This window comes from Vulpes vulpes, chromosome 7 (genome assembly GCF_048418805.1).
Source record: "Vulpes vulpes isolate BD-2025 chromosome 7, VulVul3, whole genome shotgun sequence".
Lineage (NCBI taxonomy): Eukaryota > Metazoa > Chordata > Mammalia > Carnivora > Canidae > Vulpes > Vulpes vulpes.
Window position 1 is genome coordinate 97,434,622 of NC_132786.1, and position 1,153,433 is coordinate 98,588,054.

Below are 1,153,433 nucleotides of genomic sequence, written 5' to 3' on the forward strand. Positions count from 1 at the left end.
TGAAATCAGTAGCTGAACTGCAGTGAGAGCTGCAAGGTTCACAAAATACTCAAGAAGCCAGAATGAGACAACCCAGAGAGAAAATCCCAGCAATTATCCTCAATCTTTCTTCAATATAAGATAAACTCAAATATATCAGATGTGGGATGCAGAAAGCCACAAAGTGAGCAAGCAGGTCTTCTACTGAACTTTTCCTCAAATTCCAAGAAAAAAAACAAGTGGCAGGGTGTGTTTTCATTCTTTTTTTTATTTTATCTTATTTCATTTTAAAATAGAATGACCCGAGGTCGTTCTATTATAAAGGGACATGGCTGAATAGGTAGGAAACAAGACTCCCCATTGTGAGTTCTTCTGATGGCTTTGGCGAGGATCATGGAGATGTCGATCACCTGTGTTTTGGAGCAGTGCTTCATCTTCTCCTCCTGAGGTGTGATATTCGTGACTACTACTGCTTCAAAGCATGCACTGTTGATGCGAGGAATGGCCGGGCCAGAAGAGATTCCGCGAGTCAAGATTCTGTGAGTCATTGACTGTTGAGTCAAGTTTCCATGAGTAAACTCTGGTGGCTCCAGCTGAGAGAAGTTTGTCAGCTGCATGACAGATGGTGCCACAGGTGTCAGCCATGTCATCCATGAGGATAGCCACACGGTCCCTCAAGGCTCCCACTAGCACCCTAAGGTCCACGTCATTGGCCTTCTTCTGTTCCTTGTGAATCAAGGCGAAGTCCACGTTCGACCTGTCAGTGATGGAGGTCACTCTCTTGGCTCCCCAGGGGCATCTGTCTGGTGAGACGACAGTGTAGTTCCTCCACTCAGGGATACTCTCCCTTATGCACTTGAGGACAGCTGGCTCTGCATGCACATGGTCTACTGGGATGCAAAAAAGCCCTGAATTTGAGAAGTGTGTAAATCCAAGCATGTAAAGCCCTGAATTTGAGAAGCATGTAAACCCATGGGGATGATATGATCTGCACCTGCTACAGACAGCATATCTGCAACAAGCTTGGCAGTTATGGGGGCCCGGCTCTTATCTTTCTTACCCTGCCAGGCATAAGGGAAGCACGGGATGACTGCAGTAACCCAATGGGCAGAAGTGATCTTGCAGGTGTTGATCATGATCAACAGCTCCATTAGGCTGTCGCTGGTGTGGCCGCAGCTGCTCTGCACCGTGTAGACGTCCTCTCCTCGCTTGCTCTTGACCATTTCCACGCAGGTCTCCTGGTCACTGAATTTCTTGGTCACCAGCCTGCAGAGCTCCAGCCCCAGGTGGTGGGCAATTTCCTGGGATAAGTCCTGGTGGGAGCTGCCACCGAAGATTTTGATGTCTGGCGTTATGGTCAGTAGGTCGGGCACTCGTCGGCCAGCGGCCTCCGGTGGGACCGGGACCGCAGCCTGAGTCAGACCCGGGACCAGCCAAGGCCTTCGGGTTGTGCTGGCTCTGGCCACGAGCTGCTCCACGGTAGGAAAAGCTCCTGTTTCACACTCACTTCACACTCTGATAAAGTGCCCAAAATCAAGTCTTAGGCAGCCCCGGTGGCTCAGCAGTTTAGCACCTGCCTTCAGCCCATGGCATGACCCTGGAGACCCAGGATCGAGTCCCGCATCGGGCTCCCTGCACGGAGCCTGCTTCTGCCTCTGCCTGTATCTCTGCCTCTCTCTCTTTCTCTGTCTCTATGAATAAATAAATAAAATCTTAAAAATAAAGTTTGGAAATAGTATAAATAGTTCATGGGGGGTGGGTAATAAACATACAAAAAATGCTAGTTACCAGGAAAATGCTAATTATTTTCACACATCAGACGCACCAAATCTATGAGATAGATAACTCCTCTATTGTAATAAAATGGGTAAGTGTGTAAGTTTTGCAAGGGAAATTTTCTTGTGTATAACCTTTGACTGGATGTATCTACTTCTAGGGATCTATTCAATGGAAATAATTGCAGGCATCCTGAAAATGTATTGATGGTGGTATTTATTGCTGTATTAATTCATTTGATCAATATTTCCTGAGGTAGTCCGAGTGTCAAGTGTTGTATCATTTACAGAATATAAGATGGTGAATGACAAATAGTAATCTCTCTAGAATTACTCATAATAGCAAAATCTGGAAAATAAGGAATGTCCATTAACAGGTAAATTATCATATAATGTATTATATGCACATAAGCAGCCATTAAAGAAATTGACTTATGTGTAGTCATATGGAAATATCCCCAAGGTATTTCTAAAAAATCCAGTCAAAAAGATATGCATAATATGAAATTTACATATTTAAAAGTAATAGTCAAAACATCAAGTCATTATGGGGGTTCTTTCGTTGTGATTATCTTTGGAGAGGGGAGTAGTTTGGTGGAAGTTTGGGATGAAGGGCTATCACATTTTATTGCCATCTGTTAATATAGTATTTGCACTTGCATTACTTATATAATGAAAAAAACACTAATAAAATATATAAAATGATTAAGTGTCAGTAAATTTTAAGTACATAGCTTCTAAAGTGCATTGAGAGTTAGAGTAATGGGAAAGAAATGGAATGCAGCAAAGATATGAGGAATTTCAAGAACAAACTGTGTCATAAAAATAATGGAGGCATCAGATATAGATCATACATTTTTATCCTGCTCATTGTGTGTCTGACATTTGGTTCTGAAACATTTTGATTTAGCCTAAAATCAACCATTTTTTCATATTTTGAAATTAGTAAATAATTTGCTGAATATATTTTCTCACCCCACTTTTGAGCTCCCCCGCTGGGTTGGGTTCACAGATGGGATAAGCTCAGGAATTAGAGTAGGCAACAGAAATGGGTAAGATTTGGCAATGTCCATGAAACACACTACTTTGCTAGAAAAAAAGTGTTTTTATATCAAATGTGCTATTATTATAAAGCCATATAAACAGCCATGTCAAAAAGACCAATCAAAATGTCCTGCTGCTGATCCAGTCACATCTCCCAGTCCTCAATTCAGACTCTTCGTGGTTGACAGTGCATGCCAGCTAATTTCTGTCCACAGCCCTCCATTCATGTTCCTTCCTATCATAAAATCAGCAGACCCATCTATACTATGTAATTCTCCTCCCCGGCCTGACTACATACAGTGATTTCTAAAGAAAATTCTGTGGCTTAATTTAGCAGCACTAAAAAGTACTTGCAGCTTCAATTAAAATGATTTTTCTCTTAGCGTTCTCAATGTGTCACACATTTTTCACTTTTTAAAGCAACAGCAAACAGATTTTTAAATAGACTTATTATTACCTAAATAGGACTGAATGCTAATGTAAACATTAAAAACACATAGTTGGTTGCATTTTCCTTGAGGTGTTAAGTAGGAGAAATTTTTGTCTTGCTGCTATTTTTGCTCCAAGTTCTGGCTGTTGCAACACCTTATAGTTTCAGGGATTTGTCTAAAATCATAAAATGTTAAAGATGGAAATGGCCTTCGAGACCTTCCAGTCCAACATCCTGATTCACAGACATAGATATGAGGCCCAGAGAAATGAAGCAACTTGACTGGGATCTAACAGCTAATTAGAGGGCAGAGTGTGCACTAAAATGTGGGATTCTTGAATTTCCAAATAGGGTTTTTTTTTTCACTATTTCATTTTTCTTTGGGGTTTATGAGAATGAAGGAAAAATTTAAAAGTCCAGCAGAAATTTTCGTATAAAAATGTTACTTTTTTTTATTATCAAACAACTACAAGGAACAAAGTCCCAAACCTGAGACTGGAAAACTCTTTAAAAAATTATTTCCTGAAATGAGCGATTGGTAGTGTCATGGAAATATTTTTATTACTCTGACTGAGAATCTGAATCTACTAAGGAATCTGTAACGTGAATCTATTGCAAGGGGATTTAGCTCCTGTTTACTTTGGTCTCTGTAGGTTGAGAAAGACATCTATTTTATCATTGGCTGTTTCTAACAAAAGTTACAAGTAGGAATGATGCTTATTGAAGAACACATTCTCTGTATTTAAGACATCATATCTGAATAAATTACTCTGGATAAATAAATTGTGGTATAGAGAAAATACCTATCTTTCTCTTTCCCAAGGCAAGCATCTTTAAATGTCATCTCTACAGATCTGTGAGCATTGCTATATTTTGAAGGTCTTTGAGTCAATACCCAGAATACATATATATATATTACCTTGGAAATAGTTTCTTGCTTTACTGATTATTCTTTTACCCTTCACAATTCCAACATAAATAATTCAAAGAGAGAGCCTGATGCAGCTTGATCAGCTAAGGAGAAAAGAAATCCAGTCAATTCTTTTAGAAAGTGGAGAAAAACAGTTGTTGTATTTTAAGCAAAATAAATGCTTTCACTAAACATACTTGCAGTTGACAAAATGCTAGATGTTTAGGTGGCAATTATAGTTCTTTGATAAACTGTCAAATCTTGTCACAACACATGTTACAAACAAGGACAGATTTAGATGTCCTTTATGACAGCTTTGTGTAGGTTGAGAATGTTTGGCAGTTAATTTCAAACAAGGAACATATTTTTCTTTCCAGCAGTTATCTGCTTGTTTATTAGGAAGAGTTTCTTTGTGCCTTTAATCTTACTTGTTTGACTCACAGTTCCAGATCATTATTGTAACATTACCTTACCTCATTTATTTTGTTCATAATAATCATCCACAATACTTTGAGAAAATTTCCCACAGAGTTTTACATTGGTAGAAAAGCTTTAAACTTTGTAACTTTTTACAATTAAAGTTGAGTACTGTGTGCGTTTCCTGAGCTTTTAGTTGGAAATCTGTCATTTTACACAATAGATGTGAAGATAGTGATTAGGTAAACAAAGCTCAGTGAAATAAATAGGAGAAAAGGAGAAAATTTTGTGATTCAGAAATGCCACTTTAACTCTGAGTATATTATTGTAGATGCATGGGGATATTTTTGAAACGCTTTCAAATTTAAAAAAAAAAACTTCGGGAGAACTTGAAAATCCTAGTCTGAGATAATAATCTTGGAATAAAAATGATGGTACATCTGCTGAATAATATATAATTGCAAAGATAGATGAAGCAGTAAATGGAGAGATTCCATAATTAGTAAATTGCAAATAAGGAATATCTTCCTAATATTTGTGTGAAATATTTAAGTCTTTTGAAGCAGTTTTTGATGATGGATCTTTCTCTTCTCGTGTGGAATATTAGTTTCATGAAATTAGTGAAAAGATACTCATGTTAATTATATTTTGAGAAAACACAAGGTCCATTTATGCTATTCAAACCTACTTCTGACATTTAAGACATTTTATTTTTTCTTTTCAATTGTGACCATTTATTTAATCCCCATAATAAACTTTAAGATCAAAGTTGAGTGAGGTGTGGTTTGGAATGGTTCAGTGGTTCTCAAACTTGAAAGGCATCAGGGTATCTAGGAGGGACTGTTAGAATATACATTCCTGAGCCCTGTCCCTACAGTTCTCGGTTAGTAGGTCTAAGGTGGAGACTTAGACTTTGTGTTTTACTAAAATACTGGGCAATGCTAATGCTGCCCTTCTGGTGACCACACTTTTGAGAACCACTGGTTTATATCATCAACATTTATTTTGCCATTTGAGAAAATAAAAGGCATGGTTGGTTTATTACTCTTTGATTCATTTCTCTAGCTATTCTGATGTGGCATTTTAATTTTGCTTCTTGATTTTTTTTCTCTTCATCGCCTTCTTTTCTGTGTATGAGTTTTGTTTTGAAATATCACATAATTCTTTAAAAACTATAAACATACACACTTCAACCTAATATTTTGACAAGTACATGTAGGTTATGAACTCTTATTATTTTGGGGATTTAAAAAATCCATTAGGCATTTGCACATCTAAAAAGCAATTTCTACCTACTAGCCCAGTAAAAATTGAATGAAAATTAAGAGGCTCTCCTGTTTATGATCGAATTTCCCTTCCTTGAGTTTCTTAAAGTATTTGCCACTGAGAAAAATCTTTTGTCATACTCTGAAGACCATTTGGCTGTTCATAGGGATACTTAGCATTGTATAGGGTAAATATTTGCTAGGTTGATTTGATGTTGCCCCTTGGGAGGAAGTCATTGTGTATTAGTTTATTTAAGAAAAAATAAGCAAACACAAAAGAGTTTCTTCATCAAATATGTGTTAGAATGAGTAAAACCTTAAGGCCTCCCTATTGTTCTTCCTCAAGGATATACTGGCTCTTCTTATCCCTTCATACTTACACTCAAATTTTAGAATCAGCTTTCAAATTTCACTAAAATTTTTGTTAAATTTTTATTGGAATTGCATTAAATCTATGAATCAGTTTAGGGGGGAAATTGACTTTATCATATTAAGGTTTCCAATCCATGAACATACTATTTATTTCCACTTAATTATTCTTTAAAATGAAAATAAGTTTTCATAATCTTTCTGTCGAAGTCTTCCCTTAGAAGTATTTTTCTGTATGTTTTCTAAGATATTTCCAGATACTTAATTTTTATATGATCTGTATGGTATTTATTGAACATTGTTTTGTCTAACCATTATATAGGAATATACCTGATAATTTAAATATTGTGTCCATTATTAAGACTTATTTGTGATTTTTAGTGGTTTCTCTATAAGCCATTATATCACCTAGAAATAAATAGCAATTATGGTTCTTCCTTCTGTTCCCTGTACTTTTCCCTCATCTGGGCTTTTGGTGGTGGCTAAAATCCTCTGAAGTCAAACTGACTAGAAGTGGTGACAATGGTCATTCTTCTCTTGTTCCTAATCTCAAAAGGAAAGACTTTTAATATTTTTCCATTAGGAATGATTGTGTGTTGCATTTTATCAGAAAATGCTAGATTAAGAAAGTCTTTTCTATTATTAGTTTGCTGAAAGTTTTTTTTTCTTCAATTAAGAAAGAGGCTTAATGCTAAATGCTTTTCCCACATCTTTGGAGATTATAATATGATTTTCTTGTCTTCAACTTCTTAATATGGTAAATTACAGTGATTTCTCTTCTAATGTTAAACCGACCTTCCATTAATGGGATAAACCCAATTTTTTTTTAAGATCTTATTTATTTATTCACGAGAGACAGAGAGAGAGGCAGAGACACAAGCAGAGGGAGAAGCAGGCTCCGTGCCGGGAGCCCGACATGGGACTTGATCCCCGGTCTCCAGGATCACACCCCCGGCTGAAGGCAGCGCCAAACTGCTGGGCCACTAGGGCTGCCCACTTTTATTGTTTTTTTAACAAAATTTCCTATTTCATCTTAATTTTCAAATTTGATGATTTGATGCTTTCCATAATATTCTCCTATTGTATTTTTAGTATCTGCAGCATCTTTAACATGGTTTCCTTTGTCATTTCTAGTATTGAATTTTCGTAACTATTCTCTTTCTTTTTGGTCAATTTCATCAGAAGTCTATTGATTTTATGTTTGAAATTGTTCATACACTCCTCACTGGCTGCTTGTCTTAAACTTGATTGACTTTAAGATTATTTTTATTATTTCCTTTACCTCTTCATTGTGTTTATTTTGGTGTACTTTCTTTAAACTTTGTGAGATGAATGCTTAGCTTATTATTAATATTTAAAGCTATATATTTTTTCTAAGTAGTTTTTTGACTGAAGGTTTGAGTGTAATTTTTTTAAAGATTTAGTTTATTTATTTGTTTGTTTGAGAGAGAGTGTGTGAGAGCAAGCAGGCATGGGAGTGAGAGGGACAAGCCGACTGCTTCAGAGTGTGGAGCCCAAGGGGCCCGATCTCACCATCCTGAGATCACGACCTGAGCTTCTGGAATCAAAAGTCTGACGCTTAACCAACTAAACTACACATGTGTCTCTGTGTGTAATTTTTTATAGTAATTCCTGTGGGTATTCAGGGAAAATTATTTTCCAATTTTAATGGCAATTTTTTCTTTGTTCAAGGGCTATTTAATTTTTTGATTAATTCATATGTAGGAAATTTTGATATCTTGTTTACGGTTTCTAGCTTAATTATACTGTAGTCAGAACACATGCTCTAGGTGTGATTTAAGTCTTTCAAAATTTACTGAAAGATTTTTGTTATCCTAAGTGATGACTTTTCATAAATATTCCATGTGTGCTCATATGTACTCTGGAGTAGTTAGATAAACACACATTAGATGTGGTTTGTTTGCAATGTTATTTATGTACTCTGTATCTTTACTTATATTTTTATCTAGTTCATCAAATACTAAGAGAAATATGTTAAAATTCCAACAGTGATTGTTGGTATACATCTGTCTCTCTTTACAAACCTTTTATTTCTCTGTATTTTGAGTTTATTGGCTATCTCCAAATGTAAATTCCTGTAACTTTTTAGTTTTTAAAGCAAAACTCTTTTTTTCTAGTAATGTCTTTCACCTTAAATTCTATTTTGTCTGGTGTAATATGATTACGTTAGCTATCTTTTGAATAGTATTTGGTTTATTTTCCTATCTTTTGGCTTTAGCTTTGCTGCTTGTTTATGTATTAGTTGTGTTGCTTATAAATTCCATTTAACTTCATGTCTTTTAACTCGATTTATCCCTTCCTAACACAGAGTGACCAGGTATTATCATTTTTCTTCCTTCTTTTTTTTTTTTTTTTTTTTTTTTTGCTTCCACAGTCACATTGCTATGGTTGTTTATATAATCAATGTTCATTTAAGCATATCTACCTATGTATTACTCTCTTTGCTCCTCCTTAATTCTTGCATCTTAAATTTCCATTTGGGATCACTTGCCTTCTACCTAAGGTGCATCCTTACAAATTTTCAGGATACTGCTAATGAAAAACTCTCATTTTTCTTTCTGTGATATCTTCATTTCACTCTTATTCTTGAAAGACATTTTTGCTAGGTGTATAGCTCCAGGTCATCAGTTATTTTCTGTCAGTGCATTGAGGCCATCATTTTCCCTTTCACTGGATTCTGTTGCTGTTTAGAACTCAGCCTACTTTGAAGTTACTCTTTTGAAGTTACTACATTTTTTCCCCTTTAGCTGCTTTTTAAGATTTTCCTTCCCCTTTCTTTCTTTCTGATGCAGATTCACTATTAATGAGTCTAGGCATGGAATTTTTTAAAAATAATTACATGTTTGAGATCCATTTGTTTTCTTGAATCTGTGGATTGGTGTTTTTCCTGGATGGTAGGAAAAAATCTCCTTACTTTTCTTTTTTCTTTTTTAGATTATTTATGTATTTATTTGAGAGAGAGAGCACGTGCGCACGCAGAGCGAGAACACGAGTTGGTGGGGAGGGGCAGAGGGAGAAGCAGAAGCAGGCTCCCTGCTGAGCAGGGAGCCCAGTGTGGCTCCATTCCAGGTCCTGGGTGGAAGGCAGAGGCTTACCAACTGAGCCACACAGGCGCCCTCTTACTTTTCTTTAAATATTAACTCTGTCCAATTCTCTCTCTTACTACTGAAACTCTAATGAAACTTAAGATATGCCTCTCGTTCAACTTCCCATGAACCTTTCTTTCATAGTTTTTTTTTTTTTTTTTATGCTGGATTCTGAATCCCTTCTTCTGACCTATTTTCCAGTTTACTTATTCTTTTTTTACCTGGGTCTATTATGGTATAAAAATAATAGATTGAAGTTATTTTTAAAAAAAATGTTTTAGAGCAGTTTTAAGTCAAAAAAATTTGAGAAAAAGGTAGATTATGAAGATGTGTGGGCATAGCCTCCCTGATTATCAACACCACTCACTAGAATGGCACTTTTTAAAAATGAAGGTTGAACCTACACATTGTCATCACCCTAACTCAATGGTTTGCCTTAGGGTTCACTCTTGTTGTACCTTTCATGGCTTTGGCCAAATGTATAATGACATGTATCCACCATGATAATGTCATAAAGGATATTTTCACTACCCCCAAATCTTCAGTGTTTTGCCTATTTGTCTCTCCTCTCCTCCCTCACAACAAGCAACCACTGATCCTTTTAGTGTCTCCACAGTTTTGCCTTTTCCAGAATGTGTATTGTTGGAACCATACAGAATGTAACCTTTTCAGATTGACTTTTTTCACTTATTAATAAGCATTTAAGTTTTCTTCATATCTTACCATGGCCTGATAGCTCATTTCTTTTTAGTGTTAATTACCATTCCATTGTTTAGATAGACCAAGTTTATTTATCCATTCATCTACTGAAGGACATTTTGGTTCCTTCCATGCTTTGACAATTATGAATAAGCCTGCTATAAACATCCATGTGGAGATTTTCATGTAGGCATAAAGTTTCAATTCCTTTGGATAAATACCAGGAAGTGTGATTTCTGGGTCATATGGTAAAAGTGGTTTGAGTTTTATAAGAAACTACAAACCTTCTTCCAAAGGGGCTGTACCATTTTGCATTCCCACCAGCAACTTTTATCCCCCAAGGAATAAAAGTTCCTATTGCTTCATGTCCTTACCAGCATTTGGTATTGCCAGTGTTCTAGATTTTGGCCTCTCTAATAAGTTTGTATGTCTATTGCATTTTTAATTTTGGTTATTGTATTTCTCATCTGAAAACATTTGTGTAGTTTTGTTTTCAATTCTACAGGGGCTGCTTTTAGAGTTTTGTTCTCTGAAGCTATCTTCATACTTATTCTTATATCAGACTAATTTTTTAAACCTAGTATAATAGCTGTGTCATAAGATATATCTGTAACTCCAACATATGAAGTTTTTGGAATCTGTATGTGCTGTCTATTTTTCTCACTCATGTTGCCTTTTTTCTTTTTTGCTTATTTATATTTGACTAGGTACCCTCATGACATATGAAATTTTATATGAGGAAATTCCTTGAAGTCTAAAATGAAAGTTTCTTTTTCCAGAAAGAATTTGTTTCTGATTTCTGCATGGAACTGCTACTAGTCTGCGACCACCTGAAACCATGTACAGCATTTAAGTTCCCCTGGCCTATCCAGGGAATATAGCAACTTCTCAGGGATTCCCCTCCTCCCAACACTTTCACCCACCTTTCCAACACTATTGTCTGTTATCTGCTCTGCTCACAAGTCATCCTTCCCTACTATGGACTGTGGGGCAGGTTTATTTCTGGTTCACTATTATTCTGAAGATAGAAAGCTTTTGGCTCCCAATTTAATGAGTAGAAGGTCTCCTATGAGACTCCTCCCCTTGGGCAGGCCCTGGGCCTTAACTTCTAACCCTCTTGACCCATGAAGTCTATAAAACTGAAACCTACGATAATGACAGTTAGTCTTAGCTCTTGGATCAGGAATTTAGGATAAGCCTGTGCTCAGATTCTCTCCCTGAGGGCAAAATTGTGGAGGCAGCAAGCAGCAACCACCCCTGGCAGAGAACACCTGTCCCTTGGGAGAAGCTGTCTCAGGAAGATTACTGGTAGCAGAGGCAGTATCATGGTAGCTGATGAAGAGGCTGGAGTGGATAAATCTGCAGAATCTTGTATAAGTAACGGAAACCTGTAGTCTGAGAAATTATCAAAAATAGCTGTTGGATGCTTTGAGACAGGGATAATTTTTATGAATTAGCTAGTGTAAGATCGTGACATTGTAGTTATATTTATAGTTCTGACATGGTTTTCCCATGTTCTAGGACCTTTAAAATCAAGATTATAATTACATTTATGATAAACTCAAATTTGGTGATAAGAGAGACTAAAGACATATAATGAATATATATTCTATATACTAACTTCTAGTGATTTGTCTTTTCAAATGTTACTTGCAATTGTTGACTTTAGCAGTTTACTTCACCAACAGTCACTTTTTGTGTAAATACATTCTGCTTCATATCCTTATATGTTAATTTACTTCTTATCAATTCAATTCATGAGCTCTTGTTTCAAATAAACTACAATGAAAAACAAGAAACAGCTTATTAGTGTCAATCTGTTTTCTTCCTTTCATAGACATAAGAAAAGAGATTTTGCCAGTGGATAAATGAATTTATGACAATAAGCTATTATTTTATTTCTTGAAAATTATATATTTTTAAAGCAATATTTTATTTTCATTAACTTTGGAGGGTCCTGCTCTGTGTTTGGAGCCTAGAAAAATAGTTATTATTGATGTTTCCAAGTATGAGGAGTAGAATGGAAATAGTTGATTTCTAATTTCCAGTATATTTAATCCAACTGCAGAGAAGCAGTTTGATGTTATGACAAATTTGCACAGGAGCTTTGGTGCCAGACTATCTGGGTATGAATCCTACCTCAATAGCTTCATATCTGGGTGACTTTGGACAAATTATTTAACATATCTTTGCAAAAGTTTCCTCTTCCAGAAAATGGATAACAAAAATAGTACCAACTTCTCAAGACTCTAAGGATTAAGTGAGTAGAACAAATATAAGCCATTAATAATAGTGCCTTATATACTATATGTATATCACACATACTTTATCAATGCTAGCTGTTTATGTATATAGGCTATAGATAGATTTTGAAAATTTTGAAAAGGGATAGCAGAACTGGTCTACATAGAGACATGTTCCAGATTCTTCTTCACTTGTTATTTATCTTTTTCCTGGAGGGGCAAAAACAGTGGAGTAGAGCTTGCAAAGTATTGACTGTTCCTCTTTCTCCCATGGGGTTATATAGTAAGCTGTGATGAGAGGGTCACATGCTGAAGGTATGCCTCTTTAAATAGTTCATGATTCCACCTGACTCCTTGAACTAGAGTGAGTTTTTACCCATGAACTCCTACGTCAGGTGAGGGCCAGGAAGGCACTGTCATCTTATTGCATTTTTATGGTAGCAGGCTCCCTCCATATATAACGATAGATTAAGGTCCCTGGAAAAAACTTTAGTCATATGGCCATGTAGAAAATTATTAGTTAACTAAAAGAAAAGGGTTTCTCATTTTCCTAAGTTGTCTAATAGGGATTAAACGTATTTTAACTATAGATCATAAAATCTCTTGACTATTTCAACATTTAATTCTTTTTTTTAATTTTATTTATTTATTTATTTTATGATAGTCACAGAGAGAGAGAGGCAGAGACACAGGCGGAGGGAGAAGCAGGCTCCATACACCGGGAGCCCGACGTGGGATTCGATCCCGGGTCTCCAGGATCGCGCCCTGGGCCAAAGGCAGGCGCCAAACCGCTGCGCCACCCAGGGATCCCTCAACATTTAATTCTTATAACTACATATTAAGTCTCCGTTTTTAGTATATTTTATAGCAATAAATGGTGATTGGGAAACATGACCTTTCTTGAGATTCTATGATAGTAGACTACTTCTCTCTGCAAGACATTGCTGAAACATTTTGAACAAGGAAAATATGCCTTATTTATAAACATCTTCAGGGAAGGAAATTCCACAGACCCTGTTGATGATTTGCTCTTTCTAAAAATACAAGTCATTTGGGAAATTCTATTATACTTCCCTTAAGTCTACTCTCCTAAAGTTTAATCTCATTCTTGCTTATTCATTCCTCAATAAAGATGAAGAGCAGCTGATATCATCCTCTTCATATACTTGAGAACTATTATTAAAAGATTCCTTTCCTGAATAATCTCATTTTGTCAAGGCCTTCATTAGGGTTTCTATTTTTATAGCCTTTGATAATTTTTACTGCTGTCTACATCTCTCTCTTAAATTTCTTTCTTTTTTTTTTTTTTTTTTTTTAATTTTATTTATGATAGGCACACAGTGAGAGAGAGAGAAGCAGAGACATAGGCAGAGGGAGAAGCAGGCTCCATGCACCGGGAGCCCGACGTGGGATTCGATCCCGGGTCTCCAGGATCGCGCCCCGGGCCAAAGGCAGGCGCCAAACCGCTGCGCCACCCAGGGATCCCTTAAATTTCAAAATCTAAGTAATTGGTACTCCTCTGGGTCTGACCAGTGTAAGTATTACACTGGCTATGTCACCTCACATTCCTAATGCTTAACTACTATTTATACATCCCAGTATCACACTTGCTTTTTTAAGAACAGTAAAAGCATTTCAATGGAGGTGATACATTATCTCTAACCATATATTTGTGTCACAGGTAAACTAAAGCCATTTGAAAACAAGCACCCTCCCTTCACACACACAAAAAGAGAGCATATCTTGATTGTAAATTTTTTCTAATTAAAGAAGTTCTTTAAACAGTTGTTAAAAAAAACAGCACTATGTTCCAGAGCTACTTGGAGTTAATTATGGTTTATTACACATTGAAGGAAAAAAAATCACAGGTTGCAAAAAAAAAATGAATAGAAGTGATTTTTAGCAATTAATTGAATTATATTTTTTTAAAAAACCCAATGTATCTGAAATAAACAAATAGACCTTGGGTTCAATTGTTAGATTTCACCAGTGGTATATTTCTAATCTTTCTACCTTAAATGTGGATTGTGGGCATAGTATTGGTATTTGAAGTCTGCATCTGTCATTAGTATAGGTAAATAAAATTGGGATAATTATGTTATGAAACTAGAACAAAATTGGCAAGGTAACTCAACGAAATTTAATATTTTCTTGATTATTGTATTAGCTCTCAGATTATTTCTTGAATTTATGATTAATTCAAAGAGTACACGGCAGATTGTTTTCTTATTTTAACTCTGTTTGCATGGTAGGTTTATGATGTTGTTTTGTTGAGTGACAGAATTTTACTTGCTTCTTTCACTTGTGTCTTTGTGTGTTTAAAAAGCTTTTACCACTTTAAAAAAAAACATTGCAATCAGAGAAGATTTTCATTAAATCCTTCTTTCCGTAGTTACTCTCTTGTTTTGCTGATGAAATCTTTGTTTACTTTTCTTTGGGAGGTTTAGATTATGGCCAACCATTTACAGCATATCATAATTTATTTATGACTCAAATAAGACCAAAATAAGACCAAATTTATGACCAAAGAAAGACCAGAAATTAGTGAAACTTAACACTTGAAAGGTTCCATATGTTTGGATGTGCTCAGATTATTATTTTTTTTCCCTATAACTAAGTTACAAATCACTGAGATGTAACTTATGTGCAAGCACTGTATGGGATTTCATGAATATTTAGTGCTTTGTTTCTATTTCTAAGTCTGTGAAGTTTCATAAATCAGCACTGTTTTTGCTTGGTTGCTACATAGCTGTGATTTTTGTGCTGTCTCTTCTGTATTATAAAGGCTGAGTTTCATACAATTTGCATATGAAAATGATTTCTGGTAGGTAAGAAACAAATTATGTTGGTTCAATATCAAGGGTTATGATTTAAATATAAGGGAAGCAGGAAATACACATTTACATTTCACCTTAAATCTCCAATTCCTTTATGTTGTTTATAGGTTAGTAAATAATGAGATCTTAAGAATCTATTTCCAATTTCATGAACTGAAATCCAAACTATTACCAAATATTTTCTGTCTGAAAGCTCCATTAGTAATGATTCCTCAGACTTTATAAGTGTAAATATAGACCCTCTGCTATTTCTTGAGATGTCTTGTGTCCTAAACCAGTGATTTCCAATATAACCAATCATCAGTATCATATGGGTTGTTTTCTGAATATGCACATTTCTAAACTCACAACCTCGGAAATTTTTTTTTTTCGGTGGCATTAAAGCAGTCATTCTCAACCTTGGCTGTACATTAGAATCCTCTGGGAGCTTAAAAAACAAAACAAAACAAACCTTGATACCTCAGCTCCACCCTCAGAGATCCTGCTGTAATTGGAATTGGGTCATTCTAAATCTAACTCGAACTCTAAGAGCGTTTCAAGCTGATGTCACTTTTGAGAACCACTACCACTGTTCTAAACAATACACTTCTTAATTAGAAGTATAATACTCAGGGATCCCTGGGTGGTGCAGCGGTTTGGCGCCTGCCTTTGGCCCAGGGCGCGATCCTGGAGACCCGGGATCGAATCCCATGTCAGGCTCCCGGTGCATGGAGCCTGCTTCTCCCTCTGCCTGTGTCTCTGCCTCTCTCTCTCTCTCTCTCTCTGTGACTATCATAAATAAATAAAAATTAAAAAAAAAAGAAGTATAATATTCAGAGTTTCTTATGGTGAATATTGATTTGGTTTACAACTTTACCATTTCATTACCATCTTCAAATTGTTCTTTTGTTTGTTTGTTTTTGAAGTTTTCCTGATGACCCCTGGGATCCTCAGAAGCTGATACTTCTAACCAAATTTTAGCATGGGGAATGTCTGAACCTAGTTACCTCAGCAGGGGAAATAGATGACTTCTCTGAGACGTACTATAGAAGCTGGATTACCTTCTTCCCACCAGGTGGAGAGCCTATAGACAGGAAGATGAGCGACGGTAGAATTTAAAAAAATGACTTTGTTGTGTCCAAGAGAACCAGAAGGCCTACTTTAGCTTGAGTTGGCTCCTTGAGCCTTGGTAATAATAGCTAATATTTACTGAGTCCTTACTATATGCTAAATACTTAGAATCCTCACCATAACCCCCTGCCATTTTACAAGAAAAGAAATAGCAGGCACAGGGAAATTGAATAACTTTCCCAGAGTCACAGTTATTATGCAGTAAAAGCTGGATTTGAACCCAGACAGTCTGATTCCAGGGCCCTCTTGGCTGCCTATCATATCACCTTGACTAAACTAGCTAGACCACAATATGGTATAATAGATATGAATGAAGGGTATGCAAGGAGATTGAAGTCCAATCTCATATAAGCAATGTAACATGTACAACTTACTTGAATTCTCTCACCTTTAATTATCCCATGTGTAAAATGTATCATAATAACATTTTCAAAAGGTTATTGTGAAGCTTTTAAATAAAGGGCTAGCTTGGTACCTGGATTATAGAAGTACTCAGGAATTTATTTCTGTTTTTATAAATTAGCATAGTTTTTATGAGCCCAAAACATAGAAATGTTGAAATTGGATCCATTACCATTCTTCTTATTGGTAAAATAGATGGTAGTTCCATTGTGTGTACATAGATTAGTTGAGGTTTATTCCAACCCTGAAATTCTCTTATTTTCATTAATTGTATCATTCACCCAAAAACGTCGTCTTTACTTGGCAAAATTCCTCCGGTCCTATCATTATGGTTAATCATTTAGTTTGTTAAATAAAACACTTTTTTCATCGATGTGTGTAAGAAAAGCAAGGCTTCATTCTTATGAAATAGCTACATTGTGTACTGGGTAGAAGACTCTTCCTGAGGAATTAATACAGTAGCTCACTTGGAAGTCTCATAACATGGTGCCACATAATATTACTGAAATGGAAATTAGAATACTTGGGTTCTAATTTTCCTGGTTTTCCTTTTTTAAGTACTCAGTGATTTCAGGCATGCTCACTTAACCTCCAAAGTCTTCAGTTATCTCATTTGTAAAATACAGAAATGGTATTATTTATAGTGATGGTTTCTTCCCACTCTAATATCTGATTCTGGATCTTACAAAGTAGAGGCAAAGATGTACTTATATATGATGTATATATGTGAACTGTATATATAATGGGAACTGCAGTTCTCACCCACCAGTTCATCTTTTCAGTTCCAACAATTTCTTCCTTATTCTGACCTCGTCTGTCAAAACAAAGAAGTACGATTCTGTGATTTCCAGCTCCTTATGACTCTATTAATCTTTCCTCCATTATCAGCCAGTTGCCAAAAATGCAACAGCACCAGTAGACATCCCTTCCTCGGTTAGAGTTCTAACAGCTCCTGGAAAATTACTTTATCTTCCATCATTTAGTATTATTTCCTGATTATAGTATTTCTTAAATATTAATTCTTGGATATATATTTGATTACACGGACAATGGAAATCTTTTCTTAGTTCACACACATATACACACATAGAAAAGTTAGGTTAGTTGATAGAAGACTTCTACAAAATATTTTTAAACCTCTGATACTTGCCTGTACCATTTATTTGTATTAGAACAAAATATGACAGCGTCCTATTTAACACAAAATTCTTTATGCTATAGTGTAATACTTCTCAAACCAACTGTGGAGAAGAGAGAGTTATGTTTTTATAAAATATTCAGTCCATCATAGACCAATTCTTTTGTAAAATACAATAAAAATGAATTGCTTGAAAAATATATTTTGAAAAAAGATTTTAAAAACCCAATTTAAAAATTATTTGTTGCAATAGACAAAAACTTATTCTGTCAAATTGCCTTAAAATTATTTGTTTCACATTTTTATTTTCAATGTCTGTATGTCTCACAGACCAATAGAAAAGAGTTCGTGGAATTGTATTGATCTGTGTGAATAAGACATTGAGTTGCACTGATCTTGAAAAGAAAGGTTTTTTTTTATTATCATTTTTTTAAGTTTGAAACACTTTAGGAAAAATAAGTAAATTACATCTATTATGCTGTGATATTACAGTGAAAACATTCACCTCTTCATTTACAGAAAATACTTTACCTTATAATATTTGTGTAATATGAAATGTACACTGTAACTTTTGAACCTTAATCCCTTTGCTTCTCTCTTCCTTATGCTCCTTTCTCAATTTATAACATTTCTTTCAAAGACTAGGTCAACTAGATCAGATTGCCTCCACATTCAGTGACTGGATCCTTCAGGTTCTTTCCGTGGTTAAAACATAAGTAGATATTAAGCCTCACCTGTATTTAACTTTAGTGGAAGCCAATTGTTCAGATCCATTCCTGGTCATGGCTTTTAATGAGGAGAGAATGAGAAAGCCTGGGGGGAATCGAGTAACTCAGGTGTGGTGAAGGGATACTACTAGAAAGGGCCACGTCTGCCTGGGCCACATGCCTAAAAACTCAGCACCAGAGATTTACCTATGATTTTAATGGCAGAATCATTATCTGAGTGGAAGACAATCCAAGACATTGTGATGGTGTCTGATGATACCTTCTATTTATTGTAAGAAAGAATATTTCTCAAGATAGTAATTCTACTGGAAACCTCAAATAGCAAATTAGAAAGATAGAGACAGTATGTATCTTTGAAAGATAGTTGCTAGGTGAATAAATTTTCCAGTACCCAATGAAGGATTCATTTCACAATCAGTTTAAGCCTGTATTTTTGAAGCTTGCAACCGTACTCATCTGGCTAAGAAAAGGATCATAACTACTGAGAGGAAATACAAAGATCTTTCAGAGCATCCAGACTTTACTTCTAAATCTGATCCTTCACGGAATGGATTTTTCCCTACATTAAAAAAAAAAAATCTTGTTTTCTGCCATGGAATTTTCTGCATCGCAGCACAAGCAAGTTAACTATTATAATGCAAAATTTCCCTTTAGGAGGACCCTTGAGAGGCATTTCTCTCTGACAATGCATTAAGATCACTGTGTTTTCCCCTGAGTACATTTGTTTCTATCTTTTTCTTAGCTGTCACTTATTAGATCTGAGACTTTAAACTTTATGGGCCTCACTGTCTCTCATTTCAAAGGCAGGGATGAAAATTTTACCCACCTCATAGTGTTGTGCTGTAGATTAAATGAACTAATATGAATTAAATACATTCATATATCATAAATTTTAGAACAGTGCTTAAAACATAACTACTTAGTAAGTGTAAGCTGTTTTTGTTGTTATCATGCAATTGGTTGGTGATTCTTACAACTATTCATTTTTTCTTTTTTGCTTTTTCTCCTAAGAACATTAGGATCAAATTTGCTTCTTCTAGTAACTGTTCATTATTTTTTTATTTCCCTTATTCTCAATTCTTCATCATTTTATTCTTTATCCTGCTACTTTGCATGCACATCTGCAGGCTGCCTCAAATCTTTCTTTGAAATAAAGTGGTTTATCAATCAATCTGCCCATCAGTCTCCTAAAAACTGAATTATGTATCCACCTATGGACAAGAATTATCTCAAGGACATTTAAAGACTCTGATTGGCTTAAATCTGGTTTCCTGAACCAATCACTTGAAAGGGAGGTGGAATTATTATATTTGACTTGGAAAATCATTACAGCCTTGTCACTGAGGTCAGTCCTTAAAATAGCAAAAGGGAGTGCTGGGATGGAGAATGGAGGAGAGTCAACCTCAATATCAATTACAATAGAGTATCCTAAGTAGGAGAGTATCTTTCTTATCACTGTGTCCTTAGTGCCTTGCACAGTTTCTAGCATGTTATGATAATAAATGAACAAATCATTTTCACCTGGGGAGACATTTTCCATTTGGCAACCTGAGCAAAGGAACCTCAGTTATAGCCACACAATTCCCTTAAATAAAACTTTTATTTTCTAGAAACAAGATCTTTCCATCAAGCAAAACTCTAGGATGCTTTTCATGATTTATTCCCCGGCTAATTCACTTAGGAGGACTCTTCCATGCATACTCTGTGCCCTAACATTATCAAATCATGGAGGATCTCTAAAACCAGCGTGGTTTTCCACTCAGACTTGTGTTTGAACATGACATGTTGATTCCTCTATCTAGTAAAAGCACTTATTTTTAAGTCTGGACCTAAATCTCCATCTCTCTGTGGGAAGATTTTTTTGCTGACTCCATTAGATAGAACCGGACATGCCAACGTTTATGACCCTCCATGCCAGGTATATGTCCTCATTGTTGTATTTTCTTAAGTTGCTGCCCAGGCAATGTGTGCCAGAAAAGGAGAACAGGTTTACAATCAGGCAAAACTAGGTTGGGTTCTTTTTAGCTGTGTAACTAAATCCTGTTACTTAATTTTGCTGAGAGTCAGGCTACTTGTTTTGAAATGAGGATAGTAAAGTCTGTTTCATGAGGTTGTTGTAAAGATTAAATTAGGTAGTATATGTAAAGGTCAAGCACATAACTGGTGCTCGGTAGAAATATAATAGAGTAGGCACTTTATAACTAAAATGTATTTAACATTATTGCAAGATTCTTGAAAAAGTGAAGATCATGTAACAGATTTATGATGATAGGCTAAAAATCAATATGAACTTCAAATTGAGGCATTAGTTTTTAGAATTAAATTTCTTTTAGGGTTGTAAATATGAAACGGGTGAATTGTGATTTTAATTTCCTTCTAAATAGCACCTAGCATAGATCATATGTTAATAGACACTCATTAATGATTTTGATGAATGACCTGCAAGCAATTCATCTCCAATCTTCACATCTCCTTGAGGTTCTATCACAGAGTCAAATTTAAGAATGATTAGCATGGTATTAGAGCAGTGGTGCTCCAAAACCTCACCATAAGAATTGGTTTCCAGATGAGGCTATTCTTGAAAGACTTAATTTAAGCTTTTCCACTTAGCATTAAATGTGACTTATTTTGTACAATGACAAAGCTGCAGGTGTTAACAAAATCTAAGAGTTTAAAAATGTGCTTGTGGTATATTTAAAGTGACCAAAATAACTTTTTTTAAGATTCAAAAATAAACTGTTGACATAAATCACAGAAATACCACTGTACCACTGCTTAAGAAGTAAGATTTGTCGCATTTTGTCTTTTTCACTCAGAATTAAATGTTTTCCATAATCTAGCCCCAGTTTACCTTCCAGACACCTCCAGTACCCACCCCCTTCCCAGACCCTCTATAATCCAATCTTAAGATAAAATCTTTCCGTGTCTGCCTTTAATTCCACGTTAGCCTCTGATATATTTTAGTGTGGAAACATGTCTTTTCCATTTTTCCTTCCAATTTGAGCTGAAGCTCAGGGCCTGGTAGGTGGTGGATGCTCAGGACACATTTGATTAGTGGTGAATGACCCAAAGACAGACCTTGGCTGGGCTATGGATAAATCAGACCTATCCAGTCCATCCTGAGATGGACTGAGGGCCTCATGGGAAGGCCAACTACTAGAGTTTTTAGAGTTATGCCTGGTCTCTGCAGGCTGGTAATAAAAGCCTATGTTCAGACTTTCCTGGTAGTATGCTTGATGCATAATGAGTGCATCCTGAGTGGTAGGGGAGCCTAGGTTCACAGACTTGGCCCAGACACAGTGGATGTAGGTCAAAAGGAAAAAGCAATTTTGAATGAATCACAAGGCATATCACATTCTTCAGCCTAGATCTTCTCAACTTCTTCCTTCCTCAGGATTTGTGGCAGAGCAAGAATTCTCTTTAATGAAAAGAAACAGAACTGAGAGCCACCAAGTGACTGGTGAGCAATTAGTCCCTTTAATCAGCAAGGCAGAAGGGCAGCACAGTTGGAAAGCTGAATGGGAAGAGGATGCTTAAAAAAAGTATTGGCATCCTTGTCTCCCTGATTCCCCACACTTCCAAACTACTAAGCCTAAAGAAATTTCTAGAATCTTGGCTCTTTCTTAGAGAAACAAGGGAACAGCATTTAAAGTACCTTATAACTCCTTAGAAGAGATTATTTCTCTGTAGGGTCCCTCAGATGGAAGAAACCAAATGTGACATTTCACAATATGGGAAGGGGGAGGCTCCTCGCTAATTGAGAAAACATTTCTATTCACAGTCTTTAGACTGAGATTTAGACTATGCTATTCCCAAATTAACATCTGTTCTTGGTAAAGATAGCATGGCTAAATTCCATTATTTAAAGGATATGGCATGCCTCCATTTTACCATGGTCGGTCTATGGAGAGAGAAATACAATTAGGAACTTTCATAACCTTGTGATTATACCAATTATTCTTTTTACATAGAATAACTTATTCCTCCATTGCTTCCAGAGGAAATCTGAAAAACTGAGCATTAGTCTTAAAATATTGAGTCATCAATAAGAGTTTAAGAGACTGAGAAACCAACAGTTAGTAAACTCACATTCCTCAGCTACCAACTTCCTGCAGAATTAGGCTCAAGATAAATATTATGACCCTTGTAAATCACAAGAAAATACTTTTCTTTGCATATCTAAGTGGCAAAGTGTTAATTTTCAACCCAGTTATGCATACATGATGACTATATGAAATGCTTTCTCTGATTTTAGTCAGATGTTGATCATTCTTTAAAACCTAGTTTAGGGATCCCTGGGTGGTGCAGCAGTTTGGCGCCTGCCTTTTGCCCAGGGCGCATCCTGGAGACCCGGGATCGAATCTCACGTCGGGCTCCCGGTGCATGGAGCCTGCTTCTCCCTCTGCCTGTGTCTCTGCCTCTCTCTCTCTCTCTCTCTCTCTCTCTCTGTGACTATCATAAATAAATAAAAATTAAAAAACAAGATTTTATAAAACCTAATTTAAATCCTACACATTTGCCCTCCTTACACTCCCTCAACCCCTATTTATTAAGTTTCTTAAGTTGCAAGACTGCCCTCTTTTTCAACCTCTGAATTTAAAGCATTGTTATCTCTACTTTGCATTTATCCATTTGACAAAAGCTGAAAGACACATAATATGATTGCTCCATCTTTTGTTAACAACTTAGTCACCTTAGCCACTGATTTGTTCATACTTGATTGAATTAGCCAGACAGCCCCAGAAGCTAGAAATTTGGGAGCTCTAGTCTATGAAGTTTCAAGATCATTTTTTAAAGGAATAAATGAACATTTGGCAGGAAGTGCCTGTCATAAACACCATACTGAGTGCGTTCCAGTGGAAAATTTTCAATGGTGAACATTAGTTACTAGCTTTTTGCATGTAACTCTACACTTTCTATGAATCTTTATGTTTGTCTGTTTCTTATTTTTTAATTAATAAATATTCATTGTTGAAATTTTGAAAAGTATGTAAATGAGTGGGAAAAATTGTCACTCAAGATACTACTCATTTTGGCATATTTTTTGCATTTTTGTAACATATTTGAGCCCTTACATATAGTTTTATAGCCTGCTTTTGCATTTGATATTACATGAAAATTTTCCTTAGTCATTTAAAACACCTAGCAACTGACACCTGGGTGGCTCAGCAGTTGAACATCTGCCTTTGGCTCAGGGCGTGGTCCCCAGTTCCAGTTCCTGGGATGAGTCCTTCATTGGGCTCCCTGCAGGGAGCCTGCCTCTCCCTCTGTGTCTATCACGAATAAAGAAATAAAATCTTTAAAAAAGAAACATCTAGCAAGCTTAATTTTTAAAGCAAAACTGAATATTTCTCTTTCCTATTCTTATTCTATGAGTAATTCATGTTAGTTATAGAAATTTCAAATAATATGTTAGTGTCTAAAACAACAGTAATTCCACCACATAAAAAATGCAGTAAAATTTAGTGTATAACTATCCAAATTTTTGCCTATATGTTTGAACATAAACCCATCTGTATACATATGTAACACTGGGATCACATTTTGTATTTGGTTTGGCAACTTAATTTACCACTTAATACCTTTTGGACATCTTACTATCTATCATCTATATATCTATAGTTTACTCTGTTAAACAGTGTGGTATTATTTTACAAAAATAATTTTAATGACTACAAGACGTTCCATTGAATAGATGTGCTATAACCTTTCCTCACTCCTCTCTCCCACTGATACTTTGTTTCTTAGCTTTTATTTTATTTTTTTTTAAAGATTTTTTTTACATTTATCTAAGAGAGAGAGCACGAATAGGAGGAGAGGCAGAGGGAGAAGGAGAAGCAGGCTCCCCACAAAGCAGGAAGCCAGACAAGGGGCTCCATCCCAGGACCATGAGATCATGACTTGAACCAAAGGCAGACAACTGACTGAGCCACCCAGGAGCCCCTGTTTCTTAGCTTTTAAAACTAAAAACTAAGAATAATTCTGAACTAAAAATAATGTTGTGATGAACATCTTGACCTAATGTGACTCTAAACACGTAAAACTATTTCCTTAGAATAGAGTCTCACTCTTGGAAGTATTGATAAAAGTACATGAAAAGTTTAATATGCTTGATAAATATAAATTTTCTTTGGTTTTAATTTAAAACTTCCTTTGCTATTCCTTATTTCATGTAAAATTCTTATATTTACCTACCCTTTACTTTTTAAATATACTACATTCTAGAAGTCTTTTACATTTAAATTTGCATTGCTTTCATTATTGTTGAAGATATTGGGCATGCTTTTAAAAAATTTAGTTTGAATTCAGGAAAGACAACTAGATAGATGGCTGTTATGAAATTTGCTTGTAGATTGATTTGATGGTGGTTTCTGGCTCTATCTCTTGCCCTTTGTCAGCTCCTTGGGGAAAGTTTATGACACTAACCACAATTTAGTGTACCCAAAAATATGAAATTGGAACTGCTTTCATTCTATAATAATACCTACTGAGAGATGAGGTTTTACTTAGGAAAGCGTTCAAGTCTGAAGTCTCTTGCCATCTCCTAAGAAATGTGTGCATTCCGAGTTAAAATTTCATGAGAACTTTGCTCAAGGAATTACTTTTCACCTCAGTTCAATGTTAATTTACTTTATGTGTAAGCAAACAGAATGTAGCAATACTATTTCTATCCTAAGAACATATGCACGTTGTTCCATTAGTAGTAATATTTTCATCAGAACATTGTTGAACAGTAGCAAGTGATAACATTTGTAGGCAGTAATCAGAGGCTTGACAGCTTTCCTCACCACTAACATTCTTTCTTCTAGGAGGCGAGAGATGTAAATGGAATAGAACACTTAAGAAAAGGATTATTAGCTGATGTTGACTCAGATACCAAGCTGAAGTTGGATCACTGGCTTAAAAAGACAAAGTGATCTTTCAGAGTTGAGTCTTAATGGCTTCGTCTTACAGGCGACAGTCATAACAGGGGGGAATGAAGTAGACTTGTGCAAAATCTCTTCCACACAGAGAATATAAGAGTTATCATGTGTGAGTTTCTTCAACAACTTACTACACACTTGAATTGACCAGCCATCTATGCTATTTCCTTCTTCCCTCATCAGTTGTAGAAGAATAGCTGCCTCTCCTTCGAAAGATGCTGTTTCTACTCCTTTTGTTGTACTTCTACTTATGTCCAGCTCCAAATGCTTCTCTCAACCGGGGTTATAGGAGAGAACTAAGCTCCATAGAATAGGATTTCAGGGGCTGTGCCCCCCACCCGAAATCTCCTAATAATAGCAGAGCGATAGTATCCTCCATTGATACATAAGAGAGAGATCAATTAGTAGCACACAAGGGATGCTTTAGGGCATTAATGTTTAAATATTTACTGTAGTGGACCCCTGGTGGAGGACATCTTCCTCCAAATTTATTTACCCCTCCACAGTCACCCTTTTTATCCTTTTAAGCTAATTCTTTGGGTATTTACCTCCATCTCGCTGAAAAACAGGCTTGTGTTGTCACTGCTTGATTTTTCAGTTTTAAGTATTATATATACTTTTTTCTCACAGTGAAAAATGAAGACTATGGTATAGAGAAAAATAGTTCCCCAAACATATCACACCATAACCCTTGAAACTTACAAATGTTCCTTCATTTGTAACATTGCATAAGTGATTAAGCTAAGGATTTTGAGATGTGGAGATTATTTTGGATTTTCTGGGGTGGGCCCTAAATTCCATTACAGATGTCCTTATAAAATGGAGGATTACACACACAGAAGAGGAGGTTCTGTGACCATAAAGACAGCTTGCAGTGATGTGGCCAGCAAATCAAATACTGCAGGCAGCTGCCAGAAGCTGGAAGAGGCAAGGAACAAATTCTCCTCTAAAATGTACAGAGGGAACCTGGCCCTCTTAATACCTTATTTCAGCCCAGTGAAGCTGACTTCACACTTTTGCCCTCTAGAACTGTTGGCCTCTCCATACTCACATTCTACCCTTCTCTATCCTCTTTTATGCCTTATGAGGCTGCTTATATGTCTATGAGTTCCCTTAACCTCTTGCTTCCAGTTAGGTTCAGCCAATGGGAGTTTCATCAGGAGTAAGAGGAAGGTGAGTTCGGTGTATTTATTTTCCTGACTCCCACCCTGGAGTATCATCCTAATGATGTTGTTCTGCAGTCAAACTTAACAGCTCTTTTCATTATGGTTCTCTGTATAGGACTGTCCTAGATTCCAGTGACCTACCTTGTTTTCTTAGCCCCACTATTACTAGTACTGGGGAATTGTACTATTCTACCCTGATATATCACGCCTTTACTAAACCTTCCTTAAATTATCCTAATTTGAGAGTACAACCTGTATGCTGTTGGGACCATAATTAGGCCATAGCCAGAGATAAATACTTGGAGTATGCCATTGTTTCCTGCTAGACCCCAAATACTGAATGAATAAATGAATGAATGAATGAAACTTCCATTATCATTGTTCCATAATGACTTTGTTGCTCTTCTATTATCTCCTTAAGACTGAAAACCATTAAAGGGCAAGGAGTAATTATAGCCCTTGAGCTTAACATAGTATTTAGCACATAAAGTACTCTTGACAAGTAGTTACTTAATACCAAATGAATTTGATTTAGAACCTGAATCTGGTTTCCCTATTTACTACCATTTGACCTGGCTTAGTACCTTGCGTTCTCCAAGATATACTTTTTAAAAATATTAGTATCTACTTCACATTAAATATATTTATCCCTTACTTGGTTATTATAAATGTCAAATTAAATAACATATATAAACATATTGTAAATTGTAGAGATGCTTTTTAAATGCAAGAATTCACTTCAAGGACATGATATACACATACTACTGATGGTCTAGGGGAAATAGCTGTTGAGCAATGAATGCCTTAAATTTCTTTTGTATGTGGCTTTTTAGCACATTTGAGGTTTTTTTTTTTTTAATTAAAAAGTGATCAGGACCATTTTCTTTGGAAGGCTACTACAGTGACTATAGATTTATTTTAATTTCAGAGAATAAATGTCTAAAGCCGTGACTCTTTTGATGAAGGTTCAGTTTATTTCCTTTACCCCAACACTGTGAGAGTGCAGGACAAATGTGGGCATCTACAGGCAGGAACCTATATAAAACCTATATAGTAATAGATTGTTGAATATCAGTTTTGTTTGGGGGAATCACCAATCATTGTTTGTCCTATCCAAGCAATGAATACAGGCTCAAATATCTTTAATAGAAATCAGAATTCAGTTATATTATTCTGACTTTTTTTTTCTTGATTTACATATCTCAATGTTGATTATTCATCTGCATTTAACAGACTGGGTCCAGCCTGCTTCCATGAGCCTCAGCTACATTGCTGGCTTGGCTTGAAAGGCAGGCATGTGACACAGCATTTATCTTCATTAAGTACATGAAGAAACTAAATGTAAAGATAATGAATGAGTTTCAGTTATAATAACAATAATAGAAATAATAAGTGCTAGCAATTATGGAGTACTTACTTTGTGCCAGGTACTATACTAATCACTTTATAGGCAATAACTCACTTAATCTTTGCAATACCCTATAAAGTATACAAAACTATTATGCCTTCATTTTATACATGAGGAAACTGAGGCACAGAAAGGTTGTGATTTGCTTATTGAGCTAGTAAAGGGAAAAGTCAGAATTTGAACCCAGGCTTTTTCAAATTCTAGAGCTCTCAACCTCCTATGCTATGTTGCCACTAAAAAATGACAAATGGAAGGCTTAAGAGTAACACTTTTGAACTCTAGTCCATTACTCTTCTTGAATAGTAAGCTTTAACCAAATTCATGCCTTGTCCACATTCATACTAACCGGAAATACAAAATATCTAAATTTTATGGTCCTCATGTGTGGGAAAATTTCCAGACCAGTAATAAATACACAAAATAGGGGCACTTTGGTGGCTCAGTTGGTTAAGCACCCGCCTTTGGCTCAGGTCATAATCCCAAGGTCCTGGAATCAAGCCGGGTTAGGCTTCCTGTACAGCACGAAGTCCTTCTCCCTCTGCCCCTTTCCCTTGACTCCTGTGCATGCACGTTCTCTTTCTCTCAAATAAATAAATAATGTCTTGTAAAAAATATACAAAATATCTTTATTTGGAGGATAAATTAAAAAAGAATTATTTCATGGAAAGCTTCAGTTGTCCATCTGAATAATCTGTTGTAACATAGTTGGTTTTGATTACCTCAAATATAATGTTAATGTTTTTATTTCTTCTATATTCCTTTAGTCCTTTCTTCTGTCCATTCATCCTTCTATCTGTTTTCCTTTCTTATCCCACCCCCACCTATATAGTATTTGTGTATATTTCTGTATACTGTACACACCTGTATAACTTCAGGTGTATGTTTTAATATTTAAGTATAGAAAAAACACTAATTTATATTTAATATGAAAAATCCTCAGCTAAAAAACATTCACAAATAATTACAGTTTTTTCCTCTTTTAAGGAAGGTACCATGACTAGGTCTGAGAGAAATGTTGGCCTAGATGTCCTTTGATGATTCATTTTTAGTAAATAGATCAAAATCATTTCTGAATAGCATAACAACAGCTATATGTAAATGAGTGTTTTTAAATACACTTAAAGGTACTTGAAAATAATTACCTTAAATAGTTTAAATAGTTTTCATGAAATTTTGTGGAAAATACACTTATTTAACAAAGACTTTCTTTAGAGGTAGTGCAAACATTAATCTGGCCTCCTGAATAATTACAAATTCAGCTTTAGCGGTGTGTGAATTAAAGAGGTATTATTGCTTTTCTAATGCTATTCATTCCAATTGGAAAAATTAAGAGAAATAAGGATAGTGTTGTCTGATTCTTTTTAAACATATCACAGTGTTTGGTATCAAAAGTGGGCATGAAGTATTGCTGATTGATGGGAATGAAAGGACAGATGTGCTCCAGGTGTGCATTTACCAATGTTAATGGACCCTTTTGGGGGATGAAATCACAGGAAATGGAAGCTACTTTTACAAAAGAAGAGAAAGAGAAACAAAAATTTGGTTCGTAAGTCATTTTTTTTTCTGGTTGTTTTAGAATTTCCATTTTTAGATGAATTTCTCACTTGTGTGAATTTATGAAAGGCAAATTACGACTTCCAGTGTTTTTCTCTCAAGCTACCCACTCGATTTTCCATTCTACCTTCCCCAAATGATTCCATTCTGTTAGAAATTTTATATGTAACTCTGTTTACACAAGAAGTGAACTGCAAGAAATGGATTGGGATTTGGGGTTTGGACCACACCTGTCTTTTATATCTCCTCCTGCATATCTACTCATAGTAAGACGGTGTTCAGTAGGTAACCTGCCTTAACCTGAGCAAACCCAGGTGACTTGGAGTAAAACACACTAGTGGGTGAAATAGCCAAATGAAACTCTACTATTTGCACAGGATCAATTGGAAGGTGTGTGGTATTGAGACTTGATAAAATCCTCAAAATAAAGGTCAAGATGAAGACCTTGACATTCTCAAATACTCATAGCACAAAATTCACTTATTAAATTCATTCAATCAATTTTCATCACATGCCTGCTATGTACCACATACTGTTCCAGGCAGTTAAGGATACAACACCTCTTTAGATAAAAATCTCTAACCTCTGGAGTTTGCCTTATGTAGAAGTGGGGGAAGATATATAATACTCAACTAAATAAGTAAAAAATACAGTACATCAATTGGAGATAGGTACCATAGAAATAAAGAGGAACAGGAAGTAAGGAATGACAGAATGTGAGCGGGGTGGGCTGTCTATTTTAAGGAGGTGATTTGTGAGTACATACTGAAGTATTAAGGGTGGGGTTGTGCATGTATTAGGAGAAGAGCATTGCTGCAGAGGAAACAGCAAGTGCAGAGAGTCTGGAGAGTGGTGTGCCTGGCATGTTTAAGGGACAGTAAGGAGACTGATGGAAAATGAGAGGCAGAGGGTGTCTGGGTGACTCAGTCAGCTAAGTGTCTGCCTCCGACTCAGGTCATGATCCCGTGGTCCTGGAATTGAGCCCCGATTTGTGCTCTCTGCTTAGGCAGGAGTCTGCGTCTCCCTCTGCTACTACCCTTTGCTTGTGCTGCTCTCTCTCTCAAATTAATAAAATAAAATAAAGTAAAATAAAATAAAATAAAGTAAAATAGAAAACGAGAGGCAGAACTATAGAATATATGTAGGCCATTGCTAAGACTTTGGCTTTTATTGTGTTGGTTTCTGTCCTGATAATAAGCTGGACAGGGACAAGAGAGGAAGCAGGAAGACTACTGAACTGTTCTAAGCGAGAGGAAATGATGGCTTTGGTGGAGTTGTGGAGGTGGAGGGACACAGTCAGATTCTAGATGTATTTTGAAGGTAAAGCTACCAGGGTTTGCAATGGATTGCATGTAGTTTCTGAGAGAAAGAGAGCAATTGAACATGAATCCAAATTTTGGGCCTGAGTAGTTGGAAGTTTGGAGTTGTTATTAACTGAGGTGGGAAAAACTGTAAGTGGTGTTGGATTGCAGAGGGAATATCAGACGCCTGGTTAGGGATATCTAAGTGAATGTGTTGCATAGCAGCCACAAAGCCTGGAATGGAGAGATCTGGCTGGGGGATACATCTGGAAGCCATCCATACATGGGTGGTATTTAAAGAGATAAGCATCAATTTGCTCGTGAGATCAAATTTCCAATTCCAATGTTGTCTTTTTAGACAGTGATGGTACAAACAGGTTGATTTTAGATACTTTGACATGCTTGAAACTTGTCTGATGATCATATTGAACACATATCTTTTCTCTAATTTTGCTTTCACCTTAACCATTGTTTTCACTGTGAATGCACCTGTTGGCAGATGGGGCTGGCCTCTAGCGAGCAGTCTAGGCCTTCCAAACTCAAGGCCCCTCAGAGACAGTACTCAGACTTTGTTGTAGTTCAAAACAAAACAAAGTAAAACACAGTAGAAAACACATGAAAAATTTATTGTGGATTTTGTGGTTTGATAGAGAGGAAAGTTGACATGACATACCACATATATAAAATGTAACAGAAACTTCCCCCTTCTTTGTTCCTTTCCCTCAAAGCTTTTCCGAGGCTATCAGCTGTCACACCTTCACTCTCTTCCTTCACCACCTCCACTACCTCGCAGAACCCTGCTTACCACCCAGACGATTCCCTTCTGGTTTTTGGCTTGCTCACTCTCCACTCTCTGTAAAACAAAACTTCTCCCCACATGTAGCCAAATCTATTCACGAAGCAGTTTAGCCACCTTCTACTGTAACTCATGTTCTAATTTTAACATTTTTCAGTCTTCTCTACTATCACGGATATTATACTGTGCTGTCCAAATCCCCTGTTCAGAAATAAGGGACTCCCTCCCTCAGCTGATGGGAAGAGGTATCCTCTGTTGTGGAGAGCTTCCTTGCCCAAATTCATGCCTTTGAACTAAGGATAAAAATGGCCCAGCCTCCTCACCCTGATGCAGGACAACTGGAAAGGGCCATCCCAGCTTCAGAGCTCCTCGCAGGTTCAGTCGAGGCTGTGAGGGGTTATGCTACAGCCCAGCTTCTCCCTCTGCCCAGTCCTGCTGCTTTCCCTTCCCACTAGGGAGAAGAGAGTTCTGCTTCCTAAACACTCTGTACACGGTCTTCTTTCTCAGAGTTCACTTTCTGGGGAAACCAGCTGTAATACCCCCTCAGTGTCATCTTCTTCCAGAACATTTGAGATTGAGAGAGTTTTTCTCACACTTGTTCTGAGCTGCCTGCCCTGAGCTGCTTCTCCTCATCATGCGCTCGGAGCTCACTCTTTTCCTGGAACTGCCATATTGCTCTGTTCTGGTAGGCGCCCTTCTAAAGGACTCTATAGGTGGCAAGCCCCATTTCTTTCACTGCTCTATGTTTTTATTTCCTAAAAATCACCCACGCCAGGCTATAGAATATATCAGAATTATTAAAGCATTCCGGGCAACTGAAAACATCACAACTAAATATGACTGACAGTGCAAAGAGAGTAGCACAAAATGCTAAACCCATTATTTGGGATCCCTCATGGACACACCCCAGGTTTTTATTATACTATTTATTTTGAAATCCTTATCTCACTCACCATCTGCCTACACCCCCCTACTCTTCCACACACCTCCTCCCCTGCAAACAATGCAATAAGCACATTCTTTTTCAAACATCCACACTATACTCTCCCTTCTTTTTTTTAGAGAAATCCTACCCTCAACCTATAAAAGTTCTAGGATCATTTTCCTAAGTCCATTCCAGGGGGTATTAATCCTATTTCTAAAGTCTGGGCATCAACTGCATAGGGGGCACTGGCACTTCAAGTGTCTCCTATAGGGTCTAGTTATCAATGTAATGTGACAAACCTGTCTCCTCAGTTTCCCTAGGCATTCAGTGGTTCACAATTAAATTGTCTCCTAAGGGCAAACTCTTTCTGAACATTTTTCAGAGCCAGTATTATCTAACTGTGAACCTCCCATATTGTATCTACTGGCCGATTCCCTGTTTAGGGGGTTGTGTTATTTCCAATTCTTCAGTTATGAGTTGAGTTATTTTTCATTTAAGCTTTCTCTTAGCTTCTAAATCAGTTATAATTCATCTATCTTATTCTGCAACCTCTTACATTGTGATGTTGGTGTCTTCTTTCTCACGCTTTCTGTTTTCATGGATTTGTTATTTAAAAAAATCATTATTGTCGGTTTAATGGGATTATGGTAGAACTCAAGACAAATACATGTTCAGTCCACTGTTTAACTGAAGTTCCAAATACAGTGCTCTCAGTTAAACTTTTTCTTCATAGTTTAAAGAAAATGGTAGAAAAGTCATTATTATGAAATATGGGAATTAGTCACCAAAAGAATTTGTTGTAGCATAAATATTTTGGCTGCCATTAAGGTTAAACCATATTGAAATAGGAGGAAAGAGGATTTCCTAATAATTCCAAATGGAATATATTAAAATAGCTTTTCAATATAAGGATTTGTGAATATATCCTATTAGTTCTTCTGAAATTCTCCAGTCCTTTCTGGGGAAGTCTTCATCCTTTTAAAACTTCTAAGTGAGAAAAGCAAGCAGGAGAGAATATTTTCACCAGTAAGCTTTTTCTTAACATTAATTTATGTCTTTTGTGCCCTATTTTTTAGTTCAGTCTTTGTCAGTCTATAAAGTAACATATTTTAAAAATTGTGGCTGTATTTCATATTTAAAGAAGAAAAATATGCCTTTCTTCCTAGTAAGCCAAAGAATTAGGAAAAATAGCACTCTGTTCTCAAGTGTTAAATGGACAAGTGTGAGAAATGCACAAGGCAGTAGGGAAAAATGATACACATTTAAGAAATATTGTAGTCCTGGGGCACCTGGGTGGTTCAGTGGTTGAGCATCTGCCTTTGGCTCAGGGCATGATCCCAAGGTTCTGGGATCAAGTCCCGCATCGGGCTCCCTGCATGGAGCCTGCTTCTCCCTCTGCCTGTGTCTCTGCCTCTCTCTCTCTCTCTCTCTCTTTCTCTGTCTCTCATGAATAAATAAATACAATCTTTAAAAAAAAAAAAAAGAAATGTTGTAGTCCTTATCTGCAGGGGATACATTCCAAGATTCTCAGAGGATGACTGAAACAATAGATATTACTAAACTCTGAACTCTATAGATACTAATTTTTTCCCTGTACATACATATGTATGATAAAGTTTAATTTATAAGTTAGGCAGAATAAGAAATGAACAATAATAACTGATAATAAAGTCGAACACTTCTAACAATACACTGTAATCAAACTAGGGTAATGTGATCTCTGTCTCATATCTTACTGTACTGTACTCATCCTCCCTCTTGTGAGAATGTGAGATAAAATGCCTACGTGATGAGATGAAGAGAGGTGACTGATGTAGCATAATGACAGCGATGATGCGTCAGAAGGAAGGTCATCTGCTTCTGAACCCGAGGCTGACTGCTAGTAACAGAAACCATGGAAGGCCCAACCACAGAGAAGGGGAGGACTACTGTACATTTCAAATATAAAATCCTTTTTTAAAGCACTGAAATATGCAACTGCTGTGAGTAATACCATGTAAAATATAGTTGCTGAGTTCTATTTTTCTAGGGTTTTCAACTGATACTAGAAAATTTTTGTTCAAGTAAAGAAGATCAAAGTCTCTTTTTGAAGAGCAAAAAGATGTCATTGATGGGATGACAGATTTACAGTACTCTGGATTCATTAGAGAAAGTCCATTTCTTTAAGGTATAAAGATTAAAGCATCCAGAAGAGATATAATGCCGACATTATCTTTAAAAAATACAAATAAACACCAAACCTGGAAGAATAATGAGGGAAAATGCAGTTCTAAAGCAACAGGAAGAGTTTAACCTTTTCTTTACTGGATGGGGGGACTAACCCACTTTCATTGAGTCAGTCACATTCATTGTTTTGCTGATTATTTTCCAATCTTTAAAGATGATTTCTATAGATTTCTTCGACTTTTTTTCCTGAAAACTTCCTTGTTCCCCTTGATCGGTGGCTTTCATATGTACTATCACACTAATGAAATAACCAAATGTAGGTGACCACAGTTTTCCATTCTCTTTATATACAGTGGTAAGTCTCAAATCTGAAGCTTCTTGTTCTTCTAGTTCTCCTAACACCAAGTGAAGGTATTAGACTATCTGTTCTGGAAGTAATGAACACCTTCTGTTGAAGATTGATAGGAATGTTACTTTCTTTAATTGTGGCCCCTAAAAAGACACCAGAGTGCTTTTCTGAGACAACTACTTCTAAACCAGATTTCTTTTGGGTCCATAATTCACATACTTTGTATGATCCACTTCAAAGCAACTTGCTACATTTCATGTCAATACTACTATTATTGTGTTAGATATATCCATTGAAGACACACGTGTATCTTAAGTTAAAACACACACATACACACACACATTGAGAAAAGTGATCCTTCCCTGGCTGGTGAAGCTAAAGCTTGGAGGAATATACACATGTATACCTCGAATGACATTATGAAAATCCCAGATTAAAAAAAAAAACAACAACTATTTATTTATTTATTTATTTATTTATTTATTTATTTATTTATAAATATTTTATTTATTTATCCATGAGAGACACACACACACACAGAGGCAGAGGCACAGGCAGAGGGAGAAGCAGGCTCCATGCAGGGAGGCCGACATGGGACTCAATCTGCTGTCTCCAGGATCACACCCTGGGCTGAAGGCAGTGCTAAACCACTGAGCCACCCGGGCTGCCCACCAGATCTTTTTTTTATTAAAAAGATCTATTTATTTATTTGAAAGATAGAGGATAGGGAAAGGGCACACAGAAAGAGAAAGAGAGAGAGAGAGAATCTTAAGCAGACTGTGTGGAGCCCAACATGGAGCTTGATCTCGCGATCCTGAGATCATGGCCTGACCAGAAATCAAGAGTCGTATGCTTAACTGACTGAGCCACTCAGGGACCCCAGTAAATCACAGATTCATGGAAAACATTGGAATTCTAGACTTTGGTGAGCTCTCTGATGTGCCTTAAAGCAGTTATTCAATCTTAGTCTTGTGATGGATGGAATTATATGGTAGCTGCAGTCAGAACATTTTGTGGTTGACTGATTCAAAACCTTATTCTTAGGAGAGGGGGATTTTAGCCAATATTACAGACTAAGCAGAACGAAACATGGCACAAGCAAAGGGGTAAAGAGGGTTTGCGTCACTCCATATAGAGGTGTGGACAGTTTAGAGGAGTCAACAAGTAACAGAGCAGTGGCTAGAGAAGTACCTACAACACAGCAATAGTAGCAAGTTCGTGATGTCTCTCAGCCTGAGATGTTGAGAGGTGAGAGCATTTGAGCAGAACCCTGTGAGAGTTGCATTTGTGAGAGCTCCAGGCTGAGGAAGAATGTAGTCATTGCCAAACTAGGGCCCAGCAGGCAAAGCTGGAGTGACGGGATGAAATATCCAGTGTAACTTCTTTCTCCAAGCCTCCCACTGGCAAAACCCAACCAGGAGCCCAAAGGCAAGGAAGCCCAGGTGGTACAGTCTGCAGAGGCCAGTGTTCTGGGCAGACAGCCAGATGGAGAAGAGAGGTGTTCTGAAGGGAATGGATGAAATGTTCCCTGTAAAATGAAAATGTGAGCCGATTACTTTGAATCCGATATTACATTGAAATTAAACTGAAACTGTGACTGTAAAACTCAGCTACTGATTACCGATTACACAAAGGCACACATGATAAAGAGGAGAGCATAAACGAAGAGTTAAGATTGAAACTCCAAATGAATTGACAAATTTAATAATGTGCTCAGTCAATATTGTATTTATCTATTTATCCATCCAGTTATCTCTTTGTCTATTTGAAGTAAGTGGTTTACCATAAAATGTGACTTATATTTGAAGCCTAATTTCATTTTTAATTAAAAAAAAAAAGCTTTCCCTCAGGGACCGAGAATTAGAAGTCTAGATTAATAGGTATGAAAGAAATATATAACATTTTATGTGATAAGTTTTTGTGATGATTAAGCTCAAAGTGCATATGCAAACACAAGTGGGTAATTTTATGTTCAAGAGCTAGGGAAAGATAAGGGGAAGAAACTGGGCCTGTTGGAGCAAATGAGAGAGGATTGGCTTGAGTTAGATTAGTTACTAGGGAAAGAGTGCCTCCAGGAAACTGGAAAGGTAGGTAACAAATAGCATTACTTACTCATTTGTTCACACTTGGTCCCTAGAAACAAGTCTATAGTAACAGCGATGAGATCTTCCTTTCCTCACAGTGAGCAAATTAATGAAAATTTATTTGTACTAGAATATAATCAACATCAGATTCTTATTTTGATGGATGTGGGACATAGCAAAAGAACTGATAGGGTGAAAAAAAGGGTGAAAGTTAAGTTGTAGGTTTGGAAAATACACTTACTGATTGATCCTACATACATTTCATGGAATTGTGCAAATTTGGGCTTTAATTCTGTACACTCCTGTCTATTCCTTTTAGCTCATTCTGGAGTGATACACATGGGACAAAGAAAGTTTTAACAGTTTTTTGTATATTATATGTAGAGGCTCATTACCAGAGATATAATTTACAAATATTTTCTCCCATTCTGTGTGTTGACCTTTCATTTTCTTCTTCTTCTTCTTCTTTTTTTTTAAGATTTTATTTATTTATTCATAACAGACACGGGCCGAGAGAGAGCAGGCTCCCTATGGGGAGTCCAATGTGGTACTCGATCCCAGGACCCCAGGATCACACCCTGAGCCAAAGGCAGATGCTCAACCACTGAGCCACCCAGGTGACCTGACCAATTTAGTTTAAAAAAGCAGATATATTCCTCATGCCATCAGAATTCATTCATTGTCATGCTGTTATTTGTTCACTATCTTTATATCTGAGGTCTTTGTTTATGTTTCCTTTTACTGAGTAAAATATATGTTCTATGGCCTCATAGCAAAGTTGATCATTTGGTCAGTAAAAGATTTGACCTCTGAGCACTACCACCCTTAAGACAAGTCTGTGTTATCCTCTGCTCTGTTCCACCATTGTCATATATCTCCATACTTTTAGGTTATTACCATTAACATGGTAATTTATGAAAACTTAGTTATAAAATCTTTGTGTTTTCTAAGAATTTTTGGCCAATGACAGATTACTTAGAAACTGTTTATTCCTATTCTTTGGCTTAGAAGAAATAATGCTTATATATTTCAAACATAAACCCACATTACCACAAATTATTAAAAGAAAAAAAGACAATGGCAATAATGAGAGTTAATTTACTTAATGCTTTCTGTGTTCCTGAATTGCATGAAAATAAAAATTATGAATTTGGAACTCACTGAAGAGCTCATTATGCAATAAAATGCACAGAATAAGATTTTCAAACACTTCATAAATTTTAAGAAAAATTCCTCTACATGTTCCAATTATATTTAATCATACATTATTACAGCTTTCAATGATCAAAACTATTGTAAAACAATTTTTGTTAATAATTACTTGCCACACTAATCATTTTCTAAATTTGAATTTTCTTAAGGCTATTTTATGGATATATCCTGTCCTCTTAGGCAGCCATAAGGAACCACAGAAAAGAAGGTATTCCTTTTCAGGCAATTATAATTATCTTTAGAGAAGGAAGGTACATTCTAATATTCTTAATGCAATAATAATAATAATAATAACAGCAAAATTATCAGCAAGAGATTTAGAATGAGAAACCAGAAGAGGAGGGTTATAATGGCAAACTGACTTTAAATACTAAACAAGTAATACCAAAATGTATTGGGAATTTTTTACTGAGTCTGTTACCATGTACGGAATTTTGATTCAGAGGAAGAGAGTAAGTTAGAGGAGGATGATAGGCACGCTTTTCTTTTCTTTTTTCTTTCTTTTCTCTTTCTCTTTTTTAGTACTTAAACAGAAAAGGTAAATTAGACAGGGGTTAGTTATGCTGGGGGGAGGATACTAATATAGAAGGTATGTCTTAGATCAGAGAGGGCTCTTGCTTTTGGACTAATTAAGACCTACTGTGGTCCTGGGCTGGTCGTTAAAACTTCTGGATCTCAGTTTCCTCTTTTGTAAGATTGAGTTGGATTAGATGTGATCATTAAAATCAGGGTAGTGAATATCTGAAATCTCATGTAATTCTGTAACTAAGCATTCTTTAAATTTTATTATTTTTTTAAAGTAAGATCTACACCTAATGTGGGGCTCAAATTCGTGATTCTGAGATCAAGAGCTGCATTCAGCACATTCTTTTTAAAATAATGGGGGCACCGGGGTGGCTCAGTCAGTTGAGCATCTCACTTTTGGCTTTGGCTCAGGTTGTGATCTCAAGTACCCTGAGGTGGAGCTCCAGGCCAGATTCCATGCTCAGTGGGGAGACCGCTTAGGATTGTCTGCCCCTCCTCCCACATGCTTCCCCCCTAAAATAAATAAATAAATCTTTAAAAATATTGAATAATGAAAATTTTCTGGTAAAGTCAAAATCAATATTTTTGAAACTTAACTTTGGGGGTATGGCAGATATTACAGGTTGGTTCCTTCACCCATTCAAACTCTCTTTTCCTTGTCTTTCTCTAGTATAGGGGGTGGAAAAAGAAATAACAAGTAAATATGAAATAAAATTTGCTATCCCAGTTTCTTTTGCAGACAGAATTGATATGACAAAGGTCAGTGAGAACTAAGGAGAAGACTATTTAGGACTGCCAGGGAAGTCTCTGTTTTCCCTGAAACATGTGTTACCCTTTTTATATTCCCCCTTATGTTATCCTCTAGAAAATAGATTTGATGGCCGGAACTGCAGCAGCCATTTTGTGATAATAATAAAAAGGCCCTGACCAACCACTAAGCCTTGCCTTTCTATCCTTCAGCTACCAAACCAAGATCAGCAGCTTCTTATCTTTAGATTTCTTACAGTGTTAACAAATAAATAAACAAGCCTTTTTAGTTTGCACAAGCCACTGTTTATTCAGATTTTCCACAGAGGAAAGTAAACTTTAATTCTTGAGGGACTGAAAATAGATTCCCTTAAAAAAGGCATCCTAAAATTTGTATGTTTATTCATATGGTGAACAACATTATGCAACTGTGTGAACACCCTAAGTTCAAAAGGCAACATGAACTTTATGCTTTCATATCATAAGGTAACATATTAGAGTTGAAATATAACTTGATGATTACTTCAAGCATACTGAAAAATAACCTACAAATAGCACTCATTTGTTCATGTTCTTCCTTTTACTTAAATGGCATAAAACTTATTTATGTTAAGAACTATTTTCTAATAAGGACTTTACCTACCAAAATTATGTATAAATTTAGACATATACCTATAAACGTAAATTTAGATTTTGAACTATTTTCTTTCAATGCCAGTTGATTAGCTGTAGATTTGAAGTACCTTGAAATATTGTAAAAATGGATATGAAAGCTATTCTTTTAAAAGAAATTCACTGTGGGGGCACTTGGGTGGCTCAGTCAGTTGAGCATCTGCCCCTGGCTCAGGACATGATCTCTGGGCCCTGGGATCAAGCACCACATTGGGCTTCCTGCTAGCAGGGAGTCGGCGTCCATCTCCTTTTCCCTCTGCTCCTCCCCCTGCTCACACACTCTCTCTTTTTCTCAAATAAATATTTTTTTAAAATAAAAAAATAAACACTGTGAAAGTATAAAAAGCAAGGTTTTTCTTTGATTGTTTCATAATTCAAAAACTTGGTTTGACAGCCTACTAATGGCAACATGATAGCAGCACTTCATATTTGCATGTGACTAATTGCAGTTCAGAGTATTTCATAAATGAGCAATGGATTGTGATTAAACCTTACTATGACCCACACATTTTTGCATAAGAAAGGAATTATTAAAAATAGAGGCAGCATATTCATCCAGTTTCCATTCAAAATTTAGCAAGGGAAAGAAATCCTTAATGGGTCACATTACAACCTCTATTACTGCACAGACTTCTCCCTTCAATGGGGAATTCCTGACCAGATGATGAGCAATACAATATCCATTGTTGCAGACCTAGAAATGGACAAAATTAATTGAGAATGAAATAGTCACTTAAATCTCCTAAGGAAGTATTATCAGCAATCATGAGAAAAATTATTTTCAAAATGAAGTGACTTCCAGGAAAAAATGATCTCAGTGAAAACTAGAATTTTTATAGAGAGGACTAATAATATTCTCAAAGACTTTTCTGAGTGACAAACAAAATGAAAGTGCTAAGGTGGATATATAGACACTGGCCTTGCAGTAGTTTCTAGGTTGAGGAGGCTGTACCTGATGCTGAATACATCCTTGTCTCTTATTATAGATGTACATGCAGACTCAGTTTTAAATCTGACTGAGGAACCTAAACTTCAGTGCCAACTTGCACAGAACTCTTTCTGGAAAATCAAATACACATATTGTGGGACTGTTACCTGCTATTCTTAGGACCCTATAGCAAAATTAACAAGGAAAGATTCAGGTTTGGTGGGGTCTGAAGCTTATGCATATTTGGGGCCCTTTTAAGTAAAATAATACTAAATTATGAATACAGGGCCTTAGAAAGCACCTGCACACATGAGGGTCCCTGGAACCGAAGTTTTAGTAGCTCCATGGTAAAATCCAATTCCAGTAGTATATTATGCTAGCGAAATTTCTGTATCTCTTACTTCTAAATATAGTATCTTTCCTTTTCAAAATGGTATCACGCTTTGGCAAGGCTGTGGAGAAAGAGGAACCCTCTTACACTGTTGATGGGTATGCATACTGGTGTGCCACTCTGGGAAACAGTATGGAGATTCCTCAAAAAGTTAAAAATAGAATATCCTACGCTCCTGCAACTGTACTAAAAGGTATTTGCCCAAAGAATACAAAAACATTAATTCAATGGGATACCTGCACCCCAATGTTTATAGCAGCATTATCAATAATAGCCAAAATATGAAAATAGCCCAAGCATCCAACCATTGATGAATCGATACAGAAGATGTGGTGAGCACTAATTTCACTTAGCATAATACTCTTTAGCTCTGTCCAGTGTGTTGCAAATGGCAAGATTTCATTCTTTTTATGGCTGAGTAATATTCCATTATGCATAGCTATCTATATATATCTATAGATATATACAGTAATATTCCAATACATCTATCTATTATCTATCTATCTATCTATCTATCTATCTATCTATCTATCTATCTAAAGATACATATATATTAACTGACTGGAATTTAAAGAAAAACTTACAAAATATGTATAAAGAAAAAAATAAATGGCATCACCCTAAAATAAACATACAGATAAAAATTTACAGTTTTTGCTATAGGGTTCTGCACACAATGGGTATTCAATTAATTTTGACAATGTCATAAAAAAAGGATAGGATTTTTTTCATGCATAAGAAAACGTTCACTTTTAAACATGAGAAAATCATTTTAAAACATACCTGTAACTAACACAAACAGGTCCTAAATGGCAATACCCCAAAGGAGATCACTGATGAGAACTGAATCAAGCACAGCACTTGGTGATCCAGTCTTAGGAATCCAAATGGGAATTTGCAATCAGATAGGTTAGGTGAAGGCGTGGTGACAACAAATCACCAAGTCTCAATGCTTTATTTTCTTATTTGTGTTTATGTACTCCATCATTTGGAGGTGGCCTTCATTTCTTTATTTCTTGAAAATTGCTAATTTATGGCTGAAGGCAAAGAGAAATGATGGAACCACAGGAAGGCTGTTAAAGATTCTGATTGAAAGTGGCACACATCACTTCTGCTAACATTTTATTGGCCAAAGTAAGTCATATGGCTAAGCTGGATATTGTGAAGTGGGAGGTTTTGGTCCCAATGGGGTGACACAAACATTTCAAAAAATAATGAAATTTATGCAGTATCTCTCCGTATAAAGAAACTACAAACATCTACCATCACCACCACTACAAACACCTGATTTATCTTCCCTTCTATGACTAATATTAAAATTTTTTTGAGGTTTAGCGTGAGGCATTTTTTTCCTGCTAATATGCAGAAATTTTATCAGTTTTCTTAGAGGAAAAAAATCTGTTCAAACCTAGACTGGCAATTTTTTTAGTAAGAGCCTACTATGGTGAAGGCACTATGCTGATCCTTGGAGGAAAAAGTGTAAATGAATGCACAATAATTCCAGATGAATAATGTAAATTAAATAAATTTGTACATACATACATATGTGGTTTATACAATATTAAAAGTTAATTAGGGATCTCTGGGTGGCGCAGCGGTCTGGCACCTGCCTTTGGCCCAGGGCGCGATCCTGGAGACCCAGGATTGAATCCCACGTCAGGCTCCCGGTGCATGGAGCCTGCTTCTCCCTCTGCCTGTGTCTCTGCCTCTCTCTCTTTCTCTGTGTGACTATCATAAATAAATAAAAATTAAAAAAAAATAAAAGTTAATTAAATTACTTTCAAAGCGTGGACTGCACATAGGGACTTCCTTCCAAAGAATGAAGTGTGGAAAGGAGAGAAGAAGAGTAAATTTACAGTAAAGAAATCCGGCAAACACTAGTTTAGCCAGATCAACATCAGCAGTGATAAATCATGTTGCTAGTATGTACCCCTGACATGATGTGCTGAACATGGCATTGTGCCTCTATGATTTTCCTCCCATTACCCATAATCCAAGTCTCAATCCAAGAAAAACATCAGGCAAATTCCAGTAGAGGGGCATCCCGAATTATAGCTGATCATCATTTCTCAAAGCTGTCTTGGTTATCAATATAAGGAAGGTATGAGAAACTATCACAGCTAAGAGGAGTCAGAGGAAACATGACCACTAAATACAATATGGGATCCCTAGGGAGGATCCTGAAATAGAAAATGGACATTGGAGGGGGGGCCCTGGGTAGCTCAGTTGGTTAGGCGTCCAAATCTTGATTTTAGCTCAGGTCATGATTTTGGGGTTGTGGAGTTGAGTCTGGCATCAGGCTACTTGCTCAGCACTAAGTGCTGCGTCTGCTTGTCCTTCTTCCTACCCCAGCTTGTATGTGCTCACACTATTTATAAATAAATAAATAAGAGAAAAATGACATTACATAAAAACTAAGGAAATGTGAAAAACTATGAACTCCACAGTTAATAATAAATAATAATGTCTCAATATTAATTCACCATTTGTAACAAATATGTCAATAGCACAAAATTATATGTGTATGTGGGGGGACATATGGAAACTCTCTATACAGCTTCTCAATTTCTCTGTAAATCTAAAATTGTTCTAAAAAATAGTCCATTAAAAAAAACCTACAAAAATGTGATTATGTAATCTGTCTTCAGAATTGAGGAGAGTATAAAACCAGAAAAAATTTGTAATAGTGTCATAAATGCTTTAATATAGGTTTGAAGGGAAAGTGGTGGGAACCCCATCAGGACTTTCAAGAGAAACTCTAACCTTTTCTACTAAACATTATCTTAAAATATTTGAATCTCCAGTAGCACCTAACAAGTGCCTTGCTTAAAGTCAGCAATCGAATATCTAAGAGAATGATGAGGAATTCAGCTCCCTGTTGTCAAATGACCTAGATGTGGTAGAAATAATTAGACATGGGTGAATGTTAGCTATGCCCTCTACCACCCTAGAAAGTGGAGACAAATTTCAGTTCAAATCCTGCCATGCATACTTTATTACACAGACATTTGGTGAAATCCCAGTACTTTGTCTTTTTTTGTGCTTCAAAAGGTTTTTGTTGTTGTTGTTGTTGGTTTTTTTTTTTTTTACAAGAAAGGGAAAATTGTTTCCCTTTGGGTCAGTAGTAGGCAAACACAATCATTATATATTAAAAAAAAAAAAGTAAATAAAGGCTAGACACTTGACCATTTCAGAAAGGACTCTATTTTGGAAGGTAAAGGGTTAAAGGTCTCTAGATGTTTATACCTGTGTATGCCTAGTTCGTATGTGAATGAGAAGTTTAAAATATTTTAGTCAATATCCAACACAACCAATTTACTACTGAAATCCCATTATCAAGATTCATCTTTCTGATGAACACAGGCCCTAGTGTAGACAGAAAGTTAAGCAAGCTAAGATCTAGCACCAACAGGTTTACGATTGTGACTTTTTAATTTAAAGCCAGCTGACCATCCATGTAGTGTGAATTCCTGATTAGAGCAAAGTGAGGGTTAAATCAACCACAATAAGCCTTCATTCTACTATAAATGCTGAACTATTTTAAATTAGACGCCACACCGCTTTCTCTGAGTTATCTTGGTCTTTTCCCATTGATCTGTTTTAATACTAGGGTTAAAAAAATTTTTTTTTATTATTTATTTATGATAGTCATACAGAGAGAGGGGCAGAGACACACAGGCAGAAGGAGAAGCAGGCTCCATGCACCGGGAGCCCCAACGTGGGATTCGATCCCAGGTCTCCAGGATCGCGCCCTGGGCCAAAGGCAGGCGCCAAACTGCTGCGCCACCCAGGGATCCCTAATACTAGGGTTTAAACCGAATCCAGGCACTATATGTGAGACCTTAGTCGAATCACATTACTCCTGGATTCCTGTTCTCTTCTCTGAAAACGAGGGCACTAGGTTAAGTGTGTCTTGTTCTTTACATCCCTATAATCTATGAGCCAGTCGTGTTTTAGCTGACCTAGTGGAAAACAGAAACGTACATGTAGAGACACTGGCTTTAGTTCGTTTGAGAGGCGCATTATATACACCATAACAGGAGCCTCTTGGAAGCATCAAATGTTAGCCTTAGGCAAGTTTGTTTAGGATTACAATTTTTAAAAACCATCTTTCAGGGTTCTACCCTGTAAAAACGATTTTTTTTCAAGATTTTATTTATTTATTCATAGAGACACACACACACACACACAGAGGCAGAGACAGAAGCAGGCTCCTTGCAGGGAGCCCTGCATGGGACTCGATCCCAGGTCCCCAGGATCACACCCTGGGCTGCAGGCGGTGCTAAACCCCTGAGCCACCCGGGCTGCCCTTGCAAAAACGATTCTATAGGTGTAAGTGATATTAGTATAGACTAAGTTATAGCAGTTAAAAAAAAAAAAAAAGGTCTGCCAAGTAAAAACACTAACCACTGAAGGGGTCACCTCATCAATTCTCCGACCTAACCAACTCTGCCTTCCTTCCATCAGGGTTGGTCTCAGCGCAGATGGTGCTCCCTGTTCAGCCTTAAAACGCGACAAACTAAATCATGTTTCCAATAGCAATCACCAGATTTCCTCTCATTTCCCATTTGGTTTTTGTAAACCCCCTAAACGCAGCGTTCTCTCTTAAAATCCCCTTGAATGATTCCTCAGGCTGCAAGCGTTCTGTGTGGGGACCGCTCCGGGGACCGCCCCACAGGGCTCCCTCCTCTCGAAACCGAGCGGCGGAGCTGCGGACCCGCGGGCTCTGCGGGGCGCGCACCTGGGCGGCCCGGGTCACGGCCGCGGGCAGCCGAGGACCGCGCGGGAGGAGCGCGGGTCGCCTCGGCCGTCCCCGTGCGCCCCGCGGGGGCGTGTTTCGCTCCGGAAAGCCAAGCGCTCCTAGGCTCCGGTCCTTCCCCTGCGAGGAGGCGCCGCTCCCGCCCGAGCTCCCCTCCGCTCCACCCAGGCGGCTCTCTGGGTCCTGCTGCCTCCGCGCGCCCCTGCTCGAGCCTCGGCCGCGCGCGCCCAGGTGCCCCCGCACTCCCGGTCCGCCCCCCCCCACCCCGGGCCGCGCTCCCGGGCCTGCGGGTCTCCGGCCGCCCGCCCAGCCTCCTTCCCTCCCGGCCCCGCCCAGCCTCCGCCGCGCAGGGGCTCCTGGCCTGGCCTCTCCGTCTCCCTCCCACCTCCGCCCCCCTCCTCCCCAAGAGTTGCTATTTTTAGTAAATCCTCCGCGCGCCGCCACCGGCTCAGCTCGCAGCTCGCAGCTCGCAGCCCGCAGCCCGCAGCCCGCAGCCGCGCGCACCGCCCTCCCGAGCTCCCCCCGCCCCCCGCCCCCCCGCGCGGTGGCCGCGGCGGCGGCGGCGGCGGCGGCGGCGGCGGCGGCGGCGGCGGCGCGTCCCGCACCTCGCGCAGCGCGCACCGAGCCGGCCCCGCCGCGCCCGCCACCCTCGCGGCGGTCTCCTCCGCAGGCGCCTGTCGCGGCCGGTAAGTCCCCGCTGGCGGAGCGGCGGCGGTGCCCGCATCAACTTTCGATCCCCGCGCTGCTTGTGCCTCGCCATTCTCTTCTCCGCGGAACATGGCTGTTTGGAGACGGGGGAGAAGTTAGGGGGTCGCCGGCGCGGGGCGCAGGAGGGCGCGACGGCCTCAGCGGGCGCGGGCGAGGTGAGTGGCACCGCGGCCGGTGCCCGGGGCACAGCCCTGGGAGTCGGGGGCCCAGCGCCCCCCACCCCGCACCCCCCACCCCGCCCCGGATGTAGCGCTGGATTCCCGGCTCGGATTCCCGCAGGTTGACAGCATCCCAGGCGGGACCCCGGCGCTGCCTGCCGGCGCTCCCAGCCCGCGGCTGGTGGCTCTGAGGGAACCTTTGTCCTAAGTTCAGCGCCAGGTGAAGCAGAGACGTGGGCTGCGACCAGCCCGGGCGAGGGGTCGGGGACATGACCCCCCGCCCCCCAGCGCGCACACACACACACACACGCGCTCAGACACACACGCGCACACACACACACACACACGCGCAGACACACGCGCGCACACACAGACACGCGCACACTCACACACCCGCACACACACGCACACGCGCACAGACACACACGCGCACACTCACACACGCGCACACAGACACACACGCGCACACACACGCGCACACTCACACACGCGCACACAGACACACACGCGCACACACACACGCACACTCACACACGCGCACACAGACACACACGCGCACACACACGCGCGCACACACACGCGCACACACACGCGCACAGACACACGCGCACACACACGCACACGCGCACACACACACGCGCACACACACGCGCACACCCAGCGCATACGGGAGCCGAGTTATGAATGAAAAGTTCGCGCTGCCAACGTGTTGCTGGAGGGAGCAGTACCCGGCGGGGGACCTCCGATGTGTCGTGGGGGGCTTCAGTCCCAAGTCTGTGGACATTTAGGATTCCAGGCTCTTAAGAAAAGTTCCGGAGCCGCCTGGGGGCGGGGGGGATGGGATATGATGCAGTTTCCTAGCTAGTGGAAGGAGATGGGTAAATCGTAAACTTACTAAGGTGAACTGGGGTGGCCCAGTGGGGACGGGAGGCAGCAGAGGACGGGGCGCCCCCGAGTGCCCGGCGGGCAGCGCTGGGCTCCGGAGCCATCGCCCCGCGGGTGCGGCGAGTGTCAGGCCTGCGCGGCCGCCGTGTGCTGCGGCGGGACCGGGCGGCTCTCCAGGCCCGGGCCGGGCCCTGCAGCCGGGAGCCGAGGACGCGCGGCTCAGGTGACTGCCCCCGGGAATCCTCTGGCGAGGCCGCCACGCTCCAATTTCAGAAAGATGTGTCGCGTCTGTTTTCCCTGCCGGGAGGGGTGTGCAGTCTCCCAGAAGGAACTTTTAGGTTCGGCAACTGTGATGCCTTCAAATCTGTGAGAAGGAGGCTCTCCACGTGTATCCCCTTTTATGTACGCAGGGCGCCTGCCTCTTTAGGTGCGTGCGTGCAGAGTGTGGGAGTGGGGTCAGGAGGGCTGAAAACGTGGCACTTAGCCTGGAAAAGAGAGTGAAGAGTTAACCGTATTTTCTCCCCAAAGGGTCTAACAACCCTACAACTAAATACTCCTACAACTAAATACTCTTGCTGTGTGGAGATGTCTCAGAAAGGGTAGGCTTTAGGAATTAACAGGTATTTAGGGTACAACCCATGTTTCCAAATCTTGCGAGCGTTATTGAAAGCTAGAGAAAGGGAGTAGGGAGTAGGTAGGTGGGGAATGTATGCTAAAGAAAAAAAAAATTATTTGGAAAGAAAACATTTTGACATTTGGAAAGGTCTGGATGTTATTTTCTGATGCGCTGCAAATCTTTTAAATCCTGTAATTAATAACAGCACAGAATAAGTTGCAGTTAGTAAATGAGGACAATTAAAATATCATGTTTGGAAAAAGATATCTTTTGAAGTACTCTTTGGTACTTTGGACGTTTATTATGGAAATTACTGTGACTGAAAACTTGTTGTTTAATATATTTGCTTTTTACCACAAATAATTAGTCCTCCTTTTCCTTTTAAACTGCTATTCCAGTTTGGACCAATTTAATTACCCAAAGACCAAACCACTGTTGTGCCTTCTGGAAAGTATTTGCATTTAAAACTACTTAATAAGAATATTGTATTTCCAAAAAGACAAATAATGTAGTCTGTTGTAAAACTTTCTTGTAATTTATTTTCATCCATTTTGTTTGAATGAGGCAGATCTCAAGAAGAGAGAATTTTCTTGGAATATGTCATTTTCTGTGTGAGGAGAAAGTGAATGTTTTCATGTTTCAGTCACAAACAGGTGCAAATAGAGTGGGAATCCTGAGTCTGACCTTTGATTTTAGACTGCCAGCTAGAGGGAGAGGTGCTTTCCCAGCTCTCCTCCTGAATTGATCGTCTTCACTCAGAATGGATATGGTTAGATGCATATAGGATTGTGCAAATTCAGGAATTAAGAGATTTAAATTAAGTACCACTTTATGGTTGGGAAGGGAGTGTTTTTTTTTTTTTTCTTTCTCTTTTTTCTTAAACCTCATTCTTCCTGTTTTTTTTTTCCCTCTGCAATTCAGCTTATTGGACTGGCCTTCATTGGAAAGTCAGACCAAACACTTCTTTGGCTACAGTGTTGGGCATATTAAACTGCTATCCTCTAAAAATAATGATGGCCTTTCTGAAAGAAAAAAGGGACTTTTATATACTGTAACAGACTTTTATGATTGTTTAATGACCACTACTAGGCCCACATTATTATGGTAGACAGTTGCTTCATGAAGTTACTGCCACTATATATATATAAATAATTATTATATGTATTTCAGGTATGTTTGGAATGTATTTGGGTTTCTAAGAATTTTAAATCATGAAGCCAACTGACCGGTTAAGTTGTCTAACTATAGTTACAGTGATACACATAATTTAGATTTGTATTAATATCAACATCTAAGGATGTTTTACAGTTACACGGCTTTCATTTCTCTTCATTAGAATTATCTCTATTTTGAATTTGTTTAAATATTACAACATATTATACTGCAATTTACACCTGCTCAGCAGGGAAGGTGTAGGTTATTCTTAAATAGAGATATGGAGAAATAGCTAACAAGGAGAGTCATTTGAGAAACATATGGACATCATAAAATCCTTCTGTATGTAGCATCTGTACCTTCTCATTAGTGAAATATTGTAGTTATGGACATTTTTTATTACACTGAAATGTGGCTTTTTATTTTTGCTTCGATGGGTTTTTTTTGTTTTAAAATGTAATTATATTAATGTGTAAGTTGGTGGGAGCTTTTATTGTTTGAAGCCCTTTCCTTTCAATAAAGATGTCACACTTAGTTTTTATTGCACACATCCGCAGATTTATACAGTTGTTTCCTAGCTTGTTATTATAACTCTTACCTTTCTCAGATATTCTTCAAAACATTTGAGAGGCAGGTAGGAAGACATATTGTTCTCGTTTTCAGAAGAAGGCAGCAGGTACACCGATAGATCCAAGGTCACACACTAGTGAATCAGTGTGAAGCTGAGGGTAACATCTATATTTCTTGTATTCTGTTCGTAATAGCAAGCTGCTCCTGAGGCCATGTTAAATGATATTTTCATAAATTTATACATTCCTGGATTTTTAAAGTGCTTAGCTTTGTAGATATGCTGATCAGATTTTATATCCATCAATATGGTCATAAGGGAATGGGTCCTTACTGTGGCCTGCTGATGGGGAGAACCGTGACCCCAGGAGCCAATGCTAAAAACAAACATACACACCTCTGAGGGGTAGTCAGTCTTGTTTTCAGTTCATATGCCACACATTTCTCTGTCCCCACTGGCCCTACCTTATCAACTGCATACTGTCCTTTGAGTAGTCAAGGCTGCTTTGAATTTTATCAGCACATTCATCAAGCTTGAAGATCATCAGGCTCACTGGTGAGAGATCTCGGAATGTGATTTTTGAGAAGATAGGATATTGACTGAGGACAGTAATGGACTGTCCACTGCAGAGCCAGCCAATATCGATTAAGGATCATGTTTTTCTGGGTGTCAGGACACCCATCTTCTCTCATTAGCTCTGCGTCTTTGGCTGAACTTACAGAAATCAAAGTGAGGGTTTATGCAATTATCTGATTGTTTCTGTTCATGTAGATAATGTGTCTAGATAAATCAGACTTAAAAACACAACAAAAAAGAAAAGATGGCAACTTGTTCTTTTGTGGCGAAGGTACTCATGACTTTTCATTTTTTCAAATTCCCTGTTTTTCGAATCTCACTAGAATTTTTCAGGGTAATTGCCCGCATGATTTGCAACAACCAAGAGTTATGATATTATATTGTTAGATTCAAAAGTGGAATACATTATCCATGATGCAGAAGAAAGCATTGTGTTGTCATAGAAAATAAAAACTTGTTATGCAAGGTTTGTTTATTTGGCTAAAATATTTTCAGCATTTTCTAATAAGGCGATGCTACTAGGTGCTCTCTCTACTACGTTTATTTATTTACCGTCCTTTCCATAAATATATGGTTTATAAAAGGGGTTCATCCAAACATTTTTAAGTGTGAAAGAAATGCTGGAAAAAAAAAGTTACTCTTCAAGTGTGGTTTGTCATTCGATGTAACGGATTCTGTTTAGGGTCACAAAGAGAAGAAAACACCCATTTTTTAAAAAATTTTTATTTATTTATGATAGTCTCTCACACACACACAGAGAGAGAGAGAGAGAGAGAGAGAGAGAGGCAGAGACATAGGCAGAGGGGGAAGCAGGCTCCATGCACCGGGAGCCCGACATGGGATTCGATCCCGGGTCTCCAGGATCGCGCCCTGGGCCAAAGGCAGGCGCTACACCGCTGCGCCACCCAGGGATCCCGAAAACACCCATTTTTAATATTCTTTGCTATCCCAGGGAGAGTGTAGCATGCTGCTGGTGAGTCTGAGTAGAGTTGAAATTGCTGGAAATGGTACTTTCTTCCCATTTTTACAGAATCTATGATGAGATTAGTGTGGATTAGTCTAGTTTGAATGCAGTAATGACAAGTGGAATTTGAAATGGCTAACGAAGGAAGGATAAGATTTGGTTCACTCAGATATCACTCAAGATATTTGGCAGCAAGTCACTGAAGTTACCTTTAGTTAAGCATTAAATAAATGTATTAGAGGATATTGACTCTGTTTTCTTTTGCTTTGTAACACATTACCACAAATTTAGCAGCTTGAAACAAGGCATGTTTATTATCTCCGTTTCATTGCTCAGGAGTCCACGTATGGCCCAATTGTATACTGTGTTCAGGGTCTCACCAGGTGTTGGTTAAACCTGCAGTCCTATCAGAGGCTCACTTAGGGTGAAAATCTGCTTCCAGGCTTCCTTAGATTGTTGGAAGAATTTATCTCCTTGTGGTTGTAGGACTGCAGTCTCTAGTTTCTTGAGGACTGGTTGTCAGGAACCACTCTCAGCTCTTAGAGACTCTCTGCTGTTCTTTGCCATGTAGCACTCTCAAAAGTACTCTTACAACATGGCAGTCTACTTTTCAAAGCCAGCAACTAAGAGTTGTGTCTCTAGTATGAGAAGACAATCTTTTATAACATAAGGGAATGACACATCACGTTTTGTCATGTAACATAACCTAATCAAGGCTGTGACATCCATCACCTTTGCCATATTCTGTTGAAAGCAAGTCACATACCCAAACTAAAGGGGAGGGGACTATACAAGCACGTGACTATTGGATGTATCTACCATGTTGACTAACTCATTGAATCTCTGGAATAGTCAACGTACCTGGCTTAGAAGCCACTCAGTCAAAAACAGTGCTGAGAATCTATCTGCAGAACTGTTTTGTGAGAAAATACTGCTCTGTTGGCATACCAGCTTCCATAGTAGAAGGTAACCTCTGTATCATAAGAGAGTATTCTTCGTATAACACCGTGGGGTTCAGTTGCTCGTGGCCCCTAAAGGATGACAAATGCTGAAGGAAAGAAGGACAAAAAAATGTGAGCAAAAGATTGCTTAATGAAATGTTGAAGTTTTTGGATAGGCATGATGACCATCTGGAGACCGAGTTGGACTGGAGAGTAGCCGGACTCCTGCAACTCCTTAGAAAACTCTAGTAGGATTTAGGAGAACGCGGGTAGTGAGGCTTCATTTAGGAATGGTGGTAAGGGACAGGAAGGGCTGGGTAGGGAGAGACAGGTAGGGGGCTAAGTGCCTAGGCTCACCCAGGGGGCTAGAAACCAGGCTCTGGGAAATCCCAGGTGTGGAGAAATCTACTAGAGATTAACTGGACAGAAAGGAACACCTTGTTTGGGCTCATGATATTTGCAAGAACCCCTGGTTCATTCAAAATATAGATGGGATAGTCTCATGATACTTACAAATCCACCATGTTATTGACATGAAATTTACCAACTTCTCTGGTCAGTTTTCTATATAAGACCCACCATAAAAGCCCGCAGCAGCAACTTATTGGGGATCCATCTCACTCCAGAGAGCTTTTCTCTTTCGTTTCTCTTCTCACCTTCACTTAAACTTTTACTTCACCCTTTTGCCTGGGAGATTATTTCACTCTGTGAGACAAGAATCCTGCAACGGTGGTGGTAAGAAAGGAGTAGAAGCCTTTAAATAGATGACTCACTAGCAGACATGTTAGTCTAGGAATTGACTTAATTAGCCTTTAATGTATTCCACATATGAAATGTTTTTTTTTTTTTAAAGGACTACTGCCACCAATCTTTGTACAAACTAGTACTATGATTTGGAGGTCCCCAACTTGGCCTCCCCTTATTTTTCAGGAGGGAACAGAGCCAGAGACCATCTCAGATCCATTGTACAGTTGTGGTCTAATGAGTATCAGGTGTTGTGTAGGGGCATGGGGAGGGTCCTCTATTGAGCACAGCTGGAGCTCCAAGCACTTTGCAGGAGTGATTTTATCTAATCTGCCTCCCATCTCTGGCAACCTAGTTCCAATTTCCCTGGTTCTGCCACCCCTGCTTCCCTCCCAAGGAAATGGAGACTCGGAAAGGTTAAATACCTTGCTAAGGGTCATTCACATATGAGTGGCACCAGGAGTTGAATCAGGTTCTGATTTCAAAGCCCATAGTCTTATAATACACATCCCTAACTCACAAGCAGTAAGTGAGGCTTCCAGGGGAAAAGCTTGTTTTCCTTACTGAAGTGGATGTCGGCCCTACAATTGCTCTTGGGTTCCTTCATTCATCTTGGGAGAACTGGATCCTGGAGTATGAGGGTTAAAGAGAGGAGTGAGAGTGTGCTAACGTGCCTTCTTTTTTCCCAGCAGGAAGTACAGATTATAGGTCTGTCTTCCATCTAAAAGTAAGAATGTGGAGTGGAGGCTGTATATTTTTATTTCTACTTATCATTTTGGCAGAAATATAAAGCTCTGTGTCTCCTTTCTCTCTTATATGTAGATTTCTATTAAATTCAATTAGGAAACGTTATGAATTCTCCTTGCCTCTTTGGTCATAGGGTTCTTTCTATAGCTTTTTCAGTAGATGCCACTGTTTTGATCTACTTGAAAAGTCTATTGAGACATTCTTCCTTTGTTCTTCTATTACTCAGTCCCCCTTTCTACTCTGTGGTGCCTCTGAATTCTATTCATAGATCTTCTACTTTTTTTTTCTTTCTGTTTTATGTACTTAAATCTCTTCTTTAAATGGATCTAGTTCCATTGATCGCAATCATTTGCTCAGATTCCCTTGCTGCTCTACTGCAAAATACAAGCTCAGTGTGGGACTCCTCTGTATTTGGTTAATTTTACAGAGTTGTATCCCACATCCCAGCACAGTATGAGGAAGACTTTAAGGTTTCTCTGGGTATTTAAGTCAAAATGTAAGTATTTTAAACTGAATATCCTAAAGCAGCACTGTGATTGGATTATGTTAGGTCAGGTGCATACCTATGGACCACTCAACTGTGGCTTATTAGGGTCAGCTACAATAACCTAATCTCTGACAAGTTACAGCTCAGGAAACTCTGAAATAAACTTATCTTTTTCCATATGACTTAGATGTTCTAACTTAGCATAGGCCAGATTTGACTCTAAAAGCCCAGACTATTTAGCATGGCATACAGATTCTCTCATAGTCTGGACCTAGCCTATATTTATTACCTTTTCATTTTTAATTCTTTTTTTTTAAAGATTTTATTTATTTATTCTTGAGAGACACACACACACACAGAGGCAGAGACACAGGTAGAGGGAGAAGCAGGCTCCATGCAGGGAGCCTGACGTGGGACTCAATCCTGGGTGCCCAGCATCACGCCCTGGGCTGAAGGCGGGCGCTAAACTGCTGAGCCACCCGGGCTGCCCTCATTTTTAATTCTTGTCACTCCTTGCTGTATGGCTTTAAGTATTTAAGCCCTAAGCTTGGAACTAGCACCTGACTTAGGTTTTAGATACTAAACAACGAGCCTGACATGTGAAGAAAGGTCAAGATGTGAATGAGTGTGTGGGGGGAGGAGGGAGGAGGTGGGAAACAAAAGCAACGTTTCAGTTTTTCAGTTCCAGCATCCAGTCATTCTGGAGGCCATTCTATCTACCGCTGATTTTGTGCTTTTACATTACGTGAGCAAGAAGTTTTTCCATAAATTTTCTGTCTCTTGTGATTGAGAGAGTACCAAATAGCCCAAGTTTCTTTCAGCCTAGGATTCTTTATGCTTTTTTGAACCTGCTACCTCTGAAACTGTCAGTAGCCACTCAAAATCAGAGTGTTACTCCTCTGGGTTCTTATTTGGAAAGTGTACCCATTAGGGGGGTGTACCTTCTCTGTGCTCCTTTTTCTCTGTGCCCAACTTCTGTCCCTCTGCTTTTGTGATGCTTCATCTGATTACTGTAGCTCACAATGATCTCATTCTTCTCTGAATTCCTATAGTATTTAGGATTATAGCAGTGATTTACACAAATTTGAATTTTATTATTAATTGAAAAAATCCATAATAATAAAAGGTTACTATATGAGTAAAATTGTTAAATGAATTTGCATTTTTCTTGCCCAGAACAGCATCTAATTTATACTTTTGAAGTATCATGGTATATTTACTATATGGAATGATTTGCATATTTTTTTGGTCTCTTTGCAATTCTGTGGCCCACTAGAGATCTATAGCCTCTCATGCCTAGATGGAGAGAAGGGAAGGGGAGGTTTGGCTTCCTAATGAACACTCTTCCCAAATAAAACACCACAGGAAGAATGGTCTGATTTTAGCTAAGACTACGAGTCTGTGCAGTATGAACCTAGGCTATTCTTATTAAACATTTTAGGTAAGTATGTAGGAACACATAATAAAGTGAAAAAACTTTTACCTGTAGATTTCACAAATTATAAAACTCCTCCCCCCCCCCCCCCCCCCCCCCACAATATTAACTTCAAGACTGCTGGTTCAGGTCAATCAGACTTCATTCATGAACAAAATTCTACTAGTAAGTAATCTTTAAATGTTTTAATGAGGTATCACCTGATCACTCTATAATATCTTTTTGTTCTCTTAAAGATGTGATCAGCACTGTGAAATTATTGAATTCTAAGACAAATGTGTAAGTCATATCCAGAGATTACAGGAATGGAGAACAGATAGTGTACAAACTACACACAGATAGCATGTATGCCTCATGTTCAGACATGATGATGATTTTAACCACTATCGTGCAGGTTACCTTTGGATGCCTTGCTACTATGTAGTGACTTGATCCATCCTTACCTTTTTTCTCATCAGACTTTATTTATTTAGCAAATTGCATGTTATTTTGCCTTCATCTAGTACTTGCCTGATTGACACCAATCATTAAAGTGGAATGAAAACTCCATGGTGGTTATTTTGTTTTAAGATGCTTATTCAGAAATTAATTAGAATATATTTATATTTATTTTATACTTTTAGATTATCATCCCTGTGATAACCCGAAATGGCAAAACAAAACTGTGTGTTAAACTCATGGATTTCAGTTTGAAATACATAGTTCCAAATATTAATTGCCACTTAAAATATTTTGCATCTTACTCTGTATTGTGTCATTGACTAGATTGGAAGCCCCGTTGAAGGCAGGGAGAATGTGCTTACTGTTTTTGTTTTTATTCTACGGCACTAAGTGTGTTTCTGTTAGTTGATGCCTAACAAGTGTTTGCTGATTGAACAGCTGTTTATATGTTGTTGTTTCCTATGGCACTGTGAGCTCCTAAGGGCAGGGACTATTTTGTTTAATCTGTGGACTCCAGATGCCTAGCACAGCAGCTCTTACCTGAGAAGTACTCAATAAATGCTCTGAAAGAAAGACTGGATCAGTTATTGACTCCTGCTTGTGTGTGTATGTGTGCGTGTGCATGTCTTCTTTTAGAATTCACACTTCATATACAAGGCCTTTTAGCACTTGTATAGATTAGTGCTGTCTAATAGGATTTTCTTTGGTGATGGAAATATTCTGTGTCTGTGTTCTCCAATTGTCATAGTCACTAGACACATGTGACCTTTGAGCACTTGAAGTGTAGTTAGGCTGAGAGCCTGAATTTGCTTTTATTTAATTTTAATTATAAAGCAGTGTCATGTGGTTGGTAGGCAGCTCAGGTCCAGATATTGTGCCATCCATTCTCAAACTCATTGCACCACCATTGCTACATTTTTTGGTTGTAATTTGGTGTTTTTGGAAGTCATTGTTTTTGGATAAATAAAAAGAGTTATATTACTTTACTTATTTATTTGAGTTACATTACTTTAAACACAGGTCGATATATTCCATCAAATTTGTTTCATTCTTTTCCCAAATGACCAACAACATTGCATGTCATCCCTTCAATCTCCTATCATTTGATTTGGGTTTTTATCATTTCCTTATTAGTGTACAGGCCTGACACTGATCACTTAATCAAATAAGTTTTACATACACTTTTTTTTCTTAATTGCCCAGGTTTACTTGTGTTTGCTAGTCTCATTGTTCTTTTTTTTTTTTTTTTTTAAATTTATTCAGAGGCAGGCACACAGGCAGAGGGAGAAGCAGGCTCTATGCAGGGAGCCCGATGTGGGACTCGATCCCTGGTCTCCAGGATCACACCCCAGGCTGCAGGCGGTGCCAAACCGCTGTACCACCAGGGCTGCCCTAGTCTCATTGTTCTAATCCTTTTCTCTCCTTAATAAACCATTTAACTTGCATTCTCTATTTGATCATTATCATTATTATCATCATTGTTCATGAGGTGTTTATAATAGTTTGTATTTGATGTACTAATGTCTGCTGATATTCTGATTTGAAATTTATGTACTTTATTTATTTATTTTAAAGATTTTATTTATTTATTCATGAGAAACAGAGAGGAGAGGGGGAGAGGCAGAGATACAGGCAGAGGGAGAAGTAGGCTCCATCCAGCGAGGCCGACATGGGACTCGATCCCGGGTCTCCAGGATCACGCCCTGGGCTGAAGGCGGCGCTAAACCGCTGAGCCACCCAGGCTGCCCAATTTATGTACGTAAAAAAAAAAAAAAAAGATGTATTTGTTATTTTAGAGAGAGAGAGAGCACCCGTATGGGGGGGGGAGGGGCAAATGGAGAGGGAGAGAGAGAATCTTTAGCAGGCTTTCCACTGAATCCAGAGCCGGACTCAGGGCTCCATCCTAGGTCCCTGAGATCATGATCTGAGCTGAAATCAAGAGTCTGACACTTAACCCACAGAGCCACCCAGGCACTCCATCAAGTTTACATATTCTTAAAAATGTCTGAATATTCCTTTTCTTCTGTTGGCTGTTTTGCTTTTCATATTTTTTTATCCTTTCTGGTAGAGAAAAAGAATGAAGTGACGTCATACACACTTAAACATATGATGACTCAATCCTTATGTAAGATATAATCCCAACATAAAAAGTTTCACAGCTGGTATCAATTGCATGACATCAGTGCAACAAGATTTTCCCTTTAGAAAGATAAGGATTGCTTCAAGTAAGTGGCCAAGGTCTTTTATACAACTTGTGGCACTTTAGGAGCAAGTCTTCTATTTAAATCCATCATATATTCATTGAACCTTGTTATTGGGTATGTTTGTATATGTTGTGTCATTTAATTCTTTTGAGAATGCTAATCTGGTAATAGTGGTTAGAAACTAAATAGAGACTAAATATTCAAAGAAACTGAAGTAAACTCTGCTGACAAGCAGAAACATTTGAGAATTTTCCACTCATTCTCTACTCCTAGAGATTTAATAGTTGTTTTAAATGGCAGAATTTGAAAACAGACTTTGGTGTGGAGACTTGCCTTTCTTCATTCTTTAGTCTAGTGTATTATTTCCCAAATTTAATATGCATCAGAATTTCTTTTCAGGGTTATACACTCAAGCCTGTAAACTATACTTTATGGCTGACTTAACTCCCTTTCCAAGGCAGTTTTGTCAATATGAAATTTTCTATCTTGAAACCTACTACCCAAAAGATGCATCTTGTTTGTATTTCTTCCAACATAGGGCTACTCATTGAGAGAACCTGTAATTCTGCTTCTGAATAGATTTCACAGACTAAGAGAAAAACTCAGAAATATATAGAATTTTAAACTCATGACTTGCGAATTGTGTTTTGGTCACATGATTGTTTTCATCTGCCTCTGAATGGTGAGAAGCTAGCACTGCGTTGTTATCTTCTGCTCCGACTTGTCTTATCCTAAGAATACCTAATTGTATGTATTGTGCATTATGTTCATTTTAGGCAGGTTGGGGAAATGAGGAAGAGAACTTTGTTTTGTGACTTGTGCCATAAATATTTTTTAATTTACCTGTTTGACCCAAATTTTGAAAGTTACCTGCATTAAAATGAAAATTTGATGAGCTTAGCATTGTAGTGAAACAATAGTTATTTGCTTTCATTTATAAAATTTCAGTAAAAACCATTGTGAAACCATGTGAGCTAGCTTGTTTACTAAGAACACCTTTTGGAGTTACCGTTTTTTCTTTATGAAAGCAAATGTAATATACTTCTGAGTATATAATTTGAGTTTAATGCTAAGCCTACTCAAGGCGAATAAGAAAATGTAAACCAAGTGGAATGGGATTTTAGAATAAAGGCTACGGTTTGGTTCTAATTTCTTTAGAATATCAGGTCTGAAATATTCTTGGGGAAATTAATAATTTTTGAATAACTATTAGAAACACATTAAATTTTATTTCATATAATGTTTTTTGTATATCTTATAAACCCTATATCATGTTATTTTTGTTTAAACATGAAATCATATTTTAAAGAGATTACACAATAAAACCAAATATTTTGTATTTCCTCATGTAGTTGCCATTTTAAGTGCTTTTCATTCCTTTCATTCCTTCATTTCCTTTTATGCTTTCATACTATTTTCATCTGGTATCATCTTCCTTCTGCCTGGAGGGCTTCCTTTAACTATTCATGTGGCAAAGGTCTGCTAGTGTTGAATTTTTTCAGCTTTTGTATATCAGAAAACATCTTTATTTCACTTTCACTTTATAAGATTTTTGTTGGTTATAGAATTCTAAATTGATAGTATTTCCCTTTCATTCTTTAAGGATATTGCTCCACTGTTTTCTTCCTTGCATTATTTTTTATGAGAAATCTGCTGTCATCCTTATTTTCATATACAACGTGCCCTTAAACATTTTCCTTTTTTCACTGGTTTTGAAAAATTTGATTATGGTGTGTCTTGGTATGGCTTTCCTCATGTTCCTTGTAATTTGGGTCCATTCAACTTCTTAGATTTATGGATTTATCTTTTCTTTCAAATTTGGAAAGAATGTAGTTATTTTCCCTCCCAAATTTGTTTGGTTTCCCTGGTCTCGCAACTCTCTTTCAGGAATTCCAATTATGTATATATTAGGATCACTGATATTCTGTTTCTTTTTTTTCATCTCCGTGTTTCATTTTGGATAGTTTCTATTGTTGTGTCTTCAGGTTCACTACCAGTAAGCCCATTTAGTGTTTTTTTATTTTTTAATCACATATATTGTAGTCTTCATCTCTTGAGTTTAAAATAGATGTCTTAAAAATCTTCCATGTCTCTAACTTTTTTAAGCACATGGAATAGATTCATGATAACCATTTTAATGGCCTTGTCTGCAAATTCTAACATCTTTTTAATTCTTGACCAGTTTTGTTGGGTTGATTTTTCTCTTTGTTATGGTTTATATTTTCCTGCTTCTTTGGGTGCCTGGTAGTTTTTGATGGATACCAGAGATTGTGAATTTTACCTTGTAGAGTGCAGGATATTTTTATATACCTATAAATCTTCTTAAATGTGTTTTTCATGTGATACAATTAGTTTCTTGGAAAAAGTTTGATCTTTTAGGTCTTGTTCAGCTTTACCCCAATCCGCATGAATTCTAATGTTTTCCAGTATGGCTGGGGGGAACAGGCAGAATTCTCAACCTTAAGTGAGTGCTCTGTACTGTTCCCTTTAATCCTTTCTGGTGGTTCTTTCCCTGGCCATGTGTTGTTTCCCTTATATATTGTGATCAGTACTTTGATCACAGCTGATCAGTACTTTGCTGAGTCTTTGAGGGTTATCTGTAGATCTTTGGAGATCTCTCTGTGTTCAACTGCCTTTTTTTCTGGTAGAAGAAATCTGGGGATTTCTAGCTTCTCTGATCTCCTTATATTCTTAGGTACATCTCTTCAGTTCAGGGATTGTGCTGGCTCTGCTTTGTTTTTTCTTCCCTGAGCTATTGTCTAGAAGCTGGAACAGTCATAGAGCTCATGTCATCAGTTTCCCATTTCTTAGGGTTTGCATTATGTTTCCTGTTTCTTCAGGATTATTGCCTGATATCCAGTGTCTTGAAAACTGTTGTTTCATACATTTTGTATAGCACTTCAGAGAGCATGCATTTCCCATCCCTGTTATTCTGTCTTGACTAGAAGTGCATATACTCAGGGTGCCTGGTTGGCTCAGTGGTTTAGCATCAGCTTTTGGCTCGGGGTGATCCTGAAGTCCCGGGATCGAGTCCCACATTGGGCTCTTTGCATGGAGCCTGCTTCTCTCTCTGCCTCTCACTCTTTCTGTCATGAATAAATAAATAAAATCTTTTAAAAAATGCATATCCTCCATTGATTTTTCTCTTCCATGTAAAGTCTTATTGGTTAATATAATTTTGGAGATGATTTAAGTATTTAATACTCACTTTAATGTAGTTTATTGTGATAGTCTTTTTTAGTTTTCAGTATTTTCCAAACCTTTAATAATGAATACTTTGTACTACATATTTTCAGAAATTAAGTTTTAATAGTCATTTATGTCCTGTATTATGCTTGATGATTTTAATTATTGCTCTAGCTATTCAAAATTATTCTTAAAGTAAGTCAGTCATAAAATAAGAAGTTAAATTTGTTAAGCATAAGAATTCACATACTTGTAAGTGGATAAAAGATGTTAATATAGGGAAATACTCTGTCCTGTTAGCTTGTTTTTTTTTTTAAGATTTTATTTATTTATTCATAGAGATGCAGAGAGAGAGAGGAGCAGAGACACAGGCAGAGGGAGAAGCAGGCTCCATGCAGAGAGCCTGACACGGGACACGATCCAGGGTCTCCAGGATCATGCCCTGGGCTGCAGGTGGTGCTAAACCGCTGCACCACCGGGGCTGCCCTTAGCTTGTTTTTTTTTTTAAGAAGAATTGAAGTCAGGTAGTTTGTAATAATATACTCTTGAATTTATATCATGTGAGTGATCATAAAACAGCTAATAAATTACTGTCTCTTAAATTGTGTCACTTTTTTTGGAGTTCCTTTTTATATTTACTTAAGAAATTTAGTAGTTTATTCTATAGTTCATGAGTAGGTTTTTAGAATGTTCACAAGTCAAGTAGTAGTGAACTATGTGCTGGTGAACCTATTTTATTTTTAGTTTTCTCTAGTATTTGAATGATAAAATATAGCACTGTGAACTAATATGAGAATAGAGTGTCAAAATTCAGGAGCACATCTTGCTTTAGCGCATGCATGTTGTTACTTCAAGCATTTTCTGGCAGTAAGGGCACAATTGACTGTGTTAATTTAAAAGAATCTTTGAGGTGGTATAGTTCCATATGCTGTAGGAATATGTCAATGATTTTTGTATTTTATAATTTGAGTTTTTAATGTAGTCTTTTGAAAGCTAGTTTTTAGGCATGGCAAGAAGACTAGAGTTGCTTTAGAATTCTTAGGAAAATAATTTTGTAAGAACAAATTAAAATTAACTTTAACTTTCTTCAGTGCTGTCATAAATACCAGCACGATGAAGCCAAAATTGTGGCAATGTTACAGTGCTCTGTTTCCAATATTTAAGCATAAAGGTTAGGACAGATTTATATTCCCTTGTAAAACTGAACCAAAATATAAATTATTTATAGAATTTTTAAGAACAGAATCTTAAAAAATTGAATACCACTCTATCGTGGAGACTGCTAGTTATCTCCCAGTATCTCCTTTCCCCATCTTCCTCAAACCCAGAGTTCCTGAATTTTGCTGAGATCAGACCCTGCAGAATAAAGATGACATTTCTCAGCCTCCCTTGCAGCTAGGAATTGTGCCACGTGGCAAAATTCTGGCCATAGGAAGTAAGTAAAAGTGATTTGTATGACTTCCAAATGGGCCATTAAAGCACAGGGGAGTGCTCTTTCCTCCCTTCTCACTTGATGGAATGTGGATATGGTGGTGTATTGTCTTAGACCATGGTAAGAGGCCAGCCAGCATTCTAAGGATAGCAGAACAACAAGATTTCTTTTAAAAAGCCTGGAACAGTGATACGACTTCTTGAGGCAGAGCTGCCATACCAGCTCAGAGCTTTATGTGAGTGAGGAATAAACTTCTCTCTTATTTAAGCCACTGTTATTTTGGGTCTCTGCCACACACAGGTAAAGCTATATACACTGTTCTCACAAATTTTTTGTTTATAAGATACATTAGCCATTAATTTTTATAACTAAGCTTGAGAGGAACAAGGGATCATGCATCATAGAGATCAAAACTTCTTCATAGGGCATCATTAAAAAAAATTGGACTATTCTAATATCTATCACCTAAAGAGGACAGCATAATCAGTGATGTTTCTTCTCCAAGAAATGTAAATAGAAATTTGAGGCACGTAATTCTTATGTTGATTTTTGAAGAAAAGGTTTGGGAAAAGAGAGAAAGCTAAGCTATTCAGCTTTCTACTTGCTCACAGTCACCAATTTTTTTTTAAATTTTCCATATTTTGTATTCCATAGTTGTCAAATCCTGAAGTCCACTTTTCACTCCCAATGTGAAATGGCTCCCTGTGGCATTTTACAGTTTACTGCTATTCCCCTTTTTGGAATCTATCATCCCTGGGTCTTTGGGATGTCAAATCCTGACAGTTTCCTCCTCTGCCTCTGCTCTCTCAGTCTCTTCCGTGGGATCTTCTCCTGTCCACCCCTTCTCTGTGCACATACTCTGATTCTTGGCTTACCATTCCTTTCACTTCCTGTTGGGGAGATCAGACTGCAGCTCATGGGCATGTTTTGTTGATATCACAGAATTTAAAGAAACATTGAATTAATTGACTATACTTAAAAAATCAGTATATTTAACATGAAATCCAGATTTTTGACTTTTTGTGACTAAGAAGAAGATCTGACAGTAGTACATCTACATTCCCAATGGCATTGGGGTGATTGGAGCTGAGTGATAACTGCTTTTTTAAGATGAGATCTGTTCTTTCCTCTTATAATCTCCATTCCCAATGCTTACATCTGGTGTTTTATTTATTTTCATTACTTGCCTGATCTTTTAGGCATTTAAGTTTATGATTTATGATACTCATCTTCCTGTGTAATTTAAGTTTTAAATTAATTGTTTTTATTTTTAAAGATTTTATTTATTCGTGAGACACACACACACACACACACACACACACACACACACACACAGGCAGAGACATAGGCAGAGGAAGAAGCAGGCTCCATGCAGGGAGCCTGGTGTGGGACTCAATCCTTAACCGTTGAGCCACCCAGGTGTCTGGAATTAATTGTTTTTAAAAATGATTTCCGGGCAGCACTGGTGGCTCAGTGGTTTAGCGCCACCTTCAGCCCAGGATGTGGTCCTGGAGTCCCAGGATCGAGTCCCACATCAGGCTCCCTGCATGGAGCCTGCTTCTCCCTCTGCCGGTATCTCTGCCTCTCTCTGTGTGTCTCTCATGAACAAACAAATAAAAAAATCTTAAAAAAAAAAAAGATTTCCTGGGGTGCCTGAGTGTCTCAGTCTGTTAAGCATCTAACTTCTGCTCAGGTCATCATCCTGTGGTCCTGGTTTCCAGCCTCATGTCAGAATCCCTGCAAAGCAGGGGACTTTGCTTCTCCCTCTGCCTCTGCCCCTCCCCCTGCTTGTGCTCTCTCATTCTCTCTCTGTCTTTCACTCTCTCAGATAAAATCTTTTTTAAAAAGCAGTTTCAAAAAAAAAATAAATAAAAAGCAGTTTCTCTTTCTGTCCTCCGAGTTTTTAATTCCTTTCTCTTCCTTTTCAATTCCAATTCCTCCTCCCCATGTCTGCTATTATTTTCTTTTTCTTTTTTTTTTTCTATTATTTTCCTAATTAGAGTATTTTGTTGTCTCTTACCTGGCTTATTTGCAGCAGACACCGAACTGACTTTTATGCCTCTTATATTACTCAAATTATTTAATCACTCTCCACACTGCTTCTAGAGTGACCTTTCTAAAAATTTTAGTGTCATTCTATCCAGCCTCAAGACTTTGAGTGGCTCCCCTGACATCTGGATGACTTCAGACTCCTTAGCATTGGTATAATGTAAAATGGTGCAACCACTTTGGAAAGCAGTCTAGCAGTTCCCCAAAAAGTTAAATGTAGAATTACCACATTCCCCAGCACTTCCACTCCTAGGTATATGCCTGAGGGAATGAAAAACATATTTCTAGACAAAAGCTGTACATGCTTGTTCATAGCCATTTATAATAGCCAAAAAGTGGAAACAACTGAAATGTCTACCGGCTGATGAATAGATAAACAAAATGTGGTAAATGCACACAATGGAAAATCCTGGGACATAAAAAAAGAATGATGTATTGATGGATGAACCTTGAAAACATTATGCTAAGTGAAAGGAGCGTGACTTCCAAGGCCTTTTGTAAGGTCGCATATTGTATAATTCCATTTATACTTCAGAGATAAGAGTAGAGTATTGGTTGTCAGGGACTGGGTTGCGGGGTGGAATGGCATGTGACTACTAATGCACATAGGTTTATTTCTGAGAGTGATGAAGATGTTCTTTAATCACATGGGGCTGATGGTTGTACAGCTCTGTGTGTCTACTAAAAAAAAAAAAATCAATGAATTGTACAGGTTGAGAGGGTGAATTTTGTGGTATGTGAATTCTACCTCAAAAGAATGAATCAAGGACCATAACAGACCTGACCTTTACTGATCTTTCCAGTCTCATTTCCTGATACTTTTTTTCCCCCTACATCCCCCACATGCCCCTCTCTCCCTGGTGTACTAATCTACTGACTGTTCTAAGAGTTCCATGTTGCCTCTCAGTGGTATCCATTTGCACGTTTCTGCCAGAAGAATCCTTCCCCCCTTACATTTGGAGAATTCCTGATTTTCCTTCAAGTTTTAGTTCAGATCTCATTAACTTGGGGTTTCTTATACAAATGCTGCTGGATTACTTAAGAGGAGGGTTAAGTAGATCTTCCAGAGCCAAGCAGGAGCACCTACAAAATGAAGGGAGATGAACTTTAATGAATTTATCCAAATTTTGGAATCAGAAAATCTAGAAAAAAGCTCTTTTAATTTCATGGTGCATGTAAGTGTTCATGTTTTATAGTTTTTAATTTTAAATAAAATATGGTGGGCTAGGTGTGGGGAACTATATTTTAAAGCAACTGTCTCATAAGCATCTTAATCCAGTTTTGCTGCCTCCACACCTCATTCCTCCTTCTCTATGTAGGTTAGGAGCATTTCCGTGGTGACCCCCACATGCCCTCGGCATCCACTGTCATCCTGAATGGTAACGGTTCATTTTTCTGTCTTACCATTTAAGATTCCTTGGGGATAGCTGTGTGTCTTTCATTTTCCTATTTCTACAAGTTAATCCTCATAATTCTCCATAGAAAGTGTTTGGCAGATTTTGAACAAATGAGTGGACATATTCAGTGGCATCAAATGTAGGCATATGGGAGAGATAGCTTATGTTTGCTTTACTGAAAATCAGAGATCTGTGGATTATTTAAGAAATGCTATGCAATTAGATCGCTTCATTAAAACAACCTGATGTCTTTTGTCCCTGCCCCCCAGCCTTTAAAAAGTTATTTCAAAAAGAGTAGATTAATAGAATGTGAGAATTTTTACTTTTCTCAGTCTATGCACCTGGGGAAGGTGTTAGATAGAAGGCCTAAAGTGGGTATTAAAATGGCACTTTGCCCAACAGATTTTTAAAGTGTCTTTCTGTACTTTTCAAAGCAGTCTTTCTTCCCTTTTCATGTCAGAAAATTCATAAGTTAAAATTCATGTGCTAACAGTAACTCCCAGTTAGGATTTTTTTTAGTGTGCAGTGGCAATAGTGGCTGGTTAATGTTTTCTCTTTGAAAAATGTGATTATACTAAATTATTTGTAAATGATCCCTGACTTTTTTACCTTTGGTTTTTAAAACTAGAAACACTTTCCTATCCTAGAGTGTTTCATTTCCCAGAATCAGACTCTAAGACAAAGGTTGGAGAGCAGGTAGTTTCTTTAGGAGGCAAAGAACCTATGAGTGGGAATAGGGAAGGCAGTCAGTAAAGGATGTATATTAAGCCAGGTACCATTTTGGGCAACTGAAGCTTAATTCTTTTTGAGAAACTGCAAGAAGACATCCCTTAGAATTGTCTACCCAAGAAGCTTCCTTGCTTTTTGGGTATTACACCTTAGAACTAGTTACTCCTTAGTTGAAGGCTGCTTCCCCGCCTGCTGTAGAGGTCCAGAGAAAACCTCAAGTGACAAAATAGAAGTGTTGGCAGTTGAAAGTCTGTGGGCACACATTTGAGTAGTAATGGCCAGGGGATGTGGGCAGGCATCAACAGTATCTGCTGTATATGGAGATGCTACACCATAGTGAAGGGAGTGCTAAAGTGTGAAAAATATCAAAATTTAATTTAACATTGCTCAAGCGTTTACTCAGCCATCCATCAAATACCTACTATGTGTTAAATACTGTGCTGGGGTATACTGATTTGCTTGTGAGCCTCTTAGCTGTTTAAAACTCAGATTCTTCATTTATAAAGATAACTTATTTTCTTCCTTTCAAAGTTGTGATACAGAGGGATGATATTCCTGAAAATACTTTGAAATGTTAAAAGCAGTATTTCAAATTTATTATTATGGTATTGCTCAAATTTATTCCGATAAAGCCATAAAAATGAGGTTAGGCCATTAACTTGTCTCTTATCAGGGATATGTTAGCCAGTCAAAAGCTTTTTTTTTTTTTTCTGGTCTCTAGCTTCAGTTTGTATAAGATAGTAGATTTATAAGTTCATAAAAGGAATCCGGTACCATGGGATGGCTATTTTTAGTCAGTTGGCAGTGTAGGCATCCCAGGGAAAGTAGATAAAATGAACCTTAAAGTAATAGGTAGGAATTAGCTATCTGGACATAGGGAATTTGTGAAGGGACAGTGTATTCCAGGAGAGCGTGTTAAGTCCAAAAGATAGTGCAGGTGCGAACTGTCTCAGTGCCCAGGTTAAGCTTTCCAGCCCATGGGCTGGCCATGACAGGGTGACATTGTGTCTCTATTTCTAACTAACTGTGTGGTATCTGCCTGGTTACTTCAGTTTTCTTAGCCTTTCTTTCTTTAATTGTAAATTGGGGATCCTAGTACTATCTACACTATAAGACTGTTGTAAGGATATGTTGTAAAGATACATAAGATACATTATGTAAGGCAGTTAGAATAAATTCTCAGTAACCTCATCTGTGGCTTTTGGTATCAGTATAGTTTCAGGTTACAAGTCATATTGCCTAAAGATGCACCTAGTCCCATGCAACAGATTTCTTAAAGTATGGAGTGTTAGTACTACAACATCTGCAAGAAAAAAAGATCATGAAGTTAAAAGAGTTTAATAAACCCTGTGTGCCATAATTGGATGTCACAGATAGTCATATAAAGATACTAACATTTGTGAAAAATCTGGGAGTAAATGGATCTTTTTGACTGTTTAATACTGTACATTAAATTTCTTTAATCACCAGTTTCTATTAGATACCAATTCACATTGGATATTCCTTGGGAAATGTTAATTTGTAGAGCTTCATAAAATGGATCAAGCACGTTCCCAATAATTATACATCCACATTAATAATGTCTACCAAAGAAATCATGTCTTAAGGACTTGTAAATGTCTTTAAATAATCTGACCTTTGCTCAAAATATTTTTTGAGATTCTCTCTGTAGATATGCCTCTGAGCCAATTGATTAGTCCCCCTGCATCAATCATTATGTGATCTTGTACATATTTCATTCCTCATTCTCTGCAGAGAATTGTATCACTTGTGCTGTGATTCCTCCTAGGCTTCAGATCTGTTCAGAATGATGTTTTTTTGGCCTCACTTGAGATAATTTAAAGAACATTCCCCAGACAATTCTGAAACTCGACTTCCAAAAATACTTGGAGTAATGCCACCATCATTAAACTAAGTGGGTAACTTTCAAGGTGAATGGTTTTAAAAGGGACAACTACTTAGATGTATATTTTCTCTGCAGAATAAATGATTTGTCATTTTATAGTCATACAAGGAGTACTGAGTTCCTACTGTGCGCTTGTCTCTGAGGTCATTATGGTCAAGTTTGGGCAAGTGTTCATAGTCTAGTTGGGGAGAAATAAATATTCAAAAGTAATAGCCATAGAAGGGAATTAATATAGTTAGAGAAAGACCAGAGTATTATGAAAGTAGAGAGGAAAGGCTCTTCCTTGGGGGTCAAAAAAAGCTTCTGAATAGCAAAGCTGCTTCCAATGAGCCTTGACGACCATGTGAACAACTGGGAGAGGATATTTCAGGCTGAGAGAAGTAAAAGTCCAGAGGCCCAGAGATGTGAGAGAGTGGGGGAACTACAGCCATGTGAGTGCAAGTAGAGTTTAGGCTTCTCCTGTGAAAGCGAAGCTGATGAGCCTGGGAAGCCAGATGAGGTCCTGATGGCTTTGTAAGTGCTAGGGAATGGAGTGTGGAGTTTACCCTCCAGCTGGTAGAACACCATTGATAGATTACTAAATAAGTGTGGCTATAGTCATCATTTTAAAGATACTATTTTGGTAGCACTATGTAGCTGAGTTGGTATAGGGAAAGACAGGAGGCAAGGAGCTTGGGAGGCTGTTGTAGTGGTCCAGGCAAGAGTGAGTAGAAGCTAAGGTAGCAAGAGGAATGATGAGGAAGAGTGAATAGTTTTGAAGTATATTTAGGAGACGAAAAAGTAGATTGTCATGAAGGAGTAGCTAAGGAGAATAAAAGAAAGGGCAAGTCTGGGATGCTTTCACATGAGGCAGGGTTGTATACTGGCACCATTTGGTTTGATTGGGATTCATGAAAGAAACACATTTTGTGGAACATTTGCTGAGTTCTGTTTTGCGTTTGTTGAGTTTGAAATACTTATTTCAATTTATACTTTTATTGATTCCCAGAGTTAACTACTCTATGCTAGATAACATGCTAGACTCTGAGGATACAGCAAGAAAAGAGTCACAATGTTCCATGTGCCTTTGAAGCTTACAGCCTCCTGGGAGAGACAGACATAAACAAATGATTACCCAACTAATTAATTTGTAAGTAAATAAGAAGGGGACCTAACTCATAAGGCATTGTGCAATCCATTCTGGTACTTAGCAGAACAGTCTGGTTTGCTAAGTGATAGGGATTTAAGGTCATTGGTAAATTGTTGCTTAACTAAAACCATTAGTGAGATTGCCTAGAGTGGATTTGCAAAATGAATGGGAAAGGGAACTGAGGTTAGAATAACACGAACATTTAAGGAGGATGGTGAATGAAATAAATTCTAAGATGAATTTGAAAAAGCATGACAGGGTAGTTGAAAGTTGTGTGGAAATGGTTGGAAATGTGGCAGAGAGATTAAATAAAATAGGTATACAAAAGTTTCCATGGACCAGTAGCTGCAAGTCCATGTTGGCTCTAGCAAGAGCAGATACAGTAGAGTGATAGGTGCATAAGCCATATAGCCATGTGGTGGTGACCTGGAGCTGGCTTATACTGATTTGTGAGAGTCAGATTGTTAAATTTTCAGGAGTTGTACAAGCTGGTTTTTTTTTTTTAATTAATTTTTATTGGTGTTCAATTTACCAACATACAGAAAAACACCCAGTGCTCATCCCGTCAAGTGTCCCCCTCAGTGGCCGTCACCCATTCCCCCCCACCCCCCGCCCTCCTTCCCTTCCACCACCCCTAGTTCGTTTCCCAGAGTTAGGAGTCTTTATGTTCTGTCTCCCTTCCTGATATTTCCCAACATTTCTTTTCCCTTCCTTTATATTCCCTTTCACTATTATTTATATTCCCCAAATGAATGAGAACATACACTGTTTGTCCTTCTCCGATTGACTTATTTCACTCAGCATAATACCCTCCAGTTCCATCCACGTTGAAGCAAATGGTGGGTATTTGTCATTTCTAATTGCTGAGTAATATTCCATTGTATACATAGACCACATCTTCTTTATCCATTCATCTTTCGATGGACACCGAGGCTCCTTCCACAGTTTGGCTATTGTGGCCATTGCTGCTAGAAACATCGGGGTGCAGGTGTCCCGGTGTTTCATTGCATCTGAATCTTTGGGGTAAATCCCCAACAGTGCAATTGCTGGGTCGTAGGGCAGGTCTATTTTTAACTCTTTGAGGAACCTCCACACAGTTTTCCACAGTGGCTGCACCAGTTCACATTCCCACCAACAGTGTAAGAGGGTTCCCTTTTCTCCGCATCCTCTCCAACATTTGTTGTTTCCTGCCTTGTTAATTTTCCCCATTCTCACTGGTGTGAGGTGGTATCTCATTGTGGTTTTGATTTGTATTTCCCTGATGGCAAGTGATGTAGAGCATTTTCTCATGTGCATGTTGGCCATGTCCATGTCTTCCTCTGTGAGATTTCTCTTCATGTCTTTTGCCCATTTCATGATTGGATTGTTTATTTCTTTGGTGTTGAGTTTAATAAGTTCTTTATAGATTTTGGAAACTAGCCCTTTATCTGATACGTCATTTGCAAATATCTTCTCCCATTCTGTAGGTTGTCTTTTAGTTTTGTTGACTGTATCCTTTGCTGTGCAAAAGCTTCTTATCTTGATGAAGTCCCAATAGTTCATTTTTGCTTTTGTTTCTTTTGCCTTTGTGGATGTATCTTGCAAGAAGTTACTGTGGCCGAGTTCAAAAAGGGTGTTGCCTGTGTTCTCTTCTATGATTTTGATGGACTCTTGTCTCACATTTAGATCTCTCATCCATTTTGAGTTTATCTTTGTGTATGGTGAAAGAGAGTGGTCCAGTTTCATTCTTTTGCATGTGGATGTCCAATTTTCCCAGCACCATTTATTGAAGAGACTGTCTTTCTTCCAATGGATAGTCTTTCCTCCTTTATTGAATATTAGATGACCATACATTTCAGGATCCACTTCTGGGTTCTCTATTCTGTTCCATTGATCTATGTGTCTGTTTTTGTGCCAGTACCACACTGTCTTGACAAGCTGGTTGTTAAACATAGCCATTACTGTAAACTGAATTATGTATACTTATAATTAAATAAATTATATTAAAAATAAGTATAATAAATGTTCAAAATCCATCCTTCCTACTTGCTTTAGTGCATTTCTTATTGTCTGTGGTCTTTTTTTTTTTTTTTAAAGGTTTTATTTATTTAATCGAGAGAGAGAGAGACAGAGGCAGAGACAGGCAGAGGGAGAAGCAGGCTCCATGCAGGGAGCCTGACGTGGGACTCAATCCCGGCTCTCCAGGATCACGCCCTGGGCTGCAGGCGGCACTAAACTGCTGAGCCACCTGGGCTGCCCTGTCTGTGCTCTTAAAGTTATTTATGTCTAGAGTAACTGAACTCTACACCTGAAACAAATGAAGTACTATCTGTTGACTAATTGAATATAAATAAAATTTTAAAAAGGTTATTTACATCTATTTTGTCTGGATAATGGATGTACCCTATAATGTTCTGCTACTGTATATCTCTTCTGGAGTCTGTGTTCATTGACTTCACTTTGGTATCTTGCAGTTTGCCATAGTGAGAGTATTTATACCATGGAAATTGGCAAATGGTGCAAATGTGAGATTTTGTTTTGCTCTTTTCTAGACTTAAAGGGATAGAGATATTGTTAATAATGCAGACTAAACTAAAAAGGGTGTTGGATATGTAGAAATTGCATTATAAGTGGCACAAAAAATGAAGTATTCTTCCAGATATTCTCCAAATTCATAAAATATTATCTAGTTAACAGAGAAGTTGCTCCCATTTTTGGTGTGCAAGAGAAGTTCTGACCTACATATTCATTGTTTTACTTTCATCATATTTATAAATGTAAAAGAAAATACCAACCAACATCCATGTCAGAATATAACATATTTGGTAAATATCAATAAAAGCATTTTATGGGCAGCCCGGGTGGCTCAGCGGTTTAGTGCCGCCTTCAGCCCAGGGCGTGATCCTGGACACCCTGGATCAAGTCCTGCGTTGGGCTCCCTGCATGGAGCCTGCTTCTCCCTCTGCCTGTGTCTCTGCCTCTCTCTCTCTCTCTCTCTGTCTCTCATGAATAAATAAATAAAATCTTGAAAAAAAAAGAAAGCATTTTATAAGAAACCAGATTGGAAAAAATAAAATAAACCAGTTGGCACTATGGAATTTAAGGTAAAAAGTATTATATATTTTATTATTATGTATAAATTGTGCTGATATCTCTTTTATAATAATAAAATTTATAACAAACTCATATACATATATGTACATACACATACACATACTTATTTTTAGGAGAGCCAATTGCTAAACATTTACCAGCACAAATGGTTGTATATATGGGATATTGGGAAAGAAGTGAGATCTTTTCTTTTGAAAAGCATGACTGAGAAAGGATGTTCTTTAGGTACTAGGTTATAAGTAGCCAGAAGACATTTGCAGGTTTGGGGCTCTTTCATTTTTTTGTGTGTGTTTTTATTTGAATTAATTGATAGCCCTAACGAAAGGAGCAAGAGATTGATGGTGTAAAAGAAGGTAGAAGTAGTAAATGTTGGAAGAAGTTGACAAACAAATGGTAGGAAATGAGATGCAGACCATTGTGGGAAAATTAAGCTTGTACAGAGGTTGGGTCCCTGTTCTTGTAAGGATGAGGAATGATAATGTAAGATGTGGCAAATTCAAGTACAGGTATATTAACATCATTTGCATTAGTGAATTGTAATTAAAGAAGTGGGAAGGATGAGCTCAAGAAAAGAAACTCAGAAAGGAATCAATTTGTGAATAAATTGTAGAATGAGAGGTGAATACTGTGATTGACCAGGGCAAATTTTCATGTTGATTTAATCTCTAAAATATTGTGTTGTATTTCTAGTCTGTTTTTAGGTAGAGATATTTAAATACAGAGTGTCAGTTTAAAGGTACCTCATGCATTTAAATGGCAAATGTTATTTGTTTTACTTAGATGTGCAATGCGATGCTACATTTCCATCGACATGGGTTGAGTTGCTACAAGATGATCAGAAATGGGGTATAATTTGAGGTTGCCTAAGCTGCATTCATTGCATGCATGGATAGTTTGAACACAAGGTAAAATGTTATCCAGACTGCTGAAGAAAACAAGTCTTATTTTGGAACATGACTTTCTTCAACATTATAATTTATGACTTTTCACTTGGATTCTTGCTTTTAACACACTCATATTTATATATATGCTTCAATCAAAGAAAGGCATAACATTTTGCTTATCGTGTGTCAGTTCTATTAGTTTCTCATTGTTAAAATTTACAGTCCTTATTTTTCTCTCAATTGAAATATAGTAAAATAAAGAACTTTTTTTTACTATTTTGCACTTGCATAACATTTTAACATTTCAGGTCTCTTCAGATCTATTTTCTCAAATAGAAATTAAACAATTAGCCTAAGTATTTAGGGATACTGGTACTGATGATGCTAAATACGGTTATTGGTATTGAAAATACATGCAGCTGGCCCCCTGTTGCCATTACAGCTACCATTTTGAGCAGCTAACACTGTTACCTGCTTTGCAGTCTAATGTCACCCCTTCTATCTAGCTGAGGATCTCGAGGTCTTAGCCTTGATGTTGGAAGAATAATGCCTTACTCTGTACTTGTGATGTTAGAGTTAGAACACTGTTGTGGCCCTGCTCAGACAGCTGGTCCTTGTATTTAGTGATTGATTCATAGGTGCACGATGCTACTGCTGGTCTAAACCTCAGGTTCATGTTCTAGGTAGAAAAAAGGGGGAGGGGCAGGGAAGGGGCAGCACCAGGCATATAATATCTTGTTTGATCACAAAAGCAAAAGTTTTAGAGACTCTTAATACTTCCTTAGCAGTGTTCTGCTTATACGTCATTGGCCACTCCTAGCTACTGAAGAGCTTGAAAAGTGATTACTTATCTTTCCAACATCTGTAGTGGGAGACAGTAAAGGAGAAATTCTGGCTTATGATAGAGAATGGCTTTGGTTAGCCAACTAATCATGTTTGCTAAAGGAGAGGCTCTCAAACCCTGTATAACTCCAATCTTTGCACTCCTTTTTTTAAATTATTTTTAAAGATTTTATTTATTTACTCATGAGAGACAGAGAGAGAGAGAGAGAGAGAGAGAGAGGCAGAGACACAGGCAGAGGGAGAAGCAGGCTCCATGCAGGGAGCCTGACGTGGGACTTGATCCTGGATCTCCAGGATCAGGCCCTGGGCTGAAGGCGGCACTAAACCGCTGAGCCACCCGGGCTGCCCAACACTCCTATTTCTTTCTTTCTTTCTTTCTTTCTTCCTTTCTTTCTTTCTTTCTTTTTTTTTTTTTTTTTCTTTTCTTTTTTTTTCCCAACACTCCTATTTCTTAACTTCAGGCTGGCATATTTGGAAGGTAGCCTTTTCAGTCTCCTTACCTACAGGCCTGGGAGAAATGTTTTTGGCCCCCATTTAGATTTTACTTTTAGTTGGTAAGTAAAGCCATTAGGCAATCCCTTGTGGAGGAGAGGATCCACTCTTCAGTGTCAGTCTAGATAGAGCAGTCCAGGAGCTGAGACACAATGTTGGACTTGAAAGGAGGGCTCTGTGTACCAAGCATAGCTGCTGGGAAGGGTCCGGTGAAAAAGATGAGCATGAGGAAAGTAATCTGAGAATCTGCCTGATAATACTTTTTGTATCTGAATGCTTTAAGCAAGTATAGCTACACACATTACTTGGGTTGTTTTCTGATTTTTGTGAGAATGGACATCAAGACTTCTTTGAAATATGTTAGTTTCTTTCTTTGCAGCTAAAAAAATATTAGAAAAGAGTGAAATTTAAGTAAACTGCTCATGGACTACTTGGGAGCACTGAGAATGGATCTGAAAGGAATATATTTCTAAAATCCCTGCCTAGATCAATCTTGGACTCTTCATAACATGCAAAAATGTTTCTGGCCCTCTATGCATAGAATCATTCTTTGTTTTGGATTTATGAGAATAATTATTAAACAACAAAAAATTTGTGCATGTAAATGAAAAGCCAATTATTAAATTATTTGCATAATTAAATTCCACCATGAACATATAATGAGGTATATATATTTTTTCTGAGATCTTACTGTATTCCTATATTGGGTTAAGCAATTCACATATATTTTATATTCTTGAAGCATTTACTATTATTTTCCCCTTTTGAAGAATCTGATGCTCACAGAGGTTAAGTTACTTGCCTAAGACTTCTTTGCCAGTAATTCATAGCAGCTGTGATTCGAAACCAGGCAGTTTGCCATACCTGCCAGGTGTGGATCTGTGCTCTTAATAATAATAACATTAGGCACAACGCCAAAGATTTTATAGTCATTTCATCTATTATTCATCAAAATCTTAGATGTTGGTACTATTATCATCATCCCTCTTTTACAGCTGAGAACACTGAGTATTAGATTGAGTAGCTGTTTGAATTTCTTGCAGCTTCCAAGGCATGGCTTCCAACTTAGGAGGTCTGACCTGACTTTACATGGGCCCTAGCTACTTCACTACACTGCTTATATGTGTAGTTAGTCACATGTTTGACTTGTATCCCTATAGGTTTTTTTTTTTTAAGATTTATTTTATTTTATTTATTCATGAGAGAGAGAGAGAGAGAGAGAGAGGCAGAGACACAGGCAGAGGGAGAAGCATGCTCCATGCAGGGAGCCTGACGTGGGACTCAATCCCGGGTCTCCAGAACCAGGCTCTGGGCTGAAGGCAGGCACTAAACGGTTGAGCCACCCGGGCTGCCCCCCTATAGGGTTTTTAAATATGTAAAATATAATGTTCATTTCTAAAGAGAAAATTTTATCTGTATTACACAATTCCAGAAAAGCCGCCTCATGTTTCTCAGTGATTTCATGCTCAGAGGCTTCTCTTTGTCAGATCAAATTTGGTAACTGTTTTTCTGATGTACACTAATGACAATTTAATATGGATTGCTTTGTGTCTTGCACATATGACCAGAATTTAGATTAGTTCATTTTTAAGGCAAATTGAGTTAATTTTTCTTTATCAAAATTACCAAATTTATATCAGAAAAATCCCAGGCTGGAAAAATCTGACAAAAAATTTCAGCAATGATGAAAGATTATGCTTGACTGGAAAAGTTATGTTTTATGTTACTTGCTGATGTTTTATGATAAGAGAAAAGTGATCACTTTTATTCTTTAAAGATCACTTTGCTTAAATGATATTGATAATAATATGTATTCCCTTTTACTTTGAATTGTGATTGGAAAGAAAGTGTGGTTGTTAGTCTTAAAAAGTAAGCTACTTAATTACGGAAACATTCAGATGAAATTACAGTTCTTTCTAGAACCAGTGGTGCTTTGGTTTTGGTTTAAATGTATATATAATAAAATATAATAAAAGTGTATTACATGGGAAAAAAGCAACTCTGTATTATTCCAGGCACATTTCATCACCTAACTTCCTTTCACCCAAATTCAGTGCTATATTTTATAGTGATTGACTCACAGGGGAAAGATCTATGACTTCTGTCTTGCTGCACGACCTTGGGAAAAATTGGCTTAAATGTATGAAAGGATATTTCAGACATTGACTTGGACTAAATAAATGTGCCAAATTTGATAAAGTGAGTGGGAAATTTTTCTCACCACATGGAACCACTAATGAGCTTGGGAAGTAAACATGGTTAAGTAGACATAGTTGCCTTTTTATTACAATAATTCTGAGTCGGTCCATTAGCATGAATATCTGTTTCAGTGAATTTCACATTTGTAGCTTTAGTACTGACAAAAAAAAAAAAGCCACACAAATCAAACAAAAACAAAATAAAAAGTCTCCCAAGGAGAGAGGTATTGGGGGTTGAAATGTGTTCCCCCGAAATGATACATTCAAATCCTAACCCCTGGAATCTGTGATTGTGACCTTATTTGGAAAAAGGGTCTCTGAGGTTGTAATCAAGATGAAATGAGATCATACTGGAGTAGGATGTGCCATTAATCCAGTATGACTACTTTCCTTAAATAAGAGGAGAATAGATAGAGACACACAGGGAGAAGGCCATATAAAAAGCAGAGTCTGAGACTGGAGTGATGCAGGCGCAAGCCAAGGAATGCTAAGGATTGCCAGCTATCACCAGAAGCTAAGAAGAGGCAAGGTAGGATTCTACTGGGTCTCAGAGAGAGTATGGCCCTGCTCATCTCTTGATTTCAAACTTCCAGCCTCTGGAACCATGAGAGAATAAATACCTGTTGCTTTAAGCCACCTAGTCTATGGTAGTTACAGCACCCTAGGAAACTAACTAGGAAGAGTGATAGTCTGTGATAGTGCTCTGTGGATTTGCTCTTTCTCGTAGCATTCCATATTTTCCTTCTCATTAGAAACATGAGAAAACTTTTTTTTTTCTACCTCCATTGCATTCCTTTGCAACATCACTTAATCTGTCTGGGTTGCATTTGCTGTGTGGGTGCAGTGAAGATCTTGCATTGTTTTGAGTAACAATAATGCCCAATATTTATATGGGCCCTATGCCAGGCCCACTGCTTATTAATGTGTATTATTTCATTTACTCCTCACAGGAATCCTGTGACTAATGCATTTCTGTTATCCCTACTTTACAAATGACCCAAATAATGACATTTCTCTGTGACTTCTCACTTTTTTTTTTTTATTTGTCCCTTCAGAGACTTGTACATGGAAATCTGTGCTGAAATAGTGTTAGTATTTATGTTTCCTTGATGGGAAAGATAACAACAGATACCTAAGGGAGTGAAAGCCATGTAAAGGGATGTTACATCAACATGGTACTCTCACTTTGGCCATGTCACAGTTTCCTTTTGTGCAGAACAGAGGGTCCCTATTTTCTTCTTTGAAATTCTCTTTCTTTGTTACACTTTATCCTCTTCTTTTATCGTGAAAATTATTTTAATATAATTTCCTTATTTTCTAGCTTGAAAATGTCAATATTGGAGCTACTTCAATGTAGGATATAATAGGAAGTTATTAAAATAATTGTCATTATTGATGTTCACTATGTGCTAGGCACTGCATTGGGTACAGCAACCTATGAAACAGATTATTATTATTCCACAGCTTAAAGACTAAGGCTCGGAAAAGTAACCAGGTCAAAATTACTAGTCCCCAAATCCTTGTTTATTTTACTACCAGACTCTATTTTTGCATATTATTGTTAGAGAGGGCCTTTAACACATTGACATGGAATTAATTTATCAGATTGATGATTGACTTGGAAGTTATGTATCTGGGCTCTAAGAAGATACTGACCAACATGGGTAATTATGGGAAATCTGGAAGCATCTGAAAAATGGTGTACTGCATAAAGTAGCTTAGGCTTGGGGATGGTGCATACCATGAGGAGCACAGGGGTGTCAACATGGGAATACCAAAGATGAACTTGTTTTCTTTCAGAATATTTTACCTAAATCCACTCTGGAAATAGACTAATTTATCCTTAATTACCATAATTAGGGCCAGCAAAAACTGATGTTTCTTGCTTTAATTTTTTGTTGCTTGTATTCTCCTATTCAAGAACATGGTAACAAACTTTACAGTCTATCCCTAACATGGACCTTTTAGTGAATGCTAGGTTACAAACCTTTAGTAGAAAAGATATGTTCTATTTGAAATCAGAGTGCATAATAAGTCCGTTCCATGCCATTTCCTTGGAAGGCATAGACATTGTGTTGCATGCTTCTAATACTAAAAATTCTTAGAAAATACAGCAAGCAGTAGTGTTTGAGTAAGTCTTAAAGGCAAAACTGATCTGACCAAGCAGTGTACACTGGTTAGGTGAAATATGAAAGACTGTCTGTTCTATGCCAGCTGAGGATGTTTGCCATAGAAAATGTTTGTTATGGCATACTAGAGAGACTGAAGCTACCGGTTTCTTGCTACCCAAACTTGCCTTGGTTAAATTTGTCTTCTGTCTTGTAGACCCTAGAGAACAGTCCATTTCCTGAAGAACTGGGCAATATAGTGAAGGAGACAGGAAGAGAGTTTGGGGAGCTTAGCTAGTTTACCAAAAAGAATTAGTGGGAAAATGCACTTGGACAGTGAATAGTCACTGGAAAGTCTGAGTGTTGAATTTGGATTTTCCCTAAATGCCTGTCATGGTGAGATGAAATATCTGTTGAACTAGGAGTAAATGTGTCCGTATTTTGGTCACAGCTCTGCTAAAAATTAACATTAGGACTGGGAAGTCATGCTGTGTGGCAATTTTTTTTTTTTTTTTATGTCAAAGCTGTGGTGCTTCTCTCTCTCTTTCTTTCTTTCTTTCTTCTTCTTCTTTTTTTTTTTTTTTACATTCCCTTTAACTACAAATTCATTTCCTTCTTACAAAGGACTATAGGTGTCATATTGAGAATATATGTTTCATCAGGTGTCAATCAACTCCTAGATGTTTACTGTGGTCTTGCCATGCTTCCCATCTTTGCCACCAAAGGACATTTTCATTGGTAACATTTGGGAAGTTTGAAATGTGGATGATGGTACAGTTTTTATCTGGAAACCAACATCTAATGGATAATGAGGATGATGACTATTACTAATAAAACGTAAGTGTTTATTATCAGCCAGATAACTCTGCGATATTCCACAGGGGAACGTTTTACCCCTCAGGTACATTTGGCAATGTCAACAGAAGGGAGGAGTGCTACTGGCATCTAGTGGGTGGAAGCTAGGGATGCTGCTAAATAAACTACAATGCACAGGACAACCCCCACACAGACTTATCTGGCTTAAGATTCTGGTAGTGCCAAGGTTGAGAAACTGCTTTATAGCCAGTGGCTTATTTAATTTGTATACACGGTGATCACAGGAGATGTTAAGCCCATCTTACACCTAAGGTTCAAAAAGGTTAAGTCACTTTCTCAGTGTTAAATAGTTCATTAGAGGCAGAGTCAGCATTCCCATCTCAGCCTCTGAAGCCCATTCCTATTAGACTAAGAGATGGTACCTAAACCCAAATCTTCTTTTCCCCTACATTGGGAATCACCCTTCTTCTCAGTTTTTCATCTTTAATGTGAGATTTTCTGTCCTTCACCTTGTAGTAATATATTTGGGTTGGGGGTAGGCAGTGGAGAGGAAAGATAGGGGGTTTGGAGATTTTCAAAAAGTTGAGGTATTATACTTAAATGTAATATTTTTGGCAAAAATCTGTAGTCATAAGCAGTGTGGGTGAAATACAAATGTATATTTAGAGTTTAGTGTTGCTCATACATATGCATTGTTTTTAGATTAAGAATGAGAGCTTTTAGTTTTTCTTCTCTTTGTATCTTTCAAAAGCAATTTGATTTGCTCTTCTCTTGGGCGTGATGGTGATTTGTAGAGCTTGCTTGTTGAGGAATCGAAAACTCTTTGTGGGTACTTGAGGATGAGAGTTTACTTCCATGCTGCAGTAAGGTAGATTTTGGGCATTTCGGACTTAAAACATAACAGAAGATACAGAGATGTGAGAAAGAGCAAATTGCACTTTGGGAAGGGAAGTGTAGAGAGCTTCATGAGGAAACTGTTTTATTTACTTCCTTAATCACTGATAAATCTTGGTATTTATCTGCCTGGGATAAAGCCAGACAGATAAATAAGGTTAGTGCAGTATAATAGGTGGGAAAAGTTAGTTTGAATTATTTTATTTGAAAACTTACATTTTGTGAGTTGGAAGTATGACTTAGGAAAATTGATAAGACTTATTTCTTTTTTTGCCAAAATATTAAATTGCCTTCAAAATAGTGTATTTTGGGACTAAAGAATACATGGGAGAATATAGATAGCCACCCTGGATAGAGCTCTGCTTGCTCCTAGAGCTTTACACATGTGTGGGGTCAAGTTTTATTCTGGAGACTTGTGGCAGCGTCTTCAGTTGCTTTGCACAATATCATCACACTTGTTGAACAAAGGCATCTCTTTGATTTACATAGTGTTCATTCTGTCAGTGGTGGGTTTAATAAACAGAGAAAGGACAGGTCCTGGAACTGAGGTAAGATGAGCACCATAGCAATATGCAAATAACACTTCAGAATTAATGATAGAGGAATTGAACACAGCTTCTAATCAGCATCTAAAAATTGAACATTTTAAGGGAGCAGTACACAGAGATATGCTCAGTGTGGCAGTCAAGTTAACCGAAAGAATGAATTCCTGCTTTTCAACATTAATTTCAAAGCATTAGGAACACTGAGGTCTAATCTTTACTGCCTTCTGTTAACTACAGACATTGTTTTCACCAACATTCACTAATCATTACAATAGATTTTTAAGTAAAAAAAAAAAAGTTGTATTACAAGAGAACAGTTTTGGAAACTCTGAAACTTAGTAGTTTCCAAGGAAAAGATAAGGAGATCTTGAAGCAAAGATGAGATTCTCTATATCATACCAAACCTCGATTTGAATTATAGTTTTTAATTTGTTTTTTTCCCTTTTATGCAACAGGGCTACACCTGTGTTTCTTCAACACGGGCAATTCCAGAAACTAACATCCGGATCTTTGTTTTCAGCAGAATTTAAATATAAGTTATGGTAATTACGGTATTGAAAAATCCCCATAGCTTTCAATCATAATATTTTATACAAGGAGAGAGAAATGTTAATTCATTTTCACATAGTGTTGAGAGATTATGCTAGACTTGATTTTCTTAGAGACCATATGCATATTTACCAGAAGAATAAACTCTGGTTGTCAGTTATGTGTGTAGGTTGGTGAGAATTTGGATATGTTAGATGAGGGCAGTACTCGGTAAGAGAGACGAGAAAGTAATGGAACTGACACTGAGTGCTTACTAGATTTCAAGTACAGCACTGTACTTGTACAGCTATATCCTCTAAATGTCACAACAGGTCTGGGATCTAGATGGCATAATTTTCCTTTTACAGTTGAGGAAATAGAAAAAGCTACCATCACTAGGAACTACTTTTTCTGATATACCCCAATCCATCTTTTTTAGGACCAAGAAATGAAGATTTGGGGCGGGGCGGGGTGGGTTAGGGGAACCAAGTTACAGTTGTTGGTTGACTTGAACACAAAACTCTAAGGATTTGGAGTCGTCATTAAATATAATTTTTTTCCTATTTTTTTAAATGTATTTTGGTGGAAGATTTTCGTACACTCATTCAAATTGCTGCTTGAAATATTTCCCAATGAGCCATTGGTTACAATGACAGACTTTGTCAGAATGAGCCCTGTTTAATTTGTAAGGTAACCCCCTCCTCCAACAGGAAAGTACTGTAAAATGGAATCTGGTAGGTTATTGGAGTTCTGATTTAGCATTTTTATTTGGTGCTGCAAGATGTCACAGCCCCTTTTTATTCATAGCTATTTTATTCAAAATGGCAAAGGGACACTGATCAATTGAAAGCCACAAGTCCAAATGTGATTTTTCCACCTGATAACTCATTTTCATCCTGGTGTATTTTAATTATAAATAAATATGCAACCCCCAAATTTAAAACAGGTTGCATTCAAAAGTTCATTTGGAACAGAGTTGTTTGGAGTTTAAACATTTTTCCATAGAAACAATGTTACGTTTCCAGGCCAACCTACAAAAGCGTATTTAAACCATAGAGTACAGTTTTTGCTCTAAAATCATCTTGGGGCCCACACAACATATATTTCTATTGGGAAGATGCACTTGGAGTCTGGCTTGGAATAGACTAGTGCTTCACAGGGGTAAAGCGGGGCTCTTGAAACCCTCCTGCCATCTTGGCGATGAAAATTAGCATTTTTTTTCTTATGATGATACCTGTGTTTCTTCTGACTTTAGGTGAAGATTCTAGCAGGATAAAGGCTAAGGCAGGGAATCAGGCATCTTCCAAGAGTGGATACATGATTCAACATGCTTTTGGCTACAAACAAGAGACAACTGGACTTGAATAATAGTACTTGAATAATAATAGATTTATCCTCTCACAAAGTCTGGAACAGGCAGTTTCAGCTTTGGTTAATTCAACAGCTCAGTGAAGTCTCCGTTCTAGGTTAGGTTAGGTCTTTGAAATCTTTGTAGCCTCACAGTCATAAGATGTCAGAAGACTCGTACCCTTGTATAACAAACTCTGAAAGGTAAAAGAATGAGGAGTGGCCTTTTAATCCTATTAAGTAGGAAAATATCTCCTTAAAGGCCTTCTCCTGAGCACATTTCCCTTCACATACCATTGACCAGTATCCTCCGTCAGAAGTCTGCTCCTAAACCAGTCACTGCCCATAAAAAATCAGATTGCTACCGCTGGCTTAGACTCCAGGCTTCAGGTGAATTATCTTCTTGGAGGTAAGGCAGTTGCCTACCTTCTCTGAGCAGAATGCCAAGCTCATTTGGAGATCTGTAGATAAAGAGGGTAGAATGGCAGCAGATGATGATGAATGTCATCGGTATCTTCCACACTACCTGCCCCTAGGGAGCCATAGCCTTGGGCAAGGGGAAGTTCATAAGTTTTGAGTTGTTATTTTAGCTTTCTTCAATCAGCTGTGTGATCTTGAAAAAGTCATGTGATTTCTCTCTCAAGCCTCTAGTTTCTGTACAATCAGAGAATAAAATAGATTCATTTATTCCTCAATTTATTCATTCAACAAATGTTTATTGAGCATCTGCTTTGTATAAGCAGTATTTTCAACACAGAGGATATCAGTGAACCTTGAACAGTCCCTTCCCAGCTCTCTTATATTTCTTTGTGATTCCATGTGATAAGCTGTCATCATTGTAAAGATTTGGGGGATGGGGTAGAGATGGTGTAGACACCTAAGGCTGTCTGGTGGCATAAGCTTTTGTGGGCAGTTTCTTAGCCTTGGCTGCTTCATATCACTTTTTTTCTTTTTCTTTCATTCTTTCTTTTTTTTTTTTTTTTGAGAATCTAAGAGATTTATCTGATCCATTCCATTTTGCCCTGCCACGAGCTGTTGTTTCTGACAGGGTTTCTGTCTTTCCATTATCCATCCTAATACAAGACACAGTGTCGCAGCATTTTTCTTAGACTTCTGCCCCCAAAGCAACAGATAACTTGATTGCTATTTTCTAAGCGTTTTTTTTTTTTTTTTCTTCCCCAAACTGTTGGCAACAGAGGAAATAGATGATGGAGGCGTTGAGGGAGCTTTTTCACCCTCTCTCTTCTCTTAGGCCTGTGGAGAAAGTTGAAAGTGCACAAAAAGAATTAACAGGTCTTCCTTGAATTCAAACTACTGAGTTAAAAATCTACTTACCTTCTGAGAAATATCCAGATGCAATGAGAAAGAAGGAGAAGAGTATGTTGGAGAAGATTGACCTGTGATTGAGAACAGCTGTAGGAGTGCTGAGGCACGGGTGTCCCCCGACTGCCGCATGGCTGCCATGTGGGTGACCATCAAAGATTGGAGAAGGGAACGGGCCAGGCAGGCAACATCAGAGATGGTGGACCATGAGGGCAGGGGAGGGAGAATCAGAAAATCCTCAGGTTCTGCTGCAATCTGGGTTTCTGGGCCTTTCATCAAAGTCCATTTTTTAGAGGAAAGCATACCTATCATCAGATGTAGCAACGAGAGGAGTACTGGCTCATGATAAATGTGTTTTATTTTCTAAGGGATGATAAAATCCATTCTAAAGTACTTTGGTAATGTACTTTGCTAATGACTATGCTTTGGAATTCTAGTGAAACCTACTGTGATGGGTAGGTGCTAGAGGATTACAGTTTGTATTGTCTATCTACTTACCTGTCTGCCTCAGGAGTTGGCATACATTTTCTATAAAGGACAAGAAAGTCAATACTTCAGTCTTTTAGGGCCTTATGGCCGGTACTCTAGGTATTCCACTTTGCTACTATAGCACAAAAGCACCATAGACAATAGCTAAGCAAATGGGCATGGCTTTGTGCCAGAGACCTTTTATTTATGGACAACTTCCTCATATTTCCTTCACTTTCATGTGTTTTTCACGTGTCCTGAAAAAGTTTTCTTCTTAGGGCACCTGGGTGGCTCAGTGGTTGAGCATCTGCCTTTCGCTCAGGTCGTACTCCCGGGGTCTTGGGATCAAGTCCTGCCTGCATCAGGCTCCCTGCAGGGCGCCTGCTTCTCCCTCTGCCTATGTCTGCCTTTCTCTCTGTGTCTCTCATGAATAAATAAATAAAATCTTAAAAAAAAGAAAAAAGTTTTCTTCTTTTGATTTTTTTTGACCATTAAAAAATGTAAAACTCACCCTTACCTTGTGGGCTGTGCTAAGACAGGCGAAAGGCCATTGGCCCTTGGGCTGTAGTTTGTTGAACCCTGGTCTGTCATCTCTGTCTGTCTACCCATCCATGCTCTACCCTCCTTCATCTGTGAGCATAGTTCTCATGCCATTAATTTCTGCGTTAGGAAGTCTTACTTTTATATGTTGTCAGCTGCACCAGACACTTACAAAGAAGATAAAGAATAGCCGATCTGTTGTTGCATCTCTAGTCAAATTCACTCCTGTTTCCATGGCTGAACTTGTATAAGCTTTAAATATTTCATCATCATCATTATAAAATACTACATTTAGCATTCTGATAACCAATTTGGAGTAATTCCTTTATAAAATATCCTTAAGCACATTACATCAAATAATAAATGATCTCGGATCTTGTTAAGACTTGAAAAGCACAGGTGGATGATAGTGTCATGTCAATTTTTACGCCCTGAATAGGGCACTTGTTTTTCTGTCAGACAGGCAAGATTTGGATAGCTGTATATTACTGTTTATGAGCCTTATCCTTTACTGCAAATCAAGTGTTTATTCCACTCCTGAACTTAATTAGCAGCTAAGAGCTTTGTGCTTTGTATTTTAAGGAAGCATGTGATTTGTTCATTAGTTCAAAAGCAGATTAATTATTATATCTTTAGTCACCATCTGTAAACACATCTAATATTGGTGAGCTCTCCCCTGCTGAGTTACCTTGAAATGCCCTGTGGTGTTTTATTAGCTTTCAATTCTGTGTTTATTACAGTTGGTTGGAGATTTTTCAATTTAGTTTATTGGCCACAGAGAGCCCAATCCTTCTGTGGAAAAGCCACCAATTTCTGAGTGTGAGGGATTTATTAATGCTGGCTATCAATTTGCTATAAACATTTTCCCAAGTCATACTGTTTGTGTTTGGATTAAAATATTAGGTCTGTTATAAGCCAAGGTTTTAAGCACTTTATGTACTGTCAAGGAGGAGCAATTGGGAGTAAAATTAGCAACCTGTATAAAAAATATCTTCCAAGTCCAAGCCATCCTCATACAGAATTATTAAGTACATGAGGACAAGTGGATAAATGGTTATATTGATGTATTGGTATTTTGCTATTACTTAATTTTGGCATTGCAACAATGCTTTTTAGGTTTCAGGTGAGTCTCAAGAGACTGTAAAGAGTTGGTGGTGGAGTGGTGGAACTGGAATATGAACCAAAGTCATATGACTTTTAAGTTTATGTTTCTTTTCATTAGTGTATAGGTTGCCAGATAAAATGCAGGATGCCCAATTAAATTGGAATTTTATCTTCTCAACAGAAACCTACTTTAATATTAGTATTTGCCAAATAATTGCATGGATCATGTTTAGACTATAAGTATTTGTTGTTTACCTGAAATGTAAAGTCAGTTGGGCATCTGTATTATCATTATTACCATTTGTTAAATCTGGCAACCCTAACAGTGTCCCATCCTTTTTTCTCCTTCTCTAGACATTTAAACTGTCCAGAGACCCTCACTGTGCTGCTGGCTTTGGTTTATTAACCTTGTCTTCATTCCTTCAGGCTGCTATAACAAAATACCATAGACTGGGTGGCTTATAAACAACAAGAGTGTTTCTCACAGTTCTAGGGGCTGGGAAATACAAGTTCAAGGAACTGGCAGATTCACGATGAGAGCCTGATGTAGCCTCACATGGTAGAAATGGCTAGGGATCTCTCTGGGGCCTTTATAAGGGCACTAATCCCATTCGTAAGGGCTCCTCCACCCTCATGGCTTAATCACCCTACCTCCTCATACTGTCATCTTCTGTCATCTTGGAGGTTAGGATTTCAACTTACGAGTTTTGGGGGAATACAGACATTCATGCTATAGCAAACCCCATTCATTTTGAAGTTTACCAGCTCAAGAACATTAAGTGAGGACCTTATTCTTGCTCATTTTCATAGCATCCAGTGGCAAATCTGATAAAATACTTTGGAGTTAACCTGCTTGTCAGTGCTAATGGCTTCATAGGTTATTTTTTCCAGATTATGTATTTATATAACAGAACTTACTGTACTGGGCACTTGGGTGGCTCAGAGGTTGAGAGTCTGCCTTCAGCTCAGGTCGTGATCCCGGGGTCCTGGGATCAAGTCCTACATCGGTCTCCTTGCAGGTAGCCTGTTTCTCCCTCTGCCTATGTCTCTCTCTTTCTATCTCTCATGAATAAATAAATAAAGTCTTAAAAAAAAAAAAAAAAAAGAACCTACTGTAGCTAATAGTAGCACATAGTCACTTAAGGAGCCAGAACTTCATACCCCATACAGAGAAAATGGAGAAGGTTTTGAAATCATTCTTTTAGTTATTCTGGTGCAGTGTTTTTTTTTTTTTTTTTTCTCACAAAACCTCAGTTTATGATTTTAACTCTATTTTTTATTTCATCTAAAATTTGGTCATCATAGTTGTTCATTTTCTAGCTTATGATTTCCATGGCTGTTTTGGTGCATTTTCAAAACTGTTATAAAATACTTTAAAAAAATTTAATGGATGATTGAGATCCCTAACAATTCTGAAACTGTATTTTCACTTTTAGTAAAAGGAAATATTTTATGGTAATTTTTAAAAAAATATTTTACTTAGGGTTTTTGTTTTTTTGTTTTTTAAGGATTTAAAAAATTTATTTACTCATGAGAGCCAGAGATAGGCAGAGACATAGGCATAGGGGAGAAGCAGGCTCCCTGCAGGGAGCCTGATGCTGGACTTGATCCCAGGACTCCAGGATCACGCCCTAAGCAAAGGCAGAAGCTCAATCCCTGAGCCACCCAGACATCCCATTATTTAGTTATTTGAGAGAGAGAGCACTCAAGAGCGAGCATAGGTGGGATTGAGGAGCAGCAGAGGGAGAGGGAGAAGCAGACTTCCTGTTGAGCACGGAGCCTGATGCTGGACTGGATTTCAGGACTCTGGAATGACAACCTGAGTTGAAGGCAGATGCTTAACCAACTGAGCCACCCAGCTACCCTCAGTAATTTTTTTCTTTCTTGCCCCATCAGAATGCAGTAGGAGAAGTCAGAGTTCTCAGTATCTAACCACGTAGACATGTACCGAGGTGGGGTAGACTATGAACTCCTCTGTACACCTTACCTAAGCCAGTTCCATCCTACTTTGCCAAAACTCTAGGAAACTTATATTTTTACCAAAAAATCCCAGAGATTAGGCTGGAAAACCATTGGGTGTATTAGGGAAATGGTTTTATTATCTAGTTACTATGGAGAAATTATTAAGGGCCCAAACTCTTTTTGGCACTACTAAGCAGAAATGGTGTGCTGGTAGCTCTGGATGTTGGCTTTTTCATGTGTAAAATAAAGTGGAGGTGGGGCTGGATGATCTCTGAGGCCTTTATTATGTTGGTACTGGCTACAACAGAGTTGGATATCCTGAGGAGTAGTTCTGGGAAAGCTTTATATGGCATGAGGTTTCCCAACTCTGTGGAATCTTGTAAGGCATTGGTTGTGATGTCTACTCATCCATTCTTAATACATTCATGTATCAAATATTTACTTCTTCATGAACTGTCTGCTGAACCATGCTTGGCACAAAGCAGGCATAGTCCCTGCCATCATAAAGCTTATGGTCAATGAAAGAAAAAGCAATAGAAAGTAAACATAAATGAATGTGCAACTGGAAGCTGAGAAAAGTGTTCATTAAGAAGGAGAGTATCAGGGTTCAAGTGAGAGAGAATTGTGACATCTCTAGAATAGATGTCTTTAACCTTTCTGGAAGTAACATTTAAGCTAAGAGAGCTACTTTTGAGATGAATAGTTACTCCGTGGCTAGGCAAAAACAAAACAGAACAACTGATGACAAGTGGATTAGTCATCATATTACATGTTACATGTAAAGGCCCTGAGATGGAAAAGAGTCCTGTGGGCCCCAAGCATTGAAACTTAAGCATGGGGATTAGTGGCATGAGGGCTGGAGATGCTGTGCCTAGTTCTCAGTTTCCTAGATGTTTTATTCCCTTACTAAATTACTTCCTTACAGTTGCTTTTTTTGGTGTTCCATTTTCTAGGACCTTCATGGGCCTCTTTTTTTTTTTTTTTTTGTTAATAGCATTATTGAGACATAATTTACATACCATATGACTCACTTATTTAAAGCATACAATTAAAAAAAATAAAGCATAGAAATTAGTAGTATAGTATACATTCACAGAGCTTTACAACCATCACCATAATCTATTTTAGGACATTTTCATCACTCCAAAAAGAAACACCATGCTCTTTAGAACTCTTCATTCCCCCAGCCCTAGGCAACCAGTAATTCAGCTTTTGCCTTAATGGACATTTTTTTCTCCGGACATTCTGTATACATGGAACCATAATATGTGATTATCTGTGTCATGTCTCTTTTTGAAGTTTTCTCTTACATGTTTATTGCTTCCCTCTCTCTGCCTCCAAGTCACTACAGTTACAAGCTTTTTCTTGCCTTCAGTATGCCAACTTGTTCCATGATGTATTTTTTCTTTTTTTTTTTAGACCATCAGTAACTTCCAAATTTAGAACAATTTCCAGATTGTTAAGTGCAACAGCCTAATTTGTACTGATGAAGAGATGTCTTTCTTGTCACTCATTATTTTTCAGTATTTAGAAATATTTACCGATGATCAAGTGGTCTTTACTCTTTTACTCAAATCTTATCTCTTCCACTTAAAAGTGTTAGGAATCGTGGATGAACCTTTGTAATGTAATAGACACATTTTAAAGCTTCTCTGCTCTTCTAAAGAAGAAGAAAACTTGAGGAGGTGTGAATTCCAATTATTTTTTTAATTTTAATTTTTTAGATTTTATTTATTAGAGAGAGAGAGAGAAAGAGAGAGAGAGAGAGAGAAAGAATATGAGCTAGGGGAGGGCAGGGGGAGAGCAAGAAGACTCCCTGCTGAGGAAGGTGCCTGACTGGGGGCTTGATCCTAGGACCCCAGAAACATGACCTGAGCCAAAGTCAGATGCTTAACCACCTGAGTCACCCAGGAGCCCTAGAAATAAAGAAGTATTAATCTTCATTTATTTTTTTGACCAGACCACGTATAGGTAAAGTGTACACTATTGAACCACTCTCTGAAGTCAGTTATTGAAAGTACCTTTTGAAGGCGGAAAAGAAGGCATCAGTGTCTTTCCTGGGGCCAAAGCTTTGGCCATGGTGGTCTCCACGCCCTAGAGAAGGAAAGAAACTTGTTCTGAGCAAGAGAGGAGGGTGACAATGGACACTGCCATATGAGGTGATGGATGCCTTCAATCCTAACAAAGGACTTTAGAAAGAAAGACCTCTTTAAAGAAAGCAGGTCCAGGCAGGCTGTCATGCTCGCTCATCTTTGGTCTTTGTAATCTGAGCAGTACAAAATTTACAAATTATGATGTAATGATAGATAATTGGGGTCAAAATTTAAGACAAATACTTCCCCAATTTGTGTTAGGTTTAGAAGAGGCTGACGTAAAGTATTTAAGAGCTATTTCAGCTAATGGCAACAGATAGATTATGGAGAATCACTGCTTGTTCTTTAGGCCAGGTGGTAATTACAGACTTAGAGAACTAGGAGTTGAATGTGTTCCATTCTCTAACACCTTCACACGCCTCTTTTTAAAAATTCTCTATTGCGTGTTCATTTGCTTCCCTCATTTTGCTCCCAAGTCACAGCAATTAAGGGCTTTTTCTTGCCTTTAGTGTGCCAATGTGTCCCAGTGACGTTATTTCTCTTCTTGAGACAATTAGTAGCTTCCAAAATTCACAACAGTCTTCAAATTGCTAACTACAGAAGTAAAATATAACTACGTTCAAGGTGTTTAGAAACTCTCATAAGATTGTAGTAATATGAGGACTAATAAGCAGAATATACTCAAATGTTGTGATTGAAGTTTTTAGTTTATTTTATGTGGAGTCAGATAAATTAACATCACCTGAATTATGTGGAAGAATTGAAGAATTTCCAAAAAAGACTGTTTTCTTTTTAAGTAAGATTATTCAGAAAATGGTATAGAATCATTAACTGACTTTGGCCGAGTTCTTTGGATCTGTGAGGTGTTAGTTTTATTATCCATAAAATGAAGAGTTTAGCCTAAATCTGTCGTTAGTGAGGTGGGTCATTCAAGGCTGAGAATGAAGAACAAGCCTTTCAAATCATATTGTTTCTTTATATCAGAATCCCAGTGCATCCTGCTCCCCCTCCTCGGAATAAAGTGACTTTATTTTTTATTTGATTTTATTTTGAAAAGCATCCTAAGGTTAACAGTCTTTTAAAATAGCTCTCAGAATTAAATCAATTGGCTATGAACTTTGGGCCCTGGTCTAACTATGTCCTCTGGCCTCAAACATAAATGAAGCTGCTCACCATGGTAACAATTGGTACCAGCGGTCTGTCAAGGAAAGCAAATCTCGATTCAAACTTCTGCTCCGCACCACCAACTCCTCATCCTTAGTTTCTGTCATAAATTGCATTAGAAATTAATAACAAAAAACCTCCAGAATATTGAACTCCCATTCAAAGCAGAACTAATTCCCTCCAACATACCCATGCTGTCAGTAAAAAACAGGATTAATCACAGAAAATAATTGTAGTTTTTGGATGTGTCAGAGCCTTATAATATATTTAGAGCTGTTCATTCCTCATATCAACCTCTTAAGGAAAAAAAATCCACCAGGCTTTTTGTTAAGCATTGGTGATATTCTAGATGACATATGAGAAGACTTGTCAAATATCCATGACTTGAAACTAGACACAGCATGACTTCTTGTCATTTTAGGGACATTTAGGAGCTAAGTCTGGTAGCTTTGGCATCAGCTTATTTTTAGCTTCATGTGATGTCTGTTTTTCCTGGTTATTATCCCTGGGCTTAATTTTGCAATTGTAGGATATACAGGTTATTCAGCAGATATGAACCTTTTCACTGAGTTTTTATTCTGTATGCGTGAACACCTTTTTAATGAGTTAATGGGCTCATTTTTGTTGGTTGTTTTGCATCTAAAATGGCACTTGAGTCAGATAACCAAAAGCATCAAGTGGAAAAAATGATTATTGTAGGAAAAAGGGAAAGCAGCATGTTTTTGTAAATGCTTTCATGTCGCTTACTCAGAGAAAACCATTTGACTATTGGAAATTGCTGTGGGAAGCATGCAACATTTCTGTGGCATTACATTTGTTTGCTTGTTTGAAGTTATTTTTTAAAAATCTATATATCTATGTGTATACATATCTGTGTGTACACACAGACACACACACACGTGCCTGCACACAAGTTGTTTTTTAAATGCCTGAGTGCTTCTTCTCAGGCAGGGCCAACAGAGTAAAATTTAGCCTTGATTATAATGTTCACCCTCCTGGAACTGATCCATTACAACCATTGTGTGAATAACCTTGTGGAAGTTTCCTGTAGCTGTGCTGGCTCCTTGGCACCATAGTGTTCTCTGTGTTCATGCTGTGGGACTGCTTTAAAGTCCAAGTCCCCTTACCAAGCAGCTTGGTATTTCAGAGACTAAATCTCTTGTGGCTAAGCAATACAAAGTTGACCTGCTTTATTTCTGCTGGATAGCATATTATTTTTCACTAATGTTGTAGTATATATTAATTAAGAAGTGTTGTTAAAGGACTGCTAGGAAAAGAAATCAGCCTTGGGTGACCATATAAATTCTTTTATAACTCTGATGGATTAAGACCAATGACGCTATGGTTAATTTCCACCATTAGCTGTACTTACACCTGTCATTATCAAAATTCATAGATTGAATGTAGCTTAGAGATTTTTAAAAATTATTTTATTAGTTTATTCATGAAAGATACACAGAGAGAGGCAGACATAGGCAGAGGGAGAAGCAGGCTCCATGCAAGGAGCCCGATGTGGTGCTCCATCCCAGGAGTCTGGGATCATGCCCGGACAGATGCTTAACCACAGAGCCACCCAGGCATCCCATAGCTTAGAGATTCTTATGCACAGCACTATTTGAAGCAATAGAAATTGAGCAGGACTCTTTAAAGGCAGAAATTAGTTACAGGAACTGCCGTAAAAGAGAAAAAGAAGAGGATCAATTTTAAGTTGTCAACATTTGTGAGCAGCATTATTGGTCATTCTTAAACACTGAGAGTGATTCTGAATCAGATTTATGTTTTTAGCTTCATCTCTATGCCCATTCCCTTCCTCAACCCAAATAATACTTGACTGAAACTAGAAATATTCTCTTTTTATTTGCTACATTAGGGATTTCAGAGGGAATTCTGTTCACCCAAGGAAGAGAAAATCAGGCCAGTTCTGGAAACTAAAAATACAACTATGCAAAATTGTTTTCAGAATGGAATTCATTGGCATTTGTTTTTATGCATGACAACTCTTTAAAATATAGCATTGAATCAAACTATGATTCTAACTTCAATAGTTTTTGCAGTCCATTTATGGATATTGACTATAGGTTTTTTTATATGGTTTATACTGAAAAAGATCTAATTTAAACCCCTGTAGCATATTAGTAACATCAATAATAATAATGATAGCAGTAATACTTATTGAGCTCGTAATATGTGCATGACAGTGTGCTAAATTATTTTCTCTTTTAATTCTCATCATTCATTACCTTTCCAAGTGCATAGTATTGGCCTCATTTAAAATATAATAAGGTCTTATCAATTTGATAAAAAATAGAACCTATTGTTAGGAAAAGAAATGTGTTAGTGTGCAGTCTTGATGAGGGTTCTGGGGAGACCCCATGAACCTCTGACATACTTAATGCTTTCCTCGCCTTCTCTCCTTTCTTGTTGCTGGTTCCAAGATGTCAGAGTGAGAACTGGATCGCAGAATCATGTGACAAGGGATTGGATTTCATAGGTTTATCTGAGTTGGAGGGAATGGGGAAGAGAGATAAAGGGGTAGAAAAAAAGGGATCCAAAGACCAAGATGGTGGGAAGCTTCCCATAGAAGTGCTGATAATGCTGATGATAATGATGATGTGATTATTAGTATTCTTACTTTTGTGCTGACATGGACTCTTAGCATAAGTAGATAGTGCTGGAGAGAGCTCAAGAAGCAGAAAGGGTTACAGGCTGCAACCTCTCTAGGAACTGGTAATGAGAGAGAGGATTACTTTGGACTTGCACCAGCCAAGGAATTAGGGGTTCAACTTCAGTTTCATTATGAATCTTGATTGGCTGGGAAATGCCTAGGGACATTTGTCATATCACAGATTGGCAAACTGAGCATAAGTGCTTGTCTGAGGTCACTTACCTTGTCATGGGCAAGGCAGGGATGTAAATCTAGGACTTGGCTCAATTCATAGTACTTCTTCCTCTTCATTACACCTTCCTGGCACTCTAGATAATGATTTTTAGCATAAGGGTCTAAACGAATAAATGTTATGATTATACCTGTGTTTACTAACAGTTCTAGTAATCTTCTATTTCTAAACCTGGTAATAAAATGGATTTTTTTTAAAGACTTTATTTATTTATTAGAAAGAGAGTGAGAGAGTGGGTGAGTAAATGGGGGGGAGGCAGAGGGAGAGGATCCTAAGCAGATTTCCACCACTGTGGAGCTTGTTAGAGGACTTGTTTCAATGATTCAAAGATCATGACCCCAGCTGAAATCAGGAGTCAGACGCTTAGCCAACTTAGCCTCCCAAATACCCCTAATCAAATATATTTTAAAATATTAAAAAATTATGTATTTTAGATAGTGAAAAATATGCTTAGGAATATTAACATTAAATTAAATTTATTTAAATATTAAATATTTAATATATCGTGTATCATCATCATATCATTATAATCTGGACTTTTTCCTGACATTTTATTTTACCCTCTGGCACCAAGAAATCATGGAACTTATATTATAATGCTTTACTTATAATCTTCACATACTTTGTTTTGCTATTATTTTGTTTTCTGAGACTCATAGAGAATAAATTGTTAGGTTTTATAAACAATTTTGTAATATGTTGGATCAAACAAGGTACCTGTAGTAAGCTAAAATGATGGGACCTTGTAATATATCCACATCCTAATCCTCAGAACCTGTGAATGTTACTTTTTTTTTTTTTTTGGAGAGAAAGAACATGAATGTGTGTGGGAATAGGCAGAAGGAGAGAGAGAATCTTAAGCAGGTTCCATGCCCAGTATGGAGTCTGATCCTGGGCTAGATCTCACGACTCTGAGATCATGACCTGAGCTGAAATCAAGAGTCAGATACTTAACAGACTGAGCCACAGCCCCCTGAATGTTATTTTAATGGCCAAAAATGGACCTGGCAGATGTGATTAAGATATTTTAGATTATTCTGATTATCCTTGGCTTATCCAGGTGGGCCCTAAATACAATCACATATATCCTTATAAGAGGGAGGCAGAGGGACATGTGACACGTAGAGAAGAGGAAAAAGCAGTGTGACCATAGAGGCAAAGACTGGAGTGATGCCACCATAAGCCCAGGAAAACCACAGCTACCAGAAAATGGGAATGGCAACATGGATTTTCCCCTAGATCCTCTGGTGGGAGTGTGACCCTACTGATACCTTGATTTTATTTTTTGAAATTGATGTTGGACTTCTGGCTGCCAGAACTTCTGTGAGAAAATAAATTCTATTGATTCAGGCCCCAAGTTGTGATAATTTGTTACGGCATCCCTAGGAAATGAATATGACACCCTGGAGAAGTCCAAGGCCTTATCCAACCTCAATTCATGAAAAGTGGAAGGGCAGGATTCAGGGTTTTTTTCCTGCCAAAGCCAGGGCACTCATTGCCCAGGTAAAATTCACATATTGCTAAAGTGAAATCTCTAGACATACAGGGGACTTTTCCCCCTGTAGAAAGGAGGCTCTGATGACAAGCCAGTGGTGGAAGGATGGTCCCGTGCATAGGGATTCTTGGCAGCAGGAAAATGGCGTATCTCCATAAAGACAGAATTAGTCTAAAGAAGAGATTAAAGGTTATGAGTTTTGTTGTATTTTTAAAAAATTGGAATATGAACATACAAGTTATTTTACAGATTTTTTCTTTGAGCACTCTAAAGAAAAATATTAAAATACATCATCTTCCTGAGAACTTAGGAAAACATGTTACTCTGACTAGATCTAGATTTCATCTCATCTCTTACAGTTATTTTAATTCAAATACAATTAGAAAACTACACCAATAATTTATATTATGTAGGGGAATTGTTAGTAATTATGTTTGGACAATGGATTATTCAAGACTTTCCATTTATTTAGCTGTGTAAATAAATACATCCATCTAACTATGATAACTTAGAAATTTTTTTATAATTTGTTACTTGGTATGCAATACTTTGAAAAAATAAAATTTTTTTCCCATTACCAAAGATTTTAATGTATATGCTTATACCACTGAATGTATTTATCTTGGTTCTTTCTGTAAATTACTCTAGTAATATTAAGTTAAAAACAAAGCTGTTTTGTTGACATAGCATTTAATTTGAAGGTCACATTTTGTATGGAAAGTCAAATTGTAAGATTTTTTTTAATCAAGTGGCTACAGTAGAATTTGACTTCCTGTTCCTTCATAAAAATAAAATTCTCAATGAACAGCATTTTTCTTTAGAATAAACCAGCCACTATGAAAACAAGCTTCTTTAGTTAGTGAAAAGTTGTGTACCCTGGTTAGCAAGCAAGCCACCCTCGGCTTCAAGCATTTTAAAGTTGAACCCAGGCCCTTGCTGAAGCACTGCTTCTGTTGTTTGGTAATGAGTATTTTGCAGAGTCCTTTCAAAAGTAAACTGTATTGTTCCCTTGCTAGTTGCAGTACATCTGACTGAGGTGATTATGGTTTGTTAAAAAGCACTTTCAGGACTGCAGAAAAATTATCTATTTGAAAAGAGATTCTCCTCCCTCTACATCTAGTGATAAACTTAAAAGCCTTGAACATTTTCTGAGCACCCTAGCAAGGGCTTTAAAATTATCTGAAAATCCTGCCTTTGATCCCAGGTACATGGAGTCTAAAAGCCATCAGAACCCACAGGCAGTACTCTGCTTCCTGAACTGCTGGTTTGGTTGGGCAGGAAATTTTGCATAGTAAATGCTTTAAAACTTTGGTATTCAGAAAGGAATATTAAGTTCTAATATGAAGTTCTAATATTCAGGACTAACATCCCTGAATAAATAGGCAAGTTTTCAACACTCCAGGGTACTTGTGATACAGATATTGAGACGGCTTCTTTCATCATATAAAATGTTAAACGGCTGGGGCATTTGGAGCTTATTTGTATTTTCTGACCGAATAACTGTAGGGCTCTCAGAGTAGTGGTGGGGCATGGAATGGGCTTGGATTTTATCTTTTACCTCTGATGAGGGAACAGAAGGCAAGCTGAGGACGAAGCAGAAGCTGACATCCTGCAAATCGCTCCTCACCTTGTGGGATTTGTGTGACTTTCCTCAGGCACTCCTGGCTGCTCCAAAACTAAGGAAAGGAAAAACAGATAGTTAACTTACAGAGATCACAATCCTGTAAGACACAAGGCTCCCTCAGTTTACAAATCTTTTAGTAATTTATAAGAACAAAGCATTTTTATCAATAACCTAGTTTCCAGAAGGAAATATAGATACAATTAAATGTCCTTATAACCTGCAGCCCATCGGCAGATACTTGAAGTGGGCAGAAAGTACTGTTCCTCCAGAAAGCTTCCAACTGTCTTAATGTTAATGCCTTGCTAGAAGGAAAAACAACCTTAACTTGACAATGGCAAGGCTTCCAGTACCCTGTGAGTCTTCTTTAACATATGAAAATTCTTTTGAAACCTCCGTTTTTCTTACCTCCCCACAATTCCTGAGTGTATTATCAGCCTCCCCTCACAACCCAGATGCAGTAGCTCTTTCTGCCCACCGGTCCTGTCTGTGTGCTTTAATAACCACCACTTTACACCAAAGACGTCTCAAGAATTCTTTCTTGGTTTTTGGCTCCCGACCTCACCCCACCAAATCCCATGTATATTCCAAAATTACATCATCTTTGCATTTTCATATATCCTTTTTTCTTAGTTACTTGTGTCATTTCATTATTACTAATTTGAAATGACCACAGTCTTGATCTTGTCCTAAGATACTATTTTTAAAAATACTTACCTTATAGACTTTAAATACCATAGTGTAAGCAGAGTTTTGGATACAGAAAGCAAATATTGGATAGGGCCTACAATACACTATCAGTTCCTTGAATCATGAGTTCCCTAAACAAATCCTTGGTTTCTTTTCTTTTCTTTTTTTTTTCTAAAGATGTTACTTATTTGAGGGAAAGAGGGAGCACACATGAGCAGGGGGAGGGACAGAGGGAGAAGCAGATTTCCCTGCTGAGAAGGGAGCCAGCCCCGTGCAGGTCTGGATCCCAGGACCCCAAGGACCCCAAGATCACGACCTGAGCCAAAGATAGATGCCCAACTAACTGAGCCACCCAGGCACCCTCAAAACCTTAGTTTCTTAATTATCAAATTGATCCTAGTTCTTCATTGTTTTAGGACTATTTTCCTAGATCCTAATTGAGTAAAAAAGTCCTACCTGAAGAATTCCAACCCCCAACCCCTGCCCACCTGCTGTCTGTGTAAGAGTTACTCTTCTGTTGCTTAGAGAAAATGGGCCTAAGCTACAAAGAACCTATGTCTAAGCATCTCCTCCATTTCCTCACCCGCTGTATGGGACTGTGGAAGAAATTAGAAGTACCTTCATTTGGCCTAAAAAAAGTAACTTAATTTGACTCAGTGAAACTCTACCTTAAAATATAAGGTCTTCCAGAATAATCAGAGGAGTAACCCTCAGGGGGGACCCCTCACCTTGCCTATTCTTCCTTCCTACCCGCTCTGGCAGTTTTCATTCCTATCTTTGAGATTCTTATCCCTTTTGAAAAAAAAAAATGCATGTTTGAAGATTAAGTGCATTGGAGTCTGCAATGCCCCCAAGATGTTAAGAGAATCTGTTCTGTTGTTACTGGGATGAGGTCAGCATTACTGTGTAGAATTTTGTTGTCCCTTCTTCATCTTGCAGGGGACTTGGTGTTCTGTTAATTCCCTAGCTGTTTCTCTGCTTTGAACAGAAGGGACAACTGGCCATAGAGTTTTGACCTTTTTGGGACCAGCTCATCTCAAGTGAATCTGAAAGCCTCCCAGTTCACCTGGTCCTCTGCTTTTCATCTCTGGTGGCTCATAGGGCTGCTGACTTTTGCTTCTCTTGAAATGGAACCTGGTTATCCCCCCTCTCAGAGGGTTTGGCAGGTCAAGAGCATTCGGTTTTATGCTCACATCTTGTGATTCCATCTCTTTTTGCACTTGAATCTGTGAAGCAAACCTATAGCAGCAAACACTGCACCAAGCTGAAGGATCCTCTTATGTTAAAATCTTCCATTGTATGAGTAGCATGTACAGAACCATTGGATTTAGTTGTTGGGTGTACAGTCCCACCAAGATCCTTCAGTTCCCCTCTTTGGTTCTTTTAGTTTTGAACCACTTCAGATTTACAGTTACCTTGTGGAAATATGAAGACTCTACCCTCTGCTGCTTTCTTACCCAAATGTAAGTTACATGAAGGCAGGGAGCATTTCCCCTCATCTCTTGTAACTGGTGTATTCCATGCAACTAGACTTTTCTAAATGAATAAATCTTCATAGTGGCATATTTGAATTTTGTAGCAAACACTAGTAATGATTTTTTCCTAAAACCTATAGAAAAAAGTTCCTCAAACAAATCAGGAGATGGAGTTAGACTGTTTGTTAACCCTTACCATACAACTGTCTACATTAAGACACTTTTGAAAAAATTCCACGTATGTGGTGCTTGTGGTCAATCTGCTTATGAAGATGGCGTGTTATATAAGAGTTCTGTTTATTGGCAGGGATGACAAAATCTGTTTAAATTACCATGTCCAAGATGTTAAGTCTATAAGTAAGATGAGTGTCTGCTATAACTAAATAAAAACTGAAAACAAATTAGTTTAGAGGAAATGAGTGTCCCTTTTATTTTACCTATTAATTTTGTGCAGAATTTGGCTATACACGGTATGACCTAGTAGTAGGCATTACACAAACATTTTCTGGCATGTAACAGATAACCACATTAAAACCCAGATTGACATGGCTCACCTGGTAATATCACAGTCTTATATTGGTGGTTATATTTATGCCAAAAAATAAAACTTCGAAACCCCTAAATCTATCTACATGGATCATCTAGTTTTGATTTTAATGACATTCAGACTCTTCAATGGGAAATAAGGAAACAAAATAACAAAACCAGTTTTATTGAAAAAAATCAGAAGTAAAAATATCTTCTGGTTATGAAAAACACATTTTTTAAAGAAAATTTGGAAAAAAAAAAAAGACTAAAGGAGGTAAGATCCCTTTAAATACCAGTTCTTAGGGAGCACCATACTGATGTTGTCTTTCCTTCCCTCTGTTTAGGAAGGTGAAGGCTTCTGAGCTTCTTGTTTCCTATTCTTGATCCTGATTCTGTGACTGGGCCCCCTTCTAGTTCATCAAGTCAGAAAGCTTGGGGGTCATCTTTAATGTCCCTTTTCACTCATCCTTTTATCATTTGGCCCAGTTGGCTCTACTGCCTTGAATATACCTGCTGCCTACTCTGTGGTCCACGTCCATCCTCCTATCTCACTCTCTTGTCATCTCTTTGGAATTCTGCAGCAGCTTCTTCCCCATCATCCTGCCCCTAATCATCCCCTTCTCTGCTGAATGCACTATTCTGACACCAGCATTTTCTGTTTTTCTAAATGTTGACCTGATGAGGTCATACTCTTGTTAAAATTCTTTCAGAGGCTCTCGCTGCCCTCCTTTTCATAATCTGCCCTGATAACTCCCAAGTCCACTCCTCACATTCCCCCCCCCCACCAACCTTCTCCTTGGCCATCATATTCGTTGGTAGCAGTTCCTAGAATGTCCTTTCTCTTACTTCTGCACTGTTCACCAGTGCTGTTCCTTGTACTTATAATAGCAACATTTCTTCTAACCTTCTTGAAGTCTCAAACCTCCTGAAGTCTGAAAAAAATGAAACAGGATGGCGTTGCAGTGCTTCGTGTTTGTTACAAATACATGTTTTGAATGATATTTTTATGTTCCTCCCCAGAACTTAACCTTGTCATCACCAATTCTGGGACCCCCCCTGTCCACAAAAACTAAATTTCATTCATTTTGTATTTCCACAGTTTATGGCCGGCACTTAGACATTATATGACATAGGTCAATAAGAGATCCAGAATATATATGAATATGTCCAGTGAAAATTATTGAGAAGCAATATTTTAGGTAGGTTTTATTTGAAGAATCAATGGTATATATGGACTGTCATATGTCAGGTACTGTTCTCTGGTGAATTAGGTAGATGGCATCTTTACTTTCATGGACTTTGTAGCCTAGCAGTGGGAGACATACACCCAACAAGAAGCAACAAGTAAGTAAGATAATGTCACTAGAAATAAATAATTTGAAGTAATAAACCCAGGGTGATGTGAGGGGACTGAGTGCAATAGTATGCTTTTAGGTTGGCTGAACTGGTAAGGGCTTTGCTATTTCCTATATGCCACTGTACTCTCTCCAAGCATTTACTAGTCATATGCTAGCTTAAGAGTGATTGATGGTGGGAGCTGGGCATATTATGGGGCTGAGGGTATTAAGTTACAAAGGCTTACTTGGATAAACAGAGGGTGTTAAAGATTTGAAGGGAACAGAATAACATTCAAATAATTGAATGAATATATAACATAACAGATTTTAGATCACCCAGAGAAGAATGAGTGAAGTAAAGCAGTACATAGAACTTACAGAGAGGCATATCTTAACTCCCTGTAAAGAATATCTTTTAAATGCTTATAATCTGGGTAGCCTGGGTGGCTCAGTGATTTAGTGCCACCTTCAGCCCAGGGTGTGATCCTGGAGACTTGGGATCGAGTCCCGCGTTGGGCTCCCTGCATGGAGCCTGCTTCTCCCTCTGCCTGTGTCTCTGCCTCGCTCTCTGTGTGTGAAAAAATAAAATCTTAAAAAAAAATGCTTATAATCTATTCATCAGTGGAAGAATTTGATGAGTTTTTGACAGAGGATTTTTTCAGTAGAGGTGATCTGTCTGTCTGAGGTGAGTGGGGAATTTCCTCTAAAGGAGGAAAACGCTGCCAAGATGGTTTCAGAGATCCCTATTCCATTAAGTTTAGGGAGCGTGACCTAGGAACTTGACCTAGAAGGAAATGATCCTAGCCAGAGAGGAAGACCCCTCAGAAGAAGTGGATAGCATAAGAGATGACATTTCTCTGGAGAAGAGACCAGGTAGAAAATTTGTAGACACCAACCCAGGTGTCTGCATGCTGATTGGTTAGAGAAAAGGATAACAGAAGGGTAAGATCAAGAAGCAGAAGGGGTCTTATTGAAGAAGATTCTATTCTATTGAAGAGTGATTCTTGAATGCTGTAGGTAGTAATGTTCTGCATAAATGCAAGCTATCAAAGTGATAAGCTTTGATTATAAGATATTATCTGGCTGGAATAGTTAAGTCACTGTTTCCTAGATGATAGTTCTTAGTCCATTAATACCTCAAATAGTATTATATAAATTTAACCTGGAATGGTACATTTATTTTTTATTTTAGGCATAATCATATGACATGTCTTCATGTTGAATATTCAGAATTGTTGATTGAAGTATATTGTTGGAAGTCAGGCTTGGCTAGGGAAAGAACAAAGGAACATGTTTTTCTTTAGAGTTGCTATTATTGCTTTTTATGTTGTGGTTGGCATTTTGGCAGGCAGAAGTATTAAATTTATGCCACCCAGAATGAAATATAATTAATTTAGCTTTCTCAGCCCTAAAGGACAGGGATCTTGGCTTTCTAGAGGTTAAGAAAGCCTTATGTTAATAACAATTGGCTTAGTACAATGCTTCTGCTTTCACCAGTCATATATTTATTATACATTATTCTTAGATTATAGTTATATTTTTCTTGTATCAAAAACAGTTTAGTGCCAGTATTGTAAGTTATGAATGCTTCCTAGAGAAAGAGTTAAAGTTTTCCAGTTCAGTAGGAAAAGCAGACAAAGTGGAAAACCCCTCATTTCTTATATTTTCCTAAGAAGCAGAATAGTCATTTCCTACTCTTAGTGCCCTCAGGGCTTTACACAGACATTGCCACTTGAAAAAGATAAAAATAGGAATTGAAACATGTTTGATAAAAGTATAAATAAAGGGAAAATATTAAACCACAAAAAGGAGATTTATATTTTTTCCCTAATATTTGTGCTCTAGCAAACAAGTTTATTATTACTTATTGATGGAGCATTTTTATGATGATAGTTAAAATATCATTTTGTCTGACAACTATTTAAAACACTGTATTTCTAAATGAACCATCTCAATTTTTGGTCTGAAAGGTGACAGCATATTTATTATAGTCCATTTCATAAATACACACTTACAAATAGACCTCTTCACACCTGGGTGTGCCTATTTGGAGACACTCAGAAGAAATTCTCCCAATGTGAATTACTTCTTGACTTTCAGAAGTAAGATGAAATTGCTTAAAATAAAAAGAAAAATAAAAATTTGCTTACTTCAGTGTACATTTGGAAGGTTACAAAAATTGGGTCAAATATTGATATTTGCTTTTTGGTATTTTTGTCTTTTAATTGGCAAGTTAATAGGGATACTTCCTTGGGTGAGATCATTTTCTGTGAACTGGGAGAGAATTGGGTTGCCTGTTTGTCAGTGGACATGTGGGAAATACATCATTGAGCATATGTTGTTTATTGTGAAATATTTCAGTAACAGAAAAATATGAACAATAAATTTAATAATAATTTAATATATATGCCTATGTGCCTGTCAGATCTTTACATTTTATCCTATTTACTTCAGGACTTTTTTTTTTAAGTTTTATTTATTTATTCATGAGAGACAGAGAGAGAGAGGGAGAATGAGAGAAAGAGAGAGAGAGAGAGGCAGAGACACAGGCAGAGGGAGAAGCAGGCTCCATGCAGGGAGCCTGACATGGGACTCTATCCAGGGTCTCCAGGATAGGTCACCCTGGGCTGAAGGCGGTGCTAAGCTGCTGAGCCACCTGGGCTGCTCAGGACTTCTTGTTTTATGAAGTAAGCTTTTAAGATGTATTTGAAGCACTCTGTTCGTTGCACTCACTCAAAGATAGGAGCTATTGGGGGTATGATATTTATCATTCCTACCCATTTATTTATTCTTTAGCTATAATATATTTATTCACAAATATTACCATGTCATTTTGTATGTTCTTGGACCTTCTACAAATGGTATGCTTGGTTATTTCACTGATTTACAGTAAGCTTTGAAATGTATTGATACTGATGTATATAGCTATCGGTCCTTTATATTAATTACTATAGAGTATTCTTTTATTATATATTAGCACTGTATTCATATATTCATTGTCCTGTTGATGAACATTTAGATCATTTTCAAAATTTCTGTTCTAAATAATCTTTCTGTGAACATTTTTGTGATTTTGCCCAAGTAATCGCATGGGAGAATTTTCCTAGGAGAATAATTGCTGGGTCATTTATTAGTTTCCTATTGCTGCTAAAACAAATTACCCCCAACCTGCTGGCTTAAAAAAACACAAATTTATTGTCTCTCAGTTTTGGAGATTTGAGGTCTGACACAGGCTTTGATGGGTTAAATGGAAGAGGTGTTGGCAGAGCTGTATTTCTTACAGAACCCCTAGGGGAGAATCCATTTTTTGCTTTCACAGTTTGTAGAGAGTGCTCAATTTCTTTGGATTGTGGCCTCATTCCTCTGTCTTCAAAGCCAGCATTGTTGCATTTCTCTGCTATTCCATAGTCACATCTCCATCTGCCTTCTGCCTGTCTTCCACTCTTAAGAACCCTTGTGAATACATCAGGCCCACCTGAATAATCAGGATAATCTCCCTATTTTAAGGTTATTTTATTAGCAAACTAAATTCTGTTTGCAACCTTCATCCCCCTTTGCTACATAAGGTAACATATTCACAGGTTCTGGGAATTAGGTCACGAACATCTTTAGGGACATCATTATTCTGCCTCCCACAGGTCATAGGGTGTTATAAATTTTCCTCTTGACTACATAGTTTTAAGTTTCTATTCTAAGTGGTACGTGTCTAGAATATGCTCTCTGAAAGTGAAATCTCAGTTGTTTCATATCCTTGCCAACACTAGGATTATACGATTTTAAAAAGGATACCCAATTTGACGAGCATGATTGGTATCTCATTGAGCATCTTTTCATATAATCATTGGCTGCTGAAATTTTCCTTTCAGTTCATTGCCCATTCCTTTCCTTTTCCTATTCTTAAATTGTTCTTTTTTTGTTTTGGTTTGGTTTCTTACTGATTCATGGGTGTTCTTAAAATATTCCTGTTCCTAATTCTTTGTTGGCTATTTTCATTGCAATATTTTTTCCTCGATGTGATTTATCTTTACACTTTTCCAGAGTTTCTTTGATTGCACAAGGGTTTTAATTTCAAAGTTGACAAGTTCTGTCTTGTTGAAGAAATTATATCCTTCTTGAAGTCATGAAGATATTCCTTTTGATTTTTAAATGTTTGTATAACAGTAAATTGTTCATTTTAATAATTTGATTTTTGTTTACATATGTGTATGTTTCTGTATTTGTGACCTGTAGCAACATAAGTCTGATTTATTGGGTTGGCCCAGTTTTATACAGGCTGCACTTGTTGAGAACTATATAATTTAAAGGTTGATGAGTTTATGAAATTTTATTGCTATGAAGAACTTCAGGGTTAATCTAGTTTATTTTTTAATATTTTTAAATGATTTTATTTTATTTGTTTATTCAGGAGAGGCACATAGAGAGGCAGAGACATAAGCAGAGGGAGAAACAGGCTCCCTTTGGGGAGCCTAATGTGGGACTCTATCCCAGGACCCCGGAATCACTACCTGAGCCAAAGGCAGATGCTCAACCACTGAGCCACTCAGGTGCCCCCAGGGATGATCTAGTTTAAAACTGAGGTCCAGAGAGACAGGGAGCAACACTTCTAGAACTACTTGTATTGGTAGAGTCAATTGCATAGATACTGCATTATATTATCTTCGTGACTGAGGAGCACTCTGACCTTGAAGAGGAATTTTATACTACTGGTAGATAACTCTTGGAGTGAGTAAAATAATGGATGCTGATTTACATCCAAGAAAATGAAACATTTATATAGTAGAAATTTTCATGAGATGGCAGTAAATTATTTGTAATTATTTTTTTTTGTCAGAAGCTAGGCATTGTTGATTACTGGTGACTATAATGCTTATTCATCCTTCAGTGGTGAGTGCATTATTATAAAAATAACTAGACATCAGTTTTGTTGAGAATCACCTATTTCCCTCAGTGCATATTTTCTTTTGGAACACTTCTATCACAAACATACCTTTACCGTGGACCAAGTTCCAGAGGAAAAACTTCCTTTAACAATGTCTCTCAACTTTTCTGTCTGGGTACTCATCCACATCACTACCTGTACTATATACTGCTCTTACTCCAACTCGCTGAACGTGTTTATTTTCTCAATATCACACAAGTCTCAGACTCTTCAAGCTCAGGGATAAAATTAAGTGCATTTCTGATACCCAAAATAAGCATCTCAAGAATTTTTCACTATTTTTTTTCTTAAAGGAGTGTTGCAGAGGAACTTAAGAGTGAATGACAGTTGACAGAAGATGTGGTTGCCCGGCAACTGGCAATTTAAATAACTAGGAGCTGATATGATTTACCAACCTGATAAACAGCAAGGACTTTAATACAATTTTAAGGACTGCTACAGATGTTGCATTGAGCTATTTATATGTGTTGATCTGTCTCAGTCTATTTTAATATGTGTATGTGTATATGTGTGTGTGTGTATATATATATATATATATATATATATATACACACACACACATATATATGAATATTTTTTCCTGCAGAACTGGAATATGAAAGCAAAGACTGTATCTTCCCCTATGTGACATTAATAGAAGTTGCCTGCAGAAAATGAGTTGCTTCAGCCCCTTTGTTTTTAGGCAGATACTCCATTTCAAAGGAGGCTTTCTCACTCAGAGGAAATATACATCCTATGGATTGAGCACTGAGTTTGTTTTGAATTCTGAAATTGTATTTATATATGCAGTAATTGTTACCTTATTTTTGCAAGTTTTGGAATTTGAAACTTCTCTCCATTTTTTGAAATAGAGTAGGAATTTCTCTTTATTCTTCATAGGAATAATGAGATTTAATAAGATTGGCTCAGAGTGAGTTGGCTTAATTGATTAGTGTATATTGTTAATGGGATCAAGTCTCTTGATCCTGTCATGAGCCATTTAGCTTCCTGGGGCAGGTGAATCTTCATCTTTGTTAAAGGCAACCTTCCTGACCCCCAGTGGATGTCTTTCACCCAGTTCCTCAAAGAGGTGATGGAAAAGCTGCAACCCATCAGCAATAATAGTATAACAATCCAGAGTACCCCCTCCTGGCAGGAGTCAGCACTGTCATTTTGTATATAAAGAACATGATATACTTGAGAAGCAGTCTGTATAAAATTCTGTCATCTTTTAGGGAATGGAATGTGCTACATAAAACAACTACCAACATCCTGTTACTAGCACAGAGCTTGAGATAACCTTGAGGATTATTTTAATACTGAAAATAATTTATGGTATGGGAATACAAAAATAGATCATTTTAATCATGAAATAGTTGAAGGACATAACAAGGTAATTTTAAAATTGTTTCTTGAAGCTATTTACAATTTACTGAGGTGTTAGGACTTAGGAAATTTCCTGGAAAGGACATTTTTGCCAACAGTGCATGTTTGAATCACATTCAGTACCCTAAAGCTGTGTGCCACCTCTGCCATGGTACCTTCTCCCTTCTATCTCAGTACAATGAAAGCTCCTTTCACATCCCTGTAGCACGTGGACCCTGTCCTGTTCCTCTTAAGAAATAATACCTATGAGGGCTGCAGTTTTACAATTCCAGTGGCACTTTGCAATGCAGAGACCCTGAATATCATAATGGTATCTTACATTGGTTGAGACTTTGCTAAGTATTTTAAATATATTGTTTTTTTGTCCATACAAGTGAGTCTTAGAGTCAGCAACTTACTGGTGAGCAAACTGAAGGTCATAGTAGTAAAATAATTTGCCTGTGAGAATAAAATAAGAAAATCAGAGAGGTGGAATTTACATTAAGGTCATTCAGACTATAAAGCCAGTGCACTTTTTCACTGTGTTACTCTCTCTCTCTCTCTGTTTTGTTATTTTGTTTCTTTAATTGTTCATATATTCAGTGGTTCTCATATTTTGGCTCAGTTAAGAATCATTGTGGAAGCTTGTTAAAACATTGTTTCTGGGCCTTTGTCCCAAAGATTCTAATCTAGGAGGTTCTTAGATCAGTGCCAAGTATCTGAATCTGCATTTTCAGGGCAGTCCTTGGATCACACTATGAGAGATCCTTGGTGTGAAATCTGTGAGGCAAGAACTATCCGAGCTACCCTCTGGGCTCCATATTGAACATTCCTAGTGAATATTACGTTCAAGCATAGTTAAAACTATTGCTCTTATGCTATATTTGGCGCACAAAGTTTCATAGCATGAACCTGTGTTGATCTTAATCTGAATATAAATGGTAGGTTTGTGTCAGTTAGAAAAGTCAGTAATAATTGGTAGGGTAAAGTTCTAAGAACAAGGTATTTGATGCAATGATTTCTTTCTTTACTTTTTAAAAAATATTTATTTTGGAGACAGAGAGAGGGAGAGAGAGAGAGAGAACACAAGCATGAGCCGGGGGTGGGGCGCAGAGGGAGAAGCAGACTCTCTGCTGAGCAGCTAGTCTGATGTGGAGCTCCATCCCAGGGATCATGTCCTGAAGCTGAAGGCATATGTTTAACTGACTGAGCCACCCTGGTGCCCTGTGATGATTTATTTCTTGCATATCAGTGTATTCTGGAAATTGACAGGTATCCTAAGATACAAGTGTGTGTTCAAAGGAAGTCTCTGTAGAGAAAGAAAAAGCATGGGCAAGAAAAGAACCAGAGAGGGATGAAATTGAGATAAATCTTAGGTATTAACTATAGTTCTTTGGGAAGAGATAAGAAAGCAGTGAGATGGGAGGTTGGTTCAATGCATTAGTTAAGGGAGAGTTCTTCAGAAAAGGATCAATGAAGTAAATGACCTGTTCAATTGGAGGGTTCTAGAGAAGTCTAGTAGAAAAGAGAGTGAAAGAGAAATGGGGAGTAAAAGGAATCAGTGACAGCGTGGGTATTGATTGGGGAGGTAGCCCATGCACCTGCCATCTTTTGCAGCACAAGCAGCGGCCCTTGTGGCTCAAGGAGTATCTCGTTTCCCTTCTTCATCGTGTAGGAATGCTGCTGTTGTCATTTCCACCCGTCAGGAAATGACTGTCTGTGTCTGGAGATATGTGTTGGCTGGCTTGAAATCGAAATGACCAACAGCAATAGATAGAACAGTGAGTAAAATGATTAGTGAAATCCTCCTCAAGATAGCAGAGGCCTTAGTGTCTACTGAAATTCCTAAGGTGATCTGTTAAAACAAAAGTTCTTTATGGAAGGATTTATACAGTGCTTGGGGAGTGTACTTCCTGTTTCTTTTCAGATTTCTACAAAGTGATAATTGTCCCTGTTTTTTGATATTCTTATGCTTTCCTTTCCATCAATACTCAAGAAGTGATTTAAAAAATGTATTAGTAACATCAGTCAGTGAAAGATTAGGGTAAACAGGGTATATTCACAAGCGAACAGTGGCACACTGTATTTCCATAGAATGCACATTTGCTTTCTAAAAGAAAGAAGCAAAGAAAGGAGAAAAGCTTTAGTAATTAGATCCCTGTTGTAACCCTAGTGGAGTGAGAAAGATTAATAGCTGTGCCGCAGAACTTGTTCTAGGGTGAGAGGCACTGTGTATCACAGTTTCCTCCTGGGATGGAGCTTGGCCTGCAGTACAACACAATTTCTATACTAATAATGATAATAATAGTCAACATTTTTGTGCACTTTCTCCTTACCGATTACTTTACATTTATTTTTTCCAAGCCTCACAATGACCTGGTGAGTTAAATAATTCATGTTTAAGCATCTGAGGCTCAGAGAGGTTAATTGACTTCCATACCACCCAGCTAGTGAGACATGTTACATGGGCAATTTGCTGCATGAAGGGATTATCAGATCTTCAAGAGGTAGGTTGTAGTATTAAAGAAATCACAGACATTTAAAAAAATGTATTCAATATTGAAGTTTGGAAAAGAGAACTATGTCAATCTAAATTGCAGCAATGGATAAAGGTCTTTTGTATTTGGCTAGCTGATCATACCCGTGCCTCCACACTAGCAAGGGAGTAGACCGGGAGCCAGGTTCTTTTAAGCATGCTTGATCGGGCAGTTTTCTGCAGGGAAGGTTATAGTGTAAGAGTTACAAAGCCCTCCTGCTGCCCAGGTATCAGAGGTTGTCTGTTACAAGTTCCTTCACTTCGACTATTACTCCTTTTCACAATTCTATTTTGGACTTCTGTCTCGTGTGTATTTACAGGTAGACAAAGCTCTTTTTCTAACAACCCCTTTGCCATGACTGAAAAGGATCCTTGTATGTCCTGCAGTTTCTGGGTATTGTGATTCTAGTTTTAAACTCAAACTGATGATAATGGTGGCTGTGACTCCCTATTCCCTATTGTCCAAGGAGGGAAGTTGCGGGTAGGGGCTTTCAAAGATGATCCAATAAAAATTGGTGCAGTAAGAGTTTTTGATAAATGGTTTTCGTTATATAGAAGCCATTTAGGATATGACTTGGATACTGGAGTCCCTGGGGCTATGCTCAATGTTTTAAAAAACAAGACTTACTAAGAAAAGGTCTATTTTATTAGTGCAGGTACTGTAGTTGGCAGAACAACTTCTTATGAAATGAAATAACCAGCAGACCACTTCTGATTGTGTTAGGTATTTTTAGATGTTACCATTGAGTTATATTTATAGTATAGACTACTGAATTCCACCTTAAATATGCAAAATATATGCATAACTAACCTCCCAAGCTGCGTTCCCTGCTCTATATTACACCTACATTGTAGCCTGTGCTTAAATGGCTCTCCTAAAAGTCTTAGAATGGATCTTATTATTTACTTTTAAAATGTAAGCACAGAACATGCATGTGACATGTGTAGCCCTCTGGGTGACATATTCTGTTCTTAGCTGTGCTCAAAGGTGAAGTCAGCAAACATCTGGCAACCAGGTGGGGAGCGAAGCCAGTAGCCTTGTCTAGGTAAATGCCCAGGGACCAGAATGAGCCAACAGAGGTTGATTTGCCAGTCTTTTTTAGTGTTTGGTGATGTGGAGCACTGGGTGGCAGCTGTGGTATTAGGTGAAGTTAAATCATTGACTGTATCATTGGTGTGGCTTTCATTGTGTCCATCGGTTTCCCAGTCTCCAGAGTCTCCAGGGTCCTATTGCTTAAGACAATTTAAATACTGTCAGGAGCATTATTTGCACAATCCTGCTTCTGTTCTTACTTGAAGGGGAATAAGTATCCTTAAGTCTCTGTATCCCATTCTCTTGTGTCTTGGTGAATAGTGGTTTGCTTATTTTGATATAATCATGGAGTTTATAGAGCTTGTCTAAAAAAGAAATGGATTTCCCTGAGAGGAGAAAAAGCTGAGGCTAATAAGGTGAGAAGCAGAACTCTTCCAATAATCTGAGAAATCGCTTCAATTGAAAAGCCTAGAAAATGGTGGTATCTTGGATAACATAATTCACACGCAAATTTGTTTTTCAGTGTGTGGTGCCTTCTCCTGATCCATGAAGGCATTTACCCCATCTCATTCTGTCTTCCTAGGAGGTGGCCCAAACTATAGAGTACTTTTTTGGACCCAAATCAAAGGACTATGTTCTAGTCCTTTAGAACTCAGTACTAAAATACTGGGTAAATGATTCTGCCTGAAAGTCAGGCAACTACAGATTCATTAGTTTAGTCCTTCCCCTTTGTTGACTTATTTATCAAGATTTTATTGTGTACCTACATGTTCCAGGTACTATGCTGGGTGTAGGGATTACTGAGATCAATACAATACAATCTCTGAACTGAGGAACATAGTCTTATGGTGGATAAAAGTACTTGACTAACATAAGAAGGGTTATTATCTAACACAAGGGGTATTATTCTAAGTATGGTACAAGACGCAGTGGGAGGGTATATAAAGAAAGGAAGCTGACCTTTCACTTGGAGTGGTTGGTTAAGAATTCTCATTGAAGATGGTTTTAAAAGAATTTGAGCTGGGAGGTAGTGAAGTGGTGATGGTATCCTTTGCAGAAAGAGATAGGATCTCCCTCTGCCCCTTCCCCCACTTGGCGCTGGTGCTCTCTTTCAAATACATACATACATACATACATACATACATACATACTTAGAAGAAAGATCAATAATTAAGCTAAGACAGCATTCATTGTAATGAAAGGAGGGCCCAGATATGAAAGATATTTTTAAGACAGTGTACTGGCTTTGATGATTATTTGTGAGAAATGCAAGAATCAAGAAGTGAAATATAATCTAAGGTTTCCAAAATGGATAATGGAATGTTCTTGTATGCTCTCAATAAGAATTTGTTGAATTGAGTAGAATGTTAAGAGTAATTTTCCTGTGTTTTCCTTTAAAGACGAAATTTTGGCAGAATTTTGCATTCTGAGGCAAGAGAGAGAGGTCGAATGATAGTGCACTGGCACATTAGGCTTATCTGACCAATAAAATCTCTTACAGTAGATTTACAAATTGAGTCAGCCCATGGAGCTTACTCTTCAGAGGAATTGGGGCTAATGGTTCCATCTAAGAAGAAAAGGCCGGTGGATGAATGTGAATGGCTTTGTAGACTGAGCTGTGCATTACAACTTGCTCTATGTCTGGGAAAGATATTTTAGAGATGCATGGTTTTTGTTAGCTACCTAATTACAAAAGCATTGTTTTCTTAGTGATACATTGTCCAAAATAATACCAATTGTCCACAAGGGAAAAAGAAACTCTAGTAAGAAGCTCAGACCATAGTTAAAAAAAAAAAAAAAACAAGAAAAGGTGGTGGTAGGACTATGAAGTCCAAATCTAAGGAAATGAAAGCTTGTACTGTGAGAATTCATGTAGACATTCATTAAAAATTTTCTGTTTTATTCTTTTTGTTTGACTGGGTTCAGTCTATTCAATGTCTAGATAGGTTCCTTAGTAAAGGAGACTTGTTACTTAATGAGTCATTATTGAAATTGTGATGACTAGGTAGACACAGTCTTGATATTTAAGCAGCTCTGCTAAAGTGGTGTGTAATTCATCGTGATGCTACAGAGTACAGTAGGCTAAAAGTCAAAAGACCAGCCCCCTTCCATTTTACCACCTGCATGGCTGTGAACAAATCCCTGAAACTCTCAAGCTTCAAATTCCTCATCTATAAAGTAGGAATGATAATGGCTTATCAGGGGCACCTGGGTGGCTCGGCATTGAGTGTCTGCCTTTGGCTTGGGTCATGATCCCAGGATCTTGGGATCAAGTCCCACATGGGGTTCCCCACAGGGAGCCTCCTTCTCCTTCTGCATTGTGTCTCTGCCTCTCTCTATTTCTCTCATGAATAAATAACTGAAATATTTAAAAAAAATGGCTTATCAGTATATGTCAGAGGGCTGTTGTGAAGATCAGAGGAGGAAATCCTTGTGCAGATTTTCTATGTTTTACAACCTTCTGCTGATTTGCCATGTGATTGCTATGGAAGAGGCCATGGAGATGGAATGGCTAAAGGACCTATGGCAACAACCCCACAATGATGTTAATGGGAGCATTGTGGGTTTGGGCAATACAATGTCTTAGTGTCCTTTCTTACCCTGGCAGCATGGGCAAGCTAAGACATTGCAAGGTGTCACCCCCTTGGACTGTTGAACTGTTCTGTATCCCAGTATGTTATGGCAGTGCAGTAACTTATGTGTAGGCAGTTGACCACCTTGTAGTCAGAACTGATCTTTTTCTTTTTTTTAAAGAGTTTATTTATTTATTCATGAAAGACACACACACAGAGAAAAAGAGAGCGGGGGGCGGGGGTAGAGACACAGGCAGAGGGAGAAGCAGGCTCCATCAGGGAGCCTGATGTGGGACTTGACCCCGGGATTCCAGGATCATGCCCTGGGCTGAAGGCAGGTGCTAAACTGCTGAGCCACCCAGAGATTCCCAGAACTGATCTTTTTCAAGCAAGACTTCTAGTCCCTTATTGTGGATTTGCGTAGCTCAAGGAATATATTTAGGAACCAAAGTAGCCATTCTTGGATCTCAATAGGTAAAAGATTCATAGCAGCAATTTTGCTCTTGCTGTGCCTGTGTTTATCTCCTTAAATGTTCATGTATATATTTTTACAGCATGGACAAATCAATGTGCAAATTAATTGAAACTATTAATTGAAGGCAAATATATTTCCATATCTGCTTAATCTGTACCCCCAATCAACATTACTTGCTTTTTTTTTTTTTCCTTTTTTAAATTTATCTGCTCACTTGAAGGCTAGTTTCCTATTATTTTTACATCAGGCTTATTGTAAGAATGACTAATGTTCTAAGAGAAAATTCCCCCATTCTAAGAAAATAGTCTGTTTCTCTGCAGCTCATTTGGATAAAGAAGTGGGAGAAGATTTAAGAATAAATAGCCCATTCGCATTGACAGATGTTCCCCTACTGACCTCTCTTTCTTTTCCAAGCAGCTAGAAACTGTCTTAATTTGTGTAAAATTCTGTTATCAGTTTTGTCCCTGAAATGTGTGAACAAGGCTGTTAATCTGTTTGTTGGCCACGAGAAAAGAGAAATTTATGTAGCTGATGATGTGCATGTGTGTGTACACACACATATACACACATGTGATACATGTATCAGTAGAGGGTCAATACTCCTGAAACATTTTAGGAGAGATTTTAAAATGACCGTAGTTCAATTATGCAGCTCTAGTTGTCATCATAATTTTGGTTTAATGTGGCTCATTGGGAATGGAGATGCAATAAACAGAAACTAGAGTGTATCAACATATAAATGAATATTAATTTTCTTTTTACAGTTTTCAGATAACAAGGCTTTTATAATATTAGAAGAATATGTCATGATTAGGCAGTTATTAAAAAGGCTGAATGGCAGAGAGAGTAGTTTACATTTTAAATAGTTATTTACTGGTATTTTGGTAGCCAAATTCATATTTCCATATGAGATTCATTTTGCAAGTCAGGTCTAAAGCTTTGAAGGCAAAACCCACCAATGTGCAACTAGCCATGAATCAGCATGTCATGGACATTTGTTATGTATGTTTGTGGAAATAAATGGCAGGTGTGTGGAAATAGAGACTTTTTTAAATTTTAGACTTGTGGATAAGTAGTAAAACTTTGGCTTTAGTATTATCACAATTAAACCATTGGAGATTACTGGTTAAATTTAGTTGTATTTGTACATATACAAGTATTAATTGAACAAAGTGACATTATAGATTAAAAAGAATTTTTTAAACACAGAGTAACTCAGCCCCTGATGAAAGACATCTTTCAGTATTACTTCACTTACATACTCTTACAACTTCCTGTGTCTTACTTTTTGTTATTCATAATTTAAAATCAAATTGTGCATTGAGAATCAATAATGTATCAAGAGCATTTATGAAATATGTCAGACTGCAATGTAAAAAGTAAAAATGCCCAAATCCTCAGACTCCACATTCATTAATTTTAAAGCCTATAAAATTCAAATCTCATTCAATTTGTTTTGATTTTGTTTTACTATCTTTTAATTATGTAGTGGATCATAGATATCTCATTTTTCTCACTCATAAAGGGAGGGGAGACAGAGCACCTGAGTGGCTCAGTGGTTGAGAGTCTGCCTTTGGCTCAGGTCATGATCCCAGGGTCCTGGGATCAAGTCCCACATCAGGCTCCCCACAGAGAGACTGCTCCTCCTGCTCCTCCCTCTGCCTATGTCTCTGCCTGACATATTTATTTATGAATGAATAAGTAAGTAAGATCTTTTAAAAAAAAACAAGGGAGGTGTGAGTTACAAGTATCTATTAGCAAGGTTGATGTGAAAATGGCATTGCATATGGTGATACGTCTAAAAGTACTCTGTAACTCCAAAGAATTATGTACATGATTTTATTACTTTAAAATATGACAATGACACCTTTTCATGTAGAAGTCAGTGTCAGTATGCCTATGCTGATACAGAAATTCAGAAGTTTTCTGCTTTTCATTTTTCATCTTTTTTGTAGACATTGCTTTCTCATCAACATGGAAATTAAGATTCTTAAAATAATGCTGATCAGTATAATTAAGTACAAGTAAGTATAAAATAAGCACATCAGTATAATTTTTGAAGATTTATAAAAGTATATATTTTATTGTTACTATATTTTAATATTTTTCTAGGACCAAAGGTAAGATGAGAAGTAGCCTGCTGAACTGATGACTCTTGCTTAACTGTTTTAGGAAGTAGTCTATTTCTATGTAGAGACCTTCTGAAGTATGCTAGGTATTCTTGGTGATGTTACATAGTTCTTCAAAGGAAATATGTATTTATATCCTGCTTTATACATTTGGGCAAAAATAGTAATAACACTTTCAAGATACTGATGGGAAAATGAGTCCCAATAAATATGTTGGATTCTCAAGATAAAGAGAAGTACAATTCTCAGCGTTACAGCATTCTCTCTATAAAAATAGTGCAATTGGGATGTACTATTTTAGTAAGAAACTCATTAAGTGCAACTTTAAAAGCTTCTTCTTCCTCTTCTTTTTTTAAACTTTGACATTCCAGTAAACTGTGAGGAAAATGTCCTTCCATTTGCTTTTCCTTTGCTGAAGTGTCTAGAAGTGAGAGTACATTCAAATTAAAAGCAGAAAGTCCCTTAAATTCCTTTCAAGAAGTCCATCCCGTAAGTGCCACTCCTTGAAAGACTATGGCTGTTATCACTTTTGGCTGGAACAAGACTGCAAAAGATTGCAAGAAGAAATGGAAATTATAATAGAGGATTTCTGTCACTCTGATAGTTTATGGCCTATTTGTTCCTTATTTTAGTCCATTAATTTTTTTTTTTTCACTAAGAACTCCTGTCTCTAACGAGGAGAACTTTGACAGTGATATTTGAGCATACTATGTAATGAGACACTTACATCCAAATTCCAAAGAATATTTTTAATTTCAATAATAATAACAGCAAACAAATTATAGTGAACAGAAAACAGGAAACTACAATTTTTTGAAGGGCTTTCTTCCTCACAGATTGCTTCCACACCTATCATATTATTTGGTGTTCACGATATTTCTGTGCTTTAAGCATGACAGGTCAATTTGCTCTTTTTTGGATGAGGACTTAAGATACCAGAGAGGTTGATATGACTGCTGCAGAGGCCCACAGTCCCCCTGTGGCTGAGCTTAGATGCAAAGCCAGTTCTGTCTCTTCCTGTGGCTTGACATAACCTGTATCATACACCTTTTCTTCTTCTTCTTTTTCTTTTCTTTTTTTTTTTTTTTTTTTTAGCATTCTAGGTTTCACCTCTACCAACTCCTCCGGGACCAACATTGACAGCTGAAGGAAGGTTGTGAATTTGTATCCCATCCTATTCATCCTTCTCCAGATTCCATGATGAGCTCTCCAGTGCAGCCTGGTCAGTCTGATTCCTTCTTAAACTATTTGCAGATTTTATGTGAAAGATGTTGCTTTGTGTTGCTTGAAAGCAAGCAGTTGAAGTAATGAAAGGACTTTTTTGTCTGACAAAGATTGATATAATGAATTTTGAATTTTGTATCCTATAGCTAATCTTCTATTACATAACCTGGTTTGCTTTCCAGGCACTAATTTCATTTGCATTGTTATCTGAGCACTAGTCTTTAATCCTTCTGCTGCTAATGTAGCATTTGGATTAAAGTTTGTGACATTATTAATATTTATTAAATATGATATAGGTATCTAATTCACAGGCATGGTCTTTCTGACCTAATATGTGTCTGTATGCTCTTAAATTGTGCTGTGGGGTTTGGAAGTCAGCTTGTGGATTTACACCTTCTCTCTCTGACACACAGGAAGGATATTTCTCCTCCCTGGCCTTCTTTGCTGCCACTTCTGTTTCCTATATACCTATTTAATAATAATCTCAGCACCTGCTTCCTCTGAGTCTAGTGTAATATGTAGCTCATAGTGTTGTGATCAGCAGAGCCAACACCCATTCCTGCAGGAACAGGGTTTCACTTTTGGAACAAACATAATTCAAGTCTACAAATGATGGAGTAGGGTCCGATATCACGTTAATCAGGGACAAATTTTAAAAGAATTTTCTGCATGGATCATTAAAGGATAATTTGTTTCTATGCATTCTTTAAAAAAATCATTTTGTCATATTGATATCCTTGAGTTATCCAACTCCTGAGGTTGGATCTAGTATAATATTATATTCAGGATTTACAAAAGGAAATTTTTGCCAAGATTTTCACCCTGTGAGTGCCACACCCAGATCAGCTGCCCAGATATTCCACTGTCTCATCAACCTTTCCTCACATCCTCAATAGTCTGCTTGCCAACTTGTATGTAGAATGTAGAGCTGGACATCATTGTAGGGTAGAATTATGACTGTTGCTTCTAAGTGACATAGTAAAGATATTTCAGAGGTTTTAGTTACAGTCATTATTTATAATGGGCCTTGTCATCTGAATAAACAGATGAAGAGTTAGTTACCTAGGCTTCTTATCTCTGAGTCCCTGTAGTCCAGTGGTTCTCAAACTTTAGCATACATTAGCATCACTGGGAGGGCTTGTTAAAAATTAACCACATCCCCAAAGTTTTTGATTCTGTAGGTCTGGTGTGTGGCTCAAGAATTACAAATTGCCCCAGATGATGTTACTTTTACCTAGAGACTACATTTTGGGAACCACTGGTCTAGACTGCTATATTTGCTCCTTCACCTGCTCCTCCCTGCCCCATCTCATCCCACAGACAGCCCTGTGTGTGAATAACATTGCTCATCACAGTTATAGTATACTATTATTATCCTTTCTGTTAGGATGAATTTAACATCATGTTTGCGTTTTATATTTGTATATATTGCATTTTAAATATATATTTATTTATTTTGAATTTAATGTTTCAGAATTGCATAATTTAAGAAAGGCATTTTATTTAGAACCATCATAGTCAAACATTTTCTTCTTTAATTGGAATGTATTGGTATCATTAAAAATCATACAAAAATCAATAGGAATTAAGAAAAACAAGAGACTCGTAACTATAGGAAACAAACAGTGTTGCTGGAGGGGATGCAAGTGGGGGGATGGAGTAACAGTGAGGGGCATTAAGGAGGGCACAAGTTGTGATGAACACTGGGTGTCTTATGCAACTGGTGAAGTAGTGAACACTACATCTGAAACTAATGTACTATATGTTGGCTAATTGAATTTTTAAAAATTCACACAAAGAAGAAAAAAATCAGTAGGAATAAATTGGCTGAGTACAAAAGTGGCAGATAACTTCCTCCATTTCTGGAAATCATTGTCTAGAACTCATATAGAGGTTTGTCTTTAATTCTCTACACCAATAAAAATTGTCGTGTCCATTTATTCTCCACCCATCTCTATCATCTCTTCCTTGTATTGTTTGTTTACTTCCCACCCTGACTTTACGGAAGAGTGACAAGGCAGGTTGAATGATGAGAAAATAGAATTTATGGCAGTGACAACAGCTGTATCCAAATGAAACATTTGAAACAGCAACTTTACCAGGATATGTAATTTTGAAATGGACATAAAATGCAGCTGCCATCATGGCTAATGAAGGATAAAACTATATAGGAACAATTTGGATCCAAATTATAATTAAACTCAATTTATGAAACTCACTTTTAAGTAGTGCAAGTGTAGCAATTTCAGAGTTTAAGTGGTTTTTATTTAGCATCTTTCTAAAACCTGGACCCACTTGTTTTTAATGAAAAACACATAATCCCATTAATGACACTATATGTAAGTGGTTGGATTCCCAGTTTGGGCCATCAAAGCCTATTTAAAGGTAACTAGCTTACAATGAATACAGGAGCCTTAGGTAAGGAAGAGAATCAGTACAATGTAATATGAAATATTTAAAAACGTTATATGCTTAAAGAAAACTGTACCAAATAGCAGGAAGATATAAACAGGTGAAAAATTTCAAACTTAATGTAATGTACCTTAGAGAATTTCTCAGGTAGCTCCATAATACATCTAATTTTATTCTAAAAGTAGTATTTTTTTGGAAAGTTGCTGTAAGGGTGATACCACTACTAGTTTTCTCATCTTAGTGGGGAGCAGAGTGAGATTTTTGTTGCTGTTGAGATAACTGCTTAAGAGGTTAAGTATACCAGTATGGAAATGTGTATATATAAGGAGGTAATGGCCAGAAGGAACACTTACCGAACTTTGTGTGGTAAAAGAAAGAAGGAAAACAGAGTGCATGTACCTAACTCCTCCTGAGGGAGAAGAAACAGGCATGATTAAAGGGGATCCAAAGTTAAATAGAAGTTTTATTGTCTACCCAGCGTAGATTATTGGTTGTATAATAAGTGGATGTAAATCCTTGTTTCCAGGTGCATCTAGAGAAGGAGGGAATAGTATGATACTGTTGGTAATAGTATCAACTTTTTTTTAAAAGATTTTATTTATTTATTTATGAGAAACACACACACACACACACACACACACACGCAGACACACAGGCAGAGGGAGAAGCAGGCTCCATGCAGGGAGCCTGATGTGCGACTTGATCCCGGGTCTCCAGGATCGCGCCCTGGGCTGAAGGCGGCGCTAAACCGCTAAGTCACCAGGGCTGCCCAGTATCAACTTTTTATACACAAGATGATAACAACTTGTAGCATTTTTTTAAAAACTCAGAGCATCTATAGGTAAATGTATTATAATACATGAGATGAACAAATACATTGAACTCTAAAAAAACGTAAAGTAAAATAATACCAAATACTTGGATTAATTCCATGTATATCTGATACTGGCTCACAACTAGTAATATTTGACAGTTGAAATCAGGATACCCTTCCCGCTAAAAATATTGACTTTATAAAATGAAAAGATCTTTTGAGGCTGCTGTTCTAATGAGTAAGTTCTTGCCAGCCATGATCTTTGTTCAGTTATGAGAAGGGAAAAAGTGGGTGATAAATGAGACAACTACTGAGTTAAGTTCATTTGACTTTAGAATCATTAAAATTTCCTTGTGTACTCTACTTTAAGTGCTCTGCTCTATTGAAAGCAGCATACAGAGGTCTTAATTCTGTTTGGGAAGTTTTTATGAATGAAATTTGAATTGAGGAAAGTCATGGCAAATGGGCCAGGTGGGTGGGAGCCTTTTCTATTTATTAAAATGCAAACTGTGATCAGAGACCTGAAATGCACTTTGCATATGTAAAATAAAATGTTCTGGTCATAAACATGAAAACATTTTTCTGCTATTATTAGCCTGTATTTTATGGTGCCATATATGTTCTATTGGTGAGAAATAACCTAATCTTTTGACTTAGAAAAAGTGTTTTTCTTACATCTCCTTTAAAAAAAAAAAAAAAAGCTATCTAAAAAGAGACTTAAATTGGCCTGAGGCAATCACCATCCATTTGTTTTGCTTTTGTTCTGCAAAGGGCTCTAAGGAGTTATTGTGCACCAGAAAAATAGACTCACTCCAGTTATTCCAGAAATTCTTTAATAGTCAGTGCTTTGGACAGAGTATTTATGTTTGTCTTGAAAATTGGTTCGGGGATAGTGTGAATTCTTGTTTTCCCCATAAAACTTCTCCATCCATGTTCAATTATAGTTGATATCAAGTACTAAATATTACTGTCTTGATCATGTATTCAGTCAAACAATAAGTGCTGATTTTTGAATATAGAATTCACTGGTTTTTATTTTAATCTCGGTGCCTCAGTAATGTTCTAAGTTAGAGCATTGAGTGTTGCTTTGGGGCAGCAAGGAGCCTGAATGGAGGGAAGACTGTCTGGATAAGATTGGCAGCTAACTGCTGCAGTTGGTATAGTCTTTCAAAGCTCATTAAGCATTTTGTGCCAGGCCGTGTGTTATTCAGGGGACGCAGAGAGTACTAAATCATGGTTTCTACCTTGATGGACAGCACCCTTTAGTGGAGGCATAGAAGAGTAAGTAGTTTGGCCCATTCAGTGTATTAAGTATTTTTATAAATATAGGAGCAGAAACTAATTTCTGCTGTATAACAGTATGAATGCAATTTCTAGTAATTTTTTTATCAGGATTGTTAAATCTCTGAAGGAAAGACTTCAGGGCTCGTCTAATCTGGAGTTTCCAAACATGTCAGATAATAAAATCACTGGGGGCTCTTGTTATAAATACAGATTCTCAGATTCCTTCCCTAAAGAGAATTATGCGGTCAACTTGGGTGGGGGGGTACTAGATACCAGATTGCATAGTGCTCTTCACCATGACTTGCAAAGTGAAGAAATGTTTTTTAATCTAACAAGCCCTAGAATTTCTCATGTTGAGACTCTAGAAAAACAGAAAATATATCGTTAAATCCTATCTGAATATAGGTATTTCTCCTGTGAGCTAATATATAACTGAGTTATTTTGCTTTCTGCTAAATGAAAAGCTAGTGCTATTGAAAATTAGAAGATATTATAAGATGTGGGGAAATTCTTGTGGTTTATATGAATTCTCCGCTGTCTAGGCCATCCTGTTTTTATGCAGAGGTGACCCAAGGATATTCTTATAGATAGAGTACATTTCCTCCTCCCCAAACCCAGACTCAAAACCGATTCCTACTTATTTTAACCCAGATCAGATTTTTAGTATGATCCCAAGAATATAGAAAACATAATTTGAGCCTGGGCATTTTTAAGAGTAAATAAATTAGGCTGCCTCAACCATAGAATGATTCCAGCATGACTTTTACTTTTGATGAATCTAATTATATAATGCAATTTTGACAAAAATGTAGCCAAAGGAATTTTTGAAACATAGACTGCAGTGTGCAGTTTGCCTCTTGTTGTTGGGCAATGCTGTGGCCTTGTGGGCATCTAGGTGAGTTTGGATAGTAGAGTTGCTATAGCTCTTGCAAAGTCTTGTAACATTAGTATTCAAAGCCCATTGCATAAAGGAACTAATTTCTCTTTTCTTCACCATTATGAGAACACTTATAACAATTACTCCACCCATATGGAGTGACAGAACCAGGCTTATAGAATCAGAAGTTAAAGGTTTGTGGGAAGATCTTCTCTTCTCTTTCTTTTCTCATTGGCAAATCTCAAGCAAAAGTTAATTGAGTTTTCCCTTCATGCCTCCGTTTTGCTAAGCAGCTGCATTCTCTTACAGAAATGTAGTAGATTTAACTAATGATCAAAAAGTTCTTTGAAATAGAGAATGTTACGGAAATGCTAAGTAGTATAAACAATTTGAGGGCAAGCATTAATAAAAGCTTCACTGCAAGCATTTTTACAGAGGACTAATAAAAGTTTCACGGTTCAATTAATACAGCACAACATTGGGTTTTCTAGAAGCATATGGGGCCCAGAAGGCCTGCCCCTGTTTTTAAAATTTACGAACTCTTTAATGATTCACCACTTTTACTCCAGTGCATTACCCACTGTGGTGCCATTTAATCCTTAAGTAGGAAACTTAAAACCAGGACAAAGCTACAAACAAATACGAAAATGTCCAAGTGGGTATTTTCTCTTCAGTTTGTTAATAATATGTTACCATAGAAAATGAATGGTAAATGAAATAGAGTCATAGAACAAATCAAGTAGGTTATGGCTTCCCCAGATGAATCTGACCAGTTGGCTTTTTAATGAAATACAGGTCAAATCTCATTGCAGTAAGCTCTGTGTAACTAAAATATTTTCAGGCTCCCAGCTAATTATTTATTTCAAGTTGTATTCAAGAAAAATAGTGTAAGATAATCAAATAAATCAGTCTCTTGAAGTTTTGCAACCGAATTTGACCAGAGTATAGTATTGGTGGGAAATAAGGAATGTTAAATGTATTAAATATTATTTTGGATTTTCTTTTACTACTTTAACTTCATAGTTAACTGACTCATTCTTTTGCTATTGCTAAGTCTAAACTTCTCAAGCTGATATTCAAGTTTGAAACATAAACCAGAGAGAGCATTTTATTCTCCCATTTCCTGAGGGATAGTGCTTTAAAAATGAGGTGCAAATCTTTTACCAAAATGTTCAGTTTAAATTCATTTTGCACATTTAATTCTCAGCTTTTACTTTTTACAATTAATTTCGGTGGGTAATTCAGTTTATATAATTCTTATTGTATTCATTATTTTAACACTACCAAAAGACCCCCATAATGTAGTTCAGACAGAAAAGAAGGTTATTTCTTCCTCATGTAAAGACCAAAAAGACTTTCCTGAGTGGCAGGCTGGTCTTTTTCTGGTGGCTGTTCAGGCTCTGGGCAGTTTCAGAAAGACAAGTTTCTGAACTTGTCTTTCTTCTGCTTTTGGATTCTAAGGTCAATCTACATCTCTACATCAAGCTGATGGAAGAAGTAGGTTTATATAGGACACTTCCATAGGCATACTCACATTTCTTTGGGTAGAATTTAGTCACATGACCACACTTGACTACAACGGAGGCTGGGGAAAGTAGTCTAGTAGTGGACCAGAAAGAGGAGGAAACAGGTTTGGTGAATAGTTGGCCAATCTCTACCACAAATGTCTTGAATACACCTTGTTACCTGGTATATTTGCACCTGGTAGTGCAAATATAGTATTGCTTACAAGAGGTAGGTAGGAGTATTTCATAATGTACTCTTGACTAAACCAATTATTAAAGAATTAAGTAAGGTTCTTTTAAAGACATAGAAACACAGTCAATTTAGGGAGATGCAGCTTATCTAGATTTTCTTTTTTTTTTTTTACTTATCTACATTTTCTAAGAGATGCTTAAGGAACCCTTTCTTAATGAATTGTGTGAAATAGTGAAGCAGTGTAACTATTAGAAAACTCAAGTTCTTGTTGTTAGTGGAAACTTTCCAGAAAATTGGAATAATATGTATAATGTAGAATATTATCTGTCCTTAATTAGTGTATAAAAGTCATATCAGTGGCAGGTGAAGACTGTGTGCCAAAAAAAAAGTCATGTCACTTTATCTTAGATTATAGTTAAGCATATGCCGAGGAAAGTGTAATTTAATATTCACCATTCTTAAGTTTGCTCTTTGTTGCATATTGGCATCACATTTTTAAACACATTTGTAGTTTCAAATATTTTGATGAAACTCTAGGTCAAATAGTGGTTGATAAACACTTGTTTTATACGGATCTTTTCATGAACATAATTATAAAACAATGCTAGATTTTAGTTTTTGAAGATCCAGGAGCAATTATTAATACCTTGACAAAGCACACGGAGAGCCTTTTGTTTATAACAATATGTGGACTTTTACAGAATTTTCTTTTTCTATGCATAATTTAGGATTTCCTGTTAATAATGCCCAAGTTTTTTTTTTGTGTGTGTGTGTGTGTGTGTGTGTGTGTGTGTACACCTATGTGTGAGATTGTTTTGCAATGCAATAATAAGTCTCAGGGAATACAGAGGTATGTAGGACCATATAAACTCCACTAAATACTCAAATTCTTTCTGTGGTTTTCTGTTTATTTAATTTTTATCTGTTATCTTTTAAGAATGTCAATACAGCAGTCTTCCCCATATAATTTATATAATTTATTGCTTCTAATTTGTTGTCGGGTTAGAAAACAAAGAACTGTGTTAAATAAAATCATTAGTGAGATAAGAATAAATTCAGTAAGTTCTGAAGAAATGCACAAAATTCTCTTGTGAACAAAATATGTTTATTTTTGTTCTTTTTTCTTACATGTTTCAATTACATTTTAATTGTCTTCAGTCCCCCTTATTTTCTTGGTTCTTTCTGTCTTTGTTATATAGATTTATAAAATTCTGAGTTTCTAATAGGTGAGCCATTATAATGCCTTTGATTTTGTCATGCTTATCCTTACAAATTATAATCAATACCTTTTATCCATGCATGTCTCATGTGTGGATTTATAAGTTGCTTCAGAGTTACTTTAATACTCAAAAAGAAAGACTCATGACTTAATTTATTGGTGAGTATTTCCTTAGGTCTTATATCGATTTACAGAGAATAGAAGTCTGAGGCAATCTGTGAAGTTTTTTAAGTCTTTTTCATGATAACTTTCCAGTATGTGATTATATAAAGCTCTTTCCTCTTATGATAGATGGTTGCTTCTCAGTTAATACCTTTTCTCCAAGACTCTTACCTTCCAAGAAGGCTTTCTCTTTATATTGATATTATAGTTCCACTGGCACCTGGCCTGGCTGGGGAATTTCCTTTGAAGTTGGAATTTGCCCTAATAATTTTGCCCTCTTTGGAATTCTGTGAGTCCTAAGAGAGGGCAGATAATCACAGGAGCACCTATGCAGGCACTTATCTTTTCACTTTCATCTAAGAGGAAGTGGTTCTTTAGAAAGAAATGCTGAAATGACATAGGAACAAATTATTAAGAAAACCCAGTTAGTGGGTTTGGATTCTCTGGGAATATAAGCATGTTTAACAAAAGCTGGTGAAACCTGGTCTTTTGTTAAGGGAAAGGCTGTTTGATTACCTTACCTCTATTTTTCTGATTTTGAGATTCTGAGTGCTTTCAGCAGATCTAAGACTGCTGTACAGATGGACAAAACCAGAACTTTATCTTGAACCTCGCTTTTTAGAATGTCTGTGTGGTAGGACGAAATATAGGAAGTCATTATAGTTACTTGTTTGGTATGTCACTGGAATCTCAAAAGTCTGCCCAGTGTGTTCATGGACATGGACATTTGGGGACTGTTACTATCATTCAGGGAGTACTGTCTGTTAATAAATTATTAACCCAGTGATTGTGAAATCATTCTTTCTGAAAACTTGTCTGCTCTCATTATATATTGTATTAAAAGAAATATAATTAGGGAATATTTTGAAAACTAAGAGAATAAAAGCACAAAGCTATGAATTTTTTTGGGGTGGTTTTTAATGTTATTTTTGAATGTATCTGTATCTTTGTGCCATTAATATGGTGCTTCATTTTTTTTTAAAGCCTATTTGTTTTAAATTTTTATTTATTTATGATAGTCACAGAGAGAGAGAGAGAGAGAGAGAGAGAGGCAGAGACACAGGCAGAGGGAGAAGCAGGCTCCATGCACCGAGAGCCCGATGTGGGACTCGATCCCGGGTCTCCAGGATCGCGCCCTGGGCCAAAGGCAGGCGCCAAACCGCTGCGCCACCCAGGGATCCCTGGTGCTTCATTTTTAATGGAGAACTTAATATATCTTATTTTGGCTTTATGTTTAAAGTGAAACAACAAATTAGAAAACAGATTTTAAAGGTAATAGTATTTTAGTGAAAGGATCCAGAAATTAGTAGAAAAAGTCAGGAAGCCAATTATGGAAAGAGGAAAAATAATACATACCATAACTTGCGTTGGATAATGTGTGCTATCAAATCTCTAAATTTCAATAAAATATGTCAAAGTAGAGTTCATTTTCCCTTCTGTTGGGAGAACTGGTAATCCGCCTACCCATCTGCCTTCTTACCTTTCTTAGTTTTCTTTCTTTCTTTTTCTTTTATCCTGCCTAACTCCAAAAAGATTTGGGTTTTATATAATTAGGTTTTTTATATAATTAGTTTTAAAAAATAAAATACATGAGAATGAAAGGAAAGAAAGGAAGGGAGATTGGATAAAGCAAATGCCCTTGGTACATACATATACTCAAGTTCTGTAAAATTGCTAGGAAGGAACAGATTTCACTCTGAACTTCTTGGTAGGAGGTCTGTTTTCTACTATGAGATTATTCCTCCTTTAGGTTAAGTGATGAAGTCTCTGCATTGTTTGAGAAATGTCAGAGACTCTCCATACAACCTCTCCCTGAGGTATACAAGGACCCTATATCCTTTCCTGTTTGTCCTTCTTTTCCTCATGAATAAACCATGAGTCTGTTTTGGTCACCACATGGAATTGTGTGCCTCCCTGCTTTCCTGCCTGCAGACCTTTGAATGCAACTTTCTCACTGTTGGGAGTGCCTTCCCCTTCATACTGCTACCCCTTCACTTTGTTATTTATGATTATTTATTGTTCAAGGCATGACTCTATTTCATTCTTCTGTGAAGCTTTCTGGGGTGATTCTGGGCTCCTGTGACATCTGTTACCTCATTGAATATGAAGCTTATCTCCTAGAGGTGGGGGTTTACTAACTCATAGCTTCATAATAAACTAAGCTTTTTGAAAACAAAAGACCTCTTTTTAGGATCTTTTAAAATATAAAATAAAACAATTGGTTATTTTACTCATGGTTGCTTGATTAGTTAGCTGATAATGTTGTCTAGCACATAAAAGGAGCCAAATAAGTAAAGAATAAAGGATATTTTGCTGATGTACTATCTTTGGAGGGAGGGGAAGGAGTCGAAAATCCCTGAGCAAAATGAAGCTGCTTGATCTCGGTAGTAAATCATGTCCCTTCCCTTTATTTCTTCTTGTTTGTTGACTTTTTTTTTCATTTTACTTCTTCATGATGGTTTTGAGCTGTTCTTTTGACTGTTTAGGTGCTACCCACTGAAATGCTTTTGTCTTTCTAGGGTGGCTTCCCTATTAGTTGAACAATAAACATGGCAATAGGGTGGTTATTGTTTGTGAGACCTGTAGCTACCTGCAGAGCTGCCTTAGCTAGCAGTGATCGAGGCTGTCCTCTCAGCCTTTTGCCTTTTAGTAACTTGGACCTCTCCTTGTTCCAGTACTTAGAAACTACCTCCCACCCAATTAAAAATACACATTGTAGTTAAGAATAGAGGAGAGAGTAAAAGGATTTGGAATTGTGGTTAAGTAGCAAATTGTTTTAAGTTAGAATTCATTGGTCCTACATCATTTAAACTTTTAAAAATTAATGCATTTTTTGCAGACTGTATGATTAGCAGTAATGTTTTTTATGCACTAATTTCCGAGGACCTTCAGTGAAATATGTATAAAGGAAAACAGCTGCTTTAAAAATTATGACATTTCAATCTATATATGTTTTCAGTTCTTCTCATGTAAAAGGATGAACGCACTTTAATATGATAATTGAAGTCTTTATAAAGATTAAATTAGGATCCTAAATTTTCTATGTGTCTCCATTGAAGATATGTTTTGGCTTTACTATTTGACATTGTGGCAGCATGATATTGGATAGATGAAGTGATCTCTTACTTTGGCATGTATCTAGTCATATGGGGTTCCCTTCATGTTTGCCCAGGAAGTTCATATTTCTAAAGATTATGGAAAGAACAGATGTGGAACAGGTAAGCACTGCATATCTTTCACTCACAGCTCCCTGTGGAACCTCTTTGGGTAGGCTCTTGTTTGTCACACACAAAAGAAGTATGTCTTTACCCTGAGTGATGCAATGGTCCAGCCTCCTGTGGGGTAACATCCACTGACAATAACGCCATAACCCATTAGTTGATCACAAACTCCCTGAATCTATAGGGATTTGCCTCAGTCTAAATGAGTGACTAAATCTTAAACTACAAGGTGAACCTGAGGTCCTCGGGGAATTGGGACATGTTAAGGTTGGATTGTTTATTTTGCTTGTTATAACTGTAGGATCATTATGGAAATGTTTACATCCTGCTGTGGTTATATCTTTTCAGCCAATATGTAGGGTGAAGAGTTTTGGTCTTTTTGCTTCTGCTTTCTGTATATTCTTTTTCATTCTCCACCTCTACCCCCATATCACAAGAAAAAGAGTTCACACTCATCAGTTCTAAGTGAACCCGTATCTATTGCTTTGAATACTTGATTACCTTATCTGTTACTGACAAATACAAATGCATATTTGAAGTTATTAGTAAAAACTCAAGGACTTACACATAAGCTCTGAAAACAAGTGTTACCTGTTATCTATCTGCTATTCACTAAATCTCCCTTTGTCCCAGTTTCTTTATTTGGAAAATATGTCATGAATTTGTTATATCAGTACATAAAAATATAATTGTAAAAGAATACTAAAGTAGCTACTGTTCATTTAGAATTATTATATAAAAATTTGTGCTTTTTTCTCAACTGTGATCTGTAAACTCTGCTTTTGTGAATTTCACTGTGAACACTGATGTCTGTAGGTCTTTGCACACTGGTGAGAAGACCATCATTTCCATGTTCTGTCACAATTTCTAGTTGTGTCTCTCAAGCTTGTTCACTTTTGAGCAAATGGAATTATGTCATCCCTCTTTTTTATTATATGCCAGCTTCCTACCCTATCCCACCTCCAATAGTAAATGACTTTGCTGCCTTGCCTCACCTTTTGGCCTGTTTTTACACCATTTGCCATACCAGCATTCTTGTGTGTCCCCATCTGAATCTGTTCTTTGCCTCTTCTAGCTTCTGGTGCCTCAGTTTGTGGCAGCATTATTCCAATCTCTGCCTTTATGGTCACATTGCCTTCTCCTCTATGTGTTTCTAATCTCCCTCTGCCTCCCTCTTTATAAGGATACATGTAGTTGCATTCGGGGCCCACGTTGGTAAGCCAAGATCATCTGTCCATCTCAAGATCTTTAATCACATCTGCAAAGTTTCCCCCTTTTTTGACCTATGAGATAACATTCACAGGTTCCAGGAATGAGGATATGAGTATCTTTTGAGCAGTCATTATTTAACTTACCCCACACCTGACTGAAATAATTTCTCAACTGCTGCCAGTTCGTAATTTCTGTTCACACATTTGCTTATTCACTCACCCAGTCTCACCAGACTTTTATTTTATGCTCAGTATATGCCAAACACTGTGCTAGGTATTAAGAATAACACATTGACCACATTTAGTAAGTTCATTATTTTGTTGATCAGATGTACCATACAGAGTAAACACAGAGATGCAGGTAAAAGAGACAGTTTGATCCAGGCTATGAGATTAATTCTTTGTATCTTTCCTTTTACATAATTGTAGAACATAAGTCACCATCACGCCCCAGTGCTCATAAATTATTTCAGTAACTATAGAGGTTATGTGCAGCCTGTGGACCAGAAAGTGTTTTGCAGGAGGGAAAACACATATCAGCTTAAATTCAGTTCCAGAGAATGTGTTGAGTACAAAATAAAGCATAGACCTTGCCCTCCAAGGAATTTATAATCTTATACAATTCTTATCAACGCTTGATGCATGTCAGCATCAACAGTGGAGCTTTAGAAAAGTATCCCTGCCTGCTCCCCCACTGCACCTCATGCTTGATTTTGGGTGAAGCCTAAAGGTCTTTTTTTTTTTTTTTTTAAGACTCATCAGGAAATTCTTACATGCTGCTAGCATTGAAGGTCTTGTAGAAATGACCTGTAACTAGGAAAACAAAGGCTTAGGTACTGTTAAAAATGTAAGATGGAAGGCTGTAAGTTCTATTAAACTATAGAGAAACAAAATAATTTGGATACTCAGAGGAGGGTGAGATCATATGTGGCTCAAGGAAAATTTGGAGAATGAAGTATTTAGAATGTCCTTGAAAGATGGGTAAGATTTCAGAAGATTAGGTGGGTAAGATTAGGAGAGGTGGGTGGTCATGGGTGGAGGCAAGGGCCAGGGGTCCACATTCAGGCACCAAATTTCCTTTTGCTCAGACTTTCTGGTCTGAAATCCAGAAGTAACTGAAAAATCGAAATTTAAACCTGATCGTTTAAGGTATTTGAAATGTAGTAGGGTAGAACAAATTTTATTTAACATCTGATAGACTGGTATATACTTTTTAAAAGTTTAGAAACATGATAGCTGGACCTCTGTCTATAATTTTAATCTAAGTCCTATAAATATTAGGAGCAGACTCAACAGTGAGAAAAATAGAAACAGAGGGTAAGGGGGATCGCTGGGTGGCTCAGTGGTTTAGTGCCTGCCTTTGGCCCAGAGCGCGATCCTGGAGTCCCAGGATTGAGTCCTGCGTCAGGCTCCCGGCATGGAGCCTGCTTCTCCCTCCTCCTGTGTGTCTGCCTCTCTCTCTCTCTATCATGAATAAATAAATAAAATCTTTAAAAAAAAGAAACAGGGGAAAATTTTATTTTAATGTTTCAAAAGAAGAATAGCTAGATACAGTGATTGACTACAAGACAGAAAAGCAAGCAGCAAAAATAATTTTGAAGTTCAAGAATGATAATAGAATTAGTGGGAGTAAGTGATATTGATAGAAAAGATAGTTAACTTTTGCTGAATTTTTTTCTGCAAGCTAGGGGCTTCATGACTATATTTTCTTTATTTCATAGAACTCTTCATAACTCTTGAGGTACAGGTACTGTTCTCATCCGTATTTTACAGATAGGGATGTTGAGACTTTGAGAGGTTAAGTATCTTGCTCTATCAAGGTTTCACAGTAGAATAGAATATTCTGAGTAGAATAAATCTAGGACTCAGATCAAGGTATCCTAATTCTAGAGTGTGTATTCATTTTTCTTTTTAAGATTTTATTTATTTATTTGAGTGGGAGAGCATGAGTGATGGAAGGAGGGGCAAGGGGAGAGGGAGAAGCAGACTTCTTCCTGAGCACGGAGCCCGACTCGGCGCCTGAAGATCATGACCCCATCTCAAGGCAGATGCTTAACCTACTGAGTCACCCAGGTGCCCTTAGAGTGTGTATTTTTAACCACGGTCTGCTAGTTGTCAAGAGGGTGACTTGAGATGTAGAGTTGATGAAGAGAAATTGGTCCCAAAGGAATTTAGGAATCATCTAAAGAAAGATCCCAGTTGAAAACATTGGTAGCTTTAAACTAGCAAGCATGACCTTATCAAAAGATTATAAAAGGAGGAACAGAGGAAAGGGCCAAGGACTAAGTCACATTGAAACTTATAGGCACAGTATCTTATCCTTCTTTAAGGCTGCTGGTCACTTAACATATGATTCATTAAAAACAAAAAACAAAAAAACTTTTTTTAATATTTAAGTAAACAAATGACCCCATCTGTCCATCCAGAAGTTTTCAACCTGTGTTTAAAGTTCTACTTAATAACTTCAGTTACTCAAAGGAGACAGATAAAATACTTTCTTAACTTCTCTTTCCTGTATTTGTGAACCTGTTTAGTTTCAGATTCTTGGGGTCTTTGTCGGATTCCACTTTTCCACCTTATTGCATGTTTTCCCCTGTGGAAGAGGGCTGCTCTGTAGGGAGGCTATGCCAGTGTAAGAGAATTTGTAGACTAGTTCAGTATTTTTGTCATTTTAAACTATTAGTAAACCAAGTTATTGAAAGGATAAATAACATATGCTAGTGATGTGTCTTGGCTGTTGGATGACTTCTCCTCCTGCTTTTCTCAGAGTGCCTGGAATTTCATTTCATTCCACACTGTTATAGAGCATGCATATGACAGCACTATAAAGCAACCCAGGAGAAAAATAAAATTACTGCTGTTTAAATCTATAAATTATATTCCTTTTTGATTGCCTGCCTGCCAGGATAGCCAGATCAAGCTTCCTATGGTTTTCTGGTTCTTTTAACCCCCATTGTTCCACAGTCTGGATCTAGTATAGTTCATTAGAAGAGTTTTGGGTATTGACTTCAAAGGATTTCAGAAAAGCTGTATTATTGTGTCAAATATTTTCATATTATAATACTGTATTTCTTGTGCTGGTTTTCTTGGAATCACATTTTTCTCCTTGATTTATAACTTCGACTGTTAAAAGTTTAGCACCATACCTAAACTCTTAAAAAAATACCACAGAGCCCTAATCTGTAACCTGTCTGTCCTGTTTTTTTCTAGTGCTATAATTGAATGCTGTGTATAATTTGGTCTTATATAACTCATCCCACCTAACTTTATTAGGAAAGTTAATGCAGTAGGACTCTCTAAAAGTGTTTGATTAGAATCAAGGGAAATCTAACTTGCATTAAAGGTCAAGATTGCTTTTCAGAATAAGCAGTGCTATGGCTGGAAGTAAAATAACTTATTTACAGACAACAATCAACAAGGCAAAAAAGTCCATCATTCTGTTGGAAAGATATTGGGTAAGCCATTGATTCTTGGTTTGGGCTCTGCCTTAAAAGTCATCTATAGAGCTTTAAAAAAAATTCAGAAGCAAAACTTGAACTGGGACCCCCAGCCTCAACAGTTTTGATTTAATTGGACTTCTTGTTAGCCCTGGGTGTGGGTATTCACTTAAACCTAAGTGATTATAATATGCAGCCAATGATGAGAGCCACTATTGAAAGAAACATCAGAGAAGTACAAAAGAGCAGGAGAAAGTAAATAAATATAAAAATCATAAATAAATATAAAATCATACCCTTTAGGAAATGACGTACACTTTCTAAAAAAGGAAATATTATCTTATTAGTTAGGAAGACTAAACTCTTGGTTTTTCTATTTTGAAAAGATGCAAATTAATTTCACTTAGATATTATTACAAGAATATGTGAGAATATGTATTTATGTGCTTTAAAAAGCCCTTCTGTGTTTCTAAACTCACTTTTTTTTTCCTTAAGATTTTTGAATCTCACTGTGGGTCTAGCTACTCCCCTCATCATTTCAATTTATGAACTGAAAAATACATTAATTTATAAATGAATAATTCAAAATTGGAATAAATGTGGCAGTTTCAGTCAGTGAAAAAAGTCATTGATAATCTTGAATATTTTTTCTCCGCAAGGAAGGCATGATTACTGTTACAAAGTGATGCCTGATTACTTTGTGCCAAGTATCTTGATCATTCTGAGTCTGAATTGCTTCCTCTGTGAGACTAAGATTCCACATATTGCCAAATAGCAATGACCATGTATTGAGTGTTCATTATTTTAAATTCTAAGTGTGCCAAAGCTTTATATATGGCATCTCATTTAATTATAGTGAAAACCCCATGAAATGGGCTATTTTTGAGAATCCCTGTTTTAAAGATGAGAAACTCTTAGAGACAAAGATAAGATAGATGTCCAAAGTTGTGCATCTACTTAGGGATAAGGCCAGGATGTGAATTCAAGCCATCGACACTATAGCCAATGATACAAACTAACAATAACTCAATATGAAGACAAATTTTTCTGTTTAACCAATTGGTTAAGATCAGACTTAAAGCTGTATCACCTTTACAGGAAAGCTTTCCAAAGAGACAATACTGATATTTCCCAAGAGAACAGCAGATTTTTCTGTTGAAGCTAACAAGGAACAAATACACTGCGGTGTTAGCATTCTTGACTGGCACTGACCTAGCAGGAGGTTGGATACTCTTTGACACTGGCTGGTTTTTGAGGAAAGAGCAGTATTCTCACAACTTCTTCAGGCCCACAAAACTCCCCCCCACCCCGCCCTTCACTTCCAGATTGTAGGAGGGAAAACTTAGTGTGGGAGGAAGCATGGAAGAGAGCTCATGTGGAATAGCATGAATGGGCTTGATGAGTGTGGATAGTAGAAAGCTCAGCAAACTTATAATGAAAAGACCTCAGTATAATTCCTGCTTCTGACACTCATGCACTAAAAGTCACTCAACTGTCCTCAGTCTTAGCTTTCTCATCTTTAAGATAGAAATGATGACAGTAGTAACCTAGTTCTTTAACTCAAGGGGGTGAAGATCAAATGAGACATAATATATTGTAAAAATTCTAAATAAAGGATAAGATGTTTTTAAAACTGTTAACGTTAATAAAGCAGATTTTTCTTTTCTAGCTGGAAGCCTTTATTTAACATGCAGAATAAAAAACAAACAAATGAAACTCAAATAAACTTTTGTTCTACAATACCACTTGATTTCAAATGTCCTCACCAGAACAAACAGTTGGACTTTTACTTCATCCAAGTGTTCAAAACCCCTAGGCATTTAAGCAGTCTCTTAGTGCACCAATTACTGTCTAATGGCCAAATCCCATGATCTTTTTTCAGTCTTCAATAGAATTATAATAGCAGTAGCAATTCATTCATTCAACAAGTGTATATTGTGTGCCTACTATGTATCTGGAATGGTTTTAAGTCACTGAAAGTAAAAGTCAGTGAAAATAAAAACAGGAAAAAAAATACTGTCTGCTAAGAACTAACTAAGGATCAATGTTACATGTAGCCTCATTTAATCTTCACCACAATCCTGCAGAATATGTTTTACTAGAATTATTTATAAATGAGTTTACTAGGTTTAGAGAGCTTAAAAGATGTGTCCCAACACCTCCTAGCAAGGAGATGGTAGAACTGGGTTGAAACCCTGTTTCCTCTCCTTCCGAATGGTCTTTCTTTTAATCTCTCAATTATGAATTCATTTAGTCATACTGCATCTAGTCTGAATCCTTGTAACCTTTTTTTTTTTTTTATGAACATCACAGATATCTCCATTACCTCCTGTGCTTAAAACAGTGGTGCCATTTTTGAAACTCCTACTGTGTTCCCCTCCACATTAAGTTGGCTTGGATTTTGATTGACTCTGCTTTCCATTTTTGTTCCCAACTTTTAGCATTCATTACTTCTGGCTGCAACTATTATCATAGGCTTCCAGCTAGTCTCTATTTTTTGTCTCTCCTCCATTCAGCCTAATTGTACACTGCTGCCTAGTAAAGCAGTCCTGCTAAAGCACAAATCCAATTATTTCCTTTATCAAAAATCTCCATGGCTCGCCATGGTCTATAAAAAATGGCAGTACTCATGAAACATTTCTAGAGTCCATGGTATAGGACAAACCACATTTCTGGTGCTCTCCCTCAGTGTGCTCCTTCCCAGACATGGTAACAGTGTTTTTCAGGCTTATCTGATAAGAATCACTGGGGGCTTATTAATACACAAGTTCTCAGGCCCCTCTTCAACCTGCCTAGCACAATCTTCAGGGATCTACAAGGCCTTGTGGGGCATGGTAAAACCTACTGGTCTTCTGATAGTCTCAGAGCATAGGTGCGTGGTTGGGACCACCCAAGGACTCTTGGTACCACTGAGTGTTTAGGAAATCAGTCAGTACTGCCTGACATTCTGATACTTTGTCACACATGAGTTCTCCTGGTCATCCTCTTATACACATTGCTGAGGTGCAAACCAAGTGCCAAAAAACCCCAAAGACACATTAATTAAAGTGAATTCTTGAGAGAGGTGATTTTTTTCATATTTGTGTGAGCCTGAGATATTTTTATGTGAGCATATAAGGATACATAAAGGAGATGAACTTGTAAATAAATGTAGTTAAAATGTATATTACCTCATTTCCAAATTATATATATAATTTATGTATATAATTTTATTATATTTAATTTCTAAATTATATGTACTCATATATAATTTATATATGTAAAATTCTAACATATGTATGATGTTAGGGAATGTGAGAGAGGTACTAGGAGAGAGAACACACCCAGGAGAGAGAGACATATACATTATAATTGTATATAATCACATATACATAAATGATTATGGGCATTTATATAAATGTATATGAATGTGTGTGTATAGACACGTGCACACACAGCTTGTCTTTTCAAAAAAATATAAACTAGCTTATGAAAGGATCCCTAATATTGCAAGATAAAAGACATTAACAAGATCATGAAACAAGAGAAAAATGATGACTAGAATGTAAGATGGAGTAGAGGTATTGTCTCTAAAACCTCTGCATTATCATCAAAATAGCTATTATATAGTACTTTGAAATAAAGATCATTGCTTTTCTTTTTTTCTTCATCCTCCCTCATTTGTACTACAAATAAGCAAAATTACCTAGTTTTTAACATTTTCTGTATTATCAAACTTCATATGTACAGATTTCTTTATTCCCAGTAATTTCTATTTTCCCCAAGTACCTTTTAAACATATTATTTTTATGAGCCCCCAGATTTCAAAAATTGCAAGTAAAATACCATCGTGCATTTCTTCTATTTTGTAACAAAAAAAATCTAGCCCTTTTGGCTATTGAACACATTAGGATTGCGAGTAAATTATGGGTAGATGTTTAATTGGAAGGGAAGGAAATCATTTCAAAACCTCCAAATAAAATAAGATATATAATTACAAATTTTGAATATGACCAATTAATCAGAATCTTCATTCTTTCTTGCATCCATTCATTCACAGCATATTTATTAAGTACCTACTATGCAAAGTGCCAAAAAAGATGTATACCCTTAAAATTTTGCTACAGCCTTGATATTCAGTGAGTCATGGTGACTTTGTCAGAGCCGAAGACAGATAAATAAGATCTGTGTCTACATCTGAGGTTGGTTTGCTTCACCATTGCAATACTTTTTTATATTGGTTTAAACTTTCAGCTATGTTTGTATCTTTATTCTCTTGTTACTCAGGTTATGAAATATTTTTTTGAGAATTACTCACATGAAACCAGTGGCTCTACCATTTTACTGCGTAGAATGTTCTCTTTTACAGGTGGGACAAGCTAGTTTAGGCTATGTGCTCTTAATTAGTTCCCTGACCTGCTTTTATTGTATCAGCACTCAGGCCTTAGTCATCTTTTATTCAGAGGGTTTGTACATGCTGTGTGTGTTTGTACCTGGCTCTTGGAGAGCTACTCTCTTTCTTGGTAGGGAGAGCCATACTATGCACATCCTAGAAGAGGCAGTGAGGATGGCTGTGTTGCCCTTGGTTACAGTTCTTCTATTCTAGTAGAAAGAGCCTGAGCTTTGGATCTAGGTAGATTTATGTTTAAATCCAGTCTCCCTCAGTTGCTCACTTTTTGATTTTGGACAGATTGTCATTTCTGAACCACAGTTTTCTAATTTGTGAAACATGGAGGATATTATTTATCTCATGGATTTCATTTACTGTCAAAAATTTACTTTCTTTTCAACATGAATAAATATTTGTTGAATGTAATTAAGTGATAATGTTGTAGAATTACATATATCAAACTAATTGCGATGATTTGTTTTACATGTTGGGTTCTTGTTATGTCACTCCGAAGTTCATATGTTGAAGCTCTAGCCCCCAACGTATTGGTATTTATTTATTTATTTATTTTTGTATTGGTATTTAGATGGAGGTCTTTGGGAGACAATAGGTTTAGATTAGGTCATGAGAGTAGGACCCTCCTGAAGGGATTAGTGCCTTTATAGGAAGAAGAAAAAAGATCTCCTTCCATGAGCATGTAACCAAGAAAGGCCATGTGAGCATGCAGTAAGAAAGTGGTCATCTACAAATGAAAAAGAGGACTCTCACCAGATACTGAATCTCCCCGCACCTTGATCTTGGACTTCCTAGCTTCTAGATTTGTGAGAAAAAAAAAATATATTGTTGAAACCACCCAGTCTATGATATTTTGTTACAGCAACCTGAACAGACTAGAGCAGTTCCCTTTCTGAATTTCTTACCTACTCCTTAGAGTAAGAGCTATATTTATGACTTTGTTTAGGATCCCCAGTATTTAGTGTACTACCTAGAGCACAGGACTCAATAAATAAGTGTTGAACATGACTGAAGCAGTGGAATCCATCTTCATGTTCTTGTCATCATCATCATCATCATCATCATCATCATCATCATCTATAACCTCATTGAAGGCTCTCCTGACTGTCTTACACAAAAACCCATGATGGTTTAGACAGACAGGCTAAAATAATCAATTTGATACAATTTGATCACATGGTTCATAGGGAAAACAGTGGGGTATGATTTCCACCATGATGTTGGGTACAAAAACAGAGTGGATTTAGATTCTAGCTCTGCCATTTATTAGCTGTGTTAGGGAAGCAAGGTTGTTTAACTCAACCAACTAGTTTATTCCCAAATAATCTTGGCAGACTTGTTTTGAGGATTATCACGTAATGAAAGAAACATGAAGGTTTTCCGATTAGTTTTATCACTGTACTATTATTTAAATATGTTTACACTGTTTCTCAATTCCTGAAAGAATAACTTTAGACTCACCCCAAGAACTCTCTTTTGAATATCATTCTTTGTTTCAAACGTATTTCCTTGTGGCAGGAAGCGATAAAAACACATGGCACAGACAGCTAGTGACTGAAGAGGAAGTTAATGGTGTTTGTTTTTCCTCTAGAATTAGTAGTTCAAAAATTAAAAATAAAAATGTGTCTTGCCAAGTTTGGAAAATACACAGAATGCTTTGATTACAGGATTACAATGGATTTAATTTTTGACATTAATATTTCTTTCATACTTATGAATTGAAGTGCCTTTTAAAGTTAAAACTTTGAGGCTTTCATTTTATTTTATAAACTGTAATGAATAAAATATCCAGATACTATTAAATAGATGTGGAATTTATTTCTTCCTTACCCTGTAGACTTAGAAACCAAGAGAAAATTTATAGAATGAAGCATTTTGAAATCATTGACAAGCACAAATGATGCTGTTAGCATGCCATATCTAGATTGTAGTGCCTTTGAGGAGACAATGTTTTAGATGGTTTTTAAGCTATAATGGGAAGAAGTAAACAAGACCTTTCCCTAGCTATGTACTGAAAAAACCCAGTTGTGATTGGGAAGTATTGTTTGACTCAAAGCCAGCTCATTTTTCACCAGAGATTCCTGCACACCCACAAGTTTGGGGCATTACTAAAGATGGTGAAAATGAGGTGGGATGAAGTGGGGGTCTTGCAACAGAAGGCATCTAATTAAGAAAATCTACAAAAGTGACAAAGATGCTATTCTAGAAAGTTAGAATCATTTTATTTCAGGGAACAAATTCTGTAGTTTTGAAGGGAGAAGGCAACTACTATGAAATATCTTTCATTTAATTAAAATCAAGATTTATGTGGTTTGCTGCTGCTGTGTGAGTGCCATTTTGACTTTCGTTTAGTTACTGCCTGGTAGTTTACAAGGATTCAAATGTACTTTATTAGGGGTTAAGGGATTTCCTTTGGTAGATGTCTAACTTTTTTCTGCAAAATCCCTTGTGTTCATCTCTGTCATCAGGCGTGGCAATAGTCGTATATCCTGGGAAAATCACTTTCAAAGACTTTCAAGTGGAAAGGATCATGGGTACTTATTGTGAGGAAACAGGGAAGGCAGGAATTATGTCATTTCATTCAGGAATTAGTTTTAGAAAGTTCATTGAGGAACTAGTATTTAGGAGTGGTGGATATTTTTAGCTTCTAAGTAAAATCAGGATTTTTCCTTAATAAACTGGGAAAAGTCCTCTAGTTCTGTGTTTTCTGCGTGTCAGGAACTCTTGGGCCATGGAATTGATTTCATGGGTTGCAGTTAAATGGTAGAGTAGAATAGACCACATTAGAAGTTATCAGGGAGCAGGTGCATTGTAGGATTAAGTATTAATTTCTGAAAATGATATTTGCATTTTGTATAGATAAGTATATTTCTGTATGTATAAATATACCTAATTTTATATGAAATGAGTTTTCAGTGTGAGTAGCCCCTGAGGAAGATTGGAAGTCACTGAGTGAGTCCTCTCATTTCTCAGATACGATATTAAAAGAGACTGACTTCCAGTAAATTTAAGTGGATCTCATTGAGGTGGCTCATGTATCATTGGGTCCGTCTTCTGTTAGAATCTTTGTTTTGATCACCTTTGCTTCATTTACATTTCACCTCCGTACTTAAAAAAATGTCTGTATTTTTGTCACTAGAAACTGAGTCCGAGGTGCTGATTCTAGGGAAGTGAATCTTCATTGAACCTATGAGCACCATGCTGGGGTTTAGTTGTTTAGTTGAACCATTGGCACCATGCCAAATGGAAAAGAATAGAACCTTTATAGCTTGCTTTATAGATAAAGCCTATATTCTCCATAGGTTAAGTGCATTGGAAAGTTGGAACAATAATCTAATAAATTTTATCAATAGATACAAGTAATGTTTATCAGCTTCTACCACTTGCTTCAGTTCAGTTCAACAAATATTTACTGAGCTCCTGCTTTGTGCCATGTATTTTGCCATGTGCATACTTCCTCCTATATGTAGCTAATTAAATTGATCCCTCACTTTGCTTGTGGGGTATCCCAGCAGGCTTACTGAAGTACATGGTGTCTTGGAGTTGTTTGTCAAAGATAATAGAGATGTAGCTCCATGTTTTATAACACAGTATGCTACATGGAACTCTGTCATGCTTGGTCTAGAAATGTTCCTAAACTCAACCTTTCACTCCTTTCAGAAGTCTTACAACGATAGAGTTCATGTGGAATGTTTTTCTCTATCTTGCTTTCATAACACACGGATCTTTACTGAAGTTTCTCTCTGTTGCTATTTACAAAGTGTCAGTACTGGAGGTTTTTAATTTTTCTTCTGACAACTTGAGAATCAAGGCAGCAGGGCAAGGGGGCTGACTGTCTGGAAGCCATGTGCCGTTCTGTTCCCACACTGTTATTGCTTCATGCTCGCCTTTATGTGTTTCTGTGTTCCTGAAAGTGATGTTCTGGTTTTTTGCCTCTCCCTCTTTTGTTTCTGAATTATTTGTACAAAGTGTATTCTTTAGTTTGGTTATTAGTTGAATATTGGCCAGGCAAGTCATTGCCCGATGCAGGTATGGCATCCTGGAGTAGTCCCCTGATGGCCCCATGGGCCTGCTTTTCTTGATGGCTGTCAGTATAAAGAGAATACCCATGAGGCTGAAGCCAATGGAGGGCGATGTGTAAACAGAGCCTGATCTTGTTGGCGGGTCTCGAAAAGCTGCCTTTTTTCTTTTTCAAATTCTCAACTTTTTAATCTTCCGTAATTTGAAAGATTAAACTTGATAGTTTGTCGTCATTTTTACTTGTATTCATATTAGTGGTTTTGAACATTTTTCCATGTATTTATTGGATTCTCTTCCCATTTTGAATTTGTGCCCTTTGCATATTTTTTAGACTATTTGTTACTGGTTTCAAGAACTTTTTGTATATTATTGAAATTATATTTTATCGTAGGAAAACAACATAACACTGAATTTACTATTTTAACCCTTTTACAATGTATATTTCAGTGGCATCAAGTACATTCACATTAGTATTGCGCAGCCATTACTACCGTCTATCTCTAGAACTTTTTCATCATCCCAAAGTGAAAACAAAACAAAACAAAAAAACTGGCCATGGAGACATGGCACAATGTAGGTGCAATGTCTTACCTGTACATGTGTTGTACAGGCCCTAGGACCTCTTTCATACTTGGCAAGGGAAATGCTAACCTTTTCTCTTTCATACAACAGTAGAAAAACTGCTTGAATGATATAATCCTCTCATTGTTTCTCTGAATCCAAAGCTTCCTTAATTATTGCTACTTCGCTTTTAAGAGGTGTATTCATACGTTAAATAAACGGTGAAAAGCTGTTTTCATAGGACCATCTTATTGAGCAAATTTTGTTTTGTTAAGTCTTTATAGTTCCTACACTTTTTATTTAATCTACTGGTGTTTGATGTTTTCTTCACTTGCCAATGTGGTATTTCCAGCTGTGCATGGAAATTAATTTTCTGTTTGAATAGACAATTCCAGGAAACTATCTATTAAGGTTATAGGAGGCAAAGAGAATGTTGTTTTACAATTTTTTTCCTGGTATTCTTGGCATTATAAGGGGAGTAAAAAGGTTGAAGTAAGAGTCCATGATTGGCAGTTTATTTTTTGTTTTTAACTAATATTTTACAAGTAAAATAAACTTTGCCACGGATCACAAAGGCAGTCAATAATAGAATGTGTTTGGCACTAAGAAACTTATCCTCCACTTAAAAACAATTCTAAATGGATCTTCCATGGACTCTAAAACCTTTCATGGGGGAAGAGACCCCTTTGTGTATCTGACACATTCTGTGGAATCTCAACATCAAAGATCTGTAGAATTTTATCTAAAACCCAAGGGGCCAGGTGTGTTTTGGATTGAGAATTTATCAGATTTTTTTTAATTTTTTTTAAATTATTTATTTATTTATGATAGTCACAGAGAGAGAGAGAGAGGCAGAGACATAGGCAGAGGGAGAAGCAGGCTCCATGCACTGGGAGCCCGTTTTTTTAAAAGGTAGTATGGAACATAAATCCTGTGTTACATGTCATGTCACTTTTTTTTAAAAGATTTCATTTATTTATCTGAGAGAGAGAGAGAGAAACTCTCATGAGCAGAGGTGGGGGTTGGGGGGGTGAAGGGGCATAGGGAGAGGGAAAAGCAGACTCCATACTGACAGGGGGGTGATCCCAGGGCCCTGAGATCATGATCTGAGCTGAAGGCAGATGCTTAACCAACTGAGCCACTCAGGTGCTCCTTATGTCATGTCACTTTTAAGTGATAGAGCTCCATGCTCCAGCCATGCCTGCTTCTTCTCAGCTCCACTCAAGTTCTGGACTTAACATTCTTAATATTACAGATATCTTGTTTCTGGGGCTCTGTTACTATTATTCAGTGATTCTTTTGCTGAATTTAATCCCTTACTTTTCTGGCTTCTGATCCTTAATACCTAGTTTGTTTGCCATCATGGTAAATGTCTCATCGTACCTTATATGAATATATAAGAATATATGTTTGCGTGTCTATATACGTATGTATGTATATATGTGTGTGTGTGTGTGTGTGTATGTATTTTCTTCATTGTTTCTATTCTTTTGTACAGATTATTTTCAGTACTGAAATGCCTTTTCTTCTCTTCCTCCCCTTAAATTTATTCCCTACCACATCATTCTAGTAGGGCAATTTATTTTTTCCTTCTGTTATATTTTCTATATTCCCTTAGAGTTTTGAATCTAGCTTTGTTATAGTATGTAGTATATTGCCCCTTAATTATTACAATAATTATTTTATATTAGCCTAAGGCTTCTGAGATTAGTACCTCTTTGTATGTCTATTCCTTACACAGTGCTTAGCAAAGCACAGATTCCAGTATTTTCAACCCTAAGTAAATAGAAGGTGTGTATTTGGAAGTGATAGGGTGAGATTGGGAACTAGGGAAAGAGAGATGTGCAATAGAAATAAATTTTTGAGGGGCATCTGTGTGGCTCAGTTGGTTAAGCATCTGACTTTTGATTTTGGCTCAGGCTGAGATCTCAGGATTGTGAGATCAAGCCCAGTGTTGGGTGCTGCACTGGGCGTGGAGCCTGCTTAGGATTCTCTCTCTGATCCTCCCCCCACACTCACACTGTCTCCCTTTCTCTTTCTCTCTGTCTTTCTCACTCTCTTAAAAAAAAAAAAAAGAAATTCATGAATAAGACAGAGTAGTTTAGAGTAGCAATGCTTTTGTTTATCTTAAATGCATGTGAGGATTAGAAAACTAAAAGACTTTCTTGGTTTGGGGTATTAGGAAAACTTCAGAAAGGAGTTGTAGCTGGAGACCAACCTTGGCAGGTGGATGGAATTGAGGTAGGCGAAGAAGAGTGCCCAGTGCTTCCCAGAGAAGGGAGGTGCATTGCTAAGGGAATGGGTGTGGATGAATGGAGAAGATATTTAAGTTATTGGCCAATTATAATATGAGTTCTAAATTAGGGGCACCTGAGTGGCTTAGTGGTTGATCATCTGCCGTTGGCTCAGGTCCTGATACCAGAGTCCTGGGATCAAGTCCTGTATCAGGCTCCCTGGAGGGAGCCTGCTTTTCCCTCTGCTTATGTCTCTGCCTCTCTCTGTGTGTCTCTCATGAATAAATAAATAAAATCTTTTAAAAAAAGTTTTAAATTAGGAGAGTGACAGTAGAAACAGGTCAGTAAGGCCATTAGGGCTGTGTTACACAGAGCAATAAATATATTGTAAAAATAAGTGGATCTATTTGGAGTAAGATGTCATTGCGAATTAAAGAATAGAACAGGAATGATATGTTAAAAACATTTCTGAAAATAAATTTATCCACAGCATATTCCAGTGATACATGAACTAAAGGATGGGGAAGGGGCTGAGTTACATCCTTGTGCTGAAAACCAGTCGGAGGAGATCATAAGGATCTGAACTGAGATGATGCTAGTGAGACTGAGAATGGAGAGAGAAGAGTGTCACTTTTGAAAAGTAAAACTGTGATGTGATGATTAATTTTTGTATCAATTTGACTAGGCCACTGAACGCCAAGATATTTGGTCAAACGTTATTCTCACTGTTTCTATAAGGGTGTTATTGAAATTAACATTTAAATTTGTAGACTGAGTAAAGCAGACTGAGCCTGCATAATGTGGGTAGACCTCATCCAATTAGTTGAAGGCCTGAATAGAACAAAGGGCCAATAACCTCTCCTAAGTAAGAATTCTGCTTGGCAGCCTTTGAGCTGGAACACTGGTTCCTCTTGGTTCTTCAGAAGCCTGCTGACCTTTATTTATTTAGTTTTTTAAAAGATTTTATTTATTTATTTATTTATTAATGAGAGATGGAGAGAGGCAGAGACAAGGCAGAGGGAGAAGCAGGCTTCATGCAGGGAGCCTGACATGGGATTCCATCCTGGGTCTCCAGGACCAGGGCCTGGGCTGAAGGTGGCGCTAAACCGCTGAGCCACCCAGCCCGCCTGTCTGCTGACCTTTAATCTTAAATGGAGACACCAGCTCTGCAGACTTTGGACTTACCAGCTTTCACATTGTGTGAACCAACGCCTTATAGTTAAGTTTCTGTTTGTTGGAGAACTCTGACTAATACATGTAGGCCATGGAGACTGACCATATATGGATGCTATAGGTGAGGGAAGAATTAAAGATGACCTAAAATTTGAGAATGAGAATTCTGGAGAATAGTAATAGTAGCAATAGAGGAAGTTGAAATAGGAAATCAGTCCTAAGAGAGCATATGTTTGGTTTTGTTCTTGTTGATTCTGAAGTGGTATCAGAGATTCAAGTGAAATTATTTTAAGAAGATGTAGTAACGTAGGTAGCTCTAGGGTAGCTTGAGAGGGTTAGGGTGGGTGTGGCATCTTGGAATCCTATGCAAGCAGGTGAACAGAGGTCTCCTGGCAGAACAAAGCCCACAGGGGAGTGAGAGAGGGAAGCAGAGGGTAAGGTGGGAATTATGGACCTAGAGAAGAAAGATGAGTCAGTACATAAAAACCTAGTTGGTGATAGAGTTCACTCTTGACATTGGTTTGTCTGCATGGTGCGTGAGAATGTGAGCTCCATGACGGTAATGGTTTCCCCACTCCTTTTACCCCAGTTTTAAATATTGTGCTTCAGATTGGTGACATCACTAGACCATTACTTTAACCTTTATTTTTCACCTTATTTTTTAAAAAAGATTGTATTTATTCATGAGAGACACAGAAAGAGGCAGAGATGTAAGCAGAGGGAGAAGCAGGCTCCATGCAGGAAGCCCGACTTGGGACTTGATCCTGGGACTGCAGGATCACACCCTGAGCCAAAGGCAGATGCTCAACTGCTGAGCCACCCAGGTGTCCCATATTTTTTACCTTAAATGAAAAATGAAACAGGAATTAGGATTTCATTGCTCTAATCTTGACCTGGCATTGACTTAGACATATAGAATCCAGTTTCACATTTTAATTTCTAGAACTTTGATTTCCTTTTCCAAAATCTGAAGGTTGATTTAAGAACTTTTAGGATTTTCTTATAGCTGAAAAATACTGGGGAAAAGAATGTATATGTCAAAAGAGGCAAAAGTGGCCTTGGGTAAATTCAGAAAATAAATTTTATAACCAATCTTCCTCACACTTTTTTGGAAGTTTTTAATTAATTCAGTATTAATCAGAATACTGTAATATATTAAATGAAAGCTTTTATGTAACCTTGTCTAAAAGCATCTTTGGACCAATGGATTTCCTCCTAAATATTAAAAATGTGATTAAAAAATTCTTTACAGGGGGCCTAAACCTATTTTTTATAGCTTTAAATTAATATAGCTGTAACCCCCTCCCCCCCCAGAAAACAGAAACATACAAGCCGCATTTTTCCTTAAACGGTAATACTGTAAAGAAATTTCAGTTCTCGTGGAATTTTTTTTCTATTACAAAGTCTTGTAACTCTTCAAAGCTTCTCAGAGAGTTAACTTACATAATTAAAACAGAAGGATCACTGGTTAAAATAATTCTGTATGTTTACCATACCTTATTCAAAATTATGTTGTACCTCCTCATATGTTTCTAGATCTGTGCTAACATCATACAATCTCACAATACCCATTTTTTTAAAAAAAAGATTTTATTTTACTTATTAGAGACAGAGAGAGAGAGAGAGAGAGAGAGAGGCAGAAACACAGGCAGAGGCAGAAGCAGGCTCCATGCAGGGAGCCCGATGTGGGACTTAATCCCGGATCTCCAGGATCAGGCCCTGAGCCAAAGGTGGCGCTAAACTGCTGAGCCACCAGGGCTGCCCTCACAATACCCATTTTTAATCAGTTTGGGTATTTGATCAAAGCATGATGTTTAAATTATAGTATATACCCTTTTTCTTTTTAAAATAAATTAATTTTTTATTGGTGTTCAATTTACCAACATACAGAATAACACCCAGTGCTCATCCCGTCAAGTGCCCCCCTCAGTGCCTGTCACCCATTCACCCCCATCCCCTGCCCTTCTCCCCTTCCACCACCCCTAGTTCGTTTCCCCGAGTTAGGAGTCTTTTTCTTCTCCCTTCCCTTATATTCCCTTTCACTGTTATTTATATTCCCCAAATGAATGAGAACATACACTGTTTGTCCTTCTCCGATTGACTTACTTCACTCAGCATAATACCCTCCAGTTCCAACCACATTGAAGCAAATGGTGGGTATTTGTCGTTTCTAATGGCTGAGTAATATTCCATTGTATACATAAACCACATCTTCTTTATCCATTCATCTTTCGATGGACACCGAGGCTCCTTCCACAGTTTGGCTATTGTGGCCATTGCTGCTAGAAACATCGGGGTGCAGGTGTCCCGGCGTTTCATTGCATCTGAATCTTTGGGGTAAATCCCCAACAGTGCAATTGCTGGGTCGTAGGGCAGGTCTATTTTTAACTCTTTGAGGAACCTCCACACAGTTTTCCAGAGTGGCTGCACCAGTTCACATTCCCACCAACAGTGTAAGAGGGTTCCCTTTTCTCGGCATCCTCTCCAACATTTGTGGTTTCCTGCCATGTTAATTTTTTCCATTCTCACTGGTGTGAGGTGGTATCTCATTGAGGTTTTGATTTGTATTTACCTGATAGCAGCAAGTGATGCGGAGCATTTTCTCATGTGCATGTTGGCCATGTCCATGTCTTCCTCTGTGAGATTTCTCTTCATGTCTTTTGCCCATTTCATGATTGGATTGTTTGTTTCTTTGGTATTGAGTTTAATAAGTTCTTTATAAATCTTGGAAACTAGCCCTTTATCTGATACGTCATTTGCAAATATCTTCTCCCATTCTGTAGGTTGTCTTTGAGTTTTGTTGACTGTATCCTTTGCTGTGCAGAAGCTTCTTATCTTGATGAAGTCTCAATAGTTCATTTTTGCTTTTGTTTCTTTTGCCTTCCTGGATGTATCTTGCAAGAAATTACTGTGGCCAAGTTCAAAAAGGGTGTTGCCTGTGTTCTCCTCTAGGACTTTGATGGAATCTTGTCTCACATTTAGATCTTTCATCCATTTTGAGTTGATCTTTGTGTATGATGAAAGAGAGTGGTCTAGTTTAATTCTTCTGCATGTGGATGTCCAATTTTCCCAGCACCATTTATTGAAGAGACTGTCTTTCTTTCAATGGATAGTCTTTCCTCCTTTATCGAATATTAGTTGACCATAAAGTTCAGGGTCCACTTCTGGGTTCTCTATTCTGTTCCATTGATCTATGTGTCTGTTTTTGTGCCAGTACCACACTGTCTTGATGACCACAGCTTGTAGTACAACCTGAAATCTGGCATTGTGATGCCCCCAGCTATGGTTTTCTTTTTTAAAATTCCCCTGGCTATTCGAGGTCTTTTCTGATTCCACACAAATCTTAAAATAATTTGTTCTAACTCTCTGAAGAAAGTCCATGGTATATTGATAGGGATTGCATTAAACGTGTAAATTGCCCTGGGTAACATTGACATTTTCACAATATTAATTCTGCCAATCCATGAGCATGGAATATTTTTTCATCTCTTTGTGTCTTCCTCAATTTCTTTCAGAAGTGTTCTATAGTTTTTAGGGTATAGATCCTTTACCTCTTTGGTTAGGTTTATTCCTAGGTAGTATATACCCTTTAACGATTTTTTCACCATACAATTTAAAATATGACGAATTTCTAAGAAATTCGGAAAAAATGTGATTTAAAAAAATGTACAGTGTATATGTTGATATACTATATGTGATACAGAAACTATTGAACAGATGGGGAATAGGTGCCATAAGCTTTAACCCAAAGGCATTTAGATACTAACATTAAAAAACCCATTTTGTTTATTAAGTGGAACTTGTGCCCCCAAGATATGCATTGTGTGTTAAATACTATTTTTAATTCTAATTGTCTGTCTTCATGCTTTCTGGTGTGTAAGGGCACACTCTCTGTGGTCATTCTTTCTTAGTGACCAAATCTATTATTTGCAGATGCCATCTGAAAATAATCTGCCTTTGACTAACAAAGTGCTGGTTTCTTTTTGTTTTGTTTTGTTTTGTTTTGTTTTGTTTTTTGTATTTAATGTCTTTTTTGTTTGCTTTGAGGCTCTTCTTAATTGATGACAGTTAATAGATAAGAATTCTCTCAGGAAATAGACAATGTCACCACAGCAATCAGATATACACTTTTCTGATACAATTTCTCTATCTACAGAGTAATATCTAGAAATATTGCCTATTTCCAGTCGTGATACTTGAAAATTATTTATTTTTACTATCCAGAGATCGCATATTTCTGGATTTCTTATGAAGGTAAGTAATTTATTTTACTTTTGTGTATATTCATACTCAAATCACTTAGTTATTCATGTTGGTCAGCTGACATCTTAGTTCTGTTTTTGTTGTGTATGGGCATGAGGATCTGCTTTTACTATTTGCTTTGTAATCAGATATAGAAGAGATTAAAAAATAAAATATACATATTTGGGAACTAAAAAAAAGCATTAGAAAAACTTGTGACATCTCTGCTCCATTTATAAGTCACACTAATGACTGCTTTGCTTCTCAGTAATTTTCCATTTGTAACATTTTATACCTGGATACACAAATGTAATGCAATTGAACAAGAAAACAATTATCTGTCTGGTGGAAATAATGTACTTATCTCATTGAAACAATTGACTTGTTTAAAAATACACAGAAGTTCTGCTCAGACTACAGTTACCTGTAATTTGTGAAGAATTTCCAGGAAGAATTAAAATTCTCTGATGTAATGGGACCAGCTACTGAATCTATTGGTTGTGAATGATAAATTTCCATTCAGAATTCCCCTGTCATGCAAACCTCTATTTGGAATCATTTTGGTTTTGAGAGCCTTTTTCAATAATCTCTGAGTTTTGGCTGGATCCCTGGAAAACTACACGCAAAGCTGTGTCTTCCAGTGAAAGCTTCATGTTGACTTGTGGGTTCTATGTCAGTGGAACATTTCAGCACTTTTTGGCTTGGCACAAATGTTTCTTGGCATTTTCTGAGGAGTTTGGCCCAACCCATCTATAGGATCACACTAGATTCTGGATAAACTCTTAAAGCCATCATTCATCTGCAAGCTAATTTGGGATTTTATTGGATTTTGGAAGTGGACTAACACCATTGAGCAATGAGGATTCAATATTTTTAATAATATTTCCAAGGACATACGTACTTTAAAAATAATACAAGGAAAGGTGACTTTTCCCTTAGTACAGTGCTTATTCTTCTTGTATCTGATCTTTTCACAGAGGTCAATGTCCTGTTTTAATTTCTCAGTATATTTTTTTCTTTCTTCACCAGTTTCTAAAGTTATTGCAAATCAACAACGTTTTCTTCTTTCTGAGAGATTTCTCTGGCTCTGGCTGTCTTTAGTCTTATGATGTGGGACTGATGTGGGTTTTCATTTTTCACCTTAAAAGTACTGCCAAAGCTAGTTAATTTTAGTTATAACATCATAGAATGTTGGTGCCTCTAGGTGCCTTGAAGATGGCCTTGTCCAGTGCTCTCATTTCAGGCTCAGGGGAGCTGGGCCTACTTATTTGACACAGGAAGCTTAGGCTGGAATTTATGACCACTTCACAACTGAGCTGGTCTGTGGAAGCCATCTCTCCGTTCTCCGTTCATCCTTCTTCTCTATCTCAGATTTTGTATCTTTAGGTTGTTTTCCTTAATGCTTTTAAAATAACTCCCCATACTTTCATGAATTTGGAAAAACCAGAAAAAAAAACCAAACAAACCTGTTTTACATTTGGTTAGGATTTCAAAATATTATGTACTACACCATTCTCGTTTGAAGCCATCAATAAATACATATAAGAGAAAGGGAAATAGATCAAAATTATTGCCTTCTTACAAATAATATTGGGTTTTGGACCACATGGTAGACTCAAGGCTGAAGCTGGCTTCCTGTGCCTCCCAGGGCTCTCTACTGAATTTAGCCACCCAGTCCTTGATGGAGAAGTGTGGATTGGCAAGTCCCCACCCTACTCCCATGCAGGACCACTCCCAGGAAGGTCTGTCAGGGCAGTATCTCTGAGAGACCTCACTGGGAGGCCAAGAGCCTATCACTCTGGTGCTTTCCAAGGACTCTGGCCAATGAAAGCAGCCCTCCACCACTCATAGGAAGCAGCTCCTTTCAGGTAGGTCACCTTTTGGTGAGTGTCTTCATCTTCATCTTTTTCTTTTTCTTTTTCTTCTTTTCTTTTCTTTTTTTGCCTTACCACTCCTGTTTCCCATCAGCATTCTGACACCAGTGTCATTTACATTTTTCCCCCTACATTATGAGTTATGTTCCCATTATAATCCTGAATAAGTCGAAAAAGCAAGGGTAAAGAAGTCAGCCTAGGCAACTGACCATTTGCATTTGAGGAAAATAAATGAGAATTAAGCAGTGGTGACGAGAGTGCTTTGAACACGTGCTCAGAATATTCTGAATAATGGGAAATGAAGAACTTTTACTCTGTCATCACCAGGGTATTGTTCTTCTGACATTTTAAAAAAAGATTTTATTTATTTATTCATAAGAGACACACACAGAGAGACAGAGATAATATAGGTAGAGGGAGAAGCAGGCTTTCTGCGGGGAGCCTAATGTGGGACTCTATCCCAGGACCCCGGGATCAGGACCCAAGCTGAAGGCAGACGCTCAACCACTGAGCCACTCAGGTATCCTATCTTCTGACATTTTTTTAAAAAAGATTTTATTCATTTATTCATGAGAGACACAGAGAAAGAGAGGCAGAGACACAGACAGAGGGAGAAGCAGGCTCCATGCAGGGAGCCCGATGTGGGACTCGATCCCGGGTCTCCAGGATCACGCCCTGGGCTGCAGGCGGCGCCAAACCGCTAAGCCACCAGGGCTGCCCATCTTCTGACATTTTTAAGAGAAAGCTGAGGGGAGACTTTTCCTATCTATTTGCTGTCCTGCTTCAGCTCTGTCAGCACCCACCATTATATTTTAATAAATATGTTCCCTGGTATCTATAGGCAGAGTCAAATGATTTTATTTTGTCTTGATTCTGTCTCTTTCTGAATCTGAATTAAGTAAAATTTCGGGTCATAGAAGTGTCTTAGACTTTCTAGTTGATTTTTAGTTTGATGGAATTAAATGTCTACTAGGTTTCATGACTTTGTATTTTTTCAGATATTTTTTAAGTGATCATCTCGTTTCTTTACCTTCTCCATCAACAGTTGAAGAGAGCTACCTATGAGCCTAAAGAATGTTTAACAGTATCCTTCCTATTAAAATTTCTTTCTTTAGGGTTTCTTGCCTTGTGAAAGATGTTGCATCTGTGCATAGACACTTTTACTTCATTCAGAGGTAAATTAAAACTAATAAAAAATGATAATGTGCTGGACTCTTACAGATTCTCCTCCCACTAGTACACTCATTTAGCTTTTGCTTCCTTTTAGTAGGTTGAAGGCCATTTAGTTAAAAGGATACTGAATTGCAGAGTAGATTTCAGATTTTATGTTTTAAGATGTTAAGATTTAAGGTATTTTAGTACATTCTTGGAATCAAAACCATCACCTTTAAGATTGTTTCTGAAGAAGTTGGTTGAACTGACATCTCTTGAATCATCATAATGTTTTTGCTTAGTGGGCCTGTCAAGGGCCCCTGAGGAGTGGCACACAGCAAGTTACACAAAGGTAATCATGATAAACAGCGGAAGGCACTGGGCCAGCAGAGACTAGCAGTGGAGACCTATGGACCTGGATTGAAACTCAGTTCCACCAACTGACTTTCACAATCTTCCTGTTGGTGTTTGCTCATCTGCACAGTGGGCATGCTAATTAATGCTGTCTATTTCAAAAGTCTTGTGAGAATTAAGTGAATTGATACCTGGAAAGCACTTTAGAACAGTGTTTGAAACATCATAAATGCTTTATAAATCTTAGCTGTTGAATAGTCTTCACATTCCTAGTTTGAGGTAGTGGATCAGTGTTTACCTGTATTTTAAAGTGTTTTTCTATAATACTACACTATTATGCAGGAAAACAGGACTAGAAAGATATCTGAGGTTCCTAGCTTGCATTTTTAAAGGTGAACTGTGCATCAAAAGACTATAAGCCTTAATTTTGTATAATGTAATATTAATAAATAAATATAATAAATAAATATAGACTCTTTGGTTGTCTGTGTGAAATCAGTTGATGATTCCAGGCAATTTATTTCCCACTGTCAAACTGTTTATAGTTGTTCATTGGTTTTGGCCTAAAATTGTCATGTAGTCATAGTTGCTCTGATTATAAGGGGAATATTGTTGTCATTGGTTTTGGCCTAAAATTGTCATGTAGTCATAGTTGCTCTGATTATAGGGGGAATATTGAGGAAATAATTGTCCAGTTATTAACAGATAAAGAAGCATAAAATATTTGGATATTTTTGAGGAATGTAAGATAATCTAATAGAAGGTATAAAATAACTTAAGGAGAAAATTTCCTAATATAATGTATATGTGTTTGTGTGTATGGGGTGTTACGTGGACATGCCATGTAAAAAACAGTGAAGGGAAAGTTTGGGGGGAACCTAAAAGTTTTACTTTAGTTTGTATAATAATTAATTTGGCTACATCAATATCAGGAAAATAATTAGAATAACAGATTATGTTTAGTGCCTAAAGAAATATGTTTGACAACTTTTAATTTTCTTTCCTCCTACACACCACTTCCTAGTTTGTTTCTGGCACACCAGATGTGTCTTAACACAGTGGCTGATCCGGGTAGAGTTGTGTGAACACCCGGGCATAACAAATTTTCTCATTTTTATTCCACTTAATGAAACTAAAATTAGAAGGAACACTGTATTTTACAAGTATCTGTATTTTATACAGATATAAGGTGTAGCTTGCCCTTTCTCCAAACCTCTGCATCAATGTTCCTTTATTATTTTTCAGTGTTCTTTTTAAAGCTAATATTAAAGTTCGTGTGCAAATGATGAATGTACACAAACTGATTGCAACCAGGCAATCATTGGTTAGACACCAATGGGCTACTATTGGTGCACAGGAAACAGGAGTTAAGAGGGATGACTGGTGGGGGAAAGTGAAAAAAAATTAGTCACAGGGAAAGTTTTTTTTTTTTTTTTCTAATACTCTCTTTTTTGTTTTCTAGCTTCTTTGAATGGACCAATTAACTGCTGTTTTTTAGCTTAAAACCAGCTTTAGTTCTTGATCTCCATGGAGAAAATACTTTGCATAGGCATTTTTATTTTGTCTTTCATTTATTTACTGTAGTAACTTCCCCATTATTTTTAGCCTTTTTTCCATTTAAATGCCAGGGCATGTACTACATTTCAGAAGCTGTAATTTTCTTTCGAAGAAATTAATTTTGCTTTTAGCTTTGGCCTCATATGTGATCCTTGTGTGTGTCTCTCGTTTTGAACATCTACCAGTAATTTATATAACTATTTTTCTCAATTTTTAATTATAGAATAATATTACCAACAGAAGGGAGATATTCCTTACTATACCAACCTGTGCAGTTTGTTTCCTTTTGGTTTCAAGTCATATTCATTTTCAGTTTATATTGCCCTTTTCATGTATTATGTATTCTTTAATGATTGGTTTCTGTGAGTGGTTGTTCGATAATCAGTAGTTTACTTAATTATTCCTCTGATGTTAAAGATTTAGACTTATAATGTTTTGCTACTGTATATTACATCCCCACAAAAGTCTGTTCAAATATGCCTCTTTTTTTGTGTGTATGTGGTTATTTACTCAGTTTAAACTTTCTGGCCTGATGTTATTAGGTTAAAAGTATCAAATATTTTTATGGGTCAAGGGATGTGATTTTTGAAAAATGGCTTTTGAAGTGCTTTGTCAAGTGGGCTTTCTACTGTAAATTTCCAGCAATAATGTATGGGTTTATCTATTTTTCTAAGAACTTGGATATGGTGTCTGAGAACTTTTGTATTTGTTAGTTAAATATAAAATGATACTTCAGCGTTGCCTTAATTTGCTTCACTTTGATAAATAAAATGCTTGGTTGCTCTCTTTTTTTTATGTGTACTTAATAATTTGATTCCCATTTGTAGATCCTCCATATTATTGCCTCATTTTTCTTCTGAATTTTGTTTTTCTGTCAGATTGTTTATCCCCTTTTGTAACATAGAAGAAAACCTTTGATCACTTGTATTTGATAAATATTTCTGCAATATTTTGTTTTCTTTTTACCATGACTATTACTTTTCTTAGTAGAAGTTAAAGATTGAACTGTTACACAAAACTTAACATCTTTTTGTTTCTTTTATTAAATACTCAAGGTTTAGAAAGCTATCATTCTTGCAGAAATACCCGATTTTATTTCATGCTAAAACTAGATCATATATTTATACATATATACTCAGCCACACATACACAGAAAAAGATAAGGAGGCATTTGTATTACAACTATATTATACTTTATAAATTTTGACCCAATTTACCTCAAATCACCAACCAGTTATCTTAGTATTATTTATTAAATAGCTATTGTTTTGAACTTCCTTTTTATTAATATTTTTACATATATTAGATACTTTACTGGACTTTCTATTCTTATTTGTTGATGTATTTCAAAAATAAGTATCAAAACCAAGTTATTTAAACTATTATTGCTTTAGGGGCCCTGGGTGGCTCAGTTGGTTAGCATTTGACTCTTGTTTTTGCCTCAGGTCATCTCAGGGTCATGAGATCAAACCTTGTCTTGGGCTCTGCACTCTGTGGGAAGTCAACTTGAGATTCTCTTTCTTCCTCTCCACCCCATGCCTGTCCTCTCCTTCTCTTGCTGTCACGTTCTCTCTCAAAAAAATAAAAAATAAACAAAATACTGTTGCTTTATAATAAGTTTTAAAATCTGGTTGGCTCAGATCTTCTTTTAAAAAACCATTGAGCTTCTATTATATACCAGAAAAAATGTGGGTAGAGAAATGAACCAGTTTACCCACCCTGGTAATCAACATCTTCCAAGGAAAATAGACATGAAAAAAAAAAAAAAACCCAGACACATTTATAATGTGATAAAAAATATAAAAGAGAGGTGAATATAGTACTGTGGTAGCACAGAGAAATAGCATATTTTCACCTGTTTATTTTTAAAACTAATGAAAGTTTTATATTAATTTTAATTGCTATTTTATGTCTACAAAATTACTTGAGAACATTTGATTTTTTTAATCTTATAATCTCATTTAGGATTATTTTCTGTATCTCAATTAAATTCCATAGTTTTCTTTAATATGAAATAATTATGTACATGTTCTGAGTATTATTTTGGTAATCTCCAGGTAGTTCCATATTTGATTTATTTCTTTTAAAAAAGATTTTGTTTTGGGGTTGGCACTCAAGGAAAATTGGAGCATATACTCCTGCATCTTCTGGGTTGGTCTCTCAAACATTCATCGGTATTACTTCTGGGTTTTGATAGGATTGAGCATACACAAGATGCAAATATAGATGTGTTAGTGATGTTAATTTTGAAACTGACAGTATGTCAATGAAAAATTCTTGAACCAAGAAAACATATTCTTATGAAAATCTGATTGAAATTGTAGAAAACAGTCTGTGTTCTATAGCCACGGAAACTTTACACTGTTCATCTTTGGCATGTGAATTATAGTTTCTATCACTGCAGCTGTTAATTGGTGACAAGGAGGGGATAAAAGATACTCAGGAGTTTTGGAAAATAAAACAAACATATAATATAGTAATCATTTCTGGAATTCTGTGTACATCAGTTATTTAAACTCTCCTATTTAAATGCACACTCAAGCTCATTTCATTTATCAGTTTTATAATGTATGCTTTATTTAAAAATATTTTTGTATTGGCAAATTAGGTCAGGAATAAGCAGGACCTCAGTGACGTAAATAAAGAAATCCCAATGGATGACTGTCTTTGGACTTTCTCTTTTGTGTAATTCTTTTTATGTACGAGAACACTTCTCTTGGCCAGGATCCCATTATAAAAAAGAAAAGAAAGGTGGGGATGTGGGGGGATAAATATTCCCAGAGAGACTCCTTGAATTTCAGCCCTTTCAGTTACATGATTATTCTTGTGGTTACAGGAGATGAAAGAATAATGAGGAGTTGGTTTCCTATCTGAATCATAAAATATAATTTGGATATACACAGGGCCATTGACTTGAATAAATGGATGCCTTTTAAAAATTCTCTTTTGGGAGGCACACTGAAATGATTTTAGTGGTCCAAGTTCTGTAACCTCAGAGTAAGTTCAAGTGCGGAATGAAGAGTAGCAGACACTTGATAATAAATTTAGACAAAGTGTTTATGTTTAATTTATGCACTTCTTTGAAAAAAAATATTTGAGACATCTTATAAGAATGTATTCAATTTAATAATGAGGAAAAGTATAGAGAAGAAAAGATTATCAGGAAAATATAAATTTATTTATTTAATTTTTTTTTTAATTGGAGTTCAATTTGCCAACAGGAAAATATAAATTTAGTGGGAAGTCTTAGCCACAAAAAACGAAAGTATGCTTATATTTATTATTCCTATCATGTCTTTTTTTACATACACACATGCAATTATTTATTATTATTGTTACATATATTAAATCTTTATATTTGTGTTTTAAAAACACAGTTTTTAGGTGTATCATTTGGCTTTGGTAGTACTTTTCTATGATTCCCTTTAAAAGAACTACTGGTTTACCTGTGGGTGATTTCAGATCAACCTGGTCAGTTTAATCATTAATTTAACAATGGAGGGATAAGAAATGTGTGGGAAAGAAGAGCAGACATAGTAAACATGATGTAAAAAACTTACTGAATCCTCCATTTGAGAGAGAACTGTTTCTTTTTTATTTTTTTATTTTTTAATTTTTTTTGAGTGAACTGTTTCTTAATAGCTACCCAGATTATAACATTTCATATTTTCTATCTCAATAGCTAGCTCTCTTTTTTCCCTTAACATCTGCAGCAAACAAAACAAAAAATAACTCTCCTAATCTTAAATCATTTCTAATTTGTGTGGTAGACTTAATCATTTGTATCCAAAATGTCCTAGCACATCCATTCTAAGTTGTAACGAAGTCATCATTGATAACAGAGTATGGAAAGAAAATTTAGAGAAAAATTTGACTTTTACTTAAGATATACTTTGCTCTCTATTAATTATGTTGTATAAACTATAATCTTTTATTAAGTGAAATAAATGTAAGGCTGCTATATTATCTGGACCAAATTGTGGAATTGAATCACTGAGATGCAGCTCTGATTGTTGTTGACTGTACAGCAGTCAGAAGAGTTAGTTCAGATTTCCCTTGGTTCAAATCAGAAATGGGAACAGTTTTTTAAGGGAAAAGAGTATGTAGTTTTTTTGAAAAGAACTGGTATTCTCTTTTTGTCTACTAAGGACAACTACAAACAATATATACTGTAAAAATTCTATTGATATAATGAGGAAAGTGAGGCACATAGTTGGATTTTTTTCAGACTTAATTGTGTTCATCAGACATTGGAATACCATATAAAATCCAGATATTCTACTATGTCCAGTGCTACAACCTTGAATAAGACCTAGATCTGACTCTCAAAAAACTGAGAGTCTAATGGAGAAACTTTGAATTTATCATGAGATTGATACTTTTCAAACAATTCACATTCAGTAAATTGCTGATGAGAATCATCACCTTTGGGCATTTATCACTTATCTAATAATGTAACTTCTGGCTAAGAGAGTTTCTTATTTCAGATACTGTAATGTAAATCAGCTTGTACCATCATCTTAAACCTTTTTCAACTAGAATCCACATTTTACCTTTAGAACTAGTGGATGTTGAAAAGAGTTCAATGTAATGTAATTGAGTCACTTAGAAGGCCTATTTTAAACCAGTCACTTCCTTTTCTTTCTTTGCACCCTATGACACACCAGAATCAGGAAAGTATTGTTTTTGTTTTTTGGGAGTTGCTATATGATGTGGAACCAAAACTAAGTTAATATGGACAGGGTTTTTCAGCTCAAGGTAGTAAATTAAACTGAGATTTTCTTCCTTTCCTCTTCTGAATTTGGTCCTGAGGAGTTTCTCATGTTATAAATTGACAATTTTTATTTATTCATAGTGAAATGATCCCTTTTATTTATAGCTAAGTTCATCATTTTAACACTTAATCCTCCATGACATTCTGGAGGAGAGGAAACTTGGCAACCATTCATTATTATCTGTTTTTACCATCAGAAGGTATTTATTTGTAAAGAGAGCATGGCAATGACGTCAAGGATAGGAATAAAATACTCCCTAACATTTTTATACAGGGCGGCCTTTCCTTTGGAGTCCTGATGGTAAATATGACCATAATTACTTAAAATGCATGCAGAGTCCCCTGGAGACATAAAAGCATGTAACTATAGTTGTGGAAGGAGAATGTCTGATAATAAAAGGAGAAAATGTCAGTCTTGGATTAATGATTTGGGAATCCCATCAGTAACCATCTACACAACATTTAACTTACATTTTAAAGCAGCTTACAAAGCTCTTAGTGAGTTGGGCTTCACCACCTTTATGCCTGTGTAAAAATTCACCCATCAAAGAAGCACACTAACTCACGGTCCCAATACTATTAATCTGGGACTTAAAAAAAAAAAAAAGTTTGAGAGAGAGAGTGTGTGCACAGGGTGCGGGGTAAAGGGAGAGGGAAAGTCATAAGCAGATTCCTTGTTGAGCACGGAACCTGGTGTGGGGCTTGATCTCTTCTCCCTGAAAGCATGACTTGAGCCAAAACCAAGAGTTGGAGGCATAACCGACTGTGCCACCTAGGCACCTCTGCAGATCTAAGACTTTAAAAAAAATAGACTTTCAGGCCCTGATAGTGTATCTTGAATACAAATACAAAAACTTAGAATGAGTTTCTGATGTTTGTTTTGAGACTGACTGTGCTGTGATATATTGAGGGAAGTCCAATGTAAGTTTTGCCTTTGCATGAGAGAATGATGAACTTTGGTGCAAGTTGGTATCCTCATGGTTTTCTTCTGATATAGTCATAGTACCTATGACTGTTATTTGACTTGGTCTCTATGATAAAGTTACATATAGAGATGTTTTCTGGTGCCTGTTAATCACGAACAGAAAGAAAGATCTACTTGATAATGGGTATTTTAAATCTATCCCTGGAAAGAATGAGTTTTGTACTCATGCATTCAGCAAAAGGTTCTGAGTGCTACTTACTATTCTAAGCTCTTGGGATGAAAAATGTACAGTGAAAACCTAGGTCCTATGATAATAGACATTGTGAAGTGCAGCTGGAAAGACATAAACAATGTTTAAAGCATAGATTTGTTCATGTAAAGTATGGTCATTGTGATTATTTCTATTCAGGTGAGTACAGTGTATAATGTAAGTAAATAATGGGGAAGGAGTGACAAGTGAGGAGGATGCATGGAAAGGTGTGGAGTTATGGAGGGGAGGGAGAGAGTTCATATTTCAGGCACAAAAGACCACTGCAGGGGAGTGAGCAAAGGGCTAAGTGGCATGCGGTAAAGGTTAAGGTGCAAGGATTCTCTTGGAAGGGATTCTTTAGTTACTAAAAGATCAAGCTGTTTACTGAGATCAGTGATTCACTGAGTTTCTTTTAGACAGAGTATTATAAAGAATTAGAATGCGGGGATCCCTGGGTGGCGCAGCAGTTTAGCGCCTGCCTTTGGCCCAGGGCGTGATCCTGGAGACCTGGGATCGAATCCCATGTCGGGCTCCCGGTGCATGGAGCCTGCTTCTCCATCTGCCTATGTCTCTGCCTCTCTCTTTCTCTCTCTGTGACTATCATAAATAAATAAAAATTAAAAAAAAATTAGAATGCTTATCTTTTTAGTAATCTGCCTTTTTTAATGTTTCTGTCTAGCACCCAAGACTGCCTTTGTCCTAATTTGATGGTTAGGATGATGAGGAATACCACTGTGGAGACTTAAATGAAAGAAAACAAGGGCACCTGGGTGGCTCAGTCAGTTAAGCGTACAACTCTTGATTTCGGCTTAGGTCATGATCTCAACATTGTGAGATCAAGCCCATGTCAGGCTCTATGTTGGGTGTGGAGCCTGCTTGAGATTCTCTCTCTCCTTTCTCTGCCCTTCCCTCACCTCTGGCTCTGCTCCCCCTCCCCCAAATAAAAAAAGTTTCCTTATTTATTATTCATCATTTTTATTGTTATAAGATTCAATTCTATGAATTGGAATGTTCTTCCATCAGCCTTTATGATTACTTCTTTATACAATATTATTAAATTCTATTATTTGAAAGTGATTTATTGAAATTCATTAACCCTGTCGGTGGTGAGCTCATGCTGTGGAGCTAGAGGAGACAGGTGTGAATCCTTGTTGCATTATTCACTGCTTTTTACACTGAGAATGTTATTTAACCTCTCTAAACTTTTGTTTCCTCATCTGTTGATAATTGTACCAACTTCGTAAGATGAATAAGATAATACAGTCAAGTATCTTGTTGAGCCATCTTTATTTTTTTAAGATTTTATTTATTTATCTATTTGAGAGAGGACACACACAAAAATGTGTGAGTGAGGGATCCCTGGGTGGCGCAGCGGTTTGGCGCCTGCCTTTGGCCCAGGGCGCGATCCTGGAGATCTGGGATCGAATCCCACATCGGGCTTCCGGTGCATGGAGCCTGCTTCTCCCTCTGCCTGTGTGTCTCTGCCTCTCTCTCTCTCTCTGTGACTATCATAAATTAAAAAAAAAAAAAAAAGAAAGTTACTTTAAAAAAAAAAAATGTGTGAGTGAGGGGAGGAGCAGAGGGAAAGGAAGAGAGACAGTCCCAAGCATATTCCATGCTCAGTGCAGAGCCTGATTTGGAGCTTGATTTCATGACCCACGAGCATGACCTGAGCTGAAATCAAGAGTATGCTTAACCATCTGAGCCACCCAGGCACCCCTGAGCTATCTCCTTTTGATTGTTTCATAAGACAGAAAAGGTGTATTTTATGTGTCTCTCTCTCTTGGAACACCCAGAAAGGAGGAGGTTCTCAAAATTAGGTTTCAGGCTACCATATTCAATTTGTAGCCCATCTGGTATAGCTGAAGACCAAACCACAGTTTTACATAAACCTTTTCCTTATCGAAGGTAGTTGTTCATTTATTAATGCAAATGCTTTGTGCCTTGGATGTGTGAGCCCTAAAAATATACTTCCAGGGATAAAAATAGATCTGTTGGAGTTCTGAGATGCTGCTTAATCAGAACCAGCTGCAAGCTGTCTAGAAAATGCAAGTTATATGAGCCAGATGGCTTTTGCCCTTTTTACTTTAGACAGCATGTAATTTGGATAACTACAGCTACAGTAATACATTTTGCCAGTCACACTGTTTGATAAACATATTTGTTGAGAACAGCCACTTCCAATTAGAGACCCAGTAAAATGTTAATTTATTTTAATAATTTTTCCCTCTAGGGTAAGACCAAGAATACTTTTAAAAGAAATGCCTATTTCCAGGAGAGAGTACTGTTCAAGGTTTATTGTATTCCAGTGGCCAATTTTTAGTTTTGGCATTTAAGTAACGATGAGGAGTATTCATGACCTACACTTCTTTTTTTTTCTTCTTAAATTTAGTATATATGTGAGGGACCATAGTTTTCTGTATTTTGTAAGTATGTTTGTTTTACCTGTAGAAAGATGGTTTGGCTAGTTTTAACTTTCTTCTACACAGCTTTAATTACTATAAAATCTGATAATAGTTAACTCAGTATTGTTTGTCCACAAACCATTATTAATGTGGTGTTTTTGAAATTTTACTTTTATGACTGGGATCTTTAAGGAGGAATTTTTGTTATTAGCTAGTGTAACCATGACTGATTTTCATTGACTGAAGATTACTGTAAACATGGTCATTAATATTAGCTGACTTCTAATTTCATCCAGTTCTCACTCTACTCAGATAAAACAGCAAAGCTAAATGTTTGGGCTGTTCACACTCTGAAGACCTAAGCTCAGATACAGGGTGCTTTTAAGAGATGTGAAATTAGCAGTTCTATTTTTCACTGGTGGTACCACTCCTTGGAAAAGCGTTTTGAAGCCTGATCGTCCATTACACGTGATGAAGAATTCTCTATTTCTTGGGACATCTACCGGGCAGCAAATAATAGATTGCTGAACCCCTCTGAAGGATCTCTCATGTCATAATTTTTCCATAGTTCCAAGCATTCCAGCATTGTGAGTTTATTAGGACATAAGTGTTTTTCTTTTCCTTTCCCAGTTTAAAGGGGAGAGGATATTTCATCTATAGGAATAGTGATATTAGGACATAAATTTCATTATTATAGTAAATGCAGAGTTATTTGCAGGTACTTATAGTACCAGGAACTCTGCTAATCACTTTATACATTACTGCATCTAAGCTCACAACAACGTAACATTACAGGGTATATATTTTTATCCTGTTTTACAGAAGGAGGCAATGGCTTTGGAGTATAATTGTTCACATCATACAGAAAGTGTCAGAGTCATAATTTGAAGCTACTGTTGTTTTAATGGTCTATCTGACTCATGCTATTTAATTCCAGCCATTCAGCTATGAAAAGTGGCATTTGACTTAGCCATAGCTGTTCTTTCAGAGATAAACACATGCCTCTGTCCATTCTTGTAAAACAGTGATGCTTCTCAGAATTTAAGCTTAGATTAATATGTGAAAAGGTCTAATCTCTCTCACTTCACCTCAATAAACACACTGTTAACTAGTGTACTTAAAAAATAAAAGTCATATCAATGGAGAAAATCTCATTTTGGTGCTTCTCCAATAGGTAGTTAAGAATGATACTTATATGTAATGCTTTGAGAAACTGGTAAGTTCTTCTGTGATATGCAACAACATAGGAAGCAAATGTTCACCAGATTTACCAAATCTAAATCCTACTTTTATGTCTTTAACAAACTAAGTAATAAGATAACAAATAAAGAATGCAGCAGTTCTTAACTATACACTGTCATAGGCAGCAAGAAATAAAGCAAAGCATTATTTTATTTTATTTTATTTTTATTTTATTTTTTTTTTTATTTATTTATGATAGTCACAGAGAGAGAGAGAGAGAGAGAGAGAGAGAGAGAGAGAGGCAGAGACACAGGCGGAGGGAGAAGCAGGCTCCATGCACCGGGAGCCTGATGTGGGATTCGATCCCGGGTCTCCAGGATCGCACCCTGGGCCAAAGGCAGGCGCCAAACCGCTGCGCCACCCAGGGATCCCCAAAGCATTATTTTATAAAGACATCTTTAGTTGTAGTTCTGTTCACTCAAAGCAAACTGAGGATCATGGAAAGTATTTTATTATTTCTGGCTATTTGGGGAGATTACACTATTGTTATTATTTACATATGGAACCACAAAATATTTTCCTGAAAGATAATGTAAAATGGTAGAGAAGCTTTTACTTAAGTACCATAGTTTAATAGTGGGCTTCTGCTGTCTATTAGTGACAGTTGATGTTACTTGCTGTTTCCTGGAAATGAAAGGGGAATGTGGATCAAAAATACTACTTGATAGTAAATTGATCATTTCTATTCTCTTGTAAAATAGTATATTTAAAAATGACTTAACCCTTTTTTACGTATCTCACATAGTGTAGTCAATTAAGATACAGATTCAAAGGTGAAAATACTGTTTGACCCATTTGAAGAAAGCATTTAACGTCATTGATGGGAGACATAAATCATCTAGACAGAGTTTCAGTCCTTTCTTTATGTGGAGAGATATAACTTGGAATGACCCAAGAAGGCTCATTAGTCAATATATTTAAGTTTTCTGTTAATGGGTGAGATCCTGTAGTTGGTGCTATGGAACGGAAAAGGATACATAAAAAGTGATCTCTGCCAATTTATCTCTTTATCCTAATGTGGGTGAATTGTTCCTTTTTCACTCTATGAAGGGTTAGTATCTTAATAAGTTGTCTGCTTTGCTTAAAAGATTTAAGAAGGTAGTATTGAGGATCTAAAGAAATGACTATGTCCTTGTCTTCAAAGAGTTTTTATCATTTGGCACTGAATGGATACATTGTTCTTATGTAATTTAAGATGTGGTCCCAGAATATTGTGACTTGGACTACTGACTCCAAAGAAAATAAGGTAGATGAAGAGAAATCTTTTGTTCTCTTTATCCAATGAGGAACTTTGTTGCTTTTGTCTTCTTGAAGAGAAGACCTGTATTGGGCTGAAAATGTGTGTTACAGACGCTTGGACTCCATTGGCTTATTCCAAGCTATTATTGTCAATCATATTAATACATATTTGACAATTTCTGAAACACATCTTGTTCCTTGAGAATAGAGAAGTCACTCATCTTGGTATATCACATTAATATGTAAGATCTTTAGAAGGCCTATTTTTCTCCCTTTTTTCATTAGATAACCACAGTCTTATTTCTGTAAATAGGTGTGTAGCAGTATGAGATGTATGAATGTATGTTTGTGTGTATGAGAGAGAGAGAGAGAGCAAGGGGAGAGAAGGGTAAGAGAGAAGGAGAGAAGCAAAAGAAGGGCAATTGATGGAATGATTGAGTGACTGATTATATATGATTGTGGCTTTTCCTGAAAACTTTCTAGCTGTTGTTGGCATACTGAAAAGTTTACCCAAATCTCAATACTTGTCATGGTTTTCAGTTAAATCTCTTTTTTAAAAAGAGAAGCAGCAATATTATATGTACATATAAGCTGCCTTTCCAGTATTTATAAAACTTAATTCTTTTTTTATTGTATTGGTAAGACTGTCATGCTGTCATTCTAATGTTAGCGGTGGGCATATGTACATTTGAGTTTATTGAAAACAACTCTATTAAATGCTTAATAGGGTGCTAACTCTACATCAGACTATCCTGGTTTGCTGTCCCAGGGACATATATTCATATAGTTAAGTATTTTTTGAGAGAGTGTTCTGTTTTAATTACTTTTGACCCATTGATCTCATAAATTTATTAGTAGACTTCCTAATATTAAATCATTTTGGAGTTCCTGAAATAAACTCAACTGAACATGTTTTATTATTATTTTAATACCCTGCTGTGTTTGATGTATATTTCATGTAACACTTTTGCTTCTGTGCTTATAAATAATACCTGTAGTTTTTCTGTTTTGTCAGCTCTTTTTCAGGTTTCAGTTTAAAGGTTACTGGGCTCATCACTTATGATCATACAACCTGCATGTTGTCACTTATCGTATCATTCCTTGTATAGTTATGGTAGTTTTGCCAATGAAGATAGTGAAGTATCTTGAGGAAAGGACCTTCTTCAAACACACAGGCTATCATATCAGCTAGTAGAAAGATCAGGGTTACTTGGACACCCTAAAATAGATTTAAAAAATATCCCTATATTTTTCTATGCCTTCAATGTTTAAAGAACTAACAAATTAAAATCACCATGGGCTGGAAATTTATTTGGTAATAGTTGTTTACTTCCATCTTTTCTAGAATTGTTGGTCTGCTTTAATGTATATTCTGCTCTTCTGGGAGAATCTTTAAGTTTGCTAAAATTAAAAAAAAATTGTAAGGGGTGCCTGGGTGGCCCAGTCAGTTAAGCATCTGCCTTTGGCTCAGGTCATCATCCAGCACCCTGGGATTGAGCCCCAATCAGGCTCCCTGTTCTGCAAGAGCCTGCTTCTCCTTTTAACTCTGCCCCTCCCCCTGCTTGTGCTCTCTTGCTTTTTCTTTCTCTCATGAATAAATAAAATCTTTAAAACAATTTTTTAGACTTTTTTGTTTTTTTTTTAAAGATTCATTTATATATTTGAGAGAGAGCATAAGCAGAGGTGGGATTAAGGGGAGAAGGGTAAAGGGGCAGAGGGAGAGGGAGAGAGAATCTCAAGCAAACTCCCTGCTGAGTGCGGAGCTGGTGGGGCACTCAATCTCAAGACCCTGAGATCATGACCTAAGCCAAGAGTCTGACATTCAACCAACAGAGCCACCCAAGCATACTGAAACAAAATTTTTTTTGCAACAAACTGTATGTAGCACTCTTTATAATTCTTTTAATCATTTCTATAGTACTAATTTTTAAAAAAATGATTTTATTTATTTATTTGAGAGAGAGAGCATACACAAATGAAGGTGAAGGGGAAGAGGAAGAGGGAGAAGCAGATTCCTCACTGAGCAGGGAGCCTGACTTGAGATTCCATACCAGGATTCCGGGATCACGACCTGAGCTGAAGGCAGAAGCTTAATGGTCTAAGCCACCAACTGCCCTTGAGTAGTGATTTTTTTCTCTCATTTTATTTTTTCTTTGTCTCTTGAGAGCAAAGATTAGCTTTTTCTTCCTTCTTTCTCCAAATACCTTTGAGTTTATTTACTAGAAAGTACATATTTTAATATTTTTAAAAAACAATTGTTTAGGGGATCCCTGGGTGGCTCAGCGGTTTGGTGCCTGTTTTTGGTCCAGGGCGCGATCCTGGAGTCCCGGGATTGAGTCCCGTGTCAGGCTTCTGGCGTGGAGCCTGCTTCTCCCTCTGTCTGTGTCTCTGCCTGTCTCTCTCTCTCTCTCTGTCTATCATGAATAAATAAATAAAATCTTAAAAAAAACCCAATTGTTTATATCTTTAGTGTTTCTTTTTTTAACTTTCCTTAGCTATAGCTTATTCTCTTTTTTAAAAATTATTTACATATTTACATTGAGTATTCTGTTAATTTATTTTTATTATCTATTTGCAAAGGGTCTTTCTAGCTAGTTTTTAGGCTTTCAAGTTTACTATAACTGGAGAATTCAATTTGTAGGACTTCTCTGCTGCTAGACTAGTACAGCTATGTTAACCTGTGTAAGAATTCTTTGGAAACATTTAACTTGAAAAGTTGAAACTGAAGTTAATTTTAAAATTTGTATCAGGGGATCCCTGGGTGGCACAGCGGTTTGGCGCCTGCCTTTGGCCTAGGGCGTGATCCTGGAGACCCGGGATCGAATCCCACGTCCGGCTCCCGGTGCATGGAGCCTGCTTCTCCCTCTGCCTATGTCTCTGCCTCTCTCTCTCTCTCTCTCTCTCTGTGTGACTATCATGAATAAAAAAATTTAAAAAAAAATCTGTATCAGGATTACACTGACAATGTCTAGTGTTTTAAAGTGGCATTTTGTTTTTTCTCTAATTTTATTATTATTTTTTAATTATTTATTCATGAGAGACACAGAGAGAGACAGAGAGAGAGAGAAAGAGAGAGGCAGAGACACAGGCAGAGGGAGAAGAAACCGGTTCCATGCAGGGAGCCCGAGAGGGGACTTGATCCCGGGACTCCAGGATCACGCCCTGCCGAAGGCAGGCGCCAAACCGCTGAGCTACCCAGAGATCCCCCTTTCTCTAATTTTAAAAGCAGTACACATTATCCAAAGAATTTTGGAATATATGAACACACTTTTGATTACCATTACCGTATAACAAATTACTCTAAAATTTAATAACTTAAAACAACAAACGTTTATTTTCTCATAGTTCCTGAGAGTCAAAAATCTTGGAGTGGCTTTCCTGGGCTTTTCTGGCTCATGTGTTATACTGGCAATGACTATTGTCATCTGAAGGCTTGAGCAAGGCTGGAGGACCCTTTCCTAAGATGGTTCACTTGCATGTCTATTGGTTGGAGGCCTCAGTTGATCTCTGGCTATTGGCAGAAGGTCTCAGTTTCTTGCCATATAGATCTCTTCACAGGGCTGCTTGCTTCTGCCAGAATGAGTGACCCCAGAGCCTGAGGTAGAAGCTAATATCTTTTATGAACTACCTTTAGAAGTGACATACCAACCCTTCTGGATTCCACTAATCCCAGTTTACCAGCCTTAATACATTGTGGGAATTTACAGCACAAGGAAGTGAATGCCAGAGGTGGGGGTCATTGGGTCTCCTTGAAAGCTAGTCATCACCTACCTCAAGATATAAAAATTATCTTTAGTCTACCATCCACATGTAGTAGATCTTCCAGGTTTTTTTTTTCTCCTTCCAATGCGGATGTAACCTTGAACATTTTTAAAAAACAAATTAGGGTACGTGCTGTTTTTAACTTTTTCTCACATAACAGTAGATCATAAACAATTTTCATGTTATGAAATAGTATTTCTAAAATAGGATTTTTATATGTTTGCTTAGCATCCATTCTGTGGGCATGCCATAGTTCTAACAATCTACTGATGTTTTATAATTAGGTCATTTTGAGTATTTGACTATTATAAATTGTTTATTTTTTTTTTTGCCCATAAATTCTTGAGCACATCTTCTACTATTTACCTAAAATAAATTCCTGAAAATGTTATTGCTGAATTGAAGCGTGTAAACATTTGAAAGCTTTATACACATACTGCCTAAATATTCTCTAGGAATTTGTATTAAATTTATGTTCCTATTGACATAATAAAACAATGTCTGGGGGCATCCCCAATGGCCCAGCAGTTTGGCGCCGCCTTCAGCCCAGGGTATGATCCTGGAGACCCGGGATCGAGTCCCACGTCAGGATCCCTGCATGGAGCCTGCTTCCTCCTCTGTCTGTGTCTCTGCCTCTCTCTCTCTCTATCTGTGTCTGTCATGAATAAATAAATAAAATCTTAAAAAAAAATGTCTGGCTTATTATATGCTTATCAATACTAGGTACTATATTTGAAAACTAAAAGGAGCCTGATAGGGAACATAGTATCTAATTGTAGTTTTAATTTTTATTTTTGAATTTCTTAATAGAGTAGGATAATTATTTGGCAGCCTTATTTCTGAATCCATGTATTATTTTTCTCCTTGATTTTTAGAAGTATATCTTCCTTATAATTATTTTTAAAGGTGCAGGTAATTCTCAGTTAAAAATTTTATATATAGAAATATGAAATATTGAATTCAGTATTGAATTATATGAAATATATTTCATTGAACTTTTGCTTTGGGACTACACAATGGGACTGTTCTGTGGAGAGCTTGAAAATATTGGAAAGTAATTAGATGAATGAAGGACTTTCAAAGTACTGATCACTTAGTGTAATGGTCACTAAACTAAAGTCTCCCTAACTTGTATTTTATTGTTTGAACATTGCTAGAATAAGGGGTTATGAGTGAGAAAAGATGCCTTTTTTACTTTGTTGTCAGCCATCTGCCAGAATTTGGTGAGTATCGAAGAACATTTGTCCAGGGCTAAAGGCATAATTGAGAGTTGTCTAGTCATCTTTAAAAAAAAACAAAACAAAACAAAACAAAAAAAACACTCTCCGCACACTCATGGCTCTTTTTACTTGAAAAGTCTTCCTTCTCCAGCACATATCATTGGTATTCTCAGTGAGGTACAGAAAAATTGACCCATTGACAGTTTTCTGGTTCTCCAAAAAATTTCCTTTTGATGATAATTGATTTGAGACTTTAAATGTTATTAAGAGACTTAGATAGTGAGCTAGGGTTGAATAAGAACACACTTTGTCTGATGAGGGAGAAGCAACATAAAGCAGGGAGACCATGCAATCTGAAGGGCCTCATTTGATGTGCATACTTGTTACTTACTTGCTTTTTGACCTTGACCCTTTTATTCTCCATCTTCTCACCTATAAGGAGCAAAAATCCTTCTTTTGCTACATTGTTTTCAGAATTATGTGCTATACACATAGTGCCTGACAGACACAGTGCAAGGTTACTCCTATGAAGCAGTAAGTACAGAAATGTATACTATTCTTGGAAAGTGATATTTTCACAAGATCTAAACAAAGTGAAAAATTAAGTCATTTTTTAACTGAACATTAAATTTATGCCATAATTCTAAACAAGAATGTATATGGTAGATGAGGGGAGACATGGACAAATACTTATTTTTTTGCACCAGTGAAGAAATTTCCTGCTATTATACTTTAAAAAACTTTTCTAAAGAATTCAAAATAGAGTAATATTAGCCATGACTTTCTATTCCGAACTGACCATGCCAGGCAAAGCAAGTCATAGACTAAATAGTATGAATGTAAAAAGGAACCTGATAGATGGTATAAATTCTGTGGAACTGGCTCTAAATGTATGAATACATACACATTCATGATTTTGTTGAGGGAGGGATAGGTCTTGAACTGGATTTATTTTGTTTTGTTTCTGTTGGTTTTTTTGAACTGGATTTGAAGAGTGAATTAGCTTTCATAAAACTGAGAGGAAGTGTTCTAAATCTGGGGGTGATATGAATCCCTGCACAGAAACTGATACACATGTGGTGTTTTTCCACGAGTAAACTGACCCAGCCTTGACTAGAGAATCTGCGTTTGAGATTCAGGGTGGGTAGGGGAGATGTAATCAGAATCTTGATTATGAGGCAGGATGACTTAAGCAGACATAAGAGCATCACTTGAAGCTTCTGGAGCAGGAGAGAAGTCATGATTCTGGGGTTTGAGGGACTTTAATCTGGAAATAATGCAGCAGATATGAAGATGGCATGCTGGGAGTTAACCCAATAACTCAGAATCAGGTGATCAGATTCCAAACATTGGATCCATCACTTCTTTGTTGCTCAATAACTTTTAGTGGTATGTTGTTCTTCTTGTTCCTTTATGAATTTATTAAAAATATTAAAATGTGAGGTGGTTGATTAATGGTCACATTTCTTTGTGTGACTTTACTTTTTTTAAAAAAAATTTAGCATGTTATTTTTCAAAAAAGCCAAGAAAGCACATACTTCAAAAATCATATAACTATAATTATACAATTACAATTACTGTAGTATTTCAATTTTTTTCTTTCTTGGGATGCTCACTCTTAATTATCCTGGCTACAGATAAGCTGAAAAGGGAGTAGCATATTTTGAGGCCCTTTTTTATAATTTTCATTAATATTAGCCTCAGCATCCCATTTAGTCTTCACACATCCTTATAAAGCAGGTGATGTTTTCCCATTTTACAGATGTATACACTAAACTTTCTCAGAATTAGATCTCAGAATTAGATATCTGGTAAATGTTGGTGTAGAATGCTCTGCTTTTCAACACGATGCTTCTTAAGAGAATCTGGGGGATGTACAATTTTTGGCAGGAGGAATGGGTTCTAAACTAAGAACAAGTAATGTTCATTTTTTATGCCATAGAGATAGGGAAGTTAGTCTCTCTTGGAGGAATCCAGCTTAATTTTTTCTGAGGGGTATAATATCTAGTCATATGGCTGTTCCTCTGCTTCCTGAGGAAGTGAAATTGTTCACTAAATTGGGTGGTGGCCTTCCATATTTAAATATAGTTAGAGCTTGCTTAGTAAAAAATTTAAAAACCTTGGGAAATGCAAAATATTTGCTTTTCGGAAGATTCTAATGTTCTTCATTGGTGAAAAAGAGTATCTTGTTTCTACTATAATAATTATGAACTTTCTACATAACTATAGTTTCTGAAAGAAATGAATTCATTTACCATTAATGAAAAGAAATTACTTTTTCTCCTGAAAATTATGATGCAAAGCACAGGCTTTATGGGCTGTAAGGAAGTCCTTCACTTCTAGAGTATAAAAAACATTTTGAAAGCCATATTAAATTGGATCCCTTCTTATTACTAAGATTTCTTTAAATGCTCTGCCTGCTATCGGTTATAATTCTTGGTTTCAAGTCCTAGTGAAGATGTTAGTTGCAAGTTAAACTCTAAGAAACATGCTTTTGAATTCTTTTATAAGTGGCTCTTCTAATTGCAGTTCTTTTAAAGAGGAAGTTAGCACTTAAGTATCTATTAATTCTTGACAAGGACCTTATTGAACCTAAGCAAAAAATGTTATAAAAAGTCAGGTAGCTGTTAGCATTATGTGAGAATCTGAAACTAGGAGAGTAATTAAGAATTTCTTAATCTTTTATTTTTTCTAAAATCGAAAAGTCTCTTTTTTTCTTTATTATAAAAGCAGTTCTTAAATGTTGAAAAGTATTCAAACAATACTCAATAGTATAAATTAAAAAGTGAAAGCTTCTTATAATCTTATCCTGAAATATTCACTGATTACAGTTTAATCTGTGTTCTTCTAGAACTCTTTCTTTGCAATTATGAACCTATATTGCTACTACATATGTTTGAAATAAGGTTGATTATACTGCATATGCTATTCTTTATTTTTTTTCCTTGCCGAATATTGACCAGTTGGTCTATTTCTGCATTATAGATTTACCTCATAGGTATTGGTTTGTTTTGCTCTTTTAATAGCAGTGTGGGAAAAAAAACCCATTTTGTATTTTTTTGTACATCTCTATTTCCTCAGGTGAAATTCATGCCAATAGAACTGTTAGGGAAAGGTAACGCATGTTTAAATTTAAATATTTACAGGCGTACACCTTCATAAACCACTCTCTAAAAGGTTTTACCAATTAATTGTTTCGTTAGTATTGCATGAGAAAGTTTTTTGGCTTTACTCTGTTATAATACTGTGAATAATTTTGCTGATCAGAAAAGAAAAAATATATATGTCTTTGATTACTAGTGATATGTTTGTGGGACCTTTATATTTCTCTTGGGAATAGCTTGCTTATGACATTTGCCGCAATTTTAAGGTGTTTATTTTTCATACTGATTTAAAGAGTTTTTTTTTTTTTTTAAGAGAGGGAGGGAGAAAGTAGAAAGGTGGGTTGGAAATGATGGGTGTAGAGAAAGGGTGAGAGAAACTTAAGCAGGCTCCAGTCCCAGCATGGAGCCGAACACAGGGCTTGATCGTACAATCCCTGAAATCATGACCTGAGTCGAACTTATGAGTCAAATGCTTAACTGACTGAGCCACCCAGGTGTGCCTTAAAAAGCTTTTAATATATCCTTGATACATGTTATAAATCATTATATACTTTGAATTTAATGTTTTATGTGATACTTGTTGCAAAAACTTGAAAAATGGATATATTCACATATATTCATTTTGCTTCTGGTTTCTGGATTTTGTTTCTTTTTTTTTTTTTTTTTCATCCTGGATTTTGTTTCTATGCTAAGAATAAAAACCACAAGTAATATATTTGTTGAGCACCTAAGCTCTTTGTGAGCATGCTCTCATTCAATCCTCCTAATAACTCTATGAATAAAGTACTGTTAAATCTTCTCTTATAGATGATGAATAAACAACTTCTTTAAGGTTATATAGTTCTAAGTGATGGCATTACCATTCAAATACAATCACATACCTCCGTAACCCCAAGATTTCTGATACAAATAACAAAACATCCTACATTGTTTCTACTTTTTGTTTTGTTTATAAATTTTTAAATATAACAATTCCTATATAATTCATCATTTTAACAGTGTGAGGAATAATAGAGCTTTTTAATTTTATGCTAAATTTATAAATACATGTGTCTGTTTATAGACTTTTTTTATTATAATGATCTGTTATTTCTCTACCAATATCATACTGTTTAAATTAGCCTAATTTTTCTCTTGAAAACTCTTCTTGATTATTTTTACCTACCTTTTCTTTCAGAACCAAATATTAAATTCAATTTATAAAATCTCTCTTCAAAATAGTTTGCAATTGTACTATTAACATCTTTACAATATTAATCATCCTATTCAGAAAGATAGTACATCTTTTATTTAACCTTTTTAGTAAAGTTGTACAATTAACTTCATTTCAGTTTTGGACATTTTATTTAAGTACTTTTCTAGGTTAAATCTTGATTATGTTGGTTATTCAGATTTACAACTGCATGCTATTTTGTCAATGATGTATGATACTTGTCATTAATATTTACCACGTTGATTTCCATTCTATGATTATTATGTTAGTTTGTGTCCTCTTTTTGTATACTAATTGTCAGAGAGGAAGGCATGGTTTCAGTATTTGGTGGTCAGAGGCTCTACTTAATGATCTGAAAATCTAGTTTCATTCATCTGCTCATAGTTATTGGTTATTTGGATTCTGTAAATCTATTTAAAGTTAAATTTGAAACCATAATGATCTAAACTGGAGTTTTTCAAAACTGAACTGAATGTCATGTAGCACCATTGAAATAGGCAGAATTTCCCATTTTAATTGTCAGCACAGGGACGCCTGGTGGCTCAGTGGTTGAGCATCTGTCTTTGGCTCGGGGTGTGATCCTGGGGTTGGGGATTGAGTCCCGTTATCATGCTCCCTGTGGGGAGCCTGGTTCTCCCTCTGCCTGTCTCTGCCCCTTTCTCTCTCTCTGTCTCTCTCATGAATGAATAAATAAAAAATCTAAAAAAAAATTGTCCACACAAATACATCTGCCCAAACAGTGTGATTTTTTTCTCAATTATGCATCCTTTGCCATACATGTTAGTTATAAGTAGCTTTTGTATTCTTTTGAGATTGAGGGCCACAGCAACATCACACATACATAGCATGCAGAATCTCTTTGCCATTCCTTCCACTGCTACTGTGTTTTAGATAACCAAAAGAAAGGAGGCTTTAGTTTGCATTTTTTTTTACAAAGTGTGGCCAAGAACTGTAGAAGCAGAAGTGAATGGTGTTTTAGAAACTGAATTTCTAAAAGAAATATGAGGCTGTATAAATATAATTATAGTAGTGAAGGAAGGCCAGAGGGAATCAGAAAAAGGAGAAAGGATAATAAAGAGGAGATGAAATGGAAAAAGAGTATTGAGACACCCTCCCTCAAAAAAGCTTGAAAGGAAGTTGGAGGATATGGGAAATAGAAGATGAACAAAGGGGCATGGCAGTATGAAAAAAATGCAACAAATAAAGATGATGAGAATTTAGTAAAACTGACTGATCCTTGCAGATATAGTTGGCTTAGAAAATAAAAAACTAAAAACCTCACTGATCTTTTCCTTTAAACTGCTTAGTATCTAAATAAAGAAGTTGTTGATTTCTCTTTAGCAGACTATTTTAGCAGTGCATTTTGAAGATTTCTTCATGGAACATTAGGATATTTTACTACCTGACTGAAAGTGAATAAACAGAACTGGAGGATTTCTGCTTTGCACATTTCTGAAGCTTTATTATATCCTTATATAGGTAAAGAGAGAAGTTATACACAGAGTATGCCAAAATGACCACATGCTTCACACTTGCACTACCTCTTTTTATGAAGCTAAATTTGGAGTTTTCAAAACCTCCTGTTTAAAAATACATGCCAAAAGACTTCTGCTTATTGCACATTTTGTTCCTGTCCTGTACAACTTAGATCTTCATTTACAATTCTTTTTGGAATGTTTTTCCTTTTGTCATAAATACAAAAGGAAGATATTGACATATAATCCTTCACTATGTTTTATGCAGTAGCATCATAATTCTCAAATTTTGAGAATATATATATTTTTTTCTTCAAGTCTAGAGACAAATCTTACAAGAACGTTTAATTATGTATTCATGCATATACATGGACTTTTAAATATAATTGAATGAATAAAAATGAAGTTGCCACAAATTAGTTTATGCAGGCATTCTTCACTTAAAATAACAGATACTTTACAAGAAAGAAACATTCTCTGACGGATTAATCCTATGATTTATATTTTTCAGTTAAGTATCATAAAAATTATAGATTTGTTTTCTCAAAAGGAAAACTTGTCCCTTGATTTTAAATGAGATGTCATATTCAGGAGTGTATCAGTCCTTTTAAAATAATATATTTAAAAAAAAATAAAATAATATATTTAAACATAAAATAGTAATTTTATAAAATTCATTAGAAAACATATTTAGAATATTAATAGCTATTCTTATGGTCAGTGAAAATGTTAAAATTAGAGAACTAGAAACTCTCAAAATTTAATTAATCTACCCTCACTTCACTAATAATATACCTCATTAACCCATTAATCTACTTTCCAAAATGCCAGCTTGCCTCTTTCTAACTATCTTGAACCATATTTAACCATAACATGTCTACAATTTATTGTATGTTTCTGTACAAGATAAGTTTAGAGTATGTGAAATTTAAGGCTAAAATGTTGGTGAAATTGCTGTTTAAACTATGTTTTAAATGTGTGATTTTTTCTGCAGTGTACTAATGGATAAAAATGATCTGCAAATTAGTGAATTCTTAATGTGCTAGCTCATCTGTTTCCAATTTAGGGTTTATTTCAATAGAGTGCTATTTAATAAAAATTTTAAAAGTATATTAGATTGATGTCACAAGCCTAAAATTTATTAGGTAGAAAATATTAGATGGGATTTGATAGTAAGAAGTATTTTAAGAGTAGTTACAACCTCACTGGTGGTAATAGTTGTGCCTGAATAGTGGATAAGATGGAGGGATGGCAACTAATTGTCTATTCATTAAATGAACAACAATTTATGGAGCACCTGCTATTGGCCAGGCACCTGCTAAACCTAGGACTATAGTAGTACACCAGACATGTATTCCCCATCTTTTGGAGCTGATAGATTATTACCAAAAATAGTACATAGATATGCTAATTTGGGGGTTTGAGTATTCTCAATAAAAATGCTTTTTGTCCTTTGTATGACTTGTGAGCAAAGTGAGATATGGTGGATGGGAAACAAAATTATAATTTAAAAAATATTTTATTTTTTGTTTATCCATGAGAGACACACAGAGAGAAGCAGAGACATAGGCAGAGGGAGAAGCAGGCTTCCCATGGGGGAGCCCGACATGGGACTCAATCCCAGGACCCGGGGATCACAACCTGAGCCAAAGGCAGACGCTCAACCACTGAGCCACCTGGGTGCCCCACAAAATTATCATCTTTATACTGATATAGGTGGCATTAGACTGTGTAGCTTGAGGACAAGTGGGCTTTCTAATATTGAACTTTTTCTAATACTATGAGAAATTTACTCAAATTGTTTTGAGAGTGGTGGGCAACTATAGGCTCCTCTGTGCCTCCTGTGACATTAATATCATTGAGAAGTGAAGCACATGCTCTCTGTGGGTAGAAGGGTTCTTTTCTCCCGGGAGAAAGACACTGCGTTACCTTTTTTAAATTCACCAGGTCTGTCGCTCCTTCTTTGGGGGAAGAGTAAGAGTGTCACACTACTAGTGTTCCTCCCATGTGAGAGAAACTTCAAGAGTGGGAGAGAAGCACCCCTCTCTTGAACAGTAATGGTGTATAGTATGTTAGAGTTTATGAGAAAGGAAGTATAGAATGCTGTGGGAACATAAGCTAGTTTAGGGCTTCACTGGAAGAGAGATTTAGATGCAAGAGTAGAGGCTGGTGTTAGGGAAAGAGTGTGGGGCAGGGTGAGAGATATTTTTGATACATCTATAGCATTCAGAGCAGTTCACCATGGCTGATCACAGCCTAGACTGTGAGACAGAGTGGAGAGGTGTATGAGCTGTGGGCAAACCTCAGAGAATGTGGTGAGCCAAACTGGGGTGAACGAAGGGCAATTGGAAACACTGAGAGTTCTAAGCAGAGCAATAACATAATCAGATTTGTATATTAAGAATATCATTCTGGCTGTAACTTGGAGGGAAGCAAAACTGGAGAGAAGAAGAGACCTGTTAGGAAAGGAGGTTTAAGGTTGGGAACGTGTAGATTAGCCTAATTTTGTACACTTTGCCTTTGCAGGGCAAGACACTCAAGTAAAAATATTTAGAAGGTTAGTTGAATGCATACATGTAAACCTGTTATGAATGCCTTAGATCTGAAATATTGATCAATATATTTATGTTAAGCTAGGGCTGCTGCAAATTTCCTTAGACTTCTCATCTTCTGACAGAAACTTTTTAATACTCTTGAGTATTTTCTTTAGTTGTCTGGTGAATCCAAGTATTTGAATAAAAAGACTAAAAATATTTTTGAAAGAACGTATAAAAATTCACTGTTTACTGTAAGATGCTATTGATATCTTGTGAGTGTTCTGGTACATGGGAGAACAAAGGAAAAGCTTATTTTTGAGAAGACACATTTTCATGGAAACTGAACGTGCTAAAAGTACATAGTCCTACCCAAAATGCATCGTACAACCAGTTTCTCTTAGATGCTGCCAAAATACAACTACTTAAAGGCTGCACTATTTTAAAAGATAATTTGTTACCAACTTTGTTCTTAGGTACAAATAAAGAGCTTGGAACTATATATCTGATAAAGCTTCTAAGTCTCTATGAGAAAGTTCTTTGTAAAGATAATCTCGTACTACCTAGCCAAAGGTACTTCAGCATCAACTAACAATGCAGCCTGCTGCCTGCTATCATTTTTCCTTTATTAGAAATACTATCATATTATTTTTAAAGCTTTTATGTACTGTTTTAATAGCTTTCAAAGATTTTTTCCTAATATTTTGAGAACTTTTGTTTGCTTTATTGATATGAAGCAGTGTGACCTGCTAGTGCTTACTGGATGAATTATATGCTTTGAATGTCTCTTTTTCTAAGTCACTGTGCTAATACAGTTTTATTCACTTTCCCTTGTGTTATAATAATTATATTTAAGTTTCATGGCAATCTTCTCTAGGCTATATGTGCTCAAAAGATTTATTTGCATTTCTTTCCAGAATAAATCAAAATAAATTTTGCCAGAAGTGGCATCATATGAATTGAGTTTCTTTAGCTTGCAATTCCTAATCACTGAGCTTTATCTGGTGGAAATGTTAATGTTTGGTTGCAAAAGAATTGCAAACACCTTTATTTTTTTTTTTGCAAACACCTTTAAACCCACTTTAAGTCACATATACTTTCATGGAATAAAAGTGACTGCTTAATACTCAAAAGATTTCACTATTTCTATTCTTATTTTGTGATTGTTATTGTTTCCAAGCGATTTTCTATAAAGAATAATTAATCTTTATAAAAAATTACATTGTAATTTATGGATAAATTCATTGTTAAATAAAGCAGATAAGCTTATGAAAATGAAGCTTAAAACTCCATTTTTGTGATAGGTATAAAACTCCTTTGATTAATAGCCATTTTTGTAACACCACATCACCTAACATACAGTTTCACCCATACAACAATTTTGATGTTCTCTGTCACTGTTATAAAGGAAACCCGTGACATTAGAAGGAAATACTTCTAGAAAAAAAAAGGCAAATTATGTTTCCTTCCTTCCAGTGAGGTTGTCTAGAAAGCTCAAGCTGGCTGTGGGGTGGAACCAAGAAGTGAGAAGTTCTCCTTCAAGAGAGGAGCTGCAGTGTCATGACTTCTTCCTTCTCAGCACACCTTCTTTTTTTTTTTTTTTCTCTATGCCTCTCTTTGGTTCTGGGATTGACATGAAAATGCATGTGCCCTCCTACCCTTATCTTTATGTTTTTACTAGGAGGAGGGCTTGAATTAGCACAAAGACTTTGAGCTCAGGAGGAGAGTTTAGTTTGAGAAAATTAGGCCGAATAGTATAAAGTTTACAGCCTACTAAACTGATCCTGTTTAGTCCATGAGTTAGTAAAATGGAAGTAATGTTAACTGCATACCCTGGGGAGAGTCAAAACTCAGCATGACTCCTGCAGAGGAGGACCTAGATTTTGTGGGTTGTGGATCTTATACAGTTTGGGGGTCCTCTTTAAGAGAAAGGATACAAAATTACAAATAACAAAATGGATGAAAAAATCTTAGAAGGTGCCTAGACAAGGAAGGAGACCTGAACCTAAGCTTCAGTAATTCACGGTAAATACACCACTGGCCTCATACATAACCTTGTACCTATTAAGTTAAATTCTGAATTGGTAATAAAAAGAAATATTTAAAAATAAGTTTGAATGTCCCATTCTTCAGGAAACCTTTCTTGCTTTTCTCCAGTGTGATTTCACCATGTCATGTAGACATGGTGTGGTGATGATGCACTTGCAACATGCACTTAGATTCTAAGCTACAGGCACACTGAAATGTTTTGCCCAGGGATGTGTCTTTTGGGCCTAGCGCTGTGTGTGGAAGTCTGTGTGGTTGTTTAAGCTAGAATGGAAGGATGCTGGGGTCATGGTACTTTGAGCATCTTCCAATAGCAGCAGTTGTGGTGCTGGACTTAATGTGCTAATAGAGGCCTTTAGTGCGATTACTTGCAGAAAACAGTTTTCATCAGTCATATGGACAGCAGCTGCCAAGTTCTGTTTTACTTGATGTGTTATATGTGGGAAAGATGGCTTTCAACTATACGAAAAATTTATAAGGAATAGGGTAAGAGTCCATCCCTCTGGTAGGAAGGAGTAATTATAACAGATCTGAAGGCATCCTAAGATACAAAAGTGCCCTCTGAGGATATTTTACTTCTCCATGAACTCATTAAAAATGTATTTCTTAAGACAATAAGATCAAGGCAAACACCATGGAAGGCACAATTTAGAGATAAATTCTCTTAATTTGATGAAGTTATACTTCATCTAATGGGGTGATGGGTTTTAAATTAGAAGTCTGTTTACAGATTTTACAATTAAGACCTCTAACTATATCTAAAAAATACACAAGAAATACATTGTTTCTGTTGAAAGGTATCTTGAGCTTAATATATGAAGGGAGAAAAATATTGGCTTTTCTTTTTTCTCCAAAGGAAGTCTATATGGTTTATGTTTAGTATTTATTAAGACTTAAGTTTGTTTTTTTTTTTTTTTTGGTGTGTGTGTGTCTTTATATATCCACACAATTTATTTTCAATACCCAAAAAAATGTAGGATCAATTTTGCAAATACTGTCCTCTGTTGCCAAAGGAGAAATACCCTCTAACAAGAAATTTAGGGATTGATAGAAGCTGTATGAAAGATGACTAAACGGGCTATGTAATTTGCAGTGCTCAGTGCAAAATGAAAGTGTGAGAAAACCCTTTTTATAACAAAAATTAAGAATTTCAAGACCACAACAGCGGAGCACTAAACCAGATATGGGGCTCTTCCAATCTTGAGGTGCTATGCAGCTGCATGGGTCGCATGCCCATGAAGCTGACCCTGCAGGATGTCTTTGCTTGTTTTATGAAAGCTGCTGTTAAAGACCTTACTTGCTATGTTGCCTGGTGAATTATACAAAAATATTTAAGTGATAAATTCCTCTTTGATCACAGCACCAGAATAACGTTCATTCTAAATGACCTAATAGGTTTTTTTGAGCTACCACAGATATGTGTTGTGCTCAAATGGGGTTCCACAGTCTGGGTTTTCTTGTGCCACTTCTTCTTTATTTGACTTAGGTTTTGTAAGCTGTGTTAATGGGTTTTGGGCTTTTGTGTTTTAAGCCATCTCAGATTTTCTCTTGAAAGTAGGTAAAGAGCACAAATAAACAAAACTTTTATAAGTGGTTTTAAAAGTTGGTTTAAAAAGCCTATCATCATCAACAATTTTCCTGGGTGCAGTAATAGCTCCATTAATGAAATCAATGCATTCCAACAACATAATTATTTGTTAGAGACTTCATAACCTCAGGCAGAAATAATCTGGGAAGGAGAAGGATGCATTCCAAATAAGTAAGAGTACAGAACAGAAATTTCAAATAGCAATAAAAATCTTAATCTTGAGAAAAACCTTCAGCAGTTAAGGTTAAAGGAGATGAAGACTAGGGCTTGGTTTATACTTGGGAAAGGAAAATCCATTGGGTACATGTATAGAGGGTAGGGACCTGCTGGCAGACAGCCCTTTGTTGGGGTGATGTAGGCTCACTTTAGCTGTAACATATGCTTTTCTATTCCCTAAAGTTTCCAACAGCCTCAGCCAGTGTCCCAAAGGAGCAAGGAGCCATCCTGATTTACGGAGATATGCTCTGTACCTCCCTCCCCAAGTCATCCCACAAGAATTAAAGTGGATTGTCCTTCAAATAGGACTGCTATGTTCAGCTGTGCCTTCCTCCCCAAGAAGGAGCACCATGTAAGCTAGTGTTGAGGACAACCTAAGAACCAGCTTAAGTAGACTTAGTAAACAGACTCATTATTTGGGCATCCTTTAGAATGAGAAAATGCCTTTCCTTATTAGGAATAAGAAAATTATTTCTGATTAAACACCTTTAAAAATCAAAATACTTTGAGTTAATTTCAGTGTGAGTGGGTAATGGTTCAGGCGAATGGTAAGAGTAGTGATTCTTCATTTTTTGATGAGTGCTTGGTAGATGAGGGCCCAGAGCCTCTATATATGAATTAGAAGCTAGGGAATGGGAGAAATGGATGCAGAAGGAAATACAGTGTTCTTCACTACATTGGTTTTGGTTTAGGTATCCTCTTCCAAGGGTGTTTGTTAAATTGAACTATTATTTATATGTGTTAATTGAAGTATTATTTGATTTTAATGTAATATTCTCTAAGTTTTTCTTTAGGGATCAAAAATATTTGTATTGCCTTCTCAAACCAAATAGAAAGATGTAAAATCATATATGAACACATGGAAAGATACACACTGATAAATTAGATAACATTTTTATAATAGTAAAATGAGAGCTAGTTAATTTCCATTAAGGATAAAATGGGTAGCCCGGGTGGCTCAGTGGTTTAGTGCTGCCTTCAGCCCAGGGTGTGATCCTGGAGACCCGGGATTGAGTCCCACGTCGGACTCCCTGCATGGAGCTTGCTTCTTCCTTTGCCTGTGTCTCTGCCTCTCTCTCTCTATGTCTCTCATGAATAAATAAATAAATAAAATCTTTAAAAAAAAGATAAAATAATGAGCACATTTGTGATTTGTACTGCTTATCATAATTATGAGATATGACATTTAAGCATATATAAAATGAGACTTAGCCTGAACTTTCACATTTAAAACACTTCTAAGTGTTTACCTTCTAAGTCCAAGTTGGAGTATTCTTTTTCCTAGTACCATGAGGCTTGACTGTCTTCCACCAGAATATGTTGAGTGCCTGCTATTTGCCAAGCATGCTGCTAGAGGTTATAAACCCTAAAGTCCCCAGGGTTACAGTATAGGTAGTACACAGTATGACTGTTACCTCTCTTCAGTGTTTCTGCCCCTTATTTACCATAGGCCCTAGTACTTCCTGAGATCACCTTTCAACCACTGTTTACAAGCCTCCACATCTTAGGAAGATTATAGTCTCTCTGTTGCTATCTTTTCTTAAAAGCTTTTACTGTTTTCCTATTTGGAACTAATCACTTCCTCCCTTGTGTTTTCCAGATCATTCCATATTTTACTTTTCTATCATTGTCGTTTCTATTCATGTCTTTATTCCCCACTAGATTTCAGGTTCCTGATGACATGGATTTTTATGAATTCTTGGCTCTCTCCTCCTCATGATATTAGCAAAATGCCTTTCCCATAGTTGGTGCTGATTGCATTAAATCAGATTGGATTAAAATAATAGTTAACCATTCAGGTTCACAGATGGTTGACCCAGTGTGCCATAGAATCAAGCTGAATTATTGTTAGCATTCTTAATTTATATTTATTGCACAGTGTAAAATTTAATACCCAATGTCCTGTTCCTGAACAAATCAACTGTTGTTATTCTTTTCTCTTGCCTTTTCCAGTCTGGTCTTTTTGCACGTATAATTTTTATGAATCTGATCACACACCCATAATATAGATTCAGTTTTGAGTTCTTTATTCTTCTTTCAGATATGTAGGAGGCTCTTAATGAAACTAAAGAAACAATAAATTTTGTCAATTTTTTAGAAATTTTGTAAGATTATTGCCCAAAGCAGCCTTTTATTTCTGAGAGAATTAAAGAATTAAAGAAGCATGTCTGGAGGCTTCTTATCAAGTTTCAGAAAGTACATCCTTTCTAACGACAGTTCATAAATGATGCCCACATATACGTGTCAGGGGATCACCCCAGACAGAGCTTATTCTCCAGTGTAACAGCAGTGTCTAATAATTTACGATGAAATTCTAATTATTTTAATGGGATTATTTTGCTTCTTGGCACATCAAGCAATTTGTTTTACACCTTTACTCATTAGTTTTCATTTTTAAAGACTTAAATAGAGGAGACATGATAGAACAGGAGTCCTGTTTCATCTCTTGGACCGTTAATTATGCCATGGCAGTTTCAGTACTGATGAGACCCCCAAGACAAATGAATCTTGTCGGGTCATACTTGGTTTAACGGATTTCATTCTTTGTACTTCAAACAAGTTTTCTTAGAAAACCATTAATCACTAAACTATGGATTAAATGGTGACAATAATGGAAATATAACCAACAACAAATTGTTCATGGTTGGCTTCTTCAAGGATTTGACAGCTAATTTATAAAACAAGTTATTTTTATATAGTAAGATTTTGTGACTAAAGTAAAATTGCTTAGGCAAAATGCTCAGCATTATTTTTGTAGTCTGTGGGGGAATGATGTATACATAGACCTTCATCCTTCTCCCTTGACCCCTTTCCCTGCCACTTTTTGCAAGATTTCAATTGGTCCTGACTCATTGCCAGCATGTGCCCTTGAAACGTTGCTAAGTTTGCTAGTATAAAAGGCTATGAAATCTGCTTTATCTCGTCAACTCAGAGTCTGCATTGGAGAGCTTTCAAGCCATATTGTAGGATACTTGGCAAATAGGTAAAACAAAATTCCAAAGATTCTGTTGTGGGACAGTGATAGTGCCTTTTCAGTTCAGGACAGGCATACACTGGGGAGCAGTTGGGAGATGAGGAGAAGGAATTTTGTGACCATGTGTTAGGGGGCTTTGAAAGCCAGAATGTGGGGTTTGTGTTTTATCCATAGATCTGTGTGACATCTCAGGACCACCTATTTGGGATACCCCTGGAGCTTGTAAAAAATGCCCCTTTGTGATCCCTCTTCAGACCTATAGTTCACGTTACTGAGGGGTAAGACCCTGAAATTTGCATTTTAAATAAATATCCTAGATGATTCTTATCCCACTTTAGATTGAAAATCAATGCTGCAGGTAAAGAATTTGGTAAAACATCGTGTGTATATGTATTTTAGTATGTTTTATTCAAATGATAAGATTTTTATGTGGTATAAAAGGGAAAAGAAAAATACATTTTATTGCTTTATTATAAACTGACACTGGAAATAATCTCTCAAAGGCCCCATGTGTGCTACAAGCAGTGGTTTGCTGGTAAATGTTTAATAACTAGCTCTCTGAAAATGAACAAATAAGACCACACATAAGTCCTGATTTGTAGCATTTGTTGGTTTCAAACTACCAACTTAATGTCATTAAATGTAGAGTTGGGAAGACATGTACACAATTGGTTCTAGTTTCCTACTGCCCATGAGTTTAACTCACCTCAGTGAGTGCCTGATAGTATTGATAGTATTGATGAATGTTAACATTGTGTGCATGTATGTGTCTGTATTACATACATAGTCATGTTGTATGATTATATATTGTCATATATACTATAGTGTTATAATGTAATATATATATTTGTTGTATCCATATATATGAAAGCAATATTTTGTATATATATTTTGGTCACATGTATCCAGTTTTTACAGAGTTAACTATTTAGGCTGATAAGAAGTTATGTGGATGATAACAGATATTTCACCTTAAATATAACCATTAATGGTTTTCAAATATTACTCTTCAGTCCTGCAGATACTCTGAGATTGCCATGGCAGGGAAGATAATATCAGCCTTATTTAAGAGCCGAGAAAACAAAGCTGATAAATTTTAAAAACTTATCCAAGGATATGTGGCTGACTTTTAAGAGGTAAAGCTTGACTTAGAAGTTTCTGGACTCTGGTAAAATCATTTTCCTTCACTCTCCTCTAGTACTTAAGCTATAGGATACATAGAAGGGGAGCTATATGTACAGTGCTGAGAAAATAACACTATAAATGTAGCAAAATGATAATTTTGAGATATTAGTTGAAGTGCTCCTACAACCCTGTGTTTCCTTGTGTTATATACTATTTAACCTATCTCCAGGTTGAGACAGGTAGGGTTTTGATGCCACCCTCATTGCCAGTTCTTTTCTTGCCACATGGAGTGATCGAGAGCTCTGGGAAGATGATTCAGAGAATGGAAGAAAACTAATGAAGAGCTGAAGTCACCCAGAACACCTCTAAATGTTTGCAAGTAGGTCTCAGAGTATGGTCCCTAAGGCCAACTGCATCACCATCACCTGAGAACTGGTTATAAATGCACATTTTTGGGCACCCACCCCAGATGTACCAAATCTGCAACTGTGAGGCCATTGCCAGTGATCTGTAATCAACAGGCCTTCCAAGTGATTCTCTTGCTTGCTGAAATCTGAGAGGCAGTAGGCTAGGTCTTATCCTCCAGACCCAGAAATCCCAGAGGGGTTGGAAGGTCTTAAAGAGAAAACTTGGCTGTCTCATTCCAAGTTGACAGACTTTAAATCAGAAATAACTGAGTAATCACTAATTTAATTGCATTTATTTGAAGTGACTCAATTAAGTTGTTTGCTATTAACTGGAATTGGGGATTTAAAGTAGAAATTAAGTTTAGTTTAAGGGAAATTAAGATAGTTACATACACACCTGGGTTTGTGGCTTATACAATTGAATTTTCTATGTGCACTTTGAATGAGCTTGGAATTTTGTCCTGGAATGAACCAAACAGATGAAGTGAACATACAGACTTCGAACCTCATGTAGTGTCAGATGGCAGTTCATACACTTGACTGAAATAAGACTCATTATGTACAGCTGTGGACTGGGGAGGTAAAACATTTGGAATATGGCCAAGCATGGTCCATGTGTGATAACTGTACCATAACTTTGGCCCCCTCCTACCCCCGGCTCTGACTACCCTAAGTTGACTCATTGTGCTTTATGTTTCTCCTTCAGCCTGGTGTACCTTCAACCATGGTCTTAATCAGGATGACCAACTTATCCCAGTTTGCCTGAGATTCCCCCCTCCCTTTTTTTTTTTTAAGTAGACTGCATGCCCAGCATGGAGCCCAACATGGGGCTTGAACTCATGACCTTGAGATCAAGACCTGAGCTCAGATCAGGAGTCAGGTGCTTAATCAACTGAACCATCTGGGTGCCCTTAGATTCCCCTTGTTTTAAAGTTGAAAGCCCTTGACAGCTCCGTGTCCTCGGAACCTCTTAGTTCTGGGCAAACTGGAATAGTTGGTCATCCTAATATTAATTTATTCAAAACCATAACCAGGTATTTCTTTTGCTTTTTTTGCTGGTACAAGTTGATCCTATGTCTCTGACAGGCTGGTAATCCCGGTTTATGCTGCTCTTGGGGAACTCCAGGGGAACTGACTACTAGGAGTTCCTGTGAAACAATCATTTATGTCTTGTGCACATAATATTTGTAGAAGCCATGATTAGCAGTTATTTTTAGCACCATTTTAAGTATTTTTACTGATTTGGAGATATCTAGTTACATATTACTAAGATAGCCTAACTGCACTTTATTAAAGCTTGGAAACATCTTGCTGTTGAGTGACTTCAATTAAGGAAAATCACATAGAGTGAGATTTAAAAGCTTGCCATGGCACTGGGGCATTGATTATTTGTGTGATACCTGAAAGTGGGGTGTCAACGAAAATTAGTCCTCCACTTATGGATGGGATATGGGGGTTCTGAGATAACGAGGAAGGAAAGCACATCTGTTAGCCTAGAATTGAAATGATAAAGGCACCCTGGGGAGTTTATGGCCAGAATAAAAGAAAATAATTCATGGAAGATATTTTGAAGAACAAATGGATGAAGTACTAAGCTGGATGATTGAGAGATTGATGATGCCTTTGATGAAAGAACAGGCAAGTCTAAATGTAGACAGTTGAAGTGAACTCAGCGTTAGAACTAAGTGTCAGGAACTCAGATGATTCTAAGTAGTTTGAGATTTGAGTTAAAGCTTAGGAGAAAGGAGTGAGCAGCATATGCCCATTAGTGTTCTCTAATTAAAGGTGATGGTTGAAACCTTGGAGGTGGCATAGTATCCTTGAATAGGTGTGGCAGATAATCATCAGGAGCAGACAGCTGAGTTGAGTAATGTCAGTGGCCATAAATCTTTTGATTATTCTTCGATACATTTTGATGTTTTGTAATTAACATTTGTTCAGGATTTTATTGTGGTTTATTCCATGTTATTTTAGCAACAGAAATTTTAGTGAGCCAATTAGAACAGTGAACTTGATTGCACATGCTAATGAAGGTCTTCTTAATTAACTTTTTAATATAAAAATGTCATCAAGTTCTTAAGAGCTATTTACTGCTACCGTGATAAGGAAATTAGGTTTTGGGAATACTAATAATACTCTAATCCCTCAATTGCTATAGCATTTGTAATTCGCAGAGCATTTTACCATTTATTATTTCATTTCTCCCTGACTAAAACTCTTTGAAGTAGGTAGTTTAATCCCCAATTTATAGATGAGTAAACTGAGGGAGGCACAGAGTGATGGCGTTGCCTTCAAAGATATATGGTCAAATAAGTGGTAACCAAGTCAGCTCTTTTGGTTCTTTGACCAGTGTGTTTTCCATAGCACCATAAATGCCATACCTTTACTCTCGTGTTGTGAGTAGTTCCTCTAGTATTTCCCCAGCATAGTGTAGACTTTAGAAGCTTGCAAAGATGTGCCTTCATTAATCACAGAAAGACAGCCCTTCTAAACATAGAAATTTTAGATGGATAAATACATCTGACTGCTATGCGACTTTGGTACTACAGATTTCAGATTCAGTCATCTTCACTGGGAACCCAAGAATAAAATCAGGCTGATTGAGGGCAGAAATGGCTGAGCCAATTAAAGAAAAACCCTAGGAAGCCAGGATTAAGTAGCACAAAGATGCAGATGAATGAGCTGATGAAATTGCACCCCTAGCTGAAAAGCAGCACACTTTCAGTAAAACCATAGAATGTTCCGCTAACTTTTAGCAGTGGGAGTTACATAATCTAATAATTAATTGTCTGTAGCTTCTAGGCCTATTAGGGAGGTGTGGAGCAGACTCCAGAGGCAAATCCTGACTTGTGTAGTGGTCAGGAACATTGCCTTAGGAACTCTGCTTCATGATGGTAATGCTTGCAAGTTGTTTTTCCCGTAATTTCTAACCCCAGGTACGATCCTTCCCCTGCTAATGGGTATTTTAAGTGTATCTTAAAGATGTCTTAGTGGCCTTTCACTTACATTTGGAAATTGCCTAGTTTATCAAAAAATACTTCCAAGTGTCAAATTTAGCACTTGGTGTTTTTTTTTTTCCCCTCTGAAAGACAATGCCCAAAATAAAAGGTAACAGAATTTCCCCAGTAACTGGAAGAAAATAAGGATTATTGCAAACAGAAGGAGAACATCCTTTTAAAATAGTTTAAACTTCCATAAGAACTAGAAGGAACCCCATTTTATCTGGGTTACTTTGAACAGACTGTTCCGCCACAAAGGAGGTATATGAATTCTGACTTGGAAAGGAAGAGCCCCTGGAACCACGCAGCATGAAGGGAGGTTAGAGAGAGGCTGCAAGCCCATGAAGGCCTTCAGTCACCAGGGGCCATACGTTTCGTTTTGATGTACATAAAAGCTGACCAAGGACTTTGTGAAAACTTTGAGCTGCCTTCCTGACCACCTTGGTTTCTTCCCTTCGCCCATAGATCAGCGTCATTGACAACCCTGTTCTTTTCAAGTGGTGAAAGAAGTTAAAAATAAAGTTCTATTTTAGATGTACCTTTGATTTTCTTCAAAAACATTTCAGATGATAGGAAAGAGAAATACAGTGATAAATTTTAGTAGCGGCCTGGCAGAGTCGTCCTATAGTTTAATCAAAAATGGGCTCAGCTTCAAATATATTAAGTTGCCACAGGAGAACCGGGAGTACCTTTTGGGAACAGTTAATAGTTCCCGGAATTTTAATCTCCTTTTATCATAATACAGGATGAAAGTTCCAAGGTAAATAAAGATGAACAACGTTTAAAGGAATAGTGCTGCATGAAATGTAAGAGGTGACATTTTTGAAAGGAGTAAATCCTTGAACAGTTTGCCTTTCCAATGAGATATATATTTTCTCTGGATAATTTAGACAGCAAATTCCAGTGTTTCTAAAGTCCATGTTGCCGGTCTCATCTCCTTAATAATGTCATAAGAGGTCTTTTAACTGGAAACTTTATAAAGGTGTAAATGAAAATACTGCTTGGGATCTAAATTGGGCATTTTGGAATAAATTAGTTTTTAAATGTTTACCTATTTCTTTGATTTATAACTGTATACACTACACAATCAAAACTGCCTTAGTATTCCTCACTATTCTTCCCACTTGGGTATTGATGAAAGCCTTAACCAAAGGTGGCTACATTAGATTCTTCTATTTCAGTTGTGTTTGGATATTATCTTTTGTTATGGTGGGTTTGCACTGTGTGATGATTTTCTATTCTATGCTGCATGTTCTGCTACTGAAAAAGGCCCTTCTTTGTATTAAAACTTATTAAAAGATTGCAGTTATTTGTAATTTGTAATGTACCAGTTATTCTGGTTTCTATTTTTAATATAAAAGTCTGAAGAATATTTTATCCCATTCTCTGAACAGCTGGTGGGAGAATTTCCCTGAGGAAAAAAAAATAGCCTGGACTCTTGCATTCGTCTCCTAACTTTCTGCTTCTACCTTTGCTCCATATGGTTAATTTCTCACACAATAGCCAGAGTGATCCTACTAAAAGTCTTTTTATGTTATTTTTTTAATGTTATTATGTTTTTTATGTTATTTTTTAATGTTATTTTTATGTTATTCCTCTGCTCATAACTAACTTTTTATCTTATCAAAATAAGATCTAGAATCTCCCCTTTTTTCTATAGTGCTATAAGTGATATGCATCCAAACCCTCTCTCTTTCTGATGTCATCTCCTAAACCCTATCCCTTGCTCATTTTACTCCACATTGGCCTCCTTGTTGGTGATTGCATACTGCAAACACAGACCTATTTCAGGGCCTTTACATTCTTCTCCCCCTATTCCTCTAGATATTTGCAGTACTTGCTACTCCTCTTTTCTTTCAGTTCTTGACTTATATGTCACCTTGTCTTTGAGACCTTCCTTGACCATTCAGTAGCACCACTAGCCTAGGAGGATACAGGTTCCAGATCATGAAAGCTCTACTCAGGAATTAGGAGACCTATTTGGGAAAATTAGAGGAGGAAAAACAAAACAAAACAAAACAAAACAAAACAAAACAAAACAAAAAAGGAGATGTACAACTTCCCAGGGAAGGCCTAGAATGAAGAAGGCAATCCTATCCAGTCTTAAGGGCCAGTGACCTCCTTAGCTGGGGCTAAAATGTGGGCAAGTTCAAAATACAAATACTTCCCACTCAAGCTGTACTGTTGATCAACTATGTTTCTTTAGTTATTTAGTTTGTTAATTGCTACCCTACAAAACTAAGTGCATACTGAAAATTCAGAGAGAGCGCATCGCTTCTCAAATGACAATGTGATCTACTAATGTTCTCTTTGGGGATTCCTTCTAGGGAATGCCTTGTTATTGCCATAGATGGGTTTTTGGCCTTCCCTGGTGTTAAACAGAGAAAAGGTATCTTCTCCTTCCATTACTTAAAGCTCTTCTTTCTTCTGTATGGTTTGTGTTCTTCCTGACTCTTAGCTGTTCCAGGCGTTGTTGATAGCTATTTCTAGGAAGTAAACTGTGTCCTTCTTACATTGCTGCTGCTTTGTGATTTCCACTATTGATCGAAATCACAAGTGTCACAGTAAGACAAAAGAACAAAGAAACATGGATTTCTATTTTATTAATGATTTAAAACCCAATGTTATCATTCAATTAAAAGGCCAAGTCAACACCATTTTGGTATAATTTGCTAGTTTTTTGGTTATTTGGCTCACCCATGGTTACATGCCAACTCTTGGCATTCTCTGACATTGAATTGCCAGAGTACCAGAGTGGTTATACACCTGACTGGATGCTGTTGCTGGTTGTACATGCCACAACCTACTAGAATAGTGGAACTTGGTTCTTAAAATCCAATAGCTTTTCAATATATGCCATAAAGAGGTGCTATAATGTGGAATATGGTAAGGCTGACTATGAGTCTGACAGATATTTGGGCTGCTTCTAGTATATAAACAACTTCTGTTATATAATATCAATTTATTTCTGGGATTTTAGCAAACCTTTGGGCATGGATTGAATTTTAGATTATAGCCTGTGAAGAGCTGGCTTCCAAAGACTAGAATACTCTACTCATTTTAATGCCTTCTAAATCTTGTTTTTCCCCCAATCCATGGATAAGGGAGCCATTGAGGTATCTGCTTGTCATTCCTCTGTATACAATGTTCTGTAACATTCTCTGACTTAGAATTTCCTGATTATTGTTTTCCCCCACTAGGCTGCAGTTATTTGAGAAGCTTTCTGAACATATAGCCCAGTTTCTGGTATATGTAATCATTTGTTACAGTTTCATTGAAATAATAATTTACAGTTATTATTTTCTTATTAATCCTTATAAACTATTTTTGCATGGAAGAATTGTATCAGATATAATAAGCCCTAAGTTACAGGAAGAAGCAGGAGCCTGACTTGTTTTGAGGAAAAAAAAATAAAAAAGACTGGATAGGAAACTTAGGGATATTTAAACTCCTGAAATGATTTAATCTGATAATGTATCACCATCACTTTAGATTTCCTCACATTTTTCTCATGTTCTTCCTTTTCCTCCTTAGAGAGGAAAGTATGGTATGTATTTGTGTCTTTCTCTTTTCTTAAGGGTTAGGGCCAATATCAATTATTTTCTTTTTATTTTGTGTTTTAGAGTAGCATCAGAATAAAATTTTACTTAATGTGTGTGTAATTCATCATAGCTTTTTTTTTTTTTTTTTTGCCTTCTACTTTTCCTCTACATCCTCATTTTGGGCACTTATCTCATATTTTTCTTAAATGTTTTTGTCAGCTCCCCATCTGTGCAGTTCAGTTTCTGTGAAGTTCTGAGTATTATGTACCTTTAGAATGGAAGAGTCTCATTGGAAAAGATAAATTTATCAAACTTATTGATAAAGAAGACCTTAATGTTCTATTGTTAAGTGAATAAAGGAGCACAAAACAATACATCCTGGGTAATTCAATTTTTGGAAAGCAACTATAGTTTTTTCATTTGAATATGAAAAGATGTGGAAGGTTAGACACCAAAATACTAATTGAAATACCATAGTTAATATTTGAGATTGGTTAGAATTTTGGTGATTGTAGTTTTCTTTCCCTTTTTCACTATTTCATTTATTCTCTTAATGATATTTTTATTTTCTAATTTTTGTGTTATCAGTGTTAAAATCAAACACTAGATGAAAAAACATACATGTAAAAGTTCTATGTACATAAAGAAATAAATGTGAACTGTTTGATGATCTGATTTCACTGAAGGTGCTATAAAATTTTTCTTAACTTTCTTTTCTATGGTTGTGAGGACTAAATTTCAATACCTATTTATTTTAACTTTTGGAGATCATGGATTATGTCATCCTCATAGAGTTAGAATGACTCATTTTTTTTTGTCAAAATGATTAGGGAAGGAACCCATTTTGGTTATCCCTTGTAACTTTTCCTGGGCATGAGAAAGGCCCAATTACACAGTGATGACCTCTAGCCTCTTGGTAAATTTTGGTAGAATGGCAGTGCTTCTTCCAAACTCCACTCAAGGTGGAGACTGAAATTCAGGTACTGACTGAGGAGTCCCTACACAGAAGTGTCATATTGAATCAGTCCTAAATAATATGACAAAAGCCAGGAAGGTAAGGCTGGAGGAGAAAACTTGGACCAAGGCAAAAGATCAAACCTCACTGCCACTTCCACATCTGTTTTGTTTACCTGAATGAAATATGGAGCTATTTTAAAGTGCTGTATAACACAGTGGTATCAATAAAATGCAGCCTAGTTAAAAAATATATTTTATTTTTCCATTTGTGATTACATTAAGCTTCTGTGAAAATGGAACACACCAGTTTCACAGCAGGAGAGGATAGATATAGCAAGATTCAAGAGGCAAGATGTTCAGGATTAGAAGGATCTGTATGGCTGCAAGTGAGGTAATGATAATGATTATGTGATAATAGTACTGTTGTGCTGTTTTATGAGGCAGTAATCCAGCTCCCAGAGCAGATAAACTATGGGGTGAAGGCTGAGTTTATCCCATGGAGGGGAATAGATTGTTGCTGAATAACCCAGCATGACAGTAAAGCTTTTTCTTTTTTTGAGGCAAGAGCTTAAAAGTAAGTTTTAAAATAAAATAACTTCACAAATATGAGCAAGTGAACAGCTAAGGAAGGTTAAAGAAAAAAAAGAGGCAAATTGTGCAGGGGGGGGAGAAGAGGTTGCTGAAAGGGTGGAGATGAAATTCTTTTTATGCAATAGAAACTGCAGTTCTAGTAAAAGGACAAAAAATTTCCATAACCCAAAACAAAAACAAAAACAAAACCCCACTACCATACATATTGGCAACTGAAATGAAGTGCTATTTTCCTTAGAAAAGTATTAAACTACTGCAGAATGCAAACAGATTTCCATTCATCTTATTTTAAGTCACTGTTCATTCATTTCTTGACAAGTTATTATGTACATTAGTTACAGCAGCAGTTACAGACAAATGGCATAACATCCTAGCCTTCTTATTGCTTAGTAAGATGTTGAAAGAGTTCTGTCTTCAGTTTTTCTTTGGTAACCAAGACTGACCAGAAAGCAAATATCACTTAGTTTGGAGATGCTCTATTCTTCCTACATGTGTTTGAGCATCTGAAGACTTCCTTGCTTCTAGTAAATGGAGATGGGATGAGATTCAATCATTAGTGCATGTTGGTCACTTCCCTGGGCTCTTCATTTAGGCAAGTGGTGTCAGTTCAGTTTGGGTGGCTCCACTGGCAGCTGGTTTCATTCAGGGACAGATGGGGAAATTTTGCTTCAACTTCCAAGCTTTAGTGTGTAGTACTACTTCTTTCTCCCTCATGGCTGCCAGCAGACATCCCTTTGTGGTACTGTTCCCTTAGAAGCTGCACTATCAAATGGGCTCATGTATCTTATATCCTATAAATTTTTTTTTTAATTAAAAAAAATTTTTTTTTTATTTATTTATGATAGTCACAGAGAGAGAGAGCCAGAGACACAGGCGGAGGGAGAAGCAGGCTCCATGCACCGGGAGCCTGATGTGGGATTCGATCCCGGGTCTCCAGGATCGCGCCCTGGGCCAAAGGCAGGCGCCAAACTGCTGCACCACCCAGGGATCCCTCTTATATCCTATAAAATTGTAATCCCTATCTTTTCAGAGTATCTGCAAACTATTAGACTCCTCCCTGCCCTCCCAAGAGATGGGGCCATTTCTAATACTGAGATCTCAGCTGCTCTTCCTTTTCAAACAAAAACTATCTCCAAACAAAAACTCAAGGGATTTGGCCTCCCAGTGCAGAGGCCCAGTTAGAATTTGTCTTTGGGGCATTCACCCAGCTGAAACTTCTTTCAGGCCAATAATTCAAAAAGGACAACTTTAAGAATACTGAGGTGGTTTTTAAAGGTTAACTTCTAAGGGTTGCAGAGATGACAAAAAACTCTTTTATTCCTCCTTGGTGAAGCTGAATTTGTGAAAAACAAGACTAACTTAAATTCTCAGGAGGTTATTTTGCCACAATGAATTCTCCATAAAATTCCTGCTATAGTTGAGAAGAGGGAGTACTATGCCTGTTTGTTCACCATTGAATTCCTAACATTAGAAAATCGCCTCACTTATACCAGGCTATATATATATATTTTTTTTTTCTTTTTTAAGAAATCAGGTTGAGTTGTGATAGTTTTCTAAAAAGTAGTTATAAGTAAGTTATAAATAGTTTTTTTTAAAAACTGTGTTTTCTTCCTGCTTTCAGTTAAATAGTTTCCAGAAATTAATAAATCACTACAACTGTTCAGTTCTTACCCATCTCTGGGAACACTGAAGAGCATTTATTCACAGGATGTTTATGGGCTAACGTGCACCAGGCACTTATCTGAACACTTGGAATCTGTCATTAAATATAATAGGCAAAGACCTCTGCCTCTTGGAGCTCTTATCCTAGCAAAGGAGATGGTAAACAATGTATGTATTGAATAAGTATGTTATCTACCATGTTAGAAAATAAGTGTTGTGGGGAAAAAAAAATAGAAGGGTTGAGTAGGGTAAGGGAGACACAGAGTAAGGAGCGTTGTTGCATAGGGTGATCAGGGTTTGGCTTGATTGGGAATGTGATCTTAAACAAAGACATGGGTGGAGAGGAGTTAGACAAGTGGATATTTGGGACAATAGCACTCTGGGCAGAGGAAACAACTACAGCAAAGGTTGGAAGTATACTTGGCATTTAAAAAAATGGTAAAATACACATAAAATTTACCATTTTAAGCTGTATAATTCAGTGGCACTTAGTACATGTTATGCAACCATCACTACTATCTAGTTCTAAAATATTTTCGTTACCCTAAAAGGGGACCCCAAACCCATGAAGGAGTCATCCCCTCAGTTTTCTTCTCCCTCCCAGACCCTGACAACCATTAATCTGCTTTCTGCTTCTATAAATGCGCATGGCATTTTGAGGAAGACCAAGAAGCTATTGTGGGTTGGAGCACAGTAAATGAAACAGGTTGGTAGGGGAGAAAGTCTGTGAAGTAAAGGAGAGCTGAGTCCCTTTTAAGCAGTTGTAAGGACTATGGCTTATACTCTGAATGAAGTAGAATACTATTCCAGAGGTTCAAACTGAAGAATGAAATGCTCCATGGGAGAGTAGATTGGAGGAGTGTGTGACAAGGGTGGAAGGGAGAAGATTGATCCAATTATGGAATGAATAAGTCACAGGGATGAAAAATATAGCATAAGGAATATAGTCAGTAGTATTGTAATAACATTATATGGTGACAGATGGTAACTATGCTTGTGATGGGCATAGTATCATGTATAGAGGACTTGAATCACTGTGCTGTACACCTGAAACTAATGTAGCATTGTATAGCATCTATACTCAAAATTTTTTGAAAAGTGGTAAGGGAAGATGATGGCTCAGACAAGGTTGGCAATAGTGGAAGTGCTTAGGGGTCGGATTCCAGAAATATTTTGAAGCTGGGGCCAACAGGACTTGTGGATGAACTGGATTTGGGGTGTAATAGAAAAGTGAAGTCAAGTATTGCCCTAGTGATTCTGACTTAGATGACTAAAAGGATGAAATTGCCTTAGGATGGGGAAGCTGGAACAGGTTTGGGGGGAACAATAGGAATATAGTTTGGGCAGATTGAGTTTGAGATACCTGTTCATCCAAATGAAAATGTTTAGTAGTTAGATGTGTGTGTCTGGAGTTCTGAAAGGCGGCCCAGAGTGGAGATAAAAATTTAAGAGTCAATAGCATAGAGATGGTATTTAATGCCATTTACTGGGGGCAGTCATTGAGGGATTAAAGGTGAACAGATAATGAGCAAAGGCCAAGTCTTGAGCTCTGGGACATACGCACTTTAAATATGGTGGGGTACAGAAGGAACCAGAAGAGGAGGAACCAAAGTAGGAGGAAATGGGTGTAGTAATTGGAAAACCAAGTAAAAAAATTGAACCAAGGAAGAGAGAATGCTCAAGAGATTGGTGCTGCTAAATTGACTATTGATAAAACAGGTTGTGGTGTAACAGTTTAAGTGGAATGATTAGCTTGTAAATCAGACTGGAATGGGTGTAAGGGAATATGGGACAGGAGGAATTGGGAATACTGAGTAGAGAAAGAAATGGGGGCAGTACCCTGTTCTTTGGCTTTTCACTATCATTAGAAATCTTACTATCTTCTATTTTATAACATAATTGTATAGTTAATTCATGTTAGTGATAATTTTCTTTGTAAAATATTGTTCCATTTTCTGCACCAAAGATTTGCAAGATAATCCCTATCATTTAAAAAGAAAAGTAGGAGCACCTGGGTGGCTCAGTGGTGGAGTGTCTTCCTTTGGCACAGGTCATGATCCCAGAGGCCTGGGATCAGATCTGCTTCTCCCTCTGCCTATGTCTCTGCCTCTCTCTCTCTGTCTCTCATGAATAAATAAATAAAATCTTAAAAAAAATAATAAAATGAAAAGAAAAATAAATATATCTGCAAGATACTGAAGAATGAGAAACTGATTGAAGAGAAAGTTGTTCTTCTTCTGAACCACTAAAATAAACCTAATGTTTTAAAATATAAATACTTTTAAAGACTCTCCAGTAAAAGTTCTTTTTTGTTCACATGTGCTTCTTATAAGTTAGCTGATCTCTACAAAAACTAAGAAAATTTTGACAATTTAATTTTTTTGGAGATTTTGAAGATACAGGAATAGTCTTTCCTTCCAGACCCTTGGAAAAACAGGAAATTGTATGCAGTGCCTATTTTAAGGCCTTTACAATGCTTAATTTATTTAGCTACATAAAAATGTATTATGTATAACTTAGCTAATAAAGTTTTGTCTGGGATAATTAAATTTTTAAAATATGGAAGATTAAAAAAGCAATTGCAAATTTCCTAATTGAATTTGCTATTTGAGGTTTTTAATTTTTTTAAATCACAAATAGGTTCTAAAGTTGCTGAGATGAAAAGAATTTAACTTTCTTTACATGTTCTAGTAATGGAGAAGCTTATAAACACCAGACCATTAATCCTAGTGTTATGAATAGACACAGTTCATTTTAACTAGTTTTGTGCTCTTATGACATTAAAAAGTTTTAGGAAAGAGTTTTCTGAAAAGTAGCTGTATAATAAAGATGAGGAACCCTTGCATTCATTGAGTATGGTATTTTGACATGGAACTTGGCTGGTTTTGTTGGCAGTTTTTGAGCAAACACTTTCCAGAACATCTTCTGGCACATCCTTTCATGCTTAGCTTATTTCTTTACCTTTCCAAGTATCAAGTGAATGCTTATGAACACTAATGGATAGTTTCACGGGGGCTTGAAAATGGAAGATTTCACTGGATTGCTGCATGCTACTCTTATTCAATAATTGTTCTATCAGCTGAATATTTCTTATGAAGGTCAGTTTCTTTCAAGCACTACATGAGATGAATGAGGCTGAAATATGAGATACAATTGAAGTCTGAGAAAATTGGTCCTCAAGACATCTTCTTACTAGGCTGTGGAAGAGAGAGTCAATCTTAATGAACATTTCTTGGGTATCTAGTATGTGCCAATCATTGTGTTAAATGCTATGTTTCAAAGAGCTAGATTAAGCCATTCAATAATTAATTTATTCAGTCAATATTGAATAAATCAATATTGATTTATTCATCAATCATTTAGATTATTTAAACAAATATCTAAAGGCAGTTATTCTGTAGCAGTTGAAAATAGAAATGACTTTGCTTTGTAATTAAATCAAATAAATTACTGTGCTATCCAATATTTGTAGTTTTGAAACTAAGATTCAGACTTTTTGCAGATGGAATCTTACAGATTCAGTTGGATAAAAAAGCTGTTGTATCTGTTATCACAAAAATCCTAAAAAATCTTAATTTTTCTATAGTATTTTATATTCTTAGTATTTCCCAATTTCAGGTTATAGTTTTTAAAACAGGCAAAAATTTGATAAACCCACAATTATATGTTCAATATGGTCAATTATTCTTTGAAAAAGGAGGAAAGAATATGCAATGGGGAAAAGATAGTCTTTACAAGAACTAGTGTTGAGAAAATTGGACAGCTACATGCAAAACAATGAAACTGGACCACTTTCTTACACCATACACAAAAGTAAACTGAAAATTGAGTTAGAAGTAATCTCTCAAAATGTAAGATATGAAACCATAAAAATCCTAGAAGAGCACACATGCAGTAATTTCTCTGACATCAGCTGTAGCAACATCTTTCTAGATATGTCTCCTGAGAAAGGGTAAACAAAGCAAAAATAAACTATATGGGGCTACATCAAAATAAAAAGCTACTGCACAGCAAACAATTAACAGAACTAAAAGCCTACTGAATGGGAGAAGACATTTGCAAATGACATATTAGATAAAGTGTTAGTATCTACAGTATATAAAGAACTTATACAACTCAACACCTGAAAAACAAATAATCTATTTAAAAATGAGCAGAAGACGTGGATGGACATTTCTCCAAAGAAAACATACATATGGACAGCAGACATATGAAAAGATGCTCTATCTCACTTATCATCAGGGAAACACAAATCAAAATTACAAGATACCACCTCATACCTGTCAGAATGATTAAAATGAAAAAAAAAAGCAATAAGTCCTGGTGAGGATTTGGAAAAAAAAAAAAAGGATGTTCATGCACTGTTGGTGAAAATGCAAACTGGTGCAGCCATTGTAAAAGACAGCATGGAATTGCCTCAAAAAGTTAAAAATAGACCTATCTACAATCCAGCAATTGCAGTACTGGGTATTAACTCCTAAAATACAAAAGCACTAATTCGAAGAGATATATACTCCCCTGTTTACATTATTTATAGCATTATTTACAATAGCCAAATTATGGAAGCAGCTCAAGCTTCCATAGACAGATGAATGGATAAAAAAGACGGGGTATAGATACACAATGGAATATTTTTCAGTCATAAAAAAGAATGAAATCTTGCCATTTGCAACAACATGGATGGAGCTAGAGAATATAATGCTAAGAGAAATAAGTCAAAAATAAAAACCATATGATTTCACTCATATGTTAAATTGAAAAACAAAACGAAGAAGCAAAGGAAGAAAGAGAGAAAAAGAGAAACAAAGAAATAGACTCAGACTTAACTGTGGAGAACAAACTGGTGGTTACCAGAGGGCAGACTGGTAGGGGTGGAGGGGTGGAGGAGGAGAGGAATGGGAGAAATAGGTGACAGATTAAAGAGTACACTCATCATGATGAGCATCAGGTAATGTATGGAATTGTTGAATCACTATATTGTACACCTGCAACTAACATAACACATATGTTAAATATACTGAAATTAAAAATTAAAAAACTTAATTTAAAAAATAAAAATTAGTGGTGCCTACCTGATTCAGTCAAGATAGCATGCAACTCTTGATCGCAGGGTCATGAGTTTGAGCCCCATGTTGGATATAAAATTTAAAAAATATAAAAAGGACTAACCCTTTTCTAAAAGAAGATTTAATAAACTGTAAGTTGACAAACCTATCCCCAACTCCCAAACTAACTGTTCCTTATCAGTGAATGATCTTTCTATTTTTCTGGGAGAAAACACCAATTAAGTTATTAGGAATTAGGTACCTAGTGCTTTAACATTTCTTTTTAATATCTGTTAATCTTTCTTTCAATGAATAGGTTATACCCCCTTGTAGGTAAAAAACTAAGATAAGAGGTTGTAAATATTTTTAAAATAAGAATTGAATCCATTATAAAGATGCCTGCTAATTTTAGGCAAGATTCTGCCCTGGAAGATGAAGAAATCCAAAGAAAATTATTGTTTTTGCAGCTCTGAGGTAAGTAACAATACTGGGAACAAAAGAGGGAACTGCATATTATTTAAAGGGAACTGCATTAAGAAGCCCCTGCACATAAGACTTTTAAGAAGATAAGCAGCAGTGGACTATTAAAATAAGAAGGAAAATCTCCCATATCTAGATAAATGATAGTTGTGTAAAGTTTGTGAAAATGCTTTCTATCTCTCTAGATTATCATATTATTGAAGTTGGGATGGGTTTATGTGAGATAAATCCGAAGGAACAGAAGAACAAACAGTATTGGGTTTAGAGGCAACATGTAGAAGGAGGTGATTATATCCCCCCAACAGAAACTAGTGTTTTAGTAGGAGAGAAAAAACATTTCCTGGGCAACCAAAAATATATCTTGCATGTTCTTCCAGTACAGTCTGAATCCTCAGCAAAAGGCTAAGAGGATGAGTTAAACTCAGCAATCTCCCAGCTTTTAAGTTCCTAAAGCCTTCTGTTGCTGTTGGTAATTGTTAACACTTGTCTTTCCATCATCCCATTTTCTTACTCATTGTTATGCACTTAATGTGCCTCTTCCTTGGTAATTGGTCCTTAAACTAAGGGCAAGGTTAGTTGACTATTCTGTGTCTTTAGCACTTAGCTTAGGGCCTAGCACACAGTCAGTGCTCAATAATTTTTTTTTTAGCAAATGAGTTACTACCAATTTTATTTTATTTTTTTTTACTACCAAAATGTTAAAGCTCTAACTATATTAAGCTCGAGGGTAGAATTTGGGTCAGAAAGAGGGTGGGTAGCTTCTAAGAACACCTTTTTGTAGTATTAATGAAAACATTAGCAATTGATACTTTGAACTTTTTCAGGTGGGAATTTGTAATTTTAAAAATGATAGGCTGCTTTTTTTTTTCTTTAGAAAGATCTTATTTATTTATTCATGAGACACACAGAAACATAGGCAGAGGGAGAAGCAGCCTCCTTGCCAGGAACCTGATGTGGGTCTCGATCCCAGGATCCTGGGATCACGACATGACCCAAAGGCAGCTGCTTAACCACTGAGCCACCTAGCTGCTTAGAGGGGCAGCTTTTAATATTGTGTCAACTCGGTGCTGTCATTCCTATTCATAAAATTTCCATTTAATGTATGTGTTTTAACTATCTGAATGATAATAGGCGAAGGACTTTATAGGTCTGGGTGGCTTACAGATTTAGATATTTCCCAATTCTGCAAATTACTGTGAAGTTAGCATAAGGAACTTGCTTTGTTATCATTGAGGTATGAGTTAAAGGAAGGAAGATATGTGAGGCATATATGCTTATATCTCTTGAGAGTGTGCTTTCCAAAAATGATGCATTACATTTTCATATTCCTCTAGATTTTTACTTATATCACTAAAGAAAGTATCTTTTACATATTGTACAAATAGTCTTATGTGCCAGTTAGCTGGTCTTGAGAACACTCAGTATTTGCCAGCACAGAACACTATCAAATAAGTAGAAGCTAGAATTTTCTGCCTTCATGAAGTTATTGTTTCAATAGGCAACATAGACAAAAAAAATTATGATATATCTGAGGACATTGATAGGAGAAGTGTGTAACTACAACCAGTTGCAATGATAACTCAAATCCAGAGGGGTGGCTGGAGTCAGTGCATTGCAACCAATTCCAGGAATAGTCAGAGAACCACAGGTCAACTATTTGAAAGTTAGGAACTCTGTCACCACTCTCTTCTCTTCATGGATGACAAATAGTATTTGCTTAGTCATTAAAATGTGAGCACTATCCATATAAATCTTACATTTTCAATTGAGTAGTTTATATATTCTATATAATGAACTTACTGTTTCCTATATACAGGATCCATCTGTGCATATAGCCTGTGTGTATATTCTGTTTATCTTAAAGTGCATGAAACATGAGAATAACTTTAAAAATACCAAACTTAAGAATACTTTACTCTTGTCATGTTTTGAAGGGGCTATGTATACTCCACTACTTAACAAACTTATTTCTTTGTTTTGAGCCTACTTACACCAGAGCAATCCATGAAAGCATTTACTTCATTATGAAAGGTAATAATGGCTGAGGAATCTATACTTGAAATCATATACTTTTGTTTATAGAATGTTTATTAAAAGAGAAATAGTTATTCATTCATGTTTAAATTAGGATAGGTGAATATAACTAACAAGCCCTAAATCTTGGTGCTTAGTACAATACAAGATTATTTCTCACGATGTCATCATCCAGTTCCAGTTGGTGTTGGTGGTAGTGGGGCAGGTTTTGGAAGCCTTTACTCTTCCCATTAATTAGGAATTCCAGCTTTTTCCATTGCGGGGCTTTCCTGTCAGTGAAGGCCTTGTCATCCCCAGTGGATCCCCTGTATCTGGCCTATAAACAAGAGAGAAGAGTGTGGAAGATTGCATCGAAGGGTGTCATTTTAGTCCAGATTTCTTCTGACTACCTTTCCCTGTTTATAGTTTAATCACATGGTTCCACTTAACCTAAAGGAGTCTGGGAAATATATCGAGCCATATGCCCTGGAAGAAAAGGAAACAAGAGTTAGAAATACATAGCACAGTCTCTGCCAGTGCTTAAACATGGTACATTGACTTAAATTTTTCTTATCTTTTGGTATAATTCGGAAGTTTCCAACTTAACACAAAGTCAGTGGATCAAATGAAAAAGAAATGACCAAAAACATAATGAAGACAGTATCAAATTCACTGTCTAGTTTGGAAGCAGCTATATATAAAGAATTTTAAAAAGTGGCTATCTAAAGACAGTTCAAATTGAAGTGAAAGTTAACTAATCAGTGCTTCAAATTTTAAATGTGATAGTGTAGAGTTAGGGCCAATTAATTAGCTTTGTAATCTTGGGCCATTCACTTAACTCCTCTAAGACCTGAATGCATCCTCTGAAAAATGGAGATAATACTGATAACTTGTTTTCATTATTGCAGTGAAGCAAACAAAATGATGTCTATGAAGGGGTTTATAAAATATTAATGGCTAAACAAATTTTATTTCAGGCCAGCTGCATTAAGGAAAAATTACCTCCAGAACTGCCCCTGTCATTCACCTATGACTCATGAATTTTCAGTTGGCATAGAGTAGCAGAGGAAAGTCTTTCAGATATTGTAAAATCAAGGTTTATCTGAGGTAACCTTTGCTGCTTGTAGGAAGTGTGTGGCTGAGTAATAGTTCAAAAATAGCATGTTATTTTGAGGAAGAACATATGTTCTTTAACAAATAAAATAAGTGTTCAGAAGAATAATTTTATAGCATATTTAATCACACATTTAAAATAATTTGAATCCTGTAATTTAGAGCACTCTGTACTTATATATGAATTTTTAAGTGCTTTTGTTAAGTGCAGTAGTGCCAAGGTGAGTACTATTATGTAGAGTTTCATTTTATGAGTAGCTCTTATTAACCTCTATGAAGGAAAACTATTCCATGATTAATCAAAACTGGAATATACAGACTAAACATTTTATATACTTAATGTGTATTTTGCAAAATCATGAATGTATAGTTACATATGTACATACATATGCACACCCACATAAATGGTAGGTGTGATTAAACAAGGCTTGTTTCATAGGTCAAACAGATAAATAACACTTAATTTGTTTTAAACTGATCTGCTGATGCATGGCTACCAGGATTGTGTTGATGGGTTCCTTCAATAGACATTTAACGACTAGATTGAAGGGAATAAGGTAGGTGCTTTTAGAATATTAACAAAAAAGTAGCCATAATTTTCTTCAGGGAGCTAACCAGTTGGCACATGTCATATACAGAAAAAAAAATGTAGTCAAAGGGAGTATTTGGTAATGACTCAGGAAGCAGATAGTAAGTGGTATAAATGTGGCAGAGTGAGATTCTTTTCAGATTGGAAAATAGGGAAAGACACCATCATGAAGGAGGACCATTTTCATTGGTTCTTGGAGGATGGTTAGAATTCAGCTGTGTGACAGGCATGAATAGTACTTTAGCCAGGCAGCATGATATGAGCATGATAAGGGGATGATAGAGGAGCCATTTGAGCTTAAGTAAACAAATTGATTTGGCTGGAAAATTAAATATATGAAAGAATAATGGGAAATCACTCAATTTGGAAAAATAGATTGTGGCCATACCCTTGATAGCCTTAAAATATAGGGAGCTTTATAGAGTTTTGATGAGACATTGATGAGTTTCTACAATGGAATGAAATGATTAAGAGGGCTTTGAAAGTAGTATTTAAAAAACCTTAATTGCTGAGGTGACTTCATAGTTATAGTTACTCGTCAAAAACCTTGCCATGCTCACAGATCTAGGGCTTTTGATAACTCAAAGGACTAATTTTGTTAGCCCCAGATTTTTAGTTGTTTATTTCTTACCTCTATGTTGAGTGTCCAAGATTATTATAGAGTGCCCCCTATTGTAGGTTTCCTGCATAAAAATAGTGATGCAGTTGTTACTTAATAAGCAGAAAGTAATATTGATCTGACTACATGGAAAGTATGGTGCTAGCTAAAGTGAGGGACACAAAAATATAAAAATATGAATGCTATAATAACACTATATAACATTTGGGAGATAGCAAAAAATAGTATAGAAAATAAATTCTGGGGCACCTGGGTGGCTTATTGTTTGAATGTCCAACTCTTGAATATGGCTTAGGTCACAATTTCAGGATTGTGAGATGGAGCTTTGATTGGAGCTCTGTGCTGGTCATGTAGCCTGTTTAAGATTTTCTCTCTCTCCCTCTCTCTCTCTACAACCCCCCCTCCTCTCTCTCTCTCTCTCTCTCTCTCTCTCTCTCTCAAAAAGAAGAAAGAAAGAAAAGAAATTCTGTAGGAGTTCATAGTTGTAATTAGATTTCAGAGAAGTTCGTGGAAGAATTCTCAAAGGCTCTTAACCTCCAGACTGAGTGATGAAATTGATGACATATCATCAGAGAGCTTTAAGCCAATCAAGCAGCCAATGACAAGCCATTCCTACCTTTTTTTTTTTTTTTTTTTTTTTTTTTTAGTTTTATTTATTTATGATAGTCACAGAGAGAGAGAGAGAGGCAGAGACACAGGCAGAGGGAGAAGCAGGCTCCATGCACCGGGAGCCCGACGTGGGATTCGATCTTGGGTCTCCAGGATCGCGCCCTGGGCCAAAGGCAGGCGCCAAACCGCTGCGCCACCCAGGGATCCCTATTCCTACCTTTCTAATTTGTGTTCTGTCTTACTGCTATGAGACAATCCATTGTCATCAGTAATGGGAATAATAGCAAAGATTTTTGGAACCTTAATTTTCTTTTCTCTCTCTTTTTAAAAAGATTTTATTTATTTGAGAGAGAGAGAGAGAGAACTAGCATGGGGAGGGGTCGAAGGAGAGGGAAGAGGCAAGCTCCCTGGGGAGCAGGGTGCTGGACACGGGGCTTGATCCCAGAACCCTGAGATCATGACCGAGCCAACGGCAGACGTTTAACCAACTGAGCCACCCAGGTGCCCTGGAACCCTAATTTTCTTAAAAATAACTTTAAATCAGTTAATAAAGATTTTAGTAAGCTTTGTGGCACCTGCGTGGTTAAGTGGTTAAGCATCAGACTCTTGGTTTCTGCTCAGGTGGTGATCTCAGGGTCGTGGGATGGAGCCCCACATTGGGCTCCATGCTCAGCACAGAGTTTGCTTGAGTTTCTCTCTCCCTCTTCTCCCCCCCCCCCCACTCTTTTTTGTTTCTCTCAGATAAGTAAATCTTTAAAGAAAAAATTTTTTAGTAAGCTGCATTGTAGTTTTTATAACAGACAATAATGGAATGTTTGAGAACTGTGATGAATGTATTTTCTGCTTAAAATCTGTTATTTTTTCTTTTAATTTTCATTCCTCTGTCATTTCAAAGAGGATTTTAAGTCAGTTTATAATATATAAATATAATGGAAAAGCCAAAAAGTAGTAAAATAAGGGCCAGTAAGAAATAAGGGAAGAAAAAGGTGAATGAATTATTTAAGATGAGGTTGTACATACAAAACTGTGCTATGATGCTACTCGTTTCTATAAATAAAGGTTCCATAAAGCTTCTCTGGGTTTTCAAGCAGCCACAGTAAAGAAAGAAAGACTATTGGTTTGAAAGACTGGTACTGTCTGTGATGTAAGAACAAGCCAGCTGCACAGAAGCAGCACTACTCATACCAAGTCGAGAGAGAAATCTCTGATAGGTCCTCCAAGAGAAGCCCCCACAGAATGTAATAAATAAGGAGTATCCTCAAAAACATCCAAGTAAATAGGACAAAGCTTGTCTTAGGCCTTTTAAAAGTACATTTTTATAATGCTTTTGGCTAATTGTTTAATGCCTATGCAGTGTCCAGGAAAATCCTTCTATAGAGACCAAAAAATGAATACTGGCACAAACTTCGAGTGATTTAGAGCCGGCCAACAGTGTGGTTTGCTGACCAGCAGCTTCAGCATCACCTGGGGGCTTGTTAGAAATGCAGACTCTCAGACTCCATTTCAGACCTACTGAATCAGAATCTTCAGGGGATTACCAGGGAGCAATGATTTCAAGTATCTAAGATGACTTATTGGACATTTAGATAATCTTTTATTGATCAGAGTGTACAAACTGTCAGCTATAAGATGAATGAGTTTTGGAGATCTAATGTACAGCATGGTGACTAGAGTAAGTAATAATAATGTATTGTATCCCACACATAGACACATAAATTGTATCTATGAAAGGTGTTAATTAATTTGATTACATTATACAACATATACATATATCATCATGCTGTGTACCTTAAATATATATAATTTTTCTATGTCAAAAATAAATAAAAATTAAAAGAATATTATTTCTCTTAGCTGAGTTTTTACTAAATCTTATATAGCATTGGATTTGGAGATTGTCTCCCTGACAATCAAAAGCAAAGTACATGAAATAAAAATATTTTATTGGTTAAAGATAGCTCTGATGCTTTTGCTGTCATCCAAACAGGGGGAAGAGTGTTAGCCATTTAGGTAATTTAGTTATTATCCACCATGTGTGAAGCACTGTGTTAAGTACTTTGGGATATAAAAATGAACAAAACACGGTAGCTGTCTCTAAGAAGAAATCTAGTAAGGGAGATTTAGTTGTAAACAAGTTGGCACAATGAGATAAAAATATGGGTACAAGCAAAATGCTGATAGTTGTTCCCATTTTACAGATTTTTACAGGGGAGGAAACTTGGCACAGATAGCTTGCCTTAGTGAAGTTTAACTCAAGGTCTGTATGATCCCAAATCCAGTTTATATTTTTACAATGCAGGCTCTTGAGAAGAAAAACAAAAAGGAAAGCCATTTATAAAGTGATAAAAATAGTCTTAAAAATCAGTAGGCTTCTCCATTCAACTTGAGTATTTCAGACAATGTAATAATTTTGATTCACATTTTTTTAGAATAAGTGTGCTTTTAGTTAATATAACTCAGTTTATCCTGCAGCTTTCCTCAGGAAGTATTTAAGTAGGAATTAAAATTTTGTCAGAATAGAGAGAATGATTGCATTTTGTCCCCTAAAACAAGATTTTATTGATATATGAACACAAGCCATTTTTATCTTTGAGTGTTGTATGAGGTTTAGTAGAGTGAGCTAATTGGCACATAATAGGCTATCAGTCATAATTGATTGAATAAAGGAATTTAATATTTACTCTTGAGATCTCCTTCAGAGCCCAATTTTATCAAAGAAATACACTCAGAATAAAACAATCTTATTTTAAAAATACTTCTTAGTATAATAATCCCTCTTACCTGTGCAAGTTCCCTTCCTTTAAGCATTTTTACATCAGTTGGCATTGGCTATTCTGATGTATGTGTTTACTTATTTTCCCCTAGTAATGTAAACCTTTTAGAGAAATTGTCAACTTTTTTTTCCTTCATGGAATCTAGTTAGCACTCAGATGCTTAGTAAATATTTGAATGAACAATGATGATCACTATTATAAGTCAGATCTAGTCTAGCAACCTATGCCTTTCATCAGTTCCCAATGGTTGCCTTTTAAACTTGGTTGAAGCATTGCTAATCAAATGTGTTCTTTGATAATGTTTCTTTGTATTTACAATACTGCTGTTGAGAAGGCTAGCATTTGTTGAGTGTTTATTCTTTGGCAGGCACTATTTTTAGAGCTTTAAAAACATTATCTCATTTGGTCAGCAAAACAGTTTTAGAAGAAATTATTATTTTCTGTACTCTGGAGATAAGAAAACTGAGGTTTATAGGAATTAACAATTTATGCAAAGTCATGGAGCAACTAAGTGGTGTAGCTGAGATTTAGATTTGCTTTTATAGCTCTGATTACTGCATAAGGGTAGGAGTTAATGAGTAACTAGAAGGTAATGAATTACCAGGCCATTTATTCTCAAAGAGCATGGTTATACAAAATAGGTTGATCTGGGACATTATGGTCCTCTCTTCCTGGAAATTGACTTTGCTGGGATGGCTAGGCTTATGCTTGGGAAGTCACCCAGAGCTGCATGCAGAGAAGTCAACAGCTGTGTGCAGAGAAGTTAAGAGTCAGTTTGTTAAATCAACTGAACCAGCCTTAGGATAGATACTTTATGGCTCTAAAGTGTGGAGTAGACATGTTGGATAACTGTATAGCTGTTTCTGACTTAACAAAATGTATTCTAATGGGAACCTTACTCAGCCTCTCTGAAGCCAGCACTACCATTCTCTCCCACTCATTTGGGAATAGATTCTTAAGGTTCCCAAGGTATGCATCACAGTTCAGTCTACTGGGGCAATATATTGTAGGGTAATCACACAAGTCCAGAAACCATCATGCTGTAACTTCATGGGACTAATGGGAAGGATTCTCATCTTCATTTCCACTCTTAAAATAAGGTTTACGCTCTGTATTTAAGATGCAATAGAGAGCACCAACAAAAAGGTTGGTGGCTTATAGAGAAAACTAGCACAGAATTAAGGTAGCTGGAATGTTCTGGAGCATACTTTTTTCATAATCATTGAGAAGGGAAATTTTGTTGCTTTTTTCTGACAACGTTGATAAGTTTTTGTGGAACGGAGTCAGTAAAGTCAAAGGCATAGTCCTTAGTTTTGGTTGTTTTTATTGCAGAAGTAAATTAGTGATGGTGACAACAAGGGTTTCAGGTATAATTGTGGCTATTTATTGAATCATGTCTTTTGATTAATTTCAACATGGTGATCTGCTGCTTATTAATACAAACTGGCTAAAAATTTATCTCTAGTCAAGCAGGTTGGCGCTAACAAAGATATAAACACATCCTCTAATCTTTTCCTCTTACTAAGGTATTTTTAAAACCAACAAGGACCATTTAAACATGAATAATACTAAATACTGTCAGTTGCTTTATTCTTTTCTTTTTAAAATAAAACCAAAACAAAGCAATCGACTGCAAAGGGCTATATTAACCCAACTCAAAGGTTGCATATTTAAACTTGGGAAAGTAAGGAAGTATAGAAATTAAATTCTCATGGAAACATTAACTACTCTGCGTTTCACCTGTGGTACATTAAAATACACATTTAATAGCTGAATTAACCACATATTAAATTTAACATAACTGAATGGTTATTAACCTGAGAACTTTAACATTTGTCTTTCTTGGCTTTTTGGTGCTTAAATTTGCCCTTTACATTTAATTAGTAGATTTTCACACTTAAGATACTTTTTTCCTTTCCAAAGAGTTAAAGATAGAGTAGACTTGTAATGGCCTCTTACCATAACTTTGTATCATTTGTTAAGAGTCTATTTATTTCAGAAAATAAACCTTTTGTCAGGTTAAATAAAATCTTTTAGAAAGAGCTGTGGTATCCATCTGTAATCATCATTCAGCTAATTTTAAACCAGATATTATTTATTAACAAAAAGCTTCTACATGCAAAATACCAGCCCATTAATTTTTATGAGCATACATGAAATCCAATGATTTATCTTAAGAGCACATTCTCAATTTATGGGAAGTTTAGTCAAATGGAACTTTAAAAATGTATGATTTGATTTTGATATGTCAGGTTCAAAGCATAGCTTTCTTATTTGGCTAATTCCTTTTTACCTTGCTATACCTGGGGACAAAATAGAAAGATAACTGATTGATCCTAGAAGTGTCCTGGTATAGAGTCTCTGATGACTTTTAGTGAAAGAATTGGGTGTGTTGGATATAATGCTGTACTCTTTCTTATCCTCATGAAGAGCACCTATAGGATGATCTCTGTATAAGAAAGCAGCACTGGAAAGATTCAATTATTGTCCCTTAGGAAGGTCCCTGAAATAACCTATATAGTCAAAGTATTTGGTGATATAAGCCCTTCTCTAAATGAGCTATATGTGCTTAAGCATATATGAAGACCATAAAACCTATGTCTGGGGAGTGGGCTACAGAAGATGCTGAACTGAGGAGCTTTTGTACAATTGTTTAGAATTTTAATTTGAAGAGGGAAGCACTTTGGCATTTCCTGGATCCTATCATCTTTAAGATTTTGTTGAAATATGCAACCTTTGTAACATTTGGACTTTTAATGCTTGAATTAGGTTCTGTGTTTTTAAATCATCTACAAAATATGCATAGAGAAGTTTGATCTGGTGAGCATAAAAACCATGATTTACTCAAAGCCAGGCAGAGAAATATTAGCTATGGTAAAGGACATATCTGCAGTAAATTAAGTTCTGGGTCATTTAAGAATTTATGTTAATGATGCGTCAGTGTCTTCTTCATATAACAATGGGACTTCTTTTAGGGTCTGGTTTAGGGAGTATGTGCAGAGATGTGCACATGCCCAGGAAAGATATAAGAGAGCACTAATCTTTCCTTTGGCTGACCTTGAGCTTCTGCACAAGGAAGAAGTCAAGGCTAAGCCAGAGTTGTAAACTGTCCACCAGAACATTGAATTTTTGCCCCAACATGCATATAGGACCCCTTGACAAAGTCTGGGAGACATATTGGTTCAAGGTATTTAAGTAAATCCTTGTCTAAAAAGTAGCTGATCACAAATTTAACTGAGTGGTGATCTCAGTAGCCACACATGACAAAAATACAAACTTCAGAGAATTCAGAAAAGTCACTGAGCAAACAACAGCAAAATCAGCAGGAGAGAAACAATAACAATATCACACAGAAAAAAAAAAAGCAAGCCCTTTGGGGATGAGAAAGGAATCTGTTATCTAGAATTACCACATTATATTGTTTAACGTGTCTAGTTTTTCTGTAAAGATTTATTTATTTTATAGAGAGAGAGAAAGAGAGCATGCAAGTGTGACTGTGAGCAGAAAGAGGGGCAGAAAGAGGAGAGACTTGCAAGTGGACTCCCTGCTGAGTGTGGAGCCCACCATGGGGGACCCTGAGATCATGACCTGAGCCAAAACAAAAATTCAGCTGATCTACTGACTAAGCCATCCGGGCACCCCAACATGTCTAGTTTTCAACAAAATGTATGATATATGCAAAAAAAAATGAAGAAAAAAAGAAAAGTATGACCCATATATAAGAGGGAAAAGTCAATAAAAACTGTCCCTCAGGAATACCAGACATTAGACTTACTAGACAAAGGAATTAAACCAGCTTTGATAAATATTTCAAAAAATCTAAAGAAAACCATGTTGAAAGAACTAAAGAAGAGTGTGAGAACAATATATTCTCAACTAAGTATACAATATCAATAAACAGTTTGACATTATAAAAAAAGAATAAAATAGAAATTCTGGAGTTGAAAAGCACAGCAACTGAAATGAAAAAATTACTAGGGTAGCTTAACAGATTTGTGCTGGCCAACGAAAAAAAGAATTAGTGATTTTGAAGATAGGTCAATTGAAATTATTTGATCTGAGGAACAAAGAAGTAAAAGAATGAGGAAAAATGGGGATGCCTGAGTGAGTCAGTGGTTTAAATTTTATTTTAAAGGCTCAAGCCTTTGGCTCAGGGTGTGATCCTGAAGTCCCGGGATCAAGTCCCACATTGGGCTCCCTGCATGGGGCCTGCTTCTCCCTTTGCCTGTGTCTCTGCCTCTCTCTCTGTGTGTCTCTCATGAATAAATAAATAAAATATTTAAAAAAAAAAGAATGAGGAAAAATGAACAGGTCCTCAGAGGCCTGAGGGACATTATCAAGTGTACCAACATGTGCATAATGGAAATTTCAGAAGGAAAAGAGAGAAAGAAAGGAGCCAAAAGAATATTTCAAGAAATAATGGTTGAAAACTCCCCAAGTCTGAAGATAAGCATTAATGTATATGTCCAAGAAGCTCAACAAACCCCAAGTATGAAAAACTCAAAGAGAACCACTCCCAGACATCTCATAATCAAACTGGTGATGCAAAGATCAAAGAAAACCTTGAAAGCAAAAAAGAAGAAACACATTAAATCAAGCAAACTTCAATCTGTGTGACAGGTGATTACTCTCCAGAAACCACGAAGGCCAGAAGGTAATGGGATGACTGAAAGATTGTTGAAATGCTGAAAGATTGTCAACCAACAATTTTGTATCCAGCAAAGCTGTTCTTCAAATTTTATGAACAAATTAAGATACTGCAAGATAAACAAAAACAGAATTTGTCACTAGCAAACCTGCCTTGCTAGAAATATTAAAGAAATTCCTTTAGGCTGAAATGAAAGACTGTGAGACCACAATTCAAATTCACATGAAGAAATAAAAAATAGTGATAGAGGTCACTATATAAATGATACAAGAGGCTGTATAAATGTATTTTTGTTTATAACTTTTATTCTCTTGATTTAAAAGTTGCATAAAGCAACAACTGTAAAACTATATTAATGGTTAATAGTGCATTAAGAAGTAATGTGTATGACAATAACAACACAAAGGAGGGTGAAGGAACAAAGCTATATTGTAGCAAAAGTTTTATGTCATATTGAAATTAAGTCAGTATTAATCTGAATTACATTGTTGCAAATTAAGATAATTTTAATCAGGGATTTAAAAAACAAAATATATTAACAAAAATGACAAGAAAATTAAAATTACTATAAAATATCTGTGTAACATAACATAAAGCAGTAATGGAAGTGGAACGGAAAAAAGGAATAGAAGAACAAGAAACATGACAGAAAACAAAATGACAGACATAAATTCTGTCTTATCAGTAATTTATTTTATATAAATGGATTGAATAAGCCACTCAAAAGCCAGATATTAACAGAATGGAAAATAAATCCTCTATATCCTATGTACAAGAAACATTAGATTCAAAGACTCAGACAGTTTTAAAGTAGAAGGATGGAAAAAGATATACCATACCAGCAGTGACCAAAGAGATACTAATATCAGACACAATAGACTTTAAGACAAAAACTAGAGACAAAAGAGGACTTTTTATAATGATCATAATTATCAAATGATCAATCAACGAAGAGGACATAGCAGGTATAAACATTAATGCACTAATAACAGAACCACAAAATATATGAAACAAACACTGAGAAAAGGAAAAATAGAAAATTCAACAATAATAGTTGGAGACTTTATCACCCACTTTTAATAGTGAATAGAAAACCCAGACAGATGATATATGAGAAACTAGCAGACTTTTAATAATGATACTCTAAGCCCACTAGACCTAACAAACATTGCAGAACACTCCAGCCAACCGCAATGTAATATATATATTTTTCCCAAGTGCATAAAGTCTATTCTCTAGGATAGATCATATATGGTAATCATAGAACAATTTTCAATAAATTTCAAAGGATTAATATTGGAATGCCTGGGTGGCTCAGCAGTTGAGTGTCTGCCTTTGGCTTAGGCCATGATCCTGGAGTCTGGGGATTGAGTTCTGCATCGGGCTCCCTGCATGGAGCCTGCTTCTCTCTCTGCCTATGTCTCTGCTTCTCTCTCTGTCTCTCATGAGTAAATAAATAAAGTCTTAAAAAATGATTAATATTCTGCAAAGTATATTATCCAACCACAATAGAATGAAATTAGAAATCAAAAACAGAAGAGAATTTGGTAAATTCACAAATATTTGGGAATTGAACAACACTGTCTTAAATAATTAACGTGCCAAGGAAGAACAAAACAGACTGAACATACATATATAACTATTAACAAAATAACTTAAGTTACAGGCACATCATGGTTAAAAAAAACTGTGTAATTATATAAGCAAAATACTTTCTTTATAACTATGATGAAATGAGGTATGGGAGATTTTAGCTAGCTAAAAATAATTGTACATATACTCATTATGTGATAGGGACATGTATACGGAGGCCAGCAAATAATTTTGATTCACTTTGAAGGATTAACATTCTTATTTTACTTATTTTTTTAAAGAATTTATTTATTCATGAGAGACACACACACACACAGAGAGAGAGAGAGAGAGAGAGAGAGAGGCAGAGACACAGGCAGAGGGAGAAGCAGGCTCTATGCAGGAAGCCTGATATGGGACTCGATCCCAGGATTCCGGGATCACACCCTGAGCCAAAGGCAGAGGCTCAACCACTGAGCCACCCAGGCATCCCAACATTCTTATTTTTGTTAAGACTGTCTTACCCATGTATGCTACTATATGAATTTTAGTTCTTATGGGGACTATTAATTAATTTACTATCTTACATTTCAAAGCCCTCCTTCAAATTGAGGCTTCAATTAGACAAAATTTCGGGTTGTAAGTGAAAGCTGTTCATAAAAAAAAAAAAAAAGCTGTACCTGTAAGTAAATTTAGAAACTTAGCTATCTATTCTTTTAAATGTTGACTATATCTAAATGGTATTTCGGCCACATCTTTTTTATTTACTTTTGTTATATACATTAGTGCTATTAATGGAAAACAATTTAGTTATTATCGGGGTATTTAAACATTGTGCCCAGGAGTATCTGTGTATGTCCATCATGATGTGTTAAGTTCAGAGCACGTAAGTTTACGAGATTATGCGTTTTGAAGAACAATAGGGACTTTTATTATAAATGGTGATTTTGATTTAATTTCAGTCTGTGTTAGGTGGTGAAAAAAAATAGATCCTGAAAACTTGTCCTTTTCTTCAGATCAAGGAGAAATCAATATTGTGTGTTTCAAATGAATGGATCCAACTTCACTTATAATAATCTCCATGACTGTTGAAGGGAGACCAAAGCAAAAATCATGATATACACAAAAATGTTGCTGGAAGTAATATCTTATGAGCTATCTGCTCATGCTATCTTCTTTCACAGAATTTTAAGTTTGGAAATTAGACATTTATTTTTAAAAAAATCAAAATACCCACCAAGGAGGAGTACTGTATCAGTTCACAGTTGATAGCTGTTTTCTAAACCATTGTGGTAGGGCTAGTTCAACACTCCGGAATTAGAATTGGATCAGAAAGAGAATCTGTGCACGTTCCTTTAGTCTGGAGACTTGTTTCCCCTCATGTTATCTGGGAAATTCCTACAAAGGACCCTTTTGTCACGTTTCCTCAACAGGAAATATTTTGTGCTTCTGGTTCTATCTTTTACATAGCTTTGTACATGGTGGACAATAAATATTACATGGATACATAAATACCACAAAAATCTCAACAAAAGCCATGAAGCCATTCTTATAGTGTATTTCTAATGTTACTATTCCTCTTAGTACTTGATAGAATGCTAAGCATCAGGCATGAACACAGCCAATCTTAATTGATGTTGATACTACTCACAGCTATTGGGAATAATTTAAAATGTACATTTTTGGTCAATTAACATATTCATGAGAACTCAGATATTTAATAGAGCTAATAAAAAAACAAAACCTATTAGAATATTTAGAAATCAAAAGAATGGTAGAAAAGCTTTTTATAATATTCTTCTAAAATATTATGTTGTGTATTTTATATTTTCAAAAAGTTAATTTCTGTGTTTCATTGACAAATATGAGATTGATACATAAATTGCATGAGTTGATACTTTCTTTGATGACTGCCTTATTTATCATGTACTCATGGTATTCAGCACATGGAATTTTCTTCACAAAAATTGGTTGAATAGCTTGAATTTTGTAACTTCCTTTATGGATGTTTAAGTTATACAAATTGTATTTCCAGCAGAATTGAAGAATTTTTAAATGTTAGAGAGGTTTCCAGTACCAAAGTTTTTAAAAAACTTTTTTTTGCTGAAAATCTTTTCTTAGGCTCAGGCTCCTCAGTTTTCAAATGTGGTTGATTTTAATTAAAGTTTAAAGAGAAAAAGAAACCATTGGAAAGATATTGGAACTAAATAATTCACTTCTGGTGAGTAGGGAGTTTGCAGTTTGAGTTAATGGTATTCATTACACTGATTAAAAGCAGTGAGCCATTTTGCTCTTGTTTATTTTCCAAACCAGTGTTTTCAGTAATGGGGGTGGTTGGTATTTGATGTTTTATCTGATGAGGTATTTACTGATGGGCTGCTTTGACTTCTCTATTTAAATTGATAACCACTTGAAAGGAACTTATCAGACAAAAGAACAACTTCTTTTCTAGAGCTGGACCATTTATTCCAAGTTTAGACAGTGAGAAAACAATTGAGTAGCTTTTATTGCCACCAGCTGTGCTACGGTTATTTGAACAAATGGAAGATTAAAGGAAATGTACAATCTCATTGTATACAGCATTACCCCAAATCAGGGATTCTTTTGCCTAATAAATATTGCATTTGTAGTTAAGGAACTTATAATTATTCGGATTTCAATTGCTATGAAGATTTTGCTGCTCTTTGAAGGCTCATGTGGGTCTATCAAAAATTGAATCTTCTAGAATTTCAGAGAAGGTAATGCTACAGGGTTTGTAGCAACTTTATGATTGTCTTGCAGATGTTTGTATTTATCTATACATATTATATATGCTATATACTAGTTTATATATTTTATATTATTTTATATAATATATACATATTATATATAACATATATAGTATGTTTACAGCAATTATATATCCACATACCACACACACACACACACACACACTTCAAAATAAACAACTTGAAAAATAAAACGAACCTTCTAAACTTTGAAAAATTACATCTCTCATTAAGGAATTCCAGTGATTAATATCATTTGGCTAGTCCAGGGCTTTGGAAAAAATGAGAAGTGGGTGTTTAAATGTTTTAAGAGGTAATTTTCCAAGCAATTGAGCAGGTAGTTAAAAATACCTTGTTTTCATTTTCTTGCCTGAGACAATCCTAAACTGTAAAGGTTTGAAAGAGAGTAGAAGAAGCCACATTGAACTGAGTCTGAAGTCTATGCTCCAGATGTAAAATCCTCATACTTGCCAGGCTTCAGGATTCACTGATTAGTAGATGCAGTCATTATATTTGAAATGTGGGTATGGGAACTGGGATTGGCTCCTTATGGTTGGGCCATGCTGTTAACCTAAATATGTAGTTTCATGGAGATTGTTGGTTTACCTCTCCACTGTTATAACTTACTAAATGTTATTGTTGAGGAGAGATGAACTCTTGAGTGTGATGGAGCTGGACAGACCATACAAAAGGGCTAGAACAGGGTTTCTGAACCTCAGCTCACTTTTTGTATTGAACTTTTGGGCTTGATAATTCTTTATTGTGGTGGCTAGTTATGTGCACTACAGGATGTTCAGCAGCATCTTTGGCCTCTACTCACTACGTGCCAGTTGTGCTTTCCCACCCCATTGTAACAACCAAACATGTGTCCAAGAGTTGCCAGATGTCCTCTGCAAAGCAAAATTGTTCCAGTTGAAAATGACTGTGATGGACAATGAGCTCCTGGGCAGTGTTTTCGATTCGTACTCATCTCTGCATCCTCTGTGCTTATGAAAAGGCCTGGCATAGACTTGGACTTCAGTAAATGTTTGCATACATTTTTTTAAATAGGTGATTTAGGGAAGAAAGGTGGTTTATCTATCACTTTTTCTGCTTTTGAGTGCCTATATTATCAGTAGAACAGGCATAAAATAAGACTCGATGCTGCATTATTTTTAGAGAGCAAATAGAGTTGGAAATATAATTGAATGCCTACTAATGTAATAAATAGCCAAGTCAGTATGATGCATTTTTAATTTTTCTGTGGAATATTATGCATTCATAAAATAGGTCATCTACCAAATCTTTTAAATGACATTGTTTTTATAAGAAGTAGGTTATAAACCTAAAGAATGATTTATTTTGAATATATATGTATATACACATATATGTAAATATATTATTTTTGGTGAAAAAAATAAGGGAAATGCTAAATTACTAGTTGTGGTTGCTTCTGGCATTATGCTTAGATTTTATGCGAACCTTCTGAATCATTATTGAAAAATGCCTTCTTTTCCTTTGGTCTTTAGAAAAGCCAAATAAAACAGAAAACAGCTAAGTCTGAGTGCATTATATATCATCATTCTCACTGGCATTTTGTTCAATTTTTAGTGAAACAACAAAAGTAAATTACAAGCTTTACTTACTTTTTTTGAAATTAAGTTACCGAGATTTTCTTGTAATTATTTGATTTAGCAAGAACAAATGTAGCATTAACATTGATTTGGTATACCAAGCATAATCTGGAAGGAATACTTAGTGTCTTGAATAATTATATGGAAATTCCTTAAAATGTTCAAGAAATAATTTCTACAAAGTTTGTCTGAATTGCAAACATCCCTATGTACTTATTGATTATCTCTCACCATTTTTACTTGCCATTGTCTTATGGTAAAATTTTCTTGTAGAATTTATAATTAGGGGCAGAAATTTAGATACTGCATGTGTACAGTGTATGATTTTAAAAGAATTAAACAATCTGAATTATTAGAGTTTCATAAATGTGACTGTATACCTGCATATATACATGGGTGTAATTCTCAGATTTATATGCAATAATGCCCAATAGTATATTTATGGTTTACCATCATTATAGAATTTTATTTCTCATGTAAACCATTTTCAGATAAAGTAGTACATCTGCTGAACAATGACTGGGCATCAAATGATGTTTTTGTTTTGCCACCAAAAGGTCTGATTTGGATTATGTTGAATTTTGGAAATGTGAATTTTAGTAATGCAATAAATTGTTAAAGAATAGCAGTATTGCAAATGTTTATTTTCTTGTAAGATTAGTGCTAGCTGTACTAACATTTATAGTTATCATATTCAGATCAAACATTTCCAGTTAAGAGAAGCATTATTTAAAAACCTTAGCAGTTTGGATGGGTGCTTTTCACATCTGGAAAGTAACACACCTTTCAGTCTCCTGATTATATGTTAACTTTATAAACATATCAATTCTGTCTTCATAGGAACATGGTTAAATATATATGTATTTTAAAATATTAAATATGTACACATATATTTAAAATATTAAATATTAAGTGTGTATGTATATGTGTTATAGTAAAAATCCTTCAGTCAGTGAGATGTAGGGATCATTTTTTTCCTACAATAAATAATTTTAGCCCTTTATTCTGAATCAGATTTTTAAAAAATGTTTTAAGTCTTTTTCTCCCTTGGTTTTAGCTTTCTCTTCCTGATGTTTTCAGGAATATTGTCTTCTGCAAACCTTTCTGCCCTACCTTAGTTTCTTTTGAAATTAATCTCTAAAATTTTAGTTAATTCTTGTCTGAATTTCTTCCCTATGTTAATCTCACCTTAGTTGAAATTAAAACAAAATAAGGCCCAATAGCATATTTATGGTTTACCATCATTATAGAATTTTATTTCTCATGTAAACGTCACAACATTTTGTCATTCATTTATTCATAATCAGAATATAGGGAGCACTAAATGTATAATGAACTCTGGATACAAGAAGATGCATTTTCATAGTTATAAAATATGATTAAAGATGCTACATGCAAAAAAGGAAACTAGGAATAAAGTTAATACAAGATAAAAATATCTTTGTGTACAAAGATGATCTTTTTTAAAAGATTTTATTTATTTATTTATTCATGAGAGACACAAGGCAAGAGACAGAGACATAGGCAGAGGGAGAAGCAGGCTCCATGCAGGGAGCCCAGTGTGAGGCTGGGATCACGCGCTGAGCCAAAGGCAGATGCCCAGCCTGCTGAGCCACCCAAGTATCCCAAAGATGATCTTTAATGAAAGCCATTTGGGAAGATTTAAGTAAATAGAGAAAGATACTATTATTATGAATTGAAATATTCCATGTTACTAAGTTGTTAATTCTCCTCAAATTGAGTTATGGAATTCTGAGTACCCAATAGAATTTTTTATGGGATTCAACAAGCTAATTCTCAGGTTTTATTTTATTTTTTTAATTAATTAATTAATTAATTAATTAATATTTTTAAAGATTTTATTTATTTGTTCATGAGATACACAGAGAGAGGGAGAGAGAGGCAGAGACATAGGCAGAGGGAGAAGCAGGGTCCATGCAGGAAGCTTGACGTGGGATTCGATCCCGGGACTCCAGGATCACACCCTGGGCTGAAGGTGGCGCTAAACTGCTGAGCCACCTGGGCTGCCCCTAATTCACAGATTTATGTGCAAGAGTAAAAGGTCAAGGAAAGAAAAGACAATAATGAATAAAAAGAAAAAAATGGGAAGAATGGCATTATAACATACATAGATAGACTTCTTATAAAATCATGATATTGTACATTATGCATAGCCAAATAGATTAGACTGCCTAGCCAAGAAGGCACCAGTTTATACATGAAAACCAGATATATGACAGAAGTAGCATTGTTGATCATCAAAAGGGAGAAGTTATTTGATAAATCGCACTGGAACAAAAACGTGAATTGTATCCCTACCTCATAAAAGCCCAAACGCAATTTCAGATGAATTAAGCATTTGCATTTAAATTAAAATTGGAAATTATGATATAGAGGGTGAAAGAATTTTTCTAAGCCAAACATAAACACTACTTTGAGGGAAAGGATTGATAATTATGAACAATAATTATGAATATTAAATTTAAATTTTGTACAATGAAAGAGAAAAGTCAGACTGGGGAAAGTTAATGTGTAACATAAATATGACAAAGGATTAGCATATAAGATATCAAAAAGAAAAGTAACCCAGGGCAAATAGGACAAATAAAAATAGCCAATTTTGATAAAATGAAATCTAAATGGCTACTAAACAGTTAAAATCATAATCAGGGAAATTAAAATTGAAGCTACAAGTGTTAAACAATTGCATATACCCATCAATCTAACGAAATAATAAAGTTCCACAACACCAAGTATTGGTGAGGATGTGGAGTAGTAGGCAATTTCACCACACTGAGGGGAAGTGTAGATTAGTACCACTAAAGAGAGCAGTATATTTGTACATATGTAGTCAAGTTGTGCACCTTCTAAGTGTCCACCCAGAAATTCCACTGGGAGGTATAATACCACAGAGATACCCCTGTGTAGACAATGTGACATGTACAGAAATGTTTATATCAGCATTGTTCATAATACTGAAAAACTGGAATCAAACCAAATATCCACCAGTAGGAAAATAGGATAGAAAGTATAAGTATTTTCATGCAATGGAATATTACGTGGCTTTGATAATGAATTAGCTAGGCATATATAATCATATAATTTCAAAAATATGTTTACACCGCTCTATTGTTTAAGGTTACAGATGTACAAAATACAATCAAAGGCATGCTTACTAGTGACAAGTACTAAATTCTCTCTGAAACTTGAAATGGAATTAATGAGAGGCCACGGGTAGCTATGGAATGGCTAACTTGTAGCATAAAGCAAAGGGAGCTTACCCAAGAGCAGGTGTGGACCATGGCACAATAATTCCTCTAACAGTACTTTTTAAATTCTTGTATGGGAACTTAGCAGAACACAAAATCCTCTCCTGTTTTACAAATACTCTTGAATTTCTTGGATAATGCATTCAGCGTGTATCAAGCTTCTTGATGTTATTTTAACATGTCTTTCTGTAATTGTTTTTTAAGTGTGGCACTTGAGTTTTCAGGACTGTTCTGAGTTGTGATTGATCATTGTACATGCAATTTGAATAGGGACATCTGTCTCTGCAGCATATTATGTCTCCTGACATGCCATTTCTCAGCTTGACAGAGCACCTCTAGAGGGCATAGGTTTTAATAAGAGAGAATATGTGATTTTTTTTTCTTCCATAGAAAGTGGGTGGTGTTACATTTTATAAAGAAATAATGAATAGTTGGAGTGACAGCTTACCCAATTTACTTTTTTTTGCGAGCCAAATATAAAACTAGAAATAATGCTTATTCATTTTAGCCTTTATAAGATTCCCTTCAAAAAATTTTTACAGGAGAATATTTACTGAGTTTGCTCATAGTCATAGCAGACAGTGACAAAAGTGGCTTCTTTGTCTTTTTCTCTTAAATTTTTCTTTTTGTATCCTTCTTATTTTTCTTCTATACCCTAAATGTCTTCTTGCGTTCTATCATGTGTGCCAACTTACATTTTAAAACATGTTGGAACGTTGTAATTTTAAAGAAACATGTTATGGTTTTTTATTACTAATTTTAAATCCATTTTGATACTAGTACTACAGTCATTCAGTAATCATAGCACAGTTCTAAAAAAAAAAAAAAAAAGGAGGCATAAGGATGAATGAATGAGCTTTCTGTAGACTGCCCTGGAGGAGGCCCCAGTAGAGTGAGAGAACTAGATAAAAACACCTTCATAATGATAGAGTGGGAGCACTCAGGCAGAAGTAGGGATGATGGCCTGTGACATTGGAGAAGCGGGAATGAGCTGTGCTTGAGTGGGGCAACACTGAGCAAGCTGACAGACAAAACAACTGATCTAAGTCTAAACTCTGACATTTGCCAGCAAAAAAAGGAGGGGAGAAGGACAGACAGTTGGATAGAAGAGGGGAAATGTCTTGGCCAGTTGAATGAAAAATGAGAACATCTTTGTACATGGAAAATAGGTCTGTGGGGGAAATGACAGATAAATCAAGGGAAGAGGAATTTTCATGTGTACATAGTATTGATAGTTCTTTGCTTTCCTTTTGATAGTTTCTCCCTAACTGTCCTAGCTTGCCTTGTGCTACCCCCCTACTCAAACATTTCTTAGTCATTGGAGAAGATTCACTGGTAGGTAGTTATCCTATCTCATTTTCTCATTACCTAACACCTTCTTTCAGTTGTTTTGATTTTCAAAGATGGGACTTAATTTCAGTCACCATGTTCAAAAGATTTTATGAAAAGGTCCTACCCTGAATCCAACTAAGTGGTTAGCCAGTTTTCTAACTAAAGGCAATGCTCATAGTTTAAGAAATCACCAATTTCAATCTCATCCCTTCATCCTTCTCTTTGCTTTGTTAATATCACTGTTTCTCGAGGGTATTAAAGAAATGTTTATGATGTGTACCTCTATGGAACTGGTATAACGTTGGATTTTTCCCAGTTTGTGGCCCTGCCATTTGCCTCACCCTCTACTTGCAATATCCTACAGTTGGGAAGGAATACCACCTTGAACTTGGATCTTGTAGAAGTCTCCTCCTTTGAAGTATTTTAGTTATGACCTCACAACTTCCCATTTCTGGATATTTTGGTAAAATTTTAGAGCATTTAGAAATCTTCTGCCATTCCTTTGGATTGCAAGAAATTATCCTTTTATTTCCACAACCTTTTAAGTGGGTATTTTGTTACTTAAAACATGTCAAAAGATTAGCTTCGTGTCTAGAATGTTTGCCCTAAACAGCTTAAAGGTATGTGTTGTTTGTTCACATTTAGCAACGATTTAAAAAAAAAAAAACTTTGAATGGACTGCTTTATTAAAATAATGGAAGAACTCAGTAGAGGAAGAACTCTCAGGGAAGAGGTTAAATAATATAAATAGCTCTGCTGAGAGTGCAACAAAGTTCTCTATTGTGCTGTTGCCACAGCAGCACCAATAATTCAAAACAAGGAAATGGAGTCTCATGTTTAATATAATACAGACTTTTCCCTAGAACTTCTGTGGTCTAGGGTTTTTCAGGGATTGGCATGTTTATCTACATATGTCTAAATTTAGATATGCCTTTTATGTAACATGGTAAAAGAGAAGTACTTAAAATTCTATAAGATGCAGTTATTTCTTAAGTATTTTTGTTTGTTTTTAAATTGATTTTAAAATATCAAGACTTTTCCTGCTGAAATAATGCCCTAGGACATTGTGAATATGTGCATATGGAAAGAGGCATAATCTTTTATGCATTTCACATTCGATTTTAAAAGGTCACTTTGAAAGGTATGAAGAGGTATTCCGTAATACAGGCAAGAAAAATGATTTTTTTTTCTGTTGAACATTTTAGCCCCATAACAAGAGCTGCGTCTGCTATAGAAGTGGGTATTCCATTCTAAAAGTCCAAATCTGGAAACTCAAAAACATGAGTGTGGAAGTTTGGGAGTTTTCAAGTAAACTTCATGTCATTTTAGAAACAAATTTGAAAGATATCAAACTCCTATCTCAGATATACATAAAATTCAATTAACTACAAAATAAAGCACAACTAAACCTCTGCCAGAAAAGTTCTAATACACAGTAAAAGCTTATTTATGAAAAATGATAGACTATGATAAACTACATTTTATTGAACTTAGTTGATACAACATAGTTTAGCTGGAGACCTCCTTTAGAATACAATTCTGTTGTCCCTATGTTAGCTACTTTATCTCTACCTGCTTACCTGGCTTTCCTACTACCCATTTTGCCCTTATTCTTACTATAGGCAATTCTGATTGTTATGAGATAAGAATAAATGAATTGATTGGGGAAATTTTTGCGTTCTGATCTTTTCTACCCAGTAACATCATGAAGGAGATGATGCAAAATATTGGTTAAATGTATATCCAGTATGTATATATGTTTGCATTTTACTCATTTAATAAGGACAAATGTTGCCTAGAAACTAGTTTTCTCAGAGGCTTAATTTACATACTGTGTGTATATTGGCCAAATATTTTTTACATGAAAATTTTATTAAGGAATTGTGATTTCATTCCACTTATCTCTTCTAGTGTTGAAAGGGGAATTCTCAGAGGTTTAAGAAAATAATTGTGTATTAGCCTTAAAAATGTTTGAAAAGTTAAAAAGGAAAGAAAAGGAAAAGGAAAATGTATTAATCCATTCAGCAAATACTTGTTAAGGAACTACCTCTGTTGGGTATGTTTCTAGGTACTGAAACATTAAAAAAGATAGAATAGTCTCATGAGATTTACTTATATATTTAAAGAGAGGATTTGATAATAATACAACCTATTGAGATTTTCTAGTATTGTTTATGACTCCTTCCTTCATTCGCTCATTCAGGCAATATTTACCTCATGAGCACATCAAAATTTTTATTCTGTAACCCAATCTCCCTTTCTTCATCCAGTGTTATTTTCCCCCAATTTCTCAAAAGGAATAAAAATTTAAACATTAAATGGACTTCACTGTCTTTGGAAAACAGAATTATTCATTCTAGGATAATTCTTTCTTTTATTTTACTTTTTCCATCCCAACCTTGATACTTTAATTTCAGTGTGCCTGAGAAGACCAAGCATGAGATTCAAGAGTAGATGTTGTCTATGAGTCTGAAACAGAGTTGGCAAATGATCTATATATCTTGGAGGATAATAAACTTTCTTCATGATGGCCATGTTTTACATGGTGCTAGTGAGCATCATAATTATTCATTGACTTCTATTCATAGATTTTTCTCCAGAGAAGGGAAATACTTCATGAGCATTGTGGCTAGTCTTCCTGTTCAAACGCAGTATGCTTTGTGGAACATGTTTTTGTAGGTACTCTATTTAGAAAAAGAAAGGCTGACAAAGGCTTCCATGACTTCCAGTCTTCAAATGATGAAAATTGAGGACCTGAGTGAAGGAGTTCAGGAAACCACTTACTTAATTGACTCTCTTTTCAAGTAAAATGTATTTCAAAGGATAATGGCCTAAGATTTGACTCCAAAGCTTCAATGTAGATCAGAAATTCTTCAGGCTGAACTATATAGCTAATGCTCAATTACCTTAGCTTCTATTGAACCATATTCTAAACACCTTCTTTTGTAACCATCACCTTGTGCCGAAGTCTATATTTTTAGCCTTTAAGCAGAGCTCAAGCACTGTATTTAGACATCTGACTTGAAGACAAAAATTGCTCAGTGAGCAGAACAAATGTTCAGAAAATAACATTTCAAGGTTAGAGTTAGTGTCCTGAATAAAATTCCTTTTCTTCTTTTTCTCCCTATTGAATATAACATAAATAATGTACCCTGACTGGCTTTCAAGATTAAAAAAAAATCAGAATAGCAGTGAACTTGAAGAAGGAAGAGGGAGTAATTAAAAATTGAAGGGGCTTCTGTTGAACTATTGTTTGCCTGAAACTAAATATACATTTTATTCTGGATTCAGTGGGATTATGGATCTTAAAAGGATTTTTAAAAACTGTATAGTAAAGCTTGTAGGAAAAGGGCCCAAAGCCTACAGCCACCTTAAAAGATACTGAAAGAATACACACAGACACACAGACACACACACACACACACACACACACACAGTCATTATAATATCCTTTTCAGAGTGGAGAGGAGGAAACCTGTGTAAATATTGTTTATGATCACTTGTAATTGTACTTATTAATTTTTAACCATTTACAATATGCTGGGCTTCTATGTAATTGACCTTAATATTCACAGAAATTCTGTGAACTAAGCATTATTAGCCCCATTTTATAAATGAGAAAATAAAGTCCAGAGCCTTTCATAACATTTCTAAAACTATCTAGTTAGTGAGTGGTAGGATATTATGGAAATTTCTTAGGAAAATCCCAAAATGGTCCCTGAGACTCCGTGGTATTGAGAAATAAAAACATTTTAATTCTTAGGGGAATAGACGGGAGTGAAACAACATGATTATTATTGTTAAACAAGGCATTGCAAGGTCCCCGGACCATTTCCAGAAAGGGAAGTCACATATTTGCGCTGAGGGAAAGTGATTATCACTTGGTGGAAACTACTTGAAAGGAATGCAGCTCATTTGGATTGTGTGTGATTTAGTTGAGGGACTTACTCCTTTGTATCCCAGGAGGCAAAAGGATGTTGTAATTGCATTTCACAATGGGGCCATAGCTATGTAGGTTTGGGTACTCCTTCCTTTTGCTGCATGTTGCAGGGTACAATTCACTTATATTCAGAGACACAACTCAGTCTCTGTGTGAAAAGCTAGAACTCAGGGCTGTTTTAGTGATTGACATTTCTCATCCTTGGAACCAGGGCCTGAAAGAAACGGAAATTCTGAGTGGTTTTTAGGCACTGTATTTAGAAACCAATAAAGAACATGTGGAATTCTTTGACCCTTTTCTGATCCTTGGTGTTCTAATACTCAAAGCACACCTTAACCCAGGAGAGGGAGGCACTCCATAGTAGGGCATAGTAATCATGTAAGAAGAGAGATGATAAATCAAAGGTGAGTAAAAGATTTATTTGTAAACTTTGTGGAATACCAAGTTTATGTCACAGATAGTCTAACAGTGGGCTATTATTTGTTGAACTGATTATCATTCCTCTTTGCACATTCTTCATGGTTGTCTTCAGTACACATGGTCCAAATGGCATTTTAATTAATTCATTTAAGATTCTAACGGTTAGCATTGTATCTTTATGCTGAGTGTTGTGTTCTAAAACAGAGATTTCTAACTACTAAAATTTAATTCAATTTAGTTACTGAGTCATTGACTCACAACTCTTGGAAGTTATCACTATTATTTATAGGTGGGAACATTTAGCCTGGGGAAATTGAGTGATTTGCTCAAATAGTAGTAAATGGCAGAGTCAACCACCTAACATTTTGGATTTTAGAAAAATATGAAAAATGGACAAAGCAATGCCCCCCTTTTAGTTCTTGTGTTTGCGGAGTCTTCCACCCATCCCCCTACCCTAGGCAAAATGGGAGGTAGGAAAAACAATCCTGTGGGAGTTGGACACATGTCTGTGCAAACCTTACCTCATGTCACTAACTATACTACTTGGCCAGTTTAACCAGCCTTCAGTTTCTTAAGTGCTACTTTGCTATTTTGTATGTGAATAGAAAGAATTCTGGGAGGTTAACACATCAACAATGGCTATTTTTGTAGTACAGGAATGGTGGGCAGTTTTTTTTTCTGTCCCCCTATATTTTTTCTGTTATTTGATTTGATGATCATATATTATTTGTATAGTAATTAAAACTTTCCCTTTAAAGTTAAAAAAAAGTCAGTTTTATTTAGTGTTTACAAATAATATACAAGATGCCTATTTAGACTTTTTTTACCCCCATAAAACGGTGGAGAAATGATGGTTACATGAAACATATAAGACTCAGACCATTTCTGTGTCATGTGTTCTGATTTTTGACTCAGAAAACATGACCTCAATTATATATTCAATTGTGTGTGTGTGTGTGTGTTTTCCAGTTCTGTTAGTTATTTCATCTTCCATCATAGTAACCACAGAGGAGAAAAATGTGTTTTGTTCTCATTTGGAATCTAATTTATTTCATAGTCTTTAAAGATTTTTTTAAAGTTGTCTGTAATTTTAAGACCACCTCAGGTAAACTATTTGGATTAAAAAAAACCAGCAATAACCTTCTTTTTATATGGTAGACATTGGTTTTGTGGTCAGAATTATCTGTAGTCAGTTGTGTTCCTCCATTTACCAAATATGAGACCTTGGTCAATTTACCCAGTATTTGGGAAAATTATCTCATCTGTAAAGTAGATGGAAGAAAACTTAACTCTCAAGATTGTTGAGATAATTAAACGAGTTAAAATTTTCAAGTGTTTGATATTATGGAGACTAAAGACAATTTTCTCATTCACTTGATTTAAATTCAACACTCACTGTTAACTATTGCCCTACGTAAAAGTTTGCTTATTCATTTTGCAATAAATTGGATGTAGATTTTAGCAGTCTGTTGTTAAGAGTAATGGAATCTTGTGGAGTAACTAAGATGACTGGCTGATACATTAACATAACGTAACACATTAACATAAAGTTGATTTCACCCTAAATCATCTGAGTTGGCAGGCAAGCTTCACTTTTTCAAGGAATAAAATGAGAAATCCACAAAGCCAAAGTAACAATAAAATATAATTTTAAAGCCAAAAAGCCAAGTAAAGGGTGCTGAGATAATGGAGAAGATTCTGACATTCATGAAAAATACTGCACAATTTTTTGATGTCTTCAGATTTATGAAATATTTATTTTCCGATACTCAAAGTAGAAAACTTGGTTAAAAAGAAAAGTTAAAAAGAAGAATGTAAAATTTATCTATAATTATACCACCCAGAGAGAATTATTCTTCACATTCTTGGCTTTTAGTCTTTTTCTGTTGAATGTGTGGATACATTTTATGTGTAAGATTGTAAATGGAAAATGTTTGTGTTCCAAGAAATGGATCATAGTACACCCATATTTATGCATCTTTTTAACCTAACATTGTATTATAAACCATTTTTAGCGTCATTAAATATTTTTATACCATGATTTTTAGAGGTTTTATTAAAATCTGTCTTGTAATTATACCATAATTTATTTTATTATTGCCCTTATATTGGGCATATAGACAATTTACAGGTGTTCAACAATATTTAAAATAACAGTGTAGGGGGATCCCTGGGTGGCACAGCGGTTTGGCGCCTGCCTTTGGCCCAGGGCGCGATCCTGGAGACCCGGGATCGAATCCCACGTCAGGCTCCCGGTGCATGGAGCCTGCTTCTCCCTCTGCCTGTGTCTCTGCCTCTCTCTCTCTCTCTCTCTCTCTCTCTCTGTGACTATCATAAATAAATAAAAATTTAAAATAAAATTAAAAAAAAATTAAAAAAAATAACAGTGTAGGGAATATAAGAAATAGTGAAAGGGATTATAGGGGAAAGGAAGGAAAACGAGGGGGAAAAATTGGAGAGGGTGACAAAACATGAAAGACTTTTAACTCTTGGAAATGAACAAGGGGTAATGGAAGGGGAGGTGGGTGAGAGGATGCGGTGACTGAGTGATGGGCACTGAGGGGAGCACTTGATGGGATGAGCAAATCCCATCTATATGGGTGTTATACTATGTTGGCAAATCGAAATTCATTTAAAAATATTAAAAATAAAAACAAATAGTGTAATGGAAATTCATTTACATAAATCACCATTTCACATCTTTTTTTTTTTCTTTTTCTTTATAAATGATTCCTAGGAACAGAGTCACTTTCAAAGAGCATGAGCTTTTAAAAAGATTCTTGAAAAAAAAAAAATAAAAATAAAAAAAAAAATAAAAAGATTCTTGATAAATTGTGACAATTTTTTTTCTCCAGAAAAGGTGTACCAATTTACATTCTTATCAGTAATATATGAGAATACTTTTTACGTCATATGCTTGTCATCATCTTATGTTAGCCTCAACTGAAAGTAAAAAGGTTAATATTTCATAATCTGCATTTATTAGTGAAGTTAAATACTAATTTTTACTAATATTTCATAATCTGCATTTATTTGTTAGTGAAGTTAAATATTATGTGTTATATTTACTAAGGAATATATATATTTTATACACACACACATACACACACACACATACCCTTCCCAGCAAGTATTAGGTATGTTGTATTCAATGGCAGTTTTAAAAATTTTGTTTGAATGTATGTCAGTAAGCAAGGTCTTGGCTAAAAATAATCACCTTAGCCACAAATTTAGTCAAATGCTTAAAGCATTTTAAAGAGACTACATCTGGGATGCTTTCCTCAGAAAGACATGCTGCATGATACTATTCTTATGAGATTTTCATATCACCTTTGAAGCTGGGCACTTGGTTATTTTGTTGCATTTACCCTGGGTTCCCCAACAGTGTTGAACTAGCAACTTTCAAACCTGCAAACATCTGCTTTTGTCATCAAAATTGAAAGACATAACTGAAAGGAAAGTTTTAGTTCATAAACTGTGTAATCTTCTGATTCTGCAGAATGGAAATGAATAAACTTGAAAACATATTTAGAGACTGAAGCTCTAGTCAGCATATAGCTTAAGACTGGAAAAAGGGTGGTTTTCCTTTCAAAGTAAGCACTGGCACGACTGTACTCTCTAACAAGAAAAAGTAACATCTCCAGAGATTGTATCATCATTTCCACACCAATTTCTATGATTCTAAATGTTCCTTTCTATATAGTTTGGTAGTACATTTTTATAAATTCCAAAAACATCAAAAGTGATTGCAGCATTTTTAGTGTGTATACCTGGGCATTTTAAACAGTCTTATTATGTATGATTTTTCAAGATCTTAGCTTATTCTTCTAACATATCGTGTTTGGTTCCTAGGAGGATCAGCTTTGAAATGTTTCTAATTTGGGAGAAAATAAGCTTTTATAGGAGTAAAATATGGTCCCAGTCTTCAAAAGATTGAAGGATAAAACTGCCTTATAAAGAAGAGGGGTTTTATAAAGTATTTCTTAAGCCTTAGAAGAAGTCAGTAAAATAATTTTATTGAATTCAAACATGACTCAGCTTCTAATATTAATTTTGTAAATAGAAAAAGTAATTAAATTATTAAGGCACCTTCATTTTAAAGGTTAACTAATTATTATTATTATTATTATTATTATTTAGCTCATAGGAAATTTTTATTTTTTACTTTTTTAAAGCTCTGAATCTTTTTTAATTGAGTTATTTGAGTGCTTTCTTTGTCATGAGTTCACTCTTAGATCCTGGCCTGTGTGGGCTCTGGCTGTCTAATACGGGAGATAAAATAATGTCTAATTATCTGGAACAAGATAATGAATCCTGTTATTTGAGCACATTCTTCTGATTTGCAGACAGCTTAATTTTTATACCTGGTCATTAGCCAGTGCTTGACATGGGGCAGAGTTTAGTATTTGAGAGGAATTTCATTTGTTTGTACATTTTAACTGTGGTCCTTTCTGACTGTGTTCAAAGAGCTTTTCATAGCTACCATCCTCTAATGTTTTAAAACTAAATATACTTTCTATGGCTTATTTCTTATTGTAAAACCTTATGTGTTCATGCTAGAAAAATTGAAAAGTACTGAAAAGTAAAAAGAAAAAGAAGTCATATATATATTAGTAGAGAATTCTGGTTAACATATTGGTAGATACTCCAGAGTTGTTCCTATATAATGCATATATAATTGCTTTTACAAAATGAGATAAAAGTGCTTGGTCACCTGCTTGTTACACTGAATATCGTATCTTGACATAACATATTTTATATATGTTTCTATGTTTTTTAAATTTCTATGTTTTTTAAATTGAATAAATAATTCATGTTAGAGATCATGTTAACCTGCAGAACAATTGTGTATGATCCTGAGTGTTACCAGTCTTTTGAAATGAAATTTCATATAGAAATCTAGATGGTCTAGAGGCTCCTGAGTGGCTCAGTCAGTTCAGCATCCACCTCTGGCTTAGGTCATGATCCCAGGGTTTTAAGATTGAATCCTGCATCTGGCTTCTTCCTCAGTGGGGAGCCTCCTTCTTCCCCTGTCTGACACTCCCCTTCCTCTCTGCCAAATAAATAAATAAAATCTTTAAAATAAAATGAAATCTAGATGTATTTTCTCTTAAAAGGTGGGAGACTCTGCACTGCTCATAATCTGTAGGTCAGGGTGGATAAGAGTCCATGGTGGCCCATATTAGCTGAGGCATGTGCTCTTCGTTTACATAATCCTCCCCTGATTTCCTTCACTTCTTGACATTACTGCCTGACCCCTGAAGCAGCTAAGGTTGCCACGGATAGTGGATTGTCTAGGGTAGTGGTTTTTAATGAGGCTGTCCTGATCTCTAAGGCAAGGATTGGAAAATTGTGGGAATGTTTTCTGGATGCCCCAATGTTCCGGGGTTACTTCTAGTATTTAGTGGGCCAGTCTCATGGATGTGAGGGTTTTGTAATGTGAGGGACATTGCTACACCTGGAAAAATTTTTCTTGTGTCATGAATTTCAATTATTTTTTTGGATAGTGGGTAAAACACCTTTTTATAATTATTTGAGCCTAAAAACAAAATTTGTTACACATATGAAAACTTTTTATTCTATTTTAGTGTACACTGAATTTTCTAGGACTACAACTATCATATAATTTCACATTTTGTTATTAGAAGCTTAATGATGAATTGGTCACCGTTTGGAAAATCATGTCACAGCAGCATGGCTTATGGTATTTTAACCTACACACACAGCACATTATCAGTGTGCATTTCTAGTTCCCTTGTTTAGTATTGAAAAAAGGGAAATTCATGCACCTTTAAAAATTCTCAGCTCCTGCAAGAGAATATTAATCATTTTTCATGTTTTCTTTATGTCTGTGGTCTGGAATTTGCCTTAGCATGTTATCTGCATTTCAGGTAATCTTACTTTCCTTTTACTTTCTCATGTGCTGATAAATCTGATTTATTGTTTTTTGTTTTAACACTAGATTTTTTTTTCTTGTGCACTCAATTGTCCAGTCTCTCACTTGCCTACCTTTCTTGTAAAGACTGGCTTCTTGCTACATCTCTTCAATCTGGTTTTACTCATTGGGTAGTAGGGAAAGCATTGGAGAACTTCTGAGACATGTAAATACTCATGTGTGGGAGCTCTTTATTAATCTTGAAAAATATACTGTATAGAAGTTGGATTTAGAATTTAAGTGTCAGTTTAGGTTATCAAAAGAGCATTGTGAACTACTTGTTTTAAAGTGGGGCTTTTGGGAAGCCTGGGTGGCTCAGCAATTGAGCTTCTCTGCCTTTTGGCTCAGATTGTGGTCCTGGGGTCCGATGGTCTAGACTTGCATTGGGCTCCCCACCTGTGCCTGCTTCTTCCTCTGCCTGTGTCTCTGCCTCTCTCTGTGTGTCTCTCATGAATAAATAAATAAAATCTTTTTTAAAAAGTGGGGCTTTCTGCTTGATAAGCTTAATGTTCTAGGTAGGCATCATGAGTGTATCTAAGTCCTGAAGAGGCTTACAGTCTTCTAGAAAGATATTACATAGAAATAATCTAGGGCTCTACTGAGAAGATGATGAAGTATGCTGTAGGATTTCTGGGAGAGGCTGAGGAGGTTCACCTGAATGTAGAAGCCTAGGGATATTGCAGTGAATTTTTGAGAAGGAACAAATAATTATTTTTCATTTTTCTTTCCTTCTTTTTGCTCTAGAGCTCTGTGTCTTTTCCTCTTCCTTCCTTGAAGCTACAGAAGCTACAGATGTAACGGAGAAAGTCAAGGGTGTGAATGTTGATTTTAGGTATTTACTCCTCCTCTTAAACTCAAAGATGTATGAAGATATGACCTTGAGGGCTTAGAACTGTGCATTTGTTCTCTTCAAGGCAAATTGTAGCTGGCATCTCAGAACAAGGCATGACTGGTGCTTCACTTCAGTCTAGTACATTTTCTTAGCTCTAATTAGAAAACAAACTTATGGGAGTGGAAAATAAATTCAATAGCTCTCCAAAGTTTTTCCTTTTCTTATTTGATTTTTCCTGATATGATGGGATACACTTTAAAGTGAGTACTCCAGATTTAATTCAAATGCCACACGTTGAAATAACTCAGGAAATTTTGTGGTACAGAGTTCTGGGGTGACAGTGTTTTGTATATTGCAACCTTTTGGAATTGGATTGTCATGTCAGAATTATTTTATTTTATTAAAATCTGTCTTCAGGTTCTATATTATCTTTTCATCTACTACAGACATTTACAACTAGAAAACAGTTGAGAGCTTCTTTAGAGGACATTAAATTTTCCCTCGTCCAGAGGCACACGTCTGCTACTTGTTCCTATATTTTAATTGCTAAACTCCAGAGGAAGAGAATCAACGGAGCCAGGGCCCCAAGTTGTGGAAGTTTCTATATCCGGTAAACTGGCTTCATTCCAGGGCAGAAAATTTATCAACAAATGAACCACCAGCTACTTCCCACACGTTCTCTGATTGCATTAAAAATCACTCCCCTTCCCACCCAGCTGAGAGTGTGCTTAGAGTATGGAGCTGACAGACATTCTCTCTCTTCCTCCTCCTCATTTTGTAAAATCGCTGGTTTCTGTAGTCTGTTAGGCTTCTTATTAATAGTAATAAAATGTTCATTCATTAACTGTCTCATGCCTACAAACTAGATATTGTCACTCTCTTTCTCCTCAAGTTAGATTGTTTTCATCAAGTTGTGCTATAGCAGAGAAGTGAGCTGGAAAACTGATTTTGGGTCTGTAGCATCAGGTACTATTTAACCAGTGGGAGGGACTGATAAAATTAGCAAGTTGACTAACCACTTCCCTTCCTTGTGGCTCTTTAATATTATAACGGATACAGAAAAGTTCAGAAGGACTGGGCCAGTTTTTGAAACCACAGCACACTTTGGCATAGGGGGAATGTACAACAGAATGGGTAAGTTTCTTTCTTTTAATCTTTTAGGAAAACTGTTAAAGGGATAAAGATGTGGAAATTTTTAAGTTTGACTATGCAAATAGTCTTTAGTGTTTATAGGCTGTGGAAAGATAAACCTGCCACGAGGAGGGAAGCAAAAGGTTTTTCTATCAGCAGCAGTAGCTCCAGGAACAGCAAATGTTAGAGTGAGCAAAAGATTCAACTCCTGGGATATCTTCACTGCCCCACATAGATCACAGTAAAATGCTCATGGGGGAGGATTCTTGTACTAGTATAATTTTTGATAAATAAGTTCCTGTGCCCTTAGTTCTTGTACTCTAGACTTTGTAATTATCAGTAGAGACATTGAGTCAAATGTTCCTCTCGATCCTGAAATGGCTTAAGATCTTCAGCTATCTTGCTTGTAGTTTAAGTTCCTCTTGGTTTTTATCTTTTTATTATGGAAAATCTCAAATACAAGCAGAAGTAGAGTGCACAGTGCATAGATTGCCCATGCACTGTCAAACAGCTTCCAGACTGAGGGACTCAGGATCCAGGCTGTTTCATCCACACCTCTGTGACAATCTCCCCACTCTATTCTAGTAAGCTTGCAATATTTTAAGTGTGCCAATTCTGAACATTAAATGAAAGAGGCCTAGAATCTCCTCACGGTTCCTGTCTGTTTAGTAATACAAGTTTTAGAGAAATATCATTACAGAAAATTGAATCCTGAGTCAGAGAAAGCAAGACCAACTTTCCAGTTGTTTGGCCAGTGGAATTAGAAGATTAGTGAAGATTGTATACTCTGGAGCTAGACTGCTTGGGGTCAAATTTTGGCTCCATGCAATGCAGTGTTTTTGAGGGTTTCCTAGTCTATCTATACCTCGGTTTCCCACCTGAAAAATGAAGATAAACTATAGCATTGATTTTTTTGAGGATAGGAGACAATGAGACCATCTGTGCATGTGGAAAGACTTGGCAAAGAGCTGAGAACAGAGAGTGTTCACTGTATGTTAGCTTCACAACTGTTTGCTGAAATGATTAGAGTGAGAGAAGGGATGAGCTCTGTTCAGACAGAAAGCCAAACATGTGTCTGAGCATACTTGATTGTTTTCTGACCATTGTTTTCTTTTGATTATTTGATGATATGAGGCCAGGAGAAGTGTCCCTGGAGACATCTTACTTGCTCTTGGGCTCCTGAAAACTCCCAGCTCTTGCTCTTCCCTACCAGCTCCAAATTAATTCTCTCTGAAAAGAGTATCAGAGCTTGTCTTGCCCATCCTCTTGCTTTGAGGATGGAGGATTATAAATTTGCCTCCCCTCACAGAGCAAGGAGAATTAATTTGAGGGGAGAGTCATGGGCTCCTCTCAACCCTAAGAGAGGGGTGTATTGCCATTGGGCCTAGGCAGCATGGCTTCTAGGCCTGGGAGACCACCTGACATCTGAACTCTTGTTCTGTCTCTCAGAGACAGAACTTTGTAGGCTTGCTCTGGCCTTCCAGGTCTGCAAGCTGCCTAGACACTTTTTTCATTAATAATGAGGATGGTGAAATTCTGAAGATGACAGCAAGTAGGGAGGCAAGGACCTTCTCTACTCTGTTCTTTCTCTCTGTTATTAATAAAAATGCCAATGACTGCGATTGACTAAGCTTTTACTATGTGCCTGACACTACTGCATAGTTTTTTTCATTTAATACCCTTAGTATCCCTATATGACACTTAGGGTTACTGTGTTCTCACTTTATAGATAAGGAAACTGAAGCAGGGATGAGAGATGAAGCAAACTGCCTTTGATTGCCCAGCAAATAAGAGGCAGCCAGGATTTTGTTCTAGGTGTGTCTGACTTAATCACTTCTTAGAGTATTTGTCCCTAAGAAGTCAGTTTATTCATACATATGCGGTCAAAAATGCATCCATGATTTTGCTCTTAGCATTCTTCCCAAGGTGAAAGTCATCAGTGTTCCTTTAAAGCAAACTGAATGGAAAAGCTTTTGTCTAGCAATAGATTTCCCACAGTGAATTTTCATAATGCCTAATTATAAGCTGGAAATTTGTCAGATCTTGACAAATTGGTGGGGGTGGGGATGGAGTTACCACTGTAAGGAAGTAAATATTGAACTGAGAGGGAAAAAAAGAAATGCTGTTTTAGTAAATTAACCATGCCTCAGTGGCGAATTTAGTTTTTAAGGCCATTTGTCTCTCTTGAGTTTTTGTAAACGATGGGTGAAATTCATCTGCGTCAATTTTCAAGAACATGCAGCACTGTTTTAAAACAAATGATAAACACTGATGCACTGCCGAAATAAAAATTGGCTGAATCTTCCGGGAGGTGCTGAAGAGAACTGGGTCATGCACAGTCAGACATTTTAGAAACCTGAGATTGACTTTCAGTGCTTTTTCTTTTAGACTTACTGGTACAACTGTAAAAATAGAACCAAATGTGTGAATGAAGGAAGAGGTTAATTTCACAACTTTGGAGAATTTTTTTTTTTTCCTCCAGTGGAGTAATAGTCTTTTAAAAAAATTTTCCTTTACTGAAAGGGATGCTGTCTGGAATTTCCAGCTAAAAATGAAAATATCAGATATAAAAGAATTGACTTATCAAACAATTGGGTAGATTCAGCAATCTTTCATCTTTATTTTTTCTTCATTGGCTACAGAACTTTTGTCACCTTGATAGGATCCACCAAGCTTTACTTATAAAAACATTGGAAGAAATTCGAAATCCTGCTGTCTTTTGGCAGAGAAAATAGGAGATGAATGAAGTTGACACTGCTGGTGGGGGAGGGAGTAAAGTTGGAAAGATCATAGAAAGCATCCTTGGATTCTTAAATTTTTGAGAAACCAAGGAGGCTAGTTAGTACTGGTGACTACAAACCATTTTTTTGCAGAATTGTTCCGTACCTGTGTTTTCTTTTCTCCAATGTCTTCATCTCATAAGAACACCTCACTCATAACTTGTAAAGGGTTCATTGGAAATTTTCATATCTGTCTGTGGTTAGAGACCGATGCAGAAGTGCCATTTTGCTTGTCATGGTCACCTTCTTTACGCACTGATGTAATTTCTGATGGCTTTGGTCACCCCCACTGGTGACTGAACACCAACGTGCTGGTGCTTCCTTATCGACTTTTTCTGTCCTAACGTTTAATATTTGTCATTGCTTTTATGTCACTGCTGTTTTGGGGATTAAATATTTTGTTTAAAATCTTTTTTTTTTAATATTTTATTTATTTATGATAGAGAGAGAGAGGCAGAGACACAGGCAGAGGGAGAGACAGGCTCCATGCCGGGAGCCTGATGTGAGACTCGATCCTGGGGCTCCAGGATCCCGCCCTGGGCCAAAGACAGGCGCTAAACCACTGAGCCACCCAGGGATCCCCTATTTTGTTAAAAATCTTGAACAAAAAAAGCATTTATTTTTCCTTAAGTTTTTCTTTCTCTCTCTCTCTCTCTGTCTGTTTTTGTTGTTGTTATTCTTTAGATCCTTTCATCACAGATTTTTTAGTATAACATGCCTTGGAGATTTAGAGGTCATAATCACAGCTTCTACCCTCAGAATGCTTACAGACTAGTGGGTGAACAAAATTTTATGAAGTGAATGAAGCTGTAGTTCATAAAACATATCCTACCATCTTTGGTCTAACTACACTGGGAAAGGTTGGTATGTGTGTTAGTAAGAGACCAAACTCCGAGATTAGAGAGCCATGGCTCAAGTTCTGTTACTTTGTGATTTGGAAATCTTACTAACCTCCTTAAGCCTCAATTTCTTTACCTGTAAAATGATATCAAGCTCATAAGGGTTTTATATGAGTTGTATGATAGGATACATGTTAAATATTTATATAGCATGCCATTTATAGTTTGAGGGATCAGGAGAAGTCTCTATCAAAGGATGCTCACTTTAAGATGTGCCTGAATGACAGAAAGATCCTTCTAAGTCACAGGGAACTGCATGTGCCAAGTGGTAAGAAGTTTGGCTTCTCTGAGAAAGAGAGTAAAGGCCAGCATGGTTGAAACATGTAAAGGGAAAAATCGCTTGGAGGTGTCCAAGCAACAGAGTCAAGTAGGTCATGGTAGGGAGTTGCATATTAAGTCAGAAGTGACTGAAAGCTTACACTGGAAGTTGCATGATCTGAATACTATTTTTAAATTAGTTAAAAAGTGGAGAGGATCTCAAGAATCAAGAGTAGACATAGAAACAGGTTAGAGGGATGCCTGTGTGGCTCAGCAGTTGAGTGTCTGCCCTTGACTCAGGGCGCAATCCCAGATTCCTGGGATGGAGTCCCACATTGGGCTCCTTGCATGGAGCCTGCTTCTCCTCCCTCTGCCTGTGTCTCTTTCTCTTCCTGTGTCTCGCCTGAATAAATAAATAAAATATTTAAAAAGAAAAAAAGAAACAGGTTAGAAAACTCTTAAAGTAAGTAGCCTAGTCCAGAAATGATGGTAGCTTGCAGTAGGTAGTACCAGTAGGGTTGAAGGCAGTGGACAGAACTGAGAGATCCAGTATAATAAATAGGAATTGATAAACAATTAGACGTGAAAATAAGGATGAGGAAAATTTCACTTCTGATCCTATGGCATGAGCAGCTGGATCCAGGGAAATGTCATATATGAAAATGGGGCAAACTGGAAGATGAGCAGGCTTTGAACATCTCAACTGAAATGCTTTTGGAACTTTGAAGGGAGTACATCAGGGAGGCAACTGATTTGAAAGAGAGAGAGAGAGTGTATGAGAAGTGGGGAGGGGAAAAGGAGAGGGAAAAGCAGACTCCCCACTGAGCAGAGAGCCCAATGATGCCAGGGCTTGATTCCAGGACCCTGGGATCATGACTTGAGCTCAAGGCAGATGCTTAACTGACTTAAGGGCACCCAGGTGCCCTTCCTTATTTTATCTTAATGTAGCTATATAGTATTCAAGGAAATAATAATACATTATTTATACTGGTATAAATTTATTTCCCCTAATGTGTAAATTGCTTAACTTAGCACTTTGTTCATATTTGTGTTTCCATTGTCAAGGCTTCTGGGTACTGTTGCTGAGTGCACCTCTCTCTAGGGTGTGTCATTCACAAAGGGCAGTGGTTTTCAACTGGGGGCGGTTCTATCCTTTGGCAATGACTGGAGACCTTTTTGAAGACTACAACTGGAGACTACTGTGCTACTGGCTTCTAGTGGGAAGAGGCAGAGATGCTGTTAAGTATCCAACAATGACAGGACAACCTCACACAACAAAGAATTCTTTGACCCAAAATAACAGTAGTGCTGAGGTTGAGAAACCTTGTCATGGATCATGATGCAGTCCTGCTCAAGTGCCCACCATCAGGCACTGGCAATAATAGTTCTTAACTAGAGATTTTCTGTCAAGAATAGAGATCTCTTTGTTCATTGTTTTTTCAGTAAGTTTGTGTAGCAAGTCATCTTTGAATTTTATTTCATTGTGAGATTTGGTAGAAAGAAGTGAATAAATAAAAATAAAGTTTGTATGAATTGTCTTTGTAGAATTAATTTTCAATAGAATTTATCTACATGGTTAAAAATAGAGGGCAGTGCTCCACCCAATGGATGTTAGACTTTTTACATCAGAGCTGGAACCTTTTAAGTAGAGTTAAGTTATTATGCTAAAATGTGTATCAGGAAAGTTTTGAAATTAAAAAAAATTTAAAAGGTATTAGATTCATTTTTTAAAAATGTATTTTTTTAACAAAAAAAAGTATAGGGATTTTTTTTTACTCTTTTAAAATAAACATTTTTATTCTCATTTTATTATAAAATTGTGTGTGTGTGTCTATACATATAATGGAATACTAGGTACGCATAACCAACTTAGGAAAATAATACAGCTGCCATCAACACTGTCTCCTCACTTAACTCCCCCCCCCCAGAAGGGTAAACACAATTCTGAATTTTTATTCTTTAATTTGTGTTTAAGTTTTACTACATATGTATGTATACTTAACAAGATATAAAATTAGAGCTTTTTAAATGCTTCTTTGTATGACATTAGACCATTATCTTATACCATACACAAAAATGTACTCAAAATGGATTAAAGACTTAAGTATAATACCTTAAACTATAAAACTCCCAGGCAAAAATAAAGAGGAAAAGTTCATAACATTAGCCTTGGCAATGATTTCTTGTGTATGACACCAAAAGCACAGGCAGCAAAAGCAGAAATAAACAGGTTTTGTACGGCAAAGAAAACTCTCAACAGAATAAAAAAGTCAACATATAGAATGGGAGAAAATATTAATGAAACATGTATTTTACTTCTAAGGCATTAATATCCAAAACATATAAGGAACTCCTACAACTCAATGGCAAAAATAAACAAATAAATAAATAACCCAATTAAAATGGGCAAAGAGCTTGAATAGCTATTTCTCCAAAGAAGACAGTACAGATGGCTAACAGGTGTACGAAAAGATGCTCGCTATTGCTAATTATTGGGGAAATACAAGTCAAAACAATGATATATCACCTCACAGCTGTTAGGTGGACATTTAAAAAAAAACAAACAGAGTAACAAGTGTTGGTGAGGATATGGAGAATTTGGAGCTCCTATGTACTGTTGGTGGGAATGCAAAATGGTGCAGCTGCTATGGAAAACAGTATGAAGGTTCCTCAAGTATGAAAACTAGAGCTACGATATGATCCACCATTCGTGCTTCATATACATCCAAAAGAGTTGAAATCAGGATTTAAAAAAAAATATTTTATTTATTCATGAGAGACACACAGAGAGAAAGAGGCAAAGATACAGGCAGAGGGAGAAGTAGGCTCCATGTAGGGAGCCCAGTGTGGGACCAGATCTGGGACTCCAGGATCATATCCTGAGCTGAAGGCAGATGCTCAACCACTGAGCCACTCAGGCATCCCTGTAATCAGGATGTTAAAGAAATGTTAGCAGTCCTGTATTCATTGCAATATTCAATTCACAGTAGCCAAGAGGTAGAAACAACCTAAATATCTACCAACAGACAAATGGATAGAGAAAATGTGGCATACATACCGCGGAGTATTATTTAGCCATAAGAAAGTATATCCTGTCATATGCTACAACATGGATTACCCTCAAGTAACTTATGCTAAGGGAAATGAGCCAGTTACAGAAGGACATATTCTGCTTGAATCCATTTATACAAGTTATAAATGTCAAACTCAGAAAGAAAGCAGTAATGATCGTCGCCAGGGACCAGGGGGAGGAAAAAATGGGAAGTTACTCTTCAGTGGGTGTAAAATATCAGTCAGGCAAGATGAAAAAGTTCTAGAGAGTTGATGTACAACATTGTAGTTACAGTTACTAATACTGTACACTACACTTAAAAGTTGTTATGAGAGTAGATCTTATGCTGTGTGGCTTTTTTTTAAAACCACAATAAAAAAAATACGCCTTTAGGATGGATTGGGTAAAAGTGAAGGAATAGAACAAGTTCAGTGGCTGAGAAATGTAGGCATGTGGTGAGGACAGTGCCATCATTAGAAAGGAGTAGACATCTCTTGTGACTGCATCCCGGGATAAAGGCTGAGCCTAAGATGAAAATGTCAGTGTTTTAAACACGGTAATGCCATGGAGGTTTTCTTAACAGACACACAGGAGACAAGACAAGGAATATGCAGAGGGAGATAGATTTTGTATGCTGTGCCTTCCTTCAGGAAGAGTGAAGTACCGTGTTCATTATCTGGACTTGCAGTTGGCCCTGGCACCAGGTCACCTAAGAGTTTCTCTGAGGGCACTGAGAGAGATAAGGATTAATCATTGTCAAGAGGGCAGAACTGGAGATGGATATCTGAGAGTCTTCAGGATGGTGTGTAAGTGGAGGCCACATGAACGTAAGAAAAGTAGGGACAAAAGAGATATGGAGTTTGAGGAATGCCCACAATAACGGAGGGATTAAGGGGATTAAGAAAAAAAGTCATGAACTTTTCCTGTTGCTTTTTGTTCGTTTTTATTTTAAAATCTTCTCTCCATATATTTCTATTCCATATGCTTCCTCAGTCTTTACAATATGCATTATTGTAGTGGATTAACATTCAAAACTAGATTGGATTCTTGTGACAATAAATGTGAAATAGTTTGATTTGTAATGTTAATATGACTTGGAACAATTTTCTAGTTCTGATTGAGAGTGTAATTATCCAAAAAACCAGAAGTGGTATCAGTGCTGCTAGGTAGCTTGTGACATCAGCAAAGTTTGTTTCTAGGGCTGCCGTTCACCATTTCCCTTTTTTGTTAGTTTCTTTGATCCTAAATTTCTAGTCTTCAAAATAAAAAGTGATCTTAATGTGCAAAAATCATCTAAAAACATTTTCTCTGCCTTAAAGCTTTTCTGTCCTTTAATCTTCATGAACCCTCTTTCTACCTGTTAGGGCCTAAACCAGAGGCACTTCACTTTTCTTTCCTCCCTCACATAAAATTTAAATGTTAGAGTTCTACATTCTCTCTTCTCAGAGGCCTGCTAGTTACTGATGCTAATGTGCTAAGTCTGTATTATTCACAGTAATTCACAATACGCTATTATTGGCATAATGTATTCACTCCCAGATGCTATCTTCACTGGGGGCTTCATGGCTTTCAACTAAAGTGGTGCTTAATGGTGGACTATTCAGATGTCAGGGCAGATTAAGTCAGACAGGTCTATTGTTAGTATTATTTATTTTCAAAAGTACTTTTTTGGTCCATATTTATCTAACTTTTGTCAATATAACTAACATTAGAAATTAAAAGATCTATATTTTTATGTTTTTCTTACTTGAGATAATTTTTTAAAAAATTCATTTATTTATTTTTAAAGAGAGAGAGAAAGAGAAGAAAGAGTGGTGGAGCACGTATGTGCATGAGTAAGGGAAGGGGCAAAGGAAGAGACAGAGTGAGAGAATCCTCAGAAGACAGAGCTGAAGCCCACTCAACTGGAGGCTCAATCTCCCATCATGACCTGGGCCAAAACCAAGAGTGGGTTGCTTAACCGACCAAGCCACCCAGGCACCCCACTTGAAATGATTTTCAAAAGAAATTTTTACTTTTAAAGCAGTTAGCATTTTTTTAAATTCAACTTTTACTTGAATTAATTAAATCGGTTCTTAAGTCATTTTTTTATGTAATCATATTGATGGGTACTTGGCATATGCTGCAGCTGCTAGATGTTTCAATATTCCTATATGAAAGTTACACAAATAGTAAACCTGCTATTTTAGGATTACCTAAAAGAAAACCAAAATTTTGTTAAAAACGTTATTCCAAAACTCTGTTGTGTAATTAACACTATGAATGAAAACCCAGTAAGAAAGAGGGAAAAATATTTTGTATTTATGGTCAGGACTGAATCTGTTCAGTTCAAAGTGATGAGTTAGATTTTGAACTTTTCTAGAGCCAAACTTTTCTAGAGTTTCAAATGAATAAAGATATTTATATAATTAAAATTCAGTTTATTATTAAAAACTGAATTAAGATGACAGTGAAAGAACAGCCTCAGGTGTGTGACTCTGCATTTTAAAGTGATACATTTAATGTTTATGCAAAAGTAAGAGGCTTTAAAAAAATTTACTTTAAAAAGTGATTAGCACCTTCGTTGTACAGTTCCTAAGATTTTTTTTTTGTAACACTGCATAAAATTTGAAGCATTTTTTTGCTTCAAAATTTGACCTACTTAGAAAGTCCTGATAATTCCAATGTAATATATTCCCTCAGTTTTGTAAGCGCCTTTGGGTAATGTATTGGAGAGGCAAGTAATCTCATCAAGAAGCGTAATGGACCCTATCACATTTCAAGATATATTTTTTTCTACTACTTCTGCTTCAAATTTAGTTCTGTGTTTAATGATACCACACTCTACTGGCAAGGGTACTTTTCCAGTATTTTAACTCTCTTTGCATACAAATGGTGTTTTTGGTCTAGCTGCCATTGCATATCTTTTCCTTGAAATTAGGTGACATAATTTGATTTTTTACAGTCAGGAAAAAAAAGTGTTTGTTCATCTTGAGAGGTTTAGAGAAAGAAAGGTTGTCACTGAATAAAATGCATGGCTTGACACAATTTGAAAAATGGGTTGGTGCCAGCTCAAGAAGGCAGGAATAAACTCCTACTTGGTTGAAAATATGCTTGGCCTGTTGTAAAGGAAAGTCTCCGGGATCAGTCATCCGGGGCTCTATGATGGAGAGTGAAACTGCACAGAGGAAGCCCTCCCCATTCACCTTCACCTTAGCAAACACTTCTCTCCTGCTTGATGCCAGTGAGCTGCATATTTTAGTCATAGACGTTAAATTTTGAAGGCTTCTCAAGAGACTCTCTTGACAAGTAAGATATTCTTTATTATCTAGACTTTTGCCAATGAAATACTTTAGGTCCCAGGAGATATTAAGTAACTTCCCAGGAACTCAGATATCACCACCCTTAAAGTCAAGTCTTCTTCCTCTTCAGAGCTGTGTCTCTCCAGATGGAATGTCAAGGTAAGATCCGAATTTAACGGGTGGCATACTTCTATAAATATCAGGTTTCCTTTGACTTACCAATACTTTAATGAAAAAACACAAGAGAACCAAAGGATGTTTTAAAAGAAGGTTGTATAAGCCACTGCAAAAGAATATGTAATAACATACACAATATTTTCTGTATGCTAAGCTGGAAAAAGATGATAAAGCAATATGTTCATTATATGTGTTTTTTTAAATCAAAATAAGAGGCATACCACAAGAAAAAATTGTTTTTCAGTTTGCAAATATCTTAAATATCCTAATAAATATAAATATTAAAGTTCTTAAGCTGTATTCAAAACAAACTATTCCAAGTAAACAGGTAGGTTGTATTAAAGCTAGGCACAGCCTTATCTGTGCTTGCTAGAAAAAAAAATTCTTACATATTTTGGAAGACAAATATGATTTCAGATATGTAATTGATGAGAAATACTTTTAGGGGCAAGAATTTTATTAATGTTTATGAAATTGCTTGAAAATTCTGAAGTCATGGATTCTAGTTAATAAAGAACCATGCTGAAAAAGTAGAGTTAGAAATTAATTTGTTGCTTTAAAACTGAAGAAATGCAAACATTTTTGTTCTTTAGGTAAAACCGCTTTTTCCTGCACTGCAATTTTTAAAAAGAAAATGTTTATTGCATATACATTTGGATGACCAAGTAATACTCATTTTGTGTAAAATTGCTTAAAAGAATATTCCTTCAAGTTAAGTCCTTCAATTGGAACTTTCCAGCTTCTCAATATAGGTATCAATTACATTTTAAGATAATAGTGTGGGCTATTGTGTAAGTGATTTGAAGATATAATATCTATATTCTCAGATGGAACAAGTTAATTTAAGTATGGTAAGTTGAAATTAAATTTCATAACACAAAGTTGTCTTTATTTTAAATTTACACTAAATGTGGTTACAGCAAAAAACAATCTAGACACATAGTTTTTCTTGTATAAATTGATTTAATCCTCTATTTTGTACTGGAGACTTATTTAGTTTTCATTTAGTATCCCACTGGGAATAGTAAACAACTTAATACTTTCTTTTCATATTACTATCTAAGCTTTTAAATGTAGAAAAAGACCAAAACTTTGACTTCTGCTGTATTTGAATGTGTAAATTTACATATGAATTTACATATAAAATATACAACAACAAACATGGATATAGAATGTATCACCCTATATCTTAACTTGTAACTTAATGCAACAAAGAGGTCAAAATAAACCTGCTGTCACGTGAGGAGTGCCAGCCCCTACTCCTATTTCCCAAGTAGACACTTATGTTTAATAATGAGGGTGATTGAATGATGCAAAAGGAAAAGGTCTATCTTGTTATTTAGATGTTCTCAGATGGTAAGGTCTTAACACACTTCTGTTTCCCTGTTCCTTCTCATCTACTACAAAATTTAATATAAAAGAAAGTGGATTTTGTATAAATCTTAGTGTTTTTTGCTTATATATGTGACAATTTATTTAAATATTTAGTGACTGCTGCTTTTGAAATCATATGTATTGTCATATGTTTATCTAAAATACTCAAATACTGAAAACAAAGGTCTTACCATCAATTGGAAATTTCCTTAAGTGGAAATTTCTCTTCTAACTTTTAGGAGTCCAAGTTGCAATTAAGTAGACAGTGTGCATGTGATTAATAATACTCCCCAGTCTGCTTGTTTGTTTACACTCTTGGGTCAGTGCTGCTGATTTTATGCACTTAATTGCCACTTGTGACGTATGCCCATGTGCACAGTTCTCTAATCATGGCTCCAGTGGGGACTCACTTGGCATATGTAGTTTTTATGCATCATTTCAGTCAGAAAATGGGAAAATCTTCAGATAATGATATTAAGTGTGTGATATGTTCTTTTTTGGTTAAATCATTGCTAAGACATGTGATATGGTTGGAGTTAGGAATTAGGATATTATGGAAAGGACATTGGTCTTGGAGCCAAGAGGATTTGGATTTTAACATACCATGAACTAGTGAGCAACATTTGCAAATTGACTACATTTCTGAGTCTGGTTTCTCATTTGTGATGTCTACTTTGTAGGGTGGTAGTGAATGTAAAATTAAATAATTTATGTACAAGTTGAACCCAACCTTCTAGAAGGCATAACAGTATCTGGTCTCCAGTAATGCACAGTGTTTGTGGCATAATGAGTACTCAGGAATTACTTGTTTGAATTAATTAAGACACGTAGAATACTGGTAGGTGTTCAACAAGTGTTAGTTCCATTCTCTTCTATTTTTGGAGTTCTATTTCTCGTTGATTTACTTAGTTAAGACCATTTAAAAGTCAAGTAATTTTGGGGGGGAATCCTAATTTCCCACATATATAATTAGTGTGATTTTTGTCAATTGGTCTTTAGTACCTTTTCCTAAAAGCTTATAATTTTACTGGATGCAATATCATAAATTAGCCATTAAGAGATTGATGGTTTTTCATAGAAAGGGCAGAACAGAAGCTCATGTAATTATTGAGTGTAGTAAGTTGATCCTCACTGTAGCATAATCAAGTAGCTAGCATAATAGGCTGTTAAATTTTTAGAGATGGCAACAGGGTAGTTATGGAATGAGACCTTAAATTCTTTTTGGTGAAAAGCATAGGGTTGGATGGAGTCCATGGCAAGGACTGTTAGCTGTTTGCTAGAATCCATCCCCGTTGTTCCATAGAAACAAAATTGCACATGAGCACATGGCTGAGCAGGTAGGCCCTATAATTCTCAGGCCCCATTTGAGGTACGTGTGCATGTTACTAAGTTCTTGGGATTCTGAATGTGAGTGATGTGTGTCACTGGATCTGTGGTTTAAGACATTTGTTACTGTCTGTGTCCCTTCCCTCTACTACTGGCTGGAACTTCAGATGGTTTTTATCCCACTTCAACCATATATTTCTAGGAAATGTCAGGGCAAAAGGAGAAAAGAGTATTGGTCACTGCAGGAACTGCCAATCTGGAATGCTGCACAAGAGAGAAATAAACTTCTCTATTGTTTAAAGCACTGTATTTTTTTGGTTTCTTTATTACAGCAGGTTAACTTAAACCATGACTGATATGGAGTCCCATAGATTTTGGTTTATCTGAGCTCAGCCCATCTTGAGTAATGTGATCTGAGTCTCCTAAGATTCAGTGCCCTGATGTATTACATGGTATTATTGTGGGATTATGTGAGAGTTCAGAAATTCAGCATTTAGGGGCTCCTGGTGGGCTCAGTCAGGAGAGCATGTGACTCTTGATCTTGGGGTTGTAAGTTCACTACACCCATGTAAGATGTAGAGAATGCTTAAATAAGTAAGATTTAAAAAAAAAAAGTTCAGCATTTATAGTATATCAGGCACTATGCTAAGTGTGTTCTGTCATTTAAATGTTCATGACCAATTTATGTACTAGGGATTATAATCTGGATTTTATGAATGGGAACTCTGAGGAATGATGATTATAAATTACTTTCCCACAGGTGTAGGGCTAGTAATGACACGTTCAGGCACATTTGACTCCAGAGTGTCATAATCTTAAGCAGTACCAGCTGCAGTTAGCACAGTGCCAGGAAAATATTAAGTATTTAATAAATACTAATGATGTCATTAATTCATTTGGCAAACACTAATGGAGTACTTCATATAGGTAAGGTATAATGGATTATGCTGGGGGGACATCAAGGCTGACCAGCCCCATTTGAGTAGCCCCTTTTCTCTCTTGGTTATTCTCTTCTACTCAACTCTGTTTTTCTTTCATGGCCTCACTTTTTATAATTCTAATTTTATTTTATTTTTTATCTTCTTTCATTTGTACCCTCAACTGTAAGTACCACACAGCAAAAAACATATTTTTCCTCCAATATGTACAGGTCTACTATGGTAGTGGCTGATAGTTACAGGTGCTCAATAAACGACTGTTGAATAAGAAAATGAATGGATGAAAAAAAATGGATGATTGACACTAGGTTTGAGTAAAAGAAATGAATTTTCTTGGTTTCCTCTACATTCTGTACCAACCTTGAAAAATTAGGAAACTGGAAACATGTTTTGTATCATTGGACTTCCACTTAGAAGCCAGAAAGCTAGATTCAAATTTGCTGGTCCCTTTACCTTCTCTAATTCTGCCAAACCATATGTGTCCAAAGAACCATATCTAAATCCTAAGGTAAATAAAGTGTGACTTCCCTTTTATCAGCAGGTTTTATGGTTTGTAAGACAACAGAGTTAGTAATCAGTAGATTTGAATGACACAAAGCTCTGTTCTGTGCTTGTGGAAGATACAAAAAGCAGTTTCTGGTCTCTAAGGTGAGTGCCTAGTAGGTGAGAAGATAAGATATATACATAACACACCATGTGATATAGAACAAATAAAAAGTAAAGGCTATAATTGTTTAAGGCATCAGAAAAGAAAGCTGGCATAATAAGCAGGGCTGATCAGGAAAACTTTCAGTAGGGGTGAAAAGGACCCCTAAAGTAAAAGGAGGTATTTTTCTGGGTCTTGAGAAGCTAGCTGTTAGAACAAGAGAGGTAATGTGAACCAAGGTGAGTAGCTGAAATTACCATGGTATATTTTAGCTTGGATTCACCCTCAACCTAAGCAGGCCCCAAGGCAGGTATTCAAATTTAAGAAATTTGGAAACAGTTCAGGAAACTCTGGGATGGAAAAGAGAGTGGAAGACAGTGAGGGTGGGAGTGGGGGTGAGGTAAGATATTAAGTAAATACTATGCTGGATAACTAAAGCTTAATTCTACTGAAAATGGAGGGAAAGAATGCACAGCGTGCACATCTGAAATATTCTATCCAGGAGAGGGAGCTGAGGTATTTATATGCCAACTCTTGACTCTAGTCATTGGTTGAGGGCCTCTGTGCTCCTAGGACTCAGGGTTGGGCATTGGGGAGTTTATGTCCTTAGCACTCCTGGCCCCTGGAAAAGACATACAGGTGCTGGCAGTTGGAAGTCAAAGTCTGGCCAGGGTGTTCTGCAGTGGTAAAGGCAAGTAGATATGGAGGATCCATCAATAGTATCTACTACAACATGTTTTCAGAAGCAAATCTTAATGAAGCAGTTTTAAACATGCTCCAAAACAGCACTGACGTGGTTCTGAAGTTGTAACATTTGTAAGGAAATGAAAGATAACAGTAAGAAATGTTTAACTAACATTAAATAATTTAGGAGTCTTTGAAATTGACCCAGTAGGTTCTGAAGCTTTTTGTACACAACTCTGGGATCCCCTCCCCTACTAGTTATTCATACTACTTCTGAATGTTTTTTTTTTTTTCAAACACCTTTCAGTCAGGCGCTTTCTTGCTCAAAATTCTTGGATGGATACCAATGCTGGCAGAATTAACTCCTGCCAGTCTTAACCAGACTTTGATTCAAGACTGTAACAATATTTTCAACTATTTATTTAGTTTCATATTTAGTTTCATTAATTTCTTAAAAATATAAATATTTCCTCCAATGATTGTTTACTCACACTGCTCTTCTTGGCTTCTGTTATTCTGGATGCGTGAAACCTGTCTCTACTTAAAATTTTCCTGTTCTACATATCTACATATCTACTTCTCTTAGCAGCTGTCCCTTTATGGTCATTGGATCCAGCAGTGACCTCACCTCACTCCTTGTCCTCATTGCACAGTTCAGTGTGACATGTGTTGCATTAATTAATTGAATTGCTATTTCTCACTTTTATTATTAAACTTGTTGTGTGCTTATGTCTTGGCTCCCCAGCTAGATTGTAACTATTTGAGAGAGGCAGTTCTATGCCCCCCCCCCTTTTTTTGTTGGAGGTAGGTAAAATGAAGTCATACTTCTGACTTCATCCATTTATGAGTTTTGTGTCCATGGACAAGTAATTGACAGCTCAATCTGCCTAGACATTTAGGCTGATCAATCTGAGACTGCAAAAGGAAGGCCCATAAATGAGATTTCTACCTTATTCATAATAGAAAAAGCTCTTGATGCAGCAATCACCTAGAACATTGTGACTTTTGTGAAAGTAACAGTAATTGTTTAGGGCCATTTTTTTTTTAAAGTCAAAGCTCTTCTTGTTATACCCACATCATTTTCTCAAAATAAGTGCTTAGCTGTCCTTGGATTCCAAAAACAGTTTCTGACACTATAAATCCTAACAATCAAAATCATAGTGATATTTTCAAAACAATAATCCCACGTATAAAAGAAATGTGTGTCACTTACTAACCCCAAAGATCATTGTATGAAAAGAAAGATATACATCTCTGATTCTCTACCTGGCCAGATGTACTTTCTAGATAATTGAAATACTTGAAGTCATGCAAAAAGTACAAGTAGAGAAATATTTCAGGAGCTGGCAAATATACATATATATGAAAATGTTACAAATAAGTTAGTCTCAGTTAAAAGTTATCACATGATTCTGAAGAATGATAAAAAACTTTATGCAAAAACAATTTCCTCAATTTAAATAAAATTCTCAGCCACTTTGCTTTAGTTTACATTTATATTCCTAACTAGTTAAAACATTTTAACAGTATTGTGAACCAATTTTGATTATTAAAACTTCTTAATTTCTATAATGAATTTGATACTGGCAATCTAGATTACTTAGAATGTGAAATTTGTAAAGCCAAGCCTACATAGAATATTTTAAACATCAAAGGGGAAAATTTCACTTTTTTAGCCCTGTTCCATTGATAGGTAGATTTGTTTGACCAGGTACAAGAAAGGAAAATTTTTCCTTTGAGAATAAAGTTCGACACTGGACTGTAGTTATTTAACCTTTGGAGGGTTCACAGCAAACAGTAATGTTTGCTACAAGTATAGCATACTTCCTCCTAATATAATATGTGACCCACGTTTAAGACATATGAGTGAGTTTTAAATTCCTTAGTGTTGTAAAAGTTTTGGTAGCATCTGTAAATAATTGGAGATATTCTACTTTATGAGGAAAAATGTTAGAGATGTCTGACCTGGAGAAAATGTTGAGTTAGTGCTTTTTGTGTGTTAGATTTCCAATAAAAAGAAGTAGAGAATATATAAATCCAGGATGTAAGTTATATGTATTATTATTATTTTTTTAATTTTTTAAAATTTATTCATGATAGTCACAGAGAGAGAGAGAGAGAGAGAGAGAGAGGCAGAGACACAGGCAGAGGGAGAAGCAGGCTCCATGCACCGGGAGCGTGATGTGGGATTCGATCCCGGGTCTCCAGGATCGCGCCCTGGGCCAAAGGCAGGCGCCAAACCGCTGCGCCACCCAGGGATCCCCTATATGTATTATTGATATAAAAAGTCTCTAGCCATTATTTTCTCTCTTTATTCATATTTTCTCACAATTTAAACTCAAATTGTGGAGATTAATCTGAGTTTTTATGGATGAATATGAAGGCAGGAAAATAGCCCATTGAACGCCTTCTTTGTGCCATATCTTAAGTCCACGTTAAAAGGCAGGTTTTACCTGTGTGTGCAGATGTAGGAACTAAGGCCCAGAAATATCAGGAATCTTGTACCAGGTCACATGGATGAGGAGGAGACAATTAGCATTAACTCCAGATCCCAAGGTCCTTATGCTTGTTGAGGTTTTTATATCAATCTGTATCATTAATATTTTATTGCCAGATTGTAGGTTTACTGAGACTGAAGCAGAATTATTTGTAAAGCTGGGGTTGTTTTATGCTGCTTGGGAAGAATTGAAGTATGTCATTCATTTCTAGGACAATGAAATGTTCACCCTTTATGCAATATTCATTTTTCTCTACCCAGTGGTACATTTATCCTTGGTTTAAACACCCATTTCCTTCAAGGTCTTTCTAAAAAGACTGCAGGTTTTCTAAAAAATATATTGTGTCAGTGACAGTTTATTCACCTTACTTACATAGTTCGAGGAACTGCTTGTTTAAATTTAGATACTGTTTCTGATGAAATGTTTTGACAAAGTAATACCAGCTTGATACTATTTAAAATATTTTGACAGATGGGAAAATTGTTTCAGTCTGAGTTGAGCAATACTTTATTGCAGTATTTTGCCAGTCAGAAAAAAATGGGAAAGGTAGCCTCACTGTTCCTGAAAATAACATCCTTCCATTCTCCCTGAGAACAGAAAGGCCTCCATTCAGTCATAGATTACAATATGTGTGCCACGTATGTTAAGAATTCATGTAATTTAAACGAGAAGGAACATTTGGAGATTATTTCCAAACAGGGAACACTTATTGTTCTGTAAGCAAACAGAACCTAAAGAACTTTTAGGAAAATTTGTTTTTATAGTACTTTATCAGAACCTTCAAATGTCCTAGTGAGTACATTCTTGATTAATTATGCTGAATCACTAGGATTTAAAAACTGTTTTGTTGGGGAAAAAAATCCTCAAATCCAAATACTTTTATGTCTTTAATTTTTGGGGGTGGTATTGTAATAAAAGTATTTAAAATTTCCAAATTAGCTGGAAAGGAGTAAAATATAGGTGATCCTAGTTTTAGTTATATTAACAAATAAGTTGAAGAGATGGTAGGGGAGCAATTCTCAAAGTGCAGTCACTGGACCAAGATCATCAACATTACCTGGAAAACTTGTAAGAAATGCTCATCCTCAGGCTTCACAACCCTGACCTTCTGAACTAGGCACCGGTGGACTTCAGCCATCTGGGTTTATCTGGAATGGTTGATCATCAAGCCTTCCTGATCATTCTGATGCATGCTGTAGTTTGATAGCTATCAAGATAGAATAGAGGCTTCAAACTGCTTCCCAGAGTTCCTTTAATTCTGCCATCTGGGAGGAGAAGGAATTAGTGGGGAATGATCAGGAAAAGTTTCCCAGGCACCCCTCATGCCTTTGTCAACTAGGGGAAGCTTGGTTTCCTGTTTCACATATAAGTTTTTATATTGGGTTCTGCCACTAAACACAGTTTTGAAAACATTTGGAGGAGAACATTTGGTGGCCCAGAGTCTTCTCAGGGTGAGAGCATCTCTTATTGTGTCCATTATCATTCTACCCATGTGGATTTGAAATTGGGTTTGGTCACTAAAGAAAGAATTGGTGTGTGTCTCAGTTCAATAGCTTCATGCTCACCAGACTCCCAAGGAACGTATGTGTAAATCAGAATGGCACTTTTATTTTTCAAATTATAATGAGAAGCATAAAAATCAAACCTATATGATACTCATGTTAGCCCCTCCCATTCTCACTGCATATGAGTTAATGTTTAGAGTTGGAGGGATCTCTGTCCAGTGATTAGATTCAGTTCCCTACCTTCTGCACGTTGCTCTAGGGGAGATGTAGAAGTAATAATGGATTGTTCCTTTGCAAACATAGAATCGGAGGAAGGAGAAGTTGATATTTTCAGTAGGTCATTATGAACTAGTAAGATTCCCCTCCCCCCACACACAGAGTTTATTTTCACTAAATTGTTGAAGTTCCCAAATTCAGTGTTTTTCTTACCTTAACTATGTTACATAAACTTACTATATTATTTCATTCTATTTTATATTTCTAGAATTTTCCAAGTGATCATTCACAGTTATTTCTATATATATTTAACATCATTAATCAGATTTTAATAAGGTTTGTATTTTATACAATATTTTTGCTGCCATTAATTGTATATTGATTTTTACTTGTTTACCTCTGAGCTCTGCAGATGATGATGATGATGACAAAAGTAGGTTATTCTTATTGAAATAAAGAGTACAGGAGGTCATCCTTGGAGTGCTTACTAAGTACTAGGTAATGTACTAAATGCTTGCTATTGATTAACACATTTTCCCCTTATAGTTAACTATAATAGACTTTAAAGCTTTTGAACCTGACTTCCAATGAAAAACTGAGACACAGGACACATACACTTCCAGTCTATATGCTACATATGAATGGAAAAATATTTACGATCAACTCTTACTATGTCTAAAACTCCTCTATTTTCTTTCTATTCTACTCCAGTATTGTCCCAGTTATTAAAGATATGCCAGTTGTGACTCAGCAAATTGATTTTATTCTCACACTAATGGGTTGCAACCTGAAGAATGCAAAGTTATATGATCAGTTTAGCAATATTATTACCTATAATTTATAGAGAAGGAAATAGGCACATAGAGGTTATGTAAGTTGTCCATGTATTTAGTAAGTGGGAAACTCAGGGTTCAAACGTGGGCCGTCTCAAAGTCCTCACTTGTAACACTATGCTCTGTCCTTCAGATCATAGTACTGTCAAGGAGGAATGTCCCAAGAATTTCTTTACAGAAGGGTTTAGAAACAAAGGGTTAGGGACTGGCTGTGGAGCTGCCTTTTCAGTCCAGCCACCTTTTCTATTCAGAATGTGTGCTTGTTCTGGGAAGCTTTTATAAAGAGATTGATGAAGATTAATACAGAAGGGAAATGGCTTTTGCCACTCAGTTACCTTCTTTGAGCTACCACGGGAAATTTATGTGAAACAATCCAAGGAACAGTAGGTGGAAAAGATGTTTATCCAAAGTTAAAACAGTCTTTGTTATGTGGAGCTTCCTGATGAGTGAGGAAAAGATGAAATGGAAACCATTGGAATACCGTAGGGCTTTTTGTTCTGACTTCTTGTAGGGCATGCAGATGCCCCACAGATGTGAAGGACTAGTCACTTGGCTAAATATTTTTTAATACAGATTATCCTCTCCTCATTTATTTATGAGATATATATAGATATAAAATTCAAAGTTAGAAAAGCCACAGTGGGAAAAGTTTGTGTCTCTGCCCCTTTTCCTTGATTGTTCCTCACCTCTCTCTAGAATCTGTTGCTGTTCCTGGTTTCTTATGTAGTCCTCCAGAATGCCCTGCTGTGTGTATGCACGAGTGCACAGGTGTGCATGTATGTATTCAGTATTAGCACATTATAACACATTCCGTGCCTTGGTTTTTATTCCCCTTACTGTACTTCTCTGAGTTCCCAATGCAGAAGACTCCTTGCTTCTTTCTTTTTCACAGCTACATAGTATTTCGTTGTGCGGATTTTCTAAAATTTTCTTACTGAGTCTTCCATGAACAGATGTTAGGTAATTTCTAATCTTTTGCAAGCCTGATTCTTTTCCATATAAATTGCCCATAGGTCTCTGTGTCCTCTGTGGCATCTCTTATTCTTAGTAGAAGCTTCATAGCCCTCTGGATCTTTAGCAAAGACTGATAAAGATCAGACTGTTGAATTAGGTCGGGTTTGCATCAGGAAGTTGCTTGATCTCAATTTTCTTGGATGTCTATTTTTAGCTTCTGAACAGTAATCGTGGTAAGAAATCTTTGTTTGCCCTAGACAGTCTTCTCTGAGAAGATTAAAGTTGTCTCCTTAAAAGAGTTCAAGTCACACAATTTACTGACAGTTTAGTGAGTTGATGAGGGATGGTGAATGTTTATTTCTAGAAGGACAAAGTGTGCTCTGAAAGTTCTATCTGCTTTATTCTACACGGTTATTAAAACTTTTTCAGATTTATTTTCCTGTAATTCATGGAGATTTGGGAAATTATATGGAAGGTATATATTTTCTTAAATGCATTGTTGCCTGTTTCCCTTTCCTGTTTTTTGAGGATGGTTCTGGGAACTGCTAGTTCAGTTTTACAAAGAAAACATTTCTTCATCATCTGCATTTTCTGTCATCCCTGCATTTTAAGAATGCTTTAGCCAATTTTAGGGACAAATATTTAATACCAGAGAGTAATAATTATATGAGAAATAGATCTGGAAGGCAATCAAGTGGAAAGGTGGTAGCAATATATGGATAAGTGATTTGGTCTATCCTGTGTTTTTCTGACTCCATTATGTCCACACTAACTCAGAGATAATAAAATTGGTGCTCTGTAGCAAATAATCTGAAGAAAACAATGCTGCAAATTCTTTGAGAAGTGATTTTAGAATTTAATATTTTTCTGTCAGGAGATTTATGACCTGACATTGAAAATTATTAAGGCACAGATCCAAATATGTAGTTCATTTCCTCTTGCTCAGCATTTAGTAAAGATGTGGAATACTCTAACTAGATATTGGCTAGCCAAACTTAGGATTCAAGATTTGATATCCTTGTCATCATGTGTGAACTTTGGAATATTTGGATTCTAATATATGTAAATACTCTTATAATGTGCGATGAGTTAGGTGACAAATTATTACACATTATCAATTTAATTTAAAATGCTGCTCTTACATATTTTATAAATCTCTGGAATAATAATATACCTTTAATAAGCTTTAGAAAGTTTCTGCTTTCTTTGTTGCTATGTTGTGTGGCCTCCAATATATGTAATATACTGCCTCAATTTATCCTTTTGTGCAATGAATTTTATGTTAAATTTAAATATAATCAGAAATCCAAGTCAGTCTTCAATCATATTCACTTTAGAAATTTCATTTAGAGACATGTGATACATTTTTGGAGGAGTTTCAGGGATCTATATTGGTTCATTTGAATCTATAATTTGGTTATATATAAAATTAAAGTTAATTTAAGTGGACAGAATCAATACCCTTCTGAATTTAATTAGATGGCCAGCATCCAAGCAAGAGATTATTCTTTTTAGTATCTTCCTATCCTCTTTTCTTACAGGGTGAAGTAATTCCTTTGCCAAAGTATGTTGGACAGTTCCCTGGTGACAGGTTCTATAGAAACTCATAACTGTACTGTTTCCAATGTGAGGGAAGGGAGGAAAATGTGGGCAAAATAACCATTGTATTCTGGAGATAGTTATATGCCTGCCCTATCTTCACATCACAGTCCAGGCAAGGAAACAATGTCCCATTTGGAGTGGATCTGCGGTGACTGTTTCTAAACCCTGTAAAACATGATGGTATTTCTTTCAAGCTGAAGCATTCCAGGACAGAAAGACAGGAATAGTGGGGAAATAAATTATAAATTAGACTGGACTTGCAGTTTGAGGATCCTACTATTTATAGTTATGTTTGATATGGGATGCCTGGAAATGTGGCAATAAATTGAAGCTGAGGTTTTATTTCAGGTAATAACTTTATTTTTTATGTCTATTGGAGCATCAGTAAAACAACCTAAAGGAGTTTTAGAAAGGCTGTATAGTATAACCTTCATTGGTCTTTATGTTCAATGTCATAAACACATTTTTATGTTATTGAAGAGTAGGTTTTTTACAGTGTTTTAAAAAAGGTGATTTAACTCTAGCGCCATGAAACAATTGGGTTGAGTTGTTATACTTGATGCTATAGAAGTTATTTGATGTGTCAATGCATTTTTAGCCATAGATTTAAAATAAATTTAGGAATATTTAAGTTACCTAAATGTATTTCTAAATTTGTGGCTATCTTTTTAAAAATAAATGAATTCTAAAATTTGCATTCTGTAATTCACAGTTTTATTTTTCATTTTGTATTATCACAGATAAATATGTGTTTAGCAGCTTCTCCAGGAAGGCAGAGTAGGGGATGTGAGGAAACATATGAAGGGTCTTTGTCCTCAGTGATTCTCAGCAATCTGGTTGAAAAAAAATCTGACAACAGTACATAAAATAATTAAGTAACAATAACCGCATAAAGCTTCTGACCTTATTGTGGGTATTATGCAGAGTATTTAAACAAGGCATTTGTCTAAGCCCCAGTGTTAAAGGGAATGGATTCCCTTTGATGAGACCACTGACAGAAGAGATCAACATTTTTTTCTTCTGTTTCATCTACCTTTTTTTTTTTTTTAAATGAACATTTATTCAGCTCTTACTAGATACTAGGCACTGTTCTGTGTGTTCTACATATGTGAATTCCTTTGATCTTTGGCATCTTAGAGATTGTTATTATCCCCTTGGAGTGAAGTAATGGGGGCAAAGCATGATTCGTTAGTTGCTCAATGTCACAGAGCTTCTAACTGAGGGAGCTGGGTTGGGAAAACAGGCAACAGGAATTCACAGTCAACGCTCTTAACTTCTATGCTTTATAATCTCTCATTTTCCTTCTTATTAGTGAACATGTCTCTGCTTTAAACTTAAGTAGATGTCCATTTTACCCTAGCCTTAGCAAGGGTCAGAGACTTGACATTTATTTCTATAGAAAATGAAGATTTGTCTTTTTGATGTGGATGTTCACAGCCCTACATAACTTAATGGATACGTTAATCCTCTTTGGTGAGGTGGGGGAAGTTTCTAGGAGGACAATAACCCTAGTTTTAGGAAGTTTAGAGCTGCTTATTTATGCAGATACGAGTTTCTCCTGCCTGGGAAGATCCTTATGATGACATGTGTCACAGATCATAAGAGATTTAATCACAGCTTGGGTTGTCCACACACTAAAGATGGACCTTTAGAGACTGGGTGGAGGTATATTTGTCCTTGTCCAATGCTCTTTTTCGTTTATACTGGCAGATCTCAAACTTTATCTTGCATCAGAATCAGCTGGAAGGCTTGTAAAATAATGCAGATTGCTGGCTACAGCCCCAGAGTTTTTGGTTTAATGGGTTGGGGAGAGACCAGAGAATTGGCTTTTCTAAGAAGTACCCAGTGAAGGTGATATTGCTAGTCTGGAAACCACACTTTGAGAACCACTGATTCATAATAAAAATGTAACTGAAAGGAGTTTAAGTTTCCCCTTCCCTTCCTTCCCTTTGCTTTTAGGCCAGTGCTCACTTCTTAAATGCCCATTCTTTTATTTATGAAGATTAGAAAATCTGGTAAATAGCTCTCTTGGACTCTGGAAAAACTCCAGTAAGTCAATTTTTAATATAATAATCACTGATAAGATACAGCACTTGTAGTAGTAATTGACTTCAATTTTGAGTGCTTACGACATGGCGAGGCACTTCACTCGGCCCACTGCCTGTATTATCTTATATAATGAAACAACAGAGATAGGGATTGGTGCTATTGTTCTCTTTTTGCATTAGGAATAGGAAACTAAGGTTGCACTGGAAACTAAGGTTTAGGAAACCACATAACTTGCTCAAGATTACATATACTACACACAGTAGGGCTAAAACTCAAACCCAGATTAACAGGTGAATTCCAATAGCTATGCTTTTGACCACCGTGTTTTTTAAAATCTGTAGTGATGAGCCAAATTTTAATTAGACTTAAAAGTTTTAGCACAGGGATACCTGGATGACTCAGCAGTTGAGCATCTGCCTTTGGCTCAGGGTGTTGATCCCAGGGTCCAGGTTCGAGTCCCACATTGGGCTCTTTGCAAGGAGCCTGCTTCTCCCTCTGCCTAGGTCTCTGCCTCTCTTTCTGTGTTTCTCATGAATAAATAAATAAAATCTTAAAAAAATTTCAGCACAAAGTGTCCTTCATTTTCATTTCTCCTATTACATAAGTTCCTAAGCATCCTAAAGCAAGCAGGGGAAAAAATTGCATGACCACAGATTTTTAAAGGGAAATGAATAAATGTAAATTGCTGTGTTGAATATGACTTTTTTATTTGTAATGGCCTTCTTCAAATTTCAAGGATTAAAGTATTAATGCTAAGAAAATCTTGTGGATTGCTTTTCACTTGTTCGCTTGCCCCTATACCTATTTACAAGGATTTCAAGAAGTAATTGTTAAACAGTTTTGGATAATAGACTTCTTTGAAAACTCAGTTGAAGATCATGTGCCTTATCATGAGAAAGGTGCACTAAACTTTGCATACTATGCAACACCTATCTGTGGGCTCTGAATGAAGACATTCTGCTTTAAGACAATACAGCAGAGAGAAACAAACAGGGCTTTTGTATCTGGTGGCCAGCCTGCTTGCCCAGCCTGTTTGCATCTGTCCCTTCCTGTTTGTGTAACCTTTACCAAGTCTTGTTTCTTCACCCAGTAAGTGGTAGTGATGAAAAGAAAAATATCAAGTTAGTAGGGTATTGTTATGAGGATTAAATTAAAAAACAAATACAAAGTACCTAGCTTGATAACTGCTACACCAGTGTTTCTCAAACTGTAAAGTGCCTGTGAGTCACCTAGGGATCTTGTTAAAATGCAGACACTGATTCAGTAGGTCTGGGCTGAGGCTGAGATTTTTTTCTTTCCCTTTCCTTTTTTCCTTTTCTTTCTTTCTTTCTTTCTTTCTTTCTTTCTTTCTTTCTTTCTTTCTTTCTTTCTTTCTTCTTTCTTTTTCTTTCTTTCCTTTTCTTTCTTCTTTCTTTCTCTTTTCCTTCCTTCCTCTTTCTTTCTCCTTCCTTCCTTCCTTCCTTCCTTCCTTCCTTCCTTCCTTCCTTCCTTCCTTCCTTTTTTGGATTTTTGCATTTTTGTGTGATATTACTTCTCCTGCTGCTGCTTCAGGGACCCCACTGAATAGCAGGGTGCTACACAATGTGTATAGAAGACATGTTTCTATTAGTAAGTACTCTTAAGTGTCATATAAACAGAATATTCTCATTGATAACTTTACACACAGTTGGGGGTTATCTGCCAAAATATGCACGTAAATACATAAGTACTGAGAAGTATGGCATTTACAGTCTTCTCATTGGGAAGTAATACATTACATAGTGGCTTGTGCTGCACTGTACAGCACAGAATCAGTATTGAGCCCTGTTTTGAATAAGGTTCTATTAAAAATACTACCCATTGGGATCCCTGGGTGGCGCAGCGGTTTGGCGCCTGCCTTTGGCCCAGGGCGCGATCCTGGAGACCCGGGATCGAATCCCACATCAGGCTCCCGGCGCATGGAGCCTGCTTCTCCCTCTGCCTGTGTCTCTGCCTCTCTCTCTTTCTCTCTGTATGACTATCATAAATAAATAAAATTAAAAAAAAAAACCTTTAAAAAAAATACTACCCATTTAAAAATATTACTGTGTGTATAATAGTGAATTAAAGATATGATCTGGTGACTGTGACATGTGTTTACTTCTGACAGAGTTTCTTAACTAAAGCAATAATGGCTTATGGATTTCTCATTATTCTAAGGAGTAACTTTGTTTTCTTCTCTTGAGAGCATTGCTCTTTATATACTTTGAGTAAGGGATTGCTAATAAAGTATGCTGGGCTTCCATCTGATAAACTTGAATCTTAAAGTAGATTTTTGAAGACATAAGAAACACTGTTTATGAATATCCAGTCACTTCTAATGTTGACAAAAATGGTAGAGTCTTACTTACACGTATCTTTCCCAAACATCAATTGAGTGACTGATTGCAGTTTGTCACTGATGATGCACTATCCTTGTGCTGAATCTGTTTTCTCTGATAACTATTGAATCAAACTGCTGCCTAAATGTGCTGGTGAGACAGGTGAAAAGTTTGTGGAAATCTGTGGTATTGTTGTTCAGGGTGATAGAACTTCCTACTTTGGGAAGAATTGATGGTGTAAGAACCCAATCTGTGTTTCATTTCTTTTCCTTAAAGTGGTTTTGTGTGGGTGAGATTTCTTTCTATATTTCATTGTCCCATCTTGCACAAATGGCCCAGTATAAAAATCCTTCAAAATGATAAGTTTTCCTGTAAAAGTGGAAATGGGGTAAAAAGCCTGCCCTATCTAAACTCCAGGAAATATAATGGTCATCAGGAGGAGCTCTGACTAATCATATATTTTCTGATGACACATGCTTGCTGTTGCAACAGCAGGAAAGTAGAGAGGAAAAGGAACAACTCAGTATCCTGGCCTCTGAGGGAGGTCTCCGAATGGACTGGTTTTCTGCAGACACCTGCTGGATATGCCAGTGTTTGTTGGATTAGAGCCTTTCATGAAATAAGGGAGAATTACAAAAGGACTATAGTTCAGGACTAGAGATTAAATGAAAGATTAGAATTTGTGTGTTGTCATCCAAGAGAAAATGCTGAGTAAATGTCTCACATTTTTTTTACAGATGAAATGCTTTTCCTCAAGCCCATGTTCATGATAAGCTTCCACACCTCGTATTTGCCATTTTCAGTAACAAATGGAATGCAGATGCATTTATTTCATTGGGTTTTCTCTTCAGACAGCATAACAGATGAGTAACTTTGGTGATTTCCAGAGTTATCTGTGGAGATGATAAAAATATTTAGAATTCTCAATTTCTACCATATTTATCAAAAAAGGAAATAGATGGGGGATGGGGTGAAGTGGTAAGGTCTGAACCTTTGGATTTTTAAATTGCTCTAGAATTGAGTTGAGGGCAACCCTGGTGGCTCAGCAGTTTAACACCACCTTCAGCCCAGGGCCTGTTCCTGGAGACCCAGGATTGAATCCCATGTCAGGCTGCCTGTGTGTGTGTGTGTGTGTGTGTGTGTATGTGTGTGTGTCTGTCTTTGTATCTCTGTGTCTCTCAAGAATAAATAAAATCTTGAAAAAAAAAGAATTGAGTTGAATCCATTTATTCTGGATTAGCAGGTTATTTGTATGTAGCATTAAGTACTGATAAGGAGAGATTCTTCTTGAGAGATGTAGGCAAGAAATATTATAGACAAGGGATCTTGGTTTCAAAGAGACTGGTGTTCATATTTTGGTACTGTCACTTGCTAGTTGTATGAAATCTCTCTTTTCCTCCGTTTCCTTATTTAACAGATGGGGATAACACTACCTATCTCTTAGGGTGGTTAAGAAGATTATATGTAAGAATATATGCATAGTGCTGTGCTTAATACATAATAGATTTTTGCTACTCAGTCTGGACTTGAGGTCAGCAGCATTCAGCAGCATTGGCATCACATAGGAAGATGCTAGAAATGCAGACTCTCCAGCCCCTCCCAGGTCTCCTCAGCCAGAACCCACATTGGTGGCAGGGAAAAGATTCTTCTGTTCATAAAAGTATGACAAACGCTGATATAGATAAACATTAAATGTTTGTTAGTTCAGTAGTGTTTGTCATTATTGTTGTTTGCTTTATTTTAAGCTAATAACCTTAAACACAGTTGATGGTTGAAACAAAAACATTTTATGGTTATTTAGTTTTTGGTACTTTCTCTTTATTATTTGCTGCTAACAAGAGTGGTTTCTGTGGCTGGTGCAGATTAGTTTTGGGGTTCAGTAAAACTTTCAGAATTGCCTCTCAGACCTTAAAATAGATTTTACTTATCTCTTTTATGTTTATGCATTTAAACATAAACTCTAAAGCCAAAGAAACCGTTTAAAAGTAGGCACAGTGTGTTTACAAATAAAAGCTCATCTAGCCAACAATAAAATGGGATCTTGTGAATGTTTTAAGCAAATTGCCAGCCAGATTTTAAAAAATCAGATCAAATAAAATATTTGGAAACTATTCTATTTGTTGATGCCCATAAATTTAAAAATAAGTCTAACAAATCTGCTTTTCTCACAAAGCCTAAATTTTATGAGTTCCTATAATTATTGCAATGAGAAATCACCATTGTAAACACTATGCTAAATTTAACTTCTTTATTTGACTTTTAAAACCCACCAATATATTGCTTGTAATTTAGCTCCAGAAAAAATACACGAGACCACATTTGAAAGGTATCTCTCCTCCTGTGTTCCTCCGAAAAGTTTTAAGCCACCCAATTTTGTAAAAGAGGTGAAGATGTATTTGTCATCTAGAGGAAGGCCTAAATATTATTGAAACCATTATTTAAAGCTTTTGAAAACTTTCTTTGCAATTTAAAATAACAGCCTTGCCATTAACAGCAGACAATCACAGCATTCATCCAATATTTTAATTTTTCTTTTCTTGGAGCCCAAATTGAGTGAGAAAAGTAATTTTCTTTTTCACATATACAGCTATTTTAGTTACTGCAGCAGGCTCCTGTTGTTGTTATTGTTGCTGACCAGCTTTCAGTTCCAAATTTTATAACCTTAATAACTCATGATGGTGGAAACAAAAGATTTTTCTCTCAGTCTGAAGACCAAGTGTTTTCAGCACTCCTCACTAGAAGCAGCCCACCTCTTAACAAGCTCATCAGCATATCTGTGGGAGAAAAGACTTGAGGACATTCAACCACTTTGAGGTGCCCAGTGATTCTTAAGGAGCTTCTACTTACAGCCTATTAAATTCTTTCAACAAGTTTGAGGCTATTAAGAGATCTGTGAAGATCTTTCAGATCAGCTTGGAGCATTTTTCTTCTCTGGCCCACATTATCTGTTTCTGTGAGTGATTTGAGTTTATCAGATAGTTGATTATATTTTTTATCTTTTTCTCCTCATGTGCTCCATGCTTGATCTCTCATTAAATCCATGGGACTTAAAAATCTGTCTTTAACTTTAAGCTAAAGGAGGAACTGTGCTGTGAATGGTATGAACTCTTATTTTTTAGGACAGTGTTAATGACTGAGGGTATGAAATCCTTTGCGTTGGCTCTCCTGTCCGACTCTGAAAGATGTGTCATGGTCGGATGGGTAGCTCTTCAAAGTATCCCTTGTTGTCAATCATGTTAACTAATCACCAGCAAAGGACTCTTGAATTTGACAAACTTGGGATTTATTCTTAAAAAATGCCACTAACTCATGGCACTTGGGGGAACTGTCATTCTTTCAGCTGATTCATTTTTTATTCATTGTTCTCTGGTACACGGGGAGGAAGGGAGCTCTATTTTGGTAGGTATAATTTCATCCCTCAGTGAAATTCTGAGGCTGCAGATAAATCTGACATTTGCTCTGCACTTTGTTTCTCTCTTTGGATTCTCCCATTATTGCAGTGGGGTTGTGAAAAGAGCCCTGGTTTTGGGGGTGGGGAGGTAAACTCTGATTTTTGCTCCCTGCTCCACATATGGTTAGCAGTATAAGCTCAGGCAGTTCCATAGCCTCTTTAGAGGAACTGAACTTTCCAATTGCCCATTTTCCAACATATTTATCTAAGTCATGCTTAGGAATAGGAGAGAGCAGATATAATTAGTATTGACTATGCAAATGTTTATCTTAGGCTGAACCATATGCAATGGGGATTCTTGTAGATAAATCAGTTTCATATGGTTCAAACCAATAGATCTCATTATCCACACTTTAAAGCCTAAGGAGGTCCTACAGATTTCTTATGAGGTTTTCTTACTATTATAGTCAGATCTGACTTGAATCTAAATGGTGGAGCAGATAGACATTGTTCTTAGTATCTACAACTATTTTTTTTCTGTCTCCTCCCTTTCTTATTTCCTTTCCTTTCCAGTTAAATACTTTCCTTTCCTTCAGAACCTTCATGGTCTTCTCATGCATCAATCCTCCTGCTTCATTCATCTTCTTACCTACTGTACACGTTTTGAACCCTTACATTCCATGTGCTATGTGAGATCAAAGAGGGCAAGTGAAGAAGACCTCAGAACTGATGGTAAAAATCAAGAACAGGCCACATTAAATAGGGATGATGCCTCAATGTTGCTAAAGATCATTCCATTTTAGCCACAAAATTATGTTGTAAGCTTCAAAAAAAAGTGCGTGGAATTATAGGAATAATAAAATTAAATTGGAAAGCAGTTGCTTGATTTCGATTAGCATTATTAAAGTGTATGTACTGGTAAGTTTTGGGAAGATACTTTGGAAAGTAACTCTATATACTGGGTCTTGTTGAAAGTTCACACTCCTGTCTGATTTTAGGTAGCATATGAGTAATTGCCTTATTAACTTTTCTTTTCTCAACTAAGTCAAGTTCTAATCAAAGTGTGCACCTCGATGCACAATAGAACCACATAAATGTTATCCATTTCTTTTAACTTTGAGAGCTGTAACTTTGAATATTTCATTTAGAATTTATATAAAAAGCAAGGCAAAATTGAAGTATTTCTGCTTTCCATTATGTTTTAGCCTCAACTTCAAAAAGATACTTAACATTTCAAACTAGCTAAATTTATTTTACTCTTCTTCTAGGTGAGAATTTCTTTAAGATTTCTAGTGGAAGAAATGTATGGCTTCTATCTCCCTACACCTCAAAGGCCCTTTCTCCTTTATTTAAAACATCTTCTGACAGTGACATGTAGAAAAATCTCCTCCATTGATAAAGCCAACATGAAAATCATCCTTTCTTTTTGGTAGATTTAACACTCTCAAAAACTGTTCATCTATAAAGTTGTGGCATAATCAGAAAATTATTTTTTTCTAGTGTAGTACTTCAGGATTTGAATGTGAGCAACACAATTTGGATTATTCAGTTTATTTCTTTTTCATAATCACAGACTTTGGACATAGGAAAATGTGTTTTTAGATATCAAAAAAGAGGTATTGAGTGTAATTTTCATGATCATAGACTATAACAGAGTAGCTAATTTTTGTGGATTACCATATTAGATACCGCAGAGTACAATTTCCCTCTGGAAATATGGTTAGATACATCTTTGGTTGTCAAGGAAAATAATTTTCAGGGTTTACTTAATGTGAACATATCACTTTTGATACACTGCAGCTCTTATCTCCTACTTACCAGGAGGTTATATTTTCATACTGAAAACATTTAATTCTATAGACAGAGGCAGAGTGTTTGTTTATTTTTACCTTGACAGCATGCTGATTGCTGACTCAGTAGGGGCGTCCAACGTGTTTTTCTAGTTAAGGGGTACAGGAGACAAAAACAGACAGGTATGGATAATAGCAGGATTTAAGAACAGGATTGAGGGCAAAATGTGAGGTCGCTCTGGGAGAGAAAAACAGCAGCTAGTCTCAGGATGCAGGGAGAAGTAAGAAGCGTGCCCCTTCTGGAAAAAAATCATCCAGTAAGCATAGGGGAAAACTTGGGAAAGGATCTTCGGGAGGGAAAGAGGACTTCGGAAGACTTGGGAGTTTGGGAAAGAGAAGGGGCCTGATTCAGTGAAAGACATCAGGAAAGGGAGTGTTATGATGGAGAAAAGAACTTCATTACTGAAGAGTAAGCTCTATGATAATAATGACCTCAGAGGTGGTTGGACCCCTTCTGGAATGAATGGTATCAGAAGTACACTTGTTACTTATCTCTTCGGAAGTCTCTTCATAAATAGCAAACTGAGTCTTCTAGTTATTCAGGCCCCCAACTTTGGAGTTATCCTTCATCCATGTCTATCTCCCAGACCCACATACAATTTGTCTTAAATTTGTATTGACTCTATCATGGAAAAAATATCTAGACCTAGGACTATTTCTGATCACCTCCATTGCCACTCCTCTGGTTTGCACCATTGTTTTCTCTTAGCCAGATTATTACAGTGGCCTCTTACTTGATGATAGCATAGCTCTTGGCTTTTGCCCTTGTCCCCCTGTTGACTGTTCTCAGCATATCAACCAGAGGGAGCTTGTCAGAACCTTCCAAAGTATACCTTTCTCCCTCAGAGTGAACATCCTAGCCCTCATTATGTTCTTTGAGGTTCACTATCAAGTATTTTCACCTGGTAGTGCATTACAGTCCCCTGGGGAGTTTTACAAATATGCTGATGCCTTGGCTCTAACCCAGACCAGACAAATTTGGATCCCTGGGAGTGATGTGAGTACACTGTATCTTTGAAAAGCTCCCATGCAATAAATTTTGGGGTATCAGCAGTGAGTAAGACCAAATTCCAACTCTCCAGATTTTGACACCTGGCAAGGAAGATCAGAGCACCCCACTCAGATAACTGTAATACTCCTTCACAAGTGCTACATTAGCAGGGTGAACAAATTTCTGAGGAACCTCAAGGGAAGTAGGGCAATTACATACAATGAAGAGAAGTCAAAGAAGTGGCATCCTGCCAGGCCTTGAAGGATGAGAGATTGTCTCCTAGAGAGAAGGGGAGAATATGTGTCCCAGGTGACTTCATGAATTATGGCTGGGAGACGCTAAGAGGAAACATGTTGATGTAATTAAGAGCTGAGGCAGTAGAATCAGGCAGAGGTGGTTCAGTTACTTCGGCAAATGGCTTCACCTTTTTGTTCTACAATTTCCCCATCTGTACAATGGAGGTAAAATCGTACCTACCTCCCAGGGATGGGAGAGTTACCACCGTATTTAATACGTTGTGGGCACTCAGTAGTGTTAAATTTCTACCTCTAAGGAGGTATTTCTCTCAGTAGTGTTAAATTTCTACCTCTAACGAGGTATTTCTCTCAAAAAATAATTGAAAGAAATAGTTTTAAGTGGTTCATGGCTTATACTGGGTGCTGTATACCCTACCTACTCAAAGCAGGATCAGCAAACCTGGTATAGATCAGATTTGCAATGCTTCAAGGCCCATCCAGAACTGCTGAAAAGAATCTGCATTCTAACAAGATTCCAAGGTGATTTGTGTGCACATTAAATTTGAGGAGCATTTTCTTAAGGCATATAAAGATGAATAAAAAAATAGCTCTTGCCCTTATGGAGCTTAGAGGTCCCTAAAACAACTTTAGTATTTACAGAAATAATTATAATGCAGGGTATAATGTGATAAGTGACATGAGACATCCATGCCAAATGCTAAAATACCACAGATTGTTTTAAGCTCAAATTGAAAATAGTATAAAGTTTCTTCTCTGACTGATAAAGTCTGAAAGTTCTTAAAGCTACAATGAACACTTTTCCTTTTCTGCTAACCTCCAAATGCTGTAAACGTAGAGCTTAACATGTATGTAAGTGCAGAGCTAAATCGGGGCAGTTGACGGTACAAGTTGAATTGTTGCCTGACAGAAAAGAAATAAGAAGTAACAAAAGGTAGTAAAATTGACCCAGTAATTTTAAGTCTATGAGACGAAATAGACTCCTCAGAGAAAGATCAAGAGTAAGACAAAGCATATGAATGGAAAGAGTACAATTCTTCCAAGAATGGAAACCTTAATTCTTGACGCTTAGCGCTTTTGAAAATAAAACCTTGTGTTTGAATTTAAAAGCAATGAATAAAACAAAGAAATGGCCAGTTGACATTATGAACTAAACACTGATTTATTAATTATTCTTCTTTAACTAGTACTGATTTCATCTCATCAAGTTTACCATTGTAAGTTGTCAGAACAGGTAGAAATAAAACAACTTAGAAAGAACATCATTAAACTCTGAATAATCATTACAATATACTTAATATTATTGGAAGTATTATCAGCAAAATGAATTAAAAAGATTGTTAAAAGATAGAAGGAGGGATCCCTGGGTGGCGCAGCGGTTTGGCGCCTGCCTTTGATCCAGGGCGCGATCCTGGAGACCCGGGATCGAATCCCACGTCAGGCTCCCGGTGCATGGAGCCTGTTTCTCCCTCTGCCTGTGTCTCTGCCTCTCTCTCTCTCTCTCTGTGACTATCATAAATAAATAAAAAATTAAAAAAAAAGATAGAAGGAGACTAGCATCAGGGATTTAAGAGAAACTGTACCCATTATTCTACTGTTGCCACCTTCAGAAAAAAACAAAAAACAAAAAACATTTTTTAAAGGAGATACAGAATAAAAGTTAAGACAGTTAAGATAATTTCTGTGAAATGCAATGGTTCAGTCCCTTCCCCTGATGAAATGGAAATTGTCAGATTTATGCAGAAGCTGATAGCTTTGAATTTGAAGATGGTTTCAGTAATATTATAATTAATCGTGTTTTATTTGATTTTACAACACAAATATTTAGTCCCCCCGCCCCCGTTATTTGTTTCCTTTACTAAATCTCAGCTGAATTTCTTCTTTTTTTGGTTCCTTGTGGTATAATGTGAAGTTGTTGATTTGAACTTTTCTTTTTAATACAAGCGTTTATATCATAAATTTCATTCTAACATCTGCTTTTGCTGCATTCCATAGGTTTTAGTATATAGTGCTTTCCCTTTCTTTTGTTTTGAGACATATTTTGATTTGCCACTTGATTTCTCATTTGGCCCATTGCTTGTGCAGTAGTGTGTTCTTTAATACTGACATATTTAAATATTTAATATTTACATTGTAGATTGTCCAGCTTTGTATTGTTGTTGATCTTTAGTTTTGTACCATTGTAGTTGGAAAATATACTTGGTATGGTTTCAGTTTTCTTAAATTTGTAATATTTGTTATATCTTTTTCCATGTGATTTAACCAGGGGATTCTTCTGTGTGTACTTGAGGAAAATGTGATTTTTATTTTTCTTGGATGGAATGTCTTAACCAGGTGTTCTGAAGTATGCTTCAAGTAAAAAATGTTCGTGTTGAAAAAAAAAAAAAAACTTTAGCCAAGGGTACTCACTAAAAATAAAGCCTATCAGAGAGGAGATGGTGGGAAGATGGGTGAAATATGTGAAGGGGATTAAGAGTATGCTTACCATGATGAGCACTGAGTGATGATGTATAGAATTGTTGAATCACTATATTGTCCACTTGAAACTAAAATATCACTGTATGTTAACTATACTGGAATTAAAATGAAAAACTTGAAAAAAGAAAATGAGTACATAAAATTTTTCAAGGTTGGGGATATTTCACTTCAGTTGTGATAAAATCACATGGCCTGGTGTAATATAGGCAGAAATAATCATTTGAAATAAATGTTTAACTGGTTTTGTCACTGGCTATAACTAATGGTGTTTGACAAAAGTAAATAAATTCAGCTGAGTTTTATTCTCAAAACATAGATGTTGTATATAGTGAAAACAATTTTCAAGGTGACAAATTTGACCGATGAGACTCTAATATAGAAATGAAATTGGGGGATCCCTGGGTGGCTCAGCGGTTTAGCGCCTGCCTTTGGCCCAGGGCATGATCCTGGAGTCCCGGGATCGAGTCCCACATCAGGCTTCCGGCATGGAGCCTGCTTCTCCCTCCTCCTGTGTCTCTGCCTCTCTTTCTCTCTCTCTATGTCTATCATAAATAAATAAATCTTAAAAAAAAAAAGAAATGAAATTGTTCATGGTTAATTTTATTTACTCTTGTTTTTGTTATTAGTGAACATAAAGATCTGTTTTATTTCAAATTGCATTTTTGTCTGGCATAATTGTTTTGGTTTTTACATTTTACAACTTCAAATTGAAAATTTGTACTTGAGTATGTTTCTCTTACAAATGACAACATTCTTAGGATTAAAAACAAGATTTATTTATTTATCTGAGAGAGAGAGAGCGCTAATGGGGGGAGAGGCAGAGGGAGACAGAAAGATTCCCAAGCTGACTCCCCATGAGCACAGAGCCCCAGATCATGACCTGAGCCGAAATCAAGAGCCGGTCACTTAACCGAATGAGCCTCTCAGTTGCCATTTATTTATTTATTTATTTATTTATTTATTTATTTATTTATTTATTTATGATTTTATTTATTTATTTATTCATGAGAGGCACAGAAAGAGAGAGAGAGAGAGAGAGAGAGAGAGAGAGGCAGGCAGAGACACAGGTAGAGGGAGAAGCAGGCTTCACACCGGGAGCCCGACGTGGGACGTGATCCTGGGTCTCCAGGATCAGGCCCTGGACTGAAGATGGCCCTACACCGCTGAGCCACCTGTGCTGCCCCCCTTAGAATTTTTAAAAAATTGTTTTGGACAAGGGAAGCTTGAAGGAAGTATAATTTATTTATTTGTTTTTTAAGGTTTTGTTTTTTTATTTGAGAGCGAGAGAAAGCAGGGTTTGAGGGGCAGCAGCAGAGGAGGAGGGACAAGCAGACTCTGTGCTGAGCACAGAGCCTGACATGGAGCTCTATCTCACCACCCTGAGATCATGACCTGAGCCCAGATCAATAGCCTGGTGCTTAACCAGCAGAGTCATTCAGGCACCTTGGAAGTGTAATTTAGGTAACATGTAACAAGAAGCAGTAATACTATATTCTCAGCTACTTTGTGCAAATATAGTGGATATGTCACATTCTTTTTAGGAGCTGACAGTCAGTTCTCAATTTCTCTTTCAACATTTATATATTTCTGATTTTGTCACAAACACAAAACATACTAGCATGTTTTACAAAGAGCCTGATTAGGAAGAGGAGCTTGTTCACAATGCATGTGGTCTGTCACCAAAATGAATATACATTTTGGATTTCTCAGCACTTTTAAACTGTTCAGATTTTTAAAAATTCTGTAAGAAAGTCTAGATAAGAGTTGTATACTGTATAGGTTATATTTTCTTATGTAAGTCTGTCTTTGAAAGTAATTTATTTCTAGTTATATTCCCTTTTGTAGAGTGTGGAAGGTTTCTAGAAATCTGAGATCTTCACAGTTGGAATCCAGAGGACAGCTGATATAGGTTGTTAACTGAATGATTAAGTCAAAGGTAAACATAGATCTTTCTCCGCAGTGCCCTATTTTTCCCTCATTTTACTCTTTTCTTATGATTTGTAGTACTTCAAAGTATTTTTAAAAGCAATCAAGAGTAGAGGAACTCCCTATCCCTGCCATATATCCCATGTGCCAATGAGATATGTGGCAAGATATCTATAAATGAATTCTTACACTGATTTTTATTTGAGCTCATTTTATATTTGACATACTATTTACAGGACTTTATTTAATAAGGAAACATTTTGTTTTCATTTTTTATTAGTTTGTAGAGTGCATATATGATTGCAAGTAGTTGTTTTTAGGGAAATCAACTTATTTCTTAGGATAAGCAGAGTTATTTGCTACAAATTTTTTTTTAAGATTTTATTTATTTATTCATGAGACACACACACACACACACACACACACACACACACACACAGAGATTGAGAGAGTGAGAGAGAGAGAGAGAGAGAGAGAGAGATACAGCCAGAGGGAGAAGCAGGCTCCATGCAGGGAGCCTGATGCCCTGGACCAAAGGCAGGTGCTAAACCACTGAGCCACCCAGGGATCCCTATTTGCTACAAATTAAATTTAACCCTCTTTCTGCAATATTTTACTTTTGGTTTACGAATCAGAAACTAGATATATGGGCACCTGGATGGCTCAGTTTGTTAAGCATCTAACTCTTGATCTCAGTTCAGGTCTTGATCTCAGAGTTGTGAGTTCAAGCCCCACATTGGGCTCCATGCTGAGTGTGGAGCCTACTTACAGAAAAAAAAAAAAAAAAAAGGAAAAACTAGGTATGATTGGCCAGAAAGTATAATGTTATCATACAGTTAATTTGTAGTTAATTTGCAGTAAGAACTACATTTTTTAGTAAATATTAGTTTGAGCTATATGAAATTGCTGATATTTGACCACTGTTGGCCTATAGATAGGGCAGTAGCATGTGGTTAAACTTAATAATAGAAGCCAAAACATGGAATGTTACACTAATTAAAACAATAACAAAACAAAACATGAAATAGGCAACACTTCACTCTTGGGGTAAAAATTTTTATGCTTGAGAAAACAAAAACTAAAAGAAAAACACATATTTCTGAGGAACTTGCTGTTTTTATTATCATCCCATAAATGTGAAAAAGCTAATTAAAACTATTAATAACCTGAAAATTGAGGATAAACTTGAAGAGCCTATACCAACTAAGTTGGATAAACAGCAAAAAATACATATGAGTTACTCTGAAATAATTTTTTGTTTCCTAATAACATCAAACTAACCAAACTTCCTGATTTTAATTAGTGAGGAACAACTTCTTGGATATTTTAATCTACTTTTGGTACTTATTTCCTTTTTTATTGTTATAGGATTACATGAAATAATAACATCAGTTTACTCCTTTGTAAAAGAGGAGGTTGTGCTAGAAACTCTACGGTGTCCTTTAGCAGTAGGCTGCCATAGAAATGGGAGAAAATAATCTAACATGGTTTAAAGGATATTTACTTAAGCAGTAATTATGAGACTGGAAACATCAGAGTGGAAATGAGGTATGGTTTAGAAGCCTCTTTGCTTTAGCTCATTTATTTTTGGAGTTCATTAAAATGAAATTGTCAAAATTCAAACCATGACTACTTTCTCTTTGAACTTTTTAGTTTCAGAGAAAAAAAAACTACATAGTAATTTGAGTGGGCTACCAGGAGAGGCCAGGCTACCCTCCAGGGGTTTTGACAGTGTGGCACTGCCTTTACTCATTCATTAAGTTCCTGTCATGTGTCAGGATGGGACTTATAGGCTGTAGGGTGTGGACCTTAGCAATGGGGATCTAAGCACTTCTTTGGTTAGCGTATTGGGACTAGAACTCTCATACAGGAGCAGGCTCTTGTAAACCAGACTCATGAGATATTAATGTATAGCTCCAAATGCAAATGTATTGGTGTATGATAAAAATTATTTGCTCCAAATGTTTAGAATGTGATCCTACTCCATGCTAACTCACCGAAAGTTACTTTACAGGGAAAATCAAATTATCACTGCAAGGCCAGTTGTTGAGTAAGGTCTGAAGAAAGAATGGAATGAATTATATACTTCAGTGTTTGATGTCAGTTTCTGATTATTTCAGTGTCTCCAATTTCACGATAGTTATGCACCTGCCAGACAGACTTGCTTGCTCAAAACTATGGACCAGAGTGTACTGTCCCATAGACAGTATTTGGATGCAGATTATATGTGTTGTAGACTTCTGTTTCTTTTCTTCATTTCACATTATACTTTCATCCCTGCCCCAGAATTTTATATATGTTACTAACCCAACTGCTTAGGACCTTGCCCCAAAAGGTGCTTAAGAGATAGATGTTTATCAGTTGATACATATAGTTGGCTTAGTAGTTTTGGTTATTATTTAGAGATAGTACTTATTTTACTTCTAAGATACATTGGGTAAAAAATATAGTTTATTGCTTCATTCTAAGATATGTATATGTATAGTCTCTCGTCTGTGGGTAATGAGAAGGGCATGATACTTATCTTTTGTGCCTTGATGCTTTAGAAGTTTAATTTTTTCTGATTACATTATTTTGCAAAAGTTCTGGGTATGCTGATGGATCTTGGATTTTTTTTCTTTTATTTTTGCTTGCCAATTAAAGGTTAAGATTGTGAAGACTCTTTCCAGAGACAGAGCTTCAGAACTAGATGAAACTTGGAGCATCCCTAACTCTTCCCAATTTAGTGAGGCTCTTTGTGCTAATAGTGATTTTGAGTTGCAAGAGGGAGTGGGGGAAGGAGAACCTCTTTTTGACGCACTTCAAGATCACACTTCAGATGCTTAGTCATTTGTCAGGAATCTGAAACTTGTTGCTGGTTCTAGTCTAGTCTTCACTGAATGGATGATTTTTACCCCCTAAAACTGCTGTCTTATTAAAACTAATGCTTACACAAGATACTTTGCTTGTACATAGAAAAGATAATTTTCATGTTTTGATAATCCCTCAAAGCATGAGTCTGCAATGTAGACTCATGGGTTGAAAAAGGTACTAACTTTGGAAAAACCAAAGCAGATTAATCTTTCAGAATACTTCTGAAACCACCAACTTCTGTTTTCTATTTTATATTTCTATACCTCAAAAAAAAAAACACCAAGCAAAAAACTATTTCCCCACCATTCTCTCCCCCTTTTCTAAAAATACTTCCCTCTTCATTTGCTACCCCATAACACACGCCAAAATTTAGCCCATAGTGAATTTTTGTAGCCAACTTGGAACCCCAAAATAGAAACTGCTGACAGTTCCTTAAATACAGTAACACTGGCAGGTGCCTTGGTAATAAATTCACAAGCTTAGAATCCACAAAACAATAAAGTTATGCAAATTGGAGCATGTAGGAAGAATAATCTGAAACAAATGGCAAAGCAGTAAGTTTAGCACTGGGGCATTCTGGTTTTACTCACATAAAACAAATAATCCTGAGGAGAATCATAAGGAAATTTAAGATCAAGGAGGAAGAGACACAGACATAATAAGTAAATGAGGATGGTTTGAGCTGACCAATTAACAATTGATTTACCTATCACCACAACCATAGGGGAGATGAGAAACTGATCATATGGTTTTGCATTTCAGGTATAAATAACAAAAGGCCAATAGCAAAAAGAGAGCTATTCTGATTGTAGTTATCAGAGTTGCACGGTTTTAATTGTTCCTTCAGCAACATTCCCATAAGTCATATTCAGATTAGTTGTTTAATTTTAGTTGAACAATCAAGCATGCAATACATTTTGAATTCCGTTTATTTTAAATATCCCCACTTAATTACCTTTTACTTTTGTTATTAATCCCTGATATTATTGGGGATTATATATTAATAGAAAGTTGTTTTTTTAATATAAAGAAGAGGCAATATGTTCAGTTAGCTTATTTTTAGGAAATGCATATTTTCAATTAAAACTTAAAATAGCTCTAACAACCACAGACGAAAATGGAACTGAGGCATATAGCACCACCTTTTGTTAGGTGTGTGGTAAAATGTAACTTTTGAACCTATGCTATGGCTTGCAGACTGTAGCAGAAATGTTTAGCGTTTTCCTTTTTTTTTTTTTTATCACCTTTAAGTAATTCTCAAAGAAGTTACAAAATGTCTGTTGTGTGCACAGGAAAAACATAGTAGAATAATGACTATTTTAAATTAATAATTTAGTCATCCAGAACATGAGAAACACCTAACTCTGGGAATTGAACAGGGGGTAGTGGGGAGGTTGGGGTGACTGAGTGATGGGCACTGAGGGGGGCATTTGATGGGATGAGCACTGGGTGTTATGCTGTATGTTGGCAAATCGAACTCCAATAAAAAAATATACAAAAATAATTAAGTCATCTTATTTGAGGTGAAAATACAGTGGATGACTATATGTTTGTTGTATGTGGGAGCTGTAACTACCCTTTTCATACTGTCACCTATTACCTAGTGCTGTTTTCTGGCTCTGGATACATTCTGAATATTACTGAAATAAAGGACAATATCGTTTACAAACTTAGGTTTTACAAAAATTGAGTTTAAAGACATGGTAGGGACCATCTGTGCAAAGCCTCTCAGGAAGAGGAGGTCTAGAGAAATATGTAGAGTCACAGAACTAAGTCACAGATGCTCAGGTCACAGAACCAGGACTGGAACCCACACACTCAACTTCTGTCAGGCTCAGTATACCTTCCATGACCACATTTGCCAGACATTTGAAAGTTTAGGCATGTTCAAAAATAGTGCGTTATTTTCTTTGGAGTTGTAATTAAAATTCTTTCTAGGGAGAGGAGTGGGAACTTGACACAGATATGAAATAATTTTTCAGATTATTTTCTCACTTAAACATTTCAAACTAATGACTAAAATGTTCTGGTGGAGACAAGATTGACCAGTAAATATAACATGATCTGTGTAACCAGAGTTCCCCTGAGAGGCTTCCTCATCTCATCTCAAAGATGATTTTTTATTTTTTCACAAGTCTACAATTTGTAGCTGTGTTTGTATGTCTCTGTATGTGTATTCTCTAAAAATCCTCTTCCTCATCCCTTAGACTTGATTTTCACTTCTCTTCTAGCATATAATTGTTCTAATTAGATTCATGAGAAATACATAAAATTTGTGAATATCCACAATTGGGCCAATAAAAGAAAAGAGCACATTGGAAGGGAACTATGGCAGAAGAACCCTCCAAAAACTGGTTCTTCCCTGGCTACTCTGTCCTAGATGTGAGATGGTGGGCAAGTCATTAGGCCTCTGTACATTTCCATTAATTCATTTGTAAAATATTTTTCTTAAAATTCAAGATAGTGGTTATTCAAGTGATTGAAAACACCACTTCTCATTTTGGCCTGTCTATTGTGTTGAAACTTGAAGTTATTCCTTTTCCTATACAATAGACCATGAGCTAATAATTTTGTTAGGGACAAAGAAATCAACAATTACCTTTTTAAAAAAGATTATTTATTTATTCATGAGAGACACACAGAGAGAGGCAGAGACATAGGCATAGGAAAGAGCAGGCTCCATGCATGCAGCCCAATGCAGGACTCAATTCCGGGTCTCTAGGATCACGCCCTGGGCCGGAGGCAGGTGCTAAACCTCTGAGCCACCCAGGATCCCAATCAACAATTCCCAAGTTATAAAACACTGAAAAAAGGCTTTATTTCAGAAGTTAGAAGACCCTTTGATAAAACATCTATTATGAAAAGATAAACTCCCATAACTTACATAATACTTATATAAAGTATATGAGAATGAGAGGTCTTTTTATCATGCCAAGTTTAGTGTCTTGTATTGTTAGAGATTAAGCTGTGTGCCAAAAGGTACTAGGTAAACCATATTCTCTGATTACAATATAATAGAACCAGAAATTATTAACAAAAAGCTATAATGCAAAATAAACAATTACTTGGAAGAAATTAGCCGTTCAAAACTATTGGGTCAGAGGCAATTAAAACTGCAATTATGAGTCATTTAGAAAATAAGAACACTTTTCAAGGGGAAAAAAAAAATCTCCTGAAGTGCAGCAAAGCCATATTAATAGGCAAATATATGGTGGCAAAATATTTCACTTTAAACTACAAAAAAAAAAAACATAGAATATTTCTTAAAATATAAAATTTAGGGATCCCTGGGTGGCGCAGCGGTTTAGCCCCTGCCTTTGGCCCAGGGCGCGATCCTGGAGACCCGGGATCGAATCCCACGTCGGGCTCCCGGTGCATGGAGCCTGCTTCTCCCTCTGCCTATGTCTCTGCCTCTCTCTCTCTCCCTCCGTGACTATCATAAATAAATAAAAAAAAATTAAAAAATATAAAATTTAAACATAACAATACCAAGGGGAATTGGATAAGATAAAAAACAAAATTAAAGAAACCGTGAAAGGTGGTGCTTGTATATCCAAGAGTTGGTTCTTAAAAATAGTAATTTAAAAATCTTTGGAAATATAACTAGGAACAGGTATAGAGCAAAGTTATTTTAAAAATGAATAAAGAGGGGTGCCTGGGTGGATTAGTCAGTTAACTGTCTGCCTTCAGCTGACGTCATAATCCCAGGGTCCTGGGATCCAGTCTAGCATTGGGTTCCCTGCTCAGCAGGGAGTCTGCTTCTCCCTCTCCCCCTTCCCCCTGCTAGTACTCTCTCTACTCTATCTCAAATAAATAAATAAATCCATCTTGTTTAAAAAGTTTAAATGAAATACAAATTTTAATAAAAATAGAGCTTATAACCTGATTCTTTATGAAACTTGGTAGTAGGTAAAATTTTAGTGGGTGACTACTTATAATTTTGGAGTAAAAATCTTCAAGCTCTCCAAATGTTTGTAGTGGTAAGCTTTCAAATTTTTAAGGAGCAAATTTTTATTTGCCTAAACAGAAATTGATAGAAGGTATCCCAATTAATATTTTTGAAGGTCACATAATCCTGAATCTAAAACTTAGCAGAGAATACCACAAAAATATATATATACACCAATCCCTAATATGAATATATAGGCAAAAAGTCTAGGTAAAATACAACAAATTAAATTTAGAACTATATTCAAAGAATAATTCAGCTCAGCCAGGACGTGACTTACTGTCAGGAATCCATTAATAATTAATTACAGAAATATATCAAAAGAAAAAAATCTCACTGAAGATGGATAAGAAGCATGACAAAAGTCAATTTCTATTCCTAGGGGAAAATATTAATAAACTAGACATAAAATAACCTTCACTGTATAAGAAAATGTACTTCAGTGAGCATCAGAGAGTGAAATGCCAGAGGCATTCTTGCCAAAATTAGGGCATTTTTATATTTGATGATATATTAAAGGTTATTGGTGGTGATTACTTTTTCAAAATATCAGTTTTTTCAACTATATTAGTGAATACATGTATTTATCTCTATTACTTCCAGAAACTCCATTAAAGTTACAATAAACATTTTTTTTTTAAAGATTTTATTTATTCATGAGAGACACACAGAGAGAGAGAGAGGCAAAGACCTAGGCAGAGGGAGAAGCAGGCTCCATGCAGGGAGCCTGATGTGGGACTCGATCCTGGGTCTCCAGGATCAGGCCCTGGGCTGAAGGCAGCGCTAAACTGCTGAGCCACCCAGGCTGCCCACAATAAACATTTTTAAAAGTATAAATCATAGGAGAGAGGCAATAGGAGAAGAGATAGAGAAGAGTGTACCAACATACTTCTGGAACATGGGAAGAGGGCTAACTTTGGACCATGGAAGAAACTCAAACTCAGTGTCTACGGGGAGAGTAACATTGATAAGCAAAGCAAGTTATTTTGTTCCCCTAAACTCAAAAGGATCCAAGGATTACAGGTGGAGATGAGGCTAACAACTGTATATGATGGTTGGTTGAAAGTTTATTTAAGTAGCAATCAGGTCACTGGATCATTTCTCTCCCTTCTTTGCCCTACTACCCTACACTATTAGGAGACTACCCTTCTTGCCCAATAGGGTTAAGAAGTTGACTATTTGAAGAAATTAATCCATGGACTTTTGAGACTTTGGGACACCTGGGATATGGGAAGTTGGGGATGAGGAATTGGATTGGTAAATAGGGGATTAAGTGAAAGTCTATGTACTGACTGTAAGAATTGTCAACCTACTTCCCACTTGCTGGCCCGAATGCCTGATATTTCAGAAAAACTTTGAAATTTAAAGAGAGAAATTAAGCTTCCTAAACAGGAGAAAGAGAGAAAGAAAGAGAGCAAGAAAACAAAAGAAAAAAAAAAAAAGAAAGAAAGACTCAGAAGAAACACCTTTAATGCAGGGAACAGAAGAAAATTTAGAATAATTTAACAATAGTCTCAGAGAAAAGCAATATATTCCATCAACTAAACAAGAGAAGGATACAGTTTTTGTTCTACCATAGATCCTTTATTTTATTTTATTTTATTATTTTATTTTGCCTTAGACTCAGTTTCTCCTCCTATTTTTTTTCTTGGACTCTGTTCATTTTCACTCTTTACATTTTTTAGCCCTGTACAGTCTTTATGCCACCAAGATTCTAGTTGTCTTCTGCTGGCAGGACTGACACTGAGAGATCCCATTTCCTGGTTCATCCTGGATTGCTCAGGAATGTGTTCCAAGGCCAGAGCAGGCCCATGACATTATTAATAAAGATGGATTTGCTGCTAAGCCTGGTCCAGTGCAGAAGACTGGGCTGTTTTTAATTCCTTAGGCTCCAAGATTCTACTAGGGACTAGAGGAGGATAAGAGTGAGAATGAGACATGTCAATGTTACAAATGTAGGAAGAATATTGTGGAAAACACTAACAGGGAATGTAGACGCATCCTCAGGTAAGGGGTGGGGATAAATGCTAAGCTGCTGGTCTAAGAATGCTTAGGATGGCCTGACAGAAGAAGGTAAAGGAGAAAAGGGCAGGACTCTGAGCCATGCTGTATGTAGGATGATTCCAGATCATTACTTTCCCCCTCTATCAGCAGAAGAAGTGCGTGGGGAAGGGTTCATGCCAGATGTGGTGGGTAGGGAGTTTTATGTTTGGGAGGCCAATCCAAATGTCAGGGACAAGTGTCAGTTGGTTGTTAAACAGTATAATTCAAGAAGCTTTTCAGCCACATAAACATTTTGTGGCTTGCAATTTTTTCACTTTTTTATTTTATTGTTCATATGAATTAAATAAATTTTATAATTAGAAAAATCTGTGTTTCAAAACAACCGTCTGTTTAGGGAAAATCAGGGATTCACCTTCTCTAGTCAGCATGGCTGGGATCAGATTTTCACTCAATTGATTGCTAGCTATAGGACCTTGGACAAATATTTTAATCTCCTGCATTTCAGTTTCCCCCTGAACAATGGGAATAATAATAGCACATAGCACATATTGTATCAGGGTCAAATAACTATAATTTTTATTCACATTTTCGTATAGCCTCATTTTGGCTTCTCCATGAGATATTTATTTAATTCTGGTTATCCACTTATTGTATCTTACCCCCCCCTTTTTTTTACTTCTCATGTTTTCTTTTCTTTACTTTTTTTAAAGATTTATTTGTTTGTTTGTTTGTTTATTTATTTATTTATTTATTTATTTATTTATTTATTTATTTATGAGAGACACAGAGGGAGAGGCAGAGTCATAGGTAGAGGAAGAAGCAGGTTCCCCGTGGGGAGCTCAATGCAGGACTCAATCCTAGAACCTCAGGATTATTCCCTGAGCCAAAGGCAGATGCTCAACCACTGAGCCACCCAGGCATCCCATTTCTCATGTTTTCACGTTCAAACACTGATGCAAATGTAGCCACATATTTAAGTACAGCTCAGCAAACAAGGGGCTTGTGCAGTGAATTCTGTAAACAGAAGCTTGTTAACATAACAATATCTAAGAACATAAATAGAATTTTCACTTTAACCTAGGCAATTTTCATTATGAATATATGTGGCATTCTTGTCTCTATACCTTAAAGTATAAAACTGGTAGAAATTTGGTTGCAATGCTAGCCATTTGAGAGAGAGTTAATTATAATTGCTAGTTTAGTTTCATGTTAAATAGTTCTAAAATGTCACTCTTCAAGTTGAGATGGGTATCAATATACATGGTAGGGGTGATGATGAGTGAATTTTGAGATGTTATCATGTTAATTTCATGTTTCATAAGCAGGCAAACTATTCCTGCTTATTTATTCCTCATGTGTTTTCTTTTGAGGAAGCCAACTGAACATTAAGTTCTTGTTGATGTATTTCTTTAAAAAGTAGTGGTGCCATACCACGTACTGTCATTATTTAAAAACTGTGACATTCTGACAGTGTGTCAGAGAAAGTGGTGGCTCTATGAAATTTACATTCCTAAGTTTGTAACTTAAACTAATTTTGTCAGGGAATATTTTATAATTACCAAATTAAAGAACTGTATGATTAAAGTAAAATGAGCTCTGCATGTGCCTAGAAACATAATCTCTTAATGCCTTTGTTGGTTTTTCTCCAATGACATTATTTTGTAACGTATATAATTTATTGCAGAAATAGTAACAGAGTAAGGTTGTTTTCCAGCGATTGTAATCATTTGGAGAAACCCATGAACAACTTAGTATGTTGAATTATTTTCACATTCAATTTAGTGATTTTTAAAAGAGGAACAGCAAATCAACCAACTTCAAATGCCCCACTCCTTCTCATACTTCTGTATTTTATTTATAGAAGAGGAAACCTTTCTTCATTTCTTCCTGTCAGCTGTGCAGAGGCAGTTCTACTGAAATTGGGTAAAAGAATATCCAAAATACTTTTTCGCACTTTGAGTTCATCTCTGTTAAATAAAAGGATTGAGATGATTATTTTTCTAGTTAAGTTGATACGTAGTTTAAAAAGCAGGTTATTTTTAACAGTTCTGTATAAAGCTTTAAAACATGCTTTCTCAGTAAGAGGAATTTATTATTACAGATGAATTTTGTGGAACTGTAATTAATATTACTTATATTTTGGATTCTAATGTTAGAATAATGGGAATTCTTAGTTCCTTGATCTGTAATTTTTCTCACACAGGCCACTTGCCCACTCTTTAGCCAATCTGGTCATTTTGTAAAACTGTAAGACTTGAGCAGTGTGTTATGTTCCACAGTAGACTTGATTACTACTGGAGAAAGCTTAGTAGCCATATTGGTTATATTTGAAGGAGCCTGTTTAGGAAATTGGACATGTGCCACTGTATTCAAGAAAGATAGTGCATATTTATGGAACCATTGCTCTTTCTGAAACTTGAAGGCGTTGGAAGAATAGCATCTATGTCTGTTAAGAAATTATATAGCTGTGAATTATGGATAAATTACTTAACGTCTCTGGGCCTCAGTTTTCTCTTCTGTAAAATAAAGGTACTGCTTACATTTTCCAGTGACCTCACAGAATTTTTCAAATGAGATCATGATACAATTAATCTGAAAATGCTTTGAATCATGTAAAGCACTATGCAAGTATAAGGGATTATTATTTTTTCATTATTGTTTTGTAATCTAGAATTCCAGTAGAGATAAGTACCTTTATTTTATTTAAACAAGAAGGGAAGTAGACAATTATTGTATTTAAGGTAGTTCAGGCCTAAGAAAATAGAAACAATGTGCATAAGCCTCTGATGTAACAAAGTATGTATGTAAAATCAGTTGGATATGCAATAGCAACTTACTATGTTGGCAAGTTGAAGTGTGTGGTAGAGTGCCATTATTAGTCTTAGAGGGATCTGAACAGAGTAAAACGAATGATGATGATGTTACAGTGGTAATGACAACAATTACAAAGATATAAGCTGTACTGAAGCTAGGGGTTGTCTCTTTTTTCCCTAATGTTTTCTGAGCCAAGAATTAGGCTCTAGTGCATAGATACTTAATAAATCTTTGATGATATGAACAGCACTTATGTTAGATGCATTCAGAATTTGCACCTGTTTCCACATAGCTCATCAAGAATTGGTTTAGTACTTTTCTGGTTCTCTTGAGATGATTATGTGGTTTTGTCATTTATTACTATGGTGCCTTTCATTAATTGCTTTTCAGAGAGTAAACCATTCTTGCATTACTGTGATAAATCCCACTTGGTCAAATTATAAAAATAGTTTTTATGAAGTATTGATGGATTCTTTTTGAGGAATATTGGTCTGTAATTTTCTTTTCTTCTAATATGTTTGTCGATTTTGGCATCAGGGTCATACTAGCTCATATTGGGACAAAGCTGGGAAACTCAATTTTCTGGAAGAGTATGTGGAGAGTTGGCATTCTTTTTTTCCTAAATATTTGATAGAATTCAATAGTGAACTTCACCTGAGCCTGTAGTTATTTTGTTTTGTTTGGAGGAATATGTTTAATTTTCTAATGCAAATTCTTTAATAGATAAAATATTACTCATATTACTCATTTCTTCTTGAATTGGGTGGTTTGTATTTTTTAAGAGATTTGCCCACTTCAAATGGGCAGGCATAAAGTTGCTGGTAATACTCTCTTTTTTTAAATATTTTTTTAAATTTATTTTTATTTATTTATGATAGTCACAGAGAGAGAGAGAGAGGCAGAGACACAGGCAGAGGGAGAAGCAGGCTCCATGCACCGGGAGCCCGATGTGGGATTCGATCCCGGGTCTCCAGGATCGCGCCCTGGGCCAAAGGCAGGCGCCAAACCGCTGCGCCACCCAGGGATCCCCTGGTAATACTCTCTTATTACCCTTTGGCTATCTGTAGACTCTAGTGATGTCACAGATTTCATTCCTGATTATTAGTAATCAATATCTTTTCTCTTTTTTTCATCATCAGTAACTGGAAGTTTATCAGTATTATAAATCTTAAATAATCAGCTTTTGGTTCATCAATAGTCTGAATTATTCTACTATTTTCTGTTCCTTTGGTTTCCATTCTAATCTTCATTATTACCTTTCTTCTACTTGCTTTGAGTTTGATTTGTTCCTCTTTTTCTAGTTTCTTAATGTGGACGCTGAGGTAATTGATGTGAAACCTTTCTGCTTTCAGTTAAATGTATTTTCTCTTAAATATTACTAATACTGCCTTAGCTACATTCCACAGATGTTGATATGTTCTCATTTTCATTTGGTTTAGAATAGCTTCTTTTTTTAAAAAGTGTATATACCATGATGATTTCATATACATATACATTGAGGAAATTCCTCCTGTTGATGTAATTAATTAATGCATCTCTCACCTCACATATTTACCATTTTTTTCCTGAAAACATTTGAGTTTTATTCTCAGCAAATTTCAATATTATGACATAGTGTTATCAACTGTAGTCAACATGTTATACATTAGGTCCTCAGACCTTATTCATCTTACAACAATATCTCAAAACTAAAAGTTACTACTCTTTTATTTCCCTTTCCTTATCCTCCTCCTAGACCTCAATCCCAGGGAACTATTATGGGTTTGTCTTTCTTTCCTCCACGTGGAAGTAATACCACGTAGTGTTTGTCTTTTTCTGATTTATTTCACTTAGCCTAATGCCCTTCAGGTTCATTTGCCAAATCATAGATAGTTCTATTTTTAATTTCTTGAGGAACCTCTATACTGTTTTCCTTAGAGACTCTACCAGTTTACATTCCCATCAACATAGTACAGTGTTGTCCTTTCTCCACCCACTCACCAGCGTTTGTTATCCCTTGTCTTTTTTATCATAACCATTCTAACAGATGTGAGGTGATATCTCAGGGTGGTTTGCATTTCCCTAATAATTAGTGATGTGGAACACTTTTTCATGAACCTGTTGCATTTGGTTTGCATTTCCCTAATAATTAGTGATGTGGAACACTTTTTCATGAACCTGTTGACCATTTGTATATCTTCTTCAGAAAAATGTCTCTTCAGGCTATTTGTCCATTTAAAAGTTGGGTTCTTTGTACTTTTGCTGTTGAGTTGTAGGAGTTCCTTATATATTTTGGATGTTAACTCCTTATCAGATATGTTATTTTGCAAGTATTTTCTCAGATTCCATAAAAAGGTTGCCTTTTTATTTTGTTAGTGGTTTTCTTTGCTGAGCAGAGCTATTTAATTTGGTGAAGTCACACTTGTTTATTTTAGTTTATATTATCTTTGCTTTTGATGTCACAGAATACTTTCTAATTTCCCTTTTGATTTATTATTTGCCCTGTGGATCATTCATAAATGCTTTATTTTCCAAATATTTGAATATTTTCCCAGATATCTTTCTGTTAGTCATTTCTAATTTATTACATTTGAGTCAGAATATAACTTGAATAAATTGAATCCTTTTAAATATACTGAGATTTGTCCTGTGACACAAAATGTGGTACCACATTCATAAGCAAATGTTTCATATATACTCAAAGAAAATGTGTATTCTACACATAAATGTTTAGTTTTCTTTAAATATCAATAAAATCAAGTTTGTTGATAGTGCTATTCAGATCTTGTATATATATATATTTTTAAAATTTTTTTATTATTATTTATTTATGATAGTGAGAGAGAGAGAGAGAGAGAGAGAGGCAGAGACACAGGCAGAGGGAGAAGCAGGCCCCATGCACCAGGAGCCTGATGTGGGATTCGATCCCGGGTCTCCAGGATCGCGCCCTGGGCCAAAGGCAGGCGCCAAACCGCTGTGCCACCCAGGGATCCCAGATCTTGTATATTTTTAATGATTTTTCTATTTATCAATTATTGAGGGAAGAGCATTGAAATCTCCTATTATAATTGTGGATTTGTCTATTTCTTCTTAAAATTCTATTAGCTTTTTTTTCTCTATTTAGAAGCTCTAATATTAGGTACATAAATATTTAGGATTAATATATGCTATTGATGAATTCATTTCACTATCATGAAATGACAGCTTTTATCTTTAGTAGTAGTTTTTGCTCTGAAATCTGCTTTTGACACAACTATCTTTTGATTAATGTTAGTATATATTTTCCAATCCTTTTACTTTTAGCCTATTTGTGTCATATTTATAATAAGTATCTTGTACGCAACATATAGTTGAACTTTGATTTGGTATTCAATCTGGTAAGATTTCCTTTTTAATCAGAGTGTTTGACAGTTTACATTTAGTGTGATTATTGATATGGTTAGGTGTAAATATATCACCTTGCTATTTATTTGCTTTTTTTTCTATCTCTTCTTTATTTCTTTTCTTTAGTACCTTATTTTTGAATAATTGAATTTTTAAAATGACTCCATTTTTTCTCATCTGTAGTTTGTCGTCTACAACTCTGTTATTTAGCTCTACTTTATGGTTTGTAATATGCATCTTTAATTTATCATAGGCTATGTTCATATAATATTCTACCATTCCATGTATAGTATGAGAACTTTATCAAAAGTATACTTGTGTTTACCTCTTCCTACCATTATATTATTGTCCTAGATTATAGTTGCACATTAGTTATAAGCCCTGTACTGCATTGTTATGAGTTTTGTTTAAACATTAGATTATTTTTTAAATAAATTTAAATAATAAGAAAAATTTCTATTTTTCCATGTAATGCTTTTCACTCCTTTGTGTAAATCATCAGATTTTTTCATCTGATATAATTTTCCTTATATGGGAAGGACTTTAACATTTCTTGAAGTACAGATGTGCTGGTGATGACTTCTTTCAGTGTTTTATGTCTGAAGTCTTTATTTTACTTTCAATATTGAAATATGTTTTGGCTGGATATAGAATTCCATGTTGATATTATTTTTCTATCAGTACTTTAAAGATGTTGCTCCATTATCTTCTTGGTTACAGTGTTTCTAGCATGAAGTATGCTGTCATAATTCTTACCTTTGTTCCTCTGTACTTTAATTGAGTCTTCTCCCCATCTTCCCATTTCTTGTACTACTTAGCTTATTTTTAAGATTTTTTTCCTTTTATTATATTTTGTGAAAATTTGATTATAATATTCTTTGGAGTAGTTTTATTCATGATTTTTCTATTCTGTGTTCATTGAACTTATTGGATCTGCGAGGTTATGTTTTCTATCAAATATGGACATTTTGGGGGGCATTTTTTCTTCAAATATCATCCATCCTTTGGGTGTTTCAAATACATGTACTTTAGCCATGTGAAATGATCCACATCTTGATGAGTCTGTTATTTTTTAAAAAGTCTCTTTTTTTTATGTGTTTCATTTTGGTAGATTCTACTACAACATCTGCAAGTCTGCTCATACTTTTTTTCTGAAATGTGTAATCAGCTGTTAGTCCCATCCAGTGTATTGTTCATCTGACACATTGTAGTTTCCATTTCTAGAACTTTCATTTTTTTAACATCTTTTGTGTCATTACTTAATTTTTTGAACAGATGGGATACCATTTCATAACTGTCTTAATATGGTGCTTTTTTTTTCTCGTTAAAGCATCTATTAGTTTTGAGTCTGTTTTGGTTGACTTTTCTCCTTAGTTGGGGTCATATTTTTGTTATATGCCAAACATTGTATGTTTTACCTTCTTGAATGCTGAATATTTTTTGTATTCTTCTAAGTATTCTTGAACTTCATTCAAGGACACAGTTATTTAAAATGGTTTTATCCTTTTGGTTCCAATTAGACATGACTGGAGTAGTGCTGTCTATGGCTTATTGTTTCTCACTATTGTGGGAAGCCCCTTCAGTTTACTATATTCAATTCCCCTTTATTCATGAGACTTTCCTCTCTAGTTGGTAAAAATAAGCACTGTTTCTAGCCCTTTGTGACAGTTGGGTACTCTTTCTTCTAATCTTTTGTAGTGGTTTCCTTACACATATGTACTGAAATTACTGATTATTTAAGAGAAGTCTTTCTTTATAGCTCTGGAATTCGTTCTGTTGCTTGGTGCTACACTCTTATCTCTAGTACTCTCTCCTGTGAATACTTTGCTGTGTTCAGACTTTCAGCTTATTCTCTGAACCTGAGGGAGTCTGCTGAGTTCTTTCTGGTTTTCCACTCACTGTTACCATTACCAAAAACCCTTTCAAGACATGAAGCTGTGCAGTCTTTTGACCTACTTTGTATATTTTGCATCTCTAAGGGATCACTATGCTTTGTTGTGTTGTATTCTAGTGTTTTAAAACCATTGTTTCACATATTTTGTCCATCGTTTGGTTGATTCAGGTAGAAGAGTCCATTATTCCATCTTGACAGGAAATGGAAGTTTATGATTCATAGTAATTTTTAAAAATATTTTATTTATTTATTCATACAGAGAGAGAGAGAAGCAGAGACACAGGCAGAGGGAGAAGCAGGCTCCATGCAGGGAGCCTGACATGGGACTCGATTCTGGGACTCTAGGATCACACCCTGGGCTGAAGGCATGTGCTAAACCGCTGAGCCATCCAGGGATCCCTGATTCCTAGTAATTTTTGTATCATAAGAATAATGTCCTAAGTTTTTATTTTTCTCTTTTTAACTAAGAAGCCTGATTTCCCAACCTCTATGTGCCTCAATTTTCTCATTTATAAAATTAGAATTGTAATTGTGCCCATTTTCCAGGTTGTTGAGAAATTTAAATGAGATAACTGTAAAACATTTAATAAACACATAGAAAGCTTCTATCTAATAAATTACCTTTGTTATCATTTCTATTCTGTTACAAATCAAACAATACAATCTCTCAATTTTAAAGGCATATCAACTGAAATTTATTTACTTTCTACTTCTGTTTTAAAAGCTTAATATCTATGTTACCTGTAAGCAAAGGGTTAAGTGGATCCCCTGAATAAGTGGGAAGAATTATACATCTTGAAAAACATAATAACTATTAATATAGTCAATTGGGTTTTCCTGGGAGAAGTTTTGTCAAGGACACTTAATATAGAGCTCAAAATATTCTTCGAAGAATGAAAGTCCTTATCCAGATAAGATTTCCAATAACAACTCACCAAGTCATTTGTTTGTGATTTGAATCATCTCTGTACTCTAATTGCATACTGTCTTCCCTTGTAAAGGGAGATACATATTTAATCCAATCTTTCTTAGGAAGAAAAAAAAAAGTTGGGATGTTTAACCAAAACAAACTCAGCAGCTTGGGATTTACATATCTCTCTGGTATCTTACTCATCATTTTTTAAATGCTTGGGTCACTAAAGTTATGCATTGGGGAACATTTCAGCATTCCCTAAGGTGAAATATAGAAGCTATTTAATAGTAAATACTTTGTGTCTTACGAACTTTTTGCAAGGAAGGTAATTAGTAAGTTGCTATTTAAAACCTACAACGGAATTTATGACATATAAATTTTTAATGCACAGTTATAATACATTAGATACAATTTAATGGAAACAATATTAGGCACATTTCAAATCATCATAGCATTCATATTATCTACAGAAAAATTGCCTATGTGTATGGTTTATGCTGCTCAGCTGTATCTGCAAAATATTAGCAGTGAGGAGAAGGAGCTATACCTTAAATCAAAATTAAAACTAAAATTCAAATTAATATTTGCACAGTTTTGTTTTTAAATACAACTAAAATATATTCCTTTAAAGATTTTATTTATTTATTTGAGAAAGAAAACATGCATAAACAGGAGGAGGGGCAAAGAGAGAGAGGTACAAACAGGCTCCCCAATGAGCAGGGAGTCAGACTCAGGGTTTGATCTCAGGATCCTGAGATCATAACCTGAGCTGAAGGCAGATGCTTAACTGACTGAGCCACCCAGATGCCCTTAAAATCTATTCTTTTTTTTTTTTAAGTTTTTAAAATTTATTTATTCATGAAAGAGAGAGAAAGAGAGAGGGAGGCAGAGACACAGGTAGAGGGAGAAGCAGGCTCCATGCAGGGAGCCCGACTGGGACTTGATCCCAGGTCTCCAGGATCACGCCCTGGGCTGAAGGCGGCACTAAACCACTGAGCCACTGGGGCTGCCCCAAAAATCTATTATTTTAAAAACGATAGCAAAAGTTAAAACCTAAGAAATAAATTTCTACTTTGATCCTAGCTTAGAAGACTCTTTTCTCTATTTGAATTCAATAGAGGAACCATTTTAGCATAGATTTTATATGTACTAATCTTTATTGTTAAGAAAAATTATTTTTATTCTAACAAATTTACCTTTATGTATGTATTTACCTCCACCAGAAAGAAGTATAGTATTCTTTTATAAAAAAATAGGACAGGGGGCAGGGCGGGTACCTGCGTGGCTCAGTTGGTTAAGTGTATACCTTGGGCTCAGGTCATGATCTCAGAGTCCTGGGATCAAGCCCTGCATCCAGCTCTGTGCTTCGGGAGTCTGCTTCTCACTCTCTCCATGCCTGCTGCTTCCTCTGCTTGTGCTCTCTCTGTCAAATAAATAAATTAAATCTTTAAAAAAGTAGGAATGGATGATGTTTATTATAGGGTACTCATTAAGGTAATAAAGTAGTCAAATATATCCAGAAATAGCGTGGGGAACCTTTATTTTTTCAGTAACTCAACTCTTTTGGGTCCTGATCAAATTATATTTGTTTTTACTAGAACAAATCTTCTGTCATGGAAAATTCAGGAGGAAGATCCTTTAGTAGGATCTTAATGAGTGATTATTTTGGGGGGAAGAATGATAGATTTGACAGAAAATATTCAATTTCTTAATAGGGTTTTCTCATTAATGTAATGCCCTAAATCAGGGTGTTTTTCAGATTATAAGTGAAATATTAGAAATGGCTTTTTTAAATTATTTTTTTTCCTTTTGCAAATCATGATTAGTGTCTTGAATCCAGTAGGTGCAAAGGTCTAGTAAGATATCATGGTAGTGGTATCATTTATTGATTAGCTACTCTGTAGTGGGAACCACGTTAGACACATTTATTATCTCATGGACTCCTTCCAACAAGCCTATGAGGTATTATTACCACCATCTGACAGATAAAGAAATTGAGGCTGAGAGGACAAGGATATTGGCCAAGTAGCAAAGAAAGATACAATAAAGCTGCCTGATTTCAAAGCCAGATGATGATAGTGACAGTTTCATGGTATCTGTTTTCACATATGATTTCCAGAAATAGTTCAGGTAGTATTAAAACTAAAATTGCAAATCAATCTATCACTCTGTTGGTCTTGAAAGCATTTTTCTTTGCATCCAAAATTACCATTGTAAAGTTTTCAGAGAGGATAGAATCTGCATATTTGAGCCTTTGTTTTGGCAGAAAAAAATAGGAGTTAAAAATGTGCAATTTGTTCAAAGTGCAAATATGCTGTGGCATTTTGGCGTTGTTCCAAGGGCACAGATTTAACTTGGAATTTTGGTGGCTGTTACTGGGAATGTACTGTTTATCAAATTCAGTGTTAACTGCACAGTTGAAGATTTTCTAGCAAAACTCTTTCTCTTTTTAACTTGAAAAAAATTCTTTCACCAACTTCTGAGGGTTGATAAGTAAAATCCATAAAAAGATACCGTTTTTGATGAAGAATGTCTTCTATTAAAGGGTAATTAGTGAGGTCATTCAGCAGAGTTTACATAATCAGAACTTGGATGATCTGGCATCTCTGCTTAAACCTGATGCCCTTACATCTTTTTTTTTTTTTTTGATGGCCTTACATCTTAATGCAAATAGTAGAGGATGAAGTTTGTAACCCTTCACTGCCTTAGTGAGTGAATAACCAGCCAACAAACACCTGTTAGGAGGTAGTAGATACTCCTGAAAGGTTTGATAGGTATTATTTTAATTAGATGTATTGGTGATTCTGTGACCTGAAGGGCTTACTCTGTTTCTAAAGGCCAGAATTTCCTTTCTTCTAGATAATGCTGTGTTCCTAGCATAAAATGTCTTCGAATTAAACATTATGAACATGGAATATATTTTAGCCTATTGCCAAAAAATTTTCTTCATTGCCATAGTACTTCATCTGTACTTCCAGAGTTAAATCACACAAATCATGTTAAGTATCAATCTCTCTCATGTACTAGAACAAATGCCTGATTAAGAGGTCATTGACATAGGAATCATTACTCACTCTCCTTGCTGATGAGACAGTGGAATTCAAGAAATTGTTAGTTGAATGAATTCTTGTTTAGTAAAAGTATATGGCTATCTGCTAATAGGGCAGTTTGTGATCTTTATTAATTAACAGGATATGAAAAAAAAAAGACAAGGTTTTGAGGTCTGTGGACTGATAAAGAAATTCTGTTAGTTTATTTGGCTGTCTGGAATATATGTAAAAAGAGGTGAACTTTTCACCAGGTGGATGAGATATAGTTCAAAATCATTTTATCTCTGGGTTAAGGCCTTATAGAATCTTTTGATTGGGTGACTGATTCTTTCCAGGTTGTCCCACCTGTAACTCCATTTAGCATTTTTCTTCTCTGTTATTCATATTTTGGGGGTTTTACTCCCCCTGCTGGCCCCCGGCATGCATTAGAGTTGAATCTTTTCCAAAGACTAGTTAATTGTTCTGTCTTGTTTCTCTTGAAGTCTCATGTAGAATAATATTTATGTTCTAAACACGGCAGCAAACATCTAATATTAGATGTTTTAAGTTTTTACACATTTACTCTTCATAAAAGTTTTCTAGAGAGACTGGAGTACACCAGTGCAACCTGAGAAAATAAAAAAGACATTGTGAATTTCTGAATGCTAAATCTAATTTAATGCAGGTAAATTTAATCTAGTTTAATGAAAAATCATTTGCTGAAGAAAAGTTATGTTCTTGTTCATAATGAAGGAAGGTTCTTTCTCCCTCTCAAGATAGCATTAATTGTGCAACAAAAGAGAAAACAACTGTTTTCATTTTAGAATAATTTGTAAAACCTTTGAAATTGATAGTATGATATTACAAATAAGTGAAACTAGATGATTTCAGAGTAATTTACTTTGACAGTGCTTTGAAACAAGTATCACTCATTGTCATTAAATCTTTATGACTATTTCTTTATGAGAGAATTTGTATATTTAGATTTCAGATATTGTCATATGCTTTTTTAGATTCCGTAGTCATGCTTTTGTTGGCTGCCACAACCTCTGATTTCATAATTTTCAGTTTTTCCTATTACTTATGTTGGCCTAAAAAAAGAATATGAGTATTTCCAGAGACCTGTTGTAATTTTCACATTGTTCTTTTATTGTTATTAAAAGAAAAAGTCATTTGACCATGAAATAGTATTTTTTAGTAAACAAATATTCAGAATCTTCGTCATCTTAAAATCTGTAGGATGTTGCTGCTTTGCAATAGCTAATGGTTACTGGGATTTGAAGACTTTTTTTTTATCTTTTATATTTATGGTAGACACTGGTGTGTATGTTTGATTAGTGACTCTCATCATTAATAGTCACTGAAATCTCAAAGCAAGAGAAGATGGAAGTTTCCCATTACTTTCTTGAGAGCCAGAGGATGACCATTCATATCCTTTTTCTTGGTCCAAGGAGAATAGAACAACCACTCTGCCACTTTACTTTGTTTCGTAGGTTTAAACAGTGTTCCCCAGTTTTTCCTAATTCCTGAGGATGGCATTCAGGGGAAGATCTGCTGGCAAAGACAATGTCATACGTATCAGTCATTTTCTTTACATCATACCATAGCTTGGGGAGTTTAAAAAAATTGTTCTTGTTTGTTCTTGTTTGATATTCCACATCAAATAAATATTTTATAGAATTTCTTTTTAGAACACAAAGCTTTGTGAAAAATATATTCACCAATTTAATGTGTCTAACTTAATCCTACTTACCAGCTCTGCAGAGTGCATACCACTCAGTGGTTGCCAGAACACACAGCAATATGTATTTTTTAAAGCATAATGAAGACTTTCCAAATGAAGACTGTTTTCCCACTCTTACCCGAAAGTGACGGAAATGGGCATTTCATTTCAGCAACACTCTTAATTATGTTACCAAGAAAGAAAACGTGAAGAAAAGTTTCTAGATCCTATGAGACCGTGATCACCACCCCCCTGCAGGGGGCTAGGGGAGAGATGCTTTTTATAATGAAATCTGTATAAAAACTTTCAATACTGGAAAATCCTTCCTTAGACATTTGCTGGGATTTGTAGCCTGTAATGGAAAAACAGTACTACAACTTCCATGTATATTGGGTTTATTCCCATTCAGCTAAAATCAACAAAGGTATCTTAGACAAAGGTGATAGCTTGAAAAATTTTTTAAATCTGTATTTCATCATCCTCAATCTTTGCAAAGTAGAGAGATTAATAAGTATTGGGTTTTGAAATGGGTGAAGGGTTGAAAGGGTCACATATTGTTACTTTTTAGAAGAGAGCTAGGTGGCAGTTATAGATTAGATAAGAGCCGTTATACAGTAAATATCCAGTGAGGTGTTTTTCAAAATTCTCTACATCATAAGAATCTCTTAGATTACTTGTTAAAAATATTGATTTCTATACTTCTCCATAAAGGATTCTGGGTCATGCAGTGGGACACAGGGCAGGAAACACAAGCACCCTAGATGATTCTGAATCATCAGAAGAATTTGGAAAACATTTATCCTGTTTAATAAATTGTAGAGGCAATATCAATAATTTGATGTGAAATTTGGAGTAAAGCTTCATATATTCATTGAGAAACGTTTATTGAGCACTTAGTATGGACTGGCTGTGAGCATACCTGCTAGATGTGTGATTTGGGGCATTTTCTTGACCTTCCCCAACCTTCAGTTTCCCATTTTAATTATAAGTTTAATATCTTACTTATAGGCTATTGGAAGGATTGAATTAGATATGGCCTACAAAATGCTTAATTTTTACTGAGCAGTACCACTATTTTTATTCATCGTTACTCTAGGAATAATGATTCAGTCATTCAAATTAGGTATTTGTATTTGCTCCCCTTAGGAACTTCTGTTGTTCTGAACTGGCACCTTTTGGAGATTTATTTATATGTCAAGAAGCCCTTAGCATCTTTCAAGACTCAAAGCCTGTCTTAACATCAACATTCTCCCTCCATCTTCTCTTTAGACCTTTTAATATCTACATATTTCCTGCCTAAGTTCACATCAAACACATCTTCCCGCTGCTTACAACACTATTCAAACATCAGTTATTATTTATTAAGCACTTATTATTAGGTGCTGTTTATGTTATGTAATCTTACTGTAGTACTACAATATAGGTATTATGATCATTTAAATGGAGGTTGAGAGATGTAATAATGAAGACAAGGTCTTTCCCCTTTGATATTGAAGAACAGAAATTATTTTAATCCAGGTATGTCAGTCTCCATGCCCAGATACTGGCCAGTGTCCTATATACTATTCCTATAGCTCAAGTACAGTTACTTTTCCCCCAAATTGGAAAATATGGTATTCATTCTGGTTGCTCAATGGCTTTCTTTTCACTTAGTGAAATTCAGTCCTTACCAAGGCCAACAAAGTGCCACATGATATGCCTTACATGTTCTAGGATGTTTCCATTTGTTGTTTCTCTCAGGCATACCCCATCTCACCAGAGATGCCTCACCAGTTTACTATATATATATATTAAAGATTTTATTTATTTATTCATGAGACACACACACACACACACACAGAGAAAGAGAGAGAGAGAGAGAGCAGAGACACAGGCAGAGGGAGAAGCAGGCTCCACACAGAAGCCCGACATGGGACTCGATCCCGGGACTCCAGGATCATGCTCTGGGCCAAAGGCAGGCACTAAGCCACTGAGCCACCCAGGGATTCCCACCAGTTTACTTTATATTAGAGTTTACACACACACACACACACACACACACACACACACACACACACCTCCTTCACTTTGCTTGCTAATATTTTTCTCTGTAGCAGAGATCAATAGCTAACATCTACTATGGGTTTAAAATTTTTTTTTATTTCTCCCCAGTTTAATGTAAGTCCTCAAGAACAGGGACCCAATAAATATTTAAATATTTAACACTGAATTGGGGGACATATTTGATATTCTTTATATTAGTATTTTTATAATGTTCACAGCATTAAAGCCTCATAGATGATGTCTTGGCTGTCATCCTAACATCATCTGTATTCACTATATTTTTCACAACAAAGTTTCTGACCAAAAAGTATGTTGCTGGATTTCACTTTTTGTACAAACAGGAATATCATCACTTTGAAGAAAATAAAATATATCTTTCTAGATAGGATATTTAGAACAAAAGAGGTTTTTAAAAGACCCCTTACTCAGTCACTTAGTAGGTCTTCAGTATTAATAATACTCAGCACATTTCTTTCACTCTTCCCTTTAGAAGTTAGAGCATTAGAATGCACATCAAGACTAAGGATTACCTCTGTGTTAGGAGGTAATCTACCTGATGATGCAATAGGTCTGTGTATCTGGTCATCATTCATTAGTAGTAGTAGTAGAATTGGTATTATCATGTAAGCATGGTAATGCTAATTCAATAGGTTTCTAGGTTGGTTTTTTTTTTAAAATCTGGTATTCTTTTATCCTCTACTTTGAAGTTTGCTCTGTGGGAAACTGGATTTATAGGTTGTTCAAATTATTGTACATGTGTGTAACATAGTGATTTAAAGGCAATCACTGTGTCCTCTCAAGTAAGTTTTAGCAACATCATTTCATTGATCTCAAGTAATGTTAATGCTAAGTTTTGTAAAGTAGTATATTTTGGAGGAGGCAGTAGTTTTGAGTATTTGGATTCCATGAAAAAAAAAAGGAACTCAGGAACTAATTGTGCACCAGGTTCACAGCATTTGTGCACAGCAGTATTTAGCAACTGTCAGCTGCAACATGCATCTCCCTTTATCACTAGCTAGTCATTTATGTATCTCATCAGTACTAGTATTTTAATTTCCTCTTTCAGGTGTCTCGCCTGTTGCTTTTCTTTCCTTTTCATTCTCTCTTTCTTCCTCACTTTAACCTACTTAAAAATAATAATAACTTAGTGACATTTAAGATGCAAATCACTTTGGAAGTGAGAAGGTGAATATTTATACATGTGTTCTGTGATAGGGGTTTCTAAGTGTGTTCCACTGGGAATGGTTAGTACATTCCACAGCTATAAGGGAAAAATCTAAGTTTCCCAGAAATAAGGGTCAAAAGACATGCAACAACTTTTTTTATTATTTGCTTTCAAAACAGAGGGGCTATGATTTATGTAGAATATAAGCTTATGTCATAGCTGTGCAGGTGCTGCCATGAAGTGGTGACCCCCATCTAATCCCCATAACGACACTGGGCATTGACTGCATTTGCTTTGTTGTTACCGAGCTGCTTTCTCAGGGGCTTTTAAGTTTCTGAACCCAGCCGCTGGGTAGCTGGGCCAGCCTGTGCTTGGTGCAACAACATTGTTTTTCAATACAACCTGAAGTGAATTTTATAATCCCTCTCTAAGTTAAATGACTGTCAATTTGTGATGGTTCCTCTATGATTGAACCTAAAGTCTTGTATTAACTATCTGTCTTTTTTAAAAAATAGATTTAGTAATTACTATCAATAATGGTTTTTTTTTGCATTTCTTTTTTATTGCAGGAAAATAATCACATTTATATGAAAAATGATAGATAATTACTTGATATTTATAAACTAGAATATGTTTTTGATATTGACTTTGAGAAGTCAATGGCTAATTTACTTATATATTTTACTTTTATTTTTAGGAGAAGATAGTAAATGCTCTTCCATGTTGTTTCAATATTTTCTTCATTCCACCACTTAAAGATTAGTGACTTAGTAAATATTTGCAAGTCATCACAAAAAACTGATTTACAATATCATTCTTTCTTACAGTATTTCCCCCTACCAGGGTTTTAATACTTTTAAAGGTTTTTATATGCCCTGGATTTTTTAAAAAACATAACTGAAAAGTATTAACTTTATTTTAAAGTATTAACCTTACAAATTTTATTAATGCTTTTTTTGATCTGTGAGAAAAAAAAATCTGTTTATTTAAGTTACTATTTAAGTTCAAGAAGTTAAGAACCAGGACTGAGGAGTCAAAGTACTTGAGTTTGAATCTCAGCTCTATCACATCCCAGCTCCACGATCTTGAGCAATGTTAACCTCTTGTGTCTTATCTGTAAAAGGTAAATGATAACAATAATACTTATCTCAAATGTGTTATGATGATTAAGCTAATATTTGCAAATCCCTACAAAATATGTGTTCTACAAAGAGATAAAGTTTAATTTTCCCAACTAAGTGGTTGAGAATTCATACTTTTCACTTCTGTGCTTTGAGTCATTCATACTGATTATTACAATTTTATCATGAAATTATTAGCTTTGTCTTAAATCTCAAAAATTTTGAACTGATAGTGAATAAAGGGAAAAATGACAATCCACAGAATTATCCCTTATTTGAGGTGGCCTGTGAGACAGAACAGAAGTAGTTTACCTAACTACGGAGAACAAAAGCTCAAGAAGAAAAGCATTCAAGCATTCAAAATAAATTAAATTTATGTATTTCTTACAGTAGCTGTGGGCACCCTTCAGGTTTCAGTTAAGTGATGACAATATAATTAGACTGCAAAATATTCAGTTTCTTAGGAGCTTCTTTGATGCCCTCAAGTCATCTCTGAGCTTCTCCAATCTGTTAAGGTTTTCCTAGGCTGCCTATTTAATCTGATTTTTCTGAAAAACGTACATGAATAAATAGGCCCCTCCTAGCATAAAAAATTAATATTTACCATTTAACAGAAACTCTGGCAAATATTATTTTCAAAAAGGACAAAAGGAAGGGAGAGGAGAGGGAAGAGCCAAGAAAATGTAATATTCTACTTAAGGAAAAACAGTAGATTGCTACTGATTTTTAGGCATATTTTTAAAAGAACATTTGAGATGGCAGAAGTAAAATTGCAATGAGGATTACATTAGCATAATTCCTTGGTTTTTTCCTTAGCTGATGACAAGTATTTGCCAAAGAGTCACCTCTGGAGGGCAGTGCAGTTCTATATTTGTCGCTGGAGCTTCAGGTAGCTTTCAGATTTTTCTGAAGTTACTTTCAAAGATTCCTGGCCTTGTAAGATGTGAATCACTGTCCGCTTTAAATACTCAGAGGAGACCTAAACATGAAAGGAAAGTCATTTCTGCCGAGATGGTCCAACTGTTAGATTGGGGATGGGAGGTTTACCTGCAAAGTGTGTCAGCGTTACACCGAATCGAGGAAGCTGGGTGCATAAGTAGGTCACCTGGACAGGGATTTCTCCCCCACCTCCCCAGCTTGGTTCAGATACCTGTGTACCTCAGCTTTTCAGTTTCTTGTTTTGGTCTTTGCCTTACTCCAAAAGACAAATCTCTATCTTCTGAGAAAATCTGTTGACAGCCTAGATAGTTGACATTGTATGGTTGTCAAACCTGTTGACACTGTATAGTAGAAGGTCAGCCCAGCAGCCAGCATAATATCTCCCGGTACCTTAACAAATCAGCAAAATATTTTGAGAAATGCTTTACTTTTATGAACAAAATACCCTGATAGTTATTGGATTTGTCACAGCATCTAAGGTTTCTCTCATAACCATACTGACCTTCACGTGCTATTATATTACAAAACCAACTCTTTATGTAATCAAACCAAAGGAAGAATGCTTAATTAGCTATACATGACCCTGTGTTACAATATAGGCATACAAAAGTTATTTTCTTCAGCACTATCTAACTATTGTATAAAGAAACATCTTTATTCAGTAAGGCGTGGGCTATTTGAAGTCTCAGGAGTAAAGTAACATTGGGATTTTCTTTTTCCTCTGAAGGCTGTTTGAGAGCTTTCAGCAGGGGGATACCACATTTGAAGGTTGGCTGAGGTCTCATAACTCCAAGTGTCAGAAAAAATGTGTAGATTATGAAAGGCTTTTCTCGTGAGCGAAAGAACCGTGCTTTTCAACCCTAAATCATGACATAGTCTTGTTATACCACAAAGAATTAAAGAATGTTAAGTAAATGACTTTTTTCCCTCCCTCTGTGCCTCTGAGGATAGTTATTAATGTTGATTCTTGCTGCTGAGTGATCCTGAAGCTACTGTCGCAACCTTTTTATTCCCTGAGTGCAAATGAATCCTTTATGAGGTAATTGTAGGAAATTGATGACATTATTTGCTGTATCTTGGGTATCAACAGTATATAAATGAAAAACAGTTATCACATTGACCAACACTTTTGGATAGAAAGATCCCAAGCTATTTCCTGCCTACACAGACTTTGCACTTTTGTATGGTGAAGTAGTAGGTACACAGCTTTTTTTAAAATTAGTAATGCCTTTTATTAATTTACCATTACCTGGTTCAAAGGATAAGTCTTTTAGAAACACAGAGCCCGTACTTACTATTATTTTCTTCCTCTTTATTTATTTTAATGTATTCTTCACAATCAGAACAGTGACTTATTTCATAATTCTTTTCTTTTGTATATTAGAGTACATGCACATTCTAACCCCAAGGATGGCTTTAATCTTTAAGTCTCACCACTTGAGCCATAGCAAATTCTTGGTTGTGTGTCTTAAGGGAGAGAGGGAAAGCACTAAAAAGGAATTTTAAAGAAATTTTACAATACAGGGTATGGATGAGTGGTTGAAAAAGAAAACCTATATTAAAGCAGCTCTACCTGAATGAGCTATACGAAAAGAACATTCATTTACCCAACTACGGAAAAAATCATCTTAGTATGGTCTCTAGTTACTTTTCTTCTCACTTATTACATTTGCCACTTCATTGTGACCTTATTATGACCTTACAGTTTATGACCTAAAGGTAACCATTATGTAATAATGAAAATATGCAGACCAAGCTTTACCACCTAGAAAGAATTGGTTTTTTATACTTTGTTTAAATTAACACACTTTGCTGTTTATAAAACTCTGCTCCTTGGTGCTTGAAAGAAGAGAGAAGCATTAATCGCAACTAATGTGCAGATTTGTGCTTTTAGGGACTGCCTGTAGTGGAGGTGAATCAGCAGGCCTTGTTGCCTTAAAGTGGATTTGCTAAGATATGTACTGTTCCTAACTTAATAATGCTTTAAAGCATAAATTGCTTAGAAGAAAAAGAAACCTGAAAATCAAAATATTAATACGTATCTTTGCTTTCTTATTTGGTTTGGTTTGTTTTATTTTACTTATCCAGACCTAAATTTATTCCATTTCTACCTTGCTATGATCACATAATCTGATCCTTGTGAAGTAGGCAGTATATCAATTGAATCAGGTGAGGGAAAAACTCTTAAGGCAATAAAAATGGAATACAAAAAAACATTAAAGGGCATCAACACATTTGTGGCACATATGCTCTGATGTGCATTATTGCCTTCTTTTAGATCAGCCTTTGAATTCCTCTTGGTTTGGTCCTTAGGCTCAGAAATGAACCCAAACTACAGGCTGGTCCTAAAGATCCACAATGCATGTGATATAAGTAATTGTAAATTGATGATTAAAAATCCTCCCTCTGCCCATTGTTAGTTATTTTTCTGCTCCCAATCACAAATTCATTCTTTACCTTTAAATGATGATAATTATCCTTGGTAAAATAACTTTCAGGTAATATTGCTTGTAAACAGTCACAATGGGCTATGTCTCAGCACTTTTAAACCCCAAATAAATTCTTATTTCCATTGAATGGATGAGGAAACTGAGGACTGAGGTAGACAAATTAAGTGCCCTGCTTACAGTAACATGTTAAATTTCAGGTGGTATTCCTGTTCCAGAGGATGGACTAGAGTTCCAGGTGTTACCTCTTGAGAGTCTGGGCTCTTGAGAGAATGTTACTTTCTATCTGTGTTATACCACTAGGATTAAAATGATTTCGACCTGGAAGATATTAGGTCAAGTGAAATAAGTTAGACAGAAAAAGACAAATGTCATATGATTTCACTTATACGTGAAGTCTAAAAAACAAAACAAATGACTGAACAAATAAAAAGCAGAACTAGACCTATAAATACAGAGAACAAACCGATGGTTGCCAGAGGGAAGAGGCTGGGCAAAATGGGTGAAGGGGAAGGAGAGATATAGGCTTCCAGTTATGGAATGAGTAAGTCCCGAGAATAAAAGGTATAGCCTAGAGAATATAGTCAGTGGTATTGTAATAACGTGGTGCATGGTGACAGATGTTTGCTATACTTATAGTGAGCATAACATAATATGTAAACTTGTTGAATAACTATGTAGTACACCTGAAACTAATGTAACATTGTGTGCCAACTTTATACACATAAAAGAAAATTAAATTAATTGCCCATAGAAATGGTTTTGACAAATTAAAAATAGAGATTTTTTTAAAAGCTTATTACCAAAGAAGGGAATAATTTAGGATTTTGTTCAATAGTCATTTAAAAATTGATTGCTCAGACCTAATAAAAACAAATATAGGGGATCCCTGGGTGGCTCAGCGGTTTAGCACCTGCCTTTGGCCCAGGGCGTGATCCTGGAGTCCTGGGATCAAGTTCTGCATCCGGCTCCCTGTGTGGAGCCTGCTTCTCCCTCTGCCTGTGTCTCTGCCTCTCTCCCTCTCTCTTTGTATTTCATGAATAAATAAATAAATAAAATAAATCAATAAGTTAAGTGAATAAATAATCTTTTAAAAAACAAATATAATAACTATTAATCCCTTATCAATCCTTGGGATGTGAAATCTTATTTTGAAATGGGCCTTTGAGCAGCACATGCAAAGTATACTCATGGTCTTTTTTTTATATAGACATTAGAGACAGATTTAACATCATCTTCAAAACTGTGGAAGATTAAACATACACTGCATTGAGACATGGAAAAGTAGTAAGTATTTACTAGTACTTCCCCCCAAAGTTTCATTTGGTAAGGGATTCAAACCCCACCTAATGAATGACATTGATCAAAGCAGGACAGTTTGAAGGAGAAGCATTACAAAAAGAAAGACTTGTCTTGATTGCTGTGTTAGGGAATATTAAATTCCAGACTTTCATATTTCAAAAATAAAATGAGGCAAATCTGTAGAGATACACAACAGATTATAAGTTTCCTGGGTCAAGGGCAGGAATGGGTATTAGCTTTCAGTTGGCAAGGTGGATCTTACTGGGTGTGATGGTAAAGTTCACAAATTAGATTACAGTGGTAGTTGTACAACCCGGTTTAAATTTATTTTAGAAAATCATTGAATTGGGGCACCTGGGTGGTACAGTCAGTTAAGTGTTAGACTTGTGGTTTTGGCTCAGGTCATGATCTTAGGGTCAGGAGATCAAGCTCCACTTCTGGCTCTGTGCTCAGTGTGGAGCCTGCTTAAGTTTCTGTTTTACTTGCCTTCCTCCACCCCATGCTTTCTCTCTCTCTCTCTCAAATAAATAAATTAATTTAAAAAAGAACATCATTGAATTGTACCCCTAAAATGAGTAAGTTTACTCAATAAAGTTGTTTTAAAATGCATGTTAAAAAATTAATAAAAGGGGCACCTGGGTGGTGCAGTCAGTTAAGTGTCTGACTCTTGATTTCAGCTTAGGTCGTGATCTCAGGGTGGTGAGTGCCTCAGTGCCTCAGTGAGCTTAAGACTTTCTCTCCCTCCTCTCCCCGCCTTTTGCTCTCTCTCTCTCTCTGTCAAATGAATATATTTTTTAAAAAGATCCACAGGTGTGTTTTCAGAGAAAGCTATTTGCATCAGATTCAGAATTTCCTCTAGATGATTAATTTACTTCTCAAATTAAAAGCCTGACACTAATTGTAATACGATAGGTCAGAAAAGCAGTAAAGTGCCTCCTGTGTCCTTTTTCCCTTTACTTTTTCCTTCTTTCAGAATTTTCAGGTTGATTCTTTTCTGTAGCCTCTAGAGGGCAGCACATGTGTTTTTATTAGAAAGACTAATATCTTCTCAGAAACCTTAACTTCCTGAAACAAACTGCAGTGACTTGAAAGTATCAGTGATGCCACATTGCTTTAGATGAACCTTCTGATTTCAGGGGTTTGTGCTGAGGACTTTGACAGGTGATGAGGACCCTTCCTTCAGCAACTCTTTGGAATGAGTAGTCTCTTCCTCTCGGTCAGCTGTCCCACCTCTGGATATCTATGCCTTAGAAAACATCTTCTGGCCTAACCTATAGTGGTATGTAGGAAGAATTTCACTTAAGATTTTCACAGCATTTTTCCTCCAGAAAGCTTCATTTTAAGGTAAAGACAAGAGTCAAGGAACAAAATCGGTATTTACACATGAGAGAAGCGGGGAGATCCAAGAAACTATGATATGAATCCCTAAACCTCATAAGTACATAAAGTTACACTGGAAAAATTAGGCTATGACAAGGGACAAGTGCAATGCCAGCATTCTCTTCAATATATGGATAATTAGGAATACAGGACTTAAAAATCTGTAAGAATTAAAAAAAAAACCTGTAAGAATGTTTCTTTGAATTGTGAAATGTAAATTTTTCCCCTAGTTCTTTCCATTTAACTATATTGTTAGTCTTATGTATAGTAGAAATCAATACTTATGGTTGAAAGATTAAATTAATTAGCAGTAGGTTCTATACATTTGGGTCACTTAAAGAAATGACTAGCCCCTTCTTATGCACAACTAATGGCATTTTCCTACTAGTCTTTGAAATAAAATAAAAACAGACCTACAAACTGTTCTGTTTCTAGGATCTTATCAGCATACAAAATTTATAAGCTTTGATTTTGATATAAGGATCTGAAACAATTTTAGGTCCCACTCACTGTATCTTTACTTTGAAATTCTTCCTACATATTCAGCCTACTTTGCATGTGAAAAGAGTAGACAAGAGTAAGAAATACCTTGAGAATTGTCTGGACATTCACACTGTCTGAACAGCCTAATCATAAAAAATTCAATTTGCATGAACATAGCAATTATTTTTTCTTCTCCCATCCCTCCTTTTTCCTTTCTTTTTCTTCCCTTCTTCCTGTTTTCTTCATTTCTCTCACCAAACTTTGATTGCATGCTAATTGTGTTTGAGGCATTTGGTTGGGTTCCACCTATACAATAGTGAAAACACAAGCATAGTTTCTGCCTTTGTGCAATTCTAGCCAGTGGAAGAGACAGACAAAACAACATATTAGCAAAAAGGAAATGATGCAGACACATTTTGTGGATCAAAATCAGTTCTAAGAAGATCTAAGTTCTAAGATCCACATTTTGTGGATCAAAATCAGTTCTAAGAAGGAAGAGGACAGTGAGAGTAACCCTAGGGAACAAATTAAAGCTAGGTAGTCAGGAAGAATGTTTCTAAGGAGGTTATTTCACAGGGCCCCAGCCAATAGCTTTCTATCAGGGGATTACAGTATGAGAGGACCCTGAGTCAGGAAAGAGCTTGGCTTATTTTTCGAACTGAACATGTGTCTCAGTATCTCACTGTGAATGAAGAAAATGAGCTAAGGTATGGCGGGAGGGGTGGTGGGGCAGGTCCAAAAGGTTTTTGTGAGAAGCTTGGATTTGTTTCTAGGTTCGGTGATTGCTTTAAATGGCAAAAGGAAACCAGTGACGACATCATCTCATTTAATTTTCAGAAGTATCATTCTGTCTGCCATATTGGACCGGGGCTCAAGTAAATATGGAAGAAAATTTGCGAGACAGTTATTGTAATTTAGACTAAAATGATTTTGCAATTGACTTTTACTTGCATATTGGAATAGAAGAAAAAGCTCTTTTTCTTTAAAGGTATAGTTTTCTGCTTGTTAAATGTGACTACATTGAGAGATTAGTTAGTGATTCATAGGATATTTAAAAGTGCTTTTGGAAACATTAATAACTTATATTTCTAATTGTATGCAAACTGACATTGACTGTAAAAAGCCAAGGCAATCCCAACATCCTCAAACGAGAGTTTCTCTTTCTGAGGGCTGAAACTTTTAAAAAATTGATGATGAAATACAGGAGTAGATGAGAACATTGAGAACTTGGTAGGTATGTTTATATATCCCTTAATTTTATTTTGTTAGGAATTTCTCTTTTAATCAAATGCAATAATGGACTACTGAGGCTTACATTAAAAAAAACCCACCTTTGAATAATATTATAACCCCCAGGAGACTTTATAAATGTGCATTTACAAATATGTATATATTTACATTCATGAATGTCGGGGTGGGGGTGCTGGGCTGGTTGAGTCAGTAGAGCATACATTCATGAATGCTTAAAGTTTTTCAGTAGCAAATTAAAATAATAAGAACTTACACATTTGTGAATACTGCTTAACAGTTGTATAAGTATATATTGGTGATCTTGATGTGAGTAAAAGTGATATGGAGAACATTTTATACCTACCACACAAAATTCCTTCCTGCTAAGGGGGGTAAGGCAGCATTAATTCTAAAAATAAAAGTATCACGTACGTTCATGGCAGCACCTGTGAGGGATAAGAGGACAGTAACTCCAAAGCATTGTCAACCTCTTACTGCCCTTATTTAGATTTAGGAAGGTACTGCCCATAGTTGTGAGGGGCTCAGACTCTGGAAGCAGCCTTCTTAGGTTCAGATCCTGCTTCTGAAGCTTACTAGTTTTGTGACCTTGAGCAAGTTATTGAACCTCTCAGTTGTCTTCTCTGTATAATGGGAATAATAAACTCACTTATCTTATGTAGTTCTCAGGATGATTGAAAGAGTTGTATAGAAAGCATTGAGAACACTATTTGGCACACATGGAGAACATACCAGTACTGGTAATGCTCTCAGTAGTACCTGTTCATCGCTCAAGCTTTCTGTTAAGCTGAATATAACACAAAATGTGTCTGCAGGTGCTACAAGATACTTATTTCTTAAGGAACAGAGGATTTACTGTTTTAGGCACCATTCCCTGGACATAACCATTTTCTGAGTACCTTTTGCGTTTGCCAGAAACAGCAAGAGACATGAAAAGCATTGCTCTGTTAGTGACACTAGAGTAGAAGTTAACCTTTGTCTGGTCATGCTGAGGTAGTGACCCAGGCCAAAGGACTTTAATATTTTGTTCACCTTACATTGGAATTTTCAAACATTTTGAATTAGTTGTCAGCATAAAGATCCTTACTTCCGTGTGATTTTGAGAAATGAAAAATTCATTAATGTGGACCTGCTTTTTTTCCATGGCAACCATTGACTGGCACTGAATGGTGACTAATTCTTGAGAACCATCTTGCAATTGGGGTGACCTCTCTAGCCTCCTCAACTCAAATGTGTTACTTAACTGACATTTGCTGTCTTTTGACTTTGACCATGAAACTGTTGTGGTTTCAATGTATGTTAAATAAAAGCTGTTAGGTACAAGGATCTAGGTGCTCATGTCTTGCTTATGGTGCTTCTGCTCAGGAATCCAACACAGGGTACCATGCAAGTGCATCCTATCTTCAGGTATTCCCTCTCTATATCATTTAGTAGTTAAGAACACAGGCTCTAGAATCAACAGGGATAGGTTTAGCTATAATGTTAGGCACATGTACTCTCACTAATCACCCTGAATGAGAAAACTGATTTAGGAGACCATGTCACGAGAATGGGAAGGTTAAATGAAATAGTCTAAGTAAAGGACCTAACATACAATCAGTATTCATGGAAAAAAATACTCCGGGCAGCCTGGGTGGCTCAGCCATTTGAGCGTCTGCCTTCGGCCCAGGGCGTGACCCTGGAGTCCTGGGATCGAGTCCCACGTCGGGTTCCCTGAATGGAGCCTGCTTCTCCCTCTGCCTGTGTCTCTGCCTCTCTCTCTCTCTCTCTTTTTCTCTCTCTCTCTCTCTGTGTGTCTATCATGAATAAATAAATGAAATATTAAAAAAAAGAAGAATAAAAAATACTCCTTTCATGGTCAATACTCAGGATCAAGTGATTTGCCCCGAAACACCAGTAATAAATGGCAGGGCTAATATTTGAATCCATGAAGCCTGATACGAAAGCCCGCACCTCTAGTGACTTTGCTGTACTTTAAATTGGTGGTAGGGTAGAGGAGAGGGGATGAGCGATATTTGCTGCTGTCCCTAAGGTAGCTTCTCTTTATTCTTATACTTTCATTTCCTTAGCTCTCATTTACATTTTCAAAATTTAAAAAGGGATTTTTCAGAACTGTACAGGAGGCTCTGGTGCAGTGATCCTCCACATAGTCATGAGCTCAGTACCCACTTTCTGTCTCTAGTGATCTATCTACCAAAGTAACTTTGGTGACTACTCATGAGCATGTTCCCTTTAACCAAAAGTTTCCAGAGGCTTCCCATTTGCTGTGGACAAAAGGAAAATTTCAAAATCATTATTTCCCCTTCTCTGCCTCTCTCTCCAATGCCCTTCTTCTCCCTATCACTTTAATCAAATTAAGTCTCTAGTTCTTCCAAGGTCTGCTTTAGTCTCATCTCCTTCTTGAAGATTTCCACGTTCTTTTCTCAAAGAATAATTTCTTCCTTTACTTACTACAATGCTCTTTGTCCCACTCATTTCAAAATTATTATACGCTACATTGCTAACAATTTTTACTTATTTGTCTTGCTTTATCACTTACACAGCATATACTTCCCAAGGGCTGGGATGATTTTTCTCTTTCTTTTCTTCTCTTTTCTTTTCTTCTTTTCTTCTTTTCTTTTTTCTTTTCTTTCTTTCTTTCTTTCTTTCTTTCTTTCTTTCTTTCTTTCTTTCAAGATTTTATTTATTTATTCTTTTTTTAATAATAAATTTATTTTTTATTGGTGTTCAGTTTGCCAACATACAGAATAACACCAGTGCTCATCCCGCCAAGTGCCCCCTCAGTGCCCATCACCCATTCACCCCCACCCCCCGCCCTCCTCCCCTTCCACCACCCCCAGCTCGTTTCCCAGAGTCAGGAGTCTTCATGTTCTGTCTCCCTTTCTGATATTTCCTACCCATTTCATGAGAGAGACAGAGAGAAAGGCAGAGACATAAGTAGAGGGATAAGCAGGCTCCCTGCAGGGAGCCTGATGTGGGACTCAATCCCTGGCCCCCAGGATCACGACCTGAGTCAAAGGCAGATGCTCAACCACTGAGCCAGGTGCCCCTGGGGTGATTTCTTTCTACTTACTTACTTATTCTCATGGTGTCTAGAGCATTTCTGGGTCTATAATTCTTGATGGATAAATTGATTTTATTTGAAATATGGCAGAAGAATTATACTTGTTTGGTATCAGTTTTGTAACATGTTGCAGATAGAAGCAATTTTTCTGTTTGTTGGGCTCATTCAAAACTAACCTAGTTTCCAGGAGCTGAATCGTGTTTCTCCTCTTAGAATTCCAAGAAAGTGTTTTAGTTTAGCAAAGTTTTTTTTTCCTAGCTGATTCTTTGTTCCTGTACCTACCTTATAACTAATAACCATAATACATTTTATAGGATATACTAAAGTTTCCATAAGCTGGAGGGATTTATTCTTTCTTCTAGTCAGGCATAGCAAGGAGAGACACTGGGTATTCTTCTCTCAAAATACTAAGTTACTAAAACTATAGCTGCTCATTGACAATCTCAAACAACACACAGGTAAGTGAAGCTGGATGGTGACTTATTTCTTCTACCCTACCCCTACCTCTTTCCTGAAGTTATCCAAACCGCTGTTTTCCATCCCTTCAAAACAGCTCATCTATTACATGTTGATTTCTTGTTTGGGTAGCATTTTTTCCCCTAGGAAGAACTTAAATCTTTAAATTAAATTTCAGTTTAAACATTCTCATTCTGTATATTTGGTAAATAATTACATTCAGTTATATTACACTAGGGAAACCAAAAGAAATGTTCATTTCTCTTATTCTGGAAACACTTTAACTGCTTCAATAGGCATAAAATTTTACTGAGGGTTAGATTTCTGTTGAATATGTAGCTAATGCTACTTCTGTTTAAGGAAAAGACCTTAACTCTAATTCATAGAGCAGTACTGTTGCAAATGTGTGATTTTCCAAATTGTCCATAGACCACAAAACACTTTAATGTACTGTTTCCTTTATTGCAGAGAGAGAGAGGGAGAAAGAGAAAAACATTTTGGAAGAAAGCCAATTTATTACTGATACACTCAGGAGACCCATTGTCAGTATATGATATGTTCTTTCCTCCAAGTCCTCCTTATTTCTTCCCTTCTCTCCCTGCCAGCTTCCCACCCTTCTGGAATTTCTGGTTCAAGGACAAGTGCTGACTCAGCATGGGCTACTGTCTTGAGCTAGCTTTTGCTGCTCCTGAGGCATCGCTTTGGGGGGAGCGAACGGAGCACCAGTGAACTCCCCAGTTCTCTTAGGAGTCATAGCTCTCCTCACTGATTATGAATTGTTTCTGGGAGAACAGAATGAGCTGTTAGGCTGCAAATGATCTAACCTTTTGTACTCGGCCATGTGGACGTTCAGCATTTATGATGTTCCAGTCCTCATTTTCCAAACTTCATCATGGAATTGAAGAAATTAAAGGATTCTATTGCCATGGAATAGAAATCTGTGATGTTTATGTGCTGCAATCATCATTTTCTTATATGTCTATGTTAGAGGGTAGTGGTATGTGTTTAGATTATGCATGTCGAAGAAACTTGATTTTTAATAAAAATATGAATATTAGTAACTGGAAACACAATGTGGCCCAGTCATCAAAATCACAAGAAAGATTCTCAGCACTGAGGAATTTGGATATTTATGATTTCATGATTTATAAAGGCATGGAAAAGCAGTATATACACACAATGGTGAACAGATATAAATATCTTGGGATCATTATGAATACAAGTGTTAAGTATAAAAACAGTGATTTCTCTTTAAGAAATGAGCAAAAAGTGACCTAGGAATGGTGACATTTCTCTTTTCTCTTATTCACATAATACATCAATTAATCATGCGGTTGATTTTAAGTTTCATGCAACTGTTCTTACACTGTATTTATCTCTTAGGAAGAATTATTTGTGGGTCTCATATTTGAAGGTAGAGCAATCCTGAACAGTGAAAGTTCTGATATGTTTTTAAAGGTCAGAAAATGTGCACTGTTATGTTTAGTTTGTGTCTGTCTTCTATTAAAAATCTATGCCTGACAGTTACCAAAAATGTAGAATTTATGGGGAAAAATATTTATTCTAGTTTGATTCAAATACTGGAAGGTGTGAGTTTTAGACACGTATTAATAAAGGTTATTAAAATAAACTCACTAATGAGCATTTTTGCATTTTGGATTGATTAAAAAATGTTTGTGTCAAGAAAAGTACATTATGAAAGTAATTACAACAACCATTAATTATACTAATTCTATTCTTCTCTTTTAAGGAAGGGTAGAATTTAATAAGGCAGTTTTTCAAAAAGCCTTTAATCCATGACTTTTATTTTAGCCACAGTGGATTTTCATATAATTTCCTTCTTTACTTTTTCTTAATGTCAAATGAGGTATATATCTTTTGCAACTTCCTGGTGTCTGATCTCAGGTACTTTTAAAGCTAATTGTGAGGATTAATGGGCAAGACTCCTGTCTAGTAATTTTGCATTTCAGAAGAAACATATTAATCCTAGAGAAAGAACTGGCACAATTTTGCCTGTTTTACAGAATTTCACAGGATAAGAATTTTTGGAGACTTCAGGTTATTCAGTGTCTTAAGAAGGGAAGGACCATTTTTTTTTTTGTTTTTGTTTTTGTCCTTTAAAGTTTACATTTGGTGCTATGCTATGTAGATAAATCAGTAGAACCTAAGTTAGGCTTGACTTAAAGTTCTGTTACTGATTCACTGAGTACCACTAAGTCACTGCATCTGCTTCCTATTTATAAAATGGAGATGTTTTCTGCTTCTAATTTGCCTCTCAGAAGTGCAGTGTTATAAGGATTAATTAGAAAAGGCCAGTAGACTGAGCATTGAGGAAGGCATAAATATAGATATAATGCAACATTACCAGGTGTCTCCTCATGTTGCATGTGGTTGATCTCAATTCTGAGAGCCTTGCTTTTTAGCATTTTCTACAGAGGACATTGCACTGTGTCAGTTGATCCAATGACTTGAATTGTAAGAATATGAAATGAACTGCCCCAGAGTTTGATTTTTTAGTGAAATGCTTTACCATGAATATTTTTTTTTCAGAGTCCAGTTTTTCCTAAAGATTCTTCAGGTTTGGAAATTTAATTTTGAGTGGACAGGCTGTATCAGGTTACTTTGCAACAGCAATCTGTTCACCTCCTCGTGTTGTTTTATCAGATTTCCTGCAGTACTTCACAATCTGCCTTTCAACAGCCTTTTCACCTTCTTAATCTCACCTTTCAGCCCCTTACTTGCAAGATGCAAGTTTGGCATCACTGGCTTGCACATGGCTTCTTGAACAATCCTGGCACAAGGCTGGATTGCCCAAGTAAAGTTCCCAGGATTTCGAGTTAAATTGTTGGGGGCTGAATCCCTGCCCCAAGCTGCCTGTGTAGTGTTGGTGATGGTACCTCATTTACCATCTTTATAAAATGAAACACTTCTCATGGATTCTTCTGAGAATTAAGATCGTCAGTGTAAGGTTTGTGGCATTATTACTAGCACATCAGAAATGCTCAGAATAATCCTGTTGTTTTTATTAATAGAAATAAAATTTAAGCACAAGGAAGAAGGAAAAAAAGCAATCAGAACCAAAGAAAACTAGGAGTGTTCTGAGGAAAGAAGAGAGAGAGGTGCTTGAGTAGGTTGTGTCTGATCTCGACTCAGGTCATGATGCAGGGTCCTGGGATAGAGCCTCTCATCAGGCTCCTGGCTCAGCAAAGAATCTGCTCCCTCTCCCTCTGCCCCTCCCCTAGCTTGTGCTCATACATTTTCTCTCTCAAATAAATAAATAAAATCTTTTAAAAAATTAAAAAGAAGAGAGTGATTAAAAAATGAGAGTGATATATACAGCTTTGGCACTCAGAGTGTGGTCCGTGGAATAGCAGCATCCGCTTCACCTGGAAGCTTGCTAGAAATTCTAAATCTTAGATCCCCCGGCCTCCCAAGTTCAAGGAATCTAAATCTTCAGCTTAACCAGATCCCCAGGGAGTTCACTTGAAGTGCAGCAGAGTTCAGGGGAAAATTGTTTATTTTTATGAGGAAGAAAGAGTGGAGCATGTTTACACATGGAAGTAGAGTAAAACAGTGGGTGAAAGACTGAAGAATAATGAATAAGTGAAGGCATGGATGACTCAGATGAGGTAGAGAGGAAAAACATAGATGACTAGTGAATTTGAGAAAAACACCTCTTCTTAGACAAATGTAAAGATTGGAAAGAATTTAAGATCAAGAAGAGGAAAGATAAATGTATTCTAATTAGATGCCTTCTAGGCTGCAAGGTGACTTACTGGGAGTAAACGAGGCAGGGATATATTTAGTAACTAGTGTTCTGATAGGTTTGGAGCCATTGTGGTGAGTGAGGTAGGACTGGAGTGTACATAAATTTTAAATTCAGTCCTAACTCTGATTGGTAGTGGCTGCATGCAATGATGTGTTGAGAAGGATTCTGAGGCCAACCTAATATACAGAAGAAAGAGCTATGCTTGATGAGGAGTTCCTGACCTTAGTAATCAGGGAGAGTAGTGGTATATTTGCCATCCCCAGTATAGATCTCCTGGAATTGTATAAAAGTTACTGAATAGAAATAAAGAAATAACTTTAACATGAATTTATGGTAAATCATTTTTGTACCATTAATTGATCAGTCTCCGGTAATATTTAGCCTAGGAATAGGAAATGCCATCAAAGGAATGAAGCAATGAGTTTATTTTTTTAATATCTGACTATAAAGTCCATATCTCATTCAGAGGCAAACAAAATCTGAATTTGCATAATTCCATATTCTAGAAAGTACAGTCCAATGGAAAAAACAAATACAATGGAATTTGAACATCAGATCTACTAATTATCTGTGTCATAAGGTAAATTATAGTTATTCCTATTCCTATTCCTAGAATGAAAACTCAGTGTCCTCATCTTTAACAGAATAATAATAATAGTATTTCCAAATAGAGTTCAAGAAAAATTGAATGAATGTAACAGAATGCCAGATGCATTATCTCCTATTAGTTCTTTCCCCCCTTTTGTATTGCTTTTAAAGATTTTTTATTAGTTTTAGTTTTAGTTTTTAAATAATCTCTATACCTAATGTGGTACTCAAACTCACAACCCTGAGATCAAGAGTTGCATGCTCCACAAAATGAGCCAGCCAGGTGCCCATCTTGCTTTTAATTGTTTTTTTTTTTTCTTCTGTCAATTACTCTTTCTTTCCTGCTAATTTTCTGTGAGCATCCAGAGCAATCAAGAATTATGGATTAGGACTGAAAAATTAAATGGTAGACTGGTATTCTCATGCTCACTTCCCAATACTGTAAGTCTTCATTTCCTTTACTTCCTTTGCTTTAGGCATCATAGATGAAGATAAACTGAAGGAAAATGGATCATGGATGATGTTGCTTGCAGAATAGTTTTAGGCGAGTCTTCTTCAGAAGGTCTTTACCAAGTTACTCATGGAAGTAGAGGTTCCGTCACAGAACACAGGGTCAGTTATTAGCTGTCAGTATCCTGTAAGTGTTAAGCAGAAAATAATGGCTGATACAGCCTAGGACCTTGGGAATAAAGGTTTCTAGATCATGACAACTGGCTTGGATGTAAGACCTAGAATTTGCTCCAGTGGAAGATCTCTGCCCCAAAGGAACTTGCTGTAATGTCAATCAAGACTTGTACTTACTCTTCCATGGGCTCTGGCTTTTCAGTCATACTTGGCCAAGAACCTCCTTGGCTAGTGAACTTTCACATGAATACACTCCAAGGGAGCAGGGCTGAGAGCCAAAGGGTGGGATGCATAAATTCCATAACCACCTTTTCCTTTTTGTTCTTCAAAAAAATTTAAGAACGTAGGTTGCTGACAGATGATGACATTTTTTGGCAGGGCTATTAGTTCCTTGCTATAAGGCAGCTTTCTATCTTTGCAGTTACAAAGTTTTAACTTGGTTTCTAAAAGAAAAGCTCATAGCTATGGACCTAGCTCATATTCCATTCTCAGTTTGAGATTCCAATGAATTGACTCCTTTTTTTATGTAAAAGTAATGCTTTTAAATAGCTATATTTTCTATGTATTATTTAGCTTAATAAGAAAGAAACTGTAAAAAGATGCCTTAGATGAAAGATGTTTTTAAAAATGTCTTAAATTTGGCTAGTTTTATTAACATGCAATTCTTAACATGTAGCGTTCACTAGCTTTCTAGGTAACTTGTTTCTCATTCTCTTGTCATCTGTATAAAGTTTCATCATTTTTCTCTTGCAGTACCCATCAAAATAGTGCTTGTGTTTCTTTTTTCATAAGTAATAGACATTCCCTGCAGAAGAGTAAGAAGCACAGATAAACAAAGAAAAGAAATAAAATCATGTTTAATTCTGCCACTTTGAAAGAGCCATTGTTAATTCCAGTGCATTCTAAGTGATTGCAAACTCAGATACTTAGAGAGGCAGGGTGGTAACAATGAATTAAGCTGGATAGGGGCCATGAGACTAGAGGAAGCAGTTTTTACTTAGTTCCACTGATTTTCGCACCATGCAAGAAAATAGGCCTAAGGTCACCAGTTCTTCCTATGATTCAAGAGAAGAGTACCAGATTTTTTATATATATCGTCTTGAAGTTTGAATGACATAAAACATAATAAAAATCATGTTGAAACCAACCAGAACAGGTATGCAGACATTTTTCACTCTTTTTATGTATAAGTCTAATTATTAGATATTGCAGTTATGTTTGTGGTTTTTCAGTGTAAGGTTTTATACATGTAGGAAAATATACAACATGTAATTTATAATAAAATGATTGCTTTTGAACCCACCACCCCACTTGACATTATCAATACATATAGTACTCTATATTTTACACCAGTCCAATTCTGTGATAACTACCACCACCAAGTATGTATTTCACATTTTTGTTTGTTTGTTTTGTAAAAAGAGACTATCTCTGTATATACTCCAAAGCAATCTTTAGTTTGTTTTGTTTTGCAGCTTTGTAAACATAGCATGATAATATATGCAATCTTCTACAACTTGCTTTTTTACACTGAATGTTATTTTAAAATTCATTCTTAGGTTATAATGTATAGCTAGAACTTACTCATTTTTTACTGCAATTTAGTATTTCATTACTTGAATAAACCACATTTGTTTATCTATTTTCCTCTTCATACACATTTACCTTGTTTTTAGGTTTTTGCTATTATAGTTAATACTTTTCTGAACTTGCTGCTTATACATGTTCCCTGGTACCTATGTAGTATTTTTTAGGGTAAACCTGAAAGTGGATTTGCTGAGTCATAAAATAGGTACATAAAATTTTATAATTCTAAATTATTTTTGAAAATGTTTAGAACCAATTTATACACTTATCATTGGTGTCTGAGAGTTTCTGTTGCTCTAAATTTTTCCCAACACTTGTATATTAAGGTTTCTTAATTTTTGTCCTATGGAGGATATTAATGTGGTCTTAATTTGCACTTCCCTAATAAGCATGCAGTTGAGCGTCTTTGGATGTACTTACTCAACGTAGTGTTCCTTTCAGGGAAATGCCTCTTGTCTGTTTTTGTTTTGGATTATTTCTATCCTTTACTGGCTTTTAGAAATTGTTGGAATAATCTGATTAATCCTATGTCATTTTTATGATACCAGTATCTTTTCATAATTTGTGAGTCTTTTCACTTTACTTACAGTGTTCTTTGATAAACAAGTTTTTAATTTTTTAAGATTTATTTATTTTAGAGAAAGAGGGGGAAAAGAAAGAGGGGGAAAAGAAAGAGAGGAGAGAGAATCCCAAGCTGAGTCTACACTGAGCGTAGAGCCTGATGTGGCGCTGCATCCCATGACACTGATAGGAATCATGAGTCTGATGTTTAACTATGCAACCCCGGTGCCCCCATGGGTTTTTAATTTTAATGGATTCACATTTGTTATTTTTATTTCACAATCAATACCCTTTTATATTTTGTTTGAAATTCTTTTCAATGAAATGTCATAAAGATGTCTTTTTGTGCTTGTTCTTAAAGTTACCTATCATACTTTGCCTTTAAATCTACCTAGGATCTGTGTGTGTGTGTGTGTGTGTGTGTGTGTGTGTGTGTGTGTAGGGATCCAATTTTATTTTTGTTTTCCGTATGGTTAACCAAATGTCCCAGACCAATTAGTTATCTCCAGTGCTACCATGCCATATACCAAATTTGTTATGTATCAAATACATGGTTCTGTATCTGGACTCCCATTTGGTACCATTGAGAACTTTGCCTCTCATATAAACCCTTTGTTTAGAAAGCAAAACATACTATTTTGTTAAGATGTGCTTTATTTTCTGAAAAAAAAAATTAGATTGATTTTATGGAAAAAAGACCATCAGTTTAATTTCATGGCTTTTGTCTTCTCTTGCCTTGTGTTGGTTATAAGGATTCAGTCCTTTCAGGATCTGAGCTTCATGATGATACACTTGACTTATGTTGAAGAAGAAAAGATATCTAGGTTTCAGACATATATTCAAGTCAGGAAAAATGAATATGGAAGCCCTCATATAACACGTGGCTAAGTCAAAAAGGGATGAGCCTCTCTGTGGTGCCTCTGATTAGGAACAGGGGTTGTAATTGTTGAACTCACCATATAAACCATAGCCTTCTGCTTGACTGTATATTGGCAAAAATCTTTATAAATATCTAGACATAGTGATGATAAATTACCCTTTTTTTCATCTGCCACTGGTTTAAAAATCTACTAAACCCACTTTTTTGAAATTCCCTGAAGATCTACCACCTGGCTAAATGCTTTCACACTATATGTAGAACTATATATATTTAGAGTTTTTAAAATTTTTTTCCTTTGTCCTGATATCTTTCTTTTTTCCTTTACATGTTTAAGTGAAAAGTATCCATGTTTTCAATGTCTCAGATCATAAAAACAGTTGACTAGATTATGCTATGTGTTCCTTTTTTTTTGAAATAGAAATGAAATCCTAAGGTATTGGTAATGAATTATTTTGAGCCCATCCTGTCTCATTAAACAGTAAAATATTGAGATTCCTGGATGGTTCAGCATTTGGGCATCTGCCTTCAGCTCAGGGTTTGTTTCCAGAGTCCCGGGATTGAGGCCCACATTGGGCTTCCCGTAGGGAGCCTGCTTCTCCCTCTGCCTGTGTCTCTGCCTCTCTGTTTCTCATGAGTAAATAAAAAAAAAATCTTAAAAAAAACCCAGTAGAATATTGAGATGCTTCTGTAAACCATTTTTACTTTAAAAATTCCTTTTTAGTGAACTGAAATTCAAGAAAAAAGTAATTAACGGCTTATGTCATCATTTTCTGTAGCAATACTGAGAATATTGTAATAACATGTTTATCATGTTACCTGGAAATGAAACAAGAGGGTTAAATTACAGAAGATCTATTCTTTTTTTCCTTCCCTTTTCTCTTTCATTTCCTTTTATTTCTTAAATTTTTGTAAGTTAATATAGCTCTACACCTGAGATCTTGAGAGTGTTTTATCTTGAGCTCCATATCTACTCTTTATTGATTTAATGACTCCTTTGGTGGGATTTCTCATTGTGTATGGAATAAATTTCCCTTAAACACTCTGGGTTTAACACTGAAGGAGGCTGTGTGCTAGACTGATCAACACCAGATAGTTAGCATTCTTAGTAAAAAAAAAAATCTTTTTAGAATGGTGCAGAGCAGGTCATGAAAAGTGTTTCACGGTCGATCAAGGAGAGAGACTCAGGATGATTGAGAAAGTGTGGCACTCTCTAAGCCTGTCCCTGCCATCATCCTGAAATGGGACTGTTTGCATCAGCATAACTGCTATTCTAAGGGAGGAAAAAAGGTTTATAGAGAATCTTTAAATCATTCTAGGGTAGGAAGGAATTATAAGGTCAATTTTCCCACCACCTGCCAATGCAATAATTTTTTTGGAAGTTCAAAGCATATTTAAGAAGAGTTTTTTTAGAGATCTTTAAGACTTGCTTTTTCAGGCCCCCCTATTTAAATAACTACAGTATAACTTGTCCATGGAGATAATGATATTGAAGAGGAAAAAAGTATGAATTTTAATAAACTGGAGCATAAGCTATTAAAAAGTAATTCATTCTTGCAAACCATTGCGCATGTAGTTCTTTAGGTTCTTCTAGCCCCGTGTGGGTTACCTTCTTCCTGTACTCACTAGCAAGCCAGTCAGTGTGGTTCTAGTTAGAATCCCATAAATCTGCAATATAATTAATTGCATATCCTTTCAAGCTAGCAGTGAAAGGAGTAACACTGGCTAGGATTTTGATGTTTTGCCATATTCTGGAATCAACGTGATGGTATACGACACTGCTGAAAACATTAATTTAGAGGGTGGCTGGAAATTGCTGAAAATATTGAAGTCCAGCTAGTGAGCCCAAACATTCTCCTTTTTTTCTACTCCTAGATCAGAGAAGTCCATGTAGTTAAAACTTCACTCCTAATCTAATTCTCTATTTCAAGTATATATGCATAAAACCATATTTTTTTGTTTAGCAAGCTCAACACTGCTTCTTATAATGTAAGTCTGTAAATCATAAGTGTGAGGGAATTGGATCATTGTGCTCTATAAGAAGCATATTTCACAATAGTCCGTTTATTTTATTTGACTTTTATCTAGCCCTTGCTGGCAATATAGTGGATTTTGTTTGATACATTTTGCATAAGGGTTCTATTTGGTCCATAATGGTTTGTGTAATGAACTATTTGTCCTCTTCTAGATGACATCCAGTTGCTTAAAACCTATAATGAGATGTCAGGTGAATTGCACTGATTGACACTGATGGATGAGCTTGTTGAAATATTGCAGGGTTTCCTGTAGGGGCAAAGAGGAAAATTACTGTTTAGAGCTTTGGGTCTCCTAAGCATTGAAACTGTAATCACATAAACAGAACCACTTCTGCAGGTCCAAGGTGTCATCGTGAATTTTCTGGCTAATCCATCCATTCATCTCAATGGTCCAGAACTTGCGCTTCATGTCACTCTTTGCCTTTGTTCTGCACTTTGATCTTTCAAAATGTCTGTCAGAAGAAAAGTGTTTATATTGAATTATGTGTGGAAAGGGATAGGGTGCATACTTCAGAAGCTTGGCATGAAATTTGCTAAACAAACCTTGCCGTTGCTCTGCAGCAATAATCGAGGTATGGATTTCAGTTTAACAATATGTAGTTATACATTTTTCCCCTTCAAAAACAACTTTAATGTAGATGTTTATGTGCAGGATATTTTATGTATTTATTATATAGAATGCATCTAGCACCTTTATTATTAATTTAAAAGTAATTTTAAGAAGAGAGATAAATATTTTAATGAATTTTTTTCTCCTAAAATTCTGATTAAAGGAGTTAAATGAATGCTTGAGATGAAGTACCTTTTGTATGTCTGTGTGTCTGTGTAACATGTACATGTATATACATATATATATATAATCTCATTGATTTTATTTTAGTATAGGATAGTCTCTTTTAGTATCCATCATGTCTAATGTGTGTATTAGAATTACTAGGAATTCTACAACAAATCCAAATAAAATTAGGAACTAATTACACTGAAAGTACTATACAGGCACAAAAGCAGAAAAAGATGGGTGAATTATTTATTGCTCTATTCTGTCACAGTCTACCTTCCTCTCCTTTCTCATATCTTTTTAATAATTATGGCATGAAGGCATTTTTTTTCCTCCTTGCAGTACCTCAAATAATTTAAGGACTTTGAATCAGTTTCCTCTGACATGATGCTAAGGGCAAGAAAATATGTACTGCTTCCATTCCCACACTAACTTACCTTGTAATGACCAAAAACAGAATTCAGAGATCTTTTGACATGAGTCATATGTCTTTGCTTAATCTGAGTACTGAAAAATTGGTACCTTTCTATTTGCTGTCCTGAGATTCTTGAGGTAAGGATAGACCTTATGCCAACTCTGGGACCCTTTTGAAATGGACTGAATTGCAAACTCCAAAGACACTGATGATCTTGTATTAGTTATTTTCTCACTACAAGTGAGACATGGACTCTGAGTGAGCTCAGCCATTGTAATAATGTAGCTCACGCTTAATGAATTCTGATTTAGTTTTCAGTTGAGGCCCAGGCATCAGTATTTCTGAAAGCTTACCTGATGATTCCAATAAGCGGCAGATTTGAGAACCAGTGGGTTGCAGAGATCCAGCACAGTGGTCACACCGTTGGGAATGTCGGTGTCCAGATAGAATGAATTACATGGACACCAGCGAACCACATGGAGTGCTAGCCTACCCTGCTGGACTTCAGAGGGCTTTTTGATCCTGTGAACAAGGACAGGTGTGGCAGAGCAGTGGCTGAACCTGCAGCAGAGTGCCTGTGAGGCACGGGTAATCCAATTGCCCGGTCTGGATATCCCCAAAGCTCAAGATCACTTCTGAAGTTAGAAGTTTTGATCTTTAAGGAAAAAAAAAAAAGTTTTGACTTGCTTAGTATAGGCCCCCTTTCCCACTCTTAGGATCATTCTTGAATGGTGGAAAACGTTTTTATAGAAGATAAGAGGGACAGAGCTGTAATTATGTCTGGCGGTTTTAAACATGAGTCCTGGGCTCAGACCAGACCTAGTCTAGTCCATGCTCTCTTAGGGCTAGTAGAAAAAGCTTTCCTCACCAGCTGAATAGCTTCCGGCAGACTTGGTTGTGTTGAATGGCATTGGTGATCATGTTAGTGGTGCTGTGATAGTAGCTATATATTATAGATTATAAGAAGGGTAAGGCATTTTTGTACAGGTGCCAGGGTTATGAACCATGTAACTGATTTCTCTATCCAAACAGTGCATTTTAATAAACTGGAAACTTCATATCTACATCATCATTTGCTTAATTTTGGTTCAAAACATAAATGAATCAGAGCCAAAAGACTTGAATTTTGGGCAGCCCAGGTAGCTCAGCGGTTTAGCGCCTCCTTCAGCCCAGGGCTTGATCTTGGAGACCCGGAATCAAGTCCCAGGTTGGGCTCCCTGCATGGAGCCTGCTTCTCCCTCTGCCTATGTCTCTACCTCTCTCTCTCTCTCTCTCTCTCTCTCTCACTCATTCTGTGTGTGTGTCTCTCATGAATAAATAAATAAAATAAAATAAAGACCTGAATTTTTAATCTGCAGTTGTAGTACTTTTTAGCTGAGCTCTAATGAGCATGTTGCTTTTGTAGTGTAGTAAGAGGTAAGTGTTTGATTTAAAGTTACCATTTATGCAAAATGAAAAATTTTTGTGAAGGCCTACAGTATATTTTTTCTAACATGAGAAGAATAAAAGGATCACTTAAATATGTTCCTGTGTCTCAGTTTACTCATCTATAAAATGAGAATAATCACAATACTTACCTTATGGGGTTATTATGATACATAAATATGCGTGTTTGGAGGGATTCACAATGACATGAACAACCCTTCTGTTGAGTTTTATATCCAAGTAATTCAGCAATTCTGATGGACTTACTTTTATTTGAATATTGAGGACATTTTAATGGGATTTCATAGTAGGTTAGAGATTCCTTTCCAGGAAATGAGGTATAAGTGCCACATTTGCAATGCTACTTCTCTTGAAATCCAGGTGAAACTGAAGGAGCTTTGAAAAACCACATAAGAACCTGAACTCGTGAGTTAGCCCTTCTTTACTAATAATTGGCAGTTTTAAGCTTTGCCTTGAAATTTCATTTGTTTTGGAAACAAAATTTTATGATGTATTTTTTCTGGCATTTAAGATATGCTAACTTTTAAAAGAAATAGTAGACTTAGACTTGTGAACCTCTGAATTTTTTTTGTGGTTGATACTTGATATTTTTAGAAATGTGAAAGGCACTCCATAATTGGATACTTAACCTGAGTACTTCTTAAAAAATGGCAGATTTTGTTGATTACCACTGTAAAATTTTTAGAATACAAAAATTATTAAAATTAAGTAGGATTAAAATGTGACTAGTTCTCTGTTAGATGTGTTTTTTTCTTATTTGAATTAATGTTTATTCACTGAGCTATTTTCTCTCTCTGTAGTATATATATAGTAGTAATATATATAATCAATAATGTATTAATATATAATATCTCTATTGTATATATTTATATAAGCATATAAAAATATATAGTATATATTTTTAATATATGTCACATATAATATCAACATAAATGTTTCTATATTTATCATACAAATTTATTTATATAAATTTAAAATCTAATTTATTTTATATAAATAAATTTATATATTTATAATACAGGTAAATATATAATATTATATATTTATATATTTATCTTGTACTCTAAATCTCTCTCTGTATTTTTTTTGCCCCTGTAGTGTATGTAGTAGTAGGCAGCATTGTTGCAAGAAAAGAGGATGGGCATTGAAGTTAGACAGGCTTACCTAGTTTTGAGTTTTCATTTTCCACTTATTAGCTATGTAGCCTTGAAAGAGGATCACTTAACTTCACAGAGGTTTATTTTCTTCTTCTGTAAAATGAGTATGATAACATCCTTTTTGTAATGGTGTTTGCAAGAAATAAATAGGTTGTTTATATAATGGGCTTGGTATATAGCAATCTATCAGTAAGTTGTCCCTTCCCTGTCTGTTTAGCCAGGCTACCACACAGGTGGTGCAGATGGGACCCTGTACTGGCACCTAATGAGGGACAAGTGGTTGCTTTTGTGCCTCCTGCCCTCCTTTTCATTGGCCTCTAGCCCTCATGTGGAACTACGTTCACACTGCCTGGGCTGGCGGAGGCCTGGCCAGAAGAGCCCGGGAAGTGAGAATCTAAAGCCTATGATTGAATCCTGCCTGACTCTAACCAGCTATATGACCCTAATTGTGTCACTTAACAAATGTTTATCCAATTCCCTCATATATACAAAGGGCATTAGTATCTGTCCTCCAGTGCCAATCCTGATGTCATTTTTTTTGAAGATGAAATAAAATAATGTCTATGAAAAATAATTGTAAAAGGAATATATTATGCAAATATCTGTGTAACAGTTTATTTTTTAGGCAGAATAGGTAGGATCATAAAAAATGCTTTGATTATTGACACTGAGAGTTACTTAGTAACTCTCAAGGAGGGTGCTTTTTAAAAAAGAGGCCAAGAGAGCTTTGTGACTTTTCTGGCTCAGAGCTGCTGTGTGTGAAGAGCAAGCAAGGACTGGGATTGTGCCCAAGGAGGAGATGGTCCAAGAAGTGAGGCCCTGGAGGGAGAGGTCAAGGTGAAAGGCAGTGATTAGAGCAAAAAGCAGGGTGCAGGAAGAGGTGCTCTGCTCAATTACAAAATATATCAAAATAAATTAATAAATTCAGTCAGTAGAATTAGTTTCTCTTCTAAATATTTAAAATGTGTACATTTGTAACAATTCTGCATCTGAGACATAAATGTTACCAAAAAAAACATGCTAAACTTGCTTTCATTCCATAACTTTGACCCATTGAATGAGTGTGTACTTCCCTCCTGATTCTCATGCAAAATGCTTTGTTTGATTCATCATCTTTGAAATGTTGCACACTCTGGCACCCTAAATTGATACATATTTCCACTTTTACTGTTGAATTATTGAATGAATTATTATATATTTCATATTTATTTTGCTATAGGATTGTGGAAATCATGAAATAATTCTGGCATCACATTGACACTAGCTTTTGGCTATTAAGCATAATGCTAATGTGATGTTCCCTTCCCTTTGCTTGATTTAAGAAAGAACTATTAGAGATGATGAGGCTAAGATCCAGTCAGTTGCCTGGAAACTTATTATGAGTCTGCACTTTGCTCATATCTTGCCTAGAATTTCTACTTTACAGTCACTCTAATTCATCAATGATGCTTTTCCTCTTAAAACAATTGATATCTGAGGTTTCCTTTAAAAATGAGCTAGTTCAAAAAAAAATAAAAAAAATAAAAAATAAAAATGAGCTAGTTCATGTTGCAGGTGTTTTATCAGTCATTAATATTTATTAGTTATATTAAGTCCTTATTAGGAAAATTTCTTTCACTTTTCTTTTAAGAATAGAAAATATACTCCATGTCCACATATATGTATGATACTTGTTTTGGTTGAAGTTTAAGTATGGTAAAGAATAGCTTCAGTGTAAGTCTTAAATCCTCTTATCTGAGTGAATGTGGTGAAGGTGTTTAGTATGATTTGAAATTTAAATATCAGCCTCCACAGTTCAGCATATTTTATTCTTTCAGTAAATCAGGCAGGCTACAGATATATATTGAGCAGCTATTCTGATCAATCTTTTGTGCTTCGTCCTCCAAGGATAATAATGTAATAATTATTCATTGTTAAGGATGTCATTATATTTAACTATTTTGAAATCTAAGTTATTCATATAAAGTTAAGGATTTTGTTTTTTGTTATTTATCCTTTTGTTCTTAAGATTTAAAGTAGAAACTTGGTCCTTTGGATATACAGGGGATCATGGAAGCAGTTCAATTTTACATGTTGAAAAATACTTAACTTTCATTCCAGAAAACCTAAAGGAAGTCTCAGATATGTCAGTAGGTAGAACAAAACTAGTAAATCTAAAGACTTGAAAAAACAGAGGGACTTAATAGCTAAATTAGGTGCCACTCTTTGTCTAGTGAGCTCATACTCATTGCACTCAAGGACTAGCAAATATGATTGGATGATTCAGTGCAGATTTAAGAAAGTATAAAAGATAGTATTAAGTAACTAGGAGGTGAAAAGTCAAAGGAATTTCAACTGTATGAATAGTTGGAGCAAATATAAATGTAATTTTTAGCATAAACACAAATGCCACAGCTAAATTTCTGAAAGAATAAATCATTTATTGTGTATATGGATATATATTTATATGTTGATGTGTGTATATTATGTATATATGTGCATGTATATGTATGTATTACATTTACCAAACTATGTATTTATTTTTATGTGCTTAGAAAATGTTTATTTTTTTCATTGTTGATCATATTACAGTATACTGTTTTCATAATAATGCCAGATAAAAATACCTAAGAGTGGATTGAATTCACATTAGAATAATTAGGGAAAAAAGATCCTAACCACAGATAGTCAAATTTTAGTAATCTAATCTTTTTTCCTGTGGATGTTTACCTGAGTAAAGTAAATTTTATACATACCCGTATCTAACACAGATATATATTTATTTATGCATATGTGTTTATATGCATATAAATATGTTTATGTCTATGCATAGTCTCTATTTTGGAGTAAACATATGAATTTTATAAAAGCAGAGTTCATACCAAAACAAAACAAAATGGCTTTATTTCAGTATGTCTGAGCAATTGAAGCGATAAAGCAGATAGCAAAGGGAACTTGTTTTTATTAAATGACATCTGTATTGTTTTTAGTAAAACTAAATATGGAAAGCCTTCTCTTAATTCAATTTTATCTAAAACTGTAATTGGTTATTTGATCTATGGGCACATCAGTCTTATTCAAACACCAAAATAAAACTGAAGCTTATTTTTTGAAAGATTTACATCTAAAAATCATTATTCTCACCACACATAAGGATCTATATTTTAGTTGAGATGCAGTTATTGAAATTTATAACTTCATAACTCATAAATGACTTCTCTCTTTAGTAATGGGATCCTTCTTTTAAATTTTTTTTAAATCACCACTCAAAAGTTTGCTTCTCTGAAAATAGAAGATGCATTTAAGAGAATGAATCTAACAGCTACATTATTTTTAGTATGTTACTAATAAGCTTATATTGATTCTTAGATAAGTATAGATTGAAATTATAACTATATTGTCTTACTTAGTGGTTGCCATTTGGTTTCTAGTATTTCTTTCAGTAGAGCAAACAATTAAGTTTACCAAGGTAGCCAGTAGGCCTCAAATTCATATCTACACGAGAAACAAGTTTTTGTTTTGTCTTGCAACAAGAAACCTGTTTATTTCATGAGCATCTTATTAGGGAAATTAATACTAGTTTTTCATAGATTCTTGAACATACTGTGCTATTGTAGCTGTCAGTGGCCTTCTGTTCTATATCAGAAATTGAACTGAGGTAGGGCTTGAACTCACACACACAAAAATCTTACTTCACAATCAGTTCTTAAAATTTAATGTTAAAGTCCACAAATCTTTTTTATCTTAGTTTCAAAACCTGTCCCAAGATTACTGAGTTTTTTTCAGTATTTATTTTTGTATTTCCCTGGGAGGATTGTTGTCTTTTATTGTGTGGTTGTTTCTCTGGGGCTGACAGCACATTCTTGGAAATATCGTGTTTCTCTTTCGTGGCTCTCACCTGTGGTTTGAACAAATCTAAGGGGTCTCCATTCCATACAGATGCTGTAAATTCCTAATGAATTGATGTGAACTACTTGGACCACCCTTGGATTTGCATTTTATAGGACTTTTCTCTAAGAAAGTCACCCAAAACTGGGGTGATACCCCTCACGCTTTTCCCCACCTGGAGTAGAATGAGTAAAATAAGTCATTTTAATCTTGCTCTAAAACCAACTGAATTCCTAAAATAAAATGCCTAAGTAAAATGGGACATTAAATTAGGCCAGTTAGGAGTGTCTGGCTAGCTCAGTGGGAGGATTGTACTACCCTTGATATTGGGGTCATGAGTTCAAGCCTCATGAGGCTGGATGTAGAGCTTAATTAAATAAACTTAAAAATCAATCAGTAAATACATACACAAATAAATTATTCCAGTTAATACAGGTGTATCACATTTCCACTTTTCAAGACAAAGACGCTCTCAGATTAGGTTTAAAAATAGTCCCTTTTCAAAGGGCTAAAACAAAAATGACACAGTATGTTTTTGTGTTTTGAAAATTTTAAAATTTATTTTAGAGAGAGAGAGCTGGGGCAGAGGTAGAGGGGGAGAGAGAGTCCCAAGCCCACAACTGAGTGGGCTGAGTGTGGAACCCAACATGGGGCTCAGTTCTGCCACCCGGAGATCATGACGTGAGCCCACATCAAGAGTTCAACAGGCTGTACAACCCAGGAGCCTCCGGCACAATATGTTTAAAATCAAATAATGGGTTAAAATCTTTCCACAAAGTACAAATAGGGAGATGGCTTTAATGACTCATAGAATATAAGTCAGAAAAGCATTAGATGAGAAAAATCAACTTACTCTGTATTCTTTAAAGATACATCCACAGTGAAACCACATTTTTGATGTTTTATATCCTGAAAACACAAAAAGTGGCAAATTAAATTGCACTAATTAAACTGCATTGTTGCAGTTTAGAAATTCAGAGTACCAAGGAAGAGAGTAAGACATTAGCTCTTAGAAGTTTGCCATAAACCTTGCTAAGGGTCCATGATTAAATAGAAGAGAGTTGTCTGAACAGAGGAGGATGCAGCCAATTACCATGGGGCTTTTTCATTGCCCCTGGACTCGGCATAGATCTGGTCCTCACAGAATACAAAGGAAGGCTGAAGTCTTACTCTGTTGGAATCTGTTTATACATGGGTTTTCATCACCATTCCAGAAGAACTCACACTAACAATCTATAGGCTTCTCTAATAGGGACTTTATTTGGTTCTTATTTAAACAAATGTACTGTTTGCACAACTGCATTATCATCTGGAGGGAAAGAGCACTTAGTATCCTGGGGTCCCCCAAATATCTTTACTTCCAGCTCTGGGTTCTACAAAGCTATCTCTTCATATTTATAAAGTAAAGCTTTTGGAAAAGAAGATTAACAACGTTGGAAACACAGTTATTCTGGGTCTTTGACAAATGGTTTGGGAAAAGGCTTGGAGGAATTAATGTGGTTGAATAAATATTTCAAACTGGAAAGAGCACAGTGTACATTGTCTTCACACAAAGTAATGAAGCAGAAATTAATAATGAAGCTTTAAATAAAAAAAAAAGACTGGAGACAATAAAAGAAAACCACTTTCCTAAATTTTTGGCTCAAAAAGGAAATCAAAAGAAGATGGTGGCAATGATGAGATCATATGTCAAAATGTATGGGATAGGATAAAATGAAATTTAATAGGCAAATTTTAGACCTATATTTTGTTATTAAGAAAGAGTGAAAATAAACTACTCAATTTTAAAATTTAAGTGTATACTGCTATGAAAAGAATATGAGGGCAGCCCGGGTGGCTCAGCAGTTTAGTGCCGCCTTCAGCCCAGGGTGTGATCCTGGAGACCCGGGATCGAGTCCCACGTCGGGCTCCCTGCATGGATCCTGCTTCTCCCTCTGCCTGTGTCTCTGCCTCTTTCTCTCTCTCTGTCTGTCTCTCATGAATAAATAAATAAAATCTTTAAAAAAAGAATATGAAGGAAATAATATACAAAATAAAATATTGATTAGAGATAAATTTGATAGAATAGACAAATAAGTTGAAGATTGCATTTCAGAAAAATACATCCTGATATTATGAGTCTTATTTCAGAATTTGGCAGTATGTTTAATTTTAGAAAATATTTTAATGTTTTACAGGTTTCGGTTTGGTTGTTTTGTTTTTTGCCTCAGATATATGCACTCTTGGATAGGTCATGAAAAAATTTAATGCCTTTTATTTATTTTTTATTTTTTTAAAGATTTATTTATTTACTCATGATAGACAGAGAGAGAGAGAGAGAGAGAGAGAGAGAGAGAGGCAGAGACACAGGAGGAGGGAGAAGCAGGCTCCATGCCGGGAGCCCGATGTGGGACTCAATCCTGGGACTCCAGGATCACGCCCTGGGCCAAAGGCAGGCGCTAAACCGCTGAGCCACCCAGGGATCCCCAATTTAATGCCTTTAAATAAAAAAATTGTTTTCATACAAGTTTTATATACAAACTTGTAGATCTCTGAAAAATACACACATGTGTGAGTGGTGTTTTTCTGGGTAGTGTCAATATTAGCATCTCACAGTGGTCTGAAAACCCCTGCCCCCCAAAATTATTTTCACTGATACAGCAAATCATCTTGGTAGATCAAAGGAGAAAAACCTCCATGGTAATCTTCTTTTAAGAAGCCTCCCAAATGGGCAGCCTGGGTGGCTCAGAGGTTTAGCCCCGCCTTCAGCCCAGTGCATGAATCTGGAGACACAGAATCAAGTCCCATGTCGGGCTCCCTGCATGGAGCCTGTTTCTCCCTCTGCCTCTCTCTCTCTCTCTCTCTCCCTGTGTGTGTGTGTGTCTCCTGAATAAATAAATAAAATCTTTAAAAAAAGTCTCCCAAATGGAGTCCATGTCCATTCTTTATTTCAAGAAAAAAACAAACAAAAAAACAAAACCCAAAATACCACCACCACAAAAAAATTAGTTATATAGTAAAATGCTTAACAGTAACATATTATTCCCAAATCAATTTTTATTTTATTTTATTTTATTTTATTTTTTTTAAATTTTTTTTATTATTATTATTATTATTTATGATAGTCATACAGAGAGAGAGAGAGAGAGGCAGAGACACAGGCAGAGGGAGAAGCAGGCTCCATGCACCGGGAGCCTGACGTGGGACTCGATCCCAGGTCTCCAGGATCGCGCCCTGGGCCAAAGGCAGGCGCCAAACCGCTGCGCCACCCAGGGATCCCCCCAAATCAATTTTTAATCATCAGTCATATGTAATAGTGAACTACCACAGACATTCTCAGTAAAGAACAAGAGAAAATATCTACCCCCAGGTTCTAGACAATGTACTAAGTTAAAACCAAAATTTTGAGATACAACTCTTAGAAATATGAAGAGGGCAGTTCCATTATTTTGGGGATTATTACATTGCAAGCAACAGTCATTCACCAAATATTTATTGAATATGTATCATGTGGCAAGCACTGCTCCAAGCACTAGAAATCAAGCTGTCTGGAATATATCACTTAAGAGTGGTAATTGGTTGATGATAACAAAGAAGGAAATGAGAGATTTTATTTATTTTTTAAGTAGGCTGTATGCCTAGCATGGAGCCCAATGAGAGGCCTGAACTCACAACCCCAACCCAAGATCAAGACCTAAGCTGAGATCAAGAGTCAGATGCTTAACCAGCTGAGCCACTCAGGCATCCCCCACTCTGACTTTTTTTTTTTTTAAGGAAAGGAGATTTCAGATAGTGATCTTATGATTTCAGATATGTCATTGCTTACATAGAAAGTCAATGTATCAGCAGAAAAATTATTAGAAATAACATGGTGATTAGTAAGTTAGGAAGATGTAAAATATATACTATAGTTTTAGAATAATCATATAGATTATGTAATAGACATATATCTCCATTCACAATAGCAACAAATAATATAAAAAGTATAGGGAAAACCTAATAATAAATATGTACAATTTCATTGTATGTACAATATGTACAATTATGTTGTATATATAATGCAAAATATGGATATGAGTATGCATACAAATGTATATGTATATCATATATGAATATTTTTCTAATTCAGAGAATGTATGACAAAATAAATGGAGCAACTTCAGTCTCTGGCTAGAAAACTCCTTGTTGTACAGATGTCACTTATCTTCATGTCTTTTATAAATTTACTGTTACTATAATCCTAAGGAAATTCTCTGGGATACTTGTAAAGAGAATATAACATTCATCTGGAATAATAAACTTTAAAGAACAGCCATAAATAATTTGATTAAGAAGGGAAATAAAAGGGCACCTGGGCTACAGGATGTCAAAATATATCATGAAGCTGCAATGGAATTGAGCTGAAAAACACAGAAGCAAATTAACTAGTGCGAGGATGGCACATTTTGCAGCACAGCTCTGGTCTCCTCCCATCTTCCTTGCCATGGCAAACATTCATTGCTACGTGACCTGGGTACCCTTCTCTCCTGGGCCCGGACATGAGCTCAGAATACGCTAGACAGGCACTATTAGGCTTTCAAAATTGCCACATGGGTTAAAACACTTTGGCACCCCGTTCAGGTATAGGATAAAAGCGGCATTTAAATTAGTAAAGAAAGGAAAGATTATTTCGGAAATGATTCTGGAAAAAACTGGCGAACTCTTTGGAAAAAAATAGAGTTAGTTTTTTCCTTCACATTATATACTAAAATAAATTCCAGATGGATCAAAAGATTGAATGTAAAAAAAGAAAGCAGGAAAGATCTTGAAGATAATATAGATATTTATCCTACATCAAAGCAAAGAAGGTCTCTTTAGCAAGAAAGTGACGGAAGACATCAATAAAAGGATAGATAGATGAAATTACTGTAAACTTTCATTTCTCCAAATTTTAAAAGTGCTAGTTTCAAAACATACTGGGCATGTTTTACAATATTTTTGTAAAATATTATTTGAAAGTATGTACATATACACATATATATACTTGAAATTGAAACATAAAAACAATGTGTAGCCATTCATTTAAGATAGGTTCTAGATAATTTTTAAAAATGTTTCAACAATAAACATCTAGGGCAGCCCCAGTGGTGCAGCGGTTTAGCGCCGCCTGCAGCCCAGGGTGTGATCCTGGAGACCCAGGATCGAGTCCCATGTCAGGCCCACTGCATAGAGCCTGCTTCTCCCTCTGCCTGTGTCTGTCTGTCTGTCTGTCTCTCTCTCTCTATCGCTCATGAATAAATAAATTAATTTAAAAAAACCAGCAGTAAACATCTATTCTAAAAAAGCATATGTATCATTCAAGAAGGGAAATTTAGAAAACAAATTTAAAAATCTAATATTAATACTTTTTACATACATTAATTATGAATTCCCATTACAGTCTCTTGAAATATGTAATAATATTCCACTTTTAAACCTTGGAGACCTGAGGCTCAGTGAAATTAAAGCAATGCCCCACAGTAAGTCAGGTAGGGGTGGCAAAGGATCCCAAAATGTGTGTTTGGGTGATCCCATAGGGTAACCAACATCCGTTATGGATCTCTATTCTGTTTGATGTCAGAACTGGGGAGAAAGAAAGAAAAAAGATTAAGTTTAAATTTTGGGCTGATCTTTCAACAGCAGAAGGGGGCTGATTTTTCTGTGCCTGTCCCTGATTCCTACCATCTATTTCCCATTCAGTCCTTCAAGGGGATAAGAAGATAAGTTATTTCTCCTATAGGTGATGTTAGGCTTTTTGGAGACAAAACATCAGAGTTCGGTAAAAAGTGAACTCTCTTTGTTCTTATTACCACTTGCAAATGTGAGTCTGTACTTGAAGATACTTCTTTGATCCTTCTTTTTTTGGCAAACCAACTTAAAATTTTTGTTTTTTGAGTTCTTCTGGTTGCAGCGTTACATTGCAAAATAAAAGATTTATTTCCTTATTACAGACATTTTGGAGACTTTAATTCTATGTATGTTAGGCCTCTTGCTTCAAAAAGAGGCAAAGTGATAGAATCAAGTATATGCATTACAGCTCCAGGTAAGAAATAAGCACTCTCAAATGCAGAAGTATTTCAAGACTGTTAATTATACTAGATAGGTGTATGTTCAATAAAGTTTTCTTCTCTCTGCATGTATGCTTCTCAAATCCCATCATTTCCCTTTTGGATAAAGCACCCAAGAAATGAATACATTTATGTTAGTATGTTAGTGAATGTCACCATTTCATAGTTTGGGTCTTGAATGTATTGGTGTACTAAAGGAAATTTGCATAAATTTTGAAAATATACTTTGTGTATATCACAATTGATGTTTTATTGCTCTCTGGCCTGAGTTTGAGGCCTTTTCTCTGCTTCTTTTCAGAGGGGAAGAGTATTGAGAACCTCGAGCTAGCTAGAACAAATTTCAAATTGACTAAGGACTATATAGTTATATTTAGGATACTGTTTGTCTTGAACTATTTGCTGATGGAAGTTTTCTTCTAAGTTGGTTTTAGAAAATACTTCTAACACAGCATGATTGTGAATTTCACAGCCTCCCGATTTGCACAAACAAACCCAATGCACTGAAGCCCTTGATTCTTTTACTTTTAAGCCAGTTGATAACACTGCAGCTATTATTGATACTCTAAGAGCTGGAGGAAAGAATTCCCCAGTACAGGGCCTTTCACTAAGCAATTTCCCTCTTTCCAAACTGAGTAGCTTCGCCATTGCTTGTAAAAAAAAGAAAAAAAAAGTCACAATCTTTATAGCCCAAGGCTACATTTCAAGCCACTTTGTTGCAGCAAAGTTGTACCATTATATATTTGGTTCATGATACTTCATCATTTTCTGTTTCCTTTGTTCATCACAATTTTGATTTCCCGGTTTATCTTCCTTCTGTGTATCTCTGGTAAGATCCCATCTGCCGTAATGGCCCAGCCTAACTCATCAATGCACCTTTCCCCTTATCACTAACTCTGAACTCCTGTAGATTGCTTGTTTGTACCTCTAACACCATACATTTGTGTAGACTCTTTGTAAGTTCCCCTGCCAGCCCAGGTAAGCCTTTGGCAGCTTCGTAATATACACCCTGAGACCTGTAGGTGTATCTGTAGTTCTGTAGTTCTCCCGTTTCCTTTTCTCTCTCTTTTTTAAGGCAAGGGTAGGGGCTGAAGGAAAGGGAGAGAGAGCATCTTAAGCAGGCTCCATGCCCAATGCAGAGCCCCACAGGGAGCTCAAGCTCACAACCCTGGGATTGTGACCTGAACCAAAATCAAGAATCAGACTTAACCGACTGAGCCACCCAGGTGCCCCTTTCTCTTTCTATTCTCTAGAATTCCTCATTTAGTTTCTACTTAACATTAACTGCAGTTTTACATGTTTAAATGGAGTCTTGTTGTCAATGAATCCCTTGCACTGGGAATCTCATTTTGTAATTTTTATTTTTAAATGGCCTCTAAGTGTTGGCCCTATGTGTGGCACTTCTATCTTTTGAGGCCAGAAGAACCTTGAGACCATAACCTGAGACCCCGCTCCTCTCATCTTGAGCATGCCCTGCACTTGGTACCCTCTTAGAGGACAGAAATTAAGCACCTATAAGAAGGTCCCATTTAACATTGCAGTGTGCATGGTGGTTCCTCCGTCCCTGTTGTGAAACCTTGTTAGGAGATCCAAAGTGACCTATCATGATGAAGTCACAGCTGGAAAAGAGAATGTTCAGTCTCTTTGGCTTCAAGCAATTTGTTCCCACTCATACTCAGTCCCCAGAGTGAAGAAGATTCTAGATTGCCTTCTTTAGCCTTTAAACATCTTTTACTGAGTTCTACTCATGGAATTTTGTACTAGTCTTTTGGGACACACCACGTGGTCAAATCCATTCTCTACTTTTGGCAGAGATGTCCCTCATGGGTCCTCTCCACTTAGCAATCTCTCCCTGTTCTTCCCTTCCCCCATTCCAGCAGTTGCCCATCTTTTCATGTCTTTGCACCCCTCTCGTGTCTGGCCTTTTATGGAGATTGTTACTTTCAGATCTATTTGTGCTGATAGATAAGGAATGGTGACCTTAGCTTCTGAGGATAAAAGACCTAATGAGGAAGACTATATCTCCAGCTCTTGAGTGTCTGTCTCTATCTTTGCTTCAAAAAAAAAAAAAAAATCTGTTTTTATGACCTTAACCTTTTCTGTGTTTCAGTGTGGGGTGGGTCTGTGGCATGGTATGCCTTGTGACATCTTTTCTGTTCATAACTGTTCTTGCTCTATTCATGTTTATATTTCCAGCCAGTACCTAGTGAGAAGTCTTGCACACAGAAGGTGCTCAGTTAAATGCTAAATTCATAACCCCGTCCATTTAAAAAAAATTCCCACTTCTTATTCTCTTCTGCTTTTATAGAATCTTAGCACAATTAAAGCCTTTTTCTAAATTGCCTGTGTTGTATTTCTCAGTCAAAAGCTTGCAAAGAATATTTTAAACAGTTGTCGTGTGGGCTTTTCCTGAAATGCCATGTCACTCCAAAAGTGATACTCTGCTATTTTGACTACTTGTAGAAAATGAGGAAGGAGGTAGGCTGAACAGAGAGAAATTCCAACTGAAATAGTACTCCTAGCCAAGCCAATGGTGTAGGAACATTGCTTATCTTTAGACTTTTAGAAATAAGTAAGGCAGTGTGAATTTTAAAAAATCTTTCCTATCAGTGGCAAAAATAAATAAGACAATAATGGTAATCAGTACAGGGATAAATGATTGAACAAAAGCATCTCCTTTCTTGGATACTTTAAATACTAACTCCAATAGCAAAATATGGTTATATGCTTTGCTAGGGACTAGTGTGTGTGTGAGTAAAACAACAGATTCTATGAACTCGTTATCTGAAAAACACCTTAATGTTTTTTGCATGTTTTAAATTAGGTTGAAAGGAAAAAAAAACTCTAGGGTGGGATGGGGTGGGGGAAAGGAAGAGAAAAAAACTTCCATTCACATTTGATCACAGTAACTAAGTGACCTTCCTGTACTTTAAAAGATTCCTGAAATTTTATTTTTGAATTCTAGTAACATTATTTTAAGTTATACATAGGAAACGTGTTCATCTTGTCCAGGAGCAAAGATTCATTTCGTTTAACTATGTGGGCATGTTTTACAGAAACAAGGTAGATATTCTGACCCAAATCACCCTGGTGTGTTTGTATGTGGCGCTAACAAAATCAAATGATGCTACTCCCAAAATTGTCTCCAGAGTATATTATTTATGTTCTTAGTGGCCCCTGCCAAGTCCTCTGGAAAACTCTCCCTTGTTCATGATCCTCCACGAACAATGAGGAAGATGCCCATTGTAGGGGTCACATAGCTTTCAGAGCACACTCCCCACAAGCCTAAGCTTGGTGCCCCATGATTGCTTTGTTTCTGAGGAGAGAAGAGACATGAAGGAAGACAGGTTTTTGATGAGTAGCTTCAGAGTGCCTTATGGGAATAGTAATCAGATAATTTAAGTCTTTATAGTGGGCTCCTAATTGTCTTAGCAATTCTTTTAGAAATGTAGTGGGCTTCTGATATGCTGCTTCCAGTCAATTCAGTGATTTTCTAAATGCAGTTCCTAACTCTACTCTTTTTCTTTTCTCCCATCTCCTGCACTGCTTTCTTGGTCCTGTGGTGGCCACCTTGAATCCCTGTGGACCAAAGGGAAGGCAGGTCATTGGGGTGGGCTAGCTGCAGTCTTATTTCTGTCCCAAAGTCTTTCTGGGGATTTTTAACAGTTGTTGTTCAGAGTTGGTCAAATATGAACTTATATTTATTTTTGCTATTTGAGGATCAGAAGCTGTCTGATTTTTTAGTTCTCCAAAGTCTTACATTTCTAGACTCTACTCCCTTTCATTTCTGTCTCCAAACTCCTTGATTTTCGCCTAAGCTCGTATCTTTCTTGCTAGACCTGCTACTAAGCAGCAAGGAACAAATAACACCCGCTGATGTTGTGGCCTTTTGCAAATGCTTCTCCTAGAGCTGCAAGTTCACTAAGCACTTACTTTTTGAGTAATTGTAGGCTTATGTTTTACTAACTGTTCTTTCTGTGGCACAAATCTCCAGCTTTCCTGGTGCTATATATCTGTGTCTTGCTACCTCTTTCTGACCACTAAGCTAATATCAAAATCTGGGGCCTTTGTTATGGTTCTCATTGTTTCAAGTTATCAATTCATTTTTCTGTTAAGCTAGGCTAGGTGTGGTAACGGAGAGACCACACAATGTCAGTGGATTATCACAGTAAAGATTAATTTGTCACTTACATAAGAGTCTTTATAGTCCTTAGTCCATAAGGGTCCTCCTCAGAGGAGTTTAAATCAGCACAACAGCTTTCCTCTCCGGAGTGCCTCACGGATCCATATGGATGGTAGTTTTGAGATCTTGTGCACATGGCTTCCAGTGTTGCCCAGGCACTCCAAGGGAGACAGCACATAGAGGGGCACTCGTGGTCATTCTGTAGAGGCTGGATCTGGAGTGGCACAGGTCACTTCTGCTCATGTGCCATTGGAGAGTATGCTATCATTTCATCTTACTGCAGGAGAGGCCTGATGTGGAGGAGGAGAGAAGCTTTTAGTAGTTAGCTAGTGGTCTCTGCCATAAGATGGTAGGAAGCAATTTATGTGTGTCAAAGGTATGCATAAGGGAGAGGAAAAGGAGTACCTGAGAGGCAACTGGACTTAATGACTTCATGATAAAGGACCAAAAGGTGAAGAAGAAACAGTGAACTAATGTTAATATCATGTGATACTCTGGAGATAGAAGTATTCTGCTTTTTTTGAAGGTAGCAAAGGAAAAGGAGGGATTTAATAAAAGTTGGTCTCCATGGTTGCATGATTTAAAGACTGTGTGACTTCCTGAGGATATCGTTTTTAAATTTATTTTGGCATTTTGTGAACATGAATAACGTTCTCTACACACATCAGTTAATGTAGTTGTTTTGAAAAAAATATTTTTAGATCTCAATTGTGCTTGCCCCTGGAGAAACAAAGACACACACACACACAGACACATACACAATTGAGAAGGGAGGCAGTGGGGAAAGAGACAAGCATGAGAACCAAATTTTTTTTTCAAGATTTGACCATTTTTCTTGGCTTTCTTGGGAAAAAAATATAGCTGTATTTAAAAGTAATTCTCCAGTAATGATGAGATGATGTTCATGTAGCTCTTGGTAGCTTATTGCTTCCTGGAATCAGCTGATAGAACTGCAGAGGAGGTTTCTATGCTAACCTGCAGGCTTCTTCAGAATTTTAGATAAGATCCTAGTAGGGTCAGCAAGTCTTGTCTCTCACAGAAACTGTAGGTTCATAGAAACTCTCAAGGCTTATTTCTATTCTTAAATGTATGATCTTATTATTCTTGCTCTTTTTTTCTGTCACCTTTTTTAGGCTAGCCACTTTGCGTGCCGTTTCTGAGTTCCTGCAGTAGTTTTGCAATGGCTGCTAATGTCTCTCCACTTCATTATATATTCTGTACCCTGCTTTTTCCTGCTCGTAAAAACCAATTGCTTATCTTTTCCCTAGTATATATTTTAAGATCTTTCACTATTTGTGCCTAGACAAGGCCTGCCCTGGCAGCTAGAGATCTTCAGTTCTGGTTTTGAGTTCACCACAATCAGCTACATCAACTATAGAGAAGTCTAAAATTCTCCAGCTTCTTTGCAGAATAATAATATTTCTTGCTCAAAGAAGATTCAAAAACATTGTGCACTATATCTTTTTCTTAGTAATCTAAAATTGCACAGTGGCACATTTAAAGGTTCTGAGAATTCCTACCACAAAGTGACTTAGTTACCTGGGTTTAACCCTGAGTACCCCTCACATATTGACCATCAAATCCTATTATTCACACACCACTTAGTGATACTCCAAGCAAATAGTGTTCCCCAGAACACACACTTGGAAATAGTGAACTACATTTGATGACATTAAAAGGGCCTTGCAAACATTTCTCCCCTTTTTTGTCTTTATTACTTATTGAGAATGGCAGTTCTAGAGTAAGACACCTGGATGTAAGTCCTGAGTTTCCTTACTACTTTGGCAACTGTGGGTGAGTTACTTAATCTTTTAATTCCCTGGTTTTTCTTTTGTCAAATGGACAGTAGTACCTTTTACCTCCTGAAGTTCTTTTTGGGATTACATGAGTTTTTACAGGTTTGGGGTTCATAGATGAGCCTGGGATGCAGCTCTCAGTTAGCAATGCCTATTATTAGTCACTATCTCCTTCCTGTACCTTTTACTTTTCCATACTTTTCCCTCATATAAAATGACTTTCCCAACCTCATCACTTAGCAGCTAACACCTTCTTGAGTGAGGTGACCAAGATATAGTGAGAAGAGAGCAGTTTTTAGATTTGTGTTCTCATCCCCTTACCACAACTTACAAGTTGTGTCACGTGGGCGGGTTGCTTAGGCTCCCTGGACTACAAATCCCCTGGCAAACTGCAATCATCCATGATCCACAGATTTGCTGTGAATGCTCAGTTATACATTTTCTCTGTCTCTCTCTCTTTCACATACACACACTATATATATATATATATAGATGTTCTGCATAGGTGGTGCTAATCTCATTAACTGACATGCATAGGTGTTTGGTAAATGAAGACAGTTGCTATTATTGTAATTATTACATTATTAGTTTAATTCCTGTTCTCCTGGTGTCACTTTTCCTGACCACTATAGTCCACATACTATAATTTTCCCTAGAAGAGCTTGACTTCTGTGTATCATACATCTGTGTCATTTTATTATTGACATTTTTTATATTCTAACTAATTATTGGCAGATAATGAAGTCATTCAAGTTAAGGATTTACATTTCATGCTTTTAATTTGCTAGCAGACATGGCTTTTCACTTTTCACAGGAGAAGGTCTCCTCTGAATCAATTTATCTTAAAAAAGAGCCAGAAGAGGGCAAAAAGAAACAATGGAACATCCTTTTCTGCTGACCCTGTTTATTTGCTAGATTGTGACATTCAGGGTCAAGACTCCACTAGAATGCTCAAAAGGCACGACAGATGGGAGGTGCTGGATGTAGGCTTGGACATAACTGACAAAAAAATAATTGAAAATATTTAAAATTTTGCCAAGATTTATATTAAAAAGTATGAAGGTTTATATAAATGTTATTAGAAATGCAAATGGATCTAACAATGCTTTGATAGTGATTTTAAAGTCATAAGGAGGTATGTAAAACTGTGTGCCCTAATTTTTCAAACTTAGATAAAATGAATGTTTTCAAAAAGAAAAACAAATTGACTTATGATGAGAGAGAAAACCTGAGGGTTGGCAGGCAGTAAAGAAAAGAAATTAACTCAGGCCAATGTGCATAGTGAATTAAACCAGTCAAGTTTGTAAGATGTATCTTGTACAAGGGATAAAACATTCAGTTGGTCAACATGGAAATTAGGAGAAAAAGGATTTTGGAGGAGAGATCTGTTGGACTGATATCAGGGCCATTTCCATAAGATGTGATTAGCCCTGGAGAGTGAAGAGAAGGGACAACGAAAGGGAGTGGAAGCAAGTGTGGCAAAATATTAATCTATGTTAAATCAAGCATGCTTCTCATTTTATTTTTATTTCTTTTCTGGATATTTGAAATATTTCCAGGTTTAAAAGTTTTTTTTTTTAAAGGTTTTATTTATTTATTCATGAGAGACACAGAGAGGCAGAGACCTAGGCAGAGGGAGAAGCAGGCTCCCCACGGGGAGTCCAATGTGGAACTCGATCCTAGGACTCCAGGATCATGACCTGAGCCAAAGACAGGCACTCAACCACTGAGAAACCCAGGTGACCCTGAAATTAAGTTTTTATGAGAAAATCCTGCCATTTGCAACAACATGGATAGGTCTTAGGAAAAGAGATCTGTCTTGTCGTTGTCAGAGGTGGAGGAGGGGAAATTAGAGGAAAGTCATCAAAAGTTACAAACTTCTACTTATAAATAAGTACTAGGATGTAATGTACTGCATGATGACTATAGCTAACACAGCTGTGTGATTGTGGGTGTTAAGAGAGTAAGTCTTAAGAGTTCTCGTCCCAAGGTGAATTTTTTTTCCTTTTTTTTTTTTTACTGTATCCATATGAGAAGATGGATGCAAGCTGAACCAGTTGTGGGGATCATTTCACAATCTGTGGTAAAATCAAACCATTATGCTGCCTGCCCTAAACTTATACAGTGATGTACATCAATTATTTCCCAGTAAAGCTAGAAAAAAATAGGTTTTTAAAAGAATGGATGAGATGAGGTGGGAACAAGGAGCAGAACACTTTATCTGGAGTAGTTTTTTGTTTAGAAGTACAGAAGAGTGTGCTAAAATTAAAGCTACGAATTTTAGAGAGCCTCTCATTTCCCATCCCTGCTACTCTGACAAAGCTGCTTTTAATACCCGAGATGCTGAAAGCTTAGGAAGTATATATATTTTAAGTGAAATCATTTTGGCCTTCCTTTTCTTGGTTATGGGAAATTGTTTCAGTGAAAATTTCCTACGGGCTGCTTGAAAGCAACGCATGAAACAATGGGCCTTGTGGCAAGTGAAATGCGTGTGGGGAAGTACTTAGAGTTTAATGTGAGTTATTTTTATTTCCATTCATAGACGTGTCTCAGTGAAGTTCAAATTATCCCTTGGACAGTAGAAAGCAGTCTGTTAATTTAAAGCTAGACTTTTTTTAGTTCCATAAAGCCAAATTTAGGATAGATTTCAAAAGCTAAATAAACAACAGTCTACCTCCCCATTAAAAATGAGTGCGTCAGGTTTCTGTGTACTTGTCTTTAAATAATCTCCATTTAGCATTTCTGCGGGAGGCCTTCAATATTTAGGAGTCCATCCTTTACAATCATACCTTGTTTGTTAAAGGGATGCTTAGCTGTGGAGGCCATCTTAAGTTTATTACTAAAATTCTCTAAGTGCCTTGTTGATTTTAACAAACTAAAATGGAGGCTGTGAAGGTGCATTTTGAGAGGGAGGTATTTGAGATGCTGGGGGGTGACAAAGGCTGAAATCTTTGGAGATACTGCTCAGTGTCCTCTTTCTGTGATGCTGTAAAATATTTTTTCAAAAAATTGTCAGAGGAAACGAATGTTCTACTTTATAGAAATGGTTCTGAATCTTGATTCTTATCTTTTTTTAAAGATTTTATTTATTTATTCATGAGAGACAGAGAGAGAGAGGCAGAGACACAGGTAGAGGGAGATGCAGGCTCCAAGCAGGGAGCCCGACATGGGACTCAATCCCGGGTCTCCAGGATCAGGCCCTGGGCTGAAGGTGGCGCTAAACCGCTGAGCCACCCGGGCTGCCCTGAATCTTGATTCTTAATCAGAAATCACCTGTGGAGTTCTTTGAAAAATGTATATATTGGGGCCCTGTTTTGGAAATTCTGACTCAGGAGTTTAAGGGAATGGGGTGTGTATGTGTATAAAGTTCCACAAATTATTCTTAAGCAAATTCCAGGTTTGAGGACTATTAAATTTAACTTGGTTTCTTCACTGGAAACTCACCGTGTAAGAACTACACTCTGCAGATTTCTTGCAGGTCAAATTGTAAGAGGGCTCCTACTTAGGAGAAGGTAAGGTAAAGGTTTAAGAGAACCCCTAAATGTGTCATTTCTTTTATTAAAGAACTCTTTACAAATCAAACAGTAAGAGTTATTTATGTATTTTTAGTTAGTTATGTATTTTAGTTTTCAAAACTTCATTTACCATAATTTAATAAGATTCGACTAATGCTTCATTGAGTTAAATATGTAGATATTAGGAAATTTATCAGTAATCTTATAATCATGATAAGTCAATATGATTTACAGAAAAATTTCCATCAAGATTATAGTATTTTACAATATGGATTTATTTATTTATTTATCTTTCTTCAAGTTTTTATTTAAGTTCCAGTTAGTTTACATATAGTGTAATATTAGTTTTAGGAGTAGAATTTAGTGATGCATCACTTCCATACAACACCTGATGCTAATTACTATAAGTGCACTCCTTAATGTCTTCACTCATTTAACTCATCCTCCCATCCACCCTCCTCCAGCAACCTGCAGTTTGCTCTCCATAGTTAAGAGCCTCTTTTATGATTTGTCTCTTTTTTTCCCATCTTCATCTGTTTTGTTTCTTAAATTCCACATATGAGTGGAATCACTTGGTATTTGTCTTTGTCTGACTAACTTCACTAAGCATAATAGTTCTATCCACATCATTGCAAATGGCCAAAATTTCATTCTTTTTTATGGTTGAGTAATATTCCATTGTGTATGTGTATGTGTATATATATATATACACACACACACATAAACAATGTCTTCTTTGACACAATGTCAAAGGATGTGTGTGTGTGTGTGTGTGTGTGTACCACATCTTCTTTATCTATTCACCAGTCAATTGACATTTGAACTATTTCCATAATTTGGCGATAATGCTGCTATAAATATTGGGTGTACATGTCCCTTTGAATCAGTATTTTTGTATCTTTTGGGTAAATACCTAGTAGTGCAGTTGCTGGATCATAAGGTAGCTCTATTTTTAGCTTTTTTTAGCTCCTCCTCACTATTTTCCAGAGTGGCTACATCAGTTTCCACCAACAGTGTATCCTTGTCAACACCTGCTTTTCTTGTGTTGTTGATTTTAGCCATTCTTACAGGTATGAGGTGATACCTCATGGTAGTTTGATTTGTATTTCCCTGATGGTTAGTGATGTTGAACATCTTTTCATATGTCTGTTAGACGTCTGGATGTCTTCTTTGGAAAAATATCTATTCATGTCTTCTGCCCATTTCTTAACTGGATTATGTGTTTTTGAAGGTATTAGGTTTGGGTAAGTTTTTAATAGATTTTTGGATTCTAGCTTTTTATCTAATATGTTATTTGCAAATATCTTCTCCCATTCCCTCAGTTGTCTTGTTAGTTTTGTTGTTTCCTTTGTTGTGCAGAAGGTTATTATCTTGATGAGTCCCAATATCCCAATAGTTCATTTTTGCTTTTGTTTCCCTTGTCTCTGGAGAAGTATCTAGTAATAAGTTGCTACAGTCATGTCAAAGAGGTTGCTGCCTGTGTTCTCCTCTAGGATTTTGATGGTTTCCTGTCTCACATTTAGGTCTTTCATCCATTTTGAATGTATTTTTGTGTATAGTGTTAAGAAAGTGGTGCAGTTTCATTCTTTTGCACATTGCTCAACATCTAGTTTTCCCAACATCATTTGTTGAAGAGACTGTCTTTTTTTCCCATTGAATAGTCTCTCCTGCTGTGTCAAAAATTAGTTGACCCCATTAGTTGTGGGTCCATTTCTGGATTTTCTATTTTGTTCCATTAATCTATGTGTCTGTAATGTGGATTTAAATGGATAATTATACTATGTTTGACATCCTACCAAGAGGATTATTTTTGTAGAAATGCTCTGGTATATGGTAGAAATGCTCTGGTATATGTAGAAATGCTCTGGTATTATTTTTGTAGAAATGCTCTGGTATATGGAGGCAGCTCTGATAAAATGGACAGAGCATGGTAGTTGAAGTTAAGTTCAAACTTTGAACCATGGTTCTCCCACTAGCTGTTTGACCTGGTAAGTAATGTAACTTTAAAATAATTTTATCAACTTTACCAGGTTATGTTCTGTAAAAGAGATAATGTGTGAAGTGCTACATGAGTATAGAGCAGTATTATTAATTATTGGATTGGGATTCACTTTGTACCTTTTTTCTATTGGAAAATGAGGTACATATGTGTATGGCTATTTCATGTGGTAATTTTGTGTATGTAGATGGTGGAATTGCAGGAGAAATGAATTATGCCAAACATTTTCACATTTGTATTTTTAGCAACCTAAGCCTTCCAAAAGGAAATTATGGTATATATCTCTGCACTTTTTTGGGAAGGAGTGCATTCTTTGTTAGAGTGTTCTCAGGTGTGATCATTCTCCTCAGAGACTAGATTTCTTTGATATTACTTATGATGACATAAAAGATATATTCTGTGTGTTAGAAACTTGACATTGCCAACTCGTATAAGACTTTTTTAGCCTGAAACTTTCAACCACTGCTCCCCCAAGGCCATTATATTATTTCAGAGAAGAAGCCTGAAGCTTTTAATTTTTCCTCAAAGATTCTAGAGCTATAGAATGTCATATTGATTCTGTAACATTTAATAAATTTTTTAGGTGACAAAAATTGGGAGATACCTTCTTTTTAAAATTTATATATTGGGATGCCTGGGTGGCTCAGTGGTTGAGCATCTGCCTTGGGCTCAGGGGGTGATCCCAGAGTTCTGGTATTGAGTCCCACATCAGGCTCCCTACGGGGAAACTGCTTCTCCCTCTGCCTGTGTCTCTGCCTCTCTCTGTGTGTCTCTCATGAATAAATAAAATCTTTAATTAAAAGAAAAGAAAATTTATATATCATTCTAGTAGTTGATTCTGCCTTTGATTATATGTTCTCACATGATGAATTACAATATTTTGAATTATACTTTTTATTCTATTTGGAGGGTTGTAGGAAAAAGGCAATCTTTTAATACTACTACTAGTTACATAGATTGTCCTGACTATCAAATTGTTATGTCTCCCAAACTCCCTTTCATTCCCTAGTCCTTTTCTCCTTTCCTTCCACAAATGTTTATCCAGGGACACTGTGTGGCAGGCAGTAGGCACTGGGAATAGATACTAATAAAAAACCCAGTCACTGCTTTTATAGAACTCGCATTCTAGTGAGGGAAGCAAACAATAAATACGTTAAAAACCTATCTCAAATGCTGAAACGGTAAGAACTACGCAGGTCTTAGCAAGGTGCTGTTGTAGAGGAAACAAGAAGTAGTATACATGGACTCATCTCCTTGTATGAGATGTGGGATGTGAAAACAGGTTATTCGTATCCCCAATAGTTTAGAAACAAAGAGGAGTTGATATCCCCCCACTCCCATTCCCTCCTCATACATTCCCCACTGTAATTTTATTTACCCTTTGAGGCTTCTCTTGCCTTTTTATTTGAACCCAAGTCTATCCCTGTAAATTGTTTTAAAGGATAGAGGTCAAGGTGTTAATTTTTACACCTGACTGGCACTGTTAAGAGATGATGCCTTTAAGTTTCACACCCCTTTATTGAGACCAGGCTGAAAAATTCCAGGTGTCTGATTAGTGGTGTTAATTGTGTTCAGCCAATACATTAAAGACTGTGAAATACTGGAATTTTACTTGGGAAAAGTACTTCAGTGAGCATGTTCTTTTTGGAACTGCTGATTCATTTTGGCTTATTTTGATGGTAGAATTAACTTAGGCTGATGATTGTCATCTTGTCCAAAACCAAATTCCTTTGGTTTCTTTTATCTTTTTTTTGACATTGGATGTAATGCCTTCTCTACCTCATTGCCCCACCCCCCACCCCCCAACTCTTTCAAGGAGAGAAGGTAATGCTGTATTGGAAAAAAAAAATGTTTCCTACCTTTGGGCAGAACAAGAAACGAACAGAGGGAGTAGGTTCCCAAACCTACTGCATAAAAGTTGGTTCAGGAAACTAATAGATGTGAATGGAAAGAGAACAGGTGCATTCAAGTACATATCCGCACAGCTGTGTGAAAGAGGATAGAGACGAAATGGAGTGGTATGGTATGTTAGTGTTCAGATAATTTCTGATGACATAAAATAAGATTTTGTCCTTTGATGACTCTTGCTTTAAACCTCAGAAAATAAAACACTGCCTTAGAATTGAGTTTGTTTATTTTTCTTCTTTTGTCTTTTAACAGCTTATAATATTTTCCAGCTTTCTTGCTTACAAGAATTGTGGTGGGCCTCATAGGTCCTTAAGATTTGACAAGTGGAAAGACATAAGATTATGGGTGTGATCCTTTGTTCAACTCAATGGCTGAGCTGTGTTAGCCCACTGAATTCTTTCAGATATATTTCCATCATAATTTTATCATTTAAGTGTGACTAAACTGAGTTTAGCCAATTTTGATACATTTTTAAAAATAATGTGCTGCTGAGCTAAGACTCTCTATGCCATATTTCAGCCCCAAGCAAATTTTTATGACAAAGTAATGAACCCCTGGAAACAGGTTTATAATGGAAAATGCAACTTGACCTTAACTAGAGGAGCCCAAGTGCACCTTACAATAGCACATTTTTGAAACATACAAAATCCTTTTCTCCCAAGGGTGGTGTCACAGGAGGAAGGTGTATAATAATAGTTGTATTTACCATAAATACCTAACATATTTTATGATGATTTGATTCTATTAAAAATTTCACCTTATAGATTTTAATAAAGCCGCCTATGGGCAAAGTTATTGCAGTTGGATTTCTTTTCCTTTGCCTACTGGTCTCAGTGGAAAGAAGCAAGCAACCCTTATAAAAGGCTTTAGTTTTTAGTACCTGGTTAATAAAAAATAATTTCCTCTCCTTTGGACTTGTTCATGAAGCTGAAAAATGACTCTGCAGGTCAGTGGTGTGTGGCAAAGCTAATTTCTATAAGCTTTTTATCAGGTGGTACTGAGTAAAACAATATGGAAAAAATCCACCCTTCTGTACCAAATTTACAAGGGTGAGAGTTATCCCCAGCATCACTAAAAAGGAAAAAAAAATGACACTTTTTCTTTAAGATTTCTACCAGTACAACAAAAAATCTGAGATACAAAGGTACTGAAGGAAAAACCATAGTGTCTGGAAAATTTCGGTTAAGTATAGATTTAAAAATTAGATACAAATGGCACTCATTGTTTAAAACACAATAAAACTTAACTTTTATTTGTTGTTTTGTTGACAAGGGAACCTCATAGTAGTAGTAAATGTGAGTGAGGCAACCCATATCATAGTAATTCAGAAAGTGGTTTTCATCAAACAACATCCAAGTCTCCCTCTCCCCAAGCATCACATTTTCTCAGAGGAACATTAGGAAAACATTCTAATCAAGAAGAATCAGGCCTCTTCCCTTGAAATTCAGCAAACTGTTTGCTGCGCATCATGCAGAGTGTGGCAGCAAGGAATATCAGACCCTTTCTATATCTCCAGGATATTCACAGGCCACCTTCTGGGAAAGAAGTTGGGAGGGAGCAGGGCTGCCCAACAGGGCCAGGCACTTGTGTAGTGGGCAGCACTGATCCAGATAGGCTTGAAGTCCTATTCCTGTCTCTACTTCTTCTGGCTGGGGAAATTCAAGGTGCATAACAGCAATGTTGCTTGGTGATGGTGGTGGTGGTGGTGGTGGTACAGATCCACTTTTTACCACCGTTCTTTGAAGACACCCAGGGACCCTCAGAGTCCAAAGGGAGAATCAAAAACTGTAGGGATTTGGAGAGGTTATGGGATTTGATTATTTTTATTTCAATGGCTGATATGGATACTCAGATATTACATTAGGTAGAAGGAAGAATGTGATACTTGGGAGCCATGCCTTGGATGAAGCTAAAAAGACAAAAACAATTATAAGTCTTTTGACAGAAGTAGCCAGAGAACCAATTTCCCTTTTTAAAACTCAATTTAACAACAACCACCCAAAAGTAAAAGCGTGTGGTGTGTAATTGTGAGATATTTTGGATCATCAGGTTAAAAACTAAAAAGTTGCCAATACACTGCTATTGCCAATCCACTGCTATAGAATTGGTTGGGGTAGTGATTGACAGAAGAAAGACACATCCTACTACTAATCTGGGCAGACAGATTTATAAAGGATGGGTGTGGACTCAGACGAGTGTATTATTCTGGGAGCCCCAAGATTGGCAATGTTCCCTCACATCGGATGACCTTGGACATGTGGACATTCACTGAAAGGGTGTCCAAGAGGTGTAGACGGGAGCCAAAGAAGAGTAGGCAAGAGGTTAGCAGACAGTTTTGGAATGGGAAAGGGTGCTGACCAATGAGACAGAAAAATGGAGAGCCCTGCTTTGATTGATATGTGGAATTATGTGACTCAAGTAGAACAGGACAGAGCTGAATCAGGGCTCTGTTGGATGGATGAAGCAGAGGAGCTCAGCTGTGATGAAGCCAGTTAGCTGCCAGGCCCAGGAAAGGAAGAACGGCCTCCACTGATCTTCAAGAACTGGAGATTGTGTCATGTAAATCAAGTCTGCATTTTGCAAAAGTAACTTTCCTCTTAGGTTTTCTTTTCCTAATGGAGCAAGATCTGAGTGTTTAGGTTAAGCTATCAGATGTTAAATAAACACAGCAGTCCAATTTGTGTAAACTAGGCTGGGAAACTTCAGTTGTGGTATGAAAATGATGGGAAACTCTTAAATCTAAACTTAATCATTTTGTGGCTGTTTTGGAGGAAATAAATCTTATATTTCACCCAGCTTTCGTTACTTTTAGTCCCTTCTGCTTGTGGCATGTGAAATATTTGCTATTTGAACATTACTAAGAGTTGGAATCTTTATGAAACATCGTACATTTGCTTAAAGTATGACGCAGATATGAATTTACAGGCTAATGAATTTATAGGCTAACAGGCCCAAATAAAATGATCTGATGGTCTCCTCCAGGGTGCTGTGAAAGAGATTTGTACTCAAAGAAGGACAGCTCCTCCTTAATCTTGACACATCTACTGGGTGTGATTGCTTCACAAGATTCTACAGATGTTTATCACACTTGGTAGTTGGGGAGAAGAGTTGGGAAGAAGTGCTGGAGGTTGGCATGACCCAACCCTCCTTGACCTTCTCTAACCTGCGATCTCTGTGCTTTGCCTCATAATACTTTGTGCCACCCATTTAGCCATATTTAAAGTGATGGAGCTGGAATGGGGGTAACTATACCGGGAAATCACTAATGCCCCATCAGCGTTATATCAGCAACAAAGAATACTCTTTCCTCTTGTCAAAGCTGTTCTTGAAAATCTGCCTTATGTGCATTTCTAGACTAAACTCATTAAATGCACGAGACTTCAAAGAACCCCATGCGTTGAGCCCTATCCTATCCTCCTTGTCATTTTCATTCCACACTCTTCAGTTTCTTGCACTTCTCTCAGCCAGGATTACTACTCCTAGCTCACAATATGTCCTTACCTACTTCTGGGGTTTATTTATACAGGTGTTCCTCTGATCCTCTTCCCATTTTCTCCTATCCAGATTTTAACTATTCTGAGAGACCCAATTAAAATAAAACTTATGTTTAAGAAGTCTTTCTTGATTTTCTCAATCTGTTGTTTCCTCTTTCACCTTCCATCAGACTTTATTCATATAATCCTTTGTGACACTTATTTGTTTCCTTGTCTCTTTCCCCTCCTGACAGTCTCTTCTGTAAATAACTTAAGTATCTTAATGCATGATTGGGTGAGGTAAGGGGTGGGCCAGGGTAGGAGACAGGGGCCAGTTTATGGAAGCTTTTGTTTGCTAAGATGAGGAGCTTGAATTTTATCCTGTTTGTGATGAAATATCATCAGAAAGCTTCAGATATGTGAGAAGTGTGATAAGATTGTTGGTTGAAAGAACTCATTCTTATGACAATGTGGATAATGAATCTGGAGTTGGGGGACTGGTTAATATTTAGGATTGCTGAGGTTGGAATGAATTTTGTAGTGTTAACGGCACCTAAGATAGCTGACTGAATGGTGGCTTTCATGCCCTTCTTCATTGGCTGGGTGCCTCTTCCAAGAGAAAAGTCAATAACACACCATATACATTGTATGAACCTTCAGAGAGAAAATTTTGGGTGGCATAGCAAGTCTAAAAAAAATCCACGGGAAATATGATGTTCTAAACAGAGTGATTATATAAAACACTGGCTTGTGGCTTAAGCAAACACAATCATAGAATTGCATAGCTGTGAGTCAGAGCCGGCTAGGTCCTTAAAGTCCCTTGCTTGATAGCAAATTAGTGGCTAGGGAAATATGTTTACATTTCATTTCTTATTGTACATCTGATTGCATGTTTTGCGAGCTGGATACAAAATTTCTTTATTTACAAATTTGGAGTAGGGAATTATATTGACTGTGCATACAGACTTAAACTTCCCAGTGAAGTATATATAAATACAGTGAGGTATATCCTTACATAGTAAGAGATTGCTAATTTGCCATTTTATTTCAAATAGAAATGTGAAGAAGATACTATAAAGAAATCCAGTCACACTTATGGTAAAATCATCACTACTATAGAGTGGCATAGAAGTCTCATGACTTGATCACTAATAATTTATTGGTGTGAGGCAAAACAGCTATTTTTAATTAGTTTCTTTCTATGTGATTCCACATTTCTTTCTGTCATATAACAAGCACTTTATGACGCTCATTACTTTCCTGTGTTTTTCCTCTAGACTGTGTGATTTTTGAAGGCAGGGCCTGCTATATATTTGGTTGTAGCCTTTGTAGCCCCAGAGTCTAACAGAGTGCCTGATTTTGGTAATTATTCCATGTATGTTTGTTAGAATTGAGTGCCAAAATGAATTGAGTAAACAAATGTAAATGAATAAATGAAGAAATGTTAGTCAGTGAACTGTAGGTGAGTTGGCCTCCATTGTAAACATTTATTGTGTACCTACTATTTCCCAGGCTCTGGGCTGGTATAGCAATGGTAAGCAAGACAGAAATAGTTCTTAACCCTTAAAGCTCTTGCTTTCAAGGGCAAGACATATGTTAATCAAATAACTATAGAGGACCACTTTCCCAATCTATGGGTTTTTTGACCTATGTGTTGAGTTCTTTGCTCTGTTTCTAGAATAACCTCTGGGTTCTATTTGATTATTTCTGTTTGTGACCCAAGAATCACTTCTTCTTTGCCAAAGGAAAGTGTTCCTTGAACCCTTGAATGTCCCCTGTAGTGGGTATCCTTTGTTTACCAGGGACAAAGAATGTTGTACATTTAAATTTGGCTTCTCTGTTGATTCCATTCTGAGGTCTCAAGCTGCTGTAACAACCTCAAAGTGGAATGGCAACTATGTAGGCAAACAAGAATCTGAAAATGAGTGAACAGGCAATAGGAACAGGGGATTCCAAGTGCATATCCATCCTTTCATGACTGGTCAGTTCAGGGAGGAAAATCTCAAAACAAAACAAAAACCATCCCATGGCTCTCACAGTCCTTACCAGCACAATATGGCTAGGCACTTAGTAAATTACATATGGTTCAAATTCTTAAAATTCTATGAAGCATTTATGAGTTGAATGTTAGAGCACCAGGGATGCCTTGGTTTCGTAGAATAGTAGTAAAGCTGGCAAAATGGTTTTTAGACGTTGGTTAGGACGGCGCTCTGGAGGTGTTAAAGGAAAGTAGTGCTGCTATCCTCAGTTGTTGAAGGAAATCTGATTATGTTTTCTTTTGTCTAGATATGTAAGAAAATTCGATTATTGGGGTAGATTGAAATCCTTTAAGATTGGATCCTAAATCATTTTTCAGGTAGAGATAATGAAGTAATAAGCACAAATGCTTTGGACCAATACTTGGGGATCTACCAGAAGTGGATTTGCATTCTGGTCATATTCTTTTTTAAAAAAATATTTTATTTATTTATTCATGAGAAACAGAGGTGGGGGGCAGAGGGAGAAGCAGGCTCCATGCAGGAGGCCCGTCGTGGGACCCGATCCTGGGTGTCCAGGATCATGCCCTGGGCTAAAGACTGTGCTAAACTGCTGAGCCACCCAGGCTACCTCTGGTCATATTCAATTGTGTGTTAATGGTCAAGTTATTCAGCATTGTACTTACATAATATTTGCATTGTGGAATTATTGGGAGGGCTAAGTGAGATGATACATAGAAGGCTTTCCATTCTGCTTGGTACAAATTTGTACTCAACACATGCCAGTTATTGTTATGATTATTCTTAATCTGTGGATTTGCTAGGAAGGAATGAATTCTGTTAAAATCAGCAGATGTTGAAGAACCAGCCTAATGATTTGTGCTCATTAGATGATCAGATACATGAGGGAAGGAATGTGTTGTTTTTAATCCCTGTACTTACAGTACCTTGTTCTTAGGTTATAGAAGGCACACAATGAAATAAGAATGAATGAATGAACCACATCCTAACTTGTGTCTGTCTGTTGGCCTTTATGTATGTAGATATTCTCTCAGTACAGAAAAGTCAGACATCATATAATACCTCCACTAGCTTTCTGGCATAAATCTTTTAATTACCCCCTAAGGAAGCCAGTTCACATAAATAAAACACTAGAAAAAGAAAATAGCTCTGCCTGGTATTGTAAGTTCAGAAAAATAACCAATTTCTTAATATGGTAGTAATTCCTAGTATGGCTAGCTGTGCTGGGACTGAGACCAAGGGCTTGACACTAATGGGCCGTTTATGAAACTTACATAGCCTGAAGTCATCTTATCGGAATGTCGTTAGTAGCCATCACCATTGTTACAGGAAAGAATTGGGAGACTTTTTCTTTCTTGCAGTGCTCTCTTTAAATTGCTGTATTTTGTGGGCTCCACATTTGAGATCATGGTTTAAGATATTCACCTAAGAACAAACAGTCCCAGTAAATGTATGATAATTTCTAATGCAGCCTCTTGGTAATGGGAACGAAACAAACAACACAGACTTACCAATAGTGCAGCCACACTAGGAAAGGAACAGATTGAATTTGGAACCAGAGTGACCGAGTCCAAATAAAATCCTTCAGGTAGCGATTTTTTTTGAAGAGAATTAAATCCATTTTTAGAACTCCATATTTTCACTAACTTTATGCCCTCCATAAAGACATGATTTTTGATATATATTTGTGTGCTTTTACTTCTTGTGACCTGGGTAAGGAATCATGCCTGAAATATAACTGCCTTGGAAAAAAAAATCAAGGGAATATTTTCTAGGTTTTGCTGACTATGCCTTGGAAGCAAACGAATTATGGTACAGGGCTGGAACTTTACCTACTTGTTAATTAGCAGGTTAAACTTTTATGAGTTTCTGGTACCCTGGCGATACATGACTATTAAAATTTGCAGGTGGTTCAAGGGGAGAGAGATGTAAGTTCCTGTGCTAGTAATATATCATAAAAGTGTGTATTTCATGTGCCTGTTGTGAAAGTGGAGACTTTAATACTCTTTCACAATATAAGCTGATTAAGGAATCTTTATGGTTCTCATTAACTATGGGTCTTTTTCATAGAAAAGTGAAAAGTGTAATGCTTATAGACAGAAGCATAGAAGAAAATAATTAGCCACAGTGGTACCTCTTTGAGACTTAACTGAAAGCTTAGTGACACCGTCTACATTCACCTCTCAACCCTCAGAAACTGCTCTTGTTGCAGCAATTGTTTCTACCGCATGAAATGCTGTAAATCTGATGTTTTCATCTTTCCCCTTAGAAGACAGTGTTTGCTTAATTACATTTGTGTTATATTTAAATATTAGCATATTTATTTTCTTGAGTCTACTTTTTTATCAGGAAATATAAAGACAGATACTGTGGTTAGGGATATGATTCCACACAATAAACTAAACTGTGGGAAAAGTGATAGGATTGTAGTTTTGGGGAAGCTATGCTTTTTTATATTTTCTATGTGGTTTTGGAAGAAGGGGGGACCCTCAAATATTGGCTCCCTTAATAATTTTCCCCCAAATCTTTTAAGTAACTTTCCATAATTAGTGTTATAGTTTATTTTAACACAGAGACATGATGAAGTCAATTAGTTTTAATTAAGAAAAGGTGGGAAAATTAAATATAGCGAATATTTATTTTCTTTCCATCCTGTTTCATTAAATCAACATTTTTCTTATTTTTTGGGAGAATTTCTGTTTGTTTCTTTCAGTGTTAAATCATGATCCAAAAACAGCTCTTTTGAATTACTGGATTATAATTTAGTGTTTTCACTCTATTGGTATACGTATAATGTTTTAAGGTGAAGGTACTACGTCCGTTTGTTGCTGAGAAAGAAAAACAGAAACTTTCTTCAAGCATATTCCTTTAAAAACCAATGGGACATGCATCACTGCTAACAATGAAGAAAGAAAATTGTACTGGATAGACAATCCTGTTAGGGCTTTTAGTTCTGACATCAGTCATAAGAACCTTTCTTCAAAACCCTGTGTGCCAAGAACCTATAGTACTTTGGAAAGAGAATGTTTACTGAAGCATTCTTTCTAATTATACACACACACACACACACACACACACACACACACAACACTGTTAAACTATATTTTTATGATGACTAAAGAATTTTGTGGCTTTTAAAAATAGTTTTTAAGATCTCATTTTCAAATGTGTGACAAAAGAGCAACAGATACACAATAAAGTTAAAAGGAATTATAGCTCATAAATATTTGTTCTCTTCACCTTACCCTCTTTTATATTTATTTCAGTATATTTTCTTCAGGAAAGAAAAATTATAGTTTCTTTGGACCTGATGAAATGCAAGAAGGTGGGAATAGGCTTCTCTCTGAAATTTTTTAATTGAAAGAGTACTTCAAATGATATTCTTATCAAGTGTAAATAGTCTTTTTAAAAATGTGGTAAATATAAGCCTTACCAAAAGTGCACTGTTTTAGTAAGGGAAGCAAACTCCATTTTGTAGGAAAGATGTTAAGAAAGTAAAAAAGGGAGGAGCAGCTCTAGAGAATTAGAATTCAGTCAAAGAAGTATTTGAGAATCAAAGCCTGGTTTTGGAAATCTATTTCTTGCCAGGAATAAAAGGCGCTAAGCTGCTCAGCAAGAAGCAGTTTGCAGCATAGGCTTGTCTGTCAATGTTTGGTTAAGTGCTAATAAGTTAATAAGCCAAAGTTCCAGTTTTAGGGTACTTGGTGTATCCGCAGAGTGCTGGTGGGTACCTCACCTCCCAGAAAAGATCCAAATCATCCTACAGGAGTTATTGGAACTTACTTTCAGTATTTGGCCTTTTATTAGGTGCCTGTCTAGGAGAAACATTTATCTAAAAATAAGTAATATGGATATGCCATATATATATATATATATATATATATATATATATATATATATATATATATTATTTCCTAGCCAGAAAAACTAACAAAAAAATAGCTCACCAAGAGTACTTTAATAATCATAAATAAAATACAGGTGGAATGTACGAGTCAGAGGTATACTAGAGTGTACCAGTTGAGGCAAGGGTTTCAGCAAAGGAAGTCTTCTGTAGTCTACAGGACTATAATGGATAATGGTAGTGATGGTTTGTAGCTTCATTGGTGGGCTTTGTGCTATGTGCCTCAGAATGGTTTAGTTTGATCACTTGATTTTCTGGAACCCTGCGGTGGAGAAATGATTTTTTTCCTGTTGGATGAGGGCCGTGAAGTTCAAATGGATGAAGTAACTTGCTGGGCCTTGCATCACTAAGAGCCTCAAACCCATGTATGACTTGGTCCAAACCTTGAGCTCTTTACTATAGGCAGAAAACAAAGCAAAGGTTACTCAAAATAGAAACCATATGCCACTTGCAATAGGGACATACAGCGCCATGTTTTCGTAATTCAACTGTAAGAAAGAAGTTATATACGTATTAGAAGAAATGACAGTCTAAAAAAATGAAGACTCTCTCTAGTGAAAACTTGAGAGTTTAAAACAATAGTATAATGAAATGGATCATTTCTTTTTCTTTATCTGTATTTAAGAGAGTACTGATTTGAAAAATTTAGGAACTCATGTAATCTAAAACAGTTTAAACTGCATTATAACAATGTCACTTCAAGTTTATAAACTAAAGTCATCTTCAGATTAACTAATTAAAAATGTGATTTGACTTAAACTATAAAAATTCTGAGTCAGTAATATATTTTTATTACTGTATTTTTTGAAAGCATTCATTAGTTTTAACTGTCAACTCAATAGGGACGGTGTCACCATAATTTGAGGAACATACAAAATAATAGTGTATAATTTCCTATAAATATTTCTACTATGAATTGGTATTTCATGCAGTGAGATCACAAAAGGAAGGTAGAGCAGGGAGGAATTGCAGACATAGCAAATTTAATTTGAGGAAAAAGTTCTGATAACTATAATATACCAATGGGTCTCTAGGTTTAATTAAAAACCTATAAGAAAAAGAACAGGATTCTTAAAAGTAACAGTTGCAACCTGGAGTCCATCTCTGGATTCCTAAGAGTGCACCAACTTAAAATTGTGTGTTATTATTAATATTTAAAGGTCCTAACGTTAATAGCTTGACTCCCGTTAGGGCTACATAAGATTTAACCTGTTGAGCTTTTTCATTCTTTACTGCCACATTAACAGACTATGATAAGCTCTCTCATATATATTACGAGCTCCATTGGCTATTTCATGTATCTTCGTTTATAAAACATTGTTTATAAAAACCATGTTAATTCTTATGTTAGAAAATTTACTTGCTGAGCAAAATCTCTGAAAGAAGTGGATACTTAGAGGAATAGATAATAACAAAGGGTATGATGAATAGGCTTAGAGAGTCAATGTTCTGTCTACTTAGACACCTAAGTTGGGTAAAATATTTCCTATCTCAGTGTAGAACTGAGGCTGATGTTTATGCAGCCTAAAACTCAAGATATTTAGTATTTGTGTTATTAGATAGTAATGATGAACTCTGTGGAAGATGCTGTGTCAGTGTTAATCTGAAGGTAGTTTAATATTCTGTGTTTTGCCTTGAATATTGTATAAGCCTGTTGTGATAATATTTAAATGAAACTGCCAATAAATTCACTTTAGACTAAGACCACACATAAGAAACTTCATTTCAAAGGAAATTAGAAGGCCAGAGGGAAGAAATTAGGAGTAAATAAATGATGTTTTAAGACTGAGGTACCGTAACTAGAATGCTGCTAAGATATTAAAATACTTAAGCATCTTAAAATGTGGTTATTTAACATTTACTTTTTAAATGTATTGAAACAAAAACTTGAAAAATATTTAAGTAAATGGAACTTTCATTACTTCTTTCATTTGTTAAAGAAAAAAAATGTACTTTCATTGTACTCCTGTAAAGATGTAGCAAAGATATGGGCATTATATTGTATAATACCACTTTTGTAAGATTCACAGGGTAAATTCTTAAATTTAGGATTGAGTAGAATGTCCATTAAAGGACCAACAACAACAAAGGGACTTTTGTACTTATTCTTACGAAACAATGTGAGATAAGTATGTCTCTTCCATCATCATGCTTGATTTTTTTGCCTTGGCCAAAAATGGATTGTATAAGCTACCTAAAATATCTTTAGATATGTGAAAGAAATAAATTACAAGTAAAGAGGTGATCTTGCATCTTGATTTTCTAAGTTATATGGTCTAGCCTTTTAATGAGGAGACTAAATATGTGAGCAATGTATTAAAAACATTGATGTTGACTCATATAGAGAAAACATTGTTATAGTGAATACATATATTTCTTAGAAAAATTAAGAAAAAATATAACTTAAATGAAAGCAAAAGGCTACATCACAAAATTTGTAACTGTGTGGAATGGATGTTAACTAGACTGTTGTGATCATTTCACAATACATAAAAAATATTGAATCATTATGTTGTAGACTTGAAACTAATATAATGCTAAATGTTAGTTTTATCTCAATAAAAAATTTTAAGAGAAATAAATGGATAAACAAAATGTGGTATATACATATGATCAGATCTTATTCAGCCATAAAAAGGAATGGAGTTCTAATACGTAGTATAACATGGATGAATCTTGAAAAAAGTAATGCTAAGTGAAATAAACTATATTCAAAAAAAGAAAGAGGAAGAAGAGAAGGGTACTTCTTATTTTTGTGGACTACCCAGCTTGAATTTATTATTTAATAGGAGAATGGAGGATGGTTGATGTTGATATTTTTTTATCTCAACTCCTTGCTCTCTCCATCTTTATTTTAGAGAATAATCTTTTTTGAGTCCCTTCAGCTTTTATCCCAGTTCCATATGTTCCAAGCCCTTCCTCTTGCTTCTTGCCTTCATTCTGTAAACCGTCCACTTCTTTCCTTTCTCCTTACTTTGTAGTTCCCAATCTTTCTTCTCTTTGTTCTCCTGTCTCTTTCTCCTAATTTTATAGATGAGAAAACTGATGCTCAGAGGCATTAAGTAGCTTGACAACGTTTACACAGCTGCTAATTGGTCCAAGCTGGGCAAGAGCTCTGATGTCCTGTGTCCTGGCACACAGCTTTTCCTGACTTTCTAATTGAGTTATTTCGTAGATTAGAAGGTGATGCTGATGGAAAGTTCTCAACTTTTTAATGTGTTTATGTTTTTCGGTCTAAACTAGAACGTACACAGGGCTAATATTTCAGCCAGTTCACACTGGTACTATTGAACCAATTGTTAAAATATTGAAATATTTCCAGAATGGCTAATAACTAACCACTGCTAGGACCTCTCGACTGTACCTGCTTCTGCTTCACCTCCTTCAATGCCTCCTTCAGGAACCACTGCTCAGTCTCTACTGTCTTCACGCTTTGGCACAGTAGCAGTCACAGTGAGGAGTTTAATGCTGACAGATAAAATGATCGGTGAAGCTCTTTGGGTTTTTATACAAAGACACACTCTTTAACATTGTTTATCTTTTAGGTTTATTTCATTCTCAGAATAATTAGAGGGAAAATTTAATCTCCTAAAAGAATGCTGATTCAAGGTTTTTCTTATTTTGAATCCCTTCCTTCCTTCCTTCCTTCCTTCCTTCCTTCCTTCCTTCCTTCCTTCCCCTTTCTCCCTCTTCCCCTCCCTCCTTCTTTTCCTTCCTCTCTTCTGTATTCGGAAATGCCTAGAAGCAGTGTTTGAGGAACTTATACAGTATCAGTATCAGATTTTTCTAGAAATTGTATCTACTCAAAGTTTTGCAAATGTATTTCTTTCAGAGATAATTTAAAAGTTTTGATCTTGGGGACACCTCGGTGGCTAAATTGGTTAAGTGTCTGCCTTCTGCTCAGGTCAGGATCCCAGGATCTTGGAATGGACCCTATATCTGGCTCTCTGCTCAATGGGGAGCCTGGTTCTCCTTCTCCCTCTGCCTACTTGTGCGCACGTGCTCTCTTTCTCTCTGTCAAATAAATAAAATCTTAAAAAAAAAAAGTTTTGAACCTGAAGTAACTCAAAATATCTGTACACATTTTGTGAATTCTTAGTATGGAAATACTACTGTTGTATCTTTAATGTATTATTAGAGTTTTAAAATGTAGTTTGTTGGGACACCAGGGTGGCTCAGCGGTTAAGTGTCTGCCTTCAGCCCAGGTTGTGATCCCGGGGTCCAGTGATTGAGTCCCACATCAGGCTCCCTGCAGGGAACCTGCTTCTCCCTCTGCCTGTGTCTCTCCCTCTCTCTCTCTTTCTCTCTTTCTCTCTGTGTGTGTGTCTCTCATGAATAAGTAAACAAAATCTTTAAAAATAATTTTTTTTAAATGTAGTTTGTTGGTGCGCCTGGGTGGCTCAGTTGATTAAGCATCTGTCTTCAGCTCAGGTCAGGATCTCAGGATCCTGGAATTGAGCCCACGATTGGGCTCCCTACTCAGGGTGAGGTCTGCTTCTCCCTCTCCCTCTGCCTTTCCCCCTTGCTTATGGTCACTCCCTCTTGTACTCTCTCTCTCTCAAATAAATAAAAGCTTTTAAAAATTTTAGTTTGTTTATATGGGGAATTATATTGATTGATTTTCAAATGTTAAATCGTTCATGCATTTTTGGGATAAACCCTACCTTATTATGATGTATTATTATTCCTTTTATAAATTGTTTAATTCAATTTGCTAAAATTTTATGTATCATTTTTGCATTTATGTTCATGAGGGATGTTAATCTATATCCTTTCTTGTAGTATCCTACTCAAGTTTTAGTATGAAGGTAATGCTGGCCTCATAGAAGGAGTTGGATAGTATTAGTACCTCTTCAGTTTTTTGGAGGAGTTGTTAGGCTTGATATTAAGTTTTCTTTAAAATTTTTAAAGAATTCACAAGTAAAGCCATCTCAGCTGGAATTTTCTTGTGGGAATGTTTTAAACTAAATAGTCTACTTCCATAATAGATATAGGATTATGTAGATTAATTATTTCTTCCTAGTGAACTTTGGTTGTTAGTGTTTCAAGGGATATGTCCATTTCCCGTAAATCAGCCAACTTTTTGAAAAGCTTGTTCATAATATTGCCTTAGTATTTTTGTAATGTCTGTAGACTCTGTAGTGATGTCACCTCTGTATCGTCTTTTTTTCCAGATTTTAAGCAAATTGTTGACACATTCTTGTTCATATTGTTTCTAATGAGATAACTGCTTTCATTCTTGGTTACTCTGTAGATTAAATGTCTTTCTACTTTGGATTGTAAATTATATTACCTTTATCACTGGTTTTGAATAATTTGATTATGATATATTTCAGATTAGTTTTCTTCATGCTTCTTGTGCTTGGAGATCACAGAGTTTCTTGGATCTGTGGGCCTGTAGATTTCATAAACTAGGATAATTTCTTTCACATATTTTTCTGTCTTCTTCCAGCCTCCTTTGGGAACTCTACTTACACATGCATTAGACTGCTTAGCATGATTCCATAGCTCATTAGTGCTTATATTATTATTTTATTCCTTTTCTGTGTGTATTTCTTTGTGGATGGTTTCTATTGCTATGCCTTTGAGTTTACTGATTTTTTTCTTCTGCTCTGTATACTCTGCCATTTATCCCATCCAGTGTATATTTTATCTCACATATTGTAATTTTCACCTCCATAAGTTCAGTTTCTTTTTCATATCTTTCATATTTCTGCTTAACTTTTTTTAACATATGGGTTACAGTTTTAATAACTGTCTTAATCTCCTGTCTGCGAATTTTAACATCTGTATCAGTGCTGTGTCAGTTTCATTTAGTTGGTTTTCTCATCATGGGTCATATTTCTCTGCGCTTTTTGAATGCCTTCTAATTTTTTTATTGGAAGCTAGTTACTGTGATTTTTAACTTGTTGGGAGCAGGACGTGCTGGGCCATCGGGGCTGTCAGGCGCTCGGATATTTTTATATTCTTTAAAATCTTGCTTTGTTCTGGGAAACAGTACAGGTACATGTCAACAGTTTTATTCTTACAGGTATTGCTTTTAAGATTTGTTTCGCAAGATTAGACTAGTATTTAGTTTTGGATTGATTATTCCTGGTACTGATACAACACTGGCCTGGGTGATGGGAGCAGGCACTAGTCCTAGCCTGTGTGCTGGTCAGTTGCCTCTAGGGTTTTCAGGAGGCTCTTTCCCATGCCTCAAGCAGTTTTCTCACGCATATGTGCTGGTACTGTGACTGCTACTCTGCTGAATACTCTTTGTCAATTTTCAGAGTTTTAGCTATGTGCAGCCCTGATCCTTCTGGTACTCTGTCCTGAAAATTCTAGTTGTACTTCTTGGAATCTCAGATCTGTCTCCTCACATCTAATAGACCGTCAGGCTCCTCCTTGGCTTTCCTTCCCTGTGCCATCATCTAGAAACTCTCTCAAGGCAACAAACATGGACAGTTATGGGGCTCACTTCATTTATCTTCCACCTCTTAGGATTAGTATCCCATGTTACTTTGAGTTCAGGATCTTAAAAACCATTGTTTTAGTTTTGGGTTTTGTTTTAGAGTTTTAGTTGTTTCGGGCAGAAGGATAAATTCAGTTCTTGTTATTTCATATAAGTTGAAAACAGAAGTTCTTTGACACTTAGTGAACAGCTGAAGTGAGAAGACTTTGAAACTGAATATTGAAGTTTCAGTCTCAGAGCGTAGAACTCAGTAGAATAAATCCTAGTATTTTGGCTGTTAGATGAAGCTTTATATTATTTTTTTCTTTTCAGAAAATAAAAAAATTCTCTTAAAATTATAAAAACTTACAACCCCCCCCCAAAAAAACCCAAACCTACAGCCACACAAACATCTAAAATTTTGTTCAATAAATTCATGAAATAAAATTTTTGTGGGCAATCTAACATTATGTAGGTGGTTCCCAAAGTGATATCCATGGATGAGTACTTATGTTTAAGGATGATTTCACCAGATTATAGAAAAATGTAGGGAGTTCTTCATAAAACCAAATTTATTCCATTTAAAAGACTTTATTTTTGACCATGTCCTTCCTACATTTTTAGTGATAAAATTCCATGTTTATTGAATTTTTGATGATAGCAGATGGGTAGTAAAGATTTTTTTTTAAGTCATTATCTGGTAAAAGTACATATAAGTGGTCCATCCATGTTGAGTCCCCATAAAATTTTTCTTTTACTATCCTAGGTATGCCAACAGTTTGGAAACGACTGTTTGGCATGCTGAAATACTTTACCTCTACTTTTTTTTTTTTTTTTACAAATATTGATTACCATAAAACTTTATTCAAGAAATCAAGTATTATTTATATTCTTGGGAATTCTTATATTTGAGGATAGTGCATTTTGCCCTATACAACTCATTTAGAATCTTTGTAGACCCTGGGATACGTCTGCACAGCCAGCTTGGGCCATCTTTATATTCCTTCTTTTCTTTACTCTATAGCAGCTGTGCAACTTAATTTTTTCTTCATTGCTTACAAACATTATTTGGAAACTGATGACTGATTTTGATTATTTCCCAATATGGTTTATCTTTATTGTATGACTAGAAAATAGGAATTAACTTTGCTCCTTCTCTCTTTATAATGAACATATGGCCAGTGTCTTAATGTGTGTGTAACCTTGGGTCTCGTGTCCTGTATATGCAATATGTTAGTTTGAGGTATCATACTGCAAACTGCATTGTAAAAATAAAAAACTCAAATTATATTTCAAATAAAACTACTGAGTACTTAATATATATGTATAATATTATATATGTACACAGAGAGATTGATTTATTATAAGAATTAGTACACTTAATTATGGTGAGTAGAAAGCCCCATGAACTGTGTCTGAAACCTGGAGAACCAGGAAAGCTGGTGGCATAATTCAGTCTGAGTCTAAGGAATTGAGAATGGCGAAGCCAGTGGTGAAAGTTCTGGCCTGAATCTTAAGGCCTGAGATTCAGGATGTCTGAAAGCAGGAAAAAATGGATGCCCCAGCTGAAGCTACAAACAGCAGATTGACCTTTCCTTTGCCTTTTGTTCTGTTCAGTTTCTCAACAGATTGGATAATGCCCATCAGTATTGGTGAGGGAGCATCCTTTATTGAGTCTATGGATTAATAAACTATACCAGAAATACCCTCATAGACACACCCAGTAACAATATTTAACCACTACTCTAGACATCCCTAAGCCCCGTCAAGCCGACACGTAAAACTAGTCATCAGGGGGATCCCTGGGTGGCTCAGCAGTTTAGCGCCTGCCTTTGGCCCAGGGCATGATCCTGGAGTTCCAGGATTGAGTCCCACATTGGGCTCCCTGAATGGAGCCTGCTTCTCCCTCTGCCCCTCTCTCTCTCCGTGTCACTCAGGAATAAATAAATAGAACCTTAAAAAAAAAAACAAAAAACTAGTCATCAGCCAGTGAGAAAAATGCTTTTCAATGATGGTTTTAATAATGATAATAATATTTCAATCAGGATAATAATAGTAAACACAAGGGTCAGTTACTGATGTTCTAAGAAATATGTTATATCATTCACAATTCACAACTCTGTGAAGTGGTTATCACTGTTCTTATTTTACAAATAAAGAAATTAAGTCTTAAAGTATTTAAGTAATTGCTCACGATGTCACAGCTAAGGGAAAGCTATACACAAGACTTATGTCTCTGTCAGGAGAAGACCATGCTCCCCTGACTCCAAATGAGAAGATGCTTTTTCTTTTTAGTATTTTCAAACTTGTGGCAATATGTTCCTCTCTCGACATACTTCAGAATCTCCAAAGATGGGCAAATGACTCTATTCTTGTTCCATTTGTTGCTCCCATTATTATACAGAGGCGAATGCTGCTAATGATAAATTACACTCTGTTATTGAAAATAAGCCTTTTATACCTTGAAGAGGGTTGGGAACCTGGGTTTTTTTTTGAAGAATAAATCTTTTCTTTTGCTAAGTTCTCCTAAAAATATTTCCATTTTTATAAAAATGTTCTGGTTTCTTTATAAAAATAGCTGTAAGGATATGTCACTGGCTAGGTTCATTAAAAATTACAAGCCTACGCCATGACTGTGGAAAGTTTCCTGCACTTGGAGAAGGGTGCAGATTTCCGGGGATGGCTGCCCATGAATCTCAGAAGCTTGCACCTGCAGATTCCAGCCTCGGGCACAAGCTCCGTAAGACCAGCCCCTGTTCTGTAAAAACGAAAAGATTTGCTGTTCTACAGAAATGTTTGGAACAGAGAAGTGGACCTCAATGAGATACACAAAACCCATAAACGACTGAGATGAGATAAATTGCCACAGTTGTTTGGGAGGCTGGGTAGGAACAAACCTTCTCTTCCTAAATGTGGTTTTCTTGCCCTTGGGACAAGCACACTATTTGATGACCCAGGATGATTTATTTATCTTTCTAGACTGTTGACAGTCAGAATTTCAGGCCCAGGATTAGGTGTACTCCCTGTAGTTATTTTGTTTGCAGAAATCACTGACTTCTGTTGTGTTACTTTTTGTGATTGCTAGAGCTAACCATGTCAGTTTCTATGCTCATGTCGTCTGGAATAGTAAAATCTTAGCAAATCTCTCTGGGTTTGAAGTATGGGTCCTGGCATAATAATCTACAGTAAAAAGAGTTTCTGCTTTTTTCATGGTTTTAGCTACAGCCTGATATCAGAGATACCAAAGTTTCTTCTTGATACAGATTTTTCATACTATAAAAACTCAGAATGGATACTGCAAACAAAGTAAGCTCTTCTGAAAGCACCCATTCATTTGTTTTTGCACTGACTCCATAGATTTTGTAAAATACCTAATCTCTGTCAGACATTCCACTGGATCCTGGGGACTTCAGTGGTGAAAAAAATGAAAGATAAGATTTCTCTTCTTATGGAGTTCATATTTTAATGGAGAGTTGGAGTGGAGGTGAATAAAATGAACAAAAAACACCAGGTAGTAATACTTATTCGGAGAAATTAAAATAAATTAAATAATCAGGAGTGCCTGGAAGCCTGCTTTTAATCAGGCAAGGATGAGCTTTCCAAGGAGGTGGCATTTAAGTGGATACCTGAGTGAGAAAGAGGCTGACACAAAGATCTGATGGAAGAGCAAGCATTCCAGGCAGAGATGACACCCAATTCAAAGATACTGCTATAATTTAGACATGGCTGGACATCCATTATGTCGCCTTCACTTGCTAGCCTGATTTGCATTCATTTTTACTATTCAGAGTTTTTCTGTACTCTGTCCCATTCCACTTTACCCCTCAAGTTTGTGTATTCTTAATGAAAACTATCTTGTCAGCAGACTGTAGAAATATTGTAAAAAAATAAATAAAAAAAGAAATATTGTTATTTTAGCAAATTGATTCTCTAGTGTTTTCAGGGAATAATTCCACATGTAAAATAATTTTTCAAAATGAATTAGCTTAAAAGTGTTTATTTAAGAAACGTAAATTTCAAAACAATTCCCCCTCAATTTTTTTTTTATCTCAAAATTTGCCTGAAAATTAGCAGATACAACATCTCTTAAAGACACAAAGAAACAAAAATACAGTTTTTTTAATGTCTGGAAAGATACAAGGAACTTTTTTCCAAATGAGGTAACTTTGAAGCTGGGAGACAGATTCACATGTTCATAATGTGGAACTTCCAGGGCATAATTTCCTAAATTATTTCTTTCACTGCCCTCTTGGTAGCTCAGTGTCATGGATGAGTGAGTTTACCTCACAAGTAAGCAGTTAGCTCCCCAAGAACAGACTCTTAACCTTAGCTCGCCACGTGATTAAGCTCAGGGTGAATGCACAAGATTAATGAGCACCCTGAGTGAAAACAGTCTCTTGTAAGGACAGCACTAAATCTTGAAAGTCCGGTTGTTATTGTTTGTGGAGGCTGAGCCCTGGACCAGCCTTACCCCCAGAAGGCATCTCGGTGATGGTCGCTCCCAGTCTGGGTAGATCTTTAATACCTTGACCCTGGCTATCCTGTGACTGGCATAATGTCATTCTCTGTTGTAATCTGATTTTAGGAGCCACTGAATATTCTCAAGTTTTCTCACTGTGTCTAAATGTAGATCTTTTCATTCTTCTTTGATTCTGCTTACTTTCCCTGATGATGAAAAGAGGACATAGTCTCACATCTGGAAGTGCATGCTTTAGTTCTAGTATGTTCTCTCTCAAAGTACGCTAAAGATTTTTTCTTTTCCTAGGATTCATCTAGCAGACAATAAAATGGTGAGAAACAGTCTCATTCTCCTCAGTTTCCCCCATCTAATCACTTTTTGCTATCCTATGCCATTTTATTAAAAAAAATAAAGGGCAGGGGCACCTGGGTGGCTCAGTGGTTGAGCATCTGCCTCTGGCTCAGGGCGTGATCCTGGGGTCCTGGGATAGAGTCCCATATCAGGCTCCCTGCTGGGAGCCTGCTTCTTCCTCTGCCTATGTCTCTACCTCTCTCTCTGTGTCTCTCATGAATAAATAAATACGATCTTAAAAAAAAATACAGGGCAGTGATCACTGGGGAGAAAGGAGAGAAAAGAGAAGCCATCAGTAAACAAAAGATTTAATATTGGCAGGTGAAATGACCTGGTTGGAGAATGCATATGCAAATTGTGAGTAGATTATAAACAAATGCTTAGACACATGTGGAAAATCTGAATCAACTCTCCTCTGCCCAGTTTCCGTCAATTGACTACTTATGGTGGTCTCCAAAGAACACTCTTATGGGCAAGAATGAGGCATTGATTTTATAAAACAGAATCTTCAAAGGAGGGGGAAACCGAGCCTGTGGGGAAAGAAAGCAGAAGTCTGGCAATAGGTCATGGGAAAGGAAGGAATCACCGTGGGGTTTGGACTTGGAGAGAGAAAGAAGTAGCAGCAGGCTACAGCCCAACCTGTCATTAGTGTTAAAAAAAAAAAAAAAAAAAAAAGCTGCCACTAACCTCAAAATGGATTGGGTTGGAGGTTATTTTTTCCTCTCTCTCTCTAGACTCATTTCCTATCTGAATTTCATGTTAATAATTCCACCGCTTCTTCCCAGCCCTGAGTGTGAGGAGGGAGGGGCCAGGTCTTAAAACTTCAAATCTAATAGTCCTGTGTGTGCCTCCCAAGACTAATGTAGAAAGGGTTCTACTGAGCTAAAAGCTGCAAAGACATCAGTTTTCTATCAAAAGTCACTTTATAGCAGACTGCTATTGGGTAATTGAGATACACTTTACTAAAATTATAACAGGTTTAAACTAGTGGATTTTATTAATACTTGTTTTGTTTTTTTACAACCCAATTACTTGGAGCACTACAGTTTATTCAGAACAGGTATCTTTTGTTTTTATTTTTAAAAATAAATTGATTATTTTTATGAATGTTTAAAACTTAGTTTTGTATGTCTTTGCTGAGTGAAAACTTCAACAAATAACTGATGATTTTTTTTCTTTTTTGGGGTGTATATATATCTGAATGTATATGTATCTAGTTTAAGGCTTAATTCTTTCAGAAAATTGGTAATCCCTAATTACTTCTCTTACAATATTAAGAGAGTTTCATTTCTAGGTACTAGATGTCCCTTTATTAATTTTTTGTTTTATTTTTATTTTATATTATTTAAATTTAAATAATTAACATAGAATGTATCATTAGTTTCAAAGGTAGAATTTGGTGATTCAGCAGTTGGATATAACACCCAGTGCTCATTATCTCACATGCCCTCATTAATGCCTATCACCCACTTACCCCATCCCTCTACCCACCTCCCCTCCAGCAACCTTCAGTTTGTTTTCTATAGTAAGAATCTCTTACGGTTTGTCTCCCTCTCTGATTTCGTCTTATTTTATTTTCCCTTCCCTTCCCTCTGTTGTATTCCTTAAATTCCACATATGAGTGAAATCATATGGTAATTGTCTTTCTCTGATTGACTTCTTTTGCTTAGTAAAACACCCTCTAGTTCCATCCACTGTTGTTGCAAATGGTAAAATGTCCCTTTAGAAGAAAGTTTTATTCATCAGATATTATAAGATGCTTAAAAAGGTAGCTTAAAAGAATGGATTTAACTAACCACTGTATTCATTTTCCCATTATGTGTAGCAAATCACCCCAAGACATAGGGGCTTAAAATACAATCAGTTATTTTCTTATAGTTTTGTATTTTAGCTAGTTCTTGGCAGGATGGCTTGTCTCTGCTCTCATGAAATTCACCTGGAGCTGAAGATGGCAAGTCCAGGAGGGCCTCTTATTTTCCGGGGGCTTTTTTCCACGTGACCTCTGAATGAGTCCCAAGCTTTTTAAATGGGAGGCTGGATCTCAAAGGGAGTGAAAGCCGAGGTACTAGGCATCTTAAAGGCTAGAACTATTTAATGGCTTGGCTCAGAACTCTCATAGTACTACTAACACCACATTATATGAATCAAAGCAAGACACAAGGCCAACTCAGATTCAGGAAGTGGGAATGGACTCTACCTCTTGTTGGGAGGAATTGTGTACATTTACAAGGAGGAAAGGCATTTGCCATCACATTTGGAGACTATCTAGCACAAGGTGTAAATATATCCTTGAACAGAATGAGAAAACTGCTTAATTGGGGTGCCTGGCTGGCTCAGTCAGTAGAACATGCCACTCTTAACCTTAGGATGGTGAGTTCAAGCCCCACATTGGGCATTGAGACTACCAAAATAATTAAGGAATTAATTTTTTAAAAACTCCTTAATTATAAAGCTCTTTTCAATACATATTACTTATAAATATGTTGTAATTTTGTATTCACTCTTAATCTTGCAATGCGAGTTTGTCATTCCTTGATCTTCCATATTATTGATCTTTAATGTAACAATAAACAGTTGTATTTCTCACCCAAGTCAGACAATTCCCAAATGTTCACTGTTATTCACTTGACAATCTACTGAGTTCTTTTTTTATAACATCCTGTTCATCATGGTGTGGTGTAAAGAAATTGGAAGTAGATGGATTTGGGCTCAAATACCATACATTTGTCTGTGTATATTTTGGCCTGCTATTTTAAATTGTTTGGGTCTTATTTTCCTCATTTGTGTAATGAGAATAATTGTATCTACCTCATCAGATTGGTATGAAGATTAAGTAGTTATATAAATTATGTAACAGTCACTAAGACAGATTTTCCCTTTCCCTACTTTCCATCAGTATAGTTATTAAATTTCCTGTATAGAAATTGTTTTTGAATATTTTGAGGAGATAGGGCCTTCCTTCAGTTTGAATTTGGTTATTTCAGTCACATTTTATAATAGCAAGAGTAATAACATTCTTCCTTTAAATATTTGGATGGAAAAATAAGTAGAAAAATATAAAATTATGTATAAATTTCTGAATTTTTTGCTTTATATGATTGCTGATATATAGTGTTCATATAAAATTTTCATTTTTTATTATTTTTTATTTTTTATTTTTTTTTAAATTTCATTTTTTAAAGTTGTTTTTCTATCCTGTATATTTACAACATTCCTTAGAAATGGAAGGCATTTAGCACTATTTCTATTCTGCCTTTATAGATATTACATAATTATATGACCTTTACAACAAGATCATCAAAAAAATCTAAGGGATATAGTTCCCCATTAACCTTTAGTAGCTAAATGAAACATATTTTATGATCATATAATTGTGTATTCAGATTACATGGTACTCATGTTATGTGACAAAAATCTGTGGGTTGTCTAGAAAAGATATGTGAAAGTAATTTTATTACTTTTCTTTTTTTTTCTTTTTGTTGTCAAACACCCTTTAGAAAGTTAAACCTTTGCTTTTAGTAAAATTACTTGGACATGAATCCGTAGACAACTTGCAGAATTGTGTTCAAGTAGATTTAAAATTGTTTTAAGTGCAAAATTAACAAAATTGTTTCAGAAATTTCTTTAAGCAAATTTAGAAATATTTGTAAAATGACAGTTTGCATCTGAGATGTATGCCAACTCAGTTGTGAAAGCTGCATAAGAGCTAAGATTATTCAGTAGGTATTTATTTGATTGACCATGAAAGAGAAAAACACAGCTGAAGGTGCATGACATATTTCTCCATTCACAGCTGAGTGGAAAGGTACCACGTGTTGGGGAGAGACCTGCTTTCTGATAAAGCTTGTCAGCTAAATTGAATTTTGTGTTTTCAAAACATCAGAGTAGATGATCTCTGTGACATATTTTAACATCAAAATAATTCTTACTCATGGCTCCAAAGGAGAATCTTCCTTTTTCAGTCACTACTAAATTATCAGTGCTTTTGCAGGAAGCAGAAAGTGCCATGGGGAGTTGTGATTCTGGAGACTTAACAATTAAATACCCAATATACATTATATCTATAGAAAATATTGAAAGAAAGTTTTTCCCTGGCAAGCTTCATCACAGTTTGCGCTCTTTCTGGAATAAACTGTAAGTCTCTTCAATACTATCTTTGTGATTGTATGTATGTAGATGGAATCATCATGTCATATAACAGGTCCATTTTGTGGTTAGGTAATTATATCCCTTTGTAATGAATTTAAGTCAACTTGCCTTCTACCAAACCAGCATGTATTTTTCAACTTAGATAAGAGAAATACTTTTTTTATTCTGGACACTAATTGTTAGCTCTCAGTAGGGAATAGATCCCATATATATTAGTGCAGTGATATATGGATACACATTTGTAGACCTGAAGACTCATTATTTTCATTTGACTTTTGGTATTAACACATGTATAATACTTCTTATGAATAAGTCAGGTATAATTATGAGCCACATGTAACTAAATCAGGTAGAGTAATTTCAGGGGATGGATTGGTATGCATCAAGAGCTTTAGAAGAGAAATGTCAATATTTTGTACTTATTTTTTGTTTCTGGGAACCTCTGAAGGCAGCTGCTGTGCAAAAGTCATTTGTCACTCTCCAAGTGAGTTTCCATATCAGTGGCAGCATTTACACAAATGCTAATACCGTTTTTAAACGTTAGTGAGAAGCATAGGATCTGAATGTTTTACTAACATATAATGACAATGACACTTAATATCAAATAGCAAATTTTTAATCCAAGGATAGCTATATAATTAACGATTCAATTGTTGCAAATTATTTACAAACATTAAGGGCATTGGGTTACCATTTTAGACCATAATTTATTTGACATGGGAACACCCTGAAAGGAAATGTGAATTTTTCATTCATCATCTTCAAAGAGTCTAAAATGAATACCTCAGGCTTATAATAACCAAAAAGTTTAGTCACACTCATATACACAATCTTGGGATTGCTTTTATTTACCACTCTCATCCTTATTTCAAGGCTAGTTGTATACTTTATGAATCCACAAATGATTGCCTTTATTGAAAGGTTTGTGTTATTCAAGATGACTTGTAAAGTTTACTCAATCTTCCCTAGCAAGGGAAACAGGAAATTCCAGAGAACACTAGACTCAGCAAACCTATAAAATCTGAGAAAGCAGACCATTATTTCTGGAGACATTTCACATAACACTTTGGGAAGCAATGACTAATTAGTTTTTGGTCTTAACAATAGCACTTTCAGAGGCTTTTTTTTTTTCCCCTTTTCCTTTTATAGCTTTCATATTAGGAGAAGAAGGAATGTTGCTCTGAATGATGAAATATTGGCAACGTATGCACTTGCTTCTCTGTAGGAGCTCAACTCTTTGATCCTTAAAATTACCTGCATTGCCTGGCTGGCATTAACCGGCTGGAGAGTAACAACCAATTGTTGCGGGCACGACAACTTCCTGATATGCTTTGCCTCTAATAACTATTTCAAATTGAAGGCTCTGTTCTATTCCTAAATTCTTTTTGTAGTAAGGTAAGCCCTTAAAGGGACATAGGTGCTTGTTTATGCCTGGAGCCTCATCTTTTCCATGGCAGCACCTTGCCTAACCACCCACCTGCCAGTGAATATTTCGTTATTAGCAGAGTTAAAACTTATCCTGAGTTCTCTAAGTGTAAATATTTGCATGTTAAATCTCCTTTTCTCCTTTCTTATTTCCTCCCTTTCCTTCGTTATCTTTTCAAGCATCATTCATTCATTCTTTCATTTTAGAATTTCACTTTTCCTACATCTGTCTTAACTCCAGCAGCCTTCCTTGACTGTTTTTTCTGCCTATTCCACAACCAGTTTAACCTGTCACTGACTCCTGGTAGCTCCACTTCTTCTGTAATCCTGCTGATCCTGGCCTGTACTATGGCTCTTGGATTATTGTAATAGTCTTCTCATTGATCTTGCTTCTGCTCCAAATTCCATGGCCTCCAGCCGGCCCTAGTTGATTCTAAAACCAGCAGCAGCCCCAGTGAGCTTTTAGAAGTCATACTATGCCTCACCTTTGCTTAGAACTCTCGAGTAGTTTCTCATCTTTCTTGGAGTAAAAACAGAAATGCTTCCCAGGACCTCTAAGAATCTGCTCTTCCCTCACTCTCATTCATCTACTGCCACTCATTCCTCCCACTCTGACCTCTATGCTGTATTGTCAACATGCCAAGCATACTCCAAATTTGGTGCTTTTATACTTGCTGCTCCTCCTCGTTAAATACATAGATCATCTCTCCCAGATATCTGCATTAATCTTCAGATCTATGCTTAGTTGTTGCCTTCTCAGAGAGGCTGTTCCTGACCACTCTGTATAAAATAACAATCCTGCACCTCAGCCCAACCCACCTCACATTCCCTTTCCCTTTACCCTACTTTCTTCACAGCTCTTATCACCAACCAGCAGGGTATGTCTTTAGTTGTTTGTAGTCTCTTGCCCCTCATTAAAACATAAACTTCATAGAGGCAGAGAGTTTATTTTTTTAAAGATTTTATTTATTTATTCATGACAGACACACAGAGAGAGGCAGAAACGTAGGTAGAGGGAGAAGCAGGCTCCCTGTGGGGAGCCTGATGTGGGACTTGATCCCAGGACTTCAGGATCATGCCCTGAGCCAAAGACAGACACTCCACTATGCCACCAGGTGCCCCAAGGCAGAGACCTTATTTTGGAATTGCTATATCCCCATACCCGCATGCCTAGAGCAATGCCTGCCATGGAGTAGGGATTCAGTAAATACTTCCTATTTGTTGAATGAAAAAAAAAAGTAATAAAGTAACATGAATTTATTTGTCTGCTTTCTGCTTTCTATCTTTGCTTTGTCTTATGTCTCCCACTACCACCTCCTTAATTCAGGCAAGTGTTTATGCCTCAGGAATATTTTTTTTCTCTTTAGTTACAAATATGCTACCCATCCTTTCATTCATATAAAAAAGTTACTTTCCATTGGATGCTGGTGCTTGTTTTTGTGTTCTCAACTGCAGATAGCCCGTGAAAGTTTGATTGTGTGTGCGCACGAATGTGTGTATGTGTATGTATTTAAACTTGTCTTTATGGTGTGATGTTTGCAATAAAAATGCAAAAAGGGAGATACAGACCACATCTTTGATATAATTTTCCCATGCTGTTGCAGGTAATGCAAAAATTAATGCAAATACAAACTTGTAGACGCAGAAACTCAGAATTTCTCTGCACCAAATCATGGAAACTCCTATGCTGTATAGATACATTTCCTATTGAGTCTGAGAGCTGACATCAAATGTAAACTCTTCTCAGTAGACTAGATTACTCCTTAGATTATGTTTTCACTATTAATGGAAATGTTGAAAGAATTATTTCAGTTGCATTCAAGTAAAATTACCTAAGGGACTACCATAAAATAACATTGATAATTTATGAATACTTACGGGGTGTTAGGAATTCTTTTTATTTAAATATTTATTAATTTTTTTGGGGGGGAGGGAGGGGCAGAAGAGAGGGAGAGAGGACCTCAAGTAGTCTTTATGCCCAGTGCAGAGCCCAGTGTGGGGCGCAATCTCATGATGTTGAGATCAAGACCAGAGCCCAAATCAAGAGTCAGATGTCAACTGGCTGAGCCACCTTGGTACCCCAATAATTCTAATAGATATTTGATACATTAGTTCATTTAAAATTTGAATTTGTAACAGTTCTATAATCTAAAGAATATCATTCTTATTTTACATCCTTATTTCAGTTTTAGGAAATTGAGGCTTCCAAGTGATCAGTTGTAAAAACAAAAACCAAAAACCATAGGGCGAGCTATGCCAAAGCTAGAAGTTGATCAAGTCTGAATTAATTAATTAATTAATTTTAAGATTTTATTTATTTATTCATGAGAGACACAGAGAGAGAGAGAGGCAGATATATGGGCAGAGGGAGAAGTAGGCTCTCTGCAGGGAGCTCGATACGGGACTCTGCCCCAGTACCCTGAGATCATGACCTGAGCCAAAGGCTGACATTTAACAATTGAGCCACCCAGGTGCCCCGACCCAGTCTGAATTTAAAGCTTATACTTATCCTCCTAAACTGGTGTTTCTCCAACTTGTAGATAACAACCTACACTAATGAAAAATTTTAAATTATGATTACTTGCACACATACATATAATTGAAACTTAAGCTTCATTACATAATAACTTCACCATATGTAGTACACTGTGATATGTTCTATTCTGCTCTGGCCTAGCCTAACCTTGCCTCCCCATGACATACCTATCTTCTTTTCTCTCCTCTCTTCTTCTCCCCTCCTCTCCCTCCACCCTGCTCCTTTCCTGTCCACACCCCCGCCCCATAGCATCATGTCCCACAATCCACTGTTTGGTTTTATGGTGCACACACTATTTTAGAAACTGCTTCTATATACATGAAGTACTGTGGATACAAACTGCAATAAAATTAGAACTTAAGGAACCTACAAAGGGATGAAATTAATTAATGATTAGATATAGTGATCACACACAATAATATATTAAATGTCAAAGTCTTTGACTTTGTTACTTCTCTGAGGTCACAGAAGTGAGAGCAATCCTTGGATACCTTCTCTTATATTTTCAAGAGCCCCAAGGGCCATGAGAATTAGAGAATTGACTTCCATGATATGGTCAAACCATGCAATTTTACCATTTATTTCTCTCTAGTCTATGACACCAATTTTGATACGTAATCAAAAGCTGCCATGCTTTAATTTTATAGGTATTTTTAAAACATAAGCACTATATCCCTAGTAACACTGTGAACTCCAAATCAAGGAAAGACCAAATAAGATAGTAGCTATGATAGGGCTTTGAAAACAGAAGGCTTAAATACATATAATAAATCCTTGATGATGTATATATTGTTGCTGCCGATATTACTATTAATCCTTTATACCCCTATAATGACTTAAAAAATAAACATTATAAAGCTGCTTGCTGGGGTGCCTGGGTGGCTCAGTCCATTGTCAGCCTTTGGCTCAGATCATGATCCCCAGGGTCCTGAATGGAGCCCTGTGTCCAGCTTCCTGCCCAGTGGGGAGTCTTTTTGTCCCTCTTCCTCTGCCCCTTACTCATTCTCTCTCTCAAATAAATAAAATCCTTAAAAAAAAAAACGGCTTGCTGTATTCAAGAATGGAGTTATGTACTGATTTTGATACTGTACAGTACTTGCAATTCTGAGTATGACTGTGAATTATATATCTCTTTATCCTTCAGCATTGATTTATCTATTATGAGAAAATCATTCAGTCAGTGTATTCAACAAACATTTATTGAGAACTTAGCATATATAGAAAGAACACTGTGCTGAAAGAACACCATTGCCTACAACATAAAGTGAGAATTCTATAGTGTGTCCTTTTTACCTCTTCATCCTCACCTCCTACATAGTCCTCCTCACATTCTTTGTGGGCAAATGCTATTTGAAGGGTCCTGAGTAAAATATGCATCCATGCCTTCTTGCTGTTTGTACCCCTGCCAGCTCCCTTATCTATTCCTCTGTTGAGGAGAACCATGTCATTGTGTAGCCATTATACTTAATCTGTTTTTCTGATAGATTGTGAAGTCTCATGAGGACATATATTTTAACTTATTTACCTTTGGATTTCCGGAGCCTAGTGTGAGGCTTTGCATATGGCAGGTGCTCAGTAAAGCTAAATTGATGAATGGAGAAACATTTGTGAAAATTGACATAGGTTTTCCATCCCAAGCCTGGTGATGCAAGCTATCCCCAGTCTCTCAGATTTGGGGCCTTTGTTAAAGCATTCTAACGTACTTCTGTTTGCATCTTCACCTGGAACCAGGAATAATGCTTCTTTCCACCAACTGAACACTGAGGATTATGTTGGAAATTTGAATGTTCAATTTGTGTGCTTGAAACATCTGGAAAGAAGGATTATGTTATGCACAGGATCAAAATGTATGGTTATATAGACTATATAAACTACAATTAAATAATATATGTACTACACTAATTAGTACTAATAATAGTTATTATATGCTATTAATACCATACTAATAATACTATTATATTGTGTGTAATAGTACTAATAGTAATAAATGCACAATACTTCTATTGATGACTCTTATTTTTCTGAAGATATTGAAATGATATTAAAAAAGTAGATTTTATAGGATCTGTTATTGCTAAAGTCTTAAGTGTTCTTATTCATTGAAAAATTTAATTGAATTAGAAAGTAGAATTTCTACTCCTCCTCAAATAAAATTGTGTAAAGACTATTTTTTGGTCACCTGTTTCAAATGATTTGGAAAGTAGTCTTAATGGGAAAAATCTACAGTTGTTGATAGTTGGTATAATCCTACTAGGAACTCCTATGAATAATAGTATGGTAAGTGGGGAAAAGTTCCATTCATTTTTCATTAAAAAATTCATATGTGGTTATTTTGTTTTCACACTAATTTCAAGATAGATATTTAGGAATTCATCTGTCTTAATGATTTTAAATTGTGGAATTGTCATGTGGGACTCTTCTTGGTGCCTCACATATACATTTCATTTAAATTCTGTGCAAGGAAAAGAATGTAAAATATTTAACATCTGCTAAGAGTGGTTGTATCTTTTAAAGTTGTAAATTCAGTAGATTATGTTTTGATAAAAATTTTACATTTGCCAAATGAGGCTTTATTTTTTTGAGGCTTTATTTTAATATATAATTTATAGCTCCAGATTATCTTGTGTTAGCAGTAGCCATAATGAAATGTAGATGATGGTGTAGCATTGTTTATTTATTGAGGAAAGACAGGATGGGTAAAGGATAGATTTGATATGACAGAAATAATAAGCATGCTGGTCTTGAAGTTCAGACTCTGGTTCATATCATTTATTGATGAACAAATCTAACTATACTAATCACTTACATACATATCATTTGCTAATGATTCTCTTTAGGGTGAGGCTAATGTGAGGCCAGAGGGATTTCTAAGGCACTCTTGCAGTGAGACTGTAGGTTTTATTTACTAGCTTAAAACTCTGTAAATCTCCTTCTAGCACTGGCAATCCATATCAAGTTTTTTGAGCTGATTTTAATTAAAATTGATTTTAGACTTAGTTTCACTTCATCTGAAGCTAAAATGATCTGTGGAAAGTAGCCTTTTATGTGTGAGAGTAAAAGAAGAATTTTAAAAGAGTGTATGGTTAGTGTGTGTGGTATGTGTGCATGTTTATATATGTATAATATATTCAAGAACCTTGAAATAAAGCCTGCCAAAAATATCATACGGCTTTTTTGTTACTGTAGTTTGTTTGAGCTCTAGCCAGAGAAACTTCAGCCAACCAAAGTCAGACTCTCGGAATCACCAATATATACCTATGCGACCATGGACAAGTCAGTTCTTGGAGTCTCTATGTGCTCATCTGTAATCTGTTTTTTTTTTTTTTTTTAATTTCTACCACCAAAATATGTGCTTCAGAAGGCATAAAGAAAAAGATAGCAAAAAAAAAAAAAAAAAAAGGAAAAAGATTGCAAACTTCACATGTTGTAGAAAGATAATACATATAGCACATATATTAGATGCTGGATAAATATGCATCATAAATATAGAAAGTGTTCCTATAGATCACCAAACTCAGTATTAGCATGGACAGGGAATACACAAACATAATTCAGAGAAGAAATTCAATGACCAATAAACATGTGACATATGTTTAGGAAGAAAAATTAATATGTTACTTTTGTTCATCCCGAAGCATTGGTAGAACTTTTTGGAAGTTTGGTGTCACTCAGTGTTGGTAATGGTATCAGGAACTGGGCATTCAAATATGTTATTGGAAACATTTTGGGGGCCAACTTATTATTTCAAAACTTTAAATATGATACTTTTTTTGCAATCAGTTGAACTTTGTAGAATTAATTATGGTATGGAAATATTTACACATTTGTTCATATTCATGCATAAAGGCTTTTTATTTATATTCACAAAGCAGATGGAGAAGGGTTAAATTATGATATATCTATCATTAGAATGGTATAGAGATGTATATCTAGACATGGAAAGGTCTAAGACATTGCAAAAGTGAAAATAAATTATATGCTATATATATATGCTGTGTGTGTGTGTATATGTGTGTGTGTCTGGAAGGATACACAGCAAAACTCTTAATAGTTGTTAGTCCTGGGATATTGAGTTACTTATACTTTTTATTCCCTAAACTTCTAAATAGCTTTAACTTTATGAGACTAAACTTTTAATAGTATTTTTAAACCAACAGAAGTTCTAAATTATCCCTGCCTACATCACAGAAAAGTTAAGCTCTAAGGGAATCAGTGAGAGCAAAAATTACTTTTGAATACTGCAGCTACCACACATAAAGTGTGTGCATGCATGCTATTACTTCATCCTTAGTATCTGGACTTATGTACAATGGTACATCTATATGTAATTTTGGATGAGTTTAAATAGCCCCATTTAACAATCAGTTAATTTATTCTGCATGGCTCATTATTGGATCTGTTGTTTTTGAATAAAGCTAAATATTTCTCTTCTGGTAATCCCAGAGAATTAAAATTAAATTAATTAAAATGGAAAGGATGCCACGAACAGGAGCTTTTACTCTCTCCATCTCTCATTCTGTCTCTTTCTCTGTGGCTCTGTTTCTTCCATTCTATCTTTTTCTTCATCTCCTCTCTCATTTTCATAAACTCTAAAAATAGTTTTATATAAATACTGAAAGCAAATTATAGTTTGACTTCTTCATAGTAATGTTAAACTTAGAAATGCTTAAAATTGATTAAATCAATGCAACGAATTAAACCCTAACTGGCTGTCAATCTTACTGTAATCTTTCATTTATTCAAAGACTCAAATTCTTTTGTCTTTCTCATTTCTACTTTATCAGGTTCCCAGCAGCCTCTACACCAAAAATGATGCTATGCCCACTACTACCTTCCTCTTTTCTTTTCTATGAATCCCTGGGCATTTCTTGGTCCAAGAAATTGAGAGGTCCTACCCTTCATTACTACTGTTTTCTCACTGACAAGGAGACCAATTGAGAAATCAGTTTTGTTGGTTGAGACCAGCATTTAAACACAGGATTGAAGGTATCAGAGTGCACACAACACATAGTAAGAAAAATAGCACTTATAAAACTTTCGATCAATTCCCTCCAGCTCTGTCTCTGTTTCTCTCAGAATGCTGGTTAATTCTCTAAGCCTAACGATTATGGCAAACATAGGTTTGACAGACATGACAAAATGTATAAAACTCTGTAATTTACATAATTACGTGATCCTTTTTCTCACTGCAGTCTCATATGGATCTTTTGTGAGCCTTGATCATCTTATATTTAAATACTGTCTATCGTGAAAGCTGCTTGAGCTTCAGTCTTCCTGATTAATGTTTTTTAAGTCAATTCAATGTGTTAGGTGAAAGGAGATTTTGCTTTTGGTTCCAACTTTACTGTTCTTTGCTCTTAGAGATGCTGGCAGCAGGTCAGTGAATTTCTCTGGACCTCATTCCTTCATCTATAGGATGGATATAGTGATATCAAATCTTCGTAAAAGCTGGAGGAGTAACCAAGATCATGACTCAAGTCATTTCAAGATTTAACATTTATATATCTAAGACCATATCATTCTATTGCTCATAGCAACATCATAGTCTCTTTCATGTCCACTGCTATGTAGATATCCAGTCTTTTTTTGTTAAAAAATGTATTACATCACATACACCCATATCATCTGTCAGCTCTTATTGTAATATTTTACTTGGGCATTTGTCATTTGTCTTTCTCTCCATTTTGTGTTTACCTTTATATTTTATGTGTTTTTAATATTTTGGCACTTATTTGGCAATGCAAAATATTAAAATTTTAAATACATATATTTAGAAGGATTTTAAAGTATTCAAATGTACACATATATGCACATGTAAATCTGTATTTTTTCCACATAGTGGTATGACACTTACTTGGAAATAATATGTTGTGATTTATCTCAGCTTTACTTTTACAATTGCATAATATAAGTTGCAAATTACTTTACATTCCCAAGAAATTTTTCAATATTCACCTGTTTTGAGGTGAAGATCTCAGGAGACTTCATTGTAGAAACCTGAAATAAAAGAAGGCAGATTATATAAAGGTTCCGTTCTTCCATCCATCTTCTACCAAGAGAGGAACTTACACAGTTAGAAGAGCTATAAAGAAAGAAAAAAAAAAAAGAAGAAGAGCTATAAAGACACAGAGGGGAAGTTAATTTTCATAAGTTTTCAATTCAGAGTCTCTGCAAAGTGAGAGAAAACTAAAGATGATAGATGACCACCAATGATTATGTTAACGTACATTGATATTATACACAGGATTTCTTTCCCATCAGCATTTAGCATTTTCTACGCCTGTATTAGCTATGGGGATTGGATGAGAAGAAGTGTATTTTTTTTTCTGTGTCACACTTATCCCTCTTAGCAGATACATTAGTTCATGTAGCCTTAACCTTCACATTGATACTTGTAAATAAGAAATTGAGGTAGTAGAAAAAGCCAGGTACACATTTTTTCCCTCCAATTGCTAGCCTATTTTCCAGAACTGAGGCTTGTACTTTTTGTTATCATGGCACATCATCCTCCCTGCCCTCCTGTCCCTACTTTGTCTAGTGTATTCCTGTGTTCACTTTCATCTCCATTAGGGGGCCCACAATCAGTTGAATATCGTGAATTTTCAATGGAAACATAAGAGCCTGCATTAGCTGAAACAGTATAATTTTCAGAGTAATCCAAACTAAACTATGTCTGTAATAGGTTTTATCCTTTTGAGTGCAAGTAGCTGACACCATACTGTCACTTTGCATTATCTATTTATAATTCTCTATGCTGTAGTACCATGGGACATCTGTATTTTTTCCTTCTTTCTAGAGTTTTCAGTGGTTGTATAGTCAAGACAGTTACTGGTTAATTAGCAGCTGGTTTGTCCACATCCCCAGAGGCTGCTTCACTTCCAACCCAGCCACAAAAGTACAGCTTCAAACTAGAGAAGATGACTTTGATGTGGGACTAATATGATTCACGAGGGGCACATTTGGGGATTCAGCTACAGTGTAAGCCCCAGGCACTCAGACTGATGGTTGATTGAGTCCTTATATCTGAATTGTTCTCCTCAACCAACACAACTCAATGGGAGGCCCTCATTTGCTAGGGTACTACAGATAGAAACAGAGTTCACAGCAGTCCCTGCCCTGATACAAATTCGCTTTCATAGAAATGAGATAGAATATCAGTAATCACTGATTAGCTGGGGTTGGTAAAGTCCTACTTCACCTAAAGTGGTTTATTGACTTGAGATTTTTTTCTGGAAGAAACTCCTCTTATTGCATTTGATTATAAATTTTCAGAGAGACAAGGTAAGTTACATCCTAGTGTTAATTTTATGTGCTAGATATTAGGGAAAAATTTCTTCCAGTTTCATTGAGAAATAATTGACATACATCATTGAGTAAGTTTAAGGTGGTACAGCATGATGATTTGATTTACATATACAGTGAAATAATCACCACAATAGGTTTAGTTAATATCCATCAGCTCACATAGATAGAATAAAAAGAAAAAGAAAAAAAACTTTCCTTGTGACAAGAACTGTTAGGATTTACTCTCTTAACAACTTTCCTGTATATTGTGCAGCAGTGTTAGCTTTTGCCATCCTGTTGTACATTATATCCCTAGTACTTGTCTTCTATTTTGAAAATTATACCTTTTGACCACCTTCATCTACCTTTTGACCCTTGCCCCCTGCTTATGACAACCACAAATCTGATATCTTTTTTCTGTGAATTTGGTGGATGGTTTGTTAAGATTCCAAATTAAGTGAGATCATATGGAGTTTGTCTTCCTGTGTTTGACATTTCATTTAGCAGAATGCCTTCAAGGTCCATTCATGTTGTTGCACATGGTAGGATTTCATCATTTTTTATGGCTGAATAATATTTCATGGTATGTATATACTACAACTTCTTTTTCCATTTATCCATTAATGGACACTTAAGTTTCCATGTTTTGGCTACTGTAAATAATGCTGCTATGAAATGGGGGTACAGATATCTCTTCAAGTTAGTGTTTTTGTTTCGTTTGGTTGTATTTTCAGGCGTGGAAGTGCTAGATCATATGATAGTTCTATTTTTAATTTTTTGAGGAACCTTTATACTGTTTTTTGGCTGTGTCAATTTAGAATCCCACCAGCACTGCACAAAACTACCCTTTTCTCCATATCCATATCAGCATGTGCTATCTCTTGTCTTTTTGATGATTGCTATACTAATAGTTGTTACATGATTTCTCAGTATGGTTTAAATTTGCATTTCTCTAATGATTTGTGATATTGCACATCTTTTTATGCACCTGTTGGTTGTTCATAGGTCTTCTTTGGGGATATATGTTTAGGTCCTTTGCTCACTTTTTAATTGAGTTTTTGTTTTATTTCTTTTTTTTGCTATTGACTTGTGTTCTTTTTTTAAAAAAAAGATTTTATTTATTTACTCATGAGACACACACACATAGAGAGAGAGAGAGAGAGAGAGAGAGAGAGAGAGAGAGGAAGAGACACAGGCAGAGGGAGAAGCAGGCTCCATGCAGGGAGCCCAACGTGGGACTTGATCCCAGGTCTCCAGGATCATGCCCTGGGCCAAAGGCAGACGCCCAACTGCTGAGCCACCCGGGCTGCCCTTGTGTTAGTTTTTTTATGCATTTTGGATACTGTCTATCAGATACATGGTCTGCAAACATTTTCTTCTCATTCCATAGGTTCTCTTTTCACTTTGTTGATGGTTTCTGATGCTGTGCAGAAGCTTTTTAGTTTGCTATAGTCCCATTTGTTTTTTATTTTGTTCTTGTGCTTTAGGTGTGATTCCTAAGAAATCTGTTACCAAGACTCATGTCAAGGTGCTTTTTTGCTATGTTTTCTTCTAGGACTTTCATGGTTTCAGGTCTTACCTTTAAGTCTTTAATCCATCTTGAGTTAACTTTTGTGAGTGGTGTAAGTGAGGAGGAAGGAGTTCAGTTTCATTCTTTTACATATAATTTTCCCAGCACCATTTATTGAAGAGATTGTCCTTTCTCCCATTGAGAATTCTTCACTCCTTTGTCAAGTATTAGTTGAATGTATAGGTTTATTTCTGGACTCTCAATTTATTCCCTTGTTTTGTTTGTCTGTTTTTATATCATACTATATAAATTACTATAGGTTTATGGTATAGTTTGAAATCAGGAAATGAAAAAAATCAGGAAATGTGATGCTTTCTGCTTTGATCTTCTTTTTCAGGATTTCTTTGGTATTTTGTAGTTTCATATATATTTCAGAACTGTTTTTTCTATATCTGTAAAAGAATGCCATTGGAAACTTGTTAGGAATTGCATTGAATCTGTAGATGGCTTTTGGTAGAATTGACATTTTAACAATATTAATCCTTCCAATCCATATATACTGGATATATTTTATTTGTGTGTTTTGTGTGTGTGTGTGTGTGTGTGTGTGTCTTTTAAAATTTTCTTTTGTCAATGTCATGTGGTTTTAGAGTATAGATTTTTCACTTCTTTGGTTAAATTTATTCCTAAGTATTTTATTGTTTTGGATGTGTTCTAAATGGGATCATTTTCTCCATATCCTTTTCAGAAATTTAGTTGTTGATGTGTAGAAATACTTCTGATTTTTGTATGTTACTTTTGTATCCTACAACTTTACTGGATTCACTGATTAGTTCTAACAGTTTTTTGTTGAATCCATAGGATTTCCTATATATATAATCATGTTATCAGCAAATAGAGGCAATTTTACTTCTTCCCTTCTAATTCTGATACCTTTTATTTCTTTTTCTTGCCTGATTGTTTCAGCTAGGACTTCCAGTTTTATGTTAAATAGAACTGGTGAAATGAGGGATTCTTGTCTTGTTTTAGATCTTTTTTTCTTTAAATACATCATTCTTGGGAATCCCTGGGGGGCTAAGTGGTTTAGCACTTGCCTTTGGCCCAGGGCATGATCCTGGAGTCCCAGGATCGAGTCCTGTGTTGGGTTCCCTGCGTATGGGGCCTGCTTCTCCCTCTGCCTGCGTCTCTGCCTCTCTCTCCCTCTCTCTGTGTATCTCATGAATAAGTAAATAAAATCTTTAAAAAATAATAAAAAAAATAAAAAATAAATGCATCAATCTTGTCTTTTTTAAAACTGAAATATAATTAACAAACAATGTTAGTTTCAGTACTGGCCTAGCACAGTATAGTTTAAGCAATATATGAATTGAAAACATTGTGGGGTGGAGTTGTACAATATAATTCTACAATTCTATACATTGCTCACTGTTCATCAGGATAAGTGTTACTGATCTTAAGGGAAAAGAAATGTTGGGAAATATCAGGAAGGGAGACAGAACATAAAGACTCCTAACTCGGGGAAACGAACTAGGGGTGGTGGAAGGGGAGGAGGGCGGGTGTTGGAGGGGAATGGGTGACGGGCACTGAGGTGGACACTTGACGGGATGAGCACTGGGTATTTTTCTGTATGTTGGTAAATTGAACACCAATAAAAATTAATTAAAAAAAAAGGGGAAAACTTTCAATCTTTCACCATTGAGTATGGTATTAGCTATAGGTGTAATATATATGACCTTTATTATGTTGAGATATGTTACTTTCATGCTTAATTTTTTGAATGTTTTTATCACAGATGGATGTTGAATTGTGTCAAAAGCTGTTTGTGTCCATTAAAATGATTACATAATTCTTTTCTTTCATTCTATTAATGTGACATATCATATTAATTTGTGTAAGTTCGAATCATCTTTGTATCCCAGGAGTAAATCTTACTAATTATGGTTGATGATCCTGTAGTTTTCTTGTTCTATCTATGAGTTTGGGAGAATTCCCTCCTTTTCAATTTTTTGGGATAGTTTGAGGAGGATTTGTGTTAATTCATCTTTAAATGTTTGGTAAAATATATGCCAGTGAAGCCATCTGGTCCTGGGCTTTTCTTTACTGGGAGGTATTTGGCTACTGATTCAATCTCCTAACTAGCAACTGATCTATTAAGATTGTTTATTTCTTCTTGATTAAATGTTTCTAAGAATTGGTTCGTTTCTCCTAGGTTATCTAGTTTTTTGGCATATAGTTATTTTTATTAGTCTCTAATAATCCATTGTACTTCTGTATCAGTTCTGTGTCTCCATTTTCATTTATAATTTTGTTGATTTGGATCCTTTCTCTCTTTTTTATAGCTAGTCTAGCTAAGGGTTTGTAAATTTTGTTTATCTCTTCAAAAAACCAACTCTTAGTTTGTTAAAATTTTCTACTGTTTTTTCTGTTCTCCATTTCTGTTCTAGCATTTCATATTTTTTTTTTCTTCTGCTAACTTTGGGCTCAGTTTTTCTTTTTCTACTTTCCTAAAATATGGAATTAGGTTATTTGTGATTTTTCTTGCTTCTTCATGTTGGTATTATTTCCTGTGACTTTCCCTCTTAGAACTGCTTTTGCTGCATCTCACAAGTTCTGGTGTGTTGTGTTTCCATTTTCATTTGTCTCAAGAAAGTTTTTTATTAGGGAAAATTATTTTGTAATTTAGTGTAACTGTATTTTCCCTGACATAAAATTAAGCTGAAGAAGACCAATTGAAGAAGTCTCACCTTCCTCATAAAACCAGATTGAAAACTAGTTATGGCACAGGGAACATACACATAGACATCAAAGAAGGGAAGAGAGCTAAATAAGTGGGAAATAAGCACTAATATTATTGAAATAATTTTTTAAAGTCTTGGCTTATCAGGTGCTAGTTATGATTCATTTTTAAAAACAAATAATTTAAGTAACGTCAACACCCAACATAGGACTCAAACCCATGACCCCAAGACCAAGAATTGCATACTCCTCTGACTGAGCCAGTCAGGCACCCCAAAAACATGTTATTTTTTACGAATAGTCTGGAGCTCTCTGTGTATTTAAAACCAGTGTTTAATGTCTGTGTTAATTAGCAGAGCACCATCCTTCATGTATAAAATAGAACTGAGGAACTAAAAATGCTTTGGATGACAACAGAAACAAGTTTGCATTTATATGCACACGCATAAACACATACATGCAAATACCATGAAGGTGTGGTGCTCTGCTAATTTACACAGACATTAAACACTGGTTTTAAATACACAGAGAGCTCCTGACTATTTATAAAAAAATAACATGTTTTTGGGGTGCCTGACTGGCTCAGGAACTAAAAATGCTTTGGATGACAATAAAAACAAGTTTGCATTTATATGCACATGCATAAACACATACATGCAAATACCATGATTTGTATATGTATATATGTATATATCTGTCCAGCAAGAGGAGAAAAGAAAGACTTCATTCAGGCTATTGCAGCTACTACTAATGAAGATGATGATTTATTATCAACAGCAGTAATGAAATAAGTCTCTGAGTAGATGCCTCAATATATTTTCCACATACTGAGTGGCATATCTTGTAACTAAAAGGGGAAAACTAGATCATTATATTTTATCCTCTGAACACGGTGTGTTTCATACTTATTTTAGTATTTAAATTGCTATTTCCAAATATATTCACTTTTTAAGGATATGGAATGAGATGATGGTATCACAGATACACTGGTTGTCAGTGTATGTATTATAGCAAGCAAGAGGTTGCATTCAACATATCAATGATACAAGAATTCATAGCTGCAGAAAAATAAATTTTGCATTTTATTAAGATAATAATCATATCATGGCAACAGATTATGTATCTAATCAACTCTAATCAGCTTTCACTAATCATAGAAAGTAACATTAGTTCTATTAGCTCAATACACAACTGTAAGTAATAATATAAATTCAATTACATTAAGTTACTTTATCATTTTTGTTGAATACTTCCTTGTTTTCCCTTGGAATATATTTTGAATGAATTGTGTAATTTGTATATTTACATTTTGTTCTATATGATGGTCTTAATTGACTTTACATATTGAGAAGTTGCCCATTTTCTGCTGACTGCATAATTGCTGTGACTATATTGTTATGGTATATGTAATGACAAAATATATAGGACTGGATAGCTTCTATAACTGCTTTAGATTGCACATGCCATCATTGAAAATGGAAGTACCTGTGATAATATGAGTTGAGGTTCACAGAGCTTTCTGAGCCTTTTTTAATGAAAATTTAAACAGAATACTGTTCATCACTGCCAGCGATTGTTTTCAGTGTATTATAAGCAGGCCTCTCTATTCTTAAATGCCTGGAGGTGAGCTGTTTACAGATGGCTAGAAATGAAGGTATTATTTTGAAACTGCAGCTTTTCTGAATCAAATACTCCTTTTATGCATGGATAGTTAAATGGGTGAAAAGATAGTTGACAGTAATATTTAGAAATATCCTGAAAATGGTTTGACCTTTTCATTAGATGCTGTAAATAAAAGCAGAGAATAAAAAGAAGATTTTAATTTAACCTTTTGCACAAAAATCTGCTCATAAATCAGACACATCTTGGATATGTGCATGAGCTACTGATGGCATAGCGGCTCATTTGCTCCTTAAAGAGTAAAATTTGAGCACAAGGAAAGAAAACCTTTCTCTGGAACAAGTAAGCTCTATTTAAAAAGTGTAGGTCTCTATTTAAAGAGTAGGACTGGCAAGGGCCTCTGTCATCTGGCCAGCCAAGAGGATAATATGCAGAGACATTTAAATTCAGTGGGACAAACACTACCCTTTGTTGGCTCCCACACTCTCAGACACATACACAGAGCTTCCACTAAAGTTAGAGAACTGTATCTAATTTGGAATTCAGAAGATTGCCAAAAATAAATAGTTTATTGTTATATTCAGATTTTATTCATGGTTTTCTAGGTTGTTGTATATGACATCACTGCTCTGAAGCCAGCCATTCATCAGCATTGGTCACTATTCTTTCATATGCTGAGGTGGAGGATAGGTTTTAATAAAGAAATAAAAAAGAATGTGTTTAGTATAAATTTGGCAACCTTAAAAAAAGAAACAGGTTAGAGGTACAATTTGGAGTCAGATCTTCTCCTTTTATCTGGCCTCCATATAAAATGTATTGCAATATATTATGAGTAAATTAAAAAAAAACAACAAAAGCTCCCTCTTTGCCTCTACTGCTGCATCTTGTAGAAGGCACTTAATATGGTTTTTAAACTTCTTGCTCTGCATTTATAAATGTGCTTCTCTGTGTGTGTGATGTGCATATTTTCCTTCAAGATGCTTTTTAAAAATTATGTGAAATATTAAAGGCAGCCTTATATGTAGAAAGCTATAATGTGCTCAATTTAACAGTTGCATCTTATCCATATGATTAACCTTTCTCCTAATATTGAATATTAAGTCTGTCTTCAATTTCTCTCTATATTTCAAAAAGATTGCCTCAGTGAATAGTTGTGTACTTATTAACTAGTTAATATTTATGACCATATGAGCTTTACATTTCTCTTAAAAGTTTTGAATGTTTAAATAAATGTTGAATTCCCAGGTTGATAGATTCTTTCTTGCAACCCTAAAATTAATATAGTGTTATTGATGTATTTAAAAAATGGAAATGTTTATTGACCCTAGTGTATCTATGGCAAAATTAACCTTTCAAAAAATCCAAATCTAGATATGAGTCAGTGGTATGAAAATAAAAATAGGAGAGAGTTCACAGTGATTTGTGATGAAATATATTGACACCTAAAATAATCATTATGTGCAGATATATTTCATGTTGATTATTTTAATGTTCCTATATTTTACAGAAACATTTATATAAATTATGGTCTGTAATATAACCCTGTGTGTGTGTTTTTACTGGATTTTTGTTTTTAGAAGTAAAAATAAATACTAATAATGTTATGCCATTTATAAAACAGAAGAGATTAAGGTGTGTTGAACTTGAGGCTCCTGGGTGGCTAAGTCAGTTATGCATCCAACTCTTGATTTTAGCTCAGGTCATGATCTCATGGTCGGGGGAATAGAGCCCTGTGTCAGGCTCTACGATCACTGCAGTCTGCTTGAATTTCTCTTCCTCTGCCCCTCACCCTGCCCATACTACCCTCTCTGTCTCTCTCTCTGTCTCTCAAATTAATAAATATATTTTTTAAAAAGTTGTGTTGAACTTAATCATTGTAGAATTGTTTGTTCTATTAGTCCATTTAGGGGAAAAAAAAGAAATACAGTTATGTCTACTACTCATTTTACTCATTTATAGCCTAGAATTTGGATTACATCAAAGTAGTGATCTTACCCATGCAAATTTAAATGATAAAGTTAGCATTGTTTTCAGGAATAGGAGACGTGTCTTCCTATATAGACCTTATAAACTATAATTAACAATGAAAATGGAATATTGTAGCAAGAACTTTATTAATCATTATATGCATCTAGTAAGACTACCGTAAATTTTATACAATTCACAAGTTTGATTTTTTAGAAGTCTCTATTGACTCCTATCATGTACATATTTCTAGTACAATATAAATTTGGAAGAACACAACTAGAGCATATCCAAAGGAAAGTAATGAAATTGCGGAGGGTTCTGAAATCATGTCATAGAAAGAACTGTAGGAGGATTTGGTGTTATTTGTCCCATAATAAAGAAGCAATTATAACAGTTACAAACTTTTTCAAGGGTATTCATATGGAAAATAAGCTAAATTTATTCTGTGTAGTTACATAAAGCATAACTTAGGCCAATGAGTAGATGTTGAAAGGGAAACAAATTTCACTTGTAGTCTAATCCTTATGGATATTTTCAGCTTATACAAAAAATGAATATTTATTGTGCAAATGAAAGAAAGTAATAAAATAAAAGTGTCACTTTTGATACTACCACCAAGAAATAGTTTGGTGTATTTTCTTACAAGACTTTTTATATTCACCATTGTATTCAAATGGTGAAATATGAGTGTTCATATTTAGACACTCAAATATGAGTGTTCCTTATTAGATTTCTACCAGCTATTAGGCTGAAGAAAAGGAAGATATTATTTCATGGCAAATTGAGCACTTATAAAACTCTCTTCCACTCAAATATTCTTACTTAATATTTTTCTTTTGTAATACATCCTTTTGGTCATTTTCCTTCTTAGTGTTCTGTTAATTTTTGGATGCAATTTAGAAAGTACTCTTAAAAATATAAAATATGAATAATATAATACAAATATGCAAAGTTTGGAAAAGATGCAGGATTTTATTAACATGCTGAGATGATGTTGGAAAAATGTTTGAACAACAGAGCTCCTGCAATTTTGGTAGAATTTAGCCTGCAGTCAGAGGGAACCAGCAAAATTTGTGGCATGGTTGATGCTTAAAACAATTGAGGGGTGGGGAGAATAATTTGTATGTCAGAGAAGTAAGAAAACACTTGGGAAATTTGATTAAGCCCTAAAAAATATTTTGGCAAAACTGAAGAATATTTTGGCAAAACAAAAGGAACTCACATTTTTTGCTGATACAGTTAAGCTCAAAATAGTTTATATTTAATCTGAATGTATTCATTCATACCCTACGACTCAGCATCAGTGCTTTAGATCATACTCAGTAGAAATGTGTGCACCAAAATGTGTTTATCGAAAATACATGTACAGAAGAACGTTTATAACAGTTCTATTAATAATAGCCCAGAAGTGGAAATAAAACAGTGTTCTTCAAAATTAGATAAATTGTGATACATGCATATAACAGAATATCATACAGTAATGAAAGTGAAAGAACTATTTTTTTTTAAGATTTTATTTGTTTACTCCTGTGAGACACACAGAGAGGAGGCATAGACACAGAAGGAAAAGCAGGCTCTGCGAGGGAGCCTGAGGCAGGACTTAGTCCCCAGACCCAAGGATCACTTCCTGAGCTGAAGGCAGACGCTCAACTGCTGAGCCACCCAGGCATCCCAGTGAATGCACTATTATTACATAAAACAATATCAGTGAACCTCACAAATGTAATGTTGAAAGAAAGAAGTGAGACGCAAAGTGCCTAGTATATGATTTAATTTTTATTAGAGTTAAAAAACAGGCAAACCCAACCTATAGTGTTGAAGTCTATATAATAGTTGCTTAGAAATGGTTAGCAACAGAGAGAAACATGAGAAGAGGTGCTGTGGTTTTCAAAATGTTTTCTTTCTTTTTCTGGTTGGTTTCTTGTGTGTGTTTACTTTGTGTTAATTCACCAAGATCTACACCTATGATTTGCTCGCTTTTCGGTATATATGTAGCATTAGAATAAAAGAGTTTTTATTTAAAGAAGCTTCACTACCCCCTTTCCCCCCCCAACACAATATTTAATTTACTCTCTGCCCATCGTAAGAAGCAGCTCAGAGTTGTAAGTATAACTAAACTTTTATTAAACATATATTAAAATCAACTTATATTTAACTTTGAGAATTTGAGAAAAGGTCCTCCACTTTCACTCCTCCCCGCACCAATGTATTGTAAAATTTAAGTTTACTAATGCCTCTGGTATCTCAGATAATGAAAGTCTCCAGTTTATACTTCCAATATATCCAGTACATACTTTTTATATATGTTTCAGCTATCATTCTGTTGGAGCCAATTTCCATCGCCTTCAATATTTTTAATTATTTTTTTTTTAATTTTTTTTTTTTATTTATGATAGTCACAGAGAGAGAGAGAGAGAGGCAGAGACACAGGCAGAGGGAGAAGCAGGCTCCATGCACCGGGAGCCCGATGTGGGATTCGATCCCGGGTCTCCAGGATCGCGCCCTGGGCCAAAGGCAGGCGCCAAACCGCTGCGCCACCCAGGGATCCCTGCCTTCAATATTTTTAATTGGAAATTCAAAATTCCAGTTTGCTGACTGGAAGTACTAAAATGTATTTACCACTTCCTTAATTTGGGGGAATTTAAGTTGTTTGCAGTTGAGGAAATACTTTTTAACAAAGATGTTAACAAATGAAACAAGTATCTCAAGAGTATGCTCCTTTGTTGGAAACATTCAAGCTGATGCTAGTAGAGAAGTAACCAGAGTCAGACTGCCACTCCAGTGCCTGACAGATAGTAGGCTTTTCAAAGGGATCTGTGGAATGAATGAATCTACTGTGTTTGGAAGTCTTTCCAACTCTGATTGCCTAGGTTATGTGAGGAGGCAGTCAACAAGAATATTGTTAAATGTTCACTAACTGAGGCTATTAGTGTATGATGGTATCTGATTCTAATAATTACATCCACATCTGTGATTCCTGGTTCAGGTGCTGACCTGATATTTATTCATCAACTTTGCCATTGTTTTAAAGATGGAAGATCAGCACCATTAATATTGCTAGGAGTCTTTGCTTTTTGCAAATTGTAGGTAAAATGTCTCCAAAAATGGCTTTGTTTTGGTGACAAAGGAATATTTAACAGAGCTTGTACACTTTATTTTTATTCTTCACTACTCTGGCACAGTGCTAGTTATAGGGTAGACACTTTTAGTAACTTCCTGGAATGATCCAAGTATTTTGTAAGACTAACCTATGATTCCATCATTATCATTCTTCACTTAACCATGTGTAAATAAATTTAAGACTTTAAGAAGTGCTTTATTATTTCAAGAGTTCTCTTTTTCTTATTGAACACAGAGATCTGAATTTGAATTGTACATCCATTGTTTCTTCACATTTATACCATAACTAATATTATTTAGTATGAAAATTTTGTCCTATGCTTATTTTCTTTATGTTTTTGAGAAGAGGCAGAGCTCCAGAGATTATGATTGGTCAGTTTCTTTCTTTCTTTCTTTTTTTTTTAAGATTTGTTGATTTGAGAGAGACAGCAAGTGCACGCATGCAAGTGTGCAGGGTGTGAGGGGGAAGGGAGAGAATCTTCAAGAAGACCCCCCACTGAGTGTGGTGCCCAACTTGGGGCTCAGGCCCATGACCCACGAGATCATGACCTGAGCAGAAACCAAGAGTCAGAGTCTCAACCAACTGAACCACCCAGGTACCTCATGCTTAGTCAGTTTCTTAATCAGAAGGAAAGGAGAGTCTTGATCATGTATCTCATATATTTCCCCTATGAGTGCAATACATTAAGACCTATAAAATAAAGGGAAAGTATCAAGAAGGGGAAACAAAGCAGTAGAGGTTACATGTAATTTGTGTTTCCATGTGGATATATATTAATATTTGGATTTATATATACATGTATATGTGTATGTTTGTATGCATACACAGATATTCATAAATAATAGGGCAGACCAGCTGATCAGGACTACAGGTTGTACAAATCCCACATCTGGAATTTCTAAACACAACACATCCTCTGTTTCCCCATTATTTGTAGCCACTGATTTATCTGGAGATAGAAGTACTTCCTGAAAAAAACATGCTTGCCCTACGGCTCTATTGGCATATTTGGAAAACTGTGTGATATGAGGTGGTTTAGACAACAGAAGGCAAATTTTAGGAGGAACTTTGCAACCCCAAGGAAAGAATTCACTGAAGGGAAGAAGTCTGATTCAGTGACATGGGAGCAGAGGGAAGTGAGGCCTTGGGAAGAACTGTGCGTTTGAGAATAGCATGGTGGTTTCACTGAATCCACCCCAATCTGGCAATGCTTATGGGTAGATGCAGATCCCAGGGCGTTAAGGTTTGTGTGGAACCTAAAAGAGATGTGGCACAAAAGTATTATGTGTAAAGTAATTTTGCTGTGGGATCTATCTGAAGTATGGAGTCAGCATCTGCTTTATTAATCAGTAGCCTTGAGATGTTAGGGTGGTGTGAGGGCTGTGGAGCAAGTTATCAAGTTACAGGACAGAGGCCAGCAGCAGATTGAGGAGGGGTGTGGCCAGAGCACCAAGCAGTGACCTGAGTCCTGGGCTATGCCATGGTAGTAACACAAGCATGGAGCTTTGTGCAGCAATCTTTCAAGAGCAAGAAGAGGCCAAAATGAGCACTTAGAATATGGCTAAAGTATGAAGTAGAAGTGGCAGTAGGAACATTTACCAATATAAATCTATAAAAGTGATACTCCTAGAAAACAACCAGAAATATCAAAAGTGAATCTCAGAAGCTGACGCTGAGGCCCATGTGATTCAGTTGGGGCTGACAAGCTAGAGTTTGGGCTAGATTTGTCCAGAGAACTTTGTGTGAAACCACAGCTAGGTAGGCCTGCCATTTACACATAGAGAACATGTGAGTAACAGCTTATAAGCAGTATCAATATGTAATATAAATTTGGACATGCATATTGTAACACTCCACCAGAGAAAGCTAATAAAGAGTTACCCTTGTTTCCCAATGTAAGTTAAACATGATTTTACTCTTTTTATTACTGTGATACTTTCTACAACATAAATTATAAAGTGCTCATTGAATAAATTTATATCTTCTTATCAGAATCTTCCTTAGGAATGTCTCTATTCATAAGTTCTGGTAAAAAAATTGCTTTTTTTATGTCTGCTGTGTCAAAAGACTGGAATTTGCAGTTTATCTTTTCTTTCACTGAAGATAGTCATCTGCTTCTTATTTCTTACAGATTTCTCACACTGGACTATTTCTGATAATGATAACCTATTTTTAGGTATAATAATGATGAAAGCACTAAGATCCAGCATCAGCATTGACACAAAGGGGAATATGTATTAATCCTGGAGATAAAATTCATTTGGTTAATCAGATCAAAAGTATACCTTATAGATTCCTGCAGGCACATAGTGGTCTAATACAGTAATAGGTAAATATTTTTCTCCTTGACTATCAAATCTACAGAATTGGTATCAGCTTCCTGGAGTATTATGTTAAGAAAGAGGCTGAGGCTTGGTGACAAGGAATCGGGAATGCTTTTCTGGGAGTGCTAACCTAGTGGCTGGGAGATTGTGGCTTCCCATATATTTGGCTATGCATTTGCCAGTTTTGGTCAAAAGCTTTCCTTAACTGATAAGTTTAACTGGTTCACTGTCACTATGTAGAATAATTATTTTTTGTTGTATTTTCCATAGTTTTACACAGTTTAAGTAAATGTCAGTTATTGTATGCAGGAAGCAGGAAATAAATTATGAGCATGTATGAATAAGATTCAATTTAAATGATACACTTGTGCAAGCAGCCTATATATGAAAACCAAAATTACACTTAGACTGCCTACAAGGAAGAGGAAAGGGATTCTGAAACTTAAGTATGTGGAGAAATTGTTCCTTTTTAATAGAATTGCAGAAATATTTAGCAAATACAGAGATATTATCAGAATTAGCTTATGCACTAAAAGCCTCATAATCCAACATGAAAGCATACATATTATTCAGAAACTGTACTTGCTTAAATTAGTAATTATGGAATTACTAAAATTTTCTGAAGTGGTAATTATAAAATAATTAAAACCAATTCAGATATAGCAAAAAAAATATCTAGGACATGTCTACTTATTAGTCTTATAAAAATGCTGGAGATTTACAAAATTAGAGATTTAAAAAAAAAAGTTTTGATCTCAAAAAACACCTCTGAATTCATAAGGTGATGGATGAATTGCAGTTCTTCTTGGGCAATGTAATTAACCTTCTAATTTTAGGTGGGTCACTACGATTTTGAGATTAAAGCTTTAGAAAATTTTATAATAGCAACATTTTATATTTGGATAGTGCTTTACAATTTGCGAAGTGTTAGTTATGTTTTCAGATAACTTGGTAATATAAATAGGTCAAGTATTGCCTCCACTTTCCATTTCAGGCATCTGTGGCCCAGAAAGTTTAAATTAGTTACCCAGGTTCACAAAGCCAGTAAAGTTAGAAGTCAAATCCAAGTATTTGGACTGTTACTCCCAAATCCTTTTTTTTAATGTTACATAATATATTCACGAAAAAAGTTTAAAAGTAAAAATCCCTATAAGGCAAAATAAAATTTTATTCTTTTACTTTACTTATTACTCATTTGACAACCAGAAACTTGCTTTATTTATTTCCCTAATTAAATTGTCTTCTACCTTTTATGTAGCTGTTATTTTCAGCATTTATCCTAAAAAAAAGTGGCATTTGAGAATTAATTATACAAGTTTTATTTAACAATTCCGTTGATCTCATTACTGGGTTAAATATAATCATTTTTTCTTTAACTGTATAAAATAGAACATTATAAATAAATTTTCATTGTGGATGTTAGTTTTTGCTGACAACAAATATTCAAACTAAAAGTTTTCTTTTACCTAAAAATGGAGAAGGATGGCATCAGAATTTACTTTCTTCTTAACTGATTTCTAATTAGTTGTCCCTGAGCACACAGGTCATACATAATTCATAGCTGTCTGTTGTCTTTTCTTTTTCTTCTTTTAAAGCTAAGTGCCTACTTGCTTCATTTAAAGATGAAAATTTGGATCATAAAACAGTGTCAGGGACATGGAAGTGAATGTAGGAAAAAGACCAAATTTCTCCCTGTTTGTTGTAAGTAACTTAATATTCTACAACTTAAGAGTAGTCATGTAAATAAAATAAAGATAATATAACTGGCTTTTTTCACTTTAAGTTCAAGATGATTTTTAAAATGGTTTTGTCAATGCTAAGTCTCACTCAATGAATCCTTTAAAATTTGAACTAGAAATACTTATAGCTGTGATATTCTTGGTCCCTTTTCCCATTTAAGGTGAATTTTTAGTCAGGATGTTGTGATTTCATTACACAATAAAAAAAAAATCCTGCACTATTCAAGCATGTAAATGAAATGAAAACAAAATAATTTTGTATTAGTGTTTATCTCTTCTCCTTGAAACTCAGAAGGAAAAACTGACAATGAGAATTTACTAGCTAGTCCTGTGCTTTTAGCAATAAGTAGAATTTTTAAAAGATACATGCTAAATAACTGTTTTCATTTATTCATTTCTAAAGGATAGATCCAAGAATCTATTACAAACCCAGAAGAGCATGCAGGAAGAATGGGCCAGGTTGGGGATTGTAGCCAGCCATCTAATTACACAAATAGGTTCACAGCACAGTTGGGTCACAAATCATGTTTCTAAACTTAGGAGATGAATCTCCACCATAAATTATTGAAAAGCACTCTGTGGTGCTTCATTCTGCATTTCCCACAAATTAGATTACCAAGAGCCATAAAGCATCTTCAGAAAGTGTTTTCCTGGCTGTTTTAAAATTTTCCTTTATCATCAGTTATTGTCAACTTTGAAAACATCAGCTATAACTGGAAAACATGAAACCAAAGGATATAATAAAGAAGCGAGGAAATTATTCTTGAAAGAAGCAGAAGCAGGTTTTTTATGTGTTAAGCAGGTATAACTTATTAATGAATATTTGTGGGTTTCTATGTCCCAAAATTCCTTAGATAAAAATGTAAATATGCATTACATAGCTCCCACATTTCATTTCTGCATTGATAATCTGTTGTGAAATAAGCATAGGTGAGCTAGAATAAGTTTTGTGAAGATAATTTCATCCTATAATGTAATTAACCCACTTGCGTTGTTGTCACTAAGATCATATTTAGCTTCTGAGCTCATAATATTTTCACCACACTCATTCATAAGATTCACAAACTTGAAAAAGGAGTCGGTGACAGATATTAGAAACTAGGATTATGAATGACACTGTACTAAGTTGAAGATGATTTGGCTCTGTTTAGCTCTTCTCTATGCTTTCCTCTCATTCTATGTTTATGAAATACGAGTAACAACCCCTTTTCTCCTTGCTAAGGCATTAATGAGTTTTTAAAAATATTAAGTCTGCAAAGAGCTCCATTTTGTTGATTGGTCCAAAGTATTGTTAAACAACCGCCTCACCTAAACCAGTCAAATTGTTCTTTGGGTTTTGCATGGAATATGGAGCAATGTACCATTTAAGATCTCTCTGCACATTTTAAAATGTCCAACTCAAACTGACTGTAATTGAAAGTCAAATAATTGAGCCACATATTGGCTCACAGCACTGAAAACACTGAAGTAGAACCAGCTTCAGATAGAGCTGTATTCCAGAGTCACAAAATGGTGTTCTTCATCCTCAGTTTTGCTGCCTATGGTATTGGCTTCATATTCAAGTTTTATGTTATAGCAAGGTGGCAGTAGAGCTCACGTGCCCACACTTTTTGAGATCTTAAGCTAGTAGGTAAAATGAGACTTCCTTTCCCAGGATTCCTTACAAATGAAAATTGGATCTGAGAGATTCTGATTAGTTTGTATGTCTATGCTTCATCTTAACCCTTTTCTAACAAGCAAGGAAAGAATACAAGTGTTGTTTTTGTTTTGTTTTGATTTTTTTTCAGAACTCAAAGGTATGTATGCAGTTCTGCTACTACTTCTATAGTATTTTGAGTGAACTGCTTAATGTTCATCCCATCAATTTCTACTGCCTCACCTTTTCATTTAGGATAAAATAGAAAGAATTGCCATTATGTGAAAGGGAAAAGGCTTTTCAAGGAATGAGTTGGGAAATAAAATTCATGGGATATTATGAAGGTATTTGTTTTTGAAATTTAGTTTAACATTTAAAATTAATTGCCACGTAATAGTTTTAAAAAGAATATTCTAACTGAAAAAAAAGAATATTCTAATTGTTCTTAGGCTGTTAGTGGTTTCTTTCTGATTTTTCCTGCTTGCCTTTGTGCAAGTGACTCATCAGAATTACAAATTGGTTGATTTTTGCATGTGGACCTTAATAGTCTCATAACTACATGTTATAAAAATCTGCTCTAATTAATTTTCACTCTCAGCAACTGAATTTGGGATCCTTTTTAAGGCATTAGTACATTTAAAAAAAATACTAAGTTTACCAAGAGCTCCATTTTTATTGATTGGTCAAAAGTGTTGTTTGCCTGGCTCAATGTGTTTGAACTCACAGATGTTCAGGTGACAAGAATTTTTAAATTGATTATCCTTCGCCACTGGATAGGTCCTATTTTGTCAGACGGGAGCGAGACCTCTGCCATTAGAAGAGACTTGCCTGTGAAGTTTAACAGGACATATGTCTACACATAGATGCACACACTGACACTGAGGAGTATGGCACTTTTTCACTTGAAGATTGTGTATGGGCAGGCGTGCCTCACACCGGGATGGGTTTTATAAAAAATGTTAGGACTGAATTACATTTGTTGTGTTGTGACAGTTGCTGCTTAGCCATCAAAGAGTAGGTGCAGTTGTGCCGACAACTCCTTGGCATTCTGCCCCAGGGAAGTGTTACGTTATCAAAAGGAGCAGCCACTCTGTGTTAGTGTGCTGGTAATTAAAATGTGGACGTTTGACCATGATTCCCTGGAGAAAATGATCAAAAGAATATATTGAAATGAGAAACTTAAGTAGGCAGAGTCATGTCTAATGAGCGAGAGGAGAGCTCTTTTAGGCTTGATAACTTAGATGAGCATATGTGAAATATGGCTAATGTTTCTACAAGAACATGGTTACTAGGAAACTATGAGAAGTCCCCTAAATTATGTGACCTTCAAAATATACCAATAAATATAGAATTCAGATCACTTTTTGATAAAACTAGTACTAACTAACCTGCTAATATTTGTAATATTCTTTTGGTTTGTTTCCAGAGCAAGTAAGATTTACTGTCTTTTTAAGGATTGGATACAAATTTTCCAAAACTGGTTTTTAAAAGCTCATAGCCAATCCTATTGACTGAATTTTAGTTTCTCACTGCAGTCTTCTATATCATGGCTGAGGGTAGCAAAATCATATCTTGAGATAAAAAGATATTTGTTGTTTAGTTGGCCAAGATTCAAAATAATATATATTAAATCCTTGACCTCCAATCAAAGCAGTAACAGAGAACTAAAGATGTTGACTCTTGTTTGCCACTCCCATGAAGGTTCCTGCTAAAACCCTTATTTTCCTACCCCAGTAGATCTTACTCATTTAAAAAATTGAACCCATCATTAAAAATCTTTCCACAAAAAAAATTTCCAGTAATCTGTAACAAAAAATTAAGGAAGAAATAACAGTAAATTATTTTAGAAAGTAGAGATCTAGTTTCTACCTGACAGAAGAATATCTGTAAGTTCAAACACAGTGAAGCCAGTTTAACAATACTTTTGATCAATAAAAAAAAAAAAATGAAGTTCCACGTCGACTTACCATTTTTAAAACTCCTTCTATAGGAACTGTCTCTGGTTGCTACATTTCTTCCTAGGTAGAGCAAGACCTCATCCTGTTTCTTTGGTTTCTTTGGAGTTAAACTGAGCATGAGAGGGTAACTTTCCTTCCCAGGCTATTAGTCAAAGTTGTGGTCAGCACCAACTTTGGCCAAGACACGCCTGACCCAGTTCTGCCATGGGCTCCTGCTCACGGGTTGCTGTTAGGAGCTGGCACGAGTCTGAGGCATAGGGTTACCAGTTGAATAAGACTCTCAGGTTGGTTAGGTGTATCTTTGGGCCTTGGCATCTCTCCTTACTCTGTCTATTTACTTCACCTCTTATCACAGGCCCCTGGATTCCTTTTTCTCGTTAACTACAAGTGCCTGAAGTCTATTAATTCCTACAAAGTTTGAACAGATAAGTTAAACATTAAAGTGTTAAGAATTAACTCTCTTGCTCTCAGATGATTTTAAAAAGATACTCTTGTGAGGTGGAAATTGGGTAGGAAAGCATAAAATTATATTAAAGTAGTAAGAGTAAAAGAAATTTTCTAAGAAAAGGCTGAACAAATAAATAAAATTGCATTTTGGTAGTATATATGCTCAAATAGTGTATTTTTCAAGTTTTTTTTTTTTTTTGTGGGTACTGTTTTCTGGAGAGGCAGGTTTTTAAAAAAAAAAAACAAGTAAGATAAGCTTCAATTTACTGACTGTAATTGACTAATGGTAACCATAGAAAATGGCCCTTGGCTTCCAAATTTTGCTCCCTTGCCAGTGAATCAGCTTGCCTAGTGTGATGATTTAATTTTCACGGTGTTCAAATTACAAATTAACATTTGCAAGTGTAGATTTGGGGAATTGTGCTGAAGCCTAATAGAGTTCTCCAAGGATGGCGTGCCCCCTTGGGCTACATTGTATAACTTCCTTATTAAAATGAAAGGAAATTGCCTATTAGTTATCTTACAGCCTATCTTCCAGTCCTTATACTTGAGAATGGTATGCATTCATCTAATGTACAGAGTCTTCAAACCTCATAGATTTTCCTATTTCCAAATATTTTAGATCTCAGTTTGCACACCCCTTACGAAGAAGTTAACTTGAAATGATTAGGTCAACTGTATGTTTGCTTCTGATAATTGGAGTAGCTCATGAGTACAAGGTGTAATTCTAGCCCGTCATCTCTGTGGTACTCTTCTTCCTAGTAACACTAGCACTTGAGTTTGCAGTTTAACATTTGTGGAATTAGAAAGAGAACAAAGCTTTTGACAGTAGCCGGGCTTGGTTGCAGGGCAGAAGAGACAATTGTTTGCTCAATTTTATGAAATTGTGTGAAGTTACTATATATGACAGCTGCGTTTGGGGGCAGAGTTCCCAGGTTTCTATATTTTATGGTTTTCAATTTCATTCTATGGTGTCAAGGGTGGATTTTCCCGAACTAATAGAAAAATGAGAAAGGCTACTAGCTTTTCTTGTAAAGTAGATTGAGCAGAAAAATTGTAAAAAATCCCAAATGATCTACTGTGACTAACATGTCAACTCAACTTGTTTAATGGACTCTGGAAAATAAACAATGGTTTCTAGAGAAGAGTGAAAAAAGCCAAAAAGAGAAAATTAAATTAGTGGCACTCTTTCTGTGGGGAGCTCTATTAGCTGTGGAAAAGAATAACAAAGTCAAAGTCTGACAAAAAGGTGTGTGTGTGTGTATGTGTATGTGTGTGTACGTACATATACACATACACTTCTCTCAGACACAAAAGACTTTGTGGTCAGAAAAAAATTCGAGTCCTAAGTACTTGGTGAAATGCTAGAAACTAAACCCAAATTGATTTCTAGAATGCAAATTATCTTTTCTTGACACAGATTGATCCTATAAACTTATAAAATTCATGAAATTTAAAAATAAAAATGAGTTATGCGGTGCTGAAGTAGACACTGGTAATTTTAGTTAAGTATAAATTAAAGTGATAACAAAGAGGACTTTTAATGAAAGTGATTCTTATGCATTGGAGGATTTTTAAATGTTTTGTTCACAATTAAGAGACCAAAAAAGCTCAAAAAGTTTTAGTTAAATCCGATATTTCCTAAAATGCTTACAGAATTGTAACCTAGTAATATGACATTTGTGCATGATCTTGTTAGCAGCAGCAGTGTTATGCCCTCTGCTATCGGTTTATAGGATTCCTATTTTTTATTATACAAAAATAACCTCAATTGGTACTAGGCAAAGCAACCATTTTTTCTTTTGTCTTATTTTTTACTGGCTAATTTGAACTGGAACTGCCACTTTGTTAGGACACATTGCCCACTTGTATCTCCAGGGCAGCATCTAAAGAGGCATCCCCCTAGTTATTTTTTTTAAATATTTTTATTTATATATTCATAAGAGACACAGTGAAGTGAGAGAGAGAGAGGCAGAGACACAGGCAGAGGGCGAAGCAGGCTCCATGCAGGGAGGCCGATGTGGGACTTGATCCCGGATCCCAGGATCATGCCCTGGGCCAAAGGCAGACAATCAAGCATTGAGCCACCCAGGCACCTGCCCCCCAGTTATTTTAATATCAGTTTCATTGCATTACTGATAGAAATTTTTTCATAATCTTCTAAAAATATATTCTCTTATTTGATTTTTGTTCCCCATTAACCAAAACCAAATCATCTGTGATTTGTTTTATTTGGAGAACTTATCAGTATTGTCTAACCACAGAATTAAGTGGAATTGAAGCAATTTTAGCAAGAGCAGTCTCAGGCAAAAAGAAAAAAAAATGGCTCTCCTTGCCCATTTGTTGCTTACAAAGTACAATGAAGACTGAATGAAAGGTTTCTACAACTATGGTTTGAATGCTTGTGACTTTTTTGTTTTGTTTAAGAAAAAGTAATTTTGAAAAATATGGAATTATTTGATTAAAAAGATTATTTGTGATGACTGAAACTATGTTTAAACTAATATGGCTTTAATCAGTTTTATATGATGATGATGATGATACTTCACAGTAGGGGATGTTGTGTTAAAAATCTTAAATAGATTATCTCATTTTTAATGCTCCCAAGTGTTGTTATATTAGGATGAGAAAAACTGAGACCTGGAGAAGTAGAGTATGGTCACTATATTAGGAAGTGGTTTTGTTTGACTAAGTACTTAGCATTATCATTCAATACTATCTATTTATCATTGATCCTATCAAAAACCTCAGAGTTTAAAGCATCTAATATTAGCATTTATAAATTTTTATTTATTTATTTGAAAAAGAGAGAGAGCATGAGAGAGAGAGAGAGCACAAGCCAAGGGAGAGGCAGAGGGAGAAGCAGACTCCTTGCTGAGCAGGGAGCCCAACACAGGACTAAATATCAGGACCCTGGGATCATGATGAACCAAAGGCAGACGCCCAACAGACTGTGCCACAGAGCACCCTAATCTTAGCATTTAAAAAAGAATAGGCTGGAAATAAGAAATTTGTCATAAAAAGATATATCTTAACATTTCAAGTAATGATGTTATAGCAATTCCATATCCACAGTCACCCCCCAGCATTTAATCTGTCCCTGATAGATTATTTGTTGCAGTCTCTTACCCTTTTTCTCATATCTAGGCTTCCTGTCTTCATCCATTCTTTATATATATATATATCTGCATAATAAAATTCTTCTGATACCAGGTTCACCTTATTATTGTTATTAAAAAGTGCTGATAAATGTCAGGACCTTTTTTTTTAACCAAAATAATAATAATAATAATAATAATAATAATAATAATAATAATAATGTAAAGCCCATATGCAGAAAAGTGCTCAGTGAACATATTCTAGTTATAACCCCACAGATGAAAAAACAGCATGATGCCAGCAATGTAGCAATGTAGCAATTTAATGTAGCAATCAAATGCCTTCCCAATCCCTGTTCTATCCTCTTCCCTATAAGTAACCTCTGCTGTGATTTCCATCAATGTCATTTCATTTCGCCTGTTTTTATACTACACATACATGGAATTATATGGTATACATTGTTTTTCATGCCAAGTTAAGTTTGTGAGATTCATCCACCGTGTTGTTTTCACTTTAGTTTGTTAATATTCGTTGTTCTATCATATCCACTCCATCATGATATCAGAATTAATTTACCCAATCTACTGTTGATAGATATTTTGGTTGTGTCCAGTTCTGACCAATTATCAATTACACTGATACAGAATGTTCTTGCTCATGTACCTTGAGAATAACTTTTTTGCCTTATGAATTGTTGTGACATAACATATGAGTCCATTGAAAGTTAATACTCAATGTCAGACAGTTTTCCAAAGTAGTTGTATCAGTTTATAGTCTTACTGGTGTTGCATGAGAGTACTGGTGCCTCTACTTCCTTGTCAATATGTGGGGTCAACTGTCTGTAATTTTAGCATGCCAGTGGATGCATAGTTGTGGTTTTAATTAAAATTTCCCTGAAGATTCCTATAACTATTGAAGAAAGAAATTGAAGCTACCATTTTTATTTATGTCTGTTTTTCAGTTCTTCTATTTTCTAAGATTTTTATTTCTGTGTTCATTAATGAAGCTAGTTTATAGTTTTCCTGTCTTGAAATCCTCTAGTTAGATTTGGTATAAGATATATCTAAATAATGAGTTGGTCAGTATTCCCCAAATTTTCTATTTCTGGAAGAACTTAGTGTTATTTCTTCTTTGATTTTTTAGCACAGTTTACTGCTGAAGCATGGACTTTTCTTTGTGGAAAGATTTTAATTATGGGTTCAATTTTTAATGGTTTTATAACTATTCAGTTTTTCTTAGTTATTCATGTATCAGTCTCATATACTTTGCCTTTCTAGGAATTTATCCATATTATTAAATTTTTTCCTTTCTGTTTTCTTAACACAAAACCCTTTTTAATATGTTTGAAGTGTTTAGCTATGTTGTCTTTTATATTCTTTTTTTATTTTGTGTGTTACAATCCGATATTATTTTACTTATTTTGTTGTTCAAATTATTTATTTTTAGCCATTAGGAGGTATAAATTTTTAAATATCTGTTTTTCTGGTTAGAATATAAACTCCATGAGGATGGATATGATGTCTGTTTTACCCCAAAAGGTTAGCAAAGATCCTGGCATGTTGTAGAGGTCAATATTTATTTCTCACAAGAATCAATTCATAAATGATGAATGAATGGAATCTGTAATAACCTTATTTGGTGCTTAAGGATTCCTGGGTTATCTTCATCTTTAAAGAGTTTGATTATTTTTCATTTCCTCTGAGCCTCCAGATAACTATATAGGTGGGAAACAGATGATACAAAAGTAAATTTAAAGCAAATCTCTGTATTGTCACTAGATGTGTTTAGAAAGATGAGATAATTGTTACCTTGGGTATCTGTCTTATTCTAGACTTTTATTTGTGCTTCTTAGTTACCCTGCTATTCCCTCAGGCTTTATAATAACCCACTCTATATTGATTCAGACCCAAACATAGTCGTGGTGACCTTGGAGTTTTTCCATAGGTGACCACCAGGTTTTTGTAACTTCTAGTTTTACTTCATTGGCCAGTGTGACTAAATCAAAATTTACGAAAAGGAGCTGAGATTTTTGTTTGCCAGGCTACTTATATAGATGTGATGTGATGTGATGTGATGTGATGTGATGTGATGTGATGTGATGTGATGTGATGTGGTGTGTGGCATGGTGTGTGTGTGTGTATCAGACATCAGAATAATGTTAGCTTACTATAATAATCTGTTACTTTCATTCTGGAGAAAAGCAGCACTACATTTTCATGTTCAAATTTGGGAACTTCTCACTATTATTCACCATCAAGTACAATCAAAGAGCAATTTTAAATGTCATATTTGTATATGCTATTTCTGGGAAACACCAGATATAATGTTATTTTAGGAAACTGTAGGTTGACCTTGAAAGACTTACATTAACAAGGAAAAAAAAGCACATTTTAAAGGGTGACACATCTAACAAGGAGCTTAAAAGAGCAAGAGAAAGTGTGTAGGTGTTCAATAGTAACAACCTAATGGTACTACATTGTATTTCATGAATGAGGGCAATTCACAAAGTTCCCTCAAATAGGACCTATGTAAGAACATAACTGTCTATAGCTATCTTTATCATTCATTCTATCAATATTTTACCAGTCCCAACTATGTACCAGACTGGATCCTGGTTGCTGTGAAAATTAAAATGTGCAAGTTACATTCCCTTCCAGTGTATATCTCAGTTTAATGGGGGGAGAACTCAGAGTGTATTACTCATTTTATTTATTTTAGAACTAATGAATTATAAGTAACATCAGCTTTGAGAATATAATAGTGTCACCTATATATGTGTCTTCTTGCATTTAATAAATCAGTTACAAGGAGGACTAGAAGGAAATATGTCTGAAATGTAACCAAGATGATCTCTGTGTGTCACTAATTAGTAAGTTGTTTTATAACTGCTCATTGGTTTCTAAGACAAGTATGTTATTTCTTTCAACTCAAGAATCAAAAAATAAAACATCACTGATTTTAAGCTAGTATAAGTTGCAAGGATAATAATCATTATGTTTCCTTGAGTATCTATGCCTGACACGTTATGGAGTTTTCTGTTTCTTAGTATTAAATTAAAATTATTTTTTTTTGAAAAATTACTAAAATGTAGCAATAGAAGGAGCTTTCAAAAGAGACGTTAGATAGCTTGCCTGAGAATCTCTCAAGGCATGGGTTGACAAACTTTTTCTATAAAGGTTTAGATAGTAAATATTTCAGGTTTTGTGGTCCATACAGTCTCTGTTACTATTCACCTCTACTTTTTAATAGGAAAACAATCATCAAGAGTATGTAAACAAATGAGGTTGTCTATATTCCAATAATATTTGGAAAAATGGGCACGGGGTTACATTTGCCATAGTTTGCTTAACCCCTCATGTACAGCATTTGTCAACAGTGCAAAGATCTGGTTCTCATACCTCCCAGAATCAGACTCCAGAGAGATAAACCTTTGGAATCTGCATGTTTACTCAGTTGCCATTATTATTACTATTTACTATTTATTTTGAGAACTTTCATGTCCTTTACCTACCAGAATACTTCATGCAGGGATTTGTTTCTACAGTATCCCTAAGGAATTTCCAGGTAGCTTGATTACTTTGAAGTTTTGAATCATATGCTTATCAGGTGGAGCCTCTATTTCAAATAATTGACAGAAAAAGTATGTGGGCAAAATTTCTGTTTAGTCAAAGTCTAAAAATGAGAACTCAAAGAGAACAAGGACCTTTTCTTTCCTGTTTACTTCTGTATTTTCAGCTACTGAAAATAGGGGAGGTGACTGGCAGAGGGTAGATATTTTGATACATATTTGAAGATGAATTGAATGCACTTTTGGTGTAATGTTGCCCTACATCCAGGTGGCCTCACCATCCATGTATTTGATATCCAAGCAATTGAGTCTTAGCCACAGCTTTGCTGCTTTTTACACAGTACCTTTTGGTTTTATTACTCTTTTGAGTAATTTGGGGGTTATGTCCTGCCCTCAAGTTTGTTGTTGTTCTGACATACCAGATTCCAAAGCAGGATGACATTTATAAACATTGATAATGACATTCGCTAAAGATTTGTCCACTCTCAGCAACAGAAATCAATATGGCCAACTAACCAAGTATCTATTAAGAAAATGAATTAGGTGAAAACTCATTAGCAGGTGTCTCTGGACCTTCTCTCTTGAATGCCATCCAAATAGAACTCAGCTCCCAACATTTTTCCACCTCTGGGCCTTTGCACATGTTGTGTTCTATACTGTTTTCAAATTCTTGGAGAGAGATTGAGATTTGCCCATTAAGGTCAGGTGCCTGCTCTTTAGTTTTATTACTTGGTCACTGAGTTGGGGGTACCGTTATGTAACCATCCCATGGAAAGAAAATCAAAGACTATTACCAGAAGGATGTGGGAGTGGGATAAAGAGATGCTCGGAAGACTCAAGTAGTTTAGACATGCTAATTTGGGTGCCTTTTAAAAATAACCTGTAAATGACTGTTTGGATTCTGGTTTTCTAAAGCCCATCCCCTTTTTTTAAAATTCTGCTACTAACATAAACCAGACTGAGACCTCTAACAGGTCATGCCAGTACTTCTGTCTATACTGCTGCTCTGCTGTGGATGGTGCTCTGTAATTGCTACAGACTTCCTCTAGACCTGAAGATTTGATTTGAAGCCCTGCTTTAGCTGCTTTTTGCTGGGAGATTTGATTTTCAGTCCTGTTTTTGCCTTTAGATTATATTTATTTATACTATCTATCCCTGCCTACTTCCAAGAAAAGATTGTTACTGGCAGTTTTCAAATCAAATTCCACAGTAAGAAATGGCACAGATAATATTCAGACAGCTTCCTTTAATCTAGTCACCTCTGGTTTTGTCTCTGATTAGCTGCCCCACAGACAGGCACTGCCCCCGGCATGGGCCAGGACCTGCTCCACAGTGGGAGGGCTCTTAGAATGGAGTTCTTTCCCACTTAAAGCCACACCACCCCATACCCGATCCTTTAAACTCTCTCTCTGTTCAGTCAGGGTGCTCTACAGGAATTGCTCTTCTGTCCAAGATCATCTTCTTTCCCTTGGCCACTCCTTTCTGTGCTGCAGTTCCACTGGCCATCATTCTGCTGCAGACACACAGAGACCCTTTGTCTGGAATATGCCTTTCCCACATATTTACAAGGCTTGCTTCTTCATATTTTTTGGATCTCAGCTTGAGTGTCCACCTCCTTAAAAGCGATGCCTGCTCATTACCCTTTCTAAATGGCCCATGCTGGGCATGTGAGTGACTCAGCGGTTGAGTGCCTGCCTTCGGCTCAGATTGTGATCCTGGGGTCCTGGGGTCCTGGTATAGACTCCTGTATCAGGCTTCTTCCTCTGCCCAGGTTTCTGCCTCTCCCTCTGTCTCTCATGAATAAATGAAAAAAATCTTTAAAAAAATAATCCATGCCTCCAAAGTTACTCTATATCCTATTACCCTGTTTTATTTCAGTGTTGCAGTAATCACTATCTGGAATACCACTTCTTTGTGTAACTATGTTTTGTTTTCTGCCCCACAGTAGAATAGAAGCTCCATGAGAGCATGGGTTGTCTTTAGCTTATCCCAGATGTTTCGAGTAATGCCTGGACGTACTGACTAGGTGCTCATTGAACAAATGGATGAATGAAGGCCAGTTTGCAGTTTTCAAACTATCTTTGAAGCACAACCACTCCTACACATAGCCACCTAGAGAGATGCACCCATCTGAGGCATATCAAAGCCAGGGACAACAAAGTTAACCAATCAGTATCTGGATTGTGGGAAGCCAAGATCACTGGACTAGCTGAATCTTTGCTCCCAGAAAACAAATACCCATTCAAAGAAAGGAGCCGGGGATTTGCCACAACTTTTATACTTGTGCTCTTGGGTCACCCTTTCTCATTATCTCTGCTAGCTCTGTGTTTGCAGAGCTCCGCAGATTATTTTACTGGGCTGAGAGGAAACAACATGTGGTGATTATGATGGAGCCTTAGCATAAGGCATACATCCCTTCCACATTAACTCAGACAACTTATTTTTGCCTCATCCTTTTGTAAGACTCAACCAATTCCATTTTCTGCTCACTTGACAGGACCTATATACATGTCAGCCTCACCTATCTCTACAGGACAGTAATTCATCTCCACTCATATCCTTGTGCATCTGGGTCTGAAAACTGCTGCATAAGTCAAGCTATAGCATAAGCTACCAAAATGACTTCTGATCTTTATTTTTTTAAAGAGTTTTATTTATTTATTCATGAGAGACAGACTGGGACTCAATCCTAGGTCTCCAGGAATAGGCCCTGGGCCAAAGGCGGCACTAAACTGCTGAGCCACCCGGGCTGCCCAAAATGACTTCTGATTCTGTAAGGAGAAATTGATATGGAAAATTCTGAGGTGAATGTGATACCAAAAGATGTGTCCAGTTTTATCTGGCAACCTTGATTTCCCTCCGCCAGTAGTTCTTCTTGGACAACATTTGTAATTATTCATAGCTATTGTAATCATTGGTTTACTTCTCGCTGATTAGAGCTTTGTTATAATGTTTTCCTTAGAGCTTCATACTAATGGATCAACATGTTGGTGAAATTATTTTCAGCAGTTTAAAATGGTCTTTAGGGATCCCTGGGTGGCGCAGTGGTTTGGCGCCTGCCTTTGGCCCAGGGCGCGATCCTGGAGACCTGGGATCGAATCCCACGTCGGGCTCCCGGTGCATGGAGCCTGCTTCTCCCTCTGCCTATGTCTCTGCCTCTCTCTCTTTCTCTCTGTGACTATCATAAATAAATAAAATTTAAAAAAATTTAAAAAAATAAATAAAATGGTCTTTAAAAACATCAAAAATGGAACTTTTTGACCTCTGTGGATAGAGTCTAAGAGGGAATCTTATGCCACATTGGCTGTGTCATAAATAACATAAAGTAATAAGAAGGTTCCTGTATAAATTTATGGTGTTTCGCACGTATCACTTAAAATGCAGAAATAAAATAATTAGGTCTTAACTCTGAGGCCCTAGTGCTTCTCAGCTTCTTATCCTGTGTTATTTTAGGCCTTCTAAGAAGACATTGAGGAAGGGGATGGCAACCCAATATTTGCCTGGGGAAGGCTATTTTTGTCTTTCTGTCAGACACTGATATTGAGCCTTGGTAATATCTCTAATGACTTTTTTGTGGATGCATGTATGGAAACATTCTGTGTAAGTTAAATTCAATTTTAAAACAGCAACATACTGTGGCACAATGATAAAAATTGGTGAGTCTGCATGTAAGTTCTTTGCATGATTCTTACACCTTTTCTGTCAGCTTTAAAGGATCAAAATAAAATATTGGACAAAACGTCAGGAACATTTGAGGCAGAATTGTGCTTTCCCCCTGCAGGTAAGCCCCCTCAGCTGCCCCTGCAGTGTCTGTTTTCCTCTGGGAGACTTTAGCCACAGTATTTTTGGGGGAAGGAAGGTTCTGCTAAGCTGATGAAATCAGACACCTAGGGAAGCGAAATTTGGAGAAATAAAGGTTGCATCTAATTGTTAGAATGCATTAAAATGATACTGAGGAAGTAACATTTTATAACCATAGAATTTTAATATATTCCTCTATTTATACACATTTTATTGTCTTTGAATGACAATTTATTTTTCCTTTAGGGCAGTGAGGCAGCAGACTCATCACCAAATTTTAATAAACATTTACATTCTCACATAATTTAAAAGCAAGTTTGAAATAGATAAAGATTATTCTGTATGTTTACGTGGAGCTGAAATTCATAATATCTCATTTCAGGATATTAGAAAACTAAAAGCAACACTAGAAACCTGAAAGTCAGAGGGACAAAAACAGAGATATTTAACATGATTCATAGCCAGAATCTGGAATGCTCAGAGGAAGAAAAATGAGTTAAAGTGCTACTGGTTAGATGGAGAAAGGAGGGGAGGCAGAGACTGGAAAGGAAAGGAGGGAGGAAGAAGAGGAGAGAGAAGGTGGGGGAGGGGAAAGGACAAAGAAGCAAGGAGTTAAAAAAGAAAGAGGTAAAAAAAAAAAAGAAAGAATGATCAACAGAGAGGGAAATCTATTAAGACACAGTGTGCAAATACTGCTGTCTTCACTTCGTGGGAAGTGTATTGTGTAATTGAAAGGGAATCGAATAAGTGTTAGTAGAATTTTAAAATAACGTTCATCATGTGGTGTGAATTTACCCTGTGGGTTTTGTGGAAGCTGAAGCTGCGAGCAGGGTCAGTTTCGGTGTCATGATCAGGTTGAGAGCCCTTTGCCCAACAAAACTTGGAAGGATCTTGCTGTGGTTAATGGCCAGGCCTGGCTCTTCCCACCCAAGGAAGCTGCTGCCTTAATAACAAATCTCTGAAAATGGACCAAGAGCCATTTCCTCTTCTGGTCCCTGCCCCTGAACCCACACAAGCGTCCTGTCACCAAATGTTCTGCTTCTAGAAGTAGTACGCAACAGTTCTGTCTATGGAATGAGTGAGTTAAATTCTGAGTCATATTTTTGTGGAGATGTAAGAGTTGATTTTACGGAGAATGCCAAGCTTCTTCAAAGCGAGGCTGTGGATAAATATTTTTAGTTACCTATGCCCCTATGTCCCTGGAGATACCCTATTATCATTATCAGAAATTTTTGGTATTATTTTAGCAAAAGGTTCATTTTGTAGCTCCTCATAATGCAAAGGTGGCAATTGGACATTAAATCAAAGCTTTAGCTGTCAGCATGGAGATGCTTTTTTTTTTTTCTTCTAATTTTACTAACACTTTAGCCAGTCACCATGCCTCCCCAGTCCATGCAGCTGCATAATTATACATCAGATCTCCAAAATGAATTAGTTTATTTTTAAAACAGTTAATTGCCTTAGTGGAGTCATGTTTTACCAGAAGCACAAAAGGGCTTTGTTCATTGCAGGGAAATTTTCTTCTGGAATGACTGTGTTAGGCTCTAGCTTCTGTAATGTCACTCATAAACAACAAAATATCAGCAAAATCCACCAAGATTACTAGTATTCCAGAGCATCGCATTGTGATTTCAGTATTATTTCCTCTGCATGTAGCTCTATGTGATCTTAAAATTAAAATGTCCTTACTTAGGAATGTCCTGTGATACAATGATATGTAATAGAGTCCCTTTACATGTGTATTTCCTATAGCACACTTTAGGTCTCATCTCCTGAAACTCAACTACATATTTATAAAGCAAACGTCCCATTGCATGTTTGGTTTCCATTATGGGTAATGGGCCAGTTCTTTGAGATCAAGAATTCTATGACAGCCCAAACTTGAACTTTTAAATTTTGATTTTGGATGCTATTGAATTTAAAATAGAAGAATGTATCACATTTAAATTATATTACTCTTCAGGGCTAATGTTTATAGAAAACTCTGATTAAAGATTGTTTGGAATAGGTACCATATCAACTACAAATGTCTGTTAGCATGTCCTCACAGGATGGCATTACTTTGGCAAATTCATATCAGTGATGCCTGCAAAGACAAATGGATTCAACCAGAATGTCAAATGAATAGTCTCAATGAAAAGTATTACTCCAGGGGACAATACCCTCATGACCTCTGACCAGAAAATTCTGGGAAACCAGATTATAATTAGAAGGATGATGGCAGAATGTTGACTGAAACCCATGCTTGTTAGTTATATGGTTTGAATGTTTAATAACATGACTGGATGGATCTGCCCCTGTGAAACCCAGATGTGGCAAGACCACCACAGAGAGCCTCAGATCTGTCCCCAAAGCCAATAAGACAGGATCTGAGCTTTGTTATATTTCCCAAAAGGCAAATTTAACTCCTTTCACTCTAAGATTTAAAGCAGTAGTGTTTTAGACTGATATAGAGTAAGAGAGGAGAGCCTAGAGAATACCACACAGTAAAACATCATTTAAAAAAAAATCCCCCTTAAATATCTTATTTCTTCCCCAATATTCCTCCCTAGCAGCCAATAACCTTATCTCTCTTTTTTGTTGTTGTTGCTTTGTTTTCTCATTCTTTGTACACACAGCCCCTGGAATATATTGTATTTTTTTGAACAATTAAACTCTGGCTCCAGTTTTGTATTCCCACCAAGAAAAGCAAAGCCTACAGTTAGCTAAACCCTTCTTTTGTTTTCAAAGTTTTGCTACTTAAGGTTGCCGCCTGGAGATATCATCTGCCATGCCAAATTGGTTTTCAAATCGTCACCTAATAATTCCTAGGAAAACATTCTGCTGCTAGGAAAACTAGGACTTCCTATTCCTAATTATAGGAAGTCACCAGCGTCTGGGGCTGAACACCCTGTCTCCAGAGCAGAGCTTACTTAGGTGGATGCTGATAGTGTTCAGTGTTGTGCTCCATGCTTTCTCCAACTCCAAAGATAGTAATAACATCCCTTCTGATGCATCTTTCATTCAGTAGCTTAAAGTAATTAGTTATCTTGCAGTCAGTTCCCACTAATATCTTGAGTTCCCCAAGAACTTGAAAGTAAGGGAAATAATTATAGCCTCTAAGAACTGAGTTGGACCACATGAACTGGTAGTTTGACAATTGACAATAGATAGCTAAAACTGTCCAGGGAATCCCAATAGCCAATGTGTCAAAATTTCTAATCCAAGGCTGGCAGAGGAGTTCATTAGTTTTACGTATAAATAAGCAAATTAAACCCGACTCATCCGTATGTATTTATTTCAGGAATCAGAAGACTATATTTACAAAACATGATTGAGATGGGGTATTTATTAAGGTCAAATTGTGTTCATATGGAGGAGATTCTTTATTAGTAAAATACATTTTTATAATTGAAGAGCTTTAAAATGGTCTCAAAATTCATTGCCAGTCACACTTCCTAGTGTTCATGAATCTTCAAAACTTAAAACTGGTGAGGGTCTTATCACAACAGATTACAAAAGTATGATTTTTGGAACTTAATGTTATGTTGTTTTTTTAATATTTACGCTATTCTTAAATTACATTGATCTCAAACATTCATGAAAATCAAGAGAAAATTAGAATAATTATAAATTTTCTTTGTTCTCTTAATAACCTTTCACAGAGCATACCTACCTTCTGCCTTATCTGATATATTTATAAGTTTCAGTAGTTTTATTTTGTTAAGTTAAAATATGTTTGCCTATCATGACTGTTTCTGCATTTAATGGTTCTTGCTTTTGAAACTAGAGACAAAGATCAGTCAATACTTTAATTGCCTGAAAGCTATCAACAGACATGAAGCTTTCCTTAAAGTAGTTATCATCTTTGAAAAGGAAACTGTACTTTTAAGTGCAATTTATGCATTTACTAATTCTATGCTGCTCTCTCAAGATGATGGGCTGCACATTAGCTCTTTCCTTTTATGTTTCATTACTTAATTTGGAAATCAACTTTTATTTCAGGTGCCATAGTAATTTCTCATTGTTGATAGCAGAATTACAATGAGAAAAATCTTGAAAAGAATACATTTAGTTTAAATTAAGCAAAAAAAAAAAAAAAAAGAAGAAGAGAAAGGTAAGTTTAGCCAAGATTCCGCTTAGGATTTTATGAAATTTAGTTGCCTTAGAAAACACAAAATGTTGCCACTTCAAATGGCAATTTCTTCAGAAAATCTCACCTGCATTAAATGAAATGTTTGTGACAAAATAAACTTACACTGTCAATGTGTAAGAGTTCTTATTATTCAGTAGTCTTATTAATCTTTGGTATTATTAGATTCAGTTTTTACCTATCCCTTAGATTTATAACTATATTTTCTTAGGAATCAATTTTTTATTTCCTGGTTATTAGTAACCTTAAGCATGTTTTATATATAGAGTGTACATTAGTGTTTCCTTTTCACTGAATGCTTATTTTTATCTTTTGCCTACTTTGTTTTGGTTTGTATCTTTTCTAACTCCTTTGTAAATATTATTATTATATTCTGAATACTAATCACTGGCTGATTAAATGTGCTGTAGATGTTTTCTTTCAATGTATCATGTTTTCCTTTTATAATGGTTTGTTTGCACAACACATTCTTATGTCATATTTATCAATATTTTTTATAATGGCTTCTGTTTTTTGTCTTACTGAAATTTTCAATCCCTAATTTGAGGATTTGAACATACTCTTTTGCATTTTTCCTAATTTTTTAAAAATTTTACTCTTCATATATAGATCATTAATCTACTTGAAGTTAATTTTGTGATTGTGTGTGTGTACATGTGTGTGGTTTAATATAAAGATCTAATTTCTAGGTCTATAATAATTTAACATACAGAACCAACTATCTTAGCACTGTTAATCGAAGATCTCCCCTTGTCTGTGGTACTAGAACTGCCATATGTTTTTATAAATAAGTTGGACTACTCTTTGTTGCTTTATTCTGTTAAGTATTAGTTTATACTTGAACCAATAATGCATTCTCTTCATAATAGCTCACCAGATAAGTCTTAAAGGATAGTGCACATGCCCAGCCTTGTTCAGCTGTTGGTTCATAGCAAGATGTTCTTCCTCTAAGGCCCCCTGAAATGCAGCCCTTGCCCCAGGTGCTCCACTTCTCTCAGCATGGGCTCGGCACCACTCCTCCATAAGAGTCCTAACTAGTCTTAGTCCCATAAGAGTCCTTGTTTTGTGCGTTTATCAATCCACTGTGACAGCCTCTGGTCCAGCTGAATTGTAGCTTTTGGTTTTGGGGGGGTTAGGGTGCAAAGGATCCAACTTATTTCCCCAACTCACAATTATTTCCCCAACTCACAATTTTAAATGTGAATGATAATGATGATGATGAAGATGGTAAGCTACAAAATAACATAGGTTTTGAGCAGTTTGCTTGATAATCCTATCACCTCATAAACTTGTTAGCATATTAACAGACTTTGAATTTTCTCTGGAATATAATTATTGTGTTATAGCTGATGTGCTATGGCATGTATTGTAATAGCCTGTCATTTTCCTCATGGTGGTCAAAAAGTATAAATAAAGAACTTAACCTACTTAATATTATTTTGGGGTTGGTGACTCAAATGCATATTCTTAACCAAATACTGCTGTGAACTACTGAATGCTATGCCACAGTTCTATAAAGTCATACCTGGCTCTTTCTACTTTGAGTAATGGTGTTTTTGTCTCCAGTAGTCACATTTTACCCCAGCATCCATTACAAAACCTAGAAAATGTCTTTTTAATGCAAGGCTTCAGAAAGATCAGAAAATGATTTAACGTGCATTAATAAACCATACAATGATTTATCTTATTATTAAACCAAGCAAAATTATATTTGACAAATGATGACTTTTGACATGAATCTTCAGTTCCTATCTCATCTTTACCAGTTGGAGCCAAATCCAGCCTGGATTTCTTGTCTTGTATAGCCTGAACCCCAGAGTTTCTGTTCTGGATGGGCCATATTATGGCATGATGGTCTTTGTCTGGTTGTTACTTCCTCATGTCAAGACCTTGCTACTGTTTGCAGAAAAATGATTGGTCTGTGTGTCTGTAAGTGCCTGTGGGTCATGTTAAGTGCCAAGTCTTCACCAGTACCATTTTTAAAAGAAGTTAGTTTTCTTGCAGTAAGTTCATCAAATGCCTTTTGCAAGTTGTGTATTCCTGGGGCACCATCAAGTAGCCACGAGCCTCTTTAGTTCTGACCCTGCTCTGCTTTTTCTCTGTAAAGTTAGAGCAACAAAAACAGTCAGATTCTATTCTTTCTGGCAAGAAGAGAAGGAGTCTGAACTGGTAACAGGCGCAGAACTGTGGACCCCAATGTTTTATAGTAGATGCCAGCATGCACAGTGACACTGTTGCAGGGTGTCTCCTATTGCCACAGTCCAGGGTTATCTTTTTCGCTGTTTTCCCCCATCTGGATATTTCTGTGCATTTTCATTTTGATTTCTGTTGTCTCCCAGCACTAAGTACTGGAAATGTTATTCTGCTATTCAAATATTAGGAATTGATGTGACAAAAGGATAAAAAAAATAGTATTGAAGGATTAAAAACATGAATTATGAAAGAATATGATTCTTTCATAATACTCCTTCATAATTATGGAAGAATAGTATTCTTTCCTAATTCATGTTGAGCCCTTATTTATTTTATCGTATTATTATTATTATTTTGGAGCAGTATGGCATATTTTTAAGGACACAGTGCTAGGACTCAAAGGCCATTTCTATTCCCAAACCACAAGATTACGGTTTACAAAGTGAACATTAACAGCGAGGTGTGCCTGGTCCTATAGTTCTCAGACTTTCGTTACACAGAGTCCCTATTGGTCCTGCTCACTTTGCCTGAACACCCAAGGCCCTTCTTCCCAGAACCCTTTGAAGGGACCAGTACTTGTCAAAGGAAATAATATTTGTTGTATAAATGTAGGAAACTCTGTAATTAAAAGCCGAACAAAGGTTAATCTATTTTTTAAGGAATTGGTCAGATGGAATACTTCAGCTGCTGCTGCAATTTTCCCAGTAAGAACACTTGTTAGAGGAAAAGGCACTGAATTATATATTTGTTATATGTTACAAAGAAAGATGAAAGAAGTAGGGGAAGGAAGCATGGCCATTAATGGTTAAGTAATATGTGCTTAGACTTGGGACAGGAAGAAAACTGACTTCAGATTTGTACGTGAGTAAATCAGAGGGTGGTATGGAATGCCGATCTCTAAGAATAGGCAGTGATTGCTGAGATGAGGGAGAGATCAGAAATTAGATCTTTTAAATTATTTATTTATTTATTTATTTACTTGAGAGAAAAAGGGCAAGCAACTGGCGGGGGGCGGAGTAGGAGGAGAGAGACAAGCAGACTCCACCCTGATCATGGAGCCCGACTCGGGCTCAGTCTAATGGCATTGAGTGAACCATAATCAAGAGTCAGACACTTAACCAACTGAGCCACTCAGGTAGGTGACCCTAAGACATTTTTAAAAATTATTGAAATACAGTTGAGATGCAGTGCTTCTGAAGAACCTAATGAAAAATGAGGCAAGTTAAAAAATAAAAACACAATTAAAATGAACCCAAAAAGGAGATCTATTTGATAGTGTATACGTTTTCATTTACGGATTGTATCAGTTGACATTGTTGTTGTGATCATAGGAAAATCCTATGAAGAGTACGCTTGGAATGAAGAGTGGGCAGGGTATTGACTGTGCCTTCTCATTTATTTTATTTTATTTTTTTTTTAAGATTTTCTTTATTTATTCATGATAGTCACAGAGAGAGAGAGAGAGAGGCAGAGACAGGCAGAGGGAGAAACAGGCTCCATGCACCGGGAGCCCGACGTGGGATTCGATCCCGGGTCTCCAGGATCGCGCCCCGGGCCAAAGGCAGGCGCCAAACCGCTGCGCCACCCAGGGATCCCTGTGCCTTCTCATTTAATTCACCACCATGTCAAGAAGCTTTATTCCAGAAGTCAAATTTGCTCTTGGATGTACATTGTAATTTCTGGAGTAATTTTTATTTATTTATTTATTTATTTATTTATTTATTTATTTATTTATTTTTAGGAATTTTTTTTTTTTAGTCATTTAAAATTTTTACAAATCAGATTCTTCCTGTCTTTTCTGTCAAGAATGGTGCTACATTGGTAATTATGTAAAATTTCCAAGTTAATGGATTTCATTATTAGACAAACTGATCAGATATCATGACTGTACATTATACTCAATGGCACAAATTCATAATTTGGAGTACCATTTTAATCTTGCTTTTTCTTATCAACTGATTTAAATCATATACATTTGGATGTCTGACAGCCAGTGTACTCTGTATTTAATGATTAAACATTCTTGAGATGTTATGATAATCCATAATTCATTTGAAAGTAGTGAAAAGACTACGTTTACCCTAATGATTGGATATTAAAAATATGACTAGTGTTATACCATGGGATAGAAAGCTAGCCATGTTAACATAGACCTTGACAATAATTATGGATTTTTCATTTCTTATTCCTCATGTTGGCCTACATTTTTTTTCTTGGAATGCTCTGGTATGGTTGATCAGATTTCAAGTGAAATAGGGTTGACTCTTGAACAACGTGGGGGTTAGGCCACAAACCACCCAAGCAGTCAAAAATCTACATATAACTTTTTACTCCTCCAAAACATAACTACTAATAGCCTACTGTTGACTAGAAGCCATATTGATAGCATAAACAGTTGATTTAAACATATTTTATGTTTTAGGTAACATATGTTATATATATTATATACTGTTTTCTGACAATAAAGTAAGCTAGAGAAAGATGTTATTAAAAAGTCATAAGGAAGAGAAAATAAATTTATAGTACTATATTTATCAAAACAAATCCATGTATGAGTGGACCCATGCAATTTAAACCAATGTAGTTCAAGGGTTGGCTACATATTTTAAATAAAATTAAATACCTAAGAATTTCCCTACTAATTTTTTCTTCCTAGCTTATAATGGGAACAGCATTAACCTATGCTTGAAAATTTCTTATGGGTTAGCCTTCAGAATATTAATAACTCCTATACTTTAGTTTCCTTTAACTAGAATTGGGTTCCTTCAAGTCAATACATAATTATTCATTTTAAATAATCAAAAAGTAGTGAATTTTCATCCAAGTAAAGTCTTGTATTTAAAATAAATGAATTTGAGTCTCTTCTACTTACAGGATATACTGTAGAGAATTTCCTTCAGATAGAGCCAAAATAAGACAATAGTCTCTACTTCATAGATTGTTGTTATAAAAAAAAAAACAGGTTGTTATAGCTTCAGGTGAAATAGCTAATGTTAGCTGTTTGATTTTTAAATAGACATTCCCTGACATCTGGAATGAAAACATTAGCTGGGGATAATGCGTTGTGGACTGGTGATACTCCTAGGTTGTTATTAAATCCCAAACACAGATGTATGTCATTATACCTAGTGAAGGTTCTATGTTTCATGTGAGTGTTGCTATCCCTATTTCTCATATCAAAATACCTGATTTAGGGGCACGTGGGTGGCTCAGTCAGTTAAGCATCTGCCTTTGGCTCGGGTCATGATCCTGGGTTCTGAGATCGAGCCCCAAATCAGGTTCCCTGTTCCTCTGGGAGCCTGCTTCTCCCTCTCCCTCCTCTGCCTGTCACTCCCTCTTTTGTGCTCTATGTCAAATAAATAAAATATTTAATAAAATAAAATAAAATAAAATAAAATAAAATAAAATAAAATAAAATAAAATAAAATAAAATACCTGATTTGACCCCGCAAAGTAAGCATAGCAAATACTGGCACATACTATTCACCTCTTGCTCATTATTTCCATTTCTTATTTTGCAGTTAGGAATCAGTGACTTGTTGAATACACATGGTTTGTTTATCAGCCTGAAGAGTGATGAAACTTTCCATTCTTATTTTTCTTATCCAACTTACAGGTACTCATTTTTTCCTTTAAAAATAGCAGAAATTGGGGACTTCTATATTCTGTTTTATGATATTATAGCTAATTTTGAGAAATAAAAATTATCTTCATTCAGAATATGGAAATCTAAGGAGGCCCTCAATTATTCATCTCTTGATGTGTGTATTAAAAATGTTTGGGATGCCTGGGTTGCTCAGTGGTTGAGCCTCTGCCTTTGGCTCAGAGCATGATCCTGGAGTCCCAGGATCAAGTCCTGCATCAGGCTCCCTGCATGGAGCCTGCTTCTCCCTCTGCCCATGTCTCTGCCTCTCTCTCTCTCTCTCTCTCTCTCTCTGTGTTTCTCATTAATAAATAAATAAAATCTTTAAAAATAAAAATGTTCTCTGAGGGGCAACTGGGTGGCTCAGTTGATTAAGTGTTCGACTCTTGATTTAGACTCAGGTAATGATCTCAGGGTTGTATGCTCAGTGGAGTGTCTGCTCTGAGGATTCTTTCTTCCTCTATGTCCCTCTTGGTGGTCTTGTGCTCTCTCTATCTCTCTAAAATAAAAATAAATAAATCTTTAAAAAAATAATGTGCTATAATAATAACTACAGGGTAATGAATACCTGTTATGTTCTTGTCATACTGATAGAAATTTTATATTCATATTTCCAAATATTAAAGCAACCCTGCAGATGTTAATTTTTTTCATCTTTACCATGTTTATTTTATAATCTTGATTTCCTAGTCCTTTTTCAGTTGATACAATTTGGGGAAATAAATACTCCCTTCCCTTTTTGTTGCGTATTTTTGAGGGGGTAGGAGGAAAGAAATGTTAGAGAATAGGCAAAGGATGTAGGGAACAGAAGGATGAAGTTGAAGAGAGACACAGTGAATGTTTATATGAACCCTGCTGTAAGCAGTTTCAACCAAGAAAATAAAAAGTTGACAACATGACTGTTTTCTTCTCTCATGGACTTAGAATGTATGAAACAATAAGGACCATGATCAGCATATATTAATTATATAGCATCATGGTATATGTTTCCATGGCATGATGTGTATATTCTTTATTTCTTACTTTTTAAGCTCCATAGATGACATTCATGAGGCACTTTGAACACATTATTCAGCAAATATTAATTTGAGCAAAGAAACCAATTTTGCCTGGTGGAAAGCACCATTAGCTGCTCTGTGAAGGTCCTCCTTTCAAGTAACGCTTAATTCTATACTTGGGGCTTCATATCCAAGGAAATTCTTGAAGGACATTCCTCCCTCAGTTGGGCTTAATAACTCATCTGTGACAACAGATGCAGATAAAATAGATTGCATCTTGGTTAAAGGTTTGTCAATGGAAGCCCTTTGCAGATATAGCAAATATCTTGTCCAGATGATAATTGTAGAGGACCTGTTCTCTTTCAGCCTTTTTCTTCCCCCATTTCCTCTCAAGGTCTTTATCCCAATGCTCTGGTTCTCCGTAAGTGTAAGGCTAAGGTTAATATTTTAAAGTAAGGGAATTGTGACTAAGGAAGGTTAAGTAACTTAACCAAGCTCTACAGCTTATTACTATTAAGTGACAGAAGTGGAATTCAAGTCAAATTCTGTCTGAATCTAGAGCCCCGTCTCCATTTAATAAGTCACATTGTTTAGAGTGTTATGTAGTTGCCCTTCATATGAAAGATATCCTGTGGTTTTCATGAATCAAGCATAACTTAATATCTGACACTGAAGTTTGCACATTTTTCAGAATATATCTCTCTTTGATTTAGAAAATATGTGAACATAAGGCCCTTCCTTCAATAGACTGAGACCATGTAGGAGCTCTTTAAAACTGAAAGGGAATTCTTCAAGTCAATGAGAATATAAAGTGGAACTTTTTTGATTAGATCTTTGATGTTTTCAGAAGAGTCATGTCATTGTGTCCTGGAGCCATGCTGGCCATTAGAAGAGCCCAGGAGAGCCTCAAGAGCACAGGAATTCTTGTTAAATTTTTCAAAACTCCTTTTCAGTAAGAATAGTTTCAGTGTGGAAACTGAAAGATTTTAAGTAAATTCCCTCAATCTTGAATTTTTATTTTTTTAAAGATTTTATTTATTTGTTCAGAGAGAGAGAGAGGGAGAGAGGCAGAGACCTAGGCAGAGGGAGAAGCAGGCTTCATGCAGGGAGCCCAATGTGGGACTCGATACTGGGACTCTGGGATCACGCCCTGAGCCAAAGGCAGACGCTCAACCGCTGAGCCACCCAGGTGTCCCTAATCTTGAATTTTTAAATTTCCTGTGTTTAATCCTAGGGAAAAAAACATGGTAGAAATTAAAATCTCTGTGTTTTATATTGATGATACGAAACTTATGGTTACAATATTGTCCTGAAAAGGACTGTGTATGATATAATCATCATGCTTATCTGACCAAGGTGATGTTGGTATTAGGTGTGTGAAGTAACCTCTTTTGAGACAGGAAAACAAAGTATATAGAGATAGACTTGGGGGATGGTGGCTGGTGAGATGGGAATAGCTGATGCAGAAGATGATAGACATTGTTTGCCTGACACTTATCTGTGAAAATAAGTATGAATCCAAGTGTAGAAAAATCAAACACATCATGGATCTTTACATATATTCCCATATCATATAGAGTGCCTACTGTTTGCTAGGCAGTGTGCAATAGGCACATAGATGAATGACTATTCTGTTCCTGACTTGCTGATGCCTAAAATGGGGAACAGCTATGTAACCAAATTGTTGAAATATCCAATGACTCCTGTTATAAAATTAAGGATAGAGTTCATGACTGCTTAGAGAAAAGGCTTTGCCAAGGAAGTAATGTATGAGCAAAATTTGAAAGATGGAATAGATTTACCATTTTTTGGGGGGGGGGGGCTCTTGAGAATATGATGAACCACTAAGGGCCACTGTTTCCTTCTATGAAGTAACCAAGTATGAGACTTTTCTTTGCGATGAAAGGGCTGGGGGGTGGGGGGGTGGAAACAGGTATATGCTGTCTGTAAAAGCCATATTTAACTGATGCAAAGCATGAAAATAAAGTGATAGAAAAATATCTATCAGACAAATGTTAACTAAAAGAAAATCTGTTACACGAAACAGTCCTGAAATAGGAAAAGTTCCTTAACCATGGGATGTCTGATAAACTTAGTGATATGGCTAATTGCAAATGTTTGCACTTTAGTTATATACCATTGCTATAAATATTTTTGATCAGTCAAAAAATAAGTGTTGGGTGCTTGCTATTTCTTAAATATGGTAGTTGGCATCCAATTAGATCGTTTATGAAGTCAGAATATAATTTCAATATAAAAAATGTTGTTCCTATTTTCAGTGGCAAGCATTCTGGCATTCTCTTGATTTAACTTGGTGATAGGTATTGGTTTGCTGTGGTAAATATCAGCCTGATCTTTGTGGCAAGAAATGACATTTCTGGGCTGATTTTTTGATGTCTTTTATACTTATATTAGCATACGGAAATCAGTCCCATCCCAGCTCTTAAATACGGTGTTCATCCAGGTGCTACAAAGCACTATTGATTTTTGGTGATCAGAATCCCATTTATTTATAAGATGATAAATATTAAGGTGTGGCTACATAAGAAGGACACTTACTTTGTAGAATAATACAAGATTAGATTTTTGAGTCATACCAAATAGTGAAGATCAGAATGCTCATTTTACTTAACTGAAATTCTTTCAGAATTTTGATTTTCATAGCCCTGTAGCCAAAAATAATGCTTTGTCTTGAAACTAAGATTTCATGGGTGGCTCCTGGGATCAAGCCTCGAATCAGGCTCCCTGCCCAGTAAGAAACCTGCTTCTCCCTCTCCCTCTGCTCTTCCCCCATCCTCATTCTCTCTCTCTCTCTCTGTTAAATAAAAAATAAAGAAATATTTTTTTTAAAATAAAGAAATTAAGATTTCTATTATAAAGAGTCCCTGGTCTCATAAATACATATACATAGTTTAGTAACCATAGGCTAGGTTAGTCAAGGTTGGTTTGTATTTCATAGCTCATGCTGTTTAAAAGAAAATTATATTTGATTACCAGCATGAACCAGTACTTTCCATTTAAAGCAAAAGGAAGATTTCTTGTTGGTGTATACTAATATTTCCATTCAGGAATATTGGTACATAGACTAATATGAAATAGTTTTTCTATGTGCAATATTTTCAGAGTACCATTATACAAAGTGTAAAAAATACTATGTTGTATGTTTCTCAGGTGACTTTTGCAGAGAGAGAAGATTGAGTCTGAAGCCATATTTCTTTCAGAACTTTGAGTCAGAATGGTATAATCAATGGAATTTACCAATTAAAAATAGAACATGTGGACATGAGCCGATGCAGTTTATAACCAGGCTTTTCTAGAAACTCTACCATCATTGCAGTTACTAGATCCAGTACTATAAAGTAGTATCTACAAATGCATTTTTATATTAATTTCTTCATGCTCATATCTTTAAAATACTATAAAAAGAAAGATACTGAATACTCTGCTCAAATTGTACTATATTCTGATTACATTACGGAATCCACGTGAGATAATTTCTGCTACATTCTGATGTCTGAACTTTTTCACTGGTTATTCTGTCCACAAGGCAAGAAAAATAAATGCAAAAAGTGAAAGTGCAATTACATTTCACTTGATTTCAACAAAAGATAAGTTTTCAGAAATGCACCTAGCTTTTTAAAATTGTGATTTATTTTTGATTTGAATTTAATTATTAGTTATTAAATAATTTTAATAAGATACTATGGTAATATGAATAACAATGAAATATTACATGTAGAATATTATGCTATACTACTGTCTCCTCCTGGATGGGCTGCTCTGAGCTCTGCAGAGAGGTACTGATGTGCAACTGGCAAATACTCAGAAAAATAGAACCTAGAACAGCATGGCTCAGTGAAGAAGAGCAGTGCATACATCCCTATCGCCTTAAGTGTACAATGCTGGTCTCATTTGCCAGCGAAGAGATTCTTTTCGGGGCAGTCCTCCTTTTTATACCTTGAATATTCATGGTTTTCATCAGTCTCTTATGCTATTTAATGGTTTTCATTTTGAAAAATTGTTCTCTAGTAATACTGGCTAGTTTAAAATTAAGCCCAGAAAAGATACTTTATCCATTTACATTTTTAGCCATCTAATCATTGCTTTGGAAAGGTTGATCTTATCTACTGATTCTCACACTTTGTTGTGTGTCAGAATCAGCTGGAGTGCTTAATAAAATACAGATTCCTCCCAGAGATTGTGATTCAGTAGTTCTGGGATAGAGCCCAATAAATTGCATTTCTACCAAGTTCCCAGATGACCCTGATGCTCTGTACTCCCTTAGAAATAGCCTAAATCATGGATCAACCCATCCCATGTGAAAGGAAAAGTTAAATTATTATCAATCAAATCAAGGTCAACAATTACAGAGTTTTTGTTGATATTGTTTTGTTTTTGTATAAAAGTCTCCCTGGAATTTCATTGCTGATGTGTTTTCTCAAACCCATTACCTGCCCTTGGCTCCAGACAAGGTTTCCTTATCAGAAGACCACTTGGTAACCAATTAGGTTGTTTCGGTGGAGAGGAATCACTTGTAAATTAAATATCCACTGTTTAATAAGAATTGGCAATGTTCCTCCAAGAGACAGAAAATTCAGATAAATAAGCTCCTTGAATTTGAAATAAAAAGGAGTACATTGTACTCTATTTTTCCTGTTCCTTGGCAAATATGTGTAACTTTATTGCTGTGACAATAGTTAGAGACATGTGAGGATGGGAGAAGCAACATGAGTGAATCAGGGAACCAGTGAGGAGTTCCAGGTATTGATGAGTAATTTGTAGTTTTCCTATAAAGCACAATTAATATTTTAGGCAAACAAGTTTTAAAATCTTAGTGCATCTAGATTCTGGAATCATAGGATTTGGTACTGCATGAAAAATGGTACTGTGTTTGATTACAGATGAGCAGAGGGTACCTTCTTGTTTTAGCATAAATCAGGTTACTCTACCTTCTTTGCTTCTTTTCAGTGGGTCTGTAGTCCATCATCTAAGACTGATTTGAGAAAAGGTCATTGTGAGCTAGGGGTCTGAGGATATTTCTGGAAATATTTTGATGCCATATAGGTAGATTTTTTAATACACCTCTTTGTTTTGCCTATGCGTTTGCATAAAAAGAATTGGAATTATCATAATTACTTTTGAACGACATTTTGGTATCCCTCATGTGTTTATCACTAGTTTCACATATTTTCTTTAAAACCAGTCAGAAACAGGGGATCCCTGGGTGGCTCAGTGGTTTGGCGCCTGCCTTTGGCCCAGGGCGTGATCCTAGAATCCCAGGATCGAGTCCCACGTCGGGCTCCCGGCATGGAGCCTGTTTCTCCCTCTGCCTGTGTCTCTGCCTCTCTCTCTATGTCTGTCATGAATAAATAAATAAAATCTTTTTTAAAAAAAACAACACTCAGAAACTATTAGACAATGGTTTCATTTTTCATCAGTAGATAATATTACAGTTTATTGGATGAATGTAAAATGATTTTAAGATCAATTTTTAGATCAACATTTTCATTAAATTGAATTAACATTTATTATATTGAGATTTTTTAAAAATGCCTGTTTACTCTAGCCTGGCATTTGTTACAGTTTTTATAATATAGAACTTAATATCTTTTTTTCCAAGTCAGTAAAACTAGTTATTTATAAATGCCCAAAAAGAAACTTAGTGACATTTTTTTACTGACATTGTTGAGATCATGTGAGAAGAATTATACAGCAGTCTTAATGTTTAAGTTGTTGTTAATAGAACCATGATAATCAATATACTTGGTGGTGATTTTAATGATATTTTTCCTCTGAGAAGCAAGTGGTACCTATTTTATGATAAGTGTCCAAAGTCTTTTCACTCTAAACTATCTTTTCCTTGTTAAGAGCTGAAAGACAAGACTGCTACTGGGGGTGGGGGTGGGGGTGGAAACACTGTAAGAATGCAGGGATGAAATGTAAACAAATCTCAAGTAGAGTAACTTGGTCAACATGAAGAAGACACATTACACTATTTTATGTGAAATGCCTTTTCCTGGAACCTCTGAGAAATGGGATAATAATGAACTCTTTCGGGGTTTTCTTTTATTTTTTGTGATGATAAAAGCTGGGAAGCTATTTTTCTTAATTGCAGTTTGAGGGTATAATTTAACTTTAAAATGACAAAGATGTATATTATGTCATTAGTGGGATTGTGTTATCCCTGTTACATGTTTATCACTAGTTTTGCATATTCTGTTCAAAACCACTCTGAAACTTTTGGTGGTTCCATTTTTCATCATTAAATCATGTTAAAATTTATTCCAAATATCTGAGATAATTATTTACATCATTTTAGTGAGGGACAGGATGGCAGACTCGAGAATGTGATGGGAAGCCTGCTGCATTAGAGACCACCTGCCAGAGATGAAGCAAGTTTCCTTAGTCAGAATTTCATTAATAAGTGTTTTCCTAGCTTGAGTAACCTTCAACACACCTTTTGTACTTTCTTTGTGTGTAAAATAGGCAGCTTGTTTGTCCTAAATGAGTGGATTTCAACTATTTTCTCCTTAGTATAAGAAGCTGTTATTCAAAAGAACTCTTCTACATTCCGGTATAAACAAATAAAAATGAGGTTGCCCTGGTTTAGGGGAAGAGCCCTTTCTGAAGAACACTGTGAGTCAACTCCCAGGTCCCAAGGCATCCTGAGGGGCAGAGAGTTTGAACACCATTGTAGCAAACTCTAAATTTCCTCTTAGGTCTACAATGCTATGCTCGGTTCCATCATCCCTGAGCTAAGTTGCCACCACAGTCTTTCCATCTCTTGAGTTTTATATACTGATTTCTTAACTGAGTGAAAGTTTGCAATATCAAGTGGAATTAAATATTTTTTTGAATGACAGAAACATAAGATTTTCTTTTTTAACATAAGTCACATGCACTTTGGAATAATTCCTTTTTAAAAAATCTTGGGGCCTGCCTTTGGCCCAGGGCCTGATCCTGGAGACCCGGGATCGAGTCCCACATCAGGCTCCCTGTATGGAGCCTGCTTCTCCCTCTGCCTGTGTCTCTGCCTCTCTCTCTGTGTCTTTCATGAATAAATAAATAAAATCTTTAAAAATAAATAATCGGAGAAGGACAAACATTATATGGTCTCATTCATTTGGGGAATATAAATAATAGTGAAAGGGAATAGAAGGGAAGGGAGAAGAAATGGGTAAGAAATATCAGAAAGGGAGACAGAGCATAAAGACTCCTGACTCTGGGAAATGAACTAGGGGTGGTGGAAGGGGAGGAGGGTGGGGGATGGGGTGAATGGGTGATGGGCACTGAGGGGGGCACTTGACGGGATGAGCACTGGGTGTTATTTTGTATGTTGGCAAATTGAACACCAATAAAAAATAAATTTATTCTTAAAAAATAAATAAATAATCTTATAACTTATTGGTCTGAAAATAATTTTTCAAGAGGTAGAAGTTAATCTATGAAAGAAGGAAGATTCAGTGCCACTTTCTTCAGCAGTGAGTTATCTGCCTAATGACTTAGATGCTTCCTCCTTTCCACCAAAACTACATCCCCTTGTTCTGTTTTCCCTGCTCTGCACTCTGGGTTGACCAAGATCCTTCCTCCATCTGCTTGTTCTGGGAACCTTGAAACATTCCACTTTTCCCCTTTCCTTCTCTGTTGCTACTAATATGTTAAGAATTACATTTTCCTTGCTGATCTAGTTTAGAAAAGTGAGAAGAAGTCTCAGGACTAGTGGATTATCACTTTTGGGCGTGCCTTTGGGAGTGGCTAGATGCTACAATCCAGTTAGTGATGCAGAATTTATTTCTCATATAGAAATGATGTTAAAAGTGTACACCAGAGACTATATCATGTTTAGCATTATATATAGTACAGTTCTTTTGCTCTACAGGTGAATTTCACAGTGTGAGTTGGCTGGGAGCCTATCAACTATTATAAATGCTATTTCTATAGCAAAATGGGGTCTCTGTTTCAGGTAGAGATGAATGCAGAATATTCCTAGTTGGCGACTGACCATGTTTATTGGTTGATCGACAGGTGCATCTATTCAATGGTTCTGCATCCATCCATTAGACAGCATCAACACTTTCTTTTCCTTTTTCTTTTCCCACATTGAATTTATCCCGAGAGGCTGAAATAGAGGTAACATTTTCAGATCTGAGCTGTGTTTTCTTTTTAATTTGATATAATAGAAACTGGATGCAATAAAATTGATAGGTGGTGGTAAGATGATCACATTAGGATTTGTGAAATGGACAACATTTCATAAATAGCAAGTAAAAAATCAAACTAGTTCTTCATAAACATTTTATTCTGGGGTGTGCTTGTTTTCTCAAACTACCTCTACTAAATCTCCTGTCAGTCTTGAAACTAGAAGGCAGAAAAGCTTCTAGTGCTACAGCCAACTGCAGTGTAGCCAGAGAAACAGGCAACAAAAATAGAACACCAGGATTGCTGTGCGTGGGTGAGGCAGAAACCACATTATGAGCAAAAGCTTCCAGTATTATTTTAGAACCAATACAGAGCTCTGCACTTCTCTCCTCTCTCTTCCAAAAACACATACTATAAAAATAAAATGAAATTAAATGTATGTGCATTTGCCCTCTTAGAATTATGATTCTTAATTTTTTTTTTTTTTTTTTTTTGCCTTCCTTTCTTTGGAGGCGAATCGCCAGTATGGAAATACAGTGTGTAAAAAGCAAGCTGAGAGGGAGGAAAGAGTTAATTGCTTTTAAGGCCCTGCAATAGAGAATTATGGTTTGAAAGATAGAGGCTGGACAGCTGGGTTTGCTGGGGTATTTTTAAATGCATTAATGCAGGCTCCAATCACTCGGCCATGCTTGACCTATTTTTGGCTCAGGCCGACCATTGTTCTATTTCTGTGCCTGTGGGCCCTGCCGTTGTTGATTCATATGCAAATGGATTATCACTAGCTTTAGCCAACTTGAGCTGAGAGAGACCAGAGAGGGGGAAGAGACATACACAAACAGATAGAAGGGCATCGGCCGAAGCCACTTGCAGGATTGGGGCTTCTTGCCACGAAACTCTAGCAGCCCGGAGAACTATAAGCCAGGTTTAATTGGTTTCTTTTTCTTGTGGGTAGAGTTAATATTTTTCTACTTACTCTGACAAAGCAATAACCCCGAAGCACATTACTATTTCCCACCTGCTTTTAGTTTCCGGGATCACCTAAACTCCACAGAGCCATAGCATCTCCACAGTCCTTTCTGCTCTGTACACAGGTTGGTAACATAGGAAAAGTGTCCAGATCTTTTTAAAAAAAAGTGTATGTCCACCTTAACAGAAAGGAAATCATTGTTGAAGTTGGTCGGCTGCTGCCTCTCCTCCGGGAGGAGGGAGGACCAGGGAGGGTAGCTCCTGGGGCCCGTGCACTGAGCCGCGATGAATCTTTCATGGAGCTGAAGTAAGAGTGATTGGAATATGCTGCAGACAATTTACGAGAGTGACTCGTGTTTTTCCTCAGATGGGGTGGCTGGACGAGAGCAGCTCTTGGCTCAACAGAGAATGCACAGTATGATCAGCTCAGGTAAGATCCTCTTCCATAACTGAGACATTTTATGTGTGAAAGGAGGCTGACTTGGTAAATGCAGCTAAGAAAAAGCACCTCTCAAGGATTTGCTGCTTTTTGATGTTGATGTTGCTATTTTCTTGGTGCGTCTGTAGGGTTTAACTTAGATCCCTGCCATTACCGTTTTTGTGCATATTCAGTGTTTAGGGACGACAGCTTCTGAATGAAATCTCAAAGCTTCTTATGAAGGATGGGACTGAGATAAGTGAAATGTAGTTGGGGGTGCTTTGCCTTACTATGCAACTAGAAGAAGGAGATCTGTACTGATTGCAAGCTATTCTAATGGGACTTTAAAAATCAGGTAAGTTCATACTGGAGCTTCAGTTTAAATTGCAGCCTGCAATAGCCGGATGATTTTATATTTATGGTGTGCATCCAGAAGCACATCTATTTATAGACCTACCTTCTGAAATGTGTTTGTTAAGAGTTGCAAAGGTAGTTTTAATGTGGCTTTTTCTCATCAGCCCAAAATGAAACTATTTAGGATGGAAGAAAAATTATTATTAGCAGATGGTTATTTTAATTTTCTTTAAAAACATTTGCAGAGTCTAGCATTGTCAGGCAGATGGATGGCATAACACACACATAAAGGTGTTACATGCAGGTGCAACCCTTAAGAGAATAACAGTACCGGATTCTAGTTTCTCAGCGTCTGTACTTGTGCCTTCAAGGCGATGTGCTGAGCAGATCAAGCTTGTCAGCTTGATCAATTTCTGTTTGTGAAAAGAGCAGACTCTCCGGGCAATATCACTTAGTTGTAATCGTTGCTCCTCACATTTAATCCTACAGCCGGTTCCTAAAGCTTGGGGGCTTTTTATTTCCGTCCTCTTCGGAACACTTCCGCCTAGATTGGCTTAAACTTCTCCCTTACATCTCCTAAGTTCCTATGTGGGCTTAATCGGAATTCTAGATCACCATGTAGATTCCCATGAAAAGAATGTACCATGAGCAGCGTTTACTTGGTAGAGCTAGATGTGAAAGGAAATATTCCACAGGTTGGCACGATGTCAGTTTCAGTGCTCAACACCTTCCCATTGACAGATCTATGTCTGAACCAAGTTTTTTTTTTTTTTTTTTAAATCCATTAGTTGTGATGATTTTCAGATACTTCTCTTGACCCGATTTTTTTCATGGACTCAGAATAAGAGATCAAGTTTGTGTAATTTGATATGTTTACACTTCCGTGACAGGAATTATATTAATTAGTAGTGTCTGCTTATCTGAAGTAAACGTACTAGAATTTTAATATGGTTTATTACCTTCTATTATCTTTGTGGCTGTAAAGTTGACAAGAGCTTGGGGAAGGGTCAGCTGGTGTGTCTCACATGGAACTCGTCACTTAATTTAGCATTTTGTTTTCTAAAGATGAATTGACTTTTAAAAAATAACTATCTTAGGTATCTTTTCAGTACTACACTTGTTTTTTCAGTCCTTACCTCTGTGTTACAAGTTTAATGTTTCTTTAACATGGTTGAAACAAAGCTGTGCCTTTTAAGCAGCCACAGGCTGCTGACATGGGATCTCTTGCCACAGGCTACAGGTGTTTGCAAGCCTCACTGTTTTCAGTGTGTTTGATAATCGCATGTAACTTTATTCCATTTTTCAGTTGAGATTGTCATTTCCCTGACGTTAAAGCAATAATATTTTCAAGCAGCGAAGTGCTTGAGACTGTCCATACTATTGTCACTTCTACAGGAAGGGAAGCATCCTTTAAGCACCAACTAGTACATGAAAAGTGATGTAGATTGACATCAACTCCCAAACCTGTCTGGTATAAATAAGGAAACTCCAGGTTCTGTTTATTTTTAAAATTTGAAACATGCAATAATTTGCATCTGTGCTACCATGTTGTGTAACTTTTGGCTTTGTTTAATATAATGTGGCCTTAAGTTTAAATTCCTCTAGTCTTTATTATATACTTCCTCTGAGGCACTGACTCTCAAATTTGGAGTCCTCAAGAATATTTTACAAAATACTCATGCCTTGGTCACACCCGCAGAATTTCTGATTTAATTGGTATGTGAACTAGCCTGGATATTTGAATTTTTAAAAATCTTATGATCAAACCTCAGGTGCAGTGAACTCTGAGAATCACAGATGTAGAGATAGGAGGAAGTGATGGTGATCCTAGTAACCCATTTCAGTAGGATTTTCCTTTAAATTAATTGTTAAATTTGGGGTGTGTTTGTCTTAATTTATCTATAAATTTCATTCCACTCCCTGTTGGCCCAGGGCATGGATGTGATTGATATGCATAGGAATGGTTGGAGTCTTTGGATCTGAAAGATCTGGTAGCCGCGCAGAATAGTGGAGAAAACACTGTTGTACGAGTCAAGAGCTCTGTGTTCTAGCAAGAGCTCTGCTACTAGCCAGTTGTGTAACTGGTTACTCATCTGTAAACTAAACAATATTGATGTCCTCTTGTTTATCTCTTGGCATTCTTATGAGGTTCAAATGTAACAACATGTTATTAAAGTGCAACTCACTGTTATTATAACTATTTTTAGTGAATGGACCTGAGTTTCTAGCTCTTCAATACCATGCTCTGTCTTGCTGAACAAGCTAGATAGATGAATCTGATTTTATGTCACTTGGAACAATGATGTTTTGTTTTGATAGTAAGTTCTCTTTAGTTATCTGATACATCGGCTTCTGTTTTGGTTATCCTGGTCTGGTAAGAACTAGTCCTTCCCATGTGCAAATTTTGACTGTAAATCAGAGTAATGTATGTGTGTGTGTACGCGCGCACACATGTATGTGTGTCCTGTAAAATGTCTCATTACATAATAATCAAAGGCAAAAAATTTGCAGAATACGTAATTGAACAGTGAAACTCCAATAGCAGATTCCTTGGAATTAATTGTTTTAAAAAGCTTTGTTTTATTGTTAGCTATTGCTTTGAGGTTCCCATTTGCTATTTTAGTTAAACTGGATACTATGCATTAATAAAGATGATTTTCTTCAGAGTTCTTTATATACTGTTGAATTGCAAGTATTTAATATGGTTCCATTTTTTCCTAATATTGACTCAGCTAGGCAAGACATTTTAGATAGAACTAGGTTCTGGAATATAGTCTGCTAATGTGTTTTTAGTTAAAAAATTCATTAATATTGAATCTTGGAATTCATTCTGAGTGACACATTTTGCTAGGTCAGTCTCTACCTTTGTGGCTTGTGTGGGCCAATAGAAGTGATAACTGTGGTAGAAACTGAAGCATGTACAAATATTGACTCAGGTCACTTAGCAGTAGCTGGCACAATTTGGGGTGTTCTCCTGTTGCCAGGCATGTTGCCTAACATGTTGGACAGCAGAGCTGTCCAGACAATATTGGAACTATTACTATAAAAGAATTTCCTAGAGTTTATACAGCATTAATGTAAAATACATTTAAAATAAGGAAAACTCATATTTTTTCTATGTATTCTTATTTTAGGGTATAAAAGAAAAGGATTTAAATCTAAATCCTGAATTTCTTTTATGGAAAACATATCTTCACCCTTTCAGAATCTTTTTTTTTCCTTTGGTGTGCATTGTCGAGGGGAAAGGAACATTTTAGATTCAGTAGCCATTTATGTCTACTTGGAAAGCAGAATCTAATTATGAAAATGTAAGTCTGTGAAATGCTCCTGTCATGTCAAGAATCACTTCTGGTATTTCCCATAATTACTGTTTTGCTGTTCTCTAACTCAAGTTATCTTCACTTACAAGGCTGTTATCAATTTGAATATCTGATAGGTAGTGATCAAAAAGCTATTTATAAATAGGCCCATTGAGGCTGGGGATAAGAATGAGTATTTTCTATTTCTGTGGATGACACCAGTAGAATAATTGTTATGTCCATTAAGCAAGAAAATTCAATAATATCCCTTAGAAGACTAAAATAAGCCCAAATTCTGAATATAAAAATGAGGATTTTGATTTTGAAGATGAGAAATTTGAAAATGTACTATATAGTTTCTCACCACTGATAGATAATGAAGTGATTCTAAAATGGCATAAGCTGGCAAATACTCACCCTACACACACACACACACACACACACACACACACGTCAGCATTAAAGGAGTACAGAAAATGATATGATCTAACATATTTCAGAAACTAATAGTCAAGGGAAAAATGGAGGTGTGGGTTTTTGATCCAAACAGGGAACCCTCACAGGGCCTGCATCCCAGGCCTCCTTAGAATTTTACTGTCAAGATGACAACTTCCTGAAAATTCTAACATTCTTAAATCTGAAGAGAAGCAAACTGAGTTGATATCCTCAGTTTTTGTTGTTGTTGTTTCTCGTGAGTGAGAAGTAGTAGAAATGATTCTGGAAAAGAAACTAGTGAAATGGAGGACGGTGAACAAACACTGCCTCTCTGGAGAAATGAAGGTGTCAGAGCAACACTCTAATTTGGGAAAATGATCCACAGTTTTTTTGTTTTTTGTTTTTTTCCAACGGAATATCCTTCTCCAACTAATCTTAGATGTTCCACCAAGAAGAAATCATCAGTTTACTGAAGCCATGGAATAGTCTAATAATTGTTCCTCACAAATAGAACTCCTTAAAGAAGTAAATTCCACAAAACAAGAGCTCAAAGATGATACGATAACACAATAACATGAGGGGAAAAGAATATTTTATATCTAGGGAAACAAGTTGGAAATGAAAAAAACATGATAATTATAAAACAAAAATACTCATTAGAAAGAGCAGGAAGCAGAACAGATACCAGTGAAACTCTTTACCAACAAAAGGGAAAGGTTTAAGACCATCATAGGGAATGAAAAAAGGAAAATCGATACAAAGCAATTGGATGGAAGTCAACTAATAAGAAAGACAAAGACAGGATAATAAAGAAATTTTTTGTATCTCTGAAGTTGATATTCTAAAGCATTGAAACAAAATTTTGTGAAAAGATGAAACATTATTTCATTGGAAAAGAAAAATATAAATCTGTAGATTGAAAGGGACCTCGTCTTGCTGCAAATGCTCATCACAGAGTCATATCCTAACTGGGCTATTGATTTTCAAATAATAATTTTTAGGGGTTCAGGCAGGGGTTCAAGCAAAGATCTGTGGTTGGGGGAAGGTGGGGATAAGGGGGAATGTATGGGATTCAAGAAAGCTTATCAAGCATATCCGACATTTGGGATGCCTGAGTGGCTCAGTGGTTGAGCACCTACCTTTGGTTCAGATTGTGATCCCCGGGGTCCTGGAATCGAGTCCCACATCGGGCTCCCCGCAGGGAGCCTGCTTCTCCCTCTGCCTTTGTCTCTGACTCTCTCTTTGTGTCTCTCATGAATAAATAAATAAAATCTTTTTTATAAAAAAAGATATCCAACATTTAATGACAGAAGATAGTGAAAAAAAATCTTTGAAGTTCAAAAAGAAGTGTAACCCAATGTTCCATCCAGGCAAGATCTATTACAATAGAGAAAATGGGTAGGCAAGTCATAAGTTAAGTTCCCAAACATGAACTAGACTGCTTGACAATGAAGCCCACACAATGAAGAGACGAATGTAAAAGCAAAAATTGAAATTGAGAAGTAACAAAGCATAGTAAGATTAATGGGGCAAGCAAGGAATCTACTTAAATAAATATGAAATTGTGGTTATAGGGCAGAAATTTTATAAAGTAGGGTGATATTCACAAACAACCAATAATGAGGCATTAGAGATAGGTGAGATGAAGGGATGTGTGAAAGTGCTGATATTTTCTTTCTGAGCAAGGACAGACTCCCTGCTGCTTAAAATAAGAACACAGAAGTTTTTGTTTTGTTGTTTTTTTTAAGAGACTCTGAACACTGATTCTTTAAATAATTTATTTAACCCTAAAAAGATCTTTTTTTGGAAATGTTACCTAATAATGGGAAGGAAGCATTTAGAATGTTTACGGTCCATTCAGTTCCAGTTTTTTAAATTCTGTTAAAATTATTTAAATTTAATGTTTTTTAAAGAAAAATAACATACCTTTTTATGAAGGTATATTTTGTTTATCTATCCATCTCCCAGAAGAATTAATACATAGATGGAAAGAACTCAGGGGAAGTTGTGTGTGTGTGGTGGTAGTAGCGTTGTGAGGGGGAGAGGCTCTTGTTTTCATCAGCACGCTTTTTCGCCTTGTATGACTTTTTACAATATGTCCATATTTTCTATGAAGTATGTCTTACACACCCCCACACAAAGTTATTGTGCCAAACTCCTAATGGTGTTTAATTGTAAGTAGCAGGTAAATTAGATCGTCTTCTGCTGCAGGTAACAGAAAATCCTACTTAAAGTGACAAACAACAAGGACATTTCTCACTTAGTGAAATAACAGGGTAGTTGGCAGCACCTGGCAGTCAATAATGGCAACAGTATTCAGGTCTCTCAAACTGCTCCCTTCTGTTGGCCTTAGAGTTGGTGTCATCATAGGTCTGTTTCCTCCAGAAGGCACGAGTTGACGTGTCTATTTATGCATGACAAAGTCTGGAGACATAGGAAAGATACTTTGCTTCCTTGGATGTTTTCTTTAGGAAGTTGTCCCCAAAATTTCTCCAGCAAATCATCCTTCATAATTTATTGGCCAGAATAGCAGCAACTACCCACACATTAGCCAGTCTCACAAAAGAATGGGACTGCCATGATAGTTCCGTAGGGTCATACTAAGCCTAGGAAGGTGAATGCTGCAGCTAACCTTTTAAGTTTTTATTAGGAAGAAGAAAGGTAAAGAAGAATGCATATTAGCTAGGTACCAGCAGTGTTTGCTACAGTGTGTATGTTGGTGACTGGAATTTTTTTAGAAGATTTCATTTATTTGAGAGGGAAGAGGAGAGGAGAGAGTGAGGGGAAGCAGAAATGGAGGAGAGGGGCAGAGAGAGAGGAAGAAGCAGTCTCCCCATTGAGCAGCCTTCCCCCGCCCCGCCCCATGCAGGGCTGGATCCCAATATCCAGAGATCATGACCTGAGCTGAAGGCAGATGCTTAACCAACTGAGCCACCCAGGCACCCTCCTTTGTAATTTTCTTTAGTTTGTATTCCTTAAAATATAAATAATTAAATGAAGGAGGTAGACCATGTAATTTCTTTCAGTTAAATCGTGGGTGTTACTTTATTTTCATGAAGATATACATCATTTTAACACTGATAATTTTTTACTAGTATTGAATAGAAAGCCTTTCTTAATACTATCTATTGTTAGAAGGAACCCTAAAAAAAGAGTAGTTATGGAAGAATACTAATCTCTGTGAGGTTGTAAATCATTTTTTTTAGAAAAGAGGAAAGCCAACACCATAGATGAGTGTATTACAGGCATTTATTATAAATTTGAGTAAAATATGCCTTTAATATTTAATATTGGCATTGAAGGATGCAGAAAATATTAAGGGAAACTTATCTAATGTATAAACTTTTCAGTACCCTGAAGGAGGATTATTTTTAAAATATTCAAAATGCAGTTTCTTTGCCAGTATGTTGTTATAATTATTACATTTTCAGAGTAATGAACAATTTTAACAATCTGGAATAGTAACTGCATTTTAACAATTTTTTTCTGAATTGGATTACTTTGAAAACAATTTAATTGGAATAAAGGCCCATGAAAAAATGACTTTAAAAATAAGCTTTCTGTAGATGAAATTCAAAGATATTTTGGCATGTGCTTCAAATCAGAGTGGCAGTGCTGTGGTCTGTCCCATTCTTGAAAGGAAAATGAAGTACCAGTGTTTGGCTTGGATGCATGATGTCCTTACTGTGGGCAGTTTTCCCTTTTCTCATTTTGGGAGATTGACAATCAGGAGATGAAGGGATGAGAAAATACCTTGTATCTACAAGTTCCATTCTCACCGCTAAGTCACTTTCACAAAACAAATTTAATTTAAGTGAATTTTTGCAAGACTAAACGACCTACACTTTAAGTGTAATCAGAGAACATTATATTTAGGATTTCTCTATGATGCTATGCTTTATGAATACAAAACTAAGTAATTCTTATGTTTTAGAAGTGTATCAGTTCTGTTTGTTATTTTAATGTAAAATTTTCCATAGTAAAATAACTGATAGGCCTTTTATAGTGCTTTTGAAAATACCCAATAATTAAATCCATTGAAAACTACATTTAAGGAAGAAGGAAATTCACCAAACCACAGAGTGTAACTAATCATTTACTTATGATTAAACTTTTTGCATGTTGATAACCTTGGAAATACCCCAGAACTTCATTTTTTTTTTTTTTACTTCTTCCCGTCATGGCCTACCACTTATATTGAAACATTTAATTTATAATTTATATTCAGTATTGACACAATTGTAGCCCTGCAGATGTCTTTTTCAATTTTTTGAGGTAAGTTTTGGTCAATGTGTAGGGCATGACATAAATCCACACTGGGTTAAAATAGTTTTGCTTTTTCTTTTTTTAGTTTTAAAATTAAAAACAAAATGAAACGAAAATTTCACTGAATTTCCATTAAATTACATTGTAGCCTGGGAGTTCTTTCATTAATAAAAACATGTTTACACAGAAAGTTTTTATGAAACCACACGTAGGGTGAACTAGAAAAGCTCTTTAGGAATTGAACATGATTTAAATTTTACTCTTGATGGTACTTTTAAAAAAAGTTTTATTTTATTTATTTATTTTTTTTAAGATTTTATTTATTTATTCATAGAGATGCAGAGAGAGAGAGAGAGGCAGAGACACAGGCAGAGAGAGAAGCAGGCTCCATGCAGAGAGCCCGAAAAAGTTTTAATTTAAATTCTAGTTAGTTAACATACAGTGTAGCAGTGGTTTCAGGTGTGCAATTTAGTGATTCCATACTTACATACAACACCCAGTAATCATCATGATAAGTGCACTCCTTCATCCCCGTCACCTATTTAACCTCCCTTCTGGTAACAACTGTTCTCTATAGTTAAAACTCTGTTCTTTTTTTTTTTTTAAGATTTTTTATTTATTTATGACAGACAGAGAGAGAGAGAGAGAGAGAGAGAGAGAGAGGCAGAGACACAGGCAGAGGGAGAAGCAGGCTCCATGCAGGGAGCCTGACGTGGGACTCAATCCTGGGTCTCCAGGATCACACCCTGGGCCAAAAGCGGCGCTAAACCGCTGGGCCACCAGGGCTGCCCTAAAAGTCTGTTCTTTGGTTTGCCCCCGCCTTTCCCTCCCTGTGCTGTTTGAATCTGCTTACAAATAAAATTCAGTTGTGTATTTGGAATGCACGATTTTGTGTCAGGAAGCAGTCATTTTAGATTTAAAAATATCCTAATCAGTTATCATTTTATGGTTTTTCTGTCTCGTTCCACTCCGATCTAATTGTTTAGTCCCAGTTTAGGTCAGTGGTTGAAGCCATATGCTTTCATCATTTTATATCACTGTCATTTTTCTTACTGACATAATAAGCTAATGCTTCAGAAGCTTTTTCTGTATGAGGCATTGTTTTACCATTTAATCCTTCCCTCAGTTTAAAGAGATCTGTAGTAGTTAACAGTAATATTCGTATTTTGCAGAGATGGAAACAGTTTCAGAGGAATTTACTGATGGTGATCATGGCTAGGAACTGGCAGGGTCAGATGTGAACTTGGTTTGTTTACCATGTCTCTGTCCCTATTTGCCATGTCTCTGACTCCTTTTCTCAAAGAGAAGAATATTTTCCTGGGACGCCCAGGGGGCTCAGCAGTTGAGCTCCTGCTTTTGGCCCAGGGCATGATCTTGGAGTCCCAGGATCGAGTCACACATCGAGCTCCCTGCATGAAGCCTGCTTCTCTCTCTGCCTGTGCCTCTGCCTCTCTCTCTCTCTCTCTCTCTGTGTCTCATGAACAAGTAAATATAGATATCTGTGTCTCTCATGAATAAATAAATAAAATCTTTTAAAAAAAGAAAAAGAATACTATTTTGCATAGGAGAATGTGTTTCAATTCTGGTGCTGAAAGTATAGAATCATCTATATTTATAGGTAAATGTCTAGGCATACTTCTTAATCCTCAAAAGTTTAAGGCACAAATAGCCAACTATGTTTAAAGGCATGGTGGAGGAGCTTTACTTCATGTTCCCAGGGCTTGATATTGAAATTGGAGGAAGTTAACACTATCCAGGGCTGAGAGAGTCAGGGCAACCTCCAAAGTTCTATGAGCCTTGATGATGACGCAGTGTAATGAGCATACACGATGGACAGAACCAATATCCCCAATGCATTTGGCATGTTTGCCAGTGCTCACAGTACATCTTACAAGTCATAAAGCTAAGGTTTGCACCAATTGAGAAGGGCACATTATTACTAATGTAATTTAGCAGAAGAACGTTTTTGGGTTTCTTTTTTCCCCAAATGTTCAGTGTGTTTTTTGAGCAAAATATTAGGATCATACTCACATCAGTCCTTGTCTAGAAATGGGGGGAGGGGAGGGAGTCAATAAAGTCTGTTACTCAAATCCTGATCTCAACATGCTATGTCACATTCTTATGCTGAAAGAATAATCTAGCTAACAAAATTTTACTCTATTTTGAATATATATTGATTCAATTTGGGTCCAATTTGGACATTTTAGGGGAAAACTGGATGGTAATATTTGTCTGTACCAACAGGATATTACATTTTATTTTAAGTTAAATTTTTGCCTTAAAGTCACCAGTTAGGTACTAATGCAACTAACTATTCAAGAGCCAACTTCTTGGCTTCCATCAACTAATTTTTATAATCTTATTGGCTGTGGGAATCTTCAGCCATCTTTATGGAATACGCTGTGGAGGAATTATTGATTGTCATGTTAATGACCAACATAATTTATTGCCTTCCAGGGGAAAGAAGCTTTCAGGAGATCGTTAAATGCATTAAAATCTGCAGATGCCCACATGTCTGTGGCTCTCTGGCAGGCTGACTCCTTTGGGTCAGTTATTCTTAGCCTCGGTATTTCTATCTTATGGCATCGCAGGTCTAAGATTAGCTTGTTAGGCGTTATCATGCCATCTGAGTTACCTCCTAATATAACTCTACACTGGAATGATTATTTATAGAAAGAGCATTCTGTCATTTTTGTGTTATTTCTAGTAGTTTAAATAAAGAAGAATAACATACAAGTGAAACCACAGATTCCTTCCTGCTGCCAAAACAACATGATAACTGTCTTCTTAAGGGGCAATAATGTTTAAATGTGTGCTTAGGGTGATTGCAGAATTCTTTTTATCTCTGCCACCTTGACAGAAAAGGGAGGACTTCGGGTATTGATGTATAATGCTTGTGGAAAGGCAAAGAAGCAGCCTTGATGCTTTCTGTCACAGAGCACGGAAGACTCTGGTTGATGATGACAACAAGAGACATACAGGGTTTATTTTTAGAAACAGACATTGCTAAGCTCTCTGTTTGGTGTTAATATGGCTCATAAACAGGGCTCCTCGTTGTTGACCCTTCCAGGGAAAATGGCATTTTATACACACACACACACACACACACACACACACACACTTTTTTTCGCTTTTCAAGAATGACTATTATTAAGAATTAGAACTTTTTGAAAGCTAAGAAATCCAAATTCTATGATATTCCTCCGAAAGATATACAGTACTTTTTAAAATTCCATTAAGACTGGGTCTAAGGGATGGTAGATGAAAAGCAATCCAATGTTATAAATACAATGAATATATAGGTTGGCTATAAGGTGCAGAAAAATAGGCAAATTTACATCACAAATGACTCTTAATAAATTACAATATCAGCAAAATAATATCATTTATGCTTCTGGCTTTATTGTGATAATATATAAAATATAGTCGTAAAATATATTATGACTGATTCATTAATTAAGTTGCTGATTTACATATAAAATATAGTTGTAAAATCTATTATGACTGATTAATTAAGTTGCTGATTTAAGTAGATGAGATAAAAAATTCTAGTATATAAAAAAGGAAGTAGAAGCCTCTGCTAGTTGTTCTGGTATAACTTACTCTTGTTGAATCCAACAGTTTTCATGTAAAAGAAAATGTACAGTTTCGCATTCAAGAAGTGATCTGTTAAGCTTAAACTGTAAATTTAATTCAGATCTTGAAATTGATATATTGCTTTAAAATTAGAATTGTGATTTACTCTCTTAAATCTGCATTTTTTATTTCCTGATTATTCACTCATTGTTGCTAGATGGTGAAATGTTAAAGGTATGTTAATACATTTCATGTTACACATTAATTTAAATGCTTTAGAACGGAAAACAGAGCTCTATAGGAATATTCATAATTTTGTTATTTAATTATTTACTGAAAAACATTATCTGTTTTAAAGGTAAATCTTTTTGTACTTGTGTGCAGTGTAATAAATCCACAGTCCATTAGGAATTTGCAAAATGAAATGAAAAACAGGAACCATGCAGCAATTCAGGTGTATTCTCAAAGAAATCCAGATGTAAATAAATTCAGAGGATTGGAAGTAGAAGCAATTGCAGGAACTCGTTGCTTCCCGACCACTCATAATTAGTAGGTTGAAGGTTTGGGGAGATGATGTAATTGCTTGAAGTTTTAGAAGCTGAGTTGAAATAGTCATTCATCTGTTCATTTTTTCACTCAAAAATATTTGAGAGCCAACTGTGTGCCAGGTATTGTTTTAGGCACAGAGGGTACACCCATGAAACAAGATCAGGATATGTTTGACTGATTGTTCAGTTAAATGTTAGATAAATAAGGCTCCTTTTGATAGTAATAAGTACTAAGGAAAAAGAAAAGAAAAATGAGATAGAAAATGACATGTTGGGAAGGCAGTGTTGGGGGAGTAAAATAAAGCCTTTTGAGGAGGCTGAGATACAAAGAAACATCTTCCCAATAAAAGTAGGTTTTCCCTCAACATTCCCTTTGATCTAGAACCAGTAGAATGAAAGCAGTTAGAATAGAACAGAATGTGTCTCCGGGAGCTATTTTAGCCTCCACTTACCTTTGCTTTGTGTAAGAGATGGGGAAGCTTTTATCAGTAGACAGGTGAGAAAGCCAGGGAAAGGCTGTTAGCTATAGATTTTTTCTATTTTCCAACAAGAGATTTTGGAATCAGGTGGCCTCTCTAGGACTGATGCTTTTGGCTGGAAATTAAGGACCTTTTCAGACCACTTAGTTGTTGGTTCCTTCCCAGAGGTTCATCTTTGCCCATCATTCCACCTCTGACCTCAAATATGCTGAAACTTCTTACCCAAGCAGAATGAGCAATCCTTGTAGTTTAGTGAAGTGAGAATTTCTTCTTCCCTGGGGGCTAGAAAGAATGGGGACAATATATCCTCATCCACTGAAGTTAGAAGGGAAGTCTGAAAACAGTGTTCTCAAATTTACAATATTGCACACTTTTAAAAGGGGTTATGTTATATAATATTCATTACATGGGTATTTATTGAGTCCTTACAATGCAGCAAATATTTAATTCAGGGAAGTCATGGGATAAATAGCAACTTTGTTGTAGAGCTATAGAACTGTATCATGTAAACAAAATGTTTAGAATACATTGTCTTCATGGTGTTGAGAAGTGGATAGATTTGTGATGAATTGTTACAAAAGTTGAGTAAGGAAGTATTTAGATCTATTTTTAAAAAGGGAGAAATGGCAATGTGCTAAAAGCTATTTCCCCCACATGTTCTGCTTTCTCATGGGTAGGGAACAATGATGGATACACATAGTAGGATGGACAAACATTTTTGAGGGACTGACACATGATCTCACATGCTTGATGCCTCATGGGGTTTTCCCTCAACATTCCAATTGGTCTAAGTCAAATGGAATGAAAGCACAGTTAGAATAGAGCAGGAAGTGTTTTGGAGCTATTTTAAACTCCACTGAGTTCTGCCTTCTGTAAGGGATGGGGAAGCCTTTATCAGTGGGTAGGTGAGGGAACCAGGGGAAGGAGATCATCTACCATCTTCTTTAGCCTCTAGAATACTGGGACTTAGCCAAAATCTTGGACAACATTCTTTGTTGGATTTATAGTGTAGCTTGAGGGAAATAGTTAATAACTACATTTTTTCCCCCAAGGATTGTTTCATTTAATCAATTCAATTCAATTACTGAGTACTTGGCAACTGTATTTTTAGGCCAGATCCCTGGTTTGTCTTTTATTACTGTGTGTGTGTGTGTGTGTGTGTGTGTATGTGTACTAATAATCAGCCATTTGTTTTTCTGAAATACCCTTCTGCTGCTCTGTTCCAATTAGTTTTTGCTAGGAGAAATCCTAACTCTTAAAAGCATAGTTCAGATGTCCCCTAATTCCCCTCACCCCTTGCACTTTCTCAGTTATGTGTGTTATCTTCTCTCCATACCTCCCCCAATAGTTCTTTATTACTATCTTAGAAATTCCCACTTTTTGTCTCACACTGTGGTTATTTATGTATGTGTGTCCCCATCCCCCCCCATTAGTTATATTATACACTCCAAGAGGAAAAGGATCATGTTTTACTTCTATTTTTATTCCCTACAGTGCCTAACACATAATTGATCCCTGAGACTATTTTTAGATGAATGAATGAGTGATTAAAGAGTACATTGGTATCACAGTCTGTTTTTATAAATTTTTTATTTAAAAAAATGATTCCTTTTATGTAGAAAATAAGTCCTCAGTTTTTTTGTAAATTTGAACAATATAAGCTTCTTGGGATGTTAGAGCCTTTGGCTTAAAATTAAAACCATTCATTATAGAATATGTCAAGAATGACCTCCAATGCTTTGATAATATGTATATGATCTTTAAATATTTCAATTATTCTTAGAAAAGGAATTTTATAATATTATTTGACTTGATGTTTTAATCAATAATTCCAAGAGATATGTGTCTGAATTCAAAATATGTGTCTGCATTCAAAATATTAACTGTGAAATAGCTCATTTAAGACTGCCTGAATATAAATGCATTCTTTTTGGTCCAAGGAGAATAAATGTGGTTGTGAAAATGATTACAGGTATACTTTTATATTATTCAAACACCACTTCTCATAATCTCCTATTTTTCTTCTTTGCAAAATTTTTCTTAGATAAGTCAAAAATGAATAGTTTTTTGTTTGCTTGTTTTTTTTTTTGTTAACAGTAGTATCAATTTGAAGCTTGTTTTGGCCCTCAAATTGCTACTTAGAGCTCATCTACATATATTCAGGTATTATTTAATTGGTTATATTGTTTGAGAAGGGAACAATGGAAAATATTTTTTGGTGAACAATTTAGTAATCAAATGTTAAATGCCAAAGGTATCAGTAATTTAAAAAAACTAAAAAGTCAGGACAGGATATTCACATAGCAATTTATTAGGGAAAGACAGATGGAAGGAGTGAATCAATCTCTGTACACAGTTACTCAAGGAGAAGAATGAAATATATTTATGTCCAAATGGGAGAGAAAAGGTGAAAAAACAAGGGTAATATAAGTAGGAAATGATGTAAGCTTTTTTAGGGTAGTCTTTGCTTTGGTTTAACCTTAAAACTCAGCATAAGAAAGGGTACATTAAGGCCTTTAAGGCTCAGAAAATTGAGTTAGTTAATATAAATGCAGACCATGAAAGGGATTGGATAATAAAACCAAATTTTGCAACATGGCTGTTGAACTCACCTTAGTAGAGCACAGGAATGAATATGTGCCAGTGTTTTCCCCCTGACTTTGCCAAATTGTGTGTTCTTATCGTTTTGAGTCTAAGGTAAGTTTCTGATTGCTACAATAGTTGTATGGAGATGGCACAAATCAAAGTTGGTTGGCTTTGGATTTAGATGTTTCTCATTCTTATGTTAAGCATTAATAAGAATTAGTTCAAGCAAATTTCCAAAGATGATTTTTGCAGCTATCAATTTAGTTACTTGGAATTACTCATCTGTTTTCTTTTCTGAAAAGTAAACATAAAAAGGTTAGAAAAAAATATTTGGGTATCAAGTTAACCTAATTTGTATAGTGTATAAAGGAAAATAATATAAACAATCTCAGGCAACAGGTAATTGAGCATAATAAAAACAATGCTCTTAATATGTAATCACTTCTTCCAGATTTTAATCAAGAGTCAACTCTCACTGTTCAGTATCCCAATTATTAAAGGGAAATGCTCCCAAATCATTGACCTGGAAAGATCAGTGGTCTTTTTTTTTTTTTCTTCTTCAGCAGATAGTCCTAACCTGAATATGAATATAACTCTAGAAAACCTTGTTTAAATTCATTCTAGAAAATCTTCTGAGTGTTTTAGATGCCTAGAAAGCATATTAAATTGCTTTGTGGACATGGGAAAGCATCTGTCTGTTAGATTTTCTACTGCCCAGTCAACTTCCTTGAGCACTGAACCAGTATGTAGTAGAGATTTTCTTCATGCTTCACCAATCATATAGGTGAGAACCATTTTTCACATATACCTGCCGTCAATGGATATTGTTAGACTTTAGATATTTTTGCCAGGCTGAGAGAGGAAAAAAATAACACAGCATTACTTTCTCTGATTATTGTTAGAGTTGAATGGTTTTCATATGTTATTAGCCATTTGGGTTTTCTTTTATACAGAGATAATCCAGGAATGAGAGAATGGTTAGAGGAGACAAGTCTATCAATGAATATTACCCTGTTAACAGAGTAAATGAAAAAAATTATAACTCATTAAAGGAAAATATTCAATAAAATCCAATGCCCTTCTAGGATAGAAACTCCTTATAAAGTAAGAATAGAAGAAAGTGAACATTATTGGGATGCCTGGGTGGCTCAGTGGTTGGGTGTCTGCCTTTGGCTCAGGCGTGATTCTAGTTAGGGGATCAAGTCCCACTTCAGGCTCCCTGTGAGGAGCTTTTGTCTCCCTCTGCCCACATGTCTGCCTCTCTCTCTGTCTCTCATGAATAAATAATTAAAATCTTTTTTAAAAAATGGACATTATCAAACAAAACTCTATCTGAAACTTTGTATTTACTGCTGAAATTAAAACACATTTTCTTTAGTGTCAGGAAGCTTGTCTTTGGAGATCCTAATCAATGTTCCAAGACATGAACATTTAATAAAATGAGTAAGAATTTTAAAGGAAGAGAAACTAATCCAGCTAATCCAAGTTCAGTTATTTAAACCCTCCCTTAATGTCCCCTCCCCCTCAGCTTCCCCTCTGGTAACCATCAGTTTGTTTTCTGTAGTTAAGAGTCCGTTTCTTGGTTTGCCTCTCTCTCTCTTTTTTTCCCTTTCGCCCATTTGTTTTGTTTCTTAAATTCCACATACGAATGAAATCACATAGTATTTATCTTTCTTTGGCTCTGACTTATTTAACTTAGCATAATACTCTCTAGTTCCATCCATGTTGTTGTGAATGGTAAGATTTCATTCTTTTTTATGGCTGAATAATATTCCATTCCAATAATATACCCAACTTCTTTGCCTATTCATCAGTAAACGGACACTTTGATATTTCTGTAGTTTTGCTATTGCAGATAATGCTGCTATAAACATTGGGATGCATGTATCCCTTTAAATTAGTATTTTTGTATTCTTTAGGTAAATACCTAATAGTGAAATTATTGGATTGTAGGGTATTTCTATGTTTAACTTTTTGTGGAAACTCCATGCTGTTTTCTAAAGGGGCTATACCAGTTTGCATTCCCACCAACAGTGCAAGAGGGTTCCATTCCCCTTTCTCCACATCCTTGCCAATACCTGTTGTTTCTTGTGTTGTTGATTTTAGCCATTCTGACAGATGTGAGGTGATATATCATTATAGTTTTGATTTGTATTTGCCTGATGATGAGTGATGTTGAGCTTCTTTTCATGTATCTGTCTCCTCGCCATCTATATGTCTTCTTTGGAAAAATAGGTGATGGGGATTAAGGAGTGTACTTGTGGTGAGCACTGGTGTATGGAAGTGTCAAATCAATAAATTGTACATCTGAAGTTAATATTACACTGTGAACTAACTGGAATTTAAAAGCTTAAAAATTAAAAAAAGAGGTTGCTTAGTACAAGGTCAGCATAAAACAAAAAATTTAAAAGATTACACAAAATGATATCATTTACATAGCAGTTGAATCTTTTATGGAGAAATTGGTAAAATTATTTGAAGAGCAAAAAAGAAAACCTGAATAAATTTGGGAGATATTGTGTTCATAAATAGGAAGACCATGTCTTTAAAAGGTCATTTATTCCCAATTCAATCTATAAATTTCTTTGTATTTGAAACAGCCAACTTTCTTTAAGAAATAGATAATTCATGCATAATACAAAAATCAAATATACTAAATGGTATTATTATAAAATTATAAAATTTTATTTATTTATTCATGGGAGACACAGAGAGAGAGAGGCAGAGACATAAGCAGAGGGAGAAGCAGGCTCCCTGTGATTAGCCTGATGCGGGACTGGATTCCAGGTCCCCGGGATCCAGACCTGAGCCAAAGGCAGATGCTCAACCACTGAGCCACCCAGGTGCCCTAAATGGTATTATATAGTAAGTAGTATATCTCATTTCCACACCAACTCTACCAGCCTTTCAGTTCTCTGCCTCGTTGGTGGCTCACAAATTCTTCTGTGCTTTACAGATGCATTGTATGTCAGTACAGGTTCATTTAAAATGCTACCAGGGAATATTGTGTACTGACTAAAATTCAAATGTAAGACTAAATGCACAAGTGGTAATTTTGTCAAACAACAAATGAGAAGAAGGATAGATAAGTCATTCAAAGCTGTATTAACAATGATTGGTTGGTTGGGCAAGAGACATAGAAAAATAGATCAAAGAACAAAAATACAGAGTTATTAATAATAACATTTTAATTTTTTTTAGTTTTATTTATTTATGATAGTCACAGAGAGAGAGAGAGAGGCAGAGACACAGGCAGAGGGAGAAGCAGACTCCATGCTGGGAGCCCGACGTGGGATTCGATCCCGGGTCTCCAGGATCGCGCCCTGGGCCAAAGGCAGGCGCCAAACCGCTGCGCCACCCAGGGATCCCAATAACATTTTATATGACAGAATTACATCACACACCATGGTCAGAGGACATACTGTTAATTAAGTGGTTTGGGAAAAATTAATATATTCAGTTTATATACTCATAGTCAAATGATATACTCAAATATCTATTTTTATAATACCATTTTTAAATATTTTATTTATTTATTCATGATAGATAGAGGCAGAGACACAGGCAGAGGGAGAAGCAGACTCCATGCTGGGAGCCCGACGTAGGACTCGATCCCGGGACTCCAGGATTGCTCCCTGGGCCAAAGGCAGGCACTAAACCACTGAGCCACCCAGGGATCCCCTTTATAATACCATTTTTTATAAGATTTTATTTATTCATTTGGCAGAGAGAGAGAAAGAGAGAGAGAGAGAGCACCAGCAAGGGGAACTAGCAGGCGGAGGGGAGGGGGAGTAGCAAGCTCCTTACTGAGCAGGGAGCCTGAAGGAACAAAGTAGGGCTAAAGTCCAATACCCCGATGTTTATAGCAGCAATGTCCACAATAGCCAAACTGTGGAAGGAGCCTCAGTGTCCATCGAAAGATGAATGGATAAAGAAGATGTGGTTTATGTATACAATGGAATATTACTCAGCCATTAGAAATGACAAATACCCACCATTTGCTTCAACGTGGATGGAACTGGAGGGTATTATGCTGAGTGAAGTAAGTCAATCGGAGAAGGACAAACATTATATGTTCTCATTCATTTGGGGAATATAAAAAATAGTGAAAGAGAATAAAGGGGAAAGGAGAATAAAATGAGTGGGAAATATCAGAAAGGGAGACAGAACATGAAAGACTCCTAACTCTGGGAAATGAACTAGGGGTGGTGGAAGGGGAGGAGGGCGGGGGGTGGGGGTGAATGGGTGACGGGCACTGAGGGGGGCACTTGGTGAGATGAGCACTGGGTGTTATTCTATGTGCTGGCAAATTGAACACCAATAAAAAATAAATGTATAAAAAAATAAAGTCCAATACCATTGTTATTCAATTAGATAGGTTATGATTTTAACTTTTACAAAGCCAATGTTTAATGTATGCAGGGTCTTGCATTTTTATGGAGGGATGAGAATGAATTTTTTTAAGGTAAGGTTTTTTTTTTTAAGGATTTTAGTTCAGTTTAACTAAATTAGGTGACAGAAGTACTCAATATTTATATAGCTCGCCCAATTTTCTAAAGATAATTTGAGATTGATTTAAATGAAAGATTCAGATTTTATTTTATTTTATTTTTTTTTTAAATTTTTATTTATTTATGATAGTCACAGAGAGAGAGAGAGAGGCAGAGACACAGGCGGAAGGAGAAGCAGGCTCCATGCACCGGGAGCCTGATGTGGGATTCGATCCCGGGTCTCCAGGATCGCGCCCTGGGCCAAAGGCAGGCGCCAAACCGCTGCGCCACCCAGGGATCCCGAAAGATTCAGATTTTAGAGTACTGTTGAGTGAAATAGGGATGATAATTTTGTCAAGAAAAAAAGGTAGCTACTCTATCCTAAAGCCTCATGGAATACCACTTGGTGCCTAAAACGCCAGTTGGTAACTAACTTCTAAGCTGAGGCATGAGTGACTTTAAGAGCCCAGCCATGCAAAGAATAGCATTCCAGGTAAGAAGGAACAGCCACTGCAAAGGCCCCTAAGTCCAAAATACCTTTGGCTGTTTTCAGAATAAAGGCTAGTGTGGCCTTTCACACCTTTTTCAACAAAACGGAGGGAAAGTAAATGGTTGAGCAAAGACCATTTGAATACTGCATCCAAACTGTCTTTTCCAGCAAACTGAAAATGACATATTTTTCATACTCTTAACATAGGATTTGTCTTCATACTTCATTGTCTTCACTCACCAATATCTGGTAGTTTGCCTTTAGAAAGCACCATTTGGGTGCTAAAGGAACAGAATGTTCTTTACCTTTTTATTTTTCCTTGCATACCCAAAATGTGCTGAATGTAATTCTAATCCCAGTATATGTGAGAACAATTTAAATATTGCATGGCATAGTAGATGTGATAGCCAGAAAACTCGGTGTATCCCTTTATATGTTCATTCATATTTTTATGAACTTAGTATATGAAAGAGTTCAGGAATAATGATACTGATGATGAAACACCAACCTCCAGTCTCACGGAGCTATACTTTATAGGGGTTTTAGCTAAGGGTCTGCTACCCTCTGTGTGAAAGTAAGTAATTTAGTTGTCTTGGCATCTATAAAATATGAGGGGAGTTGCCTAGATTACTGTTAAGGTTCCTACCATCTTTAAAAACTGTCAGTGTGTCCCCTTTTTAATCACCTGAAACAGATCAGGTCATAGCATTGTCTTTTTCATATAGCAGGAGTAAAATTTAGATTGAACATATTGCCCCACTAATGTGTTGGTCTATCAGTTTATAATACTACATATTTTAGGCTTAGAAACTCATTCTGCTCTGATTTGTTATAACTTTCTTTTGAAGTTTGTGCTAGTGCCTGACTTGTTTTGAATGTTTTACTTATTCACAAAAGCACTGGTCAGACCTGTTTACAGAGAACCATTCAGTAATACGACTTACCTAGCTTAGTTTGATACTTTAAAGCAATGCTCTCCTCTTTCTTTTGTGTGCATGTCCTGTGTGTGTGTATGTATATAATGCATGTATTACAATTATAATTGACTTATTTTCTATTTCCCTGTACTGTTTTTCTAATAGTAATAGAAGGCAGAAGGAAGAATGTGACTATGCACTAACTCTTGTAGCTTAGAACCAAATATTATTTGTCTCCATTTTAGTAATGAAGATTATCATTTTGCTGTTGATCAAAAATACAAGGCTTTATCATCAGTGTTCATTTTTATCCTTCCTATCTCTTTGTCCAGTGACTACATTTGAATTTTCTAGATTTTTAGAATTGCATTTCACTTTTAAAAATTAGGTGTTATTTTAGACAAATAACTATAGCAGAAACTTCAGTTTCAAAAACACTATAGCAGAAATTATTATAGAGAAGCAGAAAGCCTTATTCAAAAATATTACCACTTAATGTATTTAATTGCTACAAGTCAGTTGTTAAATAATATATTGGGAATCATTTCCATTTATTTTTTTCTTGACAATATATTTAAATCAAAGTTCTTCTCTTCGTAAAAGTAATATGTTGGACTAAGTACTACAGAGTCCTTAGGTATTTTTTAATTCATAAGTCTTTCGAAACCTCAAATTTATCGTTAATATTGTCAGAATTCAGAAAGTGAGAGAGATTATATTGGTTATTGGTTCTAGAGTCTTATTTTATTGGGTTTTACACCTACTCTGGGTGATATTTAAATGATGCCAAAGCTACATGTTGCAATCAAGATAACAACAGTATTTTTTCCTTCTTTCTCATTCCAATCTTTTGAAATGTAATGCATGGAAATTTTTCTTTCATATGTTAAGTGTATCTCATTGCTGAATATAGTGTGCCTTACTGAAGTATTCACTTCTTTGCCAAAAACACATCAGTCATTCACAAATATTCAGTACTCTGAGAATGAAAATTTTTTTAGCTACTTGGGTAGTTGGTGAAAGCCAGTTTGCAAAGATTTCTAACTCCACAGTGTTAGACATTATGGTGTGGAATCTAGGGCTTAAGTATTAACAGTGCATGAAGTAGAATTTGATATACATTCGGTGAGCTACAATAGTCTAGACCAAGAGTTATATAGCAGGTTAACAGAATGATGGTAATCAGTCCTTTGTCTTGTGGATGAGATAAAAATGCATTATGACTTTACAGAACAAAATTGGCTCCATTCCTGAACCATTCATTAATATCTAAGAAAGTATCTGTAAGATAAAAATAAAATTCCTGAATTAATTAAAACATGGAAATTCATATAAACAAATCTAAGATCTTGAAGAATGCCCAGCAGGTAATAGTCACTCAATAAATGTTGTGGGATGACTAAATGAATGAATGAAGGGAAAATCATTTACAACAGCTGATATTAAACTGCATATGTACCTTTGTACTTTACATGTTTCTCTTACATTGGGTTATCTAAGCATATAAATACATAAGGAATATATGTATTTGAATATATTCCAATATATTTGAAAAGCCAATATTTGAACTGATAAAAGCAAGGTAGATCTTCTCTTTCTTTGTTATGATACTTTTATTAAGGGGATATTATTATTTTTATGAATATTAATGGTGTCATATTTGAATATGGAGATCCTTTAGCAAAATGGTTTGGGCAGCTATTTCCTTCAGACAAAAAAGGCATTTTCCTTTAAATTTCCTTTAAATCCACCTTTGGGCCTCTTTCTAGTGAACCACATTCTGTCATCCTAAGTTATTATGGGCCCTATAGTTAGGAATAAAAAAGCAAATGATCAAGCATGTTACTTTGGTTTTTAAAGTAAGAGTCAAAAGACCCTTAGGAAGGATTTCTTGTAATATATGTTCAGTTAAGTTCATATCCATGGAAAATGTGGTTTGGCCAGTAAGTGGTCAAATGTTTAGGTCTTTAGTATGTTCTGGATTACTCAAGTTATTACGGTATCTTTCAGAAGAGAAAATGTTACTTTATAATCCTACTCAATATTGTATTTACTTGAAAATACTAACAGGAAAAGCCCAACTAAACCTTCCTCTAGTGCTTTTAGGAAAGAGCCTTAGAAAATGTTCTTACTTATGTTAAATTTAAATTCTAGGGTAATGGTAAATTGCACATCTGATCTGGGTAATGGTAAATTGTACATCTGATCTGAGTTGCTGAAAGATCAAACCTCTAATATAAAAGTAAAAAATTATATACAAGGATTGCTTTAAAGGACCAACATCTGATATTAGACTACTTCTTTAAAAAAAATCAGCCAGCATTGTCTATATAGTTTTATTTCTTTCTAAATAAACATGAATGTTAGTCTGATTCCTAATGTCTTGGTTGCAAACTGGCAATCTCACATATAGAAAAAAATCACTTTTGAATGTTTAAAGGCAAATACATCTGGAAAGGTTGTATGGAGTGTCAGGTGATTATGCGGCACTGATGTCCATTAACAGGTGTCACCTTCATGACTGCCTCATTTCATTGCTTTCTGACTTCCTTCCTTCCTTCCTTCCTTCCTTCCTTCCTTCCTTCCTTCCTTCCTTCCTTCCTTCCCTCCCTCCCTCCCTCCCTCCTTCCTTCCTTCCTCCTTTTCCTTCCTTCCCTCTCTCCTTCCTTTCTTGACAGCATCTATTAAGTACCTCTGTGACTTAGAAGGCCAGGCATGGGCTAGCTGGGTCCTCAGGTTGCCCAGGGCTAAAAACAGTTGTGTTGGCTATGGCTGTGTCCTCATTTGGAGCTTGAGGTCCTTTTCAAGATCATTCATGTTGTCAACTGGATTAAGTTCCTTGTGGTCATAGGCTTGAGAACCCTGGTTCCTTGTTGGCTGTGGGCTAGATTCATTCTTACCTTTTAGAGGCTACTCTCAGTTGCTTGCTTCCATTTGGCCCCCTCCACCTCGGCATTGAAGAAATCTTTCTCCCTGAATCCCTCTTAAGCTTCAGTCCTCTCTGATTTCATCTTCTACCAGCCAGAGAAATCTCTTTTCTTTTAGAGAAATTAATTAAGTTAGCCCCATTTGGAATATCTCTCTAAAAGTCAAATGATCACCAGTCTTAATTACCTATGCAAATTCCATTGCCAGGTAACCTAACATAAACATGGATACCAGGTGGGGAGTGTTGTGTGAACCATCTTACTGACTAACAAAATAATTTTTTTAAAGTTATTATTGTAGACATCCTTCTGGCATAATCTCATCTCCTACTCAGGTTCACATACCAGCTCTGTGCTGATAACCCACAAATCTCTAGCTCAAGCCCCAACCTCACTCCTAAGCCTTTAGATCTATATCAACAACTCCCACTGTCCATAAGTGGGTTCCACAGATACCTTATTTTTAGAGATTAGAAAATGAGTCACTTCCTTGATTGTATAAATGATAAAAGTTCAAAGAATGCATTATGAAAATGAATTCCAAGGATGTTACATTTCCTCACTACTCTCCACTTATAGGTTGGTATAAAGCATGATTGCTTGCATGATACCATGCAAGAACCCAGAACTTTGTGAATGAATGAACTAAAAGGTAAGGTCCTTAGATTTAAAGATGACTTTGAGTCATTTCCTCCATTCCATTCCTCCTCTCTCCTACTCTCAGATTCTAGCACAGCTGCTATCATAGTTCTCCTACACATTTATTCTAAAAAATTAGCTATTATATACTGCCTTTGGTGTTCTCTTGTTTTCATCCAGGTTTTTTCATTGCTGATTTGATCATCTTGTTAACCGCTTAAGGACAAGACTTTGTAGGTAGAGAATTACAAGTAAAGTCAAAGTTTCTTAATTAAAGAAGAGGCCTTTATTCCCTTTTTCTTCCATTTTTTCCATCTGTTTTCTGCCAGGATTATGACAGCAGAGTGAAAAAGTGGGCTTCTAATGCAAATTTGACAAGAAACAGGGCAGTGAGGACAAGAATCTTCTTGCACATGCTAAGGAACTCCTGACTGTACTTCTGAAGTAGTCACTGGAATGACAGCTCATCTGGCTAAAGTACAAATTTTTGTTTTAAAAATACAAATGATCCTCTTCATTTTCTTTTCTCCATCTTCATACTCACATGCTCACATTTACAGTGTTATGCAGTGTGCACACATACTTTTCATTGTTTTCTTTTGAAATAACATGAGAAAATTTCACCATCGACAGATGATCACATGCTTTGTATGTTTTAATTGGACATTTAAAAGGGCATTATGCATATTCATGTAACTCTCATTTTTTGGTTTAGTATCTCCCGCAGTGCTTGACTTTATTGGGATTAGGCTTCTCTGACCATACTGACTTATTAATGATTCACTTATTCAGAAACCTTTTCAATATGAACCAGTGTCAGAAGATAGAAGTGAACCAAAATAGGACCAGGAGAACCCAAGGGATCCATGAATGGGCTTTAGGCACTCCCTGAATCCTTTGAAATTTTCCACACACTAATATATTTGTGTACATGTTCATTTTTCTTAGAAGACTGGCCATTTTTTGTCTAATTCTTCAAGAAATGTGTGACCCCAGTAAATGTAAGTAATTATTTTAGGAATGATAAAAAATGTGGCTATTTGGGTTCTCAGACCTGGGATCAGAAGGCATGCATTAAAGGCACAGGTAGGGTACTCAAGCTAAGCTCTCCCACAACCACAATGCACAATAGCAATCCAGAAGGACCCCCCCACACACACACACAGAAATATTGGAAAAGTAGAAATAGAACTAAAACCAGCCTCATGTCATAAGGACTAGCCATTGTGCATAACAAGCCCTAAGGGAACCACCGTGTCACAAAGCAGTAACTGATAGGCCCCACGGTGGTCCTATGTTCTCCATATTGTGGGCATCTTTAAAAGCAGGGATATATCTAAGCAATTTTGAAAAGAGATCCTTAAAACAGTAAAATGGCATTTAAAAGATATTTTGAGGAGAAGCTTCGGCCATCTGAAATGTTTACTCCTATATGAACTAAAACAGATATATGAGGTATAGGATGGATCTCCTGCCCCATAAAGCTGTTTTATGATGGAGAATGAATCTCTACATCCAGAAGCCCAGTGCCTTGTTTCTTAGTTTTACATATATTGGTTGGCTCCATTAAGTGACTGAGAAACTCTTTGTGTAGAATGAAACTAAAACTTGGTTTTACAAGGCCCTACTTCACTGACCAAAATGAAAAAGATGCTAGCAGAAACTATAGTTTAGATATTATGTCTTGGGAAAAATATTTCTATTTATATTAATGAGCTTATGAGTGAGGTCATCACAACTCATTCTAGGAAAGATCTCTGTCAGTGTAATCCTATCTAGAGAAAGTTAAAAAAGAGTGATGTTTGACTTGGCATTCTAAGTCAGAAACAAATTATATGACAAATGATGCCAGTGTTTTTCACTAATGTCAAATAGAGGAAAAGAGTTATTAACATCTATCAAACACCCAAAAAGTGAAGATCTGTAAAGTGCAAATACAAACAATAAATCAATAAAAAAATACCAGTAACTCAATAGAAATATGGTCAAAGGTATGAAAAACATATCAAACAGAAAAATACAAAAATGGCCATTAGATAAATGGGTAGGTGATCATTCTCAGTTATGCTTAAAACATCAATAAGGTGCCATTTTCACATCCATTATATTAGTGAAAATAAAAAGACTCCTGTAGTAGGGCTGGAGGAAAGGGCGCAAGATTTTGTATGCTAGGGTATTTGTTTTGCAGCATTATTTATAGTGATGAAAAATTGAAGGCGGTTTAAGTATTGGACAGTATAAAAATCAGTTGCCATAATCCATATTCTGAAATGCTATATAGTCACTAAGATTAATAAGTAATGTCTAAATATATTAACATGGAAGAATGGGTTAGATATAATGTTGAGTGTGAAAAAAAAAATCCCAAAATGTGTAATTATGTACAATAGGGATGGTAAGCTTAATTAATAGATGTATGATGATATTGCTATATTACTGTTACAGGAGCAATAGAAAAATAGCATTTTAATCTAAAGAAAAATTCTAGAATGAAACAGCAAAGATAAATTGTTAGTGCACCATATAAATTTTTAGGAAGAAAGCATTTTTATGTCAGTCTGTTAAGTTAAAATTGAAAATATTAATAAATTTATTTCAGTAATAAGATTAATTATACATGTCTGGAACACCTAGGTAGTTCATTCGCTTAAGCATCGACCTTTGACTCAGGCCATGATCTTGGGGTCTAGAGATCAAACTCCATGTTGGTTTCCCTGCTTAGCGGAGAGTCTGCTTCTTCTCTCTCTGCCCCTCCCCTCCCCCCTCGTTCTCATTCTCTCTCTCCCTCTCGCTTTCTCAGATAAATAAATAAAATCTTTTTAAAAAAAGATTGATTATACATATCTATGAGAGCCTTTCCGTATAGATCAAAATACTAAAGTAATGATGCTGTGTTTTTGTTTTCATTCTGAGGACCATCTCTTGCAGATAATTTTTATTTATAGTTTATTATACTGTCCTCTTCTTCCCCCTTTACTTTAGATATAGTTCATGGTTATAGAAGTGGGTTACCTGTTACTTGCAGAAATGTCACTCACTATTAATATCACTTTGCAGCGCAGAAATTTTTTAGCATAATTAGAGGCAACCAGCCTGCTTAAATAGAGTTGGTTAATTAAGTTATAAAATTCTAAGGGAATATGATGAACTAAAGTAGACATGTGTAGTTAGAGCTTTCTGTTCTGCTTTTTTATCAAATGTTTCTGGCACCTGGTTTTCTCAACTGCCCTTCTGTTGAATATGGTTTTCAAATTGATGTGAGGAAGAGTCAGTAGTGCTTTCTGGACAAGTAAACTCTTCATTTGTAGAGTAATGCTATGTCAACACACATTTTCCAAAATAACAGTCCTACTATCCTCAGTGTCTTGGAAAGAGTTACCTGATACCCAGAGAGTGGAGTAAAACTATCCTAGAGCCCTGGTCCGGCACCAAGCAAGAAGGTTTATGAAAGAAGATAGCCCAGAGAGCTGGAGCCCTGCTCTGCTGTGTCGACATGTCTAGAGCTCAGAATAAAATTGAGTTTCCTGCTTTAGCCATAGCTGGGTCTTAAAATAACCTGAAGAAATTATAGTTCTGATTACATAGAAAGTGAAGGACTTAGAACATTCTCCTAATAAAGCCATGAGAATGACACAGAGCTTAGTCATCAGCAGTCCTTCCCTAACAGGCATTTTAGAGAGAAAAATAGAGCTTTGAAATTGGATAATTTGATTTGAAATCCTGCCTAATTATTTTAAGAATGCAGAAAACCTTTCTTTTTGGCCAAAAAAATAATGATCTGGAATCCAATTATGAAAGAACAGGCTTTTAAAATGTTTGATATCTCCAGTAATGGAAAAAAAAATCCTGTATTTAAAATTACATTCTGCTGGAAATCTCATTCTTGGATGTCTTGCTTTTTGCATTTTGAATGGAGGAATTTAATGTAATTTCCTTTTGGAAACATGGCATTGGAAAAATTAGATGGGATGTTTGATTCTGTGTTGGATGCTATCTACTAGGGTACAGATTTTGAGAGCAAACACTTCAAGTTTCATTTTAATTCCCAAAGGGAGATATCTGACTTAACCAGATGCCTTGAGATTTGTCACAACATAGATTGTTTACATGGATTCAGTGCCCAGTTATGCATCTATTTGATTAGCACACCCTGAATAAAATAAGAAAAGTGGAAAAAAGCTTAATAATTCCAATTTTAAGAATTATTACTATTACTATTCATGGTTAATATGCTATTCCAAAAGACATGTATTGCCACACTGTTTCACCATGTTTTTTCTTATTGTATGGCTTTCTCAGAATATTGATTCACACAGTATTTGCATTGGTGCCATATAAAGAACATGACTGATCATAAACAATGGTCCAGAATTTCCAATTTTTAGAAAAAGAATAATAAAACCAGTTAAAGGGAATCTATATTAAGATACTTACTTTTTTACTTAAAAATTAAAAGATAGACATTCAATTAACAAAACTTTTTTTGCTAGATATCCTCAGATGGTTCCAGTTATTTTTACTACAAGGTTAGCTGGACTTTCATAGAATTTGTCTATTTTACATAGGATTTAGATTTAACTAAGTCTTAGAAAAGTGCCTTGAAACAGAAGGTTGAATAAACATTTGTCGAAGGAAAAATGAGTTATTGAAATATTATGTCTTTTATTATCACTCTTGTAAAATGGTGGTGAGACAACTTAGTAGAAGTGACTAACAACCACGTATATACGAACACAGGATGTAAGTCTCCAAGGTAATCAAGACCATCAGGAGGATGTTAGACCAAAATTAACACTGAGAGAAATGTGTTATGCATATATTACAGCCCACGTGTGGAAATCTGTTCATTTATAGAGAGATTGCCTCTCTGTGAATGGCTAAGTTGGCTCTTCCAAGCACAAAAAAACTCTTCGGGCCATTCAGAAGTAAGAGCCACACACTGAAAGATTTTAAACCATGAAGTGTCTGATTAGTAGATACGTCTTTAGATATAGGGATAGAAATTTTATCAGAGACATATGGATGTGGAAGACTCTGGGAGTGAGGCTACAGGCTGAGAGACTCTGAGGAGCCAGAACCTTCTAACAGTGTACTCAGAGCACACTCCCAGCTCTCTACCCACATTTCCATTTCTTCTCCTGATATTAAGGCTTGATCATTTATTCCTAGTCAAATTCTTCCCAGACCTACAACTAAACAGGATATAGTATCTTAGCTTTCACTCAGAAGTGTATTTGCTAATACAAAAACAAGAAATAGGCAGGTTACAAAGAAACAAACATATAAAATGGCTCTTACTTCTTGCCCCATTTATTTAGACCTTCTAGGTGGTAAAACTGAAATGAGATCAAAGATGTGTCTTAAAAAGTAATAATAATCTGTGAGTATCAAGTGCCATGAACTTTCAGTGGATGATATTTCATTTGTTCCTATCCAGAACCTTCTTTGTAGGTGGTGGAAAAAAAAATGAGGAGACTGAAAATCTTTGGAAAAAAAGGAGTGCCTCAGTGGCTCAGTCGGTTAAGGGTCTGCCTTCAGCTCAGGTCATGATCCCAGATCCTGGGATGGAGCCCTACATTGGGCTCCTTGCTCAGCGGGGAGTCTGCTTCTCCCTCTGCCCCTCCTCTGTACTCATGTTCTCTCTCACTCTCTTGAATAAATAAATAAAATCCTTAAAAAAAAAAAAAAAAGAAATGCAACTTTGGTTGCAGATGGAACACTCCTTAAAATGGGTTGTGTGCCTATTGTACAGCCTGTTAACTCTTTACAGTTGTAGATGCCTGGGCAAAATAGTGAGAATAATGAGAAGGAGCTGGAAGGAGCACAAATAGAGAAATCAGGAATTAATGCAAAAATCTAGAGCACCTAGAATGACTAGGAAAAAAATCTAGAATGACTCTTTTTTTCTAGTATTTATGACTGAGTACATGTGACACCACTCTTCATTCATTTGACAAGTATTTTTTGAGTGCCTCTTATGTACCAGACATTGTGCAGGTGCCTAAGATCAATGAGGGAAGAAAACAAAGCATCTTGTACACTTGCCCTCATGGCACCTGAAATCTGTGTGTGTGTGTGTGTATGTGTGTGTGTGTTTTCTTTCCATTGCTTGTCTTGCTACCCATCTGGACTGACAGATGTATAGTAGAGCCTGGTGGGGAACATTGATCAATTTTTACTGAATGAGGGAAGGAAGGATGAGAGTAGAAAAACCTTAAGCAGTGAAAGCATAAACGCAAAAGGTATCCTATGGAAACTTCAGCATCTGGCTGGGTTGGCTATTCTCAGGGAAATCAAGTATGAGAGATATGAGGAAATTGGGCCTTGGCATACACACACAACACACATACATCTACATGTATACATATATTTACATATATAGTGAATATGAGAAGGGTAATCTACATGTAATTAACTGTTGTATTTCTTTGAGAACTGAAAGTTAACCATTTTTTATACTTGAAGAAAACCCTAAGTTTTGCAGGGATTTTAAACTCAGAGTTACTAGTCAGTTGTAAATTTCAGATGTAGACTATTGCCTTTTCTTATTTAAGGGAACTGAAATTGGCCTCAGGCATCTATCTACTTTGTGATGAGGCCTGCTATCAGAGCTGTGGTTGGGAGGGGCTTACACTCTATTCTTAATGGTTGGTCTAAATTAGGGCAAGGACACAATTTGTACAAAGGCTCGATTCAGGATAGCAGTATGTTATTTGTTGTGGATTTAAGGTATTTACATTTAAAGCTAATGGCATAAAATTTTAAAAGGTAGTAATACATGTGAAAATAAAGTTTAAGCTGAGGGGAAGAAGAAGATTAAGAGAGTAGATATATATATATATTATATATTATATATAAGGGCTTTTGCATAATTTTATATATATATAAAATATATGTATATTTATATGTATAATATATATATATTGTTTCTTTCTCTGGGTCTCTTCAGAGATTAAGAGAGATAGAGATTTGGAGAGTGAATAGGAGTGAGTAGATATGAATTAAAACATTGCTTACTGGATTATTACCACCTCAACACCTGGTTCAAAATATACATGGAGGGTGTCGCAGTGGCCTGAGCCAGGGGTCTTGTGTCGAGATGCTTCAAAATCTTATTAAAAATGTTTGGGTCCCCATGAATCCCTACTATACCCAAACTTACCAGGAGACTTTGTTAGGAATGGGGTTGATGAGTGTCATCATTTATAAAATCAGGAGTGCTGATAAAAGAAGTAAAGCTTTGAAAGCCTCGAGCCCTGCGCCTGCTCATGGCCATCATTAATCAGCTCCGAGAACACATCAGATGGAACGTCAGTCTGGCTGTAAATCTCCACACGCTCTGTTAGCCGGGAACATGGAGCCCCGACGTACACTTGTAGACGTGTTGTGTCCGCTGTGGCGTGAATAAATGTAGCTGTGAGGTGCACAAAAAAAAGTATGTGTGTGTGTGTGTGTGTGTGTGTGTATACACATACACAACACACGGAGAGTTTGCCTAAAAGATTTTGGGTAGGAGGTATTTGTAATAAAATTTAGTGATTTAAATATGATATGAAATAAAGATAGAAAAGTATGTATACAGAAGGAAAGTTGCCTTTCTAAATGTAATGTAATACACCATCAAGAAATCTTGGGAGACTCCAAAATCATCTTAAGATTTAATAATAGTGGCATATTTAAGTTTTTAGTATGTCATTCATTATGAACTAGAGAAAACTAAGAAACTAGCCTGAATCAGTGAAGCCTCCAAGGTTTGCATGTTATAAGGGCATGTTTGCCCTTTTTCAATTGTTTTTATAGGACAAAAATTACTAATTATTTGATAAATTTAATTTCAGAGCAAATGTGTTGACGCATGTAATAGCTTGGGCAAGAATCAGATATAATACTATATATCAAATAATACTGGGGATTTAAAACTGATAAATGTCATCAGGGTAGACTTCTATTATTTTATATACTTTTAAAAAGATTTTATTTATTTATTTGACACACACAGAGAGAAAGCACAAGGAGGGAGAGAGTCAGGCAAAGGCAGAGGGAGAGGCAGGCTCCCTGTGCGGCAGGGAGCCCGATGCAGGACTCCATCACAGGACCACAGGATCATGACTTGAGTCAAAGACAGACAGACTGACTGAGCCACCCAGGCACCCCTAGGGTAGGTATTTTAAAATGATAGAAATACCAAAGTCTTCAATTGTTTTTCTTTTGAAATTTCTTAATCACTGTGGTAATCACAGAAGATAAGTCTTAAAAATAGCCAAATTTGAGTGTTTATAAAGTAATTCTAGGGCAGCCCCAGTGGCCCCGCGGTTATGCACCATCTTCAGTCCAGGGCGTGATCCTGGAGACCCGGGATCGAGTCCCACGTCGGGCTCTCTGCATGGAGCCTGCTTCTCCCTCTGCCTGTGTCTCTCTCTCTCTGCCTCTCTCTCTCTCTGTGCCTCTCATGAATAAATAAATAAAAATCTTAAAAAAAATAAGTCTAATTCTCTCCAAAAAAACTGTAATCCTATAATTCATCTGCAGTCTTTAGTAAACTAATCCATGGGTATTAAATAATGTTCATTATAAACCATCCTGCTCAATTTATGTTTTTGTGAACACTGAATTGTTTTACCTTTTTAAAGCTACTGTTTTATATATTCCTACCTTCCCTTTTTTCATGTATAATGTAGGGTATCGTTTAAAATTAGAAATGCTCCTGAAGTAATTTATATATATATATGGCATGATGAAAATAGGATTTCTCTTTGAATATTGGACTGCCATTTCTTGTAAACTAAGTCTGGCCTTGGAGAGTGGAGTAGGATGCCCCGCGGTCTATTTTCTGGAGTTTGGATTCTTTGGCCTTGCTCCCATCCCACTTTGAGAACATACAGTTCCTGAACTGTTTTCCTACAAGTATCGTTTACTTTACGCATATGATTCCTAGTTCACCTGACTGTAGTTACTAACTGCCAGGGCTGCCTCTCTAGCAGTCCATATTTCTTTGTTACCTAAGACATAATGTCCTGTAGTTTCTCTGTTTTGTGTCTTTACATGTCACCCAGCAAGTGTTCTGTACTAGATGAAGTTCACTCATGGTTTTAGTTACTATTTGAGGGGTGCACAAAGAATCACTTCCCTCAGGAAACCTGCAACCTTCATGGGAAAAGTTTGCAAAGTATATAATGGATTATTATATGAATTTCTTGATGTATGATACTTTGTTGAAATTAAATAGCATTATTTTTAAGTTACTGTTTGAGAATTCTTGTATCCTGAATCATCTTTCTCCTAGAGTGATGCAGAAGCCCTCCCACTGACCACTCCCACACCGAAAGGAACATGCTGTGAACACTGCAAATAAACTATTAGAACTCAATGGCCACCCCATATAAAGGTGCTCAAATATTTTAAAAGATGGTGTTTTATGAGCAGTGGAAAATTTGTCACAGACATTTCAACTGACACTATCTTTATTACTACTCTACATCTACATCTGAAGACTCAGACTCTAGTAGTTGTAATACAATAGATGTAAAAGGTAGAAAAAGCCAATTCTTGTCAATGTGTCACCAAACATATTATCAAAGTTAATCTCATAAGGGCATCAGAGAAATTAAAGTTGCCTCTGGGCTCCATGTTATAAGAACTCCCTGAAATCCCAGACTACCTCAGTAGCTGACTGCATACAGCAGCAGGAAGCCTTCAATTAACTGCATCAGTTCTATTTGTAGTACAAAAGATCTGTGACTTAGGATAGCCTACATAACTTAAAAAGGAAAAAAAAAAAACTCAACTCCATCTTAACAGTATCCTGAAGTACAGCCTGAGAGAAAGGGATACATGGGGTCAGTCAGGAGCATGTAGGATAGTAACTAATTCAAAGGCAAAGGGGTCTTAGGTGGAGCTTTAAAAAATCTGTCTAGTCAATAAGAAATTTGGTGAAAATGTCTTTGAATGAAAGGTAAGCCAGAATGTAGAGCAACATTCTCCATTTTAGAGATGTAACAATAAAAGTCAGCAATCTGAGATGATTTAGTAGAGAAAAAGATGAACTTTCAGAAGAATGGTGGGTTAAAGAATTCTTGGGGTTATACATAGAAATTCACATGGATGAAAGATCATTTCCATGTGATTTTCGTCTGGCCGTTTCTAGAACCACAGCAAAGAAAAAGATAGAGGAACTTTAAGAGAGAGGGGCCAGGGGGTGGTAGTGGTTCTGAAATTTTCTTTTACTCTTTGAAAATTTTATTTTACCTTTTACTAATTTTTGAGAAAAAAAACGGGAGAGTGAAACTTGCAGGGCTTTTGCATAAATTTAAAGCTGAATGATGTACATTTTGCCATCGTTCCTCTTCCCATTTCACCTCCTCCTTCTTCAGCTTTATGGATGTATGTCTAATTAAGTAAATCCATGGTGTTGAAAAAGAATTTTGAAGCACTGAGAAAATTGTTGGGAATCTCTGGGTAATGTCACAAAATTAGATTTAAAAGTTACTGAAAGAAATATTGTGGCTCAATAAGGAAGTTGTCAGGTTTGTGATAATACTGAAAAAATATCTGTATTGGTTTTCTCTAAATTAGGCTCACAATACAAAAGTCATTCTGAGAGTTTTAATTAGGATAAAAAGCCTGATATATTTTGCAAAAAAACAGTAATTATTTTTGGTATATTATTTTTATGGAAAATGTTCAAATGAAAATAAAAATCTTTAAATAATATTAAAATGAGAAGATATGACTTTCCTATTTAATATATTCATGTGGAATTTAAATGATGAAAAATGTTAATACGATTTTACTTTTTGAGTTCTGAACTTAGTGGAATGTTAATCCTGTTTGTCTCTATATAGAAGATAGAAACATTTTTTTGAAGATAAAAACCAATTTTAATTTAAAAAGCTATTCTGTGGGCACTTGAGTGGCTCAGTGGTTGAGTGTCTGCCTTTGGCTCAGGTTGTGATCCTTGGGTCCTGGGATCAAGTCCCAATCAGGCTCCCTGCAGGCAGCCTGCTTATCCCTCTGCCTCTCTCATGAATAAATAAATAAAATCTTTTTTTTTAAATAAAAGCTATTCTACTATTTTATGGAAACTGTCCTTCATACAGAATATAGGTTCCATGAGTTGTTTTCTAAAAAATTTTAAGTCAAAATTGATTATTTTTCAGAAAGCTAGTATATTGGAAGTATAGTGTAGCATGTTAGCATAGCGGCTTATATATAAGTGCAAACAAAAAGATTATTAAGGTAAACCAATATATTTATAAGCCTAATGAAGGAAGTGTAATAAATTCTTTTTTTGGATCTTCAGACTGAATGGACTTTCTGGTCCTTTACTTAAAATTCTGAGCTATGTTCAATAAGACTAATGCTTATTCTTTTTTGTCCCTTTACTGACTGTTCAGTAGTCTCTCATAAGCATTGAAGCTGACTTAAACTCGTAATTATATACGAGGAGCATTCTTTTGGGTTTTGTTCTAGGAGATCACTTCTAAAAGTGGTACAGTGCTTCCAATTTGTAAATAATTTTCAGTAACAATATTAATAACATTACATTTTATGGTAGTGGTAAATACACAAGAAGATAGGAATCAGTGGGAATGGGGACTTGGTATGGAATGTAGCTTATCCTCTATCAGAGTACAAAGCATTAGGGCAGCCCCGGTGGCTCAGCAGTTTGGCGCCGCCTTCAGCCCAGGGCCTGATCCTGGAGACCCCGGATCAAGTCCCATGTCGGGCTCCCTGCATGGAGCCTGCTTCTCCCTCTGCCTGTGTCTCTGTCTCTCTCTGTGTGTGTCTCTCGTGAATAAATAGATAAAATCTTGGAAAAAAAAAAGAGTACAAAGCATTAGAAGGTAATCATTCCCCGACTCCATTGCTCTTCCCTTCAACTTCAACAATTTCCTACCCAGTCTAGAGCATATATATTTGGAATGATATACATTGCCAAAGGAAACACAGAAGTAAAAAACCTAAGGTGAAATAGCGATTTCAGTTATCGGAGTTTTTCTAGGGTTTACTTGGATTTCATTTCTGCTTTCTTGCTTGCTGTCTTTGTCCTTCTGTGAAACATTCGTCTGGGTGTAAAGCCTTTTTTCCTTATGCAACTCAATAAAAGAGGGCTTCAAAGAGCTAAACAAATTCACAAATGAGTGGAAATTTCCTATATCCAAGAAGAAAGTGGAGACTAGGAGACCGGGAATCACCAGAAAGGAAAAATGTTTGTGTAATGGTGAAATGTCTTTATGGTAACCTTTTGGGGAAAGAAAAATACTTCTTATCTTTCTCCTTTATTTTCCTTCCTCATCCTAAGGTCATAAATTGCCATAGGACATAAAAGCAAATCAGAAGATGGTAGGAAATTAGTCAATAAGAAAGGGGGGGGGATGGTCCAGATCAGAATGAGGATGGAGATAGTACTTTTGTCCATTCTGCATCAAACACTTAGTTTGGAGAAATTGACAATTAACATCTGAATATCCATACAGATTTCTAACATAGATGCCAAAATAGATTGATAGATACTTAGTGCTTTAAGGATGGTGCAATTGTAAAATAATAAATATTATCTCTAAAAACGATATTATTAACATCCTGTGGAAGCTACTTGGAAAATTGAAGGAGACTCACTCATGTGAGATTAGCCAACCCCATGACTGCTTCAGAACATAAACAATGTTTTACATACTAGTGTTGAACAAAAAATGATACCCTTGCTAAAAGCCACTTCTGCTGTGTGGTTCCAACAAATGATTTATACATTTAATGAGATGGCAGGGGATTTTTTCAACTAATGCAAAATATTCTAAAAAAAAAAAAAACCCAAAATAGAAACTCTTATTGAGAAGTCTCTAAAAGGGTTTGAAGTTTTTTATTTTACATTTATTAACTTTTTATTTTATTAAAAGTTCAGAAATAGGTTATTGGTCATGCATTGCAAACTCACCATCTGGGTCCACCCGGATTTCTGAGGGATTTCCCCTAATGGTACAAACCTGTGAAGATGTATTTCATGTTGGTAAAAGTATGGAGTGCTTAATTATGTACACATGTGTAATATATATTATATGTATAACACATATGTAATATATATGTGTGTTTGTGTAAGATGAAATGCATGTACATAAAATACATGTTCTTTTAAAGTTTTGGAAATTTAAATACAGATATAGTTTTAAAAATTCACATCAATCAGTACAGAAAAGCTTACAATGAAAGAAACTTGTTCTCTGCCCCATTTCACCTTACTCCCAGTTCTGCTTCCCTTGTTAGCCAATTTTAACAGTTTCTGACTTTTATGCTTTTAGTAACAACATCTTTAGCTTTAAATAAAATGTTTGATTTATTCACTTTAAACACTGTCTATTGACTTATTACATGGTAATGAGAATAACTGATTTTCCTCTTCCTTTCCCACTTCATAATATAGTTACACCATTGTTGTTATTAGTTTTTCCAATTATTATTATTTTAAGTTTTTGTTAGTGCTCAGTAAACCCACAAATAATAGGGCTTTTTACTGGTCCTCAGTTTATTGTGGTATATGTATGCAGGTTTGAATAATTTGAAATGTAGGCAAGACTACAGTACAGTAGACTGGCAATATAAACACCATATAAATGTGCTTTATTAAGGACTGTTGTTACACTCAAATTTCTATTTTAATTGAAAAAATAAGAGTTTAAACCATTTGATATAAACTGGAGAAATTGTTAAATGATAATTTAATTTCTTCAAATTCTTTTCTCTGATGTTTATGTAATTAAGAACCAAATAAGAAATGGACTCTAAAAAATTTAGGAACTTAAAAGTTAAAAGAAAATTACCTTTTTCTATGATTGAAAAAAAATCAAACAGCTCTAAAGTTAACTCATGATGTATATGTTGCTTTTTGACAGTCTTCAATAGATAAATTTATGAATTTCTTATAAATAAGGAAATAGGAAGAAAAACTCCTCTGTTCCTTTCATACTTTTCTTTCTGTTTCATCACCGGCAAAATGTGCCTATGTAAGCAAAACTTAGTGCCTTTAATTTCCCAAAACCACAATACACTGTCAGAGAGTTATACTGACCTCAACTTCATTACACAAGCAAAGGGAATGTGTTTAAAAAGTTGATGCATGATGAAAAATGGACTCTATGTTGTATCAAAATGTTGATGATTCTGAAAAGGAATATTACAAAATGGATTTTTATTGTCCAAAGTATTTGTTTGCTCTTCTGCTTTGTAGTGGAAGAATTTAAATACTTTCAAATTGAATGATCACATTTCAGCCTCTATATTCAGGAATACCATTGTCTGCAGTGAGATCCAGAGCTCTCTTACCCATGTCTTTCTAACTGGACTAAAATATTTGACTAATTCAGAATAGAGGGATGGGAAGATATCTGGTCTAAATATTTACTAAAATATATTAGTTATGAAAATCAATTTGTATTAATTAAATAATGCAGTTTTTGTGGAATGTCATAAACACCCATTTTCTACCTTCTCTCTCTCAGCTCTGTTGTTGACCATAGTGCAAGCTGACGAGGCCTTAAAGACTAACTTGAATTTCAGGTTATTTATGAATTGGCGAGTAAAATTATTAGAATGTTATATATCAGTTCTATACAGGTTTTTAGAAATAAAAATAAGGCATGTATTTAGTTTAAAAAGTATCAATTCTTAAAATCAATATAGTGGTCCCCTGCTGTATCTCTAATTTCTTTTTCCAGTCCACAGTGGCAACCACCTATAGCAGTTATTGTTCTTTCTTCTAGCTTTTACTTTCATAGTTCTAAATAATGTACTCATACATGAAATTCTTAGTTTATAAATTTTAAGCATTATGTATGGTTTCCTTACTTGGGGAGATGAGGAATTTCCTCATAATATCCATTTAGATGTTCACCCACAAGTGTACCCATGCTATGTGCACACGTACATATGGACATACACACATGCACATACATGCACGCTTCTTTTTTTTTTTACATGCACGTTTCTTCTCCACTCCCCAACCCCAGTGACTGAATCTTAGTGATAAGTAAAATCACCTACTATTTATATGACTAGTCAAATGTTTGACTGAATCAACCATGCCTCTTGTTCAATTCTGCCCTTTTCTTGGAGTTAATTATAAATTTATTCCTCATTTATCTGATTTTCTGTGTTTAAATATCTCTGCCATGTGTTTATAGAAAAATATTGTCCAGGGACACCTGGGTGGCTCAGTGGTCGATCGTCTGCCTTTGGCTCAAGTCGTGATCCTAGGGTCCCAGGATTGAGTCCCACATTAAGCTCCCTATAGGAACCTGCTTCTGCCTCTGCCTATGTCTCTGCCTCTCTCTCTCTCTCTCACTCTCTGTGTGTATGTGTGTCTCTTATGAGTAAATTAAAAAAGAAAGAAAAGAAATATATTGTCCAAACCTGCAGTATTTCAACTCTGTCTTTTCTTTAAGTTTTCAACACTTTTCTACTGTGAACTGGTTACTTTCTACACATGGCACTCATCCTGCATCTTTTTCTTTTCTCTTTTCTTGGATGATCCCCTCTTTCTCAGATCCTTATGGTTCTTCTTTTGTTTTGGTTTTCTGAAGAACATTTTATGATCGCTTATATTTTTTTGAGTTTTTACAAAGTGACTAAAAATGTCATTTTTCTCTCCATGTTGTTAATAGATTTGCGTGGTGGGGCAGAGAGCACCAGTTGAAAATCACTGTAAATTCTAGTCTCAGTCTGATTCTCTTCCCTTTCTATGTGGCTTCCTCATCTCCTTTGGAAGCTCTTTAGACTTCTCTTTATCTCTGTTCTAAAATTTCACATTTTTATGCCTTAGTCGTCTTTTATTCATTTTGCCAGGTATTTCTGTGGAGCCTTTCAATTTGGAGGCTCATTTTTTCCAATGCTTCAAAAAGTTCTTCACTTTTTAAGGACATTTATCAGAGCATACTGTTCTTATTTTCAGGTACTAGACAACTTTATTATATAGAGAATATTAATCATAGTTAATCATAGTTAATCAAATCTCTGTTTTTCTACTCGTAGTTTATGCTTTTTTTTGTCCCCACCCCTTTAACATTTGTTTTGATCTCCCAAATGTTGGGAGCTTTCATATTTAAGAGGGAGCATTTGCTTAGTGAAAGCTCATTATTTGTGTGACAACTGTGGACTGGACAGCTTCCTCTATGGGAGCCTTGAGTAGTTAGCAGCTCTTTGATTGGATTTATCTCTTTTTGTGTGCTCGTGATTTTGGGGAGTCCTTGCATATTGTCTTTCAGTTTTTTCTCATGAGTTGTGCAGTGTCTCCAGAGAGGACTCTTCAGGCTTCTACTTCATGGGAATACACTTGGCTGGCAGAGCTCACTCAGTAAGTACATTGGCAAGTAGGCTATGCAGAGGTCACCCAGTGTGCCACTTTCAGCTCTGAATGCATGTCAGATTTTTTTTTAAGATTTTTAAATTTATTTATTCATGAGACACACACACACACAGAGAGAGAGAGAGAGAGGCAGAGGCACAGGCAGAGGGAGAAGCAGGTTCCATGCAGGGAGCCCGACGTGGGACTCGATCCCGGGTCTCCACGATCACACCCTGGGCTGAAGGCGGTGCTAAACCACTGAGCCACATGGGCTGCCCCCATCTCAAGTTTTCTGGTAGCACCAGGGCCCCCCTCTCAGTTCAGTTCATCCAGGGAATAACTCTCTAGTCTTGTAGTGCTAACAGCTGCAGTATGTGCAAAAGTTGCAAATAGACCTGGAGGGGAGGAGAAATCTTGTGGCTACTGGGGAGAGGAAGGACATGGCAGTTTAAACATGCTTTGGTTAAACCAGCCCCTCTGTTTGGAACCTACACCTGATCACACACCTTCCTTAGTGCTTTAGTGCCTGTGCTCATAAGTTGTGAATCTCTTGGAGATTCTCTGGCATGAGCAGATGGGCACCATTCAACAGGGCTGTTTATCACTGTTCATTTTGTTCGTCTGCTATCAAATTTCATTGAACTCTTTTGTTCACTTTTGTCATCTCTTTTATTAACTTTTTTTATCATAGGCTTACAGAATTTTAAACATTTTACTGCCAATTATGATATTTCAAAGGGATGAGAGATAAATGTCTTTGGTCAGCCCATCATTTTTATTCAGAAGTCATATAGTTTGTAAGTCATCCCAAATTAATATTATAAGTATTACCATTGATGTTATTATTACTGTTTGTAACATGAGGTATTTTAAGATCATAATATTGGAAACGTCCCAAGAAATCTCGTACGATAGACTCCTGAAGAACCTCAGTATGGTCAGAGACCTGATCCACATCATAATTTTAGTGAAGATGTCATAATATTAAATTTTGAGATGGACATTTGTGATCTCTTTCAGTTATGTATTCCTTTTTTTTCCAGTTATGTATTCCTATCTATGTATGTTCATTTCTTTGGTGATAGTTCCTCCATCCAGAACTCAGCTCTTCAGCAGTCTCATTTTATTGGTAACAGATGATAGAACACGGTATCAGAAACATCTTCGAAACAACCTAAGTTTGCATTTTGGTCTACAAATGTTTTTCTGGGGTAGTCTGTAGGAGCCCTAGCAAAAAAGCATTTACTTGTCTTTCATAACCAATTATAATAGCTTTTGAGATGTACATTTTAAATACACAGAGCTCAGAAAACAAAAAGAAAAAAGTAAGAAGGAAGACTATCAGCAGGCAAGAAACAATCTATGAAATAATCAACCACGAGGCAGACAGAAGTAGAAATGGTAAACAAAGGGACTCAAACTCCTATTACCAGCTTTGTAGCAGAAGGTTTAGATACACCACCCATATCTCCAGAGGCTCTATCTTTTTTATGGTTGGCTTTTGCCAGCATAAGTCTCTCTTTGCCTGAGAGTTTTCTTTGGTAGCTCAAGCCTACACCAGATGCCTGTTACAGGTGCATGGCAGGTCCAAAGTGCCAGAGAATTAATGCCACCAGGAAGTATCCTGCAACCAACGACTGACAGGAGTTGATGTGTAAATATCTCAGCTTCCTTACCCGTTGGTTAAGTCTAAAGAATGTGTTGTGCCCTGGCGACCAGAGTTCCCTAGAGGGATGAAGCTCCAGTTGTCCATAGTTGTAATTTGCTTTATTCTTGGCCGCCTTCCTTTACTGTTTCATTTCCCTACTGTGCTGCTGGTGTTTCGTAGAACCATCTCTCAAATAAACCGCTTGCACTGAAATCTTTGTTTAAGAGAATACAAACTAAGAAAGGACCATTTAGATTTGGGGAACAGTGATCTGTTCTTCATTAAGATAGTATTATATGTACAAAAGGTAATATGCTTAATTTTCAAGATAACCCACAATCACGGAAGAAACACTCAGTTATATTAGTATATTCTGTTAAAGAACATGAGAATTATGTATATATTTATGAAAGTTTTCCCATTTAAAATAGCTCCTATATTACAGTTCTGGTGTTTGACCTTTACCTACACAGAAATTTAAACCATCTTGAATGATTCATTTGATTAGAATTCTGATATCCAAGATGTTATTGTGCTAATTAAAACATATGCTTGAATCCCAAGAAAATGGGAGATAATTAACTTAATTAACTTAGTACTCAATAAAAAGCCTGCCTAAGCTTTCATTAATTCATGAGAATTTACTAGTAAAGGTATTAGTGAAGTTAATCACATAGTTACTACTCTCTGTAGAAACTTTCAAACTAAAAAAAAAAAAGTTGCATATTATGAAATAAATGCTGGCATGAAATACTGTGTGTCTGTGTACACACTTCCTCCGCTCCTCCTGGCAATTCGTTTACTAGACTGTCATTATTGCTAACGTGTTTCTACACAATCTCCTAACCCTTCCGGGATTATCTGGGTACAAAACATACTTTCACTCTCCTACAGAAATGCAATTAATGGGAATCACCGTAAAGCTAACATTTGGAGTGTAACCTGAATAAAGTTTGCCTCCATTCTTTCCCTGCCTGCTGTCTCATCTTCTGAGACAAGTGGAAGAAATTGAGAGGTAGAGATTTTGGACTGGTGTAGAAGAGCCAACGCTCTCTGCCAGCAGAATGGAAGAAATGTATTTGTTGTTATTCTGAGAGGAGTCGAACTGAATAAAAAGAGATGGAACAGGGGAGAGAAGGTATGGAAAAGTAATGAGAGGGTGAAACCAAAGAACTTAAAAATTAGACGTGTCACATATTCGTATTTTACAGTGTTTATGCCATACTCTTCTCCCCTACTCGACAATAAAATAAAATAACCACAAAAAAGGCCACAAATGAGTGGGTTTATTTTTATAGGGATCAAAAGGATATTTTTTTTTTTTTACTTATGTTAACAATAGGATCAATGCCAGGGCATGGATAAAAGTGAAAAATGCAGAGCAGAAAACAGTAATTTAGTGGAGACAGGAAGTTAGAGCCAGAAGTAGCCATAATACTGTGAGGCCCTGGGAATTCCCTTAAATATGAGGAAAACCACTGGGCTTTGCACATAGAGGGAAAACAAGTCTAATCCAATCTGACCTAAAAATTATGTGGTGGTGGGGATAATGAAGGACCAGGGAGATACAGATAATATCTGAGTTTTTAACCATTAAGTGCCCACAGCCATTACAACTCTTGAAAATGCCAGATCCTGAGATTGAACATTTCAGTTTTAAGTGCAGGCTAAAGAGATGGACCAGCATTTTTCTTGAAGCCTTGGGTGATGAGCAACACCTCCAGGCCTCCATAGCTCCCAGGTGCTGTTGTGTCTCAGTGCCTGGAAATGGAATGATCTCTGCTCTATGCTGGGCCCTGCAAGTTATCATTGAGTTATTTTGCTGTAGACCACTCATCCCTCTGGAGCCTTGAACATTTGGGAGAAGGAGCCACGGTATTTTTTTCACTTGACAATTCTCTGCCATTATTTTCAGTATACTTCTCTGGCATTCACTCTCTGAATTTCTTTTCTGGTCATGTATTCACTTTCATTCCCCCATGGGATCTCACTTTCCATTTAGGCCTCTTCTTCCCAGACTTGGTGATGTTTATCTATGTTGTCTGGTATCCCCACTAATGACAGGTCCTGTCTATCAGTTTGCTAATTATCACACAGCCCAGCCACAGCCTTACGAAATAAACATGCCAGTTCAAATATGTTGGTATGTTAAAGTGGAAAAGTGAAATATGTGAGTTGCATACTTAGCAACAGTGACAGGAATTTATTGCTTCACTTATACTGATATTTGTTTGGGGGTAGATGAAAGAGCAGTCTGGTAAGAAAAGAGCATGCGTTTGGGAATCAGAGATTCATGGACTTGATTTTATTTCTACTTATTAATTAAGCAGTATTTTAATTCCACTGAGCCTCGATTCTCTTATAAAATCATGTTTCTCATGTATATGCTGAGGAGTAAATGCAAAGCACCTTTCACATATGCCTTTCACATGATAGGATTGTCGATAAATTATGCTTGCAGTAGTGTAGTCGTACCAGCAGTTCTAAATTAGTGACTCAATGAATGACTCAATGAATGGAGTACAGAAAGGGGGGAACAGTAATGTTGCAGTGGAGAAACGTGGCAGAAACCTTAACCAGGTGATCAAAGTGAACATTGTTGGTGATATGTATGGAGATCTACTGTACTTATGTGGGTGTGATAAGAAAGGGATTTTGCCTTTTTGTGCTCTTCCCCAAAATTCATATCCTCAGTCTAATAATGCAAAAAACATCAGACAAACTCAAATTGAGGAACATTCTGCAGAATACTTGAACAGTAATCTTTAAAAAGTGTGAAGGTTGTAAGACCCCAGGAAAGACTGGAAACCACCACATGTCAGAGAAGATCATGAGCTACAGCCACTAAATGCAATGTGGCACTCTGGATTGGGTCTTGGAACAGTGAAAAAGATGCTAGTGGGAAAGTGATGAAATCCAAATAAAATCAGTAGTTTACTTCATAGTATTGTATCAATATTAATTTCTTAGTTTTGGCACATGTCCCAAGGTTGTGTACGATGTTAACATGAGGCCAAGTGGAGTGAAGCCTATATGAGAACTTAATGTGTTGTCTTGACAACTTTTCTGCAAATTTGAAACAATTCCAGAAGAACAAATGAAATTTTTTTTTAACATTCAAAGTAAAAGTTACAGTGACAGAACAGATCAGTGGTTGCTAGTGGTTGGAGTAAGTGGAGCATAAGGGAGTTTTGGGGGTGATGGACTTGTTTCATATCCGATTGTGATTGTAGTCATATTAATCTATACATGTGTTAAAATCCAGAGACCAGCACACCAAATAGTCCACTTTACTACATGCCAATTTAAAAAATAAAACAAAAGGAGAAAAAGAAGAAGAAAGAAAGAAAGAAAGAAAGAAAGAAAGAAAGAAAGAAAGAAAGGTAGAAAGAATAATACAAGGTACAAGAAAAAATTATAAAGTTAGAGCTTTATTTCTTACACATAATACTGTTGTCATCAAATCAACAGAATGTTATTATTTCTGTCATTTGATTTAACAAATATTCATTGACTCCTAATAATGTCAGGCTTGGAGGCGCACAGAACTTGACATGTTCTGATATTAAAACAAGTCCTCATTTCAAGCCAGACCAAAACATACTATAAAAAATTCTTGTGAAGAGTCAGGGTATAAATATATGAGGATTCAAACGACATGAAATATTTACATAATATTTCAAGATTATGTCACTATTGTATTTAAAAAAGTGAGTTATTAAGTTCAGAGTAGACATTACATTAGCATCCTTGGATGAATAGAGAATTTTCATGAAGGACATATGTAGACTAGAAGAGAGATTCTTTGTGATTTAAGACTTATTTGGGGACACCTGAGTGACTCAGTGGTTGAGCATCTGCCTTCGGCTCAGGGTGTGATTCTGGGGTCCCAGGATCAAGTCCCGCATTGGGCTCCCTGCAGGAAGCCTTCTTCTCCCTCTGCCTATATGTCTCTGCCTCTCTCTGTGTGCCTCATGAATAAATAAATAAAATCTTAATTTAAAAAAAGACTGTTTAGGAAAGGAGCTTAGCCAACACAATTTTTTTTTTGTTTCAGAATTGTTATGGACTACATAACATAATTTTTGTGCCCCCATTCATATGTTGAAGGCCTAACCTCCAAGATGATTTTAAGAGTAATAAGACTTAGATAAGATCATAAGGGTAGATTCTCATAAAAGGATTAAGTGCCCTTATAAGAAGAGGCCAGAGAGCACTCCCTCTCTCTACTTCCATCCCACCTCCCTCCCCATCTCCACCACGTGAGGGTGAAATAGGAAAGCTGCCATCTGCAAACCAGCAAGAGGGCACCAGACACTAGAACCTTGATCTTGGACTTCTCAACCTCCAGAACTGTAAGGAATAAATGTTTGTTAAGTCAACAGTCTGTGGTATTTTGTTACAGATGACCAGTGAGACTGAGACAAAAATTATATTAACATACTCAATATTAGTGAGCATTTAGTATATGGAAAATACTTGTAAGGACTTCAAGGTGTTAACCAACATGATTCTTATAAGAACCCTAGGACATAGATACTATTATATCTCCCATTTTAGAGATAAAGAAACTGAATCATAAAGCAGTTAAATAATGTGCCTAAGATCATACAGCTGGTTTTAAGTGGTGGAGTCATGATTTGAATCCAGGCATCTGACTCCAGAGCACACAGTCCATCCACCCCAGTAAAATGCATGGCATCCATAGTCATGGTTGTCTCATTTTTCTAGCTGGAAATAAGCATAAAATGTTTCAGATATCCAGGGAACACTGATTTTTATGGAAAATTGCTTTAAAATATAACTGGTTATAGCACTCTTTTTTTTTTTTAAAATTCTGGAAGCAACTGGCCTTTCCTGTGCCCTCCAGTTGGCACTGTGCCTCTTGCTAATGTGCATGGACTGATACCTTTTACTTTGCTGCCTGCCAGCAGAACGTGACCTTGGCAACTTGGCATGCCAGCCAAGATTTCAAAATAGCAAAAGTAGTGCTCAAGTTTCTGAAAAAACTCTTTGAACCATCAAGTATGCCCTGCCATGTCGATCGACATAATTATCCTTTTATAAGGTGGCTCATTAACTAATGTTTCAAAGTGTGTCTTAATTGTCTGTTTGTTTATGATGTTCTTGTAATTCTAATATACTCTTCCCTTAATTTTGTGTTTCCTATTGTTGGAATTGCCTAATTTGTCTAAAATATTCCATTTTGTGTTACTCAGCAATGACCCCATTTGCTTGCAAGCATTTTGGTGACAAACATCATAATTATATGGGATTTTGTTTTGCATTATTGTTTTTGGAACAAGAACAGGAATCCTAATTTGTCTGTACAATTACTGAAAAACAGGGTGCTCTGTAAATGAATTATATGTGGCTAAATATTCAGCTTTATAGTCAATTTAATTCTGAAAGCTTAATAATAAATTTGATACAAGCTGCCAGTGAGCAGAGATGCAGATAACAGCGTATGTTCACATGAAAATGTCATCCTTTTACGGTGTGCCTCTATGCTGTTTGTGCCAAATCTTTATTTCTGACCTAGGCCACTTTTCTGAATTCCAAACTCTGTATTAAATATAGCCATGCAGAGGGAGGTTTCCCAGCCTCAGCACTATTGACATTTTGGGCTGGCCAATTCTTTGCAGGGGGGGGCTGCCCTCTGCCTTGTAGGATGCTTGGCAGCATCCTGGCCTCTATCCACTAGATATGAGGAGCATCTCTCCCCAGTTGTGATGATGAGAAATTTCTCCAGAAAATTGTCAAAAGTCTCCTGTGGAGTAATATCATCCCCAGTTGAGAACGACTAACTTACATATTCTATAGACTTAGGAAAGTCAACATGTTCAAAATTAAATGCATTTTCCCTCAAATATTCTCCTCCTGAAAAGTTAAGAACACATCTTACTTACCTCTGTCCTTTAATAGCTGTGTAACTCGATCAAGTTCCTAACTTTTCTATACCTCAATGTCTTCATCTGTAAATAAATACACTAATAAAACTACCTTCATAGGACTGATGTGAGGATTACGTGAACAAATACATGTAAAACATTGAGAACACTGTCTGGCTCATAGTATGTTTAAGTTAATGAATGTTTGGTGTAACATCTGAAAACAGGTAAGTGCTAGCAATATTTTTACAATACAGGAAACTACTAAGATTTGTCTTTCCAGAGGATATACGCAGAGGACTTAAGAAGAGAGATATACGAGTGATAGTAAACACACAGAACAATGACCAACATCATTAATAATCAAGAAAATATGAAATAGCACTGTGGTGTGCTATTTAAATGTATTAGAGAAGATTTAAAAAAATACTCAAGATTGATAACTATGTGGCAAAAAAAGGCACTAATAAACTGTTGGGAGAGTATGGAGCTACATTCTTTCTGAAGGATCTTTTGGCAGAACATACTGTAGCTTTAAAATATTGATAGCCTTTAACAGTAAATCTGTTCTAAAAATTTATCCTAAGGGAGTAATATGCTCAAAAATTAATAAAGTAGCATGTTGATTACTCTGTTATTTATGATGGCAAAAATCAGAAGCAACTTATAAATTGAATATAGAAGGATGACTAAAGAACTCAGTGTACTTATATAATATGTAGGTATCACATTTTCAAATAATATTCATAAAATTGAGATAATTCTCTGTGATAATTCTTGATTCAAAATGCCCCCATCATTTTCAAGGTAATATAAAAATGTTTAGGTGTGGGATGCCTGGCTGGCTCAGTGGTTGAGCGTCTGACTTTGTTTTTTTTTTTTTTTTAATAATAAATTTATTTTTTATTGGTGTTCAATTTGCCAACAAGTGCCCCCCTCAGTGCCCGCCACCCAGTCACCCCCACCCCCTGCCCTCCTCCCCTTCCATCACCCCTAGTTCGTTTCCCAGAGTTAGGAGTCTTCCATGTTCTGACTTTGGCTCAAGGTGTGATCCCGGGGTCCTGGGATTGAGTTCCACATTGGCTCCCTGCTGGGAGCCTGCTTCTCCCTCTGCCTATGTCTCTGTCTCTCTCTGTGTCTCTCATGAATAAATAAATAAATAAAATCTTAAAAAAAACTTTAGGGGAGTAGGAGCATGCACACATAAACACTCTTCTTTTAAAGTTATTTTTCAGCAAATGCTGCCTCCTTATTCAAGCGTTTATTCTCCCTAGGTTTCCTTCACAGTTTCCCAACCTCCACACTTTATGAGATTCTGATACACCATAATTGGAAGGGCATGCATCTGCATTCGAGAACTACATGAAAGATTTTCTATTGGACATACAAATGGTGAATTTGCACTATGTGGAGATACAAAATGGCTGAGGACTGCTGCCCCATGGCCCCAGCTCTGCTCACCTGCTCAGTTTCCTGAACAAACCTTGCTGCGTCACCCTCTGAGCCTTGACCCACCAACCCATTTTCTCAACTGGATTGTTCTTCCCCTTTAGCTTTTCTTACCTTCTAAAGATGAAGCTAAAGCACCACTTGCTCTAGGAAGCTTTTCCTAACCACCAACTCGTTCAGATTCGAATGTTTTGTGCCTCTGTATTCCTGTAGCATAGCATGCAGGTCTGTTCATCCATGCCTTTATCTATCCTGCTATTCCTGTATTCAGCAAATATACATTGAGCCACTACTAAATGCTGGCTACTACTTTAAGTAGTGACTATAATCTAGGTGAGGAAAAAATATCAAAATTTCTTGCTTTCAGGGGATCTATACTACAATGGAGAAGATGAAATTTAAACAAGTAAACCATGAAAAATAAATTTATCTTAAGAGATTATTTTGAGCAAGACTTAGAAGAAGCGAGTCCCTAAGTGTAGGGAAGGCAAAATTTTACTTCTTCCCTTCTTCAGTTTTCATTGGGATTCAAAAAGACAAGTTAGCAGGAGAAAAAGTTATTAATGCATACAGTGTACAACATGAGGGAGAAACCTTTAATGAAGAGAAACTCAAACTGATGACTTAGAACTCCAACTTATGTTCGGCAATAACTAAGGAAGATGATTCAATAAAGCACAATAAAGTTTTAGAAAAATGATAGGACTAAGGGTAGTAGTTTTAAGCTCCCATGGGTGGCAAACTGTGGGAAAGTAAATATATGGGAGAAAACTAATGGAGAAAGGTTTGTTTGCAGATTTCCTCTTGTGCTGTCCCTGGGATAGGAATCTGTTGCCAGTAAAAGGACAATTTATATTCTGCCTTTATGCAATAAAAGGGGAGAGTTGAGAGAGTTTTTCCTTCATTTGTTGCTCCTTAATTGCCTTCAGCTCAAAATAGTTTTTATATCATGGAGACATATTTGGGGATAACATATTCTGCTTTCATTCACAAGCAACAGAAATATCTGAAGGAAAAGCATTTTGGGCATAGGAATAACACATGTAAAAGCTCTGGGCTTGCTCAGTACATTCTAGGAACAAAAAAATGGGTTTATGAGACTGGATCAGTGAGAAATGAGAACAGATGGGCATCCAGACGTCAGATCTAGAGCATCCTGAGGGCCATAGTAAGATCTTTGGATTTCACTCCAGTTGTGGTTTCAAACATGGTGGTAACATGATCATATTTATGCTTTAAAACTATCCTTACTGCTCTATGGATAATGGATCATTAGAAGTACTGGTGGAAGCAGGATAATCCGTTAGAGGCAGTCACAGGGGTGAGTTAAGGGCTGATGATGGCTTGGATCCAGGTGACAGAAGTAGAGGTGGATGGAAATGATCATATTAGAAAGATATTTTGAAGCTAATGACAAGATTCATTAGATTTGGTCTAGGGTGAAGAAGAAGAGAAGCCTTAAGAGTGATGCTTGAGTTGTTGGGTCTGAATAGTTGGGTGCATGTTTGTGGTATTTACTTATATGGTAAATGCTAGGTGAAGAGTGTGTTTAGGAAAGGAAACTTGGTATTGGGTTTTGGCCATGTTAGGTGTTAAATACCAACTGGACATCAACTTGGGCACGTTGAGGGAATAGTTGGACAGGAGTGTTTAGGAGATGGGTGGACAGAGGTAGGAATTTGGGCATCAGCAACAGCGTAGAGTACTAAAAATGATGGTACTGACATGTCCACTGACATGGCTGTGAGTGGAGACTGAAGAAACAAGGTCTGAGGTCTGACCTCTGGGCCATTCCACCACTGAGAGGGCAGAAAGAGGGTCTAACCAAAGCATTGTGAAGCGAAGTTTAGTGAGATGAGAGGAAAATGTAATTTTGCAATATTAGAAGCACAGAGAGAGAGAGAGATAGTGTTTAAAGAACGTGAGAGTAGTCATATGAGTCAAATGCACTAAGAATTTACCACTTGATTGGCACTATGAAGGTCATTGCCAAATGACTACCTTTATCATAGAGGTTATACTATCCCGTGGCAAGTGTTATTTACTTACCTGTGCTTTCCATTAAACCCTCTAATCTCAAAAGGAGGCAACTTTGTACTCTGAAGGACAATGTTGGCAATGTCTGGAGACACTGTTGATTGTTAGAAATGAAAGGACCGTGTGCTATTGGGATCTCTACTGGGTAGAGGCCATAGGTGCTACTAAATATCCTGCAATGCACAGAGCAGCCCCTTCTAACAAAAACCATTCAGCCAGCAATGCCAAAAGTGCCTAAACTGAGAAATTCTGTAACAGACTTAGTTTCCAAACTGTTTGGTTAGGTACCTCAGGAAAGACCCACAAGAGGGCTATGGGACATTTCAAATTTTGAATGGACACGCAAAGACATCTCTCACACACCACATGGAGTATTAGCTCAAGGAAGCTCAAAGTTTGAACATTAGATCTTTTCATTCCTTTTATTTATGTATTATTTTTTTAAGTTTCAATTTTAATTCTGGTTAACACATAGTATTATATGAGTTTCAGGTGTACAATATAGTGATTCAACACTTCCATATACATCACCCGGTGTTCATCAGTCCTTTTAATAACATTGTATCTTGGCAGAACTTGCATTTTGGAAACTGCTGTGATACAAATCAAATACTTTATAAAAATCATTCTGGAATGGGAAAATGAAGTGGTGGTTTCTAATCTGATTCCAAGGTTTGAAAAGTTGTATGGTGCCCAAAAGGTGTTAAGTTGTTAGGACATAAATAGTTACTAGATTGTTTAGACCTGACAAGTCAGTAAACTCAATAAATAGGTATTTCTTGTGGCTTAAGGGATTAGTAAAAAAAATTACTGAGATGCTAAGGGCGCCATTAAGGAGAAAGTTGGAAACTGGATTTAAAGTTCCTTGAGAATAGGTACTACGTATTAGTACTTCATATCCCCAGCACCTAGCACATCCATGGCCCAAGTGTGAGGTGCCAAGTGAACATACATGTGGAGATTACAGGAAATTTAATGAATATAAAATGGTGAGTATGGGATAAATGAAGAAAGGGTATGTATGGAGTATAATGTCAAGGTAATGATGTGGTAATTAGTGAAATTCTACCTACTAGTTCACTGGTAATTAGTGAAATTCTACCTACTAGTTCACTGTACACCAAGAGATCCCCTAAATATCCCTTTATTTATATGTGGTCAGAATCATGGAAGGGGAAAAAAAAAAAAAAACTTTGCTTTCTGATTCTTTGGCCTATGAGTCTCTAGATCACAATTTCTTGATTTTAGTGCCTGCAAGTTTAGTTCCTCAGATTACATTGAATTATTTTTTACCACTACAAATTTCTATTCTCACTTACATTATGCATATTGACACAACTGTGATCTTATTCTGTAGGAATATGTAAGAGGGAATAATTTGAATAACTCCTAAATTTTTGGATGCTTTTCTTCCTGTCCCTTTTGCCAAGCACTACATGCCCTTGCCTCGTGATTACATAGATGCTAGAAAGAGAAGTTCTCCTTAGATTTAGGAATTTTATTTTGTTTCAAGTAAAAAATAATCTTTTCAGAGTAAAATATGATTTAAGAGTATAAACTCAACAGAAACGTCCTTGGTGTAGTAGAAAGTAGTTGGCTTTTTGAAAGGAATGTAAATAGCCTTCTGCATCCCACCCTCAGTGAGAGACATTTTGAGCAGGGTGTTCAGCCTTTTCGAGTCTTAATTTTGTCATTTGTGAACCTGGAATAAAAATGCTTACCTCTCAAAGTTGTTTTAAGTATTAGGAAGTTTACCTAAAGGCAAGTGGCCAGCATTGTACCAGAGCCTGAAGGAGATATCGAGTAAACCTTAGACTCTCCTCTTTCAACCTGACCCGTCCTGGTATCTTCCTTTTCCCTTTTCCCATTTTTTGTTTGACTTAAACAACTTAGGATGAACCCAATAGAAACTCTTACCATGTTAAAATAAACAAGATTTTAGTTTTGTTGGTATTTTGTGTCGTATGATGGTATTTTCCCTGTGAGGCAGTAGTGCATTCATAGAATATATAAACACATTCATAGAAAGGGCCTCAAGGGAGCAGAGTTGGAGAATTCACTATGTCACCAGGGGCACAGAGCAGTTTTTCCCACTAGAGAGTGTTCACAGTGAAACTTCTGCCCATTTGTATGCTCCTTAATCTTGCTCAGTTGTCATAGCTAGCCTGGGAGAATTGGAGATCATAGACCCCACGGATAATTATACTCCAAAGTAATCAATAAGATTTAATAAATATAGTAGTACTGACTTCTATCAAGTCTTCTTATAGAGTTGCTAAAGTGCAGCCTGACTCTGAAATCTGACTTACTTAACTTCCTTAGCTCTGTTTACCATATATTAGTCCTGATCACAATTCCACTGGTCACACTCTTCTCTTGTCCTCCTAGGCTCCATTTGGCATGGGGCCGATGCTGGCAAACATCATTTTCCATGATCCTTTGGCAACTGTTTCCTTCTTGGTTTAGCCAAAGGGAAGTATTGAGTCTAGGTTGAAAGGTAGATAACAGAGCTCTGTTATACCTCCCACCCCTTGCCCCACTCTGTGCCCTCTTTCTTCAGGAAGCCCTTCCCTTCATGGTCCCGGGGTATATAATGGCTCCAATTCAGTCCACATGGCTACACTTTCTTCGTCGTCCCAGAGCCAATTTTGTGGCTCCAGTTTTGTTGTCCGCAAGGGTGGCACATTGATGGCCTTTGGGCCTCTTGCCAGCTTCTGGGCTCTAGTGTACTCTTTCTTCTCTAGTCTCTCCTGTCTCTGAAACAGTAACACTTATTAAATCTCTGAGTCACCTTACCTTTCTGTTTTCTGTTTCATCTCTTCCAATGCTTCTCCAGTGAAATCTGTTATGTTAATTTTATTCTATTGGGGTAGCTTGCATGTGTTCTGTTCCCCTGATTGGACACTAACTAATAACACAGTGATGATGATGATCTCTCTGTAAATGCCGAAGAGGAGTAATGAGATTGAAAGATCAGAAGACCTAACCTAACATTTCAAAGAAACAGGAAAAACACAAGAGCTGGAATCTCACACATAAACACGGGTTTCACTTGCTGAAATAGACAGGTTTTAATTTTATAACAAAGGATTCATGTTTAAAAAACTCTTATATTATCAAAAAGAATGTGAGATATTTGTCACATACAGTAAGAGAGTAAGTTTGGTTTTGTGTGAAATAGAAGCTATTGTTGAACCTTAGAAATACATTAACAGGGGATCCCTGAGTGACTCAGTGGTTTAGCGCCTGTCTTTGGCCCAGGGTGCGATCCTTGGGTCCTGGGATTGAGTCCCGTGTTGGGCTCCCGGCATGGAGCCTGCTTCTCCCTCTGCCTGTGTCTCTGCCTCTCTCTCTCTCTCTCTCTCTATGTCTATCATGAATAAATAAATAACATCCTTAAAAAAAATGAAAGAAATACATTAACAGGAAACCCATTGGTCTATATTCTAACAAGTGACAAAAGGACAAGATTTGACCTTCAGGTTTTTGTTCCATGGATATAAAAGCTGAGAATAGCGTGCATGTATGCGTGCATGTGTGTGCATGTATGTGCATGTGTACATGTTATGGATTTACCCTAATACACAGTACATACATCCACAGAATAAGTGTACGTGAACAAATGTAGCATGTATATTAACACATTTTTATTTAAAAATTATCTCCATATTTAATTTTTTTCAAGGAAGCAGAGAAAGGTTAAAGAGATAACATTAATGGAAATTGGCAAAGTAAAGGTGAAAACAACAAAACAAAGGAATTTTTATCAGTCATTTAAGTATAATTTTATCTGTTGTGTAATAAGCTCTTGGGTTTATGGTTTAATAAGTGTATATATTAAGAATCTATGGGTAAGATCCTGACTATATAAAAAAGCAAGACTCTTGCCACTACATATGTGACCAAAGTATTCATAGCTAGAAACATATAAGTAACTCCCAAACTCAACAGTAAAAAAAAAAACAAGTAGTCCAATTAGAAAATTGGCAAAAGACCTGAAGAAGCATTTCAGTAAGGAAGATGCACAAATAGCAAACATGAAAAGATATTAAATATCATTAGCCATTAGGGAAATGAAACTAAAACCACAATGAAATACCAATATATTCCTATTAGAACAGCTAAAATTAAAAATAATGACAATACCAAATGTTGGCAAGGATGCAAGAGAAATTGGGTCATTCATAAATTGCTAATGGGAATGTAAAATGATGCTGCCACTCTGAAAAAGTTTGGCTTTTTGCCACACATATAAAAATATACTTATTGTATGACCATGCAATTGCACTGCTGGGAATTTATCCTAGAGAAACTAAAACTTATGTTCACACACACAAAAAAACTATGCAACATTATTAATTGCAGCTTTATTTGTAATAGGTCTGTCTAAACAGTAAACATCTATAATGTCCCTCAACAGGTTAACATTTCAACAAACTGTGTTATGTCTGTACTATGGAATACTACACAGCAATAAAAATGAAAGGACACTGAAATAAGCAGCAACTTGGATGGATCTCAGGGACATTATGCTGAGTGAAAGAAGCCAGTCCCAAGAAGTAACACACATTCTATATGATTCCATTCATGTAAAATTGTATCAATGTTAATTTCCTGATTTTGATATTATACTATAATTATGGAAGATGTAACCTCTGGGTGAAGGGTACATAGGAGTCCTCTCTGTTCAATTTTTGTAGTTCTCTGTGATTCCAAAATTACTTCAAAATAAATTGTTTGTCTTTTTTAAAGCCATACTTTGTATAACACTATTACTTATTGGGAAAAGGTTACTTTAAAGTAAATGAGTGTGGGTATTTCATTTATTCTGGCCCAAATCGTTTGTCTTTGTGTATGGTTTTGAGAGTTTTTACTTTTCTAATTTAGGAATATGCCCTCACTGGTCCTGGCCTTCTGACTAGTACCTTAGCTTTTAGAAAAGCTATAGTATTTGTGTGTGTGTGTGTGTGTGTGTGTGTGTGTGTGTTTACTGTGAATCAGTTTTATTGTGATTGTAACTTGGGTATATGGCCCCTTTGAAAAGTCTAGTTGATGTCATAGCTATCTCGTTGCTCTTTTGGTGCTCAACTGGGCCTTTTGGTTTGTTTTTTTTGTTTGGTTTTATTTTACAGATTAGAAATAAAAGCAAAGTCAGTGATGTTAAGTGGAGTACAGAGCAAAACAGAATAGCCAATTGCCTTACCAACCTATTTGTTCTTTTTAATCCAATCCATTCCATTCCATTCCATTCCATTCTATTCCATTCCACACCATTCTATTCTATGATTTCCCAATCCATTCTAGTCCATTCATTCCATTCAATAAATACTGGTATATACCAGGTACTACTATTCAGGGTGGGCTTGGCATGTACCAATGAACAGAGCAGACAAAAGTCGCTGCTCTCCTGAAGTATAAAATTATATATATGCTAAACTGTAGCATAAGAAATGTTGTCAGAAATATAATAGATTTAATACATATATAAATTTTATAATATAAGTTAGTAGGTATTGCAGAGAAAAAGCTAAGAGATGGGAGTTATGCGATGGGCAATGGAGGGAAATTATAATTTTCAAACAAAATAAGGTGTAAGAAATTGTGTGAGAAAGTAAAGGATTTAGCCATAAGATACTAAGATGGGAAATGCCTGGAATGTTTAAGGAATAGCAGGGAGGCCATTGTGGCTAGAGAGAGTCAGTAAGATTAGAGGTTGGAGGTGGGGTTAGAGAGGAAAAGAAAGGTCTGATCACATAGGACTTGTGAGAGTCACTGTTTTTATTTTGAACAAAATGACCAGCCATTGTAGGGTTTTCAGCAGAGGATCATAGGATCTCAGTTAGTTTAGGTCCCTGGTAATCCTTTTGATAAAGATATTGGCTCACACTATTTTGTTCACAGTGGAGTTACAGAAGTGGGCATAGTGTTGATCAAAAAATATATATACATATGTTTTATTCTTTTTTGTTGAAGATAGAGCCAATAGGATTTTCTGATGAATTTGATGTAGAGTGAGAGAATGGAAGAAGGAAAAGATGACTCCAAAGTTTTGGGCCTCAGCAACTGGAAGGATAGGGTTGCCACCAACCAATATGAAGACTATAGATGGAGTAGGTTTGAGGGAGAAATCAGGAGTTCATTTTTTAACATAGTAACTTTCAGATATCATTTAGATATACAAATAGAGATTGCTTGTTGGCAGGTGGGTATATGAGTTTAGAGTTCAGGATATCCAGAATGGATATATATATTTTAAACTTGCCAAAACATAGTGATATTTATGATGAGATTAAGTGAGTTCACTAAAGGAATCACTCTAGATAGAGAAAAGGACCAGGTAGTAAGCTCTGGGAAACTCCAAAATTAAGAGGTCAGCAAGGAAAAAAAGGAATTAGTAAAGAGGACCAAGAAAAAGCAGGAAGTCCGTTAGGAGGAAACCTGAGAGTGTAACGTACTCAAAGCCAAGTGAAGAATGTGTATCAAAAGAGATCCAATTACTAAAAATATCTGTTACCATCAGAGCATCAGGGTATGATGGGATTCAATCTTGCTGCACCCCTAGCTTTTTAAATTCTATTTTTATACTGCAAAACAGGACCATATTTTTGTTGAAAGTTTGGCATTCCAACTCTTAATTTTTTGTTAAGTTTGAAACAGAGAAACAACATTGCTTTAGTTGCTTTAAGAGCTAGGTTTGGTGTTAATAGTTTTTCTATGGTGATTCTTTATTTGACCTGTTATTTACAGTAAATGATGGGGTGATGTCTTAATAAAATGCCCATTACACTTGTTATAGGACGCTGAAGTGAAACATGTTTTATATGTATTTATTTGAGGAAAAAGAAATTAACCTTATCTTTATTATGATGTTTGTTATTATTAGCATCTTTTATAAATAAAACTATATTTTTGCTTCATTTTCTCTTGCACCTATGCATGTTAAAAGATTAAGCATCTGACTTAGAATTTTCAAATAATTCCCTGTAATAACTGATTAATATTACACAGGAATTTATTTCAAGTGGTGACTAATATATGGAAGTTTCGCCCTTCTTATGGAATTTGTCCATATGTTTTGAGTGTCAAATATTCGTATACCAAGCACCGGAAGGATTATAGGTGAAAAATATCAGTAATGCAATTTGGCTGTCTAGGAAAAGTGCTAGATTTTCTAGTATTTAAAATTTTTTCTTTTTGAGCCTACACAGCATTTTGAAATTAATTTGCATGCATTTGTGTTGCCTTTTGCTTACCTTCTAACAGCACTGGTTGTCACCTCATAAGTTAGCTTTATAGCACCCACAAATTATTGTAACAATGTTAAAAAATTTGAAACAAAAAGCAAAAAACAAAAGACAACAAACCTAATGACCTGGACTGCTGAGAACAGAGCTGAACAAACACAAGCCTCCCTTTTTACACTGACTGTTCCAAACTAAGCAGAAGCTGCTTCTTTATTTCAGGGAAGGAAAAATAATGACCTGGCTTTCTTTATTTTTCTGGTGAGCAATTTAACTGCTACCTCCACTTGGCATATTCTCCAACTCCTTTTATTGGAATGTGGCTATAATCGTAGGTACAGCTCTCTTTACCACAATGTATATTTTCTTTGCCACAACATATATTTTGAGCCATATTTACCCACACAGATACTTAGTTTTTCTCTGAAGTGTGGTCTCAAAGCAATTGTTCAGAGAGAAATTGAACATTCAAACTGGAGGTATAACCTTTTCCAGGCATTTCAGTGTATGTATGTGTGTCTGTAGAATTATCAAGGAGAGATTATTCTCCCAGATGGCATTATCTTAATAGAAACTGCTAATATGCACATGCTGGAAAACCGTTGGTAATCCAAATGTCCTGGCAACATTTTATTTTCAGAAGTAGTTGAATTAACTCTTTGAACCTTTTATTATCTTCTACTTTTAAATTGGACTTTGGGAAAGATAATAGTTACTCCCAATACTCCTTTGAGTATTGTGTGTGTGCACCTTTGTGTGTATTTGTGTTGTATGTAAACCACTGTGTATTTTGGCATGGCCCAAGTCAGCAGGAAGGCTCCGGGGCTGAGGCTGCTTTCATCCTATGTTACACCCTCACAACCTTCCTGTTTTACGATAATTCTGAAACCTAATGCTCCTGCCACTTTTAACTCAGAACTGTGTTTATTTGCCTGTGGCCTGTTTTATTGTAAAATAAAAATCTTAAGAACCTTATGTTTTTAGGGTGTTTTCTCCCCAAGAGCACTATGGTTGTCTTAAAGGCTAACTGACTCTGTTTTAATGGTGTGTAAAGATTCAGTAAAAAATAAATCATGGCAATTTTGTTTTAAAAAGAAACTTTTAAGGGTAATACATGCTATAGACTTCAAAAAGTCCAATGAAACAATTAAGAACAAACTGTACCTGTATCTCATTTTATTTAGCACTTGTGTTAAATTTTAAGCTTCAGAAGATTATGCTTTCATTCCAGGTGACCATTGGTAGGGGATTAGAGCTGCAATGATTTAAAAATAAGTTTTTACATATCTTGAATGTCTCTAGGAAATTTTTCTCCCTGTGGCAAGTGACTGAGGAAATTAAAGCTGATTTGCTTTCGCTGCTAATGTAAACAGATAGGTGGCTACCATTGATTTATATTCACAGAGGGGCAGCTTACATCCTCCTCTTTGGTGAGGTAATGGCCTTCATGGTGGTGCACATAAGTAGTAACTAAGACGGTGTATCTCTTTGAACACTTTACTTATTTCTGAAATATACTAATTTTCATTTTAATCTATTAAGAGATATTCACTGTATGTTTATGACGTATCTAGGTGTTCTAGGTGTGATGAGGGTAAGGTGTAGAATACGATCTTTGTCCCAAAGGAACTTAAAATCTGGCTCAGTATTTGAGGGCACTATTGGCATTTTTGGTGGAACAATTCTTCATTGTGTGGGAATGTTAAACTTCCTTGGCCCTTCACTAGTGAATGTCAATAGTATCGATAGTTATTGTGACGGTGAAAAATACATTCATATACTTACCAAATGTCCCCTATAACTATACCCCTTCCTCCTAGGAACAGTTGGAGGGGCTAAAGTATGTTCTCCATGGATAGGAAGAGATTATAGAACTCTGTTGTTGAAACTCTGTTGAAGGAATGATACCGTAAAAGCTGAGGGAAGACAGGAAAAAAAGCTGGCCAGTTGCCCCTATTTATACCAGGTTAGATTTTACTCTGAAAATTCATGCTGATCTTTTTGCTAGGACTGTCCTCTTTTTTTTTTGTCACTGCTTATTATTATTTTTTGCCTATTTTTATTATTTTTAAGTAGGCTCCACTCACAGCATGGAGCCTAATGCGGGGCTTGAATTCATGACTCTGAGATTAAGACCTGAACCAAGATCAAGAGTCTGACACGTAGCTGATTGAACCACTCAGGCCCCCTGTCCCCACTTTTTAATTGCCCTGGCTACCTCCTACTTAATCAAGATAAGCTACATTGCTACAACTTACCAAGAGACTTCATGAACTTTCTCTCATCTCAGACTAAGTTGGGTGATTCCTGTGTTTGCTCACACAAGATTTGGAGTATATCTTTGTCATTGTCTTCCAGCATTATATTGGCATCATGTTATGGATTATAGCTGTTCAATAGATTGTACTCTTATTGTGAACAGAAACTATGCTGTGCACCTTTCCTATCTAGTTAAATTCTATATGTGTAGTACATATTTAATAAGCTGACTTGAACTTAACAGGTAAATAATGTAAACATCAGTTGTGTAGTTTCATTTTTTCTTGACATCAAGTTAAATTTCCATTGAAAAGACTCCTTTACTGTTTATGCTCATTTTAAGAAAATTCTCATGCCCTGCTGTTGCAAATGTAATTTAGTACAATGCTTTTGGAAAGTCATTTGGCAGTAGGTATCAAGAGATTTACAAGTTCATGGCATTTGATTCATTAATTCCATTTCTGGGAACCTCTCCTAAGGAAACAATTCTAATTATAGAAAAGGCTTATGCAAAAAGTCTCCATTTCAGCACTGTTACTAATAGCAAAAAATAGGGAAGTCTTCCTCAACTCTGAATAATAAAAATGGGTCCTTACCTAATTTCAACAAACCAAATCTAATGGATAATTTGGGGGAATAGTGTATGAATCTGATCTGGCTTTTAGATGAGATGAAATTATTTTAAAATAGAAAGGTAGAGATTATTTAACCTAGAAAAATAATATAGCTATACAATAAAATGAATATATTATCTCATTTTAGTACACATATGTACGCAAAAATACATACATGTGGATATGTGTATACATAAAAGATCCAACGTGATATATTAACATCTTAATACTTAATAGTTAATAAGTTAATAGTGGTAACCTCTGGGTATTAGAAATCCATCTTCATATTTTCTGATTTTTATTTTTATTTCATAGTTTTCTACAATACCTATTATATAAGTGTAATAAAAGGATTTTTTAAAGAAGGAGTTGAAAATAATTAACATATACAAAGAAACATAATGGTTAAATTTCTAAAAGACTACATTCTAGATTATTTCATTACATTTATGAGAAATTTTAATAACATGATAAAATGTATAATAACATTGAGCACAAGAGCAAGGTAAAAAAATTTTTTTCCCATAGTTTGGTCTCATTATGTATATACTCTGCAAGTAGATCTTCCCATTATTATTTCTAGGTGGTAAAATCCTGGAATTTTTTTTCTTGTATTTTTTATTAATAAATACATAATGGTTCATTTGGAGAAAGTATACCTCACCAAAAATTCTATTAGAAGACACTAGCATGTGTTTTAAAAGTTTTGAGGTATTGTCTCAGACAGTTCAAAAAAATTATAGTTGCAGGGCACCTGGGTGGTACAGTCAGTTAAGTGTTGCATTGTCAATTTTAGCCTGGTTTGTGATCTCAGGGTTGTGGGAAGGAAGGTTGTGGGGCTCTGTGCTCAGATTGGAGTCTGCTTGGGATTCTCTCTCTCTCTCCTTCTGCCCCTACCCCCGTAAATAAATAAATCTTTTAAAATATTTTTAAAAACTTATAGTTGCAAATCATGGATATATTAAGAAAATAACACTTCATGCTAGAAATACATGTTAGAAGGGGTTTATATCATGTCTTCTGCAAGGATAGGGTAAGAATACCAATTCCATGTATGTAAAAATGGTCACAAGAATTTATAAATTTGTAAGTTGGATTCCTTAATGTTACTTTTCATTAAGTCATTCATTCACTTATTCATTCCATAATTATTCATAGAGCATGGACTTGGGTGCTGGGGATTCAGATATAAGAAATGGAAGAGAAAGTATATCTAGTAAGGAGATAAGTAAATGTCAGTTGTCCTCCTTTTTGGCTGAAAATTGGAAGAAGATTAACTTCTCTTATGACAGTAATGTCATATGTAATCAAAAGTCCAAAGAATCTTTAGTATCTAAGTAATATTTACTGAGTTTCCAGATGTTCTCTAAGCTCTTTAATTAGGTTCCCTGATTTCTGTCTCATTCCAGTGTTGAAGTCAGCAGCCAAATGCCACATATGGAAAAATGTTCCTCTGGAAGTAAATTGAATATTTTAAAATTCACTGTCACTTATCTTAATATTTAACTCAATAAAACTTCTGTTTCTCAGTGTTTCCCCCACACATTTTCATGTGTCTGTTAAATTGTTGGTAATGCTACATAATTCAGCAGAAAACGAGTAGATTCTATCTCATTTAGAACAGTTTTAGGGGTAATGCGATAAATCATTCCTTAGAGTAATTAAACAAACCTAATGAGTACTGTCTGATTTCTTATAAGTGTAAGCATCTTTATTTGCTTCCTGTATGGTAAATTCAGAAAGCTCTTAACTGTTTATTCAGAGAGGTTCTAAGTATCTTTTAACAAGAAAATCTACCTGGGAATCCAAGTAGATTCAAGAGCAATTTTTAATGGATCTCATTAGCATTTTAGTTATAAGAGAGAATATTCTGTGCTCACATTCCCAGCTACTTCAGGAATAGTATGATTATGGTTATTTTTAAAGCCAGAAGAAGCTATTTTGGAATCCCGTTAGTTCAACATTCTAGATGTATTCTCCATGTGATACTGACTTAAAATTTAAAAAGCAGATGTAGGTCAAAGGAGATTCTGCAGATACTTTTGGTGTTTTATTCTGGGGCTTTGACAACTTTAAAGCAATGGCAGGATGGTACATTTTTCTTTATATGTAACCTAAATACCTGTGGTATATTTTAAAGTCCTCTTTTCCTAAATTTTTTACAAGTGAAAATAAAACTATAATTCTTATGCTTGTTCTTCATCAAAAATGATACGTTTTATCTATGACATCAGGGATAGAAACAAAACACTTCATGAAATATAGACTTCGTGAAGAACAGAAAAAATAGAGATTTGTTAATAAGAATTTCTTCTAGAGTAGTAGGAAGTGGTAAGGGGTATGGAAGAGGGATTTCGTCCTTTTTCTGTATCTCTACTACTGTTGCAATATTTTGCCATGAACAAACTGTTACTTTTATAATTTAAAACAATAAGATAACATTTTGTTTATGTATAAATTATTAGTTCATATTAGGCTTTTGACATGTTATGAGCTTAATAAATATTTAATTAAATTTCAGCCTTCACTTATGTTTATTTCTGTTTTACAATTGTGCTTACCAGCAGCTCCGGTGGCTCAGTGGCTTAGCGCCGCCTTCAGCCCAGGGCATGATCCTGGAGACCCAGGATCGAGTCCACATTGGGCTCCCTGCATGGAGCCTGGTTCTCCCTCTGCCTGTGTTTCTGCCTCTCTCTCTCTCTGTGTGTGTGTCTCTTATGAATAAATAAATAAAATCATTTTTTTAAAAATGTAAAATCTCAGGAAAGGAGTGGATATTAGAAGCTACAATTGTGCTTACCACCTGCTGAACCTTGAGAGAATCTAACATTAAAAACATTTTTTACAATATATGAGACTTGGAGTAAGGAAGCACAAACACTTTACACATTTTAAAAAGCTCTTTAAATAATATCCTTATATTTGGTAAATATGGTCTGTAGATGCAGAAAGCATTTCTTTTCATAATAAGCGAGAATTATTGGATACAGTCTTTGTCATGGAGAGCTTCATATAATCAGTCATCTTTTCTGACCCAGTCATTAATGGTTATTCTTCTCATATTTAACATATTTTATTTTCAGAATCCTTAGAAAACACATATTGTATTTCTAAATGTAGTATATTTCCAATTATTGGTGTTTCTTTCACAGGCCTTGATAAGTAAAGGAACTAGAGAGACATAAGAGGTAAAGATGACAAGAATGGTGGTTGAGAATGTTGTTCTGTCAGGGTCATCTAAAACCTGTGTATCAGGGCTCACTTCATGACTGCATCTCAGGGCCAATCCTCTAAATCTATATACCATATTCTACAGATGTGGAAATTGAGGTTGTGCCTTTCCTAACACACTAACATATGGTTCTGAAAGTGTCAATGCCGTAGGCAGATTTACTCCCTCTTTGGGCTAATTTTTGTTTGTTTGTTTGTTTGTTTGTTTGTTTTATCACAACTATTGTAACTTTGGTATTAAGCATGTGGAATTCATAGGGTGCCAATAGAAAACCAACTTTAATCTCTTTCCCTTCTTCCCATTCAAGCTGGTACTGGAGTAGTATGACCCAACGCTGAGGATAAACTGTAGGCCCCATGACTTTTCATGGGGCCTACATAATTAAAGGTCATAATTAAAGGCCTATATTGTGTCAGTTCAGTAATTATCAATATAGCAAACTTTATTCAAAGTAAAAGTTTCTCAACTTAGATCAGATGCATGGATAAGCCTGAAATAGGAAAGAGAGGCATCTTCCCTGTTTTCCCCAACTTTTGTCTTTTTTTTTTAAGATTTTATTTATTTATTTGAATGGGGGGGAGAGAGAGAGAGAGCTCGTGCTCGTGAGCATGGGAGGGAGAGGGGCGGAGGGAGAAGCAGACTCCCTGCTGGGTAGGGAGCTCAACTTGGGGTTCCATCAAGAACCCTGGGATCATGATTTGAGCTGAAGGCAGTGCTTAACTGACTGAGCCACCAAGGTGCCCCTCAGCTTTTTGTCTTCTGTCTCTCCTCCACCAGCTTGACCAAAGTGTGAAGTTAAGGGGCAGTAAAGAGAAGTAAGAAAGCAGGAAAAGTCTTACATGTTGCGTTTCCCTATGAGCAGATATCTTGCTTTGGACAGGTAATTAAAGCTGGCTCTTTCCCTTGTAGGTGCATTCACCCATAGTTCTTGAACTAAGTGAAGCACTCCTCAACTGGCCAATTACAACTACTCCTTTGCACTTTGGGCACAAGCCTGTACATCTTGAGGATATTTTTGCTGAAATTTCTTTGACTGATTTGTGCGTCGTGGGCAGACTCCATCACAGTCCAAGGCCAAGTCTTGTCACTGTCTCTCTCTCTGGCCCACATCTGGTCTCCATGATACACCCACCCATTATTAGACCTTGATCATTATTCCATCCTTTCCCACGTGGGTTCAACTACCTTCTCAGCTCTGGTTTTCATCTGTTAGATTTCTTAGACACGAGTTAGAAACTGGGCCACTATGTCTCTAAAACTTCAGGAAGCCTATCAATCTCTCCAAATGTGTTCTTTGAAGCCCTTTGCACTAAACTTAAGGTGAGGAACAAGCAAGCTTTACATTGCTGAGAAGGAGGAAGTAGGGATGGGGAATGCATTGACACTCTCCCTCAAGAATTCTCTCTTTTCTCCAACTCCTTGGCCAGTTTTACTGCAGCTCTTTTACACCTTCGAGTGTTGAGAAGCTAACGTTGTTGAGATCCCCCATGCTGGTTTTCAGTTTATTCCTTGGCTGTCCTTCATGGGTGGTCTAAAATACAGGAGTAGTTGACACCTATTTTCCTGGGGCCTCAGCCAAAACAGAGACAACTATTTAGTAACAGCTTTGAGAATATAACTTCTTTCTTTTATTTAGTCTGTGAGATATTTTTTCATTCGGATATCACACTCTAAGGTCTGTTTGTTTTGTATTTACTTGTTAGAGGCAGTAATGCTAGCTGTACTACCTAAGTATGAGCTTAAATATCAATGATGGGTCAATATGACCTGAATCTTATATTTTCTTATATTTATTTTGATTATCTATTCACTTGAAGAGATACTATACAAAGTGATCTGAAATCTGAAATACGCAAGGGAATACATAATAACAAATATATTTTCCATGTGTGCCAATGTCTCCAGTCACTCTTTCTTTCTGAAAAGCAGATATTTTATTTGTTAGTTATTTAAAAAATTAATTTGTCAGACATTTCTAGGAATGTTCAGGTTCATCAAGATAACTTACAAAAAATAATTTCCTAACTTCCTCAGGCTGATTTGATTTAGCTTTCCAGATATGTTACCTCTCAGCTGAGAGATGCTGTGCGTGGAACATCACTATGCTAAACCTTGGTATTCCATCTGTATAATGGAAATCATAATGCCAAAGACTGCAAAATTGTGAGAATTTGCTGAACCCAATAGATGTAAAGGCATTAATACAGTTTATGTAACTGAATATTCATTCAATAAATGTTAACTTTTTAAAGTCCCAAGCCCTTTGTCATGTAATATTAACTTCTACTTCCTCCTTACCCTTGACATTTGTCACTCTGCCACCAACATACTCTCTGTTTACCCCTTGTGACAATAATTACTTGACATTTCCTGCATATGCCCAACTTGAAAATTTGACTGTGTAAAGTGCAGCCATGGTGCCCTGTGTGTATCTCTGATATTATGCATCCTCACTATAGCGAAACTGAGTATTTTTCTCCCCAACTTTGTGCCTTGTTCAATGTTTCATCACCCTATGTAGTAATTGACACCTAATCAACATCATGTATTTGTTGAAGGATCGCTGCGCAGATTAAGCCACCTCACTGAGGGTGGTTGTGTTTTGATAGTGGGGAAATGGACAAAGGTGAAATATTTCAATGACATGAGAATTGTGGTGACCATAGGACTTAGCTTGCCTAGAGTCAGAGATGGAAATATGAAGTGGTTGAGGAGAGAGGAGATGTTACAGAGAAGGTAAAGAGCAGAAAGGAAGGCCTTGGAAGTAAATTACATGTTGAGAAATTTCACCTGGACCTCACCTTGTCTTATCATCTCCTTCAGACATTAAAAATAAGTAGTTCTTCAGTTAAGAGACTGGAACCTTTGAAGCCAACCACATGTGTCCCTACTTACTGTGTCAGTTAACCCTAGAAAGGTCAGTGTGGGAAAAGGAATGAAAAAATGAATCATTTTTCTCTCTTGCTTGAAAAATCTGATGTTTTGGTTAAGAAGTTGGAGTCAGTGTTGTGGTGGCATTTTAAGTTGATGTTTTCACACATGCTGCTCCAAAAGAAGCTAGTAATAGTATGTATGTAGTTAAAAATGTAACCTTCACAGCTCAACTGAGAGCACTAATAAGGCATTGGCAACTTCCATCTTTAAAGTTTCTAGAGGAAACAGAACAGTTTTCAAGTTCTTACCTTTTGCATTTCTGAAATAAGGAATATCTTGTTCTGTTTTTTAGCTTTTTGTTATTCCTAGATCTCAATTTATATGGACAATTTTATTAGATTATTTTAACAGCTTAATTGAAGTAGACTGTAAAATTCCCTCATATAATATGTAGAATTCAATGTTTTTTGATATATTTACAGGGTCATGCAACCATCACCACAAACTAATATTTAATACTTTTATCTACTCTAAAAAACTCATACCCGTTGTCAATCATTTCCCATTTCATTCCCCCCAGCCATAAATAATCACTAATCTATTTTTTTGTTTCTATAAATTTACCTATTCTGGAAGTTTGGTATAAATGGAGTCATACAACACTTGGTCTTCTGTGACTGGCTTCCTTTGCTCAGCATTATTTCATTCTTGTTGACATATATCAATACCACATTTATTTTTACTGTTGCTGAATAGAATATTCCTCTATATGGATATTCCACATTTCACTTAACAGTTTATCAGTTGGTGAACATTTGAGTTCTGTCTCTTGGCTATTATGATTAATACTGCTATGAACTTCCATATACAAGGATGCCTGGTGGCTTAGCGGTTGAGCATCTGCCTTCGGCTCAGGGTGTGATACTGGGGATCTGGGATCGAGTCCCGCATCAGGTTCCCTGCATGGAGCCTGCTACTCCCCATGCCTGTGTCTCTGCCTCTCTCTGTCTCTCATGAATAAATAAATAAAATCTTTAAAAAAAGAACTTCCATTTATAAGTTTTTATGTGGATGTGTTTTTATTTTTCTTGGTATATATACATAGGAATGGAATACCTGGGTCATAAGGGCTTGTCAATACTTGTTATAACCTATCTTATTTATTACAACCATTCTAGTAGGCATGAGGTGGTACTGTCCTGAAGACTAATGATACAAAGTATCTTTTCAAGTGCTTATTGATCATTTTTATCTCTTTTCTGAAGAACTGCCTTTTCAAGTATTTTGTCTATTTTTAAAATGGGGTCATTTGTATTTGTAGTGTTGAGTTTAAACTCTTCTAGATTTGATATATTCTGGATACTAGACCTTATCAGATATATGATTTATGAATATGGTCTTCCATTCCAAAGATGTTATTTTTAGCACAGACGTATTAATTTTGAGGTAGAACGATTTATCTAATTTTTTCACTTGTGCTTTTGATATTGCTATTTAAGAAACTACTGCTTAATTCAAGTCAAAGATTCAAGTCACAAAGATCTACTTTTATGTTGTCTTCTAAAGAGCTTTATAGTTTTGAGTTTATTTTTTGTGTATAGTGGGAGGTAAGATTCCAACTTCATTTTTTTGTGTGTCTAAGTATTGCATTGTTCCAGCATCATTTGTTGAAAAGATTATTTTTGTATTATAAATTGTCTTAACACCCTTGTCAAAAAACAGTTAACCATAAATGTAAGGCTTTGTGTCTAGACTTTCTTTCATTGGTTGATACATCTGTCCTTGTGCCAATGCTTTGCAGTCTTGATTATTGTAGTTTTGTAGATCAGAAGGTATGAGTCCTCTGCACTGTTTTCTCTTTTCAAGATTATTTCTGCTATGCTATTCGTTTCCATTTCTATATGAATTTTAAGATCAGATTGTCAATTCCTGCAAACAAACAAAACAAACCTGGGAATTTGATAGGGATTGCATTGAATCTATGAATCAATTTGGAGAGAATTGCTTTCTTAGTAATATTAAACCTTCTAATCAATAAACATGGATGTATTTCCATTTATTTAGGTCTCCTTTGATTTCTTTCCAAAATGATCCATAATGTCATGTACAAGTGTCACAATTCTTTTAAGAATTTTATTCTTTAAAAAAATAATTTCATTCTTTTTTGATGTAGCTCATGTTTTACTGAACTTTTGTTTAGTCTGGTTGTACTTACTGACCGAAAGTTTCCAAGAATTTCTAAATATATTGTGTGGCTTTGTACAGTTAGGAAAGTGGCTTCATACAGTTAGGAAATTTTTGTGACTAAGAAAATAGTTTACTGTCATTTATATGTTCCCATTTTTGCTGTCAAAAGATTTTGCTCTCAGACGCCTGGCTGGCTTAGCAGTTGGGCGTTTGCTTTGACTCAGGGCGTGGTTCCCGGGTCCCAGGATCAGGCTTCCTGCATGGAGCCTGCTTGTCCCTCTGCCTATGTCTCTGCCTCTCTCTCTTTCTCTCTCTTTGTGCATGTCTCTCATGAATAAATAAATACAAATCTTTAAAAAGAGAGAGAAAAAAGATTTTGCTCCTTTAAGTAAAAAAATCCTATGTGTTTTGCTCTTGGTTTGAAATTAATAAAAATGTCAATATTGCCATAACATTGTTACTATAATTTAAATATGCCAGTAATGTTATACAAATAATTCCTACTTGTTTTTTCCAGTTGATCTTCAAATCTTGCTAACTATACTTGAAGATGTCTCTTAAATGAATCATCCCTTTCTTTCTATTATCTGTTGGGTAGCCCTAATAATTAAGTGGTTACCCTGTGGTATATTCTTTTGTTGCTGCTAGCTTTCTAGTTGTCTCCCCATCCTCTATCCTCTAATATTTTGTACTCAGAAGCCTTTCTTATGACCCCTGCAGACAGAATAATTTTTTCTCCTTTCTGTGATTTCCTAATGTAAAGTGCTTATTAGCACAGTATCTTCTTAGGGGCTCCTAAGTGGCTCAGTCAGTTAAGCATTTGCCTTTGGCTTAGGTCATGATCCTGGAGTCCTAGGATCAAGCCCCGAGTTGGGCTTCCAGCTGGGCGGGGAACCTGCTTCTTCCCTGTTGCTCTGCCTACTTGTGATCGCACTCATGCTCTCTCTCTTTCTGTCAAATAATTAAATAAAAATCTTAAAAAAAAATACCTTTCTTAGAGAAAACTTTCAAAAAACACCACCTATCAGCATCACTAATGATTTTTCAGATAGTGTAGCCTTTGTCATATTCTCTACCTTTCGTACATCTTCTCACTTCTCTTCCATTAGATTCTCACCCTGCTTAAACTATAAATCTTTTGAGAGCAACAAGTCCTCACCTTTCTATGTTCAGGGCCCACACAGTTCAGAAATTAGAAAACTTAGTTAAGTTTTAAGTGTACAAATGAAAAATTATCCATGATTATAAATAAATTAATCTGCCTTGCTTTTGTAGCTGTCAAATTATGGATAGCAGTAACTTGGAGAGAGCTTTATTGATCAGTGCATGAGATATAATTTTCTCAAGTTTGAAGTTGTCCTTTTTTGAGTTGCCTATTCCTCATAGGCTTCCAAAGACCTATGCATTGTTATTATTATTATTTTTTTATTAGAGGGTGGGGGTGGTCAGGAGTAGAGAGAGAGAATCCTAAACAGGGTACTTGCTCGGCATAAAACCCAAGGTAGGGCTCAATCTCACAACCTTGAGATCATGACCTGAGCCGAAACCAAGAGTTGGATCCTTAACCAATTGAGCCACCCAGGGGCCCCGACATATGATATATGCATTTTTAAAGAAGATTTATATTCCTGGCTTTATTTTACAATTTGGCTTTATATATTCTATTTGCATAATGTGGGGAAGTTGTCATATAGCAATTTAAGCTAAGTGAAAAATAGCGCTCAATTCTAATGTACAAAAATGGAATCTAAGATGCTAATTTTTAAAAATCATTATTTTCATTCTGAATAACACTTACATGCACTACAATATTTATATTCCTTTCAGTTAGTTGTACCATATGCTTATGATGTTTGTTGGGTCTTTGTTCCTAATTCTTTTGGTTAAGGTATTACTTTTATTCTAATACTTTACTAATAGGATATTAAATACAATTCAAGATATTCTGAATTTTAATTTCATGCCTTCTTTTCCATAACACATAGCAAATGACATTATCTTATTTTTAAGCTCATCTTTGGGTTCCACTGTTCCCCATTCTTGTTGCCCTTATCCTTTTAAACTGTAAAATCTATGAATGTAAGGATTATGTCTTAGTTTTCTTTGTATCTCAAATGCTTAAGCCAACATTGAATGAGTATTTTTTAAAGTATCCCATGGTTTGTTTATCATATAATTTAAAATTGAGAATCTAAATATTTTTCAAAGGGAGGAGAATTTCTGAAAGTAATTTCTTTCTTAGCATCTTAACATCCAAACTCTGCTTGCTCACAAGATGACTTAATCAGCACCATATCAGAGACAGCTTGCTGTGTTTACCATTGTTAGTTGGGCCAGCATATGTCCAAAACAGTTGGAATGAGAAAAACAGCATTGACTTGGAGCCAAACTAGAGAGAGGTGGGAAAAAAGAGTTTGTAGCTATTAAACAGGACCAAATGCTTTGGACAGTATAGGGTGCTTGGGGGGGGGGGGGCACGGGGAGGGGGGATTTTTTAGCTAAAAAAAAAAAAGATTTAGTTCATCTCTAAATGCACTGAAATAACAAAAATAAACTGGTGATGAGCCTTTAATTTTACTTCTGTGAGACTTGGTAAGTAATGTTATCTTCTCATGTCAACCAAAGAAGGAAATTCTAAGATATTTAAATTGTGGGTAATTTTTTTCAGTTTTATTTTCAACTTTAGTTGGTTTTTTTTATTCCTAATTACTGGCAGTACTCTGACTTTATTAAGCAATATGAGTGCCTTCAATTTGAGCCATCACATTTCATAGAATCAGAATAATATATCTGATTTTTCTCAAGTTGGGTATTGTATTGCTCTATAGTAGCACTTGTAAGTAAGGAAAATATTTATTCTTGTAAGCAGTGAATTACAAAATATAAGTATTTTTTGTTCCTTACACCCCACTGAGAAACAACTCTTGTAGAAGAAGTTATGTTTTCACTGAAACAGAAAATGGAAAGTAATATTTTGCTATTTACAAGGGAAGCTTGGAGGAAAAGTCGCCAAACACCACAATCAAGGAATAAAACAATTTTGACCATAATTGGGTTTTGTATCTCAGGCACAGCCTGCCCTCGGGTAATTTTTAATTAGATAAACCTTTTCTAAAGAGTTTCTATTTTCCGTTCTCTGTCATTTTCTCCTGTTTGGGAGGAGCTCCTCTCTTTCCCTCCTAAGAACCCTTTCCTTTCTCTGGTCAGAACTGCTCTGCTGGTTATTGATCTACCCAGGAGGTCAGTGAAGGCCAACAGTAATTGTCTCCCTCATGAGATAGACTTTCTGATAGAGACTAACATATACTCTATATAATTTAGTGGTGGAGAGAATAGCTTTGGCACTAGAAAGAGGCTTGAGAATCATCACTGCAACCTCTTTGCTTGATTTGTTTTCTACATGAGGAACCAAAGGCCCACAGAAATAGAGTGATCCAAGATTAGAACTGGAGACTCAGACCTCTTTCTGCCATGTTCTGCTTCTATTCTAGCCTTTGGCAAGATATTGCACATGAGCCAGGGATGAAAAGAAGATTGATGGAATACTTTATACATTTATTTATTCTCTAAAACGACAGGATCCCATGAGTGAGAGAATCAGGTAAAACACAGACATGTTTTTAACAATGTGATCTGACTAGTGAGTTTGGGGAAAGTATTTTCAGAATAGCATTAAAGATGGACATGAGGTTTGTACCCTGGGACATGGAAGGGAGGATGCACAAGAAGGGATGGCACTGTGTGTTCACAATCAGAACCCCTCAGGCCCCGAGGCTTGGTTATCAGGTCAAGTGTGTCAGGCCTGGCTTCCTCTTTTCTGAAGATGAGTTTTTCTTAGGAGGTGCCTTAGTCTTTTATGCAAATGGACATCTGCTGTGCCAGTCCCACCTGCTCCAGACATGCCCAGAAATTTCTGAACCTTGGCTTTGACTGAATCCTGCCTCCTGCCAACTTTACCTTGAGATGAATAAACCCGGCTGAACACCCTACACGGATTGAACAGACAGGTTGAATTTCCTTACTGACCTAAGGAATCACATGGGGTTCTAGCTCCTTCCTTCTCTCCCTACCCGGCAGGGAAAGTGACCCCTCTACAAGTACATTTCTCTTAGGATAAATAAAAACTGCATCTATTTTGTGTTCTCTTACTTCTTTTGTTTCACTGAGGTAATATTTACTTCTTACAATTTCTTTCAAGGATTAGAAATTCCAAACCATTGATTTAAAACATTTTTTTAAACTAGAACTTAAATTTTTGCTTAACAAATGAGTTCTCAAGCTGCTGAATCTCCTCTACCAGTCTGATCTACATTATGTTATGAATTCTGTGGAAAATAAAATTGAAACCATTGGATTCAGAATGGCTTTGCTAAGCTCTATGATTAGCAATGTATTTCCTATGATCTTGGGTTACATTAATTTAAAATTACATTAATATCTGGAAGAACATTCGGGTAACTATTTTTTTCCATACTTTTTTTTTTTCTCTTACAATGCTAACTACTAGGGCTATTTTGTTTGAGGCACCAAATTTCTTTAGTGGTTTGGCTACAGATCTATCACTAGGGCATAATAGCCAACCTTGTAGTAGTATTATTGTAGCTTTGAGGTACATGTGATGTTTCTTTAAAACCTCAAGGTTTTAAAATATTCAGTATAAACTAAATCAGCCCACACATTATTAACAAAAATGTTAATGTCAAATAAAGACAATATCCTGTAATTTCTAAACATTCCTTTCTTAAACTCATTCAAATGTTGATTTCTATAAAATGTACTGGTCTTTTGAATACATATATATATATATGTAATTATATAGCAACTGCTACACAGATGGGTGCAGTCTGTGTTCTTTAATTTATTAAAGGAAGTTTCAATTGAGCAAATATTTGTTCTAGATCTAGCTTCATGCGGGTATGTTATCTCAGCTTCATGGAAAGAGATAAATTAGAAGGAAAACCTACCTGAATTGTTTAGTGTGGAATATGTAAAGTGACTTTCATTTAACATCATTCTAAATTAATATTTACCATGAATTTAAGTAAGCAGTTCACCTTAAAAAAAGATGTTATATATGTGACCTTACAAGAAATTAGCTTAACCTTTAAGTCACCTATAAAATGGGGATAATAGGCTGCTGTATGAAATGAAAAAAATTCATGCAAAAATTATAACTAGTGCTCAGCACACATTGCTCACTTAAAAATGCCATCATGCTTCTTTATATTTTTGTTTTGTTTTCCAGTTAACTGCAAAATGCAAAAAACAGGCAACAAAGCCTAAAATTAATATATCAATCCAATGAAAATTCCAAGAGCTTCTTTTACGTGGTGTTTTCCTTGTCAGTGTATTCTGCTTCCTAATTATGTAGGATAGAGAATAGAGAGGCAGCTTAAAAATTTAATTATCACAGGGAAACATCACTATGTGAAAATAAAAAAGTGCCTTTGCAGCCAATTTGACAGATGTTTTCTGTCAGGGGCAGGTAGTAAATATTTTAGGTTTTGCAGGCCATGCTCCTCTGTGGCACTCAACTCTTGACTTTTTAGTGTAAAAGCAGGCATAGACAGTACATAAATGAATAAGAATGAATGTATTACAATAAAACTTTATTTGTGAACACTGGAGTTTGAATTCCAAATAATTTTCATATCTTTTCTTTTTTTAACCATACAAGAATGTGAAAGTCATTCTTGGGTCATAGGTGGTTTAAAAAAAAAAAAACGGGGCTGTCTGGGTTTGGCCCATGGGCCATAGTTTCCTGACCCCTGCTCTATAGAATCCTGTTTCTTTTTAATACTTTAAATAACTTCTTTCTTATACTTTGTTTGTACCAAGCATACCACTTCAAGTTGTAGACTAATCATCTCACAGCTGTGCTTAAAATATTGAGAGGCATTCTGTAATGTTGACAGTTCTCTGAATACAGGCCATTCCTATAAACAGATACTATGAGTTCTACCAGAAATAGAAGTTTTAATGACATCTAATTAAATAGAAACTGTAGAGAAAAATTATTACATTTTCTTATGCTAGATTATGAAGATCTTTAATTAATGTACAGAAACAGATATATTTATTTATATACTTTTTTTAATCAGATTTTTCTGATAACCTCACGGCCTTCTTTGAGGTAGACCCTTCTGCTTATCTCCAATGTTGTGCCTTAACGGCTAGAGATCATCCCTCATAATGCACAGAGAATCATACACCAAAAAAGCTCTGAAATCAGAAAAAATTAAACCACCACAGTCTATCCTGTCAAATCTTTTCTCACACTGTCAAAAAACAGCTGCCTCTTCCTTTTTGTTACTACTTACTTTCTTCAATTAAAAAAGTAATCTAAAAATTTATGAACACATTTAAATCTCATTAACACTATTTACAGTTAATTATGAGTCAGTACCTTCACCTCTGATACAATCCAATGGGATTTAGTAATCAAGTACTAAAGATAACTTCGTTAATAGGCAGTCTTTACCTGTAAGTTAGTGGATTCAAAAATGGAAAGTAAAATGAATTTCAAAAAAATTGTCTAGACTCAACAGAGTTTTCTATAGCTAAAAGAAAAGGATGAAATACAAAATTTGTACTTCCTAAATACAGATATGTTTCTTAAAAAAAGCATCGAAACATCGAAACACAGGTGTTAAGAAAGATGCTTTGAACTCACCTGAAAATACACAAATGTGTCAAAATATGCCGGAATGTGTTCTACTACAAATCTCTCTATTGTATGTATTGGCAATTACAGTGGTTCTCTTTACCTCTAAAAGAAAAAAATATGTAATATTGTTTTAACAAAAAACTCTTCAGTCTTGTTTATATCAAGGTATACGCCAACCTGAACTGCATAGAAATTAAACTGGATACCTGTTTTGTAGAACTCATGAATAAGAGGAGTGGCTAAGATCATGGACTCTAGAACTGAATGGTGTCTGTTTTCATTTCTGTTGTACACTTAGTAGCTGTGTAACTTTGCCCAAGTTCCTCTCTGGCATCCATTTCCCTCATCTGTGAACAAGGATCATGATCATGTCTACCTCATAGGTAACGAGATAGTCCAACCTCATATAGTATTGTACAAAAGAATAAATGAATTAACATCTATTTTATAAAACATTCAGAACAGTGTTTGGCACATAATGAGCACTGGTATTGGTGTTGGCTTCATAATTTAAATTAAAAGAAAGCAACTCTCCAGACTGACTAACATTATGGTATCTTTGTTCTTAACCAAGTTTAGAAAGCCAAATTTGGAACCGGCATAGGGAAGTCACATTTTATTAGAATGCTCAAGCCCTGAAAACTTTGCATAATTCCAAGCTTGCATAATTATTTTAAAACTCACATATTCAAAGTGCTTCCTGACAAAGGATAGTGGGTATTTCTACTTATGAGCAAAAGTGGTGCCACCATGTGGCAATAACATAAACACAGGTGCCAATGCATTTGTCTGGCTAGATTTGAAATTATGCAACGTTAGATGAATTTTTTATTTTTTAACATTTACTTTTCCCCCCAAATTTTATGTACAAAGTGAAACTTTATTATTTCCAATTCAAAAATTCCAAATTCCCATAATTCCATAAAACAGTAATGCATGTTCTTTGAAAGAGCAGTAATGTAATTTGCTTCTGATTTGAATTTAGCAAATAAAGAAATAATGCAGTTAAAACAGTGATTTTCAACTGAATTCCATGGAGTCTGGATTCCCAGGGGAAGGAGCAGAGCAGAAGCTAGTGGGTGAGACATGGGTTCCTCCGGAAGAGTTGTGCTGGTTTTTTATGTTGGGGCTATTCAGAAGGTTTTATTTGAAGGAAGTGTCCAGCTGTTTAAAGAAAGGTTTTTAAAAGCCAGTGCAATCCTGTATTAGAAGGTTTTAGCGGGACTGAAGACTTTTCATTTTGTAATGAAGATTTTATTTTAAGATTTTATTTATTTATACCTGAGAGACACTCTTCAGAGGCAGAGACATAGGCAGAGGGAGAAGTAGGCTCCCTGCAGGGAGCCTGATGTGGGACTCGATTCCGGGACTCCAGGATCACGACCTGAGCCAAAGGCAGACCAACCACTGAGCCACTCAGGTGCCCCTGTAATGAAGATTTCCTGAGAATTTAATGTATAGCCCAGACCTGGACAAGGAAAAAAAGTGCATTGGTTGAAATCCTCTTCCCATTTTGCAGCATTGAAGATTAGAGGGCAGAAAGGAAATCAAAGAGGAAGCAAGGGAAGCTTCATACCTGGCATCTCTGCTCTTTCTCTCCTTGTACTTGCCTGCACCTTTTAATTCACTCTGTTGTTTTGAATATATTAAGCATTGAAACTCTCAGAAAAGATTGAAATATTTTTTACTGGTGAAAGGTAATTTTCCTGGCAGGATGCAAGTACCAATAAAAGCTCTTTTTCTCCTATCAAGAAAGAACACAGTTACATACTTCCACAAACAACAGTTCCTGTTGGAAGAGTGGGAACACATTCTTTGGAAAATCATATTTGCTGAATAAACAAAGGTATTTGGGACATGAAGAATGTTGTTACAGACGTGTATCTGCTGAGAGAGCTGTTTGGCCAATCAGCATTCATTCAACTGAAACTTACTTATTAAACTTATTTTACATTTCAGATGATGGACTAAAATGTGGAGTCAGAAGGGAATCTGCTACTATAAATACTAGGTTTTCATAATTAGAAGAAAGTATTGTTAGCCATTTGCAAATAGTAATAATTTAGTAATTATCTGTAACCTAGAAGAACATATAAGTTTTAGGAACAAAATACGTGAAGGAAACAGTTTGTCCCCCCCCTTCCTTGTAAAAACCACTTTGTCCCAGGTGATGAGTTGTTATATGAGGCTATATAAATAACTTTTTGGGATTAATATTTATATTTTCTATTTTAAGACTAAAATTTCTCATCTGCCAAAGGTGTCATTCGCAGGTAATATTATGTCAGGTTAAATTTTTATTTCAGATTACAAAATAATATGGATTAGGTTCTTAGCTCCTATTACCTGGAAGTTGCAGAAATTGGCTTGATCTTGTTTCTATCATGCAAGAAGCTCAATGAAGCTTTTACTCAGTTCTCAAATAGTGAGGAACTAGCAAACACTGCAATAGTTTAGAACTAAGTGGGTATTACAAATGAGTTGGCAATTCATGTTTGTGTTATGGTTTGTTATGACTGCTTAATTCAAAAGCATATTTGCAGAGAGGGAATTTGAATTAAGTAAATCAAAATAGTAAGGCTTTGATTAAAAAGTTAGCTTTCTTTAACTTAAATGTTGATATTTCAAGGCCTACTGAAATTTTAGTCATTTGTGGTTATTTTTGTTTCCTGCTCAGACCCCTGGGAAATAAGAGAATAGTAAATCAAAGCCCAGATTGCTTCTTGCATTTATTTTCTTTTCATTTATGCCATGTATTAGTGTACTCGAAGAAACTAAAGACGTGTATAACTTGAACAAAATCACTTTGAGGGAGAATTATATTTCCGGACTAATCAATTTAAATAATTCTTTTTATAAAAATTATTCTTTTCGTGTTTGATAATTTCCTAATTCTTTTTTATTTCATGATGATGCTGTCATAAGTAGAAACAGTGGAAAATCAGCTAGGAATATTTGTATTACTAAAATGATATTTGGGCAGTTTTGTCATCAGACTGAGGATATATTACCTGTTTTTCTCTTATCCCATGTTTGATGTTACTTAATTCATTAATTTACTCAAATTTATTAATTTAATTTTTCAGAGAAAATGTGCTTTCCAAGACAAAAGTGACCCTACACATTTCAATGAAAAGCCTTCACTAAGGGGTATTCTATATTTTTAAAATCAATTATTGGTTATTTTAGATAAAAAGTTAAAGAAGTTTGATTAAATTAACTTTGGGAGGCTCCATTCTTTTCTATTTACATATATTAATCTAATTCTCCATTTTTCAAATTAGAGATGAAAAAATTCTTAGCTTACCATTCTGGCCTGATTTTCTGATAATATAACATCGGATGATCATTTATAAATTAGGCCTTATTGTTTAGATCATTCGGCACTGTGACCTGTTCTTGGTGATCCCCACTGAGAAAACAGCATGGATGGGTAAATTTTATTTGAGTCTTTCCACCCTCCTTTGGTGGTTGTCACCTGTCAGTACACTGAGTTTTCAGGGTACATTGGGATCTGGGAAATGTGAAATAACATAATAGATAAGAAAATATTTGAGATCATTTTTCCCCAAATACTTATTCACTATTGCCAGAAACTTACTCAGTTATCAATAATTTAAGCAGTCGAATAATATTTATCTGAAATTCAAGTGGTCAGGTCAAAAGGACCTAAAAAGTAATTGCTTTAGGATTTTAATGCCATGTGTATATGTGTGCATCTGTGCACATATATTTCTAATTTTATTCCCATATGATTCTTCGGTCATTTATTCATTTATTCCTCCTATATGATTCTTCTGTCAATTATTAAGTTATTCCTTCATTCATTCTAGGTATGCATAAAGGCATTACTCTGTGTTCATGCTATACTAGACACTGAAAATACGGTCCCTCCTCTCATGGAACTTAGGATAATAGTGAAGGCAGACAAACAAATGTTATGAAAGTAATTGCAGAATTTAATAGGTAAATGCAGTAAGACTTGGAAAGACCTCCTGCATCAAATCATTTTTATTATATGAAGGTTAAGTAAGAATCAGTCTAGAAAAATGGGGTGGGATTGGGTTTTAGAAAGCAATGACATGTATGAGGCATCTCTGAAACGTAGGTGAAAGCATGGAGTGTTGAGGAGCTGCAAGATCAATGTGACTTAACTGAAGGGAAAGTAGGTAGTGTTGAGGCTAGAAACACAGGCTGAAAGCATACCAGATGGGGACAGGCCAGCCATGTTAAAGACTGGTGTCCACTGATGGGTTTTTTAGCCTGGAAAGTGACAGATGACTGCTTCAGTAAAACAGTCAGTGGTGGTGCAGAGGTCTTCGTGAATTCAAAAAGGATTTGAGAGTGGAAAAGATGATTTCTGTCAATTGGATATGGGTGATAAAAGGGAGGGAGAGGAGTCAGATATCACTTCAGTGTTCTCTCGCTGCAATAATTGAGACCAGAGGTACTGGGGAACGAGTAGTCTAAGACAGCTAAATGGAGAGTGCCAGTAGTAGTTATACATATGGGTTGCAAGTTTGGAATAGATGTATAGGATGGAGCTAGGATTGTTACCCTCAACAAAGCAAATACAGTCCTGGAAATGGAAGGGATCATCATGGAGAGTCCTGGTGAGAAAATAGAAGAGGGCCCCTGTAGGATTCTAGAACAGCAACATCATTGCCTTTCATGTATCATGTTTTCTACATAAGTTTATGGGTTGATCTTATGCAGCAAAATATGAGTTCTCTGAAGGCTTTCCTGACTTCCCTTGTTGACTAAAAGCTTTTTTTTTTTATTTAATAGGGCTTTACAAATATTTGCTGAATCAAGAAATTAATGAAAAATGATATATCAACCTGATGATACATAATAGCAATGACTACAATGTTGTTCTAGATACATACAGTACTAAATAGTCTCTGATACTTTATTTAGATAGTATATCTAAGGAATTTGCACAGCTATGTAGTTATTGAGACAAAAGCCTAGAGAAACAAGATACAAGCATCAGGCATGCCCTGTCCTCCAATAGCTTTTTGTTCCGATATAACCAACAGGTTATAAGGAGTAAAAATGTAAATGAAAATACGTAATTGTATGTGTGTAGTTCCAAAACATTCTTAGAAGGGGGTGAGAGGTGGTAGCAGGATTTCAGAAAAGGAAATAACGAGGTGACTGAAATGGGTTTAAATCAAGTTCGTGGAGCTGAGGGAAGAAAAAGACTTGAGTTCTTCTATTTATTTCCCCAAGCCCATGGATTCTACCTGAAAAACTCTCTCCAGCTATCAAAATAACCAATGACAACGAAGTGGCAGTGAAGGTAAAATCTGTCCTCCATTGAAGGGCAAATTCCTTAGATTGCTCAAGATGGGATTGACATACAGTGCTATAGTTAGAGCAGACTATGATGTGCTACTTAATTGTCGTCTACCCATCCCCAAGGCCTCTTCAGTTTCTGTTCAAGAAGGCTCACAACGAAAACTATTTACGTTAGGTGATCAATCAGAGCAACATTTGTTTCTCCCCAGGTCTAGCGATTGTAGTTCCTATGTCCCCTTGCCAGTGGTTGTGGACAACTATTTCCTTGGTATAAACAACTTAGTTTCCACATAAACTGGCTCTGGGCAGCATTGGTGATGCTACTACACCCTGATTACAGCTGCGGTAACTATGAATATTAACTGAGATAAATATGGTCCTAGTTTTTATTGCATTTTTCAGGTTTTGATTGTTAAGTGAGTTGATGCATACAAATTGGTGGTGGGATGGTACCTATACCAATCTTTTGTGAAAACCTCTAGTTTGCACTCTACTGCTTTGAGATCCCCTTTCAGAGGATCTGCATTAACAGTCTTCAGCCAGTTATGATAGCTGTAAATGGTCAAAATTGTGCCTTCTTAGAATTTTTCTATCCATGGGGTTTGCAAATTGCTCACTTAAAACAGTCTTAGAATAGATTCTTGTTTGTAAATTAGCTGACCAAGAGCAACCAAAGATTTCTGGTTTTGAAAATAGAAAATTCTTCTTACTTACCTGTGCTATAAATAACAGTATCTAAAGTGAAGAATTAAACACTATGGCTGCTAGATTATCCTTTGAACTCTGAATTAACACTTTAAAAATATTTTAAAAAATGCTTGTCGAAGAAATTAAGTTACAACTATCAACAGGGTCTGTCCGTTACTTAAATAAATGTGGTTAATATACATATCTATATGATCTGAGATTTTTATTTTGAAATGGGAGCTTTTTGTTTCCATGTTCATTTAAAAGTAAAAACTATTTCTAAAACAAAATTGCATGAATTGATTAATTCATGAATTTCTTCAGAAGAAGAAATAACTATCAAAGAAGCAGTTAAGAAAGACACTGGAGAAAGAATGAACAGGGCTCTGTAAAATGATAATTAAGACTAGTTAATATATATTTGGAAATGTTCTGACTGGGCATTTGGTATTAGAATAATAATATAGATATAACATATATATGTGTTGGCATGTAGTTGAAATCTCAGACAAGCATAGTAAGTCCAAATAAAGTTATGAGGTCTTGAGCTAAAGTAATTGAGATCTGTTAAGAAAACATCATTTGTTTATAACTAGTGCTACTAATAACTACAATTTGTTGCATCAACTTCTTTCTAATTTATGCACCACTGGCACCTGTTCTAAGTAATTTGTAAGGAATTTGCATGTTCCTAGACAAGAAATGTTATGAATAGAGATGATTCCATTTCCTCATTGTTAAAATTGGTGGTCAATTTTTTCTTGTAAGTTGATTATTTCTAATTATGATAATATAGCAGCTGTGGACAATGCCCTTTCTTTCACATTCTGTACTATGAGAGTGACTATAACTTGTTGAAACTCCGCCCTGGTCTTGTGTTACTGTTATTGCTCCTGGGGAGGCTTATTAGCCTGTCACAGACGCTGTAAGAAAAATCCATCATTTCTTTTGGAATACGATGAGTCTTTGTCACCCACAATGCAATTAATGTTAAAAATAGAAAGAATGGTTATGATATGATTATGATTAGCCAGAGATGAGCTATTGTCCAAGTAACAGAACTAATCCAGCAGGCCAAAGATGACCTACACAGCACCATCAGTTTGCTGATTGCCATTTCTCTCTGAGTTTGATGAAATATTCATGCCTTCCCTCTCCTCTCTGCAAGCACTATTGATTTCTTGTATAAACGCGGCTATATTTAGTCTAGACAAATGGAATGTGGATTGCTGCTGAATAAATTGGATGAAAGGCTGGGATCTTGCTTGCCGCTTTCTCTCAGTCTTGGGCAATTATTTATAATCAAGAGCAGTTTTTGTAAGTTGAGGGTGATTTTTCACAATTTAGTGATTAGTCTCTGAACAAAGGCAAGCAGTTAGACACAATCATTTCTGTTGGGATAGCAGGTTAAGAAGTCAAATTACCCTTTGAGGTTTACAATAGCTGTTTTGGAGAGTTCTGGGACTTTTTTCACCCTTATCTTGTTTTGTAGGGAGGGGTTTTTTAGGGATTTGATGTTCACAGTTTATGGATATGAAGAATGCCAACAAGAAGAGACCCCAGGGTCTCCTGAAATTCTATATTTTGACTTTATAGGGTTAAATTCTGACCTTTGTTTATTGGGATTTCCATGCAAACACTGGGGGCTGTAGTTTGGCCTTTTTAATGCAAAAATGAAATACATCATTAACAGTCATTGCTTTTCGTTGGGACCTTGCCAACTCTATAAATTAATGCTCAAAATCTCATGTTACTCCAGAGTCTTGATTGAAAGTTCTGTATCAGACACTGCAACTAAGAACTGTTAAAGGCTATCATGCTCGTTTAATCCCAAACTTGTCACAATTACTATCTCTATTTTCATAAATATCATTACTTTAAAGGACATCATCCACCAAACTATGGTTTATTAATAAGTTGTTTTACCATTTTCATTAAAGTGACATATGTAGTACCATCAATGCAAGCTTCTGATCAATACATTGAAAAGTGACTGGTGTTAGCAACCCAAGATGGATGCCAACTCCTCTCCCACCCCACCCACAGGTGCACACCACATGCCTTGTACACACATGCAATTCAAGTGATAAGTAAGGACATTAATGTTTCATTTAGTATTTGCAGCCTTAACCTCTACAGATAAGATTTCTGTTAGTCTTTCTCAACGTACTGAAAATAGCTCTTAAATCTACATGAAATATTAACTTTGTAGTTCCCAACCTGGAATCTGCAAATCTAAGTTACTTACAGTAGTAGTCAGAGCATTAGAAGCAATTTGGAAAAATACAGAAAAGTAAGAAGGGGAAAATTATTCTTATTTCCACCCCAAATACAGCTATCTTCTGTTCTGTATCTCACCAGCCTTTGCTACAAGAATTCAGAGACTAATACAATTAAAAACCCATTAGGATATATGCTCTAAAAGGGCTGGAATTTTTGTCTTTTTTGCTTTCCTACTGAACCCAACATTTAAAATCAGGCTTTGGAATTTAAGATTCTCAATAAACGTATTTTGACTTAAGTTATATTTATTTAAAGAGTTATCATAGGGTGTATGTCAGTTTTCTTACTGTTTTTTCCTTAATGTTGTAATAGCATTCTTCGTGTTCCCATAAACATTACTTTTAATGACTATGTGCTTTTCTATTATATGGATGTGACATACTTTACTTAGACATTTCCTTGTAGTTGATGATTTCAATCAAAATAATACTTCAGTAAACAGTATGACATTGAACTATTTCTTTTCCTGTTACTATTGTCTTCTTAAGATACATTCCTAGAGTTGGCAAACTTGAATCAAATGGTAGAGTATCTAATGCCTCTTCTGACATATCCCCAATTTTTTTTCAGAAATTTTAAGCCATTTGGTAGTACCACTTACAATATATAATAATATATTTGGTCGTATGCTTATACAATGGGACATTATATACACACACATATGCATACACATGAATCATATAGATGATATTTCATACTTAGAAAATGAGATTTTATTTTCACCTAAAATTTGCATTTCTTTACTAGTAAAGGTAAATTTAAAAAATTATTTATATTCCTGTATTTTATTTTTTTCCATTTTTCTAAAAGTTTTCCTGTTTTCATTTTCTAGTATTAAATGGAAATCTCATACAATTTTATTTGCTTACTTGCTCTTAATATTTTTGCTTTGTTAGCCAAACAGTGTTGATTTATTTTCACACATAAGAAAATTCCATTTTTATATAATTAAAAAAAACCCAGAGCATTTATTGAGAAATGTGCTATATGTTGTAGGTACTTGGTATGGATTATCCCACTTACGCCATTTAACAACTCCATGTTGTTACTGCACATATACCTTACCTATGAGCTTTTGTGTTTATACTGTCCTACAAGTTATCTAATAGAAGTAGTGCTGAGAATTTTATATACATTAATTTTTTTAATTTAAATATCTTATAATTATTCTTATCAACTTAATTATTTGGATCCAATATTTCTTCCTCTAATGTTTTGATTTGCTTTGAGCTTCCTCACCATTTTTGTGCCTTACTCATTTTAGAACTAAGGTAACTGAAATGCAGATTATCATCTTTGAAAAAACAGAAAGTGGAGACTTGGCTACTTTCACTCCATGTTTAGACTTAGTGCCGTTGTTGTGGTTGATTAATCTACTCTCCATTTTCAACATTTTATTTTTTTTAAGATTTTATTTATTTATTCATGAGAGATACAGAGAGAGAGGAGGCAGACATAGGCAGAGGGAGAAGCAGGCTCCTCGCAGGGAGCCCGATGTGGGACTCAATCCCGGGCCCTGGGATCATGCCATGAGCTGAAGGCAGATGCCTAACCGCTGAGCCACCCAGGTGTCCCCCATTTTCAACATTTTAGTGTGCAGATTTGTCCAGTAGCTCTGCAGATAAATGGTTGAAAACTTTAATTCTTAAGGAATTCCTTAATTCTTGAGGAATATATCTTAGAATATATCTTCTAACTCTGACTACAAACATGTTTGCAAGTATGGCAATTAAGTTGTGATAGAAGTTCTCTATTATAACTTGGCATCTTTTCCTCAATAGAGTAACATTTTTTGTCCTAAGTTGACTTGACTTATCTAAGTCATCCAGCAAAGTAAGTTTTATGAAGGACTTTGATATCAGGAAATAATTGGATTCATCTCTGTGATTTTGGGGGGATTTTTTTTGGGGGGGGGGATTCATTTCTTTGAAAAGAAAAATTTAGAAGATTCATGAAAAGAGTATTGCTGGGTAAAATTAGCATAGAGTCCATTTTACCAAAACTAATACACTAAAGACCTTTTAATGATCTTTGTAAAAAATGACTACACTTGTTGACATAAAATTTGTGTGTAGGATCTAATGTCTTTTATTTTTTGTTTGTTTCAAAATCAATGTGCTAATTTCCTATCCTCTGCCATGCCCTCCACCCCTTTTTTTTTCTCCTGTTTCTCTAGTGGATGTGAAGTCAGAGGTTCCTGTGGGCCTAGAGCCCATCTCACCTTTAGACTTACGGACGGACCTCAGGATGATGATGCCTGTGGTGGATCCTGTCGTCCGTGAGAAGCAACTGCAGCAAGAATTACTTCTTATCCAGCAACAGCAGCAAATCCAGAAGCAGCTCCTGATTGCAGAGTTTCAGAAACAGCATGAGAACTTGACAAGGCAGCACCAGGCTCAGCTCCAGGAGCACATCAAGGTAGCAAATGTTTCCTTGCCTCTGACCTCTTCACTCAGGAAGCCTGCTACAGGACGTGGGCGTAAGAAGAGCACTTGCAGTGGTGCAGAGCGGGGTGGGGTGGGGGATGTTTCACAGCAATTAAGACATGGAAGTATGGCCTGGAGGAAATTGTGATTGTACTTTGGGTAAGTAGTAAGAATGCTGACTAAAAACCAGCTTTGCTCTTGGAGGGGCCTTTACCATTCTCATCCATTAGTTTACAGCGTCAATTGTAGAGAATAGTAACTTCCCAACATCTGTTTAGTTTGTCTTCTACGTGATTTTGTTCATTTGCCCCATCTATTCTCCACCAAGAACCATGAACTTGGGAAGATCTGTTTTATATTTTTAAAAAATATTCATAAACTATTTACCAGAAATGACAAAGACAGAGCCTTCTTGTTTTGGTTTTGAGTTTTAAGTGGATTTTTAAAAAGTTTTTATTTAAATTCCAGTTAGTTAACATACAGTGTAATATTAGTTTCAGATGTATAGCATAGTGATTCAACAGCTCCATACAGCACCTGGTGCTCATCACAACAAGCACACTCCTTAATCCTCATCACCTATTTCACCCATCCCCCCACTCACCTCCATATAAGTAAATGTTCTGAATGTATCCTAATTTTCACCATGAAGAAGTCCTCATAATGCACACATTTAAAATAATGACATAAAAAGCTCAAGAGAATTATATATGAAGAAACTGGTGCAGATATTTTAAATATTTATTACATAGGTTTAGTAGACTGCAGATAAGAATTTAATGAAAGAATTTTGGGAGGAGTTGACAATTAGAGCCAAGTTGCATAAATTATTCTAAGAGAAATATATCCGTGTCCCAGAATTTTTATGATGGACTGTTTTGTTGTCAAGTCATTTTAGATGTATCTATGTATCTATTTCTTCTTGTATTATTGAGATAAATATTCCTTTCTCTTTATTTGTGAAGTGTCCTTCAAATTCTTTTTCTTTTTTTTTTTTTGTCCTTCAAATTCTTGACAAAGACATTTAAAACAAAGCTATTTTGGTCTGATTAAGTAGATGTTTAGTTTGAATTTATTATGACAGTAACATAGAGCAGCGAATATTTGTAATTTAATTCCATTTTTATGCCTATGTCCTTCAAAATGATGTAAATACATGTTAATTTAGTAATACAATAAATTACAAGTTCTAGACACTTGATCTATTACTCATACATCAAATACAAGCACATTTGTGTCAGATTAATATAGATAACTAATCTATGTCAATATTATAAAAATTTAACACATTAATTTTAGCGTCTCAGAAGGTGAAAATGCTTCTTTTACCTTCTTCCCCCCATGTCCTTTTTTTTTTTTTTTTTGAAGATACTTCTTAGCCTGAAAGGCCAATTTTATCTTCTTTTCCAAAAAAAGCTTTGATATCTGATATAAAACATTATAATTTCTTCTTTACTGAACTTTACTAAAAGAACTCTTGCAATTTATTGATCTATAAGATGTCTTAAAACTAAGAGTGAGAATTTTGTGTTGGGTCTCATATGGAACCAGTAGGTCATGGCTGTATTTTGTAGAATAGGAAACCTTCCTTTAGTTTATAGACTTATTTTTGAATGACTTTAAAGCATTATTATTTGACCCTTGAAAGAATGTTAGGAATTGATGTTTAGATTTCTTTTTCCATTCATTCTTGGTGTGTTAGGATGACAATGATGAATGAATAAAATTTATATTTTTCACCATACTTTTAAAAGTAACTGTATAGTTCATTTTGCTGTGGTACCTGGTTCATGTTGCCCTGAAGAAGTTTAAATACTTCTTTTCATTTATGTTTAATACCTTTTGTAATTGTAAAGATCAATATACAATATTTTAAAGTAATATATTTCACTTTAGTAGTAGTAGCTAGTAGGAAATTAATTGTTACTCTAGCTTAAACAAAGTAATGCAGGAAGTTTACTGACATCTGGAAAATATAGGAAAAGCAGAGGCTCTTGTCAGAAAAAAAGATTCTGAGATAGCTAAAAGGAAAACTTAGGTTTTAAAATGATTTTCCAAAGTAATAAGCTGTTTTCTCAGAAACAAAGACCTGCTTTAAAATGCCTTTTAAATTTAGGAAGCTTTTTACTTTTTAAATCTTTTGTATCATTTTACTTTTTTTATGCTAAGAGTTGATGCTTTTAGCATTCATTTGACTTTTATGTTTATAAGAAACAGTACGTGAAGCTTTACTTATAGTAGCATTTTGAATCTTTGGCTTCTATAATCAACATCTGTTGAGTTTGATGCTATTATCCCATTTTTCTACCTAGTAAGCCGAGGCATAGAGAAATACTGAAACTTGCCCAAGACCACACAGCCAGTAGACAGTTGTTCCAAGGTTTGTAGCCTTGCCTTATCTGCCATCAAAGCTACCACATCGTCCTCCCGGTGTCCTATATCAGAACATCTGAAACTGGGTGGTTGATGTTTTGTTTCTTTCTCTTTTTTTTCAATGGCATTCTGGCAATCTTCAGTAATGAATAATAACTATGGAAATTAAATTGTGTGCTTTTCTAGATTCCTAAAATAGATTAAATTTCAATTTCATTGGGACTTTAATTGAAGCACTAAATCAATTCCACCAATCCCTGTAGCTGTATAGAATTAATACTTAAGGCAGGATTTAAGTACAGTTATAAATTATTTTTTACAATGGAGTATCTAAAAACATCCAATAAGGGATTGATACATCAAAGCCAAAATGCCAAAGATTTCAATATGAAGAATAACTAGAAATGCTTCTAACCTTATCCTTCTAGGAAACGTGAGGCTACAGGTTAGCTAGCATACAGAGTTGGCTTCCTTTTGCTCCAGAGTACCTCTGTTGCTATTCCACAAACCTTTTGGTTTTTCTCTCACTTTTTCAGCATAAATTTTAGGTACCTATCTAATATAAATAGCAAATTACACCAACTTTATTAGGAGAGAGATCTAAAAATACTAATAACAATTAAAATTAGTATGGTCCAAACTTACAAACTAAATTTCATGTGCATTCTGAACATGTGTGATGGAGATTATTTCTCTTATGTATGAGGAACCAGGGGTTTGAGTAGTTTTGTAAGGTTTCATATCTAGTAGATTTCATATCTAGTATTCTCAGAGCCTAAGTAGAATTCAAAATCTTTAATTATTCCACAGTGAGCACATTTACTATTATTTGTAGGTATCTACTTCTGCATCTGAGGATAAATGGACTTGTCAACAGAGTTATTAAGAATCCTTCATGTTCATGTTACTCGTTGTTTGGAAGTGAAGTCAAGGGATTCAGACATACTGACAGTAGTTTGGCCAAAACAAAATCACTTCCATTAGTCTCGAATTTGAACATTTTTTTTACAAACTGGATGAATGAACTAGGCTTCTGCTATTTTGAGAGAAAGCCTTTTACAGATGTATAGCTTACATTAATCAGAACATTCTCTGTAATGTTTTGAAAAATTTTAAAAGATTTTATTTGTTTATTGGAGAGAGAGAGAGAGAGCACAAGCAGAGGTCAGAGGGAGAAGCAGACTCCCCACTAAGCAGGAAGCCCAACTCGACTCCGGGCTTGATCCCCAGACCCCGAGATCATGACCTGAGCTGAAGGCAGATGCTTAACCAACGGAGTCAACCAGGCACCCCAGGTTTTGAAATTTTTAACATTCATTCTGTTTCAGGTAGACTTCAGCCAAATTAACTGATTTCTCACCCTTCCTTTAGTTTATTTTTCATACCGTTTCTCAGGATTGGAAATGAAGCTTTCAGTTGTTTATATATAATTGGAGGGGCTTGGTAGAACAGACTGCTAGGCCATTCTTGCCTTTGCCTATTGCATATATTTCAGGTGTACAAAGAGAAGCTACTCAGGGAATTAAAGAGTAGAGCAAATTTGGTAACGATTTTTGGTGGGGTGGCACAGGTAATGAAGCTACCTAAAAATTTGCTTATTGATGACTGAAGTCCATTTATGGCATTAGTTGTTTGTCTTTAGATTCAATAATTCACAAAAAAGTGAGTAAAAAATGTAAACTAAACAGAAACAAGTTCCAGAAGCTCCTAACAGTTTGATTTTGGTCAGTGATGACAATGAAGCCTAAAGAAATTGCACACTCTCATGTCTTTCTCTTCTCGCAAGTTGCAACAGGAACTTCTAGCCATAAAACAGCAACAAGAACTCCTAGAAAAGGAGCAGAAACTGGAGCAGCAGAGGCAAGAACAGGAAGTAGAGAGGCACCGCAGAGAACAGCAGCTTCCTCCTCTCAGAGGCAAAGATAGAGGACGAGAAAGTAAGAGGCACCAGGGTAAAAGATCAATCTCTTCCCTCATGTTTAGCTGATGTCATTCAGAATAAAGCCTGATAAGGAGTGAATTAAACTTATCGGGAAAAAAAAAAAAGAAAGAAAGAAAAGAAACTTGTCAAAACTGGCTGCATTTAATTAAAAGAATAAACTAGGGACCCAAATACAAAGCGTTGACATTCACATCTCATCTCCCTGCATTCAGGCTGCACAGCGCCTCAGGAAGCAAACAGAGCATTGTTTGGCAAAGATAACTGATTTTGTTGTTTCAAACCTTAAAAACAAGGTTCCATGAAAGCAATATAGCCATGCTGTATTGTTTTATGATATACTTACTCCTCATTTCCTCGCTAGACCTTCCACCTGCTCAAGTAATAATTGCTCTGTAAGTCAAGCCTTGCCTCCATCTAGTTTTTGAGTACCCAGACTTTGGGAAGATTTAAGGCAGAACATTTGTTGAAAAAAACTATCCACAAGAGGGAGACAGATCCAAATAATTCCCCTGTCTGAGGTCAGTTCAAAATCAGGATGTAGCAAGGTTTAAAATCAGATGACTTGAACTGGAACTGTCAGCAATATTTACATGCTTAATGCTCAAAAGAGTTTTTTAAAACATGAGTTTTTCAAACTAGCAATTCAGGAAAGATGACTGTATTGTGTTCAATCACTTATATGGTCCCCTAAGACTCTTGATTTTTAAAAGACAATGTTTCATTCCTCATTTTCTTTAACCTTAAGAAAAAAAATAGTATTAATTTTGAGACTCCCCATTCTGCAGAAGCAATTAAAGAAATCATCAAAGGTCCTTTGAAAATTGGCAGTTTGAGCAGTAGTTATAAAACATTACTGTGCCATTCTCAAAAGCCCGTTTAGACTCTGGTTTCTTCTTTTAGTAGGAAGCTTCCTATACAGTGACCAGTGGTAGTGCTTCTTAATTTTTGCTAAATGCTCCAGAGGCATGAAAGAACAGAGCCCCAAATCAACATCTGTGTCTGTATGTGTGTGTTTCAGGGGCAGTGGCAAGTACAGAAGTAAAGCAGAAGCTTCAAGAATTCCTGTTGAGTAAATCAGCAACAAAAGACACTCCAACCAATGGAAAAAATCATTCCGTGAGCCGCCATCCCAAGCTCTGGTACACGTATGTTCAGCGTTTGGCCTTTTTTGTTCCCCGGGGGGTCAAGAACATAGATTCTGTATTCAGCCAGCCTGGGCACAGACCTGGTGTCTGCCAATTCTCAGCCATGTGGCTGTGGACAGGCTCCTTGAATTCTCATCCTTCTCTTTGAAAAGATTATAATGATAGTACCTGCCCCTAGGGTTGCTGGAAAGGCCCTGTGAAATAATGTGGTAAAGCATGCAACAGAGAGCAGTGCTTAATAAATGTTAGCAAGTACCATCTCGAGGGCATGGAAGTAGATAGGTTTTTTGGTGAATGAATAACAGAAATGTGGGGTGGGGCATAGAAATTAGTTCCTATTTTGCATTTTTCTATTCTCAGATGGTGCATCTGATATCTTTACAATAATTTCTGAAGATTTGGCAGGTTGAGACTTTATTTTACTTGGCTCGATAGAAGGTGGAGATCTGAGCTATTTTTAAAAGACCAGAAGCTTTTCGACTTAAAAAAAAAAAAAAAAAAGAGGCAGGAAGACAAGGGAGGGAAGGGAAAGAGCATGAAGGCAACAAAGTAAAGCTAAGTCTTCAGGGACAAGTTTACCCCTGACCATCTGACTTCATTTCTTGCTACACTATGAGCCGAGCACACTGACTTCGCACACACAGGCTGACAACATAATACACAATACGATTACAGAAGTACAGAACCATGTTTCCCCAGGCCCAGTGAAGAGAACTGTGAGATACACAGTTCTCCTCTCTGGAAAATATGAAGGATACCGTGTTTTTAAAAATTCGGACAAACCCTCATAGGCAAATATTTGGATAACAAACTAATAGATAAGTTTCGATTCTCTGATATACATTTACTGAATGACCATTAGATTTTACACTTAACTGTTTTTTCATTCCTCATATCATCCAGGATAAGAGAATAAATACTTGATTACTCTATATTGAAGTTGTAAGCATCCCAGGAATTCTATTTGAAGAGTTATTTTACTTCTAATTCTATTTTATAAGTATCTGCCCTTCTCAGCATCCATTGAAAAAGGGTAACTGAGACAGATTCCAGTTATATAAGTACTTTTAAAATGTATATGTAATTTCTATCAGGCATGTCAGTTGGCTTGAGAAGCCAGTCCCTGAAGAAAATGTTGAGATGTTCAGTTATCATCACAAAATATTTAGAAACAAATACCATTACTTAAAACCGCACACATAATTTATAACTGATTTGTATTCCTTCTAGGTTAAAGCTCATTTTAAGAAGAGACAATACCTTTTTTAAGTGGGAAACAACTATATGCAAACAATGTGTCAGCTGGAAGTTCTTTAGCTGTCCCCTTGGGTATATTAAACATGACTGTCAAATGTTACTTAGCAATCCTTTATTGTACTGAATTGAACTTCAGTAGGGGCCAACTCCAAACACTATAAATCATTCGTTTATGGAATCTGAACTTAATACCTTTTTGCCAGTTAGGGCTAGATGAAGTGCCCTTAAACCATTTTTTGAGAATGTGTAATTCAAATAAATGATACTGGTAGAATCATCATCAGTGGTGATCCCATGCCCTATGCATTGTTTTCTTTGTGTATCATAATTATGGGCGTCCATATCCACTGGATAATTTGCGTTCAGCCCTGAAAACTCTTCCTTGGTAATATAGCTGCCTCTCTTTCACTATATTTATGCAGGGAATAGAAAATATTTTTAAAAATCAGTTTCATGTTGAAGAAATATGTGAGTGCCAGCCTTTACCTTAGAAGTGCTATAGAAGTCAGGAGATCTGAGGCTGTTGACACTATCACTATAATAGAAAAGCCACCCTCTTAGACTTTTATTTATTACCTAGCAATTTTTGAAAATGAAGTCCCTTCTACTTTTACTTTGACTATTCTATATTACTGACTAAAAAGGATTAGGATGATGACTTTTTCACTAGTATGATGCTTAAGAAAGTCTACATGGTCATCTCAGATGATCAAAACTCAGGCTCTTGGTGAATTCTCTTTTAGTGAATTAGCAAACTTCTATATAGGTATGTGACCAGACACAACAGTGGTCATTCTTGGGAATCGTGCAACATTCTGTAACATACTGCTAAAATGAACTTGGTTATATGAGGCTATGGTTTGTACACACTAAAAAGAAAGAACATAAACACAGCTGAGACACGTGTACAGCATGTGCAACTGATTATTGCTGACCCACACACAGTAAAAACTCCAGAGCAAATGGTGAACCCTCTTTTTCTTTTGTAGGGCTGCCCACCACACGTCACTGGATCAAAGCTCTCCACCCCTGAGTGGGACATCTCCGTCCTACAAATACACATTACCAGGAGCACAGGATGCAAAGGATGATTTCCCCCTTCGAAAAACTGGTAAGTTGGTTTAGCAAGACTCCACTTGCTCTTCCATAATGTACCTGTAGTTTCATTTTGCCATGCCTCTAGAGGAAAGTCAAAGGATTTGCATCAGAGCTATTGTGCCCTTTCCACCCCTGTCCTTAGCATAAGCATATATGTGCATGCACCACGTACACATGCCAGTTTCAACATCAGTTGATTCAGGATATAATCGGGTACCTTTTTTAATTTAAAAGTTCATCATATTTGGATTTTAGACAAATTATTATCTTATTAGCAATAAATTTTCCAATTACGGAAAACAGAAATTCGATTTCTCAGAAAATTTAAATTGTCTCCACTAATGAGGACCTCTGTAATTTCTTCCTTTTATCTAAATTTTTCTTGAGCTTCAACCATTCACTTGAGAAATGGGAATAATAAACTTTCTTTCCTTACACATTTTAAAACCTGTAACTTTTAATTAAGTAGTGAAAACAGATAAAACCAAAGCTACCTTTTGAGTAAGTGACTTGCCTAATGTCTCACAGATTACAGGAGACCTCAGAGTGATGCTTTGTACCTAATAATCTCATGCAATTATATAAAAATCTGCTTACGGGAACTGGGACAATGAAGCTTCTATTTGTGGAGTGTAGTAAACTGCCTTCTGGCTCTTAAGGCTAGTATTTGTTTGCTCATCTCCTTTCTCAGCCCTCTGATATGTGCATATTTAATGTGTTATGTGCTCTTACCTCTGTAATAAATATATTTAAACTTTAGCTAGATATGAGCATAAATATCATTTTGTGTATGTTCTGTTCTAAATCTTCTGTTTTCCAAATACAGTTTTTAGAGAAAGTTGTAGATTTTAAAATCTTTGTATCCAGAATTGATCTGAAAAGGTACTCAGAGAAGATAGTTTGGTTCACTGTATTTTACTCAGGTCTACTTAAGAAGAATAGATCTATGTAACTTGTATTTGAAATCAGAGAAAAAATGATTTCCAATAGTTTTATTCATTTTCCCAAGCAATTTTGAGTCATTAAAACGAATATAGATTGTAAAAACACACGCTATAGCTATTGTCTGTCATAATTTACCTATAGCCTAATGAAGATTTAAAAATAAAATCCGTCATAAGAACTTATCACCAACCCTCTTTTGTACAAGCACTGGGGTAGGATGGTGAAGTATTGCAAAGAAATCCATGCCTTTTTATTTTAATAGCCCGAGGAGTTTTGCATTTCTACTCTAAAACAATAGGTATAGTAAAATACTTCAAGAGATTAAGTACCCCAGAAGGCTATGCAAAGGGGAGAATGAGATTTATGTATTGCATAAGAACTTCACACTGTTATGTACAAATCAGATTGCCTTCCACATAAATAAACTTATCTGGGATAAAAGGAAGAAAGCAAAGAATGAGCTTCCATGTTATTTCTGAAACACAGAGTATAGTTTATGAAAATTGATCCATAAAGGGCATGAGTTTAGAATGTGCAGACTTTGATCTGCTGTCTTGACATTGAGTTGCGCCAATGGCATGTGTAGGAACTATTGACAGAGATTATGTGAATATTGCCTCAGGTCTCAGGGCAGTGACTGGCATTCAAGAGCCCAAGGAGTCACTAAAAGGAAAGAAAACATAAGTCCCCCTATGGCAGGAGGTTACTGATGAGTGATATAGTTACATTCATGGAGAAAGACTTCTACCCTGCTGTGCACACAGCCTTTGAATATATTCTTACCCCTGGGAGACGAAAACTGACTGCAGAACTGACACTGCCTTTGAAAAGAAGTGGCGTTTGGAACCAGTAAGGCATCCAGAAAGAAAATCTGATCTTTTTCAATACTGAAGAACAAGTACTGAAAACCCATACTTTGTGTCCCAGTTTCCATGAGAACAGTTTAGGATCTTTTTCTCTGTGAGGAATGACTAGCAAGCTGTTAATTTATTCTTGTAAAAATTCTCAGTCCACAACAGAATTCAAAGAGAAATCTTGCTCATTATATATATTACCACATTTTATTCAAATCTGTACTAATATGAGAGACATTTTCTCTGTTGGTGTGATATATAATAATAGTGAAAAGATGCAGCCCTTGTGTTTTCTAGTGTTATACTTTCTGTATTTGCCTAGTATTTTAAGTTTATTCTTTTAATAAAATTGAAAATATGAAGCATCGGGCCATTGATTTATACAAACAAACTTTTTAACTTCACTATACCAGTGAAGTTCTTGAACAGCCATTAATACTTTGTATGAGGGTTTCAAAATATTTCCTAGTTCAATTCCTATCATCAAAGAAAAGTATGATATAATTAAGTACAGATGTTTTGTACACATTATCTAAAGTACTTAAGAGATGCCCTTCACTAATTACAAATATGGAGAACAGAACTCTTCTAACTTTTATCAATGTGATCCATTTGGTGTATTTCCAGTCCACTGTGAGAAACTTTAGACATATCTTTGCAGTAAATAGAAGAGCATTGAAATATTTAGTGTGATTCAAGTGATAATTTTTACTTCAACATTTCTTATATGTTTGTTATTTAATAGTTATTACAAAATAGTAAACAAAAGTATTATCGTAATTACAATTAAACATATGTAATGATTGGGGAAACTAAGATAATTTTTGCATAAAGCTCTATCATATTAAATGAAATCTAGAGTAGTGGCATTGATCACATAGTGTAAATACCAGGACAGCTATAATAGAGTCAAGCTTTTCTACTGGGGCCTGTGATTATCACCCTCTGTGGTCTACTTGAATTTCACTGAATTCAATTTTAGATTTAAAAGAAGTTGTTAAATGAGTGGATCTCTTTGGATCTCTCTTTGGATCTGCATACGATACTGAATACTTCCAATTTCTTTTTAACCTACATCAGGACTGAATTGCCAATCTATATTAGCAAGATTTAAGGGGATAAAGCTGGAACTGGAATAAGAAAAATTTTAATGACCTTAAAATGATTAAAGTGGCCCCAAGGGTATCCCTTAAACAGTGAGCACAATTTGGAACCTCTTTTGACCTCCTAGGACCCAGCCAGACGGTGATAACCTAGAAACAGTCAACCATAGAAGGCTCATTTGTCTGCGGAGATCTGACCTTTGTCATGCAAAGTGGACCTTTACTTCCTTCCCCTTAGGAGAATGATGGTTGCTCCTAAAATTTGGGCATTTAGGAAATATCAGAATAATGCAACTAGGTGGCTCTAATCAGACCCATTCCTAATTCACTTTTCTTTTAAATGTAGGAATTGAGAGTCTTTTGCTCCTTTGACAACAATGAACATTGAAGGATTTCATAATTAGTTGTGAAGTTGAGAATGAAATCATTGTTTTCAATTTTTATATTTATCGCCCACACTTAAAATAGCACTTCCTTTTAGAATTACCTTCTGTGATTCTTTTTGTTCCACAACACAAGGATTTGTTGATACTGAAATTTGTAGTATTTTATTGAACTTCATGTTTTGGCTGCAAATTATATTATACTGTAGTAGGTGACTTTTCCCCCCTAATATAGTACATTTCTAGACTGATAATAAACTATAAAATAGAGAAAGAAAGCGTCTGGATCCAAGCACTTTTGAAATAGTACATATTTCTCTCAAAGTACTGCTATATGTGGTGACTTTGAATTGACCTTCAGAATCATTTGAATTGGATTCTATTCCAGTGAGTGTGTACGTATGTTTCATAAAATATTATAGTAAAAAAATTCTAGAGGTTTTATGCTCCATTATATTATTGGGGTCTTACCCAGTGAACTTTGCCTTTCTTTGAATGTTATAGTCTTTCCATTTAATACTTCTGAACAAAGTGAACTGGCTGGCTAGATTAACCTCTTAAAGTGTGCAAGCCATTATAAAGCTTGGCGTGGACTGTTCCAGCCCCACTGAAATACTCATTTTAATGGTCAGCAACACAAGAGTAAGACTCAAATATGGAAGGGGTCCAAACATAAGTTAAGGTTTTGGAAGGCCAGTGTCATTTTCCACACTGAGTAAATTGGAAAGAAAGCAAAGAATAGATATACAGCTTTATAAATCTCCCTCAACCATCATTATAGTAGTGAGAAGTTATGTGGTACCTTGGTGACCTATTCAAGTTATTATAATCCAGAATTAATACAAGAAGGATTTTTTAATCTTAGGTCCTAAAATCTCTCTTTCTCCTTCTTTCTGTGTTTTTCTCATGATACGCAAACACATACTCATGTGCACACATGGATGTGCACCCACATTTCTGCCCAGATAGTACTAAAAGAGTGCTTATGCTTGTAAAAATACCACTCAGAATCTTATTCCAGATTAACAAAAACTGGAGGGTTCTTATCTATTTTAGTACTCTTAGTTCCATTGTAGCAGTCATTCTTGCTTTAAATTACTAGAATATTCTTTTTGTGATAATGTTACAAAGTTTTCCCAGAATCGAGAAGCAATGTGGCATAGTAACACCAGGCTTTGAATCCACCTACCAGTTCGAAATCTGGATCCTCATTTTAGGAAATTTACTTAACCTCTTGGCCCATGACTCTGTCATCTGTAAAATAGGAATAATTATTGCACTTGGTTCATACAGTTAGTTTAGGAATTCAGTTAAGTATTGTGTGTAATGAGCTGAGGATCATACCTAGCATTTAGGGAGCACGTAGTTAATTTTATGTTGAGGAATTCATCTTCATTTATTTTTATCAAGTTAAAACTGCATATCTTACTCTTGTGGGAAGTCTTTTTAAGATCTAACATTCTGCTACATTTTTATTGATTTCACAAACAACTGAGGAGAAAGTGACAGTCTTTTAAAGCTATATGAAACTTTTAGTACTAATGTCAACATTGGAATAAAGGGTTTGGCCAGTTTTGTATTTCCCTGGCATTTCAGAGCGAAATGTGGTGTCTAAAAATAGTAGCAGACTTGTTTCTGTCATCTAACATAGGAAGAACACTAATTGATACTTTATGTTCACTGGGGCTAAATTGAGTTTTAATTTCTGCCCTTTGACTTGACTTTTAAATTATTAGATTTTAATTTTTAGAACAGTTTTAGATTCACACACACACACAAACACACACACACACAAAACAAAAACACAAAACTGAGCAGATAGTATACAGACAGGGCTTCCATATCATTCTCCACACCCTCTCCCCCTACCGGCTCTGCTCTTACTTACATGTTGCATGAGTATGGTACATTTGGTGTAATTTATGAATCATTACATACATTATTATTAGTGTAGTACCTAACTTACATTAAGGTTTACTCTTAGTGTTATAAAATTCTATAGATTTTGACACATGCATAATGTCATATCATGTATCCATCATGACAATATAATAAAGAAGAGATTCACTGCCCTCAAAATCCTCTCCGCTCCGTGGATTCATCCCTCCCCCTGACCAGCCTCTGATAACCACTGGTGTCTCTACTGTCTCTATAGTCTTGCCTTCTGTAGCATGTCACATAGTTGGAATCATACTATATAATGTATTTAGCCTTCCAGACTGGATTCTTTCACTTGGCAATATGCATTTAAGATTTCTCCATGTCTTTTTTGTGGCTTGAAAGCTCTTTTTTTTTTTTTTAAGATTTAGTTATTTATTCTTGAGAGACACAGAGGGAGAGGTAGAGACATGGGCAGAAGGAGAAGCATGCTCCATGCAGGGAGCCTAATGTAGGACTTGATCCCGTGACTCCAGGATCGTGCCCTGGGCTGAAGGCAGAAGCTCAACCGCTGAGCCACCAGGTGTCCCAAGCTCATTTCTTTTTATTGCTAAGTAATACTGTATTATAAAAGGAACCACAGTGTGCTCATCATCTACCTATTGAAAGACATCCTTGTTCCTTCCGAGTTTTAGGAGTTATGAATAAATCTATTGTAAATATTCCCATGTATGTTTTGCATAGATACAAGTTTTGAACTGAATTAGGTTAATACATAGGAGTGTGATAGCTGGATCTTTTGATAAAAGTGTTTAGTTTTGTAAGAAACTGCCAAACTATCTTCCAAAGTGGCTGTACTATTTTGGACACCCACCAGCAGTGAATCAGAGTTCTTGTTGCTACATATACTCACCAGCACTTGGTATTTTCAGTTTCAGTTTTTTTTTTTGGATTTTGAACATTCTAATAGGTATATAATGGTTTCCCATTTTGGTTTGAAGGTGTAACTTCCTAGTATTATCATGGTGTATTTTTCTCCACTCCTTTACTTTTAATCTTTATTTTTTATCTTTTTAAAGATTTTTATTTATCTATTTGAGAGAGAGAGAGAGAGAGAAAGAGCAAGCATGAGCAGGTGAGAGGCAGAGGGTGAGACAGAACCCCACTGTGCAGTGAACCAGACCTGGGACTTGATCCCAAGTCTCTGGGATCATGACCTGAACTAAAGACAGACATTTAACCCACTGAGCCACCCTATCTGTGTCTTTATTTTTATTTTTTAAAAATATTTATTTATTTATTTATGATAGACATAGAGAGAAGAGAGAGAGAGAGAGGCAGAGACACAGGAGGAGGGAGAAGCAGGCTCCATGCCGAGAGCCCGACGCGGGACTCGATCCCGGGACTCCAGGATCGCGCCCTGGGCCAAAGGCAGGCACTAAACCGCTGAGCCACCCAGGGATCTCCTGTGTGTCTTTATTTTTAAAATAGTTTTCTTATAAGCAACATATACTTGGGTCTTTTTTGAAAATCCACTCTGACAGTCTCTTTTAATAAGTGTATTTGACCATTCACATCTAAAATGGTGATTGATATTGTTAGATTATTACCACCACATGTGTAACTGTTTTCTAATCATTGTACTTACTCATTTATTGTTATCATTTTTTTATTTCCCCTCTTTTTCTAGCCTCTTTGGATTTAATTAACCATTGTGTGATTCCATGTTCTCTATCATTTTAGCATATCATTTGTACCTCTTTAAAACTTTTTTATTTTGTGGTTTCCTTAGAGTTTGAAGTTCATATTTGTGGCTGAGCTGCATCTACTTTTAAATAATACTGTAGTGCTTTATCAGCGTAGGTGCCTTCCAACAGCGCATTCTGAGTTCCTCCCACCCACCCTTTATCATATTGCTGTCATTCACCTCCTTTTTCTGTAAGCTAAAATCACCCAATACATTGTTAATATTATTATTTTGAATAGTTTATTAGATCAATTAAAAATAAGAATACTAAAATACTTTATTTTTACTTCATTTCCTTTACATAAATAGAAGTTTCTGAACTATATCCTTTTCTTTCTTTTTGGAGATCTTCTTTTATTATTTCTTGCAAGGCAAATATACTGGCAACAAATTCCCTTAGTCTTTGTTTGAGAAAGATTTTATTGAATACGGAATTCTAAGTTGCTGGATTTTTTATTGCAACATTTTATTCTATTTTTTTATTATTTTTTAAATTTTTATTTATTTATGATAGTCACACAGAGAGAGAGAGAGAGGCAGAGACATAGGCAGAGGGAGAAGCAGGCTCCATGCACCGGGAGCCCAACGTGGAATTCGATTCCGGGTCTCCAGGATCGCGCCCTGGGCCAAAGGCAGGCGCCAAACCGCTGCGCCACCCAGGGATCCCTATTGCAACATTTGAAATCTATCACTACACTCTGCTTGCTTGCATCATTTCTGACACGAAATCTTGTATAATTCTTATCCTGGTTACTCTATAGGCAAGTTGCTTTCTAATATCCTCTGGTTTCTTTGAAGATAGCCTTTTTGTCTTTGGTTTTCTGCAGTTCAAATATAATTTATGTAGGTGTTTAACCTTTGGTATTTATATTGCTTCATGTTCCCTGAGATTCCTATACCTGTGCATTTTAGCCATTATTTTTATATTTTTCTGTTCCTTTCCTTCTTGTTATTTTAAGATCCCCATTACACATATATTCCATCTTTTGTAATTGTCCCAGAGTTCTAGTATACTGTGTTCTTTTGTATTTGTCCCAGAGTTCTAGTATACTGTGTTCTTTTTTTCTCTTTGCCTTTCAGCTTAGGAAGTGTTTATTGACATGTCTTCAAGATCACTGATTCTTTCCTCAGCCACATCCAGTCCACAGATGAGCCCATCATGGCATTCTTCATTTTGTGTTTTTGATTTCAAGCATTTCCTTTTCATTCTGTCTTAGAGATCTCTTTGCTTATATTGCCCATGTGTTCTTGCATGTTGTCAACTTTTTCCATTAGAGCTTCTGCTTCCAGTAAGCTGATCTCAGCTGCAATTTTCTGTATTTTCCTGGCTCTCCAGAGTTCAGGGCAGCACCTCGCTCTGAGACCTTTATTCTCTGAAGGATGGAAAGAAACTACTTTGATTTTTACTTTGCTCAGCTTTTTTCTTGTGGTGAGGATGGAAGTGAAGATTTCCAAGCTCTTTACATGTTGGAGTTGTTTCCAGAAGTCTGCCATGGACTTTTAAGCCTATAAAATATTTTTAAAAATTTAAACACAACTTTCCAATTTTTTGAGGTGACAGATTTATATTTAAGCAATATAATTCTTACCAATTAATTATAATAGATTTTTTAAGGATTAGCATAAATGATTGACTGTCTTTCTCAGCTTGGTCATGACTAAAATCCATGTGCTAAAAACTGTGACAGAATAGGCTGAAATAATTTTAAATCACATTTTGGAAGGAATCCAATACTTTGTGCTAAAGTCCTTGCCTAATGATTTATTCTATGATATTTTATTCTATATCCTCTTCTGTATGTCATCTTTCTCTTCTCCTTAATTGGAACCACACCCTATTGATTTTGGTACTTTGAAAATAAATTTGATGAAATATTGAGTTGGAAGGGAATATAAACTACTGTGTAAGCAAGATTTGGGAATTATAAGGATTTTTTTCTGTATTTCTAATTTTTCTCAGTATATCAAACTAGATTTGATAAGGTATAAAAAACAATTGTGGCCCTCCAAAAATTAGAAAATTTAGTTCCTTTTTAAAATAGGATTTAATTTTTCACATAGATAATTTACTTTTTACAAGAAGACTTTTTGATAGATTTAATCACTTTGATTATGAAAAGGTAGCTCTTTTAAACTATTTCATTGACTCTAAAATGCTCATTTTTTATTTTTTATTTTTTTTTATTAAATTTTTTTTAAAATTTTTATTTATTTATGATAGTCACACACACACACACAGAGAGAGAGAGAGAGAGAGAAGCAGAGACACAGGCGGAGGGAGAAGCAGGCTCCATGCACCGGGAGCCCGATGTGGGATTCGATCCCGGGTCTCCAGGATCGCGCCCTGGGCCAAAGGCAGGCGCCAAACCACTGCGCCACCCAGGGATCCCTAAAATGCTCATTTTTTAAAACAAATATATGTCTGAAACCTGAATAAGTCTAATGGATGATATTTTCACAGTTCAACCAGCAATGTTTTTTGCTTTTGCATTTTTTTCTTAGTGATTGTGCATGCTACAATTGATCAATTACTGTAATATTTACCTAAGAATTAAATGGTTTAGAATAATGTGACTTGTTATAAAATAGAAAAATATAAATTGATTTTTTTATTTAAAATTATAAAAGGCATAGAAATTAATGTTCCTAAGAATTATCTATTCAAAAGTTAGTTTGGTTAAGTTAGAATCAAGAAACAAAATGATTAAAGTTTCACAATTCAATAAACAAGAAGCTGGTCTCACAGATTGTATGTGCAATATGGATGATAACTAGTTAGAGCCAAGAGCAAGTATCAATTGCAAATTGTGTGATAATTAAACAACCTTGTAAGAACTTTGAAATTCTAAATTGAATTATTTGGTTGTGGGGGAAACTAGTATGAAAACACTAATATAGCCTAGAAAGACAAAGCATGGAAAATAATCTCATGGTTTGGAGTTAGATCTGGCTGAGAATTCTAGTATGGTGCTACCACTTAGGACTATGTAACCATGGACAAGTTAAAAGGACTTCTCTGAACCTCAGTTTTTTCAAGTATCAAGTATGGAAAATACTTGCCTTACAGAATTATTATAAGCAATAAAGGTATTGTATGAAAGTGTCTAGCACAGTGCCTGATATATAGCTGTCTCAGTGCATATTTCCTGTATGAGTTACTGGGAATGAAGGTATGGTATTTGTGGTAGGAATTATTGGTAGTAGCCAGATGGTATAATAATGCAGGACTTGGAATAGCAAAAAGAGTGTAGAACTATAGTCTTAACCCTGTCACTAATATATGACCTTAAACATAGCACTTCATGATTTGGGATCTCAGATTTCTTAGTTAAGGGAAAGATTTGGAGCAAATGATGCCTAAAATTTTATATAAGTCTAAAAAGGAAATATCATGTTTCATGAGGAGTAAGATAAAAAAATGTTAATAATTTGAAGACCATATAAATAAGAAATAAATGATGGTGCTTCTGCAGAATTATGTCTCAAATTCATTGTAATTAACTGTAATAAAGTCTAATGACATATTTTTCACTCCCCATAAAGTATTCAATTAGAAATAGGCAGGACATTTTAGATAAGATTGGAATGAGAAATTGGCAAAAAATAATAATTAAGATTTTAAAAGCATTTAGCCATCTGTTGTATAATCATGAGAATGATTGAAAAAAGACTCCTAATTTGTAATATTCACAATTTTATAACTTGAAACACTGCGGGAAAAAGTCCATGGAATATGTACACTTACACATCTCTAGACATATCTAAAAAAAATAAATTAAAAGATGACAGAAAATAAATGATGAAATGTTTGCAATTGTATTTTCTTTAAAATTTCAGCCACTCACTGGGTTACTTTGAAATGAAAGGGTCCTTTATAGCAAAGAAATCTGAAGGAAACCATTATCTGTTTCCTAAAAAACATTCTTAGTATTAAGGCAGCTTGTAATAAAAGTTTATCCTGGCATGCTAGGTTTTTCATCAAATGGACTTAATTTACCAACTCAGAGTCACCTTTATTTTTGTTTCCTGACCTCCTTTTTTATAAAACTATTTGTTTTGAAGCTTCTTATTTTTATTATCTCAAGATTTATACATTCTTTACCAGCTATCCATATAAAAGATAAATTCAAAAGTCATTTTTTATAAAACCTTCATTCTGACATTTTCTTTATCTGTATTCTCATATCACTATAATTTTTACTATAAAAGCTGGCAATCATATTTTGATTATTAGATACCATATTTCATACTGATGTTTTTATCTTGTTCTTCCCAATTAGATGGTAAAAATGTCCTTAAAGAGAGTGTTTATGATATATTAATTCCTTATCTGACAAACCACATTTTCTGCTATGCTTCTTATCTTAGTAGTAAAGAAATCAATATACATAAAACAGGATTTTTGGCATTACTGAGTGCGGCACATGTAGTAGGTTCCTGAGAGGGTTATTGAAAATTAACTTAATTTAGTATTTGGATCACCTTATTTCTAGAGGAGCTACTATTTTAGATTTCAAGATTATAAATATTCTTGAGTAAAAGCAAAGATCTAACCCACCTAAAGAATATAGATAGAAGACATTGAGATAGTAATTTTTTAGTTATAAGCATTTGGCATATTTAATTGGAATTATCTATTTAATTTTATTATATATATTTTAAAATAGATAACATGGAATAAGTTCTCAGAGAGCATTTACTAGCCTACTTCAGCTATGTTTATGTGGTTCTTTGAAAATAATGGTGGGAAAATTCTATATCTGCATTGTCCAATTCACTAACCACTAGGCAGGTATAGCCACTTGAAATTAAACACAAATGTGGCTAGTATGCCTAAAGAGAGAAGTTTTTTTTGAAAATTTTTAATAAGTTTAACTTTAAATGTCCACATGTAGCTAGGCTGTTTACCATCATACAGGACAGCATGAGTAAGACTGAGGCAGCAGAAATGTGGCTTGAGTGTCATGACAAAATCTCTCTGGTGCCCAAGGCAGACATCACTAATCAGTCACAGCAGACTCCTCCCTCTGAGTTTGGACATAGCCTTGGAAGCACTTTTAAATCACATCACCCAAAGAAGATATAATGTCTGAGCAGAATTAGACTTTTTAGAACTCTTAATTTTTAAGTAGCATGAAACCAATACAAATTAGCTTAGTTTAAAAAAGAATAGGAGGGGATGTGGAGGGGTTCTTTTAACTGAATTTTCTTAGTCTCTATGTGCTTAGATACTGGTTCAGTGTGATCACACTGGTTCTGCTGGACTTTACATACAGTAATGCTGTCTCCAAATGATGTCAGGGATAACCTAGTACAGCCCTAGGCCTAATTCCTAGCTGCCTAACAAGATTAGCAAAAACAAGCACTTTCCACCAAGTAGTTCTGATAAATTCCCAGGACTAACTAATTCAGTTGAACAGATTGGGTCTTGTACCAACCCTGAATGCATCACTCTCACAGAGAGACAGATTACATTGATGTGGAGATTACCTCACCTGCTCACTCTGGAAGTTTGAATGGAATTTATAGTTGCTCTCTACATGGCCTGGACTGAAACTAAAACTCTGACCAGCATTCATTCTTCTAAAAGGCAGATATGATTGTATTAACACTTTGTCTCGGCCTCTCTCTCCTTTTAGTATCATGTCATCTGCAGATAGTGCAAATTTCACTTCTTACCAATTTTGATGTCTTCTATTTCTTTTTCTTGTCTGACTGCTATGGCTAGGCCTTCCAGTACTGTGTTGAATAGTGGTGAAAGCAGACATCCTTGTCTTGTTCCTGACCTTAGAGGTCTCAGTTTTTCACCACTCAGTATGATGTCAGCTGTGAGTTTTTCATATGTGGCCTTTATTACATTGAAGTATGTTCCTTCTATGCATACTTTGTTGAGAGTTTTTATCAGGAGTGAATGTTGTAGTTTGTTAAATGCTTTTTCTGCACCTGTTGAGATGATTATATGGTTCTTGTCCTTTCTCTTATTAATGTGATGTATTACATTCATTGATTTGCAAATATTGAACCTCCTTTGCATCCTGGAATAAATCTCATTTGATCACGGTGAATGATTTTTAATATATTATTGGATTCAATTTGCTAATACTTTGTTGAGGATTTTTGCATCTGTGTTCATCAGAGATACTGGCTTATAGTTTTCTTTTTTTTTTTTTTTTTTGTAGTGTCTTTGGTTTTGGTATCAGGGTGATTCTGGCCTCATATATTGAATTTGGAAGCTTTCTTTGTTCTTCTATTTCTTTGAAATAGTTTGAGAAGAGTAGATATTAACTCTTCTTCAACTGGTGGAATTCACCAATGAAGCCATCTGGTTCTAGACTTTGTTGGGAGTTTTTGATTGCTCGTTAACTTTCATTGCTAGTAATTAGTGTGTTAAAATTTTCTACTTCTTCCTGATTCAATTTTGGAAGATTGTATGTTTCTGGGAATTTATCCGTTTCTTCTAAGTTGTCCAATTTGTTGGTATACAATTTTTCATACAGTTTATTATAATCTCTGTATTTCTGTGGTATCAGTTGTTATTTCTCCTCCTTTATGATTTTATTTATTTGAGTCTTCTCTCTTTCTTTTAATGAAAGATTTATCAATTTTTTTATCTTTTCTAAGAACCAGTTCCTGGTTTCCCCAATATGCATTAATCTGGTCCTATTAAATCTCTTATTCAAAATATTGTGTGATTGTCGCACATACTTGCAACTTTCTTCAGTGGTCTCTTCAGGTCTGAATTTCCTACTTATTCTCAAAAGTCACCCTAAACACTACAATTTGTAGGAAGATTTCCCAAATCCTCTTTTTATCCTTCCATGAAGCAGTGATGTTGAAATCTTTTATAATTCGTCTCCCTTAATTTTCCTTTTTTATCTATGTTTATTTCCGTGTAAATACTGCTTCTGTATAATAATGAAATTTACTCAGTGGCAGGATTTGTCTTATATATTTTTTGGTCTCAACAAGGGAGATCACAGTATGTTTCTTTAATATAATCAGTGTCTTTTAAATTTTTTTAGCTATGATGTAGATCATTTGGATCATTTGGAATGAGTGTGGAGTACATACTCATTACAAAAACTAATAAAATTCACAATAACTTTATCATGTATGACAGTTTCTTTACTATTCTACTTGTTTTATTTTAAGATGCTGGTTACAACACAGTAGATTCATGTCATATTCCTCATTTTGCAAAATACTAAAGAGGATAATCAGGCAAGGTTTACGAGATGAGTATTTGCGAGAAAAGTGCACTGTGAACTTTGTGATATAAGTCATTTTTGGAATAAAGAATGTAATATCAAGAGGAGTATAGTGATTAATTGCATGGTGATTAATTGCATGGTGATGATGTTTGCCTACTTCAGATACTGTTGCATTATAGTAAAACACTGATAAATAAGAGAGGAGCAAATTACCTTGCTGTGATAGTTGGTAAGGGATAAGTGGGTAACTTACAGATTTTGAGATTACTGCTGGCAGGAATAATTTACATATGTTTTAAAAATATGTTTATTAAATAATAATTTTGAAGAGAATTAGTGTTGATAGCTGGTTAGATTTTTATGGTACTAATAGATAACATTGGTTACTATGTGCAAAATACCATTGTAAGCATCTTATTTATATATCTTAGTGATTCTGTACAGTAGCCCTTGAAATACATCTCAGTGTTTTTCACTAGGTTTCTAGACAAGGGAACAGACACAGAAAGATCAGTGATTTTATTTACATGAGTGAGTGTAATGCCAGGTTTGAAGGACAGTGCCAAGTTTGAAGGCAGTAAGTTTTATTTCAGAACCTGGCCTTTCAATCCCTCTGTTTCATACATAAGTAAACGGTAGCTAGTATCACTGAAAAAGGCAATTTTCCTAAAGTTATAGCACCACTATAACTTTATATTCTAATACAAGTAGTGAATTATAATAATTCAGATTGTACCAATTGCAATTTAAGTCTAATGATGAATATGTTCAAAATATTTTAGAACTAATATACGAACTTAGATTAGTTTTCATAAATGCAACAAGTACAGACACTTTCCTTTGAAACCAAATTATTTATTTATTTATTGTTTATTTTTAAGATTTTATTTATTTATTCATGAGAGAGAGAGAGAGAGAGATGCAGACACACAGGCAGAGGGAGAAGCAGGCTCCATGCAGGGAGCCTGATGTGGGACTCGATCCCAGGACACCAGGACCACGCCCTGAGCAAAAGGCAGGCGCTAAACCACTGAGCTACCCAGGAATCCCCAAATTATTTAAAACCATAAATTGATGTATTCTCTCTGCATCTAAATATTTAAACATTTTTAAAAATAAGCTATTCTAGAAATAAAATATAATTTTCAGTTGGATTTTCCAAATATATTTGCCACACAATCAAATATGAGCTAATTTATTGATCAATAACAGAATTATGAGAAAATGTAAATGTAAAATTAGTGCCAGAATATGACTTTGCAATCACTGTACAAGAAAAAAATCTACTCTTTGAAATCTGCTAGATTTTTTTAGGGAGTTAGATAAGCTCGTGGATATATAAGAATTAATAGACATACCTTATATATGTTTGAATATTCCATGTAGAAGCTATTTTACTTTTTAGATTTATTATGTTATTCATTTGTAATATAGTTATAAGAAAAAATTATGACGAATATTTCTCCATCTTTTAGAGAATGTTCCTTAATGACACATGTATTATGTTTCCATTACCATTACATATACATACATGTAAAATAATTTCCCTTTGGTTGTATTGCTGGGATAATGTTTGTCTCAAAGAATGAATATGCTCACTTATTAGAACAATATAACTCTTTATATTTTTCCTTTAGCTCTCATTGTCAGAACTAAGCTATTCAGTTTGTTCAACTGAAGTAGCTATCCTTAGCTTATCCTATCCTTACTTGTTTATTTGGCTTACTATATTATATATTTACTGTTTTTTTTATTAAAAGGCATCCATTTTAATTGTACAAAATATATAAATCAATAAAATAGAAAAAAACTATAATTTCTTTGTTGCCACCATAAGAATATTACTCACTTTTTGATGTCTTTTAATATCAAATTTGAATCTCCCATATCATTTTATTGGGTAAATAATTTAGCATAACAGCTATATCATAATTTATTTACAGTGCTCTAGTATTGGACATTTAAAGTATTTCCAGTGTTTGCTATTAAAATAATTTTGCAGGAAACATTACAAAATTTCCATCCTTAGGTAAATTGCTTATTATTTTTACAGGAAAGATTTCTAGCAGTATATTTTCTGGTTCAGACTCTATCTAATCTATAAAACTAATTTCACTTTTCACCCCTAACTACAGTGATTGAAAATGCCTATTATTGGGGCATCTGGGTGGCTAAGTGAGTTAAGCATCTGCCTTTGGCTCAGGTCATGATCCTGGGGTCCTGGGATCAAGCCCCTCATGGGACTGCCTGCTCAGCTGGGAGTCTGCTTCTCCCTCTCTGTGCTCCTCCCCCACACTTGTGTGCTCTCTCTCTCTCTCTCTCAAATAAATACAATCTTAAAAAAAGAGAGAAAGTGCGTATTATTTGTGGATACTAATCTATCCTGGGCAACTTTATTTCTTTACAATTTGCCCATCTTATTTATATCATTTCTCGAGAAAATCTTGAAGTTCCTTTAAAGGTGGCATTATATAAATAACTTAATTACAATATTGCCAGTGCATTTTTCTCAGGAATGGGATATGCATATGAATGCTTAGAGAATGAGAGAGGTAAGAATGCTCAGGGAGGACCCAGGATAGTAAAGAAAGTAAGGAGGTAGAGAATTCAAGGATGAAGAGCTCTGTGCTACAGAAGGCAAGAAGAGAAATGAATGGATATTTCAAGGATAGGTCCTGGAAATATCATAATACCTTTCACTTGTTTGTAAGTAAACAATATAATCCAGAGGAGGTAACTGAGTAAATCCTAAGGAATGACATAAGAACACAGGAAAACATTCTGTCAGGAAAGGGAACAGAGACGCTGGCACATGAGAAAAGGCCATGACTGTAAGAAATAAAAATTCAGTTTAGTTTCCCTCCTCCTTTTGTTGTCAAAATTTGAATCTTCTCCATCATTACCTGTGTGATTGAGTTCAGAATAGCACTTATTAAACATTTATTCTACCTTAGTTATCCTGTTAGGCTATGATGTTACAAAAATCTGTATCCTCTGATTTAGCTCTTTTTTTTCTTCTTTATCAGTATTCTCATAGGACACCAAAACTTACAAATCCCTAAATCAGTGGATTCTTCTTAGGTTTTTTTCTTTATCTTTTGTAGCTTTGGATCCCATTGACCAACTTTTACTCTTTCCCCTTTGAAGACAAATTTTATATGCCGCTCTTCATCTGCTTCTCCTCTCTGTTTGCAGTTCTACATCCTTTATACCTGCAGCCCATGAAACATGGGATTTCCCAACTTCAGTTGTCTCCTCTCTGCATGTTGTTCTGTAGTTTTAATTTTCCCATGTGTTAAATACCGTCACCCTATTGAAGGTCTTTTTTTTATGATTTTATTTATTTATTCATAGAGACACACGGGGTGGGAGGGGAGAGGAAGAGGGAGAAGCAGGCCCCATGCAGGGAGCCCGACCTGGGACTCCATCCTGGGTCTCCAGGATCACACCCCAGGCTGCAGGCGGCGCCAAACCACTGCGCCACTGGGGCTGCCCTATTGAAGGTCTTTAATTCTAGTTCTTGTTTATTCTAATCAGTAGGTACCTCTGATGGTGAGGTTTAACTCAGCTTCCTCATTCATACAATGAACAGACTAATCTAAGACCATCTTCATTTTTTTCCTTTAAGTTTTTTCATTTGTGGTCAAAATCCACATCTCTAATTCTCAACCTTTCTATAGATTCCAGGCTGACATTCCCAAGGTGTCCTGCCATTATTGTCACTTCCCAGATTTAAAAGTTGACCCTCCCTTCAAATCCTGTCCTAATTTTTCTTGATTCTGCTAAAACCTCTGCTCTAAACATGCAGATTTGACCATGAGATTCTCCTTGGCTTCATGGTCTTTTCTCTCCTCTTGTCCAGTTCATCACCAAGTGAAGACCTTTGCTCTACCAGCTCTTTCTTTTTTTAAAAGTAGAAGTCATCTGGGTTCCTGGGCGGCTCAGTGGTTGAGCATCTGCCTTTGGCTCAGGTCAAGATCCAGAGGTCCTGGGATCGAGTTCCACACTGGGCTCCCCACAGGGAACCCATTTCTCCCTCTGCCTATGTCTTTGCCTCTCTTTGTGTGTCTTATGAATAAATAAATAAAATCTTCTAAAAAAAAAACCAGGAATCTTTTTAGATATAAAATTGTTCCTTCCCTAATACCTAATATACAGCTTTGCACAGAACAAGTGCTCAATTAATAATTGTTAAAGGGAGTGTCTCATTCTTCTTGTCTGACTGCTACAGTTCTCCTTCAGAGATGTCGAATCATAATTAAAACCAATTAAATGAGAATCAGCAACATTCTCTTTTTTCCCCCTACTCTTAGCTCAAGTACAACATTTAAACCACCTGAAATAGAATAAACTGGTAAGAAAAACAATGCTGTTCTTTGAGCCCTGATAGAACATAAATTCAGTGAAAATCTGTTCAAACCACAACTCTAATTAAAGGTTTTAGCTGCCAAATAATATGTTCTGGTTAAAGCCAAGTTAGTATTATGGAGTGTTTCAGGAATAAGAGCACAGGCTTTATACTTTGCTGTTGATTTTCTCATGGGAAACTTATGTAAAGCAGAGTGATACCTCCCTGTTGACTTTAACTTTTAGAAATGCAAAGCATGCTGAAATTGTACATAATTCCTTCTAAAGAAAAGGAAATAGCATTTCAATGGTTTTCCTCAGTGTCTTATTGAGTTATGGTGGGGCACAATTATGTCTGTTAAATTGATTTACCAGATGGAACGTTACATTTTATATTCAGCTGATTAAGTTGTAGGAGACTAGAATTGTATCTCATACCCTGAAGATCATATATAAAAGCTAAAATATTTTAATTAACTACATTTTGAAACTGGCTAATTAGAGGTTTAACTAGTTTTTTTTTTTCTCTCCTTTAACTTACATTGCACTAAAAAAGGGGAAATTGTTCTTAGGAATGGGCCTTATCATACAGTTGTTATTTGGCTTAATAATTCAATATCTCAAATGGAATCTGTAAAAAAAAAAAAAAAAGTAAAATGTTCCCACTTGACTGAATTTTGGAAATTGCTTTCTTGTCATGGCTGTTTAATATGTACAAAGTATTCTTAGCATATTAGGTTTAAAATAAATGATCCTTAACTCACACCTTAACAGAAAAAATTTAAAGAAAACAAAACTCTTATTTCTGCTCCTTTTTCTCTTTTTGACCTTTTCACAGGTAAGAAAATACACTAATAAAACCTTTACATTTTATAGAAAATCAAATCTGATAAAATAGTAAATACTAATTTTAAGTAAATTATTGTCCTGATTATTTTGATGTGATGAGCATATACATCATTAAAAGTTTCCTTTAATACCTGATTTGTTTACCTAAAAATAATGCAATAAGAATATAGCACAGTAAAACCTGATCGAGTCAGAACCGAATATTTGAGAATATTCAGACTTCCAAAACAGTGCCAATGGTGGAATTCATTAGACTGCTGTATTGGCTTCCTATGGCTCCTATAATAAATTATTGTAAACTTAGTTGCTTAAAACGCACATATTTATGCTCTCACTGTACTACAGGTCAGAAGTCCTAAATGGATATCTCTGGGTGTCAGCAGGGCTATGTTCCTTTCTGGAGGCTCTAGGGGCAATTCCATCTCTTTGCTGTTTCCAGCTTCTGGGGGCTGCCTGCATTCTCTGGCTTGAGGCCCACTTCCATCTTCAAAGCCAGCAGTGACTGCATAGCTCTGGCATTCACTCTTCTGCCTCTCTTTTTGTTTTTTGTTTGTTTTGTTTTGTTTTTCTTTCAAAAGACACTTGTGATCATCCTGGGCCCACCTGGATAATCTCCTTCTTGTTAAATGAGCTGATTAGCAACCTAAAGTCCATCTGCCACCTAAATTCTTTTTTACCATGTGAAGTAACAATCACAATTTCTGGAGAATAGGACATAGATAACTTGACCAAGGGGGCATTATTCTGCCTACCACAACTAACATAGAGTATTTATTAGGATGATGTTTGGTACGGAATCTTTTGACTTACTACTTCTTCACCAATTTATCCAGATAGTCATCCAGAGAATATTGGCTAAAAGAAGATGTTTAACTAAAGGTTTGTCTAGTGGTGACAAGGGCCTTTTGTCTAGGGGCCCAAGATTCTGAGACGACCTTAGTATATCCAGAGGCAAGGGGCACCTGGGTGGCTCAGTGGTTGAGTGTCTGCCTTTGGCTCAGGGCATAATCCCAGGGTCCTAGGATCGAGTCCCACAACGGACTCCCACAGGTGCTTCTCCTTCCTATGTCTCTGTGTCTCTTATGAATAAAATCTTAAAATATATATATGTATATATATATGTATATATATATATATACATATATATATATCCAGAGGCAAAATACTGCCTTTTACATCAGTCTGAAATGGATAAGAGTGTTTTCTTATAAATATGTATTCCAAAAAAAAATCTGTAATAAAGATAATAAAGCTGTGAATTCCATTGAGGCAGAAGTGAATTACCAAGAACATTCCCAAATCATAAAGTTCACAAAATCATAATCTACAAAGGGAAGTAATTAATAACAAGACCTGCCCCAGTAACTTGGAAGGTTTTGAAACAGGGAAAGAACAGGAAGCAAGGTAGCACTTGAGCTGAGTGAAGGACAAACTCCTGTGGATCAGAAGTCAGTGCTGACCATTTCTTCTGGTGCTGTTGATCCATGGCAACTGGCTGTGTCCCAGGGGTTTTGAAGGGCCGCATATACTAGTGACTGCACATAAAGACTCGAAATTATATTGAAATAGATAACAGTTCCAAGAAGTAGTAATTAAATTATATATATATATATATGAATGACAAGATGGACCAGGAAGCCACTTAAGCTAAACTGAACAATGTGATTGCTGGAGGAGACTAATTGGAACCACCTTCTGCATAGTGACCTCATCCAGAAAGCTGGAGGCGCCCTGGGCAGCTGGTTCTCCTTTATCTCATCAGGGATTCTTCTGCCATCACTTGCTCTTAAGCCTCCACTTTCTCATCAAGCCTTCTGTTGCAGCTCAATACCCATTTAGTTCATTGCCCATTCCGGTTATTGACCATTCTCTGACTCCAGCATACTCTTGTCCAGTCCACCTTCCATCTTTCTAAATTTTAAATCTAGTCGCCTTCCCCTCCTACTTAAGAATCATGTAACACCTCTTCTGTCATCTTCACAGCCGAAGTACTTACGTGGCATTCACACCCTTTCTCCTCCCTTCTACCCTCCTGCCCTAACCTTCTCTCTTAACCTGTCCCTGCTCTACCTTCTCATATGGCTTGCCCCAACAGTACTAAACAAGTTGCAATCCCATAAAAAACTCTGTTTCACACTCATGAAAGCCATTCACAGCTGATTTTCCAAATGGTCATTGCTTTTCCTAAAGCGTATGCTTGAATAGTTCTTACTTTTTTGTAAATGCTCAGCTGACACATACTTCCCCTCTGTGAAACTTCTCTTGGTACCTGTCACCCACCAGGCTACCCTAAATACTCACTACATACCTTATTCCAAAAATATGCCCAAATACACCTGCACATATCTTTGTGTGTATATGTCTATATTAAAATTAATGTTCTCTACTTAGGTGAGAACTCTTTCAGGATAGTATCTATGGCTAGTTTACTGTTAAATACCAAGCATCTTCAGAGAGCTCATAATAGGCACTGAATAAATTTATCTTAGAAGAATAAATAAGAGTATAGAGTAAAATAGGAGCTAGTATATATCTCTTTAGGGATTCAGAAGTATAGGAAGATTATGAAAGGATTTTTAAGAATTTAATGTTTTTTTTTAAATATTTTATTTATTTATTCATGAGCAACACACTGAGGCAGAGACACAGGCAGAAGGAGAAGCAGGCTCCCTGTGGGGATCATGACCTGAGCCAAAGGCAGATACTCAACCACTGAGCCACTCAGGTGCCCCAAATTTTTAAGAGTTTAATTGACAGTAATATTTTGTAAGAAAGAGACTGAGTGACTGCTTTTGGATGGCTATAAACTGGGTAATAATAATAATAATAATAAACTGGGTAAAACAGAAGAAAACAAAACAAATGAAGTAACAAGCTAGACAGTGGTTTAATAGTTTTATGGGAATAAACTGAAAATTTTCAGGCAAACATCAGAGACAAAAAGTTTAAAGCCATATACATAAAGAAAATAGGGGTTACAGCATTTAAGGTTAGACAGTGATTTTACTATATTTACCGCATATCATTCTCTTCAATACTTCTGAACTCTTAAAAGTCAAAGGAATGAATATTATTGTCCACATTTGCAGGCATGAAAATTGAAGCATAGAGACATCGAACAATAGTTGACCCAATCACACCATTAGTGGCAGAGTCAGGACTGGGAAACAACACCAGCCTCTTATGAATGTGACCAAGTAAGGTTCATACTGAGAGCACAAATAAGTATTAAAAAGGTTAGATTTATGGTGATCCCCAGGGAGTTATTAGGTGGTAGGTATTAATTTCTGGGCCATATAGTCCTGACTAGATGGTGGATTTTTTTGAGAAATGGTGTCCTTATCAAATACTGGGCTGCTCCAGTGCAGATCTCACCTCCTAAGACGTCCTCACCCTGTCATTATATTAGTTCACATCTATGTTTACACATGTAGCTCTTAGGAAGTGTCTGGGTAGAAAGTATGTTGAAAAGCTTTACATCACAAATAAAATTACTCTCCATAACACTTCTATTTAAAATAGTATAAAAGATATATCTAATAAGGAAGTAAATAAAACTGTAAAGTACATGGTACAATCTTTTTCATGCATAGACAGAAATTAGCTCATTACTGAAAGATTATTAGCAGAATTGAATGATAAATTCTAAATTTTTGTTTATAAATGTAGATAGAATTTTAGAACTAAGGATGCCTTTAATAAAAAAGATATAAATATATTTATAAATTCAGATGCCCCCAAAAGTAGAACATTATTTAAATTGTGAAATACTAGTTCAGAAGGAAGACTTTATTAGAAACGGGATTGAAGAAGACTGAATATGCTCCTAATCTAGCTTGTTTTATTGAAATGACAATTCAATATGTTGTTGTATTTTCAAAATACAGATTTCCAAACTTTCTCTTTACTTAGGTAAATATTTTATACTTGAAAAAATTAAAACATATAAAAGAAAGTATTGTTTGATTCCTTGAATCCAAAACATGTTATTTTTGGTACTTGCCAGAAAAATGAAATTCCTTCTGCATTCTGCATCTGATCTATAAGACCTCTTGCCATAACATTCAGTGTCAAGAAACGCTTAGAAATTAGAAAAGTTGAAGTTCAACTAGTTCTCTTCTCAACATCACTTGAAATGCAGTCTTTAATTAAGTTTTCTTTCATGCTTGGATATATGCAAGCATGCATTTATTCGTTCAGCAACTGTTTATTGAGACTCACCATGAGTCTCTGTAGTTGCTATGTACTGAGAATAGACACAAAATTATTACATTTACTGTTCTGAGCACTATGTGTGGTAGAGTAATTTCAGTGAAACAGTGAGGGGTTAGAGCCATATTGCAGTGGTTTGAGGTTAGGAAGTGGTGGTGGCAAGTGTAAGGCTACTTTAGAAAAAAAAAACTTGACTGTGAATTAAAGTATAAATGCAGAGAGTAGCTAATAATATTTGTATCTCAGGAGGGTTTATTTTTATTTGAATGGGAAAGATGTGAGCATGTCCACGTGCTAAGGAGACATACAGAGAGGGAGTTTGAAGATACACATTGAATAGCCTCTCTTAGTATTGCATAATTTTGCTAAATTTTGCTCGACATTTCTTTAAAGCCTTATCTTCCTTTCAGTATCCCTTCCCCACCTTGTTAGCATATTTAATCTTTATTCTTTGAATTTGCCCTCACTTCCCCATGGATGAGGTTGCCTCCCACCTCTGCCTGTCAGAGTCTCATTTAGCACCCAGTTTCCCCACCCTGCCTTTCAGTCACAACGCTGCTGTATAAGTATACTGCTAAGTATATAAGTATATACTTATATAAGTATGCTGCTAAGTATACTTATCACATGGCATTGATCATCATTAGTCTATCATTCATTTTTGCAAGAACATGAATACCTGGAAGACAAAGGCTTTCTATTATATCGTTTAAGTAGTTGCCTCAGCACTTAACACACCCTTTTTCACATTCACATTCAGTAACTCATGGATTTATTCTATGTAGTAGGTATAGCAGAAGTGCTGAGTAAGCAATGAGACAGAACTAGACCCATTCCCAACCCTCATGGAACTTGCAGCCTAGGTTCTCAATATTATTATTCAGCAGCTCTTAATTAAATGCCATTAACAATGGAACCAATTGAACAGAAAGATTTCATTTTAACTATAAAAAGTGATGAAATGTTTTATAACATTATAATTTGTTTCTGACCAGAATCATATTGTTTGATTAAAGCATGTTAAAAATGGGCATTGTACTTCAAGTGTCCTAAAAATTCAAAGAAAATTGTTATTTCCTCCTCTGTTTGTTTTAGTATCAAAAAACAAATAAATAAAACTACCATTGAGCAGCAATCTGTATATCCATTTATTCATTCAGTGAATTTCTACTAAGTGCTAAGCCAGCTGAGCACCAGGCACTCTGATGAAAAATGGTATGAAAAAGGGTTTAGGATTCAGCATGGAGTACTGCTCTTAGATAGAGGAAACTGAGTGTCCTGTCATGGGCCTTTGAGCTTTAGAAGTGCCTGCTCTGGCTCACAAATGAAGCATCCATAAACACTAAGGGAAAAGGCTTACCCAGAGCTAAGAACCTTCCCATTCTAGATCACATTCCTGTTATCTAGGACCTCTGTATATTGTTTTCCCATGCTGCTCCGAGCTGCTCCCTAGGGCTTGATAATACTCTCTGCCCTGTATGCCCATTTGCACTTTTCTAATCATATCAAGGTGGTTGTGGTTGTTTTCAGTTATGAGGAACCTAAGAATTAAATTCCCATGTCAAATGATGGGAGGAAATACTCCACAAATGCACATATAGATTCATAATGATGGTGCCACTGTGCTACCTTTCTGAGCAGCACTGTAGATCCCCTAAATGTCTAGTTATCAAATATTTAAATAAAATATTGTATACTCCCATGTAAATGTGGCTAAATAATATATGGTATATCCATATAATGTGTTTTTTAAAAGAATATACAACTGCTTGGGAAAAGATTCATAATAGATTTTTAAGTGAAAACAGAATTAAAAAATAAATTAATTAAATAAATAAATAAAATAAAATAAAACAAAATAAATGGGATCATTTTATTTTTAAACTCTTTTTTAAGATTTTTATTTATTAGAGAGAGACAGAGCATGAGCAGGGGAGAGGGGAGGAACAGAGGGAAAAGGATAATAAGCAGACTACCTCTGATCGGAAAGCATGACCCAAGGCTCCATCCCAGAACCCTGAGATCATGATGTGAGCCAAAGGCAGACACTTAATCAACTGAGCCACCCTGGTGGCCCTAGTGGAATCATTAGAGAATATATAATTGCCTGTGAAATGACTCCACATACATTATTAAGTGAACAAACGGTATACAATCATAAATGTAATTTGATCCTCATTTTCAAATAAATACTTTTGTGTACAAAGCACAAAAGTTTAAACATGTTAGCAGGCTAAACTCAATTTGTTCCATTTCAAAAGTTTTGAACATATATGATCTACATAATCAGAAGATAGCAATATATGTTATAAAATGAACACTTCAGAAAACCACACTGTAAACTGAGTAATGTGAGTAACGTTTACCAATATGCTTTTTGAAAAAGAATAATCCTTTTTAATAAATAGATATATTTGGCATATTCTCAATAAGAAGATGGATAGATGTCTGCAAACTATTTCTGAATCAAAAAGAATAGCATTATAATTTCTTCAGGAAATTGCATTCATAAATTACCATAAATGTAGCTAGTTACTAGAAGCTAAAATTACCAAAGAAATGATTTTTTTAGACTTGTATAAATGAATTACATATTATTAAATGGTTATAATTAGAGTTAGATTAGAAATGTTGCTCCCTGATACCAAAACAAAATCTGACTCATAACATTAAGGATCTGTATTATCTGAGCCAAATAAAAAGCATAAGTTGTGTTAGATTTATAGTATTATTCTAAATGCTAATTTTGAAAACACATAGCCTTTTTCTAATTATGAAAAGTTTTAATTAGAGTAACCTATATCTTTAGATCAACTAGATTAGAGAGGTTTCTGTGTCCCGAAAGTATCTTTTCTTAATTGTAATGATTGCTTAATTGAACAGTTCACACATGGCATGGATTCCTACAGAGCTAGCCTGAAAGGAAGAAGTGACTCAGGCAGGAAACCTAATCTCCCTAAAGGACAGTCAGAAAAAAGTGAATGAATGACAGATTTTACGTGGTTGGTTCCAAGTGACAGGATGTTGGAATTTGGCAGCCCCTAGGTAGCCCTGTGGGTGGGAAAGAGCAGGAGAAATCCAGGAGAGAGAGGGGCTGGGTGGACAAATCCACAGATATCTGGTATAGCAGGGAAGAATGACAATGCCAGAGAAGGAATCTGAAGTTGTCAATACCCTCACCTTCACTTGTGATTATAGTACTAAATGTGCACTGCAGGTAAAATTGTTGAATAACTCAAATATTCATTAGTATAAAGACCCATTTATTAATCAATGAATTTTGATTGATCATGAATTATCTTAATTAATAGTATGCTTGACCATTACTCAATAGCAGTGTATTCTTTTTGTCTTTATGTTAATTTCCAATGAGAATGAAGAACTTCTATATACTATGATATGTGATATTGAATTTTTGTCAAAGTTATTCATGTAAAGAATATTCATAATTTAGGATTAAAAGTAAACAAAGGGACACCTGGGTAGCTCAGTGGTTGAGTGTCTGTCTTCAGCTCAGGGTGTGATCCTGGAGTTCCAGGATCGAGTCCCATTTCAGGCTCCCTGCATGGAGCCTGCTTCTCCCTTTGCCTATATCTCTGCCTCTCTTTCTCCCCCTCTCTCTCATGAATAAATAAATAAAATCTTTAAAAAAAAGTGAACAGAGACAAAATGCACACAGTAGGCAGTCATTCTTAGTAGAAGGTAACATATTTAAGACAGAAAACTAAATAGATAATAAACAGGTAAGTTAAAAAAAATTACCCACTAAGGAAAGTACATAGAGTCAATTACCAACAAAAAAGGATTTTAGGGCAGCCCCAGTGGCACAGCGGTTTAGCGCCGCCTGCAGGGTATGATCCTGGGGACCTGGGATTGAGTCGCACATCGGGTTCCCCACATGGAGTCTGCTTTTCCCTCTGCCTGTGTCTCTGCCTCTCTCTCTCTCTCTCTCTCTCTCTCTCTGTGTGTATGTCTCTCATGAATAAATAAAATCTTTTTTTAAAAAAGGATTTAAAATACACCGAGTAAAAGATCAGAAGAGGGCTATTGCTATTTTTGTTGTTGTTTATATAAGTAACATTGCACTAGGCAAAGGCAGTGAAACAGTTGTAGTTCTCTTTCTACTTTTTTTGTTTTGTTTTGTTTTGTTTTGATCTAAATTCCTAGGTCTTACATATAGACTACCTAAAACATTCATCTATTCAACATCTATCTATTCAGTGACTTCTTTTGTGATAGCCATCCATGAGCTAAGTACTTTCTTCCACCCCTTTAATTTTCCACTGTGATATATCTATGGTAGGCATCATTACTGCTCTGTAATAGATGATAAAATGATTCACGGAGGTCAAACAACTCACCCGGGGTTGCAGTTAGTACATGAAAAGTTAGCATTGAAATCTGAGTCTGGTCTTTTTGTGTTGGGGACTTGTACTTCTCCAAAAAATACTTTTTGTGTGTGTGTATGTGTGGGTGTGGGTGTGTGTAGTGTGCAGAAATGACCCCCACACTCACACCAATCTCTCAGTGAAATGCAAAGTCTGGGACTTGTCACTTACTGTTGGAATCCTAATTTTTTAACCTGTGCTTCTCTACCTAACTCTATTTCTTTCCCATTGTTTGTTCTCATACCCTACCACACCTAAGTTCATTCTGCACATGGAGATTAGGAAGAAAAGAGAGATTTGAGACATTAAGCTCGAGAGACATCTTGCACATGTTTTCTGTTTCCTTTTGTTCCCTTCTTAATTTTGCTTAAGTGAAAAAGAGCAAAAGCTTTCAGGTCTGTCCTCTTGATTTTAATATTCATTGTTTTCGTTTAAATAATGATAATCAATTTTTCATGCAAGGTTTTCATCTCAGCAGACAAATGCATTCAGATGGGCACACACACTAAAAAGCTTGCCTTCTGTTTCTGTGATTAATTGAGATGTAGAGAGTGATGGGTGTGGGGTAAAAATAGAAAGGCAATTAGTGCAACTAGGCATGAAATACATTGAGATACAAGCAGAATGTCTCCCCAGTTAGTGATCTCTATCTGGTCTCTTGAGGATTAGCATCCCATTAGTAAATCACTGGAATGGAAATCTTCAGCCTTTGGGGAGACCAGAGCATTAAAAATGGAATTAACTCTAACTGAAAACTGAGTCAGCACAATAGGTCATTAATTCTACTCCTTGGGTATATATCATGCTGAGCTTTGGTGTGTGGGCTTCTGAAATATTAGGAGTGAGTTTATAAAGCATTTCATGGACTAAATGATGGTTATCTATCATTCCATCTTTTGCCCTTACCACTGAGATACAAATGCCTCTGGTGGCTCAGACCAGTGTTGAAATACAGACAAAAGTTTTTACTAGAACTTGTAGATATAGTTCTTTACTGAGAAAAGTCGTGTATTGTATATTTTGAAAAAAAAATAAACTTCTGTTGCATTTATAAAATATTAATGATTCCTAGTTTTTATAAAGCTATTTCCTCAACTGAAAAAAGATTAAAAAAATACCACAATGCCTCAAATCCTTCCGAAAACTAAGAATTACATCTTTCTGCATAAAGTTGATTTATTTTGCTTTCTTTAGAAATGCCAGTGGTATTAAAAAATATTTTCAAATGGGGGTACCTGGCTGACTCAGTTGATTGAGCATCTGACTCTAGATTTTGGCTCAGGTCATGGTCTCAGGGTCTCAGGGATTGAGCCCTGCATTGGGCTTCAACACTTAGTTGGGAGTCTACCTGAAGATTTTGTCTCCCTTTCCTTCTATCTCTCCCCCTGCTTGTGCTCTCTCTCTATCAAATAAATCTTTTAAAAAGGTTTTCAAATAAATTTCTAAGTATACAATGTATCAAAATACTGAATATTTTCAAGCAACCTATAGTTCTCCCTAATTTCTGATAATCTTTTCTTTATTTTCTTCTTCTACATCCTCACTGAGAATTGCTATCAGATAGTATTGCCTCCTTTGCTCATCTCCGTTTAGCAGTCATTAGAAATTGCCATTTACTAATTAGTAACCCCAGGGTTTCTCTCACTTAACAATACTGACATTTGAGTTCAGATAATTCTTGGTTGTGGGGATTGCCCTGTGCATTATAAGATGTTTAGCAGCATCTCTGGGCTTCTACCCACTAGATTCCAACAGCTTTACACTATAACTGACCATCAAAAATGTCTCCAGACACTGCCAATTGTCTTCTGGAGTCAAAATCTTCCCTGAGAACCACTGGTTTATCCCATTATTTTACTTGATTCTACAATAACTTTGCAAAATGTGGGACTTTGTGAGTCAGAGTCTTGCTAGGAAATAGAACCTACACAATATCGGCCATAGGCTTTTTAGAAAGGAAACGTGCAACTGCTTAGGGATGTTGAGACACCCAGAAAATAGCAATAGTGAGAAGCCATTCCTATCCCTAGTGTGGAGAAAGTAAGGAGAGGAAATAATATTCCTGGAGTGCTAGGAAAGCTGGAACCTTGGAGAAGCCTCTAGAGAGAGATGAAATCAGGAAGAGACAGAGCAACACTGCAGCAGAGACAGCAAAGGACACCCTGGCTCCTCCTTCCTCCTTAATCTTCTGTCAGTAATCATCTCTACCAGTAGGTGAGCTCATATGAAATCCAACCAGCAAAGGACAGGAGTGATGCAACCTCAGGATTTAGCCCTATCGGCTCAGACACAGAAGGAAAACGGAATCCATCCATTGGAGTAAATGGGGGCGGGGGCACAAAACAGAAAAAAAAAGTCCCCATTTTTCATATGAAAAACTGAGTTTTAAAGATACAAACTAATTCAACCAAAACCGACATACTCCAGGAACTACTAGTAATCTGTAGCTAATTTGCATAAGTGAACCGACATTCAGTGAGACAATGAATTATTCAAGGTTATTGATTTTAGTAGCTGATAGATACAAGGCCAGAACTCAGTTCTCATTCCTAGTCTGGTGTTCACTTATTTTGTGTTGACCTTTGAAAAAAATTTAAGAACTGTATATCCAGCCCATTCTCATACAGACAAATGTAGGAATGAAAGCTATGTACTGACCTGAAAAGTCATTTTTTCCTAAAAAGCTTATGGAATTCTAGGTTTCATGTAGAATGTTTAAATGGCATATGCTGTTTTTCCAAGCTTTTGGCACATTTTTGTCTTGATTGCAGAAACTTGGCCCCAGCTGGTGCAATGTGTGAGAAAGAGAGGAGGACTGGACTGAGAATCAGGGGATGTGGGGCCCAGTCCTGGCTCTGTCCCTCCTAGCTGTACAACCCTAGTGGGAATAGCAATAATTAAAATTCCATAAACCTTTTCTTCCCTTTTGCATTCACCCAGGTGTTCACAGTCATTTTCAGGTATGTAATCAGGTGGCCATAACTCTAAAATAAAGAAGGTGTTAGGGATGCCTGGGTGGCTCAGTGGTTGAGAGTCTACCTTTGGCTCAGGGCTTGATTCCAGAGTCTGGGCATCAAGTCCCACCTCAAGCTCCCTACAGGGAGCCTGCTTCTCTCTCTGCCTATGTATCTGCCTCTCTTTCTCTCCTTCTGTGTCTCTCATGAATAAATAAATAAAATATTTTAAAAAATAAGGAAGGTGTTAGATTTTCATGTTTTACAAGTGAAGAATCAGGCTCAGAAAGCACTGGAATTTCACTGACTATCTCATAGCTGGGAAGTGGACTCCACTTCACCTCTTCCCACAGAAAACAAGTGCCCTTTCTACTCCATCTTTTAGTGACTAACCAATTGATCTACTTCCTCTGGACAGCCAGTCAGTACCATTTATTACTTTAAATTCATCGCAAAGGCCCATCTAGAACAAAGTCTACGAATTTGTGATTTTTATCTTCTGGTCATAAGCGAGGCTACAGTGGAAACAAATATAGTTAGCGCATAGGGATTCCTTGTTTCTTCCATGCTAGGTTTCAGATGATTATATTTACTGACAGCTTTTTGTAGAGACGAAAACTGGTGCTTCTAAAGGAATTTTAAAATAAATATGTGTGGAGAATCAAATCTAAGTGAATTAATACAGTTCCATTTCTCCCTTTAATCCCAGGCAAATCGGATGCTAGTGATTCAGATTCAGATTTCCCCACTAAGTTCAAGTGGGTTGACACTCCTGGAAGATCTGGAAGATCTTCAGTACTTTGCCCAAACTGCTTCTGGTCTTTGCCTCAAAGTTAGGGGGCGGGGGGCGGAAGTGCAGGGCTCCACACACTGAGCTGCTTGTTCTTAAGACTTGGTCTCTGCCCACTCCCTCTTTCACCGTACAATGCTTTCCAGCTGCCCCTTTTCATGTTCTCAATATTTTCAACCATAAAACACCAAAAAATTAACTTGTTTTATCTTTCGTAATGACTTATTTCTTTCAAGTTCCTATTTCAAGCCTAGCATGCAGGGATTCTCAGTCTCAGGTAAGAGAAGGGAAACAAAAAAGAACAAAGGCAACACTAAGGTATGGATAGTTGAAATCTAAACATAAAAACAAGCAAGAAGGAGAAAGAAAGGAAGAAAACATTGTAAGTTCTACTTTGAGACCCTTTGCAGTCAGGCAAAAACAGAAAATGCCTTCAAAGGAAACATTTTCACTGATCAGAACTTCTAACTGCATCATAACATTGTGTCTGATATGGATGATTAGTAGAACTTTGGGAAATGGTTTATAATTGTTATGGTGTTCATACGTGAGGAGAGATGGAGGAGCAATATTTTCAGTATTTAGAAGATTGGACTTGAGCTAGATTATCTAGGTATAGATCATGGTGTCCTCCCTTTTGACCTATGAGACCTTGGGCAAGTTACTTACACTGGCTGTGTGTTGGTTTCCTCGTTATAATCAAGGTATAAATAGAATCTGACCCAGATGGATTTTTTTATGGTTAAATGAGTTAATCTTGAAAAAAGCATTTAGAATAGTAGTGGACATAGAAACTACTCTGTGAATGCTAGTTGTCATTGGAAACCCCCTTTCCCTCATCCCACCCCCGCCATCATCATCATCATCATCATCATCATCATCATCATCATCATCTCTGGTTTGAATTACATAGGGACTCAGTCTAATGTTCCCATTCTTTTAGAGTATAATTATGTAGAAACCTAATCCATAATATCTAAATTATAGAGCATCACTATTTAGAGAGAATCGTTTAAGCAAAGAAATAGTAACATATGTATGAATAATGTACATTTGTACCTTGGAACATAGAACCTTACTCTGAACTTCCAATTCTAAGATCTGACCACCCTTTCTTATTCATAGTGACTCTACTTGGTTTGGTGTTATGATACTGAGTATATTTTCTCAGGATTTCAGGTTAGAGACTACCGACAAAGAAATACTCCAGGAGTCAGAATTAGACGTAAATTATATGCTACAGAGGTGTCCTCTTATTACCAGAAGTCAGGCCAGAGTCTCTAAAATCACATTAGGGTACTGTTTTTGTGGGTATTGAGTTTCACCCTGGAGAGAATTAAGAGAGCTGACAATGACGCATAATAAATCTTACTCTGACCCAAACGTATTTAGTGATTAAAACTTCCCAGCAATCCCAGTTCTGTCAGATAAAATAAGTAGAAAACTTCTATTTTTACTTTTTTTTGCTTTACCTTTAAAGAAATAGAAAAGCATTTTGCACATTTCATAAAAAATAATTACTATATTTGTCTGTTTAATTCATTTAGAGCTAATGCCTTATTGACATGCTTGGAATTTTAATTTGAGCTGAGAAGGAACCAAGAAGAGAGTGAGCCGTTTTTTTATACACAGGAGCAACTGGCTCTCTATTTTTTAATTTTTATCTATTTTCTTTGTCTCAATCCCCAGCCTCTGAGCCCAACTTGAAGGTGCGGTCCAGGTTAAAACAGAAAGTGGCAGAGAGGAGAAGCAGCCCCTTACTCAGGCGGAAGGATGGAAATGTTGTCACTTCATTCAAGAAGCGAATGTTTGAGGTGACAGGTAATTGAGGACTGTGCAGACATACACTAAAAAATGCCGGTAGGAGGAATGAAAATAAATAGCGTAGAGTAAATATGGCTGTTGCATATTAAAAGTTATTTTGAGGAGAAACATGTCTTGAAAGGAAATTATATTGAAAATTCACAAGTAGCTCAGTAAACCTTGCCATGCATTCACCAACTGTGTCAAACAGGAAATGAATGAAAAACAGAACTGTGTGTCAATCTAGGCATAACTAGGGAACGCCAAAGCTCACCTTAATCTTTTCAGAAACAGGCAGTCCGTTTTAGGAATGCCAACCAGAAGAGTATAACTTTTAATGAAATTTGATCAGCAATGAGCAGAGGGAGGTCCAAGAAGAACACTTCCCCCATATTCAGACATGAATGTACAAAATACATCTGGGAAAATTAAACTATGTGGAACAGCAAAACCTTGACTTTTCAACAAATTTACAGAACTCATAAATGACTTTATGTGTTTACTAGTGAACTGGGACTTATGGCAGGAGGGGGATATATTGCCTTTTAGGAAGGGAAAGAAACTGTCATTTTCACTAGTCTCAAATGGAAGAGTTCTTATTTTTTTAGCTGCCTGGTTAGTGGTGGGGTGAACAGGTTAGGAAATTCAACCTGATGTCTTACAAAGCTTTCTAGTCCCAGTTGTACCTGGTCTGAAATTAGAGAAGACCGAGGGATATAAGAACCAAAAAGACTAGCCAAAGTAATAATACTGACTACTGTTTATTGAGTACCTACTTGGAACTATATGCATTATAGTTGATCGTTTCTTTTGGTTGCATCCATAAAGAAGTGGAAATCTGCAACCATTTCCTTCCATTCTCAAGGAAGATTGTGCTTGTACTGATGTAGTCAATTATTATTATTTCTCCAAGATCAGGTCTTATTGTTAGCAGGTAAGGATAATAGTTTTTCAAAATTATTTGTTTTCTCAATCTCCTGTGGCCATGCTAGTGCCTACTTTGAGGAGACAAAAGGGAAGAGAATTGTGGGGGTAGAAGAGGGAAAGTACAGAATACTAATGCAACTTGGTAGTTTTACAGGTTATTTAGGAAAAAAATAAGTATGTAGTCTCCTATTCATTCCTGACAAATTGAAGTGTTTATCTGAACAAAAGTAATGGTTGGAGCATTTTTCCTTAACAGATGATGAACACGAAATAGATAAATAAGTATTGCTTTACTGAAGTTTATATTTATTTTTCAATATCAAATATAATCACTAGTTTGGATCAATTCTAAATTCAGAGCCGAAGACTTGTTTTTCAAAACACAGATTTGTACTTAAGTAAATAAAAATCTTACTCAGGTTTTCATGATAGAGGTACTTGGTGGGATTGGGGATTTGGGGACTGAATCCATTTTAAAGAATGTAAAGAAGATGAACATATCAACTGTCTAATGTAAATAGATATGTGATTTTTCTAATTGGAGAGAGTACACTCCCTCATAACAGGAAAGCCTGAAGAAAATAGAAAGCCATATACATTGTTTTGCTTTTGTTGTTTGTTTTTGTTTGTTTGTTAGAATCTGATTAAGGTCTTATTTATTTATCCCAATGTTCTTTTCTATTTTCCTATTAATCTCTTCTTGATCATAACTTTTTCCCCACAGTCACTTGCTAACTTGCACGGGGATTTGGGTTAATACCTACCTGGGTAATGATGATTTATAACTGAAAGGAGTTATGATTTACTGGAGTTTTACTCAAGTTTCTTGAGTTTTGAAACACCATATTGTTCTTTCCCTGATGTTGAAAGATAATGACTCCCCCTTTAATCTGAGGAAATAATGTATATTCAAAGAGAGACTTTTGTGTTTATTAAATGCACATCTTTGGTCAGTGAGCTGGGACTTGTGGACACTTTTGTAGGTTTTTTTAAACTAGTATGTTGTACTTAATCTAAATGCCTTTGGAGGATCCAAAGTACCAGAAAGACAACTTTATTACCTGTGCTCCTCCTCCTTTCTCTGCCAGCTTTCATGTAATTTGGATGAGCTCTGTTTGGATCTTCATACTAATTATTTTTACTGTCTAGTCAGAGACCAATCATGGTATCATGTAGCAGTTAAATTGGTATTGCTGTTCTTCTTACACCTCTCCATCTCCCTTGTCTGTTTCCTAGGTTCAAGTACATGCTTTTTCCAAACCCTAAGCCCCCTCTCCTCCCAAGAATTGACCTGGGAACCATTCGCCATTTCCCTCTTTTACAAGATCCTCAATTTTCTGCTCCCTTTTCCCACCAAAGCCGCATTATTTAAAAATCCTAAGACTCGGCATCTCCCTGTGCCTACAGTGCTTTCTCGTGCACTCCCTTCTTCTCTACTGTCTCCATTTCGAGAACTACTTCTACTTCTCTTCAAGCCAGTTGCCATCTCATTTCTTTTCTGAGATTTCCTCAGTTTTCCCAGGAAATCAGCTGCTACGTCCCCCTCCAGAACTTGTCCAGTGCCATGCTGTCGAACCCTTTTGCAGTATTTATTTGTTGCCTTGAATTCTCAGGCCCACGGCAGCGATTTCTCCATAAGGAAATACTTCTGTCTGCATATTGCTAAGATATAAATAATATGATTTTAAACTGACAAGGCAGATGCAAAAAAAAAATAACTTTTTCGTTTTTGTTTTTGAAGACAGGATATGAAAATGAGACATTAATGAGAAATCAGTATTTAGTCACCCAGGAAAGACAGGAGTTAGCAGTCTGGGGGAAAAGAAGCTCCTTGAAGTATTTTTAAGGTGCATTTTTCTGGTTAAAAGCAAATAAGAAAGAATCACAGCAAAAAAGCAGATTCATCAAAATGTAAGACAAATAGAAAGGCAGTGAGAAAGATGCGTTTAAGAATTTTCTGCCTATGACCTTTATTTATTTATTTATTTATTTTGCCTCATCAAAAGCTCCTATAATGTTCTCCAACTGTTCTTACTTATCTAGAAACTATGGAGTAATGTGTTGTATTTTTAATGGTGAAAACAAAGGGGGAAAGTGGTAGGAGAATTCAGAAATGTTTCATAATTTTGCACAGTCCTTACTGTGGACTGAAATGGTGCTTGTTGTTCCCATAGGTGAGGAAAGCAATGTTTGGGACAATATATTGTTTAGAATGTAAGTAAAGCTCATCCTTGTATGGTTTTCATGAATCTGTGCTTCACAATGTTTTCCAGAATCCTCAGTCAGTAGCAGTTCTCCAGGGTCTGGCCCCAGCTCACCAAACAATGGGCCAACTGGAAATGTTACTGAAAATGAGACTTCAGTTTTGCCACCTACTCCTCATGCGGAGGTAAGACTTTTATTATTTTGGCTCTTTTAAATATGAGATCCTTGATTAGCCCTGTAAGACAGTGATATTTCTGAATTGGAGTGTAAAGCCACCTGCTCTTAGTTATTTTTCATAGAATCTTATCATGTATGGAATTGAATTAAATTTGATCTTATTTACCAAGTTTGGATGACAGTTACAGTTTGAAAATAATAAAATGTAATCCTCGAAGAAACTACTCTTAGGGATGCAGAATATACACTGCCCTACAGATGCACAACTCAGTAGTGTTGTGTTTGGTTCTTGTGTTCTTTTCTGATGAGGGTGGATGCATAAATAAGTAAAAACAACTTTGTGCAAACCTTTCAGAAGAACAGCCTCACAAAGTAGGTTTTATCCACTTTCCCTAGAGACTAATGAAGATGTAATTGGAGTATTATAGCTGAGGAACCTAGGGTTCTCCTGAGTGAACATTTGCTGAGGACCTACTAAGTGCCAATTGTTTTGCCTGGTAATGGGAATATGAAGGTGAATAACATATGAACTCTGTTTTTGAAGAATGAAATATTAAAGGAAATCGATATGAGTGTGTGCAGTCAACCCTAAAACACTTGTTTTCAACACATAATTTATTTGACACCCAAGATACAAAATACATTTGTGAGTCAACAGGAATTTTTCTATGTAGTTTTGGTAATAGGCCAAGCAAAGGAAACAGTCTGTAAACAGCCATTCTTATGAAATCAGATGTTTTGAAGACACCGTCGGCTGACTGAAACTCTTGCTCTTGATTTTCTGTCATTATAAATCCTCCTTACCATGAATTGCTCTATGCAGGGAAAGCTGGTACAATAACTTCTCCTATGTAACTGTAACGTGCTTCTTCTCTTGTATTTGATATAATCATGGTAACTTAGAGTTGAAAAAGACTGATCAAATTTCTGATTCTTGGATCATCTATATAGCTTTCCTGATGTGTAATTATCAGACTTTCTCTAGAGCACTTCTACAAGGGATCTCCCTTTGCTGTTTCCTGAGACAGCTCAGTTGATTTTGGAGAATTAGTTCGACAGAAATGTCTTCTGTACATTATGTCGATATCTGCATCTCTATAATTTCATACACACACTTAAAATAAATTATTTATAAATTGTAAAATTACCAGGCCAAACTATAATTGAAGGCAGAAAACCAGAGGTTATTCCTGGTAAGTAAAGGACTGACACCATTGAAGGCAGAGAACCAGAGGTTATTCCTGATAAGTAAAGGACTGACACCAGTGAAATTACTTTTTTTCTAAGGACATTTGTGTACTTGGTTTTCAGTTTTGGTTTTCAGGGCCTCACAAAACTCAAAATAGAAGGTTAAAGCTCCCTATTGACCAAGCAGGATAATCTAATATGAAACATTAAACTGAAATTTCAAAAGCTCATGTCTATACTATGTTGGTGAGTCCCTCACCGCAGCCCCCAGAAGTGTCTGGATATAGACCAGAGCAGGGACAGGATTTCTCCGAAGTTTCTTTTTTTTTTTTTTTTTCTCTGAAGTTTTAACCAGAAGTTAGTCCTTGCATGGAGTTGTAGCCCAAATTTACATACCTTCAAACTGTTAATTTGGTTTAAAGTACCCTAGATTTGTTAGGGCCCCTAAGTGTCTAGAGAAGCAAATATAGGGATCCCTGGGTAGCTCAGCAGTTTAGCAATGCCTTTGGCTGAGGGTGTGATCCTGGAGTCCTGGGATCAAGTCCCACATCGGGCTCCCTGCATGGAGCCTGCTTCTCCCTCCCCCTGTGTCTCTGCCTTTCTCTCTCTCTCTCTCTCTCTCTCTCTCTGTCTCTCATGAATAAATAAAATCTTAAAAAAAAAAGAAAAGCAAATATAAATCCTTTCTAGATGAATACACTTGCATTCTAAATTTCAAAACTTTCCTTCAATTTTCCAAGGAAAATAGCCAGAAGAGATAGACACTCTCTTGCTTATGATCAGCTTTCAGATAGTTGAAGACTAACAATTCAGGCCTCAACAATATCTCCAGGTCCTTCACCTATTTCTTGTTATTCATGGTCCTGCTGTCCCTCTTTTTCTTTTTTCATTGACCCTTCTAAAACATGGTACCGTATAGGATGAGTACATCACATATAGTTGTGATCAGAGTTATAAGTGGTATTCTTGGACTGTTGGTTACAGGTATTGTATTTCTGTTAGTTCAATTCTATCTCAGTATTGGTCCATTTTTTGTGACCCTTTAATCCTTTTCCAGGAAAACAACAACTTGGTCATAGACGTTTCTAAAAACTTTAGATTTCCATTGCCTCTAAGTTTGAAGAATGTGATTCTTGGGTCTGGATTCTAAATCAGCTTGAGATGAATTCTGTGCCCTTGGAAAAAAGCAATGACACAGTAAACTATGTTAGACAGCAATGATGATTCTTAGAAATGCATTGTTAGGGCTAAAAGGTACAGATGCCCACTTAGAGTCTGTGATAATATTTTAGTAGGTTCAGAAATAGCAGTGTAATATCTTGATTGGGAAAGCATATGTAGTAACAGTATATTTTACAAAGGAGGGTACACAAAATTCAGCATGATGGTGATCTCTCTGGAGCCAGCAAGGTGGGAATGGTTGGGTTTGTTACTAAAGAGGAAGATGCATATACTCTTTCATTAAGAATGTATACGGGGATCCCTGGGTGGCGCAGCGGTTTGGCGCCTGCCTTTGGCCCAGGGCGCGATCCTGGAGACGGGGATCGAATCCCACATCGGGCTCCCGGTGCATGGAGCCTGCTTCTTCCTCTGCCTGTGTCTCTGCCTCTCTCTATCTCTCTGTGACTATCATAAATAAATAAAAATTAAAAAAAATATTTAAAAAAAAAGCATACATGTATACGGATACAGTACTTAGTACAACATAGAAGAACACCAAGAAATATATATTTGTGAGATTGGAAATAAATGGAAACTTCTTTACTTCAAACTTTTAATGACCTGTTAAATTGAGTATCCCAGATGATGTGACCCTATCTTTAAATTGCAAAATACATTAGAGAATGAAGATTAAAAGGATTTTGCTTATGTTGCTTTAATCTATTTGTTATTCCTAAAACCTTCGCTATCACAAATATGCTTAGGTTGCTCTACCTTTTCATCTACTTACTGAACATTCTGTTACTACAAACTTTGCCTTCCACCCCCACCAGTTAAAAAAAAAAAAAAAAACAGAAGGAAATGTGATTTAATGGAGTTTGAAAGAGTAGAGGTATTTCTTCAGGTCAGTGACAGGACATTCACCTCCAAAGCTGGAAAGACTAGTTCAAAAGCGAGCAGTGACTTACTCCATAATGAATTAATTGTGTGCCTGAACTATGATCCAAAAGGCCAGGTAGACAGACCTTTATGCACTGATGGGTAGCCTCTCCATGGCCCAAAACAAAAAATTCAGCCCTGATGGCTAACATGTGGTTTTCTGCTGCACTGCATTTACAGAGGTCTGTAATGTAATTCATGCTGGAGCTAAAGAGACAGCGGACTTCAGACAGAAACTCTCAACAAATTAACATCCTAGTTCTGTAACACAAAATGCTTCCACCTAAACTAGAAAGAGAGGAAAACAGATATTTTCAGCCAATTCTTGATTTACAATCATTTTGGATTTAGTTTGATTTTTACAGACATCTTCCAAGATTAACAATAGTGTGTAATTTCCTATCAACAGAAATAGTTTGAGGCATGAAAAATATACATCACCTACTATACTTTCAAAAGCCAAGCTAGTTGTATACTTCACCATTTACAAAATATTTGGTTAAGCAGCACAGGTGAGTTTTCACTTTAAAATAGTTCAACAGTGTACATTTGTATGAATGCTTTATTCTGTGACCTGTCAGTAGAAAAACATTTCACCTAATTCTTTCAGAGACCTTGTAAATGAATAGGATTCCACTCCCTTTTACTGCTTAGGAAATAAGAAAGTAAGGCTGTATCTCAGGCTGATTCGAGGCTTAGGCAAAAAGAAAATTTTTATCTTGTAATTCACATGTCCTGTATGATTTAGATGGGGGTGAAGATGGTTGTAGGAGGAGAATTTACTCCTAAGTTTTAGGAAACGGCACAAGCGAATTCACATGTATGGGTCTTCTATTCAGAAGGCTCCACAGAAACCTGGTTCCAAAAACAGCTCCTTTCTCATCATTGGTTAAGTTGCTAAGCTTGTCCCTGACCTCAGATTCCTTATCTAGTGATAGGTAGTAATACCTACTACTCCCAACAGCTTTGCCGTGAGGAATCAGTGTTGGGAAGGCGGGTGGTGAATTGCGACGTGTGAAACGAGTTCATTTTTTGTTGTTGTTATCAATACTGACTCCTAGTAGGGAAAACTCATTAGCATGTTTGTCTTCAAGCCAGCAAATCACATGTGAGAGTGAGTCTCCATCTGCTCTGACCACTTCTGTTCCATTTCTTCTATTTCTTACATATGCTCAGTCCTGAACTCGGATTGTTGGAGCTACTTGTTTTACTCATTTGTAAACTTGGTTGGGGAGCTGAAACCTCAGGAGTTTCTATTTCCAGCTCCAGTCAGAAATGTCTTTACCTATCTAGTTACTTTATTGTTAATACTGTGGGCCTGTGGGTTCAAATGTTTCCATGAATATCAACACCATTATTTTAGATGCCGTAGATTTATTTGATAGCTATGTTAACAGTAGCCAAGCAGCTGGTTTATTTCTATTTGAACATTAGTGGCTGGCTCTGCTATGCTGTTTTTTAAATAATTTTTTTTCCAGCAGATACAAACGATTTTTTAAAAAGAGTTCTAATAATAAGGTTAAGCACTCTAAAATCATCTGAAATGTCACTCGTGTTGCCCCAATCTCACATGACTCATCTGCCTATTGTTTCATAATGGTTGTTGTGACATTTGCTGTAAATGTTATGCTCCCTTCTGAGTGGGTGTAGAGCTATGGTTTTAGATGGCAGAAAATAAAATGCTTTCCCCCCATCTTTGGGGAAAAGAGGTTGCTATGACAAAAGAATTATTTAGTAGGAATAACATGAGTCAATATTATAAAGCAAGACCTTTAATGAGACCTTCCGTGGTGCCTTTTAGATGCAAAGGAAGCCCTGTCAAATGATAATTTCTTATCTCCAAATCATTTTATAGTGATATATATTCTTGGATGTCCAGCAAAAATAAAAACTTAGGGATTTAAGTTTCTAAAAAATGTCTTCATCACGTGGAGATTTTCATTTTCTGTTGGCTATCTGAAAGGACAAGAGAAAATGAATACTATTTAAAATTATTGTGAAAACCATAAAAAATTATTAAATGACTAGGAAATATATTTTTTTTTGGTTTGGGGTTCTTTGTTGTTTTTTTATTTTTAATGTGGCTCTTTTATTTTGTAGATAGCCTAATTTGGGGATCTGGGACCTTTTACAACTATAGCAGATTAAGTTTACAAGCATGTCTTCCTGAACACCATTCTAGTACACACAGACGGACGCTTCCAGATCAGGCTAGTCAGAGGTGCTTCTGTCCCAGATGGAAGGAGCTGGTGTCCAGGGAAAGTGGGCAGCTGCCCAGTCATATGCCAGTGATTGGCAGAGCTCAAGCGTTAGGACACTGAGACCACACTTCTTTTCACCAGTCCAGACTGCTCCTCACCAAAACTCTGTAGATACTTACATTCTTTCTGGATTCTCATGCATATTGTCAGTAATTTTGAACATGTAGTAAATTTAAAATTCTACATCCACTTTTTCTATGAGCTTTTTAAAATATAGGTGGTTATTTATATAACTAGTGTTCTATTGAAGGTCATCTCTTGACTTCTTTGTCTTAAGAGTGAGAAGGGTCAGGAGGCCTGGGTGGCTCAGTGGTTGAGCATCTGCCTTTGGCTCAGGCAGTCATCTGGGGGTCCTGGGAATGAGTCCCGCATCAGGCTCCCTGATGACTCTGCCTCTCTCTCTGTGTCTCTTGTGAATAAATAAATAAAATCTTAAAAAAAAAAAACAAGTGAGAAGAGTCTTCCCTTCCCTTCCTTTCTTCTTCCCTTCCTTCTTCTGTATCTCCTACCCCTACTCCCATTTCCCTTTCACCCACAGGCAGTCATTCTCTATTTTTGTTTGCATCAGCTTGTGCATCAAATGCATTTTCTGCTTTATGTCCACAAATTTTAGTGGGTAAAAATGACACGGTATTGTCAGTCTCATTCCACTTCTTATTTTTATCATTAAGCATGTGTTTTTAGATCTAGTCATGTCACTATGGATGTAGATACCTGATAGTTTGCTTTTAATCACCATGGCAGTCTATGGTGGGCAGTGCTTAATTCTCCCTCCCATTCTCCATTTGGATGCCCTAGTGGCTGCCAGTTCTCATTCACCACCAAAAACTGCTTGAATATGTACTCATGGACATCACCCTAAATGATGATGGATGAGAGCTTAGGAGAGAATTTCTTGAAGATATAATTCCCAGCAGAAGAATTTGGGGATCATGGTATATAGTGTAATGTTTTATCATTCTGAATTATTCACCAGAACTGCTATACCAGTCTACAGTCCCACCAGCAATATGTGATGGTTTTTACCTTTCTATGACATTTGAGATTTTGTATTTTTCTAATTTTTGCCAGTGTTCTTTTTGTAAGAGATTTTGAGTCTTTGAAATGAATAGCTTTCTGATTTCAATGGCAAAATTAATAGCCCTAGAGACATAGTTTTTCAGTGTATTTTATTCGTCTGAATTGCAAATATTATCCATAAGATAGTCTTCCAGTTGCTATGATGGTGAGAAAACAATTTGAAGGTCATTGTTAAGATATGAGCAGACCTCCACTGACCCAATACCTGATTCAGTCATATCCCTCTTCTCCACATCCTAGCTCCTTCTGGTGAAATGCTAGTTACTTATCAAAGCCTGGTACAAAACTGACAGTCTGCTTTGTGCCATTGAAGTGATTTAACCCTGTTCTAATTAAAGGAATTATCACAGATCGTTATAGTTTGTTTTCTACTTTTCTGTGCACTTAAACTAGCATATGAACTTGAGTCGTGGAGGACGTCTTTGTATATCTACTCTCCAATGCCCACACTGTTACTCTAACTGAATTGTTGTTTCTTAATTGTTTCATGAATGTTAAAAGATAGTCATGTATACTTTTAATATTAATTTCCATTTTATCTGACTACAGCAATAGTTTCTGGTTCTGAAAAATTTTTAGATTAAAACCATCCTCCCCATGTTCTAAGATGTAAAACGTTGGCATTTTAGCACAGCTTTGATTTAAGGGCTGGATCAGTTTCAAAATTGCTTCCTGAAAAAGAAATCCTGGCTTTGCTTGAAAATGCTTGTGATCTTACCATGATGCTAAGGTGGGGTAACCTTCCAGCCTTGTAAGAATACTGGTCAGGATGCTTCATTATCTTAGTGAATTGGTACCTCTCACCACCTGTTCAGCTGGCTTTCAAGTGTGTCCACACTTTTGTAGCAGTGTAGATGGAATACAAATCCAGGTTCTTGCTAAGAAAACATTAACCTGGAACAGATAGACTGTGCTGATCAAAAAGCCATATTGAGGAAAGTTATACTTAAAGAAGATAATTTGAGGAAAACATTTTTTCAAGTCTGTGAAGTCATTTGTGGTTCTAGTCATCCTATAGAAATTCTATGCCTACTACTTTATCTGTAATTGAAGGAAATGAACTAAATAATGTCCAAGACCCTGAAGTCCTGTGATATGATACTATACCACTTATTCTGTGTGGGCAGAACCAGCTATGTACTCTCAGTGGACCTGAGGGACTCAGGACTTTGCTTGTTTCCTCAGGAATTGTCTCTGTGACTTGAAGACCCTCCTGTCTATAAAGTCATCAGAGCTTTCACTTCCTTCTCATGCCCAGGTCAGCTGGTTCCCAGTTGTATACATTTATTTCTTTCCATAAGCCTCAGGACCTAATTTTGCTACCTCTTCTTTTCTAAAGCTTCCCCCATGTCCATACTTTTTTTATGGTTCCCATATCCTTCAGTAATTGCAGAGTGGGGTATGTAGCTTCTACAACAGTACCTAACAACAAATCATATAGCTTGGGTCATTTTAAAGGTTCTATTGCTGATCCCAATGGGAACCAGAATTGAGGAAATCACTCAGTTTCTTCATCCATAACTGAAGAGTAATGAAAGCTGGAGTGTGTCTATGAAGAAGTCCCTGGCAAAGGGCTTGGCACACAGTAGGTGCTGAAAATCAGTATGCTGTCATAGGAAATGGTTTTGTTTTGTTTTTTTTTTTTGAAGCCACTCAGTTTTGACATGAAACTTAAGGAGTTTAATCCTATCGTAAGAATATTCCCAAATGTCTTCATTTTAGTCAAGCCCACATGCACAGATAGTCCGCTGCTGCCATTATTACATCCAAGAAGAAATATTTTTCTTCCTTTAGTATAGGTTTGCTTTCTGAGATGAGGTGGGAAGGTATTGCAGAAGTTCATCCTGGGAAACAAAGATGACCTCTTTAGCGAGGCCTGTGGTATATCTTTGGTGCCATTCCCACAGTGCATGTCAAGTCTCAGTGCTGTGATAAGCTAATACAACCTGGAATGAATATTATACATGATTTAAAATGCTTATTTTTCCACATGTATTTCTCTCCTATGAAAACAGATAAGTAAGTGAAATACCATTTTATTGTAAATGACAACTTGCTGCTAATAATCTAGTTAAAATATTTTTTACTTCCTCATACTTTCTTTTTGTTCTTATTCAAACATGTATTCCAAACCAAAAATTAATGTTAAAAGCAATTATTAGTGTAAGCAAAATAAAAGCTTGCCTTTTTAACTAAAGCAAATAGGCAGCTGCTATTCAGAGCTTCTAAAATAATGCAGTCTCATCAGAAGGAAAAATCATTCCCAGCAATCTTCGTGCAATGGCAGTTTAGACAACTTTGATTTTATAAAGGGTTGCATCTAAAGTCTATATAATGTTAAAGTTTCAGTATGCCTCTTGGTGTTCACACAGACATATCTGACTTCTTTTGAGAAAAAACAAAATCTGAGTTAGCCTGGAATTCCAAGTTGCAGTGTGAAAAAAAAAAATCTCCATTTAACCTTCTGCTGGTATTATGTGAAGGCTACGACTCATCTCCAAACAAACGTATGATTGAGGTGATGTTTTGGAATAACATCCTGTGTTCTGGTGGCGCATCACTCTTCAGTGACATTCTGAGGTTGCATTGTATTAGCACATGATATTTTCCCCAGTTAATTGATATCCCAGGTTCGTCCAGGGGAAAATCTACGGCTCCCCCAAACATGCTTGACAAGTTATTATATTTACTTTACTCAAAGCCCGTGTGTGCAATATCCCTCTTGGAGGTGGTCTCTTATTGGAGTCCCATATGCTTTTTGTTTGGGAAGAAAGCAGTCACTGTGTCATACTGTTACATGGAGTATTCTTTTTCAGGGATGTTGTTCCCTTGGGGACCATATCAGGCCAGAGTTCCTTAGTCTAATAAGACCTTTGTAACTCTTATTGTAGAAGAGTTCTGGGAGGGAAGCAAGAGTTAAACAGAAAATGTAATTCAAGCAACCATATTAGGCCACATGTGGGAAAACATGACTTAGTATTGGATTAAAAAAAGGTATTTGTTGTAAAAAGGACTGTGATGCCAAAACATTCGAGGTATTTTCAGTGTAAATGAAGGCTATTGTGGCACAAAGAACTTGTAACATTTTAACATTTACCTTAGTTTCTGAATATGAATGATCTAAATATACATCATGTAGAGTTCATATATTTTATATTAAAAAAGATATTATCAATTATAGAAGTCCTGTATGGTGACATCTGATCTAAGATTTTCTTTTGAGTTTTCCCATCAGTAAAACGATGTTTAATCTATATAGAGATAATTATTTTAGCAGTATTATATACATATTCATCGCTCAGTAATACAAAAATATACTCATAAGAATTAGTCAATGTAATTGTTGTGCTTTACCAGTTGATGACAGACACACTGATTATGGTTGGTAAAGGTAGAATTATTAAAAAGAATTTTGAAAAATGAACATACGAAGCCCTTTTTTTCAGATTTTGTGATTATGTTTAATGAACAAAATTTTAATTTAATTTTCAGATACAACTTTTGGATACAGAAATCATAAGCAATTAATATTTTTGGCTATTTTGACCAATTATTGATACTGTAAAATGTATTTTCTGAAATGTGAACATTTTACAGCAAATGTTATGATATAATAATGTTTTGAAACTGCCTTTTCTTTCTTTTTTATTTTTTTAATAGCAAATGGTGTCACAGCAACGCATTCTAATTCATGAAGATTCCATGAACCTGCTAAGTCTTTATACCTCTCCCTCTTTGCCCAACATTACCTTGGGACTTCCAGCAGTGCCAACCCAGCTCAATGTAAGTCATTACACAGCAGCCCATTAAAATATCAGCCCAGTGATATTTTCTTAGGGGAACTTCTCTTTCATTTCTTGTATATTTAGACTTCAGGGAAATGTGGTAGAGTTCACTTCTCCTAGAATTCACTCACTTCGCTCTGAGTTGTACAGAGACATTCAGTTTAATTTCAAATTAGAGTATTATACGGGTTCACATTATATAATATATATAAAAACAATAACTAACATTTATATAATGTTTTATAGCTTTTAAAAAAGAAAGCACTCTCCAGATATATTATTTTAGTACCTTCACACAGCTCTCCCATGAAACAGAGATTACAGACCACAGTTTTACAGAAGAAGCAGCTGAGACTTGGAATATTTAAAAGCCCAAGATCACAGAGGAATTGAGTAGCAGTCCTAGGACTCAACCTGGGCCAGTGTTGAGAGGTGTAGCTTCTAAAGCAAGCAGCATATGTTTATAGAATTTATTTTGTGAATGACTTTATTTTCGGAATTTAAGTTACTGACTCTGTGGTACTAAGAAATACATATCTGGAAAACCTCTCTAAGAGCAATATTAAATTTTCCCCAGGAGATTCAGAGTGAATCAATTACTTTAAAAGTCCTGACATCTGAAATAGGATCTCTGGGAGGTACTTGTCCTACGAGCAGAAGATAGCAATAATTATTTTATACATATTCCCCCAAATAATATAAACTTTAGTCATTGTCAAAGATTTGTAAGCTTTACGAGAAAAATTCATCTGTGAAATGTTAGTAAATTAAATTGTACTTATGCAGAGGTCATGTTATGCATTAGGTTTTAAGAGAAATTTATTTCAACTCTTGGCACCAATTTTGTCAAACTTTAGCAGCACATCTTCCATGGAGTTCAGCTTGTCAAATTTACATCTTTTACGATACGCCAACACCAGGAAATTTTAAAGAGTTGACCATTTTTTGCCTCATTTATTTTTAGAATATAAATGGTGGGCACAAGCACACCTACCTATATGGACATTTTTAAATGATAAATTTTGTAATTGGGTTCAATACATATTATAAAATCAATCTAAGAGAAATCTGGTTATATTTGGTATTTTTAAGAGAGTAGAGTGTTATCTCCCATGATACAGTAATCTTACACCAGAGGAGAAAGCCTTAATTTGGATGTTGTTTTATATTTGGAATTGAAGAAAAAAGGCTTAATAATACTGATTTCAGCTACCCCCTGAGAATTCCACATGAAGTATTTGTAAACAGTTGAGTCTAGTGAAAAGGAAAAAAAAGAATTAGGGATGAATCTGAACATTAAATGTTCGTGGATGATATTTTCACATCTCCACTTATTAAAAATTGTTTTTTCATCTATTCCTTTTTTTCTATTCTTCTGATGATAAGCAAATACTGACACAAAAGCTTCTTATGACACATGAATAGGCATTTTATTTCCACTCTTTTTTTGCAAGTTCTTAAGTCATTCCTACCAGCTAACACAAACATACCCCACTTTTAATGTGGTCAGAGAGAATTTTTTCCCAAAGGACCAAGTACTAAAGCCAGACCATTTAATGTTTCAATGGTAATACAATTTGGTACCATTGGATGAATAAACCAATGTGGTTTGGATTGCAGTTTCATTTTTCTTTGCTTCCATTTTGGTGTGGATGAGGCCATCACAATTAATTTTTCAAGCTTAGCATTGCTTTGGCAAAGGGATCTTTAATATTCCATTTCCCCACTGAATAGTGGGAAATTTTAAGGAAAAGAGGCCAGGAGAAGGAATCACTTCTAGATTAAACATTGCATTGACTTGCCATGTGACTAAGACAAACCATTTACCTCTTTGTCCTTCAATTTCTCCATCACTGAAAATTGCTTTGCTTCCCTGGTGCACAGCAATTTTGAAAGATGAAACATGAGTTTTGAAAAGAAACATGCCACATAATTTTGAGGTATTAGACTTCTGCTTTTGTAATACCAAAATGACCTCCATTCATTAAATTCTTTGAATAGGATAATTCATTATTACTATTGATGATATAATTATTATTACCTTATTACTGTGTTATCATACATTTCAAGTTCTTAATAGCATTTTTATTTGATCTAATTTCACTTGTAGTTTATTTTATTAAACAAAAGTATCTGGAGTGTCATTTTCAATATTTAGAGATTTGGGGGATCTGTTATGAATTAATACAAAATACATGTTTAAATCAAAGTCCTGCATATTTTATACAACCTTTCATTGAGTAGGCTGAAGAATTTTATTTTAAAAATTAAATATTGAAAATATTTCTTTTTAAGATTTTATTTATTCATGAGAGACACACAGAGAGAGGAAGAGACATAGGCAGAGGAAGAAGCAGGCTCCATGCAGGGAGCCCAATGTAGGACTCAATCCTGGACCTCCGGGATCATGCCCTGAGCCAAAGGTAGATGCTCAACTGCAGAGCCACCCCGGTGTCCCTAAATATTGAAAATCTACAGCTCTGTGAACTTACTAGAAGACATTAGAGGAATCGCTCCTGCTTAAAACTCCAAAGTTAGTTTTATCTCCGGCTTCTTCATTACTATGATATAGTCATTACTTTAGCAATTTGAATCAATTTTACATTTCCTTATACCTTTTTACCTAAACAGTACACTAAAATATTTTAAAAATAAACTTCCCAGTTATTAAGCCTGAAATTAGCATTATTTTCAATGTTAAAAACTCTTTAAGTTCAGTACAATGATGCTCAATACTAAATCGTCTCCAGTTCTTCTACTCTGTTTCTATTTCTCCTTTGTTAATTCAGTTAGTTTAAAAAGACATGCTGTTGGGCAAAATAGGTGAAGGTGATTTAGCGGTACAAATTTCCCATTGTAAAATGTATGTCATAGGGATGAAAAGTACAGCATAGGGAATACAGTCAATAAGATTGTAGGAAGTTTGTATGATGACAGATGGTGGTTATACTTATGGTGAGCACCTCTAATGTATATGAATGTTGAATCACTATGTTGTACACTCGAAACCAGTTTAATATTGTATGTCAACAATACTTTAATTAAAAAGAGAACTGGGAGAAAAAAAAAAGACATCCTGTTGTACATATTTTCCCTACTCAGGCATCAAGAAGAGGGGTTTTCTTTTGGATAGAGGAAGGGAGAATTAGGGAATAAAAAACTCACCTAACAGTGTACAGACCTAATGGATGAAAGAGGATTAACATCTTTATTATTTCTTGACACAGGCTTCAAATTCACTTAAAGAGAAACAGAAGTGTGAGACCCAGACGCTCAGACAAGGCGTTCCTCTTCCTGGGCAGTATGGGGGCAGCATCCCAGCATCTTCAAGCCATCCCCACGTTGCTTTAGAGGGAAAGCCCAACAGCAGCCACCAAGCTCTCCTACAGCATTTATTATTGAAAGAACAAATGCGACAGCAAAAGCTTCTTGTGGCTGGTAATTAATAATGGCATCACTTGCAGATCATTTTAGGACTTTATTTATCAGTGATCCAGTGTAATGTCTTTTTAGTTTAAGACCCTAGTAAAGATTTACAGTGTCATACAAAGGTCTCCCTGACACTTGGTATTGTGGGAAAGGCTACTATTCCTTTTTATTCTTTTAGACACATGGTGGGAAAAACATCTCACCTTATGTAGCCTTCATGCATACCAGGGTGGACTACTGGTGAGTCACTGGTCAGATGCAGACCTGTCTAGTGTTCTGACACATCTGCCTGCACCTCATACATCCTGGCCTTCTTCTGATGTGTGCCAAGTAGAGAAGCTCGTTTTCTTCAAATTTATCTCATATATCTGTTCTCTGTGGCTTTGCATCTTAAGCAAAATTGTGTGTATGTGTGTACATGTGTATTTTTTTTCAGGTGGAGTTCCCTTACATCCTCAGTCTCCATTGGCAACAAAGGAGAGAATCTCACCTGGCATTAGAGGTACCCACAAACTACCCCGTCACAGACCCCTGAATCGAACCCAGTCTGCACCTCTGCCTCAGAGCACGTTGGCTCAGCTGGTCATTCAGCAGCAACACCAGCAATTCTTGGAGAAGCAGAAGCAATACCAGCAGCAGATCCACATGAACAAAGTAAGCCCCCAATCCAAAGTCACGATGTCATATGCAGCAGTGGGGAAATTGGGGTTCTCTTCCCTGATCTGGGCACACAAGAAGAGAATGGTGGTATCAAAAGGAGATTGCCAGCCTAGCCCTCGAGGACAGCATCACAATATCAGTATTTTCACTATCCTTACATTCACGGGATGTTTATAGCAAAATTGAGATTATAGATTGGTAAGTTTTATGATTGAGGGCCTATTTGAATACAGAAGTACATACGGGCACATTGAGAGCACATACATCACATACAGAGCCCCATTTTTCAGTATGGTAGAAAAGGCTTGAAGGCAGAATTGAATGTGGTGGGGTTGACAGCTCAAAAAGTTTGCACAGGTACAAGCCGATATGATGAGGTGAGCCAACAAACTATTTCTCAGCAACTTGTACATATCCATGTTATATTTATTTTTTAGCATGCCCCCACTTTATTCCAAACAGTGTCTGAAGCAATTTCTCAGAAATGTGTGGTAATTTTCTGGCAGCCTTATTGTGGCCAAAATGGAAAGCTGATGTCTGTATCACACCACATCCTTAGGCGCTCTCCTGCTGAGGCAACCACAAAGAAACAGTGATTACAATATAACAATATCAGACAGGCTCAGCCGGTAAAATGTTTTCAACACATTCATAAGCAAGACCTGTTTACAAAGCTTTGACACTGCCCTCTGCTATGGTAGGTTTACAAAACAGAGTCTTCTCATTCCCTGACAGTGTTAGGGTCCTGAATATCATAATTCTTTCCACTCTCCTTTGTTACTGTATCACCTACAAGGCATCTCACAGAGGTATTATTTTTAAGAAATGACTTTCTGTTTACTGATAGGTAGCTAAAAAATGGCTTACTATTTAAAAACTTTATTGTATCATGATATAAACAAAGCAAAACCTCATGGGCAAAGGTCTGATTGTCTTTCTAATTGCTATAGGAGAAAGGGGGTTCTTTTTCTTGTGCTCACTTTATTGTAGGTAGGGCAAGAGTTTTTTCTCTTCTCTTTGGCCTCCACTTATAGGGCAGAGACATGAAGGGAGCAGGGGCTGAAGACCATACTAATGAATAGAAATCCTTCCAGCCCAGCCCTTCACTGCCTTCAAAGATGATGTGTATGTGTGTGGGATTGGGGAAGTGGGTGCTGGGGATGGATGGCAGTGGCACTGCCTTTCCTGCCATCTCTCATTATACTTAACTCTATATTCCACTCTACTGCATACTCTTTATACATCATCAGATTGATGCCAATTTTATTGCTACAGTTTTCTCTAAATTTATCAAATTATTTTTATATCAAGGCAGTCTCACTGGAGAAGACCAACTTCCTTCCTGTAGAGTGGCTTGATACTTATGGACTTGAATGTGGCTCTGCATATGTTTGCTATATTATGGTAGAGTGCAGTTTGCTTGTTTTGTGGTCTCTCAGCACTACTTCAAACTACTGGGTATTCTTGAAAAATTGTTCAGTGATTAATGAGAAAAGGTTTTGAAGAAGGAAAGATTGGGGATCCTACCTTTTGCCTCACAATAGTTTTTCTGGTTGTTTTTGTTTTTGTTTGTTTGTTTGTTTGTTTGTTTAACAGAGAGCATGAGTGGAAGAGGGGTAGAGGGAGAAGGAGAATCTTAAGCAGGTTTCATGCCCAGAGTGCAGCCCAATGAGGGGCTCGATCTCATGACCCCAGAATCATGACCTGAGTCTAAATCAAGAGTCTGTTGCTCAACCGATTGAGCCACCTAGGTGCCCTGTTGCCTCATAATATTTTGATCTGGGATTGGGTTCATTAGATTCCTATGAATACTTTTAAGAATATTTTAGAATATATTTTTTATGACCTAGAGATGCCAGTGTTTCAGACTCAGTGGTATGCTAATAACAGAATCTTTATATTTTAGTATTCCACTTGAGATTTTGACAGGCGGATGCTAACCTTAGTCGTGTGGAAGAAACTAAGATGAAAAGCAGGCATTTGCATTTGAGCAAGGAGAAAAGCAAATCCTATCAGAGACCTTCTCCCATGTGTTGCTGATTCCTTGGAATCTGTTAAGAATTCTTCCCAAAATTAGAAACAAACCTATACTTTCAGGTACATGTTTGTACAGTGGTTTGATTATTAAATCTTGTCTTAATTAGGCAAAATGAAGTCCAGAAAACTTCAAAGTACAAAGCTGATCTTTATATATTAACCCCTCTCAGCTTGGGTGTTTAGATTACTCAAGCAGGTCTCTAGTTGGCTTTTCTCCAAGTATGTATTCCATATGTTTGATCAAATGACATATGCACATTGGGTATTCTCCAGATTTTGAAAATATTTCACCTGCCCTCAATTGTCTAAGGGAAAAGAGGAGAATCTTATTAAAGAAAATATTGAATCTCTTTCCTATTTTGAATCATTCACAATAGAACCATCAAGAAATGAATTACAACTGCTCACCATTCCCCATAATGTGATGAAAACATTTATTTCACATTTTGTGAGGGCCATAACTTAGATGCCAAAAACCAATGAGTTTCTGTATGATCATATATTTATGTACACTCTACCCATTTTGAATATCCATTAATGAGAAATAACCACAGAAACTTTATGTAATTTTTTTCCTGGTACAATGGATTAGTCTGCATTGAAGCATTTCACACTGGAGCCAAATAGTTGGCATCATAAAAAATGGTCCCTGTTCTTGAGCAGCTTACAGCAGAAAATACATGCTCACATAAAGACATAGGTTTGCAGATAACATGTTTGAAAATGTCCTTTCCTTTTGCTCCCTCAACTTTTGTTATGGCTCTTTTTTTAAGATATAGAGAAGAAGAAAAATACAGTGGCAACAAAGAAAAAGAGAAGTAGATTTATCCCTAAGCATACATCATATTAGATGTGATTGTCCTTCCTGGTATGAAATTTTTTTTAAATATTTTATTTATTTATTCATGAGAGACACAGAGAAAGAGAGAGAGGTAGAGATACAGGCAAAGGGAGAAGCAGGCTCCATGCAGGGAGCCTGACGTGGGACTTGATCCGGGACTCCAGGATCACGTTCTGGGCCGAAGGCAGGCGCTGAGCCACCCAGGGATCCCCATGAAATTTTTAATGATATAATTGAATTGTTAATAATCCTTAGAAGCAAACCTGTACTTTTCAGAGCAGAGTTTATACATAACTGAGTTATTAAATTTGTAAAACTTTCTCCTGTCTTCCTATTACTTGAAGGCATTTATGAAAGCAGCATTCTTGCTTATTATAAGTCTACAATGTAAATATTATTAATCATGCTAAATAATTTACCTACCCATTGCTTGATACTTTAATGACATTTACATGGGAAATTTATGTGTCCTAAGAGTTATTTGTCTCATACAATTAGTGTATGCACTTAATAGCTTAGCAGAAATATCCCTAGAATGTGTATTGTATAGTATGTGTATTGTTATATCCACACAGTGGGGCAAGCTAGAAAGGTGAGTGGAAATCTCAACATGAGTGATTTGTCTCTCTGCTCCATCAGTTTGAATATTCGATTTTCACTGAAAGTATTTTGAGAAGTTTAGCATAAGAAAGTCATAGCTTACACTATGTGTTCTTTTGTTTTTTTGAGACATTTAAAATATTTAGAAATGCATTAAGCAACTTTTGTTGCTAATGGATGGTACATTCTTGCAATAATAACTTGTGAGCCTTTTCAAAAAAAAAAGTTTCTTTATCCCAGCATCAAAAAAAGCTAAATAATTTCTATTTTAACTAGAATTTTTCTAGTACCTATGTTTTTCATATTCATAATTCCAAATCCACATAAGCAGAAATTTCAAGAAAGTTCTTCATTCAGCACTTATTTGAATGAAATACTAAGTTATTATGCATTTATCCATTTAGCAACTCATATTGAATTTTTGCTTCAAAAATTCAGACACTATTTTAGGCACTAAGAGAATAATATTCATTGTCCTCATGGAGCTTACAGGGTGGGGAGCCAAGAAGTGAAATATCTAAGTAAACAGTAATACAATGTGTGATGTCCTAGGACAGGGGACATGAGGAAGAAAATTGTTTTCTCTGAGGAAGTAAGACTTGAGACTTGTTAGTTACCTCTCTGGGTTATCGTGTCCTTTCTATATCTTCCTTTCTTCCCTTTTCACCCCTCTCTGTCCCTCTTTCTTTCTTGCTTGCTTGCTTGCTTTCTCCCTTTGTAATACGCTTTGTGATAAATATCTTATGCATTCCTATGACTGGATGTCAGCCAATACTTTTTTTTAAAACCCACATAAATCATGAGATGATATATATGTCAAGGTTCACTGTAGATATAAGTATTTATTATATATTTATTACTATGATACTTAGGCATTTTGACATGAGTGCTATTTTATCATAATAAAAATATATCTAAGACGAGATTAGTAAAGGGGAGGCCAAGCAGATGTCCTGCATTGCCCTTATTAAAACAGGTAGATATTATGTCTGACAAGCAAGGCATGAGTATAATTCTGCTCAAATGCTGGAATGGAGCAAATGGGGAGTTTTCATTAGTTTTTGGAATGAGAATTTGACCCTTTCTTTGAATAGTATCTGTTTTATTCTTGAGGTAATTCTCTAACATAAATGTTACATTTTCTTCATAACCCCTCATGATTCATACCTACTCCTTGTCCTCGATCATCCATCCACAGCAACCCAGGGGACTATATTCTTTCTTGCCTGTGGTCACACACAAACATGGTCACACACAAACATAGCATGCATATGTGTGTATGTTATTTTTTTCCTTATAAAGTATCCCTGAAGGCGGTTCCAAAATAGAACTATTTTGTGCACTCTTGAGCAAAGTATATTTTCCCAAGGAGGTTGATTTGACCAACAACTATAATGTTATCCCAGAAAGTCTACATTTTTAAGTCATATTTCCTATTATCAAATAGCAGGGGAACATTTTGTATTAGCTTTATTTTAATAAAAGTAATTATACCCATGACTTCCTTGTGAGAAGAGTAAAATTTTGAATATAATTAGATGAGGACGATGAACTGATCTTTACTTTTTGCTGCACCTGTTACTCCGAGTGTGTCTTTCCCTCCCCTTCTTTTATGCACTGTGCTTCCTCCCAGCACCTTCTCCGTAGGCACCTTAGGGATTAGATCTTTCACATAATACCAGCTCCCTTTTATGAGGAGGATCCATTGTAAGATGGGACACAATGCTAATTTTCTTATGTATGTTAACTTCTCATACTTAACAAGTCACTCTTTTTATATCATTAAATTTAATTTTAAAGGGTTGACCAACATGACAGGGCTAGCAGTTGACAGCTGTAATTCTCACATAGGTTGTATGACACAGAAGCCTGTTCTGAACCTTAAATGTGTACTTAGGATTGTAGTGTTGTTTTTATCACTGAGCAGGAGATAAGATTTTCCCTTTTTTATATAAATTTTTATTTGAAATAAGGTCCATACCAGACATGGCCCTTGAACTCACTACCCTGAGATCAAGAGTCACATGATCAAGAATCATGTAAATGCTCTGTTGACTGAGCCAGCCAGGCACCCTAAGACATTTTCCCCACTTTATTTTATTTTATTTTTAAAGGATTTTTTAAATTTTATTTGACAGAATGAGAGAGAGCCCAAGCAGCGGAAGTGGCATTCAGTGGGAGAGGGAGAAGCAGGCTGTCCGCTGAGCAGAGAGCCTGATGCGGGGCTCCATTCAGGACCCTGAGATCATGACTTGAGCCAAAGGGAGATGCTCAAGAGGCTGAGGCACCCAGGTGCCCCTGAATTTTATTTTTGACAAAAAGTAGAAAACTTACAATTAAAGATAAGGCAAACAAGCAAACAAAACAGGAAGATGATCTGATTTTACGTATTTATTTAGTTTTGGTATTGGTTTGGATTTGCCAGGATGAAGAAACTCCTTTTCCTGACCCTACTTCCCAACTTTTCATGCATTGCCCTCCATCCAGTTACTAACTTGGAAGTCTTTTTATGTGGATCTGATGGCAGGACATTCAGATATCCGTTGGATTATAAAGCTTTCCAGCAGTGCGGTGTGAGTGCAGTACGGCCAGGCCATGCTTCGTTCCTTTCTTGCATGTTGTAAAATTGTTATTTTGTTTAGATTGGGCAAATGTCTTCTCCTAAGAGCTCTCAGTGAGCCTGATGCTGAAAGTCTACTGACTTCATCAAGTTCAACTAAAATGCAAATTTGGCATCTCATCGATGGGTGGTTGGAAAATGCCTTGTTTCAAGTTTTGAAAAATGGATGAGTAGAAACTTGAACTGGGCTTTCATTTAGGAAAGTAGGCATTACTGTTGTCAGGTTTAATTTCTCTCTATCCATTTGACAGTATGTTTCCAGGCAGAGTCTTTAATCAACAATTTAGGATTACATTTTGCCCATTAGATGGATAGTATGTCCAAAAACTTGAGCAGGCACCGAAAGGCAGTCTTAATTTTATAACAGTAAAAAGCCCCCTAGATTATTTATCTATCTATAGAGGTTTACAGAAGAAACTTTGACTTTGCCCTTAAATAGATGTTATTTCGACATGATTAGCCCAATGTAAATAGATCCATGTAGGTATGTGCTGAGCTTCAAAAAAACCACTTACTGCAATACTGGCTTACATCATCACAGAGAATTCTTATAGAAGCATTTCACGACATAATTATGAGTGGATGGTTTATAATATACAGAAAATGGCTTGTTGCTTTATTATTAGATGTGATGAAATCCTGTGTTTGTAAAAGAAACTAAATGACCATTTCAGTGGATTAATGTGTAACATTCATAAACGTTCCCAGTGCTGCTTTCATAACTTGAAGACCAAGGGAAGGACCTCGACCTTTCCTTTTCACTCTGCACTGTTAATCTAGTCAGAGACGCTTTTACTGAATGAGAAAAACAATAGTTGGACAGGACTATGAGGTAAGAAAATAGGGGAAAGAAAAATATCTGGGGAATTAAACCATGTGAGTGGTTTGACTGATGTTGATTCCAGGCTGTTCAAAGGGAGAGGGAAGCTAAATAATTTGGTTGTTTCTCAACCTTGACAAATAGTTTCATTTGACAGGATGAAATAATTAAGTCTTACTAAGGAATTTTTAATAAAGCTAAGTGATTTGTGGACATGAAAACCACCAATATGTGGCAGTCTCTTTGTTACAGATTTTGGTTGCTTCTAAATTCCTGATTTTAGTTTTCTTCCCATGTATCTTTCTGCCCTTCCTCTAAATATTTATGAAATCTGAGGGATCATAGTGGCCCTGAAGTGTCATATGATCTAGAGGATTCCCATTCCTTCAGGCAGAATTGCATTCAGGGCTAAGCTCCCATATTCTAAAGACACTGTTACTCTCTTGCTATCAACTTGGTTGTATCAACCAGCAATAAAAACTCACTTCTAAAAAATAATTTCCTGGCATGGAGTCATTGATGGTGTTCCAAAAAGATTTATTAGCAACTATTGTGCTGCATACTGAAAATGAAAATAAAGAAGGCATGTACTTCCCCTTGAATGACCCATAGACCTGTGAAGAGATCATTCTAGTCAAAGGCAGTTCTATGTAATGAAGAGTTTATATGAATTGCAAAATCTGAAATACTTGATAACCTTTCCAAGAGAAGTTTCTGATGTCCTTCGGGATTATTTATTAGTTTTGCAACTTTGAACAAAGTATTAAACCTCTGCATCCAATAATTCTCTAATCTGCATGTTTTAAAGGTTTATAGTGAGGACTACATGAAAGGATGTACTGAAAGTGCTTTGTAAACATGGTCGGCACTACTGAAATCTAATGCAGCATTTATGTTCTTATGTAGCACTAATAGTTTTATTTTCCTTATTCTTTTAATGAAAATGGTTGTCTGGAAGTGCTAAAATACTTCCAAGATACACATTTCCTACTTGCCTCAATCTTGCATCAAGCTACTTTGTTGTAAACCAAACCACTAAATTTTGTTCCAACTTGAGCCTTTGTATTCATCATGAAGCAGACCTTATTTTCTCTTTGGAACAGTATTATGGTTAATTACTGAATTATTTAGTGAGGTATAATTTACACAGCAAAATGTATTCCTTTTGCTGTACAATTCAGTGATTTTTGACAAATGCATATCGTCATATAATTACCACAGTCAAGATACAGAACAGTTCCCTCAACATACAAGCTTCCCTTGTGTTGCTCCTTTGTCGTCAGTCCCTACCCCTACATCCAACCCCTGGCAAAGTAGTTAAATTTTTGACCATGGAAGGAACATAAAACAAATCTCAAGTATGAAGGATGGTATATTTTAAGGGCAAGCAGACATCAGCTCTAAATGATCTAAACCATAGAATGTTTAAGAAGGGCCATAAGGGATTATTTTCAGAGGTCGTAGGCAGACACTCTGTGGACTGGATCCATTCCATTGAACTGCTGTCATTGGCCTGCCTGGTATCTCAAAAAGTGTTTGAATTACTGGTCAATCTTTAAAAATAGAAAGATTTCAAATACAAGTCTGGATTTCCGGCATTGTCTGAAAAATTGAAAATCTGACTACACTGGGGCCCATGTTTCCATGTGGCAATTATTTTCTGGGGTTTACTCTTGGTCATCCATTTTCAATAGGACTTGTGCTGCTCTCCAGATTACCAAAGCAAGGGTTGATTAATGGGGAGAACGGTTTGATTATGAATCAATTGATTGGAAAATTACTGACTTTGAGATCGTGTCTATTCTGAGACACAGTCCAAAGTCATCGAGGGTGCCTTTCCGTAAATGTGCCTCTATCTATATTCCATTACCCTTAAAAAGCAAAGAAAGAAAACTTTGAAAGAAAGTGTACTATCAACTGAATATTGGAAAGTGGATTATTGGGGGAAAATTACACAGTGCTATAAAAGAAGGAAAAATAGGGGATCCCTGGGTGGCTCAGCGGTTTGGCGCCTGCCTTTGGCCCCGGGCGCGATCCTGGAGTCACAGGATCGAGTCCCACATCAGGCTCCCGGCATGGAGCCTGCTTCTCCCTCTGCCTGTGTCTCTGCCTCTCTCTCTCTCTCTGTCTCTCTATGTCTATCATGAATAAATAAATAAATAAATAAATAAATAAATAAATAACTCTATAAAAAAAAAAGAAGGAAAACTAGCTTCTTTTGTGTTCTAATTAGGTCCTGTTAACGTTCTCTTGATGAGGATTTTATATTCTGAAAGTCAGTCTGTCTGTTTCTACTTTTGCCCACCTGAATCCAGTCTTCTATAGCAGCTGGAGTGACCATTTACAAATACAAATTAAATCATATCAAGAGCTTGCTTAAAACCCCCCAGCTGCTCCTATCATACAGAGGATAAAATCCAAACATCTTCTTGTGGCTTACAAGGCTGTCATGATCTGGCTCTTGCCCCCATCACTGACCTCATCTCCTACTCTCTTCCCTTCCTTGCTGACTTCCAGCCATGCTGGCTTCTTCTCCCATCTGTGGAGAATGTCATTCCATCCCCAGTTGTGCTGGCCACTGTTCTGTGTGGAATGTTCCACCTCTGGATCTTCTCATGACTCGATCTTGGTATTGGAGTCTCTCTTAGCTCCGGCCTCAGGTCTTCTGAGAGGCCTTCCCTACCCATACCAATTAAACACAGACACTCACCCCTTTCCCCATCATTCCCTACCACATTAGGTTGCAATCTTCAGTTGCTTACTTTGTGCTTCCTCCTTTGAGAGGTTCCCGACTGACTGCTCTTCTCAGGTTGTGGCATATAGTAAGTGCTCAATAAAAATTGCCTGACTAATGAAAGAGTAGATGGGTAACTTTCTCAAACTTAACTTGAAGCACTGGAAGGAGGATATTTTCAGCACCCTTTCCAGTAGTTAACACTTGTTTAAGCTAATTGAATTATTAGGATGTTTTGAAGCCAGAAAAAAAGGATATTTTAATTGTAGGCATTGTTTTTATATTTATCTATCTATTTATTTATTTATTTTAAAGATTTTATTTATTTATTCATGAGAGGCACAGAGAGAGGGAGAGGCAGAGACACAGGCAGAGGGAGAAGCAGGCTCCATGCAGGGAGCCCAACGTAGGACTCGATCCCGAGTCTCCAGGATCACGCCCTGGGCTGAAGGCGGCACTAAACCACTGAGCCACCTGGGCTGCCCAACAGGCATTGTTTTTAGACAATCATTTAAAGTTGAACAGATAAACACATTTTATGAAAAATTCATTTGGTCCCTAGATTAGTTTTATATCCCCTCAATATCAGTAAGAAGGGACATTTTTCAGTTAGACTTTTGATTAGTGTGAATAATGAAGCAATATTTAGAAATATTTCTCTCTTATTATTTAGCTTGGTTCTTCTGGTGATTTCCCTAAAACTCACAGGAGTGAAATGGCATTGAGTATTTTGGCTCGAGGCAGAGTTCTTCTCTAAGTAGACCTCTTGGTTTGAAAGCCCTCCGTGTTCTGCATGTTGTTTTTGAGAACAGTTGGTACATACCTAATCTATTTGTGATTTGAGACAGAATTTTATCATTGTTTTAAAATCTAGTTTCCTTGGAGCTTAAGGGAAAGGTTTCATTTTCCAAAAGAAGAATTTTGCATTTATTTAAAAGAAACAAAAAAGAACAAAAACAAAACTTGTGCCATTCCCCAAGTAAAATCTGTCTTCAGATCTGAGGCAAAATAGGAAAGTGATGAGTTAGGTTGAAGGTCACTTTGCATAGTTTAATAATCACATTCAAACACTTATGCTTAATGGGTTGTTGACAATTTCAGAAAACCAGATGTCCATCAGAAACAGATTTACTCCTTATACGCTCTTGTTCTTAGCTGCCATTCCAAATTTGAAGATATTTGTGGGTACATGAAAGATCACTGTGGGAAAAAAAAATTAAAATATGGAATTTAAAGATACTTTATTTGATAGCACTTATGCTTGTGTTGACTTCCAGACTTTGTTAGTGCAACTTACATGGAGAGGAGCTTCATGTGCTCATGTATAAAGGTTAACAGCACAGCCTTTAAATATTATTTCATGAATTTTACATCATTTGCTACTTAGAATATATGATATTTAACGTAGAATATAAACAGTGAAATTATGGACTTACTGTAATTATGATCCTAGCAGAGATTGATAAGAATGGATCTGTAACACTTGAAGGTTAGGGATTTAGATAAATTATCATATCTGGTCTATAGCATGTCAGTGTGAGTGGGTTTGCACGTGTGTGTTACAAACCCAGAATGGTCATAGACTGCCTGCACCGTTCTTAGTGTTTAATACAATTGCTGTGCACAGGCAATACAGAGAAACACTGACGGACGAGGAAGAGGCACAGATAAAAGGGGAAGGAGAGGCACAGCCATCATCTTCCTCTCAGCTGGGTTCCCCACCAAAGTAACTCACCTGGTGTCAGACGAATGACACGTGGTGTGTTTTACAGATGGGCCCTCAGCCGAGATTCACACAGGCTTTCACATTTATCTGTCACACAGATGTTTCGTCTTGTGTTTTGTAGCCAGCAAGGCAACAGCTCAACTTTGCTGGGGGATCACCTCCAGATGTTCAACCAAAGGGAGACTCTGCTACCCCACTGAGAGTAAGCAGACAGCTCCTCCCTGCATCTGGGGCCGCTCAGCGACAGTGCAAATTAGAAAAGGGTTAGCCCATACCATCTTTGTAATGGTCACATTTGAAGTTCAAAAACACATACAACATAACATAATTGGAGTACTGAATGTCTTCATAAATAGTCAGAAATTTACAAACAACATCAAGTAATTTTTTATTTAAAAAATCTCGAATAAGTTAAACCTGGCAGGCCAGTTTTCTGTGACTTTGGTTTGTAGATTTTTCTTGCTGATGTTAATTGTTAATTTTTCCACTCTGGCAAATTTGACTGCTTAAACAAAAACAGCTTTAGTGAAATACCTGGAAAAAGAGGTCTAGATTAACTCTTTCTATGTGTTTATATTCTGCAAAACCATCTCCAGGAGATCCCATCGAGCACTTCTGTATTTTGTGGAACTTTGCAGAAGAGCACATTGTATTTCAGAGATGGTGAAAAAAAATGATATTGCTTGTGGGGACATTGACATTTGCTGCATAATCTGGGAAGAAAAGTGTCAAAGCATTGTTCCTAATATCAGTTAAGCTTTCAGTATTTATTAAAAAGATGAGTTAGAGAGAAACAGGACAAATCCTTGATTTTTGACTTATGCACTTGGGTATTGTCTGTTTACTCAAATGAGAAAATTAGGTGAGTGATACATTTGAGTAGAAGGAGAAGAAAGGTTTTCTTTGAACTACTTGTAGTTTATGAAACCTGTTAGATATTCTAGATCTAAGGGAAAATGTTAAGGAAGCAGCTGAATGTGTAAGTTTGGAGCTGGGCAGGGGAGACACTGGAATTATTTGTGTTAGCACAGTTGTCATCAGAATATAGCTGTTTCAGAGTAGAATGCAGAGTGGAAGGGTATAAAAAAAATTCTAGGTTTCTACTCTTTTCTTTGGATATGGCTCAGCTTCTCCTGGAAGTGAAATTCCTTCTTTACAAAATAAGGATTTGAAGGGTGTTATTAGAAATTTTCCAATGACTACATTTTATATGTACACGATCTCTACTCCTAAGTTACTGTTTTATGTCAGGAAACATTTCTTTTACAAACGATCGAGGAATTAGACCCTTGGAAGATCATTCTGCTATTTGGCCGTCTTGCCCAGTTATCACAGTGTTACTCATTCTGACACTTCTCTCTCTCATGTTTCCTTCAGTGCATCACAAGTGTAGATGAAGCCAAAGGAACTAACTAGAACAAATGACATTGTTTCTTTATTGCACACTGAAAATTGTTATGTACATATCTGTGTCAGTGAGGTTGTAAATACTGACCAAATTGATTCATGGACTACACGATGAGATTTCTGGGTACGTCTGTGACCTCAGGAATACATTAACAGGTCAGATTTCAGAAGGTTTTTTTAATTAAAATGTACATATGACATATTCTGTGAACATTCAGCATTTGATCACTATTAGAGATTTTCTTTGATTTACTTGCTATCTATGGGAAATTATATTCCAGGAAATTAGCATGCAGTTCGTCTGGTCTTTAGCTACACCCACAGTAGTGATATCAGTCTCTTACTTTCAAAGATGCTATGATTGTGTCTTGGTGCCCTTTTTTGGGATGTTTTACCCTCACTAACACTTATTAATATTCTGTTTAAATTGCCACTGGTTTTGGCATGAACACAGTCATTACTGACTTTAACAAGAGAGATTTCGGTCAGATAGTGTGGATGAAAGCCTTGTTGGTGTGAATTCTAATGAGAATGGGAAAAGAAAAATGAAGACAGTAAAGAAAGATAGCTCAAGGAGTTTTGCTGTGAAGGGAGATACATAATGGTGTTGGGGGAGCAAGGGAGGTTTTACTTAAGGCAGATTATCTTCTGAAAATGCACCAATAAGGATATTCCAGCAGAGAGGAGAAATGTGTGTTGGAGGACAGGGTGGATAATTGCAGGAAGGGATAGGATACAGGCCATAAGCCAAGGGATTGCCTGAGATAAAAGTGCAGACATCACTTTTAGAACAGGAGGAAGGGTGAATGGGACAGCTTGGTAAATGTGATGGTAGCAGGATGTTGAGTTTCTCTTTGGAGGCTTCTGTTTTCTCAGTGAAATAACAAGCACAGGCATCAGCAGGGAGTGAAGAAAAGGTCTGGTTTTCGAGATTTGAGGAGAGAGGAGGTAGTTTGAAATTGTCATTGAAAGAGTGGGAGTGAATTAACTGCAGAAATGTAGTAGGATTGCCAGGCAGTTACTGATGAGGGCCCTTTTGAGGGTTTTGCTCATGAATCTGAAGAGAAACATTCAGCATGATTGTAATTTGTTTGTTTGTTTCCTTGCTTATTCAGCTGCTTGGGTTTGGCAGAGATGTAGTATTAACCAAGGCTGGAAGTCTTACTTTTCCAGTAAAACCCGTATTGAAAAGGGCAGGGGTGGGTGCCTGAGTGGCTCAGTTGGTTAAGCATCTGCCTTCAGCTCAGGTCATGATCCTGGAGTCATGGGATCAAGTCCCACCTTCTGCTCCCTGCTTAGAGGAGAGTCTGCTTCTTTGAGACTCACCTCACTAGTACTCTCTCTCTCTCTCTCTCAAATAAATAAATAAAATATTTTTAAAAAGGAAAGAAAGAAAAGGGCAGGGGAGTTGAAGACAACGTAAGGGAGTGATTTTTTTTAAGATTTCTTTATTTGAGAGAGATTGTGCATGCAAGGGGAAGGACAGAGGGAGAGAGAGAAAGAGAGGGAATCTCAAGCAGGCTCCCTGCTAAGGGCAGAACCCCGACATGGGGCTTGATCCCAGGACCCTGAGATCATAACCTGATCCGAAATCAAGTCACACACTTAACCGACTGAGCCACCCAGGTGCCCCAAAGGAGTGATTTTTAATGATGGAAAATGGAGCCTAGTCTAGCAAGGAGGAAAGTGAGAGGATGAAGAGTGGTAGGGAGTGAGAATATGTTAGGCTCAATCACTTAGAGGACCCTCTGGAGCTGGAGAATGGTTAAGGTCAGAATATATTGAGAATGAAGCAGAAAGAAGTCATGTTTGAAACAGATTTAGTAAAGTGTACAGCTACCAGTAAAGACCTGGGCTAGGGTATGATCATAGCATTGGGCACTGAGGAAGAGCAGATAAAAAGACTATTGGATGTGAGGAAGTCAAGGTCCTAAGACTTGTTGGAACTGGGACTGGAAAGGAGAAGAATAGCAATAGACTTTCCCTATTTTCACTGCTAAGGAAAAGGAAAGTAGGGGCACTTTCCTTTTGGTGATTAAATACTCTGCATAGTCAAACATCCAGAAGCTATGAAAGTGGCAGTCACTCCTCAGTAAAGGGGGACTTCTGATGTGACATTTTCTGGACAGTGGTCCTGTGCTCCCTGGTGGACCTTTCATGAACGGCCCCTCAGTTCTTCTCTCAGGGCCACACATCCCATATAGTTTCCTTCTGTCTTCCTCCCAGAGGCTCTTATGCACAGGAACTTTGAACACCTCCCAGAGGTGTCCACTTGCCTCATACATGTCCTTGGCCCCCCAGCTCTGCCTGATGTGTTAGCTCCCATGAATTTTTCCAGCTAAGCTTTAGCAATGAGAAGGAAAAGTTCTGCAGCTCCACATGCATCCATCTAGAAGATGAACTGCAGCCGTCTGCTTGCAGATTGTCCCTCTGAGGGACTTTTGCAGCTTCCTTCACCTGAGTGATACCTTTCCTTATATCAATCTCTTCTCCCCACAAGACCCCTCTATCGTCCTCTTGTATGTCACATCTGAGGTGAGGGACAGGGGTAAGGGCTGGCTGATGAGCTTTCTCTCTGAAGAATGGGTGGATGCTTGTCACCCGAAGTCCCTATCCCTGGGGTCCCAGCCCAAACTGGGACTTTTCCATTAAAATCCTGCCTGTTTTCTATGGTGTCACGTGTTCTTTTTCTAACAGCCGATTAAGTTGGATCCTATAGATGTACAATCAAAGCTTAGGAATATTACATTGTCCCTCTTCTCCAAAAGCAGTATGCAAGGTATTGTGTATTTAATGTTGTTATCTAAATACTTGGCATTGGTACAAAAGTCCTGCAAATAGTTTCCTAAAAAGTACTCAAAAACATTTAAAGAATGATGGGACGACCGTTCTTATGCTGACAGCCCAGGAAAATAGATGTTAGATAGTAGATACAAAGGAAATTGATATTTAAATTTGCCTTCTTCATTTTGACATAAATTTTGATTGGTATCTATTCTCTTGGTTTGATTATGTCTAACTTAAGATTGGTGATGTTTATATCTTATTAATGGCTTATTTCCTAATTTGTACTTTATTTCTATAGAATCTTGTTCTCAACCCAAATACATTATAAACTGTGTTACTCTCTCCAATATCACCTTCCAGCATTTTTTCCCATCTTCCTGTGCTGAAACCTCATTGGCCTTTCATTTGCTCCAACGCACTGGACTCCTTTTCAGCATATGTACTGTGCCTTCTGCCAGAAGTGCTCTCTACCCTTATTTCAACCCCTTACACTCATGCAACTAGAACTTCCTTTCTATCCTTCCTCTTTCATGTCTCAACCTAAACATAGCACCCTGTCAGTAGTGAAACCTCTCTTAACCCACAGTTATGCTCCTGTGCCAACTAGCGTGTACTCTCATAACACCCTGTGCTTCTTCCCATTTCATTTACCCTACTTGAAAATCAGAATACATTTATTTATCTATCTGGTTCCCTTCTAACACACTAAATTATAAGCTCCATGAGGGCAAGGCAATGGCTATTTTCCCAGTGCTTAGCATGGTGTCTTGAACACAATTGGCACTCAATAAATATTTGTTGCAAAAGGAACAAAAAATCCCAATAACTTTACCTACAGTGAAAGTGGAGGGTTTCATCAGTTGGTGTACAGCCCTCTGAAGTGATGTGGCCTGGAGGAAAGTCTGTAAGCCTAAAGAGAGTAAGACACCCTTCAGACTTGGAGTATGTAGAAGTATTCTAACTCTAAGCATGTGTTTAGCCTTAAAAACATAGTTAGGGGTGGGGGAGATAAGCTTAAACTGTACCAAGAGAAATTAGTATTCATGATTTTAGCAGTTATATTCTAAGCGTGCTGTTTATTAACAATATTTGGCCTATTGCTTACATGGGTGCTGACTTAACAGAAAATTCTAATCACTCTTGAAACCACAGTTCAAGATCTGCAGATGATCAGTCGCTGGGGTCATTGTGAATCAAAACAAGAGACCTGTGACATGAAATCATCTTGAGAATTTTACTCCATTTATTGAGCTTTTATACTGTGATATTTTGCTGTTGTTTAAGTTAGGTATGTTCTCATTTTTTTAAATCATTGAGCAGTTGATTCATATACTTCTGAAGATTAAGTATAATTTAATTATAAAATAAAGGTCTAAATAATAGTCTCCTGATTAAAAATAATTCTTTCTTATTATTTAACTTGGATATGTTCATAAAACATTTTTAGTGCTATCACATTTTTTAAAAATCCCACATCTTTTTGAAGTTTAGGATTTCCAAATCAGTATTTCCATATTTTATCAGTACATATAAGAAGATGTTTTATCATTTGACCCTTTAGGTATGGGAAAATAAGATAGATGAGGACTTAGCATTTGTGCTTGTGTTTTATAGTGGTTGACATTCTCAAAAAATGAGATTGTGGAAGTTTTTCACTACCTTTCCATTAATTCCATTACACTTTATCTTTAAAGAAAAATATTCTCAGGTTTATTTGGATTACATTGTCTCAGTACAAACTGTACTTGTGAAAGTTTTAGGATTCCCATCAAAAAAGTTTATTTACCTTTCCCCCACCATTTTCTAAGTGTGTTAGAGAGTAATCCATTAAAAAAAGCACTTGAAGACCTCATTTTCTGCCTACTACACCAATACAACATGGAAGTGATGAGACTTGCTTCAGATTTAGTATTACTCGAGGAAGTTTGTTGCATACAAATTCATTCTGAAATTGATGTCCAGAAACTAGACATCAGAACGTACTGAAGTAGAGTCATTAGAAATAAAAGTGTGTATTTTGCTTCTCTGTTACCACCAAGAACTATTGAATTTTGAACCCCTGAACACTCTCTTCTAGCTGCTTTCGAAATCTATTGAACAACTGAAGCAACCAGGCAGTCACCTCGAGGAAGCGGAGGAAGAGCTTCAGGGGGACCAGGCGATGCAGGAAGACAGAGCGCCCTCTAGTGGCAACAGCACTAGGAGCGACAGCAGTGCTTGTGTGGATGACACACTGGGACAAGTTGGGGCTGTGAAGGTCAAGGAGGAACCAGTGGACAGTGATGAAGATGCTCAGATCCAGGAAATGGAATCTGGGGAGCAGGCTGCTTTTATGCAACAGGTAATAGGCAAAGATTTAGCTCCAGGATTTGTAATTAAAGTCATTATCTGAATATGAAATGCATTGCAGGTTTTGGTAAATGGATATTATTTCCTATCTGTTTATATTTCTGAATGATTTGATTTTAGTGTTTAAGGATTCTACTTATTGCAGATATATCTATATAGAGATTTCTCTATATATTGATTTCTATATAGATATCAAGGTTTCATTGAAACTCCACTGGTAAGGAAATACTTGTGACACTAAAATTATACTACATAAGTATACAAGTAATTAATAGGCTTTAAATTCATCCCAAAGCCTGTCACACCAGTTACTTCTAAGGAAAACGAACTCACTGTTATTTTTAGTTTATCTGTTGAGATCAGTGACTGCTGGATATACTCACCCAGTCTGATCAATGAAACATTCTATTAGTTCTTGATTTTTTTTGATATGTAGAATTCAATTTTCACATTGTTGTACATAATGTATCATACTATAGTCTTGAACACTGTTAAAAGTAGTCTGCCCTTTCCTTCCTCTCTCTTTTTTGTTAAGTTAAATGTTCTGGTTACCATGCCAATAGTCCTTAGGTTATTGTATAGATTGCAATTGAAAATATTAGGATAGAGGTGGTTTTAAATATATAGATTGCAAAGTACAGCACTATTTTAACTATTACATTATGTCTCACCTAGCACTGCTCATTTTACTTTTATCTTGTGTTATTTGATGACATTGTCTATCAAAAAAGATCAAATGAAGCCAATGCAAATAGCGGCAAGAAGTAACGTGCAGCATTATGGTTCAACCAGATACTATATTGTATCTACAGTTGTAGAAAACACAGTGAAGGTATGAAGATTATCTGATACGAAGTCACAATCATGTTTAAAAGAAGAAGGTGTATCATATTTTATAATCACATCACTAGGATCTCTTAGGTAGAATTCCATAAGGACTTGGCATTATACCATACCATTTTGGCAAATACAAATTTAGGAAAGTTATGCTTAACAACAGAATCTCCTTGTATATAACACACCTTCAGAAGGACTGTGTCCTTTGATGCTATGAAATACAAACAACTTTGAAGGCAACAGAAGACTCTGTTTATTCAAGTCCGTTCTTTGTCAGGTTCCTGCTGTTCTCCTACAGAAAACTGATTCTATGAGGCTGAACAGGAAATGCCTTGTGGAAACAGGAAGTCTAAGTGATTCATGTAATGAGGAATGTAGGGGGAAAAAAACGGAGGATAGTGTTTTACTCTTTCTGTTTTTAAAGGGCACTCTATGAATTGATTTATTGTCTAAGAAAATAACACCACAAGTAGGGAAATTGTTAAGGAAGCTTTTCACTCTGGAACATTTCCTTCATACTCCCTTTTGATATGTTTACCTTGTTTTATAGGTTTACTTTTGTTAAGCTAGTTAAAGATTCGTTGTATTAAGACCCCTTTAAAATGGATCATCCAAATTGACCTAGAATCTTTGTGAGGTTTTTTTTCTATTAAAATATTTATATTTCTAAATCCAAGGTATTTTAAGGTGTAGTATCCTGTTTCAAAGGAGATATAACGATTTTGCCAAATGTAGACATTGTAACCACTGTATGTTATTGGCACGTGTTGTTTACATTTTGCTGTGACATTTAAAATATTTCTTAAAAAAAAGGTCACTGCTAAAGATACATTATCCTTTTTTAAAAAGTCTCCATTCAAATTAAATTAACATAACTAGAAGTTAGAAAGTTTAAAACTTTTCCATATAATGAAAGTCCTTCTGATAATTTGACAAATAGCTATAGTAGGCAACTTTTCCTATTACCAACATATTTTGGTTAGTATATTCCTTAAGATTAAAATGACTTTTTGTCAGTTGTTTTGCATTAAAAATATGGCATTCCTAAGATAAAATTGTATATTTTTTCCATCTCATAAATATTCATTTTCTTTAAAGTCTTTTTTCAATCTCATAAAAAAAGGGATAGTGCATCTTTTAAAATACATTTTATTTGGGGAGGAACATGTGGCTGAGCAGACTTTTGTATAATATTACTTCAAAGATATGTAATCACAAACAAAAAAAAACTATTTTTTATAATGTCATTTGAGAGAGCTTCATCAGTACAGTTGGTGGACATTAATTGTTTGAATTTGATAGTCTTTGAATTTAATCAAGAAACTACCTGGAACCAGTGAAAAAGAAAGCTGGACTTAATTCATCTTAGAATTAATTGATAAATGTCTCTTTTAAAATCTACTGTATTTATTATAATTTACACCCTTGAAGGTGATCTCTTGTTTTGTGTTGTAAATATATTGTTTGTATGCTTCCTTCTTGCCTTCTGTTATAAGTCTCTTCCTTTCTCAAATAAAGTTTTTTTTAAAAGATCCCCTTTCATACATTTGGCTTTGTGTAAACTTGATATACTTAATCGGATCTGAAGCTCATGCGCTAGGTCTCATATACCAAAATATATTGCCATTCGTTGTTGAAACAAGAAAATGAAGATATTTTGAGCCGTTATTTCTCATACCATTAAAAATAATAAACCCAACAATGATTTAAACTATTTATGTCAGCCATTATCAAATAGCAGACGTGTAAAATTTGCTGCCTTTTCCTTTTCCCAGCGTGGCCTCTTTTTCATAATATGTTATCATGTTTGATGTCAACTTCCAAATATAAAATCTTATATAAATAAATGTTAATTCTTAACTTTGCTCAACTTAAAAAATCATTTTAAAAAGGTTAACATAATCCCTCCAATGTAACAAGCACTCAATAAATATCGAAATAAATATCAAAATATTACAGTGACAGACTGACCTACAAGTATAAAGTAACAGTACATAAATGTAAAGAGAAAAAAACTAATTAAATGACCTCCCTTTTATGGAAACAGTTATTATAATACTAGTGTAAGGAACAAGGAGCATGGCTCAGGTAAAGGAAACATAGACATCTCTGCACCCTGACATACCTAGCTAGCTCTTCCTCGCAAAACTTAAATCGTCAGTACTTCATAATGTGTCACTGTGTTTTTGTTCCCATAATCTAAACTTTAATAACATCATACAAATTAAAATTATCCTAAGTCACAACAATATTGCATTAGATTATTAAGAATTCTGGAGCTAATATCATTGACTATTACAAAATGGATTATCATTCCACAATGCCATAAGCCTGATAATTTGGTCAGAATTGTGGGAATACCATTAGTTATAATTTCCCAAGAATTGCCTTTGGACTTTTATAAAATTGAGTAACTTGGTACCAGATCCTCAAAAAAGAGTTGGAGGAACCAATTAGATAATGGTTTTATACTGTATATCTGATTTTTGAAGTGTAAAGTGGATGTTTCAATAAAAAGTATCAATCTCATGTTAAAAACTTTTTCTTCAGGAAAATAATTTTTGTCAGGACTTGGAATAAATAAACATTAGATTTCCTGGTCTGGCAGTAAAAATCCACCTTCTCATTGGTGAAGGTGGCTGCTGAAATGGAGACTGGTTGCTTTTCATAAATCTGAAAAGGATTGTTTTTAAGAAATTTTTACTTTGCTTTATACTTTTTTTTCTCTAAAGGATGTTAAAAATGAATTCAGACAGTAACCATTTTTTTTAAACTTAGTACTCAACAGATGTTTAGGTCAACAACAGTATTTTTTTTTATTTGGCATTTCCTTTGTGATTTTTTTTTTCAATAATGGAAGCACAGAATTGTGGGTATACAATTGTAAATTAACAATGATAAATAATCAAGGTCTACAAATTATAATTAATTATAATCAAGAACTTGAAGATGTAAGAGGAGGAATCTGAGAGGTAGATTACCATTCCTTTTAATATTGATAATTCCTCCATCTAGGTTTTAAAAGTATGGGAGAGCAATCAAAGGATTCTGGCAAATAAAACAAGATACTGGGAATGTGACTTTTTAGAACTTCTCTATTAGGATTTGAAAGGTTTTCTACTCTAATTTTATAATACCTTAAGGCTTATAAACTATAAGCTTTAGACAGTATAACCTTTGGGGACCATCTTGATTTACAAAAAGACTTTGAGTTTTAACTATTGCAAACATACATGTCTAGCAATTCATTTAGTCCTCACAACAACCTTATGGGGTAGATATTATTGTCTCCTACAGATAAGGGCACTGGGGCACAAGAAGTTAAGTAAAGTTAAAGTCGCCCAATTAGTGATAGTCTAGCTTTAATTTGAACCCAGTTACTCTGACATCAGAGTCTTTGTTCTCTTTACTACCACACTACATTTATGCAGCAATTCTTTTCACATGTCCTGGTTTATTAAATCAGAAGTTCGTTTGTAACCCCCGTCCCTCTCTATATATATATTCCTTCCCCCCCCCCATCACTATTTCCAAATTGTTTTGAATCAATTTTCTCTTAATCATTGCCATGAAGTAGATTAGGACTCTTCTTTTGTCTAATGCATACATGAAAATCATCCTTGGACACATATGAACCATTTTGAATCATTAAAGTTTGAGAGTTTCTTTATTTCTGAACAGAGCCAGTCTTAGAATGAGGCAAAACAGAATGCCTGCACTTGGAGTTAACTATTTTGGGGGAGAGAAGGAGAAAAATTCCAACTAGCTAACAACTCCCTTTTGCCACTTACCGTTCTTCCCCAACCAAAGCCAAAAACTTGATTTCTAAGCAGTTAGGACATTGCCTTTCAAACCCTTTTGACCTATCGAGGAAGCACTTGATAATCGTTCTGACCTAAAATAGTCTGTATAAAATGCCGGGAAAAGGAAAAATAGAGATATTTGTCTTAAATTCTTGTCTTCCTAGGTGATTTTTCGCTTGAAAGATGTATAAAAATCCTCTTGAGGGAGTTGTTGGCAATTCAGATTCTGACTGCATCTCCTAGAGGTTCTGATTCTGTTATCCTGACTGAGAGCCCAGGAGTCTACATTTTTCAAGCCCTTTGGGAAGAGTCTGGTTTGGAGATAATGTTCTGGAGCTGTCCGGGGGCCCTAAACCACTTCCTGAAGCATGGCCTGCCTTTTAATAGCTTTTACCTAAGCTCCTTGGACTCTTCATTCATAGTTTCTAAAATAGATGATCTCTTATTTCTTGTATATTGTTCTGTTTCATCTGCCTTTTAATTCGGCTATAGGTTATTCTCACTATATTTACTGCTGTTACTGCTGTGATAATATCTCCTTTTGTTTTATTTCTCTCTTTCTAATTTATACAATTGCTTAGCCTATTTATAGAGTATTTATTCACCAAGACTTGGCAAGTTATTTTTCTTCAGAAGTTCCAAGCTATTTGTTGCACATTGTTTTTGTTCTTGTGTTTTTATTGAGATAAAATTTGTATAACATAAACTTTATCATTTTACCCATTTTAAAGTATATAATTCAGTGGGTTTTGATATATTCATGATGTTGTGCCACCATCACTACTTTTACCAGAGAATTACCAGAGTATCTTCATCAACTCAAAGAATTCCTGTACCAATTAAGCAATCACTCCTCATTCTCCCGTCCCTCCAACCCCTGGCAACCACTGGCAACTATTTTGTATCTCTATGAATTTGCCTATTGTGGACATTCCGTATAAATGAAATCATATATTATGTGGCCTTTTGTATGTCTGTGTAATGTTTTCAAGATTCATGTGTCAGTCCTACACCCATGTTTCCTTCTGAGAGGTTTAATTTTAGCACTTACTTTTAGTTCTTTGATCTGTTTTCCAGTTATATATACTTTTTAAAAAAATGTTCTTCAATTTGAGTTATTTTTAAAGAGATGGGAACTTAATGATTGTTGGGCTCCATTTTCTCATGCATCACCTCTGTTTTCCTTATTTCTAGTTGATCTTGGTCTTGCTTTTCTGCCATTCCTGTGGCTATCTCTTGTTACTTCTTGGTTTTTGAGGTTGTCCCTTTTCTTTTTCTTCCCAATGAACCACTTAAATGCTACAATCTTGCTGTTGATTGTATCTAATATAAACTGAAGCAAACATTAAGTTTGTCTTTCCTTTAAGAAATGCCTTTTCTCTGGTGACCTTTAAAAACTAAACCAGAGTTATTTTTTCTTCATTTATATGACAGAATTCTGTCCTGGTTAGTCATTTTTACTCATGTCTACTTTGCACTTAAATTTTATGTTGAACCCATGTTTGCAACTTAGTTTGATCTTTGTGCCTCTGTTGACAGAATTTCTGCAAAGACCCCTGTATTTGTACTGTCCAAGCTGGTAGCCACGTGTATCAACTGAGAATTTAAAATGTGACTCGTATGAGTTGAGATATGCTTCCAGTGTATACTGCACACTAGATTTCTTTAAAAAAAATTTTTTAAATTGGAGTTCGATTTGCCAACGTATAGCATAACACCCAGTGCTCATCCCGCCAAGTGCCCCCCTCAGTGCCCATCACCCAGCCACCCCAACCCCCCACCCACTTCCCCTTCCATTACCCCTTGTTCGTTTCCCAGAGTTAGGTGTCTCTCATGTTTTGTCACCCTCACTGATATTTTCACTCATTTTCTCTCCTTTCCATTTATTCCCTTTCACTAATTTTTATATTCCCCAAATGAATGAGACCATATAATGTTTGTCCTTTTCCGATTGACTTACTTCACTCCATATAATACCCTCCAGTTTCATCCACATCGAAGCAAATGGTGGGTGTTGGTCATTCCAGTGGCTGAGTAATATTCCATTGTATACAGATTTCAAAGCCATAGTATCAAAAATATATTAATATCTTAAGTGATGATAATGTATTTCATTACATCCTAAAATAATATTCTAAACATATTAGCTTGTGTAACAGTATTAAAGTTAATATTACCTGTTTTCTTTTACTTTCTCAATGTGGCTTTTAGAAAATGTAAGATTATACATATCCCTTGGCATTTATGGCTTACATTATATTTGCTATTTACATTATATTTGCTATAATGCTATTTCTATAGAATGCTGCTTTAGCTCATCTTCCTCTCATTTTATATTATCTTTTTTTTTTTCATTTTATATTATCTTAACAGATTTCACTACATAGTTTTAGAAATCGGTGAGCTATCAAACCTGAACAAATTAATATTTGCTCATGCCAGAATATTTTTATTGCTTTTCTCAGTCTAACATAGACACATAAAATGTTAGTGGTTAGTGTTAGAGGGATATACACATCTTAATGGCTTAAGGGTTTAATGATCTCTTTTTTTCTTCACCTTAAGGACAACTTGAAGTCTATCAAGTGTTTTATTAATACTTAACCAGCTGTAAAGACAATTCACTGGTTTCTCCACTCTCATCTCAAAGGTTTTTAATTCACTATCTGTAAAATGTGCTGTTTTATCCGGCTTTTACACTTCTGTTGATGGAACCACCCTTTAGACACTGGGCAGATTATCATGAAATCACCTCTGATTATTTCCTCTCTTTTATTTCTTATAAGCAATTGCTACTCCTGTTTCCATTTTCCAGGCCCATCATATCTCTTTCTCTTTGGCTCTGCTTTCCCTGGTCAATACCTTAATTAATAATGAAGCACATTCATTCTTTTATTAATGCAGTAGCCTTCTTCCATATCAGTGTGATCTTTCTACTAATTTGGTTAACTTACTGTAGAATACCCAGTTTTCACATTCTCTATAAAAGAACCTATAATATCTACCTAATTGTTTCATCTAAATGGTGTCATGGAGTTTCAGCCCTCGTAATTCAGCCTTTATACTCAGACCAAGCACTCATCCCTCCCAGTCTGACTGAATCGCCTAACCATGAACAGCAAATTCCCAGAGTGGGGCTCCAAGCCCATGAATTTTTTCTTTTCTTTTCTTTTCTTTTCTTTTCTTTTCTTTTCTTTTCTTTTCTTTTCTTTTTTTTTTTTTTTCATGAATTTCACCAAACTTTTTTTCCCTATCTGGAAAGACTTTTTTAAAAAAACCTACTTTGCTTTTCTCCTTTATGCCATCTCTGATTTTTCCAACTCATCCTAACTCTTTAGTCAACCTGGAATTTGTTCTGTATAACTTACTGTATAAATTTTCTTTCATCATTACCTGTATGTCATGTCTTTTTGCCTTTTGAAGTCATTGGAAATATAGAGTGTTCCTAGCACCACACATAGAACCCATAAAGTGTTCAATTAAACTTCATTTGAATGGGTTTTATTTTACCTTTCTTTTTTACAGATTTCTTAATGCCTAAAGGACATTTTATTTCATATTATGATTTCAAGCTCACTTTTGTTTTCTGTGTGAAATGGTGAATCATTTTTTACCTGTTGAACTATTTATTGTGTCAAATGTCCACATTAGTAATATATTTTTTACACTGGCTCTAGTGATAATAGTTAATATTTAATTTTTATTTTCAGCCAGGGGTTAATGATGGAATTTTTTTTAGTGAGTTTATTATTTGATATTCCCTAAACTGAAACGATTTGTCATAATTTATATTCTATATGAATGTAATACTGGACACACTTTTTTTCAATTTTTTTTTTTTAATTTTATTTCTTTTAGAGTGGCTGCCTGTGCAAGCAGGGCAGGGCAGAGGTGGGGAGGGGCAGAGAGATGGGGGGGTGGGGAAGGAGAGAAGCTAATTCCCAGCTGAGCAGAGCCCTGCCACTCCCCTTAGGACTCACTCTTATGATCCTGAGATCACGAACTCAGCTGAAATCAAGAGTGGGAGGCTTAATGGACTGAGCCACCAAGGAGCTCTGGGACACATTTCAAGATAAAAATATAGGATATCACGGAGTGCCTGAGTGACTCAGTCAGTGAAGCCTCTGACTCTTGGTTTTGGCTCAGGTTGGGATTGCCTGGGTCCTCCCATCCAGCCCCGCCTCAGGCTTCTGGCTTGTAGGAAGTCTCCCTGAAGACTGACTCCTTGAAGATTGTCTCCCTCTGCCCCTCCCCCCATTTACACACACACTTGTGCATACACGGGCATGTTCTCTCTCTCTCGAATAGATAAATCTTTAAAAAAAATACAATATATCAGATAATTTTTATGGTCTTTATAGTACTAATTTTTCTATATCCATGTATTCTATAGAAAGCTTTTGAAAGGTAGAGTTTGGAAAGAAGAAAAAAGGATGCATATTAATCTTAGAGACTAATAAATCAACTTCATCTTTATACATATTTAAATAAAGAAAAGTATTACTGAACATTGATAAGTTGTTTTAAAGATTTCATTTATTCATGAGAGACACAGAGAGAGGCAGAGACACAGGCAAAGGGAGAAGCAGGCTCCATGCAGGAAGCCCAACGTGGGACTCGATTCCGGGTCTCCAGGATCATGCCCTGGGCTGAAGGCGGTGCTAAACCCCTGAGCCACCCGGGCTGCCCAAGAACTGCCTTTTAGACAGAACTGCTGAGCAGTTACAAAGCTGATGCAATAGTCACACCACAGGAGTGGCAACTTCATCATCTACCGTCAGGTCCACCTGGAGCAAATTATTTAATTGTGCCAAGCCTCAGTTTACTCATTTGTTAAATGTGATGAACACTGTAATCTTTTTGTTGGGATATTGGGAAGCCTAAATGGACTAGTCTATATAAATAACATAATAGATGGTAGCGAAATTGGTACAGAGTAAAAATCAGCTATTGCTATTAATGCCATTATTAATGTAGCATGACTAAGAACTTGGAACTTTAGTAACTTTCTTCATAGTAGGAACCTCACACTCAGTTTAACTTTTTGATAGTGAATAACTTTCTCATCAGTAAGTTAAAAAACTCTAAAGCAGTGCTTCCCCACCTTGTTCATGTTCCAGCACACACAAAAAAGGTGATATATATACAGTCCCCGTTACCACAGGGGGCAGTTCTGAACTTACTCAGCTGTAACCCTTTCATGATTTGTGGGGGAATTCCCAGATTGGGATCTTCTTTGCGAGACTGAGTACATCCCCCTTCTCAGCTCCCTTTCCTTCCACCTCCTTTAGTGACCATTAAGAGAACCCCAAGAGGTTGGTTTGTTTGTTTTTTTAAACAGATTTCAGCTAAGGATTCATCAAATTTAAAACAACACCAGGTAGGAATGACCAACATGATCTTCATTCCAAAAGACGTATTAAGAAAATATACTGGGATGCCTGGGTGGCTCAGTGGTTGGACTTCTGCCTTTGGCTCAGGGCTTGATCTCAGGGTCTCAGGATTGAGTCCCATGTCGGGCTCCTTGCATGGAGCCTGCTTCTCCTCTCTCTGCCTCTCTGTCTCTCATGAATAAGTAAATAAAATCTTAAAAGAAGAAAGAAAATATATTGACCAGGGAGACACTCTTCTCATTAGCTGTTTGTGGCCAGCTCTCTTCTTGGGCTAATTCCCACCCCATTATCAGCACCAAAGCCGGCAATCAGGAAGCTCAACTCAGAAAAATTGGCCTTCCCTAGAAGCCTACAAGGGATTCTCTGGTTACATTTGCATTGGGCTCTGCCTTTCTTTGGAGTCAGGAGGGAAAAAAAAGTACTAAACTTTTCTGTCTTTGCTTTTTAACAAATGCTCTGAGAATCTTTTTTTGGGTGGGAGGATTTTTTTCTACTCTCTACAGTTGGGTGAATGTTAAACTTGTTCCATCTGGGAACAAGAAATCCTGCATTGATGCCTCCATCTTAGTAAATTGCTCCCTTGTTTTGAATAGATATCAGTCCTCTCTTTTTTGCCTCCATTTAACATGATAAAAACTAAGCTTACTCTACACTATTTTTTAGCATCTTAGCTATGTTTTGGTCATGACGGTAATGTATCAAATCCCTCTTTATTTATATTTTGCCAATCAAAGTAAATTTGACATTCAGTTTTCTGGTACATATTTTAAATGCTTTGATTTTTTGCTTGAATCATCTGACAAACTCATGAAAATATTCAACTTGATTCTCTTTTTTTAAAATATTATTTGCCTCATAGATTTCAAGTATCATTCTATATTGTATGCCTTTATAGATGTATACTGGTTAGTTGTATCTCAATATAATTTTCTTCTAAATATAGAAGCAGATGAAAAAAAATTTTTTTCCCCAAGAGACTCTCCTAGGGATTCAAAAATCCAATTCCTAATGTCCTGGGGTTTCTCTTTCCATGATAATTTGAATTAAAATGTTGAGTTAAATGAATTAAAATGAGGGTTTTATTTTGGTTGCTTTAGCTCTCTAAATCTTACTCATTTTTTAATCTACTCTTTTGAAAAGTATATACAAAAATCCACTCATTATATGTGTACAGTGTGATGAATTTTGACAAATGTGTACATCACAATCTAGATATAGAATATTTATATCACTTCAAAGAGTTCCCTCCTGCTTCTTCTTAATCAAGCCCCCACCCTCCACTCAGCCCCAGGCAATCATTCATCTATATCCTGTCACTGTGCATTAGTTTTGATTTTTCTACAATGTCATACAAATAAATTGTTTGAAATGAATCCATTATATTTTCTCTCTGGATTTTTTTCCAATAAGAAATTGCTTCTAGGTCCATACATGTGTATATGAGTAATAATGGACTTGTCTTATGGCCAAATAGCATCCCATTAAATGGATATGTCACAATGTGCTTATGTATTCTTCTATTGATGGAAATTAAGGTAATTTTCAGGTGTGGGTGATTAAGAATATAGCTGCTGTGAATACTCTATACAAATCTTTGTAGTTATTTGTCTTTATTTCTTTTGGGTGGATACCTACAAGTGGAATTGTTGAGTTGTGAGCTGTTTAACTTTATAAGAAACTGCCAAATTACTTTTGATGATTATTTTACATTCTCATCAGCAAAGTATGAGAGTGTTCCTATTACTAACACTTGGTACTATCAGATTTTTATAATGATATGCACTCTAGTGGATGTGTAATGGAATTTCATTGTGGTTTTATTTTGTGTTTTTTTGATGTGTAATGATGTTACACATCTTTTTATGTGCTTACTGGCCATTTGTAGAAGTTCTTTGGTAAACTGTTGATTCAACTATGCTGCAGGGTTTTTTTTATTGGAGAGTCTGTCCTTTTATTATTTTATTAACCAATAAAAAAGCATATATTCTAGATACAATCCATTTCTAGGTATATATGTTGTAAATATTTTCAACCAACCTATAGCTTGCTTTTTATTTTCAAGAGCAGAAATGTTTTAATTTTGATGTGTCCCGTTCTATCATTTTTTTCTTCTCTGGTTAATCCTTTAATGTCTTATCTAAGAAACATTTGCTTCTGTGTTTACTTTTTCTAGTTTATTTTTTTTACAATTAAAGCAAAGAGCCATTTTGAATCATACAGTTTTTTGTATTCTGTGAAGAAAGGCTGAGGTTCATTATTTTATATAGGTGTCTTAAATTTTTCAGAACCAGGTTTTGAAAAGATTACTCTTGTTCCTTTGAATTATTTTGATTACTTTGTTAGAAACCAATTAAACATATATGTGTGAGCAAATTTTTGAACTCTTTCTTTTATTCCATTGATCTATATGTCTAACTTTACAACAATACCACAGGACCTAGGTTACTATTGCTTTATAGCAAGTCTTAAAATCATGTAGTATGTTTTTCATCTGCTTGTTTTTAAGATGATCTTATTGTCATTGGTTTTAAGCAACTTGATTATGATTTGGCTTTGGCTTAAAGCAAGTTTTCTTTCTTTCTTTCTTTCTTTCTTTCTTTCTTTCTTTCTTTCTTTTTTCTTTCTTCTACTTTGGTTAACTGAGCTTTATGTGTCTGTGGGGTTTTGTACTTTTTAAATTTTTGGAATGTGTGAGATATTGTTTCTTTTAATATTCATTCTCCTTTTCTTTTGGGACTCCAATTACACCTAGAGTAGATGGCTTGATATCATTTCACCTCTCTATAAGTCTCTACATTTTCTCTTATTTTTTCTCTTTGTATTTCAGTTTGTGGAGTTTCTATTGCCATACTCATCTTTTCTTCTAGTGGATAAACTTCGTTTACTCACATCCAACAAATTCTTCTTTAAAATAGTGTATTTTTCAGAGACTTCATTTAGTGTTGTTATGTATTTTCTATTTATATCCTCCTTATATTCATGTTTCCCTTCAAATCTTTGGACATGTTTATAATATTCATTTTAAAACCCTTTATTGCTACTACTGTCTCTGCCATTTCTGTGTGTGCGACTACTGCTTAATTTTCTTCTTGAACATGGTTCTTGTTTTTCTGCTACTAAATTTTCATTAGGTGCCAGACAATTTAAATTTGTTGTCTTTCTTAAAGAATATCAAGGGCAGCCCAGGTGGCTCAGAGGTTTAGCACCGCCTTCGGTCCAGGGTGTGACCCAAGAGTCCTGGGATCAAGTCCTGCATTGGGCTCCTTGCATGGAGCCTGCTTCTCCCTCTGTCTGTATCTCTGCCTCTCTCTCTCTCTCTCTCTCTCTGTGTGTGTGTGTCTGTCATGAATAAATAAATAAAATCTTAAAAAAAAAAAAGAATATCAATTACTTGAAGCTTCCAAGACTTGATTTTAAGTTTCGTTAGGGCAGGTCTATAGTTGCCCTAACTCTCAACCTGTTTTTTGTTTTTGTTTTTTTTTCTCTCACAAATTTGTATACTCTCTAGGCATCTATTGAATGTCTTGTATGTTTAAAGGGATGAATGACCTCAGGAAGTTATTAATCTTAGGCCAGGGCTCTGTGGCAAGGATGAGGATGCAGAAGGGAGCATGAGATTCATGAAAGGTGTGAAGAGATAAATACAGATTTCTGAGAGGGAAGGGGAGGTGGGAGGGAGGAGCTGGTTCAACTCACTCCTAGGCCTGGTTTCACTTTAGATGCTGGTCATCTACTGGCTCCTACCAATTCAGTTCTATGTGGCTTGACTGTTTTCTTCTAGGCTTTAAATTTCTTGGATTTTGGTCATCTTCATATTCAAATATGAATTTTGAAGGCAGACATGGAGGAATAATTATAATTGCTTATTGATTTCTGGCATATATACACAAACACAGGCTGAAATGGGCATGGTCAACCTATGCACATTGGATGACATTTGGGGCTCCTACAATTATGTGGAGTAAACCAAGTAAAAAATAATACTGACTAGTTTTCAAAAATTTTTTCAAATCTCTGTTTCAAAGGTTAGATTTTCTCTTTCCTACTTCATCCTTCCCAATTTTCTTTCTTTTCTTTTCCTTTTTCTGAGTAACATAGAATTGCCATGAATTGAGTGTGTTTTTGTAGTTAAAGATTATGCTATCATTTTATTAGCTCATGGTTTATCAATTCAGTCAACTCTTTAATTAGTGTAATGAAAGTTCAAGTATGAAAGGCATAAATAATGGAATATTTATTACATCTGCATACTGGCTACCATAAATGTAATTTTTACCAAAAAATTGAGTGCCATTTACAGTTTGTATATTGTATTATATATTCCATGTTTCTGTTTAAACAGATAAGCCATGCTCTGCACTGATTCTGAATTTTCTATGTCACTTAGTTAAAATTACCTTGCAATATTCTAATCCAGGATCCTTGTGAAGCAGCTTCCTTGCCTTTCTTTTATCATCACAGTGCTTCTTTATCTAGGATGACAAGCAGATATCAAAACTAATGAAACCCATGATTGATAAAAATGAGTAGCACCTTCCAACCCAGGGAAATTCTGGAAACATGGAAATATAGATGTGTCTTGAACCAAAGCTAGAACTGCAATGGCAAACTTAGAGAAAAATGTTATTGGGTAAGGAACTGGAGGGTGCAGGGGGGAAGAGTTTTCTCAAGAGTTTCAAAGGCTTTATGCTTTTTTTCAATTGATCTCCTAAGTTACAGTAGGGTAATGGGGAGGGAGACTATAACAGTGGGAGAAAATAAACAATAGATTTTAACTTTGATTCAGAAGTATTGAGATTTTGATTGACTTAGTGTAGAAATGTGTCCTTAAAGCAATCAGAATATTGGCTTAAATTAAAGTGTTGGTAAACCTTGGTGGATGTGGCAGGAGGTGTGCATGTGTGTGTGTGTGTGTGTGTGTGTGTGTGTGTGTGTCTTTTTCGTCTTCTTTAATTACCATGGGCTTTTGGATGGCTCCTAAAGTCAATTAGGAAGTTCTTAGATATTTAGCATTAAAGTCCAGGCCAGGGAAGTATATGTGAATATTCAACTTCTGATTCTTGGATGGTGTGTTGATACTGTATATTTTTTAATGGTTACATTTTTCCTTGAGTAGTATAAAAGATTTACTGTTACAGTTTGTGTGTGGCCAGGCAGTGGCATATGGAAAAGCTGTTTCCTGCTATTTAATTTAATTAGCCCAATCACGTGCCAGCCTTCGGGCATGTCACTCTGGACCTCTGAGGCTCTTTGTCTGTCAAAAAGATGGACAATATCTTGGCTTTGTTTGGTTGCTCAGCATGCTGCAGATAAAACCACTGAAATTTTGACTGTTTAGCCAAATCTTTGCATTTTTACCATTTGGCTTTGATTTTCTTTTATACAAAATGATAACATTTTGGCTTTGGGAAGGTAAAAAAGAAATACTGAGTATATGAAGAAGAGCTGTTGCTCTTTGTGTTTAATATAGGCTTGAGAATATTATCCTTTTCTCATCAGAAATTTTTAGTCAGTCTGTTACCACTGTGTTAGTAGAAACTCAAAACAATTGTTGAATCATTTTAACCTTAACTTAGCTGCCAAACTGTCATTTTAAATCAAGCCTCCATTTTTGTTCATGTGTATATTTAATGTGATTTTCTTTATCTTGCAAAGATCTCTAAATCTATTGGTGAATTTATTGTTGAAAAAGAAAATATTTCATTGAATATTTGGATATGAATATTTTAGTTTTGTTTTGTTTTCATTGAAAGGATGGTGGTTAACACATTTAGTCACTTGAAGAATTTTTGCCAATATTTTAGTCTTTCACTGTCAAAGACATTTTTAATTTTTCTTTTTTAATTAATAGGTTCGAATTTTTAAAATTCTCTTTAGTCAGATTTAAGTCATTCTTACATTCCTGATACTCTTCAAGCTTTAAAGTTAATGAAGAACATTTGAAAAGAAACATTGAAAAATACATTCTACAGCTTGAGAATCTAATTTGGAACAAAAACATCTACCTAAATTTCCAGCTGAATTAACAGCAATTTTTGTGAATCAAAGTGACTTGTCCAGTGTGATAAACTTATTTGAATATCCACATTTTAAAATTAGGAGTCCCAGATTTGAGATTAATTAATTTTGGACACGTGCACAGTTTAGGACTTCAAGAGGATTTGCATATGGACTTAATAATGTCTTGCAGGAGTTAAAGTCAATCATACCGAGCATCTAGTGAGTGTATACTACTGTCCTAGGTGCCAAGACACAGCCCCTAACCTCTGACATTTCCTGGCCTTTGGAGCAACCAGTGGGACCTATACTGAATAAATGACAGTCAGTCTCAAAGGAAGTATCTTTGTTCCAAAGCTAATAAATTTCTGATTTCCCAATAGATCAGGAATTTTCCAAAGAATGTTTGCATATTTCACTTTGATATAATTTGCAGATAAGATCCTTACCTTTGATTATCTTTTAATTAAAACATGTTAAGTGGTAAAAGAAAAGAAAATTAAAACCTAAATATGTAAATTCTCTTAACCAACATCATTCTTACAACATAATTTACATTCACAATACAGACCTTTATAATGATCTCATAGTTACTATGGCTGCCATCACCCATGCAAAGCCTAAGTCTTGTTAGGGACTATGTACTGCAGAGATTTTGTGTTTTGTTTAAGGGCAAGCAAACAACAGCCAAGTGAAAGCTGTGCTTTTTATCTTCTAATGTTTTTCACCATCCATTCTTCAGTGTAATTACACTTAAATCTTTCATCATTTCCATTTTGAGATTCATTGTTATATTCTCTAGTTCTCTATGTGTTTAATTTTTCATTCTTATTTTAATTACATATTTAGAGTGTGATTTTTCTGAGGGCGTACATATACCACCACACATTGATTTTTGGACTGTGGTATTCACATAAAATTCACTTTGGTAGTAACTTTTTAAGAATGAACATTTTTTTTTAATATTGAGAAACACCCTTATCTCTACAGATAATAAAACTTAAGGCTGAAACAGTAATTTCTCATAAGCTCTCTTTTTTAGTATTGAAATTTTATTGAAAATGTTATAAAGTACAACATGGCTAAGGTTTGAAATGAAATTAGTAGTGAGGTAGGAGTTAATTCAAATAAAAAGATCTGCTTAAGATTTTTTTAAGGGAAGAATATTCATTAGTAACTTAAAAGAAGAACCTTGAATGTCGATATTGAATAGTACAGCCTGATTTCTTTTAGAAAATGTAACCTTTATAAAATTCTGATTTATTTTACAAAAAAATGATAACCCTGGTGGAGGCAAATGTGCAATTTCAAATAGATATTTCCAAAATATAAATAAATAAAAACATCTGTGTCAAGAGTAAAGAACTCATTTGACTTGTAGCAAACAATCCAAATGTATTTACATATTTGCCTAATATTTTATTGCAGGTACATTTATGAAAGTGTGACTAAATTGACCAATGTCCTTCATCTATTTTTTTAAATTGCGGTTTAGCCTATATATAATCAGTAATAGTTCAGGCCAGTTCAATGTGTATACTGAACAGCTACGTGAGCCTGGGACTTGAGCCAGGGAATGAGAAGACGACCATAGCATGGCAAGATAAATGAGGTAGCCATATGGACTTCTAAATTTACAGTCTCTTAGAGAAATGGACAAGTAAACAAATGGAGAAAATACAGTGTCATTTGTGCTACCATGGTAAAAATATATATAAAGCACAAAGTCTGTATAGGTCTTGATCAAAATGTTCTAGCTTGTAAGTTGCTGAACTATGATCAAAACTCACATCAACTGTCTGAGGACCATTGCCATCTGTGAGTACAACTCAAGATTTTAGCAAAGGGTTTGGCATCTTGGGCCTAGACCTCTTGAACACTGAGTATAAGGAAGATCTTGAGGTTTCCATTCTACAGGTGCAGGGCCTCTGCTGGACCTTGAATTAGTCTGAGAAGAGCCTCCACTAACTATAATAGTTGATATCTTCATTTGTTTTATGACAATGGATAAGATTTACCAAAGACATTGATACATTTTTGGAAATTTGAGAGGGGTTTTGCATTTTTTTTCACGCATTCATTAAAATGGGAGGATACTGTAGGCAGAAATCAAAATTTTAATTGTATTTCATTTATACATGTTATGAACTGCAATTACCAACATTTGAGTCGAGATACTGGGATTGAGTTTTCTTTTTCTTTTGTTAAAGGTTTTATTTTATTTTTTATTTTTTTCAAAGATTTTTTAAAGATTTATTTATGACAAACACACAGAGAGAGGGGGGCAGAAACACAGGCAGAGGGAGAGGGAGAAACAGGCTCCATGCAGGGAGCCCGAAGCGGGACTCGATCGCAGGTCTCCAGGATCACACCCCAGGCCAAAGGCTAAACCACTAGGCCACCGGGCTGTCCCAAAGATTTTATTTTTAAGTAATCTCTACACCCAATGTCGGACTTGAACTTAAAATCTTGAGATCAGGAGTAGCATGCTCTATAGACTGAGCCAACCACGTACCTTCAGGGTTGGGTTTTCTAAGTATAAATTATGCTTTCTAAGTGTTAATATGCTTTCATTTATAGAACTTATTTATCATGGTACAGAAAAACCAAAATTTAATATATTCACTGTTTTTAAGTGTACAGCCCAGTCGTGTTAACTATATGCACATTATTATACAAAGAACTCTAGAGTTTTTCATGTTGCAAAACTGAAACTCCATACCCCTTGAACTCCCTATTTTCTCCTTATCCCAGCACCTGATAACCATTCTATTTTCTGTTTGTGTGAGTTTGTTGTAGATAACTCACATATATGGAATCATGCAGTATTTTTCTTTGTGACTATTTCACTCAGCATAATGTCCTCAAGTTTTATCCATGTTGTGGCATATTACAGCAGAGTTGCATTTTTAAGGCTGAGTAATATTCCATTTTTTATATAGACATATGTGATTTTTTCCCACCTTGTGGCTATGATGAATAATGCTGAAATGGACATATAATTATGTATGCAATTATCTCTTTGAGATCCTGTTTCCATATTTTGGAGATATATACAAAGAAATGAGATTGGGTCATATGATAATTCTTTTTTTTTTTTTTTGAGGAAGCTCCATTTTGTTTTTTATAGTGGTTACACCAGTTTATGGTCCTACTAATAGTGCACATAGGTTCTAATTTCTCTACATCCTTGATAGCCTTTGTTACTTTCTCTTTGTTTGGACAGTGGCAATTATATTTGGTCTGAGGTGATAATTTACAGTTTTGATTTTCATTTTCCCTGATGATTAGTAATATTAAGCATCTTTGCTGTTTGTATATTTCTCTGGAGAAATGTCTATTCTTTGCCTATTTTAAAATCAGGTTATTTTGTTATTGTTGTTGAATTGTAGAAGTTCTTGGTATATTTTGAATGTTAATTCCTTATTGAATAGATGCTTCTCAAATATTTTTATCCCATTCTGTTAGTAGTTTATCTTTTTACTCTGTTGATTATTTTCTTTGCTGCATGAATATTTTTACATTTGATGTAGTTATATTCAACTATTGTTGCCTGTGATTATATAACTTAAAATTTTGAAGTTCATTTTTTCTCTAACATAAAAGAATAACAATCACTAACTCATGCAGATCAGAAAAAGAATCTCAATAATATTGGCAACCAAGAACTTTTCTCAAAGCTACAGTGAGTTACTGAAAGAGCCTTGATTAATCTGAAACTGATCTTTTTTAGATGATTTAAAGTTGTCTTTTGAGCTATGATTGTGATTTCCTTTGAGAAAAGCATGCAACTTTTAAGTAATATATCTCTTATCTTTAAACATATGATCAAGGTCCTAAAAGCTGATTTGAAACACTTATTCTTCAATGGCTTGAGAATCTTATTCCCTACCCCAGAAGATGGTTGGGTTTATAAAGTAATTTGATAAATAAACATATATATTTGTACACATTAACATATGTATGCATGTATATGTGTCTATGTATCATCATGTATATATATGTACCCCAACCTGACATGCAAAGATGAGAAATATTTATGTTTAAAAAAGAAATATTTACACTTTTATTGACAGCAGGTAGACCAAGGTTGATGTCCATCTTATTTTTTTAATTTCTTTTTTTTTTTTACTTTTCTTTTCACATAATTTCCTTCAAAATCATAACTGGTTAAGAAAAAAAGTCTTGTTGAACATTAAAAAAAGGGCTCAAGTGAATGCTGATTTAGCCTTTTTAAACCAAGATTGACAAACAGATTTCTACCTAAAGGCAGGGAGATGGAAGAAACACATTTTGTGCTGACAGAGCTTTTGACATTTCTAATGAGTGAAAATAATACAACTTAGTCATAAAATATATGCCCAGAATTTAAAGTTTTAAGAAAGCAATATTAAAAATAGTACAGAAGGACAAAATATTATTATTTGCAGGGATATTAGATAGTGACAGTAACAACAGTAAAAGCTAGCATGTACTAAGACTTAATTAAATGCTAAACACAGTGGCCAGCAAGTTACATGTTATGTTATTAGTTGGTCACCATTTCTTAACTACAGATGAAGAAACGGAGGCTTCAGAGTAGCGGAACAGTTGCCTTAGGTTGACATTTAGAAAATGGCAGTTTGGATTCCAACCCCAGTCCAAATGCAGAGCAGTTGAGAGAAGACTCAGAGACTCCCAGCCAATTTGTAACAGCCAATTTGTCTGTTGTAACAGATCCTCAGATCTGACACAGACCACTGGATAAATATCAAATATACCACCATCTTCAAACCAGGAAGCCATTTATTGCTCTGTTAATGGTTCAACCAAGTCTTTCTTACTTCTCCCAATTATTTTGAGGAAAATATGCTAGCATTTACAGAATGAAAACTCAAAAGTGAAAAACAAAAGCTATTAGGAGTCATGAAGTCATTGTATGAGTGGCTGCAGAGTTGCAGCCCTGCTTTTTTTCTTTTTACTAATTACCTTCTTTACCATCTTTTAAGTCATCTATTTAACTCTAGTTCATAACTTAGTGGTCATGGCTTAGAAGACATACAAAATGTTAATTATGGAATTCTCAGGTTTTCAATACTTACTTTTCATAATTGATGTGAAATTCACTTTATTTACTAAGTTTGTTTTTGACTTGTAATGTATGTTCATTTCCCTTGTGTCTTAGTATATATAAAAAGCACAAATTTAAATACTAATCTCAGCATGAGTTCTTGGCTCAAATATCCTTAGCCTGCCCAGTAGACTATGCATTTTTATTTTTTTTATTTTTATTTTTTAGACTATGCATTTTTAATTCTGTATACTAACATTTATGTGAAGTCATTTCCTCTCTCCTATAAATTATTGTAGTAAAACACTAGGTTTAAAAGAAAGGCTGAATCCTCTCTCCTTTATATATAAAGATACTCATAAAATAATGTTAATTGAGCTTGTTTAAATCTTCACTTCTATGTTTGATTACTTATGCATCTGTAATATGCAGGACATTGTTTTAGGTGTTGGATAATGATCCTGCCTGGCTCTAATAAGCTTATAATCTGGTAAAAGGAGGATAAGTCACATATACAAATAATCATTAGATAAAAGAAGTTAGGTATATATGATAGTCACAAATATAATAGTATTTTGGGAGTCTATATGGTTCATAATATAACTAGTTAGATTAAATTTTTCAAATTTTCTGTGATTTAGTATAAATAGTTAATGAAATTTTTTTCTTTTTTAATTTTTTTTTCTATTTATTTATGATAGTCACAGAGAGAGAGAGAGGCAGAGACACAGGCGGAGGGAGAAGCAGGCTCCATGCACCGGGAGCCTGATGTGGGATTCGATCCCGGGTCTCCAGGATCGCACCCTGGGCCAAAGGCAGGCGCCAAAACACTGCGCCACCCAGGGATCCCATGAAATTTTTTTCTAATCCTATTCATTTAGCTTTGTTAAAGTTATTTCTATGTGTACACATTTCCTAGATCAACACATTTTTTCCATCATAAGCAGTAAGCCATTCAATGTACAAGCTAGTAAGTAGCCTTAGTCAATTGCCTCCAGTAGTTATAACTTAAATAAACCTTCCACTCAACTCACTGGTCATGCTGGTTCCCTTCGTGTGCATTTGCATGCAAAAGCACAGACTAGTTTAGATTTTTTTTTAAATGACAAATAGTCAAAGATGTAAGCCTTAATTATGACAGTATGTTTAAGTTATAATTGATATTATCACAGAACTCCCATCGATGAGAAATAAATTTCTATATTGGGGGTAAATAACACCTGTGCTATTCAGTTCCTTTAGTGAATTTTTTATTTGGATTTACAACTCCAGGCATTTTAGCAGATGTATCATTTTTTCCTAATGTAGTCAATATTCAGAGAGAAATAAAACTTTTTGGTATATAGGGAACAGATCCAAGGAGGTGGCCTCAAAGTCCTGAAAGTTACTTATTGGCCTAAGATAGCCTGACTCAAAATGAATAGGAATTCAAAAGGGAGGGAAGGGGAGAAACCATGTATTTCTTCAGGGTTTCACAGATAGTTAGATGGACATATTTTATTATGTTTTCTCACAAGGGAGATGTTTCTTTTTCCATTGTATTTTGAGGTGTGGTTTCTTGTAATAAAGATCATTTTCGTCTTTATGCAGTAAATTTTCACCATTATCTACTATAAAGTCTGGCTATATACTCTCTGTAGAGTTTTTCCATAATGTAATGTGTAAAGGAATGAGGTGGCTATCAGATTTCCTTTTACAAGCTGACTACAACCATAGAAACCCCACAAACAGCCTATATAACTTACAAATTGAATGAAAATGACAATATATGTATGAGCTTATATATGTATTCATACATACATATACATATACATTATGTATGTTATGATCTGTGCAATGATATGTATTATGTGATAATATGTACTTATGTACTGTTTAGAATAATTCTTTTTCTAGTCACCATTTTGATGATACTCTATTATTAATTCCCTAGTTTGTTATCAACAAGAGAACAATTCGATTTCAAAAGCAACACCAAGAAGTATCGTATTCTCAGCAAGCAGGAAAAGGTGGGGGGAAAATGCTATTGTATCAGGCTACCAGTGACATAGGAAATGCTTTTCCTTAAACTTTTAAATAATGAATGCTCTGTGTTAGTGTGTTTATATACCAATTCTATGAACAATATTTACAAAAGATGATTTGCTTAACCCTGATTCTAGTCATATAGTTAAAATAATTATTTTAGAAATATTATCACATATGTTCACATATATTGTAATAAGAGCTAACTCATGAAAGATTTATTATCTCTCATACTTTTCCTTTTCCTATTTTGATACCAAAGTCTGGACTCACTTCTTAGAGTTAGCACATCATTTTTTTCTCTTTACTTCTTTCTAAATTTCCCTCTTCCAATACTAAATTACATACCCCTTGAATCCTCTCAAATAGGAGGTAATGGGTTAGGACGGCTAGATCCCACTGCTTCCGCTGAACAACTGGAAGAAGTACACATCCAGGAGAAATGTCTTTCAGTTTATCTTTAAATTGGAGTAGGGCAGAGGTCACTAGCTGAAAGGAAGTCAAAATGACAAGTACCTTAACAGTTGCAAAGAAAGGTTAAGACAAGTAAATATCTTTCCATGAGACACTTGGACTGTTGTTAGCTACCTGGCATAGACCATTTTCCCCTGAAAATAATTAAAACCTCACTGACAGAAGCAAGGGAAAACTAATCTAACTTAATAGAAGTCTCAATTATAGTCTACTTTAAAAGTGATTTCATTTTATTGCTTCCAAACCTGTATTCACTCACATAAAGTAAAATTAATACATAGGAGCAGCTAAATTAAAACTATGGTTCATACCATATTTTACATTGAAAAATAAGCATAAATTTTACATTGAAAAATTTGCACCTTTAGCACATAAAAATTTGTTGCTAGAATCTGTCTGTACCTCAAGGAAGACATCCTTAAATTGGATTTAGGGAGATTCCATCTTCTAAACATTATAACCATCTCCCCATGGATACATTTTCTTCTCTCACTATGTAATTAATAGTGAGTTTAAGACATGGGAGGCAGTAGACAGGTTTCAGAGATTTCTATGGGCTCCATTACAATTTCCAAAATTCAGAAAATTTGAATTTTTGTAGGCTTTTCTAGTAGGATATCGCTGAGAAGCAATGTCACAAGGGTCGATGGTAATTGCTGCGAGGACCTAGAGGGTCAGAGTGGAATGATTCAGACTCAGAGAGAAAAAAATAATTATAACCAAAGGATCCCAACAGAAATTGTTTTGTAAAAAACATATTGAAAGTATTTTAAACAAAAGAAAGTGCTTGACAGTCTTAGATTTTCACACTAAGGCTAAAGCTTTTGTTGATTTATGGCTTTACAGCAATGTTGGCTCTAGTCAGTTTGGGCAATCATGGTAGCAGTAAGGACTAGTGCTTAACCTTTATGGTTCATGTTTTGCCTGCAACCATTAGGATCATCAACAACCTAGTTTACTTTGATTTCAACTGGATATTGTTGATTTGGTTGGTGGTGTATTTTTCTGTGGCTAGGGTTGACTTAAAATAAGCATTTTAAAATTCGGTTGTCAATTATATCTAGGGAGAGGGAGTAATCTAGATTATCCAGATTTTATTGGGAAATGGAATTGTGTTCTTGCATGTATCGTATAAGGCAGGGCACAAATTCCATCATAGGGTGTTTAAGACATTCTTCCCAGGGTAATTTGGTCACCTTATCAAGATTTATTGACATCAACCAGTGGTCCTTCATTAAACGGGCTGAATATCCTTAAGAAAGGCAGAGAGACAGTGAGTAGAACAAGACACGATGCTCAATAAGCGTCCCTGCCAGGTCAGTTCCTGCCTGCCCATTGCTGCCTTTTCCTCAAAGCTTTCTGCAAAGGCCCCCCTTATCTATGGTAACAGAGGAGATTATCATTCAGACTTCATATTCAAGAAAACTTGATGTGAAGTGAAGTACATTTTATCTTTTATAAGGATCCATTTCTGGTAACAGAATGTTAAAATACAGTGGCTTCAATTTGCATTTATGGAACTCAACTATTTGGACATCAGATCCCATAACTGTTTATAGATTGTATGATAGTAATATTGGGACACTTTATTTTCCTTTGACCAGAAAAATCTTATCTTTGAACTTTGACTCTTCTCTGCATACTAAGGCTGCAAAGGTGGCTGTAAGCATAACTTGTTAGCCCGTTCATTTCTTGTAGAACAACAGTTGCCGCCAGGCATTTCTCTCATGTTGGCAGAAGTCTACATCTGTGTTCTCGGCCTCACTTAAAATTCTTTTTATATTCCTGCTGCTGTTCTGAAAGTGAAAAGGAGCCCCCTGTTTTCACCCAAGTCAAATTGCTAAAGTACCTCTCCTGCAAAAAAAAAAAAAGGTTGCTATAATACATATTATACATTATTTTTCTTCCTAGAGAAGAAACAGTTGTAATTATTTAGAAAGAAGTTGCTCTTTAAATTAGGTTGAACAAAGAGAGGTAATGTAAATAATTTTGCAAATAAGACATAGGATATGCAGCTAGCATATTTTGGCATCAAGCCTTTTTTTTTCCTATTAAAAGTTATATCAGGCTTGATAATAGAGTTGTTTAATTTCCTGTGGGTAATTTGCCTGTCCTCACTCATGACAAAGGTATACTTCCATGTGATCTTATAGCATGTGATTATAGTTTTCCACTAAGGAATTATAAAGAAAACAAAATAGTCACTGATATTATCAGATATTTGTTTAATGCATATTTATTTCTGAATGACTCTTGTGGAATTCTCTTATCTTGGAGAATTCTGAGGAAAAAATGCTCATTTTATTTGGGTTGCAGTAATTTCACATGCATAGTTGGTAAGACTTTCGGGAGACCTGAGAAACAGCAAGCCATTCAGATCAATTTGTGGACTCAAAAGTCATTTTCTGCATATAGGGGTCATCTTTTGTTTACTGACAGAAAAAAATTCTCTGCAATGTAAAAATGTAACCTGTCCCAATTAATGCTAACAGATGACTGAAATGACCCAGAAGTTTGAATATGTTTTCCCAAAACTTTTCTGATGGGTCAGTCACTTTGTACTGCTCATTTTGATCTTAGATTCATTTTAGTGCCAAAGAGTCGAAGGACTAAAGTGAACAGAAACTAAATTATATGTTTATTTTTCTGTGGGCTTTAATACCTTGTTACTGTGAGATGAAAGGAATTGTCTGGTGGTTTTTGGCTTGGTATTACTTGGCTTGTAGGTAAAGGGGAGGAAAACACAGACCACCTTTGACATGAATGCTGATCTCCAACTGTTCTTCAACATGAATTTCTTTTGTTTGTTTCCACATGTATCTTCAATTACTATTTTAACATATATGCATTCTTTATCATATCTGTGTATTATAAATGACAGTGCTTTAGAATGGATAGTATTCTAGATAAAGTTGGCATCAAATGTGCTCATTTTTCCATACTAGAGAGACTTCAAGTTACCATAGTATGCAGTGGTCAAAGATCAAACCATCAGGGTTGGTAATGCTCGGTGGAGCATCTTGATCCTGAAGAAGTTACATGACCCAGACATACCAGAGAAACCACTAAGAGTTTCACCAGAAAAGAACAGTTTGTGCCACACAGTATAAGGGAAAGGGGATATAGATTTTGTAGCGATCACGTCTTATGTTGAGTCCTAACCACTCACTCATCCTGAGATCTCTTAAGCTCTGAGTCTCGAGTTCCCCCTCTATGAGACAGAGTAGATGATATCCATCTCCCAAGGTCTGTGGTGATGGGACACCATATTTCAGGTCCCTTCACAGAGTAGATAGTGTGATAACTGAGGGTTGGAAAGGAATGAAGTATCACTTCCCTTAAGAGCTCACAAAGTAGAAAGGCTAGATGACTATAGAGAGAATTTTCCCAACTGTGTTTTGAAGCATAAATCCAAGGGAGATAGTCTCTGGTCAGATGAATTTTGGAAACTCTGAATTCTATGCAAGCTTTTGGGAGACACCCAATGGACTTTAGGAAATTAATGTAATCTGTAACAAACCATCTCTCTTAACTGTTTTGTGGCCTGTGGGAAAAAGATTTGGGTCTAAGTTCATTTATCTTAGACGAAGATTGGTACTCCTTGTTAATATCTCATTACAGAAATTTTGTGGGCTCTAAACAATTACTGGAAATCTGGTTAGTGTACAATATTTTCTTAGCCTGGTATGGCTGAGTTTGATTGTTTGCTGGTCTTACAGATAATAAGGGCACCTAAAGCATCCAGGGCTGATAAAAGTAACCTATTTATAGTTTATCTTAAAAAGAGAAGTGAAAAAAAAAAAGAGAAGTGCATGATTTGGGTACTGGTAAATAGTGATTTTTTTCTTATTATTTTATGGAAAAGAAAAAACAACCCTACATTATAGTCAGATGTTTACAGTAAAGAAAATAGCCATATTTGCTATCTGGTGATAAGTACATTTTCAATATGATGTTTTATATACTGATTTTGGGGGCTTTTTAATGTTTATGTTGTGATAAAATATGCCTAACATGTAAACTAGTTTATTTTTATACAGTAGCTAAGAATAAAAACTAGATCACTTAGGCATTATTAGAGCCCTTGGACCCATAGGAAACAATATGTAGCAATAAGAGTCATGTCAGACACTTATTTGTTAAAAGGAAAGACAACCAAATCAAACAAATATATCTTTATTTCTATTTAGTCTATTGCAGCATATTCCTAATAGTTACTAGTACTCATGTACTAAAACTAACAAGAATAATTTATTATTATCCACAGAAAATAGTTTTGAATGGGAGAAGAGATTCAATTTAAGACTTCTAAATGAATTACTGAGTAAGCATAATAAGCATAATACCATTCAATTTTCAGAAGGTCATTTTGTCTTTATAGGATTATGTGGTGTAACTTTCAACTTAATATTCACGATTAGAAAAGAAAAATAACATAGCTTACTTTTTAAAGAGAAAAGTCAGAATTCCCTCTCTGCCACCAGCATAGGGAGGATAGAGGAGAAAAGTGAGAAAGAATGGATGCTTCTAGTCCAACAGCAGCACAGATGGATCAGTCGTCCAGTAGGGGCTGCTCATAGAGCAGGGAGGCTGATTCTTCCAGCTACAGGATTCATGACTTCAAGGAGAATGGGATTTCAAGGCCACTCCAATGTCTGTAATTGAAATAACCTCTTCATACACTCCTAAAGTGACCCAGCCTCTGATATTTACTCCAATAAAATAGCATGTGTGAAATTAAGGAATAGCTAAATAAGTCATTTGCGTCTTGTCATCTGCCTTAAAATGACATTTTACTAACCACATTTAAAATGTTGCTGTGCATCGATGAGGGGAACCCATAACTGCATTTCCAAACAGAATCAAAGTGTTGTTAAATTGTTTTTAAACACAGATTTAGAGAATGAAATTGAGGGTAGTAAACTAGTAGCCAACTAAAGCAAAACAGGCTGGAATGTTGGTAACCAAGGGCACACATAGGATCCAAGCAAAACATCTTGAATTGCTAGTACCATAATAAATTATAGTTTTCACATTTGTCTTTTGCAAGTGAAAACAGCACTAAGTCAAGCTTGTGAAATAAAGACCGAACGATGACATTTTTAAGTCGCCTACACCTATGGTGACTGGGTAGGCCCACTGTGCCATGTATTACATTGGATTACCGAGGCCAAGTAAAGAAGTAAAGACTTTACTTTCCAAAGCCAAAGAAAGGCAAGCAGGCCGACTCTGTGGCCAATGTGCTGTTACAGGTGGGAGAAAATGGTGAGGGGGGGGGAAGGCTGAGTCGTCAGATAGGATCTAATGGACTGTGGTGATTTCTCCTCCGCCCTCTCTTCTCACAAGAAGACCCATAACACATCACCACCCAAGAGGCTGCAGACTCATTTTCTTCAGAGTTAATTTTCCCTCTTTAAAATAAGAAGATAAAAGGCTAGATGGGGTTCATTTACCAGGAGTGTTCAGAGGGCAAGAAATGGTCAAGAGCTGGTTTGTCTCCACACTTCATTAGCCTATTAGATAACTGAAGCAGGGGACCCCAATTAACGTAAAGAATGAGAGACTTCTAAGGGATGAGAGTCAGTCCTCACGTAATGGAACTTGGCCTCCTGTTTCAGAAAGGAGATTCACAAATCCCCTTCATGGAGCGGGACTCTCCTGAGTGGGGAGGATGGGCTGATTTATTTCCCTGAGGTGTCCTGGAGTGTATCTGCCCTGATTGACTCCCTTGATCTTGACATCAGTCACTTTGGAGTCAAGATAATGAAAACTGCATTAAAGAGGCCCCTTCAGTTTATGCAAATGGGCCTTTATCTTCAAAGAGGCCATACTCTTGGGAGAGTTTCTTTGCTATTTAAAAGTATTAATAAAAGAAAATATGTTTGATACGTCCTTCCGTCTACTCCTTGTTTTCTCTAATTTACATAGGCATGGGGGTGAAATTTTGTTTTTATTGTTATTAAAACCCTCCACTTTCTTGATGCTTTATCTAAATAAGTTAAATAGTATTTAGTTTGAAGGTTGCTGGATGGAATTGCCAAGGACATAAGTGAGGCATAAGCATGATTCTAAACAAACTAAGTCACGCATCTTAGTACATCTCAGGACTAAATCTCTTGAACTGAGATGAACCGAGGAAACTCCATCTGGGAAGGCAACAGGTGTCCCATAGGGTGATAGGGCAGAAATGCTGGCACCATTAGCAATTTCCATCTGCAGATGTACTTTGAGCTACCACTCAAGTTAGAAAAGAATCCTTTTAGGTCTGTATGTGGACTCTTTGAGGAGGGAACACAAGAATGCACATAGAGGAAATATTGAAATTATGGGGAAGCTTTTTGTTTCCCTGTCTTTTCTACCGTGCTATTTAGCAAATAATGTCAACATAAAAATTTCAACAATAAACGAAGATTACGTTTACATGATACAATCCATGTTTACTCAACATTTTAGTAGATGGATTTTGAAAGTGTGTGCTTGCCTTGAGATACACAGAGGGAACCTGTTATACAGCCTAGTGACATTTCCAATGACCAGAATGGGACTTAGCATAGTAAAAGAATGAACAGTTTGCTCTATAATCTCTCTGGTGTTTTCAAAATGTTGCCAGCGTGAGTGATACAGGGTTTATTTTTACCTTGATGTCAGGTTTGTGTTCCTTAATATTCTGAATTTAGAATGAATGGTTGGTTTATGACTGTCCAACAGGAGCTTATCCTCACCTGAACTTTCTTTAACAACAACCAAAAAAAATAAAAATAAGAGAAGCACAACCTTAAGAATTGTTCCTCTTTTCTGAGAAAAATCAGTTGCCTGGTGAATAATATCTCTGTTTTCTCTCACACTCTTATTTTTCCTGCTCATACTTTGCCTATACTGTACTGGGTAGTAAATTGTTTCTGTATTATACATGTGACCATTTTGCTGAGTGCACTCAAACTGTAATTTTATTACTGAAAGTTAGAATCTATAATATCTTTTCTCCTAACAGATACTGCTTTATGAAACAAAGTTAAACGGTGATAGGTGGCTTTTTTTTAAATATCATTTTTATCCTTTCCTTTAATATTTTCAATCGGGTGCTGACCATTCACTGGCTATATTTATGTGGTATTCAAAAATGAAAATTTCATCAAACTATTTATTTCAAACTATCTCTGAAATAGATTGCCTGTACAATTATAATTAATTATCTTAGACTTCACCATAAATTATAAAACTTTGTTATAGTTGCATATTTATATAACTCTAATTCTATGCAGTGCTTATTATATAGCATAAAAGAGTATATTATATAGTATGTGGTTATATTATAGATCTATAGCTACTATAATGATGAACCTGTGGTCTCTCTTATGATGACCTGAATGAGGCATTGTAGGGCTGCACACTTACAAGTGGTATTCACAACATTTAATGACCATTTTGCACAAGCAATGGTTAGGCCAAACAGAGAGTGGCAGTGGTAATTGTCACATGCTCATGGAATGTCATCAGCCTTGAGCAAGAGATATGATTACAGGATATTTGCTGGAGTTATCATTCTTCCCACAAGCAAATAAAAACAACTCTTGGAAAAAAGAAACCAAGAGAGTTCCTTTGTTAGGGAAGACACAAATGCAAGAACTCATGGAGTTCTAAGAGCAAAAGACTGCCCAAGGAATGCAAAGTCTCAAATACTGAACTTGGAGGGATATCCTTCTAAAGATGGCTTAGCAATTTCCTTTTAGTAGCTGGCAAATCCTACAGCAGCTCCTTGGAGATTATGTCAAAATAGATGTTCATCAAGGCAAGGCCTAGCCCATGAGAGAGATGGAATCATTGCCGTATCTTTTACATTAGAGGCCTATGTGCTTTCCTAATCATTTGTGTATTTCCTTCCTTTTTCATTCTCTCCTCCCTCTGAAGGAGTACCTAGTATTTGCAGAAACTGTGACAAAATCAGAGAAGCATAAAAATCACCCATAAGCCCACTACCCAGAAGCAAGCATTATTTTTATTTTTGCATGTTTTCTCCTCCTCCTCCTCCTTTTTCTTCTTTTCTCTCTCTGTCTCTCCCTCCTCACTCCCTCCCTCCCTTTCTCTCTTCCTCTCTCTCTTTCTCTAATTAGCTATTCTGCAAAGATGGAAAATATTTCTTCCTTTGGATAACATCTAAAGTTTTAGGTAAAAATGTCCCCCTCCAACTCCTTTCTACTGCAGTGCCACCTATATTAAGACTGTTTAAAGTGGTCAGTCTTTCAGATACTGATATTCCAAATATTTTCAGATGCCTATTGCTCTGTCCTCCGAGTCTCACCAGGTTTTGCCTAGTTTTCATAGGACCTGTAAGGAAATTCCTCTCGGGGATCTTGGCATGAGCTAAGACTCAGCGTTCAAGCATTCCTTTCTCTGGTTCAAATGGAATCGAACGGATTTTTTGGTATGCTCATCATTGCCAGCATTTTCATTTTAACATTGGATATCACATGCTGAGTGTTGTCAGTGTTAAAGCCTTGTCTTATAAAAAAGAAAAAAGGATCTTGATAGTAGTTGTAGAAGTGTGCGGATGAATCCTAAACACCTCATGAAACAATGATATCATGAATAGTGCTAAAATTAGACCTGCTAGATAACACAGAAACAAAAATTATTATGCGATTATTAAGTCATAGGAGCAGGAGAGAAATGTACCCATTACCATACAGATTGTAACCCTGGGAGCAATTCACTTAAGTATATCAAAAATAGTTTTTGATCAGAAGTTAATACATGCTCAACAAGTTGATAATGTAAGCTCTGTGCTCTTTCTCTCCCCCTCCACCACATGCCTAAGCAAACTTTATTTTTTAAGTTGAAAGGACCTTCTAAAATTCCTCATTCTTAATGCTCTAAAACGCCCGGGTTCAGAAAATTAAATTACGCCATTTTTATCTGTTTGAGATCAGCTCTGTTTCCTCCTTTGCTTTGTGTTTACTTTCCTGCAGTAGCTGACATCAAAATGTTTTCTGGAATGCTGGGACTAAATAAGTTATGCTTAACTCAATATCTAATACAAATAGCCCTGGGGAGCTTCAGCGACACAATCATAAAAGCTATAGTTTCTTTTAATAGCTTGCCACACTTTGCTGATATAGTATTTCTCTAATCACCAATCTTTATGTGCCTTCCTGACCTTGGAGCTCTGAGCCCAAATGGCTTTGTGGTATCAAAGGCCTATGTCATTGGAAGAGTGAATGGCTTTCATTTTTCCCCTTGAAACTTCCGGTTCCTGGCATCTGTAAAGAATTACTCTGAGTGGTGTTTTGCTGCCTTGCGGCCACTGCCCTGTCCAATGGAAGTGCCTTTTCCCAGAAAGGTCACAGTGGTCAGTAATAGGTGGATATTGCATTCAGGGAGGAGGCAACTCCAATTTCATTTTTTTTCTGTTATAATATTCATTATTCTTGCATCGCATTAGTTGTTAAAAATCCAAGTCATGTTTTGTTTGCAAAATCTTCCCTTAAGAAAGGGTACTCTCTAATATGTAGTAAGGCTGAAAATGTTAGCGACAGGTTTCATAAAGTCATCCTGTATGAAGGAAAAAATAAACTTCTCACTTATACCTTTGGGGAAGATTACTTTTTAACAGTGCACAAGAATTCATCTTCAGAATCTTTTACTCTCTAGGACCTTAACGGCACAAATACATGGCACTGCAGTGATTTGGGAATCTTCAATATCCATATTTTGTCCTGTAACTGTATCAACTGGGACAACCATTGACTCATGCATTATTTTAAAATTGCATTTCTCAATACCGTTATGTTTTAAGTATTTTACATAGTCACTAATGGGGAGATAGACTGCATGGATGTATATCTAGGGTACTGGCTAAGGCTTAAAACCTGAGTAATGGGTAACATTTACAAACATTCCAGTGATTGAAATAATTTTAAATGATAGCTTACCTTCTCTGTGCATTAGAATCTTAAAAGAGACAAAGATGCCTTGGGACAGGGACAGAAATAAGGTAGAGTTCTAATGAGAACTGTGAAGCAATTTGATATGTTTCCAATGAAGGATTCTTCATGTAAGGAGGAAGTGTGTATTTAAAAACATTAGATGAACATGATGACAAAATTTAGAAGTACTTCTTTGGTGTACAATTCCATTTATCAATCAAGTTACTTAATTACACAAAATCTGTACATACTTTTACTGCTCTAATGAGTAACCACTCACTCCTGGCAATGTCCACCATCTATAATTTGATCTAAATTTTTTTATTTTTTCCCGAAATGGTTTTCAGAATATTAGTTTACATATTATAATTTTCCCCCATTGACTTTCAGCTTATGTTAGTGTATTTTATAATTTACATATATATTTTTAATACCACTGAAGATTAGAACCAGAAAATAAAAATATCATATAATTCCATAAAGTCCTTTACTATCTGGGTAAACATTTTTTTAAAGTCTTTATTTTATTGTATGTAAAATAATATATAAAATATATAGGACTCATACAATTGAATTCATCCAAAGTGTAAAATCTTGTAGTTTTTTTTTTCTGTACACATTAGCATTGTTTCATGTTACTAAATATTCTTCAAAATCATGTTTTTCTGGAATAGCTAGCATACAGTTCTCTTAAGGAAGTTGTCTCACAGATGATGGTGATAGAGTAACAGGCAACCTTGTCCTGGCCCTGGATGCTAAGAAGACAAAATGTCTCCTTTTTGGAAAGATAACAGTTCTGAAAGTTCTGAGTTCTTAGACCAATTAGAGAATTTGAATGTTTCCTCTACTTGCACAGCTGTGTGTATGTGTGTGTGTGTGTGTGTGTGTGTAAGAGAAAGACAAAGAAATGCAGAGAGAGTATTTTTGAAGTCTTTGTATTTCTGTGAAACACATAGTCTTATGAATGAACGGCCTTGTCTTTACGGTCTTAATTGGACACTCCCTGAAACCTCTTATTGTCCCCTGCAGCCTTTTGCATGAAGATTAGTGCCAGTGAGATTGCCTTTCTAGAATTTAGTTCCTGAAAGTAAAGGAGATAGCTAATTTGTTTATCGAGATGAGATTAGGAGCAAAACTATCTCTGAGCCCTGTTAGTTGGTAACAGTTTTCAGTCACTCTAAGATTTAATTGGATTTATGTTTACATTTTTGAAGGAACAGTATTTAATTGGTTACCTTTTGCTCCTTTTGCTCTGTAACAAACCAGCTTAAACAGTGACATAAAACGATAAACATGAATTATTTCTCTTTAACTTGCTGATCAGCTAGGGTTTCTCTTTTCTAAACCAGCTCAGCTAGAACTGAATCATCCAGGATGGCCTCCCTCACCTTTCCTCTGGGAAACCTGGCATGGATGGAAATGCTGGGGCCTCTCTCCATGGTCTCTCATCTTCCAGGGGGCTAGCCCTGGTGTGCTCATACAATGAGGCACAGTGATTCTGACCAGGAAGGGTATGCCCCAGTGGGCGAGCACTTTTCAGATGTCTGTTTTTGTCATACTTGCTATGTATTATTTCATTGGTCAAAGCACATCAGATATCCAAGTTACCATGGGAGGAGACTACTTAAGGGCATGTACATAGGAAGGAATGATTCTTTGGGGCCTTTACTGCTACATTGATACCACTGTCATCTCCCCAATTACTGAAGCGCATTTCAATTAGATAAATACAGGACCTAATTTTAGATTTTTAATCATCGTTACATTTATGTTTCTGCAAAATTTATGTTAGGATCAATAAACTTCAATATATAGAAACTTATTTTTGAAAAGAAATATGGCATAGACATGTTTTCCCCCCTCTTTAATCAGAAACAAAACAAAGCCAAGCAAAACAACAACAACAACAACAAAAACCCAACCCTGGGAAAGAATGAGACTTTCTCTCAGCTTTGGCCTATCATTCTAGTCACTTGAGATATGTATGAGAATAATGAATACTTATGTTTTAACACAACTGTGATCTGGCTTGCCAAAAAGACATTTTTTTAAGTTCTCTTATTTATCCCAAAATTTATCTTGTTATGCCATCTTCTTGAAAATAATTTGGGGCACATGGGTGGCTCAGTTGTTGAGCATCTGCCTTTGGCTCAGGTCGTGATCCCGAGGTCCCAGGATCCAGTCCCGCATCAGGCTCCCCAGAGGGACCTGCTTTTCCCTCTGCCTCTGTCTTTGCCTCTCTCTCTGTGTCTCTCATGAATAAATAAATAAAATCTTTTAAAAAATAATAAAATTTACTGTATACTAGCACTATGAAACTCAACTGATTAGTATTTGCACAGAGTTTTAGATGAAGGCAGCCTCTAAAAGGTAAACGATTTTATTAGCAGCTCTTAGATATATAACATATATACATATATTGCATGTTTTCCCCAACAGAAAATGTAATGCTGTTTCAAAATTGTGTTTTTTTATCAGAACCAATTACAAACAGCCATCTCATTTTGTGTAGTTTGTAGATAAAGGCATCCCCCAATAACATGCCTAGTTCATATATGAAATAGATATAAAATATCCATGAAATGTCCAAAGACATTGTGGATTCCCACAGATCTGTGATACCATGTGGATATGACTTCCCATAAATCCATCTGAGAGAATGTAGGACAAGGAGCATGTGTCTTGAAGATAGACAAGTTAAAATTTGGCTCTTGTTAATTACTGTATAACCTTGAACAAAATCCTCTAATTTTCTGTGCTTCCATAGGGATAATGTGGAGTCAAAAATGCAGGAACTCAGAGGGTACATAGAAAGTCTCAATGGTGGTTGACTTCTCCCCTCCCCTTTTACTCTTTCTCTTAGTATTTACTTTATTCAGCTATTGAAAGCAGTTGAAACCTTCCTCATAAGTTGCATGTTAGGCAGTTTGCGAGCAAGGACAGAGACCTGATTCTGGGTTAGTTAGTCTGAATGTTGCTGGCCCAAGAAAGGGACCAGTATCAGACCTATTTGTTGGCACCAGTATCAGACCTATTTTTCCTCCTCTGCAATTTTCCTGTGTCTACTTTTTCAGAGACCTGCTAAATTTCACTGCACATCGATAAACTGGATTGCTCTGCCTGGCCCTTGTGCTATTATTACTTCAAGAAAAAGGCACTTTGGGGCCATAATGAGAACTTAAAACACAAAAGCCAAAACCGTAGTAAGCAAGTTTACAGATACACTAGTGCTTGTAGCACCTCTGGAGAGTGGACGTGGTGAGCAGGATTAAAGTCGGCGACTGTCTGGGGTGCCACCTGTAAGGCTTTCCCAATTCTGTGACTTAAATTTGTGTTTTTGCTAGACGTTGGATGGCTTAATTTGTCAGTGGATCCGAATCAAAAACACTTCAGGACAACCATAATGCTACCCTGAGAGAACCCAGGGACAAGCTAATTAGGAATAAAGAGGTGAGATGGAGAAGAGGGTGTATCTGGGTAACTTCACAAGGTAAAAACCCCGCATGGGCCCTGGCAGCACGGAAATCTGCATAGTAACAAACTTGTCACAAATCAAGGACAACTCTACAGAACAATTAGAATTAACATTTCACCCTGACATTTATCAAAAATATCTGTCTGCATTTTGCTCTTTGCAACAAAAACTGTGGTTTTGTCCTAACAGCGTGCTGTTTGTTGCCTAACTTTAAACATCCGTGTGGCAGGTATGTGCTTCCTGCTAGAAGGATAAAGAAAAGTTGCATCTTTTGAAATCCTTACCTCCTATATGAATCCCAAATATATTCCATTTAAATGACAATTACATATTTTGAAATCCACACATACTATTTGAATCCTATACTTTGTTTGAATGACAAATGCTTTAAGAATTCAAGAAAGTATTAAACATTTTATGATAGCATCTGTTTCAGTGACCTTTTCTTCAAAACTTGTTTCATTTTATTCTTTCCTAAAACTCTTTAAACTGGATCAAAGAAAACCAGACACTCTGAGTATATCCTATTTTTCCATAATAAAAGAAACACCATTCTGATCTTCTAATGTTCATTCAATATAAAATAATCCTTAAAATGTTTTATTTCTGAACAGAAGCTCAGAGGAAACCATAAAATTAAAGGTGTCATGACTTTTTGTAAACTGTAATTTAATTATATCCCTGACTTCCTCTTTCTATCACATTGTTATGCATAATCATATATCAGGATATGCAGGTTTCCCAAATCATTAATTTTTGAAGTTAAATCAAATACATCAAAAAGTCACAATAAAGGTAAAAATCCATTGTCAGATGTCCAATTGTGCAAATTAATAAGTGATCTTTAAGAAGATAAAAATATATTAGAGCAAATCTATGTTGAATTTCTGTCTGAATTCTTGCTCACTTTTCTATGTAGAGGCACAAACTGCTATGTTCCCAATCCCATCTTTTCAATATTACTCAGTTTTTTAAGACGTAGTGAGCAAATACATGAAATATAACATATTTACAAAGGATTCCAAATTGGAAGAGCTGGGGAGAAAACAATGTGATGAAATTAGACAGGTCTGAGAAAAGTAGGGGGGGTGCAGAAAACTGTACTGTCCACCCCTAGATACCCCCCCTCCCTTTTCCCTCCTGGGCAGTGTTGTATTCCTACTTTTTCCTCCAGATAGAACCATACAAATACGATCTGGAGCTGCTCCTCCCTCCACAACACTGGCACACATTCAGTCCATTACTAATTTTAGCCACTTCCTTTTACATATTCCCACAACCAGATCCTAGGCCAAGCCCTGACCTTGTCGTGCCTTGACTAATGTGGCATCTCTGCCACTCCTGGGCTGGGGGAGGAGGATGGCTGAGAGAGAAACAGTATCAAAAACAGCCCTTCACAACCCTGCTACCATGCAAGTGTCATCTGTTAAATCCTCTTGAGAGCCTAGGAGTCCTTGCTATAATTAGGACTCAGTGACACCTGTGTGCTCGGCCTGGCCTGCCTGCAAGCACAGCCCTAGCAAAACATGAACTGGCCACACACAGAAAAGGAGTCAGAAGCACAAAGTCACAATGCCTATGCAGCTCTTACTTTTGTTCACATTTTTCTTCCTCCATAACTGTTGATTTTGGAAGATTTTGGACTTTCCTTGTTTAGGAATACTAGAAGTACTGTGGGCTCTTCCTTAACCTTTCGTGACTCTAAGATTCAGCATTCTCCCATGTACTACATAAAGCTCTATTTTTCCTTAAAAATGTGATTCCAACTACTTAACTGTATTTATAGGTGGAGATGCTCCTTGAGTAACTGATACACTCTCATTGACAGCCACATCTGTGGATGACAACTGGACATTATCAAATGAACTTCTCATCTGCCTTGACCTTAATACTCTATTCCTTTTAGTTATTTAAAAAATAGGACAAAAATAAGATTTGGAGCAAGTATAGAGTCAAGAATTTGCTCAAAGTCTAAACACATTAGTGATTTCAGTAGCTACAAGAAACACCAAATCTGACATTAAACATCTGAGCAGTGGGAGAGCTATTCTCTTGCATATACACAGATTGGATAATAAAATTTTTTAGAAGTCCATATAGCTTACCTATATGATCAGCAACTAACTACTAAGCTACAGTATAATAAATTAAGATAAAGGTGGGAAAAGGAGTAAAATATCAATTACCACTTGTTGAAAAAGATTTTCAACATTTTATAGGAACTGGAATATTTTTTATTGGTATGAAGAAATGAATAGATAAGTGTTGTCCAACAGAAATATAATGCAAGCCACATATGTGATTTTATATTTTATAGTAGTCATATTAAAAAATAAAAAGAAACAGGTAAGATTATTTTTATTAATATATTTAAATTTTACTCACTATGCTTTACCCAATATAGCTTATACTGTCAGGGTTCATGATAAAATAATCTAGTGAAAACTTGTGCTTAAAGATATACACAACTGATAAATTGTTGAAAACTATGTCTGAAGTTAATGATGTACTCTATGTCGGCTAATTGAATTTAAATTCAAAAAAGGAAAAAATAAAGCTATTAAATGAATGAATAAATTTGTAATTTAAATTTATCTATTTATCTATCTAACTACAGGAGTCTGGATCCTTTAACATGCTAATTGGTGTTGTAGATCTTTGAACCTATAAACATGAGGCTTTTCCGACCTCAGTATTACTGACATTCCAGAATGCCAACCCAATAATTCTTTTGTTGTGTGGGGCTCTCCTCTGCATTTTAGTATTTTAGCAGCCTCTCTTACTTCTACCTACTAGATGCCAGTAGCACACTTTCCTACCTCCTCACCAGTTGGGACAACCAAAAATATCTCTAGACATTGTCAAATGTCTTTTGGGGAGTAAAATTTGCTCCTACTGAGAACAGGTGGGATATTGCATGTGCAGCACGATTCCTTTTTTTTGCTCATAGATACTTATCTAAATAGGTCTTCCATTTTGTATTCCAGTGATTAACTGAACACATATATCCATCCTTACTAATTAAATTGAATTAATTTAAAGCATTTTAGGCAATATAACATATTTCACTGGACTGAAACATGAACCTATGACTCAGTAGCTAAATTAATCCTATGGTTCAAAGGAATGATCTGCTTTATGTCTGGGCAAACTTGTGTCCTTGAAAACCTAGATCCTGACCCATTTTTTCTGAAACCTTTCCCCAGTCTTTCCCACACAACTGGGAAACATGCCGTGTCTCTTGTTTTTGTACCAACCAGGTCTTTTGTTCACATGTGGTAAAAGGTCTAGCTCCTCTGGAAGTTTTCCTTTTCTACTTTCTGTTTTCCCTGAGTAGTAATAAAATTCCCAAACTGCCACAGCAAACCTAAACATTTTGTTTGTATGATTAAATATCCATGCATGTCTGACTCATTTATTTCCTCTAAAATTGTAAGCTCCTTGAGGTTAAGGACTTTGCTGATTTTCAAAATCTGTCGTGATTAAGGAAACTTGTCAGTAATATAATATTTGCTTGATGGTTGACAATAAAAATTGAACATTTTTGTAAAAACGATAACCTGTTCCTATTAATTTTTATTTTTTTCAGTTTTACCTTGTACTTTGGCCCATTTCTTTGATATCATTTATATACTGGACAGCGGGATGGGAAAAGTGATGAATACACAAGTCCTACCCTTGCAAATCTCCCAGGGGTTTGCAACCTAGGGGGTGGATTTTGTATTCACGGGAATTTGACAATGTCTTCAGAAATTTTTGATGATCACAATCAGTTGCTACTGACATCTTGTTGATAGATGTGAAAGATGCTGCTAAACATCCTGCAACACATAAGACATCCCCACAACAAGGAATTATTTGGCCCTAATGTCAATAATACTGAGGTTGAGAATCCCCAGGAAGAGAAGGGCAAGCCATCAAGAGTTAAATTAAAAGCAATGCATGCTATCATAGAGTTAGGTATAGGATTCCACAAAAGCTTAGAAAGGGAAAAAGAATTCAGTGCTTACCTGAGAAGTAGAAAAGGCTCCCCAGAGGAGATAAGCTTAACTGGGTGTGCAGGTTGGAAACCAGCAGCATATTGAGTGAAAGATGAGTCACTGGTTACCTCCAAGAACAAAGTGTAGAAATAGAGCCAAGAACTGGGATGGAGCTCTAGAGAAGCCAATTTTCTAAGGGAAGACTGGGAGGAAGGATGTGCAAAGGGGATGATAGGGAGGACCTAGAAGAGTGGAAAAGAGGGACATTGTTTCTTGGAAGCCAGAGCAGAAGATAACTTCAAGGAAATAATCATTAACAATGTCAAGTACCTCAAAGAAGCTCAGTGAGATAAACCAGAAAAATCTCTTTAACATCGGTAAAGAATCATGGGTAACTTTAATGAGAGAAATCTCAAGTGAAGGGGGTAGGAGACAGATTGTCTTAGGCAGAGAAGTGAGTAGGAGGAGAGAAAAAGTATGGGTTTGTCTTCAGGAAGCATGTTTATGATTATTTATAGAAGAGAAGAATTGAAAACAGTCTAACAGCCTAATAAAAAAGGTATTTAAATTGTTATATCTATATCTATATCTATATCTATATCTATATCTATCATCTATCTATCTATCTATCTATCTATCTATCTATCTAATGCAATAATAACCACTAACATATTTAGTAACTAAGACTATGGAAAAATGGTCACAGTATGTGAAAAAAAAAACAAGATGCAAACCGTTATGCAGTGTGATACTCAATTTTTTTTACAGGGAGAGAAAAACAAAACTAAAAAAAAAAATCTAAAACCAAAATATTAATAGTTGTCATCTCTGGGTAGTGTATATTATGGGCAATTATTACTTTCTTCTTTGAAGATTTTTATTCTCCAAATGTTCTAAAATGAGCATGTATTCCTTTTAAAGTCAGAGGAAATTTTCTTTTTTAAGAAGCTTGGCTGAGAAAGAAAAGAGAAAGTTCTGGCAGTAACTTGAAGAGGTTGGGGGGGCACAAAGGAGTGCGCGCACGTGTGTGTGTGTGTGTGTGTGTGTGTATTTGAGTTGGAAGCAAAAGGAGCATTTTTGTATGCAGAAGGGAAAGAGCCAGTACACCAAAAGAGGCTGAAGATACAGGAGCAGGGATGATTGATGGAGCATGTCCCTGAGGGAGCGGGAGGGGATGGAATCCAGATCACAGGTGGTGGGATTAGCCTTGGCTAAGTGGAGAGACATTGCTTCAACTGAAAAATGAGGAAAAGAGGTAAGGATGGATGTGGGTGCTGATAAGAATGTAGAGGAGGGGGCAGGAAGTTGAGGGAGTTGCTGTCTGTTGGCCTCTATTTCCTTTGTGAAATAGAAGGTGAGGTCATTTGCTGAGTGGGGTCAAGGGTTTACGGAGAATGATGGGAATTTGGAAGGGCTGCTAAGGGGAAAGAGGGAGGAAGGGGACTTGGGACATAGAGACAGATTATCCAGCTGACTTGAGAGGCCAGCTGAGGCTGGAGACTGAATTTTTAACGAAGGGCACCTACTGTGGTAACTGGCTTTCCCTAGCAGCGCTCTGTAGCATTAATTTAAAAATAAAGGAAGCACATAGTGAGACTGATGAGAGGGTTGCAGATCCCGAGGAAGACACTGAAAAAACACCAGTATTCTGGGTGCTTGAGGTGATAATGAAGTTTATGCTGGAAAAAGCCAGAAGAAGGCTGAAGGGAGTGGAAGTCACAATGAGGTCTACAAGCTGTAGTAATGGGAGACAGGGAGTGAGAGATCTTGAACAAGGAGAACTTTGGGCTAAGAATGGGGTACTGAGAGGGAAGACTATAGACTATAGGCATGAAGGAGTGCCAGATGGAAGTGAGAGGTGTAGGTCAGCTGCTGTCTTCATGGACAATCCCAGCTAGTATGGTCACTCACTTGACAGTGAAAATTCAACTTCCTGATATATGTGGAACACAGAAACTCTCACAAAGTTAATTTAAAAAATAAATGTATATTAAGTATGCTCCTTCCTCTTTTTCCTCACCCCCTAGTTGTATACACACACACACACACACACACACACAGGTACATGTGTATACTTGTAAATATTATTAAGAAAACAACACAGTTGTTAAATAACAGAGTTGTTAAAATAGACTCCCAACCAAGCAAAAAGAATGATACTGGACCTTGTTTTCAATTCCAGATACTTACTTGCTATATATCATGAACAAACCCCTTTAATATTAGAGAACAACTTTCTCATTCATAAAATGGGTTAAGTTATATCTGTCTTACACGATATCTTGTAAGAACTAGACTAAAAATTTAAACTATCCTTTGAGTTTTGAGAACCCCATATACTATAGCTTAATTCACAAATATTTATTGAGCACTGTGTTATATTTGTGTTTGTGACTAGGGTACTTAATGATGGACAAAAGAGACTCACTCTTCTCATAAATTTAGAAGCAAATAGGGGAATTTTAGGGATTATCACGCAAATAATAGGGCACCTTCCTCTGTGATTCTATTTCTTACTCCATCCCAAGACTTCAGTTTTGTCACGGCCCTCCTACACATAGTGCTGTCTCCTGAGAAGTATCAAGGGAGAAGGATTTTGATTATTTGTGAGCACTATTTGTTAATGCTTCATCTTATGTTTCTTTTGTATCTACTTATTTGAAATCTTGAATGTAAGTTTATGATGTCATTTCCAAGTGATTATTTTCCCATACTTATATATACACACATACATGCACAGATGTACACAAATGCACACACATATACACATGTATATACACAAATATACACATATTCTGGTAGGAAAAATGTGTGCATAATCAAAGCCTAAAGGTGATTAAGTATTCAAAACATTAGTCTATTAACAATTAGCATACTGGTGGATAGTATCAATGATGATACATCTGTTCATCTAACAGAATGACTAGCATTCATGCCCTGAAGTTGAAGGTACATCAATTGCTCTTTGATGAGCTAAGTGAAAAATTATGGGCTATGCCCCTAATAAAGAAAGTGACTTGAGTTTATATAACAATAAAGAATACATGGAATAGAAAAAAAGTGTCTGTAGCACATTTTTATCGCTATTCAATGGTGAACATTAGCCAATTGTACATATGTACATACATATAACCAAGTAAGATTTTTAGACTAATAATTATAAATAACATTTGAAATGTTATTTCAAAATTTGAAATTTGTATATAAGTAGGACTTTCCGAAATTAACAATTTCCTTTATTCATTGTTTGAATACTCTGCAAGTTTAGTAATAATTTTTAATATGTTCTGAATGCATTAGACTAGCATTGTGCTTAGCACTGTGCTAAATATTTTAGGTGGATCAACCCATTTAAATTTGACAAAAGTCTCTTTTAGATACTAGCAATAGATACTACTGTAATTAAAAATTTTTAAATTCAAAATATGGGACAACCGAGGTTTCAATAAAGTAACTTGCCTATCATTATACAACTAAGTGATAAACCCAAAACCATTTGATTTCAGAATCCATGCACTTCATGATTGCTTCCCATTTCCCTCAAGTAGGGGAACATTTTCCCAATTCATCAGATTATATTGATTCTTATTTCTAAATATCTCTTAGACCCCATCTTCCATCTCTTCAATACTGTGTCTGACCACCCAGCACTGTCAGTCAACTGGATTACTATAGAGTCTCTTACTTGTCTCTGGTAGTCTGACTCACTGGGTTCATTTGTAATTGCTATGGTTGGCCAGTTAGTAAATTAGGTCACATTTGCAACAATTACCCACTTTCTGTTGTCATGATAGCCCCCAACTCCATAACTCTGGAGCAAGAGCCTGATTCAATGCCCTCTAGTATTTAAGGGTTCAGGAATGAGTCTGTGCTCACTTGAGAACCATCAGCTCCTGCCATGATCTGTCATGACCACCACCACTGCCCAGATTTGGGTTGCCGCATCCCAGGTTCTCAAAGCTCTCTAATCATTAAAGTGTCAAATGTCCCTTCATTTCCTTTAGTCTACAATGATTTCTTCTGCCAGAAATGAGAAAATGCCCTCTTTCAAACTTTATGACCCATTTCGTCACAGGAGGCATAAACGAACAGTGCTTATACCTTAAATCTCGTACAAAAACAGGTCTTTCACCTTTTAACTGAAAGCCTGGCCTTTTTAACTGAAAGCCTGGCCTGAAAGCCTGAAATAACCATTCAGTGGGGCTAAATGAGGGCAGACTTGTTTGTTCCTCTCCATTCCTCATCTTGTCCCATATTTTCTCTCATAACCCACAAGAATTCCTCTTTTTTCCTTCACCAATCACAAAGCAAACTCATACCAACCAAAGCAAATGTCCAACAGATTTAGGGACAATTAGGTAGGCAGGATGAAGGATCTGTGTCTCACCCAATGGCCTACTGGTCATGACTCATCAGCTCTGCCATCAGTCTTCCCATTTCCATTCAACTAAAATGAAGTATGAGGTCCTCCATGAATGCAAATATAAGCATACTCTTTCACCTTCTAAAACATGTCAATGAGTACTTACTGCCTTCAAAGTGAAATTAAAACTCCTTAAATATGGTTAACATACACTTTCAAAAGTTTTCTTCTCCTCTCTCATCTATTGCTACCTCCTCCAATTGACCTTACTTCATACCCTATATGCTAGGAAGCATGGTTCAAAATCTCCAGGTATAACTAATGACAGACTTGCCACCTAATAATAATGAGAACTATTTTAGCTTTTACTAAGTTGTGAATAAATTATGAGCAAGTTGTGAACAAATAATTATTATTTATTTTTTTTGTTGAAGAATGCAGCAGATAAAAAGTCACACCGTTAATGATAGGTATTGCATGTTTATTGACATGTAGTCAATCAAATATAGTAAGTTCAGTGATCATTGAATATAACCATTTTAAATCTTATTCATATTTATTGCACAATTTCTGATTTACTTTATTATTATTTTCATTAGCAATTTTGATACTTTGTGAATAATATGTACATAAATATACATGATAATATTATTTTATATTTTTCAGAGAGATAAAATAACATATTTAACATATTCATTCATGTAAGCCAGGAAGTTATTTTAGTGAAATTTACATGGTCCCTGCTCACTCTATTCAAAATTAAATCTGTTGTACTAAAACCAAATAATACCAGATAGGATCATAAACTGAAATTTTAAGCATTGTCTAATGTCTATATTATATATTTTTTCTTTTTATATCTTCTTTTTTTCATTTTTTCTTTTTATATATTGCAAGATTCTTTTTGCTAATATTAAGGTATAGCTCTATCCCCTTTTGGATTTTATTTTACATCTTTTATATATTTTATAAAGATTTTATTTATTTATTCATGAGAGACACAGAGAGCGAGGCAGAGAGATAAGCAGAGGGAGAAGCAGCCTCCATGCAGGGAGCTGGATGTGGGACTCGATCCCTGGACCCTGGGATCAGGCCCTGAGCGAAAGGCAGATGCTCAACCACTGAGCTACCCAGGCATCCTGCCCCTTTTGGATTGTAAGAAGAAATCTATTGATCTGTATCCATGGAAGTAGAAATGGATAAATACAGATCAATAAACATTTTAAATGCAGTGAAGTATAACAAATAGACAATCTCAGAGAAGACAGAATTACTGAAGATGGGTTGTAAGAAGAAACCTGGGAAAACTTTTTGAAATTGAGAATTGTTAGTATTTAGCTTTTAAAATTTGTGAAGATAGTCATTTATGATGCAAACACTGAAAAAATTCTTACCACAGGCAATATGATCATCATACCAATTTAAATACTAGTTTGTTATTTCAAGCTACACCTGGAAAGGCTTTTTATAAACCATCAGAATATTAACAAAATGCTATCTTGATTCAGTATTTTTAATTGAGAGTTTTAACAAAAGTGCAATTAATATTGCCCTATTATTACCCCACATTATTTGTTTAAATAATTAATTGCAAACAACATCTATTATTGCTAATAAACTCTGGTATATTGATGGCAACCACTGTAACTATAATTAACATTACATAATGCTCAATGTATGCCAAGCAACATTATAAAATGGGTATATTAATATACCAATTCAACACTTACGAGAATCTTATGACATGGGTGATACTATCATCTTCATTCTAGAGAATTTAATTAATTTTTCCAAAATGACACAACAAACAAGTGACAGAGCTAGAGTTCAAATCCAAGCCATCTAGTTCTAGATTCCATACTCCTTAACCACTATGCTCTTTCAGAAACTATAAAATATTTTGAAGAAAATCAGAGACCTAAAGGATATCCCATTGTAATAAGAAACACATTTTTCCATTTGATGAGCACAACTAAAATCAGGTAGCTGAAGTTAATCTAAGTTGAGGCTAAAACAATGCAAGTTGTATAGCAAAACTGAAGAGTTTGATATGCCCAGTCAGTGGAGAATAGCCTTTAGAAATAATTGTGAGAAGTGAGTATAATAAAGGAAAATTTGTCTCTTGGTAGAGGTCAACAATTTATGGCAGCAAGTGAGGCCACTCAGCAAAATCTGCACACCTTTTGTTACTGTGGGCTAAGTTATTAATTAAAACAGTGTTGTAAGGTTAACAGTATTGTGATAAGCATGATATGTGAGCTGATAGCAGATACTGACCCCTGAGGGTTAAGACCAGGAATATCTTAGAAACCAGTGGTTAAAAGATACAAGAGACACCACGATAGATTTACAAACTTTATCTTGTTATACTGATAACTATGCAGGGCCTTAATACAAGAAGTTTTATTAATATAAAATCTTAGTAAAACACTAAAAATATACGTAAGAAAAATAACGTGTATAACTCTGGCAAAGGAGCTAAACAAGCATGGAATCTGAGAAGCACTGTATTTGATGGTTGCTGAAGTAGACAAACATTGTTGAACAACTTTGAGACTGTGGCAGCAGTCATGAGACCAGAGATAAGTCTGTTATCTTGCTAATAGAGAGTCAATTATAATTTAAAAAAAATTAGTCATCTGACACACATTATTATTTCATTTTATAAAGGTGCTCTGAGAGGTAATATAAATTTCCCCTAATATTCACATTTATAAAATGATAGGGTTGGACTACAAACCTAGCAGTTTTCACTTTGAGTCTCATGCTCTCTCTAATAACTTTAGTTTGCTTAGGAAGGTGCATGAATATTAAGTTCTCCATCCTAAATAAAATGTAGTTATCCTGGAATGATCATTTTGAAATATGAATCTGTTTTTATCAGCCCCACTAAATGTCCAATCTCCAGGCCTAAACTCTTGGGAGTTTAAAACTATTCATTGGCTTGCCATTGTTTTTAGGATTAAGAATCAGCCTCTTTAGATAGGATGCAAATTCTGTGTAATCTCACTCTACATGCTCCTGTAGACTCCTCTTATTATAAATATCCATGCTGACCTACACCTGTTCCATGGTACCTTCCAGGTGCCCTACCACCAGATGTACTATAAACATGCTGTTCCCTCCACATGGAACATTATTCTTCCTCTGTCAACTTAAATCCTTCTCATTCTTTATCTTTTGGTTTGAATATCCCTTCCTTGGAGAAGCTTTACTTACCCTCTATAAGAGAGTCAAGTAAAGCTTACTCCTCTATATTTATTTGTGCAGAACTGATGACTATTTGTCCCCCTCACTAGACAATAAACTCCACAGGGGAATAACTGTATCCATTTTGTTTATCATTGTATCTTCTGGTTTCTAACGTGATGCTCAACATCTAATAGATTCTTAATATAGTGATTGAGTGAGCAGATTAATTAATTCATTAAATTCCACCAAAGTCAAGAAATAATTACCGAATTGTTTAAATTACAATGCCTTTTTGTGATATTTATTTTTTTAGGATTGAGGAAATATTTACAAAGGCTTCCTTCCAAAAATTAAAGTGTTTTGAGGTGTATTTTACTACGTTTATTAGCAAATGTATCCTAGGATTATTGTTAAAGGTCTGGATGTAGAGGAAACAGCAATATTTATTCAATTCCAACTTATAGAGACAAGTGTTTATTTAAGATGTTTTCTTATATGCTACAAGTTGAGCTGTGTGCTTCCTCAAACACTTGTCTATTTTAAGAGGAAAGTTTTCTCTATTGAGAGGATGCTTGTGGTTAAATGCCAGAAGGAATACAGGTTAAACAATATTCTTTCTCTTCTTCTTCTTTTTTTTTTTTTTTTTTTTTTGTTAGCCAAACATTTTAGCAGGGAGCTATCAGTAACTGGCTTCTAGTTTGATGACAAAAAACCAAACCAAAACAAAACAACAACAACAACAACAAAACTGGAATATCTTGCCTTTGACACATGCATGCTTTGGGAGACAGGGTGAAATGGACATAAAATCACACATTTTCTAGAACATGACAATTGGTAATTTGCATACAAGCAATTGGATTTGGAGACTGGTAGTGAAATATGGTGATCTCCTAAAGTTGAGTTTGGTAAGATATTTTCTTGGGTTGAGACATAAAGGTATAAAACTTAAATGCTTGAACCTATAGGAGTCCTCACCCTACTTACTTGATTCACCTTGTTACATGTTTAAACACATGGGTTTTTAAAAAATCCATTCAGGACATAAAACTGGTTTATTAATTAGAAAACCTAAAAGTTGTAATTAGTGGGATATTATTATTATTATTATTCTAGTGGGATATTATTAAGGCCACTTACTGCATTTTTTTTAGAGCCGTGTTTCATAACAACTTTTAAAATTAAGGACTTCTTTAATGAAAGCTACAGACCCTATCTCCAGAAAATTCACAGATGCCTGTCCTTATACAACTTTGCACACAATTTCAGAGCAGAGGCTTTATATCCACTAGAATTCTTCCAGAGAACCCAGGCTAAGAACACTTATTCAAGATAAACCATCTAATTTATGTGTCTTAAATAGCAATGATTTATATTGCTTGTCATCCCTCTCATTATGATTTGCTTTATATCTGGACTCTAATTATCAAAGGGGAGGAATAAAGGAAATGCTCAAGAGATTCATCATAGTCAAAAGAAACTCCTATTTTTCTCCCTTTATCTTCAGGCTATTATTTCTAGACCAGCACTCTATTGTTCATGCTGCACTGTTCATTGGCTATCAACCAGACAGAGGGTGCTAGTCTAGGCCATTGCACAATTTGATTTTCCTCTGGGCTGTTATGTAATTAAAATAATTTCAATCTATTCTCTTGAAAATTTTTTTTTCTACAGGCAATTGTGAAAATGTAGAAGCTAAAAAGCAAACGAACAAAAATATAACTTGTTTTCTTTACTTTTTAATTGTGAAAGAAATTACTCATTATGGACTAGCTATTTATTTAATTTCAAAATTCAAATGTGGTTTCTTTTGTATTCTGTAGTAGAGTAAAATCCTTCACTGATTTAAACCAGTCATTTTCTAAGGGCACTCCAAAGTAGTTGGATCTTAAACATTTCTAAAGGAACCACAGATATAAATGCAAAGTGCAACCAAAATAGTAATTTATTTTCCCCCAAAACTCTTGTATCCATAAATGCATCAGAAGCAATTTTATATACCTGAATATGTGTAGTAACTTTTACCAATATTCTATATAATTGAGGGTCAATATTGTTAAATAGGTTCAGTTTTATAGTATTAAAAGACATCTCTAAACCTCAATCCAGATTGACGGTTTAACCACACACTGCACACGTATATAAGTGCTGGTTGCACTTGTTAACAATTCCCTCTGATTCTGCTGGTGATGCTTTACCTGAAAACTTTGTAGTGCTCAGCAACCAACAGCTCTGCCTTTGTGAGTCATATTGTTGTTTATAGATTCCTCATGACTTGAAAATGAGGATAATATTTGACATATAAAATTTTACCTTTCCTTTGTACCTTTTTGTATATTGTTTGATGGCATGAAAAATATGCTAAGCAAAGACTCTTGTTTGGAATGAGAAGAACCTGAGAAGAAGGGAGTGAGACTGACCTGGCCTCACTGGAAGCAACCAGTGAGTACGTGGGAGCAATAATTTATCTACCTGGAGCCTGACCTCTGCTACAAGGGGCCACCACTAGGACCTGGAAGGTTAGTATAGAAATAGTGAGTGCTTTCTTGTTGTTGTTGAGCATAGATTTGTTATTCCAGCTTCTCCTGGACTGGATGCCACTCTCACACACTAGAATTCAGAAATCCTGCCCATTGCTATGGGAGAAGGGGAATAATAAACAGTCTTAACATTTCTGTTAAAGGTACCCTCATTCTTATCCAATTTTTACTTTAAAAAGGAGTGCTGTACTCTTCAACTCTTATGATCTCCCTTTTTTTAGTCACAAGAAATACAAATATTTTAGCAGGTTCTTATGTATAGAAACATTATATATATAAACAGATATAAAAATATATCTTTCCAAATTATATAAATGTACCACCACATCAGTGTATTATATGTGTCAAGAGAATATGCACAAAAGGAGAAATAAAGAGCAGTGAGATAAAAGTGTAGTAAAGATTATTTGTAAATAAATTTTATCTTGTGAGTTAACAGGATAGAAACCTTTTGCACTATGATAAAAATAGTGTTATTTTTTAACAACTTTACTGAGATATAATTCACATATCATATGGATGAGTCACTTCAAGTGTACAATCCTATGGTTTTTAATATATTCACACAGCTATACAACCATCAACACAATTTTTGAATATTTTCATCACCCTCAAAAGAAACTCTATACCCATCTGCAGTAACTCCCCACTGCCCTACCCCTAATCGAGGGAACTGTGAATCTACTTTCTGTCTCCATAAAAGAAAATTTGTCTATCTTCGACATTTTACGTAAATGGAATTGTATGATACATGGTCTTTTGTGACTGTCCTCTTTCACTTAGTATAATTTTTTCAAGGATTCATCCATACTGTAGCATAAGCATTTCATTACTCTTTTCTTTAGAATATGTAATACAGTATTATTAACTATAGTCAGCATGCTGTACATTGCATCTCTAGGACTTACTATTTTATAACTGAAAGCTTGTACTTTTTTTTTTAAAGATTTATGTATTTATTTTTTAGAAAGGGGGTTGGGGCAGAGGGAGAGGCAGAGAGAGAATCTCAAGAAGACTCTGCTGAGTGAGGGAAGATGGGGGTGGGGGTGTATCTTGACCCTGAGATCATGACCTGAGCAGAAATCAAGTCTGACCTTTAACACCTGAGCCACCCAGGCAGGTGCCCTGAAAGTTTGTACCTTTTGACCACCTGGAGGTGTTTCCCCCAATGAACCAGAAAGTGTTCTCTGTAGCCCTGTGGTGTGGTTTGCTGAGATCTTGGTGGAGAAGGACTATGTGCTAGTGTTGCAAGTCACATGCCGTTGCCCTCCCTGGGGAAGTCACCGTGGGGTAGTACTGGGGGGCGACCTGAGCTGTTGTGACCAGGCAGGGCTTGGTGTCTTGGCCAGAGGTACTAGTACATCCAGCACAAGGAAGGCGGAACCTACTTCTTCACCACCTGGTAGATGCTATGCGGACTGGAAATCTTAAGTGTATCATTGTTCCAGGCTCAGCCTGGACTTGGATGAGGATGCAACCAAGACTTCACCTACTTGGTACCTCTGCTGGGCTAGACAGAGTAAGGAGTGTTGGAGGAGGCAGAAGATTGTATTTCTTCAGTAATAAAACTTGTGAAGGATAAAATTAGAGTACAAGACAACAAAACATTACAGGTGCGGTGTACCCTGTGCTTCAGTGTTGGGAAGGGGAGCTTGCGCAGATGGCATTGTTGGTGTTGGAGGGCTGGAAGTTGGTTGGGGCAGCTGCTCAGCAGCAGCTCTTCCTACAGTTACAGGAGTGAGGTCCAGGCTGAGTGCCTCTCTGTGGTTTCCAAGGAGCAATAGAACCCCATAGGGCATAACTAGTGAGCCCAGCGAGAAAGCCAGGATTTTCCAAGAATGGTGCTGAAGGATAGGATGAACACAGTGTTGACAGCTGGAAAAACATTTTACCTTTTCCCAAGATGCAACTGCCATGTCGAAGAAGCTTGGCTGTGAAAGGAAACCTGTTTTATAATTTCTCTAGAAATGTGGTTGTGAATTCTTTTTGCATCAGAGGTGGGTGGTGAGAGACGGAACCAGCTGTGGGAAGCTGGAGCCAGCTCGTCCACCCACAGGAGGCATGCAAGCCTGGTGGGCATCTGGGTGGGGGCCTCTGCTGGAGTTTTCCAAGGGCCGCTCAGGCCTGTGCCAGGGCACCTCAGACCAACCTCAAAGATCATTAAAGAGCAGCGCTTTGGGCTACATAAATACTGTGTAATGATTCCCGGGCCTCACTGCTAGGAGTTGACCGCAGCACCACGGCCCAGGTCTAGGTGGTTGCTTGTTACCGGTTCCCTCACCAGGGAATCTGCTCTGCCTGCCAGGTGCACTCAACCATTTTTCAGCATCTGTGAAGCTGAAGACATAAGCAGCTTATGCTTTTTCATTACTTCCAGGGTCTCTGAAAATGGTCTAATTGTGAGAGATAATTCCAAATCCACCATCGGGACCACTGTTGGCCCAAGGTCTAGCAAAAATATCCTTTTATGTTTATTTTCAGCCTCAGAAATCCCTCAAATGTGACAAATATGACTCTGATGAGAAGGGTCAGTAGACTCCTACAGAAGAGGCACCTTCTTCCTGGGTCTCTGCGTTGGAGCCTAGGCCTTCTGGTGAGCCAGGATCCTCATGCTTGACTCTGGCCTGGAACAATGGTCGAGGCTTTTGTTTTTTTTTTAAATTTTTATTTATTTATGATAATCACAGAGAGAGAGAGAGAGAGAGAGAGAGGCAGAGACACAGGCAGAGGGAGAAGCAGGCTCCATGCACCGGGATCCCGACGTGGGACTCGATCCCGGGTCTCCAGGATCGCGCCCTGGCGGTCGAGGCTTTTGATTTGTATTTCCCAGGCTAAAGATTTTTATATCTCTACTTTTCCAATGTGGATTACTTATCCATTGTTTTTATCTTTTAGAAATGCCTACAAGTACTGCCTCATTTTGCATTGGTCTGTTTAATCATTTAAAGGGAAGTAGAAGTTTTGCCTCCACTGTCTTAGGGACTTATGGAGGAGCTGGTGTCTTTGTCTTGTCTGGCATCGAGTTCCACATGGGAGGCCTGACCACTTGGTCAGGAGCTGAAATGACAGGTCACACTGAAATTGGATGTTTACAATGCAGCACAGTTGTCTCTTTCTGGCACTTTACTTTTCTTTGTGTAACTATGCAGTTCTCCCTGATATTTCTGAGATATGTGAGACTTCATACACAACTTGCACGGGCCCTGCCCATGGGACATGGCATTGGAGCTACTAGGATTCCTTCAAAAAACTACTATTTGCATACTTTGAGAACAGACCCTTCTCAGCTGGTGGTAGGGACTCTGAGTCAAGGGGACCTGGCTCAGCAGGAACAGCTTTTTGCTTCTTGACCTGCAGCTTCCCAGGGTAGTTGTGCTCCTTTGACCACCACGACTGCTAACAAACCCACCTGTTTGTTAGCAGGTTTGTTAGCAGAGGCGCTGACACATCTAGTTTCAAATGCTTCTGAGACCTCTGTCTGTGCTCTTTTTTTCCTTTGCCAATAATCTGATTTCTATATTATTATGAATAGTGCTATTGTGACATTCATGTTTTAAATTTTTGTGAGACATACATTTTATTTTTCTTAGGTATATACATATTATTGAAATTGCTAGGTCATGTGTTAGCTCATTGTTTAACTTTTGGAGAAACCACCAAACTCTTGGCCAAAGTGCCTACGTCATAGTACCTTTTCACCAAGTGTGTGAAAGTTCCAATTTCTCTACATTCTCACCAACAGTTGCTATTATGTATCTTTTTTATTATAAACCCAATGTAGTTGGTGTGAAGTTATTACTCATTATGCTTTTGATTTGCAAATCCCTGATAGCTAATGATGTTGAATATCTTTTCATGTGCTTATTGGCCATTTGTATATCTCTTTTAGAGAAATGTTTATTTAGAAAATTTACTGGGGTGCCTGAGTGACTCAGTTGGCTAAGCGTCTGCTTTTGACTCAGGTCTTGATCCGGGGGGTCCTGGGATAGAATAGCGTTGGCCTCCCTGCTCAGCAGAAATACTTCTTCTCCCTCTTCCTCTGCTCTTCTCACCTTGTGCTTGCTCTGTGTCTTTCTCAAATAAATAAAATTTAGAAAAAAAAAAAGAAAATTTACTTAATTTTTGAATTGGGTTGTTTTGTTGTTGTTGTTGAGGCATATCTTTATATATGCTGGGTACAAATCTCTTATCAGGTATATGATTTGCAAATATTTTCTCTGATTTTTGGATTATCTGTTTACTTGATGGAGTCCTTTTGAAGCAAAGTTTTTTACCTCTAATTATATCTTAATTTATTTACTTTGAGGATCACTTTTTCTTTTGGTCTTACATCTAAGAAGATTTACTCCTGTATTTCTTAAAATAATGTTACAATTTTCGCTTTTATATTTGGTTCTATGATCCCTTTGGAGTTAATTTTTGTCTATGGTATGAGAAAAGAAGTTCGATTTCATTCTTTTACATGTGGATATGTGGTTGAATCTATTTGGTGAAGGACTATTCTATCTCCATTGGATTCTCTTGGTACCTTTGGTGAAAATCAATTGACCATAAGTATAAGGATTTATTTCTGGATCTTCAATTCAATTCCATTGATTTACATGTCTATCCTTTATGCCAGGACCATACTGTCTTGATTATTGTAGCTGTATATTAAGATATGAAATTAGACTCCCCTTCTATGTTAGGATATTTTACAGAGTTTATGCTGTGTGACCTTTGATGCAGGGACTGGTATAAATGCTAGTGTCATCGCCATGTATCAAGTATTAGTATAGTTTATTTAACTTTTGTATTTTTATTTAAAAACTATATATCAGTAGAAGCTCTACTATTTTCTCTTGTGCCCCACCAGATTGGCGTGTACGCCTTACTTTGGAGACCACTGCTTGCAGGCACCATATTTGTGCTCTATTCCTCACTGTCCCTCTGTTTAGCCAAGTGCTATCAACTAATGTCTCACCCTTACTTTAAGGTCCTAAGATAATACTGAATTACTTGTACATACTCAGTAACATCTCCAGAAGAGTAGACTTTCTCTGAAACTTCATTTCAATCACCCTATTCTAACTTTGACTTTAATAGGATAAAATAATTATTACAATACATTGGTCAGTTAAAACAAAATAAGAGGATATCTTAATCACCTAAAGTTGTTGAAGAATTTACTGGAGAGTCTTGTGACACACTGTGAAGAGAAACAAGAAATTTCAATTACATTTAAAAATTGTGTTGACTTACCAGCTCAATCAAATAAATTAGAGTCAGATTTTTGTCTCAAATCTAGAGTCAGTTATACATTTTTTTCTCCTACTTTATATTTAATTACTTTTTCAAAAATAAGTTTTTAATTTTAATTACAGTATAGTTAACATAGTGTTATATTAGTTTCAGAAGTACAATATAGTGATTCAGTAATTCTATACATTACTCAGTGCTCATTGCCATGAGAGTACTCCTAATGTCATTCACCTATTTTGCCCATCCCCCCACCCACCTCCCATCTGGTAACCATCAGTTTGTTCTCTTTAGTTGAGTGTTGTTTTTTGGTTTGTCTCTCTCTTTTTAGAAGCAGTCATATTTCTATGATATAATATATACATTCTTCAAACTCAAAATTAAGTGAGTGAACTCCTGTTTGTTCCAGGCTCTGAGTTTGGGTCTGGGATGATAACAGTGCAATGGACATTTCTATTCATAATTAGCTTGGAACTAATAGTCTCTCATTGTCCAAGTCTGAGTTAATGCCAGTTATTGTTTACTTTACATACACACATGCACACCAACTTAGCCTATTTATTTAAAATATTGATATTACAATAAAACATTTCAAAATAACTCGTAAAATAAAGTTAAAGTATATGCTTATTGGGCAATTTGGAAAATAAAGTCAGTCAAAATAAGAACATAGCAATCAACAAAGCAATCATAGTTCAGTATTTAGAATTAATTACTGTTAATTGTCTTTGTCTCTTTAGATTTTTCCTAAACTTTGCACTCTTAAATTTGTTCTCTCTCTGTCCCAAATCCTCATTTTAAGTTCCCAATTTACATCCTTCTGCTCTCACTTTTGTCCCTTGATTATCATTGTTTTTTTCATTGAAATTAATTTAATATATTGAAAATTCAAAGACAAAATATACTTAATTGTACATGTTATTGTATTATCAGTGCAAGTTGATACAAATTAATGTATATTTTATGAGTATATATTGATCTCAAAGTAAAGTAGCATATTTTTTGAAGATTTACTTATTTATTTTAGAGAGAGAGCAAGCATGAGTGGGGGGAGGGACAGATGGAGTGAAAGGAGAAAATCACAAGCAGACTCCCCATTGAGCCCAGAGCCTGACATGGGGCTCTATCTCAGGATCCTGAGATCATGACCTGAGCTGAAATCAAGTTGGCTGTCCAATTAACTTAGCCACCCAAGTACCCCTAAATTAGCATATTTAAACTTAATAAAAATATTTTTCATATTTATTTTTATTATTTTTCTCATCTACTTTTACTTTTTGTTTTTCTTTCACTCATTCTATTTGTATTTTCCAATGAATCTTTATTTCCTCCATGTAAAAACTTAGTCCTTTCAATAAAACCATTGTATGTTGCAGTAATATTGGTGCTTTATATATGCCAACTTATTAAACTTTAAAATTTTATTTTACATATTTTTATATACAGAGAAAATAATAAAGATTCTAAAAATGAACATCCATAACATCCATCTTAAATAAATATATATTATATGCAATATAATATATAAAAACAATATATTATTTTTAATATATAAATATATAATATATAAATAATATATATTTTATATAGAAAATAATTATAATAATAATTATATAAAATTTATATTATTATTATTATTTATATTATATGGTATATGTCACATTATTATATAATATTACAATATTGTTATACAATGTAAGAAATACAATATACAATTGAAGGTACCCGTATATCTCTCTCCTATTTCATCTCTTCTATTCCTATGAATTTGCTAATTTTTACATGCCTTTCTTTATATTTTTACTACATTCATATACATATTTAAACAATATATGATACTCGCATATTTTTAAACTTAAATAATTGACTCCATATACATTCTTTGCTTGCTTTTTCACTTACCATTTTTACTATAGGTTTATTGTTCATTTTCACGTTTACCAAATGCTAATGGATTGTTCTTTGAAGTGGTTTTAACATTTTGTCCTCCTACAAGTCTGTGAGTTTCTCTTACTCTGTATTTTCACTAATGCTTGGTATTATCAGACTTCAAATTTTGGTCAATCTGATAAGTATAAAATGTCATCGATTCTTGGTTTTAGTTTGCATTTTTTTTTATTATCACTAAGGTTTCTGTTCATGTATTTGTTGTCTTAATGAAATGTTTCATTATCTGGGAATTCCCTGTTCGTACTTCTTGTCCATTTTTCTGTCCCCATTTATTTTTAGGAGTTATATATGTAATATAGACATTACAATTACTTTATACAATAAATATTTGCTCATATTTTACCCCTAGTTTACCTTGTCTTCTGGGCTGAGTGATCTTGACCCAGGCCAAGGTTTGAGTAGCACATAGCTTTGAGTTGTTATGAACTTGTGCTAAAAACTAAAACGATACCTACTTTCTGTGCTTGGGTCTGTAAAAGTCAGTGCTTGGGATGAGGAGGGACCCTGGGCCCTCCCACAGCCCAGTTTTTAGGCCCCAGCGAAGGGAGAGCAGGGCCCAGTTTCAGGGCCTAGTGGATGCTCAGGGTACATTCTAACCTAATCAGTCTCTTCTATTTTCCACAGAGGCTTGTATTTTATTGGCCCATGGTATATAAAAATATTTGAATTCCTTTCCTTCCCCAATTTAGAATGATATTCTCCACATCTTTCAATTGTTATTTGGATATAGTATTAGATAAGTATCAAAATTCATTGTTCCCATTACATATTACCAGTTTTCCCAGCATCGCATATTGAAATTCCTTGTTTAACTGCTACTCTGTAGGTCATCTTTGTTCTATATGGAGTTTCCATGTAGCCATGGGTCTCCTTCTGGGCTCTCTATTCTACTAATGTATTCTACTCTATTCAATAATCTATTGATACTCTATTGTATTAAATGATTCAACTTTTAGTATGTATAGCTATTTGGTTGGGCCTATCTCTCCAAATTATTCTTTATGTTCAAAATTCACATGGCTATTCTCTGCCTTTTATCTTCTATACAAAATTTAGAATCAGCTGAAACATTCCAGAAATAATTTCTGAAGAACTGTCTTTATGCTATTATTCTCATAGAGTGTAGTGTATCTTTTCATCTACTCACTTTGCATTTCTAAGTATAATGTGGTTAGTGTATATGATCTGTGACATTCTTCCTTTTTTCCATTAAAATATAACAAAAAAATTACCATTTAATCATTTTTTGAGTGTATAGTTCAGTGACATTAAGTATATTTACATTGTTGTGCACTCATCACCACCATCTGTCTCCAGAATTTTTTCATCTTTTCAAATTAGGCCTTTACCCTTTGCATAATGGCTGTTTCCCCCTGTTCCCAGCCCCTGGCAGCCACCATCCTGTCTTGATGAATTTAGTTACTCCAGATATGTCATATAAGTGGAATCACATAGTATTTGTCCTTTGTGAGTGGTTTATTTCACTTAACATAATGCCTTTAAGGTTCATCCATGTTGTTGCACATGTCAGAGTTTCTTTTTAAGACCGAATAATATTCTGTTATAAACCCTAATTTTAAAAACCTTGTTGACATTTGCTTTATTGTATGTTTAGTTTGTAATTGTTACATATGTCCTTGAAAGAATATATTTTATTGGTTGTAAATTCAATATATCTCCAAGCTACAGAATTGTGTTATTCAAGTCTTCTGTAACCTGGGTCGTTTTGTGGAAAGTTTGTTATGACTTCCTTCCATTATGTGAATTTTCCATTTTTTCTTTATAGTCCTTCCAATTTATGCTCTTGACGTTTTGAACTTATGTTGCTAGGTTTAAATTTGTTGTTGTTAATCAAACGTTCATACTATTTTGTATGTACCCTTTTTTGTCTCTAGTATTTTTCCCCTAAAGTTTGTCTGTTTTTTCAACGTTGCTGCAGAAGGTTTTTCCTCTTCTTCCTTCTTCTTTTTTTCTTTTTTTGTTAGTTAGTATTTTTTGTATGTCTTCAAATAACCTTTTACTCTAACCTGACTCTGCCAAAGAATATAGCCTTTCTATCCTTTAAGTTCACTTTGACTGTCTCCATTTTTTAACTGGTTAATTGAGTACCTCCCATTAGCTGTGTTTAGTAATATGTAGGGATTTGTTTCTAGCATCTCATTTTGTGAATTATAGTTGGTTAGCTTTTTCAGTATTCCATTTTTTCTCCATCATTTTTCTCCTTTTATTTTAGGTTGATTGCTTCCTGGTTTTGCTTTTTTTTTTTTTTTATCAATATGACTTACTTTCATAAATTTAAATTGTCATTTTTTTCTTTTTAAAAAATATCATTTAAATTCCAGTTAGTTAACATATGGTGTAATATCAGTTTCAGGTATACAATATAGTGATTCAACACTTCCACACAACACCCAGTGTTCATCACAACAAAGGTACTCTTTAAATTCATTGTCTGTTTTACGCATTCCCCGACCTACCTCCCCTCTAGTTTATTCTCTATAGTTAAGAGTCTGTTTCTTGGTTTGCTTCCTTCTCTCCCCCCTCCCTTTGGTCATTTATTTTTTTTCTTAAATTGCACATATGTATGAAATTTTATGGTATTTTTTTCCTCTGAGACTTATTTCGTTTAGCATAATACTCTCTAGCTCCATCCATGTTGTTACAAAGGGCAAGCTTTTATTTTGTTATGACTGAATAGTATATATATATATATGTATACCACAACTTCTTTATCAATTTATTAGTTGATGGACACTTGGGCTGTTTTCATGATTTGGCTGTTGTAGATAATGCTACTACAAACATTCGAGTACATGTATCCCTTTGAATTCATATTTTTGTATTCTTTGGGTAAATACCTAGTAGTGGGGTTGCTGGGTTATAGGGTAGCTCTATTTTTCACTTTTTGAGATACCTTCATACTGTTTTCCAGAGTGGCTGTACCAGTTTGTATTCCTACCAGCAGTGCAGAGGGTTTTGCTTTCTCTTTTTCAAAACTTTTCGTTCAGTTTAAAGTTATGCACATCACTTTTAATAATTAATTTTAAATTATTAACATGCATATTTAGTTTTAAAAAGTCTAAAGTTAACCAGTATTTATACACCGATCCTGAATAATACAAAGACTTTAGAACTTGTAAACTTCCACCAGCCCTTGCTTAGCATTTTATAAGATAAGCTCCTGGAATATCTATGATTCTAATTTTCTAAAAAAAGAAAAGACTTCTGAAGTTCAAAACACTGTGAACCAAAGAAGAAAATTCAATTTTCACATAATGCCAAAAAAGAAGGATCATATATTTTTTAAAGAAATGGACTTGGAAATGGAATTTTAACTTTTAAAAATAATATTATTTTCCCATGATCTTTTTTTCTTTTAGGTCATATTTTTTATTAAACTAGTTCAAATAATTCCAATTTATTTCAATGATTATTTCAAAGATTAAACACTATAAATTTTTATTTCTGTATTTGCTCTTGCTGAAATTGCATAATGATATTGATTAGAACACATAATTAGCAGCCACCCACATGTCTGGAAGCAAATGTAACCATCCAGAACAAAGTGAAAACACAGAAGCCATAAAATAGGTCCCTAAGCAATGGCAATAAGAAAGCAAAACAAAACCAGACAGAAACATAACCAAAAATCACTGCTGTTACAAAAAAAAATAGAGCCTTGAAGTTGTCTCTGCCTAGGGGCTTTATTACCTCATAATCTCCATTAGCAAGCTACCCCGAAATAAATATTTTACTCTAAGGAAGAACATTGTACTTGTCCTATAGAGAACTTCAAGGCTTTTCCTACCCACTTTCAAATAGATGGCAATGCCTTTCCCCCCATGATTAGAAAGGCCTGGGCCTTAATAACATTGATGTCTTATTAGGCATCACTGAAAAATTTATAAAATAGGTGCATAATAACTCCTTTGTGAAAGTAATTTACAATTTTTATCAGTCAGAGGAGACCGATGATGTTTGGGTATAGTGGCCTTAGACCACTCACTTCATAAAAGAAAAGGTTGTCTTACACATTTCAGTTACCGGAGAGAATTTTCCGGAATGACAGTCTGACAAAGTAACCAATCAAAACCAAATCCCCAATTAAATCACCTGAAAAAAAGAAAGACTAATGTATGTTAAGAAACAGACTCAATATAATGTATTTAGAAGATATTTTAATCAAAAATGCTTTTTTTGGAATCCCTGGGTGGCTGGGATTTAGCACCTGCCTTAGACCTAGGGCGTGATCTTGGAATCCTGGGATTGAGTCCCACATCAGGCTCCCTGCATGGAGCCTGCTCTTCCCTCTGCCTGTGTCTCTGCCTCTCTCTCTCTCTCTGTGTCTCTCATGAATAAATAAATAAAATCTTTTAAAAAATGCTTTTTTGGGGTGAGAGTATATTATTCACTAAATGGGCATGACACATTTTCTTTCAATGGAGATCAACAGATGAAAGTTTAACTGGATATCCATCTAATTTTTATTAACAATAGGTTTGTACTCTTCAAAGTTTTATTTTTCTGACAAAGCAACAGAAACATGTATTTTACACTTACTTAGAACTATAGAAAATAACTACAGACAAAACTATCTCTCCTTAAAATTGCTAATAGAAATAAAAGTGTTGGTGAAGCACTTCAGTCAATTCCAGCTACAATAGAAAAATACTATCACAGTTTTCAACATTAAACAGGAAGCTTTTTATTGTTGAGGAGTAGTATCCATCTGAAATAAAAGTGACTTACCATTTTGTAATACTTTGGTCTCAAATATGTAACATAATAATAGGTACCTTATTGGATTATCAAGATTCCCCCTATACATTAAAAACCATACTTCATTTGTAAAGTGTATAATTGTAGCCAACTCTTTTGAAAGTGAATAAACATTTCTCTCCTCTTTACTCCTTTTTTTGGTAGAGATTCAAAAATATTCGACCTATGTCTGCTCTTAGGTCCAAGTTTTGACTGTTTATAAAAACACTTACTGTTTTTTTTAATTAAAGTTTTAATATGGGTGGTATGTAGAAAGTTTGGAAACCTCATAAAAGCATAAAGGAAAAATAATCCTGAAATTACTCATTTCCTTCATGATCTCTTGGCTCCAAAACTAAATAATTTCAGAGTATTGTCCTTTGGTAACTGTTTTGTCTGGTCTCTATTTTCTTATATTTTTCACTCATCATTTCTTGGTTTTTCTATGTTACGATTGCTTATAATATGCTTTCTTGTTTTATCTTACCCTTATAGTGAGATCTTAAGGATAACTATGTATCTCTTTGCTATATTTTTACTCAACCTATATTTATTAACATCTGTTCTATGTCAAACACTGCATGGGAATATATGAATCAATGGGTCCCCAGTTCAAAAAGCTTTCAATGTTACACATTAGAAGATAATTTCTCTCACACACATACAACAAATCTAGAGCTTTTCCCCACTCTTTACCTGGCTGATTCAACTTATCCTTCACATCTCAAATTAAGCATCACGTTCTTAGATGGAAGTTCCCTCACCTTCTAGATCAGATTTTTCTTTATATTATTTCATGGCACTTTTCATTTATCCTATACAGCACTCATTGTATTTTTAATTGCATTATACTTAGAAATATTTAGTATCTTTATCCTTACTAGGCAATAAACGTAAAAAAAGTTTCAACATACTAGCAAAGTGCCTGGCACAGAGTATGAGCCCAATAAGTGGTTATGGCATGCAGTAACTCTAATAATGTAAAAGATGATGTCAGGGAAAAGGAGAGAGAAAAACAATGTGATGGGAATATAATGGAAAGGGGAAGCACATTTAATATGCTTTAATATGCATTTAATATGCAGGAGTTTTCAGAAGTTCTACAGAAAATTTAAAATTTTCCTTAGAGGATGTACATGACTGCTGAATGTGCAGCTTCATAGACCTAGAGAGATGATACAGAAAAGATAGATGGATGGAACACAAATGGTCAGGGCTACAGTGTCCATAGACACAGTAGATACTGTGCTCAGAACCCATGATACTTTAAGGGGCCCACAGAATGTTTTAAATTTTAATTTTTTAATCAAAAGAGAAAATGAATATCACAGTAATAGATAATAATCCAATGTATGCCAATGTAAGCGTAGAATGTAATTTTTAATATTTTTTTTTATGGAGGAAGGGACCCAAAAAAGGCAGTAGTGCCCAGGGCTCATGATAATCAGAATGTAGCACTGGGGACAATATTTGTTATATAGTAGATAGGATTTGGGTAGAACCTAGAAAAGGAATAAAAGACCTAATGTTGAGAATGCAAGTTGGCCTCAGGTCAAAGAGAGTCAAAATGCTAGGCTGGAGAAGTTCTTTGAACTTTGGTTTCTTTCAGAGACTTTTGTATCAACTTCTTTCTTACAGAGGGCTTTAGGAAGAGAATTCCTGCCAGAAGGAATAGGATGGGTCGTCTCAGAAATAGGGTGATCAGTCAAGGGTCTTTTGCATTAGGTTAGATGAGGGTTAAAGAGATTACAGTCAGAAAAGACAAGGGATGGGAATTTCAGACATTCAGGTATATATTTACCCATGCACTTTTAGTGTGCAGAAAAGCCCCTTTTCCCCACAGAAAGTTCCTCAAGCCATAATTATACATTTGCATTCCCTCTGAATATAAATTCCATGAAAGAACGGACTATGTCAACCTTACTGTTGTATACTCAGAGCTTTGAAGATGGAGAAACTCAAGAAAACAAGAGAGTTAGACTCCTGACAAAATGTTAAAACTATTATAACTAGAACTAGATCTTGACATCATTATCATCAAAGTCAGTGCTAAAAGCCAAATATGACAAATGCCTTCCAATTGATTGATGGTTCAGTTAGAGCAAAACAACAGTAACAACATATACATATATATTAACTATAACTTAAAGTTAATTTTAGATTATTATTAATTTTTAAAAACTTGAGTAGTCTTTGTCTATGGTCTATAACTAAATACATATTCATAATCCTAACTAACACATTTATATGAAGCATTAACTCATATATAGGGGAAGTTGTAATGACATAAAACCATGTAATATGCATTAAGTATAGATATGTTGTATGTAGATTTATTAAAATCCTAACTGAATCATTTGTATACTTAGGGTATAACAAGCCTTGTGCTAGTTAGAAATGCAAGTATCCCATATAATGACATATGTTGGGTGCTAGCAGTTGGGTTAGTTTAGTAACAGGAAGGATAAGGCAAATCCTCTCTAAGGAAAGGTGATATTTGTATCACCTTGAACGAGTAAATGCTAGCCAGATAGATCAAAGCAGAAAGGAATATAAAATTTTAAAATTATAGAAAATTAGTCTTATACCTAAAAGGAATTTATTAACCTTTTGGAATATCAGTTTCCTTATTTGGCATAAGATGGTCATCGTCTGTATCACTGTTCAGCTGTTTTCCATGTTTGTTCAGAATATGGACAAGGAAAGAAGCATAAAAAAGTAACACAAAGGTTATGAATTCCCTTATTTTGAAGGAGAGGAAATATATTCATTGAGTAATATTGATAGTTAAACTAGCTGCCTGTCTGTGTCACAGAGATTGTCTTTTTTGGAGACAGAGGAACAGACTAAGTGCCAGGAGCTTCCAAAGTCCGGCTTTTTGATTTGATAACTTAAGTATGAAGAATATCAACATTGCTAAATCATTGAGATTATATTTACTGCTCTTTAAATAAACTAAAACTAAAATTTTTACAGTATTGAGATTATACCATTCAATCTATGAAAAATTCATTGTTCTGTACCATAATATGAAAACTGAAAGGTATTAAACATAGCTATTTAATTGGTGATTTGGGGGCTTCCATAAATTTTATTATCAATATTACTAAATAAATTCAAGATAGAATTTTCAGTATTGAGCTTTATTGGCAATTTGAAAGCAGCTGAATTGTTCTCCTACTTTGTGTTGCAACAATTCCGGAGCTATATTCAAAACGTTGTTATCAAGATAGGAAATGAATCTAAGTCGATGTTCCTCTTGAGGTTAAAGGTCTGTTTCTTTCAATCAGTTCAAATTGACAGGCCTCCTGCCATCACCTCCTCCTCAGCCAGGCAGACAGGCCCTGGCAGTCAGTGTGAAAACATCTGTTGAATGGATTTATTGACTGGATCTTGTTTTTTCTTTCTCTCTCTCTTTTTTTTTCTTTTTCCTTCACACCGTTTATTATGTCTCTGACCTGATGAACTTAATTTGTTTACACATCGTTCTCAGTGTCTCCCTCAATGCTTGTCTCATGTTTCTTTCTACTGTGCTCTTTTCTTGGCAACAGCCCTTCCTGGAGCCCCAGCACACACGTGCGCTCTCAGTGCGCCAAGCTCAGCTGGCTGTGGTTGGCATGGATGGATTAGAGAAACATCGTCTTGTCTCCAGGACACATTCCTCCCCTGCTGCCTCCATTTTACCTCATCCAGCAATGGACTGCCCCCTCCAGCCTGGCTCTGCAACTGGTAGGAATCCCTAAAGACTCTCCTAATAGGCAGGCTAAATGCACCGTTCTTGTAGGATTAAGCGATTTAAATGCTCTGAATAACTCCAATAGCAGAACGCTCTATTTTAACCCAATGCAACCCAAATTTTATGAGGTTATATTGGCCACAAGACAAACAGCACATCTGATAAATCTTGGGCTTAGTATTAATAGCCTCATAAATTGTTATCATTCAAGGGCCTGGAAAACACATCAACAGGTGCATAGGTCCCTTTTGGAAACAAAATCCCTACAACATTCTTCAGCAATGTTCCTCAATCTCTTCCTTCTAGTAGTTCTAGCCACTAGGAAATTTATGATGCTCAGCTTCATTTGACCCTAAAGAGTGCTTCTCCCCCCGTTTGTTTTTCATGTTGTTTTGTTTCATTGTTTTCTTCCAACTTGCCATACGAATGACTCCTGGGAGACAGTGGTATGAAGTCAAACCTTGCTTAATGCTACATACATTAGTTCCATTTCTATTTATTATGGCACCTCTGGGTGGGCTATTTGACCAACCTTTTCCTTTGCCTACAGCTGTATATGATATTTTAGAACCTGGCTACAGAGGAAAACAAACTAGATAATTCCAAGGCCAAAGGGAGGTCAAGTCTGGAACATACACAAAAAAGGGGTGCTATTCACTCTCCAAAGGAACTGTGCTGTAAATATCCAAATGGATAAATACTCCTTTCTGTCTTCACAAGAATGGGATCAAGAAGATATCCAAGCTTTCAAACTTGTGGTTGATCAAATGAAAGATATTATAGCCTTAAGGGGCTCATAACTTGGATGCAGCAAGGGGAGTATTCATATGCACCTTCTCTCAAAGGCTCTTACAGGTTATCTGATTTATTTTTGAATCAATTTTCAGGATTCAGAGTTTGTTTTTGTGGCTTTGGTGACCTCATGCAACCCTTTGTGCTTGGAAAAGTTAAAACACTTTTTCTAAAATCACATTCCCAAGCCTTGATATCATCTTATTTAAAAATCAATGAATGGAATGGCCAAGTTATTTAGCTTTGACAGACATCTTTAATAAGTATGCAGAGGAACTACTTTTTAAAAGGTGTTACACCAGAAGCCAACATTCCATCCTAGGAGTTACAGGCAATATATTTGCATATATTTCTTACACCACATTAGCCACTGTCTTGGATCCCTGTATTTCTAGAGGATAGGAGACCTGCCCTGGTATCCCAGACAACCCAGGACTGTAGCCCATTGTCAGCAGAAGTTGCTTGGATCAGTCCTGGCTTGTTCTCTCCTTGGTCTTTAGAGAGTTTTTGCTCAAAACCAGATATATGATATAGAGGAATACTTTTTGTAGCTATTCAAATCAGTAGTCCTCAAGAATTATATTCTTTGAAAGTATTTTTCCTGAAAGTATTTTTTATTTAGCCATAAACTTTCAGAGAACACAGAGCAGTAATCATCCTGTCACAATGACAGTTCTATTCACTCAAAATTATTTCTTTAATTTTAAAGTGAACTTAATTTATAAAGTTTAATGGTGTTGTTCTCATATATGTTGATGTCTACTATTGAAATCCTATCAATTGAGTTTCTTTTCTTGGTTAAAAGGGATAACCCTTTCCTGACATGCTTTTTTTCCTCTGCTTTTAGATGTTCCTTCTATATGAATAAGGAAGTCCTCCTTATATAATTAGAATGACACTACATGTTTAAGAAAACAGTGTTGCCAGATAGACAGGGTTGGTCGGGCTTAGAAGAATCCAGGTAGAAGAGTAGACTTTAACCACACTAACATAAGGATGACAAACAACCTAATCATTCAAACCAAAAACTGAATCATTTCAGATCATTAGTTCCTTTCTCATAATGTCAGCATCCTAGTATTTATCAGAGTTTGTATCCCAAAGACAAGAAAAGAAATGAACTTATTTTCATATTTAATGGACTTGATAGGGCACATTTCTTACCTAAATGATTATATAAATTTATATTTTTAAAAAATAAGATTTTAGGGGTGCCTTGATGACTCAGTTGGTTAAGTGGTTAAGTGTCTGCCTCTTGATTTCTGTTCAGGTCATGATCTCAGTGTCATGAGATTGAGTCTCCCACACACACACCTTGGGCTCTGCACTGGGCATGGAGTATGCTTAAGATTCTCTCTGTCTCCCCCTACCCCTGCTCATGTGCATGCACAAGACCCCTCTCTCTTAAAAAAAAAAAAAAAAAAAAAAAAAATATATATATATATATATATATATATATATATATAGGATTTTAGTGTTTCTAATGACTTCAGTTTCAGAGGTGAACTATTAAGACTTCATTTGTAGTATGTTTGAAAAGAACATTTAAGCATTAAATTCTTTTCTTTTGATTTTTTTAATGTCTATTTGTTATAGATACATTTAAAAAAAACAAAAGTAACATTCAAGTACATTCTTTGGGAACATTTAGTTTTTAGGGTTTTTTTTTTAGGAAGTTATATAATCTTACACACTCAGTAGTTGTTCCACTAAGAAGTAAAGAGGGGAGGAGTGCCTGGGTGGCTCAGTGGTTGAACATATGCCTTTGGCTCAGGTCATGATCCTGGGGTCCTGGGATCAAGTCCCACATTAGGCTCCCTGCATGGAACCTGCTTCTCTCTCTGCCTGTGTCTCTGCTTCTCTCTGTGTGTCTCTCATGAATAAATAAATAAACTCTTAAAAAAAATTAAAAAATAAAAAGGAGGAGAAAACAAATACATTGTAAAGGTAGATTCTTTGCTTACATCCATTCTGTAAGAGCTATACTTTTTGCTATAACTTAAAAAGTTTATTCAATGCTTAACTCACCTAATTTTCAAGGCACACCTTTTCAAACTTTATCTTCCACATGGATTCTTAGCAGCCAGATAGAGCAACCACGCCAACCCTTTTTGAAAAGAACAAATCCGTGTTCCCAGGGAAAAATGTTGTCTGAACTCAGTCAGTTGTTGAAAGATAAAGTCTTCAGTCTGTTTCCTGTGAGGACTTGAATGGACCAAAAAATGGACTAATATGTAGCCACTACCTGGTGGCCCTACAGAATTCGGTGGCCCTACAAATTTATAGGATGGACAAGAAGAGCATGTGATCATGATGCTGCTAGTGACAGAGAAGAAAGTATGTTGTACAGCCAGGTTGCCACATATTCATTTAAAGGGGTTTTATGTTATATTGTAATGAGTAATAATACTCATTTTTTATAGTATTCAATTTAAGAGGTGGGTTTTTTTTCTTCCATTTAAAGGCAAAGCATATTGTTTATATAACTTCTGATAATTAAGGAAAGGGCAGTATATTTTGTTTTCTTTACCATAGCCATCTCTTCTGCTCAACTATTTCTATCAGGGATAAGGCTTAGCCATGATTCACAAAAGGGCATTGACAGTATACGACATAGTTGTACCAAATGGGATTCACTGAAATAAAAATTTAATGGCAAATGAATTTGATTGGCTTTATCTTCCCTGTTAACCAGTACAATTTAAGATCTTCTATCTCCCAGTACTAGGGGGCTTTATATAATCTGTGAAGAAATTCTTTCTTTATAATACTAACTTTTTAGTCAGTATCTAGGGTGAATAGGATCATAGTACTCAAACTAAACCAACATTGTGAAAGCCATTAAAAGTAATTTAGTTAAAAGAATTTTTAAATAGTGGGTAAAATGGCATGATGGAAAGTGAAGTACATGTGAACATTTCAGTATAACAATAGCAACGCTGGTCTGTCTGTCTTTTTTTCTTTCTTTCTCTTTCATCCTTTCTTCTTCCTTTTAAGTAAAGATGTTTTCCCAAGTCAGGCTAACTCCAACCGATCCTTCAGGTTTTTGTTTATATATTTCCTTTAGGAAGCCTTGCTTGGTCAGCTAAATCCAAATTAAATCTATTCTGATCCTTCATAAAAAACTGGATCTTTCCTCAAATGTTGTAATTATATTATTTGGGGCATTGTGTTCCAATGGGCTCTCCATGAGGAAAGAAACTGTATTTTTCTGTTTTCTGTAACCCGAGTACTTAAGTACATGGCTAGCACATGGAAGGTGCTTATTACTCTATAATAAACAACTCAACAAACAAATGAACAACTGAATGAAAGAGTAAATAGACAAGAATTACCTAAAATTATACAAAAAAAAATCATTGGTATGTTAGGCAAAGTTTTGGGGTAATATATTTTTATTAGCTAGAGAAAAAGGATACATGTTTATTAAAGGCAATTTGGTAAATCTAGCAAAATATAATGGAAAACCACCCATTATTCCATCACTCATAGGTAATCATAAGTCAAATATGGATTTATTTTCAGTATGTTTTCCTCTTCCTATGTGGGTCCCTTTAACAGAATGAAGAAAAGTTATACGTATGTTTGTGTTCTTAATTGTGTGCTTGTGTGTATTTGTAAGTATATGTGTATGTGTGTAATTCTGTATATGTTTCTCTGTGTGTGTATTTTAATATCTCTCAGAGAAACATCTGTTACTACCTGTATCAGAATGAAAACATTAATTTCTTTTGGGAAGATAATCAATTTTGAAATTACCATTTTCAATATATATGCTTAAATTTTCTCTTGAAAAACTCTTTGAAAAATTGCTTATCTAACTTTCACTGAAGATGGTAAAAACAGCTATTTTATTACTTAGATTATTAACTGAATTTGATCACTTGTATTATATAACATATAGCATACATATTTGTAAGTATATATAACTTATACATATTTATGTATATTTATATTTTTTGGCTTTTTTGTGCCTGACAGTGTCATTCTATTACCTTTGTACATACTTGGACACAGACTTATTGGGGCACATGTTTTTTGTCTGAAAAGTCTGGAAATATGGTCAAATGCTAAAGCATTTGGACAATCTCAGTTTAGCATTGACAAGAGGTCTGAATTTATACTGGTATATATTCCTTTGTGAGCAGCCTGTTTATTCTTCCCTGTAGTCTCATGGTATGTTTTCTTTATCTTGTTAATCAAGCAAAAACAAATCATCTTTATCATGAACATTTGCAGTTACATGCTCATGTAAATGTCTCTTTCTAGTTATGGAGAAATTCTTCAATTATTCCTATTATACAATGACTCTGAATTCCTCCTTGAAGGAAATTACAATTTTTTTGTTCAGCTACCACTTCTCTGACTTCTGTATTTTCCTCTCCTTGTGTCCATCTCTAGGTTTATAATCAGTAGCACTGATTTGGTTTCCTGAAAAGTAAATTCCTCTTTTGTTGCCTCCAGTGTAGATTTTATAGGGTCAATCTCTTTTGGACGTTTGAGGATGTCAAGAAGTTTTCTAGAATTTTATTTTGGTTCCTATAGTAAATCATATTCAATGATCTAACTAGTAGGAATGATAGTTCCCTTTTTAGTTTCTGTAGCATATTCTCATAGGCCCTCAGTTTGTTTGCGTTTGTTTTTGCTCACTCATTCTTGAAAGTAGAGAAATCTTTCCATTTGTCAGCAAGTCTAGTGACTTCTATTTGATTTCACTTTTTCCAGCTTATATGCTGGTTGAATCTCCTCTTTGGCTATGTTGTTGAATGGCAATACTAGTCCAATTCCTAGGTTTCAACAGACTATCTCATACAGTGTTAGCTGGAAGGATTAAAGTGGAATTTCTTCTATCCATTTCCTTTTTAACTGTCCGATACTCTGATAAAGATGATTTACATAAAAGATTATATCTTAAATTTTTTTTTATATACTCAGAGACACAATTTAGCAAATTTTAAGTATTCACTTTTGGATATTTCATTTGCGTGCTGGACAAATTAAATTTCACAATTAATAATTACACTATCTGGTACTTTGATTAAAGAGTACTTATTAAAAGATATTATAACAAGTGTTACAGATGTTAGAATGTAAAGAGTATAGTAGATACAGAAGAGAAAAGCAAGATAAGCCTTCTGGATAGAGAATCATGAACAGAAAGTATAATAGCTGTTAATAAGTATGAAGTGGAGGTTATTAGAAATGACCATTGCTTCAAGATAGTTCTTATTATCTGTTTTAATAATTATACCCATTTCAGGTTTTTTAAAACATTTAAAAAATATTTTAAGAGATTATCCCCATAATTTTTTTCTTCCTTCCTGTACAGAGTTTTTTTTTTTTAAGATTTTATTTATTTATGAGAGACACACAGAGAGAGGCAGAGGCAGAGGCATAGGCAGATGGAAAAGCAGGCTCCCCACAAGGAGCCCAATGTGGGACTCGATCCCAGGACCCCAGGATCATGCCCTGAGCCTGAGGCAGATACTCAACCACTGAGCCACCCAGGCATGCCTTGTAAAGAGTTTTTTTTAAAAAACCATGTCATATAACTATTTTTATACAAGCCTCATCTTTACTACTAGATCATGAATTAAATGTAATAAAATGAAATTGTTAGCACCTAGGATTCGAGTGGTCAAAGCAAAATAGGTCAAAGTGGTAGTCATGGCCTTGGTAATGGCAAAAACAGATGACAAGGATAAGAAAATGAAATCTGAACCTCCTATACCAACTAGAGTGGGGAAAAAGAAGAAAGCAAAGGGACCAGATGCTGTGAGCAAGCTGCCACTGGTGACACCTCATACTTAGTGCCAGTCAATATTTTGAAGTTAGAATTAAAGACTATCTTTTCATGGAATAAGAATTCATTAGAAATCAAGAACAAATGAAGCCTTTGAAGAAAATCAAGAGAGGGAATGATCAAAGACAGATGATCTGAGGGGGACCCTTATGTCGGTAGGAACTTTGGAAGAGATCATTGGTGACAGTCATGTTATCATGTCTACATCTGTGGGCTCAGAACACTACATTAGCATTCTTTCCTATGTAAAAGACAAGGATCTGTTAGAACCAGGCTGCTTGGTTGTACTCAGCCACTAGGTGCATGCCATCATTGGGGTGTTCATGGATGACACAGATCCCTTGGTCACAATGATGACTGTAGAAAAGACCCCTCAGGAAACCTGTGCTAATGTTGGGGAGTTGGGCAATCAAATCCAGGAAATTCAGGAAACTAGAACTTCCTCTCACTCATCCTGAATATTATGAAGAGATGGGTAATAATTCCCCCAAAGGGGTATCATTCTTTATTATTCATCTGGCATTGGTAAAGCCTTATTAGCCAAAGGAGTAGCAAACCAAACCTCAGCCACTTTCTTGAAAATGGTTGGCTCCGAACTTACTCAGAAGTACCTAGGTGTTGGGCCCAGACTCATTTGAGAATTGTTTTGAGTTGGTGAAGAACATATGCTATAGACTATGTTTATTGATAAAATTGATGCCATTGGAACAAAAGGTATAACTCACATTTGATGGTAAGGAATTCAACAAACAATATTGGAACTGTTGAACCAGTGGATGGATTTGATTCAAGGGATGACATGAAAGTTATCATGGCCACAAACCGAATAGAAACTTTGGATACAGCACTTGTCAGACCAGGGTGCAATGACAGAGAGACTGAGTTCCCCCTGACCAATTAAAAGACTAAGAAACACATCTTTCAGATCCACACAAGTAAAATGCTGCTGGCTGATGATGTAACCCTGAACGACTTGATCATGGCTAAAGATGTCTTGTCTGATGTAACATCAAGGCCATCTGTACAGAAGCTGGTCTGATGGCCTTGAGAGAATGTAGAATGAAAGTAATAAATGAAGACTGAAAAAAATCTAAAGAAAATGCTCTTGGGATTCCTGGGTGGCTCAGTGGTTGAACATCTGCCTTTGTCTCTGGTCGTGATCCTGGGGCATTGGGATCAAGTCCTGCATCAGGCTCCCCAAAGGGAGTCTGCTTCTCCCTCTGCCTATGTCTCTGCCTCTCTTTATGTCTCTCATGAATAAATTAATAAAATTTTAAAAACAAGAAACTCTTTATGAAAAAAAGAACCTCTTTATGAAAAACAAGAAGGCACCCCTGAGGGGCTCTATCTCTAGTGGACCACAATTGCCTCAAGAAAATGCTTGTGAGTGTCCTGACCCTTGGAGGGACAAGCGTGGGGAAGTTGCCAAGAGGAACCCATGTTCCGGCTCATCTTTCTTAGCAGATCCTCCTGTGTACCTTTTTGAGTACGATGTGCAGGATGCCCACTGAGCTGTCTTCATCTGTTGGTCATGTGAAATGCTCTCTCTCCAGTAAAACACATGCTCCTTCTCAAAAAAAAAAAATTGCTGGCGCCCAGACAATAATGAACATTCAATGAATGATTATTGCATTTACATCTTTCAGGAAAGATATCATACTATATACATTTGTATCATGCTAACTTTCTGTCCTTTGGCTCTGCAAGATGTTTAATAAACCTTGTAGAGCAGATTCCTTGAGAAGGTGTAAAACCTCAAGCAGTTGCCAGAAAAGCTATATGAATGTTAAGAACCAAGAATCAGGATTAGAAATTTTAGGGTTAAAGATTCTACACTCAGCTCTCCTCATAGACCAGAGTAGACTCAACCTAATAGTTGATATGAGACTGGGTATAAACCTGAAGACAAGAATAGATCTTGTGGCTAAATAATGATTTAACTATATGAAATGAATAAAAGGGGGAAAGAGACACAGCAGGTGCTTCAAATACTTATCTATTTAATTAAACTGAAAGCCAGAGAAAATAGAGTCCAAGCATATCTAGAAAATGTAGCAAAAAATATTTTTTCTGGGAAATAAACTTCTAGGGTTTAAAATAGTAAAGACTTTATGTTAAGACTCTTTGGTGTATTTTCCCAAATCCTAATTTTAACTCTTGTCCCATTGATCAAGAGAGAGATTGATCCATTGGTTTATGTTGCAAATGTTAACCAGTAGGGCAGAAAGGGTCAAAGAAAAGTAAAATTCCATATGAATCCCAAAGAGAAGGGCAGGTTTATTTCTCACCCTATAAGTCTTTGTTTCTAAAAAGAAGAAAAAAAAAGAAAAAGAAAAAGAGGAAAGGAATGGAGATGAAGGATGAGGTTAAAGTCTCACCTTGCACTCTACCTGTTAACACCTCATTGCTACATCATTAAGATGAGTAAGTGGAGGTTTAGAGTTCCAGACTTTATTTATTTCCCCTTAAATTCAAATGTCTTTCCAAGAGCTTCTGGACTTTGTATTATAATCTCCAGATACTTGGCAATAACTTCCAGCTACCATAACCTGTTTTATAATATTTTTTGCAGTGGTTTGTGGAGAAAATACTGTTAAAAGAAGAACAGTACTGTGGAACTAAAGTTAGATATATTAAGAGATGAAGTAGTGAAAAATATTTAGCAACTAAATAAAATCTCTAGTCTTGAAAAATATGTTTTCACAGTGAGATGTATTTTTGTGTCTGATATCATCAATATATCTTTTATGTAGTATGAGATTGTAGTTGGAAATATATTAAAACATTCAACAAAAGGATATAACAATTGTAAATATTTATGCACCCAACATGGGAGTACCCAAATACATAAAACAAACACAGAGGAAATAATCAATAGTAATAAAATAATAGTAGGGGACTTTAACACCCCATTTACATGGATGAGCAGGTCATCCAAACTGAAAATCAACAAGGAAACAGTAGCTTTGAATGACACATTGGACCAGATGGATTTAACAGACATATTCAGAACATTCCATCCTAAAACAGCGGAATATGCATTCTTTTCGAGTGCACATGGAACATTCTCCAGAATAGATCACATATTAGGCCACAAAAGAAGCCTCAAGAAATTCAAAAAGATCAAAGTCATGCCATGTATCTTCTCTGGCCATAATGCTATTAAGTTAGAAATCAACCACAAGAAAAACTCTGGAAAGCCCACATATACATAGAGATTACATAACATACTATTAAACAATGAATGGGTCAACCAAGAAATCAAAGAAGAAATAAAAAAATTACATGGAAACAAACAAAAATGAAAACAAAACATTCCAAAACCTTTGGGATGCAGCAAAAGCAGTTTTAAGAGGGAAGTTTATAGCAATACAGCCTATCTTGAGAAGAAAAATCTCAAACAACTTAACCTTAAATCTAGAGTAGTTAGACAAAGAACAGCAAACAAAACCCAAAACCAGCAGTGGGAAGGAAATAATAGAGCAGAAATAAGCGATAATAGAAACTAAAAACCACCGTAAAACAGATCAATGAAACCAAGAGCTGGTTCTTTGAAAAGATCAACAAAATCGATAAACCTAATCAGATTCATTAAAAAAAATTGGGAGAGAGAGAAAGGACTCAAATCACAAATAAAAAAGGAGAAATAACAACTAACAAAGAAATACAAACAGTTGTAAGGGAATATTTGGAATGTTACATGTGAACAAATTAGACAACCTAGAGCAAATCGATAAATTTCCTAGAAACTTATAACCTACTAAAACTGAAGAAGGGAGAAATAGAAAATTTGAACAGACTACTTATCAGCAAGGAGATTGAATCAGTAATCAAAAAACTCCCCCCCCCCCAAAAAAAAAAAAAACAAAACTCCCAACAAATAAATGTCCAGCACCAGACTGCTTCACAGGCAAATTCTACCAAACATTTATAGAAGAGTTAACCCTCTGCCAAGTAGGTCTAGAGGGGACATTTATCAACATAATAAAGGCTTTATATGAAAAACTCACAGCCCAGGCGCCTGGGTGGCTTATTCGATTAAGCGTCAGCCTTTGGCTCAGGTCATGATCCCAGGGGTTCTGGGATCCAGCCCTACATCAGGCTTCCTACTCAGTGGGGAAGCTGCTTCTCCCTTTCCCCTTACCCCTCCCTCATGCTCGCTTTCTGTCTCTTTTTCTCTCAAATAAATAAAATAGTAAAAAATAGAAATAAAAAACCCTATAGCCAACATCATACTCAGTGGTAAAAAACTGAGAGGTTTCCCGCTAAGTCAGGAACAAGGTAAGGATGTTCACTCTCACCACTCTTATTCAGCATAGTACTGGAAATCCTAGCCAAAGCAGTTAGATAACATAAAGAAATAAAAGGAATTTAAATTTGTAAGGAGGAAATAATTTGTCTAGAAACTGACAAATGAATTCAGTAAAGTTGCAGGATACTAAATCAATGTAAAATCTGTTGCATTCCTATGCACTAATAATGAAGCAGCCAGAGGTTAAGAAAACAGTCTCATTTATAATTGCACCCAAATCAATAAAATATCTCAAAATAAACTTAACTAACGAGGTCAAAGACTTGTACTCTGAAAACTAACACTGATGAAAGATATTCAAGACAATGCAAAGAAATGGAAAAACATTCCATGCTTATGAGTTGGAAGAACAAATACTGTTAAAATGTCTATATATCTCAAATCAATCTACAGATTTAATGCAATCCCTATGAAAACACCAACAGCATTTTTCACTAGAACTAGAAGAAACAGACATAAGATTTGTATGGAACCACAAAAGACCTCAAATATCCAAAGTAGTCTTGAAAAAGAAAAAATAAAACTGTAGGTATCACAAAGACTAGATTTCAAGTTATAATACAAAGTGGTTGTAATTGAAACAATATGGTACTGGCATAAAAATGGACCTAGAAATAAACTCACAATTATATGGTCAATTAATCTTTGACAAAGGAGGACTGAATATACGATGGGAAAAAGTATCTTCAACAAATGGTATTGGGAACACTGGACAGCTATGTGCAAAAGAAACCAGACCATTTTCTTTCACTATACACAAAAATAAACTCAAAATGGATTAAAGACCTATATGTGAGACCTGAATCAATAAGAATCCCTTAAGAGAGCACAGACAGTAATTTCTCTGATGTCAGCCATAGCAACTTTTTTCCTGGATATGTCTCCGGAAGCAAGAGGATATAAAAGTACAAATAAACTATTGGTACTACATCAAAATAAAAGACTTCTGCACAGCAAAGGAAACAATCAAGAAAACTAAAAGGCAACCTCCTAAATGGAAGAAGATACTCACGAATAGCATATCCAATAAAGGATTAGTATCCAAAATATATAATAAGAAGAACTGATACAGCTCAACACCTCAAAATGAACATTTCCTTTTAAAAATGGCAGAAGACATGAACAGACATGTTTCCAAAGGAAACACACAGATGGTCAACAGACATATGAAAAGATGCTCAACATCACTCATTATCAGGAAAATACCTATCAAAAGTACAATGAAATATGAAATAAGTGTTGGTGAGGATGTGGAAAAAAAAAGGGACCCTCTTGCACTATTAGTAGGAATGCAAACTGGTGTAGTCACTGTGGCAAATAGTATGGAGTTTCCTTAAAAAATTAAAAATAGAACTATCCTATGATCTAGGAATCACACAACTGGATATTTATCCCCCCAAATCCCAAAAACGGTAATTCAAAGGGATACGTGCACCCCCGTTTATTACAGCATTATTGACAATAGCCAAACTATGGACACAGCCCAAGTGTCCATTGATAGATGAATGGATGAAGATGTGGTATATATATACAGTGGAATATTATTCAGCCATAAAAAGAATGAAATCTTGCTATTTGCAACAACATGGATAGACGTAGAGGATATAATGCTAAGCAAAATAAGTCAGAACAAGAAAAAAGAAAAATACTATGATCTCACTCATATGTGGAATTTAAGAAACAAAATAAATGAGCAAAGGTAAAAACAAAAAAAAAGAGGGACAAACAAAGAAATAGACTTAACCGTAGAGAATAAACTGATGGTTACCAGAGGGGAGGTCTACAGGGGAATGGATGAAATAGGTGGTAAGGATTAAAGAGTATACTTGTGATGAAAAAGAAGAAAGAAAAGGAAGGGAGGGAAGGAGAATGAAAAGAAGGAAGGATATATACTAAACAGTTCCTGCTATGTAATAGGAACTTATATACTTGATACATCTGAATTTCAAAGACATCTTGTATATCTTTATATATTGAATTTCAAAGACATCTTGTATATCTTTATATAAATTGAATGTTACTTTTTATGTCTGCCTGCTTTCCCTTCTGCCTTTCTACATGTATTCCTTTGGACTTTATTTAAAAATACTTATTCATCTTTTTTTTTTTGTGCAAAATGCTGTGCAGAAATATAAAGCTGATTAAGTTAAATATGTGTAGTAGAGGCACTTGCCAGTAGGAAGGTAAGGCATATAAAAGAAAAGAATACTAAAGAAATAAGGCTAAAAAAAAATTAAGGATTCCAAGGAGATCCACCACTTAGGTTCATCAAGCAAGACTTTATAATGGGGATAACTGACCTAGTTCTTACATCTGTTCATTTATGTTTTTCAGTCATTCATTAAAAATACTTTTGAGGACCTACTATATCCAAGCATGTGTATAAACACTATGAGTTCAGAGATAAACACTATAACTCTGATCTTTGCTTTCATAGATCTCAACAGATAGTGAAGAAAATGTACAATTAACAAGATTATATGACAATTACATAATTGTGATAAATGCTCTGAAGACCTAGAAGATACTATGAGGACATATAGTAGCAAACCTAATTTAGAAACATCATTTAGCCTTGAAAAGTCTATAGGAATAACCCAAATCAGGGCTGGAGTTATGGGGGGCAGGAAGGAAGAATTATGGCCATAGATGGAACATGATATATAGAGATCCCAAGGCTGGTGTGATTTTGATTGTTTTGAAGAATGGAAGGTGGGCCTTTGTGGGAAGAGGTACATGGAGAGAAAGCTGAAGAACTGGGAAGGGGCCTACCTATGCCTTGAGGAATTTTAATCTAATCAGTGATTAGATTAATCAATGTCTTTTTTTGAAGTAATTATATTGTCATGTCACCAAAAGATTTAAGCAAAAGTAACTGTTATGTGGCAAAAAGAACAGAGTAAAAGTCAGGTAGCCAGTTACAAGGCTTTATTTTATGTGTTCAGGTTAGAGATAATAGTACCTTTGATTATGTATGGTTTTGGCTAGAGATCAAGTGATTCATGTTGTTTTTTGAAGGGAAAACACTAGTTACTTTTTGGTTCTTTGAAGAGGGAGTTTCCAGAGGATACTAAGGTTTCTTGCTTGAGCAATGATGGATCATGATGTCCTTTACTAAAACGAGGGACAAAGTGTATGGTTTAAGATCATGAACTCAAATCTGAGACATTCTCACTTTATAAAAACCATGAGACATCCAAATGGAGATTTTGGATGGGCAATTGAATAGATAAGTGTGCAAGTATACTACTTAGAGGAGTGAGCACTAAAAATGAAAATGTAAGTCAGGGGCATAGGATGGATTTTGAAGCCATTTTAGTATTAAGATTGGATATTATTTGGGCCAGCAAAGTGATGTTTTTTTCTTAGATATAATTTTTACCACATGGTTTCAAAATACATATGTTACTATTCTGCTTGATTTAGTACACTCAGAGAAAAATATTTTCCCCTTTTGAGTAGCATTTCTCTAACATGAGATTGTGAGTGAAATAGAGAATAAAATGCATTAATTAAACTTACTTTACAACACAAATTACTGGCCTGTATCTGAATACATAGTTACTTTTGTTCTTCAATTTTGGTCTTGGATTCTTCTTTCCTCACTCCATGCTTAGGCAGTTTTGTAAGTAACGTGTTTTCCCCCAAGGAATTGGATTAAGGGTGGAAATCTTTTCAGAATTAACCAGAGTTATAATTATCATCTAATTTGTTGCTTTAAAAAGCCCGATTTTATGTACCCAGAATAGTTTATTTCTTTTTTCTTTTAAAGGTTTTTTTATTTATTCATGAGAGACACACAGAGAGAGGCAAAGACACAGTCAGAGGGAGAAGCGGGCTCCTCGTAGTGAGCCCGATGTTGAACTCGATCCCAGGACTGGGATCACACCCTGAGCCAAAGACAGATGCTCAACCACTGAGCCACCCAGGCATCCCCATAATAGTTTATTTCATCATATTTTTAAAAATCTTTCTCATTATAGGGTCTAACTAAAATATGAAATACATGAACTCTTGATAATTTAAAAGCAGATTTTATTCATTAGGTATCTTTGGAATCTCTACTGAAGGTAGTACAATTGATTTATTTTTTCTTTTTCATATTTTTTTAGAGAAACACCTCAAATGTCCCACAGAATTATAAGATCTACAGTGTCCATATTGATTACAGATTGGCATAAATTTTGAGAAAAGCACAGTAAGCAGGGAAGAAGCTCTTTCTGCACAACTCTGAAGGAATTGCTAAGCAGAATAGGCAAGCAGTTGGAAAGTTCTGTAGTTTAATGCAAAGCCTGCTCTAAAGTGAAGCTGGAATTACTTGCGAAATTAATTCATGATTTAGAGACTCAGCTCATTTTGTGGTTTTAGTGATAAAATTTGGACCTTTACTGATTTGGATTATTTGTCTAAACATACTTCATAATGACTTAAGATACTGCTAAAATTATAGTATTTTTAAAAATTTGAAGTTTCTTACAATATTACCATCTTCGGGATGCCTGGGTGGCTCTGTGGTTAAGCATTTGCCTTCAGCCCAGGGCATGATCCTGGAGACCGGGATCAAGTCCCATGGTCTCCTTGCTTGGAGCCTGCTTCTCCCTCTGCCTTTGTCTCTGCCTCTCTCTCTGTTTCTCATGAATAAATATATAAAATTAAAAAAATATATATTACCATCTTCATCACTACAAATTTACCAAGCTAGGATCTGAGTTCTGATTAATCCATAGGTTAACCTTTTTTTTTTGCATTTATATCCAGACATGCAGGACTAAACAGCTCTTATGTGCTAGGAATTTGCACATAAGAAATTGTATTATTTCTCTATTTGTAAATTTATTTTTAAAAGAATATCTTTTTTTTTTTTGGAGTAATTATATTGTCATGTAACTTGTATCATTACTTTGTATCATTACTCAGTCTTGTGCTGTGTTTTCTTTGTCCCGAAGGAATTGCCTATGACCCTCTGATGCTGAAACACCAGTGCATTTGTGGCAATTCCACCACCCACCCTGAGCATGCTGGACGAATACAGAGCATCTGGTCACGGCTGCAAGAAACTGGGCTGCTAAATAAATGTGAGGTAATCCTAAATTGGCTACACTCTTTTATTTATTTAAATAAATCATATAAAGAGGCTAGTATTCATTTGGGTAGTAGTGGAAAAATATTTATGGTGGAACACAAACATCATGATTCATGAACTATCATTGATACTAGTAGCATAGCATTTATGTCCTGACTCTCGGCTGTGCACATAGTAGGGAGTCAGTCCATGTTGATTGACTGGGCAGCTGCATGATGTATGTGTGTTATTATTGCAACACTTTTAAGTATACATGGTAACATTACTGTTTCCAAATAGGTATCATTTATTAAGTTAATATTCTGGGAAACTCTACAAACCACTATGTGCGAAGTAGTTGTTATTATAAGCTATATAGTGAGCTCAGATGTATGCCAAATTTGCCTATGGAAATGACGAGATTTAACGATTATACTCTTACCAAGAAAAGTCACTTCTTTTTATTGAAGTGGCTCATGTTCTTACATCTTTATGGTAGAGGTTTGAGTAATTTTATTTTATTGGTACTTCTTTAGACTCATTTCTGCAGATTCCTCTGGAGTCCCATTTTTCATTTAGAAAAATCTATTTCTTTAGCTTTCAAAGTAAAAATGATATCAATTCAAAAAGACTCCTATTGTCATATTTGCAAATTATGTAACAATCAGCAGCTATTTGACTTAGTTGCTATAAATGTCCATTGTTGCCTAAGATGCAATAACACCCTATATTTGAGTCTAAGACATTTTAAAAAACAGCCCCCATTTTTTTTCCACATTACTTTAACATTTATTGATCATTGAACATACCTGAATCTATCTTTATTATGTTCCACACATATTCTAGGAACTAGAATTATAGAATTTGACAAGACAAAGTCCTTGTTATTACAGACTGACAATTTAACATGTTGCTCTTTGGTTTTGTCACTCTTTGCAGATCAGTGAAGGAAATCCAATCTAGTTCTCAGTAGTTTGGGAAGAAAAAAGTGGATAATATTTTGACTATAGTTATATCCTGAGGAAACAGACATTGAGACTACATTGAATTCACTCTACTTTGATAAAAATTAAAAAGTTATCTTTTGCTATGACTTTTAATTAATTTTTGGCAACCCAAAATGTAGTCCAGAATATTCCTTTTGAAAGCCAATTTAGCTTAAAACACACCTGCAAAATAATTTAATTGATATAGGAATGTCAAAGCAGACAATATTTCTTAGAGTCATGTGCACTTGCCTGTATTTGATGGCCTGAGTTACATCAGTCTGATGCTGCTTCTTTGCAAAGCAGTAAAAATAACTGACTTTTGAATATACAAGTTATTCGTTCACTGCATTCATTTATAAGGATTATTATTTTCTTTATGGATTTTCTCTCTTGAAGATGAATAAAATATCTCATCTTACAGGATTATTTTCTTTACATCAAGACATAGATGTTTATGGTCATTCAGCAGGTTGAGATTGTGAATGAATACACCAAAGTAGTGTGTACAAATTTAGTTTCACAAGTTTTATTATATGTTTGCAATAGAATTATCAAATGTTTTTTGTATTTAAGGATATACTTTTGATTAAATGTATTCTTTACCTAGAAGCCCTAAATGAAGGAATTTGAGCTAGATTTATTTCTCTGATTCTTTCTTGAGTGAAATATTATTCCTCTTTTTCCAATAGCATCCATATTATATAGCAGAGGCTTTTTCATACTTTCTGATAAATTATAGCATTATCTTTAAGGTTTTTATGTTTTTGATAATGAAGTTTGGAGGCTGCCTCTGTCGTCTACACAATCCCATATGGAGTAATGAAAGTAAACCAGGGGACTTTTCTGTGGTGAACTGGTCTTAATAGACATTGATTTGTGTGAATATTCCTCTTTCACTTTTGCATCAACTATAGATGTTTTCCACCGTGGCATTCTTTCTGTGCTTCTCTGTCTAAGGCATTGCCATTTACATTTTTCTCACTTTCAGGTCTTTATTATATCCTGAAGTCTTACTTCAGCCACTCCAAATTAGCAGTTGCTGACCACAGTCTTCAAATGCATTGTTAGATTATGATATTCCTTAAATCCATTACTGGAAGGAACCCTGGTTAGGAAAGGAGCAAAGTGCAGAAATAGATGGACTGTAATATAGCTCATACTAGTCGTAACATTTAAAAAGCTGTTAGCCCTTTCTGATCAGTTTTCTTTTTCAGTTCCTCATACATCACATTATTTTAGTCCTATATTGTTTGAAAGCCTAAAATTCAATTTATGCAACAGCTCTGACTGATGTGATACAAGACCAAGGGTGAAATGTCAAGTACAGTGAGGCTGATAGAATGACTGAGTCTAGCACCAAGCCAGTCAGCTAAATAAGTGTCTCTTTGATAAACAGTCACACAATTACAAATAATTCACTCAAAAGCCCAGATCAGCAGATTTGCTCTTAATGACGGCCAAGCACAAAAATATGATCCATAACTTCACAATAATATAAACAGACCATGTTTAGGTCTTTTTGCTAACATAATTTGAAGACAGCTCACCAATTGTTTGACTTCTTAAGTGATGAAATTGTTTCCCATATATATTTATTTGCTCCTATATTATCAGGTTATCTATGACTTTATGCTGACATAATCATAAAATGGAATTTCTAAAACTATTAAACAATTTAAGCTACCTAGGAATTTGACGTTTCTTTGTATGTAAATGATTTTAAGTATATTCAAAATAGAATTTTAAAAATGATCCTTAACCAAACAAATATTACCCTTTCCCAGAGACTTTGAGGTTTTTTATAAAATAAAACATAGTAACAAAGAGATAAAACAGAACCACAAGAAACATAACTTACTTTTTCTCCCTGATTATTTCTCTTGGAAGATTTGGGGAGAAAATAAAAAGGGAATATACAGAGATTATTTCAAACCAGTTAGCCCACTCAGAAATAGTAGAATCTACTTCCTTAGCCAGTACTCTCCCTAATAAATACAGCTAAAACAAAAGATACATGTTCATTGTGGATTTTCTTTTAAAGTTTTTGATTTGACAAGTTAAATCTAATGTACACATTTATTAATATATTATTAAACCATCTTGATACTAACCTGCTCAAGCCAATTTTTTTTAAAGTTTTGATGATATGGAAGAGAAAAACCACAGAAACATATAAATCAAACCTTTTAGCAATTCACCAAAGCTATTACAATCAGTTGTCAAAAAATCAGGAGAAAAGTATACTATATGTGGGCAGCCCCGGTGGCCCAGTGGTTTAGAGCCCCCTCAGCCCAGGGTGTGATCCTGGAGACCCGAGATCAAGTCCCATGTCAGGCTCCCTGCATGGAACCTGCTTCTCCCTCTGCCTCTGTCTCTGCCTCTCTCTCTCTCTCTCTCTATGTCTGTCATGAATAAATAAATAAAATATTATTTTAAAAAGTATACTATATGTGGCAAGTGGTCAGGTACATGGTGGGTACATTACTGGTTAAAGAGGCAAGAAGTTTCCTATATAGGCTAACAGGTTTCCTGGTTAGTGTTTATGAACCTTCTAAAGAAATCAGGGCCAGTGACAGTATCTTCCAATTGAACTTAACTTATTCACTCCAGGTGATAAAAATTCTGTTTCAACTTGGGTATGAATGAATATTTTCCAGCATGGCTGAAGGACTTAAGGAGAATGAGACATTTCTTTCTAATTTGTGTAGGTAAGACTATTGGGAAATCAAAGTTTAGCTCTGTTTGTTCTGATTATGTCTAGAGCATGTATTCCTGAGAGGATAAAATCTGTGTCCAGGACTCCGGGGATATGAGTACCAGCCCTCATATCTAGGTTATCACTCTTTCCTAAGCAGTATAGACAAATTCCTGTGCTGGTTGTGAGCAGTAAGAACTTAGCTCAATTGTCTCAAAGGAGAGAGGATTTATTAGATTTCATAGAAAAGAATATAATCTAATAAGAATATAAGACCTAGAAGCTGGGTCAGTTTTTTTCCCCCCAAACATCCAGGAAGTTGATTTGCCATGTTTGAACACTATCTTCCTGCCAGGTTTGTGTAATCACCCATAGTTAGTGATAGCCTGTGCTTTCAGAGAAGGAATCAACAGAGTTCTGGGGACATAACGCTGGCCAGCAAGCAGAAACCTGTGGTTGGGTAAGTGGTATTCATTTATCAGCTACAGTGGTGTTCAAATGTTAGCATATATCAGAATCATTAGGAATACTAAGACACATTGCTGGGCCCCAACCTCAGAATTTTAGATTCAACAGTGGTAGAGTCCTTTTGGAGTGAGGTCTAAGAATTTGTGTTGCTAACATGTATCTGAGTAATCCTGTTGTTGCTGATCTCGCCACCACACTTTAAGAACAGGGATACATCCATTCAACAGTAACTCAAAATTTTGAGTTTTGATATACTCCAAGTTAGGAGGTGGAAATAAAATACTTAAGAAGATACATACCCTGCCTACAAGGAGGTTTCTACACCTGGTGAGATCAGCAGATATTAATCAAATGATCACATAAAGAAATATGTAATTACAAAATCCCGAGAGATTTTGAGTCTCTAGTTTATGTTGCAGTGATTTTTAAAGACTTACTGATTTAGTGTGGGGAAGAAATAAATGAGAATGACTGTGGTCTGCTGCCTCCATAGTCTTGACAGCATCAGAAGGGCCATCTGAACAAGAGATAGAAGTAAAAATACTTACCTGAGTTCAAGAAGGAAAAAAAAAAAAAAAAAGAAGGAAGTATCCCTGACCTGATGTTGAAGAGCTTGCCCTCCTTCTGTCTTTATTCACATTCATTTTCAGATTACTGTTTTAGTGGCAAAAAAGGGAAGGAGTCTCAATCTTTCTAGCATTCAGAGAAAAGTCAGCTTCCCTCCCTTCCCAAAAGAATAGTCAATTTTGCAATTAAACACTGATATGATAGAAAAGATGGCAATTTGAAAACATTTAAAGGCCTCTTTTGTCTCAGAATAATAGACTGATCCACAAATCAAACTTACAAATTGTGTCAGTTCATTTAACAGTGTAGAAAAATTACTCAAAATGGATTCTTTCATGGGTTATTGCTCAACATTAGATTTGACCTTAGTCCTGCCATTAATTATCTGTATACTGTTGTCAAATCATTTAACCCTACTGATCTTTGGTTTCCCATGTGTAAGATGAGGCTCTTAGGCGGATATTTGCTAGGATCTTTTCCAGCTCTGATATCATATGAAATTAGATGGCTAAGGAGTTCATTTGGAATGTAACACTTTCTTCGGTTAAGAGTAGATGAAATTTTTAGGATGTTTAGTAAACATACTGCTTTTTATTTTGTGAGCTATAGTGTAAATTGCTTGTGCTTAGTAGTCTTGATTAGCAGCCAGAGAAAACATTAGTCTTCATTATATTAGATTACAGTGGTTACGTGGGTTAACTTCTTTTGGCATGACGTGGCACTGTTTTTTAAAAGTTGAGGTGGTTAGTAGTCCTTCGTGCCAGTACTATTTAATTTTTTCCCCTATTGAATCATTCATATTTAGTGATTCTGTTGGGAGCAAAAAGCAAAATCAGCAGCTTTCTTGTCACCATAAAAAATCGATCTGGAGGGATCATTCGGTGTCCTCTTCAGGAACAAGCCCTTTGATTAGGTAGCCAGGTCTCTAAAATGTGTATGCCCTGAAGAAAAGAATGTGCTTTTCTGTGCTTGAAAAATCACAGAGAATGACCCATCATCTGTTAGAAATGCACTTGCAGTTGTTTTTCCAGAAGTGTTCATGACTCTCAGCCCCACCAAGCCACCCACAGACATTTGCTTGCTCTCACATTTGTTTTGAGAATAATAACATTTTATAATGCTTTTGTTGGATTACATATTATGTGGAATTTGCATTGGCTCTTTGTGACTAATATTGAATAACTTTGTTTCGCTTAATTCATAAGTAAAAACCATAAGCAACATACTGTGCTGAAATGTTTAACTCTTTTATTCAAGTGCCAACACAAAGTAATTACAAAACAATTCTGGGACCTGAACCGAAGCTACTGTTGCCCCTTCTGGGACTTCCTCAGCAGTTCCAATGAGAAAAGTAGAGAGCAGATTTAATATAAAATCTTAAGATGCCAGGGAACTTAAGGCTAGGGTCCCATACTTTTCCTGCACATGACGGGTGATTTTAAAAGACCTTTTGAAAATCTAAATAAGGAAAATATAATACTCTTTGGAGAAATACTTTTGGAATGTGCAGGTTTTCTGACATCAGCGCTACAAAGTAGAGCTAACTATTGCAAGTTAATTCAATTAAACATTTGTTTTATAGAGTAATCTAACTAGATGGCAGCACATAACAGCTTACTGTTTTGTTTAGTTTGTAGAACATTTTGTGTGTGTCTTTGTGTCTAAGAATCTAACCACAAAGCAGTAAGAGATTCAAACAAGGAGTCTTGTGAATTGTCTCTAAAGGAATGGCAGTCTTGAGAAGCCGTACATATGACCTAGATGTGATGAGTAAACCAGGATACATTATGTCATTATTCTGACAGAAATTTTTATATCATAGTAGAGTGGACTTAGGCAGATAAATACATTACAATTACTTGTGTAGCATGTAATTAGAATTAAGGTGATTTAGAATTTTTTTGTTTTAATTTTTATTTCTGCAAAAAAGGAAGGATTAATGTGGAAAACAACCAACAAAAGGAAATAAAATAGTTTGCTCTTCCGAGTCCATTTGGAAAGTGGTACAGTTTTTTAAACAGCAGCATTAAGCTTATTAACAAAAATGAATAGTCACATGTTTTTTGACCATCTGAAAATTGCAGTGCTAAAGTAATACAAAATATTTATTTTGACAAAATTTGTTTTATATCTAATTACTGTTTTAAAAATCAGTGCTTTAGGGCAGCCCAGGTGGCTCAGCAGTTTAGTGCTGCCCTCAACCCAGGGGTCTGATCCTGGAGACCTGGGATCAAGTCCCACATTGGGATCCTTGCTTAGAGCCTGCTTCTCTCTCTGCCTGTGTCTCTGCCTCTCTGCCTCTTTCTCTCTCTGTGTCTAATAAGTAAAAAATCTTAAAAAAAAATCATTGCTTTAACCCAAACCATTAAAATGTTCATTTACAGTTGTTTATAAAATAATTATAATGTAGAAGATTCAGTCACATAAAATCATCAATATTGAGCAATTACACTAAACGGTAACATTTTCCCTTACTTTTTGATGAGTGTAATGCACTTGCAGTTGCTTTTGGTTTTGAAATGGGTGAAAATCAAATGATATCTAAGTGTACTTTTTGCCACTTAGACCTTTATTAATGAATGGGATTTGCTGTTTCTCTGAAGTGCTTTTACAATTGCTCTATGCACCTGAAATATTTTTAAATAAATTGTAATGAAGGAATCAAGTAGTTTTACAAGCGAGTAGAAGCACTTGTTTTGAAGAACAGATCCTTTTTACTTCCCAACCTTTGCTGTGATAACCATTTATTGAAACTACTCTTTAGTCTGAAATGTGGGTCAGTACAGTGTTAGTATCCTGAATTCATTAAAGAGCAGAAAGAATGGACAGCTCCCTCTAACCTATAGTTCTATGCCTAGGATGCCCATTAAAATCCATGGGATGGTTCTAACTATCAAGATGCCTAGGCTGTCCCCAGACAAAGTTAACCAGAAGCTCTGGAGGTAGCACCCAGCAACAATACCTTTTAAACTTTCACAGCTGATTCTGAGGTGCAGATAATGTTAAAAATCACTGCAACAGAAACTCAGCTTCTTAACATAAGCTTAACGAGCTAGAGACAAAAAGGTGAATGGAGTCAAGTAGTTGGAGATGGGAGAATAACAGAAGCAGGCATTTACTTAAGAAACAAAGATAATATTAATTCATAAGTTTGATGCACAAACATAAAAATTGGGGAAAGTGCTCATTGTTTTGAAATTATCATAGTGTAAGAATATTCATATTTTTCAAAAAATACTCATATTTTCAATTATGATTAAACATATAAGAAATTGCCTTTGAAGAATAGCTAGTATTCTTTTGATGATCTTCATAGTGAGATCTCTTCTCTTTCCTCAGCCATACTGATTTATCTCCCCAATTATTATATTTGCTTTCTTGAGGCAAATCTTTAATGGATATTTTGTTGATTTTTTGTGTATAAGATGACTTCACATAGTGAGGCCAGTGGGGCATGATGGTAGAGGAGCAGGGTCCTCACCTCCCCGGCACCACCTACTTACCTAGATAACTTTCAAATCATCCTGAACACCTACGAATTCGACCTGAGGTTTAAAGAGAACAGCTGGAACACTACAGAGAGAAGGGTTTTTGCTTCTAGCAAGGAAGGAAGGTGGGGGAAAAAATAAAATAAAAAAAAAATCAAGTGGAGGAGCCAGGCTAAGGAGGGCCATGAGAGTCTCTGGGACAGGAAAGCCCAGTGCCAGAGAAGCAGGAATTTTATTAAAAATCTGCACTGGATTCTTCCGGAACTGAAAGGTGCTTAGCAGGGAAACCAGGAAGGATCCCAGGAGGGGCAGTGGAGCCCCCAGGCTCCCGGGGTCACTAACAGAGGAGGTGTGCCCCGGGGGAAAGTGCCCCACACACCATGGGCCGAGTTCAGTAAAGGGCTGGAGTGCCACCGGTGGGGCCTGGGGAGCAGCTCAGGCTGCAGCTCCGGGGGAGGGGGCTGCTCCCTGCTGGAAATCTCCAGGGGAAGTCGAGGGATTTAAGAGCTAGAGGAAACCCCTCCTTTTTCTCCCCCTTTGTCCAGTACAACTCGTTTTTACATCAGACTGTAAATTTCCATTATTTTTTCTCTTTCCCCACCTTAACTAAAATATTTTAGCACCTATTCATTCTTAAGTTTCTTCCTTTTTGACTTTCATATTTCTACAATTACATGTCTTAGTTGTATTTTCCACTTCTCAATTCCCTTCAACATACTCAGTTCAATTCTGGGAGATATTAGAGATATGTTTTTGTTTGTTTGTTTGTTTTCTTTGCCCCATTTTGTTCTACAATGGTGGAAGTTAATACCTTCTAAAACATGACCAGCATGCCCCCAGAACCAAGTGGTATACCATGCTGGTTCATTCTGTGAGATTCCTCATTCCCATTCTTCGCCCCCCCCTTTTATTCATTTGTGTTTTGGTGGTCAGTGCTGGGGCTTTCTACAAGTATTGCTGGTTTATATAAATTTGGGACTGAGCATCTTCTACATACAGAACTTAATACATTCAGAACCAAAAGGATCACCTTCTAGGACCCCTCAGGTAGACTACATTCTCTCTCCACTACAACTTCTTCACCACCATCATCTCCCAGCACCCCCCTTTTTTCTTTCTTTTCTTTTTTTTCCCTTTACTTTTACTTTTTTCTCTTCTTCTTTGGGATTCGTGGCCTTTTATTTTTACTACTTTCGTTTAAAATTTGTTTTACACTTTAGTGGTCCTTTTGTTTTATTTTGTTCTGATCTTTGTTTTCATTTTTGGTCTCTGACGTCATCAGAATCATATAGGGGGAAATTTAGTTAGGTCGTGGTTGATATTCTTGATGCATTCCACTCATACAGCCACTCTGTACTGAGCAAAATGACTAGAAGGAAGAATTCACCACAAAAAGAAAGAATCATAAACAGTACTCTCTGCCACAGAGTTACAGAGTATGGATTACAATTCCATGTCAGAAAGCCAATTCAGAAGCACAATTATAAAGCTACTGTGACTCTGGAAAAAAGCATAAAGGATTCAAGAGACTTCATGACTGCAGAATTTAGATCTAATCAGGCAAAAATTAAAAATCAATTAAATGAGATGCAATCCAAACTGGAGGTCCTAATGGTGAGGGTTAATGAGGTGGAAGAAAGAGTGAGTGACATAGAAGACAAGTTGATGGCAAGGAAGGAATATAAGGAAAAAAGAAAAACAAAAGACCACGAGGAAAGGTTAAGGGAAATAAATGATAGCCTCAAAAGGAAGAATCTATGTATAAGTGGGGTTCTAGAAAACGCCGAGAGGGACAGAGGGTCAGAAAGCATATTTGAACAAATCATAGCAGAGAACTTCCCTAATTTGGGGAGGGAAACAGGCATTCAGATCCAGGAGATAGAGAGGTCCCCCCCAAAATCAATAAAAACCGTTCAACACCTTAACATTTAATAGTGAAACTTGTAAATTCCAAAGACAAAGAGAAAATCCTTAGCAGCGAGAGACAAGAGTTTCTTAACTTATATGGCGAGAAATATTAGATTAACAGTAGACCTCTCCACCAAGATCTGGCAGGCCAGAAAGGGCTGGCAGGATATATTCAGGGTCCTAAATGAGAAGAACTTGCAGCCAAGAATACTCTATCCAGCAAGGCTCTCATTCAGAATAGGAGAGATAAAGAGCTTCCAAGACAGGCAGAAACTGAAAGAATATGTGACCACCAAACGAGCTCTGCAAGAAATATTAAGGGGGACCCTGTAAAAGAAAGAGGACACCCAAAGAAATAATCCACAAAAACAGGGACTGAATAGGTATTATGATGACACTAAATTCGTATCTTTCAATAGTTACTCTGAACATGAATGGGCTAAATGATCCCATTAAAGGATGCAGGGTTTTGGACTGTATAAAAAAGCAAGACCCATCTATTTTCTGTCTGTAAGAGACACGTTTTAGACATAAGGACACCTCCAGCCTGAAAATGAAAGGTTGGAGAACCATTTACCCTTCAAATGGTCCTCAAAAGAAAGCAGGGGTAGCAATCCTCATATCAGATCAATTAAAGTTTATCCCAAAGACTGTAGTAAGAGATGAAGAGGGACACTATATCATACTTCAAGGGTCTATCCAACAAGAAGACCTAACAATCCTGAATCTTTATGCCCCTAATGTGGGAGCTGCCAAGTTTATCAATCAATTAATAGCCAAAGACATATTTAGATAATATACACTAATAGTAGGAGACTTCAACATGGCACTTTCTGCAAATGACAGATATTCTAAGCACAACATCACTAAAGAAACAAGGGCTTTAAATGATACACTGGACCAGGTGGATTTCACAGATATATACAGAACTTTCCATCAGAATGCAACTGAATACACATTCTTCTCAAGTGTACATGGAACTTTCTCCAGAATAGACCACATACTGGGTCACAAATCAGGTCTCAACTGATACTAGAATGTTGGGATTGTCCCCTGCATATTTTCAGACCTCAATGCTTTGAGACTAGAACTCAATCACAAAGAGAAATTTGGAAGAAACTCAAACACGTGGAGATTAAAGAGCATCCTACTAAAAGACGAAAGGGTCAACCAGGAAATTAGAGAAGAATTAAAAAGATTCATGGAAACTAATGAAAATGAAGATACAACTGTTCAAAGTCTTTGGGATACAGCAAAAGCAGTCCAAGAGGGAAATACATCGCAATACAAGCCTCTCTCAAAAAATTGGATAAAACTCAAATACACAAGCTAAACTTGCACATAAAGGAACTGGAGAAAGAACAGCAAATAAAACCTATACCAACCAGAAGAGAGATAATAGAGATTCGAGCAGAACTCGATGAAATAGAGATGAGAAGAACTGTAGAACAGATCAACAAAACCAGGAGTTGGTTCTTTGAAAGAATTAGTAAGCTAGATAAACCATTAGCCAGCCTTATTAAAAAGAAAAAAGACTCAAATTAATAAAATCATGAATGAAAGAGGAGAGACCACAACCAATACTAAGGAAATACAAATGATTTAAAAAAAAACAGCATGAGCAGCTATACACCAATAAATTAGGCAATTTAGAAGAAATGGACACATTTCTGGAAAACCACAAACTTCCAAAACTTGAACAGGAGGAAATAGAAAACCTGAACAGGCCAATAACCATGGAAGAAATTGAATCAGTCATTAAAAACTTCCCAAGACACAAAAGTCCAGGGCCCAGATGGCTTCCCAGGGGAATTCTATCAAACATTTAAAGAAGAAACAATACCTATTCTACTAAAGCTCTTCCAAAGGATAGAAAGGGATGGAATACTTCCAAACTTGTTTTATGAGGCCAGCATCACCTTAATTCCAAAACCAGACAAAGACCCCACCAAAAAGGAGAATTACAGACCAATATCCCTGATGAACACAGATGCAAAAATTCTAAGCAAGATACTAGCCAATAGGATCCAACAGTACATTAAGAAGCTTATTCACCATGACCAAGTAGGATTTATCCCCGGGATGCAAGGCTGGTTCAACACTTGTAAAACAATCAATGTGATAGATCACATCAACAAGAGAACAAACAAGAACCATATGATCCTCTCAATAGATGCAGGGAAAGCATTTGACAAAATACAGCATCCATTCCTGATCAAAACTCTTCAGAGTGTAGGATAGAGGGAACATTCCTCAGCATCTTAAAAGCTGTCTATGAAAAGCCCACAGCAAATATCATTCTCAGTGGGAAAAAACTGAGAGCCTTGCCCCTAAGATTGGAAACACGGCAGGGGTGTCCACTCTCACCACTGCTATTTGACATAGTACTAGAAGTCCTAACCTCAGCAATCAGGCAACAAAAAGAAATAAAAGGCATTCAAATTGGCAAAGAAGTAAAACTCTCCCTCTTCGCAGATGACATGATACTGCACATAGAAAACCCAAAAAGCTCCACCCCAAAATTGCTAGAACTCATACAGCAATTCAGCAGTGTGGCAGGATACAAAATCAATGCACAGAAATCAGTGGCATTTCTATACACTAACAATGAGACTGAAGAAAGAGAAATTAAGGAGCCAATCCCATTTATAATTGCACCCAAAAGCATAAGATACCTAGGAATAAACCTAACCAAAGAGGTAAAGGATCTGTACCCTAAAAACTACAGAACACTTGTGAAAGAAATTGAGGAAGACACAAAGAAATGGAAAAATATTCCATGCCCATGGATTAGAAGAATTAATATTGTGAAAATGTCTATGCTACTGAGGGCAATTTACACATTCAATGCAATCCCTATCAAAATACCATGGACTTTTTCACATAATTGGAACAAATAATCTTAAAATTTATGTGGAAGTAGCAAAGACCCCTAATAGCCTGGAGAATATTGAAAAAGAAAACCAGAGCCGGGGGCATCAGAATGCTGGATTTCAGGTTGTATTACAAAGCTGTGATCATCAAGACAGTGTGATACTGGCACAAAAACAGACACATAGATCAATGGAACAGAATGGAGAACCCAGAAATGGGCCCTCAACTCTATGGTCAACTAATATTTGACAAAGCAGGAAAGATCATCCATTGGAAAAAGGACAGTCTCTTCAATAAATGGTGCTGGGAAAATTGGATAGCCAAGTGCAGAAGAATGAAACTAGACCATTATCTTACACAATACACAAAGATAAACTCAAAATAGATGAAAGATCTATGATCTATGATTTATGATCATAGGCAAGAATCCATCAAAATTCTAGAGGAGAAATGTGAAATGTGAGGCAAGAATCCATCAAAATTCTAGAGAAATGAGAAATGTGAGGCAAGAATCCATCAAAATTCTAGAGGAGAACACAGGCAACATCCTTTTTGAACTTGGCCACAGCAACTTCTTGCAAGATACATCTATGAAGGCAAGGGAAACAAAAGCTAAATGAACTATTGGGACTTCATCAAGATAAAAAGCTTCTGACAGCAAGAGAAACAGTCAACAAAACTAAAAAATAACCTACAGAATGGGAGAAGATATTTGCAAATGACATTATCAGATAAAGGGCCAGTATCCAAGATCTATAAAGAACTTCTCAAACTCAACAGTGAGAAACAAACAATCCAATCAGGAAATGGGCAAAAGACATGAACAAAAATTTCACCAAAGAAGACCTACACATGGGGGATCCCTGGGTGGCTCGGTGGTTTAGCACCTGCCTTTGGCCCAGGGCGTGATCCTGGAGTCCTGGGATTGAGTCCCACATTGGCCTCCCTGCATGGGGCCTTTTCTCCTCTGCCTGTGTCTCTGCCTCTCTCTCTATCTGTGTCTCTCATGAATAAATAAATAAATCTAAAAAAGAAGAAGAAGAAGAAGAAGGAAGAAGAAGAAGGAGGAGGAGGAGGAGGAGGAGGAGGAGGGGAAGAAGACCTACACATGGCCAACAGGCACATGAGGAAATGCTCCGCATCACTTGCCATCAGGGAAATACAAATCAAAACCACAATGAGATACCACCTCACACCAGTGAGAATGGGGAAAATTAACAAGAGAAGAAACAGCAAATGTTGGAGAGGATGTGGAGAAAGGGGAACCCTCTTGCAGTGTTGGTGGGAATGTGAAATGGTGCAGCCACTCTGGAAAACTGTGTGAAGGTTCCTCAAAGAGTTAAAAATAGAGCTACCCTACGACCCAACTATTGCACTCCTGGAGATTTACCCCAAAGATACAGATACGGTGAAAAGCTGAGACACTTGCACCCCAATGTTTATAGCAGCAATGTCCACAGTAGTACCAATGTCCTTCCGAACTGTGGAAGGAGCCTCAGTGTCCATTGAAAGATGAATGGATAAAGAAGATGTGGTATGTGTATACAGTGGAATATTACTCAGCCATTAGAAATGACAAATACCCACCATTTGCTTCAACGTGGATGGAACTGGAGGGTATTAAGCTGAGTGAAGTAAGTCAATTGGAGAAGGACAATCATTATAGGGTTTCAGTCATACAGGGAATATAAAAAGTAGTGAAAGGGATTATAGGGGAAAGGAGAGAAAATGAGTGGGAAATAACAGAGAGGGAGACAAACTATAAGAGACTCCTAACTCTGGGAAATGAACAAGGGGTAGTGGAAGGGGAGGTGGGCAGGGGGTTGGGGTGACTGGGTGATGGGCACTGAGGGGGGCAATTGACAGGATGAGCATTGGGTGTTATACTATATGTTGGCAACTTGAACTCCAATAAAAATATACAAAATATACAAAAAAAAAAAAAAAAAAAACCTTGTTGTTCTGGGCAGGTAAAGAAAAAAAAAGATTATTTCACATAAAATCTTATTTGTTTTAAAGCTAAAGGGAGTCTTCAAAGTAATTTGTCAAACCTCCTAATGTTTGTAAATAGAGAAACAAAGGTCCAGAAACATGCCTCATAGCTTGCCTATGTGCATGTTAAAGATAGATGAGAGTTAGAACCTAGAACTCAGGGCTCCTGACTTGTAGCTTATTTTCTTTTTGTGTGACTGACAGAAAGGACCACAAGCCTGTTGGGCTGCCTGTCTGCTTAATTGCCTCCTTCCTTCTTTTACTCCCCTTTCTTTATAAGGAAAAGACTATTAGACCACAAGGAATATATAGAAGGAAAGAATGCAGTTGTAGGTAGGGGATTGAAACTATCCTTTATGTAAAATTTAAAGAAACAATTGATTGTAGCATTTGGAAACTCCAGTGGGTACATGTGGGCATGAGCAATGAGACCAGATTTTTGAATTTAAAAGAGAGAAGTATATCAAGAAAAATGAACAGGCTGTGAACTGATCCATTAAATATTAAGTATGGAATTTGTAACAGAAGGTAACTTTGACACTCCTAAGTCATTTATGATTCTTCAACTTTTGAAGTCTACAACCCTATGATTTTTTGTAGAAAAAAATAAAAAAGCATCCTTATATTTAGGGACACTGGATGAAATATCTTCAGAAAATGAAATATTTCAGGGGAAATTGTTCCCTAATATGTCACCACTTTGAAAATGATTAAAGAAAATGGGGTCTCCCCCAGCAGAGGCAGGTACTTTGACTTGTCAAATTTAAGTTGGACATTTTCTCTTAGTTTGGAACTGCCACAAAATGAGCCCTTTCATGTCCTCAATAATACCAAACCAATGCAATCCATCTGTTCTGCTAAATTATTTCTAGTTCCCTAACCAAAGGCACTGCTTTTTCATGCATTTTATCATGATTTTATGCCCTTTATTATATTTTACAAAAGGTTCTGATTCCTCCAGGGCCAATGAGAACTGATTAGGACACTGGCCTCAATCCAGGCTTTGAACACAGGAGGGGAAGGAATAGAACTGTTTCCTTTTTCCCCTGCTCCTTGGCAGAAAAAAAAAATGAATGTATACCGTGTGTGTGCTCTGTGTGTGGGTGGGTGTGGGTAGAGTGAATTTTATCCTGTCACAGTATGACTTTGTAGATCATGTTCAGAACATTCCTTCTATAATCAGGTTGCATTAACGGGCTTTATTTCAGAAAGACTATTTCTTTAGGAAAGAACCATGGTATATTGGGAGACTCAATGATATGGTCATTTTAAATAACTTTGGTCAAACTTCAAACCTGAATGTGGACTATCTGGGGCTCTGAACTAAATAAGATCATATACCCTAGGTACTTAGCACTGAGAATTGGCACTCTGCACATTAATTCCTTTTCTACTCTCAGAGAAGAACTGCTTGAATGCAAGTCATAGAGAATGTAAATATAATAATGAATACATCCTATATCACTGGGTTTCTTTACTAAGAAGATGAAAGAAGAGCAATAAACTTTGTTTCCTAAGCCTTAAGGTATTTAAGACCCATATTTGGATTTGAAGTAAGAAAGACCCAGAAGAACGCCACACCTTATATGCATTGAGTGTCCAGACATACTCAGAATTCTCAGAAACCCTTTTTGGTCAGAATCGTAGATAACTTTAGATAGACATCCTGCATGCTAAGTATCTCTGAGAACGGAAATCAGTATCTTCCTAATTTATGATTATCAGAGCACTTTATCCTATTTCGTGACTCATTATGCTGTTGACCTTTGACTCAGGAGAGCATCATGAGAGAGAAATGAAGGAACAAAGGCTACACAGGAAATAGAAAAATGTGGGAAGAGCTTAAATGAAAATATCTATATTTAAGCATAAACATATAACATGATAAATTGCTGATGATAATACCAGAAATGAGAACTGTTGGAAACCTCAAATTGAGAGGAAAAGTTACATGTGACAAATTTAAGATATCTGATACAAGTGACAGATAATGGAATTATTCCAGAAAATCCTATGTGTTAATAAAGAAGGAAAGCTATTGCTATTTCAGAATTTTCAGCTTAGTCATCTACCAAGTTCCCACAGCAGTGCCCCTGTGAGATACAAATCTCAAAACATGCTTTCTCCAGACAGATAATTTTTCCAGGTAGAAACATTTTTCTTACTGGGTTGGTTTTTACTACTCCCTTTCTATAGAAACATGTACATCCTCTTTTGTAGGTCTTGTTGTCTAGCATCCATAGAAGCAGAGGTGGTTATCGAGAATAGGTACTCACATTACTTAGGTAATTATTTCTTAAGAAATATACTCTATAATAATAAAAAGAACCAGGATAAAATACTTCCTTGGAGCCATAAGGGAGCAGAGAGGGGAGGGGCAGAAAGAAATCAAAGTAAAACTTAGGAATTATTACATTTTAATAGTGAGAGGTAGGACAAGAGTGTAAACTAGAGCAGAATACTTTCAGAGTAAGTCAGTGCTAAATAGGCTTTGCCAGATGTCCTACCCTTATTCTTATTTAACTGATACTACACAAGGTGATGACCGAGATCCAGCAGGTGTCCTCTTATGATTTATCAGCATTTGGGCTACCATCGATAATTAAATCTTAATAGCAGATTATTTTTTAAATGTGTGATTGAGCATTGAGCACAAATGCTAGTGAGATTGTGGGAGAATGAGAAAGGAGTTGGGACAAGTGTGAAGTGTATGGTATGTAAATATATGGGGCTAGTTTATGAAAACATAAAGATATGTTTATTATTAATGGTATTTAATGTTAGGCCAGAGGCAAAAATTCAATTTAGAGTTGCAAAAATATCTTTACAGAAAAAGAGAAAGGGGAAAAAATCAATGAAACTTTATAATAGTAGTCAAAACGTGGGTTTGATTGTTAGCTATAGAACTGACATTGCTTGAGATATAGATGTTTCACTGTATCAGCATGTGAAATGTTAGTGGCTGTGGATTTCATAGACTCACAGAAACAAGAGCTGGAAGCCCTATTATTTCATGTTGTTCATTATTCTGCCGGGCTAAGACTGGTTACCACAGTCTGGTTTCCAGTACTGTGCTCATTCCAATTTTAGATGACTCAGACCATGGAGTTACCACTGTTTATCTTGGGGGATTTTCCACCAGCTGAAATCTCACAGTTAAAATGTTAACCTTTAATACTTCTTTGAACTTTCTTGTGCTTATTTTATCTCATTATTTGCTGTTCTCTTTCTTCGGTTATTCTAATCTTTCATAAATACTCCCAAATTTAATGTTTACTAGCAAGTCATCTATATCAATAACATGATTGTTTATTGATCAGAGCAATGGTTGACAAGATGGCCATCATTAAATTTGCTTTCATTTCCAACATCATCTACCTGGTTTAATTTCACCATTCTGCACTTAGCTGAATGATTTAAAAATGTTTTCTATAAATATAAATTCCTCTAAAATTTTAAAAAATGTTTTCTACAAATATAAATTGGATGTTAAAACCAGGGAACTTCAATGCTGCGACAAAGAAAATCCCATAAGCATTTGTTTATTTATTTGGCACATAATAGCACAGTGTCAAGAAGTTTCTGTTTTATATCATTCCTGCTACCTTGTTCTTACCCTTCAGGTCTCTGACCATTCTTCTCTCACTGTGACATGATGATTTATTTTCTGTGACAAACACAGCTCTGCCCTCTACCCAGTAAACTAGGGAGCATCAGCATATTGAGATTTTCCTAGCCTTTTATTCCCTTAAACATCAACAACAACCACATCTGCTTAAACTAGGGAGCTTAAGTATGGAATTGTCCTGGTCCTCGTAAAGGTGTTGTTGTCTCTTGATGTTTCCATGTCAACTGCTGATTCCATGGTCAGGAACATGAAAAGACAGCATTCCCTGAACACATTCTCTTTGAATTTTACTATGGTTGTGCTACATATTTTAAGTGAAATGTTAATATTGACTAATTTTAGGAAGCACAATGATTTTCAAAAGTAAGGCTAATTAACTTCCTATACCAGCATGATGTTATTAGGCTTGTAGATATGCCAACCAAGAAATATGGCCAGGAAGAATAATTTGCATATTGACTAACTGAGGTTTCACTTAATGTGTACTTTTGTCTTTGTTGAAGTACCATTCTTTGTTAGTTGAAGTACAACTTTCTGCCTAGCATGTGCATAAACATATTGACTGAGTCTAGAGTGTGTCGGACTATTTCTGGCTAAACAGCAGTTTTTGGTTTTGTTTAATTTCTATTCTGTCCCAGACTAATGATTTTATAAAATACATTAAATTACTATAAAAATAAAATAAAAATTGAAGACACCCAAGATTATATTAGATTCAATAGACATAAAAATAGTCTGTCCAATCACTATGAAGATTTTAAATATTTACTCTGAATTTCTGTATAGACCTCATCACAGACAGTTCGTGAACAGTTGCTGAAATGTTACTGACACCATAGGATACTCTTTGAGTAACATTGATCTAGGTTAATGGTTCTGTGAAGTGCAAACACATGAAGTGATCAGCATTTTTGTAATAATCAAATACATTAAAATGTATCGGTACTTACTTATGTTCTTTAAGAAATCATAAAGAATTTGTTCTAACAACTTCTAAAGGTGAGTGTAAAATAAGATTTTAATGAATTTAATTCTCAGCTAAACAGTAGCCCCTGTTTCTTCTGTTTTCTTTTATTTTTTTAGCCCCTATTTACTGTTAAGCTGATACTTTTACAAAGGAGTCAACTATTACATTTTTTGTTACAGCTTTATTTTTTTATGCCAAAAAATATGTTTTATGTCAGTTGCCCAGTTAGGCATAAGCAATCCCTAGAATCTGAACTTTACATACACACTCATTTTCCAAATGTTCTTATGGTACTTTACTAAGCAAATTGGTGTCACATTCCTGCATGATTAAACTTGGTTCATTGTTAGTCATCTTAAAAATGTGACTTGGGTCTTACTTTCTTTTAAATGTTGTCAGTGGAATACTGTAGGCTTCTGCTGTTTTCTTTCAGCGAATTCAAGGTCGAAAAGCCAGCCTGGAGGAAATACAGCTTGTTCATTCTGAACATCACTCACTGTTGTATGGCACCAACCCCCTGGATGGACAGAAGCTGGACCCCAGGACACTCCTAGGTCTGTACAGGTCTCCATTCTACTGAGAACTGCACATTCCAGCACTATCATTAGTCAGTGCTGTTGTCAGTTCAAAATACTTGGCAAGCAGTGATATGAAAAATCAGCTTTTCCAACAGCATTGCTCTGTGGAATGGGTCGTTTACAATAAAAGTCAATGTAGAGTAAGAAAATCTTGCATTAGAAAAAATGACAATGCAAGTTCCATGATGTTTACTTTTAAATTAACTTTCTTATTTGAATAGAATTTTGTTCACTATGTTTTAGCCTACAGGGATGGATGCATTGTTGAGTTTGTTTGCTTACATTTTTAAACTAAAAGAAAAAAAGGTTTTCACATTCTTTATGCAAGTTTATCTTCACCTTTCCAATTCTTTTGTGTTTTTAGTTGTTTTTTTTTCTATGACCTTAACAAACGAAGGGCATGGTACCAACTTACTTTAAGTTAAAACTCCTTATTACTATGCCTAGAACACTGCATTTTACAGTAAGATTACATTTTTTAAAAAGTTTATATTTTTTGAGTGATCTCTATACCCAGTGTGGGGCTCACACTCAGAACCCCAAGATCAAGAGTTGCATGCTCTTCCAACTGAGCCAGCCAGGCACCCTGCATTTTAAATCTTGGTATAATGTGTCTGATGCATGCCTTAACTATGGAATTAAATAGTAAAGTAGATGGCAGAAGTAGAAAACTAATAAATATAATTTTTAATTAATATATCATTTTTCAAACATTTGCCATCAGATTTTAAAGTAAAATTTACATTGCAGAGCTTTACATAACTTTATATCAGTGATAGAAATAACAGATTTAAGAAAACAGTTTGTAACAAAACCATATTTTAGCTGAAGCAATTCATTATATTAAATTCATTAATATTTTATAATGGAATAACAATACGCAACATGGCAATGCATGCCATAAGGATCATGTTTTAAGTATTTTAACTCAAAGGGCATTTTAGGGCTTTTTCTTGTCGCTTTCAAATAAACCTATTGTGTCAGATCCAAAGAATTGAACTCTTTCACCTAATTCAATACTATTTCTAAATGGATTAACTGGTCCTAAACGGTTCAAAAAGAAATATATGGGAGTTCCTGGGTGGCTCAGTGGGTTAAGCATCCAAATCTTGGTTTTGGCTCGGGTCATGATCTGAGGCTGGTGAGATTAAGCCCCCTGTTGGGCTATTTGTTCAACATGAATGAAGCCTGTGAGATTCTTTCCTTCTCCTTCTACCCCTCCCCGACCTTGTGTGCCCACTCACTCTCTCAAATAAATAAATAAGTAATCTTTAAAAAAAAACCCACAAAAGCACAGTTGATAATTTTAGAGTTAGCTTTAGATACACATAGGAGTTCCATAGGCACCTCTTAGGGATCAGTGCAGCAACTTTAGTATTGTGCACAGGCTATGTGATTAAAGATAAACATGGATGTTGCATTGTTAGATACTGATTTTAAGCACTAAATTCAACTCTTTTGGGGGAAATTTTATTTATTTATCAGAGAGAGCATGCACATGAGTGGTGAGAGGAGGGGGGCAGAGGGAGAGGAAGAAGCAGGCCTCCTCACTGAGCAGGGAACCTAAGTGAGGCTGCATCCCAGGACCTTGGGATCATGACCTAAGCTGAAAGCAGACACTTGAATGACTGAACTACCCAGGTGCACCTAAATTCAACTTTCATAACACCTCTGAACTACATCAGTTTCTCTTGTGAATCCAGAAACTTAGCTGGTTTTCCTTAATTCAAATTTTAATTTTATTTTTTAATTTTAATTTCAAAATTTTTCTTCTTTGAAGAAAATTTGAATTTTTGTGGCTTTGTACTTATGTCTAAAAGACCAGATTGAAGCTCACATGTGCAAATATATAGAAATTTATAATCATCAAGATATTTTCCCTTTCTTTATCCCTTTCTTTCACTTCCATACTTCCTTTTTTACCTCAGTCCCTCACAGTACAGAGGTGGGCAGTGATTGGTACCCGTCATTGTGCACACACATTTAATTGAAATTCATTCAACTGTATGATTTTCTGAGTTAAAATGATATTACAGTTTTTGATAATTAAGTCCTGGAGTTAGAGGGAAGGATTTAAATAAAGGTTCATTATGACCAGGCCTATCAGTCTTTGTATTTTAAAAGACATTGATAACTTATAAAATGATTAGTTTTGAAAATAGGTGCCATTTATCTCCTTAAATACTCTAGACTCTGTAAGGTGACACTTTAAATACATTTTCTCCAGTCATTTCTGGTGCACAGTTTTTCTTTACGTTAATATTCCTGTCATTCTTACTACCAGTTACCATTATCTTGTGGCTAGTCAGATTTGAATCCATGGATAAGGTAATATAGCATTATTAAAAAAATAAACCCAATCAATTCAGTGAATTAAAAATTTTTTACACATTACTAAATTTCAATTATTGATTATTAGGCTGTTTTGTATTATTATAAACATTATTAAAATTCTTAAGCAGCTTATTTATTTTACTTATTCTCTTAGAGTTTAATAATTTTTTTAAAGTACTTTAAATTTGCTTTATTACATTGCAATATTACCTTTAATCCCTTTTTACTGGTTGTGGAATGAAGAATTCAGACATTAAAATATTATTATGTATTTTAATTTCATATGTGACCAATACATCCTTGCAAAATATTTAAGAATACAGAAATATCTTTCTTTTTTTTTCTTTTTTTTTTTTAAAGTGGGAGACACACATTTCCTTTTTTTTTTTTTTAATTTTTATTTATTTATGATAGTCACACAGAGAGAGAGAGAGAGAGAGAGAGAGAGAGAGAGGCGCAGAAACATAGGCAGAGGGAGAAGCAGGCTCCCATGCACCGGAAGCCCGACGTGGGATTCGATCCCGGGTCTCCAGGATCGCGCCCTGGGCCAAAGGCAGGCGCCAAACCAATGCGCCACCCACGGATCCCCAGAAATATCTTTCTTATGAGCAACAACTTAAGAAAACTTTGCTTTTCTCAAAGCTGTCCATAAATTTTCTCATGTATTTCTTACTGATGTCATTATTCCAGTTTCAACATTTTTCCAAGATTTCCATATTTTTTCTGTTGATTTCTCATCTTTTTTCCCCTCATCCTTATATGTAATGAGATGTCTTTTTTTTTAAGGTTTTATTTATTTATTCATGAGAGACACGGAGAGAGAGAGGCAGAGACATAGGGAGAGGGAGAAGCAGGCTCCCTGTAGGGAGCCTGATGCAGGACTCAATCCCAGGACACCAGGATCATGCCCTGAGCTGAAGGCAGCCTCTCAACTACTGAGCCACCCAGGCACCCCAAGATGTCTTATTTTTTCATTTGCGATTACATTTGTTTTATCATTTCCCATCCATTAGCAATTGCATTTGAAAACTCAACCCAAACAATTTATTATTCACAAAATAAATGTTTTTTGACAACAAAATCTAGATAGACTTTACTGACATGACATGTGAAGTTTGCCACAAACCTATTTTCAATTTTCATCATTATTTGTTTCACTGATCATCAATATAACAAATAAATTGGGATAGAAATGACTATTGCCTTTTCCTTTAATTACTTTGCAGGGAGGTTTAGGAGTGAATATTTTTGTTTTCTCTATTAAATGTGGTAGATAATGTAGAAAATTAAAATGCAGGTAAATAATGATTAAAAATTCCATGAAATATCAATTCTAAGAGACAGATGCAAGCAAGAATTTGGTACATATTTTAAAGAAGATATATTTCTATTTGTATTATATAGATTTCCCAAAAGGGTTATCCTTTCTATAGTGTTTTCTGATTTGTTTGTTTAAAAATGTAGATTTTGAAGAAGCTTAGAGTAAACTTTGTCTTAGTTATATCTGAAGGAGAAATTAAGAATAAGTCTGTGTATTTAAATAGATGTTTAAATATTTAAAACATTTAAAAAATAACTGCTTTTCAAAAACTTGTGGCTTAACACATCACTTTAGAGTGATAACTCAGAATAGCTGAGTTATCTTAAGTAAAGTATATATAAAAAAAGATGTCATATAGTAAATGATTGTAGGGAAGCTAAAAAAACTTTTGAGACTCAAATTTCATTGGTATGTGATTGTTCATGTAAGGCAATAGAATCTACCCATAATATCATTTGCTTTGAGCTCCTACCTGTATAAAATTTGATTAATTTTCTTCTAAATCAAATGATAAATACTATGTGACATATTGCATGTTAATAAACACTCAAATTTTAAAAATCATGATCGTATTCCCAATTGATATATTTTTTTATATCTTCTTAATGTGTAGGTGACACCTCTCAAAAGATTTTTTCTTCACTACCTTGTGGTGGACTTGGGGTAAGTATGAGGTTTTTTTTTACTGCTTTTAAATAACATAAATTGTCAAAAATATCTCCTTTAATTTATCTGTTCAGGCTGTTTCTCAGTAAAACTTATCCTAGACTTCAGGATTAGCTACATAATTTATAGGACTCAATTTCCAATGAAAATGCAGATCCCCATGCTCAAAATTTATTAAGAAATTCAAGATGGTGACACAATGAATTAATCCAAGTGTGGGACTCTTCTTACTCTAGGGTTCTGTGTGATTGCATAGATAACATGTCCATAAGCTAGTTTTGCTAGACTTATGTAGCTGAAGAAAAGGTAACGCAAGAAGTTTAACAGTTTTGCAGCAGAATTCAGTACTCAGTAGAGTCACACTGAGTATGCAAGTACATTGTATTCCTGATGAAAATAGCATAAACTTCACAAAGTGCTTTGCATTGCGGCACGTTTTGTTTGTGAACCCCTGGGGCCATTTTTGTCTTCAGTAATTAACAAAGCCTTTTTTGACCCAGGATATTTATACCACATTTCAAAGACAAATTTGTTTGAATCCACTGACATATGAAGAAAAATGTCTACATTTTTGTGGATGATTAGAACACATCCTTTAGCCTGCAATTTATTTAAAGTTAACTGTTACCAGTAACAAATTGTCATCCTATAGAACTAAGTGCTAAGTCATGTTGGGAGAGCATAATTCTAGGTCAGGTTTCAAGGACCGAGGAATTTAAGTCAATTAGGCCTCTTGGATATTGAAGGGAAAGAACTGTGGGTATCATATTTTAGGCAGTATTTTGCTATAACTGAATTCTATACAGGGAAATCCATATATTTCAAGTTAATTCTACCATTTTAGTGATTCTAGATTTCACAAGGATAATCTTTCTATCCCTTCACCTATGATTTTGCCCTCTCTAGAAATAAGGATGACAACTACAACAATCAATACCTGCTTGGATTTTACAGTTTGCTAACACATAACCGAGGTTTATAACAGCTTTGTGAAATAGTTATTGTATATATTTTTTAAAATTTTATTTAATCATGAGAGACACACAGAGAGAGAGAGAGAGGCAGAGACACAGGCAAGAAAGAGAAGCAGACTCCATGCAGGGAGCCTGATGAGAGACTCAATCCCTGGTCTCCAGGATCACAAATTGAGCCAAAGGCAGACACTCAACCGCTGAGCCACCCAGGTGCCCCTGTGAAATAGTTATTATTATTAATACCCTTTTGCAGATGAGAAACTGGAAGGCTCAGAGAAATTATATTTTCCTGAAGTCGCATAGTAAAGGGTAAAAGGCTAAAAGTATGAGGTTGATGTTCATGTCTATGTATAGGAGTTCTAAAAGAGCTCATTAGGTTCTTCCGTGGTTTTTATCTTCACAGTCCCTAGAGCCTCACAGTACAGCAGTGTGGCTGGTATAGTGCCTATGTTTCTACCCCCACCCCCCACCCCTGCCCTTGTCTCATGAATAAATAAATAAAATCTTTAAAAAAATAAAATAGGTTTCATTGGCTTTTGTACTTATTTTCTAACATCTCAAGTGCTCCTTTTAAGAGAATGACTGATTATATGCAAATGAAGCAAAGAATGAAACAAAGCTAATGGCTACTTAGAGGATAAAATGATGGGGAGGAAATCAAAACTGTGAAAAGAGTGATGATCATCAAATTTCCACTCCTTTACACTTAATTCATGACCCAGAGCTGAAATGAGGACAACTCTCTAGGATCCACCTCCCAAGTCTGACTTGGGTTGTGCCTATGCAACACTTTCCCTTGAACACAAAGTACCTCTATTCAACAGCTCTAAACTCATACCACCACGGTAACTTATTATTCTTTAGCTAGAACTACTCTAGTAGTAGCAAGCAGCAGCAGGAGGTAGAAGATTGGATTAATCTGACTTTAGTGCTGGAGAAGGCTGGAGAGAGGTACTTGTGTTTATTAGATTGGCCTCTGGGTCTTTTAATGGTCTTCTGGTGGTGTTAATATAGGTCCAAATGAGTGTGAACATGTGTGTCATGCATGTGTGTGCACATACAAGCTTGTCCTTGTTGCTAGTCTAGAGAACTAGTTTGATTTGGCCTTTTTTTTTTCCTCCAGAAACCAAGTTGTGTTCTAAGGCATTCAGAAACCTCTTGCCCATCATATCCTGGGTTTTGATACAAGTCCTAAGAGAAACTCTGAATCCTCTGGATTTGTACCAATCTAAATTTTTACCTTTGGGACAGTTCTAGACATATTAACTATACAAAGATATCCAATATGAACTGAGAATGGTCCAACTTCACAGCAGGGATACTCCAGAGAGCTTAGAAAACACTAAAATTGCTCTTGTTGTTAAGGCACTCTTCCAGTTCACATTATCTAAGATGGACACACTGATTTAAATTCCAAAATACTTAATGCTCCCCAATTATTAAAGTAAACTCTAGTCCTAGAATATATACCTTGCTACTAGGGGGCTTTAATATATACCTACTAAAGGCTGATAGATTGACTGGTTTTTGTGTTTTGTTTTGTTTTTTTAGATTGGTTTTTTGAGGAGACTATCTGGGACATTATGAAATCTGAAAATCCCTACTTCTTATTAAATTTTTACCTAAAATTGCATATGATAGTTTTTTAATTACAGTATAGATAACATATAGTATTATAGTCTTAGGTGTACAATATAGCAATTCAACAATTATAAATATTACCCATTGCTCATCATGATAGGTATATACTCTTTGCCTATGACTATTTGAGAGTAGTTGGTTAAATTGCTCAACGGGCAATTGGTACTTCAGGTATTTTAAAGTATGTTTTCCAGAATAGCATTTTGAGCAACAATCTCAAGGGTTTTTAAGTCCTTTCTGTTTGGTTCTCATTTTCTTAGTTACTATGGCATGACTCACTTTTCATTAGTGTGTGATTGCACTACAAGAAAATGCATCAATTGCAGAGAGTATTTTACCAAATACCAGGACTTGGTTATCATCTAATGAAATAGATAATTAAAGGATTCTGGAAATAAAAGCCAGTGTAGGACCACTTTAGTTCTCACTCCTAAGGGTATATCACTAAAAATAGTGATCATTTTTTCTGGCCATCTGACCTGCTGCTGTGTGAAGAAATCTTGAAATCATTTCTCAGCTTTATTTTTCCCTCTTCACTTGATAGGCCACAAAAAAAACCCACAAAAGCAAGGACGAGCAGGCTTTTATGATAATGTCGTCATCAGCTCCCAGCTTCAAACACTTCTGCGGCTTTTGAGTTGTCATTTATAACTTGGAACTGAATCGACCCATAATTCCCCTGATACACTTAGAGAAATTGATAACAGACTCTGCACTTCTTTTATGGCTTGGAGGAGGCAACTCCAATCACATCACTATTGGCAGGCAATATTATTTTTTGACATGGTTGTAAAAGTATAAAGGAGCTTATGGCATTTGTTTAGATGAGGAATGGGCTCTCAAGCTGTGCTGGGGTTTACAGGACCAGATTAGTGAGAAGCAAAGGGAATATGATGTTTGCAAACAGGATATGATTTTATATATAAGTTTGGGTTTCATGCTCTGTTCCCTGGGGAAAGCCCTGCAGACAGCAGAGAATTCCACTTTTATCCTACAACAGACAAGCTCCTGGTGCCAAAAGGCAGAAAAATAAACGTGGTCAATGGGCAGTGTCAGACCCTTAATTGGAGGAGGAGGAGCTGTGGAAGAAGCAGAACAATTCCCTAAGAGGAATGAGGAATTGCTGAGCATGGGTAGAATCTAGGCCCGCCTAACTGGTCAAAGATGTGCCAAAAATGAGGCTCTGTGAGGTTTAATCAAGGCACCTTCTCCAGCAGCAACTCAGTCAATCTGTGAACATGAAGCTGGCTTTTTATTACAAACTTTTACTCTGCCCATATTCTATCTGATTACTCCTAAATCTGACACACTGTGGAGGTTAGAGATGTCATTTTTGTGATTTGGAGTGGGGGAGATGGGGAGAAAGATTAGGTGGTTGTGGGAAGGAAATTTAAGGCTCATTTCAATTGCCCTAAGGTTTTCAGCAGACATTTCAGTTATGTACTAACTATACTCACTGTACTAGAGGCAGGGTTGGATGAAATGTCTCAAATTTTCTTTCATTCTGTCAGATTTAAAATGTATACTGTCCCCTCTGATTTATAAAATTTACATAGATATATATAAATATTATATATGTACATACATTCATTGTCTGCCATTTTGTCTTTGTATTATTTTACCCATTTATTACATTACGTTGGGTCTTCCCTAGTAACAGTAAAAAAAAAGGTTCTAGTGGCAAGTCTTTGAAAGGACCTCACTGACTTTCTGTATTATAATATCAGGAAATGATTTATGACCAAACCTATGGATATATAGTTAAATTCAGTGTAACAGAAATATTTGATTAATATAATTGTCTCCTATTTAGAGTTGTCTTCTTTGAAATACAATAATTTAGAAAGCATAACATATGCCATCATATGTAGAATGAAGGGCAGGCAGGAAAAATAAGACTTTTTGCCAGTGATTAGATAAGGTGCAGGAATGCAAAGACTAATAAGGCCACTTTTCTCAGTTGCTCATAGCCTATTCATGGACTGATGTGGACAAATGTGCTAAAGGAACACAGAAGAGGGGGCTTCCAGAACAAAAAAGAAAGAAGAGCGATGTGGGGGCTATTCAAGTAGCCATAAGCTAAATAAATTTTCGAGTATAATTAGGAATGAACATACTTGTATGAGTTTGTGGGGGGGGGGGTATGGGGAGGCATGTCCAGGAATCAAGTGTTTAGGCTATAATAACACACCATATTTTTAACAATTGCACTAAGCTATTGCTGATTAGTAAGGGATTTTTTCCCTAAAGCAACAACAACAAAACCTAATGTTTATGCCAAAATTTGTATGTTTTTGAAGTTTTTATATTAAGTCAGGAACTCCCCTTCCTTTAATTATAAGTATATGTATTATGTGCTATTCCCATCCAGTTATCCTAAGCAAGCACAATGCCTGGTGTTACATCTGCAGAATAGAGGTGTTACATCTATTTTTTCCATGCAGTAATCAGGATAATGTTGATTTTCTTTGTATTAATGCTCAGCTCAAACCTGGTTTGTAATCAGTGCTTCATTTCTTCCACTGTTGTTATCAGAGGTGCTTCACAGCCCTCTCTTCCCTCCAGCACAGTGAGGATCTGCTATGATTTGGATCGATCTTTTCCCCATCTCCCTATCCTATTTGGATTTACATTAATTTTAAACTGGATGCAAGTGATACTAGCAGGAACACCCCATAAGCACCTGGAAAAAGTAAAATTGATAAGCTGCTCTGATGAAATTGTTTCAGAATTTTGGTTCATGTTGTGGGTTCTACAAAAAGATCATGTTGCCCCAGATGTGGAAAATAAAGTACAAAATATTATGCAAACTAGGAAATTCCTTCTAAGTAACAAGGGAAGTTTCCAATATTGCTAATTATATATACCCAATATTAGTTGCAGGGAAGTAGATAATACCCCCCACAGAGATAAACATATATACATTACTCTATGTTTACTGCAAAATGTAAAAGTGTATATAATCTTTAAGTGTCTGATGTTCATTGCAGGGAAGAGGACAATTAGAAATGAAAACCTTAACTTCCTCCTTAATTCAGTTAGCTGTAGCATCTCATTTGTGATTAAATTCTTTTATTGCTTTGACTTTATGGCTATGCACAACAGGATTAATTTTGAAATTCCATTTTCATTTTCTTATTTAAAGTATACATGAATATAACAAAGCTATTAAAATTCTTCTGTTGTCAACATGGGATATCTTTAAAATGCCATCATTAAAGCTTTACACATGTGTTTTTTACATTCTCAGGACCACAACACCTATAAAAACTGTATGAGCAACACTGTCAACCAAAATAATATCAATAGCAAAGGAGAAAAAAACATATCCATTTCTGGAATTTCTTGTTCTATAATTCTTCTCTGGTCTATAATTCAGTTTCTCTAAAGAAATTGAAACTTAGACTCCCCATTGCTAAAGATAAATGGATTTTATGAACATTAAACTTTGACTTCAAGAAATTTATAGTTCTATGAAACAAAAACTCTGAGAAACTAAAACACGCTTGAATACATTTGAATATACAATCATCTACTGATTGCCACTTCTGTTAAAAAAACATAAGGCCTGAGTTTAGATGAACATTTAGAGTTGACAAAGGAAATGAGACTACTTAGAAAAAAGGAATCTTTGGTCAATTTCTGTTTTGCGCGGCTTGGAATACAGCTAAATCCTTGCCCATCTCACCTTTTCATTTTGTTGTGAAAAAACTGCATTAATATTTTCATTTGTCATATTTCTACCTTGGATAGTTCCTGATCAAGATATTCATCTCTATAACAAACTAATAACCAATACAGAATATTGATACAATATTGTTAGATTTGTCTTTGTTAAATATTTTCATGGAAAGTTTAGTAAAGCATAATTTCTAAATTGTCATATTGTAACATTTTCTTTCAAAACCCAAGATTAAAATAAATTAGTGTACTGAATGCTTGAGCCATAGCAAGCAGTTCATGGCAGATTCCCTAGGACTTAATCATATCGAATTCCTGGGCGGTACCCACAGCTCCTGACTCCTAAGCAAGCATCATCATTATTACTGTACAATGTCTTATTTTAAGATGTAAAATTAACGACTTGAAAGACTAAGCAATGACTTAACAACAAAGCATACATTGAATCATATTTTTTAATGAAGACTATAAAATCTACTGTATTTAAGAATACTATGCATCCAAAATCATTTGGTTAATTTGTTACCATAGTAACAAAATTTTAAAATTTATTTATTTTTTCATGAGAGAGAGTGAGAGAGAGAGAGAAAGAGATTGGCAGAAACATAGGCAGAGGGAGAAGCAGGTTCCCTATGGGGAGCCTGATGTGAGACTCTACCCCAAGACCCCAGGATCACACCCTGAGCTAAAGGCAGATGCTCAACCACTGAGCCACCCAGGCATCACTCATCCTATGCCATTTTGAAGTGTCACCCATTTCGAAGAAATAAAAGACAAGGCCTGAAAGTAGTGAAATTCTTTGCTACTAGAGATTACTTTTTTCTTAACCTATTGCCTCTCCTTTAGATATGTCGACATTATTCATTCAATTATTAAATAAATAAGTATTGAGAGGTTCCTATGTGCTAAGTATGGAGCAACTCTGGCCGCATATTCTTTTATATTTTTATTTTCTTTTCAGTTCTCATTCATATCCCTTGTTATGCTTACCACTTGTACTCTGTATTAACCTTTCTCCATTTCTATTCATAAAACTTTAGTGAGAGAGACCTGGGAGTCCATGGTAATATGGACTGTAAGAAAAAATATTTGACCTCTTCATTGAATAAGATCCAAAGTCATTTTTCTAATGAAATATTTGTACAACACAGCCTTCCTCCCTTAGCTTTTTTTTGACAGAGGCATCAAATCTTCATTTTGAGAACTATTAAGTGAGTGCACTATGCCTTATTAGCTCACTGTTCTACTAAAAGCAAGCATGAAGAAGTCAAGCAGCCAATACTAATTGGCTTTAGACTTAATATACTCACAGCTTCTGGAAGCTACCATAACTTGGGGCAGAATTCATTCACTCATTTATTCAGTTGTTTACACAATAAATGTTTACTGAGTGCTTATTATAAGCCAGGAACAATAAATCCAGCAATGAGAAAAACAGAAAAAAAAAATTCTATCCTGGTGGAACATATATTCTTGTGGAGAAGACAGATAAACAAATATGCATTAGTTCAAGTATGTGTGTGTAATGATGAATTTTATGCAGAAAAGAAAGCAAGGAGGGAAGATGGTATGGAATTTGGGGACAGAACTGATGGTTAATGGGAAATGTTACCTTTTGGAGCTAAGCATTGATAAGTGAGGGATGACCTGGGAGTCCTGGTTTCTTTGGTGACTAACTTAAGGAGGGATAACAGGGGATGCCAGAGTAGGCTTGTCAAGATTGCTTACAGTTCTGGATCTCCACCTTCACTTCTGCCTATGAGGATATAACCATCTTAGGGTAGGGTTGTTTTATTTAGAACACACAAAATTCCCGGCCTCCTTTTTGACTACTGGATTGAGGTGTAGTAAATTTAGTCATACCCTGATATCCTGAAATCTCTCTTAAGGTATGATATTGGAGGTCTGGAGGAGCTTGAGATGGGGTCACAGTTATCCAATCTGTGGTTGGGAGACATCTGGGTAGCTTTAGATCTTAATATTATATGCTTTGGGCTTCCCAGTAACTGGGAACATTATTTGGACAGTTTCCTATATAAATTGTGCAGCTGCAAATTAGATGCAATACTCTAATACCTGCCCATTTTCAAGTATATTGAAAATACCCTAACATTTACATTATATTTCTCATGGTTTTTCATGTGCATTTTAGCTGCTTCTTTAGTAGACACTATTATATTGTGGTCTCACTTGTCTTTAGCTCATCCCTGCTGATTTATATCTGAGCTGCTAGATTGAGGGTAACTGATTTATTGATTCTATTAGGTTAGTGCATGAAACAAAGTTAGATTACTTTTCTCTTTGTTCATAACCAATTGTATATTATGCGTATACAGCACAAGAAACACAAACTTTGGAGTCTGAAATCCAGGGCTACATTTTTCTATTAACTTTCTGTTTGTGATGCTCAGAATCTTTGTTATTAAATGGACTGAATAAAAAAATTTCAGCTGTCATATAGGGCTATAGTCTAAACATCTAACTAAGTAAAATTATAACCCTTAACTTTGACTCAGAGGTTTGACTTAATGAAGGACTGATTTAATAGGTGAGATGCTCTGGCCTCTGCAGTGCCAGAGAACCCTTTAAAACATACTTCTTGATTCTCACAGAATTGGACTAATACAGTCTCACATCAGAGAGTAGCTTCCAATGATACCTACCTCATGCAGCTTCCAATGATAACCTACCTTATGTCTTTTAATTCTCACAGCCTTCCCAGAAGTCTTGTTACTAAAGGTAGAACTGAGGCTTCTGACTCCATGGAAAAGGAAACAGGCTGAGAAAAGGGAATAACGTGTTCAAGTCACACAAGTAGTAGGTGGTGAAATCAATAGCTCCTGATTCCCAAGCTTTTAACCACAGTACCATGCACACACACCTCACCATAATGTCAACCTCATAGGATTATCAACACTCATTTCCCAAATGAAAATATTCCTATCCATAAGAATGCACTATTGTTTCTTTTGCCAAGAGCATTCTCTTTATTATAATTCCTATGAAGTATTAAATCCATTCATTCAGACATCATTAATTTGAGGTAAAAAATTATGAACCTCTACGGAGCATTTTAATTTGAACTAGAACAGTGAAAAACCCTTGCTTTTGGACCAAAACTACTTTTGGAAAAGTTAGAGAAAATCTCATTGCACACACCTACTGAGCCAGAGTTAATTTTATTAAGCTGTCTTGGTAGGAACACGGCTCTATCATGCACTGCCTAGTGATTACAAGGATTTGCACATTGTGAAATATCCTTTCCACAGTATGTTAATCAGATTAAATGAAGTAGTAGGGAAATACTAAGATGTATTACTGGGCTATATCTCTAATCAATCTTGTTAGGACTGATGAGCAGATTACTGTAAATAACAACAGTAAGGACTCTTAGATTCCTTGATTGACCACATAACCTACAGGAATTCATATATTGCAAAGCCTTGAGTCTGCCAATGTCTTAAGAATCTTTAGAATCTTAAAATGTAGCAATTTGCAAAAACAAATATGGTTCTGTACTTATCACTGGCACGTAAATAGTAAAGGGATATTTTTCTGAAGACGAAGAGGACTAAAAATTGTACATGCAAGGTCAGTAGGGGTGCCAGAAAACAGTTGAACTGGAAGGGGGTTTGTGGTAGAGCATTAGTGTACATGGCATGCCCCTTGTCTCTTCCAGCTGCTGCATTAATAGTTCACGCCTTCTTTCCATATGGAGTATCAGTCACAGTATTCATTCATCATATCCATGGTTTTACTTGGAATCTGAAGATCCTCCCTATAGCCACTTTATTTCTTTTTCATCTCACCATGACTAAAGAAGCTAAGGTGTGGGCATTATAACCTACAAGTGATCCCAAGAGAATGGGCTGTCATTCATGTGTTCCTCCCAGTGTTGAACAAAAGAGAGAAAGCATGTGGGTTCACCCACCCATTGTCATCATAAATCCATCCCAGCTCCATTTCAAAAGTCTCAGGATTTCAGAACATCTAACATGAAATGAATATATACATTCAAAGAACTGGCATGTTGTATCACACAGGAGAAAAGAGAACACCCATTGTTAAAGGCTGCAGAGCTAACCAAAGAATACAGTAAAGAATATCATAGGTCCTCAGCCCAGAAATATGATGCTCAATATTAGCCTACGGGAGGAAAAAGTGACAGTCACTTAGAGTTATAGAGGGCTTTCAAGAGTTTTTGAAGTATTGCTACCTAAATAACACCAGAACTGTCCCTGACTGCTTTTATGATTTTAGGGGGTATGTACTTCTGCCAAGACCTACAGTCAGAAAAATCAGCAATGCAAACTCTTTTAACAATTATTTGGCTTATCTGAGTCTCAATTTGTTCTTTTTTTTTTTTTTTTTAGAGCATGTGCATGTGTGCATGAGTCCAGGGAGGGGTAGAAGGAGAGGGAGGGAGAGAGAATCTTGAGCAGACTTCACAGTGAGTACAGAGCCCAGCATGGGGCTCAGTCTTACAACCCTGAGATCATGACCTGAGCTGAAATCAAGAGTTGAACACTTAACCAACTGAGCCATCCAGGTGCCCCTTTTTGTCTTTAACAATCAGGCCTCTCTCTCATCGCATTATTGTGAGGATCAAATGTGATGATCAGTGGCAACTGTGTGGAGAGAATGGACACTACGCCAATCTGATGGGTGGCCTTAATTAGGTCTTGCTTTGCAGAGAATAAATAAACTGCTACCTCAAGTGTGTGGTTTAAAAACTTCTTCAAAGTTCTAATACCTTCAGGTCTCATCTGACATACAACTAATGTTTTCCCATTAGAATCATGACACTTTAGGAGGACTAGTAAGGGGAGAGCAAGGATTGTTTTTAGAAGCCCTTGTGATGAGGCACATGGGCAGAAAAACTTGATTTAGTAATTAGAACATTTGAATTCAATTCTCCACATTGTCACTGCTTCAAAAGTGTTTCTCTAACTCCTAAAATATAATTCTGATTCAATAGAACTGGATGGGGTCTGAGAGTCTATATCCCTTTGAACACACATGTGATGTCAATATTGCTGATCCATGGACCACACTTTGAGTGACAAGATCCTGTGTGACTACAGATGGACAAATCATTTAATTAATTCTCTCTCTCTCTAAAATGAATAAATAACTCTTAAAAAAAAGACTTGGAGGGATAGCTTGTCTCCTTTGGGCAAATAGTTAATAAGACATGGGAGTTTCTATGAGAAGCAGGGGTGAACCATGAAAACAGAGGTCTGGGGCACCCCAGATGTTGCTGGCTGTCAAGCCAGAGAAAGGAGACACATAATTCTAGCAAATGAAAGCTATAAATCTAGGTGTGGTGCTAACTGAAAAAGAAGGGTTCTTCATGAAATTATTGATGTAATGCAGGACTTGAATAGGTAAGGGATTTTCACATTTTAGATTTTTTAGCCACAGTCAAACCCTGTCAAGAAATATATTACATAGAATTAATTTTTTTCGTTCATTGACAGATTCATATTTATTAAAGATCTATTATGTGTCAGACCCTGAAGATAAAGACACGCAGAGTCCTGCACTCACAGCACTTAACAATAGCTCTCATTATATATCATTAAGGAAAGATCTATAGAACACACAATACAGAAAGTCTTTTTTAAGTTCATATCTGTATTTGGTCAACTTGCCATAAAAAGATACCACTGGCTAACATTTTTAAATAACAAAGTATTGCTTACTACCAGCTATATAAATATAAGGTAATCCTAAACAATATCTCAATTACTCCATGAAGTCAAAATTGATGGCTTTCCAAGCTTCACAGTCATCGTGCATTTGGAACATCATATAATTAGCCTATTCTGGAAAGAAATCCAGAGAGAAAAGAAACACATACAAAACAAAAACATTTACTTATAAAACCTGATTAACTTTTTAAATACTCATTCCCCCTTTCTGAGATGCTAATGCCTAGGGTAGAAAAATATGCTCCTTTATCCTATTCCTGATGGTAATGAAGATTTGGTCAACTGTATGTTTTAAAAATATATATATTTTCCCATAGTTATAGAGACTGGAAATTCAAGTTGCAGGCGGGATTGGTTTCACCTGAGGCCTCTCTCCTTGGTTTGCAGATGGCAACTTGTTCAGTGTCCTCACCTTGCTTTTTCTCTGTGTGTAAACATCACTGGTGTCTCTTCCTCTACTTACAAGGACACCAGTCACACTACCTTTTTAAAGTCACTATCTATAAATATGGTCACATTGGGGTTAGATCTTTATCATTTGAATTGGGGGGGAGGCACAATTCCATCCAGAACAATATCTATATCTAGGGTTGACTTTGATTGGAATCCCAGTTCTGTGCCTTTATCAACAGAGTAACCGTTCAAGTTACTTAACCTCTCTAAAGAGACTTCCTCTTTTATAAAAGTGACTAATAGTGCCTTTATTAGACTATCATGAGGAATAAATTAGGTAATGTTTCTAAAATGTTTAACACAGTGCTGGCACTTTTTTGGTGCTTCAATCTGTCTGCTACATCTTTCATTAGATACTGACCAGAGATATTTACTTTGTGCTTCCTTTGGGTAATAAATTTGACTTTATTATCTCTTTCACTGCATCTACTGGCATGCTAGGCTTCTCTCTCTCTGAATCTTTCCTACTCCTACCTCTACTTTCACTCTTCCTGGAAAGGAAATAAGTACTGGAATCTTCAGCTCTAACCCTAAAAGTAGAGGCTTGAGGATTGAAAACCTTCTCAAATACCTCTCAAGTGGTAAAAGGTAATTATCCTGTTTCCTAAAACAAAAAAGAAATTTGGCTTGCAGATGCCATTATACATACTATATAGAGCTTAAAACAGAATAAGCTCTGTAGAAAAATTAAAACTAAAGTTTCTCAGAAATTAAATCAAGCTGATATGATTCCAGTGACTTAAAAATATTAGGTAATTTCTAAGTTACCAAATCAAGATACTGTCTGCAGAAATAGCTGATCCACAATGGATGATTCATCTAAATGATATACTTTACCTGATGTAATGCAAAAGTTAAAAAGATACTTAATTTCTTTCATAGTTTTAATTTTTATACAGCGTGCCTAAAATGGTACAGAATCAGTACTGTGATGAAAACCTGTTTCTTTGTTGAGTCTGGTATCTCACAGGAGGTTTCTATGGGCATCTGATCATTATTTAAGCTTAAACTCAATTATTCAGAAATGCCCCGTGGCCCAAGCAGCAGCATAGCATAGCAGCAGCTGCTTACTAAACTGCTTAATGTTGGCTGAGGAGTTTCAGTTCCCGACTTTCAGGGTGAAATATCCAAGGCATCCGTGGAAGAATCATGTACCACATTAACCATGCACAGTGCATATGAAACCTGTTCTGTTAATGGGCAAACTAGTATTATATTTAACTCTGGGAATATTTCCGAGAAGAATCAACAAGCTGCATTTAGATTATACAGAGGAGACTGTGCCTAAATTCCTTTTCTTCTAAGTCATTCTCCTTCCCTTTTAAATACTTTCACATCCACTTTCAGTACAGGTAGCTTAATTTCTATCATGTGCGGCTTTTCAGAGCATTAGCTTTGTTTCGGGTGCCAATGATTGAGCTATGCTGGATGTGCTTGGAAAAGGCCGACATTCATTCAGGAAACTCCAGTTGAACTAGATCCATATGCAGCTAGAAAAAAAAATGTAGCTTTCTGATTAGAAGTAGTTTTTGGCTTCCAGCATTATCACAGATGATTTTTGTTTTTGATGTGTGGCTGAATAGAAAGTAATTTTGGAACCAAAACTCTGGAATATTTTTTTCCTTAGTGAACCTTTACTGAGAGCTTACTGCTCTCACTGTCGTATTGCACTTGGTTAAGCACTTTGAATGCATTGACTAATACTAATAATAATCCTATGAGGAAAGTTGTGTCATCTCTATTTTTATTTAGAGCATGGTTAATAAACTTGCCCAGGTTTGAACAATTTGTAAACGGAAATGGTAGTTTTCAAGGTCTCTCACTCATATTCTAATGTCAGCCAGATAGATAAGGTGGTATTGCACTAAACATTGATGAAATCATTGCCAAAGCTACCACCAAAAGAGTTTTAGAAAAAGGTGGAGGAGTCCAAACATTGGCTCATTGAAATGTCTGTTAAAAAAGCTTATCAGAAAACCTGACAATTTCTCCAAATTCAGGGGTTTATGAAGACCTCCAGGTATAAACTATTACTGGAATTATTAGGCAGATTATTAGTAGTCATTCCCTCTTGGTGTACAACATACTTTGTTCAGGGTAATTTATTAATAAAACTAACACGGGGTTCCTGGGTGACTCATTTGGTTAAACATCCAACGTTTGGTTTCCGCTGAGGCCATGGTATCAAGAATGGAAAGATCTAGCCCTGTGTCAGGTTTGCACTCAACAGGGAGTCTGCTTGAGATTCTTTCTCTTCCTTGTCCTCCCTCTTTCTTTCTCCCTCACCTCCTGTATGCGTGCTCTCTCTCTCAAATAAGTAAAATCTAAAAAAAAAGAAAAAAAAAGAGGTAATTTAAAGAAAAAAAACCCTCCTAACCCACATTTCTTTAAAAAAAAAATATTTATTTGTTTTAGAGAGAGAGCATGGGCATGTACACACATGTGCAAGTTGGGGGAGGAGCAGAGGGAGAGGGAGAGAGAAAATCTCTAGTAGACTCCCTGCTGACTGCAAGCCTGATGTGGGACTTGATCCAATGATTCTGAGATCATGACCTAAGCTGAAATCAAATGTCAGTGGCTCAACTGACTGAGCCATTTAGGAACCCCACCTAACAAACACTTCTAATTTTACCTCCAGCTTCCCTTTTTTTTTTCTGTCTCTTTTACCCAAATAGAGTTCTGCCTGTGTACAATTTGGAAGGAAAGTCCTTTCTCTATGAAATCAATGCTCCTCAAATTATTATGTGGTAAAGGACAAGATTTTGTTTGATTACTTTTTATTTCTTGTCATAGAGCAATGCTTTCCATAAAATGCAATAAAAAAGAATTACTAAAAATGAGATACAGAAAACATACCCAATAAAAACTCATTCTTATTGGGTTGAACAGATATAAAATTATTCTAAAAAATTGCTCTAGAAGTTGCTAAATGCTTGCTTTTGTTTATCTTACTGTAGACTGAGACCATCATGGTGCCATGAACCACACTTTGAGTAGCAGTATTGTAGACCAGTGTTTTTTACTGATTGAATTTAAATTTGCCATCTTGTTAGTTGTTTTATATTTACATCTGTTATTTGCTTGTTTGTTTTCTTTTTCTGCTTTCCTTTGGATTGAATATTTTTAAAAATTATATCTTTTATTTCCACTATTAACTTATTAGTTTTATATCTATATTTTTAGTAGTTTCTCTAGCATTTATACTTAATAATATATTTCAAAGTCAGCCTTCAGGTACTATTACACTACTTCATATGTAATATGAAAATCCTAAGCAGTTTATTTGTGGTCCTCTCCTTCCATTCTATGTATTTTGTTGTGATACATCAATTTTTACATGTGCCATAAACCCCTCAATATATTTTTTAATATTTTTGCTTTAATCAGTGTTTTAAGGAAATAGAAATAAGAAAAAAGGTCTCTTTTATATGCATGTCTTCATTATTATCATTTTTAGCACTCTTCATTTCCTCTATGATTTTCTTTACCATGTTTTTAAAATATTTTATTTTATTCATGAGAGACACAGGGAAGAGGCAGAGACATAGGCAGAGGGAGAAGCAGGCTCTAGAGGGACTGGATCCCAAGACTCCGGGACCACGTCCTGAGCTGAAGGCTCAGGACTCAACCACTGAGCCTCCCAGGAGTCCCTCTTTGCCATTTTTTGTGACTCAGGTCTGATGGAAGAATAATACCTCAGCAGTTATTTTTCTGAGCAATCTTTATTTCACCCTTTAAAAGTATTTTTTGAAGATATTTTTGTTAGTATCGAATTCTGATTGACATTTTTTTCCTTTAAAAACTTTGAAGACATCACTCCTTTATGTTCTGGCTTAAGTAGTTTCTGCTAAGAAATCAGTCAAAATTCCTGTCATAGTTTAGTATTGTACATGATGTGTCTTTTCTCTGGCTGCCTTCAATATTTTATTTTTACTTTTTTATTTTTTAGCAGTTTGAATGTGATGCACCTAGGTGTGGTTTTGTCTGCTATTATTATTGAATTGATGGCATTTTTTTTCTACTTATGGTATGAATCTTTTGGATCTGTGGTTTCACTATTTTGAGAAGTTGTCAGTCATTCTGCTTTATTTTTTCTTTCTCCCTTCCAAGAATCCAGTTACACCTGCATTAGACAATTCAGTTACTTGCCTGCCTTATGACCTTAGCTTGGAACCTTTCTCCAAAAGTTAACTAATTATTTATTCAGCATTTTTAAATTAGGATAGATGTGTCAGAAATATGAGGCCACATTTTAAATGCATGTAGGCATTACTGCAATTGATAAGTTTCAAATCAATTTTAAAACATTGCTGAATTAATTATAATTTTCACCACTATGAATTTTCTCAAGTAGCGAATTTTAATAGTGCAATGAAACTTTTTGTAGTGCTGTGAATATTTATAGCATTTACTTGAAATGTTAACCTGAGCATCCTTGCTTTAGTCTTATCCTTAGGCAAAGCTAGACTCCTTTATAAACATATCCCATACCCCCAACCCCCAGAATTAGGGTTGTTATACTCTCCAAGTGCTTCACACTAAGAAATCCTTAGACTTTAATCATTTTGCCCAAGAAATCAACCCAGCTAGTTTCTCTGATATACTTTTTTCCTCCATTTCCTCCTTTAGAATTTTCAAACTTTGTGTGGAAGTAAGTTACTCTAGGGACACCTGGATGGCTCAGTGGTTGAATGTCTGCCTTTGACTAAGTGATCCTGGGGTCCTGGGATTGAGTCCAGCATTGTGCTCCCCGTGGGGAGGCAGCTTCTTCCCCTGCCTCTGTGTCTGCCTCTCTCTCTGTGTCTGTCATGAATAAATAAATAAAATCTTAAGAAAAAGAAGTAAGTTACTCTAGACAGCAAAAGTTATGCGCTGATAGCCCAGGAGCCATATTTAGCATATAGGTAAGTTTCTTTTAGCCTGGCTGGGGATTTTTTTTTTTTTAAAGTGAATTCTTGGTGGAAAGGGAGGTGGGCGGGGGGTGAGGGTGACTGGGTGACAGGCACTGAGGTGGCACTGGACGGGATGAGCACTGGGTGTTATTCTATATGTTGACAAATTGAACACCAATAAAAATAAATTTATTAAAAAAATAAAATAAAAAGTGAATTCTTCTCAATATTTAAGATTGAAAAATCATACCAAGGGCCCTACCTTTCATTCACCTTGCATTACATTACATTATATTACATCTATATTACCAGTGTGACCTCTGGAGTATTTTGAACATGTGGCTACTGGTTTAGACCTAGTTGTACCACTTCTGTATGTGAGTCTCTTTAAGCTAATTTTTTGTACCTTTTCCTGTTCATGGATCTATTTGTCTATGTAAAAGGGTCACTACGTACCCCTTAACACCAAGGAAATTCTTTATACTTTAGTTAATATTTAAAGTATTCCTGCTGCAGATCTGTTTAGGAAGAAGATTGCTATTATTATTGCTGTTTATTTTATTTTATTTTATTTTATTTTATTTTATTTTATTTTATTTTATTTTATTTATTTTATTTTATTTTTATTTACAACAGTCACACACTGAGAGAGAGAGAGAGGCAGAGACACAGGCAGAGGGAGAAGCAGGCTCCATGCAGGGAGCCTGATGTGGGACTCGATCCCAGGTCTCCAGGATCACGCCCTGGGCCAAAGGCAGGCGCTAAACCACTGCGCCACCCAGGGATCCCCTATTGCTGTTTTTAAAACCATAAATTGCAAGAACAATATATATTATTCAGTGACAGAACTATTGGACAGTTAGCCTACTTAGAACTCTGATTATTTTGTGCACTGTGTGTTGCACTTATATTTTGCTATCCATTTTAACGGAGTCATTCTCAGAGTAAGTAATTTTTTAAAAAAGGAAAAAACTATGAAAGACATAAGTGATTACTCTAAGGATTTTCACATACACAGAGGCTTCTGAATAAGGGGCAGGAGTAGCACTAAGGAAGCATCTTGATTTCTTGCAAAATCCTGACCATGGATTTTGGTCATTTTAATTCATGTTTCTAATTCACAGTGGAGTAAAGAAACTGTGAAAGCAATGGTGTTTGAAGTAACCCAGCTCTCAGATGCTCAGAATATTTTCAAAAGAATTGAACATTTGGAAGTGTGGGTATACTCACAAATGGCACTTAGATATCTCCACTAAACGAAATGAATCATAGCCACTCAAATGCAGCAGACTGTCCATTTACTCTCAGCCACATGTGCAGGGACAAACCCAACATTCTTATAAACAAACATTTCTCAAGGACTTGATTTTTAATAGTTAGAACTTGTCTGTTTCTTTCTTTCTTTTCTTTTTTGTATAAATGCCAATAATCACATGATGTCCTTGATCTTTTATTTTGTCACTGATATTATATAATTATATCTTGTTTGAAATCATTAAAAGAAATTATCATCCCTTTCTTTCATGTATTAGGCAAAAATAAGTTGAGATTGAAGCAAAAGAATGGGGAGAACTGTGAAAGGTTTTTCCTGGCTCTGTCACTACTATTTGTGAAACTGAAGAAACTGAAAAGGACAGAACAACCCTTTAATATAAATTTATATTAATGTTGATTTTATTCAGGATTCAGAATTATTTGGATAAATTCAGGAAAAGAACAATGTTGATAAAAATCATTCTTGGTTGTATTCCAAAGAAAATGCAAGAGAGAAAACACAAGTTAAAATTAACAATGAAAGTATAAAGTGATTTCCTTCCTATTTCCTCTCTCTCCTCTTCTCTGCCTGCATCCTCTGGGTTCTCTTTGCTCTTTTTGCATCTTGCGTCTCTATATTTTCCTTTTAGTCTTGCCATATTCCAGAAAGGATTTAAAAACTTTCAAAATAAACATGAAGTGTTTATGTGTGGTGTATATTCAAGGCAGGTTGTCATCATGCAAAAGTGAAAATACAGTGAGCTAGTGATGGGATTAGCATATAAAGTGTTGTCGTAGCTAATATTTTTACTAGACAAGGACCACAAATTTGACTTTGAGACTTCTAGCAGCCCATGTGAAGAAGGTAGCACTGTTATTTATATGAATCTCAATGTTTCTAGGGCAGGATTTCTCAACTTTGGCATTATTGACGTTTTGGCAAGATAACTTCTTCTCTGTACTGTCCTATGGCACTTTAAGATGTTTAGGGGCCTTTACCTTCTGTCTCCTTTCCTTAAGGAAGGGAAGAGAAATGTGTGGGAAATATCAGGAAGGGAGACAGAACGTAAAGACTCCTAACTCTGGGAAACGAACTAGGGGTGGTGGAAGGGGAGGAGGGCGGGGGGTGGGGGGGAATGGGTGACGGGCACTGAGGCGGACACTTGACGGGATGAGCACTGGGTGTTTTTCTGTATGTTGGTAAATTGAACACCAATAAAAATTAATTTATATAAAAAAAAAGATGTTTAGGGGCATTCCTGGCTTCTACCAAACAGAGGCTAGAAGCTTACCTGCTCCTTCAGGCTTGACAGCCAAAAATGTCCAGAAATTCCCAAATGGCCCCTGGGAGGTGAAAAAGGTGGTAGGGAAAACCACTCCCATTGATAACTACTGCTTTAATATAACAGCAAACAAATTAGAAAATGCCCAACTACTCCAGATACAACTTGTGGTATTTGAATTTTTTGAATATTTTAGCAATTTTACATGGTAGAATTTTAATACCTTTAAAAATAAAATATTGATATTAGGTCTTACCTGGTATATTTCACTAAGAAAATCCTTGATTCTATAAATAAAACTATATTTTTAAAAATCATTTTGTTTTTTACATAGTTTATTTCAATTTTGATTTTACTAGCATAAAAAATCAATATGGCTTAAGAATTTATACTCTTTTTTTCTGAATTCTCATTCCAGCTGCACTAATTACTAGCTAAATAACCTATCTGATTTCATATACAGAAGTGCTTAGTAAGAGGATCAGTGTCAATGGTTGGAGGAATTGTCTGAGTTTATCTGGGCAGTGAGCTTTGCATAGTGTTTGGATTTTAATAAGTATATTAATTATGAGATGATAACAATGATTATTGTTGTCATTGTTATTTATAAAAAATAAAGACCAGAGTATTATAGAGTAAGGTAACATATAATAAAACTGAAAAAACCTGAAATGTCCTTATTAGGTGTCTATCGTATTCTCTGTACACTTTCTGAATTACATTCCGCTATGACTCCAAGTGAATGAATTATATTTTCACCATTCATGTTTCATAGATCAGGTTTGATTTAGCAGTCTTCCTTTTTATCTTTTATAGATACAGATACATGATGTTCTTCTTTCAGATGTGAATAGTATCAACTAGTGGCTAAGTTTTCTTAAGTAGACATGTAACTAATACTTTTAGCCCTTACTATCTCTTCTACCTCCATGCCTCCTTATAGAGAGCATGTTCCTAACTGTTTTAGAAGACTAGTATAAATAATTGCTATGTGCTTATGAATTACTGGACTTTTTTATCCCTATCTCTTGTTCTTTTTTTCTTTCCTTCCTCCTGCTCTCCCCCCTCTCTCTTTCTCTCTCTAACCCCCTCATCCCCCTCCCTCGTTTCTTTCTTTCTTTCTTTCTTTCTTTCTTTCTTTCTTTCTTTCTTTCTTTCTTTCTTTCTTTCTTTCTCTTTCCTCTTTCTTTCTCAGATTGATGAGTCTCACTGGCCTCTGATGATTATTCTGGGGTTTTCACATTGCCAGTTGCCATGGATTCTCTGAGGTCCATAATGAAATGGAGAATGTGCCATTCTTTGTCTTTTAACATAATTTTTACAATTGATACCAAAGTATTTTACTTCAATCACATTTTTTAAACAGAATATAAAATGTATTGCCTATTTCAGTTGTTACTTATAGCTTTCTCCATCTCTTTACCCTTATTGCCCTACTAACTAGACGTGAGGCTCTGGAAATACAGGCTGGAAGGATCTTAGTACCAAGCTCTGTACTGTTTTCAGAATTGTGCTTTCTCTTCTGATGACTAAATCTTTTTTATGGGCCAAGCTTGTATAATTCTCTACCCTAGGGTATATTTCCATCCTATCTCACCACATTTGCTTGGTTCCTAACAAAGAAAGACTTTTTCTGGAACAGCTTCATCTAACATTTCTGAACCACAGTTTTGGACACGTTAGGTCCAGGCCCTTCTACATGTTTATAAGTGATTTGAACTTTTGGGGGACTATTTTCAAATTGATAAATTTTAATTCTGGCAGTAAAACAAAGCCTCTTTGGACAGTTACTCAAAAGACTACTAAAGCTGCCTTCATGTTTTGTACATTTATACAGAAATTTTTGGAAGTTAAAAGCATACTATTTTTTTAGAATGCTCTATAAGCAAAAGCTTGGTTAAAATTCCAGATGAATTCTGAGGGAGGTAGTAAGTTGTATATTGCCACATTAATTCTAAAATATAGTTATATACCACCAGCCATGTATATAGCATATCCCTTGGGACTTCTCAGTATCCAGCTTATACCTTTTTCCCTATCATCTAGCAGAATAAATTCCTGATCTTAAAAATTGGATACAAAATTAGAATTAGCCATACTCATTCATATGTGTGATAAATATGCTTTTTCTTTTTTCCTAATTATACTGATCTTCTCCATAATTACTAATATATCCATCTTTTTAAAATCAACTTCAAGATCAACTTACTATTGGATGCAGTCTTTTATAGGTAACTGTTCAATCTCTCAGCTTCCTCTTCAAGATGTCTTTTGGGTATACGAGGGAGGGATGGAGACCTGATGAGGTCCTTGGACACTCATACTATCCTCTGGATATTCAGGCTTCCATGGCAATTTCCCTGGTCCATCTTCTTGTTCCTGATTGCCTAGCATTTGAAGCAGCTGATTTTCTCCTGATTTCACTTCAAGATGAAAACTGGTAGGGTTACCTGGTGGGGTGTCTCTGATGAACCGTAGGTTTGTCTTTCTCCAATCTCTCAGGATCTGAAGGGATGACTTTTGGCTTTTTCTTCCTCTTATATATCCTTTCTAAAGACTAAATCTATAAGGTCTAGGCCTGGCTTTCTGATAGGTAGAAAGAGTCTCTTCTCTGAGTATCAGAGAGGCAATGGTAGCATTGTCTTGATGCTGTCACTAATGTAATAATCTGAGACCACCAGCTTAGTTCTTGATATACAAAGGAATTTGGAAAAAATTCTCTTTCACCACAAAAGTATGGATTTTTATGTGTACTGATGCAAAATCCTATTTTGAATGTCATTGTCTTTTATATGAATCCTAATTTCCTTTTCAGCTTGTGTACCATTGCCTCCTAATGTACGTGTGCATGTGTACATGGGTGTGCACCCACACACACATATCAGGCTGAAGAATAAACTGGTAGAAAGACTAAGGAGAAGTGAATGTGTTGTATGGAAAGAAAAAAGATACAAGTACTTTGATTTTTTTCAAATTATAGTAGTTTTGGTTTTAAGAATTTGCTTTGCATTTCTTAACAGCTTTAGCAAGTAATTAGCTAGTGCGGTAAGCAGGATTGCTTTCTCCTCCACTACCATTTCTTTCCCCTTTCATGGCCTACTCTAAACAATTTACATTGTTTAAAATTATTTTCCATATCCAGAGCCAACTCTGTGCCATGCTCCTAATCTCTCTACCTTCAGCTTTCAAATGCTAGAGCACCTGTCTTACAGTTCTAAGTTCTTCTGGTCTCTACTTCCACCATCATTGTATTGCCATTTTAGCTTAATCCCATTTACAGATATCCATCTAAATCTAATCCTTCTTGCTATTTTTCCTTCTTTTCCAGCCACTCAGTATCCCATTCCATGCCAAGAACCACCAATAATTGGTGGAGTCAACCATCTCTCTTACCTAGAGTTTTTTCTACTGTCAGAAAGTCTTGCAGCAGTTAAAAATCAGAGTTTTCATATGAAGGTGACCTCCTTGACACTATCACTAATACAGGGAAAGGTTTTTGGCAATCTCTCATACCAATAAGAAGGACATAGCAGGAGAAGAAATACTTTTTGCTCTTGAGAATAGTAGGAAGTAGATATGGGAGTCTCTTCTAGTGACAGAGATAATAGTCAGGAGACTTCATGAGCCATGCATACTTTTTTTTTTTTTTTTTTTTACCATTGGAGCTCTTATTAAAATATAACATGGCAAATGCATGTGGGTAGCTTTTAGTAACTAATTTTGGTAGCTAATGGCCCTGGAACACCACTTTGAACACAATATCTTAGGAAAATATGTTTATAAATTGACTTATAAACACGTTTTGGGGATATAACTTTGCTATGGAATGAATTGTATCCCCCCCAAATTCATATGTAGAAGCCCTAACCCCTGATGTGATTTAACCTAATAGGGCTTTTAAGAAATAATTACAGCTAAATGAGGTCATACAGATGGGATCCTAATTTAATAGGAATGGTGGCCTTATCAGAAGAAAAAGAGAGAGGGATCTTTCTCTTTGTACTTGCACTCAACTGAGGAAAGGCCATGTGAGAATGTAGTGAGAAAGCAGACATCTGCAAGCCAAGGTGCGAACTGAACCAAATTTTCAAGCAGAAACCAAGTTGACTGACTCCTTGGACTTCCTAGCCTCCTGAACTGGGAGAAATAAAATCCTGTTGTTTAAGTCACTCAGCATATGGTATTTTGTTTTGGCAGCTGAGCTAAGACAACATCTGTTAATAAATTCAGAATTAATTACAATTTTTGGTTTATGAATAGATCATATGCAAAATCTTGACCATTATTGCCATTTAGTTACAAACTATACATAAAACCAATTGAAGTAGTTAAGTAAATGTTTTTTATGTTTAAATATAAGTAAATAAATTTCATAAATTCCTAAAATAAACTTCATAGATTCCTAAAGAGCACATGTTTAGGAATAATCCTGACCTTTGGGTGTAGTAAAAATCTCAAATATCCATTCCATTGAGCATCTATGTGCCTAGCATTCTTTCTATCAATAATTATAGCTTTATGATAGAAGTAACTCCCGTATACTAGAACTCTTAGCATCTGTTACATGGTAGGTACCTGACAAATATTGATGAGTTAAAAAAATAAGTATCTTGATTAGTAGAGGTTTATATACCAAAATTGATGGCATAGATGCAGAGTATTATTTCTGTAAGACTACTTAGAGGAAGATAGAAAAATGTAGATAAGAAGATGAATTTTAAAGTTATTTGTGGCTATCTAATGCCCCTTAGTATTATGGTTAAAGAGACATTGTTCCCAGGTGTTGTAATATTTTTCTAATCAAGTATAGTATTTATAGCGTTTTGGAAGGAAATTTTCTTTCTTTCTTTTTTTTTAAGAAAGAACTTAGAGTGTATTCTAAAGTCCACTAAAAAGGGGTTTGGAATTATATGTGGTTTTGAGTCATCCATTAGGTCTTTGGGATTTATTTATTTGTTTTATATTTGCTTGCATTCCCAATAATTTTAAATCTGGTTAGTGAGGGCTTTCTATGGCACCTATAGCTCTGTAATAGTTGAAAATTGACTAAAAACTATGCAACACAGTGTAAATGTTGGTTTTCATTTTTCAACTTGAGCAACCATCTTCCTCAAGGTATATCTATATGAAGCTCAAATAAGTGCCTATATTGTTTGGTAAAAACAAAACTTAATTTGGAGGGCAGATGATTAGGTTCCTTTGGCCATATGATCATACCTTCATTTTTTAGCTGGTGGTGTTGACAAGATGATATTGAGTATGACAAGGGCTTAACGTTTTTAGAAAGTGAGGGTTATTTCAGGAGAGCCATTTAGAAAGACATGTGATGTCAGAGTCAGGGGTCTGAAGGTCCTTGGGCCAGCTGAGTAGCCTCTCTAAACCACAGTGTGCTCATTCAGTAAACACTTATTAGGCCTCTACTCTGGGCTAGGCATTATAAAATGGCTGTAATAGTAGCCTAAATAGTAATAGCTAATATTTGCATATCACTTATTCATTTAGTCCTCACTAAAATCATATACAGATGGCACTTTAAAACATTGCTATGTCATAGATAAGGAAACCAAAGCACAGAGACATTTATTAACTAATTGCCCACTGTCATGTAGGTTTTAGCGGTGAAGCTACAATTTCACCCTGACAGTTGATTTAGAAACTTCTCTCTTCACCACTATGCTATTGTTGAAGAGATCTTAATTTTCTATTCATTTATTGTTCTCATTCATTATTTATTTATTCATTGATCTTGACAGAATTTAAGCTGGTGAGGATCTCATGAGAAAAGGCATGTTAAAAGGCTTAGGAAACTGCTTAGTACATTGTGAATGTGTAATTGTTATTTATTGTATTTGTTCCATGTTATTAGGCCTCTTTAATTCTTTAAAAAAAAAAAATCTTTATTTTGTGTGGGATTTCCCTTCTTTTACCCAGTTAAGAAGTCTTACTATTTGCACAATCACAAATTTTGTATTACATTTCCTAGTGCTTCAAGTAATTTATGTATTGTAACTTTAGAGACCTCTACCATTGTATTCTGTTTTTTTTTATATCATGAAATATTTTATACATAAAAGTATGTAACATATATGATCATTATAAACCAGTTATTGTACTTCTCTTGTTCTTGCTATGTTATCTTACTGCATGCATGAAAAAGGGTTAATAGACTTTTAGAAAGATAAATTAAAATTTCTGGTTTATGCTTTGTTTTCATAAGAATGTTCTCTTATAGAAGCAACCATGTATTTTAATGGCCTATCCAATTCTAATAATACCAATCTACATTAAGAACAGCTGCCAAACTGTAGTAAATGTTAGAAATTTTAAGTTTCTACTTTGAAAATCAAATTGCTCTTTGCAGTTGAATTTGATGAATGTTTTAAGTGTGAGGACCACACACTCCTTCCATTTAGTTGGAGAACCTGAACTGTGGTTGCTACTTCCTACTCACTGACTGCTACTGCTACCTGCCTAATAATTGTCTTTGGCTCCCTATAAACCTGCAGCCAGAATGGTATTTGAATTTTTCCCCTCTAGCACTTGCAAATCCGATTTTTATGTATAGCTAAGTGCTCTTAGCTTTTTTACTCTATCTACTACTGGGGCCTGGTTTCTAGCAGGCCTGTAACTACGCCAGATCCGGCCTATGTAATGCTGTTTGTAATGAGAAATCTAAACAGGGAATGGCAGTGAGGCATGGCAGGAATGTGTTTCCATTGGAGAAGTCAGTATAGAGAAAAAGTATAAGCAAAGTTCTGTCCAGAAGGTCTTTTCAGCTGGCCAGGATGGAAGACTAATGTTATTGTATCTAGGCTGTTACCCTGCCAGCCCTTCCTCACAAATTTGCTTTCTTTCTCTCTTCCCTTCTCCTCTTCTCCCCTCCCCCTCCCTCCCTTTTTCATCTATTCGTTTTCCTTCTTGTTTTCCCTCTCTCTTTCTTCGGGCCGTGCTGTTTGCTCAGGTGGACAGTGACACCATTTGGAATGAGCTGCACTCGTCCGGTGCTGCACGCATGGCTGTTGGCTGTGTCATCGAACTGGCTTCCAAAGTGGCCTCAGGAGAGCTGAAGGTGAGGTCTGGGTTGCATTAAGTGTGGGAAATCCAGAGAAGAAGCTAAAACAGTGATGTTGTTGTTTGGGAATTGTGGGAGTGTGGTGTGGTAATAAAAGGAAAGGGGTGGAGGGAAAGGGCAGGAAGATGACCACTAAGGTGTGATAATTAGTCTGTAGGTAGGTAGTAGCTAATTTTGCTCACAAGGCCTTCCTCTCCTTGGGGAAACTGCGGTCAGGGCACTCAGGTGTGTTTTTAAGAGAGCAGAAATGGTGAGGAAAGCCACGGTTCAGATTAAAAATACCCAGTGTATATATGTCTGTCATGTCCTCCTGAGATTCTCTTTCGAAGCAATTTAAAAAATAGATTACTGAATACTATGTATAAGCTCAGAATACCACCCAGAGAGAGGGGAGGGGCGGGAGGGGGAGAAAGGTAAATACCAGACGGGAAGGATTGGGAGGAAGAAGGAAATTGTTGATTAGAAGGGTAATGATCCAGGGTATGTTTTTCCATGAAAGAACTTCAAAAATGATCTATGCTTTATTGTTCTTTTCTTTTTATGGTCTCTTCTTTTCTACATCATATGAAAAGAACAATGTCCAAATCCCAACGTTTCCCAGTCTAAACAATTTATAAAAGCCAGAGACCTGACAGACGTTGACATTTTATTTGGTATTTTAACAGTGTTATTTAAAGGTATGCCATGTGCGTCTCGAATGCAGTTGCCCCTATAAACTTTGTTGGTGCTAACATGACTTTTTAAAGCACTAGTTCACACACTTCATAAGGAAATCTGGGTGGTGTTTGATTTGGTATTTTTAGCAATTGTAGGGATGGGGAAATATAATGTGAACAACATAGTCACTACAAATGTTGTTAGTCTAAAGTAAAATCTAATTAGGATTATTTTTCTGTTTATCTAGTGAATTTTTATTCAGTTACACCTGACTGTTCCACTTGTGGTAAAAAATGCTGGGTAAAAGGGTATATTTTACAATATATTGTCTTCCCAGAAGCCTTTGCTTTAACTCTGTAGGAAGTCAGAACCTATAGAAATATAAATTTTAAAAGAGCTGTATTTAACATATAGATATGCACACCTTATGTGTAGTTGACTTCGTCAGTGTTGGGACATTAATTGCTCATTTCGGGGATTTTATGGGGTCATTAATGTGGTGCATACTACTCAGTCTTTACCTTTGGTAATGGACTATTGGAAAGAGGAAAGGAATCAGCCTTATGGAGAAGTTTTGGCTGTCTCCCAGTAGCACTTTTAGCAATAATTCTTCCTGTTTGAGAATGTCACTTGTAACACTGGAATAGATTGATATCTTAAAAGAATGATCTTTGAAAGTCTTCTTTCAAAAGAATTAAAAAGACATACAACAGCTAAGCCACAGTATTATAATTTTTAAAAAATAATTCTGGCACAGACCCACTTAATGACAATGAAAATGATTATGTTAGGACGCACAATTTCTCATTGTTATGATTTTGTGGGAGTTTAATCAATAATTCAGAAACATTCTCAAGTAGAATGCCCACATGTTACACTCAAAATCATCATTGTTATTAGCCTCACAGAATGCAAAATCGCCAAATGTAAATCTGAAGAGTACTGAACAGAAGCCTAATTCTATTTTTTAGGAGGTAATAATTTAAAATAGCCAATTACAAACAAAGTGTCAACAACATAACATACAGCATGGATATGGTGGCTACCAGCTGTACTAACATTGGCTATTTATGTTAAGAAATTTATGTTAAGAACAAGGATTCATGCAAATCCTTTTCCCCCCATGGTGAAAAACCAGCAGGTATGGCTAAAAACAAAAAGAGAGAGAGAGAAAGAAGAATAGAGAAAAAGAGCCAGCCTAATAATCAAGAAATCTTGGCCCAAGCTCTGCCACTTAAATGCTGTGTCATTGGTGGCAAATCACTTAACTTCTCTGGGCTTTAGTTTCTTGTTCTGTGAAATCACCAGGATGGAATTTATAATGTTGAAGGTTGTATGTACATGGTTCTGATATTCTGAACTATTTACAAATGAAAATTAGATCTGATTCTCAAATGTACATACTGTGGCATACCAAATAGTAGATATTTTAAAACTAATTTCAACTTATTTTGGTGAATATTTGAGATATTGCAGCTGGTTTATCTGATTGTTAAACTCAAGGAAAAGTCCAAGATAGTCAGGACCATAACAAAGGCACCAGTGCTGACAGGTCAAGAGACTGAGTCCCTTGATTGCAAAGAGTTTGGGGAGGCCTATGGGAATGTCATATGAGAAAGGTAGCAGTGATAAATGATTTGCAGCCACAGTGAAGAAATGATAGAGGGAACCATGTTTAAGGACCACTAGCTAACCAAAAATGTCACTCAGCATCTACCTGTCACAGACTCCAATATGACAGGGCTGATACAGTTGACAGGTTGATATAGTTGCTGGCCAGGAGCATTAACACTCATGGCCTTGGAGTCATCACTTCATTCAGATCTATGAAGAAAACAGGGAAGCTTATTTGAGGACACTGGTAAGTTAACCTCTGATAAGAGATGTAGAAAGAAAACTTTAGTGTTTCATTTTTGGTTTTCAGCATCTACATTCAGTTCTTACATGCTCTACCCCATTATCCTAGTAAATCAATGTAACTTAATGAAACACCATTGGCATATTATAATGCTGTATTTTGTGAGACTGCACTAATTTTCCCTGGGAAACAGAGAATAATTAGAGCTTTATTTGAAATAGGATGGGCCTGGATGGAGTGATGAACTGAGAAGTGGGAGACAGCTGAAGGTTAGGTCACTGATCTCATAGAGAATGGGAACCTAGGAGATAAGAAATGTGTATGAGAAAGGAAAATGCCGAGGACAGATTTGATGACCTGGAATTTTTGCTTGATGCTCAACTTGATTGTTGACAGGTTCTGTCCATTATTTACCTGGAGGTATTGATGGACTGAAGGAGTTAGGAGAATGAACCAGGCACAGGAAGTGGGTTTCATGTTGATGCTTAAATAGACCATGTGCAGCAAACTATAGCAATAAATTGGTGTATTTACAAAGAATTGATATGCTCAGTGGAGTTCAGTCAAAATTATGGGGACTTTCAAGTTTTCCAGGTTTTTTTTTTAAAATTTTTATTTATTTATGATAGTCACACAGAGAGAGAGAGAGGCAGAGACATAGGCAGAGGGAGAAGCAGGCTCCATGCACCAGGAGCCCGACGTGGGATTTGATTCCGGGTCTCCAGGATTGCGCCCTAGGCCAAAGGCAGGCACTAAACCGCTGTGCCACCCAGGGATCCCCAGTTTTCCAGGTTTTTAACAATATGTACATGTATATCTGTATACAATACTCAAACAAGTGAAAATTTCTGGAATCTATAGTTGCTCAAATTGGTCATTTCTTAGGTTCTAGTACAAAGGAACACAAATATTCCAAAAATGCAAGAATGTTAGGTTTATTGGAAACTATAATTGGAAGAATATTTATCTCAAACTAGTTTTATTGCTCTATAGAGTATTTAAGAAATTATATCTAGAAATAAATATATCTCCAAAAGAGTATTTTTTTTCAAATTATAAGTAGTTCAATACTTGGTTCAAAAAATGGTATAAAATATCATTTTATATACCTTAAGTATATATGAATTTTGTAGTTTGTACCTTAGTAAGGCTGGAAAAAAATGGTTCAGTACTTACCAATCTTTACCATGAGGATTCATTTTGATGCTATTTTAGCAATGCTATATATAATATCATCATAAAAGTAAAAATTGCTTTAATTGTTTGTGGAAATATTTGTCAAAAAAAAACCCCACCGGATTATCTGAATGATGGATGAATTTCTTTAATGTTTAAATGGATATTGTGATATCTTGTTGCTAATAAGAACTTCTACTCATTGAGCACCTATTGGAAGATATGCAGTTTATACATAATTTGTGATAATTATCACAAAGGCCTTCGAAGGAAGTACCACCAATAGGATACCAGCTCAGAGACATAAAATAATTTTTTGAGATCCTGTACACTATTTAATAAATGTCAAAGCCTGTAAATCTCATAACCCTCTTTTCTTTTTCAGCTACTCTATAAGGAATTTCCTATGGAAATAGCACAAATATGTAAGGGCAAAAAAAGGTTAAAGTCATCTCTTTCAAATGGTCTAGATCTCTTTTTTATTATTATAAAATATTTAATCCACACAAAAAGAAATAATTACACTAATAACTTAAAAACTATTATGATAAACTATACACCTATGAACCTTTAATCCAACTTAAGAATGCTAATACTATTAAAGTCTCTCAGTACTTCCTCTTTTCTGACTCTAAAATAATTGTTAATCTATTGTATTTTTAAAATTATTACTTTTCCTTTCTTTAATAGTTTTAAACCATACGTTTGACCTTTATAAAAATGGAATCTTATTATAAAATGTATTGTTCCTCAGATTTCTTTCCCTCCACTTAAAATCATGTTATGAGGATTTATCCATATGAATTTATATAGCTGTGATTCATTAATTTTCATTGTGGAGAAGTATTCCCTTGTACATCATAATTTATTTATTCTTCTGTTGGACATTTCTGGGTTTTTGCTCTTCTGAATAATGCTGCTGTGGATAGTCTTTAACATGCCTGCTATTTCACTATGGCATTACAAAGAGTAAAATGGCAAGCTCCTAAGGATAGAAACATAGTAAATTTCAGTAAGTCATGCAAAGTAGAATTCCAAAGTTATTTGCCACAGTGACATCAGCAAAAAAAAAAAAAAAAAAGGCAGTTTAAACCTCTGAAAATCTTTTCATCATAAAATCATTGACAAAACTGGTAGAATTTGTCAGGATACATTTTTTAAGAACTCTGGCAATCAACCAAAAGTGTCCAGCAATTCAGGAAGCATGTGTTCAAAACAAAACCAGCTGAATCTTGGTAAGAACAGTGAGGTTCGTGGTGGTTTAATTCACCCTATTCTCATCTTACCCTTTCCAGCTCCACAGTAGCCTTAACAAATAACAGCCTGCATTTTTCAGTGAAAACCAGTAACTTGGCAGTCTCCATAGGGGACAGAATGGGCCTGGAGCTTCTTCAAAGCCTCCTTCTCTGAGAATTGTCATTATTTGGCCTGTCTGGTGCTTCGGTACCAGACCCCATTTGCAAGGCTGTCTTTTTTTGACATGATTTGGAATTCACCTGACATGAAAAGCCTTTTTCCCCAGAAGCAGTTGTTGAAAAATTAAAGATGGTTTGTTAACTTCATAGCTACCTGAAATGGTAGTTAACAGTGGATAAAATAGACTAACCAAAAGCATCAAAGGAAAAACTGGGAAATGAGATGTGGTAAGAGCTATGAAAAGCCCCATTGGAGACCTAAGAATCCAGAAGGCCTCATGCATTATAGGGCTGTTCAGATTCAGGAAAGACCTGAGAAGGCCCTTAGCTCTCATCTCAAGGTGATTTTCAGGCCCTGCTCAAAGAGGAAGTGAAGGCCAAGGTGAAATTGTCAACTTCCTGGCTGAATATTAAAAATGTGTTACAGACACACACACACAGCCCCTTGGACTATTGCCAAGTGTTTAAGGAAATTTCTGTCCAATCATTTACCGACCACTAAATTAGCTAAGCAGAGACTTCAGTGCCACACTCAACATAGAATATAGACTTTATGGAATTAGTTCAGAAACAGCAATAAGCAAAACAACAGTGACATATAATCTGTCTGTATAAACATGGTTATTTTATACATAGTATAATTTTAATTCAATAAAGAAAATAAGTAAAAAAACACACACACACACACACACAATGACAGGCCCTGGGGAGGAATGAAAATCTGATTTCCAAAATTTCCATATTACATTATTTAAAATGCCCAGTTTTTAACATAAAATTATTAGACATGGAAAGAAACATATGAATCTACATGAATAAATAATGAACACCAGTAAAAGTAAATATGTAAATGAGTATGAATGATAGTATATTTGTTTTTTGTTGTTGTTGTTTGTAACGCTTTTTCTCCTCTCTGGTTTAAAAGACAACTGCATAAAACAAAAACCATGAGTCTGTGTTGGTGGGCACCCAGTGTATAAAGATGTAATTTGTATGATAATATCAGCCCAAAGGAGAACCTGAGAAATGGAGCTATATAACAACAAAACAAACTTTTTAAAAAATATTTATGTATGTATGTATGTATGTATTTATTTATTTATTTATTTGAGGGAGAGCATGTGCACATACAGAGATGGGAGAGAGGGAGAGGGAGAGAAGCAGACTCTCCACTGAGTGCAGAGCCTGATGTGGGGTCAATCTCAGGACCCTGAGACCCTGACCTGAGCTGAAATGAAGAATTGGATACCTAACGAACTGAGCCACTTAGGTGCCCCCAACATAGTTTTATGATACTACTGAAATTTGGTTCATGTCTGAACTAGATTATTAAATGCTAATTATATTCCACTGGGCAACCAGAAAGAAAACAACTCAAAAAATATATTAAAGAATATAAAAGATTATATGTAAGAGTAATAAATTAAAATGGTGCATTATAGAATATCTGTTTAAAGTAAAAGAAGCAGTAATGTAGGAATCAAAGAACAAAAAAAGACAACACATAGACAACAAATACCAGAGTCATTGTGCTGATTTCATACTCAACTAGTGCTCTCACTCTTGTCTACATTTGACGTTTTCAGATTTTTAAATGTTTGCCAATCTTTTAAATGTTTGCCAGTCTTGACACTATGAAGTGTCACCTTAGTTTCCTGTGTATAGATGCAGTTAATACCATTATATCCCTCTTAAACCTTTTATTGGTATTTAACAATTATCTCACAAAAGGTTTTTTTGTTCTCAGTTGTACTTGTATAATATTAATATAGCATTACTACGTTTTTTACCCCTAGCATTTGCTTCGTTCATCATTTACTATCCTTTTACTTGTAAACTTTCTCTTTGTTAAGTATACTAGGTCTGTTTCCTGTAAATAGCTCATAGCTGGATTTTGCTTTCTAATCTGTGTATTTTATTTTTATTTTAAGATTTTATTTATTTATTTGACAGAGAGAGTACAAGCAGAGGGGGTGATAGGCAGAGTGAAAGCAGGCTCCCTGTTGAGCAAGGAGCCTGATGTAGGATTCCATCCTAGGATTCTACTCTGGGATCATGACCTGAGCCAAAGGCAGGCGCTTAACCAACTGAGCCATCCAGATGCCCTGACTGTGTATTTTAACTGGGAAACTCAATTTGTTTTTATTTTAACACAGTTTAACACAAATATATTTCTCTCATTGTATTTAATTTTTCCTCTTTGCCCTATTTGTGTTTCCTCTTACCTTTATTCACCCTTACTTTTTTTTTCAATTGAAAGTATTTTTCTCATTCTATATTACCTCTAGATTTTTTTTAAATACACACACTATAAATTTTAACCTATTTAATAAATCTAAACTTAATTACTCTCTCCATTCTCCTCACTAACAGTACAAGTACTTTAGTATGTTTTAAAGGCAATTATCCTGTCATAACTTTATATGCTATTATATTTTGGTATATTAGCTTTTTTAAAAAAAATAATATCACTAAAGAGACATTATACTGTTTGAAACCATTAGTGTTTCTCTATACTTGCCCACATAGTTACCATTTTCCTTTTTCACCATTTATCATTGTAGCTGAAACCTCCATAGGATGGTTTTCTTTATTCCAGTACATTTTTTAGAAATTTCTTTAGTGATGATTTTTCAGTTTTGTTTGTCTTTGATATCTTTTTGCCCTCATTCTTGAAATGTGGTTCAGGGTTGACAGTTCTCTCAGCATTTTGAAGATCCTCCATGCTTTTCTGGTTTCTAATTTTTATATGGAAAATATCAACTTCCAATCAGTTGCAATTCTTATAGATATTGTGTCTTTTTCTCTCTGATTGTTTTTAATGTCTTCTTTTTGGCTTTGGTATTCTGTATTTTGCTTGCCGTGGATCCGACCGTGGATTTCACTGACTCACATTGTTTAAAATATATGTTAGCAAAACTGAAATTTAATGCAACTCCATGATGATACTTTGTGGTAAATCAGCTGCATCAGCCTGAAAGTTGCTGATCTTAATTACTAATTATTTAAAAAAAAAAAAGTTGTAAGCACTACTATGTGCTAGGCACTACTATAAATACTGAAAATACCAAGACAGGGAAATTTGCTGCTATCAGGGAGAGCAAATATAAATAAATAAACAAATACACAGTGATACAAGTTCAGGTGAAAATATGTCTTTGGATAAAAAGTAAAAGAGATTTAGAGGTAGCCTGAGGGAAAGGGCTGGCCCTGCTAGCTGAGGTTTTCAGGAGTACCTTACTGAGTGATCTGAGTGAATGAGATAGGGAAGAATCATGTAGAGACATGGGGAGAGAATATTCCATACAAGGGAAAAAAGCAATTACAGAATCTCTCTTGTCAGGTGGAGTAAATAAGTTTTGACCTGTTTATAGAAATGTGAGAAAACCCGTGTGCCTGGATCTGAGTTACCTGCAGAGGTCTTCACAGAACATTATGTTAGAAAGATGGTCATAGGCAAAATAATAGAATATACCCACACACAAATTATACAGCATACACATATACATATGTAGGTAGAATTAAAAACTAAAGTATGTTTCTAACAGGTTCAGGATATGGATAGTGACTACATTAAATACTGATTATAAGGAAAACTGCATTGTCACTTCAATTTGCGACCAATTTGGTCTTTCTTAAAATATATACTCTCCATCCTGGAATCATACAACAAAATAAGGTATGCAATGCAATATTTGTGTTGACTCCAATTTTGTCTAATTCCCAAGCTGAAGACAATTGTTATTAATTATGTATGATAGACACCACTTCAATGAATTTATTAAAATTCAGTCAAATAGGTCTGCAGTTAGTTTATATAACAAAAAAAAACTAGGTAACAGAGATGTGGTTAATGGAAGAGTCTTTAAAAGGACTATAAGTGGGGCACCTGGTGGCTCAGTTAGTCAAGGTCTGACTCTTGATTTCAGCTCAGGTCACTGTCTCATGCTTGTGAAATCAAACCCCATGTCGGGCTCTGTGCTCACCACAGAGTCTACTTGAGATTCTTTCTCCCTCTCCCTCTCCCTCTGCTCTTCCCCTCACTTGTGCTTTAAATAAATAAATAAAATATTTTTTAAAATAAAAGATCTAAGTATTTTGATTGTTCTGCTCTGTTCCCTTCCTGGGCTTCTCCCAGCGTAAGCCAAGTGGAGATGGAGAAGGAGTAGAAGGAAATCATGTATGTCTGTGAATAAAAGTGGCCTTTCAGTCCTTAACTTGAAGCATGTTGAATTATAGAAATTTGTAGGATCACTCTACACTACTACCAGGGTGGGGCACGAAGAAGTTCTTCATTAGAGAGTCTGACATAGGTATCAGGAGTTTGGAAGCTGGGTAAAGGTAGAGGAATGCCTAAGTTTCTTGGATTCCTCTTGGAGAATGCAAAGTGGAGAGCTGGCTGAAACTGTCATGTTGGAGGATGGAAAAAAGAGGGAAGAGGAGCTGCATTGATACTTGGCACTTTTGGCGGGGCAAAGGTTTTTGCTGGGTAGTGGACACTTTAGATAAAAGCCAGATTTGAATCATTTTGCAAGGATCAAAAAGAGGTCTACCTTCCAGGGCAAATCTCCCACCTCCCTCACTACCTTGGCCAGTAGAATGAGACTAGAGATATGAGAAGAAGCCAATGAGACTTCCAAGATCAGCCAACAAGTGCTTTGCTTCCATTTGTGAACCCTGCAGCTTGGAGGTTATTGCCAGTAACACTGAGGAACTTGTGAATGCTTCCAGTGAAAGAAGGAAAAGCATTTGGATTCCTGCCATGAAAGAGGGCTTTTGAAGAACCAAAAAAGATCTCCAAATTGCCCTGCTAATTCAAAGCCTTAACCTTTTTATTCTCCCACTCTCCAGAGCTAGAGGATCCATAAGCTAGCATAAAGTAGTGATGCAAGAAAGGAAAACAAATAAACTACAGATTGTATAGCTTCCTCTTCCAGGACACACAGACACATCACATTTGCCCACTACTGGTCCCTGATTCTGTGGATCAGTAACTTACTGGCAGAGGAAAGGTTTAAATTAGGTGTGACATTAAAGAGTTTAGTTAGACTAACCTGGCCTTTTAATATCTAAAGTTGAAACTCTTTCTATAGCTGAAAAACTGTGGACTATATCAGGTAAAGACTGTAGAACAATTAGTACTGGGACAAAAATAATGTATAATTTAATATACCACTGTATTAGTTTCAATTACTACTGTAAAAGATTACACATATTTAGTGGCTTAAGACAAGTTTATTATTTTCAGCCCTAAATATCAGAAGAAGAACACAGGTCACACTGCAGCCCTACTGACACCTTGATTTTAGCCCAGTGAGACTTGAAGAGTTACCTTGCTCAATCAGATGTGGGCAGAATTCATCTCCATGCAGTTGTAGCACTCTATTATTGGGCTAGCTGTCAGCTGGGAGCTGCCCTTAGCCCCTAGAGGCCTCTCTGTTCTTTGCACATAGCCCTTACATGGCAGAACCAGCAAGATGATATAGAATCCTTCTCAAGCTGTCATTTTTCTATCATTGCATCTCTCTCTGACCACAGATGTGAAAGGCTTAAGAATGTGTATGGTTTGAATGGACCACCTGTATAATGCTGGGTGCCTTTTCCATGTCAAGGTCTTTAATTTATAATCATATCTGCATTGTCTTTTGTCATTTAAGGTAACATTCAAAGATTCCAGGGATTAGGACATGAACATCTTTTGGGGTACTTCTACTTACCACAAACAGCAACTGAAAATTCAAAACAGATTCCTTCTTTAATGTTCTCACTGTATATGATTGTAACTGTTTAGCAATCATTGACATTTAAAAAATAGATATTATTTATTCTTTAATCAGGATATAATTTGCATTCAATAGAATGTACAGATTTTCAAAGGTATGATATATATACCTTGTTACCACCACAAGTTTTAAAATGTTTGAATTAGAAAGTTTCCTCAGGCCTTGGTGGTTGCTCTCCAGGATATGCAAACACTAGTGTGATTAGTCTCACAGTTACCTAATTTTTCCTATTGTAGAGCTTTATATACAAGGCAATATACTGTATGTAGACTTTTCTGTGTGGCTCATTTCACTTATATAATGATTTTGAGATAAATCCATGATATTCCATATATAATTTAGCTTGTTAACTTATATTGCTGAGCAGTATTCTATTTTATGAATATAATACAATTCATTTGTAACAATGAATTTGTTAATTCATTTCCATCTGAACTACTATGAATAAAGTTGCATAAAGGTACTTTTCCAAGTCTGTTTTGGGGTATGTGTTTTTATTTCTCATGGGTAAATGTCTAGGAGAGAAATAACTGGATTTTAATTAGTATTTGTGTAGCTTTAAGAGAAAATGAAAAATTATTCTCTGAAGTAATTACTGTTTTATCTGTAGAATTTGATTTTGTCACCTCTTGTTCCGGAGAGTGATAATTTGTGTCTTCTTTTTTTTTTTTTCCCTGATCAGTGTAGCTGGAAGTTTATCAATTTTATTGATCTTCTCAAAGGACCAGCCTTTAGATTAATTAATGTTCTTTTTGTTATTTTCTCTTTCACGGATTTCATCATTATTATTTTCTTTTTTTTCTACTAGATTGGGCTTCATTTGTTCTGCATTTTTGTTTATTTTAGTTTTTTAAGGGGGAAGCTGAGGTCATAGACTTGAGACTGTTGTCCTTAAGAAAACAAAAGAGCTAGTTATTTTACCAGCAGAATTTATTTATTCAGGAATAGCAGAGCAATTGTAATTTGGGACATTTAAACTATGGAGAATCAGGAGCAAATCTAGAGAAGAGAGGAGAGGGACTTGCTTTTATAGAGGAAAGAAGGAAGGTGGGAGGGGCTTTTCATTGTGTTCTCATTGGCTGGGCTGTAGTGGAGCAAGGAGAAATTCTTCCTTCCTCTTGCTAGGGTATGTAAAGTAAGCTTCTTCCTCTGGGAATGTGAGGTATTCTTAGGGCTAGTGGTAGTGTATGAAAGCACCCCCGGCAGGGCTCCCAAATCCATTTTTAAATGATATTTCCTTTACTTATTTTCACAAATTTTTTCTTTTTTTTTCTAATTGAACACTTAGTGCTATTTCTTTCTTATTATTTTAATAAAACTGTATATATTTAAGGTGAAGAAACATGAGGACTTGATACACATAGTAAAATTTTTACTACAAATCTAGCTAATTAATATGTCCATTTTTTCATATAATTATCTATTTTTCTCCTATCTTATTGAAGTACAACTAGCTTACAATATTGTAATTAGTTTCAGATATACAGCATATTGACTCAATAATTCTATACATTACTCAGTGTTCACTAAGATAGGGTATATTCATCTGATACTGAACCACATTATTACAGTAGTATTGACCATATTCCCTATACTGAACTTATTTAGGTCTTCAATCCATTTTGAGTTTATTTTTGTGCATGATGTAAGAAAGTGGTTTGGTTTCATCCTTTTGCATATAGCTTGTCCAGTTTTTCCAGCACCACTTATTGAAGGGACTGTCCTTTCCTTATTATATATTCCTGCCTCCTTTGCAGTAGATTAATTGACCACTTAAGCATGGGTTGATTTCTGCAGTCTCTTTTCTGTTTTATTTATCTATGTGTCTGCTTTTGTGCAAGCTCCATACTGTTTTGATTACTACAGCTTTGTAGTATATCTTGAAATCTGGGATTGTGACACCTCCAGGTTTGTTCTTTCTTGAGTTTGCTTTGGCTATTCAAAGTCTTTTGTGGTTCTATATAAATTTTCGTATTACTTGTTCTAGTTCTGTGAAAAACACTCTTGATACTTTGATAGGGATTACATTGGAACCAGTAGATTGTTTTGGGTAATATAGACATTTTAACAATATTAATTCTTGCATTTCAGATTATGGAATATCTTTCCATTTGTGTCATCCTCAATGTTTTACTGTTTTTAGAGTACAGATCTTTTACCTCCTTGGATAATTTTATTGCTGGGCATTTTTTTTAAAAAATTTTATTTATTTATGATAGTCACACACACAGAGAGAGAGAGAGAGAGAGAGAGACAGAGAGAGAAACAGGCTCCATGCACCAGGAGCCAGACGTGGGATTCGATCCTGGGTCTCCAGGATCGTGCCCTGGGCCAAAGGCAGGCGCCAAGCCACTGCGCCACCCAGGGATCCCAACTGGGCATTTTTTTAAAAGTGAAATTATAAATGGGAGTTTTAAAAAAATTCTCTCTACTTCATTATTAGTATATAAAAATGCAACAGATGTCTGTATATTCATTTTGTATCCTGCAGCTTTACTGAATTCATTTATCATTTCTAATGAATTTTTGGTGAAATCTTTAGGGTTTTTTTTTTAATATGGTATATCATGTCATCTACAAATAGTGAAGATTTTACTTCTTCATTACCAATTTGGATGCCTTTTATTTTATTTTTTCTTGGATGTTTGCTGTGGTGAAGAATTTCAATATTCTGTTGAATAAAAGTTGTGAGAGTGGACATTCTCATCTTGTTCCTAATCTTAGAGGAAAAGCTCTCAGTTTTTCACCATTGAATGTGATGTTTGCTTTGAGTTTTTCATATATGACCTTTATTATGTTGCAGTATGTTCCCTCCAAACTACTCTTTTGAGAGTTTCTTATCATGAATAAATGTTTTTGTCAAATGCTTTTTCTGGATCTCTTGAGATGATCATAAGATTTTTATCCTTTCCCTTTTTAATTTGATGTATCACATTGATTGATTTGAAATATTGAACCACTTTTGCATCCTGGGAATAAATCTTACCTGATTGTGGTGAATGATACTTTTAATGTATTATTTAATTGGTTTCTTTGTATTTTGTTGAGGATTTTTACATCGATGTTCATCAGAGATATTGGCTTGTAGTTTTGGTAGTGTCTCTCTTTCTTTGGTTTTGGTATCTGGGTAATGGGGGCCCCATAGAATGAATTTGGAAGTTTTCTTTCTTTCTTTCTTTCTTTCTTTCTTTCTTTCTTTCTTTCTTCCTTCCTTCCTTCCTTCCTTCCTTCCTTCCTTCCTTCCTTTCTTTCTTCTTTCTTTCTTTCTTTCTTTCTTTCTTTCTTTCTTTCTTTCTTTCTTTCTTTTTCTCTTTCTTCTTTCTCCTTTCTTTCTTTCTTTCTTTCTTTCTTTCTTTCTTTCTTTCTTTCTTTCTTCTTTCTTTCTTTCTTTCTTTCTTTCTTTCTTTCTTTCTTCTTTCTTTCTTTTTCTTTCTTTTCTTCTTTTTTAAGATTTTATTTATTTATTCATGAGAGACATACAGAGAGAGGCAGAGACATAGGCAGAGGGAGGAGCAGGCTCCATGCAGGGACACCGATGTGGAACTTGAAATCTGGGATCCCAGGATCACGCCTTGAGCCAGAGGCAGACACACTCAAATACTGAGCCACTCAGGCATCCCAGAAGTCTTTCTTTTTGTTCTGTTTTTTGGAATTGAGAAGAATAGGTATTCACTCTTATTTAAATGTTTGGTAGAATTCATCTGTGAGGCATCTGGTCCTGAACTTTTGTTTGTTGGGAGGTTTTTGAATACTGATTCACTGTCATTACTAATTTACTTGTACCAGAGTCAGAAAAATATGCTTTATGTGACTTGAATCATTTTACACTTATTGAGACTTAGTGTGATTCTCTTTATCTCCTCCTCCACTTTATATTATTTTATCAGATGTTTTATTTTTACAAATATTATAGATCTTCATAACAAATTACCATTTCTATTGCTTCATTGAAAAAATTTTAAAATGTATGTTTGTATATGTTTGTATGTATCAGAGAGACAGAATGAATGTGTGTATACATACATACTATAAAGATAATGTATAAAATATATTTTATATTTGCCTGCATATTTAATTTTTCTGGTGCTCTGTATTCATGTGGGCAGATGCAGACTTCCATCTGGTATCATTTCCTTTCAGTCTGAAGAATTTCCTTCAACATTCCTTGTATTGCAGTTCTACTGGCAACAAATTCATCTTTTGTTTATAAGAAAATGTTTTTCTTTTCCTTTAATCTTTGAATGATATTTTCATTTGATATAGAATTTTGTTGATTATTACTTTACACTTTAAAGATATCCTTGCAGTGTTATTTTTTCCTTTTTTTAAAAAAATGATGAGAAATCAGTTATCACTCTTCTAATGAACTTCTCTTTTTAATGACTAGTGCATCTTTTTTTCTCTCTGCCTTTAAGAATTTAATTTTTCTCTTTTCTAGTATTTTGTGATTATGTATGGTTTTTTGTTTTGTTTTGTTTTTTGCTTATATCTTGCTTGAGTTCATTGAGTTTATTGTGTCAGTGGCTTGCTATTTTTGATAAAATTTGGAGAGCTTTGAGGTAGTATTTCTTAAAATACATTATGTGTCATATTCTCTGTCCTCTGATTCTTAGAGTCTAATTATATGTTTACTTTATCATTTCATACTGTCTCACTGGACTTAGAGAGTGTGTTGATCTTGTTTAATTTTTTCTTTTTATCTTCTTTGTACTCCTATTTGGATAATTTCTCTTGACCTGTTTTCAGGTTTGTTGTTTTTGTCTTCTGTTGTGTCTAAGCTGCCATTAATTCCATTAAAATAATTTTTCATTTCACACAGTATATTATTCACTTTTAAGATTGCCTTTAGTTCTTTTTTTACAGCTTCCAGGTCTCTTTTGCTATTATCCTCTTTATTATTATTTCTCTTCATGATCTTTTCCTGTAGATTATTTATCATGTCTCTTATAATTATTTTAAAATCTTTATTTGGAAAGTTTAATATCTGGATCACTTGTGGGTATGTATCTATTACCTTATTTTTTACTTGATTAAGAGTCTTAATATTGCTTCTTTGTATATCTTGTGACATTTGATTATATACTAGGCATTGTGTTAAAAATCAGTGGAGACTAGAAGGGGCTTGTTTCTCTAGGATTTAATTCTTTTAAAATCTCTTTGTGTCCAAAGTGATTTCTTTGTGTCTTCAGTAATTTAAATTTAACTATGTTTTATGGAACGCGTGAGTTGCTCAGTTGGTTAAGCACCTGACTCTTGATTTCTGCTTAGGTCATGATCTCAGGGTCCTGAGGTGGAGCCCTGCATTAGACGCTGGGCTGGGCATCAAGCCTGCTTAAGATTCTCTCTCTCCTTCTCCCTTTGCTCCTCTTTCTGCCAATCATGCTCTTCCTTAAAAAGAAAAAGAAAGAAAGAAAAAAAGAAAGAAAGAAAGAAAGAAAGAAGAAAGAAAGAAAAGAAAAGAAAAGAAAAGAAAAGAAGGAAAGAAAAGAAAAGAAAAGGAAATAAAGAAAGAAAGAAAGAAGAAAGAAAGAAAGAAAGAAAGAAAGAAAAGAAAGAAAGAAGGAAAAGGATTTTTTCTTTGTTCGTTCAGTGATTTATTATTACTTTTGCAAGACATCCTTGTGTACATCCTTTTTCTTTCTAATCAAGTGTGGTTCTCCAAAACAAATATATTTTTGAGAACACATTGGAGTTCTCTCCTGGTTCAAATTTTATCTCTCATTCTCCTAAAGGATATATATGTCAGTAATTAGAACAGGGGCACATTAACTTGTTTTTCTACTTGATTCTTCAACTTTAAGTGAAGGAAATAACAAATATGTTGTTAATATACTCTCAGCACATCCACTGTGAATGGATATGTAAACATCAAATAAAGAGAGAAACCTTGGCAGTTACATTTTTATTTTTATGGGAAACTGCCTTGTTTTTGACCTTCTCATTGCCTTTCATAGTTAATACTTCAACTTTTCTGAAGACTTTTAAATTAGTCAACTTATGGACTGATTTACACCTTGAAAAATGGCATGCAAATACTTAAAACTCTTAGATTAAGTAAAAGGTAAACCTACTGACTACTCAGATTGTTTACTCAGAAACTAAAACTTTTTGCCCAATTGGAGGGCCTGTGGTGTTCCTGCTGCACAATCTGCTTCTTTCTAGGTTTTTATTTTACCCATCTGCTTTTCTGATGGCTAATATTTCAATTTCTAGTTTGTAGTTTTAACTGCCTGCTCCGTGGTAATTGGATCTGGCTATTTCCAGCCTTTCCATCTGGTTCTTGGCTTTGGGCTGTCCAGATTTCATTACTTGTATGTGGTTTAGCTCATACTGACTAAAAATTGCTGCATCTGCCCTCAGACTCTAACTATCTACATCTCTCTCCCCTCTAAACCTTGCTAAGCTTTTCCCAGTTCCTGACACCTATTTACACTTTTAGTCAAAGTTCTAAAGTTATTTTAAAAATAACTTAGATGGGAAAGAATGCTTTCTGAAATAAATTCTAGACTCACATTTTGCATTTACTTGCAACATTTTATACTGTGATATTTTGACTTTAATATTTAAAATATAGCACAAATAATCTATAATGGAAAAAAGTCTCCCAACTAATTTATGTTTGTTTTTTTATCTTTGATAGTATTAAATTTGATACCTGCTGGTTTATGCATAATGCAGATGTTAACTTTCCTTCTTGTTTCAATCTCTGCAAAAGACATTGTTTTGGTTTTTGTTACCAGTGTCCAAATCACACATATCATACACACTTAGAGAACATAAGTATTTTACACCTTTGTTATTTTATATGGCAATAAATTTCATACACTCACACATACACATACAAACTTGTAAAATGAAGTCTGGTCATTTGATTAGGTGTTTTTTTTCCACATGATGCTGTTAGGTACATAATGCTATATAGTTTCTTTGGTTGAAATTTTTACTCAGTTGCCTATCTTTGATCAAAATGACAAATTTTATTACTGATATCTGTTCTTGTTATAGTGCATGGTCATGGAGAATTAGAATTTAATGAAAGAAGCAAATTTACAATTAGAGTAGGAATAATATGACCAAATTTAAAAATAATCTACCTAAAAACCCATTTAAGTAATAGTTATAAACTGTACATTGCTACTCTTAAAATTTTTGAAATTTCATGTATTTAATTAAATACATGTATATAACAAAAGGTGCCAAGAATATTAGAACTACCATTGATTGAATGAAAATCTACCTTAGTAGATGTAAGCAAAATGACAAAAGTGATCTTGACCATGGACATTTGTTGGTATAGTCTTTTCCCCAGTCATCTCTTCTTAGGTCTTGGTCATTACTATTATATTACTATTATAATATCCTATAGTAATCACTATTATTATAATGTCATATTATTATACTATTATCCTCACAGAAGGCTATGATCATCCATCTTAAAAAATGGTTCGTTCTTTTTCTCCTGGGTTTTAAAAAGAAGACAAAACCAAAAACTCTTTTGCCCTAATTCCTTTTTTTCAGAAGTTTTTCATATCGAGGCTCTATTTACATAATGAAAAATACCTGATTTTTTTGGTTGCTGTGGTCCAAAAACCAGTCATGTCTCAAAAAGTTTAGGGAATTAAATTGTTGAATCTTGTGTCAGCTGAAACCACTGATTGATAAACTAAACAAATAGCTTTTAGTGGGTTATTATTGCCTTACCAAGCCTCTCCTATGATCCCCCCCACCTCCCAACAGAAACTTCTTCATAGTGGATCCATTGTTATGATTTTCATACAGGGCTCAACTTAAATTATGTGTAATATAAGCACCATCAAATACCCTGTCTCTTTTCTAGGAGACTGGTTTCTCATGACTTTGTTTATTCCTATCTACAGCTACATCTTTGCCAGGCTCAAGGCTGTAGGCATTATGGGCCACAGATGCCAGGCTTCCTAAGAACTGTTTTCCAGTGCTGTCATCAAGCTTCTTCCTTCTGGATTCTTCAGGGAGCAGGGCTGGCAGCTGCGCATATGCTTTGGGGTCTACCATTCAGTTAAACTGCTAATGCTGGGCTCCTGTTTTCCTGGCTCCCTTGAGCTTACTCAAAGAAACAAAATGGTATTCCCATATGTCCCTTATTGTTTTCTTGGCAAATCTCCCTACCTCCTTTAACCTCCCAGATTCTAGTATGTGAGAGACAAACTTTCTTTGTGAAATTTCCTTTCCTCAGAGGCTGTATATTAATAGCATTGATTCTAAAGCAAACTGTCTTTTTAGAAAGTCCTTTTTGAGGCTGAAGTTAACTGGTTTTGAGGACTATATTGGCATATTTCAAAATATTATGCATACCAGTGAATGGTAGTTAAAGGCAACCCAGAAGACTGACCTTGATTTACTAATTTCAATGTCAAATTTTATAAGTGGTTTAGATATTATTATGAGATACCTCTTGACTTAGTCTTCAAGTATTCTGTAATATAGTATTTTATCCTTACATTTCTGTTCAATTCCTTCCCTTCAGAAAGATTCACAAACCTATTTTAATGTTTTATATATAGAATTACCAATAAAGATATTATACAGTGCTCCTCAAAGACTTGTAGAATTGAATACAAGTAGATAAAGTTTAGCATTTGTCACTAGTAGGTCTTTAAGATGACATAGTTTGATCCTCTTTCTCATAAAAACAGACATGATAGGGCAATCCAACCGTTTACAATGTTTAGAAGACTTAATGCCTTTCTTTTTATTTCTAAGTAAAATTTTATTCCAAGAAATTAAAGCTGGAGAAGAGAATTTTCTATGCACATTATTGTTGCCATGCTAAAAATCATGTGGAACTATTTTTTATCACAAATATTAGGTAGCTAGGGTGGAAGACCTCAGAATATACAAAGGTTCACAGTTACCATTCATTAGGAACTTTGAGTGGGAGCTAGTGTAAGATATGTTGAACAAATGATAAGCTGTATCATATCCATAGTGATCAACTGAAGATTGTGGGTATTTAACATCTTTAAACAAAATTTTATTTAAATTAAATTAATGAACATATAATGCATTATTGGTTTCTGAGGTAGAAGTCAGTGATTTATCAGTTTTATATAATACCCATTGCTCATTACATCACATGCCCTCCTTAATGTTCATCACTCCATTATGCCATCCTCCAAAACCCCTTCCTTCCAGCAACCCTCAGTTAGTTTCCTGTGTTTAAGAATCTCTTATGGTTTGTCTCCCACTCTGATTTTGTCTTATTTTATTTTTTCCTCTCTTACTCTATGATCCTCTGTTATGTTTCTTAAATTCCACAGATGAGTGAGATCATATGATAGTTGTCTTTCTCTTACTGATTTATTTCACTTGCATAATATCCTCTAGTTCCATCCATGTCATTGCAAATGGAAAGATTCCTTTTTCTTTGATGGCTGAGTAGTAGTCCATTGTGTGTGTATACACACACACACACACACACACACACACACATACACACATATAAGACATCTTCTTTATCCATTCATCCATTAGTGGACATTTGGGCTCTTTCCATAGTTTGGCTTTTGTGAGCATTGCTGCTATAAACAATGGGGTGCAGGTGCCCCTTTGAATGACTACATTTGTATCTTTGGGGTAAATATCCAGTAGTGCAATTGGTGGGTGGTAAGGTAGCTCTATTTTCAACTTTTTGAGGAACCTCCATACTGTTTTCCAGAGTGGTGCACATGTTGCATTCCCACCAACAGTGTAAGAGGGTTCTCCTTTCTCTGCATCTTTATCAAAATACCAATCACACATTAGGTATTTCCTCTCTCACATTAGGTATTTCATCCATTTTGAGTTTATCTTTGTGTATGGTATGAGGAAATGGTCCAGTTTCATTCTTCTAAATGTGGCTGCCCAGTTTTCCAAACACCATTTCTTGAAGAGACGGTCTTTTTTCCATTGGCTATCCTTTCCTGCCAACATCTGTCGTTTCCTGACTTGTTCATTTTAGCCATTAGGACTGGTATGAGGTGGTATCTCATTGTGGCTTTGATTTGTATTTCCCTGATGTCAAGTGATGTGAAGCATTTTTTTCATGTGTCTTTTCACCATCTCTATGTCTTCTTTGGAGAAATGTCTGTTCATGTCTTCTGCCCATTTCTTGATTGAATTATTTGTCCTTTGAGTGTTAAGTTTGATAAGTTCTTTATAGATTTTGGATACTAGTCTTTTATCTGCTGTGTCATTTGTAAATATCTTCTCCCATTTTGTAGATTGCCTTTGGTTTTGTTGACTATTTCCTCTGCTGTGCAAAAGGTTTTTATTTTAATGAAGTCTCAATGGTTCATTTTTGCCTTTATTTCCCTTGCCTTTGGAGACATGTCTAGCAAGAAGTTTCTGCAGCCAAGGTTAAAGATGTTGCTGCCTGTGTTCTCCTCTAGGATTTTGATGGATTCCTCTCTCACATTAGGTATTTCATCCATTTTGAGTTTATCTTTGTGTATGGCATGAGGAAATGGTCCAGTTTCATTCTTCTAAATGTGGCTGCCCAGTTTTCCAAACACCATTTCTTGAAGAGACGGTCTTTTTTCCATTGGCTATCCTTTCCTGCTTTATTGAAGATTAGTTGACCATGGAATTGAGGGTCCATTTCTGGGTTCCCTATTCTGTTCCACTGCTCTATATGTCTGTTTCTGTGCCAGTGCCATACTGTCTTGATGATTACGGCTTTGTAATAGAGATTGAAATCCAGAATTGTGATGCCACCAGTTTGGGTTTTCTTTTTCAACAGTCTTTTGGCTATTTGGGGTCTTTCCTGATTCTATACAAATTTTAGGATTATTTGTCCAACTCTGAAATACGTTGATGGTATTTTGATAAAGATTGCATTGAATATATAGATTACTCTAGGTGACATGACATTTTAACAATATCTGTTCTTCCAAACCATGAGCAGGATGTTTTTCCATTTCTTTGTGTCTTCCTCAATTTCTTTCATGAGTGTTCTATAGTGTTCTGAGTACAGATCTTTTGCCTCTTTGGTTAGATTTATTCCTAAGTATCTTCTGGTTTGGGGTGCAATTGTAAATGAGATTGACTACTTGATTTCTCTTTCTTCTGTCTCAGTGTATAGAAATGCAACTGATTTCTGTGCATTGATTTTATATCCTGCCATTTTGCTGAAATCCTCTATGAGTTCTAGTAATTTTGGGGTCAAGTCTGGGTTTTTCATTTAAAGTATCATGTCATCTGCAAAGAGTGAGAGTTTTTGACTTCTTCTTTGCCAACTCAGATACCTTTTATTTCTTTTTGTTTTCTGATTGCTGAGACAAGGACTTCTAGTACTATGTTGAACAGCAGTGGTGATAGTGGGCATCCCTGCTGTGTTCCTGACCTTAGAGGAAAAGTTCTCAGTTTTTCCCCATTGAGAATGATATTTGCTGTGGGATTTTAGTATATGGCTTTTATGATATCAAGATATGTTCCCTCTATCCCTACACTGTGAAGAGTTTTTAATCAAGAAAGTGTGCTGACTTTGTCAAATGCTTTTTCTGCATCTATTGAGAGAATCATATGGTTCTTGTCCTGTCTTTTATTTATGTATTGTATCACATTGATTGATTTGCAAATGTTGAACCACCCTTGTAGCCCAGGAATAAATCCCACTTGGTCGTGGTGAATAGTCCTTTTAATGTACTATTGGATCCTATTGGCTAGCATTTTGGTGAGAATTTTGGCATCCATGTTCATCAAAGATATTGGTCTGTAATTCTTCTTTTTTGGTGGAGTCTTTGGTTTGGGTATCAAGGTAATGCTGGCCTCATAGAAAGAGTTTGGAAGTTTTCCTTCCAACTCTCCAATTCTGTTTTTTGAAACAGCTTCAGAAGAATAGGTATGGATTCTTCTTTAAATGTTTGGTAGAATTCTCTTGGGAAGGCTTCCTGTCCTGCACTCTTGCCTGTTGGGAGTTTTTTGATGACTTCTTCAATTTCTTTGCTGGTTATGGGTCTGTTCAGATTTTCTATTTCTCCCTGTTCCAGTTTTGATAGTCTCTATGAATGCATCCATTTCTTCCAGATTACTGAATTTGTTGGCCTATAATTGCTCATAATATGTTCTTAAAATTGTTTCTATTTCTTCAGTGTTGGTTGTGATCTGTTTCCTCTTTCATTCATGATTTTATTTATTTGGGTTCTTTCTCTTTTCTTTTTGATAAATCTGGCCAGGGGCTTATCAATCTTGTAAATTCTTTCAAAGAACCAGCTCTTAGTTTTGTTGATCTGTTCTGTTCTTTTGGTTTCTATTTCACTAATTTCTGCTCTAATCTTTATTATTTCTTTTCTTCTGTTGAATGTATGCTTTATTTGCTGTTCTTTCTCCAGCTCTTTTAGGATTTAACATCTTCTTAACACTCCTATTCCCCGAGTCCTTGCTGAAAAGCGGAATCTGATCCTTTTGTTGCACAAGCTCCTACAAGATAAACAGAAGTAGGGGAAGCAAGGCAGGACAAGTGACTATCTGTTTTTCCTCTCTCTGTTTCTGATTTGGTTTCTGATTGTCTAAATCCATTATCACAGAGTGAGTGGTAGGAAGGGAAGGAGTATTCATTCAAACTTTATGTATGTTCTTCCTCACCAAATTTTAACTTTCAATGGTATCAACAAAGATAATGTGAACAATTTCCATTAAACAATTCTTGGCTTCTTTAGCTGAAAGAATGAGCTCTCATATCTCTATGTTGATTGTAACTAGCACTATTTTGGATTGGCGGGGGATAATCCACAAGTTCATATGAATCATCATAGATATTTCACAAGGTGTTAGAGAATGTTGATGGACATATTTGCCTTATTCCACTTTACCTAAATCAGAGGGAAGGGAATACTTATAATTAAAGTGCTTAATGTAACAAGATGAGTAGTAGTATTTATATTTTAAATCCTGTCAATAACAAATATTAATACCCCATTCCACCCAAAAAAAAGCAAAGGAGAAATGAGAAAGAGAAAGGAAGAAGAAAGAAAGAAAGAAAGAAGGAAAGAAAGAAAGAAAGAAGAAAGAAAGAAAGAAGGAAGGAAAGAAAGAAAGAAAGAAAGAAAGAAAGAAAGAAAGAAAGAAAATAAACCGACCCATGCAACAACTAAAACATCCAAAACAGGATCCAACAGACAACATAATCACTTCAAGCAATGATTTTTAAAAAACAAAATTTTACTATAATAGGAAAACATAAAAATCTATCCAGTTAATTCTTCCAAAAGCACTATATCTTTACCATGTTTCTGACCTCTTTCCCCTGTGCAACTTAATATAAAGAAATAAAAATCTGTTACTATAAATAATTTTAAAGTGTGTCAAACCAGCTAATTTGTGCTTTATTTTTATTACTCTTGATCTATCATCATATGCAAGACTTGTATACTTGGCAAGCACATTTCTTGGGATTTTAAAAAAGGAACTTATGAGCATATAGATTTTTTGGGAGATTAAGGTGTGCCAGCCCAGCAAAGACATGTAAATTTCAGGTTCTGGTTGCGTTCAGCACTTCTTTTTACTAGTGCCAAATAGCTTATTCACCAATATATTCGGTAATTACAGGTATTATTATTGAATATCAAAGTAGATTAAAATTTCCAACTATTTTGATATATATATTATAATTTTAATATATATTTTAATATATATATATATATATCTAAAGGAATTTTTCTTAAAGTCATTTTCAAAATTGATAATGTATCAGTATAATTCCAGGGTAGCTGGAATTTTGGCTTCTAGTGAAATACTTCAAGCACATAAACCACTGCATATAAATTTCCAATTCAGTAAATGTATTGGAAGCAATAATTCAACCATCACATCTTTACATGGAAATACATGCTGTAGAGTTTTCCATGCTGTGCTTGGTTTTGATACCTAGTATTTCACTGAGGACTGATACTTAAATACATTTAGGAATACTTTAGTGGTAATATTTAGACATTGGGAGGTAATTACTGAATTCTAAATTAGCAGTGCACTACAAGGGAAATTTTAAAAACAGAATTCAATCAGCTGGTTTGACATGCTCAATTAGTCTTTGGATAGTAGGCAATTATACATAAAACATTTTTCTAAGCAGGACAGATTTCTTTGATATTTTTCTTATAGTGTCCCAAAATAGAGTTACATTTAAAAGATTAAATTAAAATCTAATATTTGATTAACTGCTTTTAACAAAGAAATACAATCTCATCAGTTTATAAATATCACAAAGAATTTCTATACTACGTACTGCAGTTATATTTTTATAAAGGACAAATAAAAATTATTAAGTTGCAAACAGGACAACTGGCTATTACATGTAGTTGGAGATCCAGATAATTGTTTAATATTTTTGAAAGTGTATAAATAATCGTGACTTTTCTCTTTTGGATTCTGTATGTATTGGCTGATTCTGTTATACAATGTGTTCTTGACTTTCTACATAACTCTCATCAGTGGTGATTAGGCTTTTATTTTCCATGATTTCTGAAACCTAAATTACTGTATCTTGGTTGGAATTAGTAATGGTTCTTACTACCCATTGACTACCTGCTTGGGGATGTTAGTGAAATGAAAATATATATTTTTTCTGTCCATGAGAACATTTTAGTAAATGTAACAAATAAAATGATCAGATTGTTTTACACTCCAAATTTTCAGTTCCATGGCAGTTCCATTTTCAGTATGCCATGGCAAACTGAGCTTATGTAGAGGAATTTGAACTTTGGTTAGGGGAGGTAAAAAAAAAAAAAACAACAAAAAACAAAACCTAATAATGGTTCAAGTGATTTGCTTACTCCCTATCCTTTACTCACCTGGGGAGGGTTTTACTATGCATATAAAGAATACATAAAGTTAGACATTTTGAGAAGTTTGACCAGAAAATGAAAATTTCATCAGTACAAAAGTAGACTATAGTCTAAAATGATTGATTCCTTTCCTTCTCATTCAAATCCTTTTTTACCTATAGATATTGTTCTAGTTTCCTTTTCCATGGCTAGCTTATATAGGAGAAGCAAATAGTCTCCTGCATTTCCCCATATGAAGACATCAGAGAACACATCCTCCTCCTTCTCCTCTTTCACCAAGGAGAAGCATCTATTATACTTATCTAGACGACAACAACCACAACAAAAATATGGATGTGAACACACTCTGGAAACATAGTTACTGTTAGTGGTGTTAGAATACTGCCAAAACTCTATGATTAGTAATGTTCATGACTGAAGAGAATTTAAAACTTGAAAAGAGACTTTAAAAATCAGATTATTAAGATAAAATTACATCCCTGTTAAATTAATATAAAGTCACAGAAGAGTACCTTAGCATTCATTCGCTTAGATTAACTACTTAGTCTTCATAACTTTGTTTTTTTTTAATTAATTTTTATTGGTGTTCAATTTACCAACATACAGTAAAACACCCAGTGCTCATCCCGTCAAGTGTCCGCCTCAGTGCCCGTCACCCATTCCCCTCCAACACCCGCCCTCCTCCCCTTCCACCACCCCTAGTTCGTTTCCCAGAGTTAGGAGTCTTCCATGTTCTGTCTCCCTTTCTGATATTTCCCAACATTTCTTTTCCCTTCCTTTATATTCCCTTTCACTATTATTTATATTCCCCAAATGAATGAGAACATACACTGTTTGCCCTTCTCCGATTGACTTATTTCACTCAGCATAATACCCTCCAGTTCCATCCACGTTGAAGCAAATGGTGGGTATTTGTCGTTTCTAATTGCTGAGTAATATTCCATTGTATACATAAACCACATCTTCTTTATCCATTCATCTTTTGATGGACACCGAGGCTCCTTCCACAGTTTGGCTATTGTGGCCATTGCTGCTAGAAACATCGGGGTGCAGGTGTCCCGGCGTTTCATTCCATCTGAATCTTTGGGGTAAATCCCCAACAGTGCAATTGCTGGGTCGTAGGGCAGGTCTATTTTTAACTCTTTGAGGAACCTCCACACAGTTTTCCAGAGTGGCTGCACCAGTTCACATTCCCACCAACAGTGTAAGAGGGTTCCTTTTTCTCCGCATCCTCTCCAACATTTGTTGTTTCCTGCCATGTTAATTTTCCCCATTCTCACTGGTGTGAGGTGGTATCTCATTGTGGTTTTGATTTGTATTTCCCTGATGGCAAGTGATGCAGAGCATTTTCTCATATGCGTGTTGGCCATGTCCATGTCTTCCTCTGTGAGATTTCTCTTCATGTCTTTTGCCCATTTCATGATTGGATTGTTTGTTTCTTTGGTGTTGAGTTTAATAAGTTCTTTATAGATTTTGGAAACTAGCCCTTTATCTGATATGTCATTTGCAAATATCTTCTCCCATTCTGTAGGTTGTCTTTTAGTTTTGATGACTGTATCCTTTGCTGTGCAAAAGCTTCTTATCTTGATGAAGTCCCAATAGTTCATTTTTGCTTTTGTTTCTTTTGCCTTTGTGGATGTATCTTGCAAGAAGTTACTGTGGCCGAGTTCAAAAAGGGTGTTGCCTGTGTTCTCTTCTATGATTTTGATGGACTCTTGTCTCACATTTAGATCTCTCATCCATTTTGAGTTTATCTTTGTGTATGGTGAAAGAGAGTGGTCCAGTTTCATTCTTCTGCATGTGGATGTCCAATTTTCCCAGCACCATTTATTGAAGAGACTGTCTTTCTTCCAATGGATAGTCTTTCCTCCTTTATCGAATATTAGATGACCATACATTTCAGGGTCCACTTCTGGGTTCTCTATTCTGTTCCATTGATCTATGTGTCTGTTTTTGTGCCAGTACCACACTGTCTTGATGACCACAGCTTTGTAGTACAACCTGAAATCTGGCATTGTGATGCCCCCAGCTATGGTTTTCTTTTTTAAAATTCCCCTGGCTATTCGGGGTCTTTTCTGATTCCACACAAATCTTAAAATAATTTGTTCTAACTCTCTGAAGAAAGTCCATGGTATTTTGATAGGGATTGCATTAAACGTGTAAATTGCCCGGGGTAACATTGACATTTTTACAATATTAATTCTGCCAATCCATGAGCATGGAATATTTTTCCATCTCTTTGTGTCTTCCTCAATTTCTTTCAGAAGTGTTCTATAGTTTTTTAGGGTATAGATCTTTTATCTCTTTGGTTAGGTTTATTCCTAGGTATCTTATGCTTTTGGGTGCAATTGTAAATGGGATTGACTCCTTAATTTCTCTTTCTTCAGTCTCATTGTTAGTGTATAGAAATGCCATTGATTTCTGGGCATTGATTTTGTATCCTGCCACGCTACCAAATTGCTGTATGAGTTCTAGCAATCTTGGGGTGGAGGCTTTTGGGTTTTCTATGTAGAGTATCATGTCATCGGCGAAGAGGGAGAGTTTGACTTCTTCTTTGCCAATTTGAATGCCTTTAATGTCTTTTTGTTGTCTGATTGCTGAGGCGAGGACTTCCAGAACTATGTTGAACAGCAGTGGTGAGAGTGGACATCCCTGTCTTGTTCCTGATCTTAGGGGAAAGGCTCCCAGTGCTTCCCCATTGAGAATGATATTTGCTGTGGGCTTTTCGTAAATGGCTTTTAAGATGTCGAGGAAAGTTCCCTCTATCCCAATACTCTGAAGGGTTTTGATCAGGAATGGATGCTGTATTTTGTCAAATGCTTTCTCTGCATCTAATGAGAGGATCATATGGTTCTTGGTTTTTCTCTTGCTGATATGATGAATCACATTGATGGTTTTACGAGTGTTGAACCAGCCTTGTGTCCCGGAGATAAATCCTACTTGGTCATGGTGAATAATTTTCTTAATGTGTTGTTGGATCCTATTGGCTAGTATCTTGTTGAGAATTTTTGCATCCATGTTCATCAGGGATATTGGTCTGTAATTCTCCTTTTTGGTGGGGTCTTTGTCTGGTTTTGGAATTAAGGTGATGCTGGCCTCATAGAACGAATTTGGAAGTACTCCATCTCTTTCTAGCTTTCCAAACAGCTTTAGTAGAATAGGTATGATTTCTTCTTTAAACGTTTGATAGAATTCCCCTGGGAAGCCATCTGGCCCTGGACTCTCGTGTCTTGGGAGGTTTTTGATGACTGCTTCAATTTCCTCTCTGGTTATTGGCCTGTTCAGGTTTTCTATTTCTTCCTGCTCCAGTTTTGGTAGTTTGTGGCTTTCCAGGAATGCGTCCATTTCTTCTAGATTGCCTAATTATTGGTGTAGAGCTGTTCATAATATGTTTTTAAAATCGTTTGTATTTCCTTGGTGTTGGTAGTGATCTCTCCTTTCTCATTCATGATTTTATTAATTTGAGTCTTCTCTCTCTTCTTTTTAATAAGGTTGGCTAATGGTTTATCTATATTATTAATTCTTTCAAAGAACCAACTCCTGGTTCTGTTGATCTGTTCCACAGTTCTTTTGGTCTTGATTTCATTTAGTTCTGCTCGAATTTTAATTAACTGTCTTCTTCTGCTGGGGGTGGGGTCCATTTGTTGCTTTTTCTCTAGTTCCTTTATGTGTAAGGTGAGCTTTTGAATTTGAGTTCTTTCCAGTTTTTGAATGGATGCTTGTATTGTGATGTATTTCCCCCTCAGGACTGCTTTTGCTGCATCCCAAAGATTTTGAACGGTTGTATCTTCATTCTCATTAGTTTCCATGAATCTTTTTAATTATTCCTTAATTTCCTGGTTGGCCTTTTCATCTTTTAGCAGGATGGTCCTTAACCTCCACGTGTTTGTGGTCCTTCCAAACTTCTTGTTGTGATTAAGTTCTAATTTCAAGGCATTATGGTCGGAGAATATACAGGGGACTATCCCGATCTTTTGGTATCGGTTCAGACCCGATTTGTGACCCAGTATGTGGTCTATTCTGGAGAAAGTTCCATGTGCACTTGAGAAGAATGTGTATTCAGTTGAGTTTGTATGTAAAGTTCTGTAGATATCTGTGAAATCCATCTGGTCCAGTGTATCATTTAAAGCTCTCATTTCTTTGGATATGTTGTGCTTAGAAGACCTATCTAGTATAGAAAGAGCTAGATTGAAGTCACCAAGTATAAGTGTATTATTATCAAAGTATTTCTTCAGTTTGGTTATTAATTGGTTTAAATATTTGGCAGCTCCCACATTCGGGGCATATATATTGAGGATTGTTAAGTCCTCTTGTTGGATAGATCCTTTGAGTATGAGATAGTGTCCCTCTTCATCTCTCACTATATTCTTCGGGGTAAATTTTAATTTATCTGATATAAGGATGGCTACCCCTGCTTTCTTTTGAGGACCATTTGAATGGTAAATTGTTCTCCAACCTTTTATTTTCAGGTTGTAGGTGTCCTTCTGTCTAAAATGAGTCTCTTGTAGACAGCAAATAGATGGGTCCTGCTTTTTTATCCAGTCTGAAACCCTGCGCCTTTTGATGGGGTCATTAAGCCCATTCACGTTCAGAGTTACTATTGACAGATATGAGTTTAGTGTCATCATATCTATTCAGTCCTTGTTTTTGTGGATTGTTCCACTGAACTTCTTCTTAAAGGGGAATTTTAAGAGTCCCCCTTAGAATTTCTTGCAGAGCTGGTTTGGAGGTTACATATTCTTTCAGTTCCTGCCTGTCTTGGAAGCTCTTTATCTCTCCTTCTATTCTGAATGAGAGCCTTGCTGGATAAAGTATTCTTGGTTGCATGTTCTTCTCATTTAGGACCCTGAATATATCCTGCCAGCCCTTTCTGGCCTGCCAGGTCTCTGTGGAGAGGTCTGGTGTTACCCTAATATCCCTCCCCATAAAAGTCAGGGACTTTTTTTCTCTTGCTGCTTAAGGATCTTCTCCTTATCTTTGTAATTTGCAAGCTTCATTATTAAATGTCGAGGTGTTGAATGGTTTTTGTTGATTTTAGGGGGGGATCTCTCTATTTCCTGGATCTGAATGCCTGTTTCCCTTCCCAGATTAGGAAAGTTTTCAGCTAGGATTTGTTCAAATACATATTCTGGCCCTCTGGCCCTTTCTGCGCCCTCGGGAACCCCAATTAAACGTAGGTTTTTCTTCCTCAGGCTGTCGTTTATTTCCCTTAATCTGTCTTCATTGTCTCTTAATTGTCTTTTTTTTCCTCAGTTTCCCTCTTTGCCATCAACTTGTCTTCTATGTCACTCACTCGTTCTTCCACCTCGTTAAGCCTCGTCGTTAGGACTTCTAGCTTGGATTGCATCTCATTTAATTGATTTTTAATTTCTGCCTGATTGGATCTAAATTCTGCAGTCATGAAGTCTCTTGAGTCCTTTATGCTTTTTTCTAGAGCCACCAGTAGCTGTATAATAGTGCTTCTGAATTGGCTTTCTGACATTGAATTGTAATCCATATTTTGTAACTCTGTGGGAGAGAGGGCTGTTTCTGATTCTTTCTTTTGAGGTGAGGTTTTCCTTCTAGTCATTTTGCTTAGTGCGGAGTGGCCAAAAACAAGTTGTATTGGGAAAAGGAGAAAAAGAGAGAGAGAGAAGGAAAGAAAAGAGAAAAAGAAAAAAGAGAAAGAAGAAAAAAAAGGAAAAAAGAAAAAGAAAGAAAAGAAAGAAAGGTGAAAAAAAGGGGTGGGGGAAGTAATCAGAAATTAAAAAGAAAGAAAAACAAAAAACAAAAAACAAAAAAACAAAAAACACGGGGGCGTATCTTCCGATTCTGTATACTTTAAGTCCCTTGACTTCCCCTGGAACTGGTCCGTCTCCCTGGTCTTCTGGGGGCGGGGCCTGCTGTGCTGATTCTCAGGTGTTAGCACTTGGGGGAGCTGCTCTGCCCCTGCCTGGTGCAGGGCTCAGTGGGGGGTGTTTACCCCGTGAGGCCCTGGGAGGAAGCCACAGTGGCGGGGGAAGCTCTGGGACCCTGGAGTCAGCCCCCGCAGTAGCTCCGGGACTCTCCGTCTGCAGGGCCTGGAGGCTCCGGGCGGGGCCGCTGATCTGCTCAGCTCCAGGCAGGAGCGTCCTCGCTGTCCTGGGCCCTCCCGGCCTCTGCCTGTCCCGGGGGAGGCGGGATCCTGGGCTGTGCCCCGGCGCCCTGTGCTCCGGAGCCTGCGCTGTTGGATTCGCGCTCCCGCCCCGCAGCCCCCTCCGCGAAGCCGCCGCCCGAGCCCCTCCGAGCTGCTCCGGGTCCCGCCGAGCGCTGCAGCCCTTAGGGAGCTCGGAGCACTCTCCGGGGCGCGGTTCCTCTGTTACTGTCCCAGGGAGCCCGAGGGCATCCCCGCCTCTCTGGGGATCCTGCTCCAATTCCCCGGGAGGCCTTTCCCCCGGGAAGGTCGGTGCAGCTCCTGCTCCTCCGGGACGGGGCTCTCCTGTCCTGGGGACACTCGCCCCGGCCTCAGCCCGGCTCCTCGCGGGGCCCCTCCCCCTTGGAGGCCTTTTGTGTCTTTATTTCTTTTTCCCCGTCTTCCTACCTTGATAGAAGCGCGAACTCTTCTCACTGTAGCGTTCCAGCTGGTCTCTCTTTAAATGTCAGGCCGATTCGTAGATTTTCAGGATGATTTGAAGGTTATCTAGGTAATTTGTTGGGGACAGGTGATTTGGAGACCCTGCTCTTCCGCCATCTTGCCTGAAATCTCATAACTTTGAATAAAATATAATGAAAGGAATTTTTTCAGGAATAAAGTAGAAAGCAATTCAAAATTATATGGATGGGTAGGTTTTACTGCTACATTCTGAAGTGTTCAAAAATTAAAAGATTAAATGAAAACATACAAACTTCAAGGTTTGAGAAAACAAGATTTTTCATGAAATGAAAATGATTATTGTTGGCATAGGTGAAAAAATAATAGAGTGATCCTCTGAGTCCTTTATTGTATACAGGTTTTCTTACAGTTATAGAGGCTAGTAGATTATTGAGGTTTTTTGAATATACAGTAAATTAAAAAGGCTCATTGAAAAATAGTCATTGAAGACATATATATTCTTGAGCCCAGGAAAACCTTGGTTCAAGTGGTATCCCATGCAATAAACCTTTATTCCAGACACTAAAGGGTACAGTAAAATAGAAAACAAATTCCATGTTAAGAAGCTTAGAATTCAGTGTAAAAGTCAGATATTTCTGTAAGAATAATAATTTTATTTTAAAACACTTTTCCACAATAGTTATTGAAATCAGAAGCTCCATTAATTGTAATTTGTTTATGTGTTTCTAATATTTTATGTGTTTCTAAGAAAGAAGATGTTCCCAAGTCTGATAGTCAACCTCCCACAAAAAGCTAGGGTACAGAAGTTGGGACCTTGGAGATAATGAAGAACTTAACAGCCAAGAGCAAATCTAAGGAATTGCTAGAGGGATAAGAGCCAGAGTAGTTCACAAATTCATTGTATCATTCTTTACTGACCACTGGCTATGTACCAGGCACTATGGAAGTCTAGATGATAAAATGGTGAGCAAAGTCTAACAGGGTGATCCCACTATGGGAAGTATGGATATGACATTAGTTATATAAGTCACAATAATAAAAAATAATAAAAACAATCACACTAAGAAGTATGTTATTATAAACTAAAACAAGTTCTTAGAAGCAAGGGTTAGCAAATCTCTAAGTGCATATCGCACAGGATCTTGATGCTGACCTTCGGAGGCCCAGGGATGGTTTCCCTGCAGGTGATTTTGGAGCTGAAATGTGCAGATAAGGAAGTGTCATCCAGGTAAAGGGAGAGGGTATGTAAATGGAAGACATCCCATTCTGAAGTAGGAGCTTGTACAGAGACCTGGGGCTGGAGGAAACAAACATGCTGGAAGAACCACAAGGCCACTATGGCCAGAGTGGAGAAATGAAAATGGATGGTGGTGTAAGATGAAGCTGAAAGGAGCAAAGGCCAAGTTGTACAGTGTGACTAGTCTTAAATGCTTGTATTCAGGTGCCAGACCATCTGGGATAGAATCTCAGCCCTGTCACTTGTTAGGTATGGACCTTAAGCAAATTCTTTATTCTTCCTATGCCTTGATTTCCTTATTCATGAAATGAGGGTAATAATGTTATCTGCCCTCAGATAACATTTTTAGGATTAAATCAGTAATAAAATATTAGATTTTATTATTTATCATATTTATATTTGCATTATATTATTTTTATGTATTATACTTATGTGATAGTATTATAGTATAATGCTATTATTGTCATTTTGCCTTGTTTATTTTGTTTTTATTAAGAGGGGAGACTTAAATATATTTTTTTACCCTCAAGACAACAATCAAATATAAGAAACAATTGATGATACCAGAGGGAAAGGGAAAAGTGTAGGTAAGGAGTTTTCAAATAGGTAAGAGGTGGTGGGATTAAGTGCACAGGGGAATTAATTGTTCTTAGGATCAGGGATTGCTGGGGATAGATGGTTAGATTTGATTATGGAAGGAAGAGGCCATTTTATTCTAATTGCTTCTATTTTTTAAGTGAAATAAGCTAGGTCATCAGCAAATTGTAAAGAATGAGCAGGGGTGGGATGCCTGGGTGGCTCAGTGTTGAGTGTCTGCTTTCGGCTCAGGGCTTGATCCTGGAGTCCTAGAATCAAGTCCCACATTGGGCTCCCTGCATGGAGCCTGCTACTACTCCCTCTGCCTGTGTTTCTGCCTCTCTCTCTGTGTGTGTCTCTCATGAATAAATAAATAAATAAAAATCTTAAAAAAAAGAATGAGCAGGGGTTAATGGAGATTTGAAGAAAGAGAAGAAGGTAGAAATACTCTGCTGAAATAGAGAGTTAATTGACTAAGAAATGTAGTATGATTGCTGGGCATCATGGAGAGCCTATCTGAGGTTTGTAATCATGACTTTGAAGGAAGATAAGTTATGTGGCTTTTACATAGGCTTGGTTGTAAGAACAGAGCAGATATAAGTTATATTTAATTCATTTTGTAATTTTTTCAGGGGAGTGTGTTGAAAGAATAAAGGGACAAAGTGACTAGAAGTATTTATGGACTGGATGTGCTCCCAAAACTTGTAATGTGGAACCCAAACTCCTAATATGGCTGTATTCCAAGACCTTTATCTATGAGGGAGAGTCATAGGGATGGGACCCTAATCTACAAGGCTAGTGCTCTTGTAGAGGTGGAAGAGATACTAGAATTCTCTCTCTATGCCCTTGTGTGTGTGCACTCAGAATAAAGGCCACATAAGGACCCTAGGGAAAAGGCAGACATCTGCAAACTGAGAATGCTATCAACGCAAACTCAACCCTGCCAGACCTTAATCTCAACTTCCAGCCTCCAGAACTAGAGAAATAAATTTCTCTTGTTTAAGTCTATCCAGCCTGTGGTATTTTGTTATGGTAACTTGAGCAGATGAATACACCAGGGAAGTATATTGGAGGGGAAGAGGGAGAAGATATCTGAAAGTATATGCAAAGAAGTGAATATAATGAAGGACCATAAAGTCTAATCAAATAAGGAGGAAAGCGAACATGGTGATAGGGGTGAATGATGGATAGCAAAAGTTAAATAAGGTCAATGGATTGGAGTCTTGGTGCAGTTGAGGCATTATTTGGAAAATAGAACATAGGAGAGTAGGATGTTTGATATTAAGATTATGGAGATGTCTCACCAGTAATGGCAGGGTCTAGAAGTATGACTGCAAATGGAAGACAGTCATTGAAGATGAGGAGTCAGAGAACTGAGAAATAAAGATATTGAAGTGAGTATCTGTATATAGATATTGAAATCACTAATAATAATTTTTGGAGGAGTGATGGAGAGAAAGACAGAAATTCAAAAGGCAAAATCCTCAAGAGTGGATATATATTTAAGTACATAGATTTGAGTGATATTTAAAAGCAAAATCAATAGGAATTGGTCATGAATTAAAATGAAATGGAGGAAGGCTGGGGAGAGGGAGCCATAAGGATAACTCATTGGTCTCTGACTTGAGTGACTGGATAAAACATGGTTTCATTAGTAAGTTAGAGAAGGCTGTGAGAGATTAGTAGTTTGACCTTTGATATACTGATTTTGAAGTGAACTTTCAAGTGAATATTTAAGTGAAGATATTGAGTAGGTGGGCTGATCTGGGAAATAGAAATCTGTGAAGTATCTGATCATGGGTGGTAATTGAATTCAGAAGAGTGATGGCACAGGCTCAGAAGTAAGTATGAAATGAGAAGTCTAAGACTGGGCCTTGAGTGATTTCCTATTTAATGAGCAAGCTGAGGAGTATGAGCATTCAAGGAAGACTGATTAGGAAATGGAAAGAGAGATAAATAAACCTGGGAAAAATTAAATCACAGAAGCCAAGAGAAGAGAGTGTTTTTAAAAGGAAGATGTAGCCAATAGTGTTTAAAGCTGACCAGGGGCCCTGAAGGCTAACAGCATAAAAAGGTCTTTGGATTTAGTGACATGGAGGCCATTGGTGACTTTAGTAAAAACTTCTTTAATAGACTAAGGAAGTGAAGTTAAATTAGAGATAGGTAATTGAAGCAGGGGTGAGGAAAAGGAAAAAGAAGACAGCAAGGTAGACCACCTTTCGAGAATTTTGCTTGCTAAAAGTGAAGAAAGGTGTAGCAGTTGGAGGGATCAGTAGGATTAATGATGAAGGTACATAGTACATTGGATATATATATATGTATTTGTATTATTTGGGTTGATATATATAACGTTTTAATTTTCAATATGGTAGAAACTGGAATTAATTTACATCTCAATGAAATATATATAATTTGGAACTTTAATATGAATTTAATGTTAGTGGGAAAAACGTAAATGATCATGGAAAAGTAGGAGAAGGGGGGATCATAACTGCAGGTGGTAAAATAGATCTGAGGAGGACTAACACTTTCTCTAGTGTAACAGGAGGCAAAAGGAGCCAGACTGCTCCAGGGCTCAGTCTCAGTCATCTTACTGTGTTTATCTTTTCTTTGTGTGTGATCTAGTCCTTTTTTAGAAGAAAGTATTGTGGGGAGTGGGAGCATTGGGCTTTCAAAAGCAGCAGTGAGACACAGGAGAACACCAGTTCTGTCTTCTCCTGAATGCAGGCTTGTGTAGTATGAGAGAGGAAGCAGCTACCGCTTGAGCAGATGGTGGAAGAAGCGGTTCTGCTAGCTTCAGCTAAGGAAAGGAGGGCTCTCAAAAAAGACATGGAAAATGTAGGGGTATTTGCCATTAATGAGAACAAAGTGGAAGCTTTGGGTGAATCATAATGACTGAGCAAAGATTTGTAATTGCAAGAAGAAAATGTTCAACCCCAAATCAAGCAGTTTCAGAAACAGTTTAGCAGAATGGTGGAAGTTACTTTGGAAAACTATAAAGTGAAAAGCAGACCCTTTCTCAAGGAATATGTCTGTAAGAGAGGAGGGAAATAGAAATCAAATTCTATTTGGCTTTTTCTCCTCTATAATCTAGCTAATTTTTTATGTGATTTTATTTCCATATTGTTCCTTAACATTGCTATTCAGGTTGACTTTTTTTGTATATAATACTTTATTTTTTAAGTTTTTATTTAAATCCCAGTTAGTATGCAATGTAGTATTCATAAATAGTACTTCCCCAAATCCCTTCTTCTCATCATTGTTCATATTTTTCCCTCCTGTCCAGAAAACCCTTAAAACATTTTTCTACCTTTATGACCACAGCTCTTCCTATAAGACCATTTCAAATCTCTCTCTTGAATTTCTCTTTGTTTTATATTTTTTGATTATGAAATAATTAATATTTATTGTAAAACCATTTGCAAAAGATATGAAATTACAAATTTAAAATAACCCATAGAATACTATCACTCAGATATATCCTACTGTGTCTATTATTTTTAACACTAATATTTCCAAAGTTGATATCTTTCTGTTCCACTCAGTATTTGTAATAACAAAATTTTAATGGCTGTCTAATATTCCATGGTATACTTATATCATAATTCACTTAAACATTCTCCTAATATTAGCTAACTTACATAATTATGATTTTTCCTATTGTAAATAAAACATCTTTTATATGAATGTTTATCTACAAAGTTAGTAACACCTTTAGGGCAAAAATCCTTTAAGTATATTGGTAATTCAAAGGGTAAATGTTTTTAAAGGCTCTAAATATATAGAGATGGATTACTTTCCAGGAAGGTTATAATAAATTATCTTCTTCTAAGCAGTGTTTGTGAGTGTACAAAGTAGCATTCCTTTGTTAGCATAGAGTATTGAAAAAGTTCCAATATCCTGGGTGGAAAAATGTTTCCATTAGGATTTTCATGTGCTTTTGTTTGATTACGAATTTAGTCAAATACTTTTTCTTATAGTTACGGATCACTGGAATTTTTTCTTCTTTGTATTGTCTATCCATGCCCTTTACTTGTAAAACATAGTAGTTTGCAAAAATAGTTTTAACTGAATTGTGAAAGACCAATTGTGAATTCTATTGTGAATCCTATTACAGAAATTCATTACATGCTAATTATATTGTTAATTATATATATAGTTATTTTCACCTTGTTGTTTTCCCAGTAGGATATGTTGCACCTATCATAAGTTTTACTTAATAATAAATCCCCAGAATTCCTAAAGCACACCAAAGTCTCAGTCTAAAATCTTAAAATTTCAATCTCTTTGGTCTTGTGTGATTCTTTAATAGTTTCTCTGATATTAACCTTTTATTGACAAAAATAGTATGTATTTAAGAACTGTAATAGGAAATGTGTTTACCACCATTTCTACATTTACAACTAATATTGTGTTATTTGACTTGTAATTTGCTTCTGCGATTATCATTATGTATATGCTCATCAAAATGTATACCAAATTAATCATTGTATATTGGTTACCATAACATTCTAAAAAAAATCTGTGTATATTTAAAGTCCTAGGGAATAGATTATTCTTCATGATATTATCTTTATGCTTGTAATAAGACTTGGAAAAATATCCCTGGAGTGTATTTAAAATTATTTCAAAAGTTTTAGGTTTCTATATTAAATAAATATCTTTTGAGTATGTTACTTGAATCATAGTTAAGTGAAAGGTGGTGTGAACCCTCTGATGAATGATTTTTTTTCATGTCAAGCAACCCAACTTTCCTGAGCATGCTGGCTTTGTAAGGATTTATAGTTCCTTGCCTTCATGCTGGAGTTACTTCAGCTTTCCGTGATGCATTCCAACTAATCTGGAGGTTAAGGCATTCCTTGATCGTGGATAGATCTGATTGCTACTCAGCCCTGGAATTCTTTATAAAATTCCAGAACGTGGGCTAGAAATTGACTTAGGGAATCCAATAAAGTTGCAAGTCTTGGCAGTCATCCAAGCTAAATTTATAGACTGGAAGAAATATGGGCTTTCCATTGTTCTCTTTTTCACCTTTCTGGGGTCTCTTTTGTGTGTATATGAGTGTGTGAGTATAAATTTATCATTTTGCTGACAATGGAGTGGAAATAACCATTAAAAGAATCCAGCTAAAGAATTTTCACTTTGGGTCTTCCCTGGTCTTTCCAAATTTTGACCCAAACTTGCACCAAGAATGAATTTCTTCTTCTTCCTTTGTAGGATGTTATTTTCATAAAATAAGAAGTTGTTCTTGAAAATGAATTATGCTAGTCTAATAGCTAATATGCATATTTGCCAGCTAGGTACAACTTCTTCCCCTGGCTCTATAGAAGCCTTCTTTTTGAGACATGATCTGATAATATGTGATCATATATATATATTGTTTCTGTTCATTCTCTGAAATGGCAATGGGATCAAGAAAACAAGCCCTGAAACCTCTTATAGACTTGAATCTTTTCGTGTTTGTCTGATGCTCTGTAGTACATGGAGATCCAAGCAATCTTACCATATCTGATCATTGAAAACCTGTCTTGTTTTTACAGAATGGGTTTGCTGTTGTAAGGCCCCCAGGCCATCATGCTGAAGAATCCACAGCCATGTAAGTACCAGGGACTGTTGCCCATCTCCAAGCGCCACGGTTCCTGGCGGTCACCTGCCCCGTGCATGTCTCTGAAGCCTCTAATTGTTAGCAGATGGACTGAAAAATCTTGCAAGGTACTCCCAGAAGCAGATTTATGGCTTCAGAGATCATATAGCATTTTAAAAAATGCTCTGAACATTATTTATAATGGTTTTCCTGGCTGATTTGCTTTCTTATTTCTCTGTTCTTCTCTATTCCGCAGGGGGTTCTGCTTTTTTAATTCAGTTGCAATTACCGCCAAATACTTGAGAGACCAACTAAATATAAGCAAGATATTGATTGTAGATCTGGTATGTATTCCTGGCCAGAGCTGCATTTTCAGTGACTCTAGATAAAAGGGAGTGAATTTGTATTTCTGTGTTAGGTTGTCTTGCTTTTAGCACTTGCAAACAACTGAAGGGTGCGTTTCCTTTGAATGTGGAAACTCATTAAATTCAGGATTGCAGTTCTGAAACCATAAACATTCACGTTTCACTTTCATGGTGTTAACTGCAATTTAATGAGAAGAAGGCGCAGATCAGGGCAACTTTTATGATCCTTAAATGAATTGATACTTCCACAGTTAAAATAACCCAACAGAACCTGAATTTACTTTTCCCTGCAGAATATAGACTTTAAATAGTCAGATGTGCTGGAAAGAATGCTGTTGCTTTGGTAACCAATTGGCCACTTCCCCTGGTTAGCAATCATGTTGCTTGTTGTGCAACAGTGGTATTATTAAAACAAGTCAGCATGTCATTCTTTCTGAAAAGATCTCTGATCATGTATGCCAGTTTGGGATGACTCCCGGCAGGAACCTTGAGTGATTAAAAGTCAGAGGCATTACATTAGTCTTGCATTTTAACATGATGCATTCTTACACAATAGAGTTATAATTTGCTTAACAAATGGTTTGTTTAAATGCAGATGACACTTGGCATGTTGTCTATAGTATATTCATGAATAATGAGCTGGAGATCTGCCCCATACAAAAAGGCCAACCCAGGAAAGGGCGAAAGAGAGCTGACTGGTGATTTATGAGCCCCGTTTTCGGTTTGCCTCTAGTTCACGAGGAGGTGTAATAGGTTGTCTGACAAAGCATAGACAGGAAATGAACCCTGGCATCCAAAGCGAACCTGCTACATCTGCACTTAATTAATTTTTGCAGGTGATAAAAGATTTAAAGGCAAAATATGTTAAAAGTTTTTTTGAAGTGCAAGGCTTAATAGTCTAAATCTTGTTCATATCTGCACTCATAATTAAATCTTATTGGGAAGTCGTGGCCTCACCATCCAGCCCTCTGATTCAGTTAAGCAAGCAAACCAAAGGGTTTTAGAAAGCACGAACAAAGCCATGTGAAGAAATACTTAGTTGAGTTGAAAAGAAGATAAAAGGACTGAAAGACTGATAACCATTTCTAATGCTTAGTAGGAATGGATGTTTTCTACATACTGTATCGTCGCCTCCCCGCAAGCACTTTGGTGCTAAGAACTTTCCATGTATTTTCCAAATATGTTTGAGTTTCGCTGTAGGTCATAGTTCACCATTAAAAAAATGTGTTGAAGGTGTAGATATACTACAGCAGCAAGGTCTAAAAGGTCTTAAAATTTTACAAAAATGAGAACATCAGTACCTCTATTCCCCTGCACATACAAAATGACATTTCCTTATTGATAATTATAGGTTTACATGATACCTAAGATAGTAAATTTAAAAAGTAATTTAATATAGTTCTAGTACCATAATTTCTGCTAGAAAGGTAAGCCAAGAACTTGAAGAAAGGATAGCAGATGAAGACCAAGGTTTGTGGAAAAATTTTTCTAAGATTTTTAAATTTGTCAAAATTATGCAGGAAGGAGATTGGTAAATTATTCTATCTTTAGGAATCTTTTAGTATTACTTCCTAAAGAATCTTCTCTGCTGTCATTTTATGGTTATGTGAAGATAAGTGATAATTGTTAAAGAGTTGCTTTGAAAGCACATTTGTGATATCCAAACTCTAAAGTAGTAAATGACACAATAAACCTGAAAACTGAGATGCTTTGCTTGTGTTAGAAACCCCACAGGATTTATATGTAAAGTTTTTTATTTATATATAATATGTATTTATATTAAGTATATAATGTTTATATTCTTATATATTAATATAAGACTGCTCTAGATAATTAAATATGATTTATAAAATAAGTTGGTTGGTAGCTCCAAGGAGTATCCTATAAGCTTACTGGCCTTTGATTATAAATTTGCTCTGTTATCCAATCATTAAGGATACTGATTTCCCAACAGGCTATAGTAGAGAAGTTTTTGTTTCAATCCTCCAAATATATGAAGTTCTGTCCAAAGGGTTGCCTCTGAGATCACCACCAGCCTGCATATTCTTACTTTCAAGTCTTCCAAATTCTGCAGCTGCAGGGATACTTTGAGGAAATTCCCTTGTTTCTTCCAGCTGCCGAGAAGGAAGTTTTAAAGTGCCACGTGGCGCAGAAACATCCGTTCTCCCCGGCTGACAGGTCTATTCTGCAAGTTAGCAAAGGAGAAGTGAAGGTTCTTCATGGCAGAAGAATTTCATTCCTGCATACCTGAAGTCACTAACTTTAGCTAATCAGTGTGAACTAGCTCCACAAATTCTTGGGCCAACAGAGGGCAAAGCTACTTCATTGTCCAGCAACTATTTTCAGCATTTTTATATGCCTAGTAAATAGAGAGCCAGAGCTCTAATTCACCTCCTATTTGGGGCCACAGCCAAATTCAGAGACATTGGGGTTTTGGGCAGAAATGATTCTAGTTGATCTGTGGAGCTTATTTATTCCAATTCTCCTTCTGGGGAGATTCCAGAAACATTCGGATTGATGAGGAGAGGGAGCAGGTGCACTTGCTTTTCAACTCGCAAGAGACTGTTCATTGTGTTCAGGGCATGAACCATCCCAGAAGTAGGATTTGCCTGCATGACTCAGGTAGCTTTTATGCAATGTGATTTTCAGTTGAAAATAATGTATTTTAGACTTTCTTTGTTAAAAAGTCACTTCAAATATCCTAGATTCTGGGTAATTCCATATTTAGTCAAGCACCAAATTTGACAAAAGAATAGTTACAAGTGCCTTTACTAAATAATTATAAGTGGTAATATTAGCTGGTCAAATATATGATTTATTTAAAGCTATTTTAACATTATAATGAGAACATATTGGCTCTATCCTTAGTAGAAAATAAATTTTCACAGTGTATTTTTGACCAGTAAAAATATCAAAATGATTTTTTCAATTTCCCAGGAAATCCTAGATACAAGGTCTATTTGAGTCATTTAATGATTCAATTAATTTAATTACTATAGTAATTCCTGACAGTCACCAATAATTTTCTTGTATTTGTCTAGTATATATTTGTTGCTATGGAGAGAAAACTGTTAGATTATACCTGAGTAGTAAGCAATTTTTAGGAATATTTTGCAGGAAAGCAAGCTGAAAAAGTATTCTCAAGGTTACATTATAAATTGTTACCCAAAACTAAAGGCATATTTGGATTTATCTTTGTTTCTAAGTATTTTGTGAATATGAATATGAAATCAAGAATTATCCAAGTATTTTTATAATAGATTTGTGTATATTAATGAATAATGTCTGTTGAACTCTTATTAGACTGTGGACAAGACAGTATTTCTTATTCAGAAATATATGCAATAGACACCCAACACATTTTTCAAGAACAAATGATTTTATATCTAAGACAATCTTGTTTGACCTTTTTTTTTGGTTTGACTTTCTTAAATAAACTTTTACAACATCATTAAAAAAAACAAAAGTAATCAAAGCATTATTTTTCTGGTTTTCAAAGAGTAGACCCATTTAGGGCCAGAGCACACTGTTCTTACAATGCTGACTAAAAATTCTATCATGGAGTAAAATTGCAGACATTACTTCACTGTTGTTTTTCATAGTATTTTGTTTGTCCATCTTCTAGGTATCCAGTAGCCAACTCAAAAGACATTTTGGGTTAGTTTCATTTTTGTTCAGATAAAGGAAAATAGCTTTGCTATCTCCGCTTTCCTTTTTTTTTTTTTTTTTTTATAAATTCAGAAATCCAGGGATGAATATATTTTTAGTAAGCTCTTTTTTCCCTGATAATATGTGTATGCATTGAACCAGAATATATTTCTGGAGGCATACCTTCCCCAATATTTTATGATTCCTTAATTGATTTTGGATATGTGTATAATATATAAGAGGAGGAGATGATTAGTGTATGTCTACACTGTGGATGGCAAGTCCTGTGCAGACTTTCAGAATGCAACAAAGGGAGGTTTTGGTGGTATTTAGTGAGGGAGTTCTGGACTGAAGGTTGAAGTGAAGACAAGTTATATAAACCTCAATAAGGAGCAATGATGACCACCACTCCACACAGATTTGCTAAGAGGATCAAAGAGGTAATGAATATTAAGTATAAGTTAACATATAATAGTTATGAGTTTGGCCTTGGGAGTAAGAAATGGATTCAAGATCTAGTGTTGCAACTTTTTCTCTGTATAGTCATAGTAAATTATTGAAACTCTCTGAATCTTATCTTTTCAATTAGGGATAATATCATATACCTCATATACTTGTTAATAATCCATACAAGCTGTTTAATGTAATGCCTGATGCAAAAGTTGTAGGAATCATTGTTGAAACTAATAGGGTTTTTACTGATATAAAATAAAGTGCAATATAAATATATAGTTACAAGTGACTAAAACTTTTTTTAACAAAACTTGAAATTAATTACATTATACATGTAGCAGTCATATTTTGAATACAGATATATAGGTTATTTACTTTTGAGAGTTGTCTATTTTGTTCAGGAGATATTAGGAAACATATTAGTAGAGATTCTAAACACTTGAAGTCTTTCAGTGACGACATTTTTAAAAGTGCTGAATGTTATTCTTTTTTTCCTATTTCTTTTAGCAATTTCTGCTTATGTCTATATCATAAGACAATAGAAACAGCAAATAACTGTTAAGAGTTAAATCATTATCATATACAAATGTCCTAAGAATTTTTTAATTCATTTTGATGATACAGGGTTTTTTTGTTTTTGTTTTTTGCTTTTTGTTTTTGGTAGGAAGGGAGAGTGTGGTGTGGGGGGCGAGGCAAGGGGTAGAAAAGGAAGGAGGGTGGGGAAGAGAGCCATGATATAATATTAAAATTAGGTAGATTGGACAAGATTGCATGAAGCTCTATGCCATCTTTCTGCGTGGTGCAAATGATTTAATAGCTGATGAGCTCATGCTCCTGTGTCTTCAACTCTTGCCGTCATGATTTTACCAAAATAAAGTATGAAGTCCTTTTTGCATCTGGCGTCTCTTTTGAAGTGATTCTAACTGCTGAGGGATTGCTAACTGAACTGAACGCTCCAAGAAGGCCAATTTACTCAGCTGGTTGCAAAGCCTCTGACCTTAATGGTGGGACTTGGCAAATCAATGCATACACGTATGTTTAGTGTTCTGTCAAGAATTGCGAAAATGCTCTGTAAGCCATAGATCCTTCTGCAAAATACTAGTTTGTAGTTTAAACATTAGTCTTTCTTCAGAGGCCAATGAGGCTAGTTAATTAAGCCTGAGGGGTTATGAACTGTTGGCAGTTAATAAGTCATAAAATTCCTCCATAAAACAGGATGCGAGATTCCATCACTGAAGCAAAGAGTACAAAGGGCCGGTGTATAAATATCTAATTGTACCAAAGGACTGGGCTTTCTCAATGACTGCTCATCTGGAGTCTCCAGGGCATGTTCGCTGTGGTTTCCTGATTTTTAGAAGCCAGTTTAAAAAATGAGTGCATTAAAGGGTAATTTGCCTGAAAGTTCAGGAAGTAAAGGGGGTGGTGTGGAAGCAAGCTGAATAGGAGAAAGAAGGAAGGACATAGTGAGAAGACAGAAAATGAGAAGGAGGGTGGGGTAGAAAGGGAACTAGAAAGAAGAAAAGTTGTCTCCATGCAGAGTTAACATGACTGTATTTGTCATCTGTTTTCTTTTCCCTGTAGGATGTTCACCATGGAAATGGTACACAGCAGGCCTTTTATGCTGACCCCAGCATCCTGTATATTTCACTCCATCGCTATGATGAAGGGAACTTTTTCCCTGGCAGTGGAGCCCCAAATGAGGTTCGGTTTATTTCTTTAGAGCCCCACTTTTATTTTTATCTTTCAGGTAATTGCATTGCATGATTACCCCTAATTTTCTTGTCCTTTGCTGGTGTTTTAAATTACACGAGATTACTGAATTGTCCCATGGGACCAAGAACCAGTGCAGAACAAGTGCATAACCCAGAGCACTGGTTGTCAAGCAAGGTTGGGCTGATTTGACATGTTGTTTGATGTTTATTTCAAGAGCTCACATGTGTTTATTTTCCTCTCTTTTTGCTTCCTTCCCTGGGCCTTTCTCTACCCACTGTGTTGTGTGTGTGTGTGTTTTTTTTCTTCCTAGGTTGGAACAGGCCTTGGAGAAGGATACAATATAAATATTGCATGGACAGGTGGCCTTGATCCCCCAATGGGAGATATAGAGTACCTTGAAGCATTCAGGTTGGTACTTCTTTTTCTGAAAGGGGCAGATTAGAAAAGAAATGTCCATTGAAACAACACCAATGTAAGAGAGTAGTGCAAGTTTTAAACAAGGGAAAGTGGCTAAAGGAGTCATTTTGTCAAAGCTTCAAAAAATCTTTGGTTTAGGGAACCTAAATATAGCTACAAAGTCACATTAAGAATATTTGTAAGAAAAAAGATACATCAAGACCTAGTTGTAGTTGTACAGGTATATTGGCCAATGGCCCATGCTACCCACTCTCTGCAAAAAAAGAGAAGGGAAAAATTATTAAGTAGTCCTGGAAACTTATGGTTATTCTAACATATGTTGTGATTTAGAACGGACATTAGCATATTAGATGCTCTGAGAAGGCTTTCATTACCTACCTAACTTTGTTAAACAAGCATTTCCCAAATTTCATTGGACTACACATTCCCTTTTGCACATAGTGCCACTCAGCATTCTTGATTCTGCAGAGTTAGCTCATTTTTGGAATGTTGGTCTAGGCAATCTCATTTGGTGATAGAGTAAATGACTTTTCTCTTTCATAAAATATTTTACCTCCACATTAAAATATCAACTGATTAGTTAGTTGTTTTCAGTTTCTCTACAAAATGTAGGCAGTAATTGAAATGTGTATTTATATACACACATTGTATTCTGTTATTTTGTTTTTCTAAACAAAGAATTTTTAAAATTAATTTAAGCAAGAAATGCAACAAATCAAAACTTTCTTTTTAATTATGGAGAGTTTTTTTAAAGCATTTTTATTCTCTACAGTTAAAAAAAATATTTTCAGTCCTTAGAACTATTTTAAGGAGAAATATCAGATTGTGTCAATATGTATCTACTTGCAAGATTTTAGGAGATTTTAACCTATTGGTAATGCATGATTTGGGGAGTGTTTTGTTTAGTTGAAGGCAAAAACAAACAACTGTATGAGAAATCTTAGAAACATAATTTTTTAAATTTACCATTTATAAATTCCCAAGGGGGAATATTCTGTTGCTAATGTATTTGAAACCTAAGGAAATAATAGGGAAATTTTTCAATAAGTGAAGTTTTGATGAGTTTCTGCTGTCCTAAATATTAAGCATACTTCAATTTCTCATTTGAGAGTCCTTTTTCATTTGAAAACAGGCCCAGGAAAAATGGTAGAAAATTGCTATTTTAAAGAAAATACATTAAAAGCAAGTATATTTGGTTTGAAGATACTAAGGAAAGTTCTTCCCACATTTCAGACTTTTACTTTGGGAAAAAAAATATCTATGTACATATTCAAATATCTACACTATTTATAGCTGAAATAAGTTTATTTACTTATACTTGCTTTGTCTATGAAGATATGTTGGATAATTTACGTTAAAACTAAAAAAATGCATTAAGATACTTTAGGAGTTTCATTATTATAAATTCCGTTTACCTATATTTGCAACTTAAGATACTATTAATATCATAAGGGAACTCTAATGGGACAATAGACTTTAATATTATATATATGAATTTATTTATCAAGTTAACTTGAAATTTGCGTGATACACACATTAAGTTCTCAACCTTACTATAACAAATGACTGTACACCTTTGATTTTAGTTTTTTATTATCATAACGCTATTTGGGGTACTATGCCTTTACATAAAAATAGATTATGCATACCCAGCAGGGAAGGAGAATTTATTATTTTGTACTACTTGTTCTCATATCACAAAGTGAATGATGGGTAAGAATGTTTGCAAAGAACCCCTTTGAACACAACAATTTCATTAAATAATTAAATAACGTGAAGACAGATATTAAGTATATGTTATTGTTTTTTGAATGAAATGATAAGTGAATCAGGTGCTCCTGAAAGTGACTTAATGTCCTCAAGAATGGCATCTTCTCTTTGCCTGAATGTGGACACTTTATATAAGCAAACTTTTTTTTTTTTTTAGCAAACTTTTCTAAAGTTCCCAGTGCAGTCACCATATCTAAGCTTAATTAGAAAAGAGGCAATATTATTTAGCTGGACTAAAAAAATGTAAAATTGTAGCTTTTAATATTCCTAGTTATTTAAGAACCAGATCTAAACCATAATAATTCTGTTCATTTTGAACTATACTGTGTCTGTTTGCCATTGAATTTGTGTGACTAGAGGTACTTGTGAGCTTGTTATAGAGGAATCAAGAATGTAAGTCATCTATTCAAAAACATTCATAGAATACATATTGTATGCCAGGCAAAGAAATGAACACTTGGAATTTTGAGCTGACTTGCTCTCAGTGATGATAAAATATGTGATACTCACTGTTCTAGAGAATGGATGTGCTTACACATAGAGAGGATAAAATGATGAACTCTTCCTGAAGGGTTTCAGGAAAGGCTTCATCAAATATTGTTCAACCTGTGCTTTCAAGGATGAGTGGGAATTTTCAAGGGGAAAAGGAATTGAAGTAGGGGGTATTCATGATTGGAAGAGAGAATAGACTGTGAAAAGCAGAGTCATGAAATGATCTTGCTCTGTTGGCTTAAGAGCATAAGGGTGGGATTGTCTGGCAGGAATACAGATCAGACTCCATAAACTCTTTGGTTGACAAAGAATTGCACATTTAAGTATATAATTTTTTTTCTAATTTGGGGCTTTAGTGAGATATACTCTGAAATATTTTTGATTTAGTATTACTTTATAAGCATATATTTCTTAATACAACCCTTGTTTCCCAGTATTAAAACTGAAGATCTTTTTGGCATCTTTTGTGGGTAAAGGAAATGGAGATGGAGGAAAAAGTAAATGATGCCTTTTATTTTTTCTTAATTTTTAATTGTCTCTGAATTGTGATAAGTATCTTTGGAGGGAAAGTCTCTCTCTGTGAAGCTATAGAAGGGCATAAGATGGCTGCTTATTTTACCAGCCCACATTTGTCACATATATTTTTCTTGTGGTGTCTATAATGTGTTTTTTCTATGGTGAAAAGAATATTGCATGCAAACCAAACACTTTCATGTTTGCTATAGTCTTTAAAGATAACTGAAAAAATTTAATAGAATATCTGTTAGTTTACATAACTAGTTATTTCTTCCATGTAATTACTGTTTGTCCCTAACATTATCAAAAGATATATTTAAGATTTTTCATAAGTTTTTTAAATGTTTGGTAATATCAAATATCTTTTATGTGGAACTAAAATGTATTCCAAGGACCATTTTATAAAATAATTATAGCTCTTTTGATTGAAGTCTTACATGCAGGGTTCTAGATTAGAAATTTTATAAACATTATGGCTAATTCATAAGTGATTTATATAAGCCACAGAACTACTAATTATAAGGGCCATGGTGTGAACTCAGTTTACAGCTCTAAAAGCTGTCACACCGATTGCTACTCTTTTCTACTATTCATGACTTAAAAGACTAAGGAGTGATAAAGCACAGTGAACTTTTACCAAAATGTAAAACCTTCACCCCTGATTAAAGTCACTAATGTTTAGTACACAGCATGGCAAAGAAGAGCTATTCAGTAATATTGGATGAGTGAATCAGTGAATAAATGAATGAGTCAAAGAGAAAAAGGAATAATACTGGCTACAGTACCATTGGTTACCCCTGGTGTTAAGTGAACCTAGCAAAAATCTGAAACCTTGGCCCTTCAAGGAGTATACATTATAAGGAACTCTGAATACCCATTTATTTGCTTATAATACTGTCAGATATCTTCTCTTCACTCAATAAATATTTTTGTTGACTACCTGCTAAGCAGTTTCTGTTTCAGTCACTTCAAAATATTGTTCCAGGGGTGCCTGGGTGGCTCAGTCAGTTAAGCATCTCATTCTTTTTTTTTTTTTATTTTAAAGATTTTATTTATTTATTCATGAGAGACACAGAGAGAGAGAGAGAGAGGCAAAGACACAGGCAGAGCCTGATGTGGGACTCGATCCCAGGTCTCCAGGACCATGCTCTGGGCCAAAGGCAGTCACTAAACCACTGAGCCACCAAGGGATCCCCCACATCTGACTCTTGATTTCGACTCAAGTCATGATCTCAGTCTCATGAGATCGAGCATCGCACATGGACATGGAGCATGCTAAAGATTCTCTCTCTCTCTCTATGCCTTCTCCCACTCACATTCTTTCTATCTCTCTCTAAGAAAAAGAAAAAAAAGTATATATATAACTCTATATACATAGTTCCAATTGTTCTGTCTCATCTATAGTCCCTACATGAGCACTGGTTACATTCTAAAGATTAATTCTATAAGAGTTCTGCAAATGTTGGAGTGATTATTTATATAAAACCATTTAAATAGTTTGTTTATCATGGACAGGAGACAATGTCTCATGCTTCTGGTTAAATCTAATGAGGGCAACATCTCTGAGTGTTTAGAAAATGAGTAGCAATTTCCAATGTAGAAGTAAGATACTAGAAGTTTTTGAAATTTGCCTATTTTATCCAATGAATGAATGAATGAATGAATGACAACCCCTTTGTGACTTTTTAATTTCAAAAATGAAGTACAAACTCCTTAAATTCAGAAGGTTTTGTTGAAATAATAAATGACTCAATGGCACACAATGAGAACTAGTTAAAAGAATGGAATAAAACTGTTGATACGAGGTTCTTAGATACAAATAAGTTGTGATTTAAAAAGTAACAACTCTTCAGGTGCCTGGGTGGGTCAGTAGGATAAGTGCCTGCCTTTGGCTTAAGGATTAGGTCATGATCCCAGAGTTCTGGGATCTAGCGGTGTTTCTGGATCCCTGCTCAGAAGGAAGTCTGCTTCTTTCTCTTCCTCTGCCCTTCCCTCCAGCTCATGTGCCCCCTCTCTCTCAAATAAATAAATAAAATCTTTAAAAAATAACAACTCACCAAGCCAGGGTATTATAGTCTGTAGTATCATAATTAATATTTGTTACTATTGTGAGGATTTCCAAAAGGTAAAGGATCTATAAATATCAATTATCCAGGAATATTCACCGCAGGGGGAAAACTCTGAATGACTCTATTCACTGAGACTGTGAAAAGGGGGGATTTAAATGAGTTTTCTAATGCAGAAAATAAATATCTAGTCAAAATTTTGTTGTTACTTTTTTATAAACTACCTATTTTTTATTCACGTTTGAAGTATCTCTAATCAAAATATTTGTACTTGAAAATGTAGCCTTTGCTAAAATACTTTGACCATATAACCAAGTAGAATGTTTGAAAATTTGTATATTTGTTACATCATTAAAGCAGTCCAATCAGTTAAGTACATACACAGCCCAGACAGCCTGTATCTTTTTCTGCCTTTGGTTCATACCTGTTTACTTTAATGATTTAAGCAAATTGAAAATCAGTTAAAACAAGACTGACTGGCAACTTGACTAGATAACATGTTATTCTCAGTTCATCAAATTGTGAATTCTGTTCTAGATGCAGCATCTTTAAAATAGGAACCATGGCTTTCCATGATTCCTACCCTACCTGTGGCAAAATAAAAAACATACATTTAACTTGAAGGCAAAGAGTGGAGCCCTTTATTGTCATATTCATAGAGCAAATGTCCCTTAGACAGCTAGTCAGTAATAGTCAACCTGGAGTTTTTTTAGAGTGGTTAAGTTTACCATGGAGTGGTTGGAGATAATTTTGGTTAGTGCACATGAAGAAGTACAGATTTTATGTTCTCTCCTTGTCATTTTAACAAACATATTGTCACTATTCTAATTAATTTTAGAGCACTGGATTATAAATATTCTTGTCATATGTAAGAGGTTGCTAAATTTTGTCTGAAAATGAGATGAGGGGCACCTGGCTGGCTAAGTTGGTAGAGCATGTGACTCTTGATCTTGGGATTGTGAATTCAAGTCCCACCTTGGGTGTAGAGATTGCTTAAATAAACAAAATATTTTAAAAAAGAAATGAGATAAGATCATAATCAATATTTTTATTCTTTCTTGTTGGTGATGACAACTAAGTAAGCATTTTTGATTATTCTTCTATTTATCATATTTTAATATAATTTAATGCTAAAAGAATGGAAAGTAGTATCATTGTAAAAATTAATAACATAATGATAATAATAGCATAGTAATATAGACCATTCATTGAAGACTTAATATTTGTGAGTTGCTCATTTCTTTTCATCTTTACGAGTTTTTGAGCTAAGTGCTCCCAATTGCTAGGTGAGGAAACCAAGCCCTTTTTTGAGTTTCAGTGGTTTCCTGATGTCACACAGCTGGTAAATGGTGATCAGGGACTCAGTACCAACAAGTGTGAATGTAGACACAGTACTCTTTTGGCCCCAAGCTATAAACTATAGTTCCTCTATCAAGAGTAGGGGTGACATAACAATAATATACTTAGAAATTCTTTGTAAATGCATTTTAGTCTATCCAATATTTGATTTGGACATCTAAATTGGCAATACTATTTTAAAATTGAAAATAGGTCCTAGATTTTCACTACCCTTGTATCATATAATAACTCCCAAGCCACTTCTCTCTGTGCCTTTTTACCTCATCTGACATAATAAGAGAGCCTCTCAAGTGAAACCCTTATAATTTTTCTTCTTTTGATAACCAGACTGTTTACAATGGGAAATATTTCTTGCCTTCCTTGTTAAAAGAAATGTTTTCTTCTTAAGTATACATTTACATTTTTTGAAATGGGCGGGTAATTGAACCTGAGAAATACCAAATTAAATTTTAATGGAATATAGAGTGATAAATGAACTTTTATATCCAATTTTGAAATAAAGAATGATTTGTTGTCATCTAAAAATCATACTTAATACTGCAAAATGATTTGGGGTCTTATTTTGTCTATAAGAGCTATGGTTGATGCTTCCCAGTCTTGAAATGGATTCTCAATTGTTAGTGACAACCAAATATATTATGCTCATGATAGTATGTATTTTCCCAAGGATGTTGAAGACATTTTGGGAAAAAGGGTGGAATTTCTTGAAGCAATTTGCCAATATGAAATACTGTACATATCAAATTGGCCCTACTACCATCTTTCCCAGACCATTTATCATAGCTCACAAATCAAGCCCACATTTTCTCTTTCTGAAAGACTGGGCTAATAAAGAAGATGTGGGCTTCAAATCTGAACTTGTCAATCAATCTTGGGAACAAAGCAATAATGATTTTCATCTATTGATATTTTATTTCAATGAAGAGCAGTGCATATGAATTTATTGCTGGTGTGATCAACAATTTTATTCACTATTCAGATTATTTTCTTTATATTCAGCATGTAGAGATGTTTTGAGAACTTTTATCAGAACAGGTCAGAAGAAAAAATCCATAGGAATAAATTTTAGAAAGCTGTCAGTTCTATCTGCTCTTTAGTTCCAGCAATAAGTATAGTTTAACAACATTTTTTTCTCTTTCATCTGTGCAACATATTGTACCAATTTTCATCAAAAAATTACAATTTCTATAGGTGTGTGTCTCTAGATACCCTTAGAATTCTGCTCTTTGACCCTGGGAGTAAATTGATCTTATGCACACCTGTCTTCTTTAGGAAACTTGCAAATTTTGTTTCTGAGCTGAGCATCAAAGAGATATGATATTATTAGACAGTATAGAGCTCAGGTAAAAAGTCCAGGAAGTATCTTGAAGTGCTTGAAGTTTTGAAAGGTGAATTATATTATCTGCAATGAAGAACTATTTAAAATAGTTCAAATGCTACCACATAGTTTTTATTATTATTTTAAAAGGTCAGATCCACTGTAAAAATTTTAAGACAATATTTTTCCCTTCTGACTTAGAAATTTTAAAGCCAAAAATTTCCAGGAATTTGTTTAGCAATGATACAGTTTTCCAAATAAGAAGAACTAATTAAAAGAGTAGCTATGTTCAATTAGATCTTTTCCCAGCAGTTCTAAGAAAGAGAGCAATTTGCGTGACTAGAAACGATTTGTGGTTTTTTTTTTTCAAGATGGAACAATGAATTATAAAACTCTTGCTTTGCACAGAATCCTTCCAACATATGTGTAATACTCAGAGATATCAAGAGATGAAAGCTTTCCATGAAATATTGTGGAGTTTTTAGGCCAGAAATAGCAGATCTTTTGGACTGTCAAGCAACTTAGATCAATTCATTAACTTAAATTATATCATCTTGTAATAATGGGCTTGCCATTCATTTAATTATTATATAAATATAATTAAGAAATGAGGAGTCACATTTTTTTCACAATTTTAGTGAATATTTTAAGATTATGCTTCATTTATTGGTAAGGTAAGAGCAAATAGAAGTCACTGATTCTGTATTTCATTGGATAGCTGTTTGCTAACCAAAATTCAATGCCTTTGTGTTCTTAGATATGTTTTCTTAAAACTGAATAATACCCCTTCATTTCCATGATTTCATACCTAAAGTTTACTATAACTAAATTTATTGAGATGATAAATATGAAAGAAGAGAGAATTTTTGTTTTAATATACTACAAATATAAATTTGTAGTCTCTTTTAAGAATGAGATAAATATAATGTTCACTAATAAAAGTTCACTTATTAACATTACAGGTAGAGGAGACATCTTTGGAAAACTTCTGTTCAACAGAAAATCTGTTTAGATATTACTTTTGAGGTTCAAGGCTGAAGTTTACACCATTTTCTGGTAGGCAGGACTTTCAGAGAATAGTCCAAGTCTTTGCATGACATCAAACATCTGGATGATAGACTCAATTTTCCATATTTCATCCCAATGATTTGATGTCATGTAGATGAAACTTGTAAATCAACATCTGTTCCCATTTATGCAGACATTTAAACTCCTCTGGCACTCTTCTAGAAGGGTGAGGACTTTTCCTTGTATCTGTTATGAATCTACACATCTTTCTTGTGGGCACCACAGTCTTGGGATTGGTTGTCTAAACATCTACTCTGAAGAGCAGCATTGCTGTTATAAAGCCATATGGAGGGCAGTGGGTTTATGAACTACAAACTTCTAATGGGAAAGACTTAGCAAAATAATCTTCTTGCCATTATACTTCCATTATATTTTGCCATTATATTTTGCCTATATATTTCCATTATATAGTGCTATTTTATTTTGCAATTTAAAAAGTAAGAGAAGAGATGTGATGGATGATTGGGTCCCCTTTCAGTCTTAGCAGAATTTTAAATCCATTTACATTTCAATTTGGAGATATTTTGCATACCAAGACAATTGTGGAAAAGTCCATCAATAAAATAGCATCTATATATTATCTGACCTATTAAAGAAAGATACATATTGCTGTACTTGAAAACAAAATACTGCTTTACCTAAAATGTGGTTTTTTTTGTTGGTTCATAACTTCTTGTAATTAAAGCAATATTGGAGTTACTATAATAGACTGAATTTCAGAAACAAATGAACATTTTTACTCGAACAATAGTCAAAGGTAAAATAGTGAAGAGGATTTTATTTGCAATCCAGAGCAAGAGTGGAGCAGGCATGAAGTTATAATTTAAAAGTTTTGTAGCTCAAAGAAAGTTGGTCACTTGACCTTCTGCTTTCGGTTTCAGAAAAAGTCTCTTAAAGTTACACATCAGACCTCTGACTTTGCCTTTTGTATTCAAGTTCTCTCCTTTGTGCAGGTTTCTGATACTGTTAATTCTCTTCTATAGTGCAGGATTTCTAGATTGAAAATATCATTGCAGAAATTATTCAATGATAACTTTCTTGCCAATAAATATAATTACACATATATAATATAATTTATAGCAGGTGAAAAAGGCAGGGTCAGAAATAATAAAATCTACAGTGTGTGTCATATTTTACTGATTTAGTTAAAATTGATTAAATTCTGAAATTTTCAGGTAACTGGAGTCTGCCAAAGTTTGTTAATATATTCTACTTAGTTCAGTTTTTTGAGGATATGACAGTGGACAAAAATCAAATAATTATATGTAAAATCCAGCTGAAAAATATTTAATTAATATGAAAGAAGGATTCCTCACCTATTAGTTTACTAGAGTCAATTTTTTTAAAACTTAAGGAAATAATATTTTGTTTGCTAAAATAGCAATGATCTATATCAATACCATTGCATCATGAATAGTATTTGCTACATATACATACATGTATATGATTGCATTATATATAGATACAGATATATATACAGACATGCATATATACACTTATGTCATAAATATATATGTATATATGTTTGTGCTTGTTTTTATATAAAATGTTTGACATGGTTCTGTAAACATGCTTTTGAAGAAATTAGTATGTAAAAATTTCCTCCCATTATCAGAGCTGAGCATGAAATCCTGTACCAAATTTGAAGGACTTATGAGGCCCAATTTAAAATTTTGTTGTTTTATAATAACTTTGGAAAAGTGCATTGTTCCTTGTAAAATACCCACATGTTCTCCTTTGGAATGACTCCAGACTGTAACTAAACCACGAGGTTGCCCCCTGGTGCTTTATGTATTGTTTAATTGTTTGCCTTTGGTGGATGTTTTTATTAAAAGCCTATTATTTAGGATAAGACCAAAGTGTCATTTTAAGAACAACAGAAACAGAGCTGTTCAGTGCCATAGTTCTTTTTCATAGGTGTGTTAGTGAATGCTGGATGCAGCTAATGAGCCTGCCGACATTTTTTCTTGTAATACTTCAAAAAGAGCAACAACAACAACAAACAAAACCCTGGATTTTTATTTTTCTCCAATAAAACATGACTGGATTAGCTTAGAAGAGCTGTGAGTCTATATGGCTGTGCCCAGGATAGAAGTGAAGAAAGATGTCTGTAAACTATGTTTACTGCCTCTGTTTGTATTTGGTCCATGCTAGCCTGGAGTGTCAGACACTTTGGTGCTTGTGGCCATGTGAAGCCTGAGGAGCACAGGGGCAGGGAAGTCCATGTGTTAGGAGGGCCATGGTGGCTTCCCGAGGTGTTTACCAAATCCATGTGTGCTTTAGTATATGTCAGAGCTATAAAGGAAGTTCTTAATGTCCTCCTCCTCCCCGCAGTCCAGTTGCAAGGTATCATTCTGAGATTCTCAGATCACTGTGAGTATATATAAATTAGGTCTGGGGAAAGTTTTAATTCAGTATTCTTGAATATTTTCTTTTCTGAAGTGGCATTATATTATCACTTGCTGATTTCTCAGAAGTTGGTTCTGGAAAGAATTTACCATGTTCTTAAGCTGTTCCTTGCCACAGAGAGCAAGCAAAAATTCGATTAGTCTTCTTCCCAAACTAGTTGTTGTGACTGTGACCCATCCTCAGGCAAAAAAACCTGAAGGTACTATACCTTGATATAATTTCTAGGACTTAAATGATCTCATTAAATTCTGATGCTAGATACCATGTTGACATTTGAGGAAATATGATTATTGACAAAATGTAAGCCTGTTATACACTATATCACTTCAAAAGGAGAAAGGCCATTAGAGCCTAATTACATCAGAAACAGTATACACATTTGGCTGGTTTATAAACTGTCACTTTCAGAAGTACGAAGACGTATAAAAATTTCCAAAGGTTCCATTATGACCCTATTTCCAACAGTATTCTCTGACAAACTAAATAAATTACTGCATGTATTGGACCTTTGAGGCTTGGGGCAAAGAATGGAAAAATTATTTACAAAAGCTTGAAAATATTTAATCACTAGAGGCAGGGGGGCAACAGTGTTTTAATTAGCAGGTCCTCGGGCCATTGGCTGACTGGAGGCTTTCTCAAACAACCACACAAATGCACTGAATAGCTGTTTGCCAGCCTTAGGGTCAGGCCTGAGATGAAACAGATAAGATAATTGGCTCTAATGAAATCCAGAAGGCCTTGGCTTTCTTGTCTGAGCTTGGATTTGAAAAGTGCGTGTGGAAGTGAGGCTTAATTCAAACCAGAACTGAGCTAGGCCCGTTTCTTAGTGACTTTGATATTGTTTGAAGTTCTAAAAGTGTTCGCCACACCACTAGCCTGCTGGGCTGGGCCTCCCTGGTACCCTTAATTACTAAGCTTTATTGCTGACTTTACTACACAGGAAAGGGGCCATTATATGTTCCATCAACATCAGCTCTTCTCAGATTGGAGGAAAGGACAGGGTTAAAGGCCACTGTAGGAAGGCAAAAACTTCACTTTGAGGTAGTCAGATCATTTACCAGTGTTGAATTTCACCGTTATGCACATACATTCCTTACAACACAGAAGCCCAATTTCCATTTTTTAAACAAGTGATTACTTTTCAAAACATTTTTGTTTGTGCCTGTTTTTTGCAGAAAGAACATTTATTTTTAGAGGCTGAAATGATTGCACCTGATATAGTGAAAAAAAAAAAAAACATATATACAACACCTCCCAATTAATCATCACACCAAAAAGGTCTGGTTGGATTCTATAATAAGCAGGATTATTATTAATGCCCCTTTGAAGTGGAAATAAGTGGGGAACCCTCCTGTGGTATAAGAGTTGTCCTGACACCCTGAGGAATAAAGACTCCTCAGGAGACTCTACAAAATTAAAGCCTCACTTCTAGAGCTTTCACAAAGAGGTTACACAAAAGCATACCCAATCTAGTCCAAAGCCAAGAAGCAAGTAAAACTAAGGTAGTCTCCATCTAAGGGGTTGTCTATAGTGTCACCAAAGAGCCCATCCTTCTGAAGCTTGCTGCTATTCCTCTTTTGTCCAATTGAGAAAGATGGTTTCTGTATCTTAATGAAGTAATAATTATTTAGCCCTTAACATACTATGAGGAGAACTGGACATGCCATAAAAGCCAATGAACACGGAATCAGGGCCTGTTTCCTGCCCTCTTTATCACCTTTTGGGTAAGAAAGTCATGAATGATACCATCTGATTTGGCTTTTTTTTGAAATAAAAAGTTAGCTGTTTTTGCATCATTCAAGTAAACTTGACATTAATGTGTTCTAATTTCACACATGATCCCGGTAACCATTCATCTAATAGTTCTTTTTGAGTATTCTTGTGCATAAACTGGACTGAGCACTAGTTCTCCACAAGGATATGACTCTACCTAAGTAACGATACGGAGAATCCAGGGAAATCAGCATTAGGAAGACAAAACTGGCCCTCCACTCCCTAATCTCTCCTAAAAGAAATTAAGGAGACCCTTAAAAGACTTTTTCCAGTGATGAACCTGATATCAGCTCACACCAGAAGACAGAAGAGTCTTAGCATACTCAGTTAGTTAAAAATATTTGTTTTATCATTAGACATTATTATGAACTGAACATGTCTCCCCAAAATTCATTTGTTGATGCCCTTACTCCCAATGCAATGGTATTTAAAGTTGGGGCTTATCGGAAGTAATTAGAGTTAGATGAGGTCATGAGGGCAGAGCTCTGATCTGATGGGATTAGTGAGGAGACACCATAGAACTTTCTCTTCTTTCTCTGCCTGTGTGCATGCACTGCAGAAAGGCCATGTAAGCACATTCTAGCATCCTAATCTCAGACTGCTGGTCTCCAGAATTGTGAGAATTTCTATTTCTATTGTTTAAAGCATCCAGTTTATGGTATTTTGTTATGGCAGCCTGGGCAGAGTTAAGACATCTACCATAGATCTTTGGGAGACAAAACAACCCAATAATGGCTCTAAATTTGAGATACCAGTAAAATAATTTTCCAAAATACAGTGTGCTAAACACTAGATTCATTGGATGCTAGCAAGTATTTTTCAACAATAAAAATATCCTGTGGCAAAAAAAAAAAAATCTCCCCTTGAAAATAGCTTGCAAATTTAAGACTTTAACAATTTTCAGTGTTAAGGAAATCTATATTATATCATTTAATGCATTGTTTCCTCAAATTACTTAAACATAGAATGTCCTGCTCTCCAGTTTATTTTCTCCAAAATAATTATCATGGAAACTAGCATTCAACAGTACATAGTTTGGAAAATTCTGACATATAGAGTACAAACTTAGCATTATAAACAGTTCGTTATTAATTAAACATAATATAAAAGTAAATAAAACACATTTACCCTTATGATTCTCACAATCAACCTAATTAAGTACAATATAATGTATAATGTGATGCATTATTTATAATATATTGGACTTAATTAGGTTGATTGTGAGAATCATAAGGGCAAATGTGTTTTACATATTAGTCAAAATATATCACATTATTAGATAAACTGAGCACTTGGGTGACTCATATTCTACAGATCATCTTCTCCATTTTCCACTGGTTGCATCTGAGTGGTTCTTAGATAGCATAGAGTCATAAAGCCAAAACAGAAAGGAGAAACAGAGAATGAACAAGAGACAGAAAGGAAAAAGAGGGTCAGTTTTCTTTGATATCACTATTAAATCATCCAGTGAATTTTCTTAGGGTAAAGTTACTGCCATTCAAAATTATAGCAAATTGGTTATATTTTACAGTCACTGTATATATTTTGTTTCAGCTTAAATATGTGCACATATCTCCCAAACTTACTTTAGATCAGATATGACACATTAAAAACATGGATTTGCTTCTTTTTAACTTTTACAAATAGCAACTAATTGCAGTGTGAACATATAATTGGTTTTATGGGTAAATCCATTTATGGACTTACAAAGTTTTAAGACCTCATTTGTTATTCATGACTGTATTTTGCTGAGGGAAAAGGTGGAAATTAGTTTGTCTTTATGTCAATAAGGGGGATTTTTAATTAAGTGAATATCTTTCATGATAAGAAAGCACACCTGAAATAAGACAGTAAATGTTAAAACATATTACTTTTCCTGGTAGAAAAAGAAAGTGGTTTTTCTTGCGGTATCATGTGTGGCAAGGTGATTTTGTTTCTAAAGATAATATTTCTAGATGTACCGATGTTCTGAACTTCATTAAATGACAGATATGATTATCAGATATTTATTCAAACAGTATTATAATTATCAGAGCAATAAATCAACAAAGTTCTTAGTCACTTGCTTAAAAGGCACTTTCATTTTATTGCATGTATAAATATTCAACCAATGTCTGTAAGATATCCATGTAGCTTGAATTACATAAATGAAATGAAAAAAACCTAAATAAAAACACACAAGCAATATATATTACATACATTATATTAAATATTATTATATATATAATATATATATTCTATCAAATAATTCAAACAATGTAAAATAGCATTATGGCAGTGAGCCTTTATGACATTTAATAGAGCCAAAAAAATAAAATGCTTTTCTTTAATAATACAAGTGAATGTAGCCTTCCTTGGCGAAAATGACCTTGCTTCCAAAATGCCACATATGGGATATGCTTGGGAAAGCAATACAGTGGTCCATGTGATGCAGACCCTTGTACTTCTTTTGAGAGAGACAGATGTGTGGCAGTTCTATCCCCCAAATGACAGTTGAGAGAAGAATTCTTCCATGGAATAAACCTACAAAATATTTCCTTCCATTAATGAGCAATAGCTTTTTCTTGGGCCTCGCATAACAAAGAAGTGTCTTTTTTACCAAAAGCTTTGCATCTGTTAAAATATTTTTTTCTTCTCAAACATTTTTATACATTGGACAAATTACTTATAAGATCACACAGAAAATTAGTGTCAGAGCTAGAACAATAGCTTAAATGTTGCCATTACTATTAATTCAAAATGGTAAACTGAGTGAGTACATTCCTAAGGCACACTTGAATGGATTTAGAAATATATTGAGAAGAAACCAGTTCTGTTTGCAGTGTTTCAGTTTTCCCAGTAGTGGCTTGCCTCTCCCCACACCAGTTTTCCACCAGGAGGATCTGGGTTGTAGTGTCTGCCCACAATTTCTCTGGTGCTTTGCTTTATGATTATCTCTTGGTAATTATCATCCTTTATTTGCCTTCCCTTGAAACTGCACTTTTAATTTTCAAAGGGTACATGTAAAAGGTTAAGACCTGGATTTATGTGATGTAATTCTTCTTAAATGTTAGTCAGTGTATTGATTTATGTTACATCATCCAATCAACTCTTCACAATTCCATTAACATGGAATGTCTGTCTTTTAAAATATATTTATGAAAGCAAACCATTTTCCATATTCTTTCTTTTACGAAAACATCAGCTCAAAGTTGGTTTCCTGAATGTATAGATTCATTAGACTTTCTTCCTTTTTTATAATACAGGACCAGCCACTTGCCAATGCCTTCTTCCCTTCTGGCAGGAAGGTATGCCTGTGGGGAAAATACCATAGAAACTGAGGTTTATTGGAAACTTGTCCCCAGATAAAGCTCTCCCTGACATGGCTACTGAATGGTGCAGAAATGGCACAGCTTTGTTTTAACTGCCAGATCAGTAGACACTGATTCAGTTCAGCCTTTGGAGCTTGAAGAATGTTCATAAGTAGTGGGTGTGCATAAAGCTGCCTTATAAGTAACTGACCTAATAGGGGCTCATCTCTAAGCTAGTTGCAATGGAGGAAAATGGAGAGGTATCCAGTAACCTCCCTGGAGAAGTTTACAGTCTTGGTTGGGAGTGAAAATTATAAAAAAAAAAAAAAAAGAATGAATGAAGCCTGAAATATTGACCATACAGAAGAACAAAGAAATGGTTGCTGATTCAAGCCTTATAAGCAGCCCCCACTTCCTCAGACATCGAGTGAAGGATAATTTCATACAACACAGGCATGTAATCTCATTCCTACTCAGAGGCAGACCCTGTTTTATGGGTCTCCATCTTGTACAATGATGGGGACTCTCAGAAAAAGAATACAAAGGAAAATAATAAAAAAAAAAATAGGTACTATAGGGCCTTGGAAAGTGTCTATGTGAATGAGGGGCTCTGGAAATTAAGCTTCACAAGCTTTATAGTAAATATGCCTTGGTTCACATAACCTTGATGTCTTGGATTGTCATTATTTGGAATGAAACAGTGTACAGCATATCATGTAATGAGCCTTAGATAAAATTAGTAGCTATGCTAGCAAGTGATGGGAAGCAGAGACATTCTACAGGGGTGGAGAATTTGTTGAGGAACTGCCCTGACAGAGAATGATCTTGACATAAAAATTCAGCTGGGGTACATTTTTCATCCTAGGGCACACACCAAGGAGATCAAAATAAAGGATTTTTTTTTTCTCTCTTTCAAGTATCCATTAATGTAGATTTAAAATGAATGAATGAACAAAAGAATAGAAAGGATTCATAAAGGGAAAATAAGTCAGTTTCAAACAGAACAAAACATCAAAATAGGGGTTGTGAGAGCAGCTAGTGTTTGTGTGGGGAGTACACTTTTAGTTTTGGTGTGAAGAGTCTGCACCTGTTTGTGGAAACGCTCAAAATCTGGAATGAGGCAAGTCCCTGAGGTGGCCTGCCTGAGACTTTCCTTTTAAGGAGTAGTGTTGCTTTAATGCGGTTCATGTGTAGGGTGTTTCATCTTAACCAGAGTGATTTATATTAATGAAATGAAAAAAAATATTTTTGACATCTTAGTTTCTTTTATTTATTTATTTATTTTCATCCTAGTCTCTTTTAAAAAATATTAAATATGTCCGGGACTTTTATATTATTGTATTTATTAAAACAAATGGAAAAACTTTAATGCATTCCAAAATAAATGTGTAGGTGACCCTGAGTAGGGTTAAATCCATTAGGGGGAAAAATGAGTTTGGGAGCTCCATACCAATTCTGTAAATTCTAAACAACCATTAGCGTCAAACAGTGAGCATCAATTCTAAAGCAATTTATTCTGCGATTTAGAATATTCTTTTGTCTGGCTTCTGAAAATTTGATTCTAAAACCATGGTTCTCAAAATATATTCAACACATCATTATAAATCTGATACTAGCCCTCCTTGTGACCTCATTGGAAAAAACGTATGTGTCATTGTTACCTTTAAAGCACCTTTGAAAATGTTATGATTTAAGAATTTAGGTTCTGGTGTGTAATTGGCATTATGAATATAGAATAAATCATTTCAGCAGAACTTAAAGCAGCAGAAATATTCTTGTCAACTCTTAGATTTCATTACTGTACATTTGCCTACACAACACTTCTACGCAACACTGTTATGTAATTGAATTCTTTGGAAATTAAACAAGTCAGATGAATAGTTTTGTTTTTTGTTTTGTTTTGTTTTGTTTTTTTGAGAGAGAGAGAATGAGCAAGAGTGGAGCGGGGAGTGGCAGAGAGAGAGAGACAGAATCTTAAGCAGGCCCCACGCTCAGCTCAGAATCTAATGTGGGATTTGATCTAGTGATACTTGCAATTACAACCTGAACCAAAAACTCAAGAGTTGGATGATTTACTGACTAAGCCACCCAGGTGCCCCCAAATAGATTTTTTTAAATCAATTGATTGCATTTTTCTCAGAAGTTATCTATCAGAAAAAAACATTAGACAAAGAATAATTCACATGTCTGGGTATCTTCACTGCTGATTGAACTATAATTTATTCAGTTGATTGTGATATGTAGAAAAAACAGAATTAACCAAACAAAAGATTTACTTGTTAGGATCATATTGACGTACTTTTAATTTCACTGCTACAACTTGGCCGTGATCTATTTTGGGTAGACTTTAAAGTCAAGACTAAGAAATTAAAACTGAATAAAATTTGTATTTTAAAAAATCTTTTTGTTCATTGTTGTGGGAAGATTTCACGAGATCTGTACCATAAATTTACCCAATGTGATGGCATTATAAAGCCATATGTATTTGGCAAGTCAAGTGGCAGCCATAGCACATTCCTGAGAATTGCTTAGCTCTATCTACTGGTTGAGATATTACACTGCCATAGATTAGCAACTGAAAAAATGATAATTTTATTTTAGATGTCTTGGATGTATATATTAAGTAAGTAATATTCTCATGGTCCTTGTGATAGTGATGGTGATCATAATGATGTTGATGCTGGTCATTTAATAAATGCCAAGATTCTTACTGTGTCTTACAACATAGAAAATAAGTTTATGACACTTCGAGAGTATTATCAGTTAGGATGCAACTGGGTGGCTCACTTGGTTAAGTGTCAGAATCTTGGTTTCAGCTCAGGTCATGATCTCATGGGTCATAAAATTGAGTCCTGTGTCAGGCTCCACATTCAGCATAGTGTCTGCTTCATATTCTCTCCCTCTTCCTCTCCCTCCCACTCTGCTACCTCTATCCCCTCCCCACTCATGCACATCTTCTCTCTCTCTAAAATAAATAAACAAACAAACAAATAAATAAATAAATAAAATTATTTTTAAGATTTTATTTATTCATGAGAGACACACTGAGAGAGGCAGAGACATAGGCAGAGGGAGATTCAGGCTCCCCACAGGGAGCCCAATGTGGGACTCAGTCCTCATGCCCTGAGCCAAAGAAAGATGCTCAACCACTGAGCCACCTAGGTGCCCCTCTAAAGTAAATAAATAACGTCTTTAAAAAAAAGTATCATCAATTAGAAAAGGGGATCAGAAGAAGGGTCACTATGTGGGTAAAGAAAGTACAGAAATGGCTAAATGACAAAAAAAAACATGAAGTGAGGATAGTATAAAGGCTTAAATATGAAATACTAAAAGAAGAAGTTAATGGAGGAAAATATAAAATGTCTAACAGAGGAATACATAATCAAATTGGGACACTTTTTAAAAAATGGATGGGAGTTAGGAGCCATTAAAACAAAGAAAAAACAAAAATTGAAAATGCCATTATTTCAAATGCTGTAATTTATGGTCATTGACATTATAGCTGTTTTGGTCAGAATATTTCACCAGTGTATTTAAAACCCCAAAGAAGGCAATGTGGTCAGTGTCTGTACAAATTGGTCAGATCTTCTGTTGTGATTGTTAAATACTTTGAATAATGCCAAAGTTTAAAATAATGCTTTTATAACATAATGGGAAAACTGATTCAATAGGTTGCTAAAGTGATTGGTGTCAGGTTTCAGAGGTAGATGGAATTAGCTAGAAGGGATCCTTTAATCTCACCAAACTCTACTCTCCAAAGGCAGGATCTAAAGCAGAAGGATATGCCTCCATCACATAGCCAGTGAATGGCAAAGCCTAGTTTCAAACATAGATTGCCTGACTTCAAGCCCAGAGCTTTTTAAACTTGATTACATATAGCAAGTTTTTTCCTAAATATATATCCCCCAAAGATCTATTTTGCCCAGCATTGTGTTATTGTAGAGAAGTTTGAAAGCTTGACTAATTGATTAGTGGCTGTTCTCTGTGAACCTGATGTAAATGCACATTTTCTCTATTTAGAAAAAATAGTTGCAATAATTTTTTTAAACCTGGCCCTTTGTCAACAGCCCTGCTTTTCTAATTCTATCATTTTGAGAGATGGCTGTACTTTAAGACTTCAACACGAGCGCTCCTTTCCTGCTTGTCCTCTGAAGGTACTGTTCATAGTTCATCACACCCACTGTGTTTAGAAATGGTGGCCATGCTGAACTTGAACACTCCTTTTCAGCTGCCTGTGGTTTCACCACTTAAATATATTAAATTTAATTAGGCTGTGGTTGCTAGCCCCTTACTTTTTAGCTTGCCATTCTGTCTGTTAATGTTTCCCTTGCACAGAGGGGAGGGAAAGAGGGGGAGGGGATCCTAAGCCAAATCCAGGTCCAACTATCTACCCAAACGGTAGCCGATTCTACTACTGACTCATTCTGTTTCCCGGCCTCTATAGAACCAAGAGACCTGTGCAGTAATGGAAACATTCCTTCTTTTACTTCTATGCACTGCTGTCTTCCTTGACTTCATGCAGAGAAACATGAGGGGCAAAATAATTGTAAGCATTACAGCCTTTCACTCTAACGACCTTGACTCTGCACTGGGATAAATGTCTAATTATGAAGAATTCAGTACAGACCACATTAGCAGGGCTGATGTTTGCTTTGCACACAGACCAACATCTGTTGTATCTTTGGAGTGGGGCTCTTGGTTAGGGGAGCTGAATCCTGCTGTTCTCTTAAAATGTATGTTTTGAAAAGGAGGTACTCTTATAATATTTTTCATCCTGAGAGATATTGCATCATAGGTTCAAGCTTTAAGGCTTAGAACCCCCAAGAAACAATTGTAACTGGATAGATTTTGTATCTAACCCTTAAACTAACCCTGAAAATCAGAATCCATTCCTTGAATTAACCCTAAAAATCAGAATGTGTTTTGCTGTTTTGGTCATTATTGGTGAACAGACAGAGTGAGCCCATGGCAGTCTCCTCACTATTCATGGCTACTCCATAGAAACAATCTCCAAAGGGTGTCTATATGATTGATTTTACAAACTGTCTAGATACAACTTCTGTTTTTCTTAAACTGAACTTGGGAGTGAGCGAAAAGAGGTGTGTTCTCTACAAATGTATTAGCATCTTACCTTAATTTCATTTTATTAGTTCATGATATAAATTCAGGAAACAAAGAATTCCATGTGCATTTTCCTTTGAAGTACCATAGCAATATAATTACTTTGTATTAACATTTTTTTCTAGTTAATATGAACAGTACAATCAAATGTAACATCAGTTCAGGTGAAAACTATTTATATACAGGGAACCAATTTTCTAGTTTGGCACAGTTATAAAACATATTGCCTAATTACTTATATTATTGAGAGCCCGAGCTCAGGAACCAGATTGCCTGGTTTCATACCTCAGCTCCTTCACTTACTACTGGCCATGTGACCCTGGGCAAGTTAGTTAAGCCATCTGTGCCTCAATTTTTCACATCTACAAAATGGGAAAAGCTAATAGAAATACTTTTGAGGGTTCTATGTGGAATAGATGACTTTATTTAAGTAAAGCACTTAGAATAGGGCCTGACACAAGCTAAATGCCATTTGCTATTATTATTATTACTATTTAAAAATTTTTTTTAAAGATTTATTTGATTTAGAAAGACAATGAGAAAGTGTGCCAGCAAGGTGAGAAGCAGAGGGGGAGGGAGAAGAGGGGGAAAGAATCTCAAGCCAAATCCACACGGAGCATGGAGCCTGACATGAGTCTGAGATCATGACTGGAGCCAAAACCAAAAGTCAAATGATTAACCAACTGAGCCATCCAAGTGCCCCTATTATTATTACTATTTTGAAATAGGCTTCCCAAAGTAGTAAAGCCACTCTAGTTATAATAAATCCTAGAAAAAAATTTAGATTTAGTCTCCTACTGTGTACTCTGCTTTTATATTACTTATGATTTCAATAGTAAATATCAACATACTTCCAATCATTTAATCAACTAAGTACTTCATCTCTGTGTAAGAATTATGATTTCTTTTTATCACAACACTAGCCAAATATGGATTTTCTGTTCTCCTCCTGAGTTTTAGAGTTTTTCATTTTAGAAAAAGTTCCGAAGCGATGTTTTGCTTCAAGAAAGCTTGTGCTAATTAATTGTCTAAGGACTTGACTTCATTTCTTAATGGAAAATCACCACAAATGCTTTTCTGAAAGCCATCTTTGTTTATTATGAAATATAATATATTCTAAAAGTTACGTATTACATTAGTGTACCACGTTTCTATTGCATAAATGCAAATCTTCCTGGAAATAAGGTAACTAAGAACAGTGTGGAGGTCTGAAGCCTCAAAACAGACTGCCCAAGAGGGACTGTATTCAGAGAATTTCTCTTCTCCGGGATGTCTTCCTCCTCATATTCCTACCTCAGATTTGCTAGACAAAGTCTTCTGAAGCTTTTATAGAACCTATGGTGATGCAGACTGATATATACATAATATACACTTATAATGGGCTGTAAATGAATGCTGATGTAGAATTGTTTTAGGTCAAAGTCTCTTTGTAATGCAAATAACTCACTATATGTATTATTTGTATATCATCATTATTTATTCAAATTGCTTTCATTCTTATTAAAACCATTCTTTGGGATAGTACCTGATAACCAAGTCCACAGTGCCAATGATTTTTTTTTTTTTAGCCATTATCTTCCTTCTCAATCTCACAGTAATTTGATATTTTCTTTCCTGAAATCTGTATGCCTCTTGATTTCTATAGCATTGTGGTCTCCTGGATCTCTTCCTGAAATGTTAAGGACTCATTCTCTTTTGCTTTTTCTCTTATTATTTCTTCTGCTCCCCAAAAGGTAGAGTACCCAAAATTCTGTCTTAAGCTCCTTATATATCCAGGAATTGATCTAAATAATAGAGGTTTCATGTTCATAATTTGGTTTGTTAGAGAAAACTTGGAAAATGGAAATACACAAAATTTATCACCTATAATTCTCACAAAAGACAATGTAATGACCTTAGGATGAATATGGCAATTTAAAAATTTTCATAGTTAATTAATATAATTTTGAATAAATATTAAATCTTAATTTAAATTATGTTTTCCTTAGGAAAATTAAATTAGGATCCTTAGAAGATTTCCAGTATTTTGACTGTTAGATTCTGGTTGCAAATGCTGATTAGAGAACTTCTTTGTTATTCAAAAGCCATTTTGATGATACCAATGGAAGGTCTTTGCTAGAAAATGCATTAGTAGAGAAAAATACATATAATATTTTCACAGAAACATATACTTTAAAAATAGCATTTTATCTTACATAATCATATTTAATCCCCTAAACTCTAGAAGGTAGTATTTTTTTCATCCCCCTTTAATGAAGGAGAATAACAAACTGTGTATTAATAAATGTTATATAAGATGATTATAGTTTTTAATCTATAGTTAATACTGGTATATATTTTATGCTGTAATTATGATAGTAATACTTGTTTATTACAGAGAATGTGGAAAACAAAGAAAAGTGTAAAGAGTAAAATAAAAAATATCATTTAGAATCACAGAATCTAAGTGTCATTTATAATAATTTTTCATATTTTCTTTAACTTTCACATGTACCTTGACTCCTGCATTTTTAAACTTGTTGCATTTTATTGTTGTTTTAGAGAGAGTGAGTAGGGGGAAGGGCAGAGGGAGAGCATCAGAGAGAATCATAAGCTAGCCCCATGTCCAACTTGGAGCCCAACACCAACTCCATCAGACAACCTTGAGGTCATGACCTGAACCAAAATCAAGAGGTAGTTGCTTAACTGACTGACTACCCAGGTGCCTTGATATTTAGGTCAACATTATAAACATTTTTCCTCATGTAGTTATTCTTTTTTTTTCTCCTTTAGATTTTATTTATTTATTTGGAGGAGACAGACTGAGAACATAAGCAAGAGAGAGGAAGAAGTAGTCTCCCCACCACACAGGGAACCCAACCCAGGGCTTGATCCCAAGACCCTAGGATCATGACCTGAGTTGAAGGCAAAGTTTCTGAGCCACCAAGGCATCCCTTAGTTATTCTTTAATAAGAATATTTAATATTTACATAATTAAACTAAAGTTATGACTATAAGCCTTCTGTTATGTAGGTTTAATTAAAATATAATTTCTAATAGATAATGTTTTTGAGTCAGTGTTTAAGGGTGGACAGTTAGGCTGCTTTCACACTGTCATTATTTTAAATGTTGAGTGGAATTAAGTTTGTCTCCATTAAATCTGGTTCTTATCTTAAGGAAAAAAATTCTGGAAGTTGAATTATCAGTCAATAGATGTGATAAGTTTTTAAGTTTCTTGATTCAAAGTACCAATTGATTTCCAAAAAAGATCCTAAAAATGTGTAACTCCACTCGTAACATATATTAGTACCAATTTCAACTCACTGTTACCAGTATAAAATTTTAGTGTTTAAAAAAAAATTGTGGATCACTAGATTGTACACCTGAAACTAAAATTACACTGCATGTTAACTAACTGGAATTTAAATAAAAACCTAAAATAAGTAAATAAGTAAATATTTAAAAAATATTTTCTAATTGAGATAAACAGGAAATTGCATACTTTTTAGTTAATTTACATTTCTAATAATAAGGTGGATATTTAAAAAAATCTTTAATGACCATTTATATTAACTCATTACATGCCAATTCTTATTAGTAATTTTAAATAACTTAATTGTTAAGAATATTTAGTTGAATACATGAATCCCTTTCATATGATTGCTTTAAATTTTGGAAATGACAAAAATTTTGTTTAGTTTGTATTTCATCTTCACTATCCTATTTTGTTCTAGCTCTACTAGGATTGTATGCTATCATGTCATGTTTCTTAACTTGAATCTCTTCCTAGAAATAGCTCTTAACATGCTTCTTGCTATCTTTCTCCATTGCCACTGCCTTGACTAAGGTCTGTAATATTTTCCTGTTACCTCTCATTGCATTCTGGTCTTTTCTCCATGTTATTGTTCTTAAATAAAGCAAAGGTAGCATACTCATTTCCACCTTAATGATCTCTGCTGAATCACACCATAAAGACTGTGTATTCCTTAGAAGTAAATAAAAATCTGGTTATTCAGAGTCTGATTCTACATTGTTCTCTTACCTCACAGCCTTATCTTTTCCTGTCTCTATTTGGTTCTTCTAATCCAGTTTTTAACTCTTCACTCCCATGCCTGTCATAATTCAACTTCATTGAAATTTTTACCATTTTCTCTACATGTTATGTCTTCAGGAAATCCATGGCTGGCAAAAACTGTTTCCTTTGTCTGAAATTATTTTCTTCAGATGGCTAATTGCCTCCTTTCCCTTTAAACTAATGTTTTTTAAACTGTAAGGTACAACTTATTAAAAAGTATGAAATCCATTTTGTGGGTCAATATTGGCACTTTCAAAATGGACTATAGTAGAAAATCTAAAGATGTAAGTATCGTTTTATGAAACTTTTGTTTTATTTGTGTGTATGAATGTGTATGTGTATGTGTTGGTTTACCAAGTGAAATGTTTTTTTGCTCTTAATTGTGTTTTGAGAATTTTGAAACCCACTGAGCCACTCACTGCTTATGCAAGTCAACTAAAATATCATTTTATCTATAAAGCCTTGCCTCTATATTCTACAGACAGTTAATAACTTCCTTTTCTGTGTCTAAATGCATAGTTATATTTTTTAGAGTACTTATTTTGAAATGGGAGAAAAAATCTATATCCATATTAAAGAGCTCACCACTTTGAAATGGGGGAAATTTGTTTAAAAATTTGTTTTACATGTGCCATGTGAGCTCCTCAAGTACAGGAACCTGTCACTATAGTATGAAGTCAAACATCTTGGCAAAGACATTCAATGTAGATGTTTAATGAATGCATGGTGGATATATGAGTGAACAAAAGAACAAATCTGTGAATAAGACAACCTTGTCAAAGTCCAGCTTTAAGTTTCTTTTCAAATGGAAATGTGACAAACCAATTTTAAAATATCTATGAAATATATGTTACTTGGAAAGGTTTTAAAAAGTAACTTTAATCCTTTTTAAAGATTTTATTTATTTATTTGACAGAGAGAGAGAGAGAGAGAGAACGAGTGGGGGGACAAGCAAAGGGAGACGCAGGCTCCTTCCTAACAGGGAGCCCTCAAGACCCTAAGATCATGACCTGAACCGAAGGCAGATGCTAACCAACTGAGCCACCCAGGTGCCCCTAATCTTTTTGATATGAAGATTTACAATGCTGTATAGATGACAATATAGGATTATTTGGTTGTAAGACAAGTACATATGCACAAAAGAAGATTAATTTTCAAGTTTTTTATTTATTGAAATCTTGGGTCCTGCCAAGTGTTCAGCAGCTTATTTAGCATGTCATTGTATCACTACAGCAACACTCACATGCCACCATAACATCTAATTTTTTAAAATGAAAATAATCAGTAAGATAGCTAGCTATTTGTGTATATGGAGCCAGACATTAGGATATTTGGAAAAATGTATGATCATAGTATTTTTTTACTTCTTATCTCAAATGTTTGTGTATGCTTAGAAATTGTTTTTATTTTTTTTAATATCTTATTTATTTATTCATGAGAGACACACACAGAGAGAGGCAGAGACACAAGCAGAGGGAGAAGCAGGCTTCACATAGGGAGCCTGATGTGGGACTCCATCCCGGGTCTCCAGGATCAGGCCCTGGGTTGAAGGTGGTGCTAAACTGCTGAGCCACCTGGGCTGCCCTAGAAATTGTTTTTCATGTTAATCCAACTGACAATCCATAGTCTGACTTATTGGCAGTATATTTTTGTTGTAACTAATAAAATAGCAAATGTCATTTACTCTATTGGGCCACCATGGAAAGTCCAAATTTATTGACAGAATGAACACTGTGGTTAGAATTATGTCTGAAAAGGGCACCTGGACGGTTCAGTCAGTTGAACACCCCACTCCTGGTTTAGACTCAGGTCATAATCTCAGGGTCCTGAGATGGAGCCCCTTGTCAGGCTCACACTCAGCATCAAGTCTATTTGCGATTCTCTTTCTCCTCCCTCCCCATATGCCCTTGCCCCAACTCATGCACACGTGCAGACTCAAATAAATGAATGAATGAATGAATGAATGAATGAATGAATGAATAAATAAATAAATAAATAAATAAATAAATAAATAACGGGGATCCCTGGGTGGTGCGCGGTTTGGCGCCTGCCTTTGGCCCAGGGCGCGATCCTGGAGACCGGGGATCGAGTCCCACGTCAGGCTCCCAGTACATGGAGCCTGCTTCTCCCTCTACCTGTGTTTCTGCCTCTCTCTCTCTCTCTCTGTGACTATCATTAAATAAATAAATAAATAAATAAACAAACAAACAAACAAACAAACAAACAAACAAATAAATAACATCTTGAAAGAATTGTGCCAGAAAATAAGTTTCTGATGAATAAATGTTCACAGCCAGTCCCATTTCAACTATCTCCTATAAAATGCGGCATAACATACCAGCTCCCTTTCCAACTCACAGAAACATTGAAGTGATTAAGTTGATACAAATGATATACGTTCATCTTTTCACAGAATTATAGCATTTAAAAACATAATTTTTGCATCCAGTAATGCATTTAAAAGACAGTGAAATTGTCAGAGTTCTGAGAGCATGGTCTTTGGATTCAAGTAGATCTGGAATTGAATCTCAGTCATACCAGTTACTACTTGCCAGGTAAACTTGACAAAATTTTTTCACTTAACTGAGTCTCAGTTTAATTTTTTATAAAGTGAGCAAACAAAATACATAATTTCAGGTATATTATAGGCATTTCAGCACTATAGATAATATAATATAAGCTGTGTAACCCCATGCCTGACATGTGTATTGTCAAAATGGCTGATACATTTATTGTTGTTGTTAGAAGAGAAGAGTTAGCTTGCCTCCAGTGTAAATGGACTATTTCTTCAGCTTTGGGATAAATTCTACTTCCCTATCACTTCAGATATAAATAAAATTAAAACTTCTTGATCTTGGATCTTGGATCTTCTGATTGAAGAGATACCCTCACATTGCACTTCAGAACTCCATTCAGTTCCCAAGTTCTTTCCTTCTCAGGCTCTTTCTAATCCCCCTATGCCTGAGGGATTTATATTACTAAATGTCCTTGCTTTTTTTTCTTGTTCATATTGTATTGTTACGCAATTAAAAGAAAAAAAAATCTTGATGCTGCTGCCTTCCTCAGAAAGGCCACATCAAAAGGTAGAGTTCACCAAAAATAATACACACTTTTTCCGAAGACACAAACAGTTCCTTGAAAAGGATGTCATGCTGTAATTTGTTTTGTGAATTCTATAAACCACAGAACATTTACTTACAGTAAAGTTTGACCTTTCTTTTTCCCTCTTTTTATGTCTACAAAGCTCCATCTTCTCTTCTTTTGAGAAGAAATATAAAGGCTAACAGTTCTCTTTAAAGTGTGTGTGTATGTGTATATATATACATATATTCTAGATTGGATTTTATTGGAATATTGAGTTTAATTTTTAGCCAAGATCCTTGGCTTAATGTAATAATATTTTATGGAATGCAATCACTTGTGCAAAGACCAAAGAGAGGCCCATTTGAAACTTTACAAAAAGAATATTCTGTGCTCATAGGGTGATGGGAAATGCAATATGTGCACTAAGCTCCACATTGCACCCCACTGAAAGCAGAGAAATCCCTATGACTGATTTGATGGTAGTAAAATCTCTTTAGGGATTTTTTGGATAAAAAAAGTAATAACAAGAAATGGGCACATAATTAAGTTTCCAAAATGCACGTGTCACAAGCATCTTATTCTCCCTCTGGAGGAGAAATTTACTATTGACTTAGGTAGACATTTTTCCTGCTATGAGCTCATTTAAAAAAAAAATCAGGCTTTCTAAATTCTCTAAACAATCCTCTGCTATTTGAGTTATAAAAACATTTTACTGTCATTTGTGTTCTATTTTCCACTCATTATGGCAATGTTTTACAACCTCCAAGTTGCTATAGAAATGAAAATAAACAAAGATTTAGAAGGACACATGATGCAGGGGCTTGTTCTGCCTCTCTTGCCCGAATATGTGGATAATGTTCTCTAAATATACTTTCTTCCTCAGTTATTCAGTTGGTCTTTGATGAAGGAAACAAAATTGAAAAATTTGTGGTCTGATTTTTGTAAAATATTTTTCCAAATTTGTCTTAAATTATGTTTATGTCCTAATAACAAATTGGTTTTAGAAGAGAGAAGAAATTAGAAAAAATAAAAGAAAGAAAAGAAGGAAGTAAAGAAGGGAAGAGGGAAGGAAAGATGGAAAGGAAGAGGGAAAAGGAATAAGGTAGTGTATAAGGGGAACAACAGGAAATTTTGCAGGGGTTCAAGAGGAATCCATAGTTCTAGTGCATTACCTTAGAGAAGGTCTTGGTCTTTTCTGCTTTGGCTCAGCATTGGTTACCTAGGACTCAGTCCTTTGTTCACTATTGGATAGTAGTAGAGCCCTAGCTTTTACAAATTTGGAAGAACTGATTTAGCAATACTTATGAAATTAAGGCATAAGATCATCTGTGAGTAACTAGATCCACATTTGGAATCATAATAAAATATTTCTTGAAAACCAGTGTTGAAAAATTATAGCCACAGTTTTGGCATATTAAAATACACAGTATTTATATACCTTCCTAATGACTGAGAAGGGACATATATGAACATACATGCATTTCATTTTATGTTTCAAAGCAAAAGAAGGCTTATTTCAATAAAAATTTAATATTAGCTCTTAAATGACTTCTAGAAACTCCAAGCTAATAATGTCTCAGAGTTTCCTAATTCTGCTTTGTTAATTTTTCTAGACCAAGTTTCAACATAAAGTTGAAAAAAGCAAAATCTGTTAATTCTACTACGACTCTGCTTCTGTACTGTAATTACATAAGATTCACTTTAACCAATTTGATAGACTAGTAATTTATAATTTTGCCCAGCTTGCTATGCCTACAGTCTAGGATTTTGCCTAGGAAGCCAGCATATTCCTTAAACAGAGGAATAGCAAATATTATACTTTGAATATAGTAACGTGACCTTCACTGACAGTGCCCCAAAGCCAGGAAGAGCTACTGTTGAGAAAGATTTTCCTCCCAACTCTCAGTTCAGAGACACATTGAGTAATATCTCTGAATTAGTAAGAACTATTACTGTCCATATGACACATCTTAGGTAAGGAAAGTCCCTTAATCCCTTCAAGTCTTCATTCTTTTTAAATGACAGAGTTCTAAAATTAGCATTGGCATTTTAATATACTGAAGAAATATAAACTTACTAAATGTCATATTGAAAGCTGTAATTAAAAGAATAAACTTTATGGACTAGGAATTTATAAGTATTATGTATATACATACACATATTTACTTAGAATATACATATTCCTATTAGAATATATTGTGAGGTATTATGATATACATTTACATGAAGTAATATGTATCTAAGACCTATTGTTATGCTTTTATTTTATTTATTTATTTAATTTATTTTTCTATTGTTATGCTTTTAAAAGCGCTGTTCATACATAGTTTTCTTACTCTCATCAAGGATTCATTCTTTTAAAAAAAACAGACTATTAAAATTAACATTTTAAGGTAGCAAAATAATAATGTAAACTCACTAAGTTTCATATTAGAACTCCAAACTTTTTGAAAATGATAATTTTGCTTTAATAATATAACTCATAAATAGTTTTTTTTTTTTTTTAAGTATAGTATTTTCCTGACTTTAGACTCCGGATTCCTTAAAGGAGAGACACACTTCAGAATTGACCTGAAAGGATAAGGGCAAATAAATGAGTATTTAATACAGATTTTATTCAGAAATGATGTTGAGCTTCAGGCAGTGGTTCTTCTTTTTCTAGTTATATTGATATATAATTGATATTTAACATTGTAAATTTAAGGTATACAATATAATGATCTATGTATATAATGCAAAATGATTACTTCAATAAAATTAGTTAACATCCATCATCTCCATAGTTATAATTTATTTCCTTTTGGTGAGAACTTTTCAGATTTTATCTTTTAGCAACCTTCAAATATGCAATACAGCATTGTTAACTATGATCATTATGTTGTGCTTTACATCTCTTATGTATTTATCTATCATATTTTTCTTTTTTTTAATTTATTTATGATATTCACACACACACACAGACAGAGAGAGAGAGAGAGAGAGAGAGAGGCAGAGACACAGGCAGAGGGAGAAGCAGGCTCCATGCACCGGGAGCCCGACGTGGGATTCAATCCCGGGTCTCCAGGATCGGGCCCTGGGCCAAAGGCAGGCGCTAAACTGCTGCGCCCTATCATATTTTTCTTATATTTATTTACCTTATAATTGGAAGTTTGTACCTTTCAATCATCTTCACCTAATTCCCTCACACCCCAAACAGGCAATGATTTTTCTTATCAAGTGCAGAAAAAGAGAATAAGAATGTGAGAAAAATATTTCTTTGATATAGTAGTTCTGAGACATAAAAAAAAAATATTTTGTGAGAACTGCAACTGCATATGACTTTAGAGACAATCTAAGTGAAGCTCCCCTCTCCCCCATTTTTTTGTTGAAGATACTAATAGTTGAGGAAAGATGGTTTACTGAGGTCATACAATTAAGAGCAGCCGAAGAACACAAACCAGATATTATTGAGTTGGGAGTCCATTGGTCTTCCTACTTCATTACAATTGTACACTGAAGCTAGATAATTCAATTATGAGATGGTACTCGGTGGAAAACACTGCAGAATTTGGTTTCCTTTTTTTGAAGGCTTTTGGAGAAACCGTACCTTTCTGCTTCTCCTTCTCTTTCATGCTGTATTCTAGTGCCCATCAAAGCAAGATGGTTAGAGAATAATATCTTTTGCATTGGCAGAGTTCCTATTTTAATGCCTACTTTGTACAAATACAAAAGAACTAGACACTGAGACATATCTAAAGTGATCAACAAAAATATGTTAAGAGGAAATTCATATTGAGCAAAATTATTGAGACAGAAAAAGGCTATAAAAACCCAGGAGAGGGAAATAGAACATTATATGAATAAATAGAAGCCACATCATGTATATACTACATCTTCTGTAGTTGTGAAGACTTTTATCCCCACTTTTCCCTTTTTTCCTCATTAGTATGATTTCTAGATTAAAAGTTAAATGGGTTTTTTGCACATTCTTATAATTACCATCCCTATTCTGTTTTTATGCTTGGACAGTTTTGTAACCAGCTGACCAAGAGAGGAAAGTGGTATTATCTGATTATTATACTTAAAGTGAAAACTCATATACAAAGATATGACAAAAGAAATATAGATGGCCTTTTACTGAAAGAAGCATTTAAATATATTTGTGAAATGTTCAGAGGCTTAAGAAGAGTGAGGCACTAAGAAAATCTGAGCTGAAAACATGAAAAACCAGAGAGGTTATCATTTGGCATTCCATTCAACAACTACTTATTGAGTGCCCATCATATGGGAAGTACTATCTTAGGTCACTAGGATACATCTGTCAACAAAGAGGCAAACAATTTCTTTCCATGGGGAGCTTCAATCTACTGGGGAGAATCAGATAATAAAATACACAGTGAACATAATAAATAAGAATCATGTATCACGAAGATAATATGTGTTAGGAAGATAATATGGGGGGGGGGAGAGCAGAAGAAAAGAGGAATGATGGAGGTGGGGGTAGGTGTGGGAAGAGTAGCAGGGAAAGCTCTTTGTGCCATTTGTTCATAATACCTGAGCAAAGATTTGAGGGAGTTTAGGGAGTTAGCCATCTGGTAAAGAGCACTCCAGGCAGAAGAAATAGCCAGTGTAAAAATCCTGATGGCCAGAGTACATCCAATGTATTTGTGAATAGAGTTCTGGTGGATAGTTGTAAGAGATGGGATCATATTGATGCTGGGCAGCCTCATTATGCAGAGACTTGTGGTCCATTTAAAAAACCCTTACTTTTACCCTGAGAAAAATAATTGGGATTTGATATGATAAACATATTAATCTGGCTGCCGTGTTGAGACTGGAGTACAGAGTGGGTAAAAGAGATAACAGGGGCACCTCTTAGGAGGCTATAGCTCTAATTGAGATAAGAGGTGTTGGCACAGGCCAGGTTGATGACAAAGGAGGTGTTGAGATGTAATAAGTTTGAATGTGTAGACAACAAGGTTTCCTAATGGGCTGGAGATGGATGTAAGAGAGAGAAGGGGAAATGCTGAAGATGGAAAATTGAGGCAATAAAGAAAACAGAAGGTAGCGATAGAAAGGGACAATGTGTGTGTGAGTGTATCTGTGTTGGATGTGTGAGCAGCTGGAGGGTTGAGGTTAAGGACGAAGAGTTGGACTTACTGAAGTTGGGAGTGGTGTGTCTGAAAGACAATACCAGTGTACTTGGTGTGCTTGGAGCTCCCAGAGCTGACCCTCTTCCACAAATATCTATGATATCCCCTCCTTTGATGCATCCTCTAAAGGGGGCCGATCTTGTGATGAGTGAGGTGCTGAGGGACGTCCTGAAGCACCAGCCACAATGACCACTGCCTAGAATCAGTTTAGCAGCTATTCTTTGATATGCTGCCTTCATCGCTTGCCCAAGCATGAATTGTTAAGAAAAGTTTTCCCTTGGGAGCATCTTTCTCCTGCACTTCATGTACAAACATACATAGATGGATGAGAAAGTGTGCACACTGTAATGTGCAATTTGTTTTTGCAAGAAAAATCTAGAAGTAACAAGTCCTGTACCATTTAAAAATGTGCAGTTTTATACTCTGATGCTTTTAAGTGGTGACCTACAACTAAAATACAAAGAAAAGTGTAGGTTTGGATTTTCACCTATAATTCATATTTACATGATTGTAGTATGGCAGTATAAATTCTATCAGGGACCAGAATCTGCTGTCTCAGAGGTCAAAAAGACCTCATAATTCTAAAAGACACTTTAAGATACTTAGCTTAATTGATGAAGATAGAAATGATATAAATCAGATCATGTCAGTATCCTACTCAAAACTTTCCAATTTCCTTTTCTGTTCAGAATGAAATCCAAAATGCTTACGATGGACTATGAGACCCTTTATGAACCAGCTTTATTCCACTTTTCTGACCCCATTTCCAACCATCTTTCCTTTATTCATTTTATATCAGCCATAACTGCCTCCTTGTGGTCCTTGTGAATACACCAAAGACCCTCCCACTTCAGGTCTTGTGCATTTACTGTTCTCACAGGCCAGTGTTTCCCCCCCATAATTCACTTGACCTACCTCCTGACTTCATACAGAGCAGCTTTATTCCACTGTCACCACCTCAGAGCTGCCTTCTCTGTGTACCTGTACTTAACTTGCACCACCTCCCATGACTTTATTTTTCACCTTAGCCCTGACTTACATGGTTCCTTGTTTATTTATACACTGTCTTTCTCCTCTATTAGAATGTAAACTTAATGAAGGCAAGAGATGGGGACTTTGTTATAAACTCTGCCCAAAATAGTGCCTGGAATATCCTAGGAGGTTGGTAAAGATTTGTTGAGTGAAGAAAATGAACTGAGTGACCTGTGTGATGAACTTATAATACAGTCAGCATTCCAGTTCTTGAAATACTTACCACCACCATCTCAAAGCCCCTGGTTTCCTCAACATCAAGCTCTCCTGGTCCTGCTTCAGACATGTGGGGCTGGGAACTACATGCCTTTGTAAACTTCTCTGCCACTGCCACCCTTAAGCATATGTACCTTATGCTGCAGTCATATCAAAAGTATTTGTCCCAAATCTCTGTGCCCTTTCAAATGCCCACAACCTTGCCCTTGCTACTTTTTTCATCCTTCCAGCCTCTTACACTAATATCCAAATTCACTTCTCATGTTCTTTCTTTTGTTGGATTTTCTTCATACTATCTTCATCCCTGTTGACTGCCCTCTGTCTCTTGGTACACTGTGACTGATTTTGTGCCATGCCATACTACAAAAACATGTTTCCTTCTAGATTATGAACTCCCGGAGGGCAGAATTACAACCTGTTCATATCTTTGGATCGTGGTACAACTCCAGTGCCTCTAATACAACAGGGGCTCAATAAATTACATCTGAATGTTTACAGAAATTTTGATAACTGTAGATTAAAAAACTTTGAAACGCTTTAAATTTTGAGTTTAAGCTTTGAAATGCTTTAAAAACTTAAAGCAAGCCTTTTGTTTTTCTCAAAGCCGAAGCAGTGCTCCCCTGCACTGAGAATGCCATATGAGTGGGTAGTATTGTATATGTTTACTTAGTACACACCTGGGTGAGTCACTGGAAATCACTAGTGTGACTCAGCTTAAGTAAAGCATATGATTCAGTGTCAATGCAATTAATTCTTTGACCATCAACTAGAAATGAAATAAATTTGAAGATTTGGTTCTAACTGAGGAGATTGTGAATTAGAATCACATTTCACAGAAATATATCCAAAATGGGATTATTTTCTCCTATAACAGACTCTCCAGTGGTCAGTTGGAGATGAAAAAGCAGATATGCCATCATTATTGCTTTAGTAGTTTGTTTTCTAGCAAAAAAATACACGCACAAATCATCAGGTCAGTGGACTCTCTTTATCATTCTTCAGTGATACATACACTACTTTGGTCCTATGCCTCTCTGCTCTTTGGTTTATTTCCTTGATTTACAGTTATAGGGGTACACTTCTAAGTAAGTTATTCAGAACGAGTGTTTTGGAATTAAAGTTCTGTGTCCTTACATGTCTTAGAAGTATTTTTATTTAAGTAACATACTTGAATACCAGTATATAATAGCTGGAAGCAGAATTAAAGTGTAAAAATAATTTCCCTCAGAATGTGAGGACATTCACTGTCACTGATTGGGACTCTGATGTCAATCTCCTTGATCTCTTTTGAGGATGACATTTTTCTTTCTTAAGGATCCCTGGGGATTTGAAATTTCATAAGATTATGTCTAGGAGTGTATATATATTTTTATGCATAAAGTTTTGTAGCAGTTGGACTTACCAAATATGTAGCCTTAAGTCGTTTTTCAGTTCCTAAGAATTACTTCTGTTATTAGTTGAAAACTTCCTCCCTCTTTTTTCCTCAGCATTCTTAGGGACTTTGTTATTCAAAGATAGGATTTCTGTATTAACCCTTTATGTCTCATATTTTCCCCACTTATATTTTGTCTATTTATTTCCTTTTAGGAGAAATTAATTTTATTTTTTCTGAGTTTCTATTAGTCTATTCAATTGTAGTTTTTATCTGTAAGTGCTTCCCTTGCTCTTTGATTCTTCTTTCTTATATCAGCATGTCTGTGTTTTAAAGATAAAATATTTTTGAATCTCTTTGAGGTTATTATTTATGTTGCCTGAACTATCTCTGTTTTGTTCATTTGTTTATGCTCATTTCACTCTTTTTTTTTTTTTTTTATACTACTGGTTCTTCTTACATGCCAGGAAATTTCAGCTTTGCCATTGATGTTTATGAAAGTAGTAACTGGTGTCACAAGTTTCCCTGTGGTTGTATAAATGGGTCAAATGGGAGCTCTCCGTCAGCGGGTGTGGAATGGGGTATGTGGACCGCCAAACCCCACTTTGGGGTTAGCATTCCAGAAGATGGCTCATGGTCTCTGAATCTCCCAAAATGACAAAATAAAGAAGACTGCATTTGGGGGCAATAGTATCCACAGTAGAAGCTTTGGCTTTCTCCAGATACCTCCTTTTCTTATGAAAATCATCTGGATGTTCTACATGGAATCAAACACTGGTTGCTGGCAGAGAGAGGAAAGGTAATTAAGGTATTGGGATATAGTTCTGGTCTTCTTAGCCAACTAACATTTCTTTAATCTCTTGTTTTCAATCCTGCCTCTTTTCCTTCACCATACATTTTCTTTACTGGGGTTTCATTGGGTGGAAGTGTCTCCCATCTATTCTATACTACCATGAGAGTGTGTGCAGGGGGTAGTTTTTGTTTATTTGTTTCATTTTTTAAGTATATAGCCAGTCAATTTCCCTCTTCTAGAAACTTGTTTTAAAAAAAAATCTCTGTTTGTTGAGGTGCCTGGGTGGCTCAGTCAGTTAAGCATCTGATTCTTGATTTTGGGCTCAGATCATAATCTCAGGGTCTTGAGACTCAACCCAAGTTCAGATCTGAATCTAGCCCAGCATCAGGCTCTGTGCTCAGTGGGGAGTATGCTTGAGATTCTCTCTCTCTCCCTCTACTCCTCCACCCCTCACACTTTCATTCTCTCTCTGTCTCAAATAAATAATCTTTTTTTTTTTTTAAAAAAATCTCTGTTTGTAAACATCTCTTCCATCTTCTTTTGTATCATATTTTTTTTTTTTGTATTCTGATACTTGGTAACATTTTAAGATACTATTGGATTTCCAGGAAAGTTGTAAGAACAGCACACAGCTCCTATATGTCCTACACTCAGTTTCTCCTGATGTTGAAATTTTACATAACAATTGTATAATTATCAAAATTAAGAAATTAGGTTCTGTACAATACTGTTAGCTAGGCTACAGATTTTATATGAGACTGCAGTTTGCCCACTAATGTCCTTTTCCTATTGCAGAATCCAATCTAGAGTCTTTCATATCATTTAGATGTCAGGTTTCCTTGGTCTCCTCCAATCTGTAGCAACTCCTTAGCCTTTCCTTATTTTTTCCTGGCTATGACTTTTAAATATGCTTGTCAGTTATTTTGCCAAATGTCCTTCAATTTAGGTTTGCCTGATGTTTTCTCATTATTAGATTTAAGGTTATATATATATTTTTTCAAGAACACTTTGGAACTGATCAACCTTGGGCACCTGGGTGGGTAAGTGGCTGAGTGTCTGCCTTTGGCTCAGGTCATGATTCCAAGGTCCTACAGGGGTCCCCTACAGGAAGCCTGCTTCTCCCTGTGCCTATGTCTTTGTCTCTCTCTCTGTGTCTCTCATGAATAAATAAATAAAATCTTAAAAAAAAAGAACTAATCAGCCTTTCTCAGTATATCATTTATCAGGGACTGTTGGTTGATATGTCTTATCATATGAGATGTTAACCTTGATCACTTTATTATGGTGGTATCTGCAGTTTTCTTTGTTTTAAAGCTTCTGGTTTTTCTCCCTTTAGAATATCTTGGGGGAAAATACTTTGGAAAATATTGTGCAAACAACATCTTTCTTCTCAAACTATTGTCCACTGATTTCAGCATCCCTCCATGGCCCTAGTCTCTGTCAATTATTTCTGTCTTATTCAAATGGTGATTTTATATTTCCCTCAATTTTTCCTTACTTATTAGTTGAAAATTTTCTGTAAGGCAAAGCTATTTCTTCTCTATTCCATTATTTTTTAATCTCTGTGTGGATACACAGAAACTTCTTGACTCTATGGATTATAATCCAATACTGTAATTAGTTATTCTGTTCCTCAAGTTGTCCCAGACTTGGCCATTGGGAGCTCTTTCACATTAGTTCATATGTCCTATTGACATGCCCTTATCTTTGAGCATTTCATTGTTTTCTGTCACCACAAGATGTCCAGAAATAGTTTGTATTTTCCCTGACACATTCTTGGAATTGGCCACTTCTCCAAGGGTCCCTGGAATCTTTATATTGGAGATTGATACTAGAAAAAATGATCTGGGCAGTAATCGTGCTCTGTCATTGGTTTTAGGAAATATATACTAAACTATGCACACCCACATAAACATACACACCTAAAGTTATTTCTATGACTATTTGCCTGATACACATTTAAAACCATTAGTTCAGGGGATCCCTAGGTGACTCAGTGGTTTAGTATTTGCCTTCAGCCCAGGGCGTGATCCTGGAGTCCCAGGATCGAGTCCCACATCGGGCTCCCTGCATGGAGCCTGCTTCTCCCTCTGTCTGTGTCTCTGCCTCTTTCTCTCTCTCTCTCTCTCTCTGTGTGTGTGTGTGTGTGTCTCTCATGAGTAAATAAATAAAAACATAAAAAAACATTAGTTCATATACATATCCTTATACTTTCATGTCAGTGGGATATTGGGAAAGATGAGAGACAAAGACGTAGTCTTTGTTTGATGTTTTTAACTGGGAAACCTAATTGTTCAGATAAAATTTTAAATGAAATTCCTTTGAAGATTTATTCTATTTAAGAAAAATTACAGTTTTTCCTACTTAATATGTTTCTTATCTTTTAGACCTGATAGACCTTTTGAATTAAAAATCAGTCTACATTGGCATAAACAGAAGAGTACAAACACTTCCATGTACACTGCTAAAATAATTGCTACAATAAAGAGATCTGTGGTGTCTTAGTTTTTTTGTCAGTTTATCAGGGAACTGAGCATGAAAGACTTTGAAGTCAATAATAGGAAAATAAAAATTCAGTTCAAAATTGAGTATGTCATTAAGGCAAAAAAGTGTGCAACATAGTAGACTCTCATTATACTTGTTGAAATAAATGAATGAACCTTACTAGTATCACTGTTAAACACCTGTTACCATGTAGGTCTTCAATACACAGCATACATTGTAACACACCTTCACAACTCTTACAATCATGCATCAGTCATTCATTCAACAAACATCTACCACTCAAACACAATTCTGAGCATGTATTTTTCCCCATTTTCTGTTTTTCTTATTTTGTGGAGTAAATTCAAGTGTATAGGATCAGTCCTGAAAGAGCATTTTGAAAGCCTGTTTGAAATTTAAAAAGCCATTTTTGTGAATTCAGGAATGATACATATAACAAATGTGGTATTTGCTTCAGATAAAAACTAGTAGTTTCTGTATATTTTGAGATACATGGATAATTAGATATAATTCTCTTGTAAGTAGGTAAGATGTCTTTATTAACAAAATAGTTGCATTTAAATGAAAACCTATTCATTCTATATAGATTTCTACTATTTTGTTCTAAAATAAGTGTAATTTTTAAAATTTTGGCAAAAACACATTTAAAAAATGTTTTGATTGGGTGAATGGTTTGTGTCTCATTCTTTTATAGTTTCTACCTTTATTTTAATGGATTATATCATCCAATACCTTTCTATGAAATTGTTTGTGAGAGATACTATTTTACTTTAAAATATATATATATATACATAAAAGATTTTATATATTTATTTGAAAGAGATAGAGAATGCGTAATTGAGGAAGAGGGGGAGAGGGAGAGGGAGAAACAGACTCCTCACTGAGCAGGGAGCCTGATGCAGGGCTCCATTTCCAGACCCTGAGATCATGACCTGAGCCTAAGGCAGATACTTAACTGACTGAACCACCCAGGTGCCCCAAGATTTTTTTTTTAAGTAATCTCTATACTCAATGTGGGTCTCAAACTCACACTCTGAGATCAGGAGTCACATACTACACTGACTGAGCCAGCCGGACACCCCCTGCCATCTTTTTTTCTTTTCTTTTTTTTTTTTTTAAGATTTTGAAATACTATTTGTTTAAGAGTTTGAACGTCTAAAACTTTATTATTCTACTCTCAATTTTGATTGGCAGTTTGGATGGATAGGAGATTCTCAATTTGAAAAAGTTTCCCAGGTAGTGACATAATCAACATGGTGACACAAGTTGTTCCTGACTTTGCTCCCCGTCATAAGAACAACTAACAAGTATTCAAGGAAAAGACACACTAAGAATATTCTAAAACATGGAGGTAAGGCTGAAGTAAACCCCTTGCACCACAGAGACCAGAACCAATTGCATTAGAAGGGTAAGAGATGTGGCAACACATTGACCACATTGCTCTTAACCCAGACTGGCACATCACCACACAGAAATCTCCCCCAAGCTTCTGTTTCCTCCAGTGGAAAAAGAGAACCCAGAGGGGACAACAAGGCTACATCAGCACTTTTAATTGCTTTGCAGGAGCCCCTACTCTGATTTCACACCACAAAGTTTCAGAGAAATCCGTGGGGCTCAACCACTGACAACCTGACTGTGGTGAAGGGACAGTCTTGCAACAACCAACACCCGGATTTTGGCAGCCCATGTTCAAACCTGCAGTACCTAAGTAGTAATCCCAACCAGTGATTTTGCTCATCTGAAGAACCAAGTCAGGAGTGCACTCTGACCATAGAACATGGTAGAGGGCAGATCTACCTGATTTAGGTCCTGAAATGAGTTTTGTTAGAGCCCGGTTTGCCCAGGCCCAGGAAATGAGTTGAATTGCAGTCGCATCTACTGTGGAAAGTGTCTTCTGGCCCCATTTCACCAGAAAGGCTGGAGACAATTCCTGGGAGCTGTGGCCCAAAGGCATTCAAACCTGAGATGAGGGCAGGCACACTTATTGCCCCCAAAGCAAAGCGAGTAACAGAAATGGAGCTTTCCCCTACCATGCATAGACAGGAAGATTAATTAATTCATAGCCAAGGCTGAAGGTAGCTCCCAGACCTTCCCAAAAACAGAGCCTATTTGGGAAATTGAAAGTAGTCTGGAGCTACCCTGGCCCTTCCCACTGCCACCCAGGCAAGGGAGCTGAGACAGCTCCACTTATTTTATATAGTGTCTTTCTGTCCTATCTGACTGGAAGGGCTGAAGACAACTCCTAGAGGCTGTGTAACACAGTGGCACTTAAGCCATGAGATGGGTGGACAGAGATGATAGTCCACATAGCTAATCTAGTGGTCATGTGTGATCAGGGATTTGGGGGTTCCTGTCTGGCTTATATTAAGAAAACAAAGAGCTTTATATTTGGCTTTCAAGCTGCTCCTTCTAGGCCCTGGTGGGGAACATAATTTTAGCTCCACTCATTACTAAATGCAATCTTCAGCCTGTTTGACTAGGGAGCCTAACCAGAGTATGTGGGAAATTAAATAGCCCATTCAACAGCTCTGTGTATATAGCACTTGAATATGTGGCACTTGAACATAGCCTATGGCTTCCTCATCTGCCCAGCAAAAGTGGTAGACTCAGTTGACCAGAGAAAACTCTGGCTTGATTCTGTAACTGAACCCAGGCCCATCTGCCTGATGTGCAGCAGAGTCAATCACTGATACATCATATATACAGCAAAGAAATTATTTGTTTTAGAGACAGTCAAATGAGGAGATGGGGGTGGTGGGGCAAGCTCCAAATCCATCTCCCTGAAGGGGGAGAGAGCACATATATGGATTACACATATATGGATTTTTAAAAAAGATTTTATTTATTTGAGAGAGAACACATGAACTAGAGGGAGCACAGAGGGTGAAGTAGATTCCCTGATGAGTGGAGAGCCTGACATGGGGCTCAATGCCAGGACCCAGGATCATGACCTGACCTGAAGGCAGACACTTAACTGCCTGAGCCACCCAGGTGCCCCAATACATATATTGACTTAAAAAGGCAAGGAAACATAATTATTCATAAGAAAAGATGGAGCATTCACACTGAGCAAACAAATATGTAACATGCATCCCATGTTCACTTTGGAGTGACTCTTAACATCAGAATGAGATAAAAGTCAGCTTTTTGACATCAGGAGATTATCTTAGGACAAGGAGAAGGAGCTATGGGTATGCTAATATAAACTGGAAGGGGTTTGGGGCTCATTATCTTGGGTAAGGAATGCAGGGCCTTGCTTGTTCATAGGCTGGAAACTTATCCATTGACCTTGAGTTCAGGCTTTCATTGAGACAGCTAGTGGATTTTTAGTAGGATCTAAAAAGCACAATAGCTAACTAGGGGGTAACAGTTCTCTGAAAGCCAAGCCCTACATTTTCTGCCAGTTTCAACCTCATTAATCCTATGGGGCACAATTGCAATTCAGATCCCAAACAAGCTATACAGGTCCTTTTTCTCATCATGCATCCTTGCCAGGGCAAGGAAACTAATTCATAGCTTCTTCTATTACTGAATATAGAACTCAGTCCTAACCATTCTAGTAAGAGAACCTAGGCAACTGTGGAGTTTATCTTATAGCCTTACTTGGGTATGGAATCAAGCAGTACTCTTACTAGCTATCCTCAGCCAGTAGCAACCCCCACTCCCCATCCTTAGAGCTCAAACAGACCATAATAACAGACCCCACCTGCCCAAGCATATTACCAGTGGACACACCCACAGACCCAAACTGAGCTTACTGGTGAAGAACTTTCTCTGCCAAAACAAACCTATAAAGTGTCAGAGAGGAGGATGATTAGTCACATGTGCAGATATCAGCATAAGGGATCAAGGCTCACAAAGAATCAAGTAAATATGATACTACCGAAGGAAACTTACAATGTTCCAATAATTGTCTCTATAAAGAAATGAAGATCTAAGAAGTGCCAGACAGAGAATTCAGAATAATCCTTTTACAGAAGATTGGTGAACTACAAGAAAACACAGACAACTTCAAGAAATTAGGGAAACTGCATGAACAAAATGAGAAAGTCAACAAGGAAATAACCATCAAAAACCAAAAAATCCTAGAATTGAAAAATATAATAACTTAACTGAAAAATTTAATAGAGAGTTTCAAAAGTAAACTCCACATTGCAAAAGGAAGAATAAATGACCTGAAGGATAGGATTTTGGAAATTACCAGAGGTGAAATAAATAAATAAATAAATAAATAAATAAATAAATAAGAAGAAAGCCAATAAGAATTATGGGGCACAATGAAAAGAAAAAATGTTCAAATTATGGGAATTCTGGAAGGAGAGGAGATAGTGAAGGGGACAGAGAATATATTTAAAACAATAATTGCTGAAACTGTTCCAAACCCGGGGAAAGAAGCAAAGTATTTATAATTGTTTTATCCTCTTGATGTACTGACAGCTTTATTATTATATTTTGACCTTCTTTGTCCCTTTTACCATTTTCAGTTTAACATCTATTTTGTCTGATATAACTACTCCTGCTTTTTTATGGTTAACATTTACTTAAAATATTTTTTCCCATTATTCAACTCTCAATCTATGTATGTATTTAAGGCTAAAGCGAGTCTCTTTTAGGCAGATTGAATCATTTTCTTCTTTTTTTCATTCAGCTATTCTATGTATTTTAATTAGATAATTTAATCCATTATGTTTAAAGTAATTATTTTTTAAAATAAAAAATAATTGAAGTACAGTTGACATAGAAAATTAAATAGTTTCAAGTGTACAATATACTTATTCAACAATTATATACACTAGGAAATGTTCAACACAGTAAGTATATATTATGACATTATTGACTATATACCCTATGCTTTAGTTTTCATCACCATGACTTTTTTATTTTAAAACTAGAAGGCTGTACCTCTTAAATCTCCTTCATACATTTCACCTATGTTTAAAGTAATTATTGATAAGGACATACTATTGCCATTTTGTTACAGTTTTCTGATTGTTCTGTAGCCATTGTTCCTTCTTATCCTACTATCTTTTTCTGTGTTTTAATGTCTTTTGGTATCACTATGCTCTGACTTCTTTATTGCGTTCTTTTGTGAAATTACTATGGGATTTTCCCTTGTGCTTACTATGAGATTTACATAAAATAAATATCTTAAACCTCTAACATCCTACTTTAAACTAATAACAATTTAACTTCAATAGAATTTGTAAAATTAACACTTTTATTTCTCTTCCCACTAAATTTTAGGTTATTGCTGTGATAATTTACATTTTTTTGATATATTGTGTGTCCATCATTAGGTTACCTAAATATATAAAGTAAAAACTAAAGAGAGCTAAAAGGAGAAATAAATGGTAATTCAATAATAGTTGAAGACTTTAATATCCCCCTCTTAACAATAGATAGATCATGCAGACAGAGAATCATTAAAGAAAGAGCAGACTTGAACAAAGTATAGACCAAATGGATGTAACAGATGCATACAGAACATTTTATCCAACAACAGCAGAATACACATTCTTCTCAAGTGCACATGGAACATTTTCCAGGACTGACCATACATTAGACAACATATAAGTCAGAAAATTCAAGGTTAAAATCATACCAAGTATCTTTCACTACAGTGGCATGAAACTAAAAATTAATAACAAGAAGAAACTTGGAGAATTCATGAGCACATGGAAATTAAATAATACTTTCCTGAAAAAAATGAGTGGATTGAAGAAGAAATTAATGGGGGAAATAAAAAGTTTTCTTCATACAAATGAAATTGGAAGCACTACCTGCCAGGCTTTGCAGGATGCTGCACAAGCAATTATAAGGTAAATATATAGCAATAAACATCTACATTTAGAAGCAAGAAAGATACAAAATAAACAACCTAACCTTAAGAAACAAACAAACAAAAAAAGAACAAACTAAGCCAAAAATTAGCAGAATGAAAGAAATAATAAAGGTTGAAGAAGAAATAAATGAAACAGAGGACAAAAAAATAGAAATGATTAACCAAAGTAAGACTGCTTCTTTGAAAAGATAAACAAAATTGACAAACATATAGCTAGACCAAGGAAAAAAGAGAAAAGACCCAAATCAACAAAATTATAAGTGCGAAAGGAGACATTAAAACTGACATCACAGGGTTACCTGGGTGGCTCAGTTAGTTAAGCATCCTACTCTTTGCTTCCACTCAGGTCATGATCTCATGGTTGTGAGACTGAGCCCTATGTCAGGCTCAGTGCTCAGTAGGAAGCCTACTTCTCTCCTTCTCCCTCTCCCTCTACCCCTATCCTGCTTATGCATGCTCTCTCTTCTCTCTTCTTCTCTCTCTTTCTCTCTCTCTCATTCTGAAATCAATCAATAAATATTTTTTAAAAAACTGACATTACAGAAATTCAAAGGATGATCAGAGGCTGCTGTGAAGAGCTATATGCCAATAAACTGAACAGCCAAAGCATAAGGAAAAAAAATTTGGAAGCATGCAACTTAACCAAGACTGTTCAGGAAGAAAGAGAAAATCTGAATAGACTGGTTACTAGTAAAGAGATGAAATCAGTAATCAGAATTTCTCAATGAAGAGAACCCCATTACCAGATAGCTTCACTGGTGAATTTTAAAAAACAAAGAAGAATTAACACAAATCTTTCTTGAACTCTTCCAAAAAATATTTTTACAAGACTAAGCATTATCCAGAAAAAAAACAGAAAAGAACACTTGAAAAAATACTACAGGTCAATATCTCTGATTAATATTGATACAAAAATGTTCAATAAAATACTAGCAAAATGAATTTACAACACATGAAAAAGGATCATTCACTACGATCAAGTGGGATTTATACCTAGAATACAGGGATGGTTCAACATACATAAATCAATCAATGTGATATATCACATTAATAGAATGAAATAAAGGAACCATATGATCATCTAAATAACTATAGAAAAATCATTTATTAATCATTCATTCATGATAAAACTGAATAAATCAGGCAAAGAAGGAATATATCTCAATATAATGAAGTCCACATATGACAAGCCCACAACTTCATTATATGCACTGTTGAGATGTTGAAAGCTTTTCTAAGCTAAGTTCTAAGATCAGGAACAAGACAAGAGTGCCTACTTCCATCACTCTTATTCAAGATAGTACAAGAAGTTCTAACATCAGGAAAAAAAGAAATAAAGTATCAAAATTGAAAAGGAAGAAGGAAAATTCTATTTGCATATGACATGCTATTATATATAGAAAATCTGAAAGACTTAACCAAAAACCATTAGATCTAGTCAGTTAATTCAGTAAAGTTGCAGGATACAAAATTAACATACAAAAATCAGTAGCATGTTCTATACACTGACAATGAATTTTATAAAAAATAAATAAATAAATCCCATTTATAGTAGTATCAAAAATAATAAGATATCATGTATAGATTCAATGAAATCCCTATCAAGTTTCCAATGGCATTTTTATAGATAGAAAAAAACACTTCTAAAGTACATATAGAGCCACAAAAGACCCCAAATAGTCAAAGAAATCCTGAGAAAGAACAAAGTAGGAAACATCACATTTCCTGATTTCAAGCTATACTATAAAGCTATCTTCAATACAGTATGGTACTGGAACAAAAAAACAGAAAAAATAGGGCAATGGACAGAATGCAGAACCCAGAAATAAACCCAAGCATATACAGTCAACTAATATTTGAGAAGAGAGCCAAGAATACTGAGTGAAGGGACCCCTGAGTGGCTCAGCAGTTGAGCGTCTACCTTTGATCCCAGAGTCCCCAGACCGAGTCTCATGTCAGGCTTCCTGCATGGTGCCTCTACCTATGTCCCTCTCTGTGTGCCTCTCATGAGTGACAATAAATAAATGGTGCTGTGATAATTGGATATTCACATAAAAAAGAATGAAATTGAAACCATGTCTTATGCTGGTCACAAAAATTAACTTGAACTGGATTAAAGACTCAAATGTAAATTCTAAAACCCTGAAACCCTCTGAGAAAAACATAGGAATAAAGCTTCTTAACATGAGCCCTCATAAGGCTTACTTAGGGATGATACCTAAAGTGCAAGCAACAAAATAAAAAGTAAATAAGTATGACTACATCATGCTAATAAAAAGATTTTGCACAGCAAAAGAAACCACCAACAAAATGAAAAAACAACCTATGGAATGGGAAAAATACATTGTCAAATCATATAACTGATAAGAGGTTAATATCCAAAATATATAAAGAACTCATACAACTCAATGGAAAAAAACACAGCTCGATTTTTAAAAATGATCCCAAAGGACCTGAATAGACATTTTCTAGAGAAGATATACATAAGACCAACAGGTACATGAAATGATGCTCAATATCACTAATCATTAGGGAAATGCAGATTAATACCACATTGAGATATCACCTGAGGTCTGTTAGCTGGCCATCATAAAAAGGATAAGAGATGACAAATGTTGGCACTGGTGTGGAGAAAATGGAAACCTTGAGTACTTTTGGTGGGATTGTACATTGGTGCAGCCACAATGGAAAACAGTATGGTGAATCCTCAAAAAATTAGAGAACTATCCTATGATCTACGATTTCCACTTCTGAGAATATATCCTAAGGAAATGAAAATAGTAACTGGAAAAGAATCTGCACCCTCGTATTCATAGAATTGTAGCCAAGACATAGAAACTACCCAGCATCCATTGTGGATGAATGGATAAAGAAACTGTGGTATGTATACACAATGGAATATTATTTGGCCATAAAAAGAGGAAATTCTACCATTTACAACAACATGGATGGACCTTGAAGATGACATAAGTCAAATAGAGAAAGACAAATACTGTATGATCTCACTTATATGTGGAATATTAAAAAACAACTAAAAAAAGAAAACCTCAGAAAAAGAGATCAAACTTGGGGTTATCTGAGGCAGATAGTGAGGATGAGAGTAATTGGAGGAAGGTGGTCAAAGATAGAAGCTAATAGAAGATAAATAAGTATTAGGAATAGATTGTATAACATGATGACTGTAGCTAATACTGCTGTATGATATGTTGGAAATTATTATAAAAGTTAATCCTAAGAGTTATTATCATGAAGAGAATTATTTTTTATTTCTATTTTATCTAGATGAAAAGGCTGTTGGCTGAACCTATCGTGGTAATCACTTCACAATACTTATCAGTTAAAAAACTTATCAGTTAAACCATTATGCTAGACACTTTAAAATAATGCAATGCTCTATGTCAATTATTTCTCAATGAGATTGTGAAAAAAGAGAAAAAAATTCCCTTAGACTTTTCTTCATATGTTGACTTCCTTTATGGGTTCTTTAATTGTCTCATCTAATATTGTCAACTTTGCATGTCTCTGTTTTGTGTTGATGAGAGAACTTTTCAGCTTCATCTTTTAAACATTCTGTGGTATGTTTTGTTTACTGTTTTTCTTCTTTTAATAGCACCCACTTTTCCTTTTGTAGATGTACTATTTTATGTCTCTGAGGATAATCCTAATTTTGGTAATTGTAATGGCTTCCCTGAATTTTCTCTGGTTTTCTGAGTTCCCTTTCTTTTGTTTGTTTGTATGTTAGTTATCTTTTATGCTAGAAATTTTCATCAAATAGTCCCTATTTAAGGAAAGCGCCCTGAAAAGTGGAGTGGGAGCTCTGTATGTTGAGTGGGGCTTTTGGAGTGGTGCATTCACTATGGAAAGACTGAGGAAAAAACCTGACTATTGATCTGTGTGACTCACAAGTGTCAGTCTCTCTAGGTATTTCCTCCTTGGTTGGTTTGTTTCTCCAGGAAAGAGAAAAGTCAACTTGCTTTTTGTGGCTTCCTCCTGCAAACACAGTTATGTTTAAGTTTTCCCCTGTGTAGATTGTCTCCATATTTGTCATATTTTCAAACTGGCAATCCTTGTCTCCTTTACTGTCTTTGTCCTTCAAAAATATATACATACATGTTTAATACCCATATGTAGAGAGAAGCCCTTATGGAGAAGATAGTGAGCTGTGCTTTGAAGGATGTTTACCCTTCAATCAATCTTACAAGTGTAGATTGATGATGGAGAAAAGAAGAGGAGGGGGAGAACTATCCAAAGAGAGGGAAGGGAGATGGAAAATTGGTTACTATGATGCATGTGATTGGATGACAACTTTGTTCAATCATCTACCTCCATATTTTCCTAAGAGTTTTATTTGTTTGCTAAGGGAATAGATAGGATTGATCATACTAAATAGATGAAGCACCTTGATGAAACAGTCTTGATTCTTTGAGATAATTTATTCCAGTATCTAATATCCCAAATATACACACATGGTATTTCACTCATATGAAAAGTAGTGAATTGGTAATATGTAGCACTTTTATGAAAATTATGATATAAGTGTTGATATTATTGGAACGGAAAAGGATTGAAGATATCTCTTCTGATAATGTAGATGTATTAGATATTCTTAATTTTATTGAAGAATAAAATAATGAAACTACATAGGAAACAAAATTAGGTTACACATAGTTTCACTGGTGAGCTAATTCAGATGTGAGTGGCTTTTCAGTTGTTAGAAAGACTACCATGGAAGGCACTTACCTGTATGTTTATGAGTTTGAAGTATTGAACTTTTATAATAGTAGTGGAATTATGAAAAACATTTCATTCATTTATGAATTTCAAATAAGTATTTTTTATTTTATAACTTCAATAACTTCTTATTTAAATTTTTAAGTGTAGAACTAATATGCCATCAGTTTTAAAATATGAGAAATTTGTAAACATAAAAAAATGAAAAGAACTCAATTTTGTCACTAAGGATAGCAATTTTAATGTTTAGATCAGTTATTTCTCTTAAATGCACAACAGAAACATTACCACTTTTTAATTTTGCTACTGCGTACAGTTTCCCCATCTTAGTAAAGTCTTTGGAAGTTTGAGTTTTGATAATGGCACATTGGTTTTGAAGCCTACATTAATTTTTTAATTTTATTTTATAAAGCCCAGTAGCATCTATTAGTCATTTTCTTTCAAATTCAGCACTGAAGAAAAGTTAAGGTGGCCTGAGAAGGCTGAAGAGGTATGTGCTGAAGTGTCTAAGTGGGGCCAGCAGGGGTTGCTGTCATGGATGAGGCTGCCACATTCCTGGTGTCTCTGACCTTGGACTTGCTTAACATTATAGTCTGGATTCTATTAAAGGAATTTTGTGTTTTTCCTTGCAAGAGTTACCCCCTACCATGACAAATATTTAAAAATGTTTTTTTTTTAAGTTGGAAAAGCAACTTTTTCTCAAAAGAAATTTATAGTTCAAATTTACACCAAATTCTCACTAACTGGAGCAAGCCGGGTTTTCAGTAAAGCTTCAACTTTTCTCTGTAAAACATTAGTCACTCCCTTGGAAGAAGCACTTTTTTATAGGCAGGGGGATAAAACAGCCACAGATGTGCATGTAATATGATGGGCTTTAGAAATGTACCTGCAAAGCTTTTTTTTTTTTTTTTTTTTTAATTTAGAGGGAAAAAAGATGAAAGAAAAAAGACTGAATTGGGATGCTAAAATAACAGTGATTCACTGTTAAGGAAATGATAAGTTTTTGATCCATTCAAGTAGTGTTTTCTTTTCCCCTTTTCTTTATTCTTGGGAAGTTCTTGAGGGTGTGCCAAGTCATTTTCATTGCACAATTTTTAAAGGTATTCACCATTCCCTTGTGTAACTGGTTGCCTTTTTACTGTGCAGGACTGTAGTGACGCCTGTGGCCAAAGAGTTTGATCCAGACATGGTCCTAGTTTCCGCTGGATTTGATGCATTAGAAGGCCATGCTCCTCCTCTGGGGGGGTACAAAGTGACAGCAAAATGTGAGTATATCGTTTAGGAATTTATGAAATGCTAAGACATAACATCTTTTAGGTCTTTAAAATAGATAGCACATGTGTCTAGTAAACTTAGGTAAGATTTTAAAAAACAATTCAGATCATGTTTATTGCTTTGTCAGATTCATTTCTCTGTAGATGTTTGCCCTTAAGAAAAAAAAAGTTAAATTGTTTCCTTTGGTAGACTTGATGGGGCATTTCAGAACCTTTATGTTTTTCAGGAGTCCTGTTTTGCTATTTAAAAGCAGAAGTGATAGGACTTCTATTTAAAATACACTAAATGACTTCAGAGGTCATGAGTCTAGAAAAGCTTCTTGGCTTTTTGAAAAGAGAATGGAAGTCACTGTTTTTCTTCCATTGTACATGTGGTAAAAATAGCTGTTTCTTAATAATACTATGGTCTTCTAGGTTTGAATACAAAAGTGTAGTTCCTCTTTCTCAGAGGCTCTGTACCTGCCTACAGACAATGCTCAGATTCTCTACTGGTCTTCTGTTGTGTTGCAAAGATGAACTTTTTGGCTGTACTCCTTAGTAACTAGACACCAAATGAACAAATGAATTTTGTGTTATACCGCATTTGAATAATGTGACTAGAAAGAGGCTTTCTTTAAGAATAATTCCCAAGCTGAGTGTGAATATAAGGCATATGTATAGTCCATGCATACAAATTGTGCTGGCACTCTGTGTGTATATATATATATATATATATATATATATATATTAATATACATATTAAAAATAAGAAGGAAAAAAGCAGAATTGCACAAAGAAGACAAAGATCCACTATTGTATATTTTAGTGGGGGTTGAAAACAAATCAAAACAACCCCAAATAGTTTTAAGTGAGAGAGATGAGTTTAGAGCAAGTGTGTTTTATTAATTTGAAAAGAACTAAAGAACCAGCATCATGCCAACCTTTGTTTTTAGTTGGCTTCTCTTGTGAGAGAGTTTTCTGCACTCTAATTGTTCCAGTAACATTGTTAGGTAGAAACTATTTTTAACATCTATTATTTACCCAGGGTTTTTGGTGCCTTGTTGTCTATTGAAAACACATTGAAAGAGGCAACTCCACAAACACAAACAACACATAGTAATTCACAAGTTTGGTAAAATGAAGTAGAGAGGTGTTTGGTTTTATCAGATATCTTTATGATCCCTTTTCATTCTTCATGGAATTCAACTCAAATGGAAGTAATTCTTTCCACTGCAGATAAACCTCATTAGCATCAAGACTGGTGAGGAGTTTAGTCTAAAAAAAAAAAAAAAAAAAAAAAAGACCTTGTACTCCAAGTTGAGATAAACCTAAACAATAGAAAACACATGGAACAAAGACAGAAATCTAGAAAAGGTATTTCTTGCCATTAAATATAAGAATCTCCCTCGGGAAGGAGAAATGTCTGCATTTGGGTCTTTCTTCCTGCCAAGGGAGCAAGTTGTAATGAGTCCATTTCTCAGAACTAGCTGGAAGGAACTATTCTTTTTGTTTGCTTGTTTATTCATTTTTTGCCAGTGGAGTTCAAATATCAAATATCATCTTGGAAGGCAGACTACAAAGTAGTAGTAGCATGGTTTTTTTTAGTCATAGACCTAAAAAACATTATTTCTACTCTTTTTAACTTCAATACAACGCACCAAGACTTTATTATGTTGTCTTTCTTTATCCATTTTGGGGGCAGCTCTTCATTGCTTTTTATGCCAGAATAAGTTTGTCTATAACCCCTCCAACCCCTCACTCCTCCTTATCTGTTTTCCCTTCTTGTGTCTTTTCTACTCAACAACATGTTTCCTTACAAGGTGACTTGTTTTTATGTCTGTCCATTTTCCTAAGAAAAATAGACAGACATAAATTTCAACATATTTAATAATTGGCCCTCTTTTGAGTACTTACAGTTTTAATAGGAAAAGATATATGATGAAGAAAGGAAATCTTAGAACTCAAGAGATTATAGTAGAGACTACCCAAAACAATTCATATATTGCACAGATGAGAAAATAATTTATTTTACCATCTGAAATAATTGGGGTTAAGATAAAAGTGCTTAGTCTGAATTTGTATTTAGATAAAATGGTATGAGGTTTCACTGAATTTTTTTCCACTAAAGAGAAAAACGTTTCATAAAATGCTTGAGAATAGAGTATTTGGATGCAGTATACTGCAGAGGCCATTTTGGTGCCCTAGACCCTTAACTCCCCAAGCACAGTCTATGATAGACACTGACTAGTCCCATTATACTTAAATGAAAAACCAAAAAGCATCATATCTGGGCAACTGTTTGTATACATCATCTCATGCAGGCCTGAGTTTGCCAGCTATATTTTCTAGAGATGCTGCCATAACTGGGTAGAAGTTAGGAACACCTGTATATATACCTGTTAGGACAGCTGTATAGTTATTCCCCAAATAGCTCACCTCTGGTCTCTTTGCTCTTTTTCTAATCACCTGGCAGATGCATTTATGTTGCTTTGGTCTGAAAGTTCTCAACAGGAGATTAATATTGGGCTTTAATTGTCCTACGCCAGAAGTCATCCTCCATTTGGGAGGAGTCCCGAAATGAGGCTAGAAATGGGCTAAAACGTATAGTAAAAAGTAGGTGGAAGTTACAGAAACAAATTCATAACCTAATGTTTTCCCATTCCACCTAAAGTCACCCCTGCTCCAAGTAGAATTTCCAAGGATTTTAGAGTGATTTTGAAGATACTATTGTGTCAGAGATGCCAAAATTTTACTGTCTTAGCACGTTGAATAAATCTTTTAAAATAATTTTGTTTAATAGCCCTGAAAGTAAAAGATAAATTAAGTCAAAACAAGCTAGTGTATTCAGTTTCATTTTTATTAGGTATCAAATTAGTTATATGATTTTTTAAAGAATTGATTGATGCTATGACAAAAATTTCAGTGCAAACATAGAGGTGATTTTAATTAAAGTTGATTCTTGGCTAGTACTATTTTTCTTTGCTTTCTTCTCTTTTTATTTCTTTATTTATTGAATATTGTCTATGATAAAAATGTTCATATTTGTGCTGCAGTTTTAAATAAATTATCTGGATTCGTTATTTAAAATCGATCCTGCTTTTCAGTTAAACACCAAGATTAAGGCCCACACTGAAAGGAATAAGTACCTTTGTGTTCTACCCTAAACATTACATCAAACTTTACCATGAAGTTATCATTATATCTTTTTAAAATACTCTCATTCAGATCTAAAAATCTTCAGGTTATAGCGTAAGAAGGTTGGCATGACAATTAAGTGTCATGTTCCAACAATAAAATTAAACAAAATTGCTTGACCTGCAATGTTGTCAATTTCAGTGTTGTCAACATTTAAAGAAAAAGTTTCTTCAGTTCAAATTAAGTTACAACAAAATATATGTTTTCTTCCTTTTTAACACATTTATATGTTCTCTACTCTCATTGGCTTCATATAGTGAACTATGTGCAAGTTTCTTTTATTGTGTGAATAATAATTTTCCTTTCTTTGGAATAATTCAAAAGTCATTGTAAGATGATAGCCATGTCTGATAAAAACTTGCGTTCCTTTTTCAAACATAGATTGTTTTCGTAGTCCTTGAGATAGGAACTGCTTTCCTCGGCAAATAAATAAATGTTATTTTGGCAAATAAAGAACAACTATTTGTTGGGGAAAAAATCAAATAACATATCTTAGTCTTGAATTACCATCTTCTTTTTGATAAAATGTCTTATCCTTTTTAGTGATCCTCTTATTCCTATATCCCACTGTGAATGTCTGCCTGACAGTGAGAGAGCACTGCTATGAGGCAAATACCTGTATAAATGAATTTGTACTTAACTTTGAGTTTTTCCTGAGGAAGTACAAAATTTCCTTGATTAGTCAGTCCTCCAAACTGCAACTCTTATATTAAGTCTCTTAGAAGTTGAGTGTTAAACCAGTCAACAAATAAGTGCCAACAAATAAACTTGTTAAACATATGAGGATATGTTGGTCTACTTCATCAACTTATGATGGATGTATGTACCTCATCCCCTTTGGTATACAGAGTATATGGCACAAAATGTCCTCTGTCTGCACATTTTGTTTGTCCACAGAGTGAAGGCAGACTGAGCCAGAATTAATTACATTTTGGTGAAGCTGAATGTTGATTCTAAACACTCAATGAAGATCTGGGCATTTAGATGCTATCTTTGAACACAAAATATACAATACAAATGTAACTTTTTTCTTGTTCTCTCACTGCTGATTCTTAGTATGTCCATGGTTACCTTCTTTCTCTAATTTTCTCCTCTAGAAAGAACTTGACCACATTTACTTTTATTTATTACCTGAGTATATACTTTTTAAAAGTAAGTGTATTTCAGCTAATATGATAGTTCCTTTTGGAAGTTGTATCTTTTATTTATTCATCTGTAATTATGGAATCAATGCTTTGTCTTCTTCATGATAGAATTTCAGGCCGTAACAAACAGGCATGGAGAAAAGGAGTGTCTGGAAGACATTTACCAAATGCCATTTCATGAAGGATCAATCTTAAACTTGAACTGCTTCAGTTCTTTTAGATTAGAGTGGAAACTAGGAGAATATTTTGCACAATTGATTACCCAAAGTACCTCCCATCCAGCTGCCATCAGACTAACCTCTATTATACATTTCTGTGCTATGTCCTCAGAAGGTGACCTACTCCCTGGCACATTTTCTTCCTTTCTTTTTAAGATTTTATTTATTTATTCATGAGACAGAGACAGAGACAGAGAGAGAGAGAGAGAGAGAGAGAGGCAGAGACACATGCAGAGGGAGAAGCAGGCTCCATGCAGGGAGCCCGACGTGGGACTCGATCCGGGTCCCTGGGATCATGCCCTGGGTAGAAGGCGGTGCTAAATCACTGAGCCACCTGGGCTGCTCCTTGGCACATTTTCTAAATAAATTCGTTTTTTAAAAAATGAATAAAACTAAATGAACCCATTGTCTTTTAAACAAGCCAGAATCTTTCTTCCATAATATTTGATGCTACTTAAATTGGATTTCATGATTTTTTTGTAAGGCTTAGATAGACAACGTATTCATATGTCAAATAATATTTTAATTAACACAAACCTGTATTTCTGACAATGGTAACTTGTGCAACATTTTCCTTTAATAGAAATAATATTGAAAAGTATATAATATTAAAGGGTGAAGTCATGGGTTTCCTTGTAGCAATGGGCCTTGGACAAAAGCGCTGAATTCCTGCTGTTAATACCTATTAGAATCTAGATGGTAAAACAGCTCCTTTCATTTCTGTTCAGAAAAGCAGGACAGTAGGAGAGTGACTCTTTTAAATAATGAACTTGTAATAAAGCTGAGAAACTTAATAAGAGTACAGAATAGCTCATTTTGATGTCAGAAGACCTATGTTCAAGTCTCAACTTTGTCCCTCACTAATTTTGCAATAAAATTAGTTTCCTAATAAGAAAAAAAAAAAAGTGAGAGAGTAGAGAAATAAAAGTTATACCTGCAACATAAGGAATAAGTGATTAGGCATTGTGAGTTAATAGTTTTAAATTTTATTGTTGCTATCATTTCAACAATTCTAAACATTCAAAGAAGATCTGGGCATTTAGATGATGTCTTTGAACACAAAAATATACAACACGAATGTAACTTGTTGGAAAATGTTTGAGACTCTTATTTGAACAAAATGGAAGGAGGATAGTCAGAAGTCCTAGGAAGTTGTGCAAAATTCTAGGTAAATAGTAGTGGATGATCCATTCAATTAAAAGTCAGGGTAGTAAGAGAAGTGCCTACATCTTATTTTCATATCCACTCCTTTATTGAAATAAATCTGGGGATAATTGGAATAAATGGAAATGCTTTTAAAATAAAATACATTCTTTTGTGATGAGGGTAACTCAGGCTCTACCTGCCTAAAAGCTATGCAGTTTTTTGGTATATTGAGGTGTACTTGTATTGTTACACTATTAATACACTAATCCAGACAAGTTATCCAGTGATTCATTTTTAGCAATTGAACTATCTGAAATACACTTGAAAATCAGAAAATAAACATTGCTTCTGAAATTCAAAAATAGATGCAGAAAGCCCATTTATAAATTTATAGACCCACCTTCTCCTTACTGAGATCCTGCATAGTTGTTTACATATATAATTAGTGTACTTGATTATCTATCTAATTTTACAACCTGAAGCAGAATTAAGGAGCTGTTTGGTAGCAGTGGTAGATGAAAGGATGGTAGGCATATTTCTATCTCTGAAGTTCTTAAATTTGGGTCCACAGACCTCCCAGGAGTCCACGGATAGAATTCATCGGGCTTATGAGCTTGGATTAAAAAAAAATTACAGTATTATTTTTTAGTAAAACAATTACTTGCCCCTTTACTTGCTCCTTGTTAGCTGTATGAATTTAGAAACTATTTCTTTTCATTTTAAATGTAAGCAACAAACCATAACAATATGAGTAAAGTTGGCAACTTTATCACCAATAGAAATGATAGCCATTTTCATATCACTTTATTGTTGTGTAGATAGTTCCAATGATTAATTACTCTCATCATTGCTTTCAAGTGATACTGTATGTCTGACCTGCTGTTTAATTAGTTATTTGATGCCTTAATATAGAATTACATATATTATACCATGACTTTCTCTCATATTTTGGTAGTTATTTTCAAAATAGTAGTTTCCTTTGTTACTCTGTATTTTATTTTATTTATTTAAAAATATTCAAGAAAGGATCCATAGGCTCTAATATACACCCACATGCACACACATACACACATATAATTTGTACTTGAGGCAAAGTATAGTTTGTTTGTTTGTTTGTTATTGCTAATTTGCTTCTCACATTATTCCTGGTGTAAACTATAAACGTAGTTCATCTCTGAAGCAAACCCTGAAAAAATATTGTGTGTTCTGCTTTTCCAAAGGTTTCTTATATGTAAAACAAACTTCATATATGTCTCAAGATCTCCATGTTTTATACCTGGAAGTCAAACAGACATTATAAATAATTACTAAGCTTCACATCAATAATTTGTATATTAATATGTCTTCCTTTTAGAGAGAATAAACTAATGGCATTATGAGAATTCAGAAATTTTGTTTAAAATTATACACTTATTTTTAAATTTTTAAAAATTTTTGGGTGATTTAAAAGTTGAAGAGTAATAAAAAGAATTATATAACAAATTCATTAGTTCTACCATTTAGAATTGGCAACAGTTAAATATTTTTATCATATTTGTTCCAACTCTTTTGTTTGTAAAAGAAATAAAACTTGCAGAAGAATGTGAGCTCCACGTTAATTACTGCCCCTAAGTCCCATTCCCCTTTTCCCCTAACCACTGTTATAATTTGTGTTCTTTCTAGTACACACACACACACACCCACACACACACCCTACAACAATATTTTAGTGAGTATGGTTTTAAATTTACCATATATAGCAATGTTAATGATAAAGCATTATCATTCTGTCCATATAGTTTATGGAACTTGCTTTTTTTTTTTGCCTTTAAAGTTGTTTTGACATACACCTATGAATATTTGTATATCCTTTTAATTTCTGTGTATTAAGCCATTATGGACATGTGCCATCATATATTTTTGTCTATTCTCGCATTACTGGATCTTCAAGATGTTTCTAGGTTTTCACTGTTATAAACAATGTTGAAGTGAATGTCTTTTCATAAATCTCCTTTTATCTGACACTGACTTTTTAGTCAGGTTGGACTTTTGTTTCTTTTTCAGTATGTAGCACTTGGAGGCACCTGGCAGGCTCAGTCAGTAGAACATGTGATTCTTGATCTCAAGGTCATAAGTTTGAGCCCTATCTTGGACATAGAGATTACTTAAAGAAAAAACTATATAACAGTTTATAGCACTTATAAACATGGAGGGAGATAGCTAAAGAAGGAAAGAATTCTTTCTACCTTCCATAACTATTTCTCAAACCATTGTCTATATCCCTTATCTTTCACAAACATATACACCCAAACAACTGATCTTGCTTTTCTCTTTATCTTTTCATACTTTGTATATCATACCCTTTCCTTTCCAGTTAAAATTTGCAGAGATATTGTTGTGTGTTAATACTCTTCAAAGCTAATCTGAACTTTAAGGGAAAAATGGACTAGAAGTCATGCAATAGATAAATAAAATATTATTCTCAAATGTTTTCAAGTAATACTTTGGAAATGAAACTTAAGTTGAAAAGATGATTTTCTACTCAAAGCTAACCCAATTGGCTATCCTATTAGTGACTGTGGAGGGCACTATGGCCCTGAAGTTGAAAGCACAATCTGATCATCCAGTAGATGAATCATAATCCTGGGCTGGGCCCTTAAAATAACCACAGGAATGTCACTCAATCTCTTGAAGATTGTGGTCTTGCCTGGAAAGGGGCATTAATTTTGTCTTAGCAGTATTATTGTTAATAGATGAGAGAGTAATACCTGCTGGCAATCTTTGAGTTTTTGTTCTGTGGTAGGCACTATGCTCACTAATTCGCTGCATTATCTCATTTTGTTATTATAATTAAATAAAAACACACATATATATAACATGCTTTTTTTGTTTTTTTGTATTATTGTATTCTTTGTTCTTCTTATTACCCTGAAATCACTAAAGACTGTTTAGCAGTCATTTATCTTTCTAAATTTTAAAAAAAGTGACAGAAAAATTAAGTGGCTCATTCAAAGGCACAGAACTGAAAAATAACAAAACCACAACTTGATCTCCTGTCTTTTAACTTCTATCTTAACATACCTTCTACTTTACTCAACGAGTTATTAAAAATATCCCCTCAAATGGGGCACCTGGGTGGGTTGCTCAGTGGTTGAGCATCTGCCTTTGGCTCAGATGGCTCAGCAGGCCCATAGACAGCCTGCTTCCCTCTGCCTATGTCTCTGCCTCTCTGTCTCTCATAAATAAATAAATAAAATCTTTTAAAAAAAGAAATATCCAAAAATGAGTAGGGTTTTTAATTGCCTTAGAAGTATATTCTGAATTGAGAAAATAAAAGGAAATTTTCCCACCAAGGAATTTTTTATTTGTATAAAATTTTCCAAGTCAAAAACGTAAGCAGAGCTTTTCAAATATATGGGAGCTTACCAGCTTGTAGATAATATTTGCTATTTTTCATGGAACATTCTGCATAAGAATCAGTCAAGGACTTAGTCTTTAGCTCAAAATTCCCACATACCACACTCTTTGTTGCACTCATAAGCAAGCACATGGTGCAAAGAGGGGGAAGTGGATTTACAGGAGATTTATATTCTTAAATGTCTTATGCAACACATTTCCTTATAACAGTCCACATAAAGAGGCAACATAGCTAATTAAGAGGGGGAAATGTCAGCATATTAAAAAGAATAACAAATCAGTTTTGGGAATGATTTTATTTTGAAATGACAGCCAAAAGATTTATTCAATGAGTGCTTCATGTCTTACTATTATCCTGCCTTCATTTTCTCACTCAATTGCCTGTTTCCTTACACCACATGACAACTCAGATACCAAATTGTAGAAGAATATTTTCCATCTGTAGTGCTTACTGATGTCATGAAACAATCCTTAGGCTAAGATGACTACTACTTAACTTTGAAGAACAAAATTACTGTAACTGTACCATAACTGGGTCCAGATCAGCATTGCTTTTGAAAAGAAAATATATAAGCAGAATTTGCCCTGAAAGAGGATGCCAGTCATAACTGTACAGGAAAATGTGGACTGTATTTCATTGATACTAAGATGTAGTTTTTCATATTTTAACATGTCTGAATTGAGAGCCTCTTACTTATTTGATGGCATTTCATTATTGGATTGGTAGTGTTTTTTTTTTTTTTTCATAGTGGTATGTAAAAAATGGTCGCAATTATTTTGTGCTACATATGATAACATCTTATATTAATCAAAATATAGGATTTCGCTCTTTGAAATGGTTTTAAAAATACCAGTCAAAGGCCATACTAAAATGATAGCTTAGATATCCATTTTATATTCCCTCTCTAGGCTTCCAGTGATTGAATAGAATTGTGAGAAAATAAAAAACTAAAATAACAATACAAAACAACAAAAAATATCAGGGAGAAATTTTTAAAAATTTTTAAAAGATTTTACTTATTTATTTGAGAAAGAGAAAGAGAGCAAGCGAGCACAGAAGAGGGGCAGAGGGAGTGGGAAAGGCAGAGAATCTCAAGCAGACTCCACACTGAGCCCAGCCCAACATGAGACTTGCTTTCTTGACCCTGAAACCATGGCCTGGGCCTAAACCAAGAGTCAGATGCTAACTGACTGAGCCACCCAGATGCCCCTTCAGGGACAAATTATAAATAGTAGATTCTTTTCATGTGAGTTTGTTTTTACCTTACACAAGAATTGCCTTTGCTTGGCCTGAAATCTCCATCTGACCTTTTATTTTGATGATCACTCTAACTAAAATGATTTGTTTGCAATTCATTTTTACAAGTCAGTATAAAATAGAATATGTTAATCAAAAAATTTGTTAAGTAATGTCACCAGTACAGTAAGCATATGGGCTACAACTACATGACTGAGAGTTGTCTATTAGCATGTGTGGGTGATGAAGTTATTAAAGAAATTTTAAAGAATTAAAGTGTACTTTTCAGTTATAGGAAGTTTTTCTCACAGTACTCAAATGAGGGGGAGAGCCATGATGGTGGTGTACAGTGTAGTATTAGCAGGCATCAGTATCGCCTGGTGGCCTTGTTAGGCTTGCTGGGCCCTACTTCCAGAATATTTGATTCATTAGGTCTGGAATAGGGCCTACAATTTACATTTCCAAGTTCCCAAGTGATGCTGATACTTTTGGTCCAAGAATCAAATTTTGAGGACTCTTGGGCTAGTTATAGAAAGAAGAAAACAGAGGACTTTTAGTTAGTTCATCTATAGTTTGAGTCTAATTTGCTACCAACTCACTTTTCTGTGTCTTAATACTCTTGTCTCTCAAACAGAAATAATGCAAATTATATTCTTTTGACTAACTGTAGGGCTATTATGAGAATCAAATGAGATAATGGAAATAATTGAAAAAGTGCTTTCCAATTTTGACACTGTAAACATATTGAGATACCATTGGTATTGTATCCATCAAATTGGGAGATACTGTTGTTTTCAGACACATGAGTCAGAGCTAGATTCAGAATTCACAGGTCAAAATACATTGATCGTTCATGGCAGATTACCCCTATGCTTACTATTCTTTTCCTGGAACTATAATACATACAGCCTGAAAAAGGATAGGTAGAGCTAGTGATAAAAAGACAAAAGGCCAGAGGGACCAACTAGCTCAAGGTAGTGTATTGCGGATTTAATTTCTTTGGCCAACCCTTAATTCTCACAGCGTAGGATATTTTGGTGAGTTTATATGAGCTGGGTTCCATAGCACATACTTTTATGTACTATATAAATTCCAGTCATCTCATTTAGAATTGCTTATCTCAAATTGAAAAAGAGTTGCCAGCTATATTCATTTATTTGCAGTTTTCTGGATCTACTATAAACAGTTTTCTCAGGTGTTATTACTAGTCAAAGATTTCTCCCCATAGCACTATCTTTATGTACAATATTTCCTTCCTGTTTTAGGGTAATCATCTAAATAAGAGTCCCTACATAAGAATACCTAAAATTACCTTATTGTCCAAGTAACTAGCAGAGGGAATCATTTTTAAAATGCAGCTAATTTCAGTAACTGACAGGCACATGAGATGCCCAAAGAAAACAGAGGAGTGTCAGGCTACTTGGGATGGTTCCAGGAAGGTCCTCTACTTTAAGAGCTGCATTTTATTAAGGATTGTGATGGTTATTGGAACTTTTCCTGTTGTTTTACTCAGTAGTCTCAGGGGGGCTATTTGGCACTAGGGTGCAAAATGAGATCAGCAATTAGGAAAAGACACCACTGCAGGCATTTTAAGAGTAAATCATTGAGTACCAGACTTAATAACTAGTAAGTGCCAGGCCAAACTAATAGCCCAAGGTTTTTGGAGAGTCCAGCTTCTTCTTCTTTCCCATGTGTTTGCTGCTGTGGCTGTTTGCATGACTGCCTTCAGAGGTGGTGCTTGAGTATTTGGCAAGAGGAAGGTCAGTCGCAGTCCATTCTTGATTCCAATAAAGTAGATCATCCACAAATTTTGAAGTTTTATCACTTAGAAGTAAAAACCCTTACACTGGCCACATTTATTTATCTAGGGCAGCCCTAAGGTCACCTTCCACATAGCACAGGGACATTGGTATTAGAATAGCGTGGCAGGTCTCTATGTGAATGGATCTGTTCCCTCTGGTGGCAAGGAGAACAGTTTCACCAGATTTGTTTGATGACTGCCACATTGGAGAAACTTGAAGAGCGGAATGTTAAGAATTTCTTACTTGCAATCTAAGTCACACTTTCCACCTCCATTTTTTTTTTTTTAGGTGTGATTATTCCTACTATCACATAATAAGAAAAGAATAGAAAAGAATAAAGGGACATGGTAAGAATTAGAGTGGTATATTGGAAAGTACATTAACTAGGAAGTAGGAGATTTTTGTTCTATTCCTCATTCGGACACTAAATATCCATTTAAAGAATTGATATCTCTAGTCCTCTCACATAAGATGAAACATTTGAAACAACTAATAGAATGGTTTAAAATTTGCTATCTAGACCAACAAGCTATAAGCACTTAATAAGTGTTTATAATCTATGGTAAGAACATCACATTTATTTTATAATCATTATAACAATACTTTAAGATAAGAAATATTGCTATAATTCCCATTTTTAGAGATGAAGAAACTAAAGCATAAAAAAGGTAAGAAATGGCCTGATTTATAAAAAGGCTACAGCTGGAATTTACAGGTAGTCTAGTTTTAGAGCTAATAAAAATGTATTTTTCTTTCTATATTTGTATCAGAAATTGACCTTGAAAACAAGGAGGAGCAAAGACCAGAACTTGCATCATCATCATAGGGATCCAAATTTATTAAGTTCATTCATTTGGCCGAAATAGCTACATTTCTTTTCTGCTATTTCCATTCTTTTCCCTTCTTTCCTGGAAGATCATTTTGTATATTGAGAACATAAAACTCTCCACAATGAATACTTGGGCCCTGCCCTGTGAAGTCAGAAAGTGGTATACCTTGCCCTTGTGTACCTATTCTCTCATCATGCTTTATGAAAAGATAAGCAAAGTGGGAAAAGGATATTGATTTCACAGAAGCAAATTTAGAAGGCTCAGGAAGATGTATTTGATTTTGTCCCAGACATACAATGCTCTTAAATCTTCCTCATATAAGACTGATGAAACTTCTTTCTTGGTAGAGAGATATTTACTTTAAGGATATTTATTTTAAGGATAATTACTATTGAGCCTAAGGAGCCTAAATTTTTTAAAAAGATTTTATTTATTTATTCATGATGGGGGCGGGGGGGAGAAGCAGGCTCCATGCAGGGAGGCCGGCGTGGGACTCGATTCTGGCTCTCCAGGATCATGCCCTGGGCGGAAGGCGGCGCTAAACTGCTGAGCCACCTGGGCTGCCCAAGGAGCCTAAATTTATGTCCCACCTTTTTATTTATTTTTTCTCCCAGGCTGTTACTTGATGCTTCTCATATTTGGCTTTTCTTCTGAAGCTGAGTGTTGAGAACCTAGATAGGGCTTGAAGTAGGCAAAATGATTGAAGGGGGAAAAAAAGGGAATTCTAAGTAACTTTATTATTAAGGCAGTGATAGTCGACAGACATAGACATACACTTACATACCTGAGGCTCTCCTACCATGTTTTTTATCCTTTTCACACTGAGAGCAATAGTGCTATCAGAAAGAAGAGAAAGCTGCACCTGGTAATTAACTGGTAATTATCTGCAAAACCATGTCACTCACTTAAGGTTACCATCTGTAGCTTTGTAATTTGTGCTTTGCACAAAAGGGTGCGGGGTGAATAGGAGCTAACATGTAGCCTCTGCTCCCTTCATCAATCAAATACCATGGCCTGGGTCAATGTTTAATCAGAGAAATTAAACTAGAAAGAAAAGAAAGTGCTTAATTAATTTGACAAAGATACAATGGGCACCTATTATGGCCGTGATGATGGTGTAGGTCCTGGGGCTACATCAGTCTAAACAAGTCAAAACTCCCTGTTCTAATGCAGCTTATACACCCAAGCCATGCTGTTTAAAAGTACCCACTGACCACATGTGGTGATTACATAAGTTTAAATGTAATATTTAAATTTATTGAACTATGTATTTCTAGTGCTCAGTAACCATGCATAGCTGTCAGCTGCTACCTTGGATAGCGCTGATATAGAGCATTTGCATCATCACAGAAAGCTCTTTTGAAGAGCATTTTCTAATGGTTATAAAGTTGAAACAAAGAAAGTAAACATGTGGGCAGCCCGGGTGGCTCAGTGGTTTAGCGCCGCCTTCAGCCCAGAGCCTGATCCTGGAGACCTGGGATCGAGTCCCACTCGAGCTCCCTGCGTGGAGCCTGCTTCTCCCTCTGCCTGTGTCTCTTCCTCTCTCTCTCTCTCTCTCTCTCTCTCTGTGTCTCTCATGAATAAATAAATAAAATCTTAAAAAAATTAAAAAAAGAAAGTAAAAATGTAGTACATTAAGATTTGATATGCTTTGAATAAGATTAAAGTAGGGAAAGGATCAGGTGTGCTGGGAGAAGTATGATTTGCAGTTTTAAAAAGGATGATCAGAGATGACCTTACTGATAAATGACATTTGCATGAAGACTTGAGGGTAATGAGGAAGCAAGCTGTGAGACAGTTATAAGGAGGAGTGTTTTAGGCATGAGAACAGATAGGGCAAAGGGCCTGAGACAAAGATTGATTGAGGTGCTCAAAATAAGGGAGGTCCAGTATGACTGAGGTCCAATGATCAAGGGAGAAGGTAAGTGGAAGAGGTGAGGAGTGGTTATACTTTGATTTATTTTAAAGGTAAGTGAACTGGATTTGCTGACAGATTCGATCTGGGGATGGGGGGAGTAAAGGATAACTCTAAGGTCTTGGTTTTGTGCACTAGATAAGGAGTTGATGTTAACTGAGATGGGGAAGGATGATCAGGTATTCAGTACATGTTTAGATTTGAATATTTCTAAGACATTTGAATGCAGCTATCCAGAAGGCAATTGGATATACATGCTTTCAGTTCAGGAGAGAAGTCAGAGCTAAAGATATAAATGTAATTGTTATCAGCATGTAGATAGTATTTAAAACCATGAGACCAGATGGGATCATGTGGGGGGCAAGTATAACTGGAGAAGAAGAGCTAGAGACTGAAACTTGGGTTGCTCCAACATTATGACATCAGAGTACTGAGGAGGAGCCACATGAGGAGTGGTTGATTTTCACCAGCAGAGCATGGTGCCCTGGAACCCAACTGAAGCAAGTGGTTTGAAGAGAAGAGTGTAATCAGCTGTATCAAATGTTGTCAATGGGGCAAGTAAGATAAGAACTGGCTATTAAATTCAGTAACACAGAGGCTACTGCTGACTTTGTCAATAAAGGATTTGATGAATTAAAAGCTTGATTAGAAGAGAGAATTGGACAAGAGAAATTAACTACTCAGACCATTCATCTTTGAGGAATTTTGCTCTAAACAGATTCAATAAATGGAATGATAGGTGGGGAGAGGAAAGTAAATGAGTATTTTAAAAAACAGCATTAGTAAAATAACAGCATATGATGCTGGGAATGATTTCATGTACAGTGAAATATTGATGTAGAAAGAGGAATGAATTCATTTCTGGAGAAACATCCTTGATCTAGTGCACTAGTGGAAGATTTGACCTTAGATACATGGAAAATTTATCCATAGTAACTGGAGGAAAAGCAGAACGCATGGGTCCAGATGCTGGCAGGTGTGTGAATGTGGTGGTAAGAGATTTATGAAGTGTGCTTCTGATTGACTTCTTTAGTGTAATAGGAACCAAGGATATCACTGAGAATGAAAATGGGGAGGAAACTTGGGAGATTTGAAAACCAAAGAGAAGATACACATAATTAGCTAAGGAGAGCAGAAAAGGTAATCTAATAGGAGAAGATGGCCTAGAGCAACCTTAAAGGCCCACATAAGTTTCATGGACTTCACTTCAAAGTGAGAAAATTCAGCATAACTGTGCCATTTTCACCAGCCACATTGAACAATAAACTAGTATTAAATTAAAGCAAAAGAGGCCAGGAAAAGATTATCTGATGTGCTCTGTGAATTTTCATCTAGTTAAAGGAGAGAAATAAAAAATGTATGAATGAAAAATTGATTGGATCAAATAATTGCAGATCCCAAAACTATTGCAGTTGAGGTAGTAGTGGAAGTAAACTGAGAAGATAAGAAATGATGATAAAAGAAGAAAATGCTTGGAATTGATACTGTAGAAATGTCCTTATTGCTGATTAAAGTGACCAGGTCGTGATCATATAAGAGAATCACTAAATCCTATCCTAAAGATCATTTCACAGAGGGAGTTACTCTAATTTTAATTATGTCAGTGTGTATTTTCTCTGAATTAAAGTGCATCTCTTTATGAAAGAAGAAAAGCTTTTTTTTTTTTGAAAGAAGAAAAGTTTTTGATAAGATGACAAATTGATGCTTAAATTTGAAACTAAAAAATAAGAGGGCAGCACATTCACCTCAGATAACATCAGAGAGATCTCTTTGGCCTCTTCCCTTGTGAGCCTAGACAGTGCAATATTGGGGTTTGCATTTGATCAGAAGCTTAAACTTCTTGTTCTACCCAATTTCCAAGAGTTTACTCTCTAGGGACTTCCAATACAGGCCTAGTACCAATAAGCATTATTTAATTGTGCTTAGCCACTTTCTTTTGAATATATTTCCAAAAGAGAGGATTGCTGTATCCTATGTATGGATTCTCTGCTGCTTGATTGTATACAACCATAAGGGAACCATTGATCTATTTGTATAATGAGGGAAACCTCAAAAAATAACAGGAACATGGTTTATTAGTGCCAAAAAAAATCAAGAAGATACTTTTTCTACTAAATAGGAAATTCTAAGTGTTATTTATGATAAGAGGAAATAGTTGATATAAAAATCACTTACTTAATGCTTAAGTTTACATTTTGTTCTCCATTACAGTCTTGTTTATATTTCCAAAATAAATGGACAAACAAATATTAATGTTTACTCTTGAGATGCAAATGTGGAAATATATCTACCTACTAATTTGAAGATTTATTGGTAGTCAATGCAAAAAACAAAACAGCCCCCCTCCCCAAAAATCCCACAAACTAGAACGTGGCAATGGCTTACTTTATTTTAAGACCTAACAAAAGTGTGCACATTTTCTCTAACTTTACAAAGACTCTGATAAAACACTCAGCTTGGTCAGCCAGAATTCATTCACCATTACCTTTAAAAGTAGGAGGTAGGAACTTATCTTCATTAAGTGACACTGAATGTCTGGCACCACATAACTAAGCAGAGAATTCAGTAGCTTAGGGTCCATGGGATGCCTCAAGTTCAAAGGGAATAAAGACATCCTGTTTGGTGTTTTATTTCACTCATGCTGTTTAAACTGCCCAGATCCCCTTAAGTGTTTTCTTTTCCATTCTTGAGCATGATCTTCTTTGTTCTTCACAAAGCATACTAAAAACTCAATGTCAGACCAAATAATTTTCACAATGTATCACAAGATTTTATTTTTGAGGTAGAAAGGTCTTTTGTACAAAAAAGCATTTTGTTAATGATGGGGAAAACAGGTCACACAGTCTCTTTTCAGGACCTGTGGCTTATTAGAGAAAAAACAACATTGCTTCAGAGTTACCTATTCTGACCTAATACCTTCAGAGTGCCAATTCTATTACTGAAACTTTTAATAAAAATATCTCCCTTGAGAAATAATGAAGGTAGATCAGTTAATCTAATTCATCCAATGAGGAAAATTTATTCTCAATTTCTGAGGACACAAGCATGAACAAAGAAAACTACCTCTGCATTTAAAGATACTCTAAGATATTTTAAAAGATTTAGCAACATGTGTTCATTCAATATAGAAAATACAGATGCTGGGGCATCTGGCTAAAGCAGTCAGTAGAGCATGCAGCTCTTGAACTCTGGGTTGTGAGTTCAAGACCCACATTGTGTGTAGAGCTTAATTAAAAAAAATTTTAAAAAGAAAATGCAGATGCTAATTTTTTCTAGTGTAAAATCATAACCTGTAATTTTATTTTAATGTCTCAAAGGGTTTTTTTTTAATAATATTTACTATTTTTAAAAATTTAAACCATGGAAAAAATGCTGGCTGAACAAAATCTAGTATGACAGAACTTTTCAGAAATGGCTTTAGCGGGTTTTTTCTACATACTTATTTATAACAGGCTGATTAATTAATAAATTTTAATATTATTTAATAATATTATTTATTTAATATATTTAATAAATATAAGTCTTATATATTAGACGTATATTGAAATTTGGCTGTCATTTGGGGAAAAAGTAATAAGGTCTCTCAAATAATCACTTGCTAAGTAATTTCTGAAATCTGAACAGTGCTCAAAGACTTGGGGGAATTCATGGTTTCTCAAAACCGTAGGACTATACACATTTTCTCTTTGTTTTCTTAGAATATTTCTATAAAAAATAGATAAATATTATGTGACTCCTAAAATCTAGTGTTCTAACTTAACAAAAGTTGTTTAAAGCATACTATGGGGGCTTTTGCTTCCTGCTAAATTCATCTGCAGAGTATCAAATGATCAAAGTTGTAGTTAACATTCAATTTTAATATATTCTACTGAAGAAGATCTGATTAGGCTGCTTTCTTTGGCAACCAAAAAGGATCAATGATGAACTATGATTCTCCACATATGTTAAAATTATTTTCCATTTTAAAATTTTATTTGCTGTTTGCTACATATGTTAAGCGGGTATAATTAGATTTTAGAAGTGATTATAAGACAAATGTATTTGCTCCCCATCCAAGTATCCTTTTAAATTTGATTTTTTAACATTGCTCCCCCATTCCTGCTAAAGGTCTTTGCCACCAAGGTACAATGGCATGGAAGTAATGCTATTAAAAGACCATGTCCATGTGTGGCCTTTCTAGATTGTTACTTTTTACTGTCATTCTTAAAATGTCTCCTATGAATCAATCTCTTCAGGAACAAAAAAGTATGATAGTAACATTTGAATTTTTGTATGTATAGAAATTAGCAAAATATATTTTGTACATTTAAAGAAATCACCTCTTCTGCAGCATGAACTTATACATAGCTACTGTCCTTACAAAGCATTATTTTATGTCTCAGTAGAACTAGTTCTTAATTATTGAATCATTTGTTGATTGATTTGTTTCATTTAAGAACATATATTGAACCATTAAATATGGTAAGTGTTTTTTTTTTAATTTGGTAAGTGTTAATGGCATATTAAGAGACACATGCATATAATAATGGCAGTATAGATATAAAATACTTCCAGTAACCTCTGGGAACACAGATGAGTAAGTAGATCAGTTTACCCGGTTAACAAAAGACTGCTGACAAGGTAACTTAAGTATGGTATGAAATGTTCAGTGGTATTCAGCCAAATGGGATAGGCAGCCGATGAGACAGACACGTAAGTGGAAAAAATCTTTAAGGTACATTGTATTTTCATGGAAATAATGAAGGTAGTGCTTGGAATATGAGAAGAAGAGTGATTAAGGGAATGGATTATCTCTAAGGGGGTTTCCTGTGGTCACAAAACAAAGTGAGTTTTAGTAATCAATCTTGAGGGAGGCAGCATCTCATTTTATTTAGGTTACAAACTCACAAAAAGACTGCTTCTATATATGTGTGTATGTATATACATATGTTTGTATCTAGTTACCTGCCTACCTACCTACTTGTCTTACCTATTTATCCATGTATCCATCCATCCATTCATTCATCATTCTACCTATGTTGAGATTCACTTTCAGGACATTTGAATGGAAAAATGGAATAATACTTTTTCCTGTCAAGAAAAGATCAAGTCTGATTTAGTCGATTGGTATGACAAAAAGGATTGGAATTGCCAATTCCATTGTATGGTAGATGTTTTCCATAATTTGAACAAGCTGAATCAAGTGGTCCATATCTTGAGGAAATTTTTTTGTTGTTTTTAAAGATTTTATTTATTTATTCATGAGAGACATACAGAGAGAGGCAGAGACATAGAGGAAGAAGCAGGATCCCTGCAGGGAGCGTGTTGCAGGACTTGATCCCAGGACTCGAGGATCACAACCTGAGCTAAATGCAGATGCTCAACCAATGAGCCACCCAGGTGCTCTGAGGAAATGTTTTTAAATCACTTATACAGTATATTTAAAATGCACCTTTATTTTTTTAAAGGTGCACCTATATTTTATTTATTTATTTGTGAGAGACACAGAGAGAGAAAAAGAGACATAGGCAGAGGGAGGAACAGGCTCCCCATGGCGGACTCGATCCCAGAACCCCAAGATCATGCCCTGAGCCAAAGGTAGATGCCCAATCGCTGAGCCCACAGGCATCCCTGAAATGCACCTTTAAAAAACAAACAAACAAACAAAAACACTAGTTCAGAAAAATATTAGACATCCCTTTTAAATATGCAAGAGAGTAAATAATTTTTCACATTCAGTTAAGATTATGCTACCAAAAAGGTATGAAGATTGCTGAGTGAGATAGTTATTGGGTAGGGAAGGTTTCCAAAGGCTTAGGTTTTGGAATCTCTACCACGTAAACTGTTATTAATGAGAAATCATGTTTTAATCTTAGGATATATTTGCTATGGTTTTGCTGATTGAAAACATAACTTTTGGATGAGCTATAGACTGTTCTCTCTCAGAATCAAGATGCTGATTCAGTGTCCCATCAATAGATGGCACTTTCTTTGTTGTGTTTATATTTGAACTGAGTTCTTATGTAGTAAGAAGCAATTAGTATGATTGAGTTAACTTAGTGCCTTGGTGTTAGGACTGGCATCATTTTTCAGAAAGTTAGTCATGCTTCCTATACCTAAACATGAACTTGTTTTCTTCTTTTTTATTATATTACTGAGATTAATGAAGAATCTGATAGCTAGGCTAGGTTGTATTAAAGACATTGATAGGGAAATACTCTCATTCATTAATAGCAAGTTTCAATTTTATGTTGGTTAAATAAATCATACTTTTATAGGCTCTGGAAGATAAAAATGTTATTACGTGGTTTATTCCAAAATTTAAAGTAGTGGTATTTTAATTATTACTTCAGAAGACATGGTGACAAAAGAGAGAGAGACAGAGAGAGAGAGAGAGAAGAAAAAAGAGAAGAAAATACAGTGGCTAAGCTAACTTACGAAGAATCAGTATAAGTGCAGTGGGTTAATTATATTGAAAATCAGTGAATAAGCTTTGAATTATTCATTATGATTTGTCATCTACCAAGTAGTGTAGATAAAGGCAGATATCCATATAAATCATATCTAATGTTTAATAAGCTACATACTCTTAGTGACCTGGCATATAAAAATTATTTTATTTTGGGTTTGAAATATTAACAGAAGAGGTGTGCCTGGGCGGCTCAGTTGGTTGTGTGTTGAACTCTTGATTTCAGCTCATATTGTGGTCTCAAGGTCATGAGATGGAGCCCTGCATTCAGCAGGGAGTGTCCTTGAGATTCTCTCCTTCTCCCTTTGCCTCTTCCCCACTCACATGAACATTCTCTCTTTCTCTGAAGTAAATAAATAAAATCTTTTTTTTTAAAGGAATATTAACAGGAGAATTCAAGTTTCTATTTCTTATTTCCAAATCTCAAAAATGAGAATGTTTTGGGTATTTTCTGAAATGACATATTCTTTGAAATAGTTGATAATATGCACAGCTATTTGAAAGATGACAGAAGAGGGGGTTCCTCTGTATATGGATCTCAAAAAGGGAGTTTCTCTAATTAAGAAACAAAAAAACAAAACAAACAAAAACCTCTTCACACAATGTACTCCAAAGAAAGCAAAGAATTCCAGCAACACAACATTTCAGAGGTTTTCTTTGTCCCTCCTCAAAGGATGTATGTGTTTCCTGAAACATATTTGAGTTTTGTTTTAATTGTGATAGTCTTATTTTTAAGTCTACAAAGAACAACTCAAGTCCCCCGAACACATATACATAGACACACACATGGACACACGTTTGCAGCTATGCATTATTATCATTATTTAGAGAACAAAGGTAAATAAACTTAAAATATGCATCATTAAGATTGGGAAAGTTCTACAGTACTGAGCAGTAAGAATGAAATGTACTTGATCCTGGGATGGTGTGAAACCTATGAGTTAGCAGATTCAAGAACAGATGGCCTCTATTCACCCCATGTGGCTAAACTCACAAATGCCAACCTCAGAGACGCCTTACCTTTGCCCTGTCTGTCCCTTCTAGTCTAGTTCTGTTATATTAAGGGTTATTGCCTTCTTGGCCCTCCCTGCAATCAGCTTTTGAAGTCCATGGCCAAGAAGGCAGTGTGAGACACCATTATGAGAGAGGTGTTTGCTTAAAGATATAGTCCAAGCAAGATCCCATGAACTCCTTGGTAGTCTAGCAGAGAACCACACACCCCAGCCAATATCTTCTAATCCCCTGAGGATACGGAACTGCCTACCATAAAAACATAATGGGCTGTTTATCTGAGCAGTGAGGAGATAACATCTTAAAGTTACAATCTGGGTTATAGACTGGTGACATGAAGCAGTAAGAGGTTTGAATACCTCACTTGCCCTGGGAAAAACAACATGTGAACAACCCAGTGTATAGATACCACTGGACTCTCCTTTCTCATGCTAATAAGAGCCACAATTTTCCCAACATTTTTCTGTTAAATAAATTAAATATACTTGGGAAGACATGGAAGCACTCTGCCCCTTACTCCATTTGCATGCTTTATACTATTTTTGAAGTTTGAGGCTATGTTAGGAAATATTCCCACTGGCACAATCAAGTGAATTTTTGTGGCACATTTGACTTCTTTTCAAAGATTGCTTAAATTTTGTGACATTAATCATGATTGTCTAATCAAATACTATAGAGATTCCCAACAAGATGCTTTATTCCCAGGGCTCACATACTGCAACAGATCAGATGCTCATTTGTGTGTGTATGTGTGTGTATCTGAGTGTGTGTGAATACTATATTTTCTCCTCTAATTCCTTCATTCTCTGCTGGGGCAAAATTAAAATATCTCAAACTTTTAAAACATCCTTCTTTAAAGACCTGTCTTTATCTGCATTACTGACATTAGGAAAAAGAAAAGCTAGACTTGATACTTAAACTACATCTATCGAACACATTATCTAGTGGATATTGTACAACCGTTTGTTTCTGGCAAACCTGTTTGTTATTATCAGTCAACTGAGAGAATTTCATGCCTTTAGGGGATTCCCTCACCCTAATAAAATTAATCTCTATGATTGTGGATAGTGACTGCATTAACCATTTAGTTGCCTCTTCTTCACTGGATATAATGGATATTTTGGCATATACAAATATGACTGTTAACAAACTATATTTCAACCAATGTGGTTCATTTTACCCATTTCCTGAACATTTGATAGAATTGTTTTCATAACCAAGCCAATTTACTCTAAAAAAATAGGCTCTATGAATTGGTCTAATATGTTTCATCTTTTTTATTCTTAGACCTGCTTATATATATTTCCTTTTTAAAATTTATTTATTAGACCTGCTTATATATATTTCCAATCTACTGTATTTAACAAGTAGTTTTCTTTTTCATTTCTCCCAGGAATAAGTCATATTCAACTTGATCACAGGCTTTTTGATCTTACCTACTTTATTTTCTTCTACCCTTTCAGTAACCCTTTCAAGTGGAAGAGGAAAGTTACACATAAAGTTGGTCGGGAATGTATAGAAATACGGAGGTGGGCGGGGGGTGGGGGTGACTGGGTGACGGGCACTGAGGGGAGCACCTGATGAGTTGAGCACTGGGTGTTATTCTATATGTTGGCAAATTGAACACCAATAAAAAATAAATTTATATATAAAAAAAGAAATAGCTTAAGTCACAACCGTGTTGTGTTATTCAGTAAAGCTATTCTCATGGTCAACTGCCCCTAGAGGCGGAAGCCTCTGCAACTAATCTCAAAGAGAATATACTCCATCCTAAATGATGACTGAAAAGTGAAATGTCTGCCCTCTTTGGGAATGTGCACTAATGCTGCTTTCTCTTGCAACTTAAAAACATTTTATTGACTTTAAAGATTTGTTTAACCAAATCCTAGTGAAGGTCCTTTTCACTCCTGGAGCCGTTTAGTAAAATATGGATTAGAGCATAGCCCTCTAATGTGTCTGTAGGAGAGTCATCATGGTGAAATCCCACTGAGGGGTGGGGGGAAATGAACAGTCTCCAGAATAGAGCTTTTAGCCAAAAGGAGAAAAATGAGGCTTTGGCAAGAAAAACTCCCTGTGTTTGAAACAAACTATGAAAGTAAAGTATGTCAGTAAAACAGATTTCCCCAAAGGTTTGTTTGGAATAGAATTTTCAGTATAATGAAGATAAAGCACTTTTTGAGACCCCCCCCCCAACAATATTTCATTCTTAATAGAATTGCCTGTGAACAACTGAAGCAATTGACAAGGGCAAGGGAAAATATTTGATTGAATAAATTGCATCACTGAAATAAAAATGTACTTTAGCTCAGTTAAACATCTTGTTGGATTTCCTAGAATATAATTATTTGGCTAAGTAATCAAACTAGCACATAAACAAAAAAGGAATACCCGAGGAATAGAAAATATTGGGAAAAAGAAATTTCACGCTATTTATAAGTAAAACACTTCTCTACCCTAAATGTGTAAGCTTTCTGAATCCACTCTCACTGATCTCATTCCTTGCATTTTTTTTTAGAAAGGATAATAATCTACAGTAAGACCACTAATTTATGCATGATATTGTGCTATGGGTTGAACAAAACAAATTGTGCAGAAAGGGTCAGTCTGATATATATTTTAAAAGCATAATGTAAAGTTATTCACAGGGAAATGAACAAATATATTCAGTAATTTGCTTGTATGAGCTACTTGCAAACAATGTACCTGTTTAGACCAAAGAATAAGTTTATGGATCACAGCAGGAAAAAGGGAGCACTCTGAGAATTGATGGAATTTCAGCCTGGTGGTTAATTTTAGCAAGGGCTTGTAGAGCCAGGCAAACCTGGATTTGGGTCCTGACTCCACCACCTTTTGAAGCCACATGAATTTAGGCTACTTAACATCCTTAAAAACTTCAGTATCCTCCTTTATAATAACTAAGCTTTATTCATAGTTCATGTAAAATACTCACATACTACCTATTCAATGTAAGTGTTAAGCCAAAATTACAGGTATACTTGCTTTAATTGTACTTTGCTTTATTATACTTCCAACATCTTGTGTTTTTTACAGATAAAGTTTGGGGCAATCCTTCGTAGAGCAAGTATTTGGCACCATTTTACTAACAACATTTGCTTGTTTCATGTCTCTGTGTCACATTTTGGTTATTCTCACAATATATCAAACTTTTTCATTACTATTATATTTATTGTGATAATCTTTGATCAGAGGTCCTTGATGTTACTATTGTAATTGTTTTGGGGTACCATGAACCACACCTACATTGTTATTCTCACAATATATCAACCTTTTTAATTACTATTATATTTATTGTGATAATCTTTGATCAGAGGTCCTTGATGTTACTATTGTAATTGTTTTGGGGCACCATGAACCACACCTATATAAAGTGGCTAATTAACAGATGAATGTTGTGTGGGTTCTGACTGCTCCAGCCACAGCCATTCTCCATCTTTCTCCCTCTCCTCAAGCCTCGCTGATCCCTGAGACACAAAACTATTGACATTAGACCAATTGATAATCCTCCAATGGCCTCCAAGTGTTCAAGTGAAAGGAAGAGTCGCCCATCGCTCACTTTAAATCAAAAGCTATAAATGATTAAGCATAGTAAGGAAGGCATGTTGAAAGCCAAGAGAAGCTAAAAGTTAGGCCTCTTGTGTCACTTGGCCCAGTTGTGAATGCAAAGGAAAAGTTCTTGGAGGAAATTAAAAGTGAGTGATAAGAAAGTGAAACTGCCTTATTGCTGATATAGAGAACATTTTAGGGGTGTGAACAGAAGATCACACCAGCTACAAACATTCTCATAAGCCACAGCCTGATCCACAGCAAGACTCTCTCTTCAATACTGTGAAGGCCAAGAGAGGTGAGAAAGCTACAGAAGAAGAGTGTGAAGCTAGCAGAGGTTGGTTTGTGAGGTTTAAGGAAAGAGGCCATCACCATAACATAAAAGCACATGGTGGAACAGCAAGTGCTGATGTGGAAGCTCCAGCACCTTATCCAGAAGATGTGGGTAAGGTAACTGATGAAGGTGGCTATCCTAAACAAGAGATTTCATAGTATAGAGAACAGCCTTCTGTTGGAGGACGATGCCGCCTAGGACTTCCATAGCTGGAGAGGAGAAGTCAATGCCTGGCTTCAAAGTTTCAAAGGACAGGCTGACTCTCTGGTTAGGCACTAATGCAGCAAATGACTTTAGGTAGGAGCCAAAACTCATTTACCATTCTGAAAATTGTAGGGCCCTTAAGAATTATGCTAAATCAACACCCTGTAAATGGAACAAAGCCTGGCTGGCAGCACATCTGTTTACAACGTGGTTTACTGAATACTTTAAGCCCGCTGTTGAGACCTAGTGCTCAGAGAAGAGAGTCTTTTCAAAACATGACTGCTCATTGACAGTGCACCTGGTCACCCAAGAGCTCTGGCAGAAACGTACAACAAGGTGAATGTTGTTTTCTGGCTGCTAACACAGCATCCATCCTGCAGTCTGTGGATCAAGGAGTAATTTCAACTTTCAAGTCTTCTTGTTTAAGAAATACTTTTCATAAGGCTACAGCCTTCATAGGCAGTGATTTCTCCGATGAATCTGGGCAGTGTAAATTGAAAACTTTCTGGAAAAGATGCACCACTGTAGATGCCATTAAGAACATTGTGTTGCTATGCGGGTGCCCAAGTGGTTGATCGTCTGCCTTCAGCTCAGGGTGTGATCTATCTCCAGTCCAGGGATCAAGCCCCACGTCGCACTTCCTGTGGGGAGCCTGCTTCTCCCTCTGCCAATGTCTATGCCTCTCTCTGTGTGTCTGTCATGAATAAATAAATAAAACCTTAATTAAAAAGAACATTGTGTTTTGTGGGAGGAGATGAAAATATCAATATTCACAGGGGTTGGAAGAAGTCGATTCTAGCCCTCATGGAACACCATGAGGGGTTCAAGATTTCAGAGGAGGGAATAATTGCAGATGTGGTGGAAATAGCAGGAGAACTAGAACTAGATGTGGAGCCTGAAAATGGGACTGAATTGATACAAACTCTTGATAAAACTTGAATGGTTGAGGAGTTCCTTCTTATGGATGAGCAAAGAAAGAGGTTTCTTGAGATGGAATCTTCTCCTGCTGAGGATGCTGTGAAGATTATTGGAATGACAGCAGAGGATTCAGAATATTACATAAACTCAGTTGATAAAGCAGCCATAGGGTTTGAGAGGATTGACACCCGTTTTGAAAGAAGTTCTCCTGTGGGTAAAATCTGTCAAACACCACATGCTGCAGAGAAATCCATTTGCAAAAGGAAGATCCCATCGATGCAGAAAATCTCACTGTTGTCTTATTTTAAGAAAATGCCAAACCACCTGAATATTCAGCAACCCCCATGCCCATCTGTCAGCAGCTATCAACATCCAGGCAATAGCCTCCACGAGCAAAAACGTAAAGTCTTACTGAAGCTCAGTTGGTTGTTAGAATTTTTTGGCAATGAAATATTTTTACTTAAGTTATGTATTTTGCTTTTTCAGGTGGAATGCTATTGGACACTTAATAAACTACAATTATAGTGTAAGCCTATCTCTTATCGATACTGAGAAACTAAAGAATTCATTTGGCTCACTTTATTGTGTGTTTGCTCTCTGGTGATGGTCGGGCACCAAACTTGCAATATATCCATGGTTTGCCTGTAGATAATCTGTAATAATCCTTTTAAGCTTGTATATTCTTCCTTTTGTCACTCCTTCAAGATGACCTTCAGTAGAATTTCCTTTCTTCCAGTTTCATAGGACATTCATAAAGAATCTGTTTTAACTTTCTTAATTTTCTCTGTTCCCATGATCTCACTGACTTCCAGCAGTGACCATAAAAAATGGTAAATTTTCATATTTTTCCAGAAAATGTAACTATTTACTTGTCCTTCTTGTAAGCTCTTTACTTTCATGTGTTCAGTCCTCTTACTTCCAAATAATCTCATATGTTCTACCTATGTATTAAACCAAAATGGAGCTTCTATTTGTTCCTATGGGCACTTCTCCCTTTCATTGCCAATCACCATTAGTCAAGAATGTACTGTTTGGCTCACTCTGGTTTGGGATCTTTGTAGTTCAGCATGCTGTTTCCTCTCTCTATTGTTTATCATTCTGGAGTCACATTAACGTTTCACATGGAGTTGGAGCCAGATACCTCATATTCTGCTCACCTCTACGTGACCTTTATACAACTGGCAAAGGATCTAGAATCAGAATTTGCTGGCTACATTTGGGAACAGAGATTCAGCTGAATGTCTGAGGCTGAAATACTCATAATTACAATAGGCACAATTCCTATCTTTCCAATAACACCCAAAAATTGGAATAAGTACAAGCTTTAAAATATTTTACATAAAAATGTGATTTTTCCAAATTTCTTTTTAATAGATAAGGTTATTTTCTACTTTAGTAAGAAGTAGAAATTTACTGAAATAGTAAAGTTTATTTTCTACTTCACATATTTATACAATGGATGTAGAAGATAATTCTGAAAGACACAATGTTCTTCACACTCCTGAGGTATTAGAAAAGAATTAACCAATACAGCTAACAAATCACAGAATTCACAATGCAGCTCTCATGGTCAAGGCACCATGCTGCCACTATGATGATAAATTGGGGATAGTATAAGATACAGCCTTAGCTCTTGTATTAGTTCAGTAGACCTGCCATAACAAAATACTACAGGGTTAAACAACAGAAGTTTATTTTTTCATAGTTCTGGTAGTTCAAAGTTCAGAACCGAGATGTCAGGAAGTCTGATGTCTCCTGAATCTTCTCTCCTTGACTTGTAGATGTCTCTCCCTCTCTTATAACACTAGTAATATTAGATTAAGGTCCTACTTCATGGAATCATTTTAATTTAACCACTTTTTAAAGATCCTATCTCCAAATATGGCTGTATTCTGAGGTACTAGGGGATTGGGATATGAATTTGGGGGAGACATAATTCAAGCCATAATAACCCTGATGGAGATTAAAGTCTATTTGGAAGAATAGGAACTAGATAGCAGGCCTTAAATTACTCTAAAATCCTTGGATTTATAAAATATTGCACTGGCTTATTATTCTAAATAAAATTTTATCTGGCTCATAGTTTCCCACTTGCTAGATCTTCATCACAACTCAGTGGGAAGCCCTCTAACCATCCTCAAAGTCTTGCTTAGACTTGAGTGAGATTGAGGAAAATTACATAGTTAAAAATTTTCAGAGGGAGCTGTAGCCTTTAGTCCATCGTGGTTGCCATTGTTCACTGTCCAACTCTTGTGATTCATTTGAAGCCAGGTATTTTCACTTACTTTGTGCCAAGAAAAGGCCCAGGGATGTTTTCTGTTCTCTGTCTCCCAATTTCACAAGTTCTTGGTGTTCTATTGCTGTCAAAATGTATATGCTGTCCCATTAGCACTCCTGCCTCTTCGTAATAAGGGAAGCTAATCCTCCCTATCATTTGGAGAACATAGGCTTTCATTTAGTGAATTTTAAATATGAGCATTGTTATCTGTTAGCTCTCCTCCACATCAGCTTTCCAACCTGCTTAGTGCCCTAGGAAGCACCATGCCCCCTTGATTCTAGATGATAGTGGCTACTGAGAGTACTGGCAGAAGCCTAGAGGACAAGACACCTACTCCTACTCCCACCTGGCTTTGGACAAGGGCAACATTCTTCTACCTAACATTACAGCTTCTATCACATGGCCTTTTGTCCCCTTCTCTTACTTCTTTTCATTGCCCCTCATGCTTAAAGGTTGCAGTAGCTCCATTGTTTTGTATGTTGCTTTTGCCTCAGTAAAAAGTCCCTTTATTAAACTCTCTCCTCACACTCTTTGAGGTGCTGTTTCCTACTGCAACCCTAAGTAATGTTGCTAGGGATGCATTTATGAGAATACAAATTTACTGTCCTTATGGAACTTACTTTTTGGGAGTGATGAAAGTATGGGAGTGTGACAGCAAACAAAAATGGATAATACTGGTAGGAATAAGGGTTAAAGGAAAAGTAAAGTGATTTGACAGAGAATTTAGTATAGCATCTTTACATGAAAAAAAGAAACCAACTCCATGTGCATTGCAAAGCTTAGAAACTGCAAGCAGGTTGTATGGAAATCAGCTCCAATAAAAACCAAATGATACCAAGGGTAGGGAATCTACCCTGCAGGATATAATGCCATTCAAAACATAGGAAGGTGGACTTTTTTCTTTATAATTTTGTTTGGGGAAAAATGAGTTTAACATAAAGGTGGAGGAAGGAGGTTCTCACAAAAATCACTAGACTACTATGATTTGGAAAATATTTCCCAGGTAAAATAGACAATGCCCAGATTAACTATATATTAAAACCATTTGTCACTAGATGAGGTGTAATATGAATTTTTATAGTAGGAATTTTAAATTACTTTATTCTTAAGTATTGAGGTTTTGTCTAAAAAGATTTTTTTAATTTTTTTAATTGTCTAAAAATATTTTTAAAGAAAGAACATGTCATAAGATGTTATAATGTATATCAATGTTCTGTCATTCATGTTTTTACCAGTTGTCATATTGCTAGCTTAAGAATTTCCCAGATTTTGTGATGTCATTATGTGCGATAGGCAAAATTTGACTATAGGTGAGTTATACCACAACCTCAAAAAACAAAGTAGAATCCATTAGTGATATCATAGTGTCCATCCTTATGAGAAAGGTCACATACTTTTGGAGCCATAGCTATATAATTCCTTAGAAAAGGATGGACCGGGATCCCTGGGTGGCGCAGCGGTTTAGTGCCTGCCTTTGGCCCAGGGCGCGATCCTGGAGACCCGGGATCGAATCCCACGTCGGGCTCCCGGTGCATGGAGCCTGCTTCTCCCTCTGCCTATGTCTCTGCCTCTCTCTCTCTCTCTCTCTCTCTCTGTCTCTGTCTCTCTGTGTGACTATCGTAAATAAATAAAAATTAAAAAAAGAAAGAAAGAAAGAAAAGGATGGACCAATGATCCTCAGTATCTTGTAACCCAGTGACAGGAAATCTGTAATCCTGGAAAGAAAGCAAAATGTACTAAGGGCAACATGCATAGTACATGAGGTATTCTTATACTTTACCTTATTCTTGGTAATATGTTCAGAGTAGGTAAAAGAATGTAGGGGATCCCTGGGTGGCGCAGCGGTTTGGCGCCTGCCTTTGGCCCGGGGCGCGATCCTGGAGACCCGGGATCGAATCCCACATCAGGCTCCCGGTGCATGGAGCCTGCTTCTCCCTCCGCCTGTGTCTCTGCCTCTCTCTCTCTCTCTGTGACTATCATAAATAAATAAAAAAATTAAAAAAAAAAAAAAAAGAATGTAGGGTAATTTTCAGCATCATTCAGATCCAAAAGAACCTTGAAAGTGAGAGTTAAAGGTGACTTCTATAGAATTGGTTCTGATCAAATTTATACCTATAATATATGTCATAGTATGTTTTACTATGTACACGTAGTTTGTACACCTAGTATATTCTAGATATTTTTGCAATGCTGTTTTCAAGATAATGTGTTTTATTCTAATAGAAGAGATAATTTTTATGAAGTATTTTTCTTCAATATGTGAAGAGGCTGTATAAAAAATTTTATATGGAATCTATTTTTAGATGTTGCATGGAATAGTTGGTACGTTAAAAATTTAGGTATATTCTTTTAAAAGCATCATATCCTAGAAGTAATATAAAAGCTACGAAAAAAAAAAAAAGCTACGAGCCATGTTAATTACACTGCTTCTCCATGGTCAAAGCTTAGTAATTTTTCATTGAATATGTAGATAGGAACTTTAGAATTAAATATATTTGTGTCTAGCATAATAGCTGAGTGATCTTTGCAAGTTATTTTCAGTTTTCTCGTCTACAAAAATGGATATAAAAACCTATATTTTTAGGTCATTACAAGAATTAAATGAGATAATGTTTTAAAATTTTTTGAAAACTACAGAAATATCCAACAAGTGAAAGTCCTATTATTATTTTTTTATAAATAGATTTTAAAAACTCTAAAAATTTGTTTCATGTCAAATTAACATTTTTATTGAAAATCTGCCTAATTTAGTGGTTCTCAACTCAAGATGACTTTGCATTCCAGAGTATATTTATCAATGTCTAGAGACATTGCTATTGTCACAGCTGGATGATACTACTAGCATCTGGTGGGTATAGAGCTCAGGTATTTTACCAAACATAATACAAGCACAAGACAGTTCCCTATAAAAAAGCATTAACTGATTAAAAATGTTGATATTGTGGAGTTTAAGAAATATTCATCTGATTTAAACAAAATTTAATTTAATGTGACATTATTTGAAATGATTTAATAAAAAACTAGAGTAATTCTCTTGCTAGAATTTGGGATGAGACAGATTTGTGTCTAGTTAGAACCTAGTTAGACCTGAGAGTTAGGTCTTCCACTTTCATCAAAGACATGCTTGTGCTCCCTTAAATGTTATACTAGAACTCAGGTAACGTGTTTAGGTTAATGTTATCACCATGCACTATAAATAATACTGACCTTAAATAATAGAAAACTACCTAAAGAGGACTTTTAAGTGAAAAAGCTGTATTTAGGTTTAGCGCAATAAATAAATATTTTCTCTGCCTAAAAATTCCCTATTTCTCTTTTGGACATTGAAGGATATCTAGCATTCTTGAGAGCTAGACCAAAGGCGATAGGCGATAGCAGTGTATATAAATAATGCAGTCTTTTCAACACATGGATAATTTCCATGGTCAAATTTTCTCCAGTTCTTATCCAAATCTTTTCCACATCCCTTCTAAAGGAGGAGATCTTAATTTTCTATGTCTAAAATCTGTTTGTATTCAAGACAGTCATTCATATCAGAATAATAAAATTTAAACTACTTGACATCGAAATGTTTTTCATTTGTAGATGGAGGCTGTTGTCAAAGTAGAATGGGAGGAAGTTTGGCAAACCATCTGATGATTATTTAATACTTAAGGGATTAGGCTACTTGACATACTTGGTACCTCCCTTCTAGATACTTACAGTCCAGAATTCTAAGGTAATGACATGGCAATACACACTTTACTCCGCACTCCTTTTAAAAAACATATATATGTACAATTTTCTTTATGTTTCATTTGGACCACATGTGCCAGATCCTGTGCCAGAAAATGAGAGGAATTTTATACCAACCTTCCTAATTACTGTTGACATCAAGAGTATGTAAGTTTTCATTAAAGCTTTAAGAAGTGGTTCAATAGATGTGAAAATGCAATTTTATTCTAGGCAGAGGAGAAATTAAAACCCTAGAAGCTAGGAATGTAAAAAGAAAATCAATACATTGAATAACAGTGAAGGGATTAAAAAATACTAGGCAGAAGAAGAAAGTATGAGGAGTTTCAGGCTATAGGCAGGTAGAAATGGTAGAAATAGTTTCATATATTCCAATTCTTCCCTTCAATCCTTACCCCAAAAGTAAGACTAATAAAAACAAATTCCAGCTTCTAATTCTTAATTGAAATTCTCAGGATAAAATATAAAGTGAACATTATAAATTAATTATTTTGAATAATTCAGGTATAGAGGACAATTAATGGTATGCAGGTAAATGTTTAATTCTCCAAAACAAAAAACAAATAGGCCTGTGCTATAATACTCCCACTTGGCCAATTTCAACTACCAATGTGAAGTCACTTTCACAAGTTGAGAAGAGACGTACAAGAGCAAAGTATCATAAATTTTTTCACCACATCAATACAATAGATGCAAATAACCCCAGGAGCATAAACAATAGCAAAAGTACTAAAATAATTAGGAAGTGATAAGTTTTGAATATTAATGCCTTTGTTTTTAATGTAATTTTTGTTTTTTATATATTATATAAGTAATATATAATATTATATATATAATTTAAGAATGGCTGTGTTTACAGGCTCACAAAGTTTCTGAAATTTTAGCAGCCAGTTCTCACAAGTCAGTATGATCTGACCACTGATGAGAAAGGTCTTTCAACTTCCCATATCAATTTGCTGTATGAAGTTGGAACTTGAAATAAAAAAATGACAAGTATTCCTCCAAAGTGTATTGAAGGTCAATACATTGGATAAAAACCATAATTTTTGAAATTTTGACAATTAGGATTATAGCACAGAGGAAACCCTAGAGGGAAAGTTTCATTCTAAAAATAGAAAGAGGTAGAATAAAGCATAGCAGTATTTGGAAAGAGCATAAATATTAGAATACTTAATATGATAAAGCCAGTGAGAGATTACAGAAAAAAAAATAACAAAGAAAAATGATTTTAGGCACTAAGCCTCTTTTAGCCTATTCATATTTGCATACAGATTTTAAAGAGGCAATTAGATTATAAAATTCCATAATTTTCTCAAATAAATATGTATGACCAGTGAATGACAACATGAAATCAGTTTGCGTGTGTGCATGTGTGTATGTTTAAATGTGGCATCTACCAAACCAAATTTGAAATGCAGTTTTCATTCAGGATCCTTGAAATCTTTGGTAAAGATCATTTGTAATTAGAGCATGAAATCAAAGTAGACATTTTCTTTGGAGTGCCTAAAAATTTAAGGTACATTTTTGTCTTTATGCCAAGAGAATTGGGTATTTCAGGAGCTAAACTGTATATTGCAATGGCTTTATCAGAAAGGTTCTATTTAATATATTGCTCTAAATTTCCCAGTTCCTTTCCTCTCTTCAGAAAACCACAATAAACTATTTTTTAGTTGATTAAAATAAGAGTAGAATGCTTCATTTTGGAAGTGAAAAGTATGGCTGAAGCTTGAGTTTAACCAAAAAAAAAAAAAAATTATAAAAATGTATGCACCACAATGAATCTTTGAAAATGAAGTCCTAAGATAATGAAATAATGACAATTTGTAAATCAGGAGTCCAGAAGTTTTGTTTCATGATTATGTTGTAGTTTAATTTCTTTATATCTCTCTGCCATTGTTAAGAAATGCAGCCAGAACTTCAAAGGGACCTCGCATGTGTTCCGAATCAGGGCTTCAGAGCTGATGTCTGACAGCCCAGAAATTAAAACGAAATAAATGTGCTGTTTAAACTCCCATTTTTCCCAGCAACAATAACAACAAAATCACTTTTTCTGTGTTAAGGGTTTTTTTTTCCTTGTTAACTAAAATTCTCTTCCTTTGGATATTTCTTCATTTATCAGTTATGAACCTGGGCCCATGGAGTACAGAATCCCCATGAACTTCAGAGGGAATTTCAGACAACCAGAGGGGATGTCAAGACTTTGGGATCAGGCTTTGTGACTTTTTCTGTACATTAAAACAGATCCCCCTCAAAAAGAAAAAAAAAAAGTAAAAAGACAAAGAACCATAGTTGTTAGGCCATGCCCAAACACCTGCATTTGGCTGTTCTTGCATTTTCTTGGGATGACGGAAACAGACATTTCCAAAGAACAAAGAAAGGCTCGGGATGGTTTGTGTTTGAAAGTGCACTAGCGTGGATGTGAAATGTCAGTCACCAGCTAGAAATTTGGCAGCCATTTCTTTGAGTGCCGAAGAGAGTAATTAGAGCTTGACCTGAAGAGCTCTGTTATGTGGGGGAAAAGATTAGTCCTTCACTAAGGTAGACTTGTAGATGCAAAGGAACTTCGATATCATCTACAATTTCCTAGTTTTACAAATGAAGTAGTGAATACAGAGCATCTCACAGTGGCAGCATGGTTTGCTCAAGATAATACAGTAAAGTGGTATAGGATTTTGGTGAATTCTATCATGTGGCTAATGAGGTGGATATAGAAGCTATTGGGCCTCAGAGAGAAATAAACATAAACACTTTTGGATTTGGGGTTTGCTTTCTACCTACGTATTAGAGAAATTACTCTTAAACTACCTCTGTCTTTCTCTTTTAATCGATATTAGCAAATATCCATGGAAGTGTGGGTAAAAAGCAGCCAGGAATGAAGAGCTCCCCCTCCCAGTCTTTGAAAAGAAAAGTAAGCTACCCTGATAATATGCTAGATTTAAGGAGCTTGGGTTCTTTCTTTTCCCACATGCCATCTTGTCTGCACATCTGGCCTGCAGAGTATCCCAAAATGTTTATTTCCGGACCTTGAGAGGCTTTTCTGAGCATTGCTTGGGTAGAGTCCACACTTTGCTCATTTTAAGTTACATTTGGAGATTATATAGTGCCCAAAAGAAGGAGACGATGCACTTCAGATTTCACATTACCTTCCAAATTCTGTGAACACATGTGGCAGACAGAAAAGAGACAGTAAAGGTGAGCTAAAATACTTTCAAAGTTCACAGATACAAAATCATCCTACATTTCTGGAGAAAGAGCAAAGAGAATGCCAAAGCACTGATCTCCCTGGCTCAAATGTGACAATGTTTAGAGTCAGTCATGACTAAAAACTCAGATTCAAGCATGGGTACTGCTCAATCTAAATGTCCCTTGGACTTTAGTTAGTATGGGGGACAATGGCATTTGATTATTCAGTAAATACTATTGTTTTAGCTTATTGGCTGATGTGCCAAAAATTGGGATGTTGAATTATTCTTTCCACATCTTACAATTAGGTTGAAAATAAGATATATATGCAAGAAAAGACAGTATCTGATTAAGTGTGTTCTGTAGGCTAAATGTGTAGTGATCAGGGAAATTTCTGCTAGAGCCATCTTCAATGATGAGTTAGACATAGATGAGAGGAGGAGAAAAGAGCAGATGGAAAGAAGGACACAAGCAAATGTATCACATTTGTTCTTTACAACCATTTGTTGGGCTTTACTTTGTCCTCACATTGTGCTTAAGTAGATAAGTGCACTCTTTCATGTATTTACCTTAACTTCGAGTGTTAATATCCCCAGTTTACAGAAAAAGAAATGGGGACTCAGGGACATTAAACTACATGTCTGAGATGACACTGGTGACAGAGAGAGAAATAGAATTTAAACTCCCAAATCTGTTCTGTTATCCAATGCACTTTTTGGAAGGAAAGCCTAATAGGAATTACAATTTGACGATATGGCATATTGGGGCCTGGATTACCAGCCTAGTAGTTTGAGCATTATCATTTATACATGTTAAGGGGACTTTTGGAGGAGAAACTATAGAAGATGGATAATGGATAGTATTTAGACCTGGTTAGATTGGGATATGAAAAAAAAATGCTCTACCAGCAATTTATGATTGAGAATTAGATCTAGAAAAGGAAAGGACTAGTGGAAATTTCAGTATTAACTTAGTGAATAGATGTAACTATGGCAGTGAAAAGATTCACTGATGGACAGTTTGCAGTGGGAGGGTAGAGTGTTGAAGGCAGAATGTTGAGAGAACCCATATTTTTTGGATGAAGTTGCTAAAGGAACTGGCAAGGAGATTTAGAGGAGAAGAGGATGGAGGAGAACCTGACAGTGTGATGGCACAAGGCCAGTTAAGAAGACAGTTTCATAATGCAGGGGAGAAAAAAAAGGTTAATGATGCAGAAAATGAGAGTATCAGTAAAGAGATATTGTATATTTAAGAGATATTAATGTATTTTAATTAATTAAATTAATTGATATCAAGAGATATTAATAAATTTATTTTTTAAAAAAATTTTTTTTATTATTTATTTATGATAGTCACAGAGAGAGAGAGAGAGAGAGGCAGAGACACAGGCAGAGGGAGAAGCAGGCTCCATGCACCGGGAGCCCCATGTGGGATTCGATCCCAGGTCTCCAGGATCGCGCCCTGGGCCAAAGGCAGGCGCCGAACCGCTGCGCCACCCAGGGATCCCTATTAATAAATTTAGATGAGACATCTATTTGTAATTTTTCCATTTGCTTATGTTAAGAATAGACATAAGAATTGCATGCTTTTTTCACATGATCATCAAAAATTGCTCCTAAATGAAGCCACTAAAATAGCTATCTTCTTATTACTGTTTCTTATTTATTGCCTGTCTTTCCCACACCAAAAAGTTATCGTATTCTTACATACTGTAGTCACACACAACCAGTTGGATCATTTATCCCTACAGATTCTTCTACTACCTCAATTTTTCAGCCAGAAACAAAACTTCAGTAGTCCCAATTATTTGATTGAATCAGCAAGTTAAAATGATGAAGTGTCCTAAGAACCTCCCTTTCCTTATGTGCTCAGTGATGATGGCAGTTGGAATTCACCAGAGTTCTCCTATTAATAAACTTTATTTTAATCGCAGGAGCTAAAAAGTTGTTTTCCGTTGAGAATCATGGCCTCTTAAATCTAGTTCTCTGGTTGTTTTAACATAGCCCAAGTCTTTCTGTTTAATAATGTAATATGTCTATTCAAATCAAGCCTTGCACTTTGAAATAGAAATAAGGAGGCAAGTACCACACAGAAAACTTCCCTCAATAAAAACTTAATAAAGAATAAGTCATGATTAATGAGAAGACTTAATTATAAAGAAAAGTCAATGTGCATAGGGATAATTTTATTATCTTTAGAAACGTAAGCCAAAGGGGTATTTATATGTCATTTTGCAAATGATTGTTTCCAAAGAACTGCCTATTATCAATATAACCTATTTATCATTAGCAGAAAGCTTTCTTTGTGTTGGCACTTTACTCTTTATAATTGATCATAAGAGTAACCAAAATGATAGTAACAAAGTAACCAAAATATGAGTGAAATAGTGTCCTTTAAGACTATAGTTTGGGAGAACCAGGACACAGTTTCATTTGAGAAATCTTCCTAAATAGAGGAAAAAGTCCTTTTTGATTCCAGAATTAAGTTATATAACTCTTATTACAATGAGTATGGCACTTTTAATAAGTTTCTCAAATATTAATATTTAAATATTGACATGAGACCTCCATATCTGAGGCTTCTTGATAAAGATAACCCACTTCTTGAAAGTGTATTTTATGGGCACTAGTGAGAAAAGGAGGGATAGCACTTAAAAGGACTGTTGGGATGCATCCCAGGACAGGGAAGAGGTGAAAGGCAAGTTGAAATGCTACCTCCTATACTATTTCATGGAAATAGTTTCCTGAAGTAACAAGGTATTCTATTCTTTTTACTTTTATACCTATTTGTTTTATTGATAAACAAAATAAACTAGATCTGTTTTGTTTTTTGGTGGGCTTAAATCAGTGACTATTACAAAATTATAAAAGATACCAAAGCATCAAACCAAATGGCAGAGCTGGAAGGAACTTCTAAGATTTTGTAGTCAGCACTGAGACCTCAGTTGAGAGACTTATTTTAAATTTAGAGTCTGCGTCTCACCTCAGAGATTTGGATTTCAACTTGGTTGAGAATTAAGGTAAGGAATCTGCATTTTGATAAATATGCATATTATTATATTTAGCCAGAGGTTAACCTCACTTTAAGAAATACTGACTTAGTCCAACCCCTCTACTTGATCCTTAGAGAAATAAAAACCTAGAGATGGGAATTAGCTTTACCCAGCAGGTCAGAGGACTTGAACTGTAATTTACTTGAGAATACCCATTATAATAGTTGGTTAAGGTTATCCAAATTCATAATCAGTGGTGCCACATTGGTGCTGTCACTGATTCTTCACAGGACTGACTAAGGTAATCTTTTCTAGAAACTAACATTCTTTAGGCAATAAGAATCAGCAAATGTCTTGGGAGGATTAAAGTAGCTGGCAGAGAACATCTGGATATCTCTTCAAATAAATAAATAATATCTCTTTAATGAATTTAAGTTCAAAAGTATGATGAGTGCACAACTCTTTTGAGACATAATAGTTAAGATAAAAGCCATGTTTCTTTCATAGTTACTTTAAATTTCTTTTGTCATTTATTATTGGTTAGTTTATTATTGGTTAGTTTATTATTATTATCATTTATATATTATTATATATTATTTAATATATAATAATATTATTATATATTAATAATTAATAATAATTATTATCATTATTATTGGTTAGTTTGGGGTACCCATTTGCTATTTTTTTCTAAAGCTATAACACTTATGACTGGGATAAGAAAAATGCCACTGGTTACATCATAATAAAATTCCCACATTTTTTAGCTCTAGATCTGGCTGTTGATTTCTAGATCCTGACATTTTAACTATTTGTCATAAATTTGAGCTGAAACTTTAAGGGAGGGGCTGTAGACCCAACAGGTGTGTATCCCAAAAGTATCCGAGTTTAACTCCTACCCTAGTGAATCTATGATTATCTTTAGTCTAAAAATCAGTTGCTTAATCCCATTACAGACTCTTGTTGAAATAAGTCCATGACCTCCCCATTCCAATAATTCTAGAATTACCAGCAGATTATGCTCCTTCATTTATTCTTAAACATACCCAGCTAATCCAAAAAGTCCTAGAAACTCCTTTTTATCTTTGATCTACTGATAGATCAGTAATCTGGCCTCAGCTTACTTCACTCTCTCAATATTCCATTCTTGTGATCCTTCAGATACCTTAAGTGCCTTGAACTGTTTTACCTAAAAATGCCACCACCTTCCCTGAAATACTCCGTCTTTGCACTGCTGAAGTTTTTATAATATTTTATAATAAAAGTTGGATAGTGGGCCTATTAACAAAGAAACTTCCATAAGATTTAAGACTTCTAGCATGATCAAAGGAAGGCTTCTTTATTTTCCCCTAACTCCAACTTGGGAAAGCAGGAAAAAAATATAAGATAAAAGTCATGACACACAGTGCTCTGGAATATTTAATTTTCTTCTCCAAAGGATGATAGTTATATTCAAGTGTCTGATGGATATATGAGGTAATTCCTATTTAAATCTACCTTTAGTTCATTCAGTGATTTTTTAATAGCAGATGGAACCTATAGCCTACAGACCAAAACCACTTTGATGATATAGAGACAGATTTAAAACAAAACCCATTTTGGGTCCATATTGGCAAATGTAATCATGGCATTTGTAAAGTCTGTATAGGACCCTAGCCATGTTTGCACCACAGTCTTTCTGCCAAACTGTTGGAGAATGGACTACTTTTTAAAGAGCTACTCTTTGGGGCTTATTAGATCCTTACGGGTTTTACTAAATGCTGTGCTTTCCTTTGTAAATGTTCTTTAAGTATTTCAATTAAATGGTGATTTATTTTAAAAATCAGCAATAACAAATGTGTAACAGAAGCCAAGTATTACAGAATTCTTAATCTTTAACAAATACTTTCAGAGCCATTTCGTATTTATTTAACATACAATTGCTGTTTAATTTAATCTAAATTAAATGGTTGCTTGAAACCTATAATTTAGAGAGTTCCTGAATCTCTTTTTATGGTAGGAAAAATGAGAAATCATTGGTTTTGCCCACAGGGTAGATGCTTATCTTTTAAAATCAGGTATTTTTGTCTTGAAATTAAGAACCCAGGTCATTTGGGAAATAGAATTCCAAAGAATGTTTTTGGCTATGAGTCACATGTCCTCATATCCCTTAGAAGAGAATTATTTGGTTTTCTACCATTTAACAAAATTGAAATTTAGCTGATTCTTATGAATTATCATCTGTCTTGTTTATAGGCATCTGTTTGTGAAAAATGTATACATTGACAGTAGTGGAGTTTTTGTTATTGTTTGTTTGCTTTTGAAGAAAACACCAGGTTACTTTTGGTACTGTATGTTTGGTACTATGCTCGTTGAAAGTATCAATTTAAAAAATATATATAGTTATGAAGTAACCACAAAGACAAGTAGGACAAACTACTGGATCAACTTTTTGGCAATAGTAGGTATAAATATTGCCATGACCATCATTATATGACCAGAATTTGGGGAATGCTGCCATGAATTAATTCTGTACTGAAGTTGAAATACAAGCTTAGTTCCACAAGTTAGTTTGAAAAGCAGTTATTTTTTGGTGGGGGTGGACGTGACGGGTGGGAGGAAGGAAGTGATAGTGGTGGCAGTGGTAATGTATTTCTTTTCAAATTGACAATATCAGAAAAATCAAAGTAGATATTTCTTTTTCTGAAAATTAGTTTTTATGAGTGTAAATCAAAGCTTGAGTAAGAAGAAAGGGTTACAGTTATTAAAACTTGATGATTAATACTCAGACACAAGGTACTATTATGACTATAGCACTAATACATTAAATTAGTGCTTCAGTATTAATTGGGTTTAAACACAGGACAAGTCCCGAATTCAACAATCCAGTTTTTTTATTAGCTTTGCCAGTGATTGTGTTGTTTGGGCAAGTTAATTTCTTTATAACTCATTCTCCCATTTGGGTAGTTGCATGATGAATAAATAAGATAAAAATGCATTTTAAATACATAGCATGGTGCCTGGTGATGTTAGCTATCACTAACATTAGTTTATAAGTGATATAAGGGTAGAGACTGTCTTGTGCTCAAAACTATATCCTCATTAGCCAGCTAATGAGGCTACATAAGGCTACTGTCACATAGCAATTTGTCAACAAATATTTCTGAAATAAATGGATTAGCTATAATTATTTTATTGAGTCCCCTTGAAGACATGACATTCTAGTTTCACTTTGTATAAAAGTAAATTAATGAAATTCTTTATAAATATTATAGTGTGTAAAAAATACCTGTGATAAGAAGGATCTTTCTCCTTGGTCTGTTGTATTTCTTTTCACCTGAACTTCTTCCACATATACTCTTCCTCACCAGTCTTTGAAAATGATTTTCTACCTATACTGGCCAGTCTTTTTTTTTAATTGTTCTTAGGAAAAGGAAAAGAGATTTTCTATAGTATGTGTATCTTAAAAGCATAACATTTTTCACTGCCTTACTTTTCTCCAAAAATTGCTCTCCAATACAGGCTGACCTCATTTTACTGTGCTTCCCTTTATTGTACTTAGCAGATCATGTGAAATTACAAATTGAAGATTTGTGGCAACTCAGTGTTGATGAAGTCCATTGACACCATTTTCCCAACAGCATTTGCTTGTTTCATGTCTCTGTGTCACATTTTGGTTATTCCCACAATATATCAACCTTTTTCATTACTATTACATTTATTGTGGTAATCTTTGAACAGAGGTCCTTGATGTTACTATTGTAATTGTTTTCGGGCACCATGAACCACACCTATATAAAGTGGCTAACTTAACAGATGAATGTTGTGTGGGTTCTGACTGCTAAAGCCACAGCCATTCTCCATCTTTCTCCCTCTCCTCAAGCCTCCCTGATCCCTGAGACACAAAACTGTTGAAATTAGACCAATTGATAATCCTCCAATGGCCTCCAAGTATTCAAGTGAAAGGAAGAGTTGCCCATCGCTCACTTTAAATCAAAAGCTATAAATGATTAAGCATAGTAAGGAAGGCATGTTGAAAGCCAAGATAAGCTAAAAGTTAGGCCTCTTGTGTCACTGTTGGCCCAGTTGTGAATGCAAAGGAAAAGTTCTTGGAGGCAATTAAAAGTGAGTAATAAGAAAGTGAAACTGCCTTATTGCTGATATAGAGAACATTTTAGGGGTGTGAACAGAAGATCACACCAGCTACTACATTCTTGTAAGCCACAGCCTGATCCACAGCAAAGCTCTATCTCTCTTCAATACTGTGAAAGCCAAGAGAGGTGAGAAAGCTACAGAAGAAGAGTGTGAAGCTAGCAGAGGTTGGTTTGTGAGGTTTAAGGAAAGAGGCCATCACCATAACATAAAAGCACATGGTGGAACAGCAAGTGCTGATGTGGAAGCTCCAGCACCTTATCCAAAAGATGTGGGTAAGGTAACTGATGAAGGTGGCTACCCTAAACAAGAGATTTCATAGTATAGAGAACAGCCTTCTGTTGGAGGACGATGCCGCCTAGGACTTCCATAGCTGGAGAGGAGAAGTCAATGCCTGGCTTCAAAGTTTCAAAGGACAGGCTGACTCTCTGGTTAGGCACTAATGCAGCAAATGACTTTAGGTGGGAGCCAAAACTCATTTACCGTTCTGAAAATTGTAGGGCCCTTAAGAATTATGCTAAATCTACACCCTGTAAATGGAACAAAGCCTGGCTGGCAGCACATCTGTTTACAACGTGGTTTACTGAATACTTTAAGCCCGCTGTTGAGACCTAGTGCTCAGAGAAGAGAGTCTTTTCAAAACATGACTGCTCATTGACAGTGCACCTGGTCACCCAAGAGCTCTGGCAGAAACGTACAACAAGGTGAATGTTGTTTTCTGGCTGCTAACACAGCATCCATCCTGCAGTCTGTGGATCAAGGAGTAATTTCAACTTTCAAGTCTTCTTGTTTAAGAAATACTTTTCATAAGGCTACAGCCTTCATAGGCAGTGATTTCTCCGATGAATCTGGGCAGTGTAAATTGAAAACCTTCTGGAAAAGATGCACCACTGTAGATGCCATTAAGAACATTGTGTTGCGATGCCTGGGTGGCTGAGTGGTTGAGTGTCTGGCTTCAGCTCAGGGTGTGTTCCCTGGTCGAGGGATCAAGTCCCATATTGGGCTCCCTGTGGGGAGCCTGCTTCTCCCTCTGCCTCTGTCTTTGCCTCTCTCTCTGTGTCTGTCTTGAATAAATAAATAAAACCTTAATAAAAAAGAACATTGTGTTTTGTGGGAGGAGATGAAAATATCAATATTCACAGGGGTTGGAAGAAGTCAATTCTAACCCTCATGGAACACCATGAGGCGTTCAAGATTTCAGAGGAGGGAATAATTGCAGATGTGGTGGAAATAGCAGGAGAACTAGAACTAGATGTGGAGCCCAAAGATGGGACTGAATTGATACAACCTCGTGATAAAACATGAATGGTTGAGGAGTTCCTTCTAATGGATGAGCAAAGAAAGTGGTTTCTTGAGATGGAACCTTCTCCTGCTGAGGATGCTGTGAAGATTATTGGAATGACAGCAGAGGATTCAGAATATTACATAAGCTCAGTTGATAAAGCAGCCACAGGGTTTGAGAGGATTGACATCCGTTTTGAAAGAAGTTCTCCTGTGGGTAAAATCTGTCAAACACCACATACTGCAGAGAAATCCATTTGCAAAAGGAAGATCCCGTTGATGCACAAAATTTGGGTGCCAAACCACCCGAATCTTCAGCAACCCCCATCTGTCAGCAGCTATCAACATCCAGCAATAGCCTCCATGAGCAAAATTGTAAAGTCTTACTGAAGCTCGGTTGGTTGTTAGAATTTTTTGGTAATGAAATATTTTTACTTAAGTTATGTGCATTGCTTTTTTTTTTTTAGGCATAATGCTATTGGACACTTAATAAACTACAGTCATAGTGTAAAAATCATTTTTATATGTATTGGGAAACTAAGAAATTCATTTAGCTCACTTTATTACAGTGGTATGGAACCAAGCCCACAATATCTCCAAGGTGTGCCTGTATCATCTGGACTTTGTATCCACAAAGTTGAGTATTATGTTCTAAAAGCAGGGACTCCAGAGTGAGAGGGTTCAAATCCTACCTGTGCTGTTTTACCTTTTACAATTTACCTAACCTCTCTGTGTTTGTTTTGTTATATCCACAGTGACAATAGTGGTAATAATTTTTTTTCTAAATTTTTTTTGTTTTGTGGGTAAGGGACAGTTGAGCACTAAATAAGTTTTAAAGTATTTATATCAGAGCCTACCCTCCGTAAGTTTTATATAAATTAGCTATCATCACACATTCAGCCAGATCCATAAAGTCAGCTTTATGTCTCTATACTATTTCTGTATCATTCATTTAATTAACATAATGAGAGTGCTCAGCACTCTAGTAGGCAATGGATATACTAAGTCAGGCAAGACATGGTCCCTGTTTACGCCCTGGTACGGTAAACTCACAAATTAATGAGTATATAGGTAGCAATAGGTAGAAAGGGACATATAGGAATAATTCTACATTGTGCATGGGGCTTAGAATGATGTTTGTGCTGAATTTAAAAGATGATTAGGGATTAACTGAACTTGAACAGGGTATTTCATCAGCAGAAGCTCACAAATGTACCATTTGATCAATCAAATTGTATAGATCATAACTCTAAGTCAAGGAAAGACTAAATTTGGAAGAATAGCATAAGATGGGGCTAGATAGAGACCATATATTGAAGGCTTTGAATTTAATCCTCAAAGTTGTAAAAAATCAATGACAGGTGTTTAGATGACTGGTGTTTTGAGCTTACTGCTCTATGTCAGTGAGCCTAGAGTTTTCTGGTGACATGTCTACTTATCTATGCTCAGAGGCTTCTCCTAACTTGTACACTCTTTAAGCCGTGTAAGACCCCCCAGAATTCCTTGACTACAAGATATATTAATTAGAAAAGTCTTACAGTGGCCAAACTTTTCCAGCCAGACAGATGTGGCCAATGATCATACATCTTTAACAAGCCCTTCCTTCTTTAGAAGAGTTTACAATTTTAGAAATCTCTCTGCTTGAGAAAGGTCACCTAATCTACATAAATTCAGGTTTATCCAGGAGTGGAGTTCTCATGTTCTTTTAAATAGAGTGACCCACTGAAACATCTGGGTGGCTCAGTGGTAGAGGGCCTGCCTTCAACTCATGGCTAGATCCTGGGGTTCCAGGATCAAATCCCACATTGGGCTCCCTGTGGGGAGCCTGCTCTTCCCTCTGCCTGTGTATCTCTCTTTCTGTCATAAATAAATAAATACATACATACATACATACCTAAAAAAATAGAATGACCCACAGATTTTGGCTTTGGTTCAAGGTAATAATGGAAATCAGCAGCAAATTTATTTGAAGAATCTCATCACACATGAAAACTCATCACAACCCTTTTGTTTCCCAACAATCCATCTTTCCCAGATAAATGAACGTTTTGTTCAGATATTCTCAAGGTACCTATCTTGTTCCTCAGTATACTGGCTCTTGGCACTTAATGGAGAAAATAGTTTGGCAATTAGTGAAGAAAGATGAATACTTCTGGCACATGGTGACACACATTGGTTACCTCATCTTCCAAGTGAAAAGTAATCATGCTTTTCAAAAACATTTGGATTTTTTTGGGTTTGGGTCCTGACATTACTTTATTCTAGTTGTGTGACCTCGGAAAAGTTACTCAACTTCTTTTTGTTTGTTCCTCTATAGAATGTCTGATATTCTTCCCTCAACTTGGAGATTATTATCTATACAATTTGATTAATCAAACAGTACCCACATTTATGAGGCTCTGCTGATGAAATAGCCTGTCCATGTTCAGTCAACAACTACTCATCTTTTTTTTTTTTTGAGCTACTCATCTTTTAAACTCAGCACAAGCAGCATCCTAAATCCCCTGTGCAATGTAGAATTATTCTATTTTTACCTCATGAGGTTGGTGTGAGAATTGGATGAAACATCTCTACAAAGTCCAATAACCTAGCACAGGATAAATATTTCAGAATTTCTAATTTTTGTAGTGGCCATAATTATAGTTTCAGCTTTATTAGACCTGCAGTACATTCAGCAATATATGAAAATTTAGTAGCTTAAAACACCACCCATTAATTACCTCACGGTTCTATGGTCACAAATCTAGGGAGATACTACTGAGTTCTCTGCTTCAGGTCTCACAAAGCTGATATAAGAGCCACGCTGGCTCCTTATTCTGAAGATTCTAAGAAACAATCCTCTTCTTCTTTTTTTTTTTTTTTTAAACAATCCTCTTCTGAGTTCATTCAGGTTGCTGGCTGAAATTCAGTCCCTTGCACTTACAGAAATGAGGTCCCCCTTTCCCTGGTGGCTAAAAGTTACAAATATTCCCTTTTACATGATGCCCTCCGTTTTCAAACCAATAATGATACATCAGTCCTTCGTATTCTTCAAATCTATCTCTCCAACTTTCCCTTATGGGGCCAGCTGGAGAAAACTCTGCTTTTAAGGGATTCGTGTGATTAGGTTATATATCCACCTCCTTTGTGCTAAACACTGTCCCAAATTTCCCTTTTGGTTTATTTATTCAACTTAAAAATCCTTTTGCAATACTGCATGAGTGTAACCATACCAACCTATGCACTAAAAAAGAAGAGGATTATACAAGCGCAAGAGTCATTAGAGTTATTCAAGGTCATTCTCAGAATTTTGCCTACCTTACTAATTTAAATGCAATCAAGTAAACTTGAATATGTTCATTCCAAACTCACTCATTCTGTCAATAAACATGTACTGTACTCCTACCATGTACCAAGCTGTATGTATGTTAGAGCTCCAAGTGTTAATCAATTCTTAGCAATTTAATATTTTGAAATAAATTTTAAAAGCAGGATTGTCTGGAAATATCAGTTCCTGTCCACCAGACTTACTCTTCTGCATCTTGCTTTCTGGAGCTACAATATGTATGATCCTATGTCAGCATAATTGAGTATTCTAGAACTAGGTTTACTAATTGAAAAACTAAATAAATGAAAAAAAATACCACCTAGAAGACATTGCCTATTGAAAAAAAAAAAAACATCTAGAAGACCTTACCTATTTATTTAATAGAGCTTTTAAATCATTAAGAGGGCTAATGGCCTAAGATGAGGAAGTAATAGTTACTGATACTGCCTGTGTGTCAAGTACTGGATGGATGCATTTTACATACATTACTTTGGGGAAACTAATCAATATTACTATTCCTGTGTCAGAAATGGGAAGCTGAAGAAAAGATAGACAAATATGTAATACTGCAAATGTTTGAATATCTCCTCTATTATCTTCTGAGTTTCCTCTTAGATATATTCTTCTTAGATATATTTCATCTATTAAGCTTTATTTAGAAGTATGTTTTAAAATAATTATCTTTCTATATGTTAAAATTTACTTATCTCCATGCATACCTCTTATATTTTAGTTCCTTGAAGGCAGGAAGTATATGTTACTTATCCATGTATTTCCCTAGCTGTTATTACAGTATGTGCTCAGTAAATACTGGTTGAATTTTGAGTAGTGCAAGCTACTTTAATGGGATCATCATTGCTTAGCATAAGTCTGTTCTGCTCTTGTTCCATCCCACTTGGTCAATTATGCATGAACATTGGTGAGAGAATAGATCCCATGTGTTTGATGCATTATTGAAAACAGCAGTAAAAACTAGTGATTGGCAAATCAAATTGCAATTGGGGTTTGGCAAAAAATATTGTTGAGGGGTAGGAAGAAATGGTCCTATGATGTCCAAAAGCATTTTCTAGGGATTTTTTTTTTCCTAACTGGTTTTATATTTGTGTATTTTAAGGGAAATTTAATTCACATGTTTCTGGTTTGTTTACACTTAACACACCAAAGCAATGATTTGTGAAAGCAATTTGGTATCTAGGAACTCTTTTTAAAGTTCCTTTTGAACTAGAAATCATGTCTAAAAATATGAGCAGTATTAATATCTATTGAGTTGGCTGAATGTAAGAAATGCACTCACTGAGAGTTTTGGGTTCTCGCCCCAACTATATTATCAACTGTTTGCCTTTATAATTCACCTTTCTGGGTCTTAGTTTCCTCATCCTTAAAATGAAAATATTGGAATATAGAATCTTAAAATTCATTTCTAGATCTAAAATTCCAGGTTTAAAATCCTTTATTAAAAAAGATAAAAAGTAAAAAAAAAAAAAAAAAAGATAAAAAGTGCTATGAGACAGGCTCTGTTTGATGTAGGTGCTTATTTTTTTGAGGTACCTTCATATGATTAGACATTCATTTCAAATCTGTGAGACAGAATAATTAATCCTTTTTTTTAAAGATTTTATTTATTTATTTATGACAGACAGAGAGAGAGAGAGAGAGAGAGAGAGGCAGAAACACAGGCAGAGGGAGAAGCAGGCTCCATGCAGGGAGCCTGACCTTGGACTCGATCCCGGGTCTTCAGGATCACACCCTGGGCTGAAGGCGGCGCTAAACCACTGGGCCACCGGGACTGCCCAGAATAATTAATCCTTAATTATATTTACAGGTGAAAAAACTGAGATTCAAATATCTATTTCAAGTATCAGATTTATATATAAAACTATGGCACATAGTAGGAATTTAGTAAATGTTGATTTGTAGGTAGATCATAGATGGGGGATGATGGATGGATGGATCGATGAATGAATGGATGGATAATCAAAATGCCTGTCAACCTTTTTTGCCATCTTATTCTCAGGAGTTCTTCAGAACAAATGTTTTCCAAAAATAATGGCATTGAAGTATTCTGTTTCCTCAGACTTTAAGATAAAAACCAACTTCATTTTTTTTCAAAAGATGCTGAGAATATAAACTCACCTCCTTGACCGTAACTGACTGGAACAGCAAAGGGATTTTGACTATAGTTGAAAGTACCTTCTTTAAAACATATGCAATATTTATAGGGCTGCTTAAAATAAGCCAACTGAAAGATTTAATGATAATAATCTCCATATTTCTTCTAAATTTGATTTCCGGTTTCAATGAACTTGGAAAGAGTCCTAGGACATCAAATAAATAAAGATCTTAATATGAAATGAATCTTCAGAATATGTTCATAAATTTACATTTTAAACATGACCAGAAAATATATATCTTTGCCCATTATTAAGGTGATACTTTAATGAAAAATTTTCATTTGCATGAAATAAACTTTTTTGGCTACAGATGAAAGGATTTTATGGTAGCGACAATGGTTTTGTGAGTTAAATGATCCCAACATCATCAGGAATGAATCACAAGTGCCTACCATATGAATTACAGCACTATGAGTCTTAAAAAGGTATTTCTGTGGAAAGCATTCTTCCCATCTGTAACAATCAGATTCTGCTTTGAAGTCCTGCTAGAGTCTCACAATACATGAGACAGCCACATGCTACCCAAACTTCTCTCTCAACTTGAGTTTGACTGCATTTTCCCAAAGAACAATATAGCAATTTAATGATGAAGGAGTTTATAGAGGAAAATGGCTACAGTTTTTATAATTATACTTCGCTGTACGTGCATTCTTCAGTGATCCCTTCTGGACATAACTATAGAGATTAGGCCAGTGGATAAGCAAAATTAAATTTCAAATTAAAATGGGACAAAAGTGTCTCCTTTAATCCCTACTGTATTGAATCTGCAATGAAGTCTTCACAAGTATTTCAGGCCCAAATGAAACTAAGCTGTGAGAAATATGAATAAATTGTTATTGAGACTTTTTAACTATATCAGAAAGAGTTACAAAAATGATATAAATCAATAATATAGTAGGTGTCAGTATTTCAAAGAGACTGTCACTACTGCTGATTTTCACTCTGCTACCTCTTCTGAATGGGTATGGGTGTGAAGATTGCCTCTGTCATTCCTGGATTTGGGGGGCTTGTTTTTCTTTTTGTTTTTGTTTTTAGTTGAAACTTTCCTCAACAGACAAAAAATAATAGTGGAAAAACACTTGCAGTGAATGGGAAACTGACATCAACATAGTTAAAAGATTAATATAAGTAGAAGTAAAATGACCTGTCTAGAATCAGTGCCTTTGTGTCTATTTATTGTGTGTATGTGTGAGAGAGAGGGGGGGGGCGGGGGGGACAGAGAGAGAGAGAGGGTGTGTGTCTATCTCTGTATTAATCCAATGAATTATGACCCAGGTACTTTCTCTGGCAATTGGTTGCTGATTCTAGAGTCTAATCTATTACAGGATGACAAAATAACAATGGCAACTAAATTGTAGGTTGGAGAGAAGTCCCTCTTCGGTGTACAACAGAATTCTCTCAAGTCTTAACTTCCCTAGAGAATTCCAATTCAACGTTTTTGTAATTTCATAAGAGAAATAGGCTATCTGGGAGTATCTCTCATTTCCCTGGGCTTTTATAATAATGTTTCAGTTATCCACAACAGGCATTGCTGAATACATCTAGGTTCTAAAAGAATGGAGTATATAGAGTATCGGAACTTTGTTCCCATTTTGCCTTTATATGCTCTGCTATTATGATCTCATAACTGATAAGAAAGAAAAATTAATTTTAAAAATAGGCCTCTCGATTATAAAATAATACATAATAACACTAGCATCAAATAAATGCTGATATGAAGTGGCCCTTTTGGGATGCCTAGGTGGCTCAGCGATTGAGCCTCTGCCTTTGGTTCAGGGTGTGACCCCAGTCCAGGAATAGAGTCCCACATTGGGCTCTCTGCAAGGACCCCACTTCTCCCTCTGTCTATGTCTCTGCCTCTGTGTCTCTCATGAATAAATAAATAAGATTTTTTATAAATAAATAAGTAAATAAATAAATAAATAAAGTGGCCACTTTAACCATACAAGAGGATACTATTTGCAATCATATACAAAACTGAAAACCTAGTAACAAATATATAAAAATAGAATTGATTGGCATATTAATATGTTTAAAATAATATTGTGAGGACTTGAAAAATGTTTCCCACTAGAGATAATTGTAAGTTAAAAATTATGATATTTATTTTTAAAATACACAAAAACAAAAAGTATGAAATACCACAAAAGGAGAATTGGCAAATCTTTGGTTAGTAGGACTGTGGATTTACTGTTATAAACATTACAATTATTTTATTGCTATTCATTATTTATTTTATTATTTATTAACTATAAGAAAATACACTTATATAACTATATATATTGCTATTTTATTTTATTTACTTTTTATTCATTATTTTCCAAATATTCTACATTGAATTTGTGTTAATTTTGGTTTCCAAAACAGTTTTTTTATTAGTGGAAATTAAAATAAAGCTAGTTAGTGTTGTTTCTTCTCAGTATGACTATACCTTGGGAACTATTTGGGAAACATCAGATAGAAGTGTTTGAGACATACCGTTTTGAAGGATGAATGCTTTTTTTCTCCAAGACTTAGTTATTAAATACATATCTAAAGTGGGGCACCTGGGTGGCTCAGTGGTTGAGCATCTGCCTTTGGCTCAGGTCATGATCCCGGGGTCCTGGGATCGAGTTCTACATCCCTGTAGGGAGCCTACTTCTCCCTCTGCCTATGTCTCTGTCACTCTCTCTTTGTCTCTCATGAATTAATAAAATCTTTTTAAAAATAAATACGTATCTAAAGTTTAATTATTGGGATTTCTTTGAGCGATTTTTCATTTCAAACAGCTTTTCTGAACTTAAAAAAATGCTAACACAATATGACTTCTAGCCAGAAGTAATACCCCATAGAATATCAGGAAATCTAATTGAAACTGATTATTTGAACCACGACCATATTTACAAGTTACTTTGTAATTCTTTTCAGAAACAAAAAATTACATTTGCTTCTAGTAAACCAACAGAACTAAACAGAGGATTTCTAACTGAAAATGCCCTTCCAATTCTCTTCCCCAGTGGTGTCCCATTCTTGGTAGTTACCACTTCAGCTCTGTTTGTTCATGAAAAGAAATGACTTGTTACAATGTAGCTTTCTTCTCATACTTATAATTTAATGCTGATTAAATTAAATTAATTTAATGCTTTCTGAAACAACCAGGCTGCACAGAGGATTCCTCTAGTGTAGTGGCAGTAGTATAGTAGTGTTAGCATTTCGTTAATGCCTTATTCTGGAAGATTTCCTCAAAAGAGTGTAAGGTGCCAAAAACCTTTTTTTCACTTTGAAAAAAAGTATTTCTTACAGAATTCCATCCTAGTCAGTGCAAAAGTAATAGAAAAGACTGCCAAATCTGATTTTCAGTAGATATATACCAATTTCAGTGACTACCCTGAGTGTGCCCATGTTGCTACTCCACAGGCTTCTCCCTAAGCTCTACTCCCACTCCCAAAATAATCCAGAAGCTAAAGGTATATATGGACCTTCAGAACCTAGTTCCATTACCATATTTGATGATTGCTTTAGCCCAAGATGCAACATGTTTATATAGATATGTTTTTCCACTTGATCATTTTTTTCCCATAAACCCTCACACTCAGGACACTCCAACCATCCTGAAAACAAATTGCTAGTTATGCTTCGCTATAATTTTTCAACTGTTCAGGTTAAGTTTATTGTAACAAGCAGGGTGGGCTTTTGTGCCTTTTGTAGTAAAAACTTTAAATCCAACTTGCAATTATGCCTATTAAAAATGTTTCACATACATCCCACTGAAACTTTTATCTCACATGTCCTAGAAAATAATACCTTGACATTAATAGCCATGCTTGGCTTTTCAAATACCCCATATATATGTACAGGAGTAATGGACACAGTAGAACTCAGGTTAAAAACTAAAGTTATTCTTGAGTTCCTTACTTTGATTGGAAGAGGGCACAGGCCTTGTAGATATTCATTTCTTTACTTCACTTGAATCTTTTGTGCAAGCATAACTCAAAAGTTCAGCTGCTTCAATCTGTGGCTCAAAAATCACATGGGTAACATGTGAATGGAAATAAACCCTGTAGGTAAAAGAAAGAGGAATTTGGATAGAGATCAAAGATTAGCTTCATTCCATTCTTTCCTTTTACTTTTTACTATCCCATCTAAATTTGGTATTTTATGGGACTTTTTTTCCAGGGGTAAGAGTGAACTTAAATCAGATTTGAGACTTTCTTTCTCTTTCTCTAAGTCCGTGTGATTTGATCTGCTCAATAATGACTTTAGATAATTGAATTCTCAAATGTTAGGAACCTTTACTATGAAAGATATGGCATACTGCCTTGATTTATTATTATTATATGTTTAAGTTCTCATTGTAGTCCTGGTTTAGAGTTATAGGAAAAACTTTTCTGAATATTTAACAATATGATTAGCAGAAATATTTGCCTATTTGACTCTGAGTATTATGAGTATTTCTTGCTTTTTTATTTTCTGGTATGGAACAGTTACTATGTGCTATTAACTTTTAATATTTCTAACCATTAGAGATCAAAACTTTGCCATACACATCTTCTGAAAGCTTAGCATTCTTTTTATAGTAATCATGTAAGAAGGTATGGAGTTTAGTGTGGCCATCCTCATTTCTAAGTGGCCCATGGAAAACTCCATTTGATATCATCATGAGGTTCATAAAAAGAAATATTATAGTGCTTGAAAACACTTTTTATCTATTTTTAAAAATCTTTGTAGGATAATTTTTGAAAACTATTTAGAAATATAGAGTAATTAGGGGAATCCCTGGGTGGCTCAGCAGTTTAACACCTGCCTTCGGCCTACGGCATGATCCTGGACTCCTGGGATCGAGTCCCATATCAGGCTCCCTGCATGGAGCCTGCTTCTCCCTCTGCCTGTGTCTCTGACTCTCTCTCTCTCTCTCTCTCTGTTCTCTCAAGAATAAGTAAATAAAATCTTTTAAAAAAAGAAATATAGAGTAATTATAAATGACTATTTTGACTTCTATCAAAATATTAGCTAAGTGGGTAGAATCAACAATGAAGTACTTCAAGGTAGTGAGGAAGTAAAATCTTGTTTCTGGCTAACCTCAAGTGCTAGAGCAATACTGAAATTCTGGACAGTTATGGTTTATTGGATGAATATCTCAGTGCATTCCAAGGATTAAGACTATATTATTCTATTTTTCCAAAATGGAAGCAATTTAGTTTAGTTTTGAGATCTCATTGTTTCACAACTTTATAGGTTTTCATTTAGTTCTATCAACTTTATTTTGAGAATTCCTTTCGCAGAGCCACAATGCTATGGAGAAGAAGAGATCAGCCTTGAAAGTAGCCCAGTCAGTCTTGCAGGGCATGCACTTCCATATTTAAGATTATTCTTTCACATTTTTATGGATGTAGAAATACCCTAAGTATTATAAGCACCACACAATTGAGGGGAAATGAAATAATGTCCTTTATACTGTAGAATGGATAATACAAGAAGCAGAAAAATTTGAATTAATGTAAACGTTGAAAAATGAATGACAAAACTATGAAAACAAAAAAAGTTATTGATTTGCAAGTGTGGAGGGGTGGAGAGGAAGGATGAATAGGTTGAGAATAGGATTTTTAGGACAGTGAAACAATGGGAACCCCGGGTGGCTCAGGGGTTTAGCACCGCCTACAGCCCAGGGCGATCCTGGAGACCCAGGATCCAGTCCCCATATCAGGCTCCCTGCGTGGAGCCTGCTTCTCCCTCTGCCTCTCTCTCCCTCTCTCTCTCTCTCTCTCTCTCTCTCCCCTCTCTGTGTATTTTCATGAATAAATAAATAAAATCTTTAAAAAAAGGACAGTGAAACAAAATATATGATACTATAATGGTAGGTACATGACATGCATTCGTAAAAACCCACAGAACCATACAACACAAACAGTAAATCCTAAACATTGGCTTTTATTATCAATAATGTATCAATACTGGCTCATCAACTGTAGCAAATGTACCACACTAATGTAAGATATTAGTAATAGAGGAAATGACAGGTGAATGGAAACTCTCTGTACTTTCTGCTCAGTTTTTCTTTAAACCCAAACTGCTCTAAAAAATAAAAGCTATTAATTATTAAAAATATAATTGATTTAAAATTAAACATGTATTCCTTGTAAGTTTCTTAAACATATTAAAAAATGAAATGCCATATTGAACACATTATTTACTTTCACCTATTTTTTTTGCAAATGTCCTTGAAATTGGGCAAGTTGGATGCAATGTCAATTTTTTTTTTAATGTTGAATGAGAGACATTTACATTTGGCAGTATGAAAGTCTATATATCCTGAAACACTTCTACATAAAGGTATCAAAACTACTTTTTAAAATTCATGAATGACTTCCAAAAAGATCAAAGGAGATTAACAAATCCTATAGTTGTTGGCTACCCTTGGCTATCCAAAGTCTCCAGCTGGATAAAGGTTGAACATTAATTACTACTGCATACTGGAAAAGGGAGTCAAAGCCTTGGGCCTATGATGGAAAAAGTTTTGATTAGAGACCAGCATAAAGAAAGGAATAAGAAAGAGCCAACTCTAACGAAAAGGGTGAATGGAAAAGGAAATACTGCTGAATTAAAACAACAAATCTATCTTAGCTAGGGCTATGAATAGAAGGATTTTCAAAATATTGAAAAGAAAATGGGGGGAAGCCTCATTTTTTTTTACATGAGAATTGCAGTCAGGTTTTCAGGTCCACATTTACAATAACTACATTAAAAATAAGTCCCTGAAACCTAAGAGTTTAAAATTTATCTTAAATGGTACTATCACAGTCATCCTGTAGAGGCAAATAAAATCACACTTAGCCCAGGTTTCAAAAATAGGTCTCAAATTCAGTTTAAATTTCGAAAACTTCTCACATAGGAAGTTCCAATGTATATGAGCTCAATAATAATAATAATAACAATAAAACAGAGGAGAATTAAGACATCATGAGGATGATTCAGCAGAAATAACAAATAGTAATATTAGGTCATAAAGATTTCAAATAACAGATACAGAATGTAAATTAATTATTGATAAATAAAAGGAAGAAATAAAAACATGAGCAAATAGTAAGAAACTATAAAAATAACTAAGAAGTTATGAAATCTAACTAAATAGAGCATTTGGAATTGAACAGTATAATCATTATAATGAAGATACCAATAGAAATGTTAAATAGTAGATAAGACACATGCAAAGAAAGGCTGGAAATTAGATCTGAAATAAAAATACATATAATTCAGGACAGAAAGAGACAAAAAAATGAAATAAACCTTAAGAGACATTGAGAATACAATAACAATAACCACATACATCTAATTGGAATTCTAAAATAAGATAATAAATGAACAACTGTATTTCAATAAATTTGAACACTTAAATAAATTTCTAAGAAAATATAACTTATGAAGATAGAGAAAGCATGAGTAGTCCTATAGTTGCTAAAGAAATTCAATCTTCCTCAAAAAAAAAACACAAGAAAATGTTCCTCAAAAAAACCCCACAAAGCTCAAATGGTGGTAGAGGAAATTTCTACTCAACTTTCTAGAATCATATAATGGAAAAAGGAGATTCTTACCATATCAATATTCAACATGGTCAATACAGGACTGGAAAATTATAGATTAACTGCATTCATGTACATAGGTGAAAAAAATCCCAAACAAAGCACTAATAAAACAAATCCAGGTGTGTACAAAAAAGATAATTACATCACAATCAAGCTTATTTTTCTTCATAAATTCAATGATGGCTTAATGTTAGAAACATTAATTAATGTAACACAACACTATGAAATTTTAGGAGAAAAAAATCTCATTTTGGTGTAAACAAATTTAACAACCATTTATAAAAAAACCTTTAATTCAAAGTAGAAATAGAAAGGTCCCTCCTGGGCAGCCCAGGTGGCTCAGCGGTTTAGTGCTGCCTTGAGTCCAAGGTGTGATCCTGGAGACCCAGGATGGAGTCCCACGTCGGGCTCCCTGCATGGAGCCTGCTTCTCACTCTGCCTGTGTCTCTGCGTCTCTCTCTCTCTCTCTCTCTCTCTCTCTCTTTGTCTCTCTGTCTTTCATGAGTAAATAAATAAAATATTTAAAAAGAATAAAAAAAGAAAGGTCCCTCCTAAAACTGAAGGAAGCCACAATAAAAAGCCATTAAAACCATTATTCACTCACTTGGTAAATTATACCAAATATTGGTAAGGACATGACTAAATGGAAATTTTTATATATGCCACTTCTCAGAATGGATTGATTGTAGTCTTTTAGAAATAATCTGGTATTATTTAGCAGATTTTAAGCCACAATGATTTTACTCCACTGTTGCACACGTGAACCAAAGAGTGCTATAAAAACATTCATGAAGGCATTGTTTGTAATAAAGCACTGGGGTTTGGTAATAACAAAAAATGCAAATATCTATCATCAAGAGATTGGGTAAACAAGTTCTTTTATATTCATACTATGGCCTACTAGACAGCAAAGAACTATAGCTACTTTTATCAACAGAGATGAGCTAACAAGATGTTGTATGCAAAGAGCAAGTTGTGAAAATATAAAATCACTTTTATAAAGTTCAAAAAAATTAAACAAAATAAAGCAAAGGAAATATCACACAAAGTCAGGATCCTAATTTCCTGCAGAGTGGAGGAAAGATATTAATAGAAGTACACAAAGGGCTTTAAAAGTATTGCTAACATTATTTTCCTTAAATTGGAAAGAGAGTGAGTTGACAGGTGTTTCTCATACCATTAAACTTTAGAATGTATAGATATTGTTTTTTTTACATTTATTAACTTTTATAATCAAAATTGTGTCTATAAAAATCTGATGTGATAAGTAATTTGAAGGGATGTGTAAAAAACCTCTTTTTATAATAAAGTAAGACAGATAATGGAGATAAGAAACAAAGTCAAACATATATCTGATTTGATATATGTATTATTGACCTCATTAACACTTGCCAAATGCTACTCAGATTTTTCATACAAGTACATATAGAATATGTTGTGAAAGGTACTAGTATACACTGATGAGAAATCATAGTGATTGGTGTAAATTTTGGTTGTGATACTGCTTAGTTGTTGGATCTTGGATTTTGGTTCATTTGTAAAATATAGATAATAATAGTACCTAATTTATCAAGGTATTGTATGTATTAAATGAATTAGCCCATGGAAGGTGCTGAGAAAAGACACACACAGAATAAAAGCTCAATCAACTTTAGATTCTAGTAGTATTCTCTTTTGATTTAATACTTTGAAATGTTCTGTTTGTGTTATGATAGGCTTTGGTCATTTGACGAAGCAATTGATGACATTGGCTGATGGACACGTGGTATTGGCCCTAGAAGGAGGACATGATCTGACAGCCATCTGTGATGCATCAGAAGCCTGCGTAAATGCTCTTTTAGGAAATGAGGTAAAAAAATTAAAAGTTTACAAAAGTAGCACTAAAGAACTAGTGATGTATGCATCCATATACTTATTTTTTTTAATCCCACATAACCAGAAAGCAGAGTATTGCTCTTACAATTTTAACAAAGAAGGTAAACTTCTAGGAGTTTACATGTACTCTTGTTACATGGTATAACTTTGGTCCAGTTAATCCACTGCACTTCCTTCAATCAGGTTATTTGCAAACTCAATAAATAAGTAACTCTTGGGTGAAGAAAATCTTTATATATTGTCCCAGCTAATAAGCATTTAAACAATGAAAAACAAATAACTCAAAGAAAATTTCTCTTGAGATTTTCCATAGGATTATGTTAGATCAAGGGAGAAAGTAAAGCTTTTACATTTTTTTCAGCTCTATTGAAATGTAGTTGACAAATAAAATTGTAATACATTTAAAGTGTACAATGTGATGATTTGATATATGTATACATTGAACTGATTCCCTGTATAAAATTAATTTAACACATTCATAACCTCACATACTTACATTTTGTCTGTTTGTTCATTTGGCGAGAACATTTAAATTCTATTTTCTTAGCAAATTTTAATTATATAATGCAGTATTATCAACTACAGTCATCATATTACACATTAGATCCTCAAACCTTACTCATCTTGTAACTGAAAGTTTAAAAACTTCTACCAACCTCTCCTTATTCCCTCCCACCCCTTTAACCCTGGGCAACCACTATTCTACTCTGTATTTATGAATTCGATTAATTTTATTGGGGGTGGGGACCCACATAAGTGATACCATGCAATTTGTATATCTTTCTGGCTTATTTCACTTAGCATAATGCCCTCCAGGTTTATCCATGTTGTCAAAAATGACAAGATTTCCTACTTTTTAAAATATTGAATAATATTCCATTGTATGTATATACATACACTTATATATACCACATTTTCCTTATCAACTTATCTGTTGTTGATGGACATTTAGGTTGTTTCCATATCTTGACTATTGTCAATAATTCTGCATTAAACATTGGAGCACAGCTATCTCTACAAAACTGATGTTGTTTCCTTTGGATATATATACCCAGAAGTAAGATTGCTGGATCATATGTCATAAAATATGCAGTTTTAGTTTCTTGAGGAATCACCTACTGTTTTCCTTTGTGGCTATACATCTTACCTTTCCAACATCATTGCACTAATATTTCCTGCTCTCCACATTTCATCAGCATTTATCTCTTTTCTTTTTGATAATACTGAGGTTTTTGTTTTGTAGTTTCCTGATGATTACTGATATTGATGATCACCTTTCCATGTTGGCCATTTACATTTTTTCTTTGGAAAAACATCTAATTGGGCCTTTTGTTCATTTTTATTTTGGGGGGGGGGTGCCTTTTTTTTGCTATTGAATTGTATTAGTTCTTTGTGTGTTTTAGATATTAACTTCTTATTGGATATATAGTTTGCAAATATTTTCTTCAATTCCATTGGTTACCATTTTATTCACCTTTGCTGTGCAGAGCTTTTAAGCTTGATTAGTCCCACTTTGTTTGTTTGTTTGCTTGCTTGCTTGCTTTTGTTGCCTTTACTTCTGGCGTCAGATACAAAAAAAAAAAAAAAAAAAAAAAAACCCATTGCCAAGGTTTATGTCAAGGAGATTACACCTTAAGTTTTTTTCTAAGAGTTTGTGGTTTCAAATTTACATTTAAGTTTTTAATCAATTTTAAATTGACTTTTGTGTATGATGTAAGATAGGGGTCCATTTTTATTCTTTTGTATATGGCTGTTCAGTTTTACCAACACCATTTATTGAAGAGACTATCCCCTCCTCCCTTGTATATTCCCACATCCTTTGTTGAAGATTAATTTACCATATGTGCATGAGTTTATGTGGGTCTTTTCTTCTGTTCCACTAATCTGTGTGTCTTTCTAATGCCAGTACCATACATTTTACATTGATTATTTGTAGTATATTTGAAATCAAGACATGTAATGACTCTAGCATTATTATTCTTTCTTAAGATTCCTTCATCTGTTTGGGGTCTTTGTGGTTTCATATGAGTTTTAGAATTTTTTTCTATTTCTGTACAACTTGCCTTTTGATAAAGATTGCATTGAATCTATAGATTGCCTTGGGTAATATTAATATTTTTTAAAAAGATTTTATTTATTTATTTGAGAGACAGCATGAGTGAGGGGAGGGGTAGAGGGAGAAGAAGAAGCAGATTTCTTTCTGAGCAGGAAACCCAGCATGGGGCTCCATCTCAGGATCTAGGAATCATGACCTGGGCCAAAGGCAGATGCTTAACCAACTGAGCTACCCAAGCACACCATGAATATTTTAATAATGTTAACTCTTCTCAACCATAACATGGGATATATTTCCATTTATATGTGTCTTCTTCAGTTTTTTTCATCTATATCTTACAGTTTTTGGTGTATAGACTTTTAACTTCCTTGGATACATTTATCTCTAAGTATTTTATTGTTTATGATACCATTTTAAATGGGGTGGTTTTATTTCTTCTTCAGATAGTTTATTGTTGGTATATAAAACTAGTATTTTATGTTGATTTTGCATTTTTCCACTTTACTAAATTTTTTTATTAATTCTAATGGTTTTGTGGTGGAGTCTTTAGGGTTTTCTATATATATCATATCTTCTGTAAATAGAGACAGTTTTTCTTCTTCCTTTCCAGTGTGGATGCCTTTTATTTCTTTTCCTTGCTTAATTGCTCTAGATCATGCTTACAATACTATATTGAATAAACGTAGCAAAAGTGGGCATCCTTATCTTGTTTTTGATCTTAGAGTATGGTATCAGCTTATTTATTATGTTGAGGTATGTTCCTTCTATACTGAATTTGTTGAGAGTTTTTAATCACAAAGGATGTTGAATTTTGTCAAAGCATTGTCTGCATTTATTGAGATGATCATATGATTTTTTCCTTCATTTTACTAATGTATTGTATCACATTGGTTGATTTGTATGTGCTGAACCATTCTTGCATTCCTGGAGTAAATAGCACTTAATCATGGTGTATGATCCTTTTAATGTGATGTTGAATTCAGTTTGCTAATATTTTGCTGAGAATTTTTGCATCTATGTTCATCAGGGATATTGGCCTACAAAAAGAAGTTTCTTTCCTTACAGTGTCCTTCATTGGCTTTGGTATCAGGGAAATACTGGCCTCCTAAAATGAGTTCAGACATGTTCCCTCCTATTTATTTTTTTGGAAGAGTTTGAGAAGGATGAGTATTAGCACTTTAATATTTGGTAGAATTCACCAGTGAAGCCATCTGATTCTGGACTTTTTCTTTTTTTGGGGGGGTGGTGGTTGTTTACTGATTCAATTTCCTTACTAGTTTTTGGTCTGCTCTATTTTCTTTTTTTTTTTTTTTTCAGAATTCCATCTTGATGGGTTTTATGCTTCTAGGAATTTACACATTTCTTCTACATTATCCAATTTATTGATGTGTAATTGTTTCTTAGTTTCTTATGATACTTTGGATTTCTATGTTATAAGTTGTCAACTCCCTTTTTCCAAATCTGATTTTATTAAATGAGGTTTTTCTCTTTTTTTCTTAGTCTAGTTAAAGATTTATCAATTTTATCCTTTTCTAAAGCAAACTGTAGTTTCATTGATTTTTTTCCATTATATTTCATTCATTTATTTCCACTTTGATCTTTATTTTTTTCTTCTATTAACTTAGGCTTAGTTTATTTTTCTTTCTCTAGTTCCTTGTGGTATGAAGTTAGGCTGTCAAAATCTTTTTTTTTCTTTATATAAGCATTTATCGCTATAAACATCCTTCTTACAACTGCTTTTACTCCATCTTATAAGTTTTGGTATGATGTGATTCCATGTTCATTAGTCTCCAGATTTTTAAAATTTCTCTTTTCATTTCTTTGACCCATTGGTTGTTTAGGAACATGTTAAATTACTACCTATTTGTGAGTTTTCCAGTTTCCTTTTGTCATTGATTTCTAGTTTTATGCATTGTGGTCAGAAAAGTTACTTGGAATGATTTCAGTCTTTTAAAATTTTCTAAGACTTGTTTTATGGCCTATTATCTGATTTGTCCTGGAGGATGTTCCATATGTGCTTGAGAAGAGTGTATTTTCAGCTTCTGTTGGATAGGGTGTTCTTCATATGACTTTTAGTCCATACAGTCTAAAGCATAATTTAAGTCCAATGTTTCCTTATTGATTTTCTTTCTGGCTGACCTATCCATTATTGAAAGTGGGTTATTAAAGTCTCCTAATATCATTGTATTTATGTATGTTTCTTTCTTCAAATCTGTTAATACCTGCTTTATTAATTTAGCTCCTTCTATGTTGGGTGCATGTTTATAGTTGTTATGTACTCTTGATGACCCCTTTGTCATCATATAATGACCTTCTTTGTCTCTTATTACAGTTTTAGCTTATAATCTATTTTTTTCTGATATAAGTATATATATCCCTGCTTTCTTCTGGTTTCCACTGGCATGTAATATCTTCTCCATCCCTTCATTTTCAGTCTGTGTATATTTAAACCTGAAATTATTCTCTTGTAGGCAGCATATAGTTAGGTCTTATTTTTGTATTCATTTAACTACTCTATGTTTTTTTTTATTAGAGAATTTAGTCCATTAAATTTGAAGTAGAAATATATACAGGCTTACTGCTGCTATCTTGTTGTTTTCTGGCAGTTTTATAGTTCCTTTTTTCCTCTCCTGATGTCTTTTTTTGTGCATTGATGATTTCCCATAGTGGTACATTTTTTTTCCCCATAGTGGTACATTTTTATTTCTCTGTCTTTTGCATGCTTCTATAGGTTTTTGCTCTGTGGTTACAATGAGGCTGGCAAAAATCCTGTAGTTATAATAATGCATTTTAGGCTGATAAAACCCTAATGTATACAGAAACTCTACATTTTTACACTCTCCTCTCACAATTTATGTTTTTGATATCACAATTTATACATTTTTATATTTTGTATTCATTAAAATATTATTGCTGTTATAGCTATTTTTAATACTTTTGTCTTTTAACCTTTACAGTAGAGTTATGATTTCCCACTATCATTATAATATTACGGTATTTGAATTTAACTACATGTTTACCTTTATCAGTTAATTTTATACTTTCATACGTTTTTCTGTTACTAGTTAGTATCCTTTCATTTCAGCTTGAGGAACTCCCTTTAAGAACCCTTGTTAAGGGCAACCTAATGGTGATGAATGCTTTAGCTTTTGTTTGTCTGCAAAATTGTATCTATCCTTCAATTCTTAATGACAGCTTTGTTGAGTAGTGTATTCTTGATTAGCAGTTTTTTCTTACTGTACTTTATTATAACACTCCTTTTTGGTCTTTAAGGTTTCTGCTGAAAAATCCTCTCATAATCTTAATGATATTCCCCTATCTGTGACAAGTTGTTTTTCTCTTACTGTTTTTAAGATTCTCTCTTTGTCTTTAAATTTTGAAAATTTAATACGCCTTGTTGTGGGTCTCTTTAGATCCATTTAATTTGGTACTCTTTGAGATTCTTATATTGGTTGTGTGTTTCTCTCCCCAGGTAAGGACAGTTCTTAACCACTATTTCTTCAAATAAGCTTTCTGGCCCTTTCTTTTGTCCTTCTGGAACTCCTATAATTCCTTTGATTTGCTTCATGGTGTCCCATAAATCCTTTAAGCTATATTAACTGTTTTTCATTCTTTTTTTTCTTTTTGCTATTTGACTGGATGAATTTCATTGCCCTGTCTTTGAATTTGCTGATCTTTTCTTCCATTTGATCTAGTCTCCTCTTGAACTCTCCTATTGAATTTTTCAGTTCAGTTATTGTATTCTTCAGTTCTATGATTTTTGTTTGGTACCTTTTACTAGTCTCAATCTCTTTGTTGATATTTTCACTTTGTTCCTGCAGTGCTTCCTGACCTCAGTGACCATCTTCACAGTTGCTTTTTTTTTTTTAATTCAATTCAGTTAACATAGAGTGCATTATTTTTTAAAAGATTTTATTTATTTATTCATAAGAGACACACAGAGAGGCAGAGACAGAGGTGGAGGGAGAAGCAGTCTCCTGGGGGGAGCACAAAGCAGACTCAACCCCAGGACTCCAGGACAACGCCCTGAGCCAAAGGCAGAGGCTCAACCAGTGAGTCACCCAGGCAGCCCCATATAGTGCATTGTTACTTTCAGGGGTAGAATTCAGTGATTCATCAGTTACATATAACAGGCAGTGCTTTTTACATCAAGTACCCTCCATAATGCCTATCACTCAATTACCCCATCCACCCATCCACTCACCTCCCCTCCCTCAACCTTCAGTTTGTTTCCTATAGTTAAGAGCCTCTTATGGCTTGCCTCCCTCTCTGTTTTTATCTCATTTTATTTTTCCTTCCTTTTCCCTATGATCCTGTGTATACACACACACATAATGATATATAATGGAAATACATATTTTCATTTTATTTTTCCTTCCTTTCCCCTATGATCCTGTATACACACACACACACACACACACACATGCACACACACATAATGATATATAATGGAAATACATATTTCCATTATATACACACACATACACACCACATCTTCTTTATCCATTCATCTGTCCATGGACATCTGGACTCTTTCCATATTTTAGCTATTGTGAACATTGCTACTATAAACATTGAGGTGCATGTGCCCCTTCAAATCACTATTTTTGTATCCCTTGGATAAATACCTAGTAGTGTAATTGCTGGGTCGTAGTGTAGCTCTATTTTTAACTTTTTGAGGAACCTCCATACTGTTTTCCAGAGTAGCTATTTATTTTTTATAGTGAAAGTTTACAAGTGTTAAGACTGTTTTAGATGTTTTCCTTTCTTTACATGAACTTGCAATGTGACCACTGACAAAATAAACATATATAAAATCATTTTTTAAATCTGTCATGCATATTGTTTTTTACTGGTGACTTATGATTTTGCCTGTAGTATTTATGAAGGGGAAAAAAGTACTTTTTCTTCTGCATGCTGAGCACATAATTTTATTGTTTGTTACCCTTTATCTTACAAATCTATAGTGCTTCATCCTGATTATTGTGCCTTATTTACTGAAGTAAATACGTACTTTTTTCTTCTAATGAAAATATGAGAAAAAAACTTGAACAATATTTCTTTACTCTGTTGCATAATTTTAGATGGAACGGTAACCCAAGGATATAACTATCTAATGATTAGCATTCTTATTAGTAAATTGCTATTCCAGAGCATACATAGTCAGGGTGTCTAAGACTTTCTAAATATTAGAGCCTGAGTTCCCTATAAACAAACGATTTAAAAAATAGTGCTGGACATTTTTGTGTGTATGTATAGGAATAAAGGAGTGCAAAAAATAAATGTTACTTCTATCTTGTCAGTTAATGTTAAGCTGCTCTATTTGCCTACCAGAAAACATATTTTGCATATTCACCTACAGTCTCAACTTACTTATTTGATTTTAAATATGGAAACATTTTAGAAAAGCAGACTGGTTTTAATATTTACATTGTAAAGGCTTATGCCAGATGTGCAGAAAATCACAGTAGGTTGTGGATTGTGGCTCCATGGATGATTGACCTGCCCAGAAAAAAATGTTACCCAGTTGCAAAAGCCAACTACTTTTCCAAATATGTGAAAGGAAATTATGGATTTCACTGGCTCTCTTTGAGCACATCCATTCAAATGAGATTCTATTTCTATGTGCTGGTAATCTTTACACTTGGCCTACTTTATTCTTCCAAGGGAGGATTTCCAGTGAGAATGGAATAATATTTTTGCATGTGTGGTCTCTTTCTTTAAGGGATGACTGTATTTTAGAACACATTCAAGTCAGTTGTATGTAGTTGCTTGGTTTTCTTAATTTGTCTGGGTATACTAAAAAGCTAACTGGTTGTGTTTTGTACCTTCCTTCCACTTCATGACCTTTTGACTGGGATGTCTGTGGTCATTTTATTATATAGGCTATTCCTAGAGATCAAATAGACTGTTTACATAAAGCAGTTAATGACATTAGAACATCCTCTAATTTAAAATTTGAGACCTGTTCTCAAACCTACTCTATACCTTTTCTCTGCATTTTTAGAAAGAACAGGGTTGAGATAATGGAAGGAATAAAAATGTAATCGGTAAATCTTAAACATGCCCATATGGATGTATAGGTGCTATAAATGATAACTGAAATGATTATTTTTGACTATATCGACAATTTAATCAACTGTACTATCTGAACATCTTATAGTAAATTTACTTTAGTTATTATAATACCCTAAATACCACTTTATTGTTTTTCAATGACTACCTTTAATTGCATGAGCACAATCTAAAATTTGGGTATTGTGAACTAAAGGAAGATAAGTTTAAATAACCTCTGGTTTTCTGGGTGTTTTTCTGTTGATATTTCTTTAGAATATAAATAAGATTATAAATTTCCCACAAGATACTTAAGAGAAACAGATGGACTTGGTATATTGAACTTTGAAAGGTAAATTTTGGTGTCATGTCTATCAATATGCAGAGGAACAAAGCTTAGAGAAAGAAGGATTTTCTTTTCCTAATGAAAAATGGAAGAAAAATACATGTGTGTTGTGCATTATAATTCATTTGAAAAAAGGAAATGAAAATGTAATACTTGAAACAACTTAAGAAACAAAGAGTTCTTCTCACTTTCATTGACAATATAATTTATAATCCAAGGTCTGGCTTTCTATATATTTTTTCCAGTTCAAAGGTCATTATGACTAACAGCATGACTACATTGAAGTTTTAAATTTCATTCTTTTAGAAAAAGTAATATATAATAAGACATATTGCATGTACCTCATCATTTTAAAAAGTGCATACATGTAGTTTTCACAGTAGTTTTATGTAGTAAGGCCTAGGTAAGAAAAATTTTTAAAAAAATCTTTCAAATGCCAATTATTGCAATTTCAAATCCCAGTTTTCCTCCAAACTCCCTTTTCAAGTGATTAATAGGGCAATTATAACTTATTATCTGGGATTTCACTTTTACAAATAGCAAAATGTAGTAAAACTTTAGCTTAAAACATTGGCAGAACCAACTTTGGCTTCTCAACACTGAACATGCAATTGAACTCAAATTAGGAAGGTCAAGAAGGGCCTTTTTGAGGGACTCTGCACTTTGTCAGATGTATTTATTCATGTGCAGAGGATTAGAATTCATAAACATTTTGCCAGTTTTTTGAATGCTATTTCTTTTCCTTGTTGTTCTTGGCCAGGCCATGTCAATACGGCAAATGCTGCTTCATATAACTTATTATCAGCAGAATAATGTGTATTACATAACCCAAAGGAATTATAAAATCAGCAGGAACTCTTGACTCTGCATCTTAGTATAAATATATAGATGGGTACCAAAAAAACTTGATTTTTTAAAAATTAAGTTTATCTGAATGATGCATTCAAAATAGGTATTTTTCTTTTTAAAGAATCCTTTTTTCATGAAAGTGATCTAGTTAGCAAAACATCTTTTAGCTATTTTTTTAGGAAATATGCAAAAGGTCAGTCAAAATAATATACTATTGGATTAAAGCTAATATGAGCATGGTACAGAAAATTCCTTGAGGCAACTGATTTTGAAGACATACCAGAAGTCCATTTTTTTCTTGTTCTTGGAAAAGTTCAGAACTTAGATTTATCAGCCCTATCAGTGTATGATGAATATTTTTGAACTTATTAAGTGAAACAGAAACACCAGCTTGAGATTTGCAAGAAATTGAAGTGACTATCCAAATCAGAAGAGTCAGGTTGCTTGAAATGGCATCAGAGATCCTTATGTGAATAGTTACATCATTTTTAGAATCAGCAATAGAAATACCTGTGAGATTCTCAGGGAAAATCATTTTGGTAGTCTGCATTTGTACGGGCCAGCAAACAATGACACAGTTATTTTAAGGCCAGATTTGCCTACTGTTATGCAAAGCCAATTAGCAGCACCCTGGGTTGCTTCCCCTGAAAGAAATTTTTCCAAGAGGTGAGAAAAGCTTAAGCTGTTGGCATTCCTATGGAATCTAAACGAAAACATTGAAAAACTTCAGGCAGGTAGAAGAAAGAAGAGGACATATAGTAAGAAGAGCCTTGGGTAGTAAGTTGAAAACATGGCCGTGGCCATTAAAAGGCCACCTGTCAAAACAGAATAAATGACAGTTTTAAGCTTGTTAGAGAAAAAAACAAATTGCTATCAACATGGAAGTTGTTGGGATGATGCTACAGCCTCTAGTACTGAAAGTTCAGCCCTTATATTTGAGTCTATGACATGTTTTTTTCTTTTTTAAAAATGTTTCTCATTTGAGTAGACAATGTTAACATTAGTTTCAAGGGTGTAACATAGGGTCAGCTTGCTGTCTAATGCTAGCTCACTGCAAGTGTAGCTACCATCCATCACCATACAGTGCTATTAAAATATCGACTATAGCTTTTTTAAATCTCCTTCACTCGTATTAAGGTTTTTCCTTTACTCCTTCTTTCATTCCTTCTTTCCTGCTCCCTTTCTCCTTCCCTTCCTCTTTCTCTCTCACCTTCTCTCTCTCTTTCTCTCTCTCTCTTTCTCTCTCTTAAGATTTTATTTATTTATTTGAGATAGAGAAAGCCCAAGTATTAAGAAGAACAAGAGAGAGGGAGAAGTAGACTGCCCATTGAGCAGGGAGCCTAGTGCTCCAGCTCAATCCCAGGATCCCGGGATTATGACCGGAGCCAAAGGCAGATACTTAACCAATTCAGCCACCCAGGCCCCCCTCTTCCTCCCTCCCTCCCTTCTCTTTTTCTTTCATTCTTTCCCTTCTTGCCTTCCTCTCTCTGTTTCTTTTTCTCCTGTCTCCTCTTCTTTGTAATAACTGCATGCTCTTGTTGAGTAGGCTCACCTGTGTTCATCTGACTTGAATATCAGCAGCAATGGCTACACTTACTGGTTATATATGTTGATAATCTTCCCGAGGTGACTTTTTGCCTCATAAGGATGCTAAAAGAGTCTCTTGTATTGACTCTAATAGGTGTTGGCAACCACTCCTTAGGTGAACTCTTAAGATGGTATTGTCCAAGTTGGTCATCGGGATTTGTTTGCTTTAGATTTTAAACAAAGAAGTTTTGCCATCTTTTCATCCTTCACATTATATATGACTGACTCCATTGGGGAATTAGTGTGAATCTGGCAAAGCTTGCAAACTCTTGAATATTTGGAATTCATGAGTAGAGAAAGGGAGAATTGAATACAGGGACAATATATGATAATTCAGGATAATTCAGATAATTCAGAATAAGTTTTTCCGTGGTTTCTCTCGTAGACTTTGAAACCTATCCATGCTCTGAACAGGAATGTGTGAATAATATAAAGAGAGTAAAAATGCTTTGGAAAATATTATTTGAAGATATTTTCCATTGTAGATATGGCCTATGATATTGCATTTCTTATATTCTTCAAAGGTTTATGAGAAGCAGAACCAAAGTGGTATAGGATGTTTTGTTTGTTTATCTGTTTTCGCAAATGCCAAATAAAGTAGAAGATATCTGGATAATTCAAAACTCCATCATGTAGATCTTATATACTGTTTATCTTTAGGCTTTCCAGAAGGTGTTAAAAGGAATATGGGCTGAGAACCTAGGTACCTTACAGGATTCCAATTACCAATAAAAGAAAGAAAGCATTTATTTTCAGTGGTGAAACAAGCATGTTGTGGCATTCATTTATCTGTCCATTGATTCAATAGTCTTTTATTGGACATCTATGTTTTTCCCAAAAGTTCTAAGACAAATAACATTAAAAGCAATATAAACCGAGTACTTTGGGAATGTAATATAGGTTATAAGGTTATTTTTAACTAAGGTTAAAGTATGGAGGAATATTTTAATAGAGGTAATATTTAACGTTGGTTTTGAGTAAGATTTTGAAAAGCTAAAATCAAAGGAAAATATCTGTTGTAGTAAAAATACAAAAAGACATTAAGACTTCTTGGAATTGTGAGTAGCTCTGTTTTGGGTTTGTTTTGTTTTTGGCAGAGAAAAGGCTACTTGAGTGGAATAAGGTAAGTAATGAGGTTGCATGAGTAGAATGGAATATGATAAGGAACTGGAATTTCTGTGGAAGATATAGAAGACTTAAGCTCCATGCTTTGGGGTAAAACAATAATAAAACAGTGTATAAATTTTGAAAAGGGCAGACTCATACAAGAAAAAAAGTTTTTAAGCAAATGATTATTAGGAGAGTTTTCCCCTGATTATCAATAATCAAAATAATAGTCTATCAGTGTTATGTTGGAGCTGGCTCTCAATGGGTTGTGAGAGCTAATTGTTATATAATATTGAGTAGTATATATCTCTACTCAAATCTGAGTTCAGTGACATCACACTGGTATCTTGAAATAGGCCTTGGTGGGAATATTTACAGCATGGAATTCAGCAAATGCTACAAATTACAGCTATTTCTGTTAAACATTTACCAGCACACCGCTGCTACATGATGTGAAACAGGTATTCTTAACAGAAAAATTGACTTTGGAAAAGAGTATAGTACAAATCTTTTTACTAAACCAAAAAAAAAAAAAAAAGAAAGAAAAGAAAAAGTAGTTTAAAAACATGCAAATTAGATTAAAGAAGAGAAAATTTAAAAAACATAAGGGGGGGGAAGAAAACTGAGAATCAAAGATAATGAAGTAGGAGGACTCACCAAGTATAACTATCAAATTTAAGCTTATTTGAAAAACAGGAACAGAGAAACAAGGTTTTTGGCAAATAGAATGAACTAAATCTTCTTTGTAAAAATTAATATCTCAATTATGGGCATTGTGTTAGGGAATTATACATAAAGGACTGAGCAAACATCCCTTCAATGTTATTGAAACTTCATTTTAACATAAACACCTTTCTATATATCTAGTATTTCTCTAACTCAACTGTGGTTTGAAATGTTTTCTCATTGTATTGAACATCCATAATCTTACTTCAAGTCTTAAAATTATTGATAGTGTGAATTATCCAACTAATTTCATTCATTATCCTCTTTCCAATAGGCCACTATGCCTCTGTTTTACCTTTAAGTTCATTTTTAATTATTTAGTCAGTTCTTGCTACAGGTGTTTAATTATGCCATTTAGTCCAAATTTACCAGAGTTCAATGTCATAGAAACTATGGAATACTATTTGGATATAAGAGTGAATAGAGACACTTCTTCACAGTCTTCCCACTTCCATTTATTAGCTGATGTTTTATGTCATAGATTTGCTGTTATTTTTAAATATTTGTTGATTTATTTTAGAGAGAGAAAGAGTAGGAGGAAGGGCAGAGTGAGAATCCCCAAAAAGACTCCTCACTGAGCACAGAGCCTGATGCTGGGCTCATCCCACAACCCATGAGATCATGACCTGAGTTGAAACCAAGAAGTAGACACTCCATTGATTTAGCCACCCAGGTGCCCCAGTGTCATGATAGCTTTGGATGAAACTAGATAAATAAAGCAATAACCTCAGTAATAATCTCAGATTTAACATCCTTGTGATTATTTTATTCAAGTATTCCTTCAATATCTTATGTGGGCTGCATGGCCATTGCTGTTACCCTTTGTTTCTTGGTTTTCCTGATATTCTCATTAGACTTGTTAGATTTTTATCACTCCTCTTGACCAGAGATGTTTCTTTATTGTTATGTGATGTCACCCTTTATCATCCACATGTAGGTAGGATGCAGGCAGACTGAGTCTAAATAATCTCAGTAGTCTATCAGTGTAGTTACTTGATTATCAATGAAATCAATCCTGATATACTTTTTTTTTTCAATCTATTTGGTCAAGGATTTTAATGACTTTAAATGAATAAAAGGGATTATTTTGAGAATGACTCATGAATCACAATATGGATAAAATTATAACCAGATTTACTTAAGCAATCAAATTAAACATATACAACTAATTGCATACATCTCTAGGACAATTATTTAAATGGAACTTGAGTTTTAACTACCAACGCCTCCTCACTAGGGAATTGATAATAGTTCATCAGCATGGAAGGTCAGGTCTATATGGCAAACTGCTTCCCTTATCCTCTTGGTCTTGATCATCATATTCTTCCAAAGTTCTGTAATATCTTTGGTCCTGACAACTGAACCCTCTCTCATTTTTTTTGTTTTGGTTTGTAAGTGAACTTGTAGTCTGTATCTAAGAATATAATTTGTTGTTTTTGCTGAAACACTTACAATCTCACTTTTTTCCTTAAATGTGCCATAATATAGTAGAGAAAATATGGACTCAGACTTAGTTTCCCTATTCCCTTATGCCAGAAAACATATTCTCTTTTTTAAATATCTTTAATCGTATAGTATAATATTCAGAAAACTAAGGTATGAATGTACAACTCAATGAAATACTACAAATCAAGCACATATATAACCATCAACCAAGTCAAAAAATAAAATAATCTTATCACTTCAGGAGGCCCCATATTTCCTTTTCCAATTAGTACTCCCTTTCTCTTTTCTGAAAGTAGCCAATTTTATGCTTTCTAATGTGAAATTTTTCTTGTGTGTGTGAAATTTTAATTTACCTATTTTTAACTTTTTATACATGAAATCATAAAATATACATCTCTTTGTTTATAACCTATTTTGCTCAATATTCTGTTTGTGAGATTCATCCATGTTATTGCAACTAGCTGTAGCTCATTCATTTGTACTATTACATAATACTACACTTAACAAAAAGAATAGGAAAATGCCATAGTTTATTTATCCTACTTTTATTTTTTATTAATTTTTAATTTATTCTACTTTTAAGGAATATAGGGAATTTTTCAGTTAGGGGGTCATTATGTACAATGTTATTATTGACTTTTTATATATATTTTTTGATGCACTTGTACACACATTTCTATTGACTATATATATATAGTTATATATATATGTTATATATATATAACAGTGGTATTGCTGGGTTGTAAGATTTGCATATGTTTAGTAGTCATAGATAATAACTGTTTTCCATAGTGGTTATCACAATTCATACTCCTACCGGCAGCCCATGACTATTTCTGTTGTTCTATATACTTCCAACACTTGGTATTGTTAGTGTTTGAAAAATTTAAACATTCTTTGGGTGTGTGATGGTATCTCATCCTGGTTTTGTCTTGGCAGAATGCTAGTGAAGTAAAGCAGATCTTCATCTACTCTTCGATTATTTGTATATAACATTTTTTGAATACCTATTAAGTCTTTGTATCCACTTTTAGATTGTTATTTTTCCTACTGATTTGAGCAGTTCTTTATGGATTCTATTGTTGGTTTCATGTGTTGAAATATCTTGACTAATTACCCTTTTAATCATGTCCTTTGATAAATAAAAGTAATTTTTAATGTAATACAAATCTATCACTTCCTTTATGATTAGTCTTTTTGTATTCCTTTAAAGTTTTCTTTGTGTATACCTAAAGTCATGCAAATATTCTCCTCATTCCTTCCTTAAAGCTTTATTTTTCACTTCAACATTTAGCTACACAGTCCATCAGGAATTGAATATGTATATAGCATGAAGTAGAAGTCAAGGTTTTTGGGATTTTTAATGTAGATATACAGTTGATCCTGTACCATTTACTAAAAAGATCATCTATTCTTTATGACTCAGCAGTAGTATCTTTGTCTGTATACTCACGGAGATGCTATTCTATTCCACAGATCTGTTTGTCTATCCTCTTGATATTATTAGATGTCTTAATGACTATGGTTTTATGAGAAATCTTGATATCTGTTAGAACAAATCCCTCAGTTATTTTTTGTCTTCAAGATAATCTTGGCTACATTTACCCCTTCTATGTTTTCATATAAGATTTTAGAATCATCTTGTGCAGCTCCACAAAAGACATATAAATGCATTTATTTAATCAAGAAAAGCAAAGATGATCACATTGTAATTAAAAAAATGCTGTTTAAGGGGACACTTTCTATAATATAATGATAAAGTTTGAATATTAAAAAGTGAAGAAAAAATGAACTACAGAAATCAACTGAAGGAAAGCTCATGTAGCTATATTAATATCATATAAAGTGGACTTTAAGTCAAAAAAGGAAATATGGATAGAGATAATATTGGTATAATATTCTATTAACTAAGAAGATGAAAAAATTCAAAAGTTATAAATCTAATAATATAACTTCAAAACATATCAAGCAAAAATTGAAAAAAATAATCATAACCACAATCATAATGACAGATTTTAACACACCTCTCTCAGAAACTGATGAGGAAGAAGACAACAAAAAGAAGGTATGTAGATTTAGATACTTTCATAAACTAGCCCTCACTGAAATATATAAGCCATACCCAATAACTGCAGAGTAATATTCCTTTCAAAGACACCTTTAGTGTCTTCAAGAACAAGCTGTATTTGGGAGCATAAAGTGAATTCCAATAAATTTCAACTAATTGAATTCATACAGAATATAACCTCTTACTACAGTGAATTAAACCAGAATCAGTTACATAACACAAGCAAATGGAAAGACATTCCATGTTTATGGATACCTGATATTGTTAAAATGCCCATACTTCACAAACTGATCAACATAATCTGTGCAATCCCCATCAGAATCCAGTGGCGGGACTGGGTGGCTCAATGGTTAAGCGTCTGCCTTTGGCTCAGGATGTGATCCTGAGATCCAGAATCGAATCGAGTCCCTCATCGGGCTCCCTGTGGGGAGCCTGCTTCTCCCTTTGCCTATCTCTCTCTCTCTCTCTCTCTCTCTTTCATGAATAGATAATAAGTAGATCTTTAAAAAAATTCCAGTGGCATTTTTTATAGAACAGAAAATTTTAATTCCTATTAAACTACAAAAGATTGCAATAAATCAATCTTGAGAAAGAAGAACAATGATGGAGTCTTTATACCTCCTAATTTCAAAATACACAGATTTAGTAATTCAAACAAAATGACAATGCCATGAAGACAGACTTGTAGACTAAGGGAAACAGAATAGAAAGCACTATGTGGTCAACTAACTGATCTTCAACAAGGGTCCCAAGAATACATAATGGAGAAAGGATAGTCACTTGAACAAACGGTGTTGGAAAAACTGGATATCCACTTATAAAAGAGTGAACCTGGACTCATATCTGCATTATACACAAACACAAACTCAAGATGTATTAAGATTTAAATGTAAGACCCAAAACTGCAAAACTCCTAAAAGAAACCAGGAAAGGTTTCATGACATTGGTCTTGGCAGTAATTTCAGAAATATGACATCAAAAGCACTGGCAATAAAACCAAGAATAAACAAGTAGGACTACATCAAATTTAAAAACTGTACAGCAAAAGAAACAATCAACAGAGTGTAGGACACCTGGGTGGCTCAGTGGTTGAGCATCTGCCTTTGGCTTTAGTCATGATCCAGGGATTCTGGGATTGAGTCCCACACTGTGCTCCCCGTTGGGAGCCTGCTTCTCCCTCTGCCTATGTCTCTGCCTCTCTGTGTCTCTCATGAATAAATAAGTAAAATCTTAAAAAAAATCAACATAGTGAAAAGATAATCTATGGAAGTGGAGAAAAATATTTTCAAGCATATATCTGATAAGATGTTCATTTCTAAAATATGTAAAAACTCTTAACAGCTGAGTAGTAAATTATAGTAATAGCCTGATTTAAAGATGGGCTAAGGACTTGAACAGAAATTTCTCCAAAGAATAAAGTGGCCACAAAGTATATGAGAAAATGCTTAATGTCACTAATAATCAATAAATGCAAGTCAGAACCACAGTGAAATATCACCTTTCTTCTGTCAGTATGTCAGTGTAATTATCAAAAATGCCAAAGATGAGTGTTGGCAATTATGCGGATACATTGGAAACTTGCATGTTGTTGGTAGGAATGCAAACTGGTACAACTTCTCTGGAAAACAGTATACAGGACTCTCAAAAAATTAAATATGGAACTGCCTTATGATACAGCAATCTTACTTTTCAACATTTAACCAAAAGAATCGAGATTAAAATCTTGAAGACATATTAGCACTCCCATGATCATCGCAGCACTATTTACCAAGGACAACATGTGGACACAAGCTAAATGTTCACTGACAGATGAATGAATAAAAATTGTGGTGTATACATACAGTGGGATACTATGCAGCCATTAAAAGGAAAGAAATTTTTGCAATATGTGAAACATGAATGAACCTTGAAGGTATTATGCTAAATGGAATAATCCAGTTGCAGAAAGACAAATACTGCATGATTCCACTTACATGGGGTATCTAGAATAATCAAATTCATAGAATCAAAAAGTGGAATGGTGGTTGTCAAGGGCTAGAGGGAAATAGAAATGAGGAGTTACTAATCAATGGGCATAAAGTTTCAGTTAAGCAAGATTAAGCTCTAGTGATCTGCTCTATGACATTATGCTTATAGTCAATAATGTACACAAAAATTTGTTAAGTGGTTAGATCTCGTATTAAGTGTTCTTGCTATGGTAAAATAAAATAAAAGTAAGATACCAATGATGTAAAATAAAATGAAGTATAAAAACAAAAGTAAAAACAGTTATATAATTTGAAATTCAAAACTTAGAAAGTCTCATTTATTTGTAAATTTCAAAATACAGTATCTCATGAACCAAATAAATAACAATAAAAATTCAAAAATATTTTGAGTTGAATGATTGTGAAAATCTGAGACATTAAAATTTGTGTTATGTATATAAAAGTGAATTGGGGAAAATAGAAAGCTCTTAAATGTATATTAGAATGAAGTTTAAAATTAGAGATAGAAGCATACAACTGAAGAAGTCAAAAAATCAAAGCAATAAATTAAACATGAAGTAAGCAAAATAAATATAAAGAGAAGAAATAATGAAATAAAAAACAAACATACGATTTTTAAAAGTCAAGTTTAGTGCTTTGAAATAATTAACAAAACTGACAGAAGCTTAGCAAGACTGACTAAGAAAGGTTATGCATTACTAGTACTCAAAATGAAAAGGGGAACTTTACCACAAATTTTAGTGTATGGATTACAAGAGAATATTAAAAATGTTTATTTTAAAATAATTAGAAATTTTATCTGAAATGGAAAATTTCTTATAAAAATACAACCTTGGGACGCCTGGGTGGCTCAGCTGTTGAGTATTAGTTTTTGTCTTAGGGCATGATACCAGGGTCCGGGATCGAGTCCCACATCGGGCTCCTTGTGGGGAGCTGCTTCTCCCTCTTCCTATGTCTCTGCCTCTCTCTCTCTCTGTGTGTCTCATGAATAAATAAATAAAATCTTTAAAAAAAATACAACCTTACGGAAACAGAATCAGGAAGAAAAAAATTTTGAGAAGGGAAAACTGATTGGGAAGTCATCAGAGATGAAGAAAAACCATGGAAGACTCTTAATTATAGGAAACAAACTGAGTGTTGCTGGAGGAGGGGTAGGAGGGCAGATGGGGTAATTGATAGATAGACATTAAGGAGGGCATGTGGAGAACATTGGGTGTTACATGCAACTGGTGAATTATTGAACACTACATCTAAAACTAATGATATTGTATATGTTAGCTAATTGAATTTAAATTTTAAAAAAATGAGGGATCCCTGGGTGGCGCAGCGGTTTGGCGCCTGCCTTTGGCCCAGGGCGCGATCCTGGAGACCCAGGATCGAATCCCACGTCGGTCTCCCGGTGCATGGTGCCTGCTTCTCCCTCTGCCTGTGTCTCTGCCTCTCTCTCTATCTCTCTGTGACTATCATAAATAAATAAAAATTTAAAAAAAATTTTTTTTAAAAATGGAAAATTTAAATTCCACTATAATTAACAAAATTGAATCTTGAATGCCAAATTTACCAAGAGAAAATACTAGACCCATATAGCTTCATCAGTGATTTCTATAATTTATACTGTTTTAGAGTAAAAGGAGGGGAGTAGTGGAAAGAACTCTTCATAGATGATTTTTTGAGTATATGGTACCTCAAACTTAAAAGAACATTATAAGAAAGGAATATTATAGGAAAATCATACTCATAAGCATAGCAGTTAAAACACAAAACAAAATATTAGCCATTCATCAAAATCTTAAAAACCTATAACAAAATCGTATTTAACCCAGGAACATAATATATTAACATTCCAAAATAAGACTGCGCCTGGATGGCTCAGATGGTTAAACATCTTTCTTCCACTCATGTCATGATCTCCAGGTCCTGGGAGCAAGCCCTTGTTGGGCTCCCTGTTCAGTGAGGGGGTCGGCTTTTCCCTCTTACTCTGCCTCTCCCCCCTAATCCATATGTTCCCCATTCTCTCTCTCTCTCAAATGAATAAATAAAATCTTTTTTAAAATTCCAAAATAAGTAATTTTAATTGCTACATTAAGAGAATAATGAAGAAATATGACCATTTTAATAGATGCTTAAAAACCAGTGGATAAATTAAACACCCAATTATGTTAACTACTTTTGGCAAACTGGGAATAAAAGGTAAATGTATTAGCTTGATAAAGGGTATCTATAAACATCCTACAGTATGCATCAGATCTAAGTGTGAAATATAGGAATTTTTCTTTGAAATTAAAAACAAGACAAAGACGTTCACTTTTACTGCTTCATTTTAACATTAATGGTGGTACTAGACTGTGCAATAGGGTAAGAAAAAAATTAAAAAGTTTGGAGAGAAATAAATCTCTCATTTTTCACAGATGATATAATTGTGTGTGTAGAAAGTCTATACAAAATTATTCATACATACATATATATAAATACATATTACTGGAATTAATAACTAAGTTTAAAGTGATCAATTTAAAAATCAATTAAAGTTCAGATCATTTAAAATTTCAATCACAATCAATTATATTGATTTAAAAATGAATTATCACTGTTGTTCTTCCTACTCTTTAACCCTAAACTATGCCCTGACTGTAGCAGGCAACCAAGAGAAAACCCTGTTCCACTTTAGCTCTGAAGTCCAGAATAAAGGCAACCTCTTCATGCTTCTTTCAATTAATCTTTCCTTCATTCACTCAACAGTTTTTTAAATGCTCACCATATACCAGGCTCTGTCTTTGCCATTAAATGGCTCAAAACAAAGTAGAAAGTTATAGACATGGCTTACTACAGTAATGTGTAGAGTAAAAAAGAATATTTGTATGGAAAGGAAGCACAAAGGTGGAAGCAATTTGCTCTATCAAAGAATTTTAGAAAAGATTTCACAGAGCAGGCAATGTTTGTGTTGGTCTTGGATGATTTAGAAAGGTTTCACCAATTCAAATAAGGATAGAGAAAAATCAGATTTAGAAGATACAGAATAAATAAAGGCATAAAAGTGTGAAAATACTTGGTATATTTGGGAAACATAAAAGCTAACGAGAATAGCCAGTAGATCCTTTGCTTGGTTAATGTATACATTTACCCTCAGTACCTATTTGCAAAATCTCTAGCTTTTTTTCTGTTCTGTTCTGAATATGAAAATAATAAAGTTGACTTTCATGTCTCATGAGTACAGAGTAAGTTTTACAACTCTTACTCAAGAGCTTCTCCAAGGATACACTTGCCTATTTCTATAAATGCATTTAGCCGACAATGACTTTTGATTATTTAAATGATCTGATTTTAAAGAATCTGAAAATTACTTATTTGCAACATGATGATGGCCACAATTTTTATGGTGTTTTAAAACAGCTGTATGCTTAGAAATTATGATATGTGAAATTTAGCAAACATCTGAATTACATCAATATGGTATTGCCACTTTGTGTAAAATATATAGAAAAATAAATTTCCCTGTCACTGAGTCAGAAAATATGTAAAAAGGAGTTCTATAAGTAATGATTGCATTTACGTTTTAGATCTAATAAGGCTGGATGAGGACTTCATGTGTCAAGAGGTTGTATTAAAATTATCTAGTGTATCTTATTGCTCTGTGATAATTATTATTACTTGATGGAATTGCTCAGCAATGGTAGCATGATAGGTGTGTGATATTTCCTATGTCTGCATCTGCTTTATCTTCACATAAACTTTATATACAAAAGTACTCTGATTTGCGTAAATTACGTCTTTATCTTTGAATAACTAACATTGATTAGCCTCAATACATCTTATCAGCTGAACTAAATATATAGCAGCTTTACTGCATATTCTTAGTTTTTGCCCCAAATGTAAGAAAAGGACTATTCATTTAATATTATTTCATTAGTTAGTTATTAGATTACTAATAATGACCAATACTTATAAATATTTCTTAAATAGCTGCTTCACTCAAATGTTTTTAGGGCTTTTAATTGTGAGTGATTAAATCAATAGACACTCTAGAAAAGACAACTCAATTCTGTGATCCCTCTATACAAGATTTTAATTTTATGAAAACAAGACTCTAAAGGCCATTTGCCTTCTTGCCAATTCAGAGTATTACCTATTACCTTCTTGCAAAGCTACCCAAGAAAAAATAAAGAACCTACATTGAGGACTTTCTGAATTCATCTCTGTCTGTGTGTATACCTTCAAAATGAAGCAAATTGGGGCAATTTATTGAAGTTTAAATCCTCTAAATGGTGTTCACCTAAAACATGCAGGGAAATGGTTTGGGAAGCTTAAATTATCAGTGTAATTGCTTTAATTCTCTAGGTTGCTTTTATAACTAGATACAACTTTATCATCTCTAACTGACAATTCCAAACTGGAGGTTAAGGGTTGTTTGTCTTTTTATCCTCAATACCCTGAATCATATTTACATTCTATATAACCCAGGTCTTAAAAATAGCCCACAAACCTCAATCCAAGAGAGTTCCAGAAGTGAGGTTTTTACATTAATGATCTGCCTGTAGTTTTCTTTCCAGTAGCCAGCACCTTTCAATTTCTTAGCATTTTTACTCTAATGTCCCAGGAAAGCTTTTGAAGAGCTAAATATGCTGAAATCACCTCATTCTTTTGTTCTTAGGTACTTGAATATTGAGTGATGTTTCAACACATTTTATTAGTAAAATCTACCTGATTTCTATTAAAATTTTTCTCTAATCTCTGAGACCGAAGTGAAAGGAAAGAGTATTTATAAGCAAGGTAACTCAATCCTAATCTTGAGTAAGTTTTCCAAGTAACCTTTTGCCTATGATTCACTAGTTCCTCTGAGTTAGGAGTGTGTTACTAGGATAACATATTCTTGGAGATACTCTCTGAAATACCAACTTTTTAAAAGATGATTTTAACAAATTTTAAGAATTTGAGACTATAGAACCTTTTCACTGACTCTCTCTCTCTCTCTCTAAACTGTATTGCAAATAACCTTTTGATGTTTTAAAGATTTTTCTTTGGCAGCTAAGAAAAACACTCTTGAAAGTTGTATTTAGTGAATTTACCCATGTATAAATATCCCTAAGCTAGTCGGTTATCCTATGGCATCTGGAAGAAAGGTGCTATTGTTTTAGATTCCATGATTGAAGTATAGAATAATCAATTCAGAGAGACCCTGGGGGGAAGATTCACTCACATATGCTGTGGAAACTTGGAATTCCTGAGTTTTTAGGTTTTTTTTTACAGATAAAGAGACATAGATGAGTTTATGTTTCAGTACAATGTCTAGTGACATCGGTTACTTTTCATGCCATATTGACCATCAGTTTGAATTTGAGACTATTAACTTTAAATTTTCTAAGAAAACTCTATTTTTGTTAATGTCTTTGTTACTATTATTTTCCTTGCTTTCTGGGTCACAATAGTTAGACAGCTATTTTGTTTGCAAGTGGTCTGGCTCCACAGTTTCTGCTGCTGTACACCAAGCTACATCATCAAGGTATTCCCAGGATGCATCATCAGATTTAGTTCTGCCAAAACACTCCATAAATTATTTAAAGTTCCTCCTCATTTCTTGCAAAGCAGCATTTGCTAAGCTTATCCATGAAAATCAGTGTAATTCCAGAAGATCATGATAGATTTGCAAGACAGGAATTTGTCCTGTGCTTCCACATGGACATCTGCATAGTTATGAATACAGTAGAAGTTAAATGAAAATGCACAGTTACTTCCCCTTAAAAATGCACAGTTATTTTAGCTTTGGTCTTTTTTGAACATTTCCTCTATCATTTATTGAATAGCCATTGAATAAGAGCAGCTGTGTCTCATGGCTTTCTATTGTCTTGTGAAGTGTCCAGAAGTGTGAGGTGGTTCATTGTAAAAACACTCCAAAAGTCTGGATAATAGACTGCTCAGTTTCTGTCTACTGCAACTTCCCTGAGGTTCTGTTTGCAGGGCCCAGCTGCATATACAGACATGATGGAATTTGGTTTGTGAAGAACTTACAAAAATGACACAAATAACTCAGATTTTTAATGAATAATACACAGACATGCACCTGCTTCAGGGACTTCACAGATTAGTTTTGTGACCAATAGAAAAGCCCCTTGGAATTCAATTACATGGCTGCAAAACAGAAAATAAAACTGGCTACACTATTATAACTACTATGAAAATATTAACTAGTTCTTGGAGAAAGCTTTTTTTTTTTTTTTTGGTTGTTTTGGTTTCCTTTGGCTTCTGTCAGACTTACTATAAAGTCATAATATTCTGCTCATTATTATCTACTGTTCTTGCAGCTGGAACCCCTTGCCGAAGATATTCTCCACCAAACACCGAATATGAATGCTGTTATTTCTTTACAGAAGATCATTGAAATTCAAAGTATGTCTTTAAAGTTTTTTTTTAAATTTCTAATCAGGTACAACTAATTAAACTTAGACTGAAAATGAAAGCACATGAAAAACATATAGTCCATATTTCAAAAAATAGTCCATATTTCAAAGATTTTCAGAGAATATAAATGTAAACATTCAAATACTGGGGAACCAAAACCTCTGAAAAAAGACTGAGATAAAGGAACTGACAGATGAAGAAGGCAAGACTGGAGAAGATTTTATAAGCTTGGGTACAAAATCCTGTCATTACAGTAACTGCTCATTTCCGCTGAAAGTAAATTAAAAGGCTCTATTATATGTTATTCTAGATCTCAAGGAGAGGAATCTTGAAGTGATCTTTGACAGCCTTCTCATATTCTAATACCTCCTTTAGGTCATCAATAGTATAAAAATATCTAGTTTTTATATATATTATTTTCTTTTATTCTGAGCATTCTTTTGCCATTGTACACAGGTTATTAAAAGTTATTATTATATATATTCTGATCATATAACTTTCAATAAATATTCTTGAATACTTATGACATGTTGATAGAAGATAACTTGGTAAGTTATCGAGGCATAGAAGTTATGAAGAAGAATAAGGTAGTTTCTGGCACCAAAGAGTTATAGTCCAGTGAGTGAGAGACACTTAAATAGATCCTTCCAGGGCAGGGCCATGAGGAGCACTGAGCTCATGGAGAAAGAGCATCCTCTTTCTTAATTCCCCTTCAGCTGGGTTGAGAGATGATAGAGTGAGGAATGTTCAAGGAAGGCTTCTTGGCAATGTTAGGGCCAGAACTTGATCTTAAGGACTGAACAGGATTTTGGCCAGATGAAGAGTGAATGTTTGGAAGAGAATAACTGAAGCAAAGATCTCAATTTTTGCATAGGTGTGAAAAATCATAGTTTGTGTGTATCTTCAGAAACTGTACTGTTGCCTTTTATATTAGATCTAATTTCCTAGTAAGGACTTTCTACTGCATGGCTTTCTTCCTTTTACCACTGATGTTTTCAAGTGATTTTTGTAATCTACTATAGGTAAACAAACCTGTTTGACTCTTGAAAAAGGCTCATTCTATCAAAATTTGCTGTATAACAATTCTACCACTATGGATTGTGAATATTAGTCTTCTGTTCCAAAATGCATTTCATAGTACCCAGCACTGACCACTTACTGCATTTAAAATTCCATTTCCTTTTAAACTACTGAGGATTGCATCCAGCATTTGTAAATCCAATACTTCCACAAACTCTCAGCAATAACATGTGGATTTTAATTAGTAGCATTTTTCTATTATTTTTTTCTATTATTTGAGAGGTTTTTGTTGTGTGTTTTATGGTCTGTTAATCTTGGTTCCTTAGATGATAATCATCAGGAGGACGAGAATCACATATTTTCATCCCTGCAGATGCCTGTAGAAAGGGTTAGCAAAAAAGAAAGAAAAAAAAATTAAAAAAAAAAAAAGAAAGAAAGGGTTAGCAGCAAGGGAGAGATTTGAAGTGCATGTGAGCCTGGGAATTGAGGGTAGGCAGATTTAAGTAGGTAGGATTTGATCTTTAAGGCTCTAGCGAACAAAAATTTGGTTTGCATCAAAGGGAGCTTCTGAAGAGGACTTCCTTAGTCATGGACATATGATGTAGTAGGCATTGTTGTTGGCTACTCAGCAGTAGTACCTTCCTCAAAAGAAGTAGTACCTTCCACTCAAAAGAAGCCTGGTTTTAGTCATGAGTCCTTGCCACCAGATGCCATGCAACTCAGGGGAAGATGAATTTATGCCCAGCTCCAGAGAAGCTGTTGATAGTCTAAGGCTAGTCAACCCACTTAACAGTGGTTAGTTAAGGAATGGGTACATGATCCAATTTTGGCCAATGAGAATCAGAGGTGGCTTCATGGGTGTTCAGCCTGTGTGGTCACATAGGCCTCACACTTAGAATGGCCTTCTGCATGGTTTAATGCTCTTATTATTGCTGCCTTTAAATTCTTACTAAGTTTTGAACAAAGGACCCACATTTATTTTTGCACTGAACCCTGCAAATTATGCAGCCAGTCCTGATAAGACTCAGAATATTAGTGATGTGAAAAGATATTTGCCAAGAAAGACTAATACTAACCTGACCACAGGGAGAACTAAGGTTGTGGTTGAGAAGAACTAAATGGTGAGTTGAGGTAAAGGGAAAGACAAATCAAGATGAGAGTGATCTCTTGTCATTTGGGACATAGAGTAGAAATCAGTACAAAGAAAGTTGTTTCAGACTGTTGCTTTGACACTATGTGGTACATTTTTATGTAGTTCTGTGAATTGTGTGTCTTTTGGGGGTATTTAATTGTATGTCTTTAGGGCCACTCTTCCAGACTACAGAAACAGAAAGGGGCTGCATAAGGTCCATAAGGCAATAAAATAAAGTGGGTGTTTCCGAGTAACAAACCATATAATAGCTTGATAAATTAAAATTATGGGCTTCTAGGTTAGCAAACAATGTTAGATTTCCTTACAAACTATAAAATTGTACTCTTATTTTTCTCTGTTTTATAACCTACTCTTCCATTTCAAGTGCTCTTATAGGACTCCAGGTGCTTGACTGGGATCCCTATTTCCCCTTTGGTGGGGAAAGTAGTCAGGACTCACCACATAATTTGTGGATCCCAGTGCAAGATGAAAATGTATGAATGCTTCCATGTTAAAAAATTATCATAATTCAAGAAGGTGACCACAGAGCATTGAATCAAGCATGGGGACTCTTCTGTGCATGGGTGTCCTTTGCAACTACACAGGTTGCCTTTAAGGTAGCCTTTGTTTAAGAAATCCTCCTCACATATGTCTCTGAGCATCACACAGGTGCCTCCTTTTAACTTTGGGAAGAGTTTGAATTTCAGCCTACCTCCTAGTACAGGTTGTAAAGGATTTCTTTTGTGCTACAGTTTGGGACTACAGTATCAGAAAACTATGTAAATGTTAAGAAGCAGGATTTGTAGCATGTGGGAAACATTCAGGCAAGTTCCTAGATAGCCTTGTCCTGAGGCAGACAGCAAGGTGCTGACAGGCCTTATGTGAATTTTTCTTTGAGAACTGAGCCCCCCAGCTGAGGATATGCAGGTGCTGGAGGCTGTGATTAGCATTGGCCCTTTGCCTGGCCACATGTATGAGAATATTTGGCAGCACGACCATCCTGGTTGTCCTGTCCTTCTTTATGTTACTCATTTAACTGAGAAGAAAAGACCTTACAAGGTGACACAGCAGGGCAACCATTCCTCCTGACAGGTAATAAAGAACCCTCCTAACTCTCAAGATGGTGGATGTATATGAAGATCAACCATTTTTGAGATGACAAAAGAGATGGTCAAGAAGCTTTGTTTGCGCATGCAGTTCACTCTGCTGACAAGTGTTTTGCTTCATCCCTCTTTAAGTTTTCTAGACTTAGCTCAGATGTTATCTCTTTTGGGAAGTCATGTATCCCTTCACTGTTACTCTAGATTTAGTACATTTCCTGTGTGTTTTCATAGTAGGGATTGTTTTTGCTGATGTTGGTTTTAATCACTGAATCCTTTGCATGGTGTCTGGCACATAGTAGGCATTGTGCCAAAGTTTACTGAATGAATGAATCAGCTGATCTGTCAGTATTTGCCACACTTTTTTCTTAGCCCAGGTTGTTTTTTGTTTTGTTTTGTTTTTGTTTTTGTTTTTAACTATCTAAGGTAATTATACTCCTTGGTTAACCCATGCAGACAAGAGATTAAAAAGAATGGGAAAAAATATACAAGAGCTCTTTTCTTCTATCTTCCATACCCCATAATGATGAATCATTTCTAACTTAGAAAGAACGTGAATTACTTGTGAGATACCATTTCCATCACTAATCTTTGAAGTGGCAATTCTCAGAGATGAAACTAATTGTCAGCTGGTGGCTGTAATCACCAAGTGATGCCAGGTAAGTCAGCCCAGAGAAGGATAAATGATCCACATATGTATGTTTCCTTTCTGAAAACCTATCGCAACAATTTACAGAGTCTTTTGCATTCTTCATGCCTTCTTTTGCATTACAAGGTGAGAAAGAAGGTTTCCAAATGCCATTTTTCACACCAGTCCTTGCCCATAACATTTTCACTGATTTTGAAGGGAGGAACCATGAAGTGAGTTTTCCATAAAACTAAATTCATGTAGTTCGAAGACTGTAATTTTAAGCTCTAAAACATATAATGAATGATATTGATATTGATCTGTGAAACCCCAAAATATGAAAACCACAAGTATAGAGCCATGGTTTCCTTTTATTTATTTAAATTTTTAGTAAGAAGAGTACTCCTTTTAAGTGTCAACCAATTTTGTAGACCTCCTGCATGATAATAGTGATAATCATAGTATCTTTTGATTTGCGGATCAAGAAAAATATATATGTACACAAAGATTTGAGGATTCTTTAAAAATTTTGCTGCAATCCTCCAGTGGTTTGTAGCTGATAAGTTGAAAAACACTAGTGTAGAGGATTTAAAAATGACAGAAACTCCAATATAATCCTCTCTGCCACTCACAAGCCATGATGAGAAGTAAGCCAGTTAATTTTTCTGAGAAATTTCAAGAATGGTATGGCATATCACCATACTACTTTACAAAGTTGGATCTACTGTGGCAACAAAATGGGAAATAAGAAGCAGGATCATAAGAAAAACTGGCTAGTATTTTCCCCCTTCACCTCCATTCTCATCTTTTCCCCACTCTAGGGGTTCTTCTCTTGTTTAGTGGATTGGTGTCTTAAAATTTCTTATCATGCCAATCACAGCAAAATGGTTACATAGGCCAGAATAAGGAAGGGACAGTATTTGTCATTTATGTTTTTGTCAAACAACATCTATGTTTTCTGCATATAAAATTTGTCAGGATAGCTAGATCTCTATTTATTAAAACACACACACACACACACACACACGCAGAGTTATTTAGGGCAATGAGAAATGAATTTGGGATCCTCTGAATTAATCCAGTTTCTGAGGCCAGTATGAAGATGGATATGATTTTCTCATTCCAGGAGAATATACCATGTAACCAGATAATTAACTTAGGTAGTCAGTATCCACTGGTTCAAGTACCACAATGAAATAAGAAGTAACAAATGATTTTACAAGCAAACCAAAGGCAAGCTAATTTTGTTGACTTCATTTCTACTCTATTTCCAATGGAGATAACTAGCTGGTAAAATACACTTTTTTTTTTAAGATTTTTTTTTAAAAAATTCATTCATGAGACACACACACAGAGAGGCAGAGACATAGAGGGAGAAGTAGGTTCATCGCAGGAAGCCCTATGCAGGTCTCAATACCCGGACCTGGGATCATGCCCTGAGCAAAAGACAGTTGCTCAACTGCTGAGCCACCCAGGTGTCCCAAAATACAAACACTTTTGATGTACCAAGTGGATAATCGAAGGAGTGCTATTCAGTTCTCTTGGCATTTAAGAGATCTAGATAGTAATTAATGAAACAAAGCTCTTAAAGTAAGGTAAGACTTGTTCTAAAGAAACAACCATTGTTTTCCTTTAAGGGAAATGCCATTCGCAGCCATCTCCTCTTATCAGCCTAATACCTTTTATCTACTCCCTTATCAAGGAGAAGAGACATTCGCATCAGACAAATCAGGAGAAAATCCAGATTGTTTCTAAACTGAAAGGAATCTGAGGAAATCCCTGGGTGGCTCAGTGGTTTAGCACTTGCCTTTGGCCCAGGACATGATCTTGGAGTCTCGGGATCAAGTCCCGCACTAGGATCCCTGCACGGAGCCTGCTTTTCCCTCTGCCTGTGTCTCTGCCTCTCTGCCTCTCTGTGTCTCTCATGAATAAATAAATAAAATCTTAAAAAAAAAAAAAGGAATTTGTTTACATCTCTTGTGAGGGAACTGTCCAATATATTGACCTCATGGGGCTATGCACAACGATTAGAGTTGTTCCCCAGATTGCAACATGCACTGCACAAATCATCTTAAAAGCTTTACTAGCTTCTTGACTCCGCACCCAAATCCTAAACTACACTCCATTTTCTTCTTTTTGTTCCTTATTTTATTTTGCTTTTCTACCTTTTTTTTTCTTCTTATCTCTTTCTCTTTTCCTCTCTCCTCCATCACCATCCTATTGAGATCCAGGGGAGAAGAATAAGAGATACCCACAATATTGGAAAGGAAGTTTTAACTCATAAGGATTTGGGGGATCCATTTCAGTCAGAGAAAGAACTTGGTCAAATCTGCATTTCGAAAGATTACTACGTTTGCAGTAGGGACCAGAGAGTTAGTATGGCTTATTGTCAGATGTGAGCAGTTTAATTTAGAAGTAGAATTGACTTGGTATGTTAATTAATTGTCATGGGGAGGATTAACAATTTCTAGGTTTCAGATTTAGACAACTGAGTAGATGATGTTGTCACCTGTGATAGGGAACAGTGCAGGTAAAAAAGGTTTGAAGAGAAAGATGAAAAATATTATACTGAAGAAGAAAATTGGGGTGCCTGGCTGGCTCAGTCAGTAGAGCATGAGACTCTTGATCATGGAGTTGTGAGTTTGAGCCCCATGTCAGGCGTAGAGTTTACCTAAAAAAGGAGAAGAATAAGAACTTCTGCTGATTAAATGCTTGAAGTTAGGAGGGAAGGCAACATTATACTAAATACCAATTTTCTTACTACAGTGAAGTTATTGGGGGATATTAGATTAAATTATGCACACAATGCAAACCCTGTAAACTGCTAGCAAATAATAAAGTAACAATTACTGAGTGCTTTCAGTGTGCCAGGCACTGTTCTAAGCATTCATATTAATATAAATTAACTTATTTTATCTTAACAGCCCTATGGAGTAGGTACTATTTTCATTTCCATTTTACACCAAGTAAACTGAGGCATAGCTAGGTCAATTAACTTCCCCAAAGTTATATAGTTAACAAGTGGGTAAAGGCAACATCATAAATCAAGCAGTCTAGCTTTAGTCTATAGTCTTAGCCAATATGTCATTCTATCTCACAAATTCATTCATTTTACCGTTTTTGTGTATACTTTTTCCATTTCTTCAAAAAATGACATGTTTAGAAAAAAATCAATTTAACTGAAGATTTGGAGTTTGGGAAGTTCTGGTTAAATGAGGTTTAGTCAGTTCTATGAGGGCAGTGCCAAATTACAAGGAGCCATGGAGCTATGAAACTACTTTGGAGCCCCTTGTAAACTTGCAAAATACATCTAATCACAGAAAAATGCAAGGATTGGCAGAATTTCAAATCCCTGCCCTGTTGAGTTTAAACCTTGACTGTTGTCAGGTGTGAGCTGCTATTTGTCATAGATTTTTTTGGCTTAGACAGAGGCCTTGACGTTGCAGCCCTGGGCCAGGCAGACCTTCATTGAAGAAAAGCAGCATTAAACATTTTCCCACTATTAACCCCACCAAACCTTGCTTGCATCAGAGCCAGGCCAAACTTGTACATGGGGGTCTTTGAAAGTTGATTTTGAACTTCTAATTAACCATTCTCCTAAAATGTTGAGACCGATTATTGTTTGGTGGCACACTAATACTAGAATGTACCAAAACTGAAAGGAAAATTTGCTATCTGCTTAGAGTTTTAACCTGTCTGGGTTTTTTTTTATTCCAACTGCATCTGTAATTATGAGTTTTCTTTCACTTGAGTTCTACTAAAGCAAAACTAATCAAACCACAAGAATAAATAGAACTATGCATGTTTCCAGAATTGAACACTCTTTAAGAAGAATGCATTGTTATTGTACACTCAGCTGTTAGCACCCGGATGAGCTTCACACACACACACATTTGATACTATTCACTGAGATAAGGTGTGTTAGAAAGTCAAGTACAGGAGAAGATCGTTTGCTAAGTTTTTATATATTATGTCTAGTCCTTATACAACTCTGTAATGAAGTTTCCTCATCTTGTTCATTAATAAATTGAGGCTTAACAAGTGTTAAGTGTTAGGTGTCTTGTTGAAGGTCTTTCCACCAGTAAGCAATAAAACCAAGATTTGAATTCTGATCTGACTGTGCTATCAAAGCCCACGTTCTTTCTGTTAAAGCATATGACCTTCCTGTTCTTTTTTCACAGGTAAGAACAAAGTTTCACCACATTTCCTATCCCCAGGTATCTCAGGATACACACTAGACCAGACCTCCCTTGAAATATAATAGGTTCTGTATACATTTAAACAGACTATTTTAATACATTATTAGGCTTGCTAGAATGTAAGGGAATAGGAGAAAAAAAGAAATAAGCTAAAATTTAATATAGAGTAAGTAACACAAACAGGGAGAAATCCATGGGTCAAATGACAAGAAAGCCTAAGGTCTTCACTAAAGTTGGGGATATGTATTTGATGGGTTCAAAGAGTTTTTATCTTGGTCTACTCCTAGTTCTCAAGGAAGCAAATGCAGTTTCATTCTGGGGGAAAAGTATCCCTAATTTGGACCCTAGTATATACAGTGATAGAGGTCAACAAAATATGAATTCAGAAAATATATATATAAACATATTATCAACAAAATATTAATTCAAAAAATATATATAAACATTTAAATAAATGGATGAAATCAATTACAAAAGGGCACAAATCACTAGAGAAAGTCAGCAAAAAAGAGAAACAAGAGAATAATAAGCCTTATTTATGGGGTTAAAATGGAGGAAGGGCACTATTTTCAGGTAATAATAATGGATTAAATATACTAGTGTATTTTCACTCCTCTATGGAACTCCAAAGAAAGAGGGTTTTTGTTTTGTTTTGTTTTTCAGACATACACAGATAGAGATAAAGAATAAAAAAGGAAATAATAGGAACCTGGAGAGCAGATGACCATCTGTTACTGTCTTAGCAGACCTGGGGAAAAAAAATCCTAAACCAATCTCCGCCAGAGAGTGTTACATCAGACCCATATGCCATAGAATTGTCGACCCGCACACCTAAGACTCTTTATTTCATCATATATTTTTATCATTTCTTTTAATTCATTTTTTTTCCTTTCTTCACTCCTACATCCATCTTGAAAACAGTAACACTTAAATTCATTTGGCCTTCTACCTTTCAACCTGCCTTAAAAATCTTGCCTTTCTACTTTACCAATCTAATTAAATCTCAACCCTAGATATATTCTACAGAGAACTTTCTCCATCGCTGGACCTAAATAAATAGATCAGCTCATGAACAAACCTTAAACTGTAACTACCAAACTGCTATCTTTGAACTGTTCATTGCCTTCAACATTCAGCTACCTCACTCCAGCTACCTCAGTCCTTCAGTTTACCACCTATTTCTCTTCAAGTCTTCAGGAACAAAGTCTTGAAAATTGTTTCTATCTAGCCATCCCCATTTTCTTAATTCTAATCCCTGTAAGAACCACTCTATTTTGGTAGCAATCTCACTGTGGTCACCAATGGCCTTTCTGCTGCCAAATTTTAAAAGGCAATTTTATTAAACTTTTTATTTTGAAATGATTTTAGATTTAGAGAAAAGCTGGAAGTATAATACAAAGTTCTCATATGACCTTCACCCAGCTTCCCCTGAGGTTGATATCTTATATAACCATAGCACAGTTGCAGAAACTGAGAAATTAATACAATTTTGTTAACTAAACTGCAAACTCTCTTTGGAGTTCACCAGTTTTCTTGTTCTATTTTAGGATTCAGTCTATGATTGACCCATTGCATTTAGTTTTTGTGCCTCAGTCTTCTCACATCTCTAAGTTCCTGTTTTTCCATGCCTTTTATGACCTTGATTCTTTGAAGAGTACTGGTCAGTTAGTTTGAAAAATGTCTTTCGGCTTGGTATTCTCTGATGTTTCCTCACAATTAAAGTGAGGATGTGCGTTTTGAACAAAATTATCACAGCAGTGATGCAGTTGCTTAGTGCTTCAGATCTGTGGTACATAAGGTCAATATGTCTTATTATTGGTGAGGTTAACCTTGATCATTTGATTAAGGAGCTTTCCAATGTGATGTTACCATGTTTCCCTTTGGAGTTAATATATGTATATATGTTGGAAAAATAGTTTGCAATTATGCAAATATCCTGTTTCTCCTCAAACTTTTGTCCACTAATTTTAACAGCCAATGGTAGATCTTACTTGCAAAAATTATTACTCTGGTGTTCCAATACTGATTTTCTATTTTCCTTACTCCTTAGAAGTTATTATTTGGGAATTATTTGTAATAAGGAACTGTCCTTTTTCTTCCTGTTATTTTGTTGCTCAAATTATTCTAGCTCTGGTCATTTGGAGCTCTTTCGGGCTGACTCCTATGTTCCATTGACTTGGTTCTGTCTTTCTGGGAGTACTTTCTTAGTTTCTGATATCACAAGATGTTCCAAGTTCACCTGGGTTTTTCACTATCTGTATTAGTCTGGACCCTCAGAGAGACATAATCTATATAACTAGCAATAACAAATATAAATATAAATATAAATATAAATAAATAAATACATATTAAAGGCAGTAGTTCATGCAGTTGTAGCGAAGGCTGAGGATTCCAAAACCTGCAGCTGGCAAGCTACAGACCCAAAAGAGTAGATAGCATTGTTCCAGGCCAAGTTCTAAGACCTGAGAACTAGGAAAATCAGTAGTTTAAGTTCTACTCCGAGGCCAAAGACAAAAGAAGATTGATGTCCCAGCCTGAAGACTGTCAATCAGAGAGAGAGCATTCTCCCTTATTCAGGCCTTCAGCCTACTGAATGAGGCCCATCCACACTGAGGAAGGCGGTTTCCTTTACACTCAGCCTACTGACTCAAGTGGTAGGTCATCCAGAAACACTCTCACAGACATACCAGAATAATGTTTAACTAAATAATGTTTAACCAAATAGTTAAACCAAATGTTCAACTGGACTCTGTGGCTCAGTCAAATTGACAATAAAAATTAACCATCGGAAGTCCACCTCTTGTCAACATAGCATCATACACATCTCCTTAAACCATACTTAATCTCCATTTACAGACAATAACAAGGTTATAGTTCTGCCTAACATGATACAACTTCCTGAGTACAACTGAAAACACACTAAGCATTCCACCAGGAGAATAGCTAGAGTTTTGAGTGATGTTTACTCTTCTCAAATCCCATAACTTAAATACTATTATATAAAATTAACAATAGTTAAATACTATGATTTAAAGCCAATGTATCTTATGTTACATGATAACGGAGAAGGGGGTGGAGGAAAACAAAGATACCTACATACAAGTATATTCATAATAAAATAAGCAGGAAACTCCTCTGACAATTTTACTCCTTGTGGCCATAGATGGTATTTATAACTACCTTCTATTACCCATTCTGTATTCCCAATGCCTTCAGGAAGCAACTCAGCTGGTTATGGTACTTTACCTTGTGGAATGATTCAAACCTTCATTCTTGAATTAGTAGTACTGCATAAATTAAGTTGTTGTAGTTGCCATTGACCTTAATCACAGGGCATAATGGTACTAAGGTATGCCCTAAGGGATCTCGTTGTACTCCACACATTCTCTTCCTTACTTCCATTGTGGAGTAGCAGGCCAATTTTCCTTGATAACCAGAATTAATCATCCCAACCAGCACAGTAATTCCTTTCTTTGCCTATAGATTGATTCAGAGGCAGGAGGAATCCAAAGTGGCAAGGCAGAAGTTTTAACTTCCAATTCAATGGAATAATTGTTGTGTCTCCTGGTAGAAGCTTTCTTCCCTTTGGAACTAAGACCTTCAAGCTAGCAGAGTATAAGGTCTCAGGCACAGAAAGGAATAATGTTGCCAGTGGGTGACTAAGTGTAATATTGAGTGGTGAGACTCCCATGTCCACCCCTTGATTTGTGAACGCGTGAATCCTGGATATGAGAGAAACAGTACCATATATTGGATGATGATATACAGCATATATATCCTTTTAAAGAAACTTGCCCCAGTCCTACAAGATATTACTACCTGGCTTGCACTGAAACTGATCTTCTAAAGGCCATTCCACTATTCTATCAAACCAGTTACTTAGACTCTCCCGTCCATTATGACAAGAATACCTACCTTGTCTTAGGCAATTCAATGCTGCCCCTTGCCGCCACCACCTAGGATCCAATTACTCCCACTGTATTTAGGCTTCCCAATTCAGTGACCAAAATTCTCATTGTAAGTTATGGTATACAAAAATGAGCAATCACAAGGCACTTCAGGAATTCCAGGGCCTGAATTAATATTCCTCTCCCTCTCCCTCACAAATGTATTTCTCACAGTCATGGTGAAAGGTGTGTCTTCTGGACTTTCCCAGTGTAGATGAGTAGGTTGTAAAGGACAAATACATTCTAACAGTCTCCCTATGTCTTTGAATTCCTTCCTCTTCATTAAACCAAAGAATGTCTGACATTTCTTAATCATTCACCAAGAACCAGCTTTTTGTCCATGTTTTAGCCAATGAAATGGACTGTTGGAGCCATTCCTAACACCCCTGGATGCAACATTAAATGTAGAATCTCTGCTTTTTGAGCCCATCATTCTCTACGTAAATCCTTTTCACACTATATATTCTTCTTCTAAGTGTACAATATGAGTAAGTTATTTCAACCCTCTTTACTTCAGTTTTCTCATCTGTAAAATAAAGAAAATGAAAGATTCACAAGGTGGTTTTGAAATTATATGAAATAACATATACATTATCATAAGTATACCATAAGCATTCAATAAATGCTTCATATCATTTTACTTATCGTTTGTCCCAGACCATAGCTTCATAGTCATCTCTACAAGAATAACTCCAAAATTGTGTATCTTCAGTTCAGACCTCAGATTTGAGTTCCAAATGTTTATTAAAGTGCTAGCTCAGCATCTTCCTTTGATATCACAAAGGCACAACTAGTCGACATGTCCAAAGCCATTGTCATTATTCTTTCCCCAAACCTCAGCCTTTTCCAGGTTTCTTGATCCAAGTAGATGGCATCCTTATCCTTCCAGTTTTGCTAGACAGGAATCTAGGAATTATTTTCATGTTGTTCTTTTCATTACTGTCTGCATCCAACCCATTATCCCATCCTGTTTGTCATGTCCCTTAAACATTTCATTCATCTATCCACTTACTTTTGTTTCCATGGCCACTGTCCCAAATAAGGCTTCCATAGCCTTTCTTCTGGATCATTTCTATATCCTACAAAGTGGTCTACCCACATCCACTCTTGTTTTCTTCATTTATTCTCTAAAGTGATGCCAAGGTAATTTTTTACAAAGTAACATTTAGTCTATGTACCTCCTTGTTTTAAACCAGAGGTCAACAAAGTTTTTCTTTACAATGTAGGATAGTAAATATGTAAGGCTTTGGGTTGCAGCTGTTTAATTCTTCTATTGTATCAAGGAAGCAGCCATAACCAGTGTGCAATGAACACAGCTGTAGTTCAGTAAAACTTTATTTACCAAAACAGGGTGTGGGACCAATTTGACTTCTGAAAAATGAGAAATCTGAAACAAGTGGTATCTGGATGGAGTGTTGAAATAACAGACACCAGGCATAAAGGACACCTAAAATTCCAGCCTGGAAGGTGGAGGGAGAAATATTCAACATTGCTGCCACCTGGTAAACCAGGCAAGTGTGCTGTAGTGACAGCTTGTGACATGCATGAAAGCACCAAGCCACCCGAAGGTAGAATTAGGGAAAATGTGGGAAATAAAATGTTAGGGATGGATAAAATATATTCAAGAAATAGAGAAAAAGTAGTCCTGCATGTAGCATTTACTCTGAGTGTTTCTTCTATAGAGGTTTCATCAATTATTGAATGTTGCAACTCCACAACTATTTATTTTGTGGTTAGTTACATATTTTAATTTTGCTATCAATACTATTAGCTGAAAGGTGTTCAGAAACAAATGTGCATGTTTAAAAATGTAGTGCTTAATTGCTGTTTCCTAAGAAAGTTGATAATAACCATATAACTTACACAAAATGTTTGTCAATATTCATCATTCATCATGAGGACATAGTGATATCATGACTGACATGAACCCTGAAGACATAATGCTGCTGAATGAGTAGCAAAGCCCACTTTAAAAGTTAGTATTATTAAAAGAAAAACAAAGCAAAAATAAAAACTAAGGCCAAAGGAGGCTGTTTAACAAGTATAGTTGCAGAATGTGCGTTTAAGTATCACTTTATGAAGCATGACTTTTTATTTAGATAAAAAGACCATGCATCTACATGTTTAAAATAAACTTTCAATTTGAAGTGTTCTTTTCAAGCTCCAAAGTGAGGTAATAGTTGTTACGTGTTGAGTTCACTGGAAGAATACTTTTGGCTCAATGATAACAGCATCCTTAGATGTTTTATACATGAAATCAGTTAATTCTAATAATGGTTTGATATTTTTCATTCAATTTATGGAATCAAAGTAGAGCTTTTAGAAATAAATTTGCCAAAAATGAAACACCGCATTATTGTAGTTGCTATTGTAAATTACAGTGAAAATATAACACTGATAATTGAATCATTTGATTTTGCATTAATATGTAAATTTAGATGTTAGTGGAGCATATCTTAATCTGGAAGAGCAGAAATGTATTTGGCATTAGTTATGGAGACCATAAACTCCTTAAATTTTATAAATAACTTAACAAAATATAATTATGATTTCAAGAAAACTTTATTTAAAATTTAAAAATGCAGGCTCAATATTCTATCAATGGAAATTTAAGCTATTTTTCTCAAAACATAATACCTTTATATAAACACAGGATGAAATACAGGTAAATGAACAGTTACATGAAATACAAAGTTTTTGAAATATAGCTGATATTGATGACAAAGGGAAAAAAACCTTAGCATGGCAGTTCAAAATTTTGTAATCAAAATTTCTTTTTTGGTGCCCATTATCAACCATACTTTAGAAATTTTTAAGATGATTATTCTACAGTAATACTGAACTATTTTGTAAATAGTTTCTGAAATTTTATTCTATTTTTTCTAATCAGTTAGAATTCATTAACCAAAATATTCAGTAAATGGACCTCTGTGCCCATGTATGAAGAAGTAACTATTATATGAATTGTCCTTTGATCAAAAATAAAAGAAAACCAAAAAGACATATATATGAGACAATGTTTTTGGACACTGGACAACAGATACTAAAGCCTCTGATCCTGGCAAGAAACAAATAAGAGAAAAATGAGATCTACAGTTGCTTCAATTTACAAATATGAAGCAATTTCCAGGATTCAGCATAGAGAGAGAGAATCCAAATAGAATCCAGTAGTTTTCTGAGTTGAAGATAAAGTAATCAGAGTTTGGGGAGACTCAAGTGACTAGAATTTGTGGGTCAGAATGTTTGAGATGAAGTTTTTGCACAAAGAGTTCTATCTTTATAGGAGTTTCTTTGAACCTTTGTCTTACTTATTTTATATGCATGAGGTGAAACTCCAGAAGGGTGGGGAACTAACCATTGGTAACCAGTAGGTTAAATAATTCAAGTGGTTCACACAGGACTGGGAATAGTTTACATTCTTACTAGCAAGAGTAGAGAGACCTTGTAATACATAAGGCAATATGTAGAGATATCAAAATGGTTTCCCTTAACTTTAGGACTAAATTAGCCTTATGCTAAAACCTATTCTGGAGCCAGTCTAACAAAGAATACAAGCAAACCTCAAAGGGATCACACTGATTGCATGTAATTTAACTATGTGCCCAAATAAAATCCAACATCTTCAAAGAATACAACAAAATTCAATAACCATAAATGTTCAAATGAACAATGTCCAGCCTCCAAATGAAAATTACCAGGCATTCAATAAAATAAGAAAATATGACCTAGAAATATAAGACAAATTAAACAGAAACTGACTCAGAAATTCATGATAGAATTACCAGACAAGAATGTTAGTTATTTCTAGTGTGAAAAGGAAAGTTGCAAGCATAACGTGGAAAGAAATGAAAAACCGGGATGCCTGGGGGCTCAATGGTTGAGCAACTGCCTTTGGCTCAGGGTGTGATTCTGGGGTCCTAGGATCGAGTCCTGCATTGGGTTTCCCACAGGGAACCTGCTTCTCCCTCTGCCTATGTCTCTGCCTCTCTCTCTGTGTCTCTCATGAATAAATAAAATCTTAAAAAAAAGAGAAAAACCTAAAAAACATGACAATGGAGGATTTAGAGATGAAAAATACAGTATTTGAAATAAAAAATTCTGCCCCCTGGAAGGGTTAATGGCAGAGTGTACACTGCAGAAGACAAAAACAAAACAAAATAAATAAGCCAAGAAAAAAAGAAGAAGTAATAGAAACTATTCAAAGTAAAGAATAGAGAAAAAATGCTGAAAAGTAGTATATCAATGGCATATTGGACAGCATCAATTGGCCAACATACCTATAATTATAGTCCCAGAAAAGGCAGCAGTTGGAAATATATTTAAAGATATAGTGGGAAAAGATTTTATAATTTGATGAAAAGTGAAATTCCATAGATCTGAGAAGCGCAATCAACCTCCAGCAGAATAAACATGAATAAAATCACACTGAGGTGCATTATAATGAAATCTTAAAGGAAGCCAGAGAAAAGAAAAATCATATTCATACAAAGAAACAAAAATAGAGACAATAAGATACAGATAAGAATCTTTTTTTCATTTCTTTTTATTGAAGATGGATTTGACAACATATAGTATAAAACCCAATGCTCCTCCCATCAAGTGCCCTCCTCAGTGTCCATCACTCAGTTACCCCAACCCCCTGCTCACCTCCCCTTCCACAACCCTTTGTTTCCCAGAGTTAGGAGTCTTCCATGGTTTGTCTCCCTCTTTAATTTTTCCCACTCAGTATCCTCCTTTCCCTTATAATCTTATAATCTCTTTCACTATTTCTTATATTCCCTGTATGAGTGAAACCATATGATGATTATCCTTCTCTGATTGACTTACTTCACTCAATATAATACCCTCCAGTTCTATCCACGTTGAGGCAAATGGTGGGTATTTGTCCTTTCTGATGGCTGAGTAATATTCCATTGTATATATAGACCACATCTTCTTTATTCATTCATCTGTTGGAGGACATCGTAGCTCCTTCCACAGTGTGGCTATCATGAATATTGCTACTATGAACATTGAGGTGCAGGTGTCCCAGCATTTCACTACCTCTATATCTTTGTGGTAAATCCCCAGTAGAGCAATTGCTGGGTTGTAGGGTAACTCTATTTTTAACTTTTTGAGGAACATCCACACTTTACCAGAGTGGCTGCACGAATTTGCATTCCCACCAACTGTGCAAGAAGGTTCCCCTTTCTCCACATCCTCGCCAACATTTGTGGTTTCCTGTCTTGTTAATTTTCCCCATTCTCACTGGTGTGAGGTGGTATCTCATTGTGGTTTTGATTTGTATTTCCCTGATGGCAAGTGATGTGGAGCATTTTCTCATGTGCTTGTTGGCCATGTACATGTATTCTTTGGAGAAATTTCTGTTCATGTCTTCTGCCCATTTCATGATTGGATTTTTTGTTTCTTGGGTGTTGAGTTTGATAAGTTCTTTATAGGTCTTGGATACTAGCCCTTTATCTGATATATCATTTGCAAATATCTTCTCCCATTCTGTAGGTTGTCTTTTAGTTTTGTTGACTATTTCTTTGGCTGTGCAGAAGCTTTTATCCTGATTAAGTCCCAATAGTTTATTTTTGCTTTTGTTTCCTTCGCCTTCATAGATGTATCTTGCAAGATGTGACTGTGGCCAAGTTCAAAAAGGTTGTTGCCTGTGTTTTCCTCTAGAATTTTGATGGATTCCTGTCTCACATTTAGATCTTTCAACCATTTTGAATTTATCTTTGTGTATGGTGTAAGAGAATGGTCTTGTTTCATTCTTCTGCACTTGGCTGTCCAGTTTTCCCAGCACCATTTACTGAAGAGACTGTCCTTTATCCAGTGGATATTCTTTCCTACTTTGTTGAATATTAGTTGATCACAGAGTTGAGGGCACATTTCTGGGTTCTCTATTCTGTTCCATTGATCTATGAGTCTGTTTTTGTGCCAGTACCACACTGTTTTGATGATCACAGCTTTGTAGTGCAACTTGAAATCTGGCATTGTGATATCCCCAGCTCTGGTTTTCTTTTTCAATATTCCTTTGACTATTCAGGGTCTTTTCTGATTCCACACAAATCTTAAGATTATTTGTTCCAATTCTGTGAAGAAAGTCTATTGTATTTTGATAGGGGTTGCACTGAATGTGTACATTGCTCTGGGTAGCATAGACATTTTCACAATATTAATATTAATATTTCACAATATTAATATTATTAATAATTATTAATAATATTAATATTATTAATATTAATTAATATTCACAAATTAATTAATCCAATCCATGAGCATGAAATATTTTTCTATCTCTGTGTCTTCCTCAATTTCTTTCAGTAGCATTCTGTAATTTTTAGGGTATAGATCCTTTACGTCTTTGGTTAGGTTTATTCCTAGGCATCTTATGCTTTTGGGTGCAATTTTAAAGGGGATTGACTCCTTAATTTCTCTTTCAGTCTCATTGTATCCTGCCACACTGCCAAATTTCTGTATGAGTTCTAACAACCTTGGGGTGGAGCCTTTTGGGTTTTCTATAGACAGATAAGAATCTTTTAAATCTCAGAAATATTGTGTTAAGTGAAGGAAGCCAGATATTAAAGATTACATAGTGTGTGGTTTTATTTATATGAAATTCTAGAAAAGACAAATGTATGGTGGCAGAATTTCAGTGATTGTCAGGGGCCAAAAAGGAGAGTAATAAATTGACTCCAAAGGGCCAAAAGGAGGTTTTGGCAACAAAGAAAATATTTTATGTTTTGATTATGGTAGTGGTTATATGTATCACTGCACCCATTTGTCAACATGTATCGTAACCTTCCCTTAGAATTGGTAAATTTTATTGACTGTAGACTATGCTCAGTGACACTGATAAAAAACAGTTATGAAATGAAGCAAAAGTAACAGCTTTTGAAGCTTTTAAAGCATTTCAGTTACAGAAATGGTGTTTCTGACCAATTTAAAGAAAAACATTTAAATTGATCCCTACAAAAGCAAGGGAATAAATGAACAAGTTGAGGATAAACATGCAAACCATGCACAGGATTTGATTTTGATACCTATCTGTTGATAGAATCATTGATAAAATTCCTATTCATAGTGGCCTAAATTTGTTCTGTCCTGGAATAGAATGAAATTGAGAAGTCATATGATTTTGCAGCATCTAAATTTAGTAAGTAAAATTTTGTAGGAACACAAATGGAGAAAACTTTCTTGATAAGTTTGGCTTACATAAAATGTTTGCCAAAGAAAGGTGCCTATGAGAGGAGGAAAAAGACATTAGTCATGAAAATATTTGTTATGGAATAGTCACTTGTTTCAATATTTTAAAAATTGGAAGTGAAAATATTCCACATTTAGCAGAAATTACCACATAGCACCACACTTGTGAAGACAGTATTCGTCAATCTAAAATACTACAGACTCTTGAGAAGAGTGATTAAAGACGCCACAGTTTCAAATTTATTAACCATAAAATTCCACTTTGAAGTATAGACAATTTTATGAAAAAATCTAAAATATTTAAACCACATTGAAAGAAAAATACATTTTTCATAAAAATAGCAATGATAGTCTACCAGTGAGAAATATGGCCATAAAGTTTATTGCTGTGATTATTTACTAGCAATCATAATTCTGCTTGTTATTTCTACTGTGTAGATAATCAACATAGAGTAGTTAGTTATTGTGCTTTGGCACACATGAGTTATTTTAGAATGAATTTTGGTTATGAAAATAACTTTTGAATAGGACTATTTTATATTTTATAGGTCCACTGATAAAAACAATTAGTTGACCAATAAATAAACATTTCAGTGACATATAATTTTTATTTTTAGCCTCATTTTAAGCTTAAAATTGCTCTGACTTGGATGAAAAATCATCTGGTCACTCTATTGATATACCAACTTACAATACATCTTTATTTTTGCATATATACAATATTTTGGAACCAACTAAAGTTCTCCACTTAGCTTTAAATTTTTCTCTTAAAAAACTATTAAGAAGCTCTGAACTCTGGGGAATCCATGAAGTGAAGCATCTTGTAAATCCCAGGAGTTAATAATCTCTGAAGTTGTTGGAGATTAGAAAAGGTTTACTACCAGCTTCTCGTACTATGAGAACATGGTATGTAATAAACAAAATACAATATTATTCAAATGGCAAGAACAAGTCTGAGACCTGACTCTAAGCCCCGAGAAAGGTAAGGGCAAGGTTTCTGGAATCAAGAGGTTTCAAAATGTCAAAGGCTTTGGTTGGGAAGACTTTTGGCAGATGGGTTATTTTTAACACAGACCTTCATATATCATCAAATATCTGTTTTTCCCAAATTGCTCATTACCAAGAACAATGTGGTTTATACTGAAATCTGATTGCACAGTACCTGCAAGATGCCTTCTCCTGGCTCTTATCTGACCCAGTGACACTCCATCTGTGGCCTCCTCTCTAACTCTTGACTGTCTACATACATTAGCTCTTAAGTTTATTTTAGATTCATTCTTTCCTTTGCCTTTATCAGACAAAACACAAATGCAGAATAGTGAAAGCTAAATAATCAGGAAGAATGGAAGGAAAGAAGAGAGAGAGAAAGAAAGAATGAGAGAGAGAAATAAAGAAAAGAAAGATAAAGTACTGAAAAGTGGAGAGATTTACATAGTGGAAAAAACTAATAAGGATAGAGGATATGACCAAAGAAAGAGTGTGCATGTCCAGTTTTAATGGAAACCCTCTCTCTTTTGACAGTTTTATTGCTTTAGGAGAGCAACCCAGTGGTGGTTGTTACTAATATTTTACTTTATAAATAGCTCCTGAAAACTCTAGCAATAAACCTTGGTTCATTTCTCTTGTGTGCTAATAAGGATATTATTCTCATGCCAACAGATATGATTTTCTGGCACATATGTTCCTGAAAGAAAAAGCCCTACTCATCATGTGAAAATACAACCCATAAATTGGGAGTTTGAATTGGCTGCATATTGCAGTCTGCTATACCCACTTCCATTTTAATTATTCTCCTTTACAAATAGAGATAGTAGTCTATGAATGCATTATTAATGTAGAGTATTTCCTTTGTTTTTATAGGCCTTGCCAGAGGCCATATTGAATTCAAAGTTTTGGGTTATTTCTGAGTCAGAAACCTCATACATTTGGATAAAAACCAAACTTCTAACATTTAATCTTAACTTAGCAGGATCTTTTATACACATTAAATTTTATTCAAAAAGGTCTTAGCTACTTAAAATCTTTCTTACTACTCACATACATAAAGGCTAAATGTTGAAGGATCATTATCAGTCATTCTGCTGAAAATCATTATTAATAATTCACACCTTCTGTCCTGATTGTGTTTGGGGAGTAAAGATGTTTGTTTTGTCTATGGTCAAGAATTCCTTTCTTAAGGAAAAAGTACAGTGCTTAAAAATTAAAGCACTTGGTTATTCTAGATGTGTCATATTATCTAAAAGTAAGTGTTTACTGACCTCCTCAAGGGTTTACAGACTCACAGAAAGATAAGATTTTCTTCCATAACAAATTCATTATAACATCCAAGAGTATTATATAACATGAGATCATAAAAATCACAATAATTGAGAATTACAGCAGGGATAACCCTTTCATTGCCATCAAACCCACCACTATCATGTTATAAATGTGGAGATTATGCCCCAGAGTGACCCAAATGACTTCTCTGGATTTAGTGTGTAGTCTCCAATCTGGAAATCTTGACCTCTGGTTCAGGGCTCCATCTTTAATGGACTTCTTTCTCATGCTCTTCACTGAGCACTTGTCTCCTGTTTTATGATAGCTTTGTCAGTGTCTTACCTGGTAAGCAGGTACTTGCAATAGTATAAGGTTATAAGAAGTGAAGAGTAAAAGAACTAGTCTCAACATAGTTGTCTTGGTGCAATATAACATACCACAGAGTCAATAAAAGGTTGATCAGCTGAGTCACATATCTGAGGAACAAAGGTAACCTGTTATTACCATATAATATTTCTTTAGTAAAGCAAAGAATATATAACTCTTTTGCATTGTACATAATTCTTTGAAGTTGGGATTTTTATATGTTGAGTCTGTTTTCATATTTTAATGTGTAGTAGGAAGAAGGTAGAGGAGAACTAAATATAGGAGGGCAACAGAATACAGAATAAGAGATATTTTGGAGTCAGTCAGTCCCAGATGAATAATTCACATTTTTGCTTCCTAGCCATGTGACTTTAGAAAGATTACCCAACATTGCCTACATAATTATCATGAGGATTAAATTGATTTATAAATTATGAATGTGAAAACACCTAACAGTCCTTGGCACATATTAGGAGTTTAGTAATGCTGGTTTCTCTTTCCTAGATTGTATAAAACATAATTTAACCCATAAACCACTAACCACCTGTTGTTTGTTTGTTAAAGACCCTGTATCAGTCACTCTAGAGAAAAAGAAAAGGATGTCATTCAGCATCACCGATTTTCTGAATATTATGAGCTAAATTAATGGTTAATAGTATTTTGTGAAACACAACTTAGTGCACTTATAGATGGTATATGGTATTTCCAATTTGAGGAAGATTATAATGACATTGTGATCTAGAAAAGTTAGGGTTTTGGAATAGAATTGTCAATTCAGGGTCATCTTTCAAAGTTGAGAGATGTAAGGATACGCTATAGCATAACCCAAGACACATTCTCATTGCCTACTTCCTAAACCTCTCTTTAGTCCAGCTTCTCATTTCTGTTCTGTCACTTCCTTTTAGTTTTAGACATCATCATTTCCCACCTGGATTTTTGCCAAGATGTGACATTGGTTTTCTTGCTACCACTCTCATCATCCTTCCAATTCATTGTCCATGATCTGTCCAATGGGATCTTTTAAAAACTTAAACCTGATTCCTTGCCTCTTCTGCTTAAAATGGCCCCCTTTCACCTACAGGTTGAAGTCCAAGATCATGCACATGTTATTCAAGATTGTGTGGTAATTAGGCTACGTCTGTCACAACAGTCTCATTCATCACACACAAGACTTTTCCAAACATTCTAGTTGTTCCCAGCAGTGGACTTTGTACCCCGCACCACCTCCCTCTCTGTATTTCAAGTTGACTAACTTCTGATGGTCTTTCAAATACTTGGCCAAGTACTATTTTTTCTGGTAACTCTTACTTTCTCATCATCATAAGTCTATGTTCTATTTATTTGCTTTCAGAATCGCATGGACTTTTTCCATACAATATTATCATTTTAGACCATGAATTTCTTGGTATGAGGAAAGTATCTTTATGTCCCCAATATCTGGCACAGTTGTAGCTTTCAAAAAATGTTAGGCTGTGGGCTCATTCACAATTAGAATTGCTATCATTTGGTCCAAATTGAAAGCTTTATGATTCTCGGACTTTGGTCAGAATAGGTGATCACAGCAAATAAAGTTGTAGTAGACAACTATGTCAGAAGGTTCTGTTGGTATTGGAAGTGGATGGGGAGACCGAGTCTCCTCCCCTAACGTGATATCTATACCTTTGTGAAGCAGTAAGATAAGGAGAGGTCAATCGCAAAATGTTAGTTGGAACTGGAAGTGATTTTAGATCGTTCCCATTTTGAGAATAAGAAATGAAATGCCATTGAGTCTTGCCAGTATTATAGCACAGTCAGTGGCAGAGCTTGCTCCAGAACCCAGTTATCTTCCTTCCCAATCCATGCCAAATTCCTGCCTTCCTGGTCAGGCTGCAGAGATCATTTTAATCTGGTAAGTCATGTCATCATCTTGTAGGATTCTCCTGCTTCGATTTGGGACTACTCAATACTTGACCAAAAAATAGCTTTGGGCTGCGAGAAGGCCATTGACTTGCTTTTTCATATTTATTCTGCTGGCATGTTCTCATGAAATGACCTCTTCTTTTCCTCTAATTCCCCTTCTCTGTCTCAAAAAAAAAAAAAAAATGAAACTTCCGTCTGACATATGGAAGAGTGCCAACATCAGCCAATGCATATATTAAAGTTTTAAATCAATTATTGTTCTTGTACACACCCTGGGGTTGAGAAAGAAAGAACATCCAGGACTAACAAACTTGATTGTTCTGGCAAAGTTGCCATTCAATTCATGCTGGCATTTCTGGGCTTTTCTTTTTCTTTAATATTCTAACCTCATTTTTTATAAAAAGGTAATAGCTCAAAGTAGCAATTTTTAACATTACTATTTCATTCAGTTTCTCCATGAGACTTCTACCCCCTAGTCTCTTGAGGGTTTTCCAGAGGGCATGATGCCCAGAGTTTGCTTACTTAATTGGAGAGACAGCTGTCAGTCTGATAGGGGGTTCATTAGACCACAGATTATTCCTCACTTTATTACCCTCTAAGCAAGGGAGAGACTCAGGCTTGGGACTATGAGCATTTCACAACTTGGCATTTTTATATTGAGAAAAAGACTTAATCATAACATTTAAGAAACCAAATTACAACTGTGTATAACATAGAGAATTTTAACTTAATAACTGCTCTGAGTTGGACCTATACAAGTATTCTGGTTAATACTACTCTAAAATTCTTATTAAAAGTATGATGCATTTTTTTTTCTAGGCAAGTACTGGAAGTCAGTAAGGACGGTGGCTGTGCCAAGGGGCTGTGCTTTGGCTGGGACTCAGTTGCAGGAGGAGACCGAGACTGTTTCTGCCCTGGCCTCCCTGACAGTAGATGTAGAACAGCCCTTTGCTTCAGAAGATAGCAGGTATGGATCCAACATGGGGGAGTCATTAAGGTCAGTAACATCCAGGCTCATCATTAGCATTTGTGAACCACCACCCCGCCCCCGCCCCCAGGCTTTCCTTCACCTGTCTCCTCCACTTCCACCACCTGTCTTCTTCAAAGTCACAGATGCCACAGCAAATTCAGTAAGCCACCAAAAATTCATTTGTTTCATTCTTCATGGGAAAGATAGAGCTAGAACCTGTAGTTGCAGTTCACAGAGAATTAGAGTGGATGAGATACATGGTGAGAAATCACTCCTCATTGGATAATTTAAGTGCAGATTATTATAGAAAGAGCTACTTGTGAGCTTCACTTCTTTCCTTAGTTATCTGTATTTTTCCAGATATTCTTTTCCATTCTATCATCATTTCAAAATCACTGATATAACAAAGTGAAAAAAAGGAGAGGGGAAGCTGGAAGTATTACAAGTCAGTTGGATAACCTAAATACATCCAAACTCCTTCTATGACTGTCCTTGTGGTACAAGGATTGGATAAAGATAGGAGTTGCCTCCAAAGAAGACAAGAGTGTGTATAAAGGAATGTGTGAACTCCTGAGTCTGATTTTATTCTACTTTATGATAAGAAGTTGATTCCAGTTAGTCTTCATATGAATATAGCTTTCAGGGAAAAAAATAAGGTTAACTTAAGATCGGGTTTGCTTGTTCTCCTTCTAAGAAATGTTTGTCAGTTTGTGCATTTTGGTGTTCATCATCCTATCATACAGACATTGTTACTTTCGGGATTTTTTTAAAGTCTGATACAACCAAAACCATCATAAATGTACATTTATTAACACTGGTGCTTTCTGTGGCTGGCTTCAAAGTCACATTTTCTCAATTTAAAAATGAATCAGGTGAGGCTTTACTAAAGCTCTGCCAGCTTGTACTTTTAAATTGCTTATGAGAAGGAAATCATATTCCCCTCCATCAATAACATCACTATTAATTACACAGATCCTGCTACCTAGTACCTAGTTGGCAATTTTCCCAAGAATGTACAAATTTGGACAGTTTTAGATTTCTTGCTTTTACTGGATAGTCAAAGTTTAATGGATTTAACATCTTGTTTTCAAAAGCAGGAGATGCATTGAATAAGAGATGTCATTTTTATGCAAGTATTTTTTTCTTACTATAACCACTTAAAGACCAGATTACCTGTAGAAAAAAAATAGTTATACAATATTGTATTAGAAAAACATCTTCATATGGGCATCTGGAGCATAAGGGAAAACTTATTTTACTTTCTTGATAATAGAAACTAACCCCCTGCCATTCCCAGTTAAGAATCAAACCAAGTTCATAATCTAAAGGTGTTGCAGTTATTCCCAAGGCCAAATGCAGTTAGTTGTCTGTCATCTGAGGGCTATAAAACGGAGGAAACTAACATCTGTTGGTGCTGGATATAAAAGAAATGTATCTACTCTTTACAACTCATTTAATATAGAGAAATGAAGCTAAATTCCAACCTGAGTGAAATGAATTGTAAATAATTTTACTTAGGATAATTAAGAATAATAAGCCTTGTTATATACCCCAAGTAGTATAAAAGTCTCAGCACTTTGGCAGGAATTGGCTTTATAAGCATGCTTGCTTATCCTCAGGTAAATAGAGTGTTTGACTTCTGATAATCTACAGGGACTTAACCCTGGCTTCAGTTCACAGTGATTTTTATTTTTTTTTTTAAGTTCACAGTGACTTTTAAGCTTCCTCTGATGGCAGAGAGATAATGGGAATGGGAATGTTCTGGTGTATAGGGAGACAGAGTTGAAGCTTGTGACCTGGATTCATGTTTGTTTATCAGTATTAGACACATTGTATCTATTTTGGTTGATTTTTTTATGGAAAAATGCTTTTGCTTGAAATACTTTCTATGGGTTTGTACTTTTTCAGCACAGGAAAAGAAAAATTCCTCTAGAATTGACTTTTGCATTTCTGTTGAACCATGCATGAATTTCATCAGAGTCAGAGACAGAGAACCCTTGAAAGCCACGAACACTCATTCTTTTCAGGGGCATGCTATTAGAATTGTCCCCCTACTCAATACAGGAAAGACTTTCAGAATGAGATAAAGAGGTGGACATGTTCTTGGGCCTTTGTTATGAATGTAATATTATAAGTACACAGGAAATTTAAAAATTAGAAAAATCAGAAAGCTAAATGGATGGAAAAGAGTGAAGGCAAGATTCTTTTTATAGGAAATTCTTGCCAGTTATTTTGGAGGATATATTGGTGTTTGGAGTGAGATGACTCATTTTGTACTAAGATTTTGGGTAAAGCAGTTCTTTTCCTGGCCAACTCATATCTGACTCATTTACCACTAGTGAATAAGGGATAAAATGCTCCTGGCTAAGAACCATTGTAAGTATTTTTTGTTCATTTTTCTTGGAGGGGGGTTAGGAGGGAGATGACAACACAGTGAAAACAGTCATTTCATTTTTACAACTTACTGATGGACCATGAAGAGTAAATTATTAGAAAAAGGCTGACATGTGGGGATTCATTTTGGTGATGATTAACTGAAATACAGTTTTCAAAACATAATTTTCAAGTAGCAAAGGACTTGAGCAAGAAAGAAAAGATAGCAGATCAGGAAAAAAAGACAAAAAAATTAAATAGGGCCCATTTACATGTTCAAAAATTTTTAAATAGATAGACCTGGTCACATATACCGTATCATTTAGAAGAGAGAACTGTGATTTTAGGTTTTTCCTTGTTTGCTAGGAGACTGCACCTTTAAATGATTATAGTTTGCATTGGGTGGATATCTGTTTCAAATGCTTCTGCTTTGAAAAGGTCAGTGCAGTATTCAGGTTTATTCTTAGATACTAGTTTAGGCTTTGCTGAAAATCAAGAAAAAGCTCTCTCTGGCAATCAGAACTTTAGGATGATCAACTATGATGTTATTGAGAACACATTTACACCCTAGAAATCCTGACTGTCTCTTTCTCTCTCTCTTTTTTAAACCAAAACAAAAACTGAAAATTACATTTTTCAAATGTCAGTTTGACCTATTGATTAAAACGTGAATCATGTTAGATTTCTTAGTACAATCCAATTTGGTTGTTTATTTAATCATTTCATCTTCAACTTTTGGCAATTTTTCTCATGAAGAGATGGCTTCAAATCATTATATAATACAAAAGCATAAGAAAATATATGATTCCAAGTCTAGCTATTTTTTTGAGTAACTGTCTTATTCATGAATATAAAAGAGGTATAGCAATAAGCTGGAAGATCCCAAGTATATTTAGCTTAGCTTTGAATGACCTATCACTAGTGCCAAGGACATTAATGACCTCATTTTTCTGTTTTTGAAAATTTATATAGAAATATAGACCGCAAAAAAAAAAAAGAAATATAGACCGCTATTAATGTCTACTATACCTAGAAACACAACTTTGTTTTCCATTCTTTAGGATTGTGTCCCCAAGGCTTCTAAAAGCTAAATATTGTACAAATTATGCAGGTTTCTGATTTTTCTCTATGATACCTTTATTTTGAGTACTTGTTTATCTAAGCAGGCAAACATTCCAAAATAAATTTTATCCTTAATTTTCATTCACCACATATCCAGTGTCAAAAAAACCTTAGTTGAAAAGTGGGCTAAGTGGTTTGAGATTTGGAAGCTCCTGATAAAAAGAAGGATAATATGTCTCTTATTTTCTTCCTTTTCCTCCTCCTCTTGGACTATCTTTTTATCTCTGTGTTCAGTGCCTACTATGTGGTCATGGGGCATATATGAAGTCTGACTTAGTATGATAGGGATTCAATCCAGTGCTCATTTATACATTCAGGGCTCCATTTTGAATTCTTTAAAGAAATGTTTTATAAGGAAAAACATTCTATTCTATTTGAATGGAATTATAAGTAAATAGGAAAGGCATCTAAGTGTTCATAGGTTAAAAGAATAGTATAGTCATTAAAAACAAGAGATTCACAAATAATCTCTAAGCAAGAAATTAAGTTAATTAACCTGTGATTAAGTGACTTAACTTAAAATTTTCAGAATGCCTAATATATTATAGGTAATAAATACTGAATGAATGGATGAATCAGTCAATCACTAAAGACAGAAGATGGAAGGTAAAATATTGTTAAAATGGTAATATAACACTTTATAAATATACCTGAGTAATTCTTATCTCCCTTAATTCACCGTTTTCTGAGAGAATCAGTGGTTTTATATTTTTATGTTTTCAAAATGTGTATTTTATATTTATTTTCTTTTGTAGTACTAATTGACAATATCAATTTCCAGATGACTAGAATTCATATAACTCATATCATAAACATGGATTGGCTAAATAAACATAATAAAGGAGGAGGCGGCAAAGTGTCTATCTGAATGGAGAAAGGAATTATATTTAGGATGGAATAAAAACTTGGTAGTGATGCTGACAGATTACAGGATTATCCTCCAACCTGAAAAATGAGGAAGAAGAATATCCAGTCCATTCAATCTTTAAACACTTTCTGGATATTCTGTATGTGTCAAAGTGTTGAAGGGCACAGTTACAAAGACTCCTCGTAGTCCACAAAAGGTTCATATACTTGGGGAATGTAGTAGTTTTCTATTGTTATCTTTAAAAAAAGTATTTAAATTCATCTTTAGAAATAAATTTAGTGACTTAAAATGATAGATCAGAAGGCTGGCACAGGTCTCTTTGGGTTAAAATCAAGAGGTTGTCAGGGCTTGGGTCCTTTTTTGGAGGCTCTAGGGGAGAATCTGCATCCTTGTCTTTTCCAGCTTCCAGAAGCTGCCTGCATTCTTTGGCTTGTGACCCCCTTCCTCTATCTTCAAAGTCAGCAACTTTACATCCTGATGACCTTTCTTCACTTATCACTTCTCTCTCTGACTGAAGGAAGAAAGCTGAACAGGCTGGTTTACAAGCTGGGAACTATTCTCTGCTTTTAAAGACTCATTAGATTAGCTCCACTAGGATAATTTCTTTATCTCAAGGTACTTAATTTTATCACATCTATCCATGAAAGGTTAGCATATTCACAGCTTCCAGGGATTAGAACATAGACATTTTGGGGGGCTATTATTCTTCCTACCACAGGATTAGACATGAGCAACCAACTATAATAAGTGACAAGTAATTTGCTATATTGAGCTGTAAAATAAAAGAAGATCTCACACAGGCCTAGAAATGCAGAACAAATCACAGAACAGAACAACTGAGCCAGGGTGGAAAAATAGGATTTTACCTAGGAAATAAGAAGAAAGGTATCTGAGAAATAAGAAGAAAGGTATCTGGAAAGAAAGAATAGCTTGAGCAAACCATGTATTTTTTTAAACTTCTACTGACAACACTCAGTCTAAAAGTACCTTCATCTCGCATCCAAACTCTTACATTAGCTTCCTTTCTAGTTCCCAGATCCACTTTGCCTCCTTCCCAATCCATTTTCTACACAGCAGTCAGGGAGCTCTTAAAAACAAAACAAAACAAAAAACTGGATGGCAAATCCTGTCATGCCTTTGCTTGAAACCCTTCAATGCCTTTCCATTGCCATTAGCATAAAGATCATCATTGTTAACAGGACACATAGGCTCTCCATGATCAGACTTTTCCCTTGATTTTGTATCTTATATATGAAATCTTTCCTCTTGGTTTTCTGATCTGTGTTCTAACAATGAACTAGTTTCATTTCCTTTTTTTCAAATTGGGGTATACCTTACATATAATAGTACACACAAATCAAAAGATTTTTTACCTATCCCATACTTAAATGAACATTATCCAGTACCCAGAAAATTTTCTCATGCCTCTTAGTCAATGCTACTTCTTCCAGAGATTTTTTTTTTTAGTTTTAATACTGTAGATTAGTTCTACCAAACTTTAAATTTCATTTAAAAGGAATCAGTAATTCATTCAGCATTTTATCTGTCTTCTTTTACTCCACTAAGCATAATGTTTTTGAGATCCATCTCATCATAGTTTGTTCATTTTTATTATTGCGCATTATCCCCGTGTATAAACCACCCTAATTTGTTTATCCATATACCTGTGGATCCATGTTTGGCTTGTTTACCACTTGGGGCTATTAATTTATTTTGCTTTTTTTTTTTTTTTAGACAATTGATATGTAACACATATTACTTTCAATGTAAAACATAATGATTTGATATATGTATATATTGTGAAATAGTTACCCCAACGACTCTAGTTAACATCTATCAGCACACATAGTTATAATTTGTTCTTGTCATGAAAACTTTTAAGATGTATTCTCTTAACAACTTTCGAACAAAAAAACTATAGTCACTATGCTGTATATTACATCTCCAGGACTTATTTATTTTGTAACTGGAAATTTGTACCTTTTGACTTCTTTTACCCATTTTGCCTCCCTCTTACCCCTACTCTCACCTCTCACAACTACCAATCTTTTCTCTGTAAGTTCAAGATTTTTTTGATTCCACAAACAAGTGAGATGACACAGCATTTGTCTTTCTCCATTTGACTTATTTCACTTAATGTAATGCCCTCAAGGTCCATCCAAGTTGTCACAAATGCAAGATTTTCTTCTTTTACTACATATTATTTTTTTAATTTTTAAAAAAAAATTTTGGAGAGAGAGAAAGAGAGAATAAGCAAGTGGAGGGAGGGCATAAAGAGAGGGAAAGAGAGAATGTTAAGGAGGCTCCATGCTAAGCTTCGTAGGGGGCTCAATCTCACAACTCACAAGATCATGACATGAGCTAAAATCAAGAGTCAGCTGCTTAACGAGCTGAGCCACCCTGGCACTCCAATTTTCTTTTTTTATGGCTTAATAACATTCAATTGTATCACATTTTCTTTATCCATTCATCCATTAATAGACACTTAGGCTGCTTTTATACCTTGGGTATTTTAAGTCATGCTGCAGTGAGTATGGTGGTGCATATACATTTTTAAGTTAGTGTTGTCATTCCTTTGATAATTACCCAGAAATAGAATTGCTGGATCATATGGCAATTCTGTTTCTAATTTTTTGAGAAAACTCCATATTGTTTTTCAAAGGACTACATCAATTTACAATTCCACCAACAGTGCACGAGAGTTTTCTTTTCTCCTATCCTTGCCATCGCTTGTTATTTCTTGTCCTTTTGATAATAGCCATTCAGACAGGTATGAGATGATATCTTATTGTGGTTTTGATTTGCATTTCCCTAATTATTAGTAATATTGAATACCTTTTCATGTCCCATCAATCCTCTATATGTCTTATTTAGAAAAATATTCAGGGATGCCTAGGTGGTTCAGTGGTTGAGCATCTGCCTTCTGCTCAGGGTGTAATACCAGAGTTCTAGGATCAAGTCCCAAATCAGGATCCCTGCAGGGAGCCTGCTTCTCCCTCTGCCCATGTCTCTGACTCTCTCTGTGTGCCTCTCATGAATAAATAAAATCTTAAAAAATATATATATATATATTTTATATATCAGATCTTCTGCCATTTAGGGCAATTATGAAAAAAGCTTCTATGAAAATTTTTATTATTGTGGTAAAAAGCACATAACATAACATTTGCCATCTGAATCATTTTTAAGTGTACAAAACAGTAGTGTTAACTGTATGGCCCGTTATTGTGCAACATATCTCTAGAACTTTTTCATCTCACAAAACTAAAGCTCTATACCTACTAAATAACTATTTCCCTTTTTCCCCATTCCTCCAGCTTCCAACAACCATTATTCTACTTCCTTTTTCTAAGAATTTTATTCCTTTAGATATCTCATATTAGTATAATCATGAAGTATCTGTCTTTTTGTGACTGGCTTACCTCACTTAACATAATGTCCTCAAGGTTCAACCGTATTATAGTACATGACAAGATTCCATCCTTTTTAGAGCTGAATAATATTCCATTGTAGGTATATGCCACATTTTCTTTATCATTCATCTATTAATGGACATTTAGGTTGCCTCCACCTCTTGGATACTGCGAATAATGCTTCAATGAATATGAGTGTGCAATTATCTCTTCAAGATCCTGTTTTCAATTCTTTTGGATATATACCCAGAACTGGAATTGCTGGATCATATGGTAATTATATTTTTAATTTTCTGAGGAACCTAAGTCTCTGAAATTTTTGTACAAGTTTTTATTTTGTGAACACATCACTCAGTTTTCTTTGATATATACTTAGGAGTGGAATCACCAAGTTATAGGGAAGCCATGTGTTTTACTTTTTAAGAAACTTCCAAACTGCTTTCCAAAATGGTTGTGCCATCTTTCATTCCCACCAGCAATGAATGACTAGTCCACCATAAGTGTCATACCTATGGTGACACCCTTCAACCACAGGGGCATACTCCAATAATCAATGTCCACATCTAGCCCTGACTCCTGTCATATCCTCACCTACACTATGTAAAATCAGTCTTCAAAATTTTAGCCTTTCTAGTGTGTATGTAAGAGTATCTTATTGTGGTTTTTACATTTTTTCCACAGACCTATATTCATGTTCACATCATGCCTCTTGGCACACATCCTTCCCTCTGTTTGGAACTTATCTTACTTTTCCTCCCACTGACCCTATGTTGGCCTCTCCATTTTCTTCCACTACCCTTTAGACCTCAGATCAAATATCACTTCCTCTTCTTGGAGAATATTCACTGACCATCAATTCTGAAATTAGATCAGATACCTCTGTTATATTTCCTGTGTCTCCTCTATACTTCTAGTACCTAGAACATAGCCAGAGTACATCATAGACACTCAGTAATTATTATTTGAGACAGTGAAAAATTCGATGAAGTGTGAAATGTCAGAACCAGTAGAGATGTGGAGCTTTGGAGGCTGTGGGAAGGTAAACTATGGTAGCTGTTCTGGAAAGCAATTTAGTACCATTTGCTATACACAAAACATATGACCTAGTAATCCTGCTCCTGTGGTGTATACTGAAGACTTTCTCATCTAGAATCATTAAAGTACAGGTACTAGGAAGTTCACTACAGCTTTATTCAGAGGGGGTCAAACCTGGGGTCCATTATTGAGAGAATGGATAGTTAAAATGTGGCAGATATATACCATGGAGATGCCAGGTAGTTCTTAGCAGCTACAGACTAGATAAATATAACTTCATGGATAGATTTAATAAATACAGTACTAAGTAAAAAAGTTAAGCAACAGAAATTATATATATGTATATAAAAATAAAATTTACAAAAAATAAAAATATATGCCCACAAAACAATAATATATAGCTCTGAAGAACACCTTACAAATAAAATAATGTACATAGTATTAGATTGCCTGCCTTGGAGGAGGAAGAGAAAGCAAGATACAAAGAGATTAAATTAAATAAATAGAACGAGAGAAAATATGTCTTATTCAATAGCATTATTAATATAAGTTTTAAAATACTGTTTTAAAAATCATAAGAAATGAAATACGTTTAAGGAAATGTACAAGAATTTAAGGAAAATACAGGAGTTTAATTTTACACTATATATTTTCTCTGGTTAAATTCTTTACTTTCTGCTTTACGTTTTTCTAAGTTTTCTTAACCTGGGATTACTGGATAGGTTTCAGCCCTATCTTCTGTCACTGCATAACCTGCTGAGCCCACATGCAGCTAGTCCCTCCAGCTGGTCAACTCATGTCACTAGCCTCAATGCCATGCTCATACCTATGGTGACACCCTTCAGCCACAGAAGCATACTCCAATAATCAAGGCCCACATCTAGCCCTGACTCCTCCTGTCAGTAGCCTGCATCATTGGCTCAACTAGCCCCTTCAGTTAAGTACTTGCACCCCATCAGCCCAAGTCCCAACACTGGCTTCCACTGCTGTGTGCCTCTGAGAAGGCCTTGCAACTACAGGAGTACATGCCAAGACCCAGGGCTACTGCAGGCAAGTGTGTACACCACCAGCTCCAGCCACCACAGTGGCTGTCCTGGTCCCTAGCTGCTGTACTTGAAGAAGATACTGAGGACCCCAAAATACCTTGCAGTCACTCTAACACTTCCCCATCCTCCGCCATCACAGTGCTCATGAAGACTACACAGCTGTCAGTGTTACGGACCTGAGACACATGAGCCAACTAAATATGATGCCTCCCTACCCCAGACACAGAGCTACAGGGATCATGAATAATCAGGGAAATCTGACACCACCAAAGGAACTGGGTAAACTTCTAGTAACTGACCCAAGGAAATGGAGATACATGAATTGCCTGAAAAAGAATTAGAAATAATTGTTCTAAAGATACTCAGAAAGTTACAAGACAATACAATTTAACAAAAATCAGGAAAACAATAAAAGAACAAGATGAGTTCAACAAAGAGACAGAAAACAGAAAATAATCAAAAAAAGTTTGGAGCTGAAGAATACAATAACTGAATTAAAGAATTCAGTACAGAGCTCAACATCATACTGAACCAAGCAGAAGAAAGAATAAATGAAATTGAAGACAGATAGTTTGAAATTATTCAGTCAGAGGAGCAAAAATTAAAAAAAGGAATGAAAATGAATAAAGAAAGTGTAAGGGATTCATGGGAAACCATTAAGACAATCTATGAATTATTTGAGTCTCAGGAGAAAGTGACAGAAAGTTTATTTAAAGTAATAATGGGGGGCAGCCCGGGTGGCTCAACAGTTTAGCGCCTGCCTTCAGCCCAGGGCCTGATCCTGGAGACCTGGGATCGAGTCCCACATCAGGCTCCTGGCATGAAGCCTGCTTCTCCGTCTGCCTGTGTCTCTGCCTCTCTCTCTCTCTCTGTCTCTCATGAATAAATAAATAAAAACAATCTTAAAAAAAAAAAGAAAAAATAATAAAGTAATAATGGCTGAACTTCCCAAACCTGAGGAAAGATTTAGATATCCAAGTTTATGAAGCTAATAGGTCAGCCCCAAATTCCAATCCAAAATGATCTTAATAAAATAATAATAATAAAACTGTCTAAATTAAAGACAGAAATGTAAAAGTATCGAGAAAAAAATATCTCATACTGGGGAACTCTTCATCAAACTGAGTGGATTTCTCAACAAAAACCCTGCAAGCCAGGAGACAGTAGGATGATATATTCAAAATGCTGAAATTAAAAACCTGCCAACCAGATTAGTTTACTTAGCAAAGTTGTCCTTCAGAAATGAAGGTGAGATAAAAATTTTCCCAAAAAACAGAAGCTGAGTTAGTTCTTCATCACAACACCTGCCTTACAAGAAATGCGGAAAGGAGTTCCATAAGCTGAAAAAGAAAAGATAATAATAAGCAACATAAAAACAAAACATGAAAATATTCTCTACACAAGTAAATGTAAGAACACAGAATCAGAATGCCCTAATACTGTGAAATGTTGTATTAATCACTTAACTCTAGCATAAATTCTAAAGGACACAAGTGTTAAAAATAGCTGTAGTTACAGTAATTCACTAACAGATACATCCCTGAAATTCTAACATGAAAAAAATGTAAGGAGGAAGAGTAAAAGGGTACAGTTTTGCATGTGATCACAATTAGGTTGTTATCAGCTTACATAGATTTTTATAGATACAAGATGTTTCAAGATTGCCTCAGACTAACCATAAAACAAAAAGCTATGTAGATACACATAAAATAAAGAGAAGGAAATCAAGTATACCGCTGTGAAGAAATATCAATTCAAAATGAAGACATCAAGAGAGAAAGAAAGGAACAAAGGGACTACAAAACAGCCAGAAAGCAATTAACAAAATGGTAATAGTAAGCCCTTAGAGAGAAACAATTATTTTAAATGTAAGTGGATTAAATTCTTCAATCAAAAGGCATAGAGTGGCTAAATGGATTTAAACAAACAAACGAGACCCTTACTGGTTACTGCTTACAAAAGACTACTTCAGTTTTAAGGACACACATAGGCTCAAAGTGAAAGGATAGAAAAAGATATTCTGTGCAAATGGAAACCAAAATAGTAGGAGTAGCATACTTATATCAGAAAAAATAGACTTTGGATCTAAAACTGTAACAAGAGGAATCCCTGGGTGACGCAGTGGTTTGGCACCTGCCTTTGGCCCAGGGTGCAATCCTGGAGACCCGGGATCGAATCCCACGTCGGGCTCCCGGTGCATGGAGCCTGTTTCTCCCTCTGCCTGTGTCTCTGCCTCTCTCTCTCTCTCTCTCTCTCTCTCTCTCTCTGTGACTATCACAAATAAATAAAAATTAAAAAAAAATTAACAAAAAAAAATAAAACTGTAACAAGAGATCAGTTCATCAAGGGAATACAACAATTGTAAATACTTATGTAGCCAACACCATAACCCTTAAATATATTAAGCAAATACTAACAGGCCTGGAAAGCATAATATACAACAATACAATAATAGTAGGAAACTTCAGTACCCCCACTTTCTCTAATGGATACATCTTCCAGACAAGAAAATCAATAAGAAAACATCAGACTTGATCTATACTTTAGACCAAATGGATCTGACAGACATGTACAAAACATTTCATCCAACAGCAGCAAAATACACATTTTACTCAGGTGTACACAGAACATTCTCCAGGACAAATCACATGTTATGTCATGAAACAAGTCTTAGCAAATTTTAAAAGACTGAACTTATACCAAGTATCTTTTCTGACCACAATAGTATGAAATTCAGAACAAATAACAAGAGGAAAACTGGAAAATCCACAAAAATGTGGAAATTAACACACTCTTGAACAACTAATGGATCAAGGATAGAATCAAAAGAAAATCCAAAAAAATATATTGAAACAAAAATGGAAACACAATATAACGAAACTTCTGGGATAAAGCAAATGCAGCGTTAAGAGGCAAACTTACAGCAATAAATACCTACCTAAGTACATACATAGATACATACATAATCTACAACAATCCTTATATCTTAAGGAACCTCTAGAAAAAGAACAGACTAAGCCCCAACTTACAATGAAATATTATTCAGCCATAAAAGAGAAGATTCAACCTGGGTGAACCTGAGGGCATTATGCTACATGACATAAGGCAGAGTAAGAAAAATATTTATCTGTATGATCTTATTTATATGTGAAACCTAAAAACTTTGACCTCGGTATGTGTATTAGATGATGGATATTAACTAAACCTATTATGATGATCATTTCACAGTATATGTAAATCAAACCATCTTGAACTTATACAATGATATATGTCAATTATTTCTGAATAAAACTGGGAAAAGCCCATGTTAAACTTACAGAAACACAAAACAGAACGTTAGTTACCAGGGGCTAGGAGTTGGGGGAAATGCAGCAGTGTTGGTCAAAAAGTAAAAACTTTTGGTTATAAAATGAATAAATTCCAGGGATCTAATGTAAGGCAAGGTGACTAGAGTTACCAATACTCTATTGTATGCATGAAAGTTGCTGTGAGATTAAATCCTGAATATTCTTACCATAACAACAACAAAATGGTACTTATGTGGGGTGAAAGATGTGTTTTTGTGGTAAACATTTTGCAATATATATGTGTATCAAATCATCACATTGCACTTTAAATTTATATAATATTGTATGTCAGGTCTCAAGGCTGGAAAAAATTAGGAAAATTCAGTCTCCATTAGGGTACCTAGTTTGAGGATTCTACACCTGTATTATCCACATATTCTTAGATGTAAATAAGTTTGCATGTTTACATATAAATTATTCACTTAAATGTTTTCCTTAAGAATTTATTCTCAGAATGCAGATAATTTTTGTTTGGAAAGATTTAAATTGAGTATGACTCACTTAAATAGCTTTTATCTTACATAGCAAATCTAGACACTTTCTCACAGTCTCCTTATCCAGTACACTGTTGGGCAGGCTATAACTTCCTAAGAAATGATTTTTTTTTTTTTTTTTTTTTGTATTCACATGGACTCATTTGGAGCTCCCTCTTTTGGGTAACGTTAAATAATGAATAGCTGATATTTCTCACTCTTTAGAGGATGAGTTAAAATCTTTTTCATTACCATATCATTGATAAAACTTGATTTTAATATTTTAAATTTATTATAAAAACACTAAGTTAAATGGAAACTACTTAGAGATGCCTAGAAATATTGGCTTTTTTCTTATTATAAATCTATTAAAAATGGCTAAATAGTCCATTTGTCTTCATAAACAGCTGTGTTTTAAAGATGGCATTTTTTTTCTAATATGAAAGTAACTCATTATAGAATACTAGCAAGTATAAACTGTATGAAAAAGAAAATGAAAGCCACCTATCTATTATTCCACCACCCAAAGAGAGCCATTATCTAAATATTGTGTTTCCTTAGTTTCCTGTGGTAGCACAGGCATGACTCTGTATCTGTGTGCAATTCACACAATTTTATGCATAGGCTAGATGACAAAGGGACAAATCCAAAATATTAAATAAGTAATGTCTCATAGTGCTTATTACTTACAAGTCAATTTTATTTCCTTTTTTTAAACCTTCATTAACTCTGCTAAGAACATTTTTTCCCCACGTTTTTGAACCTAAAGCCACAGCTTCACAGAAGTGTAGTTAGAACATTAGCAAATTGAAGCAAATCACAGAGCTCAGATTCAAAATCAATTCTCTTGTCATCTCAAAACCTAGTTTTCTTCCCTCAATAATCCAACTACTTCATGTATTTGGATATCTGCTACATATCTGTCCCTTTGACTAAATTAAAAATCATTCTAAAAGTTTGCCTTAAAACACCCTCAGAGTGTTACTAAATTAAGTTTAAGTATCAAGTATAAATTTTCAAGCAATTAGTTTTGGTTTTGCCTGAGCAGAACACCCCACAGATGATGTCGAATAAAAACTATTTACACACTACCATAGAGCATTTCTTGTAAAAACGTTGGTTCTGTAGCAGCGATTTGCTAATCAAATTCAGAATTTGATTTGAAATGCCTCCGGCAGGCAGCCAATCCAGTTATGAAAGAACAGAAGCAAAAACTAGAGCCCTGGTGAGTCTCCTCCAGAAGCAAGCTGGGTCCTTTGCTCTCATTAGTGCACTGGTTCCATAGGAAATCATTGTAATTGCTCCTAAAATAAAATATTACAGTTAATTTTTTCAATAAATTATTGGACCATCCTAGACACAAAACATGTACATTTCAGAATCTAGAATTATAAAATATTTTGACATGTTTTAATATAAACAGGAACATTTCCAATGATTGCTTGGATCTAAAATGTTTTTCCACTTGACATTTGTTTATACTTCCTAGGAAAGAAACTCTATTTATGGATAACTGAATAACACAAATAAACATCAGAGAGAGCTGAAAAATCAGCTTTGATTATGCATGAAAATCTACAATGTCATTGTGTACTCTTATGCCGTATTCTGATTGCCTGTTTATTTTTACAGAACTGCTGGTGAGCCTATGGAAGAGGAGCCAGCCTTGTGAAGTGCCAAGCCCCCCCACCCCCATATTTCCTGTGTGTGACATCATTGTGTATCCCCCCACCCAGCACCCTCAGACATGTCTTGTCTGCTGCCTGGGTGGCACAGATTCGATGTAACATAAACACTGGGCACAAAATTCTGAACAGCAGCTTCACTTGTTCTTTGGATGGACTTGAAAGGGCATTAAAGATTCCTTAAACGTAACTGCTGTGATTCTAAAGTTACAGTAAACCACGATTGGAAGAAACTGCTTCCAGCATAATTTTAATATGCTGGGTGACCCACTCCTAGGCCCAGAGTATGAACTAATAACATCCAGTACAGCATTAGATACTGTTAATTATTATGGATGCTATGACAGCCAGTGAAATTTTGGGCAAAACCTAAGAAATACTCATTCCTGACATTCTGATCAGTTTTTTATTGGGTAATTTTTGTCAGTCTTAAATTGTTTACAGGATTTGCTTTCAGCTATGAACGGATAGCAGTTCCCGACATATTGCAAGGGTTGTTTTGTTTTGTTTTGTTTTGTTTGTTTTTTGGCCTTTAACACATGATTCAACTCTTGCTAGTAAGAGTTCAAGATGGAGAAACTGGGATGAGGCTTTTTTCAGTGGAATAAACCATGCTAAATCTCAAAGTCCAAATGCCAAAGGAACCTCACATACTGTATGTAATGGTGCAATATTTCATGTCACATTTTTTGAGAAAAATAACCCTATTTCCCTGATACCCCTCTGTGTATCCCCACACATGGAGATTTACAATTGTATTTGAGGATGAGGTCTCCCCCCTCATACATCTCTTGCTCTGATGATAGTAGTTTCAAGCATATGTTCAACATAAGATGGTCTTAATTTTTTCCAAATCCATTAAGAACTTAGTTCTCACTTTTCATCTTTCCTCCATCACATCCTTTCTTCTTACCTTTCATCCTTCCTTCCTATAGAAAAGCTAAAGATTCCCCAATTACTCAGGAGCCTTGAGTATTTCGTGTTTGGATTTTGTTTGTTTGTTTGTTGGTTAGTTTGTTTTACTTTTCAGGTTAACACGGTTGCTTGGCCTGATGTATTCTTTTAGCTGTGACATCATTGAGGTGAAGCAATGTTACTGAATTTTCTAGATCTTCAAAATGTGTTAATGAAGGCATTGCCTATTTGAAGTCACCTTGAATTGTGTTAACCTTAAAGTTGTGCCTTCCTGTGGAGAAAAGACAAACACAAAAACATAAATTTAACCTTCACACATGTTGCCTTAATGTCAAAGGCTAAAAATAAAGGACATTTATTTCTGAGATAAAAAGCGATTTACTAAATATTAGTAGGTTATGCCCCTACCTCCCAAAATTTTATTTCAATGTATAACTCAAACACCTAAAGATATTGATGTAGAATACCTCACAGTATTTAATATCTGATGATGCTTTTGAAAGAGTTGATGTTTCTTTTATATATTTTCCTAACTCAAAGGATATATTAAAGCCATAAGTGAAGATTGTCATGCTTTTATTCAGAAATCTGAAAGAAACCTTAATTAAAACAAGGTTTTAGGGAAGGCCATGATATGAAAGATATAGAACAATATGGTTTTAGTTAAAGAGGACTCTAACCTGTAAATCAAAGATGAAAGATCTCACTCAAGTAGAATTATATAACTCCCTTTTGCTATACAGTCAGACCATATTTTTCATGCATTTGGTTTTTTTAGGATTACCATTTTAATTTTAAAGACTTTTGTTACATATACAAAAATGGCTCAATACTTGGTTTAACATCTTAGAAATTTGAGACACTCTTTGAAATAGGAAATCTTAAATGGAATGTAATTCAGTATTAGTTAAAAATTAGCTTTATTGCATAAGAGTAAGGTCAATCTAGATTCACAATAGTAATGAATTTTTGCAAAAAAAAAATATTTTCGAAGAAATTCATGCAATCTTGTTTGCTAGCTCTTGCTATTTTCCATAATTGCTTGAGGAGATTTACTTACAGAAAACCAAATAGTGGAGCCAAAGAAAACACACACACACACCTTGACAAGGAAAGTTATATCGTATTTTAATTGGAAATGTAATTGTGACTTTTTAAAATCAACTTCATAATAACAAATCTCTGTTACTACTTTCCGTCCTCCCAGATATTTTTTAGATGTTGAATAAGAAAATGAAACAGATTAGTGCAATCATAGTAATTTACTGAAGCTTCCTGTAATAATTTTGCCACATACTTATTATACATAGCCATCAAACTGATAAAGCCAAATCACTAGGACATCTCCATGGTTATTTAGATTTAAAGCATGACACATTAATGAGTTAATCACACATCCTTCCATGTGATACTGTACCCAATTGGTTGCAGTTAGGGTCTTTAGGATACCAAAAGGCAGATAAACTATGGAGAGGATTAATCACAGCTGAATGTAGTATTAAGAACAGAATGTCAGTGCTTTTTGATTATACCATTACAAGCTATAGGATAGCCTTCAGGGATGGAATGGAGGCTTTTGGAGAATATCAACACTTCTTTTGAAATAGACCAGCACTTTTTGAAAGGGTGGTTTCACTTGGTAATCATTTTCTTCACTTACACTCTTAATTTTTATTGCTCATAATAGTAAGAGGTTATTAGAAGAACTCCCCTCTAAACATTATCAGTAACATGTCTTTCTGATCCATACTTTGAAGGCTAAATACATAAGCTTTCTCACAATCTCATAACTTATGCATGATGAATAAAAATGATGACTTTTGAGAAATCAATTAATAAATAATCCCAGGGCTTTAATAAGATTTGATAATAAATACAAAAAGAAAATTAAGTTTCTCAATTATGTACTATAATCCAGGGTTAAATATAAAATTGAAAAACAGACAATTTTATTAGGATAATAAGTAAAATGGACTTCAAGTGATAATTGAGGCTATATAATTATTGCTTAGTAAATGGAAAGAATGTTTTCAAGTGAAATATTTTAAAACATTTTTAACATATTTACATCAATATCAGAGATAGAAATCTGCTTTTAGAGAAAATGGAGATACTCGTGCAAAACTGTTGCAAATCGCATTTCCAGTACCAATCACAAGAATTGAAATCTTGCCTTCAGTTTTTACTATAACCCTTTGCAAACTTTCACATACCTCTCACTGAGGATAGGTGAGGCATCTGGCTGGCTCAGTTGGTAGAGCATGCAATTCTTGATCTTGGGGTTGTAAGCTCAACCCCACATTGGGTGTAAAGATTATTTAGAAATAAAACCTTTTAAAAAAAAAGAAAAAGAAAACGTGGTGGATTTGAAAGCAGGATGTCTCCTCACACAATTTCAGAAACTGTAGAACTGGCCTCTCCTAACAGCTTAGTACTATTTTATTTCCAAAGGTCATTCATAAAGCTTTGTGGATTTACTGGATTTCTTCACAGATTCCATATGGAAATAAAATAGAATTATCATGTGGAAAGTCTCCTGGGAGAAAATTTCTCTTCAATCAGGACTTTTATACTTATTTTTTATGCCAGCATCTATGTTTAAGGTGGTTTATTTAAATATTTATTACTATTTATCTTCTGAAAGTTTACACTCAACTTGTCTCAGTGAAAGTATTAAATGTCTAATAGCCACAAAACAAGCCAAAGGTTTCTGTCTTAAAAGCAATTCATTCTGAGCTGGAAATAATCATTTTGTCAGAGTTTGACATTGTCATTTCTAGGGGTATCTATCTTAACATTCTTTTCCTGCTTCAGGAATGAAATGACTTGCTGAGAAAATAGGAAAAAGAAAAGAAGTAGGGAACAACACCTGTTTAACTCTTCCGTAAAGAGGGCATTTTCACCTCCAAAAGAAATGAAAACCAGATGATCTAAGCTAAGAAATGGAGGCATTTTATTGTTGTCTTTAAAACTGATCATCAACATGGTCATGATCTTCATCAAATATCTCTTGTGTTCCCAGAGGACACAATTATATTTTGGTCTCCAGCAGTATTTTATACTATTTACTGCCTTTTGAATGAAGTATTAGGAGTATTATATCACCTGAATCAGTACCATCACTAAAATACATAAGTGCCTATCTGTGGCTTCTTTTCTCAGTCATATTTACATTGAAAACCATAGCCCTTGCCTCCTTGATTTTACTCTATCAAATGCCTCATGAAACACAACATGCTTGTCATATGGTCCAGAGTATAAATTTTTTAGATAAACATGGTATATAGGACTCTAGAACTTGATTTCTCCAAATCAGCTCCAGTCTTTATTTTTTATAATATACATGGCTGGTTTTATATAATGGCTTATGCAACAGCTGAGTCAGTTATAATATGTTGGAAGTAGCTGGGTCAGACAATTGAAACTTAGACTGTTGATCTGGGGCTTTTTGGACTTGATCTCAATGATAGAGTAATAGGATTGTAACAATTCTCAAACCATCTTAATTCTCAAACTGGAACTTTTAGCAAATACGTGATGAATTCACCATACAGGGCCAGTCTTAGTAACCAACAATTTCCTTTCCACCCTTCTTTCCCTTGTCTAACTGCCAATAACAAACTGCCATATCTAAACTATCAGAGTAATTTCTTAAATCTCTATGTTTTTTCCTAAGTAGAAACAACCTCGGCAACTTATATTCTGAGACACTACTAGGTATACTTTGAGTCATGCCAATTTACATAAACTCTAGTATAGATTCTCTTTATCTTCCTTTTTATCTCTTCCTTTTCAAGAACTACTTGACTTTTTTTTTTTTTTTTTACTATTCTTATTTTAAAATATAGACCCAGTTATTGTGTTTTGGCCTACGGTCTTGGATTTGGCACTTTGTTTTATTAATAAGAATTTTTATTTTGGTCTCAAATGTGGTTTCCCACCATTCTTGGTACTGCCTACTTCTGTTGAACTAGTTATAGCAGTAAGATTATATATACTCTCCATGCCGTTTGGATGATGCCTTTCTGAGTAAACTCAGAAGCATAAACTCTAACCTGAAGAAAAAATGCCAGAGGAGTAATTTTAAATCAATATAATTTGGAAATAAGATATTATTTCCAGACTATTCAAAGAAAATTGGAGTCTTTTATTTTTCTGTTTGGGCCTTAGGCACAATGGAGGCAAATGTTGCAACATCAAATAAAATAAAGGAGGGTCAGATGTTTTGTGGGACAATGTTGTCATGTCCTTTAAGCTTCATGGTTGTGCCCTTTCTTAGAGTTGGCATTTTATGGCACTTGATATCTTGCAGCAGCTTCAGGCTGTTGCTTTTATTAACTTAAACTTGAGTAGAAGTAAAGTAATATAACAACTTAGGAATTAAGAATTCTGAGATCTAAAGAGGAATCACACTTTCCTGGGGATGAAAAAAATGTTTTTAGATAAAAATCTACATATGCTTTTTCTAATTTTAAGATTCTCAAACTTTTTCTGGATAAGCAATGTCAGTGTCTATCTCCACAATAGCTGGGTTATATGAAATTGCCCTTTCAGTGGTTGCTAGGCATAAGAAGCATTCTGTTACAAGTGAATGACCATTTTGTAGATTATACCTTGTCAGTTTGTGTCATTTGAAAGCAAATATCCTGATATTTTTAAACAAGGTGGGCAGGACAGGCAGGAAACGAATATTTATTACTCTCATGATTAAACAACTTTAGACCAGGCTTGTTGATGTGTATGCCAATAATCTGGAGTTTCTGGCTTTGTGTAAAATTAAAATGTCTTTTCTATTGTGGTCTGATATCTGTTTCTGTAATAAGATCAGTTTGTTGTCCTCTGTGCACCAGTGGTTTTGCCCTTAATTTTTTTGGCTAGCATTCACCAAAATCTGTCATCCAGAGCTGCTGAGAAAAATACTTGTTGCCAAACTTCTTTTCTTAAAATTGTGCTGCCAGTGATGTTTTCCCAGATGTGAAAAATAATTATCTAATAAAAGATTAATACCTAATAACAATACCATTGTTGAACATGCTCATGGAATGTTTACCTTCTTTAGGATTCCTTTTTTGTATTTGAAAATATTGAATGAATAATTCAATGGTGTGTTCCAAATTAATGTCAATGTTGTTAATGTTGTGATTTTCCTTCAAAGAGGATGAAAGATTTCCTTTTGTCTTGTGTTTTCTACTGAATTAGATTTTCCTCTAGTCCTAGTGTGAATAAAAGCTGTTTGAAATAAAAGTGTTCTTATTTGTCTACCTCCTTGGTGTCCACTGCTAGACTCTGAATACTAGATATTTGGCAAGTGTTTGTTGAATAGATAAAATATTAGTTATAAGTTACTGTGACATATACTGTTTCAATTTCAAAAACTGAAAGGCTATTTGCAAATAAATCCCCTTTACAAGGGGAAAGGAGAAAAAATGAGTGGGAAATATCAGAAAGGGAGACAGAACATGAAAGACTCCTAACTGGGAAACGAACTAGGGGTGGTGGAAGTGGAGGTGGGCGGGGGTTGGAGGTGACTGGGTGACGGGCACTGAGGTGGGCACTTGATGGGATGAGCACTGGGTGTTATTCTATAGGTTGGCAAATTGAACACCAATAAAAAATAAATTTATTAAAAAATCCCCTTTACAATGTGAGAATTAAAAAAGACGAAAAAGTTGGTTAAAACAGAGTTGCTGTTTGAATGTAATGTGCTGCTCAGGATAACGAATAGCTAACACTGGTTAAGCCCAAACTTGTGCCTGTTACTTTACTGAGCACTGTACCAGAATTACACTATTCATCACTTGAACCCCTACATTATATATTATTACTACCATTTTCAGATGAGGCATGGAGCATAAAAAGATTAACTCATTTGCTTACCCATTGTCACAGATAGTAAGAGATTAGGCTTCAATCCTTATCTATGTCTTTCTAGCTCTAAAGTGTGTCCTCTCTCCAAATGGCATCCATGATAAGACGAAGATCATATCATGGCATACTAAAGGGATTTTTTTTAAACTATAAAACTATGACTAACCTTCAGAATAGGCTATATGCTCAGTCTCTGCTAACTTTATGATTTTATTAAATTACCATTTTAAATGGATTTGGTAATTGTGGCTAGGTTTGTACAGTAAGTACAAGTTTCAAAACAGTTCTTTTTTTCCCCCTATTTCAACATCTTTCTTTAATCTAGCCAATAACCCTAAAATGTCTTTGGAATACATATTTCAAAAACTCTTGAAATCTATTCCAAGACCAATACTTATTTTTGTATTTTAGAACCCCCTGTAATGTTTAACGGTCTAAAATATAACTGTTTCCAATGGACAATGGCTTGGATTCCTTCTGGGAAAAGATAGTAATATTTTGTCTAACAGAAAGTAAACTTGAGATGGAGTTAGTGGGTAGAGTCAGTTTCAATGGTAAACACCTTCAGTTTAATCAGATTTATCAAATGGCAAATGTTACTTCATGGTTCTTTGTTTCTTTTAAGTTTCCATGGTGAAAAAAGAGCAATTGAAAATATGAAGTATAAGTAAAAAATGAGACTGAGTGCATTATTTTTTAAAAATAGTTTGCAGTTAAAAATAGAAGACTAAGGAATTTCTTTTACTACTTACACTTTTGGAATTATTTGACTCAGAGTACTTCCAAATATCGCAATTACTCCTCAGCTTGTAATATCTGTATCAATATTAACTTCCACAGGCCTTCCAGTTGACCATAAGTGGATGATTCCCCACATATCCTAATAAGTACTTTGGAAAAGACTGATAGTTGTTCTTTCAAATGTCATAAGAATAAGGGAACAAGATTCAGAGAAAGAGTGATTGATTTCCCATTTTTAATATTTAAAAAGCTAGAGATATAATAAAGGAAATGTTGCGTTTACCTTAGATCGAGTCAAATTTTTTGAGTCCTTACTGTTTTTAGAAAAGGAACTTCCTATTGAAAGCTTATATAATACATGTAAAATTTGATACAGTCACATGTATTTTTTGCTTTTTTCCAAGAAATAATAATTCCAAAAAACCAAGATTAAAAAACTTAAGATGTGATAAAGTAAATCAATATAATGATGTTATAAAATTAAGTTAACAAATTAATTATATGTACGAAGATTTAATCAGATATGAAAGACTTTATATCCATTTTAAATGAGGTTTTTCCCTTAAGAATCTATATTTTTAGTGTGCTATTTTTAATTTTTCTTCTTTGCTAAACAGTTATTTTAGTTGTTTATTTTTAAAATAAATATATTAATAGTTGTCAAACCCTTCGCCTGGGCTCTCATTTAAATCTCAAAACACTCCCATGAGAGGAATAATTTAATAGATGAGGAAATGAGTTTAACTGCCAGAAAAAAAGCCTATCTTCTTTACCACTATCCAAATACTTATATTCGATGTAACCAGTATTCACTGAATGCCTACAATATGTCACATGTATTCAGTACTTGTTCTCATAATAGCATGGAAAATAGCAAGAAAATTGGCAGTATGACTATATAAAAGAAATGAAAGCTTCATGAAAATTCCCTTCTATATAGCTACAAAAGAAATACTACCAGCGAATAAATTTGGGATAAGAATTATGTGATACTAAGGCTTAAACAAAATGTGACCTGTCTTTCTCCATCAAATTATGACATAAAGGCAGACATAGAATATGTAGGAGAAATATTTTTTCTCTAAATTATATATAATTATATTAACAGGAAGATTTGGGCAAAGATCTATGAAGAGAGTCGATATGATTTAGGGTGTTTATTAATGTCCCTTTCATTCCTGATGTCTACTATCCCTAATGTCAACATTCAATTAAAAATATATAATGTTGAAAATTAGAAGGATGACATTAAACTTGTAGAGACCCTAAAAATCCCATTAGAAATTGCTTTCTAAATTGTAGACATTTGCATTTTTGTCATTATTTCTTTTTTTAAAAAATCAGTTGATTATAATTTCTGTGCATGAAGGCCCAGATAATCATGTTCTTCAATAACCATTTCTGCATTATTTCATTGCCCTTTAATGAAACATAATTTCTAACCTCTTTTACCTTTTAAAGCAGTGATCTTGATAAACAGTACTCTCAGTTCTTTCATCAGACCCCAAATCCTGATAGGCTATACCACTCTCATCAGATACATTTATAGAGGGTCTCTGTGCCATTAAACTATGCTGCCACTTTGAAGTTTGAATTTCCCCAGTTTAAAATTCAGCCCCATACTTAACTACATGCATTTAACTTCTTTTGTTATAGTTATATGTATGTCTATCTCTCTCAAGACCAGCTATCCCACACCATCAAAAACACTGCTTTGCAATTAGTGAATATTATATAAGGATTGCTAGATACGATGAAATAGTTCCTTCTAGTCATTACTCCTTTAAGCTCAATGGAAAGTGAATAGAAAAGTGTATGGTGTGCTAAAAATTCACTGTCCTTTCTCTTGGGATCAAGCCAAGTCAGGTATATAGAGCTTTGAGAAACTATTTCAAAAGTAGCCAAGTATATAAATTTTGTTTACTCTCAAGTTTGATTGATGTATTCCTAGGGTATCCCCAGAGAAGAAAATGCAGCACCAGAAATCCAGACTTTTGGTCTCTAGACCCATTTCTACCATGTGATATTGGGTAAATTCATTATCTTTCATGGCCTTAATTTCTTTTTTCCCTTTAATGCTGTGAAAGTTAAACATTATACTTCTGTCATTTTAGGGAAATTATATGTTATATTTCTATTATTCTAGTGGTTACTTATATTATTAAAATGCCCACTTGACTTAACGTCACTTAGTCTTAATCATCCATCTCTACTTTCCCTTTACAGAATACATGAGCCTTAAATTGCATTGATTTCCATATACCTTATTTTATTTTATGTCTTATTATTGTCTACTTTTAATTTCTCTTTGTTTTTTTTTAAAGATTTTATTTATTTATTTATTCATGAGAGACAGAGAGAGAGAAAGAGAGGCAGAGACACAGGCAGAAAGAGAAGCAGGCTCCACGCAGGGAGCCTGATGTGGGAATCAATCCCCGGACTCCAAGATCATGCCCTGGGCCAAAGGCAGGCGCCAAACCGCGGAGCCACCCAGGGATCCCCTTTCTCTTTGTTTTTGAATTTTGATTTCATTTATAACAATTATTGTTTTAATACAGTGATTATTAATATTTTCTATTTGCAACAAAAATAATAATAATGTCAGTACTTATTGAGATTTCATTATGTTTACCAAATTTCTTGCTCAATGATTTTGCTTGCATCCCATTTCTCTCTTCTTTCAGACTTGGAAAGAGTAATGTTCTCTTACTTTCTCTGTCTGAAATATATTGTTTTGACCCCACTCTTAAATAATATGTTGGCTGAGTATAAAATTCTGGAGGCCAGGTGGTCTTCATGCAGATTCAATGGCAGGGCCACAGCGGTGGGGCTGAGGGGTCCTCTGATCACTCCCTGGCCTTGGGTGTCACAGCTGCACTGGATTCTGAGGGCTGTTGACTCCCTGCAACTTGGGCAAGCAAGAGAACAAATCGTCTGAAGATTTTCACCTTTTATTTTTAGTGATTCCATACAGCGGCATTTTATAGCCAATGATTGTGGTTTCAAGTTTATTTTAATCTGTAGCAAAGTTTTGTAATGATTTCTAATCTGTTTCTGAGTACTCTGTAGCCCTGCATTATGAGGCACCTACCTTCATTTTGCTAATGCTTATTCTGAATAAAAGTTTTTCTTTGAAAAAAAAAACAAACTCTTCTGAACACTGAACTTGGCCTGTTGTACATAGCCTATATACCAAGTGCTGGATTGAGCCTCTCTTTAATAAGGAAAAACAAAGACATGGTACGCATTCCAGGGCTAAATATTAATTGCTTGGCATTCTGTATGTATATACTAGTGAAACATATTTAATGATTTAAATTTCTTATTGAATCTGCTTTCTTTTGTAGCAATCTAGGAAACTGTATTTTGGAAGATATTTGAAATTATGTAATTCTTGAATAAAATGTTTTTCAAAAAAAATTCTATAAAATTCTAGGTTGCAAATTTTATTTTTCTCAGCACAAAGATAACATCATTTTATTGTATTCTTACCTCTACTTTAACTACCAACATGTCTGTAATCATCTTTGAAAGTAATTTCTTTTCTCCCTCTAGATTTATTACGATCATCTCTGTAAGAAGGTGTGAGCTTTTTGTTTATCCTGCAATGGACTTGTATTTCTTAAATCTGAAAATTAAATTCATTTTTCTAAGATTTTATTTATTTATTCATGAGAGACCCAGAGAGAGAGAGAGGGAGGCAGAGATACAGGCAGAGGGAGAAGCAGGCTCCATGCAGGGAGCCTGACTTGGGACTCAATCCCAGGTCTCCAGGATCACACCCTGGGCTGAAGGCGGCGCTAAACCGCTGAGCCACCCGGGCTGCCCTGAAAATTAAATTTTTTATTCTAAGTATTTTAAATTATTTATGATTGAGAGTAGTCCCCTCAATCTTCTGTTTCTTTCTTCTCTAACTCTTTGGATATAGCTCTTCTTAGATCCAGATTGCTAGGCCTCACCATACTTTTTGTCCCTAAACTTGCCTTTTACATTTTCCATCATGCTGTCTTTTTATGCTGCCCTCTGAAAAATTTTCTCTAATCTTTCAGGTCTAATTTTATGCATTTCCATCATATGAAGTTCAACTTTCACAGCCCATGTTATTCATTTTAAAAGATATATTCATTATTACTCAGCCATTAGAAAGGACAAATACCCACAATTTGCTTCGACATGGATAGAACTGGAGGGTATTATGCTGAGTGAAGTAAGTCAATCAGAGAAGGACAAACATTATATGGTTTCATTCATTTGGGGAATATAAAAAATAGTGAAAGGGATTAAAGGCGAAAGGAGAGAAAATGAGTGGGAAATATCAAAGAGGGTGACAGAACATGAGAGACACCTAACTCTGGGAAATGAACAAGGGGCAGTGGAAGGGGAGGTGGGTGGGGGGTTGGAGTGACTGGGTCATGGGCACTGAGGGGGGCACTTAACAGGATGAGCACTGGGTGTTATACTATATGTTGGCAAATTGAACTCCAATAAAAATATACAAAAAAAAAGATATATTCACTTCTTTTTAAATACTCTGTTGTCCTGATGTCTTATTTTCTTATTGCTCAGACTTTTTGTTTTATATTTAATTATTTTCTACACATTTAATTTACAGTGTCTATCAGAGTTGTCTATGATCTCAGGTACTAAAGTATTGCTTAAATTGGTTTATTTATTCTTTTGAAAATGTTTTATTGTGAATTCACATTCAGTGGGCTTTTACCTGTGGGAAATTCCATGTTACCTGGATTGAGGGGCAGTTTTGGATTTTCTTCTGGCATGGATCTTAGGAGTTTTACTATGTAGGACCATTTTGATGTTCATTTTGCTGCTTATAGGTTCTTTAACCTTATAACTAATAAGAGTTGAAATCTCAAATCCATGTACAAGCTTATCAATCATCAAACTTTTTTCTCACCCAGTGTCTGCAAAGAAACTACAGCTTCCTTGTCATTCTGCTGTCCATGGGCAAATGTATTTTTTAGTCTACACTACCACTTAGTGGGTCAGGCTTTCAAGGATCCTCCCTAATTGTGAGCATGTGTGTGCTGGATGGGGTTTCTCAGTTCCAGTTTTCTGCCTCAGTTCAACTCTTGTCTCTGCATAGGTATGAAAACATAAGCCCTTGGGTTCCTTACATTGGCAAATCCCTACAACCTTATCCCAAGCCCTGGCAGTATCACCTTTCCCACTGGCCACTCTTACTTTCAGTGCCTTCTTCCTGTCTCGTACTTGGAGGTTTCACTGGCCTGGTGAATTTATCTGTATATATAAAAAAATTTACATCTAGTTTTTCTTGATTCTTATGGCAGAAGTGCTACAGCTTAACTCATCCCTCACACTGACAGTACTGAGAATGCTCTCAGGCTCTATGAAATAAGAGCACTGGGTATCTAATCTCTATAGTTCTATTTAACTCTAATATCCCCTGAATTCTTCATGTGCATGAAATTGACACTTTTGTATCTGAAATTGCTGGTCATTCCTCTGCTTAAGGGAGCTCCTCACTCTGGATAATTAGAGTTACTGCTGTAAGAGTTTCTCACGAACCTAAAATAAGAGTCTGAAGACTACTTCAAAAGAGGAAGTTAGAAGCATTTATGCTATCTGCAGAGATTTAACTATTACTGGTGATTTGCTCTTTCTTGGACCCTCTGAAACTACCTCTGACAGTGCAGTGCTGGTAGTCCATCTTTGAGTTGTATGTGCTTAATCTCACTGTTGGTAGCAAATGTGAAGAGGAAGGAATTGTAGTGAGTTCCACTTGTCTGAACCTTAGAAAGAAGTAAGGCTAGGGTTACATGGACATCATTTTCTTGTCTCTCAAAACATGACAGGGAAATAGATACCCGTCATATGTCAGAGAGTGAAAGATTTGGGCTAATGCTTGGCAGGAACATACAGAGCTGAGGTTTCATTTCTTTGCTCTCTAGTACATACTGTGGCCATGTTAAAGTTCAGGCTTCACATTCCTTTCTGGTGAAAAAGGGATTTAATGAATATGCTACATGTTCTTCTAGCTGCTAAATGGCATGCATCTTCCTCTCATTTTGACTACCCCTTTTTGAATACCTTGGATATATTGTGCATGAGTATCTTTGTAACTAAAAATTACTTATTGAGAAGGAAGAGGAATCATTGCTGTGGGACAAAAACATTTTCCCTCAAAAAAGAATGTACAAGCACACAAAAAAGATGTGGGATTTTTATGAATCATATCCTGTAATTTTTCACTTTTTTCCAGCTACCTCCTTCTTAGAACAGAATCCAAGAAAACCAAAGAAAACTATTTGTACTGTGAGCAAAAATTTTGCCAAATTGAATTACATAATTCATCTAGCAGATTTGATGAGTTCCTGGATGCAATTTGCAAATTTGCATTTTGGGCACAAGGAAATAATGCATTTGTTATATATGAAAAAACACAGTGCTTATTACAAAACCATATTTTGTAACTGCTCAGGAATGTCTCTGTATATATGCATAGTATATATACTTAGACATGAAACGTGGCTATTTATCATATATACTTCAGGATATTTGACAGTGAACAGAGTGAACTATGGAATCAAATTTATGAATTATTAGAAATTAAGTATTTTTATAAAATCATGAATAAATTATTAAATATATTAATTAACATGATCAACTTTCACAGCTGGAAAGGATGAATCATACTTGGATTCAGTGTACATTATCCCTATTTCTTAAAATTAACATTCTCAATTATAAAGAGGGGGAGTAGGGTCAGCAAGACATTGGACTAGGAAGCTCTTGGGCTTCATTCCCTTATTGAATTATCAAATAAACATCCTCAGACTGACTAAAATAACTTCACATGTACTCTGAAAAACTGCTAAAAATTACAACAACCAAGCAAATGCCCAATCAAGAAAAAGCCACAGAAAGGTAGTTAATTTTCTGATACTTTTATTCACCTTTGCCTCAGCTGCTTCATGTCTTTGCAGAATTCTCTGCAGGTCAGGACAAAGTGGCTTTTCTTGGTCTGCTCAGACTGCTATAACAATATCTCTTGGTAGTTTAAGAAACAGACATTTATTTCTCACAATTCTGGAGGCTGGGAAGTCTGAGATCAGGTCACCAATATGGTTGGGTTTTGGTGAGAACCTTCTTCCTGACTTGAAGATGGCTGCCTTCTTACTATAATCTTATCAGGGGGTTAAATAACCTCTATTTAAGAGGAAGCTCTGCTGTCTCTTCTTTTTCTCATAAGAGCACTAATTTTATCATGAAGTCTCTACCTATATGACCTATATAATCTGAATCTAAATACCACCCAAAGGCTTCAATTCCTAATACCATTGCACTGGAGGTTGAATTCCTAACCTTTTGGGAGAGGTGCACATTCAGTCCATAACAGGGCCAATTCCTTGTTCCCTCCCTTGGGCTGGAAAGAGCACAGAGAAAACTGTAAAGTTTTGACAATGTAAAAGGATCAAACTCCCCAATCAAAATATATGCATTGGTGAAATGGGTTACAAGAAACAGGATCCACCTATGAGCTGTCTATATGAGACACATTTTATTTTACTTAAAAAAAGTTTAATTGAAGTTTAGTTGACACACAATGTTGCATTAGTTTCAGGAGCACACATAGTGATTTGACAAGTCTCTGCTATGCTTATCACAAGTGCAGCTACCATCTGTCACCATAGAATGCTATTATACCATTGCCTAAATTTCCTATACTGTACCTTTCATACCCATGTCTTTTTAATCTCTCAGCTCCTCCCCCCGCCCCACTGCTTCACCCATTATCCCCATCCCCACAACCCTCTCCGCTATGGCAGCCATCAGTTTGTTCTCTGTATTTATGGGCCTGTTTCTGCTTTTTGTTTATTTTATTTGTTTATTTTTTAGATTCCCCATATAAGTGAAATCATATGGTATTTGTCTTTCTCTGTACTGATTTCATGTGGAATAATACCTTCTAGGTCCATCTATGTTGTCACAAATGGACTGAGTAATATTTTTATATCTGAGTAATATTCATATATATATATATATATCACATCTTTATTCATCAACCTATGGACAGTTGGGCTGGTTTTATATCTTGGCTATTGTAAATAATGCTGCAATAAACATAAGGATGCATATATCTTTTCAAATTAGTGTTTTGGTTTACTTTGGGTAAAGATCCAGTAGTGGAATTACCAAATCATATGGTATTTCCCTTTTTAATTTTTTGAGGAACCTCCATACAGTTTTCCAGTGACTGTATCAATTTGCATTCTCACCAATAGTGCATGAGCATTCCTTTTTCTCTCTACATCCTCACCAACAGTTATTTCTCATCTTTTTGATTCTAGCCATTCTGATAGGTGTAAGGTGATATCTCTTTATGTTTTTGATTTGCATTTCCCTGATTATTATAAGAAAAAGATGCTGAGCATCTTTTCATGTGTCTGTTGGCCATCTGTATGTCTTCTTTGGAAAAACGTCTATTTAGGTCCTCTGCCCATTTTTTAATGAGATTATTTGTGATTTTTTGGCTTTGAGTTGTATCGGTTTTTGTATGTATTTGGGATATTAATGTTTTATCTGATATATTATTTGCGAATATTTCCTCCCATTCAGTAGAATGCCTTTTCATTTTGTTGATGATTTCCTTATGCAAAAGTTTTTTTTAATTTTGGTGTAGTCCCAATAATTTATTTTTGCTTTTGTTCCCCTTGCCTGAAGAGACATATCTAAAAAAATGTTGCTAAGATTATTGTCAAAGAAATCACTGCCTTACTTCTAGGAATTTTATACTTTCAAATCTCACTTTTAGGTCTTAAATCTATTTTATTTTTGTGTATGGTCTAAGAAAGTGGTCCAGTTTCATTCTTTTGCATATAGCTATACAGTTTTCTCAGAACTATTGAAAAGTCTACCTTTTCCCCATTGTATCTTCTTACCTCCTTTGTCATAGATTAATTGGCCATATAAGCATGGGTTTATTTCTGGGCTCTTTATTCTGTTCCATTGATCTATGCATCTCTTTTTGTGCCATTATCATACTGTTTTGATTACTACAGCTTTCTAGTGTGCCTTGAAATCTGGGATTGTGACACCTCCAGCTTTGTTCTTTCTCAAAATTGCTTTGGCTATTCAGAGCCTTTTGTGGTTCCATACAAATTTTAGTATTATTTGTTCTAGTTCTATGGAAAACACTGTTGATATTTGGATAGGGATTGCATTGTAAGCGGACATTGCTTTGAGTTGTATGGACATTTTAACAATATTAATTCTTCCAACCCATGAGCATGAAATATTTTTCCATCTGTTTGTGTCATTTTCAGTTCAAGGGACACATTTTAGATCTAAGGACACACATAGGCTGAAAATGAAAGGATAGGAAAAGATATCTTGTGCAAATAGCAACCTAATGGCAGATAAGTCTGAAGGCAGGAAAAAACTGATGCCCCCATGTGAAGGCAGTCAGGCAGAAAAAAATGCCTTTCACTCATGGAAGGGTCAGCTTTTTTGTTCTACTTAGGCCTTCAACTGATTTGATGAGGCCCATCCAAACTACGGAGGACAATCTTATTTTTTCAGTCTACTGATTCATGTGTTCATTGGAAATATCCTCATGAACATACCAGAACAATGATTGACAAAATGCCTGGACACCATGCAGCCCAGTCAAGATAACACATAAATTAATCACCACATTTTCACTGGCTAAAGACTGAAAACTTTTCTTCTTAAATCAGGAACAAAGATGTCCACTTTTACCACTTTGATTCAACGTATTACTGGAAATACTAGCTGGAGCAACTAGGCAAGAAAAAGAAATAAAGACACCCAGATTCAAAAGGAATATATTAAAATTATATCTGGTCATAGATGACATGATCTTATATGCAGAAAACCCCAAAGGTTCCACAAAATCTGTTACACCTACTAAACAAATTCAGCACAGTTGAAGAACTAACCAAAACCAGTTGTATTTTATACACTAACAATGAACAATTCAAATCAACATTTTAAAAATAATTTTACTTACAAGAGCATCAAAATTAATAAGTTGCATAGGAATAAACTCAAGCAAGTAAATGAAATATTTGTGTACACTGAAAACTACCAAACATTTCTGGAAGGAATTAACGAACACACAAATAAAAGGTTCTAGGAAAGGAATGACATCCAGTGTTCATGGATTGGGCTTAATATGGTTAAGATGTCAATAACAGCTAGAGCAATCTACATACTCAGTGCAATTCCTATCAAATCCTAATGAATTTTTCTTTTTGCAGAAAAGAAAAATATATCCTAAAATTCCTTTGGAATTTCAGGGGATCTTGAAAGACAAAACAATTTTGGAAAAGAAAAAAGTTGAGTTTAACATTTCCTGAAATCAAAACTTACTACAAGGTTATGATAATTAAAAAACAGTGGTACAGGCATGATGGGACATATAGAACAACGGAATAGGATTGCACCCAAATCCTCACACATTTGGACAATTGATCTTTGACAAGGGTACAAGACCTTTCAAAAAAGGATGGACAATATTTCCAAAAAATGGTACCAAGAAAATTGGATAGCCACATGCAAAATAAATAAATAAATGAAGTTGGAACCCTACCATACATCATATATGAAAATGAACACAAAATGGATTAAGACCTAAACTTAAGAGCTAAACCTATAAAACTCTTAGAAGAGAAGGAAAGGAAAAAACCTTTGTGATGTTGGATTTGACAACGATTTCTTGGATATGGTACTAAAATCATAGACAACAAGAGAAAAAATTGTTAAGATGGACTTTATCAAAATTAGTAACTTTTGCTTATCAAGGGACACTATCAACAGAGCGAAAAAACAAATCATGGAATGGGGAGAAAACATTTGCAACTCCTGTAACTAATATGGAATTAATATCCAGAATATATAAAGGATCCTACAACTCAACAGACAAAAACAGAACAAATTTTTTAAATATATGGAAAGATGTTCAATATCACTTCTCATCAGATAAATGCAAATTAAAACAAACACCCATTTGGATGGCTGTCATTAAAAAAACAGAACAAAAAACAAAACATAACAAGTGTTGGCAAGGATGAGGAGAATTTGGAACCCTTATGCATTACTGATGGGAATGTAAAATAGCACAGCCACTGTGGAAAACAGTTTGACAATTCTTCAAAAATTAAACATAGAATTACCAGATGATACAGTAATACCAGTTCTGGGTATGTATCCAAGAGAATTCAAATTTGAGATATTGGTACACTCATGTTCATAGAAATATTATTTGCAATAGCCAAAAGGTGGAAGAAACCCATGTGTCCATTGACAGATGAATGGATAAACAACAAATAGACATACAATGGACTATAATTCAGCCTAAAAGAAATGAAATTTTGATATATGCTACAATATGGATGAAACTTGAATTCATTTTGCTAAATGAAATAAGCTAGTCACAAAAAGAAAAATATATGATCCCAAATATGAGGTTCCTAGAGTGGTCAAATTCTTAGAAACAGAAGTCGAATGGTGCTTTCCAGGATCTGAAGAGAGGGGTAAGTTAGTATTTAAAGAGTACAGGTTTCAGTTGGAGAAGGTAAAAAAATTCTGGTGATGGACAGTGGTGGTGGTTGCATGGCAATGTGAATATACTTAATGTCACAGAACTGATATTTAAAAGTTAAAGTGCTAAATTTTGTATTGTATATATTTTACTATAATAGAAAATATTCTAAATTTCTCCTAAAACTTTTGGGAAAAGTTCAGAGATGAAGAAGTCTTCACAGTGAGAAACTGTGGCTGGACACATTTGAAAGAATATTGGTCAATAGCTCATTAATATAATAGTTGGGATGGCTGGGTGGCTCAGCGGTTGAGTGCCTGCTTTCAACCCAGGGCATGATCCGGGAGTCCCAGGATCGAGTCCCTCATCGGGCTCCCTGCATGGAGCCTGCTTATCTCTCTCTGCCTATGTCTCTGCCTCTCTCTCTCTGTGTCTCTCATGAGTAAATAAATAAAAATAAAATCTTAAGAATATATGTAATATATTTATAAATATAAATTTATATTTAGATTTATAGCCGGCTGGACTCAGTTTAGATGATCCCAATTTTGTTGGCAACATCCAAAGCATCATAGTCAGGAGCCAGTCGAACATATGCTTTCTTCTCTCCATCAGGCCTGATCAAGGTGTTGACCTTGGCCACATCAATGTCATAGAGCTTCTTCACAGCCTGTTTGATCTGGTGCTTATTGGCCTTGACATCCACAATGAACACAAGTGTGTTGTTGTCTTCTATTTTCTTCATGGCTGACTCAGTAGTTAAGGGGAACTTGATGATGGCATAGTGATCAAGCTTGTTTCTCCTGGGGGCGCTCTTTCGAGGATATTTGGGCTGCCTTCGGAGACGCAGGGTCTTGGGTCTTCGGAATGTAGGTGAGGTGCGGATCTTCTTTTTTTTGTGACTGTGCACGCCTTTCAGCACCGCTTTCTTAGCTTTCAAAGCCTTTGCTTTGGCTTCGGCTTTGGGAGGGGCAGGTGCTTCCTTCTTCGCCTTCTTCGCCATCTTCTTTATATATTTATATATATAAATATATATTATAAATATATTATAAATTTGTTATAAATATATGAATGCATGATATATAAATAAATATATAATATATTAATATATTAATATATGATATAATATATTATAAATATATTAATATTATCTATATTTATATATATAAAATAATTAACTTCTAGCTTCACTCTTCCAAGTGAATTTAACATGCAAATGTAACATGCTGGACTAAGAGTTCTGAAGGTGATAGTGCAAATGTTTTATTCCAATATTCACAAAAAAACAATATTATTGTTTATTACACCATTATTTTACACAAAATACATATAAGCATTACAAAGTTCTATGTACATAACACTGTGAAAATAAATAAAGCAAATATCTTTCTTGCATAGTGTAATGCTTGACAATAGCCTTTGACAATAGTATTTAAAAGCTGGACTTTAAGCATTTGATTGCTGAAGCGCCCATTGCAAAATATATCCATCTTAAATAGACGTATTGCCAGGTGTATGAAACAGCTACTAACAAAGCAACCAGATAACAAATTAGCTCCCCAATCCTACTCTGAATGTCCTTCTTTCATAAAATCCTGGGGAACCTAGACAACTTCAGTGACATCATTTCTTCCTTCCTGTGCCCCAATTTCTGCTCTCATCCTTCAAATTAGTCAATAAAGAGTGAACATGCAAAACCTTAGACACCCCAATCTCAGACCCTAAAAAAGGAAGACCTGCAAAACTGTATGGGACATGGCAGGTACCCTCCCTGGAGGGTAATAAATCTCTTACTCTTTAGTTAGTAATAAATCTTATTCTTTGAAATATCCTGATGGTTTTTGCTGAAGTGTCCTGCAATCATAGTAAAGAGCACAAGATTGGTCCAACCACAACATTAGCCCCAGTGGGGTTAAGTGTCTGCGAGGGCTTGCTATAAATAATGGGGCCAGGAAAGTGCCTCCCATGTTTCTTTTTTTTTTTTAATTTTTTTTAAATTTTTATTTACTTATGATAGTCACAGAGAGAGAGAGAGAGAGAGAGAGAGAGAGGCAGAAACACAGGCAGAAGGAGAAGCAGGCTCCATGCACCGGGAGCCCAACGTGGGATTCGATCCCGGTCTCCAGGATCGCGCCCTGGGCCAAAGGCAGGCGCCAAACCGTTGCGCCACCCAGAGATCCCCCATGTTTCTAATCAAGAGTATCACTATCAATAGTCTGTGCCCCACAAAACAATCTTTCCAAAGTTATTGGCATATCTGGTAGTAAAGACTAAGATTTCTTTTGTATTCTCAAATATATCACTGAATTTTAAACCATTTTCCTTTGCCTCAGCGTTTTTCTGAACACGGTTTCCACACTGGAGTCTATGGTAAGAATCTGCCATTCAAGTCTGATAAACTCTTACTAGGAAGGACTCTGTGCCAAAGTCATTCCTAAACTATATCATCAGAGCTCTTCAGCCCTCTGCCCCAAATTTACCACCTCCATCATATAGCAAACAATATATTTAAAATAAGGAAAGTCTTTAACTTCATAAGGAAATACCCTTAGGAAAACTGTGCATTGAATTTAAACTCATCTACCCACATGGGTAGTTCATACAAGCAGAACCTAGAAGGCAGAAATACCTATAAACATTTGAAGGAAAACACCAGGAAGGCAGAAGATACTTTAGAAAAGAAGGCTGAAAGAGCTAAGAACAAACCTGCTTTATATCATGACTGTAGAAAAATCTTCAAAAGGAGGAGCTATATGTTACTCTTTGCTATGATTAGTAATCTTTCTTCTAGTAGAAAATGGAATTTCTTTTCTTCCTGTTCATCTGCATTGAATCAAGAATTTTTAGCAGAAAAAAAAATCCTTATATTCACCTATTCATGGGGAGGGGAGGGGAGTCTATGATCTCCTGAATGATTTCATTTGAAGCCAACCACACGTAAAGAAGTGGTCTTGCTTTCCAAGCTCTAAGAAGTTGTGAAGCCTGTGCAGATTAATGTATGATAGATATAACACCACTGCATATTAGCTGGGGATTTCTCTACAAAGAGCTTCTGCCCTTGGCAGTTGCCACAGTGGGGTTTTCCTGCCATTAGAAGGAAGTCCTGTCCGGAATGTTAATTCGATAACTATGATTGTTGTGAGCCGAATCATATTAAGGGGTAGTCTAACTAGGCAGCTGCTTTGGAAGCCAACTATAAAAGGTACTGAAATATCACTGGAAAAAATAGTAATATGATGCCAGCTAATGCAAATTTCCACATGGGATTTCTTACATAACTGGCAAAAGGTCAATTGGCCCTGATTTCCCTGAAACAGATAGCACCCCAGAGTAGAAATAAAACACACTCATTACCTTCACTAGCCTGTCTCTATTGAAAGTTTTTGCCACAGATAAATGTAGGTTACATAGTGCCGCTCGCTATAGGTCCTAATTCCTGCGACTGACATTTCCTGAAGTCAGGAGCCTCAGACCAGGTTACCGGGAACAGATGATTTATATTTTCATTTGAACATGGAACCCATTTAATTTGTCTCCAAAATAAATATATTTAGTTCAGAAAATCATTTTAAAAAGAGGAACAATAGGATATTCCTTGGCTCTGTGGAAGCTGGGTGTGGGGCAGATGCTGGGAAAGGAAATTCAAACTATCTCTGTCTCTAGTGAGTGTGAGTGACTGATGCTATATGATAATGAGTAATGGAAAGCTTGTGAAATTAAAACAATCTCAAATAGTCTCAAGTTCAAAATGCAGTTTTGTATTGTAAGTAATATGTTCCTAATTATGAAGATAAAATTTATCAATAGAAAATTAGTTTACCTCAAACTCTTCTAATGTTTTTAAATGTTTTAATTGAAATATTAAAAATAATTCTAAATAATGTAAGTCAAGCAAAATATTAAAACAAATAAAATCTTGAAATGGTTTAAATCAGTTTGAAGTGATCCTCAATAATTAATATTGGACATCCCAATGTTGGTCTAGTTCTGGTTGTGATAAAACACCTTTATTAAATGCATGGCGATTCAATAAATGTATTGGAAACTAATTAGAATATGAGTAGGAAACAGCTAAATAATTCACATCCTTCTTGAATATTGATTTTATTATTATTTTTTGACTCTATTATTTTGTTAGAGGTTTTGGAGTTGGGACTATAATTTTTGGTCATCAGGGGATCACTTATCCTGACTGTCATTTCAAAACTCGGTGGTCTCCTAAACATCCAGCACATGGATAATTCATGTTTAAGCTAGGCAAATTGATATGAAGAAAATAAATTACATAAAATTTTACATAGGGAAGAGAAAATAAGATAAAGCTTAGGATTAGATCAATAAGAATTCAGCAAATTAAGTACTACTTAATAGGATATTAAGTATTTCCTTGTTTTAAGATTTTATTCATTTATTCATGAGAGACACAGAGAGAGAGAGGCAGAGACATAGGCAGAGAGAGAAGCAATTGGACTCCAGGGAGCCCAATGTGAAACTCAAACCCAGGACCCCAGGATCATGCCCTGAGCTGAAGACAGGCACTCAACCGCTGAGCCACCCAGGCGTCCCAAGTACTTCTTAATAGGGGATTATTCCCTGGATTGGATGACAAGGGCAGAGATGTGGTCTCTATAGGACCCTGTATATATCCTTGTGTTACCTTAGACAGAGCCTATGCTGCTATGGGAAACCTTCTCCAACTTGCTCTCATTAGATGTTCAGGTTCTCAGATCTATCAGGTGTTATTATAAAGGATAGACTTTTGAGGCACTGGTTATTAACACTGAAAGAAATTTGATTTTGTGGTTCGAGGATGGAAAGATGAGGTAAGAAAGCATGTTGGACAGGAATGACTAGCCAGAGTGGCTGGTCACTCAGGATGCTGGGTGGGGAAGGCAATAACTGCTAGTTGTGGAAAGGTTTAGAAGACCAACTTTTGACTAGAGTAAGCCCAAATTGTTGGCACTCTTTACTACAAAAGGATTTGCAAAATGTTGGTTTAGAGAGGCCAACTTGGAGGAAGATGATGTCACAGAAAGGAAAGCAGTAATAACTTCTCTTGACATAATAAATGCTAGTAAAACTACCAAAGAACTGGATTATGAACTGGGAACTCATATCCAGAATGATGGAGACAAGTTGAGAGATTTTCAACTAGGAACACAGAAATTATATGAACATTGAGGAGCATAGAAAAGGAACATATTTTACATAAAGATGTGTATTTTGTCTAAGTAGTGAACGTAGGGAAGCCTTGTCATACTATTCCCACATGTCTTTTCCCACATGTAATAATTAGATTTTTCAAGTTCTAGAGAAAATCCAAGCAAGCTGTCCTCCATTCTTTGGAATGTTCTGTAACTTCAAATGTTTTCCTTTCTTAATCCCTTGGAAAATTTGTATAAAAACTATAACAGATTTTACATTTTAGCATCGAAGAGAGAAGGCAATTACTTAGCAGTTTTCAGCATTAACTTTAGTTAACAAATTTTAATAAATGGCCAAATACAAAATTTATGCTCTACAACCTTTGCATAGCGCCTTGTACATAGATGTTCAGTAAAGCTTGGATGGTCTCTTGGTTGTCTTAGGCTCTCCCGTTAATGATCTTTTGGTGATATTGAGTGAAACCCTGTGGTAAGGCATGTTTAGTTGGGAGGGTTATTTTTTTACCATATTTAAAAAACAGGCTGAGAAACTGACAGAGCCTTGGGCAATATTTGAACTGCCTCAGTCACTCCATTTGAATTACTGCAAGGTTCTCTGTGCTTTACATGTAATTCCTTTTGCTCTTTGAGGAATTTTACTTTTCTTTTTATATCTTATCTGTGGTAAATTTATGTGATTTGCTTTTATGATGGGTGAATAGTCCTAATTTCTCCTATAATAACTTAGAAATGAAGTTATCAGGTGACTTGTTTAATGAGCTAAGGGTGGCATCTACTCTATGTTTAATATGACTGCCTTAAAAATATCATTAAAAATGGACTCTCTCTTTATAGACAATAGCTCAGAATTTGATTTACATGTGTAAATTTATTTATTTGTTGGTAGGAATTTGTTTTCACATTAAATTTTAAAAATGTAATTATTGCAATTGTCTTGATAGACTACCTAAAAAAATTCCACTTTCCTCTAGTCTTTAAAACCTCCTGGAAACCCCTGATTCCTAATGAGGTTCTCAATTTGTTGAGACATGTTTATTTGATCTTAAGTTTTGTAGTTACATGAAAAGTAAGCAATAAGCTAATATTTTAAAAATTAGTAAGTTCAGTTACAAATTTAACTGAGGCCAGGATTTCTGAAATGTATATACTTCTCTCCACTCCTCCCACCTTAAATACTACACAACGAATGGTAAATTGAGGTCACCATAATCATTCAATAAATCTTGAACACAGGAATACTAATAACTGAGCCATCCTCACTAGAAACATTTATTGGGCACTTAAAAATGACAGATTTTGTGGCATTTTTGCAAGCTAAGATTTTTATCCTTTTTTTAAGATTTTTTTTTTTTTCAATTCATTCATGAAAGACAGAGAGAGAGGCAGAGACACAGGCAGAGGGAGAAGCAGGCTCCATGCCGGGAGCCCAACGTGGGACTTGATCTCAGGTTCCCAGGATCACACCCTGGGCTAAAGGCAGGCACTAAACCCCTCAGTCGCCCAGGGATCTCAATCTTTATCCTTATAATCACACTATGGTAATAGGTTCCCAAAATAAATGATAATACTCCTATTTTACAAATAAGAACATTAAGGTTTAGTTTATGTGCCTCAAAGAGCCCCAGAGAAAGACCATGAGAATTGAAAATCTAAGCCAAGGTCTTGAATATTATACTTCATGTATACAGTGGAATTGAGGCATACTTACAAATCAAGTTATTAATAAATCTAAATGTCATTTAGAAACTTTTAGACCTAAAACCTAGGTACCAAATGAAAGTGGAGGTCAATGCATGCTCCAGCCAACCCCTGCTGTAGTTTGTACTTTGGCTTTGTATGCTATGGACTAATGCTAGTGATTTAATGTGAGGAGGCATAAGGCAGAACTGTGGTCATGAAAGCAGCTTTCCATTGCCTATACAATATCCAATAACCTTTGCCTACTGACAGAACATTAGATTGTTCAGGTGATGCCTGCAGGACCTTGATCTCAGAGACTTTTAGTTCCTACCCTAAGCCAGGAAGCAAATCTCCTTTGGTCTAAACCATTGTAATTTTCTGATTCCCCTTGGTCACTTATTGATCTAGAAGTAGCCATACAACTTACTTCTAGCCAGCAAGCTATAAGAATAGGTCTGTTGGACTGAGTTTCTAGAAAGTCTTTTTCTTTCCCAATTAAAAGGAGTGGGTATGGCTGGCATTGATCTTGTCCCTCTTATTTCTTCTTGCCTAGATTGTGGACATAAGGTTTGCTGGTGCATCAGTTGTGTTGTGACTGAGAAATGACAAGCATGAGGAGGAAAACATGCTAAGTACAGCCATGCACAAAGGATGTAGAAAGAGCTTGCATCCCGGAAAGTGTTGTTGAGCATCTGCATTGGCCTTGGACAGCCTACCACTGACTTGCACATTATGGAGGGGAAAAAATTGCCAATAATTTTTTATTCTGTAGATTTTCACTTATCTGCAGCAGAGTAGATTTCTAAATGATAAAATGTCTCAGAACATGACTCACACAATAACAATTGGCAGACAATTTTGTTAATATATTTATCAAACTAAAAATCACAAGCCCTCAAACCTTTGCTGACCCTACCACTGGGTACCAGCAAGCTTCTTCTCATTCAGCTTGAGTCCTGAGCTAGACTCAGTGCCTTTGGATTCAGAGGGAAGAGGGGCCACTGTAACGACTTGCAGCAACTCTGGGGTATTTGCTTAAGTCACAAAATATCATGGACTTTAGGCTATCAGGTTGATTTAAGATTTTATGATACACTTTAGAACAATAAATACCTACAATTTTGAAAAGAGTCCATAGTAATGCTGGCAGAAATGACTCTGAGTAATCTGAAAAAGAACTTGGAATGGTGGAATTCTGTAAGCATGAGACTCATTGAGCAAAGGTCCCTTACTGATTATAAATTGTTAATGCTAGATTTACGAAAGAGTTTACGATTTTAGTATCTTCATCACAAAACATTTTGAATCTTATTTCTGATATGCAATTTGATTTGCATGAATCCCTTCCCAATTCAGGCTTCACTTTCTTAATCTATAATATTTCCCCACAGACATTATTTTTTTTTAATTTTTTTTAATTTTTTATTTATTTATGATAGTCACAGAGAGAGAGAGAGAGGCAGAGACACAGGCGGAGGGAGAAGCAGGCTCCATGCACCAGGAGCCTGATGTGGGATTCGATCCCGGGTCTCCAGGATTGCGCCCTGGGCCAAAGGCAGGTGCCAAACCGCTGCGCCACCCAGGGATCCCCCCCACAGACATTATAATCAGCCAAAGAAATAACAATTTGGGGACCTTCTCTATATTACTAAAAAATGAAATAAAACAACTTTTGAGAAACATATTCTAGATTCTTGAAAGGCACTTCAGGTATTTAATTGAATTTCAAATGCCTGGAAATAAGGGTAATGTATATTTATAGACATTGGTCTTTTTAAAAGAGTTTCCTCCCATTTGGTTTGATATACTTTTGTGTAAAGCTTCTAGTTTATATAAACTATTTCTTCCCAAAAGAAATAATATGAATATAATGATTAATATTTCTAAAATGTTATTTGTCTTTCTGACCTTGGAGAAGAACATAAGCAAAGTACATGAACTTGATCTTTCTGTAGCTAGGGAAATATAATTATTTAAGTGGGTACAATTTAATGCTTTGGCATCCTATGTCACAACATGAAAATGACTTTAAACTATAGCTTAACTACAGAGTACATGAGACACCAGTAAGGGAACATTTAAAAGCACACTTCAAAGTAGAGTCACTTTCACTAGCATATAAGATATCTCAATGATGTCTGATCAAAAAACAGTTGTGTAACTACATTATTTATGAGGTGCTTCTCTTTTTTTGTCATCTTTTTACATTTTCAAATATCCTTTATCAGGTCAACATGCTGGAGTCATTTGAAAGCCCAGTTACCCATTAGAAAGACCAAAAAATCAGAAGTCTATTAAACCCTGTTTTAAGTGGAAATACCTAGCCAAATTGCAAGTAGGTGCTTCAGAAGTAAAGTAACTAAACCTATAATTTCAGAGAAAGGGTTGTCAAATGGAGTATAGGATTTTTGGATATGTACATGTATACACATACATTTTTCTTTCAGTTGCTTTTAAGTGAAATTGTCTGCAGTAAACATTATACTTAGTCCAATCTTTACTGATGGAAACCCCAGCAATGAAGCAATGGAAAAGTATATACAAATAAGGAATAATTTTCTGTATCTCAACTCTAATATTCTTTACAATTTTGGAATGGTCAAAACCAGGACAGTTATCTGCTTTCAAGCAATTTGAAAAGTCATTGCCCTCACATTGCCAATTATTCAAGTTAAAGTCTTTGGTGTAAAGACATTGAGAGTTACTTATGATTTTTGCTCACAGTAAGAGAAATCACCTTGTCTTTTCTTCCATTCATTCAATAAATAAATATTTATTTAGTTCCTACTATGTGTCAGATATTGTATCTTGGGCTGTAGCAGTAAACTAATCAAGACCATTGCCCCAGTAAACCTTATATTATAGCTTGCAGAGGTAGTCAACAAATAATAAAGGTAACAACAAATACATTAAACAGTAAACTATTAAGTGGCAGTGCTGTGGGAAAAAAGGAAGTAGAGCAGGATAAGGATAATCAGGAGTTAAGGAGGAAGAGTATGAAAATTGCTTTTTTAAATAGGTTTATTAGGGTAGGTTTTATTTCCACGGTAAAATACTACCACTATGGTTAATTTCAAGCTACCAAAGATTTGAAAAATGGCTCGAAAAATTTCTGAATATTTAAGTAACTGGCTCTCATTAACTGGTAAAAGTTGGGAGAAAAGTCTGGGTTAGGAGTATAACAATTTGGAGTACCAAAATACATATGCTTTTTAAAATCATACATTTGTTGGGGTGGTGCCTAGGTGGCTCAATAGGTTGAGCAACTGACTTCCACTCAGGTCATGATCTAGGGCTCCTGGGACTGAGTTCCATATTGGGCTTCCGGATCAGTGGGAAGTCTGCTTGTCTCACTTCCTCTGCCCACCTCCACACTCATTCTCTCTCTCTGAAATAAATAAATAAAATCTTTTTAAAAATAAATAAGTATAGCCATACATTTGGAGGAAAACACCAAGGGAGTAAGTATAGACAGATGAGAACCAAGAACCTAATCATGGTGCAGCTCAACCAGTTTTCTCAGGTTGGAAAGAAAAGAACAGATTAAAAAGGGATTTGAAAAGGAATAACAAAATCAAGGGAGTATAGTGTCCTAGTGAAGAAAGTATATCAAATATGAGTTCAATAACCCTTCTTATTTGAAGTGCATTTTTTTTCAGAATGAGTTTTTGCCCATCCTAAATATGTGGCATCTAGGATTTAAAACTATAGAATTACATTCTAATCAAATAGTGGGCAATAGACACCATAATAATAAAAAAAATAGCATCCATTTTAGTAATTTCAATTTGACCTGCATTCAGTTCAAAAAGGAATCTAAGATCTTTTATTGGAGATTCTACTATCAAATCAGAATTTTATTTTCATCTTTTATATGTTTGGGGCATGTATTATTGAATTAATCATAATCCTTAGTTTGTAGCATATTCTTAGCATTGCACAGTCTGCTTTTATTCATATAGCTAGTTATGTATTTGTATTTATTACTCATAAGCCTCTACCTAAAAATCCAGCACCCAAAATAAACGTTAAGATCTTGAAAATTACCTAATTTAATGATATAGTTACCTACCATCTCATTCATATGGCTTCCTCTACTCAAGGTAACCATCTTCATGAAGCTTATGTTTATCGTTCTTCCCGTGCTTTACTTGTATTATAGATTTAGTGCATCCATAAACATCCTTTCAAAGTATGGTTCTTTTTTTAATTTGTAAAAATCATAAAGTGTTTGCAGTTTTGACACTTTTTCATATATTATATGGCTAACATGACATATTGTTTTATGTTTCAGTAGTTCATTAATTTCAATTGCTGTATGGATAAACTCCATTGTGTATCTCATCTCCAATGAATGTATCTCATTCATTCATCATCAAATTGATGGACCTTTGCATTGTTTCCACACTTTTGCTAGTGGGAACAATATCGTTGCAAACATTCTTATACATTTCTCCTATTGTATATTTATCTGTTCCATTGCTTTTTCTAGCCCTAGCACAAATATCACATTATCTTAGCTACTATAGCTTTATAATAACTTTTAAAATCTTATGAAGTAGGTTGTACCAATCTGTCCTTCTTTAGTTGTATCTTAGCATTTCTTGGTCATTTGCTCTTTTGCATAAATTTCAGTATCAACTTGTCAAGTTCTATAAAAAGTTTGCTGAAGTTTTTATGGCCATTGAGTTGAAACTATATATTTTTTAATTTAAATTTTAGGTAGTTAATATACAGTACAATATTGGTTTCAGGAGTAGAATTCAGTGATTCATCACTTACATACAACAACCAGGGCTCACCAAAACAAGTGTCCTCCCTAATAACCATCACCCATCTAGCCCATCCCCACCATTTCCCTTCATCAAACCTCAATTTGTTCTCTATCTTTAAGAGTTTTTTATGGCTTCTTTCCCTCTCTCCTTTTTTTCTTTTTCCCCTTCCCATACGTTCATCTGTATTCTTTCTTAAATTCCACATATAAGTGAGATCATATGCTATTTGTCTTTCTCTGACTGACTTATTTCACTTTGCATAATACACTGTAGTTCTATCCATGTCATCGTGAATGGCAAGATTTCATTCTTTTGATGGCCAAGTAATATTTCACTGTGTATATATACCATATCTTCTTTATCCATTCATTAGTCAATGGGCATTGGAGCTCTCTTCATGGTTTGGCTATAGTTGATAATGCTGCTATAAACATCAGGGTGCATGTATCCCTTCGCATTAGTATTTTTGTATCCTTTGGATAAATATGTAGTAGAGCAATTGCTGGATTGTAGGGTAGTTCTACTTTTAACTTTTTGAGGATTGTCCATACTGTTTTCCAGAGTGGCTGCTCCAGTTTACATTCCCACCAACAGTACAAGAGGGTCCCCCTTTTTCTGAATCTTTCCCAACAACTGTTGTTTTAACTGAAACTATGTATTAATTGGGAATAAGAATTGGATCATGTACTCATGAAGGCTGAGAAGTCCAAAATTTGCAGTCAATGTCCCAGTTCAAGTATGAATTGAATGGTGACAGATTGCTGTAGAAACAGGAAAAGTCAGTATCAGAAACAGCTGATATTCCAGTGTGAAGGCTATTAGTCAGAACTCTCTCTTCCTCAGCAGAGGGTCAGCCTTCTGTTTTATTTAGGCCTTCAAAAATTGAATGTGCCCCACTGACATTATGAAGAGCAATCTGCTTCACTTTGTCTAATGATTTAAACGTTAACCTCATTCAAAATACTCTCACAGAAACACTCAGAATAACATTTGACCAAATATCTGGGCACCTCATGGTGTAGCGAAGTTAACAGGTAAAATTAACTTTCACATTCATCTGCTGAGGTAGTCATATGACTTTCTCTTGTGATGTGTTAATATAATGACTAGTAATTGATTTTCTAATGATTAATCCTACTTCATAACTTATTTTTACATACATAACTTGAGGGGGTTTCACTAGTATTTTATCAAGTGTTTACATTAACCTTTTTTTTTTCAAGAAAGAAATGTAGATTTAATTAGTAAAAAGAAAATCCATGGTAAAGTAGGAATTAAACTCTCATTAAATCGCCATATTTATTTATTTTATTTTTTTAAGATTTTATTTATTTATTTGAGAGAGAGAGAATGAGCATGAGCAGGGGTGGGGACAGAGAGGCAGAGGGAGAAGCAGAATCCCCACTGAGTGGGAAGCCCAACATGGGGCTTGATCCCAGGAGAGGTCATGACCTGAGTTGAAGGCAAATGCTTAATCGAATGAGCCACCCAGGCACCCCTAAATAGCCATAATTAATTGCAAAATATATTTTCTGTGTGTTTATCTTTCTAAGTGAGATTTGCCTATAATTTTCCTTTCTTGTGCACTCATCTACATTTGGGAATATAATTACTTAAGCCACTTAAGATGAATAGAGAAGTGTTTTCTATTTCTCTCTACTTGGGAAAAATTTGTGTATCAGCTTTTTTGTTTCTTTGGTGTCTTAAGAGCTTGACTGTGAAAACCATCTGGACCTAATGTTTCCTATTTGGGAAAATTTTTAACTACTAACTCAGTTTCTTGTAATGGTTATCAAGACCATTCATATGTCTTATATTTTAGTAGTTTTAGTTAGTTACATCATCTTAGGAATCTACCACTGCTGCCATTTTCACATATAATGACACAAATTTATTTATAATTTCCTCTTACTATGCATTGCTTATGCCCCCTTTATCATTTCTAACAATGTTTATTATTTTCCTCTTATTTTCTTAATCAGACAACAAAAGTTTGTCAATTTATGTCTTTTCAGAGATTCAGATGTTTGTTTTTTATTTCTTTGAATCATAGTTATTTTTTATTTCTATAAAGGTCAGATAGTAAATATTTTCAACTGTATGGGCCATATGATCTCTATAACAACTATTCAATGTTTACATTGTGGTATGAAAGCCATCATGTTCAATACTAAATGAATTGGTGTGGCTACTATGTTCCAATAAAACTTTATTACAAAAACAGCCAACTGGCCCACAGGCTACAGTTGCTGACCTCTGTTCTTTTTCAATAATTTCTTCTCTTATTTATTTTAATTATTTATACTTTCTTTGGGAGTTTTCTGTTATTTCCCTGGGCTCTTTAACTGGATGCTTATTCATTAATTTTTGGTTCTCTTAAAATATTTTATTATTAAAAATAACAAAATATTATTTAAAATGTAGTGCTTTACTCAAATTGTAGAAGTTCTGATACATAAAAATTTACCACTTAAGGTGCAATTTAGTCCATCTCTTTAAAAAAATGAGTTAAGTAACTTTATGAATAATTTTTTTGGAAGTGCCAATAGACACAGATCCTACTCAGTGCGTTTCAGATAATAATAGCACTGTAGAACCAAAATTTTCTAGCCTTAGAACACAGGATTTGCTACATGGTTCAAAGAGAAGGACAGATATCTTCAGAAAAATCAGGTCCTAAGAATTAAAGTAATATCTAATAGAAGCCATTAAACACAAACAAATAAAAAGAGCAAAGAGAGATATGGAAACCCCAGAAACGCAACAAGTTTGTATTATGCTTGTTGCAGGTTAGATTCTCTGGAAGTAGAGGCTGAGATGACATTTTAGGGGATTAATTCCTGTGGAAGGAAGAGGGTGATAATAGAACAGGCCAGAGAGGAAGTCAAACTTGGATGTAGACTACAAAACCTCAACCAACCCTACAAGATCTGAAATTAGAACAGCCCTTCAGAAATATCCAGCACTGCGCTGAAATCGTCAAGCTTTTATAGTCACACCTTGACAAGTCATTAGATGTGGCCTGTCTCAGGAAAAGTGTGGCTATCACCCAGAGTCCTCTGTAGCCAGGAAACTCTGATGGGGCTAACCCTGGAGGCCACCTGCTGACCAATAGGCTGAAGTGTTCTCCCATGAAATGTCTGAGCAGCACCACAGCACTCCAGCAAACTCCTGACACCAGGTTAGGCTCCATGGACGGTGCCATCGGGGTCATGCTTTTTGAAAACCATTCTAGGAATATGAAGACATAAGTTTTGGGTTAATTTTTCGTGTCACTGAAGCTTCTTATTAAGCCAGCCACTAAAATGCTTCACATCAATTGCCAAGATTTTGCCTGATGTAGAGATCAGAACCCCCAGTTGCCCAGGATATTGGTCCTGTCTTAACAGTGCAGTGTTATTCTTGACTTAGCTTCTCCTTATCAAGTGTGAGTGTGTGTATATTCCGACAAGGAAACAAAAAAAAATAATAAAGAATTACGATCATCTAGTGAATCAGAAAAACTATGCCAAAGGAAGAAACAAAGATTGTGTCATATTTCTTAACTCTGAAAAATGACATCTGCTTTTTGAGAAAATAAAATTACACAGAATATATGAAGCTTTGTTACAAGCATATTAAGGATGCATATAAACATGGCCAAGGAATAGACTGACCTACTGAGAGATAAGTAGAATAAGTTAAAATGTCATTGACACCTGTAATGTTCATACATTCCTTTTATTAATGTAAAATCTAATTCTATGAGACTATAATAAGTAAATGACTACTTTTTAAAAGATTTTATTTATTTATTCATGAGAGACACAAAGAGAGAGGCGGAGACATAGCAGAGGGAGAAGCAGATCCCATGCAAAGAGCCCGATGTGGGACTCAATCCCGGGACCCCAGGATCACACCCTGAGCCGAAGGTAGACATTCAACCGCTGAGCCACCCAGGCATCCCAGAAATGACTACTTTTTAAATTTTTGTACTATTTTTTACTCTTGGCTGTTGTGCTGATATTTTAAAATGCAAATACCTTGTGATGTTTTAGAATATTTGGCAAGATGACATTATGTTCTTGGGAAATGTTCTCCCTTTCTATTTCTTGTTGTGAGTGTCCACTGAAGGGACTCAGTTATTTGCAGAAAAGGGGGTAGGGGGAAATTCACTTTCTAAAGCATTTCTTATCAATCTTTGTCTTTGAAAATTTTTCACCCTCTTAGCCAAAGAAATGAAAGGCTATATATAGCATAACTCAGAAAAAGCAAAATATGTTTGCCTTCAGTGGCTTCTTCCCAGACTATCAACAGCTTAACAGTGTAAGTTGAGTGAAACAGCATCTCTTAGGTGCATTGAAAACATTTAGCCTAGACATTTGTAATCTATAAATTTTGTACACCAAATTTCAGGTTTCTGACTTAAGACTCACCAGTATCTACAGTCCTTCGTGGCAGTAATAGCAGTGAAGGAGTGTTCAGTATCTTCTATTTTATGGCCAGAAAATATTTTCCTGTGTCTTTATGGTCAATGCCACAGTGCAAAGTGCTTTGTATTGTACACAATGTGATTATTTGTGAACTCACTATTCTGTGAAGTGTTCTTTCTCACCTCCAGAATTCATCACCTCATAGTTTTCTTTTTGCTCCATCTTGTCTAATTTTTTAAAATGACAAATTATTTTATAAATTATATAATATAAGAATAATATGATGAATTGTTCCAACAACTGCCAGATTTGGGCTCTTTTAAGGAGTGTTGTTGATCTCCCCATGCGTTATTTTGCCTCTAGTGTATACCATACTGTAACTCAGAATGTAGTTGTCTTGATGGATTTGCAGCCAGACTGACAAAAACCATAGCAGTCATGGCCAATTTTCCCAGTTCCATTTTATGGAGTGTTAACTGAGAAGCATAATTTTGACCTTTTAATGATTGGGCCCTAGGTATTTTTCCCAAACAGTGCTATTCAAGGGAGAGGAAGTGATTCCTATTAACCTATAGGACACGCTTAATTGGGAGGACTGTCTAATTGAGACATCTTCCAGATACTCCATTTAAACATAATGATGTATAATGGCAGTAACTGCCACTTAATTGGGAGTAATTCTGGTACATCAGAAAGCAACCCAAACCATGGAAGGGTGTTGCTTTCCTATTAAAAGAGTGAATTTCTTATAGATTCACAAATTATATTTTTACTTTTCTAAACTCTAAATTTCTGTGGTATTGAGGGTACTTCCTAGTATTTTAGAACCATTGCTCCTCTGAAATTCCAATTAATAAGAGCTGACCAATTTAATTAAGGCAATTTTTACTTGGAATATTATCTTGAAAAAAATAATATTATCTTGAAAAGTGTAGAGTAACAGAACAAAAATTACCAAATGTCTATGCTCTGTAAAGGACTATCTTATGTATTTAAATATATGATATTTCCTTTGATTTTCACAAGCTATTATTACTCATATTTTTAAAAAAAGAGAACCTGAAGCTCAAAGGCATTAAGTAACTTGCTTGAGATTGCATAGTAAATTGTAAGTCTTAACCTATTAGATTCTCCTTTATAGATGTAGATTCTTTGGACTTTAACAAGTATCAATATGGTCCTAGCATTGATCCACATCTATTGAACACCCATGATGAATAAAGAGGAATAACAAGTTCGGATACTATTTCTACACTTTTTCACATAACAGTACCAAGTCTATTAGATGATTCATTTATTTGTAGAAACAGTTCACATTTTCCAACATTTCACTCAATTTAGTAGGTGACAGTGAAATTAGAAGAATATGACAATTAGGTCGAGATTTATACTGCTGCCATGACTAAAAGTGTCTTTTTAAGAAAGCTATAACATGGTCAGAAATATTATTTACCTAAGATCTGAAGACAATACTAACCCAGAACATATTTTTAGGTTTTATGTGAGGCCAGCATTCATTCCCCTAGCTAGCTTTCTGGACACAAGAAATGATACCCTAGGTTGTATCTACAAAGCTTCCAAGCTGATGGAAGTCTTCCAGGGAATATATACGTACACCACACACACACACACACACACACACGCACGCACACACCCGCACACAACACTCTACACCCCAGTTATCCCAAAGCAATAGTTATTATTTTGACACTTGCAATCTATCCATCTACCAGAATTAAGTAAAAAGGGTGGAGGCAAAAAGAAAGAAAGGGAGAAAGACAGAGAGAGAGAATGAGAGAGAGAGAGAGAGAAGGAAGGAAGGAAGGAAGGAAGGAAGGAAGGAAGGAAGGAAAGAAGGAAGGAAGGGAGAGAGGCAGGAAAGAAGGGAGGAATGAGGGAGGGAGAGAAGGAGGGAGGAAGGAAGGAAAGAAGGAAGGAAAAAGGAATGGAGGCAATTTTCCAAATTGGGAAAATTTTAGGGAAAAAAAAATGAGTTTGCCTTGTCTGCATTGATCAAATTCCACTGTAGAGTTCTTAGGTCTACATTTTGCTTTACTTGCAAGGAGATATCTAAAATAAAGCCAATAACAATAATGCTCAGTACAATGTCTATAAAATTTTTGAAACTAAGTCAACAAAAATTTTGAAAATTTCTACAAATTTAAATTGAAGAAATGACACACATTGTCTCCAATTATTATATTTGTCAATTAGCCCAACTCATATGTAATGGACTACCTCAGTTTCTCAGTATACAAGTGATTACTTCTTTTGATATTTTTTCTGATTAAAAAGTATGAAATAAACCTCAAGATTTTGCTAAAGGATTTTGTTTGAGATTTTGTGGGATTTAAATAGTAGGAAGCAAACTTTTCTATAATGCCGAACATAAATATTTATGTCACAGTCATGTTTGAGATTTATTTATTTGTTTGTTTTTGTAATGGAAAGCTTTTAAATATAGTATAAATTATTATCAGAATGATATTACAATGTTAAATCTCTTTATCCAAAATATGAAAATATTAAAATAGTAGGCACTAGAATTCCTATGTAGTTTTCTCTAGTTCATTCCTAGCTTTATTTTATTATTGAATATATTTGACATATAACATCTGTACATTTAACGTATACCAGATACTAATTTGATGCTTAAATTGTGAATATGATTGTTGTTGAAGTGATATTTAGCACCACTATCACATTACATAGTTATTCGTTCTTTTTTGGTGGATGGAATAATTAAGTATTAGTCTCTCAGCAAAATTAGAGGTATATTTAGAACTTAAGCAAACAAAGGTTCTTACAGGAAAACATTTTCCTGAGCAATCTGGCTCCTTTAAATAAATGTTGCCTAATAATTGTGTGTGTGTGTGTGTGTGTGTGTAGGTGTGTGTATAACAGAAGCATCTATGTTCATTTAGGTAAATTAAAATAGAGAGTAGGTGACTTTCTGAATTGGATACTTCAGCATTAGGCCAAAGTACATCTAACTCAATCTAGTATATCAATAGTATCATAATACTATGCATTAAAGAAGCATATATTGAACATGCGTTCTGTGTAAGATAAAGGGTATAAAAACAAACATTCTTTCTTGCTAATAAGCCTATGGGGCAAGAGAAGATATAAGAAAAGACAAATTGGGGTCATGTTTTTCACTGACTGACAGACAAACTATTCCCTTGGAAATGAGTATTTGACAAAATGAGCCTATAGCTTTACAAGTGAAAATATCTGTTGCTCATGATAAAATTTATTCCTTTGAAAAAAATTTTTGAATTTTTAAAAACTTCTGTTAACCACACTGAGTTTAACAGCTTCCCAATACTTAAGACTTTTTGGGTGAGATTGATGATATTAATGAATGCATGTTTCTGATATTGTATAATCAAATGTGTTAATATTTGGAAATTCTGCCTAACTTAATCAAAGCATAACATTACAAAGTCATATATTGGTGAAATATATATTCAAAGTATGAGGTAGACTAATAGATTTTAACATAACAGAGAAGGAAAAATGTATTGGTGCAATTTCAATTTCAAATCCCACACTGAAACTAATCTTTTAGAAACTACCATTATTGAATTTTGGTGTAGTATCAAAGAAGAATGTTGGTGATCATCTAAAAAGGGTAGTAAGACACAGTTGACCCTTGAATTTGAACAATATGGATTTGAAAGCTATGGACCCACTTATATGTGGATTTTTTTTCCCAAAAAAATACAGTACAGTACTAAAAATCTATTTTCTCTTTCTCATGATTTTCTTGATAACATTTTTATATAGCTTACTTTTTATAAGAATTCAGTATATAATTCACATAACATACAAAATATGGGTTACTCGACTGTTTATATTATTAGTATGGCTTCTCATCAGCAATAGGCTATTAATAGTTAGATTCCTGGGGAGTCAAAGGTTATACTTTAGTTTTCAACTGTGTGGGTTTGGTGCCCTAAGCTCTACATTGTTCAAAGGTCAACTGTAATCTTTGCCCAACTACATATCTTTGTGAAGCCAGATTTTTGCCATATATGCCAACCAAAAGTACATATGGCAAAGTTTGAGTGTAGAAGCTGACTCTTCTTTTCTAAAACAAGTCATCAATAGATATGCAAAGCTCTAATACCTTGTCATTTTTTTCACTACATTTCTTACTATTAGAAAATATAGTTATTCTTTAGGAAAGTATTCCTAAGTTTTCATTTCTAATATGATAAATAAACATAACCAAGATAGGCAAAACCTTTTTGGGGTGCTCAATAATTTCTCAGAGTGTGAAAAGTATCTAAGACTAAAGGGTTTGAGAAACCTGGATATCAAGAGAAACTCTGGCTATCCAAGAAAGGCCATCAGGGGATTCTGATTTTCCATTAGGGAATTTAAAAAAGAAGAAAGGTTGGAAATCAGTGAGTATTACTCATGAGATAGTTGCCTTTTGAGTTGGTAAAATTCTGTCATAATTTTTTCACATCCCAGTGTTTCAGGGGACAGAAATGGCTGAGGATGAATATGTTATCTTTATGTTGTTTCAGGGAGAAAAGCAAAGCAGTCATATGAATTTCCATGATACAGTTGAGTAAGAGCAAATGCTAATAGTGGGGGCTAGAAAAGAGGAGGAAGGCTGGAAGGAAAGGAAGAGATCCTCTATTGCTCCAGGTGAAGCCTCAATAAACCTTGACAATTAAGCTGAGATGAGTGGTGGAGTGAACTCAAAAGAGGTTGAGGAGGAAATAGATTCCACCTGAAGGAGTATAAAAGATGGCTCTGAGATTTCTGATAAACATCTGAGTGTATTTTGCAAGAATTACAAACACCCCCCCCAAAACCTATAATATTAATATTGAACTCTAGCTTTCATGCGATTCTCACAATTTCTACCTATAAATCACAAGCCAGGAAGTTCTTGGTGTTCTATGATTAAAACATAGGATAGTATGAGTATCAGGAAGCATCTGCTTGAATTAATTTTACAGATGAAGAAACTAAAACCTAAGTGGTGAGATGATTTGCCCTTATCATGATAGAACTCAGAGTGGAATCTGGGTTTTCTGACTCTTGAATTTGCAAGAGGTTTTTTGTTTTGTTTTCTGTTGTTTTGTTTTTGTTTTAGTAGGCTCCATGCCCAGTGTGGGGTCCAATGCAGGGCTTGAATTCATGACTCTGAGATCAAGACTTGAGCTGAGATCAAGAGTCAGACACTTAACTAACTGAGCCACCCAGATGTCTCAAATCTGCAGTTTTTATGAATATAAAGAAAAATGACACCTTAAAAATTTTATCCCAGGAAGAATGAGAGATTCATTTCATACTAAATCATAAGGATAGTTTTGACTAATGTAAATGTTCTATAATCTAGATTTTAATTCACTGGATATGTCAGAGCTAGATTAACCAGAACAGACTGGCTTTTCCATATGAGATATTTTAAAGAGGAATGTCAAACCTCATCTGCATGTGCAACTTAAATCCTATTTCATTAATTCCATCTGCAGCCACTTTTGCTTTTTCCTATATTGTGCAAGTCACTTTTCCCTCTAAAATGTATTGCATACACCCCTTCTTTTTTATGATGTGGCAGTACTATCTCTCTCAAGTATTATTATGATAGTCCATTTCCATGCTTCAGTTAATAGGTCACAACAATGGTACAGCATGCTATCCAGAAAAACTCTTGATTCTCCACATTAAAAGAAAGAAACAGGGTGTGGATAATTCAAAATGGTGACTAATCCAAGAGATATTTAAATTTGTAATGTGTTTTTGTGCTAACATTAAACATGGACATAATTATATTTTGAAAATTCTCCTCAAACAAATGAAGTCACTCTCTAAACATCTCCCTTTTCCTTGTTTTTGCTATTTAATTATCCATACCCTATCTCATATCCTCCCTTTGGTATGCTTCATGATAGTTATGTCTAAAACCTTCAAAAGAGCTCTTATTTTAGAATATAAATAATCTGTTAATTTATGTTGTTGAGCTATAGCAAGTATTTACTTCACAAGTAATTATTTTCTATCCTTCACCCTGAGCAGACATCTCTTACTGATCATGGTACTTTGGATCAATTGGCCTAAATTCTGCACCAGAATCCTTCTCAACACAGCACTCTCAGACATCTGCGTTGACTAACAGAAGAGTTAAAACCCATTTGACACTCCTGATCCAGACATTCCCACTAAATAGTCCCACCAATGATGCTCACTCCTCAACTGATAACAGTTGGCTAGCTATACAGCTAACTCTAGAATGCAAAACTCTTCATTCCAAATCTGTAATGCCCTTTATAGCATCTTTTATTATCAAGAGTCTGACTTTTTTAGATTTAATATGAGTTAGTTGACCTAACTCATTTAACTTGAGTTCTATGAGCATATATAACTGCTACCTTTTAAAATGATAGTAAGATTTGATTCTAAAAATATACAGTGCAGACAATTACAGTGAACCTCTATTATTATTATTTATCTTAAGTCACTTTTAATTTGATCATGCTTTCATTTTCTTAAGCTAAATATGTGGCTTTCTTTCCAGTTTCATTGAAAATAGTTCACATACATCACTGTACAAGTTAAAGTTTACAACATGATAGTTTATCTATATTGTGAAATGATTACCACAATCACTTCAGCTAACATACAAGAAAAGAAAAGAAAAAAAAAGAAAGAAAAATTTTCTTTGTGAGGAGAACCCATAGATAGGATTTACTCTCTTAACAGCTTTCAAATATATCTTTCAGTAGGGCTAGCTAGAGCAGTCAAGCAAATAAATAAAACATATCAGGATCAAAAAAGAAAAAGTAAAACTTTCTACTTGCAGATGCCATGATTTTATATATAGGAACTCCTAGAGATTCAACCAAACAACTGTTAGATCTAATCAATAAATTCAGTAAAGTCGTAGTATACAAAATTAACATATAAAAATCAGTACTATTTCTATACACTAACAAATTTTCTGAAAGACAAAGAAATCAATCACATTTACAATAACATAAAACACAACAAAATACTAGGAATAAATTTAACTAAGGAGGTGAAAGTTCTGTGCTATGAAAACTACAAGATATTGATGAAAGAAATAAAAAAACACAGATAGGTAGAAAGGTACCTGTTTCATGGATTGGAAGAATTAATATTGTTAAAATGTCAATACTACCAAACGCCATCTATAGATTTGATATACAATCCCTATAAGATTTCAGTGACATTTTTTACAGAGATAGAAAAAAACTCCTAAAATTTACATGGAATCACAAAAGACCAACCCCAAATAGCCCAAGAAATCATGAGAAAGAAGAACAAAGCAGAAGGCATCACATTACCTGATTTCAAACTATAGTATAAAGCTATAGTCATCAAAATAGTATGGTATCAGCATAAAAATAGACAAATAGACCAACAGAAATTGAATTGAAAGCAGAGAGGGATGCCTGGGTGGTTCAGTGGTTGAGCGTCTGCCTTCAGTTCAGAGTGTGATCCCAGGATCCTGGGATTCAGTCCCACATCAGGCTCCCTGCAGGAGCCTGCTTCTCCCTCTGCCTATGTCTCTGACTCTCTCTCTCTGTCTCTCATGAATAAATTTTAAAAAATCTTTAAAAAAAAAAAGAAAGAAAGCCCAGAAATAGCCCAAGCATTTACAGTCAACTCATATTTGAGGGAGCCAAGAATACATAATTGGAAAAAAAAAAAAAACAATCTTCTCAATAAATGGTGCTAACATAATTGGATATTCACATGTAAAAGAATGGCACTAAACACCTACCTTATACTACTCACAAAAATGAACACAAAATGGATGAAAGACTAAATTTAAGACCTGAAACCACAAAACTCCTAGAAGAAAACACAGGAATAAAGCTCCTTGACATGGGTCTGGGTAATGATTTTTTGGATATGACACCTAGAGCACAAACAACAGAATCAAAAATAAACAAATGAGACTATATCAAACTAAAAAGCTTCTGCACAGCAAAAGAAACCATGATAAAGTGAAAAGACAGCCTATGGTTGAGAAAAATGTTTGCAAACATTTATATATATATATATATATGATATTATATATATTAAACATATCTGGTAAGGGATTAGTATGCAAAATATATTTAAAAAACTCATAAAACTCAGGAGCAAAAAAACAAATGGGCAAAGGACATGAATAGACATTTCTTCAAAGAAGATATATGAAAGGCTAACAAGTACATGAAAATATACTAAATATGTTTTCATATTTTCAAAGTGCGTTATGATTTCCTGCAAATTACCTTTAATTTAGTTAACATATTTTAATATTAAAAGACTTTATAGATATTTAAAACCCAGACCCAATCATTACTCCCACAAATATATCTATCTGAACTATTTAGTTGAATGTAGCAGAGATAGGCTAATTGGGTGCCAAATCAGTTCCCTCTTTCTCCTGGGCACACAGCTAAGCTAGTGCTACTTGAAGTGCAGGTCCACACTACTGAAAGCTTGCATGGGAATGCAAATAACAAACTGCTTCCGTCATCAAGAAAGTTGTTACCATACTCAACAGTGTCCTTCGTGAAAGCTAATTTACATCCAGAGCAAGTTTCTTATCTAACCAAAAATCACTAACAAATAGTTTATACATGGGCAGCCAGTCCATGAACCACAATTTGAATACCATTTACCTAGACTATGGTCTCTCTTGCAGTAAGATCTAACCACTGGAATGTGGTTAGAAAGGAGGTCCACCACTTCCAGAGCTGCAGATTTAAATCTCCTTTGCTCTTCCCCATTATGCGGTGACTTTGGAAGCATGTGGTTGAAGATGGTGTAGTTGGGCCAAAAGCCTAGGTCCCTTAATTTGCCTACATAAACACTTACATTGGACTTTATATATGTAAAGTATAAATTGCTATGTTAAATCACTGGATCAGCTATTATAAGTGTAACCCTAATTATTGAATTACATAATATAGTATGTTTACATGTCAAAATATTCAAAAATAATAATAATAATAATAGTCAAAAATAATCCGTTCTACAAATCAGTTGGCTTTATTTTTTAATGATTCATTTGCAAAAAAATAAAACTAAAACTTAGAGTCTAATAAATTAAATTTAAATTTTAAACATTTTCTTATTCATGACTATCACATTTTACTTTATCATTTTTTAGACCCATTAGTAAGCCTTTCATTTCTTGTAAGCAGGTCTTGCCTGTCAATTTGCATTTGGAACAAACCAATTGCAAAGGACCTGATTTTAGTACACGCTCATATTACTTTTCTTTGAAGATCACTCTTACCTGTAGGCTTTATGTGTAAAGAGTTCACCTAGAATATCTAGGCTATCACCTAGAATAAAGTGGGGTATAGATAACTGTCTGTTGAATGAATGATGAAATGAAGGCTGTCATTTTTCACATACACATTGTCAGCACACCCTTCCATACTGAGAAAATTGTTCACTTTAAGATATAATCATCACTTTTTAGGTTTATATCTACATTTGCATTTGTGCCTTTTTGCTTACATAGTACAAAAGATCTTTTCTTGATATTAGAGTTCCATAAAAAGCCCTCTTCATTCTCCAAATTGTACCTATTACCAATTAGTATACACGATAATTGCCAAAATTTATTGTGTGTCAGATGCCGACTAGCTGGTTTTAAACAAGTGTCACTAATCCTCACAATGATTCTCTCACAGGCATTATGAGGGATATTCATATTCATTAGGAATATGAAAAAGTATGCAAATTAACAATTTTAACACTGTTTTATATATATATATATATGAACAATAATATCTATGGGCTTCTGGCACAAGAGTGGCTCAGAGGAAATAGGATCTACCATTTCTAACATGGTATCTTTCAAACTACCTACTTGTCTTTTTTTTAATTATAGTTTTTGCTTTTCTTTTATTTATTTATTTTTTGCCTTTCTTTTATAATAATATCTAAAATGATATTATAGAATTTTGGTGTTTTAAGTCCTTTTAAAATTATCCTGAATGTTTAATCAATTATAAAACTTAACATTATTTAAAATCACTCATGCTAAGAACATTTTAGAGAACTCTCCCAATATACTGCAAATCCATGTTACAACATAAAAACTAAATAGAAACTGCTGTTCAAACTGACTATACAATGATAGGACAAACCAATAAAAAAAGACAAGAAACAAAGCAATGTCAAAAATTGACAATTGACATAGTATTAGCATTTAAACAATATCTACTAATGAAATGTTTCATAAAAGAACATTTTAAACAATAAATTCTGTCATCTTAAAAGAGAATTCTAGGTTTTCCTGTTTCTTCCACGTTGTAGAACTTTGTGTTCTTTAGTGTAGGTAGAAAGAGTCAAGCAGGAATTTGGTTTTTAATGTTAAGCACATCTAAATACAAACCACATTTTTAAAAAGTAGTAGAAAAATTATTGGAATTCTTCAACTAACCAGGTATTTAATATCTTAATAAAATGAGTCCCTTCATGAGCTCCAAACAGAGCAATTTGGGCAAATCATCTAAAATGTTTTTACAATATACAACTTAAAATTTGATGGTCATAGCAAAAGAATTTTATGTAGAGTGTATTTTGTATTGCTATATACATAACTTCTATTGGAATGCAAAGTAACACAACTGAAAGAACATAAATATTAACCAAATTCCCATAATACCCATATTTTAAGTCATTTTTCTACAAATACTTAAAAATTCATAGTTAAGATTAAATATACAGCAATTTTGCATTTTAATTTTTTGCTTATTATATCATAACTGCTTTCAATATCATTAAAAATTATTTCTAAAAATAATTTGTAACATAACTTTCTAACATATGAATGGGTGCTATAACTTATTTTCTAATACAGCATATTAAAGATAATTCCATTCTTAATATTATAATAATTCTTTTACAAATATCTTTAAGTGTAAATTATTATTCACATTTCCTCAAAATAAAAATTTTTTTTAAATGTCTAGTAAGGGCAGCCCAGGTAGCTCAGTGGTTTAGTGCCACTTCAGCCCACAACGGGATCCTGGAGACCCCGGATCGAGTCCCATGTCAGGCTCCCTGCATGGAGCCTGCTTCTCCCTCTGCCTGTGTCTCTGCCTCTCTGTCTCTCTGTGTCTCATGAATAAATACATTTAAAAATCTTTTTAAAAGTCTAGTAATTATTATTATTGGCTCAAAAGGGAATGCATGAATCAAAATCATTGACATGCCCTTCAACACTATTTAGCAATCAAGATAGCTTTGCTAATCTCAAACACAAGAGTTGGAACTTTTTAAAATCTGCATTAGACATGGAGTTGAATCTTTTTTTAGTTGTATTTATTTTACCTACTATCCACTGCTCATGACCTTGATTCCCTTTTTAAAAAATCTATGTCCATTTACAAATACTCATATAGAGAGAGTAAGAATTTAGAACAAACTATTTTATGATTTTCTATTTAGAAGTTATGCTATTCAAGTCAAGGATATGTTAAGATTTTCTACAATTAAAAGCATAGGTTTTATATATAAAATACACATAAGAAGGTGGAGAGAAGAAGGCAGACCAACTACTGACACTAGGACCCGAGGAGTAGTCAGATTGGTATAAGTGGAGGCCTGCTGGGAACACCATCCCCTTATCCATTGGTGTCACTGGAGTCCAAGTGAAGACTGACTTCCACTGTCATCTGGCAGTAATAATGCTGCAGCTTCCTTTACCTAGTAAAGTGGTGTCAGAGAAGGCTTACTAGAACACAAGAATTAAGCAAGATCTGAAGTCTTCTAACATAGTAAACATGATGTCCAGGTTTTGATTGAAATCACAGGACATGCAAAGAATCAGGAACGTCTCAAACTGAATAAGACAATCAACAGAAACTAACATGAAGATGACAAAGATGTTGGAAATATCTGACAAAAATTTTCAAGCAGCCATCCTTAAAATGCTATTAATGCTAGCCATCAGTGAGCAATTACTAGAAATACACTAGAAATGAAATACAGAAAGTCTCAACAATGAAATAGAATATATAAAGAACTAAATGGAAATTTTAGAAATAAACATTATAATAACCAAGTTAAAAATCTTAATGAGTAACATTTGAATTTATCTCCAAAATGTAGAGATTGGAAGTCATCACTCCCATCCTTAGACCAAGAAAATATATACTAAGCAAACAAACAAAACAAATCTATGACTTTTCTTGGACCTACTGTGGAACTGAAGTCTAAGGGCAAGTTAGCATCCTGAGTCTGGAGAGACAAGGAAATTCTGAACATCACTGCTAAGGTGTACTTACCTGAAGCAGAAGCTGGTGGAGGCATAAACTTGTAGTAACACTGAAATGACAATTTTGATGAATTGTTGGAGGCTGAATGCGGACTACTGTGGGAGTGAGAAATTCCTGGGGGCTGTATTCTTGGGCAGAGTCTCTACACTTTTGTGGGCTTACCTCCAGGAACTCCACCAAATTCTCATGGTGAAAAAGCAGAGAAAGCTCCGTTTGTGCCTCTGGTAGGTAAGGTGAAAAGTAATCATTATGAAATATAATCTCCATAACAAAAGTCTGCTTCCTCCTACTCTTCAAGGGAAAACACTTTACCAGAGCCAGAGTCAAGTCAAGGAAGGAGCATTTTTCCCACTCCAACCCCATCTAGACTTTTTGTCTAACCTAAGTGAGAAGGGGAACAGCTAAGAAATACTTGTAAAGATCACAGCTCAGGGTCACAGGCACACTAAAAGATTGATTTAATCATAAGATTATAGAACACTTTCTCTCCCCGGGCACATGCACCCCAATGTTTACTGTGGCAATGTCTACAATAGCCAAAATATTTACATGCACCATATAAACATATACACAATGGATTATTACTCGGCCACCAAAAAGAATGAAACCTTGCCTTTTGCAATGACATGAATGGAACCAGAAGGTGTTACGGTAAGCAAAATAAGTCAATCAAAGAAAGACAAATACCATGGTTTCATATGATATGTGGAATTTAAGAAACAAAATAGGTGAACATAGGGGAGGGGAAAGTAAAATAAAATAAGATACAAATAGGGAGGCAAACCATAAGGAACTCTTAACTACAGGGAACAAACTGAGGGTCGCTGGAGGGGTGGAAGGTGGAGGGATGGGGTAAAGGGGTGATAGGCATTAAGGAGGGCACTTGATGTAATGAGTACTGGGTGTTATATGAAACTGATGAATCACTAAATTCTGCCCCATAACACTATATGTTAACTAAATAAAAAACATTTTTAAAAAGAACACTTTCCCTCCCCCCTATACCTTACCATCTTATAGCAGGGTTCCAATATAATGTTGCATTACAGCTAAACAAGCTGTAAAACAGAAACTCTCTGAAGAGGAGTACTTTGGGAAGGTCAAAGTCAACAGGGAAGAAAAGAAAAAGGACAACCCCTAGTTGGGATGTGTTTAATGTTAATGTAAAAGTTCACACTAAAGACTAAGAACAAATCTCAGGGCATGCTAAAAGGATAAAAATCCACAGCCTGAAAAGACAAAGCAAGCATTAGAACCCAACTCAGATATGACACAGATTTTGAATTATTGAACAGAAGAGCGAATTTAAAGTAACTATAATTAATCTGTAAGGGCTTTAGTGAAAAAAAGCATAAAACATGCAAGGACAAATGGGCAATGCAAGCAAAGAGAAGGAAACTTTAAGAATGAAAGAAACTATTAAAAATTTTAAAATGTACTTTTTAAATTTATTGATCTCTGTATTGTAGATACTTAACTCTTTCCCACTTTCTCTCTTCTACTTAATTTGGAGTTAGTTTGCTTTTTTCTTTGTCTTCTTTAGGTGGATCATGCAGTTTAGATCTTTCTTCCTTACAAAAATAATAATTTAAAAATAGAAATTCTCCTCTGAACACTGCTTTAATGGCATCTCACAAATTTTTACATCTTGTATTTCCATTCTTATTCAAATCACAGTATTTTCTAATTGTGATTTGTTCTTTGATGTATGGAATTGTTTAGAAGAGGATTACTTAATTTTCAAATATTTGGTGATTTTTAAGGTAACTTGTTATTCAGTTTCAATTCAATTCCATTGTGGTAAGAATTAAGTATACAATCTATGTGATTTCAAATCTTTTATATTTTTGAGAATTGTTTTATGGTTGAGAATAAGGTTTTTCTTGGTGAATGTACTTTCCATGTACTCTTGAAAAGAATATATATTCTACTGCTGTTGGCTACTATGTTTTATTAATCACCACTTAGTTGATAGTATTTTGTAAGTCTTTTATATCCTTACTGATTTCCTGTGAATCTTTTCTGTAAATTATTGACATTTTCAACTACAACTGTGGATTGCTGTTTTTCTCCTTTCAGTTCTGTCAGTAGTAGAAGCAGATATGTTGAAGCTGTGTTTTGGGGTACAAACACATTCTGAATTTTCATGTCTTCTTGATGGAATTAACCCTTTTATTATTATGAAATAGCCCCTCTTTATCCCCGATAATATTCTTCATCATTGTCTTCTTTACTAGATATGAATATAATTAGTACACTGCTTAGGTGTATGCATGCTATATATTTCTCTATCCTTTTACTTTAACATCCATATATGTTATATACATATATTTTATTAATATCTTCATATAATATAATACATTCTTCTAAATTGCATTAGAGTTGGATGTATGTACTTAATTCATTCTTATAATCTCTACCTTTTCTTTTAAGTCCTTTTTAAAAATTTATTTAGGTTTTTTTTAAGATTATTTATTTGAGAGAGAGAGAGAGCGCAAGCAGGGCGAGGGACAGAAGGAAAGGGAAACAAAGAATCTTAAGCAGACTCCTTGCTAAGTGGGAAGGAGACCCACACCGGGTTTGATTTCACAACTCTGAGATCATGACCAGAGTCAAAATGGAGAGTCCTATGTTTAACGGACTCAGCCACCCAGGTGCCCCTATTTCGTTGTTTTGGTTTTTTTTTTTTTTTTTTTTTTTTAGAGAGAGAGAGAGAGAGAAATAGAGAGCATGTGCATGTGCATGCACTGTGAGGGGAAGGGAATAAAAAATCTTAAACAGACTGCCCAATGAGTGCGGAACCCCACATGGGGGTTCCATCTCAACTCTGAGATCATGACCTAGGTTGAAATCAAGAGTTGGGTGCTTAAGGAAGTGAGCTACCCAGGTGCCTCAAATCTTTGCCTTTTCATTTGAATGTTTGGACTAATTAATGTAATTACCAATATAATTGAATTTAAGTTTGTCACCTTTTCTATTTCTCTTGTCCTTTATTTATTCTTTTATTCATTTTTTTCTCTTTTCCTGCCTTCTTTTAAATTCATTATCTCCTAGTTTGGCCCAATAGATATTAGATATTCCTTTTTTTGTTTTGGGGTTTTGGTTTATTTTCTTTTCTCTTCGTGCTTTTTTTTTTTTTTTTTCCTTAACTTTGATGCAAAGGCTTTTGTTTTGTTTTGATTTTTTTTAACAGTTGCTCAAGAATTTACAATATGCATTTTTAACATATTGGAGTTTACCATCAAGTAGTATTTATATTACATCAGGTAAAAAAGTAAAAGCTTTACAGCTTTATGCCTCTATTTTCCACTCCCATTGTACATACTTTGTTGTTGATTGGATTTTGTTGTCTCCCTTTAAAGAGTATTGAGCTTTGTTTTGTTTGACAGTTACGTCACTTTGAGATCAGCTTAGATTATTTCAGACCTTAGTTTTAAATTAAATTATGGAAAGTCTAGAGTGTCCTTTATATCTAGTTCAGCTTTGGCTAGTTGGAACTCAGGTATCCAATCTTCCCCTTTGAACTCAAGGAATTGGTCAGCTCATTGTTCCTCCATATTTCCTAGCCTGGCCTCAGGAAGCTCTATACATACATGGTTTAGTAATTACAGACTCCAGATATCCCTGTGCAAACTCCTATGACCTTTTTTACTTAACTACCTCCTCTTTGGTACTTTGGATTTTCAGTTGCCTCAGTCTCCCAGAACTCTGACTTCTTTTTTCTCTGCTCAACAAATCTACTACTCTCTCCTTGGGCTCCTCCTCCCTACCTCATGGTCCATAAAAGTTCAGGCAGAAAGCTGATGCACTTTGTTTCCCTTCTCTAAAAGATCACAGTCCTGTACTGTCTGCTTTCCAATATCTGAAAATTATGGTTGCATATATTTTGTCAGCTTTTCTAGTTGTTTATAGCAAAAAAGCAAAACTGGCACTAATTACATTTTCATGGTAGAACCTGAACTCTCTGAATTTCCTATTTTTGTTATCTGTAGAGTAATAGTGTAAATCCCAACTCAACTAATGCTTAGCTATGTGATTTTGACCACTTTTTAAAAATTTGGTGAACTTCTTTTACCTCATCAGTATCTAGATCTTTGGTATCTAAATCTTTGCTGTTGCTAAATCACAAAATATGAGATATGAAGCAATTAAATGGTAACAACATTACCATTAGAAACCAAGCAGCCATAGTAGTACTGCTCAAAGGATAAAATAGCATCCTGCAAATCAGTTCATGATCAAAGTAGGAAGACAGGTTCATCTTTATAAAGCCTTTAAAACTCTTCTCACCATCACAGTATCACATTCTTAGTCTTCTTTTGGATGCTTCAAAAGTCATAAAACTAAACAAAATAATTATAACAATATATTGTTCTGTTTGTAACATTTATAGATATAATAACCAAAATAATATCACAGAAAGAGGGGAAAGGGAATTGAACTCTATAGGAGTAACATTTCTATACCTCACAACAATTAAGTTACTGTAAGTCTGATGCTGAGGAGTTGAGATGTAAAAAGAATTCCCATGTTCATGGATTGGAAAATTTAATAATGTTAAGGTGGCAGTACTCCCCAAATTAATGTATAGATTCAATGCATTACCTATTAGGATTCAAGCTAACTTCTTTGTAGAAGTTAACATGCTAATTCTAAAGTTTACATGAAAATTCAAGAGATTCAGAATAGATTTAAAAAATCTTGAAAAAAGAAAATCAAAGTAGGAAAATTCCCATTTCTCAATTCAAAACTTACTACAGAATAACATTAATCAAGGCAGTATGGTGATGGCATAAGAATAGACATATAAACCAGATAAATAGGATTGAGGGTTCAGAAATAACCCCATGTGTCTAAGAACAACTGATTTTCAGCAAGAGTTCTAAGACCAGTGGGGAAATACTTCTGTCAACAAATGGTACTGGAAAAACTTGATACCCACATGCAAAAAAGAATGAAGTTGAGCCTTTACCTCATAATAGGCACAAAAATTAACATACATGTAAGAACTAAAAGTATAAAACTCTTCAAAGAAAACATAATGAAGGGCACCTAGATGGCTCAGTCAGTTAAGCAACCAACTCTTGATTTTGGTTCAGGTCATGATCCCAGGGTCATGAGATGGAGCCCTGCATCAGTCTCTGTGCTCAGCCAGGGGGAGTCTGCCTGAGATTCTGTCCCTCCCTCTCCCTATATCCTCCCTCCTTCACTTTCAAGCTCTCCTTCTCTTTCTCTAAAATAAATAAGTAAATCTCAAAAAAAGAGAGAGAAGAAGAGAGACAGAGAGAAAACATAATGATAAATATTGATGACCTGGAATTTGGCAATGAATTATTAGATATGATCAAAAGCATGAGCAACAAAAGAAAAAATAGATAAATTGGACTTAATCAGAATTTAAAACTTTTGTGCTTGAAGGGCACTATTAAGGAAAGAAAAGATAACCTAAAGAACTTAAGAAGACATTTGCAAGTCATATTATGTGATGAGGGACTTGCATCCACAATATATAAAGAACTCAAACAATTCAATAATGCAAAGATAACCCAACTCTTCAAAGAAGATACACCACAAATGGCCAGAAGGTACATGAAAACATGCTTGCTATCATCAACCATCAAGGAAATGCAAATTAAAATCACAATGAGATAGTACTTCATACACAGTAGAATGGCTACAATCAAAAAGTTAGATTATAGCAAGTACTGGCAAGAATGTGGAAAAATTGGAACCCTCATGCACTTCTGAGGGGAATGTAAAATGGTAAGGACACTTCAGAAAGCACTCTGGCAGTTCTTTAAATAGTTATTTTTTTCAAGTAGTTATACATAGAGTTATTATAATACTCATCAATCCCACTCCTAGCTATATTACCAAGAAAATGAAAACATACATCAAATTAATACTTGTGCAAATATAGATCAGTATTATTTATAATAGCTAAAAAGTGGAAAGGAACCTATTTTTCCATCAGCCGATGAATAGATAAACACAATGTGGTATATTCACACAATGGGATATTATTTGGCCATAAAAATGAGTAAAATATTGATACATGCTACATCATGGATGAACCCTGAAAACATTAAGTTAAATGAAAGAAGCCAGTCACAGATGACTACATAGTATGTAATTCCATTTATATGAAATGTCTAGAATAAGCAAATCAATAAATACAAAAATAGATTGCTTAGGATTGGTGGGCATAGGAGCATTGGGAGATGACAATTAAATGATAAACTGGATCCTAAGGGGCATTTGATTATTAAGGGGACTGGCAATCTTTTATATAGTGAGCTTTAGTTTAATGTTTTTCTTTTTTCCCTCTGAACCATGATGCTGTGCTTGACAACATTAGTTTTAACTTAGTTCTGGAAAGGTTCACTTCCAGTTCCAAACTCAGATCTCAGCAATTGCAAAGGAGGCCTACATTTTGTAAAAATGCGGAACATATTATTTCCTCTGATTTGAATGATGAAGGAGATTACATGTGACACCGATGAGCAAGATAGCAAGTTCAAACGCTTGAAGTTTTTAGCCATATGTCAAGTAACACATAGCACCCATAATATGCTTTGCCCTAGCTCTCTTTCTTGTGGCTGGGGTATTGGTGAGAGGTGAGAAGGGCTACCACAGGGTCCTTCCTTAAAGAGGCAGGATGGATAGTGTGGTCACTAACCACGAAAATAGGGCTTTTTGCTACCCTGAAAACTTTGAGAAGTCAGTGAGGTTTTGAAAATATATTTGAAAATAAGCAATCACATAAAGACTTTTAGAATAATGCTCAGTCCTAGATGTCAAGTGACCAGCCTACCTCCTTATCCACCCAAAGGGAACCTTCCTATTATTAAGTCAGAAACAGCTTTACAACTTTTTCCACTGCTGGGAAATACTCATTGTTACCTCAATTGCTCCTGAATTCCTGTGAGTAAATCAGAGTTACCGAGGAAAGGGGAAGAGGTGTAGGAAAAATCATTCATCCCCATGAATAAATGTTATTTAGGAGTGAAGATCCAACCTTCCATCCTCATTGTACATGCACACTTTGATGTTTATGAGTGTGGCTGGGAAAGGATTTAAAGTGTGGGCCAGACTAACAACAAATTTAGATGAGGGGTTAACAAGTTTTTATGTAAACTGTGCGGGATTCTTAGCTCCAAACATACACAGAACTACAGGGAGAAGAGTTCATAGATAGTTTTTCTTCCTTTCATCAAAAACAAAGAGTGACTTTTCCCCCCACATCTTCTGTGATGATAGTAGTAGCTACAACAATAACAAAGCCAAAGAGTTATTAGGGAATATGATGGGACAGACACTGGTCTTAATCCTTTACATCGAGAGGTAATTGTATTTAAATTGTACACCCTCTTAAGACACATACCATTATTGGCCATTTAACAAATGGGGAAACTGAGTGTAAAGAGATTGAGGGCCTTGCAAAATATCATATTGCCGGACAGCCACAAGGAAGACGTGAATCAAAGAAACAGACTCTGGAAGCTGTGGGCTTCTCAAATATGTGACAATGAAGGAGGGTTCTGGGGCAAGTGAACAAGCCACATGGATGGCATATTAGTTCAATTCACCAACCACTGATTGAAAACCTTCAATATACAATGGGTATACCCGGACCCCAAATATACTCCATATTAAAATCCAATCACTAGAATCAAATATGGATGGAAAAGAACATTTATTTTTATTTATTTTTTTTAATTTTTTTTGAACATTTATTTTTAGAACTTACTCTGCTCATTGCTAGAAAGAAAGACTTTCAGTTGTGTACAAAATATTCAATTTATACAGCATTTTATTTATTTATTTTTTCAGCATTTTAAAAACAGATGAGACTCTGGGATTGCAAATTGCTAGAAATTATATAAAAATGACTAAAGAGTCCTATATAAAGCACCATAAAGTGAAAAGAAAACAAGTCTCCCTGTTGAAGAGCTGTAGCAGGGTTGCTGCCTAAATTAGATCAATCATATGATTTAAACAATTTCTCTAGAGGATGGGAAGGGGACATGAAGAAATAGAAATACTTAAAATATTTTTTAAAAGCCCTTCTGGAGATGTGAGAACAAACGCAGCCTGAACAATGTGGGCACCAAGCCCAAAACTGCCAAGTTGCCTTTGGGAATGAAGACAATTAACTGTGTTCCTGGATGGATAACAAAACAGACTGCTTTCCTCTTCTCTTACCTCCCCTGTAATAAATAGTCAAAAATGCATCATGTGAAAATACTGTGTCTGGGCTTTGAGGCCATATGCTGACACTGAAAATCTGAAATGGGCTGACTCATGGGTCTTGTGAATTTTTTTCTACATTGTTCTGATTAATAAGGTTCGTTTAAGTCAAGTTATGAGAAAATCAGTTGAGAAAGGATGGATGATTTTCCTTTCTTTTCAGAAAATACCACCCAGCTCTTAATTACACATGTTGTATTTATAACAACAAGCCAATATTTTTGTTTGACTTCACTGAGAAGAGTAGTATTTTGACAATTCTTTTACCTCTCTAAGAAAGCAGGATGTTTAAAATTATTATCAGGCTATAACTATGTGTCCCCAACCTCATTAGAGTGCCCATTCTGACTAGAAATGAAATTGAATAGGTGTGAGATCATAGTGCCTTAAACCTGACCAACTCAAGGTGAAATCCTGGCTCCGTTCATTAATGGCTGTGAAATCTTGGCTAAGTTACTTAACCTCTCTGAACTTTACTACATTATTTGTAAAATGAGGATTATATACCTTACTCTGTGGGTTACTTTAAGAATTAGAGGTAATGTGTATGTGGATAGGATATATGCTAACTTACAAACAACTGACTTTTTTATCCAATGAACTGACTGACTCACCGGCATGTCTACTAATCAAGATGTTCCATGATCTGACTGAGACTGCACCAGAATTTTTCAAGTCTTTTATGAAGATCTGCTTTAGCTAAACTCTTTGGACTTAAAGGAGACCTAGATACTTTGTGTTGCTTCTGCAATGCACAAAGTATAAGAGGCAAAGGGGGTAACTTGGAGCTCCACACTCCTAGCCTCTAATGTTGAGCAACAACCTTGCTACTTATTCAAGAAATATTTACTTAGTTTTCATCATATGGCTAACATTGGGATTACAGAAGTGACCAAAACAGACAGCACTTTATCCTCATAAATTTACATTAGCAAAATGGGGGGGGATGACAGGGGCAGAGCTACCAGGTTGGAAAGGCAAGAAACAAAGACTATGGGGAAATATAAGACAGGGTTATAGATGGGACTGTGGATTATTTGTGTGGATTGATCGAAAAAAATAACAGGATGTTTGAAGAAGCTCTTCCCTTATACAATGAAAAAAAATGTTTCTCAGATTATTTAAATTTTTATCGCTTAGTGGATTTGCCACTTCTGATTTTAAATTAGGTTTTTTTTTTTTTTAAATTAGGTTTTGATTACTCCATCTGGGTTATTTGTTTGTTTGTTTGTTTGTTTGTTTTAATCCCAAAGGCATCACTCTATCTCCTAGGAATCCCACCTGTATGGACAGGATTGTAAATTGAATACATTTTATGTTTTCTGCAATGTCAATAAGAACTGAGGGAAGAGATTTCAAGGTATTTCAAGCAACATTTTTCGGTACTCTTTGTACAGAAAAGGGCTCTGTTACAGGTTGAATTGTGCCCTCCCAAAATTCGCCTGTTAAAGTCCTGACCCTCAGTACCTCAGAATGTGGCTATATCTTGAGAAAGGGTTTTTAAGGAAGTAAGATTAAATGAGTTTATTATGGTGGGTTTCATTCAATATGACCAGTGTCATTATAAGAAGAGATTAGGCCACAGAAGAGAGGTTATGTGAAGACACAGAGAGAAAACAGCCATCTACAAGCCCAGGAGAGACGCTTCTGAGGAAACTCATGCTGCCACACCTAGATCTGGTACTTCTAGCCTTCAAAGTTTTGGGAAAATAAATTTTTGTTGCTTCAGTCCAGCCTGTGATCCCTTCTTATGGCAGCCCTAGTGAACTAACACAGGCTCTGAATATGAAAGCCATGTAGTCCATTTGCCTTCTTGGTCATTAATTTTCAGGTTATGTGACTTCAGCTCATAATAAGGAGGTAGAATTATAAACATTTTGTAATGTTTATGAAAGAGCCTCAGTCTTCTGAGGACCAAAGATGTGCTTTTCTACTTCAGTCCCTTTGTTTTTTTATTCCCTTTTGGGAGAGAGGTAAGGTATCAGACTAGGACCAGAGCTCTACATTTCTTCTTTATGAAAGAGGAGAAATATCCTGAGAAAATGGCATTTCCATTTTGATTTCTGAGGTCTCACTGGAATGCAGAATAAAAGTTATATCCTATTCTTAGGGGGCAGAGATAAATCTGAACTGCAAAACTATCTTAGAAGAGACTGAAAAAAAGTTTATGTTCATTAATTACTTCCTTGATTTTATTTCTTTCTCCTGTGCCATCTAAAAAAAGAAAAAGTAGAGAGGGTAATAGGTTAATAAAAAGTATCTATCAGAAAGAAATGGTTTGGGATGGTATAGACTAGTTCTTTCTCATTGATATCTTAGAGTTTAGCAGAAAGTCAGAATGCTGGACCAGCAGAGCAGGAAATTCCTTACAAACCCCCATTTCCACATCTGCTGCCTGTTTTTAAATCCATTGACTGAAATTCAACAGTGTCCCCAAGTTTCCTCAATTAACCTGTCAGTTAGAAATTCCCTACCAGTGCCTCTTTATCTTTGGTAGATGAAAGACACCTAAGTCTTTTTTTCCAGAAACATCAATACTGTAAAAATGTTTGCAAAGAGGTCATGAGAATGGGACACCACTCATATACAGTGTGTGTCACACACATCCATTCAGTTACCAGAACAGCACATTTGTAAATCCTTTATAATCCTAAAGATTTTCTTAACAATACGCTCATGGAATCTTCAAGACAACTGTTATAATAAGTAGCAGTTTTTGTGGCTGTCTTCCTAACTCTTAGAGGGTGTGATAGAGGAAGAGACTAGAGGCAGAGATGTCAACTCAGTCAACAAGTAGGTGGGCCTAGAACCCATGTCTTCTGCTTCTCATCTAGTACATTCCCTCACATAAAAGCATGTAAATGCTGTGCTTATGTGCACACATTTTACCTTTTTTGATGATTTGAATACATCAGCAATTTTTTTTTTAATCTGGTAGTTTGAAATTACTGATCAATCAAGTGAAAAGAGTTACTCTGGTCGTACATGTAAGCACTGCCTTAGGGCCTGGAGTATCTGGGACACAGGTGTGCTTTGTTATGTCAGTGGGATTCAGGGCAATTAATGTTTTCTTTCTCCTGTCGCCTATTTAGCACACAGCAAGGCTGGCCTGCTCGAGAATCCTCATGTGATCCTTGATTGCATTACAAAATATGATCAAAAGACTCTACCTCAATGGGCATGATTGTGCTGCTTGCTAAACTCAATGGCAATTTATTTAAATATGATACTCTGCAGGAGAACTCCTTCAAAGAAAAGGAACAACAGGCAGTTTATCATTTCCATGCGAGGCATTTGGAGTTATTGCCTCTTGAAAGCACTGGGGAAACAAGGATAATGCTGGTGGAAGAGTTAAAATGTGATATGATCATAAGCCCAGCTCTCTATGAACAATGCCAGTTATGTCCTAGAGTTAATAGCTTGGTGGTCCCTTCTTAACACAAATCAGCCTTCCAAACAGAGGAAAGAGATGGGTGTGGGTGGTAAGGAAATTAGGAGCATGGATTCTAGACAATAACACATCTGAGATAATCGAGTGATGCAAGCACATTACTATTCAGTGTGTGGCAGAGTGCCGCTAATTCACTCTAAAAAGCTAACTCAGGCAAATATAAATTAAAGCATGTGCAGGACTGGATTGTAAAAATAAGAGCAATTAGCACTGCAATATGTGCACATCTGCAATAATCCTGTTTGATGCATCTTCTATTAATTAACTTTATTGGAAGAAAAAAATCAGGTCAACAGAAGGAAATGCACAGCTTTTGGCCACTACAAAGCATTTTCAAACATTGACTAAGTTTGCCATGTAAATGTGTCAAATGTCTTCCTTTAAGTCCAGAATAGAAAGGCAAAATGATTCCTATTTGTAAAGCTGTGATTTTTATGCTCACAAAGTTTAATCTTAAGAAGTGAATTATGACAACTTTTGTTCATGTACTAATTTTTCTGCCTGGTAATGTGTCTCCTGTGTTTATGGGGAGAAATTATGTTAAAAAGTAGGTTGAATAATTTCATTTATTTATACATGAGCTAATTGCTTCTCGGCTCTTTGGCTAAAATCAAGTGTATTTATACATGAGCTGCAACCCTATCAAATCTATGATTTGGAATATGTAATGTGAAAAACTATAATTGTGCTCCTGAATCTGGAAAGACTTCACTATATGTATTCAATAATATGTTTTGAACATTTCTATGTTCAAGTACAGAAAGCAAGATTATAGATCTAAGCTCATAAATATTAAAATATTCAATCAGCATGTAAAGTGTTTTTAGACTGCAATAATTAATCCTTTCTGAAGTATAAAAGTAATTTAACTCCTACTTAATAGGTTGTTAAACATTTCTCACTATATGATTGTTATTTTACCAGTATTTTCTGAAATCACTAGTGTAGGCAGGCAAATTATCAATTTTCAATAAATTGAAATGTATATGAATGTATATGAAATGAGTACTTCTTAAATATATCATCCATTATGTCTCATTCTTACAGTCTATTTGTTTTTAAAACAGAGCTCTGAAATGAAAAAAATGTTTTGGTGAGGTGATATTAATATCAGAAAACAAAAATTATTTTTTCTTAATTAAAATTGGAAACAGTTTATGCTTTCTGATTCAGTTCTTCATCTTTCAGATTCCAAATGTGCTTCCTTTAAGTAACTGATACATTTGGTTTGTACCACCTTTCTTATTATTTGCTGATAATAATATGACAAATAATATGACAGTAAATGAAGCAATACATTAATTTATTAATTAATTATCACTGTTTAACTATTTTGACAAAACTCCAGCTCAACAGAAATACTTTTAAAATATACTACTACTGTCATATGACAATTCTTTTTGGATGATAACATCAAGGGCATATCTATAATACAAGAACTGTAAGTCCTTTCTCTATTTAAAGATTTTAAACATTTAAAGTATTATATTCAATGGAGTGATATAATTTGCTATGAGTTAGGCTTAATTGTATTAATAAATTATGTATTTAATAATTTTTAAAACAAAACCACTTTTAATATAGATGTTTTCATTAAAAATTCAAAATATGCTTTCTGCACCAAATAATAATTAAATATTAAAATGGAAATAACAGGCAAGTAAAAGTTTTTGAGGAAAAGTATTACATTGTTTAAACAATTCAATACAATGTAATTAGAAACTAGATTAAATATTTTCATCAATAGAAACTTGCTCTTAATTTATGAATTTTGATTTATATATAATTAAATGTAAGATAATGTTTGAAAAACATCACTTTTTAAAAAATATATATGCACTATAGCCACTGAACTTTTGCCTCTGTGTTATGTACGCACAGGAGACTTTATTTCCTGAGACCTAACTTGTGTGAATAGCCTGGATCTCTGATCTCTTTAGTGAAATCAGTAAAATAGGTGGACTTGTAAGCACCATTTCTCCATACACCATATACAAAGATTGTACAAGGTAATATTACTTCTAAAAACTCATTTCAGAATATGATTTTTGTCAAGTTCATACCATTAAATACACCTATACCATAGATCAAAATCTGCATTGCCATTTTAGAAGACTGTTGAATTTGTGATCTTTGTCTATGGACTAAGATTGGGCAAGAATTGGTGTTCATGAAAAGTATTATTTTATAGTAAGCCAATGTGAATATTAATGTATCAGATAAATTACACTAATTGTGTGTGCCTCCTACTATATCACCCTGCCAATATTGTGTTTTGTTTTACTTTTTTAAATATTTGGCAGGTATGTGGGCTGGGTGCTACCTGTCATTCTTCAGAGGTCTAAAGTCCGTTGGACACAGAGCCAGATCAGAGCTTCCGCATTAACTCTCAATTTCCTGGCTTTTTGAGGGCTTCGGCAGACCCATAATGTTTCTTTAACATTGGAGGTTTTTTTGTGGTTTAATATTTCTAAAAGCAGTAAATTATTTCCAGCATATGTAAAAAAGACAAATTTCTCTGTGGTTAGTGACCACAAAACAAAACAAGAAACAGAAATACTTCAGAGAATGAATGCTAAGAAAAGTTTCAAGTTTTAAACCCTCACTTTGATGTCATACGTGAAAAAGGAAATTTTGATGAAGAATTGTGAACTAATATTTTAAAGAAGCCTCAAAGCCAATATATACTCATGTATTTCTCATTTTTATTATCAGTAATAAGAATGCTAGTTGTACGTAAACATGTAAACATGTACATTCATTGTCTCTCATAGACGTATAACATAGCTATGAATAAGATTAATATTGACTAGTAAAGAAATCTTATGAATGGTTTAAGATAGAATTAATCTTTGATTTAAGGGACAAATAACAAATACTTTCCTTTAACAAGAAAATAGTTGCTAAACCATTAACAAATGGCTTTTAAAAATAGAGATGTTATTGATTTATCATTGCATTTGCATTTGCTTCCAGATTTTGAATTTTCATTTTTGTTTTTTAACTATAGCAATTCAAAGTTCAGCATGAGTTTTTGGATTTTAAATAATGCTTTATTTCATAATTTTTAAGTTAAAATTTTTTCAGAAAATATATTTTAATTAATCTGATAGATTAAAAATTGGGCATATGATAGAAAATGTCTTGAGAAGTTAGTTTGCAATGGTAATTTAAAACTGTATTTTATTGAAGTGTCATCAGGGATATTGACCATAGAATGACAGAATGATAATGCTTGTGATATAATCTACTGTTCTACCCAATTTTAAAGAAGCTCATGCCCAGATAAATTCAATTAATTGGCAAATGACATAGCTGATAAGTGGCAGAGCTTAGACTTGTTCTTTTTTGTCATGTAAACCCTAAACTAACCCAACTATACATCGCAAATGAAACTTTCATTTAGGGCAAAATCAAGAAGGCAAGAAGACCTCAGAATCTCAAAATAAAGACACATATACCAATGAAAAGGCCAGCATGAAGGGTTTGATTACTCTATGTAAGGTACAGAAGAGCAAAAATCATGCTTAGATTTTTCTAATGAAGCAGGGGGAAAAATCCTAAGCATCTTTCATTGTTTCATGTTGCTAAAACTTCAACCTTCTTTCTCTAATGTGGCTTTACTTGTAGAGACAGCACAAAGCAATGGAGATTTCTTGGAAGAGAGAGACTGATAATGACAAGATCCAGTACAGATTCTAGACTCAAACTCAAGTAAGATAATTAAGCTTTTAACTTCTTTTCATCATTACTCCTGCTTGTTTATGCATATTTCTTCTGGAGCAGATCAAAACTAAGCTGAGAACCTAGATGGTATGTACAGATAAAGAAAATGGGCATATCACAGAGATTTCTACCCCTGATATGATAAAAACCAATGTTATATAAGGAACAGCTTTTTCTAAGCTTTCTAAATTACATATCTTGGACCTGAGAACTTCTAAACTTAGAAAAATAGGAAGATATACACTCAAGATAGTTTTCTCTTTATATATAACTATCAGTAGAATGGACTAATGACAGCTTCAGGATTCAGGATGTATGATATTAGAATTGCTCCAGAACTTTTTTTTTTTTCATAGTAGTCCTTTACTTGGAAAAATAGGTCCCACAGCAGAAACTCAAAAGGAATATAAGACAAAGGAAAGAAAAGCAAAACAAATAAATTTTTCCTTTAATAAATTATTTTGCTTCAAATGTACAATTATCCTCAGATGAAAACTAATCTCATTTATTATGAAGTCCTCACTATTCTAAATATATATACATATTCCTTCTGGAATAAAACACAGAAGTGACTTTACTTGCAAACCAGAGTTGGGATCCCTATGCTGCCGAATTTTAAAATTAAAAGTAAATTATGATATGGTGTCCCCAGAGAATATTAAAATATAAGTGTTAAGTGAAATACACAGAACTGTCAAACATGGAGTTAACAGTAAATTGTATAGTGATGCCAAGGAATAATCCAGATTCAGATTAAAAACTGTGACGTTGAAACCAGTAACTATGCTTAAAATGATGAGCAAAACAACATTCCGGGAAAGAAAAAGACAGTTATAAGTAAGATATAAATGAAAACTGCTTTTAAGTTTTAAAATGTGCAAATAGCTTAAAGAATTTACACATATATACATAAACACATATCACATTAAATCTATGCTTCCTGCTGAGATCAACCATCTCTTACTTATAAGGAATGGAATTTAAAGATCATACTTCCACTTTCTATGTTCAAGGGATATTTCTTTTATATTTTAGACTCACTGATTTTTCTGAAGAAGGCCCACACATTTCTTTATCTTATACATTTCCAAAGCTGCTACTTTTTCCTTCTTCCTTACACTGGAACCCTTTTTCATTTGCACGAGGGAGGGTGCCGTTTCTTAGAGATTTTCATCCTGAAAGGTCAAGGAGCAGATAGGTGGGATGTCAAAGAAACACAGCCACACTAATGGTCTGCTAGATGTTACTACTGTTTCCAGCAGTAACAAAGACTCCACCGCGTGCCCTCAGGTGAGTCACTTAACCTGCTGTGTCACAACCGCTCAGTCTGCAAATTAGATAATCACCTTTGCCACCCATCTTCCCCTCAGGGTGGTTTTGAGAATGTCATCACTGGTCACTTGTTTGATGGATTCAAGAAACACTCAATGCCCTTGAACCCCTGAATGTGCACACTCAAGTACAAGCTGAGTTATGAAGCTACACCCAGCAAGAATGTTTCCTTACGGAAAGAGACAAAGGGCAGCCCACTGAAGAATGCCAGACCCAAACGACATCTTGAAGGCCTTTGAGATTCTCAGATGAAAGGCTTTATATAAAAATAAAGTATTGTTATTACCTAGGCAGACAAAAATGCATGCATTTTCTGTCAGCATTCAAGAGCCATATATAGTGGTGCCCTCTGCCCCCCTTTGATATTTCGTTTGCATTTAGTTTGATGACAATATAGATAAATCCTCTATTTGGTGCCATTGGACCTGGGCTGCATTTCAGTGTGTGGAAAATGACGAAATGAAAGAGAGAACCCTTTGAAAGAAAGTGAAAATAAATGTAATAGCCAAAAGCCAAATAATAGTCATAGTGTATTTAAAGTCTATTAAAGAGCAGCAGTCAGGGTATCAAATGCACACTCTCTCATCCTCTGTGGTCAGCCTACTATGTGGACCACCTGCCTTAAATTACACAAGTTCACCACATCCCTAGAGTGAGGGGGGAAGGCAGGAGAAGAATGGGGGTGGAGAATTAGCTTTCTCCATTCATGCTAATCATACCAAATTTAAAATAGTTTTAGAATACCTCTTTTCAATTCACAATCAATTATATTTAAATCTCTAAACCACTGCTCTTGGGTTTGGAATAATGTATGCATATATATGCAATAGGTAAGTAACTTGGAATTTCAGTTTTTCAGTAGATACTGATTGACATACACAGTTTAGTTACCAGTGTTCATAATGTTTTAGGAGGCGATGGGGTAATGTAGAGCTTTTTATAGCCTAAGAATATAGGAAAATGGAACTCTAACTGGCTGGAGCAGGAGGAGAAACCTCTCTGGATAAACTGCCCCAGTTTGGTTAAGAAGCACATGTGAAGACTCTGTATTTGGGCCTTTGACAGAAATCAAGTGGAATCAATTTCACAGGCATGAAAACATACTGATAATAAGGAAGTCAGATTTCTTGTTAAATTTGACAATGATTACTTTTGAGGTGCCAAGGCTGCTACCCATGGTTGTGAGGGATGTTCACTGAAGAAGGGCAGTTGGTCCATGGGGTAATGGGACCTGAAGTCAACCCTGCTCTGATAGGCAAGCCATAAGCTCTGGAAGAAAGGGATCCCTTTACTTATTCACACCAAGAAATCATACAGGCAAATGAAGCTATTGGCTCCATACAGAAAGACACTCTAAGATACTTAAGTTAAAATTAATGCCTGAATCTCAGTGTTTTAGTATATGTCTACTTTTGTGCTTATTTGGGTTTTCTTTCTAAACCTGAGCAGTAAGTATATGGATTATCCCATCATCATAGTATGGGACTGTCATATTGTCATTTGGGGGTTCTTTTAGATGTAAATTCTGCCTCTCTACCTCAGTTTCCCTAATCAAAAAAAGGGGGTTTTCAAATCAACAAAAATGTCTCCTGACAGGTGCTAAGCAAAATGCTGGGATTATAGTAATGAGCTGGATAGGCACAAAAGGCTTAAAGTCTAATAAGCAACTATATAGGATGTTGCTACCGATTACTGAATGTGCATTGAAAAGAAAGTGAAGTAGTATAGGCCAGAAGATGTTCTTAGTCACTTTTACTCTCCATTCTAAGGTTTCTACTCTGAGAATATTAAATGCAGAGTGAACCACTTTTCCCTCTCCACTTTTATTCTTCCACAGGTTGGGGGGGGGGAGGGGGTCATTTTCTGCACCACCCCAGAATATCAAAGAAAACCACTTGTTGAGGCCTTCAGCACACATACAGCAAATATCCACAGGTGAGACCAACCTTCTGTGATTAGAGGTTCCTATAATGTTCTGATGAACATTACAGTCACTTCTACATAGCCTTTAGACATTAGAGAGGTCCCCAAGAAGTGTTTGTTGACTGAATAATCATGCATTTGTTTAATTGAAGGCAGTGTCATAGTGGCCACTCATGCAACCTGTCACTTGGGGAAAAATGGTTGGGGAAGAGTGAACATTTTGAAATCAACTCTGCAGATCTATGTGATATTTAATTCTAGCTGTATGATCAGACAATTGAGTAGATCTTTCACAGGAGTACGTGAGAGTCACTTGTGGCTCTATACTTGAAAAAGTTCATACATTCTTTACCTAGATATTACTTTTCAGAACTGTGCTACCTGCAACTTGATTTCAAATTGTTCTTTGCATCAGTAACTCACGAAAACAAAACCCACTAGGAAAGCATGTCAGACATAAGCATAGCATCACAGATCAGAAATTGAAAAGGCCTCTGGGATCATTTGCACAGAGTAGGAAAACCCACTTATGATCATTCTCCTTTGGTTCTGCCTCATTCCATAATCACTCCATGGGGCAAACTACACTCCTGGTTTTTCTGCCCAACAAACAGTTTCTGCACATGCTAGTTAAATTATCTTTTTCCATCAGTCTTGAATTCATAAGAGTATTCTTAGTGGTAATTATCCTTTTAAAAGGCAAAAAAAATGGTCTTGGGCATTTTTCCACAAAACAAGGCTTTGTATCAGTAATTGTAAAAATCAAAACAAAATAAAAAGTACTCTGAAAGGTACACATATTCATAATATCACTATCAGAATTTCTAGTGTAAACAAAGACTACTCATTTTCATTCTCAGGAAATGAAAGGATGAAACAGCTAACTAGGATGCTGGCCTTTACAATTTACCAGGTGTTACTTATATCTACACACAGAGCAGTGTCCAGACTCACCTATTAGCAGACAGTCATGGCCCTGTTATCTACTTTGTTTATGCAAAACTGTAGTAAAAGAGAAAAATAGTGAGCCTTGGGGAATAGTTGATCAGCTAGAAGAAAATGGGTAGTTCTCATACCTGAGTACTCCAATTCTGGAGTTTACTATCCTGCTTAAAATCTTAAAACCATGCTCCCAAATAGAGAAATGGGCACAGACTAGGCCCAGTTCATCCAGGGCAAATATCTTAAACACTTTGGACTCTAGAGTCCTTCACTGTAAATTAAATGGGTTATCAATCAGGAAGGTATGTAAATCACCATCAGGCTAATGTGGACACTAAGAACCTCTTGTCTAGGGAAGCAGAAAGCCAGGTACCCAAAGAAACTCTTGAAGGCCTTGTGAAGTGAACCACAAGGAAAATTGGAAATGATGACAACAAAATCAAACCAACTATCAGGGTTTATCAAAGGATTGATCCAAAAGTAGCAGCTGACCAACAAATTAACCTGCAATTCAATAGTTAATGTTTGATGTCATTTTTTTTTTTGAAATCAAAAGTCCTATGTAAGCTGTAAGTGGAAAATAAGCTAAAGGTCATATACGGAAAAAGTAGCTACTTAAGAGACCCTGATTATATTTTGGAGATTATTCCAAGTTGCTTATCAGTCTCATTCATCACAGTCAACTACAGAAATAATACCACCAATGTCACCTTCCAGCATAAAGGGATTGCTCTCAACATGGCACAATTATAAGCTGGAAAGAATTTTTGAATGAAACATTTCAGAAAAGCAATTTGTGGTAGCCATTAAAAATCAGAAATGGCCACACCGATGTACCCTTTCCCGCATCACGTCCTGAAACACCATTTGCTATCATAGATATCACAGACGGTTTTCTACAGCAAACAAATCCCAAACACATAAGAGTTCAACACTAATTTTTCCTTACACAGGACACAGGTGACCCCTTTGACCACCAACCTGTCTTTCATGCTAGTTTTAGAAACCCTGTCAGGAAGAATAAAAATTTCTGCGGCTTGTGGAACTTTTTCAGGGTATAAGGTCTTGACCAGCAAATATGAAAGTATATTGTTTGGTTTCCTCTCAATATCAATACTTAGTATCACATTTTGGGTCTTGTAAGTGCTCCCATATGTTTCAGAAATAATTAAATTTTTATTGACATTTTGGCCTGCCTCCTAAAGATGAATATCCTTCAGCTGTTAAACATTTGATAGGTTTGAAGTTGGAAAAGTTTTTTATTTAATATTTTTATGCTCTTGAATATATACATACAGAAAAGACAAGAGGTGACCTGAGTCTTTTGATGTAGTGACTGGAACTCGAGGAAAAAGGCAGTGACTTTCAAAAACTCTCAGGTTGCCCTTAGAGAGGAGGGGAATAATCAGTATGTCTTTTGTCATATGATTAAGCTTATCAAATCAGGATCGTCTCTGCATAAACCAATAAACTCTGATCTGGGTCTTTGTTTCGTAATGTCACAAAGAATGGAGCAAGCCTGTCCGTTGGAAAATACTCTTTTTAAAAAAGGTTCTCGAGTTAATCCATTCTCTTTTACCCAGGAAATCAGGCTTCTCAGCTGGGAAAGCAAACTGCTGACCTTCTTGGAGTTACCAGGCTCAGTGGGACTTGGGAGGAGGGAGTGTGCAGGCTCCTCAAAGAAAGGCTGAAATAGTCAGACACTCTTCCCCCAAATATCACAGATTCCCAGCCTTGTGGGATTCTAAGCAAATAACCAGAATATCACTCAGGGCGAAACCTTCCTCTGTAGCAGACATTTTCTAGCAGTGCCCTGGCCTCGACCCTCCTCACCGCTGGTCTTCAAGCCTGCGCGGCTAATTCCTTCCTTAATTTGCCTTCACCTTGGGAAAGAAGAAAGAAAACAAAGTTCCTCCTCCCCCTTCCCCAATCTGATACATTTCAAAGAAGAAATGGCTGGAAAAACGAGGATTCCACCGGTGAAAGCGTCTGCCGGAGGCTACTGCGGGTCGGGCCCACCTTGAGCTTCAGGCTGACAAATGTCTTCAGCGCGTTCCCAGCTCCGCGGGCCCTGGGGGTCCCCCCAAATCGCTGTCGCGTCCGCCCTGTCTGACCTGCCCCCTGCAGCGGCGCACATTTCAGCTTTCCAGCTCCACGGTGGAGCTCGGAGTAATTGAGTCGGGAGGGTTATTTTTCCTGGCCTCGGCTCATCGTCCTGAGACTGCGGGGAGCTCTCGGAAAGACGGCGCCCCCACCCCGCCCCGACGCCCCGGCAGCTTCTGAGCCCTGCCCCGGCCTCCGCCCCGCCCGCACCCGGACAGCGGTCCGCGCGGCCTCGGCCCGGGGCTTAGGCCGGCGGGTGAAACCACCGGGAGTCCCAGCGGAGGGCTGATTCCCGCCCCGCTTCGCATTCGGGGGTCAAATCGCATTAACACCAAACCACCAACAGGGCGGGAGCAGGTGGTTAATTACATAAAACAGAGTTAACTGCAAGAGGCCAATTTTACAGCGGTGACTTGGTTTCCCTCCGTAGCTTGGTCATCAAAAAGAGAAGGTCTCTCCCTCCTCCTTAGTTGGAAGGCGGGGAAAAGTCATCAGGGGCTGGAGAAGGAGGCTGGTGGTGCACACTGTCAGTTTAAGGTGACCCGCAGGGTGGCGCGGTAGGCGCTCCGGCTCCCATCGTCGCGGCTGTTGGAAGCAGGTTTCCCTCACCCCTTCCTGGAAGGTAAGAGCTTTGGCATCTGGAAGTGTCAGAAAGGAGCCTTTTGCCATAAATCATCCTGAAAAGCATTCAAATCAGACAAGCGTCTAGAGACCCCTTAGACACTCCACCCCCAAAATCCTAGATCAAAGTGCAATTCCTGAACCATAAACACCTATTATAAGCAAAATCCTACTTATCTGGAGGATGCTAAAACTGAGAGAGAAGGAAGGAGTAAGAGGCATTTGTCGCTGTAAATAAATCCCCCCGCACAAATTCACAAGCTCTATCTTGTCTTACTTAGATTTGTCAACTGCTTTCCTGGGGATGGCCAACCACAACATTTCTAAACTCGCCCAATACGCGTTTCTGGGGTCCTAAGAACAGCTGGCTGGAGAGTTTAGAACGCGAGACTGGACATTCGCTTTTGCTTTTTTTTTTTTTTTTTTTTTTCCCAATCAAGAGAAGCAGGTGCAAGAGAGTCCGGAGCTGGGCAGGTGGGAGGCGGAGAAAGAGAATTCACTTGGTCCCAGTTTAGGTGCAGCAAGTGCTCCTTACAGATTACGCTAGTGCGGCAACCCTCAGCGCAAAAGCACTGTTCATCCGAAACTTCGAAAACTCCGAACAGAAAACACCCGCCCAGGCAATTTCTGCTCTCGCCGAACTCCCTCTCCGGGCTGAGTTACATTTGCACCGTAACACTGTACATTTCCGAGTTCTCTCAAGCGGGATCATCAGAGAGACAAGGACACTAAGAGGGGACCTCGAGGGGTAGATGTCTACGATTCTGAGACAGCAACGTTCTTGCATCAGAAATGCGAAAACGCTCCGATTTTCACCACGACTTCCTTGGTCAATCCAGAGTCAACCGATTGTATGGAAATATCTCAAGTCTGGAGCGGGGATGGCCCAGCCGCCGTCTAAGGCGGAAGCTAGGGGGCGGCGGGGTGGAGGGTAGGAGCTGGGCTGGTGGAGGTCGGTGGGGGGGGGGGGTACTAGCGTGGAGAGACCTCCCCCCACATACATCCCCTGCCGGGAGCCGCGCTCCCTAAGCGGGCACCGCGAGAGGGGGCGTTAGGAACGGCGCTGGCAGCTAGCTGACTCCTGGGTTGAGATTACTGGACACGTGTCTTTTACTCCTCACAATCCATTTCTTATGGGTGATTTATGAAGGAACTTCTTTGATCTGGGACGGTTTTTATCTGTCCACTGTTACAGATGACAGACGCGGCTGCTAAAATGCCTCGTTCTCCCTGCCTAAAAGGTTGATCCCCCCCCTTTCCCAAATGCTGTTGCTTTTTCTCTGGTGATCCCCACCCCCTGCCTCTTCGTTCTCCTCCCCTACCCCCCAGGCCCGTTCGCTGTATTAGTTGCAGTCCCTCCGGATGTTTTAAGTCAACAAAAAAGTGCTGGGCAGGGTCAGCTGGGAGCCAAGGCAGGCAGATTTGGGGCACGCTCTCCCTTTGGTGCCACATGTGTTGGGGTCCTAAGAAGGCCTCCAGGCAGGGACCAGGAGAACTAACTAGCTCCCAGAGTGCAGGGTGCCCGCCTTGGGTAGGAGAAGGCAATGCCCTGGTACTCAAGTCCCAAGGCGGGCTGGCTTTGCTCAGAGAAGGGACGTGGAGCCCGGATGCGGAGGGCAGTGTCAGTTCGAGGTCCTGTGCGGGGCCGGGACTCATCAGAACAATCACTTTGGCTTAACTAGGAAGGGAAGGAGGCAGCGGAAAAGGGGGAGAGGGGATCACGTTGCGCAGCCTGCTTGTCCCTAATAGGTAAAGGAAAAGCGGAGTCTCAGAAGCGGTTATTAATAGTAGATCTCTCTCTCTCTCTCTCTCTCTCTCTCTCTCTCTCTCTCTTTCCATGAGTGTGTGTGTGTGTGTGTGTGTGTGTGTATGTGTGTGTTAGTAGTATTTCATTAAAACCATATCCTGGAACAAAGAGCTGCTCTTTCATGTTTCTTTGCTTTGTTATTACTCTGACAGGAGTTCTAAAAACAGGATTTTCCAAATCAAAGGATCCCTGCAGTCCGTGCCCCCTCCCAGCCCCCCTTTCCTTTACCAAACTGCTCTTGGTATCATTATCCCACTACGGATTCTTAGACTCTTGATTTAGCCGGAGGACATTTAATAGCTGACTGGATTAAATATTGCAGACTCCAGCCTGGGCTATTTGAAAATCCGGGTCGTGGACTGTGCCTAACTTCAGAGAAGGAAAACTGATCTATGAGATGTGTTTTAAGTTTCACTCAGTCGAGGCCTGGAGAGAAGGAAGAGGAAGAAGGATTCTCTGCTCCAAGTCTCTTTAATATGTTACAAAGTTAAAAGTTTTAAAAGGTGTGTGTGGATGGGGGGGTAGCAAGAGAAGGCAAGGGTTGAATGAGGCAAGGGGCAACCTTAGCAAGAGACTAAGACAAGTTGTCTGCGGTGATGAAAGAGGGATTTATAAGAACGTTTTCAAGAATGCTACTCTGGAAGGTAGGGTTCTGCCTAGGAATGGAGCACTGTTGTAGGGGAGCATCAGTAGCCGGTTCTGAAGGATTATCATTGCTAAACGTGCAGGCTGACTGCCTCTCTTTCTGCTGCATGTTGGCTTTCAAGAATAGTAACAATTCCTTGATTGGTGTTAAGTTTCAGAAACAAAAGAGGAAGAGAAATCTGGACTATTGTGTCCAGTAGTATATTTAGAAATAGAGGTCTGGAAGCCCCAAAGGAAAGCAACACATATCAGAGTCAGAGTGTTGGAGTTCAACCCAACATCCATCTTGGCTGGGCAAACCCAGAGGGGCAGGATCTGAGGTCTTCCTCCAGGACGTTTTGGGGGCCATAACCAGATATGATATGTAGCCAAAGGTAATAAATCAAGGTTAAGTTCCTTCAGGGATGGCTGGAGGGGTATTTAGATTAAATACCATAGAGAGAAAAGATGTGTCTGTTTATCCAGTCTTGCGAATTTTTAAAACTGTCACCCTTAAAGCTAACGTGATCACTTTGAACTTTTTTTCAATTCTTTGGAAACCCAAAGAGTATTAATATAAACTCCGACAGTAAATTTAGACTTACTATTGTGGGAGAATATACACCAACTTTACAAATTTCTTTTTAAATACAGAGCAGTGTGGGCAGCTATATAAATAACTCTAAGCCGGGCGATTATCAATTTAACATTTAGGAATAATGTTGCATTTAAATGAAGAGCCACAGAACAGTTCCTTCATTAAATGTACAGTCTTAAAGATATTGTCAACAAATATTTAAAACCCTACTGTGCACAGAGAGCCAGGCCTGAGCCAACCGTTAATATTCACAATAACCTCTGTGAACATCTCTCTCTTAAGAACAGAGAAAGGAATTGGACTGTCTTCCACAACTGGGCAACTACTAATTCATTTTAATTTTATGAACTGAGTTTCCTTCTTGCATGGAAGGGGGGGAGGGCTCTTATTTGTACAAGAGATTTTTAAAAATCCTCAATCAAACTAATAATTTAATTTCTTAAAAGCCCTACCCAATGGGCAACAAAGATCCCCAGAGCCTGGGTCCCGGCCCCAGCAGGGAGGGATCACCCGCTCATCTTTCAGCCCAGCCAAGCATCTTGGAGGTTTAGGGTCTGTCAGTCCTGGCATTCCTTCGCTCTTATCACTCTCTACCCCTTCAAAAAGGCAATTGATTAGTTTCAGCTTTTCCAAACCGAGATCCGATACGTTTCTCAGGATCAAAAGTCTCTGAGAGGCCAAGACAGAAACGTGGGGGATGGGGAACGTAAAGAAGGAAAGCGCGCGAGGGGGGCGGTGTAGAAATCTGCCAGCCACCCCAACCCTCTGCACCCAAGGCACTTAGGGGATTGGGGGGCTGCTAGGAAGGGGTAAGAGTGTGACTTCTCCTGGAAGAGGCACTTAACGATTTAAGACGTGTCTCCCCTTTCCGGAAGCAAATATTTAAAGGAGAAAATAGATATCTAGAAAAGGAGGTTGATGATTTATGCCTGGATTTTCCTCCAAGCATTTGCCTTCCTTGTATTTACAGGCGTGGCCCCATTTGCAAATCGTACATCTGTTCTCTTCACGTGACATTTCATAAAAGCCCTAACATCTGGGCAAGATAAACTTCCTTCAGGTACCTGCTTAGCTTTTCACTTGTCACACTCGCATCAGCCCCGGTGGGTCCTTCCCGCCCTCCCGCAAGCCTCAGTGGCGGGGTCTGTGGCGCGCTTTGTTCCAGCCCCCGCGCTCTGGCCCCCGGCCTCCTCCGACCCCGCATCGCCCCCCACCCCACGCCAACCTCTGCCAGGGCCAGCTTCTTGGGCACACCCCGTCCTTACGTCTCCGCCTCGGGCTCCACTGTGCAGGTAAACGAGGGCACCATCTTGAACCCAAGGAGAAAAGTCACATTGCCTTTGGTTCAGGCTTCAGACCCAAAACAAAACAAAACAAAACAAAAACTGCCTAATAAGCAATATTCAAACTTGCAAGCTTAGAGCGCACAGCCCCATGTACATCTATATATTCCTCAGTGAACTGAAAAAAAGAGGGCTTGCTGTTGATTCTGATGGTTGTCTTTTCATGGAACGTTCGTTCGCTCTATCTGGTAGATGTCTAAACTGCATGTTTTACAGAAATTTAATTTCACTTGCTCGTCGTCATCTCCAGTCCCCCAAAAAGGCTGCCTTTGGGATGGATGTCTTTGGAAATGTTTTTTTCTTTTCCTAATCTGGAATTTTGTTCACGCGTAAGTACGAAGACACATCCACAAACTGGGTGGTGGTGATGGTGGGGGGTTGGGGGGGAGGATGGAAGGAAAAGAAAACAGTCCACGTAAACAAGAAAGACAGCCGTTGGAGGCCTTCGCTGCAGCAAACCCCAAACGATCTCATTGCAGGGCGCCCACGAAATCCCGGCTATAATTGAGTGTTTTCTTTGAGGTTTTCTGACCATGTGCTTTTTTACCATGGTTACTATGACTCTGATATGAGAAGCTGGATATTCATTATGATCCCGTCCCATCCGTTCCCCCAAGGTTTATCTCCCTGGCCCTTATAAAGAAGGAGAAATGTAAGGGGGGGGGGGACTTTTGTGCCAGTGATTTTAACCTGCCCCACCTTCCAGTGACCTGCCACATGCTCCTTCTTACTTTATAGACATCTGGGAATTCCATACATGCCTTAAACTCCAATTACACACCTTCTTCAAAGGACACGTGCTTTGATTTGCTAAGAACATTAAGTGGGCTCACGTCCTGGGGCCTTGGGACAAAAGCAAATGGCAAATGTATCCCATGCCCTGTTTACTGGGTCTATCGTTTGCTGTTCAGCAAATGAGGATAATTAATAATCCTGTTTGCATTTCCGAGGTCTCGGTTTCGAGGTTTCCTGGGAAGAGAGTGGGATAGCCGGCTTTGAGAAATTATGAGGTAACGGATTTCTCCTTCCACTTTGCCGGTGCACTTTCCTTCCACTTTCGCTGGCCCTGGGGGTGGGGCACGCTTTATGACACACAGGCAGAAAATTCTGGAAAAGTGGCCCCCGGGGATCCCCCGCCCGACCCCCGTTTGTCGCTAATACAGGCCCGTCTCTGGAAATTTGAGGTTGGGCCTTTGCCTGACTCTGTTGCTGCTGCTCCTTCTGCTACCGCTGACACTTGGAACCGCCGCCTCTGCGCAGCGGCCAGACGCGGCCCGGAGCGGTCCACGCAGTCGGAGAAGGGCACGGACACTGTCACTCTCCCCACCGTGTGGCACCGGCCCGCCACCCACGCAGGGGAGTCTGGGCCGGCGCCCCCCTCCCGGGCCCGCCGCAGGTGAGACTCCCGCTCCCCACGGAGTTCTGTTTGGGTTTCCGTGGCGCTTGTTCCCCGCAGGTTTGTTTGTTTTTCTTCAAATTACAGATGCAGGGAAAACCGCCTGACATCATGAGAGCGGGACAAACGCTCACTTTGAAGGATTCCTGGGCAGGACTTCAAGTGAAATCATATGCCTGAGAAGAACTTGATACCGGTCTAGAGAAAATAACCAGTTCTGAGTTTGCCAAACCGTGGAATGTGCAAAATGCTCGACTTTTTTGCAAGAGGCCAAGTGTCCCTTAAAAAGCTCTATTATGAATATGAGCCTGAAGACTGAAGCAGCAGAAAGCTTGTGCCGTTGTTGAGTGTGGGAAAAAAGTACACACAGTATGTGAGTTTCTGCTATTTAACCTCATTTTATTAATCATATGTACCAGTTTAGGGAGGGTACCTGCAACCGTGCATGAATTATCTATCATCTGTGCATGTGCTTAGCAAGTGTGTGCACGAAGAAGGGAAGTGTGTGTATACAGAATGTTCTCATAGGAAAACAAAAATTTACTGCTTATGACTGAAGGCTATCAATCCAACGAAATTAAAAGATTTAATATATATATTATATATATGTGTGTGTATATATATATATATACATATATATATGTATATATATATATGCACAGTGAAGGAAACATTCTTACTCAGTTGTTTAGTATTCACCCAAGGCAATTTTATACAGCATTTTCTTTCCAGTAAATGCATTCCTGGCTAAAGAGTAGAGTCCCCTGTCCAGCCACCACATTAAATTCTCACTTCTGGAGCAGAGGTAATTCATTCTAAGTGTCCATTAAATAAGGATAGGTAGCAAAAAATAAAATGAAAACAGGAAATAATGGTAGAGCGAGAGAAACACAGGTGGCTTTATTTCTATTCTAAAAAAGAATTTGCATTCTCATGTGTATGGGGGAGGAGATTGAAAATATAAAAAGTCTGCAAACTGAAAATTGTATTCTAATAGTTAATATTTTCCCCCAGGAATTATTCTCATTCAAAGTAAAGCTATCTGTTACCTTTCTTTCATTCATTTATTTCCCCTAAATTCTAGGGGAAAATATTACCTTCAGTTTAGCAACATAAATATGGCATTTGCTTTTCTCCAAAGGGTTTTCTCTTATCAGAAAGGTAAAGAGAATAAAACACTAAAATTAAAAAAAAAATTAATTAAAAAGCCAAATGAAAGGCTACCTTTTTTTGAAACTTCTGGGTTTTATATCATCAGAGATAAGATAGAGATTACCTTCTCAGCAATGACGGTCAGCTCCATCCTGATGTACATCAAGAAATCTGAAATATCAAATAGTTATACCAAGCTAGTGAACAAGGAGATTCCTCCATGAACAGTTTAGAAAATGGAGGTGGTAGGATGATACATACACACAGAAGAGAGAATTACCATCTTGATGCTCTCTCTCATCCTTTTAGGGTAGCCTCCTTACATTTCTACCCTTCTCTCTCTCTCTCTCTCTCTCATACACACATTCTACAAATATACCCACACCCTATAAGTACACTCACACATAATCACTTTCCCGGCTCATGTAGTTATTTGGTAAAGGACTACCAAAATCCAAAAATTAATTCCCCAAGCCTTCACTAATCTTTCAGTGTGCGTAAATGCTACAGGCTCCTTATCGTAAAACATGGTCTAAGATATTGAGAATAGTAAATTTACAATATTGTTATGTCAGCATTCTCTGATGCTGTGTGGGAAGGAAACGAAAACCTTCAGGCAATATAATAACCTCAATCTGAGTTGGGCAAACATGATCTGTTTGGATTCGTGTACACTTGTTTGCCATACCTATTGTTTCAATTAGACAGCAAAATTATTTTCCAGTTTGAAAAATTCTCGGGTTACACCTGAATGCAGTCAACTAGATGTAAAAGTTAAGTCCTAAGTGATACAAACTTACTACTTCTAATGTTGTTAGTTATAAAAGCCAGTATTTTCCTGGCTCAGAAATAACCAGAATTAAATAAAAATCAAGCCCCATTTGTTCAACTGTTACTGTTTCACTTAACTTCAGATTTTGTATACCTGTAAGTAACCAGGGAAAAATTGTGTAATTTTGAATAAAATATATTTGCTAAAGAACTGACTGGAAAATGAAAGCTCTAGCACTTAAAATTGTAAGTGCTCCAGTAGTTACTGAAAGTTCAGGTGTTTTGTTTATTGTATTTCTCTCCATAGTTATATGTTCTTTATATATAAAGAAGGAGCATGCTTCTCGAATGGATAACATCAACATGGAAAAATATGCTTAACTTTGGCTTTTCTTTTAGGCAAACATGACATAAATATCATTTTCATTCATGAAAAAAGAGGGAGGCAAATTACTTTGCAAGTGGAATTCTCTCTCCTGCTGAATTTAAACTTCATTCTTTTCTACGCATTCCTACTGATTTGTTAAAGTGTACAGATAGAGATCATTTTAGTAACACTTTGGGCATCCTTTCAGTGCAATGAACGCTATTACTTAAAAGTCCTCACAAACAGTGGAGGGTAGAACAAAAAATACAGTAACGAGAGAAAAATAGTCCTGGCTTCATATTGCTTATTTGCATTTAACTGTTTTACAGCTGCCTCCTCAAAATATAAGCAAGAGAAGTGAATAACAAATTTCCTAAGTTTTTGCTTGTTTGGGGGCCTGATAAGAGATGAAGGAGAGATGCTACAAAGTCCACTGAACACCAAACTGGAATAATAATAATAAAGCTGTCTTTCTAAATAACACGCCTGTGCCTGTCAGTAGCTAGTTTATTTGCGTTTTTCACTGCTTTGTTTATATTAGTGCCCCCTCCCTCCTGGGTGCCTCCAGAGTTAAACAAGCAGGTATTTACCTCCAACTTAATCCTGAGCTTTAAAAAATATAGACCAAACTCTGAGGTTCTTAAAATTTTCAATCATATTTATTTATTGCAGAAAAATAATATACAAAGATATTTACAAAACAATCATAAAAATATGAATGCATTTAGACACCGGATCTATTTGCATTTTACCATGGGTCATCAATAAATAAATAGAATGTTGTTTTTTGTATTTTAAGTTTTTTTTTTTCTCTCTCTCAGAGGAAGACTGTAAAGAGGGTTTAACTGACTGTGATTTTGCAAGTCAGTTAGATCCCCGTATTTTTATTTCTAAAGACGTTCTTAAAATTCCTCTGCTTGGTACCATTTTAAAATGGAGAAAGTCCATAATGATGCCTTTCCTTTCAGTGGCTGATTGGCACGACCTCTTGAGAATGCATGCATGAAAAAATAAAAATAAAAACATTCTTCGTCAAAAAAAAAAAAAAAAAGGAACACAAACAACTGTTCAGACTTCTATCAGAATGTAGAGGTGTGAGGATGGTGCCGCTGCCCGTCTGGGAATCACTGTCCACGGGCCTGTCTCGCTTTCTCTTTTAAAAGTGCGCCCCACGCCCTGTTTCTTTGAATTTGGGTTCTGCTCTTCTAATTTCCAAGAAAATCTTTGGCATATATATTTATTTTTAGTTATCCAGCTCCAGAGTCTCTAGACTGTCCATTTTCTCCTTCTCTGGAAACAATGACATCTGCAAAAACCCAGAAGGGGGGGGGGGGGTTGGAAAGTTGGTTATTGTTTAGGTCTCCGTGGCTGTTTTCTAAGACTAGCGAGCACTGTTCTTATCACCACTACTGAGAAATTGCGCTGAACAACCTGGAAGGATTTCAGCCCAAGGGCAAGAGGAAGTGGGTGGGCGGAAAGAAGGAGGAGGTGGAATTTGGAAGCATTTGTTTTAAGGAGAACGAAAACTTAGAGCCAGAAGAAAGGGAGGCGCTGGCAGCGAGACTTGCCCTTCCCCGCGACCCTGGAGCGTTTCTCAAGTCCTCGCTCCTGTCCCTGCCCCACACGCACACTCACGCACACGCAGCACACCCGTCACGGGGCGCATCCCCCTCGCCCTAGCGGGGACCGACCCGCGTCTCGGGGACGCTCGGGGGAAGAGGTGGCGGTGCCAGGCTGGGTGGGAAGGGTGATGGGGGGGGCGGGGACGACCTGGGTGGGGGTGGGGGGCGCTGCGGAAGGCCACCTGACCCGCGGAGGGGCGCGGGGGCGCGGGGCGCGGGGCGCCGGTCCTTACCTAGGTCTCCGGCCCTGCCGAGGGGGTGGGGAGCTCCGCCTGCTAGTGGGACGCGGACATGGACCAGGCCCCCTCCATCCTCCAGACCGAGAAGGCGTAGCTGAGCCGCTCGTGGGCCACATAGCTGCAGCTTGCCATCTTGGAGTCCAGCTCGTCGCTCTGGAGGACCTGGTAGAGGAAGTCGATGTACCTGGCCGCCAGCTTGAGGGTCTGGATCTTGCTCAGCTTGTCCGAGGGCAGCGTGGGGATGATCTTCCGCAGCGCGGCGAACGCCTCGTTGAGCGACTGCGTGCGCTGGCGCTCCCGCACGTTGGCCATGACCCGCTGCGTCTGCAGCTCCTCGTACGACTGCGGGCTCCCGCCGCCGCTGCTGCTGCCGCCGCCGCCGCCGCCCCCCGCGCCGCCGCCGCCGCCGCCGCCGCCGCCGCCCGCAGACTTCTTGCCGCGCTTGCCCTGGGCCGGGCTGCCCGGCTCGTCGCCGCCTCCGACGCCCCCGCCCGCGGCCCCGCCGGGCCCCGCGCCGCCGCCCGCGCTGCGCCGGCTGCTGCGCCGCTTGCGCCCCCCGCGCTTGCCGCTCGGCGGCTGCTGCCGGTCCGGCTCCTCCTCGCTGTTGCTCAGGCTGTCGTCGGCCGGCGAGACTGGCGAGCTGGACACGTCCTGCATCATCTCTCAGGTGGCAGCGCGCGGCCTCGCGGGCCCGGGAGAGGGAGGGCAGCGGGGAGCCTCAGCCCGCCAGCTTCCCCCGCGCGGCGCCGGCCCGGGCGGTGCGGCCGCCGAGCGAGGAGCGGGCGGAGGCCGCGGGGAGGCGGGGAGGGAGGCGGGAGGCGGGAGGCGGGAGGCGGGAGGCGGGAGGCGGGAGGCGGGGGGAGGCGGAGGGGGAGGGGACGGGGTGGATGGCCCCGAGGTCCAAAAAGAAGGCGCCCAACGGCCGCACGCACGCCCGGCCCGGCCCCTCGGAGTGGCCGCCGGTGCCCGCGAGCCCGCGAGGTGTCTGGGAGTCGGACGAAAGCTGCAGCCTTGCAGGCTCTTATAGCTCCGCGCGGGCGGAAAGTCCGGGGGCAGCGGTGTCATTGGCCTGACGTGGGGAGGAGGGACTTTTCGAAGTTTTATAGGAAAGTTTCCGCTTTCCAGCCCCCCCCCTCCCCCTCCCCCTCCACCCCCTTCCTCGTCCCCACCCCCGCCCCCCTTTCCGCGGGGTCTAACAATTCCTTCTCCCAAACCATTCAAAGACGACCGGGCTGCGGCGGCCGGCCCCTCCGCCCGCCTCCCCGCCGCCCTCCCCTTCCCGCCCCGCCGCCCTGCGCCCTGCGCCCGCCGCCCTGCGCCCTGCGCCCTCCGCCCTGCGCCCTCCGCGGGCCGGCGCGGGGCGATTTCCTTCCGCGCCCGAGCGCAGCCCCGGGAGGCGGCCGGAGGGGACCTTGCGGCCGCGGTGTCAGTCCCTCCCGCAGTGGATGTGACAGCAGCGGCAGCTCCGGCTCCGGCTTCTTCGCAGTGGGTGATGCTCCACCTCGCCCCCGTACCCTCTAGGATGGCCGGGGCGGGGGCAGGGGCAGGAACGCTGGCAGCCGCGGAGCTCTCCTCCCAGTAGCCAGGTAGACGGAGGGGCCCCCCACCCCCACCTCCCCACACCCCCACCCCCACACCCCCCACACCCCGAGTTGCAAAGCCCAAACCACCGCGGCTGGCCCCGAGGTCGTGGGCGGTTTCTGAAGACGTGGCCGCGACTGCGGGGACTGCGGCGCTGTGCCCCGGCCTGCTCTCACCCCTCCCGCAGAAGCATCTGGGCCTTCCCTTATCCCGCCACAGTGCCCCGAGCCTGAAGCTGCTTTTACCACCCCGAAGACTGCACCTCCGACGGGGTAGAAAGAGGAAGTTCGTTCTTCTCTCGGAAGTCAGTCCTGCCCTTGGAGAAAGCAGCGGGCCAGAGAGGGACGGTGCAGGGTCTTCGCTGCGGCCCGCGTCTCCGGAGCGGCCGCCCGAGGTGGAGGACCCCGTGGCCCTGTCATCCCTACCGTACGCCCACATAAAGCCCCACATCGTGACCCCTAAAGGGAGGCTCGTAAGAGAGCGAGATGGGGTTCAAGCCCCCCCCCCCCCCAACCCGCGCAGCTGCGGTTGTGAGAGGCACCTTCTCCGCCCTCCATTCCTAGGAGGTGGAGAGGCCAGTTACGCTTCGGGTGACCCAAGCGCGCTCCGGTTCCTGGGTGCTTTTATTATTTTAAGCAATTCTATCAACACGTTAACGACAACCAGCCCCCTTCCCCCTCCCCCGAGACGGGGTTGATGCAGATTCTGGCAAATAGGAGGCAACAAAAGTCGGTGGGCTGGCAGGGAAGCCGCGTGGTTGAGAAACCCATCTTCCCAATGCCATGCTTGTCTCTCTCGCTCTGTCTCTCTTGGAACGAGCTGGGGTAGAATCACCATTTCTTGTTCATCTGTTAAGTTGCAAAGCAAACGAGAGGTCAGGAACCGTATTCGGTTTTCAGGGGTGGGGGGTAGGTCTGGGGGTGTGGAGGTTGCGTGCCCTTGTGCAGGCCGAGGTCGGCGCACGCTGTCCCCAGACTGGAGTGTCAGACGGGAATTAACTCAGCGAAGGGCCCCATTCTGGGCCTGACCGAGGGTCGAGGCTGTGGGTGTCGGGAGGGGAGGAGGAAGGGCCACCCCCCACCCCCCCGCCACCCCCCGGGACTAGAGGGCAGGCCAGGTGGCTGTGCCCCGCTGAGGCTCACAGTTTCAGTCCGGAAACCCCCGGGGGTCTGGAGTGCCTGGAACTGGCTGAAGGGCTCAGACTTCTGGGGGAAGTGAGGGCAAGATGCCTCCCTCCCTCCCCCCCGGGGGGGGGGGGCAACAAGGCTGTGCCTTCATGGGAGGGGCGACTTGCAGGATTTGGCTATCACCATTTTCACAAATATTCAGAAACAATGACCACAGCATGCCAACTGGCCTGCCTCGGGAGTCGCTGCGGTATTTTAAAATGAGATCCTGTCTGAAAATTAAGGATACCTTCACCTAACAGTCTGTAGGCAGGTATCCGTAAAACAAAGCGCACTGTGATAACTCACCCTTTTGTTTACATCTTCTGCCTTTAGGATTTTATCTCACGGAAGCAGAGAATTCAGCCACACTCTACCAAGTGTTCTAAGTTGCCGATTATTCCACGATTTTTATTTGAAGGTGGCTGCGGAAATCTTGAAATTTTTCCACCTTTACCACGCTTTCTCTCCCTCTCTCTCTTTAAAGATCAATCTCATTTCTTAATTTTGTTTTTCTTTTCCCTTTAGTTGAATTCTTAAAACTAAGGAGATCGAATAATTGGGCTTTTTCCTTTGTGGCTACGGGTAAAGCAAGACAGGAAAGTGTGGGCAAAGTGTAAAGGGAAACCTTACCTGACCAAGGGGAGTTGGGATTGGGGAATGAAAAGAAGGGCAGAGAAGCTGGAGGAGAAACCAAGTCCGCAGCAGCGCAGCAGCCAGGGATCATTAGCCAGCCGGACTTGCACAGTCATCAATCTCCAAGACTGGTTCTTAAACAAGTGAACCCAACCCTATTCTGGGCACTAAAACATAAACATAAAGGGGATGAGGAGCGCCTGGCCACTGGGTACCAGGGATCCCCAGGGCTGAGGCTCTGCTCTGGATGCCGGAATACTTACGAGGGGGTTTAAAATGAATGACCTAACCAGAACCATCACAGCATGGAATCTTCCTGACGGAGTCACAATGAATGACTTTAGTCCCGAGAAGAAATTTCTCTTGAACTCTTCCAAAAGAGTGGAGGGTGAGAATGAGAGGGATTTTGAGTGCCTAGCCTGTTACTTTTTGAGCAGAAGGCTGTGGCTTGCCCAATGAATTACCTCTCAAAATGTTTGGGGCTTGATACTCCCTCCTTTGCAAGCCGTAAATATTTCATGGCCGGATTGTCCCTCTCTGTTCATCAATAGCTATATCCTACCTAACATTTTGTCTAACAATTTTCTTGTCCACACTTGCTGGGAAAGCAGACTTAGTTTGGAAATCCTAATTTCAGGCTCTTAAAAACGGTTTTAGAAATTTCCCTTTGGGGCTGAACTCAGCCTGACTTAAAGGACGGTAGTGGAGAACTACCTTCTTTGGGAATACTGGATTGATTGGAATTAAATCATTTTGTCTACTTCTAAAATAAATTCCCTGAAAAAAAATTAACTGAAAACAAAAAAGTTTTTCTTTTGCACTCGGATAATTCAAAACGAGCTTTGTTTTCAAAACTGCAAACTTGGCATGTTCGCAGCCCTTCCTGAGGAATGTGTGCTGTGTTAAAAATTGAAAAAAAAATACTGTTAGAAGAAACAAAGTTGGGAATCTCATACTGAGCATATGCAGTAAGTTATGCATGTATCTGTATCCTTCCAGTTTGAATATATATATGCACTGATATTCTCTTAGCAACAATCCTTTATAAGTACATTCAGAGAAGGAAAAGAAACCTGCATATACTCTAGAATTGTTAGCAAGAGAGTAAATTTTGGAGTTGGGTTTGTACAAAAAGGTGAGTATTTGAATCTGTGCCTACTCTTTCTTCTCAGTCTTTGGATGACCTCCCACCTGTAGGTTGGCTTAGAGTTTTGTGAAATAATTTCTCTGAATTGCATGAATGAAGCACAGGAGCATTCCCACAGAAGAGGGCGCAAATTGGAAAAGGCTGCAGTTGAATAAGATTATACATCTTAGATTTCATCTTGTTTTGAACACTCCACAGGGATTGCCTAGTTTGATATTCAAGTAAGAGAATTTTATCAAAGTGGAATATAAAGTTTGTGTCAGCACAAGTGACTTTGATAACTCTGTGTAAAAGCGATTTCTTGCTCAGCGACACAGGCAGCCTTAATGATGTTTGAACACCTTGCCCTAAAGAAGAGGTCATTCTTTTTCTCTTTTAATGATAGTTGAATTCATGAATTTAATTGATTCTGTATTTCTCTTTCTGAACTTCTTTAAGGAACAAAAATAGAAATTGTGAAACTATCAATCCAGAAATAAAATGAAAAAGAATAAAGCTTAAGAAATTGAGTTGCCAGGAGTACCTCGAATGAGCAAATCAAAATTTCAAATAAATTCATCTTTAAACTATCTGACATTCTGCCTTCAAAATGAGGATGAGGTAAAGAAACATGCTGAACTTGGATGTAGAGAAGAATCCAAGTGTGCAAAGAATGGAGCGTTGAAGAACCTCCCCCCCCACACACACACCTCTATTGGCTTATTGGGTATGCAGGCTAGAGTGGCCACGTCCCATCTTTGCTTCCAGTTAACCTTGGTGAAATATGCTCTCAACTATTTCGGGGGGCTGCTGGAGTAAGTGAGGAAATAATGGAAGAAATATATAGTTATTCATAAGGGGCCTTTATTATGACCACAGGCTTCCTACTTCACAAGCATGTTTATCTTTTCTTTTTCATCATTGAGCAATTTAAATCTTAATCTAATGGTTTATATTTTGTGTTTTCCCAGATAAAGTTGCTTTTCTGATTACTCATAACTTTCATGTCTCTCCGCTTCAAGGGATTTCCTTTTTTCACAAATGGCTTTTCCTGAAGCCTTAAATCCTATTTCCATTGTTTTGATTGATTCTTCCTGCCCAAAACATGTTGTTTTTGCCAGTGACCACAAGAGGACACAATTTCCTAGAGAACTTAGCTTTAAAAGAACCTCACAGAAGGAGAAAACTAACAGAATAGCAAAAATACTGTACAATCTGTGACTGTCATTTTCCATATGCCTATTTGATTTGTGCCACCTTTATTAATTAAAAAATATGCATGAGTTGGCATTCAAACCTTAGGTTTTTTGGAAGATGTTTTCTTTTTGTTGTAGAATATAAAAGAAAAATTTTTATGAAAATATACTGAAAAACTACCATTTTAAGGGAAAATATTTATTTTACATTAGCAGAATTTTGTACAAAACTCTGAGTGACCTAGAATTTTGCTTTTTCAATTTTAGAGCCATGTTTGGCAATGAAAAACAGGGTTTTTTTTTTTTTTTTGTTTTTAAATATGTGACTATTCCAAAATATCTTTGAAAGTTTGAATTTTTAGTTTCAGCATTTGGGATGTCTTTACCTGAAAAAAAATGTATGGAAATTATGTTTTATGGTTTGCCAATTATATTTTAATGCATATCATAGGTTAAGAACTAAATCATTTTTCAAAAATATCGAAAAATAGGACATTTTTAAGATACTCCCAACCCTTGCCCCATATTATTATGCACACTCTTTAATTTGAGATCACCTTCCTCTTTCTTATTACTTTTTTCTTCTCAAAAAAGGTTTCAGACCATATGATTACTTTGTCAATTAAAATACACTAAAATGAATTACGTCTTGATACTTTTCTAAAAGAATATTATAGTTCTGGGTGAGTGCCAGTGACAACCAGGCTGGGGAATCCCTGCTTTATTTGGAACTCAATGTTTTTGCTTTGCATTTGTGTCTTCTTGCAGATGCATTCCTAATCACATCCTCTGAGACCCTGCTGGAGGACCTGCACAGTGGACCAAAAGAGCTGGAAAGAAGAGAAAAAGACAAGGAAAGAACAGAGTGAAAATAAGGAGGAGATCAAAAGAGAAAAAAAAGAATGTGAAGAGAGTGAATGAAAGAGGGAGCTAGAACAAATGACCAAGACTTATAAGAAAAAGACTGAGGCTTACTATGTAGGGATCAGTGATCAGAGAAAAGGCTTAAATCACAAGAGACAGGAAGAAGTGCACTTAGCGGGAAGCAGAAAAGCACCAAGATTATTTGCCCCAGTTTCTGCTCAAAGAGACTGTTGTAAGTAGCTACCTGTCCCTTGGTGTAGGCATTTAATTTTCAAATTTCCTGTCACTCTCACTGAAGTCATAACAAGAAGTAAGGAACTAGGTGGAGGGCCATGAAACTTTTAATTGAGGTTAATGTTCATCTAATAGATGTGGTCTCTCCAGAATTAGAGTAAAGGTGATCCATGTTGTCATCCCTGCCTCTCATGGTAGTGGACGGGAAGACTTCTGGAGGGGACACTGATACCATTACTCTGAGAAAAATGCTTTTGATCTTGGTAGGATTTTAGAAATCCTAGCTCATTTCTTGTTTTCTATTTGATCTCTGCAGTGGAGATCAAGCTTGGTGTTTTTCCCTGTGGCTAGCCAAGGTCAGTACCTTTGCCTTCCCCACCTGAGATACCTCAGTGAAGACTTAGCTATAAGTGATGCATTTTATTCTCACTTACCCCCATTCAACACCTTGAGAGATTGTAAGGTTCTGGTTCTGCCTAATGGTGCATTCAGAAGACCTGAATTCTGGGTTCAACTGGCACTAATTACAGCACGTTTATTTATTCTTTGATAAAAATGCATCCGTCTCTAATTATATTAGGTACTTGGAGTAAGAAGATTTAGTCCCTGACATCAAAGATGTCACTTTAATGAGAACTAAAACATGAAAACAATTTTGTAACACGGAGAGCTAACTGCTATGATAGATGTTTTCAAAGAATGTCAAGGAAGGACACTAAGGTGACAAGATGACTTTGTGCATTGGGAAATTACCTCACTGCCATGGTAATCTCCAGATATACTTCTAGGAAGCCTGTTCCAGAGAGAGAAACACACAGAAAGGCTCACCAACCAGATTAAGATGCACATGTCACATGGTTTATTAAGTCAATTTAAAATATACATGGGCACCTGGGTGGCTTGAGTATCTGTCTTTGGCTCAGGTCATGATCCCAGGGGCCTGGGATTGAGTCCCTCATCAAGCTCCATGCAGGGAGCCTGCTTATCCCCCTGCTTATGTTTCTTTCTTTGTCTCTTATGAATAATTAAATAAAATCTTAAAAAAAGTAAAATATACAGCAAGAAAAGGAAATAGAGTAGGTTAATATACTAGAATAGGTTGCAAACAGGCAGGCAGGGCCATGCTACCCAAATCCTGGAGTACATGAGTTCACATCATTCTCTTTTCCTCTCTGTCCTTCCATCAGCTTTCCTTGCTGATGGTATGGTTAAGAGGTCCAAAGTAAGGGTGAGCAATGTTGGAGGATGCTTGAAGGTAAAATAACCTTGCTCTATTACAGAAGGCAAATACTTTTGTCTTGGGACTTGACACAGCCTCTGAGCAGTTACAGATTTTATCTTTCTATCTGGGCCAGAGAACAAATGGGCCAGGTAGGATGTTACCAAAAGGGAGCCTAAGACCTCATGATTATGGGATTCCCTGAGAGCCTCATGACTATTTGATGCTTACATAGTCTTTCTGTTCCTTCCTATTCACTTTAGTGATATCTAAGATATCTTAGAGGTTACTTCTTTCCATATTTACTATCATCTCTCATCATCATTCTCTTTTCTCTCTTTTTCTAAAGATTTTATTTATTTATTCATGAGAGACACACACAGAGATTGGCAGAGACATAGGTAGAGGGAGAAGCAGCCTCTATGCAGGGAGCCCGATGTGGCACTTGGTCCTGGGACTCTGGGATCTCACCCTGAGCCACCCAGGTGTCCCAGTGCCATCTCTTTTCTTTGTCTTATTTCTATACTGTGTCATCTGTTCTCTTCAGCAGAATTGGATAGCCATAAATATTACAGGAAGCATACATTGCAGTGTTCCTGAATTACCCTTTATCTCTGCTTTACTCTAGAAGGACCATGGAGTGAACCAGATGAGAAGTAGAAAAGGTAGAGGGAAGGAAAGACACTGGGAACAGCATGGGCAGAGGCAGGGGCACAGGAGCCTGCATGCTGTGCTCAGGGGCTGGTAAGAAGTCTTGTATGGCAGGAGATGGAAGGAGTGTGAGAACGGCTGGAAAGGACACAAAGTTTAGATCACTAACTTCCTGTACCATGCTAATTTTATTCTAAATGCAATTGGGGAAACTGAAGACTCTTAAGCAAGGAAAGGACATGTTTAGATTTATATTTGAGAAATACAGCCTATGGGGGCATCTGGGTGGCTCAGTGGTTGAGTGTCTGCCTTTGGCTCAGGTCATGCTCCCAGGGTCCTGGGATTGAGTCCAGCATCGGGTTCCCTGCAGGGAGCCTGCTTCCCCCTCTGCCTATGTCTCTGCCTCTCTCTGTGTGTCTCATGAATAAATAAATGAAATATTAAAAATAATACAGCCTATGGATAGACAGTGCTGGGGATGGATGGATTAGACAGCTATGTGATTATATTTAGGAAATTCTTGGCTCAACCCACAATATACATTATGTAAGTACAGCAGTTTACTTATGAGAACTTACACCATTGCAATAGCTATGGGGCACGTGGACAGGATAATACAAAGCTGAGAGAAAAGGACTGGATGGATTCAGATCTGGAGGTATCACTCTCCTCATCTGTCAAATGAAGTAATTGAATAGGTAATATGAAAAATGTGTAAAATTCAAAAATGTGTAAACTTAAAGGATTTTAGAAATTATCTAGTCTGATAGTTTTATAGATGAAAAAGTTTTCTCTGGGACTGCTTTGAACTCCACAATTTGACAATATTTGGAATCTAAAAGCATTTTCCAAAGTGATGAGAATGAGTGTCCTTCTAGTTCTGAAAACTGCTTGTGGCCAACTGTGGGCTTAAACTTTTGTGCCAAATATAAGTAAAAACAGGCAGTGAAGTGGTTTGAAAGAGAGCAGGAGGGGCTTCCTCCAAAACCACTTGATACTTCCCATAGTCATGCTTTAAACCTGTTACAAGTAACTCATTATGTTGGGGCCTGGCATTGTCCTCTTCAGGTTCCTCTTTTAGATGGCAGATTTCCCAAGGTGAGGTAACACATTAGCTTACTAACACCTTTGAGTGAATTCCACTGTATGGCAGTTTTCTCAAGAAGGGAGGGGCCCAAGGTAGCCAAGGACACAGGGACACATTGGAGAGCTGAGATCGGAAGTTAAGGAAAGTTATGAAGAAAGGAATGGTTGTGGTATTAAGGCCTTTGCAGTTTTTCCAAGGCCTGTCCAAGCCTTCCATGCCTGCTCTTCCATGTGACTGTTGCTGTCAAGGTGTCTTTTCGATTCAGTTCTAGATAGAGTACAATGAGATAGTGAGGAAACAAGAACCCACTGGCCGTCTCATCATTTTGATGTCTGCCAGGATCTTAGAACCTAGAAAAGTGTTTATCAAATAATGCATACTCTTCTGTTTCACCATCAGATGCCTGTTAAGAGCAAATATGAATCATAGTCTCTTTGCTTTAATTATAATGGACCTATTTAAATGTAGTTATATTCAAGAGTAGAACTATTTCCAGGGAATATGAAGTGTATATAATGACTGAGGAAAACAAAAATAGCCACAAGTAGTCATAAGCAACTTTAATGGCAATTTTAATTTCAAAACCAAGTGTTTAGGCTGAGGATAAATAATTGTTAAAAATATTCTGACAAGAAAAACAAAGATGTGAAATTTGAAGCATATCAGTGGACTCAGCATAACTGAAGAACAGATACTACAAATGAATTATATTTAATTTATTTTTTAACTGGGCCATTCTCCAAAATAGACTATAGTCTAATATAATTATCAGGAAAAATCAGCTTTAGTTCTAGGTTCATGTAACATTCATTCACTATTGTGTTCATTATTTTGATTCTTACATGAAAAATTGGGCACCCAGATATTTTCTAGAGATTCATTAAAACATTTTACAGTACTTGTTTAATACATATTTTAAATGGGAGAGAGAATTTCACAGCAAATTTTGGTAAGACAAAGTGATTGTTGGATTTTACTTGTGAATACAACAGCAATAGAAGCTACAAACACAGGGTGCTTTAGCTTTTGTCATTTCCCTGAGTTAATAGGTATGGCAGAGGATCTATTGGAGAATAGAATAGAATGAAAGCAGATTAAAAATAAGAATCTAGGTCATTTCCCTAGATTAAATTAGATGGTCATTTTAGTTTATTATAAAATTCCTAAAACATTGCAATTGCAGAACTGGAGAAACTGCTTATAAAGAAAACACTTGAGTAAAATCATAGAGCTAGAACTATAAGACATTTTAGAAGTCCAGAGAACTTCTCCCTTTTCTGGCAAGACAGAATGGTCATAGAAAACAGTGCAGTAGATGACAGACCAGATTCTGGAGCCAGTCAGCCTAGGTTCAAATATGACTCAACTTATCACTACCCATGTAATCTTAGATAGGTTACTTACTCCTCCATGCTTCCTGTGAAGGAGAGAGGATAATGTACATCATCAGTTGTTGTCATGATGAAATAGAGTCATAAGTAGTTAAAACGGTGCCTGGCACTTGATATGTGTTTGATATCATTTTATTTATTTAATTTAAAAATTTTAAAAGTTTAAAATATTTATTTATTTGAGAGAGAAATAGTGAGAGAGAGCACAAGCAGCGGGGAGAGGAGGAAGCAGGTTCGGCGGTGAGCCAAGAGCTGTCTTGGCACTCCATCCCAGGACCCTGGCAGGCTGGGATCATGACCTGAGCCAAAGGCAGATGTTTAACTGACTGAGCCACCCAGGTGCCCTGATATCATTATTTTAAATGAGTACTAAGTTAGGTGGTACCTTGTAGACTTGAGATGCAGCATTTACATTCAGTTCTAAGTGCAAAAGGAAGGGTTTACAGGTAAATGAGGAAATTAATCCATGATTCAATTTGTTTGAAAAGCAGCTGTTCCTATGTTCCTGTCTCACTCCCTGAGGTCTCAAAGTTCAAAATGGAGACACTAATTGGAGGAAGTTCAATAATTTATCCATGTCCTGGCTACCAAGAAATGGTAACAGAAGCCATATGATTTCCATTTTCCATAGTAGGTGGTGTTTTGTCTGAGCTGAAGATTCTTATTCAACTATCCGCTTCATACCACACTTTGGGTTTCTCACAGACATCTTGAACTTATTGTTACTCTAATGTAATTTGTTCCTCCCACAAGCTCAGTAGATTATTTATCTAATTGCTTAGACTAAAAACCTGAGAGCCATCATTAATCCATCTCTTGACTCCAGTCCACCCTTTCCTCCATCCAAGCGATTGCAAGGAGTACAGTCTCCCTATCAAGATGGACGGATTGGGTATTCACGCTATAGTAGGAAATTAGTTTGGGTGCAGTGTATTCAGAACTCCAAGAGAGATGGCATTTCCAGAGTTCATACCATTGAGACTCCCTGTAGCACAAGTTAGTGTTAAGTGGCTCACATTGGAATCTGTTTCATTTGTTAGTATTTTCTTCCTGAGAAGCTTAATTGCTATGAGAAACCAGACTCTTGGGGCACCTGAGTGGCTCAGTGGTTGATTGTCTGCCTTTGGCTCAGGTTGTGATACTGGGGTCCTGGAATCAAGTCCCATATCAGGCTCCTACAGGGAGCCTGCTTCTCCCACTGCCTATGTCTCTGCCTCTTTCTCTGTGTTTTTTCATGAATAAATAAATAAATAAAATCTTAAAAAAGAAGAAGAAGAAGAAGAAGAAGAAGAAGAAGAAGAAGAAGAAGAAGAAGAGGAAGAAGAAAGAAGAAGGAGGGGGGAGGAGGAGAAGAAGAAGAAGAAGAAGGAGAAGAAGAAGAAGAAAGAAAGAAGAAAAGGAGGAAGAGGAAGAAGGAGAAGGAGAAGAAAAGAAAGAAGAAGAAAAGAAAGAAGGATGAGGAGGAGGAAGAAGAAGGAGAAGAAGAAGAAAAGAAAGAAGGAGAAGGAGATGGAGGAAGAGAGGAGAAGGAGGGGGAGGAGGAGGAGGAGGAGGAGGAGGAGGAGGAGGAGGAGGAAGAAACCAGACTCTTCCCATATTCCTTATGGGCTCCATAGTGTGCAAAATGGGAATCCCATTAATTCTTGTTTTTCAATTATTACTCTCTTTAGGAATGTACAAAAATATGCAGGTCCTATCACAGGTTAAATATTTCTCAATTTACCTCAGTGTTATCTTAAACTTACATTTTAGCCAGTATATTAACAGTGAAATATAGAGTATTATCTGTTCCTCAAAAATCAGGGATTTTAAAGACACTTGTTTTAAAAATACTGATTTGGACACTGTTTCTTCCCACAGATATTCAACCAAATATTAATTCTAACTGGATTCTGAAATTATTTGATAAACATATCTAGTCTTACTATAGCTATATATGCCACATATATAGGTGAGTGTGTGTATATATATATATATAGATGTACATACACATATATATGCATATATATACACACACATATTGAGCAGTTTTGTGTGTGTGTGTGTGTGTAGCAGCACCAACACAAATACTGATGAGAAAGGAAAAGACTACAGTCTTTTGTGTGTGTGTGTGGCACCTATTCATATTGTATACTAGACTTCTTAGAGCCAAGTTTCTGATCCACCATTTAAAAATACTGACTGGTACTATCGATTATTGCATCTTCTCAATTTGTCCTGCTTTCTTCTTGAGAAAATAAATTATCTCTAATTTCATAAATATCACCCTACTACTTAAAATTATACTCCTCCACTAATCCCTATGCCCCTTCTGTATTATTTATTTCTCTACAGAATAAATATCTTTTGTTTTTCCACTCCTCATTTTTTTCTCACACACAGAAATACCATAGGGTTCATGAGGGAAACACACACACACACACACTCCACACACAGAATCCAGGAGAAGTCTGACTATTCCTGAAATTCCTGAAAGATTTTTTTTTTTTACTTAAGTAAATTGGAAAAGGAAGCATTCAGTTTCATAAAGGATTGTACTCATGACGATATATTAAATACCCAAATTTCATAGGGCTGTTCTGTTTTTATTTTTAAATAATGCTATTTAACATAGGTTTATGATGTTATGGTGACAAAGATGATTTACTACAAGTAACATTAACAAAAGCAGTTCTCTCTGTGTGGTTTAATACTGTCATAGATTTTTGAATGTCCTGAATAATACATATACTTCTGGCTATCTTCAGTAGATACTGTCTTTCTTAGTTGAGATATTAAAAGCTCAATAGCTTTTAATTGTGATTTTTAGATTTTGCTCCCTGAAATTTGATAGTAAAATGAAGTAAGGTTGAGAAAACCATTGAACCCAACAATGTCTTAAATGGAAGACATGCGTAATGTAATTTGAAAGCTTTGTTGCCCTAGTTGGTGGCAAGAGTGTAACAATAATTACCATCTTCTGTAATTTAGTATTCTTAGCCCAGACTTCATTAATCAAAGAGAAAGTCCTAAAAGACAGATGAACTAAAAGCATGCTAAATTTCTTATAATTTAAAATTTTGAATTTAGATAAGATATTTTAACTATTTGTTTGAAAAAATTGTATTGCAATCAAATTTATATTGTTTGTACTGTCATAAAATGACAATACTTTGTGTTCTATAATGTACCCAAGCTGACTTCTACTCTATCACATTTCATGCTCTCTTTCATTTTGTTCAGTGATTGTTTTTCCATTCTGAAATATCAGACTGATGCCTTGTGAGATGAGGCTAGGGTATGAAGAGTTGTGGTATGTTATAAACTGGGGTGGGGAAAAGGCATAATATGTAGCACTTGCTCTCTCATATCAGCTTAACATGGTTAGAACAATTTAAACTTAGTCCTTGCCTGTTTGTACTCTGGCCTTAGGCTTAAAAACTTGTGCAGTGTGAGTTCATTCTGCTCCTTCATGGTGCACAATATTAATGAGACCCTTTTATATGTCAGGCACTGTTCCAGGCACCTGAGAGGAAGAGATATATTAAGTAGGATATAGTACTATAATAGATTTAAAAATGTACTGGATTAAACAGCACAGTTTGTTTTATGAAAAATTTGGATAGGTGTTATAGGCTTGGCTTAATGGCTCAGCCTTGTTGATTTAACTTCTTACTCTACTATTCTCAAAATATGACTTCTCTTTCATGGACCACATGGCCACCCTAGGTCTCCTTTCAATTTTGCATTCCAGCCATTGAGAAAGGAGAAAAGCCAAGGGAAGACATGTCCTCTCGAAAGGGCCCTGTCTAGAAATTACATGTGACTCCTCACATGCCATTATTAGCTCATAGTCCCTTAGCCACAACTAACTACAAGTGAGGCTGTGAAATGTAGTCATTAGCTGGATAGCCATGTCAAGCATCACTTTCACAGTTTCTTTTGCTAAAGGAAGAAGGGAAGAATGGGTCGTGTTGGATAATTAACAGGCTCTTTATCAAGTAGTGAATAAAATAGTCATGAATCTTGGCTTCAGCGTGGCTTAGAATTTACTCCTTTAGATGTAGTCATAGTGTGCGTGCTAGGTATATGGCTGTTTTACTCAGCATGTCAGTGCTCCTCTTCCAGCAGTCTCAACCTAAGGGCATTTCAGTATAAGGTACCACACAACTTACAATATATTAAGTACATGTCTTCTATTATATTCCAATAGCTAGTGTTCCTAAGACTCCCACATGTCCCATCCAGTATCTGCACAAGCTGAGTAAGTGTATATCCCTCATTCCACTGTGAGCTCATTTTAGGGAAGATATCTTAACTGAAGGAGAAAATTGTGTTGAGAACAGAGTCAAGCCCATAGTAAGCATCCAATAAACTTGATAGATTTTTGTTAAATTCTTCCTGAAAGTTAACACAAGAGTTGGATGCTGAACAGAGCAAGAGAACTCAGTTTGCTCCAGCCCAATTTAAATGTAAATGAGCCTGCATTATTGCTACTTTTCACTCTCTCCCCACTAACATTTATATGCTTGCTTAGTGTAGGGCTGCACATAAGAATGACCATACATATTGACTTGGGAAAGGGAAGTCAGGAAATTGTTCACCTTCTTGATCATGTTGTCAACTTCTCTCTCCCAAAGGAGATATTTATAGCCCACTCACTTCACTAAACTGAAGAAAATAGATCTTCATGTTTTCTTCTCTATAATTTCTGTAGAAAACATAATTTGCATGCATTTTTCACAGAAGGAAAGAATCTAGAAAAGAATATAAACTTTTATATGCTAGTATATAAAATTTAGTCAATGAATCTAACAGAGTGACAACATGAACAAGGGGAAAAACTATGTGGGGAAAGAGGGAAGAGAAGGGAGGCAAGAGAGATCTATGATGATTTTATTTATTTTTTGTTATACATAGCCACTTATCCTTGTGGCATGAATGATCAAGAAAAGACTAGTAGAATTGTAATATAAATGCATTGAAAGCCAATTACGAATGATCTAGGAATATTAAAAAGCACCAACAACTAACTTGTAGCAAACTAGTAAGTATGGGGGAAAAACAGATTTATGCAATATTGAAGTAGTCTAAAGAACATTCACAAAATCAGAGATACAATAATGGTCTTATACTTTAAGCTTATAAGGAAAATGTCATAAATCATATCTTCTGACACGGAAATTCTCCCAATTGTTGGAATTTTATTTCAAGAAAACTTCTATTTGTGTGTGTGTATGTGTTTTAAAGATTGTATTTATTTATTCATAAGAGACAGGAGTGAGAGGCAGAGACATAGACAGAGGGAGAAGCAGGCTCCCTGTGGGGAGCCCGATGCAGGATTTGATTCCAGGACCCCAAGATCATGACCTGAGCCAAAGGCAGACATTCAACCCCTGGGCCACCCAGGTGCCCCAGAGAACCTCTATTTCTGAATTAAATGTTATAAATCTAAGAATTATATTCACTTGTGCCACTTGATCCATTCAGTAGTAAATTTATGATCAGCTTCCATGAAAAGTGTCCAGCCACCCTTAGATTCATAGTTTAGTCTGAATAGTACCCTTCCCTCTTAAAAGATGTTTCACTGGGGTTTGTCCACACTGTCCTCTTGCAAGTAGGACTAGACATTTCTGACCTCGGTGCTGCTCTTTACATTGTTTTTGGGTTCTTTGGCATTATAACTTGGCAATGTTATTGTCTTATACTAGAATTATATTTAGATATGAACTAGTTTAAACCCATAAGCTGTATTTTCCTTTTGTAGAGATGATGAAGTAAACATCTTTACAAGGAAATTTTCTCAGTTTTAAGGTTAGAATTTCACTTTTAGAAGATCATCTCAATTTAGTTTTAATTTTGCTAAGGAGCCAGAAAAATACAGTGAACAAAAAGAAAAAAAAACAAATTAACTGTCCAGTAGCACAAGGGTTGGACTAGTTAGGACATATCTGCCAAAACACGAGATAGATTTATCTAATGCTTATATATTTCACATACTCTCCCCTCCTCCCCCCCCCCTTTTTTTGCTGTTCCAAGCATCATAAATACGATAAATATCCTATGTAGGATACTTTAGATGACAGTGTACCTCATCATTAATTCTAAATCAGAGCCTCAAATGCATCACATGAAGGAAATATCAAGGATTATGTGGTCTTGAGGTGGTAGCCTTTTTGTTATAGTTATCAGGCAGTAAGAAGCTATACATGTAGGTCACACATATGTATTTCTGATGCATTTAATAAAACAGCCCAATTTAGATGGAAGAAACTCTTTCACACTCTGTGAATACAAAGCAATATAGAAAATGAGAGTAAGGGAACAAAATATAAATTGCATAAAATTCAAATCATCCTGCTAGCAACACATATAGTATTGAAAGATGGTATAAATTGAAACCATGGGAACTAGCAGTAACCCTTAAAGGAGTCCTTCAGTCTGTGCTTAAATAAGTTCCTTACCAAACTGGATGCACAAACAATGCTGGGCCACCTTCACAAGGAGTACATGCCATCGTCCAGCTAATTGACAGGGGCACAGAGCTATACTATGGCAACATTTGTCACACAGTCACCTCTAGAGAAAGAGAAAACTAGGTCAAAATCAGGCTCCACCCTAAGTTTAGACAGGATATTTTATCCAATTTGAGCTTGTTTTTTTTATTTGTAAAGTTGACATATTAATATTCATCATAGTATTTTCTAAGGATGGGATGACATAGTATATGTAGGCAACTAGTGCATAGTAGTTGTTCAATTAATCAATTGCTGTCCCTACTGGCTTGTGATTTCTCATTCAGCACTGTCTGCAGTGGAGTGGGGAGCCACATCTATAGGAGTGTCTGTGAAATCTGAGGCAAAACACCAGCCAAATACAAATAAAATGGGATTTCTCCTTCATTATTTTTCAGTTTGCCCTTTGACTTGTAGTGAAGATAATGGACTTTTTGTGATCTTTTCTCTTTAGTATTCACCCAGATTTTCAGTCTCGACTGATGAGTTTTTGACAATCAGACGTGAACAAAGAATAATTGTAAATACTATGTAACACGCATGAACCAGTAGACAGGTTTTTATTCCATTCGAATTAGCTCTCTAGGGGCTAATATGACCATATTCTAGGTATTAATTTAGCTTATGTGGCTCCCACTGAAACTGTTTTGGTTTCTATGGAGACTTTTGCTCTGGTTTACTAGTATATAACTGTTTCCTCACCTTTTCATTTCCTGAAATAGCACCAAGTACAGTATCTAAATTTTGACTAATATAAATCAAAGCACATGCTTTCCTTTCAGTAAAGTCCTCTATTTCAACATATGTGCAGGATTTTCCTTTTTAATGCATTAGACATCTGTTATTGCTAATGGGGATAAAATGTCACATGTTAAAAACAATAAAAGTTATTAAAAGCAGTGCAAGTTTGAAATATTTTGAAATTATGTTAGAAATATATTTTTTCTTTTAATATATGGCAGTTTTCAAACATGAATATGAAAAGTATATGAAAATGAATATGCATATGGATATGTACACTTATCTGGTTCTAATATGTCCTTTAAAAAGATGAAGTAAACACTAAATGTTATACAATTTGTACCTTCACACACAAATACACACACACACACAATGCACATGCACAAGCACTCATACATGCATTGTAATGCCCATGGAGCTAAATAGGAAGAAAACTGTGGTGCTAATTGTTTAAAAACCAGGAATTTCCTTAGAAATTAGTATAGTTTATGATAGTTATTTTTATTAGGCATGTGTGTGTGTATGTGCGTAAGTTGTGGGTGAACTCAGCTGTGTTTAAGAAGGCTCACAACATTGTTAAAATTTCCACTTGCATTTTCCATTTCAGTATCAATAAAATTGAAGTGTATATTTGCAAGTACTTTTCCTTTTAGTTATTAACTCTGTGTAGTTAATGGTAAATTTATTCCTTACCTTGCTAATTAATTTCAACTTCTCTTGTATGTTTGGGGAGGAGGAATGTCAAAATACATGTTTTATTGAAGACAGATTTGTAATTGAAAAGCAGTCTTTTCCCCAAACCCGATGATTTCCATTACACATAAAACAATACAAAAACTGGGAAGCTAATCAAGGTTGTTAAAAATCAGGTTACTGGATATCCTTGTAGGGAGAGAAGGGCCATAATTGGAGGGAAGCATGAGAGAGGCCTCTAGTATGCTGATAATGTTATGCTCTGCGGTATCCAAAGAAAAATATTGCAGAATGTCACATCTCAGCATATTAAATGCCTAGTTTTAAATATTTTAGAGCTAAGAAGGCAATAGTTCTCCCTTGAGTAATAGCATCCTGACACACAACTGACAAAATTCGCAAATCGTTTTGTGTGGCTATTTTTAATATAAAATAATTGTATTTTTCTTTTTTCATTTTGAGAACATTTAATATCCATTCTCTTATCAACTTTCAAGTCTATAATACAGTATTGTTCATTAGAACAATGCTGTATATTATACCCTCAGAATTAATTAATCTTTTAACTGGAAGTTTGTTCCCTTTGACTAACATCTTCCCATTTCCTCTGCCCCACAACTGCTGGCAGCCACCATTCTACTCCAGTTCTATGATTTTGGTATTTTTAGATTCCACATGTAAGTAAGAATATACAGTATTTGTCTTTCTCTGACTTAATGACCTCAAAAATCCATCACTAATTGCAAAATACAGTATTTTCTTCTTTTTTTAAATGACTGAATAGTATTCCAATCCATGTATAGTCCACGTTTTCTTTATCCATTCATTTATTAGTGGACACCGGGTTGCTTCCGTGTCTCAGCTGTTGTAAATAATGCTGCAGTGAACATGAAGAGCACAGATATCCCTTCCAGACACTGCCTTCATTTCCTTCAGGTAGATAACCAGCAATAGGATTGCTGGGTCATATAATAGTTTTATTTTAACTTTTTGAGGACCCTTCAAGCTGTTTTCCATAGTGACTATACTAATTTATATTCCCACCAACATTGTAAAAGGGTTCTTCTTTCTCCACATCCTACCAATACTTCTCTCTTTTCTTTCTGATAACAGCCATTCTGACAGGTGTGAGATGACATCTCATTGTGGTTTTGATTTGCATCTCCCTGCTTATGAGTGATGTTGAGCACCTTTTCACGTACCTGTTGGCCATTTGTAGGTGTTCTTTGTACAAACGTCTTTTCCTGTCCTTTGTCCATTTTAATTGGATTATTTGTGTTTTTTGCTATTGAGTTGTAAGAGTTGCTTGTATATTTTGGATTTAAACCTCTTATCAGATAGATATTTGCAAATATTTCCTCTTATTCCATCGATTGCCTTTTAATTTTTTGATAGTTTCTTTTGCTGTGCAGAGCTTTTAGTTTGATGTAGTCCCACTTATTTTAAAATAATTATGCTATTTTTCTGACTACAAAAGAATGTTAGGAAACTGGAAAATATAAACAAGTACAAAAATGGCCAATTATAGAGCATATGTAAAATAAATATTTATATCCATATATAAATATTTATATGTAAGTAAAATGCATACATACACACATATATTTATACACATATCTATATGAAACAGAAATGAAATCATGCCTTACATTTAGCTGTATACCTTTTCATTTATCATTTTTTGGAATCATCTTTTCACAGCACAATCTCTTTTGTACATCATCCTTTAAATGACCACAACAATTTATTTATTTGAGAGAGAGGGAGGGTGGGAGAAAATGAGTTGAGGGGAGGGACAGAGGGGGAAGCGAATCCCCCACTGAGCAGGGAGCCCAGTGTGGCTCCATCGCAGGACCCTGGATCTTGACCTGGGCTTAAGGCAGACACTTCACCAACTGAGCCACCCAGGTGACCACAATTTAAAACAAGGACTTACATCTTTTAAGGACTTACATTTTTAGATATCTAGGTTATTTTCTCAATATTATAAACAATAATATATAGTGTTATTTTCCTAGGCTAAATTCCTACTAGTGAAATTTCTGTAAGCAAGCTGTAAGAATTCACACAATGCCCTAATCTTGTAAAATACGGCTTAGATCTTCTCAACTAGAGCCAAAGTTCAGAGAGCATTCTTGAATCCTAACGCCTTTCTTGATATGGTAAATTACCTGAACCTCAGATAGTATTGAATCTCTCCAAGAGGAAGTAGTTCTGCTCCCAGGGAAAATTCTGTTTTTCTCATTGAGTAAATGACCCTCATCTAATCAATGAGTGTTCTGTAGGTTTCCTGAATGGCAATTCCAGACACCTTCTTTTCTACAATTTACTGGCTGCTGGTCTTGGTAATTATATTTAGGTCTGATATACTTATGTGTTGCTAATGCTCAGTCAGTAACTGGAATAATTCCTGGGCTTGTTTTCAATATATGTAAAGACACTGATGCTTACTTGAATTTTGGTGACAAAAGTTAGAAATGCTCAACAATCATTAATATTACATGGAATATTCAAGAAAGAGATGGCAATTTGAAAAAATAGTGAAACTACCAAAGTATGAAGGAAAAGGAAGAGATATGAAATCAGTTTTAAGATTTGAGTTAATAGTGAAAAAATTTACATAAGGACCACCCATTCTAAAACACTTTTGAATGCGTTCTGATAAAAAGACTTTTACATGTATGCATGTTTGCATGTATGTGAACCATACAATGGAAGGAGGGGTTATAACCATAGAAAGAGAAGCTTGGAGGGTGTCCTGGGTAAGGACATTGAGATTTGGATTGAAGTATGGTGTATTATTTCATGTGGATGCAATTTGGGAAGATTTTTGTTGTGTTTTGTTGTGCAATACTTTAAGTCCTAAGCATTTTTAAGCCTGCTTCATGTTAACTTTAGAAGTGGTTGATTGAATTTGATGAAATGCAATATACCAGTAAGGGTATGAAGTTTAATTTGTGGTTGTGTCGTCTTGAAACAAAGTGGCATCCAGTATGCATATTTTAACTGAACTCATCTGCTCTAATTTTAATGGACTTCGGTGAGATTAAGCAAGGGAATAGTGATGAAAACAATGGTGTGGCATGTTCAATAAGATCTACAATTAACAAAACCACTTGTCAAATGTTTGTTAACTATAGTTACCACATTTTTTGGTCAAAGTATGAACCCGTGGTGAGAATATTTGAAAGTGGGTATGCTCCCCAAGTCAGAAAAATTTCAGTAAATTTCAGAAGGCCCTTTACTATCAACCCTCAAATAAACCATTTAAAGTTGAATCAAAGCTTTTCAAAGGAACAAGACATGACAATTATCCTTTTATCTTTCTATGCGAGGAATAAAAATTATTAAAATAGTGGATATGAAAGAGTTACACATTTTCGTTTTTATTTTTTTAATATTTATTTATTTAGCCTGAGCAGAAGGAGAAGTAGAGAGAGAGAGGTAGAGAATCTCAAGCAGAGTCTTCATTGAGCATGGAGCCAATGCAGGGTTTGATTTCAGGACCCCGAGATCATGACCTGAACTGAAATCAAGAATCAGACACTCGACCCACTGAGCCACCCAGTGAGCCACCCAGACACTCCATTTATTTATTTATTTATTTATTTATTTATTTATTTAATTTTTTTAGAGTTACCCATTTTTAAATGTTGAGAAATTATGTAGAAATTCATGCCAACTTCATCTTTTCAAAAACTCCTATTTAAATTACGAATAAATTTAGGCCAAAGTGTACAAAACTTTTCAAAGATTTTGTATAAATTTACTAATTTCAGAGTGAAAAAAAAATCCACAAATAAAGAGGGTAAAGCTAGGTGTCAAATTTTTATAAAAGTATAAATGGCAGAAATAGTGCAGGATTTCCAATAATGCACCTTGAGACCCAACTTCCCTCTCTGTTGTTCCCCCCTCTGTTGTTCCAAGGAGGGTCCTTTTTTCCTTTCCTCTCTGATTCTCTTCTGTGGAAAGCAGGTGGCAATTATTTAAACTTCTGGGGTGCATAGGGACTCCTATGTCCCTCAGGGAACCTAAAACAAAGCATGATTGTGTATCTATTCCTGGTTGACTGAACTGAGTTCCAGGTTTTCATATTTCATGTTTGTCTAGATCAGGTATGCATAATAATTGAGGCAGTTCTACTTCTCAATTGCTATTACCAACACTACAGCCTTCAAAATGAATTTGTTCAAAAATAAATTCTTGGAGGATTTACCAATCAAGGTATCATCTTTTCATATAAAAAACTTTATATGAAAATTTTAGAGGTTATTTCAGAAAAGTAGGGTTTATAGTGACCTTCCTGGCAGATCAAAGATTGTGATTACATGTCATGGACCAGAAGCCTTATCTTTAAATTTCTATGTTTAAAAACAAAATTAAACAAAAATTTACTATAATGCTGGCAGATTAAATTTGGCACAAATGCCATGCTAATTAAAACACTGATTCTGTTTAGGAGAAGCAAGACAATTTAATATTGTTTTTGTATTTGTTCTCATGAGCCTTTCTAAAAGGCTGAATTGTCATTTTATTTTATATACACGTTCAACATTGAAATAGCATAAACAATAACAACATTCACTAAATATTTACTTTGTATGAGGCACTGTACTAAGCACTTTATGTGATCTCTTCTGACAATTTATATAACTCTGCATTTATTACTTTTACTTTATAGACCAGGATTGGTACTGAAGCCCAGATGTTTTAAGTGAGTTATCTAATCTAGTAAGTGGCAAAATTAGGATGTGTAGCTCTTCCAACACTCAAACCCATACTTGAGAATGAATCTATCTGGCCAAGGAAGTCGGCATGGACCACAGAATCCAGAATCAGATATTTAGTTCTTGGCTATGACTTTCAGGGGTAGAGTCCTGATTTTCATTCCAGGATCCACATAATACCATGAACAAAACTTGGCTTCACTTTCATGAAACACTTGAAGAAAAATTATAGAACAGGACAAGAATCAAGTATGTGTGAATGTCTCCCTAAAATTAATGATAATTCACATTTGTTAGGTGCTTTATAGGTTCAAATGAATGTCATAGTTATTAACTGATTTTTTCAGTTTTTATTTTGAATTAAGTATAGATTCATAGGACATTACAGAGGTGGTATAGAGATGTTCTGTGTGCCTTTCACTCAGCTTTCTCCATTGGTTATATCTTACATAACTATACTACAATATCAAAACCAGGAAATTAACATCGGTGTAAAAAGGCATAGTTCTATGTCATTCTATCACATATATAGGTCAGTGCAACTACTGTTGCAATTAAGATACAGAACTATTCCATTAGAAATTATCTGATTGAATAAACGCACACTTACTTGGACAATATATACTTAAATGTAATGTCTAGGCTGCTGATAAAATAGAACTTCTCTGAATGAGGGGCACCTGGGTGGCTCAGTGGCTGGGCATCTACCTTTAGATCAGGGCGTGATGCCGGGGCCCTGGGATCAAGTCCTGCACTGGGTTCCCCGCAGGGAGCCTGCTTCTCCCTCTGCCTATGTCTTTGCCTCTCTCTGTGTGTCTCTCATGAATAAGTAAAATAAAATCTTTTTTTTTTAAAGAGCTTCTCTGAATTCATATCATTTTTATCAGATTTAAAATCACTTTCCTTTCCTTTAAAATATATATGCAATCGCAGTAGCAAGTTAAAGGAGGGAGTTGGGGGATCCCTGGGTGGCTCCCCGGTTTCGCGCCTGCCTTTGGCCCAGGGCGCGATCCTGGAGGCCCGGAATCGAGTCCCGTGTCGGGCTCCTGGCATGGAGCCTGTTTCTCCCTCTCCTCTGCCTGTGTCTCTGCCTCTCTCTCTCTCTCTATGTCTATCATAAATAAATAAAAATAAGTTTAAAAAGATAAAGGAGGGAGTTTTGATCTCCCTGTTCATTTGACGGGTGTGTATTGTTCCACTTAGAAAGATGCAGAGACCAGAACTAAATGCTGACATTTAAGTATTCCAGGAATAAAAAATATTGGAGGAAAAATCTGATATTTTTCAATTTACCTAAAGGTATTTTATAATGAATTCTACTTTTTATATTTTGTACTTTCATATATTACCATTGGTAGTAAAGGTGATGCCTTGTTCATAGACTTTTTATTGCCATAAAGTTGGAAGGGATATGATGATGAGTATTTTAATAGTAGTTACCATTTACTGAGTGCTTGTACACCATTTACTCTGCATACATATTTCAGTCAATCCTTATAATGGCCCTACTGGCTGAATATTGTTATTTTTATTTTATCTTATCTTATCTTATTTATTTTATTTATTTTATTTTATTTAAGATTTTATTTATTTATATATGAGACAGAGAGAGAGAGAGAGAGAGAGAGAGAGAGAGAGAGGCACAGACACAGGAAGAGGGAGAAGCAGGCTCCATGCAGGGAGCCTGATGTGGGACTCGATCCAGGTCTCCAGGATCACACCCTGGGTTGAAGGTGGCACTAAACCGCTGAGCCACCAGGGCTGCCCTATTATCCCTATTTTAAAGATGAATAAATTAAAGGCCAACAAGGTTAAATAAGCTGTACTACTTCCATAACATGATGTGATGTACTTGCAATTCAAACCCACTTCTGCCAAATTCCAAAGCTTGTGTTTATAATCATTATGTTCATCAAAAAGAGTTTTGTCTCTTTTCTTGTGGCAGGATTGCATTGAAGCCCCTAGAGGATAGTTTTGACTTTAAAATATCCATAGAAGATTATTTCAAGGCCTCTTCAAAAACTTACACCAGTAGTCCACCTTAACGGTTTTAAAAAACTATATTCCTTTGGTACATGATAAACATATGTCCACATTTCTGATCCTCATAAAGATAAAGATAAAGATAGTTACTCATAAGAGTAACTCATAAAGATAGTTACTTATTTTTACCACATAATTTCTGCTTAAAAATAATAATCATATACTCATTCACAAATAACCTCAGTCCCTAAGAAATTGGTCTCAAACCCTTGACTGGGTATAAATCTTAGTTTCACTATCTATTTGCTGATTGAGCCTGGGCAAGTTATTTACTTCTTAATTCCATACTCTCCTCATGACTGCTAGGGTAATCATGGTATCCATATCCTAAAATTATTATTTGAACTTTAATAGTTATGTAAAGAACCCAACTCAGTGTTTAGAACACATGCTATTATATAAATAAAAATATGATTATAGATATTGTTACTATACTCAGACCTAAGAATCCAATTATTCCATTTTTTTTTCCTTCAGACCATTTGTAGCTTCTCCAACATTTCACTAAACTATGGGACTAAATATAGTCAGTGAGTTCAAGATCTGACTTGTAACAAATGCAGCTAGTGATTTCACTAAGTTTTGGAGAAATCACAAAATTATCTGCAGTAAAATAATTGGGTAATCATATTCCATTCATTTGTTCATTCATTCAAACACATGTATGTGATGTTGTTGCCTTTTATTGTATACCAACTGTTTGATCTATTTCCAGATTCTCATAGATATTTTCCTCCCTTTTGAAGACTGGAAATTATAAAAAGCTGTCTGCAACAGCTGCTTTGAGGTCATCTACGTTTGCTGACTGCAGGTGGAAATCGCTTTCACAGAGCCCTAAATGGAAGGTGGTAAAATTTGGCTTTGAGGGAGCTGGACTCTACTAGCCTTTTGTATAATTTATCATCCACAAAGTGGTTAAGGTGCTTTTGATCTTTGGAAACAATATCTTTCAAAGTGAAGTGTTGCTTATATGTGACCGTTGGTCCTCTATAGGTATCTCAGTATCATGCTGATTTCAATGAGTGAATGAATTTTTAAGATGGTATAATGATGACTCAATTTAATAGAGAGACTCTAGATCCCGTTGAAATCCAGTAGGGAGGAGCAAATGAGAGGAGGTACGTGAATAGTGCTTTGAAAACCATAAAGCACTAAGTAACCATAAGTCATTTTATTATGATAATTTCCATCATATTTATTAAATTTTTGGTTTCACTGAACATTAAAAATTATTTGCTTTCTGCAATATTAAGAATGGATTTCTGAAAAAAAAAAAGAATGGATTTCTGCCAAATAGTAACCATAAGAAGTGTTTTAAAATACATTCATACTATTCTTTGCATTTCCTTGTATTTCTTTATGGAATATATTTCAGGCACAGAACTAAAAATTTAGGGTCACAGAGAAAGTTGTGGAAATGTATAGGCTTTGACTTATAGAGACTTGGAAGTTTTTTCCATCTTTCTGGTATTTTATTCATGTTAGTTTACATGGCTTCTTTCCTTTACTTCTCCTCCTCTGCCAGGTTTGGTTTTGAGCTTTGGATTCAAAGAAACCCCAAAGTCAAAACAAAATGGTCAGAACTGCTGACTCTTGTTTTGCAATCTTTTTTAGTCCAGCATTCACAGCAAGAGAGGGTAGTGACCAGAAACTAGGACTAACTTCACCCAACATGTTGGCAAAGTTCAGGAACCTTTGAATGAACTTGCACCAAGATAAAGGTATATACCAAAACTTCAATACTTTTCTATCTTATATTAAAGATAAATTTAATGAAATAATATCACCCTATGAAAAGTAGATTTAGTACTTTAAATTAGTCCACCAGTTATTTTTGGAAAAATAAAATAATTTACTTTTTGTATTAAAGACAATCTCCTGGTTTTTCAAATTGCAGGTTCATTTTGGAAGGTCATATGTAAAATGTACTTAAGTGTCTTCATTGCCTTTGAAATTTTCTTTGAAGATTTGTAATTAAGAAAACAGTTGTGCTAAACTCTGTTTATCAGATTTCATCTCAGCATTTTTATAGTTTTGTTATAAACCTTCCACCATCATGTTTTTTTTTTCCATCATGTTTTTATAATGGAATTGCTGACGAATGCAATAATAAATACCATCTAAGGATCTTAATTGTATGTTCATGCAGGAATTATGCATACTAGTATAATATTTGGTTCAGTTTTCAGTGCTAATTTTGCCAAAATCTGCTTTCACATTGGGCAACCGTAAAAGATGATCATCCTGAATAGCTGCCCATTGATGGTAAAAGGCTTCTGGTTATTTTTACTTTCTTTGGAAAGTTCAATTATGTCTTTCAAATACAATTTCATATAGATCTTTTCTTGGTTTACATTTCTGAATACTAATAGTAACCTGATAATTATGGGGAACTTAGTTTGAGACCAAAAAGAAGGTTTCAGACTGTAAATTGTATGTAAATAAATCGCCCCAAACAACATCTAAAATGGTATTTAGATTCCAAATGTCCAAATAACTTTTAGATTTCAAAAACATTATTTTAATTTTCCAGAAGTAACCTAACAGTAGGATTTTTTTTAACTGGTGGAAGGTATTAAGAATACCTACTTGTAGTTTATTGGTGTTAGTTTAAAAGATAAAGAATAAAACAATTTTGGGGCACCTGGGTGGCTCAGTGGTTGAGCCTCTGCCTTCGTCTCAGGTCATGATCCCAGGTCATGATCCCAGGGTCCTGGGATTGAGTTCCATAGCAGACTCCCCACAGGGAGCCTGCTTCTCCCTCTGCCTATGTCTCTGCCATTCTCTCTGTGTATCTCTCATGAATAAATAAAATCTTTAAAAAAATTAACATAAGATGTGTTACACACTAAAAACATTTGTATTAAAAAGTATGCTTGGGGTGCCTGGCTGGTGAAGTACATTAAACATCTGACTCTTGGTTTCTGCTCAGGCTCAGGTCATGATCTCGTGGTCCTGAGATCAAGCTCTGTGTTAGACTCTGTAGGCTACATACTCACTATGGAGCAGAATTTGCTTAGGTTTCTCTTTCCCTCTTCCTCTGCCCCCCACATTCACTTGCACTCTCTTTCTCTCTCAAATAAACAAACAAATAAAAATTTTTTAACAAATATACCAACAGATGGTAGTAGCTACATTGTGGTGAGTATAGCATATAGTGTAGAGTTGTTAAATCATTATGTTGTACACCTGAAACTAATGTAATATTGTGTGTCCACTATGGTAAAATAAAAAAGAAAGAAAGAAAAATTAAAAACATAAAATTTATGTATTTTACATGAAAAAAACTGAAGCTGTCATATTGCTTAGAAAAGTTGAGTGTCAGGATGCCTAGGTGGCTCAGCGGTTGAGCATCTGCCTTGTGCTCAGGGCATGATCCCAGATCTAGGGATCAAGTCCCCAATCAGGTTCCCTGCGAGGAGCCTGCTTCTCCTTCTGCCTATGTCTCTGCCTCTCTCTCTCTCTCTCTCTCTCTGTCTGTCTCTCATGGATAAATAAATAAAATCTTTAAAAAAAAAGTTGAGTGTCAAGATATGGAGGTGTACCAGATTCATGCAGATGATTTTGTCTTACCTCTATGTATGATTTGGTGTAAGAAATAAGTCAACCCATTTTTCTGTGTTTATAATCCTTATTTGGATTATTCAAATTATTCTATCAGTACAATGATTAAGAAAATGCCTTGAGGGCAGCCTGGGTGGCTCAGCGGTTTAGTGGTTTAGCGCCGCCTTCAGCCTGGCCTGATCCTGGAGACCCCGGATTGAGTCCCACGTCAGACTCCCTGCATGGAGCCTGCTTCTCTCTCTGCCTGTGTCTCTGCCTCTCTCTCTCTCTCTCTCTCTCTCTGTATCTCATGAATAAATAGATGAAATATTAAAAAAAAAAGAAAATGCCTTGAGACTTTACATTTTAAAGCAGCTTCTAAACATATAAAATAATTTACAAAGGACAAAACAGTTGAGGGTTAATGGATTCAAGAATTATGGATATAATTCTTCTGGTGATAATGAGGACATTGCTTATCATTTAGGGTCTCTGTAGATATTACTTACTATGATGAAGAGGTATGCACTATAGAATATTACGTGCTTACTAAGAATATGACTGTTTCAGAATATGAGGGAGAGGATTAAGGATGATGGATTGCTTGTATTTATTCTTTAGGACCCAGTGATTTTGAGGTCCTTTTGTCTATACAGATTTTTTTTTTAAAATTTCTGGTTTTCAAAAAAATATTGATGATTCCTAGAGTTGAGCCATTTTTTTTAAAAAAACTTAACAGATTTTTTTTTTTAACATGATGTTTAATTCTCAGGAGAACTTTAAGGGGGAGAGTAAGTGAGCTTCTGCAAGTTCTTTCAATTTTGAACCCATTCACTCTATACATAAAATGTCATTATATTTTTTAATTGATTAAATAAATAACTGTATAAACACGAAGTATTGATGGAGCCACTAGCACTCCATAAGAAGTTGGGAAATAAGTAGTTATGTTCTTTCTATATATTAAAATGAGTAATTTTAAACTTATCTTAAAAAATACAGAGGGCACCGGAGTGGCTCAGTGGGTTAAGTTCTGCCTTCAGCTCAGGTTATGATCCCAGGGTCCTGGGATAGAATACTGCACAGAGCTCCCTGCTCAGCGGGGAGTCTGCTTCTCCCTCTACCCTTTCCCAATGTTTGTGACCTCCCTCTCTCCCTCTCACCCTTTCTCTCCCAAATAAATAGATAAAATCATTAAAAAATACAGATATGCCAGTCCCAATAGCCAAAAAGTTGTCTAGAAAAAGAGGGGGGGAAAAAAGGAAAAAAGAAAAGAAAAAGAGGGAAAAATGAGTAATTTTACTTTATAAAATTGATGTAGGGGTCATTGTCCAAATTTTGGTTTATTTTATAAAGGTTCTAGAGAATAAAAAAATACATTCCCTGATTTTTTTTTTTTTTTGTCTTATCTGGTTACATTTTTTTCCGCCTTTTACTTGTTTATTTTCTTATGGTAGAGGTGGAAAAAATCATGGTGAAAAGACATGGCCAAAATAAGAAATCACCTTTGGTAGGGTGATCATTTCAGAAGTAATTCAGTTCCTGTAGATAGAAGAACTAGGAAAAGTTTTAAAAGAAGACACTTGAGAGACAAACAAATCCCTGCAATGCTGGTGGGAAGGAGTGTAGACTAGCAGAAAAGACCTGGATGGCAATCTGGCCATTTTTAGCCACAAACTTAAATGTTCATTTGGTAAAGAAATTTTCTTTCTAATTATCTAATATCAGGAAATTATCACAGGCAGAGAAGACCATTTAGAAGAGTGCTCTTTGCATCAACATTTATTTTCTTAAAAGGAAGTATTTTAGCTCTCTACTTGTAAAGGACTGGCATTAAGTTGTGGTACATCGTTAGGACAATAAAATACAGTAATCAAAATTATGCTCAAAAATTATTTAAAGTCAGGGGGAAAGTGCTTATTCTATGTTGCTGATTAGAAAAAGATCAATATCGAAAAGTATCTCAAATTTGTTAAGCAAATATAATTTATAGCTGTACAGGGAAAAAAAGACTAGAAGGAAATAAAAATAATAGCGGAGGTAATGTGGATTTAAATTTTACTTTTTTTAAACTTTTGCTTTCCAGACTTTCTAGGATGAGTATATAGTACTTATTAATAAAAATGAATCATATTTCTAAAGGTATGATAGGGAGAATAGCGTGTGTATATTGTGTATGTGTGTGTGCACGCATAGGTGTGTGAGGTGAAGCGACAAAGTAAAGCATTGGGATTAATCCTTTAGAATTTCTGAATTTACAGTTAGGCGGGCCTTGTCCCTCGAGTTCCTCCTCACTTACCTACGCCTATCTGCAGAACCGCAGTGCAGGTGTTAGCAGGTCTCCCAGAAGGGAAAAAACGTGGAAAGTCAGAGGATCCAGACTGGGGGTGGGCCCTCACTTTGGTCCCCGCTTCAACCTCATCTCCATCACACACATTTTCCAAAGTGGAGGAATGCATCTCCTCCTCTGAGTTTTTGCTTTGCCTGTACCTAGCTGCGGCTAGAAGGAAAGCTATCTCCTCTGTCTACAGCTAAAACTTTGAAAGTGCGCGCTCAAGCTGCGCTGCGCTGGGAAGACCAGGTCCTTTTCCCGGAAGCCCAGGGGAAGCCCCGCTCGGCGGCCAAAGTCCCGAGAGCTCGAGATCCCCAGAAGCCCAGGAGCGACCCTGGAGCCTGAGCCCGAGCTCCCCCCTCCCCCCTCCCCTTCCACCTCGGGGTTCAAGCGTCGGTCTCCCTCCCGGAGGGACCCGATTGAGTTTTCTGGTTCTGCGCGTTAAGGGGAGGGGAGGGGGGATCATGTCCCTTCTCAGAGGTCGCCTGTCCACTGGACTCTTCTTTCCTCATCTCCTTCCTTCTAGACAAGCCAAAGAGGACCGGACCAGAGGTCCGGAGACCCCACCCCCTACACCCCCTGCGAATGTTTGTGTTGCAGGACCACCCTAGGCGCGCGGACCCTCCAGGATTGGGCAGCACCGACTCTTGAGGCTTTAAAAAAGGGGGTGGGGAAGGTAAGAACCTCTATTTTATTTCTTTTCCTTTCTTTTTTCTTCCTTCCTTCCTTCCTTCCTTCCTTCCTTCCTTCCTTCCTTCCTCTTTCTTTCTTTCTTTCTTTCTTTCTTTCTTTCTTTCTTTCTTGTCTTCTTTCTTTCGAAAAGAGAGGAATCTGGTCTGGACTCTCGAGAAGCCCCGGAAGCGTGCAGTTTGGGGAGAGGGTTAGCCCCTCGCCCGCAGGCCGGCAGAAGCGGTATGTGGGCGCTCGCGTCAGCAGCCCCAGCGGGGTCTGAGTCCCCAAGCGCCCTGCCCTGCCCTGCCCTGCCCTGCCCTGCCCTGCCCGCCGCTGCCCCAGACTCCGCTGAGACCGCTCGCGTGTGTACTAACCCTAGGGCCGCCCCGCTTCTCGAGGGGCTGTGGTTTCGCAACCCCGGACCAAACTCCAGAAGGCCAGACCCTTCTCTCTCGAAGAGTCCCTTCTGGCCCCCCGGCCGCACCCTGCCAGGTCCTGAAGCACCCCGAGGCCGCGCGCCCCGCAGAGGAGAGGAGGCAGGAGGCGCCTCCATCCCACTGCGGCTCAGCCGGTTTCTTTCTTTTCGCAGCTCTCCAGGAGCTCGGTCATGAAGGAAATGTAGACGATGGCCAGGCGTAGGGTCTCGATCCGGGACAGCCTCTTCTCGTAAGCAAAGGTGGGCACCTTCCGTCGCAGCTGGTCGAAGGCCTCGTTGAGGTTGAACATCCGCTTCCTCTCGCGGATGTTGGCCGCCTGGCGCTGGGCATAGGTGATCACCCTTTTCCTCTTGGGACGGCCCAGCGGGGAGGCGCCCCTCCCGCGCTCCTCTTCCTCCTCCTCCTCCTCCTCCCCCTCCTCTACTTCGCCCTCCTCTCCTGGGTCCACCTCCTCCAAGCCTGCCAGCCTTCTGCGCCTTCCCTCTCGGGGCACAAGGTCCGGGTCCCCAAAGGGAACCCCGGGTGCGAAGTCGCAGAGGAGCGGGCGCCCGGGGGAGTCCAGGGACAGGTCTGCGACGAAGTCCAGCACGGTGGCGTCCACGCGGCCCTCCGGATAGGCCGCCATCGCACCGCCCCGGCCCTGCCTCGCATCGGTTTCTCGCAGGGAGCGGGAGACTCCTAACAGCTCTGGATCGGCGGCAGCGCCATCAGCGAAGGGCCGGGGGATTCGTATTTATCACCGAGCGGATAACCGGATTAGTGGCAACGAGAGGGAAGGCTCTGGCAGTGTTGTCCTCCCGCAACTGATGGAAGGAGACAAGCTTGAGCACGCGAGGGAGTCTCAGAGCGTTAGGCCTCCGATTCTGAGAGCCTTTGCGATGCGCCACCTGGGACAGTTCCTATTTGGCCACAGACCCCAGCTCTTACCTGCTGTGCTTTTTTTGTGTGTGTGTCTCTCCTCACCCCCCGCAGCCAACTAATATCCTTCAGGCTCCTTATCTCATGTAGCTCTTTAATTTAGCTTTGGGTTTTCAAAGGGAGGATGTTTTCCACCGCTCTGGCTTCTCCCTGGCTTCAGAGTAGAAGTCTTGAATCCTGCCACCCGAGGCTGCCACTGGGTGTGGAACAAGTGCATGCGCTTTTAATGATGTCCTGAAGAGGGGCCCCGTCTGCCGGGGGTCGAGGGGAGCTGTTTGTCTGGTATCCCAGTGCAGCGGCCACTGAAAGGCAAGATCTTCCATTAGCTTAAGTAAGCACGGTAGGGGGGGCCGAGAGCGCATTCCCCGCAGTCGCTGTTGGAACCGGCTTTCTCCTTCCAGGTCATCGAAAAAGCTCTCCTGCCTCGTTACAAACCCTGATTTCTAAAGTCCGTTTTGTTGCAATCAGCCTAACAACTGAGATACTTGAGTCTCCTTTCCCTACTTAATCTCTTACTCATGTAAAGAGCAAGATTTCACTTGAGGACAAAAGTTATGAAGGCTATAAAATGGGGGGAAAAAAGGAGGCACATAATAGTTTGTCTGAGTGTACTTAACTGTGTAACCCCATCGTGGGGCGCAAAGCAAACCCTCTCTCCCCCCCCAAAGCAAAACAACTTCAATCTCCTTTCAAAAATGAGATTTACCCTTTGATAAGCCAAGGGGTCGATCAGATCACCCTCTGTTGTGAAGTTTTTCGACTTTTAAACTCCCTGCCGATGGGTATTTGCGAGCACAGATAAATCTTCACTTCCACCTGGCTTATTTTCCTCATTGATTCCTACTGCCCTACAGGACTTAAGAGTGAAAACTTCTGAATTCTATTTAAGGGAGATTTTAGAGTTATCTTTAGATCATGTTTTTGAGGTGAAAGGAGATTTTACATTTGGTATAAGGAAAATGAGGTTCTACTGATTCCATATTACCTCTAATACTTTAACAAAGAAAGGGTTCATTTTTCCTTCTTTGCCAGTAGCTATATTTGTTATACAGTGTAGGGATTTTTAAGACACGGAAGAGCAGAATAACATGTTAGAAAATTGTTTTAAAGATGGGTTAGAAGAAATAGTCTTAAAAGATGAGTAAAGAGACACCTTGGCTCAAGGAAGAATCCCCCAAGACAACAACTCCTACTAAGGAGGTAAGTTGTGTGCCCGTTTTTGTTAGTACATTGGACAGCTCCCAGAAACAGCCTATTTCTTACAGGTCAGCACAATTCTTTCTCTTCCTGGCCTCCCCGCTGTGTACTCCCAGCAGTATCATCTTGAATTCTTCTTTTTCTATCACCCATCCTTTCTTTTAACCCACTTGTATCTGTGTTCTCCCTTGCTCTTTTGTTCTTTGGTTGATTTTCTTTTCTTTTGCGTTTATTCTTCACGCTCCAATGTGCATGGTGGTAGCTCAGGCAGAGAATTGAAATATATGTTCTTGAAAGATGTTAGTGAATATGAGATCCTTGATTATGATAACCTGTTGATTTTTACTCAACTTCTTTCAAAGAGAAGACTGAAAAAAATGAATTGGAATTTCAACAGTGACTAAAAGATAAGCAAATGGGAGAACTAATTTTTGCTTTGGTAAGCAGTAACATGCTATCTAACTCTTGTTTAACAATTTGTTATTAAATATTTGGACAGATTTTATAGTTCATTTTTAATTTTTAAATATTTCTCATAAATTTCTCTTTTAAATGCAAACGTATGTGGATTAAATGCCTGGATTAAATACTTTATCTTGTGAGAATCTAGTTTGACAACAAAATATATTAGGACGCTTACTGAAGGGAAACATGACAGACATTTAAAAGTAAAATTTAATAAAATAGGTATCAGAACTACCACGGGACTCTAAACAGACATTTTTCTTGGACTAGAATTCTTTATGATTTTATGCAAGTGGATGAATATTTCAACAATCTTATCACAAAAAAAGCCTACAGCGATATTAATGGAACCCAACGCACAGAACTGGGTTGAAATATTGACATTAAAATATTAGGGAATTTATAAAAAATTTCTTAATAGGTCTGTAGCAATAATTAAAAATCCAATTTAATCATAATATCCCAAGATTAACACTTCTGTTTATACCACAATAATTTCAGTTTACCCTACAAGGCTCTAATCATGATGACACAATTAGAGCAAAAATGTTAAAATCCAAGTTATAATGATGGACTATTTTTTGTTTATAAATATAACTATGGAACAGAAATAAGTGAAATTGTTTTTATCTGCTTATTTTGAAACATCTACTCTTTTAAAAAATACTTTTGTGGGTATTTGGCTCCACAGTAAATATACACTTAAACGTAATAAATTATGTAAGTGATCTAAAACAGTTCATCTCATTGGAAGGAACCATTAAGCCTCACTAAACTTATTTATTTTATTAAAATATTTCCAAATGAAATCAGTACCTTTTCTGCCCTTGGAAGCTCCAGGAAAAGGTTCAAGAAATGTAAAAGGAAATCAATTTTAGGATTTGTCTATATTTAGAGCTAAGAAATTCTTGCTTACATCCAAACTAACTTCTTGATATTCTACTTATAATCCTGAGTCCAAATGGAACTAAAGGCTCCTCAGAATGGTGTAGTTCAGGGATTGGCAAAATTTCTTTTTAATTGGCAAAATAGTAATTTAGGCTTTTGACAGGTCATACAATCTCTGCTGAACTACTCAAGTTTGCTTTTGTAGTATAAAGGTAGCCATAGAAAATATGTAAATGAAAAAGACTGGGTGTGGGCTCTGAAACTTTATTTACAACATTAGGCAGTGGGCTGGATTTGACTCTTGAACTGTAGTTTGCTGACCCTGTCCTATTTAATAAGCCTATCTTCACATTCCTTGGAGTGCCTATTATGAGGACTTGCTAAGATAAAGCATTTAAACATATAAGTGAATATTAAGTTGTTGAGCACATACATGTGTATATGTGTGCCAGGAAGATGGACAGGAATTGTGAAAATTCTCCTGAAGCAACTGAATCTGTAGGCACTGTGACTAAAATTATACTGAGGTGTTGTTATAGAGTAACAAGAAGAGGCTCTGCATGGGAAGCATGCATACCAGGCTAAAGTTGCTATTGCCCAGACTGAAGGCTTATTTCTAGTCACTGAAAGAAAACACATACCAAATATGATGATGTAGTCTTTAAAGTATTAGCATTACCAGGTTTGGGGTGAATTATATTTAACTAGGAAAAAATAAGGAGGAGGTAGAATTCCTGGAAAGCAGGCTTTTACTTTATGAAGTACTTCTAATTGTCAGAATTCATTCAATAAAGGCAGATGCTTCAAGAGGCTTATTTATCCTTTGTACTCTTATTTCCACCTATACTGCCTCCTGCCTCCCATAACTGTAGCAGAAACTGCTCAGCATTCCCCAGTATCTACTTACTCTTTTTCCTTTTAGTAACAGGCCTGCCCACACATATATTAGCTGGGCATGTTTCTGACCCACTGAATTTTTGCTGAGCACATGTCTACCCCACAACACTGGAGTAAATGAGACATAGTATGTGCAAGTTCAGGTTGGTCTTTGGAAACAATTGAAATTGTTTGCTTTCCACTTGGTCTTTTGCTTTCTTACTCTAGCCTGGAATGTGAGTAGTTTGGTGGTGTGCTAGCACTAACCAAGGGGCTGGAAGACTTTTTCGATACAGGGCCAGATAGTACCTATTTCAGGTTGTGTAGGCTATATGATCTCTGTCACAACTCCTCAACTCTACCACTGTAAGGTAAAAACACCACAGAAAATACATAAATGAATGGAGGTAGCTGAATTCCAATAGAATTTAATTTACAAAAGTAAGTGGCAGGCAGAATTTGATTCTCACGCTATAGCTTGCTGAATCCTGCCCTAGGTGATACAGAGCAACAGAAAGCTGGGACCTGAAATGATCTAATAGAATAGAGCTGAACCTCTCAAATTCAGATTAATATGTGAGAAAAGATATACCTCCAGTGTGTCTCAGATCTCTTTATTTAGTGTTGTGTTTTCTGCTGGCACCTAAAAAAATTAGACAATGATTTGAAAGATTAAACAGATAGATATGCTATTTAATTTTTAATTTTTATTTTTCCACATTTTAAAAAGATTATTTATTCATGACAGAAAGAGAGAGAGAGATAGAGAGAGAGAGAGAGAGAGGGAGAGAAAGACAGAGAGAGGGAGAGAGAGGCAGAGACACAGACCGAGGGAGAAGCAGGCTCCATGCAGGAAGCCTGATGTGGGACTCATCCAGGTCTCCAGGATCATACCCCGGGCTGAAGGTGGTGCCAAACTGCTGGGACATTGGGGCTGCCCTTTTCCCACATTTTTATTTAAATTCTAGTTAGTTAATGTATAATGTAATATTTGTTTCAGGAATAGAATTTAGTGATTCATCACTTATACATAATACCTAGTGTTCATCATAACAATGACCTCCTTAATGCCCATCACCCATTTGACCCACCCCCCACCCACATCCCTCCATCAACTTTCACTTTGTTCTCTATCATTAAGGGTCTTTTATGGCTGGTTTCCCTCTCTTTCTCTCCCCACTCCATATGCTCATCTGTTTTGTTTCTTAAATTCCACATTCATGTGAGTGAAATCTTATGCTATTTGTCTTTCTCTGACTGACTTATTATGCTTAGCAGAATACACTCTAGCTCCAAACAGGTAATTGCAAATGGCAAGACTTCATTCTTTTTGAAAGCCAAGTAATATTTAATTGTAGATATATACCACATCTTCTTTATCCATTCATCAGTTGATAGACATTTGGCTCTCTCCATAGTTTGGTTATTGTTGATAATGCTGCTATAAACATCAGGGTGCAGGTACCCCTATGAATCTGTACTTTTGTATCATTTGGGTAAATACCTAGTAGTGTAATTCCTGGGTTTTGGGTAGTTCTATTTTGAACTTTTTGCAGACTGTCCATACTGTTTTCCAGAGTGGCTACACCAGTTTGCATTTTTTTTTAAAGACTTTATTTAGTTGAAAGAGAGAGAGAGAGAGAACATTAGCAGGAAGGAAAAGAAGGCTCCCAGCCTAGTAGGGGGCTTGATGCAGGGCTCGATCCCAGGACCCTGGGATCATGACCTGAGCCAAAGGCAGATGCCCAACCAACTGAGCCACCCAAGTGCCCCAAGTTCCATTCCTACCGACAGTGCAGGAGTGCATCCTCACCAACACCTGTTGTTTCCTGTGTTGATTTTAACCATTCTGACAGGTATGAGGTGGTATTTCATTGTGGCTTTGATTTGTATTTCTCTAATGATGAGCAATGTTCGCATATCTGTTAGCCATCTATATATCTTCTCTGGGAAAATGTCTATTCAGGTCTCCTGCCCATTTCTTAACTGGATTATATATATATATATATATATACACACACACACACACACATACACACACTACTTTATATCTATTTTTTAAAAGGTTGATTTGTTTATTTGAGAGAGAGAGCACTTACATATGCAGCAGGGAGTGTGAGAGGAAGAAGGTCAGAGAAACTCAAGCAGATTCCATGCTGAGCACAGAGCCTGACATGGGGCTTGATCTCACAACCCTGAGATCACAACCGGAGCCAAAACCAAAACCAAGACTTGGAGGCTTAAATGACTGAGCTACCCAGGCACCTATATCTATTTCTAAAATATCACTTATAAAAATGGCTTAAATTAATAATGATTTTAATGGCTTAAAATGTTAATTTTAAATGTTAATTTTTTTTTTGTCTCAAGTTTTTCCTCTTCATATGAATAGTTCCACTTCAGTTAGCCTTTGGAATAAATGTATTTTCCAAAATTTCAATTATATTAGTTCTTATATTAGTTGTTGTTTGAACCCTCTCCAAAGTCTTTCTTTTTGAAAAACATGTGGAAAACTAAAGAGGTGTGAAGAAAAAAAAATCCCTCAGGATGTTATAAATTAGTTCCCCCAAATAATATTTTTCATCTCATTTTCTTATGCTATATTTTTGCATATTATTTTTAAATGTGACTTTCTTTTGTAATAAACATTATAGACTTGATAGTCATCCTTAACTCCTTAAGTTCTGTGTATATTCAGAGATTAAACACTACATGTGTGACTTTACAACTTAATAATTTTTCAAAAGTTTTCCCTGTTATACTATTTATTTATGATATGCAGAAAATATTAAGTTGAAACATATGTTAACTTCCAAAAATCAAACCATTTTTAACTCAAAAAAATTTAATTTAAACTTAATTTGGCTTAACATATTCAGAGACATTCTTACTTTAAAAAGTGAAATTATATTTAAAATTAATATTATACATGAATGTACTACCTGCAACAATATATACAAATTATAACCTGCTATTGTATTGTACACTAATGCATTACACACTAAATTTTAAAATATACTATATAATTTTTTCAACAAATTTTTATTGAATGTCTATGATGTACTTGATCGTTGTGGCACTGATCTAGGAATTTGGTATATATCAGTAAACAAGATAGGAAACACGAAAAATTCTTCATGGTGTTGAGGATAGTAAGTGCTATGGAAAAAATTGCTAAATATAAGGGAGACCATGAATACTGAAATTTAGGGGCAGGTTGCTCTTTTAAATAGAGTTATCACATAACAGTCTGACTGGAGAGTGATATTTGAATAAATATTTGAAGGTGGCAGGGAGGTAGTTAGTTGCATAGCAAGTGAGAGTGTTCCAGGCAGAGACATTTTAGAGAACATTTCTGAGAGGATAAGGTGGAAGAATGCCTGTGATACTAGAAGAACATCACAGAAGCCGTCAGACAGAAAGAATTGGGAGAAAGAAGAAGTAGATGAGGTCAGTATGGTAGTACAGGGCATGTTTGCATTATGTAGGATATTTTCAATCACTTAAGGACCTTGGCTTTTACTTTGAATAAATTGAGGATCCATTGGAACCTTCTGAAGATTAATTACTTAATCTGAAGATTAATTACTGTGTAACATAAGCCTTTTGGCTAATGTGTTGAGAATAAATTTGACAGGAAACAAGGAGAGAGGCTCTTATAGTAATCCAGGATGGTAGCACTTGCTGTGATATACAGTGGTTGTATTTGGGATATATTTTGAAGAATATTTAATGGGATTTGCTGATGGCTTATATTTGGAATTTGAAGAATAGAAAGGAATCAAGGGCCATCCCAAGGTTTTGGCCTGAGCAACTGGAATGAAAGTGTGATCAAATGAAATGAGAAAGATCCCAGGAGAAGCAGATCTGGGGGAGGATGAAGATCAGGAGTTCAGCTTTGAAAATCTTAGTATATTTATTAACAGTCAAGTGGTGACACCGAATAAGTTTCTATCTCTCTTGGGGTAAGAGTTAAAGGCACCATTTTACATGATACACTATTTTCTCACTCCAATTCTGTGAGAGCTCATCTCTTATTTTCCCCTTTCCTTCACTCTGCTTTAAGTATGCTGGTCTCTTTGCTGTTCCTCAAACATGTAAGCACATAATCTGTCCGAGTGCCTTTGCATTTCTATTGTCTCTGACTGCAATATTCTTTTCTTAGATATCCAGATAGCTCACTCCCTCTCTTTCTTCAGGTCCCTGGATGATGCTGGCTTATCAGAGAAGCATTCCCTGACCATCCTATATGAACTAGTACTCCCTCTCTCTTGTACTTTCTAACCCTCTTGCATTGCTTTATCTTTCTCCAAAGCACACAAAACATCTGTATATTTATTTCTTCACTTGTGTACTTTCAGTTTCCCTCATTAGAATATGAACTCCAAATAGTAACCAAATAGTAAAAGTAAATGGAAGTGCACTGACTGGATTTCTCATTCAACTGCAAGGGTTGCAATTAGCCAGCATGCTCCATCCTCAGTGATTTAGGAGTCACTGAAGCATTCGAGGTGAGATTACAGTCTTTCTGATCAGCCTAAGCACAAAACAAACTAGAGTCTGGCCATTTCTGCCTAATATGGGACTTCCTAATAGATGTATATTTGCTCCAGAATTCCCTATTATGTTTGCTGAGCTTTTTCTCAGCTCTGCATCATAGCTTGAGGTTCCTTCTGTGTTGTTTTCTTTCTTTCTTTCTTTTTTTTTTTCTCCCCACAGCTGTCTTATAAGTATTATGGTCTCAGGCTCTTGCCAGCTCAATTCTGTTTTCTCCCCCTTTATTTTTCACAGGAGTTGCCTGTGAGTAATTGAGAGGAGTTACTCCTCCCAAGAAACTCCAAAACAACAACGAAACAACCACCATTAAAAAGCAAAACAAGGGGATCCCTGGGTGGCTCGCTGGTTTGACGCCTGCCTTTGGCCCAGGGCACGATCCTGGAGTCCGGGATCGAGTCCCAAGTCGGGCTCCCGGAATGGAGCCTGCTTCTCCCTCTGTCTCTCCCTTTGTCTCTCTCTCTCATGAATAAATAAGTAAAAAATTAAAAAAAGGCAAAACAAAACATAAAAAACCCTACCATTGGTAATAATAATAATAAATGTTATTGAATACTTACTATGTATTAAGTGCTGTGCATATATTTCATTTAATACAACAGCCTTGGGGATCCCTGGGTGGCGCAGCGGTTTGGCGCCTGCCTTTGGCCCAGGGCGCGATCCTGGAGACCCGGGATCGAATCCCACATAGGGCTCCCGGTGCATGGAGCCTGCTTCTCCCTCTGCCTATGTCTCTGCCTCTCCCTCTGCCTATGTCTCTGCCTCTCTCGCTCTCTCTGTGACTATCATAAATAAATAAAAAAAAATTAATTAAAAAATATTTGATAAAAAAAAAATACAACAGCCTTGGGGACACTTGGTGGCTCAGAGGTTGAGTGTCTGCCTTTGGCCCAGGGCGTGATCCTGGGATACAGGATCGAGTCCCACCTCCGGCTCCCTGCATGGAGCCTGCTTCTCCCTCTGCCTGTGTCTCTGCCTCTCTTTCTCTTTGTGTCTCTCATGAATAAATGAATAAAATCTTTAAAAAAATAATACAACAGCCTTATGCAGAAGATTCTCTTATTTCCCAGTTTCCAAATGAGCCTCAAGATGGTTGTTTTCACAAATGTGTAAATGCTCACATAAGCATTCAAACATAAGTCAGAAGCCAGGGGTTCGATTACCAAGGTACAATGCTTCCCACTAACTCATATCTCTATCTTTCTGATATCAGCACCTAACACAGAGTTTAACACTGCATTTCCTCAATAACTCAGTCTATGGAATTACACGTTTAATTTTATTTTGCATTGAGTTTGAAAGCTTTTTATCATCTTTTTTCTTCAATGAAGAATATTGTATTGGGCTCACTAGATATTTTCATTAAATAACTTTCTTTAAGTAAGGATACCAAAGGTATCATTTAGATTTATTTCTGTCCTATATTATCTCTTCTAAATTTAAGTGATTTACTTAAGCTTAAAAATGCTGGCTGTTTCAAAACTAACAAAGTGAAACTTTGAAGTGAAATGGTTCCTAACCATTTTCCTGCTTCTTGACTCACCAGCCTTCCTTGGGCAGGGTTTTTTGGTTATCCTGCCACTGTCTTTAGCCTCTTTGTGGCTTCTTATAGCTATCATTTGAGGATTATGGAATCTCCATATTGGTTAGTATCATGGATGGAGAAAACCATCATTCTGGTGGAAACCATTACTGTCATTATCTCTGTGGGTCCTGAAGGATGATGACCCTCCAGAGCACTCTCACAAAGTGTTGCTTTATGGCAAGAGAAAATTCTAATTTTTTTAAAAAAAATTCCTTTCATCTCAACCAGGTGGCATTAATAGCATATCAGTCATCTTATTTGGCAAAGTGGTTGTTACACAGTTTTGTTATTCTCTTTCAATACATTCCTTCAGGATTTCATACAGCTCTCATATCCAGATTTGAGCCTTTAGCACTTTTGTCTTTTAGAGCCACAATGGTTCACTCACATACTATTAACTTAAAGGACTTTTAAAATTAAGTTGCCACACTGGTGGCCACATCCATAGATCTATTCTCAAGTTTCCTTATGCTTTATCTCACAAACATATGCAGTCCCAGTTTATCTATTTTTCCAGTCTTTAAAATTTAGTCTCTGTTACTCCTACCTTAGATTTATGATTGTGTACCATGGTTTGACCTGTTACTCTTCTCCATGGCCAGCTGACTTTGAAGTGGCTCTTGGGACCATTATCTCCAGATTGGTTATCTTCAGTCGGAATCCACCAGAAAGTGTCTGATAAACTTCTTTTAATACATTACAGGGCGCAGCTATAATATGGTAGACAATTGAAGACAGCAGGGAAGATCAGATAATAGAGTTAAATTGATAAGATGCTAGAGAAAAAAAAATGATCAGGTATTTTTAAAAGTTTCTGACAATTTATCTGTACTGCATAGATAAAAAAAGATTTGCATGATTTATTTTGTTCTAACTGTAGGTCACAGTGTGGAAACTTGACCTTGTTTGGATTTCAGGTTTGACTTGGCCCTGCTGTGTAAAGTACATGGAAAGTGTGAGCTGCAACATTGTTGCCCTGGGAATAAAGTAAACAACAATGCGAGCAATACCATATGTTGTTGGCCACTGTCTATTCCCTTTCTATCATCTGAGAAGAAACATCCCAAACACACACACAGTATTATAATGGTTGGGCAGGGTTCCACACTGTGCTTTTTTCTGTTCAACCCATTTTGCTCTCCTCTTCTTGCCATATTTTTATTCATTGACTCTCACATCTCATAATTAAATAGCCCTTTCCTTTAGGCCATGGGCTCAATCATGACCGGCACTATGATCTTAAAATTGAAAAGGGTGACCCACTTTCAAATTTTGGAAGTCAGGATCCCAGGGCTGCTCGCCCGCGGGGAGCACCAGCAGGACTCCCGCGCATGCCCTCTCCCCTGCTCTGGTCCTGGCGCTGCTCCCCGCCCACCTGGAAGGCGCCGCCCCCAGCGCGCAGGTAGACCCGGTTGAGGTCGACGGGATGCTGGGCGGGGCTGTCGACCCACCCGGGGCTCCAGGGGCCAGAGCTGGGACTGAGGAGTCTCTGGGCTGGGACGCCCCAGGTGCCCTGTCTCCGTGCTCGCTCCCGGCCAGCCCCCTGATTTGGGCAGTGGTCGTTGGGTGGCTTTGGGAGCCGAAGCGCCGGGGTGGTGGCGGGCTCACGACCTCGGGGTCCACCTTGCAAATGATGGGCGGGTGGGCGGAGGGGGGGGGGGGGGCTCGGGGAGTCGTCAGCGGGTCGCTGCGGACCCAAGGCCCGTGGTGTGGTCGGCGGAGCCCGCGAGGCCCGAGGGGACGGCGGACGATGGCGGGCGGGGCCTGCTCCGCCCCCGGGGCACCGCTCCCGGGCCGAGGCCGTGGAGCTTGCAGGGGACGCGGGTGCTGGCGCCGTGGGCACGGCCTCAGGGAGCGCAAAGTCGCTGCGCGAAGGCGGGCGCGGGGCTCCGGCCCAGGACCGCGCGGCAGGACTGTCAGGGGCCGTCGGCGTGGCGGTGGGTGGCGGTGGGTGGCGGTGGGTGGCGGTGGGTGGCGGTGGGTGGCGGTGGGTGGCGGCGGCAGCGCCCCAGGGCGTCCGACAGGGCCTGGCCCACGTGGTGGGAGGTGGGGAGCCCACCTCGCGGACAGTGAGGGGCGGTCTCCGGACGGTACGAGGCTCTGGAGCGCTTACTAGGTATTGTGCACCGGCTGTTTACCTCTCCTGTGTGTCCTGTGTCCCTTCTCGTCCTCGGTATGCGCTCGCGCCAGATTAAGCATTTCTCAGTCCAGACCAAGACATTTTCTGGCATTGGAATCATCCATTTTACTTTTTCATCATGAATACCCAAAGGGGGCAACTCCTTTTCTGAATAGGATATGGCTATGAATAATACTCGAGGAAAGCAGTGGATTATTTTATCTCAGTAGAATGTTGGTTTGGAATGTTCCCATTTTAGGGTTCTATAAAAGAGAAGGTTGATTTTTTTTAAAAAAAGATTTTATTTATTCATGAGAGACACAGGCAGAGGGAGAAGCAGGCTCCATGCAGGGAGCCTAACGCGGGACTCGATCCCAGGTCCCCAGGATCACACCCCAGGCTGAAGGCAGCGCTAAACCGCTGTGCCACCGAGGCTGCCTGAGAAGGTTGATTTTTAATGAATATTGGTATCGTTTTGGGATGAAGTTTTACACTGATATTTTAAAATATGCCATCTTTGGAATCCTTAAAGTTATGAAAAATTAAAGTTCATAGAGTCCTGAGGAAATCAACTGAGACTTTTTTTTTCCCAACTGAGACTTTTTGTAGCAACAGTAATTACAAAGAAAATGCTAGCATTTAGGAAGAGCACCGGCCTCTCTCTAGTCCCATCTTACTTCACCAGGAAAAGTAATTTCTGGTGCGCATCCTAGGACATTTTATTGGATCACTGTCTAGTGGATGGAGCTTGCATAGGTGGAACTGTTTTTTTTAACTGCTCTCCATTACATTGTGTGGAGGTTATGAAACTGCTGGAGCATTCACAGGTCACCTAGCCTCTGATGTCACTCTTCTTTCTGACTCTCCAGGTCTTATTTTTCCTCTGAAACTGAGAATGTGTACTTTAGGCAGACTTTAATAAAAAGAGCGGAAGGATACAAAGCTTGTTTTGCATTTAAGACAATGAATATCACTTGATCTATATACAATCTGTCTCAGAATGACTTGCTAGCTAAAAGACAGATTTCTGGACCCACCCTTGATTTAATGGAATCACAATATTTGATGGTAGACAGAGGGTGCCCTATCCAGCATATTGTTATGTATGCTAAAGATTTTGTTTCATGGGTTAAGCCTAACAGTGGTCCTCTCTCTCTCTCTCTCTCTCTCTCTCTCTCTCTTTAAGATTTTATTTATTTACTCATAAGAGACAGAGATGCAGAGGGAGAAGCAGGGTCCATACAGGGAGCCCGATGTGGGACTCGATGTGGGACTCGATGTGGGACTGGATCCCGGGTTTCCAGGATCAGGCCCTGGGCTGAAGGCAGGTGCCAAACCACTGAACCACCCAGGGATCCCCTACCAGTGGTTCTCAATCCTGTCTACATATTGGAACTGCTGTGAATCGAAAACTATTGATAATGTGATAATATCCCAGAAAAATTAAATCTGCACTTAAAATGATTTCCCCCAAGAGACTCTAATGCCCTTACAGTTGAATTCATGGATTAGGAAGCAGTATTGCCTAACTAGTGAAATCTTACTTTTTTTTTAAATTAATTTTTATTGGTGTTCAATTTACCAACATACAGAAAAACACCCAGTGCTCATCCCGTCAAGTGTCCACCTCAGTGCCCGTCACCCATTCCCCTCCAACACCCGCCCTCCTCCCCTTCCACCACCGCTAGTTCGTTTCCCCGAGTTAGGAGTCTTTATGTTCTGTCTCCCTTCCTGATATTTCCCAACATTTCTTTTCCCTTCCTTTATATTCCCTTTCACTATTATTTATATTCCCCAAATGAATGAGAACATACACTGTTTGTCCTTCTCCGATTGACTTATTTCACTCAGCATAATACCCTCCAGTTCCATCCACGTTGAAGCAAATGGTGGGTATTTGTCGTTTCTAATTGCTGAGTAATATTCCATTGTATACATAAACCACATCTTCTTTATCCATTCATCTTTCGATGGACACCGAGGCTCCTTCCACAGTTTGGCTATTGTGGCCATTGCTGATAGAAACATCGGGCCATTGCTGATAGAAACATGCAGGTGTCCCGACGTTTCATTGCATCTGAATCTTTGGGGTAAATCCCCAACAGTGCAATTGCTGGGTCGTAGGGCAGGTCTATTTTTAACTCTTTGAGGAACCTCCACACAGCTTTTGCACAGCAAAGGATACAGTCAACAAAACTACAAGACAACCTACAGAATGGGAGAAGATATTTGCAAATGACATATCAGATAAAGGGCTAGTTTCCAAAATCTATAAAGAACTTATTAAACTCAACACCAAAGAAACAAACAATCCAATCATGAAATGGGCAAAAGACATGAAGAGAAATCTCACAGAGGAAGACATGGACATGGCCAACATGCACATGAGAAAATGCTCTGCATCACTTGGCATCAGAGAAATACAAATCAAAATCACAATGAGATACCACCTCACACCAGTGAGAATGGGGAAAATTAACAAGGCAGGAAACAACAAATGTTGGAGAGGATGCGGAGAAAAGGGAACCCTCTTACACTGTTGGTAGGAATGTGAACTGGTGCAGCCACTCTGAAATCTTACTTTGATTTGTTTCTTTTCTGACCTTATATTATGTAGGTTTAATCAAAGTTCGATTCCTATAGAATCAGCTCAGTCAACAAGAAGAAAGATGGGATGTATTTTGAATCAGTAAGAACACAACTGGAATATTTGTATTGAGCTATTAGCCTATGAAACTTTGCTTTATGTAAATTGTACCAATAAAAATGGGATCATCTTAAAGTCAAGTTAAATAAATTTTGTACTTAAAAATGGAATAAGTTTTTTATAGTAATAACAGCTAACATTTATTTAATATTTTTTATTATTTTAATTGAAAATAGCTAAAATACAATGTTATATTAGTTTCAGATGTACAACATAGTTTTTGACAGTTCTCTACATTAAACTATACTCACCATGCTAGGTGTAGTTATCATTTGTCACTATACATTACACATTATTGACTATATTCCCTGCCCAGTCTGTACTTTTCATCCATGTGACTTATTGTATAACTGGAAGTTTGTGCCTCTTAATCCCTTTCACCTATTTTGCCCCTCCCCAGAGCCCCTCCCCTCTGGCAAGCATCAGTTTGCTCTCTGTATTTATGATTCTGTTTCTGTTTTTGTTTTGTTTTTTAGATTCCACATGTAAGAAATCATATATATCTGTCTTTTACTGACTTACTTCACTGAACATATACCCTCTATTTTCATTGTGTTGTCACAAATTGCAAGATCTCATTCTTTTTTATGCCTGAGTAACATTCCATTGTATGTCTTTACCATATCTTCTTTGTTATACATTCATCTGTCTATGAATATCAAAGGTTCCTTGAGTTTTGTAAGATGATGGTTGGAGTATCACTTACAGTGAAAAAGAAAGAAAAATTCTTTATATTCATCTTATCCATCTTGCAAGTGGTGGAAATCTGATGCTTAAGGGCCTGGTTACCACAACTGATGCTGGGTGTTTTCTTTCACCCTTATATTGCCAAGACATAATCAATACTCAGATTAATGCACTATGTTTATGTATCAGATCATCTCCTAAGTTACTTCCTGGGGTATGGTGAATCATTTCTTTTATTTTTTTAAAAACTTTGACAGAGAGAGTGAGAGCACACAAGGAGGGAGAGTAGCAGAGGGAGAGAGAGAAGCAGCCTCCCCATGGAACAGGGAGCCCAACTCAGGGCTTGATCCCAGGACCTCAGGATCATGACCTGAGGTGAAGGCAGGTGCTTAAGACTGAGCCACCCAGGCATCCTGATGTTGCATTTTTTTTCATGGCTAGAATGCCCATTTAATATTATTTTATAGATTTCATTTGTCTCTTAAAAATGCCCATAGATTTATCCTTTTGGCCCATCTCTTCCTCTTTTTTCTTGAATGTATTGATCAAAGTTTATTTTAAAAGTTCCTTAGGTAGGAAATAATTGCACAGATTGTGTAATTAGTTCTCTTAAAAAATAAAGAGTAGAGAACTTTTGGGTAAGGTGGAGCAATAACAACTGAATTTACTGCTTAAAACAAAGAAAATATGGACAAAATATATGTAAAACATCTCAGGTGGTAGGATTTTCAAACAATCTTCAAAATCGTTTTTTTTTTTTTTTTTTTAGAGTTTTTATTTATTTGAGAGAGAGAAAGAGAGGAAGCACGAGCAGGGTGAGGGGCATAGGGAGAAGCAACCTACCCAATGAGCAGGGACCCCAATGTGGGGCTCTATCCTGGGACTCCCGGATTATGACCTGAAGTGAAGGTAGATTCTTAACTGACTGAGCCACCCATGCACCCCTTCAAAATCTTTCTGTATCATGCAACCTGTGATTGTAACTTTGACCACCAACCTAGCCACATGTATTTCTTCAATTACACACCATCAATAAATTTAATTTTGTGTATTGAGAGAAATCAAATGCTCCTCAAAATGGATCTTAGTCTTAAATGTAAAATCTAAAACTACAAGACTTCTAGAAAAAACATGAGAGAAAATCTTTGTGGTCTGAGTTATATAAAAATTACTGAGATTTGACTCCAAAAACATGATTCATAAAAATACTAAATTGTTAAATTGGACTTCATCAAAATTAAAACTTTTGATTTTCAAAAAATATTCTTAAGAGAAAGAAAAGACAAGCCACAGGCTTGGAGAAACTGTTTACAAATTGCATATTGGAATACATAGGGAGTATAGTTAGAATCTATTAAAAATACTTTCAGAACTCAATTGTAAGAAAACAAATCACACAAAATACTAGGAGAATTTTGAGCAAACACTTTATTTTTTATTTTTTTATTTTTTTAATTTTTTGGACACTTTAATAAAGCAAATATATATGCATGAAAAGCAGAAGAAAAGAGGCTCAACATCATTAGTCAATAAGGAAATACAAATTAAAACCACAATAGGATACTACTATCTACATATCAGAATGGATAAATACAAAAGACAAAATTTTAGAGAAATTGGAACTCTTATGGTCTGCCAGTTGGAATGTAAAATGATAGACTACTTTGTAAGACAATTTAGCAGTTTCTTAGAAAGTTAAACATACACTTAGCATCTGATTCAACTATTCTCTTTTAGAGTATTTACCCAAGAGATATGAAAGCTTATATGCTACACGTGAATACTCATAGCAGCTTCACTGTCATAGCCCCAAACTGGAAAAAATCCAAATGTCCATCAGCAGATGAATGGATAAACACACAGTAGTATATCTAAACAATGGAATACTACTCAATAATAAAAAGGAATGGATTGTTGATACACACTACAACATAGATGGATCTTAATTATGCTGAGTTAGCAAAAAAGGAATAAAGGAGAGTACATATATTATGATTCTGCTTATATAAATTTCTGAAAAAGTGAATTTGTCTGTAATAGCTGAATGAGATCAGTGTTGTCCAGTGAATAAGGGTATGTGGTTGGAAGGGAGGACTTAATTAACAAAAGGACATGAAACTCGGTGGTGATGGATATGCTTATTGTTTTGATTTCAGTGGTAGTTTCACAGATGTATAACTGTGAAAACTTGCCAAATTATGTTTAAATAGGTGCAGTTTACTATATGTTAGTTACACTTCAAAAGACTGCTTTTATAAACAAACAAAAACAAAACCCACATGGGTACACAAAACAGACTATTTCTAATAGGCAAAACTTCCCTTGAACTACTTTTTTTTTTTTTTTTTTTAGCTTTCCAGAGTTGATGAGAAGTATGATTACTCAGCAGACTGAGTGGTACACACTCAAAAGTGAGAGTCACAACCCAGTGTGTTTGAACAATGTGGCTGCTCATGGCTTGAGAATAGGGTTCTTGAGGTATAGACTGGGAATTCTCAAAACCTTAAAAGTTGTTTTATCAGCTTAGAATTCTGACCTATGATGTCCCATTATACATTTCTTGAAATAATTCTCCTGGTTTTGTGCCACCAGCAATTCAATGAGATTCTTCTGTACACTGTTTAGATTATATATATAACATTTAATGCAGGTAGAGTGTTGTGGAATCCAGTTTTGTAACTGCCTTAATTGATTTCGGTAATTCTGGAAAAGGCCTTCATATCATAATTTTAAATTAGTTTTTTAAGTGGATCATATACTGAACATGCTTTTAACTATGTCTTGATTACATTTATCAGCTGTATGTAACCAGATGCAATTCTCATTTTAAACATTGATGAAATTTAATGTGATTCTATTATTTTGGAAGCTTAGGAAGCCTTTCTGAGTGATGAGCAATTAAATGTAGGACCGATGGTTTTGGTAAATAGACTAAAAAATATGAAAACCACATAACCCAAGTAGTTATATAATACTAAACAAACTTTCTGAAACATATTTTTAGGGCTATATTCAGTACAAAGAAACATGGAATCAGCAGTTTTCTCATGGATTATTTTTTTGATGGCTTAATATTCTGGTCCTTGCATGACTGAAATTATAGTTGGAGTGCACTGGAATTTACATTGTTGTAAAATTCCTTCCTTTCCTTTGCTGACAATTGTTATTGGTAATATGATCATCTTTATCTCATGTTAGGAAGATGTTCAGTTATGTTGAAATTTCCAAATGCATTTTTAGAGCACATAGAACAAAATTAACTTGGATTTTTTTTGATTGAGAAATAGTATTAGATACGTCTCTCATCAAACATGAGATCAGTTGATTATAGCATTGCTCATATAGACAGTTTTAGGTTTTGTCTTAAGAATCAGATTCTGTCTAACTTTAAACAGTTTGGTGGTGGCAGTTCTTAATAGTTCTTTCTCTAAGGAGTATCATAGATTTCTAAGCAGTAGATTGTTTATATCTGAATATTTGTTGCTTACTTAAATTCACATTAGAAGATTAAAATGTGGTTTTATTTTGTGGTTTAATTTGTGCTCATTTATGCTAATTGAGACCTGGACTTGTAGTTTGTAAGGAGTAAACCTTCTTTTTTTTCTTTTTTTTTCAGATATTCGTATTTGTTTCGACCATGGCTTAATTGTACAAACTGCTGTCATTTTTGATATCCCATTGGCCTTTTTCAAACTTATATATTTTGTGTAAAGACTTTTCAATCTTATACTTTTTTTTTTTTGGAGGAGGGTGGGGTCATTTCCACATCTTCCTCTCCATTCTTCTCTTCAGTTGAGGTATGGCTTAAACTCCCTTTCTGTGGAGTAACCTCTCAGATAGTACTTCCAGACTTTCTCCTCAAAATCTTTGAATCTTAGTAGGTAGAGTCATATTTCAGTACCACTTTGAAATTTCAATTTAAGCACCTCTTTGTCTCTTGAAGCTTAACATTATTTCTTAATTTAAGAATTTATTTTTTTAAATATTTTATTTATTTATTCATTAGAGACACAGAGAGAGAAAGGCAGAGAGAGAGGCAGGCTCCAGGCAGGGAGCCTGATGTGGGACTTGATCCTGGGACTCCAGGATCATGTCCTGAGCTGGAAGGCAAACACTTAACTGTCGAACCACCCAGGCGTCCAATAATTTAAAAATTTAAATAAATTGTTTTCAAAACTTTCTGCTACTTCCCTTTTCCCTGCCTTCTCTAGTTATATGCTCTACAGCAACACTACCTAAAATAAATGTAATGTAAGCCACATACGTCATTAAAACTTTCTGTGCCTATACCCTAGAACGGTTTGAGTCCAATCAGGAGACATAAGTCACGTAGAAATTTAAGCAGGGGAAGTTTAATATAAAGAATTGTTGGGCTGAGAAAGAAGAGTAACTGTGAACATATAAGAGAAACTATAGGAACGCCCGGGTGGCTCTGTGGTTAAGCGTTCAGGGCATGATCCTGGAGTCCCCAGGATTGAGTCCCACATCAGGCTCCCTGCACGGGGCCTGCTTCTCTCTCTGCCTGTGTCTCTGCCTCTCTCTCTGTGTGTGTATCTCATGAATAAATAAATAAAATCTTTAAAAAAATAAGAGAAACTATAAAAAGTGTCCTAGAGCTGAGGAAGAGTACTCAAGAAAGGGTAACCTTGGAAAAGGGGAACACTATTCCAGGTTTGTTGAGGTTGCTGAGGGTCTGTGTGCTCTAGAAATTTGGCTGGGGCAGTGCACTACCAGATGTCCTCAAATACCCATTCTGCTGATGATTGTGCCATTAGAGCAAGATAAATACCAGAAGCCCAGCATTCAGAATCAAGAAGAGGAGTCCCTTTCATCCTGCAGTATCTAACACCCTCAGACAAAGTTTGAAAGCACATGGACTGTACAGGCAAAATGTTTTAAGAATCCAAGACAGAGGATCCCTGGCTGGCTCAGAGGTTTGGCGCCTGCCTTCCGCCCAGGGCGTCATCATGGAGACCCAGAATCGAGTCCCACCTCGGGCTCCCTGCATGGAACCTGCTTCTCCCTCTGCCTGTGTCTCTGCCTCTGTGTGTGTGTCTCTCATGAATAAATAAATAAAGTCTTAAGGAAAAAAAAAGAATAGTGTCCACTTTTACAGAACAGGTACTGGAGAGTAAATTTGCAGTTCAAAGTTAATAAATGGAAGTTGACACATAATCACATATAAAATGAAATAGGTGAAGTTAATTTTATAATATATTGTATTTAATCCAGTCTATCAAAAGATTATTATTTCAACAGTTAATCAATAGAAACATTATTAATGAGATACTTTCCAATCTTCTAGTATTAAGCATTTAAAATCCAATGTAGATTTTATACTTATAGCACATCTCAAGTTGGAAACTAAATTTTCACTGGATATACTTGATCCATATTTAAATTTCATAAAACTTACAGTTGAAAAAGAAGATTTATATACCCAATTGTTTGAAATATACTCAAAAGTTTTCCAAAAACTTAATTAAGAACACAAATTGTTTTAGCATTTACATTCATATTGGTAAAACTGATTCATATTTTTTAGAGGAATTTATATGAACTTGAAAAACATCAGTTTTAAACTTGTGTTTAAACTTTAAATAAATTAGCTCTTGTGATAGCTCTTATGATTATATTGAATTCAAGAGTGTTGTAAAATATAAAATTAACTCTGAATTTATCAGTATCAACAAAATGTTCTTCAAAATTTCTTCTAGATTTGCATCCAATTTACATAATGCTATCAACAATTAAAATCTTCTGCATATAGATCCATGTTAGAAAAGTGCATAAAAGCATTATTTTTGACTATATTATGAAGTTTCAATTTTAAGATAAATTCTCACACCTGTCTAGCTATGTTATAAACAAGCTTTTCCTTTCCTTGGTAATTCAGCTTTAGCTCACTCATATGTGATAAGGTATGGATTATAATTTGATAAGCAAGAAACCCACCTGGCTTTTAAAGAACATATACTAGAACATTAGGAGCAGAGCCATCTTATAATGAAAAGAAGTCTGTGGGTCTTCAACCTTCTATAGACATGAAGCAGACAGAGAAGCAGCTCTAAACATGACCAGAAGGCAAAGCCAGTAGCCATGGTAAATCACTCTCAGGCAACTGGTCTGGCTTCAGTCAAGGATTGGTGTGTGTTTAGCTGTATTTCAAGAGTTGTGATAGGTCTCTGATTGCTTTGAGCTTTCTATCCCCCTTCTTCCATCTTTTCCTCCACTTTCTGTGGTAAAATATACATAACATAAAATCTACCATCTCAGCCATTTTAAGTGTATAGTTTAATGGTATTAAATACATTCATATTGTACATAGATCACCACCTGACTTTAGAATCTGTTTCATCTTGTAGAACTGAAACACTATATACATTAAACAATAACTGCCTATTCTCCCCTCCCTCAGCTCATGGCAACTTTCATTCTTTGTCTCTCTATGATTTTGACTACTCTGAGTACTTCCCTTAAGATATATTTATCTTTTGTGACTGGCTCATTTCACTCAGCAGTGTTCTCAAGGTCCATTCATGTTGTAGCATGTCAGCATTTCCTTCCTGTTTGAGGCTGAATAATATTTAAGTATATATATATGTATATACTTATATATATGTGTGTATATATATACTTATATATATGTGAATATGTATATATATTACATTTATATCCCAGATATAATATACTACATTTTATTTATCTGTTCATTCATTGATGGTTACTTGAGTTGCTTTCATGTTTAAGCTATTTTAAATTATGCTATTATGAACATGGATATACAAATATCTCTTAAAGACCTTGTTTTCAATTCTTTTTGATATATACCCAGTGTGGAATTGTTGGATCGTATAATTCTATTTTAAACTTTCTGAGGAACTACGATACTGCTTCCCACGGCAACTATATATTTCTATCAACAGTGCACAAGGGTTCTAATTTCTCTATATCCTTGTCAATCCTTGTTATTTTTTGTTTGTTGTTTAATAGTAGCTATCCTAAGGTGTATGAGGTGGTATCTCATTGTAATTTTCATTTGTAATTCCCTAATGATTAGTGATGTTGATCATCTTTTCATGTGCTTATAGGTCATTTGGATATCTTCTGTAGAGAAATGTCCATCAAGTCCTTTGCCTGTTTTCAAATTGGGTTTTGGTTGTTGTTGAGTTTTATGAGTTATCTATGTATTCTGGATATTGGTTTCCAAATATTATATCCCATTCTATGGGTTTCTTCTTTAATCTGCTGATAGTATCTTTCAATGTATATAATTTTTAAATTTTTGTGAAGTCCAATTTGTCTGTTTTTTTTTCTTTTGTTACTTATACCTTTGTTGTCATATCCAAGAAATAATTGCTAAATCTAATGCCATGAAGCTTTTCCCTTATGTTTTCTTCTAAGGGTTTTATAGGACAAGAGCTTTCAACAATGGGGGGAGGTATAGCAAAAGTGGCCACCTACCTCTTTGTCTACATCTTTATGATTAGAAGTAGCATCCAGTGATCAGAGCACAGATCCCTGATATTTGGAAAATAAGGTCCTTTTTACCCATTGGGGTTTTTAGAAACCATGTATAAGCTGTTCCTGGAGTGCTTGTATGGCTGCCTGTTATGTGGCTGGGGAGTAGGTACCAGATTGCTGTGATTGTGCCAAGAGCTGAAATTGACCAAAAATTAACTACAATTGACCCTCCAGGCCTTCTCTTGGAGATTGCAAACCTCCATGGTCTCCAGAGTCCCCAGATAGTTGCATCAGACAGATTTTGCTAGTGCAATTGCAGTCTAGGTGGGGAGACAGATTTCTGGTGCTTGCTATACCACTATATTCCCAGAATCCTCTCTGGCTTAATATAGCTTTATGACCAGTCTCTTGAAGCAGTTGTTTGGACATAGGCCAGCCTTTAAGATATGCTTTAAAGAGCCCATTAACTTGGGCTGGAAAGTTGTGAATAGATCTTGGAAGATTCTAGCAGGCTTACTTTTGGTTCCATATTAAAAGTAATTTTAATATGATTGATTTTTATGTACAGTGATGTTCTAATAGTTTCCTTTGTCCAATATGACCTTTAACCAAAAAGTATTTGTATTTATCAGTCTGTCGAATAAAATCTGGAATATCTAGTAATTTATAACTTAAAAATAGATGACAGTAGTTGGTTCATAACTTGTTTTATGTGGTGAAAAGGACTAAATCAAGAATAACTACTCAGTTTGTAGCAATTCATGTTATTAGCCAGTGCAAAGTTTCTCTGTTTATTTAAAAAATCATTTACCTTATTTTATTTGCAATTTCCCTCCTATATCCTATCCTTATGAGCAATCTTAGAGTGTTTGAGGTATAATCTTCTGTTTATATTTGTTCTTACAAAAACTATATATTTATATTGTTGTGTGGATTTTTAGTTTATATAAATTGTGTCATTATATAGATCTAATGTTCTTATTTTTTTCTATTCAGCATTACATTTTAATATCTATGTTACTTTTAAAATATCTATTCAGGGGCACCTGGGTGGCTCAGTGGTTGAGCGTCTGCCTTTAGCTCAGGTCATGTCATGATCCCAGGGTGCTGGGATTGAGTCCCACATTGGACTCCCCGTGGAGAGCCTGCTTCTCCCTCTGCCCATGTTTCTGCCTCTCTGTTTCTCTCATGAATAAATAAAATCTTTTAAAAAATCTATTCAGTATTTTCCCTATTGCCATAAAATAGTTTATAGTATGCATATGTACACTTTATCTGTCTTCTTTCCCAGTGGTGGACTCATAGAACTCCTATTTCTTATCATTGCAAACAGTCTTTGCACAACTTCTCTTGTGGATTGGATCATACATTTTATTCAGCATAAAACAGTGCTGTTAAAACTGGATTTGAGATAACCTAACTTCATATATTTAACTTTAAAGACTCATATCCTATGTTTCTCCCTGGGAATTTAAATTAAAGGCTACAGGAAGAAACCTTTTAGTCCCAAATTAAGGGGCCACTGGTTTTCCCACAGACTTACTAATGAAGTGAATCAAGCCATTATAGTACGGTTTAAATTCTGTGTGAATATCAAGTATTGTTTAAATAGTCGTTAAAAAATACTTATGGAAAGAAAAATTCTCCCATGGAAGTGTATGAAAATTGTTACTATCATTATAAAGTCATTCAAAAGGAGCATATTATTTGCTATGCAGTCTATCATAAATTCTTACTTTTCAAAATAATTTTAAGTTCTATGAAAGAATTGCTATTTTTCTTCCCTCTAATCTTGAATCTTGGCATCTTTGCCAATTCTTCTGAACTGAATTGAAGTTATAATCCACAAATAACACCATCCATCAAAATTTTAGACTAGTGGCTAACATGAATAAGTACACTTGAACCACTGGTCAACATTATGTACTAGTTATAGGCTAACACAAACTTAAATTTCTAATATTATATAAATTCATTTCTTCCTATGAACAATGATTAAACATAGTGGATTTCAATACATTTTGTTTTGCTCCTTCTGACATTTAGGAAGTTAACATTTTTAAAAATAAATTTTAAGATTTTTAAGAGATTAATTTTAAATTATTCTTATTCTTATTATTAAAGATTAAGGCTTTATTTATTTCTAGCCAAGAATTTAGTATCATAGATTAAAGGTGGTTACAAATTACTTGACCTTTTTTTCATTGAAGGGTAGGGTCTCATCCCCACCTCTGGAATTTAAGTGAGCTTGGTGACTTTTTTGACCAGTACAGTATGACAATGTGACCTTGTGTCTCTTTCCAAGTCTAGCTTTTAAGTAACTGATAGTTTTTAATTATAGCGTCCTGGAATCCTTATTCTGAGTGCAGCCACCTTCCATGTAAGAAGGCTGATTGTGCTAGGAGAATCATGCTATGAAGAAGTTTAGCTGGCCACATAGAGAGCCAGATGGATGTCTAGTTAACCCCTAGCTTTTCCAACCATGTCACACAGGCACCAGATATGTGAGTGAAGGAACCTTGAGAAAACCCCATCCCCAGCCCCTCTCTAACTGCAGTCAAATGAGAGATCCCAAACAAGAACCACTTCAGCTGAACTCAGCCAACTCACAGAACAATGTGAAATAAGTAATTGTTTTAGGCCATTAAGTTTTGGAGGTGATTAATATTCAGTACTAGATATTAGGAACACTTGATTGTTGCTCAGGTTTATGGGATGTTATGAGTAATTGCATTTATTTTTATTTTTATTTTTTTAAGAATTGATTTACGCGAGAGAGATTGAGAGAGAGAGAGAGAGAGAGAGAGAAGAAAGCTCCCCACGGAACAGAGAACCTGATGTGGGGCTTGATCTCAGGACTCTGGGATCACGACCTGAATCAAAGGCAGATGCTCAACTAACTGAGCCACCCAGGTGCCCTGGGTAATGGCATTTAAAATAAAATGTGTCAGCGTAGCCATGTGGACTCTCTTTTTTCTAAAATAGTTTATTTCTATCTATGATAACTGGGACAAAAAGCAAGAAATAATAAGTAGTTGCTGGATGTGTAAGGATTGGACTGAGTTTGAAACTAATTATTGCAGTTACCTATTGGGCAAAGAAGTCCAGGAAGAAAAAGAGACAAATGTATTTGCAACTGTGGGTGACTTTGATGAGCCTGAGAATTCTTATAATCCCAGAGAGTGTATCTCTTAGGTGTTTTTTCATTATTCTCCAGAGAACGGTCTGCATTTCTCTGTGGGACCCTATACACCTGAGAAATTTTTGTTTTGTAAGATGAATCTTTATTCATTTCTCTATTGGAGACTGTTTGTATATTATCAGAATATGTGAAAACTCACCATTGCATGTTTGTATACTTTCCACCGTCCTATCTTTGAGTCCCTATCAGACCTGTGATCTACCTAGATCACTGACACTCAGTATCTTACTCCTTACTCTGTAAAATGAAGATAATGACTATAATCAGTTTATAAGTCTTTATTGTGAAGAACAAATATAGAATTCCTGAAAGCCTCAGGGGAGTGTCTGGCAGATATTATTAGATGCTTGATGCCAATGGCATATTATTAATATTAATCTTAACATCACCATATAAATAATAACAATGGGAGTAAAAGGTAGCTGCAAAAAAGATTGTTTACAAAGAGATTAAGCCACAATTTCTCTATTTTTGAGCAAAGGCTCCAGTGGGATCCCAGTCTTTCCCCACTGCTATTTGCAATTGTCCTGAAGATTAAGAAAATACATGTTTTCTTGAGTAAGTAGCAAATATTTGGATGTCAGCATAAAATGTTCTCTGTACCTTTCTTTTTATTTTAAATAGAATAAGTCTGTAAAAAAAAAAAAGAATAAGTCTGTATTTTGGAAGAATATATAGGGTGCAGTTTGGAGCAGGTGGTGGAGGACTGTATAGTTTTCAGATGATACTTAAGAATTTCTTGCCTAAGTTTGAACTGAGTGAGGAACAGTACAGGCTGAATTGAAATAGCTTTCCCTTCCTGGAGTGGTAGAGATGAAAAAAGATGTAAAATTCTTCATGATCTGGAGGTTGGTTTAAAAAAGAAATTTATTATTTTTATTTATTTATTTATTTATTTATTTTACCTTTCATACATTAACTCTCCCCATTGCTTGCCTTAGAGTCCTCATTTTCTGCGTTGATTACATATATTTGTTGCACTGCTACATCTTTGGGAACTTGTCCATCTCTTCCTCCTGCCATGGTCACACACCCCTTACCCTTTCTCTGACTAATATGCAATGTTTATTTTTTCTAATCTGGCAATAGAAATCACTCTGGGAAGTCTCCTCAGATGCACTAAAAAGTTAGATGTCTTTTTGCTTAGTGTTTGTATTGCCCACCTGACTTTGCTCAATCTACGTCCTGTCCTGCTCTACTGAAAAATGTAATGTCTTTGTTTCTTCCAGTAGATAGTAAGATCCTTGAGGGAGCTTGTTTTCATTAGCGTGTACCTTGCTTGGCAGAGAAAGCAGGTACCCAGCAAGTATTTACTGAGTTAAGGAATAAAGAGATGCTAAAGTCAGAGGGTCAACTCTGTTGAGAGCTGTCAGGAGAAAAAGAGCACACTGCTACAGAAATTATAACCTGTGGCTTTAGCCCCCTCTTCCTTAACTACCTTTTGGACCTAGTTGAGTTTTAGAACTTTTTTCCTTCCCATTTACTTTAGCTTTTGTGTTTCCATATTTATCCAGTTTATATCACATATTACTTGTGGGTCTGAGCTCCCTCTTTGTTAAGACATTGACCTGTTTTTATATTTTAACCCAAACATTGAATTGATTTTTTGCAGTAATAGTGGTGGTGATTGCCATTGCAAACATGGATGTCCCCTTAACACACATTAAGACCTTATCACACTCTATATAGTATTCAAAAAGGAAGGTGAACTGTTTTCAAAGGTAATAAATAGCTTTAACAACAAAGGATGTAAACACCTCATGAAACAAAAAGTCTCTAGTCATATGAATGACTTGTGGCTAAACATTTCAACAGGATCAGCCTTTGTTTCTTTGATCTTTAGGTTTTTTACTTTTGAATGTCCACACCTGGCAAATGCAGTAAAATACACAGCATCTGGATTACAGAATGCAAATAACATCCATTCAGGCAAACTTTCAAGAAGAGCTGCCTTGGTATCTGCATCATGCATTAGAAATAAACTGATTTGGACTGCTGTAAGAATTTTATATAATTTTATGATTTTCAACTTTAACTTTTTGGGAGAATAGGCATATTATTCCTCTCTTGGGTACGGAATAGGACATTCTACTCTTCTTGGTTTCATTTTAATATGACAATACTAATCTAGTATTTTACTAAGAATGGCAAGTTTTGCTTCTTAAATGTACTCTCTTGCTTTGATTTAAAGAGACTTCTAAAATGCAGGAGAGAATCATTCATTGGCAAGATTCTTAAAAATTTCCTTTACATTATTTATTGTCCTAAAGTTATGGGTACCTTGGAAAAATGTAAAATTTGAAATAAGATTTTTTTTCCAATTGTACATCATCATGACTTCCTTTTATCAAAACTTTTATGTAAGTAGGGTTAGGAAAAGTGCAGCGGTTGGCAAAAATAGATGAAGTCAAATATTAATTATTGGATATAATTGAGTAATGTGCCTGGGGGGAAAATGTTTCTGAGACAGGTTTTATGTTAAAGAGACAACCACGTGACTTAGTGCTCCAAGAAGACTTGTATATTATGTTCTCTTTAAGTGGATTGTTAAACTTGCTTGTAGATATAATAAAAGTGATTCTAGGTTACTTAAGCAATTTATAATAATTTTAAGGTCTTTTTACTGAAAGCTGTTTGGTTATTATATATTTATATGTGGCTGATGCAATTGGGTTATGATTTTTAGTTTCTATTATAACCTGGCCATTGTTTATAGAAGGTATGCTAAGAGTATATTATTTTAAAGTGTATAAAATTATACACAATTAATATCTATTCATTCAGACAGTGCTTTGGTTCTTTTAATTTTTTTCCTATCCCCATCCATCTAAATATCCAGATGTTTGGTGTTACATGTGATTGTATGAAAGCTCTGATCTGAAATCCTATGGCTTACTGGATTACCCTTTACCCACATGGTTTAAATTAATAATAAAAAAATGAACCAGGGCAATCTTGCAACAAAAGAACAAGACTTTATTGTATAACAGAATTGCAGATGTGGAAAGGTGCTCATAATAAAGACAGAATATTTCTGTTTCATAGAGCATCTGGAATGCCACAAGATCTCTAAGTTATCAGGAGCTAATGTTAGACAGCCTTGGTTTGCGATTAATTTAATATTCAGAGAAACTTTTTTTAAACTTTATGCCATTCATCATCATAATGTCATTTTTGCAATCCTAAAATGATTTACAAAGTCAACTCTCCCCCCTAATTTCTAAAACAATATTAAGACATCAAAAAGTTTCAGATACAAACTTCAAAGGGCAGCCAAATCAGAGATTTCTGGCTAAGACAGTTTAGATCATTTAATATCCTCTAGTTTCCCTAGGATTAAATTACAGCTTATAGAATTCTTGGAATCTAGCTAAGGAAGTATTATATAATACAGCATGGCAATTTTGGGGAGGCTGGCAAAGGACTGCACAGAAAAGGAGATGCCATCTTTTCAATTTATCAACCTTTCAAGAGTGCTTGTGAAATGTTAGAGGCTTGAGAAGTTATCCCAGTATGAATGTGAAGCTCTAGTAACCAAAGAAATGTTCGTGTGTAAGTTCAGGATGATGTTCATGTGGGGACACTTAACTTTTTTCTTTGTCAAGCTGTCACATTATTTAGTGAAGATTGGGCTCAAGGAGTGAAATTATGAATCATGAATGAATATCTGAGACAGGAACTGATAACAGGAATTCATTTCTGGAACAGACACAAAGACGGTGCTTCCAGTCACTGGTTTTCTAGGGACAGCAGTGACTGCTAGTTGCTTGTCTAGTGCCATGATGTGGCATGTGAGAATCACGCCACACATCATTCTGGCTGTAGGAACAATCTGTATGTCACCACTGGATCTCTCTGAGGAAATTTAGCATTTTCTAAAAGAACTACATTCAGCTTGAAGTTGAACTGGTAAAGGAGAAGGTCTGTGAAACAAATGTTAGTGCTCTTACTAAACCAAAATATAAGTGATTGTTACAGGAAATGACCTGTTACAGAGGGACTTTCCCAAACACACAGATGCTGCCAGAAAGATGAGCATGTGTTGTATGTTGTGATGTGCATAAAAGCAAGCTCGGATCACCATCAGAATACTATATTTTTAAACAAGATTTTGGCGACCATGGACTACACCGTTGGTCTGAGAGTAGGTTTGTTTCTATGCCTTAAGTTGGCAACAAATGTAATGAAGTTTTCATAATTGAGAGAGGGAAGCAACAACAGCTAAAAGAAATTAGAAAAAAAATTATAGAAAAATTACTTTTCACAATTTCTAATTTGATTTAATGATATAAATATGTACTTGTGATTCCCAGCTTCACTGTTTTGTGCATGTGCACAAGAGCATCAGTACCCTTAAGCCACAAAAATATGATTTAGGTGTGAGATTTACTTAAACTTTTAATGCGTCTAATCCATAGTCTTAGGAAACCAGAATTCACTTTGTAGATATATTTCAATTTAGCATAACTAAATAGAGCCAAGCCCTTATTAGTTCAAGCTGCATTTTATATTGTTCCTAACATGTGTTGATCGTCCCAGTGTATTTTATTTGCACTTCATATTCTAAATTTAGATATGCTACTCTATCAGAATGTGATTACTCTTTATTGTTTTTAAAGAGCTAAGAACAAAATTCTCTATTTGCTTTAGCATGAAAGTCTCACACAGATTCCTCAAAGTCATATTTTTGGGTCTCTTTTCTTCCTTGGATTCTCTTGCGTAGTTAGTTACTTAGAATTTCTTTGTGTGTAGAATGTCTCAAAGGAAACCATAACAGCACATTCAAAATTGCAGTAGCCCTGACCATGATGTCAGCATCACTTTACACATTCATTGAATAATATTGGTTTGTATGTACTCATTTAATTTTATTATTTAATTATTTTTTTGGTCTAGCCTCATTTTATAGATAAATGAAAGTTGCTAAAGAGGGATTAGGGAAAGGATAAAAGCACAACATTAGAAAGCAAGATAGGCACAAAATGTCAGAATAGGGCTAAAAGACCCAGTACAGGAAAGATGGCTACTGAGCTATGGTTGGAGCTATGCCATGTTTTTTCCAAAAACATTAAAATTATGGTAATAGCTCATGGTGGATAGAGAAGAAGAGTGCATTTAAATTGGGTGTGACTTCAGGGAGTTCATCAGTGATAAAATGTTATGCTTTTGCCTTTAGGTTGGCAATTCTTCTGTCAGCTTCCTATATACCTGCCAGCATATGGATTATTTAATTTTATTTAAAAAATCCATTTCCTCTCTGTTGAGGTCACATATTAATGCTAAGAGGAACCAACCAAGTAGAGAAAAAGGTAGATGTGTCATATTTGGGATTATATATTTTTAAATAAGATTTTGGATATCTTGGATTTGGACTGACTTTCTTCTTTCTTTCTTTCTTTCTTTCTTTCTTTCTTTCTTTCTTTCTTCTTTCTTTCTTTCTTTCTTTCTCTCTTTCTTTCCCTTTTTTCAATATTTTATTTATTTACTCATGAAAGACACACACAGAGAGAGGCAGAGACAGAGGCAGAAAGAAGCAGGCTCCCTGTGTGGAGCCTGTTGTGGGACTCGATCCCGGGACTCTAGGATCATGCCCTGGGCCGTAGGCAGATGCTCAACTGCTGAGCCACCCAGTGTCCCAAGACTTTTCTTTCTAAAAGGTGCATCCAGTATCTCAATGCTACCTACTCACTGCTGTGAGGGAACGTGAGGTCTCTATAGTTGTATATAACTCCTTGCCATGTTAATAAGCAAACAAAAATTCTATTTTCCTACCACCAAAAAACGTGCAGTAGAAAAAATCAAAAGCAAATATAAAATTTTATTATTAAGTAATTCATTTCAGATATCTTGAGCTCAAGGGAATTAAATTAAATCACACAGTAACATAATTTTGTGCCTGGATATAGAGACCACATGGTAAGACACACATTCCTTTCTTTGAAAATCAAAAACCTGTGGAGGATGTGGAACCATATGAGATCCTGGATATCCAGAGGGGGAGAATCAAAGCTCTGTATTTCCTTTATTCTATCAGTTCTTCTTACTTTCAGTTTTTTTTTCTCCTTAAGAATGGCTCTCATGCAAAACCAAGGGACATTAGAACACAGGCTGTATATGGACCATTATGTCTTCCACTGTCTTATTTTTAAAAAAGTCTCATGTATGTTGTTAAAGCAAGAAAACTCCCAAAATTAATTCCAGTGATTACTTTAAGATAGTTTTGAAAGCACTGCTATAAGTCCTCTGAACTTACACAGGTTCCCCCATAGACATATGTCATCAGTTGTCTGAATTCCATTTAGATTATATTTCTGAGAACTGAACATTCACTGACAAGAACATGTGTGCTAAATGCAAATATTTGATTTAAAGGTAGGATTTAGCAGGATTTGCTGTGTCTATTATGCAGGAGATTGCTGTAGCCTTATTACTTGTGAGATGGTTTGGGGGCATACCTTTTAAAAATCAATCAGGAGCCTTTTGATAAAGGACCTAGGTAATGTCATCTGTTTTTCAGGTATTCAGTTGGTATGCACATTTCTTGGATATAACTTGGATCTTATGAATTACATCGTCTCAGACCACTTTTTACCAATGAGAATTGTTCTAGTTTTCAAATAAATAAAAGTATTTTACTTATAAGGAAAAATTATGGTGAGATGTGAAATGTGGAAAAACCATAGCAAAGAATTAACTTTTAGACTAGGTATGTTTCTTTGTAATTCTTCATCAAACACTAATTATAAGAGAACCCCATGTAAAGTATGGCTCTAACCAGACAGTTTTAAGTATTTCAAGTGGCAGGAGTGAAATTTTATTGTATCTATGTACCGTTTTTGGTTAAACATAAATATGGAGTGATCTATCTGAATTTGTACAAATGACTCAGAAGCTAAGAAATATCTCTTTAATTAAGATAAATAAATTTAAAGAAGTTAGATGATTTTAGGTATGTTTATACTCCTCAGTCACTGTTCACAAGAGAAAATACAGATATTGATATATCAGTTCCCTCCAAATACGTGAACTATTCAAGATGAACTAACATTGAAGACCTTTCCTTTGTAGTTAGTTTCTGATGTCTAGATTCATCTCTTGTGCTGGGCTACTGCAGAGGCTGGTCTGGGTCTTGTGCTTGTTTAGGGGAAGAAGCCAAGGGACACTGTACTGTACTCTGTTTTTCTGAATAACCAGAAAACATTATAAACAAAAAGAAACATTTGAATTCAATTTCATTTTTTCTTATTTTTAAAAAAGATTTTACTTATTTATTCATGAGAGACACACACACACAGAGAGGCAGAGACATAGGCAGAGGGAGAAGCAGGCTCCCTCTGGGGAGCCTGAAATGGGACTCCATCCCAGGACCCCGGGATCACAACCTGAGCCAAAGGCAGACACTCAACCACTGAGCCACTCAGGTGCTCCCAATTTTTTTCTTTTTAAATTCGTATTTAATTCTAGTTAGTTAACATACAGTACAATATTGGTTTCAGGAGTAGAATTCCAGTGATTCATCACTTACATACAACACAAAGTGCTCATCATAACAAGTGACCTCCTTAATACCCATCACCCATCTAGACCATCCCCCACCCACCTCCCTCCATCAACCCTGTTTGTTCTCTGTCCTTAAGAGTCTCTTATGGTTTGTTACTCCCTTTCCCCCCTCCCATATGTTCATCTGTTTTGTTTCTTAAATTCCACATATGAGTGAAATCTTACGGTATTTGTCTTTCTCTGACTGACTTACTTCATTAGCAGAATATACTGTAGCTCCATCCATGTCATTGCAAATATCAAGATTTCATTCTTTTTGGTGGCTGAGTAATATTCCATTGTGTGTATGTATGTGTGTGTGTACGTGTGTGTATATATGTATAACACACCTCTTCTTTATCCATTCATTAGTCGATGGACATTTGGGCTCTCTCCATAGTTTGGATATGGTTAGTAATGCTGCTATAAACATTGGGGTGTATGTACTCCTTCAAATCAGTATTTTTGTAACCTTTGGATAAATACCTAGTGGTGCAATTACTGAGTTTTGGGTGGTGTTATTTTTAACTTTTTGAGGAACCTCCATACTGTTTTCCAAAGTGGCTGCACCAGTTTGCATACCTACCAATAGCGCAGAGGGTTTCCCTTTCTCTGCATCCTCACCAACGACTTGTTGTTTTCTGTGTTGTTAATTTTAGCCATTTTGACAGGTGTGAGGTGGTATCTCATTGTGATTTTGATCTGTATTTCCCTGATGATGAGGTATATTGAGCATCTTTTCATGTGTATGTTATCCATCTATTCACCTTCTTTGGAAAATTGTCTATTCATGTCTTCTGCCCATTTCTTAACTGGATTATTTGTGTTTTGGGTGTTGAGTTTGATAAGTTCTTCATAGATTTTGGATAATACTAGTCCTTTATCTGATACGTCATTTGCAAATATCTTCTCCTTTAGTTTTTTTTTTTTTTAATTTTTATTTATTTATGATAGTCGCACAGAGAGAGAGAGAGAGGGGCAGAGACACAGGCAGAGGGAGAAGCAGGCTCCATGCACCGGGAGCCTGACGTGGGATTCGATCCCAGGTCTCCAGGATCGCGCCCTGGGCCAAAGGCAGGCGCCAAACCGCTGCGCCACCCAGGGATCCCTCCTTTAGTTTTGTTGATTGTTTCCTTTGCAGAAGGTTTTTATCTTGATGAAGCCCCAATAGTTCATTTTTGCTTTTGTTTCCCTTGCATCTGGTGACGTGTGTAGTAAGAAGTTGCTGCAGCCAAGGTCAGAGAGTTTGCTGCTTATGTTATCCTCTAGGATTTTGATGGTTCCTGGTCTTATATTTAGATGGTTCCCTGTCTTTCATCCATTTTGAACTTATTTTTGTGTACGGTATAAAAATGTGGTCCAGTTTCATTCTTCTGCATGCTGCTATCCAGTTTTCCCAACACCATTTGTTGAAGAGACTTTTTTCCATTGGATATTCTTTCCTGCTTAGTCAAAGATCAGCTGATCATAGAGCTGTGGGACCATTCTGCATTTTCTATTCTGTTCCATTGATCTATATGTCTTTTTTGTGCCAGTACATATTGCCTTGATGACTATAGCTTTGTAACATAGCTTGAAGTCTGGAATTGTGATGCCTCCAACTTTGCTTCTCTTTTTCAGGGTAGCTTTGACTATTCAGGGTCTTTTGTGGTTCTATACAAATTTTAGGATTGTTCTCTCTCTGTGAAAAATGCTTGTGATATTTTGATAGGGATTGGACTGAATGTAGATTGGTTTAAGTGGTATTGATATTTTAACAATGTTTGTTCTTCCAGTTTTTAAACATGAGATGTTTTTCCATTTCTTTCTGTCTTCTTCAATTTCTTTCATAAATTATTCTGTAGTTCTCAGAGTATAGGTATTTTACCTCTTTGGTTAGGTTTATTCCTAGGTATCCTACAGTTTTTGGTCAAATTTTATTTTAATAATACAAGGGGCCTAAGAAAGATGCTAACAGTGTAGCTCCTTGGATTATTTTATGCAAATCCACACTGATGGAGTTGCTTTTTAGACACAGCTTTGCTGATGTTGACAGTCTTTTCTCCTCCTTTAGAGCTTTCAGTGGGCCTCCCTTTGTGATCAGTTCCTCTAATTTTTAAGAGTGATTGTCTTTCTTCTTTTCCAAGTAGTCAAGTAATTACTTGAAAAGAGCATATGGGTATCTACACCTGTAATGTCTAGAAAATGCTTTAGGGATTTCATGAATAATAACTGGGATTTTGACTTTATTCTTTGACAAATTGATGTTTCTGTGTGGATTTGTATTTCTTTAAAGGCAAATGTTTTAGCCACCAAAAGCCCTAGTGTTTATTCCAATGATTTTTGAGCACCAAATTTCTATTTTAATTAAGCCCTTCCTTACTTGGAAAAATTAGTATTTTTGTTTTTTGTTTTATGTCAATATATATTTAGAACCATTTGGAGTGGTGAGATGTGGTTAAGTGGCATGTATGCTAAATGATATTTAGTATTCTCCATATACTTTGGTCAAATTTGTATGTGCATGTACATGTATATAATAAAAATGTATATAAAATTTTTTCTACTTTGTCAGAAATATGTTTTCAAAGCATTTTTTTTCATTTCACAGCCTAATTGTCTTTGGGTTTATTAGACAGTGCTTCTAATAGCTTATTCAGGTTTTTCATAAAGTTGAAAAATAGAATGTAGTTGAATAAAGGTAATAGTTCTAAGGTGTGTTCCATGATTATTTTTGCTAAGGAAAAATGAAAAGTAGAATTTGGTAGAGCAGAGTAATGTAGTAAGTAGATGTTTAGTTGATGGCAAACTATTGTTAAGGGGACATTGTGAATTAGGATAGAAAGATAAAAGGAGAGTGGACAAGAATCCACATGCTTATACTTTATTGATACCACTTACTCTGTATCCCTCTCTTGATTTATTTTCAAATATTTATTTAGTTCTTCCTATGTTTTAGGCATTGTGCTTTTTGGTCTCTGGTCACCCTCTCACTTCTTCCATCATAAACTTGATTTGTGACTAAGTCACCCCCTTGCCTTTCTATTTGATTTTTCTCATTCTCATTTTGTTAACATTGGCATAGTACTGCTTTTGTTGTTTTACTCTGTGTGCTCCATGGTGGTCATTAAAAAATTATGCAAAAAGCTTTGTGCAGTGGTATGAGAACAGATACTTAAATCTTTTTCCAGGCACTCTAGAGGTTAGGAAGGTTGCCTCCAAGGTAGATCTGACAAATAGCAGTATGTCCATATAATAAATTTGTAGTTTCAGATAAAGTAGCAAATGAGGTGTAGTGACAAAAGCCATTGACTTGGAAACTAGAATTCCTGAGATATATAGGATTAATTATTGCCACTCTTTGGTATTGAAAAGGTCTGTAATATTTTTTTAGCCTCACTTTCATCCTCTGTAGAATGAAAGAGCATAATTATTTGGTTACTAGGGTCCTTTCCATTATAAAATTAGTTCTATTATTTTAAGAGTACAACCTTAATTAGGGAGTTGAACATGTGTTACCTATTCATTTGGTGGATCAGGAACTTATCTAAATTAATTTATAAAATGTAAGTTAGTAGTATTACACAAGACTCCCTAAGGTTATCAGTTTAATTAACTTTTTAGAATCTGGGCATCACTAGACAGTATAACTACTAAAATTTTCAGGACTCATTAGCAGAATGCACATGTATTTTTGAACACTATTAAGAAAAGTATGTAACTGTCCTCATTATTATATCTCAGTATCTATAAGAAATAAACTTTCCTGGAGTCATTTAAACTCACTTCCTTGTTTTAATTTTCTCAAAAGATAAAGAGAGTTATATGTCAATTTCTTTTATGTAACAACCACTTATTGTTATTGATAGCCTCCTTCACATTCCATGAAGTCACACCTTTGGCTCTCCTCTAGAATAAATGATATTTTTAAAAAATTGTATTTGCCAACTTAAGGGATTTTCAGTGAAGCTAAATAATCTAAAATGAATGTTTTGAGTAATTGTTACTTGGTGAACTTCACTATATCACAGGGCATAAAACAGAAATATGATCTCCTTAATCTTGATTCTATTTTCTACATGTTCCATAACTTCCTCCATCAATACAACCAAAGCAGCTGAAAGTTAGAAAACTGTGGTACTTGTCTTCAAATCCCTTTGCACTTAGGTAGTGGGTGTGAAAACAGAAATGTAAGAAACAGAACATGTGTGATATATGAATCAAAGTGTAGAGGCTATTTGGTGTGAAACAATGTGATCCTTGTAGCTCCTGCTAATGCATCATTCAGCAAATGCCTGAAGAAGACAGAGTTTTCAATGGCAAAAACAGTCTCCTGGAAATAGACCCTTCATTCAGTCCCTTGCATGAAACTTTATTGGATGAAAACAAAGAAATATCTTTATCTTATGAACTTAAAATGGGTGTCTGTAATTGGATACATAACAAATACATGGAAATAAATTTGTTCACATCATTACCTGTATTCTGCAAAACTAGCTGCTTTCTATTTCAGTTAAAATTCTTAACAAGTGAAGGTGTCACATGTAACACATGGAAACAAACAAATGTGGGGAAGGTATATTTTTTGAAGGGTGTAACTTAACTGGTTTTCCTGACCCCATATTTTAAGTCCCCAAATATGATTGTAGTAATTAGGTAGAGTTCACACAGCCACGGACATCTGAATATAAACACTTAGAAACATTCTTTAATCCAGAACTCCATGATATATGATGATATATGTAACATATCATCCATGATATACGTAATCTTTGCGAATGACCAATGAAATAGAATTCTATTCAGTTAACCTAAGGATTATTAAATACCAACCTAGAGAACAAATGTTGCAGACCTCAAGTCATTTTATTCAGGAATTGGCGAAAATAGATATGGGCAAGAAAGAGTATGGATAAGAGAATTGTTCAATTCTGGTCTCACACAGGTATTTATGATCTTCTGTGTGTTCTTGATTTTGCTTATCTCGTGTTCTTTTGTGCTTTTTTTCTGTTTCAGTGGCTTTGTTTCTTCTTTTTAAAGATTATATTTATTTATTTTTGAGAGAGAGAGAGAGAGAGAATATGAGTGAGAATGAGCAGGGAGGAATGGTAGAGGGAGAGGGAGTAGCAGACTCTTCACTGAGCAGGGAATCAGACTTGGGCTCCATTCCAGGACCCTGGGATCAGGACCTGAGCTGAAGGCAGATGCTTAACCGACTGAGCCACCCAGGTGCCCCTAGTAGCCTTGTTTCTATTTGCAGAAAATACTTTGTCCATACTACTACAATTGCTCTAAGATCTCTAAATATTAACACCATTACTATGGAAGTTTTTATTTTTTTTCCCCTTTGGAAGTCCTGTGGAATGTTTTGAGCCATTTATTACACCAGCATTGACTTCCTTCATTTGTTTAGTACTACAGGTCAACTTTCTAACTGGAGAGTCTGTTCTCTGATCATATACTTCTGCTGGGATTGGAAGGAGTGAGGTATCAGAATGTTTTACTGCTCTTGATTCCTGATTGGGGCCAGAGTTGAAAATGCATCCTTCTGTGGATGGCCACATGACACAAACTGTAATTCAGTTAAATAAGTCCAAACTCTCTGTTGTCCCCCATTCTCATTCCCCATCTATAGAAATTCAGAAATATTACTTCATATGAGTTTCACCACTTCTGGTACCCTGACTTTTCAACCTCCTTCTCCATTGCCAGGCCCATGAACTAACAAGTCTATACCTGTTTACATCTTTTTTTTTTTTTTTTTGCATTTATGTTTCACTTCCTTTTCCTGGAGATATTTTCCTGGGGTTATATTTATGTTTCCTCTAAATAGATCTTTTGCTCATTCACAGAGCCTTTTCAGTTTTCCCTTCATTATTCTCTCTATCCACAGGCTGGTTGCAGTGTGGACAGGGGATAGAAACTCTGTTGGAATGTGTGTTTTTGCTTTCTTCTACTTATGTATGGTTTGAACTTGGAGTGTGGTCTAATCTAATGCTGAAGCCATGGGTCCAATGTGGATTAATTCTTACCCTTGTTGATTTTGTTGTTTTGGGTGGGTGAGGAGGAGATTTGGAAATGATCACATTGTTCTCCAAACCCCCAGTGTTGATATTTTTAATCATGGTATCATGAGAACTTGTAAATATTGTTGGAGGTCTACATGGTATCATGTATGTAAAGGTTCAAACACTCCATCTAGAATATAGTTGCTCATTAGATGAACGAGGATTAGTTTTCTTCTGTCTTATAGGGGACTTTCTGAGGACATGTTTTATAAACTGTGTGGACTTTATCATTGGTGTTTGTTATTATTACCCATACATGTGTTTATTTCCACTGGGACCAGAATTCTGCTTCTCACTTTTGGTGAAGTTCAAGCCCTGATTCCTTTTTATAGAAGAGTTGTCCCATTAGGATTTTCAACAGTGATGTTAAAAAAAATGGAATAACACTTTAGAGACAGCACATGATTGGGACATGCTATATCTTTTATGAACATCAGAAAAGCTTGCAGTTAGAATGCCTCAAATTTTTTTTTTTTTTTTTTTTTTTTTTTTAGAATGCCTCAAATTTTTAATCTTAGATTTACCTCTGAGCAGCTGTGCATATTTGGGTATATGTGTTTGTATAAGCTTTCTTGAACTTTTTTAAAACAACGTTGCATATAACATGAGCAAAGGAGCAAAAAATACTTACCCTCATGTTTCTTTTGTTATCTTGTGATTGAGAATTTATAGTGATGACTGGCTAACCCTACAAATTTAAAAATGAGATGTTATGACTAATACATGTTAAAAGATTCATTGGAATGATCTGATTTTAAGGTGATTTTGTATATAATGGAAAACTAGGAAGATTTAGAAGAGAAACAAGAATTTTATTTCATTTTTATATATTTAATTCACTAAAATCTTATACTAAACTGAGAGTTCATCTAAAAAAATTGTTTACTCTTGTTACTCTCCCTTTGTAAGTTTGGTTTTACTGTAAGAGCCTCTAACCTTCAATAACTTTTATATTAGTCTAATACTATTATATGACCACGATATTAGTTACTATTTTATGATAGATTATAACAGTAAAGTACAATAGTTGTTACTATGTTATATTAATTAGTATTTATAGTAGTAAAATATATAAAAATGTATAAGTATATTTTAAGTATTTATGATAATAAATATAGTATGTTTTATCTTGGTCTTTCTTTTATTGTAATGAAATATATGTATATATATCTCATAGATATGGATCGGTCTTTACCATGTGACTCTAAGCTCTTTGAGGATACAAATTGTGTCTGTATGTTCTGGGTCAGTATGCTGCCCTTAATGGATAGTCCTTAAATTTCTATTCCTTAGACACATTTCTTATATCAAGTCCTTGAAATATGAATAGACCTCCCCCCAAAAAGTGTTCTGTGTCAGATAAGTTTTATAAATTGTATGTTAGAAAAGAGAGTAAATAGGTTTCTTTAATGGCAGGACTTAAGGCCTTTGATTGGGTCATGTGTACTGTGAATCACGCAGGTAAGTTTTATCATGAATGATTGCATTTATTCTTTCAGCATGTTTTTTGTGTCTTAAATGTGTCAGGCAGCGTTCCCATTTATTCAGGCTTAACCAGAGAACAAGAAGTTGAGGTCTCTTCTCCATGCAGTTCTTCACTGACACAGTATTTTTTCATCATTATTATTTTTAACTTTATTTCATTTACTTTATTAAATAAATTTTATTTATTTTATTAACTTTATTAAATAAAAATATTTATTAAATAAAATATTTATTTATTAAAATAAATTTTATTTTATTTTTTACTTTAAAGATTTTATTTATTTATTCATGAGAGGAGAGAGAGGCAGAGACATTAGGCAGAGGGGGAAGCAGGTGCCCCACAGGAAGCCTGATGCAGGACTTGATTCTGGAACTCCGGAATCCTGCTCTGAGCCAAAGGCAGACATTCAACCACTGAGCCACACAAGTGTCCCTAAAAAAATTTTAAATTTGAGTATACTTGACACACTGTTACATTAGTTTCAGTTGTATAAGGTAGTGACTCAGTATCTTTATTATGTTATGCTGTGCTCACCACAAATGTGGCTACCGTCTGTCACCATGCACACGGTATATTTTTCCAAAGAATATATCCTCAGAATATCTATTACTCTTCCCTGAATATTTTTAAATTATTATTATATCCAATGCTATGTATTTCTTCCTTCCTCTGCTTCTGTTTTCATTCCTATTTAGAGATACCTGGATGCCCAGTCACTACTATGAATGCTGAGAGCAGATATTTATTGGAAACTCATATACTAGTTATTGTAAATAAACCAACATTGTGTTCCCTAAATAAAATGACAAGGCAAAATGATACAACCCTATTTAGCTGCGACATTACTTTTGTCCTAATTGAATTTTCCATTATTTATCATTTTATTTCTAAACTTCCACTGAGCTTAACATTTACACATTGGATTATTTTCCTGGGTATGTATTTTCTTTTAGGTTTCCAGTCACTGCAGAATTACAGGAATGCTAGACAATTAAGGGTTTGATTATTTTGGTGCTGGATCATTTTAAATGGTTTTGTGTTCCAAAACCAAGTAGTGGCTGAGAATAGAGACAAATTGCATGGCTTATTTGGAATCTTGAAAAGTCCCACAAAGGAACTATTGCTTGAAAAGGATATAGAACTGAGAGGAGAGGCACTACACCAAGATGTTTCATCACCAGAGAGAGAAACAAGTTCCAAACAGTGGCGGTCCACAGAGAGCTGTTGATGGCCATTGTGTCAAAGTTCTCATTCTTACTTTTCATTGACAGGGAGCTGGCATGCATCTCAGCTGTGTCAGGAAATGTGTTTTTGACATTTGAGAGGTGAGAAGAGAGCCAGGAAGGAGACATTGGGACCTTTTAAATGATTACACAACTTAAGCCAGGTTCTTATTCTGTAGAAATAGTCATATCGAGTTATAAGTATGAAAATTTGGCTCTACTGTTTTATAGTCTCTAAAGAGCTTAACATTTCATCTTATTTTAAATAGCAACAATAATGTACTTCACCTGTATTTAGCATTATAAAGTAGATATTTAATGGAATTAAGTAACTGGAGCTTTATCCTCTGATATAGCTTTTCATAATTATAAAAAGCTTTATGGTTACTATTTTGGAACTATTTTACTTTCATATCAGCAGTACTTGGCCAGTTAAGAAGACAAACTGTGCCCTTAGCCTTTATTTCCAGATTCAACACAGTGTTGTGGAATGAAAAACTAAGTATAATTCTGTTGAGATTGGGTGTTATTTTAAGTTTAGTTTATAAGTTAATTAAAACTGCTTCAGATTTAGGTCAGGCTATCATGCTTTTGCTGTTGTGCGGTAATATCTGCTTCTTGCTCTGTAAAGGGTTATGGTGCTAGTACAAGTAATCCGCTTGCTCTCTCTTCATGCTCTGTGCTCAGGATATAAACAAGACGAGTGTGCTGATTCAAGAAAAGCATTTTTTTTTTTTCCAAAAAGGCTGCTGTCTGGTCTGCCTCATATGGACCTCCCAAAATAGTGGCCACAATTTTGTTTGGTCACAACAGGCTGGGGAATTCTTTTCCCTAACAAGACACGAAGGCAGCATATGACAGTAGGCTCTTAAGTTCAGCAAAAGACTGGTTAAAGATGAATTGAATTCATACTAGACAGTTTTCTAAACAACTGAATTCAACTTTTAAGTTAAAACAAAACAAAACAAAACAGCAAACTGTCTGTCTGCTATTTACCTGCTCATTCACTGGCATATTGTTGGGGAACAGGGTCATACAAGACCCCCTCCTGTCATCATCCTGGCTTTGAGTCTTCACTCCCATTGATCTGTACTGGCCCACACATCTTACAGACCCACATGCTGATCACTTCCTTGAACCCGAGCCCATATCCTCATTGCAGAGTGCTTTGTTTATGTCTGCAATTGCTCAAATGCCATCTGTGAAGCATCGAGCTATTGTGCCTGTATTTCTACTGGCTCTCGTTATTTCTCTTCCTATTTTCTATGGCACAAATAAGTGCAATTTTTGGGAAGCAGATGTTTTTTCAGTGTGAATGATTCTGCTAACACTTAGCAAAAATCTATCTGCTGCAAAAGGCCTTTTGCACTTGGTGTAAGTCGGATTTCAGTGACCTCCCTCAAGGAAGGAAGTTAGGTTTTTATTTGTATATTATCTAGAAGGAAATTTCTTTCTTATATATCTCAAAAAATTTATTTTGTTTCTCAAAATGTCTCCTGCCTCTTGGTACTAAATCCTCAGTAGAGGGGATTAAAATTGTCCTGCTTGTTTTCTAGGTGGTGGTTTTGCTAGGAGGGGGAAACTTGTATTTCTAGCAGGAAGCTGGTCCTTAGGAACTACTTTAGAGTTTCCTAAAGATTACTGTTGTTAAATCAAACTACAGTGATATGCCACCTTATTCCAGTCGGAATGAGTAAAATTATCAAGATAGGAAACAACAAACGTTGGTAAAGATGTGGAGAAAAGAGAACCCTTTTACACTGTTGGTGGGAATGCAAACCGGTGTGGCTGCTCTGGAAAAGGTTCCTCAAGAAGTTAAAAATAGAGCTACCTATGACCCAGCAATTGCACTACTAGGTATTTACCAAAAAGATACAAAAATACAGATTCCAAAGGAGCACCTGAACCCCAATGCTCATAGCACCAATGTCCACAATACCCAAACTTTGGAAAAAGCTGAGGTATCCATCAACAGATAAATGGATGAAGAAGATAAGATGTAGATACATACATACATACATACATACAGACAGACAGACAGACATACATACTAGGGAATATTACCCAGACATCATAAAGGATGAATACTTGCCATTTACATTGGTGTGGATGGAACTGGAGGGTATTTTTTTATTATTTTTATTTTTTTGGAACTGGACGGTATTATGCAGAGTGAAATAAGTCAAACATAGAAAGACAATTATCATATAGTTTTACTCATATGTGGAATATAAGAAACAGCAGAGAGGACCATAGGGTAAGGGAGGGAAAACGGAAGGGGAAGTCCTCAGGGAGAAAAACCATGAGAGACTCTTAACTATAGGAAAAAGAACTGAGGGTTGCTGGAGGTGAAGTGGGTGGAAGGATAGGGTAATTGAGTGATGGGCATTAAGTAGGGCATGTGATGTGATGAGCACTGGGTGTTTGATGGAACTGATAAATTATTGAATGGTAAATCTGAAAAAAAAAAAAGATTACTGTTGTTACTTGAAGGGTAACAGTGGGGTAAATATTGGCAACGTTTTTTTGTACACTGGAGATAGTGTTGGTGATGCATAGGGACAACTGGGTAATACTTAAAATACATAGAACGGTGCATGACATGGTAGTATATGCTATGTAATTATTACTGTTGTTGCTGTTTGTATCTCTGAGCTTATAATGGAACTACTTATGTAATAACCAGGGAACATGTATTTCCTCCTAAATAGGCTTATCACAGAACTCAAGGAAACAATTAATGTTACCCCTGTCAGAACTTCATCTTACCAATTATAAGACTCTTTCTAATGAGAAAAATCTTCCCCCTAAAATTTTTCTTCTATGTAATTCTTAGAAGTTCTTTGTTTGCCATTTTTATTCACAGAAGATTTTCTCATTAGATGTGGCTTGAATCTCTCAAGATACAGAGGTGGTAGTGGAAGGAATATGTGCCTGCTTTAGGTCACTCTCTTTTATCTGTTATGAAACAAGGTAATATTTCAAATAGGCACAACAGATAAAGGAACAATGGCACAAATGGGCTGATGTTTTATATGAGTCAGTGGCAACTTGAAAGGTTTATTGTGACATAGCTAATATAGGCCTGGATTCAGAGTCTGAAGATCTAAGGATTGTTTCTAGCTTGAGCTTTGTATTAGTCACTTAACCTTTGTTTCTCTCCCTTAAGAAGAGTATAAAATTACTAACCCAAACCAAGAAGGGACAGAGGAATAGTTAATTATGTAGGGGTTTTGAGTATAGAAATTCTCAGAAAAACGTACTCTTTAATTACTACAGTTTCCCTATAGTACTTGAAAAATGTTAATCTTTTCCTTGTTCTCCAAAGTTCTGGATTGTGTTCTGTTGGACCCCATCAATTATGATCCTACATCTTCCAAAAAAAAAAAAAAAAAAAAACTTCAACATGAATATTATGAGGTGACAAGGTAATGAAAGCAGATAAAGCCTGCTTCTAGTCAAAAAGTTTTTTTTTTATCTTAACTGTTTTGGTTTTGATTAGAGTTTAATAATGCCCTTTACAATTATACATAGGGTAATAAATAACTGATATTTATGTGACATTTTATTGTTTTGTAAATGCTGGCACATGTTATCTCACTTAAACATCACAACAACTTTATGTGAAATTGCCTGAGGAATTTGCATTTCAGAGCTATTAAGTGGCTTGCCCAAGGACACACAGCTGGCAAGAGGTAGACCAAACCATGGACTTTCCAGCTTTAACTCCAGTGTTTTCTCCAAAATCTACCACAGCTTTATCAAAGACAGAAATACATTGTCCCTTAGACTTGTATCCCTCAGACGTGAATATTCTGAACACTATGTGCTATACTAAGAAAAAATATAGTGAAATTGATGATAAAATAATGGCTTGGTCTTCAGGCAATCATCCCAACCACCCCTACCCTCAGTTCCCCCAAACCCCAAACTTTCTGTTTATCTTTAATAGGCAAATACTCTAATTCTTAATTTACTTGAACATTTTGTGGATAATGTCCTCATGCAATATAAAATATGAATTCTTGTTTTTTTTAACTCAGTCTAGAATTGGCACTTTTTACATGATGTTCTCATGTATCACAAAACAAATGCTCAAACATTTTGAAGTGGAGGAGTGATTTGAATTATAACACAGCTGGCAAAGCTGTAGGCATCATTGGTAATTAAGCCCAATTTGACATGTTTATCCTTTAGTGCAAACAATGTTACCTGATCCAGTTTCCTTAATTCTTGGTATTTTACTATGTTTCACCTCTTTAGTCTATGTGCTGGTATTGATGATTAAACCTTGGCTCTTTAAACTGGGGGATATTCTACATAGCTATCTCATTTGTTTTAGATGTTTACCTAGAGTTACCACATCCATTGTTTCTGTGAGCTCTGTCAATAGAAAGAAATTAAATGGCTGCCAAGAAGTCATCTTTGCTCTGTGCTTGATGATTTTCTTTTCTCTTTCTGACTTTAGCCTTCTAGAAGTGCTATCATAGCAACATTAAGTGACTTTTAGGAAAATACATCAATTCCAGGCCTGCCAGCCTTCATACAATGGATTTTCCTTTCTGGTTTGGCTTTAAGTCTTTAACGTACATCACACATTTCTGAGCTGACAGGCAGTTCTGGCTTAGCCCTTATCAGAACACCCATTGTACTGCATTGTAATCGGCTGTTTGCTTATTGGTTTCTTTCTCTAGACTACAAACTCTTGTAGGAAGAAGACTTTATTTTGTTGGAATCCCACCCCACTACCCCTGTTCATAGAAGTGGTGTCTGACACACAGCACAAGCTATTCATTAAATGTTTAGTGAATAAATGAATGAATTCAAGTCAATTAAGACAGCATCTCTGTCCTTCCAGTCCCTGACTATTCTCCTTGGGTATGGTGCTAGTATCCACGTAAAAAAATGGAGGCAATGATAGTATTATTCTCAGAGAGCACTGCAAGAGTTAGACAATTCATTTGGATGTTTTATACTGTAAAGTACTCTTCAAATGATGATTATGCTAATTACCACAGCTTTGTATCTGCAATGTTTTATTTCCCATAATTATATCATAACTACTTTTTTGCTTTAGTTCAGGTCTGGTTTATTGCAATAGTAATGTAAGTTAGCCTCAATGCTTCAATTCCTGCTCTTTATTCCACATGGCACCTAGATTAACCATTGAAAATGTAAGTTAGGATTGCCAGTCTTCACTTCACACCCTTCAACAGGGGCTTGTTGTTATCCCCAATTCCCAGGCTGATGCCTGATATCTGTGCTTATAAGCCTCTGGTAGTTGTGTATCCAGTATTTGGAGGCCTCCAAAGAAGACACAAAAACCTTTCATCACATGCTTCCTGCATATCTCCCCAGTCTCCTATCTCACTCCAGCAAGAGCTGGATACATATCCAGGATTGTAGTAGTAAGGAACAGTGGAGAATCCTCTGAACCTGCTATGCTCCTTCACACCTCAGGGCCTTTGCATATACTTTGCTTTTCTTCCCAGAAGACAGTTTCCCTCCCCTGCCGGGGCACTCCACCAATGTGTATCCCTTACACTTCAGCTTCACCTTAGACTCATCTTCAAAATACTTCCCTTTCACCCAGCAAAGGTTTCCTGTCATTTGATTTCTCATAGCACACTGCATGTAAGAATATCTATACAGTATGCAAGGAATCTGTAATAATTGTTTGCATGTGTGTTCTCTTAACCAGATGATGAGCTTTTTGTGTGGAGCTGAAATGTAACGTCTGTATTCCCTGTACCTAATGCGGCACTTGATACTCCATAACCACTCAATAAATGTTTCTGAAATGAATTATTATACAGCCTTTGTAACTATGATTTTATTGGCAACACTATATTCTGACATATTCTTCTAGTAGAATTTCTGCTGTTTCAGGAATTTTAAAGATTCCCAATGCTCTGTATGTAGATTTTCATCTCAATTGAATTTTTCACTTACTGTAAATTCTCAGGCAATGTGAACATTGAAGAATAAAGTTTCTGATAAATAATGCCTTAAAATTGTTAGGTTAAGTTTTAGAAAGGGAAAAAAATACCTTTGCAAGACTGTTCACAGGTAGGAGCTTTGCAAACAGAGTTCCATGTAAAATACTTATTTATCTCTGTAAAACATGGGGAGTTTATGTGCATATGGGACTTTAATTAAGTAACAAATATATAAAACTATAAGCAAAATTGGAAAATGGGTAACTAGCATGAATAGGCAATTCATAGAAGGGGAACTACCAATGGCTTTCAAGTGTATGAAGAAATGTTTGAATTTACTAGAAATGCAAGAGTTGTGAATTCATATATCAATAACCATCATTCACTTCACTCAGAATGGCAAAAATTAAGAAAGGGGGCCATTGGCAAATGTTGGCAAAAGTGTGGGAAGACCTAATTTTTTTTGCACTGCTAGTGAAAGCATAGATCTAAGTAGTCATTCTGGAAATCAATCTTATAGGCTTAGCAAAATTAAGTCTATTTCTTACAGTGACATTTGTGGTAGCAGAGAGGTAAAGGAAGCCTAGCTGCCTAATGCAAATAAACTACATAAGAAATGTGATAGATGTGACCTATTACAATGCAGCAGTTAGAGGCAAGGGCACTGAATGATATACAACAATATAAATCATAACATAATATTGAATGAAGGTAAGATAGAGAATGTGATATGTTTTTAATCTTTCTAATATACTGTTTTTTCTCATGCTTTAATGGTAATGAGGTCATATGATTATAGTCTTTTGTCTTACTTTGTCCTTACAAGGCAGAAGCTTCTACAGTAATGTTACATAGTTATGTAACATGTTACAAAACTATAGTTATTTCTCTTTTTTTTAAAAGATTTATTAATTTGAGAGAGATAGTGAGTGCATGGGCACAGGGACATAGGGGGAGGGGTAGAGGGAGAGAATCTTCAGGCAGACTCCCTACTGAGCATGGAGGCTAACAGGGGGTTCAATCCCAGGACCTGAGATTTTGACCTGAGCTGAAACCAAATTTGGACACAACTGACTGAACCACCCAGGTGTCCCAAGCTATAGTTATTTCTTAAAGTACAAAATAATAAAATGAATTTAAAAAATACTGAAGTAGATTTTTTTCTCTACAATATGATTGTGATATGCTATTCTTTCCTTAATATTTAAAAGTATATTTGCCAGATTGCTACCTTTTAAAAAGTATTTTCTTCTCTCTGAAAGGAATGGAGATCAAAGGACTAAGGAAAAATAATTATGAAATATTTAAATTTCTTAGTTTAAGAGTACAAGAGGTTACATGTTTACTTTTTTGTGGCATTTTTTACATATTACTTTGGTAAGTGTTTCAATTTCTGTTAAATGTCAGAGAAGGTGCTAAACTAACTGTATTTTTAACTATCGTGGTGGTAAACTGGAGAGCAAAGATAGGGCATAATGAGTGGAGTATACTACAAAGTAGAGAAGCTGACACATAGTTTTTTGAACAAATCTAGAAGTTTATATATATCTCACTTTTTGCCATTTATGTTTTTCCAGTGATAAGTTATCATGGATGAGGATGATCCAAAGGTACAAACTTCCAGTTTTAAAATAAAACCATGGGGATGGAATGTATAGCATGATGACTATAGTAATACTGTCTTATATATTTGAAAGTTGCTAAGAGAGTAGATCTTAAAACTTCTCATCCTAAGAAAAGGAAATTGTAACTATATGAAGTGATGGACATTAACTGTACTTATTGTGGCCATCATTTCTCAATATACACAAATATCAAGTCATAATGTTGTATACCTGAAACTAATATAATGTTATAGGTCAATTATATAGCAACAAAAAGAAGTTATGGTTATTTTCAACTAGTCTATTTTATTGACACTGAGATGTACCCAAGGTAAGTCCTGTAAAGTCTCCTTCCTAAATATCTTTCTAATTAATCTCTATTTTACCATAACTTCTTTGTTTAACTTCTCCTTTGGTTTAGTATAACAGTTTTCTTGTTATAGTAAACTATAATCCATCTCCCCAGTTATCCCTTTAAAATTGTCACCAATTTGCTAGTTCTTCCATTCCCTGCTCATTTTCTGCTTCATCTTCTTGCACACTTCTTCCACTTGGCTTCCTGTGCCTAAAATCATATCTTCATCTGGTGAATGCAAAGTGTTTAATACCCAACTGAAAACAATCCTCCCTCTCTGAAGCTACTTCAGGAAAAGTTGGGCCCATCCTGTGTGTTTCCATTGTGTTTTGTAAATGCATCTAGTGTAGCACTTATCTCAGTAGATCATACACATTGGTGTAGGAGTCCATCTTCTAAGGAAGAGCCCTTTGTAGACTGGCAGGGCTAGTGCACACATTTAATATGTGTGCCCTTAGAAAATAATCAGGGCAACCATCTTCCTTGGAAATTAAAAAAAAATTACTAAATGATGGGAACCTTTCTTTGTGAGAACTGAGATATCTGTCAATCTACCTACAACATCATCATTTTACCTCTTTATCAGTTCTTTTTTTCTGAGAAAAGAGATCACAATAGGTGATGGAGAAGGATATTTTAAATCCCCTTTACCCTCCCTTCCCCCAAATACATTTATGAACCAAATCTACAAATGTGTCTATGTCCAAAACCTAAAATTACTGATTTACACTGAAGAATACTGTTATTTACACCACAGGTCTTTTACATTAAAATTAGTTTTATTATAGCAAAATTGGACTGAGGACTTCTAAAGTCACAACCTTCAGTCACAACCATAGATATGCAGAATGGGAGTCAGATGTTTGAAAGTTCCATTGAGCTCTTTTTAAAATACCATGCTTGTGTTACTTTATAATGAATTTAGATTAAAGGTATAATGTAGGCATGAAGGAATGTTCTTACTATTACTATGATTTTGAAGTATAAATAACAAAATTGGGGATCAACCCATTAGATTCTTATACTTTTGTCCTTTTATAACTCCCTTTTGGGTATAAATAAGACATTGTTTTTATGTAATTTGGAAAATTCTCTATAACTTTAATGGGGGAGATTTTTTCTATCATTTGTTTAGACAAAAAGACAAAACTGGTAAATTTAGGATTCCTTTGTGGAAAGTCTCTGTAAATGAAACTAATGAATCTTGATTCAATAAACTTGAATGAATATGTATTTTGTTACAGTTGAATGATCTAAGTATGCTGAAATCAGATGTGCTTTCAAAATACTCCCATAAATGTAAATTCTTAATTATGACCATTTTTTAGGGTATTTATCTGTCTCCTGGTGGTTGTTGCTACTTTGGCCCCTTTTATATGTTTTGGACAGAGAAGGAAACACAATGCTTGCATTCCTGTGGTTGCTATAGTAATGGAAAAACACTACAGCTGTGATTGTAGAGTTGAAGGAAAAGACTGAGGTAATTTCAGCCCTGGAGACTTAGTAAATATTAATTGTGAAGAAGAAAGCTCTTGGTCTCATTTCTCATTCTTTAATAGCTTTTATATGTGTGTGTGTGTATATATATATATATATATGGCATATATATATGTGGCATATATATGTGCGTGTGTATATATATATATATATATATATATATATATATATATATGAGCCAGAAGTCATTACACTGAGATAAATTGTGACTCAATGTTACTGCCTCTAATTGCATTCCAAAGGTAGGTTGAAATGTTAACTAAGATTCTAAGCAGTAGGATTTTGCATTCCATTCAATGTAATCTCTGGCTAGAGATGATACTCTGTGACCCAGAAGAAAGAACTATGGTTTGATTTCTAAAAAGAAACGTTGTAGATCCTCTCACAGAACAAAGAAATAATTTTCTCTCAGGTGTTTCTTTTTTTTTAATTTTTATTTATTTATGATAGTCACACACACACACAGAGAGGCAGAGACACAGGCAGAGGGAGAAGCAGGCTCCATGCACCGGGAGCCTGACGTGGAATTCGATCCTGGGTCTCCAGGATCATGCCCTGGGCGAAAGGCAGGTGCTAAACCGCTGCACACCCAGGAATCCCTCTCAGGTGTTTCTTGATTAAACTTTTTCCTGAATAGGTATTCCATTTTAAAGTGCTCTTTGGATGACTGTTGTATACTCCATGCAGACCAGCCTCAGAGAAAGCTCCCTTCTGACTTGCATGGAGCCCAGACACTGACCACTCAGGGTAACAAAGACTGAAATCATAGTTGATGCTCAATAAATATTAACTTCTGTCTTTATTGTAGTTATTACTATCATCGTTGTCTTTAAAATAGCAGGTGTTACATTGTTGTTGCTTTAGTTCCAGGGGTAGCAATTTGAAAGGGGATCAGGGTTCAGCACTTGATGGAATGAGCTCTGGGTGTTATACTATATGTTGGCAAATTGAATTTAAATACAATATTTAAAAAAATAAAGAAGTTAAAGGGGAAAGTCAGGCGTCATAAAGACAGTACAAATGCCAGCTGGGCAGGCAGAAGGACCCGATAGTAGTGAGGAGCCATGGTGTTTATATTGGTTTTCATTAGCAGATATACATTCACTGAGTGTTTATCGTGTATTGATCACTCTGTAGGAATATGGGTACAAGGAGACATAGAACAACTATCCTTTCTGCCCCAGATGGGCTCACAGAGGATTTTGGATTATATTACTGAGAATTATATAGTAATTGTAATACATTAATATATTATATGTTAATAATAACTTATTATATTATTAAAAAATAACTTATATTATTAATATATACTAGTACTGAATACTATTCTATCTATGCATTAATATTAATGTGATGCTATATTATATTTTTATAAATATATATATATATATCTAGTGCGTGTGTGTGTGTGTATAAAATGCTAACTATAGACATACATACATACATACATACTGTTATTTTACCATAATTTGAGAAGCATTACTCCGAGGTGTGTATAGGGTACTGTACAAGCACAAAGGAGGTTGAAATTGAATCAGCACTTTATAGAAGCACCATTGAAACTTGGTGATTGGGAAAGGACTCTGGAACCAGGCTACCTAGATTTAAATCCCAACCTTGCCATTTCCTCCCTGTGTAATGCTGGCTATCATTTAGTGTCTCTATTTTCTGTTTTGTAAATGTAATGAGAGCTGGTGTATAGGATGTTATACAGATTGTGCTTGCTATAGATGGAGATGAAATGATATATGTCTATCTATCAATCTATCGGTCATCTTCTGTGTTAGAATAGTACCTGGCATATAGCAAATGCTGTATATATAGTTGAACTGTTATTGTGATAAAAGTTGGGCCAGTAATACTTCTACTGTCAAACAGTTTATTTAACACTAAGTCCTGGGCCTTCTGGTTCCTTGGCTTCAGTGGAACTGTGTAAGAATCCATGGGTCCCATAATGAACATCCTTTTAGAAACAGCGTGTTAAATACATATACATTCGAATCTCACTGGGGTTGCTTTGGAGAATCATTAAACACTGTTAAAAATAATCCTGTTCTCACAGTCTCGGAACAGATTATGTAGAGTTGTACAAATTAGAAGCCATTTAATTAAAAATCATGCTTGCAATTAAGAAAGATTACTGTTGAGACTTTCAAGGTTGTGTGTGTGTGTGTGTGTGTGTGTTTAGAGAAAGAGCACGAGGAAGCAGCAGGGAGAACAGAAGGAGAGAGAGAATCTTAAGTAGGTTCCTTGCCTACCATAGAGCCTGACATAGCATTTGATCTCACAACCCAGAAATTATGACCTGAGCCAAAATCAAGAGTCAGATGCTTAACTGACTGAGCCACCCAAGTGTCCTGAGACTTTCAGTTTTAAATATGAATTCATATTTATTTATTTCCAGTGTATCTTTTAAAATATGGCATATCCTTTTCAGTTGGCAGACAGGTTAACATCTTGTTATATCTTGTTACTTTTTTGAGGCACATAAGAACATTTGTGACTGATATAAATCTATATTGTAATGGAAATTTCCACTAATGTACCCTCTAAGTATGACAGATTATACCTATCCATTTTGGGGGGTGTAATTCAGGAAAGATAGATATGCATGTATATGTGTCATTACATTATTGTAGTTATTGCTGCTATTGTATTACCCTTATTGGTAGGAACATTTGCTATATGCCAGGTACTATTCTAACACAGAAGATGACAGATAGATTGATAGATAGACATATATTCATTTCATCTCCATCTATAGCAAGCACAATCTGTATAGTATATCTGTATAGTATAGAGAATGGGTGGGCACCATTCTCACATTCCTGCAAAGCACATATGATTTGATGTGCATTTACTAGTCGTAAGTACCCTTAGGCATTTCAGATTAAGAAAATAAAAAGTGATTATAGAAGACTGAAGAATATTTGGCCAATGATTCAAGGTCCAGTAAAGCTTAGTAGAGTTATTGCCACTCAGGATTTAATACTTTGTCTTTCAAGTCTCGTAAAATGATTTAGTTTTAATAGATTTTAGAGACATTTATGTCACACTTAATTGATTCCATAAATTCAATTTATACGAGTCTGATTTATAAGGTAGAATGCAAATTTACTTCCCTCTGCAAAGAACTTCAATGGTTCCTAATTACTTATTGGGTAAACTCCAAATCTGTCGGAATTCTTTGTTCCATGATCTGACTCAAGCTACTTCTCAACCTCATTATTACTTTCTTTCTAAATTCATGACCTTCAATTGGAGGAAAAGAAAATGGCATTTATGCCCTCAAGTCCTCCAGTTTTTCCAATAAGGACTTTAAAGTCATTAGAAATGCATCCTCTATTTCCTTTGTGTTTAATCCTCCTATGAGTCCGGTGTCTTCCCTGGTGAGTCAGGTGTCCTACCAGGTGAGTCAGGCAGCAATTGATAGCAGTTGGTAGGTTTGATTAACTAATGATTAACTTGTATTCACATTTCATATCCATGGTCCAGAAATATATATTACCTCTTAATTAGATATAGCAATTCTTCATTATGCTGTCTTTGTATTTTTTAACTGAAAGCTGTCATTTGGTAATGTACATCTCTTCACTTTGGCATTAATAACATCCTCAGGGTTTTCAAGGGCTCAGCATTTTTTTTTTAACCATTTCTTGGAGGAAAGGGTGTCATCTGTTCTGCTGCAAAAATTCTGACTGTTGGGCAGCCCGGGTGGCTCAGCGGTTTAACGCCGCCTTCAGCCCAGGGTGTGATCCTGGAGTCCCGGGATCGAGTCCCATGTCAGGCTCCCTGCATGGAGCCTGCTTTTCCCTCTGCCTGTGTCTCTGCCTCTCTCTCTCTCTCTCTCTCTTTGTGTCTCATGAATAAATAAAAATAAAATCTAAAAAAAAAAATTCCAACTGTAGCTTCTTGGAAAATCTCAAATGTATTGTGTTGCTGCAATAGTATAGATTTTTTCTCTTTTTCTACTCTATGTCAAATTATTATTGTTTTCTGTTGACCAACCCTTGCGACGGACTTTGAATTTTATTCTTTCTGGAATCTATTTCTTTTGTCTGAATAATTCTTCTGTTCTGTCCAGCAAATCTTCAGTCTCCTTAATAAGATGGAGGATATAGAAGCATTTTTAAAACTTATCTACTTTCTACATTCTGTAAAACTATTAGATCACTGTGAGGGAGTCCTTTGCAGCCTTGGGTATCAAGAATGGCTTCCCAAACTAGATACCTGTGAAATAATTCTTCAAGGATAAGTGGAAATATTTTTCAGTGAGAAGGGAAAGGAGGAGTTGCAGGTAGAGGGAAGAGCATATACAGACACAGAAGAATTGAATAGCAAAGTGATATATTTGGGTCCTCTGAAGTGCTGGTTTTTTCTGGAGCTTATGAAACAGAGATAGTGGTATGAGGTGAGATAGGGGGCAAAAGTAGGTGCTTGGCGGGAGGGACCACGTATTTCTTGTGGAGGACTTTAAGCTTCATTTGAAGGATTTCAGTCTAGGGACTGAGGATCAGTCCAGAACAAGACAGAAAGTGACTGCAAAGGTCCCTGCAATGCCAGCCTGGAATAAAGCAGGAACAAAAAATTGTAGTAAAATATATATTGCATAAAATTTACCATCTTACTGATTTTTAAATGTACAGTCCATGCTAATTATCTTCAGGTTGCTGTGCAGCTGATGTCCAAAACTTTTTTCATGTTATAAAACTAAAACTCGGGGATCCCTGGGTGGCTCAGCGGTTTAGCACCTGCCTTCGGCCCAGGGCATGATCCTGGAGTCCCGGGATGGAGTCCCGCATCGGGCTCTCTGCATGGAGCCTGCCTCTCTCTCTCTCTCTCTCTGTCTGTCTCTCATGAATAAATAAATAAATAAATAAATCTTAAGAAAAAAAAACCCCTAAAACTCTATGTCCCTTAAACAACAACTCCCTCTCTCCTCCCCTTAGCCCCTGGCAACCAGTATTGTACTTTCTGTTTCTATTAATTTAACTGGTCTAGGTACCTTATGTAAGTAGAATCATGTGGTATTATTATTATTATTTTTATAACTGGTTTATTTCCCATAGCATAATATTCTCAAGGTTTACCACATTGTAGCAAATGTCAGAATTTTCTTCCTTTTTAAGGTGGATGATATTCTATTGTGTGTGTGTATATATACATATATTTATATATCTCACATTTTATTGATCTACTCATCTGTCAACAAACTATGGTTGCCTCTATCTTTGGGCTCCTGTGAATTATGCTGTTGAGAACCTGAGTATACCCATTTGCTTATCTTTAAAGTGCAGATAACAATAGCATCTACCTCCTGGGGGGATTTGTGAGAATTACTTAGTATTTAACATAATGATTTGCGTGAAATAATTACCTAATAAATTTGGTTATTTTCATTGCCTCTGAGCAAGAAAGAACTAAGGATTAGGAGTAGGGGAGGGAAGGAGGTCTTCGGTGGTCTTGGTGTACTGAACTAATTCAGCCTGACTGGGGAAACAAGATTGAAGTTGTAGTCAGGGCTCCCTTCCATTGCTTCCCCCACTTCTGCTCTGATCTATTTCCAAGCTTGCCATACAGCAATTTCATTATTCATAACTGCTTTTGATGTAAACCAAAGTTTGATTTTTAAACTAAAAAGAGGATCACATTGCAAAGTATTTTGGATGCTGAGGAAAGGTTATCTTACATGAAATTTTAGGCTTTTTCATTTTATGATTCAAGCACATTAGTGGTTGCAAGACCTGAAATAGACACATTTCAGTAAAAAAGCAGCTTAAGTGGTAGTTGCTTTCTGACAGATGGAGGAATTTAGTTCATATCTAAATATGAGCTTTGTTTATTTTTATCAGATTACCAACTCTGCAAATTGGATTAATGTGTAATTTTAAGCACAGCAGGCATAAAACTTTATAGAAGGGTTTTATATTTCTAGCATTTCCATCTTATTTTTTAATTTTTACAAAACTGATATTGGCCAATAGCATATTTTTACTCTTTTTTCAAAACTGCCATATCAACTAATGCTATCTTTCTGATAGACTCCTTTAAAGAAATTGTCTAGGATCACATTTGCCTAAGATCTTGGAGCTCACTGGGAGAGAAGCTCAAACCGTGCTACTGGGAGTTTGTGGAAAAATAAATAAATAAATAATAAGGCCTTGGTGTTTTCCCTTTCCCAAACCCACATGATTTTAGATCTGTGTTCAAGGTCACTGTTGGACTCTTTAACAAGCTCAGCTCTGGGCTCAAGGCCAGTAATTCCTGGGCCTCTGCCATCAGTCTGTCTTTTGGACCAGGGAAAAGAAGTCTGAATTCAACATCTATGTAATCCCTTCCTCTAGCTGCATGTGTCCCTATGTAACTTTTTAGTTTTTCTTGTCATCTAGATATCAAAGTGACAACTTTTGGCACTTCTGGGTAGCGGTCCCTCAACTAATGAGGTGTAAAGGTGTAAGGACCACCACACTCCTGGCCCCTGCTCTCCAGAATCAGAAAAAAAGTCTTCTGGGGGAATAGGCATGAAAAGAAATGATTACAGTAGAGTTTGAAAAACACAACTGAGTATGTCTTTCCATTAGATAAGTTCATGAATTTTTAAAAATTTTATTTATTTATGACACACACACACACAAAGAGAGAGAGAGGCAGAGACACAGGGAGAGGGAGAAGCAGGCTCCATCCAGGGAGCCCGACGCAGGACTTGACCCCGGGTCTCCAGGATCAAGCCCTGGGCTGAAGGCAGCGCTAAACCACTGAGCCACCCGGGCTGCCCGTGGGATTTCTTTTTTGTTAGTGTCCGTGGTTCTGGGTCACACGGCTTGGAAGAATGAAGAGGTGGACTGGGCAAAGAGAGCTGGGCAATAAAGCAAACTTTATTGAGTGAAAGTACAAAACTCCCGAAGAGGGAGGGGACCTGAGAGGGTTGCTGATTTCACAGTTTAAATCTAGGGTTTTTTTTGGGCTTGTGGATGTGGGCTGTTTTAATCTGATTAACCCTGTATGCACCTGTCACCCAATCAGGTTTTTGTTCACACTTTCATCTACCTTTCAGGTCATTGTTCTCATGGGAAAGGGTGGAAGGCTCCTTCCAGGGTGGTGTTTCATAGCCTTGGGGGCCAAGAAGGCTGGGGCTGCCCCTGCCCCAGAGTATACCAGTCAGTGGTAGGCCACTGGATCTAGCTCTTTGTTTAAATCCTCCTGGCTGTTAAGCTGGTCCCAGGGGCCTGGGTTAAGACTCTCAAGGCCATTCCCTTCTTTTCTGTCACATACAAGTTTTAAGTCCTCCCAGTAGGAAGACTTAAAGCTGGGGCATTGAGTAAAGCCTAGAATAACAGGATGGGGTCTTTTTCCTTTTAAGGGTAGTTTTGTCTTAGGACAGGGCCCTTGTCCCTGCCTGCCTTTCTTCCACCTATCCTTCATTGCTACACTAACTCCAACTGTCCTAGGGAGGGGTTTTTTAGGTTGACTTTAGGAAAAACAAATGAAGTGACTTTCTTTCTTTCTTTCTTTCTTTCTTTCTTTCTTTCTTTCTTTCTTTCTTCCTTCCTTCCTTCCTTCCTTCCTTCCTTCCTTCCTTCCTTCCTTTCTTTCTTCTTTCTTTCTTTCTTTTTCTTCATTTTAAAAATTTATTTTGAGAAAGAGAGAGAGGGCAGAGGCAGAGCCAGAGGGAGAGAGAATCTCAAGCTGACTCCACACTGAGCATGGAGCCCGAAGTGGGGCTCCAGTTCCACAAAGGTGAGATGAAGACCTGAGGTGAAATGAAGATTCGGTTGCTTAACCGACTGAGCCACCAGGCACCCCCTTTTCTGAAACATTCACAGCCCTTAGGTGATCTAAAATTTGTTCAAACATACATATGATTCCTAATAACTCCAAGATTTAATTGTGCGATTTTTACTCGTGGATGCACATTATACATGGCAAAATGTAATCTTTTCTTGTATAGCCTTATCAAACTTATGTGGCAAGGATGCCTGGGTCGCTCAGCTGTTGATCATCTGCCTCTGGCTCAGGGTGTGATCAAGTCCTACTTCAAGGTCCCCCACAGGAGCCTGCTTCTCCCTCTGCTTATGTTTCTGCCTCTCTCTGTGTGTCTATCATGAATAAATAAAATCTTAAAAAAAAGATGCCTATGTGGCATAAGCATTCTGGGTGCAATCACAGGCTCTAAGGACAACTAAAGTTAGGGTTACATAGATGACCAAGAAGCAGAATCTCCATTTTTATCAAGAGGGAAACCACAATAATTGTAAGAGTATTAAAATGGCTGATTCATCAAATGCAATTCAATTATGATTCTATCGATCAAGAAATTGAATTTGCATTTCTATTTCTTGTTGCAATTTGTTGGTATGGATATATGAAATAACTTTATATTTTTGAAATCAATAAAGATTATGAAAATTATTTTAAACAACTGAAATAATCTGGAGCTAGAGATCCTGACTAATTTCCCATTTTTTGAATCAGTCTTCTTACGTTGGCTGAATTCTGGCCTCCATCTGTGTACTAATATTCAGTTACAGAACAAACTTTAATGGAAGTTCATTAAAAATGCACAGAACTGGGACAGGAGGTTCAGTGGTTGAGCATCTGCCTTTGGTATAGGTCGTGATCCTGGGGTCCTGGGATCAAGTCCCACATCGGGCTCCCCGCAGGAAGCCTGCTTCTCCCTCTGCCTTTGTCTCTGCCTCTCTCTGGATCTCTCATAAATAAATAAATTAAATAATCTTTAGGAAAAATGCACAAAACCATCTATAGTGCCATGTACATATTTTCCAGATATGTTTACTGCAGGATAACAAAGTGAATGTTAACAGATTAATATTTTAATTCTATAATATATATCAATACTTTGTGTATACTAAACTTAATATTTTACTGAATGTGCATGCACTTTGCAAATATTCTTCTGCATTTTAAGTTGATTTAGTTTAAAATTTGCATGTCTTCAGAACATCTATTGATGAAACAGTTAATGAAGGTTAATGTGAATCTTTAGTAATTTATTATTCAGTTTTATTTGACATATTTATTTTAATGTATTTGCCTTCATTATAAAAGTAATTCATATTAATTGAAAAGATTAAAAATATATAGAAAAATAAAATGAGATTAAGATCATTTATCACTTTAATAACCAGATAATATTTGGTTAGCATTTAAATGTTTTTCATGTCTTCCTAAATAAGACAATCTTTATTAATATCCATGGCTTAATATATCTATTGATCTAAATTTATTATGGATATGAAATTCCTGAGTGGCTAACTACAAATACATATATTTTTCTTATCCATGGGAAGCAAGACTCCCTTTGTCTATATGCATATAACTTGACTTTTCTTTATTTCTCTCTTTTCCCTTGACACCCCATACTCACGCAGCTGATTAGACTACTTAAGTGGCCTAACAATGAGATCTTCATCTGGGGGATTTAGAATTGGAATTAAGAGATTCCAACCAACCTTGGTCTATTGAATAGAGGGGAGACAAAATGTTTTCTGACATGTACGACAGAAGGCAGAGGAAGTCAGCTTGGAGCACGGGAGGAGGGTAAGACAAACCAGTGGAAAGGAATGGAATTCAGAAACAGGGAGAGGGTTCTAATTACCATGAAGGCCGTAGTTAATATATTTCCAAGGCTCCAAAAATTCCTGTCTTTTGTTTTCATGATACATTGTCTTTTTTTTTTCTTAACTGAGCTGTAATGGATTTTATTTATTTATTTTAATAGTAGAAGAACCTTAGTTTGTCATAGTATTTCTACAAATTATTTTACTTAGCAACATATTATGGACATTTCCCAAGCTTATTAAATACTTTTCTAAAAATTTACTTTTACATTGTGATTATTTGCTTTTCAAAACTTCCAGAAGCGTAAGTACTGAGTTAAAGAATGTGAATATGTACACAGCTAGTTGTTAATATTTACTGATTTTCTAGAAGGAGCTATGAAGTAATGAATTTCCTTGTATTTTTACCAGTACTGGGTATTATTAGTAACAAATAAAGATAAACCTGAAATAATATTTATTATACTTTATTTTTGTTACCAAGTATCCTCATGAAAATGGGCAAAATATGAATTTCTATTATTGATTCATTTGATTATTATACATCTCCATATGAAATATTATACAGCTAAGTTAGTACATAAAAAGTTACGTATAAGTATATATGTCTATACATACTTTTCTGAGCATAGAGAAGGGCGTAAGAAAGATATTCTAAAAGTTTTCAGAAAAGTGTTAACACCTGGTATTTTGGGTACAGTAGGATGGGAGAGAGGGAAGAAGAGATCACAAACATTACACGTCTTCACTGACTTGTTATATGTACATACTTGTTTTTGTAATTAGAAAAACATTTTGAAAAAATTTAAAGAAAGAACAAAAAAGAAGGAAATAAAGGAATATAAATCACTTAATGTGTCCTAAATTACTGACAAAAACCATTTGGAGAATATAGCTCAGGTTGGTGGAAGTAATGTACCAATCTTAAGCAGAATTATCTGCACAGGCACAAGAAATTGTGGAAAGACAGGAGCCACCACCTCAAATGCTCCTTATCAGGGAACGTTCAGTACACATGTTCCCTGAGGTAGGCATGTCTCAGGATTCAGAAGGGCTGGGCCATGTGTTCTCAGGTTTTCCTTCATAATTTCATCCTTCAGACAGAGGAAAGAAAGCATTTGACTCTAATAGAGTCTTCTTCACAGAGAAATAAAAGGTCTGGGAAATGGAAATTCTCTCAATGAAATTACTAATAATCCTAGACTAAGATTTAAAAAAAAACAAAGATCTTGTCATGTTGCTGCCTCATTTAACCTTCCAACTTCTTATGTGGCTACTCTTTGCAAACTCATACATAGCTTTTTTTAAATGTAAATATGGAGTCTACTTGGAAGGTTGATACAGAGGAATAGGAAGAAAACCCAAGGAGAGTACCCGTATGTTACAAATTAGACAAATGCTTACTGAAATTATATAATAGGTTTGGAGTTTGAAGGAATACTATAAATGTTACTCTTGTTTTCCTTCTGAGTTGGAAACCAATTTAGAGATAGACACAAACCATTTAGACAGATGAATATCAAAGTATGAGCTTAATGCAGATAAATGATACATTGCAGGATGTGGCAATGATGAAATACCTAATGTTGATCTCCAGAATTAGTTTTCTGCACCAAGTTACAGCCAGCCTTAAACAGCCACAGAGGGCAGCCCGGGGGGCTCAGCGGTTTAGCGCCACCTTCGGTCCAGGGCGTGATCCTGGAGACCAGGGATCAAGTCCCACATCGGGCTCCCTGCATGGAGCCTGGTTCTCCCTCTGCTTGTGTCTCTGCCTCTCTCTATCTCTTTCTCACTCTCTGTGTCTCTCATGAATAAACAAATAAAATATTAAAAAAAAACAGCCACAGATGTTCCTTCATGGGAGTTCTTGTCTTGTAAGATTTGTGGCTTCAAAGAGCAAACTAGAATGCATACTCACTGTAGACAAGGAGGTTCTTGAAAGAAAGGTGAGGAGGCTGAGTTACTCATGGTCAATTTCTTCTTCTACATATTGTTTATTAGTCAGGTACATCTCTCCATCCTCTTCTTCTCTGCCAGGGGATGGAGAGAGACTGGAAATGTTCTGTGGGAATCTTATCTTAGGGAAATTTGAATAGTGAGGAATAAATATTTCATTCTAACAGCACATAAACTTAAAACTAAATAAATTAACAAATGTAAATAGTTAAACTGGATCTTAGGATACTTAAAAAAGATGTTGGAGGGAACCTGAAGAATAGGGACAAGAAATGTATAAGGTGAGTTGTGTGTGAGTATGGGCAGATGCATCAAAAATTAAGATAAACTTTTAGAAAAGTATAGCATGGAGAATTTGGTCACTATTACTGTAATAATGTTGTATGGTCGCAGAGGGTAACCACACGCATCATGGTGAGCTTTGCATACTATATAGAATTGTCGAATCACTATGTTGTGCACCTGAAAGTAATATACATTGTCCCCTGTACCTCAATGATAAAAAATTTTAAAACCCCAATGGTTGAAATTACCTTAAAATATTAGGGTAAAGTTGCTGCAGCCACCTGTTGCCTGTTAACATGAAAGCAAATACTTTTGCCAGTCAGTCAGTATACGAATTTGATAAATTTTGCATTCATAAAGACTTAAAGTATCAATAACTTCTAGGACAGTCCTCATGATTAATAAAATATAATTCTGTAGGTGATGACTCATTAGTTTTGACTGATATTTGCTACATATCATGGGATAATGAATCAGGGATTTTTGGACATAACATAGTGAGTTTTGCAGTCTGTATCATTATTTAGAACCCAGCATATGTATCCCTTTTCTCTAATTTCTCACAAGCAAGTTACCAAAAATTGGATAGGTAGGTCTACTGGGGTGTGGAATTTAGGCTTCATAAATTTTCCAGAGAAGGGAGAATGTTCCTAACCTTTCATGAGATACCAACAGATGTATACTAGAATCATCCCTGGAACTTATTAAAATGAATAATACTAGCTTCCATTCTAAAATATTCTAATTCAGAAGTTCTGGGCTGTGGCCATGGAATCAGCTTTAGTAACAGGCTCCACCTATGTTATTAAGGAAAGTGATTCTTGAGAATATTGATATCCGCAGGGACTATGAACATTGCCTTTTATGTTCTGCGCCATCATTAATTATGATTCATCATTAACTTTTGGCCATTATGTAATGTTTCTCTTGAAACAGTTTTAAGGGATGTGCTGTGACATTCTAGAGCCACTCATCACGCTTCTACCCCAAGAAGTGATAGAATGATCATCTTTGGTAGAACATTTTCAAGGCTTTTCTTCTTTTTGAATTTGAATGTGGGAAGTTCATCAGTACTGAGAAAGTAGATAGTACAAACGCTATCTCTCTATTTACTATGGATGCAATTAGATATATTTTCAGATGTGTTTTAATATTATGCAATCCTGTTTTCTTGTGACTTCCTTCTCATTAAGTGATTTTCCTTTCTTCAGAAAGAAAGCAAATGTTATCTTGACGGAAGGGATGGTGAGGTACAGTACTGATGGTAATTTTTTTTCAGTCTATAGCAGAAAATACTATTAAGAGTTAAAGAATTTTCAAAATCCCTTAAACTATATCAACACATTTAGGTTGTTAAATGTCATAGAACAGAACAGATAGGGAGGGGAAATCAGATGCAAAAGTTCTTTATTCTTTTTAAAGATTTTATTTATTTATTTATTCATGAGAGGCACAGAGAAAGAGAGGCAAAAACACAGGCAGAGAGAGAAGCAGACTCCATGCAGGGAACCCAATGTGGGACTCGATCCCAGAACTCCAGGATCATGCCCTAAGCTGAAGACAGATGCTCAACTGCTGAGCCACCCAGGCATCCAGATACAAAAGTTCTTGTACTGGGGTTAAACTTTGAAGAGAGTGGGCAAATAGGTAGGTATTTTTGGAGATGATACATTGGCATTAGGAGTCTGCTCATTTAGACATAATCCAGAGAAGCTTCAGACTCTAGGAGAAACATAGCTTCCTGCTCAACACTTCACCACAATTGGAAGAAAAGGTTAACTGGATGGATGGACCAAGAATTACACTCCTGGCTGTAGTCTGTTCATGCTGTATGGAAGATCCACACATTTCTGCTTACTTGTCAGGGAGAACAAGGAGCTTTTGAGGACCCTGATGCCAGAGTCACAAATATCTCCTTGAATCCTGATTGCATCATGAAGAAAGGTAAGAAAGGAGAGAAATTGGAAAGACTAGGATATTCACAAAAGAGACTAAATCTAAATAGCTAGCTAGAAAACTAACTAACTAACTAACTAACTAACTAACTAACTAACTACTAAATCAGAAGACACTGAGAAACTAAGATACCATTGATTGTTTAAACACATTTCCCAACTAAACTTTTATTAGGCATGAGTGGAAATATACAGTGATAATCTGCCTCTAAATCTGCATATTCATTATGAGGTTCCAGCATTCTGTTCAGCCTACCCTGATATTATGGAGTCTACCAACCATAAGGTGGGAATGTCACACAGATTAGCCTTAGAGTTCTTAGGTATTTGTGAAAAGTGCCCATGTTTCAGTACCAGCAGAATGTTGGCATTTATGGAATGCTACCACCACCATACCACGAAAAGAGTTGCCAGGCATAAAGTAGCTTAATAAAAATACATGTTTAAAGAGTTTCCATCAGACTTCCACTATTTTTAATTTCAGCAGTTTTTAAAATAACATGAGATTGTGAGTAAAACTAGATTGAATTATTGGAGTCCTAAGATATAAAATAGAGCCCTAGAACTAAAGGAAGTCCCCAATTTTTTGACTCTGTGCTGATCCAATGGTGAGATTGTGTGGTAATAGTTGTATTTTTTTTTCAAATATTCATTTTCTCCCATTCATTTTATTTTTTTTTAAGATTTTATTTATTTGAGAGAGAGTGCATGAGAGAGAGAGAGAGAGAGAGCAAGAGAGTGAACAAGTGAGGAGCAGAGGGAGAAGGACAAGCAGGCTCTCTGCTCAGCAGGGAGCCTGATGTGGGGCTCAGTCCCAGGACCCTGGGATCATGACCTGAGCTGAAGGCAGATGCTTAACCCATTGAGCCACTTAAGCACCCTTACATATGGTTTTTTATTGGCAGTGTTGTGGAGTGGGATGACACATATCAACCCACTACACTAACGTAGTATAAATTTATTTATTTATTTATTTATTTATTTATTTATTTATTTGTGCATTCATGCATGCATGCATGCGCATTCTCATTCTCACTCCCCCTCCCATTAGAATGTCAAGACCATGAGAACAAGGATTAAGTGTGTTTTGTTTATATCTGTATCTTGACCAATTTCTGGCACACAATGGGATCTTAATAAATATGTGTTGAATGAATAAAATGAGAAAATGTGAGCAAGATATAGGACTTATAACTGGAGTTGAAAATAGAAAAAAACAGGGAAAAAGCTTGGAAAAGGGATCAGACTTGCATGAAGAAATACAGAAAAGAATGTTGCTCATGAAGTCAAGAGTATTTGCATCATTAGGGTGTGATTGCTAATGTCAAATGTCAAGTTGAGAAAGGTACGGCAAAGTGGCCTCTATGATTGGGTATTAGATTGGATTCTGGTGAGGTCTTCATATCACTTGGAAATATGTCCAAAGCTGAAGCAGGTTTTGCTTATGTATTCTGGTATCTTTTTGGTTATTTCACTACCTTATTATAATGAGATAGAACAGATCAAGAAGGAAGTAATTTCTGTTGCTGGATTAGAACTCATTGACTTTGGTTTTTAATAATGTTCTTGTGGTATCTCTTACCTTCTAGATTCATTGAATTACCAGTCTACCTAACCAGTGTAGATTTGGTGTTTGATAATTACTGGAGCCTATCAATATGAGTATTATTTCAAGACTTTGCTTTTTAAACTGGAAAAATGTTTTTACCATCATTAGTTCTATTCTGCTAATTCCAATGCACATGTCTGTTATGACAACTTGTAATGTTTGTTTTCCATTGACAATATCTAAGCAAAAAAATTAAATTCATCCTACTTTTAGTAGAAACTAAAATGCAAGTTACTTCTAATATATAAACAGTAGCACATAGCAAGTATGTAGAAGTATATGTTTTATTCAATAACTATATATATTTATTAAATCTTGGACAGTAGTGCAACATGCCCATAGGATGCCATTTGCAGTTCAATGGTTGCTTTTCTAGTGAAGAGGAACATCTACAAAATAGTGTAAGCACTTCAACATTAACCACAGTGGAGATGAAATGATTTCTTTATGTGCAAATGTTCTGAGTGTTATTACCTTAAAACATTTTCATTATTACAGTTTAATTTTTTCAAAATTATGTATATAATTAATTGTTTTATAAATCTTAAAATAATTTAGTTAAATTTCAAAAATTTTGTTTTAATTTTTGTTTTCCTTGGAATTAAAGTATTTTATTTTCTCTTAGAACCCTCAAATGTGACTACATTTATTTATTTAGAGTGGGAGACAGTGAGGTGGGGTGGGGAGCAGCAGTGGAGAGGGAGAGAGAAAGAATTTTAAGCAGACCCATGGTCAGCATGGGGCCCAATGCAAGGGCTTGATCTTAGAACTCTGAAATCATGACCTGAGCTGAAATCAAGAGTTAAGATGCTTAACTGACTGCGCCACCCAGGCACTTCTCATTTGTGCAATTTATAGTAATATTATTTCTTAATTATTTTATAGATATGTATTGGTATCTATAGAGAGAAACATTGTTATATAAAATGTATAGTGTAAAATTATATAATACACTGTTATAGAGATAGCTACATAATTTTTATTTTACTGTGACCAGTCTTTTTCTTTTCTTTTTCCAAATTCACAAGCTAGCTTTTTTAAAATAAGAATGTTTACTGAAGCACTACTTTTATTTTTTTAATCTTAATTTTAATTTTATTTATTTATTTTCTAAGTGGGGCCCATGTGCAGTGTGGAACTTGAACCCATGACCCAGAAATCAAGAGTTGCATGGTGCTCTGACTGAGCCAGCCAGGCACCCTGGAAGCTCACTATTTTGGATCTATTTTTTGTTAAGTCTGCTAAATAGTCTTTCCACTATGCCCCAGTTAACTTTTTGGAGACTTCATAAAGTCTGTCAGTTGGCCTTCTAGCATTCTGATCTTATAGCTTTTTGCTTACCTAAACCCTCTACCTTCATTCTCCTTCAGCCTCTTTAGAGCACAGAAAATTTTTGTTGAGTCTACTTTGCCTCTTTGGTGGGCCTCCCTTCCTTCTATGCTGTAACTGACCCTTCCTCCAAGCATGTCCCCAGGAATGCTTTTTATCCATTAGGGTCTTACTTCATTGGCTCTCTGAATGCTGGCTTATTCCAATGCATTCAGTATTTGCTTTTCTTATCCTCAGTTTGGGCCATCTCTTTCACCCTACCTCCATTTCATTAGTTGGCCTACTCTCTAATCCCTTAGTTAGTTTTTCTCTGAAGCCTCAGATGAGAAGAATGTCTACCATCCACTGTAGACCTTCCCATTGTGTTAATACTCTGACATCTCCAGCAAGTGATGGCTCAACCAAAACTCTTAGATCTGTTCTTTGAACTCTAAATCATCTTAATCTCAGTGTCCTGCCTTCTACGTTTGTACCTACTAATCATGGATCTTTTAAGGCTTCATTCTTTGGACTCAAAATTCTCTTGGTCTTTCACCCTTGTTCTGTATCCACGTGCTTGTTCTGACACCCTATGGTCATTTTATAGAGCTTTCACTAGTACTTGGGGATCCTTAGCTTTTCACAACTCTCCTACTTCCGGGCTTTCAGCAATTAATATTAATCACTCATGTAACCCTGCTCAGAAGATGGACAGTTTCTGGCATGAGCTTTCTTGGCTATTATCCTCTCCCTCTCAATGAATTGTGTATCTCCACCAACCACACCACCTTTAACTCAAGATGAAATGTATCTTCTTGTCAAGACTAACAATTTTCTAGATTCAATTTGCCACACCACTCAGACATGCCCTTTATTTTGTCTTCATCCTCTACCTCTAATTTGTTTCTGTTTTCTTTTTGGTTTCATGTTATCTATTCCATAATAATAAATTACCTAAATAACTTAAATAAAACTCATTTAACCTTAACTCATGCACAATAAGCTATTTTTTCTTAATTTTTTGCTTCATACCCTGACATGAGGTCAGGACCTCACCACTGATTTATTGTTTTCAATTTATAACCTAGCTTTCCTCTCCAAACCCTCTACTGAAACTGGAATCTTGAAGATGAATGATAACTCTATACAATAACCCTCACAGAATTTATTCTCTATCCTTTCCTATTTTTTTAGAGACATGATGACTCCCTTATCTCAGTGTTTTTCTTCTCCTTTTTAAAAAAGATTTTATTTTTATTTATTCATGACACACACACACACACACACACACACACACACACACACACACAGTGGCAGAGACAGGCAGAGGAAGAAGCAGGCTCCATGCAGGGAGCCTGACCTGGTACTCCATCAGGGGTCTCCAGGATCAGGCCCTGGGCTGAAGGCGGCGCTAAACCGCTGAGCCACCCAAGGCTGCCCTCCTTTTTTTTTTTTTAATGTAGGCTCCACATCCACCCCAGCATGGAGCCTAATGTAGGGTTTGGAACCCACAACCCTGAGATCAAGATCTGAGATGAGATCAAGAATCTGACGCTTAACTGACTGAGCCACCCAGCTCCCCTCAGTTTTTTTTTTTTCTTCTTCTTTAAATTTATTGTTCTTTTCCCTTTCTATGAGGAAGGCAAGCAAGAGAGTGAGGGAGAGTTCTAATAGTTACTGATGGTTAGCTATGCACAAGACATGGTGTTATGTGATTTTATATATATCTTATCTCTTTTATTCTTCAGATTACTTCTTTGGGGATTATATTTTTCTGCTCAAGAAGTTCTAGTAATTTTTTTTTCAAACTTACATAGCCTTTGATGGAACTCAAATCTGGGACTGTGTTCTATCTTTATTCCATTGCATCTTGTGACCTGATATGTCATTTCCTCTTTATACCCACAAAATGTAGGTGTCCCTGTAGTTCTGTTCTCTGCCTTGTTAGTTTGTGATGTTTGTCTTCATGTCTTGGGCTTATAGGCAAATGATGCCCAAATATATATCTTAAGCCCAAATGTCTCAAAACCCTTGACTTTCCTTTATTCCCTCCTTCGTCTTTCTCTCCTACTTTTCTTCCTTTCCTCCTGCTCTCCCTCCTTCCATCTTTTCTTTCCTCTTTTGTTTTAAACATTTTTTGAGCATTCACCGTATACTTAAATAATAGGTGCTTTGCATGTATGGTCTTACTCACAAGGCACACTTACTGGTAGTTCAGTTTTAAATAGGAGGAAACAGAGACTTAGAGAAGTCACACAACTTGCCAGAAGCCAAACAGTTAGCAACTGCAGGATCAAGGGAGGAGTGCATTTTCCTCTGAAATCTTTGCTCACTTTCTCATGCTGCTACGAGATTACTAATTGTTCTCTGGACATGCAGACTGTTTTCCTACTGTCACTTTTGCTTATACTGTTCTCTCCTATTCTGTCAGAATTCCATCCATTCCTCAAGGTGATCTCCAGTAGACCTTCCCTAAACCCTTTGATTGTGCATGATGTTTTCTCCTTTCCCAGCTCATGGCACTTTGCATCTTGTGTATTTACTTTCCTATGTGCACACATATATTTTATTCCTATAATTGTGTAAGTTCCTTGAGGTAGGAACTGCTTTTCATACACAATTGGTACTCTCAATAAATCTTGTTGAATTGAGGTGAATTCCAAACTGGCAGTGCATTGTAGACTTAATACTTATTAAGTTCATATCTTCGTAGTTTGCTAAATTTCTTTTCCCCTTTACTCCAGAGATTACTCTCTTATCCACAGGATAGGAGTTCCTAGAAAACCTTCCATTGTTAATATCTATAGCTGTTTGATTGGAAACAATTTCCAAATGGTAGTGAGCTTATTGTATATGATGGTATCTTGGTATCTCTTTAATTTTTTGGTAATTCCCTCCAAATCCAAGGAAAGAATTCCAAGTCTGTTATCTTGCTTAATGTAATTAACCAAGGCAACTACAAGAGACTGATCAAACAGGGTTGTTTTGCATTTCCTGTTTGTTTTATTTTTAGATTTTCCAGTTTCTAGTTTTGGAGGTCAGATGCTTTCATTTTCATGGATGCAATTCCCACACAGAGCCATGGGAGATTGGTGTGAGAGGGATAGCAGCCTGGGTATAAAGGAATTGTGTTTTGCCTTTCTTTTCTTTATTCTCCAGCTGCTGTTCCTTAAATAAAACTTTAAAAATAGCTTTTATAGGGTGGTTAATACATTCCTACCCTGTGGGGACAGGCTACATTCTCAGCTGCCCAACATTTTAAGCAGGCTCTAGTAATTTGGGTAAAGAAACAGGCTCTTGTCTTGAGTCTTGAAGAATTGCCACAGGGTCAAGGCCAGAGCAAGGGAAGTGTGGATACTGGTGAATTTGTATTCTGCATATACTTCCCTAGGGGCTGCAGGAGAAGGAAGAGACAGAGTTCAGGTGGTGAGGAGTGGGACAGGGTCATATGGATAGTCTGAACTGTATGATCAAAGAGAGAACATCACAGTTTTTAAATTTAGAAGGTCCTGTACCTTTCTCAAGTATTTTTTAAAATCATTACTTGGCCCACGTTTTATTGAGTTAAACTTGGGTATTTGGCAACCTGTGGGAGTACAGCAGGTAGTGTATACCCTTACTATGACTCCATATGAAATCCATGTGTGTTTAGGGTTCCCAATTTTCTTAGGGGAGCAAGCTGGGTAGAGGTATGTTGGAGGCTCTAAAGTCCCAGTAGTCCTTTATGTAAGCATTACTACCCTCTGAGCACACAGGTGGAACAGTACATGTGCTGTGACACCTGCCTAGTTTGCCCCCAGGTAATCTGTGAAGCTACTGGTTTGGCTGTTTGTACTGCATAGTCTACTTGCCCTGCTCTGTGAAAGAGATTTAGCTTTCATGGAAAAATGCCAACTGGAAGGTGGGAAGGATTCTTGGATATCAGTTCTCCTCTCCACCCTGTATTTATTCCATGTACACTTTACAAATAAGGGAATAGATAGGGTATAAGAAAAGTGGGCAGAGAATTTACATTTGTTAAGTGTGTCAGGCAGTAGTACCTATCAGTGTTTATAACACTTTATAAAAAGTGTTTTGACTTATGCTATTTGCTTTTCATAATAGTTAAGTGAGGTGTGCAGAGCAGATATAATTATTCCCACTTTGCTGATGTAGATACTAATGTTCAAAGCTTTTAAGTGAGGCTCAGGTTTAGGTAGTAAAGAGGTGAACTAGCACACAGGTATTTGATGACCTCAGGCTGCCTAAGCACGGTAGGTACTGAGCACCTGAACAATTATCTAACAAACTTTGGCCTTTCATAAGTCTTTTTTAAAAAAGATTTTATTTATTTATTCATGAGAGACACAGAGAGAGGCAGAGATGTAGGCAGAGGGAGAAGCAGGCTACCTGCGGGGAGCCTGGTGCAAAACTCAATCCCAGGATGCCACGACCCCAGGATCATGCCCTGAGCTAAAGGCAGATGCTCAACCACTGAGCCACCCAGGTGCCCTGGCATTTGATAACTCTTTAACAGAGTTTTTACCTGATAAAAGCTAATATATGTGTCTATAGAAAATTCCCCCAATTCCACCAGAGTAGATTGTCATTATGGTTTATTTCCTTCCAGTTATTTTTTTTCTAGACGGATAGAAATATGTAAACTGGCATATTTTGTAAAAAGATTTTTCTTCTACTTGTTCACATACTATTGTGGTTTTCCCCCATAGTTGCACTGTGTTTTACTTTATATGAAATCAATAAATATATAAGGTAAATAAAATAAAAATATATTTTGAGATATGATTATATATTTAAATAATACATCTATTAGATATGATAGCTATATAAAACTTTATCTAGTTTTATGATAATATTTATACTGTATTTAGGCATTTTCTACTATAGTTTTAATTTTTTACAATAAGAAATACAGCTGTTATTTAAAAATGTATACCATAATCATTTTTGGCCCCCTCAGGCCTGCCTGTGGTAGGGGCAGTGGAAAGAAAGCCATTACATTTGAAAGCAGACTTGACATGGAAAGAGATTCATAATCAAATATTTGAGCAGTGGGATTCTATATGAGCACTGCTGGAATTTTTACCTGTGAGCCAGTCTGTACCTTTTCTTATTATAACGTTTTGAGTTGGGTTTCTGCACTTGTAAGCAGAAGGGCTGATTTAGTACCCTGGCTCAAAAGGGTAAACACATATGAAGGTCTTTATACATCTTGCAGTTTACTTTCTGGCAGCACTACAAACCATGGAGAACTTATTTCTGTGTATCAATATTGATACAAGTAAGATGCATTTTAAATGTGAAAACATTCCTTTTCATTTCTAGAACATCTTCTGGATCTTTTATATTTAATGATGTTTTATATTTCTCCTCTAATTTGTATATTCTTCTCTAATTTGCGGTCATTACACAGATGAAGATCTTACTTGCTTACTTCCCAAATAGCTTTCCTAACAAGTATTGGTGCTCTGTCCTTTCACTAATAATTTATAATATTTGCTTTGTCATATGTTAAACTCATAAATATGCTTGAAAGTGTGTATTTCTAGACTAAGATTTTCTGATACATACGTTAGTTTCTGTCAGTTGTTTCAATAACTTTATTTCCATTCTTATATTAAGATCAATTTCCCTTTCCAAATTTGTTGTATGTATAGTCTTCCATTTATTATTTTGGGGAAATTTTGTTTGCATATACAAATGAAATATTTTTATAATAACTATTCTAACTTATTAAGAAAAGCTTTTATTTTTATTCATTTGTCTTATACCTGGCCATTTTCATAATCTTTAATAATACTAAGAAATTTGCAGTTCTTTTGGAATTCCAGTTACATAAATTGTATACTAGTCAATAATAATAATCTTTTCTCTTCTAATTATATCTTTTATTTCCATTTTATATCTTTTATAATTATTCAGAACATCCAAGAAGGCAATAATTACGTTTATGAATATTGTTATGAGCAAGAATAGTACTTGATATCTACTGACACTTACCGTGTGTCAGGTGCTATTAGAAATTTATGTGAGTTCTTTTATTTAATCCCTATTGCTATTATTCCAATTTTGCTGATGCAGGGACGGTGGCTTGGGAAGGTCAAATTAATTGACCAGAGTTATACATCTCATACATGATGGAGCTGGCATGCAAAAGCAGGTCTGTCTGACTCCAGAAAACATAATTGTAGTGATTATTTAGACTACCCTTTTTAAAAAGGAAAAGACAATTTATTATTTAAAGGTATACTTATATATTGAGGAAACTTAAGAGAATTTTATAACAAGACATTAAATGTTTCTTGCATTTCTAAAGAGGTCACTGGTAAAACTTTCTATCTTTGAAGTCTTTTGTGAAAATGATTAATTAATACATTTTGCAACCTTCTCCATGGTTGATAGTCTATCCAAGTTTTCTGTTTTTCTTTGGGTTAATCTTGATTATTACATATTTTCCTCCTAGAAAATTCTCAATACAATTTCATTGAGATTACAATGAGAATTTTATAATTACATTGAACAGTCCTTGCAATTTTTGTTTCAAGAAAGAGCTATAATGTATGTAGCTCTGCCCTTAGAGTGAAGCACATAGATGACAGACTGGATCTCAAAAGTTCTCTTTTAAAATGAGAAGGAAGGAAGTAGTATGCAATCAATAAATCATATTCTTTTTTTATAAAGTTTATTTTATTTTATTTTAATATTTTATTTATTTATTCGAGAGAGAGAGAGAGAGGCAAAGACACTGGCAGAGGGAGAAGCAGGCTCCATGCAGGGAGCCTGATGTGGGACTCGATCCCGGGAGTCCAGGATCACGCCCTGGACAGAAGGCAGGCGCTAAACTGCTGAGCCACCCAGAGATCCCCGATAAATCATATTTAATGGATTTTCCTTTCATTCTTGACTCAAGAGGGCTAATTTATGCAAAAATTGCCAAATGCATGCAAACTTGTGACATTTTTGGCATTTGAGCACATTTTTACATTATGTGTTGGCACATCATCATCCAAATATGTTAACATGATAACTGCAGTTAGTATACTCTGTAAGCAAATGTGCATATATTATCAGTATGATACAGAATGAACAGATTACATGTGTAGGGAGATGAGATTAGGCACATTCAACATGGTATACAATGGAATACTACTCAGCCATCCAAAAAACAAACAAACAAAAAAAAAGAAATCTTGCAATTTGCAACGACATGGATGGAATTAGAGGATATTATACTAAGTGAAATAAGTCAGTCAGAAAGATAGTTATCATATGATATCACTCATATGTGGGATTTAAGAAATAAAACAGAGGATTACAGGGAAAGAAGAAAATTAAGCAAGATGAAATCAGAGAGGGAGACAAGCCATAAGAGACTCTTAATCTTAGGAAATTGAGGGTCGCTGGAGGGGAGAGAGGTGTGGAGATGGGGTAACTGGGTGATGACATAAGGAAGGCATGTGATGTAATGAGCACTGGGTATTATATAAGACTAATGAGTCACTAACCTCTACTTCTGAAACCAATAATATATGTTAATTAATTGAATTTAAATAAATTTTTTAAAATGTGTAGGGAGAACATTCATTGGAGTATGCCAAAAATACAGTAGGGTGGACTGTGTCAATCTAGTTTGGCATATACAGGAACAGATATAACTTTCTAAAAGGGTCTTCTGGCCTTCTGGCATTGTTCAGACACATATTCTGACAAAGGTGAGCAAAATAGGCCTGGATTGATTGTATTTTTAGTGTGTTTGAAATGTAGTAATTCATGACTTTATCAATATGGCAGATGAAATTTACATTCAATATTGTAGCCACTCTAATTTTATTCTAGATATAACATAACATAGGGGTGCCTATGTGGCTTAGTCAGTTAAGTGTCTGCCTTCAGCTCAGGTCATGATCTTTGGATCCTGGGATGAAGCTCTTCATGGGGCTCCCTGCTTTCAGAGTCTGCTTCTCCCTTTCCCTCTGCCTTCCCTCTGCTCATGCTCAATCTCTCTCTCAGATAAATAAAATCTTTTTCAAAAACATTATACATTCACTTGTTGGTATTTTGTTATATTGATCAAGTAGGTTGCATGGTTGAGAGTAGTGAACTTGGAGCTCAGTTTTGGTCTTACCTTTGACACTGATTTTCAATTTGGGACAGATACTTTATCTCCTTGAGTTTTTTTAAAAAAAAATTATTTTATTTTATTTTTAAGATTTTATTTATTATTTATTCATGAGAGATGCAGAGACATAAGCAGAGGGAGAAGCAGGCTCCTCGAGGGGAGCCCAATGTGGGACTTCTGGTACTCCAGAATCATGCCCTCAGCCCAAGGCAGACGCTCAACTACTGAGCCACCCAGGTGTCTCTCTTTGAGTTGTTTTTAAAAAAGATTTTATTTATTCATGAGAGTCACAGAGAGAGAGGCAGAGACATAGGCAGAGGGAGAAGCAGGTTCCCTGTGGGGAGCCCAGGACCTGGGATCATGACCTGAGCCAAAGGCAGATGCTCAACTACTGAGTCACCTAGGCATCCCTATCTACTTGAGTTTTATTGCCTCATCCACAAAGAAATAATGAATGAGGCCTATATGCAGTCAGAGAAAGAGAAAATATTATAAACTTATTAAAAAAAACATTTTATCAAGGCTTAAACCAAGAGGGCCAGAAAGGTTGAATAAACATCTTCCTCAGGACATAGAGCTTACAGTGGCATTAAAGCCATTATCCTCTTCCAATAGATCTAATTCTAGATTCTATACACTGAGTAGCATTGACATGCTTTTAACTAAAGCTCTAGCAGCTGAAGCAGCCTTACCCTACAGACAGGTTAATGATGTTATTAATTTTGTAAAATGTTTGTTTATTTTACAGATATTTAAATATTCCATTAGTGACTAAAGAAACTTACTCATAATATTAATAATGTTAGATTAATGCATTTATATGTAAATATCACTTCAGTATATTTGAAACTGTATGAAGAATTGAGTAAAAATTTAAGATAAATAACTAAACATATGTGGCAGATTGTGTATTCCAAAGATGGCCACAATATCTCCTATCTCATGTTTTGGTTTTACATTGTGATTTTGAGAAGGAAGTCTAAATTACTCCATCTTGGAGTTAGATAGACCTGTGACTACATGTAAGTGACCTTCTGTGACTTCTAAGGCAAGTCATAAATGGTGGTGCACATTCTACCTTGATGCTTCAAACACTCAGAGCGAAACCCTGTTTCTCAGAGGCTGTCATGCTGTGAGAAAGTACAGACTGATCTATGTGGAAAGACCACATGAGGAAACCTTGAGACTGCATCAAAACAGAGAATGTGTAGCCTGTCCCCACTAGTTACTGTCTGCTTGAAACCACAGCCCAAGTCAGAATCACTCAGCTAAACTCTTCCCAAATTTCCAAATTCTCTGTAGTTGAGAAAAGAGACAAGTATTGAATGGGATACTTTCTGAGAAATAGGTGGATGGAGCCTTTAAAAAAACAGTTGTGTCTAATTTTCTGTTTGAAGTTATCTACATGATTGTAGTATAAAATTTTCCTTCCCTTGAGGAAAACTGCTTCACCATCCTTGGGAAGATTTACAAGCAAGAACCATATTTTGAATGAGTGGCTTTGATTTTGACTTGTTAGAAATTACAGAATGCCCTGGATTTCCCATTTGGGTTGAAGCAATGTAGACAGGTAACAGAGCACTCAGAACATTCAGATAATCCAAAACTGAGTTCATTCAGTAGAAGCAGCTACTCAGAAAGACCAGAGGTTTGGGAAGGTATTGCTCATCTAAAGGACATGGAATGAGTCAAATAATCTAGCTGAGATCTTAAGACATAAGTGGATGCCAGTTGACATCTGGGCTACATGTGTTACATGTGTTACTGATGTTCATCAACAAGCTATTATTTAACATCATTCTGAATGGCTCTCTAGGTGTTAATCCATCTTAGATATTGGGACTGAGATAGCAATTTTCGCCCTGACTTTCTGTAAAACTGATTATTTTTGAATGGAATTGTCTTTATTTTGATAGTTACTGTATTTCTTTGAAACTGCTTATGAATTTAATCATAGAAATGAAATCTTCATATACATCATTTTTAAAATTCTGCATGTGAAGTCTAGCAGTTGAATACATAAAGTATATCATAGCTACAAATTTTCAAAACTTAATCACCAGTTTTATTTAAAAATTATTTTTAAACTTTAAATGTGCCATAAAACCCAGCTACTTTTACAAAACTTATCCCATCATTTTTAGTAAATAAAAATCTAAAAATATTCACTCTACCTTATAAATTACCTCCATAAAATACAGCAACATAAAACTGAAAAATATAAGGAACCTCCTCAGATGCATAATTATGCTATAAATAAAGCACTGAAGTCATTTACAAATGCTTTTACAATAAATGCCAATAAAATACACTCCATATTACATTTCTGAGGAAACATTAACTGAATATGCATAATTAAAATAGTAACTCTGGATGGTGTTGATGTTTCCTGTGTTAAGCACTAGAGGGATTCATGTAAGCAAAAACATTTTATTTCCATA

The 1,153,433-nt window shown here is 35.9% G+C and overlaps 4 protein-coding genes, 3 long non-coding RNA genes, 1 other non-coding gene and 2 pseudogenes across 49 annotated transcripts; 5 read left to right on the forward strand and 5 right to left on the reverse strand.

Moving 5' to 3' along the window:
- Positions 1-295: 295 nt before the first annotated feature.
- On the reverse strand, positions 296-34,977 carry PRPS1L1 (phosphoribosyl pyrophosphate synthetase 1 like 1). Its single transcript, XM_072762722.1, is given in 5 exon segments — positions 296-328; positions 330-516; positions 551-887; positions 926-1,471; positions 34,848-34,977. Coding segments are annotated over 5 exon segments (1,233 nt in total).
- An 11,946-nt stretch (positions 34,978-46,923) lies between these two features.
- Positions 46,924-967,504, forward strand: HDAC9 (histone deacetylase 9). Of its 40 annotated transcripts, XR_012002701.1 has the most exons (28): positions 46,963-47,222; positions 119,386-119,512; positions 439,988-440,050; positions 527,927-528,168; positions 532,336-532,486; positions 533,510-533,636; positions 535,883-536,004; positions 569,342-569,473; positions 572,656-572,771; positions 583,054-583,176; positions 586,406-586,616; positions 587,044-587,261; positions 604,917-605,180; positions 671,738-671,915; positions 687,776-687,909; positions 707,901-708,021; positions 712,314-712,363; positions 739,220-739,327; positions 778,942-778,997; positions 779,242-779,329; positions 785,033-785,152; positions 785,475-785,572; positions 836,671-836,789; positions 896,490-896,623; positions 921,173-921,257; positions 945,833-945,980; positions 953,907-954,032; positions 961,293-964,147. XR_012002701.1 is itself a non-coding variant. In XM_072764471.1 (27 exons), exons 2-27 carry the CDS (start codon positions 119,488-119,490, stop codon positions 961,330-961,332), a joined length of 3,273 nt encoding a protein of 1,090 aa, XP_072620572.1. In that variant the 5' UTR covers positions 46,924-47,045; positions 119,386-119,487; the 3' UTR covers positions 961,333-967,504. The 40 variants fall into 40 exon arrangements, 36 of the variants coding, with proteins under 36 accessions (XP_072620572.1, XP_072620571.1, XP_072620570.1 ...); XM_072764471.1 differs by lacking the exon at positions 953,907-954,032 and having other exon boundaries at positions 46,924-47,045; positions 961,293-967,504; XR_012002703.1 differs by lacking the exon at positions 569,342-569,473 and having other exon boundaries at positions 46,933-47,222.
- Positions 144,794-144,925, reverse strand: LOC112915919 (U6atac minor spliceosomal RNA). The gene has a single exon (XR_003234205.1). It is a non-coding gene; the product is annotated as a U6atac minor spliceosomal RNA (small nuclear RNA).
- LOC140599725 (uncharacterized) lies at positions 321,020-409,010 on the reverse strand. 3 transcript variants are annotated; one of them, XR_012002705.1, is made up of 5 exons: positions 408,644-409,010; positions 388,694-388,735; positions 344,802-345,083; positions 328,432-328,733; positions 321,020-327,337 (listed from the first exon to the last, which is right to left on the reverse strand). It is a non-coding gene; the product is annotated as an uncharacterized lncRNA (long non-coding RNA). The 3 variants fall into 3 exon arrangements; XR_012002706.1 differs by lacking the exon at positions 328,432-328,733; XR_012002707.1 differs by lacking the exons at positions 321,020-327,337; positions 328,432-328,733 and adding an exon at positions 360,756-360,906 and having other exon boundaries at positions 339,492-345,083.
- On the forward strand, positions 472,131-472,326 carry LOC112915740 (ATP synthase subunit ATP5MJ, mitochondrial pseudogene; annotated as a pseudogene).
- LOC112915739 (26S proteasome regulatory subunit 4 pseudogene) lies at positions 678,375-679,651 on the forward strand (annotated as a pseudogene).
- A 67,573-nt stretch (positions 967,505-1,035,077) lies between the features above and the next one.
- LOC112915736 (uncharacterized) lies at positions 1,035,078-1,039,619 on the forward strand. The gene is made up of 4 exons (XR_003234153.2): positions 1,035,078-1,036,460; positions 1,036,614-1,036,846; positions 1,036,934-1,037,219; positions 1,039,466-1,039,619. It is a non-coding gene; the product is annotated as an uncharacterized lncRNA (long non-coding RNA).
- Positions 1,039,620-1,039,768: 149 nt separating this feature from the next.
- TWIST1 (twist family bHLH transcription factor 1) lies at positions 1,039,769-1,042,112 on the reverse strand. The gene is made up of 2 exons (XM_025993173.2): positions 1,040,992-1,042,112; positions 1,039,769-1,040,442 (listed from the first exon to the last, which is right to left on the reverse strand). The coding sequence occupies exon 1, from the start codon at positions 1,041,655-1,041,657 to the stop codon at positions 1,041,034-1,041,036; it is 624 nt and encodes a 207-aa protein (XP_025848958.2). The 5' UTR covers positions 1,041,658-1,042,112; the 3' UTR covers positions 1,039,769-1,040,442; positions 1,040,992-1,041,033.
- A 245-nt stretch (positions 1,042,113-1,042,357) lies between these two features.
- Positions 1,042,358-1,053,652, forward strand: LOC140599726 (uncharacterized). Its single transcript, XR_012002708.1, has 3 exons — positions 1,042,358-1,042,583; positions 1,045,966-1,046,127; positions 1,047,471-1,053,652. It is a non-coding gene; the product is annotated as an uncharacterized lncRNA (long non-coding RNA).
- An 18,449-nt stretch (positions 1,053,653-1,072,101) lies between these two features.
- On the reverse strand, positions 1,072,102-1,074,938 carry FERD3L (Fer3 like bHLH transcription factor). The gene has a single exon (XM_072764503.1). The coding sequence runs from the start codon at positions 1,074,453-1,074,455 to the stop codon at positions 1,073,958-1,073,960; it is 498 nt and encodes a 165-aa protein (XP_072620604.1). The 5' UTR covers positions 1,074,456-1,074,938; the 3' UTR covers positions 1,072,102-1,073,957.
- Between the last annotated feature and the right edge of the window lie 78,495 nt (positions 1,074,939-1,153,433).

Coding starts and splice junctions, on each gene's coding strand:
- TWIST1 (XM_025993173.2), bottom strand. CDS start 1,041,657: ATGATGCAGGACGTGTCCAGCTCGCCAGTCTCGCCGGCCGACGACAGC.
- HDAC9 (XM_072764469.1), top strand. CDS start 119,488: ATGATGAGCTCTCCAGTGCAGCCTG. Junction 536,005..569,341: donor TTTCCCCCTTCGAAAAACTG/GTAAGTTGGTTT, acceptor CTCAATCCCCAG/CCTCTGAGCCCAACTTGAAG. Junction 921,258..945,832: donor GAAGATCATTGAAATTCAAA/GTATGTCTTTAA, acceptor TTTTTTTTCTAG/GCAAGTACTGGAAGTCAGTA.
- FERD3L (XM_072764503.1), bottom strand. CDS start 1,074,455: ATGGCGGCCTATCCGGAGGGCCGCGTGGACGCCACCGTGCTGGACTTC.